This window comes from Lasiosphaeria miniovina (assembly GCF_030549165.1).
Source record: "Lasiosphaeria miniovina strain SMH2392-1A chromosome Unknown B0T26scaffold_5, whole genome shotgun sequence".
Classification (NCBI taxonomy): domain Eukaryota; kingdom Fungi; phylum Ascomycota; class Sordariomycetes; order Sordariales; family Lasiosphaeriaceae; genus Lasiosphaeria; species Lasiosphaeria miniovina.
In genome coordinates this window covers 437835-1456601 of record NW_026848224.1, presented here as the reverse complement: position 1 = coordinate 1456601, position 1018767 = coordinate 437835, and the positions used below count along the sequence as shown (strand labels likewise).

General features: G+C 55.3%; 329 protein-coding genes and 10 non-coding genes across 339 annotated transcripts; 171 read left to right on the top strand and 168 right to left on the bottom strand.

The window, feature by feature from the left end:
* Positions 1–256: 256 nt before the first annotated feature.
* Positions 257–994, bottom strand: B0T26DRAFT_752987 (uncharacterized protein; the record flags this gene model as incomplete). Its single annotated transcript, XM_060445604.1, has 2 exons — positions 257–497; positions 834–994. The coding sequence occupies 2 exons, from the start codon at positions 992–994 to the stop codon at positions 257–259; spliced, it is 402 nt and encodes a 133-aa protein (XP_060294118.1).
* Positions 995–4077: 3083 nt separating this feature from the next.
* Positions 4078–6166, bottom strand: B0T26DRAFT_677213 (cytochrome P450; the record flags this gene model as incomplete). The annotated part of the gene is made up of 6 exons (XM_060440078.1): positions 4078–4153; positions 4237–4874; positions 4923–5064; positions 5128–5396; positions 5465–5742; positions 6043–6166. 6 exons carry the CDS (start codon positions 6164–6166, stop codon positions 4078–4080), a joined length of 1527 nt encoding a protein of 508 aa, XP_060294117.1.
* Positions 5980–9068, top strand: B0T26DRAFT_803774 (uncharacterized protein; the record flags this gene model as incomplete). The annotated part of the gene is made up of 5 exons (XM_060447103.1): positions 5980–6765; positions 6886–7966; positions 8056–8140; positions 8212–8297; positions 8355–9068. The coding sequence occupies exons 1-5, from the start codon at positions 6380–6382 to the stop codon at positions 9066–9068; spliced, it is 2352 nt and encodes a 783-aa protein (XP_060294116.1). The 5' UTR covers positions 5980–6379.
* Positions 9069–13513: 4445 nt separating this feature from the next.
* B0T26DRAFT_t186 lies at positions 13514–13604 on the top strand. Its single transcript has one exon. It is a non-coding gene; the product is annotated as a tRNA-Ala (tRNA).
* Positions 13605–13703: 99 nt separating this feature from the next.
* Positions 13704–15047, bottom strand: B0T26DRAFT_677210 (Alpha/Beta hydrolase protein; the record flags this gene model as incomplete). The annotated part of the gene is made up of 2 exons (XM_060440077.1): positions 13704–14957; positions 15045–15047. The coding sequence occupies 2 exons, from the start codon at positions 15045–15047 to the stop codon at positions 13704–13706; spliced, it is 1257 nt and encodes a 418-aa protein (XP_060294115.1).
* A 3608-nt stretch (positions 15048–18655) lies between these two features.
* Positions 18656–19293, top strand: B0T26DRAFT_648805 (uncharacterized protein; the record flags this gene model as incomplete). Its single annotated transcript, XM_060438031.1, has 2 exons — positions 18656–18979; positions 19036–19293. Coding segments are annotated over 2 exons (582 nt in total), but the record flags the coding sequence as incomplete, so codon positions are not given.
* Positions 19294–19927: 634 nt separating this feature from the next.
* B0T26DRAFT_618521 (uncharacterized protein) lies at positions 19928–20977 on the top strand (the record flags this gene model as incomplete). Its single annotated transcript, XM_060436028.1, has 2 exons — positions 19928–20289; positions 20335–20977. Coding segments are annotated over 2 exons (1005 nt in total), but the record flags the coding sequence as incomplete, so codon positions are not given.
* Positions 20978–22387: 1410 nt separating this feature from the next.
* On the top strand, positions 22388–23257 carry B0T26DRAFT_677208 (uncharacterized protein; the record flags this gene model as incomplete). Its single annotated transcript, XM_060440076.1, has 4 exons — positions 22388–22674; positions 22788–22813; positions 22935–23005; positions 23159–23257. The coding sequence occupies 4 exons, from the start codon at positions 22388–22390 to the stop codon at positions 23255–23257; spliced, it is 483 nt and encodes a 160-aa protein (XP_060294112.1).
* A 1195-nt stretch (positions 23258–24452) lies between these two features.
* B0T26DRAFT_715272 (uncharacterized protein) lies at positions 24453–25096 on the top strand. The gene has a single exon (XM_060442234.1). The coding sequence runs from the start codon at positions 24533–24535 to the stop codon at positions 24890–24892; it is 360 nt and encodes a 119-aa protein (XP_060294111.1). The 5' UTR covers positions 24453–24532; the 3' UTR covers positions 24893–25096.
* Positions 25097–27093: 1997 nt separating this feature from the next.
* On the bottom strand, positions 27094–27190 carry B0T26DRAFT_t159. Its single transcript has one exon. It is a non-coding gene; the product is annotated as a tRNA-Leu (tRNA).
* Positions 27191–28140: 950 nt separating this feature from the next.
* B0T26DRAFT_677206 (uncharacterized protein) lies at positions 28141–29076 on the bottom strand (the record flags this gene model as incomplete). The annotated part of the gene is made up of 3 exons (XM_060440075.1): positions 28141–28546; positions 28641–28846; positions 28903–29076. The coding sequence occupies 3 exons, from the start codon at positions 29074–29076 to the stop codon at positions 28141–28143; spliced, it is 786 nt and encodes a 261-aa protein (XP_060294110.1).
* Positions 29077–32294: 3218 nt separating this feature from the next.
* On the bottom strand, positions 32295–34062 carry B0T26DRAFT_649441 (uncharacterized protein; the record flags this gene model as incomplete). Its single annotated transcript, XM_060438093.1, has 3 exons — positions 32295–32481; positions 32549–33864; positions 33928–34062. 3 exons carry the CDS (start codon positions 34060–34062, stop codon positions 32295–32297), a joined length of 1638 nt encoding a protein of 545 aa, XP_060294109.1.
* A 1096-nt stretch (positions 34063–35158) lies between these two features.
* On the top strand, positions 35159–36195 carry B0T26DRAFT_345204 (uncharacterized protein). Its single transcript, XM_060434515.1, has 2 exons — positions 35159–35290; positions 35347–36195. Exons 1-2 carry the CDS (start codon positions 35283–35285, stop codon positions 35975–35977), a joined length of 639 nt encoding a protein of 212 aa, XP_060294108.1. The 5' UTR covers positions 35159–35282; the 3' UTR covers positions 35978–36195.
* A 28-nt stretch (positions 36196–36223) lies between these two features.
* B0T26DRAFT_629707 (Prefoldin) lies at positions 36224–36806 on the bottom strand (the record flags this gene model as incomplete). The annotated part of the gene is made up of 4 exons (XM_060436259.1): positions 36224–36329; positions 36402–36526; positions 36619–36689; positions 36746–36806. Coding segments are annotated over 4 exons (363 nt in total), but the record flags the coding sequence as incomplete, so codon positions are not given.
* A 669-nt stretch (positions 36807–37475) lies between these two features.
* Positions 37476–38979, top strand: B0T26DRAFT_648989 (vacuolar protein sorting-associated protein VPS4; the record flags this gene model as incomplete). The annotated part of the gene is made up of 3 exons (XM_060438048.1): positions 37476–38128; positions 38209–38659; positions 38758–38979. 3 exons carry the CDS (start codon positions 37476–37478, stop codon positions 38977–38979), a joined length of 1326 nt encoding a protein of 441 aa, XP_060294106.1.
* Positions 38980–39850: 871 nt separating this feature from the next.
* Positions 39851–41737, bottom strand: B0T26DRAFT_813087 (protein SIK1; the record flags this gene model as incomplete). Its single annotated transcript, XM_060447322.1, has 3 exons — positions 41362–41737; positions 40023–41296; positions 39851–39963 (listed from the first exon to the last, which is right to left on the bottom strand). The coding sequence occupies exons 1-3, from the start codon at positions 41529–41531 to the stop codon at positions 39851–39853; spliced, it is 1557 nt and encodes a 518-aa protein (XP_060294105.1). The 5' UTR covers positions 41532–41737.
* A 2226-nt stretch (positions 41738–43963) lies between these two features.
* B0T26DRAFT_715255 (uncharacterized protein) lies at positions 43964–47270 on the top strand. The gene is made up of 3 exons (XM_060442233.1): positions 43964–45870; positions 45923–46185; positions 46251–47270. The coding sequence occupies exons 1-3, from the start codon at positions 44021–44023 to the stop codon at positions 46838–46840; spliced, it is 2703 nt and encodes a 900-aa protein (XP_060294104.1). The 5' UTR covers positions 43964–44020; the 3' UTR covers positions 46841–47270.
* A 792-nt stretch (positions 47271–48062) lies between these two features.
* Positions 48063–48374, bottom strand: B0T26DRAFT_622194 (uncharacterized protein; the record flags this gene model as incomplete). Its single annotated transcript, XM_060436094.1, has 1 exon — positions 48063–48374. A coding segment is annotated over one exon (312 nt), but the record flags the coding sequence as incomplete, so codon positions are not given.
* Positions 48375–50943: 2569 nt separating this feature from the next.
* Positions 50944–51810, top strand: B0T26DRAFT_677197 (uncharacterized protein; the record flags this gene model as incomplete). Its single annotated transcript, XM_060440074.1, has 1 exon — positions 50944–51810. One exon carries the CDS (start codon positions 50944–50946, stop codon positions 51808–51810), a length of 867 nt encoding a protein of 288 aa, XP_060294102.1.
* Positions 51811–52710: 900 nt separating this feature from the next.
* B0T26DRAFT_677196 (uncharacterized protein) lies at positions 52711–54349 on the bottom strand (the record flags this gene model as incomplete). The annotated part of the gene is made up of 3 exons (XM_060440073.1): positions 52711–53506; positions 53588–53836; positions 53919–54349. 3 exons carry the CDS (start codon positions 54347–54349, stop codon positions 52711–52713), a joined length of 1476 nt encoding a protein of 491 aa, XP_060294101.1.
* A 2620-nt stretch (positions 54350–56969) lies between these two features.
* B0T26DRAFT_780485 (uncharacterized protein) lies at positions 56970–58782 on the top strand. Its single transcript, XM_060446692.1, has 2 exons — positions 56970–58267; positions 58344–58782. The coding sequence occupies exons 1-2, from the start codon at positions 57004–57006 to the stop codon at positions 58442–58444; spliced, it is 1365 nt and encodes a 454-aa protein (XP_060294100.1). The 5' UTR covers positions 56970–57003; the 3' UTR covers positions 58445–58782.
* A 222-nt stretch (positions 58783–59004) lies between these two features.
* B0T26DRAFT_780481 (cytochrome P450) lies at positions 59005–60206 on the top strand (the record flags this gene model as incomplete). Its single annotated transcript, XM_060446691.1, is given in 3 exon segments — positions 59005–59303; positions 59320–59930; positions 59990–60206. Coding segments are annotated over 3 exon segments (1023 nt in total), but the record flags the coding sequence as incomplete, so codon positions are not given.
* A 1722-nt stretch (positions 60207–61928) lies between these two features.
* On the bottom strand, positions 61929–62460 carry B0T26DRAFT_345046 (uncharacterized protein). Its single transcript, XM_060434514.1, has 3 exons — positions 62154–62460; positions 62055–62090; positions 61929–61997 (listed from the first exon to the last, which is right to left on the bottom strand). The coding sequence occupies exon 1, from the start codon at positions 62370–62372 to the stop codon at positions 62154–62156; it is 219 nt and encodes a 72-aa protein (XP_060294098.1). The 5' UTR covers positions 62373–62460; the 3' UTR covers positions 61929–61997; positions 62055–62090.
* A 964-nt stretch (positions 62461–63424) lies between these two features.
* B0T26DRAFT_677193 (uncharacterized protein) lies at positions 63425–64052 on the top strand (the record flags this gene model as incomplete). The annotated part of the gene is made up of 5 exons (XM_060440072.1): positions 63425–63427; positions 63469–63660; positions 63700–63836; positions 63953–63962; positions 64017–64052. The coding sequence occupies 5 exons, from the start codon at positions 63425–63427 to the stop codon at positions 64050–64052; spliced, it is 378 nt and encodes a 125-aa protein (XP_060294097.1).
* Positions 64023–64632, top strand: B0T26DRAFT_715239 (uncharacterized protein). Its single transcript, XM_060442232.1, has one exon. The coding sequence runs from the start codon at positions 64235–64237 to the stop codon at positions 64583–64585; it is 351 nt and encodes a 116-aa protein (XP_060294096.1). The 5' UTR covers positions 64023–64234; the 3' UTR covers positions 64586–64632.
* A 243-nt stretch (positions 64633–64875) lies between these two features.
* B0T26DRAFT_741738 (putative glutathione S-transferase 1) lies at positions 64876–65568 on the bottom strand (the record flags this gene model as incomplete). Its single annotated transcript, XM_060444009.1, has 1 exon — positions 64876–65568. The coding sequence occupies one exon, from the start codon at positions 65566–65568 to the stop codon at positions 64876–64878; it is 693 nt and encodes a 230-aa protein (XP_060294095.1).
* Positions 65569–69859: 4291 nt separating this feature from the next.
* B0T26DRAFT_831904 (NADP-dependent dehydrogenase-like protein) lies at positions 69860–71656 on the top strand. Its single transcript, XM_060447475.1, has 4 exons — positions 69860–70564; positions 70647–70856; positions 70928–71100; positions 71182–71656. The coding sequence occupies exons 1-4, from the start codon at positions 70347–70349 to the stop codon at positions 71409–71411; spliced, it is 831 nt and encodes a 276-aa protein (XP_060294094.1). The 5' UTR covers positions 69860–70346; the 3' UTR covers positions 71412–71656.
* A 1012-nt stretch (positions 71657–72668) lies between these two features.
* Positions 72669–74041, bottom strand: B0T26DRAFT_715233 (uncharacterized protein). The gene is made up of 2 exons (XM_060442231.1): positions 73662–74041; positions 72669–73582 (listed from the first exon to the last, which is right to left on the bottom strand). The coding sequence occupies exons 1-2, from the start codon at positions 73752–73754 to the stop codon at positions 72725–72727; spliced, it is 951 nt and encodes a 316-aa protein (XP_060294093.1). The 5' UTR covers positions 73755–74041; the 3' UTR covers positions 72669–72724.
* Positions 74042–75115: 1074 nt separating this feature from the next.
* Positions 75116–76927, bottom strand: B0T26DRAFT_677189 (uncharacterized protein; the record flags this gene model as incomplete). Its single annotated transcript, XM_060440071.1, has 6 exons — positions 75116–75293; positions 75871–75937; positions 75968–76076; positions 76124–76272; positions 76454–76622; positions 76703–76927. 6 exons carry the CDS (start codon positions 76925–76927, stop codon positions 75116–75118), a joined length of 897 nt encoding a protein of 298 aa, XP_060294092.1.
* A 1810-nt stretch (positions 76928–78737) lies between these two features.
* Positions 78738–79521, bottom strand: B0T26DRAFT_715215 (uncharacterized protein). The gene has a single exon (XM_060442230.1). It carries the CDS (start codon positions 79437–79439, stop codon positions 78993–78995), a length of 447 nt encoding a protein of 148 aa, XP_060294091.1. The 5' UTR covers positions 79440–79521; the 3' UTR covers positions 78738–78992.
* Positions 79522–80300: 779 nt separating this feature from the next.
* B0T26DRAFT_677188 (uncharacterized protein) lies at positions 80301–81557 on the bottom strand (the record flags this gene model as incomplete). The annotated part of the gene is made up of 4 exons (XM_060440070.1): positions 80301–80654; positions 80999–81091; positions 81147–81374; positions 81471–81557. The coding sequence occupies 4 exons, from the start codon at positions 81555–81557 to the stop codon at positions 80301–80303; spliced, it is 762 nt and encodes a 253-aa protein (XP_060294090.1).
* An 870-nt stretch (positions 81558–82427) lies between these two features.
* B0T26DRAFT_677187 (uncharacterized protein) lies at positions 82428–83675 on the bottom strand (the record flags this gene model as incomplete). Its single annotated transcript, XM_060440069.1, has 4 exons — positions 82428–82657; positions 82729–82946; positions 83101–83310; positions 83593–83675. The coding sequence occupies 4 exons, from the start codon at positions 83673–83675 to the stop codon at positions 82428–82430; spliced, it is 741 nt and encodes a 246-aa protein (XP_060294089.1).
* A 1638-nt stretch (positions 83676–85313) lies between these two features.
* On the top strand, positions 85314–86300 carry B0T26DRAFT_651284 (uncharacterized protein; the record flags this gene model as incomplete). Its single annotated transcript, XM_060438263.1, has 1 exon — positions 85314–86300. A coding segment is annotated over one exon (987 nt), but the record flags the coding sequence as incomplete, so codon positions are not given.
* Positions 86301–86896: 596 nt separating this feature from the next.
* Positions 86897–88545, top strand: B0T26DRAFT_715199 (pyridoxal phosphate-dependent transferase). Its single transcript, XM_060442229.1, has one exon. The coding sequence runs from the start codon at positions 86949–86951 to the stop codon at positions 88347–88349; it is 1401 nt and encodes a 466-aa protein (XP_060294087.1). The 5' UTR covers positions 86897–86948; the 3' UTR covers positions 88350–88545.
* Positions 88546–89850: 1305 nt separating this feature from the next.
* B0T26DRAFT_780447 (uncharacterized protein) lies at positions 89851–90751 on the bottom strand (the record flags this gene model as incomplete). The annotated part of the gene is made up of 1 exon (XM_060446690.1): positions 89851–90751. One exon carries the CDS (start codon positions 90749–90751, stop codon positions 89927–89929), a length of 825 nt encoding a protein of 274 aa, XP_060294086.1. The 3' UTR covers positions 89851–89926.
* A 2229-nt stretch (positions 90752–92980) lies between these two features.
* Positions 92981–94436, bottom strand: B0T26DRAFT_344718 (ankyrin repeat-containing domain protein). Its single transcript, XM_060434513.1, has 2 exons — positions 94022–94436; positions 92981–93941 (listed from the first exon to the last, which is right to left on the bottom strand). Coding segments are annotated over exons 1-2 (753 nt in total). The 5' UTR covers positions 94024–94436; the 3' UTR covers positions 92981–93190.
* An 856-nt stretch (positions 94437–95292) lies between these two features.
* Positions 95293–96277, bottom strand: B0T26DRAFT_752955 (uncharacterized protein; the record flags this gene model as incomplete). Its single annotated transcript, XM_060445603.1, has 2 exons — positions 95293–95667; positions 95798–96277. The coding sequence occupies 2 exons, from the start codon at positions 96275–96277 to the stop codon at positions 95293–95295; spliced, it is 855 nt and encodes a 284-aa protein (XP_060294084.1).
* A 1066-nt stretch (positions 96278–97343) lies between these two features.
* Positions 97344–98842, top strand: B0T26DRAFT_344714 (uncharacterized protein). Its single transcript, XM_060434512.1, has one exon. It carries the CDS (start codon positions 97755–97757, stop codon positions 98835–98837), a length of 1083 nt encoding a protein of 360 aa, XP_060294083.1. The 5' UTR covers positions 97344–97754; the 3' UTR covers positions 98838–98842.
* Positions 98843–102283: 3441 nt separating this feature from the next.
* B0T26DRAFT_t187 lies at positions 102284–102364 on the top strand. Its single transcript has one exon. It is a non-coding gene; the product is annotated as a tRNA-Arg (tRNA).
* B0T26DRAFT_677180 (uncharacterized protein) lies at positions 102298–104159 on the top strand (the record flags this gene model as incomplete). Its single annotated transcript, XM_060440068.1, has 7 exons — positions 102298–102343; positions 102471–102736; positions 102840–102843; positions 103255–103533; positions 103637–103683; positions 103731–103934; positions 103971–104159. The coding sequence occupies 7 exons, from the start codon at positions 102298–102300 to the stop codon at positions 104157–104159; spliced, it is 1035 nt and encodes a 344-aa protein (XP_060294082.1).
* A 1385-nt stretch (positions 104160–105544) lies between these two features.
* Positions 105545–107414, top strand: B0T26DRAFT_741734 (major facilitator superfamily domain-containing protein; the record flags this gene model as incomplete). The annotated part of the gene is made up of 2 exons (XM_060444008.1): positions 105545–105801; positions 105866–107414. 2 exons carry the CDS (start codon positions 105545–105547, stop codon positions 107412–107414), a joined length of 1806 nt encoding a protein of 601 aa, XP_060294081.1.
* A 395-nt stretch (positions 107415–107809) lies between these two features.
* B0T26DRAFT_741733 (uncharacterized protein) lies at positions 107810–109310 on the bottom strand (the record flags this gene model as incomplete). The annotated part of the gene is made up of 2 exons (XM_060444007.1): positions 107810–109082; positions 109165–109310. 2 exons carry the CDS (start codon positions 109308–109310, stop codon positions 107810–107812), a joined length of 1419 nt encoding a protein of 472 aa, XP_060294080.1.
* Positions 109311–114107: 4797 nt separating this feature from the next.
* On the top strand, positions 114108–115856 carry B0T26DRAFT_873085 (uncharacterized protein; the record flags this gene model as incomplete). The annotated part of the gene is made up of 3 exons (XM_060447983.1): positions 114108–114929; positions 115007–115400; positions 115476–115856. The coding sequence occupies 3 exons, from the start codon at positions 114111–114113 to the stop codon at positions 115502–115504; spliced, it is 1242 nt and encodes a 413-aa protein (XP_060294079.1). The 3' UTR covers positions 115505–115856.
* Positions 115857–117428: 1572 nt separating this feature from the next.
* B0T26DRAFT_344573 (uncharacterized protein) lies at positions 117429–119463 on the top strand. The gene is made up of 4 exons (XM_060434511.1): positions 117429–117564; positions 117644–118489; positions 118550–118777; positions 118870–119463. Exons 2-4 carry the CDS (start codon positions 117710–117712, stop codon positions 119206–119208), a joined length of 1347 nt encoding a protein of 448 aa, XP_060294078.1. The 5' UTR covers positions 117429–117564; positions 117644–117709; the 3' UTR covers positions 119209–119463.
* A 474-nt stretch (positions 119464–119937) lies between these two features.
* Positions 119938–120498, top strand: B0T26DRAFT_629021 (uncharacterized protein; the record flags this gene model as incomplete). Its single annotated transcript, XM_060436237.1, has 2 exons — positions 119938–120338; positions 120402–120498. Coding segments are annotated over 2 exons (498 nt in total), but the record flags the coding sequence as incomplete, so codon positions are not given.
* Positions 120499–125306: 4808 nt separating this feature from the next.
* Positions 125307–125588, bottom strand: B0T26DRAFT_651449 (uncharacterized protein; the record flags this gene model as incomplete). The annotated part of the gene is made up of 1 exon (XM_060438275.1): positions 125307–125588. One exon carries the CDS (start codon positions 125586–125588, stop codon positions 125307–125309), a length of 282 nt encoding a protein of 93 aa, XP_060294076.1.
* A 722-nt stretch (positions 125589–126310) lies between these two features.
* Positions 126311–127085, bottom strand: B0T26DRAFT_780426 (uncharacterized protein; the record flags this gene model as incomplete). The annotated part of the gene is made up of 3 exons (XM_060446689.1): positions 126897–127085; positions 126560–126819; positions 126311–126383 (listed from the first exon to the last, which is right to left on the bottom strand). Exons 1-3 carry the CDS (start codon positions 126972–126974, stop codon positions 126311–126313), a joined length of 411 nt encoding a protein of 136 aa, XP_060294075.1. The 5' UTR covers positions 126975–127085.
* A 43-nt stretch (positions 127086–127128) lies between these two features.
* On the bottom strand, positions 127129–127680 carry B0T26DRAFT_650945 (uncharacterized protein; the record flags this gene model as incomplete). Its single annotated transcript, XM_060438234.1, has 1 exon — positions 127129–127680. A coding segment is annotated over one exon (552 nt), but the record flags the coding sequence as incomplete, so codon positions are not given.
* A 3315-nt stretch (positions 127681–130995) lies between these two features.
* On the bottom strand, positions 130996–133662 carry B0T26DRAFT_651754 (kinase-like domain-containing protein; the record flags this gene model as incomplete). The annotated part of the gene is made up of 4 exons (XM_060438302.1): positions 130996–131733; positions 131917–132630; positions 132707–133108; positions 133567–133662. The coding sequence occupies 4 exons, from the start codon at positions 133660–133662 to the stop codon at positions 130996–130998; spliced, it is 1950 nt and encodes a 649-aa protein (XP_060294073.1).
* A 401-nt stretch (positions 133663–134063) lies between these two features.
* On the top strand, positions 134064–136301 carry B0T26DRAFT_715152 (uncharacterized protein). Its single transcript, XM_060442228.1, has 8 exons — positions 134064–134435; positions 134485–134555; positions 134613–134647; positions 134707–134891; positions 134951–135249; positions 135307–135609; positions 135661–135876; positions 135925–136301. The coding sequence occupies exons 1-8, from the start codon at positions 134258–134260 to the stop codon at positions 136099–136101; spliced, it is 1464 nt and encodes a 487-aa protein (XP_060294072.1). The 5' UTR covers positions 134064–134257; the 3' UTR covers positions 136102–136301.
* Positions 136302–136642: 341 nt separating this feature from the next.
* Positions 136643–137917, top strand: B0T26DRAFT_873081 (uncharacterized protein; the record flags this gene model as incomplete). The annotated part of the gene is made up of 3 exons (XM_060447982.1): positions 136643–136651; positions 136731–137049; positions 137622–137917. 3 exons carry the CDS (start codon positions 136643–136645, stop codon positions 137825–137827), a joined length of 534 nt encoding a protein of 177 aa, XP_060294071.1. The 3' UTR covers positions 137828–137917.
* Positions 137918–143755: 5838 nt separating this feature from the next.
* B0T26DRAFT_752943 (uncharacterized protein) lies at positions 143756–144437 on the top strand (the record flags this gene model as incomplete). The annotated part of the gene is made up of 2 exons (XM_060445602.1): positions 143756–143935; positions 143976–144437. The coding sequence occupies 2 exons, from the start codon at positions 143756–143758 to the stop codon at positions 144435–144437; spliced, it is 642 nt and encodes a 213-aa protein (XP_060294070.1).
* A 716-nt stretch (positions 144438–145153) lies between these two features.
* B0T26DRAFT_741729 (heterokaryon incompatibility protein-domain-containing protein) lies at positions 145154–146454 on the bottom strand (the record flags this gene model as incomplete). The annotated part of the gene is made up of 2 exons (XM_060444006.1): positions 145154–145172; positions 145679–146454. The coding sequence occupies 2 exons, from the start codon at positions 146452–146454 to the stop codon at positions 145154–145156; spliced, it is 795 nt and encodes a 264-aa protein (XP_060294069.1).
* Positions 146455–147802: 1348 nt separating this feature from the next.
* B0T26DRAFT_648529 (uncharacterized protein) lies at positions 147803–149644 on the top strand (the record flags this gene model as incomplete). The annotated part of the gene is made up of 1 exon (XM_060438007.1): positions 147803–149644. One exon carries the CDS (start codon positions 147803–147805, stop codon positions 149642–149644), a length of 1842 nt encoding a protein of 613 aa, XP_060294068.1.
* A 574-nt stretch (positions 149645–150218) lies between these two features.
* B0T26DRAFT_t188 lies at positions 150219–150303 on the top strand. Its single transcript has one exon. It is a non-coding gene; the product is annotated as a tRNA-Gln (tRNA).
* Positions 150279–152150, bottom strand: B0T26DRAFT_780401 (uncharacterized protein; the record flags this gene model as incomplete). The annotated part of the gene is made up of 6 exons (XM_060446688.1): positions 150279–150794; positions 150852–151037; positions 151114–151520; positions 151573–151645; positions 151709–151871; positions 151957–152150. 6 exons carry the CDS (start codon positions 152148–152150, stop codon positions 150636–150638), a joined length of 1182 nt encoding a protein of 393 aa, XP_060294067.1. The 3' UTR covers positions 150279–150635.
* Positions 152151–156882: 4732 nt separating this feature from the next.
* Positions 156883–157908, bottom strand: B0T26DRAFT_596577 (uncharacterized protein; the record flags this gene model as incomplete). The annotated part of the gene is made up of 2 exons (XM_060435615.1): positions 156883–157123; positions 157202–157908. Coding segments are annotated over 2 exons (948 nt in total), but the record flags the coding sequence as incomplete, so codon positions are not given.
* An 845-nt stretch (positions 157909–158753) lies between these two features.
* On the top strand, positions 158754–160105 carry B0T26DRAFT_715119 (uncharacterized protein). The gene is made up of 2 exons (XM_060442227.1): positions 158754–159017; positions 159079–160105. Exons 1-2 carry the CDS (start codon positions 158896–158898, stop codon positions 159650–159652), a joined length of 696 nt encoding a protein of 231 aa, XP_060294065.1. The 5' UTR covers positions 158754–158895; the 3' UTR covers positions 159653–160105.
* Positions 160106–160437: 332 nt separating this feature from the next.
* On the top strand, positions 160438–161577 carry B0T26DRAFT_873075 (uncharacterized protein; the record flags this gene model as incomplete). Its single annotated transcript, XM_060447981.1, has 4 exons — positions 160438–160928; positions 160992–161120; positions 161175–161258; positions 161383–161577. The coding sequence occupies exons 1-4, from the start codon at positions 160719–160721 to the stop codon at positions 161575–161577; spliced, it is 618 nt and encodes a 205-aa protein (XP_060294064.1). The 5' UTR covers positions 160438–160718.
* A 132-nt stretch (positions 161578–161709) lies between these two features.
* On the bottom strand, positions 161710–163521 carry B0T26DRAFT_780384 (uncharacterized protein; the record flags this gene model as incomplete). Its single annotated transcript, XM_060446687.1, has 5 exons — positions 161710–162468; positions 162544–162943; positions 163139–163298; positions 163363–163405; positions 163475–163521. 5 exons carry the CDS (start codon positions 163519–163521, stop codon positions 161874–161876), a joined length of 1245 nt encoding a protein of 414 aa, XP_060294063.1. The 3' UTR covers positions 161710–161873.
* A 95-nt stretch (positions 163522–163616) lies between these two features.
* On the bottom strand, positions 163617–166050 carry B0T26DRAFT_344323 (CoA-transferase family III domain-containing protein). The gene is made up of 3 exons (XM_060434509.1): positions 165955–166050; positions 163812–165899; positions 163617–163712 (listed from the first exon to the last, which is right to left on the bottom strand). Exon 2 carries the CDS (start codon positions 165745–165747, stop codon positions 163939–163941), a length of 1809 nt encoding a protein of 602 aa, XP_060294062.1. The 5' UTR covers positions 165748–165899; positions 165955–166050; the 3' UTR covers positions 163617–163712; positions 163812–163938.
* Positions 166051–167711: 1661 nt separating this feature from the next.
* B0T26DRAFT_344332 (uncharacterized protein) lies at positions 167712–168562 on the bottom strand. The gene has a single exon (XM_060434510.1). The coding sequence runs from the start codon at positions 168439–168441 to the stop codon at positions 167824–167826; it is 618 nt and encodes a 205-aa protein (XP_060294061.1). The 5' UTR covers positions 168442–168562; the 3' UTR covers positions 167712–167823.
* Positions 168563–169713: 1151 nt separating this feature from the next.
* B0T26DRAFT_344293 (uncharacterized protein) lies at positions 169714–170394 on the top strand. Its single transcript, XM_060434508.1, has one exon. It carries the CDS (start codon positions 169838–169840, stop codon positions 170252–170254), a length of 417 nt encoding a protein of 138 aa, XP_060294060.1. The 5' UTR covers positions 169714–169837; the 3' UTR covers positions 170255–170394.
* Positions 170395–174122: 3728 nt separating this feature from the next.
* On the bottom strand, positions 174123–175480 carry B0T26DRAFT_780376 (uncharacterized protein; the record flags this gene model as incomplete). Its single annotated transcript, XM_060446686.1, has 3 exons — positions 175201–175480; positions 174681–175104; positions 174123–174577 (listed from the first exon to the last, which is right to left on the bottom strand). Exons 1-3 carry the CDS (start codon positions 175417–175419, stop codon positions 174123–174125), a joined length of 1098 nt encoding a protein of 365 aa, XP_060294059.1. The 5' UTR covers positions 175420–175480.
* A 1156-nt stretch (positions 175481–176636) lies between these two features.
* B0T26DRAFT_780375 (uncharacterized protein) lies at positions 176637–178395 on the top strand (the record flags this gene model as incomplete). The annotated part of the gene is made up of 5 exons (XM_060446685.1): positions 176637–176775; positions 177244–177768; positions 177827–177978; positions 178045–178093; positions 178187–178395. 5 exons carry the CDS (start codon positions 176637–176639, stop codon positions 178393–178395), a joined length of 1074 nt encoding a protein of 357 aa, XP_060294058.1.
* A 1183-nt stretch (positions 178396–179578) lies between these two features.
* On the bottom strand, positions 179579–181451 carry B0T26DRAFT_741720 (major facilitator superfamily-domain-containing protein; the record flags this gene model as incomplete). Its single annotated transcript, XM_060444005.1, has 3 exons — positions 179579–179892; positions 179953–181105; positions 181176–181451. The coding sequence occupies 3 exons, from the start codon at positions 181449–181451 to the stop codon at positions 179579–179581; spliced, it is 1743 nt and encodes a 580-aa protein (XP_060294057.1).
* A 3427-nt stretch (positions 181452–184878) lies between these two features.
* Positions 184879–186039, bottom strand: B0T26DRAFT_677158 (uncharacterized protein; the record flags this gene model as incomplete). Its single annotated transcript, XM_060440067.1, has 3 exons — positions 184879–185409; positions 185630–185929; positions 186010–186039. 3 exons carry the CDS (start codon positions 186037–186039, stop codon positions 184879–184881), a joined length of 861 nt encoding a protein of 286 aa, XP_060294056.1.
* A 3314-nt stretch (positions 186040–189353) lies between these two features.
* B0T26DRAFT_677156 (uncharacterized protein) lies at positions 189354–190429 on the top strand (the record flags this gene model as incomplete). Its single annotated transcript, XM_060440066.1, has 4 exons — positions 189354–189431; positions 189497–189603; positions 189700–190140; positions 190219–190429. 4 exons carry the CDS (start codon positions 189354–189356, stop codon positions 190427–190429), a joined length of 837 nt encoding a protein of 278 aa, XP_060294055.1.
* A 1065-nt stretch (positions 190430–191494) lies between these two features.
* On the top strand, positions 191495–193361 carry B0T26DRAFT_677155 (uncharacterized protein; the record flags this gene model as incomplete). The annotated part of the gene is made up of 8 exons (XM_060440065.1): positions 191495–191513; positions 191597–191689; positions 191784–191798; positions 191909–191949; positions 192030–192289; positions 192384–192499; positions 192565–192721; positions 193127–193361. The coding sequence occupies 8 exons, from the start codon at positions 191495–191497 to the stop codon at positions 193359–193361; spliced, it is 936 nt and encodes a 311-aa protein (XP_060294054.1).
* Positions 193362–194795: 1434 nt separating this feature from the next.
* On the top strand, positions 194796–195195 carry B0T26DRAFT_649489 (uncharacterized protein; the record flags this gene model as incomplete). The annotated part of the gene is made up of 2 exons (XM_060438095.1): positions 194796–194829; positions 194924–195195. The coding sequence occupies 2 exons, from the start codon at positions 194796–194798 to the stop codon at positions 195193–195195; spliced, it is 306 nt and encodes a 101-aa protein (XP_060294053.1).
* Positions 195196–199687: 4492 nt separating this feature from the next.
* B0T26DRAFT_650784 (uncharacterized protein) lies at positions 199688–200164 on the bottom strand (the record flags this gene model as incomplete). Its single annotated transcript, XM_060438212.1, has 2 exons — positions 199688–200017; positions 200051–200164. The coding sequence occupies 2 exons, from the start codon at positions 200162–200164 to the stop codon at positions 199688–199690; spliced, it is 444 nt and encodes a 147-aa protein (XP_060294052.1).
* Positions 200165–200515: 351 nt separating this feature from the next.
* Positions 200516–201184, bottom strand: B0T26DRAFT_648389 (uncharacterized protein; the record flags this gene model as incomplete). Its single annotated transcript, XM_060437996.1, has 2 exons — positions 200516–200953; positions 201014–201184. The coding sequence occupies 2 exons, from the start codon at positions 201182–201184 to the stop codon at positions 200516–200518; spliced, it is 609 nt and encodes a 202-aa protein (XP_060294051.1).
* A 7402-nt stretch (positions 201185–208586) lies between these two features.
* B0T26DRAFT_597122 (uncharacterized protein) lies at positions 208587–209084 on the bottom strand (the record flags this gene model as incomplete). The annotated part of the gene is made up of 1 exon (XM_060435636.1): positions 208587–209084. A coding segment is annotated over one exon (498 nt), but the record flags the coding sequence as incomplete, so codon positions are not given.
* B0T26DRAFT_715079 (uncharacterized protein) lies at positions 208845–210092 on the bottom strand. The gene has a single exon (XM_060442226.1). It carries the CDS (start codon positions 209831–209833, stop codon positions 209222–209224), a length of 612 nt encoding a protein of 203 aa, XP_060294049.1. The 5' UTR covers positions 209834–210092; the 3' UTR covers positions 208845–209221.
* Positions 210093–211226: 1134 nt separating this feature from the next.
* On the top strand, positions 211227–211694 carry B0T26DRAFT_752926 (uncharacterized protein; the record flags this gene model as incomplete). The annotated part of the gene is made up of 1 exon (XM_060445601.1): positions 211227–211694. One exon carries the CDS (start codon positions 211227–211229, stop codon positions 211692–211694), a length of 468 nt encoding a protein of 155 aa, XP_060294048.1.
* A 281-nt stretch (positions 211695–211975) lies between these two features.
* B0T26DRAFT_752925 (uncharacterized protein) lies at positions 211976–212819 on the bottom strand (the record flags this gene model as incomplete). The annotated part of the gene is made up of 3 exons (XM_060445600.1): positions 211976–212107; positions 212205–212625; positions 212689–212819. The coding sequence occupies 3 exons, from the start codon at positions 212817–212819 to the stop codon at positions 211976–211978; spliced, it is 684 nt and encodes a 227-aa protein (XP_060294047.1).
* Positions 212820–213764: 945 nt separating this feature from the next.
* B0T26DRAFT_677149 (uncharacterized protein) lies at positions 213765–214453 on the bottom strand (the record flags this gene model as incomplete). Its single annotated transcript, XM_060440064.1, has 2 exons — positions 213765–214184; positions 214241–214453. The coding sequence occupies 2 exons, from the start codon at positions 214451–214453 to the stop codon at positions 213765–213767; spliced, it is 633 nt and encodes a 210-aa protein (XP_060294046.1).
* A 2290-nt stretch (positions 214454–216743) lies between these two features.
* B0T26DRAFT_715076 (uncharacterized protein) lies at positions 216744–217835 on the top strand. The gene is made up of 2 exons (XM_060442225.1): positions 216744–217111; positions 217170–217835. Exons 1-2 carry the CDS (start codon positions 217108–217110, stop codon positions 217355–217357), a joined length of 192 nt encoding a protein of 63 aa, XP_060294045.1. The 5' UTR covers positions 216744–217107; the 3' UTR covers positions 217358–217835.
* Positions 217836–218250: 415 nt separating this feature from the next.
* B0T26DRAFT_752923 (uncharacterized protein) lies at positions 218251–218945 on the bottom strand (the record flags this gene model as incomplete). Its single annotated transcript, XM_060445599.1, has 2 exons — positions 218251–218581; positions 218932–218945. 2 exons carry the CDS (start codon positions 218943–218945, stop codon positions 218251–218253), a joined length of 345 nt encoding a protein of 114 aa, XP_060294044.1.
* Positions 218946–220599: 1654 nt separating this feature from the next.
* On the bottom strand, positions 220600–222849 carry B0T26DRAFT_597263 (uncharacterized protein; the record flags this gene model as incomplete). Its single annotated transcript, XM_060435641.1, has 2 exons — positions 220600–222134; positions 222198–222849. Coding segments are annotated over 2 exons (2187 nt in total), but the record flags the coding sequence as incomplete, so codon positions are not given.
* A 6743-nt stretch (positions 222850–229592) lies between these two features.
* On the bottom strand, positions 229593–230638 carry B0T26DRAFT_803721 (uncharacterized protein; the record flags this gene model as incomplete). Its single annotated transcript, XM_060447102.1, has 5 exons — positions 229593–229882; positions 229971–230036; positions 230067–230254; positions 230305–230405; positions 230563–230638. 5 exons carry the CDS (start codon positions 230636–230638, stop codon positions 229597–229599), a joined length of 717 nt encoding a protein of 238 aa, XP_060294042.1. The 3' UTR covers positions 229593–229596.
* A 1041-nt stretch (positions 230639–231679) lies between these two features.
* On the bottom strand, positions 231680–235550 carry B0T26DRAFT_831837 (uncharacterized protein; the record flags this gene model as incomplete). The annotated part of the gene is made up of 3 exons (XM_060447474.1): positions 233800–235550; positions 233264–233745; positions 231680–233119 (listed from the first exon to the last, which is right to left on the bottom strand). Coding segments are annotated over exons 1-3 (3198 nt in total), but the record flags the coding sequence as incomplete, so codon positions are not given.
* A 3584-nt stretch (positions 235551–239134) lies between these two features.
* Positions 239135–242503, top strand: B0T26DRAFT_780294 (uncharacterized protein). The gene is made up of 4 exons (XM_060446684.1): positions 239135–239746; positions 240188–240790; positions 240844–241558; positions 241784–242503. The coding sequence occupies exons 1-4, from the start codon at positions 239177–239179 to the stop codon at positions 242416–242418; spliced, it is 2523 nt and encodes an 840-aa protein (XP_060294040.1). The 5' UTR covers positions 239135–239176; the 3' UTR covers positions 242419–242503.
* B0T26DRAFT_873061 (uncharacterized protein) lies at positions 242182–242819 on the bottom strand (the record flags this gene model as incomplete). The annotated part of the gene is made up of 2 exons (XM_060447980.1): positions 242182–242632; positions 242688–242819. 2 exons carry the CDS (start codon positions 242817–242819, stop codon positions 242453–242455), a joined length of 312 nt encoding a protein of 103 aa, XP_060294039.1. The 3' UTR covers positions 242182–242452.
* A 3781-nt stretch (positions 242820–246600) lies between these two features.
* B0T26DRAFT_752916 (uncharacterized protein) lies at positions 246601–248082 on the bottom strand (the record flags this gene model as incomplete). The annotated part of the gene is made up of 2 exons (XM_060445598.1): positions 246601–246732; positions 247570–248082. The coding sequence occupies 2 exons, from the start codon at positions 248080–248082 to the stop codon at positions 246601–246603; spliced, it is 645 nt and encodes a 214-aa protein (XP_060294038.1).
* Positions 248083–251141: 3059 nt separating this feature from the next.
* On the bottom strand, positions 251142–252008 carry B0T26DRAFT_648738 (uncharacterized protein; the record flags this gene model as incomplete). The annotated part of the gene is made up of 2 exons (XM_060438023.1): positions 251142–251179; positions 251240–252008. 2 exons carry the CDS (start codon positions 252006–252008, stop codon positions 251142–251144), a joined length of 807 nt encoding a protein of 268 aa, XP_060294037.1.
* Positions 252009–253274: 1266 nt separating this feature from the next.
* B0T26DRAFT_344029 (uncharacterized protein) lies at positions 253275–255091 on the bottom strand. The gene is made up of 2 exons (XM_060434507.1): positions 254183–255091; positions 253275–254118 (listed from the first exon to the last, which is right to left on the bottom strand). The coding sequence occupies exons 1-2, from the start codon at positions 254863–254865 to the stop codon at positions 253683–253685; spliced, it is 1119 nt and encodes a 372-aa protein (XP_060294036.1). The 5' UTR covers positions 254866–255091; the 3' UTR covers positions 253275–253682.
* A 404-nt stretch (positions 255092–255495) lies between these two features.
* B0T26DRAFT_741712 (uncharacterized protein) lies at positions 255496–256645 on the top strand (the record flags this gene model as incomplete). Its single annotated transcript, XM_060444004.1, has 6 exons — positions 255496–255526; positions 255635–255744; positions 255813–255927; positions 256043–256125; positions 256215–256311; positions 256362–256645. The coding sequence occupies 6 exons, from the start codon at positions 255496–255498 to the stop codon at positions 256643–256645; spliced, it is 720 nt and encodes a 239-aa protein (XP_060294035.1).
* Positions 256646–257891: 1246 nt separating this feature from the next.
* B0T26DRAFT_343998 (uncharacterized protein) lies at positions 257892–261624 on the top strand. The gene is made up of 3 exons (XM_060434505.1): positions 257892–257988; positions 258118–259119; positions 259174–261624. The coding sequence occupies exons 2-3, from the start codon at positions 258228–258230 to the stop codon at positions 261351–261353; spliced, it is 3072 nt and encodes a 1023-aa protein (XP_060294034.1). The 5' UTR covers positions 257892–257988; positions 258118–258227; the 3' UTR covers positions 261354–261624.
* On the top strand, positions 261625–262296 carry B0T26DRAFT_343992 (uncharacterized protein). The gene has a single exon (XM_060434504.1). It carries the CDS (start codon positions 261895–261897, stop codon positions 262246–262248), a length of 354 nt encoding a protein of 117 aa, XP_060294033.1. The 5' UTR covers positions 261625–261894; the 3' UTR covers positions 262249–262296.
* A 2252-nt stretch (positions 262297–264548) lies between these two features.
* Positions 264549–268943, top strand: B0T26DRAFT_803712 (uncharacterized protein). The gene is made up of 3 exons (XM_060447101.1): positions 264549–264639; positions 264696–264974; positions 265034–268943. The coding sequence occupies exons 2-3, from the start codon at positions 264752–264754 to the stop codon at positions 268633–268635; spliced, it is 3825 nt and encodes a 1274-aa protein (XP_060294032.1). The 5' UTR covers positions 264549–264639; positions 264696–264751; the 3' UTR covers positions 268636–268943.
* A 5095-nt stretch (positions 268944–274038) lies between these two features.
* B0T26DRAFT_343966 (uncharacterized protein) lies at positions 274039–275670 on the bottom strand. The gene is made up of 3 exons (XM_060434503.1): positions 275453–275670; positions 274268–275355; positions 274039–274202 (listed from the first exon to the last, which is right to left on the bottom strand). Exons 1-3 carry the CDS (start codon positions 275497–275499, stop codon positions 274135–274137), a joined length of 1203 nt encoding a protein of 400 aa, XP_060294031.1. The 5' UTR covers positions 275500–275670; the 3' UTR covers positions 274039–274134.
* Positions 275671–278908: 3238 nt separating this feature from the next.
* Positions 278909–279864, top strand: B0T26DRAFT_650031 (uncharacterized protein; the record flags this gene model as incomplete). The annotated part of the gene is made up of 2 exons (XM_060438143.1): positions 278909–279275; positions 279326–279864. The coding sequence occupies 2 exons, from the start codon at positions 278909–278911 to the stop codon at positions 279862–279864; spliced, it is 906 nt and encodes a 301-aa protein (XP_060294030.1).
* An 8592-nt stretch (positions 279865–288456) lies between these two features.
* B0T26DRAFT_677132 (uncharacterized protein) lies at positions 288457–289063 on the top strand (the record flags this gene model as incomplete). The annotated part of the gene is made up of 2 exons (XM_060440063.1): positions 288457–288888; positions 288986–289063. 2 exons carry the CDS (start codon positions 288457–288459, stop codon positions 289061–289063), a joined length of 510 nt encoding a protein of 169 aa, XP_060294029.1.
* A 29-nt stretch (positions 289064–289092) lies between these two features.
* B0T26DRAFT_752905 (uncharacterized protein) lies at positions 289093–289593 on the bottom strand (the record flags this gene model as incomplete). Its single annotated transcript, XM_060445597.1, has 1 exon — positions 289093–289593. The coding sequence occupies one exon, from the start codon at positions 289591–289593 to the stop codon at positions 289093–289095; it is 501 nt and encodes a 166-aa protein (XP_060294028.1).
* A 74-nt stretch (positions 289594–289667) lies between these two features.
* On the top strand, positions 289668–292281 carry B0T26DRAFT_741709 (ClpP/crotonase-like domain-containing protein; the record flags this gene model as incomplete). Its single annotated transcript, XM_060444003.1, has 4 exons — positions 289668–289684; positions 290175–290243; positions 291203–291547; positions 291669–292281. The coding sequence occupies 4 exons, from the start codon at positions 289668–289670 to the stop codon at positions 292279–292281; spliced, it is 1044 nt and encodes a 347-aa protein (XP_060294027.1).
* A 424-nt stretch (positions 292282–292705) lies between these two features.
* On the bottom strand, positions 292706–293041 carry B0T26DRAFT_752903 (uncharacterized protein; the record flags this gene model as incomplete). Its single annotated transcript, XM_060445596.1, has 2 exons — positions 292706–292847; positions 292965–293041. The coding sequence occupies 2 exons, from the start codon at positions 293039–293041 to the stop codon at positions 292706–292708; spliced, it is 219 nt and encodes a 72-aa protein (XP_060294026.1).
* Positions 293042–293692: 651 nt separating this feature from the next.
* Positions 293693–295000, top strand: B0T26DRAFT_780223 (uncharacterized protein). Its single transcript, XM_060446683.1, has 2 exons — positions 293693–294203; positions 294328–295000. The coding sequence occupies exons 1-2, from the start codon at positions 294005–294007 to the stop codon at positions 294636–294638; spliced, it is 510 nt and encodes a 169-aa protein (XP_060294025.1). The 5' UTR covers positions 293693–294004; the 3' UTR covers positions 294639–295000.
* Positions 295001–296114: 1114 nt separating this feature from the next.
* B0T26DRAFT_677127 (uncharacterized protein) lies at positions 296115–298444 on the bottom strand (the record flags this gene model as incomplete). Its single annotated transcript, XM_060440062.1, has 2 exons — positions 296115–298326; positions 298395–298444. The coding sequence occupies 2 exons, from the start codon at positions 298442–298444 to the stop codon at positions 296115–296117; spliced, it is 2262 nt and encodes a 753-aa protein (XP_060294024.1).
* A 776-nt stretch (positions 298445–299220) lies between these two features.
* Positions 299221–299952, bottom strand: B0T26DRAFT_677126 (uncharacterized protein; the record flags this gene model as incomplete). Its single annotated transcript, XM_060440061.1, has 1 exon — positions 299221–299952. The coding sequence occupies one exon, from the start codon at positions 299950–299952 to the stop codon at positions 299221–299223; it is 732 nt and encodes a 243-aa protein (XP_060294023.1).
* Positions 299953–301203: 1251 nt separating this feature from the next.
* Positions 301204–301820, bottom strand: B0T26DRAFT_752899 (acyl-CoA N-acyltransferase; the record flags this gene model as incomplete). Its single annotated transcript, XM_060445594.1, has 2 exons — positions 301204–301721; positions 301781–301820. 2 exons carry the CDS (start codon positions 301818–301820, stop codon positions 301204–301206), a joined length of 558 nt encoding a protein of 185 aa, XP_060294022.1.
* A 1430-nt stretch (positions 301821–303250) lies between these two features.
* On the top strand, positions 303251–304005 carry B0T26DRAFT_752898 (uncharacterized protein; the record flags this gene model as incomplete). The annotated part of the gene is made up of 3 exons (XM_060445593.1): positions 303251–303317; positions 303393–303872; positions 303953–304005. 3 exons carry the CDS (start codon positions 303251–303253, stop codon positions 304003–304005), a joined length of 600 nt encoding a protein of 199 aa, XP_060294021.1.
* On the bottom strand, positions 303976–305401 carry B0T26DRAFT_856915 (uncharacterized protein). Its single transcript, XM_060447703.1, has one exon. The coding sequence runs from the start codon at positions 305100–305102 to the stop codon at positions 304167–304169; it is 936 nt and encodes a 311-aa protein (XP_060294020.1). The 5' UTR covers positions 305103–305401; the 3' UTR covers positions 303976–304166.
* Positions 305402–308271: 2870 nt separating this feature from the next.
* Positions 308272–311114, top strand: B0T26DRAFT_343808 (uncharacterized protein). The gene is made up of 3 exons (XM_060434502.1): positions 308272–309902; positions 309954–310315; positions 310378–311114. Exons 1-3 carry the CDS (start codon positions 308360–308362, stop codon positions 310945–310947), a joined length of 2475 nt encoding a protein of 824 aa, XP_060294019.1. The 5' UTR covers positions 308272–308359; the 3' UTR covers positions 310948–311114.
* Positions 311115–314280: 3166 nt separating this feature from the next.
* Positions 314281–314993, top strand: B0T26DRAFT_677121 (uncharacterized protein; the record flags this gene model as incomplete). Its single annotated transcript, XM_060440060.1, has 3 exons — positions 314281–314657; positions 314719–314788; positions 314883–314993. 3 exons carry the CDS (start codon positions 314281–314283, stop codon positions 314991–314993), a joined length of 558 nt encoding a protein of 185 aa, XP_060294018.1.
* A 341-nt stretch (positions 314994–315334) lies between these two features.
* B0T26DRAFT_873044 (uncharacterized protein) lies at positions 315335–316323 on the top strand. Its single transcript, XM_060447979.1, has one exon. It carries the CDS (start codon positions 315393–315395, stop codon positions 316251–316253), a length of 861 nt encoding a protein of 286 aa, XP_060294017.1. The 5' UTR covers positions 315335–315392; the 3' UTR covers positions 316254–316323.
* Positions 316324–317029: 706 nt separating this feature from the next.
* B0T26DRAFT_752893 (uncharacterized protein) lies at positions 317030–317534 on the bottom strand (the record flags this gene model as incomplete). The annotated part of the gene is made up of 2 exons (XM_060445592.1): positions 317030–317250; positions 317336–317534. 2 exons carry the CDS (start codon positions 317532–317534, stop codon positions 317030–317032), a joined length of 420 nt encoding a protein of 139 aa, XP_060294016.1.
* Positions 317535–319047: 1513 nt separating this feature from the next.
* B0T26DRAFT_650648 (major facilitator superfamily domain-containing protein) lies at positions 319048–320802 on the top strand (the record flags this gene model as incomplete). Its single annotated transcript, XM_060438199.1, has 1 exon — positions 319048–320802. The coding sequence occupies one exon, from the start codon at positions 319048–319050 to the stop codon at positions 320800–320802; it is 1755 nt and encodes a 584-aa protein (XP_060294015.1).
* A 1076-nt stretch (positions 320803–321878) lies between these two features.
* Positions 321879–322226, top strand: B0T26DRAFT_607828 (uncharacterized protein; the record flags this gene model as incomplete). Its single annotated transcript, XM_060435845.1, has 1 exon — positions 321879–322226. A coding segment is annotated over one exon (348 nt), but the record flags the coding sequence as incomplete, so codon positions are not given.
* A 1707-nt stretch (positions 322227–323933) lies between these two features.
* B0T26DRAFT_714978 (40S ribosomal protein S26E) lies at positions 323934–325081 on the bottom strand. The gene is made up of 4 exons (XM_060442224.1): positions 324869–325081; positions 324672–324782; positions 324465–324567; positions 323934–324304 (listed from the first exon to the last, which is right to left on the bottom strand). Exons 1-4 carry the CDS (start codon positions 324906–324908, stop codon positions 324193–324195), a joined length of 366 nt encoding a protein of 121 aa, XP_060294013.1. The 5' UTR covers positions 324909–325081; the 3' UTR covers positions 323934–324192.
* A 73-nt stretch (positions 325082–325154) lies between these two features.
* On the bottom strand, positions 325155–325726 carry B0T26DRAFT_714975 (uncharacterized protein). The gene has a single exon (XM_060442223.1). The coding sequence runs from the start codon at positions 325434–325436 to the stop codon at positions 325248–325250; it is 189 nt and encodes a 62-aa protein (XP_060294012.1). The 5' UTR covers positions 325437–325726; the 3' UTR covers positions 325155–325247.
* On the top strand, positions 325501–326028 carry B0T26DRAFT_651802 (ubiquitin-domain-containing protein; the record flags this gene model as incomplete). Its single annotated transcript, XM_060438310.1, has 2 exons — positions 325501–325875; positions 325939–326028. The coding sequence occupies 2 exons, from the start codon at positions 325501–325503 to the stop codon at positions 326026–326028; spliced, it is 465 nt and encodes a 154-aa protein (XP_060294011.1).
* Positions 326029–326266: 238 nt separating this feature from the next.
* B0T26DRAFT_677116 (glycoside hydrolase family 18 protein) lies at positions 326267–327543 on the bottom strand (the record flags this gene model as incomplete). The annotated part of the gene is made up of 2 exons (XM_060440059.1): positions 326267–327094; positions 327157–327543. The coding sequence occupies 2 exons, from the start codon at positions 327541–327543 to the stop codon at positions 326267–326269; spliced, it is 1215 nt and encodes a 404-aa protein (XP_060294010.1).
* A 3690-nt stretch (positions 327544–331233) lies between these two features.
* On the top strand, positions 331234–333148 carry B0T26DRAFT_649831 (T-complex protein 1 subunit eta; the record flags this gene model as incomplete). Its single annotated transcript, XM_060438127.1, has 4 exons — positions 331234–331279; positions 331389–331555; positions 331609–331930; positions 332004–333148. The coding sequence occupies 4 exons, from the start codon at positions 331234–331236 to the stop codon at positions 333146–333148; spliced, it is 1680 nt and encodes a 559-aa protein (XP_060294009.1).
* Positions 333149–334902: 1754 nt separating this feature from the next.
* On the bottom strand, positions 334903–335961 carry B0T26DRAFT_607818 (His(2)-Cys(2) zinc finger-domain-containing protein; the record flags this gene model as incomplete). The annotated part of the gene is made up of 1 exon (XM_060435844.1): positions 334903–335961. A coding segment is annotated over one exon (1059 nt), but the record flags the coding sequence as incomplete, so codon positions are not given.
* A 1013-nt stretch (positions 335962–336974) lies between these two features.
* On the top strand, positions 336975–339220 carry B0T26DRAFT_677113 (P-loop containing nucleoside triphosphate hydrolase protein; the record flags this gene model as incomplete). The annotated part of the gene is made up of 5 exons (XM_060440058.1): positions 336975–337022; positions 337109–337591; positions 337643–337955; positions 338039–338671; positions 338727–339220. The coding sequence occupies 5 exons, from the start codon at positions 336975–336977 to the stop codon at positions 339218–339220; spliced, it is 1971 nt and encodes a 656-aa protein (XP_060294007.1).
* A 120-nt stretch (positions 339221–339340) lies between these two features.
* Positions 339341–340640, top strand: B0T26DRAFT_343615 (uncharacterized protein). The gene has a single exon (XM_060434501.1). The coding sequence runs from the start codon at positions 339461–339463 to the stop codon at positions 340520–340522; it is 1062 nt and encodes a 353-aa protein (XP_060294006.1). The 5' UTR covers positions 339341–339460; the 3' UTR covers positions 340523–340640.
* A 238-nt stretch (positions 340641–340878) lies between these two features.
* Positions 340879–342609, bottom strand: B0T26DRAFT_714957 (ribosomal protein S2, flavodoxin-like domain-containing protein). Its single transcript, XM_060442222.1, has 3 exons — positions 342498–342609; positions 341559–342438; positions 340879–341483 (listed from the first exon to the last, which is right to left on the bottom strand). Exons 1-3 carry the CDS (start codon positions 342526–342528, stop codon positions 341153–341155), a joined length of 1242 nt encoding a protein of 413 aa, XP_060294005.1. The 5' UTR covers positions 342529–342609; the 3' UTR covers positions 340879–341152.
* A 220-nt stretch (positions 342610–342829) lies between these two features.
* B0T26DRAFT_856892 (uncharacterized protein) lies at positions 342830–345617 on the bottom strand. The gene is made up of 3 exons (XM_060447702.1): positions 345199–345617; positions 344165–345038; positions 342830–344107 (listed from the first exon to the last, which is right to left on the bottom strand). The coding sequence occupies exons 1-3, from the start codon at positions 345400–345402 to the stop codon at positions 343122–343124; spliced, it is 2064 nt and encodes a 687-aa protein (XP_060294004.1). The 5' UTR covers positions 345403–345617; the 3' UTR covers positions 342830–343121.
* A 1875-nt stretch (positions 345618–347492) lies between these two features.
* Positions 347493–348098, top strand: B0T26DRAFT_650174 (uncharacterized protein; the record flags this gene model as incomplete). The annotated part of the gene is made up of 2 exons (XM_060438161.1): positions 347493–347614; positions 347729–348098. 2 exons carry the CDS (start codon positions 347493–347495, stop codon positions 348096–348098), a joined length of 492 nt encoding a protein of 163 aa, XP_060294003.1.
* Positions 348099–350636: 2538 nt separating this feature from the next.
* Positions 350637–351336, bottom strand: B0T26DRAFT_677109 (uncharacterized protein; the record flags this gene model as incomplete). Its single annotated transcript, XM_060440057.1, has 2 exons — positions 350637–350969; positions 351172–351336. 2 exons carry the CDS (start codon positions 351334–351336, stop codon positions 350637–350639), a joined length of 498 nt encoding a protein of 165 aa, XP_060294002.1.
* Positions 351337–355236: 3900 nt separating this feature from the next.
* Positions 355237–356208, bottom strand: B0T26DRAFT_649653 (Chloroperoxidase; the record flags this gene model as incomplete). The annotated part of the gene is made up of 4 exons (XM_060438108.1): positions 355237–355418; positions 355472–355740; positions 355810–356050; positions 356109–356208. The coding sequence occupies 4 exons, from the start codon at positions 356206–356208 to the stop codon at positions 355237–355239; spliced, it is 792 nt and encodes a 263-aa protein (XP_060294001.1).
* A 2050-nt stretch (positions 356209–358258) lies between these two features.
* B0T26DRAFT_343490 (uncharacterized protein) lies at positions 358259–360023 on the bottom strand. Its single transcript, XM_060434500.1, has 2 exons — positions 359191–360023; positions 358259–359115 (listed from the first exon to the last, which is right to left on the bottom strand). The coding sequence occupies exons 1-2, from the start codon at positions 359866–359868 to the stop codon at positions 358453–358455; spliced, it is 1341 nt and encodes a 446-aa protein (XP_060294000.1). The 5' UTR covers positions 359869–360023; the 3' UTR covers positions 358259–358452.
* A 2734-nt stretch (positions 360024–362757) lies between these two features.
* On the bottom strand, positions 362758–367436 carry B0T26DRAFT_813045 (Pfs, NACHT and ankyrin domain protein). Its single transcript, XM_060447321.1, has 6 exons — positions 366991–367436; positions 365446–366454; positions 364549–365398; positions 364412–364467; positions 363487–364348; positions 362758–363453 (listed from the first exon to the last, which is right to left on the bottom strand). The coding sequence occupies exons 1-6, from the start codon at positions 367090–367092 to the stop codon at positions 363054–363056; spliced, it is 3279 nt and encodes a 1092-aa protein (XP_060293999.1). The 5' UTR covers positions 367093–367436; the 3' UTR covers positions 362758–363053.
* A 3626-nt stretch (positions 367437–371062) lies between these two features.
* On the top strand, positions 371063–372881 carry B0T26DRAFT_780152 (uncharacterized protein; the record flags this gene model as incomplete). Its single annotated transcript, XM_060446682.1, has 3 exons — positions 371063–371239; positions 371561–371934; positions 372058–372881. The coding sequence occupies 3 exons, from the start codon at positions 371063–371065 to the stop codon at positions 372605–372607; spliced, it is 1101 nt and encodes a 366-aa protein (XP_060293998.1). The 3' UTR covers positions 372608–372881.
* A 268-nt stretch (positions 372882–373149) lies between these two features.
* On the bottom strand, positions 373150–374179 carry B0T26DRAFT_343336 (uncharacterized protein). Its single transcript, XM_060434499.1, has one exon. It carries the CDS (start codon positions 374040–374042, stop codon positions 373239–373241), a length of 804 nt encoding a protein of 267 aa, XP_060293997.1. The 5' UTR covers positions 374043–374179; the 3' UTR covers positions 373150–373238.
* A 1483-nt stretch (positions 374180–375662) lies between these two features.
* On the bottom strand, positions 375663–377309 carry B0T26DRAFT_649562 (glycosyl hydrolase family 71-domain-containing protein; the record flags this gene model as incomplete). The annotated part of the gene is made up of 2 exons (XM_060438102.1): positions 375663–376575; positions 376708–377309. Coding segments are annotated over 2 exons (1515 nt in total), but the record flags the coding sequence as incomplete, so codon positions are not given.
* A 2246-nt stretch (positions 377310–379555) lies between these two features.
* B0T26DRAFT_343281 (hemolysin-III related-domain-containing protein) lies at positions 379556–381547 on the top strand. Its single transcript, XM_060434498.1, has 6 exons — positions 379556–379997; positions 380079–380091; positions 380152–380184; positions 380308–380369; positions 380453–380624; positions 380758–381547. Exons 1-6 carry the CDS (start codon positions 379826–379828, stop codon positions 381368–381370), a joined length of 1065 nt encoding a protein of 354 aa, XP_060293995.1. The 5' UTR covers positions 379556–379825; the 3' UTR covers positions 381371–381547.
* Positions 381548–383155: 1608 nt separating this feature from the next.
* Positions 383156–386179, bottom strand: B0T26DRAFT_343265 (major facilitator superfamily domain-containing protein). The gene is made up of 5 exons (XM_060434496.1): positions 385736–386179; positions 385244–385654; positions 384762–385103; positions 384150–384696; positions 383156–384093 (listed from the first exon to the last, which is right to left on the bottom strand). Exons 1-5 carry the CDS (start codon positions 385943–385945, stop codon positions 383324–383326), a joined length of 2280 nt encoding a protein of 759 aa, XP_060293994.1. The 5' UTR covers positions 385946–386179; the 3' UTR covers positions 383156–383323.
* On the bottom strand, positions 385491–387267 carry B0T26DRAFT_343268 (uncharacterized protein). Its single transcript, XM_060434497.1, has 2 exons — positions 385736–387267; positions 385491–385654 (listed from the first exon to the last, which is right to left on the bottom strand). The coding sequence occupies exon 1, from the start codon at positions 386986–386988 to the stop codon at positions 385942–385944; it is 1047 nt and encodes a 348-aa protein (XP_060293993.1). The 5' UTR covers positions 386989–387267; the 3' UTR covers positions 385491–385654; positions 385736–385941.
* Positions 387268–388550: 1283 nt separating this feature from the next.
* B0T26DRAFT_343235 (uncharacterized protein) lies at positions 388551–390356 on the top strand. Its single transcript, XM_060434495.1, has 2 exons — positions 388551–388583; positions 388777–390356. Exon 2 carries the CDS (start codon positions 389051–389053, stop codon positions 390215–390217), a length of 1167 nt encoding a protein of 388 aa, XP_060293992.1. The 5' UTR covers positions 388551–388583; positions 388777–389050; the 3' UTR covers positions 390218–390356.
* A 622-nt stretch (positions 390357–390978) lies between these two features.
* B0T26DRAFT_626103 (DnaJ domain-containing protein) lies at positions 390979–391275 on the bottom strand (the record flags this gene model as incomplete). Its single annotated transcript, XM_060436179.1, has 2 exons — positions 390979–391138; positions 391214–391275. Coding segments are annotated over 2 exons (222 nt in total), but the record flags the coding sequence as incomplete, so codon positions are not given.
* A 3681-nt stretch (positions 391276–394956) lies between these two features.
* On the bottom strand, positions 394957–396371 carry B0T26DRAFT_714911 (uncharacterized protein). Its single transcript, XM_060442221.1, has one exon. It carries the CDS (start codon positions 396050–396052, stop codon positions 395315–395317), a length of 738 nt encoding a protein of 245 aa, XP_060293990.1. The 5' UTR covers positions 396053–396371; the 3' UTR covers positions 394957–395314.
* Positions 396372–396963: 592 nt separating this feature from the next.
* Positions 396964–403887, bottom strand: B0T26DRAFT_648553 (uncharacterized protein; the record flags this gene model as incomplete). The annotated part of the gene is made up of 3 exons (XM_060438008.1): positions 396964–402989; positions 403052–403194; positions 403268–403887. The coding sequence occupies 3 exons, from the start codon at positions 403885–403887 to the stop codon at positions 396964–396966; spliced, it is 6789 nt and encodes a 2262-aa protein (XP_060293989.1).
* Positions 403888–404720: 833 nt separating this feature from the next.
* On the top strand, positions 404721–405305 carry B0T26DRAFT_651801 (uncharacterized protein; the record flags this gene model as incomplete). The annotated part of the gene is made up of 1 exon (XM_060438309.1): positions 404721–405305. The coding sequence occupies one exon, from the start codon at positions 404721–404723 to the stop codon at positions 405303–405305; it is 585 nt and encodes a 194-aa protein (XP_060293988.1).
* Positions 405306–405770: 465 nt separating this feature from the next.
* B0T26DRAFT_343172 (uncharacterized protein) lies at positions 405771–407218 on the bottom strand. The gene has a single exon (XM_060434494.1). It carries the CDS (start codon positions 407123–407125, stop codon positions 406064–406066), a length of 1062 nt encoding a protein of 353 aa, XP_060293987.1. The 5' UTR covers positions 407126–407218; the 3' UTR covers positions 405771–406063.
* A 1251-nt stretch (positions 407219–408469) lies between these two features.
* B0T26DRAFT_648968 (S-adenosyl-L-methionine-dependent methyltransferase) lies at positions 408470–409773 on the bottom strand (the record flags this gene model as incomplete). The annotated part of the gene is made up of 5 exons (XM_060438045.1): positions 408470–408766; positions 408842–409082; positions 409213–409414; positions 409493–409578; positions 409676–409773. Coding segments are annotated over 5 exons (924 nt in total), but the record flags the coding sequence as incomplete, so codon positions are not given.
* Positions 409774–410359: 586 nt separating this feature from the next.
* On the bottom strand, positions 410360–411823 carry B0T26DRAFT_649172 (glycoside hydrolase superfamily; the record flags this gene model as incomplete). The annotated part of the gene is made up of 1 exon (XM_060438061.1): positions 410360–411823. The coding sequence occupies one exon, from the start codon at positions 411821–411823 to the stop codon at positions 410360–410362; it is 1464 nt and encodes a 487-aa protein (XP_060293985.1).
* Positions 411824–412335: 512 nt separating this feature from the next.
* On the bottom strand, positions 412336–414676 carry B0T26DRAFT_714900 (uncharacterized protein). Its single transcript, XM_060442220.1, has 2 exons — positions 414322–414676; positions 412336–414260 (listed from the first exon to the last, which is right to left on the bottom strand). Exons 1-2 carry the CDS (start codon positions 414515–414517, stop codon positions 412810–412812), a joined length of 1647 nt encoding a protein of 548 aa, XP_060293984.1. The 5' UTR covers positions 414518–414676; the 3' UTR covers positions 412336–412809.
* A 541-nt stretch (positions 414677–415217) lies between these two features.
* On the top strand, positions 415218–415291 carry B0T26DRAFT_t189. The gene has a single exon. It is a non-coding gene; the product is annotated as a tRNA-Asn (tRNA).
* Positions 415292–415477: 186 nt separating this feature from the next.
* Positions 415478–416194, bottom strand: B0T26DRAFT_648596 (alpha-acetolactate decarboxylase; the record flags this gene model as incomplete). Its single annotated transcript, XM_060438011.1, has 1 exon — positions 415478–416194. One exon carries the CDS (start codon positions 416192–416194, stop codon positions 415478–415480), a length of 717 nt encoding a protein of 238 aa, XP_060293983.1.
* Positions 416195–416621: 427 nt separating this feature from the next.
* B0T26DRAFT_650129 (acetolactate synthase) lies at positions 416622–418334 on the top strand (the record flags this gene model as incomplete). Its single annotated transcript, XM_060438155.1, has 1 exon — positions 416622–418334. One exon carries the CDS (start codon positions 416622–416624, stop codon positions 418332–418334), a length of 1713 nt encoding a protein of 570 aa, XP_060293982.1.
* Positions 418335–419157: 823 nt separating this feature from the next.
* Positions 419158–422333, top strand: B0T26DRAFT_752863 (uncharacterized protein; the record flags this gene model as incomplete). Its single annotated transcript, XM_060445591.1, has 7 exons — positions 419158–419214; positions 419291–419679; positions 419769–420086; positions 420182–420626; positions 421292–421650; positions 421719–421965; positions 422034–422333. The coding sequence occupies 7 exons, from the start codon at positions 419158–419160 to the stop codon at positions 422331–422333; spliced, it is 2115 nt and encodes a 704-aa protein (XP_060293981.1).
* Positions 422334–422989: 656 nt separating this feature from the next.
* B0T26DRAFT_343099 (uncharacterized protein) lies at positions 422990–425039 on the bottom strand. Its single transcript, XM_060434491.1, has 3 exons — positions 424977–425039; positions 424157–424913; positions 422990–424104 (listed from the first exon to the last, which is right to left on the bottom strand). Exons 2-3 carry the CDS (start codon positions 424780–424782, stop codon positions 423075–423077), a joined length of 1656 nt encoding a protein of 551 aa, XP_060293980.1. The 5' UTR covers positions 424783–424913; positions 424977–425039; the 3' UTR covers positions 422990–423074.
* Positions 424992–425558, bottom strand: B0T26DRAFT_343158 (uncharacterized protein). Its single transcript, XM_060434492.1, has one exon. The coding sequence runs from the start codon at positions 425502–425504 to the stop codon at positions 425088–425090; it is 417 nt and encodes a 138-aa protein (XP_060293979.1). The 5' UTR covers positions 425505–425558; the 3' UTR covers positions 424992–425087.
* A 418-nt stretch (positions 425559–425976) lies between these two features.
* On the bottom strand, positions 425977–428279 carry B0T26DRAFT_714885 (uncharacterized protein). Its single transcript, XM_060442219.1, has 8 exons — positions 428135–428279; positions 427924–428050; positions 427675–427864; positions 427446–427616; positions 427160–427374; positions 426890–427075; positions 426581–426808; positions 425977–426476 (listed from the first exon to the last, which is right to left on the bottom strand). Exons 1-8 carry the CDS (start codon positions 428203–428205, stop codon positions 426351–426353), a joined length of 1314 nt encoding a protein of 437 aa, XP_060293978.1. The 5' UTR covers positions 428206–428279; the 3' UTR covers positions 425977–426350.
* Positions 428280–429084: 805 nt separating this feature from the next.
* B0T26DRAFT_714882 (uncharacterized protein) lies at positions 429085–431639 on the bottom strand. Its single transcript, XM_060442218.1, has 2 exons — positions 430675–431639; positions 429085–430611 (listed from the first exon to the last, which is right to left on the bottom strand). Exons 1-2 carry the CDS (start codon positions 431153–431155, stop codon positions 429515–429517), a joined length of 1578 nt encoding a protein of 525 aa, XP_060293977.1. The 5' UTR covers positions 431156–431639; the 3' UTR covers positions 429085–429514.
* On the bottom strand, positions 431640–431745 carry B0T26DRAFT_t158. Its single transcript has one exon. It is a non-coding gene; the product is annotated as a tRNA-Leu (tRNA).
* A 367-nt stretch (positions 431746–432112) lies between these two features.
* Positions 432113–434459, bottom strand: B0T26DRAFT_780117 (luciferase-like domain-containing protein). Its single transcript, XM_060446681.1, has 6 exons — positions 433924–434459; positions 433413–433758; positions 433345–433357; positions 433233–433292; positions 432429–433163; positions 432113–432367 (listed from the first exon to the last, which is right to left on the bottom strand). The coding sequence occupies exons 1-6, from the start codon at positions 433994–433996 to the stop codon at positions 432140–432142; spliced, it is 1455 nt and encodes a 484-aa protein (XP_060293976.1). The 5' UTR covers positions 433997–434459; the 3' UTR covers positions 432113–432139.
* On the bottom strand, positions 433717–434830 carry B0T26DRAFT_342943 (uncharacterized protein). Its single transcript, XM_060434490.1, has one exon. The coding sequence runs from the start codon at positions 434735–434737 to the stop codon at positions 434132–434134; it is 606 nt and encodes a 201-aa protein (XP_060293975.1). The 5' UTR covers positions 434738–434830; the 3' UTR covers positions 433717–434131.
* A 93-nt stretch (positions 434831–434923) lies between these two features.
* B0T26DRAFT_650748 (chaperonin 10-like protein) lies at positions 434924–436468 on the top strand (the record flags this gene model as incomplete). The annotated part of the gene is made up of 4 exons (XM_060438210.1): positions 434924–435201; positions 435259–435367; positions 435432–435762; positions 435816–436468. The coding sequence occupies 4 exons, from the start codon at positions 434924–434926 to the stop codon at positions 436466–436468; spliced, it is 1371 nt and encodes a 456-aa protein (XP_060293974.1).
* A 237-nt stretch (positions 436469–436705) lies between these two features.
* On the bottom strand, positions 436706–437248 carry B0T26DRAFT_677083 (uncharacterized protein; the record flags this gene model as incomplete). The annotated part of the gene is made up of 2 exons (XM_060440056.1): positions 436706–436929; positions 437146–437248. The coding sequence occupies 2 exons, from the start codon at positions 437246–437248 to the stop codon at positions 436706–436708; spliced, it is 327 nt and encodes a 108-aa protein (XP_060293973.1).
* An 898-nt stretch (positions 437249–438146) lies between these two features.
* B0T26DRAFT_752857 (Isochorismatase-like protein) lies at positions 438147–439067 on the top strand (the record flags this gene model as incomplete). The annotated part of the gene is made up of 3 exons (XM_060445590.1): positions 438147–438546; positions 438604–438620; positions 438849–439067. The coding sequence occupies 3 exons, from the start codon at positions 438147–438149 to the stop codon at positions 439065–439067; spliced, it is 636 nt and encodes a 211-aa protein (XP_060293972.1).
* Positions 439068–440361: 1294 nt separating this feature from the next.
* On the top strand, positions 440362–440749 carry B0T26DRAFT_856843 (uncharacterized protein; the record flags this gene model as incomplete). Its single annotated transcript, XM_060447701.1, has 2 exons — positions 440362–440415; positions 440504–440749. A coding segment is annotated over exon 2 (222 nt), but the record flags the coding sequence as incomplete, so codon positions are not given.
* On the top strand, positions 440746–441584 carry B0T26DRAFT_714871 (zinc finger protein-domain-containing protein; the record flags this gene model as incomplete). The annotated part of the gene is made up of 1 exon (XM_060442217.1): positions 440746–441584. A coding segment is annotated over one exon (839 nt), but the record flags the coding sequence as incomplete, so codon positions are not given.
* Positions 441585–441716: 132 nt separating this feature from the next.
* On the bottom strand, positions 441717–442210 carry B0T26DRAFT_342917 (uncharacterized protein). Its single transcript, XM_060434489.1, has 2 exons — positions 442163–442210; positions 441717–442096 (listed from the first exon to the last, which is right to left on the bottom strand). Exon 2 carries the CDS (start codon positions 442092–442094, stop codon positions 441843–441845), a length of 252 nt encoding a protein of 83 aa, XP_060293969.1. The 5' UTR covers positions 442095–442096; positions 442163–442210; the 3' UTR covers positions 441717–441842.
* A 5-nt stretch (positions 442211–442215) lies between these two features.
* B0T26DRAFT_714869 (uncharacterized protein) lies at positions 442216–442715 on the bottom strand. Its single transcript, XM_060442216.1, has one exon. The coding sequence runs from the start codon at positions 442625–442627 to the stop codon at positions 442427–442429; it is 201 nt and encodes a 66-aa protein (XP_060293968.1). The 5' UTR covers positions 442628–442715; the 3' UTR covers positions 442216–442426.
* A 659-nt stretch (positions 442716–443374) lies between these two features.
* Positions 443375–446855, bottom strand: B0T26DRAFT_677081 (Frag1/DRAM/Sfk1 family-domain-containing protein; the record flags this gene model as incomplete). The annotated part of the gene is made up of 8 exons (XM_060440055.1): positions 443375–445374; positions 445429–445474; positions 445530–445614; positions 445711–445752; positions 445881–446007; positions 446083–446415; positions 446488–446655; positions 446762–446855. The coding sequence occupies 8 exons, from the start codon at positions 446853–446855 to the stop codon at positions 443375–443377; spliced, it is 2895 nt and encodes a 964-aa protein (XP_060293967.1).
* Positions 446856–447436: 581 nt separating this feature from the next.
* B0T26DRAFT_714859 (U3 small nucleolar RNA-associated protein 6-domain-containing protein) lies at positions 447437–448961 on the top strand. The gene is made up of 2 exons (XM_060442215.1): positions 447437–447642; positions 447744–448961. The coding sequence occupies exons 1-2, from the start codon at positions 447553–447555 to the stop codon at positions 448911–448913; spliced, it is 1260 nt and encodes a 419-aa protein (XP_060293966.1). The 5' UTR covers positions 447437–447552; the 3' UTR covers positions 448914–448961.
* On the bottom strand, positions 448962–450751 carry B0T26DRAFT_714854 (PUA-like domain-containing protein). Its single transcript, XM_060442214.1, has 5 exons — positions 450313–450751; positions 450033–450180; positions 449799–449978; positions 449592–449726; positions 448962–449368 (listed from the first exon to the last, which is right to left on the bottom strand). Exons 1-5 carry the CDS (start codon positions 450550–450552, stop codon positions 449106–449108), a joined length of 966 nt encoding a protein of 321 aa, XP_060293965.1. The 5' UTR covers positions 450553–450751; the 3' UTR covers positions 448962–449105.
* Positions 450752–456741: 5990 nt separating this feature from the next.
* On the top strand, positions 456742–460137 carry B0T26DRAFT_752853 (uncharacterized protein; the record flags this gene model as incomplete). Its single annotated transcript, XM_060445589.1, has 1 exon — positions 456742–460137. The coding sequence occupies one exon, from the start codon at positions 456742–456744 to the stop codon at positions 460135–460137; it is 3396 nt and encodes a 1131-aa protein (XP_060293964.1).
* A 404-nt stretch (positions 460138–460541) lies between these two features.
* Positions 460542–461807, bottom strand: B0T26DRAFT_714841 (mitochondrial large subunit ribosomal protein-domain-containing protein). The gene is made up of 2 exons (XM_060442213.1): positions 461153–461807; positions 460542–461042 (listed from the first exon to the last, which is right to left on the bottom strand). The coding sequence occupies exons 1-2, from the start codon at positions 461639–461641 to the stop codon at positions 460992–460994; spliced, it is 540 nt and encodes a 179-aa protein (XP_060293963.1). The 5' UTR covers positions 461642–461807; the 3' UTR covers positions 460542–460991.
* Positions 461808–461906: 99 nt separating this feature from the next.
* Positions 461907–464040, top strand: B0T26DRAFT_714839 (eukaryotic translation initiation factor 3 subunit 6). The gene is made up of 2 exons (XM_060442212.1): positions 461907–462598; positions 462679–464040. Exons 1-2 carry the CDS (start codon positions 462164–462166, stop codon positions 463591–463593), a joined length of 1350 nt encoding a protein of 449 aa, XP_060293962.1. The 5' UTR covers positions 461907–462163; the 3' UTR covers positions 463594–464040.
* An 831-nt stretch (positions 464041–464871) lies between these two features.
* Positions 464872–465800, top strand: B0T26DRAFT_803666 (uncharacterized protein; the record flags this gene model as incomplete). Its single annotated transcript, XM_060447100.1, has 4 exons — positions 464872–464892; positions 464948–464974; positions 465013–465034; positions 465166–465800. The coding sequence occupies 4 exons, from the start codon at positions 464872–464874 to the stop codon at positions 465798–465800; spliced, it is 705 nt and encodes a 234-aa protein (XP_060293961.1).
* Positions 465801–467223: 1423 nt separating this feature from the next.
* B0T26DRAFT_342406 (nucleoside phosphorylase domain-containing protein) lies at positions 467224–469444 on the top strand. Its single transcript, XM_060434487.1, has 3 exons — positions 467224–468721; positions 468803–469249; positions 469301–469444. Exons 1-3 carry the CDS (start codon positions 467635–467637, stop codon positions 469402–469404), a joined length of 1638 nt encoding a protein of 545 aa, XP_060293960.1. The 5' UTR covers positions 467224–467634; the 3' UTR covers positions 469405–469444.
* Positions 469445–471314: 1870 nt separating this feature from the next.
* Positions 471315–471833, bottom strand: B0T26DRAFT_752848 (uncharacterized protein; the record flags this gene model as incomplete). The annotated part of the gene is made up of 1 exon (XM_060445588.1): positions 471315–471833. The coding sequence occupies one exon, from the start codon at positions 471831–471833 to the stop codon at positions 471315–471317; it is 519 nt and encodes a 172-aa protein (XP_060293959.1).
* A 5112-nt stretch (positions 471834–476945) lies between these two features.
* On the bottom strand, positions 476946–481511 carry B0T26DRAFT_714821 (uncharacterized protein). The gene is made up of 5 exons (XM_060442211.1): positions 480913–481511; positions 480833–480859; positions 479788–480779; positions 477993–479727; positions 476946–477930 (listed from the first exon to the last, which is right to left on the bottom strand). Exons 1-5 carry the CDS (start codon positions 481372–481374, stop codon positions 477070–477072), a joined length of 4077 nt encoding a protein of 1358 aa, XP_060293958.1. The 5' UTR covers positions 481375–481511; the 3' UTR covers positions 476946–477069.
* Positions 481512–481672: 161 nt separating this feature from the next.
* B0T26DRAFT_856822 (uncharacterized protein) lies at positions 481673–488336 on the top strand. Its single transcript, XM_060447700.1, has 3 exons — positions 481673–484744; positions 484798–485258; positions 485317–488336. Exons 1-3 carry the CDS (start codon positions 481882–481884, stop codon positions 488047–488049), a joined length of 6057 nt encoding a protein of 2018 aa, XP_060293957.1. The 5' UTR covers positions 481673–481881; the 3' UTR covers positions 488050–488336.
* Positions 488337–488696: 360 nt separating this feature from the next.
* Positions 488697–489270, bottom strand: B0T26DRAFT_677070 (putative necrosis-inducing factor-domain-containing protein; the record flags this gene model as incomplete). Its single annotated transcript, XM_060440054.1, has 2 exons — positions 488697–488752; positions 488808–489270. 2 exons carry the CDS (start codon positions 489268–489270, stop codon positions 488697–488699), a joined length of 519 nt encoding a protein of 172 aa, XP_060293956.1.
* Positions 489271–491507: 2237 nt separating this feature from the next.
* B0T26DRAFT_t190 lies at positions 491508–491593 on the top strand. Its single transcript has one exon. It is a non-coding gene; the product is annotated as a tRNA-His (tRNA).
* Positions 491594–493064: 1471 nt separating this feature from the next.
* On the bottom strand, positions 493065–496428 carry B0T26DRAFT_651186 (uncharacterized protein; the record flags this gene model as incomplete). The annotated part of the gene is made up of 3 exons (XM_060438252.1): positions 493065–493956; positions 494125–495733; positions 495798–496428. 3 exons carry the CDS (start codon positions 496426–496428, stop codon positions 493065–493067), a joined length of 3132 nt encoding a protein of 1043 aa, XP_060293955.1.
* A 772-nt stretch (positions 496429–497200) lies between these two features.
* On the bottom strand, positions 497201–498481 carry B0T26DRAFT_596310 (chaperonin 10-like protein; the record flags this gene model as incomplete). Its single annotated transcript, XM_060435610.1, has 3 exons — positions 497201–497301; positions 497366–497399; positions 497486–498481. Coding segments are annotated over 3 exons (1131 nt in total), but the record flags the coding sequence as incomplete, so codon positions are not given.
* A 1736-nt stretch (positions 498482–500217) lies between these two features.
* B0T26DRAFT_741665 (uncharacterized protein) lies at positions 500218–500733 on the top strand (the record flags this gene model as incomplete). Its single annotated transcript, XM_060444002.1, has 2 exons — positions 500218–500380; positions 500450–500733. 2 exons carry the CDS (start codon positions 500218–500220, stop codon positions 500731–500733), a joined length of 447 nt encoding a protein of 148 aa, XP_060293953.1.
* Positions 500734–503978: 3245 nt separating this feature from the next.
* On the top strand, positions 503979–505844 carry B0T26DRAFT_780082 (uncharacterized protein). Its single transcript, XM_060446680.1, has one exon. It carries the CDS (start codon positions 504038–504040, stop codon positions 505787–505789), a length of 1752 nt encoding a protein of 583 aa, XP_060293952.1. The 5' UTR covers positions 503979–504037; the 3' UTR covers positions 505790–505844.
* A 3875-nt stretch (positions 505845–509719) lies between these two features.
* On the top strand, positions 509720–511169 carry B0T26DRAFT_714791 (uncharacterized protein; the record flags this gene model as incomplete). The annotated part of the gene is made up of 4 exons (XM_060442210.1): positions 509720–509803; positions 509840–509946; positions 510034–510355; positions 510414–511169. Coding segments are annotated over 4 exons (924 nt in total), but the record flags the coding sequence as incomplete, so codon positions are not given.
* Positions 511170–511532: 363 nt separating this feature from the next.
* B0T26DRAFT_752838 (uncharacterized protein) lies at positions 511533–512473 on the top strand (the record flags this gene model as incomplete). Its single annotated transcript, XM_060445587.1, has 2 exons — positions 511533–511741; positions 512452–512473. The coding sequence occupies 2 exons, from the start codon at positions 511533–511535 to the stop codon at positions 512471–512473; spliced, it is 231 nt and encodes a 76-aa protein (XP_060293950.1).
* Positions 512474–512978: 505 nt separating this feature from the next.
* Positions 512979–515209, bottom strand: B0T26DRAFT_872998 (Alpha/Beta hydrolase protein). Its single transcript, XM_060447978.1, has 5 exons — positions 514651–515209; positions 514437–514572; positions 513800–514348; positions 513478–513732; positions 512979–513426 (listed from the first exon to the last, which is right to left on the bottom strand). The coding sequence occupies exons 1-5, from the start codon at positions 514896–514898 to the stop codon at positions 513106–513108; spliced, it is 1509 nt and encodes a 502-aa protein (XP_060293949.1). The 5' UTR covers positions 514899–515209; the 3' UTR covers positions 512979–513105.
* A 1739-nt stretch (positions 515210–516948) lies between these two features.
* Positions 516949–518049, top strand: B0T26DRAFT_752836 (uncharacterized protein; the record flags this gene model as incomplete). The annotated part of the gene is made up of 1 exon (XM_060445586.1): positions 516949–518049. One exon carries the CDS (start codon positions 516949–516951, stop codon positions 518047–518049), a length of 1101 nt encoding a protein of 366 aa, XP_060293948.1.
* A 795-nt stretch (positions 518050–518844) lies between these two features.
* B0T26DRAFT_677062 (uncharacterized protein) lies at positions 518845–519932 on the top strand (the record flags this gene model as incomplete). Its single annotated transcript, XM_060440053.1, has 3 exons — positions 518845–518956; positions 519422–519472; positions 519571–519932. 3 exons carry the CDS (start codon positions 518845–518847, stop codon positions 519930–519932), a joined length of 525 nt encoding a protein of 174 aa, XP_060293947.1.
* A 516-nt stretch (positions 519933–520448) lies between these two features.
* Positions 520449–520975, bottom strand: B0T26DRAFT_342194 (uncharacterized protein). The gene has a single exon (XM_060434485.1). The coding sequence runs from the start codon at positions 520832–520834 to the stop codon at positions 520592–520594; it is 243 nt and encodes an 80-aa protein (XP_060293946.1). The 5' UTR covers positions 520835–520975; the 3' UTR covers positions 520449–520591.
* Positions 520976–521915: 940 nt separating this feature from the next.
* B0T26DRAFT_752835 (uncharacterized protein) lies at positions 521916–523003 on the bottom strand (the record flags this gene model as incomplete). Its single annotated transcript, XM_060445585.1, has 3 exons — positions 521916–522552; positions 522758–522836; positions 522919–523003. The coding sequence occupies 3 exons, from the start codon at positions 523001–523003 to the stop codon at positions 521916–521918; spliced, it is 801 nt and encodes a 266-aa protein (XP_060293945.1).
* Positions 523004–523548: 545 nt separating this feature from the next.
* On the bottom strand, positions 523549–524486 carry B0T26DRAFT_752834 (uncharacterized protein; the record flags this gene model as incomplete). The annotated part of the gene is made up of 2 exons (XM_060445584.1): positions 523549–524350; positions 524482–524486. 2 exons carry the CDS (start codon positions 524484–524486, stop codon positions 523549–523551), a joined length of 807 nt encoding a protein of 268 aa, XP_060293944.1.
* Positions 524487–524939: 453 nt separating this feature from the next.
* Positions 524940–525727, top strand: B0T26DRAFT_714785 (kinase-like domain-containing protein). The gene has a single exon (XM_060442209.1). It carries the CDS (start codon positions 525028–525030, stop codon positions 525499–525501), a length of 474 nt encoding a protein of 157 aa, XP_060293943.1. The 5' UTR covers positions 524940–525027; the 3' UTR covers positions 525502–525727.
* Positions 525728–532036: 6309 nt separating this feature from the next.
* B0T26DRAFT_677060 (uncharacterized protein) lies at positions 532037–536354 on the top strand (the record flags this gene model as incomplete). Its single annotated transcript, XM_060440052.1, has 5 exons — positions 532037–532241; positions 532302–532717; positions 532772–534335; positions 534819–536257; positions 536310–536354. The coding sequence occupies 5 exons, from the start codon at positions 532037–532039 to the stop codon at positions 536352–536354; spliced, it is 3669 nt and encodes a 1222-aa protein (XP_060293942.1).
* A 2623-nt stretch (positions 536355–538977) lies between these two features.
* Positions 538978–541739, bottom strand: B0T26DRAFT_714770 (uncharacterized protein). Its single transcript, XM_060442208.1, has 4 exons — positions 541138–541739; positions 540864–541080; positions 540523–540774; positions 538978–540455 (listed from the first exon to the last, which is right to left on the bottom strand). The coding sequence occupies exons 1-4, from the start codon at positions 541558–541560 to the stop codon at positions 539389–539391; spliced, it is 1959 nt and encodes a 652-aa protein (XP_060293941.1). The 5' UTR covers positions 541561–541739; the 3' UTR covers positions 538978–539388.
* An 878-nt stretch (positions 541740–542617) lies between these two features.
* B0T26DRAFT_651864 (uncharacterized protein) lies at positions 542618–545092 on the top strand (the record flags this gene model as incomplete). Its single annotated transcript, XM_060438312.1, has 2 exons — positions 542618–544661; positions 544722–545092. Coding segments are annotated over 2 exons (2415 nt in total), but the record flags the coding sequence as incomplete, so codon positions are not given.
* A 2382-nt stretch (positions 545093–547474) lies between these two features.
* Positions 547475–549144, top strand: B0T26DRAFT_677056 (heterokaryon incompatibility protein-domain-containing protein; the record flags this gene model as incomplete). The annotated part of the gene is made up of 4 exons (XM_060440051.1): positions 547475–547537; positions 547643–547751; positions 547822–548879; positions 549034–549144. The coding sequence occupies 4 exons, from the start codon at positions 547475–547477 to the stop codon at positions 549142–549144; spliced, it is 1341 nt and encodes a 446-aa protein (XP_060293939.1).
* Positions 549145–551208: 2064 nt separating this feature from the next.
* On the top strand, positions 551209–553212 carry B0T26DRAFT_741664 (uncharacterized protein; the record flags this gene model as incomplete). The annotated part of the gene is made up of 7 exons (XM_060444001.1): positions 551209–551235; positions 551325–551621; positions 551798–551818; positions 551849–551933; positions 551988–552163; positions 552194–552717; positions 553086–553212. The coding sequence occupies 7 exons, from the start codon at positions 551209–551211 to the stop codon at positions 553210–553212; spliced, it is 1257 nt and encodes a 418-aa protein (XP_060293938.1).
* Positions 553213–553473: 261 nt separating this feature from the next.
* Positions 553474–554088, top strand: B0T26DRAFT_648917 (uncharacterized protein; the record flags this gene model as incomplete). Its single annotated transcript, XM_060438042.1, has 1 exon — positions 553474–554088. A coding segment is annotated over one exon (615 nt), but the record flags the coding sequence as incomplete, so codon positions are not given.
* A 3627-nt stretch (positions 554089–557715) lies between these two features.
* Positions 557716–558377, bottom strand: B0T26DRAFT_741663 (uncharacterized protein; the record flags this gene model as incomplete). The annotated part of the gene is made up of 2 exons (XM_060444000.1): positions 557716–558030; positions 558090–558377. 2 exons carry the CDS (start codon positions 558375–558377, stop codon positions 557716–557718), a joined length of 603 nt encoding a protein of 200 aa, XP_060293936.1.
* A 1624-nt stretch (positions 558378–560001) lies between these two features.
* B0T26DRAFT_752828 (uncharacterized protein) lies at positions 560002–560840 on the top strand (the record flags this gene model as incomplete). Its single annotated transcript, XM_060445583.1, has 3 exons — positions 560002–560087; positions 560162–560267; positions 560334–560840. The coding sequence occupies 3 exons, from the start codon at positions 560002–560004 to the stop codon at positions 560838–560840; spliced, it is 699 nt and encodes a 232-aa protein (XP_060293935.1).
* Positions 560841–561525: 685 nt separating this feature from the next.
* On the top strand, positions 561526–562778 carry B0T26DRAFT_648821 (uncharacterized protein; the record flags this gene model as incomplete). The annotated part of the gene is made up of 2 exons (XM_060438032.1): positions 561526–562543; positions 562594–562778. 2 exons carry the CDS (start codon positions 561526–561528, stop codon positions 562776–562778), a joined length of 1203 nt encoding a protein of 400 aa, XP_060293934.1.
* A 4802-nt stretch (positions 562779–567580) lies between these two features.
* On the top strand, positions 567581–569314 carry B0T26DRAFT_780002 (glycoside hydrolase family 7 protein). Its single transcript, XM_060446679.1, has 2 exons — positions 567581–568600; positions 568674–569314. Exons 1-2 carry the CDS (start codon positions 567974–567976, stop codon positions 569301–569303), a joined length of 1257 nt encoding a protein of 418 aa, XP_060293933.1. The 5' UTR covers positions 567581–567973; the 3' UTR covers positions 569304–569314.
* Positions 569315–569701: 387 nt separating this feature from the next.
* Positions 569702–572117, bottom strand: B0T26DRAFT_779998 (uncharacterized protein). The gene has a single exon (XM_060446678.1). It carries the CDS (start codon positions 571741–571743, stop codon positions 570028–570030), a length of 1716 nt encoding a protein of 571 aa, XP_060293932.1. The 5' UTR covers positions 571744–572117; the 3' UTR covers positions 569702–570027.
* On the top strand, positions 572085–573737 carry B0T26DRAFT_677049 (uncharacterized protein; the record flags this gene model as incomplete). The annotated part of the gene is made up of 4 exons (XM_060440050.1): positions 572085–572161; positions 572300–572312; positions 572562–572759; positions 573609–573737. 4 exons carry the CDS (start codon positions 572085–572087, stop codon positions 573735–573737), a joined length of 417 nt encoding a protein of 138 aa, XP_060293931.1.
* A 1215-nt stretch (positions 573738–574952) lies between these two features.
* B0T26DRAFT_714747 (PhoD-like phosphatase) lies at positions 574953–577808 on the top strand. The gene is made up of 5 exons (XM_060442207.1): positions 574953–576000; positions 576048–576204; positions 576258–576360; positions 576421–576675; positions 576722–577808. The coding sequence occupies exons 1-5, from the start codon at positions 575406–575408 to the stop codon at positions 577484–577486; spliced, it is 1875 nt and encodes a 624-aa protein (XP_060293930.1). The 5' UTR covers positions 574953–575405; the 3' UTR covers positions 577487–577808.
* A 324-nt stretch (positions 577809–578132) lies between these two features.
* B0T26DRAFT_677047 (uncharacterized protein) lies at positions 578133–579071 on the top strand (the record flags this gene model as incomplete). The annotated part of the gene is made up of 2 exons (XM_060440049.1): positions 578133–578239; positions 578291–579071. 2 exons carry the CDS (start codon positions 578133–578135, stop codon positions 579069–579071), a joined length of 888 nt encoding a protein of 295 aa, XP_060293929.1.
* A 543-nt stretch (positions 579072–579614) lies between these two features.
* Positions 579615–579893, top strand: B0T26DRAFT_649402 (uncharacterized protein; the record flags this gene model as incomplete). Its single annotated transcript, XM_060438089.1, has 1 exon — positions 579615–579893. One exon carries the CDS (start codon positions 579615–579617, stop codon positions 579891–579893), a length of 279 nt encoding a protein of 92 aa, XP_060293928.1.
* A 222-nt stretch (positions 579894–580115) lies between these two features.
* Positions 580116–581843, bottom strand: B0T26DRAFT_341678 (heterokaryon incompatibility protein-domain-containing protein). The gene is made up of 3 exons (XM_060434484.1): positions 580877–581843; positions 580686–580795; positions 580116–580562 (listed from the first exon to the last, which is right to left on the bottom strand). The coding sequence occupies exons 1-3, from the start codon at positions 581752–581754 to the stop codon at positions 580201–580203; spliced, it is 1350 nt and encodes a 449-aa protein (XP_060293927.1). The 5' UTR covers positions 581755–581843; the 3' UTR covers positions 580116–580200.
* A 3262-nt stretch (positions 581844–585105) lies between these two features.
* B0T26DRAFT_752821 (uncharacterized protein) lies at positions 585106–586995 on the bottom strand (the record flags this gene model as incomplete). Its single annotated transcript, XM_060445582.1, has 1 exon — positions 585106–586995. The coding sequence occupies one exon, from the start codon at positions 586993–586995 to the stop codon at positions 585106–585108; it is 1890 nt and encodes a 629-aa protein (XP_060293926.1).
* Positions 586996–587748: 753 nt separating this feature from the next.
* B0T26DRAFT_650534 (uncharacterized protein) lies at positions 587749–588033 on the top strand (the record flags this gene model as incomplete). Its single annotated transcript, XM_060438189.1, has 1 exon — positions 587749–588033. The coding sequence occupies one exon, from the start codon at positions 587749–587751 to the stop codon at positions 588031–588033; it is 285 nt and encodes a 94-aa protein (XP_060293925.1).
* A 665-nt stretch (positions 588034–588698) lies between these two features.
* On the bottom strand, positions 588699–592796 carry B0T26DRAFT_341576 (putative DNA mismatch repair protein Msh6). Its single transcript, XM_060434483.1, has 3 exons — positions 592356–592796; positions 589676–592294; positions 588699–589614 (listed from the first exon to the last, which is right to left on the bottom strand). The coding sequence occupies exons 1-3, from the start codon at positions 592593–592595 to the stop codon at positions 588937–588939; spliced, it is 3537 nt and encodes a 1178-aa protein (XP_060293924.1). The 5' UTR covers positions 592596–592796; the 3' UTR covers positions 588699–588936.
* A 1417-nt stretch (positions 592797–594213) lies between these two features.
* On the top strand, positions 594214–595468 carry B0T26DRAFT_752818 (uncharacterized protein; the record flags this gene model as incomplete). Its single annotated transcript, XM_060445581.1, has 5 exons — positions 594214–594265; positions 594382–594477; positions 594554–594660; positions 594741–595157; positions 595211–595468. 5 exons carry the CDS (start codon positions 594214–594216, stop codon positions 595466–595468), a joined length of 930 nt encoding a protein of 309 aa, XP_060293923.1.
* A 3345-nt stretch (positions 595469–598813) lies between these two features.
* On the top strand, positions 598814–599666 carry B0T26DRAFT_714730 (uncharacterized protein). The gene is made up of 2 exons (XM_060442206.1): positions 598814–599242; positions 599307–599666. The coding sequence occupies exons 1-2, from the start codon at positions 598870–598872 to the stop codon at positions 599630–599632; spliced, it is 699 nt and encodes a 232-aa protein (XP_060293922.1). The 5' UTR covers positions 598814–598869; the 3' UTR covers positions 599633–599666.
* Positions 599667–599688: 22 nt separating this feature from the next.
* On the bottom strand, positions 599689–600604 carry B0T26DRAFT_714729 (uncharacterized protein). The gene has a single exon (XM_060442205.1). The coding sequence runs from the start codon at positions 600535–600537 to the stop codon at positions 600151–600153; it is 387 nt and encodes a 128-aa protein (XP_060293921.1). The 5' UTR covers positions 600538–600604; the 3' UTR covers positions 599689–600150.
* A 518-nt stretch (positions 600605–601122) lies between these two features.
* On the bottom strand, positions 601123–604058 carry B0T26DRAFT_714727 (heterokaryon incompatibility protein-domain-containing protein). The gene has a single exon (XM_060442204.1). The coding sequence runs from the start codon at positions 603640–603642 to the stop codon at positions 601495–601497; it is 2148 nt and encodes a 715-aa protein (XP_060293920.1). The 5' UTR covers positions 603643–604058; the 3' UTR covers positions 601123–601494.
* Positions 604059–606861: 2803 nt separating this feature from the next.
* On the top strand, positions 606862–608472 carry B0T26DRAFT_714723 (uncharacterized protein). Its single transcript, XM_060442203.1, has one exon. It carries the CDS (start codon positions 606913–606915, stop codon positions 608266–608268), a length of 1356 nt encoding a protein of 451 aa, XP_060293919.1. The 5' UTR covers positions 606862–606912; the 3' UTR covers positions 608269–608472.
* A 1166-nt stretch (positions 608473–609638) lies between these two features.
* B0T26DRAFT_779971 (HK97 family phage prohead protease) lies at positions 609639–612258 on the bottom strand (the record flags this gene model as incomplete). Its single annotated transcript, XM_060446677.1, has 5 exons — positions 612004–612258; positions 611750–611938; positions 611420–611667; positions 610452–611354; positions 609639–609669 (listed from the first exon to the last, which is right to left on the bottom strand). The coding sequence occupies exons 1-5, from the start codon at positions 612112–612114 to the stop codon at positions 609639–609641; spliced, it is 1482 nt and encodes a 493-aa protein (XP_060293918.1). The 5' UTR covers positions 612115–612258.
* Positions 612259–613795: 1537 nt separating this feature from the next.
* B0T26DRAFT_649779 (uncharacterized protein) lies at positions 613796–615748 on the top strand (the record flags this gene model as incomplete). Its single annotated transcript, XM_060438121.1, has 1 exon — positions 613796–615748. The coding sequence occupies one exon, from the start codon at positions 613796–613798 to the stop codon at positions 615746–615748; it is 1953 nt and encodes a 650-aa protein (XP_060293917.1).
* A 703-nt stretch (positions 615749–616451) lies between these two features.
* B0T26DRAFT_752812 (uncharacterized protein) lies at positions 616452–617214 on the top strand (the record flags this gene model as incomplete). Its single annotated transcript, XM_060445580.1, has 4 exons — positions 616452–616475; positions 616583–616685; positions 616738–617127; positions 617201–617214. The coding sequence occupies 4 exons, from the start codon at positions 616452–616454 to the stop codon at positions 617212–617214; spliced, it is 531 nt and encodes a 176-aa protein (XP_060293916.1).
* Positions 617215–617516: 302 nt separating this feature from the next.
* B0T26DRAFT_677035 (glycoside hydrolase superfamily) lies at positions 617517–618895 on the bottom strand (the record flags this gene model as incomplete). Its single annotated transcript, XM_060440048.1, has 2 exons — positions 617517–618338; positions 618437–618895. The coding sequence occupies 2 exons, from the start codon at positions 618893–618895 to the stop codon at positions 617517–617519; spliced, it is 1281 nt and encodes a 426-aa protein (XP_060293915.1).
* An 8084-nt stretch (positions 618896–626979) lies between these two features.
* Positions 626980–628047, top strand: B0T26DRAFT_613327 (uncharacterized protein; the record flags this gene model as incomplete). The annotated part of the gene is made up of 1 exon (XM_060435934.1): positions 626980–628047. A coding segment is annotated over one exon (1068 nt), but the record flags the coding sequence as incomplete, so codon positions are not given.
* Positions 628048–628701: 654 nt separating this feature from the next.
* Positions 628702–629271, bottom strand: B0T26DRAFT_752807 (40S ribosomal protein S20-like protein; the record flags this gene model as incomplete). The annotated part of the gene is made up of 3 exons (XM_060445579.1): positions 628702–628863; positions 628989–629135; positions 629230–629271. 3 exons carry the CDS (start codon positions 629269–629271, stop codon positions 628702–628704), a joined length of 351 nt encoding a protein of 116 aa, XP_060293913.1.
* A 591-nt stretch (positions 629272–629862) lies between these two features.
* On the top strand, positions 629863–631899 carry B0T26DRAFT_611174 (uncharacterized protein; the record flags this gene model as incomplete). The annotated part of the gene is made up of 1 exon (XM_060435901.1): positions 629863–631899. A coding segment is annotated over one exon (2037 nt), but the record flags the coding sequence as incomplete, so codon positions are not given.
* A 482-nt stretch (positions 631900–632381) lies between these two features.
* Positions 632382–634281, bottom strand: B0T26DRAFT_752805 (uncharacterized protein; the record flags this gene model as incomplete). Its single annotated transcript, XM_060445578.1, has 3 exons — positions 632382–633932; positions 633995–634197; positions 634263–634281. The coding sequence occupies 3 exons, from the start codon at positions 634279–634281 to the stop codon at positions 632382–632384; spliced, it is 1773 nt and encodes a 590-aa protein (XP_060293911.1).
* Positions 634282–635785: 1504 nt separating this feature from the next.
* Positions 635786–637574, top strand: B0T26DRAFT_741650 (cytochrome P450-like protein; the record flags this gene model as incomplete). The annotated part of the gene is made up of 4 exons (XM_060443999.1): positions 635786–635851; positions 635940–636545; positions 636610–636842; positions 636926–637574. The coding sequence occupies 4 exons, from the start codon at positions 635786–635788 to the stop codon at positions 637572–637574; spliced, it is 1554 nt and encodes a 517-aa protein (XP_060293910.1).
* Positions 637575–640623: 3049 nt separating this feature from the next.
* On the top strand, positions 640624–642703 carry B0T26DRAFT_650622 (Endonuclease/exonuclease/phosphatase; the record flags this gene model as incomplete). Its single annotated transcript, XM_060438196.1, has 3 exons — positions 640624–640753; positions 640827–642257; positions 642318–642703. The coding sequence occupies 3 exons, from the start codon at positions 640624–640626 to the stop codon at positions 642701–642703; spliced, it is 1947 nt and encodes a 648-aa protein (XP_060293909.1).
* A 1955-nt stretch (positions 642704–644658) lies between these two features.
* On the top strand, positions 644659–647698 carry B0T26DRAFT_340273 (WSC domain-containing protein). The gene is made up of 6 exons (XM_060434479.1): positions 644659–645578; positions 645642–645895; positions 645964–646985; positions 647062–647162; positions 647230–647283; positions 647352–647698. Exons 1-6 carry the CDS (start codon positions 645076–645078, stop codon positions 647464–647466), a joined length of 2049 nt encoding a protein of 682 aa, XP_060293908.1. The 5' UTR covers positions 644659–645075; the 3' UTR covers positions 647467–647698.
* Positions 647699–648694: 996 nt separating this feature from the next.
* On the bottom strand, positions 648695–650698 carry B0T26DRAFT_341211 (major facilitator superfamily domain-containing protein). Its single transcript, XM_060434482.1, has 2 exons — positions 650496–650698; positions 648695–650435 (listed from the first exon to the last, which is right to left on the bottom strand). Exons 1-2 carry the CDS (start codon positions 650525–650527, stop codon positions 648830–648832), a joined length of 1638 nt encoding a protein of 545 aa, XP_060293907.1. The 5' UTR covers positions 650528–650698; the 3' UTR covers positions 648695–648829.
* Positions 650699–653804: 3106 nt separating this feature from the next.
* B0T26DRAFT_741647 (FAD binding domain-containing protein) lies at positions 653805–655571 on the top strand (the record flags this gene model as incomplete). Its single annotated transcript, XM_060443998.1, has 1 exon — positions 653805–655571. One exon carries the CDS (start codon positions 653805–653807, stop codon positions 655569–655571), a length of 1767 nt encoding a protein of 588 aa, XP_060293906.1.
* Positions 655572–656609: 1038 nt separating this feature from the next.
* On the bottom strand, positions 656610–658022 carry B0T26DRAFT_752799 (PUA-like domain-containing protein; the record flags this gene model as incomplete). The annotated part of the gene is made up of 2 exons (XM_060445577.1): positions 656610–657875; positions 657945–658022. The coding sequence occupies 2 exons, from the start codon at positions 658020–658022 to the stop codon at positions 656610–656612; spliced, it is 1344 nt and encodes a 447-aa protein (XP_060293905.1).
* Positions 658023–659600: 1578 nt separating this feature from the next.
* B0T26DRAFT_714644 (uncharacterized protein) lies at positions 659601–660372 on the top strand. The gene has a single exon (XM_060442202.1). The coding sequence runs from the start codon at positions 659846–659848 to the stop codon at positions 660365–660367; it is 522 nt and encodes a 173-aa protein (XP_060293904.1). The 5' UTR covers positions 659601–659845; the 3' UTR covers positions 660368–660372.
* A 130-nt stretch (positions 660373–660502) lies between these two features.
* Positions 660503–662559, bottom strand: B0T26DRAFT_340224 (major facilitator superfamily MFS1). The gene has a single exon (XM_060434478.1). It carries the CDS (start codon positions 662215–662217, stop codon positions 660637–660639), a length of 1581 nt encoding a protein of 526 aa, XP_060293903.1. The 5' UTR covers positions 662218–662559; the 3' UTR covers positions 660503–660636.
* Positions 662560–662924: 365 nt separating this feature from the next.
* Positions 662925–664769, top strand: B0T26DRAFT_648977 (Alpha/Beta hydrolase protein; the record flags this gene model as incomplete). The annotated part of the gene is made up of 1 exon (XM_060438046.1): positions 662925–664769. One exon carries the CDS (start codon positions 662925–662927, stop codon positions 664767–664769), a length of 1845 nt encoding a protein of 614 aa, XP_060293902.1.
* Positions 664770–665232: 463 nt separating this feature from the next.
* On the bottom strand, positions 665233–667838 carry B0T26DRAFT_340181 (adaptin N terminal region-domain-containing protein). The gene is made up of 5 exons (XM_060434477.1): positions 667517–667838; positions 666780–667417; positions 666154–666722; positions 665917–666093; positions 665233–665855 (listed from the first exon to the last, which is right to left on the bottom strand). The coding sequence occupies exons 1-5, from the start codon at positions 667750–667752 to the stop codon at positions 665265–665267; spliced, it is 2211 nt and encodes a 736-aa protein (XP_060293901.1). The 5' UTR covers positions 667753–667838; the 3' UTR covers positions 665233–665264.
* A 535-nt stretch (positions 667839–668373) lies between these two features.
* Positions 668374–668602, top strand: B0T26DRAFT_650854 (uncharacterized protein; the record flags this gene model as incomplete). Its single annotated transcript, XM_060438219.1, has 2 exons — positions 668374–668454; positions 668525–668602. Coding segments are annotated over 2 exons (159 nt in total), but the record flags the coding sequence as incomplete, so codon positions are not given.
* A 150-nt stretch (positions 668603–668752) lies between these two features.
* On the bottom strand, positions 668753–670362 carry B0T26DRAFT_741643 (uncharacterized protein; the record flags this gene model as incomplete). Its single annotated transcript, XM_060443997.1, has 6 exons — positions 668753–669310; positions 669350–669373; positions 669407–669501; positions 669535–669538; positions 669572–669874; positions 670162–670362. 6 exons carry the CDS (start codon positions 670360–670362, stop codon positions 668753–668755), a joined length of 1185 nt encoding a protein of 394 aa, XP_060293899.1.
* A 1533-nt stretch (positions 670363–671895) lies between these two features.
* Positions 671896–673417, top strand: B0T26DRAFT_803619 (uncharacterized protein; the record flags this gene model as incomplete). Its single annotated transcript, XM_060447099.1, has 3 exons — positions 671896–671997; positions 672075–672125; positions 672216–673417. 3 exons carry the CDS (start codon positions 671896–671898, stop codon positions 673011–673013), a joined length of 951 nt encoding a protein of 316 aa, XP_060293898.1. The 3' UTR covers positions 673014–673417.
* Positions 673418–673997: 580 nt separating this feature from the next.
* B0T26DRAFT_340122 (uncharacterized protein) lies at positions 673998–676170 on the top strand. Its single transcript, XM_060434476.1, has one exon. It carries the CDS (start codon positions 674159–674161, stop codon positions 675746–675748), a length of 1590 nt encoding a protein of 529 aa, XP_060293897.1. The 5' UTR covers positions 673998–674158; the 3' UTR covers positions 675749–676170.
* A 568-nt stretch (positions 676171–676738) lies between these two features.
* Positions 676739–678019, top strand: B0T26DRAFT_621157 (secretory lipase-domain-containing protein; the record flags this gene model as incomplete). The annotated part of the gene is made up of 1 exon (XM_060436076.1): positions 676739–678019. A coding segment is annotated over one exon (1281 nt), but the record flags the coding sequence as incomplete, so codon positions are not given.
* A 380-nt stretch (positions 678020–678399) lies between these two features.
* B0T26DRAFT_752793 (uncharacterized protein) lies at positions 678400–679553 on the top strand (the record flags this gene model as incomplete). Its single annotated transcript, XM_060445576.1, has 5 exons — positions 678400–678653; positions 678713–678795; positions 678856–678944; positions 679166–679293; positions 679370–679553. The coding sequence occupies 5 exons, from the start codon at positions 678400–678402 to the stop codon at positions 679551–679553; spliced, it is 738 nt and encodes a 245-aa protein (XP_060293895.1).
* An 871-nt stretch (positions 679554–680424) lies between these two features.
* B0T26DRAFT_752792 (ankyrin repeat-containing domain protein) lies at positions 680425–682296 on the bottom strand (the record flags this gene model as incomplete). The annotated part of the gene is made up of 1 exon (XM_060445575.1): positions 680425–682296. The coding sequence occupies one exon, from the start codon at positions 682294–682296 to the stop codon at positions 680425–680427; it is 1872 nt and encodes a 623-aa protein (XP_060293894.1).
* Positions 682297–683003: 707 nt separating this feature from the next.
* On the top strand, positions 683004–685519 carry B0T26DRAFT_340089 (uncharacterized protein). The gene is made up of 2 exons (XM_060434475.1): positions 683004–683569; positions 683638–685519. The coding sequence occupies exons 1-2, from the start codon at positions 683190–683192 to the stop codon at positions 685394–685396; spliced, it is 2139 nt and encodes a 712-aa protein (XP_060293893.1). The 5' UTR covers positions 683004–683189; the 3' UTR covers positions 685397–685519.
* An 887-nt stretch (positions 685520–686406) lies between these two features.
* B0T26DRAFT_856727 (uncharacterized protein) lies at positions 686407–687357 on the top strand (the record flags this gene model as incomplete). The annotated part of the gene is given in 3 exon segments (XM_060447699.1): positions 686407–686658; positions 686677–686838; positions 686904–687357. The coding sequence occupies 3 exon segments, from the start codon at positions 686407–686409 to the stop codon at positions 687264–687266; spliced, it is 777 nt and encodes a 258-aa protein (XP_060293892.1). The 3' UTR covers positions 687267–687357.
* A 2309-nt stretch (positions 687358–689666) lies between these two features.
* On the top strand, positions 689667–691837 carry B0T26DRAFT_741640 (major facilitator superfamily domain-containing protein; the record flags this gene model as incomplete). Its single annotated transcript, XM_060443996.1, has 5 exons — positions 689667–689718; positions 689930–690059; positions 690200–691068; positions 691133–691685; positions 691762–691837. 5 exons carry the CDS (start codon positions 689667–689669, stop codon positions 691835–691837), a joined length of 1680 nt encoding a protein of 559 aa, XP_060293891.1.
* A 1592-nt stretch (positions 691838–693429) lies between these two features.
* B0T26DRAFT_856723 (uncharacterized protein) lies at positions 693430–695061 on the top strand (the record flags this gene model as incomplete). The annotated part of the gene is made up of 2 exons (XM_060447698.1): positions 693430–694375; positions 694540–695061. The coding sequence occupies 2 exons, from the start codon at positions 693430–693432 to the stop codon at positions 694746–694748; spliced, it is 1155 nt and encodes a 384-aa protein (XP_060293890.1). The 3' UTR covers positions 694749–695061.
* A 524-nt stretch (positions 695062–695585) lies between these two features.
* B0T26DRAFT_752787 (ankyrin repeat-containing domain protein) lies at positions 695586–696308 on the top strand (the record flags this gene model as incomplete). Its single annotated transcript, XM_060445574.1, has 1 exon — positions 695586–696308. The coding sequence occupies one exon, from the start codon at positions 695586–695588 to the stop codon at positions 696306–696308; it is 723 nt and encodes a 240-aa protein (XP_060293889.1).
* A 513-nt stretch (positions 696309–696821) lies between these two features.
* Positions 696822–697421, top strand: B0T26DRAFT_752786 (uncharacterized protein; the record flags this gene model as incomplete). The annotated part of the gene is made up of 1 exon (XM_060445573.1): positions 696822–697421. The coding sequence occupies one exon, from the start codon at positions 696822–696824 to the stop codon at positions 697419–697421; it is 600 nt and encodes a 199-aa protein (XP_060293888.1).
* Positions 697422–698323: 902 nt separating this feature from the next.
* On the top strand, positions 698324–702112 carry B0T26DRAFT_714619 (uncharacterized protein). Its single transcript, XM_060442201.1, has one exon. It carries the CDS (start codon positions 698523–698525, stop codon positions 701928–701930), a length of 3408 nt encoding a protein of 1135 aa, XP_060293887.1. The 5' UTR covers positions 698324–698522; the 3' UTR covers positions 701931–702112.
* Positions 702113–703362: 1250 nt separating this feature from the next.
* On the top strand, positions 703363–703899 carry B0T26DRAFT_752784 (uncharacterized protein; the record flags this gene model as incomplete). Its single annotated transcript, XM_060445572.1, has 1 exon — positions 703363–703899. The coding sequence occupies one exon, from the start codon at positions 703363–703365 to the stop codon at positions 703897–703899; it is 537 nt and encodes a 178-aa protein (XP_060293886.1).
* Positions 703900–705364: 1465 nt separating this feature from the next.
* B0T26DRAFT_t157 lies at positions 705365–705438 on the bottom strand. The gene has a single exon. It is a non-coding gene; the product is annotated as a tRNA-Val (tRNA).
* A 324-nt stretch (positions 705439–705762) lies between these two features.
* On the bottom strand, positions 705763–706358 carry B0T26DRAFT_340058 (uncharacterized protein). Its single transcript, XM_060434474.1, has 2 exons — positions 705904–706358; positions 705763–705849 (listed from the first exon to the last, which is right to left on the bottom strand). Exon 1 carries the CDS (start codon positions 706261–706263, stop codon positions 705919–705921), a length of 345 nt encoding a protein of 114 aa, XP_060293885.1. The 5' UTR covers positions 706264–706358; the 3' UTR covers positions 705763–705849; positions 705904–705918.
* A 2305-nt stretch (positions 706359–708663) lies between these two features.
* B0T26DRAFT_651761 (non-ribosomal peptide synthetase) lies at positions 708664–717091 on the top strand (the record flags this gene model as incomplete). Its single annotated transcript, XM_060438304.1, has 3 exons — positions 708664–711609; positions 711656–712803; positions 712858–717091. 3 exons carry the CDS (start codon positions 708664–708666, stop codon positions 717089–717091), a joined length of 8328 nt encoding a protein of 2775 aa, XP_060293884.1.
* An 856-nt stretch (positions 717092–717947) lies between these two features.
* On the bottom strand, positions 717948–719739 carry B0T26DRAFT_779899 (uncharacterized protein). Its single transcript, XM_060446676.1, has one exon. It carries the CDS (start codon positions 719306–719308, stop codon positions 717968–717970), a length of 1341 nt encoding a protein of 446 aa, XP_060293883.1. The 5' UTR covers positions 719309–719739; the 3' UTR covers positions 717948–717967.
* A 285-nt stretch (positions 719740–720024) lies between these two features.
* Positions 720025–720652, bottom strand: B0T26DRAFT_872952 (phosphatidylethanolamine-binding protein; the record flags this gene model as incomplete). Its single annotated transcript, XM_060447977.1, has 2 exons — positions 720313–720652; positions 720025–720271 (listed from the first exon to the last, which is right to left on the bottom strand). The coding sequence occupies exons 1-2, from the start codon at positions 720597–720599 to the stop codon at positions 720025–720027; spliced, it is 534 nt and encodes a 177-aa protein (XP_060293882.1). The 5' UTR covers positions 720600–720652.
* Positions 720653–721249: 597 nt separating this feature from the next.
* Positions 721250–723262, top strand: B0T26DRAFT_649678 (putative MFS transporter; the record flags this gene model as incomplete). Its single annotated transcript, XM_060438110.1, has 4 exons — positions 721250–721619; positions 721683–722107; positions 722280–722576; positions 722630–723262. The coding sequence occupies 4 exons, from the start codon at positions 721250–721252 to the stop codon at positions 723260–723262; spliced, it is 1725 nt and encodes a 574-aa protein (XP_060293881.1).
* A 287-nt stretch (positions 723263–723549) lies between these two features.
* On the top strand, positions 723550–725662 carry B0T26DRAFT_752779 (uncharacterized protein; the record flags this gene model as incomplete). Its single annotated transcript, XM_060445571.1, has 3 exons — positions 723550–723738; positions 723791–724098; positions 724150–725662. The coding sequence occupies 3 exons, from the start codon at positions 723550–723552 to the stop codon at positions 725660–725662; spliced, it is 2010 nt and encodes a 669-aa protein (XP_060293880.1).
* Positions 725663–727055: 1393 nt separating this feature from the next.
* B0T26DRAFT_677004 (laccase-1) lies at positions 727056–729277 on the bottom strand (the record flags this gene model as incomplete). The annotated part of the gene is made up of 7 exons (XM_060440047.1): positions 727056–727451; positions 727506–727574; positions 727626–728598; positions 728664–728733; positions 728812–728823; positions 728888–728966; positions 729020–729277. 7 exons carry the CDS (start codon positions 729275–729277, stop codon positions 727056–727058), a joined length of 1857 nt encoding a protein of 618 aa, XP_060293879.1.
* A 5151-nt stretch (positions 729278–734428) lies between these two features.
* On the top strand, positions 734429–735163 carry B0T26DRAFT_339848 (uncharacterized protein). Its single transcript, XM_060434473.1, has 2 exons — positions 734429–734833; positions 734891–735163. Exons 1-2 carry the CDS (start codon positions 734564–734566, stop codon positions 734963–734965), a joined length of 345 nt encoding a protein of 114 aa, XP_060293878.1. The 5' UTR covers positions 734429–734563; the 3' UTR covers positions 734966–735163.
* Positions 735164–739163: 4000 nt separating this feature from the next.
* On the bottom strand, positions 739164–740338 carry B0T26DRAFT_649573 (C2H2 type zinc-finger-domain-containing protein; the record flags this gene model as incomplete). Its single annotated transcript, XM_060438103.1, has 3 exons — positions 739164–739463; positions 739515–740154; positions 740217–740338. 3 exons carry the CDS (start codon positions 740336–740338, stop codon positions 739164–739166), a joined length of 1062 nt encoding a protein of 353 aa, XP_060293877.1.
* A 330-nt stretch (positions 740339–740668) lies between these two features.
* B0T26DRAFT_803603 (uncharacterized protein) lies at positions 740669–743226 on the top strand. Its single transcript, XM_060447098.1, is given in 3 exon segments — positions 740669–741576; positions 741646–743044; positions 743064–743226. 2 exon segments carry the CDS (start codon positions 741111–741113, stop codon positions 742965–742967), a joined length of 1788 nt encoding a protein of 595 aa, XP_060293876.1. The 5' UTR covers positions 740669–741110; the 3' UTR covers positions 742968–743044; positions 743064–743226.
* Positions 743227–743863: 637 nt separating this feature from the next.
* B0T26DRAFT_650628 (glycosyltransferase family 31 protein) lies at positions 743864–745558 on the bottom strand (the record flags this gene model as incomplete). The annotated part of the gene is made up of 1 exon (XM_060438197.1): positions 743864–745558. The coding sequence occupies one exon, from the start codon at positions 745556–745558 to the stop codon at positions 743864–743866; it is 1695 nt and encodes a 564-aa protein (XP_060293875.1).
* A 2437-nt stretch (positions 745559–747995) lies between these two features.
* Positions 747996–751673, bottom strand: B0T26DRAFT_803602 (uncharacterized protein; the record flags this gene model as incomplete). The annotated part of the gene is made up of 1 exon (XM_060447097.1): positions 747996–751673. One exon carries the CDS (start codon positions 751671–751673, stop codon positions 747996–747998), a length of 3678 nt encoding a protein of 1225 aa, XP_060293874.1.
* A 2964-nt stretch (positions 751674–754637) lies between these two features.
* Positions 754638–755028, bottom strand: B0T26DRAFT_339690 (uncharacterized protein). The gene has a single exon (XM_060434472.1). The coding sequence runs from the start codon at positions 754940–754942 to the stop codon at positions 754715–754717; it is 228 nt and encodes a 75-aa protein (XP_060293873.1). The 5' UTR covers positions 754943–755028; the 3' UTR covers positions 754638–754714.
* A 49-nt stretch (positions 755029–755077) lies between these two features.
* On the bottom strand, positions 755078–756858 carry B0T26DRAFT_676998 (cytochrome P450; the record flags this gene model as incomplete). The annotated part of the gene is made up of 4 exons (XM_060440046.1): positions 755078–755486; positions 755554–755635; positions 755692–756417; positions 756477–756858. The coding sequence occupies 4 exons, from the start codon at positions 756856–756858 to the stop codon at positions 755078–755080; spliced, it is 1599 nt and encodes a 532-aa protein (XP_060293872.1).
* Positions 756859–760834: 3976 nt separating this feature from the next.
* B0T26DRAFT_714589 (BRO1-like domain-containing protein) lies at positions 760835–764032 on the top strand. Its single transcript, XM_060442200.1, has 5 exons — positions 760835–760931; positions 761052–761292; positions 761376–762084; positions 762156–763407; positions 763487–764032. Exons 1-5 carry the CDS (start codon positions 760924–760926, stop codon positions 763839–763841), a joined length of 2565 nt encoding a protein of 854 aa, XP_060293871.1. The 5' UTR covers positions 760835–760923; the 3' UTR covers positions 763842–764032.
* Positions 764033–764224: 192 nt separating this feature from the next.
* On the bottom strand, positions 764225–765280 carry B0T26DRAFT_752772 (uncharacterized protein; the record flags this gene model as incomplete). The annotated part of the gene is made up of 1 exon (XM_060445570.1): positions 764225–765280. One exon carries the CDS (start codon positions 765278–765280, stop codon positions 764225–764227), a length of 1056 nt encoding a protein of 351 aa, XP_060293870.1.
* A 17-nt stretch (positions 765281–765297) lies between these two features.
* Positions 765298–766324, bottom strand: B0T26DRAFT_714585 (uncharacterized protein). Its single transcript, XM_060442199.1, has 2 exons — positions 765372–766324; positions 765298–765317 (listed from the first exon to the last, which is right to left on the bottom strand). The coding sequence occupies exon 1, from the start codon at positions 766036–766038 to the stop codon at positions 765733–765735; it is 306 nt and encodes a 101-aa protein (XP_060293869.1). The 5' UTR covers positions 766039–766324; the 3' UTR covers positions 765298–765317; positions 765372–765732.
* Positions 766325–767404: 1080 nt separating this feature from the next.
* B0T26DRAFT_650076 (uncharacterized protein) lies at positions 767405–769141 on the top strand (the record flags this gene model as incomplete). The annotated part of the gene is made up of 3 exons (XM_060438150.1): positions 767405–767471; positions 767549–768069; positions 768125–769141. The coding sequence occupies 3 exons, from the start codon at positions 767405–767407 to the stop codon at positions 769139–769141; spliced, it is 1605 nt and encodes a 534-aa protein (XP_060293868.1).
* A 4789-nt stretch (positions 769142–773930) lies between these two features.
* B0T26DRAFT_752770 (uncharacterized protein) lies at positions 773931–774678 on the top strand (the record flags this gene model as incomplete). Its single annotated transcript, XM_060445569.1, has 3 exons — positions 773931–774128; positions 774240–774375; positions 774464–774678. 3 exons carry the CDS (start codon positions 773931–773933, stop codon positions 774676–774678), a joined length of 549 nt encoding a protein of 182 aa, XP_060293867.1.
* A 231-nt stretch (positions 774679–774909) lies between these two features.
* Positions 774910–776276, bottom strand: B0T26DRAFT_752769 (chaperonin 10-like protein; the record flags this gene model as incomplete). The annotated part of the gene is made up of 4 exons (XM_060445568.1): positions 774910–774939; positions 774995–775111; positions 775174–776028; positions 776139–776276. 4 exons carry the CDS (start codon positions 776274–776276, stop codon positions 774910–774912), a joined length of 1140 nt encoding a protein of 379 aa, XP_060293866.1.
* A 1329-nt stretch (positions 776277–777605) lies between these two features.
* On the top strand, positions 777606–778412 carry B0T26DRAFT_651738 (uncharacterized protein; the record flags this gene model as incomplete). The annotated part of the gene is made up of 2 exons (XM_060438301.1): positions 777606–778103; positions 778149–778412. 2 exons carry the CDS (start codon positions 777606–777608, stop codon positions 778410–778412), a joined length of 762 nt encoding a protein of 253 aa, XP_060293865.1.
* Positions 778413–778756: 344 nt separating this feature from the next.
* B0T26DRAFT_t191 lies at positions 778757–778827 on the top strand. The gene has a single exon. It is a non-coding gene; the product is annotated as a tRNA-Glu (tRNA).
* A 24-nt stretch (positions 778828–778851) lies between these two features.
* B0T26DRAFT_872938 (VIT family-domain-containing protein) lies at positions 778852–780410 on the bottom strand. Its single transcript, XM_060447976.1, has 2 exons — positions 779458–780410; positions 778852–779403 (listed from the first exon to the last, which is right to left on the bottom strand). Exons 1-2 carry the CDS (start codon positions 780195–780197, stop codon positions 779289–779291), a joined length of 855 nt encoding a protein of 284 aa, XP_060293864.1. The 5' UTR covers positions 780198–780410; the 3' UTR covers positions 778852–779288.
* A 704-nt stretch (positions 780411–781114) lies between these two features.
* Positions 781115–782144, top strand: B0T26DRAFT_752766 (uncharacterized protein; the record flags this gene model as incomplete). Its single annotated transcript, XM_060445567.1, has 4 exons — positions 781115–781248; positions 781494–781588; positions 781656–781771; positions 781869–782144. The coding sequence occupies 4 exons, from the start codon at positions 781115–781117 to the stop codon at positions 782142–782144; spliced, it is 621 nt and encodes a 206-aa protein (XP_060293863.1).
* A 966-nt stretch (positions 782145–783110) lies between these two features.
* B0T26DRAFT_752765 (uncharacterized protein) lies at positions 783111–784617 on the top strand (the record flags this gene model as incomplete). Its single annotated transcript, XM_060445566.1, has 3 exons — positions 783111–783516; positions 783569–783841; positions 783965–784617. 3 exons carry the CDS (start codon positions 783111–783113, stop codon positions 784615–784617), a joined length of 1332 nt encoding a protein of 443 aa, XP_060293862.1.
* Positions 784618–786366: 1749 nt separating this feature from the next.
* B0T26DRAFT_604412 (uncharacterized protein) lies at positions 786367–786528 on the bottom strand (the record flags this gene model as incomplete). The annotated part of the gene is made up of 1 exon (XM_060435798.1): positions 786367–786528. A coding segment is annotated over one exon (162 nt), but the record flags the coding sequence as incomplete, so codon positions are not given.
* An 839-nt stretch (positions 786529–787367) lies between these two features.
* On the bottom strand, positions 787368–788525 carry B0T26DRAFT_339546 (uncharacterized protein). The gene is made up of 2 exons (XM_060434471.1): positions 787581–788525; positions 787368–787519 (listed from the first exon to the last, which is right to left on the bottom strand). Exon 1 carries the CDS (start codon positions 788409–788411, stop codon positions 787596–787598), a length of 816 nt encoding a protein of 271 aa, XP_060293860.1. The 5' UTR covers positions 788412–788525; the 3' UTR covers positions 787368–787519; positions 787581–787595.
* Positions 788526–789923: 1398 nt separating this feature from the next.
* Positions 789924–792819, top strand: B0T26DRAFT_803592 (uncharacterized protein). Its single transcript, XM_060447096.1, has 3 exons — positions 789924–790550; positions 790583–791423; positions 792236–792819. The coding sequence occupies exons 1-3, from the start codon at positions 790252–790254 to the stop codon at positions 792476–792478; spliced, it is 1383 nt and encodes a 460-aa protein (XP_060293859.1). The 5' UTR covers positions 789924–790251; the 3' UTR covers positions 792479–792819.
* A 1126-nt stretch (positions 792820–793945) lies between these two features.
* B0T26DRAFT_596366 (uncharacterized protein) lies at positions 793946–794167 on the bottom strand (the record flags this gene model as incomplete). The annotated part of the gene is made up of 1 exon (XM_060435613.1): positions 793946–794167. A coding segment is annotated over one exon (222 nt), but the record flags the coding sequence as incomplete, so codon positions are not given.
* Positions 794168–795431: 1264 nt separating this feature from the next.
* Positions 795432–795923, top strand: B0T26DRAFT_752761 (uncharacterized protein; the record flags this gene model as incomplete). Its single annotated transcript, XM_060445565.1, has 1 exon — positions 795432–795923. One exon carries the CDS (start codon positions 795432–795434, stop codon positions 795921–795923), a length of 492 nt encoding a protein of 163 aa, XP_060293857.1.
* A 1390-nt stretch (positions 795924–797313) lies between these two features.
* Positions 797314–799941, top strand: B0T26DRAFT_831571 (alpha-amylase-like protein). The gene is made up of 6 exons (XM_060447473.1): positions 797314–798477; positions 798561–798942; positions 799021–799044; positions 799103–799123; positions 799177–799703; positions 799784–799941. Exons 1-6 carry the CDS (start codon positions 797660–797662, stop codon positions 799920–799922), a joined length of 1911 nt encoding a protein of 636 aa, XP_060293856.1. The 5' UTR covers positions 797314–797659; the 3' UTR covers positions 799923–799941.
* A 131-nt stretch (positions 799942–800072) lies between these two features.
* Positions 800073–801448, bottom strand: B0T26DRAFT_752759 (uncharacterized protein; the record flags this gene model as incomplete). The annotated part of the gene is made up of 3 exons (XM_060445564.1): positions 800073–800585; positions 800658–801215; positions 801314–801448. 3 exons carry the CDS (start codon positions 801446–801448, stop codon positions 800073–800075), a joined length of 1206 nt encoding a protein of 401 aa, XP_060293855.1.
* Positions 801449–803082: 1634 nt separating this feature from the next.
* B0T26DRAFT_752758 (uncharacterized protein) lies at positions 803083–804723 on the top strand (the record flags this gene model as incomplete). Its single annotated transcript, XM_060445563.1, has 1 exon — positions 803083–804723. The coding sequence occupies one exon, from the start codon at positions 803083–803085 to the stop codon at positions 804721–804723; it is 1641 nt and encodes a 546-aa protein (XP_060293854.1).
* A 1761-nt stretch (positions 804724–806484) lies between these two features.
* On the bottom strand, positions 806485–808602 carry B0T26DRAFT_339404 (uncharacterized protein). Its single transcript, XM_060434470.1, has 4 exons — positions 808039–808602; positions 807887–807964; positions 807218–807830; positions 806485–807138 (listed from the first exon to the last, which is right to left on the bottom strand). The coding sequence occupies exons 1-4, from the start codon at positions 808556–808558 to the stop codon at positions 806637–806639; spliced, it is 1713 nt and encodes a 570-aa protein (XP_060293853.1). The 5' UTR covers positions 808559–808602; the 3' UTR covers positions 806485–806636.
* A 1695-nt stretch (positions 808603–810297) lies between these two features.
* Positions 810298–811455, top strand: B0T26DRAFT_779823 (uncharacterized protein). The gene is made up of 2 exons (XM_060446675.1): positions 810298–810714; positions 810846–811455. Exons 1-2 carry the CDS (start codon positions 810311–810313, stop codon positions 811069–811071), a joined length of 630 nt encoding a protein of 209 aa, XP_060293852.1. The 5' UTR covers positions 810298–810310; the 3' UTR covers positions 811072–811455.
* Positions 811456–813010: 1555 nt separating this feature from the next.
* B0T26DRAFT_779815 (uncharacterized protein) lies at positions 813011–815085 on the top strand. Its single transcript, XM_060446674.1, has 5 exons — positions 813011–813472; positions 813537–813906; positions 813985–814102; positions 814241–814302; positions 814362–815085. Exons 1-5 carry the CDS (start codon positions 813296–813298, stop codon positions 814817–814819), a joined length of 1185 nt encoding a protein of 394 aa, XP_060293851.1. The 5' UTR covers positions 813011–813295; the 3' UTR covers positions 814820–815085.
* A 1016-nt stretch (positions 815086–816101) lies between these two features.
* Positions 816102–817151, top strand: B0T26DRAFT_752754 (uncharacterized protein; the record flags this gene model as incomplete). Its single annotated transcript, XM_060445562.1, has 3 exons — positions 816102–816262; positions 816715–817025; positions 817096–817151. The coding sequence occupies 3 exons, from the start codon at positions 816102–816104 to the stop codon at positions 817149–817151; spliced, it is 528 nt and encodes a 175-aa protein (XP_060293850.1).
* Positions 817152–817756: 605 nt separating this feature from the next.
* On the bottom strand, positions 817757–819436 carry B0T26DRAFT_752753 (uncharacterized protein; the record flags this gene model as incomplete). Its single annotated transcript, XM_060445561.1, has 4 exons — positions 817757–818397; positions 818481–818545; positions 818610–819097; positions 819161–819436. The coding sequence occupies 4 exons, from the start codon at positions 819434–819436 to the stop codon at positions 817757–817759; spliced, it is 1470 nt and encodes a 489-aa protein (XP_060293849.1).
* Positions 819437–824208: 4772 nt separating this feature from the next.
* On the bottom strand, positions 824209–824931 carry B0T26DRAFT_714543 (uncharacterized protein). Its single transcript, XM_060442198.1, has one exon. The coding sequence runs from the start codon at positions 824715–824717 to the stop codon at positions 824346–824348; it is 372 nt and encodes a 123-aa protein (XP_060293848.1). The 5' UTR covers positions 824718–824931; the 3' UTR covers positions 824209–824345.
* Positions 824932–825621: 690 nt separating this feature from the next.
* B0T26DRAFT_648479 (uncharacterized protein) lies at positions 825622–826341 on the top strand (the record flags this gene model as incomplete). The annotated part of the gene is made up of 1 exon (XM_060438004.1): positions 825622–826341. One exon carries the CDS (start codon positions 825622–825624, stop codon positions 826339–826341), a length of 720 nt encoding a protein of 239 aa, XP_060293847.1.
* A 1226-nt stretch (positions 826342–827567) lies between these two features.
* On the bottom strand, positions 827568–828648 carry B0T26DRAFT_649520 (uncharacterized protein; the record flags this gene model as incomplete). Its single annotated transcript, XM_060438097.1, has 3 exons — positions 827568–827984; positions 828199–828256; positions 828302–828648. Coding segments are annotated over 3 exons (822 nt in total), but the record flags the coding sequence as incomplete, so codon positions are not given.
* Positions 828649–828895: 247 nt separating this feature from the next.
* Positions 828896–830290, top strand: B0T26DRAFT_339315 (uncharacterized protein). Its single transcript, XM_060434469.1, has 2 exons — positions 828896–829597; positions 829662–830290. Exons 1-2 carry the CDS (start codon positions 829143–829145, stop codon positions 830032–830034), a joined length of 828 nt encoding a protein of 275 aa, XP_060293845.1. The 5' UTR covers positions 828896–829142; the 3' UTR covers positions 830035–830290.
* A 170-nt stretch (positions 830291–830460) lies between these two features.
* Positions 830461–832784, bottom strand: B0T26DRAFT_714534 (uncharacterized protein). Its single transcript, XM_060442197.1, has 4 exons — positions 832341–832784; positions 831938–832212; positions 831793–831864; positions 830461–831733 (listed from the first exon to the last, which is right to left on the bottom strand). Exons 1-4 carry the CDS (start codon positions 832390–832392, stop codon positions 830663–830665), a joined length of 1470 nt encoding a protein of 489 aa, XP_060293844.1. The 5' UTR covers positions 832393–832784; the 3' UTR covers positions 830461–830662.
* A 2592-nt stretch (positions 832785–835376) lies between these two features.
* Positions 835377–836645, bottom strand: B0T26DRAFT_676972 (uncharacterized protein; the record flags this gene model as incomplete). Its single annotated transcript, XM_060440045.1, has 5 exons — positions 835377–835421; positions 835506–835617; positions 836107–836120; positions 836175–836442; positions 836611–836645. 5 exons carry the CDS (start codon positions 836643–836645, stop codon positions 835377–835379), a joined length of 474 nt encoding a protein of 157 aa, XP_060293843.1.
* Positions 836646–849568: 12923 nt separating this feature from the next.
* B0T26DRAFT_741618 (uncharacterized protein) lies at positions 849569–850794 on the bottom strand (the record flags this gene model as incomplete). The annotated part of the gene is made up of 4 exons (XM_060443995.1): positions 849569–849612; positions 849693–850281; positions 850334–850379; positions 850436–850794. The coding sequence occupies 4 exons, from the start codon at positions 850792–850794 to the stop codon at positions 849569–849571; spliced, it is 1038 nt and encodes a 345-aa protein (XP_060293842.1).
* An 860-nt stretch (positions 850795–851654) lies between these two features.
* Positions 851655–852205, bottom strand: B0T26DRAFT_339275 (uncharacterized protein). The gene is made up of 2 exons (XM_060434468.1): positions 851807–852205; positions 851655–851747 (listed from the first exon to the last, which is right to left on the bottom strand). The coding sequence occupies exons 1-2, from the start codon at positions 852159–852161 to the stop codon at positions 851689–851691; spliced, it is 414 nt and encodes a 137-aa protein (XP_060293841.1). The 5' UTR covers positions 852162–852205; the 3' UTR covers positions 851655–851688.
* Positions 852206–854268: 2063 nt separating this feature from the next.
* Positions 854269–854683, bottom strand: B0T26DRAFT_752746 (uncharacterized protein; the record flags this gene model as incomplete). Its single annotated transcript, XM_060445560.1, has 2 exons — positions 854269–854585; positions 854665–854683. The coding sequence occupies 2 exons, from the start codon at positions 854681–854683 to the stop codon at positions 854269–854271; spliced, it is 336 nt and encodes a 111-aa protein (XP_060293840.1).
* Positions 854684–858907: 4224 nt separating this feature from the next.
* B0T26DRAFT_676968 (uncharacterized protein) lies at positions 858908–859966 on the bottom strand (the record flags this gene model as incomplete). The annotated part of the gene is made up of 1 exon (XM_060440044.1): positions 858908–859966. The coding sequence occupies one exon, from the start codon at positions 859964–859966 to the stop codon at positions 858908–858910; it is 1059 nt and encodes a 352-aa protein (XP_060293839.1).
* Positions 859967–861646: 1680 nt separating this feature from the next.
* Positions 861647–862888, top strand: B0T26DRAFT_676967 (Metallo-dependent phosphatase-like protein; the record flags this gene model as incomplete). Its single annotated transcript, XM_060440043.1, has 1 exon — positions 861647–862888. The coding sequence occupies one exon, from the start codon at positions 861647–861649 to the stop codon at positions 862886–862888; it is 1242 nt and encodes a 413-aa protein (XP_060293838.1).
* Positions 862889–867072: 4184 nt separating this feature from the next.
* Positions 867073–868844, top strand: B0T26DRAFT_803577 (uncharacterized protein; the record flags this gene model as incomplete). Its single annotated transcript, XM_060447095.1, has 6 exons — positions 867073–867160; positions 867397–867426; positions 867514–867592; positions 867964–868089; positions 868125–868133; positions 868351–868844. Coding segments are annotated over 6 exons (547 nt in total), but the record flags the coding sequence as incomplete, so codon positions are not given.
* Positions 868845–872097: 3253 nt separating this feature from the next.
* B0T26DRAFT_714516 (ankyrin repeat-containing domain protein) lies at positions 872098–873875 on the bottom strand. The gene has a single exon (XM_060442196.1). The coding sequence runs from the start codon at positions 873398–873400 to the stop codon at positions 872180–872182; it is 1221 nt and encodes a 406-aa protein (XP_060293836.1). The 5' UTR covers positions 873401–873875; the 3' UTR covers positions 872098–872179.
* A 744-nt stretch (positions 873876–874619) lies between these two features.
* On the bottom strand, positions 874620–875135 carry B0T26DRAFT_648518 (uncharacterized protein; the record flags this gene model as incomplete). Its single annotated transcript, XM_060438006.1, has 2 exons — positions 874620–874915; positions 875000–875135. 2 exons carry the CDS (start codon positions 875133–875135, stop codon positions 874620–874622), a joined length of 432 nt encoding a protein of 143 aa, XP_060293835.1.
* Positions 875136–880482: 5347 nt separating this feature from the next.
* On the top strand, positions 880483–880866 carry B0T26DRAFT_752739 (uncharacterized protein; the record flags this gene model as incomplete). Its single annotated transcript, XM_060445559.1, has 2 exons — positions 880483–880602; positions 880684–880866. 2 exons carry the CDS (start codon positions 880483–880485, stop codon positions 880864–880866), a joined length of 303 nt encoding a protein of 100 aa, XP_060293834.1.
* A 756-nt stretch (positions 880867–881622) lies between these two features.
* On the bottom strand, positions 881623–882138 carry B0T26DRAFT_602963 (uncharacterized protein; the record flags this gene model as incomplete). Its single annotated transcript, XM_060435773.1, has 1 exon — positions 881623–882138. A coding segment is annotated over one exon (516 nt), but the record flags the coding sequence as incomplete, so codon positions are not given.
* Positions 882139–887088: 4950 nt separating this feature from the next.
* B0T26DRAFT_676962 (uncharacterized protein) lies at positions 887089–887652 on the top strand (the record flags this gene model as incomplete). The annotated part of the gene is made up of 3 exons (XM_060440042.1): positions 887089–887330; positions 887563–887582; positions 887612–887652. The coding sequence occupies 3 exons, from the start codon at positions 887089–887091 to the stop codon at positions 887650–887652; spliced, it is 303 nt and encodes a 100-aa protein (XP_060293832.1).
* A 295-nt stretch (positions 887653–887947) lies between these two features.
* Positions 887948–888850, bottom strand: B0T26DRAFT_741616 (uncharacterized protein; the record flags this gene model as incomplete). The annotated part of the gene is made up of 2 exons (XM_060443994.1): positions 887948–888294; positions 888331–888850. The coding sequence occupies 2 exons, from the start codon at positions 888848–888850 to the stop codon at positions 887948–887950; spliced, it is 867 nt and encodes a 288-aa protein (XP_060293831.1).
* A 933-nt stretch (positions 888851–889783) lies between these two features.
* On the top strand, positions 889784–892314 carry B0T26DRAFT_779780 (heterokaryon incompatibility protein-domain-containing protein; the record flags this gene model as incomplete). The annotated part of the gene is made up of 2 exons (XM_060446673.1): positions 889784–890560; positions 890720–892314. 2 exons carry the CDS (start codon positions 889784–889786, stop codon positions 892178–892180), a joined length of 2238 nt encoding a protein of 745 aa, XP_060293830.1. The 3' UTR covers positions 892181–892314.
* Positions 892315–892685: 371 nt separating this feature from the next.
* B0T26DRAFT_779770 (soluble quino protein glucose/sorbosone dehydrogenase) lies at positions 892686–894629 on the bottom strand (the record flags this gene model as incomplete). The annotated part of the gene is made up of 4 exons (XM_060446672.1): positions 893878–894629; positions 893436–893819; positions 892982–893346; positions 892686–892917 (listed from the first exon to the last, which is right to left on the bottom strand). The coding sequence occupies exons 1-4, from the start codon at positions 894178–894180 to the stop codon at positions 892686–892688; spliced, it is 1284 nt and encodes a 427-aa protein (XP_060293829.1). The 5' UTR covers positions 894181–894629.
* Positions 894630–899563: 4934 nt separating this feature from the next.
* Positions 899564–900496, top strand: B0T26DRAFT_752733 (feruloyl esterase A2; the record flags this gene model as incomplete). Its single annotated transcript, XM_060445558.1, has 1 exon — positions 899564–900496. The coding sequence occupies one exon, from the start codon at positions 899564–899566 to the stop codon at positions 900494–900496; it is 933 nt and encodes a 310-aa protein (XP_060293828.1).
* An 837-nt stretch (positions 900497–901333) lies between these two features.
* B0T26DRAFT_651876 (tannase subunit) lies at positions 901334–903106 on the top strand (the record flags this gene model as incomplete). Its single annotated transcript, XM_060438313.1, has 1 exon — positions 901334–903106. The coding sequence occupies one exon, from the start codon at positions 901334–901336 to the stop codon at positions 903104–903106; it is 1773 nt and encodes a 590-aa protein (XP_060293827.1).
* A 5187-nt stretch (positions 903107–908293) lies between these two features.
* B0T26DRAFT_676955 (gluconolactonase) lies at positions 908294–910096 on the top strand (the record flags this gene model as incomplete). The annotated part of the gene is made up of 7 exons (XM_060440041.1): positions 908294–908449; positions 908622–908973; positions 909044–909151; positions 909219–909428; positions 909548–909638; positions 909695–909774; positions 909879–910096. The coding sequence occupies 7 exons, from the start codon at positions 908294–908296 to the stop codon at positions 910094–910096; spliced, it is 1215 nt and encodes a 404-aa protein (XP_060293826.1).
* Positions 910097–910247: 151 nt separating this feature from the next.
* Positions 910248–912845, bottom strand: B0T26DRAFT_649182 (ankyrin repeat-containing protein; the record flags this gene model as incomplete). The annotated part of the gene is made up of 2 exons (XM_060438062.1): positions 910248–910976; positions 911142–912845. The coding sequence occupies 2 exons, from the start codon at positions 912843–912845 to the stop codon at positions 910248–910250; spliced, it is 2433 nt and encodes an 810-aa protein (XP_060293825.1).
* A 3561-nt stretch (positions 912846–916406) lies between these two features.
* Positions 916407–916913, bottom strand: B0T26DRAFT_676952 (uncharacterized protein; the record flags this gene model as incomplete). Its single annotated transcript, XM_060440040.1, has 2 exons — positions 916407–916720; positions 916784–916913. The coding sequence occupies 2 exons, from the start codon at positions 916911–916913 to the stop codon at positions 916407–916409; spliced, it is 444 nt and encodes a 147-aa protein (XP_060293824.1).
* Positions 916914–919151: 2238 nt separating this feature from the next.
* B0T26DRAFT_676951 (uncharacterized protein) lies at positions 919152–921143 on the bottom strand (the record flags this gene model as incomplete). The annotated part of the gene is made up of 2 exons (XM_060440039.1): positions 919152–919985; positions 920025–921143. 2 exons carry the CDS (start codon positions 921141–921143, stop codon positions 919152–919154), a joined length of 1953 nt encoding a protein of 650 aa, XP_060293823.1.
* A 670-nt stretch (positions 921144–921813) lies between these two features.
* Positions 921814–922567, bottom strand: B0T26DRAFT_714493 (uncharacterized protein). Its single transcript, XM_060442195.1, has one exon. It carries the CDS (start codon positions 922221–922223, stop codon positions 921894–921896), a length of 330 nt encoding a protein of 109 aa, XP_060293822.1. The 5' UTR covers positions 922224–922567; the 3' UTR covers positions 921814–921893.
* Positions 922568–922626: 59 nt separating this feature from the next.
* B0T26DRAFT_714492 (uncharacterized protein) lies at positions 922627–923333 on the top strand. The gene has a single exon (XM_060442194.1). It carries the CDS (start codon positions 922680–922682, stop codon positions 923112–923114), a length of 435 nt encoding a protein of 144 aa, XP_060293821.1. The 5' UTR covers positions 922627–922679; the 3' UTR covers positions 923115–923333.
* Positions 923334–924698: 1365 nt separating this feature from the next.
* On the bottom strand, positions 924699–925674 carry B0T26DRAFT_741608 (Alpha/Beta hydrolase protein; the record flags this gene model as incomplete). The annotated part of the gene is made up of 3 exons (XM_060443993.1): positions 924699–924953; positions 924983–925537; positions 925582–925674. The coding sequence occupies 3 exons, from the start codon at positions 925672–925674 to the stop codon at positions 924699–924701; spliced, it is 903 nt and encodes a 300-aa protein (XP_060293820.1).
* Positions 925675–928661: 2987 nt separating this feature from the next.
* Positions 928662–929753, top strand: B0T26DRAFT_601457 (uncharacterized protein; the record flags this gene model as incomplete). The annotated part of the gene is made up of 1 exon (XM_060435744.1): positions 928662–929753. A coding segment is annotated over one exon (1092 nt), but the record flags the coding sequence as incomplete, so codon positions are not given.
* A 1125-nt stretch (positions 929754–930878) lies between these two features.
* On the bottom strand, positions 930879–932407 carry B0T26DRAFT_648823 (LIS-1 1; the record flags this gene model as incomplete). Its single annotated transcript, XM_060438033.1, has 3 exons — positions 930879–932063; positions 932128–932296; positions 932370–932407. The coding sequence occupies 3 exons, from the start codon at positions 932405–932407 to the stop codon at positions 930879–930881; spliced, it is 1392 nt and encodes a 463-aa protein (XP_060293818.1).
* A 1519-nt stretch (positions 932408–933926) lies between these two features.
* Positions 933927–937111, top strand: B0T26DRAFT_339063 (armadillo-type protein). Its single transcript, XM_060434467.1, has 3 exons — positions 933927–934090; positions 934159–936834; positions 936898–937111. Exons 1-3 carry the CDS (start codon positions 934034–934036, stop codon positions 936922–936924), a joined length of 2760 nt encoding a protein of 919 aa, XP_060293817.1. The 5' UTR covers positions 933927–934033; the 3' UTR covers positions 936925–937111.
* Positions 937112–937851: 740 nt separating this feature from the next.
* On the top strand, positions 937852–938301 carry B0T26DRAFT_676945 (uncharacterized protein; the record flags this gene model as incomplete). The annotated part of the gene is made up of 1 exon (XM_060440038.1): positions 937852–938301. One exon carries the CDS (start codon positions 937852–937854, stop codon positions 938299–938301), a length of 450 nt encoding a protein of 149 aa, XP_060293816.1.
* Positions 938302–938950: 649 nt separating this feature from the next.
* On the top strand, positions 938951–939036 carry B0T26DRAFT_t192. The gene has a single exon. It is a non-coding gene; the product is annotated as a tRNA-Gly (tRNA).
* A 309-nt stretch (positions 939037–939345) lies between these two features.
* On the bottom strand, positions 939346–940944 carry B0T26DRAFT_651121 (uncharacterized protein; the record flags this gene model as incomplete). Its single annotated transcript, XM_060438247.1, has 4 exons — positions 939346–939667; positions 939893–939973; positions 940034–940549; positions 940712–940944. 4 exons carry the CDS (start codon positions 940942–940944, stop codon positions 939346–939348), a joined length of 1152 nt encoding a protein of 383 aa, XP_060293815.1.
* A 268-nt stretch (positions 940945–941212) lies between these two features.
* B0T26DRAFT_803564 (uncharacterized protein) lies at positions 941213–943051 on the top strand. Its single transcript, XM_060447094.1, has 4 exons — positions 941213–941519; positions 941578–942126; positions 942201–942438; positions 942537–943051. Exons 2-4 carry the CDS (start codon positions 941617–941619, stop codon positions 942722–942724), a joined length of 936 nt encoding a protein of 311 aa, XP_060293814.1. The 5' UTR covers positions 941213–941519; positions 941578–941616; the 3' UTR covers positions 942725–943051.
* Positions 943004–944374, bottom strand: B0T26DRAFT_803563 (uncharacterized protein; the record flags this gene model as incomplete). Its single annotated transcript, XM_060447093.1, has 2 exons — positions 943857–944374; positions 943004–943660 (listed from the first exon to the last, which is right to left on the bottom strand). Exons 1-2 carry the CDS (start codon positions 944124–944126, stop codon positions 943004–943006), a joined length of 927 nt encoding a protein of 308 aa, XP_060293813.1. The 5' UTR covers positions 944127–944374.
* An 831-nt stretch (positions 944375–945205) lies between these two features.
* Positions 945206–947327, bottom strand: B0T26DRAFT_676941 (putative pantothenate transporter; the record flags this gene model as incomplete). Its single annotated transcript, XM_060440037.1, has 9 exons — positions 945206–945348; positions 945446–945530; positions 945600–945716; positions 945792–945878; positions 945949–946064; positions 946129–946257; positions 946320–946720; positions 946778–947067; positions 947136–947327. 9 exons carry the CDS (start codon positions 947325–947327, stop codon positions 945206–945208), a joined length of 1560 nt encoding a protein of 519 aa, XP_060293812.1.
* Positions 947328–951297: 3970 nt separating this feature from the next.
* On the top strand, positions 951298–953943 carry B0T26DRAFT_676940 (uncharacterized protein; the record flags this gene model as incomplete). Its single annotated transcript, XM_060440036.1, has 3 exons — positions 951298–951802; positions 951878–952031; positions 952200–953943. The coding sequence occupies 3 exons, from the start codon at positions 951298–951300 to the stop codon at positions 953941–953943; spliced, it is 2403 nt and encodes an 800-aa protein (XP_060293811.1).
* A 245-nt stretch (positions 953944–954188) lies between these two features.
* Positions 954189–954584, bottom strand: B0T26DRAFT_650256 (uncharacterized protein; the record flags this gene model as incomplete). Its single annotated transcript, XM_060438165.1, has 1 exon — positions 954189–954584. One exon carries the CDS (start codon positions 954582–954584, stop codon positions 954189–954191), a length of 396 nt encoding a protein of 131 aa, XP_060293810.1.
* Positions 954585–954686: 102 nt separating this feature from the next.
* On the top strand, positions 954687–955115 carry B0T26DRAFT_338923 (uncharacterized protein). The gene has a single exon (XM_060434466.1). It carries the CDS (start codon positions 954790–954792, stop codon positions 955042–955044), a length of 255 nt encoding a protein of 84 aa, XP_060293809.1. The 5' UTR covers positions 954687–954789; the 3' UTR covers positions 955045–955115.
* Positions 955116–959917: 4802 nt separating this feature from the next.
* On the top strand, positions 959918–960606 carry B0T26DRAFT_714457 (uncharacterized protein). Its single transcript, XM_060442193.1, has one exon. It carries the CDS (start codon positions 959953–959955, stop codon positions 960199–960201), a length of 249 nt encoding a protein of 82 aa, XP_060293808.1. The 5' UTR covers positions 959918–959952; the 3' UTR covers positions 960202–960606.
* A 196-nt stretch (positions 960607–960802) lies between these two features.
* On the top strand, positions 960803–963162 carry B0T26DRAFT_714456 (kinase-like domain-containing protein). Its single transcript, XM_060442192.1, has 3 exons — positions 960803–961746; positions 961818–962811; positions 962872–963162. Exons 1-3 carry the CDS (start codon positions 960838–960840, stop codon positions 962910–962912), a joined length of 1944 nt encoding a protein of 647 aa, XP_060293807.1. The 5' UTR covers positions 960803–960837; the 3' UTR covers positions 962913–963162.
* Positions 963163–964026, bottom strand: B0T26DRAFT_714455 (uncharacterized protein). The gene is made up of 3 exons (XM_060442191.1): positions 963597–964026; positions 963468–963518; positions 963163–963393 (listed from the first exon to the last, which is right to left on the bottom strand). The coding sequence occupies exons 1-3, from the start codon at positions 963696–963698 to the stop codon at positions 963268–963270; spliced, it is 279 nt and encodes a 92-aa protein (XP_060293806.1). The 5' UTR covers positions 963699–964026; the 3' UTR covers positions 963163–963267.
* Positions 964027–964351: 325 nt separating this feature from the next.
* On the top strand, positions 964352–966036 carry B0T26DRAFT_741601 (uncharacterized protein; the record flags this gene model as incomplete). The annotated part of the gene is made up of 6 exons (XM_060443992.1): positions 964352–964370; positions 965042–965140; positions 965203–965438; positions 965472–965555; positions 965623–965775; positions 965833–966036. 6 exons carry the CDS (start codon positions 964352–964354, stop codon positions 966034–966036), a joined length of 795 nt encoding a protein of 264 aa, XP_060293805.1.
* A 1055-nt stretch (positions 966037–967091) lies between these two features.
* Positions 967092–968198, bottom strand: B0T26DRAFT_676935 (uncharacterized protein; the record flags this gene model as incomplete). Its single annotated transcript, XM_060440035.1, has 1 exon — positions 967092–968198. One exon carries the CDS (start codon positions 968196–968198, stop codon positions 967092–967094), a length of 1107 nt encoding a protein of 368 aa, XP_060293804.1.
* A 5022-nt stretch (positions 968199–973220) lies between these two features.
* B0T26DRAFT_714435 (uncharacterized protein) lies at positions 973221–973982 on the top strand. Its single transcript, XM_060442190.1, has one exon. The coding sequence runs from the start codon at positions 973372–973374 to the stop codon at positions 973711–973713; it is 342 nt and encodes a 113-aa protein (XP_060293803.1). The 5' UTR covers positions 973221–973371; the 3' UTR covers positions 973714–973982.
* A 2662-nt stretch (positions 973983–976644) lies between these two features.
* On the top strand, positions 976645–978539 carry B0T26DRAFT_676934 (cytochrome P450; the record flags this gene model as incomplete). The annotated part of the gene is made up of 3 exons (XM_060440034.1): positions 976645–976785; positions 976893–977830; positions 977900–978539. The coding sequence occupies 3 exons, from the start codon at positions 976645–976647 to the stop codon at positions 978537–978539; spliced, it is 1719 nt and encodes a 572-aa protein (XP_060293802.1).
* A 234-nt stretch (positions 978540–978773) lies between these two features.
* B0T26DRAFT_741600 (uncharacterized protein) lies at positions 978774–979306 on the bottom strand (the record flags this gene model as incomplete). Its single annotated transcript, XM_060443991.1, has 2 exons — positions 978774–979083; positions 979167–979306. 2 exons carry the CDS (start codon positions 979304–979306, stop codon positions 978774–978776), a joined length of 450 nt encoding a protein of 149 aa, XP_060293801.1.
* A 2610-nt stretch (positions 979307–981916) lies between these two features.
* Positions 981917–983727, top strand: B0T26DRAFT_714426 (uncharacterized protein). The gene is made up of 2 exons (XM_060442189.1): positions 981917–983500; positions 983564–983727. Exons 1-2 carry the CDS (start codon positions 981947–981949, stop codon positions 983594–983596), a joined length of 1587 nt encoding a protein of 528 aa, XP_060293800.1. The 5' UTR covers positions 981917–981946; the 3' UTR covers positions 983597–983727.
* Positions 983728–985910: 2183 nt separating this feature from the next.
* Positions 985911–986816, bottom strand: B0T26DRAFT_650126 (heterokaryon incompatibility protein-domain-containing protein; the record flags this gene model as incomplete). Its single annotated transcript, XM_060438154.1, has 1 exon — positions 985911–986816. A coding segment is annotated over one exon (906 nt), but the record flags the coding sequence as incomplete, so codon positions are not given.
* A 694-nt stretch (positions 986817–987510) lies between these two features.
* Positions 987511–989354, bottom strand: B0T26DRAFT_676930 (cytochrome P450; the record flags this gene model as incomplete). Its single annotated transcript, XM_060440033.1, has 5 exons — positions 987511–987677; positions 987743–988021; positions 988098–988228; positions 988286–989151; positions 989208–989354. 5 exons carry the CDS (start codon positions 989352–989354, stop codon positions 987511–987513), a joined length of 1590 nt encoding a protein of 529 aa, XP_060293798.1.
* A 1514-nt stretch (positions 989355–990868) lies between these two features.
* On the top strand, positions 990869–992461 carry B0T26DRAFT_649198 (P-loop containing nucleoside triphosphate hydrolase protein; the record flags this gene model as incomplete). Its single annotated transcript, XM_060438063.1, has 1 exon — positions 990869–992461. A coding segment is annotated over one exon (1593 nt), but the record flags the coding sequence as incomplete, so codon positions are not given.
* Positions 992450–993706, top strand: B0T26DRAFT_650735 (uncharacterized protein; the record flags this gene model as incomplete). Its single annotated transcript, XM_060438209.1, has 1 exon — positions 992450–993706. One exon carries the CDS (start codon positions 992450–992452, stop codon positions 993704–993706), a length of 1257 nt encoding a protein of 418 aa, XP_060293796.1.
* A 551-nt stretch (positions 993707–994257) lies between these two features.
* On the top strand, positions 994258–996020 carry B0T26DRAFT_752706 (cytochrome P450; the record flags this gene model as incomplete). The annotated part of the gene is made up of 4 exons (XM_060445557.1): positions 994258–994332; positions 994397–994506; positions 994584–995580; positions 995670–996020. 4 exons carry the CDS (start codon positions 994258–994260, stop codon positions 996018–996020), a joined length of 1533 nt encoding a protein of 510 aa, XP_060293795.1.
* A 445-nt stretch (positions 996021–996465) lies between these two features.
* On the top strand, positions 996466–997508 carry B0T26DRAFT_752705 (uncharacterized protein; the record flags this gene model as incomplete). The annotated part of the gene is made up of 6 exons (XM_060445556.1): positions 996466–996496; positions 996557–996675; positions 996784–996849; positions 996931–997074; positions 997156–997236; positions 997326–997508. The coding sequence occupies 6 exons, from the start codon at positions 996466–996468 to the stop codon at positions 997506–997508; spliced, it is 624 nt and encodes a 207-aa protein (XP_060293794.1).
* A 1749-nt stretch (positions 997509–999257) lies between these two features.
* Positions 999258–1001245, top strand: B0T26DRAFT_714411 (uncharacterized protein). The gene is made up of 2 exons (XM_060442188.1): positions 999258–999761; positions 999856–1001245. The coding sequence occupies exons 1-2, from the start codon at positions 999717–999719 to the stop codon at positions 1000996–1000998; spliced, it is 1188 nt and encodes a 395-aa protein (XP_060293793.1). The 5' UTR covers positions 999258–999716; the 3' UTR covers positions 1000999–1001245.
* A 3558-nt stretch (positions 1001246–1004803) lies between these two features.
* On the top strand, positions 1004804–1007621 carry B0T26DRAFT_649029 (common central domain of tyrosinase-domain-containing protein; the record flags this gene model as incomplete). The annotated part of the gene is made up of 6 exons (XM_060438052.1): positions 1004804–1005452; positions 1005519–1005650; positions 1005711–1006036; positions 1006118–1006503; positions 1006588–1007094; positions 1007156–1007621. The coding sequence occupies 6 exons, from the start codon at positions 1004804–1004806 to the stop codon at positions 1007619–1007621; spliced, it is 2466 nt and encodes an 821-aa protein (XP_060293792.1).
* A 958-nt stretch (positions 1007622–1008579) lies between these two features.
* On the bottom strand, positions 1008580–1009570 carry B0T26DRAFT_676926 (uncharacterized protein; the record flags this gene model as incomplete). The annotated part of the gene is made up of 3 exons (XM_060440032.1): positions 1008580–1008734; positions 1008824–1009068; positions 1009458–1009570. 3 exons carry the CDS (start codon positions 1009568–1009570, stop codon positions 1008580–1008582), a joined length of 513 nt encoding a protein of 170 aa, XP_060293791.1.
* Positions 1009571–1013591: 4021 nt separating this feature from the next.
* On the bottom strand, positions 1013592–1014488 carry B0T26DRAFT_629172 (uncharacterized protein; the record flags this gene model as incomplete). The annotated part of the gene is made up of 2 exons (XM_060436245.1): positions 1013592–1013793; positions 1013857–1014488. Coding segments are annotated over 2 exons (834 nt in total), but the record flags the coding sequence as incomplete, so codon positions are not given.
* Positions 1014489–1018767: the final 4279 nt, after the last annotated feature.

Genomic DNA, 1018767 nt, shown 5'->3' with positions numbered 1-1018767 from the left:
CACGGTTAGCTTCCGCCTCCCTCTCCCTTGTAACGACTAGTTGCAAAGTCTTCTTAGTTCCCACAGCCATCAGCCTGAACGTGGTGTGGGCGTGGGTATCACCTAGTTCACGGTGGTTTGGTCGTAGCATAACGTCAACTCCTCACAGCAAGCGGCTACCAGACCACATGAACCTAGACCACACGAACCTAGGCGCCAGATTCTAGATCCCAGAAGAGCACGGTACATCGGCGGAACGCGCTCGCTAGCCCCGCGTCTACGCCGTCCGCCGCCGGTCCCAGGCTCTCGCGCCGTCGAGCTCGACGACCACGCTACTCTTGTCTTCCTCGTCGCGCCTCTCCACTGCCCCCCAGGGCCCCGGCGCGAGGCGCGGCGACGGCACTGACACGGTTAGCGCGGGCGGCGGCGCGCTATAGCCTGCGGATTTAGGAGGAAACCCGCTGACTGGTCCGCAGCCGGACCTGGCAAGAGTTTTGGCGGCGTGCGGAGGGAGCAGCCTGCAGCGCGCCGTGGTCTGGTTAGCGGGACTTTTATGCACTGAGAGGCCGTCTCGCGGCTTGTGGGGGTGTCTAGACGCATCTCGGAGTATTTTGGAGGGGGTTCACGTACGAAAGCCGGCAGGCTGTGGCTACGCTGAGCTCGTCGTCTCTGTTCGCTGCACGCGTTTCTCGTGGCTTCGGGCTCCTCCTACTTGTCTACTTCCTGTCCCGCCTCTCTTTTGTTATCCTGCGCCTTGCCTTGTTCTCCTTCCTGCTGCCTTCCCCTTGCATGTTTCTCTTTTCTGCGTCTCGCCGCGCGCCGGGTTCCAGAAGAGCCAGCGTTTTAACCCTGACCAGATGCGCGAGCGCAGGGGCGTGCTGCAGGGCGAGTCGTCATCGTGGAGCTGGGAGGTGGTCGAGGCGCGGTCAGACTCTTGCTGGCTGCGGTATTCTTGGGACGCTCTTCGGCTGGCCTGGGGGCGTGGCTCTCTGGGAGGAGGGGGGGATGTAGCCATCCTGTCGGATGAGTAGTTAGCGGCTTGTTGAATAATGATAAATTATTTGATACAGAAACTTTGTCCATGGCTGAAGTGCGTGAGAGTGGGATACTCGAGCTGTTAGGATGACGCAAATAGGTAAACAAAGCCCGAAGTACGATTTTATCTACTTCAAGGTGCTAGTCCTGCAAGGTGAGCGGGAAAGGCGACATTCATTACCCTCCGTTGTCGGATGGTTCTAGGCACGGTGCTATGGTCGAAGAATTATCTGAAGATGGGCTGAGATGGAACGCAGGGTAGTTTCTGTGCAGGAGCTGGGCTGGGCAGTGTGAAAAGTGGCTGTTTTTCACAGACTTGGGCGGAGGGTAACCAGTGAGGTCTGGGAATGAAAACCAAACGGCGAAAAGCAATAGATTTGGTAAGATTCGCACTTGGACTTTTCGCATGACAGTACAATGGTTGGCATCCATAGCTCAGCTGGTGAGTAACTCATTACTACTATTGTTTTCTGTTCATCTTTTGCGACCATTTGTCCGGCCCCGAAGAACTACAGTCATGCAGCCACGCTTTCAGCCTTCAAATGGTGACACGGCACACAAGTAGCATATATTCACAGAAATTTCAGTTCAGCGACTCGCGCTTCGAGGTTCGAGTTCCCTCGTAACTCGCGGTGCTGTTACTCGCGGTGCTGTTTCCTTCTATCTGTCGCAAGTTGTCGAATCCCGGAGTTGTTCTACTAGTAATTTGATTACCAAGGTACCTTACTCTCACTCAACGGAAGTACTAGCAGGTAGTCCCCAAGAATGACAATGATAATGATAATTGTCAGAACGACCTACCTAAATCGGGTATGGTGCAGGGCAGGGCCTGCACAGGCCACTGAAATCCGTAATTAAACCCCTTTTCCACGAGGTCAACACGGGACCCCGACCTGCAGGGCAGACATTTCTTCTAGACACATCAATTAACACACACACTGCGAATACCCTCCTTCTTGACTGTTTTGCATGCTATTTGGCTTCTGAGAACAATGGCAATGACAACGACACCTCGACGAGGCTGGGCCCTATTTCCTAGATAACCAAAAAATTTACGATAAACAAACCTACAGTAAGTCACGTTTCCCAAAACCGAAGCTGCCTGAGCCTCGCTGCTTCCATTGTTTGGGTGGGTCTGCCTGCGTTGGTCAGGGGGTTCTTCTGGGTAGAGCCTACAGGCTAAATTTTGTAGTCGTGCACGGACCATACTGAATGTTTATAAAAGAAACTTTCCCCTCGGGCCTTCCTTCTCTTTTTTCTTTTCTCTTCAGCCTTCGGGCATCTGGTCACATTAAAACAATACAGAGAAGATTAGCATGGCCCCTGCACTAAGGATGACACGCTATCAAAGAGAGAATTTGGATTTTTTTTTCACTGTAATTGTGGCTTCCGAGTCATGGTATGGAGAAGAAAGCAATAAGCATCATTCGTTTGGCCAGTCATGGAGTGAGAAATCATGTCGAAATGCCCTCGTGTGGTACTCGACGTTCCTGCTCGCTTGTTTGGAGGGCGTGTGGTCTCCTCTGCCGTCGCGTCTTCCCTTTCCTCTTGCGATTCCCTGGTAACCGTCCGTCCAGCGTGGCCGATGGCGAAAGAAGCCAGGCGCCTTCAGTCCGCCGACGCGCTTTTCCTGCCAGAGGAAGCGCCGGAAATGGAAAGGACAACAACAGCGTACATTCAGCTGCTCCTGGTGCCTATGCCTTGGCACTACGGCTTCGCCTACCTTTGGTTACTTGTTGTTCGGCAAGTTGTGATTCTCCCCGTCATTTAGCATAGGTAGCTGCATTCCTGAGATTTCTCTAGCACCCTGATTTCTGTGGCTGGCCATCCAAATCACGCGCCCTTGCCGTGGGGCGTGTTCGCTTTGCCATACGATATTTCTCTACCTACCACTCCGACCACGACGTTTCCAGATTCGCCCTTGACACAGCTATAATCAGGGCGCATGAGAGAGAAACACTCGGTCAGCGCCTTTTCAAACTTGCTCGGCAGCCTTGAGGCGGCTTTGTGCCCAGCGTCGGCGACGATGCTCCGCGATGTTGGTCCATCATTACAGGTTTCTTTCCGCCGATCTAACTCCCCGCTATCTGACCTGCGGCAAACAGCGTCCAGCGATGGCTCTATAGCTTGTCTTCACTCTCCGTTTCCTGTGACAGCGCTGTTTATTCACTCCAGTTTATCGAGCTAAAGCCGACCTGATCTTTAGAGATGAACGAGGCGATGCCATTGTGGCCAATTCCAACACCACAGCTACACGTCGGCTACCGTCCGAATCCAGCGAGTCGACGGTGACCTGACATATCCCCGCTTTTCGCAGTTCAATACGGCGATGCCTGAAAGCGCCCACGCCCAACTCTTCCCCCGCCCGATAGCGAGCCTCACCTTGTTTGTCTCTGACAGAGGAAAAACAACACAAATTGAAATTTAGACCAGAGTAACATCACGAAACATATCACACTAGGGTCCTTCACTTGACCTTGCGTGATGGGAAACATTGCTTGTGCTTGCCAAGAACAACAAAGCACCTCGGCGGTGAAACCGATTTCAAAATGTCCTTGGAATAACACGAGTAGGCTTTTGGACGCCTTAGATACCTTGGACACTTGGAATGCAAGCTTGGCTGTTGAACCTTCGCCATCTTGTTGCTTGGACGTTTAAAGAAATGCGATGGCCGAGACGGCCTCCATTTTAAGACATACAATATTATGGAGAGACAGGAGGTTGGAAATCCCTCTCATTGTATAGGCACGAGGGATTCGTAGTTGGAGGATGAATAACCAAGCTGCACCAACTGTCTTCAGGATCAAAGGGAAATAGAGACGCTCAAAAAGAAATTAGGTTTTATGGCAAGAATAAGCCACGCCTTCTACGTCTAACCGCCCTATTCTACTGTCTGTCTAGTCTCCGAAACCAGCCGCATTATGTATCGTCCAGTGCTCTATTCTATCGTCCAACTTGTCCTGCAAGAACCGCCGTAGTAAATCAAATCTCATCTCGAGAAATCTTGGCGTCTTCTAAGACCCTTAGGCGCTCGGCCTCGGCGCAGATAAGCTCGGCGTAAGCCTAGCCACGAACATAGACCTTGACCAGGAACGGCTCTTCGGTGGCCTCGAGATTCAGGATCCGCGAGTTGTACCGGCTGTTCTGCAACAGATTTTGCTGTCAGCACACGGCAGTCCACGAAATCAAAACGCAAGGGAAAGACAGAGGAAATAAACCTACAGGCTTGAAGTCAAGCACTGCACCAGGCGGGCAATGCTGATAAACATGCTCCTCTGCGCCAGGCGGTAGCCGACGCAGATGCGGCGCCCGCCGCCAAACTGCCACAGGCCGTGGGCGATGTCGGTCTCGTGGCCGTCCATCCAGCGGTCCGGGTCGAAGGTCTCGGGGCTGTCGCACTCGTCGCCGACCACAACCGCGTTAATAACGAAGCCGGTGCCGGCAGGGAAGTGGTAGCCCTCGAACTCGATGTCCTGCGACGCGACGTGGTCGGGCGTGATGACGAAGATGGGCCGCCAGCGCAGCAGCTCCTTGGCCGTGGCACAAACATAACGCAGGGCGTCCATGTCGGCGAGCGTGGGCAGGCGGGCGTCGGCGCCGACGCTGCACACGCCGTCGACGTCGGCCATGATGTGCAGCGCCTCGCGCGTCGTGTCGCTGCCGGCCTCGATCAGCTGCATGGCCACGTACATGGCGTCGTCGTCGCTGCCCGTGTACTTGGTGTCGCCGTGGAGTAGTGTGTCGCGCGCGAACGACGGCGGCGCCGTGCCGCGGCGGATCTGCTCGAGAACAGGCGCCCACCACGAGGGGTACACGTCGTAGTTCCAGCGGTCCAGCTTCTCCCAGTGCGCCCGCCACGGCTGCAGACAGCGCGGCAGGCACGCCAGCGCCGGGAACTAGTCGACGACGCTGCTGCCAGTGGTGGTGACGAAGATGGTGACGAAGATGGTGACGAGGTTCTGCAGGTCCTCGAGGTCCTTGGTGGACTTGGCGAGGCGCTCGCCGAGGGCGATGCGGTGCACAACCGAGTTGGCGTAGCGGTAGTGATGCCTGTACCAGAGGGCCGGCTTGAGCAGGCACTCGGCGAGCATTTACGCGCTCTCCGTCTCCTACCACTCGCCGTACTGCTTCAGGGCGGTGCCGCTTAGCAGCGTGTGCATGACGGGCAGCGGCTCGGCCCATTTCTCTTGCGTCATGAGCAGCGACCGGCGGTGGCCGTGGCTGACGACGCCGCTGGCCATGGGCATGGGCGACTGTGTGTTCGTGGCGCCCCCGCGCTTGGCGATGATCTCGGACACGACGCGCTTGCTGTTGAGGAACACGATCGTCTTGGAGCCGACGTGCGCCGTGGCCATCTCGCCATGTCGGACTAGACCTCGAAGCTGTGCCGGGGATCAGTGTCAGGTAGTTGTTGTATATACAAGATTGATAATTGATTAATTGGACCTACCCATTTCTGATCTGGGTCGCTCCGGGCACCCTTCAGCTTCAGCAGGTTCCCAAACAGCGGCACGCCCCACGGCCCTGGGGGCAGTTTCGGCTTCTGTCCATTCTTCAACCGTCGCTTGCCAACCGGCTTGAAGTATTCCAACAGGATGAGGACTATCGGGAAAATCAGAGCCGCGATGGAAGCAGCGTAGAAGGCAATTGGGTGTGTTCCGTGCAAGTCTGACGCGACTTGCTCCAGAGGGGCAAAAATGGCCGAGTGCGTAATAGTCTCGTTGGCAGCTCGCAGAAGCCAGCCAAATAGATGGATATGAGATCGAACAGGTCGTCATGTGTATTATGAAAATGTGTTAAAACTTGATAGCATCCGCCAAAACCGCCGCTTACCTTATCAAGTTATAAAAGGGCCGGCCCCTTTGGCATGCCACTGACAAAGGACGGGAAGATGGGAACTAGCGGGGTCCGGTACGGTACCTTCGTCTCCGGTTTGGAGTGGGAGTGTGGCCTGGGGGGGGTGGGGGGGTCGGACTCGCGGAGGCAGTGGCGACCTGGGAATGCCCTGCAAGTGATACCCCATCTTACCCCAACTCCCCGTCACATGGATGTTGCGATGACCTCGGAATGTCCACCTTGACCCCGCATCGAAACCGCTGCCACCATTCTCGGTCAAGTTAGCTCCTCTCCGTCCCGTCTTGGCCCCAGCCATTCAGCAAGTCTCCCAGTAGCCAGACTGGGGCAGGAATGCCGTTTTTGGACCTGGCTTGCGATGCATCCCAATTCGATTCCCGGGGAAGCTGCAGTGGCACGGTACCAATTCCCACACCACCTCTCTGTCCCACGTCATATACCCGCCGCCCCTTCGACGACGAAAGAAAACAAAATAAAGACCGCAAATCACGGAGAGTAAAACACGACAAAAATGGCAGCAGAGCTCGACGTGTCGCTGCTCACGGCGCCCAGGCCCGTGGGGCTGTCGCAGTCCCCGACGTCCGATGGTTTCAGCGAACGGCAGTGGAAGATCCTCATGGCCTTCATGAACACGGTTATCCCTGCTATTCAATTCCAGAATCTCCTAACAGAACCTGCAAGTCTCTCGGTTGTTGCTTTGTCGGAAGACGAGTATTCTAGAACAGTATCCCAGCTCGCCGTCACCGCTTTGCCACACGTGTCACCCGAAGTGCTCGAGGCATACCTGGCCGAGAGACCGGCAGACAGCGAAGCCTTCGCCGAGGTGTTGAGGGCCGTACTATCCCAGGTCCCACAGGCAAAGAGGAAACAGCTCCAGCTGCTTCTTTCTATCTTGTCGTGAGTCCTCCTCTCTATTTCAATCTGGAGCACAATCCTCCCTCGGCCTAGGATTTGGCTCCGGGTGAAAAACGCCTGGAAGAGTAGTTTTACTGATTCAAGAACAACTCTGGGCTATAGAACATGCGCAGGCAGCCTCATCCTCACCGGCTACAAGTCGCCCATCACCCAGCTTCCCGCCGCTGACAGGATCAAGATCCTCCATCGTTGGCGGACGAGTTCGCTCTGGGCCGTGAGAAGTTTGTTCAAAACAATGACGACGCTGGGCAAGCTGGTATTCATGCGCACAAGTGCCACCTTCGACCGAGTGACAGGGTTTCCCTCTGTCCCGCCGTCCTGGAAAGCCACCCCGTCCTACCCCTACGAGTTCTTGCAGTTCCAGCCACCCACGTCTCCCAGCCGCAAGGGGGGCGTCGTGGAGATCGACACAGACGTTGCCATTGTCGGCTCTGGGTGCGGCGCAGGCGTGTGCGCGTGGAGGTTAGCCAAGTCTGCGGGGCCTTCAGTGCGGGTGCTGGTCCTCGAGAAAGGGCACCACTTTGACGCCTCTTGCTTTCCCATGTCACAAAAGTATGCCCTATCGAATCTCTACGAGGCCGGCGGTGTCATCGAGAGCGACGACGGATCCATGACGGTAACGGCGGGCAGCTGCTTTGGCGGCGGCGGCACCGTCAACTGGAGCGCCGGTCTACAGACACAGGACTTTGTGCGCAGCGAGTGGGCCAAAGAGCGGAACCTGCCCTTCTTCGAGAGCCCCGAGTTCCAGGCCAGCCTGGACATGGTATGCGAGTCGATGGGCGTGTTGGCCGACAACCTGAAGCCGAACCACGGCAACCACACACTGCTCGACGGCGCGGCCAAGCTGGGATACCGGGCCAAGATCGTCCCCCAGAACTGCGGCAATACGGAGCACCACGACGGACACTGCACGCTCGGCTGCTGGCACGGCGAGAAGAAGGGCCCGGTCAACGGCTGGTTCCCCGAGGCGGCCAAGAACGGGGTCAAGTTTGCCGAGGGCATGACGGTGGACAGGGTTCTGTTTGAACAGGTCCGCGGCAAAAAGGTCGCAAAAGGAGTCACTGGCATGTGGACGGCAAAGGGCAGCAGCGAGAAGATTAGGGTTGTCGTCAAGGCGAAGAAGGTCATCGTCAGTGGCGGATCTCTCTGGAGCCCAATCGTGCTCATGAACAGTGGGCTAAAGGTAAGCCGCGAACCTCCAATCAAGGATGTTGACACTGGAACGGGCAGGCATCTACTACAGCTCGGAGCTGACATGATTGAAACAAACAGAACCCACACATCGGAAAGAACCTGTACCTCCACCCTACAAACTTCGTGGCGGCGGTCTTTGACGAGGAAGTCAAACCGTGGGAAGGTGTGTTCAGATTGTCTGCGAGAAATTGGAAAAAGGAACCACGAACTGCGCTTACCAGTCCGTCACGATAGGCGGCAGCCTCACCTCCGTGGTGGGCAGCTTTGAGAACCTGGACGGCAAAGGCCACGGCGTCAAGCTCGAAGCCATGTCGATGATGGTAACACCCCTTCTCCACACAACACTCCTCGACTAACCCCTTGTCTTCTCCAACCAGCCAAGCTTCTGCATGCCCTTCCTCCCGTGGGCCTCAGGGCCCGAATACAAGCTCCTTGCGTCCAAGTACCGGCACATGAACGTGTTCATCGCCATCTGCCGAGACCGCGACACAGGCCACGTATATCGGGACCCTGAGGCCGGCGTGCCGCGGATCGCGTACAGCCCGTCAGATTTTGACCGCGCCCACAACCTCGCGGGGATGGTGTCTCTCGCCAAGATCCTGCGCGCGCAGGGAGCGAGAGAGATCCACCCATGCGTCCCGGGCTTCCCGCCTTTCATTCGTAGCATAATAAACCGCACCCACAGTGACGACGCCGTCGACGCCGCCAACGCCGACGCCGACAAAGCCGCCGCGGCCACCTCTACAGCGCACGAGACCGCCGACGACGATACCGAGAGTGACGACGCAGCGTTCGCCGCGTGGCTCCGCGCGTTCGAAGAGTTCGGCAACAAGCCGCCCGTCACGCCGTTTGCGTCGGCGCACCAGATGGGCTCGTGCCGCATGAGCGCGCGCGAGCGCGACGGCGTCGTCGACCCGCGCGGCCGCGTCTGGGGCACCCAGGGGCTGTACGTGGCCGACGCCAGCGTCTTCCCCAGCGCCAGCGGCGTCAACCCCATGGTCACCGTCATGGCGGTCGCCGACTGGATCGCCCGGGGCGTGTGCGAGGACCTCGCGGCTGACGCGGCGGCGGGGCCGAGTTCGAGGCTGTGAGGCGCGGGTGTCGTGATTGGGGAGTGGGATTTGGTTTACCGCTGTTCAAAAAAAAATCAATGGATTCAAGGGTTTGAAGATGTGATGCCAGTTGCCAGTATATAGTATATAGCCCAAAATGTAATAGCAGCAAGATGATGATTCGTATTTGGCATAGCTGCTTCTTGTTTCGCTTTTTCTCCTCGTCCCGCCCCTTCTCCTGCTTCCCTCCTTCTCCTCCTGCTTTCTCTCCTTCTCCTGCTTTCTCTCCTTCTCCTGCTTTCTCTCCTTCTCCCTCTTCTTTAGATCCCTACCAAGCCCATCTAGAATAGCCAGTACCTTTCTCTTCTGCTGATCATATCCGCCAATATCCCCCACGTATCTCCGAAGCCTGTCAATCCTGACCATTGTTACGGATGCTGCATATTATGGTTCATTGGCCGGGCTGGCCCTTCGTCTATTGCGCACTTCGACCAATTACCTGTTTGGCTGCAAGGCCTCTTGCTGGTGATTGAATGGCCTTGGCAGAGAATCTGGAGTACCGCGGTGGAATAGGCCGGCGCCCGAGTTCAAGCGGTATTATGGTGCTGGGCGTGATCGTGGTTGACACTAGTTGTCGTCGGGAGCCAGGAGGAGGAGGCGTGAGGGAGAAATTCTCAGCAGGCTGGAAGTGGGAGAGTCGGTTCTAATAATACCTGCTTAAACGGCATTTTGAGGAGCAGCATGTCTCATGATGCTGTAGTTATGCGAAGACATCAGTTGAGCTCGATGCTAGATTAGCCCTGTGATGGTTCCTGTTGGAGTGGACAATGTGTGCATTGGCTAGCTAATTCTAGGAGGAGGAAATCTCCCTATAAAATGTGTGGGCGAAATCTCCAAGGCTAATGCCCATGTGATTCATCACGTCTGGTGCAACCCCGCCACAGTTCCAATTTTTGCAGATGATGTCGATAATATTTTTTTGCTTTGCCCCTGCACGAGCTAGCTTGAGATGTAACATCTACACGGAAGTATCCTGGCTGTAGGAGTTTGCCCGGCACCGCTCCCTTGGGAAACGTGGGGACGGAAAATCATGGTAGAGCGCTCGCCAGTGCTGTGCAGACGTAACTGCATGTAGCATCTTTGTTATTGGAAATTACGTAGATTTCAAAACATGCACGTCTTCGCTTCAGCGCTTCGGTAAGCCTGGGAAGGAAGTTCCATCCTCTGGCAGGTCCGGTTTTTTTGCCGCGGCGCTGGAGCAGTGCTGACCATCGCGCTGCTGGCCTCGCGCCCACGGCTAGCGTTTTCGTAATGGGGTTGGAACTTGTGCGCTTGCCTCATGATCGAGAATTATGTCGAGAGTTTTTCTAGCTACCTAACTGGCAGGCTACTGCGTGAATGTGCTAGGAGGGCTGTGTGCCGACACCACGGTGGGGCTCGCGATCGAGCACCATTCTTGCGGCCGCGCCTGCCTTCCTCGGGGACGCCCTGCAACATGGAGAGAGCAGGCCGCCTGCCTCAATCGGGGTCAAGCCGGAATTTCAAAATTCGGCGTCGAAGACTGCTGGCAAACAGGCAGCACCACGCCACAGCAGCACACACAATCACCACGACAGGTAGGTAGGCAGGCTCGGCAAGGCAAAGTGGATGATTTTCTTCTCCATGGCACCACTCGTGAGCGGCGACCACAGTGAAAAAAGACAAAGATGGGTGGGTTATCAAAAATTACGGTCCCGACAACCCCGAAAGGTAATCAATAGTAGAGTGCAACCGCGGTGTGCAATGCAGGCCATCCACTATAGAGCAAGGAATTCTTGATCTCCCTGCCCCGAACCAAGGTAAGTATGAAGAAGGAAAAAAAAGAGAAAGGAAGAGGAAGAGAGAGAAGGGGTGGCAGGCTCTTTTATAAAGATCCTAGTTGGTCCGTGCACGGCTGCAAAAATTGGTGTGGGTCCCTCAAACGCAGCATGTGGGTCCGTCCCTGCCCGGTGTTTGTCCTTTCCCTCTCCGGGTACGTACCTGTTGCAGGCCACGTCACTTGGTCAGGGCCTGCCGGCCTACCTTCTCTCAAGTTCAGGTGAGAGTCTGAAGGGAGGGTCCACACGCAGCCAAAAGCCACGTTGCACTTCGACGAAGCACAAGCTCAAGTTGGCAGCTGCACCTGGTCATGACCTCACTGCTTACACGTAGCAAGCCTCCTGACCAGTGAGAATGGCAGGGCGCGTGCGTGGCCACATTCAAGGTCGTTGGTGGCCTTCCTCCGCCGTCAAGAGTAGGCCATCAAGGAAAAGGCAAGTCAACCACGTTTTGGAGGAGCTGGTCTGTGAATTCATCTGCTTCGGTGCCTGCGTGCCCTTGACTACCAACCTTCATAACAAACTCAGAGTCCTAACTGCGTATGTTTCCTAGCTATAGGGCTCGGTTTGATTAAAGAAGCTGTACTCCAAATAGTCCATTAAGATAGCTACCTAGGTACGCCAAAGACAAAGAAACCTCGCGAATCCATCCTGACCACAGGGTATAGACTCGAACAGAAGGAAACCGAGAACAGCGCTAAGCTCACAGCTATATAATTAAAACTTGCTCCTCGTAGCCACATGTGTGATTTGCAGGGACGACGGCAGAGCAGACGCACATTCTAGCTCAGTGAGCGCAGGTTATTCTTGAGAACGTAACGCTCTACCGTGGAATTGTCTCCGTGCACTCGGGCACTAGAGTTGCATCAGCCACCAACCAATTGTTACAGCTCGCCGTCTAGGAAAATACTGCTTTTTACAGCCAAAATTACCACCTTCGCTGGTTGCATCGCTCCAAGCGCTGGCAGCACAATTGCATCGGCGACGGGACTGCTAATGGCTCCATTTACGCTGTTGAACGTACAGACTACAGAGGTTGCGTTGTGGTAAAAAGTGGTAAATTATCGAGCCGCAGAATCTTACAGTACATGGAGACGGCTTAATAGTGGAGGGTTACGCTCTCTTGAAATTTTTGCTTGTTTGTTTGACGTTCCGGGCATGTGCTGCTTTCTGTAGGTCCGGGCGGGTTGTTTCCATCAGAAATGGATTCTGCGGGCCGCCCAGGACACAGGTCAAGCAGGGAGGGTGTCTTATTACGGAATACTTGACACGTGATTGACAAGCTGAACATGACCTCCTCAAACGACCAATTGCACCCCCTTCTTGAACTTGCACTTGATACTGCCCAAAGAGGTACTTCGGTATCTGTTTGACAAAGTTCCTTCACCAGTCCACGTCCACCCAGCCCCAGAGCCGCAACCACAGCCACGCTGCCACAACCACCACCACACCTGCTCTCAAATCGCTTATCCAGTTCAAAATTTCTTGAGAAACCTTATCCGCGGAGCCTTATACTGCGCGACCACGATTGATTCGTTATTACCGGCAAAACATCGTTGCAACCAAGAAAGCAAAGAGCTTACCCTCTCCGTACTTTCACATTGCCCACGGTCATGAAGAAGACGCAGCTCAGCTGACTGTAATACATTCTCACCAACAGATAGTAAGTGCACAATGTCTTTTGACGCATACGAAAAAAAGGAAAGGCGCATTGAGAAGAAAATCCAAACACTATTGGGTTCGCCCATAAAGGACCCAAAGCACAAGTTGAAGAATCCGAAAAAGCTTGTGAGCACTTTCGACGGGACACTACAGTATGACAGCCTACAATACCTCCCCTGGTGCGTGGAGGAAGCCCTGTCTAGGCATGCGAAGATCAAGAAGCACATCGGGAGTATAGAGGGCAACCAAGAGAAGACGAAGGAGACGGAAGAGATAAAAGAGGAGGCGAGGGAGCTGAAGTTCAGGCTCCAACGTATTAAGGATATGTTGGATAAGCTTAAGAAAACGCCAGAAGATCCGTAGATGGGTGCATACGGAGCTGCTGAAATACTTACTGAAGGTTGAAAAAGGTGGACGCGAAGGCAACGGCGTCAAGACTCTGAGAAAAGTCGGGCTTATACAAGTCAGATAATGCGACTGCATTTCCCTTCTTGGTGTCTTACCATCCCACAGAACTAGCACGTATTATCTCTCATGTTCTTTTCGAGATATTAATCTTTGCCACTCGTTACTCCGTGATAGCTATAACGACAAGCGTTGCACCTCAACACAATCTCCTTTGGGTCAATAGCTGTCCTGGACAGTGGTTCAGATGATTAAGATATATGGAAGAGACAGGCTCCGAAGGCTTGGTAATTCTGCGTTCAGTTTTCAAGACGGTTCATCACCACTCCTCAATGTAGACGAAGCCATACTCCTATGTCATTTCTGCCGGAGGACATAATTAGAGAGCAGCATCCCCGTCAGAAACCTAGTGCGTCATCCAGGGAGCACCGCTTTGTCACTTGGCCAAAGACCCAGGAACCTTTGGAGTAGTGGAGTCGTCATCTCGGAAGAGTCGGCCTCCATAGAGCATCGCAACTGCCACATCTCCACAACAAAGTTAGAAACACAATCTGATCCACCGGGTGCATGGTCTAGTAGTATGATTTTCGCTTCGCATAGTTTCATACGAATGCCCTGTGAAAGGTCCCTGGTTTAATCCCGGTTGCATCCAGAAGAACGGAAGTGTGACTTCCAATCCCATCATTTTTAGGGGCTTCTTTTGGTCGTGAACTATATCAAAAGGGGGGTGTCTCAAAGCACGGGCATGGAACTACGGCCAGAGCGCCGACGACGCCCAAGCCCTCATCCGCTTGGTCGGATCGCCGTCCCGCTTCGCCTGGCCATCCAGCAGGATGAAGTCGTGCGCCTCGCTGTCCATGACCTCGAGGCGGACATCGACCGCGGCATTGCGCCGCCTGACCGCCTCGGTAAACACAACCCCCTGATCCCTCAGCACCTCGTGCTTGCCTACCGTGACGTACAGCGCGGGCGTGACGTCGCGCAGCCTGTCCCACCAGCTGGCGTCGACGTCGGCGGGCATGGCCCAACCCTCGCCACGGGAGACCTCTGCGTCGAAGACTGCCCTGGCCGCGCCGCCCACGATGTGGTTGTTGGCCGACCGCACGTAGCACGCCGACAGCATGTCGACGCCGTCGTTCTCGGCGAACGACGGCGTGTCAACGCGCGCGCTGACCCACGGCGATACGAGGAACACGCCGGCCAGCGGTGCTGCGAGCTTGATGCGTGGCGCAGTCGCGTGCGGGTGCAGCAGGTGGCTAACAAGCTGGGCCGTCAGGTTAGCGCCGGCCGAGTCGCCCCCGACGACGATATTGCCCGGCGCGATGCCCGACGCCAGCAGGTGCGCGAGCCCCGCCGCTGCCTGGCACAGCTGCGTCGGGTACTGCGCGCCGGGGCAGAGCGTGTACTGCAGCACGGCCACGGCGACTTGTTCCTCCCTTTGCTGTTGATCCTCCCTTTGCTGTTGATCTTCCCCTTCTGGGCTACCGTTCTTCTGACGCGCCCGACCAGCCGCAGCCAGGATGTATGCACGAAGACACCACTCCAGGTGGCCTGGCTGGATCGGCAGCGTGTAGCCGCCGCCGTGGAGGAAGTAGACGAACTTTGTGGCGCGGCGGCGGTTGCCGAGCCAGAGCAGCGACGAGGCGCCGTCGGGCAGCGGCTCGACGTCGTGCTGCAGGCGGCCGGCAGCAGCGAGGCACGCGGCATCGTCGGGCGTGACTTGGTCGCCCGTTTCGATTTTACCGTTGCGCCGGCCGTTGATCCACAGCTCGTACATGGCCGCCGTCGGCGGCGACAGGTACTGCACCTGCCGCGCCGACGCGTTGCACAGCACGAACCTGATGAAGCCGCAGTGCGCATAGTCGCCTAGCGGCAACCCCCGCCAGGCCGCCCGGGACACGACGAGGCCGAAGTTGTACAGCAGCTGCACTGGCGCGGCGAGGGTTAGCTGCAGCGCCAGGCCGGCTTTTTCCCATCCCGAAAAGGGCGGGTTCGTGGTGGATGCCTGTTGTTGTCTGTTAATACCTCCAAGGTGCGTATTCGCCAATGTGGCATTGGCAGGCGGGAAGGAAGACGATCTACGCCATCTTACCATTGGTCAACTGAGCTTCAAAGCCGTTGGATGCGGCGATGGTAGAGTGGACCGTTGTATCTGTAATGGTGGAGCACAAGAAGTAAGTGACTGGCAAGGTAAAATCACAGCACCAAAAGCCCGGCTGGTGCGAGATGTGGAACAGCGGAAACGATGAGATTATCTGGGAATGCGGGGAAAACGGCTTTTCTTTGATGCAGAGCAAATTCCGGGTAGATAAATAGCTCATATACAGCGTCCCTCTAGATATAATATACCTCGGCACCGGGTGAACAGCTATGCCAAAAAGCACATGGCGTGGCCTAAGAATGGAAGCTCTTCGCCTCAGGCCACCGTCCATCTTTGGAGCATTTTCGTACTAGGATAGAGCAGGGGATGCCGAGCAGGCAAGTAGGTATTACAAACCACTCGACTGTCAGGGTCGTCTGTCTGTAAGGGAGCACGGGCTCCACAGAATGCTGGGTTGGTAATTATGAAGATAGAACAAAGGGCAAGCTCCTATCGCACGGGTAATACAGTCAAATCGGAATGCCACTCAAAGTGTATGAGTGCAGTGAATGTGTATTGCTTGCTTGAAGAACCAAGCAAGAACTATCTAAGACCGTGGCTACGGTCGTCGTATATATCTATCTAAGGCGGACCAATCAGAGTCCTTGGTGTCTGCGCTCCGTGGGTCCAGGGCGCTCTGCTCGCAGAGCGCAGGGGCCCCACAGAGCGCCCGCTCCGTCCGCTCTGCTGGTCTTGGCAGCTAATCAGGCAGAGCGCTTCCTGGTTGGCCGCACCCACACGGGGTGGGGTCTGTCCGTCTCCACCACGTCACCCAATCACGGGGCGGAAGCAGGGCGCCTCATGCACCCTGAACCAGGATCGTAACAGTAGGGCGAAGGATGCCGATTTGGGACAGGGGTACTAAAAGAAATAAAGAAAAGGCGAGGCTAAGAATAAAAGAACAAAACCTTAACATTATTTATAAACCTTAATAAATCTAACGTTACACCCTTGTAATAATATAAATACCGGCTATATACGTACCGCTTAGCCGAGGCAACTCGGCTATAATAAAAAGCTCAAGTGAATGTCACGGCAAGTGCAGACAACTCTGGAATAGTGGGTCCGACCCGGACCCCACTAGACTAGATGGCCCGTGCACCCCACGTCCTATTTCCCTGCGCCCTGCCCAAGCTTTAGAAACTTCCTTTCTTCTTTCTTTCCTTAGCTTTAGATTCTACGAATACAGCGACCATATTGCAGCCTTGTCTCATGCAGTTGACTGTGCGGTGATAGTGAACTTGTTAAAGTATGGCTAGCTACTACAGCTATAGGGCCCTGAAGTGCAGGGCACTATAGTGGTTGTGTTGGTGTGGTTGGTGTTGTGGGCGCTATACCCAAATTGCTAGCCAGGCCCCACAGTACCTTCTCGAACCACAGGTAATGCGAAGTGTAAGGAGCAAACAATAGCGCACAGATTACGAGAATCTCGCTCTCAATCGGTCAAGCAATGAATGATAAACCTTATGCATTGATAGCTGAGGAACCAACTCCCAGAGAGTGTTCCTCCAGCTCCCTATATAGAACTATGAATAACCAATCAGAGTCCTTCCCTTAGGTGCTCAGTGCTCCACTTGGTGCTCAGTCGGGACTGAGCACTCAAAGCCACACTGAGCGCTCTGCTCAGTGCGCTCAGCTCGGTCTTGGCAGACTGAGCGCCCTGAGCGCTTCCTAATTGGCTGCACCAACCGAGGGAAGGTCCCGCCTTCCTGGGTGCATTCATCCAATCCGAGGGAGGCACTTCAGCGCCTCCTGCACTCTTAGACCGGGATCGTAACATTCTTGTTATCTTCATTGTGACCACCTTGATCCGGCGTACCTGCCTTCTCTCACAGACCTATCCTTTCCCTTAGATAGATTTCCTTTCAAGCAAGCATTGCACTCACCACTCTTGTACCATAATCCTTCTATAATTCAACTCCTCTCAGTCTTCTTCAGCACTTCTGTTGCCCCCCGAAGACCCTGACTACAGGGCAGAGTTCCCTGTAGCCTACGAGGTAGACTGCTGAGCAGAGTCCTTACAGTCTGAGTGGCTGGTTGTTACGATCCTGGCTCAAGTCTGCAGGAGGCGCTGGAAGCCGACTGCTGATTGGGCAGCACTGGCGGGCAGGACGGGCCCCACGTGAGCTCGGTGCGGCCAATCAGGCGGCGCTCAGTGCGTTCGGCCGCCAAGATTGGGAAGACCCACTGAGCAGGAAGAACAGCCAATTAAGGAAGTGCTCAGTTACCATTGAGAGCTCAGTCGTCCTTGAAGACTGAGCGCCCCGGAGGCACTGAGCACTGCGAGGGAGAACTCTGATTGGTTGTTCAATTAGATAAATACGATGACCGTACCCACGGCCTTAGATAGTTCTTGCTTGGTTCCTCAAGCAAGCAATACACATTCACTGCACTCATACACTTTGAGTGGCATTCCGATTTGACTGTATTACCCGTGCGATAGGAGCTTGCCCTTTGTTCTATCTTCATAATTACCAACCCCAGCATCCTGTGGAGCCCGTGCTCCCTTACAGACAGACGACCCTAACAGTCGAGTGGTTTGTAATACTGGTCTGTAGCAGAGTTCTACAAACCTGTAGCAGTCAATCTGCTTCCCTCAGTGCCCCTCAGTGCCCTACACAGGGTACTGTTGTACTGGACCGTAGGGCATAGTTCCCTACGATCTACACTGCACTTGGCTCCCGGCCTACGCTACCGCTTCCGCTCCGCCTGGCTACAACACGCAGATGAGCAGAACTATATGCTACTACCAGGCCGAGGTAACCTAGTAACTCGGCTATAGAAAAAGCTAATAATATGCTTTTTCCAATAACCGAAGGTAATCAGGCCACATAGCCTTCAGGGCTTGTTTTTAGAAGCGTATGGAAACCTTTAGATATGTGTGGACTTTATGTACATGTGACGGCCTGCCTAGGAGGTTTAGGAAGTCAGAGGTTAAATGCAGTAACGAATGTGGATTTAAAGCTAAGGAAGGAACAGATCTATCGCAGGGCCCGCGCAGGGCGCGGGGAAGTAGGTGGTGGTGCTGAGCACGTGGGTGGCGAGGCGCATAGGCCACACCCTATATACAATGTAGCCAACAGAATCAATCCTGTCACATGAGCCCTGTGGCGACCGTGACAGTACATATAGGAGCTTCCACCTTTTTCACACACTTCTCTTCTTCCTTGCACATAACTTCAAATACTACTTTCCACATACCATTCTGACCGTCTTGATCTCTTCTTTTCCCTAGTATCATTGGCTTAGGCCTACAACACCTGTGGGGCCCACAATCTCTCTTCGGAGTAGTATAACTTCAATAAAAATCCTTCGGGTACTTTACCTATATCTTCCAACATAGAGTCCTGGGCTCTGCCTCAACACTGCCGTACAGGTACTTTTCATCAAGTGCCAAATTGGCGTAGGGGCGCTACTTTGTCAGGGGAGAAAAGAGAGAACGCGTCCCCTCGCCCGCTCTTTCCGCGAACCGAACATTCAATCTGAACCACGGCACTGCTTGCTGCCAAATCTGGTCAACGCAGACTGAAGCACGGATCAAGGTAAGCAAAAAGCCGCTCCACTACTACCAAGTCGACCTCGGCAACTCGTCCGACACCCAGTTCGCCTACGACCGTGTGAAGAGAGAGGTTGGCCACCCGACCGTCCTGATTAGCAATGCCTGCCTTGCGCATAGCTTCGCCATCATGGAGAGCAGCTACGACGACATAATTCGCACTATCGCAACCAACCTGACCTCCACGTTTCTCCTGGCGAACGAGTTCGTCCCCGAGATGACCCGGAACAACCGCGGCCACATCATCACCGTCTCCATGGGCGACCACACTCGCGAGGTAGGCTTCGCTGGCTACTCTGCCGCTAGGGTCGGCATCTCAGAACTTCACGAGGTGAGTCCCGCCAACTAATTCTACTCTGATCTTGTTTGATTACTCACCGCCATTAGATTCTCCGTATGGAACTCACCTCTCACGACGCGCCAAAGGTGCGCCTCACCAACGCCACGTTCAATCTTTTGCGATCACCGCTTGTTAAGGACAAGTCGAGAATAGCGAACTTCTTCAGTCCTCAACTGCACCTTGAGACTGCAAGCCAGTCGATTGTCGACGTCATCTTTAGTGGCTACGGCAAGACTATCGTCCTCCCCGAGTCGATGCGCTACTCCTCCGCCCTGGTGAGAGACTTTTCATCAAGTGGCCTATAATCGCGGATCTAGCGGATCAATCATGGATCTAGTGGTCTCATGATGAGCGACGAACGAGGTAGTGTCGAGGAGACTTGGACACGAACACAGATCGAGACATGAAGCTGACAAACGCGTGTCTTATCATTACAGCGGAGGACCATGATTCGCTACTTTGGATGGCGGCCAAGAAGAGACCCAGGCTTCGACTCACGTGTTCAGCGGACTAGTAACGACAAGAATGGCGAGCCACTGCCGGCAGCGTAGAACTGGAATGGATTACTAGAGGCCTATAGAGCCTGGGGAGCATGGTGGGATTTAGGTACACGGAACTCAAAGTATGAACTCAAAGTATGATGCGTCTATTCGCCTTTAGCAGCAAGTTAAGCTTTCATATTGCATCAGAAAGGCTGTCTGTGAAGTTAAAATTTGGGCAATGTCGTGTAACCACACTCAGGGTTCTTTGACGGGCTGGGTCGCGGACCCCAGTTCTGCAAACGGGCTTTAGAGCTACGCCCAGCGGGCTGGGCATGGCGTGTTATGCGGGGTGAGTGTTGTTTGGGTCTTGGAGATGGCCTGCCACTCCGAGCCGCACTCATCCAACTGTCCCCCAACTGTCCCCCAACCAACTATTCCGCGAAAATCAGCCATCATGGTCAACAAAATCACCGAGGTCAGCCAAGCCAACGCCGCCTTCGCCGAGGATGGGCGCGAAGGCCTGGTGTTTGTGTTCGCCGGCGCGACGGGCGGCATCGGCGCGGCGACGCTCGAGAAGCTGGCGGCCATGGTGCGGTCCGCGACATTCCACGTCGCCGGCCGCTCTGCATCCCGCTTCGCCAGCCGGCGCGCGCGGCTCGAGGACCTCAACCCGAAGCTGGCCGTCAAGTTCTTCGAGTGCGACGTCTCGCTGCTCGCCGGCGTCGACGCCTTCGCCCGCGCCGTCGTCGCCGCCGAGTCAAAGGTCGACTACCTCTTCATGAGCCAGGGCAAGCTGCCGTTCGCTGGCGCCCACTGCAAGTGACACCTTCTGCTCCAGATAGGCGTAAAGACCACAGCTGACAGACCTGGAACAAAAGACACGTCCGAGGCCCTCGAAGCGGCCTTTGCGCTGTCGTACTTCTCGCGCATGCGCCTCACGTCGGCGCTGCTGCCGCTGCTGCAGCGCGCCCCGCAGCCGCGCGTACTCTGCGTGCTCAACGGCGGCCACGAGGAAGCGCTCGCCGAGGACGACCTGGCGCTGGCCAAGCCGGGCGCGTGGTCCGCGGGCGCGTCGATCGCACACACGACGACACTGTCGACGCTGGCCCTCGACCTGCTCTCGGCGAAACACACCAACATCACGTTCCTGCACGCGTACCCGGGGCTCGTGCGCACCGGCATCGCCGCCGCCATGGCCGCGCCGGAAAGCGCCGGCTGGCTGGGCCGCGCGCGGGCGGCCGTGCTGCGGGGCCTGTTTGGGTCGTTCCTGTGGCTGGTTGGGACTACGGCCGAGACTGCGGGCGAGCGCCAGGCGTACCACCTTACTGGCCTGCCGGTTGGTGGCGGCGAGCGGCAGCTGGGCCGCGTCGTGCTGGTCGATGACAAGAGCGAGATCGTCCACGGCACGCCTGTTCTGGCGCGGTACCGGGCTGAGGGCTGGCCCGAGAGGGTCTGGGAGTTTACCGTGGGCGTTTTTGAGAGCGTGGTTGCTTCTGCTTCGCCGTCTGCTACTACCCCTTCTGCTTTGCCGTCTGCTACTACTCCTTCTCCTGCTGCTTCGGCTCCCGCTACCGCTCCTGCTCCTGTGCGTGCTGGTTGATGGGGCGTGGACGCGTGTTGCCGTATCCACTCGTTCAATACTAAGGCATCTACTCTCAGCCTCATAAAAAATACCCCATATCGATTACCGAAAGGCATTCTACCACGTAGTAAGCCATAGTTGCGTTTTTCTAGGCCGATAGCTCATAACCCTAGTTTTCTTTCTGCACTCGATACCCCTAGTTTTCTTTCTGCACTTGATAACGTCAAGGATTATCTCATGGGATGCTTTCCGCGTCTCAGCCGTATAAGGCCGATCGTACCACGAGAGCGGTTCTCTCACCAACTTGATGAGGTTCTCTATATCGGTGAGTGTTCTGTCTCCATCAGTTCCGAAAGGTTCCTTAGCCCAGGTAAATTAGCCCAGGTAAACCCGTCTATCTGAACCTTGATTAGACGCTAGATTGATGTCTTCCTAGGCCATTGTGCAAGAGGCTGTGTCTTGATTAGCTTGGATGTGCACATTTTGCGCTAGCAATCGGGACAATCCTGACCGTGGAACAATTGGCAACTATGTCAGTACTTAAGCCTAGATTTTTTTTTGGCTGGACGTGGTGGCTGAAATGGGTACCTCAGTATGACTGTGGTCGGGGAGTGGTGTGAGGAGGAATTTCCGTTTGCTCGGGAGATGGGCGAGGGAAATGTGCTAGGTACAACCCAGTTTGGAAGTCCATCTGACGACTGGAATCTGCACGGAGTGGTGCGAAATAAATCTGTCCGAAAAGTCGTACGCACCAGTGTCGTGGGCTGAGAGCTGTTTGCTAATTAGCGACGACTTTCCAGTGCGACTTTCACGTAGTACAACAACTCGCCCAGCTAAATGACGGCACCATTTTGGGAGCCACGGGGCAGATCGCCTGAAACACGGCCAATCCGCCTTTTCCTTCCCGTCTTCCTCCATTCTGTTAGCCCTTCTTCAGCTCTGCCTGCATCATTCCTACCTCCCCCTCCCCACCTCTTCTGATTATGTGACAAGCCAAAATGATGTCAGACCTGATCATCTCAGATACCCCTTAATTTTGGGGGGATTTTCAACACCACATCCTACCGCTGAACACGTGTTCGTTTTACGACAAACATTCGGCGCAAACAGTGGCGCACAGGATTTGTTTGGGATAGGACTCAAATTACATTGCTTGATGCTCACTCGCACTCCAGAGTCATTATTATAATCAAGTCCAACTAGCGACTTGCGAAGGAGTATAAAACTGGTCTCCACGTCGATAACAACTCCTCCTGCTTCGTGCCTTGAACCACAACCACCACTATCCCACCCCACCCCTACAACCCATTTACGCGACCTTGCTCGCTGCCCACAATGGTTGACGACGAGACACTCGAGAGACTGGCCAAGGCTTCAGACAACGCGTACCAAGAAATGAAGTATATTGGGGACACAGACGCGGAAGCGAAGATGAAGGCCGCGCTTAAGGCCATAGAAACCATGATAGACCTGCTCGAGGTTTGTGAGATAGACGAAATCATAAAAAAGGCCGCCAGAGCGAGAACCGTCAACGTTCGGGACTTCTTGGAACATGTTGACGCGGACGGCCCCCTTGCCGAGTCCAGGAAGGAGCTCGTGGAGCTCATGGATAAAATGGAGAAGTGTGTCGAGTGAGCGTCTTGTAGCAAGGCTGGAGTAGTTGAGGGGTGCTGATTTAGTGTTGCACGTGATATGGATTGATCGAACCTGGTTAAAGAATATTTGTACTCTGCAGTCTTGTAATGCAGAGTTGTTACTTTCGTGAGTACCTCTATTTTACAGCCGTCAACTTCACTTTTTCTGCCGCTCATGTCATTTCTAAGCCCTCTATTTCCCCTATCAACCGCATGTGTTATCTCGTTTTCTACCACCACTTCTTCAGGGGACGCATTTCCGGATCATACCTACGTTGCCAAGGTCGCCAAGTTGCTGAGAATGGTTCAATCAACGACTGTGAGCCAACCATCATTCCCTCTGTCCCTTAGAATACGGTCTAATTTCCACTCAATAGACTCAAGAAAACGGGTCACCGTAAAATGACCCCATCTGAGACTCCTTCGGGCTCGTTCTTTATTAGAATGTGCATACACGAACACACCCACCAAGCTATTCTACAAGTGCGAAAGCGCTTATTTTCCACTCTACGCGGGGAGCCTCGCGGCCCGCATTCTCGCCAAGGCAGATTCCCTGAGCCTCATTGCCTAACTTCGGAGAGCCTTGTCGGTCCACATCAGTATCGGAAAAAGACTGATAGGTCAAGACAGGCCCGAGTGAAGCATCCTGGCCACTTATCGCGCCAATGAATACTGCCCAGAAAATGTCGCCTACAGGCGCGCAGGCGACGGCGCTTAATTCTGCGACCTGAAACCCGATCCCCCCTCAACTCCAGGCGCAGCGCCCGAATCCATCCTTAGGTAATTAAACCACAGCACAGCCACTTCGTGTGGGTAATCGTCTAACCTGAGCTACGTACTTGATCAGATAAAGTAACTGAGGTCCTGATTATCTTATAAAGGCAATGGAAACCCGCACTCGATACTCCCTTAGCTAAACAACATCAACCGCCCAAGCAAGTCAAACCCAACCAAACACCAGACTCAACAACCTCCCCAAAACCTCGCTCTCAAAATGCAAAGACACTGGAACCCCGACCGCGTCCTCGACGTGACCGGCCAAGCATGGTCAGGCGGCATCCAGTGCCGCGGCCAGAACAGCAGCGGCAACCGGTGCGGGTGGATCAAGCACGGACGTGCCGACGAAGCCCAGGACGCCCGCGACGCGTTGGCCCGCCTCGAGACGCTGGCGCGCAGGCCGCCGTCCGCCGTCACTGCCGCGGACCTGCGCGCGCTCGCCCCGCTGTGTCTCTGCAGGGGCTGGCACATGCGGCAGAGCGACACCATCGTAGCGGAGTGGGAGGCGGCGCTGGCGGCCTTGGAGAGCCCGACGCCGGCTAGGGAGGTCGGTCCGCCGGAGGAGGAGCATGAGACTGATTCCGGGTACGGGTCGCTACCGTCGTCTTTGTCACCGTCCCCGTCCAAGGAGGTCGTGAGGGCGCCTGTGCCGAGCGGAGTACTACGTGGCCGCGGAGACGAGGGCTTGGAGCTGCCTGTCTCGGACAACGCCGCTAGGTCGGAGACGCTGCAGCAGCGCCTTGCCGAGTCGGTGGCGGTGGGGGGCAAGGTCCTGGCTGAGAGGGATTCCCAGCTGCGGGCGCTGAAGGGCCGCGTGGCCGACGCAGAGGCTGGTCTGAAGGACAAGGACAAGGAGCTGGAGGCTATTAGGAAAGAGCTGTCGGTGTGCGTAATAAGGAACCAGAAAATGGCTGCTGTGGTGCAAGACAAGAAGGCCGAGCTACATGAAGCGGGATTGAGGGAGGAACGCAGGATTGGCATGAAAGACATGGAGATTGAGAGCCTCAGAGAGCAGCTGGCTGCTGAGCGCGCGCAACACGCCACGGACATCACAAACAAGGACACGAAGATGCAGGCTTTGGGGAGCAAGAGCAAGCGCCTTCTCGACGACGCTCGGCGCCAGACCCAACAGGCGGAGTCTGAAATCCGACAAAAGGAGGCCGAGCTTCAGCGGGAACAGGCCAAGCTCGCCAGCTCACAGTCGGACGCATCCATGCTCGAGACTGAAGTCACTCGCCTAAGGGGCCGAGTGCAGGACCTGGATAGTGCCTTGAAAGCGGCACAATCAGATGCACTTGCGGAACTGCCCGGTGCAAGCCTTGCTGGGCAGGCTGTTCTTTATCGACGCAAGGAAGGTTGGGTTTGGTCTTTGAAGAGGTGGGCAAAGGCCGTGGATCCGACACATTCGAGGAAGCAATCTCAAATCTGAGATGGGAGTGTTTGGCTGTTTCTTTTGCAGAGGACGAATCATTGGGTTGTGAATGTGCAGTGGTGAAGCAGGTCTACCACATGGTTTATCGAATGATCTCTCGAGTTTCTTGGGTTATGTTTCAGTAGTATAGAGCACTTCCCCTTAGTAGCCTCGCGTTAAGCAGGTCTATGACCTGAGTTATCGAATGGTCTTACTGGCTGGCTCGGTTGGTTGATGCGTTGGTAATGGAGAGCACTTTCGGCCCGGTGGCGTCATTCATCTTCCTAGACGGACAGAATTTATGTTTATTCGTCATTACTTCACATTTTTCTTATATCGTAATATGTCTATCTCATACATTTGGTGCGCTTTATGTGCCCGGGGCGAAAATTTTGATCATGAATGGCGGTGGCAAGGTTCGTAAGTCAGCCGGTATAACTCTATCGGTGCCGTTTAATTATTTTGACTTTTTACTATACCGCGGTAAATGCCCGTGTTAAAGTTTAATGTGCACGTGGTAATTGGTATGAGGAATTTCAGTCCTGTAATAACCCTAATTGTGGATGTCCCTCCTTCAGACAAGTCTTTTTGAAGCAGACGAAATATAACATGTCTATCTCATAATGGGCCTTCACATCCAGGTTTCCATCTTATACGAGAATTAGTTTACTGTCTAGGCTATCGTGAGACTATATGAGCCATCTCAAATTCACCAGTGCTGTCGACTGATGTCATGAACAGTTTCCGTTTACTTATGTGTCAAAAACCAACACTCCTTCAGCAGGCAGTGGTTATAGTTGCAACCAGGTAGTAGTATAAGAGCCTGGCTCTCGCGAGCTCAAGTATCTCTCAATCTCTCTTCACGAAGCTATTAAGCATTGCAGTAACCACACCATAACGGCAGTGTTCGTTACCAATCTCGCCTGCCTGATAGCCACCAACTCGGAGCTCGAGCGGCTCGCCGACACGCTCTCGGGCGACCCCGAGACGTGGACGGAGACGATGCGCGACACGGTGCAGGAGATCTGCTTCCAGGTGATGGTGCACCACAAGTCGCGGGAAGAGCTGGGGGACGTGGCCAGACGCATGGCGGGCGACGAGGACGCGTGGGAGGCAGCCGAGGCCGAGATCAAGAAGTGGATGGGCGCTACTGACCCCTCCGTCCCGCCCGACGACTACTACACCGCGCGCGACGTCCTCTGCCTAATGGGCCAGGAGCTCGTCCGGCTCACAGAGGTTGCCAAGGCCATCTCGGCCCAGATCTGGGGCATCATAGACGAGATGCGGGAGCAGATGCACGCCGAGCAGGTCCAGGAGCAGCTGCGTGGGAACCAGGAGGGGCCCGACAGCCCCAGGTTGGACTAGTGATTAGGAAAGAGATGGCTGATGGTAGTGCATGAGAGCTGTTACTCTTGAGGGCTTTCTTCTTTTTCTTTTTCTTTTTCTTTCTTTTCCTGTTTCAGAAAGTGAAAGTAATCGGCGAGTTTTGGGGTAGACAGTCGCATATTCAGGTCATCTTCTAAAAAGGAGTTGCTGAGTCGCGTTCTATTTTATTAAGGAATCTAGAAATAACTACACTACCCCGTACTCGAGCTACGATACACCCTTCGCGCATGTTGGCATAAATGATGAGACCTCCAGCTACGGTATTCGTTGAGGTGCTTGTTATATGTCCTGTACAGTACTTGTGTGTATCCGTACCTATGTTTAGTACCTATGTTTAGTACAGAAGGCGCTGTAGACTGTGGTCTACTTCGAGATAAGAAAAATCAGGTTATGCGACCATCTGCTCCGATTGACAGGTCCCTCAAAGTTTGCGGCCTAAAAGTCCGGATAATTAAACCGCGTCCCAAAAAGCCTCCAGATAGCCCACTCGTCGGGGCTACCAAAATGCCTCTGACCTAGTCGCAAGCTCTTGGGCTAGGTGTGGGCGAGTAACCCTCCCTCAGGTCAATGGCAAGCAAGACGCAGTGGAAGTAAGGCCAAAAGGGGTCTGCCGCGCCAAAATAGGGACCGCGATAAGATAAGGCGAGCGATTAGGTAATGTGTCTGTCGCGCCTTAAATGAGGGCGCTTGGCGTGCACCAGCAATTGCGGAAACGAGCCTTGCGACATGGGACCGGCTCCCCCGAACCCGTGAAATTACTGCCTCGTCGACCTGGATTCCCCATCATGCCGATAGCCGAGCAATGGAGCAAAAAGGAGGCAAAAAGAAAATCGTGACGAAAGTGGGGTTCGAACCCACGCTCTCTTTCGAGAAGTTGAAGTAAGCGTGCTTTTCTTAAGTCAACCGCCTTAACCTCTCGGCCATTCCGTCGTTGCGAAGCGCTGAAAATTTCGCCTCTTAACCGCTCTTAGGGAGCGCCACGCGCTACTGGTGCGCCGTTGCCAGGCAGCTGCGCCCCTGAACTTCTGAAGCTCCACTGACGTCTGGCATCCAACGCGCTAAATCTTTAGTAGGTCGGTCGCTGAGAGCCTCCACTCCATTCTAGGTCGCATGGTGAGCGAGAAACTGACTACACCCATCGTCTTACACACCGCCCTTACGAAGTATACCAAGATATCTCTTTATTTTACATTCATTTTCAAGTCCGCGGTGACAGCGGTGCTAGGATTCCTACTTGTATATTGAGCGAGAAATATTCCGTAATAGTAAGGTCCCTGTTCCGTTTCTGCTATAGCAATACATTGGAATCGGTCATTGCTAGAAATACTTGTGCACTCATTGGCGATGAAGTTGGTAGGGTTTTGGCTGGCTTTTGAAGATGATTCCTAACGAGAACTTGTGAGACGCTGGGCAAGTGTATTATTATATTTGTTGGACACCTAACACACATTCCCATTACGTATCTGCCTAGTAACAAAGCATTGAAGCCAACTTATATTAGCTTCCATGCTAAAACATTGATGGACGGTAGTAAGACTCGTCCTCAATTGCCACTCCGAGCAACGTTTCCCCCACATTAACGTCTATTCTGGGGTCGATGTTAGCAAAACATCGTGCTGTCAGCATCTAAGAGAACTCAGCCTCCATCTTAACGGCGTGCAAAAGCCCAAAAACTTCCTCGGCGATGGTCGAGTCCGAAAATATCAGCTCTAGACTACCTTTAGACACCTGCCTGAAGGTTGAGTTGGCTTTCTCTAAGGGATGGATGGAGATTCGCTCTGGGGCTGGCCTCACCAGGTCGTGGAATGCATAATAGACCCAGCCTCGTGATTATGATTCCGGAGTTCGAGGTAGTTTGGAATATTGATCCTCCGAGCCGTCTAACGTCTAGGTAAAGCCAAATCATCGTCGGAGGATAGCCTGAGTGCTAGCATGGCACTCCTGCCTGATATGATCTTGATCCTGAGCTCGACCTCGGAGAGCTGAGGCACACTAGTCCATTTTTCGTCGCATATGACCTTCGCCGCGGTCCATGCCTTCGCCTCGATGGTGTCAACGAGCTTCCGGTTAAGGGGCCGGAATGGGCTGGGAGCTTCGGCCGGCGCTGGCTGCTCATCTGGTCGCGTAGCTGGCTGCATGTGGATGGTGAACTCGGCCTCCTCAAACCGTGGGTGGTCTCTGTCTATGACGACGAGCGCCTCCTTGACGTGCTTCCGCGATTCTTGGAGGGCGGTGACTTTCTCGTCGACTTGTTTCAGCAGTTTGGCTAAGTCGTCTTGGCTTTGGCTGCGGACCCGACCCTTGTCAGCGAGGGAATCCAGGCAGGCAGGCCAGTGCGAGCACTGGATCCGCTAGTGGCAAGAAATAAAAGCGACCGTACCAAGTCGAGACCTGCAGCATGAAGGATATCGTCTCGCGCTCCTTCGCCAGCGCCTGCCTGAGGAGCACGACCTCCTTGTTCCACAGCCAGCTGATGCAGGTGAGTAGCTGGCCCTTGGCGGACTTGTTCGTCTTGATCTTGGACTTGTTGACGCAGTCCTCGATCTGCTTGAGGGTGCGGCGCATGTGGCGAACAGCTCCCGGCAGCTGTCAAGAGGGAGCGCGTGCGAGCCGGCGTCTGCCCCGCTGTCCTTCTGGGCGACGAGTAGCGCTTTCAGCGCCAAGAGCGCAGCGTTCAGCGAGCTCAGCTCGGCAGTCAGCTCCTCGACGTAGCGGGGTACGTCAGCCACGTCGTTGATGTACTCGTAAAAGCCGAGGAGGATCTTCCCGCTAGTTACGCAGAGGGTTGAGATCGCGGTGGCGGGGAACGGCTCCATATTCGCTGTTACTATCGGTGCTTGAGAAGAAGATGCCTCCGTTGATGAGTCGGTTCAGCTCTGGAACTGGAAGCTGCAACACGACAGAGTGTGGAGCAGAAGCTGAATATATGGCCAGCAACGTTCTGGTTGGTTCGTACGCGTCGGAGCCTGGTCTGAAATTTACACGATCATGTATGATAATGTGCAGCAGATTTCATCCCAGTCAGCCCATTGGCCCCCTGTCATTATGCCTTGGCGTCCAATGGCGTGTCTTTGTGTGGGAGCTCCTATCAGACACCTGAACAAACATTCCACGCCCCCCCGTGGTCTCCAGCACATGTTGGTGTAGTAACAGTAACAGTGCAGGTGCCTACCTAGCCAATTTATCTATGTAGTAATTCAATGTGAGTTTGGCCGTTTGTCGTTGCCGATTCATATTTCCATGTAATATTCTTAAGATCACCACGCCATCCTCGCCGAGCCTTGATCAGTTTAACAAGCGGAAGCGAGCGAAACATTGCCTTGACCACTGAATAACCCGTAAACGGAAACTCCCCAGGGGTTTTTTTTGCTTGAGTGTGACTCAATAATTCCACCCGCCAGGGTTGAAAGTTTGAAGCTCTAGTCACCAACCTTGGAGGAAAAGAAAAGTAAAATGAAGCAAATTGTAAGAGTCGCGATTAAGAGAAGGGTAATCCAATCGGGTTGAGAAAACCTAAACAAGTCTCTTAGAGCTCGGCTAATGGCGGGGATGATTGGTGTCAGGAACTTGATCTCTTACCAGGATCGGACACATGATATATTGATCCTAGCCACCCTGTTTCTTCACTTGCAGTCGTGGTCGCTTTTTTGCAAAAATCTCCGCAAAAACCATCGCATGGTCCAGTAAGATGACGCGGCACCAGCTTCAGGCAGAGAAAGAAGGGGCTATAGGGCCACAACCGATATAACAAAGTGCATTGCTCAATGATCTGTCGGGCTTGGTTGTCCAGCTGTAGCGCTTCTAAGGAACGTATAGATCTACTTGTTGGCATCTTTTGGCGGTAAGCTTCAAACAACACTCGGAGCCTTTCGATTTAGACCTTGTTCTCGGCTGCCCCTACGATTTCGTCGCATGAACGAATCATCTGATCCATGTGTTCAGTTACGTCTCAAAGCTGTTGCAAAGAGGCCGAACTCTCCTCATCTACCGGGACTTGTTCACTTCTCCGTTCAAGAGCTCGAACCATGGTGTGCAATTGCAAAGAGGACCGTTGAAACTGTGAGATGGGGCTTTTCAGGTATGTAATCCAGTCAAGTCTCTTAACTCCCGGATGCTGGAGCTGTCGCTCGAGGTAAGCCGCAAAGGTGGGATTGGTTTGGACCCGGGCATTGACGACCTGGTGGTCAAACGAGAACTCGGTCGTGTCCAATGCGGAGGCGTTGTCTACAAAGATGCTCTCGGCAGTTCGCCGAGGACGGACTTGGGCACCCGGTTCTCAGATCTTGGGTAGGCAGCGCGCAAGACGCGAATGTCTCTACGAATATGGTTGATGGCGTCGCCTTGGCCTTCCAAGAGCTGCCGGGTGGCAATGGCCGATTGACTGTAGATGTTAGCACATGTGAGGTAAGAAAACGATCCTCCCATTCTGCCGTAGCAAGTTGTCCATAGGCAAACTGAGTTGTCTCACGTTTGGAAACATTGCAGCAGCAAACTCAGGGCCGTCGTCTGACCACGAATTTGGAGGAGCAGCTCTTTCATCTCACTCTCCTTCCACAAAGCCAAGATTTTTTGTGTCGTGGATAAGTCGCCGCGGTCGGTGACGGCGCGGTGTAGGGTCTCGACTTCCTCGTGGAGACAGGAATACAAGAGCATGCAGCCGGTCAGAGAAGTTTCGCAGGCCGGAGCCAGCTCTGGCCGCCCCTGAAACCTGCCGAACACCTCATCCTGGCGGGTGAGGAAGAGGTCTTGGAGTTGACTCAAGCTGGCGTTGATGACAGACAACTCGGTGCAGATTGTGAGCGTAGCATGGGTGAATTTCTTCTGCAGTTCGCTGAGGTGCTTCGTGGCCGAGACGCAGCTGGTGGCAATCCTGTAGTGGTAATGGAAACGGGGTCCATGATGGCGCGTCGTCGACCGGCTTCGCGTGTTTGACGTAGCCGGACGTAGAATCTAGAGGCTATCTGGTCAAGTAGCCGGACGCGGAATCTGGAGGTGTTGTGTGGTCAGGCAGACACGCGTTCAGCCGCTCGACGGTTTCCGGGGCTCCTCCGAAATGCAGCCCTCGTTGGAAAACGTGACTGGCCTCCGAAATGGGGGCCTCATTGGCGGAGACAATGCTGGATGAGGCTGTGCACTCCTAATAGGAAACTTAGCAGCGCAGGGGACTAGCTTATGCATGCTATTTTCCATTTTCTTCGCCCATCACGAATAAGAAAAAGAGCGAAGAAGGAAAGGACCAAAATAAAGGCAAGGGAAAGTATGGAGAAGAACCCCTATTTTCTTGATCTCAATATATCTCAAGCCCCTCTGACAATTCCAAGTCCCCTAAGATACATCTAAACCCTCGCCAACCAGTTAGAGTCTTCTCAAAGTGTTATAAGACCTCGGTGACACGTCTACTCCCACCCCAAAACATCTCGAGCTACCCACGGCACGCCTATGCCCATCCTAAAACGTCGACAAGCATATCCGACGAAGTGACCAATAAATACTCCAAGAGTCTCAAACACAAATCACGATAAGGCCGTAGAATGCGAGCATGGGCATACAAGCAACATGGGCCTGGGCCCGCGACTGTATCAATTAAACGAGAAATTATTGTCTAATGCCTCACTGTCAACAACCTAATTGTTACGATATTCCTGGAAGGACAAAGAGTTACAGTCTGTGACCAGTGTGCAATTGACAGTGTGATCTTGTACAAGAGCAAGAGCACGGGAAAGAAAACTCCCAAAAACAGACCAGACGCCATCGCTATGCAGCCATTGTATGAGTTGCCATCACCTGCTCCCCAAAGTCGTGGCTTCTGTGGATTTCATGCAGTCCTCGCGTCGTTGACTTCATTTCCCATCGTCATACCCAGCTGAACTAAAACAAGACCAAGCAAAAGACCCAGCAAAAGGGAAACAATAGACATGCATCTCGTAGTAATCTGCGTCTCGGGCGCTCCGGAACTGGCCAACCCGAGGTGGCAAAGACCATGTGCCAGCGCCGGAACCAATGAGGTCGTGGTCACGACGATTGGGAAGCGACGCTAGTGCTTCGTCGGCCGTAGGTCATGCAACTCGAAATCCAGATTGGAGGACTCGTATACATGGCCACCGGGGTGACCTGCGTCCGTGTAGATGTTGTCAATCGAGTGCTGGTGAAAAGTGTCATTGTGCGTGCATTGCAGGATATGCGGGAGACCAGGGGGCTTCGTAAGTCGGAAAATTCCCCATCTACAACAGGTGTTAGTCTTCACGGTGTCCCAGGCTGGGAGGGGAGGAGGGGAGGAGGGGGACCGACGAAGGTGTGTGCCGCGGCGCGCAGACAATGGCAATGCTTTCCGCCATCATGACCTGGTATCCAGCTTGGGTGTGCAAGTCTCGCGAGCTCATGAAACAGGTCTGCGTGGGGTGAGTGTGGATCCAGCCGATGACAATAAGATCCCTGCTCATGCAATACTCGATAATTGCGTTCTCGTTCTCCGTTTCGCACGTGTCCGACGTGCACTTTTGTTCGGGGATGAGCAGACACGAAATGAAGAGCGCGTTGTTAACGGGCGTGCCGCATAGAATGCCGCACATCTCCAAGCCTTTGTGCGTGTTGTCGGCGGCAACTTTCATGAATGCGTCGCGGAGCGTGCTAGGGAGGAAGACTGGCCGGATGGGTTCGCCGTTTTCGAGGTACGCAGCAGGCCTGAAGGTGACTCGCTCCTGCTTCGTGGTCTGGGAAAGTTTGGGGGGCAAGGCGGGGCCGACCTCTGTTCTGGGACTGCTTGCCTCGAACGGCGAGCTATATGCTAAGGGGTCCTTGTCTGGACGGGGCGGCGGAGGCCGGGGCCGGAGAGGCTCGTTTTCGGGGAAATCGATAAACTCCTTTGGCGGCCGCGGTGGTTGTACGCTGTACTCCTCCGTGCGCGAAGGCGGAGATGGGGAAACGTATCTGAATGAGATGGATTTGTTGATAGAAGGGTAGGAGTATGAAGCGGAGGGCGTGCTTTCGAGAGCTCCATCTTGAGATTCAGAGGCCCGTAGATCATCGGAGTGGTCCAGATGACGCCTGGTTGCTTCCATTTGTCTTTGGAGGTCATCGTCATCAATGGGCCTAGTCTCAGGATCGGGTTTCAGGGCATTGCGATTCCAACCTTCCCAGAAGCCCGCGTCCCGGCGTTTGTATTCATCGCCCTCGGCCCCCTCTGCGTGGCGTCGACGTCGGTATAGTTCTTTCTTCGCCAGATCTACCGCGAGATCTTGGTGGTCCCTCACGTCCAGAATTCGAGCCTGTGATGCGTGGTTCCACGATAGTGCAGCGTCGTTGGCCGCGTGCCTGGAGGTAGGGGATGAAGATATCCGTTGGGACTCCCTTGCAACATCCCTGCGGGCCTGGCGGGCCGCGATGAGCTTCAGGTACTGGTCGTAAGATTCGTCTAACTGCGGCCGTAAAGTCTCGAGAATCTCGATGATGGCGGGGATTCGCCTTTGTAGGGGCTTGAGGGCCTTGCGTGAATCGGGAGCTTTCGCCTCGGGGTGGCTGCCTAGGTGTTCGAGAACGAGGATGGAGTATCGGAGAAGGACTAGGTATGCTTGGGCGAGATTGCCCTCGTGTAGATAGACTTGACCCTGAAATTAGTACCCGCGCGTTAGCCCGCAGTCTCGTTGATGGAAGTTGGCGAAGATGCGAACCTCGTGATGGATTGTCTCGGCAGCACGTGCCCAGAATTTGAAGCCGATCCTAGGATTCCATTCATATTCCTTCGCCTTTTCAGTTAGTTCCCTAACACTCATGGGCCGAACCTCGTCCGGGAATGCGTAGTCCATCTTGACTGTACACAAGGCGCCAATCGCGTAGGACGCTGCGGAGCGAAATCGACCGACACCAAAGACCGGAGCGCCGGGGAATGCTACCGGGAGACTGAGGCGATGTTCTTTGCAACCATAGCTGGCTTGGGCAGTCTCGGAGCCTGGCGCCTTCGAAGGGTCGGATGGAATCGCACAAGGTTTGGTTTGCTCTCTGAGCTCTGCGTCAAAGGCGGCGGCGGGACCAGAGAGTTGGAAGGCCGCGTCGACGATGCTGCAGCATTCCCCACACCCCCACCACTGATTGAGGTTGCCTATGGCGGGGCAACTCAGCTTGCGCCGCAGATCAGGTGGTGTAGAGCACAGACCAGGTCCACCGACGACGCCCAAGACGCCCTGAACGCTGCCAAGGTGAACCGAATACCCGCTGTGTGCGAGAGGCTTGGACCCCCAAAAAGGAAAGCCCGTGAAAAACGTTCGCAGCAACGTTATGGGGGCATGGACAGCTGATGGAACGCTGACAGCGTCATATTGAGGTTGCACCAGCAAGTTTGACCGCTTCTTGGTGGCTTCTATCGGCTGTCTTGAGGGACACGAAAACGGCGTCGATTTCCATTTTCGTTTGGGCAACTGTGGGCGCAAGTATAAAAATCGACCACTATTTTTTCTCCTCAGTGGCTCACCTCGGGCTTCTCTTCTCAATATCTTTAAGCTTTCGGATTGCGTCTTTTTCCGTACATACTTCTCGAGCAGCGGTTATTTAAATTCTCGCTTCTTTTCCCGTCGACCACTCGGAAGGCCGTTCCGAATTTTCTCTTGGGTCCCATTTTCGATTTCATCGGGAATTTCCGGAACATTTAGTTGGGGTGGAAAATGTCTCTTGAACCGTGCCCCTATTGGCCTAGCCGTGAAGCCTTCCCAGCCTCCAGCCCTGGCTTGCGTTCGGCCGTGTAATTGGGCAAAAAGGCAAGACAAGGCTGGAAAGCGAGCCATGGGGCGAACAATGGGCGAGCCAAAATTTCAGCTATTAAATGCGCCTGCTGGCGCACCAAGATATCTTGGGTCTTTTCTGTTCTGTGTCTTTTCTGTTCTGTGTCACTTTTTTTCCCAGCACCTCTGGAATTACCTGCTATCTTTGATGTACGCTGTTTTTAAAACCCGGATATCCATCCTAGCTCAAACGCCTCCACCGCAAATATGCCTTCTTCTGTTAGTTCACAGGACACCTCCATAAACCAGAAATGTCAAGGTAAAAAAAAAGCAGGCCCGAATAACATCCGTGGGGCACAGAATACTGATCCGAAGTTACGACATAGCAAGCATTGAGGCGTGTATGGACTACATGGTCTCTGAGTTAGGCCGGCTGTATGTTCCACAAGAGGCCAGCTTGTTTGGTCTTCTGAGCCAGTGCCTTGCCAAGTTCAACGACACGTTCGCTATCGACGACAGGCAGGGAGTTCTCTCAGGCCCGTCTGGTCTGGAGCGGATTTTAAACTCCATCTTCGATACCGATTCCCGTGCCTTTGTCACGGACAAGTCCCTACGCATCCTGGCCGGACTCGACGACCACGACAAGGCCTGCTTGCTTGTTCAGGCTGTAGCCGGCATGGCCTTGGTCTTCCGGCGACTTGCTTCGGCATCGGCAGACCTGACGCCCAGGTTATTCTCGAGAGAACTCCAGCTGTTTGCCGAGAGCGAGCAGCGACGAAGTATGCTGGAGCAGGTTGGGGGCACCTCCTTGTTTAGCTCATGCTATACCAGGAGTGTCATGGTGGACTTTCTGGCGGCCGTGGTCGAGGAGCGGGAGACTGCCCACAACGAGGTTCCGTCGGCGAACTTCGTCACCGAGGACTTCCTCAGCGACAATGTTGCCTCGGAACGGCCATGCAAAAATATGGGGCTGCCGTGGGGATTCACCATCATGGCCATCAACTGAGGAAGGGATGCCACGAATCGAGGGTCATAACTGTACAATATCATTATAATCTCCATTCTGGGCGTAGAGCGCGGCGTTTGGGGGTATATTTTCATTGTTAGCAATATAGGTTATCCGCATTTTAATGACACATCTCCACGACCAAATCTTTCTTGGAACATTTTCCAAGAGATTACTTCTTGTTTTGGGGGGCAAACGACATTACGTATCCTAGGAATTAACGCATCATGCTGCCACTGCCTGCTGCTGTTGCCCGCTAGCGGCTTGCGCACTCGTCTGGAGCTGGATAATCTCGCCCTTCTTCTTCTCGATCTTGACTTGGGTTTCCTTGATCTGTGTCTCCAGCCGCTGTCTTTGAAGGAGGGGAGCAGTTAGTTTGCCAACTGCTTGCCCGTGGATGCTTATGTGACGGGCGTGGACCTACATTTCCTTGCCGATGAACTCTAGCCGTCCATTGACCGTGCTCTCGGCATCCGCTTTGTCTTGTTTAAGCAGAATGGGGCCGATGAGCTTGTATATCGTCTCATCGTCTTTCAGCTTTACAAACTCCTGTCAGGGCGACGGTTTAGTAAAAATTGCACGGGTTCCTTTGGCAGAGGGCTCACGCAATGTTGCAGAAGGGGGGGGAGGGGGTAACAAACCCTTTGCACTCCAAGATTCTCCTGCTTCTGGGCTTCTAACTTTTGCCTGGACAGCACGGATTCCTGTAGGTCTACGGTACGTGTCAGTGGCCAAGCGCGAAGATGCATGGAATAAGACTCAAAATACCTTTTTGCAGCTTTGTGAAGTCTTCAGACAGGCTTTGCAGCCGTGCCTGAACTTCGGCCATGGAAAGTTAGGAGAGTGGTGGAAGCTCTCTTGGGATGATCAGAAATACTGGCGGAAGACGTCTGGGCAGGACGTTCGGATCTGTGTAAGAAAACTCGAAAACGGTGTAGCTATCTCGGCCTCCAGTCGGGCAAGCTAGGAGGCTAGCCGCTAGGCAGGCATTTGCGCAGTGACGCTCACGCCCGAATTGCGTGGAGCCCAAATGTTAGTAGAATAGCGGGTGATACATACAAAACACTAACAACTTACAGAACCCCACCCCACCAGGCCGGCCGCTGTGGCGTCAACAAGGACGGGAAGGACGACCCCGCGCCAGCGCTTCCAGGTCAACACGAACGAACAGACAGGCGGCGTATTCTTCAGTTGCCAAGTTTCTGTCTGTCTTCTGCCCTCACCAACTGTGCCGGTGATGACAATCTTGAGAAAATTGTCCGGATTTCAACCAAGCTCCGTGCCTGGTATTAAGACGAAAATATTGCGGCCCGGCCAAAGCTTTTATTAGAACTTGCCCTTCCGATCGCCGACGGCAAACCGATAAACAGCAGCCTCGACACGGCGGGCGGTTCCCGTCGCACGGCAGACCGAATCGACCAGACACAACGGCGTCGGCGGCTTGCGAACTGAAACCCCTGCACCTAGTGCCACTGCCACTGCCGCCGCCACCGCAACCATGTCGAACACCGACTTCCTCGGCCGCGCGATCGAGCAGGTGCGTAAGGCCATCGAGGCCGACAACGCGGCCCAGTACGAGAAGGCGTACCAGATGTACTACCAGTCGCTCGAGTTGTTCATGCTGGCGCTCAAGTGGGAGAAGAACCCCAAGTCCAAGGAGATGATCCGGGCCAAGACGGGCGAGTACATGGACCGGGCGGAGAAGCTCAAGTCGCACCTGGCGGACGCGGACGGCAAGCGCAAGAAGCCCGGCATGCTGGGCGCCAACGGCACGTCGACGGGCGGGACGGGCAAGGGCAAGGACGGCGACGAGGGCGCGGCGGCCGGCGGCGAGACGCTCGACGAGGACAGTAAGAAGCTTCGCAACGCGCTGGCCGGCGCCATCCTGCAGGACCGCCCCAACATCAAGTGGGATGACGTGGCCGGCCTCGAGGGCGCCAAGGAGGCGCTCAAGGAGGCCGTCCTGCTCCCCATCAAGTTCCCACATCTGTTCCACGGCAAGCGGCAGCCTTGGAAGGGCATCCTGCTGTACGGCCCGCCGGGAACCGGAAAGAGTTACCTCGCTAAGGCCGTCGCGACGGAGGCCAAGAGCACATTCTTTAGCGTGAGCAGTTCGGATCTGGTAAGCAAGTGGATGGGAGAGAGTGAACGGTATGTCTACGGCGTCTATGGTCTTTACTGTTTCTCCTACGCTCTCAAACGGTGCACTGACAACTGCTTCATGTCTACAGGTTAGTTAAGCAGCTCTTTGCCATGGCGCGAGAAAACAAGCCGTCCATCATCTTCATCGACGAGATCGACGCGCTGTGCGGCCCCCGAGGCGAGGGCGAGTCCGAGGCGTCGCGGAGGATAAAGACGGAAATGCTAGTGCAGATGGACGGCGTGGGCAAGGACAGCAAGGGCGTGCTGATCCTCGGCGCGACAAACATTCCCTGGCAGCTGGACGCCGCCATCAGGCGCCGGTTCCAGAGGAGAGTGCACATCAGCCTGCCCGATCTGGCAGCGCGGACAACCATGTTCAAGCTGGCCGTGGGCGACACAAAAACGGCCCTCCAGCCCGAAGACTTCCGCGAGCTGGCCGTACAAGCCGAAGGCTACTCTGGCTCGGATATTGCCATTGTGGTGCAGGATGCGCTGATGCAGCCCGTGCGCAAGATCCAGCAGGCGACGCATTTCAAGAAGGTAATGCTTTTCAACCCCCTCCTCTACCCGCCGGCTCCTTTCTCTATCCGGTTATTACCGACCGTTAGAGGCAGATCACTGACCCATTCTCGGCACAGGTGACCCACGAAGACAAGGAGATGTTAACACCGTGCTCACCGGGCGACCCGGACGCGATTGAGATGGGGTGGGAGAGCGTGCCATCGGAGGAGCTGCTCGAGCCGTACGTGGAGAGGAAGGACTTCATCAAGGCCATCAAGTCGAGCCGGCCGACCGTGTCGGATGTCGATCTCAAGCGCAACGAGGAATGGACCCACGAGTTTGGTAGCGAGGGCGCATAACCTGTCCCCCCATTTCCTACGGAGCAGGAGTATTTCCAAGGGCCAAGTTTTATAACTGGAAACCCCCAAATCAGCCGGGCATGTTTCCCTCAACAAATACGACCTGCGGCTAGGTATGCCCCGTGCCGTAAACACAGATTATATGGCAGACTTGATGTACTTTTCTCTATATCCACCCACATGGGCCGGCCGACTTGTAATCTGGACGAGGCGGGAGGACATTGGTTTCCGGGACGGGAAAGTGAATTCTCTTTTTCTCTCTCCGGAGCTGGCGCGTGGCGTTTTGTAATTAGAACTCTCTCAAAAACCGTCCCCAACAACCACGGTAGTAGTTATCCCACCTATGTAGCGTTCAAAGTGACGGATAATCTGGCCATGTCATACTATTACGGAATCTAGCGTTAAACAGTTATGTATCTAGTGCAATGCTTGGAAGTCGAGATACCCAGAGAGAAATGATAAGCAGAGGCCAATTGCCGCATGGTGTCCAGTTACATTATGTGAATCCTCACCGTTTTCACGTCTCTCCAGGCCCATTACCAGCACCAGAAGATGCCACATCGACGTGGCTCGTGGGAAATGGCAAGAACGCACCACCCCGAAAATGAAATTTCTTTGGGACTGGATTTTATATTCGAAGCTTCTTTTCCATCTCCACTGCCCTGGCTTTGCGGGCAATGGTATGATACAGTCCAAAGAAACTTGGACAAGCAGGCATCTCTCAGCCATATCCCCAAACTCCATTTTACCAGACCCTACCCAGAAATAAACGCCCAGAAGATGAAGACCGGCCAAAGGAACAAAGAAGAAGAACATGTAAAAATCCATGCTCGGTTACATAGACTTCCTCTTCTTTTTCTCCTTCTCCCCGTCAGCTTTGACGTCCACCATCTCGACATCCTCGCCGCCAAGGCTCTTCCGCTTCTTGTCCTTCTTGTCCTTCTTGTCCTTCTTGTCCTTCTTGTCCTTCTTGTCCTTCTTGTCCTTCTTCTCCTTGTCGCTCTTCTCCTCCGCCTCTTCTGTGACCTCCTCCGCGGCAAGACTCTTGCGCTTCTTGTCCTTCTTGTCCTTCTTGTCCTTGTCCTTCTTCTCTTTCTTGCCTAGTGTCGACGACACCGGGGCGTGGTGCTCAATCTGCTCCATGTCGATGTCGAGGTCGCCCTCGTCGCGCAGAACATTCTTGATGGCCTTCTCCATGGCATCCGAGTTCTTCATGGGCTTGGTGCCCTTGGCGTGCCACTCGAGTCGTTGCTCCAGCTGCTCGCGCATAACCTCGCCGAAATGCTTGGTCGGGTGTTCGGAAAAGTTGTCGATACGACTCGCGATCGAACACTTGTTGGCCAGATAGCGCGAAATGCGGCCCTTGACCTTGGGCCCGGCACGGCCAATGAACGTGCTCTGGTAGAGAAGGCCATACTTGGGGGTGGCACCTTTTGTCTTGAGAGCGCGGAAGAGCGCCTTCTCGGCGCCCAGGATCTGGACGGTCGAGGCCGGGTACTTGGCAAGGTTGGTCAGGGACCCCGCGTGTGAGATCAATCTGGCCGCGACGGATGTGCCGAGAATGACCTGGAGGTTGGGAGCGACATCGCTCATCTTCTTGTCGAGGGATCCCGAGAGGATGCGCCTGTAATCGGCCATCTTAGAGACGTTACGGGCCAAGTCCATCACCATGTGCAAATCGGCGTCGGCAATATCCTGCCCCATAGACACCTTGGCAGCCTGTACAACAGCCTCGGCTTTCTCCTGGTCCTGACCGAGAATGTTGGCGAGGTCATCGACGCTCGCATCCGTGAGCGTCTTCTTGTCGCCAACAGCGATGACCATCTTGGCGTAGGTCCCGTTGTCCGACACAATACGAATAAGTTCGGGGAAGTGCCAGCCGTACCACTCCCGGACACGCATGGCGCCCTGGTTGATGCCCTTGTCGAGCGCGTCGAGGGTCGCGATGCCCTGGATGATGTGGTTGTCGTTCTTGTGGACGCTGAACTTCACCTTCGCTCGGGAGTAGGCGTGACCGAGGCCAAGCTGAGCACGGTTAATATCGCCGTCTTGTAGGCCCTTGAGCAACTTGCTGGCGTGAGCGCGGATGCCGCGGAGGAGAGCGGCGACAACTTCGGACGTGTCGGCGGCCTCGCAGTGAACTCCGGGGAATGTCGAGCTGATCTCGCCTGCCAGTCTCTTGTCGACGACTCCGAGAACAATCTTGCTCTTCTTGCCGCTCGTCTTAGGGAGGTTGAGTTCCAGAGTCTGCTTCAGGTGCTCGGGCATGATGCCTTCGGAAATCATGTTGATAGATTCAAGGCCGTGCGCCGCAGAGCTAGGGCGGTCAGTACGCTTCAATTGAGCAGGGAGAGAGTCACATCCCAGCTGCCAAACACCTACCTCCACGGGTTGAAACTGCGCAATTGCACCATCTTGCCAAACTTGTCCAGGGTCTTCATGGCATCCTTGACCTCGGGCAATTCCAAGCCGACCGTGTCGGCCTGGTGGACGACCTCGAAGAGGGAGAAGCCCACCGCGCTTTCGTAGAGGAGGAAATTGATTGTCGTCATCTTGCTGGCGTGTAGTCGACAGCAATGTGGGGGAAATAAGTAATTCTCACAATGCGCTGGCGGGGTGTGTACCTTGCGCGTCGAATGCCTCGATCGTCAACGTCAAGTTCGAGCTTGGTAATTTTTTCTTCCTCTCTGGCCACCAAAGTTCGAAATTTTCGCCCAGAGCTTGGGCACGGACCATGCCAAGGTGGGGTTTGGTGCGGGTCTTGGGGTTTGTGGCTGGGGCATTGTATTGGGGCTTTGTGGCTGGGGCTCTCTGGCGGACAGGCAGGAGTGGCCTGTTAGAATTTGAAGCCTGGCGTGTCAGGCAACAAATACCCTGGCGCAGTCCCCGCACCTTCCAAGTCCTGATTCCCCCGCAAGTACGGAGTACGAAGGTTCTCCGTTCGCACTGCCACCTCGAACTGTGAAGAGACTTTCAAGCTCGTAGGTACCAAAGCAAAACGAAATTGTCAAGATTGCACTCAGGCTTTTCATCTACACATTTTTGCAGGCCGCTTCGGAACTTATTCTCCCTTATTGCTTCACAGCCTTGATGGAGTTCCGTGTTAATTACGTGCCATCCATTCCTGGCTGAACAGCAGATTTTTGCATGGCTTGAAAATGGGTTAGCTCGGTTCGTAAGGTATTACCTTCCTAGGAAGGTAATACTAGACCTGGACCTGGCCTGGCACTGAATATCCAGCCATGCCGCCATTCCCGGCCTCGACGCGAGAGCCTATCAGTCCATACGCGGAGATTCGTAACGTGCAGGCAGAAGCTGTACCACCTACGTAGGTAAGGTAAGCACGACCGGGAACTCCCTCAGCCCTACGGATCTCGCATTTGGGGGTCGTTTCCCACCGCCCTTTCTGCCCCAAGAGTGGCTCGCATACTATCCGAATCGAGGCATAATCTCCATGCCGGTGCCCAATCAGCAGCATCATGACCGAGATGTTCCGTTTTCCCGCGTAAATAGATTGCAGTCTAGCAACTCAAAGACGTTGAAGCCGGTCAGTCTTCCAGCCGACGGGAGACCTGGTGAAGCGACTCTCCCCCACTCCTACAGAGACCCCAACGGGCAGCAGGCACGCGGCGCAAGTGCGCGCTACCTGTGCGACTCGGCCCCTGAGGTCGCTCTTGCTCACGCCGTGCCGTTCAGCTGATGGCGCGCAATGGCAGCTTGGGATCGGGCGATGCCCAAATACGGGCAAGAGACCACGCCGTTCGGCACAAATGGACCAACTCGCCCATTTCCTTGGTTGGGGGCTAATTGCCCCCCATCTTCAGGTCCGTTCCAGGTGCGAGGGCGAGGACGGCCGTGGTCCGTCGCCGTCCCACCGGAAAGGCTGTGCGGACCCATCCTCTTGGAATTGTCAGGGCGCTTCCCAGCGGCTTGAAACCACACGACTGGCCAATCGGAAACGGGTATGGTGGCTCTTAGGTCACCCAATCTTCCAGTCCTGTGACGGCTTTCCGCATTCATCGGTGGGGTCGAGAAATAAATGTGCCGTGGACAGTAAGCCCATTAGCCCCTTTCGAGTTGTGCGCAGCTGCGACGGGGGTGGTGGACGCAGACGGGGCGGGGGCTGGTTCGCCGATTGACAGCCTTCTCAAGGACACCATCTTCCCCAACGCCATAAAATTCACTGCCTGCGATGGCGTAAAAAGACTGCATCTGCATTGGGGCTTATGACGCGGCGCCATTCTCCCTCTCGTCTGCAGCCCAGCGCTCCACGCCAGTTTCCCACAGCCACCCAGTGTCTCAAGTTGCCTTCAGCATTGCCTTGCCTGTCCCAACTAACTCACCGTCTTTTTTAAACGCTGCAAGGGCGCTGCTGGTGGGGTTTTGCATCCAACCGACGACGACGGGTCCAACCTCCGCACCTGTCCTCGTGCCGGGGCAGTTCTCTTGGCTGCCATCCAATATCCACCAGGCACGGACTACCTTGCCTTACGGCACAGGCACCAGCTATTAATTGCTATTAGTACCAAGGTAGAACAACCGCATTTCGTCCGCCCCGGTAACCTCGTCCGTCAAAGTTTCATGCCATCCATCCAGAGCCCGAAGACCATTCTACTGACCCGTTCCAGTTTCGGGTGCCGCCGCGATGGATCGCCAAGATGCCCGGCCGGGTCCTCATGGCGCCTCATCCGACTCCTCTGTCAGCAGTGTCGGCACTATCTCTGCTGAGCCTGAGAATGTTGGTAGTGAGAGCGTCTCGACCCTCGGCCATCCGCTAGACTCGGAAGGCCTCCAGCCTCTCAACTTCAAGGGGGTGGGTGCCATTGCTCGGGAGAGGTCAAACCCGACTGTGTCCCCCATCCGCGACTCACAGGCTTCGTTCGCGTCGTCTTGGAGCAGGGCGTCGGTGGCATCCAGCATCTTCTCCTCGACCGGGCAGCGGCCGACCTCGACTGCCTCGACCGCCTTGTCGCGTTTCTCGGTGGTCCGCCAGTCCTCGGCCGACTCGGATACCGTCTCGCCCATCACTCCTCTGAGCCCGATGACGAAGCGCAAAGACAGCTCAGGAAATGCACGTCGTTACTTTTGCACATTCTGCGATGCTTCTTTCGAGTCCAAGGCTGAGTGGAAGATCCACGAACTGGATTCCCACGACAAGCCGGAAAGATATGCCTGCAGCGACTGTACTCTGGTCTTCTCGCGGGTGGTTCTGCTGACATCCCACCGCCAAGACAAACATGGTCTTGAAACTCCTCCTGATCTGAGAGGCGTCGTCCACAACTCCGCCATGCGCCAGGCATGGGGCTGCGGATTCTGTGGTGAATATGTGCAGTCGCGGATGGATTACATTGACCACGTGGGCCGGCACTACGACGAAGGAGATGATATGAGCCAATGGCAGCATACCTATGTTATCCAAGGGTTACTAAGTCAGCCAAGGATCAGGGATGCGTGGATCCTCCTCGTTCAAAAGGCAGAAGCCGGGCAACAAGCAAGGTTATCTTTTACTTGGGATGCAGAGGGCACTGGACGATCACGGACTCTCCTGGACGATGACGGCCCTTCATGCTTGCAGGACTTGTTGGAGTTCTTCCCAAATTCCGGCAGGGATTCAAACGTAGTAGCAACCAAGGCCTACAATATGGCTCAAGTCAGTAGGAACGAACCTGCAACCGACATGACTGAAGCTCTGTCTTCGTGCCCATTTGACACCACACGTACATCAACCCCGCGTCCAACTCCCAGCCCAAGACCAGAGTCGGCTCAGGCCATGTCTGAAAATCAGACTACCTCGCCAATACCGGTTTTGCCGTCCGAAGTGGCCGAGCCAACACTGAGCGACCTCCAACAGTCGACCCCGCGTTTATCCTTCCCTCACCGATCCTCTTCGCCATCGTTTTCGTCTCTCGCCGCTGGTGGACACCCCCGGCCCGGCGGGTCTGTCTCCAAGGTCTTGGTGAGAGTCAAAGAATCAGAGCAGAAACCACAGGCGTCATCGCATGGTTCTACGGATCCTGGTCAGGGAGGTGGCGCTTTAGCCGATGGACCGTGGCGCTCGGCAAAGGGTAATTCACTTCGCCGGGTCGACAGCGACCGTCATCTTTCTATCTCGAGCTCGGAAACTGGCTGGGGGGCGAATGATAAGCCGGAGATTGCGAGACCCCGGACTTCGTTGGCGATTCGCTCCCACGAAACCCCGTTGATCACACGTAAAGAGGCCGCGGAGCGAGAATTCAATCTGCGGCCCCTCTCGTCGGCTCTTTCCCACTCGACTCTAGCCAGCACCAATGCGCGCGAAGATTGGCTCGTAGTCGCTAAGCCGAGCGAATCGTCCTCGGCCAGATCCCACTCAGGATCGAGCATAACGTCGACGGCCACAGCTGATGGCTCCCACGGTCTCGACGATAGTGCGAGCGAACTCATGTCGGACGATAGCCTGTCTGAGCCAGACTGCTGGCTAGGGTTTGATGGGAGGTCGGTGGCCCTAAAGTCTTGGACCCGGACGTTCCAGCAGAACATCGACAGAGAAATGAAGAGGATATGGGTTCAGTACAACCGCGACTGGGATGCGATGATCAAATCTTGTGCAGGCGGTTCGAACGGAAACTCGCCCGCGAGCGGGGAATCTGCAGGCCGAATTCGGAAGACGTCTTACTCGCGGCAAGCCACTGGAAGAGGCCTTCGGCCACCTGCCCGCCCCCCGATCGAGGACGACGAGGATGACGATGACGAGATGGATCGACATCGCCCGAATTCCTCCTTGTCCAAGTACAGTTTGGCCACGCCCAAAAGGTTTGCGTGCCCCTACCGCAAGCACAACCCGCGGGTGTACAACCTCTCAGACCACGAGGTCTGTGCGGTGAAGGCATGGCCAACGATTTCGAGGCTGAAGTAAGTTTTTGCGCACATTTGCCACGCTTGGCAGAGCTGACTGTGTTACCAGAGAACACCTCTACCGGAGACATCACAAAGTCCATTGCCCGAGGTGCAAAGAAACGTTCAATGACGCGAGGGGTTTGGCTGCGCACGAGATGCAGCTCGAGGGCTGCGAGGTTCTCGACGTGCAGCCGCCTGGAGACATCACGGCATTCCAGGAGAAACAGCTCAAGTCTAGAAAACACACAGCTCGGCGGCAGAGCGACGAGGAAAAGTGGGCAGAAATCTACCGGCTCCTCTTCCCGCACGTGGACACCGTGCCCTCGCCTTGTGAGTAAGCTCATAAGTATGATGAAATCGCCTAATGCGGGACTAGATCGCTGATATGAGGCCAGATCCTGAATTTACCGAGGATTTGGGGCCCATATCGTCCGAGTCCAAGAACAACCTCGGGCTGCAGCACTTTTTGCTGACCCAGCTGCCCCAACTCTTCCGCCGGACGGCCGAGGAGCACGCCGGACGATTCATCCAGTCGCACGAGACGCTGAGCATGGACAGCATCCCGAACATCATTGAAGAGTCCCTCCAAAGAGCGTTCAAGGCCTGGGAGGATACCGGAAGCGACGTGCCGCGTCGAGCCGGCTCAAGCATGTCTTTCAGCGAGACCTCGATTCTGTCCCCAGAAGTCAGGCGCGAGATGCCGCTCGGGCCAAACGCCTACATCCCCAGACAGCCCATATACGAGGCCATGCCAGCCGAGGCAACCGCGAACTATAACTGGATTCCCCAGGACATGAACGGCCTGTTTGATGCCCAGCAGCTTGAGGTTCCGCAGAACGAGGATTCTGGGTTTGTCGAAGAGTCGTTTCTCCCGACGACGTCGGCCGGGAACTACGCCCTTTTCGACTACACCTTGGGCGGCACCATGGGCGGCACCATGGGCGGCGCCATGGGGGGGACAATGGGCAGTCACGATTGGGTGTGACTCGGCTGAAAATTTTTGTGATGGGAAAATGTTAGATTTCTATCTCTTTCCGCTGCTTCCCTTGGAATATTGGTTGGATAGGTCCCGAGAGTCACGTTCTATACAAAGGCTGTTGCTTTACCCTGTTCTAAAGTTGCCCTCACCAGTCCCCAGTCACCTTCACCGAACCTTGCTCAGGCGCTGCTCAGGGCATGATCAGGGAAAGCACAAAGCGTGGAAGCATCAAATGGCAACTTTTCGCGAGGCAGCAGTTCTGGGCTACCTGCGTTCCAATACTAGGATCACCCAGCCATACCTAGCCCGGTAGGAACAAGGCCGCTCCAAGGAAGGTAGCTCCAAGGATACGGTGAGGCAATTCTCATTTTCAATCTAGATAACTAGCTACGGTGTAATAAAAGACAGAAAATTCACTTCTGGCCCCTTTCTTCAACAATGCTGCCACCCTTGGGGACCGCCGCTTCCGCACGCGGCGCTGATTATTCGCCACCTTCTCTCCCTTGGCCGCTCTCCTTGCCTCCTGTTCCGGGCCCTACTTCTCCTTGGCCGTGTCGTCGTCCAAGTACTCGCCCGTGGCCAGGAGCGTGCGCGAGCGGTCTAGAGCGACAGCGGCCGGGCGCACCCAGTCGACGACGGCACGGCCGGTACGGACAGCGTCGCCGCGCAGAAAATTCCAGCACGGCATCTCCTGTTTGTTGACGAGGTCTCGCACCTCTTCGGCGGTGGGCATGGGCATGTGGTCGGGAAAGTCAAAGGCCTGCGGGGCGGCGTCGGCGTGGCCGTGGTAGTGTCTCGGGTCGGCGCGGCGGCGGGCCAGCCACTCGACGAGCGCCACGCGGTAGTCTTCGGCCGGGTGGTCGAGGAGCGCGTCGGGATCCGCGATCCACGACCTCCGCTGCAGGAGCCCCTCGGTTCCCTGGCCGTTCAAGTGGTCGCAATGGAGGTCGGTGGTGACCCACTCCGTGCCGGTCGGGCTGCGTGTCACCAACTCCTCAACGAGCACGATGACGGAAGCGACATCATGGTTGCCCTGCATGGCCAGATCGTTTGGCTCTTCTTCTTCTTCTTCTTCCTCTTCTCTCTCTAGCGCTGCTGCGAGGGCCTGGCCTGGCCTCCACTCGGCAGGAGGTGATCCGTCTATCCTCGTGAACGCCGCCTCATCAAGGGCCAGGTCGTATTTATACTCAAAATTGGGCGGAATGTACATGCCTCGCTGAGAAATATTTCCACACCTGGCGGCTGTGCCAAAGTCGATGAGAACGAGGTTGTCGGTAGCGGGGTCGACCATTATGTTTCGGAGGCGTACGTCAGTGTGCGCTATGCCGTGCTGCAGATTGAGGTCGTTGACAACCTGCATGAGCTGCTTGGCCCACTTGAGCTTGAAGGGCCGTGTAGTCCTGCTCGCCTCGAGCGATCCACCGGGGAGGAAGGGCACGGTGAAGCCCACAACGCCGCGTCCTGGGCCCTCTTCGACGACCAGGTGCCGGATGGGCACAACGTGCGGGTGCCCCGACAGCCGGACCAGCCACTGCACCTCTAACCACACCCTCGGAATGCCGTCCGTGTCAGAGTAGTACTTGAAGACTAGCTTCTCCGAGCGAGTCGACGGCGGCGTCGTGACCATGTCGACCCAGGGAGCGAGGCGGCCCAGCTCAACTAGCTGGTCACGCGCCACCGTCTCCATGTCTAAGGACAGCCCATAGCTGTCGGCGCTTGCGAAGTGCACGTAGGGTCTGGCATCGCCGCCGGCGTCTCTCGAGATCGACAGGATAGTGCCGCCGATCTTTTTCCTTGAATCCAAAAAAGCGAAATTCGGCTTGCTCCATGCTGTGTTTCCGTCTCAAGACGTGAGGCAGTTGAGAAACTCGGGCGGCAGAGGGAAGACGGGAGACCCTCGTGGGTGCTTTCTTGCATGTCAAAGAGAATGAAAGAGCCGCGCCGCGCAGTGCGATTCAGCCGTTACCTCTTCCGGCGCAAGTCGCCCCCGGAGTCAAACAACAAAGAGAGCGGTGGACCCCACGCCGCCGCGCTCCCCAGCCGGCGATGTTTCGTCTCGTCTATCAAGTCAATCAACATAACAGGTAACAGATGACTTTGCATAAAACGAAGCGGCTGGCTGGTTCAGGTATCTTTGTCGCTTACCCACAAAATCGAAAGTGGTTGTTCCCCCATACGCGCACCTCAGGGGCCAGGTTAATCGCCATGGCGAGATCCGCCGACCCAGATTTGTGATCAATCGGTGCGCAGGGACTATTAGAGCCTGCAAAGCCAGGGAGGCGGTGAACATGGCGCCCCTCTCGGGCCCGAAGCCGCCTGCTGGACGTGTCATCGTTTTGATGACATGGCTTTGTGTGTTTCAGCCCGCGTGGAAGCTCGGGCAAGAGGCGCAGTTGCCGATTCATAGAGAGGGATACCGTGGCGGGCATAAAAGCTCGCCCATAGCGACCATTCTATCATCATCAAGTCCTCATCACCAACCTCACTGCTCACTGTCGTCATCCAACCATACTCCGACTTTCATTACCGGCTGCTCCTCAAAACGCTTCTCCCGGTTGCCATCCTATCTCCCAAAGCCAATTCTCTGCTGCAAAAATCGTCAGCGAAACCTCGCCTAAAACAAATCTCTTCTCCACAGCCTAATATGTCAGCCTAGACGCCTCGCGTTCTCCCTCGCCTCCTAGCCTATCAGGAACTGGATCGTAGGCTCGCGGCCAGCCGCTCACGCTGTAACTGTGGATTTTACTATATCTTCTCCCGATGTGGCCATGTCGCCCTCGAGGTGAAACACATATGCGGCCGCCGGACTATCCCAGGCTCCGGACTATCCCAGGCACACCGGAGCCTACATTTTGTGTCTTCCCACCCGCACGTACGACCATCAACTACATCATCATCGCGGATCCTTGTGATGCTTGCGCCAACGCCGCCGCCAGTGGCAGAGGGAGATGGTGAGGCAACAGTGGGCGAGGGCGGAGGCGGGGCGGAAACATCGGATGGTCCGTCCTGAGCCAAAACAGCGGCCCAACTGTGCCCTTGCCTGGCTGGCTTTCATTCAGCCGCAACGACTTACACGCGAGGGGGTTCTAAATCGCTATTCAGGGTTGAAGACGTGGGAGCCGGACTGTGCAGGCTTTCCGAGAGAATCATCTGCGACGTTCTGCCCAAGATTCGCAGCTAGAATGCTGTATTAATAGATGGAGCAACAAGCTGTTTTGTCTCCGTACTGTTTTGTCTGCGTGCTGTTTTGTCTCCGTGCTGTTTATCCCTGTACAGATGCCCGGGTATTGAACTGTCCAGGCACCAAGATACCAATAGTTATGCCAAGAAAGTTCAGCCTACCACAAGAGGGCCAGTGAATTGCTGCCAGTGCCGTGATACATTTCATAAGCATGAACAGAGCCACTCTCTTTTTCTTCATATCTTATGCTGTGCCACTTGGCCTCGTCTTCCTGGTTTTGTTTCCCCGAATTCTTGCCGTCACGTATCTTGATTTGCAGCCCTCGCCAGATCACTTGGCATTTTGTTGCTTGTTGGTTTGTTTCCGCCGGTAGCAAGTGTTTGGTAACCTTCCAACTGAAACATTTACGTAGAAGCTGTAGCTCAGCTTCGTTGCATCTGAACTGAGGATTCGAATAGTGGTGTTTACTTTGGCTGTCTTATATTAACCCTCACACGCCATTACCACCCCTCGCGGGCGGGCATCTCCCGGATGGAACACGCTTTCTCGTGTCGGGTGTTCTGAGATTGAGGCTGCACGTTGGAACAATCCTTCAGCGTGTTGGTAGGTAACGTTTCGTTGTTCTCGTACTCGAACTTAGCCGGGACTTCACCCAAAGCGAGAGGGCGGCTTGCCAGGAACCGGGTCAGCCTGTGGGGGTGCGCGGCGGACAAAAATAGGGCGGCCCGTCTGCAGCAGCAATATATATAGCCTGGACGTCACCTCCCGCGGTCCAAATGCAGAATGTGGCCAACTCTGGTGAGGAGTCCTGCCTTGTCATCCCAACTTCGTTCTTAATTAGGGAGTACAAAGTCTTCATTTCAGCACACTATCTCGCGATCACCTGGCACACAAGTTCTGCCCGCCGAGTTCGAACAGATCCGCAATCATGGCCACAATGTTTCGCAGAAACGTGCACCTCGCCGTGGGCTTGATGGCGCTGGGGGCGACCACAGCGGCGAAGGCGGACTCGACAACCGACGCGGTGCCCACGACGCTCGCGACGGCCGCGGTCAGCACGACGACGACCTGGACCAGCCTGGACATGGCGATCCCGTACCCGTACACGGGCCCGCAGTTCAGCCTGACGGTCGGCGGCGACGACCAGCAGACGACGGCCGTGCTCTCGCTGCTCTCCAGGAACCCCTGCGGCGGCGGCACCGACTTCGCTTCCACCACCACCGTCGACCTGCCCGTCGACTGCCGCGGCGCCGCAGCCCTCTCCGTGTCCGTCTACCACGCGCGCTGCCCGCTCGGCCGCGCGGGCCCGCCCGCCACCGTTGACACGGTCACCGCGACACCGCGGACGCGCTGGGGCTTCACCTGCGCACCCACACCCGCGCCCGCCTCGCAGTCTTCGTACCAGCTCGCCGACCTCACACGCACCCTCCCGGTCCCAACGGTTCGCGCAGACCAGCACCCGACGGAAACGCCCGTGGCGCTCGCCGCGCTGCACCGCGCCGACGGCACGTGCTACGTCAGCCTCGACCTGATGCCCGCCGACGGCGGCAGCCGCGAGGACCTGTTCGCGGCCGTGTCGGCGTCGTGCTCGGCAGCCCGCCTGCACCCCACGTCGTACGCCGCTACCGTCACGTCGACGGTCGCGTTCGCCTGCGACGGCTGCCAGTATGTGCGCGGCGGCGATATGCGCCACACGTGCGCGCGGTCGTTTTCGAGCCTTGAGCCGCTGGCGTCTGAAGTTGTGGTCGCGACGGCGACGACGAAGTGGGCGTATGATTGCCTGCCGAGGAGCTGAGGGTGGGGTTGTTGACAGCTTTGCATTTTGGGCTGCCGAGCAGGCGGTGACGAGGATAGACTGAAGTGGCAAGGAAAAGGGGGGCGAGGAGAATATTGGCTGGTAGCTAGTTGCAGACCACGGGCGGGTGGGCCTGGAATTGAATGACTTCGTAATGCAGTCTGCAGTCTAATTCTTGCCAGGGTTGGGGTATACACCAATTTTACTCATTGGTTTTCGAAAGAGTGACAGGGCAGTAGTGTCACGGTCGCTACAGGGCTCATGTGACAGGATTGATTCTATTGGCTGCATTGTGTTTAGAGTGTGGCCTGTGCGCACTGAGCACCACACCTATTTCCCCGCGCCCTGCGCGGACCCCGCGATAGATTCCTTTCTCTTCCTTAGCTTTAAATTCACATTCGTTACTGCCTTCAACCATTGACATCCCTACTGCGTAAGGCGGGCCGTCACATCATTTAAAGCTCATTTCTACGACCTGACAGAGGTGTAGATCTTATCTTCTTTTCTAGCGCTTGCGCGCGTCACTTAAACATTCCCTCCTCCTAGGAGCGGTTCGACATCGCGAAGTTGTTCTGTCGCCAGCCGACTGCCTTCGCCGAGCCCCGGAACCCTAGATGCAAGGTTTCGGAATGCCCTCATTTTTTCGCCCTCAATCGTCATCGATCTAGGACCTGATTGCCCTGGTATGCCAGAGACCTAGGCCCAGAACACCCTTCCAGTCGTGGCAGGCGTAGGGCGAGAGCTCCACCAAAGTAAAAGTTATACTTGTTGTGAAATCGTTCATTAATTACCAGGCAGCCTCCCTCACAAGTCCCACGTCCAGGCAAGTCAACCCCGCTTTTCTTGGATGCCATTTTCATATCCCGCTTGCCATATAACTATAAATTCTAGCCAGAGCAGCTACGTCCCGATTCCCGCCATCTTCTTTTTCTTCCAGACCATGTCCTTGAACTGTTTGATAATGTCTCTGCTTCTAAGCAATGCGTGGTTCTCCTCTCGTGGGGCTGCTGCCGTGTGGGTGCTGTGACTCTGTGGATCATTATACCCACCACCATTCGTGTTGTTACTGGAACGTCTGGAAGCAGGGGTGGTGGCAGCCACTTCAGCCACCGAGCGCCTGAACTGCTCCCGGATCTGGCCAGCCCTTGGGTCTCCGGTTGGTGTTGTTGCTGCCGGTGTTGTTGCTGCCGGTGTAGTCACGGGAGGCGGCTTCTGCTGCCTCTCTTTGGGCTTCGCGGGGGCGTTCAAGGCTGCGCGTTGTTCCACTTCGCGGCGGAACGCCTCTCGGACTCTATGCGCCTCCGATGTTGCGGGTCTAGTCGTGGCGGATGCTATCTCTGGCTCTGGGGCTCGGGAGAATTCGGCCCCTCTCTCCGTTCCGTAGCATGGAGGAAGACAGCTCGGGTTGAAGACTGAAATCGGCGCGATGGACTCGTCCGAGTGACGGGGCAGCGTTTCTTTTGCCAGTGGCATCCTGTAGCATGCTGTATGCTGATCGTAGCCGCCAGGCTGGCAATTGTCGACGGGAGATGACGCTTGTCCGGCAAAGCTGCCAGGTGAGCCGCCGGCGTGGTCCGCCTCGAAATGCTCGTCCAGGCCAATGGCCGAATCACTCCACTGGACGTCCTCAGTGGGCGTCAAGGGCGAATTCGGTTCTGCCGTGTTTGTAAAGGCATCGGAATCGAAGTTGGAGCTGCTGCGATGCCTGTGTTAGCTAATCGGGCCCATGCGCTCTATCACGGCTTGACTAGACTTGGGAAGGGAGGTATGGATGTACCTCGAGGGGCTCCATCCACTGCCAGTGTCGATCGGAGCACCTCGGAAGTGGCCTAGGGGCAGTGCCGACTCTCTGGTCGGATGGTAGTCGTACGAAGAAGCGGGGAGATCAGACGCATCAAACTGCTGCATGGACGATTTACTCGTACGCAGGCCCAAGTGCTCAGAGATTATGGACATGTGCACTTGGAGGACGCTTTGGGAGTCGAGGATGGCGGCCGTGTCCTTTTTGATGTCCAGCGTGACAGTACTGTGCAGAGCAAGCAAGCCAATTAGCATTTCTGAGAAAAAGGTTTATTCGACTACAAGAATGTCGGCGACAAAGAACCCACTTGGACTGGATGTCGAGGGCCAGCTTGAGATGGTCGATGCGGGTCTGTAGGGCCTTGTCCATCCTCTCGACAGCCGCTTTGCCGCTCGTAGACCACGCCAGCCTGCCGTATCGTGTGCTGGTCTGGAATCCCTGGATAAATCTATTGAGCTCCTCCACAACGTCGAAGCAGTTGTTGATCAGCGTCTGGATTATCTCCAACGACGCTTGCAGTCTGCTGCATGTGCTGCTGCTGCTGCTGCTGCTGCTGCTGCTGCTGTCGTGTTCCAGCAGCTGCAAAATGTTTTCCAGCTCCTGCACGTGTCTACTGACGGCGAGCATCTCGGGTCGTGCTTCGTGAAAGGCCTTGGTGAATGCTGACAAGTGTGCCGTTACTTCTTTCACGGCCCCGAGCAGCGCAAGACAGCCCACACCGATGGAGAAGGGATCCATTTGCGAGTGACGAACTGTGTGAGCGGGGGGGGGTGGATGACTGTCGTCCGAGCCCCTGTGTAGTCAGGCACAGAGAAAGCTCAGGGAGATTGTGGTTAGGTAGAGTTGTCAGGTGGGAACGTAGTCAAGTAAGGAGGTAGTGCGATGTTATTCGGTCAGATAAACATATCAGTCCACGACCACAGGGAAGTTCTCATAGTCTGCCGTGCTGTACGCCTCGCACCATGCACGTCTACCTTAGGCAGGCATCGAATCTTCTGGGTCCGCAGAAAGTGCGCTCTCGCTGCGTGCATACAGCCGAGGACGGCGAATGAAAGAGGTGCCAGGTTGTATGTTTGCTTGATGTAATGCGCTGCTCTGATGCTCGTCCATTGGCAGTTGGTGCCGCCCCTCCCCTCACAATGCTGCCTCTGCAGCGAGCGCTGCTCCTCTGCAGTCACCTGAAAACTAACCCAGCGCACGACTCACCCAATGGATTGTAAGTCTGTCACCGATTTTCTCTTTCTCCAAAATCTTCTCCAGTCGGCCAGTCCTCATTCCGCGCTGCTATCCGCCGCCTTTTTCGAACCCCCACCTTCTCGGGTTATCTGTTCTCGCTCTCTTCTCTCACCCTTTCATCCTGAGTCAGTTCCAGTGTCTGCCTTGCTTCCGACTACTTGCTTCCGACTGCTTGCTTCCGACTACCCATTGTGGGATGAGAGCCCGCCTTCTCGTCCATTGGTTCAAGTTGGACTGGGGTTTTCGGGAGAATTACCGAATGGAAGAAAGGGAGGCACCAGGCCCAACATAACAGTCTCTACTTGTGACGGCCCGCCTTACGCAGTAGGGATGTCAATGGTTGAAGGCAGTAACGAATGTGGATTTAAAGCTAAGGAAGAGAAAGGAATCTATCGCGGGGTCCGCGCAGGGCGCGGGGAAATAGGTTGTGGTGCTCAGTGCGCACAGGCCACACTCTAAGCACAATGCAGCCAATAGAATCAATCCTGTCACATGAGCCCTGTGGCGACCGTGACATCATCCCCCCCACGAAAAAGCCTCGCCCCGAGGCGTTCAAATCCATCCTTGGAAAACCGTCAGGTCAAGCCGTAGGCCTGAATCGTTCAAATCTGGGGTTTCCGCATTTGAAGTCGAAGTTGTTGTCAACGGACCGTCAGGAACTGTCAGTCGAGCTATTGACAGTCGTTCGCAGCTGCAGGGCAGGTGTAATGAGTAGTGTACAGGTGTTCAGGGAATTGTTGTTGTACAGAGAGTGGCAGACCAGTCAGTCAGACAGGTCATCTTAAAATTGTTGATCCATCCAGTCCTTCTCAGCCTGTAGGGCATGCAGGGCATGCTTCTTGATATACTCGCGGCCTTGGGGCTCTTCGTTCGAGTCCGTGATGTATTCCACGTCGTCAACAGTGTTGTGGCCAATGTCCATCTTATCTGAGCGGTCCTTTGTAAGTAGGCTGGGTGGACCGGTATGACCACCGCCAGGGTTTCCCAGCTTCTGGAGCATCTTGACGAAGCTGTTATAGTCTATAGGCATGATAACCTAGGCGTTGAGGCGGTCGCGCGTGCTTGAGTTGAGTCCCTTACGCAACATAGCGATCTTCGCTTGATCAGACCACTTGTTAGCCTTTGATTTATACATAAGGTGTTGCACGCGATCGAAGTTGACAGCGCATTGAATTGTCTGCTCAATAGGTCTAAAAGTACAGAAAAGAACGCTTCCTTATACTCATGAAGAGAGGACAAGGGAGGCGCAGCCCGAAAGAGGGCATTCCGAATGAAATGAGGACATTCCGAGTCAAGAATGAAGGAAGCTCAGAGGCATGTCAACCAGGGCCTGTCCAATTCCATGAAAAGTGGGTCAATTCCAGACGACATAAGGCGCTCAAACCGGGCCAGGTAGGAAGCCAAGAAGTCATTCTCCTGCTTCAGGCCTTGAAGCTTGTCTTCAGCTATCGTGACCTTATTTGGGTCGTTGCGGGGTCCATCTTGACGGTCGGAAGGATCCGAAAGATCAAAAAGATCGGCTGGCTTCGTAGTAGGAAGATCGATCGAGGAAAAAAAAGGAGGTCAGTCTGTACGAAGGTCGGAATAGTTGAAGTAAAAAGAAGGTAAAAAGGTCGATGTTCGGGTCGCCTGGCCAAGGCAGCACTACCAGCGCACCCAGTTTGACAACACACGGTAGATTCAACTGTGCAAGGCGCTCCGAGAGGAAACAAAAGAAAATAAATCCACAAGTTAGCTGAACAATCCAAAGTCACAGGGAAATGTTTTACCAGGATAATCAAGCAAACTGAATCATCGAGCAGACCTGCCTGCGCCCTGGATTGAGCAATCCTGGATTGAGCAGTCCTGGATTGAGCAATGATCATCAGCTGGTGGTGTCATTTGCAGCGCGGCCTGTGATAGGTGTGAGACAGAACAGCTCCAAATCCAATGGGGACAGCACTCGCAACACACCCTATTATCTTATGCACGAGCGGCAGTGGTGGCGATAACCGCGTCGGATTCGAGAATGGGCTAGTCCCGTCGCCGTAACGCGCTGTTGCGGAACCCGCCCATCGCCGGATCCTCTTTTGAGCCGCCGATTGCGGTGCCGTCCCCAACATCATTCATTCTCTCTCCATCAGCCGCGATCCCCTGTTTCCCTTGTTCCGCCACAGATGGCGACGTCGTTTCTCGGATGGATGGATGCGCCCGAGCTCTGCGGGCTCTCGGACGCGGTCGGCTATATCGAGCCGGACCCGGACATCGCGGGCATCGGCGTGCTGGCGTCGTTCCTCGTCACGGGCACGCTGGTCATGGTGCTCGCCACCGTCCAACTGCACCGCAACTGGCTCGACGGCGACTTTGCCTTTGCGCGCATGCTGGTGCCCTGCCCTGATCCGCTTATCCCTCCGCCACCAGCTGCTGCGACACCAGCTGCTGCCGCAGAACCACAGCGGAAGTGGCCCACGCTCGAGGACGCCAGGAAATACCTCGACGGCAGGGACGGCGAACCAACACCGCGGCCGCCGCAGGGCGGTGCAGATGAAGATGGCGACCCAGCCCCGTGGGGACCCAAAGGCAGCCACGCCGCTGCAGCCCCCCAGCTTCCGCCGCCATCCGCGCTCCAGGCGACGCTCTTCTCGCTCGCCGACACGCAGTTCGCGACGGGCATCGCCGTGTGCGTGGCAGCGATAGTCAAGAAGGACATCACGCAGGCGCACTACCTCGTGGCGGACGAGATGGCGTGGCTGGCGTGGCTGACGTCGACGGCCGGCATGCTGACGGCGCGTACCGCGCTGCTGGACGCCGGCAACGGGCCCGTCAAGCGCGCCGTGCGCCTGGCCGTCATGTGGGCGCTCGTGGCGCTCGTCTCGTTCATCGAGGTCCGCCGCGACGACCGTCTATATTTTGCCGAGCAGGTTTACGCCGGCCCGGGCCCGTTCTGGGACTTGACCGAGGCCGACTCGCGCGCGTCCGTCGTGCTATTTGCGCTGTCGCTCGTCGGCGCCGTCATCGACACCGCGTCGCTGTTCCCCCACTGTGCGGTTCTGATGTATTACTACGTTGAGCTGTTTGTCGGCTGGGCGGCGCCGCCCATCGGGAGGACGTGCGAGGGCACCGCGGAAGCGCTGCGCAAGCGGGCTTGGGTTGCTGCGGTTGGCGGCGTGGCGTCGCTGCTTCTCCAGCTGCTCGTGTGGACGCCCGTCTGGCTGTTCGTATCCATGCTGTACCTGTACCTGTTCTTCCCTGCCACGGCCCACTTGGCCAACATGTTCTGGTTCGTCTACCAGACGTGGTACGCGTTCCACTGGCGCGACATTGGCAGGAGCTGCCAGGCCCCCGAGGACGCTGGGAAAGAGGACGAGTTTGGCTTCGGCCAGGTTGTCGCCCTCACCCTCTTGATCTCGCCCCTGATCGCAAACGCCGACCTCTGGTGGGGTAAGTCGTTCGCTTCCTGCGCAAATGCTCGCCGTGGCTGACTGGAATGCTGTGGCTGATCGGAATGCTGTGACAGACGCGTGTAAGGGCTACATGAGACGTCGCGCGGCGCATGCTGGCTCGACCCCGACTTGGGAAGTCGATAGCCGTGACTCTGTCTCGACTGAGAAGGAGTAGCGTGAAGAAACTGTGTCTGGCGGCCAGTTGATTTGAGGGACCTGGTAGGTTGGATCTTAGAATCGGGGACTATGCTTCGGTAATAAAGTACAAATAAGCAGGCTTCTCTCATTTTCCCGAAGCCTATAGCTCTGGGCGGTGATCTAGAAGCTTGGTAGGGCCGTAAAAGTTATTGGACATGTGTATACGACCCGGCCCCAGAGCTGTATCTCATCAAAGAAACCTAGTTGACACGTCCTCGACGTTATTTCTCGACAGTAAGATGAGGACTCCAACTCAAATGCGTAGATCTAGCTGACGGCATGTTGACGACTGACGGCGTAACCCGGCTCCAATGCTACAACAAAATATTATTCCCCACCCCCCCCCCCCCCTCGGAAGAAAACTTCGTCTCGACATATTCCAGCACCGAATATTGAGTGTGGGGACACATCGGTCGACCGTTCCCAGAAGCCCAACTTACGGGGATCTTCTGAAAGGCACGCAGCGGCTGTGAATCAGAGTCACCCAGCTGCATCTAGTTCCAGCCACGAACCTCATTCTCAGAGTGCGTCGTCGTCCAAGTACCGCGACGTGTGCGCGGCGGCAACCGACGACCGGCTGTCCAAGGAGCGCACGCGCGGCCCGGCTTCCCCGAGCTCGGGGCTGGCGGCAAGCAAGCCGCGCGCAGCAACCGGCCCACGTTTGTCGACATGGACGGCGCCGCGCACGCGCGCCAGCGCAGTATGGTTGAAGGGTTCTTCTCGAGGGAGGCGTTGGAGGCGGTGGAGGCGCTGAAACCGTATATCCAGCGCACGGTGGATGGGTTGTTGGAGCAGATGGTGGCTGATGGGGAGCGGCCGGTCGATCTCGTCGAGGCGTCGTCGGCGAACCAGTGAGTTTTCTTTCTCTCTGAGCCAGCCCCATTGTTGTTGTGTTTCCACTGCGCGCTACAAGTGCTTATTTCTCGCCTGCCAGAACCCTCCTCGACTACTGGCACGCCTCGTTGACAAGCGATCGCAGCAGCCCAAGAACGACCTGATCACCAGCCTGGTCGAGAAGCAGGCCAAGTCGGGCCACCTCGACAAGGCCGAGGCCGTGCAGATAGCGTTTCTGTTGCTCGTCGCGGGCAACGCCACTATGGTCAACATGATTGCGCTGGTGAGGCTTTACTGCTTGTTGTCCCGCCAATTCAAACCCCTAGACAGTGTGAAACTGACCATCCACAAACCAGGGCGTGGTGACGCTGCTGCAGCACCCGGCGCAGCTGCGATCCGGCGGGCGGCCAAGGAGGACGTCGAAATCGGCGGCAGGACGGTGCGGGCGGGCGAGGGCATCATCGCGTCGAACCAGTCGGCGGACCGCGACGAGTTTGTGTTCGACGACCCCGACGTCTTCGACATGCACCGCACGTGGCGCGACGGCGAGGGCGCGCTTGGTTTTGGGTTTGGCGCCCACCGCTGCATCGCCGAGACGCTGGCTAAGGCGGAGCTAATCGCTGTGTTTTGTGAGTCTTTGAGGTGAAATATTGGGAAAGGGTGCCGCTGATTAATTGTCTCGGAACAGCCACGCTGTTCAAGCAGCTGCCAGACCTCGAGCTGCCGACGGACATCGACAGGCTGGAATACACACCGCTGACAAAGGACGTGGGCATCCAGAAGCTGCTAGTGGCGTGGTGAGAGAGAGCTAGGGGCACTTGAAGTTGTATCGATGTCCATTTCTTTTTTTGTTTTTGGGAGATTTTGGAGACGGGATGACAAGTTAAGATTCATCTTCGAAAAAGGATACGTACTAAGGTGTAATGGGTTTATTCAGCCGTTATCGGAGGTAACGACTCGGAGAGGCCTGAGCAAAGGCCACCAGGCTCCCTTAGATCGGCCCCCTACGGCACTGCCTTTTCCTCTTCTGTGCCAACTTGGCTCGCGTGGAGGGAAACTCCTTGTGCCACTTGTGGCATGCATGGGAAAATGAGAGAGGAAGACGGACGTTGTTTACACTCAATTTGCAGGTTTTACCAAACCTTCCAAATCGTCAACTAGCCTTCCGACCATGTATATATACGCGCAGCTGCAAATTGGTGATGTATTAAAATTCAAAGAGGTCATCTTCCTATGGGCTAAACGCGTCAAGTTATCTGATAAAATCCTTTTCTCTTCCGACTCAAATTTATGTCAACGCCAAGACCCTCTTCTTAGGCCAAAAATTCCTGTCCCGTTTCCCTTTTAACATTCCCTTAGCTCCGATACGAATACAGCTTGGTGAAAATAATACCGTCTTAAACCCTTACACATTTTATCGACAGTAAAATACACTCTACACATTTTATCGATAGTAAAATACACTCCTCGAATTCGCATAGGTCAAAATGGCTTCATTCAGACCACTAATTTGTAGCCGCTCCCATTAATGCGCTGTTGTGGAATGCTGCGTTGAGGATTTGGAAGGTTGGAAAAAGGTGTTGATTGGCGTAACGTATTTTATAAGCGAGCGGCGAATATAAGCGAACGGCGAATTTTCCCCGCGACGCGACGCATCTTTGATCCTCAATTCTACCACAACAAGCTATGGCTACCCCTTCAAAAGAAGCTAGGGTAATCTTAGCTCCCAAATCAATCCAAAATAGTAAGAACCCCAATATTCTTTCCACAGCCAATCTGTACAAGGTTCCAAAACAACACTTCGCTATCAACGCGCCGGTCGGCCTTCACGACGCGATATTCCAGCCAATTCGCGAAAACTCACAGATCTAGAGGAGCATACGAATTACCCCCTATACTACCCTAGGAAACTAGCCTAACCTAAGAAATGTACTGGGCACAGGCCAAACATGGCCCAGCCGGGTCCACCCTATCTATGCCATATAGATTTCCCGCCTGCGTGCCGATAAATTTTGGCTTTCTCAAACAATTCATCACCTTTCATACATCGCCGTGCCTCGTATAAGAAATATAAAGAAATCTCCCGCGATCGTACGAAAAGACTAGGCGCGAACCTAAACTAGGGAAGGAGATAGATTTATTCCGTAAGTATAAGAGGGTTCAAGCGCGAACCTGAACTAGAGTAAGGAAGGGCCCGTTATCTAGTAATAGCCCGCTATGTCACCGCACAGTCAACTGTAGAGAGGCAGGGCTGCAATGTGGTGCTGTATTCGTAGAATCTAAAGCTAAAGAAGGAAAAAGGAAAGAAAGCTTCCAAGGCCTAGGCGGGGCGCAGGGGAAGTGGGTTGTGATGTGGGTCACGTGGCTATGGTGTGCACGGACCACTACCCAAATCTGGTCAGCTGTCTGCACCTGCCGTGACACGCTAGTTAGGACTAGAGCGAGGAGAGCTGTCGTACGAGCTATCGCCGCCGCTCGAGGGCGAATCGGTACCGGATACTGAGCCCGTAGTAGTACGAGCATTAAGACCCGCGCGATTACTAGACATACTCAGTCTAGGCGCCGTCCTATTAACTAGGCCTACGTACGTAATACCGGAACTTAGGGAACGCCTCTAGGTTGCCGCACTTCTGCGGGTAACGGCGAGCGCGCTATCCGTGCGACTGGATAAGCAGGGCCCGGAAGTACGACTCCCGCTAGATAATCTTAGTAAAGATATCCAAGTTGGCGAAGTCGGCCTCGGATACGCGTACCTCGGTATTAACCGCGGATATCGAAATTAGGCGACGCTTATTATCCTAGCTACTATTAACTAATCGTATAACAAAAAGAGAGACTCTCGAGGGTAGAACTTATATTAATAGAGAAAGCGAGAAGGAGACGACGATTACTATTATAGGTAGTGGGAATGAGGATCCAGATGGACCCATCCGCCTCGGTACGATATGGGACAGAGCCGAAGAGGACAGTCGACACCGTACCTCCATTGAGGATAGGCACGGCACCGCCAGAGTCGCCAACAGGGACGAGAGCCATTCTGCTGAGAAGAGGGCAGGGAACCGCGCGCGCATAGAGAGAGAGAGAGCGGCTGGAAGAGGGCAGGAAACCGCGCGCGCGGAGAGAGCGAGCGAGCGGCGCGGCACGAAGAAGAAGAGGACAGGAAGGGAAAGGTACTTATTTATACCTAGGTGGATGGCCTGAAAGGACGTACCTTCCGGGACTCCTGCTCCTTTCGTACGCTCTACGAATACGAACTCTTGGTAGTACGGAGGCCTGGATCGGCACTAGCAGGCAACTAATTTATCGGACGGACCGGCACGGCAGGCACGGAGTGGCTACGATCAAGCGAGCACGCTATTAGAATTAGCAGTGTAGGGATCTACCGCACGATTCCATCAAATAACATATTCAGACGAGGTAGTATGACTAGACCACTTTACTACGTAGGAAACCACCGTGGGGATCCATTTTTCCTACCGATAGTACTACCACACCTTCGACCTGCAGGCACCTCTGCGTGGTTAGAATACCACGAACACCTAGTGTTGTGGTGGTTTAATTGAGGATAGTTGTGGTAGGCTGGTTAGAAATTCGCCGCTCGCTTATTGTTGGATTCACCAGGGTACCGGTACTGGACTCAACAGGGCGTGGCTGTACGCCGAAAACTGGTGGTTCAAGTGATGGATTGTAGATGTCTGTTCTTCTCTCTAGCTTTCTGGCAGTGCCAGAAAGCCCGTTCTTATACTACTATTGTGGTGGCGAAGTTGGTGGCGAAGTCTCTATCTAGAACCTTTGAGGCCCTTCTGCTTGACAAATTCCAACACTTATATTCGCCGCTCGCATATAAAATACGTTATGTGAGGCCGAAAATTACAGTCGACATTTTCCTCTCGTTTTCTGGTAACGTCCCAGCACAATCACGTCAGACACTTTAAAAATGATTGGGCAATTCAAATTATGGCCATTTGACGGTGCAATTCATGGCCAAACCTCTCTTCTATTTGCATTTGATAGCCCTCGTTGACGCGCAACACCTCTGGCACCGATCCGCAAACCATCCGCAAACCATCCGCAAACCACAATTCGGCCACAGTTCAAGCTGCTGCTCCTATTGCGACAAAAAATGGTAGCCCAAGCGCAGCTGACAAGCAGCTACTGGCAATACAGCATGGCTGGTCTGGGTCTCGCCCAGGCGCGGCTCCAGCTGACCCGACAGCCGCGCGAAACATACCACCGCGCTACGAGGTCCCAATCAAGGACTTTATCAAGAGCCGCCGGGCGCAAGGACTTTGGGACTACCACGCACTATCGCCAGCGAAGCTGATCGAGGCCCTAGCATTTGAGCTGGGCGACGAGACGGTAGAGATTCATTTTGACTACTTCATTTTACGTTTCCAGTGCTGGACGGTGCTCAACAGCTTCAGCGAGATTGCGCACCCGCTGTTCACGACAACCTTCAACACACCCGACTATATTGAGACCGAGGTTCAACTTCCGGAGCTGGGGGCCTCATATTCCAGGAGGCGGCGGATATGGTGCCGGGGATGCCACGGGAGCAAAGATTTGCCCTCATCACCTTATATATGTGCCTAGATATGAGTACGTACCGTAATTACTCTTACAATATAGAGTCTATTAACATAGGCCCTAGGTCTTTAATAGTAAGGTGTCTGCTCCCAGTTCTAGAAAACACGCTAGGTCTGATTTCGCCACAGGCACAGGAGCGGATGTCTGACGGGAGAGTCGCCTAACTGGTTGCCTTGCTGACATCGGATGTTCGTTTCTCCGCGCCAATAATCAATCAATCTCAACCCCTCCTCTCACGAAAGTGTTCCCGAGCTGGGCCACTGCTTGTGGCGCTGTTCAGTTGAGTGACGGCTCTGAAAGTGCATATGAATTTTGCTCTTGATTAGTTATAGAATATCGGCTCGAAATGCCACAAATAGAGTTAATGAGCCTGCCCCCAGAGCTTCTCCTGCAAGTATTTGGCCCCGTTGGCGCCAAGTCCTTCCGACAGGACCTGGGCCGTCTCACAGTGTCGAGGCACTGGTACAGCTATGCCTGGCCGGTTCTCGTCGGCGACATTCGGCTGACGGCGGCGTCGCTCCTCCAGTTCACTACCGACGAGACAGGTTTGCATTGTATGGGCGGAAGGAGCGAGAGGAGATGCTATTGGATGATATTCCACAACGCTTCTATGGGAGAAAATATTGGACACGGCCGTGAGGGGTCGACAAAATATATCCCTCTGCATTCATCATGTAACTTCTCATCATGGAATTAACACGTACCTGGCTCGGGATGATTTGGGGGCGGGAGAGAAAGTAGCACGCACACGCGAGGGAAGAACGGGGAAAGGCAGCGCTTTGTCGTTTAGGGTTTTTATTCCGAGAGCGCCAGGCTATCAAGGCTACAGATAATTCACAGCCTGACTATTCCAGACCGGCTATCCTGAAGAACGTGGAACAGACGCACTCGAGCAACGGCAGCGTTTACTAATTCCCTGGCGAACTGCCTTCCGAACGCTCCAAGTCCGAGTCCCCTACCCACGACGCCAGCTATCGACCCATCCAATCAGTGGCCCGGCACCTGCTTGGTCGACCAGCCGTAGGCGACGCCAGGACGCGCAGTGAGGCGCGCGAGCCAGTCCTTGACCACGGGGAACTCGTCGGCATCAAAGCCCTGGCCCTCGACAGTTCCGGGGCCGATGAGCTGCCACGAGACGAACGCGATGTCGGCGTACGAAGCCCTGTTGCCGACGAGCCACGGGCCGTCGCCGCCCTTGCCCTCATTCTCTGCCTTCTGCTTGGTCAGCCACGTCTCGAGCACGCCGGTCACGCGGCGCATCTCGGCGACGTAGCGCGCGACGGCGCTGGGCAGCCGCTCGGCGTGGAACTTATGGAACCACGTCGCCTGGCCGTAGTACGGCGCCTGGCCCGACGCCTGGAAGAGCAGCCACTGGTGCGCGTGGTGGTGCTCGGGCGTACCCGGCGCGAAGCTGATCCTTTGGGATTTGTCGTAGGTTTCGACGAGATACAGAACGATGGCGGCCGACTCCCAGAGCGTGACGCCCGTGTTGGGGTCGTGCATCGCCGGGATCCGCCCGTTGGGATTGATCGCTAGGTACGCCGGCTGCTTGACCTCGGAGAAGTCGACGAACTGCAGCTCGTGCGGCAGATCGAGCTCGCCTAGGATCATGGCTACCTTGGGCGGGTTCGGGCCCCCTTTGCCCCAGATGTGGATCGGCTCGAGGTCGGTGCGGGACATGGTGGCTGGAGGGTGGGTGTTTTGTGGGAGCGTGAGTGTTTTGTGGGAGCGTGGGTGTTTTGTGGGAGCGTGGTGGCCGGTTGGAAGATGAGTGTGAGATATGGTGTTGATGAGGACATAATAGGAAGAGGAGAATGTAGCCAAACCCACCAGCGTGGAGAGTTTCTTATAGCTGTGCGGCCAAGGTCGTGATTCTTCGGTGGGCTGTCAATTAGGGGGTGCCGTCCCTGTGTACACATCGTGTATCGTTAGTCCGCAAGGCGGCAAGCTTTGATCGCAAGTGGACGTGCCCTCGTCGGTGCATCGGGACTGGAACCGCCGAACAGCTCGGCGGAGGCATTGGACAGCCTGATAATGCGTATGGCGTATTGAGACTGACCGAGCGGGCCAGTCAGGCCAGGCGGGAAAAGGGGGTTGTGCGTCGTGGCGACCTCATCGACACAAGCGGCGGTACAGCCCGCGGGAGGAGGGCTGCTCGGTCCCGCCCCCGCTGCCGAGTGGCCTGCTCTCTGGGGCATTACAAATGCTGGCGGCTGGGCGGAGTTGGACGTGGAATCATAGAGGTCGGCACGGCAGCAGACGGCGCCGACGTGCCACCCCTCTTGCGCCAAGGCTGCTGCGTTCCAGGCGCTTGCTCCGCCGTGTCGGCGATCTTGGCCCTCACCGGCATGTGCACGTCACAAACACCGGCCGGACGTGAATAGATTGCGGAAAATATTCCGAAAAAAACACAATTAATCATCTTGCTGTTGCAATTAATCATCTTGTTGTCGCAATTAATCATCTTGTGCTCGCTGTGCAATTCTTTGATACTGTAATTAAGATGTTCACATGGTCGTATTCGTATAACCGAATCCGAACTGGCCGGAAAGTTGGTCAGTACTGAGTAGCAGCCAAGTTTTTGAAGTCCGACCGCGGCGTGCTTGGTCTACATGCCCGAAGGACCCTCTGGTTCATGGGCGCAGGGAGCACTGACAATGCCGCTAGACGAACGTTGGGCTTGCGCGTATTTTTCAGCAGCAGGCAGGAGGAACTTTGAAGCCATGGAATCGTGGACTTGACTCGAAAAATCCAGCTTCTGCCGTCCTTGGGGCCAATCAGGACCTCTGATTCTTGATCGTGTATTGGCTTGCTACGTGGGGGGGCTGGGCTCGATACATGATACAGAATCATCGTTCCAGTTGACGGTACAGAGCAGTACCTCTTCAAAATGAGGGCATTTCACGGACCTTTCCAGCTGGGGCTGTGGAAGATTTAGAAGGCCCATTTTCAGCTGCTGCAAGAGAACGAGTCCTGGCCGTTTGCCGCAGGACCAGTGGCGAGATTTTCAATGAACGTTCCAGGCAAGGTAGAGCACCAGCCTGCGTTGCCAAAGGCTGGGGTCCCAGCGTTGCGCTGCCTCTGGTAGGCCAGGTATGGTGGGCCTTCATCTGGAAATTTAAAGACTGTGGCCAAGAAATTTCCAGAGCCGTGAAATAACGTAAACGCTTACCGGCGAAAGTAGAATGCCTTCCTCGCAGCCCCTTCCACCCGACTTCCATTTTTCCAAAGCACACAATCTGCTACCACCCAGAAGAAAACTTTTCAACACACTTCTACTCTTTTCGTAGCCACATCTATTTTCCGCTCTTCTCCACAGTCAAAGCAGATCACCACTCATATCGCACCTCTTTCTTCGGCTTCGTAATCTGCCTCCCCAGGCCGCGCCGCACTATTGATCGCTGCACGCGTTAAGAATCAGTTCTTCGGCCTAGATCTAGAAAAATTATCCTCTCGCCACCAGCATGCCTATGCTTGCGGCGGCAAGAACATTCCCTATATCTGTGCTTCGCTTCTTCTACACTGCTAGCATCCCCATTTCCTCCTTCCGCAAAGGCACTTCCAGCTGACAGCAGCAAGCTTCCTTCCACTAGATCTCCTGCTCTCGTCGTGCGTAGCCTTGCCGACACGTTCCTGCCTCTCTGCTCTTCCGGCACCGTGGAACCGTTAAACCACCTATCACATTCTCGAGAAAGAGCTGCCATAGCGTTCCCCGGGGCTTGCCACAAGACGACATCACCACGGCTGCACCAGAGCCTGGAGCTTGCGAGCACGACCTTTCGAGAGAGTTTACCTCGCTCTAGGCGTCAGAATAACAGCAAGTATGCTCGCTTCGCCTGCTACTTTCCGCCGTTTCCATTTTGTTTGAAGTCTAGTGGTTTCGATAATTGTCTGCAGTTCTCGCTGCCAAGCAGAGACAGCACGATTTGACTTTGCTAAAGCTAAGATTGTCGACCTGGATCCTCTCACTTCTTGGCGAATGGACGGAGGCCAACAACAAAGGCTCGCGAAGTCACAAAAAGGTTCGCAAAGTCACAACACCACACCAGACTACCGTTGAAGAACGGTCCATGGAGCCGACAACGTCTAGCTGGCCAAGACTCACCGCAACACAAAAAAGGCCCTTCATTTCTCAATGTTCTCCAGCAGATAGAGTATCAAGCCCCTGCCGCTTTCCTTCAATGGCCATTCAGGCTTTTCACATATCCAGCCTCCGCCCTCAATCAAGAAGGGTCTTGAATGAAGAGTGCCCAAGACATCGAGGCAATTAGCGTCGGATTTCAGCAGAGCCGCTCTCAGCAGGCAATGCTCCTCGCAGCCGCCCGCAAGTTTGCCTTCTCATTTCTTCAGCTCGCAAAGTCACCACAAAGTCACCAATAGCGAAGCCTGCCCAAGTCAAGCATACCACAAGACATGCGACCGTGTCGTCTCGTCTCTCTTCTGTCAACACGGCCCTGACCAAGATGAGCAATGTTTGCGTGATTGTCTCGACGTCTCTGACAAGCTGCTACCAATATGAACCACAAGACCCTATCCAGGCCGATTTAAAAGCAAGTCTCGCCTAAGCCAATCCTTCACATATCACTCACGGAAAGCGGAAACAGTGGTTGCCTCATTTTCTACACCCTGTCGTTCGGCTTTCGGCGTTCAAAACAGCACACTGAGCATTGAGACTGCACACGATACTGTAAGTCGTCAGAACACCAAATCGCCAGAAATCTTGGTCGTTTCGACTACAAATTCAGTTCAAAAGTTTCCTTGTCCGGGAGAAGATGCATTACATGGGCTGGGCCCCGTTATCTACCAGACGGCTAGCCGCGCTCAACCATTGTTGTCAAAGTGTGCCGTTCGATTGTCAGCGGAGAACAACTTTCATTCTCTAGGTGGGGACAAAAGATCAACGGCCAAAAAAGAAAAAGAAAAAGAAAAAGAAAAAGAAAAAGAAAAAGAAAAAGAAAAAGAAAAAGAAAAAGAAAAAGAAAAAGAAAAAGAAAAAGAAAATGTTGGAATAACATACTGGAATGACGCGCTGATCCAAGGAATGCGGCTCCGCATTCCTGGCCACAGCAACATCTGTGGAGGAGCGGGCCTGACAGATGCATATATATTGGCCTACGCCCACCTGTTTAGATAGAGAAGAGGACAGACAGACACAAACGAATCCATCACTTGAACCACCACCTTACGGCGCGCAGCGCGCCATGCTGTTTCCAGTGCCGGTACCCTGGTGATTCCTACAGAAAAAAAGAAAAAAAGAAAAAAATCTGTCGGCTTGGTTACCTGCACCATGGACACGAGCTTGGCAATATGACTTGACGCAGTGCTGATGCAGCCCCAGTAGACTGACTGGCCCGGGCGACTGGTCCGGGCAACTGGCCTGCGTACAAGTCGAGCCCGTCGCCGGACGGCCTCTGTCTGGCCTTGGGCGGAATCCCCGACAGATAAAATGTCTGCCAAACTGGGCTTGGGGTATTCCGTTCAAGGTCAGACAGAGAGCCTCCGGCGGGTGGTAGGCCAGCTTGGGTCGGGACTCTCAACCAGCGTGTCACTCAGCCTATTTCCCAGCCCAAGTCGGCTTGCCACTGGCGGATTGGGGCCTAGAGGGTTCGAGTCTTTGCGGGGGATAGAAAAGAAGGAAGGAGTATTGTTTTAATCACATGATGGAAGGAGATTGAGGCGTAGCAAGCTATTGTATATTAATGTCAAACCAAGAAGAATGCAGCATATTCACCATCTCCAAACGTGAAGTGTTCGGGTGCCTGCGCATAGGTTATCTGCGGGACCCGGGTAACTGGCTTGCAGCTAACATTCGGCTGCAGGGCCCGGGTAACTCGCATTTAATTTGTAGGTTCAAAGTTGGCTGCAGGACCCGAGTAGCATAGCTAGCCTACCTACAAGCGGACTGCGGGACCTGGGTATTAAGCTTTGTATATGTAGTGAAAACAAATCAAGGACCGACCACCATTTGCCAGTCTGCCCGTTGGCCACTTGCCAGCGCATGAAGCAACGCCGAATTATTTATCCTACGTTGCGTGCTACGCAGCTCAATCGAGCAGATCTCGCAGGCGGAGTTCCGCACACTGGCTAACGCCTAAGGCCGGAGTTCGCGATTTGGAGCTGCTAAATTCCGAGCGCGGTTGCAGTTCGTGGCCAACGAACCAAGATCTGAGAGACGGCCAAATGCAGTAACTGAAGCCTTCCTTCCCTTATCATTAACTTCGTCTTGCTAAGGCAGTGCGTATTCGTGTCGCGACGCCACTTATCTCCGTGGGATTTGTCTTCCATTCACCTCGCCGCCAAATGCAGCGTTTGAAGAAGGATAGCCGCATATTAAACGCTACACTTCAACCTCGTACTATTGTGCTAAGCTGCAGCAATCTCACTCAGCTTTACGCTTCATCGCGTTAGTCAACACGCCACAACCAACAACAACCCCTTTAACCAGAGCCGACACGAAAATGACCTTCCCGTACAAGAAAGTCCTCATCATCGGCGCCACGAGTGGCATCGGGCTCGAGCTGGCCGAGCACCTCGTCAAAGACGGCGCGGTGGTGATCGCGGCGGGCCGGCGACGGGACCGCCTCGAAGCCTTTGTGTCTAAGCACGGCGCGGGCAAAGCCTTTGGGGAGGTCCTTGACCTCACCGACATCAACAGCCTCCCCTCGTTTGTGCAGAGGTAAATCCACCGTTCTCTGCAAAACCTCCCCCCCCTCCCCCTGTTCCCCTGAATAATCGACGCTGATTAACGCCTGATTCAGCATCATAGAGACGCACCCCGACCTCGACTGCGCCGTCTTCAACGCAGGCGTGCAGAACATCATGGACTTTAGCCGGCCGCACACGGTCGACCTAGCCAAGATCCAGCGCGAGGTCACGGTCAACTACGTCAGCATGGTGGCGCTGACGCACGGCTTCCTGCCATTCTTCCAGGCCAAAGCCGCGCAGGGGGAGACAGCGACCATAGTGTAGTATGTTGTTTCCTGCCTAGCTACTCCAAGCTCCTCTTTGGGGTTCGCAACTGACATGGCGACGAAAACAGCACAAGCACGTCGCTCATCGCCGTGCCATACCCGCCCGCCATCAACTACTGCGCGTCAAAGGCGGCGCTGCGCTCGTTTGTGCTCAGCGTGCGCGAGCAGCTCAAGCGGCGCGTCACCGAGGCCAGCCCGACCTCGGTTAAGCTGGTCGAGATCATCACACCGCTGGTGCAGAGTGCGTCCCCCCTTTCCCCTTCCCTCATCCACAGCAGAAAGCAAAGGGTCCTTTGTAGCCGGCTAACCGCTCCTGACGCAGCCGACCTGCACGCGGGCCAGCCCGGCTGGGCGCCCGACTTTAACCCGGGCATGCCCGTGGTGCCGTTCGTCGACGCCGTCGTGGCGGGCCTCGCGGCTGGCGACGAAATCATTGCCGTTGGGCCGGCGCAGGCCATCTACGACGAGTTCGAGGCTGAGAGGAGCCGGCGCGTCCGACCGCACTGGGACATGATACGGGGGCATTTGGGGGGGGCGCACCAGTTTGCCTGACAGGAAAGGTGATGGGCGTCGGTCCCTGGGCGAATCGATCCAGGACCGAGCACTGATAGTGAGGTCATAATGTCATTGGGTGTCGGCCACACACATAACCCTTCTACAGTTGGATTTTGGAGTGTTCTAATTAGCTGCTTTTGTAGCAAGGCGGAGGTGAGGCCAAAGATGTATCCCAAAATCCAACCAAACGAAGCAGAAGGGCCTAAGGAACTGAGATAATATCTACCATGTAATCGACTCCCAAAGCTCTGCTGGAACGTACACCCCTGTCGTGGCGTTCCTGAAGTCCACGTGCATAAGCTAGTCCGATTCTATGACCCTCCGGGGGGTGGCTGAGCATAAGGCGGCTATTAGACTCATAGCCCCATCGCGGACGACCGTAAAAGCCTCACCAACAGCTCCGCCACCCGGCAAAGCTACAAGGCCCAGCCTGATCCACCCGTGCTTGCCGATCATCTACGAGGGCTGCGTAATGAGACCGTTGCTTTTTGTTCGGCCGCCTAATTTGAGATGCGGCGGACGGGTTGAACTTTGGCGAACTGGTCGATCACACAGTCCCATAGGACGACCTTTTCGGTCCCCTCTTCGAGACTTTCCAACAGGAGCATTCGGGATATGAAATCAATCTACGAGGCCGTTCGTTTGACAAGCCCGAAGGACATCAGACTTGTCACAACCTCTCCCTCCGGGGCGACGGTGTCTTGACGGGCGGCCTGGTATTTGTGTCCCTCGATAGCAAAGTCAACCCGATTTATGGTGCACTGTCATACACGTGGGGAGACCCCGGGGCGTCGACGGAGGACAACACCTCCCGGCCGAGCCGAGACCGACGTTCATCCTGCTAAACGGCACCGAGACCCTGGTCGGCAGGAATCTTTGCGACTTCCTCCTCGGCCCAGCCGCCAAAAGGTCAGAGGGGGAGAAAGGCCATTCCGACGATTTGGCCATGGCGACTGCGGCTCTGCCAGTGGACTACCCCTGGTCGGCGGTGGACGCCTTCAGGACGGCACGGCACGTCGTTGAAGCTGACGGCGACCTTTTACTGCTGCTATTCTCTAGGAGGGCAAAACCTCGACACTTAAAGGCCTCCTATCGCCGAATAGTTCATGGCGCTCTGACGTCTTGTGTGTGCCAGTTTTGGAGATCCCCGTTGCGTTAAAGCGGTTCTCTTGATCGTCGTACATCCCGGGTTCCGTCAGCAGCAGGCGGCTACGGCCGTGTCGTTGAAGGCGCCGCTCTTAGCGTAGAAATATAGCTTGAATACTTTGTTATTATATTACTATTCGGGTCTTCCTAAACTTGGCTATAGCCTAAGGCAGCTCGTGCGCCTGCGCCCGCTGCGCCAGGGGCATCTCATGCGGCTCGAGCAGCGCGAGCCCGTTCAGGCCGCCCTGGTCGGCCTTCCACTCCTTCGCAGTGGCCTCGTGGCCCTGCTGGGCCTCGACGCCGTCCTTCTCGAACCACTCCTGCGGCTGCTGCCCGTCGGCTGCAAGCTCCGCCCTTCCGCCGCCTGCCGCCGCAGCACCGGCCCGCTTCCTCTTCTGCATGACGAGAAATGCTGCCACTGCCGCGAACACCGCCAGCCCGCCTACTGCGGCGCCCGCGCCGATCCCTGCCTTCGCGCCCGTGCTGAGCCCGCCACCGCTGTCATCACCGCTGCCGCTGCCGGCTTGTTCCACAGGCGTAGTCGGTGTCGACAAGATGGTCTGTAATATCGTCTTGGTCGTGGCTGGCGTGGTCTGCGAGCTGGGGAGGGTGGTCGAGCTCTGCAGTGTGACAGAGGAGGAGAGGGGGGGGGTGCCGGCCGCGCTCGCCGACGGTGACGGAGAGGAAGGAGGGGAGGGGGCGTCGGCCGTGCTCTGCGATGGCTGCTGCTGCTGCTGCGAGGAGCTGATAGGGGTGGAAGGGGATGGCGAAAGGGGCGGCGTGGCCGAGGGGGTCGTGACAGCGACGCCGTCGCAGACGAGGGTGGCGGGCAGGGCGATGCCCTCGCTAGCGCAGAACGAGCTGAAGAACTCGACGGTGGCGGCCAGGTCGGCGCTCGAGCAGGCGGCCTTGGCGCAGCACGCCACGCCCACCACGAAGGCGTTGCTCGTGCACAGGCACGCGTCGCCCGTGGCGACGGTGTCGCAGTTGGTCGACGTGATGGAGGACACGACGCAGGACTCCTAGGTTCGTTGCCTGCGTGTCAACAAACGCAGAGACGCGCTATTTTATTGAACTTTTCTGGGGGCAGGGAGCACGTACCGCGCATGTTGGCAGGCTCGGCCACTGCGATGCTGCGAGACGACATGATGACAATGCGAGCGCCGCAAAGGCGGCGCGTCTCGTCGGCCTCATGGCGGCGGCGGGCGGGCAGGCAAGCAAGCAAGCGAGCGCTAGGCACTTACGCGGCGATTTAGGTAATGGGTAGATATTAGCCAGACCTGCAAAAGAGGGGAGAGGGGGCGGCGTTTGCTATCTCTCGACTGGCCATGGATTCCTGGCGAGGCTATGGACATGGCGTTATTCGCAAATCGCCATTGGCCACGACCGACTAGGGGGGTCAGCCACATCTGTCTAGCGCGCCCTTTTCTGCCGTATCAAAGTGTTGCATCCGCAGTGCATTCCAGCTTGTCAACTATCGAATTACTGCAGGAAGATGCATTTGAGGCCCGCGGGGCTGAATGCCTGTGAGAGGGTTGCAAAGTCGTGGCCTATGGCGCAGATATTATTGTGTAGATGGGACCTGGAAGAGATGATGTCCCATTTCGATTTTCTAAAGTGACCGGATTGCTATCAGATTCAGAGCTGATTGACGATATTTGGCCTAATTACGTTCGACACCCTCTACACGGATCTTTTTTTTTTTTTTTTAAGAAAGAATACCGGAAAACCAACAAAGGAATGGAGCTCATAGGCTGATCGGTATCACGAGTAAGGAGGCGGCATCTTGGTCAAAGACGTTGATTCCCCAACAGAGTCTCTCTTCCCCGAGAGCTACCGCAACGCTGCAAATACCAGTGCACCACAAAATCGACGCTCCAACCGGGCTCGATCTTGGATACTTCCGGGCTCTATCTTCGATAATTCCGGGCCATCGCCACAAGTACCGAGACGGAAGCAAGCCGCTTGACCGAGACGGAGCAAGCCGCTGGACTGGCTGCGGCGGAACCTGTAGCGTTGATGCTCGGGGGCGCTTGATCCTGCTGCTAGCCTACTGGGTTATCAATATTGGGTCTTAGATGACGAATGTGTTAATTACCGTTAACTAGGTAAGGGCTTTGATCCACGCACCTACTACTTTTTCCTAGCACCTGCGTGGGGACCTTGGCAGCTGTTGGCAGTTGAGATACGCAGAGCCTATTTTAGGCCGGTAAAATCGTGAAATACCATCTTCCCGCCCATGCGCTTCCCATGCGCTTCCCATGTGCCAACCCAGCCGCCCGGCCGTCCGGGTCAACAACGTTGAAGCCATCAAAACCTTCAAAAGCCCTGAAAACGCGTTTACCGTGGTGTTTTCCATTTTGACGATTTCTTCGTTGCCAGTCGGCCTCGGAATAAAGGTAACTTGCAAATGGCAACTCTGAGGCCCGGATTTGTACGTAAATTTGCCAAATTTCATGGTAGGCGCCCAGTTGCCTAAATGATCTATCTGTTCAATCCTGATTTGTTGACACAGTGATGCAATTCCTTGGTGTCGACTCTATCAATCTAGTAACCTAGTCTATGTCAACCTGGTCACCCTCGCCGCCCTTCCTACGAGGATAAGGGTCATCTTCACGGGACAGCGACAGCCAGCGCGAGGGAGCCGGGGACAGCGAGGTCGAGGGAGCCGGAGACAGCGAGGTCGAGGGAGCTTGAATCGTCAGGAAATCTCGATAAAAGGCATTACGAAGACTGTGAGCGGAAAGGTAGGTTGACGATGTGTTCAAGGGTTGTTTGGCAAAGGAAAAGCCTGCAAAGGCCACCTGGCTGCTGCAGATCTTAAAGCACCAACTGCGCACACAAATGCCGGCATGTGGAAGTGTAAATAGTGTCATTTTGACTTTGCCGGGCTTCCTGAGTGCCCGGTATGCTTCCTTAATGCCTGGTAGGCCGTTGGGTGGCTGCCATGCAATACGGCATTTTACCATACAAAAAGCGGTCCCTGCGTTGCCAGCTGCCAACGGCCCCCAGGTAGGTGCGAGGGAAAAGCTGGTGGGTGCGTGCATCAAAGCTCCTAGGTAAGGTGGTTTCTGTGAAGGGGCGGGCCAGCCTATCTGAATATTGGCTGGCCGAGAAAGAAGAAGGGGATCAACTAGATTACAATATTAGGTAATGGTGTATACATGGATGTCCCTTCATGTCCCTGGAGCATCCTTCCCAGTCTCGCCAAGCTTTCCATTCATATCCCTAGACCACCCGTCCCAGTCTGGCCAAACCTTCCCTTCATATCCCTACCCTTCTACGGGGCACGAGTTAAGCTAGGTCTTACTCATTATCAGAGTCAGAGTCAAACTCGCCATCCTCAAACTTCTGAATGGGGTTTTGGTCCTCCTCTCCTGATGACAGTATATACCTGGCAGCCTCACTGTTGATCTCGACACTTCTATTGGAGATACCGTCGTACTCTTTCTGCCTCATCTCGTCACACCAGCGCCATACAGGCCCACGAGGCTTGCGTTGCGAGGTTGCTTGGCCCTGAACGCATCCAGCGATGCCTTCCACGAGCCAGAGAGTAAGCGTACGTAACGCAGGAAAATAGAGGGCATGGCCTTCGGTAGACGTCCCACGAATGCGGCTAGATCAGCGCCGTCTAGAGCGCACTCGGCGAGAGAGACGAAATCCATCTCCTTTTGATTCTGGCTGAAGATCTGCCCGAGCCGCAGGGGAATGCCTGGACGTTTGTCCAACCAAGGCAAGCATTCGCAAGCTGGACGTATCCGAACAGGCGGAGAGGAATCCGTGAAGTGTGGCACTCTCGTCTTCGTCATTGTTGATGCGAAAACACCCAAGTTCCAATGTGAATGACCTCAGTTGCTGCATCCCGAACGAGAAAAAAGGTTGCAGATCCGGACCAGGCCCGGACCAGGCACCAGGTTCAAGGGTTTTTCCCAAGTAGTCCAAAGTCAAGGTGAGATTGACCACGAACGCGCCTGCTTGGCGGACAGAGTCGATCAGAGGGATGACGCATCGGTAATCGGGCATCTCGAGATAGCCAACGATCGCGTCTCGGGCGCCCAGAGGCTGGAGCATGTATGTAGCAACCCTCTCCCACATGTCAACTCCCGACATCATCGGTAGGTTTGGTCTGCCCGTGGGGAAACAGGAATCGTCAAATATCGAGGTCCTGGCGCATAGCATCCTTGCAATTGCAGATCCAACGGCTCGGTAGAAGCTGCCGCTGCGCAGAAGCGAGTCTTGTTTTTCGAAGAGCTCTCGGTGCCGATCGTAGACTCCTTCGACATGCGCCAGGCATTGATGGTCCTCTTGGGCTTGCCCCCACCAAAGCGGCACAGCTTTGCCACCAATTCCCTCCCCGCCGCGACCATTTCCGGTTTGGCGCCCCTGCGCTTCTCGTAAGTCAGGTGGTCTGCTTATGGAACACCCCTGGATTTGGAACAAGGTTTGTCATCAAGGACTTGCCGCTCGCCACTCAACTCACCTATTTCAATCGCTTGCAACTCGACCAATTCTGCTTCAATACTTATCTTCTTTTCTCCATTCAATTGAGAAATGAAAGATGAAGCGATATACTCAGTTGGATTTGCAGAATGCGCTGGCAGAGTATGCAGAAACCGGCTTACTCCGTAGCTCTGCTGAAAATCACGGCATCCCCCCTACTACTCTCTTTAATCGGGTTCGTGGTTCCGAGCCAGCCTCCAAGGCCCAAATTCTTGATCAAAAGCTTTCTCCGGCTATGGAAGAACGCTTAACCGAATGGATTCTATTCCAAGGGTCGCTCGGTCACCCTCCAACCCACGCCCAAATTCGGAAACTAGCTAGAAGAATGCTCGAAGATAACGAGACCCTCGGAAAACGCTGGACTAGCCGGTTTTTGGCTAGAAATCCATCTATTTCTACAATTAGGCCTCGGAGAATCCATGCAAACCGTGCTGATCGAGCCTCTGAGGCCGTTATTCGGTCTTGGTTTGACTATTTGAAGCCTCCAGGCGTGGAGGCTATTCCAGCCAAGCATAGGTATAATATGGATGAAACTGGCATTGCTTCTGGCATTGGAGATAACGGCCTGGTTGTTGGATCTAAGGAAAGAAAGAAATTCCAGAAAAAGAAGAAAGGAGACCGAATTTGGACCTCGATTATCGAATGTATTTCCGCTGACGGCCGGTATTTGAACCCAGTCGTCATTTTCAAAGGTGGAAGCCTTCAACAACAATGGTATCCACGCGATTTACAGCCATTTAAGGGCTGGAAGTGGAAACCCACTGAAAACGGCTGGTCTGACGATGATACTGCCGTCGCATGGCTCCGCAATATCTTTCTTCCAGAGACTCGGCCAGCTACCCCCTCGGAGAAGCGCCTCCTTATTTTAGATGGCCACGGTAGTCATACCACCGAAGAATTCATGTGGCTAGCCTTTTCTAATAACGTACAATTGTTATTTCTACCAGCCCACACCTCCCACGTTCTCCAGCCCCTGGATTTATCGGTTTTCGGCCCTCTAAAAGCCCGGTACAGAGCCAAGCATACTGAGGTTGTTTCCGGCTTCGACGAAGGCACTGTTGCTGAAAAGAGGGCCTTCCTAGAATGCTACCGGCAAGCCAGGGTCTATGGAATGACTGAATCTAATATCAAAGCCGGCTGGAAAGCTACAGGCCTCTAGCCGGTCAGCCTCAGGAAGCCCCTAAGCAACGGCCTTGTTATTAAGAATTCTAACGGCGACGTTGGTCAACTGACCTCTACGGTTTCTATAGACCTTCAAGAGGTCCATAACCCCATTCTAAATAAGAATTCGGAGGGCCGGCCTATATGGTTTACCCCTAAAAAGCCGAAGGATTTCCGTATTCAGGGGCAGGTTTTTCTAGCCGGCCAGAAACGGACTGCCAACGACCGACTTTTCATACGCAAGGCCGCAAAAGCCTTCGATTACGTGGTTTTCCAACTAGCCAATACGGCGCATCAATTGGAGGCTACAGAAAAAAGCCTAGAACGCACAAGAGGCCGAAAGAGAAGGAAGGTCCAAGTCGACCCTAATACGCAGTTCGCTGGAATTGAGGAGGTTCGTGCCTCACAGAGAGAGGCTGGCAGAGAGGACCTTAGTCATTCTGAAAGAGAAGAATCAGGAGAATCCGATACTGAAGACTTCATCATTGTAGCTAATTAATTGACAAAGTTGTTGGCAATTGAAGTTTGTGGTGTTGTGCGGGGTCCGATTCAGGGGCTGTTCCATAGGCAGGGGTGTTCCAAAAGTCCCCCACCTGACTTACATGTTGATTTGCATATTGGCATCTTTGGCATAGTAGTAGATGAAATTTCCCTTGTTGATCGACGAAGATTTGTAAAAATGGAGGAGGACTTTGACAGCGCGCACCCCCTTCGAAATGGTGGCGTGGCGAGAGATTTCAATCAGGCGCGTCAGCGATTTCTGGCTGAAGTTTAGATGACCATGCGAACGAGGAGCTGAGAGCTAATGTCGCAAGTTTGTCTGCAAGCGAGGCGGAGGGCCTTGATACCCTGTGAAGGTTTCCAGGCGGCATGGGGGCGGCGGAAGCCTGAAGCTAGCTCGAAACAAGATCCGTCGTTTTGCTCAACGCGCTTGAAGATGTCGAAGAGGATCTCGTTCGGAAGGTCGAGAAGGGTACAGGTTCCGCAGCAGCGGGCGCGACAACTCGTCGACGAGGCGCCGGCGAAGGCTGCGAATACTCTTGAGCTTGGCCTTGGAGGATTTGCCTCTGCCTCTGACCAGGGCCTGATTGAGAGATTCGGGCGAGTCGACGACATTGTCGTTGAGTTCCATTCGCTGGTCCCGGTCCGGCCGTCCCTAGTCGAGCATGGTAGATGTGTTTTGGTCGTAATAGAGGTTGCGACGAGAACCGTGTCCATCAGAGCTCATATGGTGGTTTCATTCTCAGCAAGCGGCCAATCTCGAGGTTCGCGGCTCGCAGCTGCTCCTCTGCTGTGTGAGGAGCGCAAATGCAGGAAAACTTAACGTATTTGATAAGCGAGTTAGCCATGATAAGCAAGTTGGCCACCTTAACGAGACCGGGTAGCGTGCGCAGCCAAATGCGATAAGAAATTGATAAGATCACTAACAATTTACTAACATCTTTTTGCTTGTGCCCCACCAAATCTCGTTAAGGTGGCCAACTCGCTTATCATGGCTAACTCGCATATCATGAACGTTAGTGGATTGCTCGTAGAGTTTAAGCTATCTGCCCGCAGGCAGGAAATCTATGGTGGGGGGACACAGGCTAGGGGTGGTCAAAGCCCGAGCTCAAAACCCAAGCCCCGCAGTGGCAACATGCATGGATGCCAAGGCTGCAGCCGGCTGTAATCATCACACAGCACTTAGCGTCGACGCAGCTGGTAACCTAAATTTGCTTTTCTATGCGTGTTGCAAGACTCCATCTTCACATATATCATAGCAGGAGCCGCTGCAGGCCTGGCCACCGTTGAGCCAGCAACTACACTTCTCCAACCATGCCCAGGTCCGCATCACCCAGTCGACACTTCTCCCAATCAAATTTCAAACGTCAAAGGCTGCTTATAAAAGCCTCGGCTTCAATAAAATCCTCAGCTTCAATAAAATCCTCGGCTTCATCTGAGGCTGAACCACTCGTCTTGCTTTCCAAGATCATGCCCTCCCCCAATCATAAAACCTTGAATATATCATGGTCCCTCGTAATAAGGGTATTCACCCTTTGCCGGTGGAACCGGCCTAGGGGCATATAGGGACGAGCCCCCCTACATATCCTTCCACTTGAGAGCAGCAGCGGCGGCGGCAGCCTCGCCGCGCTTCCGGGCAGCCCCAGTGCCATCCAACTCGAACCGCTGCGGCCCATCGCCTGGGAGCTCCGCCCAGTCATCGTCTGCGAGCTCCGTCCTCCCGCCCTCTGCCGCTGCAGCAGCCCGCTTCCTCCTCGCAGCAGCCCGCTTCCTCCTCCTCTGCATCACCACGAATGCTGCCGCGAGCACCGCCAGCCCGCCCACTGCGGCGCCCGCGCCGATGCTCGCCTTTGCGCCCGTGCTGAGCCCGCCGCTTCCATTGCTTTTGTTGCTGGCCTGTTCCACGGGCAGGGTCGGTGTCTGCCGGATGGTCTGGAATATCGTTTTTGTCGTGGCCGACGTTGTTTCAGAGGTCGGGGGGCCGGTCGTGGTCGTGCTTGTCGAGGAACAGGGGGGAAGAGGGAAGAGATCGAGAGTGGAAATGGGAAGAGGGAAGAGATCGAGAGTGGAAACGGGAAGGCAGAAGAGATCGAGAGTGGAAGTGGGAAGGGGGAAGAGAGTGGAAGTGGAAATTGGAAGGGGGAAGGGAGTGGAAATAGAAATGGAAATGGAAATGGAAATGGAAACAGAAGGTAAGCGCGAGTTCTGCGAGGTTTTTTGGTGCCGGGAACTCTGATGGTGCCGGGCAGTGACGGTAGTGGTGGTAGACGGCGTACCTTTCGGTTCTCGCGGCGAGGGGGTTGGTGGGTCGCTAGGGCTGGGGGCGTCAGCCGGCGTGCCATCCGATGTCTGCTGCGTATCCCCGGGCTCTATAGCTGGATCAATGTTTCTGCGGCGGACATCCCGTCTGGCCAACGCCGGGACGGAGGGGGCGGTTGTGACGCCGTCGCAGACGACGGTGGCGGGAAGGGCTACGCCCACGGCGTGGCAAATTTCCTCGAGGTAGTTAAGGGTCGCTGCAAGGTCGGAACCCAAGCAGGCGCCGTTGACACAGCAGATGACGGCCACCAAAGAGTCGTTGTTCGTACACCGGCTGCTAGATTCACCCTGTACGAGTGAGTTGTAGGTAGGCGTGGCCTTCAAGCAGGAGACCTGTGTCAGTTGGTCGGGTTCGTGTCAGCAAACGCAGGGACAAACGAACTGCGAGGGACGCAGGATTCATTGGAGCTTCTTGAGGCAGAAACATACTGCGCAGGTTGGTATCCCCTCTGACAATGCGAGACGATGAAGTGACAATATGAGCGCTGTAAAGGCGGCATGTCTTTTCGGTTTCATGGCGATGGGGCCAAGCAACCGCTCAAAATTCGAGATGGCGATGGATCGATGGATGTTGAGCAGACTCGGGCAAAGGATATAGGGAACACCGTGCACTACCTTGAAGTAAATTGGCCGTTGCCTATTCGCACATGCGCGTTGGCAAAGGGGGACGGGGGCCATAATATTCCAGCCCGTCCTGCTGTGTACCTGCTTCCAGTGTTAACATTTGCAGTGCCGTACAGGTTGTTGTTTCTTTAATTGCTGCAGGGGCCCGCATTCGAGGTTGTCGGGGGCCGAAAGTGAAACCGAGAGGGTTGGAGGTGAATTAATTGCTTGCGGCGCAGCCAAATACGTCTGCGAAGTATATACAACCTGCCAAGAAGAACGTCATATCATTACGGAGGTGACATCTGCAGACTGATGCTGTAGTCCAGAGCTTGATCTGTTAAGGTCAGCCTCTGTAGTCTAGATTTTACTAGCAGAGTGATTTAATGTTCGGAGAATCTGAGCGGCGTTGCGGGCAAGGAGGTGGCAGGCTCTCTCAATGATATTTATGTGAGTATTCTGAGTATTCTGGGAGGACATAGCCAATGGGAGGGTTGACTATATCTAAGTAGTTATCCAAAGTACTTTGCTTTAACTAGCAAGCTGCCTTGTTGTCATATCCTCCCTCAACAAACCAACTTCCACAGTCAGAGCCACGAAACCCTCTCGTTCCTCCCGCCACACCAAGCAACAGGGCTCATGTGAACAATCCGGCACACTCAGCAAATCTGACTCGTCCTCAACAAGGTAGTCGCAAACCACCTGGGCACAATCAAAGTCCTGGTTCAGGCACGCGACGACATTGCTCTGATCGAATAGCCACCGGCGACCAGGTTGATGTCGTCACGCAGCCGGGTAGTCGTCACGCAGCCGGGTAGACGAGTTGATGTAAGCCGCGATTCTTTTGAGCATTTTGCGTGCGGGCACGTTGCGGATGTGCATGCATGTGTGTTGCCTGTTGGGGGCTTCCGGGGTTGTTGTCCGTCTGCATGTCGTGGTTGAGCAGCTACTGCGAAGCCATCTTGTTGACGCCGCTGTCTTGCCGGCGGCAACCCAGGCGAACGCTGAGGCCGCTGTTAGTGTGTAGTGTGATGCCTGAGTAGTGTGATGCCAGAGTAGTAGGCGTGTTGTCTTTCACGCTGACTCGCGGTGGTTGGGTCCGTGACAAATGACGCCTGGCAACCTCTCCAGTGCGCCGGACCTCTCCCGTGCGCCGGGTTGATGATGTATCCAAGGCCTCCATCGTAGGCCGAGAAGGCAGGGTCAACCTCCCTGACCTCGACCTCCATGTCAAGAACGCCAGCCTTGCGAAGGATGAAGCAGCACACGAGCGCCGCATCACGAGCGTGCTCCCAGCAAATGCTGCTTCCGGAGCAGTGTCAACCATGAACACTAGCTCTCGCAGCGGGGAGTGGGAGTCGGGCCGCCCCGAGGGATGCCAATCTGGATAGAGTACATGCATTGCCACTCTGGACTCTCTAACGCGTTCTTCAGATAATTAATGAGTTTGATAGACCACGCCGACAGAATCTTGCGGTCTTTGCCAATCGTAGCAAAGGCTTTGTAGTCGATTCCGTCCTCAATGCGGGATTGGGGATAGGCGTAGGTGCTGGTACGCGCAAGCAACCTCCCCTCGACGCCGCTGTAGAATGTTTTGCTCTCGTATGGGCTCGGGGGCGCCAAGGGGGGCGGATGGGTATCTTCTGCTGTCCCGAGGTCGACCGAGCTGGCTCAATCGTGTCAACAATCAACTCGACACCAAACAACAGCTACCAGTTGGCGATAGTATAGGTCTAATGGTTGGGGCGGAGGGGTATGCATCGGGTGCAAGCGGCCAGCGACTTGCTCGATGCTAATACAGTTAAAAGGATACGATCTGAGAAAGGATATGGGATAGGGTTGGATACCAAGATATAGATATACCATTATGGCTCTGGGGGAACTACCTAGAGACTGGAAAGAAAAAGACAATAGCGTTTGGTAGCAAAATAGATTCTTCGAGAGGTACATGGAGACCGGCGAGCATGGAGACTGGCGAGCATGGAGACCGGCGAGCATGAAACACGTGGCAAAACATAGAAGTCGCCACATGATTAACCCCAGCTCCTTTGTCTTCTGCTTCTACTTCGGGACGAGCCAGAGTCCCAAAGGTAGACAGGATGGAACAGGCGGGCTGTTTCGAACGTTAACCACCAGTATCTCGTAACCAAGAGGAACTTCTAGGGCTGTGAATTAACTGCGACAGAGTCAAGATAAAACTTAAACACCATCCTGGGGCGGCAACCCTGGCTGTAGCGCATTAGTCAACGGATACGTACCATGCAGCTGCCCAAGCAGAAGGAGTGCGGCAAGGTACAGGACGCATCTTCCTAGTTGGCGAATAGAGCGGACGCATGTGGGGGGATGTGTGGATGGATGGATGGATGCTGGCTATTGTCATGTTGTGCATGTCCATGGCACAGACAGTGATGGTGTCCAGAGGGGTTGGCCGGTGGGCGTCATTTTGTGGTTACTGGATTGACGGTGTGGGCATGAAATGGTGGAATTGCGTGACGCGGAGAGGCACGAGCAAAAGTACCGAGGATCAGCAGCGCCTCTTTCAAGGGTTAGTCGAGGATGGCCGGCAGACTATTTTGTCTTGTTTATTGTTTTCCTCACGTGGGAGCGAGTCTAGAGAGCAACAATTAACTGGATAATGTTCACAGCCACAACAAGAGTAGTGCTCTGAACAGCAAAGGGTCAGCCGCTGCTATACTATTGAACAGTCCTGCACAGGCGGTTGGAATAAGACAGCCACGCTATGGTGCCAACAAGCACCTGCACGTGCTTATCTAGATGCGAGAGTTGCATCACGCGGCATGATAAGCTTGTGTAACACCTGCTCGTCCTCCTCTAGACTCGTACATGATAACCGTGCCGGGTTGCGACATGGCCCTCTGCCGTGGCCTTGTGTAATGGCTGACCTGGGGCTATAATCGGCTTCCGCCGTCATGCTGTATCTTTGTCTCTGCAAGCCAGCTTCTCCGTCACGAGCCGAGTAAATATCGCCTTGCTGGTCTGACTCCGCTGTTGCGCCATCGAGCAAACTCTGCGGCGTCGCGCGGGCCGGAGTTGCCAGTTGATTATTATACCACGTCTCGTCTCATCTGCGCTATTTTCTGTTTCACGCAACTGGTGGGTGAAGGATTGTCAGCCAAGACATAGGACCCTGTAGTCTCTGTAGAGATCATGTGCCAGGATTCGGGTTGAGCGGAAGGGGGGTGGGGGATAAATATTGACTTCATAAAGCCTGCCGCGGTGAGCCAGCCTGGCGATTTGTTCAAGTTTCCCTCTCTTGGCAACTGTGTGGTGTCCTCGTGTACTCGGAACAAAATCCAAGCTCCTAATTAGAGCAATAGCAGAACTGATCCATCATGGCCAGCACCGCACCTAGCCAACTCCCGCGCAACGACCGCAACGACATTGGCGCTGATGTAGGGGAGAGTGCACCACCCCAGGCCCAGGGGTTCGAGAAGACGACGATCAACGGGATCCACAAAAACGGCATCGCCGCAGATGTGGGATTGGGATCTAAAACAAGGTATGAGCCGAAGAGAGGAGAGCTGGCTTGTTGTGTTGACAGCAGCATGCTAATCGTCGTGGATTAGGTTCGTGACGGTGATCTCCTGAATCAGGATTTCTTCCTAGACAGTAATCATTTGGAAACTTTGAACCTAGGTTACTAACACAATGCCGTTTCGTAGTAGTGCCGAGAAGCGACCAGGCCGCGTGGAGCAAGCCTTCCGGGACGCACGCCATCTGTGGCTCGACGAGCCCATAATCAACAAGTGGAAGCGTGACCCAGACAGCATCCGCGCCGTTTTCGAGCAGGTCGACGCGCTATATGAGCACTGCGCGGGGCGGCCGCCGGGGGCGTTCTCGCCGGGCTCTGACGCGCTGTGGCGGGCGACGGCGACGGTGGTGCGCGACACGGGGCTGGCGTGGGTGAGCAACAACCTCAACCTGCCGGCTGACATCGACCGCAGCTGGCCGTTCCACTTCAAGGAGTACGAGCGGCAGGCGATCCAGGCCAAGGGCGAACGCGCATCCCACGACACCGCCGCGGGCTACATCTGTCACTGGGTCGAGGCCAACCAGTACGGCATCCGCGCCGTCCAGCAGGAGCTGCTGCGCCACCACGAGCCTGCCAGCCAGCCGCTGCTCGCCGCGGGCTTTCTCGAGCACGACGTCGTGGAAACGGCCGCCATCATGTTTGGCGGGCTTGACGCGGTGCGGTTTGCAGGGGGGTTCGCCGACCCTGCCGCGCTCGACACGCTGCTCCAGAGGTCGAGCGGCGGTCGCCAGCCCGTCATCTTGTGCGTCACGCTGGGCAACTCGCGCGGCCAGTACGACGACCTTGCGGCCGTGCGCCGGCTGGTGCAGGCCCCGGGGTTGAGGGTGTTCCTGCACGTCGATGCCTCGCGCACGTTCGACTACGTGACCACGCTGGCGCCCGCGACGCGCAAGCAGCTCGGCATCCCGCGGCTGGTGCTGCGTGACCCTTTCCAGCCTGATGTTGTAACCCAAGACGGCGAGGAGGAGGAGGATGACGATGACGACGACGACGACGACGACGACGTCATTGCCGCGGCAACGATCGTGGCCGGCGGGACCAACTCGGACTCGCCGCACCTGGCCGCGGTGCTCAAGCCGGGCAGCTTCGGCGGGACACCTTCGGCCGAGGTCCAGGTCGAGTACATCCGCAGCACCGATAAGACGCTGTCGGGGTCGCGCGACGGCGTCGGCCCGCTGCTGGTCAGCCTGCAGGAGCTGCGGTTCGACGCTCCGGCCCTGCGCGCGATATTTGCGTGCTGCGCTCGCAACCGGCGGCTGCTGCACGACGTGCTAGCCGCGCGAGGCGTGCAGATCGAAGCGCCCCCGTACTCGCTGGACCTCATCGTCTTCTATGCGGCCTCTCGCACAAAAAAGCCGGGCTCGTACTGGCAGACGACGTGGGGCCTGCGGAGCATCCCCGAGAGAGATGGGTTTGCGCTTCTGACCGTGCAGCCCAGCGCCACGGCCACCGACGCCGAGGGCCTCGTGGCCGCGCTGGCGGGGCCTGCTGCCTGGGACTCGAGCGGCTGGGAGGCTTTGGTGGCACCAGCCAGCGACGGCGCGAGGCGGGCAGAGCTGACGCGGGCGCTCGCGGCCAAGAGCGAGCGCGGGATCCGCGACCGGGCGCAGTCGGCGGGCTACCCGGTCAACCAGGCGCCGTACTCGGCGCTGGGGGCCATGGTGGCCGAGTTCCTGCCCGTGGCGCTCGACGGCGCGTGGGCAGCCGCGCAGGCGGCCGAGATCCTGGCGGAGCGCAAGGCCAGCTTCGGCATGCCGGCGGACGCGCCCGACAGCGCGCTGTTCCCGGCCTACTTCACGTCGGGCGGCACCATGGGCAACCGCGTGGGCATACACACGGCGCTGGCGCAGTTCCCGACAGCGTTTGTGTACTACTCATCGGCGACGCACCACAGCGTCAAGACGGCGTGCCGCGACATGGCCGCGCACTTTCGCGAGATCCCCGCCGACGACGTCGGGCGCATGGTGGCTGGCGAGCTCGTGGCCCAGGCGCTGAAGGACCAGGCCGCGGACAAAGAGGCGCCCGTGATTTTGTTTCTCAACCTCGGCACCACGTTCGCCGGCGGCTGCGACGACGTGGCCGGGCTGCGGCAGGCGCTGTTTGACTGCGGTATCCGCGTGTCGTATACTCACGTCGACGGCGCGCTCGACCTCGGTTTCAAGCCCGACCCCGTCGCCCTGGGCGTCGCCTCGAAGCTGGTGCACGACATCGATGGCCGCCCCGTGGTTCAGGGTATCACGCTGAGCCACTTCGTGCACGGCGTCATGCAGTCAGGCGAAGTCGTTGTGCACACGGTGCCCTTTCCCGACCACGACCCCCAAGCCGCCATCGCCGCCGCCAGAGCGTCATCGGTGCGACCGCCAGCCGTCGGGCCGCGCATCGTGATGGAGACGTGGCTGTTCCAGCAGCTATACGGTGAAGCCAACCTGCGCGAGCTGCACACGTACTGCGTGGGCAACTCGGAGCGGCTGCGGGCCGGGCTCGCGGCGGCGGGCATACACGCGCGCTACTACCACGGTGGCGATAGCCTCATCACCATGATCGAGCGGGCGGGCGTGCCACCCTGGGTGGCCGCACGCGCGCACCTGGCTCCTGAGCGAGATATGGTGCATTACATCACCATGCCGCACATCACGGCTGGCGCCGTCGATGCGTTTGTGGCCGAGCTGGTGCGTGTCGATGCCGTTTTCACCGGCGAGGGCGGACTGGAGGATTTCTTGCTCGGGGACCGGTTCTGGGACAGCGTCAGCGGCGGTGTCAAGGATTTGCGTCTGCGTCGGCTAAGGCCGCATCACGAGCCCCTCTTCGACGCTGTCGTTGGGCTCCACGAGGTAGCCGAGCCGGGACTGGGTCTGCCCGAGTTCAAGCGCCGGTACGTGTTCAGCGCCATGTCCTTTGTCGTCGTGCAGGCCGACGAGCCGGACGTGCCACTAGCCGTGTTTCTAGTGCGTGCCTCAGCCGAGGAGGCTCCAAGTGCTGGGCCAGTGTTGGTAAGGCGTGGCGGCGACAAGGTGGGTGCTGAGCTAGCCGAGATGCAGCAGCGTGCACTGATGTTTTTGCGAGACCGGCTGGGTTTAATGGGGAGGAATGGCAGTAATGGCCCAGGTACCAATGGCAGTAATGGCCCAGGTACCGACGGGATCGTGGACTAGATAGGCCTCTGGAAGGAGGCGGATGTGGTACGCAATGCGGTGATTGTAGGTTGCAATGAAATCGGAGATTCAGACCTAGAGGTCGTAATTCAACGAAAAAAGGAAACCCGACCCATGCCAAAGCGCCAACCCAACTTGCTCAATCATCGGTAAAATAAAATAAGCACCTGACCAGTCAGGAAGGGGTCAGCTGAACGGATGCCTTGAAAGCCCCACCACAAGATTATCCTCAGGGTTAGGGTTTACATCACACCTGGAATCGCGCTTCATAGCTGGCGGCCTTCGGCCTGTGGTTTTTAGAGAGAACAACCCATTCCATACCGTTCTTTTCAGCCTCTGGCGGCGCCTGCCGCGGGCTGTCCTCGCTCCGCTCGAGGGAATGGGTGGCTGGGCCATTTTACTAAGAAATTAGTAAGGACAACCCCGCTTTGTGCCATAACTCGTAACCAAAAGTTGACTCAACTGTGTCAACTGTGTCAAAAGTAAAAAACACAGGAGAGTCATCACAACGTAAACAGCATGGTATTGAGGCAGAAAAAGTCGACTCCTATCTAGGCTACACCCGGAACCAACACCTCGCCGGCGTCAACATGGCCCTGGTAATCCGCCGCACGCAGGCACCTGTAACGTCATTCTTGACCTGCATTTGGTCCAGGGCAAAAGGAACGTCAAACATCAAGCCCTGCAGACTAGCAACGCGCGAGACAGCCACATAAGTAGGCCCTGAAGAGAAATCCCGCTCAGAGATATCAAGCACAGTCCTGTCAAGCGTAGCTCCCTGTGACTTGTGAGCCGTGATGGCGTACGCAATAGTAACGGAGAACTAGCGGCGAGAGCAGGCCGTATTACCGCTCTGGAAGTTCCACAAGGACTCTGCCCGGCTGAACTTCGGGATAACAGATTTACAGCTATTCTAGCTTCTCAATACCAGAACAAATTCTCATGATACTCAGTAATTCTATGTTTCGATGTTCATGGTCTAATTGTTGGATTTCTAGGGGGCAACCCCCTAGGGCTCCCAGTGCCTGCGGCGCTCTTGGCCTGCGGCGCTGTGCCTGCGGCGCCTTCCTTCATGCAGCTTACGCGTTATATCTACCAATTGGGAAATTGCTCCTTCCTGACACAACCACGACACAGCAAAGCGGCATTTCACGGCTCAACCTGTCCGAAGTTCATCCGATCGACCAGTCCCTCGGGTCTATTTCGACAAGTAAATCAAGAGAGAGAACCAACCGCGAAAACAAAGGAAAAAGGACCACCGGAAGAAAGGAAGTAGCAAGCCACCCCCCGACGCCAAGTCAACCAGGACACAAGCCTGGGAATAAACACCCTGCCAATCAACACACTTGCTTCAGAAACTCCTCTCCGATCCTCGCAAGATCCACCCCTTACAGGCTGCCTATGCTGGGCACAGGCCAAGCCTAACCCAGCCGAGTCCACCAAATGGCCCCTGCGAATCCACCCTATCCAGCGGTGGTGGTCCACTCCATGCCACATAGATTTCCCGCCTGCGGGCCGATAGATTTTAGCTTCCCCAAGCAATTCATCACCTTTCATACATCGCCGTGCCTCGCATACTACCCCTTGGTAATGTACAAGTAGACGGCGGGCTTCCCGCCGGGTAGGCCAGTGCGCGTCTTGTCCCAGCCCATCTCACGACAGGTCAGGCCGGTGCGGTAGGGGTCGTCGCCGCACACGGCGATGCCGCGGTGCCACCGGCCGTTGCCATTCTCGTGGACCTCGGTGAGCCTGTTCCTCGCCTTGTCGGGGTTGGTTGCGCCGAAGCCCTCGAGCAGCTCGGCCATGGTGGTATTGGTGGGGACGAAGGTGGCGCGGAAGGGTATCTCCATGCGGTCGGTGCCGGGCGTCAGCTCCCACGGCGCCTTGACGCCGGGCAGCTTGAGCACGATAATCTTGGTGTGCTTGCGGTGGAAGAAGTAGTCGTACCCCGGCTCCAGCCCTATGCCCCCCGTGTGGTTGACCAGGTTGCCCGCCGTGAAGCTTGGGTCTTGCACTGGTGCTGGCACAGGCACCCGCCCGCTGCCCTTTTGGTTTGCTACGTACTGCACTGGCCCTTGGTGTGCCGTTGTGAACCTGGCGCCGGGGACCTGGCCGACGCCCGGCGCCACCATCCCTGTTCCGATGTAGAACTGGCCGGGTGCCAGGGGCACCTGGCCGCCTGGTGCCGTGTACGGCGTCACCGGTGGCATGTGCGGCGCCGCGGGTGGCATGTGCGGCGCCGCGAACAGAGGCGGGATTGGAGGGGCCGACGCCGGAGGGAAGGGCGGTTGGATCGGGGCTGTGTAGAAGGTTGGCGGCACCGGCGGATTGCCGTGTCTTGTCGGTGCCGGGCCAGGGTCCCGCCCGAAATGGGGGTTCGATCCACACAGGAACGTCTCCATTTTCCCGAGTGGTTAAGGATGGTTGGCGTGGGCGTTTCTAAGGATATTGTTGGTAAAGATGTCGATAGTATGTTTAATCAATAATCTGGTTTCGAGGGATAGAGTCAGCCAACTTGCGTCAATCAGAGGAGGTCAAGGGCTCTTCAACCTGCAGTGCCAACAGCTCTAGAGTCAGAAGAAACAGAGGTGGTAATCACTGCAAAGTCTAGCGTTTAAATCAAACTATGTGGTGGAAACTCCAACGACACATCAGAAGAGGGGCTAAACAAAAGCAAGTTGCCCAGATTGTCTTGGGTAGAGAAAGCCCATGGTGACCTCGGGGGAGTGTTGCGGGAAAAAGAGAACCGGAAATGAATGGTTGGTGGTCTGAGGGAAAGTCGGGTCATTAGAAGGAGTGGGTCCAAGAAAGAAGCACAGAGTGGCGTGGGAGGAAGGTGTGACAGGAGGCAAACCGCGTCTGGAAAGAAGCCCAGCGAGTATGGGGTAAAGGTTGGTGCAACCCGAATCAGACGTGGGATAGAGAAGTACCTAGACCCAGAAATAGAGATCGAGAGGCTTGGAATAGGAAATGCGGGGCCCGGGGGGGAAGAAATGAAGGCACGGGTAAGGGAAAGCTGTGGGGAGTTGACAAAACGAAACGCGTGCCCCTGAGATAATCGAAATATTTTCAACGGCGCGCGAGTAAACAAGAACGACGTACCGTTTCTTTCCCGGCCCGATCACCTTTCCTTCCCCAAAACCCTAGCCATTGCCAATATCCAGATGGCCATCGAGAGTACTAGGCTAGGCTGTCCAGCGAATCGTCCTCCAGAATTCTCAAAGAAATGGATCCTATCGAAACGATATTGGCCGGTGACCGGCTGGCCGACTGGCGATTGCGAGTTGCTGGTGGGTTTTTGGGAAGGAATTTAGATCGCGGCCTATCCTACAAGATTGTCCTGTCACCCGTGACCCCGAGTGTTCTTGTTTTGCCTTAGTTAGGAGGTGTGGGCGTAGGAAGGATGTTTCTTGGGGCCCCCAGGTACCAAGTACCCACGTACCTTAGTTGAGGGGGGGCGAGTTGGGCAGGGACAGGTCTACGCGAGTGGGAACGGCAACTGCCCAAGATACACACCGCTCCCGTGCCAGGAGGAGGACAGATGCCCAAGGTATCAAGCAGTAATTTCAAGGGACGAAAGAACGAAAAGGAAGCTGGGAAGCTGTTCACGGCTCAGGACCCACTGACATAGGACTGAACCACCTCAAAGTGCTGAGGGGACCAATAGGGAGCAATAGATGGGCCACGTTTGCTGTTTGCTGTTTTGGTGTCTTCTCGTCTTCCCAAGAGGAGTCAGGCAGGCAGGCTATCATGATGCCACACGCTGCCGCCATGGCCAAGTTTGCCACTCACCGCCGCCCCATTCGGCCACCTGTACATTTTGCATACATCATGCCACAGCACCTGCCTGTGCTGCTCCTTTCCTTCATCTGCACCGTGGTGCCATGGGGGAGAAATGTTGCCAGACATTGCGAGCACCGTGCCGTGTTTGCTTGGAAATGGGATCAAGAAGGCAGGGCCACCACGATCGGCTGTGCTTATCGGCATAGCAATTTGTCAGGCAACTGCTTCCGAGTGACAGTTCTTCCCGGCGCACCAGATCATGTCCCATACGCAAGTGAATTCCTTGAGTTTTCGGGGCTGGAAGCATCCCGCCTCATCCAATACCCTGTTTGCAGGTCACTACGCTCTCCAACGACCGCAGCCATTCACACTGCTGCTCAGCGCGAGGGCAAGCTGGAAGGAGCTGTAGTCTTTGCCACTCCCGCCAGATCACAGCTTTTGGAAGTAACGCTGGGCAGAGAGAGTAATTGACAATGCAACCTGGAACTTATTAGCACTCCTTATTTTCCTACTTACTTGCATACTCGATTTTGAAATCTAATTACTTGTTGCGGATCAATCTTGCACTGCCGGCATGTGGGCTATTGTTCGCAAATCCAAGGTCTCGCACCGCATTATTGCATTATTGCACTAAGTGACAGCAGTGCAAAGCCAACGGCTGCCCAAATATGCTGTGTCATTGTTCGTGTGGCTGATTCGTCTCTTAACAGGAATCCAGGGGCCAATAGGAACATGGTAAGTATCAATACCAAAGCAACCACCCAACGATGTCTGTAATTGATCACGGTGCTGTCGACTCGCGGACCAAGTTGAAGAATAAAAGTGCAAACCAGCGGCTAAAAAATGGTAACCCGAGTCCCGCCCAACACAAGCGACTTTAAACGCTCCCCAGCAAAGCACGCTCTAGGACTCAACCCGCTCGGCCAGTGGAGAAGGACCACATCCAAAATGCAACGCCTCGCCTTGTCCCGAAACTAATACGAAGTAACCGTTTTGCCAACACAAAACGCCAAAACCTCAACGCCCACCCCATCCATTCATTCATCAACCAGCCATGCCTAGTCCCCCGCATCAGCGTCCGGCTCCACCAACCTGACAGCCCCGCCCTTCTTGGCCTCCTCGGCGCCCCTGCGGACCATCTTGCGGCGCTCGACCTCGGCGATCAAACCCTTGAGATAAACCTCAGCCTGCACCGTGGCACTATACGCCTCGGCGGTCCAGTTCCAGATGTTCTTGCGGGACGCGTCGGCGCCGGCAGCGAGCAGCGTGCGCAGCACGAGCAAATTCCCATTACTGCTGGCAAAGTGCAGCGCCGTGTTGCCCTCGAGGTCAGCCTGGGCCAGCGCGGCCTCGGTGCCGCCGGGGGCCCACGTCAGTAGGATCTGCACCGCCGTGTCGTGGCCGTGCAGCGCCGCCTCCATCAGCGCGTCGCGGCCGCGCACGTCGCGCCGTAAGATGCTCGCCGGCGACCGCTCGCACAGGCAGTGCACGACCTCCGTGTGGCCTGCCGCTGCGGCCAGCATGAGCGCCGTCCGGTGGTCGTCGTTGAGCGCCGGCGTGGTGCTGGTGCCGTCGTCGTCGTTGCCGCTGCTAATTTTATTGCCGCCCCCTTCGTGCCCCAGCTCGAGCAGCAGCTTGCAGATGGCTAGGTGGCCGAGCGACGCCGCCAGGTGCAGGTTCGAGTTGGCGTTGCCGGCGGGCGAGTGGTCCGGGTTGTGCAGCAGCTCAGGGTGCGACTTGAGGACACGTTTCGCCAGCAGCGCGTCGTTGGCGTGGATCGCCCGCCGCAGCCGGATCGAAGCGTCGATCCTAGGTTTTTGCGCCTGCTGCGTCAGTTGCTAGGTCTAGGTATGGGTGCAGGCATGGGGTAGGTGGGCGGCTGGCCGTACATCTTGTCTGGTAGTGGGTTGGCATCCCCGATGAGCGCTGGCAAGGCTAAGAGGAAGAGGTGACGTCGTGATGAGCTGCGACGGGACGAGTTGCGACCGGGACACCACCGTTCGCGCTTCCGTGGCGCTGCAGGAGGGCGGGGTAGGAAACAGCCTAGAGCAGAGCGCCCTGGCTGCGGGGCGTTTCAGCCCTACAACCCCTCCATTCAGGGTCGAGCTTGATCTGTTGAACCTTCGCGCCTGTACCTGCAGCGTCTCGTAGGTAAGGTAGATTAAGGTTTTTCGAGATTTGTGTGCGCTTCTGAGACGCCCTGGATACCTTGCCCGGTACTACCACGTAAAGTTTTGGCTCTTGATTTATTTCCCGTCCACGGCACCGTATTCTGCCAAGCAAGCTTTTGGCGGTTTGGACCAGCCCCGCACACAACGCCGGGTATCCACTTATCAGGAGATTAGGACTCTACCCCCCGATTGAACCACTAAAACTTGTGTGGAGTTGCAGTCGTGTCGAAAGCCACTCAACAGCTTGTCAATTGCCTGCTGCGTTTGCCTGCTGCGTTTGCCGTAGCGCAAGATCACTGCCGGGATTGTACACAGGCCTGTCACGGGCACGCAGCCCAATGTCCCAGCCAAATTCCTCTTTACGGCGGCCACACTTGATACTTTTGGACAACCACGGTTCGACAAAGCATGTTTAAAAGCAATATTACCAAACACTACTTCCAGACCAGTTATTTACAGTTTCCTTCGACGCCACCGTCAGCGATTGCCCGACAGTGGCGCTGCTCCCGCGCATCGCAGTTTGTCCAAGTCCGCGCCCAAAGAGTGTTTCCACGCAAGTAACTTGGACAATCCAATGCGGCTGATAGGCACATGCTAGATTTCTGTAAGTTAGCAGCTGCCAATGGACCCAACTCGAAACGAGGCTGCGTGAAGCTCCCACTTACCGGGGCCCGAAAAGTATCCAGCTGATGACCAAAACCCTAGTCCCGGCACACCCGTCGAAGTTCATGACAGACCCCTTGTGTCCACCAATGACGCCAGAGGGTTTTTTCAGGGGCATTTTACTGGGCTTTTGGGGCATGTTACTGGGCTTTTGATATAATGTGGTGAGGTCAGCCACCTTACCGCCACGGCGTTCGGTCCCCTTTGTTTCCCCGAACCGTGGAAAGGCTCTGGGCTGCGGCAGTCCGACTGTCGTCCCGTTTCCTCGTTCCATCTCATCTTTATCGACGACCAGGAACCAAGCCACAGCAGAGCAGAATACGCCTTCAACGACCGGCCCCAGCCTGGCTCTCGATGTCCCTCCGCCGCTCGTCGCGCACAGTCGAGCGCAGGCGGCCGACGCCGTCGGCAATCATGAACAGCAGCAGGATGATGACGAGCGCAACAAGAGCCAGGACGACGGCCTCGGCCGTGTAGTGGGTGTAGCCGGGGGCCTTGCTCGTCAAGCCGTAGGGGCCGAGTATCAGCAGCAGCGGGCACGCGGCCGCGTAGGCCAGCATAAAGCCGCGCAGCGCCAGCACCTGCTTGAGCTGCGGCTTATCCATGCGGTTGCGCCGTCCGGCCACCTTGTCTGCTATCGGGTCGCTCTCGCCCACGTTGACGAACTCTTGGAAGCCCATCGTCAGGAATGTCAGGACGCCCTGGTATACGTGGCGGTCGTGTCAGTATCACGGCAAGAGAGGTTCGTGTCTCGTTCCATCCGACTTTGGGAGGAAAGGGACGACGGCGGGCAGAACTTGACGTGCGGGAGACACACAAAGGAATACTCACGAGCGGCATGGCATAGAGAAGGAGCGCAATCGGGTCGCTGCCGGCGTCGTGGTCGAAGTACTGGGTGCGGCCGCTGGAGGGTATGAGGGCGGCGACAAAGAGCGCGCCGCCCGCGACAAGCAGCCCCATCTCGACCCAGTCGAGTACGCGGTCCCAGTTGCGCAGCAGGATGCCCTTGCGCGAGCGGTCGGGGACGGGCGGCGGCGGGAACGGGTCCGTCGAGATGCTGACGCGGCTCGCGAGCGTCGCCGACGTCGGCCGCCGCGAGAAGCGTCGCGCCGGGACGCTTCGCGAGCTGGGGTTGCGGCGCACCGTCGACGGTCGGCCCAGTCGTGACTGCTCTTGCTGTTGTTGCTGTTGCTGCTGTTGTTGCTGTTGTTGCTGTTGCTGCTCAGACGGGCACGGTTGGGATTGCGACTGGGCACGCGACTGCGACTGGGCTCGCGACTGAGGCCGCGACGACTGCGACCCCGACTCCATGACTGTTTTCTACAGGTTCTACCAGGGATTCGGGACGGAATATGGGTTTGAACGAAAGGATGCTCTTCACGAAAGCTGACTTAGTTGATACATTGAAGTCTGGTGGAATAGTGTGAACTCCAGCAGAGCCTGGCAGGTTTCTGCTTCTGATGGCGAGGAATCGGGGTTAGACGGGTTAGGAGGTGGTTGCGTGTCGGGGGTGCGGTGCGGTGCGGGTGCTCGGGAGGCTCGGACTTGTGGTTTGGGCGTCGTCGCGCAATGGAAGGGGGCAGGTCAGTGGCTCAGCAACTCGTCGGCCCACCGCGCGTGCTGCACGGAGAGAAGGAGCGAGCGGCTAGGCTTCCAACCGTGGAGCACGCACCTGCCTTCTGCAGATAAACCTGGAAACGGTTCCCGCTGCCCTGAAGGCAGGCTAGACTTGTTCGGGTTTCGCCAAGACTGCCCAGCCACTTCCGTACCACACAATTGCCAACAAAGTACCCAATCAATCACTACTCGGATTCCTTTGGACCCAGCAGCGTGGCATCAACACAGACGGCATTTAGCCATTCACCGGAGAGCATCAACGAATGATGTCGGTCTTGTTCTATGCTATGCGTATGGGAATTTTTTGTTGCCGCAACAGCGTGTAAGTTGAATCTCAATCGGAAGCACATAATTAGCGTTGTCGTTAACTGTTTCGGCCCATCCCATCGGTGCTGATTTATATCCAACCTACCTATTAGAGCCACCGCTGGCAAGTTCTTCGTCGTTTACCAGGAGAGATCATAGCGAAAAACGCCGTTGCACTGGCTACAAGGCTGTGTAATTAATTAACCCGAACAAACACTTGAGCTAGCCTTAGGCGTTGTGCACTGGCCTGGTGAGCAAGTCGAAGCCGTTCCATGTATTCGTTCACACTTGCGATTGAGGTCGTCAACGGGCTTTGCAAATCTTCTCGGGAGGCTTTCCAGCAATCCGAGCTAGACATGCTCCATTTAACGCCCGGAATCCCGGAGCGGAGCTAGTGTTTACGCAGTGGCGGGTGCGTGAGTATGTTAAAGTTTACTGCGGCCGATCTGCCTTCATCTCAACACTCTATGATGCCGTCGTTTTTCAAGTATAAATCCACGTCTTCCAGTTGCCCAAAACCGCACGTTGCTGATTTAGCTTCAGATATCCGAGGTGGCTTTCTCTTCTAGGACTGAAGCTCATGTCAGATGCCAGGCATCAGCAGCACTGTTATCCCCAGCATCTGACGGTAAACAGATTAGCCCCATCCAACTCTGTGATGTCAACAACTCGTCCATCTCGGGCACTTGCCAAGCCAAAACTCAACCAGCTGCTCACACCTCGGCGATCTTGCAACAGGGTCTCGATGTTGATATATACCCCATGCCTACTCGCCTCTTTGGCTCCTTGATTCTCCCACAAACCATACACTCGTTTAAGCTATCCCAGCACACCTCTTGCCGCCCGCGCTCTTTAACCCGTCAGCATGTCGCTCGACACGCGGCTCCCTGTGCCCCATTTCGAGTTCCCCGCCCCTGCGGTTCCCAAACATCTCTACGATGGCCCCCTTGCCAGGAACAATACTCCACTCTCCACCCTCGGAGAGCCTGGCAGCCCTACGTCTCTCTGGGACGAGCTCACGACCTACTACATGCTCCCGTTTGGCGTCATCGGCCTCGCCGCCGACCTACTCAGCTTCTACATCGCCTTCACGCTGAGCCACGGCCGCACGCCGCTGTATCCCAAGCGCCAGATCCGCTTCCGCGTCTGGTCGACCGTCGCTACCTGCCTCTGGGGCTTCGGCATCCTGGCTCTCACCATCGCCAACATGTATAGATGCCACTACAACCCGCCCCTGATCGCCGTCAGCGCCGGCCTCTTGGGCGTACGCCTCCTGTGGCTTCTCCCCGCCGACGTCATGCACCTGGTCTTTGGCCGCGTGGGCCAGCTCGGCCGCGGCAATTCCCCCAACGCACCCAAATCCCAATCTTCGTCCGCTGCTGCTGCTCCTGCCGTGGGTGCCAAGGAGATCGAGATCGAGCTCGAAGACCAGCGCCAGAGCCTCGACGCCCTGTCCACGGTCGCCCTGTCCACGGTCGCCCTGCGCCCCGACGAGCAAGCCGCCGCGGCCCGCACAGAGACCCCGACGCCCACCCCGAACTGGAAGTACGCGCTGATCATCGGGGCCGGCGCGCCGTGCGTGGGCATGCTACTCGCGGGGCTGTGGGCCATAGAGGGTTGGTGGCTGACCGCGAGCTCGCGCAACATGCTGATCCTCATGGTCACCGTCGGCGCCGTCCTGACCGCGCTGCGCGCCGTCCCGCCGCTTGTCGTCGAGCGCCGCAAGCAGACCACGCCAACGAGCTGGCTGAGCGCCGTGCTGTTTGTCACCTCCGTCTTCGTCACCATGACGGGCCTGTCCACCGTCGGCTTCTCCCACTTCTGGATCACGGATATGCTCGAGACGGACAGCACCGGCCTCCTCCGCTGGGAGATCCTCGAGTGGCCCGAGGTCGTCCGCTACTGGCTGTACGTCGCCTTGACTGCGTTGCCGCTGGCTGCGTTTTAGAGTGGCGGGGTCAGTGTCGTGCGGGTGAGCAGTCGTTGCACATGGGGGAGGGTGGGAAGATTAGTCTGAACATTTCGAGACGTATCGCAACAGCGCAGCAGTTAGTGGTTGGAGAGGCAGGTGTGCGGCCGGGTTCTGATCCGACCACGGGCAGATGGCCGGGGTGGGGGTAGGGCAGCGTGCTTTGGTTGTTAGCTGCGAATGTAATGGCTGGAGTCAAAGGAAGGGCTGGAGTCAAAGGAAGAAGGGAAAAAAATAATATGGGCGTCATATTCTGAGGGCCGAATTTACGTAAAGAATCAAGCGGGGTCTGTTTCCCAACATCACTTTCTTTTTCTGATTTTTTTTCCTCCTCTTTCCTGGCAGAGAAGAGCAGCGGTCGTGGCCGTGGCTGCTATTTGAACATTCAGTCCTAAACGCGAAATTCCACTCCGCCTACAGCAGCTCTTGTGAAGACCGCACACATGGCTTGCCTGTGAAACGCGAGGCGCTGCACATCTGCTTTCTTCGACGCGAATCATCGACATGTGGCGCCTGTCACGATGGTTCCCACCACGTGGGTCGGCCCAGGGGGGGACTCTAGGCTTATTTATATTTCTAGACCTGGGGTTTTACACGTTGACTCGCCTTTCTCAGACAAGTCCAACTGCCAACCATACTACCCTGGCCCTTCGAGTCAATCGCGATCCAGACACCAGCACTCTTTTCGGTGGCAGCCATTCGACACGAATTCGATCTGGTCCCTCTGCTCTTTGTGTTTTCACTTACGACAAAAAACTCATTCTCCTTTTGACACTTGTCGGTTCCATCGACCATGGATGCCCGCACAGCGAGCCACGCTCTCCTTTACTTTTTTGACCAGAAAGCACGACCCTGCTATCTCCAGAGTGCCTGCTTCTTCGTCTGCAGCACGGACTCCTACAACGGTAGGACAGCTTTTGATGCTGTCCTTTGTCGGTTTCCGTTTTTAAGCTGCGTCATAGGGCCCTCGCAAAATAACCCAAGCGTGCTTGACTTGCACAGCCCCGCCAACTTAACAGTAGCAAACATGTATCAAGAGCTATATTTGGCATCAGACTACGAACTCTCCATGGCCGACCGCTTTACAGCACCTGACAGCTTGTTCTGTACGCCACCTCCGGATATAAACAGCCGGCATTCCATATTTACAATGCAGGCAAACTACCATCGCCGCGGTATAATACTATGTATAGCCGTCCATGGCTCTGTTTCCGACGAAGCTTCTGTCTACTTGATTTGGAAGGCCATTGCCGAAGGAAGCAGGGGCATCCCACAAGGTACATGCCCCCTTTTCTCAGTTCCACTCATTAAACAAATTTGAAACACCTCTTAGTAATCCCCGCGACCCCCCTGTTCCTATGCTTGGGAGCCAATGCTAATGTGCCCATTAATTACTCTTGACGCTTCCAACAACTACTGGCTTGCGCGTGCTGATTTCCTGGCTGCAGAACTATACCATGACACGTATCGGATTTGGAGGCTTTTGCATGATTTGGTGCCACCGACACCGCAGGGAACATTTCGGGCCAACGCCATTACCAAGTCGCATTTTCCAACACACCAGCCCCACCCTTACCATATTATAGAGCTCACAAGTAGCTTTGTGTCCTACCTGTCTCACACGATTCGCTATATCCTATCGCGTTCGTCGAGGTCAGATCGGCGACGTTGGAAGGTGGACAAATCATCTGTTAACCAGATCCGTAACATCGACTGCATCACCGCCTTCATGTACGCAGCCGCCCTAGATGCCCGCACACAAGGTGGTGGGACGGGGTCATCGATGGCACCCTTCACAAGGCATTACGATATTTGAGACTTACTAACGACGTCCCCGGGCGAGTACTTTAGCAACTTTCGTTTTTCGCACCGCGTATCAAAACCACTAATCAACCTGACAACCGGCTCCATCTTGAACCGTGTCATGCAAGCCTTCAATGTGGTGTGCGAAGCCAACACTGCTAGTTCCAAGTATACCAAGAGGAATTTCAGAAAGCGCGACCAGGGCTCAGCAAACATGGAAGAGTCTCCCGACACCAGATTTCACGTTCGATCAGTCTAGGGTCACGAGCTGAGCCTTGACTTTGGGATGCACAAGGGTCCAATGCCTGAGAGACCAAGGTATTGCAGGTATCCGTACCATGGCGAGCGTGGGGATGTTGTTCTTCTGCCTATCCGATTTGGTAGAGGTGGTGCCGCAAACTATATTCACGAAGTTCAGCTGTGCCTTCCGCAACAGGAGGTTGACGGAATTAAGTGGTTCCTGGCTCTTGCGCAGGACGAGAAAAATATTGACAAATGGGGGGCCGTCAACCCAGACAACTTCCGCAGTTCCATGGTCTATGGAGCTGCTGAACTTCATCGACAACCTGTTCACACTCCTCATGTTGCTAACAAGTCGGCGAGATCATCAGCCCAGCCGATTACCCAATATCATCCTCCACCAACACCGGTTACTTTTGCTCGCAGCGACGGGACTCGTGGTTTCAATGGTCCAAGCATCGCCGCTCGTCCGGGCAGCAAGTCCCTCCCGCCAACGCCCGACAGCTCCGTTGGTAGGAACTTTACCCGAAGTCGCAGACAGTTAAGCACCATTTCCGGCCCGCCCAGCAAGTCGCTCCCGCCGACACCGCTTAGTAGCGCCGGCCGCAGCTCGGCTAGGCCTTTCCATCCCCCAAGTGCCACACCTCATCCGTCAGGTAGGCTGCCCCTTCCAACACCGACTAGTAGTGCCGGCCGTGGCTCGAACCAGCCTTTCCGTGCCCCAAATGCCGCGACTTGTCCGCCTCGCAAGAGGCTCCCCAAGCTACCCAGGCTCCCAGATTAGTTGTCTGCTCGGCCCTTGGCAAAACCACCCAATAGGGTGTTAACCGTGCCCCCTAAAGTCGACAAATTAGTTGAACGCAGGGAAGCCGGTACCAAAAATGAAAGTAGTCATAGCCAAACCCCGAGGGTCGGCAAAAACACGACAAGTTTTACACGGAGCTAGGCCTTAAAGTAGTGGAAGAACTAGCTATGTGAGTGAGATATATAAATCTAGGTACCGGGTCAAGATTTGAGGGTTTTGGTTGCATCTTGGACAATGCCAATGATTGCCGCGATGAGACTGCACTACGGCACGAAAAGGGGTTGGGATAGGCAAGGATTTGGAAAGGTTGGAGAATTGAGTCTACATGCTTTTTTAAACGGCCTTTTACGCTCACAATCTTTTACGGATTCTCACACCGCCGCCGCAGACAAAGCCTTCATTATCTATCTTACCTGTCTATTACGCGTTCCATGGAGCTGAAAGTTGGATGTATGTAAACAAACAACAAGATAGTTTAGTTCCAGCTCCACTCTGTTGCGTGCCACATAGGCAAAAACTCTGCTCGACCCCATCATCCAAGAGCGGAGCATCTCCGCTCATGCTCCGCTTCCTATCCGGCCCGCTGGCTCAATGGTAGAGCGTCTGACTACGATTCCAAAGCATCAGGAGGTTCCAGGTTCGAGACCTGGGTGGGTCGATTTCATTTTTTGCATCGATCGCTGTCATGTTCCTCCCCATTTACCAAAGAATTATGTCAGGAGCATGGCGATTCACATGTCCTCCATAACGCCCTGCCACGTCAGATCGGCTGCTACCCCTGCTGCCCGCGCGCCTCGGCGGCAGCAGCACCCTGCATTTCGTGTCCATCCTCTGGATCTGCTTCACCAGCGTCTTCCTCTGCTTCCCCCTGACCCAACCCGTCACTGGCGAGAGCATAAATTACGCCGCCCTCGTCACTGCTGCCATCGTGCTCTTCTTTGTGTCGGCCTATGTGTTTGACAGGAGGAAGAACTACCAGCCACCGCACGGCCTGGCGAGGCAGGATCAAAGTGTTTTGGAAGATGCGAAAGTAGGTACCTAGGCATGGGGGTTGGCTCAAGGTAGTAGGTATAACGTTATTGGTATCAAATATAGGCCTACCAATATGCGCATGCTTTGCCTACGAAACGCAGATGGGTTTGTTTGTGTAACTGTTAGTCAAGTCAGCAAGCGAACTGATTCCGTCCATCTCAATTTGGCTTGGCGGGTAACCTCCGATGTTTCGAGCGTTTTTGAGTAAGACGTGATGGTTCCGGGCTTTCCTGGCCAGCCGACCACATAGTGTTTCGATCTCCAACACCCCTCCAAATCCCCCCACATGTTCATTCCTTACACCGGCTGGCCCGCCGACACCCACCAACTCTCCGCCCTCGGTCAAAGCTCGCGCACTAGCTACGTCCGACGAGCCTGCTTCCTGCCATGCAAGTCTCCCTCTCTGTTGCGTCTGTCTGTGGGCTTGGAGGCTGTCCTAGAGCGCTTCCTGTTCCCGATGTGCCGCATTGGCCTATCTAGCTAGATTCAAGGCCATCTCGCTCTACACAACCCCAGACCTACCCCACGAGGATATCTACCAGGTGGCCGATCTGATGTCCAAGTACTTTTACAATCACTTCGTCGACCAAGATGTCCTCGCGATTCCAGACTTGGATTTATTTTTAACGCCAGAGCACGATGGGAAGGAGTTTCTTCCTGTTTTCACGTTGCAGGCGTCGCTGGTTTCTGGTGGCTTGATACTGGGATTGTCAGTCCAGGGCCCCGTCGCCGACGAGCGCTCGATTTACTTCATCTGGAAGGCGTTCTCTGAGGCAACGACACTTATTCGAGAAGGTATGCCCACCCTCTAATTAGGCGATCAGTCGTTTCCCTTGACGCCAACGCTGTTGCCCTAGTGTGTGACGCAAACGAACAGCCAAAACCTGCACAAATTCAGTCGCAGATTCACAACGGTCTCATACGCGCCACCATGAGCCAAGAAAAGTAAGTACTCGGCACCTTCTACGTGCACCGGGTTCCATGTCTGCAAGATCGACAAATTTGCCCAAGAACTGGAGTTTGCGATCGACGGTGAGAAACCAAAAGTCCCCGATTGTTACCGGGAATTTTCGCGCGGCATTCGTGGGCATGTCATCCTCTTACCGCCGCGTCCTATTCAGCGGGAAAGCAACAAGAGAATTATCTATGAAGTTCAACTGCACTTTGGTGTTAAGGTGGTTGAAGAAGTGCAGCTTGTGAGGGAAACGGAAGACTGTCTTGAACATGAACAGCCAGAGGATCACTCCGAACAACCACATCCAAGCAGATTTGGCAGATTTAGTCAGGTTCTGGGATTTCCACGAGAGCGGAACAAAGCGAGGGCCAAGGAGGCAAAGTCTGTGGGGCCCGGCTCGGGAGCGGAGCTGGACTTTTTTTCTGACGCGCTGCAAAAGGCAGAAAAATTTTTGGCATCATCCTGAAAAAAGAAGAAGAAAAAATAGAATATGGTCCAGTCACCTAATCCTAGCTCTGCGCAACTACCATGGTCCACAATGGCATGGTAGCTCCGGCCCAGACGCTCGGCGACCCCACTGGCAACGTGTATTCCGGTGGGGATGCAGCAGCAGCGCATGCCATGTACGCGCACGGGAATACTCGGACGTGCGCGCCGAGTGGGTAGGCTGCAGTTCAATCGAGCCACAATGTGAATACGGACTTGCCTTGAGGAGGTTTTTTTTCTGTTCCTTTTTTTGTGTTCCTTTTTTTTGTGTTTTTTTTTTTGCGTTTTTCATTTTGCTCGTATTTTGTGTCCATTTAGACCGTCCTCTTCGGGGAGTAATAGATCACCTGCTGTCTTACAACTTGCAACGAAACTCGTGAATGGCTGTTATAGGGATTCCACAATAACTAAGGGCCAAATCGGAACCCGACAGGACATCAACCGCGGCAGCGGGTTCTGTAGCGTTTGGCAGCGGGGGCCCTGTTGGCTTGCCGCTTGATGGCTCGGTCCCTGAAAAAGAAGAGTCCAAGACGGGAAAGCAGACGGGGTGCAGGTGGTTCTGCGTCTGGTGAATTCCGGGTATAGCAGAGGAAATGCTGAGGGACGGCCGCCGATATCGCAGTGTCGTGGCCGAACTGGGAGGAAAACAACGGCTTTTCCTTAATCCACACGGCAGGTGGGGGGATCGGCGGACTCTTTCATAATTATTATCAGATGGATTGATAAGATGATCTGATAAAAATTTTCACGGACTTGATCCTTGTAACGTTTCGTCAGTGGCGGGTCGCCAAGAACCTTGGTTGGTCGGATGAGCGAGGGAATGCCGGGGTGTCTGTCGGCTTGACCGCGAGCTTAGAAAAGCTTGGGGCTCTCGAGCCAAGCGCTCCGCTTGGGGGGCTACATCCCTGCCAGGAGCTCTCCGCTCTGATGTGGGACAGCATGCCGGAAGTACAGCTCGCTGCGATTCGCCGGGTTGCGCCTTCTCGTTTGGGGCAGGACGGCGGCCGAGGCGGTGGGATTCCGATTGTCACGCTCTCTTCCGAACAGCGTTCCTTCCCTCGCTGGCAGGCACATCCATTGCATGAGGTGATTAAAGCTAATCCCTTACGGGGACCCCACTCCGCGTCCTGTCGGTGACCAGAATTCGGCTACCGCAACTGCCGCAAGCTCCCTTATTTAAAGTTGAGCTCCTTCCGCCCCTCGAATGTCTTGTGACGTTGGATTTGCCCAGGCTGTCTTCTAATCTAATCTTTCCTTCTGCCGCGCACGCGTTCCAATCTCGCTCCCGCTGCAGGAGTGACCCGAGCTAGCGTCTTGTCTCCCCGGACCGGTTGAGAGTCTCGTCCCGCCTGACTCTTCTTCGTCATGAAGAACCCCTTCGTCCAGTACCGGACCCCCGCGGCGCCCGTCGTGGTCGCCGATGTCGACGAGAAGAAAGCCATCGACAAGGAGGCCGGAGCCCTCGAGGGCCATGTTCATTCCAGCCAGGACGGCGACGGCACCGACCGTCGCCATGAGAGCGATTCGGACGCCATCTCGGCCACGGCACAGGAGGGCGTGCAGCGGGTCGAAGCCATGACCATGGTCTGGACCAAGAAGCATGTCGCCATCGCATATCTAACGTAGGTCTATCTCTTCGCTCTGCTCTGCCATCGACCCCATTGCTAACGCTTGCCGCTCGCTCAGTATCTGGCTCATCTTCTTCGTCGATGCCATGCAGCAGGGTATGGCCACTGCTTTGACCCCCTATGTCACCAGCGAGTTCGCCCTCCACTCGCTCACGGCGACGACGGGCATCATAGCCTACTTGATTGGCGGCCTCATCAAGCTGCCCCTTGCTAAGGTGCTCGACATTTGGGGCCGCCCTCAGGGTTTCATCCTCATGGTGGCCTGCCTCACGCTCGGCCTCATCATGATGGCCGCTTGCCAGAACGTGCAGACGTACGCCGCCGCCCAGGTCTTCTACTGGGTCGGGTACAACGGCATCAGCTACTCCATCTCCGTCTTCATCGCCGACACGTCTGCGCTCAAGAACCGAGCACTGATGTTTGCCTTTGCCTCGTCGCCCTACATCATCACGGTCTGGGTCACCGGTCCGCTTGCCACGGCCTTCCTGGAAGGCCCCGGCTTCCGGTGGGGATTCGGCGCGTTCGCCATCATCACCCCCGTCATCTGCACCCCGCTCCTGTCGCTTTTCTACATCAACTACAAGAAGGCACACGAGGCGGGCCTCATTCCTGAGCGGGTGAGCAGAGGAAACTTCTGGCAGACGACGTGGTACTACATTATCCAGTTCGACCTGTTCGGCATGCTCCTCATCGCTGGCGGCCTGGCCCTGTTCCTCCTGTCGTTCAACATCTACACCTACCAGACCCTGCTGTGGAAGGCCCCGCTCATCATCTGCTTCTTGATCTTTGGTGGACTCCTGATGATCGCCTTTGTCTTCTATGAGAAATACGTCGCTCCCGTGACCTTCATCCCGTACGAGCTGTTGATGGACCGCACCGTCCTGAGCGCGTGCATCCTCTCAGCGGCCCTGTTCGTGTCCTTCTACATCTGGGACAGCTATTTCTACTCGCTCTTGCAGGTCGTCTACGGCCTCAGCGTGACACACTCGAGCTACATTGTCAACATCTACAGCATCGGCTCGTGCTTCTGGTCGCTGGTAGTCGGCGCGCTGATCCGCTACACGGGCCGCTTCAAGTGGATCGCCGTCTACTTTGGCGTGCCCGTGACGATCCTCGGCGTCGGCCTGATGATTAACTTCCGCCAGCCCGACGTCAACATAGGCTACGTCATCATGTGCCAGATCTTCATTGCTCTGTCGGGCGGCGCTCTCGTCATCTGCGAGCAGATGGCCGTCATGGCCGTCACTTCGCACCAGTACATCGCGGTGGTGCTAGCCATCGAGGCCATGTTCGCCAGCATCGGCGGTGCCATCGGCTCCACCATTGCCGGCGCCATCTGGCAGGGCGTCTTTCCCAAGCGCCTATACGAGTACCTGCCGGCCGAGTCCAAGGACGACTACGCCGCCATCTACGGCTCCATCACGGTGCAGATGTCGTACCCCTTCGGCTCCGACACGCGCCACGCTATCAACCAAGCGTACGGCGACTCGCAGAAGTACATGCTGATTGCCGCGACGGCCGTCCAGGCCGTCTCGGTCGTGTGCGTCCTGCTCTGGCGCGACGTCAAGGTCAAGGATTTCAAGCAGGTCAAGGGCGTGGTGGTTTGATCCCCGTGCCATGTGCACAAGGCACGCTGGGGATGGGGGTGCGCATGAAGAGGTTGCTGTAATAAGGAGTTGGCTTCTAGTAACCCGATCTTGTGTAATGGGAGGGTTTGGATGGGAAAAGTCGCAGATACCACTTTGTTAGTCGGTGACATTTCTTATAGGAGTTACTACTACATTTTGTATACATTTTGCTGCCCGTTGCCCATCTTCCGCCACTCATTTTACCATGATAATTAGTAGTCCTTGGGATCCCCGCCGATTTATTCGTTGGGGCCACATTCCCTATGCGATCTCTAACGTGCTAATTATCGCACAAAGACACCTACTAGAGTCCTTGCAAAGATAACATGAGAGCTGAAAAGGATACGAAAACAGAGAAGAATAGCAGCCGACTCTCACTCCCGCCGATCATTGTCCGCATACCCATACGCGAGCCGCAGGATCCAGCCGTCAGCCTCCTTCTCGCCCTTGGGATTCACGCCGCCCCAGAGCACGACGCCCTTGCCGCTGAGACACGAGTCGACGCCGAACAGGCCGCGCGGGCCGGGGTGCACCTTGCCCCCGGACGCGCCCATCTGCTCCGTGGCGACCAGCTCGACGGCCGACCACGCCAGCTCGCCCGACTGCATGCCCGGGACGCGGGATCGGATGGCGTCCTTGGCCGCCGCGGCGTTGAACCCGTGCGTCGGCAGCTGCAGCGCCCACATGTCCGCGTAGTACTTGTCGTGGCCCCTGGCGGCCGCGTCGTCCGAGTCCACGTCGTCGCACCCAAACATGTACACCAGGTAGTTGCGGCCCATGCCCGTCGAAAGCGGCACTAGCGCGCCGCCGCCGCGCGGCCGCGGTCCGGGTGTCAACGCGTTCGTTGGAAAATCCACCGTCTGCCAGACCAGCGCCCCGGGCCGCGCCCGCTCCGTCGCCGACCCCAGCAACCGCAGAAAGTGCACGCTGCCGCTGACGCCGCTGCCCCCCTCGCCCGCGCCTACCGTGTACAGCGTGGCGTCCTTGCCGCCAACATACGCCGCAGCCAGCGGCGCGCCCGGGGCCCCCGGCAGCGTTGTCCACGCCCCGGCCTCGAGATCATACAGCCACGTCTCGGTCTGTGTGTCGCGCAAGGCCGAGATCCCCTGGGCCTCCGGTGCCGCCACGCGGTCAAGCACGCTCGCCTCGCTCGCCGCAGCCGCCCGCCCCCCGTGCAGCACCAGCAACCCCTGCGCATCGTCTGCGAACAGCCAGTGCCCGAACCGCGGCGCCATGCGCGCGCCCAGCTGCGTCGTGCCGCGCAGCTTGCTCCACCCCGGCGTCGCGCTGTCCCAGCGCCACAGGCAGTTGTCCGCGTCGATGGCTGTGCTGTCGCTATTGCTGGCACCGCGGCCGCCGTGCACAATCACGAAATACCCGCCCTGCGCGCACGCCGCGTGCTGCCGCCGCGCCGCCGGCTGCAGCGGCTCTAGGGCGTCCGTGCTGGTGTCTTTCGTGGGGAGTGCTTGGATCAGCTGGTACTGTGTCTCCGGTGCCGCGAACTTGCTGTCTGGCAGCGAGACCGACACCATGTCGGCCGAGCAGAGCGTGCCGTCGCGGCTCTCGCCGCCGAAGATGTATGCCGTGTCGCCGAGCACGGTTACGCTGTGGTGCGAGCGGACGAGGTGCGAGCGGGCGAGGTCCGGCCTAGTGTCGTTGAGGAACGGGGGGTGTGTGAGTTGTGATTGTGGCCCTGTAATGGGGGAGGGAGGTCGGTTGTTTAACTTACGGCTCGCTGCCCTGCGGCTTGGACAGCTGCGTCAGGGTCACTTTAGGCGGTTGTGTCGGCGATGCTACGGCCGCGGCGACAGCCACTTCGACGCCCGTGGCTACGACCTGCTCGACGGCGATGGCGGCCGCTGCAACTTCGGCCATGTTTCTGTTGGTTTTCTTTGTTGTTTTAGAGGGCGAATCAGACGAGGATGGTCAATATTGAGAATGGTCAATATTGAGAATGGCCGTTTGTTAAACTCAGATTCCTGCGGTTGTTGTTAAGAACGTAATGTGGTAGGGATGTCAAGATGGTGGGGAGAGCAAAGGGATCTTCCAGAGTTGATGACGTAGGTGGTGGGGGATCGGCGGCGGCTTGGGCAAGTGCAAAGGGGCGCGTCGGGTGGGGACCGCGGGCTAGGGAAAAAGTCGGCCCGTCAGTTACAGATGCAATTTCTTTCACACAAAGAGGTCCAGCTATTCTGTTTCTCCAAGGCGCCTAAACAGATTGCTGTCACATACAACGCTGCATTAATTGAGGGCAAAAAGTGTTGTATTCGGAAGGTTCAGAAAGGTGGGCATTGTCACGGCCGGCTTGAAATGAGGGCGGAACTCCTCTATTGGGCGCTATAGACGAAGATTCTAAACTAAAGGGAAAAGGGAAAAGAAGCTCAAAAGCCTCCCCTCGCGAGATTCTTCCAGGGCTTCTCAAGGTGGGGCTCTGGCTGGTCGGGTGGATCCACCCAACTGGCGTCTGATTAGTCAGAGCGTCTGGGAGGCCTGGAGGACCAGGCCCTCACATTACCCGTGCGATAGGAGCTTGCCCTTTGTTCTATCTTCATAATTACCAACCCCAGCATCCTGTGGAGCCCGTGCTCCCTTACAGACAGACGACCCTAACAGTCGAGTGGTTTGTAATAAAGGCAGGTACGCCGGATCAAGGTGGTCACAATGCAGGTAAGAAGGTGGGCGAGCAACGAGTAGTATTGGTGTGAGACTTCAACCTGGCCCTCGCAAAGGAAGGTGGGCGAGGGCCACTGTTTATATACGTGCTCAGGGGCTCAGGCCCGGGGCGCCATGGCGTGGCGTAGTGGCTTGTGCCAACTGGCAGTGTTCCGGCCAGTTGGTAACAGGTGGTGAGCGCGCACCCTGTGCGCGCGGCTGGTGTTTGGGTTGTCCTTTCCTTACACTTCGACAACGAGCCAAAGTACGGCCCGCCCGACTAGCGAATTACAATTACCGGCAAAGATGGAGCGTTCGAACTCGGTGACCCAAGCAGACTAAGATTACCGATACGTAGTGAATAGCGAGCTGCCCTTGCCCGTAAAGACCCAGACTTTACCGACCCCTGCGGGCTCATTCATTAAGTTTGGCGGCCTCAAAAGTCTAGTTTGGTGGTGTAAGAGAAGGCAGGTACGCCTGATCAAGGTGGTCACGATGGAGGGAACAAGAGGGCGAGCAATGACTGGCATTGGTAAAAGACTTCAACCTGGCCCTCGCAAAGGAAGGTGGGCGAGGGCAACTATTTATATACATAGTTGGGTGGCTCAATCTGGCGGGTGCCTGAACCGGGTGTTTGGGGCCAGTTGGTGGCGCCTGGGCCGGGCCGGGCGTTTGGGGTGCTCTTTCCTTACAGGTGGTATCCGTTCGAACTCGGTAACCCAAATAGACTGAGATTACCGATGCGTAGTGAATAGCGAGCTGCCCTTGTGATGGGGGCCTCACTACCACAATTGTCACGAAGGAGAGGATTCGACTGGCATAACACGCAGTATAACCGTAACTTGTATTGTGGAATCTAAAGCTAAGGAAGGAAAAGGAAGGTGTTGCCGGGAGCGGGCAAGGCGCGGGGTTCTAGGTATGGTGCGGACCACGTGATAGGTACGCACAGACCACACTCCAGCACTACGTCATTGACACCACCACGGCACCCGCCGTGACACCAAGAAGAAGAGGAGGCCGTAGAGGAAGGAAGTTCAAGGGCTCTAATTCTGGACTATTTGCTGCATTTTGACAGACATTACAAGCCCATCTTCTCTAAAATGATCCTTTTTACAGAGTTGTGAATGTGTAAAACACCTACAAAAAAAAATGCTAGCCTGCCGGCATACGATTGGGCGAATATTGTTCGTTGGTGACTAGCGCTGAGGGCACGGTCGATATTTGGCGCTAATGCATCACTAAGCGGCTGACCAAGCCGCCAAGAGCCAAGTGTAGATATCCTATTGTTGATATCGCCACCACCAAAACCGTTGTAGCTCTAACACCGTGCGCACGAAGAGAACGTCCATCTGCCATCAGCACCTACACCATGAACACCGACATGGCAGCCCATTGTTTATCCATTCCTTCCGTACCTACAGGCATTAGAATGACCGAAATCCTATACAAATATTCGGCGAATATGATGCACTAAAACTTAGCGAGATGAGGACTGCTATTGCGGGCACCATAGGGGGCGAAGCTGGCAGCAAAACGTAAAGGGAAAATACCCGCTGTAGCTTAGCGCCAGCCTAATAGGTTACAGTATTCATCTCACTAATTTTTAGCGTTTACCACACTAGAACTTATGTCGATTTTAGCGTATCATATTCGCCAAATATTCGTACAGGGGTGTCGAATATATCGCCGCCCACCCTGCCTTACCTACAGGCATTGGAATGACTGAAATCCTGCATCCGGTTGTAACCGACACAATGGACCAGCTGTCCCAGACCGCAAATAACCCGGTCCTCAGGGCTTGGACTCGATTGTGAAGGCGACGGTGACGGAGCCGATGATGAGAGTCGACTTATCCGCCACGTAGATCTGGAGCTCGGCGTTGCCAGCCTTGAGGGGCTTGAATCTGAGCTTGCCGTTTACCAATGTATCGTTCATCTGCTTCAGCACATCTTGGCCGGTGATGTACTTGATGAAGACGACCTCATGCAGCGTGTCATTTGGCACGAGCTCGACCTCGGGGAACGGCTCGGTCAAAGCTTTGCACTTGATGGGCCCGGGCCTTTTCAGTGCCGGCTTGGGCGCGATGCTATGCGACGCTGCGTCGTACTTGACAAGGTGGTCCTCGAGTTTGTTGGCGAAATTCACGAGGTATTCTCTAGCCGTTGGATGGGTAGCAGAGACCGTGGGCACTCCCCGGTTGGTGTTGTTGCCCGCGGAGATCTCGGAAGTATCAGGCTTCGCGAGAACGTGGTTGGCATTTTGCGGCTTGGGTTTTGGCTGATCTCTACTCTCTTGGGCAACTAGGTATTGGGAAAGACCAAATGTGGACACCAAATGTTAGCTTAAAGCATCCATGGGTCAGATGGCACGGAGTACTGCTTACGCTTGGGCACCTGCGACGACGTAGGCTGGGCGTGGACCGTGACCATGATGGAGTTGTGATGCCACATGATGGTACCTGCCTTTTGGAGCGCGAGCTGGCCGAGATCCGTGGTTGGTTTGGTCCACTGAGACAGGTCGCCCTGGAAAGTTTCTAATGCTGTGCGAAAGGCGGCTTCGGCAACCTCTTTGGTCGTGGCGTGCAGAATGTCAACAGCGACGTCGCTCTCCCCACCACAGATCATGTACGACACAGACATGCCGGTAGGCGTCAGAAAACCACTGTGAGTTGTCTCCAGCGTCGGCTTTTTTGATGCCTCGGTAATGGTACCCTGGGCCAGAGATATCATGGTGTCGGCGTCTAGACTCGCCGTGCTCTTCTTTCCGTTCGAGGCATGACCCGTCTTAGCCTTGGCTAAGACCTCTTCCAGCGTGGCTGGTGTTGGCGCCTCCTCTACCGATTTTTGCCGCGTAGGCAGAGTCGTCTCCTTCGGCTGCGCATTTTGGTTGGAGGGCTCACTGTGCGGCATGATTGGCTGGTGCGCAGGCCTGGTCTGGGTCTACTTCTTGTCCTTGCGCGGTGAAGGCCAAAGGAGGGAAATCTTTCCTGTTTCGAGGCTGGTGGTAGTTTGTGGTAGTTTGAAGGCGAGGTTGCTGATGATGGCTGGCCGAGGTATGGTCGTGGCTCCGATCCGGGGATGTGTATTACAATATATATGCCGAGACATACGTTTTTAATGTACCAAAATGGTGGACTTGATATTGTCGCTGCTCTGACTCGTCAAAGGCTTCGGATCGCGTTGGTGGAGATGTGTCGCAGAGACCCAACAGAGTTGAAAGGCTGCCTAAAACGCCTCAGCTGGATGTTTCAGGCAGATATTCATGAGCGGCGCGTAGACTATTCGGCCGTAGAGTGGCGTGGTTGGTCGCGCGGGGCACGACGCTACACGAGGAAAATGCGAGGAGGATGGGAAGGAATGGCGTGTGGTAAGGCGCGATCACGTTAGATAAATGAAGACGAGAAAAATGCGAGGAGGATGGGAAGGAATGGCGTGCGGTAAGGCGCGATCACGTTAGATAAAGGAAGACGAGGACAATGCGAGCAGGATGGAGAGGAATGGCGCACGGTAAGGCGCGATGACGCTAAAACGGATGGCGATGAGAACCAATTTCGTATCCTACCCTACACGTCTAGACGCCTCCCTCAGAATGCAATCCTCTGTATCGGCAAGGTTTCTGAACCATTTTATTTCCCTTGGGGTCGAAGTTACGTCGAAGAGCAAGAAGCACTTCTGAACCCAAGGCTGAGTGAGGGCTAGCCCGGCCAACGGCGGGGCTAAGCGCTATGCCACATAATTATCCATTCCGAGCCGAATTCGTTCAATGAGATTGTTAGTGCCTGGCGCCCGCGAGCAAGCCGACCTAGCTAAGATACATATATATATATATGTAACTCAACCCCTACACCAACTCCCCAAGCTATCTGTTCAAACCCAAACGAAACCCCAGACCCAAGCCTCAGCCCTGAAGTCCCCCGGAACCTCCCCCCCCCACCTCCCTCCCTAATTTACGATTTCATTATTCTATCATTCTATTGCTGTCTTTGCCACCCTAATCTATCTCACTTTTTTACCAACCAAAGCCATGTCTTTCCCGGTTATTACTCGGATCAGACGGGTCAATTCCGAGCATGATTTGGACTTGCGTGAGCGCTTTGGTAGAGATCAGAGATGGACGCTCCCTGAGGACCAGACCATTTGGTCCGGCAGGCGGGAAAAAAATTATCCCGCCATCTTCCTCTGGAACAAGAACGATATACCGCTCACAGTCACGGGGGAGTTTGCCTTCCCGATCACTCAAGACAAGACGAACTATCGCCTCAGGGGTTCCCTAGGGTCCTTTAGCATCTACAGCTCCTCGATCTCCATCAAGGGAACTGGGTCCGCCCTCGAATTCACCGCCACCGGCTTTTCACACATGGGCGCGACCATTGACTCCCCGTTTAAAGTCCAGGGAGATTGGTTATGGACCGTGTTGGATGACGCTAGGACTACTAATATATCTCCCAACGCTGGCAAGATTCCCCTTGAGCTTTACTTTTCGCTTGGCGACGATGCCACCGCCTACGGACACCCCGGCGTTTTCTTCCTGGAGCTGGTCCGCATCTCATTTCCTCCGTACGAGTCTATAGCTGGCAAGACGTGGGCTGCCCTCGAGGAAGACATCATCTTCGGTGTCGTTAAAGGGCTATGGAATCTTGGCAGCGGCTACACCAGCGACCGGCCATTGTATTACGATTCCCGCTGGGCCAAAGGAGGCGTATCCAAGCACCTCCGCCACGGTTCGCTCAACCTCGAGTCCATCTTTCTGAAGAGACAGCGTTGCGTTAACTGCTTCGACCTTGCCGCCCTGGCTATGGTAACTCTCCAGTCCCTGGGCAAAAGACCCGGAAACCCTCATCCTGTGAGCTCCTCGACTGTTTCTTTTGGCCCCCCCTCTCAACGAGGACGTGCAGCTTCAACTAACTACACTTGTCGCAGGTTAACGTCGTCAGAGGGCTGAGGCTGACTACTGACGAGCCGTGGGGTTATATCCATATGGGGCCCCTATTTGGATGGGAGGGTACCATGGCCCATAGGTGCAACAACCCTTTCTGGCAGCACCGGGTCCAGCACATGAATATAAACATCGACGCGCAGCCCACGGTAGCCCCGCTTGATCCTCTCCGGACCTACTTTAATCGTCATTGTTACTGCCTCTTTCGTCCAGCTCGGGCCACCTCCGAGCACGTCGTGGACATTTGCCATGCCAATATCGATGCCACGACGGGCGGAGCCCTGCTCATTTCCGGCAGTGAAACCATTTCCGAATTCCGAGACAAGTGCATAGATCGGGGCTACACCAACCTTTTTGCCCGGCCTATGATAACTAAACGTATATTTCTCACTCTCTCCCCTAGGTCGCCGGAACCTCTTCCTAGCAGCTGCTAACCTTGCCAAAAATTTGCAGCGGCCGTTATAAACTCGGTTATTGCCTAAGCTGTCGGATTCGACATTACAAAGGAACTGACTTCCGACGTTGTCTCGAACATGCACAGAGATAAGTTACCTTGCTTAGCTTATTTTGTCTTGGGATCTATTTATAGAGTAGGAGACGAGGACCTCGTGAATCAGACATGCTAGTCGTACCCGAGCTTAGAGAGTAAAAGGTTAGTTTAATACCTTTGAAAATAGGAAAGTAGGTAGCTTTAACTCATGCGGCGCCCGATCTCTCTACAATCGCTCGTGGTCCTTCGAACTCTCTGCGCGCTGCGGGCTTCTTGATCGTTTCGGGGCAGTGCCTAAGCACATAAATACACGATATGACATATTCAGGGGAAAGACGACAACTGTCATGTGACTAGGCCCAATTGGGCTGCATGTTTTCCAAGCGAGGATCTACGCCTACAAAGGCCTAGTGCGTACAGGTTGACAAGGAGCATTTTTTCCACGGGAAGAAGGCCCTGCGCACTGCTTTCCTCCTACAATTTTGATCAATCGAATACATCTATTTTGACTGCTTTGTGCGCAACAACACAGTACCACCGCTATGACACTAAAGTAACTGCAACCAACTGCGTTCGAAAGCACTTGCAAAATCCTATCTATTAATATTAATTATCATCATGTGCAGCTAATTGCGCGTGCGTGGTGAGTGGTTGAAGTAGGAGGGTAATCGCGGCACCCGACGCGACCATCGACACGAAATTTTTTAAGCACGTGACTACCTCGAAGCCCCTCAACAAAATCAACGACCAATCACAACCACTATAACCACCACCACAATGGACCAACCACGGCGCCTTCAGAGCACCCTAGAAGACCAACGACCGCCCAGAGCACCGAAAGCTAGGCGCACCAGAAGCCTACAAGCTATAGAGGACCGCTAGGCTACCGAAGTAGCTACAGCCAGAAAGAAAGGTCTGGAAACCACTAGAACTGTGGATTTGTAATAAGTAGCCACAGCCGTGTATACTGACGCGCAATGGCTTGTCACCATCCACAACTATAATAGAGGCTCTCTGGCGAAGCTAGAGAGCCAGGAGAAGGAATACAATCGCACAGTTGCAATTCCATCAGTTCCAAGAGTGTAGTGCTTCTAACAGAGGATGCAGTGTATGTATCAAGACATGGTGACTTTAACAGTGAAGTGGCTGGTGCTTAGGCTTGTTGGTCGAGGTACAAGACGGTGGCCTGAGCGCGGAATCTGATTGGCCAGCTTCGGTGGATCCAGCAGGGAATGCTGAGCAGTTAGTGTAGAATTCGGCAGTCCCGACCACGGCAGTGTATTCCAGTTGCAGCAGTTTCGCGGAGGGCGATAACAGCGACGTATCCCCAACGCAATCTCCGTTCAGCCCTACGTCCGAGATTCCTGGAATGCCCACCCTATCGTCCAATGAGAGTCGCGCCGGAAGAAATTGTCCTGTCTCGCAGGCGAGGTCGTAGGGCTAGGCTGCCCGGCAATGCAATGTGTGCGGTGGAGCTCCAGACCCACAGCCAATCGAAGGCCAGCGTGCCCACACTTGGTCGCTGTCACCGATTTTAATGCGACCCATTCAACGCACGCGCGCGATTGCAAATGGAGGCTGAGCCAAGCAGAATACCCCGCTCTTGACACTCGAGGTCCGCAGCGCAGAAGTAGGCCGGTGAGCTCAACCGAGATGGCATGGCCAATCCGACGGCGGCGATATGTCGCGTGCCCAGCCTGTGGCGGGCAATAGATCGGCTCAGCCCTACGGACTATCTCGAAGGCGGGGCAGGGCCGGCCGTTCTGGGAACGCCAAACCCCAAAGCACACAAGGCTCTCCGCCAAGTCTTATCAGAGGCAGCTAGAGGCGAATGTGGCTGGCTGAAACTGCATGTGCGACGGATTGGGTTGGTGCAAGTCCAGCCAATCAGGTAATTAGGTGCATGTCGACCACCACCCTCTCCAGCACGCGGAGAATAAAGCAACTAGTCACAGATGCCCAGACAGCTAGCAGCTTGGCATATTGCACGAGTGGTAGAGCCCAGGGGCTAGGGCATAAATATGTGTGCGCGTTGCCGCTGCCAGATTTGAGGTTAGTATGGTCTAGACATCCCCGTTGCCCTCTTTCTGTTACAAATTCTGCCAAGCTCGACCGCTGATATCTTTGAAAGAAAAGCATTACGTGACACTTCTCATATCTGCGCTCCGGAAACGTCGCTCCCACTCACTCTCTCACCATGGCTTCCCACGGCTACATGTGCTCCATTATCCCGCCCTATCTCCTGGAGAGCCTGTGCAACTGTGAAGATGACGAGGTCCGCGAGAGTGCCCATTCAACCTTTGCTCTACAGGAGACTCTTCACAAGCATCGCCACGACCTGTTCGCCGCCAAATGTGCCTCGCTAGGCCACCAGCACGGCGGCCATGGCCACCACGGCCATGGCTCAGCTCCCCAGGGCATCGTCCCAGGTGCTCTGCTCGAGGCAGTGTCCACATCGGACCAAGTCGACGACGACACCAAGGAAGCCGCTCAGAAGAGCCTCCAGCTGTCCCAAGAGGTCCGCGACGACCGTGCTGCCGTGGCCGTGGCCGTGGCGACTTCAGACGCCGCCGTCACCGTATCTAGCCTCGCTGCCGAGGCCGGCCCTGAAGGCACCGAGACGGGCTTCTGGCGCGGCGTCTACGACATGAAGAACAAGGGCGACGCGAACAAGCCGTGGACGTTCAGCCTGCTCCCCGGCCATGCCGTCCGTCTCGAGGGGCAGGCCCCGAGCAAGGACAAGGCCGTCAACGAAGCCTACGACAACGCGCTCAACGTTCTCCAGTTCTACAAGAAGCACTTCAACTACGACTCGCTCGACAACAACCACATGCCCGTCAAGAGCTCGGTGCACTTTGGCCAGTCGCTGGGCAACGCCTTCTGGCTCAGCTCTAGCGAGCAGATGGTTTATGGCGACGGCAACACCTTCATCCACAACTTCACCGGCTGCATCGACGTCATCGGCCACGAGATGACGGTACGTGTCTAGTCTCTGTCAGGGGGGGTCACGTGACTAACCAACTCGCGCGGGAATCAGCACGCCGTCACGCAGTACAACAGCGCGCTCGAATACAAGGACGAGTCTGGCGCGCTGAACGAACACCTGTCGGACGTGTTCGGCATTATGGTGAAGCAGATGGTCGAGGACGAGACGGCCGAGAACGCCGACTGGCTGATCGGCGAAGGCTGCCTGCTGCCGGGCGTCAAGGGCGTGTCGCTGCGCAACATGAAGAACCCGGGCACCGCGTACAACGACCCTCGCTTTGTGAGTCTTTATTTGCCAAGCCTGCCTGCCTGCAACCCATCCCACTCCGAACATCGCCAAGAACTTGATTCTAACCGACGCAACGTCAACAGGGCGCCGACCTGCAGCCGGCCAGCGTGGCCGAGGTGCCGGCCGTCATGGCCAAGTACGGGGACTTTATCCGCAACCGCGACTACGGCGGCGTGCACATCTTCTCGGGCATCCCGAACCGCGCCTTCGTGCTGGCCGCCACCGCGTTCGGCGGCTACTCGTGGGAGCGCGCGGGCCAGGTCTGGTGGAAGGTGGTCACGGAGCGGCGCATCGGCAAGAACTGCACCTTTGTGCAGTTCGCCGACGCCACCGTCGACGCCGCCGCCGAGCTCTATGATGCTGATGCTGCCAAGGTGGTGCGCGACGCCTGGACCCAGGTCGGCGTTGTGCGCACTGTTTGAGCGTCTGGCGGTTGCCGTGGTTTGCTTGTTTGGCGTCTCCTTTCGATGCTTGTGTTGCCCTCGAATACCCTCGAATGGTGGATGGAAATATCCTTTACGGAAGTATTCAGCCCTAAAATGAATTCTGAACAGAAAAAACACCAATTTCATTGCTCCCTTATAGCAGTTCTCAATAGCAGTTCTCCAGATTTGTGCTTGACTGCTTGTGTTAAATACCGGTTTGCTCCACCCAAGCCCCCTTTGGCCAAACGACAAAGCTTGGCTGACGTTTCGGCCCGTAAAACCTCTTCTCGGGCTCCAAAGACGGCTGGCGCATCAAGTCTTGGCCACCGCGCCCCTGTAAAGGTGGGATCGAGCGGCCCAAAGTAGTAGGCGATACGCTGTCAGGCCCGCGTTTCTGTGGAGACGCTCAGGAGTCAATTGGCCACCAGCAGGCCTCCGCGACATCGTCTCGGCAGTCTAGATTAGCTCCAGAGATTTGAGATTTCCTGAATTTCGCCCCCCCTTTGCTTACCTAGGATAGCCCCCAGATTGAATGGGACAATTGCCTGCCGATAGGGTGCTTTTTCTTTTCCCCGGCGTTCCTCCAGTTCGACATTCCGCGACGCCATCTGCAACTATTCCGACCACAGCGAAAAGATAATAAGCAATAGCCACACTGCGCGCCCACCAAGCCAGGACCAGGCTCGAGAATCCTCGCCCAGCCCAGCCAGAATGGCGGCAGGAGGCTACAATGTGGGCGAGCCGTCGCCGTTCATGAAGCGGGTGCTGGTGCCGTTCTGGGTGGCACGCATCTTGCTGATGCTGTTCGAGATCGGCGTGTACGCGCTGAGCATCGGGGTGGTCGCGCACTACCGGGAGAACCTGAGCAGCTACGAGCGCGCGCACCCGGACGAGTACAACGTCAACGTGGCGCGGGTCATCGCCATCGCGTCCGTCATCCTCGTCATCATCCTCGCGTGTCTGGTGCTCGACATTGTGTGCATCGTCATGCGCGCGCGCCGCACCCTCAGCCCGCGCCTGTTCCTCATCATCAACGTCGCCCAGTCCACCGTCTGGGTCGTGCTGTTCATCCTGTCCATGGTCGGCTCGCCAGGGCCGTTGGCGCTGCTCCTGAATGTTGTCATCCTGTGGGTCTCCCTCCCAAATTCCTTCCGTCTAGCGACCCTGACTAACCACCAACGACACACCAGCCTCTCCTTCCTCGGCGTGCTCATCTACGCCTCGGTCGTCTTCCACCGCTTCCGCAAGGGCAAGATCGTCCCCGCCTACGCGGCCGCGCTTAACCCGGAGCTGCACAATATGCACAACATCCACGCCAACAACACCAATACGGGCTACGCCCCGGGCTACCCGACCGATCCGCTCGAGCAGCACCGCCAGCCACAGCCGCCGCAGCAGGCCGGCTTCTCGCACTACGAGCCCACGGCGTACCCCCAGCAGCAGCAGTATCAGAGCCAACAGTACGGTCAGCAGCAGCAGCAGCAGCAGCAGCAGCAGCAGCAGCAGCAGCACGCGGTCGTGCCGCACGAGTGCCCCAAGGCCAGCTACTACGATGCGCAGGCGCTGCAGGAGCTGCATAATCGGAGCTTGGCCTGATTGATCAGCTGATAATTAAGGTTTTTCTTTTGTCTTGTAATGCAGAACACGCTGTTGCACCCGCCGGGAAAGGCGCCCCTCCCGATCGAGTATAGCGCCGCCCCAGACCCGCGTGCTCGCACGGCCCAGCTGCGCCCGCAGCATAAATAGAGCCCCTCCTCCTCGACGTCCCTTTCTTGTACGGATCCGTACTCTCGACTTCTCAACTCCCTCTTTGCTTCACTCGGGCCCCTGCCTCTTCTCTTCCCCCCATTGCATTCATCGCCCGCACCTCTCTCATCCTCATCTCGTAAGCTGGACGTGTCCTACCTACCCCTTGTCATCCCCTCCTTCCAGCGCCCTGACAAAACCCGCACATCTCTCTCCGAGCCCTACTCCTTGATGCTTGCCGATTGAGGCCGTCTCGCCTTCCGGCTCATTCCGACCACGACTTTCACTCAACTCATACTGCAACTCCAGCTCGAATTTGCGCTTCGTCGACACTGAGCGATCAAGTTCCGCCTGGCATCTCACCTCGTCCATCCCCTTGCTCCACCTGCCAGGGTGCCTCCCTTCGTCCGTGGGATGACTCCGTGTCTGCCTAGTAAGTCCCCTGTGCAATCTGCAATGCACGCAGCTTCTAACCACTCACGAAAATGCCGCAGTTATCCACCTCGTCCAATATTGGACAACAGGAGGCCTCCTCGTCGCTTGGCGCATTGGGGACGTCTCCGTCTGCAGCTCAGATAATCCCGTTGGGCATATTCGGACCGAAGTTGGCGCAGCTTCGGCGGGGCCTGCGTGAGAGTGGTCATAAGAACGGCACATCCGCGTCCTGATTCGACTGCAATCTATTTCTGGATCACACGCCGTGATTCAGCCTGCAGCGGACGGGGATAGGAACACCGAGCTGACGACGGCCCCTTGGCGACTGGGCCCAATAGAGACCAGTTTCAGAGCAAGAGGAAGGCGGCCCTGGCGCATCAAGGACAGTTAGTGAAACAGACAAGGGGACGAGGCGGGCCCCAAGGTGACGTGGCCTCTGAGCCGCTGACAAGGACTCCCGGCACGTGACAGGCGGATCCTTGCCTTCTTGGGATTGACGGCGAGGTAAATACGGAGGTGGACGCACAAGCCCATACAGAGGGGTGAGGGAAAGGGAGATGATGCGCCTGCATCACAGCGGCCGACCTGGGCGACCTCCGGCAACGCCTTAGATCATGCGGCATTAGGTCAAGGTCGTGATTCGTGGCGATACGATATCCTTCCAGGGTTCCCTTCTCCGGCCGTCTCCCTTCTGCCTCGGCATTTACGTGATTGGCAGAGGTACGAGAGACCGGTGAATCGATGTCTCGTGCCCTCCAAAGCGCATGGGGACGAGGCGATTCCACGACTGAGCACGTTCCTCACGAGCCATGCCGTTTGGATTGGCAAAGCGGACAGGAAGTTGGAGGCTGGGTCCGGCTCCTTCCTAGTTCTGTGGTCAATCTCCAATTTTCGCGCACGCAGATATGTTTCTCTCGTTGTCCCGTCCCAGAAGTGCGAAGATGGCCCAGCTTACATACTAAATACTCCCGGGAATTGCTCTTCCCGCAGCCTTGTCACAGCAAGGTCCAGTGGGGTCCAGCAGGCCGCACCTGTCACCTGTTTTAGGCAGTGGTCCGTGCACAGCCTGGGCACGTGACCCACACTCAACCTACTTCTCGCACCTAGTGCGGGGCTCGGTTGCTTACTTCCTTCTTTTTCTTCCTTAGCTTTAGATTCTACGAATACAGCGACCATATTGCAGCCTTGCCTCAATTAGTTGACTGTGCGGTGATATCTGTACCTTATAGTATCCGTAACCTTGGTCGTAATTGTGATCTAGGCCAAGCGGCTCGGAACAGCAGTTATCGGGCCGTGTAGTCTGGTTTTGGCCTAACCTAACACTGACCTCTACCATCAGACAGCGAGTAATGCACGATCTTCTTCTAGCGTGATGTGCTATTTTCGCCGCCGAGGCGGAGCGTCTCCCCGGCTCCGCACAGCCACGCGGCATTTGGCTGACGAAGATATCGCCATAGCTACCCGACAGCAGCACCGCCTACGGTCTACCGCGTCGAAGTCGTCACCCATGCCCATCGAAGCACAACTAGAGTATGTCTCGGTCTGAAGCCAACAGCCATCCGGCCACCACTAAAGCGAGCACGCCGCAAATCCGACGCCACCACCGGCATCACTGGTGGCCACACGACAAGAGCGCCCCTTCGGTCCGAACTGATACTGCGTGCGGCGCCGCCTCTTGCGCCGCTCTAGTTCCCTTGAGCAACATCGCACTCCTGGCCAATTGCGAGACAGATACAAAGTAGCGCTATGGATTTCTGTCGCGGTTGCCGTCTCGCACGCTGCCGTCTAGTTTAAGCACAAGGCGGATCAGGTCCGCGCGAGACATACGACACGTCCTGTCAGTGGAGAAGGATGTGGGCTGTCGACGAGATCGTGCTCATCAGACGGGCACCGCCATCCTACCAACTAGAAAGGCGCGACGAGCCGGCAAGGGTGAAGCAGCCGTGATACGGGATAGACCTTCCCGACATTGCCCTTCGTGAATTCCGTCCGACTCCGCGGAGTAACCCCAGACCAGCTAATCAACGGCATCGGTCGTCCTCAACCAGCTGAGGGCCAACCAACAGATTTCCCTCATCGAGACCGTTTTTCCAGCGTAGTGCCGACAAAGTAACGCTCATGCCGTGCCCGTTCCGCGCAAGCACTTCATGAGCCCGGCGCTGCCTCGGCAGTAGCAAGCCCGACGACCACGCACCTCGCATGAAGCGCATGCGCAAATTAGACACAACTGGCATCACCTGTGGCTGGTTTTCACAAAGACCTACGCTGCCTTCTGTACCGCTAATCGGCGGTCATATTCCTACTATATGCTAGGTCGACGGGATACCTAGCGGTTGGCCCTGCTTTGCGGAACTGCAACGGCCCCCGATGTTGAGACAGCGCGGCAACTGAAGGGGCTCGATGTCAGCTTAATAAAACTCAAAAGCAAAGTATTCCACATCTTGTTGTTAGAACTAGCACCAAGGAACGCACCTCTCAATAATGCAGCGAAAGCAAAAACCGATGGGGAAGAGTTCGAAGTGGCAGACATTTTGGATTCAAGGGAATCACCAGAAGACAAAAGGAAAGGGGTTGCATAGGACTCGAACCTGTGACCTCTCTGGCACCTCTGGCAAGACGGTCACCTTTACCGCAGAAAAGCCGCAGAGCGCGCTGTCACGGCGGGTGCCGTGGTAGTGTCAATGACGTAGTGCTGGAGTGTGGTCTGTGCGTACATATCACGTGGTCCGCACCATACCTAGAACCCCGCGCCTTGCCCGCTCCCCGCAACATCTTCCTTTTCCTTCTTTAGCTTTAGATTCCACAATACAGGTCACGTTTATACTGCGTGTTATGCCAGTCGAATCCTCTCCTTCGTGACACGCGCTACCTCTGCGCCAGCAACCTGTGTATGGGCTGCTGAGGACGCAGGACGGAAAACACGTTCATTGAACCACCCTCAAGGAAGTAGCGTTAAGTGCCGCTCCGCAACAGAAGAGGTCAACTCGGGGAGCAGGGGGTGGGGTGAGGAAGAGGCCGGTCTACGTGAGTGGAGAAACCGGCAGCGGCCTCGGCGGGAACCTCCTCCTGCCTTTCCTGCATGCTGGGGAGGTTAATCTTGTAGTTAGACGTCGAAATTCTCCCTAGAATCTTGAATAGTCCCAGCTTCTTGTAGTCGAGCTTGTCGCTTAGTCAGTTTGTCCGAATTTTTTTACGCGACAAATAAACTTTATCCCTCTCAAAGATTGGTCCCTTCGATCTTCGCTGATTGGAGTACTTTGCTCATTCTTCCATAAACAATGACAAATTATTCATGAAGCATTATGTGAATTGCGTGTATTTTATAAACCTTAGATAATTACACTTATTCAGATAGAACTTAGCCTACCCAAGTAAGCAATACAGTTCATTGACTGGCCTACTGCCGGAGCAATCTCTTGTATTACCCGTGCTTGGGGCGCTTACCCTGTTATATTTATCTTCAGATTACCAAAATAATCGTGATAAAATATTTCATTTTTCTTCTGTCCTCTTTGCTAAATGTTTCCTCCTCGTTGCTTTCTTCTTCTTTCTATTGCTAGTGTATTATAAACTCGCTTATGGGACTCACGAACATGCGGCTCCTTCACCAGTACTTTCTTTACCAGTTTTTCAGACTCTTCTGTATCACTGCCGTCACGGCTCGTGGTATCGTAGCGCGGGCACTTAGCAAGTGCAGCCGTGCATATAACGTGCAATCTAGAGTTCTAAGGCCAGCCTTAGAAATCTGGCATTCCTTTTGGAAAGGTGGCGCGGTTGGTTTGCACGTCAATTGAGGTCGCCGTCACAATAGTGACAGACGAATTGCTTAGTGGTACTATAGGTCTTGGATTGGATCCTGCTGCTTACAGGCTCATATATTATGCATTTAAACAAGACTAAGAATTAGAAGCGCCTTAGCTACTCCATTGGTATATAGTAGCCAAAGACGATAGTGTATCTGGATGCCTCGGACCAAGGGCTCGCTGCCGAGCCCAGGCACAGCCTTCCATTAAGGCTAAGGCTTCTATGTGTAGACCTTGATATTTCCAAGTAAAAGCGAGATTGTTCATGCTCGTCAGTGTAGAAGGGTGGTCGGCCCCGAGCTTGGTCTTGCTCGTCTCCATCACCTGCACTTCCAGCTTCTCGGCCTCCTCCCACCTCCCTTGGTTCCAAAATGTCGATGCTAGGTTGGCCATGCTCGTCAGTGTAGAAGGGTGGTCGGCCCCGAGCTTGGTCTTGCTCGTCTCCATCACCTGCACAAACAGCTTCTCGGCCTTCTCCCACCTCCCTTGGTTGCTGTATGTCGATGCTAGGTTGGCCATGCTCGTCAGTGTAGAAGGGTGGTCGGCCCCGAGCTTGGTCTTGCTCGTCTCCATCACCTGCACTTCCAGCTTCTCGGCCTCCTCCCACCTCCCTTGGTTCCAAAATGTCGATGCTAAGTTGGCCATGCTCGTCAGTGTAGAAGGGTGGTCGGCCCCGAGCTTGGTCTTGCTCGTCTCCATCACCTGCACAAACAGCTTCTCGGCCTCCTCTGATCTGCCCTGGATGCTATAAATAGCTGCAAGCATCTCCCTGGATAGGTTTGTAAGGAAATGATCTTGACCAAATACGAAAATTAAATCATCGGTTTCTCGTATCAGTTGCACCTCTGCCTCATCTAGCCTATTCTGTTCAAGGTAGGAATAGGAAAAATCCGACCAACGGGTGTGTCCCATGACCGCCAATTCAGAAATGGTAGAAGCCCGGAAGCCACTACTCTTTATATGTAGGTTAGAAACTATGTCTTTGACGACTTGGATATTCAGATTGCCTCGGCTGAGAATACTCTCGGCTTTAGCTTGATCTCTTGCAACACCAAAGCCTAGGTAGTAGCAAGAGGCTGCTTGAATAGCAAGAAATGGCGACTGGGAATGATCTCTTAGGAGACAGCGAGCAAGGTAGGACCGAACTCGGTAATCGCTGCGATAGAAGTCTCGAATTGTAGTCTCGATCTAATTAATGTTAACGAAATATAAAAAGAATATTTCATAAATTTTTGAAGTAATATTACCTTGAAATCAACCTTTCGTATATCAGGCCTAATACTTGTCGCTGTTACTAGAGTCTCCCGAAGCGGTGTCCTTCTTGTCTGTTAGCTTCGCGATTTTCCCCAAAAGAATCCGCTCACCTTTGTGGATCTAGCCTTCTCAACAATGTTGAGAGACTCAGTTCCCGATCATCAGGATCTTGACTCAAGCTTGAATCGAAGAATTCTCTTAGAGCCATCTTCGTATCGCCCTCCAATGTTGTGTCCGATGCTAAGAGCTGCTGCGCATACGCCTGGAGTTTTTCCTTCTTCGTGCGTAGCCTGTCTTCTGCTTGTGTAGGAGACTCGACGTCTACCACATCAATCCCTTGTGGTGGAGGATTTATTCCCGATAAGGAGGGCTCAAACGAGAGCCAGAGACATAGCATACCGAAGGAGAATAGGTCGGTTTTCGTTGCATCTGAGGGAGCCCACTCACATCTGCGGCGGTCGTTCCATGGCGGTATTTCTGGCGCATGCCATGGTTCCGATCTAGGCAGTCGAAGTCGTTGATCATGGCGGATGTATCGTGAGGAGTACCCGAAGTCTATAACTTTTGCGCGATATTCCCCGGATATGTCTTGGAAGACTAGGACATTTTTTGGTTTGATATCCCCATGAACGATTTCCGTAGCTTTGTTAGTCATCGTTCTATCTGAAAGGGCGGTCTGCTTACGGTTGCTGTGCATGTCTATGACTGCTCTCCCAACATCCAGACAAAGCCTAAGTCGGTCGTTGGTCATCATGCCTCGTCCTCCATGCCTTGCGAAATGATCTAAGTCTCCGTGATGAGATTTCTCAAACACTAGGACTGGCCATGGCTTGTCGTCGCTAGGAGAGATTTCCCAGCAGATTCCTTGTAGCTGGGCGATATTCGTATGTTCGCGAACCGAGGGTTCGCTCAATACAGTGATTTCATTAATAAGAATTTGGAAGACCTGCTCTTCGGTCTTTTGTTGCTTGCGGTAAGTCTTGAAGGCAAAGCTCGTATCTAAGTTGACTAGAGCCTGGTAGATGACCGAAGTCCCACCGAAGCCTTTGTCATCATCGTGCGTTATATCCCAGACGAGAGGTAGAATTTCGATTTGCAGGGCTTGAACCGTAGCGAGGAAGGACAGGAAGTTGAATCTGTCAGGCTCAGGCTCCGTTCCCTGCACCTCTGCGCTTGAAGAGGATCGCAAAGGGGGCCAGGAGACGGAAGAATAACAGCCAGAGGTTGTCATAATGGTAATAGGTGATATGAATCGGCTTAGACGTGGCGACCCAACAAAGAAATCGCCCCACAACGAAATCTCTGCCCCTGTCATCTAATTTCCCGCCCTTCAACTTCAACACAACACAACTTCATCAATTCAGGCTCGAATAGCTTCAAAATACATCATGTCGAACCGTCGAGAGCAGCTAATTCAATCTGCAATACTTGCAGTTGAACAGGGCGCATCGCAGAAGCAGGCCGCGCATGACTTCGGGATCCCTCCTTCTACCCTCTGCAAACGCATCCACGGGGCAGAAAATCGAGCACAAAGTAAACAAGCCGAAAGAAACCTCTCCAATGCGCAGGAAAGCTTCCTAGCCGACTGGTGCCTCAATGAGGAGGCTGCAGGCAGGGCTCCTAGCCGTCGTCAGGTGCAGAGATTCGCTCAAGCTATACTCAATGAGGCCGGCACGAAAAAGACCATTGGGGAGCGATATGTGGACCGCTTCCTACGCCGCAACCCGGCGGTAAAGATGAAGAATTCAACCTTGTTGGAATCCTCTCGAGTCTGCGGATCTACTCGTGAAGCTTATGAAGCTTTCTTCAAGCGCCTGGCCTTCCAAATCAAGGATAAAAAGGTCATCCCGGCCAACATCGCTAACATGGATGAGCACGGCATGCAGGAGCTCGAGACCCGGGCCGGAAAGGTCATAGGAAGCTCCCTGACGAACCGAACCTACGTGAAAAGCTCTGATGCAACAACCTGGGTTTCAGTTATCGAATGCGGCACTGCTGAGGGCGTTCGTTTGAAGCCCGTGATCATATTTACCGGGGCCAGTCTTCAAGGACAACACTTTCCTGATAACTTCAACCTGACGAAGGAATTCCGGGAATGGAAGTACGATTACTCAATTACAGGCTGGAGCAACGCCAGTATTGCGCTGAAATGGCTCAAAGAGGTCTACCTGATCCAAACAAAGCCCCAAAGGCCGGGCGAATGGCGTATACTGATCCTTGACGAACATTCGAGCCATATGAACGAAAAATTCATGTTAGCGGCCTTCCAAAATAAGGTCCAGTTCGTCTATTTACCTTCTCATACATCGCACAAGTCTCAGCCTCTCGATCGCTCGGTCTTTTCACCTTTAAAGACCTATTTTAGGGAAAATACCAAGGCCCTCGCGAGCTTCACATCGTCAGCTCCTGTCAACAAGGTTCGGTTCCTTTACTGCTACAGAGATGCCTCGGGTAAAGGCATGAGTGCCCGTAACATCATGTCGGGCTTCAGTAAAACCGGGATTTGGCCCTTCAACCCGGCTTGTTTACTTGATGACCCTGAGGCGGTCAAGGACAATGAGGCACTCCCGGCCCGGCCTTCAACACCGCCGCCGACGGCCCCGAACGACGATGACAGGCTCTTCAAAACACCGCACGGCAGTCAGGACATCAAGAAGTACCAGGACAGTATTCGGAATGCCCTCAGTCCGGCTCAGCGGCGTGTGCGGGCCTTGTTTACTAAGGTCGGGAGGTCCCTGGATCTGAAGAATACAGAGATCGCGTCTTTGAAGGCACAAATTACGCATCTCACAACCGAATTAGAGGCTTCAAAGCCTCGCACGCGTAAGAGGGTATATGAAGATGGAAATGAGCGATTTGCACGTATAGAGGACATCGCCAAGGCACAAAAAGCTAGTCAAATACCCCCAAAGCGGAAAAAAACGGCTCGGGCAGAAAGCCAGCCACATGCAGTCGAAGAAGCCCGGGAAATAATCGCCCGTGGGCTCGAACAATATAGACAGGCCGAAGAAGAGGATTGAGTATTTTTTTGCTAGTTATTTTGTGTAGAAATGGATAATTTGCGCCCGTGGAGTGGGTGTGGGCATGGCGTGGGCCAATTTCGTTGTGGGGCGATTTCTTTGTTGGGTCGCCACGTCTAGTGACTTTATGGTATAGTACTGCGACGTAAGATTTTGAGGTGAATCAACATCTCGCTTCCACAGAAAAGTTGTTGGAATGGCGGTGAGTTCCGGTTGGGCAACGATGCACGTGATAAGACTGTGTGCCACAACCCTACGAGGATGACACTGTGGGGGTTGGGGGCCGGATATGGGAGAACGTGCGCTGAACCTGTGAAGATGTCAGATAACACACTGCACGTTGGACTCCTTGGATTTGGTGAAAGTTGAAAGTCTTGATTGTGTGTTCTGTCTTTCTCTCTGGCCCTGCTAGAGGGCCTCTATTATAGTGATAAGTAATGGCAATGGTGGTGGGAAAAGTGGCCATACTAGAGCTAGCGCAGCTAGCTCAACCCACCTGAGCCCCTTTTTCATCCCAGATGACCACGCAAGTGCTCAGCCTAGCTAAGCCCTTGCTTGGCCACACTGGAGCTCAGCCCCGCTGAGCTCCATTCAACTGCATGCATTCCTTGCCATCTGACAGCACCCCTTTCCATCTGACAGAAGACAGCTGGGGCGTCAACAAGTGAGAATGATTCCTAGTGGAATTGCCAGCAGCTAAGGCCAGCGCGCTCTTTGGATCGATATCTGGCTTGAAGATCCAAGGGATATTTAATAATCAATATATCTGGTCCCCATGTCTAAATGCATCCAGCGCCGTGAAGATCCATGGCTCAGCTTTGCGTCCACAACTCACCGCTAGCACAGCTCTTTAGACGTACTTCAACCTACCTACCTAGGATACAAAAGGCTCGCTACAAATTGCGCAAGTTGATCATAATTCATTAAACATGCGTTCCGTAACCCTATTCCATGAGTGGAATCCGATCCATGACCAAATTCTTGAATGCCATAGAACAATTGTCTCCCCCATCTGCATCAGCCGACGTTCCCACGAAGTCTCCCTCTAGACATATACGGGTTGCCTCCATATAACGTGTTCCCATGATGATACCAATTTGCGGAACCTTACTTCTCAGGATCTCTCTCCTGAACTCTTCGTCTGATATGCCTTTGAAGCGCTTCGCCTTTGTAATCCCGGACAAAGTTTTCCACAGCCCAATCTCCAAAAGGATTATGCCGACCGAGTAGTAGTCAAACTCCTCTCGGTAGCGTGAATTATGTGTCAAGTACTCTGGATGCTGATAGCTCTGGAGCTCGCTGTCAACATCTGGTCCATGGGTGTGCAAATCGAGCTGGTTTTCCCGACTGCCAGCGAAACCTAAAATTCGTGGTTCTTTGGCCCATTCGGCTTTCTTGGCCCCCTCCGGTGGGAAGAAAAGTACGTTCATCGAGTGGAAGTTACGGTGCAGCCATCCAACTTTGTGAAACGTGTAGATGCATCGGCAGATGTCGAAAGCCAGTCGAAATCGATATTCAAGCACAGATTAAGAGGCTTCTTCTGCATCGAGAAGCCCGTATAGAGTAACCGCATGCGTTCCGGGCGGGATATCGTAGACAAAGCCTAAGGCCGGTTGGCACTCATCATGGAATATACCTCTACAGCGTAAGCTGCCGGGAATCTGTGTGGTGCTGTCGTCATGGAGTAGGCTAGCCACACTCGTTAGCCGACGTCGAAGCTCCGCCCCGATGGCATTATCTGCCCACGGTTCCCTGTATCTCAGCCACTCCACAAGAACATGCTCAGATTCTGGTGCCAGAGAAGCGAGGTGATGGATGTCGACGGGATCCATTAGGGTAACATCTCTTTGGTTGAGAACCAGCTCCGTCTGCTCGATTAAACGGCCAGTCTCAGCAAGGGCTGTGAGATGCTTGACAGCCAGTAAAGTGCCGATGTCTTTGTCGTCTATATCAGTGATCGCCGTCGATAACTTGTTTAATTGCTCCTCATCATCCTCTTTCAGAACCTCATTTACCAAATGCTCCTTCGCGATAGAGCGATAGGATAGCGGAAGCGCCTCCACCAGCCTCGCGTGCTCATATCGGAGAAGGGAGTACTTCAGGTATTTGGTGTTATTGGCCCTCTCCCCACTGCCCTCTAAGATGCGTTGCATATCTTCCAGCGCCTGAACAGTCTTGGGGAAGTCAAAATCGAGGTCACTCGGTTCGGTTTGGTCCATTGCGTCGAGTAATCGACTGAAGGCAAAGAGCCAGCTTTGGAAGCGCTTGTTGCCTAGTAGAAGGTCGATGCACTTATCAACGTTGTATGCACCGTCCAGGCCCTGGCTTATAGGCTTTGCCGCAAATAAGATAGATATTCCACGAAGAAACTTCTTCACTTCCGCGGAGCGAGGTCGTTTCTTCGGATCCAATAAGAGCATCTTCTGAATCAGGCCAACCATCCGTACCCGATATGGTTCCCTGTCTGCCTTTAAGTTATTCAACCAGGTTGTGACTTCAGGACTCGGCGTCTCAGGTCCTCGATGGAAGCGAATCCACCAGGTGCCAGGAGCCCACTCAAAATCCCTCTTATCCCGAAATCTCTTGACTCCAGCCGAACCCTCCACCATGTAAGTCAACACCTCTGCAATGATACATCCGAAGGACCATATATCGCTCGCGCGGCGGACATGAACGTGACCGTCGCGGAAGGTTTGAAATTCGGGGGCGGCATAGGAGCCATCAACCCCTTTAAAGGTGGTCGAAGAGTCGTCTTCCGTGTTTTGGAAACTCGAGAGTCCCAAATCAGCCAGTAAGAAAGACTTTCCATGGATCAAAACATTTCGAGGCGCAAGGTCATGGTGGCAACCAGATAGGTTAGTATCAAGCGCTTTTGACGTGAAGTTATGCATGGCGTCCAATGCATCGGCCAGTCCCGCAAGGGCGAGTGGAAGTTGCAGCTCCTCTTGCCCATTCGTCACCCGCTCCCCGTTGAGAAGGTTGGCAAGTGAGCCACTATCGGCAAGGGCAAATATGAAGTTGTACACTTGTCGGTATTCGTAGGCGCAGTATAGTTGGACGATGTTCGGGTGCTTCAAATGTGTAAGGAGAGCTAAGCTTTTCAACTCTTTTTGAAAATCAAGGTTATGCTTCTCTCTGTATTTGATTTGCTTCCTGATAGCCTGAAGAGGTGTACGATATGGGGTCAGAAAGGATTGTAGCTCAATGTGGTCGGCGGGCCACAGAACGGACACTAACCTCATGTTTTTGCAACGGCAGTCGATGGCACTGGGGATGGAGCTTGACTTTTGAAACCACGCCCATTGCCCCTTCACCAACAGCCTCCTCTTGTAGAAAAGGCAGTATAGTGTTCGTGTCAAGTATCCGGTCAATGTTATGTTGGTGCATAATAGGGACAAAGAATTCCCATTGCTTCTCGAGGAAATTCCTGACCACAGAGCTTGCCGCATTTTTCTCGAATATTCGCTGTAGTACTTCTGAAGTGTAAGGCAAACGATCGTCGGGATGAGATCGCAGCGAGTCGTGTCTGAAGAAGCTAGAAATAGCCTCGCCATGACCTATGAAGACTAAGATTGCGAAACATCTCCGAGCGCCTCGCAGAATGCCGTATGTCAAGTCTATGATCTCGTGGAGTGGGACCTTAGAGCTTCTTAAAGCAAGCTTGATAGCAGATTCAGAAATAACGTTGAACAATTCGTCATCAGGAATGAAGTGGCGCGCTTCCCAGTTAGTATTCGCGAAGCGAACACTTTCCAGGTTCTCCCGTAGCTCGTTCATATTCCCAACTGTGCAGGTCTGACGATCCGACAGGAGGGAGGGTAATTCAGCAGGGAATGCGTGGCGATTAGATTGGCGGGACCGATTAGGTGCGACGTGAGGGCCTGCTTGTAGTTCCGCAAGTCTGCTTATATGCGTTGGATTGACTTAATCTCATCCTGACATAATGTTAGGCAAATAAGCGTTACCTCGGGTGCCAGAATTTTCGAGTACCAACCTCCGTAAGTAGCTTTGGGATGTTGATCTCGTAGCTTTCGTCTCTCTCCTTAGTCAAATAGCGCCAAAATCCGTCGCCAATAATGTAGCGGTTCCCGACCTACCTGTATTTTGAAGTTGCCGGCTCTGAATTTGGAAATAAGAAGATTGCGAAGGTCTTCTAGCTTGATGTAGCGGTTTGAGATCGATTGGCGCTCCATTTTGGGGTCCAAAGTGGTGAGATGAGGTGAGTTGAAATTGGAGAAGACTGGGAAGTCATTTCGCCTGGGTGCTTATTTGGGTGTATGGCTTGGCTGCGACACCACTTTAGCAGTGGGACGGTGCAAAGCCGGGCAAGCTCTTCGCCAATCGCTACTAGCGAACGTGATCCACGGCCAGGCAGCCAACCTTTTTTTCGCTCCGGTGAGGCATCTTTTGGGCTCGTCTTGCATGTGAAGAGCTGCAGGCAGCATCCTTGCTGCCTGGTCGGGCACCCCCCGGCGCCAATCAACGTACTCCACGTCAGCGCAACTGAACATGTTTCTGCTCGCGCCACTGGGCGAAGCCGTATGCTCCATGGAATTGATGTCGCTCGCCTCACTTTACATGGGCAGTGCCAGAAGCCAATCATTACAAGCAGCACAAGCTCGCTTCTGGCTCTTTGCATCACCACGATAGGGAAGGTGTTCTCATTCCATTTGAAAGCTTTGCCCACCACCTATTGTTAAGGCAGATTCAAATCTTTCACCCTCATTTACAATTACCATCTCGCAAGTTGTAATTGTAACTAAATCTGTACCTTATCCCACATTGGCAATGTATACTTTTATGTTTAACGAACAGACTGGTCCGGGAGACAGGTATCCGGTGGATATCAACTGCTATGCGCCAATTGGAGAGGATCTCAGTTTGTGCGACCGGAAGTTGAGCGAGGAATCATTAAAGCTCTTCCAGATATCTGGAGGCGGTATCGATGTCTTACGACAAAACGAAGGTAAGACTCAATTCAATTTCCAGAACGCAGGCTCTAATATACACAATAGCGCTACCACAGACGCAATGTCAGCGAAGCTATCTCACCAGCAAAGAGATTGAAGAACATGGAATCCTTGAGGTATGAGCTGGCTGGGTTGTGCTTCGGCGAACCGTAGCACTGATATGAAGAGTACAGCACCTACGAGGGGACTCATGGCAGCATTTGATCTTGTAAGATTTGACTGTCAAGAAGAGCGTGGTACAGCATCGGTAGTGCTTACTTCGAATAGCGTTGTCCGGCCGACCTTTTCGTGGAGTCAGTTGTGTATTACAGAGCTCGCATTTCGTACTTTGCTGTCTACTTTGCGAGTCTTCACCCCCTTCCTCCAGGTAGTCCATGCTTTTGGGACGAAAACGAACGACAAGCAACGAGCGAGAGATTTGGCTTTCTGTCGGGTGCTATCTTCGGCATACGGTTCGTTCCATATCCAGTGTTCTTGATTAGCATACTTATATTAATATGCCGACCGGCAGAGTTCTGCTACAATATTCGCTACTTCGAGTTAAACAAACGAGGACGGGGCAATCCATGGTCGCTCCGACAAACCGGCGTCTATCAAAAGTGCCTGGCTAATAGGCAATCCGCATGGCTTCTCCTTGACTCTTCGAACTATATTGCAGACCGCATATTAGCAGCATTTGGGCAACAAAACAGGTGGATCCATGAATCCTGCAAAGTTTCACAGCTGTTGCCTCACCTTTTCATCTTTTCGGCTGCGACTAGGAACTGGGATCTATACATCGAGAATCTGCGTCAAAAATCCATGATATTTGTAAGTAATACAATACCTTTCCACTATTTAGAGTTATATTTTAACCTACCAAGATAGGATGAGAAAGCATATTCATCCCGTTTTAACGAAACCTACTTAGATGATTACAAACTTTTATTCTCCGACGTCCAGGAAATAATCTCACTAAATGAGACGATTACGTTAGCACTCACTGTTATAAAAGGGCAAAGACGTGCGTTTTCGGAGTACAGCAACCTACACGCGAGGTCGAATAAGAGAAAGTCAGGGTGTCACAATTGTGACATCGTGAGTACACTGGAGATGCTGAAGGCTAAGCTCCAACATCACCACGAAGCTATGACGATTTTGGAACGGGCGACTTCGAGGACCACAATTTTGGTAGGCCTACACATACAGTATTGAGTGGAGCTTGTAGCTAATCTTGAGGAGCTTTCTGCTATACTGCAAACCCGGGCGAACGACCATCTGCGAGCTACCATGGCTACCATTCGGACGGACACCACAAAAATCCAAGGGCAGCTCGGTCAGACATGTCTAGATATGAGCCATTTGCTGCAAGTTAGTAAGCAGGGACATCAAGATGCTACCAAAATCAAAATACTCGGCCAGGTTGCAACTCTATTTCTTCCAGCATCTCTCATAGCTGTAAGGGGATCCCTGCCTGCGAAACAGATAAGCGGCTAACATATATAGTCTCTTTTCAGTTCTACTATGTTCAGTGATTCCAATAACAGCATTTCGTATATAGCCTTGTACTTTGAAATCACTCTCCCGCTCGTATTAGCCACTCTTTTTCTCCTCATTCTCCTCGAGAAGGGCTTGCCTAAGGGTACGCAAGTGCTACCCTTCTTCCGGGATCTCATCAAATAACTTCTACCAGGTACAGGCCATGAAAACTGGAGCTATCTGGCGGGGAATAACAGCAGCACTATTAGTACTATATTGTCCGAAAGAGGAAGGATTGTTCGAATCTCTGGTTTTATATTGTTGGATTCACCAGGGTACCGGTACTGGACTCAACAGGGCGTGGCTGCACGCCGAAAACTGGTGGTTCAAGTGATGGATTGTAGATGTCTGTTCCTCTCTCTAGCTTTCTGGCAGTGCCAGAAAGCCCGTTCTTATACTACTATTGTGGTGGCGAAGTTGGTGGCAAAGTCTCTATCTAGAACCTTCGAGGCCCTTCTGCTTGACAAATTCCAACATATATATTTCTCCTCCTGCTTGCTTTGCTAGTCACTGATAACCGCTTGAATCCACGGCACAGCCACTGATCGTCTTGATCGTCTTGTAATGAGTGCCTACCTATCAATTCAAGCTTAACGATTTGGCACTGTTATTAACGCCCATCCCTAGGAGCAAGCAGGCAGGTTTAAGCCTTACTCAAGGGAATCCTCCTGTTTATGTCGATAAAATGGACGAGGTCGAGTCAGAAAAGTCACGTCGTACCAAGCTCGAGGAAACATCTACGTCCAACGAATTGTTAACACTGTTATCTCAAGCACCATCGCAACGCTTCTGTCATATGCTTCGTCGCGCAGCTAGCCCTTGAGGATCCCCTTGCACGATACCCGCAGAAATTACTCTCTGACTTCCTTGATGATTTCAGTCGGCGGCAGCAGCAGCAGCAGCAAAACCAGGCCGCCAAGCCAGATGGCCATCGTCCCGGGTTGCTGATGGGTTTCGAGATCGAGTTTGTCTTGGTGGATTCATCGTTTGACATTGCGACGCTCTCTGCGCTCGAGCACACAAATGCCTACTCCATGGCAACCGGCCTGTCCATCCTCGAGGAAATCGTGTGGGAGCGTGTCGGGCGTCTAGGTACATCACTTCCACACCGAGATCAAGAACCAGTTCGAGATCGCCTTGTCCCCGCTGCCGCCCCTGCAGGCCATCGATGCCCTCATGATGGCCCACACACACATATCTCCTATTCCACCAGGAACAAAGGATCACGTAACAACTTTGATGAGAGGCATGCCTAGGCATCTTCAGTACATCGAGCGTCCCGTCTTCACCGTGACCGGCAGGCCTGCACCTTTCATGCGTTTTTCTACCAAATCAACGAGAATGAGGTCGGTCCCTGATGCCATAATTTATTAGCAGGGTGGCATTATTATGAAGCTTCTCATTTCGGGACTAGTTACCTGAAGCTCCGATGACCGAGACTACGATAGGAAGCGGCTCTTCTCTCTCGATAACGGTGGAGAGGTAAGGAATATCACCGACTGTAATTTGAAACCCATCAGTAAGCCTCTCGTCAATTTGCATTTTGACAAAAGAAAACAAAAATAGAACAAGTGAAAAAAAAGCAACCACGGACCTGGAGCGGTGACATGTTAAGAGCAGCGTAGCCGCTCAGTAAGGAATATGGCCTGTGAAAAATCCGTCAGCACTAGCAATCGTGCTGCAGGAGGGGCAAAAAAACCTACGGGAGTTTGGCATCACGGGAGTTTGGCTTGCCAACCTCGATAGGGAGGAGAACCATGATTCTGACGACATCCTTGTCTCCCGCAACAAAGACTTTGTCAACAACCCAGTGCCGGTAAACCTCGGAACGGCGCCAGCTGTCACGGCAAGTGCCATGGCAGCTGGCTGAAAGGTCCTGGTAAGAAATCCCAACTAGGGTGCAGGGTCGGGTACGAAACCAAGTAGCCTGTGCAGCGCCCCAACACGTGACCCACAGACCAACCCTACTTCTTCAAGCCCCGCACAGAATTTAGAACCTCTTTTCCTTTTTCTTTTCCTTAGCTTTAGATTCTACGAATACAGCGACCTTAATGCAGCCTTGCCTCATCTAGTTGACTGTGCAGTAACACCAGCATTCATCCCGTTCCTCCTGTGAGATCGCCTTGCCCACCTCCCTTCCCTCCTCGCGTATTAGTAATCAGTATTCAAGGCAGCACAGTACCTACTATCTGAGTGTAAGGACGGCTCAGCTCACCATTGCGAGAGCGCAAATCTCGGTGGATGAAGGGGGTTTCCCGTATTTCTCCTCTTATTCCTTACGGAAATTGCCGAAGCTAAAATTGCTGGCGTCGCTTCGTTCGTCAGTCGCGTGACCCTTCGCTGCGCTACGGGACGCTTCCTTCCTCTCACTCGCTCCTGGCAATTTAGAGCGCGACAGTTGACTTATTTAGATGACGTAGAGAGCAAGCGAAGCGACAATATCCTATCCGGAGGCCAACAACTCCGATGCTCTAGAGATCTTTTCTTACAACAATGGCTAAACCTACACAACTAAACCTTACATCTAAGTCAGGTGGTCTGCTTATGGAACACCCCTGGATTTGGAACAAGGTTTGTCATCAAGGACTTGCCGCTCGCCACCCAACTCACCTATTTCAATCGCTTGCAACTCGACCAATTCTGCTTCAATACTTATCTTCTTTTCTCCATTCAATTGAGAAATGAAAGATGAAGCGATATACTCAGTTGGATTTGCAGAATGCGCTGGCAGAGTATGCAGAAACTGGCTTACTCCGTAGCTCTGCTGAAAATCACGGCATCCCCCCTACTACTCTCTTTAATCGGGTTCGTGGTTCCAAGCCAGCCTCCAAGGCCCAAATTCTTAATCAAAAGCTTTCTCCGGCTATGGAAGAACGCTTAACCGAATGGATTCTATTCCAAGGGTCGCTCGGTCACCCTCCAACCCACGCCCAAATTTGGAAACTAGCTAGAAGAATGCTCGAAGATAACGAGACCCTCGGAAAACGCTGGACTAGCCGGTTTTTGGCTAGAAATCCATCTATTTCTACAATTAGGCCTCGGAGAATCCATGCAAACCGTGCTGATCGAGCCTGTGAGGCCGTTATCCGGCCTTGGTTTGACTATTTGAAGCCTCCAGGCGTGGAGGCTATTCCAGCCAAGCATAGGTATAATATGGATGAAACTGGCATTGCTTCTGGCATTGGAGATAACGGCCTGGTTGTTGGATCTAAGGAAAGAAAGAAATTCCAGAAAAAGAAGAAAGGAGACCGAATTTGGACCTCGATTATCGAATGTATTTCCGCTGGCGGCCGGTATTTGAACCCAGTCGTCATTTTCAAAGGTGGAAGCCTTCAACAACAATGGTATCCACGCGATTTACAGCCATTTAAGGGCTGGAAGTGGAAACCCATTGAAAACGGCTGGTCTGACGATGATACTGCCGTCGCATGGCTCCGCAATATCTTTCTTCCAGAGACTCGGCCAGCTACCCCCTCGGAGAAGCGCCTCCTTATTTTAGATGGCCACGGTAGTCATACCACCGAAGAATTCATGTGGCTAGCCTTTTCTAATAACGTACAATTGTTATTTCTACCAGCCCACACCTCCCACGTTCTCCAGCCCCTGGATTTATCGGTTTTCGGCCCTCTAAAAGCCCGGTATAGAGCCAAGCATAACGAGGTTGTTTCCGGCTTCGACGAAGGCACTGTTGCTGAAAAGAGAGCCTTCCTAGAATGCTACCGCCAAGCCAGGGTCTATGGAATGACTGAATCTAATACCAAAGCCGGCTGGAAAGCTACAGGCCTCTGGCCGGTCAGCCTCAGGAAGCCCCTAAGCAACGGCCTTGTTATTAAGAATTCTAACGGCGACGTTGGTCAACTGACCTCTACGGTTTCTATAGACCTTCAAGAGGTCCATAACCCCATTCTAAATAAGAATTCGGAGGGCCGGCCTATATGGTTTACCCCTAAAAAGCCGAAGGATTTCCGTATTCAGGGGCAGGTTTTTCTAGCCGGCCAGAAACGGACTTCCAACGACCGACTTTTCATACGCAAGGCCGCAAAAGCCTTCGATTACGTGGTTTTCCAACTAGCCAATACGGCGCATCAATTGGAGGCTGCAGAAAAAAGCCTAGAACGCACAAGAGGCCGAAAGAGAAGGAAGGTCCAAGTCGACCCTAATACGCAGTTCGCTGGAATTGAGGAGGTTCGTGCCTCACAGAGAGAGGCTGGCAGAGAGGACCTTAGTTATTCTGAAAGAGAAGAATCAGGAGAATCCGATACTGAAGACTTCATCATTGTAGCTAATTAATTGACAAAGTTGTTGGCAATTGAAGTTTGTGGTGTTGTGCGGGGTCCGATTCAAGGGCTGTTCCATAGGCAGGGGTGTTCCAAAAGTCCCCCACCTGACTTATACAACAGAGCTATCAGTTATATACCCGCTCATATCGCTCGAGTCAACCTCCTCTTCCTATGGATCTAATAGCTGTAACTTCCTTACCTCGTAATCCGCTATCTTCAGTTACATGCTCTATACCGGCACTTCGCGGTATATCCTGCTCCGATCAAACGGCGACTCAAACATTAGGCCATCTAAGGTCTTGACCCTGGAAACTACCACGTACGATAGGCCGAACGCGAACTCTAGCGCGGAGATATCATAAACCACCTTGTCGAGAGTGACGCCCTGTGACTTGTGTACTGTGATTGCGTAGCAAATAAGCAGTGGAAACTGCTCCCGGTAGCCAGTACCAGCCCCAAGAACAAACTCCTGCCGAACCCTAAGGATAGGAACCACCAGCCTAGCCCTATCACGAAGCTCTTCTGGGTGTTGCCCGCCCGCTGCAGATTGGCTGGAACGGCACTTAGGGTGGGGCTCTCGCCAAGAGAAGGTGCATCCAATTAGGGAGTGCTCAGTGGGGCCAGTGCCAAGGTGCACTGAGCATGGCTGAGCTCAGGGATCAGTGCCGAGACCCACTGAGCGCACTGAGCAGGGAGCTCAGTGGGGATCAGTGCGTCTAGGACTGAGCACGACTGAGCATGTAAGGCAGGAACTCTGATTGGTTGCTCATAGTTCTATATAGGAGCTGGCAGCACGCTCTCTCTGGGAGAACGGTTCTGCAGCTATCAATGCATCTGGTTAAGCATACATTGGTTGTGTGTTGAAAGCCTGGACCTGAGCCGGAGGCAGTTTGATCGTATATCTCGACGTAAGAAGCTCCCATAACGAAATAGATACTTTGGCCTGCCGTAATTCTTTCAGGGCTTGCTGGAATAGAGCCTGGTCTTTACCCTATTGCCGTTGGACTGTGGTTAAGAATACCGACTTATCAAACGAAAGGTGAGATTCTGGCGAGGCGCAAGGGCGAGACTTTGTCCGCGGGTTACGGCAGCAGCTGCAGAAACTCTTGCGTTCGACGCGGCTCTCTGGGAATGAAGTTAGCAAGGAAACCAAGGAAGATAGGTCTAATAGACTTACCTGCTACCTGCCGCGATTACGGCAATCCGCGTAATTAAGGACGATCCATCGAGGGCCCCAGAACGACCGGAATTGGTCGATGTGAGGACCCGTCCACCAAACTGGCCCTCAAGCAGCCAGAGCCGCCCAGAACCCCGGGCCTATCAGAAGCCGCCTCGAGGCCCCACCTACCCCACTGATAGATGAAAACTTATTCGCGAGCACGCGACGCGTCGTTGGACTTTTCCTTCTTTCCTTCCTCAGTTTAGAATCTTCGTCGATAGCACCCAATGGACTGAGTTCACCTCAATGCCTTGCCCTGGTCGTGACAGTCGATGTCCTTCTCAACGCCGTAGGTGTGGCAAACTTTGCGGGCAGCCGCCTCCGCCGCGTCCGCTATAGATACCGAATAACCTGGCCATAACAGGCAAAACGGTACTATAGAGAAAAGGAGGTTAGCTACGAAGAGCGGGTAGATTGTAAGGTTCGTCGAAGGTACTACGGTACGAATAATTATTGGAAAAAGAAAAGCAATTGTGGGGTGGGCGAGGAAATTCGACGCGGGGTTGAAGGGCAATTCGCGTAGTCACGTACGCAAGCCCACCTTTACGCACGCCCCACCACGCCAGAAAGCATTTAAACGCTTATATCTCAGCCAATTTCTATTATAATACGAATCGGGCTTCAGATTCAAAATTTCCGTAGAGTTATACACATAATGATACCGGTTATATCAATTTTGGAAAGTGTGCTGACCGAATGGCAGATAGGCACGTGATAGGGGCTGCCCATATTGATGTGACTGAGAAATCGGGTCCACTTTTCCACATAGGTTAGCCAATCCGGAAAGGCGATAAGGCATCTTATCAATTTCACATAGTAATTTTTTTAGAGTTTCGCAGGAATATTGTCCTCCGGACAGGATAATACTGGTCATGATAGAAGGGGTAGATGCCAGCCTGCGTGTGGCAAGTCAGCATACATGCATACAAACTGAATATCACTTAGACGACTAATGGGGTCTGCAACATACAGTTTCAAGATATGTTCCAATATTAGCATTCCCAGCGCCATCAGGGAGGTCTTGCTTCCACAATTGGCAAGAGAAACGCCGGTTTTCTTGACGTGCAGAGCTGACTCGAGGCCAGCAACAAATTTGTCGATCAGAGCAGTCTGAGCTGGACTTCCCGTGGGGAGGTAATCCGCTGGGTATAGGACTTCGACGGGCCGCGGCTATGAGAAACAATGAGCACATAGGGATGCTTGATCTGGGGGTGTCTGGGTGGATCGAACCTCAGAAGGAGCGCGAAGCATGGGCGCATCACCGTACCACACCAAGATGAACTCGGAGAACCTGGAGACGTCTCTACCGAAGAATACGGGCATGTCGAACTCGCTGACACAAACATGCACAAGGTTAGTAAAACTCTCTTTTCCAGTCTCCAAGGGACGGACGCATGGTGGTATGTACGGAAATAGCCAACGACTCCATTCCGGTTCAGAATGCCTGTTGATGGAAAAATCGAGAAGCATCCGTTGTAAGAAGCTGGCTTACGACCACTTCCATTGGCTAGCCATGGCGCATTGGCAGTTTCATTTACTCGGCAATAACTTGTTCAAGGGCATCGCCTACTGTCAGATCCCACAGAGAAATCAAGCCAGTCGTACGAACTGATCCCAGCGGCGCTGGCGTGGCTGCTTCCAGAGGGAACTTGGTATCCATCGGCCCGATGATTGGAGGGAGCTGTGAACTCGACACATTCCAGGGGCTCGAGACATGCCTCAGAGTTGGGGATCAGCACATATCGGGCATCCCCAACGGCAATTTCGACATCGGTAGACATGTCTAGCCCAGTAAACGGGTCGGTCCCGATCGAAGTATTGGTAGATAGAGTCCGACGCCTTGTGAGAACAGACCCAGACAAGGCGATCTTCATTGAACAGCGTCCTTGATATAGGTATGTTGTGGATGTCTTGTCTACCTTGCGGTCCTCCTGGCCTTGGGCACGGTGCTTGGCGTCTCGAAATCAAGGCAGGTAGGTGGGTGCTAGTGTGGTTGGGAATGTACGTTCTGGGACTCCCGTCTTCCGGCCTCGGATGTGTGCGGTGCTTCGGTGTGGTGTTGCTCAGGTGAAATGCACCACTTTGCGAGAATCTCTGTCTGCCTTCGGACCTAGAGACGAGAAATCTCTTGGAAGCGAGAACAAGTAACCTTCCCTGCTTCATGCTTTCCCAGTCTCGGAATCTGGACTTTGTGGGCCGAGACGACCTCCTGAAGCTAATGGACCAAAATCTCCTTCCGAGAGTGGCTGCGGTTGATGCAGGGAAGGTACAGAGCACACGGCTTTTCGCGCTGTGCGGCATGGGCGACATCTGGAAGGCAGACCTAGCGGTTGAATACGCTCATTCACGGAGAGGCAACTTTGACGCCATCTTCTGGCTCGAAGCCGGAGGCGTCTCACAACTCGCGTCAGACTTTGGCCGCATCGCGACCGTGCTAGGGCTGCAGTCCGCCGAGGAGGCCGATAGCCTCGATTCAAGCGTAGAGTTAGTTGGCCAAGGCTTGGCTGACGAAACCAAAGAACAGCCAAGATGATGGTGGCAAAAACGGCGGCAACTGGCTGCTCATCTTCGACAACGCCGACAATTTAGATGCCATCACCAACTACGTGCCGTACCACGGAAACGGCTCAGTGTCGGTGATGAACCGTGATTCATACGCAAAGGAGCACTTCCTCTCCAACGGATCGGGAGCCGACGTTGAACCATTGTCGGCAGCCAACTCAGCGAGTCTTCTTCGCAAACTCGTCACAACGCAGACGCACCATGCCAACCAGGGAAGCGGCACCACAAACGACGACGAGTACAGGGCGAACCACCTTGACGGCTTGCCGTTGGCTATGACGCAGATGGCTGGTTTCATTCGTCACCGCCATCTCTCGATCCGAGAGTTCATGAACCTCTTTGCCAACGACGCCCGATACGCCGAGATTCATGGCGTCAGAGCCGAGGCATATGTGGATCTATGGGGCCTAATATTCTAGTAGTCTAAGGCCTTCATCCTCACGTATATTCCGCCGCGGCCCAGATAGCTAGACTTCTTCCGTACAAGCAATCAAGCCGTCAGTGTCCTTCCCACAGGCAATGACATGCATCCATTGTCTTGCTAACTAATTCTCTTTAAACTCCGCTATGCAAGCTCAATAAATTTGGAACCAAAGATGATTAATGGACGAATATCTTCTGTGGAAGTCCCTCCCTGAGCAATCCCTATTGAAGCACACGAAATATAATATAAAATTGACTAATATCTTAATGCTTAGGATCCTTCGAAAACTCAGCAGAAATTGTAACCCAAAAGACACTTGAACCACACCAGAATCTCTGTTCCCACCTCATCGAAACCTGGAGACTTATCTCATATCTAACATTAATATCCCACGAATAGCCCAAATACGTCTTGACTGAAACAATCTGTAGCGGTCCCAGAGTTGTGGCCCAGTCAAGATTGATGCCCTCGCCTAGAATAGCATGCCGGGGGTAGGTAAGTAGCGACGCATCGGGTTTCCCGAACGCAAGACGCGGAATTATTTTCGTCTTACCCTGGCTCTGTCTCATTTCCACTCCAAAGGTCGCGTGAAATGCGTGACCTAGCATCTTTCCGCTCGATGATTTGTCGTCTACAGCCATTACCCGTAAACAACCCGTAAACTCGGGTTGGCCGTGCAGCAGAAAGCATGAGTTTGCTGGGCACCAAGCCTCAGATGGTTCGGCATGCGCTATTATCGATTGCTCCGTTTGTACGTGCACGCTGTAGAGGTGGCTGATGTTGAGACGTGCGAAATTGGTCCGATGAGGAGTCGGCATCACTTGAACTCTTTCCACAATTCGGAGATCTCCGGGTGAAGGGGTTTTGGCCACCCGGTATCTATTGATTGTACTATTATTGTCTGGTGTTGACAGTATTCGGTATTCAGAGGCTTCGACAGTTCGTACAGCGCCAAGCGGGGGTATTCGGACAAAGAGACCTGGTCCAATCTTTCGAAGGAAAAAGTTTGACTCGGCTTCGCCATCTCCACTTTGATAAGGCAGACGCACCGAGTAACAATGCACCCCGGTAGTAGTGCTCCAGACGTTCAGAGTCAGCTCGCCCAAATCGATCGTGGCCTTGTTGAAATTAATGGCTGCCGATGACAAAAAAGTGGATCCCAAGATGTTGCCCTTCCGGCGAATATTGTGGCATTCAAGGAATAAGTCGAGAGACGGCGAGAACATGCTAAGGTACTGGTCGGAGATGTTGCTCGCATCCCAGCACAAAATGGAAAGGTCGGGGTTCTGTGCGAAAATCTCGTGCTGCAGCCGGAGAAAAGCCCTGTCCCCCTCCCCGTACAGCATTGGCATGTTGACGTCGAAGATGCCGAGCAGCGAGTAAGCTCGGTCCTCGATCCGTTGAGTGCTCCTGGTAGCTGCCCAGGACAAGCGTCTGGCCGCGGGGACAGTGTGGAGCAAACCCGAATTATTGAGCACGCCCTCGTCAATCCGGGTGACTTTAGAGATCGAGTACCGCAGTAATCGTTTGGACCCGATCCGGTTCCAATTCACATCGTAGAAGTGGAGACTGGAGGGAGCAATGAGTTCCTGGAGGGTCCAACCGCGCTTGAACCACCTGCACATTGAGAACGCTTGTTCTTCGTTATCGTACTGCTGCCCCCCAGAACGCTGCCAGTCAATGTCGGACAGGTACGCATAGCATATAGCAGAGCCTTGGTACCACTTGAACATGGAGTTAATGCATTCCGAGAGGTCGGCAGGATTTGCCTTGTCGATGCAGCACGTGTCCACCCAAATGTAGGCAAAGCCCTGAAGGGCAGCGACCCTACAGGAAGCAGCGACCTTGACGTATCCGCGCTTGGATAGAATGTTTTGATTCCCAGGGGCTAGTGTAAACTCTTGGAGTGTGATTTCGTCGGCTTCCCACGTGTGAGATAGGATGGCATAGGGAGGAATAGTAGGCTCGAAGAACTCCTCGAGCTTGCATGTGCTTGAGTTGATAAGCCTCATCTTCAGAAGTTTAGATGAAGCTTGCCGGGGAGTACAGGACGTTCGGTGACAAGGAAGAAGGAAATGCCGAGATGGCCGAGAGGACAGGGAGCAGAGTGTTGATTGGTGGTGATCGGAACTCGACATAACGGCTGGGCTGAAAACCAAAACCCCGCACATGATAAGATGCCCAAGTCTGGACTTCATCACGTGGGAGGCTTGAATCCTCTGCAGCTGCACGCTGGCTCACACCCCAGAACGCCGACGCAAACAGCTCTCTAAGGCCCCGAAAGCGACGCGAATCGGGCACGCATGGTGCTGCCAGACTCCAGTTGCTCTGGCAGGGAAATACATCTTTTCCCTCGGTTCTCGTCTGCTTGATTGTATCTCGGCGAGAAGATCTGGGCGGCGAGACCATTACGGGAGACGACCGATCAAGCCAGTAAAAGGCGAGAACCGAAAATGAGGGGGGAAATTCCAGCCCCCACGGCCAAGTTCGATTGCCTTATTTCCGAGTCGAAACGTGAGAATATCGAGAGCTTCAACCGAAAGCTAACATCGTCTGGACCAAAGGAAATCAGCAACTGCATCTGACAACGATTTTGAATCACGATTAACCTGAGCACACCCGGGCCGTCCCGGCGCCAATAGCGGCAGGGCGGGACCTGGAGAGGCCTGGAGAACAAGACTCGACTCTCATTGGGCATCGCCAAAGCTCCCAACCCTGCAACAGCGGCACCCGCAGATGCAAATCACTGGCGATGAGGGTGACACGCTACGCGCGGGACTGTGCACTTTGCATTCCGCCCTGAAGACAAAAGCTTCGGGCAACAGAGAGGCCTTGCTGCCTGGGATGCGTGTGTGCGTGCTGGCAGAGCCAAAAACAGCTTGGCTCGGGTCCTGAATCATTTCGTGCCCAACCCAATCTTCGAGACTGCGAATTGGGCCACAAGCACGCACAGCGACGCACAGACAGGGTTGGTGAGCTGTGTGTGCAAAATGAGCCACCTGTCGTAAACACGACGGGAGTCATTCGGCCCAGTGATTGGAATGCTTCCCCGCCACGTGTGTAGTGTGGACGTCCGACTCAAAAGCGATAAAAAGTCGTAATTAATAGTGCAAATGGACGCTGCTATTTCACCGCCGTGCGATCCTGCTTCAAATCTTACGTCTCGATTCTGCTCTCCAGTGAATGTCGGCGCATAAATCCCAAACCGTCCCACCAGACCTTTAATCGTCGGCAAATGTCAATTTCATGTTCCAGGCCAAATCTCTGAACCGAAGCCGATCGCACAAGTCCATCTTCACGGAGCAGTTCCAATTCGACTCCTCGGCAGCCCAGCGGGGAAGCTCCGAGCTGCTGGACGACATGCGCTCTCCCGGTTCTCCTACTCCGCGAGAGGTGAGACGGCTTGCATCGGACCATGACTTTGTCCTCGACGCCCAGCCTGCGCCCCGGCGCCTGGGGTGGTGGGCGTTCGTGGCGACCCATCTCTCGCTCCCAGCCGCTCTCTGCGCGGGGGCCATCTTCGTCGTCGTCGCCATAGTCTATACGAGTGCGACAAGCAGGCAGCTCCTCGAGTGTCCGGCATGGGCCGTCAACTGCAACAAGGCCGATGACTGGACGATCGACCATCTCGGCACCATCCAGGGCATCATTACTTTGGTGTTCTCCATAGGCATGGCCGCCTTGGCCTATGTCGCACTGACATTTTGCGAGGCGGCCGCCTGGCCCCTGCTGTCCGAGCATCTCTTTACTATTAGGGGGCTCGAGGCATACCTGTCAACAACGCGCGGATCAATAATAGCGGCCCCCGTGGCCCTCGTGTCGGCCAAGGACCCCGCGACCGGCTGTGTGCTCGCGGCTGCCGTAGCAGTCACACTAATCCCACTCGTCGCTGCTCCTCTGATCGGCTACGCATACACGCCAACCTTGCAGTCTGTGGAGCTCGAGAGCAGCTACACCCCCGGAGGCGGTATCCGCGAGCTGTACGCGCAGACAGACCCGCCCACGTCCGTCATAGTCGGTGTGCTGGCCGAATACAATTCCTGGGCGGCGGACCCGCCGTCGGAGCCACTGCCGGCGTACCGGGAGTGGTATGTCGACAGAGAGACGCTGGGCGAGCGAGGCAGCTTCTCGGCTCGGGCGCTTCGGCTGCAGACGTCCGTCTCGTGCAGCTCGCGGCAGGTGCAGCAGGTCAACCGCGACGGAGTGTGGTGGAACGCCTTCGAGACGAACATGACGCGCACGAGCAACAAGAACAACAGCGCCGAGGTCTGGGTTCGGCCAGTGCCGCAGCTTGCACTGTGGGCAGACGGCTTCGAGTTCGTCTCGGCTCGGCGCACCAAGACGACGCTGGTGTTTGCCGCACTGAACGGCTCCATTGACGGAGGCAGCTGGACACCCGTGGTACTGGGAAGCGGGATAGGAGGCGCATCGGCCGTAGCATGCGAGGTGGACATTGAGGCGATCGATGGCGCCTTTCTCACGACGAATGCGGCCTCGGACAACTCGAACGCCGACGATCTCGCAGTCCTGTCATCCGCCGACAACCTCGAGCTCAGCGACGCGGCCGCCGAAACACGCATCAACGAGATGCTCCTGTGGTTCACCGCCGCACCGCTGCTCGCCGGTAGCAGCGTTGACGGCACGCAGCCCATGTTCTTCAACTCGACGGCCACAAACCTACCCGTGGCCTACACAACCTCTGGCGCGGAGCGCAACACATGGACAGCTGAGGGGATCGACACGTTTATACGCATGGCGGTGGGCGCGCTGGCGCAGGCGACATCGCGCACTCGTGCGTCCTCGTCCTCGTCCTCACCCCCAGCCACAACAACACTCAAGTCAGCGATACCCACAAAGAAGCTGGACCCGTCGCGCGCAATGCTACTGATCCTGCTGCCGGGGCTCGTGGTAGCGCTCGGGGCGGCGGTGGCGTGGTGGACGGCGGCGACGCACGCGCGGAACCAGATCCCCGTGATGCGGCTGGCGGGACCGGGCGAGCTGCTCAAGAGCGCGCAGACGGGCTGGTTGCGCGGGCAGGCGGGTACCGACGCGGCCAAGACGTATCTGCCGCACGAGCTCGGCGCGCTCGAGGTGCGGTACGGCGTCGACAAAGACGGCATCGCGGGGCTAGCGCGCAGCACGCGGCCCTTCAACGGTCACCGCCGCGTTGAGTTCGAGATGGTTCAGAGCATTGCTGTTTGAGAATTGCCCGGATGACAAGGGGATAAGTTTGTACATTTAGGAAATTGGTATGGAATTATATGGGATATTTAATCAGGAACGGGGAGGAAAGAACATATAGAGAAACAAAGACTTTTGGCGGCGATGCCGACACAATCGGACGACACTTTTTGCTGCTGTTCGCTGGAGTTCGGACTGCATTGCTGCGGCGAGGAACGTCCACGGGGGTGCTAGGAGACAAGCCAACCGAGAGATCCAGGAAGAAAAATAGAGATGACATTAATTGAATATCTAGTGCATCTGGCAATTGGTATTGTAGGAGCGGCGAGGAGAACAACCGCTTCAGAACTGAAGTTGTCAAAGTTGTCAAAGTTGCCAAAATGTGATGAACCACTCCATCCCAACCGCTGGAAAGAATTCCGAGAGAGGTCTGGTGGGGCGTAGTGGGGCAAACCTGAAATACAGTTCAAGAAAAGAATTGTTAGCGCGGATTCCACCACCGTCCGGATTTGCAGATTACCCCACCATAGGGCCTAGACCTCATATGCAGCCGAAACGCGCTTCCGTTTATCAAAGCCGATCAAAGTCTCCAGTCGGTTTTGTAGTGTAGCGGTTATCACTCCGGATTCTGATTTACTCAGCTCTTTCCGGCAACCCCGGTTCGATTCCGGGCAAGACCTTAACCTTTTGCATTTTTCACCAGCGTTCTAGAACTTTTACCCCTCGTAATTTCATCCGAACTTTCATTTTTTTTATTTAATCCCATTGTGCATCGCTAGAGCTAGGCAGGTGATGGGTCGGAAGAACAGCATTTTCATTTCCTCCGCTCTTCACCAAACCACCATTCACGGCCTTGTTTAATTTTCACAAGCCCCAGCATAGACGTGATCTATCATTCTGTTATATATGGAGTCAATGTATTCAAATTGCTATACTAAACCACTAAACCCAAAAACCACCAGTTCAGCCACAGCTATATACACTCGGCACGGTCTGCATCTCAATCTCGGGATTAGATATATACATAGCAAAACGGCGTCCCGCCGACCGTGTTCATTAAGCTCTTGATCTGCGGCTTGTCTGTTGACAGCGGCGCAATATCAATCAAATCGTTCACGGTGGTGTTGGCGCTGGGCGGGAAGTTGAGGAACGTGTTTGTCCCGGAGACGCCCTGCGAGCTGTGTTAGTCGTTTTCTCTACGATGCAGTGGGAGGGAACTTATCATTACCTGGCGGTTGGCAAAGTCGAGCATCTGCCAGATCCAAAAGACGCGATCGATCTGGCCATGGTGCAGGAAGAAGGCGGGATCGTTGGGTGAGATGAAGGGGTCTGCGCCCGGGTCGCCGCCCATGGTGAAGTGGCCGCCGCCGTGCACGCCGAGGCTCGGGTAGGTGAGATAGCGCCCATCGCCTTGCTGCACAAGAGGCAAGAAAGAAACTCTGTCAGTTTCCACGGTCTTGCAGCAGGGAAATTCGCCGCGGGACACATACCATGATAGCCTGGAACAGCTCGACCGTGTTATAGCCGGTGATTAGGTCCGTCGTGTTGCGGAACGAGCTGTACCGCTTGAGCACGTAGGGGTTCAGGTCGCGCTTCAGGCAGCGCGGGTTGTTCAGGCTGGGGTTGGCGGCGGAGGTGAAGTTGAGCGAGCCGTAGATGGGCAGCGCAACCGGGCCTAGATGCAGTGTGATGTCCTTGAACGGCCCCTTGTACACGCACCCGCCGCCCGTGCCGGGCGGAAGTGGCAGGACGCTGGTTGCCGCCGGTAGCTGCAGCTGCAGGCCCGGGTGTGAGACGGCTGCGCCGTCGCTGCCCAGAGACGTGTCAGACCCGTCAAAGATGGGCGAGTCACGCGGCGAGTTGACATCCAATCCCCACTCCCAGTAAGGAAGGTTGCCTGGCCGTCTGTCAGTTTGGCCATGAAAGATCGAGGATCATTTCGGACAAACCTGTGTAGCCGCAGGCCTTGAGCTTCTGCTCATAGACATGGATATAGTAGCGGTGCCATGTGAGGAAGGTTCCCTGCGAGGTTGTCAGTATTTATTGCCTACTCACTCGATGGATTTTCGGGACCTGGATACGCACCGTCAGGTGGATGTTAAGTGTCTGGTTCAGGTGTACCCAGACAAAATCATCAAACAAGGAGAATGAGCCCGGCACTTGGCCAGCCGTGAACAGACTCCCGGACGCGATTATGCACTTGGCTGCCGAGATATAGTTCTTGCGTTGCGTCGGAGCCAGAGTCCGCCTGTTGTCCAGTTAGAACGTGGTTGCTCTCGGGCAGCGGTCCTTGGGGACAAGAGGACAAGAGGACAAGAGGACAAAGAGCGTACCATTCTTGTCTAATCTTGACATTCGCCGGCGTGCATCCTCCTCCGAAATTCCCGAGAGCACTTAGTAGAGCAATGCCATTAAGGCCGGCCAGAGCCAGTCCCGAGTCGACGGCAAGTTGATCCCAGGACGGGAGGATGGTGGCCGAGGCGGAGAGGGCTGCCGTAAGACAGAGGATGGGTTTGAGAAGCATCATGATGGATGATCAACCTTTCTCCCGAGCCCGTGGGTCGAGGTTACTGGCACCGGGGAGCGGCCTCCATGCGGACCGTCGGAGTTATTATAGACATTGGAATGCTTGACGAGCAGGCTGGTCCAGTGCGACCTAAAGTCTTGGCCTAGCACCGAGGGGCTGGACTAGGGAGGCATTTCCGTGTTGTGGGCGGTTATGGGTCAAGCATGTTGTCCCAGGGCAGAGGGAGGGATCAGGGCGGAAACATTGGCTGGCCTGATGGAGTCCTGGGCAGGCATTTGGAAACGCTGCATTGGCTGCAACTCTGCCATGCACGTCCTCAATAGGCAAGAGCGCGGGCCAGCGAGGTTGAAATAAGAGTGTTGAAGATAGTCCAGCTCTTTGTTCGGTCGACCTTGGTGATGGTCGCCCCCCCTTTAGATCCGCCTATGCTCCCTAAATCCGCGCACGGTCAAGATTCAGGGGGACAGTACGAGCATGGGAACAGGGCGCGTTGCAGGACTGAAATTCGTGCGGAGTGGCAGGGATCACCGGCTCGCATGCGGGCACGACCAGGCGGGAAGTCAAGCCGTGCCGTCTCGTGGAGGGACGGAGCGCAGGGCTCACCAACTATAGCAGGCCCTCGCCAGCCGCTGTTGGCCAGTGGTAGGCCGCTCAAGACAGGATGGCCGACGCCACGGTTCCATTTTGGTCGTGGACTGAGGTGTGGTAAAACTAGCCTTTTCTTGGTTGGCGAATGATGTTGTCCCGAACAGCGCCGACGGCGAACGGGACGGAAGTGGGAGGTGGTGGTCTTGCGTCGTCCGCGTCGTCGCCTCCCAGCGGCATCGGCACTTGGGCAGGCAACTCAACTGGGAGAGCAGCTATTCTCCGAGCTGCTTTCCTCCTATTTGCTGCGATTTCCTGCCACCGGCAACTCTGCTTGATTTTGGCCTTTGGGCGGGCCACTCAGCGAGATGCTTGGGTGCGTCGCGACGCATGCGCTGTGCCATGCTGCCAGCCTCTGAACTTTTTCTGGGCCGCCCACCCAGCCAAGACACGCTCAGCTCGCCTAGCCCGTGGCATCAACATCCATGGAGTGTTGCATGCAGAGTTACCTGGCAGCTGGATGCTCCCTCCATAATAATCCCAAACATTCTCTCCTCCTAGGCGCCCACTAACCTCCCACATCTCCGTGAGTGGCCTCCAGTGCAGCGCAGGGCAGGGTTATCGAAGCGTGCGGGTTGATTCGATTACGGGGAAGTTGGAGCAGGCTTTCCTCTCCCCTCGCGCTAGGCATGTTTTGACGAGGTGACCAAGATTCGCATAGGAAACGACATGCGGGAGGGCGGCGCCATTGCATTTTGTGCGTCGGTTTGCGGGGGAGCAGCAGGGATGCGGCGAGGAAATTGCCAAGTACCTGCCCTCTACCGTAACCCTTTGCTGACTCTGCTGAGCGTGGACACGACAACCGCGTTGAACGGGAAAGTGCAACTCAGTTTCGTCAAAGCGTGCATGCTGCAGATACTTGGCCAGGGAAGGTGCTCCCTGGATGGAATTTCCTCGATATTATTAGCTGTCGTTGGGGCGCTTTGCAAGCCCTGGGTGGGGAGCCGAATGCGGCCGCAAACGATCCTTCGCTCGTCTTGCCCACAAGCACCAAGAAGATGGTGCTCCGACCCAAATGAGGTCAGTGAGGCTCACGAGCTCCAAATTGCTGTGCTCATAACATCAAACATCATATATTGGCAGCTCCACTGTGCCCGCTGCGCCATTTACTCTCTAGTCTATTAGCTGTGGGTTCTAGAAGGCAAACCCGGCTCTGGGATCCGAAACGCCGGCCGTCTTTGCTGCTTCCGCCCGCCCACCCGTCCACCCGCTGCAGCGGACTGTGGGCGTGCCAGTAGAGTGCTTATTTCTCCCGAGAGAACAAGCCCCGAGCCGTGTTTCTCGACGCTGAGCCCAAAGCCCACGTGGAAAGCATCCGTGAGTTCCGTGTTATCCGCACGACTTGCCATTATGAACGCGCATTGTTTCTCTGCTTTCCCTGCTTGGGAAAAAAATCGCAATGCAACGCAGCCCATGAGCGTGCATGGCTGGGTTGCGAGTCTCAGGCATATGTGCGCGTTTCTGCAGCGAAGATAGGTCCTTTCCCAGCGCTCCACCTCAGCACCCAGCGCTCCAACCCAGCACCCAGTGCCAAGCCAATTGTGGTCCCAGGTGTGTGGGACAGGCGCTGCTCACCCAGATAAAATTATCTAAAATGTAACCCTTTAGGGAGAACAAGGCCCTGCAAGGCGCAAGGATAGAGACGAAATTTTGGAGGTCCTCAAAAGATATGTCTTGTCTGCTCGTATGCGCACCCACCCACCGCCGGATGTACCGCACCGAGACAGCACCACCACCTCAGACTCCCAGCACGTTGCTCAACGGGCAGGTAGCAGCCCAAACTGCAACACCGTGACCACCTCAGGCGCCTTTGCCACGTGTGCGCCGGCCGAGCACAGCGCTACGACTGACCGACAGACGCAACGACCGACCGACAGACGCAAGGCAAGGTAAGCGCCCCCGATTTGATGGTCCGTGGCGTCGAGTATTGGATCGACTATCGGATTTGGACATGGCCGAGGCTGCTGTTGGCTCGGAATAGTCGCCCTTACGGTTTACCCCCCCTCGCCTGCAGTTCTATTGGTGTTGCTGGGCGAGGAGGTGCGCGCATCGGGCCGCACAGACATCACTTTTGCTGTCCAGCATTCGGTCTTTTTCCGCACACGGCCATGCACGAGAAGCTTTCCAGCTTTCTTCTAGCGTGCTGTAATCCCTGACGTGGCATACTTACCCAGCACGTCCCCCTGTTCGGCGTCTTGTCGGTGAGCCGTCCAATAGTGTAATTTATTGCGTCCAAACGTAACTGCATGTCTCTCACAGGCTCACGTCTACCGTACCTACTGTGTATGCGAGTTTCCTCGGTGCTAACGTTACCCTCTCGGGAACATCAACACATGCGGTTAGACCAGCCTGTTTTGGGGAGGATAGAGTCCGAGTCGGCATGCGAAGCCGTGTTCACCACGTGGACTAAGTATGATCTTGGAATATCCGGGAATGTTGCCTTGGCCGGCGCATCTTGTCCCAAAACACGTCAACTGACAACTTGCACCGGAAACCCGGAAACTCGGGAACTGGCAGAAGACAATGGAGGCTGAAAGTCAAATATCTCGCAAGCGGAACTAAGCCAAGTCAGCTTATCCTCTTGCCTCCGTCTAGACGCACTACACATGTACGCATCTGCGGCCTGACTAAAATCAGACTTTGAACTACTCATGTATGTCTTACGCCAAGTGATGCCATGATGCCGTAGTATACGAGGAATTTGGTTGCCACCTATGCAAGTTCGAGTGTAACCACAGAATGGAAACAGAGGAACCAATAAGGATAGTCAATTCCGACATCCTATTCAAGTCAGCTCGCAGAGATAAACTCGAGAGGCCATAAGCTGATATGCATACAACACGGCACAAGCTGTCTGCACCTGACATTTACCCAAGTCTAGCCGGCGGCAGCGGTCAAGTCAAGCCGGCAGGCAGCAGACTTGGGGAAGGGCACTGAGAACCAATGGTCCGAGGCAGGCAATGAATGGTTACCAATGTTCTAGCCTCTTCTATGGCATACAGAACAGGTGTACTCGGTAAGTATTCGAAAGTATCCACATACCTACGACAAAAGCACCCAAATTTCGATTGGGTGACCAGTATATTCGATAGACTATTTGCCAGCGAGCACGAGAAACAGACTTTGTATATCCGTGTGCAACACACACATGCACACACACACGATCTCTCTCTCTCTCTCTCTCTCTCTCTCTCTCTCTCTCTCTCTCTCTCTCCGTCCCTCTCTCTCTCTCTCTCCCTCTCTCTCTCTCTCTCCTTCTCTCTCTCTCTCACACACACACACATAATCTCTTTCTCCCTCTCTCTCTCACCACTCGAAACTATTAGACAGTAGTCGACACTTGTAGCTTGCTTATAACAAACCCCCAGTGTATAGTACGGGTGTTGTGTGCAACACATCCTCCCCAAAACATCATAGTGCCTCGACTAGTTGGTGCTTCAAGTCTTGGCCTCAGCACAAACCGGTCTCTTTTAGCTGAAAGCAACTATTAGCCCACCCTTAGTACACGTTATCGAACTCGGTCACTATTCATACGCCATCCTACCTTATCTAACAATCCCGTGCGACCTCACAAGGTTTCGACGGTCAGAAGCTAGAAACAACCATAAATCAATGCCCGGTCTGGCACTGCAGCGAGCCACTTCAGCGGAAGGGATTAGGGAAGCCAGGCAATCATGGCACCTGCGGGGACACAAGTGGTAACGTGAAAAATGTCCATTGATAGCAGTCAGCAGGTAGCATGGGGTAGGTACAGATACATATCTACAGGAGCGGGAATGGGAGGTTGTCGGGGAACAAACAAAAATTGACCTAGAAAACGCCCTCGCTCCTTTTATGTCCGACAGCATGACGTTAATTATGCAAAAAAAGCAAACGTGTGAGGAAGAAGCGCTCTTCTTGGCGCCTGGAAGTCCTCGTTTTCGGTGCCAAAGCTGATGTTTTTCAGAGGAAAAGGAAAAAGAAAATAGATGACAGATAAAAAAAACAGGAGGGACGGGGCAATAAACACAAGAAAAGGTAAATAGATAATACACATTATAAATCCGAGACCAAAAAACACGTGGCACTACCGCGCCTCCTTCGCGGGGATGACGCCGTGCTCGACGGCATGCCAGATGGCCGGGTACACGGCGCGGGCGTAGTTGCTGCGACGGCGGAGGACGTACTTGAGGTCGACGACGTGGTCCCAGTTGGGGATGTGGGGCACCTCGTCGTCGAAGGCGTGCAGGATGTAGGTGCTGGAGAAGTCCGTCTCCCAGGGCTCGTGGGCGCCGGGCGCGTCGCGCTCGCGCACGTAGGCGATGGCGTCGAGGCACGTGGTGGCGGCGCTTGCGCGTAGCTGGCCGTCGTGCGCGGCTGCGGCGGTGCCGTTTGGTAGCAGTGCGGGGTCTCCTACGGCAGCGGACCGCAGCTGCCTGCGCGGGTGCGGCTGGAACAGCTCCCGCACGCCCTCGTACTCCCAGCTCACAGGCGAGAAGGCGCGCGGGTTCAGCACGAGCACCTCGGCCGGCACCGCGTTGAGCCGGAACGCCAGGTCCGACAGCAGGTGGATGCTCGCCGTCTCCCACTGGCCCGTGAACACCTGGTGGGCCGCCTCGAGCCAGATGCCCATCAGGATGCTGTGGGGCCGGGCTAGCATGACGCCGTTATTGACAAAGCCCGTGTGCTCAACGGTCAGCACCACGCCGCCGCCGACGACGTTGGCGAACCCGGTGCGCCGCAGCGGCGCCACGTCGCGCAGCGGGATCGCGTCCGTGTCCATGTAGATGCCGCCGAACTCGCGCAGAGCCTCGATGCGCACAAAGTCGGCCTTGTGCTCCATATTTATGATGTTGACGCCCTTGGAGGTGACGACCGGGGCCACGGCGTGGCGGTACGTGACGCCCGGGAGCGACAAGACGCGCCGGGTCCAGACATCGTCGGACGTCCTGGCGCGCTCGAATACGTCGGGGCTGGCGTCGGTGTGGATGTAGATGCGCTCGGGGCCGAAGTAGTAGTGGGACGAGTAGGCCGAGACAAAAACCTTGAAGCTGAGGCGGAAGACGTGGGGGTCTCGCAGGAGCCAGACGTAGTGGACGATATTTGGGATCTCGCCCTCGACTGGATTGCTGCTGCTGCTGCTGCTGCTGCTGAGCGTCGTCGCATTTGGGCTGTCAATCGCGGCTGCGTTCTGGATGCCGTCGCAGGCTTTCTCCCGCGAGATGCCGACGAGCGAAAAGACGGGGACGCGCGACAGCGGGGAGAGGGGCGTCGCGACTCGGAGGTGGAGGTAGAGGTAAAGGAAGGTCAGGATGGAGGGGATGGCGAAGGCGAAGAGAATGCCAGCTCGCGGCCAGGCCTTGACGTAAGGCAGCGCTCGACGCGGGTCGAGAGCCGCTATACGACCTAGCATGCGAAGTCGCGACGGCCTTCGCCCCAGATCGCTGCAGCTGCGCGGGCGCGGGCGCGGTTGCGTTGGGTCGAGTCCGACGGAATTGCAAGGTCAGCCCCAGCAGAGTTGGGGAGACGAAAATCTTCCCAGCTTGCAGGCAGGCAGATTGTGCCACGAGGAAATTACCCCACACTCGACGCGGGAATCGAGAAATATTTTTGGCGGCCCAGACCCTCGCGACAGGCCGTCAACAGGGGGGGGGTGCCGCTACACGAGCTGAGAGCTAGCCCGTTTCCATTGTCGGGAACGGGCGAAACATGAACCCTAACCCTGGGCTCGAAAGCTCGAAAATGAAACTGCCGTACAGAATGCCGGACTGCGTGAATAGCACCAGTAATCAACAATAGCTTCCAAGTCCCAACAGCATGTTATCAGTAGTCAGAACTGATTTCCTCAACAACGCGAAGGGCCGTCCCGAAACTCGCCGTTTCAAATGTCTCCTGAAGGGCGCGCCCCACAGCTCGTGGTGACATTGGCGAATCCAAGCTCGCCACGGAATCGTAGGATTAACCTGTGTATATAAGGTGGGGTCCATACGAGACCCGTGGGCGCCCAAATGAAGTCAAAGTTGCGCTCTTGAACCCTCACTCCGAACCCAGTTACAACCACGCTAGCTAAATCCTCTCGGCAATAAAGAATACCGTTAATTCGAGCTAACACCAAAACCAGATGGAACCAGTTGTCTACACACCGCGCCTGAAATTGACACTGGTCACAAAGGCTGAGAGGGGAAGCCCAGAGTACGAATGGCTTCATATTTTGTGGAGCGACGAGAAGGCCTCGTTCTGGAGGTAAGATGCGCCCGCCAACCCCTATTCTGATTGTTCTATTACTCACCATTCCCACGCAAAGCTTCAATGGCCGGTCCAAGTCCACCGAGGAGACGGAAAAGCTCATCGCCAGCACGTTCCCGACGCCGCAGGCGGGCGAAGAAAAGTCGTACCGGGTAGTCTACGCCGTGCACGCGCTGCTCGAGCCATGGACCCCCGGCGACGGCACTAGCCAACCTCGGGACCAGCTGTCAGAGTTAATCGGCATGGTGTCGCTGCGGTCGCTCAACGTGGGCTTCGTGCTGCCGATGCCGGAAGAGTTGATGATCCCCGCGGCCGAGGCGGCCACGACGCTGCTGGCCGAGATCTCGTACATGTACCTGCCGGGCGCGTGGGGCAAGGGTTACGCGACCGAGTCGGTGCGCGCGGCGCTGGCTGCGTACGGCCGGGCAAAGTCGTTCTGGGCGCCGTGGGAAAGAGTTTACGTTAGGGCCATTGTCAATGGGAGAAACCGGCCCAGCGCACGTGTCCTGGACAAGATCATGACGCACAAGGGCACGTGGGAGTGGACGGCTCCGGGCAAGCCGCTGTTCATTGGCGGCGAGTGGCGCGAGCAGGACTTTCTCGAGATCTACGGCATGCATGTGCTCGAGTGAGTGGCCGAAGGCGTTGGCAGTCGCGGGCGAGGACGACAATTAACGAACACAGTGGATGGGGGTGTAGACGGCGTTTGTCTTGCAGTCTGTCAGTAGAGCGATAGAGCGAGGGAATTCTAGAACCGTACGTCTTCAGGGCGCCTTTGGTTCGACCTGTAAGCTAGGTCAAGGAGCCTTCCTGACCGCCTTATCGGTATCCCTTTGGCAACCTCGAGGCAACCTCCGTTGGAATTAAGTCCTATTTTCACCCCCGTTAACCTACATTAAGAAAATAGACCCACATAACTAACTTTCGCTAACAAAATCCCATGCTTCCGCTTATCGGCCTAATGCGAAATGAACTCCATTAGCCACGGCAAGGACGTACTAGTCTTCATTTTTAGGGCTATACAAGCTACGGCGACTGCACTACCACAAAGGCCACACCGCTGTAAGAACCGCACCAAAAGGGCCATGCCACTGTAAGGCAAAAAGGACCACATGGACCACAGGGGCCACAGGGGCTGTAGGGACTCTGGTAACGACCGACGACGGCGACGGCGACGATGAATACGACGGCGACGACGAAAGGATCGTAAGAAGAACCATATTGAAGAAGGAAAGAAGGAGGGAGAGAAGTCCAAGGACTCGAAGAAAGGAAAGGCATTAGTTCGGGCGGGCCGGGGCTAGTCCCGGGTCTCAACGCCATGGACTTTTATCACATGCTTTTCACCTACCTACCTGCCTACCTACCTACCTTACCGGCTTGAACCAAAGAAAATCCCCAGTTAGAAGCTCTTGACGGTCACACTCTCTGCTTGGCCAGTGCGCCTACTGGTGATAAATCCACGCCCAAGCTAAGAGGGACGGCAAACGGTTAACGTAACCAAGCTTACATGCCCAACCAAAGGCGCCCTCAGACTTTAATACCTCCTGAAAGACTCGCCAGCTAGCGACAAGCGCCCCGCAACGGAATCACATTCTTGGCGGCTAGCCGGCCAACAGTTGGATTATCTACCGCTGGATTATCTACCGCTGAAGTATTCTGAGCGCATCAAAGCGACGAAAGCTGTTCTTTCACTCGACGATGGCAGCAGCGCCAAACAACGACCAGGTCCTGAGCCAGGCCTCGTTCTGGGACGAGCGGTACTCCGAATCCGACGGGTCGGCGCCGACGCACGAATGGTACCTGACCTTTCCGGCGCTCGAGGCCTTTTTCGGCGCCCACCTGTTCGGCGTGCCGGGGCTCGGGCCGCCCGACGACCTGCTGATTCTGCACCTGGGGTCCGGCGACAGTGTCTGTCCTCGCTTCCCTCCTTTTCCTGAGGGAACGAATCGCTAACCTCCGCACCCAAGGCAGACCGTCCCGGCCGAGCTGGCGGCGCGCGGGTACCGGCGACAGCTGTGTGTCGACTTCTCGTCGGCCGTCGTCGAGCTCATAACGCGCACGCACGCCGCCACGCCCGGCATCGAGTGGCGCCTGATGGACGTGCGCGACATGTAGGGCGTCGATGACGCCTCCGTCGACGTCGCCTTCGACAAGGGCACCCTCGACGCCATGATTCACGGCAGCCTGTGGAGTCCCCTGCAAGACGTGCGTGACAATACGGCGGCTTACCTGCGTGAGGTGTGTACTTACTTGCTATGGCCCCTCTGCAGCTCAGTCGGTCTTTTCATGTGTTCTCCTTTTTTGAGTGTCGGATGGTTAGGGCTCCGAGTTGGCGCAAATGTCCTGACAGCCATCGTCACAGGTCTACAGGGTGCTAAAGGACAGCGGCCGGTTTCTGTATGTGACGTGCTGGCAGCCACGCTTCATGGAGTCGCTGCTGAGCCCCGAGGGGTTGCAGTGGTACGTCGAGCCCCAGGTTCTCAGCGTCGCGGGGTCGCTTGATAACTACGGCTACGTCATCCGCAAGACGCCAGGCCGAGCGGCCAGGAAGGCATGACGCCGTTGTCCCGATGGGCCGAGCGGATCTTTTGGTTGGACATACTGGTTGGATACCTACATCCTGGTTGGATATACCCCGATGTTCAAATCAGAGTAGAGTAAATGCAGTGACTTATTACAGTACAAGCATGTAGCAAGGGGTAGAAGACAGGAAAAGCGGGTAACATGTTGACACAAAGCCCTAAACACCGCGCCGTCAAGCAGAACAAGGCGCGCGTCGAGAGATGTCAGGTATATGAGCTAACCAGGCTGCAAGTATTCTACACAAACATGCGCCCCCCGACCCAGAACCCTCTATCCGCACGCAGCGACCATCTCGCACGGATACGCCAGCCAGTACTCCCAGTCCGGGCCGAGGAACTCGGCGACCATGGCCACGATGGCAGCGCCGGCGCCGCCGACCTGCCACATAGCGCGGCCGTAGTGCAGCAGCAGGGCGTAGTATGCTAGGACGACGAGGGCCTCGGGCTGCTTAGCGAGTAGCAGGCCCGTAAATTCGTGCGGCACGAGCATGGTCCAGAGGAAGAGCATCTGGTAGCGCGCGCGCTGCCGCTCCTCTGCGCCCTGCTCATCGTCACCATCGCTACCATTAGCGTCCTCTCCGGCAAGCATGGCGTCGAAGCCGACCTGCAGGTACTGGATAGCCGCGCGGCAGGCGGCCTTCTCCGCGTCTGAGAGGTCGGCGGCCGCGTCGACGAGCTCAGTTGCGCGCGCTGTGTGCCGGCCGCGTGGTGGCCGCGACGTGAACCCCGACGACCACGCCAGCGCGGCGCCCAGCCCCGACCGCAGAAGCAGCGGCCAGGCGGCCAGCGCCACGGCGTAGATACCGCGGTGCACGTCGACGCAGCGTGCGTAGTGCGCTACGAACCCGTCGAGCCGGCTGCTAACGCTGTCTTGTGCGGTGGTGGTGGTGGTGGTGGTGGTGGTGGTGGTGGTGACGGTGCTGGTCTGTGCCTGCGCCAACGTGTCGGCCAGCACGTGGTGGCCCAGCACGGTCGCGAAGAGCAGCACGGGGACGCAGTTGGACTCGTCCACGGCCGCGCTGCCGCTGCCGGCCCAGCTGGCGTTGCAGAGCGACACGGCGCGCGTCTGCAGCGCCACCGCGCGGTGCAGGTACGTGGGCGCGCGCTCGGGGTGCAGAAAGGCCAGGTGTCGCGCTGAGAATGCGAGCATGGCGTGCAGCAGGTAGGGCGCGTCGAGGCCGGCGTGCAGGCTGAGATGCAGGTTTGCGAGGTCCGCGTTGGTGTGGCCGCCGCTGCCGTCGCCGAGGTTGAACATGTCCTTGTTGTTGCAGACGGCGTGGATGAGCAGCTCCATGTGGTCGAGGTTGAGCGCCTCGCCGAGCGTGGCCTGGGCTGCATCCGCTGCTTGTAGGATGCCCGTGGTGCCCGTGAGGTCTGGGGACTGCGCAGCCGGCGGCGATGCGGTGCTGGCCATGTCGGCCGCGGCAGGAAAGGCGTCAGACAGGACGGGGCCGCTGCTCTGACCGAGGCCACTGCTCTGACCGAGGCCACTACTCTGACCGAGGCCACTACTCTGACCGAGGCCACTGCTCTGACCGAGGCCATCGGGGCTGCTGCCGCCGCCGGGGCTGATGGACGGCTCGTGCGACGAGGCACCGGACACGGACAGGTACTCGGGCCCGGCGGCCTCGGTCTCAAAGCTGCACTCGCGCTGCGACAGAGTGCATAAACGGCACAGAGGGCGGCCCTCGTCGCACTGGTGTGACGGTGCAGGTCGAGGTCAGTCGAAGCTCATGAACATGAGTAGGACACCCTAGAACCTTCAAAGGGGCATTGATGATTACCTTGACATGGCGTTGCTTGCTGCGGCGAGTCAGTAATCGCCAAACCTCGATCAGGTAAGCCGGAGAGCTTCCAGCGGCAGCTGCTTACCATTGCGCGCAGCCTTTTCGTGACTTTGTGTGGCTACGACGAAGCATTTTGCGGATTGGAGCGGGAAAGAAGACGATCCCGCCGCCCGGCCAGCTACCGATGACCCAGGCTGTTGGCGCCAACCAATGATTACGCGTAGGATTTCGCATGACGTTGCCTCTTGGCGTGTACCACAACCGTTGTTGGCCCTTGGCCCTGAGAGGTTCTCATAATCGGCAATGCGAAAACAAGTATTCACCTAGGGACTTGGACTTGAATGAGACTCTTAATTCAGTTGCTTGTGGACGGCGAGGGAAAATTCAGTTGCTTGTGGATGGCGAGGGAATATTGGACCAACACTGCAAATTGTTGCCCTAACAATCTTGAAAGTGCCGGGACACTCGGACTGAAACTCTTTCAGTTCTGAGAAGCGACACGAAGCATGGATGCACGCATCTTCCCATGTCGTCTCGGGCAATGAAATCCTACTTGAACCCGACTAGGTCTTTGCTCTGGTGCGCATGCAGCACGCTCGGCGACAACCAGCGGGGCTCGACGCCGGCCTCCTCCTCGCCGTCCACAACAAACCTGACGACAGGCCGCAGGATGCTCAGGCGCAGCCTCTTCCCGTCCCCGGCCGTGAACGCGCTTTCATCAAAAGTCTGGAACCACCCGCTGTCCTCCCGAAGATAGCTCGTCAGGGGCTCCGTGGCCGTCCACCCGTGCCATACCATCTGTAGGAGGTCCAAGACATGGTGGTGCGCGCGCATCTCCGGCCACCGGAAGCGCTGCTGGCACACGCGGACAGTCTCCGGGGCGTACAGGCCGACCTCTCGGCTCAGGGCATACGTGTTCGCGGCAACGAGCGCCGAGTGCACAGCGTAGCTGCCGCCGTGGCGCGCGCGGTCCCGCAGTGCCAGCATGGCGCCGACCGCGCCGACAGCGCCGGCTGTCATGTCGCTGATGGGTAGCGGCGGCAGGACGCACTCGCTGCCGGACAAGCCGAGCGCACGGCCCGTGACGTGGGCGGCGCCGGCAGCGCAGTCTGCGACCTGCTGCCACCCGGGCCGCTCTGCGTAGTAGCCGTCAGGCCCGTAGCAGCTCTCGCTGACATAGACGATGCCGCGATCACGGCGTGCCGCCATGCCGAGTAGGTCCTCTATCCCGAGGTTGTACGGTGCCGCGGCGAGTCGGCCCGGCCGGAAGCCCTGCACGAACACGTCGGCCTGTTCGACAAGTGTCTGCAGACGTGCCCGGTCGCCGGCGTCTCGCAGATCCAGCCCTACAGTCTGCTTGCCGGCGTTGAGCGTGAGTTGCAGCGTGTTGAGGTCTGGTAGATGCGGGGCGCTAACGCGTATCACGTCGGCGCCAAACGCCGCGAGCATGGCACCAATCTGTGGACCTGCGATGACCCGCGTCAACTCTACCACTTTGATCCCAGCCAGTGGTCGGTTGTCCTCCGCTATGCCATCACCGCCTTCCGTCGGCCGCGGAAGAGGGGGAAATGGAACCGGGGCGGTGTGTTGCGAGTGCGTCTGCGGCCTGACATTGACGAGAGGATGCGCAGCCAGCGCCTTGCCCATGGGGCTATCAGCCCAACCCTGGGGCGTGAAGCATATGCTTCCACAAAAGCCGCCGAGCAAGTTGCGCATTTCGAGCTCCTCGGCACTGTGCTGCGCCGCGACGGCCGCAATGTGCGCAGCCGCCTTGTCGTTGGTGTCGATGCCCGGCTCGCCCGGGTCAATGCCGAGCGACCGCAGCATTGGCGGCACGTTCATAGACCCGTGCAGGCAATACCAGACATCCGGCGTGCGGGTTGGGTAGATGCCCGTTGCGCGCAGCTTGAGAGGAGTTGAGTGCCAACCTCGCTCCCAGTCCGGCAGCAACGACTTGAGCTTCTTCTGCTGGCCAAGAGATGCCAAGCTCTGTCCGTCCAGATATAAAACTGCCGCTGTGCCTAGCCAAAACGCTGCATGCGTTGTGCTGATCGTTACCTCGCGGGCCTTGTTCTCCAGACCTCGCATGGCAAGTATTTCATCCGCGATGACGCCAGCCATGGCATGCACCGCTGCAGCAACCGACACGGCTTTGATTGGGCCTGGGAGGACGGGATACTCCTCTCCCACAAACCGGACTTTGGACAAGAGCGCCTCGTCCTGCGTGAAGCCTGGTGTCTGAGACGCGAGAAGCCGAAAGATGCGTTCGGTGTCATCAGGCACCGTCGTGAATGTTTGATCTGCGTAGGTTCCCGGTCCGTAGACGCCGTATTCTCTTGGTTCCTGGGCGTCTGTCATCGTGCTAATTGGGAAGGGAAACACTGGGCCAAGCAGGATGCAGTGCGTTCTTGGCCCAAACTGCTGGCAGAGATGTGGGGGCAATCCTCCGCCATTTAAGAACTAGAGTCCGAAGGACAGCCAGATCTCTAAATCACCCAGTCCTAAACAGCCTGAAGTGCGATGGTTATTAGCAATCAATACCGAGGTAAGCGCCGGCATTCTTACCCCATAATTTGTCAATACAGAGCGAGAATCTGATCTTTAGAAGCGTTGATACAAATTGTGTCCCTGGCTGCAAAAGTAAAGTGGCAAAAGAGAAAAAACATACAACACCAGGGATTCGCTGGTGGTCACCCACCCAACTACTAGTCTGGCGGTCGCTGGGTTATCTAGGGGAGAGCGGACGGGATCCCGAGTTTTCCAGTGCCTATGGTCGTATGTGGAAAGGAGTGGCCACATCATGGATCATGAGTGCTGTTGCGTTCAATGCTTGGAAAGGCTGAGGAACCTGCATCCATCGCTGATCTAGTTTAAGGCTGCCTCTTGCTGGGTGCAATGGAGGGCAGTCGATGCGAATGAAATACCAGCGGATTGGTGGAATACGCCGAGCATCGTCCAAGTGTGCTAGAGGGCGTGAAAAAACCAAGGGAAATACTTCCCGATGGTATCGACCAACTCGGGGAAACTTTGACGATCAATTTGTTGAGACAGGTCGATTCAGACAGGAGCTTACGCTCTCCCCGGAAGGCCTAGCTCGTCTGGCAAGGCTTTCTTAGGAGCCGAAATCGGTCTTTCCTATTCTGGAGTCTGAACGGGCCGACGCCATTAGCGCTTATCCCATTCTTCGATCAAGAGTGGCTTGTTGTTCACTCCATCGTCATTGACGCGTCTCTGTGATCGTCGTTGGTCCGCCGTGGCAAAACAGACTCGACCAGCCAGTTCTCTTTGAGCCCGACTAGGATCACGTGAATACTGCTCGAGTGTATGACAAGCAAGACACTCGACCTAGGCATGTCCGACTCCACGTGCTGTACATCGCATATTCCCCTCAAGACCCTTTCTTCGGTGGCAAGGCGCCTCGATTCGGTTCCACAACGGGGCTGCCAATCGATTGGCCCAAACTCAACCACCTTTGCGCAAGGGACGACCGAGTACCTGTGCTAGATGGAGCGGTACGCTGTGTACAATCCAGCGGGAGACGTTGCTCTCCGCAAAAAAACCGCGGTTTGCATCTAGACTCTGAGTTGTGAGACGCAATCAGCGCTGCCCCCCCCCCCCCCCCCCTAAGAACGGCGTGCTTTTGCTCCCACTGGGGTAGTCAGCAGCGCCTATGACCGTCGCACAGAGATTGAATAAAACTCCCCACAGACGGTTGGGTATTGAGTATTGAACGACATCCACGGGACTCGCGGGCGGCGGCAAAGCTGCCACCATGGGGACTACAAGTGGCGGCAGTTATCCGGGCGGGATCTCTGCCTCCTCCCGCCTCCGCACTGCCAGGGGCGAGCAAGATGTTCCATTCCTCCGGTCAGCTCTCAACCCTTGCTGCTGATTGCTGTGGTCTCGTCGAGGTTCTGTGTTATGTCGAACACGACTCCCATGTCACAAAATCCGCGGGGTTAGGCCAAATTGTTAAGGGTCGTGGTAAATGCTCGCCTGACCATCCTCCAGCACCTTCCGTTGGAGGATGGCAGACTGCGGTCGACTGCTGCGGCACTGCGACAGGGCCTTATCTTTTGGTGGCAGAGGGAAAGTTGAGACATCCACGTCAGTCGTGGCGGTTGCTCCGGGATGCCAAGAGTTGATCAGCAAATGTAACGGCTTGGCGAAATGGACTGCCGCAACACTCGGTGAGTTCGATAGCAGGAAGGCTTGGCAACAGCCATCACGATCGTGCGCCCTGACAAATCTGCAGTCTGTTCCGGCTCAGCCCGGCGGAGAGGAGAGGAAATGGCCGTCATTACGAAACCACCAGGGCGCTGCGAGGGGCTCCTGATCCGAAACGTTTGACGGACCTATCGGGGAAACATGTTGTCGATAAATGGGCATCCGTGATGCGGTACCACAGCCATGTCTTGGAAACGGGCGTCGTTGTTAATACTGACGTCTGGCCGCTGCCCGTGCTGCCGCCTGTGGGCTCGTTCGGCGAGTCGGTAGAGAGAACGGGGCTATTGCTCTGCGGCGCCATCCAATTGACCCAGAAGAAGGCAAGGCAGCTCGCCCGAGGACAGACGGCAAGGATGGCTGACCTCGCCGACTTGTTGAGTACCCGTATCCGTATCCCGTATCCCGTATCCCGTGTCCCGTGTCCCGTGTCCCGTGTCCCGTGTCCCGTGTCCCATGTCCCGTACCCCCGTACGGCGGGCCCGTACCTTGGGCATGTGCACAGAGTCTTGGCGGCCGAGTGAGGCACTGATCCGAACCATAATTTGGTCGTGCGTGTTTTTGCGTCTTGGCAGGAAGAGTGGTGAGAGTTGAGCGTCGCAATTCTGTCATTGTGAATCTCGCCAAGAAACGAGTGCCACGCCAGCGTCGGTGTGTGCAGCGAGCGAAGAGGTGCACAGCCAAGCTTTGTGGCCGACCCCGTTTGGTGACTCCGGCGCGACGACGAGCGGAAAGTGCGACAGATTCTCCAACGAAGCACCGCGATCGTGCTGCACTCCGCCCCCCTGTCGCGTCTTGGCCACGGCGCTGTATTCGGTGCATTGGCATTGGACCAGCACTGCTGCTGCTGCTATGCTGAGCAGACACAAGGTGGTCGGGCGGGGTCTAGAGGATGCTGCGTTTCGCAAGCCCAGAGGCTGCACAGAGGCTGCAAGCCCAGAGGCTCAGAGGGCTTCTGACTTTTTCTGTCGCGCACCACGCCAGACAAGGCAAGGACGGGAGCGCTCAACGCTTGGCCCGTCCTTTCCTGTGCGCAAGGTTGGAAGATCAGGCAAGGGCTAGTCCCTGAATGTACTGTTCTGTACCTTATTCGTGGCGCACTTGCCGAATCGGGCCGTCGTCTTGGGGCCGAGAGGATCGACGCCTTGGCACATGGCCAAGCCTGGCTCTAGGCCAGCCGAAAGCAAATCGGGTCTCAGAATTTGGCAAATTTGGCCTCGTCTGATTCAGAAGATGAAGTTGGAGCAGCTGCGCTGGGGAGCAAGCAAACAGGTAGGCTGTGGGGGTCTGTCCCGTATTTCGGCGAGAAATATTCGTCCTGCACCTTAGGTAGCTTCCATTTCCAGGTTATTAGGTCCATGGAGATAGCTAAGGCAGGTGGGGAGGGGGCTAAGGTTCCAGTTTCCAGTGAGGTCATTGGTGGGAGGGATGCTCTTTCCCATCGACGGCACCTCAGTTTTTTTTTGTCCCATCATCCCGCCCCCAGTGTTCTGTCGTGGCGCCAAAATAGCAGTATTCAGGCGCTGTTGCCCGGGTGTGCCACGGAGCCTGGGAGATCCCTGAGCCCCAGACTCTGGCCTAGTGCGAGTATTTCCAGGTTGAGGCACGCGCGCAGGCATTCTCCATTCCCTTACAGCAACAGCGTCCACCTGTCCTTGACTCGCAAATTGGGGTAAACCAGTAAGCCAATATGATCTGCGGCCTACATCACCGCAGGCGGAGAGTCTAGTGCCCTCCCCATCCCCACCTGGTGCTTCGTCCCTGGGGTTGAGAGGAGGTACCGACCTTGTAACCTTGAGGGTTTCCCGCCAAGGCGACACTCGGGACAGGAGAGAGACCAGTTAGTGCGACGCTGTCTTACCTGAACTCTGCTGCGTATATATATCCGAACGCCTTTTTTCCCGATCCTGCACGAGATAGTCAGCCCTGAACAACTTCTCTCCCTCTTCATCTCAATCTTACTCGAATAAGCCATTACTATCTGCTTGATTGACAGGAAATACCAAACAGCATCATTTCTTTACACCCAACTCGGACATCTCTCGACCAAACCACAACAACATCACCACATCATTACACCACCGCATCACCACATCACCGCATCACCACATCACCACATCACCGCATCATTACATCACCGCATCACCACATCACCACATCTAACTACCTGAACGGCCACATTTGCTACCTCAACTTCACGTCGGACACTCGCACACAACACACAATGGGCATGACACTCTCCAGATGCTCGTCGAGGCATGCACGGCCAGGCTCCAGGTTCAGCGGGCTAGACGAGAAGATTCTCGAGAGACAGCCAAACTGGCTCGTTCCGCCATCAAGATGGAGGCAGTCGGACCCAGACCACCACCCAGTCCGCTACCGAACACCGACTCCATACCCCAAGGAAGACCGGCGACGGCTTGGTGACCACATCGACATCTCGGAGAAAGCCGCCGTCATCGAGGCAGCATCACACCGTCGTGACACAGACACAGACACACTCGGCGTCCAACATCCAGCCGCCATGCACGCCCGCTCCCCACACAATCACATCAGATTTCCCCAGCTTTCTCCTGCCGCCATCACAATAACCTGGAAACAGCACCGCCCGCGTCGGAATCGATTTGAGCGGCCTTCCTAAGCGACACCCACAGCGGAGCGGCACACAGCGGCGGCAATCAATAGCCCATCTGTCGAAAGCATCCATACGAGCAACTATACGCTGCGCACGCGCGACGTTTCATTCAAAACCAGGGCGTCGAGCCAAGACGGGCTACTCGGTCAATCGGAGATGGGATCTCTACGATCCAAGACTTCACGTCCTTGCCTGCCAGCACATCACTGCATTTCCCACCCGAGAGAGGGCACACACAGTACACTAGGGAGAGTTTGTTCTGAGTTTAGGCAGATTACAAGCAGCGCTACCTTTTTTGCTGTGCCCACACACCCCCGTTTCGCCCGCACGCGGCCTTTGTGTGTGTGCCGGCGCTTTTTTGGACTTGGCGTATGCATCTTCCAGCTTGGCTGCATGGAGAAAACAAGCCACGAGTGGGTTTCGAACCTTGACTCTGCAGCCAAGAAGCCTGGGGAAGGAAGGAAGGATCAGAAAAGAGCGGGAACGCGCGGGATAGTTCCCGTAAGCTCCCCCTCCCCTCCATGGCGGGGGAGGAGGGGGGGAGAGGGAGAGACTTAGAAACATGAGGGATGCATGGCGAATATGGATGGGCAAAAAGCGAACAGGCGCAATTATTTATGCTGCATTTTCTTTGTTTTCCTGATCTCGGAGTTATTCCTTCTGTTCCGCCCCTTTCCCTCGGCCCCGTCCACATTATTACACTTCCGCCTCCCCTTTCTTTTCCTTTGTTCAAGGTCCCGCCCCTCGCGACACATCACAAGAACACGCTAGTTTTGCCTACCCCAGCATTGTATCTAGATATAGACATAGGCGATCGATCGCGAGGGTAAAGACGGCCTTAGTGCTCTCGTAGCGGACAGGCAGCCGTGGGAGGAGCTGCATACCAAGACGGGAGAAGGTAGAAGAGCCAGGCAAAAGGGGGAACATGTAAATTAAACTTTTGCTGACAGCTAAGCAATCTTGCAGCGGATTACATCACTCCCATGTTCCGAGTCCCATGAGCCAAGTATTGTATGCATGTAAGCCCATCAGGCACGGAGTGCATAAAAGCCGCGGCACAAGGACGCTACAGTCCCATTAAAATGGGTTGGCCGGTTTTCGCTGGCCGTACAGTGAGTCTCGCTCTTGTCTCTCTCGTGAGCCATGGTTGTGGTCAGGGACATGGTGTGTCGGACTTGGTCTTCTCCAGGTTCAAAACGAAAGAGGCCCAGATTCCGTAGTGGCATTGGCGATGCGCGTTCAAGCCTGCACGTAATATCGAACAAACGTAAGAAAACGGAGGCTATCTAAAGCTGACATGCAATTTATGAACTGGCTGTTGCGGTTGACTTGTGCTGCTGGCGCCACGATCTATACAGATCCCCCGTCTCATAATTCACTTATCGCCCATTTAACGCGATTCCGCATAACGGCCATGAACCCGCATTATAATAAGACCCCGGCCGAGGAACGAATGCCACAGCGGGGACAGATGGAGTTCTCCTCGTAGGCTATGACAACGTGGCCGGCAGGCTTAGAATGTGATGTCGGTGATGGTCATCTCTCTTCTAGTTTTTCTGGCAACCCCGCTGGCAACCCCGCTGGCAACCCCGCTGGCAGCGATGGTTCATGGTTTCGTCCGTCCTCCGGATTGCCTCGTCCGACGAAGGATCCGCGGTTGAGCAGGGTGATGGTGATTCCCGGGGATCTCGTGCTCGGTAGTCCTGTACGCCGCTGCGGTCCTGTAAACCAGGATGGGTGACATTTGCGAAGTCGACGAGGGCTGTGTCGGCTTCCGCGCCCGCGCCTTGGGCACTGCCGCCCATTGGGGGTCTCACTGGCTGGGGCACTCGAAATTGCATACAAAACCGGTTATCGATATCAGGTAAAGAAAATACCTGCTAAAGCCACCCATCGGCATTCATTGGCAAAATCTGTCGCCAGTTTTGCTGGAAAAAGAGCCGAAGGCCAGCCCAAATGAGCACGGAGAGTACCTCGCTCTCATCAACGGAATCCGACTCTCGGGGAAGGGTGCTGGAGCCCGCACAAAGTTGCTCGAAGACGGCCTTTCTCCTTCTCTTCGTCATGCAGACCTATACCTTGTCGGGAGTCTTGACTGTAACCCGATCCCGGATGGTCTGAAAGCCTGCTCTGGGTTCTTCGTAAAGGAAGTCGGAGCGGTGGCGTTGTTCAAGTTTCTAGGTTCTCCGAGCCTTTCAACTGCAGGATTCGCGAGACTAGCTCTCTCGCGTTGGCTAACATATCGGTGGGCGGTTTGACGGTTGCTAGATTGACGGGTTGGTGTGTCGCTCGGTAGCGAACAGGCAGTTGATCGACGAAGGTAACGATGCGCGAAAGGAAAAGAATGATTGCGCGATTGAAGGTGACCAAAATGATGTACAAATGATGCGAATAGCTTCAGCTGTGGAAGCAAAAGGAGCTCATAGCCTGTAACGGTGAGCCGTTAATTACACCAGCAGGCGCAAAACAGATACTTATTGCCTAGTTATCTGGGCAACAGCAGCTACATGGTCGCAACCCCCACAGCATATACTGCTCTAGCCTTGCTTACTATAATTAATACCATCTTGTTCGAGGACTGACTGTTCTTGTCTCGTTCTCTACCTAGTTAATTTTTCTCCATGACCCCGTGGTGGTATCGGGCATAGTAACACTCAAGTTAAACCTAGAGCTCTAGAGCGGCGATTCATTAATAACGAACAATTACGTGTTAGATCTTGGATGCTTGACTTTAGAAGTAGGCTTGTTTATGAGTATTCTCTTTCGACTGGGGGTTAAGACGTACGTACCATTCTAGGAACCTCACTTATAGTGCCTCAGGTTATAAATCTTCCATTACATTTGTAGTGTATTATTCTATTAGGAGAATGCCTCCTTTCCAATACTGTAGAAACACATATGTCTTCGGCATCTGTAATACAAAGAACAAGTGAGCGTTGTAAAAAGAAAATATCGGATCAAGCGAGGTAGTACTGAAGATGTGATGTGTAACTCAGGGGAAGAGGGGTGTCATACTAAACCACTCCGCCTTGCAGGTGCCCATCGCAACCGATACAGGCTTAAACATCCTTCCTATCAGGGAAGGGCCGGATGTGGAAGATTCCGGCGTGATCTAGTCTCGGCTAAAGAAGTTCGACAGGTTGGAAACTTAGAAGTCGATAGTCACGAGGGAATAAGGGGCCCAGGGAAGGATGACATTGTCCTAACCTGGTATTCTAATGTAGTGTTCCATTTTTCCCCCTTTGCCAACCTCTTTATGTAAGGTGGCTGGCCTGCATTCCCTAATCTAGTGGGGGTCGTGGCTCTTCTTTCCAGATTTGTATCTCGCCTAGTGTTTGTTCTAGTTGTTTTGTGGAAGACTGAGCTTCCACTGATTTAATCAGAAAATTACGAAATACTTCCCAACTGCTGCAATGATGGCGAAGATAACTTCAGTATATACGGCACTAGCTAGAATAACCTCCAATCTTTAAATGTTTCTTGGCCTGGTACCTGGGGACAAGGAGAAGATTGTTGTAAACTACCCGGTTTAAACGGCCTTTGATAGGTACATTTGTAAAAGAGAGAGGCCTCGAGGATTCTAGAATAGGCGCTCTAATAGTTTTTACATTCAAGTGAAAAACATCAAGGTCGAGCCGAGAAGTGCTGGGCCCTTCAGATCTTCGAAAGTCACCTACTAACAAACAACATTCGGTGATTGGATTATACCGTAAATAGAACTTAGTTGGTGTTTTGTTAATTACTCTCTGGCACTAGTAAATTACTCTCTGACACTAGTCAATCACTCTCTGGCACTAGTCAATCACTCTCTGGCACTAGTCAATCACTCTCTGGTACTACCTAGGTGAACTAAAACAAAGACAAAAGCACAAGCTCAAAGCGCAAGAGGACGATCCTTCAGCGTCTGGATCTGCTTGGCGACATTGCGGACGCGCGTGGCAACGGCGTTGGGGTAGACTTCGGACGACCATGTGCAGTCGCAGAGGGTGTTGTAGTTGTAGTCATTCTCCGCAACGTACAGGCCGCCGCACAGAGCGCCGACCCAGCGATTCATGGCGGCCTCGTACGCGGCGACGGTCAGGGCGGGGCGCTGGTGCGGCGGTGCCGCCGGGGAGAGGGCGGTGCCGTCGCGCGGGTACACGCCGTGGGAGCGCGCCTGCCCCATGACGAACCGCACCAGCCGCTTCGAGCACCGCGTCGGCTGCATGTAGCTGCCGTACCAGCACGCCGGCTCCAGCTCGTGCGGCCGCTGGTGCGTCGCCTCCATCTTGGCGAACACTTGTCGGTAGTACGCGGCGAACATGCGCTGGCGGAGGGACTGGATTCGTGCTGTTGTTGATGTTGGGGTTAGCTTGTTGGTTGTCACGGAGGGAGGGTTTGGTTGAGGCGTGTTTGGAAAGATGAAAAGAAGAGGGAAAAGGGGTAAACATACCGACGGTGCTAGTGAGCGTATCGAAGCGCGGGTAAAAGTGCTCCGAGTCCAGCGGCTTGCCCGTAGTCGGGCTGATGGGGACGCCGCGCTCGTCGATCGTGCACGTGTGGGCGATGGTCCACTCGGCCTGGTGGCGCACTATGTCCCAGCCAAAGACCCAGGCGGCGAGAATCTGCTGCTCGATGGCGAGGCCGTCCCAGCCCGCGGGGGGGAAGTTGCCGCAGGCCTTCTTCTTCGGCTGCATGGCGAGCCAGGTGCGCACGGCCTCGACTTCTTTGAGCTTGTAGCGGTTGACAGCGTAGCAAAGGTGGAGGAGCGTGCCGGCCGAGAACTCGTGGTTGATGGCCATTGTGAGCTTGTCGTCATGCATGAGCGGAGCGAGAAACTCCCAGACGGCAGGGACATCGTCGGGCAGAGACACTTCCTGGATGAGCTGGTCAGTATTGGTTGGTAGATCTAGATATTGAGCTAGACTCTACTGAGTCGATGATCGTGGTTTGGTTGTATTCGTGATTCTTACCCATAGCCCCTCTTCATTCTTGTTGCAGTTTCTAGCCCAGTGGTTGAAAATCTTGTACTTCAAGAATTTCGAGTTCGAGGCCATGACCCGCGCATTTACAAGGAATGGCTTCTCTTGCTCGCCGATATTGAGTCGTAGATCGCCGCCTTCCGCGGCCCACACGAATTTGGGTTCCATGGCCTTGGGGGCTATCATTTGTCGTGTCTGTCTACATGTCATGTTAGCTTGGAGGCGCCAAGACTCAAAGTTAAAGTGCGAAGAGAGGGCGAGCACGAGGTAGAGGACATAGACTTGGGCAAATGTGAATCAAGTGCAGGGCACGTACAACATAATGAAGCGCGAAGACGAGCGTGAGGGTCTGCGGGATGGAAGGGCACCCGCGATGAGAGTGAGAGGATGTGATTGAAGAAAGAGTGAGAGAATGTGATTGAAGAAAGAGTGAGAGAATGTGATTGAAGAAAGAGTGAGAGGATGTGATTGAAGAAAGAAGGCGAGGGATGAACAAGGAATCGTGGGGAAGGATAAGTACCGGGAAAAGTGGGGAAGGGAGAGGGCGCCTACAGCAAAACCGAGAGGATAACGCCGATAAGTCCCAGGTAAGGATACGATAAGACATGGGGCGTTCCTGGGGCAGACGGATAGGCACGTATATCAAAGTTGAAGTGGAAGGCGGCAAAGGGCAGGAAAATTACAAGCTATATGTGAGATAACGAATGCTGGCTTCGGACCACGACGCGTCTTGAATAAGGTAGTTTAGACGACGCCCCCGTCAACTTCACGCGATCGAGCTGGGCTAAGCTCACCGCCTTCATACCTGGGTGACTATCGACCGTGCCCTTATCTAGATAACCGTGTACGGCAACCACGAGTCCTGGGAGTCTGAAAGCTGTCTTCGCAGGAGTTCATCGGTAAACCCAACTCCCCTACTAAATTTGTGTAATACTGTGCTAGGGATACTCGACTTCTGCACTGCTTGTTTTGTAATAATCTCCAAATCCAGCCCCACATCCGCTGGGAGTTATCTATATATCCAGTTCTGCCTGGACGTTGGGCAATGGCATTCAAAAGGAAGGAGATATCCCTGCCGTTCTGGACCCTGCTGCAGTGTTCTAGCCGCTAGCCCATAGCAAAATTGAAGTAGGTACTTCTAGGCAAGGTAAGCAAGTGCTTGAGGTACCTCCTTCAGAAATAAGGGTGCCACTGGAAAGAAACGGTCCCGTTGTTTGCCTGTGCGGCAGGGGGTTTGTACCCTGACACACACCTTGCTGAAAAATATTCGACTTTCCTACCCTTGCTGGGCCCACACTTTGAATATCAAACTCATTCTTCACCTCTGCGTATTTTTCTCCCGCTCGACTCTTTCCGCCTACCAACCCCGGGCACTTCGTCGTTCAAAAGAAAACCTCACTTCAAGAGTCCAGACCAAGCTCAACAACATGCCTTCATTTGCAGCAGGGAAGCATCGACAGCCATTTCCACCGCTTTTCACGACCATTCATTATGTCGATTCTACAAGCCTCGCCGCCGGCGGTGATTTTAGCCGGACCCCCACGGCACTGAAGGACATGGCACAAGGTATGAATTGACTTGGTCAACCACGCAATTTGGATACACTATGATGAGCAAAGCGAACTTATCTAATCACTTCGCAAGGGGAGCAACACGGCGCTCAACACCTTGCACTGCTTGTTCCCAGCATGTGGTCGCAATGAAGAGATCGATCCAACGGCCAGCCAACGGCCAGCCAACAAGCGCGACCTTGTCTTAGTCTGTGAATCCTCAAGAAAAAGAAGAAGCAGTCCCTGCCTTAGACAGCCATAGCATAATCACCGGCGACGTCGCCTCGACCTAAGATGTAAAGCGCCAGCCAGCCAAGGCCCTTCACCAAAGTCAGATCCCACGGGGCGAACAACCACCTGATGGTGGTAATGAGCTTCTTTTTAGCGGAGACAAGCTGCCTACGAAGGTAGAACGACGGCTGGCGCTGCTGGGTTTAAAAAAAAGAAAGAAAGAAAAAAGAGGGCATTTGGCGCCTCCTCTTAGGCACCCGTGACTGGCCATCCGGGGGCGCCGCAAAGATCTTGCGCAGCGACGAAGCACGCGCAACTATTAGCAAGGTCAAGAGAGCCTTCGACGTTCGGCCCAAGGGCCAGCCGGGAGAAGTCTGGGAAAACCGCCACTATTATTGTCTGGACCACCTGGTCCACCCGAACAACAAAGGTGACGACGGCAATGACGACGATGGTGGTGACGGCGACGACTCTACCGACGGCGCCGCAGGAAAGAAAGGCAAGTGCAAAGCCAAGGCTACGCCAAAGAAGGGATTCTTTAAGCACACGGCCGCCAACGAAGGGCAAGGGAAAGGCCAAGGCCGCCGCCAAGGCAACACCCGTCAAGAAAAGGGGAAAGGGCAAGGCCGTCGCACGTACCCCTATCACGCCCAGCCGGACCCATGCGGCTTTCTCGACCCGCTGGCTGCGACCAGGACCGGCAGCAGGAGCACGACCGCCCGCCTGGGGCCAGACACTGGTTCGTGCAAGCACCACAAGCTCATAAGGGACTATGAAGGTATACGCAGCGGTGACGGCGGTGCGCAATACCAGAGCATAAACCGATACGTCAATAGATAGACAACAACACGTCACCCGAGCGCCCGCCGCATGTTTCCTGCCTGGCTACAGGTTGAGTTTAGCCGCCTGGCCCCTCAATCTCACGATGGTCAAGTGGGAGGAGATCCATCTCCTCTCGGATCTCCTCCCACCGCAATACAAGTTCAAGGTCCGTTGACCAAAGAAAAACATCAGCAAATTGTGGAGATTGTCGGTGTTCGCTACCTGCCTGTAGGGAGAGTTCAACCGTCTGAGCCTAAAAACGGGCATATCGCCTGCTCATTGTATCTCAATCTCACGATGGCTAAGTGGGAGGAGGTCCGCGACGATCTCCTCCCACCGCAGTGCAGGTCCAAGGTCCTTTGACCAAAGAACAGCATCAACAAATCGTGGAGATCATGCAGTGTTCTCTACCTGCCTGCGGGGAGAGGTCAACTGCCTGAACTGTCTTTGGGCATATCGCCCGCGGGAGGAGATCCGCGAGGATCTGTTTGAGGCGGTGATGCAAGTTCAAGGTCCTCTGACCAAGGAACAGCATCAGCAAATTGTCGAGATCATGCAAGCAGGCAAGCAGGCAAGCAGGTAAGCAGGCAAGCAGGCCGGTGGCCGTGGCCAACATCAGCAAAGCGCAGAACATGAACCGATACGTCAACAGGCAGACGGGGCAACGGCGTTGAGTGGTCGGGAGTTCCCTCCTGTCGTCAGGCGGTTGAACTCAAACCTGCACCCCTTCCTGCCCGTAGGTAGCGCCCATGGGCTAGTGGTGTTTGAACAAATGGGGTTCGTCGAAGAGCAAGTTTAGTTTAGAGGGGCTATAATTGGCGGATGTATTGTATTCGTATTTGTATCTTATTTTGTGCCATTAGTTAATACAGATTGGTATAATTATTCATTTTGATCAAGTTTTTCAATGAATGGTGAATCTTGTCCCTTTGATCCGCATGTAATGGGGCACATGGCCCAACAGATAGAGCTCTAGAAAGAGAAGAAAAGTTTTGGCTAAAAGAAGATTGAGGGGCGAAGCAATGGATCCATAGATGGTAATTCCTCAGGCGCTCTCGGGTGCCCAGCACATCAATGGAGGCTTGAAATTAACTAGAGGTTGTCGATATCCCTCTGTACCTAGCTTTCTAAATTCTTGAATGCTACTGACTGGGGCGCAAAATCCGGCACAATAGAACAAACGACCAGTAGTAGAGCAGCCAGAAGGAAAAACGGGCCCAAAACGGGCCTATATGCAGTGTTCACTTCTCCCCGAGTGGAACAGCTCCGGATTGAGGCTACGGCTGACAGGATGGAGACTCCCGGCCGGTCCTCCAGCCGGTGAGAGACTGTGTGGTGTTGTTCAAAGATATGTAGGTAACTACAAAGACCGAGGACCTGGGACAAGTCTCCTACAGAACAAGCTGGAGTGGAACAAAGACCGGCTTCACTTTGAAAGGACCGCTCGAGAAGTTGAGCCTGCAATCCGGTGTTGCAATAGAGAGTTGCAGCCGAAATAAGCTAGCAACAAATGAGAAGAGATATATTCGCCGACATTCCTGTCTAATTATGTATATGTTCATATCCAAGGCCCAGACCGAGTGTACACCGACCGAGCAAGCCCTCTAAGCCGCCCTCCCCCCCCCCTCACCTCTCACGTATTATTATTGTATGGTATAGTATCCTGTTTTTTCTTCTTCAAAGGTATATCCCCCCACAAAACATACAACCCGCGGGGATTCCGCTATGCATAAACACACGACCCAAACCAGCAGGGAAAAAATAAATCACGCCATCACGACGGCGTCGCCGGGGCTGCCCTTGGGCAGGCGCTTGAAGGGCAGGAGGAAGGCGAGGAGAAAGGCGAAGCCGGCCATGCCGATGGCGACGGCGAAGGCGGCGCGGATGCCGTGCATGTAGGCGAGCACGACGCCGGTCAGGTTGTCGCCCGTGAACACGCCGCGCAGCTGCGACGCGCCCGTCGCCACGACCAGCAGCGGGGGCACGTTGGGCGCCGTCTCGGCCAGCGTCGCGATCAGCCGGTTGACGAACGCTGACTGCGCCGCCGACACGCTGAAGGCGCCGCCGAGGATTTGGAAGACTAGAGTCGAGGAGTTAGTCGGGGTCATAAATGAGAAGTAGGAAGAGGGGGGACACGTACAGTACAGGATGGAGGTGGCGACGGACATGTCGTCGGGGTTGGTGTGGGCCTGCATGATGTTGAGGGCGTTCTGGAAGGGGAACGCCACCGAGACACCCAGCAGGATCTGGAAGCCGATCCACTTGCCGGCGCTCGTGTCGACGTCGAGCGTGTACAGCAGGCCGCAGCCGACGGCCGTGACGGCGGCGCCGACGATCATGAACGGCGTGGCGTGGCGGCTGGTAGTGACAGCGATGCCGCCGGCGACAATGGCCAGGCAGCCGGCGATGACGAGCGCCAGGTTGTCGACGCCCGACTGCACGGCGTCGACGCCCTTGATGCTCTGGAAGTAGATGGGCAGGTAGTACAGCAGCAAGAAGTAGCAGCCGGCGAAGAAGGCCTGGAAGGCGGACGGGGCCCAGATGGCGCGCCGCCCGAGCACTTGCCACGGCAGCATGGCGTAGTCGCCGGCCAGCGTCAGCTCCCAGGCGAAGAGGACGGCCAGGATGACGATGGACCCGACGAGCAGGCCGACGACGGTGCTGCTGCCCCAGGCGTGCTCGACGCCGCCGTACTGCAGCGCGAGGATGAAGCTGATAATGCCGCCCATGGCCAGCGCGATGCCGAGCGGGTCCATGTGCAGGAACTTCTGCCTCCAGCCGTGGATGCCGTGGTCGACCTTCGCGATCTCGGGTGTCTGGAAGAAGACGATGATGAGCGCGAGCGCGACGCCGCCGATGGGCAGGTTGATGTAGAAGCACCAGCGCCAGGTGACGCGGTCGGCGAAGGCGCCGCCGAGCAGCGGCCCGAAGATGGCCGCGATGGTGTAGGCGAAGCCGATGAAGCCCATCAGGGTGGGGCGCTTTTCCGGAGGCGCGCAAAAGGCCGAGATGACGGTGCCGCCGATGGCGGTGCCGGCGCCGCCGACGCCGGCGATGGCCCGCCCGACGATGAAGGCCTCGGACGTCGGGGCCACGCCGCAGATCAGGCTGCCCAGCTCGAAGATGCAGATGGATATGATGAAGGTGGTCTTGAGCGGGAACATCTTGAAGGCCTTGCCCCAAGCGGGCTGGAAGCCGCCCAGGCACATGAAGTAGGCCGAGCCGTACCACGACACCTGGCTGAGGCCGTGGAACTCGTCCGTGATCTTAGGGATTGCGGTGCCGACGATGGTCTGGGGGTGTGTCAGTGTCTACCTCGTCTCCCACCCTACCAGTTAACATGGCTTAGCAGTCGGTGCTTACCTGGTCGAGAGAGGTCAAAAAGACGGTGATCATGACGGCGGCAACAAGCACCACCAGCCTGAAACCATGGGGGTATTCGTCCGAGGCTGCGGCTGCAGCTGCATCGGCGGCGGCGGCGGCCTTCTCGTCGGCGACGGGGTCGGTCTCTGCGCCGGCCGCTCCCGTGAGCTTCTCATCTTGGATGGGCTTGGAGTCTCCGGTTTCGAAATCCGAGTTGTTGGCTGTGGTTTCGGCGCCCAGGTCCTTCTTGCTTGCCGTCTCGCTGTCGGCCGCCATTGTGACTCTCTTGCTGGGATCCTGGCTGGCTGTCGAGGCTGTCGAGACTGTCGAGACTCGGGAGTGGGCCTGTGAGGTGAGGTGAGGCGAGGGCGGTGGTCGTCAAAACGGAAACATGGTCGGGAGGAGCGCGTGCTGCGCGTCTTATTTAAAGACGGCCGGGGGTGGCAGCCAGCCCGAAGTGAGCCACGGCAGCAGGGTGCCATTGCAAAGGCGGCCAGGGGGCGTGGGAAGGATTGCGGTGCTCGGGCCAACCCCGTCCCGGTTGGGTCGACGGGCGAACAAAACGGCAGTCGACCCCAATCAACACCAATCAACAGCGAACAAAAAGTGCTGCAGAAAGCGGAACCCGCGGCCCGCGGTTTTCGCTCTATCCCAAGCAACCAAGGAAGGGGCCCAGTCAGGGCCCAGTGATCCATTTTTAATTGGCAAAACGCGGCGAATCCTTTCACTTTATTTCCACTTTCACCAGCCTGTGGGTGGTTCGTGACGTGTAATGAATGCATGTAGTCGTCGTACCCTGTGACACAGTGACATACTGTGCTGCTGCAGCGGGAGCTCACAAGTCAAATGGGATAAGAGCCTGGAGCCGCTGACGCGGGAGGGAAGTCCGCCAATTCTCGCTGGCCAAAATGGGGAGAAAATCGCGAGGACCCCGCCAAAGGTGAGCAATTGAGACCTCCTGCCAGCCATTTTTGCAGCATTAGCTGAGGAAAAGCCATCTCACGCGAGATGCAAGCACTGCAGACTCAAAACCCGACGAAAGCCGGCAAAATACCAAAAAAAAAAATAAAAAAAAATAATAAAAAATCTTTCGATAAGCAGCCCTGGCGCCTGCCTCGTTCTAGACTACGCGTGGTCTGCAGTGTGCACGCGCAGCTAGCACCAGCCAAGTCGGGGTCGGGCAAATTCTAGGCAATGGTCGTGCAACGCCAGCCGAGCCGGCCAATCAGGACGGGCCATAAAGTTCCCTCCCCGCATCGGCGGGTGCAATTAGCTCCCGGCGCGGAGTGACGTTTTGTATTGTTGTGCCTCCACTGTGAGATTTGAACGGCGCGGGAAGACTAAAAACTTTAAAACACTGGGATAGGGAGCCAACCGACACGGACGCGGGACAATTTGAGGGATCTATCGAGAAAAATCGAGGAGATGCAGAGCAAAGGAAACGTCTATTTTCTTTTCCAGAGTGACTGAAAACGGCACGTCGTTCGTCGGTGGGTTCCTCAACTGATCCGCGTGTGGTCCTAATCTGCCCTCCAACTTCGCGCCGTCCCTCTATCTGTTCAGCCCTCCACGCAGCGACTGCGACGCTGGCCAGGGCTTTGGGGGTGTTTTTGGGGTTATTGCCCAGGGTTATTTTGGAGGGGGGTGCCTCCGCCGTCTCGGCGTGATGCGCCAGGGCGGGTCAAATCAGGCGGCTGCCCCAAATGCCCAAATCCCCCCGACGCCGCGCCCGGCAACCTAAGAAACGATCCCACCTTCCCAAAGAAAGGATTTTAGCACGCTGTCCCAAAACAGACCCAATTGCATTGCCCACGCCCCACCCAGGCTCTGTCGGACCAATGAGCCCGTCCAAACCCCGATCCTGGTAACTTTGGCACCACTTTGGGGCCCTTCTTCTACCCAATCAGCTGGTCCAGACCCCGAGTTGGGAACTTTTTTCCGGATTTTTTAGCATTGGGCTTGCGGCGAGAAGTCAGGCCGTTTTCTTTCCACGAGAAAGCCGTGATCCATTTGTTGAATGTTCGCGTGGCCTCGGATTATCCTATTCTTGCTGACAAAGTCGTGAATTAGTGATGAAAAGACAAGTAAATAGAGGTATCGAAGTCCTTTATTATGACAAATGCACTAAAGAACACCCACACCAAGCTGCTCGTGTATTCTATTTGGTCATTTTTGTTCCTAATTAAGCGACTACCTCGGCACGTAAACCTGGACGACATCCTTATAGAACTCAGGATGCCGATCTTCAACAGAAGAGCTGTTGGGGCCAAAGACACTTTCTAGTTTGTTCCCGGTTTCTAGCGGGGATGATCCCCAGCTTCTCTGGACCTGCTTGACGTGATTCGGCTTTAAAACGTGAAAAGCAGACACGAATGCTAAACCAGCCAACCCTATTCGAATCTAGAGCTTCGATTTCGGCCTATCGAAGTTGACTTACAGGACCGGAACTTACACAATAGCTGAGTGGGAGACCGGGTGAGTGTTGCGGGCTCTAAACTGTGGTCGACCTGCGGTGCAGCCGGCGTTTCAAACACCAACGTAAACACCAACGCAACGACCAATACGCCGTGAGAAATCCTCTGAGCATCCCAATCAACACCGAACCCCTACCGGCACTTATTAGCCGCACGTGATTGGTCGAGACTGAGTATCCATGTCTATTCCCATCCCGGTCGGTCACTTGGCTCCAGCGCCGGAGCCTCGGCCTCGGATCTCCAGCGGCATGCTTATGTCCCTCGGCCTCCGCGGATGGCCACGCGGCTCCTTGAAGATCCGTCCTTCCTTGCCTTGCCGTCTTCTCCGTCCCCTGGTTGTGCGGCGGCGGCCGCCCCGTTGCCGATGTCACTCTGGATTCTGGAAGTTCCGAGCCAGCTGCCCGCGCTGCTGGTTTGTTGGTTGGTTGCTTGCTTGCTCGTATCTCGCCGGGTGTGGTGAAGTGGTTCCACTGTCTTCCTCGTCTTTTTCAGCTCAAACATTGTACGGCCCTCTGGTCCTTGTCGCTGTGCCGATGTCAGGAGAGAGAGAGCAGATCTGTCTTGAAACGGGATCTTGGTATCGCAGTTCGTCTTCTCAGCGCACCTTTCTCCGTGTTTTATATTCGATATGTGCTCCTTCTCGGGCTGGAAGCTTTCTTCTTCGAACGTATCACCGTTGGCGGTATGGTCTAGCTTTACTGCGGTCGTCCTTTTGATCGGTCGTGGATTTTGGATATTCTCAGCTGCGGCTCTCTTGGTCTCTCTCCCCCCTTGTTGTTGGTCTTGGTCTCTCTTCCCCCTTGTTGTTGGTTACCAGCTGTCGCCTAGGGCGATCTGCGTTCTCGGTTAGATTTTACGGACGCTTTAAACCACGCAAATAGTGCAGATAGTACAGATGGGCAGAGGAGCGGCCTACTTAGTTCTCGGAGATGACATCCTACTTCTCCCGTCAGGGGCTAACACTGTCGAATTCCGCCGAGGTGTGTTGACTTGACCTATTGTCTCCAATGATTAGGTAAAGGTGACGTCTTGCGACATCTGTGGACCGTGGGCGTGTCTCTGCTACCATCTCGCCAGGGCTGTTTGGATAGCGCTCGAGTCTCTTATCCTCTTCCGATGAACAGAACAGGAACCTAGCTCTGTTCCAGCCGTCATTCTATCCTTTGCGTGGTAGCTGGATTTTATACTTGGTCTTGTGCATGAGGCGCTTCTTTATCCTTAAAATATCATCATCTCAACTGAACAATCTTTCCCCACCCCATATTATCATAGATCAGCAGCGGTGGATCTGCTATCAACCTAGGCCTTAGCTCTGGCTTGGTGTTTGCTTGCGGTTCCTTGAGGCCGGGCAGCGCGTTAGAGACGGAGGCTGCCGGTTCTTTCCGGCGGGTAAAGAGGGCGAGAGGAGGCGGGTCCCCTAGGCAATAGTTGCTTCCTGGAATCTGTTGCATCTCGCTGTCGTCTGTAACAGACCTGCTCGTGAGTCCGGCTGGCGGCAAGTCTCCCGGGCTACTGTGGGCTGCCGGCTTGGCCCTCGAGACTCGTCTTTGAGAAATAAACCTGCGGTAGACTGCGGTGTTGATGATCTGGTGGTCAAACTGGAATGACATGTCGGTGTTTCCGGAGCCTGAAGATCTGCCGGTGGACAGCGGTAGAGTCTCAAATAAGGATGGTGGCGCCCGCATGTTTGGATATTTCGCGCGCAGTGATTCGGTTCTCAACGCCCTGTTGTCGTTATTTGCACGTTCCTTGTTAAGAAGCTGTTTGAGCTCAAGCAATGTGTTTCTGGTCAATCCGATGACTGGTGTCAGTTGCAGGCCAACCTGGACGAGCTGAAGCTGTCATGGAAAAGAACGCGACCAACATTTGCTACATGCCGAGTACCCCATTGATAATTGATTGAAGGTCGCGGAGGTTATCGAGCAGTTCCTTGAACCTTTCTTTGTCACACGCCAGGCCGAGCCTGTCTGTCCACGATACATTCCCGGACTCGGCCTTTAGAGCCAGCTTTTGAATGAGGTCGACTTCCAAGCAGCTGAAAACAACGACGCAGCCCTGCAGGGCGGTGTCGAGGACAGATACGAGGTCGAGAGGTGCATTGCCCGAGGCATCGGAAAGATCGTCGCGACGGAGCAGAAAAGACTGCAGTTTCTCTAGAGAGGCGGCAATCAGCTGGGACTTGGTGGCGATGGTGACTATAGCCAAGGGTGCGTTCTTGTATCGTCTGTGGGCGTCGTAGAGAGCTTTCGAGATGGAGATGGCTTGGCTTGTTGCCCCGGCCTGCCGTTTCCGCGGGGAAATGTTAGTTATGACGGGCCAAATAGGTGACGAGAGATATAGAAGGCGCGAAGGAGTCGCACAGCAACAGTAGCAATGCTAAATGGGTCCATTGCATATATGGCGCTTTAGCCCCTGCAGAGCGAGGCCGGGGTTCTCTGAATGAAGACAGTTGGAAGTTGAAAGGTCGAGTCTGCGAGACCAAGACGGGACAGAAGCGTATGGAACAGAAGCGATGGGGCTGCCCCGCTCAAGTCCAAAACCTAAACACTAGGAGCAAGGTGGGCTGGCTGTGCAGCTAGGTTTGGCTTAGGATTTTCAGATTGAGAGTGGCAGTATCAGCCACATAGGCTAAATTCTCCTGCATGTAACGTATTTATCGTAGGCATTTACGCAGGCTTTCTTGGTGATACCTCAGATATATATTTCAATGGTCCTCTGCCGGGGAAATCTGTCGTCGAGTGGCTGGATGGCTCAGCTACAGAACACAGTAGCCCTGAGAACAATGATTACGGCAGTTTTGATGTTAGGCCAGAAGAATTGTTAGGTCAGAAGAATTGTTAGGCCACAAGAATTGTTAGGCCACAAGAATTGAGCCCATTGAATGAAACCGTCCGTACGCGTAGATCTGGACACTCGCTTGCCCCATCCTCGATCTAATTATCTTCCGTTGTCACGGGAGAGATGCAGACACAGCTTCCTCGCGTCAACTTCCATGCTCGTGTACCTTCCCGCCTAGGGCCACCGGACCGCAGCCGACCCTACCATGCAGACGCAAGCGGACCTGCACCTTATGCCGCGAACCCTCACACCCATACTTTGGTAAAAATGTGTTCCTTGGAGTAAAACTAATCTCAGGTTCCTGCACTTATCTATGGGACACCCTCGCAGCCTGGGCCCGGTCTGGGTGATTCGGTGTCTCGGCCTCCCCTTCAACCATCAAAGAGTTTTGCAATTCGAAACCAGCTCGACAAAGACAGCCCCGGGCAGCCGCAATCGCGTCCTCGCGAGGGCATCTGCTAGAGGCTGGAGAACCCTTGCGCAGCGGGGAGAGCTCATTGTTGTGGAGCTTTGATCTACGCACCCTACCAAAAAATCACCGCACCCTAGGTGGGGTCCCTGGCAATTGCCAATGCAGGGACCGCTTTTTGTATGGTAAAATGCCGTATTTCCTGGCAGCTATCTAACGGCTTACCGGGCACTAAGGAAGCTTACTGAAGCCCGGTAAAGTTAAAATGCCACTATTCACACATCACATGCATACCGTTGTGCCGCGCGGCTGGTGTTTCAAGTCTTGGAAAGGCCAACTGGCCTTTCCAGTCCTTTGTGAGCATTTTTACTGCAAACCTGCACGCTACACATGGTCAAAATGAACAACGCCGACCTGACAGACAGTCTTAACAATGTCAACAACATACATCGAGGAGCCAGGCCAAGACCCCGGGCCCTGATCCTCACATTATGGATGTAGCGGAGTGGCGGGCCCGCAGGGTTCAACGCCGTCAAGCTTGGGAGAAAGCTTGGGAGAATACAGCTCATACTAAAGAAGAGAATGAGGACTTCGATTCCGGGGATGAAGATGACCCTTTTCCTCGTAAGAAAAGGGACGAAGAAGAGGGCGATGACGACGATGACCCGGACTATGTTTACTAGGTTGCTAGATTGATAGACTCAACACCAAGGAATTGCATCACCATATCAACAAATCCACTATGTCAACAGATATCCAGATAGTTGGGTGACTACCATAATTTTTGGCTATTTTACGTACAAATCCGGGCCTCAGAGTTGCCATTTGCAAGTTGCCTTTATTCTGGGGCTGACTCAGTAACGAAGAAATCGTCAAAATGGAAAACACCACTGCAAACGCGTTTTGGGGGCTTTTGAAGGTTTTGACGGCCTCAACGCCGTTGACCCGGGCCGTCGGGCTGCATGGCAGGCGCATGGGCGGTTGGATCGTATTTCAGGATTTTACCGGCCTAAATTAGGCTCTGAGTATCTCAGTTGCCAGCAGCTGCCAACTACCCCCCCTAGGGTGCGGTGATTTTTTAGTAGGGTGCGTAGATCAAAGCTCTTGTTGTGAGCCCCACGACACATTTGCCCAATACCCCCCCTTGACCTCTCTAGTGGCCATCTATGGCAGTCAGTAATGCTTCATGACCGGTTTACGTGATGCACTACAGTGGACATGAAAAAATCCGAGCATCTGAGCATCTTATTATCTCTGCATCTCATTATCTATGCATCCCATTATCTCTGCATCTCATTATCTCTGCATCGCATTATCTCTGCATTGCATTATCTCTGCATCTCAATTAAACTACCTCCGCCATCCCCTCGCCGACGCGCGCAACCACACTCCGGCCCAGATTCTGCGCCGGCCCCTTGCTGAGCACGTCCAGGATCTTGTCCAGCGACGTCTCGTCGAGGCGGGCGACCTCGTCCGAGATGCCGCTCCATAGGTAGTACCGGCCGTCGCCGCCCTCGAGCAGGTACAGCGCCTTGCCGTCGGTCAGGACCGGCCTGGCCACGGGCAGGCCGAAATCTGCCTGCAGCGCCGCCTTGACCTCGCCGTTGTCGATGTGGAAGTGTGTGTTGGCCCCGAGGCGGTCCGGGTGGTTGGACCAGCCGTGCGGCACCTGGTGAGTCCGCAGCTCGACATACGAGTTCGCGTCGAACTCGTCGGATTTCTGGCCGTGCTGAGGGTTGGGCTGGTCGGCTAGCTAGCCGTGCTATTTATTAGTCAGGGTTGGTGGCGTTGGGACGTGAGATAGGACAAGGGAGGACTCACATCATGCGTGGAAGCCATGGTGGTAATGATGATGCGCGGTTGTGGCTATGGAAACTTTGGGGTGAATACAAAAAAGTGCTGCTGGAGTTTTAAGCTAGGAGCATTGGTGCATCTATTGACGGCTGATGGGCCCCTATCATATCGTTGTGGATTTGTAATTCAGGAGTGGAAGAGAGGTGGAAGAGGACGAGAGTGGGCGAGGTTACATTGCAGCTCTAATATATTAGATCGCGTTTGCGAGAGGTGAGGCATAATCGACGAGGACTAAAAATCGAATCATTTCGATGGCATGTCGATGGCATGTGGATGGCATGTCGATAATAATATGCAGCGTTGCTCCTCGATGGGGCTCACTGGGCCTCACTTGGCCTTAGAGATACCCGTTTGTAAGCACCGCACACTGCACACTCCTCCTGTCACAACCGCACGAGGCCAAGGTACCCCAAAAGCCCACCCCACGTTACAGAATAACACACGGCCCCGACAACATCAGAACAGGGCATAAGAGACAGACCTGCTCCCACTATTGATTCTTATTTTCTTTTGCTTACGTAGGGGCCACAATCCAAATCCTTACCACGTCAAGCCTCCCACGTTAGCCCAAGCCTACGAGACATCAAGACCAAAGCTTTGACCATGAGCTGGGACAACTTCAAAACCTTCAACTCCAAGCTGAAGGGCAAGGACGTCTTCACATCCTATACCAAGGACTCTGTATGTGTTTCAAGCGCCTTCAGTCTTTTGATTGACATAGGATGAATGAGCTTACCACAACCCAGGCCACGGCCTTTCTGAAGGAGCTTGCAGCAAAGCCAGGAGACTACGGCATCACAGGTGAAAAGCACCAGAAAGGCGTCACGTCTGTGTGGAACAGCTTCTTCAAAGAGTAAGTAGGCGACCCTCTACGCTCATAAGTAGATACCTACCTACTTGGCTCTGCTTTTCCACCGGCACTCAACGCTGCTAACAGAATTCGTTACAGTGGCCTAAAGGCGTCCGTCGACACCGCCGTGTCGGTCAGCTACTGCGGCGCAACACTAAACATGCGCGACGTTGACGCCGCGCTCGGGTACGTCTTCTCAGCCTGCCCGCTCCCGTCTAGCGCGACGCCCGAAGACACGTATCTGCCGCTTCTAGCCATCTACTGCAAGTTCATGTCGCTCCTCGTCGACAAGGACATCAGCGGCATGCAGAAGCCTCCGTACATGGCGTGCGTGGTCGCCGGTGTGCCCCCGTCCAACGGCGGGACCGTGGCGCTCATGTTCGGCGCCACCATCCGCGTCACCAACAAGACCACTCTCCAGACGTTCCGCTTCGATCAGCTCAAGACGGCGTACGCCAATACCGACATCACGAAGCGAGCTAAGATTCAGAGCTACGGCCATTGTGCCGAGACGTACCCGTATATTTGCAACCAGAAGTTGTAAGTTCCTTGTCTCTCTGATTCCTGCTGCTCCTGTCAACTGTGAATCAGAGTTGAATAACCTTCAAATTGCTGCAGGTCCGGCACACCCCGCGTGTTTCAAGGTAAAGTTCGGGGCATGGCATTGGTGGTTGGGGATGTGGCGGCGAAGACAAAGTTTGAGCGCAGCTCGTTTGGCGATACCCTGTGGAGGGCTCCCTGCGAGAACTGTGTCGAGCTGCCGACCTTGGGCGGCTACGTTCCATATGACTGCTTTCCGCACAGTGGGTATGGAGAAAAGAGCAGCTGAGATGAAGCCGAGAATCGAGATAATATTTTTGGGTGTGCCAAGGAAAACGCAACCGGACAGCCATGTATTGTGCCTCTCTGAACTGTCCATGTGGCTCAGGTAATACCGCATACTCTCATTCGTTTGGAAACCGAACTAGCAGGGCCAAGGATTAAAAGACCGCCAAATTTCGCGATCGTGGTCGTGGGGAAGCAAAGAAAAATGAGACGAGAAGAAAAGTGAGGCGAGAAGAAAAATGAGGCGAAAAGAAAAATGAGGCGAAAATCGTATTGAGCGAATAGACAACAAGATACCCCATGCTGGTTGGTTTTCCAAAGGCATAAGTGTATGCTGTATCACGCATTGACAGCTAGGCGGGATATTGTGCCCTTGGGGGCAAATAATTATCTATAATGATGTGGAGGCGCCTTGTATTCCGTCTCCTTTCAAGAACCAAAGATATTTTCCCCGTCAAGTCATTCCAAATGGTGACAACGGACAGGTTGATGAAAACCCGATGGATGGTAAATGGTTCACCTCATTTCGTGAACATTGGGCAGACACCATCTCCCGAGGTTCCGAAGCCTTGCTCCTCATGTATTTGCTCCTCAAACGTGACGTTGTACCTGGCAAGGTAAATGGGCTTGCTCCTCGATGAAATCCCAGTTTGGCTCCTTTCTCCTCAGCATTGATGCGCCTGTTCATGCTCCGAGGTAAACTGCAGCATTGAATCATCGACTCTTACCAAAACATGTAGCTGTGTTAAACCTGCCTGGTAGTCGGCCCCCCTCATGTAACAGCTTTTCAAGTAGCAGCTCCTCAATATTGCTACGTCGGCATATAGAAGATTTTTTATTGACTTGACTGCTCAGTGTTCAGTAGTCTTGGATTAGACGACTTACGACGGCATTTTTGGCGACTTGGTTGCTGCAGGACCCGGACCCTGTCACAGACCAAGCGGGCCAAGGGCATAAATTACCGTAGGTTCTTCGCGCATCTGCCTCACCAACAAGACCAAACTGTGGCATGTCTCACGCTCAAGTTGTTTTGGAAACAGTTGTATACTACGGTGTACCCACAGCAGCCATGGCTTCAAACGACTCAGGTCGGTTTTTTTCGTACTTACTTGACCTACCCCCGCTTAATTAGACACCATGGCTAATATAAGCTTGACATTGAAACGTACAGGCAATAAAAAGACGGACTCCAAGGAGGCAAAATCTTTGAGGCAGATCATTGACACCACTCCGTTCCACGTCCTCTTTGACGGGAGGAGCCCCGGTGTTTAGAAAACGTCATTGTCTTCGGCTGACATCGCCTCAAACGCCACGAGCAAAACAAAGCTGGTCTATGATGAGCCTCTGTCTTCGAGTAGGCAGCAGGCAAAGCTGTATGTAAAATCAACAAGTTCCCAGTCCGTTGTCATGATACCGAGTCTCGTGCTGTGTTCAAGGCCCAAGAAGCTCCTGTTTTGCGTCGACAACTAGAACACGGTCGCAGACACGACCACGCTTGGATACTACATCTCTCTGACCAAAGAGGTGGGTAATTGACTGGACGCCATGAGGGCTCTCCCGAACCCCATTTACATCTTGAGACGAAACTGACAATGGCTACTTAGAATGCCGCGGCCATGCGTGCTAGTGACGGCCAGGTTCCCGCCATGGTCAAGATCAGCTTCGTGTCCAAGCATAGGCCCCCAGAGTCTGGCTCAGTCTTAGCGCCGCCCTCGCCGCCTAGTGCCGGCGGCGACGGCTCGGACGACACCACGGGTGGTGGTGCATCCGGCGGGGACGGAACGGTGGCTGACGGTACCCGGCCCACTATTCAGCACGTTGATACGACGGGCATGGTTGCCGCCGGCTCTGAGACTGTCTCGACGTATGTGCCCATGTGTAAATGTCGGGCGGGGCAGGCTGCCTGCCTCCAATATCGTGTAAACGTAGTTGATCACGAAGCTGACGCGCCCGCACAGCCACGTGGCAACCATGACCGAGTCGCAGTGGCACATCGTCATGGTCACCAACTCGCTTCTGCAAGGCTTCCACATCCTCGGGGCAACGGGCCTGCTGACGACGGCGCGGGAGGCTGGTAAGGCATTGCTTTCGCTTTCCACTCTTCCATTTAACTAGGAAACTGACATGTTATTCTGCAAGCCTTCAAACTGAAGCGCTCGTATCCGGACCCGTACGGGAAGCCTATCGGGGGGAGCGAGGGTACCGCCGCCGACGGCAAGACGGAGCCGCCGCTGCTCTTCTGCATCCCGCAGTTTCAGGTGACGGACGACTCGTCGGTCACCATCAGCGAGATCAAGTAGGAGCTGCAAATGTCTATGGCCACCAACGCCTTTTCGTCGCGAAGCGTCGAGGCTGCTGCGTGAATTCCTGATCGGTCGGCTATCTGCAGGCCTGGCCCGACATGGCAGTCTGGTGCTGACGTCCTACTGCATTCTGGCGGGATCGGCGGGATCACGGGCGGACTGTCGGCGGCGGCGTCGTCGTCGTCGTCGCAGAACTCGTTGAGTTAGGTGCAGGGAAAGGCCAAGGACGCACTCTACGCGTCGTACAATGTGAGTGTGAAGACGAATTTCTCGACTTGTTGCAGATTTCTTGCCCGTCCCCTTGTGGCCGAGTTAAGTTTTCTTTTTTTCTTCCTTTTTTTTTCCTTTTTTTTTTTTTCCTTTTTTCCTTTTTTTTTCCCTCTCCTTTTTATTTTCAGACGACAGACATGTGCTGATCAAGACACCCTCAGCCCGACCAGCTGGATCGCGTCGGTTGGGTCCTTCTATAACTGGCGAGTCATGCGGCGCGACGGGCTGACCGACATCCTGCGGCTGATCAAGGACGTGACGGCGGTGGACTGGCCGGCCGTGTTTGACGGCATCTTGAACCCCAAGGCCGAGAGTGGTAGCGGTGGCGGTTATGCCGGAGGAGGCCATCGGCATGGACCATAATTACTAGCTGCCTGCGGTCTAATTACGCTAGATGGCCTGAATACCACATACGACAGATGGCAGCAATTGTCTATGCAGCGACTGGTATACGGCGTGCTGGATGTGCTGTCGGCTTTGGGTCAATTGCTGCAAGTATAATGCCAATTAATCAAGGCCTAAGAAGTTCGACGCGTTGCGCTATTTTCGCTCCTGATGACAGACTACAGGTCGTGGCTTCCTGTGGCGCTACATGAATGTTCATTAGTACGTTGCGGATGATGCCATTCGTTTCGGTCATGTCGTCGTCGGCTCATATCCCGGAAATTCCCCAGGTTGCAAGCCATGATCTACGGCAGCAAACCGACGGAGCGCGGCGCGGCTCCCATGCCCCCAATGCTACCTACCTTACCTACAATATCACAACCCAAGCTTTCGGTTTGGTTAACAATGGAATCCGCACCTCTGACTATGGTTGTTCTTGGGTGGGGAGTCGAGCGATCTACGATGGGCTCTGTACGAAGTGATGGTGCGGTCATCCCTTTTACGAACTACATCTCACAGTAGATCTTATTCGTCTCACTAGACAACTTTGACATTTTTCGCTTTGCAAGGGCCATATCTAACAAGAGTTGGTACTTCCCCAAGTTGGGACGGCATGAACTCGCACTGCGGGGGAGGGGGGTTGTGTTGGATTTTCGAGGCCCTGACTAAGCCCGGAAATCGCCGGCAGTCTGACCTGGGGGCCGGCGGTCTGACCTGGAGGCGCATGCAGGGCAACCTTCTGGGCCTAGCCCAGGAAAACCCCTCTTTTTCAGGGTAAAATGTGGCGGGCCCCCAGCTGGCAGGCCCCCAAACTTGCCCCAAGACTTTACACACAATAAGACTGTTACATTAGACCGATTTTGGCCTACTTTGGGGCCAGCTTTCCAACAGGTTGTCAACTTGAGACGGTGTCGATCACACCGGGCCGCCGCCAAAAAAATGGGTCAAACCGTCAAACTCGCTATTGCTTGCCGTTTGCCAAGCCCCCAAGCCGCCCTCCTGTTTCTCGGTAATCTGGCCGCGCCAGATACACGGCACGTGCCCTCGCGACCACGCAAATCCCGATAATTGATCCATGAATGCGACTTGTTACGTCTGATGTTGCCCGCTAGGGAATGCAGGCAGGTTTCTGAACCTCGCGGATCAGATCAGCCGGCGATCGGTTGATGGCCCGGATATTGGCTGTGCTTGGCTTCGGTGGCCCAGGCGTGGATGAGATGCATAAAATAACAGTCCCTCTCCGTCCGAGTTGGAATTTTATCTTTCTTTTTCTCTAGCCTTCGCTCGTTTTACGAATTTCCGTCTCTTCAATTCTTACCCAAACACGATCTGCGATCGTCACTGTCTCTACTACTCCAATCATATAATTTAATAATCAAACCGGCCCGGCGTCGTTCACTTTCATCATCAAAAATGGTCCGCATCACATTCGCTGCCCTCTTGGCTTGTACGTCGCTCCACTCTGCCATTTGTCCCATAATCTGCCATTTCTCCCATAATCATCACAATAGGAGTGCTAACTAACTTGCCATCACAAACAGTCGCCGTCTCCATCTCCGCCATCGCCACCCCTAACGCCTCTGGTGCTCGCGACGTCGGAAACGGCCAGGGCAAGCAGTTCACCACGGGCGGATGTGTCAACAACGCCGATTGCCAGGAGGGATGCTGTGCCAACAACAGCTTGGACGTGGGCATCTGCTCGGGCATCGGCGCTGAGTTCCAGAACGATAAGCAAGGGTGTGGCTTTGTTGATCCGAACGCGGCGAAGACGATTGCGGCTGCCAAGGCGCAGGTTGCGAAGCAGGGATTTTAAAGAGAGGACTTTGTCGGATCGTGATGGGATAGGTTCGGCCACACCTATGAACAAGGCTATTCCAAAGTTCGTGCTAGCAGTAAACAATGGGAAGTGCTATATAATCAAGTCCCCCATTTCCTGCGCCCCCTTGCGTTGCCAACTTCATCACCTTGAATGTTTATTGAACACCAGGCTGCATTTGCCAAGAACAGCTCTGGACATGCACGGCGTCATCTCGGCTGCGCCTGTTTCGTGGGCACAAGTTCTCAACATGCTGGAGCGGTGCAATGTGCCGCTCGAGACTGCCCCCCCACACGAGTCCCTTCCCGCCTTGGACCAATTACGGTGCAACATCTGCTTCTTGAGCCGGCTGCACGAACACATTGGAAGATGCTGCAATGTCGTGCAGAACCGCGCAGCAGTAGCGGCAGGAAGACTCCAACGTCCGTGGAAGATTGGGAGGGTGTGAGGGGCCTTCTTCGCATTATGACGCCGAAGCGAGTTGGGGCACGGTTAGGTCGCGGTCGGGTCTTCTCAAGGCAGCTCAAGTGATGGAGAAGCGGGCACCGCTCGACTGCAGATGTAAATGGACCAATGCACTTTTAGCGGATGTGTGTCGCCTCGACGTCATTCCTTCTGCCCCCCGCATACTCCAAGGTAATAAAACCCTGCACGCCTGGCCACAGCGTGTGTAGCTAAACCGGTCTGCGAGGTGCCTGCCCCGGACCGACACACATTGTCCAGTCGCGTACTAGCCCGGTCATGTTCTGAACCGAGCCGCCGGGAAACTGCCTACCCGCGCTTTCCCACATGCCATCACACCAGGTCTCCGCGTTACAGGGCCCCAGGCCTGCTCGTGCGTTGAGGTGCAGTGTATGGCGTCTACGTACTGGGTATTGGTGTCATGGATATTTTCCGTTCTTTTTTCCCGGCTAGGCCCTGGGTAAGGCCTAATCAGTAAGTTAGGTGGGGGGTAAGCGAACACTACTGATTTAGAACATTCTGTATAAGCAGGAGTCCCAACTAACCCTCCAACAAAAGAAAGGGTGATCTTTTTATTTACAAAACTTCAATACAATCTTTGATATCCTCTGAATCATCCGCTTCTTCCGCATCTTCTAAAACCTCTGCTGCACGCCCTACAGCTCTCTGGGCCTCACGAATAGTCTGAATATTCGCAAAGGTGGTATTTGGATCTTCTTCAACCTTCTTCTTCTTTCTGGCTCTTATTGATTCGAGAGTGTGTTCTAGACCTTCAATCTTTCGCTTCCTAATAGCCAGTTCAAAGGCCTGTTCATCCAAAGCCTTACCAATCTTTCTGAGGAAGAGCTTATCCGCTGGCATTGCTTTGATGATGCGTGCGAACTTCTTTGCCTGCTCAACGTAATCACGTGCCTTTCTAGGAGTCCTCCACTGCACCCGATCGTCTCCATAATCCTCCAGGATTGGCATACGGAGTGTGCGAACCTCTGGGGTAATTATAGTAGTTCTTAAGGGGCGTGAAGTATTAGAATTCTTGAGGAGGAGTGGGCTTCTTAGCGGTTTGTTGACATTCAAGGGCCAAAGGCCTGATGCCTTCCATCCTGACTTAGCATTACTCTTAGTAATTGCCTCTGTGCGTGAAATCTGGTAGCATTCCAGAAACACACGTTCTCCGGCTACAGAAGAGTCGTCAAAGGCGTTAGCAAGAAGGTCCTCAAGCCGTCTGCGATAAAGTCGTTTTAGGGGGCCAAATATGGCCAAATCTAGGGGTTGGAGGACATGGGAAGTATCGGGAGGCAGATAAATAATGTGAATATTGTTTGTGAATGCCTCCCACATATAATCGGCAGTTGTGTGGCTGCCATGGCCATCAATAATAAGGAGTCGTTTCTCAGAGGAGTTTGCTGGCTTGGTGAGAGGAATGAACACATTTTTTAACCATTTGAGGCTTGTCTCATCGGTAGTCCATCCTTTCTCAGTTGCTGTAAAAAACAAATCCTGAAATGGCTTCATATCCAAAGGAAACCATTGTTGTTGAACGCTTTTCCCCTTAAAAATGACCAAAGGAGGAAGGCAACGGCCAGCTGCTGAGATGCATTCGACAAAAGTGGTCCAAGTGCGGGTTCCAGGCTGTTTTTTTTGAAGCGCCTTAAAGGCACGGCTTCCAATGACAAGGCCGTTGGTTCCTCTGCCTTCCATAATACCAGATTCGTCCTTGTTCCAGCGATTCTCTGGCTTAATCGCCTTGATAGCTGGTGTTTGGAAATGGTTGAACCAAGGTCGAATTGTTGACTCTGTAGCGCAGTTGACGCGGACCGAATCGACTCTCTTGGCCCTCTGAGTCTTCAAAATTCGATTGCGGTTAAGAAAGGCACGGCGCCACCCCTTTCCAAGTGGTAAGGAGTCCCCCCTTTCAGCTAGAATACGGCGTGCAAGCTCCCTGATCTGTGCATGTGTAGGGGGCAATCCTAAATCTTGTTGAAGAAGAATCCATTCGACTAAACGATCCTCTTGGGTCTGTGTAAGCCTTTGCTCATCTTGATGAGCAACATTTCGAGGTAGGGAGCCATGTAGACGGCCATAAAGGGTGGAGGGTGGAACGTTCCATTTTCGCGCGACTTTGCGTAATCGATGTATTCTGACGGCTTCCTCGTAAGCCTTGCGGAGGTCTTCTTCTGTATATGAAACCACTGTCAAGAGAAGAATAAAACGAATTGAAGATGAAGAGAATTGGAAAAGAATTGGTTGAGTTATGGGCTTTTTATATAAGAGGGTTGGTTGTGTTCCTCGCTTATCTAGAATGTTCTGGATCAGTGGCGTTCGCTTACTCCCCCACCTAACTTAATGCGTTGAGGCCTGCACAGAACGCATACCCGTCAATCACCGTGGGGCCACACATGATAAGAACATGTCGAGCTGCAGCAACCTCTTGAAGAACCTAGCCCGATTGTATTAGCAAATAGTCTTGAGATCCTTGGGATTATTACTTTCAACCTGTTATACATACCCAGATACGCTGGAACTATGGGCGCTCGAGGAGGTTGATGACTGCTTGCTCGCTTGCTTGTGTGCCTTGTTTAGTTGCTTGCGTGCTTGCTTCTGTTGCTTCACGTTGCCGGCATGCTCTACGTATGTGATCGAGAGCTTGCTTGCTGGTGGCTGTCGCCGCTCCGAGCCAGACAAGTACGCGGCTCGCTTTGGCATAGATCTTGGCCATGGACTGGACTTGGGACCCCTTCTCGGTTATATCTTCCTGGTTGATAAAAATGGCATCTACCCAGATAACCCGTTCGAAGAAGCGATCTCGGAGGTGAAATCTTAGCGCGTGAAGATTTCTCCGACTTCACATTCAAAGTCATTGACTTGGATACAATGAAGGTTATCCCTAGATCCCCATGCATAGGATATGGCGTCAAAGGGATGGGTGATGTCCTCGGCTCAAGGTGATGCTCAGTGCGCCTCGGCTTTTGCTCAGGTTCCAAGCCTAATACGGATTTGGCCCAAAACCCTTATCGGGGGTGACTATTGAGGTACTTAGGTAACTACAGCACCAGCACCTGTACTTTTGGGACGGAAGGGAGGGCACTGCAGATTTCGCTTTAGTTTCATATCCGACAAGTAGAATTTTACAGAAGGTAATACGACCCATGCAGGTGCCGAATATGCCGTAAGTTATAGAAGGGAGAGGCAATGGACGTGTTGAATATATCGTCGATTAATATGGATGTAAGATTCTGTGACTAAACATCTAAACTTGGTGTTGGAGTGACAAGGTCATCCGTACTAGTCACTATAGTAACCCCTGCGAAAGGATGGGGGTTGTGGTGGTTGTATTCTGCCATCTCTGTCTTGCTAAATGGATCACGAACTACGGTGATAAGAAGAGGGCGGTTTTGGTGATGCCCCGCGGTCACGTGCAGGGCATGTGTGGCCCGTGCGCTAACCTGGTTCCCCATTGTTTTGCAGGTTTGGCCAATCACAGCTCTGTAGTCGCACGGCCTTGGTTGAGCCGCATAACCCGGTAATTCCCACACTTGGTGCTTCGAAAAGTGTTCAGAGGAGGCTATTTTCTATCTATATAAAATGAGCTAGAAAAGGATCCTGATAATCCGGGCGGGGGAGAGAAGACAAAGACGGTCTATAATCCATGAAGAATAGAACAACTTAGGGGCATATTTGGCGAGTTTTCCATGATCTCTCCCTCCCTGCCTCTCCGCAGAAATATGAAAATCGTTTCCACGCTTCCACAAACACATGTACAGTTAGACTCAAAGGGCTCAAGCAACGGCTAACAAGAAAGGTACCATTTTTCATTTATGTTTATTACTCATTACCAGAACAAGTTCCCAGTCAGATCATCTATCGGCAGCCCCTAACTGCCATGCCCAAAAAAGAAACTTGTCAAGCAAGCCAATCTATCCGAGATATTTCCCAAAATTACCGGCTCGTGCGTGTGCAAGCCAAACGATGTCCAAAGTACCAGCATCTAGTTCTCTACGCCCCTGTATTTTGCCTCTTCAATTTAACTTCACTTCCGTCTCTTGACTGTATTCATTCTCTCAAGCAGCCCCAGGTCCCACCATCCGTCAATGATTCCCCAGGCGGTCCTGCGCTTGGGCTTTGCCTGCGCCAGAGCAGCGGCTGGGCTTTGGATGCCCACGCTCACCATGCCGGGTGTCACGGCCGCCTTGCCACCTTGGCTGGCCAGATATGGCTGGGTCACGATGGGATGCGGGGCGGGCTTCCTGCCGCGCCTCGACATGAATCCTCGAAGAGGAGACAGGGGCGAACGCGGGATCAGGCCAGGCACTCGCTTGTGCTCTTCTGGGATCACGTCGTCGCTGGGTGACGAGGGAGACTCAGCAGCGGCCACGATAGCCCGCGGCGGGACAGCCAAGTTGTTGTCAGCACTGGTTGTGGGTGGCGGACCGCGTGACAAGATAGGCGAGATGTTGTCAGTAATGCCGTCAGGGCCGTCAATGGGCGAGCCAGGAATGGGAGGCATAGCCGCCTTCATGCGCAGAGGAGGCGGGCGAAGGCCACCGCCCCGCGACTGGGGCGGAGTGCCAAACTCGCTGATCGAAGAAGTGTCCGAGCCGTCACTGCTAAATCTCGACGATGGTGTGATGCTCCTGTTGCGCGGGCGGCCGGATCGAGGGCGTATATCAGGAATGGGGATGTCTTCAAGGGGATCTTGGACCCCTCGGGTACGGATGGGCGCCAGAAGGGGAGGTGGTGGAAAGCGCGGGGGAGAATTGCCAGCATTCATGATGCTCTTGGTGCCCAGAGACACGTCTGACTCCCACGGCAGTTTCTTTTCGATGCCACCCCCAACCCCAAAGGCGCCCGCGCGCCCCTAGCCCTCAATATCCTTGCTCTTGATGCTGTTTGTGGCGCTGCCGCCCTCACGACGGACGCGGTTCCACAGGCCGACACAGACGAGGCAGGTGAAGGCAAACAGCACGCACAAAGCGATGGAGAGACCCCAGACAGCCTTGATCTCGTAGCAGGTTGCTTGGTCAGCACCAACGAATATAGGATACGACACTGTCTTCGTAATGGATATAGCGGGGACGGAGTAGACGACAGACGACCAAAAGGCTGTGGACTGATCATCGAGATTTGCGGGGATCGCCGCGCAGTTGAGCGACGAGAGAGGCTTGCCAATCAGCGAGGCAACAACGATGGAGGCGATCAGGAGGAGCCCATCAAAGACTGCGGCAATGAGCAGCGGAAGCATATTGTCGTAGTAAAGGATGTAGCTGATGATCACGTAGATGACCGCCGTGACTGCCTAGAACTTGGTTAGCTTCGTTGGACTGACAAAGGAGCCGGCGGCGGCAAGACGACGTACCACTGTGAGAGTGCCGATGAGCTCTGAAGGGGGGTTGCGCTCGGCCGTGGCAATATGGCTGATGAAGTTGGCAGACATTCCAATGACGGCGATGAGCGACACGAACTGGCAAGCTCTCATCGCCGTGTACGTGACGCCCAAGGCGCCGAGCTGCGGCGACTGGAAGCGCATGGTTGCGTCCTGCGTGGCGAATTCAGTCTTGAGCTGGAGAAAGGGCCGCTCCTTGGTTGCCGTCTGGAGCGGGAAGTGCGGCTTCGGGAACGGGAAGATGGCAGCAATGATGGGCAACAGGTAGAGGGAACCGAAGGAAAATGGAGTCGAAGCCTTCGGAACAGAAGCCTTCGGAACAGATCAACTGCCGAGAGAGGATGGAGACAAGTTTGGTGGTGGCAAAAGAAAAACGAGGAAGTCGTGGTCCGAGTAGTTGGCAAGGAAATTCGTCGAGAAAATGACCCAGCCCGGAGAATCCGTTTTGATGACAGACAGACCCAAGTTATCGAAACCCGAGAAGACCCAAGAGACAAGGAAACAAGGGAAAAAGAGAAAAGAGACGACCAAGGAAAAACCCCAAGGAAACCGTGATCTGGAGGAAGTTGCGTTGCTTAGCAGGACCCCAAAACAAAAGCTGCAGTCGAGGATGCCTTCCAGTCTTAAGTACCCAAGAAAGAGGTCGAGATCAAAGACCCTGCCCATCTCCAAGTTAACTGGGGACGTTTCACTGCAGCGCTATGCCCTGTCGTGGGCCCAAAACAAGCGCACCCGGGAAGCTTGGCTTGCTTGGCGCCCTCACTGCACCCTGGGAACGACGACGTGATTGCACTGTTGCAGGGCCCTGCAATCGGAGCCGCGCTGGTATTTTTCGACGAGACACAGGGCGGGAGTCAGTAGGCGCTGGGCCTGCCAATCGGGACGCGCAGCCCTCACCGCGGCTGGAAATGGCGTCCAACGGCGCCCTGGCATGCCAGGCCACGTCCCCACTTGGCCCGCTAGTGTTGCATTGCACCGCGCCCAACCAAAATTCCCCGAGCGCCTTGCCTGTCGCACTAGCCGTGTTTCGAGCAAACGACCACAGCTCGATTGGCCCAGAGCCGCATACGCTCTTTCTCGCCTGGGCCCAGCTGTCGCCGGTCGACGGACACAAGCCCTCTCCCAGACAGTGACCAGCCACGGATTGATTGTACGACGGGTGGCTTGCAGCCGTGCATTGGATGAGCTCCTTCACTTCGATTACGGGAGGCAGTGCTGCCCGGTGGCTGTGATTCGGTGGCTGGGATTCTGTAGCTGAGGCGGTTGGCTAGCTAGCTGAGATCAAATGCCATCGAGCCTCAACCTCGCAGCGTTGCGTTGCGCGTGGAGCAGCTCTGGTAAGCGTGCGTTTCATAGCCAAGCATCGCACTTCTTGATCTGCATTCGGCGGCCCATCTCGAGACCTCTACAGACAGACCGGATGTTCTCCTGGCCACTCATTTGCGGTCGCTGGCTGCATTTCAGAATCTCGTAATCTCACCGGCAGGAAGAGGCGGCCACGGCCTGGGCGAGCACACAAGCACTAATCATCTCTTGAGCGCCATCTAGTGTACCTGATTACGACTGGAAGCAATATGAACCGAGCACCTCTTTACAACACTGGCATCTACTCGACTATGTGAACCCGAGTTGTCCTTCTTCACCACGGCTCCAGAGGAGGCGTTGGCAACGAAAAAGGAAGAAAGAATGGTGTGCCAAAAATTCCCTGGCCGGCCGAAGCCAGCCAGGAGCGGTCATGGTTATAGTTTTCAACTAGCAAAAACGTGATCTCAGACGAATCCTCATCAATACACGTAAAACCCATGCACTAGGATGGGGAAAAAAAGGAAAAGGAAGAGGAAAGGAAGGAGAGAAAGATTGGTTTTATATGCAATGTAGTTGGTCCGTGCACGACTGCAAATTTATGAGTGGGGTCATTTGTGGGCCGCGCTCAGAAAGGGGAGCGGCGAGAGAGAGGTCAGCCACGCTTTACAGGGACGCTACAGCTGCTGCAGTACACCACGGCTGCTGCAGTACGGTCGGTGGCCCATGTCTTTTCGCTGTGGCGGTGATGCCTGCAGCCCTCCTCTCTGGGTTGGTTGGGGAGAAGGCCGATCTTAATGACACCCCCATCAAGCCCACTTCACTACGTGTTGGTACATCAAGCCTACTTCACTACATGTTGGAGAAGAGCAGCACCCTTGGAAGTAAGAGAGGCAGATCATAGATGTCCATCGCTTGTATTGAAGATTGTTCGTATTATCGCATTCTATACTGCCTTCGTGATACTCGTAGGCACATAACTCCAAATCAGTAAATAATCCGCTTGACATCGGCTGCAGTCGACACGCCGTTCAATATCAGCACGATTCCTGCAACCGTGTTCCTTCCATTTCACCGGCAGGAAAGAAAATCTCGGCCTTGTGTAATCCTCGGTGCGTCATCTAATGACTAGGTTTATGGTAGGCTGAATCTCCTTGCGAACTTGAAGAGTCTGGTGGACCAACAGCTCAGCAAACAGGCACTCATGCACCAGATGACGGATGACGAAAGACTAGAACGTGTACAAGCCAGTCCCGCTCCCTCGAACGACTTCGCTGACGAGGGTGGTGTCTTCTTTCGCACGCGTAATACCCCAGCTGTTCCCGCTCCCTCAAACGACTGCACTGGGGAGGATGAGGTCTTCTTTCCCCCGCGAAATGATATAGCGGTGGCCACCAAGAAGGAAGAACAAAGCGCCTAGTAGACCCCACTCCGCGAGGTTCCTACTAGAGGATATGAAATCCATGCCAAACTAGTAACACTTGTGATGACACAGGAAATCTTGTTATAAAAACGCAACTGCAGAGGACTGTCATTGGCCTGCGCTCAAGGGCTGGTTTGGTTTGTCCGCCGTGACACCGGAAGGGTGTCGCTTGGCGACTGTGCGATCTCGAATTGCGTGGAAAAAATATCGGGGGCCTCGTTGTTATTTTTTTCCGGTACGGGGAACCCGTCTGAAATTCCAATATGTTGATTCGCCTTCCTAGGAGCGGCGGTGCCAATCCCTGGATGTCGAGGCGAGCAAGCAGGGAAAATGAAGTGTGGAAAACAATTGGAACACGAGGATTCTGTTGCATTAATCATTGATCATAACCAGCACAGTTATAATAAATTTGCTGTGAATTAAAAAGAAGCGCCAACCCAAACGCCACAACAGCAAAACTCCAGATACCCGGAGAGCCCGTCACAGGCCATATGCCCCAAGACCCGACCTCCCAAAATTCCGTCAAGATCCGTCCCAGCCGGAACAAAACCCCAGCCGTTCAATTCCTCCAGCTCTATTTCCTTTCTCACATCATTATATGTGTGTATATGTATGTATGTATGTATGTATGTATGTGTGTATGTATGTGCATGTGTGTGTGTGTGTGTATATGTATGTATGTATTTATGTGTGTGTGTGTGTGTGTGTGTATATCTGTGTATGTATTTGTGTTTGTCCCGACCTGTTGTATAGCTTGTAATCGAGGCTGCTGACTCGCCAAAAATTCTTCTCTCGGTGCGGGGACCACTTGGGCGTGTTCCCACTGGTGCTGGGCGTCGGGTTTCTTCAGATGGTCTGGGCACGTGTCGGGGGAGCGAACTCTGACTCGCGATCTCGCACCCTGGCCGGAAGCCGTTGGCAGCGGCGGGGGCCGATTTAGGGCAGGCCCTTACGTCTCGCATACAGTCCAGCAGACTATGGACACAGTCTGCGAGGCTAGGAACTTGAAGATATACTCGATGAGGCCTTTCACGACACCTCGCCGCGTTGCGTCGTTTTACCGTTGCCAGTCTTCGTATGTGACATTCTTGCTGCTATTTAGATCTAGTAATCGTAGCAATGCCACTTGTAGCAATGCCACTCGAGCAGAATTTTCGTAGAAACACCACAGGCTACGTCGCGATCGACCCAGCCTTGAAACATCACAATTCGTGTCACGAACTCTCTGCCACCGCCGCACAATCTAGACTACGTGACCGTAAAAGACTTTTTCTCTTCGAACCCTAAGTTCTGTTGCATATCACCACAGCCATCTTTGTTTTCGTCTGCCATCCTCCTCCATATCGTCCAGGCCTTATCAGCCCCGCGGTTCTCACCAGGATCGGAGTTCTCGGTCGCAGTAGCCGAGCAAGAAAGCACGCGTGCTCGCCCGCATTAACAGGCTCGTCGAGTTTCGTACGCCTAGATTTGTCCGTGTGTTTTTGGTGGTAGTGCTGCGTAGAAGCATTAGGCATTCGTCTGCTCCTCGGCTGCGATGAGGCAATAGATTGAGGCACTGGCTGCGAACTGCTGCGAATCGCTAATCCAGACGGAAGAACGGCGAGACGCGATTCCTCGAGATCGCCTTCATTTTTAAAGATAGGCTCATACGCAATCCTAATATTCGTTGATATCCTGCTCTTTCTTGTAGCTATTGAGCTCGAATCAAATCGAGCTCGAATCAAACGCAATCGAGTGATTCCAGTTTCCTGCCTCCGCCGTCAAAGCTAGCTATTTGAAATTCACGCTTCATTTAGAGCACACTCCATTTGGGCCTAAAATAGAATGGTCACCCTCACAGACACGCAAAGCGCGTGCCTAGTTGTAATTCTATTGATTCAATCTTGCAATTTCAGTACATGCTCTAGAAGTAGTCAATGGCACGCTCAAGATGATGCCAGCTGCGCAAAAGCCTATCTCCCACCTTTGCCAAAGCCATCTCCACGGAAACCACTCCAGTCCTCCGAGAAATCGCCAAAAACCACCACTCCACAAACCAGAGAGGCCGTGGCGGTCCCAGAATCGTCCGAAAACGCGATACTGGACGCGCCGCAACTCAAAACAACAAGGCCTTCTCTTTTCTTCAAATCTTTCACCAGATAGGTCAGACATAACAGGAGCACAAGGACAAGCAGAAGCAGAGGCACACACACACAAATGCACGCACACCAAGACTAGAATGTGCAAGAAAAGCTTCTTCTCCATGACACTACAAAAGCGGCGTTCACAGCGAAAAAGAAAGAAGAGATGGGTGGGTTATCAAAAATTATAGCCAAACATGCCCCGAAGGTCATGATCTGGCAGCCAGCAACCGCGGAGTGCAATGCAGGCTGACTGCCATGGGGTAGGGGAATCTTGAGCTCCCTGCCCCCAGCTTGGGTAAGTATGAGGGGAAAAAAAAACAAGAAGGAAGAGGCGGGAGGAGGACGACCTATTTATGTAAAAACAGGTGGCCCTTGCACGGCTACAAATTTGGCAGGCTCCGCATCTCCCTCCCCGAGTTGCTCTGGAGGGCCCACAGTGGCTGCCTGGTGTGTTTGTCTTTGGACCTGGGCTGACGTTCTGGCGGGGTGGCTTGGAGACGAGGACACCGGCGCCTAGTCTGCATTCATTCTGCCCCTCCAGCCTTTTCGAGCCTTTCAAGATCTGGCATTCTAGCTATGTTCTTGTTTTTATGTTACTGACAAGCAGATAAACACCTTCTTCACATTCGGCTATTCCCTCACCTCGCCTTCTGGCTTCAGCATTTCTCCTCCAGGGACGAACAGTGGTCTGAGAATGCAAAATCGTGACAAGAACTCACATCCGCTTGAAATATAGACGACTAAAGCGAGCCCCGATCATACTACAAGTTAACTAGCAGAGCCTGCTAATAGGATACCAGCTCACATCTAGCTTTCTGCGGTTGCGATACTGTTTCTGTTGGAATTTGTCAAGCAGAAGGGCCTCGAAGGTTCTAGATAGAGACTTTGCCACCAACTTCGCCACCACAATAGTAGTATAAGAACGGGCTTTCTGGCACTGCCAGAAAGCTAGAGAGAAGAACAGACATCTACAATCCATCACTTGAACCACCAGTTTTCGGCGTGCAGCCACGCCCTGTTGAGTCCAGTACCGGTACCCTGGTGAATCCAACAGTTTCGCTCAATCTCGACCTCTTTCCAGAAAAATTTCTTGCCTCTACGGTTTGCACTGCTTCATCTCTCAATAGAACTTCCATCTTGTCGGTATCACTGAAAAAAGCTAATGCGCCGGATTTGATAGGAGCCCTGTCCAACCATGACATATTCCACATTGCGATGACATTCTTTGAGAAATCAAGGCCCGCCGCAAAAGGATTTGATCTTCTGTACCATAACACTTAGCCCGTCGAGAACGAGCGGCTCGCCAAATCTACTTCATACACATGCCAATCTTCCTGTCAGCGTGGATCTCGAGGACAGCAGAGGCAACAGCGAGAAGGAGAAAACATTACCAGCATCTTTGGCAACCTCAACCTTTTGAGAAACACGACGCGCCTCAAGGGCAGTAGATTTGACAAAGATTAGTAGATTTGGCAAAAGATCAGGCGCAAGTTACGACATGAAATGGAAATATCGACCTCGTATAATTATAGTGAGAGCAGAAGCTGCTTAGAAATCTTGACGAAAGGCGGTGTACACAGATCTGGGCTTGAGGCTCGCTGGGAATGGACATGTTTATTGGCTAAGATGTTGTTGATCTGCTCTTGGGGGAGCACTGGGAAGTTAGGGTAGATCTTGTCGAAAATTCTGGGCGTAATAAGTATAATAACCAAAAGTCTAAGCAGGACCACACATACTAGGACTTGAAAGCAGGGAAGTTCCCGAGTTTCCAAAGAAACACACGAGGCTATTTTGCTCTAAATCTGGATTCATTAGATCAGAAACCCTTGTTTCCGTGCCAGCGCTCTCACTACGCTGCCGCATGAGAGGAACACGTTTCCAGATTAAGACTCGGCCCCTTGCAAGATTAATTCCTTGTTATTCAGCATGCATTATGGCTGACTAAACGAGGCCCGCTCAAGGGCAGTAGCTTAGTGGCCTTTGGAGCAGGTAGGTAACTCCATCGAGGCAAGCCGGAATACAAGCTTGAGGAACAACGCGTTTTATGAACAGACTTTCTTAGACAGGAGGCTGTAGAAAGTGGGGATTTATTTCTCTAGAATTGCTACTTGGTTCCTGAGTAGCTCTATCTCCTTATAGACCGGACTGCTAGGAGCCTCTCTGATCCATTCCCGCTATGCATCTACCTGCTCCTGCCCAGAGATCACGGTAGGTAATGCGTATGCATCCACTTCTGTCGCTTGATCGACAATTTGTATCCGGGAAGAGGCGACGAGACATAGCTGAACCACTAAATACACGAAGACTGGCGTTAGCTAATCTGCCAAAGTACAATGGTAATAGCTAGAAGAAAGTTTGAAACTTGCCAGATTCTGAGGACGCGGGACTAGGTCAGGCTTAATGTCGTAGCGGAGCACAATTTACGCCATGAGCAGCTTGAGGTGGTTGGCGAAGAACCGGCCGGCACTAGATCAAAGAACAGGTTTGAGCACACCAGAACAACGGCCTTGTCACTTTGTTGAGGTGGGACAAAGAGGGCTGTATTCGTAAGTTTCACGTACCAAGCGTTTCTCCCGTGGCTGAAAGCCAGGTACGTCTCGCTCGTGGCGGCGAATTTGTCGCCCGCGGGGATCCCCACCGTCGCCGGAATATCAGTTCTCTTCGCTCCTCCATCTCCCTCAACTTTCAGGTTCTTCTCGGGGCTGACGCAGCGGTCCATCTTGCTGAACTGCTTCCAGTCGTAGCGGGCCAGCAGCGGCGCGAGGAGGCGGCGCAGCGGCTTGGGCGTGAGCTGGGCCAGCAGCGCTTCGACCAGGATGATCTTGGCGAAGCGCGCCAAGCTGCCGAGGTAGGCGGGGCAGCGGCACAGCGGCAGCCCGACGTAGACGCGGCTGACGACGCGGCTTATCAGCGCCAGGCACACGTCGAGCAGCTCGACCTCCTTCCAGTTCCGCGTGTCCTTCCTAAAGAGGTCGCCTAGGGTTGCCTGGATCTCGTCGACCACGCCGTTGGACTTTTTTTTGAGCACTCTGGTGATATCCCTGATGGCGACATGGATCCACTCGCTGTCTTCAGCGGCGAAACAGTTGAGAAAGGTATGCTTAGCGGCTAGGAACTCGTTGTTGCTCTCGCGCTGGCTCAGCACGCTGGGTGGCTGTCTCAGCAGCCAGGGGAGACTGGTGTGCGGGTGGATGACTTGGTGGCCAGTGAAGATGTTCGGGAGGATGTAGGGGCGCCCCTTTCTCGAAAACTGGAGCTGAGTTGTTAAAGAGCGCGGTTACACGAAAAATGGGTGTGCATCTTACGTCTTGATGACCGGCCTAGAGGAGAGTGTCAAGGCTCAGGACAGACCACAGGGTGGCACGGCCGCGTGAAAAGAACGAGCCATCCGAGCCGGCGAAGGCAAGACTCTTCGGGAGACCTTGGTACGAGAAGAGGCGGTACTCCACGTAGTAGACACCACCGAGCCCAAAAGCCAGGGCAAGCAGCCAGGGCGGAAGAAACAGTGACAGCCATGCTGTGTGCGAGGGTGACGTCTTTTGCGCGATGCAGGTAGCACGAAGGTGTAACTAGCTTGTCTGTGAACGGAGTAATGACTTGAGTTTGTGCTAGGAGACGGTGGTGGATGGAACGGGAGATTTTTATCAGCGAAGGGAGTACAGCCCTAATGATTAAATTATGTGTGGGACAGCAACCCTTGGGTGCCCGGAATTTCAGATGGCTGTGTCTGATGCAAACTGATAAAAAGGGATTTTGGGTGGAAAGACCAGGCAACGAGTGAAAGAAAATCAAAGCACTGACGGAATCGGCGCTAAGCCTCTCTATCTGCCCAGTTCTATCAGTGTTCGGGGCTATCGTAGGTATCTTACCGTCTGAGTCGTCAGGGAAGACTTGCTTTGCGGAACAGGTTTTTCTAGCGTGACTCTGATAAGGAAAATTGGGCATACCTATGCGCCGGCTTTTGGATGGTACGGCGGGGTGTCGGGATCTGGCGCCGTACAAGAAGGCGATACACGATCCTGGGTTTGCACACTGTTACAGGTTTCACACGGCGGTCACTGAGAGCCTGTTAATTTTGAGCAGCAAAGCTGTCAGTGCCGAGCCTCTGTCTAACGTGGGTATTGTAACCGGTGGAACAAAACCATACCGCGTCCCCTCCATCCTGGATCCTCCTCGCTGGATTTTCGTTCATCGCACATCCTGGCTTTGAATTCCTTAGCCACAATATGCAGCAACCATCGAAAGATGGATGATTACCTAGTTAAACATTTAGTATTGGTGTGTGGTCGGGACCTAAATGGACGCTGTGCATGCAGATGCCGACACGCGGCTGGAAACTGAAAGATACAGTGATTAGGTAGGTACCTTATGTAGATGAATGCAGTTCCGTCTCTCGCAGCAAGAATGCCGTCGGGTTGCACCAAACGCCCCACCACACAGTGGCCGTGCATTGCTTTGGCTCAAATGGAAGCCAGGACGGTCGCTGTTGCCTTCAACTGCAGATTTTGCAGGCCACACATGCCGTCCAGCTCAACGCGGACCAACCGACCATCTGATCCCTAGTGTGCTACTTCCTTTTTCTAAAGGTACCTCAGGACCTTGCCTTGTTTTCCAGGCTGGGCTGGTCTTTGCTCCTACGCAAGTGCTAGTCCTTCGCCGACAACAGATCGTTCTTCCCCCAGAAACCTGGACGACGCACCCGGAGTCTCCGCTGAACTAGTCACCCACCAAATCTGGGAGGTAGGTAATCACGTCGCTGCCCTTTATCAATTAGGTCCCACTCCAAAGACCACGCGAGGAAGTCACGCTCTGACACTGAACGGAGACGCAGACTGTTCAAGCTGCCCGAGCTGCAAGATTCGACCTGCGAGTTACGACTATGGCCGCGCAGGTATCCATAACACCGCTTCCCCCACCGGAACGCCATCTTGTTCACCGTGTCTTCGCTGAACAAGTCATTGATTGGCCCAATGCACCGGCAATCGTGTCGCACCATGACTATTTCACGCACGAACAGCTCGACAAGCTCTGTTACATCATTTCACGTGGCTACCTAGGCCGAAACAGCTTCGACGCCTACGTTCCGTCCCGCGTGTTGCCCGCCGGACCTCGAGCATTCTACACGCCATCGCCATCTGCTGGGAACAGGTCGAGACAACGTTGGAGAAAATGCCAGCGATACGAGCAAGCCTTGAAAAGGTCCTACCCGCGCCCATAGTTCCGCCCCTCTATGTCCCCGTCACCTTTATTCCCTTGATGGCATCGCACAAGACGGACCGCCAGGCATTGCGAAGCCTTATCGAGGGCTTGGACACTAGCCAGATGCACAAATTTAGAGATGCGACACACCAGGAATGGGACGGGACCGCCGTCGGGCCATGAGACCGCCTTGCGCAAGGCGACCTGGCCCTGGGGTGCGCTGCTGCGCGTCCTCGGCGTCCTGGCAACCGTGGCCATTGTCCGATTCCTGCACCGCGGATACCAAGTCAGGACAAAGATGCGGCGTCTGCAGGCGCAGGGCATCCCCACGCTGCCACACTCGCTGCTGTCCGGCCACATCCCACTGCTGCTGCGGTTCCGCAGTCTGCACCCAGCCGACGCACACTTCAACACCCTGACGACCTGGCTCGCCACCAACTGCACTCACTGGCTGCCAAAGTGCCCTAACGGACCCCGGCCCGCGCTGTACCTCGACTTCTGGCCCATCTTTCCCGATCCCATGCTTCTCGTCTTCGACCACGCTCTCGCCTCCCAGTTCACCCAGGCTCATGCTGTTCCCGCAGGGAGGGGAGAGTGGCTATGGTAGCGGATACCCGACTGAGGGCACGGCTGTGCATGATGTTGCGGCTGTTATACAGAGAGATCCCAGGGTGTGGTAGGTGCTGGTGTTTACTTGGCCCCTTTTTCTTCCGCCTGCGTGTGGAGGGTTTCTTTGGAAGCAGTCCTATATACAACCCCTACCTTCTCCTCTGTGCGTGGAGGGTTTCTCAGGGGAGATTCCTACGCACACGCACCCCTATTTAACTCACCCGACGCAAACTAACACCCCAATAAGCCCCGCACAACTGCGTCGGCATAGAGCTGGCACTAGTCGAGATCAGGCTGGTGGCCGCGCTCTTGTGCCGCGAATTCGACGTGGCCGAGGCGTAGGACAAGTAGGATGCGCGACAGGAGATCTCCGAGGCGCCGGTGGAGAAGCAGACAGTGCACGGCCAGCGTCTGTACGGCTGCGGCCATACTGTCATGCGTCTCTCACAGAGGACGGGCAATCCTCGGTCTCTGGTGGAAAGGTTTTTCTTTCAATGATGGTGCCTACAAGCTTCATGAATTCGGGCGCTAGGGCAACTCTAATCGAATCCGCGACAGGCGTGATAGTGTATGTCGCGCGAGGGACGAACGGGACTCCGCAGACAGCAACGGGGATGTTATTGATGGTCTGCGCAAGCCCAACCCACACACCTTCAGCGGTAGCAGGGGGCTTAATTTCCGTGCACCGTATTTCAAAGCTTCCCTCTTGGGCCTCCATTGTGCGATGCTTTAGCTTGCGGCCGTTCAGCTCGGAGATTTCTGCGTCGAGGCAAGAGCCATTCCTCATATCGCTGCCGAGCTTGACCGGCACATCCATCTCAGATCGAACATAAGAGACGTAGAGTTTCTTCCCCGGCAGCACATAGAAGTGTCCCGGGCCAACTGCAACCCATTCCGATTGAACCCGGCCGATAAAGGCGTGGAATGTTCTGGCGCAGTTGAACTCTTAACGTGCGTTGAACGGGACCCCGTCGGTAACGTAGCAGACGAACCGACGGACGGTGCTTGCTTGGCCCCCAGCACCAGTAATCTTCGCAGCTTCCGGAAAGACGCAGTACCGCCTGTCTTCTGCGCCGTCGCGCCAGTTATTAGAAATCTCGACCGCGTAAGTCGAGCTGGACATGATGCGAGTCAAAATGGCAGCGGGGAAATCCAGCGCCGACAAGAAAGTTCGAGTAGCATGAAGGGGGTTGGAGACGGAGCAAGGATTGTGGGAACGGAACAAGGATCGTGGGAACGGAAGCACCTTCCTAGGTTATTAGGAGTGCAAGGAATGTTGGGCCGGTGAAGTTGGTGACCTTGACTCGGCCAGCTGGCGACGAAGTAGCACTCTTTCCCTCCCCGACCATCGGTCTCCGCGCGAAGCGCTGCTTGCCTCGTCAGTGCCCAGCGAAGGCTCTGAACGCCTCAGCAACTGATTTGACACCCAACCGTGAACACTTGGGGGTTTCATGCCAATCATGTCCCCATACATCCTTCAAGACACATCCAACCAGGAGGAAATCCCTACCTCCAACTGCCACTTGGGCCTTCTGTCGGGTCTTAGGGCGCAACGGGGGGGTTGCTTGGCACGCAGAACATCAACACATCGACAAATTTCACCATAGTGTGAGCCCTTTGCTGTACGGGATTGGCCCAAAAAATGATATCACTGGATAGTGCGCACCCACATCTTCTGCAATCTAAACGTTGCAACTCCGCGGCGATTGAAGCCCAAAGACCTCCCCACGGTCGGGCGGAACGAAACAGGACGACCAAGAAGCTTCAGTTGGAGACAGGACAAGACCCGAGGATCTCAAGGATATAACCCACAGAGCCAAATGTAAATTCATCGCACTGGCTTCCCGTCCTTTCAGACCTTCAACCTCCTCCCCACAGCGCACTCAACAGTCTCAACCCTATAGGGTATCCTCCCTGTCACCACCACCGCTCACCACCCACCACCGCTCACCACCCACCACCGCTCTCGCGCCCGTTTCATCAAGCACACAATGCCCCCTCGGGCCGCCTTGGGTCCTTGAGCAGACAGGACTCGTGATTGCTTCCACGCATGATATGCTAACAGCCCTCAAAAGCATTCCACCTTGAATGAACCATTGTTCGCCTCGACCACATCAGCCCTGCTTTGCATCCCAGCAAAGTCGACGCTAGCATATGTGTTCCTCGCAAACGGGCCCCGGTGCACCCAGCCAGGCCTCTCCCGCGGCTCCGACAGCGCGCTGACAATGATCTTGTGGCTGGGCGTGATCAGGGCCGCCAGGCCCGACACCAGCTCCACGGCAGCCACGGGCGAGACCCTGCCGTCCGGCGACAGCATGTCCTTGCGCGCGACGCCCACGACGAACCTGTTCGGGGATGGAAACCCCGTGACGGTCGCCATCGTGAACGTATCCCGCGGCGTCGACGCCATGTTGCTGCCCGACATGTCGCGCCTGTCTTCGACGAGGAACCGCGTGCCCTGGTTCAGCTCGTCGCCGAGCACTACGGGCTGTGCCCGCCTGATGGACACCGAGGCGCCGCGCGCTTCTCGATGTCCGAGCTCACCGTGTTGCTGGTGCCGACGAAGCCATGGATTTCGGGCGAGTACTCAAACGTGGTTTCGTCTCCGGGCTGTAGCTCGTCGGTCTTGTGCCAGAGGATGGAGCTCGCGCGTTGGAAGCCCCCGCTGGTGACTTTGGTAGGGCCCGTGTAGATGCCGTACGTCTTGGGGCTGTTGGAGTCGTTGACGATGCGGATCTCGTGGGTGGTGTTGTTCATTTTCGAGGGGGGTGGTGAGCGGTGGTGGGTGGTGATTGCCTTGAGTTCTCTTCATGTTCATAATTCAGAGTACCGCCAATTTGTCAGAGTCTAGCACTTTGAGCCAAATTGTTGCAACGGTTGTTAATTGCGTTATCTGTCTTTAAAACTACTGTATCCACTCGTTCAACGGATACTCAACTAATGCACGTTTGCAACCTTTCATTCGCCAGATTCTGTGAGGATCAAACCAGGTGAAGTTCGCGTATCGGCAGCACAAGCGGCGGATCAGGCAATTAATGTCACGGTTAATAGGACTTAAAGGTCAATGCCAATAAGATACCGTATTGATTTGGTGTTAAACTAAGCTAGAGAAGAAAAAGAAAGAAGGACCGCAGGAGCTGCGATCAGTGGAAAAAGGTTTATGGGCGAAGTTTGCACGTGACCCACACGCTAACCTAATTAGGCTTTTTCCACGAAAGAAGATTTGCGGGCGAAGTTTAAACGTCACCCACAAACTTAGCCTAATTGGGCTTTTGGAAGATGACGGCCAGCGACAATGAATTCACAATGCGCTGTGCCGTGACAATTAACTGCAGCATCTCCCTGATGTCGTGCATTGGTTGAATATCCATTGAACGAGTGGATACGGTATGGAATCTCTGGCTCCTGGCAGGCCCTGGGGAGACGATGCCAAGAAAATACTGTGCCTTGCAAACGCCAGTACACACTCCAATCTCCTTTTTCGCGCTAGAGAGGCCACATCCGCACACAACGATGTGAAAACCGACGATGTGAAAACCGATTAAGCATTTCGTTATTTTTGGCCGCTCTCTACCTCAAAAATCGTCGTACGTTGTCGTAAAGTAATATAAAAGAATGCCCTTAATCCGGCGTGTCCTGTTATAGCCGGATAGTGGCGATGTAACTTCCTATGCCGGGTAGTTATAGCTTACGTGCTGGGCACCGGATTCAAGGTATTCTTTTGTATTACTTTATGATTACGTACGATAGCCTTTGAGGTAGAGAGCGGCCAAAAACCATAATATGTTAGATTATTTAGATGCTATTTTGTGTCTTGAATGCGAATCTGGCCCCCTTAGCGCGAAAACAAGAATGTGTTGCTATCCACAGACGAAACTCAAGCGACATTTTGGTTAGCACGTTTGGCCACCTTTTGGGACCCTTCCCTCCCGGCTCAACCTCGGCTCAGCCTAGCATCAGTCTTCATCAGCCTGGCTCAGCTTTATGCTCACCCTTTGGCTGAGCAGCCCTCGATTCCCTCCTGGTCCCAATTCTGGGACGCTCCGCACTCCGGTTACTCCTTGACGACTTCTCTCTGTACCTCATCAATCATGGAACCTTTAACCGAGAGGCCGCCTTGGGACCTCCTTCTAGGACAAGGTCCCAAATCTTGTCCCCTTAGGCATAGATCCCAGGTTCGGCCCTCAGGAAACGGGTTCCGAACCCAAGCCCTAATAGAAGCCATATATGGAGTAATGTGTCTTGTCCTAGGTTCTAACAGTCCCCGGCTCTGACGCGCGTCCTTTTCCTTTGCCTTGGGGAGCCTTTGTATATATAATCTCTTCGCTCTCCATTCTCCAGAACCCCCTACCTGGTATTCAGACTCAGAATCAAGCTCATCGCCTTTCAAACTTCCCCATCCTCAGATCCTCTGCCTGGTATTCAGACTCAGAATCAAACTCGGTGCTTCCCAAACTTTCCCATCCTTCAGATTCTCTACCTAGTATTCAGACTCACAATCAAATTCATTGTCTCTGAAACTTCTCATCTCCTTTCCTCCTTATTTTCATCGACTCGCCCAAAATGGGAAGGGGCGAGAGCGCCGCCGAGTCTATGCGTATCGGCTTTGCAAGAAGCTCTAAGAAAGATAGCAATATTGTAAACGATGAGGTCATTTTTAAGAAGCTCCAGCCTACGGTAGAACGAAACTATGCGAAGATGATGGACCAATGGTTTGAGTACATCTACGCCCTTCGTCTCCCAGAGCCGTTTGCTAATAGTAGTGGGCAGGTACCAAAAACAGAAGCAAGGGGCCTCACCATATGAAATAAAGGCCCTGAAAGACTTTATAAGGGACGTGGCCTATGGAATGGATGGTATGGATAGTATCGATATTGTGAGGGCCTGGTCCTCCAGGCCTCCCAGACGCTCTGACTAATCAGACGCCAGTTGGGTGGATCCACCCGACCAGCCAGAGCCCCACCTTGAGACGTCCTGGAAGAATCTCGCGAGGGGAGGCTTTTGAGCTTCTTTTCCCTTTTCCCTTTAGTTTAGAATCTTCGTCTATAGCGCCCAATAGAGGAGTTCCGCCCTCATTCCAAGCCGGCCGTGACAGATATCCCTTATTCGGAGACTTTACGAAAGACCTGGAATAACTTCACAGCTGCTTTTCAGCGTGCTAACTCAGATCATCCAATAGATATTATACGATCGACGACCTCTTAGGCATCGTGCCAAAGGAAGATGAAATGATAGTGATAGAATAGAAGGACGAAGTTCTCGAGGCTCCACTTTTTAAGAGCCAATCGAAGGATAGCATTAGCATCGAGACCGCTAATGCCTTCGGTAACCGCCAACAACTGCTGGGTCTACGAGCAGGATATGCGGTCCCTCCAAGATAATATAATATCCGAGCTGAGGGCCTCTATCTAATGAGTACGTATATATTACTTTCTGAAATGCCTCTTCCTCGCTGACTTGCTTTGTATTAAAGACCTCTTTGAGTCCGAAGCTACGCGGATGGTGTATGCTGGTTATACGGATCCGAACATACTTTCCAGGCATTATATGTCTCGAAACGGCGCAGACGGCCAGGCGGCCTACCACGACCAGAAACGGCGGGCCCTTATTCTCGATCTATTCCGTGGATTGATAATACATCGAAATCCGAATCTGTTGTAGTGCCCACCTACAAAGACGCGATTCGAATTCGATAACAAGCCGGAGTTGATCGAGATTAATAAGAAACTCGCTATACGACGGGGCATAACTGGCACGGAATGGTTACTCGAGCGAAAGAATCTCTATAACGAAAGGAGAAAACTACTCAATAGCGAGCTCCGAGAGTGGCAAAAGAGTTAACTAATTAAGTATAATGACCTTCCGGGATACTATCGGGCTATATTCGACCGAGTCAGTTTTATGATATCAGAAAGACGCCGTCTTGCCGAAAACCTTTTCGATATCGATACGATGCGGAGCTCTGTGGGTCTCGAGGTACTACGCGACATAATTTCACTTTATTAATAGAGCTCCGTCGTGAGATATCGACTTGGGTTGGAGCTAGATAAGTGCTATTGTAAGAAAGACGACAATAGCTCGGTTTCCGGCTTTGGCGAGGGTGGCGACGGCTCTTCCTATAATTGGCGACATATATACGCATACTATAAGGAGGCCCTTGAAAGCTTTTATAGTCTTGCGGAGCTATGCTTTCTGTATAACGAGTGGGTCTATGGGACTGACGCCTGGGAAGGCTAATGCCAATAACATTTGAATTATCTAGATAACCTTCCGATCTGGTGCGACCCGATAATCTATGGTGGGGTTCTTGCTACGGCGGGATATTGCCCATTCTGTCTCGAGGACAAATGCCAGTCGGCAGCGATGCGAATATATTAGTTCAAAAATCGTTGGACCTGGCTAGACCATATTCAAGGATATATCGGAAAGCTGAAGGACGGAGGCACGCCTGTACGCTATCCGCGTTAATATACCCACTGTCCTGGCAACTTTGACTTAGTCCTGGAGTTATAGTTTCACCTGCAGGACGCCTTCGGTAGAGCGTATGGACGAGTCTACAAGGTCGGCGGGCTGATCGGCGGGATCGGCGGGCTCGACGGCAGGAATATCAGCAGGCAGTGTGCGCGGGGCAGCCACTGGTCAACTGATGCCAGAGGCGCAGCCACATCAGGAACCAGAGGGGCTGGCGAGTCGTGAAGCGGCGCGGCTGGTTCGTCCCCGGCGGCATCGACAGCTGGAACTTCGACCCCAACAGTATCGGCGTCGTTAACGACTGGAACTGCGGCCTCCGGTAGTTCAACGTTCGGGACTTCAATTCTAGCAACGTTGACATCCGGAGCATTGGCGTCTGGGACGTCAACTCCAGCAGCGTTGGAGTTTGTGACACTGCGCAACGGTAGTCGAAGTGGTGGTCAGCAGCCTCTGAAAAGTGCTTGGCCTGATTTCCTCGGCCCTGGTCTGTGAAACTGCGGGCTACGGTGCGCGACAAGCGGTTTTGGCCTCATCGCTTCGTGGGGTCGTTACGGAGCCGACGCGACGCACGCATCTACACGTCAGGACCGATACCCGGAACCCCGCCACAGCCTGAAAGTCGGTGTGGCTGCCTGGTGGTACTGATCAACCCGCGAGAATCCACTCGCCACCGAAAACAATCACAGTAACCTTCCCTATCAACTACCATATCTTTTCGCATTCGAGCCCCCATTCGTCACCGCGTGCAGCGCTCTATCCCCTACCTCAGTTGGGACATGATGGCCTCATTAGGTAAAGCCCTCGCCGAGCCTCTACGGTCTGCTGATGTCGCGTGATGACGCAGCGAGCTTCCGTTTTGCAACGCCGCCAGGTGACAGCACCCCGACCTTCCCATCGTTCGCCACAAGTAAGCTTGCCTTCTCTCACTTCCTTCAGAACTCAATACCGACTACGGTCACAGACAGGATGCCCCCGTCACCCGCAGATGTGGAATACGCCGTCGACAGCATCGCGGCCGCGGTCGGTACGTTCCCTACCGGCCTCCGCATCAAGTCTCCGATGTTCATACTGATCGAGCTTCCCAGCTTGGGATGCCAACAATCGTACCTACACCGCCGATCGATTCGTAGAAGCCTGTTCGAGTTCTATCGATCCCCTTAACAACCAGTTCACCGAGCTCTTCACTAAGAGGCTCTAGAGCTTTCTCGCGTCGTCTTCTAACTACAAGCTCTTCACGCAACTCGGTCCATTGGACCTGGATAGGCTCGTCGCAGTGATACAGTCTGACGCAATTGAAGTAACGGACGAATACGACCGTCCACTTGGCGGCGAGGACGGTCTTGTCAGACTCGGCCGCGAGCAGATCTAGTGGGCGCTCGAGGGACGTTTGTACGCGGGACTCCTTTTCATCGGGATGGACGGGGTGTGCGCAGGCGCGTGGGACATGGGCTGGCTCCATGCAACTCTCCGGGAGCAGTTCCGCTCGCGGGTTCAGATACCGACCGTCTCACGGTGCGTCGACATCGTGGCAACCGCCATCCGACGGCACTTTGGCCAGGGTCCGTAGAGGCCACCCGGAGACGGAGAGTCGGGGCTGGTGGTCCGGTAGTTGGCGTTGTAGATACCTAGGTAGCAGGACAGGTCTACGTTGACTCCGGACGGCCAAGGGCTGTAGTTACTCGGCGCAAGCCACCGGTCGCATGAGGATGACTCCCTCTAGACCACACCTAGCCGCCAGTGCGAGGCCCGACCCTCTGTGTGACGCCGGTTCGCAGAGTGACTTCGCATAACGCGGCTATAGGCCTTCTTTGCAGAAATTCACGGTCAGGAGACGGTACCACCAACGGCCGCACGCTCATTCCCAGACAAACCGCACCGTCGACTCGCCGTCGGTGGTGCTCTCATTCTCGCCATCGCCGAGCACCACCACACCACGTTCTCGTAATGCCCGACAGTGCGATGCGCCGATATTTTGGGGCACGCATGGTCGAGATGCCCACCCTTTTTGCAGGCAGGCTTGCGTGCCGCATTGCCGGGTCGACATCTGGGACACGGGATGAGGTAAGGACGTGGAACGAAACTGGGACACGGCGAGATTGGGATGGATAAGGTTGGGCATAGGATGAGATTGGGATTCGACAAATTGTGATGCAGCATGTACAGCACAACCACATTGCTAAGGCTAGTGGCAAGGCTAGTGGCTATGCGCAGCTAGAGATACCGTTCCGTCAGATCATCATCATCCACGTGAACTTGCCCTCGGACTCTTGCCAATCCGCACGAAGACGTGTCTCGTTCGGCAGCCCGGAACAGTACTTCCGTCAAATGCAAACTGGGTGCCTGGAGGGGCCCGAATCTAGGGCCCTAGGCTTCCGAGCGTCTGCCACGGAACGGTCACGCCGCTTCCTCTTTAGCACGGAACGGTCACGCCGCTTCTTTAGCGTGGAAATCGCTTGAGGCTCGGGGAGCGGGAGGAGGTGGGCTCGGTCGAAGTCGATGATCATGATGCGACGGCGCTCGGCGTTCCAAAGATAATTGGCACTGCAGTCATCGCCATGATCAACGCCGTGCCTCCGGATGGCCGTCAACGACTCCATCTTCAACGTCTCGGCGTCGCCCACGCTGACGCCTGGCTTCTCGCCGGCCCACGACATGAGCATCATGTGAACGACGAACCTTGCCCCCGGTATTATGTAGCCAGGATCGAGGCGCACCAGGCCGAGGTGCACCGGTACCACCTCGCCCTGGAGATGGTCGAGTCGTGCGTAAACCTGGCCTTCGTGCTCCAGGCGATCGAGGCGGCCCTCCAGCGTTCCTTTGCCGACAAAGGTGTAGCCGTGCGGACTTAGCTCCAGCTTGAAAAGCCAGCCTATCGCTCCTCTTTTGCTCCAGACGTCTACCGTCCGGCATTTCTGGTAGGGATCCCGGAGAAGCTGCCGATTCACCAGGTCGGTAAACTGGTCGGCATCTATGGGATGACGAGAAAAGCCATCGGAGCGATGCAACGAAACGTTAGGGCAGTTCTCGTCCAGGTCCCCCCCTCTCTTGAGACCTAGCAGGCATGCTTGTGTGCAGTATTGCCTGGTGGGCACCGAGTCGGCCATGGCGACATCCTCGCCCTCGCTGCCACTCGACGGACCGCGCTTCCGCTTGTTCGACGATCGAGATGCGTCGCGTGCCGAATGGCCCTCTTTGTCCTCTTCGGCATCCTCGTCGCCTTGGAGGAGCACCCCCGCTGACTTACAGGACGACTGAGACCGCAAGCCCGTTCTTGGACCGGTCGGTTCCGCGTTGGACACAAACTCTGAGCCGTCGGTAGCCTGCGACGAGGACGCAGACGATGACTCCGCAGGCTCAAACCCGAAAGAGGCCGCATCCCCATATGGCTCCGGCCATTTCTGCAGTGTCGTCTTAGCCCTAGACAATGCCGCTTCGAGGGACAATCCCTCAAGAGCATCGAACTGCAAACTCAACAGGCAAAAGCTGACCAGTTGAGCGACCGCGGTGCGGGACAGCCGGTCGGCCCAGTCGCCGGTCGGCTCCTCTACGTCATCGCCCGGTATGCACGGATGGCAGTACAGCGTTTGCAGGTCGTTTCTGTCGACGAAGAGGAGTAATAACGACCGGCCCGCAGCAACATAACCATATGATACCCCATAGGTGATCATGTAGTCGAAGACTTGCGTCAGTGCCATGGCGACGGATGTCTCGGCATTCTCCCGGTGTTTCACTTCGGTGTTGCTGCTGAACGTAGCTCCGTTGACCCGTGCGACGACCTCGAGGAACAGCTGCTCCTTTGCCACGGCTGACCGAAGATGCTCGACGGCGATTTTGTGGGCCGCCTTGTAGTCGTACACCAAGGCCAGGCTCTCGCCTCCGCCGGGTCGCGTTCGTAAGCCGATTCCGTCAGGCTTTGTTTTTGGGTGTTTGTGCCTCCACTCGGACGCGAGGCGCCTGTTCGGCCCGGCTCGCCGTCGTCGCTCCGGACTCTCCTCGCTGGTCTCGTCGTCTGCGACCCCATTACTATCACTCGCTTGTGTGAGCTCGAGGAGGTTGCTGCTGAATCGAAGCTCCGCACATCGATACTCTCTGCCCGCCTCCTCGTGCGTTGCAAGAACCTTGAGGATCCTCCGCACTGGTCGCTCGACTGCATCTACCTCGAAACGGTCGATCGCTTTCTCGTTGCCCGCTAGATCGTCCGAGATTGTCGCCCCAAGGTTCTTGGTTGTGTTGGCTGGTTCGAAGAGTTGGCTCTCGCCACAGATCTTCCGCACAAGATCGAAATAGCGCGGGCGGAGGACGTCGACGAACTGGGTCCAAAGAAGAAGTCGCTTGGGATAAAACTTGCCCAAGACCTTCGTGGAGCCCGTTGATGACATGGATGCGTCGGCAAGTTGTAGGCTGTTGTAGAGGTGACTGTGGCAATTGCGCAAGTATTCGAGAAAGGTGGTCTCTCGGGTCTCCAGGCGAAGCCACTCCTTCTCTCGTCGCTCTTGCTCCTCTCGTGCCTTGGCTGCCTCCTCTCGTGCCTTGGCTGCCTCCTCTCGTGCCTTAGCTGCCTCCTCTCGTGCCTTGGCTGCCTCCTCTCGTGCCTTGGCCAGCTCTTTCTCGTGTCGCTCTTGCGCCTCTCGTGCCTTGGCTGCCTCCAGCTGGCACCGGAGCTGAGCAATCTCTTCTCTGGCGGACATTGTGTTCGCCGGACTCGGTTGCTTGGGGCTCGAGACGAGGTCGTGATCGGTCGTGTCGGGTATCATCTGGCAAAAGCGTCGGTCGGGCCGACTTCTCGCGCACACTTCTGTCGGCCGTCAGCCGTCAGCGAAGCCTTCATGCGTCAGTCCCGTCAGGTCAGGAAATACCTTGTCGCGTAGAGCGCAGTCGAGCCTGTGCGCGCGTGTTAGGTATGGTGATCGCGCCGAGGGAAGGAGATGGTGTCTGGTTTATGTAGACGATGCGGGAGTTGAGCGCTAGGCTAGTGGCAAGTTGAGGCAGCAATCCCCGCCAAGCCGAGGAACTTGTGGGGCATCTGTTAGGCACACCGCCCATCCGGTAGGGTGGGGGTTGGCGGATCTAGCACCCCATCCCACCCGATCATCCCGCCCACCTCCCTATGGCCTCTAAAACACACCACAAGCATATGGTTCTCGACGAAGGGTAGGACACTTGAGGTGTCCGCTGGATAGCATTCCGCTGGATAGCATGCCGTCTAACCTCCCGAGCGACATTTTGACCGGCTAAGGCGTCTTCGTTGGCGGTTCAACCGCTAGCCGCCTGGGCGAGGAGATTCTTTGTCCTCGCGTCGCACATGTTCAACTCTGCCTCGCCCCTATCGTGCCTACGAGCTGTGTGCCTACGAGCTGTGTGCCGGCATAGGACCAACGGACACAAAGACCCGGTCCGACACGTTGGCGCGGGGGTCAACGAATGTCTGGTCCTGCTGGTTCTGCTAACTCACAAGACGCAGCCGAGGTCTGTAGTCCTGCCATGTCATTCATCGCCTCGGAAAACCGGGGACTTGGATCGGAGCCTCGGCATAACCGAGCGTTAAAAGCCTCTATTCCTGCCTGGCAAGCTTGGAAGCGTACGGAAGGACGGGACGGGAAGTGCCAGCGGTAACGCACGTTGCTGTCAGGCAGCAGGCAGCAGGCAGCTCACGAGTGGCATAGACGACAGGAGAGCAAAACTGTTGGGATGACCATGGGCCAAGAGTTCGACAGCCCAAGTTTACGAAGCCCCGGCCACGACTCTTTTGCCATGTCAATGGTCCTGCTGGTAGGGCTGAAAATCGTGAGAGCCTTCTGAGGGAAGGCAAGCCGGTTCTGCAGCGAGAACATTCACCTATGAAATGTGACTTGGAACGTGACAATATCGACCATCAACCAATTGTCCTCTCTTGAAGAGATTTCTCTGGTACGAGACGAAAGTTACGAGAAACTGCAAATATTGGTAAACGACAAATGCCACTGCAAGCCCTTTAGATGTCTCTATGCTTCAGCCTGGGGCCAGAGGACGTCGTCACGCACTCTAAAGGTCCACCCTAGAAGTTCACCGTCTCTAAGTAGAAATTCTGAAATACTATGGTTGGATTATACAAACTGCAATTACTACCTCGAGGCTTTATCATCTGTCAGACGCTAAACTCAGCATTCAGTATCTGGTACTGAGCATTTACGCTTTATGGGAACTCACTCCTTGAAGAATCTGAGGTAGGCAATGCAGTTGACCCCGTATATCAGCAAAGTCGAAGTTGCTGCCGTATTGATGATTTGACCCAGAGCCTGTCCCCGCGTCAGCAAACCGATGCCTTTCATTCTTTCACGGCAGTGCAGCGTCAAGGTTGCGGAAGCATACCGACGATAGCGTACCTTAGGCGCCGACAGCAACTTGGTATCGCCGATCCCGTGCATTATGAAAGCCAAGAACCCAAACATCCAGGCTTCGAACAGGAGTGATATGATGTTCTCCCCCTCCCACTCGAACCAAAAATGTTTTTCTCCTCCGCGTTTCCTCGCATTCGTGCATACCTGCCTGTCAATACTACTGAAGGGATCGCTTAATTACAATACTGCCTCCCGAACAAATGCGCGTGACCGACACGTATTCCTGCCAAACGAGACAACGCGATACAGACAGAGCGATTTCTTCCCCGCCTTATGTCCTTTACCCATCGCCAGTCAGCCGAAACCCAGCTCCTCTCGATTATCATATCTGTGATCATCGAAAAGGATGACCTCCGACAGACGCCCGACACTGTAAGGAAATGGCTTCTAACATGTAATCGCCAGAATCAACGCTTATAACGGAAGGCACGATCTCCCCAGCCCCTCACCAAGACCGATAACGCAAAGAACGACCTCGAGATGCTTGACTGGGAGGACGGTATCGGTGACGACCCTAAACAAAATTCCCTTGATACATATCAAACGTTTCTAAGATCTGCCGAAACATTCCTTGCCCAGGTCCAAAAATTCGGCATGTATCGATCGACCGGACATGTGCTTTTCTCGATAGGGTTTGACTTTAATACGACCGTCATCGAAACGTATTTTAACGAAGTCAATAGTTTGATAGTTCAGTTACAGAATATGGTTACATTTCTATAGGTTATGTTTACCGGTATCTTGGCTATACATAGACCCCTTTCCCAAAAGTAGCTGTCGGTAACGCTAGCAGACGGACTGTAACTAAGATCTGGAAACGAAACAGTTTATTCGAATATGCCTATTAAGGAAGGAAAGCCAATAATAAGGAGTAAAACAGTAAAGGATATCCCCAATCCTCTTCATTTTATACATCAACACGCTTTACGAAGCCCTCCGGGCAAGCCAGCCAAGCCTGCTGCTAGTAGGTGTCACGGCCGGCTTGGAATGAGGGCGGAACTCCTCTATTGGGCGCTATAGACGAAGATTCTAAACTAAAGGGAAAAGGGAAAAGAAGCTCAAAAGCCTCCCCTCGCGAGATTCTTCCAGGGCGTCTCAAGGTGGGGCTCTGGCTGGTCGGGTGGATCCACCCAACTGGCGTCTGATTAGTCAGAGCGTCTGGGAGGCCTGGAGGACCAGGCCCTCACAGTAGGCTTCGCAGATGACACAAACTTCATGGCGTTCAGCTGTTCGGTCTAAGGAAACTGCCAGCAATTAGAACGGGCCTGGGTCACGTGCGAGGCTTAGGCACTTACACGAGGTATACAGTTCGCTGCAAGCAAAAGCGAGCTTATACATTTCACACGGGCCCACCGAAGCCCTCAAGCCGGCATCAGGCTTGGAACGGCTACAGTTCAGCCGGTCGAATCAGCCCGATTCCTCGGCGTCTGGCTCGACCGGAAGCTACGTTGGGAGGCCCACGTGAAGAAAGTCAGGACCAGATGTTCGACTCAACGCTTCGCCCTTACGAAGATCGCTGCCTCAGTTTGGGGCTGTAGCCTACATAACGCACGGCTGATTTACACACAAGTCATCCGAAGCTCTATAGCATACAAGGCATCGGCGTACCACCAAGGCACGGGCCCGGAACAGGGTCAAGGTCAGGGCCCGGCCAGGGCCCTGAAGAAGATCCAGAACCAATGTCTTCGTACGGTCACGGGAGCGTATAAAGCCACCCCCACACGCAGCCTGGAAACTGAGGCATCGATCCCTCCCCTCGACCTATATCTCAGCAAGAGGCTTGCCGACTTCGAACAAAGGCTCGAGGCCTCAGGCATGAAAGACGTCACCAACAGCGCATGCACAGCCGTGGCTCAACGGCTCCGCAACAGAGCCCGAGGCCGGGGCCGGCCCCGGGCCCGGGCCCGGGCCTCTGACACCCCCGGAACAGCTGCAAGCCGGTGGGCCGGCAGCTGGACCGGACCCGACTCAACAGCAGCAGCCGTCACCCGGGACTGGAGAGCCCGGTTCGAATCAACAGCCGGCCGGGCCGGGCCAGGCCGAAGGGTCCCGGCTGATCGGGCCCGGTTTTCGGCAGCGGCCGTCCTGAGGAAACACAAGGACCTTCGCAAGCACGAGAGCTCGCTGCTCACCCAGGTCCGTAAGGGAAGGATCGGGCTCCGAGCCTTCCTGTTCGAAAGAGGTCCTGTCACGGTCGCCACAGGCTCATGTGACAGGATTGATTCTATTGGCTGCATTGTGCTTAGGGTGTGGCCTGTGCGCACTGAGCACCACTACCTATTTCTCCGCGCCCTGCGCGGACCCCGCGATAGATTCCTTTCTCTTCCTTAGCTTTAAATCCACATTCGTTGCTGCCTTCAACCATTAACATCCCTACTGCGTAAGGCAGGCCGTCACAGGTCCCGACCGTGCCAAAGCCAGTCTGTTGCTGCGGCAGCGGCCGGGAGACAGCCGCTCACGTGATCTTCTGGTGCCCGGACTTCGACGGGGCCCGGGCCCGGCTCTGAGCCCGGCTGCAACGGCCGAGTCAGCCGGGACGAACAGGGCGATCAGAACAGTGGGCGGACAAGACAGGAGAGTCAGTGTTACAATCTGGACAACAGGTCCACGGAGCTAGGCCCGGCCTAGGATTGTGGGGGTCTGGACGGCAGGTAGGAGATGACAGGAGACAAGGAGTATCGTGCACAGATTGCGAAAGACAGGCTTTCAACACACAACCAATGTATGCTTAACCAGATGCATTGATAGCTGCAGAACCGTTCTCCCAGAGAGCGTACTGCCAGCCTCTATATAGAACTATGCGTGACCAATCACATTCCCTCCTCCGAGTGCTCAGTGCTCCTCCCGCGCTCAGTCCCACTGAGCGCCCGGTGGAACCTGAGCACCTGCTCAGTGTGCTCAGTCTGTCTTGGCGGCTGAGCGCACTGAGCGCTGCCTGATTAGCCGCATCCCTGCTCAGTGGCCCTAGCTGTTAGACGAGCTGAGCGGCGACTAGATTAGCTGCCCGGCTACAGGGTGGATCGCCCCTCCCTGTCACGCCCGACCAATCCAGTCCCAGCTCCGAGGCGCCTTCTGCACAGCGAGCCAGGATCGTAACATTCAGGGCGGTCAGGAAGACTGCCGTGGTGCAGCAGGCACCAATAGAGATTACTAGCCCGGCTGGTGAGAGCCGGACGTTAGCATTCGCTGAGCCTTTCCTTTGTTACGTCATCATTGCGTAAGGGTTTGTCACCTTCGAGGGTTTTACCTTACGGAAGTAAAACGCAGAGGGTCTACAGGCTCTTGTAGGGCAATAGTAGTGTAGGATTAAATAAATAAATAAATAATAATCCTATTGGTTAACCCGAAAATCGTGAGAGTCTTTTAAGAAAAGACAAACCAGTTCTGTAACGAGACTTGTCAGGTGCCCGGACTTGACATCCTGAAGGCAGGGTAGTAGTGTGGTGGAACCCACACCGGGACGGGTGCACACGGTGGAGGGGGATACCTAGGGCCGGCAGCGGGGCTGGGGGCCAAGGTTTTGGGTGCAGGAACGATGACGACGCCGGCGCCGGGCACAACTCATTTTCGGCGGTGGCGCACCTCGCGGGCGCAGGATGCAGCCCACAAACTCACAGCGAGGTCATGAGGACAGATGGACGGATCAAAGGCCAAAGACGACAAGGGGCCAATTCTCAGCGTGGTATATCTAGAGCGATGGCCGACCTCTTTGGAAGAGGGAGGCAGAGATCAGTTTCAATCACGCCCGAGTTCCTGCGCGACGACCTCAGTCCGAATCTCCTATGAACCACCACCTTCAGTACACCCTCGTCCTCACTTCCTCACGTAATATAGGCACCTGATAAGACTATTCACTTATAAAATATAGCTTGGAACATAATGATATCGATCATTAACCAATTATCCTTCCTTGAAAGAGATTTTCCTGATACGAGAGGAAAATCATAAGAAATTGTAAATATTAGTAAACGGTAAATACTATTATAAACCCTTTGAATATCTCTATATGTCACGGGTAATAGGAAATGAAGGACTATGCCAACAAAATACCGTATTGATTAAGTGTAAAACTAAGCTAAAGAAGAAGAAGGGAAAGGAAAAAGGTGTTGGATTCAGCCCTTCAACTTTTTTCATTCTCTCTCCTCCTTGTTCTTTTTGGTCCTGCCAGAGGGCCTCTATTATAGTTGTAAATGGTGGCAATGGTGGTGGCAAAAGTAGCCACACCAGCTGAACTGGCCACTTCATTTCAGCTCCCCTGAGCCTCTTTTCACCTCGGATGACCACACCAGAGCTCAGCTGGGATGAGCTCTATTCCACATGCAACCCTTGTCCATCTGACAATAGCCAATCCAACAAAAGGGAAAGAATCGCGAAGGCTGCGATTGAGGGTTTGTGGGCGCGAGGTTCGGTGCACGTGGCGCGGGGAACTAAGCTTATTCGGGCTTAGTCTAGAATTGATGTCACACAGCTAGCGATAAGGGACCCGATAAAGAACCCGCAATGCGCCATGCCATGACACCCAACCTCAATCTAGGGCCAAAAGACGTCGGATATAAGGAAACTCTAGACAAGGACCAGAAACGGGACCAAGACCCAAGAACAGAAACCCTTTGTAAGTATATATGGTCCCGAAAGTGGACCTCTCTAGGCAGCTCAGCTCGAGCTCAGCCGCCGAGCGGCGAGAGCTCAGCCCAATGTCCGAAAACGGATTTTGGTGAGCTTGAGTTTCGTCTGTGTATCTAATGTGTTGCACGCGATCAAAGTTGACAGCGCATTGAATTGTCTGCTCAATAAGTCTAAAAGTACAGAAAAGAACGCTTCCTTATACTCAGGGAGAGAGGGCAAGGGAGGCGTTGTAATCAGCCCGAAAGAGGGCATTCCGAATGAAATGAGGACATGCCGAGTCAAGAATGAAGGAAATAACAAAGAATGAAGGAAGCTCAGCCCAATGTCCGAAAACAAATTTTGGTGAGCTTGAATTTCGTCTGTGTATCTAATGGCATTTGCAACCCACAGCACCCCTTTTTGACACCCCTGCTAATGGACCACTTTTCACCACTTTACCAACACGCCCACCGCCCCAGTCCAGCGACCCAAGCCACCCAACAAGACCGTCGTCACAGCCACGATAACCGCCCACACCATGGCCGTCTTCCTGAAGATGTCGCGCGCAGTGGCCTCAACGGCCGCGGCGTCGTTCGCCCTGGGAAACGACACATCTGGGACCGGCTTATTGAGCACCGCGCGCAGCGGCGCCCATCCGCTGGCCAGCTCGACCCAGTGCAGCCGTTCGGGGGGACGACTCGCTTGACGTAGTCGTAGTGGCACTTGAGGATGTCTGGAAATTGTATCATGGTCAGCTCGGTTTCAAATGTGGTATAGATGGACAGAGGAAGCACGCACCCGGCCCGGGCCCTTTTTCGTACCCACTCTCGACGAGCATCTCGCGGCCGCTGCTCACACCCACCCACACGACGACACCGTCAGCTTCACTCCACCTGATATATACACACAAACCTCACCAACTCAAGACAGATGAAAGAGCGAACCGCCTGCTCATCTGCGCCATAACACCAGGGAACCACTGCCACCCCGGCACGGGCGCAAGGAACCAGTTTAGCCAGGGGGGCATGGTCTTGCCAATCACGGCCCACACGCGAGCCCACCAGCGGTCCGGGTCGCGGCGCCAGCACACGGCCGCCGCGGAGGGCTACAGCTCGCACAGTTCGTCTATAAACTGCGTGCACGGCGTGTCGGCACGGCCACGAACCCGGCCGTCGCCTCGCGAAGGGCGGGGAGAAGGGTGGTGCGGTTGTTCTGGGGTTGCGCGGTGTAGACGGTGAACCAGTTGCGGGGGTAGGCTGTTTACGGGGGTGTTTAGCAATGGGGATGGAGGCTGGCTTGGGATATGTATATATGTGTATTTTGTGTGTGTGTGTGTGTATGTGTGTATGTGTGTGTGTGTGTGTGTGTGTGTGTGTGTGTGTGTGTGTGTTAGGGGGAGGAGTGTGTAGTTACTGTCCTCGCGGCCGAGGAGTTGGGTGCTGCTGTGGCAGACGGGCCCGCCCAGCAGCTTCTCGAGGGCCAGCCCCATGGACACGGTCCCGGTGCGCGCGTAGCCTGCGGCGATGACCTCGACCGTCCGGTTAAGATCTGTCGGAACTGACGGCACGCCGCCAATTGTGGCTTGATTTGGTGGGGAGGTAGGTGTTGTCGGCAGTGTTCTTCCGAAGGCGTGAAAACTTCGGGATCAGGTATAGAGGCAGAATGGCAGAGCAGTAGGTACGCCATGTGCCCAAGCAAGATCCAGGAGGTCTGCGTCAAAAAGTCGATAATTCTGCGGTCTTTGCTTAGGAACGGGAAGCAAACGTGCGTGCATTTTTGTGTGTTTGCTCAGCCCGCCGAGCACAGGCAGGATTCGAGCAGGAACCAAGCCACTGTCCGTCGTAACGGAAGACGGTACGTGTATTTCCAGTCACGATACATCACACGTATGCGTAACGAACGCAACGCCCCGTATAGATGCCACGGCGATTGAGACTTCATGCGAGCGTAGGGTGGTATCAGAACTGTTCTCGTACTCGCCGGGTCGGCGGGTACTCTGGCTGGCCTGGGTCTGGGGAGCATGTCTCACTTCGTAGGTGTCATGTTCAATGCGTGCGGGACGAGCAATACGGGGATGGACAGTCAGAAGACGGCGGAATACGTCAAATATATTGCAGGTTACTGCTCTGTTCCGGACGATGTGAACCACTGCTCCTGGCAAGACCTTGGAGCAGCGGTGCAGCATCTGGTTCGCCGGAGCGCCGGAGCGCCTCTGTTCGCCTTCTACAGTGGGCAACGATGTTTTCAGAGGATACCCGGGAATCTAAAACACTGACATCTGTCTCCAGGTGTGCCATCCACTTCATAATCAATACCGGAACAGTATCTACAGTTCCATGCCACCGCAAATCAAAGCCGAAACCCCCTAATTCCATCTATCGAGCCTGTTCACACACCATATAGCCCCGCCTTCGCATCAAAGAACAACCAAAGCCACCCAAAACAGTCCTGTTCATTACCACAATCCGCCATCAACCGTCCCACTCGCCGCCGTCCCCGTTCCCGTCCCCGCCCCCGATCCCGTCCCCGCCCCCGTCCTCGTCAAAGCCATACCACCCGCCGTGCTCCTCTCCCATGTGCCTGTAGATATCCTCCACAGCAAACTGCAGTCCACACTCGAAACACCAGTCCGCACCACACCCCGGGATAGTGCACGCAATATGGTGACAGCCGCCCATCCGCTCCGTCGGCGTCAGGCACTTGGGACACGCCCTAACCGTCCCAGCCCCGACCCCGTCATCCTCCTCCCGCCACGCCACACAATCATCGCACTGCCACCCACTCACCTCCTCCTCCTCATCACCAGCAGGCCAACACACGCGCTCTGCAAAACGCTTCGCAAACCCGCAGCGCGCACACCACGCATAGCGCCAGCGGCCCGCAGTGACGCTCTCGGCGACAGCCGCGCGCAGGCCGCCGAGGTGCCGCAGCTCGCGGAACAGCGGCGCCGGCATGCGAGCAGCGACGGGCGCGCGCCGGCAGAACGGACACAGCAGCGCGGGGATGTGAAGCAGGCGCCCGCGCGCGTTCTTGCCGCTGCCGTACCACGCGCTCATGCATGCAGCGCAGATGCGGCTGCGGCAGCCGGCGCGGCCGCCGCATGCTAGCCGGAGGATCTGCCAGCTTGGTAGTGATGCGGGGGTCGTGCGGAAGCACAGCGAGCACGTCTCGGCGTGCTGGACGGTGCGCGCGTCGACGCGCGCGCGCAGCGTGTCGATCAGTGCGGGCGCGTTGAGCAGCGGCCGGTAGTTCAGCGTGAGCGTGAGCCCTGGACACTCCGACAGCGGCGGCAGCGGCGCGACGCTCTCCGCAAGCCCCTGCACGCCGCCTCTTGCACTCTGTAACAGCTGGAACAGGGTCGTGTTGTGTTCGAACGGGCGCGGGATCTTGCCGCCGTCGTTGCGCAGCAGCCAGCCGGCCGCGCCGTTCTCGGCCAGCAGCGCGCGCGCCGTCGTCTCGATGTCGACGGTCGTAGTGTGCTGGCTGCTGGCGCACCCGACGCACCGGAACTGCTGCTCGTCGAAGCCGGGCGGCCGGTACGCGGGCGGCCAGATGATGCGGCTGCGGCAGGCCGCGCACGTCACGCAGGGCGCCGGGGTGCGGGCGGCGGGCGTGAGCCGGCCGTTGGCCCGGCAGTAGTGGCACTTGGGGCGCACGCGCAGGCGCGCCGGCAGGTAGAGGGTGTATTGTGCGCGGCAGTGCGCGGCGCTGCACTCGACCCAGGCCACGACGTCGCTGGATTCCGCGGCGAAACCGAACGCGCACAGCCCGCAAACGCCGCCGTCGGCCATGACGGTCACGGAGCGCGGGAGGTGGCAGCGCGCGCACTGCACCGTCGGCCCGGGCGGCAGTCTGGTTCGGTCCGGCGTCCAGCCGACGGTCGCCGTGAGCGCCGTGTCGAGGTTGAGCTCGAGCAGCTTGTAGTTGACGAGGGCCTGAAACAGCGCGCGCTCGCCGGCCTGCAGGATGCCTTGCTGGTCACTGGTGGCGGTGCCGTCGCGGTGCTGCTGGTCGGCCTGCAGGATGCCTTGCTGGTCACTGGTGGCGGTGCCGTCGCGGTGCTGCTGGTCGGCCTGCAGGATGCCTTGCTGGTCACTGGTGCCTTGCTGGTCACTGGTGGTGTTGCCGTCGCGGTGCTGCTGGTCGGCGTCGAGGAGCAGGGTGAGGCAGTGCATGTTGAACGTCTCGGGCGACGCCGGGTCGTTCCACCGGCCGCTCCACGCGCGCAGCTCGGCGTACGCGGCGTCCTCGAGCCGCCGGATGCCCATGCGCAGGCTGAGTGCCGCCAGCAGCGCCGCCGGCCGCGCCGTCAGCATGGTCCCCGGGATCACGGCGTGCAGCAGGACGCGCCAGAACTGCCGCCCGTGCTGCAGCTGCGCCAGTGCGAGAGGGATCCGCGCCACCTGGTGTTCAGGGACGTCCCGTATGTGCTGCGGCAGGGTGGCTTCGGACTCGACGTGCGTCATGCGCGTCAGGAGCCTGCCGAGCAGGCGCAGCACGCGCGGACGGCACGACCGCCCGATTTCCAGCAGGTCGCGGCGCTGGAGACGACGGCTTGGCCGTGCCGCGGCGCCGTCTTCCTCTTCGGCGCCGGAGCTGGCTTCGTCCTTGTCTTGGTCGTCGTCGTCGTCGTCGACCACATCCCCATACACCAGCGTCGGGTCGACAAAGACGCAGGGGAAGCGCGAGGCGGCCGGCACGGAGCTGATGATGTCGCCGATCTCTCCGCTGCGGTCGTACGACTCGTCGAGCCAGGCGCGCATGTGCTGTCGGGGGCCGAGGTGACCGCCGGGGAGGCGGTCGACGCGCTGGCTGAAGCTCGTCATCAGCGTGTCGCGCGCCGGGCTGTGCCTGTCGCTGCACACGGCGCGCCACAGCGTGCCGAACACGGGGTTGTGCGCCATGGCCGTCACGTCGGACCAGATGATCCCGTCCAGCTGCGCGACCACCACCTCGCGGTAGGCGGCGTCGGCGCTGTAGCGGGCGGAAAAGCTCGTCACGGGGTGCGCGCGGCGCGGGATCAGCTCGGCCATACTCGCCAGGCTCAGCGGCGTATACGTCAGATTCCGCTGCACAGACACGACTTCGCCGGGGTTCCTAGACACGAGAAGATATTGGGAGGCAACCTCGGCCTTCTCCGAAGTGACGTGGTCGATTTTGGTGCCGTCTTTGTACCCGATGACTCTGGCCAGCTGGCGGGAGCTCAGTGCCGCGCCGGGCTTCTCGGCGCCCATCCACGCCAGCAGCAGTCCAATGGTCAGCGTGGTGATCTCAGCCGACGACGGCCGCGAGAGAAAGTCGACGCAGACGCCACCCGTCTTGGCTGACAGAAAGCTGTAAGACGCCATGTTCTGCAGGTAGCTGCCCGACTCGATGATGCTGAACACCTGGGCCCGTTTCTCGCCGTGGCGCAGCGCGTGGGCGGCCGAAGCCCAGTCCAGGAACAGAGCGGCCGTGTGGGACGCGCCGCTGCTCAGCATCTCCTGCTCGCTCACGTGCTGCTCGCCGCCCGTCATGTCGGTGTGGGGAGGGGCGTCGGCGAAGAGGACAATGACGGTCGAGGCGGCAGGGCCCGACCTCATGACGTCGTAGCAGTGGGCGAGGCCCGACTTGGCGGCCTCGGGCCAGTCGCCGCCGTTCTCGCAGCTGAGCTGCGAGGCAAAGGCCAGCAGGGCGTCTTGGGTGATGTCCGAGCCGCTGTCCTCGCGGCTGTACCACCCCGACCACTCGGTGACCTTGACGTGCGGACCGCCGTAGTAGTCGCGGTAGGCCAGCACGCCGATGCGCAAAAAGCACGACGTCAGCGTCGAGATGCGGATCAGGTCCTGCAGCGACTTGTTCAGCGCCTTGAGGTACTCGCCCATGGATGCCGTGGCGTCGACCAGCAAGAGCAGGTCATAGACCTCGGCGTCCGAACTCGACGCCATGGTGAAAGCTGCGACAAGCAGGGGGAAGACGCTGAAGGGGTGGGTGGGAGAAACCAGCTTGTTCAGCTACTGGAAAGCAGCCTGAAAGTCCAGTCGGCGGGGATATATATCGAAGTTGGAGCCAACAGTTCAGCCTCACGCTGCGTTTCAGGCACGTGATTTGAAATGAGGGGAGTCACTCGGCCAATGACGCCGCCAATAGCATGCTGCAAGCCAACGGTCAGTCGTTCGCAGGGCGCGAGGTAGCCAAGATCAGGCAACAGCGACTAACAACAAAGGCCAGACCCCGGCCATCTATTGATCCGCCTGCCAGGAGGCTAGAAGTCACATAGTTGTCACGGAATTCGAGATTTGATGGCGACGGCGCCGTGAAAGATTTATTTATTTGGCAACTCTTTTGAGGAGCGACTTCCACCAGTCGAATTTAGTACCGTGAGGCGACCTGGCCATTGACGCCCTATCCCACTGACGCCCTATCCCACTGACTCCCTATCCCACTGACGCCCTATCCCACTGACGCCCTACCCCACTCTTCCGTTCAGTGATTCAATATGTGTGTGTTGTGGGGTTGGTTGGAGTTGCTGTTGCCCAGAGTACCAGGTAACAGGTATCTGTTGTCTGCTGGCGTAACGGCTCACCGTAACAATATGCATAACGTGAAAAAAAGGACGAGAGCGAGGGTGACGCGATATGAGAGATGGGCTGAGGGAGACAGGGCTTGTCAGGTTTTGACCGAGTTTTTGTAGCCCTGAAAACAGATAGGGAAGGAAGACGTGGAGATAAGTCAGGTGGTCTGCTTATGGAACACCCCTGGATTTGGAACAAGGTTTGTCATCAAGGACTTGCCGCTCGCCACCCAACTCACCTATTTCAATCGCTTGCAACTCGACCAATTCTGCTTCAATACTTATCTTCTTTTCTCCATTCAATTGAGAAATGAAAGATGAAGCGATATACTCAGTTGAATTTGCAGAATGCGCTGGCAGAGTATGCAGAAACTGGCTTACTCCGTAGCTCTGCTGAAAATCACGGCATCCCCCCTACTACTCTCTTTAATCGGGTTCGTGGTTCCGAGCCAGCCTCCAAGGCCCAAATTCTTAATCAAAAGCTTTCTCCGGCTATGGAAGAACGCTTAACCGAATGGATTCTATTCCAAGGGTCGCTCGGTCACCCTCCAACCCACGCCCAAATTCTTAATCAAAAGCTTTCTCCGGCTATGGAAGAACGCTTAACCGAATGGATTCTATTCCAAGGGTCGCTCAGTCACCCTCCAACCCACGCCCAAATTCGGAAACTAGCTAGAAAAATGCTCGAAGATAACGAGACCCTCGGAAAACGCTGGACTAGCCGGTTTTTGGCTAGAAATCCATCTATTTCTACAATTAGGCCTCGGAGAATCCATGCAAACCGTGCTGATCGAGCCTGTGAGGCCGTTATCCGGCCTTGGTTTGACTATTTGAAGCCTCCAGGCGTGGAGGCTATTCCAGCCAAGCATAGGTATAATATGGATGAAACTGGCATTGCTTCTGGCATTGGAGATAACGGCCTGGTTGTTGGATCTAAGGAAAGAAAGAAATTCCAGAAAAAGAAGAAAGGAGACCGAATTTGGACCTCGATTATCGAATGTATTTCCGCTGACGGCCGGTATTTGAACCTAGTCGTCATTTTCAAAGGTGGAAGCCTTCAACAACAATGGTATCCACGCGATTTACAGCCATTTAAGGGCTGGAAGTGGAAACCCACTGAAAACGGCTGGTCTGACGATGATACTGCCGTCGCATGGCTCCGCAATATCTTTCTTCCAGAGACTCGGCCAGCTACCCCCTCGGAGAAGCGCCTCCTTATTTTAGATGGCCACGGTAGTCATAACACCGAAGAATTCATGTGGCTAGCCTTTTCTAATAACGTACAATTGTTATTTCTACCAGCCCACACCTCCCACGTTCTCCAGCCCCTGGATTTATCGGTTTTCGGCCCTCTAAAAGCCCGGTACAGAGCCAAGCATAACGAGGTTGTTTCCGGCTTCGACGAAGGCACTGTTGCTGAAAAGAGGGCCTTCCTAGAATGCTACCGGCAAGCCAGGGTCTATGGAATGACTGAATCTAATATCAAAGCCGGCTGGAAAGCTACAGGCCTCTGGCCGGTCAGCCTCAGGAAGCCCCTAAGCAACGGCCTTGTTATTAAGAATTCTAACGGCGACGTTGGTCAACTGACCTCTACGGTTTCTATAGACCTTCAAGAGGTCCATAACCCCATTCTAAATAAGAATTCGGAGGTCCGGCCTATATGGTTTACCCCTAAAAAGCCGAAGGATTTCCGTATTCAGGAGCAGGTTTTTCTAGCCGGCCAGAAACGGACTGCCAACGACCGACTTTTCATACGCAAGGCCGCAAAAGCCTTCGATTACGTGGTTTTCCAACTAGCCAATACGGCGCATCAATTGGAGGCTGCAGAAAAAAGCCTAGAACGCACAAGAGGCCAAAAGAGAAGGAAGGTCCAAGTCGACCCTAATACGCAGTTCGCTGGAATTGAGGAGGTTCGTGCCTCACAGAGAGAGGCTGGCAGAGAGGACCTTGATTATTCTGAAAGAGAAGAATCAGGAGAATCCGATACTGAAGACTTCATCATTGTAGCTAATTAATTGACAAAGTTGTTGGCAATTGAAGTTTGTGGTGTTGTGCGGGGTCCGATTCAGGGGCTGTTCCATAGGCAGGGGTGTTCCAAAAGTCCCCCACCTGACTTAAGGGAAAACGCAACGCCCTACCTACCTAGACGACTGAATATATAGGCACAAGATCCGGCGCTTTCATGCTTGGGTAGTAATTGGATGGGATTTTAAATCTGAACTTCATTTTTACGAGGTCCCGACGAATACGAAGGGCAAAATGAGCTTGCAAGTGTATCGCGATGGGATTCTAGAGAAGGTTATTGCTATTTGGCTTTCGAGAGGGATACTTTTATATGAGAAGAGGACGGCGATTCGGGACCTGGAGGAAACACACGCAAATCCAATATTGTGAAGAATGGAAGGAGCAGCACAGATTGAAGCATTACTTCAACACACCTGGTTCACCAGATTTATCGCCAATCGAAAACTACTGGCGTGCTGTGAAGCAGCATATTCGTGCCAATTGTCGCCTTGGCTCAGATTTGCAACAGCTAGCCCTGGAGGGTTGGAAGAAAACTGGTCAGGAGACGATAAACAAATGGGTTGATTCTATGGTAGTGCGAATGCAGGATTTGTTAGTAGGTGAGGGTCTACAGGATGTGTTAGTAGGTGAGGGCCTACAGGATGTGTTAGGTGAGGGTCTACAGGATGTGTTAGTAGGTGAGGGTCGGATGACTGGGTGGTAGTAGGTACTCGCAGGTAGTGTGTGCCTTTTATTTTGGCAACCGCTTGCCTAGGTAGGTAAGGTAATTACAGGCCTGGGGCCGGTTTCGGTGTTTCAGTGTATTGTACCGCTTTCTCGACCACGAAATTGCGCAATCGATTTAAAGACCCAGGTGCGTAATTACCGGGCCCCTCATGAAGGGCCGGATAAACCTACCACGCGAGTTTCTTTCGGTACATCGAGCTGGTCAATACCAACGTCTCCAAATCACCGGCCGCCCCAATTCCCAAATCTGCCTTACCGGCTGACCAGCATCTCAACTCTCAAACCAGCACAATGGCGAAAGCGGCAAAAGGGTGTCCACCTAACCAAATACCACATCCACCAGCGCATAGTATAGATTACGTCGCGAAAGACGTGCATGGCGAACTGTATTTCCGTACAGGGGAGGTAAGCATGCACCTAAAGAGATCAATTATCCAGGGGCCCCCAACCCGGGTGATTTGGCGTCCTTCAGTAAAGGCGTCATATATAGATACCATCATCAACGAGAAAGGCGATTGCAATCACTAGGTAGACGGTTGTACGGAAAACCGCTGCTGACCTCGCAGGCCGGTGGGGATTAAGCCCAAAGGTCCAATTAAGGATAGATTATAATTACCAAGCTAGCCCGCTCGCTCTCTAGTATCTCTGTTTGCTCTCTCGAGTAACCAACCTCAAGGGGTCCACCACTTGGTCCATTCTCACAGCCAATCGCCACACGTCAGAATGCCCGGCATTCCAGCGAGCGACATGGTAGCGGAGGAGGATGTCACCTCTCTAGGCCTCCCTCAAGTTACGTCGACACAGAGCACCGACCACCTCTTGGCCCCATACGATACTCTGACAGGTTCCGAATCCGTTGCGTCCTTGGCCACAATCACCACAGGCAACTTGTCAAATTTCAATCTTCGAACGGACTCTCCCGATCTTGAGCCAGTCGTAGTTCAACTTGTGTTGGCACAAGGCAAGGACAACAGAGCTGGCCCTCCCAGGTCGTCTGCCAAGACTCAGGTCGGTTCTGGTTCTGACAGTTGGACCTTTTGGGGAGCGCTCAAGAGTGGCGTTGGGCTGCAGGATTTGACGTCCCCGTATCTGGGAGACACTCGCGACGCCGTCACCGGGATTTCACCAGAAATCCAAGACCCACAACGCAAACCAGAATACAAGTCGCTCCCTCTTCGATGGCCATACCAGGCCTTTATGTTCGTCTTTATTGCAGGCATCTTTGCATTTCTCGAATACGAAATACATAACCTCCCCCCGCAGCACTTCGCCGTCCTTCAAATCAACCTGCCGGTGGGTTTGGAGGCTGAGATGTCCATCACTGGCCACCAGTTTCCGTCGGCATCCACTACAACCGAGGCATTGAAGGCATTCAACACCCCTCCCAGCCCGTTAACGGTCCCAAGCCTTCCTGTTGCCGCCAAGACAACAATCTCCAGCTCGCCTGCCAACCTGTTGCTAGACCGGGACACGCAAATACCAACACCATCACCCATGCCACTGCCTCCCTTGACGACTAATCCTTATCCGCTACCTCCCGGAACCTCCACTGCTGATTCGGCAGCGGACCATACGTCTATTTTCGACAGTCTAGAAATTTTAGTACCCAGTGACACTGATACTCTACCGTGGACTAATTCTAACCCCACCGAGTTGATTATCGTTGACACACGCGGCTATGCGACGGTGGATTTTGTGTCTGACTCACAGCTAACTGCTGTAACTGTTGTAAAGAAACCCAGTTCGTCGCCTTCTCTATCTACAGTCAAAGACTTAATCCAAATAACCTCCGCCGAAGAAGCCATGACAAACCGAGATTTCCAGAGTTCTCCTGCCACTGTCATAACCAAATATCAGGTCTCAGACGTGTCACCGCTCGACAACACGAGTCATAAGTCATCTACTCTGCTTCCAACAGCAGTGGCCCGGCCATTATCCCAGCCAACTCCAGCCGAAACTAACGGATCCACGGGACCCAGCATCGTCCTCCCGGGCCCAGTCCCACCAGAGCCAGAAGCACGCTCCCTCAACCTACGCACCGAGAGCGACTACCTGCTGGCCGTGCTCGGGCCCGTGCTGCTGAAAACCCTGCTCTCCATCGCCGTGCAAGTCTTTGTCAGCCGTCTCAACGCCATGCTGCCGTTCCGCGCACTCAGCCACGGGCGCGGCGCCACCGCCGAAATCTCCCTCTTCCTCAGCCGCAGCAGCTGCCTCTTGACACTACCGCTCACCAGCGCCCGCTTCCTCCACCAGCGCCCGCTTCCTCCACCAGCTCCGCGACCCGCTGCCGCTGTTCGCCTTCCTCCTCACCGCCGTGTCGACGGCCCTGGTGCCGCTGTCTAGCGAAGTCATCCGCCTGGAACCCACCACCGACTGCGACGACACTGTAGCCACGCCGGTCCCGCGCGCCCCTGCCGGAATCCGGCGCCGCGATGCGCGCCGCCGAGGGCCTGCTGGGTCTGCTGGCCGCGCTGGTCGTCACCGTCGGCGTGCTACTCGCGCGCTGGCGGACGAGCGTCGAGGCCGAGCCCTGGAGCATCGCGAACATTGCCGCCCTGGTCGCCCATGATCGTAACGGCGGCGGGCACTTGAGCAGAATTGTGCGATCGATAGCGCCGCGGGATCACGACGGAGGGGCTGATGACGGTGACCAATACCATGTGCGAGATGTGGCGGAGGTGGAGAGGGACGTCGTCCGGGAGGGGCGCAGGTTCCGGCTGGGGTTCTTTTCCTTGCCTGCAGATGAAATAGCGGCGAATGCCGATGACGAACGGCTGCACCAAGGGCACGGCATCATTGTGGTTGATGGAGATGCCGTGGCGACGGCAGCGGACGACACGGAGTCGATCCGGTCCACAGCTCGAGATTCGCCTCGACTGACCGAGATGTTGGGGCGTGTTGTACTAGGGGCAGAGATGGAGCACGTGCCTCAGGTGCTCGCGCTCATGCTGCTGGCCGGCCTACCCGTATTGGTGCTGTACTACGAGAACGCGACACTCGAAACGGCATTCCAGGCGTTCATGAACGGCCAGTCGTTTGGCGTACGCATCCTGTTCACTGCGTTTGGAACGGCCGTGAGCGCGTTCTGGGACTACTATTTCGGCCGTGGGTTTTGTTCTCGTGTTCCTCCTTTTCCTCCTCCTTTTCCTCCTCCCCCTCTTCCTCCTCCCCCTCATCCTCCTCCCCCTCATCCTCCTCCCCCTCATCCTCCTCCCCTCATCCTCCTCCCACTCATCCTCCCTCGTCGCAACAGATGGTGAAGATGGTGATATGTTCTATCAAGGCTGGCGAGAGAAAAAGAGAGACAAAGCTTGGACACCAAAACGCAAGGGGCTGACACCCGCACAAACAAAGTCGTCTCGGAGCTCCAAATACACCGCCGCCTGGCAGCCAGTAACAACAACAACACCGCACAGCCCGCGCGAACCTCGATCCTGCTGTCTCCCCCCTCAGACGTGTTCGTCGGGCTGTGGCATCAGGGCGTCAGCGGGATCCGCACCCGACAGGACGCGCTGTACCTCGCCACGGCCGTGGCAGCGCTGCTCGCCAAATTCATGCCGACGCTGCTCTCCAACATCCCGTTCCGCAACACGGTGACCTGGAAGATGCACGAGACGTGCACGTGGCTGGCCGTCGGCGTGCTGGGCTACATGGTGGCCGTGTTGCTGGCGGCGCTGTGGGTCAAGCGGTGCGCCAGGACGGCTGGCGGCGTGCACATGCCGGTGCGGGCGGACACTCTCCTCGGGTGCATGTACTACCTCTGCGAGTCGGACATGGTGGGCGACTTTGAGGGCCTGGCGGCGGTGCCGCTGTGGGAGAGGGATGCGCTGGTGAGCAAGATGGGAAAGCGCTATGTCTGTGGCTATGTCGGCGTCGGCCACGCTAGGTTTAGGAGGGTAAAGGTCGATTATTATTGTGCCACGAGGGAAAAGAGCGAAGGGAATTTGGCTGAGAAAGCGTTATAGGTGGACGGCACTCTTCGGCATGTTGAAACTGCTGTCAGCCGCAGCGTTCGGCGACGTAGGCCAGCAGGTTGATAAAGGTGGTGACCGAAACTAGGGTGATGGCGCGGTCGCTGCCGGGGGTGCACACAAAGGCCACGACGGAACCGCGGATGGTGAAGCAGGCCTGGCCGACGGGCACCTTGATGATTACGCCGTGGTTGCGGATCTGCTGCTGCTAGGGCCACGCGAGTATTGGCGCTGATGGCGGCGGGTCCCAAGAGCTCGTGGACTTCGTTGCCCAAGTCGTCAATGTAGGCACGGTAAATGGCGTCCTCGGTCTCGTTGTCTGAGATGCGGAGGCCCGAGACCGAGACCAAGGGGGCGAGGAGGCAGAAAAAGCCGAGGGCGGTAGTAGCGCGCATTTTGAAGTTTGTATGTTTGTTCACGATAAGAGGGTGAATATGCGTTTGGGTGTTGGATCTATCTTGAGAAGAGCCGTCGAGACGAGAGTCGAATGCGATGGAGATAGAAGGAAGACAGATATCAGACCGGAGGAAGCGGTGTTTATATAGGTAATTCTAGACACTGTTGTGATGCCCGTGAGCCCTCTCTTCCTTGGAGAGTGGCTAACACTTGACGCGGAACGTGAGACTCGGAAATAGAAAGCGATGTGCCCATTTCCGTGCCTCTTAGTTGAGTTGTAGTCAAAGCCGTTGCCAAGTTCACAGGACCCTACCCCTACGACTTCAACCTCCATTGTAAGACTCTCACTTGTTTCCCCCGTCTTGGCTACGGCGCAAGTCCATCCTTGAGCAGCTTACTTGTTTTCATCATTCGAGCAACGAAGTCGTACCGCGTCAAGCCACATAAGAGATGTTATTCATATGGATTTCTACACATGGGTCATTAAGTCACGCCATAACTTGGCAGTCGTGTCCACGAACATTATTATTTTAACAAGGATTATTCCACGGTATAAGAAAAAGTCTAGTCTCGCAAGAGCAAACATCTGTGTTACACAGACTACCAACCAAGATTAACATACAACCAAGGTAAAACACACAACTATGCTTTGCAAATGCCGCGTCTGGAAGTCCCGAAAGTCCCGAACCGCCATGGGCATGAAGCTACAGCTAACAGCCTTACCCGACCTATCAAACTTGCGTAGATTCTCACCTACGTTGTATCTTGGCATAAGCATGCATCGCACTCGAACACACGCACCAACCGACGCGACAAAATGCAACCAACATCGACCCGACAACCACCCGCGCTGACCTCAGCTCGCACTCGTTCTAATTTGTAACGTATTTTATAAGCGAGCGGCGAATTTTCCCCGCGACGCGACCCTTCATCTTTGATCCTAATTCTACCACAACAAGCTATGGCTACCCCTTCAAAAGAAGCTAGGGTAATCTTAGCTCTCAAATCAATCCAAAATAGTAAAAAACCCAATATTCTTTCCACAGCCAATCTATACAATCTTCCAGAAACAACACTCCGCTATCGACGCGCCGGTCGGCCTTCACCACGCGATATTCCAGCCGATTCGCGAAAACGCACAGATCTAGAGGATCACACGATTATTCAGTATATATCTGAGCTATGTGCACGCGCATTTCCTCCTCGGCTTTATTTTGTGGAAGATATGAAGCCCCACCCTCCTTCTCCTGGCTTTATCTCTATGTTATTCTACGACTTCTCTACTAATAAAAATAAAAAGGAGGGAAAAAAAGACGGCAGGTGTATTCGGCTACGTATATATCGCTGTTACAATCTGGAACACCGAGAGTTCCACGGAGCTAGACGCGGTCTAGGACTGTGAGGGTGGGGGTGAGTGAGCTGTTGGGCGGCGAACCACACAGGTAATGCGAACTGTAAGGAGCAAACAATAGTGCACAGATTGCGAGAGTCTCACTCTCAATCAGTCAAGCAATAAATGATAAACCATATGCATTGATAGCTGAGGAACCAACTCCCAGAGAGTATTCCTCCAGCTTCCTATATAGAACTATGAATAACCAATCAGAGTCCTTCCCTTAGATGCTCAGTGCTCCACTTAGTGCTCAGTCCCACTGAGCACTCAAAGCCGCACTAAGCGCCCTGCTCAGTGCGCTCAGCTCTCTTAGCAGACTAAGCGCACTAAGCGCTTTCGGATTGGCTGCACCGACCGAAGGAAGGCCCCGCCTTCCTAGGTGCATTTACCCAATCCAAGGGAGGCATTACAGCGCCTCCTGTACCCTAGACTGGGATCGTAATGTGACGAACCTGGTTCGTACTGGACCAGCTGCAGAAGGCAGGCGCCTCAGGCAAGACCGGGGCCCCGCTCGTCGAGAGCCAATCAGACGGTGCCCGGTGCCAAGAGGGCTCTTGGCACCAGGCAAACGGAAGGACGGCCAATCAGAGGTGGCCCGGTGCCAAGAAGGGTCTTGGCACCAGGCAAATGGCCCGGCACGCTAGCAGTGCCCGGCGCCAGGCAGCTCCTTCCTGCCGGGCAAGTAAGAGCTGCGCTCTTACTGGCCCGCCATAATTAAATAAATACGATGACCGTGTCCACGGTCTTAGATAATTCTTGCTTGGTTCTTCAAGCAAGCAATACACATTCGCTGCACTCATACATTTTGAGTGGCATTCCGATTTGACTCTATTACCCGTGCGATAGGAGCTTGCCCTTTGTTCTATCTTCATAATTACCAACCCCAGCATTCTGTGGAGCCCGTGCTCCCTTACAGACAGACGACCCTAACAGTCGAGTGGTTTGTAATAGTTAAGCGACGTCCGGTACTATAGCCGCGTACCGTTGAGCATAGCGTATAGCTTCCTAGGCCGTAGCTAGATATTATATCTAGCTATCGTTATCGCTATTAATATCGCCGTCTCTATCTCCCTCTCCAGGCCATCGGACTAGATAGTGTTACGAATCCTTGTCGAAATGCGCAATAGTGGGGGACGCTCAGTTTGGTGTGGACCAATCAGGAGCGTCTCATGGAAAGAACTAATTAGGAGTGTCCCTGGGTCTCGAGGTTCGGGACCACTTAAGGTCGGGGACGCGGGACAGTGTCCCGCGCGCCCGGCGTCCCGAGACCGCAAGTCTCGGGACCACGGGCCAGTTGTTATTGGTTACACAGTTAGATATATACGATGACTGTCGTCTGGAATTGACCCACTTTTCATGGAATTGGACAGGCCCTGGTTGACATGCCTTTGAGCTTCCTTCATTCTTTGTTATTTCCTTCATTCTTAACTCGGAATGTCCTCATTTCATTCGGAATGCCCTCTTTCGGCCTGATTACAACGCCTCCCTTGCCTTCTCTCCACGAGTATAAGGAAGCGTTCTTTTCTGTACTTTTAGACCTATTGAGCAGACAATTCAATGCGCTGTCAACTTCGATCGCGTGCAACAATGACCGTACCCACGGTCTTAGATAGTTCTTGCTTGGTTCTTTAAGCAAACAATACACATTCACTGCACTCATATACTTTGAGTGGCATTCCGATTTGACTGTATTACCCGTGCGATAGGAGCTTGCCCTTTGTTCTATCTTCATAATTACCAACCCAGCACCCTGTGGAGCCCGTACTCCCTTACAGACAGACGACCCTAACAGTCGAGTGGTTTGTAATAGATAGTCAGGAGGTCGATCTTGCGATACTAATCGGCGACCATCTACTACTGGGCGATGAGGAGGCGCTGCTGGGCGATGATAGTCTCCTGCTGGGCGACCAGCAGCTTCTGTAGTGGGCCACTATCTTGTAGCGGTGGCTGATTGGGTGTTAGGAAGGTCGCTACTCGAATGAAGAGAAATGGAGAATGGAGATTGACCTAGGGTATTTGGAACGGAAAATGGAGATTTGCTTGAGGTGTCTTGCCCGATCTGGTTGATATGACTAGGTGGCAAGACTGGGTGTCAGGGTCGCTGCTCGATTGAAGAGAGCTGGAGATAGAGATTGACTTACGGTATTTGGAATTGGAGACGGAGGTTGAGTTGAGGGGTCTTGGCTCGATCTGGTTGACGGGATTGGATGGAAATGGAAGATGGGAAATAGGAAAAGGAAAGGAAAGGAAAGGAAAGGGGAAAGCATATGAGGCCCGGCCCTGGCTCCCCAAATCCCGAAAGCTTATCTTAGCAACCACCTTATGTCTCGGGTCCCAGCGGTAAGCCGCCAGCTTCTCCTGGACCGGCTGAGAAGTGCTCTGGTAGATTACGGCCTTGACGAGAGCACGAGGGCACAATCGCCGCGCCATTGTTTCTTCTCGGCATCATCGTCAGGAGGCTCGTCGGCAGGCTCGTCAGCAGGCTCGCCGACCATGTCCTCGATATACTCCTCTAGTCCCTGTCACGGCACAGCGCATAGTGAGTTCACTGTAGCTAGCCGTGTTACGTCATCTTCCAAGAAACCCAATTAGGCTTAGCTTGCGGGTCACGTGTAACCTTCGCCCGCAAACCTTCTTTCATGGAAAGAGCCCAATTAGGTTAGCATGTGGGTCACGTGCAAACTTCGCCCACAACCTTTTTTCACCGATCGCAGCTCCTGCGATCTTTCTTTCTTTTTTTTCTTTAGCTTAGTTTTCCACTAAATGAATACGGCACACTATTGGCAATTGTCCTTTCAAAGTCCTATCAACCGTGACAGTCCCATTGCTTCTAGGGCGCAGCAGAGAGAGTTCTCCCAGCATCGTAGGTTCGAAAGGCCAAGCAGGGTGAGAACCTTGATCTCGAGGCTGCAGCGGCTGGCGTTCAGTGGACTCGGCGCTCGCTGAAAATCCGGGATTTCGATGGTCGGAATGCCGTCAAAATTTGGGGTGCGCGCGAGGTAATCGCTTGATCGCGGCTTTAGGGTGCGGGTGGAACGCTGTCAATGAGCTGAGTGGTTAAATTTGACGATGCGCTCTTGAATGGCTTGCTGGCTTGTGAATAGGTAGGTAGGTAGCTTTGTACAATGTGGAGGTGGATAATATCACAATGTGTGCACTGATTAAGTGCTGAGCTGGTGGGGGAGTAAGGCTCACGACTATATAAATGTGTGGGCGAAATCTTCTCGTCGGGAAAAAGCGCACAGCACGTGCCAGCTGAAACTAGATAAACTGGGTTCGTCTTCCATCCGAACGTGCCTAGAGATGAAAGGAAGACGTCGACCTCAAGAGTCTCAAAATCCAGGGGCCAAGCCAACCATAAAAGGCCCCAAAAAGTCCATCTTGCCGGCATCCACGCCCTGGCTGCGCAGGGCCGAGAACGCCATGCACAAGTGGAACATGAAGTTTGGGATGCCGTACCCAAGAACATACTCCCTGCCGCCCCACGCAGCCGTCTGTCCGTTGCCGTACGTGACCTGAAGCTCCCTGTCTTCGACGCCGTCTAGGAGGTCAGCGGGCTTGGTGGCGCCGCCCTCGAGCTGGGCGATGGTCTTGTCGACGAGTGAGATGAGCTGCTCCAGGGTTACCCCTTCTGTAGTCCATTCTGGGGGCTCCTGCGGGGTGCCGGTCAGGAGTCCCAGCCCACTGACGGCGAGGTTGGTGCAAGATTGCACGTGGAAGGCCAGCGACGCCGAGTCGTTGGGGGATTTGGCTGACGGGAGGGTTGCGGCGGCGGCGTGGGAGCATGCTTTGGTGAGAAGGGCTTTGAGCGTGCGGAGGCCGCGGAGATCGAGGTCGATGCTGACGTCGAAGGCGGTGACGGGCGGCATGCTGGTGATGTTTTGGTCCTTGTGTGTGTGTGTGTGTGTGTGTGTGTGTGTGTGTGTGTTGGAATCACCAGGTTCCGGTACTGGAAGCAACAGTGCGTAACTGCGCGCCGAAAACTGGTAGTTCAAGTAATAATTGTAGACGTATATGTGTATCTAGAAGAAAGAGGTGGCCGTAGGCCACTTATATAGAATCCGTGGCCCTGCGCCTCCACCGCCACCTCTGTGTGGCTGACTAGCGCGTTGTTCCAACAGTTTGTGTTTGTGTGTGTGTGTGTGTGTGTGTGTGTGTGTGTGTGTGTGTGTGTGTGTGTGTGTGTGTGTGTGTGTGTGTGGTGTGTGTGTGTGTGTGTGTGTGTGTGTGTGTGTGTGTGTGTGTGTGTGTGTGTGTGTGTGTGTGTGTGTGGACAGCGTCGGGTGTCGATGGGTAGATGGGTGAGATTGAGTTGCGGGGGCGGGGTCACTTGAAAGGGAGGTATTGTGTTGGAATGCTGGAATAACGCGCTAGTCAGCCACAGAGAGGTGGCGGTGAAGGCGCATACATTAGCCACATGGGTGGCGGTAAAGGCGCAGGGCCAACTCTTTCTTCTATCTACAGATACATCAACAATCATCACTTAAACCACCAGTTTTCGGCGTGCCGTTATGCCCTATTGCTTCCAGTACCGATACCTAGTGATTTGAGTCGGAGGATAGGAGGATCACCCCCTTGCTCGCTATTCGAATTCTACATGTGTCCAAGGCGGGCAATAATTACACGCCAAAAATTGCAGGATTGCGCTGAGAACATGGTAAAAGGGGCTCCGTAATTTCTGTACATCGCTGCACGATTTACATCCATCTGGCTTGACCATAGTGATAGGCCCGATCGTCCCATGATCGACCCGCATTCTTCAACAAACTCTATCGCCGGGCTTACGGAATCCCGAAGGCGCGAGTGCACTAAAACCCTAAGATCATCGCTAAAGACCCATGGATTTCTCAGGGGTTTACATACATCCCAGCCCCTAAACGTTTGTTGGTTTGGTTCTCTAGAACTTCTATGGCAGTATCTAAGACTTTTTTCATCTTGGTAATGTGTACCAAAACCGCGATACCCCGAGGTTTCTTTTGCTCGACTTTACTCACAAATCAATTCGTTATTATCCTTGTTGTGAGTGCCTGGTAGTACCACGCGAACGAACGCTCAGGGGCTAGGGTGTATCTTGTTGCAGCATGTCGACGACACGTATCCCAATCTGGGGCTCTCCTTCGTATTCTTCCCTCAGTCCCTCCGCTATCCGCGCATAAATCGGCAGCAGCCCACGGTCATCGAGACGTGAAGGATAAGAATCGACAAACTTGGACCGGAGTTGGACTGGGGGAGTGACGTCCACCGGCACGACTCGGACCATGGACGACGAGAAGATAGTCATGACGGTGAGGAAGTGGGATAAAATCGCCGTAGTAGTGACTGAAACATCCCTGTTTTTGATTGTCTGGAAGGGAACCAGAAATGGGAATGGGATGTAATCCAAGAGCAAGGCGCTCTCCCGCCGGCATTACTTTTGGCATTTCGGAGGCGGATCCAGGGAGCAGAGACCTTGACCGAATAATCGACACATGACCAGAGAGCAGCAGCCAGGCTCACGACAGCCGTCGGTCCGTAAGTCCAAGTGTAATCCAAGTTGGCACCGGGAAAGACGGTTGCGAGACCCTGGCATTTTTCAGAGGCGATGAAGAGACCCTCGACCGAAATGACTAGAGCCGCAAAGGTCGCCATGAATGCGTAAATGGTGCGTCTTTGAAGAGAGAGAGACTTCCATCTGCAAACAGAGTTGTCCAAGTTGTCAGCGGAGCGCTCATTATCGTGACCAGATTTGATGCTAAACGTGAATAGGGGTACCTCGAAGACGGGGTCGGCAAGTGTGCCCAGCCACTCATTCCCGGGCTTGGGCGAGGAAGCTGCCTCGGACGTCTGCGAAGGGGTGGTGTGATTAGTTTCCAACACAGCTTCGGCTTGACAGATAAAACAAAGGATCGCCGAAACAATTCCTACCGTAGTTTAAGCGCGCAGCGCAAATCAAAACAGCGTGACTACCTTCGTTGCATTGCAGCAGGGTGAGGGGCACTCAAATAGTACCGACCTAGTTGTCGGGGAAGAGGCAGACATCCTGGAGATCAACACTGAAAGGCGGTTTAGGGGCTCTGAATATAAATAAATACCTAGGTAGACATAGAGAATGCCGCACTTTCGGAAGAGGCGCATGCAGTTGGGGCACCCACCCTATCACCACAGCCACCCACGCAATTAAGGTACCTATAGAAAGTCCACCATGGCGGCTGTCGTCGACTGTCGGCCTTTTGGTGGTTAAATCAGTGCTTTGTAATGAAGCCTTCTATATGTGCACGTACTTACCTCAGCTCTCTAGGTATCTGTAAATCTGTAATTAACTGAATGGGGGGATTCCTAGGCAAGTCAACGGAGCGAGCCAACAAAGCAGTCACTGGACCTAAACTCAACATCACGACACCATCAATAACATCACCACTCCACTTGATCAGCCTTGCTTGCAAATACGCACACGATCACGCATAGGATTCTGTTGTTATGGTTGGAAATCTACGCTTGGGAAGCTGCATTTCAAAGCACCGGCTTTACCGCTCAAAACATGGCCCCCAACCAGGACAGCCACCATTGTAGATTGGACGATGTACGTAACGATGGAGTGTGTGCCCTGAAGAATTCCTAATTCCTAATTCACCTTAATCTACCTATGCAACAGCGGCCCAATGCGAGACGGGAGAGACGCCATAATCATATTTCAAAATTTCCCGGCATCTACCTAACGGCATATTAAAACGCACCCGCACACATGGCCATCGTGTTCTGGCCGTTGAGACTTCTTTCGTTTATATCCATGTCTCCTACGGCTGCCATTCGCCCCGACCATCCCCAAAATAACTGCCCTGGTATTTTCATCCCTTCTCCCCATCCTCCGCAGACGCACTATTTGCACTACACGTTTGTATGCTCTGTCCCCCTTCTCTCGACGCCCCGCCCGTGCGATATCAACAACACATTACTGCGATGAGCCGCCGGAAATGGTAATGATTTGGCCTAGACCGCCACAAACTGTCAGCAATGTTCATTGACCAAGTTCACAGGAAGAAGGCTCACCATTGACCCAGCCGCCGTCCCCGCTGGCCAGGAAGGCAACGACGCGGGCGACATCCTCAGGCACGGCGCAGCGGCCGAGCGGGCAGTGGTCGGCCATGAGCTTCTCGATCTTGTCGCCGGGGAAGTCGGGGCCGGCACCGGGGATGTAGTGCCAGGCGTTCTGGGTGAACATGTCGGACTTGATACCGCCGGGGGCGACGCCGTTGACGGTGATGCCCTTGACGCCAAAGTCGGTCGCAAAAGCCTTGACCATGCCGATGACGGCCATTTTAGAGGCGTTGTACAGGGCGTGGTCCTTGACGCCCATGAGGCCGGCGGCGATGCTCGTCATGAGGACCAGGCGGCCATCACGCTCGAGATGCTTAAAGGCGGCCTGGCCGACGAAGAACTGTGCACGGGCGTTGAGGTTGAAGACGTGGTCATACTTCTCCTCAGTCACCTCTTCCGTCTTGTCCCACGACTCGGTGCCGCTGTTGGACATGACGATGTCGAGGCGGCCAAACTCCTTCTTGGCCGCCTCGAACAGGCGCGCAATCTCGGGCACCTTGCTGACGTCGGCCTGGATCGCCACGCCGCGCGCCCCGTTCTTATACGACGCGATCTCGTCCACCACCTCCTGCGCCGGCCCCGCCGACGACACGTAGTTGACCACGACCGACGCCCCGCGCCGCGCCAGCTCCAGCGCCACTCCCCGCCCGATGCCACGGCCCGCCCCCGTTATGAGCGCGACCTTGCCTTCGAGGCTGGCGGTGGGCACGGCGATCACCATTGTGTCAGGTGCGGGTGTGGTTGCAAGAAGGCGGTGGTCGAGGCTGGCGATGCGATGCGATGCGATGCGATTCGATTCGATGCGATGCGGCGACGATACGATTCGATGCGATGCGGTGCGATGCTGGGTATCAGAGAACAAGAAAAGCGCGGGAAAAAAGCGCGGGAAAGGGAAGAGCCAGACCACAGGAGGCGGAGAGCGCGGAGGGATTCTTTTTATTTGAGCAATAATAGCCGCGTAACCTGCCAGTTCCAGGGGGGGATGTGGGTAAATCTCCCGCCCGTTTGGGTCCCTCGCTTTCCTCAAACCCGGGCTTCGAATTAGAGCAGGACGGAGTTACACCATGACGGTACTCCGGACGTCCTTCAGCTTTCGAGCTTGCCGTACCTTACTCGAGCGCTGGGGGGTGTACTGTCCTGTCTACCATTTCGGAGTGGGGCGGGGAAGGGCCGGACACAAAGGCCAGGCCGGCATGTCCCCGAACCCAAGTCCGGCGGAGGCACATTCTGTGCAGCGTGCGTCCCTGGCCTGCGTGGGCAGTTTTTGGGATGCCAAGTCGCGAAGAGCGAGAGACGCGAGAAAAAAGAAAAGGGAGGAAATGGCGAGCCGACCAACACCGAGCTCAGCTCCTCCATTTTATTTCGTTGCGCTGCGTCGCGTCGGAGTCGTGTCTGGGGTTGTTGGTTAGATTGAGTGCCGGGGGTTGTTGGTTGGATGGAGTTCCGGGGGTTATTGGTTAGATGGATGGACCGACGGATGCAAGGACCACGAGCAGGCAGAGGAGGCAAAAACAGATTCATGCACGACCAAAACCGGGCACTAATCAATGCAGAGTCCAGCGATTGCGCCAACGAGAACGCAGCAAGCAAGCTACATTGACTCGCAGCCGTCTCTAACCCTGTCCATGCCAGGCAAACACAACCCTCATCCCCTCAAGACGCGCGAGCTCCAAGCAAAGCCCAGAAAAGGCAGTAACCAAATCCGCCGGCCTCTCTACTCGAGCCGCTCCCGTGCCTGGCTTACCATGCACACCAACACCCACACTCGCACTCCCCCATCTCGGCCTCTCTGCCGGTGCCACGCGCTCGGGACACAACACGCAGAGACCGTCGGCGAATGCACCCGAGCCGCGTTTCTGCCCTGCCCTGACTGCTGCAGCAACAGTCCAGCCAACTGGTTCTGACGTCTGCCGGCCCGGTTCGGGCTCTAGTGCGCGACACCAAAACACTAACAAACACCAAGAGGTAGTTCGCGAAAAGGTGGCAATATTTCAATAAAATAACATTCAAAAAATCATGACAATATCATACCTCCCTGCCTGCCTACTTGTCTGACAAGACGGAATCCAGACCAGCCTCTGCCTTTGGTGAAGACGTCAAGCGGTGCCCGCTGCCATGGTATCTCCGCTCCCACACCCCGTTGACTAATTACCTACTTACTCGGCCGACGGCGACACGGGGATGGGCTTCTCGGCCATGGCGCACAAGCGGAACATGTGGCGCGGGCGGGCGTTGCCGTCGTCGTCGAGATAGTCGACCGAGGCGGTGTCTGGTAATACCTGTCAGCTTCTTGTCTCTGGTGGTTGATTCACGAGGGGTGTGAATTCTTTCCAAATCTAATGAAAGGACAACGTAAGAAACAGAGAGACCGTGAAAAAAACAAGCCAGACCACCGCTAAACACCACACAACACACACACACACAACACCCACACAACACACACACACACAACACACACACACAACACACACACACACACAAATGAGAGAGACGTACGAATCAAGCTGCGATTATCAAACATGACAACAGTCCCCGGCTGCCACTTGACGCGGGCCTGGAAGTCGTGGCCGGTCACAAGATGGTTCACCAGAAAGTCATTGATGAGGCGCGACTCGGGGGCCTTGAGCCCTTCGATGCGGGTGAGGAACTCGTTGTTCACGAACAGGCAGCGGCGGCCCGTGACGGGGTGCACGCGCACGATCGGGTGGCGCGTCTCGACGGGGTCCTTGCGGAACGGCCGGCCGGCGGCCTTGGCGTGGCCGATCATCTTGGCCGACGTGTGCACGGCGGTTAGCGTGTCGATAAAGGTCTGCATGGCGGGCGAGAGGCGGCTGGTGGGGCGGGTGTCAGTCGCATGTCGGACTGAGAGGGTGTTCGGGGGTGGGAGAGACTCACTTGTACCCCTCGTCGGCGGCGGCAAAGACCGTGTCGCCGCCGACGGCCGGGCCCTCGAGCATGCCCAGCAGCACGTAGCCGGGGGGCTGGATCTCATAGCTAACATCCTGGTGCCAGAGGGTAGTAGTCGGCTGGTGCTCGAGAAAGCTCGCAATCTCCTCCTTATTTCCATGACGATGGATGACGTGGAACGCGGGCTCGCCCTTGACGCAGCCCGAGACGGGCTGGTAGTTGAGCTTGCCAAAGTGGCGCATGAACTCGCGTTGCGCCGCGGGCCCGGCGTCGATGAGGTCCTGGGCCGGGAACGCGAGCACCTTGCGCTGGGATATGAGGTACGCAAGCTCGTCGCGCCCCGCCGCGTCCAGCGCGCTGAGCTGCAGCCCCTCGACGACAGACGCGAAGCCCGGCTGGATGTCGGTCACGGTCACGCCGGGCCACCCGAGCAGGTTCGGCAGCGTCCTGTCTGTCACACGCAGCCCGGGGTCGGAGAACGCGAACGGCGCCAGCGGCTCAAACCACATCTCGTCCCACGTCGGCAGGTAGTCTAGGTATCTAGTGCCCTGGACCGCGGCGTCCGATAGCTTGTACGGGATATTGACATCGTACGTGATCTTCTCGGCCTTCTTAGGCTCGTCTGCTTGACTAGCTACAGGCGCGCTGGCGACATCGGTCTTGCCGGGCATTTTGGGTATATTTCTCTGTGTTCACCTTTGATGCGTTCGTCAGGTCTCACCTTTGATGCGTTCGTCAAGTCTCTCTCTGGGCGAAACACCTGGGAATCGAGGGAGCTGGCTGTCTGGAGTTTTTAACGTCACAGTGGCCCCCAGGGCCGCAACGGCCTCGAGCCCGTGGCGGCCATCTTGGGACGCCATGTTGATCCAAAAATACACCCTATTTCCGTATAGGTGTCGTCTCAACAGAGGCCCGTTGACAGGCTCGCTCGCGTCAAGCCCGCGGACCAATGGGGCACAGCTAGCGAGCGGCCAAGTCCGAGACCCTCGGACCATGGGATGAAACCAACCAGTGGGGATCACGAACTTGGCCCTATCAGAAGGGCAATACGGTTCTGTGCCGCATTCTGCTCCGGACATGCACTCAAAACCTGGAATTTGGCGATGTCACACATGCTCCCAAGTCTATCTGCACGTCGACTTGCTTAGCATTATGTATATGTAGTCCGTCTGCTGAATAGGGCAACCCGGACCAGTGTGTGGTCTATAAGAAGCAGGGCTTTGTCTCGGACCTCGAGCCACATCCAGCAACGAGCGGATCGCAGTCACACAGCGGGGTAACCAAACTGCGATTGCTTCATCATGTCTGGCCCAGAGAATGTCCTTATCGTCGGTGAGTCCTTTCCTGATCTGGAGCCGATTCTCAAGCAGACGCGATAAGCTCAGCGAGGCAGGCCATCGTGACCGCATCGTAGCTGCAGCAGACACTGACGGTAGGCAGGCGCAAATCGGGGAATCGGCTTCGAACTGGCGACCCGATTCGTCAAGAAGGGGTACAATGTCTGGGGCACATACCGGCCCCAGACGCGGGGCGATAGCTCAGTGTCGGACGTGAGCGGCGCTCCCATCTCTCGCGCACGGCGAGGTCGGAGGCACACGGCGTGCTGACGCAAGGCCAGCTCAAAGGAAGCGGGGTGCATACGATAGAGCTCGACTTTACCGACGAGGCTTCCATCAATGCCGCAGCGCAAGAGTACGGCAACAGGCCGCTCGGCATCCTGGTCAACTGTGCAGGTAAGCAACCACCTTCCGCATGGGCGGACCGCGCGCCTCCTCCCTCTTGTGCATCGATGCGACCCTTCTTGCGTTGCTTCCCGAGACTTGGATGCCAGCTAACTCGCGGGAAAAGGCGTCTACCACCAGTGGGATGACAAGGCGTTCACGGAACTGTCCGCGGAGGATTTGATGGTCCACTTCAAGGTCAACGTCGTGGTGCGTGACCAACCCTTTCCCCCCGCCCCATCCCCATTGGGCGAGGAATCGAGACCTGACGGGCAGCACGGTGCGGTGCAAGCATCCAGGGCCCGTTTCTTGCATCCAAGGCCTTCCTCCCAGCGCTCGAGAGGGCGGGCCAGGGCAAGATCGTCAACGTGTCGTCGGACATGGCGAGCATCGCCGGTAAATAAACAGTCCCCGCTCCAATGCAGAGTTGAAGACTGATGGCGCAGACAACACGGGCGGCAACGCCTGCTACCGCGTGTCCAAGGCGGGCGTCAACCAGCTGACCAAGACCATGGCCGTCGACCTGGCCAAGCTGGGGTCCAAGGTGCTGGCGCTGGCCGTGCACCCGGGCTTCGTGGCGACCAAGATGACGGGGTACTTTGGGAAGGACGACATGGACGAGTGCATGGCGGCGCTGGCCGATGTCATTGTGCGATTCGGCACTGCCGACGGCGCGGCGATTCCCCACGGGGGCTACGTGAGGTGGAATGGCGATATCATGGCCTATTAAGGCTTGACCAAAGGGGTGGGGGCTGCTGAAGGAGGGAGGGGCCTGGGGGGAGGGGGGCAACCGCGCAGCAACCAGAGAATAAACACCCGCCGTCCATGAGATGGCGCCATCAAAGGGAAAAGCGAAAAAAATTAAAAAAAAAATAGCAAGAGGTGCAGAACTGCAAAGTGCCTAGACAATTGAGAATTAAGTACACGCCATTAATGCAGACAAGAGCCCTCCTTCAGGCCGGTTGCCATGGATGTGTGTTGGTGTTGATGGCGATCGGCTGGGTCAAACTCAATTGAGAGACAACAATCCGTCCAGAACGGGTCCGAACTGAAGGACGGGAGCGCAGGATGGATGGAAGCCTGTGGGAGGTAGGTGCGCTGTGGGAGGTAGGTGCGCTGGGAGAGTTAGGTGTGCTATGGGATATGGGTGCGCTGCAATGGCTCGCGCGCCCGCGCTGGGCAGCCGCCGCCGTCGCACGGCAAATCTTGTCGAATCGCTTGCCCGCCGACAACAGCGACAAAACAACAAAGCTGCCTTGGGCGAGACCATGGGAGGCGGCTAATATAACCGTCCGTCTTAACACCTCGAATAAGCCCCAACCAAGGGCCCAAAACAATAGAATGGTGAATGCAGTTGCACGACGACTGCGGGTTTTGGCCCAGAAACTGGCCAGAAAGTCGAGCCATGGCCGCAAACCGCTGGCAGCAAGGACCTCCCAGCAAGCTTTTGGGGCAATGCACGGCGCTCAGGCTAATCTACCAGGGCCCTAGGAGTCGAGTCGGCGGGCGGCTTCTGCTGGCTGACGTTTAGCGAGTCCCAGCACTCGGGTTTCAGTGGGCGTGGGCCCGGTGGGCGGCAGCTAACGACTGGTGGGCACTGCCCCCACTTGTTGGGCGGCAAGCGCCAATGGCGAGCGGGCGCTGACCGAGCGTGGGCTGAAGAACCAAGAAAACTGCCTTGGTTGTCCTGACAACCGCGGTCGCCGGCGCAAGAAAACAAAAATCAGCGCAACCATCATGGGGGCGCATTCCCCATACTTCTCGTGCATCTCCTGCTGCTACCCATTTCCCAACAAGTCTCGCGAACTGCCTGGCCTGCAAAACCTCTCTGCCAATTAATTGAGCATCAGAACCGTCAAACACATCAAAATACCTACCTGAGCAAGACAGACCAGACCTACTCGTCTGTTTGAGAACAGAACTTCAGCTTGCCAGCCCGGGGCTGCTGCACTCGCCCTGCCAGCCTGCCTGCATAGGCAGTAAACTCCAGATCAAGACAACCGCAAGGTCGGCACCGACTGAGCACAACCACGCGACTCCAATCGCCCGGCCGCCAGGCTTGCGCTGCGTGAGGTTAGTTGCCTCCATTTACCTTGTGTCCTCCGATGGGCTCACAGCTGGGGCTGCAGAGGATGGGATGGAACTGACAAAGAAGGGATGGAAACCTTGCCGATGGACAACGGCTAACTGGCGCGCCCGCAGTCTCGGAACCACATCGACCAGCACTCTGTACGGCACACTGTAGCAGAGCGCGGCAATCTCGACCATCGACGACAACGACACCCTCTTCCGAACTCGACTTGCATCTCCTAATGCTGTCCAATCCGCCGCCCCAGGCGAGTGCGCTGCACTCGCGCCAACGGCAACATCGACGACAAAACTCGACGCCGTCGGCCTTCGAAGCCGTCAAGATCGCCCCCCTGCCCCCCTTCCAGCAACGACCACACATGGGGCACCGCCGCCGCCTCAGCCTCGACACGCGGCGGCACCCGCAGCTCTCCCCGACATTCCGGCAGGACTACGCAACGGTAAGTACTTCGACAACTAACCCAGGATTAGCAACGACACCACAGCATGGACTGCGAGAATCGCAGCAGCAACGCATCGCCCGCCCGGGCTCTGGCCAGCCCGCCTTTGGCGGCCTTGCAGCCGCACAACACCAACTCCAGCAGCTGCAGCAGCAACATCAGCAGCAGCAGCAACAGCAACAGCAACAGCAACAACAGCAGCAGCAACAACAACAACAACAACAACAGAACCCAAACGATGGCTATCTCCTGTCTCCTCATGGCACACCGCAACACCAGCACTTTGTCGACGCTCTCGCGGCCCAGGGCCAGATGACCGACATGTCCAGCGTGCCGTTCGACGCTTACATGGGGCCCATGAACGCCATCATGAAGAAGAACCAGGCGAGTTTCGTGGCCAACGACGGCATGAGCTCGGCCAACGACTTTGACTTCTTCGGGCCCGACAGCGCGCTGTCGACGCCCACGTTCATGACGTTTCCCGAGGCCAGCCCGACCGGGTCGGCAGGACACGGCTGGATCTCGGAGGGCGAGACGGCGAGCACGCACACGCGCCGCACGTCGAGGAGGATAAGCAACGGCATCCTCGACAAGGTGGCCAAGTTCGAGGCCATGGGGACTGGTCTGGACATGTCTGCGCAGAGACCAGCCACACCGCCAACACAGAATGACACAGGTCGGTCATGCACATTACCTGAACGAGACAACGCAATGCTAACATCGACCACAGGTTGCTTTCCCCCAACACCCACAGAAACACCCCACGACAGGATGGCCAAGCACAGCAACGCCACGCCGCAGCAGCAGCAGCAGCAGCAGCGCCCGAGCCGGTTCTCGGACGACTACGACGAGTCGATGGAGGAGACGATCAAGCCGATGCGCGGGAGCCGGTCGAGCAACCGCAACTCGGGCATCTTCCAGGACCTGCGCCAGCAGGCCGAGGCGCTGGCGCACACGCACACGCCGCAGCGCGCCAACACGATGCCCATGGCGTTTGCCGGGCATGGTCTGCGCACGCCCGACTTCATGAACATGTCGAACCTCAACGACGAGTTCGTCAAGATCGAGAACGCCTTTGACGGGTTCCCGGGGGTGCGGCTGGACCTGTCGCAGGAGCTGCAGCCGGGGAACCACGACGCGTTCGGCAACAAGCCCGACCTGCAGCCGTTCCCAGACCTCGACTCGCAGGACACAGTGATGCCGCACCCGCACGGGGCATATTCGCCCTCGCACCACGGGCTGCCGTCGTCGCCGTCGCGGCGGGGGTCGCCGCACCGGCGGACGGACTCGCTGGCGTCCATCGCCAGCGCGGCCAGCATCGCGAGCATCAACATCGACGAGACCAAGACGGACACTGGGGTGACGAGCGACGACATCGCGCTATACATCGAGGGCCCGGACGCGGGCGACGGCAAGTGGGTGTGCGTATACGAGGGGTGCCTCAAGCGGTTCGGGCGCAAGGAGAACATCAAGAGCCACGTGCAGACGCACCTCAACGACCGCCAGTACCAGTGCCCGACGTGCAACAAGTGCTTCGTGCGCCAGCACGACCTCAAGCGCCACGCCAAGATCCACACGGGCGTCAAGCCGTACCCGTGCGAGTGCGGCAACAGCTTCGCCCGCCACGACGCCCTGACCCGCCACCGCCAGCGCGGCATGTGCATCGGCGCCTTCGACGGCATCGTGCGGAAAGTCGTCAAGCGCGGGCGGCCGCGCAAGCTGCGCCCGGCCCTCGACGAGCGCCGCGAGAAGAGCGAGCGCACGCGCCGCAAGAACAATGCCGCCCCCGCGAGCAGCAACAGCAAGCACCACGCGTCGACGAGCTCCGTCAGCAGCCAGTCGGGCTACTCGGACAGCTCGGCGGCCAACTCGCCGGCGGCGCACCACGCAGACCTCGACCACAACTTTGACGGGCTCATGGACGACGACGCCTTCCCCGACATGGACATGATGGACGTGGCCATGGCCGACCTGCCGACGGCGGCGACGAGCATCACCACGGCGTCGCCGACGCTGGATCCGAGCAGCCTGGGGCTGGCCGGCAACGTGTCGACGGCGCCGATGCCGAGCGCCGCTGCCACCAGCACATCCGACGACGTCGACGACGATATCCTCGCCAGCGTGCTGCGCTCTGCCTCGTCGGCCGAGGTGTACGCCGCCTCGCCGTCCGCCATGAGCAGCTACAGCCACACGTCCCACGCCTCCGCTGCACCCCGCGCCCGAAACAGCACCTCGGATGCGGACTACTACGACCTTCCGAGCATGTACACCCACCCCACAACCATCGCGCCCACTGCCACCGCAACCAACCCAGCCTCCCCCGCCAAGAGCGTCGCCAGCCACTACACGCACCTGCCGGGCACGCCGCCGGGGCTGTCGGCCAGCAGCAGTTCGCCGCCACCACCAACGCGAGACCCTCCCTCCTCTGCCACCACAACAACCACTGGAGACACGTTCTTCGACGACGCCGACGCCGACGCCGACGCCAGCGGCATCTCGGACACGAGCATCGGGCTGGGCACGACGGCGGCGGCGCACGCCGCGGACGATGACGAGGACGGGGACAGTAGTTTGCTCCTGCAGTTCGCGAGCGATATCGACCACCCCCAGCCGCACTCACAGCTGTCGCACTCCCATCTGCAGATGCAGATGCAAATGTCGCTGCAGATGCAGATGCAGATGCAGATGCAGCACCACAGCTTGGGTGTGGGCGTCGGCGTCGGCGGGATGTTGCTCGGCAACGGTGCCGCTAACACAGGTGCAGGTGCTGGTGTGGGTGTGGGTGTGGGTGTGGGCGTGGGCGTGGGCGTGGGAAGTGGTAGCGGTGCCAAGTTCGTCAATGACGAGGACTACGACGCCGCCGTCAGCATGTTTACGAATGTCGACGATGTGTTTTTCGGCAGCTCGTGAGGTTCTTTCGTTTCGTTTCGTTTGTTTCGGTTCGGCTATTTCCGCTCCCCCATCTACGCTCTCTGCTGCTCTGTTCTTTTCGCGAACCTTTGAGAGAGAACCTACCTCCTTTATGACGATTATGATGCGAGCGGGAAAGAAAACTGGTGCCTGCCTGCCACGGTGCCGGGTCTGTGCGTGTGTGTGGGTGCGTGTGTGTGTGGGTGCGTGTGTGTGTGTGTGTGGGTGTGTGTGAGTGTGTGTATTCTAGATATCTGGTGCTTGGTTTCTTGGTTGGTTGCTGCTGCAGACCACTGTTTCTGTTTCTTATTTTAATTCTGTCTGGGGTGGCGTTCACGAACCGAATCGTCGTGGGCTCTGTACAACTAGGGAAGGGGACGGGAAGGAAGGGGAAAGGCAGGCAGGAACGAGGTGCAGCGGGGGTTTATTTAATTCTTTCTCGTTGCGGGCAGTTGCGGACGAGGCCGGCGGGCGGGTGTTTTTTTTTCGTCAATCAGCTTTCCGATCACGCCACGTTCGGCTCCGAGACGACGGATCTCGGATGTTTGGATATTTCTCTTTTGCTTTTTTACTGGCATGGGCTGGGCACGGGAAGAAAGATTTTGGGTCGATGACGTTTCCTGATTTTGTGTCTTGTTGTCTCTTTTCCTCTTTTGCGCGGCCCGTGCTTGTTTGGCGGGTATATTTTAGAGTGGACCGACGTTACGGGACAGTGCAGGATTTCGCGTCTCATGTCACCATGTTTTCGGCTCACTGCTTAGCCGCTCTACTTGCCTACCTACTACCTACCGTATTGATGCTGGGGTTTTTCCTGCCTGCGCGAAGCACCGCGCGCGACATGTCATGTTTCGAGCCTCCATCCCACACAGTGTCCCCGTCTGGCGGCGATCAGTAGTGCGCGCACGTCAACGATACAACTAGAAGACAAAGTGCTGGTGAAATAGCCATCTACTACCGCTGTGTGCAACTAAAACTCGAATCAACTTGTAATTACCGCAGAAGACGCAGCAGCGGCCTCCCCGTAATCCACCTCAAATAGACTTTGGCCACCGAAAAAAGCACTACAACGAGCATCATAAAAATGAGCAAGACGTTGAAGACCATAAAGAGGCCCGTCACGAAGCAAACAGATCGCACGTCGGTATAGACCTCGATGTCGGTGACCACGCGAACGTCGTGTCCCTCTGCCCCTACCCCGTTCAACAAATGTGCTCCGTTCCCGTTGACCATTGGACGCACCGCCCCGTCCTCATCTTCTTGCACGTGTTTGGTCGGGACTGCGGCCCGGACGGGCACAATCTCCTGCGTAGCGGGAAGCAAGACACGGGTCAGTCTTCAATGCATCGAGTGACTGGGCACGTTGGGGACATCAAACATGCCTGTGTCATGACAACATCGATCCAGGCTTCTCTAGGGTCGTTGAAGTTGTCCTGGGGTCTCATGACGTGTGCCGTCCAAGGCGAAACAAATGTGAGCCGGAAAAAGCAGCCACGGCGGCTCCAGCTGCATTTTCTCGCGTCTCCGATCTCGTCGGCGACGGGGCCGAGGGCGGGGTTGGCAGAGATGGTGGTTGTGGGTTCGTCTGTATTAGCAGGGTGGGTGATCTCCTGTCCTGGTGGGTGCGTGTCCGCGACGGTATAAAGGCGCGGCCCAACGAGCCCGCGGCCCAGGGTCCGGTCGTGGAATTTGAACCATTTCTTCGTGCGCGACAGGCCGCCGGCCATCTTTGGCCGTGTGAATGAGCTGTGGGCGGCCGACGGTAGAGTGACAATGAGCTGTACTGGATGACTGGGAGACAAAATTGGCAGGGCCAGCTTGTCTTGCTGCTATTGATGTGATGCTTGAGGGAAAGCTTGGAGGTTTGCGAGCGCTCTCCGGCTTCGGGCCAAACAAACACTCCCATTTCCATGCCTCTTTCCGCTTACTGGCTGTTTTTTTTTTTTTTCGGAAGGAACGCATCACGGACCGGGTGGGGGCAAGCCACGGCTTGATGGGAAGGAAGGGCCCAGACTGTGACCTGGTATCTCTGGAAGGAAATAGGGATTGATCCACACTTTCCTCGTGAGATACGGGTCGATCTTTCCATGTCTCTTGGATCCGCCTTCCTGGGTTTCCAAGTCCATTTCTTGATGATAACCTTGATCTTATGGCGGGCATGGCCATCGCTGAGACGGTGAATCCTCATCAGACACGTTAGTCATCGCTTTGATTCGGGGAAGACCGGTTGATCCGCCAAAACAACCGTTGGCCCCAAAACAACCGTTGGCCTAGAAGCAAGCGGTATTTCTCTCAGCACCGGTAGGATTATTCCAAGACGTCCGGAGTTCATTCTTGGTACTAGTGGTACACGGAATATCTCGGAACATCTTCTCTAGACGGCGTGTCTACCACTCTATCCGAAGTTGGAGGCGTCTGAACCATTTGTGAGCAAGGCTCGAATCGATCCAATCGTTGCCGCGATTGTGAAATTCAGACGGTAACATCCCATGTCTATTTCAACAACTAAAGCCAGCCGCATCCTACATATGGGTACCGTAGCCCGGTCCCATGTCCAGTAGTCAAGACTCCTGCCGAGGTGTTTTCTCTCGTCTCTCTAGGGGCGACTTCCACGGCTAGATATATCACCAAAGTGAACTGGGACTGGGTTACATTTACCATGTACACACTATATCAGGCAGCCTTGACAGTTCACGAGCAGACCCTCGCCTTCATCATGAGTCCTGCATACTTTTGCAATCCAGTAATTACCTAAAGCATGTCAATTGCCAAACCTTCCCAGGCATGATTCGAGCAGACACTATGGCCACCGAAAATGAGCCAAGACTAGATGCATTCATTCGAATCAACCCAGTCTCCGAACCATCGTCTGTTTCGGCTAAGCATTCAGAAAAATGACACACAAATATTTTCTATTAACTAAAGAAGAAAAAAAGAATATTAGCCCAATAACCAAACAATAAGACTCGAGCCCCCCGTGTTTCATCCTCTAAATCGATCCATCTCAGCTGTTGTCCTCTCCTCTCAGCCCTAGTAGCGAACCAAAGCGTCCCTATTGTTCAGTCCGCTCACAACGCCCCCGTTGCCGCGCAGAACAATAGGTAGCCGGCTCTCCTCCGTGCAGGCACTGTAGGCGCACAGTCTCCGCAGCTGCAGTGGTTCGGTGCGATTTCTCACCCTGACTATAAAATCCCGTGAGGTCATGCTCAGCAGCACAACCTGAGCCGGCTCCTCACAATTTCACACAAAACAGCAGACAGGACACAGGAAGAGGCACGCAACTTCTCAGGTGAGCATGCCCGACTTCCCTGGCCGGACTCGACTCGGTCACTGACGCGTCCCCAGAGAAGCCGAGATACCCCGGCGCATTTTACCCTCTTTCAGGGGGCACACTCGGCGCGATGCTGTCGCCCGAACTACAGGCCTCGACGCGGCCGCTCTACGCCGTGGGCAACACGCCGGCAATGAGCCTGACGCGGTGCCTGCCGCAGGGCCTGGATGCCGACGTGCTGCTGGTCGGGTGCGGAGACGTGCGCCACCTCCTCTACACGGCGTATGCCAACCTCGGCTTCCCCGCGCGCCGCCTCGACATCACGGCCTGCGACCTCAACCCCCACATCATTGGTAATTAATATCAACTGTCTGACCGACTCACCAGAGGACCCCGAGACTGATGCTAGCAGCGCGGAATGTCGTGTTCTTGACCCTGGTTCTGGACGGGGGCGCGGCCGCGTCGCCCGCCCAGATCTGGAACATCTACTACCACTTATACGTGGACGCCGACGACATGCACGCCCTGGAAGCGCAAGCCGAGAAGCTCGTGGGGCTCTCCGGCAGCCTCGACGACTGGCACGCCGGCACTTATGGCACCACCATCCGCTTCTGCGACGCCGACTCGCTCGCCGACGTGCGCGGCATCTGGGCCGAGTACGTTCGGGGGGCGCAGGCCAAAGAGTCGCCCGCGTACCAGTCGCAGTTCGACGACAAGCTGGGCGCCTCGCGGCGCTTCAAGGAAAAGTGGTGCGGTCCGGGCTTCAACGTGCACTCGACGTCGCGCTCCGCCGCCCCCCTTTCGCGCGACATGGTCAAGGACCTGATCAAAGCCCTGGCACGTTACTGGCAGACCGGGCTGGCCAGGGCCGCGCCGCCTGCCACGAAGCTGTATGCCAACCCCACGTTTTCCGAGGCGCTGTCGAAGCGCTCCGTTCTGGCCTGGCCCTCCGATCCGCTCCTCTCCTTCCACCTCGCTACGGCCGAGGCCAACCTGACCGAGCTGTCTCCTCTGCGGCTCGACGACGACAAGGCGGCCGAAACCTCGCGGCTGTTCGAGGCAGCCCAGATGCAGTTCCGGGCTTGGGTGGACGCTTTCCGGGCTGCCGCGTCCGCTTCAAGCACGACCATCCGCTTCATCACGGCGGACGGCTTGGCCCTGTGCCACACCCTCCAGCACAACATTGAAACTGGCGCCATGTGTGCTCATTGGTACCGTCGCAGGCTTGGATTCCAGGCCCTGGAGTTGGCAAAGAGCGAGTACGGCAAAGAGGGCACGGCCCCCACCAAGTTCGACGTCATCGACACGTCCAACATCGCCGACTACTGCGGCGTCATCAACCTGCTCGTCTCGGCCGGCCCGCTGCTCAAGGACGCGCCGTCGTCGACCCTCTACACGGAGATCATGACGCGGGGCGGCGCGAGCGACAGCGCCAAGTTCGGCGCGCTCCTCTGCGGCCACACCAAGACCGTCTCGATCCTCCTCGGCCTAGCCCCTGTCGAGTGTTGGACCAACGCCACGACCGAGTCCGTCGTCGACGAGTGTCTGGCCGCTATTGCCAGCAGCGACGAAGCGACGCTAAGCGAGGGTGGGCTCAAGATCCACTCGCGGCTGGCGTGGAAGCACAGTCGGTTCTTCTCCGGCCGGACCCCGTCGGCGCCGTCGCAGAAGCTGGCCGTGAAGTCCGAGGACCTCGAGATCGTGGCGTACCAGATCTACCGCAACATGCTGGCCGACACTCGAGCTCCCATTGGCGCGCCCAAGTACAACCGCGTGAGCTTCCTGGCCTTCCTCAAGGCTATGTGCAAGACGGTCGCGGTGCAGCCGGCAGGGTCCGAGTCGCCATTCGTCGCGCAGCTGCTTACCCAGAGCCTCGGTAGGCCCGATGCCTCGGAGGCAGACAGCCTGCACCGCCACGACCTGCTTCTCGAGATGGCGCAGCTGGGGCTCTACTCGAGTCCTGAGCTCGACCCCGGTAGCAACGATCCCCCATCGGCTCCGTTCAGCAAGTGGGCGGCCATGCCCGCCACCGTCACTATCACGCTCGTTGTGCCGCCAGAGCGGTGGCAGGCTGAGCTGCGGCGCACGGGCGGGTTCGTACTGCTGGGCCTCGTGCGGTGCCGGGCCGCCAACAAGATGGGCTGGCAGGACGTAACGCGCCAGTCGCTGTACAGCAACATGCAGGTGGCCTTTGGCGCCATCGAGGCACACGGGACGCACGATCACGACGACTTTTTGGTGACGCTCCCCCGCGGGGACCCAGCCGGCTTCTCGGGGTCGTCTGCCCTCGTCGCCACCTTCAACGTCGCGGCGGCCACGCTGACGGCGCACGACACGCACGTGTCCATCATCTCGTACAAGAGCGTCGCCGCGTATATCGAATCAGGTTACCCCCTGGAGCCCTTCTTTGAGGCCCACGTCCTCGACGAGGACCACGTCTTTATCACAAAGAACCCCCCCGGCCAGAAGGGTCCTCATCACATCGTCGGCGGGTTGCCGCCTGCGTTGTCTGCTGAAGCCGCTCCGCAGCAGACACCTCAAGCTGGCACCGGCACAGCCTCAAACAAGCCCGAGCCCGAGTCCGAGCCCGAGCCCGAGCCCGAGCTGTCGGCCAACATCGACGGCAGCACAGGCGAGATCGTGTCGGTGACGCTGCGGCAGAACATCACGTCAGACCAGGGCAAGCGGCTGCTGGCAGACATCAAGTCGCCCATCACTCTGCGGCCCACGTCATCGTCGCCATTCACCGTCGAGCTGGTCCTGGGCGAACCGGGCGGCGTCATCTTCGGGCTGCAGCCGCTCGTGCTCCCCCTCACAGCCCCCGTGCCGATCCAGCTGCACCACACCAAGACGCGCGTGGCGCGCCGCTCGGGCTACGTCGAGGTCATTGTCGCCACGCCCGCCACCGATGCAGTCGCCGTCCCGTCGCCAGAGATGGACGCGTACCTGCTGCCGACGGCGCTGATGGAGTGGCCGGGGAAACAGGACGACGCGAACAAGGCAACAGTCCCCGCGACGCTCAACGTGCCGCACGTCAGCCTCGACACGCTGCCGATCCTTGCCGTCGACTCCAAATCGGGACTGAAGTTCCTGTCGACGCTCTCGTCGCTGATCTTCTCGGCGCGCGAGCGCCGGCTGCGCGAGGCCGCGCTAGCCTCAGACACAGCACCAGACTCTGCACGCCTCAACTTCAAAGAGTCCCTCTTCACCATGTTCAACGTGGCGGCGGGTCTACAAGGCGGCGCCACCGGGCTCTTCGCGCTGCACAACCCGTCGGCCGGCGGTATTCACATGCTGGTGTTTGTCAACGCGGTGCGGCTGGACGGTGCGGCGGCAAGCGTGGTTCTAGACGCAGCTGTGATTCCCTTCACGCACGCGATCCTGTCATCAGGCCGCCTCGAGGCGTTCCTGCTCGTGCTCCGCACGCTCGAGTGCTGCACGCTGATGGTCGATGAGGGCGAGCTGAGGTTGTGGAAGCGTGCTTTGCCTGCCTTGGCCGAGCGCTGCCGCACGTGGGAGCACGGCGAGCGGTGCCAGTATTCCGCACGCTGGGGCGGCAAGCCCGCAGCTCCCGTCAGTCTGGAGGCGGGCGAGTCTGTGCTGTGCTCGTGCGGCGCGGGCAAGCTGCCGGAGCGATTCATCGCGCTGCCGGGCTGGGAGGTGGCTGCGCAGTTCGCGACGCGCGTGGCGATCAGCCCCGTGTTCGCGACGCCATTTGTCGAGGAGCTGATCGATGGCGAAACGGCCAGGACGTTCAAGGCGGCGGCGAAGGCGGCTATAGCTGCTGAGAAGGCAGGCGGCGCGGAAAAGGAGGAGGAGGAGGATGAGGAGGAAGGTGGCGACGTCGAGGTGCCGGCGCTGGCCATGCCCGAGGCGTGCCGCGCGTGTGGGCGCATCGACGCCACGCTCAAGGCGTGCGGCCGCTGCCGTACAGTCAAATACTGCACGGCCGCGTGCCAGAAGAAAGATTGGAAGAAGCACCGCATGGAGTGCGAGGATGCCGCCGCCGCATGAGGCAGGAGGTTGTGTCACCTTTGTGTTGTGCAGTGTTTTATTTTTCTTTAAATTTTTATTTTAAAGTTACGAGTCCGTGTAGACCGTGGCGTTGGCCACGGAAGCTGCGTGGTAACGCCTTCCCCAACCCAAAACTTCATGATAGACGGGGAAGGGACGAGTGTGATAGTTTCTTTTCCTTTTTTTACTCCTCCACTTGATGGGGCCATTACTAGTTGTAACTAGTAATTAGCACGGCCGTCAAATATTGCACAAAACACACAATTCTTCAACTTTCCAGCTCACGCTGTGTGGCGTGGCGCAGTTTGCGTCCAAATCAAGCTGCCGTGTTTACCAGGTAAATCCACTGTGTCGTGTAAATATTCGGGATGCTGGACGCTGCGGTGCTGCGTGGCACAGGGAGCTAATATTCTCCCGAAGAAATGTCGCCGACTGTCTGGGCTGATCTACTGTGCTGCCGAAGATCCCAGCGTGTACACGAGCCCAAAACTCTCGGTGGTTTGACTTGATGAACCAGTCGTCTTCTTGCGTATTCTCTCTTCTCTCTACTAATTACCACTACAAAACTTAGGGCCAGCAACTTGCCCGCTTTAACCACAGCCTGGGTCAATCATTGGCAATTGCTTGCTTACTATTAACCATAATAGGGATCAGCGTAATCGTCTCAGCAGGCCCGTCAGTCTTATGGCTCAACAGGTGCAACGCCTTGTCATTTATCACCTCATCTCGATATCCAGCGCCATGCGTGATCTCAAGCGCCACCCAGACTCTAAGGCATTCGATAGCGGGGACTTCGAGTGCTTATCCTACGACATACTCCATATTGGTTTTCCACTTAGCTTGATGATTTTTGAAGGAGTATAGGTGCAGATTAGGGATTTTCAGGGAATCAAGTTCAGCTCAGTGGCGTTTAATTAACGGCGCCATCCCCGCTGATCAAATTTCTCAGAAATTCAGATATTAATTGTGTTGAATTTCTCTAGTAATTATGCCCTCATAACCTAGACTAGATAGGTACTTGGAGTAAGCGGGACTGGTCTCTTTATGTGAGTCCCCTTACAACCGTCCAGTAATTATCGGGTCATCTCCTCAACCACGCATAAAAGCTACGTAATTCCCTCCTCTCTACCCATGTTCACGGTCAATTGACTCACCGGCCACTTCTATCCCCCGAATCTTGACAAAACTGCTGGGCAGTCCCGTATAGCGAACCCGGCATGTTTGCCCTCACATCAAGCCCGGATTTGACAATCAGTCCGACCGTGAAGGGCAGTCTGTTTTGGCTGAAATCTTCGTCGCCGTCATAGCGATGGCCATTTCCGCCAACTTCCTGTCAGGTTTCATTGCTTCCAAGGGTAGTCATTGAGTTTGCCGGTTTCATACCACACTAAGTATACGGACCTGAAATTCTCAAACACCATGTGTCAGAAAGACGCACCTAAATCGGGTATGGTGCAGGATAGGGCCTGCACAGGCCACTGTAATTAAACCACCTTTTCCACGAGGTCAACACGGGCCCCGACCTCAGAATACAACAGACGAAATCCGCCCTTCGGGGCACGGCAGTTGGAGACGAGAATCAGGGCGGCTTTGAGGCACAGACAGTTCCTCGCATCACGCGTAGCCACAACGGCAACCAGCATAGTAAGCCCGCCGCTGCCAACCTCCCCGATAGTTGGTGCGAGCGTCGCCTATTGGCCATTCTTGAGGCTTGCTGTGAAAGGCACTAGTGGAGGCAATGGAGCGGTGGGACAATGTCCTCACAACTCGCGATGAAGTCTTTGATGTCTTCAAGCATGGGCGAGTTTGTTGGTCGGAGATAAGAGAGAAGCGTGGGACCTGGTGCGTTGCGGATCCTGATCCTGGGATCGAAATCTGGAAGCTCTTCGTCCGGAACTAGAATCTGTTAGCTAATCGTAAGGCGTTGTGGTCGTTTTGTCGAAAAAGGACAAGAGCACTTACCACATCCCCTGTGCCATCACCAAGGATGATATTGATGATGTTGGAGCAGGTTGCCGTGAAGGTCGAGACCAGTACCGAGTCCAAAACGAAGACGCTTCATAGTTTTGTCATGATCCGTGGGAATCGAAGATTTTCACGACACCCTCGTTGTGGCAGAAAGGGAGAGGTGGGGAGCACACAGTCCCCGATACCTAGCATCCACTATTTCATGGGTCCGCCTATTATTCCTAACCATCAGGGGAAGGTGGAGTGTCGGGTCGGCTTAGCAGGTACCATTTTGGCAATTAAATACGACAATACTAGCTTGCAACAGAGAGCGTTAACTTGGACTATAAGCGACTCGTTTTAGGTATGCCTAATTACAGTCCGGGTAGGTAGGCTCTCCGTTATAAGTTAGGTGGGGGAGTAAGCGAACGCCACTGATCCAGAACATTCTAGATAAGCGAGGAACACAACCAACCCTCTTATATAAAAAGCCCATAACTCAACCAATTCTTTTCCAATTCTCTTCATCTTCAATTCGTTTTATTCTTCTCTTGACAATGGTTTCATATACAGAAGAAGACCTCCGCAAGGCTTGCGAGGAAGCCGTCAGAACACATCGATTACGCAAAGTCGCGCGAAAATGGAACGTTCCACCCTCCACCCTTTATGGCCGTCTACATGGCTCCCTACCTCGAAATGTTGCTCATCAAGATGAGCAAAGGCTTACACAGACCCAAGAGGATCGTTTAGTCGAATGGATTCTTCTTCAACAAGATTTAGGATTGCCCCCTACACATGCACAGATCAGGGAGCTTGCACGCCGTATTCTAGCTTAAAGGGGGGACTCCTTACCACTTGGAAAGGGGTGGTGCCGTGCCTTTCTTAACTGCAATCGAATTTTGAAGACTCAGAGGGCCAAGAGAGTCGATTCGGTCCGCGTCAACTGCGCTACAGAGTCAACAATTCGACCTTGGTTCAACCATTTCCAAACACCAGCTATCAAGGCGATTAAGCCAGAGAATCGCTGGAACAAGGACGAATCTGGTATTATGGAAGGCAGAGGAACCAACGGCCTTGTCATTGGAAGCCGTGCCTTTAAGGCGCTTCAAAAAAAACAGCCTGGAACCCGCACTTGGACCACTTTTGTCGAATGCATCTCAGCAGCTGGCCGTTGCCTTCCTCCTTTGGTCATTTTTAAGGGGAAAAGCGTTCAACAACAATGGTTTCCTTTGGATATGAAGCCATTTCAGGATTGGTTCTTTACAGCAACTGAGAAAGGATGGACTACCGATGAGACAAGCCTCAAATGGTTAAAAAATGTGTTCATTCCTCTCACCAAGCCAGCAAACTCCTCTGAGAAACGACTCCTTATTATTGATGGCCATGGCAGCCACACAACTGCCGATTATATGTGGGAGGCATTCACAAACAATATTCACATTATTTATCTGCCTCCCCATACTTCCCATGTCCTCCAACCCCTAGATTTGGCCATATTTGGCCCCCTAAAACGACTTTATCGCAGACGGCTTGAGGACCTTCTTGCTAACGCCTTTGACGACTCTTCTGTAGCCGGAAAACGTGCGTTTCTGGAATGCTACCAGATTTCACGCACAGAGGCAATTACTAAGAGTAATGCTAAGTCAGGATGGAAGGCATCAGGCCTTTGGCCCTTGAATGTCAACAAACCGCTAAGAAGCCCACTCCTCCTCAAGAATTCTAATACTTCACGCCCCTTAAGAACTACTATAGTTACCCCAGAGGTTCGCACACTCCGTATGCCAATCCTGGAGGATTATGGAGACGATCGGGTGCAGTGGAGGACTCCTAGAAAGGCACGTGATTACGTTGAACAGGCAAAGAAGTTCGCACGCATCATCAAAGCAATGCCAGCGGATAAGCTCTTCCTCAGAAAGATTGGTAAGGCTTTGGATAAACAGGCCTTTGAACTGGCTATTAGGAAGCGAAAGATTGAAGGTCTAGAACACACTCTCGAATCAATAAGAGCCAGAAAGAAGAAGAAGGTTGAAGAAGATCCAAATACCACCTTTGCGAATATTCAGACTATTCGTGAGGCCCAGAGAGCTGTAGGGCGTGCAGCAGAGGTTTTAGAAGATGCGGAAGAAGCGGATGATTCAGAGGATATCAAAGATTGTATTGAAGTTTTGTAAATAAAAAGATCACCCTTTCTTTTGTTGGAGGGTTAGTTGGGACTCCTGCTTATACAGAATGTTCTAAATCAGTAGTGTTCGCCTACCCCCCCACCTAACTTAGTCCTGTTGCTCTGCTCGGGGCTGGGGCCACCTACCAAGCAGGATAAAGGCTACGAATAACTGGCACGTCCGTCTTGTATGCGCCAGCAAGCCGGAGAACCAGAGGAAGAGGGACGAGCTAATAGGGACAGAGTTGCAAATTAATCACCTCCGTAGCTCGTTGGTAGTAGAACAGCCACAAATCTCAGAGACACAGACAAATGGCGAGTTTAATCCCGGCAGCTAAAGAAAATAATATAAATACCAAGCTTTTTTTTTTTGATACGATACAGATTTTGAGTCTCTAGCAATGAAATCAAGGGAAGCAAGCACTAGCAAATCTCCTCCTCTCCGTCCGGGACTAACTAGAGCAGACCAGTCGAACCACCAAACGCGATGTAACTAAGGGGATGATCAGAAACTCGCTCCGTGCAAGATAATATCCACGTTTTGCTGTGCATCATCGGGAGGTGTTGAGTCGTGGTCGTTACCGGCTTTTGATCCCGCTGCTGCCGCTTCCGCTGATTTCGCTTCCGCTTCCGCTTCCGCCGATGCCATTGCCATTGCCATTACCCCCTCGCCGCGCCCCTGTATCTGCTCCTCCAGCTCCATGCTCTCAGTACTGTGCCCTGAGTCATGGCTGTTTTCATCCTTGGCGTGCGACACCGTCGCGCCAGGCTCAGCCGTAACTTCCCCGAAGCTAGCTAGCTCTAGTAACTCCGCTTGCTTCTTCCATAGCTGTTTCAACTGCTTCTGAGGCGGCTGCTCCTGCTCCATGCTCCAAGCGCTCGAGTCCGGGGTACGGTTGTTTCCATCCTCGCCAGTCGGCAACGTTACAGAAGGTTCCCCGGCAACTTGCTGAAGATTAGGTACGAACCGTAACTGTCGTAGTAATTCTGCCCTCGACCGACGTAACGTCTCCGTCAGCCCCTGCTGTTGCCCCTCGATTATTCTCCTAAATCTTGGATCTCGGAGGTAGTAGTTTCTATCCTCGCCGGTCGGCACTGTTATAGCAGCTTCCCCGACAAGTCCCCTTTTGACCAACGCTTTCAGAAAGGCATTTACCCGCAGCCCCAGCTCCATCTGGAACTGCTGTTCCAGCTCCATGCTCCAAGAGGATGGATCTGGAAAAAGGATGTTTCCATCCTCGACACTCGGCAGCGTCACAGCAGGGCCCCCGATAACTTCCTGGTGGTTAGCTAGAGACTGCTGCAGTACCCATGCTTCCCGGTTGTTCTGCCTCCGCCTGCTCTCTCTCCTCCGCAAGAGCTCTTTCTGCACCTCCAGCGAAATCTCCCGCCTAGACGGCTTCATCGGCTCCGCCTTCGTCTTCGTCAGCTCCGCCTTTGTCTTCACGCTCGAACCGCCCTGCTTTGGCTCTCGGTTATATTCATCCTCGCCTCGGGAATCCATCCACGCAGACTCTCCCGTACCTTCCTGGGAGCGGGATTGCTGTCGCAACTCCATCTGCCACTCCCGCTCCTTAGTCCTTTCTTCCCTGCGATTGCGTATGCCCCGCTTTATCTCGTCTTCGGATAGCCATAAGGCTACGGCCTCAAATGTCGAGATCCAATACGGAAGTACAGAATCGGCATCCAACTGGCACTGGTATTCCGCATCACGGACTGCAAGCAGCAGTAGAGCCCGGAGCGTGAAATTGGCATCATTCCCGGCGACATGGAGGTCTTTAATTGCATGCAACATACCAACCGTGTCGAGCAAATTCCCCAGAGTGGTTGATGTTCCATCCTGCATCTTGTAGAGTTCAGCAGTATCCAAAGTATACTTCGGAAAAAGATCGATTTCGAGGTCCCGCAAGATTTTAGACTCCGTTTTGGAACTATGACAAAGGACAACGACATCTCGATGTGAAATCATTTCTCCCAATTTCACCCGGAGTTCGTGTATGGAGACTGTTTCGGGCAGTCCAAATAAGAATTTGTCCTTGGCGGGCTGATAAGAGGGTTCCCAGCATCTAACAACGAAATGATGAGACTCAATTATCCGACTTTCTGGTTTTGCGGTACCGGAGCCACGTGCCAAGGCATGTAAAGTTTGAGTATCGAGAATGGAGACTCCGAGAGAAAAATGCCCAGGAATTCTTCCATGCCCATCAAGACCGTCGACGTCGATACTGAGGAATCTCACGTCTCTCATTTTGGACTCGGGGATCCCTTTGCCAATATCATGGCCGAGGAATTTAGCTATCGAAGGTTTTGGTGATGCCGCCGTATTTTTGATGTTGTCATATCCGAGCAAGTGTCGGAGAACCACAGTCATTTTAAGGCCCTTGTCAGGATGATCTATCCAGAACTTCATGTTGCTCTCTTCATAATCATCGAGGGGCTGGAAGTGGTGTATGAGGTGTCGGATGTAGTGCGGCTTGTGTCGAGCTGTTTTTATTTGAGAACCGGGCAGCCTGCACAGCGAAAATCTCCGGATGGCTCCTCGACTTCTAGAAGAGCAGTCGAGAGAATGGTCAATTGAGGGCCAAGGATTGATCCGACCATGCCGAGCGAAGCTTCAAATAAGGGCGGATGTTAGATGTTGTGCATCATGCTGAAACAATCGAATTGGCCGACACCTCAGGTGTGGGCGATTGCATTGACTCAACTTACCGCGATGAGAGCTTGACCGCGATGCGGTCGAAGTCTAAGACCGGCATCGTGAGCGAATGGCAAGGTCGCGTGCAGAGCAGGACCGAGGAACGCGAGTTTCGCGACGTGAGGAGTCGTGGCACGTTCCCAGAACCAAAACCAGGAACGAGTCACGTGGTGGGCAGGCCCCTGTGGCCAATTATTGGTCCAAAAAGGGCTTTTTGGGAGTGCCTACTTCCAAAGGCGGAAAGAACCCGTTCCCCAAACAAACTGTGCATTTCTGAAGGCACTCGTGACTCGAGTCCTGGCGCTGAATTCACATTTCTTCGCGAGCTAGAATCAGAGAAAAATATCACACTCTGACTACTGGGTAACGTCTAGGTGCCATCGAGCAGCGCAAGGTTTCTAGGGATGTCAAATCCAGGCCTCATGTTTTGGAAAGGCATCACAAAAAGCTACAATTAGGATGTCGAAGGCGGCTTCAAGTTCTTTGTAGGCTGTCATGCCATTTTGGCAATGGGGACCGTCGCCCCCATCCGGGATCAATCGTCACGGCACGAACAGCCGAGCTTCTGCGATGGCGACGATATACTTTGAGATATTCACGTGAATGCTGCAATCCGTGCAAAGCACCATGTCGTATGTCATAGCATATGAGATATGCCGGCTTGGTTAAGCGGCGGCAAAAATGTTTGCTACCCCGGACCAGCAGACGCAGAGCCTATCGTCAGGTTCAAAGTCTTTGACTCACATCGCTTGTGGTGGATGGTAATTGGCGTAGCTTGGCGCTTGGGCGGTTGCCCCTAGCGCTTGCTCACCTGACCCCGCGGCTCGACGGCGTCGACGCAGACCTAGAATTTAGAAAGGAAAACAAGACTCCACTTGTTGAGCGGAGGCGAGCGGCTTCGCTGGCACACAGATGCTTTTTATATATAATCATGATCCATCTTGTTGGCAATTCATCCGGAGCGTCCAGGTATTGGCCTTGGAGAGGGACGGGCGCCATCGCTCAGGGGTTTGCACTTGCACGGGATTGCACGGGATTCCGCGCACTTTCGGCAGCGCAGGGTTAGGGGGCCGAGCCTGCGGAAAACAGCGTGTGAATTTCGGGCGCCCGAGCAGGCCTCGATCGGGGTCGTCCACCACCTAGACTCCAGAAAATTCTACACCTCCACCAGGGAAATACATGTTAGCTTGGTACGTTGGTCTCTATTAGTATCTTCCAGGGAAATCTCGCTAATCACTAACTTTGCCACCTTCCCACGCTAACATGTATTACCCTGGAGGAGGTGTATAATACGATCAGACCCGGCATCTACCCACAGTTTTCGAGCCGGGAGTGATAACCGGAATGGGCGGTTGGAAAAAAACTCAAAGGTAGAGTTGGGTTCGGCAGCAGACTATGCACTTGCGGGCGGATTGCGATTTGGTAACGGATTGAACTTCGGATGTGGCGGAATTTCGTGTCATCAGGTCAGGTTGAATTGGCCCGCTGCTTAGCAAGACTTACGAATGCACGCGTTCTTGCACCACCTCGTAAAAAGTAAACATTTTCGCGCTTTTCGTTGCGTCTTGTCAACATCTTGCATCTCGGTCTCGAGGGTAAAAACCACTCCGGTCCAGGGCAAGGTGGCTGTGTAGCTGGCCGCCGTTTGTAACGCAACGCAAGCCGTTTTCCAGCTGATCTTCCGTCCTTCGTGACCTTGTCCTGCAGCTACCCGCGTGCGTCCTTCGGGCTGGGCGTAACTGTGGGGCGGTTTCGTATTTTTTCGCTTTCGGCCCCTCTGCCATTTTCCCATCAAAGCTCGAGTGCGACACCGTGCTAGGTTGGATGGGGGCAGCAACGGCGATATTTTCTAGACATTCACGGACCTGAGAGGCGACGCAAGAGACACGCCAGACAGGAGCAACAAAGGTTTCAAGCCAATATTTGAGTCGCCTTTTGGCTCGAGGGAGAGGGGAGAGGGGAGACGGGAGAGGGGAGACGGGATGCGATGCGCACCGTTCCCTTTCACCGAGGCTTGCGGGCCCCGTGTTTCCTGTTTCAAGCGATCCCAGTCTCCGCCCTGAGTGCATTGCGCGCGGTTCAGCTGCTCTTGATTCACACAGTAGGCACATCGGAATTACTGCCGGCAACTAGAGGGAAAACAGTGAAGGCTTCGCAACGGGAGTCCTAGCCCAAAGACCACTACTAGCCCGTTAAAAAAACCGTTATTGCCAAGAACGCAAATATTGAACCGCGCCGCTCGCCAAATCTTGGGCTCGTGGCTGGGACGCGTTCGAGATGCGTACCTCTGCACCGCAGGCCCCCATCACACAGACTCGAACTGACAACCAGATCTGACGGGATTGACAACACCGAGGTCACCTCAATTGACGGTGCAACACAGACCCGGGTTGGCACAAGGATTATGAAAGGATAAATTGTGTTATGATAAGCGGTACCTGGTCAACCGCGTGTTGCAAACTTGATGGGCAACGGTAGTGTCTGCACCGTTAATGTTTGATGGGGTTAACGCAGGCAGCTTCTGGCTAACGCTGGCCGACGCAGGAACCATCCAATTTCAGGGGATCGCCGGAAAATCTGGCAACCCCTGAACTCTGTGCCTGGCCGTTCTCCCAGGGTCCATCAAGCCCCACCGTCTCGGCGCCATGGTCCTGGCCAATCGCCGGTCGTCAGCCCAATATTTTGGGCGGGAACTGGCTTCGATTGGTCCAGTTGCTGCGGTTTGGACCCGTCCGGCTAAGCCTAAAGTGGGGCCGCCTTGGGGGTGGGGGATCGAAGCGAGACTTTCTCTGGCCAGGAACAGCCGACGGTGCAGGGGTGGAAGCAGGTACGTCCAGGTGTCATCCCGATGCTCAGCGCAATTTCCTTTTGGTGGGAGCGTGATTCCATTGTGGACAGACAGCCCGGCCTCCGCCCTCTCCTCTGCCTGCATCTGTCTTTTGCTTCTGCAACAAAACTACTGTCGCTCCTTTGACCAGTCGCTCTTTTCCGCTGTCGCGAGCTCTTGCCGCTGCATCGTCACTCCACTCGCCATCAAGGACGCTCTCTCGTTGCGTTCCAGTGCCCGCCACATCCATCCCTGGATCCCCGTTTACTGCGAAAGGAAATGTCATCTCGACTGTGACCCGTCCACCGAAGGGAGACGAGGTCTGACTCTGACTCTGACCAAGGGCATCTGCCTCGCCCGCCACTCGTTACTACGCTTCTTTTCGACATTCGGGAGGCTCGATCTTTATTTACTCTTGGGGCTGTCAGGAACCATCTGGGAGGTCCGCTGGTCTCGGGTCCGTCGAACAACTAACCCTCGTCCACTGCTGCCGTGCAGACCGTCGAACTCTTCACTCATCATCAACATCCGAACGAACGTACCCGAATTTGCTAGACCGACACACCAGGGAGCCTGAACTTTTCTCGATTGGCACGAACGGTGCAAGCGAACATCTGCCTTACGACAACTCACCAACATCGCAATGAAGTCTATCGCCCTCGTGACCGCCGGCCTAGTGGCCTCGACAGCCGCTTTCGGGACAAGGACGTTGGAGGATATCGGACTCAAGGTCGCCCGGGCAAACTTACAGAAGCCATCGACGGCGCCAGTACCCAACCAATACACCATCGCGGGATGCTACAAGTCAGCTGGCGAGCTCGTCTTCAACTCTACTCTTCAGTGGAACTCTCAAGGATCATGTGCCAGTGCCATCTGTCAGAAAGGCGGGTTTCCCGTCTCGGGGCTCTCCGGATCCCAGTGCTTCTGTGGACAGAAATATCCGCCAAAGAGCTCGTTGGTGGACGACTCGAAGTGCAGCACCCCTTGCCCCGGATTCCCCAGCGAACCATGTAAGTTATCGTGAACAATATTTGCAGATATGTGCTGACTCTACTCGCAGGCGGCGCCGCCAGTGTGTGGACTGTTTATAACAACGGCCTGTCGATATCCGTCCAGAACACCCCAAATGCTGCTGGAGATAGTGACAGCACCGCCAACGCCGACACCGATCCCACTGCGACCGGGTCAGGAAAGGTGACGGCGATTATAACCCAGCCCGGTAGCACAGTCGTTGTCACCCAAGTCAGCTCGGCCAAGACCGAAGCACCCAGCAGCAGCAGCAGCACCAACACGGCCGGAATTATAGCCGGTGTCGTCGTGGCGGTTGTGGTGTTAGTAGCAGCTGCTGTCGGCATGTTCTTTTTCCTCCGTCGCCGGAGAAATAAGGAGATTGAGGAAGAATACCGTCGCAACGCCGCCGTGAGCTCCTTCAATCCCGGCAGCACCAGCGGGGGCACGTCCATCACGGATGCTCGGTTGGATCCTGTCATGGCCCAGAGAAGAATGAGCGATGGCAGCATTGCCGACAACCATGACTACACAAGGAAGATCCTTCGCGTACGACTCCCCGGATTCCCAATCTTGATTCTGTGTCACTGACTCGGAGCTTCAGGTCACCAATGCATGATCAACCACCCACACTACTGACGACGACAAACGACTCGCCTGTATTTCGCTTATTATATCAGCATACCTGGCGTTGGGGGATATTCACAACCTTGTCACTGACAGACGTATCTCGCGACGAACCTGTTTGGCGTGCTTGGGTGTGTAGGGTGGTAACATGTGTGGGAACGTGGGTACAACTTGGTGTTCCCTGAAGGACTCCGCCAGCTCCTTGCGCTATTCTTTCCTTACTCTTTTCTACGTACTACCTTTGGGCTCGCAAACGACGCGCTGCCGGGTCTCTGAAGTTGCCGCCCGCTTTCTGCGGGCAGGACATGTGGGTTTTTTTAACGGTTTTGCTTGAATGCACAGGTATCAGGAGACCCGAATCTTGTTCTTGCTTTGGCTGCCCAGCTTCCAAGATGTCGAAGGCTGGGGGAATAGCTGTGACTGTACATTAGCTTGGTTGGCTGAACCACGCCCAGATATTAGAGTGCCCTGACGCCTGGGCTGACCGGGGCTAGACTTTTTCGGACGAGTTTCGGCCTTCAGTCCCAAGACGGGAGCACTCTTTAGATGGACACGCTATACTTATTTTCGGGGAATATTTTGGATAATACAATGAACATAGACATTTTGACCGTGCCGGTGGGCCATTTAAAGGTTGATTCAAATTTAGCTTCTTGATCTGTGACTTGCAACCGACGAAACAATAAAGCCTCTCGAGGCCTCTCAGGACAAGCCGCAATCCGGGCCGTGGATGCATTGCTGATCTTTAGCATTCTCCCGTTCCTAGATGCGGATCTATTCTACGGCAATCCTATTCTGTACCGACTCGATCTATCAAGATACACTACCGCCACTGACGCCAGTGCTAGCCATCGAATTTCGATACGTAGGTAGTATCGTCGTGTTCACATACTTGACATTTTGTTCTCGACCGTATCATCGGTCACTGGCACCCCGACCTGTTCTTGTCTTGAGCCTGCGCGTCGCCTCCGGTATGCGTGCCCTTTTGCTTGCTCTGGAATTGGCTCTCTACTGCCTTGCGAATAGTGAGAAGGTACGTGCCGCTGAGAGCAAGGCGCGAGAAGGTAGCATGTATGTCATGGGTGGAATTCTTGTTGAATTTGATGTCAAAGGCGTAAGAAGCATTAACATGCTCTAATAAAAGGTCGATGGCTTTATAGCCACTCCCAGCAGTGATATAGTGAATAAGGCCGCCCTTGATAATAGCTGCAGCCTGAAAAACTGTCGATAGAACAGGTTGTTTTTTCTAAGTTCCTAGGCCGAAGGCCAGAAGCTACGAATGCCGGATCAACCTCCCCGGATCACGTGATACGCACACCATTTCAACCTTCGAACTTCAACCGAACTTCAACCTTTCACCTTTTCGAAAAAAAACCTTTCACCTTTTCCAAAAAAAAAACCCCCCCACATCATCTTCCGCCCGCTCCACGTTGACAAAACAAAATGGCTCGCGCTGTATCGCCAGATCCCGATATAAAATTACCATCACTTCGGCCACCCTCCCTCGCTATGGTGAAAGACGAGCACCAAAGCGTACGGCGTACTTCGCATGAACTGCAGAAGGTATATGACAATCTTTCTCGGGAACTGTTGGAATTTGTCAAGCAGAAGGGCCTCGAAGGTTCTAGATAGAGACTTCGCCACCCACTTCGCCACCACAATAGTAGTATAAGAACGGGCTTTCTGGCATTGCCAGAAAGCTAGAGAGAAGAAGAGACATCTACAATCCATCACTTGAACCACCAGTTTTCGGCGTGCAGCCACGCCCTGTTGAGTCCAGTACCGGTACCCTGGTGAACCCAACACTGATCAGTGGTTAACTCACCACTGTTGGGACAACAGTCCTCCGCCACAGATCAGCAAGGAGCAACAGAAGAGACAGCGCCGTAGAGAACGGTCGGACCCGAAGGCCGGCCCTCTCTACGAACCTGTGCTAAGGAAGGCATCCCCAACTACGGAAGAGATGGTATAACGGAGCATTCGTGCCTCGAATCTCAACCGCAGCCCAAGGACCTTCGAATCTACGGAAGAAGTGGCCGTGACCGTCTCCCTGGCGTCACCTAGCCGTAGAGCGTCTACCACGCAACAAACCCTGAAAGACGACCTTCCAGGCCAACAACGACCTACGTGTTGAATCCTCATTCTTTTACCTTCATTCATTCTTTTCGACCTTCAACCATTCCATTCTACCATAATCCATCCGGCTTCAATTCTTCGGTCCTTTCAACATTCCTTCATTTTTCGGCCCTTCTCAACATTCTTTCGCATTCTCTCGCTTTCCAGCACTTTCCTTCGACTCCCAGCTTTCCAGACCAGTCAACAGCCCATCCCTACGTTCCAGGCCAGCCAACGGCTCGTTCGTACACGCCTAAGATGGCCACGGGCACAGAGAACGACGTTATTACGTCCCCGACCCCTACGCCTAGCCAACCAGCGCGCTCAGAACCCCTCAGCAGCCCTACCCCCGGACCCTCGGTCCCTCCCGACCTTCAAGGGGAGGTAGACCCTCTAACCTGGGGCCGGCTAAGCGCGTTCGATCGACTCCCGTCGCCAACAAATGAGCAGATCAATGGGCACATCCACTTCCTGCTACGCTCCTGGCAGAAAAACCCCCTAAAAGGAAGATACGCATGGGTACAGTTTACTGAGGAATTCGAGCACTGGGATAAAGCCGCCTGGGCGAAGATCCCGGGTCGAACACAGACTACCCTACGTAACTGGCTCCGGGGTAACGGAGTCTTCGTTACTATGGATGGTGACAGGATCCACAATAACCTCCAACGAGCAGCAACAGCGAAGGAGTTCCACAGATGGTCTGACGCGGACGTCAAGTACGAGAAAGGACGGAACAAGGCCTTCAAACTAAATACCCTAGACCCTGACTTCCTTCGGGAGATCCAAGAGCCCGACGACGATATAGAGGAGCCCGAAAAACCTCCTACGGCATTTTCACCTCGGGAACCACCTCAAGGACCCCAGTACCCCCAGCAACGCAGTCCTACAAACGGCCCTCACCAAGGACCCCAGTACCCCCAGCAACGCAGTCCTACAGATGGCCCTCACCAGGACTTCCAGTACCCTCGATCTAGACTCCAGTTCGAGTACCCACCCGTACCACAAGGGCCCCCGAACGCGAAGCAGCTTACAGACCTGGCTAAGCTCTACAACGACGAGATGAAATACGGCGGCGATACATACGATGTATTCGCTTCTAAGCTAGTGATCTTCCAGGACTGCTGCCAACGACTGGGTATTACCCAGGGCCAGTACGACGTAGCCTTCCCCGCTATGCTCAAGAGCCGCGCCCTGACCTACTACTACGACCGGCTCTGTGGGCGTAAATACGACTTCGCTACGTTGATCGCCCAGACTAAGGCCCAATTCGAAAGCGAAGAAAGCAACCAGCTACGCCTACTAGAGTGGGGCAACACAACGCTACGTAAGGTCATCGACGAGAACCCAGGGAAACTAAGGACCGAGTGCCTCGAACTCTTACTCAATAAGCTTACCAAGCTTCAACGTACCCTCCCGACCATCAATCAGTCAGAAGAACTACTCCGCATACAAGTCCTCAACGCCTGCCGTGGGATCCCTGAATGTACACTCTGTCTGTACAACCCGGCTGCAACCTACGAAGGCGTACGCAGCCAGCTCCGGTCGGCAGTTAGTATTGCAGCTGAAGCCCATAACCAACAGTTCAACACCTACGCCCCTGAGGAAGCCCGGCAGCACTGGACTGACCGGACATTCAAAGGCAACGGCCGAGAGGCTCGCTTCGGGCGTAAGGACCAGGGAAAACCACGACGTACCTTCCCGGCCCGAGGACCCTCGCCCGGTAAAAAGTGCTACGTATGCGGCAAGCCCGGCTGCTGGTCGACAACCCACACGACGGAAGAAAGGCGCCAGGCCTACGACCGCTTCAAGGGCAACAAGCATATACAGAGTAGCCAACCGTCGGCTACATATGCCCAATTCCTAGCCTGGTACGAAGGAACCCAAAGCTTTGACGATAACGACGAAGACGACAACGTCTCGCAGTTCCTACAGGCCCACGAAGACGACCAGTCCGAAGGTAGTGAGGAAGAGGGATTCCAAAGTACCTTCTTTAACGATTCCATGCCAACCGACGGCAACGCCATCGTTACCTTACTTGCCGATAGGTCAGTCCGCCACGGCCTAACCAAAGAAGACCCATTCCTACAGGCCGAGGATCAGGACCACCAACCCGCTTCAATCTTCACCCTCGAAGGCCGTTACTCAGCTACGGAGTTCCACGGCATCATGCCCGACACAGGGGCGTCCGGTTTTTCAACGGCCGGGCACCCACAGTTCCGTGCCCTACAAAGGGAGCTACCGTCACTACGGCTCGGACCGCCAACTACGGAGGCCGCGATCAAATTCGGCCAGGGCGGCACCCTCACCCCCTTGGGCACTATCACCGTACCTACCCCCTTCGGCTCGGTTGACTTCCACGTAGTCCCCGCAAACACACCGTTCCTGCTATGCCTTCAGGATATGGATCGCTTGGGCTTGAAATTCGACAACCTGCATAACCAACTACGGCAGGGCAACCTAACCATCCCCGTCGTACGGAAGTGGGGGCACCCCTGGCTCCAACTAACCAAAGAGAAGACCCTCGCATATAACTACCTTACCGACACAGAGCTACGCCGGCTCCACCGCCGATTCGGCCACCCGTCGGTCGCCCGCCTACATAAAGTCTTGAAGACGGCCGGGCACCCTGTGGAAATCGGAGCCCTTGAGTTCCTTAGCCGGGTATGCCACCAGTGCCAAATGAACGCTGGCCGCCCAGCCCGGTTCAAATTCACCCTCCACGACGACTGCGAGTTCAACTACGAGGTTATCGTCGATATACTATATATCGATAGCCGTCCTGTCCTCCACATCGTCGATACGGCTACGGCCTTCTCAGCGGCCTGCTTCCTCAAGGATATATCGTCAAAGACCGTATGGGAAGCCCTCTGCCTCTGCTGGATCAATGTATACCAAGGACCCCCCGACTGGCTAGTTACCGATGCCGGCACTTCGTTCCGATCTACCGAGTTCCGGCAGTCGGCTAAGGAGATGGGGATCTCGATCAAAGAAATACCCGTTGAAGCCCACAACAGTATCGGCAAGGTTGAACGATACCACACACCACTACGCCGGGCATATAATATCTTCAGGGCCGAGGACCCCGAAGCAAGCCCGGAAGCTTCGTTACAAATGGCCGTCAAAGCAGTCAACGATACGGCCGGCCCGGACGGCCTTATACCTACGCTCCTAGTCTTCGGCGCCTACCCCCGGCTGACCGAAGATTCGGCACCCTCGCCTACGATAAAACAACGTGCCCTAGCAGTCAAGAAAGCCACTGACGCAGTCAAACGGCTACAGGCCGTACGACAAGTCAACGGCGCCCTCGCAACGCGCAACGGCCCAAACACCGTACGAACCACTCAACTACCGGTTAACTCCCTAGTCCGTGTATGGCGCGAAAAAGCCGGTTGGCAAGGACCCTTCAAACTGATTGCAGTTGACGGAGAAACCTGTACCCTGGAAATGAATAACGGCCCGCGCATCTTCCGATCAACCGTAGTTAAGCCCTACTACGAAGACCCGACGGCCGTACCAACTTCACCAGCTACACCGACCGCAACAGCTTCGCAGGCTATACCGGTTATACCAACCACAACGGCATCGGAAGCTAACCTAGCCCCGGAAAGCGAAGCAGAGGACATGATCATCGTCAGACCACGACGCCGCGGTCGACCCCGTAAAGCCTCCCCCCAAGACACCTTCCTTCAGGAAACCGGAACCCTTGAGAGCTTTATAACAAACAAGGAACAGGCCGACGCCGTACTAGCGGTACGACTACGTACCGAGGGCAAGATCACCACGCCAGGCGCACCCTTCGAAGAGTCTACCCAATACGAGATCGACAGTCTAATCGCTCGGGGAGTATTCGAATTCGTCAAGCAAGGCCACAACCGAGGCCTACGCATCTTCAAGTCCCGCATCGTTAACGAAGTCAAGGGCAAGAATACCACAACGCCCTACGAAAAATCCCGCCTCGTTATCCAAGGCTACGCAGACGACGGGAAGGAGTCTATTCTAACCCAGTCGCCAACGATCCAACGGGCTAGCCAACGCCTTATACTGGCACTAGCTCCTTCGCTCATGCAACGCAGTATGGTTATCTGGCTACGGGACATTACGCAGGCCTACGTTCAATCAGGAACCAACCTCAACCGCGAAATCCTAGCCTACCTACCTAAGCAGATTCAGGACCAGTACCCCGAAGGCACCGTAATGCGAGTAATCAAGCCGTTATACGGCCTGGCTGAGGCAGGGACCCACTGGTGGGCTACCTACCATAAGCATCACTTAGAAAGGCTCCAGATGATGACATCTACGTACGACCCCTGCTTGTTAATTTCCAATACGGAGAACCCGGAATTTGCCTGCATCGGGATGCAAACCGACGATACGATCGGCCTGTCAACTAAGGCTTTTTCCCGTGTTGAGGAAGAACAGCTGAAAGAGGCCGCATTCAGTGCAAAGCCTAAGCAGATCCTGACTTCAAAGGAACCACTAGCATTCAACGGAGGGATCGCTACGCTTACCAACGATACGATCACCCTACGGCAGAAAGGCCAGGCCGGTAGGCTACGACCTATTAACTACAATGCAGTTGACGCCAAGCAACAATACGTCGAGCAGCGAGCCCGCGGCGCGTATATTGCTTCCATCTGTCAACCTGAAGCCTGCTTCGACATATCAACCGCAGCGCAACACCAAGAGCCTACGCTAGATGACTTGAAAGCCCTCAACCAACGTATTAAGTGGCAGGTTGATAACCAGGACCGAGGTCTAGCATTTATCCCCCTAGACCTACCTAACGCAAAGCTCTTCGTCTTCGTCGACGGATCCTTCGCTAATAACCGTGACCTCACATCACAACTCGGCTTCGTAATCATTCTAGCAAACGAGACCACAATCGATACTCAATTCACCATTCGTGGTAATATCATCCACTTCTCCAGTACTAAGAGCAAGCGAGTCACACGTAGTATACTCGCTTCCGAAGTCTACGGCATGGTGGCAGGCGTGGATATGGCCTACGCACTAGCTTCTACGATTCAAGTCGTCACTACGCACCTCAATCTACCAACAGTCCCTACGGTCGTCTGTACAGACTCATACTCGCTATACGAATGCCTTGTCAAGCTAGGGACAACGAAAGAGAAGAGGCTAATGATCGACATTATGGCCCTACGGCAGTCGTACGAGCGCCGTGAGCTACACGAGGTCAGGTGGATCCACGGCGACGATAACCCCGCCGACGCCCTGACCAAGGCCGTACCGAACCGGGCCCTAGAACGGTTCATCGACGGTAATAGCCTTACGGTCCGTATGGAAGGGTGGGTCTCCCGGTAAGGAAGACCCGGGTGGAAGCAGTGATCCCGGGGGTGTAGATAGTGGCAGTTATATAAGGGCGGCTTTCCAGCCTCAAAAGAGAAAACTGCCAGTGTTGGAATTTGTCAAGCAGAAGGGCCTCGAAGGTTCTAGATAGAGACTTCGCCACCCACTTCGCCACCACAATAGTAGTATAAGAACGGGCTTTCTGGCATTGCCAGAAAGCTAGAGAGAAGAAGAGACATCTACAATCCATCACTTGAACCACCAGTTTTCGGCGTGCAGCCACGCCCTGTTGAGTCCAGTACCGGTACCCTGGTGAACCCAACAGGAACTCTTCCCCAAAACTGAACCAGATGAGGAGCGCATCGAGCCAGACCGGCAATCGAGTTTGAAACACGCGTCTCTGGGAATTGAGCTTGCGCTTAAGCAACAGGAAGAGCTGCGGTCCGAGCGCGAGACAATTTTCCAAGAGCGGGACGGTAATATTATCCAGCCCTCTAACGCCAATATCCGAATCCGGGACGTAGGTAAACGTTACCTATCGGCTGGTGATATATTGTGGCAACACTATAAAAAGAAAGCAAGACTGGATGATCCTGGTATTGTCCGGCTACTGAAGCCAGGCGGTGATGGGGTTTCGGAATGCTTCCTTACCCTTTATAAAAAATGCGACGGTCTTGAGAAGATAAAAAAACGGCCAAGCGATTTTCGTCAAGGGTCGATTAATACTACGGAGCAGACGATGGCTATAAGAACATTTGGTGTCATGTAGTAGGGAGTTGGACCAATAGTTCCAGCGTAATCGCTACATATATTGTGCCCTTCTTTTTCGATAGCGATGAGATAGGCGAGATCCTCTTCGGTAGCCGAGCACCAGATCTCCGACGGGCCGGAAACTCGCTCCTACTCCATTATAAGATTGAGAAATGGTTCGATTCATACCATATTCTTATCGTTCCCGTCAACCCGAAAGAGACACCTATCATGCGCTGGCGGGTTGACGTTATCTCATCTGCGATCAAGAATGATCGGTGGTCGTTCGGCCCGGGAGGGTTGGGAGGGGATCTCGACGGGAAAGGACTGACGTCTTGTAACGAGAAGCGTCCAGTTTCACGCTTCATGTATTTCCATTTCGTCATGGCTCTGGTCCGCATCAAGGACGTCAAGCGACATGGATGGCAAGATATTTGGGCCCGATACTACCAGCAACGCCCATTTCCCACACCGGGTAACTATATGCGCCAGAGCATGTTACTCGCGTTGGCCACCTATTTTGGGACGGCCGATATGTACGTCGTCGAATCCTGGATCAAGGATCAAGGTTTCGACTCTCCATTGAAGTTAACCGAGGAGGAGACACAAGAGGCAGCACGCCGAGTGCACGTGGCCGTGGAGCAGGCGATCGATCGCGCTGAGAGAGACGAGAGCATAGAAGATTGCGATAGTAGCAGCGGCGATGAGGACGAGGAGAAGATGAGGGTGAGGGCGAAGATGAGGGTGAGGGCGAAGATGAGGGTGAGGGCGAAGATGAGGGTGAGGGCGAAGATGAGGGTGAGGGCGAAGATGAGGGTGAGGGCGAAAATGAGGATCATTAGACAGGGAAGGGCAGCGGGCAGGAGAGAAGCAATATTTGAGTATATTTATATAACTCGACTACGTAAAATAGATAGCAATTCTACGACGTATCCAACTACTTGTGCTCCGCAGTAGGCATATTGGACATATTAGAACGAGATGGAGATAGTGGATAAATGGATACTAGACTATAATCGTCTAAGTCTGGTAAGGGCGTTGGGGATAAGCCTGGATTGCGAGTGGACGCTCGAGGAGCTCTCGAGCCAAACGTATTTCCTCCCTCTCTTGCCTCTTGCGTTTCGCCTTCATCTCTATAGATACCTTCTTAGTTAGCTTCATATCCAGAGCCTTAGGCTTCTTGATCTTTATAACCTTCTCAGGGATCGGCTTATCCGGATTGGCGGGCGCAGCGGGCTTCTTGTGCGCCTCCTGCTCGGCTGCGCGCTCAGGGAACAACAACTCGTCCAACTTGGCAGCATAGCCAATGCTCGAACAGCCAATGCTCTCCATAGACTCCCGAGCTCTCTCGTATTTCTGGTTCCAGTACGCGGCCGGTTCACCAATCGCCGCTCGACCCAGGATCTCGGTGTATTTCGACGTGTTCTTATCCATATATGGAAATAGGTCCAGAACGGTCTCCCAGGTTGTCTTCGCTGCTGAAGTCTCGAACCTACTGCGGCGGCTCCACCACCCAGGCATGGCGATTGAATGGTTATGCCAGCATGATCCGAGCCGCCTCGTATATGCAGAGTTGTTTAAGGAGCGGGGAGTCGATGCCGGGCAAATTAAGGCGAGGGACTAGCTCGACCACCCACTGGAACCCAAGTTAGTAAATCAGTCTTGAATTGTGCCACTTGTGCGGCATTCCTGAACACTTACTTCTATAGAAGGCCTCAAAAACGCATCACGGCTGAGGTTAGACAAGGAAGCGACATGGTTGTGTTGCGATCAACATCCTCGCGAAAAGAGTTAGGGGTTCGATGACTTGTGTATAGATCGAGAGGGCGTTAAGACTCGGGTTAAATTGGTATATATAAGGAGACTCGCCTTGTCGCCAGGGTGATGAGGTTTATTGTGTCACGAGGATGACTTGCTCTTCGTGTCTTCTGTCTAGAACATATAAAACATACTCAGACAATTTTTGAACGCCACTCTGGTGGCACCAGAGATGTGGTGTAACTTCCGCTTGAGCTTCTTTAGACATTTTGCAATGATTCATGAAGCTTCCGTATCACGATGTGAGGTTGTCTCGGATGATAGTACTGGTTACTTAGCCTAAGGCCTAGAAGACGGACTGTTTACTTACCACCCACAGGGTACTCAGTACATGAGTCAGGACAGCATCTCGGGTTTTATGGAAGCTCTCGATATTGAAAAAAAAGGGTCCCTTGACGGAATTACAGGTTCGTATCTTTCTTTCCAAACCATGACATGTCCTTCGACGGCAAAAACAATGCAACAAATTATTGGAATGACAAGGTCATTCGTGCTAGTCTCTATAGTAACCACTGCGAAAGGGTAGGGTGGTTGTGTTGCTCGTATTCTTCTATGTCTACCAAAAGGATCACGAACTATGGGGACACGAAGGCGCTCAGTCAGGGTGCTGCCGCCACGGCGAGCTCGTCGTCGAGCACCCCGCGGTCACGTGCTGCACCACGTGCTGGGCGGGTGTAGCCTGTGCGCTGACCTGATTGATCGGTTATTCCTACACAAATACGCAAAGGGTATTTTACTAGTTCCGCTTCAACAAGTCTCTGTTTAAAGCAGATTATCGAGTTCTTGAGTTTTATGTTACGACGATACCGTAATCGTAAAGTGCTAGACAAACAAGGGCTTAATTGCGAGTTTGGTACAAACAGGATAACAGCAGAACGATTACTAGGAGAAATATAGCTACACCCAATATACTCTACTTCTTGCAAACATTGAAGAAGGTGTTGGAAAAATTAGCCGAAGAATTTGACGCCACGCCCCTGAGAGCCCCTAGCCCCTGAGCGTTGCGCTGTGTGGCTGGCCGACGCTAGCCGAGCCACTGTTCCACGGACGTCATCCTGCTGTGCTGTGGCCTGGAGCTCGAGCTCTGCTTCACCTCTGAATAGCTCCTGTGGGGAACTCAATCCGCAACCACCATCGCACCCGGAACTACGTGGCGAGAGCTAGCTAGCAGCCGCCCAAAAAACATGACTCCCAGAACCGTGCTGTCGGCCTTCGCGACGAGCGCGCTGCAGCGGGCTGCGAGAGCCGCGCCGCGGCAGAGCGTCTCGGCAGCAGCAGCCATCGCCCAGCGCGCGCGATACTCCTCGAGCAGCACAGGCAGCGACAACACAGCCGAGCCGCTGATCCGCGTAACAGACGTGGCGGCGCCCGGGTCGGGGCACATCCGCGTGCTGGAGCTCAACCGGCCGGCGGCGCGCAACGCCATCTCGCGGGCGCTGCTGGCGTCGCTGCGCAGCGAGGTCGACGCCGTGCACGCCCAGTACGACGCGGCCACGGGCGACGAGGTCCCGACGGCCTCGTGGAACAAGCGCTTCGGCGGCGCCGCGGGAATTGACGACAAGGGCCCCACGCGCGCCCTCGTCATCGCCTCGGCCGTCGACACGTCCTTCTGCGCCGGCGCCGACCTCAAGGAGCGCAGGGGCTTTTCGCAAGACGAGTAGGTCTGCCCATTTTACTCCATTCTATTTGGCAGTTATCTGCGTGTGCGTTTCTGGCGAGAGAAGGCCTAGTTGGTGCGTGCTTCGGGCTGACGAACTATTTCTCCACCACCCCGACAGAACCGACGCGTTCCTCCTCAGTCTGCGCACGGCCTTCACGGCGCTATCGACGCTGCCGATCCCGACCATCTCAGCCATCTCGTCGATCGCGCTCGGCGGGGGGCTCGAGCTCGCACTGGCGACACACTTCCGCGTGCTGACGTCCAACGCGGTCGTCGGGCTGCCCGAGACGCGGCTGGGCATCATCCCGGGGGCGGGCGGCACGTTCCGGCTGCCGGCGCTGGTGGGCGTGCCGCGGGCGCGCGACCTGGTGCTGACGGGCCGCCGCGTGTCGGCCGCCGAGGCCTACTTCATCGGGCTGGCCGACCGGCTGGTCGAGGTGGCGCCCGACACGGACGCGCAGGCCGCCGAGTGGGACGCACTGGACGAGCCCGCGCGGAACAGGGAGATGCTGGCCGCGGCCCGCCGCACCGCCCTGAGCGAGGCCGTGCGCCTCGCTGGCGAGATCGCCGAGGGCGGGCCCCTCGCCGTGCGCGCTGCCCTGCGCGCTGTCCAAGAGCCCTGCGAGCGCGTCGAGAATAGCATGTACGACAGGGTCGTCAGGACGGAAGACCGCGACGAGGCCCTCAGGGCGTTTGCCGAGAAGCGCAAGCCCGTGTTCAAGGGCAGGTAGAGAGAGGCTGCGGCCACGATAATAAATAATAATTACAACCGCGCCTTGCTCTGCGTGCAGCGGGTGGACATGCAAAAACCGCAGTGATATGCCTGCGTGGTCGCTATCTTGGCCGCCGCTGCTGGATGCAGCCCTGCACGGGTGAGGCTTGTGTAGGTCTTCGCAAGTGTTCAATAAGCCATCTAGCAGTGGAACAATCGTGTACCAACCTGGGAAACGAACACACAAAGTTGCGCCCGGGTAGCGTTAAAACGGACAGCAACGTCATCCAGCCCACTTGTGCTCCGTACTCTAACATGCACCAAGATCAGCGCCGCGAAAGATTTAAATCCCAGCCGCCGCTCTGCGCTAGGTCCAGGTCCTCAGCAACCATCTCGAAGCACATCCAGTACTCGCCCGCCGAGAACGGCTCGCTCATGCGGACTTACTGTCCCGTGACGGTCTCGGCGTGCCGCACGAGCGCAGCCTTGTGGATCTGCGCGTGCAGTCCCCGCAGCCGCTCCTTCATGCCGTTGTAGTTCCAGTTCGTGAAGGAACCCCATCTCGCGCTCGGCGGCGTCCTCGGGCTTTGCGGCGCGGCTATTTATTGAACGTGTAGGTCTGGCTGGGGGTGTTTGGTCGGACTCGGAGAGGTTGTGTATAGAGGCTGGGTTAGCTGGCTACATTAGTCGTGCCCCGGCCACGATGAGCAGGACCGCGGAGCCTCGTCTGCTGGCGATGTGTTGGGACTTAGGACCAGAAAATGGCCCATGACATCCATGCCGGACTGAGCTGAGCTGCACGTCTTGTTGGCGGGTTCTACTTTGAGCATATAGCGGTTAGGCAACTAAGCACTACTCTACAGATATCTAGGCTGTGCAGTGAACTGCTACGAAATAACGGTTTATGCACGTGTCTGTTTTTCTTTCTTTCTTCCTTATTAAAAAAGGAAAAGGCCCAGAACCCCAAGACAGATGTACCAAACACTCCACGTACGGTGTAATGATGCTTTTCGTAACCCCAATCCCCTCTGAACAGGAACCAGCCGCAGGCTCGAAGAAGCAAATCCCAGTGGTCCGCCAGTGGTCTGCGATCAACGGACAGGTCCGGCCCGGACATCGGGCGTTCGGTAGCTGATAGACAGACTATAGCGGCGGTAGAAGCTGAGTGGGAGTCCGGTTCACACAGGCAAGGAGCGTTGAAACCCGAGAGTTGTCGCGCTCATAGGGGAGACGCTGTAAATGCTTGCATTCACACAGCCACAGACACTCAGCCCTGAACTGCTGCTATTTCCCTTTTTATTCTCGACGCGGCTCTCGCCCACATTATCTATTCGGTTCTCGACTCGTTCTGCACGTATCGGGCCACCTGTGTAAGAAAAGTACATTCGTAGGGTAGATCGCGATCGCGCCCTTCCGTCTCTAGTGGGAAGCTACCCCACCTGCTGCTGCTAGACGTCATTTGACGGGCCCCTGGGCAGTGGGGGGGGCAGCAAACATAACAACGCCACCACCCGGGGCAGCTGCAGCTGAAGAGCTATGACATCATCACGACGGAAACACCAGCTCGCCGCCTTTAAAGAAACAGCAACACCCCAAGCCCCCTTTTCGCCTCGAGACCAAAAAAGAAGCAACTCACCAAACCAAACAGAACCAAAAAAAATAAACCAACTTCCCAATTGAGACCTTCGCAAACAAGAACCACACACACCACACTTACACCACCACACAAATCACAAAAAAACATGTCGTTCCTCACAGAAGCCGCCGCGCGCCGCGTCGCCACGCTCGGCGTGCCGCGAGCCATGGCCGCGTCAGCGCCGCGGGCGTCCTTCTCGTCGAGCGTGACGATGCAAAAGTCGGTCATGGACACGGCCAAGGACACGCTCAAGACGGTCGACCGGGCCGTCAGCGACAAGCTGGTCGACGGGATCGACATTGCTAGTACGCCGCTCCCCCATCCATCCTTCCCGTCCCCGACGCCCATTTCTCACCCATCCCATCCCAACCCTTCCTCATATGCACATATACATATAAAAACACAACCAGCTAACACCCCCCGCCACAGCCAACGTATCCGCCAAAGTCAAAGAAGCCACCGAGCAAGTCCGGCAGGGCAGCGCAGCCGACACGGCGTCGGAGCTGCAGCGCAAGGCGCAGGGCGCCGCGTCGGAGCTAGCGGGCAAGGCTCAGAGTGCGACGGGGCAGACGGAGGGGTCTGCGGCTTCGGCGGCGGGGCAGGCCAAGGGGGCGGTGCACGAGTGGGCGGGCAAGGCGCAGGGCAAGGCGGACGAGGTGGCGGGCAAGACGTCGGGGGCGGCGTCCAAGGCGGCCGGCAAGGCCAAGGGCGCGGCCGAGGAGGCGAAGCGGAGCCTCTGAATGCCTTCTACTCTCTTACCTCGCGTATGTGAATAGATGGATGGAGCTTACGGACGGGGAGGTGCCGTATAACGAGCCATGACTCGCGGGAGGGACGAGATGAAGGAGAGAAGCATGACTAGATGCTACTGGTATCTTCTACCGCTCCTCTTCATGTACCACCTACCTTTTGTACCATATTCACTTATCGGCTCGCGTGTTGCTGCCTTGAGCTACATCACACTGCGAGTTGCTTGTATTAAGGGATCACGCCGGGCGGTGGAGAGTAGTTAGAACAGACTGGAAACGTTATTCCGTGATTCTTGTGCTGCCGTGAAAAGTATACCACTACCCATGCGTGACGAGAACGAAATATAATGCCACGTCACATTGTGATTTTCCAGTACTGCACAGCTGCCAACAGGTCCTGGCCAACCACTCGGATTGCAAGATAATACCAACCCCCAAGACACATGCAAGACAACACAGCCAAGAACGTTGTTCACAATATAGAAAGGGGAATGGATGTGCCGGCGCACATCACCGCCCAGTCTGAAGGGTCTCTACATACCGGGACGAGCAAGATGGTCAATCTGCAAGCGAACCCTAGGCTCGCCTGCTGCTCGCACCGAAGCCACGCCGTTGACTCCGGGTGGCGCCGGTTGGTAATTTGCTCTTCCCGCCAATATATAAGCGTCAGGGATAGTCCTCGCCCTGCGCGCTCCCTGGCAGCGGGATTTCGCAATTCCGTCTCTCAAATGTGCCGAACGTCATACAGAGCATCAAGGTCGTGTGGTTATCCTTTGTGCTCTACCTGAAAGTGCGGTTTGCAAACTGCGGCCAAGGGTTCCAGAGTAGTACAGCCGGCCCCATCAACCACACGCGCATGAAGCCCCGAGACTCCCCACGGCGCAGCCCTGGTCCCCCCGACAGTCTCTCCTTCCCCCAAAGCCAGAAACTCTGGGGCTGAGCCGTCTGCAATGTTTGATATCCCGCCGTTATACTGGTACATCAAGGATTGGACTCGCCTTGTGAACCTCCTTATAAGCGGGCTTGCATAAATGCAAATTTGTTTTGTTTGTGCTCAGGGTAAGTGATTCGAGAGGAAGGGAGAGGGAGCGTGAAAGAATACTTCCTTTCCGAGCCTCGCCCCCATAGTCTCATGACAAAGGAACGGGAGCACAGTCAATAAATGCCAATCATGCTTCGTTTCATGCTTCGTTTCATGTTCTGCTGGACCGAGACCGCTAAAGGCTCGTCGGGTATCGTACAGTAGTATTTCATTCCTGCGCACAAGTGTTGCGAATCGTCGTATAATAAAGGCGTGAAGACCTCGGCGCCGCTTTCTCGTCCAAGGCAGCAACCTATCTAGTCGGTAAGCACACCCGTGACACAGTCCGGGGATCATTGCCACTGCTCAAAGAAGACAAGTGGCGAGCCGTAGACGCGACACTGCCGCTTAGATGCGAAAGAGTGGCCATCATCTGTTTCAGGACACTATCCCTCTTCAAAGAAAACACGCTTCGTTCCGCGCTCGCGGTCGCTCTCCATCTGCTCCAGCTCGCGGTCGATTTCCATAATGTCCCTCATCTCTTGCTCAATATCGCGTTCTGCTGCCTCGGACTCGTCGTCTGGTACGTCGGCTGCAAAGTTTAGGTCGTTTATGAACATTAGTCCGGCATCACGCGGCCGGTTGGGTGCTTGCCCCTCTGCATCGGGAGCCTCGGTTGAAGGACGGATGTCCACTGGCTCGTCGACATCACCAAACAGGCCTTTGGCGGATCCTCGTGGCCGTTGCCGCAGCAGCCCGGCGCCGGCTCGGGACACGCTGAGGTTGAATGCAACACTGTTGGGCTTTTCGGGTCTTGGGAATGCAAGAATTGCCTTGGCCGTGCCATTGTCGGGCCGTGTCTTTTTGCGGGCGCCGACGAGGCGACTGGTGAGTGAGGATGTGGCTTCTTCGCTCTCGTGCACGACGACAATGCGGCTCTCGCCCTGGACGAGTACTTCGACTGGCAGCCCTTCTGGGCTTGGTGTCCCGTTTTCTCCGGGCGAACTCGGCCGCTTAGTTCCGAACACACTGCGGCTTTGCTTGGGGATAGCAATAGCACCCGTGCACCGCTCGCCTAGTAGTCCTACACTAAGGTCCGCAAGACGAATCATGCGGGTGGGCTGAGCGCCGCTCCAGAGATTTACTCCGCCGCCACCAGCGCGACGCAGTTGTGCATCCCAAAAGCGAGAAATCACCGGAATGACGGAGACGATGGGGTCTGCGCCGCCTAACCAGAGGATGGCGCTTTCGTCGCCGGGTTCAGCACCTCGTCTCGGAGCAAGTTTGGCGACATGGATGCCGCCTCGAACGGCCGCGAGCTTCTCCGAGCCGCCAATCATGGAGGCGGCGATGGCATCTCGTCTTGTGTGGGGCGTCATAGGAACGAACTCGCCAGAGCTTGGCGCCGCATTCTGGGCTGCGGGGTTCCGCAATGGGCTGGTTCCCTCCATGTGGCCAGAGACGCTGAAGGACGTGATTGCCGAGCCGCGAAGGCCCGCGCCTGCTTTGCTGAAAAGACTGCCGCCAGAGCCGGAGCTACTGGTCGGACCCCCACCATTGATATCCCAGATTCCCCATTGCCCATCCGCAAGCAGCGTGAGGATCGCGCGGCCATGGGCGATCCAGTCAGCCGCGATGATTGGCTTCCGGGCAGTCGACATGGCTGAGCCGCGGGTGAAGGGGGGATAGAGGGAGACCAGCCAGGAGCCCTGGGTCGGGAATGGGCCTTCGGAGGTGTCGTCAGAAGGAAGTGAGGGGATAGAGTAGTCGTAGATGCGCACGGCGTGGGGTGAGGCAATTGTGAGAAGCTGAGTAACATTCAACGGGTTGAAGGAGATGCTGGCCAGAGGCGAAGGGAGATACTCTGTCTGGAATGGGTCGACGTGGGCGACGTGGCCAGGCGTTGAGTCCAACGTCACGTCCCAAAACCGCAGTGTGCCACTCGCCTCGCGAGAGTATGCCGATACGATGGCACGGGTGACTGGGCCCTTTGATGCTGCTGCACGTTCCAGGGACCTACTGCGCGATCCAGGCTTTTGTTTCACCAAGGTCATGGCGATACCTTCTGAAGGCCGAGCTTGTCCTCCCAGCAGGGTCAATGTCTCTCCCCACAGGCCCTTTCCTGCGCTACCGGCCAGTAGACCCTGCCTGAGCTCTGGCCTGAGCTTGCTCTCGTGTGAAGGGGGAGTGAGGGGCAGCGTGACGACGTAGGTGTCATTAGTGGCACACGTCACGGCGAAGACAAGCTTGGTTTTGAGGATCTCTGCACCGTTCCAGGCGGCATCTTCGGCGCCGCAGGGGGACATGGGAAGGACGGCGATTTGTAGGATAGCGGTTCCAAATGCCAGGTCGAGTGTTTGTGTGATTTCGGGGAGGGGGGATGAAGGTGCAGCGGGGTTCTCGAACTCGGGCTTGTCAACAAACACGGTGGGTGCGGAGGGGCTGGGGTCATCATCATCAGAGTCTAGTATCATGACGGCATCCTGGGAGCTCGAGCCGTTGTGGCCCTCTGTGCTTGGCTTTGGGGCCTTGAGCCGCTGGCCGCCGCGCCAAAGCAACGTGATTCCATTGTCGTGGCCGTAGATGAGCACCGAGGCTCCCTGGGGCGATTGGACAGGATAGGTCTTTACGTCGTGTACTCGGTAGTCGAGAGTATAACTGCAGAGGACAAAAGTCAGTAAAGGTCACGGAACTGGCGAAAGTGCATTTAGGGCGGATTGACATACGTGTACTGCGTGTTTTGCGCCGTGCGGCGCGTTCTTGGAATGGGCTGCATCGCAGTCGGCAATTTTGAAGCGCAGAAGGGAGAGGTTTCGGAGTAGACGAGCAGTTACGATGCAAAATCTAAGCAGAATCCATGTGGCGAGGGTGCTCGGCGTGGAAATGCTCGAGGGGAAGTGTTACGGATTTTTTGGTGTGCAGAAGAAATGGAAAGGCGAAGCTGAGCCGACGTGAAGCTACGAAATTCGCGGCACCGTTTCTAGGAGCGCGTTGAGGAGCTTGGACCACCTCCTTCCCCCCACAGTGCTGCCATACAGTGTGGATTCTACATTGAGGGAATCAGACACAGTGGGGCTAAAACAAGGCAGCGACGCTACGACGACGGAAACAATCTGCAAGAAAAAAGAAAAGAAAAAAGGACACCTACGTAGACAAGAAATACTACTACGGCAGCTGCTTCCAGACTTTCCCTTATTTTTTACCTCCTATTTTGTTCTATTTTTTTTCTTCTATTTCTTTTTGTTTTGTTTGTTTTGTTTTGTTTTATTTTGTTTTATTTTCTTTCCTTTTTGGCAGTTATTACCTTCCAAGTTATTAGAGCCTGGACCTCTTTCATCTTCTCTGGCTTTCGCTGCAGCCCCCATAGTTATAGTCATATCCAAATGATTGACGCTGCGGGACTTCCCACGACGCGTGAAACATGGTTGGGTTACGGCTCGAGCTCTCATCAGGCATTGGACTGTGTTATCAGGCCATTATATCGAAAGAGAAACATGAAGAACACCCAAGGTCAACGTGCTGTGCAGTGCTGATACGTAACGAAAACAGACGCTACCCACAGCCGCCGCATCCTCCTCCGCCGCAGCCGCCTCCGCTGTCTCTCCCGCCGTCGTAACCGACAGAACTGTGCCCCCCTCTGTCGTGACTACTACTGCCGCCGCCGTCGTGGCTAAAGTGGTGGTGGTGGTGGTGGTGGTGGTGGCTTGTCTTGGTTGACTTGACCGTTTGCAGCCTGAAAGAGAGCGCGATTAGCCTCATCTCCGCGCCATAGAACGTGTCGGAGGCCTTCCGAAACTGCTGTTTGTAGGTCTCAAGTTCTGTCCCGAAACTTCCGACAGTCTCTTGGGCGGCTTCCAGGGACGCTACTTCGGTGTGTTGGAGCTTCCAAATAGCTCTGCGCCGTTGAATCTCGGCCGTCTCGGCTGCATTGGCTGGGTCGTAGTAAGATTCGCCATACTTCAACGCCCACAGCTGCGCTGTGTTGTCCTGCCATACAGAGCGGCCCACCCCGCGAATCGTGTCGTCGTGGTTGATGGCGGACCCGATGTACCTGATGCAGTACCGATCATAGGCGACAGGAGCAAGCTGGTGCGTGTGCCAAACAGGGTCGATGTCAAGGGTTGGCACGTAGACGGACCCGACACCCTCCTTCATGAGATAGAGGAACCGGAGATAGCGCGAAACGGTATTGGGCGGCGCGTCGGAAGGCGAGCTGTCGTGAACAAGGCGATGAACCCAGCCACGAAGCCGCCGCGGCAGACTCGGCGTATAGAACTGGTCCATAGGTTGAATATGGGGAATGTGAGTGCGTTTATAGGGTATGGTCTAAGTGACCTTGATTTGCACCTTGGGCAAACGAGGGCTTTGTATCCAGGGCGATACCTGGCCCACTCCTTCATTAGGGTGGAATACGATGTGTCAAAATCTGCCAAGCACTTATATACCCAAATGTCCATTTTGTCTGCAGACGCAGAAGACAGTGTGACGGTGGGTACCAACGGCTCGTTAAACCGTATGGCAACAATTCGGTAAGTCGAACTAGGATACGCTTGCTCCCATTCACGCTCAGAAAGTGTGTCGTTGGTCCTGATACGCATCCTGGCCAGCGGAAACTCAATCCCTTCATCCCAAAGGGTTGCGAAATGGGGAGTGATGTCTCTCTTGAAACCCAACGGCGAAAGGAGGTGGGAGTAGAATATGATGACAACGTCCCTGCCCAGGCACTGTCAGGCCATAACCAATTACTCACTTATGAAGCCAGGTATTAAGCAAGGGGACTCCAACTATACGACCCATGGTGGCAGCGGCCACTCTTTCTTTGGCACATTCGGGCCACGAGAGGCCATCCAAGTTGCCAATAGTTTCAGGTACATCGAGTAGCGGACCTCGGCGCTTATGAGGATGCACCGAAGCCTCCACTGGGCTGCCCCGTTTGCCTCGGAGATGCCGAAATAAGGCTCTGGGAATTCCGAAACGTGTGATTCAGAGTTCGCATAGGCGATAATTTCCTTGAATATCCGCATGAGCATCAGGTGGCCCTAATTATTTCCGCTTATTACCGCTTATTAGTGAGCTTCCTTTATTGACCGAGGGCCCAAGACTTTGGCGGTATGATAACGCACCTTGATTCTCTTGTTCGAACCAAACTTCTCACTGATAGGAGACAGGTCTGTCACTGAAACCTCCTTATCCGGAGCAGGGTCTTTCGACGAAATAGCTTCATTTTACAAGATCTATGGCGCTCGGGGAGAAGACTGAGAGAACTGAACGGATTAGGCTCTGGCACAAGCCGCGGTATTTTATGGGATTCCTTATCGCAACGGCTTGCGTAGAACAGGTCAGCCCTAACAACCTACATCGCTCGATGCCAAGGCTTCCAATCACATAAAAGGAAACAAGAGAAGCTATAGAATCTGTATTGGGCTAAGGGGTGCAGGTAGTACAGCGAGCGAGAGGAGATACATGTTCCCTGTACCACTCTCTCAGTGCGTCAAGCCATCTATCTCCATCCACAGCACCCAGCCACACACGCCATCAATTCAAGCCCCCAACTCTCCCCGCAAGGCCACGAATCCCCTCGGGCCCAACCTTGAGCACGACCCAGTCGTCCATGCGCGCCGCGCCGAGGCCCTCGTAGAACCTCAAGGCCCTAACATTGTCCCGCAGACACACCCACTCCATCTTGGCGCAGCCGGCGGCATGGGCCTCGCGCGCCATGGCCTCGACCAGCAGCCTGCCGTAGCCCAGCCGCCGGTACTCGGGCAGCACGTACAGCTCCTCGAGGCAGACGCCCGGGCGCGCCCGCCACGTCGAGAAGTTGTACAGGTAGACGGCCAGGCCTGCGGTTGTGCCGTCGGGCGAGATTATCAGGAGCGGCCAGGCGAAGCGCGGTTGGGGAGTCGGGTTTGGGTTGGTGGTTGTTGTAGCTGAGGGTTGGGAGGAGGTGTCGAGGTGGAGCGTCGAGCTGAGACTCGCTTCGGTTGCTTCGACGACGGTGTCGGGAGCCTGTTCGGCTGCTGCTTTTATGATGAAGGATAGGATCGTGGGGACGTCTGCGTCTGAGTTAGTGATGTGGCGTCTAGTCTGTTTGGCTGTTGGAAGTCGGATTCACCTGCTGACCGTGCGAACCGGACTGTGTGGGGAGGTGGCATCTTGCTGGAGTGTCAATGAACGAACACGGAAGTGTCTTTCGTCTCAAGATTGCTTTGATGGATGGTGGTGTTATTTTGGACGTAAGATGTAGCCCTGGAGCGCTAGGCCTTATATGCGTAACTGGGGCGGTTGATAGTTACATGTGAGATCCGCCCCGCGCCCTTATGTATACATCGATACCGAATGCAGTTTAGGGGGTTGGTCTGTACTAGACTAATCCGTGACAATATGTTACAAGGCCCGTAAAGTCGGCTTAGCGGGATCTGCTGCGTGTAGTAGCTGATGCATGTTTCCCAACACTGACTTTTGGAACTAGAGGACCGGGACTACTAGGTCTAAGCTACTTGGACGATAAATTCTTGGCTACGAGCATTTCTCGTGTAGCGAGACTGCACATACTGTTCACCAAACCCCCAATTTCCGTATTCCGTATATCTATTCGGGTTACTTTTCACACAGACAATATATGCCGGGGTCTGGACTGCTGTTTTTAGCGGGCACGTAGCCTCAAGTTTCAGCAGTCTAGGCCGCATCAACAAGTACATATCGGGCGGGGCACATATCCTCTCGGTATTGATAGTACCCGCATAGTACTAAACCCCTCGCATATAGGCAAGCGCTATACACCTCCAACCCTTAGGTTGGCGGGAAACCGAGCTTATAGCGGTTTATACTTGCGGCGATAAAGGCCATCTTTCCTGCTAATGCCGAGGCGCTGTTGCAGACTTCGTGTCACTAATCCGGCAGTCGCTCGAATAGTACAGGCCCTGTGATTTTGGGTGGAGGCTATGGGTGGAACAACGGAAGCGTGTCCAAACAGGACGGCACCTGATCAACAAAGGAGATTAATCTATGATAACAGATGAATAATTGATCACTCAGGTACCTAATGGCCTACAAAGGAATAGGCACCACTCGTACTCCGTTCTCGGAGTCATACTATCCGCCTTTGTTCCTCTTGGAACAACAGCCCAGACGGTATGGAGCAGCCGGTCTGGTGTCTGAATATATTTATTAGTTTAATATCCAGGACATGTATCTGTCTTTAGCCCGGAACGAGATTGTGTAAGATAGTTCCAGAACTCGATACAAATAGACCTATTTCTTTGCCTGTGTTAAATTAGTGTAAGTAATATTTAGTTCATGTTCACAACGCAGCCTCTCTGGTTTAATACAACATCAGAGCCCATCTCCAAATGGCTTCATATCCAAGTCTTAAGGAGGGCCTTAGATTGGAGCCATAAAAGACTTCAAGCTTTCTCCTAGCCTGGGCCAATTGTCCCATCATCATCACTCTGACCCATCATCATCACCCTGACAAACTTCACAGCGGGCAATCGCACACAATCAAGAGTATACACCAGGCGACGACGCCAAGTGCATTACTCGACCCCTTCGCCAGCCGGCACACCTTCGCCAGCCCACCCCAATGGTCTTCGACAACGAGCCAGAGTGGACGCCGGGCGACGACGCCAAGTTCACGACGCGGTCTCTCGGTAACCGTGCTCTCGCGAGCCACTCATGCCATGACTCTAACAAATCTGCTGCGTCTTCTCAACGTGTGCAGACAGACGAGCACTTCGCCTCCACCGATGATGCTAACGAGGAGTACCCAACCCGCGGGGACACTTTCGACGACATTCTCAAGCGGTTGGCCGAGATGGGCCCCAACCCGGAAACCGACTCGCCCAGGCCCAGCCCCGCTCGGCGGCTGCTGAACAAGGTCAAGAAGGAGGTCAAGAAGGAGGTCAAGAAGGTCGTGTCGCGTGCTTCCTCTCCCGACAGCCATGCACGCTCGATGCCGGCGATCCCAGAGGAGAAGCCCGAGGAGCCCGAGGAGCCCGACGAGGAGGAGGAGGAGGACAACCCTCAGCCCCGCATGCGCAGACGCATCTTCATTGACAACAGTTCCCGTGGGCGTAGGGACTGGCCCAACGGCCTGCGCCAGATCGGCTACGATGCCGACGACGACACGGCCACGTACGAGGACATGTACGGAGACCGCTGGATTTCTAGGAGGGAACTCGGTACGGATGGCTCTGGCCTTGCCGGTAAGCGAAATCCCCTTTTGTCTCCTCGCGTGATCGCACGATGCTGGCTGGCCTGCTGACAAAGTAGAATGTGCTGGTAGACATCGCCGGCATGTGCGACTTTGTTGTTTGTTCGGTATTTGAAATGAAATAACTATAACAGTTGAGAAAATTTGTTTTGATTCTTAATCGTGCTTCAACTTCCGCTATGAAGATGTGAGATGTCTCTTTTGTAATAACCGGCACAATACTACCAAGTGATTTCCCACCCCCGCGAACCAACAGCCCATTCGAACAGCCAATGCCCAAGCCACATCACACGCGGGCTTTGAGTGGCGCCAGTCCAAACGTGGCCCAGAACTCGCGAGAGTCGTAGCAGCGACCCAGGCGCTCCATGGACCTCGGCAGCGCGCGCACGCCCTCTTCAACCATCAACTCATACACCCAGCGGGCCTGCTCCGTCGGCTGCTTGTCGTCCTCTCCCTCGCCCTCCCCAGCCGGCACAGCCACAGCAACATCCGCCCAACCCGCCAGCAGCGCCCACCAGTCATAGACAAAGCCATCGGTGAGCATCCAGCGCTGGCCGGCAGCAGCGCTAGCCCACGCATCATCACCACCAGCCATGACAGCAGCAATGGCGCGCGCCACATCGACACCGTGAATCAGATGCAGGCTCGTCTTGCCGCGCACGGCGTCCTTGGTGGCGACGACGCGCCCGACCCAGTGCCGCGGGTCGCGCGCGCCGCCCCACAGGCCCGCCAGCTCCAGCACACACCCGCCCAGAGCCAGCAGCTCGTCCTCGGCCACGGCGCGCTTGTCGCCGGCGTCGTACGGCGAGCGCCGCGTCAGCCAGGGGCCGTCTGGGGCGCTGGCTGTCGCTGCCTGCCCGCTGCCGCCCGCTTGCTGCCACACGCCCGTGCTTCCGAGCTGGATGAAGCGGAACTTGCTTGTGCCAGAGTGAGGGTGGTGGTGCCGCCGGTGCGTGGCCTCGTACGAGTCGACGAGCAGCCGGCTGGGCCCGGCGCCGACGAGCGGGAACGTCACGAGCACGTAGCGCGCGCGCGGCAGGGCCGCGATGGCGCTCTGGTCGGGCGCCGCCGCGTCGAAGCGGAACGCAATCGTCGGGCTGCCTGCTACGGCGCGGCCGTCGCTGGTCGTTGCCGCGAATTGGATGTTGCGTGCCCGCAGCAGTGGGATCAGGAACGTCGCTGTCCAGCCCGCGCCCAGGATCAGGAGGTCTAGCTCTTCCATTTGAGATTGGAAGGGCGGGGCTTTGTGTGGGTGTGAGAGTGAGTGGTGTTTGAGACGGGTTGGTGGTTTGAGGCGGGATCTGGGCTGCAAACCGCGGGTGACCGGACGAGGTTGAAATTGCCGTTTTTGGGTTCGAGTCTGGAATGGAGCGCGGTTGGGCGATGACTAAGCGGATTGGCTTGGATGAGGTCATGACGCGACTGCAATGGACGAAAAGGAGCGAAGCGGGAACTAGCAAAGCGGAATTAGAGTTGCCTTTGGTCTGGGAGCTGCACAATCCCGTTTCGAGCTCAGCATTGTTTTGGTGTTTGTGACTGTTCTCGAATTAGTGTGGTCTTGGCCGCCCTCCCTATCGTTTTTCGCGAACAACAAAGCGCTAAAAACAAATTAGATCAAAAATTAAACTCTCTGCCGCAACCTATCTTTTTAACACTGCCCGTGACCCGATTTGTTGGCCTATGTCGCAGCTTCCAATTAGGTACAATTTTAAACCTCACCGCCTACTTAATTCTTTTTTCTTTTTTGCATCTGGATAAAACACTTACAAGTTGCAACCAATGTTTCGGCTCTGCCGAAGTTGGCCTGTCACTTGTCAGATATCAGTCGAGTTTCAGAACACAATAAGGCGAGTAATCGCCTGTCTTTGCTCTACTTTCAGGCCCAGACCCAAACGTCCTTTCAAAAGGATGAGTGTATCTTTCTGAGTTCCATGGATATCAGCGTCACAAGCCTCGTTTGGAATTGACTTTATGGTCTGCCTCAATAAATGACCGGTCCGATTTTTATCCACTCAATGCGGTCCGATTTTATCCACTCAATATGGCCGATATCAACATCTCATCCCAATAAGGCCTTGGAAGCGGCCTGGTTTCTCAATAGTATTGGGCCGTCATATGTATCCTATCGTCTCAGCTTAACTTCACCTGGGCCACCAGTTATCCAATTCTCTATGGAGTGACACTGATGACTGGAGATCGTTTGTTGCTGAGACATGGGCGGCCTTACCGATTGACACCAGCTTGTTAGCTGGTGCCTTGAACGGCCCCCTTCTCCCGTATCGCTGTCCATCGTTGAGTCTTTCCTTTCTATCAGAAATGCTAAACTATATGTACATACACAGGTAGCTAGCATGCTGGCTCAAGGTCACTGTGCAGGGGATAGCCAGTTCATCGTGTTTACTACCCCTTAATGCTCGTCCTGGATCCTTGAAAAACAACAAAACCAACAGCCGTGACCAATCCCGTACCAATCACCGAACAGTCTGCTACCCTTATATTTCTTCCAATTCGAGATGACCAGGCGGTCAACGTTCTACACACGGAGGCCTCTCTACCTCTAAAGTCTCTGTGGAACATTGTTGCTAGAGAGACTACTGACCTAGAAGTCAAGTGGGGCGATGACTGTATTGTCTCGCGACCCGTGTTCCGCCCCCTTCGCCGTGTATCAAGCGCCGAATCTCACGTTCGTGATGCCCACCGGCCTACCCTCCTCCCTATTCTTGTTACCTACCTCACATAGCTAACCGAGATTGAGGCGAGTTTCAGTATCTTAGCCATAACCTGGTTGATTCTCAGAAAGAACTCGCATCGGTCGGCGCTGCACACGTGAGAAAACAAGTTCAACTTGCACGAAAAATACAACCGCCAAAGCCGAAGTATCCAAAACTCTTCAAAAACTACGAGAAATTGCGCTTGCAAGCCTGGCGTTCAATTCAAGCCTTTCCCCTCCTCCCAGGCCGCTTTTGGGTCACTAGGTCAGGCAACCCTGGTCCGGTCCGCGTCTTGTACGATGCCGAGGATGGCACCCTGTTTGACGTTGCATACCAAGACCCTTATACGCCGCCACATTGCGTGAACGGGTGTAATGGGTTTTCCAAGTCATACTACTACCCTCAAGCAAAGGCCTATACTCCTGGAAACCAAGGCTTAGTGCCTAAGCACCCCGAGTAGGCATGGGCTTCGGTTTTCGAGCCTGTTTGTGGCGGTGCATTGGTGTGGGTTCTAACGGCCCAGTTCTCAACTAGAGAGACTGGACAGATTGAGAGGAAGAGGTAAGTGTTCAAATTTGTGTCTTCAATAGTCGAGGCGTGGTTTGCGGTTGACATGAGATGCGATTTCTTTTGGAATGCATGTGCCGTGGCCCTTCCCACTAATGATGGAGACCTAGCACCCCAAATCTTGTCTAAGCAGCGCTCTCAACAATGCAAACAAATCAAATACAGGGTCTATATTTGCTTTATTTGGTCCATACAAGGCTATGCTTGAAGCCAAAAAATGCCAATTTGAGTTAATATGTGTAATTGATTTGATTTGACCCGGTACTGAAGAATATTAATCCGGCCCGGGTAAAGATCGGAAGACCAAAAATCTTCGTGCCGGGACGCCGGAAGCCAGTGATGCCCAAGGCCATGCTCCAAAAGACCGAATTCCGCAGCCAATCCAACAGGCAGAGCAGCTTGTTGATGGTATCGCTTTGAAGTTGTCTTTGAAGCCCAATTACCAATTTGGCCACACTGAATAGCCTCGCGCAGCCGGCTGACATCGCCGGGATCGAGAGGATGTCCAAAGCCATGCGCGCAAGGCGTGGAAAGTCGTCTTTCCTGTTAACCCACCGAGCCAGTATGGCATCAACAGGTTTGACGACTTCCTGAAGGTATTCTTGAAGCTCTGAGCGGTCGGCAGCGGGCTCAACGTAGTAGTCATAGGGAAAATGCAATCTTTTGGCCCTGAAAATCCAGATTTTCATGGCGGCGGAACTTGCCGGCGATGCCCTCAATCTGGGAAAAATTGGCCCCAAAAATGCTCCACTTTTGGCAAATAGAAACAAAGCAAATCAAATATGAAGCTTTTTTATTTGCTCTATTTGAGCGGGATTTTGGTCCTATTTTATTTGGCTATATTTGCTTGTATTTGGGTTGCACCGTTTTATTGCATTGTTGAGATTGCCGTCTTGCCTTTCAGACTGCCGTTTCTGATTGCTCCCATGTTCCCCGCTGGACGCTGGATCTATCGAGGCTAGCCAATCAAATTCTGCGCCCAGACCACTATTTTAAGGTGTCGGATATAGTGGGCTAGATTTGATGCCTTCAATTCAAGGCATGAAGACGTTGGCGCTGATACCCCGCTTTTATTGTGATATTGGACGATTCCCACCTTAGTCGAGCGCAGATCCTCACAACAGCATTTCCATATTCCCCTTCCACACATCTCTTGGCTCTTCCTTGGACAGCCGGCCAGTAAAGCTTGACATCCCCCGATATGGCCCAGACCATGGATTACAAGAAGACATGGATTCTATTGCCCAACTACACGACCACCCCAGGCGGGCGTTTCCGCCTCGGTACCGTGGTCATCTATCCTGGATTACAAACCTTGTCGAACGGTTTGGACCTACCGGCTACGAGGTTGCACGAATCCCAGGCGACAAACTTCACGTGGGATCTCAATTCCGCGAAAAGGGCTTCGAGCATATTTTCGAAATTCGTTAGTTATCTATCACCATCAGTTAACACTGAAGATTCTGCGATCCTTCGGTGCGACAGCCTAGTCACCCAAGAATTTTATCCTTCAAATGCCGACTTGAAGGCGACGCTCAAATCCGCCGAGGTAAGGCAATATGTACTAAAATGGCCCTCTTCTACGATATACATGGTTGTTGGGGTCAAGATTGCGCGAGGCGCTTCTCTCTCGTCGAAGAAGACTTGGCCCGACTTTCGTGGCGTCACTCATCAAGCGTTCAGCTCCAGCTCTGAATTCGTTTTCGCTATTCGACTTCTCAAATTCAAGCCCACAAACCTGAAAAGTGGAGATTTCCTAGCGCCACCCATATCCACAACCGAGCCCAGTACTGCCCCGCATGGAGTCATTGAAGTCCCCGGGGCGCAAGCTGACGAGCAGCACGCTGCTGTTGCCATCTGGGAAAGTGGTTACCCATCGGCAAAGTCTCTGCACGTCGACAGTGTTTCAGCCTTCGAAGAAACCAACGTACAAGAAGAAACAGAGTTGATCCCGTGGAACCACGTCCATCGATTCAGCACCTCGACCACGTCAACAGACTGGTCAGGTGAAGGAGAGAGCATATTCGATAATGAGCCTGAAGAACCACTTGCTACAGCTACGCGAATAATGGCGTCCAACGATGCAGCGCCATTCAACGCAGAGACTTATTACTACGGTCTCAAAGCGGCTCTGAAGCTGATCTCGAGCACTGCAGCAAACGGAGTCCCCCAGAGCCAGCCGCCCCGAGACCCCACAGATTCCGGCTTTGTCTTGAAAAAACGGTTGCTCACCATCGAAGGCAGCCACTCTATTGTGCCCATCTGGGAGTCGGATATTCTTCCAGCCATCAGAAACTTGAACGTGGGGGACCACTTCTTGTCTGTGGATTGCCTTCGAATTGGACTTGGAATGGCTGCGGCGGACAATCCCGTCACGATACTAGTCCTTGCCGAGCCAAACACGGTCTCAGTTGGCGAGGGAAAATCCATCGCAACACAGATTCAGGACATGTGCCGATCGCGTGGACTGCCCGACGTCGAAGTCGAGATTGCCGAGATGATGGAACCTCACAACGCTGGTGAGAGGGCTGGAGGCCATGGCGATCCGCATGTGCTCGACGGCCCGTTTGACAGGAATCTCTACCTTGGTGCGTCCATCGGACCGCCGTGGAGCAATGCCTGGGGTTCCAGCGGATCATTCGGAGGACACGTCGTGGCGCGACAAAAGCCGCCATTCCATGACGAAGTTATCATGGCCCTCACGTGCGACCACGTCTGTTTCACATCAGAGAGAAATTACCTTGGTAGGCATCGACCATGTCTCCTGGCGTTTTCGCCCTACTCACATGAAGTAGAAACAAATCTCTTCGCCGATCGGGCGTACAAGATGACGAAAGCCTCGGCTCATCGATATGCAATGCTTGCACCGTCGGACGCTGACGCCGACGCCACGGAACAGTATATGCGAGAGCGATTGGCTCTTGCTGACGCGGACGTTATCGCGTTGCAAGGCAGCGGCGACGAAAGCTCTATCCGCGAGCTAGAAGAAGCGAGAGACAAGGCCGACAGAACCCTGCAGGATTTTCTCTCGGCAAAGCGCAAGGTTGGCGATGTCTTCGGCACCGGTGGTTCCCGGCTAGACACACCGACCGAAATGCCTATGGATTGGGCCGTCGTATTGGAGGACTTGAAGCTGCAACCGAGCGATCTGAACAAGGTCCGTCCCTCCCCCAAAGTGCCCGTCTTTGTAGTTATCGTGGCTGACGAAACTTTCATTAGCTCCCACCTATCCAGTTCTCAGGAAACAATAACGGCACTGTCATAAACGCAATAGAGAAGGCGATGGGCTTTCCGCCAATACGACTCCGGCTCGGCCGTCCTGGGCCGTCCGCGAGCCTGCTTCCCGGCACCATTCCAGGGCAGATCTCGCAGCTGCGTAGCGATCCGCCAAAACACAACGAGGTCTTTTTCAAGGTCGGCCGCACCACGGGCTGGACGGCCGGCCAGTACAACCCGTGCCGGTCCATGGTGTTCAACAAGGGCTCGCTGCGACATCCCGGCCGACAGGCGCCCGGCACCGCCACGGATCCATCCGGCCCGTGGCAACACTCTTACTCGGACTACCCGTGGTGTCTGTACTGGTGTTTTCTGGGCGTTCCATCTGACGTTCCCTTTGGCGCTAAGGGAGACTCTGGGTCATTGGTGTTCGACAGGGAGGGCCAGGCAACAGGATTGTATTTCTCAGGGTGGAACACCATTCCAGATGTGTCTTGCGTCATTTCCTTGGCCGCTGTCTTTCGAGATATTGAAACGCAGTTGGATCTGACCGGTGTTAGACTCGCAAGCTGAGCACAGATGCCGCACAAGTTCAACTATTGTCGTGGCGTGATCTCTCCGAGGGGCAGGGATCATTCGCTGGGTTACATGTTGACGAGTGGCTACTCACGTGGGGGCTGACGGTCATCGCCGCAAGTGTGAACCGCCGTAAGTTCGGCTTCCCGCCAACCTGCTGAGGATTGGTGGGCAGCGCTTACGTGTGTGCCAGGGGTTTAGTACTGTGCGGGTACTATTAACACCGAGAGGACATGTGCCCCGCCCGACATGTAGATACTTATTGAGGCGGCCCTGGCTGCTGAAATTTGAGGCCACGCGCCTGCCAAACAGCAGCCCAGACTGCGGCATATGCTATCTATGTGGAATAAGTCACGCTATTTATATGCGGAAGCAGTGAGTCTTCTTGGTGTACGTGTTATCGGCAAATCCATGTTTGTGCCGAACCTTGACGGCTCCGGGCCATTCAAGTTTCGGGTGTGTGGAGCGGAGCGGCCGGCATGTGATGCGCTAGTTTTAGCCGGATCCGAGAACCTTTCGTGTTGGACTTGTGCTTCGTGCTTCCGCCGGGTACTGGCTACTTTTCCGTGAACAGCTTTAATCTATATATCGCATAAATAGACTAGGCTAACTACTATTACCGAGAATCTAACTTCGGCGTTAAAGACCGCGTCTTTATTATCAAGAAGAGCCAATCTATAGATCGGATTGGCAACGACGAGATTGCCGTTGACGCGCATCAGCGGCTCGCTGGGGTGGACCATACACACGTGAGGCCCGCCGGCCGTGGCGTTGAGGACCGTGACGAAGGGCGCCAGCGCCGCGTTCCTGAGATACAGCCCCTCGTTGGGACGAGCCCGAGGTAGGAATCGGAGACGACGTGAACTAATCAGGAAGGCAGAAACTGTCAGCGCCATTCAGTAGGAAACGGCCGAGGGAGAAATGTTGCGAACCATGGGTATCTACTCGCGACGCGTGCGAAAAGTCGAGGTTTGAATAGTTGTACTTGGGGATGGTATCAATAAAGACGAAAGCTGCGGATGCGAACGGGAGAGACGCCAAGTGATGCCGTCTGGAGGGTGTCAACATTTTCAATGTCAGCTTCTGTCAGCCTCGTCGCTCGTGCAGTGGAGATAGGAGTAGAACATTGAAATTTTTACCTCTCTTTGCCTGCTTGATTATGCTGGAAATTCTTGGCGAGTAAGATGCAACGAGATTGGCAGCAAGGGCAGCCAGGCAGGCAAGCCGCAACAAGACCATTTTGACAGAGGTGCGAGCGGAATGTCGTCAAAGATTAGGTACGCAGGCGCTTTGAAATAGGAAGCTGGACAGAAAACAACCCTCAAAATACAACGAGCAGGCGCGAGATTTAGGTCGTCTATTTTTTCCAATAATGGAGTAACCAGGGCGCGGCTGCACATGGGATGTAACCCTCGCATCCCGAGACCCGTTGCGAGTGGAGAGATGGAGCCTAGTAAAGGCTGCACCGCGGAGAGGTGGTGACCCGATACTACCTCGTCCGGCATTTAGTAGCTGCCGCCATGACTCGGTTCCAGACATCGAGACCACACAACGGCGAGTACCTGGAATAGCCGATCCTCCCTGCAGCACACGTGTCGTCGTGGCCGGTTCCTCTATTGGCAACCCATTACGCCCGTAATCTGAGACCGCGCAGAAGAGGCTCGCAGGCGAGGAAGGCTACGTGACGAGTATCAGGTACCAATTTGCTATCACGATCCACTGCCTTGGCAACGAACTGCACGTGGTGGGCCGTATCCAGCGGCGGAGTCGGATCCGCGTCTGCCGTAAGGTCTTGGGATAAAAGGCAAGGGATGTTGGAGAAGATGGGGTATGCTAGGGGTTGGGAATTAAAGAAAGAAAATCCCGTAGAAAGTAAACAATCAATCGAGACAAGCAAAAAAGAAACAAGGCAACAAAGCCAAGACTCGAACCATGGACCTGGCAAAAGGCGAGGGGCGCCAAGCGGGTCGTTACCCCTGGGGATGAGGCTCGCCGCTTGACTACGAGTAGGGGACCAGGTAAGTAGGGTCTCTACCCCTCGCGGCCCCGAAGGTTGAAAGGTGTTGCGGAATAGAAGCCTATATGCCCTAAGCCCAGTGACGGCACCCCTTCAGATGATATAGGTACCCGACCTTGGACAGATAGGGCAGGCAGCAGGCCAACCTAGCGGACGGAAGAGCCGCCCTGGTCGCCTGTTTATTCTGTAATCCCGAGGCCAGTGCCTGCAGCTTTCGAGGGAAAGCTTTAAGCATCTATGGATGAGTACGTGCAGTGCACGAACATATCGTACGCAACCTACGAAGCCAGAGAATAACAAACTACCAGAGCCGCATCAGCCTTTCAAACCGGCACCTCCTGCCATTGACGCTCGAAGCGCCACGGGCTTTTCTATCAAGCCCAAGAGCTAAGTGGTCCAACGCTTCTCCCAAAGCAAGTCGATATGTACCTTTGATTTCTTCCCAAGGTCCATCACCTGGAAATTGAGGCGCTATCATCGGCAACCAAGGGTGGATTTCTCCTCGCCCCCTGCTACGCTCCTAACTAGGCCAACATTTCTGTCGGGCTTAGCAAGGTAAGCTCTCAACCTCCTATGAAGCTCGAGGTAATCCCGTAGTAGGAGAAACCATGCACTTTTGTCGTATTTACTCACGAGAAGTCCAGCAGGACCGACTCCCGGCACACAAGAAAAACAATAAATATGTATTCGATCTCGATCTCGAGCTCCTCCCCTCACGACCCAAGTCCCACTTTAGAGCTAGCCTGCAGCAGCGTCCTGCACGGCGCCCGTCTTTTCAGCCAGCCCTCGCCGCATCTAGTTCGAGCCGGGCAATCCCCACTGGCGCTTATGCCGCGCTAGTCGACAATATATGTCGCCCGCTGCAGGGCCGATGTTCTCGACCAGCCAGAGCACCTCCGTGTTACCCGACCGCCCCGCCTCAGCTCATATTGCGATAGCCTCCTTTCCCCCCCGAGAGACGAAATCAATACACGGCGGCGGGCTATTGGATATAGTCTAGTTATTTTATGTACGCGACATCGTAGGCGCAAGGTTCTAGAAGCTGCTATTGCGGTTTCAGCTCAATATGGGGACGGAGGCATGGCCGAAAGGGAATATGGCTGGAGGGAGATGTCATGGTATTGTTATGCTGTCTACAGGGATCAAACCCGACTAGATGGTTGATTATCTATAAAGGCTGGCGCCCGCCGAGAGCTTTTGCTCATCTGGATCACCCTCTATTGCCTCACTCCTTTAATCTCGAGATCAAACACACATACACACACACACACACACACACACACACACACACACACACACACACACCTCTTACCATGGCCGTTGCAGACGTCGCCGTCTCCGCGGAGCAGTCAGAGCAGTTCTCGTCCTTCGTGGAGCACTTGCAAGCCGAACACGGCAGCATCGACGGCAAGACGACCAACCTAAACCAGCTCAAGTCCTTCTATGACTTCATCGTGGGGCAGCCCAACGGGTCCGTGATCCTCGACAGCATCGTTAGCCCGGCCAAGACGGCAGCCCTCACGACGGCTTCCGTCAAAGACGCCGGATTCTCCAACGAGACAGGCGCCGCCGGCTCGCTCTTCAACGTCTGGGTCTACAACCAGCTGCAGGTCAAGGCCGACGGCCTAGGCCGCAGCTTCGACGGCAAGTCGTTTGGCCTCGTCGCCGGTCTCCCTGGCGGCGCGCTGTTGTATGTAGTTTTCGCTCGTCTCTGGCTGAAGCCTTTGCGGGCCGCCGCTAATCATTCTCAGTGGCACGTTGTACTACAACAGCAGCGAGGACGTCAAGGGCGATTGCGACATGTACATTGGGGCTACGCCGGTACGCAGCGAGTATTCTGTTCCTTTTCTACGCAGCTGTGACTGCTCACGCGTGACGAGACTGACATTTGCGGCGCTCTACCTACCAAATTCAGGGGTACCTATATGCCAACTTCTCCAGGGGCGGCAGCCAGTTTGCGGCCTTCCACGCCTTCAATGTCGGCGCCAACGCTGGCGGAGCTTGGGGCAGCGGCACCTGGAAATGAACGGCCTCCTCGAATATAGGCCATGTGCTCGCAAGGGATCTTGAAGACGGTGTGGACTCCAGGTGCTGTAAATGTTGCGGTCAGAATACTTGGGATTGTTCTCCATCTGTGCATTTGCTCGCGACCTAGAACTTCCTAGACTCAGCATATCAGGGACCTTAGCAAGCTCAGTTTCACCCAACGATCAACCATGTGCACAGGCTCCATGATGTGCCGTCGAATTAGAGCAAGCCTAGGTATATTGCGTCCCCAAAAGCGGGGTGCAACACCCCTTCATTGCCTCTCAGCTCCGGCTAAGTAGTTCCCGAGTCCTCCACTCCACTCTCACCAGACAGCCGACAGACAGCCTCAACTCACTTCACAAGTCGCAGTGCACATCCTCAACACAAGAACAAGCAAATGGCCAGCGAACTATCGCCACCGCGCTGGCCCGACGGCGCCAAGGCGGCCATCAGCTTCACCATGGACAACCTAGGCGAGGCGCAGGACGTGAACAAGGGGACGTGGCGGGGGCCGGTAGGGACGCACCCGTCGGTGCGCGAGCAGCTGCCGCGGATGCTAGAGCTTCTTGGCCAGCACGGCGTGCGCGCGACGTACTTCGCCGAGGCGTGGAGCCTGGCGGTATACCCAGACGCGGTCGCGGAGCTGCGGCGGCGCGGGCACGAGGTGGCGTGGCACGGGTACCAGCACGAGACGTGGAGCAGCCTGTCGGCTGCGGACGAGGCGGGCAGCTTCGAGCGCAGCTTCGCGGCCGCCGCGGCAGCGGGCATAGACGCGTACGAGGGGTTCCGCCCGCCGGGCGGCACCGTCCCCGACGCGGGGCGCACGTACGCGCTGCTGGCGCGGCACGGCGTGCGGTACGCGTCGCCGCTGGCTGACGACGATAAGGGCCGGTTTGGCGTGCTGGAAGGCCTCGACGGTGTCGTTGTGCTGCCGTTCGAGTGGCGTGCCGTAGACGCCTTTTACTACATGGACAAGTTCGCGGGGATCCGCAGGGCGCACGGCGCGCCTGAGACAGTGTTGCCGCCGGCTGAGTTCCGCGCCTTCTTGCTGGCCAAGATCGATGGTGTGGTGCGGGACAACAGCTTCATGTCCATCTTGTTCCACCCTTTTCTGCAGACGAGCGAGGAGAAGCTGGCGCTCATGGACGAGGTGCTGGCGCGCATTCGCGCCGATCCGGATATCTGGTGCGCGCCGTGCAACAAGGTTGCTCGCTGGGTGGCGGAGCATCCGGAACTCTTTTCCCCTGAGAAGTTATGATGAGACGAAATTATGAGTCGACGGAATGCGCCTTGGTTGAGCTCGATATCATGATGATCTAAAACCACAGCTTGTAATTAATTGATAGGTATCTCTGTGCGTTTTCGCTTCTTTGGCCGTGGCTCGAACCCCATTGTGCCCGTTCTACTTATAATATAGGTCTAAACTCCTAGTCAGTTCAGCCGCCGCCGAATAGTATAGCAGTATGCCACCACACCGGCAGCTGCTCCTGGGAGACCGATACCGATCCCGAGGCCCGGAGCAATCTTATCGGACTAGCTCAACCCGCCGTCGTTTGTAGAGCTACCGCACTAGGAGGACTGCCTGTGGCACCCGCTGTGAGACTTGCGTGAGTAGATGTTCTGAAGTGGTCTCTGACAACATCTAGAACAAAAAACCTACTTGCGATTGGAGGCCTTGTGCTATCTTTCGAGGTTGAGCCTGCGGAAGATTCGCCACTTGATGTCAGAGTCGGGCTGCCGTGGAGTGTTGTGGTAGTTATGCGAGACTCACCACTCGCGGTCGGAGTTGAGTCCCGTGAGTTAGGTGTGGAGGACGGAATGGCGGCTTCAGCCGCAGTTAAGCAGTAGCCATTGTACAAATCAAGCCCGCTCCGTATGTCGATCAAGTTAGACGAGCAGGAAGATGCAAGAAAGTAAGAAAGAAATAAAGAAATAAAGAAATAAAGACCTTCCCAGTGCGAGGAGGTCAGGCCGGCAGACGCAATCGTTTAGATAAGCCCCGTCTAATTTCTTGTTGCACGATAGGGGACCGTTCTAAAGGCCTCCTCTACCCCAGTTGACAAAGGCGCCGGTAACGCATGAACGAGCATCGCTGAAGTGGTTGTCTGCGGACCAGATGGACAAAGTCGCAGGGGCCGTCGTGGGAAGCGTCACTGCGACCTGTACAGGAGTATAGCCCGCACACGGAGCCGTCACGGCAGTAGCACAATAGGCATTGTAGAGCAGCTGCGCGCTCTGGATATCGACGGTGTGCTCTGGCATGCCGATTTGTGTAGCTAGACACGAAAGCCTCAACTACCGGCCTGAGGTCGCACCGGCAGACACACAAGTCAAGATAACTGCCAGACTCGTCTTTGCTGCATTTCAACGCGCCGTTCCAGAGACCGCCACGGTCCCAGATGATGAAGGCGTCGCTCACGCAATGCCGGGACTCGATGAAGCCGGCCTGGTCCCTAATTGACAGCGCACCTGGTGCCGCGGCCGAAGCAGGCTGCGCCAGGAGTTGCCAGGTGACAAAGGCTGCAAACAAAGCCGACATTGGTGAGATTACAATTCAACAAGAAAGAATACCGATTCTGAAACAGAATTTGATTCACTGGGTCAGCGGAAAACAAAGAAGCTCGACGGTAAGCAGAAAGAAAACACTCCGCAAGCCTCAGTGGCCCAGTTCGACAAATAATGCCTCAGTCCTTGTCATCTTCCAGCTAAGGACATCTACAACCCATCGGACTTCAAGCAGCCCCATCATTAGCTTCGGTTCAGCCAACGCGCCCAAAAGGGGAATTGTAAATGGCGTTCAAATGCACGAGGCTTGCCGTTTGTGGCACCGCACCTTCTTAGATCAGTAACGAGAATATCTGGGCTGCTAGGCTGCCAGGCTAGACGAGCCGAGGAGTTGTAGGGCTATTTCAAGCATAGGCTGAATTTAGTGTATTCGGCACGAGAAAGAAGGGCACAGGTCACAGATTATTAAATTAGAACTTGGAGGAAAAGTCGGGATAAAAAACGGAACGGACCCACCCTTTGAAGACCGCACCTTCCAGGTTTCACAAGGATCTAGTTCTAGCCATTGCAAGAAAGAAGGAGCGTTCTTGTGACCAGCGCGTCATCAGCTCAACAATTCAACTTGCCGCTGTCAGACTTGGCAAGAGCCTCAGTGAAAACCTGGCTGCCTTGAACCAAATATTTCCCGCACAATTGTCCACAATTATGCCAAAGCGGTCCAAGGTGTGTGTCTCTCTCCCATCACCTTTTCCCGCTTACAATATACACCTACAATTATTCATTCTGATTATAGTAGCTAGTTATGAGAATTTCGACAGCCCTTCTCGTCACGACCCAGGTGAACACCAAGGCTGACAACGCTGAAAACCGACTGGTGCAAGGCTGACCAAGGACCAGCCGGGAGTTTGGAGCCCCAAGGCCCCATTTGCCTGTTATTACCCAAGATTTTGTTGATAGCTGGTTTCAATCTGTAATCCCGACAAATTGGGCGGGCAGCGGCTCGAGTTTAGCCATAGTCGACACCCCTGGGCCCATCGAATCGGCTTGCGGGTGAACCCTCCCAATGGAGCAGCCGATTCCAACATTACTCTCTAGATGACTTTTTCCCGTTTGGGACGCGTTCGCGCCTGGGGCTATACCGGCGTCGCCAATCCAGATTAAAATGGCCAAACACTTCCTGGGCAACCCGCGGCCGACACGCGCTCCACGGCTGGGTCGTCCGACTTTTCGCCCTCTCCGTCTGCCCGCCACTGCCAGCACATAATTAACCCAAGGAATCAAGAATAATCTCACCGGGTTTGCTTCTCAGCAAGAGGCCACACAAATATCTCGTCTCTTGTAAGTGTCAAGGCACACAAATCCGAGCGGCGATGGCTCAGTCGGCGCGCGGCCAAGAACGGTCGAGAACGCCCCAGCTCCCACTGGCGTCCCACCCTCCGGATATGACGACCCTGAACAACTCCAAGGCCGACGGCGATTTCGCCACGTCAGACCACCCGCAAGAGCCAGATCCAGAAGAAGTACAGGCGACGTTGATGGGCTCGATGATGAGCTTTCCACAGGCCCGCCCAGCATCATCAAAAGGCAGCACGCTGGCGCCCCCACCAGCAGACGACAGCATCGACGACGAGAAACGAGCCGCCATCTTCACGAGCAAGGGCAGCGTCGACGGCGGCGACGAGAAAGCCGACACGCTCCGCACGGCGACCCACGCCACCTCCCACGGGGATCCCATCTACGGCTCCCGCAGCGGTAACGGCAGCGGCAGAGGCTCAGGAGACCGCACCGCTGCCACCGCCGCTGCCGCGACAACCCACAACCTCTGGTCGCCGAGCCACATCGCCGCGCTCGACGCGCACGAGCTGGCCTACTGGCGCACGCGCGTATCCCCAGGCCACCCGTCATTCCTGGTCGGCTGGAGCGAGCCGGCAGACGCCGAGCGGCCGAGCGACTGGCGGCGCGATACGAAGCTGCTCGTCGCGGGCGCGGCGCAGGGCATGGCGTTCGCGGCGGCGTTTGCGAGCAGCGTGTTTTCGCCCGCGCAGCCGGCGCTGGCTGCGGAGTTCGGCACCAGCGCGACCGCCGCCGGCTGCGCGGTCGCGCTGTGGATCGCCGGAGCCGCCGGCGGCGCCGTGCTGTTCCGCGATCTGCTGCGGCGCTATGGCTCGCGCGGCCCGCTCGCGTTTGCTTTCTTCGGGCTGGCCGTCTGGTCGATCCCCGCCGCGCTCGCCCGCGACATCCAGAGCCTGCTGGTGTTTCGGTTCTTTGCCGGCGCGTCCGCTGCGGGCGTCTGGGTTGTCACGCCCTTTGTGTGCAGCCAGCTATTTGAGAAATCGGCTGCTGCACGGCGCGTGGCGATGAGCGCCGTGGCGGCCTGTGCTGCCCTTGGGGTTGTCGTGGCGCCTGTTGCTGGTGCCTATATTGTCCACCAGGGCACCGCTACGGCTTCGTATTCCAACACTCACGCCCCATTTTCTTCTTTGTCTTCGTGGCGATGGGTGGGCTGGACGACGGTCATAATGGGGGCGTGCTGCTTCGGTGCTGCTGCCTTTGCCGTGCCAGAGGTTTCGTCGAACGTCCTTCTCGAGCGAAAGGCCAGGCGCTTACGCCTGGTGTTGGAAATCTACAGTCTGCACGCCGAGAGCGAGACGCCAGCTGGAAGACTGGAGAAGCAACTCGACTATGCCTGGTTGGGCAAACAGCCCGTCGTCTCCGTGGTCATGGTCAGCTCGGCTCTTGTTTACGGGATGTTGTACCTGGTGGTCCAGGGGCTCCCGCTGGCGTTCCAGCGCCGCGACTGGCCGGCCAAAACAGCCTGTTTGCCTCTCCTTGCAGTAGCCCTGGGACTCGCGACGAGTTACGGTGTATTCGCCGTCTTCACCGTGGCCAGATCCAAGCGGAGGCTCTGGCGCGAGAAGCCCGAGGACCATCTCGCACTGTGGATAGTCGGCGCGCTGATCCTCCCACCGGCATTTCTGTGGTTTGGCTGGTCAGCCAACACGCACTGGGCTTCCCAGGTGGCGGCAAGCGTCTTTGTTGGGCTTGGGCTTGGGCTGGTCTTTGTCTCCGAGACGGCATATCTCGCCGACGCCTATGGCAGCTGCAAAGCTTACGTGGCGCTGTTGGAGGTTGCGGTCTGCGGTCTAGTCGCTACTTCGTTTCCGCTCTGGACTGGAATAGTCTTTGAAAAGCTCGGCGTCCAGTGGGCAAACACGGTGGTTGCTCTGATCTGCGCTGTTGTGATCGTTCCGGTACCGGTTGTCTTGTCATTCTACAGTTTTGGGGCGAGAAGCTGGAAATAATTCTAACAGAGAAGCAGGGGCAAATCCTGTGGGCTGATTATCACTAATACGCTACCGAGTTTCGATATGATCTTGCTTGGGCCAAACTTGAACTCTGAACTGGTTCCATCCTTACAGATGACCCAAGACTTGGTGTTATCCTAGTTGGTGTGCTTTGACAGCTGCTAATTTTGGAACAGTCCCTTCTTTGTTTCGGTTCGAGAAAGATATGGGACAACCCCATTGTCGTGGTTCAATGATAGACTTGAGTCCCAACAAGGCGTTGTCGGGCCTCGTCTCATTGTCTCCCGCCCACGTTCCTTGTTTCCAAAAGGTAGGCAGAGAACCTGCTCTCTTGTTCCAGGATTGGTTTATAGACAGCCAGCCCCTTCCACAACAAGCCCAATGTCTTATTTATCTATGATGATCATGTTTACTCAACAAATAGAAACATTACAAGACCAGGCGTACTGTAAAGTGTGCCCTCTGCGACTACAAATTGTAACGCCCGCGCCAACAGAACGAAACTAACTTTCATTGGCAAAGGCGGAAGGAAACTGGACCGGAAGATATTGGGAAAACGTATTTGTGATAATATACAGGCGATCACGATTGAGAGCTAGTATAGTTACGCAACCAACCCAAGCAAAAAAAAAGCGCCTTCAGCCATCATCATGTCTTGGCCACCAAGCAACGCCCGCTTCTTTCGCGGAGCTGGTGGACCAGGAAAGGGCTGGGACGTCCAGATTATGGACGACAGCCGCGAAGTTGACACTCTAGTCTTCGACCCTGCCCTTTGGGGCCAACAGCGAGCGACTCGAAGCCGAAGCCAACAGATCGCCAGCAATAGAGCAGCCGGAGTGCCTGACTGGGCCCTCAGTGCGCTCAAACCACCCACCAAGGTGCCTGCTCCCGAGTTCGACTGCCTTGCCTGCAGCCACCGGCCCTCGGCCGACAAGTACGAGTGTAATGCTCACAAGTGCTACCCAAAGTTCAAGAAACTGCTTGATCACGTGCGCCAGTCGCTCGAGATCCGGCAGGTTTCACTTGAGCAGCCTGAGGTGGGCCATGGCGTCTTCGTCAAGGACAAAAAGACCATCTTTGCGGGAACTTGGATTGCTGTGTACCTTGGCGAGGTCATCCCCGAGGGTGAGACTGAAAAGAGCCGCCAGAAATCCATGTACAGCTTCACCGTGCCGGCCATCGGAAACGGCGACACGCAGCGCGGCGGCGCTCCTGGATTCGAGATTGACGGACGGTACTACGGCGGCATGGCGCGCTTCTTCAACCACGACTGCATGCCCAACATGCGCGCCTCGCCCGAGCAGGTCGGCAAGATGCGTTTTATCGCATTCCAAGCTGCGCGCGACATCCACGCCGGCGAGGAGCTCACCTTACACTACGGCATAGAGTTCTTTCACGACCACGGGCTGAAGTGCTACTGCGCTCATGGACCCGCTGGGTCTGAGAACGAGGTAAGTCATGATCCCATCCCAGAGGCGGATGATGATGATGAGGAGGAGGAGGAAACACCCTCACCGCCCCCTTCTAGAAAGAGACCCTCTCCACCCTCTTCAAAAAAGAGACCCCCTCCACCCTCATCCAAAAAGTGACCCTCCCCGTCCTCTTCAAAAAAGAGACCCTCTCCACCCCCATCCAAAAAGAGACGGTCGTGCTAACTTGGTACTTCTCTTACAGAACCAAATACAACATAGTTCTCGCCCACTACACCACCTTTCTCGGTCCGCAGAAGCCCATATCATTGGGACAGGGCCAGCAGAAACGACAACCGCGAGAAACATCCCCCCAAAGCATCAACCACGGTATACAGTATACGAACTACCAAATAACAATAGTAAGAACATCAATAACAATAATGTCCCACAACAAGAACATCAACAAGGTAATAATAACAACAAGACCCTGGTACGCATAGTCGACACTGACTTTAGCACGACCTGGAACTATCTGGAACAAAAAAATCACCTGCAGCACGACGAGAACGATGACGAAGCCGGTGACCTTACACAGTATACAGTATGGGAGCCATCAAATAACACCAGTAACATCAATAATAGTAACAACAGCAAGACTCTGGTACGCATAGTCAACACTGACTTTAGCACGATATGGAACGACCTGGAACGGAAACGCCGCCACTTTAACGAGAATAAAGACGAAACCGATGGCTATACGACCTATTACACCCAGCAGGGACCTGATGGCACGACTAGTATCGTGCGCATCGTAGACACCAACTTCAGCCTGGTGTGGAGTTACCTGGAGCAGGGCCCCGACGAGAATATCCTGCAATTCTGCGAGACGTGGTAATGACTCAGGGCATGGTAATGGGAAGTATGGAAGGTAAGGCCAAGGTAGTCAGGTCGACGCTCCAAGTCCCTCTTAGTCTTTGGGTGAGTAAAGAAAACATGTCCCTAGTAAATAACACAGTTATACCCCGCTGCCGAAATAAACTCGGTGTTATTGTCTGTGCCTGGTCGGCACAAGTCAGCCTCCTGTGAACTTGCGCATGCATATCCCGTGAGACTTTTACGTTTGAGACCAAAGATGAACACGAATCCCAGTTTTTCGGCCAAGGGGGTTTGGGCTTGGAGTATATTGCCTGTAAATATTATCAATTCTTGTAACTCGACGAAAACTTCTTGCTGCCTTGAACCCACGTTATAGACTTTCCATGACGCTCTCCTTGCCCCCCTTTGTATCGTTCGGCGTCTTGCCGGACGACTTGTACAGTTAACTCATCAACCGCGGGAAAGGACCAGCAACCCCGGGCCTTGATGCACAGAACAAGCCTCAAAGGTAACTATAGTCGGGCGTGTTGTCCTCCTCAGCTCAGTATCTAGAACAGAATAACGGTTCAACTAACTTCTATGGTTCGGGGGAAGCGGTGTCATGCTCTGGGCGCGCTGTGAAGTCGACCTTCGTTGTTCAAGTACAACCGACATGTTGGCAGCAAGAGTCGACTTGTACACCATCAAAAAACTGTGGCTTCAAAGACGCAGGCACTTGTGAAAGGCCAAAGCATCATATCAGTATGCTCGTGTCAGACCGAGAGGGTGACACAGTGGGTTCCACTCCAAGACAAGTCACGCATCAAAGGCTAGATGCATATGGCACTAACGCCGTGAAAGTATGGCACCCCATCAAGCACGATTGGGCATGGCATGTTTGTTCATCTACACAACAAGTGCGCTGAATTGGTGACTACGGCTCTATGATCCCTTTGACTTTTGAGAACCCCAATGCCAATCCGTTTCCGTGTTGCCAGATCTGCCAGGCGAAGCCAGTCGTCATATCATGTCGCTTTGTCAAGACCATCAATCATCCGAATAACCGAATGCCACCAACGCGAACGCCCTAGAACCCCGAAGATCGTTACTCAGCCGCCGACTAAGCGGTGGTGGTCTTCGCACCCTGGGTAGGGGTGACCTTCTTGCCGTCCTTGTTGTACCGGACACGAGGGGGGGGAGCACGGTTGCGGCGGCCCACGCGGGATCGGACACTGCACACTTTGTCAGCAAGGCCGCTCTCGGGCATCGGGGCGCGTATGGGACCCCGGGGGGCGGTATGTAGTATTGGCGAGGTTCGACCAAGGTTCTTCTCAGCCGCCCGCGTCGCCTGAAAGGCAGACGCGGTTGTCCTCGCCAGGAGGACAAACGTACCGGACAATCTTGCCGTGAATGGCGCAAGAGACGCAGTACTGCAGCTTGAGGTACATCTTGGGAACCGTGTACTCAGCGAACACCGAAGCGTCCGAGATATCGCCTGGAACGCAACCCCACGTCAGCAAATGTCGCCACCATGTTTTGTTCGAAGCCCAATGGCGGGACAAGAGTCATCGGGTGGTTGGAATTGGCATCGAAACATACGAATGGCAGCGGATTCGACCATGTTGCGGATGGTGAAGCGCTTGATCGCCTTATCCTTGGGGGTGCATCGCGAGCAGTTGGAGCACCGAATAGGCTTGACGTGGCCGCGGCCTGCAAAGGATGAAGTTAGCGGTGAGCTCAGTCTTCAAGACAGCGAAATGCGATGCCGTAGGCGCATAATAATTGATCGGACTCACCCTTCTTGTTGCGGCCGTTATTCTTTCTCTTCTTGACCATCTTGGCGATTTCTTGAGTGTTCTGGGAAATCTCAAGAAAAGTGTGTGATGGAGAGACGAGTATTTCAGAATTTCGGCGGCTGCTCCAAAAGACTGGCGTGCAGCAAAGCCCCACTAATTCTGCCCAGCTGCTGATTGCGGTCCGGCCAAAGCTCGGTCCAGGGCAAGCCCCTAGAGAAGCCCTAAGGAGAGCACAAGTCAGCTGACCCACTCACGCTTTGAGAGTGGGGCTTGGTCAAAAGTTCAACTTCAAGCCCGCGCCTCGAAATTCCTACCATTCCGCTCTCCTTCAAGCACCACCTTCACACCATCTACAGATTGCTGAGGAAGACACTTGTGTCTAGGTACGTCTGCACGATGTTGCGATTTCGCTGTGCTCTGCAGTTCCTTGCACTTGTTCCCTGACGATGCCCAATCTTGTTCTCCCGAGCTTGCAGCGCCCCCGAGCACGAGTTTTCCGGCGTTGTGGCCGGGAAAGCTTGGAGCGCGGGCGCTTGCCAAACTTTCCACACTTCACCCCACGCAACATTTTCGTTTCGGGAGAGAATTTCCTTTGGCGTCTGACACACTTCCTCACACTTCAGCAGGCAATCATGCAGATCTTCGTGAAGACCCTCACGGGCAAGACTATCACCCTTGAGGTGGAGTCCAGCGATACTATCGACAATGTGAAGTCAAAGATCCAGGACAAGGAGGGCATCCCCCCTGACCAGCAGCGCCTCATCTTCGCCGGCAAGCAGCTCGAGGACGGCCGCACCCTCTCCGACTACAATATCCAGAAGGAGAGCACCCTTCACTTGGTGTTGCGTCTCCGTGGTGGCGCCAAGAAGAGGAAGAAGAAGGTGTACACCACACCCAAGAAGATCAAGCACAAGCGCAAGAAGACCAAGTTGGCGGTATTGAAGTACTACAAGGTCGACAGCGACGGCAAGATTGAGCGTCTCCGCCGCGAGTGCCCCAACGAGACCGTGAGTTGCCCTGCCTGGCCAGTGGCGAATATTGGAATTGGATTGCTGACATGGACCTCTTAGTGCGGTGCCGGTGTCTTCATGGCCGCCATGCAGGATCGCCAGTACTGCGGACGGTGCCACCTCACCTACGTCTTCGAGAAGGCCGCCTAAATCTCGCGCGGAACGGAGTTGTATTTGGAGTCGGGAAAATAGCATTGAGCTAGGACAGCCTAATCTACGGATAGCGATGATGTAATTTAGACATCGGTATACGTTGGGTCTGTTACCTGCGAGGAAATGCAATTTGAGATGGCCGCGACATACTTTGTTTCTGCTTCATTGACGTGCTATATTTTATGTGGATGTTGAGGGTAGTCTGGTATTATCAAGACCTTTTGCTATGCTGCGGCTAATTGCTGGGAAACCCGTTCTTCAGGTTGTCGTACTTTGTGTTTGGGTACGATATGCAATTGTCCAAGTGTTGAAACGACTGCGGCCCGCCCAACACGTCCACAACATTGCCAATCAGGCTCTCGGGTCCTGCTTTGTCGGCGCTGCTCTCCCACCACATGCCGCCGCCCAGCCCCCGGCTCTTGATATACTCAGCCTTCTGCCGCGCCATGCGGACCGTGTCATAGCTCACCAGAGTCCTGGTCCCGGTATGGTACGAGTAGCTCGCGCCCGACTCTTCGTCGTAGTGCTCCGCGGCGCCCTCGTGCGGCAGCTTCTTGTAGTCGTACACGCCCGCTTCCCAGGTGCCCTGGCCGACGCCCTGGTAGGGCTTGCCGAGGCCGTCCGTGTTCTCGAACGCGCGCCCGTACAGCGGCATGCCCAGGACGATCTTGTCAGGCGCCACGCCGTGCGCGGCGTAGTAGTCGACAGCAGCGACAGTGCTAAAGGGCGTCGACGCCGGGTTCGACGCGCACGGGAACAGGTTCGCCTGGTGGCCCGCCACGCTGTCCCACGACCCCGCGTAGTCGTACGCCATCAGGTTCCAAAAATCAAGTACCCGGTCCATCGCCGCCAGGTCCAGCCTCTCGTAGTTCTTGGGCCCCGCCGGGCACGCCACCGTCAGCTCGAAGTGGTACGGTGCCGTGCCAGCTGGTGCAACGGACGCCGCGTACCGGTCCAGCGCCCCCCGGCACTCCTCCAGCAGCGCCACCAGGTTCGCCGCCTCGTCCGCCGACTGCGGATACTCCCAGTCAATGTCCAGCCCGTCGAATCCGAGCTGCGCGACCTGCGAGAGAAGGCAGATGGGTTAGCAAAAAGGACACGACGACGAGAAGGAGAGATATTTACCAACTGCACGGCGCTCGCGGCAAAAGCGGCGCGCCCGGCCGGGGTGGAGGCGGGCGCGGCGAAGGCGCTGCTGTAGGTCCAGCCGCCGATGGACAGCAGAACCTTAAGGTTGCGGTTGCGGCGCTTGAGCAGGTTGAGCTGCTTGAGGCAGCCGTACAAGTTGGTGCCGCTGTCGTTCCAGCTGTCGCCGTCCCAGTGGATGTCCGTGTCGGCCCACGAGTCAGTCAGGAACACCTCGGCCCCAGCCCCCTCCCCGCGCACGTTGGCGAACGCGTACAGCACGTGCGTCAACTTCTCCACTGGCAGCTCCTGCGGCCGGTGGCCCCGCGCGTAGATGGCCCAGTTGACAAAGTACGCCACGGAGCGGTAGCCCCCTGCGCCGCCCATCTCGTTGGTTGGGCTGGTGGTGGTGGTGCTGGTGGTGGTGCTGGTGGTGGTGGGGAGTGTTGGTTGTTGGCCTTGGAGGGGCGGACGCGGGGTTGATGTCAGTGACGAAAGCGCCGAAAGCAGCGATGAAGGGAGAGCTGTGGGTGAGAACAGGAGAGCACCGAGAAGCAGGGCAGCTAGAGGGACCGTGAAAAGGGCAAAAACGGGTACTTTTCTAGCGAGTGGCATATAGAGTCTTTTATGTATGTTCGGATAGGTACAGCTTGGCGGCTTGGGCAAAGTTGGGTGTTGTTCGAGACAGGGGTTGGAGTGACGGACATCCGTAAGGAGGGGCTTCTACGGGGCGCGGGGCTCAATAGCTCCACTCACTGACAGCTGCTTCGTCTTTGTCCGCTGAACTTTTTAGGGCTAAGGGAGAGAACAAGGACCTAGCTGACACCTGTGTACGTCCAGAACGAAATCGCCAAGAAAATTCCGCGGATAGAGATTAAAGAATCGGCGGCTGAGGCGTCTTGGAGCTGAAAATCTATCCAAGGTAGGTGCTAGCTTCACGCAGCTGGAGCGGTTAGGTTCAGCCGTGTTGGCCTCCAATCATTGCCCCGCAGTGTGGCTGAGGAGCTGCCGCAGCGGAGGCCGTTCGCAGCTGCTGGTGACACCAGCGTTGAACCTGGCGCCGTTCTCCGCGTCACGACGTACACGACGAAGCCAGATCTTTAATGATGAAATGTCGTAGTTCACGAAATATACTAGATTGTGTTTTTAAGTCGCGACATTGCCTGCACATACATGGGAGTGCCACCTGATAGCAGTTTAGTGCCAGCTGCCAAGGGCTTAAAAGGTGAAAGGCCACACTGACTCTCCCGTCTCTTTTTCCTCGCGCAGCTTGCCATTCATGAGGACAACTACGCCACATTTCGCTTTCTATTTACTTCTCAGATCGGTTTCCCTAATATACCATTTTTGTGAAAAATGAAATTACACAAGATGTTGATCTTCTTTGCAAGTCAATGAAAATCGTCAGACAGGACCTTCTCGCTTGTCTCACTCGCTTGTCTCGACCACAACTCGAAATACCAAAAAGCATAAACAGCACAAAGGGTGCGACAATAGGCTGTCTGAATTCGCCGGAGGTGGTTAAAGGCTTCTGGCTTATAGATACGCTGTTTCGATTGACTGCTATTTGGAACAGGTGGTTTAGACTTTCCGTGCTAAGGTGTTGAAAAGCTCTAAGCTCTGCAAGCCAATTGTATTCTGCCGAACTGTGAGTTTCTCGGAGTGCGGCAGACAATTCTCCGCCCGTCAACCCCCCCCGAAACCGTCTCAAGGTGTTGATGAACGCGTTTTGCAATGCTGAGATATTGTGGCCGTGTTCATCCGAATCCGAATCCAAATCATGAATGTGAGAGTCTGAGTTCTCACCATAATCAAGCTCAATAAGGAGACCCTGATGGCAAGTGTCATGGAAGCGGTGAGCTGTGCCAAGTGCGCTGAGTATTATATCCAACTGAGGGAGAGGGGCTCCTTCCACAGAAGCAACGCGGTCCACCAGATAACTGACAGTTTCAAGGCCATCGTTGCAAGTGGCGCCAAAGGCTGCGGATAAGATATATGACCGAAGAATATCAGGAGTTCGAACAGAGTCTGGCGAGGCTTCCAGCAGCGTTTTCAGGATCCTAGGTTTCCCTCCCACCGATGCTATCTTAAGAATTCTTCTTGAAATGTAAGAGCTGTCGTTTTCGCGAGCGGCAATGAGTAGCTTCACTATGGCAACAGCTTTGTTGTCCTCAACTAAGTGAAGTGCATTTTCTGTAGGAAAATGTATCGCTATATCTTCGTCGTGTGCGGTTGGGTAGGGGGGAAGATCTCTCCACAGTTGGTTGCATTGGGGGCAATGAGGCAAGCCTGGAGGGGCGAGAGCCCACGGAAACTGTCAAACAAGGCAAGTTTTGGCAGCGGCTTAAGAGAAAAAAGGCATCGTCGAACATATGGTTTCGCAAAAGGTGTGTCAATATGGTGTTTGTGAAATATTTGATATCCATGCCTTGTTTCAAAAAATAGTCGCCAAGTTTCTGTATATATCCGGCGCGGCTGGCCGCCCGAAATGCAGTGCTCCAGATAACTCTCAAGTCGGTTTTCTTTAGCTCGCGCCAGAGTTTCAATTTCTCCGTCAAGAACTTGCAGAGGTCGAGAAAACCAAAGCCGGCAGCATCGACGACGCAGAGACTCAAGTCGAAGGCATCAAGGGGTTCCTTGTTTGCACTCTCATACCGCGATAATAAGAGCTTTGCCACTTCCACGCCGCTGGAACCACACAATGCCTCGTGGACAATGGATGTGTGGTAGACAGTGTCATTTGGGAGGCAAAGGGGCTTTAATTTCTCTTCACACAGTTGCAACATCCGAAACCCCGGCCAACAGTTGCGCCGTGGCGTAAGAGCAGAACCACCATTTCCGTGTCGCCTCGTTGGGACGCAACATTTATTGGGAGCCACCAGAACGTGGAGCTGGATGTGCGCTGGTGTATGTGGGAGGGTTCCAAGGGGGACAAATTCATAAGCTGCCGCAGAGAGTCTTTAGATATCCTCACCGGTGTCGGATGGCGATGCCGCATGACTTCACGCCAACCAAACAGAACCGGGTTAAAGTCGGAAGAGTTCCTAATTAAAAGCTCTCTTGCGCACTCTTCGCGGAAGCACTGGTTGAGGAGTGAGAGCTTCCCTGGTCGGCGGCCCTGAGCCTCGAGCACCTTGAGCACGCGACATCGCGGAATTGGTGACATGTGTCGACTGTTTGGATCGGCCCCTAGTCCCAAGACCTTGTTGGCAATTAAAGTGGAACCGGTTTCGGCTGCGTAGAACAAAGCCCGCTGCGCTACTCCCTTATCCCGGATGACGACCTTGTAGAGGAGCGCATTTGCGAATTCGTTGAACCGTCTGCTCGTTCGCGCAAGAGCGCTTGGTCCAGTTTACGCACGATACGGTTGATACGGTTAGACTGATGAGGTGGGGATTTATATGCACCGATTTTCGGGTTCCACAAATATGGTTAATTTCAGAGAATGACTAATCACTAAAGCCCAAGGTATTGATTCAACTATGCGTCTCTGGACCGCGCATCGCCACTTCTGGAAGACTGACGACGAGAAGTAACGAAAAAGCTAGTTTTTCTTGGGTTCAAACGGAATTGTAAGATACAGAATCACTGTTGACTCAAAACGCAAAAATAATTTCGTGCAAAAAGCAGAATGGGGAGATTCCTTAATCAGACAATCGAGTTTTGGATTCGATTGAAACAAATACAGAACACTAATTCATAATCGATATGTTCAATGAATTATTTTGCTGCGGTATTTCCGTTTTTTTGAAACCTTATAACCAATTGCGGCTGGGTTTGCAAGAGAGTTAGTGGGCAAGTGAAGTTGGGGTGACGACAAGGGGTGTCAGGTGCGCAATCACGGGAAATGGCCCGTGCACGAGTGGGCGATCGGCCTCCAGGCAGCTGGGCTACGCTAGGCTAGCTAGGGGCGGGCAACGGCGTCCAATATTTTTTTTAGAAGCTCGAAGACCGACGACGACATTTTCGCAGCACACCTACCCACCACGCCGCAAACAGCACCTCCCCACCCAGACAACTCACCGAAGCTTCGTCGTAATCCGGGGAGCTTTCCGCCAGTCCGAACCTTTCTTCGAAATGTCTTTCGGAGGCCAAACACCGACGATTATCGTCCTAAAAGAGGGTCAGCAGGCTGCAACAGCCCTTCCCCGCCTTCGCCCCTACCATGCCCACCTGTGCTGTGTGAGCACTTGTGCACCGCCAGCCCCGTACTGACTCGGCTTCTGTCGCAGGGACCGATGCCTCGCAGGGCAAGGGCCAGATCATCTCCAACATAAACGCCTGTCTAGCAGTGCAGGCCACGATAAAGTCCACCTTGGGCCCCTATGGCGGCGATCTATTAATGGTGGATGCGAACGGCCGACAGACCATCACAAACGATGGAGCAACCGTCATGAAGGTGCGCGCTGCCGTGCCACCGCGGTCTTCTGCACTCGTGCTGACTTTGCACAGCTCTTGGACATTGTCCACCCCGCCGCCCGAATCCTCGTCGACATTGCGCGGTCACAAGATGCCGAAGTGGGCGACGGCACCACGTCGGTGGTTGTCTTGGCTGGCGAGATCCTGAAGGAGACCAAAGAGCACGTCGAGCAGGGTGTCAGCTCACAAATCATCATCAAGGGCCTGAGGAGAGCTGCGACCATGGCCGTCAACAAGATTAAGGAGATCCAGGTCAACACCAGCGAATCGAACCGGAGGGACACACTACTGAAGCTGGCTGGTACCGCCATGACAAGCAAGCTGATCAAGCGGAACACGACCTTCTTCACGAAGAGTAAGACCCCCACGCGCCATTCAGAAGGCAAGCTGGTGGAAAAATGACCATGGCGCTAACATCTCGACCGCAGTGGTTGTCGACGCTGTCCTCTCCCTCGACCAAGACGACCTGGACGAGAAGTTAATAGGCATCAAGAAGATCCCCGGCGGCTCGCTGACGGACTCGCTGTTCGTAAACGGCGTGGCCTTCAAGAAAACGTTTTCGTACGCCGGGTTCGAGCAGCAGCCCAAGACGTTCAAGAAGCCCAAGATTGTGTGCCTCAACGTCGAGCTCGAGCTCAAGGCCGAGAAGGACAACGCCGAGGTGCGCGTCGAGCAGGTGTCCGAGTACCAGGCCATCGTCGACGCCGAGTGGCAGATCATCTTCCAGAAGCTCGAGGCCATCCACGCGACGGGCGCCAAGGTGGTGCTGTCCAAGCTGCCCATCGGCGATCTCGCCACGCAGTACTTTGCCGACCGCGACGTTTTCTGCGCCGGCCGCGTGGCTGCCGACGACATGGAGCGCGTGGTGCAGGCGACGGGCGCCACCATCCAGAGCACATGCTCTGACATCCGCCACGAGCACCTGGGCACGTGCGGGTCGTTTGACGAGCGACAGATTGGCGGCGAGCGCTTCAACTTCTTCGAGGACTGCCCCGAGGCCAAGACGTGCACGCTGGTGCTGCGCGGCGGTGCCGAGCAGTTCATCGCCGAGGTGGAGCGGTCGCTGCACGACGCCATCATGATCGTTAAGCGGGCCATCCGCAACAAGACCATCGTGGGCGGCGGCGGCGCCGTCGAGATGGAGCTGTCGGCCTACCTGCACCGCTTCGCCGACGACAAGGTCCCGCACAAGCAACAGGCCATCATCAAGAGCTACGCGAAGGCCCTCGAGGTCATCCCGCGGCAGCTGTGCGACAATGCCGGCTTCGACGCGACCGACATCCTCAACAAGCTGCGCGTCGAGCACAAAAAGGGCAAGACCTGGGCCGGTGTCGACTTCGTCAACGAGGGCGTCGCCGACATGATGGAGCGCTTCGTCTGGGAGCCCGCGCTCGTCAAGATCAACGCCATCCAGGCCGCGACCGAGGCCAGCTGCCTGATCCTGGGCGTCGACGAGACGATCCGCAACGAGGAGAGCCAGGCGCCTCAGGCGCCGGGCCAGGCTCTGCCGCCCGGAGCTGCCCAGCGGGCGCTGCGCGGACGCGGCCGAGGCCGGGGCATGCCCAGACGGTGAAACGGGGGCCATGTTTAGGGGGGGTAACCTTTAAGAACCGAAGAGGATAGATAGACGGCACACGGTAATGTCATTTCGTGGTGTGTGCGTTTGGACCCGTTTATACCAAGACCAAGTTATCCCAGGGATCTCTCTCTTCTTTCTATACCATAAAAAGGTGGAACCCGGATCATTACGGGGGGTAAATAAATAAAAGTTTATGTCCGTCATACCTCGTTCCCCGCCTCCATTTGCTCTCTTTCTATTTTTCTATGTGTGTGATATGCAGATGAATAACTTCACCCGTTCGGGAGTGTGAAGAGATCTAAAACCCCTTCCGGCTTCCCTTCCTCATTTTCTATGCAAAAAGAATATATATTAAAGGATCCGATGCCTCTGTGAAGACTTCTGCGCCCTGTGCCAGCCATCCAGCCAGCCTATATTAGTTCAGTAAAAATAGTACTAGTTTAGCTCTGGCCGTCAGCAACGAACGGCTCGACGCCGTAGATCGTCCTCGCCTTTTCGTGACCGCTGCCAGACACCTCGCTGTCGTTTTTCCCACTGGAGGCTTCCCCCTTTTCCACGTCCGTAGACAGCAGCCTGCTCACGTCCATCTTTCCTCCGCTACCGTTGTTGCTGATGCTAACGATATTGCCATTAGCATCCGGATTCGAACCGCTACTCAAGGTATTGGTGTTGGTCTGGGCGTTGATATTGGTGGGAGAAAAGGCGGCGGGCTTCTCGTTTCCGTCTCCTGGTGGTGGTGGTGGCGGTAGCGGTGGGGGACCGGGTATGTCGTCGACGTCCATGGCACCAGAGGAGGCGTCGCCGGCATCACCGCGGCTGGGTGGGTGGCCTTGATGGATGTCATCGTCTTCGTCGTCGTCGTCTTGTGGCTCTATCAGCATCTCTAGGTCACGGTCGACAGCCGCTTGCTCGTCCTCGTCTTCGCGGTGGTGTGTTGTTTCGTCTTCCCGTGGCTCGTGCGCGCTCCGGTGATGCCCATGTCCGTGATCGTTGTGGCTGTGGTCTTCGTCGACGTCGTCGTCGTCGTCGTCGTCGTCGTCGGCTGCGTTGAGCAGCGCCTGGAAGGTGTCTGCATCTGGGTCGTGGGGGTGGTGGTGGTGATGTTGGTGCTGTGGTGAGACGTGGTCGTCGAAGGGGTGGTAGCTGTGATGCAGAGCGTCGCCGGTCGGCGACTGGCTGATGATTTGCGGGTCGATGGGCTGGTAGGTTGCGGTAGTCAGTGAAGGCAGGGTCATCGACCGAGAGTGTGCGGTAACCGCCGCGAGTTGTTGTGGTTGGTGGTGATGGTGGAGAGATGAGCCAGTGCCGTGCGCAGTGCCGTGAGAGGACTGTGCCAATAGAGGATCGTGAGCCTCGTCCCCAACTATCCCGGTCAAAGCCGTGTCGACGGCTGCCTGGAGAGTATTGTGACGGTGAGATGGAGGAGGAACCAGGGAAATGGCGCTGGGGTCAGTGTATTGTGGGTGATGTGATGAAACGTTAAACGGGGCCAGGTGCGAGGAATCCGGCAGGGAAGACACGGGCGGCGGCAGCAGCGGCCTAGGCAGCTGGCCCCCAGCAACCGGACTCAGATCCATGGCAGCAGCGCTGGAGGCGGAGGCGGACGGGCTAGGAGACGAGCGCTTGGAGCTGGAGCTGGCACCATAAAATGTATTCATGCTGGGACGTTTTACACCGGCGACATTCGCCACCGCGGCGGCACTGCTGCCGACAGGCGAAGGGGAGGGCTGCTGGGCCTGGGTCTGGGAGGACGAAGAGGCCTTGCCCAGTTCTTTGCATTCAAGGCAGTTCCTAATTACATCCGAGACCGTCTCCTTGATGCGGCTCCAGTGATAGCGCTCGGCAATTGTTGCCGTGGTCTTGTTGATGCCCGCGTGCGCCTGGTTGTGCACAGTCCTGGCAATGTCATACTGACGCTGCGGGTCTGAGATGACCTCCTTGTCCTTGAGCATCAGGATGTCGCCGTCCAGCAACTTGTAATGGGTCGCGGCGCTACGCAGCCTGCTTTTCTCGGCGCGGTCAGCCCCGTTCGGATAGCGGCCGTACTTGAGGTAGAACTTGATCTTGTCGAAACGCTCTTCACTCACAAGTTCCTCGCTGCCGGCGCCACCCGCCGCTTCGCCCAGGTCTCGCCCGTAGATGATGGCATCGACGAGCCGGTCCGGGTAACTCTTGAGATTGCCGGCGCCCTTGACGCGCCCGATGCGCTTGAAGCCTAGGGCGTCCCAGATCTTGCACGAGGCCACGTTGGTCTCGTAGACCAGGTTGAAGACCGAGTACGTGTACCCCAGCTTGGGTGCCCACTCTAGGTAGGTCTCGCCCATCAGCCGGCCCACACCGCGGTTGCGGGAGGCGTCGGTGACGATGAAGCCGGCGTTGCACACGTGGCTGCTGCGGCCGGGGTAGTTGGGTTTGATATAAAAGGTGCCTAGACACTCCTTGGACCAGTCCTTGCCGTCCTCAACGTCGTCGGCCGTCTCGATGCTGCCAAGCAGCATGATGCCGGCAAAGTTCTGGAACCAGTAAGAAGCGAACTTGTCAAAGGGCATGGGGTCCATCATGGGATACGTGTCCCCGCCCTCAATCTCCTTGTTGAACTGGTCATTGAGATAGCGCAACAAGGACTCGGGCACCTGGTGGCGGGACGCAAAGGGGACGACCGTGGCCACCGTCTGCCGGTCCCGCAACGTTACACGGCGGGGGAGGATGGTGGGCGGCAGAGACGGGTGGGCAGGGTCCGGATAGGGTGCGTCTCCCGAGACACGGTAGATGGTGGCGGCTGCCGGATCATCCAGCATGGCCGGCATCCTGTCTTGGCGGCCGAGCGCCACGCAGATCGGTCGCACAGGCCGGCCAAACAAGAAAAAGGGGTCAACCAGCCCCTGGGAGACCCAAAACCGCCTCCTGCACGATGTACGATGTGCATTAGCTTCCGGAATCCGATCGTCATGATTCAGCAAGAGCCCGGAGGCGCTCTTCAACTGGACAGGGGTAGCAGGTGGTTTGCAGGGGCGACGCAGCAGCAGCTACACTTAACCAAACAGCACTGTACGGACGGAATATTGCATTTACATACCAACAACAATGCGCTGCGGCTGCTGGAACGGCCGCTGCACGCAAACCGAGGTGTCCGTCAAAGTGTCCCTGGCCCGGCCTTGCCCGGGTCGCTCGCGCGTGCGGGCAGCTCCGAACCGTCCCTGCTCGCTCGCACACTGACACCCGATAGGCGAGCGACGGCGCCGACACCCAATCACAAGAATGCTTGGTGTGGCGTGACGGGCACGTCTGGGCAGGCAGGCAGGTATGTGCAAGGTGGCGTGACGCTGTGCTGAAATGTTCGTGGTGATGATTTGTTCCGGTGAGGGGAAATTCGCAGGCGAAGTTTTGGGGCCGCTGGCAGCCCGGTACCGGCCCCGACTGGATAAAGTGGGGCAAGGTATTCCGTAGGGTCTGCACTTGCCACTCCGTATGATTACCTACCGTTTTGCACGGTGCGCTGCCTCAACCTCAACCTCTAACGACGTTGAGAGAACTCGAGAGGAGGCAAATAAACTTGAACTTTTCAAGAATGTACCTCTTAACTAGTGCCTTCCTTACCTTTCTACCTTTCCTACCTACGTTCTCGGTACGGATAGACACGTTTACACAACCTGGTACTAAAATCTCTATAGCTGGGGAAAGAAATGGCGACGTACACGAGTGAACCAATCAGAACATCAGCCTGGGCTCTAACGAGGCTGGCGAGTTGTCTGAAGCTTTATGTAGAGATGTCGGACGCTATAGTTAGCTATCTCCTTTGCCATTGTAACGCAAACTCGCAATGGCGGGCGACCACCAGCTCCGGCTGCTCGCCCTCGATGGCGGCGGCGTGCGTGGTCTGTCATCGCTCATGATATTGCAGCAGCTCATGGCCAGAGTCGGCCCCGAGTCCAAGCCGTGCGACTATTTCGATAGGTCGGCGGCACCAGCACCGGCGGCCTCATCGCAATTATGCTGGGCCGTCTTCGGATGACCGTCGACGAGTGTATTAACGCCTACACGACGCTGTCGGATCGCGTTTTCGAAAAGAAACACCACCGGTTCAACATCAAAGGCAATCTGCAGGGCAGGTTTGACGCGGCCGAACTTGAACGAGCTGTCAAAAGAATCCTGGTTGAGCGCGGCTTGGACGAAGAGACCTTACTCCTCGAAGACTCGCCCGAAGCTCCCTGCAAAGTGTTTGTCTGCGCGACAAGCAAGGAGACCAAAGACACTGTCTGCCTGACGAGCTATCTGTCCCCGCGTGGGCGCAGACATCTCTTGGAGTCGACGACCATATGGCAGGCCTGCCGCGCGACCTCGGCCGCCACGTCCTTCTTCGACCCCATCGCCATCGGACCTTTTGGCGAAGAGTTTGTCGACGGCGCTCGGGGCAAACAATCCGGTCTTCGCTCTCTGGTCTGAGGCCCAAGATTTGTGGGGCGATCAGCTGCTGCTGCGGGGTGGCAGCAGTGGGCCTGGGCTGAGGTGCCTAGTGTCAATTGGCATCCCGTGCGCGACGACGTGCTGGGCATCACGTCCACCCTCAAAGAGCTCGCAACCGAGACGGAAAAGACAGCCCAGAAGTTCCAGCGCGATAAACGGAGCCTGGACCGCGAGGGCCACTACTACCGCTTCAATGTCGACTGCGGGCTCGAGGATGTCCGGCTGCAAGAGTCAGCCAAGAAGAAGGAGATTGCGGCAGCAACCACTAGCTATGTCGCTTCCCAGGCCGTGTTCCAGCAGATGACAGCATGCGCAAACAGCTTGGCAGCGAGAGAATGTCAGCGTTCCCGTTTCCATCTGATTCGTTGGGGAGCTTCAATCTCTTTGGTCTTTGGTCTTTGGGCTCTTGCTAACGCGCAGTGGATCTAGACTACGGCGAATACAAAACCCCGTTCAGTTTGCAGGGCGTCCCCGTATCGAAGCAGTTCGTTCCCAGACCCCTCGACACGGCCGAGATTGAGCAGAGCCTCCTTCCACGACCCGGCACGCGACATACGGGGCGACGGATATTTGTTTTGCACGGTCTCGGTGGCATCGGCAAGACGCAGCTGGCTGTCGACTTTGCTCGACGCCACCAAGCCGTGTTCAGCTCCGTGTTCTGGCTGGACGGGAGGTCTGAGGACCGGCTCCGACAAAGTATTGCTGGTTGTGCGGGCAGGATCCCCAGCCACCAGCTCTCAACCGGAAACAAATATCCAGTTGCCAGGGGTGGGACCGATCTCGATGATGCGGTGACGTACGTCTTGGAATGGCTTGCCCGGCCAGACAATACCGACTGGTTATTGTGTTTCGACAACGTCGACCTCGACTTTGAACGAGGCGGCGTAGCCGGCGCTTATGACATTCAACGCTATCTTCCCGGCGATCATGGGTCGGTGCTTGTCACCACCCGACTGTTGAAGCTGGCACAGCTCGGCGACTCGAAGCGTTTGACAAAGGTCGACCAGGACCAAGCCAAGGCTATTTTTACATCTTGGTACGGCCAGCAGCTAGGTAAGACATCCGCCTAGTAGATAACCAAAACCGGGAGCTGACGTCCCATGTCCAGTCATCACTAAAAGCAGCACCGAGCTCCTCGAGTTGCTGGATGGCCTGCCGCTTGCTCTAGCACAGGCTGCTTCGTATCTCCGCGAAACCGGGCTCGGGACTTCGTCATACCTCCGGCTCTACAAGCAACAGTGGGACCACCTGATGAGCGCCGATGCCGAGCCTGTCCTACCCCAGACAGTTGACGGGCAGCACAATGTAGGGACAACCTGGACCATCTCGTTCAAGGCAATCGAAGCCAGGAACCAGAAGGCCACCAACCTGCTCCGCCTCTGGGCCTTCATTGGCAACAAAGACCTCCGGCACGATCTTTTGCAACTCGGGGTCAATGGAAATGAGGATGCGCCAGCTACGTGGCCCGCGTGGCTCAACGATCTGGCTTGTAACGAGGTCATGTTATTGGAAGCAGTTCGACTTCTTCTCCGTTATTCAATGATTGAGACCCAGGAATCCATGCCAGGCAGCTACGCTATGCACCCGGTAGCACACAGATGAGCATCGCACACTCAACATCCAGCAGAGAAAAGAGAGTTTCTTTGGCTAGCGGTCGGAGTAGTTGGGTTCTCTTTACCTCGACCCCATCATTTTAACGATACACGTAATTTGCCACTCGAGCGACGCCTTCTACCGCATGCGGAAAGATGTTCATGGTGGATCCAAGAGGGTCTTAGAGCTAGGTGGAACTACGAAGATACTCTATCCACACTGAGCTTGCGCCCAATAGCTTCACTGGCGATGCTTCTTCAAAGACAAGACAAGCTGAAAGAGGCTGCGGCTATATATCAGCTGACGCACAAGGGCTTTGAGAAGACATTTAGACCGAATGATCTTCAGACCTTACAGACCGTTATTGAGCTGGGGGACATCTATCAAAGACTGGCCCTGCTAAGGGACTCCGAAACGGTCCTGCGGCGAGCCACAGAAGATCCTGGAAATGAACTCGGACCAAATCAAAAGGATACCACTCATGGAGAACACGCCCTAACCCTCGTACATCAAAGCCGCGGCCTGTTTCGAGAAGTGGAAACGCGAACCAAGCGGATGATAGAATCCAACCTGAAGTCTCTTACAGCAGACCATGCGACGACTTTACACACAATTCGTTTCCTAGGCATGTTTTATAGTCGACGTGGGTGGTTATTTAAGGCTGAAATTATGCTCAAGAGTTCTTTGGGAGATTACGAAAGGGTCTTCGGGCCTGACCATCCGCAGACCATCCTTACGGTTTTCTGGCTCGGGTGTGCCAAACTAGACCTAATGCAACCCAAGGAAGAGGAGATGTTGTTTCTACGAGCGTTAAAGAGTAAGGAGAATGATCCTGGAACGCCAGGCTTTCTCGAATTTGGTGAGATCTACTACCAACTCGGCAGGACCTATTTTAGCCAGTGCCTTTGGAAGGACGCTGCATCGAATTTTGAGAGAGCCCTCCGAGCTTTCGAGAAAGAACTTGGAGCCGATTCCATATCGGTTTGCCACACGGCTTACCAGCTCGGTAGGGCCTTCAACTGCCAGCATCTCTGGAAGGAAGCCGAGTCGGCCTTGGAAAGGGCGCTGAGGGGCTATGAGAAAGAGATGGGGCCGGGTCACACTTGGACTCTGTATTCGCTTGTAATGTTGGGTACCATCTACAGGGAGCAGAACTGGATTGAACAGGCCGAGGCCATGTACGAGCGTGCGGTATCTAGCTTTCAGACTCATTTTGGACCGTCTCACCCCGGGACGCGAGGCCATAGACGGTCTGGCCATGGTGACACCCCTTCCTGCTGCCAGCGAGGACGGATTATGACGTTTAGATAGGTTTTAAATATATCTCCATGTATACACCATTCCGTAAACAGTTCCCTTGCACTACTTACAGAAAGCAATGCAAGGTCCCTCCCTACCTGTGACTTCTGCGATCGACTTTAAGGGTACGAGACGAGGTTTACAACGTATTTATAATTCTCAAATAAATATTTCAAGGACTGAAGCGAAGAGAACCTTGAAAGTCGCGAGCTGGGTCCCTTGTCAAGTGGCTGCGGTAAAACTATTTACTGTGGAATGGTGTAGTAAAATCGGTGGACATCGCGGCAGTCCCCAAGTGATGCGTTCCTGGTCGGTTCATAACCCCCACATCTCCGACGTCGACTCTAGGTGCGAATTCCACAGATAGATTTTTTCACCAAAGTGAAATGGCTTATACCTGTAACCACGCACACACTAAAATTAACTTGTCCCTATGCCTAGTAGAATGGGTGGACATTACTGCAGTCCTCAAGTGATACGTTCCTAGTCGGCTCACAGCCTCCCGTAGCTCCGAAGCTGTGCAACATTCACTTACCAAGGTAAGGTAGGTTGTCACGACCAGCCGTCTGGCCCCAATCAAACATCCACGCGAGCACAGGTGAATTTATCTTACAAATAACTAACATACGAATACACTGTGTCTTAGCGCCGCCTGGAAGCCCTGGGTGGGCCTCGCCGCCCTTGGGGGCCGCCTGTGTTGCCGTTCTTGAACGCCTCGGCGAACTTCTGCTCGGTGTTGAAGTCCTCCCTCGTCGCCTGTTCGGCGGCCGGGCCCGATTGCATCTGCGGCCGCGCGGCCTCGATCTCGGCCTTCTCCTTCTCATCCAGGTAGATCTTGCGGTCGATGAACCGCTGGTCCTCGTCGGGCGTCTCCCACGTCACGATGCCCTCAACCGCCGCCTCGCGCCGCCGCTTCTGCCCGCGCTGGCCTGCTCGCCCAAGAACGGCTGCGATGAGGCTCACGGCCCGCAAGCTGTTGGGGGAATGTCAGTGAATGTTGCTGCAAAAAGAAGTGAAAAGGAAATAGGATTGTATAGCATTTGCTCACCTGTCGTCGTTGGCCGGGATCTGGTACGTGACGCACGTGGGGTCGGCATCGGTGTCGATGATGCCGATGGTGGGCACGCTGGCGAGGCCGCACTCGTAGAGCAGGGTGTAGTTCTCGAGGGGGTTGAGGCAGACGACGAGGTCAGGAACAAGAGGGCGGCGGTCCTGCAGGTGCTCGACGAAGCCGTTGAGAGGCTCGTCCTGGTGGTTGACCATGAGCAGCGGGGCCGAGGCGAGGATCTGGTCGCGGTTGGTGATGGTGCCCGGCGTCCACTTCTCGAACAGGTGGCAGGCGCCGGCCAGCTCGGCCGCACGCACCACGGCGGGCATGTGGCCGCGGCGCGTGCCGACGAACAGGATCAGGCCGCCGCGGTACGCCACCTCCTCGACGACGCGCGCGGCGCGCCGTAGGTGCGACGCGATGCTCTCGAGGCTGATGATGTGGATGCCGGCGCGCACGCCGTAGATGTAGCGCGAGTTGGCCGGATTCCACGACGACGTGTTGTGGCCCATGTGCGCCTGCGACGCCATGAGCATCTCGAGCGACGCGTCGTCGGGCGGGTTCTTGAGCGACTCGTCGGGCACGTAGGCGTCCAGCACGATCTCGGAGCCGAGCGACTTGGTGCGCTTCTCGAGGTGTCTCAGTTCCCTAAACTCGCCGGGCATGTTCTTGAACTGCAGCTCGCGGATCCGCTTAGCCTCCTTCAGCGCCTCGGCCTCGTCCAAGGACTGCTGAGTCACCGCCGTCGAGCTCGTAGAAGTGGTCACCGGGGCCGGGGTCGGGGCCGGGGCCGGGGCAAACGCCGTTGCCATGTCTGTCGGCTGGGTCGAGAAGAGTCGTAGCCATGGTCGAGACACGGGCGAGGCTAACGCCCGCCGGCCTGGATTGGGTTCCAATTAGCAGGATGTAGGCAGCAGCAGTCAATTGTTGGCTACTTGCCGTGCCGGATGGCCAGATTCCGTATTATCATAGCAGGTATTATTTCGCTGCGAAGCTCGCTGGTCGCTAGGAAGAGGACGTTGTCACCAGCAGCAACTTTTCTCAAGGTTCACGTCCCTGACATGGTCCGTGCGGCTAGCCCAAATTGCATGGGCGGCATTATTTTGTAGCCGCTAACTTACAGGGGCCCCGGCTTATTACAGGCGACCTGTATCGTTCGGCACCTCACTCGGTACCAGCTTTACTAAAACATTAACGATACCAAATACAATACATCACAAGTATAAATCACCATATAAATCACCATACTACATGAGAGATCGAAGCAAAATGCCAAACAAGCCGCTTACAGAACAAGGCCACTGCGTATTAATATCTATGGGTAGAGAGATGATGCCAAAGGTCGTAAAGTTCTGATACAAGAAAAATCTACTACAACAGAGCAGACAGACAGACTCCTGCCGCTTGGCCTCTCAAAAGCGCGCATTTCTATGCCATGATGGCCCCCCCCCCAAGCGGCAATTCCAAACCGAGCGCTCCTTCGTACGTGATATTAAGATCCATCTCCTTGGCTATATGTATCGCCATCCAGCACCCCTCCTCCTCCCAAAACTTGCTCGCCATCTACCTGCTCGACAGCCTCGAGATGGAAAACACGCCAGCAATCACTATTGCTAGCGTGACAATTGCACCTGGAAGCAGCAGCTCGTTGGGCACGCCGGCAATGACCTGGTCTGGCTGGTGCGGCGCCGTGCGCGTGCGTGTCTGCCGGCCACGGGGCGCAGGAGACTCGTCGTCCTCTTCCTCGGCATCGCCGTCTTCGTCCTCGTCGTCACCAATAACCTTGCGGCGCTCGCGGATGACCGACGATGCAGGCGGCGTGGGCAGCACGATCGGCTCGGGCGGCGCAACGTAGATCGGCGGGACCACAGCGGGAACAGGAGGCTCTTTGGGGTCGTGGACGAAGAGATCGACCTTATCGCGGTGGCCGTGGCGAGCGAGCAGGATCGCTTCCAGCAGGTCCTGGTCCGTCGTGATGGACACGGAGTCGCCTTCGTCGTCGAGGTAGCTGAGCGCATAGCCGCCAGACAGCTTGCCGTCCTCAACGACGGGCGTGCCGCCGATCGCATCCACCTCGGAGCCGAGCTTAGCGGTCACGCTGCCGACGAACTCGGCCATGCCGTGCGTAGCGGTAACCTGCATCCGATGGACGCGGCCGCTAGGGGCCTTGAACTTGAATGTGAAGGGCAGCTCGCCGGGCGGCAGCTCCGGCGTGATGCCGAGGGCGCTGTGCGGGGGCGAGTCAACGCCGGCGTGGCTGGCAGAGTCGCCGGGCGCGACGCTGTCGGTAATGCGCTCGCGCGACATGTCGGGCGACATGAGTGACCGCGGGCCGGGGTTCGTATGTTGGTGCGAGCCATCGCCAGAGACCATGGACTCGGTCTCGTGGTCCAGAGAGAGCCAGAACTTATTCCAGGCCGGCCCTTCGCTGTCGCTGCCGCCCATGGTGTTGATCTGCTCAAGAGTGGCATATGTAAGCTTCAGCACGTCGACCATGCCGACAATCTCGCCTCCCTCGTTCATGACGGGCAGGTTGAGGTAGTGACCATCTGCCGACATCTGTCAGTCATGTGCTTTCCTAAAACCGGGGAAAGGGCTGTGCTTACCGTGCATCTTCCGAAGCGCAGCCTGGATGCTCATGTCTATGGGCGCAAAGTCGGGATGGGGAGTCATGACCCGAACAACGCTGCAGGTGGCCGGGTCGAGCCCAGGCGCAATGACACGGAGAACGACGTCCTTGCTGGTGAAGATACCCGTAATAGATCCCTGATCCTGAACCAAGACTGCCGTGGTGTGATTCTCCTTCATCATGTGGGCCGCCTCCTTCACCGACGTCCGCACGCTGACAGTCGTCGGGGGCATGCCGTTCAACACCGACTCGAGCGTCGGTCCCGACATCTTGGAGCGCAGAGCCTCGACGTACTGGATAATCTGCTGGGGCTGGCTGGTACCGAGCTCCGACTGCACGCCCTCGAGTGCATCGTACAGCCTTCTAGACGACGCGTAGGCGCGCTCCAGCTTCTCCATGGCGTCGTAGAAGCACTTTGTGATGTCCAGAATACCCGAGATGTCCTGGTTCTCGTCCATGACGGGCAGATGGCGGAAGCCCTTGCGCACCATCAGATCCAGGGCGTCGGTGGCGCTCGTGTCGGTTCTAGCACATAGCGGGTTCTTCGTCATGATTTCGGCGATGGTGACGCTGTTCGCCTTGAGCCCCGCCCCGACAACGCGGAAGGCCAGATCCTTGGCGGTGAAAATTCCCGCAATCCTGTCATCGTCGTCGGTGACCAGCACGCAGTCTTCGCGTTTTGCGGCCATGAGCTGGGCGGCCTCGGCGACCGTGGTCGCGGGCTTTATCTGGAGGGCAGGGCTCGGCTTCAGGGCCAAGACGGTGCCAGGAGGGGCTTTGCGAGAGTGTCGGGCACGGCTCGTCAAGTGCTTCTTCTTGGAGAGATCGTTCTCCATTTTCCGACGGATTGCCTAGCAGTGCACAGTTAGTCCATGCTGTCTTCAATTCGGGACATCTCGCCGATAACGTAGAATCCCATGTTGGACCGACGGCTCCCCGATGCACAAAACAGAGGCCGCGATAAGGGGCCGGGTTCGGGGCAGAACGAGTGTCCATCCACAAGCAACGCACCTCATCTCTCTTGGTCTGTTTTTGCCTGCTGGCGCTGAGCGACGACGCGGCGGCGGCGCCCGCATCGCTGGCGGCTGACGTATGGGTAGTCTCGAGAACCGGTCTGGGGATTGCCGAGGCAGACGGGCTGTTGGTGAAGGGGATGGCGCCGCGGCCCTGGCCACGACCAGGCGTGCCTCGCACGGTTCCTGGATTAGCCGACATTCTTGGGTGCTGCGTTCGGAATCAGATGCAGATTGCGAGAATCGTGAGTTGGGTTGAACGAGACTTTATTGCAACGACGTCCGTCCCTGTGCAGTCGGCAGGTTTTGTTGGATAAGGTCGTGCTGAATTGGAGGCAGATGCAAAGTCTCTGTCCAATGAACAGATCAGATGATCGCTTCGGCCGCACGAGGGAAAAACATGCGTGGAAATTTGACAATCGTTGGCTCGGCGATGCACGGACCTTTGATGGTTTGGCAGCTGTCTGCCGGTCACGACCCCGCCAAGCTGCGAAAAGCTGGGGCGCTTTTGGGGGGGGAGAAAAGTCGGAGCTGCCCCGCGTCTTTCGCCCGCCTTTCACACCTCTGCAGCCGTGAGCAAGGCTCTGGGTTACAAGTGTCGTCTTGGCTCGACTTTGAGGAGCCTCTCGTCTACGTGCTTCTCCTGATTTATCGCGCCCCATTGACGCGGGCCCTAATCTCTGTTCGGTGCCATTTTAGCAGTGGACCAACGCTCACGCCAAATTCGCGATGCAATGCTGCGTGTTTTGAGATTCATGACATGCCCATATCAAAGTGCAGGCACGATATCTGCAAGCAGCCAGCGGCGCTGCAGACCACAAGAATCCTGACGAGCATCATTACAAGGAAGGCGTGGTCACCCTCCAGACGAAGCCCGTACAGCTATAAAATTGCCGCATGCTACTAGCCATCGACCCCTCGTGCAACCAGACGAATAGCTACCAGTGATTTGTTGTGCGCGGCTTCTGGTAGCATGCAAACCCGATAAGACGGAAACTATTTCGCCTATGCACCAATTCGGTCGACGAAGTATCTGCGCTGAAATATCCAAGGTAACACAGCGTGCGTGAGCCATCAGTGGATTTGGGGCGATTTTAAATGTCTGCTGGACTTGTATGTACAACTGTTCCAACACGCCCCATAGCTCTCGCCCCTTTTTCTCATCCTCGTTCTAACGGTTCTTCGTGAATCTTCCCCCTCCGATGTGAAAACATCAGAAACAACGTGAAGCTTCGAATGTGGAAGACAATTACACAACGTAGGAGATACATGGCAATGGCGAATGCGGGGTTCAAACATGCTAGCAATCTTGGATACCTAGACACTTAGACAATGCTATTTCCAAGAGTCAGATGGTCCCTTTTTGCTCCGACGAAGTTCGAGACCTTCCATGCCAGCCACGTGCTAGCCTGTCCTCGGGCACAAAAACAGCCACCTTTGTGCCCTTGCATAAACCCCACTTGGCCTCCACCCCACACATGCCAGACATCGGATCGAGCCGATCCCGGCCAATGAGAGCATGAACGTTGACGGATGGCGTCTGGATTGGGCCTCAGTTGGCCGCTTTAGTCACCAATCACGTTTCACGCTCCATATTGCAATTATCCCTTGACACTGAGGGAACGAACCCCCCGGCGCGACGTCACCTGCCGATCGACTTCCAAGAATTCCAAGGCATCGACTTCCTTCTTCTACATCGTACTTGCGTCGCAAAGCCCGAGAACGACCGGCGGAAGAAACCCAACCTGAAGGAAGAACGGACAGCTTTGCAGCATACCTTCCGGCAAGAAACCGACCATCATTTGACCACCCGACGAGCCTAGGCCGCGGCGAAGGGGCGCACCTGAAGCCGCTATTGCACGCGAATACGCAATACCAACGCATCTGCGCATCGAACTCCAGCGCAAGCTTTTTTGGGTCTTCCCTTTATTACGCAGCATCCGCACTCGATCTTTTTCTTTTTGGATTTCGAGCTTTGGGACTAAGGGGAAGAGCCAAATTTATTAGCGCCTCTGGCACTCTTTCTGCAGCGATCCGGAAACTGCCTAGCAGCCCAGGCAAGTCCGTAGCGCGGGAGTGAGAGATACAACTTGGCGAGGACAACCACAAAGCCCCGGGCAGCGGGTTTTTTCCCATTCTCCTTCAATTCGACGGTCCCCGAAGAGCAAATCTTCTCCCAGTCTCGCTGCAATGGCGCCACTCCTGCAGTCACAACGAGACTTGGCATTCGCGCCGTCGTCCCAGTCGCCGCCGCCAAGCTCTCGGCGCGCAGTAGTGGCGCGGGCAGCAAGCATGCTTCGGACTCTCCTCGCTGCGCGCGACGACGAATGCCACCCGGTAGATGGCGGGAACCCCTGCGAGAAATCCGCCTCGGCGTCGCAAGGAACTACTTGGGCGATTGTCGGCACTGTGGTGTAAGTTTAATGTGCCCGCCACACTCTGTCCAACAAGCACGAGACTCCCCAGTCCGATGCATGCATGGGCCGAGTCCAGCTTATGCGCCTTGCTAACCGATCGGGGCATGGCAGCGGCGTTTTTGTCGTATCCACCCTCTCCGTGTTGCTGTTTCTCCATCTAAGGCGGAAGAAGCGCGACGCGAAGGAGGACAGCCAAGACCGCTTCCGCATGGAAGATTACGGCGTGGAGGTTGCGCCATCCTCGCGATCCAAGGCTCGCGCCGATCCACCGAAGCGGTCGCTCGACGAGTCGACTAGAACCGATGGAAGAACACCGACGAAGCCCACAGCAGCTGCGCCAAGGGGGTATCTGAACCCCTTCGTAGCCGATACCGACGACACGGCCTCGTATCAGTCGTCAGAGGGGCCGAATCACTCGGGTGGCCTTGCTCCCCAGCGGCCGATGACTGGCGAGTCCTCGCCGACCAGGCCGAATACTTGACACAAACCGCCAAGAGCCCGTACTAGACCGGGAGAAGTTGTGCTCACGGGGACGGAACAAAAAAGACTATGAATACTTGGATGTACGATGACCAGGATAGATGGGTGGCCGGGCTGTTTTTAAGGGCGGAGTTAATGGGTGCTATGCTAATCATGGCTGCCCACGGGGATAGGGAACATTGACTATGTCGGGCACTAATTAGGTCCATTGATGAATGCATACGAGGTGCGTCAAACGCACGGCATTAGGGGCACCTATCGCAGCCGGCAGTTAAATATTGTATATGATTTGATTCCAGTTATTATTCATTTGTCGTGCCGGTAATTCTTGCGGTAACGGTTTATGCCAGAACTCTGAACGGAGCGAAAATATAGTCGAAAACATGTAATCGGATTTCCGGACAGCTACTGCATACAGCGGCCGAGAAAGGAAAGACTCTCACAACCACTTCGCTTCTTACATAAGACCATGAATATTCACAAGACACCTGAGCCGAGCTCATGACCAGAAGTGACGCCGGCTTAGGTTTCGACTACCTCAGGTATAGGCGAGTCCTATACTCTGAACAACGGCTGAGCAACATAGCCTCCCCGGTATTTGCTCATGGGTAGAACTCTGTCTAATTAAAGAACCGAGGATCACGAGACTCCAATTTTTTTTTTTTCGCGGAACAGGAAGAAAGGACAACAGTCTGCCACATACATGGGCCTGGGCAAGTTTACTCGAAGTTAGAGCTCGACCATTCGTCGCTAAGCGGGCTCAACAACAAATACAATAAAATGCCGGGGCGATGGCGGCGAGACGTATAGGTTTAGCAATGACATGTATCCAATGGTGCCGGTGAGCAAGGGGCTTGGGAATACCAGACCGAGAAGTAATCAGGGCGGCAACATAACCGACGCAGAGTTACAGCTAACCATCGTAGCCTATTACGTGGCGGTAGATTTGCCGGGGAGAGCTGAAAGCTCTGCGCAGCCCCCTAATTAATATACCGCCCCTGCGGTAGACCACGAAACCCCGGTTGCACAGCCCTGCTGGGGGAGACGAGGCCAAGGATTCGGGGCGTAAGCAATCTGGCAAAATGGAACAGTAATTTTCCAACTGGGACCAAGACTACACTGTTGGAGTGCCGGTCGTTGATACAGGTTTACCTGTGATGGGATTGAAATTAGGATGCATCGGTTCTAGGCGTAAGCAATATATCCCCGCCATTTATATGCGTACTGTGCGAGGGCACGTAGGGAATGTATGTGTGTATATTGCTTTCTATGGAAGCTAAGCTATCTACGCGTGGGCGGAGAATCTATGTGCGGGGGATAGGCTGGATCTGCAGGGGCCAACCAGTGCCCCGGGCTAGGCCTGGGCCTAGCACACGTACAACGTTCCACGGCGGGGGATCTTTACCCTGTTGCTGCGTCGAAGTATTCATCTTTGAATAGACGAGACTAATGAATTATTAGAGTCAACGTTGTCGAGTATTGAAATGCAATTTATCGGTAATTAATCGCGAAAGGAGAAGCTTCGACTTAGCCCTAACAGCAAGGCTCAAGGCCATAAGGATATTTGCCATCGGGGTGTCTTTTGGCCGCGTAGCAGAAGAAATCTTGATCATGTCCTAGACCGCTGAGCGAGTCTGAAGTCTGGTTAGATTTTAGTATAAATATGTGACATACTTCCCTGTGTTCTCGTGGTCCCCTTGTCATGCAAAGAGCAAGCAACAGCCTCTCCTCTCTTACCATCCACACCAGCCCCAAACAGCAAAAACACCACCAAACAAACTCAAAGTTTAACTCAAACTCCTCGCGGTGCCAATCAGCATGAAACTCGCTACCTTCACCCTCGGCCTTGCCGCCGCCGCCACTGCGGCCCGCGCGGCCCCAGCACCTAACGACATCGGCGTGGTCCGGGCCCTCTCAGGCAGGGCCGCTGCCGCCGACAACTGCTTCGACAAAAGCGACTGCGGCATGGGCTGGAGCGGCAAGTGTGAGTCCTGGTGCGACGATCGCGGCTTCTCGCACATGACGCGCGACGGGTGTGGATGGAACCCGCTCAAGAAGGCGTGCTGCTGCATCGTTCCGTGATGGGGCGGATGAGTTAAACTAATGTTACGGGGTGGGGAGGGGGGAACTGCCGCGACGTAAGTGGCCGGATATCTGGGTACTTGGCTTGTGTGTTGATTGGCTAGGTTGGAGAAGGTTTTCATAATGACTGGAGATTGTATTCGTAATATCAATGATACAGGGAACGAGATATATTTTACGTGTTCTCATATGGATCATGGTAACTGTAGGTTGCTGTTTATCATGGCTTCTGCCCTCTAGACAGCGTTGATGTGGACGAACAGCTCAGGCAGGCATCAGGGCAGCTGAAATAAGCAGCCAGATTTCTCAGAAAAGCCGTTATTCGGAGTAGACTCGCAAGAAAATAGCCCTATTCTCAAATATCCCAGATCTAACTTCATCCAAATAATAACCTCCTTCGTCTCACCCTCCCTCTCCCCCTCTCACCCCTGCAAACCCACGTCCTCCGCCCGCACGCTCAAATCCGCATCTCGCCACAGCAATCCCGGCTAGCCACAACGGCGTCAACCTCTTCAGCAAGCTTCCTCAAGTCATCCAACACATCCCTGCAGCCCCGCAGCGTCCACAGCACGCCGTGGTCCTCGCGCAGCGCCTGCTCGAGCACAATCCCATCACCCCCCACAACCATGCTAGAACCACCACCCGCCCCGTAACCAAGCTTAGGGGGGCGGGAGTGGGCCGTCCAGCGGAGCAGGCGGCCGCGAGCCCAGTAGACGACCCAGCCGAGGTTGTGGCTCTGGACGCGGGCGCGCTCGGCCTCATCGAAGCGCGTCACGGCCTCGGCCTTGGTCTGCGCAACATTAGTGTGGGAATTATCGTTATCATAAGCGTTGTAGCTACCGACGATAGGGGGGTTCCTCGTCGAGGGTCATGGTCGCAGAGGTGGCCGCGGAGGCACGTCGGCTGTTGTGAAGAGTGCCGGGCTCGGGGTTGCTGCGGCTGGTGTCCCAACTACACCCGAAGCAGAACTTGTCCCAGAATCGCCTGCGGACGTCTGCGTCGACGATTTGGTGGGTCTTGTTGACGCGGCCGAGAAGGTCGATGAGGTCGTCCGCTAGAGATTTGGCGTCGTCGTCCATGCTGTCAAACGACGACCAGACGGGGCCTAATGGGTTCGAGCTCTGGGAGAGAGGTGTGCCATTGTGTGCCATGGCCATGTTGGCTGTGATCTTTGTCGGCGGTGTGGTTGGATTCGTTTCTAATGCGTTTGCTGTCGAGTCCAGGTCCAGGTCCGTTGTCGAACGGGAATGTGAAAGAAGTTGTGTGAGGTTGAGGTGGTGACTGGTGAAGAGGACACCTGGCTACTCAAGGGAGCAGACGTGATGAAATCCTCCTTCCGAACAGGTCTGTTGTATAGTCTAGGCCCTGCATCGTTATTAAATGAGGCTGTGGAAGTCATTCCAAGCGTGTAGACGAATCATTTTTCTTCCCAACGCCTCCATGGCTGCAATTATGCCACGTGTGGTTAAAAAGCAAGAACGCCATTATATTCCATCTCTTGTGGTGGTGTAGAAGACTCCTGGCTATTTAAGCAACCAGACCTAGATCTTTCTTCTGAAAGCATCCGTGGTTATATATGCTACACGTGGTTAATTAGCAAATACGCCTTATTGTTCTATCTCCTATTGTTGTCCCTCCTATTGTTGTCCCTCCTATTGTTGTTCTAGCGCTGAGCCCTTCGTTGGTAGACGTAAATCTTTCTTCCGAACGCCCTACGGCCACACATCACACGCGGTCAATAAATGAAAGAGCCCATTTTCCTGTCTCCTATTGTTCTTCTCCGCCAAGGTCATCGTCGGCAGAGGTCTCGGGTTCTAGCCTTGGGCTTGTGTATGTGTCCATTTGATTTTTCTCGTCCCATTTAAAAGGATCAAAATATTTGGCGGCGGTTAGAAGAATAACCGCCTTGATAGCCGGTACGTCGCCTTTGAGTGATTGTGGTGCCGCGGCTAGGCCGCGGAGGTCTTTCTCTAGCTCATTCTCTATCTCCCTGCCCGTGCATTGCTCCGCATAGTCCTCAAACGGGCTATGGAAGCCTCCTTCCTTCTTACGTATGCCCCAATCACAGCATAGATTTCAATTGCGTTCTGGTCAGTTAGCGCTCCAACTATATGTAGTAGTCGGATGAGGGGTACTAGGCGCACGTTGGGGTCTGCTGGGGCATCCAGTACCCCCCACGCGCTTTCTTCTCGACCGAGCCTGTCGCATATATCGGTCCAGCGCTGTGACATACAGAACTGCTACGCTTCTGGGTCGAATCGAACAGGTGGAGGGACGAGCTGTACCGTATCGGCAGGGAAGTTGGTCACAGAGAGCAACGAGCTCTTTGGCTTGCCTTTCGGTCGCGGGGCTATAACCCTTTGGCCATTTCTATTCTCTTTCAGAAGACCTAGCAGCCATTGGCGGGTCTTGAAGGTGTCTCTGATCTTTTCCGGGATCGCCATGTTCGACATCTTCGTCGGGGTACGACTGAAACTTTCAGGCGTTTAGGAGAATTTGCCATGCTGGGGCGCCGTGGACGCGTAGCCACGGTATGGATATTCGACAGCCTCTCGGGTGCTACGCGATTAGGTGTTTTGGTAAAGGTGTTTTGATAAAAGGAAGCAGACGGTTAGTTGCCGACGCCCACACTGCCGGGGGTGTGGATTGTACTGCTTAGCGGCCGGACTAAGACTGGTAGTCCGGTGAAGATTAACAATGATGGGTTCCAACTATTAGATTTACTTATAAGAATGCACTTTCCAAACCTCTTGAATGCGATTTGACGCCCGAGCTCTTATTCCTTGCATGTAAAGTGCAGATGTTGAATCGGTCACCTCATACCAGCGCATTTCCGTGGGAAGGTGACGATGCAAATGCAGCAGCATTGCATGGCAGGCACTTATGCTCACCGAGTCATGCTGCAATACTAGCGGCTCAAGGCGAGCAACTGCACTCGAGAGCAATCGGCCGCCCCTTCTGGCCGTCCGGTCCTGATAGGATAGCGGGTTGGGGCTGTGCAGCGAGTCTAGTAAAGGGAATTGGAGATTCTTGGAGGGTAGAAGCTAGCTCGGCTCTTTCTAGCTTAGGCATTTTGCAGTGACCCAACAGAATTGTGAGCCTTGTCTTTTATATCGTGCTATTAATCATGAAATCACAGCCGAGAACGAACTTTTTAAACCCGGCATTCACCTCCACCACACCTGATTCATGTATAATCTCCTCCGTAAAGCACGCCCTTGAACCTGAGAACGACCAGAGTTTGCACTGAGTTCTAAGTGCATGGACTCGGTCCGCACTATGGATCCCGGCCTGGTTCGAAGCCATTGGCAGAATGGGGAAATGCGGCGGAATGAGGAAGTGTTTACCCTGGCCATCACTTTGGACAAGGGCCATACAGCAATAGGTAGAGTTGCTTCAACTCTACCTGATGGAACCAGAATCGGTCCAGCCCAAAAGAAGTCCCCGTACGGACTCGATAAGACACACGGCACCGCCTCGTCTGCAGACACGTCGTCTTCGCTTCCTAGTTCCCTCTGGTCGCTGCAGGCTTGGGCATACCATCTCCCTTCCTCGCTCTCCTCCTCGTTCCCTCCGGCTGCTGCAAACTTAAGCATGCTATCTACGGGGATCCACTTGCTGTATTGGCATCATGTCGAATGAAAACACGTTGGGCACTTATTTTGGTGCTAGGATTTTCCCGCGCGACTGGGAAAAAGAAAGTTGATTTTACTGCCTAGGTAGGGAAAAGACACTGCCTGCACGGAGTAGAGGGGAACTCTGTCCCAATGCACTTGTGCCTCAGGCAGAAGAATGCACCCGTGCCTCAGACAGAATCTGCCTCGACCTTCCCCCCACGACGTAAGGCTCTCGCGCATGCCCCGCTGTTCGAGATTTTCGACGGAGAAAAGATTGAGATTATGACACGAGTGATTGTAAGAATTCATAGCATACTGGCCGAGAAACTTGGCAGGAGGCAATTCCCAGAGTTGGATAGGGTTCTATTCGATATCACGTATCCTACTCCTCCCTCGGGGTGGTTTCGAATGCGCTAGTCTAGGATTCCAGTTATACGTTATGAATTTCTTGGAGAAAATGTATCCGAAGCTAGGATAGAAGGTAACTAGGCGCTAGAACTCGGATAAGAAGGAAAAGGCAGCGGCGTGGCTACCTAAATTGTTAACTAGGCTACAGCGCCTTCTGTTGCCTCCTAAAGCCCTGACTGCAGGGCAGAGTCCCCTGCAGTCTATGATGTAGACTGCTGAGCAGAGTCCTCACAGTATAAGTGGCAGGCCTGTAGCAGAGCTCTACAAACATGTGGCAGTCAGCCTGCTTCCCTCAGTGCCCTACACAGAGCACAGAGCACTGTTGTACTAGACCGTAGTGCACACGTTCCTACAGTCTACTCTGCAGAGCCGGTTGACCTACCCCGCATTTGGATACGCTGCAGAGCACCACCAGGTCGCGGGTGTCAAGATGCGTTTCTGGATCCTCAAGCTGGCGCACAAACCAGCTTGGCTGACCAACTGCACACAACTTGGCACACATTTCGTCCACAATCTCAGTCGGGAGCTCCTCAAGATGCGGTATCGTGGCAGATACGATTCTAACGGAACAGAGAAGGAGTAGTCTATGGGGACTCGTCAGCCCAAGAAGCGGGGAAGCGCGCCATCGTGAACACAAGATTACGTGCCCGTCGGTGCGGTCAGATGATTTGTGATGGCTCTCTAATTGCGGTCATCTGGATATTGTACACAGGATCCTCTGAAAAAGCACCTCGGAGGGGGCTAGCTCAGTCGATTGAAGCGAAAAGGAAAGAAGTTTACTTGCAGCGAAAGCTGCGTTGTTAGTGCGTGGTGATCGACTGTTGGATTGACGTAGTTGTTGTGGCGCTGTAGTTGGCGATAGCTTCAATTGTGGCTGCATTTGCCTTCGTTGTGTGCACTTGGCTTGGTGCACTTGGCTACATACAGCTGGCTGGGTGCACTTGGCTACAAGTGGCGGGGCTGCTATTCAAATGAGGAACTTGGCTGAACAACTAGGCCTGTCTTGGGCGTAAAAAGTAGGTGGTGACTAGCTTAGCGCCAATGATGGACCATACCATTTAAGTGAAAGCCCCCGCTTCGCTTTCTCTGCAATGTTGATTTCAGTTGCTTGTTGTATTCCAAACGGACTTTATCCAGGTTTCCCAACAGGAGGTCGGTAGTGAACGGCGTGCTAGATCTCTTCCAGCCTAGCTTGGTAGGTAAACGTTCGTTTTCTAACAAGGGGTTAGCCGAGAAGCACTAGTGTAGGAATACCCAAACGACGTACGAAACAGGTATTCCACAAGCTTCTTGTCCACGGTAATAGATTGTGCGTCTCCAAGAATAGAGATAAAGGCAGCTGTCTCTCCTAGAATGAACCCCTCACCAAGTTCGGACAGCGAGTATTTTGGATTAGCCGCCTTGCACGTCCTCATGCGGGAGATGATGGAAGCAGTGCCGCTTTCGACATTGACCACGTCGCCCCAGTACGACCGCGTCTCATCAAAGGCTTGCTGGTTGAAGACATCGGCGTGTCCCACGTAGGCATCGACGCGGCTGTCAATATGCATGTGAGAGAGGCTCCCTTGGCTAAATGGCGGGGTGGGAGGGGGAGATTAGACATACGAGAGACTGGCATCGTGCTCTAGCACATTATGACGGCTCAGGTGGTCAAGCGAGAACCAGGTGGAATTGGGCTCTGGATTCGTCCCGACAGCAAAACCGAACAGAAAATGTGAGATGTTCGCATCGAAATGGACGGCGTTGAAGAGACCGTCAGCCAGGTCTTTTTGGGTAATGTATTTGCCGGAACGAGGTAAGAAGCCGTGGTTCGCAAAGGTGTTGAGGAATGGGCATGGCCCACGGACTTTCGTGGTGTGAGTTAAGTGCTGGAGATTGGCGCTGGGAAAGACCGTTTGACATACCATGGCCTGCCTCGGGCCCACGCCATTGCTCAAAAGGGTCCTGGGTTGTGTTGATGGCCGCAACGGCTACCGCCACAGAAAAGAACGCTGCAAGCCTCATGGTCAAGGCGAACGATGCAAAGGTTTGACCTGCCCTGGATTGGGGCAATTCACGAAACCAGCTCTAACTTATATGGCTACTCGGGAAGCCAAACTCGTTTCGACATTGGGGCGGCAGATTGACGTCGAAGTGTGCATATAGCCGCGCAAGCGTCTTCGTTTTTATGCTGGCTAATGTTGTATCCGAAGTGATTCTTGCTAATTGCTTGCGGTTGATTGGGTACCTACCTCCTGGAAGTAGCTAGGGGCGGGGACTTCGCATTTCCTAGTCCCCGGATCCGATGTAGAAGATGTAATCCGGCCGGGGCCGGGGTTGAGTTAAGCCCTGAACAAACCACAGAGCAAAGGGCCAAGCAGACCTAGGTCGGTCAGTTGCATCCTGCCTGGACATCTCACGCCGCATCTACTCTCCGCTCCGTGCACAATTACGCGCATGACTACTCCTCCACCAATCACATTTCAAGTTCCCGCAGGATCTCTAAGCTGTCCGTATCCTACTCTCGCCCTTCAGCACCGGCCACAACTTGTAGGTTGAGAGGAGTTCAGACAAATTTCAATCATAGAACGATGCCATAGGCGTGCTGTGGGTCGCAATATCGCTTAGACGGATATAAAAGGTCTCGGCGGCAGCGAGATGCTTATTCATTGATGGTGTTTGGGCTTCCTCAGGACGCAATTTTAGCCGAGCGGACAGAAAACGGGCCTCTGGGGCGGCTGTGCAGCTGCCGCGTATGGGTTCACCCCAGCTTAGGGAAGAATCAGGGAAAACTCAGGGCAAATCAGTCAATGAGAATTCAACTTTTCCCGAAGGCCACATTTCTCGCACTTTCCTCGCCAGCTCGGCTTCCCCTATCTTCTCCGAAGGATTGCCCGAACCCCACCCGTCACACCAGAATCCTTGATTATCTGGCACAAGATCATCCCATATGAACCGTACGCGGCACCGCTATGGCGCCTCCTCAGCAACCTTGGTGATGCTGCCATTGCCCTGGACCAATGTTTCCACCGCTGGGCCAACGCCGGGTCGGTTGCCTCCAGGTCTCTTAACCACAGCGGGCTGTTCTCGTGAAAACACACTGCAGATGGCGCTTCTGGCTCTTGCTTTAGGAGCTGAACACAGGGTTCGTCGCCCTCAGACACCACAAATCGTTCGGCTAAAGCGCCACGCGGGGTGAAGCCCGAAGCCCTATGCATATAAATATACCCATCCTATTGCCAGGGTAATTACTTACCCCCGCGCGCGGCATCCAAGGGTGTGTGACTATCGGCCGTGGACCCGAGACCCGTAAGTCTGGCTGGGATGGATGATATGGTTTAGACATTCTGAGAAGCACGTCAACCTCACCGTGATACGGAGAAGTATCAAGGAAGGGCTCAAGGGTGGCGGTCTGATTCCTTTTAATCTCGACATGGTGATATCCAAGCTGCATGTGAGGTTAAGAAATTTTCGCACGCCGAACTCACGACATCGTGGCCAATGCAGGCTTGGCCATAGCCGACATATTCCACACGAAATACTGCCTGTGAGTGTGCTCGTCAAGGTCGAGCGACAAGGTGCGCGTTACCACAAGGCAGTTTCCCTCCCCGACCGCACTGTCACCTCCGGTCTCTAGGCCGCAAATGAATCGATATAAGAACTCGAGGTCTTGAAGTCGAAGAACCGGAGATGCTGCTGGGTGGCAAAGACCACAAGGATGCTAGAATAGGTGTTCTGTATCTGCCACAACTACACAACCATGGAGGAAAGCAAGACGCGGGACAGAATACACACTTCTGGCACTCCTGCAACTCCTGCGTCTCCTCGGCGGCCCGGACGCTTGTACTGCTGATGTAAATTGCCAGTGCCTGGGCTGTCATCTGGGCAAGGGCAGAGTTGGAAGGGATGGGCCTGCTGTCCAAGATGACCGTGGTTGAGCACGTGGCTCAGAGCTAGCCGGAAGAAATGGCGAGTAGTCTCTTCGGACGGGGCGTTGGCACCGTTCACCTTGCTGCCGACGAAGACGATTTTAGGGTGAGATGAAGAGAACGAGCCTAGGGGACTTGATGAACCCGCCTGTATGGTGCCCGAGTTGACGAAGCCCGGTGCAGCTTGGGGCCGCAGACGGGTCTACGATGTTGAGCTTGCTGGGAAGCCTGTCGGGAGGCAGGCCTTGCTTAATATCATAATGCCGCCGGCGGATCTTGTGATGAAGATTTGGCGCTAGTCTTGAGGGGCCGACCGGGATATTCAATCCATTCCCTCCTTCTACTCCTCTACTTCCACGCCCCTTTCTAGGAAGTCTCTTCGGGAAATGGTTGGTTCACCGTGCGATAAGGTCACGCCCAAATCTCGCATCTCCTTGCCGACAACACGATCCATGCAGTCCCACGGCCACTCCTTCGGCCGGGCCTCGCCAGGCTTGCCATAGTCGCTAGGCACGAAGGTAATTTGGAGCTTGCGAAGCGGCACCCGCTCTTCAACAGCAGCGTGGACGAGTGTACGGAGCCACTTTTCCTGCGGCTCTTGGAAGTCGAAATAGCTCTCGCTATGTTGGTCCTCCACGTGGAATGACCAGGAAAATGCTCGAAGGCTCGGTGCGAGAAGTTGAGCCTCGGTTCCAGCTTCAGAGCCTGTCGCCCAGTATGAGAGGCCGAGCTCCTCCAGCCTGGTGAACTCGCTCAAGTCAAACCCTGTTAGGCTGCCACTTTTTTGGCCAAGTGAGCCGACAAGAAGACTTCGGAGAGTTGACTTGTGCGGGGAGAGCGCGCCAGCCACGACTGACAGGTTCCACGGCCCGGTTCTGCCTAGTCGGAAGGAGGCGAAGCTGAACTCCTCGAGCTTGGCGGGGAAGAGCAGAAGACGTCGGAGGTTTTCCGGGCTGTCTTGGAAGTTACTCAATCTCAGCGAGGTTATTAATGCAGACCGTATCTGACGTAGCGGGCCTAGAATTAGCCGCTATCCCGAATAGAGAAGGGATTTATAAGTCTTGATGTAAATAAATACCTGGAATGCGTTATCAGGCAGAGTGCTCCCGGTACATGAGACGCCGGTAAGGCTCACAACCCGCAGGCGAACTGCATGGCGAAGATTATGGATGATGGTCCACAGGGAGAGCAGGCCGTTTCCCGTCCGTATTGATACTTCCTCCAAGGATGCCATGTTACGAAATGCAGCATGGATGAAATCCCAAGTTCTCTTGAGATTGTGTCCAGACCGCACTGTGCGCCGGATGCTGAAGGGTCTATCGTCCCAGTCCCCAGGAGCGAAGGCTCCGTCGATGAGTAAATGCCGGGTCCCTACGAGCCAGGCGGCAAGGTCGTCCACAATCCGCCATGGGGCCTCGCTATCAGAGGCTGCAAAATGAACATGTAGAGTCCGACAGTAACGCCGGAGCGACGGATCCTGACTAAATGTTCGATGCAAGTGCCTAGTGGCTCTCGGCGACGCAGCGGGAAAGTTGGGGCCCACCGATCCAGCGGCAACTTCGACATGACTATAGAGGTACGGGGTGGCCAGGCGCCGAAAGCGACGGCAGACAAGCATGACCGAAACCGAGGTCCTAAAAAACTTGTCGAAATCTGGGGCCCACCAGAACCGGGTGGGGTAGGCGAGTACCAGCTCGAGGATCTGCGCCAGGAGCTCGTCTGGGACACAGAGGATCGTTGAAATGGGGGGACGCATTGTAAGGAATAGGCGGGACGCAATTGCCTAATGCAGGCAAACGGCAAAAGCGAGCTTGCGAAGCGGTATGAAGTCCAGAAGTAGGTGAGGAGATGCGCCCAGCACTGCTTCTCCACACAGACCACATGTGCCGCAGTCTGGGCTGCTGTTTGGCGGGCGCGTGGCCTCAAGCTTCAGCAGTCTAGGCTGCCTCAATAAGTGCACGTCGGGCGGGGCACATGTCCTCTCGGAGTTAACAGTACCCACACAGCACTAAACCCCTCGCGCACACGCAAGCACTGCACACTCTAATCTTCAGGTTAGCGGGAAGCCGAGCTTATGGCGGTTCACACCTGCGGCGATGAAGGGCACGAGCCTGGCTTAAAAGTTGGCATGCCTGCACCCTCTGGCATTTTCATCACGGATAGCCTTTCGGCACCATTCGCGTATAATCAGCGGCAGCTTTTCGGTAAGCGACTTCGATCGAACTTAGTATGGCTGTTAACAGATTATACAGTGTTGTTGTATATAGTGTGGCTAGCCAAACCAAAATGGACACTGCAGCGGAACGAGCGCGGGCCTAGCTCGTCACGTAGCCAACCCCGGCTACGGTGCTATTGACATCCGTTGAGCTTCACAATATTGATAATCGTGGCAATGAGCGACGCCCGCTGACACCTGATCGTGCCGATAACACGATAGTCAACCTCGTTCATACGGAAGAACGATGGCACAGCTTTTGCGAGTTCTTCCAGGACCCCCAAGGTCGTGGGTAGAAATACCTTCTCCGAGCACTTTGTTGGAATGAGAAGGGCATTACTGATATATTTGCTCGCTAGTTTATGCGCAGAAAAGGAGCAGGAATCAAAAGCCTGGCGATACCCCGCAGATGTCTTCAAGATCTGTCGGTACAATACTTCAGGTTCCAAGGCTCCGAGGTCGACGAACGCGTCCGAGGTTCAATATTAAAGACTGCTAAACAAGAGCTCGGCCCTAAATTTGGACTACGAATAGAACTGAGATGTGAAGGCAGGCAAGTATGAGAGGCAAGGCTGCAAGTAAGGATACTAAGCTAAAGAAAGGAAAAGGGAAAGAAAGAAGCCTGCGAGTCCTGGAGGCGACGGTTTTGTGGTGGTGAGGGGATAATACGCTAGTCCCGATTTGGAAGGGTGCGGCTGCAGGCTAGGGGCCTGGACCAAAGGGTCTGGTGCCGACCGTGACACGCACAGTTAGCTACACCACCACGCCTACCTCCGCCTCGAGCTTGCCGATCTGTGTATTGCCACGCTCCTCAATGTTAGTTTCTCCGTCATAGATAGAAGTGTGGCCTGCCAAGTGGGGGACAAAAAAAGCCGGACCGCAAAGGCCACCCATTGTCACATACAACGCTGCATTAATTGAGGGCAAAAAAGTGCTTGTATTCGGAAGGTTCAGAAAGGTGGGCATAGCCTAGATACCGTAGTTATGCGGCATTCGGCTGACACAGCCTAGGTTGTAAGTGGTCTAGCATGTGCGCCACCTGCGCCCATATGTGGCTTAGATGCGGCTCCTTCCGGCACCCATCACCATAAAAATCACCACATTAGGGCCAAATGCAGCTCAATTGCTATAGTACTTGCACTAAAATGAAGCTCTTCAACCCCGCTCATATTGCCTTCCGAGTCTATGGTGCTTTGCACGATTTCAGGGATGCAATCAATCCAGCCATTGATAGTTGACTGCTCCAGGGTTTGCCATCCCTCTCCACAAGCCTCCAACAAATCTCATTCGGTCAAACACAACATATCTTTTACACAGCTCTTTAGAGCCTGCCACGCCTTCACCATAGGCAATCAATCAGGGCTTCTAGGGCAGATGAAACTCTGGCGAAGACCATGCTTTTCCTTCCAGTCTCTGATGATGTTCTTTTTCGAAGGGCCATGCCCTGAACCGCCATCTTCTTCAAGGATAAAGTTCCTTCCTTCTTCGAGCCATGGTTTGACGACAGGGTCGACTATACCGTCACGATAGAATTGGTTTGTCATCTTTCCATTGCTGTTTGAAGGGATCTCGTAGTTTTAGAGCTTAGATTCGAAGTCATAGCCAACTACAGCCCAGGAGTGGGCTGTGTGTTTCTCAGGCTCTTTACCTGGCTATTCGACGATGCAGTCACGGCAGTACCGTTCCCCTAGCTTACGGAGTATCCAGACTTTCCCTAAAATACCTGAACTGACGCGGAATTCGTCACTGAAGTACATATCTCGTCAGTCTTCCTTATAGGGTCTGAATTCGAGGGGCTTCCTGGCTTCTTCGACTCGCCATTCAGCGAGTTCCTTGCTTAGAAATGACCTCTGGCATGCAATACATCGTCGCTAGTCCCGGTGGTGTAACGCCCGCCGAATCGTACGGCCACAGACCTCGGCATCAACCCCTGATTCCAAAAGGAGCCCTTGATAGGATAGCATTCTTCCCTTAAGGACATTCTCCCACAGCGTTTTTTCTATCTTGTCGAGGTTATCATCGGTAAGCTTCTTCTTCCGGCCACGGATCTCATGAACGAAAGGGTTGCTGTGAAAAGTGCGTTCATAATCGCCAAGCATTTTGTATCCCTGGCTTTTCGAGACCCTAGCCGCCCGGAAAATGTCATTTTTGTACTATGGCGCACCATAATGGAGCTCTTAGTATCGGGCAAAATCGTATGCGCCCTGAACTAAGGATTTCTTCAGCATATTATGGTATTGGAAGTTCATCTCAACGGCTTCAAAATGATATATTAACCAATTGATTTGGCCTTGAAATGAAGAAGCTATGGTGGTTGGTAGATTGAGGTGCTGGGCGGTGCCCATGACGTGGACTTTGCAGTCCGGCTTTTTTTTGTCCCCCACTTACCTGCTAGCCGCTCATGATCCATTTGTCAAACTCGATCTCGCCAATGCTAAAGGGAAGACGGGTGCTGCTACGAGTGGCGATTGTTTGTCCTCGGGGAAAGATGAGTCACAGAGGACACGTGTCCTCATTCAGCAAATATTATGTATAATTTGTTTTACCTAATTCGAAGAATCCCTGATATAAGGGCCTTGCCTTCACGAAGTAAATGATCACCTCTACGTCCATAAAATGTGCTAGAACGATATGAAATTCCCATAAATTCACCCATCCTCCCAGTCCCTTCTGGTGTCACGCTAGAAGAAGAAACATAGAGAAGGTGAAGAGAGATTTGAAATGGATTAAACGTCGGAGGCGGCATGCAGCGCGTTGCCGTACCAGCTGTCCTGTATATTCATATCGGCGCCCGTCTCGAGCATTATCTGGACGACCATGTCGTGGCCTCCAGTAGAGGCGGCCTGTAGCGCGTTGCCGTACCAGCCGCCCTGTGTATTCACATCGGCGCCCTTCTCGAGTAGTATCTGGACGATCTTATCGTAGCCTCTAGTAGAGGCGGCCTGTAGGGCGTTGCCGTACTTGCCGCCCTGTGTATTCATATTGGCGCCTTTCTCGAGCAGTATCTGGACGACCTTATCGTAGCCTCTAGTAGAGGCGGCCTGTAGCGCGTTACCGTACCCGCCGCCCTGTGCATTCATATCGGCGCCCTTCTCAAACAGTATCTGGACGATCTTATCGTAGCCTCTAGAAGAGGCGGTCTGTAGCGCATTACCGTACCCGCCGCCCTGTGCATTCACATCGGCACCCTTCTCGAGTAGCATCTGGACGACCTTATCGTAGCCTCCAATAGAGGTGGCCTGTAGCGCGTTGCCGTACCCGCCGCCCTGTGCATTCACATCGGCGCCCTTCTCGAGCAGTATCCAAGCGATCTTATCGTAGCCTCCAGCAGAGGCGGCGTGCAGCGCGTTGCCGTACTTGCCGCCCTGTGCATTCACATCGGCGCCCTTCTTGAGCAGCATCTGCACAGCGGTATTAAGACCCTTTAAGGATGCCAAATAAAGCGGGCGTATCGTATTTGGTATCGGGTGCTTATCCCAATCCTTGTCAGGGTTAAATAAATAACCCCAGGTCGTATACGCCGTGTCATTTTTGAAGAAATCCATAATGCTCTTTCGAACGTCATTCCAAGTCTTCGCTTGTTTAGCGTGGTCCATCCAATACTTTGCCGAGTACCTCGCTTGCGGAAATAGGGTAGTAATTTCAGCAACGGACTGTCTATTATTTAGACAAGAAAGGTGGGCTAAGCAGATTTTTGTTATCCGCCGTCTAGCAATCCCTTCGGACATCTCGTATTGGAAAGGCTCTGGGAGGGCCTTAGTTGTCAGATATTCCTTGACGGAAAAATGGGCTAGCTCCAGCTCTATATTAGATTCTCTCTCGAAAAGAGACACTAAGCTTGAGCCGAACCTAGTAATCTCCATCGGACATGGGAGTCTGTCTTTGGCGTCAAATTGATGGTCGTTTTCAAGATCCACCGCCATGGCATCCACAGCCTCTTCAATCGTTAAGGGCCGTTCCGAGTATGCAAGGAACTGGAGAAGTTGGATTGTCTCTTCCCTATGTTCGTCCGGGATATTGGCTAATATTCAAGCATAAGTGTCGTTTAAGGTCTTAGGTAGTGAGTTGAGAGCAATTTTTAGACCTCTATAACTCGAACATTTCTCCAAATCGTCGAGTTGGCACGCCGCCCACCGGAACCTATTCAAAGGGTTAACGTCCGCACACACGCGACACGTCGCGCTTGTAACACAGAAGAAAAGAGATGTAACTGAGACTTACATTCCACTGGATTTCTTCCCAATCACGGATTCGATCTCTTCCAGCACGTTGGGTCTAGAGTCCCATCGCTTCTGAAACTCTTTACTAACTTGGAGTCTTACTTTGGTGTAGGAGCGAATATCCTCATTAACGAGGTCCCTGTCCATAGAGATCACGTTTTCCTTGTCAATCCATCCGCTAAGACCAGACTCCAGCTCGTCCTCTCGCCTGCTCGTAGCGATGAGGTGAACGCTCGTTAGCTCGGAACTGGACTCCATCCACTTGAGCAATTCGGATCTAGTAGTGCACTCATCCAAAGCATCCAATATAATTTGAAGTTTTTCAGGACGCTGCATCATGAGATGGATAGTTTTAGATAGTGACTCCGTTGTTGGTTGCTCTTGGCCGTCCTCGTGCGACGTAAATAGGCTATCGAGCTCCTTTTGTGAATCTATACATCGCGAGTATAGTTGGAAAGTAGGCGAACGTAATAGGTTATCTAGGCGCTGTTTGTCTTTGTCGCGAAAATCGAAGAAAAAATTCAGGCACACACATGAGTCTGTTTGAGTGTCCTGCAGGTGGAGATGGTCAAGAATGGTCGAGGTGATGACCGTCTTACCACAGCCTGCCAACCCGTGCAGCCATAGATGTCGACGGGGTCCCGATTTCCACTCAAGGAAAGCGTTGCTATTAATAAACCAATCTCCAGTGCCTTTGTGGCGCTTTTCCTTCGCCGTATTGAGATTGGTCGAGGGATCGGGGGGAGAGAGCCACTTCTTAAGCTTATCGAGATGGCTATCCAGTTTCAGACTATCAACCCCTGCTTTTGTGTGGTTCATCATGGAGTGGATATCCTGCACTTTAGTCTTGACTACGTCGCTATTAGCGAAGGTCCATTAGAGGTAAACGAAGACTTACTAGACTGGAGGAGTTTAGCAGCCCTCTGCGTCTCCTGTAGCTTCTTGACCGGAACGTAACTAAGGAGCTCTTTCCCAAATGCGGCTGCCGTGGCGTAAGCATAGCATTGCCAGCGATCGTTCTTATGCGAATCTGCATAGTCACAAATGCCCTGGACGACAAGGCACGGGAAATGGTTCATCAACCTGGCAGCTTCCATCTCAACACAAAGGCAATCCCCTCCGATATACTCCACGATCTGGTCCCGAGTAGCCGCATCCTTTACTAGCGTATTTCCGGACGCGATGATACCAAAGTGTACCTCGGGATCCGCCGAGTCCCGCGCGTCGCGATGGACTTCACCGTTTGGATCGCAGCTGCCACAGTTGCGGCCACCGGCATGGTGGCAGGAAGTATCAAAGAGCCGGTCGTTATCGAATCCTTGGTGAACAAATCCCGGGGCTGACCTGGTCGGTTTCGCCATTCGAGGGTTCGCCTTCCACATTTCTTCGAGCAGACCCGAGACTTTGGATCCAACAATATAGTAGTCTGCCCGTAGGGCTGTTGCCGCATCTAGGAGCACCTGTAGTGGCATGTTCAGAGAATCTTTGCGTTCGTGCGTGCTATTGGGCTTCGCCTTTGCAAGGTCATACTGGACCACCCCGCCCGTGACTCCGTGCGGCTGGCTTACGACGACGTCGCCAAGCCGGATGTCCGTACCTTCATTTGGTCGAGCGATGCCGCCCCCGATCCCCACCAAGAGTCCGATTCTGATTTGCGGGAGGGAGGAAAGCAGGCTCGATACCGTGATGGCAGTGGACGTGGCCCCGTATACTCCTGCCGCAAGGGAGGCGATTACGACACTGTGTTTTCCCATCCGGCCCCAGGTGTATGAGTTCGTATCGCTCGGGTGCTGCGAAAAGTCATGCGGCTCATCATGGCGCTCATCGAGCAAAGCAGTCGCTGCGGCGCGTTCGACAGGGAGGGCCGCGATCCACCCCGATGGTGTAGAGATCCGGGCTCTCCAGAGCTGTACGCGTCGTCATCGTGGGAAGTCGGTGGTTTCGACGGAAGGTTTTCGCGCTGAGGTGTTTTGGAATGCGTTCGCTCTATTCGTCGTCTTGATTGGTTTCTGTGACGCGAGTGTGACGTACTAAATAACGCCTTGGTAGGATTCCTAGTGGTTAGAGTCGTTGGTAATTAGTGGAGAACTTGTAAGATACGGCAGAGGTTTAACACACGATGGCTGGCGGCTCGCTATCCCACCTGATGGAGAAATCGACAAATTTCTTTTTTGCGCGGTTATCGCGTGGCTGTTGCGAAGTCGAAGAAACCGATCGCTGTGTGACGAGGAGATTCTGCCTTTAGGACGGAATGGCCTGGAGTGAAGTGTTGGTACGCAATAATCTTCTTTGGCCTCAAGGTCCTTAATTACTTCCTCACAATCTTGTTGCAGGGAACAAAGCCTTCCGACGCCCAAAGGAAGACTGGCCTCAGTACTTGCACACTTACTCTATTGGCCTGGTAGGGCGGCTACCTATCTTCTATGATTGGTTACGTCCTCACACTCTGCTTCATACGGAGTGTCGGGTTCAGCTCACAAGCCACGTAGGCTTCCTCAATGACTCTTAGCCACTCATTTTCCTCCCGCCTAATTACCGTGGTCATGCGGCATCCTTATAGGTTGACTGCCCTGTAGGGGTTGTCCCGTGTGCAGCTGCGATTGATTCGCTTGGCCGCCAAAGGAACCTCACGAGGCATTGTAGCGGCGCCATTGTGGGTGACGACATTATGTAAATTGATATTTTCTACAGCCCCATATTATAACAGTGCTTCGAAGTACGCGCCGTACCGAAGGACGCGATGTGATCGAGGGTTGTCTTCGTTCTGCTGGTGAGGATGGGGCCGAGCGTCTGGAAATTTTCGATCAATACTATGAGACTATGCAATTTTTGTGAAGTTGGGAGAATCAACAGCTTGACTCTTGAGTGATGGATGGGTAGAGCGCAAAGGGTATCAAATCCCGACATAATAGTAGATGGGCCCAGGTGAGATATTTAGATAGGTAAGGATATCCTATTATTGGAATTTGTCAAGCAGAAGGGCCTCGAAGGTTCTAGATAGAGACTTCGCCACCCACTTCGCCACCACAATAGTAGTATAAGAACGGGCTTTCTGGCACTGCCAGAAAGCTAGAGAGAAGAACAGACATCTACAATCCATCACTTGAACCACCAGTTTTCGGCGTGCAGCCACGCCCTGTTGAGTCCAGTACCGGTACCCTGGTGAATCCAACACCTATCTCAATGGCAATGTTCGTATCTATTGTCTCAACAGGGCGGCATGATAAGGCAGTTTATTGGTAGATCGCTATACACCTACTGCAGCCCCCATATGCACGCCGTGCATATCTTGCCGCATTAGCCAAAGAGATTGGCCTATCTTATCGTCCCTTTAAGATGCTGATGCAGAAGAGCTAAGAAATGCTACCAAAAACCCATTGTTTAGCACGTATTTCAACTCTAATGTTACAGAAAGGTCAGCAAGTCCACACTCCTTTGACGCCCCTCGCACAGAACAGCTTCGTGTATTACAAACCGCTTGACTGGCTGGGTCAATCTGCCTGTGTGGGGCAGGCCCCCTGGGAACCTTTCCGTGATGGAGGGTGAGAGAGAGAGAGAGGGAGGGAATGAACAGAAGGCAAGCTCCTACTGCGGGTAATACAGTCAAACTGAATGCTCCTCAAAGTGTATCAGTACAAAGAATGTGTATTGCTTACTTGAAGAACCAAGCAAACTCTATCTAAGGCCATGGACACGATCACGGTATATATCTGCATATGGCAAAACCAGTAAGAGACGTCCCATGGTTGCGAGGTCCCGAGCCCGGGACTGCGGGACCTTCTTGTCACATACAACGCTGCATCAATTGAGGGCAAAAAGTGCTTGTATTCGGAAGGTTCAGAAAGGTGGCATAACCTGAATACCATAGCTATGCGGCATTCGGCTGACACAGTCTAGGCTGTAAACGGTCTAGCATTTGCGCCACCTGCACCCATATGTGGCTTAGATGCGGCTCCTTCCGACACTTCTAGGTGTCCCGGCGCCCCGACCGAGCCTCCACAGGACTCTAGGGCCATTCTGATTGATCAAGCCTAAGCCGGGTGTGCCCCACTCGCGTGCATCCTCCAGGGATTCGTAACACCTGTCCGTAATTGTATTAGCTTCCTGGCGTTAGTTCGACCCCCTTGCACGACCTCAACAGCCGCCTCGCCCTTAGTAGTCTAGCGATGCCTACTCTTATGCCCCGAGGTCTCGGCGAACATACCCGACCTCGCCTACAAGCAGTGGATTGGCCAACCTAGGTAAAGCATGCATTATTGTAGTATGACAGCCGCTTTGCTCGCTACCCTCGCTTTCTTTACGTTGTCTTCAATATAATTATGCGAGCACAAGTCAATAAGCGGGGCAGTTGGCTGGTTAATCGCGGCGGGCATCGCGATCGGTTTGAGTCCCTCGATCACTTCGTGAAGCCCTGGATTCCAACACGCTTGAGGGCTAGATCCTCTTGAACTCTATCGTGAGTCCTCTAATGTCCTCCGTGGTACCCGGCCTTTTTTGGAACTAATAACGTCGTAACATTGAGGCTATGTGGTATGCTCTCGACTGTCCTCACATATTCCTAACGTCCTCGGCTGCTGGTCTGCACTGGGAATCCCTCGCCAAGGTCATGCCAGATTACCCTCTTTGGCTGGCTGCGGACGATGTTAACAAATCCCGAATCCCCCGCAAGAACCTCAAGGAGAACCCCAATATCGCGGCGTACCACTTTTACCGCCGCTTGAAGGTATTCCTTGAGTACTTCTTCAAGAAGTATCTGATAAAAGCCCACTAGTACAGATTTGAGTAGCAAGGTCGTGGCAGTACTCGCTATCATGGCCTTCACTAAATTGAGGGTATACCTAGACCAGGAATAGAAGGATTCGTCGATCAGGTCTAAAAGGATGACTCCTTACGCCTCTAGGGTCTTCATGTTACCGCCTTCAACCCCGAGCCGGGCCGACAACCTTCCCTACAAGAGTCTAATCCTCTCCTGTTATTCCTGTTACTAATACAATATTCGCCGCCCTGTCTAGTGTACTCAACCGTGTTCAGCGACACAACTTGTACCGAAGCATACTGCCTTCGGCGTCGTAGGTTAGCTGGTGGCCAGCTTTTGCGCGATAAATTGTGCCTATTCTATTTCGAACGTACTCTCCACGAACTCGCTATCCTTAAACCCTAAGTAGAACCAAGTCAATCACGTACGAATGGGTAGGTATGCTCCTGCCAAATTGGTTCCACTCAGCACATCAACCGTTGGTCCGTGACTTATTAAGGTTCAACGTCAAGCAAGCGACTCAAGCACTCAAACTTGACCAAAACGCGGAAATTTTCCACATGGCAGCGAATCTTATCGGCAGCGACAAGAACACAAGATCAAAATGCACCCACCCACCCCCATTAGCGAGAACCTCTAGGGACACACACCTCCGGAGGACAATACCGCAACCCCTGTTACACCTGCGCGCCACTAACGTCTATTAGTTAAAGTTAGAGCCAACACCGATCCCAGCGCGAATGTTTCCAGCAGGTAACAACTTTCCCGGCTGTCAAATGTTCAGTATGTAGGTACATACGTGCCGCCGCGGTACATGGTGCGCTTTGACAGCGTTCCTTGCGGGCGTTTTCTTGGCGCCATGGATGTCGAACGTTTCAGTTTCAGCCGACGCTCCTGTCGTGGACCGTCACCGTTGCTGGCGATCCCCCGCCAAACCAAACGCGGAAAAATGCCCTCCCCCGGGAACCACACTCTGAATCTGCAGCTGCAGGATGCCCGTTTGTTGCGAGGTGGTAGAATGGAACCGTCGCACGTGGGGAGGATGGCAGTACCGCCCGCGCTCTCGTGCGGTCCCGAGTCTTTGCGATCTGATGCTATTTTTGGAGTTCATGCTCATTCCACGGGCCCGATGCAAGATCACACCCTTTGGGGTGCCCAACGGGCGCCAGCACGTCCGAAGTCTCACCGGGTTATGCCCAGCCCAATTGGCTTGACATTGATGGGTTAGCAGGCACGGCAAAGCCCCAGTTGCTCGGGCCTCGGACGCTGCGGACAAGCTGCTACAGCTACTGTTCGGTGTGGGGAAGTGATGAGCAGGGAGTCGGGCGCACGGACGGGATCTTACGACTGGGGCCAATTGCGTCGGCCACCGACCTGGATGCCGGAGCTCGCTCGGCAGCCCCCCCAGGCGGGTGGCGTCAGCCCAGACCGGCCGTGCGCCTGGAGTGCCAGGTGGTTGAAGCGGGCGCCCTCCGAAGCGGGCTAGACGCTAGGGTTCTCTCGAGCAGCGGTTGTTTCATTGCTGTTTAAAACAAATACCTATTTCTGCAGACTGCTAATTATGAAGAGTCTCTTTGTGTGCTGCTTGATAAATTGCTCGGGGATGCACCCGGCAGCGCTTGGGCAGTTGTCGGTGTCTCACGCTTGGAACGGACGTATGTACATATAGACCGCAGGCTGACGGGAACCCAACTCTGGGTTGTTACGACAATGTAGGCTTTATTCTTTTTGATTTTGTTGTTTGTGAACCACAGTCACCATGTCTGGCCAGGGCCGAGATCCCGCCTTGGACCGGGAGTCGAGGTTCGGGGAGATCGTTGCCATCCTCATCATTGGATCCGTACTGTCAACCGTCACTCTGTCACTACGGTGCTATGCGCGCGTGTTCTTGCTGAGATTTTTCGGTCGTGACGACGGAGTCATGGTCGCAGCCCAGGTATGAGAAAGCGTTGAATTGGATATTCAGTTGAGAACTATCAATCTGACCGCATCTCTGAACTCCAGGTCCTCACGATAGGATCTGCTATTGCCATCGGCTTTGGTACGCACCTTCCAAGAGCAGGAACATGCAGGAAACATGGGAGCACAGAGCGAGATACTGACCCTGTCGTGGCTGGCAAACAGAGGCGCAACTAGGCCTCGGCCACCATACGTGGACGATGCGTCCAGAGAACCTCATCCCGTACATGAAGGAAAGCCCCCCAATCAACAGCCCACGGCATCCCAGTCTCGAGACTAACACTGCACCCAAATCCAGTCCTTCTACAGCTCCATCGTCGTCTACAACATCGCCGTGTGCCTGACCAAGATCTCGATCCTGCTGCAATACCGGCGCATCTTCTCCAACGCGCTGATGCAGCGCGCGACGCAGGCGGGGCTGTGCTTCCTGTGCGCGTGGGCGGTCACGCTCGCGTTCCTGCTCACGCTCGTCTGCATCCCCGTGGCGGCCTTCTGGGACCCGCGCGCCGGCGGCCGCTGCCTCGACGGCCCGACCATCTGGTACACCATGGCCGGCGTCAACTTGGTGACTGACTTTGCCATCCTCACCATGCCGCTGCCCGTGCTACGCTCGCTACACCTCCCGCGCCGCCAGAAGAACATGCTGATCGGCGTCTTTTGCTTGGGTGTTTTGTGAGTGCCTGGCCACCCCTTTCCACCTCCTCGCCCCTCGTCTCCCCATCACCCATGCGATATCTGCCTTATGACTAGGGAGTTATACTACACAAACAGCAACTGACAAAAGTAACTCCCTAGCCCCTGCGCCGTGTCCATCTACCGGATCCGCACGCTGCGCATCGCCACGCAGACGGCCGACCCGCTGTGGGACAACGTCGACGCGGCGACGTGGTCGTTCCTCGAGCTCAGCGTCGCCGTCGTGGCCGCGTGCCTGCCCACGCTGCGGCCCATCCTCGTCGCCGCCCTGCCGCGCGTCTTTGGCGCCTCGTCGTTGTCGTCGGTTCATGGCAGCGGTGGCGGGGGCTTACGGTACTGCTCGGCCAACGGCGGCGATGGCAGGGCGTGGCGGAGTGGTGCGACGGATTCGGATGGCAGTGGCGATGAGCTGCGTGGAGATGGTCGTAGTGTTGGGGTCGAGCACAAGGATGATCTTGAATTTGGCGCGCTGGATAGGAGCGATGATGACGAGCGAGATGACGATGCTGCTGCTGGGCGCAGATCGGCCTACAGTGTCCATGTCACTGCGGCTGGGGCGGGCTGGGGCGGGCCTGGGCAGGGCGGCCTGCGGGGAGGCGGAATCAAGACTACCACGGTAGTCACGCAGAAGGTCACGCCTGGGAAAAAATAACAAAGCAATGACGCGGCGGGCTTCCTTTTTGGCGTTTATTTTCATTTTTATTTTCATTTAAGCTAGTGTTTTTGTGATATTGATAACCTGGTTCAACATATTGACACGCAAGGAAGGGTTATTGACAAGCAAGGAAGGGTTGCTGCGTGGAATTACCCGAACAAAGGGTGTTCGAAGTGTAAAGTTGTCAGCCAGCTTGTCACAATTATTAGGGGTCACTAGTTGTTGCCGACGTAGTAATCGCAAGACACCTTCAGCCAAGTCACTCAAGCAGGTGCGTAGAGAAACGTTTATTCAGAGTATACTAAAATCGTACAGTCGCACAACACCGCCCCTCAGCCAGCGAACCCAGATCCGAACCCAGATGATAGACTACTTTGGCAAACGCACGAGGATCGGCGTACCGGCGCCTCCTGCTGGCCCACCGACTCCATGCAAAAACAAAGGAAATGAAACAAAAAACTCTCGTGTGCATCTATTGTTTTCGGGACTGTCGCGTCTTGAGGCAAAGAACGGGGGAACTGAGAGTGATGCAAAACGAAAGGCAGGGGCAGTCAAAGGAAAAAGAAAAGATAAGAAAAAGAATGAGGCGCCCCTTCCCACTTTTCCGTCTTTTTTACATCTTGGAGCTTCACATGAAAGCCAGAGCATAGCCTACGAAGACGACCAGCGTCCCCGTCAGGACGTAGTCGCGCTTTGAAAGTGGAACGGAGCGGAACGACGCCGTGGATCCTGACGGGTCGTTGGTATTCGTGATTCCCAGCGAATTGGTAATCTTCCGAGTAATTGACGTGACATTCCCAGTTCCGTCAATCTTCAGATTGGCCGTTTGGAGGTTAAGCTGGAAGTTAGATACCCCCTTGAGAATGTTTCCAGCTTCAGTGATTTGCTGCGTGTTAGCATCGCTGGCAGCGCTGCATATTCTGATGCCGGCGATACCGGTCTTGACGAGCCCGCAGCTCAAGTCTGTCGCGTCTGTGTCGGTGTTCTTGACGTCGTCTGTGAGGCAGTCGGACATGCCGACCACGGTGAAAAGACTGGGAAGACCTATCATTGACGCGAGTCCGTTGCCGCACACGCATCTTACGTTGATAAACGTTTGACCACCGCCAGGGGCGACTGCGTTGGCGTTTCCGGCTTGGCGCCTGTTCAATGATTCCTCTGCTATATCCCTTGTTTCTGTTCCTGTTCCTGTTCCTACCGCGATTGATCCAGGTGCCGTACACTGGTTCTTCCTTGCTATTTTCACGAGGCATGGCATTATGCAACGCGGCAGCTCATTGATCAGTTTCACCAGGTCTGAGCCGGAGGCTTTACCGCTTTCGCCGTCGTCATCGTCTGAACCGAAGCCAAAGAGGGGATTGGGATTGGGATTGGCTTGCACGGCCGATGACAGGAGCACGACGGTGAGGGGGATGGCGCTGCTGAGACGCATGTTGTTGTTGTTGTTGTTGTTGTTGTTGCTGTTGTTGTTTGTGTTGTGGGCTGTGAGTGTTTTGCGCAAATGGGTGCGGGTTCTTGTTTCGGCGGGGACGGGAGCTGGCTCTGTTTTGGTCTTTAGTCTTCGTTTTGACGCTGTGCTTGGTTGATCTGTTTGATGGATCTGCAAGGCTGCAGAACGTCTCGGCCAGAAGAAGACAGGGTAACGAGGGGTCTTTTAAGAAGGTGCACAGTCATGAAGCACTGCTATGCTAAGACACATGAGATGAGATGGAAGGGAGCAAGAATACGCTGTGCGCCGGCTGGGAAACGCCAAGCAACGGTGCTGTGTCGGGAGTCAAAACAGCCCCGGGCCGCGAAACGGCGGGGGCCCGCGACGGGCTTGGGACGAACCCGAGTGCCAATGTCGCCATTCACCAAGCGGAAACATGGGAAAGCCAGCACATTGGGCACGAACAAGAGCTGGGGCAGCACGGAAACAAGAACACCAGGCCGGCAATGAACCAGAAAGGGTCCGTCGTGTGCCGGCACAGCGGCTTGCACTAGGCGACCTGATGGCCCCGCGGGTGTGCATGTGAGGATGTGCGAGCGCTGAAACGAGGGCGGCCAGCCCCACGCTTCAGGCGGCCCGCCAACGCGCCATCCATCACCACACCCATCGGTAATTTTCACCCTTTGCTGATGGCAAGGCTGAGGGGGTAAAAGCGGTCGGGCAAGACGCGGCCCTCGATTGTTAAAGAAAATGGGCAGTCCGTTGCATGTTTAGTGTTTAGAGAAGCCGCGTCGAGTCTTGTTCACATTGCTACAGCGGGTTCCAGGGTCTCCCCGCTGGGGTCATTTGACGATGCGATCCATGCCCATGCCCATCCCACCGGATCCCCTGCAGCCTGGAGGCTGTTAACCTTAACGCTCCAGGGCTGTTTACGAGGCGAGATTGCCCACTAGCCCCTAGAAAAACGGCAAGTCCATCTCAAATCGCCTCTCCACGAACGGCCAGACCTTCACAATCAAGAAACGAAAAGAAAAAGAGACCCGATAGAGAAATGCAAACGGCCACCCAAACCTGCACCGCAACAAGAAACAAAACGAATCAATCGGTTACCTGAACCGCGGTCTGCACCCGCTTGGCCAAGCACTGACACAAAACGATCCACGGCCACCTCAGGCCGTCATCCCCATGGCCATAGCCCGCCGACCGTCGACCCTGCAGTTGATGCGGCCGCTAGTCACCAGCGGCTCGGCGCCCGCGCCAAAAGTTTCTGTAATCATGGAACTGATTATGATCTGATGATTTACCCCAGTCTACCATTGGATGTGTTGCACAGAGTGCGACCCGCTGATGCGCGCAGCGGCCAGCGATCTACCGAAATCCCCATGGAACCAAACCCGCCCGCTCAGCCCTACCCCGCCCTACGCATCCCCGGCCCCAAACCTCAACCTCAGGTCCTTCCAAGAATATTTACACGAAAATGAGAATGCCCCAGAACAGGCCGGCTCCCCGGGCCAAAGCCCAACGTGAATCCCGCTCCCAAACCTCAGGTCCCAAATCTATATCTAATCCAAGGAAAACAAAACGCCGTAGGAAACAGCTGATTCTTGGCACTCGCTCAGAGCCTCAGAAGCGCCTACACACGTCGCCCGGGCAGTTGCTGTGGTGGCAGGCAAAGTCGCACAGCCCAAAGTCGCTGACCCCGTCGACGCCAGTCGCCGGCACGTTGACCCAGCCGGGGGCGCCCGGCTGGCTGGTGCCCTGGCGCGTGCAGGTGCAGGCGTGGATGGGGCAGAACCCGAGCGCGCAGCTCCAGCGGCACAGGCCGTCGAGCCGGCCGTCGCCGCTGCTGTGGCCCTCGACGCAGTACTGCGGCATGTCACCGTCGCTCCAGCGGAACGGATGCTTGGCCGGGGCTCCGGGGGCGCTCGCGGCCGGGATGCTGGCGCCTGACATGGCGCTGCCGACCCACGCGTTCCAGTTGTTCAGCCCGTTGCGGCAGTTGTCGGGCGACACGGAGCGCCCGTTGATCTGCGCGATGGTGCTGCCGCCGCGGGACACGCGAATCACCACGTCGCCCGTGCGCCCGCCGAACTCGACGCTGCCGTGGTACACGCCGACGCCGCCGTCGGGCCGGTGCTTCCAGCTGCCGGCCTGCGTGCGCCCGCCGACGGTCACCTCCACCTGCGCGTCCGACGCCAGTAGCGCCGAGTAGAAGACGCGGTCCTGCGACACCTGCGCCGCCGAAAACTCGAGCTGCATCTGCGACGCCGTGTTGCCGGGCGTGCCGCCGTCGCTGCACGCCGCCGCCGGCGACGTGCGGTACCACGACGTGAGTCCTTCCTTGGTGATGGCCGGCCGCGCGCCCTTGTACGTGTCGATCAGGAACGGCAGGAACTGCCGCCACCCGTCGTGCGGCATGTCCTGCGCGTAGTTGAAGGGCGCCTTGCCGTAGTTGAAGAGGCCCATGGCGTTGTCGTACAGCGGGCTGATGTGCGAGCTCTCGCCGTAGTCGTTCCACGTGACGATCTCGACGAATCTGGGCCGTGGTTAGCTGTGTCCAACAGAGAGAGAGAGAGAGAGAGAGAGAGAGAGAGTGTGTGTGTGTGTGTGTGTGTGTGTGTGTGTGAGAGAGAGAGAGAGGGAGAGAGAGAGTGTGAGAGAGACTCACTCGGGCTGGTGCTCAATGATTTGGTTCCACCGGTCCGCCCACAGGTCGTCGCCGCGCCACAGCCAGTTCTTGCTCCAGCCGGGGAGGTTGGTGTAGAACCACGGCGACACGGCCATCATGTACGGCTTGTTCTGGTCGCGCAGCGCCTCGTCGTACGACGCGTCCGTGTTGCTGTCCATGTCGCGGTTGCCCCACGGCCACGCCGTCCACGCGAACAGCCCGTCGGCCACGCCGCCCTGCAGGTCCAGCGCCCCGCGCGCCCCCCGCGACGACCAGTCCGGCAGGAAAAAGCACCCCGTCTGCCGCTTGACGTCGACCCAGTCGCCCGCCTGGTCCGAGCCCTCAAATGTCGACGCCAGCGGCTTGCCGTTGTACCTGAGGTACTCGCCGCGCGCAAAGTAGGTTGACGCCAGGTCCAGCACCTGCCCTTTGCCCCAGGGTCCCGCGCTGCCCCCTAGGTAGTCGAACGACAGGAACAGCTTGAAGTTCTGCAGCCGCGCCGCGTCGAAGGCTAGCGCCAGCGAGTTGTAGATGCTGGCGTCGCCCGTGGCCACGTTCATGGCGAAGGCGTCAATGTGCGCGTCCTGCGCCAGCTGCATGTCGCGCCGCCACGTGTCGAGGTTGTAGTTGGGCGCGTTGCCGACCTGTTTTGGGGACTGTTAGCTGCGGATCATGGTGCGAGGCTGTTCACTGTTCAATAGCAAGGCGGTGGGACCGAAAGTGCGAGGGAGGATTGTCCGAGGCGGGCGGGCGATGCCGCGGCCGCCGGAATCCGAGCCAGGCGGTGAGCTTACAATGAAGTGCGCGAACACGGCGGCTGCCTGGACCTGGCACGCCCCGTACAGGACTGCAAGTCCGACGGCGAGGAGAGAGCCCGTCAGCTTCATCTCGAAGAGTTGGGCACGGGCGATTGTTGGCGGTGCTGAGTGTGTTCACTCGGGTGAATTGGATATTGGTCGATTGCCGAAGTGAGTGACTGATGCGACTGTGAGTGATGATGGAAATGCAAGTCGAGAGGCAGCGCCATCCGGCCACCTTTATACATCACGACGGCGAGGCGAGTGCGAGGAGGACGACAATAGGACGTGGCGCGTCGAGACATAGCCGCGTGAGGGCGGCCGACTGTCCCAGGCTCGGCCAGCCGTACGCACGAGGCTTGTCGACAATAGTAGCATGGCTTAGTCGCCACCATTGACATCCTTCGTCCGTTGTTCATGGCCTCTACTCGCCGGTATCCGCACCCCGCCCACTGTCGGGAACCTTGCAGGCTCGTGGCTGGCAAGTGAGTACTGCGCATGCCGGAGCCGCGTGCCAGGGGCTGGACGTCTATTCTCAGAAGCATTTTGGTCTGCCCACTATGTCTGGTTCCAGTTCTAATTACAGCCGCTCACCTTGGTCTGTGTGAGTGAGCCTAATAGATACATCACATAGACATGCGGCTATGCTATCCTATCATTCAATGGCGCATGTTTTATTATTTATGCGGGGGAGCGAGAGGCTGAATGAACTAGGCACCGGGAGGTAGGACACACAGCTCTTGCGCGTATTGCGCGACGGGCCAATCAGGGCCTCGATTTGATTTTCATGTCTGTTCTTCTCTCCTCCTCAATGCGCCCCTAGTTCCTGAGGCACACGCACGAGCGACAGTCTACCTCAGAGGCCCGGTGTTGTTATGCGGCTGCTGCCGGGGACGGTTCCCGGGTTTGTGGTGCCTGGGGAGCCTGGGATTGGACGCTTATTCCGCGGACTGTTCCTGGAAAATGCATTTCCAGGAATCTAGATAAGGTTGGCGACCTCGATTTACACCTGGGATGCGCTTGGCCCGTTCCAAACCTTGTGGGCGACCCGGCTCGGAGTAATCCGAACTGTACCGGGCATTGAAAACATTCTATGGCTTCTGTCTGTGCTCAAGGCACTGCCCAGTTTTGAGAGCAGCAGCATTACAAAAGTCTGTAATACGCGTTACCTAATTAGCCACAAGTGATCTCTGATCAACAATGAAACAAACTACAGCTAGATATCGGCATATCTCTTTCTGCACATCGCCATAGGGGCAAAGTGAGATCAAAGTAGGAAAAGTCACGTGTGCAAGAACGTCGTCGGCCACACTCTTGCTGTCCTACGTCATGCTAGAGAGGTACTTGGGCAATTGGTCGTATTATTGCGCGTGCGACATGATTGGTCTCGCACTAGGCAGCCACCTAATTGATCAACCCGTTTATCTTCCAGACTTACGTCGTGTGTGAACATTTGTATCGCCGGCCGAAAAAGCGGTGGCAGAAATCCCACACATCCACGCCCAGAGTTCCAGAGCGGCCCAGCCAGAGATAGAACGGGAACCACCTTCCTCTTACAATCTTCAGGATGACATGCATCGGCATCCTCTCCAGACGGCTGCAGATGGCACCACGAAGGATGGCGTCCTGCTTCCAGAAACGAGGCAGTCGAGAGGCACAGCCGTCCTCTGCGGCGGCAGCAGCAGCAGCAAGCAATCCGTGGATCGCTAACCTGTCTTGTTTTTTCACCCCCGTCAAACGCGCTTGAACCGAAACAGTTGGTCGCTGCTGATTCGCTGTCATTTCCCGGCCATTTTGGCTGGAATTTTGGGAACAAAAGGTGCATCGTTGACTTGACTCTGGGGAACCGGGCAACACCGGCTGATGTGAGGACGCTGGTGTGTTTTTTTTCTCGCATGACAGAGAGCGGGTCGCAGACTCCTGTTTCATGACTCGGCCCCCAAGCGGCTAACCGCTTACGTTGGTTCCTACCTGGGCTGGCCTTTCCTGGGGTGCGGCCGAAACCGGCCACGGAGTGCAGTCGGGCAGCATTGAAGCAACCGCAATTAGACTCTGTAGCAATTTCTGGCCTGACTTGCAATTGTGAATATGAGCTGCTCGCGGTCGGATCAAAATACTCCGGAGCGGTTGAAATGAAGATTCGGAGTTGCAAGTGACTGAAATGGGACACCTGGTGCTTGGGCGCCATTTCTTGCTTGCCCAAAACGGGCCGATGAAACGTGGGCCAAACTCCAGGAAGTTAGAACCAGGCGAATTCGACCACAAATCTCGACTCTCAATTTACTTCCAACGTCAGGTATGTGAAGTAACGAGAAATTAAGATGGCAGATACGACACGAACTGCGACTCACTCGGCTGAGACTGCCACGCGACGGCAGACTGCCACGCGACGGCGGGCTGTAACTTCAAAAGGGGCAGAGACTAGATCACTGGATCTACGGCTAGCGGAGGCTCGGCCTCGCGCCGTTCAACTCGTTCTCTGGCGCGACTTGCGTAAGGCTTGTCCATTCCAAACCGTGCATATCATATCAAGCCTCGTGTGAGAGCTAACCACGGGCTACGAATCGACGACAGCAACCTGGCAGCAGTGAGTCTGGTTATGAAGCGTGTGACCATGCAACTTTCCTAACAACGAACCGCGACACAGAGAGGGTAGTGGCCATATCGAGACCGGATACAGGTACGTTACACGTACGGATTTACCATCCTTTGTACATCAGATCTTCTACCCAAAAAGAGGTAGGTACCCAAGAGCCTCGCCGAGTATGTAACATGACTGACTTGAGAGACATGACAACCGCAGGCCCGCATCGGAATCGCTGCTGGATTGCCTCAACAGCTGGCGGTATCTGCACAACGAGACAGGTAACCAATACAGCCTCCTTACCCCTGACTTGCCCCGTCTTCACCCACTAACTGATCAATCACTCTGTCAAACCCCCACACAGTCAACATCTTCTCCCACGCCGTCGGCGCCCTCGTCTTCCTGGCCCTGCCCATATACATCTTCAGCGCCTCGTCAACAACCCCGCCGCGCGATGCCGTGGCCACGCCTGCCGACAAGATTGTGTGCAGCATCTACTTTGTCGGCGTGGCCGTGTGCTTTGCTTTTTCAGCTGCGTGCGTATTTCCCGTTCTTCTCCAGAGGGCCACAGGCCAACCCAACCCCTATACCCCAACTACCGACACCCCGTAACTAATTGCCCAATTACCCAACTAACAAACAACCCCTCTGTCACAACAACACAAACAGGTTCCACACATTCATGCACCACAGCCCGTCGGCCCTCCACGCCGGCCAGCGCCTCGACTTCTACGGCATAATCCTGCTGATGTGGGGCGCCAACATTCCCCTAGTCTACTACAGCTTCGCGTGCGCGCCGGCGCTGCAGGCGCGCTACTGGGCGCTGACGACGGTGATGGCGGGCCTGTGCGGCGCGGCGACGGGGCGGGCGGCCTTCCACTCCCCAACACCACCAATATCATCACCTCAGCTAGACAAAGGAGTGGTTCTAGAACAGCACGGCACGGCGGTGCTGCGGGCAGCCACGTTCGGGCTGCTAGGCGTCGCGTCGACGTTTCTGCCCGTCGCGCACGGGGTACTGACACACGGGGCGGCAAACCACAGCGAGCGCGTCGGCCTACCGTGGGTGCTCGCAACGCTGGTGTTCAATGTGGCGGGCGCGGGCGCGTACGCCGCGCGGGTGCCCGAGCGCTGGTGGCCGCGGCGGTTCGATGTGCTCGGGGCGAGCCACCAGGTCATGCATATCGCAATTTTGGTGGCCGGGCTGTGCTATGGCGCCGGCGTGGTCGCGTCGTTTGATTACTTTCATGCGCATCCTGAGCAGTGCGGTGCGTGGGCGTGACGGTGGTTATGTTGTTGTGATGGGGAGGCGGGCTGGATTTGTGTGGATCACAGGAGGTGGAGAGATGCTATCTGGTAGCGGTGATGAGGCTTGATATGGAAGTTTTAGTCTAAACCCTGAATGTTTGTCGGCGAGGGACTTTCTAAGATCTAATGCGCCTCAATATCCTACGACTCGGCCTAAACGTTTCTCACTGAGGTAGGCAATAGCCACTAGAGCCCCTATTTTGGAATCCTGGAGGCCCATCTCTTTTCTCGAAACGCCTATTAATTAAAGGCATCCCCTAGCCGAATTACTAAACTCTTGCGGATGACCTGATCGACCTGCCCGGTGGTTGCGTGAACAAGACTGGCTTAGTTGTAGATACGGAAGTCAGAAAGAGATTTTAGAAGTTTTATTTCGTTGGAGGCTGGGATTCGAGCTGTACCAACAGCCTCCCGGTAAATATGGCCAAGCGTCGAGCGGCGGAGATCACGACACTGGTCAGCACTATCAAGGCCGGAATTCCAATCACGAAGAACGCGCTGGCGAAAGGCGGCCCTCGGGCGAACAGAGTTCCAGGCGCCGCCGTCTATTTGAAGTCCAACAAACAACATCAATTGGGAGGACGAGAACGTCACGTTCTTTTGGTGCGATAGTGTAGGAGGTGCCATAAATTCGAAGTTTGTCCTACGCCCAGGGCCGACTCCGTGATTCACTGGGACGAAGCGGAGTGCCAACGCATCAACAACCATAACATTTGATAGGATGTTTACTGGGCTCGAGCCCGCCTGGTTCGATGAAAGTTCGACCATATGCCCGTTGGCGCCACAGACACGGATGGCAACCGTCCGACAATGAGGAAGACTGGAGTGCCGAGGATCACACGAAGCTCGAGACGCTGCGAGCTTACAAGATGATGCTCGATAAGATGAAGCAAATAACCCGGCCAGGAAAGGTCTTTCTTTGGAAGGCGTTACGAGAAAAGAAATAGGGGCTCTAATAGCTATCGCCGCCCTTAGCGATATCCTTTAGGCCGAGCCGCTAGATACCGAAGCGTTCAGATCCTAGAAAGTCTCCCTATTGTCGTGTCCTAGCTCCAGCGAATCACTGGATCTGCCTTTTCTTGGGGATCATTAATTATTGACCCCGAGGTTAGTTGTTAGTGCAGTTCGAGTCCCAGCCTCCGGCAAAACAAAGCTTCTCCCAGAATCGCTTTCTGACCTCCGCATCTGCAGTCTTGTTCATGCGACCGAGTAGGTCAATGAGGTCATCTGCGAGAGTCCTGGCGTCGTCGTCCATACTATGGAATGATGACCAGATGGCTCAGACTTTTGAGAAACTGGTGCATCAATCTGGGCCATCTTTGCTGTGGTGGTTGTTCGTGGTCTGGAAATGGAGTTTCGTGATTGTTAAAGACTGAGGTGCCGGCCGCAAATGGAGGGTGTGTGAAGAAGTTGTGGCACGAAATATGGAGCGACGGAATTTGCTTGGAGGAAGATTCGAAAATCCGTAAATTTATAGACGGTCTCTGGAACACCCAGTCTAATTACTCGTCAGCGCTACAAAAAGGCCCTGACGAGTAATTGATCGAAAAAAAAACCGTAGTTCTCCCACTATTATGCTAATCAGCCTTCTCTTATTGGAATCCAGGCTGGTTGGAATTAAAATGGCAGGGCCCCGGAACAATCGCCATGATGCAACTTCCCTATTCCAAAAGTGTAACAGGAACAGGCCTATTTGCACTCAAGGGAACAGCGCATACCCACCTTTTTAAGCAAGTACTATCTGCCATGAGCAATGAAACCCTGTCATAGTATTGATGCATCTAATTATATGTGAAACTCCAATTCCATCTATTAAATGGCAGCGGTAATCTAAGTAGGTAGGTAGGTACAGTCGACATGCCAAAGAAAACATGACGTGATGGGGTATATATGTACAAATTTGCATACACGTTGCAGCAAGTTCCGATTATGTGTCTTTGCTCTTGGTCGAGGCTGTGTCTTCTTCGTCGTCACCGTCGTCATTTTCGTTTTCGTTGTCATCTTCCTCTTTCTCCTCGAACAGCCACACCGGCATGAGGTTCTCTATCAGCTCCTGCTGCTCGGCCGTCTCCATGACCGACTCTGAGCTCTCCCGCACCGACGATGCCAGTGTCGCCTCGTCGGATGTCTCTTGCTGCTGCTCTTTCGCGTCCTGTGGCGAGAGCTCTCGCATCTCTGGCTGTGGAGCGTCTTGCTCCGGTGCGCCGGCCTCTGGAATGTCTGGCTCCGGGCTTTCCGCCCTGGGCGGTGACTCTGTCCTGCTCTTTTTCGACAAAAGTTCAACTGGAGTCATCTTTCCGCCGGGCTCGACGTAGAATGCGACTGCTTGTACTAGCACTGCAGCCTGATCGTCCGAGTCGGGAGACTCGGGATCCTTCTCCCGGACGGCATTCGCCGGCGTGTCTGGCTGTTTAGACATGGAGCAGGTGCTGTCTGTGTCGGAGCCCGACTGCGTGGTGGGCGTGACAGGCGTGGGCTTGAATAATCTTGGCAGGCGAGCCGCGATCAGGGTACTCTCCGAAACCTTGTCGCCGTGTGTGGTTGTGACCTTCACATTCAGCTCTCTGCCTCCGCTCAGCACGAACTTGGACTCCAGTATCTTGTCCATGCTGTGGCGCTTGATGAGCAGACTGAGCAGGAAGGCGGCGCATGCGGCCCCGGTGATGGTCCAGTAAACGCCATGGAAACCCTTCACATCTGTATTCCACCGTTAGCACCATGCACCGAGATTGTTCAGGCCGCCGTCAACTTACAAGCTTGCAACGCCCCAATTCGGGTGGGGTCCGTGGGAGACATGGCAGCCATGGTGGGGACATAAGCCTCCGACTCATGAGCAATGCTCTCAGGTAGCCCCAACTCGTCAAGTTTGAGGACCATGACATTTTGAAACACGGTGCCTCCGACAGCCACGCCAATCGACATGCCCAGCGTCCGCATGAAAGCATACATGGCAGCGGCGCGGCCAGCGTCCTCGACACGGCTTATGGCCTGTATGCCAACGTTGACGCTGGTGAGAAGCATGCCGTGGCCGATGCCGAAGATTGCGAGGATCACAGCCCACACAGGGGTTTTTGTGTCCTCGTCGAAGAAAACAAACAGGCCGCACGATATGGCGGTAAGCACCCAGCCGCTCCAGATAGCCCATCGGAAGCGGCCGATGCGCGACGCCACCAACGAGATGACGATGCTGCCCGGAAGGAGGAAGCATGTAACAGGAAAGATATCGAGGCCGGCCTGGGTTGGAGAGACAAAGCGAACGGCAGTGAAGTAGAACGGCACGTAGTACAGCGCACAGAAGAGCTGGAAATTCAAAAAATTAGTCATAACATTCAGAGGCGAGTGAGACGGGAGAGGATTATGCGTACAATGAAGCCCTGGAATAGGGCACAGCCGTACGTGGCGACGGCCGAAGTCGAGTAGAACAGCGAGGGCCGCAGAAAGGGCTCCCGCGCGCCGTGGCGCTCCCAGAAAATGGCAGCCACGACGCCCACTGCGCCAACAACCATGGGCGCAATGACTTGTTTGCTCTTCCACTCAAACTGGATGCCCGCCCACGAGATGCCCACGAGGAAGCTCGTGAGTCCCGCAATGAACAGGAAGCCGCCGATCCAGTCGACGCGGGCGAGCTTGGACATGAGCGACGTCTTTTCCGTCGAGAGCTTCACGTACATTGGAACGAGTATGAGACCCAAGAGGCAAAACGGGAACTGAGAGGCACCAAACATGTAAGCGCGTGTCCTGTAAAATGAGGCTTCCGCTTGCCCTGCTTCGACATCTGATCCCCTCCCCGCTGTCTCGACTTCTCATGGCAGGTGTAGTTCGGGGAATGGACGGCGGCGCAACTCACGTTGATGTAGAAGCACCAAGACCAGATGACGTGCTCGACGAACAGGCCGCCGATCAGCGGGCCCAGGACGCTTCCCATGGCCCAGGCGGCCAGCACGAGGGAGAAGTACTTGGGGCGCTGGCGCAGCGGCACAATATCGGCAAAGATGACCTGGCCCATGGTGATGATGCCGCCGCCGCCGATGCCCTGCACGGAGCGGCCGGCGAAGAAGACAGTGAAGTCCTTGGCGATGGGCGCGCACAGCACCGTACCGAGGGTGAAGAAGAGCACCGACACGAAGAGCATCTCCTTGCGGCCAAAGATGTCGGACAGGGCCGCGATGAAGGGCTGACACACGGCGCATGTCAGTAGGTATGATGTGCCGGCCCAGAAGGCGTCTGTAGATGTGCCGCCTAGGTCGAGGGCGAGTGTCTGCGCGCGTGTCAGTTCATGAAAGTCTGTTGCATCTTCGCTTTTGTCCGTCCAGAGGAGGACCGTTGGTTCCCAACTCACCGGCAGCACCGACACCAAGATTGTGGCGTCGAGCGCCACCATCAAGGAGATGACGGCCAGTGTGCCCATGACGGCCCACTCTTGCTTCCCGGGCCTCCATTCTGCGTCTTTGGCGTCTCCGACATCACCCTGCTCGAGCTGGCCGACATCGACAGCGGCCGGGTCGGGATGGGGGGCGTCAGTGACCTCGACCTCGATGCGGCGAGTCATGGCGGATGTGTGGTTGTCGTCGGCGTCGTCGTGGTCGTCTTCTCGGTGCGGCAGCACGTCGAGTTGCCGGTGCGAGAGGACAACAGGCGACTAGGTGCCCGTCCCCGGGGGCGCGGCTTCAAGTAGGCGAGCGAGTGGTGGACCGGCGGCACAGTGTCTTGATGTTGCGACGTCAGGGGCTTATTCATCGACTTGGGTCTGTGTGGCGTGGTCCAGAGAGAGGACGGGCCATCGCTGAGCGGGAATCTCATGGGGGCCTCTTTTTCCTTTGTATTGATGGGGGAGACGCGAGCGGCGAGGGAGGCAAGCCAGACTGTGGGGGTGGATATGGTGGCGTTGGGCGAGCCGGCTGCCGTTGCTGTTGCTTTTGCTGCTGCTTCTGCTGGTACTGGTCCGGGACAGCTAAGCAAGCATGTTTCCTTCCCTTCGCCCTCTCCACTCCCAATCGATACGCGGGAACGAAGGTTCATCAGATGGATGACGGCATGCCATGTCGAGGGCCGAGACGCACAGGCACAGCACAACACAGTATCCACAGCACCGCACCCACAGCGTAGTGAAGCGTGGGCACGCACAGGCAGCGTAGGCAACTGTGAGCTGGGCTGCTTGCTGCTGGGGGGTTGGCGGGCGTGGCCGGATATCCGGAGTCGCACTTTGTCACCAACGCCCGCCGCCCAGTTCCAAGCTCCAGGGTGAAAGAGACCGGCCGATAGAGTGCTACTTCTGCAGGCTCGCGGCCAAAGTCGATCCAACGGGCTGACAGGACCGTCAGAAGTGGCCAGCGCCGCAGCGCGGATGCGGCGCCGAGAGCCACCATCCTTACCCATACCCCGGGCGAGCTTAGGGTGGGTAGAGTTTCGCGGCACTGAATGCGACTGTAGAGGCCGGCCCCCAACAGCCACAGATGGTTCCCAGCAGCGCGCAAAAACGGTGGAAAAAAGAACAACGGCGCAGCAGCCAGCGACGTCCTTGGCGCCTGCAACACACCCGATTGACTGCCCTGCACAGCCCCAACGCCCCCGTAACGGCCAAGTCTCCGGCATTTGCCCGGGATTCGATGCGGCTCTGCGGCGGGTGGCGCTCCTCCCAGAGGGTTCTGCATCCTTTCCACTGGATTGCCAAGTCCTGTCGCCTGGCGCGCGCCGCCGTTGTTGTTCGTGGTCTGCTTGGCGCGCAGGTCTGTTGTTTCAGGAATTTAGGTTCGGCTCCAGCTGAAGCTGTCCGCCCTGCTAAGCGCGGGCCTTGAACGGATTAAACTTGTCGGGTTTACCAAGGTTCATAGGGTGCGCCTTCCTTACCGCCGCCGTTGAGACCGATGAGAGAGTTACTTTCTGTTCCATGCCCCTCCTCTTCCCCCTCCCCCTCCCCCTCTTGCTTTCCAGTCTCCACCTTGGCCTCTAGCCTTGCCGGGAAAGTGCCGCCGCGAACCTAAAATCCAATTGCTGTCGGGAGAGGAAGGTGTGCAAAGCCCTCTCCCCCTCTCCCCCCCCCCCCCACAAATGATTCTGCATGATAAAATACGGATTTGATTACTTCAACATGTCAGCCGCCCACCGCCTCACCCGTACATTCGGGAACGGGATTTGGCCAATCCCGTCTTCGTCTTCGCTGTTTTCGCCGCTGGTGCTTACCTCTGTAAGCCTTCAGCACTTCTATACAAACACAGTGGCTGGGTTCTGTCGCCGCGTAGTGGAGAGCATGGAACGAGAATTACACTACTTGGTGGCAATTGGCGTTGACGAGCTAGGTGCTGGGTCGCCCAAACTGGTAGCTGCTAGAGAGAAGCCGTCGATGCTAGCCTGCCCGTCCAAGCGGAGAAGACAGCCTTGTGAGCCGGCACTTCTTGGGCTATTTCCTGCCCTATCTCCCCCTCGTCGCGCAGCCCGTATTTTACACTTCTCGTGTCGGGAACTTTATCATAGCTCTTCCTGCGCCCAACGAAAGTGTCGGCAACGTCGGTCGTCAATTCCATTGCAACTCTGCGTCCACGCGGCCGTTGGGCCAAGAGCCAAGATCAATCCGACCCGGCACCGCGTCCCCTGCCATCGGCTCGTTATCAGCTTAGCAGTCACCAACAATGGAGTCGTTGGTGGCCGGGTTGCACTGGATATTCCATCTCCAATAGTTTGCTGCAGCTGCAAGCCCCCACCTCCCTCCCCAGCTGCGAGTCTGCAACCATGCAAGCTGCAATCTGCTCAGTGCCGGCCGATCGAGCCAGGCACATGGCAGCCTCTAAAAACGGAATACGCATTACACACACAGCTTCCTGCTGCTTGGCTTGCCTGCATCGTCCCCTAGACGTCTACGGCCGAATCGGGCATAAGCCCGGCCGATCTCGACACATGCAATTGCTTGCCAGATCCAGATGCATCAGGTCAGGTCATCTTCCAACCCGTGCAGGGTGGGGTGCTCGCGATATTATCAGGATGATGCCAAGTGAGCCCGCCCGCAGTTTCGCAGACCGCCTTCCACGCCTAGGCCTCACTCATAATGCGGTCACATTGCTCCGCACTCGCTTGACCAATGGTAATTCCTCGTTCTAGTTAGGATTCTCTTGGGTGTCATCTCAGGCGGTTGGCATCGAGGGTGATGATTAGTACACTTTCTGTGTCTGTACTTGGCAGCCCTCGCGCACTAGGCACGTATGATTCCCTCCTTCTCCTCAGTTGGCTTGCATACTTGCTGCTGCCCGTTGACTTATCATGGCCTGATGGACGCGCAAGACAGTTGGATGAAGCTCGGCGTCTAGATGGCTCATGAAACACTGCTGTTATGCTACTTACAGGACGCAGCCAAGTAAAACTTACTCTGCTAATTAATAGTCATCCCAGAACCCAGAACCCAGTCGCGCCCTTGTCGAGCAAGTTTCTTGAATTGTACCACTGAGTGTGCGGCCTGCCTTGCGCGGACCGAACGCCAACCTTGTCAACAAGAGCAACACCAACAAGCGAGCAGACAGTCCGCCAGGCATATTCCTCTGCCGTCTTGTCTCTCCAGCCCGAGCTCGCTTGAGTCAACCATTTCTTGCTTCACCTTTTGATTCGTGATTGAATTTTCCTTTAATTACTCCGCTGCCGATACAGATTCACGCGAAAAGCAGAGATCATGGGCAAGAAAAAACCAGCCACGGGCCCCTTCCTCCCCGGGTTCCTGCGTCTCGCCCCATCTATCCACGTCCGAGACACCAAACATCTGAGGCCGGGGTATCCACTGCAGAGGCCGCAGCACACGCACCTGGAACAGCAGGAACATGACCCAGAGAAGGGCCTGGCGCAGCCGCAGCCGCAGCAGCAGCAACAATATTGCACATGCAACCACCAGGGCAATGAAGCCAGCGCGTCTTTTGCATCTTCCTCGTCAACGCCGCCATCGCCGCCCAGCAGCACGCGAAGACCGCCCGACTTGGTCATCATCTTCTCGTGGACCGGCGCAATCTCGAAACACATTGTCAAGTACACCGAGGCGTACAAGGCCATGTACCCGGGGACGTCCATCCTGCTCATCACCACGGCCATCGCCGACCTCGCCTTCCACTCCACCAAGAAGAAGATCAAGGCACTCGCCCCGGCCATAGACTATCTGTGCTCGTTTCTCGACTCGGCGCGCTACTCCATGTCGTCTCAGACAGCAGGAGCAGAAGACACGTCCCCTGCGCCCAACGACGACCCGAGCATCCTGCTGCACGCCTTCTCCGAGGGCGGCGCTAACAAGGCCGTGTGCCTGGCGCAGGGGTACCAGGCGCGGCGCGGCGGGACGGCGCGGCTGCCGGTGGGAGCCTTCATCTTCGACAGCACGCCGGGCACGCCGCGGTACGCGAGCAACGTGGCGGCGTTCCGGCGGGCGCTGCCGCAGCACCCGGTGGCGCAGGCCGTGGGGCTGCCCGTCGGCGCCGGCGTGCTGGGCGTCACGTGGGTGCTGTTCTGCGTGTTCGTCGGCTACGAGAACAACCTCATCAGCAAGACGCGCCGCGCGCTCAACGACGCCGCGCTGTGGGACGTCAAGGACGTGCCGCGCACGTACCTCTTCAGCGAGGCCGACGACCTCATCTGCTGGCGCGACGTCGAGGCCCACGGCCTCGCCAGCGCAGCGCCTGGTATTGGGGTCAGGAGCCTGCTCGTTCGCTTCAAGGCCACACCGCACTGCTGCCACACCCGCGGCGAGAACGCAGAGGTCTACTGGGAGGCTGTCCGCCGCACGTGGGAGGCAAAAGTCGTTGCCGAGATTCACGGTCCTGAGCCGAGTGAGATGAGCGGGGGCGAGAGCAGTGACTGACGTGTTTTTGGTGCTTGTCGGCGATGTATAGCATACGGTGTAATTCGTCTAATTATTCCTTGGCTTGTTTGACCGGAATAGACTGGTTCTGAAGACAAAAAATGGGGGCGACGGGGGCGGGCGATGAATTCTGTCGAGTCTGGCGTTTGGGTTGCTGACGATTGGTGCATTATCCAGGTGTTCGGAGGTCGGTAGAATAGATTTTCCTGTGTTTTTAATTATCAATTTATATGCATACAAACAAACCTACTTTGTAAGAAATGCAGAAAAAACCTCCTTAAAATAAATAAATCAAACGCGTCAATGCAAGCATCGTCCATCTTCGCAGTCACGGATAGCCTAGTCCTCTCACGAAGTAATCAATCATGTCTCATCTATCCCATCCTGACTGGGTACGTATCTCAAACATTGCCCCCAAAGACGCTCGTCTGGGACGTGCGGCCGCCGTTGTTAGTCGACACGAACCGCGACCACGAGTAACCAACGCCCTCGCCCGCGCTGAACGAGAACGACGCCTGGAAACTAAACGACGACGATGACGTTAACGCGTTGGCGGGAGTGGCTTGGGCGGTGGGGTAAAACGTCGGAGCGTTGGCAGTGGCTCTGTAGTCGGCTGTGGCGGCGGGGGGCGCTTGAGGGGCGGTGGAGTAGTACGGCGCGGCGCGGGCTCTGTAGTTGTAATTCGCGCTCCTCCGGACGGGGATCGTGGTCGCCCCGGTCCCGGTCGCGGGCCAGGCGGCCGGAGTGCTGCTCGCCGCGGGATTGGGATTTGACGAGGTGGCAGCGCTGAGCCCGTGCCGGTCATATGCCTGGCGCCGTGATGGATCGGCGAGGACCTCGTAGGCTTCTGAGCACTCCTTGAACCTGTCTTCGGCCTGCGAATCGGTGTTTTTGTCGGGGTGCCATTTCAGGGCGGCTTTCCTGGGGGTTTGTCAGTCGCGTCGCTGACAGGGAATGATTGTACGTGTGTGGCATTATCTTGGCGGCGGTTGTTACCTGTATGATTGCTTGACGTCTTCGTGTGTGGCGGTGTGGTGGATGCCCAGCCGGTCGTAGAGAACCTTGTCGACGGGCATTGTGGTCACTTGTGTTGTTGGCGGGTGATTAGCTAGCTACGAGTCGAATGCAGATGGTTTGGACCGTTTGGGTGGGGTAGAGTGCGAAATGCGAGATGCGAGGTGCGAAAAGAAACTCGGAAATAATCAGCCTAGTCTAGCGGAAACATTGGAGTTGCCACCATCGAGCCACAGGCTTGTTCTCCCCACCGCCGGCTGGCGGTGGTGGCGACGCGTCGTTTGCACTGACGTCATTTTCGTTTCTCGAGGCTCGAGCGCGAAGCAACCGTTAGTCAGTGAACGATACAGCCGAGTCTGGTGGTTGTCAAATTTGGGCTCCCTGTTCGTAGAAAAGAGTTGAACAGGCCCAAAATAAGAAAACTCGAGGGCCAGGAAATTAGGCCTCAGAAATCCACTAAATTAAAAAGAACGAAATAGCAAATTTTAGCTAAACCGCAAACCTTTCAAGGAGCGGCAGCGAAACAATGTCGCCCGTACCTAGCACTTCTATCTGAATAGCTCAGGGCGGGCAAATACTCAAGACAAATAGCAACAGACCGCTCAATAAGGACGATACGCAGGGTAAGCGTGCACTCAATCGTGCAAGGGTCGCAGGGGCAGCGGCCCATCCCTGATCCCCGTGGCTTCTTCATCCGTTCTTAAATTGTTTCTACTCCTTGGCGGAACCACCGTTTGTTGATCTTCATGAAACAAGACCGCCCATAAGCTGTGACCAACTGAAGAAGACTAGAGGTCTGCTAGTTAACCCTGAAACAGCGTCCATCAAACCCGTCGCATACCATGGTCTATGTAACTCCGAACTGCCCGCCTCGATGGCCTTTGCTACCGACAGCTAAGTGAAGCTCGTGCCGCCCAAGATGCTTCATGTGTCATAAGGGCCACCCATGCGACGTCATCGGCACTCCAGGCCTCGTTTCACGTGCCGACCTCACGAGGATTTCAGGTTAAAAGGCCAACAAGCTTGGCATACATATATTACATTTGCCTCTCCTTTCTGGCCTTGCTCCAACAAGCTCATGCAAGAACTCAGCGTCGTGACCACCACCGCACTGAGCTGACCATACATAGTAACTTCCCACCGCTTTACATTTTCAGCAGTGAGTAATAAACAGCCATACAAGCCAACGGTTAATCGTCCTCGCCTTCTTAACTTGCCCACATGCCGTTGCCAGCATTCGATTGTCTCATATTCGTGTGGATGTCGAATTCTTACAGAGGTGGCGCCTTGCAGTTTCACTGGATGCATGCAATTGAGCTCCGACATACAAGGGGGTTTATGAGGGCACTATGCCCCGTTTGCCTTGACATCACACAAGACCAAATACCATTCGTCATCTATCCTAGATGGGCACCATCGGGTCTGGGCAATCCCTATAGTCACGATCCCCGCCAGCAACTAAACGCGATGCAGCAACAACCTGCTCCAACCCTCTAAATCTCGCTTCCAGCGCCCACACAACTGCAAACAAACGTCGAGTGGAATAGGCGCTCTCCAGCGGCCATCACGCAGCCCAGACTCGATCAAGGTCCAACCTGTCCGGCTCGTTGGTCTGGTCAAGTTGGCCTTTGGGATTCCGAAGCAAGAAAAATTTGGATACCCTCACCGTGGTTTTCGTGGGACTTGACAAATGAGGCTAGAAGCCACATACCGGGCCCAACGCGGTATTGGTGAGGCCATGAACCCGATATTTAATCCCACACCGGCGGAGGGGAGCCTTGATGAAGAAGAGAGCGGAAATCAAAGAGTTCTGGAGGGCAGAAAGAATGAAGCAAACTGCTGGTCGTAGCACGGAAGGCAGGCTTGGTGGAAGAAGAATATGAACGAACATAAGATATCTTACGCCAACGGCCTTCCGGTTATTAGTTTATCCCACGGCCTTTGGATAGACCTACGATAGAGGGTTGGGATGGTTATGATACGTGCTATTTTTCTTTAATTTAAGAATTCTGTTACATTTCTTTTAGCTTTTATTTACAGGTGAGAGAAGAGGGAGGAAGCTTGAAGGTCAAAACTTATGATCCTTCACACGCGAGGCGCACCGTGTTTCGGAAGATAAGATCAAATGGCTGAATGCTTTACGTGTTCAACAAGCGGAGGTTGTCGAGGCGGAAGTAGAACGATACCGCCTGTGGCTGTACCGATGAGAACAGCAGGCCCGGACAACAAGAGCGACAATGACGGTAAGACTTGACCTGATGGTGCAGCCGTGGACCCATTGTCGGTAGCAGTCCATCACCTCGGGTTCTGCACCCTTTTTAACTTTTCCTGTTCCCCAGTGGAACCACTGTTTCCAGACCGTGGTGAAACACCTCTTCCCACCACGCCGTAACGACACAACGTCACGAAACCGGCCACAGGTCTGCTGGTTGGCCCTGGAACATCATAGATTGACCTCATCACCAAACATGATGCCATCGCCAATGCATTATGCCATCGCCAATGCATTATGCCATCATAAACTGTCCACTAGATGGCATTTGATACTGACGGCGGCCTAGGCACGCTTCTCGTGCGCAGGGGAGGCTGCCTCCTCGTCCGTCCACTCATCACAAAGGCCATCCGTGTGAAGTCTATTCGCACCTGACGCCTCGTCTCATGGCTCGGCATCACGAGGACCGGGAGCTATGAGGCCGTCAAGCCAAGTATAAACATCCCACATCTCCTTCTTCTTTGGTGATCCTCTAATTCACTCGGCGCCATCTTTCTCTCCATCTCGGCAACACTCTAATTAATTCGACGTCTCGACAAAAAACACATCTCGATAAGCATCGCACCGGGCAACCCAGCACAATAAATTACGACTCCGTTTTACCATTTTCAACAATGAACCCTCAGCAATGGGAGGAGGAGTTCACACAAATGCAACGGGATCAGCGCAAACAGAGGGAAAATCTCGAGAAGAAAAATAAAAACAAGGCCGAAGGGAAAGGAGCCTCGTCCACCAGGGCCCAGTCCCAAGCCAGACGCCACAAGTTTCTACCTGTCAATAATCCGCGGAATCCCAGCGGAATCTCATCAAACCCGTCGCAGATCGCACACCAAGGGGCTCGAGGCGGCAGTACCGGAGGCGGCAGATCGATGCCCCCACCACCTAGGACCACTCACGGCTGAGGGGTGACTTAGGAAACGCGAGCGGAAGTCCGGATACTTCTAGGCGTCAGGGGAACAGCAGTGGAAAGCGGGGTGGAGAAAAAAAATGAGCGGAAAATCGCTTACACTGACGATCGTTCAGCCACCGATCTAATTATTCCACGGCCTTCGAGCACCATCCCATTGCTCCCCTGACGCCAGCGAGTGGTGGCAAGGCGGAGGCAGATGATGGTAATAATAACGGAAACAGATTTGAGGGCGGGACGAAAGGGAGAACGGGCTAGATTACTTATACATACCGGCTAGCGGAAAATTAAACGACGAGGTGCAGGCCGTTTTCCGAGTTCGCTGTGCTGTCTGGCTGGGTGGGTGGCATTTGGTTGCCTTAAGGGTGTTTCTGTTTCTACTAGTCGTCATGGTCGGATTGATAGGTCGCCGCTGGATATCTATCGATGCCTTGTCTATTGAAGAGGAGGTACGTGGGCATATGGAAAAAGGGGTGTCACGCTAGAAATAGCCCAAGGAAACTAAGAAACTGCATTCACTTAGGCTTTATTTACTTTTTGGATTTCTTTCGCTTAGCGGGGTGTGCTTCATTCGTTCTTTTTCCTAGCGGACCTGTAGAAGTTGTTCGTTGCTTTTCACCTTGGCTTGTTGACCCCCCTGGAATCTGTGTAGCCTAATTACGTAGGTGACCTTGACCATCCATCCTAGAATTCAAACTGATGAGTACTCTTTCCACTTCAGGCGGAGTTTCCACCACTTCACGATATCCACACCTTTGCACCTGGCTATATAGACCTTTTACTCAACCAAGCTCATCCCACAGTCTCACCCCAGTCCCAATGCAGCAGATTCCTCGTGATCATCGCCCTAGTCATAATCCAAGCAACAAGGAAAACCCAAGTCAAGAAACCAAGTCCCATCTACTCACACTTCCATCCCAAGCCCCGCCACCAACTCCTCTACCAACTCCCCCTCCTCCTGCTGATACACCCCAAACCTGCCCTCCCCCATGCCCTCCACAATCTCCCTAATCTCCCGCACCATCCCTTCAGCCTCCGCATGCCTACACCCCAACCCCCAAAGCGCACGCACAAGGACCCGGCGCGCGCTGAGCGCCTGCGGCGAGTCCTTCCCCAACCGGGGATGCGCGTCCATCCACTGCACGACAGGCCGCTCCGTGGCCTCGGCCTCGGCGAACTTGCGAATCTTGACGAGGTGGTCGGCGAGCATGTGCAGCGGCGACAGGTTTGTTTTATCACGGCGCGCGGCGGCCATGGCGCGGATGGTCGTCTCGGCGGCGTCCAGCCGGCCGAGCTCGGACTGGATCGATGCCATAGCTAGACATGTATCGTTCCAGCAGTCGAATTTATTATCGTCATCATCATCAGTGATGTTGACGTCGTTGTGTGAGAGCTTTGTTTCGAGGAGGCGGAGGAGCAGCTCGAGCTTTTCCGTGTCGGGCGCGCTGCTGGCGGCGTCGATGGGCAGCGCGGCGAGTTCGGCCGCGGAGAAGTTGCGCAGGAAGTTGCGGCTGGTGCAGAAGCTGAGGCTGTCCCAGAACTTGTTTACGGGGATGCCTTCTTCCCAGGCGAAGGACTGGGCTGCCGAGTCGTTGGCTACGTTGGCTGTTGAGTAGCGGACGGTGCTGGGTGCGGTCGCCATTCTCTTTTTGTGATTGCAGTGTGAATTCTTGGCTAGAGTTTGTGGGTTGGAGAATTTTGTTTCTTTAGTTTCTGTTGCGGCTTAGGCGTGGTGGTGAAAAGAGAATGTGAATGTCGTTGCCTAATTCGGTGTTGAGATGGACGGTGGCGTGCCAAGAAGAAAACAGCCCCTCTTTTTGTTCCCGTTGCTGTAGTATTCGAGTTATTACTCAGAAAGGAAGGTGGTGGTTAAACAGGATCAGATGAAAAGAGAGGCCAGCCAGAGTTTACCCGGTTGCTGTGCATGCGTCTTCCCGCTTTCCGCCCCTGAAGTAAACCACGGGACACACCCTATTCACAACAAGATCTGACACAATATTACAAATTGGTCTTACCATTCGCACCCTATGGAGTATACATCCGTGAATTGAAGAGAATACACTGGGTACCATTCAGTGCTTACATTGAAGAGGTGTTCAATTTGAGAAAGAAAAGGAGAAATATTTCATGAAAATTCATTTGATGATTCGCGGGATTGCCTGTCATTTGTATGTCGACCTTAACCTGAATAGCTTAATGTTAGTGATAGACACTCAGAAAAGTACCAACTCAGGCGTCGATTACGTCCATGACAACATATATTCTGGCACCATGGGAGTCGCCCGTGACCATTGGAGTCGCCCGTGGCCGAATCGAGAATGGCAGAGGAATGATTTTAGCATCGAAGAAAAAACTACTTCACAAGCAGCGGAACTAGGCGCGAGAATAACAACCGTCCTCATAAAACTCTACAATGTATTCGGTGCGATATATAGCCACATGCAAAAGAGCAACCAAGACCCCACCCCACAAAAACGCCGCGCATGCTGGTAATTACCCCTAAAATAAATAACCCCAAGACACCTCAATACCTCGGTCCATGTAACACACATATTAGAGCCCCTCAAACACGCTCTCGACCACGTCTCCGAGCATCCTAAGCCCGTAGAACTTTGCCACGTTCCTGTAGACGCGCAGCTTCCTGAGGGCGTCGTCGCGCTTGACGCTCTCGACCCAGGGCCCGCTGCAGGTGCAGTGCTCCATGAACTCGTTGACGCGCAGGGCGCTGCACTTTGCGCACTTGAGGTCCTGCGTGGCCCACTCGACGACGAACGCCTCGACGCCCGCGACGAGGCGCTCCTCGATCTCGTTGCGGTCGTACTCGGCCTCGCAGTACAGGCAGCGCCAGCGGCCGCCGGGGTTGGCCGCCCCGTCGCCCGCCGCGTCCGGCAGCAGGTCTTCGTCGCGGCAGAGGTCAATGTCGCGCGCCATGGTGCAGTTGTCGCAGCTCAGCTGCGTGATCTTGAGGCTCTCGGACGGGTTCTGGAACGCCCCGTCCTTGCTGAACTCGCGCACGTCGAACATGGCGAGGAGCTCCTTGCGGAGGAGGCGCGCCTCGAGCGAAATGTTCTTGTCGAGGCTGAGGACCTGCATCAAGGCCTTGACAAGCTCGAGCACAGGGTCACCCGACGTCCTGCCACCAGACTTTTTGGTTTCCGCAGTGATAAACTTGGAGTTTGATGACAGATGAGCGAGGTGCGAGCCCGGAAGTTCCGGGAACGTGTAGTCGCCGGCCAGCTCGGGATGCAGCAGCTCGCGCTTCTGAGTGTTGACGAGGGCGCCTATCTCCTTCTTCAGCGGTTTCTCAAAGACTTTGCCCAGGATAATCTGGCCCGTCTCGCCCTCTCCAAGTGCAGCGTTGCCAGTTCGTACTGGAAGCTGCGTGAGCCGCGGGGTGGCGGTAGGATCACTCCCTGTTGCCGGTCGCTTGATGCTGTGCATGAGTTGGATGAACTCCACCACCCAGTCTGTAAATATCGGCTGCAGCCGCACGGGCAAAAACGTGCCAATCTGCCAGTGCATGATCATTTGCAGGTCCTGCTCGTCCTCCTCGGTGACCTCTTGGCACGCCTTGCCGCCGTAGTTGAACTCGTCATACCAAACGAGGTAATCCCAATACTCCTTAATCTCGAGGTCGATGAAGTGGAACAGCGGCTTGCCTTTGATGCTCTTGAGAATGTACTGCGAATATGCAAAGGCATTGCCGACTTCGGATTTTGTGGTCTGCAGCAGGAGGCGGTTGGCGCTGGCAAAGATGACCTGCGATCCGACGCGACGGAAATCCGCCATGAGCTGCTGGAGGGCCTTTCGGCTCATCATCTGCACATAGTAGTGCAGGGCTCGGTCGTACAAGCACGAGGCCGGCGATTCAACCCAGCGGACAAGGTGCTGGACCATGACGTCGGCCATGGTCGAGCCCTTGCAAGCCTCGGTCCACCACGACTTGACCATCTCTCTGAGCACCTGAACTGCAGCGTTGGCAAATGCATTGTCGGCGAACAGAGTGTCCTCGCCGTCTGCCGTGCCCTGAGCATCGGCTGCGGGGTTGAACGAGATACTGTCTGAACCTTCAAGCTCGTTGATGAGCGACGAGGTGAGAATCGTGTTGATGGCGAGGTTTCGAATTTCAATGTCGACGCAAACAGATGCGTATGTCCCGGGATTATTGACAGATGGCATCTGAACCTGGTCAAGAGGCCCAACCACGTCGTCATTCTCGTAACCCGCATGGTCTGGGCGTGGGCTGGGCGACCACCAGAGGACGACATTGTTCGCCTGCAATCGGCGTGCATAGGCAACATCGATCAAAAACCGGGGATCATCCCGCTCCAAGTTGCACAACGGAACATCGCCGTACTTTGCCAGGGCGATCAAGTGCGTAATCCACGTGCCGAGACTGAGGTAGTGGTTCACCAAACGCCGCGCGACAACGCTCTGCCACCCCAAAGGAGGCAGAGAGCTGTCGGCTTGGTCGTATCGGAGGGGCATGACGGGGAACTCTCCCAAAACGGGAATGTCGTGGACAAGGAGGTTGCGTTGCGAAGACTGAATTACCATCAACGTGGGGCCAGACTCTTCCTTCTTCATCTTCTTCACAATGTCTCCAACCTCGAGGAATGCCTTCCGCCGTGTGGTGACCTGTGTGGTCTTGAAGTTGAGCTTTTCTTGGTATGGGAAGCAGTCTTTCCAGGTGGGGTCAGCCGATTCATCGCTGCTCCTCCGCGCGAAAAGGTCAGAGTATAGTTTAGTGATGTTTGGCAAGTCTTGGCCCCCGTCCTTGTTCTTCTGCTGGATGATGACATGCGCTTGATCACCCGACGTCGAAAACAGGCCAAAGATTTGGCGATCACCTGCACTGATGTGTGAAAGGTAGATGTAAGACATGCGGGTGCCTTCAAGGTAGCCTATGTGCTTGGCTGGCCTCTTCAGACCGGACAAGTCGAAGCCTTGGTCGAGACCTTTGCCAAGCACGCCCGCTTGGGTCTCGTCGATGGTGCAAAGATTGCCAAGCTGGAGAACGGCCCGAAGGTTGAGTGGGAGTTCCCTCTCGTAAACGCCCTCCACGCTTGGGTGATTGAAGAGCAAGGAAAACTTCTCAGCCTCGGCAAAGTAGATTTCCTCGGGAACACTAAGCTTGAAGAGGTGCACAGACGAGTGGCCGTTGGGGAGCGTGTGGTTAACCTGCTCTACATGGCAGCCATCGACCTCGATATCAGGAAGCTCCTTGCTCTTGAGGTTGAGAAAGACTTGCCGGGGAACGTTGATCTTCACGGTGTGGATCTTCGCGTCGATGAGAACATGGGCAACGACAATTCCAGGGCTCTCCGAAGGCCTAAGCTGGAGTAGTTGCCAGGTGTTTCTGAAGGTGACCTCGGCCTGGTTCCGGAAGGTCTGTTGGATATTGCTCTGGACGTTCCCACGTCTCTCGCCAAAGAGATGGCGCCGGCGTGCGCGAGCTTGCTTTTGGAGTTTCCACTTCAACTTCTGATACTCCAGAAAGGCGGCGTAGTCATCGCTGGGAGATGGCATTATTTTGGGAAGTGCAGCGAACGGGTCTTGGTTCTCGGATGGAGCTGCCTCGGGGGACTTCCGCTTCTGTGCAGCTGGCGTCTTCTGTGAGGCGGAGATGGCCGAACTGATGGTCCTTGGCTTGAGAAGGTCACCAAAATCCTCCATGTCGCCAACACGGGCGCCGGTGCTTATGTTGGTAATGTCCCCCAACGGCCCCTTGATTGTCGGCCCAAAGAGATCAGTGAGCTTCTTCTGCTTCATCTTGTCGTCCTTGATATTGATCCGGCGCTGCAACCAGTCCGGATGAGGTACCCGCGGGACCGGATTGCGGACTTTCTGCAGGGCTGCAGGAATGGTGATGAGCTTCTGGATCACAGACCCCAAACGCTCTCGATAGTAGTCCCAGTCCAGTAGCGCTCGTGGATCCGTGTCGGCTGGCTCCTCCTTCAGCCATTTTTTGAGGTACATGCGTTTGGTGACTTCGTCGGCGGAAAAGATGGCGACAGGGATGGCACGCTCCGTGACGGGCGCGTTCTTTGGCCTTGCACAGATAATGAACTTGCAGTTCAAACCCTTGTCCTTGACCATCTGCTCGCCGAGGAAATCCGCGAGACGCTTAGCTGTCGTGATAGACGTTGACTTTTGCGTGCCGTATTCCTCCAGGGCCTTGGACATGCTGCGGTTTTCGGAGATGAGCTCCATGAGCTCCTCGTCAGCAAGCGTCAGCCCCTTGTTATCGAGAACGTCCAGCCACCTATTGGCAACGGTTGCCACGGCAGTGTAGCACTCTGCCAAAGTTGTGCCCTCCAAAAAGAACTTGAAGATTTGCTGCTGAAATATCTTGATCAACTTGAGCTCGCCTCGTCGTTTTACTTCGAAACCTTTTAGTTCCGCCAGACTGCCGTCGTCGTTGAACACAGCATATCTCTTCTTCAAGTTCTTGTCCTCTTCTTTCGAGGTCGGCAAGACCATGGCCTTGTAGGGTCCGTCAACCTCAAAGAAAATGGAGTTGTCGCTGTGTGTTTCGTATTTGAACGTCTTGGGGTCCACAAGGGTCTGGTATTGGTCGTTGGTGAACTTGGCATGGACAAGATGGTTCAACATCACGCAAGGATACGAGATGGTCATCTTCTTGCCGTTCTTCAGCTTGAACGCAAAATTCTCGGGGAAAGTGGCAGGCAACATGCACCAGATACCATCCGTATCCAGCTCGAGTGGGCGCCCCAAGCGTTCTACCAACTGTCTGGCCAGTTGGATAATGGTCGCACCTGTCAGACAGGTAACACCGGCCATCTCCATCGAGTACCATCTTGACCCCTTGCGCATGACGTAGCCGTAAAAGGAGTTCAAGATAACCTTGTGGGCCAACTGTAGGGAGTCAAAGAGCACAATCATCTTCTTTGCGGCCTCGACTTCGGTGGCAGAGGCGCCAGATCCTTTTAGCGCCTCGGTCTTCCCCTTCCAGACTTTGGCCTTGCCCTTGTAATCGTAGCGACGATCACGGAAGTCGCGAACAGTGTCGATATAAAATGGATTTTCACGCTGGCATATGATAGCCTCTCGGACAATCGTGGTCGAGTCGTGAATCTTGTGGTAGACCTTCTGCGAATAGAGCTGCAGTCTCTTTCGAATGAGAGCTGCCTGCTCGTCCGCGCCCAGCTCCTGGAATGAGCGTATGGGGCTGTTGGCGTATTTTCCAGGAAACCGCTCGTTTTCCAGCGCGTGCCTGATCATATTGTACTCGTCTCGCTTGGCAGGTAGGTACTCGCCTCTCCAGGCCCATGGCATTCTCCTGTCACAAGTTTTCCCTGGACGGTTGAAGTCGCAAGCTGCGCAGTCTGACTCCGAGATCATAGAGTCTGGTTGCAGCCGGTTCGTCGTCATGATGTTGGGATACATGGAAGCAACATCAAGATGGTAGATCAGAGGGCGCTCGCTCCTGTTCGGCGTCTCCTTGAGATTTAGAAGCTTCGCCGCAATCTGCTCCTTGATCTCCTCGTAGTTGACGACATCATCCATGGACTTTTTCTCCTCGACTGTGATGCTAAAGATCAAAGCCGCGTCCAGGTCGCGGAGTAGCTCGTCAATGGCTCCGGGGTCGACAGCAAAATTTACTGGAATGTCAGCACGGAAGACACCAGCCTCGATACTCTCCACGTGGCCACCGACGTACGTCTCCGAATCCAGCAAATGGCCATCCCAGAACGACTCCTTCGGGGAAACATGCTTGTTTGGTAACACAATTCCTTTCTGATATGCTTGGACCATCAAAAGCATTTCGCAAAGGGTTCCCGTGCCCTTCCTCAATGTGTCATCCGGGCCCAAAGGCAAGATAGTGCACAAGGAGAAGATGAAGGGATGCACGTATTTCATATACAGGTAGTAAGTTGCCACGGCATCGGAGACCGAGTATTCTGCCAGAGTCTGTGGTCGTTCGGCGGCATATGGCGTCATGAGCTCGGGATCGAGTTCGTCGGGGTCATATCCAAGCTTTGCGACAGTGACGGCCTTCAGGCCTCGACTACCCTGAGGCAGATAACTGTCACGGTTGACCCAGTGAAAGCAGTCCATATGGACGCTGTAGTTGCACTTGAACTGATCTTCGGTGTCCCTCTTCCAGCCAATTTCGTGGTACATGTCGATTCCGTTCACACTAGCACGGGTTTCGACAAATGGCCAATCGAAAAAGTCGCCGTTGTAGGTAGCGATGACAGTCGGCCGCGCCTCTTTGATGTGCAGGAAAAAGCGCTCCAGAACGGCCTTTTCGTCTGGCTCGTTGAAGATCATGAAGGGCCCCGGGTACTCTGGTCGGGGGGTATAATCGAAGTCGGAAATGTCTTCCGAGACAATCTCGCGATTGGTGATGAGAAACCCCTGGCCGTCGATCATATAGGATATCATCATGACCCGATCGATGGCCGCGTCTGGGAACTTCAGGGGAAGCTTTGTTGTCTCAATATCGTAGGCCATAACGACAGGGTCTGCCGGCGCCAGGCGCTCCTCGTTGCAAATGACAGTCGTGACCCCGTTCTTGGCCTCGACGAAGTACCATTTTCCAACACGAATGTCTGTAGGATGTCAGCCCGCTGATCCTTATATCTCCCAGTTTTGGGCATACAATCCCACTTACCTAAATCTATCATTACTCTAACGTGGTACGGGACGTCGTACTCCCGGATATCAACAATGAAATCGCTTGCCTCGGCGAAAGTGGCATTTTGTCGCTCGTCAATTCGTGAATCGTTATCAAAAAGATCAAAATCAGTGTTCGCACTGCACTGATCGTTAGAACTTCGGTCCAGTCCCCACACCAACATGCACCATATCGTGGAGGGGGTGGGCTTACGTCGCGACCTCGGCATAAGTGTCCATGGCATCCATGCCCTTCTTGTTCTTCTCTGCTATCGGCATAATATCCCTCCTGGCAGCCAGCAGGTCGTTAACGTTGTAGAACCTCAGCTCGAGGAACGTGCGCCGGTAGCCCAGCAAGTGGTTGGGCATCTTGAGGTCCTCCCTCTCGACGCGCTTGATGCCCTTGACGACGCCGCCGCCCGGCACGCGCTTGCACCACTCCTCGACCTCACCCTCGCGGCCTTTGCGGCAGGCAATGACAAAGTACGGCTCGTACTCGATCGTGGCCTTGAATGTCGACCCGTCCTCCTCGATGAAGTAGCAGTCGAGCGCCGACCTGCCGGCGCCCCCGGGCACCCGCGGGTCGTCCATCGACGTCGGCTGCACGTTGACAAGCCAGCCCTCGCGCTTTCGGCCGGCGTCGTAGCGCGCAAAGCCCATGTTCTCGTCGATCTGGTGCGCAAGCGCTGTCCGCTCCCATCTCTCGTCCATGGACGTCGCCTCTCCCCGGGCGCTGGTGGTCGCGGCAAACGTCCGTTGGCTGGGCCCATGGTAGGCAGATTTGCCGCCGCGGCGAAAGCCCTGCTTGGGCTGCCGGAGGGAAGTATTGGGCATCGTGGTGTGTCGTGGGGGATACGGTCAATGGGAAGGTGTCGAAGGAGGGCTCTCGATTTTTTTTCCCTTCGCGGGCCCCTTTTACGCGCCGGATTGTTGCGCCAAGCTGTCGTAAAAGGAACGGGTGTCGCAAACGAGGCTCGAATATCGCATGCCTCGTCGAAATCCAGACATTGAAAAGCAATGCGAATGTACAGGGAGTCTGCCCTGGGGGCGATTGTAGGGAATTGGTGTGCCGGAATGGAGTGGATGTCGAGTTGCTTATGTCTTCTGGGGTCCGCCAGAAATCCATTAAACTGGGTGCGGCAACGAGACGCGCCGACCGCGACTTCCCCTGCGAGACGCGACAGGCGAATCAACAGCAGCGGGGTCCAACAGGGCAAATTTGTTGACGATGGTTTAACCCTAACCCTTCACGCTAACCCTTCCGCCCCGCCACGGTGTGCAAGCAAGGGTTGAGCTCTAAACTGCCCGAAAGAGAAGCTTTGGAGGTTCTCAGCAACGACAACATTGCTATCAGCCACCACTCTGAGCCAAGGGTAAGCACTGCATCCGCATCCATCGCTCTCACACTTCACCAAGAATAGTGCGCATCTATCAAGATAATAGCCAATAACTAATGCCACAGCTGTCACAGCCAGGAAGCCGCCGCCCGTTATCGCCATCGAAAATCTTGGCAACGAGAAGATCTTATGGGACCATAATTGGCGTGGACATACAACCGGATCTGTTCGCGCAGACTGTCTCTACCTACCTCCAACCACCTTCCTATCTCCTTTTGACAGCTGCTACTACCCTCTCAACACCTTCCTGCCACTCGACCGCAAGCGACTATGGCGAGCCCGAGCCCCTCGAGGGACCAGAATCCCACAGACCCGAGCCGGTCCTGGCTGGTAGGCCAAGACGCGCCACCCGCACAACCACCACCGACACCATCGGCACCTGAAAGCAACAGCAGCGGGGCAGGCACATTACCACGGCCAACAACTCCACCAACAAAGTCACACAGCAACGGATCGGGGGCGTCGATCGCGGACGCAGTGAAAACAATCAAGCCGGCAGACCTGCTAACAGTGCACCACCGGCCGTGCGCGCGGGACGGGTTCCTGACGGGGATCGGCGGGGGCGCGGCGGTGGGGATGGTGCGGTGGGTGATGGGGATGCCGGTGCCGCGGGCGGCGAACTGGGCAGTGGGCGCGGGCGTCGCGGCCGCGACGCTGCAGTTCGAGTACTGCCAGTACCGGCGGCGGCAGGAGCGCGAGAAGATGAAGCGCGTCGTCGAGGTGTACGACCGCCGGCAGACGGAGGTGCGGGCTGCCGAGGAGGCCGCTGCAAAACAGCGGCAGTTGCAGGAGGATAAGACGGTCGCGGACGCGGCGCCGAAGAGCGGTGCAAAGAGCTGGTATAGGTTCTGGTAATTAGATGGCCGACAATGTGAGCCTCGTCTGGGGAAAGGGTTCGGCCTTCGGGGGATGTACAAAATCGAGACACAGGGAATGTACAAACATCGTGTACAACGTTCGAGCCACATTTCTGGTGGGTGAAGCAGTGCGACTCGCCACACACGGTCCGATGGAAGTTCACAAGTCATCTTGAAGCCGTTCCATAACGTTCTTGGTATCAGATGTTGAAGAAAGACATCCTAGCCACCTCATAAACTCGACCGCCCAGAAGGGACCTGTTTTAGCCCCGAAAAGTCAAGAAGAATAAAGAGAGTGGCAAGTGCGGGCTTGTTTGTCAAGCAGCCCATCGGTAAAGCCGACCCATGTGCCCCAAGCCCCCCCTACCCTTCCTGTCCGTCCTCCATCCAGACTCCGTTATGCTAACGAGAAGGAGAAAAAAGAATTAAAAAAAGAGTATTCCTAGCGCCAGCTGCCCTTGCTTCACTTTCCTTTTTTCCTGCCAGAGTGAAAATCCGCTTACGCAAAACGCCGCCAGCCTACATACCCATTCGGTTGCTCTCGACCAAGGAAAGTCCATCGGAACCAGTATAAGCCCCTCGAGAAATGCCAAGAGATTGACGTCTAAGAATTTACCCAGTTCCGTTCCGTAAACTCAAGGCCAGGTCCGAGGAGGTAAAAATACCGCAAGAAAGGAAAATACCCCGGAAATACCACGAAAAAGAAATGTATACAGAAAGAATAATAATGTCCAAGGATGGGAAAATACCTGGCTTTTATACACCGATCAGCTCGGTCGCGCTCTCCATGAAGCGCACGCGCCGGCGCTCGACCTTGCCCCTGAGCTCGACGAGGCCCGTCGTCGCCGTGACGGAAGGGCTGCCGCGGCGGCGCTGGCTACGCTTGGCGCGGGCCTCGCGCTCCTCGCGCTTGCGGTATTCGGCGAGCTGCTGCCGGCGCTTGAGGATGCGCGCGTGCGCGATGGCCGGCGTCGGCTTGAAGCCAATGCCGTTGATCCCCGTGCCGTCGTCGTCGCTGTCGTCGGGGTCGTAGATGGTGATCTCGTCGTCGTGCCACGTCAGGCTCGCTCGCAGCGGGTCTGTTATCACCGGCGCGTCGCCCTCCGAGCTGGGCGGGCTGGGAGATGATGAGCTTTGAGGGCTAAACATTGGCGCAGGCGGCGTGCCGGCTCGCTTGTTGCGCGGGGGCGTCTGCGACTTGCCGCCGCCGTGCGGGAAGCTCAGAGCTGACGCTGACGAACTGCTGTTGGCGGCGGAATTGGCGGCGGTGCCGGAGGGGGGAGAAGTGTTGGCTATCGTTTCGGACTGCTCGACGACTGCGGTGTCTAGTGCGAACTTGACCGACTTTGGGGAGCGTTCCCGCTGGCCAGGTTTTTTCCCGGCTGCGTTAGGGTTTTGTCCTTGCTGCTGCTGCTGCTGCGGCTCGCCCTTTGGCGGCGTTCGAGAGCCATTCGCCGGGCCGTCGGCGGCGGGCGCCTGCGTCTGCAGGCCCTCACCCTCCGGAACTTCGAATTCGGGTAGTTTCATGCGCTTCCGCGCCCCGTCTGTCAAGTCGCCTCGCATGAAAAGAAAAGAATTGCGGATCGGATCTGGGGATCGCGATGCTCTGCCGCCACCCTCGGAGGGGGGGCTGACCCCGCCCCCGCCATCCAAGGCCAAGCCGCGAAACCGGTGTGCAACTCGAGTGCGCGGGCTCGCGCTGCCGTCGTCCAGAGGCGAGTGAAGGTCAAATGTGAACTGCGTCGTGGTGTCTAGCTCGGCCACATCGTCAGGCGGAGTGCGCTTCCTCTTGGGCGTCGAAAGAGGCGAGTCAGCCATTGCGGTTTCCGTAAGGCGCCGCTGTTTGGCCGGGATGTAGTGCCGAGATCAATCGTCAAGGTTGTCGAAGTGCTGTTGGATCCGCTGAGCAGGGGAGATTTTAGGTGGTCTTCACAGGGCTGCGGAGAGGTGGCCCGCGGCGATCTGATTACGGTAGGTTTGGAGCTCCACCGGCCTAATAGCGGGAATGGAGCCTGTAATAAGAAGCGAAGGAGAGAGCGGAATGTGGCTTAAATGGATGTCTAGAAAGAGCTTGGAAGCTGCCCAAAGGTCGCGTGTGTTTTACCCAAGTGCTCGTTTGCAGCCTGTTGGAGTGTGCCGTGGCCTGCTTGGTGGCCGATCGTTGACGACAATTGCATGCCACGGCAGGAGGCCGATTGTTGGCTGTCGGTTGAATCGTAAACGAGGCGGCCACAGTAGCCCTGGAAATTCAACTTTGTAGGTCGCTGGGAAGGGACCGGCCGCCTCTCGAACCCCACTCACCACAGACTGGCCACCACGGTTATCTCGACCTGCCCCACTCTCGTCACTTCACCCAGATCAATCACCCCTCTTCTTCATGTTCGCATGCCTCCCTGTCTCGACCGCCCGCATACGCACGTGTGATTCGCCAGCCGGGCGGCCACCCAGACGCAGTGGACACGTGTGTAACGTTCAGAGCAGAGCATCGAAGCGTGCATCTTGTCGACAGCCGTGTCATTGTCGTTGTCGCCGACACGACCCGACGATAGTGCCCAAGCTTACGTTGCCCGCCCACGCCTCAGCCACGTCTCGTAGCCCAAAACCGGCATCCACATTTCTCTTGGCCAGTTGTTGTCGGGTAGCAACAGCAGGCCGTGATTGTCCGAGGATGCCCGTCATTCAATCTCAGGCAAGCGCCTTGAAATCCTTCTCCCGAGCTGAGCAACCAACACTCTACTCATAGGATCAGCTGCTACAGCCGATTGGGCCGCCCAGGATTGGTTTGGCGGTTAGAATGTTTAAAAACAGCGCTCAATAATCACAGTATGTGAGGCGGGCAGCAAAGTTTGTCTAAAATCAAAAGCCTAGCTTGCTGGCGCGTTTATAAAATTATAATGAGAAGAGTGTGTGTGGAGAGAGGTACGTAAATATTACGAAGTAATGAGGTGAGATTTCAACTGTGTTGTAAAGACTATTTGCAATCTTTTTCTTGCAAATTTTAACTGGGGTCTTGAACCCTGTCCGTCAATAGATAAATGTATTTGCCATTGCTGAAGAAATTGGATTTCATATCAAATATATACATTAGTATGTAGTCTAGATCGTTACATCATATAAAAACGCCCCAAGAACTTGTTCTACGCCAAAACAATAAATACAGCTCTATAACGAAACACCAACCGAGGAAAGATGCATCGAGTCCGGTAACCGGCAAGTTTTAGTTACGGCTTGTCGCGTCGTCGTTGCGTGGGGCTGGCCCGGCGTCTGCCCCGTCCAGAATATGTACTCCAGGTAGCTGTGGTAATCGTCGTTTCTCAGATCCTGGCGCACGCCCACGAAGAAGACTTCGATTTCGGCCTGAGACATGCCCAACTCGGCGAACAGCCTCGCCCCGAAGGCGCCCAGCATCTGCTCGAGGGCGTCACGGAGGCACTGCCCAACCGACCGCAACCGTTCGTCCTGCACGCAAGCTATCAGCCCCGTTGTCTTGTTCTGTGCCGGTCGTTTAACACGTTCCCTGGAGGAGTTCCTTACCTGTTGCCACGTGCCCACGGGCACCTTGAACTTCTTGCACGTTACGTTCACAAACCCGGCGGCTTTGATCGGCTCCTCGAGCTTGGTGGCGATCTGCATGTCGTAGCCGAATATTCTCAGGGCATGCGCGGCCAGATCCAGAAATTTGCCCAAGCGATAGTCGGCAGGGACCGTCCCGTCGTCGCATAACGCGATAGCATCGAGTTCTTGGCACTCGAACCAGCCCCCGGGCTTGAGGTGTCTGCTCGTCCAACAGCCACGGCGTCAGCATCTATCAACTCCATACCTCGGCAGGCGGGCAGGCAAGGCCGAGGGAAGGCGCTCCAAGAGCAGCGGGTGGCAAGACCAGCAGGCAAAGGGGTGGGCCTTACGCGAAAGACTCGGCGAGGACTTTGTTGGGCCTCTCGAGCAGCGGGAACATGTGGCGCGCGTGCACGAAGTCGAAGTCTTCGCCGTTGTGCCAGTCCCTTTGGATGTTGTCGACAAGGAAGCCCAGATTTGGCGGTACCCAGATCGGCTGTATTGACGTGATATCGATACCCAACACGTTGGCTAAGGGGAATTTCTCGGCGACTGGACGGGGGCCGTTAGTATGTGGGCCATGTGCGGCATTTCAGGGCTGGCGGGAGTGGAAAAGGAAACTATACACACCCTCAATCGCCCATATGCCTGTACCGGTACCTAGGTCGATGATCTTCTGCGGACTGTCGCCTATCGGCGCAAAGAAGTGTTTCCCCCTGCATGTAGAGCACGAACGAGTTAAAGGAACGGGGTTTCCTCCAAACATGAAGCAAGAGGCTCCCACCAAGCGGTGGCGGAACAGTAATTACTGACTCGGTCAACTCCAGCATCATGGCGTGCCTCATGTTTTCGCGTTCCTGCTCCCTCTCGTCGTTGGGGATCGGGTACCACAAGTCCTCGTACGAGTGGTACTAAAAAGACGAGAAAAGGACGGAAGCAAAAGGTCAGGTTGTTAATCATCATCCCCGACGAAATGATGAAGACGGTTTCCATCTTCGGATTGCTTCGGACTACTTCGGATTACCTCAGATTTAAGACGCAAAGTTATCCAAGATCAGCCCATGATATAGGGATAGCCCATTCTATTATTAACAACCAAGTATCGAAAGAGAAATCGAGATAACCTCTAATGTAAAAACAATGTTGACACGTGTATTGGAGTGGTGTGTTTCTTACCTTTTGTTATTGTGATTAGTCATTTTCATGTCCGTTCCTCTTCATAATTACCGCGACGTTAATATCCCGAAGAATTTAAATCACAACACGACATATCCACTATCCTTGACATAATACACCAAAGATAGAAAACAGCTGAGATTCAAGACGCATGTACATACATCCCACTATTTCCCTCCGCTATATACAATGTTTATTGCATCTGTCGGCCGTCGGACAGCTACTCGTCAGGTTACAAAAACACCTTGATTGCGGAGCACCTTTACCCCTTGGTCAGGGCGTTTTGGCGGCCCTGACGAGTTCTAGAACAGACAAGACGGCTCACAACACCACGCCGGCAATCTCAAACGTCTGGACCGAGTTCTTCTCAAACTTGGACCAGAACTTCTTCCCGCTGATATACGTGTCGCTGGCCGCAGCATACAGGCTGCCGCCGGAGCCGATCTTGGTCGTCCAGCGCTTGACGAGGGCGCCATCCACACCGGGGGTACCAAAGCGCGAGAGGTCAAAGTTGAGGTACTGTGCGTCGCCCCAGTTGACAGCAGCAACTACAAGCGTGCGGGCAGCCGCGTCGTAGGCGGCGACGGCGTAGTCGCTGCCGGCGTCGAGCACGCGCATGCCGGGGCGGATGTGGCGCGTGAACTGCGCCAGCACAAAGTACTTCTGGTTGACGGCAGCAACCGTCTTGGCATCGTTGTCGGCGTCGACCAGCCCCCAACCGCCGCCGTCCAGCACCTGCCAGTACACCCACGCCGTCGGCCGGAGCCACCGGAAGTCGAGCAGCAGGTTGCTGGCCAGCCGCTGGCCCGTCGCGTCGCCCTCGCCGTACTCGCTGTTCCACAGCTTCTTGCCCGCCGCCGTCGCCAGGCTGCGCACCTTGTCGCGCGCGCCCTTATCGTACTGGTAGCCGTGCACGTTGATGCGGGATACCCTGGACAGTGCGGCCGGGCCGAGCTCCTGGAGTGTGGTTACCGCCTGGTCGTAGTAGCTCTCGTCCGACGCCGAGATGATGGTCGCCGCGAGGCCGCGGCTGTCGAGCTCGGCGCGCATGTTGCCGATGACGGTGGCCTGCGTGGCGACGTCGAAGTGGCAGCCCTCCTGCGTGCCCGTCTTGCCGCTCCACCACGTCGCCGACGGCTCGTTGAACGGGTCGACGGCCTGGAACTTGAAGCCCCAGTTGTCGGCGGCGTACTTGGCAACGGTGGCCAGGTAGAGGGCGTGGTCCTTGTAGTTCCACGACTGCAGGTTGTCGCTGCCGCCGTCGTCGGAGCCCGCCGGGTTCTTGTTCTTCAGCATCCACCACATGGGCGAGTTGGAGAAGAGCTCGAACACGTCGGCGCCCCGGTCGCGCGCCTTCCACAGCATGTTGCGCTGCGCCGAGTCGACGTTCCAGTTCCAGCTGCTTGACGACGGGTTGGTGCTAGCCCAGTCATGCCAGAAGCCCTCCATCTCCCGCGACCGCATCATCTTGGGCGACACGGCCATCTTGGAGCCGTTGTAGCTGTTGGTGCTGCACGCCCCCGCGTTGTAGCGCACAATGTTCAGTCCCAGCCCCGGCACGGTCTTGCCTCTGAAAGTCTGCGTCTTGGTGGTGAAGAAGATGTCGGCCAGGTCGTCTCGCGTGCCAAAGGCTTGAGCCCACCATGCGAGCGAGGTGCCCCATCCCTCCCACGTTCCGAGGTTCGACTTGGCGTCGATGGTCGTGGTGAGATCTGCAGCTGCCGTTGGGATGTTTGAGATGGCAAAACACAGGCCGATGGCCAACCCCAGCAGAGAATAATTCATCCTCGCGGTTGCCTCTAATTACTCGGTTGTCGAAGATGGATAACCCGAAAGAGTAACACCTGGCTGTCGGTGTCGTGATTCCAATGCAGCCACAACATCTATCGGGGGGTATAAGCTGCTCTTATACTCCCTGTGCAACCCGGATTTGAGGTAGCATTTGCCCGTACTGCGGCTGCAAAGATAATTGTCCCAGCTTGGCTACCGGGGTACTCGGTAGATGTGGAGAGCCTAGTTTGTTTGAAATCGGCTGTTTTTGGCATTTCCACCAATGCAGCATCGTCGTCCAGAGTCGAATGAGCCTGCGGAGTTTAGTCCCCCGCAAAAAGAGTCATGTCAACGTAGATAGACGAGAGACTTCGGTCGGGGTGGATGCCAGTAGCGAAACAACCCTGGCACTAACCGTCCCGACTATCTGGGGCTGAGTGCAACCCGGGGAAGCAGGAGCCGAGCCTGAGGCTCCGTGGACGTACTAGGCTTGAATCACACCCTCAACACCAAGCCTCCCCCCGGAAGGGTAAAAATGAAGAAATGTCCATTTCTGATCAGAAGCTGGGTGCTTCGTACAGGAAAAAAGCGGGCGCTCTAATTAGATATCTTACGTAGAAGGCCACTTTTCGACGTAACAACTATTCTACTATAAACTAATCTCTAAGGAAAAAAAATGCAGGCCCCATGGATATTAAGGTAACCAGTATAACCTAATTAGGCGGCGAATATGGAATATTTGTAATTAGATCATCAAATACCTTCTTTGTGAGCCCGCGTTCCGTTGACATGTGCTGCAGGAGAGGCTCCTGCGCAGGGCAGTCAGACTGACTAGGGCAATCAACAGGCTTGTTGACACACCCCCAAAAAGAAATTCAAGAAAAAATGGATTCGTCAGCGCCACACAGCAAGAGACGAGTCTATATAGCGTGGGGTATCGTGAGAATTCTAACCGTCACCGCGCCTCTTCCTTGAGCAAGTAAATACCGACCTTGCACCGATCATAAATCTCGCCGACCCGAGCCATCGCCATCTGTTGTTCCATAACTACGATTGTTGTTTCCAGATCCAGGCCTTTGGGACCAGTGCGGCCAGTAGCTGCCTAAGCTATGGTCCCCAATTGTGGAGCTATTTCTGCACGAAGGCTGTTCGTGGGATTCTGTGTCTCCAAAGGGCCACATGGCCACGAAGCAGACCTCGTCGTATTCGCAGAGAGGACACTGTTTCCACCTTGTCCATTGCAGGCGATCTACCAAATCTTGAAAAATCTTCACGGCCGCTGAAAGCGAAACCTCGTCTGCGTTGGGATCCGCCACGACGAGTTTCCGGACGGAGAACAGCGCCGAACATATGCTCGACGTGACGTGTTCAATCACGGCAAGGATCAAGTGATCCTCCTGTGTCCGTGGGACAAGAAGGGCAGTGTCGTGTTTCGTGCACCGTTCGAGCTCAACCTTTCCTATCTCTTTCTTACCCTCCGGAGGATAGTCGATATGGAGATTCAGGAGCTGGTTGATGGCGCCCCGCATGGCGCCCAGAGACTTGGTTTTGTCCGCCATGCTCTTGAGCCTGTCTGCGTATCGGGCGACAATCATGTCCACGACTCCCTGCCAATCAATGGAGCTTGCGGGCGTGTCCCCGCCACGCGCCTTGACGACCTCTGCAAGCCGCAGCCTGATTGCATGCAGCTGCTTTTCGGTGGCGCCTGCCAAGCGCAGTAGCTCCGGGCGCTCGGGATCCGGGTTGGTGAGATTGACGGGGTAGAATAGCGCCGAGACCATGGAGGAAAAGTCCAGCACGGCGCGACCAGATCCGATGCCGTGATAGCGCTGCGAGACGGCTCTCATGTACTCGAGGTGGGAGATTTCAAAGTAGTCCTCTGACCCCGGGTCGGCGAGGGCGGGCCGCTGGCGCACAGAAACCAGTTCGATGCTGTCGGAAAAGTTGCATTTGATTATCTCAAAGCCTGCCTCCATCCGAAGCACGCCCTGCAGCCCCCAGGCAACAGCGATGTCACACAGGTCCTGGCCGCGCTCGTAGTCTCTGATCGGATGCTCTGACCGGCTGTTGCGGAGGAGGAAGTCCTGCGTGTCTAGCGTGCCGAGGTCTGTCTTACCGGCACCCATTCCGTCGACGTAGAGAACACGGAAGGGCTTTGTGACTCGGTAGATTTGGAGATAGCCGGGGTACTCGTGAGGCTCTTCGTCACCGTCGTCGTATGCGGATTTGGCCTGCCCATCCTGTGCATGCTGGTTGAGGAGGCCGAGTGGAGGATCGGGCATGCGCCGAGATCTCCTCGGGCGTGCAAACTGCTCAGCATGCTCAATCTCGAAGGCTAGCCACTCAAAGCTCGGCGGCTGGTCTGGCACGTCATCGCCGTGATAGAGGAGGACACCGTTGGGCACCGTAGCCAAGAACAGCGAGAGGCCGTTGTGGTTCAGTGAAGACCCCCCTTGAGCTTGTCAATAATTCTTTTAAAGATCTAGAAACCATAAGAATTAACAATGGCTTACATTGACGCAGCGCCGAGTGCACGGCGTTGAAAATGTGGAAGCCATTTTGGCGGGCCGCTTCCTCGCTGGGTCCGAAGTCAAAGTCTGGGGCAGGGTTCACGGCGACGTTAACGGCTGACGCGGCGCCCCAGAGGATCAGGAAGGTGACCGCCGCCAAGCCCGCTACAAAATGCTGCAAGACCGGGCGGTTTTTCATGGCAAAAGAGTAGGAGCTGGCTAAGTTTCGGGTGAGAATTTTGCAAATAAGGCGAACTTGGTATCAAGTGTCGAGCGAAGAGAAGGAAAGAGCGATCGCACTGTTCCGATATTACGGCGGGATTTCGTGGCCAAGTGGTATACGTTCCGTACTGTGGGAAGTGGGGGGTTTCGCTAGGTTAAATCACGACACCCACTATTGTCTTCACCGCACTTGCCAACTTCGGACGGCCATCAGGAATGGGCAACTTAGGCAGCCAACAGGAAGCGAATGCGCTTATCTGCCATCCTCTATTTCACAGAGATTTTTCCGTGCCCTTTCGAGCACCTGGACATCGCATTGACAGTCGGAGACGACTGGCCCTCTATGCCGACCCTAAATCCTAACTGACATCGAGCGACGCGCAGCTGAAGCAGCCCACAGCGTGCCTGCCGCTAACTCTTCCATTCACAACGCACGAGCTATTTTCGTCTCAGCAGCGTTTTCGTCTCACCTCTTGCAGCCCACTGCTCCACTGGGGATTTCCTGGCAGCGTTCAATGCGGCCCCGTCTTGCTGGCGGCGCGATGTCGGGAATATCCACCGCTCTCCACTGTTTGAAGTCAACCCCCTGAATGCTCATAACCTTCTCTCTTGATAAGCAACGGAATCGGGCATCTGAAACAAGAACCTTCGGGTGCTCAACTAGCACCTCGGTAATATCCCTCGTGGCGCAATTGGCTAGCGCGTCAGACTGTTAATCTGGAGGCTGTTGGTTCGACCCCAACCGAGGGAGACACGTTTTTTTTTTGGTGTTGGCCTGTCAACATCACGGAACCTGCGAGCCCCAGTGTGCGGACGAATTCTTTTTTATTTTTATTTTTATCTTATTTTGTCTTCTCTTGTCCTTCAATTGGTTGGTTGCCCTAGACATCGCTCTCTAAGTCCGAACACGCACAAACGCCAGAAATGCATTTGGAATCTAGCCCTCAACGGCCGCAATGCCCTTTGCGTCTGGCGCTAACTCCGCCTCGTTGAAGTCGTCGTCGCCAGTCGGCAGCTCTAGGTGGAATTTGGAGAGCTGCGCGGCCGCAACATCCACCTCGCCTTCCGACTCCAACGCTAGGATGTGGCCGCCCTCCTTCCGGTCGTCGCTGATGAAGTGGATGTGTATTCCAGCCACGTTGATGCCCATGAAGTAGTCTGGCGCGCGGAAGCCGAATACGGTTCCGCGCACAGAGCGGAACGTGTTCACCTTTTGCCGGTTGGCTACGCCCGTCGCAGACTCGCGGGGCGACTGCTGCCCGCCTGCCGTGCGCACGTTGACGCTCTTGAAGACGCCGTCGATGCGGATCGCCACGAAGTGGTTGCGCGCCGAAGGAAAGAGGCGCGATAGGAGGTCTAACAGGTCTTCCTTGCTCCCGACAGCGGTCTTCGCATTGGCCGTGGCCTTGAAGCGCGTCACAGTCGCGAACGGCGTGATGACGTCCGCCGGCGACTCGATAGCCACGACGGACCCGTCCGACTTCATCTGGTAGACCGCCCCGTCGAGCACGATCATCTCTCCGTCCAAGTTACGAAACGTCCCGAGGCCGTGGTCGCCGTGCTCGAGCACACTGGAGATGGCTGCGCCGTGCGACGCAATGCCGGCCATCAGGGCTGACATAGTGGAGTACTGGAAGACTTCATTCTGTGTCATTTTGCCTGGATGTTTTGGTGGTATTTTTTGATGCAGTCTTTTGCTGTGTTTTTCTTGGCAGGATTGCTGCACTCGAGGACAATTGATGGCCCTGTTGGTTACCTTAGGCACTCTGCAGCCTGTATGTACCCAGTGTCCCCGCCTATCTGCCCCGACAAAGCCGGCCTTGACCTGCATCCGCTCCCGCTTACTCACTCCCGCATGTGCGCTGTGGATTGCGGATTTCTAGTGTCCACCACCGCTGCACGATGTGTTCATGGTTTCGCCCTTGCACGGCAAATTTCGGATGCAACCGGCAGGAACACCTCCCGCTCTGCAGTGACTGGCACCGGCTGCCATGTGTGCTCTGTATTAAATTGAACTTCACCATCCCACCACTCAAACCCTGTCTCGTCCGGTCACTACATCCAATAACCCTTCTTTGACAATGGCGGCCGAAACAGAAACCGTGCAGATTGTGATCGACTCGCTTCTCGCTGCCGGCGTAAAATACGTCTTCGGCGTGCCGGGCGCCAAGATCGACTCCGTCTTCAATGCGCTTATCGACCACCCCGAGATCAAGCTCGTGGTCTGCCGCCACGAACAGAATGCCGCCTTCATTGCCGCCGCTATCGGGAGGCTCACCGACCGGCCTGGCGTGTGCATCGCTACGTCGGGTCCGGGCACAAGCAATCTCGTCACTGGTCTCATCACAGCTACGGACGAGGGCGCGCCAATGGTCGCCATCGTGGGAACCGTCAAGCGCTCCCAGGCATCAAAGCGGACCCACCAGAGCTTGCGTGCCACAGAACTGCTGGCGCCCGTCACCAAGAAGGTGCTCGACGTCGTGATGCCCGACCAGATTGCCGAGATCATGGTAGCGGCCTTCCGGGTGGCCAATTCCCACCACCGGGGTGCAACCGCCGTAACCCTGCCCATCGATGTCATGACGGCCGGCATCAAGTCGTCCATTCCCGCCTTCCCACCCAGTGCATTTGTCCCACCGGAATACGGTTGTGCACCAAAACAGGCTCTCAGCAAAGCAGGTGACCTCATCGCGCAGTCCAAGTTTCCCGTGCTTTTCCTCGGCGCACGCGCTGCAGACGCGCCCGTGGTCCAAGCAGTGCACGCCTTCCTGCGCAAGCACCCTATCCGCGTCGTCGAGACATTTCAGGCGGCCGGAGCAATCTCGAAGGAGCTGATTCACCTGTTCTTTGGGCGCATTGGAATTTTTCGCAACCAGACTGGCGACAAGCTGCTGCAACAAGCCGACCTTGTGATCACCGTCGGTTATGACCAGGCAGAGTATGATGCCAACCAGTGGAACCCCACCAACCGTTTTGATATCATCCACCTTGACACCGGCCCGGCCGATCTTGGGTTCAACTACGCCCCAAAGCTCGAGCTGGTGGGATCGCTAACCGGAAACATTGATGCTCTGGCCACCATCCTCGGCACTCGGGTTCCGTCCTCTGTCTTGGCTCGTCCGCACGAGACCGACGTCGCGAAGAAGCTCTTCGCCGAGTTTCACGCATGGGAGACGGACGTTGACGCAGCGCCCAAGCCCAACGGCGGGCCCGTCCACCCCCTGTACTTCATCTGCCTGCTGCAGTCCCTGATCAACCCCGGCACGACCGTCATCTCGGACGTCGGCAGCGTGTACATCTGGCTGAGTCGGTTCTTCTACTCGTACGAGCCCAAAACGTTCCTCGTGTCCAACGCGCAGCAGACACTGGGCGTGGCGCTTCCGTGGGCGATCGGCGCGTCGTTTGCCCAGACTCCCGTCCCCTGCGCGCGCAAAGTCGTCAGCATCAGCGGCGACGGCGGCTTCCTGTTCAGCGGCCAGGAGCTCGCCACAGCTGTGAAGCATGGCTGCAACATCACACACTTTATTTGGAACGATGGTGCCTATAACATGGTCGAGTTCCAGGAGGTCGACAAGTACGGCCGCAGCTCGGGCGTCGAGCTCGGCGGCGTCGACTTCAAGACGTATGCCGAGGCCTTTGGCGCAAAGGGCATCAAAGTCACCAGCTCTACCGAGATGGAGGCGGCCATGAAGGAAGCCCTCGCACACAAGGGCGTCTGCGTCGTCGACATCACCATTGACTATTCGCGTAACTATGAGCTTATGGCCAATGTTATTGCTGACAGCGTTTCCTGATTGGTTATATACCATTGGTAGGCAAAGCGTGGTTTGGAGATCGTGTCGACGTATCCATCAGAGTTGACTGTATGTGGTTGGATATCTCTTCTCCGTTTTCGCATACACGCATCGGCCTCAGATCTGGTTTCTGTCAAGTTTGTCAATTTTAGCAATTTCCCGTCAACACTTGAGGATAATTATTAGAAATAGGAGTTGCCGAAGATAAACAACCGACCTTTTGCTCTTGCTACCAGACAACTGACAACATGGTCAAGGCTCTTTCTGCCCAAGACACTGCCGGTTTCGAGGTGCTGGCACACACTACCCAGCCACTTACGCTGAGTCTTCAGCTCTGCTCTACAACCAAATCCTTGGGTGCTTGTTATATGGCTCGACCTCAAGAATTTTACAGGGGAGGTAATAACTACTGGAATCTCTGCTTTAGAATCCTCGTCGCATATTACTTCTCTAAAACCACCTATTGAAGGCCTTTCTAGCCGGTTTATTTACGATAATCTTCTCTTTCATCCCAAGTACGAAGTACCACGGCAACAACCATTCAGGGATTGGAGTGTACATTTGATCTTCTGCTTGGCTTGCAGGAGGCGCCCGGGCTATGCACCTGCAGAGCAGCCTAGCTAGCCGGTCACTTGACAGACAACCCGAAATGCCCCTCCTTCGTCCTAGCCTATACAGATGAGGCTCTCTCTAGGGCCAAGATACTCTTCGGAAGCTGACCGCACTTCGAGTCTCTCTTCCACTGTGCCCAGAGACAATTTGCGGTGTTCACTGTACTTGTCTTTCACCTCTTCAATGATTGTATTGTGGACAGGTGTCAGTCATGGACCCGCTATCGATTGTTGTCTCGTCAGCGAGCCTCGCCGAATTCTGCGGCAAGGTGAGTTTGTGATCCCTCTCTTCCACAGCTCTCACTCGTTGCCAGCTACTAAATACGCCGACACAACTATGCGCAGGTCTCTATCCTGATTTATGATTTCATAGACGGGTCCGCAAATGTCGACTATAACCTTGCCGGCATGAAGCGCGAGGTGGAGGGCCTTGGCCGCGTCCTCGACGCCATCGGCCATAGCAAAGTTGGCTCTTCAGATATTGAAGCTGCCTCACGAGACTCTGGCAGAGAGCTGGTGAGCAGTCTGCACGAGTCACTCTGGGACTGTCGAGGGAGCCTTGAGAAGCTCGCCGAAGCCCTTGCAAGCTTCAACAAACCGCGCAGTCTCCTGTGGTCGAGTCGGCCAGGCCGACAGATCCGCCTGTCGCTCAAGGCCAAAGATATAGCTCAGTACCGACAGCAGATCAAATCTCATACACAGGATATGCAACTCAGTCTGGGTGTAATATCCATGTAAGTTCCTTTCACGATACACAGGAACTGACGGGTTAAAGGTTGGCTAACTCAACCCACACACTTAGTTGCCTTCAACTCAAAGATAGAGCGAATTCGGATGAAATCCTTCAGAGCCTTCACAACTTGGAAGCGCAGATTGGCGGGACAAGCAGGGCCCGTCCTGGGACTCACCGCAAGCAACTCGTGGACGCTGCCGAGTCGATCTGTTCCAATGCCAGCGTCATCGTGGGCAGGTCAACGACGTCATCCCACTACAACCCGAGTATTCACGGCGAGCGCCTGAGCGAGACCAAAAAAGAAGGCATTCTGGGTTGGATACCACCGCCCATTTCTGAGGATACCGAAAGCTTTGACAGGTCTCGGACAGCCGTTGACGACAGCGACGAGACCGATATCGACAATGAGTTCTTCCAAAGCTAAAGCAATTGGCGCTGAACAGCTTCTCGGCAGGCAAGTACGATGCTGCTGCAAGCTATCTGGCTAAGCTCATTTCGTCCAGAGGCACCGAGGACACGGCGGCGAGACTCATGCTGGCGATTAGCCAGGCATCCATAGGTAAATGGCAAGAGGTGGACCAGTCAGTCTTGCTGCCGGAGGCCTGTCCGTCATACGATCCCGTGGCAGTTCACCACTACTTTCACCTCCTCCACGCTGCAGCTCTTCATCACCTGGCCCAGGAAGAGGCCACAACGGCCTTTGAGCTTTGCCGCCGTGCAGTCAAAGGAAAGAAGACCTTCTTTGGCAAGTCGACCGACTCCTACAACTATTCGCTCGCCCTGCTGTCCGCCATCAGCATCTCTCTAGGGGATAGGGTAAGTGCGGAGGTCTACCGAGAGATGCTTCCCACGGGCAAGGTCTACGAGCTCTTCTTCGAAGCCCCTGGAATGGCTATCCCAAAATACATTGACTGGGCCCTCGGTTCCGGCCCCTTGCCAGAAGGGGAGGTAATAACCCGACAAGTTACAAACACAGACTTGCCTGGGGCATTGCCCAAAGTCAAGGGTCTGATGTCCTCGGATCATGACGAAATTTTCAACCCAGTGGTCCCGGCTGGGCTTGCTATTCCAGTGGTCGAGCACGTGGAGGACAACACTGAGCCTGATGCGTCGGTTCAGCCTCTAGTCCCAGTACTACGGAGTGCGGAGCACCAAACCGGGCTAGATATCCAGCTTCACCCCCCATTATCAGTCCTTCACAACGTGGACCACCAAACTAGACCAAAGGTTATTTTAGGGTTTGCTTTGAGTGCCACTCAGACCTTTGCTGCATTCACCGTGGTCGATGGTTCTGGGAAATTCACAAAAGCCCGACCATTTAAACACTGGCCTCAGTTCGGAAAGCCTGGGAGTCTAGCGGAGTCTAGCGCCGTAAGTTTCCCGTCTTGGTGTTCTCGAGCGCTTGAAGCTAAGTTGGTACCCATGACTAGGTCACAAACCAATATTCAATCACCAGTGGACGAAGAAAAACCTCCATAATGTGGGGCAATTTGTCCCCGGGTCAAGTCACCGAGTCACCCATACAACCACTTTCCCTCTCTTGTTTCAGGGAGCTATATTTTCGAAGAGGCCTCTCGTCGGAGTATACGGAGCACTATGACATGCTTCGACAGTTCTTCGCCAGGGTTAAGGATTTCGTGCACAAGAAAGTGTGCGCTATTGAGGGACTCAAGGGCCATGTTCCCTACGAAAGCTATCTTGCTTGGCCATTTGAGCTACGGGAAATGGGTCAGGGGGTTCAGGACGCCTATACGCGGCTTTTGAAAGACATCCCTCACACGGTCACTATTTCTCTATATGGGGCGGTACTTGCCTATAACAACTACTCTCGGTGCCTTGGCTTGAGGAAGGGGTCTTACATTTTGTCATTGTCGTTTGAAGCCGGCGGTGCTACCGCGACGGTCTTTCGAGTAGTAGGGACTAGGCCATTCTTGGTCGAACAGATTGATCACACCAGGGTTTTAGTCTACGGGTAAGTTATAGACTATCTTGCGTGTGTCTGAGATTATCCTCCGCAACTAATCAAGACTACTGCTCCAGGGAACTGATTCTTCGAGACGCAAAGAAGCGAGATCGACTATCTGCTGAAGGCTCTGCTGGCTCGGAGCCAGAACATTACGACATTAAATTCCCCCTTCACTCGCCAGACCTTATCGACAATAGTACCCAGATAGAGTGTGATATCAGCGGAGTCAAGTCGACCCAACCTGCCAACGAACTTGGGCAGATTTTCCAGTTTCTGAACAACATCGTTAGGCCCCTGCCAGGAACAACAGAGGCATCGAATGTAAGTATTGGCTTTTATAACAGTTGCGTTGCCGCCCACTCCTCGTACCAGCTGACCAGCTTCATTAGGTGATACATTTCGGTTGGTCCAACAGCCTCCATTATCCGATTCAGAAACATGTACACCGCTACATCCACGAAATGCAGGCCGCAGGTCTCAACGCCAGACTCGTGAGCCACCTGCCGAGGGCGTCGGAGAAGTTCTACAATGTCCCCGGCGTAGCCTCACACGCGTTTGCAGCTGTCTACTCTAACATCCCGCCGCCTCCGGAGCCGACTGCGCCTGATGAGTTGACGGCGCGTTGGGATGTCTGCAGCGACTGCTGGCATGGGAAAATCGAGGCTCCCACAGCCACGCAGACGCATTAGATGGGCCCTGAACTTGTAATTATGTAGGTAGCTAATCCAGCAATTAAGACGCCTTCGAGACCTTAGGAGTACGAGCCAGGATCGGGCAAGCTGAAAAGCACCCTGTGCTGTACCCAACGCCACCAAACCGGGGTCCCTTTTCTGGGAGTAGTTACGGCGCTAATTCATGGTTCTTACCCCACCTGGACTACCTACCTATGCACAAGAACAGAACAGAACGAAGGGCATTCAAGTCGTATTTAACATTGCACTTGAAGATGAATTTTTTAAAGGTTGAAATAAAGGGCTGCCGCTTAGGTGTTAAAGTCCGCTCCAGTGGAGAGCGATGCGTATATCATTGTGGGTAAAATACACGGTTTGGGCTATTCTCGTACTTGTTGTGGTTTGTGGTTTGCTGGTGGTTGACCTTATGAGTCGGAAAAAAGGTGTAGTAGGTAGGATCAACCGACCATTCGGTTCCCATCATTGCCATCATGGGCAAGACTGGCGCCGGCAAGAGCACCTTCATCAACACGCTTGGTGGGACAAGTATTGGCGGCGGCGTAACACCGGTGATTGGGCACGGGCTTGAGTCGATTAAGTCGTTATTTTCCTGGTGGACCAAGGCGGAAGCTGATTTTGGATCCATGCACATCCAAGCTGGAGTGAGTGGTACGAGGTGATCTTTATGGACAAAAAGGCCTATCTCATTACCACCCCTGGGTTCGACGACTCGCGGTCGCAGCGTTTGTACTAGTCTAATTATGCTGGACGACTTCCTCGACGAGGAGCTTTGATATCCCAAACTTTTCCATCAAATCTAAATTCTTGCTCAGGCGCCTTTTCATCCGGGCCCAAGAAGATACCTGCTACCCGCTGGTTTCCAAGCTCTTCGACCTCGTGCTGCGGCAGTCGACCGACCGGTGGTAGATGAGTCGTGTACGCCGCATGCTCCCCGGGCATCCAATCGTTGAGCAGGCGAGCGTTGAGCAAAACCTCAGCCATGTGGTTTCGCTCTTCAGCACCCTCTGGTGCCCGGAACTCGGTGGGAATCTTCAAAATTGAGAATCGGTATGCCCGGTCCGAAGGGCTGTGAAGAGCTCGGGACTGGACGGCTCGAAACCGGCGGTAATGTGGGTTGCAGGGGTCCAAGAAGCGAAAGTACAGCTCTAGGTCTTCGGGGGTTTGGAGGTACCTGTCCGATTTCAGTGCACATCCGAGCACCAGGCAATATGCGTCCCGGTCGCGCCGCCAGTCCGTTCCTTCGCCTTCGGGATCCGCCGAAAGAGCCTGACGGAGCACGCTTGTGGCGAAATCTCGGTAGACGGCCTGTGTCGATACTGCAAACTGGGAAACGCGAGTCGAAAGTATATACGAGGAAGTCAGGAACTCCCAGACGGTATAGTGGGCAAGTGTGATGGAGCAAGCGGCGGCATCGGTGAGGCGGCCTTGGCTTTTGACGGTGACGAGGCAGCCGCAGAGGTCTTGGAGGTAATCCCAGTCGAAGACGCCGTTTCCGCCGGCTGGGACACTGCCGTACAAGTCAAAGGTGACTGCCTCGAGTAGCAGTTTTGCGTTGATAGCTCGACGGGCTGGCCAAGGTGCTCTGGAGTCACCGTAGATCCATAGGAGGACACGAGAAACGAATTGCCGATCGGCGTCTGGGATAGCGTCGAATATTCTGACATAGGTCTCGCTCAGGTCTGGGGGCAAGTCTTGCAGCACGGAGAGGAGTTTCGTCTTATCACCAAGCCTCTCGATGCTATGGAGTTGACAATCGACCCAGCGGAACCTGTTCATTTAGTCGGAGAAAGCTCATTCAAGTTCCCCAAGGCTCAACTTACATGCCATTAGCCTTTACTACCAGCGCATCTTCAATTTCTTGGAAAGAGTCCCGCCACCGCTGGAGACGGAAGCTGGAGTTGAGCCTCGAACGAATGTGGCGCTTAATGTCGGCATCGACATATCGGTTCTTCATCGATATGGATATCGAGATGCCGGAAAAGAAGCGCTCAATATCCCAGTATTTCCGACTCGTAGCGAGAAAACGGACCTTTTGGAACCGGCTATCCAGGGTCATGGTAGCAAGCAAACGCACCAGCTCGTCCCGAGGTGTGCTCTCATCGACCGCATCTACAACGATGAAAAGGCTCTCAAGCCGCACTAGAGCAAGCTCCAGGACGTACTGCAGCTCAGAGAGGGTGGGCTCACAGCCTCGATCGTGGAGCTGCTTGAGTTGGGAGGGCGCCCAGCTCAACTGCCGACATACCTGGGAAACAACCCAACTCAGGAGCGGCAGGGATTCGTCTTGGCCGTTCGAGTAATGGCAGTAGTAGTAGGCGTACTTCTGGTTCGTAGTGCCTTCACAGTAGAGCTTCATTTGCTCGATGGCAAAAGATGCCAGAACTGTCTTGCCGGCGCCAGGGATTCCATGGATCCAAAGCATTCGGTCGGGGCATGTTAATGACATCCACGATTCCAACTCGGCGGACCGTGCTAGCCAGGCGCATGTGTACGGTTCATGTTTGCTGATTGCGGCATTGTGTAGCCGTGACGGATTTGTCCTCTCCAGCCAAGTGTGAATATCCCGGCGCTCGGATTCTTTGCCGGTCAGGTTAGCCAGGTGAGCAGCGGGTGTGGGTGGGGTGAAGAAGCCATAGTTACCAGAGACATCGATTTGCAACTTTTGGATGCTTGTTTTGATACCTTGCAGCTCGTGACTAATAGAACAAAATGAGCAATCCGTACTAACGATTGATCGTCAACATGAGCGGCTCACATGATGTCACCGGACATCATCAGGAGTAGAGTAGCTTTGTGCTGCGAGAGTTCAGCTAGCAATTTCCTAGCTTTGTTCTGTTTCAGCGGCCAAGCAAGCTCGGCGATAGTGAGGCGGCGGCGATGACCCTGACCCTGACCCTGGCTCGCGTCGGTAGGAAGAAGGCCCTCTAGGTTAGAGAGACAGCGGTAACAAGCTTCAAGGGGGCCGCCCTTGGCGAAGAGAGACAGCTGGTCGATTCCTGTTAGGTCGTCAACAATTGTTCGGAGGGACGACACTTCGCCATGAATCATGCGAAAGTCGCTCGGCGCGTCTTTGAGCCCATCGATACAGTATTTGCTTAGCCGAATAATGCGGTCCGCAAGCCCGATAAAGGCCAAGAGACTCGCCCCGACAGATAGAGGGTCCGCCATCACCAAACTTTTGCCGTTCAAGGTTGGGGGAAGAGGTGCGGGGACGGACAGTGTCGGGCGCTGCTGCCTGACAGCCCCATGTCCCAGGTCTCTTGAAGTGTGGAAGATGACAGCGCTAGTGGTTAACGAATTAAAAGTCGAGTACACTAACAAAAGTGGTTCGCCCAACCATATACTAAATTATACGGATATCTTAAGTAATTAGTTACAGTAGAAGGCGAAACGGGTGTCGCTGGATTTTTAGTTAACTTTTTTAGTGACTGCGGGGGAAGTCTTGGCTTTGCGGGATGCGCCTGTAGCGGGAAAGTACTAAGGGAGCAATGCCTAACAGGAGCAGAAACTGGTGGCTGCCCTCCCGCTTTCCTTCTTCCTCTTCTTTTCATCCCCGCCGGCCAACGCTTTAGTGCTGCCGCGCGAGAGGTAACATCCTCATACTCTCCACGCCATGCATAGTCACTTGAAAAAGCTGAGACCGGCACGACGAGACAATTATTCTTGCAACTAAGACTCAGTATCCTGGTGCGGAACCACCCATCCAGACTAGCCTCCTAATCAGTGGAAGGCCAAGTAAGCGACAGTGGCGTATGGGATCAGGCATAATGGCGAGAGCCTGCTGTGGATACCGTCTATTCTTAGCGGCAGAGTACAGGGAAGAGAGAAGAAGATGGGGGGTGCAGGAGTTGGCGGAGCATGAATCCACCAATTGATCAATGAGCTGCTTTGGTTGGCAACATAAGGTGTTCCTTGGTCAACAGCGTAGAGTAATGTAATAACAAAACCCGGAGTCAAACTGGGATGATGGCAACATTGATCGAGTTGAATTGCCTGATGGAATGACTCCGAAAATCATGATGTGCCCACAATCGCTCGCGAACTCTCAGCATCCGACCAAAGTTCCGGGTCGGCTTCTTTAAACGACTTCGCCGTCTCACGGATCAAGGTCTCCATGCAGTTGTCCAAGTCCGCATTCATCTATTTAAAGTTCCGAGTTAGAAATTGAACGCTCCGCTCAAAGCAAGCATGATAGGCAGCAGAACAGAAAGCGATAGATAGGGCTCTTGCAGAGAATGACTAGCCTTCTCAGCGAGTTCTTCGGCTCCAGAGCATATCTTCTCTCTCCGCCTCGTTATATCGTCCAACGTAGCCTCGAGACCACCCGCTGCTGGACCCTCGAGGAGGCGAAGCCCACTAAACCAATTGATGCCGGGAATGATGTACTGGGACGAGACATCGTTGTACAGTTTGGCTGCCTTGGCCGCGAAGAGGAAACTAGCCTTCAGTTGGAATGACTTTTCGAAGATGCTCTGCCGAGAAGATAGTGCCAAATTGTTAGCCAAGGAAGTACACAATATATTTACTAGTCACAGAGGCGGCGCGACACTAACCTTCTTTATATCTTTGTCCTGACGTTCCTCTAGCCCAATTGTCGGGTCGAAAACAAATTTTCCGGCTTCAGTGCCAATATCCAATAGGTTCTGAATGTTGATGAGATACTCCATGAACATGTCAATCTTGTCCTGTAGGTCAGACAAATAGTTGATTGATCTTCGTACGATGTCGGTTAGGTGGGACTGTTAGTTCTATGCAGTCAGCCGAGATACACATGTATTCTCTCTCAATGACTGCATGAGGATATTTCATTCGTATCCACTTACGAGGGATTGGGCGTGAGCAGCGAGTTCCGCTAATGTCCCTTTCAGACTGGCGGTTTCCCTCTCTAGTCGGTTGATCCTCTCCGTCTTCTCTTGCCGACGAGAATCAATGACTGAGTATTGCACTCCTAGAGCAAGTAATCCAGCGAGTGCAGCTGGAACAGACACACCCACCGCCGCGAGGCCCCCGACAATAGCTCCGGCCCCGGCTAAAGTGGCTTTATGTAACCCAATTCTGTTAGCATCCTGTATCACATCACGCTGGAGCGACGGAATGAAGACAACGTACGAGGGATGTTGTTGACAGCAGCCTCGTAGGCGCCGAGAGCCCCTTCGAACCTCGACGTGAGTTCGGCCAGGAGTCTCCGTTCTTGCTCGAGCAGCTTCTCGGACTGCAATTTCTCCATTTCCTTCTTCTCAAGTTCGCTCTTGGTACGTTGTTCTTGCTGCAGGTTCTGTGCTACTACGCGTTAGCCGTGCGCTCCCTCGTGGTTTGAAGTCTGTTTCTCCGCACGCACTGGCTGCCTCCTCCAGTGCTCGCAAGAGGCAGGCTGTAAGCTCTCGCCACTTCCCGAACTCAATTCTGATATTGCAAATCTCTTGCACCGAGTCGCTCGCCATGGCTTGGCCGCAGTCGAAGTATCGCTTGAAGTGTCGGTCCCTGGCAGCAGACTGATTTGGGTCGAGATACTTCGTCATTTGGTCAACCTACGCAGAATTTTGATCAGTTTCTGTCCAAAGAGTGTAGTGAAGCTTCCAACACTGACCGTGCCTCTGGGCCGACCCATCTCATTCGCCCAGCGATGAACCTTTCTCATGCGCTCCCCCGTGTGTCTGAGAGCATCTACGCCTACTGCCAGGCAGTTTTTGGCATTGGCGTAGAGACTTTCATATCTTCAGGCAGTTCTGTGAGTCAAAGATCTCTAGATGACCACCCCAGTGGGGCCAGGAGGTGCAAGCTAATTCGAGACCACCCACATTAGTCCCTCGCCGGAGAGGGGGATACCCATCACTTCCTTTGTAGAGACTATCAATAGTACCTGCGCCATAGCAACGACGCATTCGGGGCCAGCTTGGATGTTTAGGCTCCATTCTCGCGAAGGTTGAATTTGATCCTGCAGCTCTTTGCCGATTCGGGTCAGCTCTTTCTCTGGCTCCATCGAAAGCACGTTGCCAAAGTGGAATCGAGGAGGCGCTGGAAGTGGACTTAATTCGAGATTCACGACTCTGGGTGGTGTCGGGCGAGATGAAAGTGATAAACGTGAGCGCGGATCGTACCTGATTGGGGGCTGGGCAACGATTCCCTTTTGCTTGAGCTTAAAGGCGGTTCTGCTCCTCCCCTCAACCACGAGGATCCCACGTATATCTAGCAATGCTACATGAGATTGATGCCCAATGTCCGACTACCAATGCCGCGGCACCTAACGGCCAGCACATGACGCCCTGCTACAGTGCTTGTGCGACACACCTTCTCAGGGATGCCTGCGGTTGGTCAGAATTTCTGACAGGTTGTAGAGAAGGGCTAGGCTGAGCATATCTCACTGATTGACGTGAAATGCTAGTCGCCGCTAATGGAGGCATTTCACCAGGGGTCCGCCTGCACGTACTGCTGGCTGAAGTACTAATACTTAGCGGAGAAAAAAAAAAGGACAGCTCAAACAACGACACAGACACTCTCGGTGGAATTCTGACTCATTGTAGCTAATGAATATTCAGTGGGATGTACGGAGTACATACTTGTGGAGCCGGTTCTGGCTTTGTTAGGCACTGCTCTTTAGTACCTCTCTACTACAAATGCGCCCCTGCAAAGCCACATAAACCATAGGCTTACCCCGCGGTCCTTAAAAAAGTTGAATGAAAAAAACAGCGACACCCATTTCGCCTTCTACTGTAACGTTACTTCATTAGGGAAGAATAAAAATAATCCACTCAAAATAAATGTTAATGTTTAATTATCGCGTTTTCTTCATACAATAACATCTTTCAAGTGGTTCTCGACATATATATATAGTAAATCGACCCTAAAAACAACCTTAACTACCCTAACTGTGTCGCTCTACGCTTGCGATTGTGGTACTGTCTCTAGCTCAACAAGGTTCATAAGTCGGCTGGTATGACTCTGTCTGTGCCACTCGATTGTTTGACATTTCGCTGCACCTAGGAAATATTTAACTGTGTTCATCTTAGTGTGTGCGTAAGAATGGGTATAAGCTATTTCGGTTTTGCATGATATAACTATGGAAGCCCCTCGTTCAGTAGAGCCTCAAGCAGACGAAACCAAATATTTATAGTAAATATCTGGGCAAGAGTTTCAAGCTAAGCCAGTAAAAGACGAGGATATCACTATTAGATGCGAAATTAGCCCCAGTGCGGAAACGACCCAGAACATGTATCGGCAAAGGCTCCGGGCGGCAGAAACGCCAGCGACCTGATGATTTCGACCATGATGAACAGCCGCGCCAGCACATAGGGCAGAAAGATGCCGAAGACGAGAACAAGGCTGACTGCAGTCCGAATAATTCCCTTCTTGGGGTCTACGCCAAATGGATTGAGGCGTATCCACATGACCATAGGGAACGCAGCAACGATAGGCAATACCGTGGTCAGAACTGAGCAGACTCGCCAAGCAAGTCTCTCGCCACGCGTGGGGAATTCGAAGTTCCACGCCAGGCAATGCAGAGCGCCGAACAGGGCGCCGCCAAAGATTGCACCGAAGACAATCGGGAGCGTATCTTCATTATCAGCGAAGAAGCCGTGTATGGAGTTGCGTATCAGGCGCATGTAGTCTGTCCCACCCGGATTACTAGCATCGTTGGGGATTGGGATTGGGCCGACGTCTGGCTCGTGGAAGTAGCTTCGCGGCCCGTGCCAGAGGTAGCTGGGGCCAAACTTTGCAAGGCAGGCGCGGCACTTCTCGAAGGACCAATCTGGCCGATGCCAGACATTTAGAAGATCGGATGGCACAACTCCTACGGAGGGATCATTGTGCCTCCTAGGGTTCGCCTGAACAATGTGGATTGTATCGACGCCTTGGGGCCGGTCCCAGTAAAGCACATAAGTGATGGCGCTCGAGACGGAGAACGCTAGCGTGGCGATTTCCAATTGCGTCGACGGCAATCCGAAGGCCCAGCGGGCAACGAGCTGTACTATCAAATAGGCAACCTGGACGATGGCGAGACCCTTGACCAGTGCGCCGCCTCTGTCGAGCTTCTCCAGTTGCTGCGATGGGATAAACGGCACTCGGCCCATGCCCATCTTCGAGGCACAATGCCACTGATTCAGGTTCAGCGCCAAGTATCGCCCGTTGAGACGGCCGAGATTAATTTCGTCCGATTTTGACACGACATTCTCCTTGTATTGCTCACCTGGCGGCGATTTCTCTGGCTCGCCTGGAGTCGTCTGAGGCGGTAGAGCGGAGCTAGTTATCGTATCTTTATTGGGTTCTTGTTCCTGGACTAGAGCATGGGTAAGGAGACGTCTGATATAATTACCTGGGCATTCAGGGGTTGGGGTCATGCCTTGGTTGGTTGCTGGAAACATAGAGTCGTCAACGTCGAGTATGAAATACCCCATATTACACAAGTAGCCATGTATCGACTCGAATGGAGCATTGTCCAGGGCATTGCCGTTGAGAAACCAGTCCGTCCCTCTTACTGCCAATCTCTCACCCAAAGCCTTCCCTACCAGGTACTCGGGGGCCAACACGGTGAAGATCATCCACTTGAGCTTGGTCCTTGAGTCGAGAATTCGCCACCACATCTTCTGGAGGAAGCCATTAGGGCGACGTCGGAGGGCAGGGACATTCAAGTGCTGGATGTTCCAAGTGCAGAGAAAAATGACTGAGAGGCAGTTCCAGACAATGCTTAGGGTGCTCCGAACATTGGGCCCCGAGACGAATTCTGTGCCGGGAGAGGGCAGCGGACACTCGGGTCTGAACGACGTGAGGGCCTGGCTGACATGTACGAACAGCCAAAGGCTCATGACTCGCTTCGGCGCCATTTCTAGGAACGGTAGATTGTAGCCGGACTCGACGGTTGATGATGTGCATTTGCGAAGTGGAGGGAGGGTGGAAGGACGCGAGTCTCAGCCGCATTTGATCGGTGTTGACACTTTTGTCAGGTGACCGGGCATGCATGATTGGGCCGTAATTCAACGGCATAATGCGTGAAGTGGAAATTAGGGGCTGCAATCCCAGCTTGGACTTGGGTCAGCACGCTCCAGTACGGAGAAGGGAAGAAGATACCTGAAGAATAAAATGGAAAATGGGGCTCTTTTGACGCTCGGAGGCTCCAGCGAGTTGATTCCGGTTTGTTATCACTTTTTTAGATAGCTTATCTATCGAAGTATTTATAATTAGTTATCATAAGTTAAGGCAATAGACGATTACCACGATAAAGTCCTGGGCTAGAAGGCAACCTGCGAAGCAAAAATGGAGACCCCAATCCCGCCAATGCGGAAGGCGGTACCAAAATGTAAAACATTATGACAAGAGTGGGATTCGAACCCACGCCCTTTCGGACCACGGATACCTGAGATTAAGGGTTTGGGATTCCTTAACGTGGCGCCTTAGACCGCTCGGCCATCTTGCCTGGATGTTGATTAGGACTTAATGCGGGAATTAGAGATAAGACGGGAGACCCAGTGGGTTTTTCTATTTCGCTTGTGCTTCTCACCCACTCCAACTTTTATTTTTGGAGTTGTGCGGTGGGGTGGCGCGGATCTCATTCCGATCTCGGTTGCTCGCGCGTTGCACCTTCCTTTTCATTGGACGAAGGATATGGAGAAATGGGGGGAATCGTCACCCGTATCGCCTTCTTCATCTGAGCTTATCAGGTTTGATGTCACTCGACTCGCAGTCGCACAAAACAGCCACGCAAGCGGCACGGCCGAGCGAGCAACAAATAGCATCGCGAAACGCGAGATCAATTGAGATTCGACTACTTCGACGGCCTGCTATTTTAATTTCTTCTTTCCTCGGCCTATCTACTCGGACGGGATCGTGTGCTCGCTTGCCGGGACACCGGCGCGCCACTGGTAATTCGACGCGACATGCTCGCTGGGCGGGTGCTTCTGGCCGGGCTGGCCGTAAAAGTTCTCGCGGTAGGTGCCGCCGGGGACGGCGTAGTCGTCCCAGAAGAGCCCGCGCTTGCGCAGCTCGGGCAGCAGCAGCTCGATGATGTCCTTGAACGACTGCGGGAAGAGCGCGTACGCCTGTGAAAATCGGTACTTAGCTACAATTCGCTTGTGAAGAGAAGAGGGAAAAAAAACTCACGAAGTTGAACCCATCAACATCCGCCTCGGCAACCCACGTCTCGAGCCCGTCGGCGACCTGCCCCGCGGTGCCGACCAGGATCGGCCCGTTGCCGCCAATGCTAACATGTTCGGCGACGGTGTGCTTGGTCCACTTGGAGCCGGCGGGGATGAAGCGGGCGTAGGCCTGGACGGTCGACTTGACGGCGTTGCTCTCGACCTCGCGCAGCTCCTCGTCGTCGCCGTAGGCGGCGAGGTCGATGCCGGTCCAGCCGCCGAACAGCGCGAGCGCGCCCTCGGTTGACGCGTGTCCCCGGTACTCGGCCAGCTTGGCGCGCGCCTCGGCCTCGGTGCGCCCTAGGATGGGCGTCACCAGCGCGAGCACCTTGATGCTGCGCGGGTCGCGGCCGTGCGCGTTGGCCGCCAGCGCCCGGATCTCGGCGATGCTGCCCGCGCACACCTGCGGCGCGTGCGCCGACACGAAGATGGCCTCGGCGTGCTGCGCCGCGAACACCTTGCCCGCCTTCGACGTGCCCGCCTGCAGGAGCAGGGGCGTCCGCTGCGGGCTCGGCTGCGTGATGGCCGGCCCCGGCACCGTGAAGAAGCGTCCCGTGTGGTTGATGGGCCGCACCAGCTCCGGCGCCGTGTAGATGCCCGCCTTGCGGTCCAGCTGTACTGCGTCGTCGCGCCACGACGACTGGAAGAGTTTGTACATGACCTTGATGTACTCTTCCGCCAGGGCATATCTGTCGTCATGCTGGCGGTAGTCAACAGTTAATTAGCAGGCGAGTCGTTGCCAGGTGCGAGGTAAGTTGGTCCTGCTTACAGGCAGTTGCTCGGACCGTCCGAGGTTCTTCGCAGCGGAGTCTAGATAACTTGTCACAATCTTGGCCGTGTCAGTTAAAAGGACCTAACTCGGAATAGTTGCGGCAACTCACATTCCATCCAAGCCTAGCGGAGAAAGTCAGCGACACTCGTTTCAACGATCGGAGAGCGAACTGCTTACCTTCCCTTGGTGAGGTGATCAACCGTCGACAGCCTCCGGGCCAAGTGGTACGGCTGCTCGTAGGTGGTCGACACGGTGACGCCAAAGCCGATCGACTTTGTGGCGGCGGCCATAGCGGGCACGACAGACAGCGGCTCGTTGACGGGCCATTGCGCGCCAGATCTGACGGCGGGATCCAGAGACTGTGAGTACACGTCGTATCCTCCCAGCACGTCGGCGATGAAGATGCCGTGGAATTTCGCGTCCTCTAGGAGCTTCGCGAGCTCGATCCAGTGGTCGACGTCGTTGAATCTCCACGACTGGTCCTCCGGGTGCCGCCACAGTCCCGGCGACTGGTGGCCGCTGCCTGCAGGGTCGGAAGGATGATTAGTCGCTCTCTTTCATTGGGTCGCTCGTAGGTCGCCCGTGATTAGTCTGCCGCCTTTCGGCGTTAAGATGCACCCCGGGCCCTCGCCCGACCAGACCCTTGCCCGACCGAGGTAAGCCACGAAACTCGGAGAGCGACGCTTACACATTTCAACAAACGCATTGATTATGAGCCGCTTCTTTGGCCGTGTCTCGTCATTGACATTTTGAGACGCCATGGTCACCGGATAGCGGCTGCACTGCAGTTGTCTTGTTTGTTCGGAGTGGGGGTAGTAATGGCCGTCAGGGGTGAAGTTGGTGTGTAGACGGTTTGAATGGTGTTCGGTTCGGGCCACGACCCAAAGGCCGCCGCCTCAAGTAGGCAAGGGGATTAACGGCGGCGGGGTCCTCTCGTCTTCGGCACAGTCTTTCCGTCTAGTCGGCAGCTCGCAGCGCTGGTCTGCCGAGTCCGAGCCTCGGGGGGGGGGGGGATTGTTTGGCGATGGCGTGATTAACGTGGGGATGTGCTCATCAACGCCGGACCCTCGCCAAGCATTTCCCACCCTCGAGGCCCCGATGCGGAACAAGCACCCGCTACTCGGGTCCAGAGACGAGGCAGCGTCGCACTGAAATAAAAGCCAACACCATCCCCGATGATCGGGCGGTGGATCTACGGTATCTCCGATACGAAGTAGGCCCAGACACACCCCTGGGTGGGGGGCCCAGCAGCCATGTCGATGCGTCTGAGCAGCAGTGAGTAGTCTGCACTTAGTGTTCCTGCGGGCCTGGGGTCGTGTGCTGGCCAGTAGATTCCAATGAGCCGGAATGGCTCGAGATGGCGCAATGCGTGCCTGATTTGTAATTGGAACCCCGTGGGGACGGGTATGTGGCAACGAGCTGACCTGCTTTGCAACGCACCGCACCGCACTGCAGCACATCCAACGTAGGTATGTAGCAGTTGGTGCCGCCGCCCCGTCCATCCCGGAGCGTCAAGAGCGAACGTACGGCCGGCCAAATCTGTCGTTGGAGTGAGTGCAAACTACCCACCCTCTTCGCACTCAGGACCGCTCGGCCCCTGTTTCGCTGCCAGGCTTATAACCTCAAGGCCGCCTCAATATCGGGCCCAGTGTTACGCACATATACGCAGTACGCACGCCCACACCACCATGAGCGGCCTTTCTTTTTTTCGGCGCATGTCGTTGCACAGGCTCCGCAAGTCATCCACGAGCTCTCACACAGACCAGCCGTCCCCCGTCGACATCCTCGCCCCAGTCGACGATGAGCCGCTCTTCACCCCAGAGACACAGACGGTGCTGCTGCTGCACGCCGCCAAGCAGCCCTACCAGCTGACCGACAGCTACCCGGTGCCCCAGCTGCAGGGAGACCGCGAAGTCCTCGTGAGGGTGCAGGCCATTGGACTGAACCCAATTGACTGGAAGGCACCGTGAGTGCACGCCCCGAAGCTCCATCATGGCCGTGTCCATCTAACCGGGCGGCCCAGGGACTTCAACTTCGCATTACCAGAGCTTCCCTACATATCCGGGAGGGAGCTGGCGGGAGAGGTGGTCCAGACGTCGACGCGTCCGTCGCGGCTTAGATCCAGAGACAAGGTACGTACTACGTTGTTGTCCGAGCCTTCCGTCTCGCATGTCCTGCATCTAAAACCCCGCCCAGGTCCTAGTAATATCCACAGACTACCGGGACCTCCGCAAGGCCGCGTACCAGGAATACGTGGTAGCGTTCGACTACAACATCGTGCGGCTGCCGCCGAGCCTCTCGGTAGAGGAGGGCTCGACGCTCGGCGTCGCGTTTGTGGCCGCCGCGCTGGCGCTGGGCGTGTGCATGGGCGTCGATTTCTCGGGCGTGCTGGACGGCCCGGATCTCTTCAGCCTGATTCGCCAAGTCGATCCCGAGGCTGTCGCCAGCGACATTCGCAGCGAGTGCCTCGACGGGATCCAGAGCCACGAGCGAGCTAAGGCCGGCGACTGGCTCGCCATCTGGGGTGGTACGAAAAGCTCAGATCCACTCAACTGAGGGCACAGCTAACAAGCACCACAGGCTCGTCGACGTCGGCAAACCTGACCATCCAGCTGGCGCGGCTCGTGGGCATCAAGACAGTCGTCGTGGTCGACAAGGCGAAGCACGGCCTGCGGCTTGCCAATCATACGGTCCTCCGGCCCGACCTGCTCGTCGACAGCCACAGCCCGGAGCGGGCCGTCGCCATCATCCGCGGCAACCTGCCAGGCCAAGTGCGGTTCGGCATCGACACGCGCGGCCGCGACACGGCGACGAGCCTACTACAAGCGCTGTCACCAAGCAACCTAGCCAGCACGCTGCCGATATCCTCGGCCACAACAAAACCCCCCGCCGCCACCGCCGCCAGCGACGGCTCACCGCCCGTAACCCCGCCGGCAACGCCGCACGCGTCGACGCTGCTGTCAGCGCACCTGATCGGGCTCACCGGCCTTCCCAAGCCGCCGCCGCCTGAGGGCACCCTCTTCCACACGGTGCCCATCAAGCTGTTCCACGAGCTGTCGGCCGTCGGCGACGCCCTCGCCACCTGGCTCGAGCGCCTGCTCGCCAGCGGCCTTGTCGCGCCGCCCGAGATCATCGACGTCGAGCACGGCCTCGCCAGCGTCAACGGCGCGCTCGACAGGATGCGCAAGGGTGAGATTAGTGGCGGGAAACTTGTTGTTAAGGTTGCCGCGTGAGATACGGGGGTCCAGTCAGCGACGAGGGGGTGGGCTGTTGGCTTGGTTGCATAAGGCCGAGATTAGCGAGCTCGTCACCAACTTGATGGCATGCCAGATGGAAGAACAGTTGGCGGTGAGGGAGGCGGATGGCGGGTTGAGGGCCTGGTTGCGCAAACGAATTAGCGACGGGTGCTATTTTCCCGTCGCTGAATAGAAATTTAAATAGCAGCATATTATAAAGCCAAAGAAAGCTTCTTAATGAGTTAGCCCATTGTACCTATTATTCGAAGGTCCAGGCCCTCCGTCAATCTGGTTTGCCTCGTCGCCGCCGTGCCAGAGCGTAACAGTGCCTCCTTCGGCCAGCGCGGCCTGGTAGATCTCGTCGAGAGTGCGATTCTCAGCTGCCAAAGTGGAATTTAAACCTAGCGTTGTCTCGTACGCCAGGATCTGGCTGACGGTCAATGAGGCAACGGCTACGGCTTTAATGCAGTACATTGTAAAGTGACTCGGAGTGTTTGAGGTAGTTGATTGATATGTCGTGTTATTTCGTAGAACAAAGTGTGATATATTACAGCCTTTTTTAACTTGGCAGTTTATTAAAGAGAATATAAGTGACTCAATTACAACATGAAAACTCCACTAATAGTTAATAGAAATTAGTTGTAAGCAAATCTAAGCAACACATAATCGCGTACCTTGGTCATCTTTGACCTGGGTTTTGTGAGGGCAGTAAAGACGTAATACAACAGTATCAGGTGGCTCACCCAATGCTCGCGCCAGCGCCAGGGTCAGGGTCATGTTCAGCCGCCGTGGTATTGCACCTAAGGCTTGGTACAGAAGGAATCGTGAATTCCAAATTCCAAACCCGCCCCTAGGTCTTGATTAAGATACTTCATCGGGGCTCCCACCCTGTCGTTACTTACACCCATCAATCCACAATAGCAGCTGTTATTGTGGATGCCTTTTTTCTGGCGGTAAAGTTGGTATCTTGCATTGCAAGTCTTGGTTTTACTGCCAAAAAGCCGTCAGTTGATGATGACATGATAAGGTAGGGCCCCGATGAATTTCCTTACTTGAGTACCTCTTAATTACATCTTTCGTATTTCATAGAGTAGGAGGAGTAGTCAGTGAAGAGCCACACTAGCTGTGTTAGAAATACTCACATTACTGTCAACCTTGTTACCTGGGTATGGTTGGTACCGCCCCTGGCTTGGTCCATGTGAAACTGAGTGGGAGCGCATCAAATGTTTGCTCCAAAAGGCGCGCGTTCAATTCCATCTCATCAATCCAACAAAAAGTCCCCCCGCCCGTGCGTTCCAGGCTGCAGTCAGAAAGTCTAGGAAAAGGCCACTTTGCCAATGGCGGTTGCACTCCAATTATCCTCTCTCGCTCCTCTTGCACCAACTCGTCAGCAACTCCTTCGCTAGCACAACACTTCGAGGAAACCAGAAACATCAAGAGAACTTTCACCTGCGCGTACCACGCCATCCTCCATTTAAGTCTTTCCCCTTCTTTCATTAGCACTCCCTTTCATTCTGGGAACTCAAGCCCGGGCCGCCAACTCGCCCGAGCTCGCTCGATTCTCAACCCTCCCTTCTCTCTCTTCATGCGCACACAATTGTTTACAGTTTCTCCAGACCATCGTCCCTCCCGCACTGCTAACCGCATTCCCAAGTCTCTTTCCACCAAAAGAATAATGGTAAGCACCAACTCCGACAGCGCTCCTCCCGCGACCGCATCCACAGGCACGGCTGCTGGCGTAGACGGCGCCACCGCGAACCGGATAAGCGCCTTCCGACTCAGGTCCAGCGACCAGTCCGCGGCCGTTCTAGGCTCGGAATCGAAGGGCAACTTCTGGCTCTGGGATGCGCAGTCGGTTTTCGACCTGACGCACCCGCCGACACGGACCTCGGAGCCAGTCCAGCCGCGGCTCACGCTGCAGTGCGCGCTGACCCCCGTGGCCATCGACCCAGCCAAGACTGCTTTGGTCATCATTGACATGCAGAATTACAATATGTCCAGCGCGCTAGGCAACCATGTCCAGGCCTACCGCGACGACGAGGCCAACATCCTCGCGCACGCCCTCCCCGCTGCCCGTCACGCCGGAATCTAGGTCATCTGGTCGACCTGGGGCCTAGCCGACACAAAGCTAGAGCAGATAGACCCCAGCGTCCTGCAGACGTTTAGCTAGCACTCAGTGCAGCTCGACACCCCTCCCCGGCACCGCGGCCAGGCGAGGGCGTGCACAACGACGGCGAGAAGATGAGCAAGAAGGGGCTCGGTAACGCTGGCGAATGGCGCAAAGGTTGGTGGCGGTGGCGTTCTGGTGCAGGGTACATGGAACGCGGAGCTGCACGGCCCGCTGGCTCAGCAGTTCGCGGCCGGCCAGCTCGTGTAGCACCGCCCCGACGTGCGCTTCCACAAGAACCGCAATTCGGGCCTCTGCGATAAGTCGTCGCCGGTACTGGCGCAGTTCCTCGCCCGCCAGGGCATCCGCACGCTGCTGTTCGCGGGCCTCTGCGTCATGGGCACGCTGCAGGATGCAAGTCTCAAGGGCTTCGATTGCATCCTGCTCAAGGACGGCTGCGGTACCAACAGACCCAGTTCGCCTAGCTGAGCGGTGAGTACAACTGTCTCCGGAGCTGGAGGTTCCTCTCCAGCTGCAAGAATTTGGCGGCTGCGGCGGGCATCCTGCGAGAGTGAGGTTGGAAATGGATGGGCGGGTGTACCTTGTACAGTACATGGCCTAGATACGTACCTCGTAAAAGCAAACTTGAATCTAATTGAGCGACCTAATTTAATAGGTGGAGGTTAGGCGGCCAGGAGTGTACGACAAGTGGCGGGTCGGCCGTATCACGAAGAACGATCCACACGCCGCTCTCATTCCAGCAATCAAGAGAGGATCGGCAAAGGGGGAGGGGGGAAATCGGCAACGCCAAACACAACCTTTAATTCTTGAGATGAAGCTATTCGTAGGCCAATTGCCGAGTTGACTGCAAGACCCGGGCGACTGGCCTAGGTACGTAGTCCGTCTGAAAAAGCGAGCGAGCCATTGAACTTGGCCTTTTTAACTGTAGAATTCTGATTTTCGTTAGGCTACTGGCTTGGCGCAGTGGCCAAATGTACCTTTTTAGCGTGCCTACAGTCTGGAAAACTTTTCCTATAGCCCGAGTAGATAGTCCTATTCTGAAAGAAGTTGCTCGTCAGATCGTAGCTGTTGTATACAGAAGAGTTGGAATTGGTAAATCTTCTTTTTACACCGCCTGAACGGGAATTAAGCTATTTCGTTTGGAAATTTAGATTCCTTCCCCGTGACATCAGTGGTTACTTTGAAGGTTAAAAAGTAGACCTTCGAATGGGGTTTACGGCTTCGGAGACAACTCGTCTTCGCTCAAATCACAGACTCTTTTCCGGGGAAAAGATTCGAGCCCACTTTGACCCATATACAAAGCCAAAGCGCGCTAGCGCCACGGAAAAGAGGCCGTGCTTGCAGAGATAAAATTAATACACGAGAAAGCCGTACTCGTCAGGGCTACAACGCCCTAACCAAGTCGCAAGCCCTTGGTCAGGCCCAGTGATTCGCAAAGTCCATTGATTCGCAAACAACATGTTGGTACTTTGCGCACCACCAAATTAACCAAGAAGTCAAAGTTTCCCCTCTAGACCCCTCTTTTTCCTTGGCATAACCAACCAATCAGGACCGACGCCATATGTAATAACCCTAAAGCGTATAGTTAACCCTAAGAAAAGGATTTGCTAATCACTGGGCCTGACCAACTCGCAAGCTCCTTGGTCAGGGCGTTTTTTTAGCCCTGACAGAGTAGGCTTTCGTTGGTAGTGACGCACCCGCCCTCGGAACAGAGGTTGTGCATGTAGAGATAAGACCCTTTTAGCTTTTTACTAAGCCACCAAATAAATTTTCCAACAACCTAACTGACTGGAACCAACTGGGCATATAAAGGAAGGTGGGCGATTCCCGTCTCTTCTTTTCTCTATCCCACTTGGCACTTAATTAGCATCCTAATTTTCGTGTGTACTTTATCGAATTCGCAGTACCACAATAACTTACATTCAATATGGACAATCATATTGAGCATATCACGACTGCGAGACCTATATCTCAGCTTGAGAGAATTGGCTACGGCTCCTGTGGGACCGTCTGGGCCGATGCGTTCGAGGATGTCGATATAGACGCGCAACACTCAGCCATCGCGTTGAAGCGAGGAGACGGCCTTCCAGATCGATCGATCTCCAACAAAAATCATATTCATCAACAGATTCTATCAGCGATCCAGATGCACGGTAACAACCTATCATTCTTCTGCGTCAATATTCCGTCAGCCATCGAATTTCTGCCTCCTCAATCCGACAAATGGAAGACGATTCTTCCGCGGCTTCCCACAGGGTTTATGGCGTGTGAAGCACTTGTCAGCGAACGCATCTTGCCAATGCCCCGTCAAACTCGTCGTCTCCTAGTACAAAGATATTGGAATGGAGATGTTGACTCGGTAGTCAATGATAAACGAAACGAGCACTGCCTCATCCGCCCGTACCTTGGCCGTCGCCGGCAAGGAGCGCGACAAAGTCGCCTGCAATCGATTAGCCTTCGCAATTATCCCCTTTACGCCGACCAGATCGAAGAACTGGGCCTTCCGATTGACGAGTACACGTCGGCAATGGCAGATACATTGGCATTTCTCCTCTGGACCGTGAGGGTTGATGCTAACGATGTCGAGTTCATTCTCGCCCGCCCCCGAACCTCAGCAATTGCAACCATTGAGTCGCATTCACGGAACACAAGACCAGCGCCGGGCCCGAGCGTTGGAACGGCGGAGCTCGCTACGGGAATTCTCGGTTCTCATGCTATGTGGCTCCTCGATTTCGACTGTTGTAAGGAGCTCGACATGAACGAGACCGGTGTCAACGTCGCTGCCCAGCGGTTTTGGCGAAATGATCCATTCTACCCCAACCCAAACTGCAAATGTCCCGAGGACGAAAGGCTCTGGGCATTGTTTAAGGACAGGTTTCTTAGATCTAGTAGATCAATTCTGGAAGGAGAGTGTGAAGCAATTCAGGAGCTGCCAGAGCTATTAATAGCAAGGATTGTGGAGACAATAGGTGTTTATTCTAAAGGCACCTAGATGGCAAACATGTTGCACGCGATCGAAGTTGACAGCGCATTGAATTTTCTGCTCAATAGGTCTAAAAGTACAGAAAAGAACGCTTCCTTATACTCATGGAGAGAGGGCAAGGGAGGCGTTGTAATCAGCCCGAAAGAGGGCATTCCGAATGAAATGAGGACATTCCGAGTCAAGAATGAAGGAAATAACAAAGAATGAAGGAAGCTCAGAGGCATGTCAACCAGGGCCTGTCCAATTCCATGAAAAGTGGGTCAATTCCAGACGATAGAACACGAAATACTCGTAATTAAAGAGCTTTGGTCAGGGCACCCTAAGATGGTCTTGCCAGCCCCGGGTATTCCGCGGATCCAAATTGAACGCGAACCACCCTCCAGCCAAGCCTTCCACTGGTCCAAGCGAAGTACCCAATCCCCTGTTCCGATCTCGTAGCGATCGCAGGCCTGGTGATGCAATGTAGACGGGTCTGTTGCGTGGAGCCATTCGTAGATTTCCTGTCTTTGCATTTCTTTCTTCAAGGATTAACCAATTAAGAAACCATTGAGTGGCGGACTTGCACTTTTATCACTCTCACCTGTCAAAGCGGCAAAGATTGCCTTGGTATCCCGAACGGACTCCGTGGTCAAAGCTGAACTGATCGTGTCCTTGTACTGCTTCAGCTCGCCCAGCAGTTTCTTTGCCTTTCTCTCCTTAAAAGGCCAGGCCGAGGCCGCCAACCTGACATTTATTCTTCTCCCTTTCGCCTGGGTGTCGGGGGACGGGACATCCGTGTTTTCAATGTCGGGGAGGAGCGCATCGAGTTCGGAGATGGTTTTGCTGCATCCTTTGATGGTGTCGGTCAAGTTGTGCAGCGTCCTCTCTTGTCACTGCATTCTAAGAGAAAGCTGAGGTTGCCTAGCACGGCTTCGGTAGCAGAGGTTTCGATGAGAATGCGTTGAAGTTCGTGCGGAGCATCGCGGACAGACGGGATGTACTTCTTCAAGACTTTGATAACCTTCCCCGTGGCGTCAATGATTGAAAGGACGCTGATTGGGCCCATCTTTGGGCATCCGTACCAACATGGATGTTTTGGAATGGATAGCCCGGCTGTGTTCAAAGAGGACCAAAACTCGGAAGATGGTTCGTACTCTCAGCGAAGCACACTAGCTACTCTAGGACTACTCGAGGACGGAAAGACGACTGGAAGTGGGAGCCACAAGAAGATCCAAAGGCTAGAAAGGGGCAAAAAATCGAATGAAACAGGTGACAAGAACGCGAGGACTTCAGGGACCAAGGACTACGGGCGCGACCCAAAATAACATATGAGACCTCGGCGGATCCCAATATCGAACGTTGTGTCGAAAAAGGCGAAGCACCAGTGCGGTATCACATCATAACTTGACTCTGTATTGCTTTGCACAGCACAAGCCTCTCACTACCAGCCAGGTTCCGGGGATACACCGAAACCAGACCCGAGATCGCCAAGGGGCTTGATGTAGTACACGAATATATACACGGGACGCTGCAGAAGACGAGGGGACACGAAAACCAAAACCAAAACAAGAGAGAAAAAAGCTAAGAAAGACACCGCTCGCCCCTCCCACCCCCACCCACCCACCACCGTTCCGCTACCTCCGTGTCATGTCAATGTCGTAGTTAGAATGCGTACCTTGTCTACCTATTATTCCTCCCTAGGCCCCCAGATACACCGATTAGTTACCCCATTCCAGACACAACTTTATAATCCCCTTTCCTCCCCCACGAAAGAAAAACAGAAGGAAAAGCCGCGCGGCAGACAGCTAATTAGTTAGTATTTGTAATACCGCGACTCGTTAAAGACGTGGTAAAAGTGGCCTCGGACGCCCTTGCCGTTGAACAAAGCGGGGAAGCGCCAACCCGGAGGGACGTCCGACTCCGAAGCTTTCTTGTCTCGCTGCTTAGGCGAGGCTACCCAGACGCGGGCGCTGTCATCGCCTGGGTGGGGAACGACGAACTTGGCGGCCTGCAGCTCGGTGTCGGTGATGGTGCTACGACTCACGCGGGCGTAGCCTGTGCGGCGCAGGCCCTTGTACAGGATGTATTCGCACCAGCGGTCCCAGTCAGAAGGGTCCACGTCGTGCATGCCGCTGGTCTCGGAGACGTATGTGTTGTAGTTGCCCTTGAGCGGGTTTGTGACAAGGTAGGACAGCAGGACGCTCGGGCGCGGCGAGCTACCCATCAGGTTGGCGAGGTACTCGGACTGCAGACGGCGGTCCTCTTCATCCTCTTCCTGCCCCGAGTGGAATACGAAGATGTCTACGAGTGTGCCATAAACATCCAGCGTCGCGTGGATGACGGGCGCCAACTCGCCGACGGGGCTTGGGAGCAGGTGATGCGTCGAGTTGAGGATGGGGAACTTGGACAGAAGCGCCGCGCCCCATGTGTGCTTGTTGGGCCCCGGGCCGTAGTCGACGTACATTCCAAGATCCTCGGCAAGGAACTGCGTCGTGTCGCGGTTGCCCATAATGACGCGCTGCAGGTCCGATTCGAGCAAACCGACAACATCAATTTCCAACTCCTTGATGAGGTCACGCATCCGATACTCTGAAGACCACATGTCGTTGTCCAGAGAGAAATGAATGGTCCAGATACCAGCTGTGAAAAGCCGGTCCTCGGCGTGATACGGTTTATAGTCGTTGGTAGGGAAGCGGAGGTAGTTTGCGCCGAGGAACAAAATATTGAGAAGACCGAGGATGCCAACGTGGTACTTCCTATGGCCGGAAGCGCCAAGGCGGCGACGGATATTTGCCTTGCCAGCACTCGCCTGTTCCGAGATCAGATCAAAGACACCGGCTCCGATGAAGAACATCGTGGTGATCATAATCCAATCGGTATGTTCGCGGACTAGAGGCCCGCCAGGGACAAAAGCATATGCAACGACCCAGACATGGAAGAGAACTAGAAAGTTGTAGATAAAGAAGCCGAGACCAAAAACGGTGGCAGGGTTCTTCTTGGAGGCGTTCGCGATCAAAGGCACCGAAATAGCCGTTAGATAAGTCGCCAAGGCCAAGGCTCCATAATAGCCAAACCACTGTTGGTAAAGGGTGAGCACGGCGGCGCCAATGGAGCCAACCCCGAACGCCGTCCAGGTAGCGACGAGCCCAGGCCTGAAGGTCCCAATCACCAAGCCACTTGTCATGGCAGCAATGGTGAACCAGGCATGGACGTTCGACACCGGGCCGCGGATCGGGTACCCGTCCCAAACCCAAAGGATCATGGTGCTAGTGTCGGACAACAAGGAATGCAGGGCGAAGAACAAACCACCAATACCGAAAGCAGAAAGCACTGCCGAGCCGCTCTTCTTCTCAACAGCATTTTCAGCCTGCAGAGACGCCCATCGGGTGAACCGCAGAGCCGCAAAGAAGGCCAGAGCAAGGCCAGTGGCATTCCAGCCACCGTTATCGCCGTGCATAATGGGCCATATGGGATTGTTGGTGTACCAAGCAAATTTGGCAACGGACGACATGACCAGACCGACCATCCACGCGAGAATGCGAGCTTCTAGTCTGGCGGGATGGACCGAGTCGGAAAACCAGGTCGCAGCCCACGCAAGGCAGCCTATTGAGACGCCGAAGCTGACAATGAAAAGCCGAATGGCTGGGTTGACTACCAGGTACGCCAGCAGACCGGTTAGGGAAAGGAGATGGAACACGCGCTGGTTGCTGATAACAAAGGAGCGTATGGACTTTACCCCCAGCAGAGCAGGACTGATGGTCGACATGACGAATGCTTCGTAGCCCGAGATGCCCATGTGCCATAGTGGAAAGTCTGTACATGTTTGGTTAGTTCAGTCGAGAGAAGACAAAAAAATGGCCGACTTACACCAGACAACGACGCCCAAACTGGTCAAGACGGACCAAAAAACGAACTAAACCTCATTAGACCAATTATCCGCTGGTGGATGCGGGTCGGACAATACATACGCCATGATACGCATCAGCCGCAATATCGAGGGCGTTGCCAAGCCTGAAGCCTGCCGAAAATACGCCTAGTGCGGCGCTCTCTTTCCTATTATAACGTCAACCTCTCTCTCATTCGTCGGCGGCGTGGGGGAACAGAGAGAAACCGGGGAAGCAAAAGATAGGGTAGGGCGGAACAGCTTACTCTTTCTCAGGCACGGCAGCAGAGACGGAGGACTTGTTGGAGCTATTGACAAACAGTTTTAGAACCTGACTTCGTGGTCTCATTGTAACACCGTCTAGATACGTACAAGCCCACGGCCTCTGTGCACTGTGCACGGAGGCTAGGGCTATCTTGGAAGCCATGTCACGTACCCCTTGTTCGCTCCATTGACATCCCGGATAACCAGTTCGAAGGTGCTGAAGTCCAGCGCCGTCACGGCATCGAAGGCAACGTCAAACAGGATCAGCGACCACTCAAAAAAGGCGTATGTGGTATATGCTGAAATAGGGGCATGTTAGCGCGCCCAAACGTCGCAAGCAACTACCGACGGCGGGACGGAATGGTCAATCCTACCTCCCGGGACCCGGTGGACCTTGTGTTGGATAAAAAAGTAGACCAACGGCAACAAAGTGCTAAAGAATGCACCGGCAAGGTATTTCCTGTACTTGATCGCTTTCGCGTTGGGAGGGCTAAGCGCGAGACAGCCGGCGGTCCAAGGAATGGTAAACACGAGGTACGAGATCATCAGGATGTCGTGCCAGTCATGGTCGTCGGTCGACGTGATGTATGTCCACCCCCCGCACGTTAGCGTCCGAATGAGGCCGGCAATGGCAACGGCCTTTGGGAGTGTCCGCCCAGGCCTCGCTGTCAGGAGATACCACAGTCCGACGAGCGCAAATCTCGGGCCTGGCAGACATCATACAGTCAGTGCCGCATATTGTTGGGCGCGGATAGAGAGGAACAGAGCAGATATCGCACCTGACGTGATGGCAATAAAGAGCATGAAGATGGACCGCTCGGGGTACCGATCGCCAATAGTCGCGGAGACAGAAGGGAACCACTCCTCGGGGTAGCCATACCACTCGTTTTGCACGATCTTGTGAAAGTGGAGCGAGACGCCGACGATGAGGGCGCTCAGGAAAGCGGCTTTCGCACTGGAAGTTAGCACTCTGGCTCTACAGTAGACTCGTCTGACAATGCTATAATCCGGTCGATCCCAGCATGGGTGTTGCGCGGCAGACGAGAAACTCACCATATGCAACGGCGGTATGCGTCCAGCTAACCCATTGGCCTCCAAAAGATAGCAGGACGGTGCCCGTTTCCTTGTCCTTGTACCGTGATGCCATGGCGCTCTCGCACGCTGGCTGTGTTGGCGCTCTCTGCGATGATGCGCCTTAAGTTTGAGCGTGCCGGAAATTAGCACCGGAGAGTATCTGCCGAGGTCACCAATGTCTGGATATAAGAGAAAGACATAGCAGCCTGGAATCGTTGGTTGCGAGCAGCGGCGACTAACCGGTCTTTTAAGGCGAAACGAGATGGAAGGGGCACGGGAAAGCAAGTGTGGGATGAAAATGAATGTGAAGACGCAGTGGAACAAACAATACCAATGTCCTCGGCATTCACGCCGCAGCGACTTCCCACACTAAAAACCCACCATGCCTTGGGAATCCCGCCCACATCTCGTCATCCGAGCCGGCCGCCGCTCCCCCCCAAAAGTCCGTGGTTTCCAGGCACCAAGCCACCCGCAAATGGCTTGATTCGCGAATCACGGTGGGGTAGCTCAGGGTCATGAGCGCTAGTTTAGAAAGGCTAAGTTGCCCAAGCCCGGCAACGCACGGATGCCGGGCCGACAAAAAGTGGGGCCATCTTCTCAACGGGCGCCTTTGCCCCACTAAAAAGTCTCTGTCCCACCTCTCAAACCCCCAAATCCCGAATGGAGCTGGAATTTGGGGGCCCTCAAACTCGAAGCTGGTGGTGCTCTGCGTCCGACAACAATAACCCTCTCACGACTCACGACGGCAACTCGTACCGTGATCTGCTGCAATGGCTGGCGTGTCCGACAAAGCCCGCTTCTATCTGGAGCGCGCAGCGCCAGAGCTGCGCGAGTTTGAGGACAAGGAAATCTTCTCCAAGGCATGTCTCGCCAGGCCCTTGTCCAATTCTCCAGAGAAAGACAGAAAAAAATGCCTTAGAGCCAGGAGGTTCAACCAACTAACTTGCCGGCGGCAAAATAGGATGAGATCCGATCCCTCGTCAACAAGCGGTCCGAATACGAACACCTGGTCCTCGGGCCACGCACCAAGCCGACAGACTTCCTGACCTACGTCGAATGGGAGCAGTCACTGGACCGGCTGCGGGCGAAGCGGTGCCGGCGGCTCAAGGTGCGGTCGTCGAGCTCCAACGCCAGCCAGGCGCGCACGTTTGGCATCTTTGAGCGCGGCGTCACCAAGCACCCGGGCTGCGTGCCGCTGTGGAGGGCCTACCTCGACTTCGCGGCCCAGATCAAGGCCACCAAGCGGTGGCGGCGCATCGTCACGCGCGCCATCCGGCTGCACCCCACCGACGTCGGGCTGTGGACGTTGGCAGGCCGGCGCGCGGCGCGGAACGGCGACATGGAGCGCGCGCGCGGCCACTTCCTGCGCGGCTGCCGCTTCTGCACGGCCGGGCCGGCGCTGTGGGTCGAGTACGCGCGGTGCGAGATGGAGTGGCTGGCGCGAATCGAGGCCAAGAAGAACGGCGGCGGCCGGAAGGGCGGTGGCGGCCCTGCGGTCAACGTGATGGAGGCGATCAAGGCCACCGAGGCGGGCGAGCAGGACGGCGACCACATCGCCTTTGATGACGACAGCGACGAAGAGGGTGACGGTGACGACGTGCTGATGCTGCCAGACCCGGACGCGGAGGAGGAGGGCGCCATGGTGAAGGCGAAGCCCAAGGTCTTTGACGAGGAGGCCACCAGGAAGCTCGAGCAGAGCCCGGCGCTGAGCGGCGCCATCCCAATGGCCATCTTCGACATTGCGAAGAAGCAGCGCTTCTTCGGCGCGGCGGCAGCTGAGGAGTTCTTTGACATGTTTGCGACCTTTGACCGCGTCTCGTCGCAGGGCAAGATCGTCCAGCACGTCCTCAGCACCATGGAGGAGCTGTTCCCGGCGAGCCCGTGCACGTGCAGCTGCGAGATCCGGCAGCCGCTCATCGGCGTCGACGTGCACACCCCGGCCTTCCCACAGGCCGTGCGTGAGTCTCTGTCGAGGCTCAAGGCCGGCCTCCGCAAGACGACGGACAAGAAGGCCCTGGCGCGCAAGCTGGTGGCGTGGCTCGAGACGACCTTCGCGGTCGCGGATCTCGACCCCGCCATCCAGACCGTGCTGGAGCACACTAAGAAGTCGCTGGAGGAGTTGCTCAGTTGATACCCTCGTTATTTGCAGATCTATGCTAGCTATAATACAATATAAAATATGGACATTGCTCAACACGCTATTACTTGCCCTACTTTGCCCGCGCCCTCAAAAGGGACCACTCCAAGAAGTCTACGTGATATTACAATTACAGAGCTGTACAGACGCGGCGCAACCGTGAATTTATTTACCCGTTATAGGTATTTATTTTCCTGCCACTTTGTCCTTGGCGACACCAATGATGTATTGCCACTCTTCAGCCGTGACCTTGCTCACGCTAAGCCGCGTCTGCTTGAGCATCTGCATGTTCGCGAGCGGCTTGCCGGCCTCGCCCATTTCTCGCAATTCCTTGAGCCCGATGGGCACGACGAACTTGCTGCGGAACTCGACGTGCACAACGCTCCATTTCGGGTCCGCCGGGTCCGACTTGGCGTCGTAATATGGCTGCTTGGGATCGTGGGCGGTTACTTTGAGAGGCGGACGGTCAGTAGGGGGTCTTCATATGTAGGGTGCTAGTCTGCCCATTTTATGAAGTGTATGCCTTGTGGCCAAGAGATAGACCGAAGCATTGCGAGTTACTGCAATGGAATATAAAATCCAAAGCGTAGGGCATTGCCGCCGCGTGAACACTCCAACAAGCTATGCAGCCGACTGTCGTGGTGAGATCAGAAAGAAAAACAAAGAACTTACAGTCAGGCGTGTGTTCTTTCACAATCTCCATGACGCCTACAATGCCCGGCTCCTTGCAGTTGGAGTGGTAGAAGAAAGCTAGGTCGCCCTTCTTCATAGCGCGCAGGTTGTTGCGAGCCGGATACGATCGGATGCCTAGACAAGGCGGGCGAGAGTTGAGTATTAATTAGATTCGCTTGTCAAGTCGGAATTCGTGAAGCAACCTACCATCCCAGGGCTCAGGCTTCTTCTTAGCCGCGAGGTCGTCTATGGAGAACCGCACGTCGATGCCCTTCTCGATCCGCGACTCGGGCTCGGCTTTCATCAGCCAGAAGTTCTTACCATCTGATGACTTGGGCGCCGCAGCTAGGGCAGCCGTCTTAGCCTTGGCTACAGGAGCTTTAACTGCTGCGGTAGCTTTAGCTACAGTAAGTTTCGCCTTAGTCGAGGGCGCCTGCCTACCCAAGCGCGTCCTCTTTGCCTGTGGTTCAGACTTGGCTTCGGATTCGGCCTCGGGTTCAGACTCGCACTCAGACTCAAATTCGGCCTCAGGCTCAGATTCGGCCTGAGGTTCAGATTCAGTCTCGTCAGGGTCTGCTTTCTTGTTTTTCTATAGAAAATTCTTAGGTATTGGCTTTTTTTTTTGTCACGGAAGGTTGAAGTGCGGACAAAGGCAGAATGTGGGTAATGGGCAGAACCAGCAGAACTGTTTCGAAGTGCTGTTTGACGAGGGATAAGGTACCTCTAAAGTATCTTTCTGAGCAGACTTCCGAATTGTTATTTTATTTGCTTCGGCGACGACCGGCTTTTTGGGTTTTGCTGCTGCGGGTGATGGGCCAGCAGCCCTTTTCACTGGCTTGGACGCTGTTTTCACCGGCGTCGCGTCTTCTTGCGCGGCGGGTGCTGACGCCAAACTGTTCCGCAGCGAGCGCCGTGGTGCTGACTTTGGCTCGGCCCCTGCTGTCGACTTCCTTTTCGGCATGATAAATGCCACAAGACTAGCGGTATATACTTAATGGTTGGAAAATTGGGAACGCTATTGGGTAAGTAGCCAAGTCTGCTCAATTCAGGGAGAGATTTCGTATGATGGCTGCTTTTTCGCTTCGCAAGGGAAGAGCGTGCTTGCTATGGCCGTATTTTGTATTCGCTGATTGAAATTTCGGGCTAGGTGACCGACCCCCCGTCGAAACTAGCACAGTGTTGAGCGTGAGACAACTGGAATCGTTTGCCCGCGAAATCCAGGTATAACAGGCACTGTAAAGCTAATACACACTGTGTACGTGTGTTGCCCTTTCCTGTTCTTCTAGTCTCTGAGAGAATTCCATCCAAACAGTAATACGGAGCAAGTATATCAAGATGTATAGATCGTCACTGCCATTACTTAGAGCCAAGCCGATCAATATCTTTGTCTGTCGGTTTGTCAAGGCGCAAAAGTTGCTCGACTCCCCTGACAAGCAAACCACCCTACTAGACTTTGCGAGGTGAGAGAGCTGGGCCGGAATTGCGGCGACTTACTACGGGCCGTACTAATGCGCCGGGGTATCGGCAAGTGCCACCAGGTGAGGGGAAACCCGCCCGGACAAGCAGGGAAGCGAAAACGGGATGAATGTCGCGCGGATGCCGTTAGGCTAGCAAAGGAACCATTGTTTGCAGCACATGGAACAGGAATAATCTAGTAGAGGGGGGACTGGCGCAGCAATTACGTCTCGTCCAATGGCGGTTCTGTTCTTCCAGACTGCAGGACGGATTGAGTCGAAAATGATCTCGAAAACGTCCAAAAGCACCGGAGGGGTTGCATTTGGGGGCAGGAGCCCAATCTCGGGTGCGAAGGTTGTGGCTTCTCAGTGTGCGAACTTGATGACTAGTCATCGTGGTACCAAGAAAAGGCAAACAACTCAAAATGTAAGTCAGGCGACCATCTCTTTAGCACGATATCTGGGTATCCTCGGGGCCTATCCAGGCTCTTTATGGCGCTCTCCATGAGGCACTTTACGTATTTATCTATATGAGGAAGGCGTGTGGGTTTATTAAGACAGGAACTTGTTTAGGTTGGTTCAAATCCATCAATCTCGTCATAACAGACGAACCATAATGCCAACTTGAGAGACGAGATTGCGAAAAAGGTCTGCTGTTTGTGCATTTTCGCAGGGGTACGGTCGACGTGTGTCCTGCACGGCAGGTCTCATGCATCATGTAGGTATGGGCGCTGTGGATGACGCTTTGTACTGTACTTGGTCAGATGGATTGGCAGCATAGAGACTCCCACGCCGTAAAGCTTCTTGTTTTATCTACAATAAATGGGTATCGACGGACAATCTAAAAAGAAAATTGAGCTGTTAGCATGTTTGTGGCGGTTTTAATGGCCCAATAATCGCTCTTCTGGGTGCAGAAATAAAAGGCTCCTAAATCATATTGGGGTAGTACTACCTACTGTACAGGTGAACCGACACAGAGCAGAGAGCCTGATTTATTGGCCGTGATAGATAGCAGAAGTGAATCCGGATAATTCTTACCTGGTGCTCCACTAATAAAGCAGCGGCAGAGCTCGGCGTGACGACCGACGTGGGAGTATCTGACGTGTCTGGAGACGGATGTGACAATGGGCATGTCGGTGATCCCATGGGGTCGGGCCGCCTGGGTAGTTCGAGGCAGCGATACGGAAAGAATGGCTTTTGCCCTCTCGGAAAAGACGGCAAAAGAAACGAAGTATATGCAAAGGGGATGCGAATTCCACCGGCCTTGGGTTTCTGTTTCGGGCGATTCCATGAATGAGGCGTTGAAAGGCGCAAAGGTTTGGCGGCGGCCTGGTTTTCCCCAGTTCCCCAGGACGCTTTGATTGCAAGGCGGATCTGCAACCGCGTGAACATTATGTTTCAGCCAATTCATTTCTTCATCGCTGCCGCTGGTGACTTCTGTGGTGTGCTAGGAAATGCTAGCGCACAGGAATTCGGTGTCGGCCATGTAGATAGCACTTCACTTGCATTGTAGCTGTAGAGTCAGAAACTGAGATGGCTCGGGGGGTGCGGCGGAGTCAATGAGTCCTAACCGGCCCCTCCTCAAGCCTCCGCATCCCATCGCCATCCCCACTCTGGTCCCCATGCTGCACTCCCAGCTATCCTGGGGGATGTGGCTGTCCTTTCGAGGGTGCTTGCCGGACAGGAACGCAAAGAAGGCAATAAGACACACACATGCACGGCACATCAGAAGAGGAGACGAGCCATTACGAAATAGAGCCGAGTTTACGGGGGAGGGGATGGGAGGGGCGGAGGAGAAATCCACCCCCAATTTTTCACAGGCGTCGAGCGAGCGGCCGTGAGCGGCGCTCGTCGAATGGAAACACCAACGGCAACACAGATGTGGCAACGAGCAGGGGTCCAAAAAGATTGGCAAAGCCGGCTCCGGGGATCAGTCAACGCGCAGGACGGCTTCAGGACGAGGGGGCCTATCAGCAGCTGGCGCCACAGATCACCCATTAAAGGCTGGACGTCTAGTCTACAGCAGGTTGTGGTATCGGGTCGCGAGACACGACAGATCTGCCAGGCAGGGAGCGACACTGCAGCTATTTCGGTCAGTCAAAGCTCGACTAGAGTTAAACAAGCTCGAAGACGAGGGAATTTGGAACTCCAAATTTCCACAGCAATCAGCAGTCTCGTCGCAAGTCGAGCTGGGAAAACAACCCAGCAAGAAGAAAGGAGACTGCCCTGGTTACTTGTTCCATGGCTGGGATAGGAAAGGGCAAAGTTTGTAATGGTGTACAGAAGTGAAGCCGTCAGGCGAGGCACGGAACCCCGGCCGGTGGACAAGGCATCTTTGTGACGCTGGACATGCGGAAGCTTATCCGTTTTTATGGATGTGGACATGTACAGGAGGGATGGGGACATGTAGAGGTATGTATGTACATACATACAGGAGGCAATGAGGACAAGGCTTGAATAGCCCTCATCAGAGGGGCTGGGCCGAGCGACGCTTTCTTGACCCGTCATTTCCTGAGCCCGCGAGATCCTGCTTCCGCGAAATCGTCGTCGTTTTCTCCTACGTCTCAGGTCCTCGCTGTGCCTCGAGCTTTCCAATAAGCGATTCTAGCGCCTCGGAGCCGGGAGTTTAAGAATGAGGCACTTCAGGGTTGCAGCCCATCTGCTGAGGTGCGTTTGACTTTGGTAGGTTGCTAGCTTTTGGAATGGGTGGGCGGGCAGATGCAAAATGCCTGGCGGGCGGAGAATTTTAGTGCCGCCTGTAAAAGTGACTTCGCTGCTGGAGGCCGTTCACATTAAATGGCCCAACTGCCCACCTCCCCCGTCGATTCTTTCCCCTTTACATCCTTCTATCCTTCACTCTCGGTCGCTTTCTTTCCCTTCCCCCTTTCTCAGCCTTCAGATTCCATTGTTGTTGTTCCTGTCGGGCTCTCAAACTGCCGGCACTAGCACCCTCTAAGTCGCTCCTGTCCCAGAAGCGGCCCAGGGGGTGTTAGTGCAAACAGTCCTCAGGGTCTTCCAGCACTCAAGATGGAAGCGACTGCTAAAGAACACGGCCGTCTCGAACAGCGACCGAGAGGAGAATCTCAATTTCGGACTGCGCACTGAAAATGTCGCAGAGGTCACTGACTTGAGTTTTCTTCCGGCATTTGGCATGAGGGCGGCGGCGGTGCCTGGGCTGCTGAGCTCATGTCGCGGCTCGTTCCCGGCGAATGTGGGCGACAAGGGTGTCCTCCAGATGGGCGCACCCAGGTTTATCACCCAGCAGCCAGTCCATGATGACATAACGCGCCACCAATGATACGTATTCCATACGATTACGTCCTTCCAAAGTACCCAGGACGAAAGCCGAAAAGCCACGCAAGTCCCCAAATCGCCGTCAAGTCAATCCATGCGATTTCAACATTCCGTTTGCACCCGGTTCAAACCTCGCACCGCCAAGACCGCAGCTAGAATGGGTGGCAGACTCAATCCATTTCCGGCTGGCAGTTCAGATCCCGTGGTGATTTGACGATTTCGGGGTGGGGCAATCCAGCGGGAACGACGGGGGGCAGTTGCAGCGGTCAAGCGACCGACTCGCGCAAATCTGCAGGCGCACCTAGAGCCCTGGAACGACCCGTGCTAGGTCCCCGAGGTCTGCTTGAGTCTTTGGCCCGGCCACCACCATTATCTTCGACTTTGTGGGTTTGTCGCCCTAGTGCGTCAACATAACCTCGGATTGAAATGGCAACTTCGGCGACCTTCTAGGAGTAGCGGTATTCGGTTGTCGACTTACCTCCTCAGAAGCCACTTCTCGAGGCCAATGACAGAGTCCCGCACACCAATGCACTACCAACGCCAATCACATAGGATCGCCCGCTCCTCGATCCCACGAAGAAAGGCCTGGATGATTCGATATTCAAGTCACTCAGCTCTATCCGTCAGGTCTATCTGACTACGCCGTGGAGAAATCCCAACAAACGCAATGCAGAGGTATTCCGTACCCAGGCATTGTCGGACCTCGGGCGACCAAAACACTCTCGGATGGCTTGACTTTGATCATAATGAGAGCTCGGGACCATGTTGGCTTCATGGAGTCCCTTCTTTCCCTGTCACAAAGGACAACCAGACGGGATGACCGATAGAGGGCAGCCAGATAGGCGCAACCCCGGAAACCTACCAGATACCGCGAGCCGTCATCCGCTCAGGACTCACGGCTGGTCTGAGCGGCTCGATTTTGAACAGACATCGTCGATAGATCCGATATCCGAACAACGACGCTGCATCCCAGCAGTGCAGAACCAAAGGAAACCATCACAACTTCGCGATCATCGGCTACTGGTTTTCCATCTTGGAAAGAGGTTGTGAATTCGCCAACCCAAGATGGCTCCGCAGCCACCCTGCAGACGACAAGATGGGCTTGCCAAGCACACCCTTTCACCATTCTGGCGCTAAGCTACTAAACCCAACAGAGTTCTGTGCAACCGGCTTAACTATGTTTCGGCCAACATGATAAATGAACTGCCTGCTACTGCCAATTTAGGGATTCCGCATCATCCCTTAAACACTGGAAAGCAGGCTCTCTCAATAATAGCATCTGAGAATGGTTGCCTGGCTCATTGGCTGTAGATTCCCCAACCGCATCGACGGGTGGGTCACAGCTTGGCCGAGACTCGAGGCCCGTGCTCTTGTCCTCGTCTCCTTGGTAGCGGTGGACTTTCAGGAAGCGGAATCTTGAGCCTCGTACGAGGTACCTGTCTAGTAGTGCTTTGATTGGTTTGATTTGCGCCGTGTGACCCACTGGGCTAAACCTAATTCGGGCGGATGATTTGGCCCGGCTGAAAAGCAACCAGCTCACATGAGTGCTCTGCTCGCTCGAAGCACACTGGACAGGACACACCATCCGACAAGCAACGCGCTCGGTACGGAGGTAAGACCTGCCCTTTCATTCCTCCATTTTCCCACCTTATCCACCCCGGCCCTCCGATTAGGTTCCCATATATACTCAGTCTCGTGATTTCCGACGCTCGAGCTGCACGGTTCGATGCTGTCGGTGTTGCGCGAGCACTGATTGTTGGCTGGACCTTGGACGTGCTGGGCTGGACATTGCCCGCGAAAATTTCTCGCGGCTCACTCCACGCTGCCTAGGCTGCCTGCTCGCATCCCCCCGTCGGCCAGCCCCGACCTTAGCCCTCGGAGTACGTCAACCTTAGCCTGTCGCATCCACTCACTCGCTCTCGCTGTCGCTGCTAGGCATTTGTTGGCTTGCTTGCGCGCATGCTGAGCTGCTATTCTGTATTGCACCTGTATCCCACGCGGCGCAAGTGTGCTGTTGCGTGCAGTCGCAATCGCCCAGGGCGCATTCCACTTTGTTTCCGCCCCAATTTCCCACCTCCGCAGCGCCTAGTCCTGGTTCGGTTCTACTGTTGCTCGCTTCGGGAGTGGACCCAACCCCCCCCGATCGCACAGCGCGCACCAGCCAGAAACACTCTGCCCCGTTGACCCATTGCACTGCACATTTGCCTCTGCCTACCTAACACACCGCGACGCGACTGCTCCATCGCGACAAGCCTCTGCCGTGTTACTGCCCATCTCCATCTTGTCGGATCCCGTGTCTACAGACCATGCTCGGCATTTTTTTTGTTGTCGCTGACGGTATCGCAAGGAATTAACCTGATGGGTTCGACCATTGCCACTGCCGCCCTCGCTTCCCGACCGACATGAGCTCCTGGATCAACGAGGCCGCTGTCCAGAATCACAATGGCAACGGCTTCCCTCACATCAACGACCACTCTGCTGTCCCCGGAGCCATGATGGACCCTTCCGCGTACATGGGCAATCCCGCCCAGTTCAATCCGCAATTCGCGAACCCGCAGCAGATAGTAATGAACAATGGCTCCATGCGCAATGCCTCGCCTTCGTTCCCGAACCCAATGTATCAGACGAACCCCGTCATCCCATCGAAGCGGCCTCGCCCGCGCGAGGACAGCTTGGGGCAGTCGCCGCGACAGGCGCCTGGTATGTTGCCGACCTCGCGCGCCGACACTCCTCAGCAGTCACCCTTCTCGGGTTTCCCGCAGCCGGGGATGCAGCCACAGTCCTCCGGCCAGCCTTCCCCCTATCCTCATCTCCAAACGAATGGCTCCGCGAATGCGACGCCTTCGCCCATCATGAGCAACCAAATGCGACCTGGGAGCGTTCCTCAAAGAGTCTCGACAACCTCTCCTCACCCGTTTTCGCCCGCGACACAACAATTCCCCCAGGCATCCCCAATTCCATCCGATCATGGCGGCACGCCGCAACCCTTCATGCAACAGAATAGCTTCCAGCCCAACTTCAACCCCCAGTTCGCGCAAGCGCAATCGCCCGCGCGGCCGTCACCGACTCCAAACGCAATGGGCGGACAGATGATGGCGCAGCAAATGGGTCAGATGCCTCAGCAGATGCAGTTACAAGGTCAAATCCCGCAAATGCCGGGCCAGATGCCAAATCAAATGGGCCAGCTACACAACCAAATGGCAGGTCAGATGCAGAATCCCATCTTCCCCCAACAAATGCCACAGGCTCGGAACACGATAGACCAGCAAAGAGCGATGTACCAGATGCAGCTCCAGCAGCAGCAAGCTCAGCGGAGTGGGATGCAAATACAGCATATGGGTCCACAAAACATGATGCATCCGCAAGCTAGTCCAAACCAAGCGCAATCTCAAGCACAGGCACAAGCGCAAGCCCAGGCGCAAGCACACGCTCAGGCGCAAGCTCAGGTGCACAGGAACATGATGGCTCCAAGGCAAGGCATGCCTAATGGCCAGATGCCACCGGGAGCGATGAGGCAGCAGCCAGGTCTTCCTCAGCAACAGCAGCAACATCAGCAACAGCAGCAACAGCAACATCCGAAGCAACCGCACCAGCCGCAACAACAGCCGCAGCAGCAGCCGATGGGTAGGATGCCAGCACCGGACCAATTCATGAAGAATCTTACAATGTTCATGAATTCGAAAAATATGCCTCTAGACTTGAATCCGATTGTCGAAGGGCGTCCAGTTCACCTGATGAACCTCTTCCAGGTCGTGTATCACAAGTTTGGCGGTTATCGCAACATCTCGCAGTCTAATAACTGGCCTCAAGCTTCACATGCGCTAGGATTTCCACCACAGCAGTTCCACTCGGCTCCCCAGCAGCTGAAAAATATATACGAGCACAATATCCTGAGGTTTGAGGAGGTGTGGTCGTCACAACAGAAGGTTCGATTGCAGCAGCAAGGGGGAATTCCAAACGCGCCAAATGTACAACCTGGAACTCCCAAGGCTATGCCACCCGGACCAATGCAGACCTCGCACATGATGCAGCCGGGGCAGCCGCCGCAACAGCTCCAGCAAGGTCCGATGCAATCTCCTGTCAAGCCACCCGGCCCACCGCAAGGCATGAACGGGTTCCCCGGTCCGCAACATCATCCTGGCCAGCATCCGATGAACTCAGTGCATAGTCATCGGAACAGCGTCTCGAGGAGCGTGCAGCCGACGCCCACGGCCGAGGAATTCCCATTGGCCTCTCCGGCGCAGAGCAAAGCAGGGTCCATGTCCCTACCCGGTTCTGCTCATCCTGAAAGCCACGGAATGCAGGATGAAGGGATGGCCTCCATGCAGTTCCCGGCACCATTCGCAACCGACGCGGAAGAATATATGCCTTGCTCGAGGGAGCTCACAACATTTGGCGGCGTGGATTTGGTCGCAACTGTGAAAACCGCCGATGATCTGTTGAAGTATAAGCCGGACGTTCCTGCTCCCATAGATTTGGGCAACGTCGACGTACACGCCCTGAACAAGAGTATTCAGAGCGGCATACACGGTGAGGTTCGACTTGCCTTGGATACTTTGGCATCCTTGACCTGCATCGAGTCTTACCATGGCATCTCGATTCCGCAAATCGATCTCCGGCTATGCGACGACCTAGTTGACTCTCTGGTCGAGTGTGCTGAGGAGCAAGCAGATCAGCTTGCTGAAAACTCGGAGGAGGCATCGAATGAGGTCACTATTCCTCTTTACGAGGACGTCATTCGTGCATGCCGGTCCGAGAGGTTCGCATTGCGAAACGTGCCGCTATTTGGTTCTCAAGCGTACGAGCTCGACCGGGCTGTCGACCGACTAATATGTATCACCACCATTCTCCGAAATCTTTCTTGCCGCGAAGACAACCAGCAGTGCCTCGCGGAGGACACCGTCATCAAATTCATCTGCGTGGTGATAAGATATCTTGGCACCCGGGAGATGCTTCTTAGGACCCAGGTGAACACGTTGGATTTGATGAAAGATCTGGTCATTCTGCTCTCGAATATCACCAGCAGAGTGGAGATTCCGGGTCGAGAACAGGCTTTCTGTCTTCTCCAGTTTTTGCTAGCCTTTGCGCCGTCCCCGATTCCAACACTCTCCAGCGACAAACTGTACTTTGCATCATACGATCCGGCTCTTCATCCTTACCTCCCTCACGCCGTCGACTCGCTGGCGAAGCTGTTAGCAAGGGATGAGCCGAATCGGACATTCTACAAGGCGATATTTGCTTCCGATATTGCAATCACGGCAATCCCGCCCGGCGAACTCCTTACTCGAGCCTTTGCACTTGCCATCTCACCGATCCCCGACCATTCTCGCGACGCTCGGCCTTCGAACCTACCTTCATTGGTTGAGGCGCGGAAGCCTTTCCTGATGCAAGGTCTCCTTGCTGCCGACATAATAGCTGCTCTAGCACCTGGATTCGAAAGTGGTGTAACGCGCGCGTGGCTTGCGTCAGGCAACGGCTTTGCCCAAAACCTCTTTCTCCTCGTTCGCCAACTCAGCGCTCAGTTTGAGGGTCAGCCTACCAGGTCCGGAGGTGGACAGCATAGGAACCATGCCAAGAAGGATTTGGAGCTTGTGTACATTGTGGGACTTGCCGTGAGCACTTTGAAACGGCTGAGCGAGAAAGCGCGGGATCCGAACAATCCTACAGGGGAGAGTAGCATACCACCCAATGTCCTCCCTGGCAGAGACAGTCTTCTGGGCGCGCTACAGATGCAGGCGCAGGAATGGAGCAAAGGAATGTTGGCCGACTTGGTGGCGTATGCTGGCCTTGAAGATTGAGCAGATGGTTCTTTCCTAAAATCTAGCTTGCAATCTTTGTCTTGACAGGCCGTGGGGGGGTCAACGTGGCCCGAGGTCGACGAGGTTGAAACAAGGCAGATCACCAAGTTGCATTGTCCCGTGATGAATTTCTGGAGTCGAGAATTGAAAGAAGGACACGCAAATGTTCACGGTCTGCTCGTTGCGGGCTTTTCATTTTTACGGTTATGGGGCGACGGGAAATTTAAGGATAAGCGCGTTTGTCATAAAGTAGCGGTTCTACTTGCAGGGGCGCATTGGCAGGCGGGTTAGCTTAGTATAGTTCTTTTTCTTCATTTTTTTGCATCTAGTGTTCGAATAGCATGGGGTTTGAAACTGTTGCGTTACATTTGCATCTTGAAGACTGTTGGTAGTCAACCGTGATGACCGCAGTGATGACCGCCATGATGGTTTAGTTACGACCACAGTGGAAGGTCAATTCTGTTTCGTGCTTGCGTATAGGACAGCATATGCGTGCATTAGAGAGTTTGCAACTTGCAAAGTTGCTAGTGGGCATATAATACATTTTGGCTCTGAACTTGGCTCTGAAGTTCACGCCATCTCTTTCTCTACTTTACATATAAGACCTAAGATGTGGCGTCGTTGCCCGGGCTTAGTTTAATGGAGGCAAAACTGCTACAGTAAGGCGTAATATTGCATCGTACACGAACAGACACGAACCGCCTCATGTTCAGGGAAGCCAATGCCCCATTCCCCTCACGTTGGAATACAGATAATGGTGGCGCTGTCGTTTGTCGTCGTCCTCACTCTTATATTGCCATTTCTCATCTCTAGGTGATTCGTTGGATATGTGAAATGCTTATAGGTTTTGCAATTCAACACCCTTTGGACTCGAGGAACTTGCATATCACCTCTTTGTGGGCCCCCTGTTGTTGGACAAGCTGGTCAGCAACATATCCTAGCAGGCAATGTGAATCGCCATGGGGCCTCATGGGGCCTCGTAACTGAGATCGAAAGGGGCGGGAGAGAGAATTACCCAGACGACAACTTTCCCCGACACGTTCTTGTATGTGACGCGCTTGGGTTCGAGCTTCAAGAGCTCTATCAGGTCCGTCTTCAAGGCCATCGGGTCCCCGCCAACTTTCCTAATCTCCGTCACGAAGGTGTTGAGACGGTTCTTTCTCTCCTGGTATACCTGCAGGTTGCCCGACGCCGTCCTGAACACCCTGTACGGCGGCTTCTCGATTTCGGCGACGGGGGCAACAGAGTTTGCTAGCGCCTCCTCTTTCAGCCTCTTTGCGAGGGCGTGCTGTGCTGCCAGGACCGCCGGGTCCGCGGGCTCGGCCATTGCCCACATCGACTGTGCCTTTGTCTTCATCGCTGGAGAAAGCCTCGGGGGGGTCTTTATTGTGGGAGCGCGGAATGTTGTGAGACATCTAGTGGTAGAGGCTGTCGTCAATAGCGGCAGGGCGACGAGACGCCGAGCGGGGGTAGCCGCCCGCTGGAGGGTAGTCGGACGCAGCATGGCTCCTGCAGGTGGGCGACAGGCCGCGGGTCGGGAATTATCTTTGACGCGCAAGGCAATTCGCGGCGCAACAGTTGGACATCGAACGTGGACCGGCAAGCTCACTGTCCTACAGCACCTATCAAGCCCAAACGTCGATTAGAAAAAATTCGGCTGTCGGCAGAACTATCTGCCGCACCCCACGCTGCCTCCCCCGGCCAGGGTACATTGGTACGTGTACCTAGGTCACCGCCCGCTTTGTTGGTGGTGGATCCACACTGTGCGCAGCGTGCCAAATCGCATTTTCCATTTTTTGACCCCACCAAAGATTGAAAAGGATACCCTCACGCAAATTCGGGCCGTTGAAGTGTGTGCAAGTTGGGCTTCTCTTTCTTCCCTCCCCTCCGCATCCAAGCTCCGACTTCCACGCTCGATCGGTCCGGCCGCATTCTTGCTCTCCGTCGTCGAATCTCGTCCACTTCGCACTCCAAAAGCAATTTATCCTTTCCGTCGACGAGCTCGTATCACCACCACACCGCAATCATGGCCTCCGACGCGCAACCTGCCTCCAATGGCGAGGTTTCGATTGACAGCTACGACCTGATGCCCAAGCTGGCCGCGAACCTCGACCGCCACATGGTCTTTCCCCTCCTCGAGTTTACCGCCAGCCAGCTTGTCGACGAGGAGTCAAATGTCGTGAAGGATGAGAAGAAGATGCGCGAGATCACGCAGGCCAAGTTCGAGCTGCTGAAGAAGACGGACATGACCGACTACGTGGCCAACTTATACTGCGAGCTCGAGGGCCTTAAGGAGCCGCCGGTCGAGTTTGCCGACAAGAAGCAGAAGGTCTTCAGCCAGCTGGAGAAGTACGAGCAGGAGACGGCCAAGATCACAGAGCTTTTGCAGCGGGACGACGTGATTAATAACCTGCGGAGCGACAAAGTTGCCAACTTGGAGTTCCTCAAGCGTGAGCACGAGGTGAGTTGTTTGTCTGGGAAGCTGACGTATTTCGGCCGCCGAGTTGGTCGTTAACCAAGTCATTTTCCCCTCTGCGCTAGGTCACAATCGAGATGGTCGACGCACTCTACGATTTTGGCAACCTGCAATACAGCTGCGGCAACTACGCCGACGCGTCCGAGGTGCTGCACCGGTTCCGCGTGCTTTCCACAGACAACGACAAGGTTGCGTATGCGACATGGGGCAGACTGGCGTGCGAGACTCTCACCATGAACTGGGAGTCGGCCATGGAGGAAGTGCAGAAGGTGCGCGAGAGCATCGACTCGAGGCTGGCCAACAACCCGCTCGCCCAGCTGGAGCACCGTACTGCGCTCATTCACTGGGCGCTCTTCCCGCTCTTCAACTTCGAGAAGGCGCGCGAGCCCATCCTCGAACTCTTCTTCAACGCCGGCTTCATCAACACGATTCAGGCGAACTGCCCCTGGATCCTGCGCTACCTCGCCGTCGCCGTCATAACAGGCCGCGGCCGGTCTAAGAACCAGGGCATCCAGCAGAAGCAGATGAAGGATATCGTTCGCATCGTCAAGCAGGAGTCGTACGAGTACCAGGACCCAGTGACCCGGTTCGTGCACGCCCTGTGCGTCGACTTCGACTTTGAGGAGGCGCAGCACCAGCTGGTACTGGCTGAGGAGGTCCTCCGCCGCGATTTCTTCCTGCTTGGCACTGCCGACGACTTTGTCGACGCCGCCCGGCATCTGATCTTCGAGAGCTACTGCAAGATCCACTCGCGTATCACGCTTAAGGACCTGAGCGCCCGGCTGGGCCTGAACAAGGATGACGCAGAGAAGTGGATCGTCAACCTTATACGCGACACCAGGCTCGACGCCAAGATTGACTACCAGGAGGGCACAGTCGTTATGAACCACCCCCCGAGCTCCGTGTACCAGCAGGTGATAGAACGGACCAAGGGCGGCTTCTTCCGCACCCAGGTTCTGAGTGCAGCGGTTGCCAGATAGTCGTGAGAACAATCCAACTAAAAAGACACAAATAGACACTGCATCATTGCGGGTCAACTGCACGAGGCTAGTGCGGGTAACTGTGGTGCAGGGTACAAGCCCAGACGAAGACGCAGGCCGGGGTCACTGACGGATCCGCGAAGCCTGACTTCGTGAGACTTTTGGTTGTATCGCGACATGCGGAGAGAAGGAGCGTGAAAGCATAGGCAGTGGTGGTGGGCGTTTTCGTCATGACTCAACCAAACTGCCAAAGCAGCGTTGAATGCGATGTAATATACCTCCTCAAGAGCGCATGAAAATGGTTAACGGCTCATTTTTCCTCGATGAAGGCAAACTAGGGCCCTCTTATCAGTTGAGCATCGGCGAGGGTTGGTTATCGTTGGCTTTGAGTCTTGCTGCATGGTAGCTCAGTTAATTGAGAATTCCGAGACGATTGTTATGTCAGAACATTGCCGGCTTGTGATGTTCTTCGTCCCTTGGTCTCGGTGATACGTCATTGTTGGATTCACCAGGGTACCGGCACTAGAATCGACAGGGGTGACTGCACGCCGAAAACTGATGGTTCAAGTGATAGATTGTGTATGTATATATATTCTTCCTCTAGCTTTCTAGCAGTGCCAGAAAGCCCCCCCTTTTTATACTACTACTATTGTGGTGGCGAAATAGGTCGCGAAGTAGGTCGCGAAGTAGGCTGCAAATCCTTTGCCTAGCTCCTTCCAGGCCCACGTTCCAACAGTCATACTCCGTCCAGGAACTGTGATCTTGTCCTTGACAATGTAGGTGGTTACTTCTACCTATTGAAAGTTTCTCCTTCCTGTTTTATGCCAATAAGATTAAATGTGTTAAATCCAATGTCAGATGATGAAAGTCGCGAATTTGCCGATGCCGATGCCAAGATAAACTCATCAGTCATGGGCTTCATTTATATTCATCAAAGTAATTAGGGGACCAAGTTGGTAATATGACTGGCCAAAACCAGGATGCCCTCAAATAATAGGACGAACATGTAACTGAGATTTGCCAAACATATTTCAACAAGTAAAATCAACGAGTCATGCTCAGTATATTTCACCGGATCCTGAATCATAACCCCTGTAGTCCAGTAAGCTTGAAACTTGGGGAGAAGAATTTTCTTTTCAGATTCAAGATTAAAGCACACAAAACTAGTCGGGAGTCCAACGGATGAATCACTTCAGTTGTTCACAACAAAGAAACCCCACCATGACCAAAAGGCTGTCACAACTCACCTGTTGTTCACATAAATGAGAATAAACAACAATGGCTATCCTGTCAAGGTTGGTATATAGCCTAGATAAAATCGCTTTTTGCGCGCCACGTTATATTCGGATGTCAGGTCCTGACTCTTCGGGCCCACCTCCCCGTAAGTAATGAACAGAGTTGCTCTTGTATGAACACAAGCACGGGTTTGAACAGTCTGCCGGTGTGCTCGTGACCACCATTACTAACCTGCCCGAGAGTCTTCAAGCTCCAACTCCGTCATCCTGCCGCCTCACAGAACTTGAAGGAAGTAGCTGCAGGTGCGGTAATTTCATTTGATATTACCCTGGGCAGGAATCAAGGCAAATAGCAAACTGCGTCGCGGGATGCTTACAATGGCTGGCGAGCAGCAGCAGCAGCCAGGCCTCCTTGTAGGCTTCGAGCTCGAGTTTATGATCGCCACCGGAAGCGAGGACCACTACCCGGACGACCTCCGATGGTGGTTTAACAATGCCCACACAGAAGAACCCACCCTCCTCAGCAAGGAGTTCGATTCGTCTCCCTGGGCCGGTGATGTCCCCGCCGCGGTGCAGGCCAAGGTGGCGGACATCGTCACGGGGCAGGGGCTCTTCTTCCAGAACGACACGAGCGCGTCGCTGCGCGAGCGCGACGTGGCCGAGCAGATGCAGGCTGCGGGCATCGCGCCGACGGCCCACGTCGACTGGAAGCACCAGGGCTACTCGCTGACGACGGACAACACCATCAAGCCGAGCCGCGCGCAGGAGGGTGAGGAGTGGCTGGGCGTAGAGCTTCGCAGCCGCGCCATGCCAGCCAACAACACGACCGAGCTCGACGGCGTGTGCCGCGGCCTACGCGCCGCCCTACGCACCCAGCTCAGCCCGTCGTGCGCCCTACACGTCACCGTGTCGCGCGCCCAGCCAGTCGGCCTCGACCTTCTAGCCGCCAAGAAGGCCCTCGCCCTCGTCTAGCTGCTCGAGCAGCCGCTGCTGTTCGCCCTGTGCGCACCCCACCGCCGCCGGGCAGATGCTATTTACTGCCGCCCAGCCACGGTCGCGAGCAAGCTGGCTCGGCCTACGGGCTATGAGCCGGCAGCGACCGTGACGGCGGAACTTTCCGGGTGCCGGCTGCTACCCAAAATAATGAAGAACAAGACGATACTGCCGCCAACACCGCCGCCGGAACCGGCTGCGCCTACTATATCTACTGCTACCCCTTTAAACATGACAACATCTACCGACGCGGCTACTACAGCAACCGCCACCGCAACGGATCACTACAAAGATAACAAAGACGACAACGCCAACAAAGTGAAGAACAACCCCGTCCCCGAGGACAGCACAGTCGACCTCTCCTTCTCCGCCCACATCCCGCTGGACATCCCCCTCACGCCCCTCCAGCGACAACAACTCCACACGCTGTGGCGCGCTCCCTCGCCAAAAGCCCTAGCTCGGCTACTCGCCGGCGACTTTGGGTTCCGCACGGCGGTGGCGGCCAAGACGGGCTTGGGCGCGGGGTGCGCGTGCGCGCTCGAGTTCCGCATGCTGGAGGCGACGCTGGACCCGGGGGTCGCGCGGCGGTGGGTGCGGCTGTGTGTTGCGGTCGTCGCCGCGGGGTGTGGTGATCTGGAGGGGTTTGTGGGAGTGTTGCGCGCTGTCGCGGTTAGGGTCAATGGCGATGGTGATTGTGATGGGGGTGGTGGTTGTGGGAAAAGGGGAAGGGAAAGAGTTTGTTGGGGCTTGTTGAGGGTGTTGGGTGTTGGGGAGGAGGACGCGAGGTTTTGGGCTAGGAGGGTGTTGGTTTTGCAGGGGATGGATGAGGATGGGGATGGGGATGATGTGGATGAATTGCGGTTTATTCCGACCTTGGAGGATGAGGAGGAGGTTGGTGTTTGGTTGTGAGGTGACGGCGTTGTATACCTCGGGTAAGGAGTTAGGTGTTTAGTTGTCTGGGTAGGTAATTAGGTGGCTTGGCTGAGGTATAAGTGAGTGATGGTTATTTGACAGCAATCACGAGAATTGTTGTGGCACATATATCTACTTTAGTTATTGGCTCACGATGAAGACGAATTCACGACGCCTTTCTTTGTTCCCTGACATTGACAGGATTCTTTTATTCTATGCGAACTGTAATTATTGATTCTCTAAACTAGAATGACACCCTGGTCATGAATCCTTACTATTCCCCCAGCAATAATCTATGAGAAAAGCGAAATGTAGAAAAGCGAAATGTCTCATCATTCTCAGGAACACCGATATCACGCGACACAAACACTCTTGAAAAGTGTGAAGTAATCTGAGAGCCTTGAATAGCCGTATGAGAGCCTTGACTAGCCGGGTGAGAATAAGGTGTTTTTTAATTAGTATCGTGATGGCGAATTGGAACTCAGGGGCGCCTCACAATTCCATCAGCCCCTCTTGGCGGGCAAACAGGGACGCCTTGGCCGGGCGTCCTGCTCATGTTGCCGTTCGGAGATAGCCGTCTCTTATCTTTCCCTGCAGTGTGCCCAGAGCGCCGCATCTGCAGCCCTTGACACCGCCGCCCCCTTCTCGTCCCACGCGCATCTGCCTGGGAGCGGCGGGTTCTAGGCCGCCCGCCCACCAAACCAGAGCCTTTCTTCGCTCTTCAACCATATTTTCCCCTGAAACAAGTCTCAATTGCTCAGCTTGACTGTTTGAGAGAATCACCCGAGACGCCTTTCTTTTATTTGGTTTGAGCAGCCGATAAAGCGGACGTGTTCCGTCGCTTTGGGCCCATTTGCTCCGAGACCACGCGCAGCCTCGCCCGATTTTGGGGCTGTGCACCATGGGCGACATTCGGCCACGGTCCCGAGACGAGTTCAGGGATGCCATCCTCTGCGCGCTGCCGCCTGAGGCCGAGGCCGTGCTCGACCTGTTCGACTGCTTCTGGGACGACGACGGCGATGTGTACGGAAAAGCCACTAACGACCCCAACGACTACCGCACCGGCCGTATCGGCCAGGACAACGTCGTGCTGTGCATCACGGGCGTGGGCAAGGCGAAAGCTGCCACTGCAATCTCGTCCCTCAAGTGGAGCTACACCCAAGTGCAGCGCGCCTTTGTCGTGGGCATCTGCGGCGGTGTTCCCAGGCCCAAGCCGCACGACACCGGCGCCGAGATACTGCTCGGTGATGTCATCATCAGTAGCGCCGTGGTCCAATCCGACTTCGGGAGCCGCTGGGGCGGCGACTGTTTCGAGATCAAGACGTCGAACCAAGACCGGCTCGGCAAGGCGGACGCGAGTGTCAGCGCCCAGCTGCGATCGCTGGGCATCCCTCAGAACAAAGACAGGCTGGAGGAGCGCGCAGCTCGGTTCCTGAGTGAGCTGCAGGAGAGGCGTCCGAGGCGGTACGACTACCCGGGCACGGCTTTGGACAGGCTGTATCCTTCAACCTATCGCCACCGCCATCGCAGGATGGGCCCTTGTAAGTGTACCGATCGGCAGCCATGCGCGACTGCCGCGGCGGCAACCTGCCACACGGTCGGCTGCGAGGAGAGCGAGATCACCACATCGAGGCCACGACTCGCGCAGAAGCGCCGACTCGAGGGAGAAGGTGAAACTCTCGAGGCCCAGGCCCCGGTAGTGCACATCGGCAGCATCGCTTCCGGCGACACGGTCATGAAGTCGGCCGAGGTTCGCGACCAGATCGCCCGGGACCTCGATGTCATTGGCTTCGAGATGGAAGCCGTCGGTGTCTGGGACCAGCAAAACGTGGCGTGCGTTGTGGTGAAAGGGGTTTGCGACTACGCCGATTGCCACAAGAACGATATATGGCAGCGCTTTGCATCGGCCGCCGCGGCATCTGTCATGAAGGGCATGCTGAAGTATCGCGTGCGGGCGGACGAGACGCCGCCTCTATCGATCATCGATGGTGAGACAGAGCTCTTCATGTGATTTCAGAGGGAAGACATGAAAAGTAATTACCGAATCTTGCTTACCATTACACCAACAGAACATCGGGCATCACGCCAACTGCAAAACATGGTCTACCAAAACGAAATTGCGGTAGCCATGGCGAGGCTAGAAGGGGAAAACCGAATGCTCCATCATACAGTGGCGATGCTGCAGGACAATATCTCTGCCATGATCCACGCCCAGCCGGGCCTGCAGTCGAGGCTAGTGCCGCAGCTCTCGGACCAATCTGTGCGGGTTGTCGATGCTCGTGCAGAATGCATGATTGTGCACTTGGGGACCATCACGTCGAAAGAGGTTGGCTTGTTGATCAAATTCAGGCCCGAGAGAGAAGAGCTAACCATGGACACAGGCATTCATGTTTATTCTGAAAGACCGATTTCAGGACATAGGCTGCGGCAAGATAGAGAGGCAAGAGTGGTTTCTCGAAGACCAGGATACCGGACGTGCCGTCGACTTTTCGAGGCCATGGAGCTCGATCATGAAGGTGAGTCTGCAAGATGGAACTGAGATGACAGGAATCTGACAAAGATTGCAGCCCGGGAGAGTGTTGAACATGAGCATGGTGTTCAGACGACGCAGCTCACTGCCCGCTCAGCAATGCCCTTCGTGCCAGTTCACAAACCCAGGACGCACGACTGACGAAATCACATGGTTAGTCTTCTCACAATAACTCTTGCTAGTTGCCCGTTGCACTTTAGTAACATCGCATGCATCACAGCTCCAGATGCAGACTCACCTATCGCCGGGCCGAGGAAGTCCAAGACATCGAGGTTCAGAAGGATGACGTGACAACGTCGCTCATTCCCACGTCGGGGCGGAGAAGGAACGCATCTATACGTAATAAAGGCACCCCAGAACCTCGATACCCAGCAGTCCCACGGCCCAGACCACCCAGCACTCCCAAGCCCGCCGATGAAGAGATTGGCAGCTACAAGCGTGTCCAGCTCATCGACACCATCTTCCGAATTCACCCTTCGGGAGCCATCATCCGGAAAGGGGTACAGCTGACGATGCAGGACTTCCAAGACGCCGAGATTCTGGCCGCACACCTGTCCAACATCTACGGCTTGCCGGAACAGGACTGCCTGGACGCCCTGGACGAGCTCGAAGCCGAGCTCTCGGCCCTAAGAGAGCAGCCTGAGGCGGACAACAGGCCGGACCGACACGCAAGCAAATTTGCGACGAGGCCTACACCGAGGCAAAAGCGGCGGTCATCAACATCAGGTGCCCGACCGATGAACAAGATCAGACGGGGCTCGTCTCGGCCCACCGGCTCGGGCTCGTCTCCCACGCAAAACCCCCCCTCCTCGGCGGGGCTGGACGAGTACGAGTACAAACCCAGGGGCGACCTTGACGAACTCAAATTGTACGACGACGCCCTGATCACCGAGGCAAACGCTGCCGCTCTCGCCCATGACTCCGAGGATGCTCACCTGCCGCCGAACCCTCCACAGCCTAGCGAAACGCCAGCGAGTACCAGTGCTTTCCGCCAGCGGATGGCAGAAAAGGGGCTGCAGCTCGTGACGCAGGCGGCAGCTTCCACGGAGACAGGAACCGCAAGAGCAGACACCAACCACCACAACATCACCACCGCAGCCACGAGCCCAGACGGCAACAGAGCAACACAGCCGCGCCGGTCGCCGCGCCGCCTCTTCTCGGCGCAGATGATGAGCTCGCGGGAGCCGCACCGGCTGTTTCTGTGGTACTGCGTAAGTTCTTCCACTCCCCCTCCAACACCCCTTGTCCCTCTTCACAATTCCAAAACAGAAACTTACAGATGAAAACAGCCCATATGCCACGACGGGCCCTACAACGCCACCGTGACGCCGCAGTGCCTCAACCGCGCGTGCGTCGCGCGCTCGCCGTCCGAGATGGACCTGCGCCTGGCGCGGCTCGACCAGGCGCTGGCTGTTGCGCTGCGCGTCAAGGCGCTGCGTGAGGGTGCGGCGGCGAGGGTTGTTGGTGGTGCTGGAGCTGGTGGTGGTGCTGGGAGGTGGGCTGTTTCTGCCGGTGAGTATTAATTAGCGCTGCGAGGGGAGGGGAGGGGAGGGAGTGGGAGTGTGTATTGTCTGGTGAGTGTGGGGAAGAATTGCGGAATTGCGGCTGGCTGTGGTGATTGATGGCTATTGAGCTGGGGGACGGTTGAGGTCTGCTACGTGGCTAGCTGAGGACTGTCAGCTTTGAGACCGCGAATGGGGAAACAGTTCTTTTGTCGGCCAGCCAGCCACGGGTTGGGCTTTTGCAGATGAGTCAGACGAGATACACGATAAGGGCTAATGTTGATACACAAACGACATTTTCAGCTGGCGGTTTGCATGTTGATCAGGGCGGGCGACATCCTGCGGCTGGCTGATGTCAGTCACTTCCAAGAGAGTATGGCGTCTTGTCAGCTTCAAGGGGCCAATCTTTCCACGTTGGTGCATAACGATATCCAAGAGATGGTGATATGTCGAGTAATATTTATTTACTGAGCGCTAGCAGAACAAGACAAAGGCAGCCATCCATTGCGTGCGACATCCACAAGTAACAAACGTCTACGGGAAACTAAACTACGCCGTGTGTGCAACCACTTGAGCAATCGCCCCGACGATGGCGTCGACATTGGCCCGCTGAGCGTACGCGTCCCAGGGCGTCGTGTTGTAGGCGGACGCCAAGTTGGCGCCGGTGACCTTGAGCACCTGGTTCTGCCCCCCGCCGGGGGTGTACTCGAGAATGATGAAGCCGTCGCCCGACGCCAGCATGCCGTAGCGCCGGCCGTTGTGCAGCGGCGTCATCTGCGAGATGTAGCCGGCGGCCTGTCCCACGTCGGCCGTCCACTGGGTCTGGTTCATCGGACCCTGCTTGCCCTCGAAGGCGAAGACGGGCCGCGGCCCGCCCGGCACCCTCTCCAGCACGCAGAGGTCGACCCGCGTGCCGAGCGGCGTGTAGTACTCGGGCGCGATGATGAAGGCCGGCGAGGGGAATTGGATCCGGAGGGCTTCGTACCAGATGCCGTTGATGACTGACTCTCGGACCTGTCCGCCCATGTCCTGGTAGAGGGCGGCGATGACAGCCGCAGACGTCGTCATGTTGGGCGTGCGAAGGGGTGTGTATTGGCGTGTGGTATGAGAAGTTGCTCGGTGGCTTGTAAGGTGACGTGGGAAAGATTGAAGGTAGCCCGTAAAGCTACGAGAGGAGAGAGCGAGTCTTCTAGAATTTGTAGGCGCATCATGGCTAGGCCTTCTGTTGAAGCAATAAACGGCAAAGACGGGCTAGAATTCATTATCTCAGTCAAGCCCAATGCAAATCTTCAGCTTGTGTCAAGCAGCACTATCGATGCAGGTGCCTGTATTTATCGGCTTCAGCTGAGCCATGCTCCACTTCCCGATAGATGACATGCGTGCCAAGTATGACTACTCCAACACCAGTGGCTTTCTGCCCGGAGAGATCATTGCACCCCTGTTCACAAACGAAATATCGAGGAAATATTGATATGAATTCTATCCCTAACACAAAGACTGCTGGGCCATTAGGAAACATGTGGCGACGGCTAATTCCGATGCCCTACTCGTGCCGTGACTCGAGGTGTTGTAACAAGTCTGACGACATACACCAGGCCGATTGTCAAGGCGACAGTGGGCAAGGCGACGGCGGGATAGAAGCGTGCCTCGAGTTCGAAAGATGTCATGCCGAATATCGACTGTATATGGTTCGCTGTTAATTCGGAAACGAGTGCATCATAGGGGACGGGGGAACGAACCGCCACAAAGCTCAATGGAAGGAACACAAAGGCGAGGGCGTTAATCCGGGCCACTGCCTGCGTCTGGTGGACGGTCTCGAGATTGAACCTCTAAGTCAGGTGGTCTGCTTATGGAACACCCCTGGATTTGGAACAAGGTTTGTCATCAAGGACTTGCCGCTCGCCACCCAACTCACCTATTTCAATCGCTTGCAACTCGACCAATTCTGCTTCAATACTTATCTTCTTTTCTCTATTCAATTGAGAAATGAAAGATGAAGCGATATACTCAGTTGGATTTGCAGAATGCGCTGGAGAGTATGCAGAAACCGGCTTACTCCGTAGCTCTGCTGAAAATCACGGCATCCCCCCTACTACTCTCTTTAATCGGGTTCGTGGTTCCGAGCCAGCCTCCAAGGCCCAAATTCTTAATCAAAAGCTTTCTCCGGCTATGCAAGAACGCTTAACCGAATGGATTCTATTCCAAGGGTCGCTCGGTCACCCTCCAACCCACGCCCAAATTCGGAAACTAGCTAGAAGAATGCTCGAAGATAACGAGACCCTCGGAAAACGCTGGACTAGCCGGTTTTTGGCTAGAAATCCATCTATTTCTACAATTAGGCCTCGGAGAATCCATGCAAACCGTGCTGATCGAGCCTCTGAGGCCGTTATCCGGTCTTGGTTTGACTATTTGAAGCCTCCAGGCGTGGAGGCTATTCCAGCCAAGCATAGGTATAATATGGATGAAACTGGCATTGCTTCTGGCATTGGAGATAACGGCCTGGTTGTTGGATCTAAGGAAAGAAAGAAATTCCAGAAAAAGAAGAAAGGAGACCGAATTTGGACCTCGATTATCGAATGTATTTCCGCTGACGGCCGGTATTTGAACCCAGTCGTCATTTTCAAAGGTGGAAGCCTTCAACAACAATGGTATCCACGCGATTTACAGCCATTTAAGGGCTGGAAGTGGAAATCCACTGAAAACGGCTGGTCTGACGATGATACTGCCGTCGCATGGCTCCGCAATATCTTTCTTCCAGAGACTCGGCCAGCTACCCCCTCGGAGAAGCGCCTCCTTATTTTAGATGGCCACGGTAGTCATACCACCGAAAAATTCATGTGGCTAGCCTTTTCTAATAACGTACAATTGTTATTTCTACCAGCCCACACCTCCCACGTTCTCCAGCCCCTGGATTTATCGGTTTTCGGCCCTCTAAAAGCCCGGTACAGAGCCAAGCATAATGAGGTTGTTTCCGGCTTCGACGAAGGCACTGTTGCTGAAAAGAGGGCCTTCCTAGCATGCTACCGGCAAGCCAGGGTCTATGGAATGACTGAATCTAATATCAAAGCCGGCTGGAAAGCTACAGGCCTCTGGCCGGTCAGCCTCAGGAAGCCCCTAAGCAACGGCCTTGTTATTAAGAATTCTAACGGCGACGTTGGTCAACTGACCTCTACGGTTTCTATAGACCTTCAAGAGGTCCATAACCCCATTCTAAATAAGAATTCGGAGGGCCGGCCTATATGGTTTACCCCTAAAAAGCCGAAGGATTTCCGTATTCAGGGGCAGGTTTTTCTAGCCGGCCAGAAACGGACTGCCAACGACCGACTTTTCATACGCAAGGCCGCAAAAGCCTTCGATTACGTGGTTTTCCAACTAGCCAATACGGCGCATCAATTGGAGGCTGCAGAAAAAAGCCTAGAACGCACAAGAGGCCGAAAGAGAAGGAAGGTCCAAGTCGACCCTAATACGCAGTTCGCTGGAATTGAGGAGGTTCGTGCCTCACAGAGAGAGGCTGGCAGAGAGGACCTTAGTTATTCTGAAAGAGAAGAATCAGGAGAATCCGATACTGAAGACTTCATCATTGTAGCTAATTAATTGACGAAGTTGTTGGCAATTGAAGTTTGTGGTGTTGTGCGGGGTCCGATTCAGGGGCTGTTCCATAGGCAGGGGTGTTCCAAAAGTCCCCCACCTGACTTATTGGTTGACTGGCGTTAGCGGGGGGGGAATGCTTCGTCTGCAGATTTCGGTGGCACCCACCAAACTCAACAGATTATTCCAGCGACTGAGAAGAGCATTGAATTCTTCCCTATAACTCTCAATCTTGGAGAGCAAGTCACCGATCCCAGAATTGAAACGCTTGAATGGCTGGCTGTGAGCATCGCGACTAGCTCTCACCAGATCTTGCATGCACTTGAAAAATCTCGCATCCATACGAATTAACTGCTGATATCTCATAACCTTGGACGCCTTGTGATATAAATCTTTTGTCTGTATGACAATTCATCCTTTATGCCCTCTGTTACCAAACAATTTCTGTGCACGGTATCGTTGTTAGCCGCTTTGGATGACCCAACCGCATCTCAACTCATGGAAAAAGGCTTAAAAAGAGACCCAATAAAATCAGCAGACTCGCCTTTTCTGCATCTTCCCGCTCTTGCTCAAATGCGTTTAGAACGGTTCTCCAATTCGCTAGAACTACCCAAATGTTGATAAAGATGTTGTAAGGGCATTGTTGTAGTTCCTTCCAGTATCGAGAGTTGTGGAAAATGGCTACCAGTGTTTTGGTAAGGGGAAAAATTTGCTCGCTGACATTTGTGTAGAAAACGGCGATAACTTCCCGATCTGGGGATTCGGGAAATGCATTGGCTCGACAGATCCATGTAAAAATCTAATATTCCATGCTTGTTACTAACAGAAACCAAAAAAAAACCCAATAAATTTGGGGTGAAGCACGATTAACCCACGTATGGTAGCATCGTTTGATAGTCCTGGTCCTTATATTTTTCAAATCTGAGATAGCTGTCCGAATAGGTCATTGTCTCTGAGGTTCAAACCTTTTGTCAGTGACGAGTGCGGATTATGCTTCGGAGTCTAGGTATCGAAAGAATGGCAGTAGCTACCTGGGACTTCGTCGGACTCAATATATCGGGGTTGTTTTCCGGTAATACTTTTCCATTCACTTTCGTGTTTGCGTAGATCAAAAGTGGGCAAGGTTTCTTGCATAGGACCAAAGGCCCAAGGATGCCAGCCCTCGACAATGCTTAAATTCACAGGTCAGAGTATTTCCAAGCTTCACGATAGTCATTATTAATGAAACAAATCGCAGGGCTGGGCTGTAATTACATAACAAAGACCCAGTCGAGGTGGCAAGCTCCCGCTTCACAAAAGTCGGCAGGCTTTGAACGTTGGCTTCATTGAAGAACTCTTGCGTGGTTCGTGGGCAACTATAGATGCCAGCACCCGACGGGGAGACGGGAGCGACCGGGGGATCGTCTTTGGCGATTGTCAAGATGGTGATCTGGACCTGGAGGCCGTCCACCATGACCCCCTCAAGGCGGTGCGTCTTGGCTTTATTATTCCCCATGTTGGGGAGCGAGTCGAGCGACTGAAGCGTGAGAGAGAAGCCAGATTGCCAAAGAAACTACGGTGACTTAGCCATCACTGATACGAACCGATTTTAGGTAAGGGAGCGATAACAAGAATCGGCCATGGCTTGGTTGATAAATGCGAGTCCGCCCCCGCAGAGAGCTCGACCTAGAGCCTTGTCCAGATGCTCCGCCTCCACCAGAACGCGCCAAGGAATGCGAGGCCAACCCATTCTAAATAGTGTGGACGCCTGTTATTGGTGAAAAGTCAGGCACGTCGTATTGAACCATGAGACTGGCTACAGGTGGGACAGGGCCGGAAATTTAAATCGTGGTATTACGCGAGTTCCGAGAGCTTTACTACAGATTAGTCGGTTGTGAGTGTCGGGAGAAGGTGGGTATAGTATCAGAAGTTGTCGATGGAGATACGTGTAAAAATTAAAAGAGAAGAAGAAAAAGATAAGAGAAGAAAAAAAAGATACGAGAAAAAAAAAAGATAAGAGAAGAAAAAAATGATAAGAGAAGAAAAAAATGATAAGAGAAGAAGAAAGAAGAGATAAGAGAAAAAGAAAGACAGACACAAAAGACAGAGGGAAAGGAAAGAAAGGAAGGAGGAAAGGAAGAAAGGAGGAAAAAAGGAAAAGAGGACAAAAAAGGGAGACCCAAAGATCGTGTCATTGCGCGCTGGTACTCGATGGTACAGAATTACATTTCCACGTCACGGTGATACCACACCACCACACGACTGCAGACACGACTACACCACACCACCTCACCGAAACGCCGAACCTGCTCAGCCAATGACCTCGCGGGGCAACAGCAAGAGCGGCACCATGAACTCCATGCGTTTACTGTGCAGTACAACAAGGCAACCGCAGAATATGGCGGCAGTACTGCTTACTGAATTCCGCGACGCTTTCAACTGCAGGTGCCATGACAATTACCCACAGTGTTACGAGAAAACACGAGGAAAATAAAGGCAAAACGGTAATTTACAGCTCGACCCTCAATTACGCAGGCCGAGGCCAATTACGCAGGCCGAGGCCAATTACGCAGGCCGAGACCAATTACGCAGGCCGAGGCTAATTACGCACTACTAAGTATCGGTGTCGTATTAGTACCAACTAGTATTTACAGCCAAGACCGCGCCCCCAAACAACTTCCAACTCCCACCCACCATCCCCTCCTCTCCATGGAATTACTTAGGAGTCAGCGCCCGCTCACGCAGGAGGCTCCTTGACCTTGCACACCGGACAGCCGCCCATGATGCGGTCCCTCAGCAGCCGGGCGTGCGTGACCTTCGCGCCGATGCGGTGGGAGCGGTACTCTGCGACGCCGTCGAGGAGGACGCGGTCGACGGGCTGGCCGGGGCGGAGCGCCTCGAGCAGGTGGGCGAGGTGGAAGACGTGGCCGCAGGCGAAGCCGACCAGCGTCTCCGTCTCCCACGCGGCGAACGGCTCGAAGCACTGCGCGCAGTGGCCCGGCGACCACTTCTTGGCCGCGCCGGGGGGCTTGGCAGCGGCAGCGCTGCCCTCTGCGGAGGCCGGCACCTCATCCCCGGCAGCTGGTTTGCCGTCCGCCTGGTGCGGATCTAGTGCCGGCGCGTCCTTGGGCTGGACGTCAACGTGGTCGGCGGCGTGCACCTCAACCTCGAACTTGACGCCCCGGCGCTGGCCGTTGCGCAGGAGGTTCTGGGCGGCGGCGACCTCGCTGCGCAGCACGCGCGCCACGCCAGAGCTGATGCTGAACTGGATCTCGTGCTCCTTCATGATGTGCTTCAGGCCCTCGCGCAGGCCCTCGATGGCCAAGCCCTGGGGGATCCGCCGCACCAGGGTGATTGGGTTGATGGCTGTGCCGACCTCCTCGAGGAGGCCGCGGATGAAGCGCGGCTTGTCCATGCTGTAGTTGAGCAGATCCTCCCACAGATCCGGGTCGTCCTGCTCCTTGGCAAACGCGATGGCGCGGCTGACATCGCCGAGCCGGTCGATGATGAGATACAGCGCCCGCTTCATCTCGCCAGTCTTGGAGTACAGATAGACAAGTTCCGGGATGTAGTTTTTGTGTTCGCATTCTTCGACAGCCTATTTCGAATGTTAATATGGGTCTGGATGCCCCATGGCGATTTACAGAAAGGAAAGCTCACCTTCTCGAACGTGTATGCCGTCGACGTCTTTAAAAAGTCCATAAGCAGCGACTGGTCGAAAAGGGCGAAGAGCTGGACTGTGAGGTCGGCAAAATTGTCGACTAGCGATTTGCTGTCCGAGACGAGACGATCGTGGGACTCGCCATGGTGTTGGTGGATGCCCTGGCCACGCCACAAACCTCGGATGTAGAAAAAGGTATACGCAGCCAAGTTCTTCTCCTGCAGCTGGTTAACAACAACGTCGGGCTTGACCAGTCCGTGCTGGGCTTCATCGACAAGCAGCGTGATGGCTTCCGAGGTTGCCTCTTCGAGCTCGGCGCGGGTCATCTTGTTGACGCGGTCTTGTGGTACGCGCAACCCAATGAAACTCGGAATGTCATCCGTAATTGCCTCCGCGAGGTGGCCATCTTTGACCAACCGCATCGCCGAGTCGGCATCTTGGAGTTTGATGTAACATCTCAGAGCTTCCCTGGTTCGGCCGTTGGCCTCATGCAGCTTAGCAAGACTCTCCATCACGATACGCCAATCGCGGCCGACCTCACCGTCCTCGATACTGTCCTCTTGGACATCGCGGTATTTGAGCTGCCGCTCGAGAGCAGCCGTCACCGACGTGACGCCGAATAGATATGTTGGCCACCTCTCTAGCAAGTCGCGAAACCTGGGCTTGTTGAACTCGAGGTAGTGCCCGAGCACAACCTCGTATATGGTCCCTGGGATCGGAGGCCGGGTGGGTTCGGTCGGGATGTAGTCCACAATCTCGTCGAACTTCTCCGCGCCAGCAAACGTCCACACCCACTTCTCCCATCGGTCTGGTGAGCCTACAACCTTGCCGCAGACCCGACCTGCACGAGCCCAGTCGCCAGCTTCGATGAGTTCCTGCACCCACATTTCTCCGATTCGGCGTTTTTCCTTCTCCGCCGACGAGTAGAAAGACCGCATGCCGTCCATGACCGACGAAGTGTCGTCGAAGAAGTCGTCTGAGGTCTGTGTCCGGTCTGGAGTCGCGGGGGACACGTCAGAATGTTTCTCGACGCTTGACATGACCTCCGGGTACTCGTCAACCAACTCCCAGGCCTGCTGATAATGCTGGCGCTCTAAAAGCCACGCCAGATGATCTCCTAGGTCACGTTTTGTTGCTAAGATGCAGTCGTACGGGCTGTGGAGGAAGATCTTGACCCCGGGCTTGGCCAGATTCGGGTGGACAGAGCCGCGCCCATTGCGCAGTGAGGACGCTACGTTGCTCGACGTAGGGGTAATCTTGGACCCAGAACCCCCATCATTGCTACCGTTGCTCTTGACGCTGGCTCCCGAGTTGAATAGCGACCTGGGGTTGAAGGCAACGTTGAGCATCTCGCTACCAAGCCCCGCTAGAGTCTCTAGAGCTCCGCGAGTCGATGCCACCGCGGCCACAGTCTGCGCTGGCAAAACGCCGAGGTGGTAGTCGTTCGAGGACAGCCGCTCGAAGCGGCTCACGCTGAGCCCGTCCTTGTCGACCTCAGCTTGTGATGTGAGGTCAATCAGCCGCAACTCCGGTGGCGGGTTGTTTTGCTTGCGGCGTATGCCCCCCGACGGCTCGCTCCCGGTAGATGCTGTGGATAATGTGTGTTTGTGACCGCGAGAGCTGCTCTCTCCGCTCTCCTCCTCTTCCTCCTTATCAGGAAAACAGAAAGCAAGTACTAATAACAGGTTCTGGGTATATAACGAGATGCCGGAAATAATGCAATCCATGCGAAGTCTGCAACAGGTCAGCAACGTGTCGTACATATTCAAGGCCTGTTCAGGGGCCACTACTCACATCTTTACGATCTCTGCCCGTCCAGCAGACCTTTCCCCGGCGTTTTTGCCGAACCCAATGCTGCCGGGATGGACGTGGATGATCCAGATGGTGCCACCCCAACCTACGAGCAAGCGCTCAATCTTTTTAGTGCTCTTCAACTGCTGTTGCTTGAGCCTTTCCGCTGCGGGTGACAATGGCGCTGCTTGGCGATCTTTGTCAGTCTCGTCGGGCTCGATGGCCTGCTCATCGATCCACTCGACTCTGCCTTTCCACACACTGGCCATGGTCTCCCATTCGTCCGTCTGCGGCCTGTCAATATGGCCAATGCGCTTCCAGGCATCCTCTGCATCGGCACTCTCGAGGTGCAGTTTTGTGCGCATAATCTTGATGCCGTGCTCATTCAGCCATGCCACATACTTGCCCGACAATGACCACCTGATAGTATTGATGGTGCCCTCGCCCGAATGCAAGACAGTATCCTTGCCGCTAGTGGCTCCCACCATGTTGCCCAACCAGCCAGCAGCCTGCGCAGTAGCGCCTGTGGTCGTTGCAGTGCTCCGGCCCGCAGGCGCACCGACGGTCAGAATGAGCTGTCCAGACAGCCCGCCAGAGAGATAAGTCCTGTCGTGTTTGTACTCTGGTGAGAGGGCAACTGCCTGTACCGGGCGAGCAAAGTTTCGAAGCTGCACATCCTTGACATCAATCAGTGACTGCACGCAGACATTCCCGTCCATCGATGACGTTGCTATGTATATGTTATTCGCCGGGGTGTTTGGAACAGCGGGACGCTCCTTCGGCCTCCTTGCAGCGGCAGGCGAGGTTGGAGCTTGGCTCGTTCCTGTGCCCGGTCGGAGGGTGTTGGCCCCAGACTGGGTGATGCCCCGCGCGGCTGCCTCTGACTTGACAGTTGGGAGCGGGGCGGGAAAGGGAGATATCGATAAAGATGTCACGGATGCAGAATGGGCGTGGTAGACGTGGAGCGGCTGGAAGACGGGCAGTTGGATAATATGCTATGGAACTAGTTAGCAAATGGGGCATCTTGCGCGTGTCGAGGGCCACTGACGATATTGCCGTTGTGCGTTCCCATGATCTGCCAAGCCATGTTAGCGAGTGAGCCGGCGATACGGAGGCGATGCGCCAGACCATCTTGTCTCCAGAAACCAGAAAGGAGCTCGTGGCGTCGCCATTCCGGTAGACGGGTCCCAAATGCTGTGTCAGCCTAGCGTATTTGAGCTTCGGTTCGTCATCCTCGTCTTCGTCGTCATCTTCGTCTTCGTCTTCCTCATCCTCTTCGTCGTCGTCGTCGTTGGCGCCATCGTTGGCGCCGTCGTTTCCTCCCTCCTTTCTACCCTCGTCTTTATCGGCTGCTTTGGGAGCTGCTTGTTCTGCCTCGTCGCCGGTATTTATGCTAGTGCTACCGCCAGCGCCATCGCTCGTGAGGGCCGAGGTACTGTCGTCGGCGTGCCGTGTCACGTCGGTGGGTTGGTCGGCGGGATGGTCGGCGGCAAGCTGGTCTGTCGCTGTTGGGCCGGCGTCGTTGGGCGTTGGGCTGGAGACTGCATGCTGCGTCTCTCTGTCGCCGGCGTCCGGCGAGGCTTCGGTCATGTTGATTCCAGAGAAGCCAGCAGCGTCATGGCGTTTGTGCGATGCGCGGGAGGGGCTTCAGGTCGGTCGGCGTGCGCTGTCGAAGCTCCAGGTAGCAGTTGCACGAGCGAGACCGAAAGCTACGTCAGAGCTATGGCGCCAAATGAAAGGACAGGCCGAGGTGGCCCTGCTGCCCTGCATGATGTGTCAAGCTTCGGCCAATCAACAGCTGTTTCTCTCACATTTGTGGGGCGCTGCAGCCTTGCCGGGTCGGTTGCCGGTCGCGTCGAGCAATTGAACGCGCCTACCACATTTTGAACAGCACTGACGAGAGGAGAGGGGTCGAAAGTTGCCAAACCTTCCATCCCGCCAGGTAACAAACGCCAGTTCAAGTTGTCTGCAAAACCCAATCTTTGACATGTCTCGCTTTGCTCTCTTATTATCGAGACCCTCAACTCCAATTTTGGCGTAACTTGCCAAATCCACTACTCTAGAACCTGACCGCCGCCCGCCGACCCCGCCGGCACTATGGCGTCGGTCACGTCGCTGGGAGTGCACCAGCCGACTAGCTTGCGACATGCGATCGAGGAGGGCATTCTCCCCCCAAACCCCCCGGTCTCCTCCTACACGTGGGAGGTTAGTACCGACAGCGAGGCCAATTTCGACTGCGAAGACGAGCTTCTCACCACCGAGACCTGCGTGCTCTGGTCCCGGGGGGGCATTTTCCGCAAGAGCTTCAAGTTTGACCTCGAGAACGAGCCCATCACGCAGGCCATCTTGACCTACTTCCTCGCCTCGTCCGACAGTCAACACATGCCCCCAGAAATCGGACAGCCTAGCAAGAAACCCGACGACCAATCGCTCCTCTCCAGGGCCCTTGTCGTCTTCCTCAAGACCCAAGCCCACATCTTCTTCCTCTCCGGAACAAGCCATGTCGTCCACATGCCTTTCGAGGTCGAGTCGGCCTGCGCAGCGCCAGTCGGCGTCATTATACAACGAAAAGCAAAGGCAAATAACACGGTGTTGGTGCCGCTTCGGTTACCCAAGGTTCCCCCCAACTCGTTTATTTCGTCAAATTCGCCCGTGTCAGCGCGGAACCAGAAGGTCACGGAATTCTCGACCGAAGGACTGGGGAACCCAAAAGTGTTGCCGCTTCGTCTCAGCTCGACGCTGGAAAATATGTGGCAACAGCCAATTGAGTCGAGTGAGAGCCACTGGCCCCGTCTGGTGTGTCTGACGGACCCCCTGCTCGAGATTGGCCTAGTGGTCACACAGACGGACAAGCCCAGACCTGCTGGAGGGCGGAGGAGCTCCGTCGGCGCCATTTTCCTCAATGCAAGCGAGGAAATTGTGCACATCGAGGCGATCAAGATTCCCTTTGACTCCAGTGCCGGGGAAGGCAGGTTGAACATCGCCGTGACGGTCAATCGTGAAACGAGTATGTACAGCGTGTGGCGACTCAGCTATCTCCGGAAAGAAGACCCCTTCATTGGACGGCAAAAGGACAAAGCACCAAAAGTATCTCGCCGGCGGAGCTCTATGGCACCTGGGTTGGCAAGCGGTGCTGTAACCCCGCTGCACCCCGCGATGAGAGAAAGCTTTGGCGCGCCCCTTCCTGGCAAGAAGACAAGGAAGAGCGTGAGAATTGACGAGAAGGACAAGATTCTCGAAAAGACTCTGGACAACGCTTTGAGCGCCTTGGACCCCGAGAGGGGCAGCGATGTGACCCGTAGGCAGTCGCGGAGAGTGAGCTCGCTGCTGGCCCGAGCAGACCTCTCCGCGTCCCAGGACAGGTCTAACTTCGCCGAACCGCCGCTACATAGCGGGCCTAGCGGAAGGAGGGTCGAGTCGCAGACCAGTCAGCGACCACGCATGAGCAGCGGATATGGTGGCCCGAGTTTCGGCGGCGCTCTGAATCAGAACCTTAACGTGGTCAGCGAGGCAGACAGCTTGCTCGAGGAGCTGCGCGTAGACGGCGATTTTGGAGGATTCCACACAATGGGCCTCGAAGATCACGACTTCGACGGTCTTACCCACGAGATGCTTTTCACCAAGGTCCATAGTATCACCATGGACAATGCAAACGTTCGATACTCGACCTCCAGCAAGCCCGCAAGGAGCCAGTCTAGGGTGTTTGTTCTAGTCGGTCCACCCACCGCCACGGATGAGCAGGGTCGCACGCTGCTTTTGGTTGGCATCCAGGACCCGGTTGATAAAAGACTGCAGCTTCTTACTCTTCTTGTCGAGAGGCGGAAAGACGAAACCCCAGGAAAGAGCAACAGATCCCCACCAACAGATTCGCCCGACGTGAACGTTACATTCGCCGAAGTCCGGAGAGTCCAGAGTGTAGTTGACTCGTGCAAGGTTTCTGATGGTGAAGAGACTATCATAATCCTGTCCGAAGACAGGTCTGGGAGGCGGGAGTTAAGCTTGCAATCGCCATGGCGTCCATTGACTACAGTGGCATTGCCGCTACTTTTCGTCGACAACATCAACAGTCTCGGCTTTGTTGGTAGCCACCGGGTGAATCGAGAAGTACGTGCCCGGGTCACCGGCACCCAGATTGACTCCATCTGCCATCCCAAATACCGTGGCGTCATTGATCTTCGGGACAAAGATGGCAAGTTTCATCGCATCAGAGTCAGGCTTCAGCCGTTGTCCCCTTCTGTTCGGAGAACACTGGCGACCTGCCGGAGCGTCCTGCCCTCTTCGCATGCCGAAAAAATGCTTGTCGGGTGGTGGCACATTATGCAGTGGCTTCAGGAGCTGAAAGATGAGGGGCTCGACCCTCCCCCAACAGACTTGGAGTGGTCGTCTCTAGTAATTCTACTCTTGAGCAGCTTCCTGGTTTTGGAGTGCTCCGACGAGAAATCCATAAGGGCTAACAGCAGTGCTCCCCCGCGGTTGGCCCCAAAGAGCAACTTTGAACTTATGATGATGCACGAAACCCCAAACTCGGCTGCCTGTCCGCCCTGGATGCGTAAGAAGGGGTGGTCCTGGCTGCTCGACGAGGGCGTCCTGGACACACCACAGAGCCCCGCGGAACAGGACTCGGGGTCGGGTAGCTTCATGGCCGTTCATATAGGACTCGCCAAAAGGTATATGTCGTCAGTCGGTGGTCTCTCGGCGTTTGGGTCCGAGGGTTATCTTCCGACGGCGGTGAGCAGGGACCGAGAATCTCGGAATATGGCAGCATGGAGTACGATGCTTGCCATGCATCTTCTTGTTGAGGAACAAAAACTCAGCATTCTGTCCCCGGAGGAAGTTTCGCCTGGCCCGAGCGACCTGAAAGCGGTGCTTTGCCAGCTTTCTCGGTGGCTGGGATGGAAGGGATACGAGGCTCTTTACGCTCTAGGAATGCAGGTCGAACTGGAAGAAACCCGCGACTCAGGTATGCCAAACGACCCTCGAGTAGATGTAATCGTATTACTGACGTATCCGCAGCCCCGTTTGTCCACACAAGCATCGCCCAGCCCCCGGCCATTTATTGCATCTTGACTTGGATTCAGTCGCATCTCACAACTGATAACGGCTCTGAATTCCCTACTTTGCTACAAGTTTACACTAATGCCACTCGGGATTTTTGGACCGACAGCCCCCGGCGGGACTTGTGGGGGAGCCTTACGTCCCGTACCCTCATGTTCGAGAAGCTCTTTGTCCTACTCAAGTCAACAAGCAACCCCTTCCAGATGGTTGTGGCTATGCATGATTGCGGCTTCACTCCGCAGATTCTCGAAACTCTACCCGAAGCAGTCTTGACGCCTTTGCAAGATGTTATTTACATGTGCCAGCCACATCCGCCGACAACTTGGTCGAAGAGCCTGCTTGCCCTTGTGAACCGTACTGACATCAGTGCGGTATTGCAGCCAGCAAAGCTTGGCCAGGCCCTGGGCTCCGACATCAATGTGAGTATCCGATTCGTTCATATGTTCATTTGAGGGCTGGGGACTCATTCTTTGTTAGGCTCCTTCCCATGTTGCAAAATGGGACTTCAAAATGATTTGCCAGCACCTCGACGACCTCCACGACCAGGTCGAGGAGACCAACGAAACAGACCGGCAGGCCGTCGTCCGCTCGCTTTTCAGGGATGACAGGAGACTGAACGAAGCACAACATCTGTTGTCGTCTACCAAGCCTCGGGTTCTCCGTCTAGACGCTAAGAAAGACTGGACGGAGCCTGAATACTTGGAGCGGCAAAAGGATCTGGCGGCGACCGTCGCAACTAGCACCCTTGCCATTCCGGCAGGCCGAGGTCTTTTATACTATGCTCTCCGGCACCCGCTTCTCACGCAAAAGTACCACATTGCCGGGTTCAACCTGACGTGCATCATCAAACCGGCAAATAACACGGTCGGAGTTGACAAATCACTGTTCACCGAGGAGAAGATGAACTGGGCCTTTTTTCACCAAGGTGTCGCTGGTGGTCTTGCTATATCTCCGAACGCCAAAGGGATCGACACGTCGTGGATCCTCTACAACAAACCAGGCCAGGACCTTAGCAATCGCCACGCCGGCTTCTTGCTCGCGCTGGGGCTGAACGGCCATCTCAAGTCGGTTGCCAAATGGGTCGCGTTTAAGTATCTGACTCCGAAGCATACTATGACTTCAATCGGGCTGCTTCTGGGCTTGGCAGCATCGTACATCGGGACGATGGATTCGCTGATTACCCGCCTTCTGTCTGTCCATGTCACTCGCATGCTGCCCCCCGGAGCTGCGGAACTCAACCTGTCCAAACACACCCAAACCACGGGTATCATGGGCATCGGGCTTTTGTACTGCAACAGCCAACACCGACGCATGAGCGAAATCATGATGTCTGAGATTGAGTTTATTGAGGACGGAGAGGAAGAGGACCCTCTTCGTGATGAAGGGTACCGTCTGGCAGCCGGCTTCTCGTTGGGCCTCATCAACCTCGGCAGGGGTAATGACTTGAAGGGCCTGCGGGATATGCGTCTGACCGAGAAACTGCTCACAATTGCGACGTCTACGAAGAGAGTCGAGTTAGCTCATGTGCTCGACAGGTCTGCTGCCGGGGCCGTCGTCGCCATCGCGCTCATCTTCATGAAATCCGGGGATCATATTGTTGCACGTAAGATTGATGTTCCCAACACCATTTTGCAGTTCGACTACGTACGCCCCGACATATTGTTGCTGCGAACTGTTGCAAAGAACATCATTATGTGGGACGAGATAAACCCAACATTTGAGTGGATACAAGACGCGCTGCCCGCTGCATACAGGCCCAGGTCGCGTCTTACAAACGTATCAAAGCTCGGCAGTCAGGATATGCCTTTCTTCTCCATTCTAGCTGGTCTCTGCTTCGCACTAGGTTTGCGCTTTGCTGGTTCGGCCAATACCAAAGTGCGCGATTTGCTCGTGCACTACCTGGAGGAGTTCATGCGTATTGTCCGAACCCCGGCCGGCAACTTCGACAGTGAAGTGGCTCGGGGGAATGCACGCATGTGCATGGACACGGTGGCATTATCATGTGCGACTGTGATGGCAGGCACGGGGGATCTTGTTGTGCTTCGGCGACTGCGCGCACTGCACGGCCGGGACGATCCCAATACAACGTATGGGAGCCACCTCGCTGCTCACCTCGCCATCGGCGCCCTGTTTCTCGGCTGTGGTACAGCCACATTCAGCACCAGCAACCTCGCCATTGCGGCTCTCATCATTTCGTTCTACCCCCTATTCCCGGCAAGCGTGCAAGATAACCGGTCGCATCTCCAGGCATTCCGGCACTTTTGGGTTCTAGCAACAGACCCTCGCTGTCTCGTGGCCAGAGATCTTGTCACTGGCCAGCCCCTTAACGTCCCCGTGCTCATAGAGCTGAAGCCGAACTCTCCCACCGCCGTTGCTACTGTCGGCAACACGACTTCATCTTCAACATCCCGCGAGGCCGTCAGCTTCCGTAAACAGACTCCGTGCTTACTTCCTCCGCTCGAAGACGTGCGGCACGTGAGCACAGACGCAAGCTCTATGGGATTCTGGAACATTACCATTGACTTTGAAAGCTCCCCACATATTATTGAAGACTTTCGCAAAAACCAGTCCGTGTACCTCCGTCGCCGACCGGCCCATGAAAGCCCGTTCCCAGCCACACTCCGCGCGTTGGGTGGCAGCGATCTCGCCGGCATGAACCTTGGTGCCCGCGATCCGCTAGAGTGGCTCTTCACTTTGGACGCACTGAAAGATCTGACGCATGCCGAGCGCTCTCTGGTGCTTGACCGTGTTGGCTCTGGCGGGGGCGTTGGCGAGGGAGAAGGAGCAAGCACGGCAGTTGACGCCAGGCTGGTGCTTAGAAGCGGGCTAGAGGGCTGGTCTCGCGATAGGTTGCTGGGACTACGATTTTTATTTGAGTGGGCAGACCGGCGGTCAGTGCTCGTTGACAGGCCCGCAGAAAAGGCGGCTGCTACTGGGTTGTTCGGCCTTGCAGATGATGCCGGCCAAGATGACAGCTCGGTCGCTGCTAGCAACAACAAACGAGCCAGGAAAGGGAAGGCGAAGGCCGTGGCCAAGACTCCGGAGGCCAAGAAGGGAAAGAAAAAGGTCACCGTGCAGACCAATGCCGAGGACACGGCCGCGAGAGATGCCAAACCTGAAGTAGCAGAAACTGATGTCGGCTGGTGGCTGAAAGACAGCACCATCGAGGAGCTGAAGGGACAGGCCTGGCTGACGGGGAGAGCGGAGTGACGAAGATGTTGCCGAGGGAGTATCTGTCAGGAAAATGAGCTGGTGGGCGTCGGCCCATTGGACTTTTACGTGTATGTACCTAGGGAGGGTGGCTGTCTCTGTGCATCAAGACCGCGATGCGTTATGATGATGTTTTAGCGATATCGTTTGGGAGCTGCTGAGCATTCGGAGTTGAAGGGCAAAATGACGGACTTGACGTTTACAGACCGCAGGCGAGGCAAATGAAGTGGTAAGGTTAGTTCTAAGCATTCAACGCTTCTTCGCTGCAATTACTGTGTTCTTTCACTGCACTGTGGTCTTCACTGCACTGTGGTCTTCACTGCACTGTAGTCTTCACTGTACTGTAGTCTTCACTGCACTGTAGTCTTCACTTTACCGGGTGGGAGCACAGTGACCTGTTGTGAAAGCCTTGGTGTCTGTATCTACAGCGGCCTAGTTCTAATCGTCTTGTCCCCCCTTATTGTACCCCTTTCCTCCATTACCCCCCATTGCCTTTTCCTTCCCTCCTCCAGCACTCAACTGCCACGTGAGGCTCTTCATTCAGCTGATATATATGGTATCGATTATAAACACATTAGCAGTAGCAATTAGGTTGGTTGGGTGCTTCGCTACTTCAGCGCCCGGTCTGCAACCGGCTGGTTCGTTCATCACTTGGTGTGGTAAATTCCCCAGGTCACAATCAGGTCGTCTGAGATCCTCGCATCTGTTCGCGTCTTTTCAGCACCGCACAGTGAGATTGCAAAAAGGGAAAGGCTTACTGCATCCCATCTTCCCCTCGCAGCCGATAATCGGGTTGCCGTCGCGGCCGAGGTGCTGGAACTGCTGGACCGAGTCGGTAATCGAGTCGATGACGTCCTGGTTGCCGACGTAGAACGTTTCGAGCCGGCCCGTGATGGAGATGCCCGTGACGCCGAACGCGCAGGTGCCGAACTGCGCGATCTCCTTCTGCCACGGGCCGAAGATGGACCAGCCGCCGCCGCTGCGGATGTTGGCCGCCAGCTGCATGCAGTCGCGGGCCAGCGGCGACGCGAACGACGTCTGGTCTGTGATGTTGGACTTGCCGCAGTCTTTCTCTGGTTTGTTGTCGTCGGCCCGCCGGAATACTGGCACGCTGTCGGCTGAGTCGCCGCCGCCGCCGCCGCCGACGACGGGCGCCGGAGTGGCCTGCGCTAGGGCTAGCAGGGCAGAAGCTGCGATGGCGAGCCCTAGGAGGCGATGCATTGGAGGCTTGTTTTTATAATAGCGCGGCACGATATCAGAGCTGCAAAAGGCCGAGGCACTGGGATGTGAATCCTAGTCTCCACACAGGTCTTGCCCCCATGGGCTACGGAGCTATTTCCAGGCTTCGGTCAGTTTTTCGGGAAGGGTTGATTAGGGGGGCAGGGGTGGATGCGGACGGACGTGGGTGTTCAATTATTATACGTCTTCGGCAGCTCGCAACACGCAGATCTCGATCTGCGGACGGCCATGCTGACGAGGGGCCTAAATCTGGACCTGTGGCCCATGTATCACGTCGTGCGCCAGAGGGTGGCCCCGGCGCTGGTCGCTGTGCCGTCGCTTGTCGGAAGCTCTGGCCAGCCGGCCCATCCCGCGGCCCCTTTATCTGCGGGGCTCCGCGCCGTTCAAGGACATATATCGCGAGAAGCCTGCCGGGAGTTGGAGCGACAATCTTCCAAGACGTGTTTCCGTCTTCGTCCCCCGATGCATCGGTCTGACCACTTTGGTCGCTTGACTCCGGGTTGCCGAGCCAATCGGGGTCGCTTGTTTAGTCCTGCTGTCAACATCAACAACCAGCAACACAGGCATATGACAACACTGCACCAAACGCTCATTTGCACTATTTCGGCAGTCGTGTTTCGCTGTCAAGCCACCACCCACAACTACCACCACCGGATCGTTGCAATGTGGTTTACTCACAGCTTTGTGACAATCAGCTGATGTTGAGGCTTCATCATTCGTTTTGGCGTTTCAAGCGAGGCTTATGTAAGGCTGGACGACCGCCTTGGCTGGCCACAACTGAGTGGCAGGCCAAGGTTGAGACAGCCTGGCCCGCAGGAACGAGACGGGGAAGCTTAAACGAGTAGCTTGTCGTTTTTCAAGTCACGTGTTGTCAGCCAAGTAAAGTCGGCGAGTTTCGGGGATATTTTTGCAAGCTGGTCTAACAGAGTTGATGACAGAGTTTATGATTCACAACTCGTTCTGGCGAATTTTTGCCTGTCGGTCTCTTTTCAGACAATGCCTCAGTACCTAAGTTCCACGCAAAAAAGAAGCAAAGGTATTTTTACATTAAAATGCGCTAGACAAAAGTGACTTTGCCATGCAAAGTACCTAGTTCCGTCACCATAATCGTGTTGCAAAAAGCATACGAACGCAACAAGCTGCAAACGATCGCCATTACCGACAAGCAATAGACAAAACGACGGGGACCACTCGGGAATTGAACCTAGGACCTCTCGTAGAATTTCTCTGGGGTTTGTACCCTAAGCCTGGTGGAGACAGTTTGCACAGGGAAATGCCGCAGGTGAAGCTTGTTTGGATTTTTGGCTTACGAGGATCATACACTAGGCCAGCGGCCCTTGGATTTTGTTGAAGACTATCTCCAGTATGCTGCGTCTTCAGTGTGCAGGTCAACTGTCCTAGTCCCCTGCATCTCACCTGTCCCACCCCACTTTTTTAGGACAGGTGAGGTGCAGGGGACTAGGACAGTTGACTTATGCTCTCGCTACGTCTTGAAGAGGCTTGGCAGCTGCGGTTATGGACCTTCCCGGCACTCGGCAAGGCCTATGCACAAAGTATCGCGAGTTTGTGGACGCCATTGGTTCCACTCTGTGTCCATCAGGGTTTGGTGTTTGCCCCCACCCTTTTCTTTTGTTTTGGTGGACAGCAGGATTGCGGTGGCCCAGCTGCAGATCTCAGGTGATATCATGAAGAATGAGTACGGTGATGAAATGAAAGGCCCCTTAATTTTTGGTAGAACGCGGAGATCATCTCGTACGCTGAGTGTCCGAGCTTACCCAGGATTCCAACCACAACAGTACCTGAGAAGAGATGAAAGAGTGATTGATGTTGATTCAAGCGGAACAATAGGCAGTCACTGCTGCACCTGGTCAAGCCAAAATGTACACATACCCACTGTTGACAACATCTTTTTGCGACCCCTGAATATCACTCCTAGGAGACAGAACTAGGCCATATCTCCATGTCACATGGCACCACCAGTTTCGCAAATCAGCCCACTGCTGCTTTTCAAGGTTCCGAGGATTTAATCACCTGTGACAGTGTCAAACCTTTAGCTTTTGCCCTGCAGTGCACCCCATTGACTGACAACAGACCTCGGCAGTGCGGGTCCCGGGTCGCGGGTTCCCGATCCACCGGGCCCATCAACACTCAACAGAATCACTGACGGGTCCTCCCTGTATGACCTTGAACTCTATCCACATATATCAACAATCAGACTAGGGATAATAGTATAATGGTCAGTATTTCTCGTTGTGGCTGCCGAACAACACCCGAGAGGACCCAGGTTCGATTCCTGGTTATCCCAATACACACTAGGATGATTCACCCGATCAGCTCGGTTCCTCGAACCATGGAATCCACCCTTGCAAGCATTGCTGCTACTCTCTGTCGATTCGAAGGAAATCCAGAAACTCGTATATTGGTAACAGACGACACGATGAAGTTAGCGCATGAGCGGAGCGGCTACTTGGGCATTCCCACCAAGTTGGATGTATTTTGTCTCCGAGCTATGCGAATTAGCTAATAGAGGCAGGACCGTTCTCTCAGACCTTTGTCAGCCTGGAATAACTCGCCCGGCGGCCTAATCCACCGGCAAAATGTGGACGGCCGACCGACGGACGGAACTTGAGTGCGGTGGAGTTCCGAACTCCGAACTCCGAAGGTTGAGGTAATGCAGTGAGCCGTGCTGCAAAACACTCGTTACAAATGCCACATTGTTAATTAGACTACGCTTTGGTTATGTGGCTGCACTCATTGCATAACTAGGTACTTTCGGCGAGCGTGATTAGAAGATTGTGGTCCGAGCCGGTTGAACGAAGAGAAAGTCAGCACGGAAAACCAGCACGGGAAACAAGCCTGGGCCGAGCCATTGTTGGCTTTGAACCTACGACTCTCACAAATCCGTCCGAATGTTTTTTTGCACGGCCTGGACTCTTGGCACAGAACCTCACTCATGCACGGACAGTATCCACGTTGTCAACGTATAAAGATGTCTCGATGGACTGGCACTCACTGCATCTCGCAAGATTTGCTATTCCGCATCGAATCATCTCAGCCAAATTCCAATAGCTTGAGTACAGAAAAAATAACAATATTGTCACTGCACAGTCAACTGTAAAGAGGCAGGGCTGCAATTTGGTTGCTGTATTCGTAGAATCTAAAGCTAAAGAAGGAAAAAGGAAAGAAAGCTTCCAAGGCTCGGGCAGGGCGCGGGGGAAGTAGGCTGTAGTGTGGGTCACGTGGTTGTGGGGTGCATAGACCACCGCTTAAATCCGGTGTGACCACGACGGAGCGCACCAATCTGGTCAGCTGTCTGCACCTGCCGTGACAAATATCTCAACACAATGGCCATCAAGACTGTCGCAGTCGTTAGTGTAAGCGCAAATCTCACACCTATCATCAGCCGCACCAGTTCGCGCACTGACACAACCCTCAGGCCAAGACGCACCCCGCGTTTACCTGGACGACGCTCGGCGTGAGCATCTTCGACACGGTGCGTGTGCCCCGAGACCCCTCAGTCTGTTCATTAGCCATCAACCAACAACCAATAGTAGTGCTTTATGTTGAACTTGGATGGAAGTTTGCACTGTCTGAGCACCGCTGATCACCACCTCGCGATCGTCAAAAGGTAAGCTGCCCTTTCGTCCAACTGTCTTTGTATTTACACCGTTTTACCACAATATTACTCTGCAAAAACCTAAACCCAGTCCTTCCGCCTATCCAACAATGCATTTTGAACCCCTAGGTATTACATGCTACCCACAAATGCAATACAGCTACATGCGAATCCTCTTGCCCGCAAACAAACCAGCAAATGCCAACACCCTATACAGCGTGCCAATGGCCGCCAGCACACCCAAGTTGCGCCACAGGTGGTCGAGCGCGAAGCCGGCAGCATCGGCCGCCTGCTCAACGTCGTACAGATATGCAAACGGGCCGACGAGCTGGCCGAAGTAGAGCTCGGCGAGCCAGACGCCCGGGCTGGCGCGCCACAGCCACTCGACATGCCACCCCCTAACCGTGCGGAGCGGCGGCGCCGCACCAGACAAGACCCCGACAATCAGACTCAGCATCGTCGCAAACAGCGGCGCGTCCTCACGGCGCACGACCATGCTCACCACACTCGCAAGCCCATACACACAGTAGAAGTACAGCAGGTTCGCCAGGAACGCCACACCCCACGGCACGACGGCCGCCGAGAGCAGCAGCAGCGGCGTCGAGAAGTGCAGGCACGCGCAAGCCATGCGCGGTGCAGCCGCCGCCGACTTAGCGGCGAAGTACGCCAGGCGGCTGTGCCCGGCCTCGGCCTCGCGGCGGTGCAGCAGCAGTTCCTCGGAGAAGACGCGCACGCCCGGCGCGGCGCCCACGAGCCCCACCGCGATAGCTACCAGCAGCGCTAGCTCGGGCGCGGAGCGCAGGTCCGATGACACGCTCAGGATCGAGTACGCCCCGCGGTAGCTACCCGTGAACAGCACGCCCTGCTTCGCGTGCTCGGCGAGGCCTAGGAGGAACCCCGCGAGCGTGGCGAGGCACATCTCGTACCAGAAGGTCGCGAGGGCGCGGTACTGCTGGAGCATTGCTCGTGCGAAGCAGAGTTGGGTCTGCCGCCAGAGAGGAGCGCCGCGCCGACGTAGCAGCCGCTGCATGTTGGCGTGGCTTTGGCTGGTGCTAGTGCGGGCGGCGGCAGAGGATGGGAAGGGGAAAGGGAGCGAGAACCGTGGGTTGGCGGTCGTGGTATTGGTGCTGTCGTTAGGGTGGGCGGGTTGTGGTTCGGCGCCCGTGGCTGGGACCGCGGTGTGTGACGAGGATAAAGACGCGGGACTTTGCGGCCAAGACGGTACAGCCGACTCCATGGTTCTCTCGTCGCCATGGCTGCCCTGTCGTGACGCAGACCAGTGGCCGATCAGCGCGTCCTTGGAGATGTCGCCCGTCTTCTTGTACGGGCGTCCGTTCCCGGTGATGATGTCGGTGACGACGTCGCCGTAGTTGGCGTGGGGCGGGAAGTGGAAGCCGAGCTGCTCGAAGAAGGGCTGCACGTCGGCCTCTCGGCCCGCGTAGATGAGCTGTCCGTTGGCCAGCAGGATCAAGTCGTCGAGCATGTCGAAGATCTCCATGCGGGGCTGGTGGATGACGACGATGACCGAGATGCCCAGGCGCGCGAGCGCCTTGAGCGTGCGCATAATGGACGTGGCCGCCGTCGCGTCGAGGCCCGACGTCGGCTCGTCGAGGAAGATGGCCATGGGCGCCGCCGCCAGCTCCATGCCGATGCTAACGCGCTTGCGCTGCCCACCGCTGAGTATCGGCTTGCTCACGCTGCCCACTAGGCTGTCGCTGACGTGGCTCAGCTCGAGACAGTCGACGACGGCCGTGACGTGCGCGCAGATGTCCGCGTCTTTCCAGGTCCGCGGCAGCCGCACCCGCGCCGAGTGAAGCAGGTTTTCGCGCACCGTTAGTTCAGGCAGCACCACGTCGTTTTGCGGCACGTAGCCCACCACTTTTTTATACTGCCGCAGCTTGCCCGGCGCGCCATTGATGGTGACGCTGCCTGCCGTGTACTCGCTCTTGCCCATCAACACGTTGACAAACGTCGACTTGCCAGCCCCTGAACCGCCCATGACGGCCGTCAGCGTCCCGCGCCTGATCTCCCCCATGACGCCCTGCAAAATCGGCCGCTGGCTCCCTTTAGGTTGGAAGGTGAGCTCTGAGAACCCAAACGACAGCCCAAAATCAGTCGCATCGGTAGCCTTGCTCATCGAGCTCACAAACGCGCGGATCTCGGGCGTGAGACCAGCCTCCGGACTGTTCAAGACATCTATAGGACTCCCGGCTAGCTGCTCGGGGATATCGAGGGCCGCCTCGAAGCCGTTCCAGGTATCCTGGCGGCCCGGCACGTAGGTGGCATCCATGACGGGTGCCATCTCGCAGTCTTCGTCCACACGGTCCGTTTCGTCCTGCACGCGCTTGTACCTGTGTCTAGCGATGACGGCCGCGATGCTGCTGCCGGCACTCACCCGCTGCTTCTCGAGAAAGCCCAGCGACGGCACGCCGTGCCCGCGCGCGTTAGCCTTGAGGCGGCGGCGGTGGTGGCGGCGGCGGCGCAGCAGTAGGGTCCCGACGACGAGCAGCACGTCGAGCGCGACGAGGAGGCCGACGGGCACGAGGAACAGCTGGTACGTCGACCCCGGCGGGCACCTGCTGCCGCGCATGCACGGTGTAGGCGTCGACGCGCCTGCCTGGCAGTACGTGCCCGCCGGGCACTCGCGCGTCACGGTTCCGTTGTCCGACGGCGGACAGTACCGCCCCGCCTGGCACACCACGGGCTCGAACGGCCCCATGCCCACGTTGCTGCCGTTGAGCTGGCACACGGTGCTGGCGAGCCGCGCCAGCTGGCATTCTTGGATCGGGGGGCAGTATTGCGGGAGGGAGTTGGCCGTGTTGTTCACGCCTGCGTGGTCTCGGTCAGCAATTCGGAGGCCGAGGAAGCGGACAGGTTCGTTCTGGGTACGCACACATGAACCCCTCCAGACACCCCGTCGTCTGCCAGTCGGACACATTTTGGATTTGGACGGGAACGGCACCCGGCCTCCAACATGGTGCAGCAGCTATTGGGTCCTGGTTGTTCTTCAGCTGCTCGTTTGCCCCGTAAAAGGACGTCGAGAACTGGGTGCGGTTCTCGCCCGTGCACGCCGCGTCCCACGCGCCGAGTCTGTTGTCCTTGCTGTTCCCGTCAGAAAGTTTGACGAACGACTTTGACTGGAGATCCCATGTCATGGGCGTGGCCGCATCGAGAGGGTGGGCGGCTGAGTTGACGGGCAGTCTGAGCAGGTCGGCTTCGGTCCCCTCGGCGCCGTCGCGGGTCTTGTACCACTTCCCGCTCGGCTCCATGGTGACCGCTCCGGTCTGGTTGCCGACGCATTGCCAGAGAAACGGCTTCGTGTCCGTGCCTGAGCCGCTATCGTCTGCACTGCTCGGGTCTGTCTGCATCTGGCACAAGCATCCCTGCGTGTCGAGAAAGGTCGGCACCAGGGGCTCTTGCTGCGACAGGAAGGGGTCCTGCGGCAGACTGGCCGTGCTGGTGTTGAAGAGGCGGTTGCCGGATCCATTGTCGTCGAAGCTGCCGTCGTCGGGGGAATTTCTCATGCTGGGTGACAGGGTGTTGTCTTTGAGATGACTCCTGCAGCAGAGTTTGTCGAGGCACTGAGATGGTGTAGCTTGGAGGTGGGAAACTAGTGCCATTTGAGACAATCCCAAGCACTAGCGCGACATATAATCGCGGAGAGGACACCTGCAGCTGTGCTCCCTCCCTTCGGATTCTCGAGCCTGCGCTTAGTCTGACATAGGTGGCTTGTGAGACTCTCAAACTAGGGCGCCATCCTTCCGATCAATGCACTGCAACAATCCTGCCCGCAGACGCACGGCAGGCAGCAACTAAGTGGTAGGGGTCGACCCTGATAGGCTGCTATTTGCGGTCGTGGCAATGCGGATTCGAAATTGTTTGGCGGGACGTGTATAAGAGAGGCCGGCTCGGACTTTGAGCGTAGATCTGTGCTTGCTTATTCTGTCCGGTACGCCGTAATCAATGATGCGAGGGTCGGACCGCGGCGCAGGCGTGCCGGGATATGGTGGATTTCGTATACGCATAGGGCTATATTAATTGCCAGTACGACATTACGCTCGCCGCTTGGAGAACCTTACGTCCCGGCGTGGCATTGGGGCGTGACAGCTCGACGGCTGGGCCCAATCAGACACATACGCGCGGAGCATAGCGTAGCACTGGGCATGGCATCCTGTCGTGGCTGGGTTCGGGATTTCTGACAGTTGCTAATTTCACCGCCTCGTCTTCATGGGCTTTTTACCATCTCACTGCCTGGTTTGCATTCTCGTCTGTTTAGGTCTCTCTGTTATTGTTGACGAGCACCGGCTTGATAACCTTTCCGTCTTTCATGTCCTGCACGGCCTGGTAGAATTGGTCAAATTCGTAAAACGTCAACAGTTCGTCGAAGGGGAATTTTCCTACGGTCGTCAGCTCTTAGTCAGGACGGAGTTCTTGAAAGGGAGGGCGAAGGCGAAAACAAACCTTGACGCCAGAGATCGATCATGAACGGGATCGACTGGAAGACGGGTGAGGGTTAGCACCTTCCTTTTCAACAAACTTTGCAAACATCTGGCTCTCCGGGTCGCGATGAAATGAACCTACGACGGCTGGCACCGAGTCGCCTTGATGGGTGCCCCTGAACGATATGCCCTTCGTGAGGTGGTCCCTCATGGGCACCTGCAGTGCCATATCTTGCGACCCGCCGACGGCAATGATAGTCCCCCTCGACTTGAGCGCCAAGTGCCCTACCCTCACCAGATCACCGCTCCCCACGCAGTCGAGCACAAAGTCAAACCCGCGCCCGCCGGGCGTCAGCCCCTTCAGCTTCTCCACGAACTCCCCATCCCCGCCGCCAGCCAGGGCAGACGAGTCCACCAGGTGCGTGGCCGCGTCTCTGACGCATGCCGGCAGCATCGCCAGCTTGGCCGCCGAATTGTCTACGACGGCCAGCCGCGCCGGCGACGTCAGCCGCGCCGCCAGACACGCCGCCAGCCCGACCGACCCCGCGCCGAAGATGCACACGCTGCTGCCCGGCGCCGGCCGCGCCACGTTGAACACGGCGCCGGCGCCCGTCTGGATCCCGCACCCCAGCGCCGCCAGCACCCGCAGCTCCCCCTCGTCCCCCCCGGACGGCAGCCGCACCGCACAGCTCGCCCGCGCCACAATCCGCCGCCCGAGACTGCTCTGCCCGAAGAAGTGCCCACGCACCGGCATCCCACTCTCAGTAACGCTTGCCGCCAGCGTCCCATCACTCCGGCAGCCGCGCATGTTGAGCGCGAGCAGCTCGCGGCAGTACGCCGACGCGCCCCCCGCGCACTCGCCGCACGCCCCGCAGCTACTAAACGACAGCACGACGCGGTCGCCGGGCGCGAGGTTATGGACTGCTGCGCCGACCGTCAGCACGACGCCCGCGCTCTCGTGGCCCAGGATCAGCGGCGGCCCGCACAGGAACTTGCCCGCGGCGGCTTTCAGGTCCGTCGCACAGATGGCTGTCGCAGCCGTCTCGACGACGATCTCGTTGGCTGCAATCGCGCTGTAGGTTACGCGTGAGAGTGTGATGGGTCCACCGGCGGCGTGGGCGATGTAGGCCTCGCTTGTGAAGCCTGAGGTGAGGTCCTGGTCTGGGGACATTTTGGGATGGTGGGGTCGTGTTTCTTTGTGGGTGAGGTGAGGTTGGATTGTAGTGAGGTCGATATTCTGTCCTTCCCTCGTTCCTTTGACCGCGGAATAGTGAGAGGCAGTGAGGTAAATTCCTGGTCTGGTGAGGTTTGGATATCGGGTAAACTGTAGCATGCGGGGTGCGGATGCGGCTCGGCAGATGTCAACTCGGCGTATTTCGAGAGCGAGTATTAGACATGGCCGAGGATTCGGGACTGACATTGACATCACTAATTAGTCAGGAACTCAAAAATTAGGAGGGGGGAGAATCTAAGACCAGCTAGACCTTGCAACTTGGATGTGTCTCAGAACTTGTCGAAGTACGAAGATAAGCCCGCTTCCGATGGCATCTCCCCAATTCCGGATTTCACAATCCCTCGTCATGCCATCGTATTCTCATCGCTCATAGCGTGCCACTATCCTTTGCGACGAGGCGGTTGTCATTCCCAGTCCGGAACTAGAACTACGCTAACATCGGCCGAGATATATGCTCTGAGATATATGCTCTGAGACACAGTGCTCCCCTCTTACAAGTAATTAATTATCAGAATTTGTGTTGACTGGGCTGGAGGCAAGTTGCCTCAGTGATCAACAGCCAATCATATGCAACCGAGCTGTCAGTGGGCGTTATACTCGCTCGCCAGAAGAGAATAATATCCCGTCTTACGAACGGGTAGTTGCGGGATACCCGTCCTGGTCTAGCCGTCTTTAGGTGGCGTTGGGAAGCAGTGCACATGGCCTGATGCGGCGCGGACGGAAAATAAGCTCCGAGCCGTCATGTTCTGGGCGCCACGTCTGCGGGACTCTAGTGCTAGCGCCCGCCATTGGTGTCAACAGGCCACTTCTGCAGCAAGGCAAACGACGCGCTATCCAATTCTCCGCATATTTTAGTCCAATTGCAGAGTGTTTATTAGCGAGGGACCTTCCAAGATATGCTCTTCAGGACTACAAAAACGCCCTAACCAAGTCGCAACTCAGCCCTGACGAGTAGAGGGCCCGGTAGGACTATAAATCGATCTCATCTAATTAACAGCAGGATTTGGGCGAGATTCCTCCTTTGTGGGGCCTTTGGAACGGCAAAGGGGTCCCTTCAACTTGAGTCCTTATTTTAGAATGCTAGCCACCGTCTCACTCACACGATTATAGGCAGGCGGCTTTCTCTGCAAGAACCGTAGGCAGAGGTAGAGTACTTTTCATCTGAGGTGGTTGCCGCCTTGTTCAGAAAGTCGCCTATAATTATCCTGAAAAATATCATTGTCGCTTTTCTTATTGGCGACTTGCTTAGCGCGGTTGGAGCTGTCTCTCTAGTGAAGTCGTAAGCCGCCCGGCGTCGCCCCGTCTCGACTGGGCCGTGGTCAGCTGCGCATCCAAGCTCTGCGCCATTTCCACTGGCGCCAAGACCAAACTTCGTATTCCAGCCGACAGGCGAGCAATGGCACCCCAACGACCATACAAAAGAGTGCATCGTATCCGGCTTGTCTTGGCACAGGTTGACTACTGGCGAATGCGTGACCGTCACCTGTCTAATTCAGGCCCGAGGTTATCCTACTGTGAAACGTGAGAGGAGGTTATGAATTGCCCGCCAGCAGTATAAAGCTGAAGCGTTGCCCGCATCATGAACATGGACAAGTTGACTAAACTTTACCTCACCCTATCTCAGTCTCGCCTCACTCACCATGAAGTGCCTCGCCTCCATTCTGGCCCTGGGCCTTGCAGCCCTCGCGTCTGCGGCTCCCCTTGAAGACCGCGATGCTCCGCAGACGGTCCATCTCACCTTCCACGGCGGGCCGGCCGAGTACTCGATGGCCTTCCCGGCCGACGGCAACCTATACCCAACCAGTAAGCGACCCCCCCCCCCCCCCCCTTTTCTCAATCCGACTTTGCTCTTCCTGACAATGCATCCGCCAGACAACAACATCGCCGTCAACATCATCGACGCGCCCGACTACAACGCCTTCTACCAGTGCACCTTCTACACGCCGGGCGACAAGACGCTGGCCAGCAGCATCTCGCCCACGGGCGTCGGCGAGATCTTCGTCGGCCCGCCGCAGCCCGTCACGGGCGTGCGCTGCCTCGGCTTCTGCGTCGCCACCTACAGCGACTGCTACAACTCGCAAGGCCAGTACGTCGGCCCGTGCTGCAACGGCTTCTGCGCCGCCAACAAGTGTCGCCCCTGGGTCAGCCCGTTCTAGCGTGGGTAATTAAGCAAGAGTTCTCTGGCACCCGGGGGTGTTTAGCTTGTTTTTGTTGTGTTTTTCGATCGGTTTAAGAAGGGATGACATGCATGGTTCTGGGAAAACGAGGCGTAAATGCAAATATTTTGACAGGTGGAAGCACAACGCTGGACTCGTAGCGTGGTAATTCGTTATACCCGTTCTTTCTTCAGCTCGTCGATTTCATTGCCCAAGTCTCCTTAGCGCGTCGATTAGATCGATAAGATCAATCTTATCATCGGCAGTTGAAAAGCAGGCCAATACAGAAGAGGAAAAGTGGGCACAACGACCGGGGCCCCGGTTTTGACTTCAACTGTATTTTTTGTTGAGCGGAAAGCGATAGAGCACAGGTAACCCGTGACTTGGATCAACCTACATGAATCGTTACTGCAAGGGCTGTGTGGCAGTGGTGAAAAATGGAATGGTTACACCCAATTAAAACTTCACGACCAGGCTTTTTGTAACCCGCAACAGCTCCCTCGGCAGATTGTTAGTCGGTTGCGCTTGCCGGTCAACAGACAAGTGGAATCGTAGGATGAAATCGAGACCTGCCCAATCGCCGATTCCAGTTCGGTACGACTCGGCCAATACTGTGCGGACCACGGTCAGCGTGCGATGCGGGCCACGGTCAGCGTGCGATGCGGGCCACGGTCAGCGTGAGGAGTTGTTTCCAACGGCCCACGGCCCACGGCCCACGGCCCACAATGGCGCCTTGGCACTGATCTTGAGCCGACACGGACACCTCGCTGAGATGTTTCGTGCTCGACTCGACTTGACTTCAGCGACACATTGAGGGTCTGGAAATGCGGCACTGCCAGTACGCCGGCCTAGAGAGAGATATAAAGAAACTGTAGGAATCACCAGGGTACCGGTACTGGAAACAGCATGGCGCGCTGCGCGCCGTAAGGTGGTGGTTCAAGTGATGGATTCGTTTGTGTCTGTCTTTTTATCTATCTGAACAGGTGGGCGTAGGCCAATATATATGCATCTGTCAGGCCCGCTCCTCCACAGACGTTGCTGTGGCCAGGAATGCGGAGCCGCATTCCTTGGATCAGCGCGTCATTCCAGTATGTTATTCCAACAGAAACTTGATGCATTGCTGCGAGGGGTTTGCTCGGCCTTAGAGGCTCGGTGCCCAGCACAGCGTGTCTTGAAACGGTCCGGGCCGAGCCCGGAACAGAAATGCGGGGAGCAGTCTGGACTTCCATTATTATTCCCGCATTAATTAGATGCAGTGTGCTGAAACTCTGTTCGGTCCTGAGGGCCTGGGCTCGGTTAGCAAGCTCTTGGGACCTGCAGGTTGACGATCGTGAAGACGGTTTAGCTCGATGCCAGTCGAGCGTAATTACGAGATGGTGCAGAGTGCGGAGGATTTGTGGTTGATAATCACGATGTGTCATGCCTATGCCCGGACTTTGTGATCCTGACGCCGAGAGTTGATCAAGACTCAATTCGGCCACTCATGCTGCGCTGCGCTCGACGAGAAGGCGCTAGAAGAGGAGTTCTGGGGCGGGGAGGCCAATTCACGATACAGGCTCGCAGGCGCCCAGACGCCCAGACTCTAGAAATGCCAGGCAGTTGATGGGTTTTGAAGGAAATTTGACTGCAAAAGGATCCGGAACGACAGTAGGTGAGCTCAGCCTGACAGCATGCATCCAGGCATGGTCTGTCAGGGATCAAAATTTTGAATGAGAGTAGGTAAGGCAATTATGAAGAGTTGACTCAGTCGAGACGCTCATGGCAGCTGACGAAAGATGGCGCAGAACTACCGATAATTAATTACCATTTATCGTTGTGGAAGCGCGACCAGGGAATCCCCCCCACCCTAGCTAGACCGCAACGAGGGTTTAGTCATCGATCGCCGATGGGACTCGGCCTTGTTGCCAGGCTGCAGCCTCGCGCCCCCGGCCCCCACCTTTGACTCGAAGTGTGCCGCACCCGCTACGAGGTACAGGGGTTAAAGGTTCCAAAAGTTGGAATTCGGGAGCCAAAAGTTGGCAAATTGGACAACTCCCATTGCCGAGCCAAAGTTTCGGAGTTGCTCCGTCTGTCAGGTCAGCAGTCGTTGCCCATTGGTCCGGGCCAAAGTCTCCGTCAGTCAGGTCAGTCAGCAGTCCAAGGCACCTCCCTCGCACCTCACACTCGACTCAAAACGGACTGATTGCCGTGATTAGCAAGTGTCGTAGCTGAATGCATCCAACAATCTAGGGAAACCCTCAACCCACCCCACAGCTCAACAACACAACGAACGGGCCGAATCTGATGGCGGATCCGAGATCCGACCTGGCTGTCCTACAATTACTGGAAGACCCCTGGACCTCTGGACCTCTGGACCCCTGGACCCTTGCATCCGTTCACTTGACAGCAGTCAGCACACAATTCTACAAATACATGCGGCGGAGAGCCACGCTCCCCGCGCCCCCCCCCCCCGGTACGTCGCGGCTGACAGCCAAGATGCACCTGATGTGCTGTGTTTGGGACTGTGATCTCGAGGAGAATGAGATACAGTGGCCCACAAACATTAACGCTCCTAGATTTAACACTTGGCCAAGCTGCCTCTTAGACTAGGCTGCCCATCTGACACATGCCTTCTTTTTCCCTTCCTCCATCCGGCCCACCCCTACCCCCTGGCTCCCTCTGCCTCTCTCTAGCTGTGCCTGTCAGCTTATACATGTGTCTCTCCATGTCGTGTTTGCCAAGGGTGGCGCTTCGAATTCGGAGACTGTACTTGTCGGCTCGTATGTCTTTCAGTCAAACAGCGCCGTCTGCTAGCCTGCCGAAACTCGACTTTAGTCTAACAGCCCCAAACAAAGCTCATCATGAATAGCAATACGTCTGTGCCCCATGCTCAGGGGCCCAGGAGAGTGGAGAGTTGCAACAACTCGGCCGTGAATGTGCCCCATTGTCAGACCATGCAGGCAGAACAGACATGTAATTAACACGTTGGCGGCGCGAGAATGGAGAGGTTTGGCCACCAGAGCGCCAAAGGCGCCCTCAAGTTTGGTCGTTGAACTGACTATAAAGGTCTCTGAGTTTCTTACTCCAAGATAGATTTGATTCTCTATCTCTCGCATCACAGACTCTCTCAACTTCACCTTCTCATCTCTGATATCACACTTGATTTTGCCCACTGCTGGTCTGGTTTGGCACTTCATCTTGTGTTCAGCTGGTCTTTTTTTTCTTTTGAAATCTATTTTTCGCTTCTGCTTGACCCTCGCGTGCCCTGATCCACCGGGCTGCCTAAATATCTTAGATTGGCGAAGCACTTCCATCTACCTTCACAATGACGGAGGCACACCCCCATTTTATTGGAACCTATCTCGTTGCCTCGAACAACGAACATGCACTCGCCGACGATTGCCATACCCTCACGGACAAGGACCACCCTCGCAAGACGGATGTGCACCGCAGGCTCATCTTCATTTGTGATGGAACGAGCAACAACCCAATCAAGGACGCCGGCGTTGACACGACGAACCCCGGCAGGATGGCCTCCATGTTCCTAAGTCGGTCAGACGGCCCCCAACCAGCCGTACCCAACAACGTGGTCCAAAACAAGCATGATAATAGCAAAGTCTGGGAACAGATCATCGTCATTCAACCTGGGCTGGGGAACGACGGACGAGGACACAAACACTTGGATCTGGCGAGCGCCAGGCACATCGTCCCGATCGTGGTGTCCTTGGTTCGGGCCGCGTCTCTTTTCAACCTCAAAGTAGGGGATGCAATCTCCCTCATCGGCTTCTCCCGCGGCTCGACGACCGCATTGATATTGATGGCGATATTTGCCCGCTGGGGTCCCCTGGACATGGATAAGTTCCGGGCGATCCACCAAGAACCATACAAGAGAGATGGCGTGAAGGGCGACGTGCTCGACACCGCTATCACGGAAATGGTACAGAAGTTCATCATCTGCAAGGGCTCGGGGGCAATCCCTGCCCCGTTTGACGGCTTCATTGTTAAAAACATCAAGATTGACTTCGTTGGCGTTTACGACCCTGTTGCATCACTCGGATTCCCGGATGTCGGCGGATTGGACAGCCAAAAACACACTCTTGATTTCGTCTTGGATCTTGACGGCCTCTCCACAATCGGGCAGGTGGCCGTGGCCGTCTCGGACTCGGAGCACCGGGAAAGCTTTAAGCCGTTTCTTCCGCACAAGAGTGCCGCCGCAACGAACGCGAACACGACAAAGCTTTCTATTACCGTCTTCCCGGGGTACCATACATCGATTGGTGGAGGCGCCGGCATCCACGACCCAGTGCAGTCGCTCACCTTGGTTTGGATGACCGGGCACGCCATCGATGCCGGGCTTCAAATAAACGAAAACGCCCTGATCGACATGGCCCTCCCGGCTTATGGTTTCACGCCCAAGCATATGCTCAACGATTCAAAGAAAGGCTTTTTCAAGGCTGGCGGCGACTTCCACAGATTGGAATTTGGGCCGGTGGCCAAGTGGCATCCCAGCATGAAGCAGCCGAGATTTACAGAACTCACACATGTCAACGAGCTGCCCAAGGAGACCACCGACAAGAAGGACAATAAAGGTCACGAGACGTGGTTGAGTAACCCTGCCAATGAGGACCATCTGTCTACGCTAGAGGTCAAGTTCAACGCCGAAAGAGAAGGCTTCCTCAACACCAGACTGGCGCACTTGAAGAGTCACCTGGCCGAGATAGGGCTGTACGACTATCTCAGGCACGACGAGAACGGCATAAAAGTGCGGACGGTGAAACAAGACGGCGCTGCGCTGCACGCATGGTGGAAGGAGCTTGGAGATCACCCGATTGCCAAGATACTCAAGTGGGGTGTGACATTCAACGAGGAGGAATACAATGCGACCAAGGCGAATGTCATGGAAGATATCAAAGCGAGTGAGGTGAGGGAGCAGGCTTACCTTGACGCGGATATATCAAAGGAGCACTACGACTCTATTTGGCAGCACGCCGTCGGCGCGTCCTTGCAGGAGCTCCTTAAACTAGCACATCGTGGTATTCCTATCAACAGGGTCCCGAGGAGGCTGCCTATGGCGTAATTTAACCCGTCGCCCGAGTCTTGCGGCTATATTTCGACACGCCGCGGCGCTCCCTCCCTCCGGGATGATGAACTTGGTGGGGAAGGGAGAGTACCTGTCGGGGGTTCTCAAAACAGAGCGCAATGTTTTTTTCATGTGCGTGCGTGCGTGCGTGTGTGCGAGAGAAAGATCAGATTGGAAACTGAGAGGCAGGACCTCGGAACAAAAAAACATCAGGCTGGAACCTGAGAGGCAGGATCTCACAACAGCAGGAACAACAACAACTGGGGGAAAAGGGTGTAAGAAACTCTTTTTGAAGAAAAAGAAAAAGAAAGGCCATGCAGGAAACTGGTCAATAATTAACTACACGGGCCGCGGGCCCGCCCATCCCTTGTCGGAAGAAGAAACTAGTCTGGGAAAACTGGCCGGCCCAAGCCAGGCAGGTCCTGAAGTCAAACGCGGCGGCGATTTTTTTATTTAGTTGTTCCATGTTGCAACGTTTTGTCTCTCTGTAACATTGATTAGCTGGACAGTTCGGATGGTGTTGGATTCACCAGGGTACCGGTACTTGAATCAACAGGGCGTAACTGTATGCCGAAAGCTGGTGGTTCAAGTGATGGATTGTAGATGTGTGTTCTTCTCTCTAGCTTTCTGGCAGTGCCAGAAAGCCCCTTCTGATACTACTATTGTGGTGGTGAAGTGGATGGCGAAGTCTCTATCTAGAACCTTCGAGGCCCTTCTGCTTGACACACTCCAACAGATGGTGTGCGGTAATTTTTGTCCCAAGCAGCAGCGATCGATTGAAATCAACGGAGCAATTAACTATCAAATAAGAAAAACAAATCGGCTCTTTTCCGCCATTTGGGCCATGATCACCTACCTTACGTGATCAGGACATGGGGAAGGTAGGCAATTCTGTGAAACCCCAAGCACTTGGGACTTATACGCCCCGTGCTTGAAACACCGTTCCGTGCTCATCCTGGCCGGAGGACAATATATTACAAACCACTCAACTGTTAGGGTCGTCTATCTGTAAGGGAGCACGGGCTCCACAGGATGCTGGGGTTGGTAATTATGAAGATAGAACAAAGGGCAAGCTCCTATCGCACGGGTAGCACAGTCAAATTGGAATGCCACTCAAAGTGTATGAGTGCAGTGAATGTGTATTGCTTGCTTGCGAGATCAAGCAAGAGCTATCTAGAACCGTAGGCACGGTTGTTGTATATATCTATCTACTAGACCAATAACAATGGTCCCACTGTCCCGTGGTCCCGCGTCCGGGACGCCGGTCCTCCGGGGCTGTCCCGTGTCCCCGGGTCCAAGTGCTCGGGACCCTGGGACACCTCTGATTGGTCCACATCAAATAGAGAGTGCCCCACCTTCACGCATTTACGCAGTGATTCGTAACACAATATTACTGCGAAACTCTGAAAAAATTACTATGTGAAATTGATAAGACGCCTTATCGCCTTTCTGGATTGGCTAACCTATATGGAAAAGTGGACCCGATTTGTCAGTCACATCCAATATGGGCAGCCCCTATCACGTGCCTATCTGCCACTCGGTCAGAATACTTTCCAAAATTGATGCAACTGGTATTATTGTGTGTATAACTCTACGGAAATTTTGAATCTGAAGCCCGATTCGTATTATAATGGAAATTGGCTGAGATATAAGAGTTTAAATGTTTTCTAGCGTGGTGGGGCATGCGCAAGTAGTGCTAATGCTAGGGTGGGCTTTGCGTACGTGACTACGTGCAAGTGTTACGATCCTGGCTCAAGTCTGCAGGAGGCGCTGGAAGCCGACTGCTGATTGGGCAGCACTGGTGGGCAGGACGGGCCCCACATGAGCTCGGTGCGGCCAAACAGGCGGCGCTCAGTGCGTTCGGCCGCCAAGATTGGGAAGACCCACTGAGCAGGAAGAACAGCCAATTAGGAAAGTGCTCAGTTACCATTGAGAGCTCAGTCGTCTTGGAAGACTGAGCGCCCCGGAGGCACTGAGCACTGTAAGGGAGAACGCTGATTGGTTGCGCAACTAGATAAATACGATGACCGTACCCACGGTCTTAGATAGTTCTTGCTTGGTTCTTTAAGCAAGCAATACACATTCACTGCACTCGTACACTTTGAGTGGCATTCCGATTTGACTGTATTACCCGTGCGATAGGAGCTTGCCCTTTGTTCTATCTTCATAATTACCAACCCCAGCATTCTGTGGAGCCCGTGCTCCCTTACAGACAGACGACCCTAACAGTCGAGTGGTTCGTAATAGCAAGGAAAGGACAACCCAAACACCAGCCGCGCGCACAGGGTGCGCGCTCACCACCTGTTACCAACTGGCCGGAACACTGCCAGTTGGCACAAGCCACTACGCCACGCCATGGCGCCCCGGGCCTGAGCCCCTGAGCACGTATATAAACAGTGGCCCTCGCCCACCTTCCTTTGCGAGGGCCAGGTTAAAGTCTCACACCAATACTACTCATTGCTCGCCCACCTTCTTACCTGCATTGTGACCACCTTGATCCGGCGTACCTGCCTTCTCTTACACTACGCGAATTGCCCTTCAACCCGCCTCGAAATTCCTCGCCCACCCCATAATTTCCTTTTTCCAATAATTAGTCGTACCGTAGTACCTTCGACGAACCTTACAATCTACCCGCTCTTCGTAGCTAACCTCCCTTCCTCTGTAGTACCGTTTTGCCTGTTGTAAGAGAAGGCAGGTACGCCTAATCAAGGTGGTCACAATAGGAGCAACAAGCAGGGCGAGTGTTACAATCTGGACAACAGGTCCACGGAGCTAGGCCCGGCCTAGGATTGTGGGGGTCTGGACGGCAGGTAGGAGATGACAGGAGACAAGGAGTACCGTGCACAGATTGCGAAAGACAGGCTTTCAACACATAACCAATGTATGCTTAACCAGATGCATTGATAGCTGCAGAACCGTTCTCCAGAGAGAGCGTGCTGCCAGCTCCTATATAGAACTATGAGCAACCAATCAGAGTTCCTGCCTTACATGCTCAGTCGTGCTCAGTCCTAGACGCACTGATCCCCACTGAGCTCCCTGCTCAGTGCGCTCAGTGGGTCTCGGCACTGATCCTACTGAGCTCAGCCATGCTCAGTGCACCTTGGCAATGGCCCCACTGAGCACTCCCTAATTGGATGCACCTTCTCTTAGCGAGAGCCCCACCCTAAGTGCCGTCCCAGCCAATCCGCAGCGGGCGGGCAACGCCCTCTGCACCTTTGAACCAGGATCGTAACACAAATCGGAATGCCACTCAAAGTGTATGAGTGCAGTGAATGTGTATTGCTTGCTTGAAGAACCAAGCAAGAACTATCTAAGACCGTGGTCACGGTCGTCGTATATATCTATCTACGTAACCAATAACAGTGGTTCCGTTGTCCCGTGGTCCCGCGTCCGGGTCACCGCCCGACCAGAACTGTCCCGCGTCCCCGAGCTCCAGAGCTCGGAACCCTGGAACGCTCCTGATTGGCCCGCGCCAAAAAGAGCATGCCCCACCTTTGTGCATATCCACAGGGAATCCATAGGGATTCGTGACAACAGATTTACACCCAAATTAGGTGAATTTTTGTCTAGCGGCCTATGCGGCCCACGAAGTGGGCCATTCAATCCATACCTGCCCGGAATGGTGGCGAAGCCACCCCCCTGCCTAGAAAAAGACGTCTGAGTTTACTAAGATAAGTTAGGATGTAGTTTTGGCTCAAAGACTTTACTTACGGGGCAAGGAGCACCCATGCTTCTCGTTCTTACTCCTCACGTGACCCGCACCACACCTACTTAACCTCGGCCGCCTCGCCTCCCCTCGCCTCGCCTCCCCTCGCCTCACCTCTTTACACCTCGCTCTTTTTACTAAAAAATACAACACTCGAGCAGCATTTACCGGCCATGGCATCGCAATCAGCTACCCCAAACGGCCCGCCGCAAGTCCCCCAGAGAACATCAAGCAAGCGAGCAAGAACGGATCCCGAGAAGGACTATTACTATCTCAGCGCTAAGCTCATCAAATCTAAGAAGCAAGTTCGGCCGACGACTAGTTTTGACGCTCGATATTAGATATCGGCTGCGGCCGCATGCGACGCATCGGTCGCGTATCTCCATGCCGAGACCAAACTCGCCGTCCGAGATTGGGTCGATGGCGGGGAAGGACCTGCTACATCATGGTGGGCAACTACCCAAGCACGCCGCATCATCGAGGAGATAAAAGCTAGCACATTGGAAAAGACGCTCTACACGAAATAAGTCGAGAGGGTCAAGCGAAGTTGTCCTATTAGACGAGCATTCCAAGCCATGTTCTCAACAAGCCAACTTGGCATTTGCGCTGACAAAGTTGGTATGGGCGCACGCAAGAGATCAGAGCAGTCAAAGTTCAAAGATGATCTTATTCAATTTTACGGTGCCGCTACAACAAAACCGAACAAACCAAAAATCATTGTAACCGTCCACGATTCCGCTACTGGCTACGAATTTATCAAGTCAGGTGTTACCGCCGCACATTTATTTCCCTATAAGCTTGGTCCTGACGTTTTGGTTGCGCTTTTTGGCGAGGATGTCGAAAGTGAGCTGATGACGGTATGTATCTTATTGGAGAGCCTCGAGATGATATAGAGTATTGACTTATTTACTCTAGTCACGAAATGGTCTGCCACTTCAACCTCATGTAGAGTCGGCTCTTGACGACGGTGCTATCTCCATTGTCCCCGACCTACCCGACAACCCCACGACCGAACAAGTAGCAGACTGGGAGAGAAACGAGCCAAAGATTTACCGATGGCGTATTATCGACGAGGACGCAGAATCGCTCAATACGGTTATTATCCCCAAGGGCCACAATGCACCCGAAGATGGCCACGGTGCACCTAAAGATATAACCATTCGGAACCTGGACGGTCAGAGGCTGTCATTCAAGAATGATGATCGTCCAAGAGCAAGATATCTATACTTCCTCTTCGTCTTTGCGCAGCTCAAGATGGCATGGAGACACGAATACCGCACTGATCCCGCCAAGAAGCTGAAACTCCAGCTAGGAAAGGGGTTCTAGGCAACGCGAGAAAGATATCTCAACCGGGCGCTTCTCCTCGCTCTCGCCGACGAAATCGGCCATGATACAGCATTCCCAGAGAACATCCCGCCTCTGCCCGGAACCGATCACGATACCCAACCTCAAGGAGACGAAGATGACGGCGAGGCTGGACTTGTTGCCATTGCAAAGATCATTGCAGCTCAGAGACGAGGGGACGAAGAGGAAGAAGAAGAAGAAGACTGTCACTGTCACTGTCACTGTGGTGGCTCAGGCTCCACTAGCGCTCCGGCAGTGCCAGACATTTAGATACCCACCCCTGCAGGCCTGCACCAGTCGTGAGACTAGGGTGCCGCAGGTATGCCGCGAGATCACGTAGAAGAAAGCCACTAGACTTATTGCTATTGCCCTTCCACGGGCGTCTCAATAATGATAAATGGTATAAAGTCGCCATCCGGCCCCTAATTCTCTTTTCCTACCCCGCCGTGCTCTGGTCTGCCGTCGTCTACGCCTGCTCCGTCGGGCGGCTGATCGTCATCTCGGAGTCGGTAGCCGTGATTTACCACGAAGAAATCTATGACTTCAATGCCTGCAGACGGGACTGGTGTACCTGAGCCCGTTCATCGGCGGCATCCTCGGTACCGCCGTGGCGGGCAAGGTCTCGGACGTGATCGTCAAGGCGATGGCGCGCCGCAACGGCGGGCTATACGAGCCCGAGTTCGGCTAGTCATGGCAGCGCCCGTGGCGCTCACGACGGTCATCGGCCTGATGAGCTTCGGCTGGTCGGCCCAGGTGCGCGACAATTACATGGTCCCGGCCGTCTTCTTTGGGGTCGTCTCGTTCGGCTGCTCGCTCGGCTCGACGACGGCCATCACGTTCTGCGTCGACAGCTACAAGCAGTACGCAGGCGAGGCGCTCGTGACGCTCAAGTTTTGCGGGTTGCTTTCTTTCGTTCTTGGTTTTCTGTGCCTGTGTGTTTGCATTGCAAGGCTGCACATAGGCGCATACTACTGTTATTTGTTTTATTTACCTGTCTGAGAGGCACTATTTTTTTGTCCCATTGGGTTACCCGGGTTACACGACCCCGGCGTTCCGGGTCTATTCTATGGCGTCGGCATTGCGAGCTTGACCTTGGTTGTACCTATAGAACTCTATTGGAATATTATACTCCTTTCTAAATACTGTTCCCCAGCTTAAGTTCATTCCTGTTCGTGGTGTTCCGGAAATTGTTTGTAGTAGTACTACTGTGGGGGGGAATGGGTGTTCATTGATTGTCTACAGAAGTAGAAGTAACTAAGGTCTCTGGGTGGGCTTGGTTTTGGTGGATCGGCACGCAAGCCCCCGTGGGCTCACGTGCCACGTGAGCCGGTACGTGCCTTGCGCTCCCTCCCTCCTGCACCAAAGGTACGGTCATGAATGCCGCTATTCCAACATTTCCATCTCCTAAACTCGTACGTAGAATTAGTCAACGCACCGAGTGGGATTATTGCATGCATTATATTCCATACAGACCATAGAGCGATCCACGAATCATGTTGCAAGTTGATCCTGCCAGCCTTTTCGCTGCACTTCGCGCCGTGTTAATGACGTAATGAGCCAGCACGCGTATTTTGCCGCATATGTATGTATGTACCTAGGTGCCGCTCAGCTACCCGGAACCCTGGGAGTGACCAGCAGGCAGCACCTCGACTTTCGCCCTTATAACCCGATCTCCTGGCTGGCCCGGAAGAGCTCCACCCCTCCTCGCCTCCCATCAACCACCATAATTAGACTCGTGAGTACCAATGCCAATTGTGATTTTACCGACCCCCCTAATTTTCATTCTCTTCTCCCTCGGGTGCGGGACCGTTCGCAATCCCGAGAAAATTCCAAGCGCCTCATAGCTCCACCGACACTCAATGGCAATGGTGGCCCACGTCACACTTAAATTCACGGATGGGGCCTTTCATATCTACATTACAAACTTCCTTGGTTTTCAGATTTGTTTTTTAGTTGTTTGGCGATGTGGAGATGTTGGACGTAATCGGTTCCGAGACTGATTGTTAATAATTCCCAACGCGTGACGAGTTACCAGCGTGGCGTGGCTAATCAAGTCACTTGACTATAGTCCCAGTAAGAAGTCGACCTTACAGTCTCACCACCATAGAAACTACCACTTTACCACAATTTAGTTGACAATTATTCATTCAGTAACTGCTGCTGTCATCTCCCATAAAAACCGCGCCTCTCTTCTCCCGCTCAGATTCAACCCCTTAACCTCGAACTTCGACCTACAACACCATTCCCCGCCATCCCACCCTAGTTACAGATCCCAGTCGTTTTCGAGCTTGTCGCTGTCGAGCTTCCCAATGGGCAGAGCGCCGATGAACTTGTAGACCATCTCCTTGATCTCGGCAGCCCTCTTCTCGTTGCCCATGTGACCGGCCCCGTAGATGCGCGCATACCTGAGCGGTCCGACCTCGATGAAGTTTCCAAACGTTTTCTTGAGGTTCGTCGTCTCTAGCGGGAGGTAGCTGGTCTCGGGCCGGTCGAGCTGCGCCTGCACCTCCTGCTGCCGCGGCCAGTGCAACCCGCGGATGATCTTCTTGAGCGACAGGAACGGCGTCATCAGGTCGAAGTCGCCCTAGTTCCCGAGTCAGAAGCTGTCACATGCGTGTCAAGGGAAGAAACTCACCGCATACGCCAGCACCTTGATGGTGTTTCCCTCGAGTGAGAGCAGCCTGGCCAGCTTGACGCTCGAGTCCTGGTACGCTGCTCCACTGGCACGGAAGGCGTCGCGCACTTTAGGTTGGAAGATAGCCCAAGTGCCTTCGGCGCCAATCTGACTGACAAACTTGTTAAACCACGCGTCGACCCACTTGATGTTCTCCTTGCGGTCGGTTTGCCACGGGCGCTTTTCGGACAGGTCATACGGGTCCAGTCCCCGTTGCTGTTGGCGAGGTAGGTATTATCAGTCTCTAGCTTGTGCACCCCAAGGAGAGACGGAGGCTGCTCACCTGCCAGTAGTTGAACGGCGAGCTGGCGCTGCAGCCGTCGACAGTGATCTTCTGGCTGCTGCACTCGGAAACCTTGGCGCGGCAGGCCAAGATCGCGGCGCGGCACTTTGGGATCGACTCCTCGTGCCACGTCTTGCACTCGGCGTCGGAGAGCAGCCAGTCGGGCGACAAGGTCAGCGACTTCTCGCAGATCATCTGGTACACGCCGTCCTCGGCCTGCAGGTCGTCGAGCGCCGGGTTGCCGAGGATGATGGACGTTAGCTTGAGCTTGTCGCGCGTGGGCTTGTCGGCGCTCCCGACCGCCAGCGCCAGCGCAGACACGTAGTGCCCCGCGAACGACGTGCCGAACACGTGCAGCGCCTGGTCGGCGAACGTCTCGCCCTTGAAGTCGGTCCCCCGCAGCGCCAGCAGGAACTCGATCAGGTCCGCCGTGCTCTGCTCCACGGTCCCGACCTCGCCCGCACGTGGGGGCTGTGAGAAGCCCACGCCCAGAGGGTTGTCGATGTAGATGACGTTGGCCCGCTCGTTCAGGTTGTTCGCGTTGGGTATCTGGTTGGCGCGGTTACCATGTCAGCACGGGACGATCTTGTGCAATGAATGGGGGGCCAGGATGGGCCAGGATGGGATGGAAACACACTAGGCCGTCGACACCGTACGGGACGATCCGAGACCCCCACTGTATCATCATGCCATACATGGAGGAGGCGCCAGGACCTCCGTTGAGATACACCAGGATGGGGTCCGTTTTGGGGTTCTTCTGGCTCTTCTGCAGCCTGCGAAGTCGTGTCTGTCAGAGAAGAGAGAGAGAGCGAGTCAGGAGAAGGAAGGGCGCTGCAGCACGCTTTACCTACCAGAAGAAAATGCCCTTGTGGCTTGTGGTTGTGAGGTAGCCGCTCCAGTGCTTTTTGTTCGGGTTGTCGGTGTCTTCGTAGAGGATGCTCGGGTCGACAAAGTTGAGAATGCCCACCGTGTCGTTCAGCGACAAGCTGTCCCGATCGAGACAGCCGTGTTGAGCCGCCCGTGCATTGTCGAGGACGGTTTGCGGGATGAAGGCGCCTAGCGCCAGGCCGGCGAAGAGCGCCAAGGCCGTGAGCTTCATGGCGGGATTTTACCAAAGGGCAAGCGGTGATGGGTTGGTGGTCAGTTACGGCTCATGGGCCGTTGGGCAAGTTGGAGTGGATGTGCCTTCGATTGTCGAAGACAGAGAATGGCTCGGACCGACCCACACGATGTCAGGTCGTGCAAGAGGGGATTTAAGTATTTGGGGATATCAACACCAGCTGCCAATATTCGGCCACTTGGGGAGTAGTTTGGCACTAGCCCTCTTGACCTCAATCATTGAGGGAGCCTGGCCATGGCTGGCTGAGTCGCAGCAGTCTACCGCTGGATTCGGCAAGGAATTGACAGCTGCACATCCGTCAGCGTGCTGAATCGCACTTGCAGTTGGAACCCTGTGCTGACGGGCGGTTGAGTTGTGCGTTACCCAGCCAATCAGAGCAGCCCCTGGGCTGGTTTCAGCCCGCCTCAGGCAACCTTGGCACTTAGCCAGCCCTACAGACGAGCTAACCGGCGACCCCGCATTCGAAGGCCTCTGACGGCGGCCGAGATTGCTACTGTAGTAACTGGATTTATGTTTCCCAATCAGGTCAAAATGTCGTGTTTAAACCGCATTTACTCCTTTTCTTGGCATAGCCCTTGATCTTGGACCCGTCTTATCTTTTTTAGTTGACGGAATTACTCCGTAGCGCCTTCTCTAGACGTATATCAAGCACGATTAGCAACGAAATGCGCAACCGGCGCAACCGGCAACAAGATGGGCAAAAGAATATTGATTCCTGGTTGCCTCAGCCGCAAACTAGCTCAAAGTCTAGCTCAAAGTTCTCGACCAGTTATCTGCGACAAGTGCTACGAACACATGCGCCACCCAAGCCAATTTTGACGAACGCGGATAGCGCCAACTCAGGTTCTGTCGGTTAGCTGTTGTGCTATCTTTTGCGTGTAATTATTGCTGACCGGGGAAGATGCGGAAACCCGAGTTCACACGAAAGGCTAGCAGACTTAGGGGCCTCCGGCTACTAGAGTGAAGCTAGGATCCCCGATCACCTCCACCGTTTCCACGTGCACAAAAGAAATCAATTAGCTTTTCGTGGTAATCTGATCTCGGTGCGATGAGTCAAAAATGATTTCTTCTATCTGTTCTGCTTTATTCTAGTTGAACGGTGAACCTTGTGAAAGTTGGAAACTTCCAGAACTTGGTGATACGAACACGTTTCGCGGAACCAAACCTTAATAAACAGTTGAGCCGCACACTTTGCGAGGTGGATCAAGCATCGGCCCGTGAATCGCTCCTACTCTCCTGTCATGTGACTTGAAAATGAAAAGCAAACCTTCACGATTAAGGTTATAACGCCGTTGAGCGTGGTCCCCTCTTTCCTGACTTCCATCTTCTCGCCCAAAGAGACTACGACACCAAATCCTCTCCGGGAAATCTTCAGAGAGCATTTTCAAAATCGCTGCTGGTGGAGCGCTAAAGTTTGCCAAAAGATTGTCATTTGGGTTATCCCCGTCGAGACCTTCACCCCTAGCGCCCCGTCATCGTCCAGTCATGTACCTAGGTACCCGACCCTTCGTGCAGCGCAACGGTTGACGGTTAAGCGACGACACACTATCTACCATGGGGATATAATATCATGTTTCCTCTTGAGTCTTCGTTGCACAGCCAACAGCCAGTCTCAATATCCCGCCCAGAGTTGATGGTCGTTACAGTTTAGCTGTTAGAGTTAAACATGCTGTCAAGACTATTGCGGAAAACGTTGAAAAGTTTGCCACGACGTTTTTTTAGCTTTCGAAGTATCCTCTTCGATGCCGTCAGATAACCTTCGTTTGACTGGATCTGCTCTGCTTCTCTCACGTATATAATGTAGCCTATCCTCCCCTCTTGCCTCTGCAGATTTCTGCTCTCTGTATCACTCTCAAGCCTCTTGCACTCTCAATTACTAGTGCAGCCTACCAGCAAACTTTACGTGTCTCCTGCACCATCAAGCCTCTTCCACCATCAAGTCTCTTCACCATCAAGTCACTTGAATTATCAACTACCACTGCGCACTACCAGCAAGCCTCTCAAGACTCAATACTCACACATATCCACAATGAGGCCCTTCGAGCTTGAAGACATCACCTACTACTGGTCCGAGAACAACCCGATGGTCCTCATGCTGAACACGCAAATGGCCACAGCCTCCTTCATGCAGCGCCTGGTCTCGAAGGGCGGACACGCTCACATCACGAGCAAGGGCCAAGGACAGGGCACCACACTCCCAGCAAAAGTCTGGAGCCACATCATCGACATCTTGGCCGCCGACGCCGACGCCAACCCAGTCTTCATCCTGACCCAAGCCACACTGGCCAACCCGGAAGTCGACCCCGCCGTCTCCCCCGCCGTCCTAGCCTGCATCCCAATACATCCCAAACTAGCCGACCACAGCTTCGGGGCCATGCGCTGCGCCAAGACCATCCAGTCGTTCGAGGACGCCATGGCCTTCCGCCAGGTGCCCCCGTTGGGCGACCCGGCGGGCGTCAACCCCAAAGTCATCTTCTTCATCGGCATCGACGAGCCGCCACAGAACCTCTCCTGCTGCGCCGACAGCGGCCTGCACCTGCGCGCGGCCGTCGCGCGCCTCAATGGCGGCAGGTGCCTTATGGGCCACGCCAACCGCGCGCAACCCAGCACCGCGCCACAGCTCACCTGCCTGTACAGCGACATCGACCTCCCGGACATCATCGCGCGCGTCGAGGGCGGCATCTGCGGGGCGTGCGACGGCGCGCGCTTCGTCGGCGCCAGCCTGATCAACCGCGACGCTGGCCGCAAGCGCAAGCGCACCTGTCACGACAGCAACGGCGACGACCACCCTGACAGGAAGCGCGCCAGGAGCCTGACGCTGCTCGAAGCCGCCGGCGTGCTGCTGGCGTGCCCCGTGTGCCTCGGCACCAAGACGTGCGAGGACCACCGCGCGTACTTTGACAGCCGCGCTGCTTCGTCCGCCGCCGCCGGCAGCGACAACACCTTGCGCTCCCGCCTGGTATTCATCCCCGAAGACAGCGCCGACGTGTACGACGACCTGCGCGAGCGGCTGGACGAGCTGGGGTACGCCGACGTGCCTGTCTCCACCGCCGCGCTGGTGTCTTATTGGGGCGGCGCCGGGTGGGATTTGGAGCAGGTTAATGCGCGCCGGGGATACTTTATGCCGTGAGGGCGGGGATGGGATCTGGGTCCTTGGGAGGAGGATTTGGTGATCGGATGATCAGAGGTTTGGTTTACCTTTTGGACAGAACAGGATTTTGGACAGGACAGCGCTCTTTGTTGAAGGATATTCGCCCTGTTATCTTAGGGGTTTTATTTCCCCTGCCAGCGAGTACGCAATTACAGATTTTCATGGCTGGAATCTGTTCCCTCTCTGCTGTCGTTGGACATACATGATTGCCGTCGACACGCAATTAATTACCTATCTTGTTCACTTGTCATGTGGTTTCACTTTGCTCCCGCTAATGAAGGCAAATACTTTGTCAACCCTAGAACTCGTCCTTGAATGCCACAGTTTAGTGCACCGACACACGTGTCTTGGGTGAGTAAATCACAGAAGCTGTCGAAACCGGCCGCCGAAACAATGAATCTATGATCAAACCAATGCTCTTTCCCAGCTGAGTGGTTAAAAAGCAGTCTCGCCCGTTGCAACCGATTTCTGGGGCCCATTTTCCATTAGGAAGTCTCTTACCAACCGCAGAAGACCCATATCAGTACCTATTCGGAATCTTGTTTCGCATTAGTGTATGTGAGCGAGAATGCCAAGTGTGGTGTTTATTGTCTTCTTTGTTTCTGGGATAGTTAACACGAAAAAGAACCTTTTGGCGCTGTGATCCCAAGGGAAACTGGAAAGAATTCCTGGCGATTCGACGCGCTCGAGTCGAAAGGGCACTACCCGACTTTAGCAAAATTGCAATTAGTTTGGTTTCTTTGATATAGGGGACTCTGGTTTGTGAGTGGGAAGATGGTGCACAAACTTGGCACCATGATGTTGGGCAATTCTGCAACGGTGGCATGCGGATTAGAGTCGAATCCGAAGTATTCTCGGTCTTTCGGCGAACTACCCAAGGACAAAGGTCAGTGAATTGATCAAACTTATTTCTCCTACTAGATACACGCACGGGAGATACTCGTCACGGCAGTTCGAGTCATGGCGTGGCAGAACCAGAATGGTGTCGCTGTCTTCTAAAACGTGTTTAGTAACCCAGGCATTATGCTTGTCGACCTTTTCAAGAGCGCGATCTTTCCGGTCTGGTGTTACAGAAGCCCTAAATCCCCCGCAAGAAAAGGGTTAGGGCCCGTCTAGCAAACTTAGAGCATCTTACAGTAGTCTCTCTGTCTTACCATAACTATTGGGTGACCTTGCATACAAATGGTGTAGCTCCGAATCGGTTCTGGTAGTCGCTTCTGAACTGCGCAGAGCCGGCCCAGTAGTCACTCGCCAGCACTTGCATAAATGTCTGCAGGCTTTGTTAATTGACAGACTCACACGTGGTGGGACAGTTCCTGAAGATGCGGAGGCTACTACCTCTCTGAAATAGTCTCTAACGGCTATTTGTCCGTTTTCTCTGCCGGACCGCTTGCCTTCCAGAGTGAGTCGAGGGAAATTCGGACGAGACTCACGCCGAGCCAGCTGCATAGGCGCGAGATTGAGTCTTGAAACACTTTTTGATCATCTTCTCTGTCAGAGGCATATTCCTCAATGAGGACAACACGCTTGGGTCGATGGAACTGAACAATGGCTTCTTAGTGTCTTTTGATGTGACGAATTTCATGGAGCCCTGCTTAATTGGCGAAGTGGTTCACCTCGAGCCAATGTCGCCCAAAGTTGACCATTGTGTATATGTCTCTTCCGAGCCGTCGTGGGAGGGGCGAAGGCCAAAGACACCGTGGAACGACGGCCAGGTCTCTGCTACTACCTCCCGCTGGTTGACAATGTTCATATTAGTTGAATATAGAAAGTCAGAGATGGGGCTCAGTTCCGGACCCACCGTCACTGCCGATGCTGATGTCGAGCCAAGGATGGGCGGCAATGCAGAGGGCCATAACTAGGTGATGCAATACAACAAGGAAAAGCACTACCGCGTGCATTGATCGGGGGGGGGGGGTCTCAATTCAAAGTAAAAAGCGTGGTCCTCCTTGGAAAAACTAGGAAAAGTCCAAGAGCAATGCCTCCTCCTCCAATCAGGGGGAGAGCGGGCCGGCCACCGTTTTGTAAAGTGGGCGCGGGCCAAGAGAAAAGGAAAAATTTGCACTAGATTACTTTTAGTATGGGGGTAAATAAACCCCTAGTTGTCCGGTCCCCTGTTCCCTAATTACTAGAAGCGTAGATGAAATAAATGAATTGAATATTCAGCAGAAATGAAGAAAAGAAGGAATGCTACCTGAGTAACAGCAAGGTCTCATTGCAAGGCTCCGGTTCTTGTTTTGAATACTGTCTGAAGTCGAACCATTGCTCTATTGACTACCATCTATCAAGTACAAAAAGAATGAACAACCGTGTCTGAGTTGGGCTACCAGCAGCTCAACCAAACTTAGATCCTCCTTCCCTAGCCGTCATTACTCTCCCTCCCCCTCCGCCTGCTCTTCTAAACATCGGGTCAACCGTTACATGCCAGCACGTGTCATGTTGACCCTCAACAGCGGCTAGCTGCCACAGCTATGACTATAGCTGCCCTAAAGTCTGGGGGGTTGCTGCCACGAAAAGACGCTTAGGAGTTTGAGCAGCGGACCATGTTTCCATTGGTAATAGCGTGGTGGTATGTGAACGTGATCGATTTCCAACATGCTTCGGCAAGCGAGTTCTTGGGGAAATCCGTGGCATTCGCAATGTTGATGGTATACACTCTCTTGCCGTCGCGGAGTTTCTGCTCGGTATAAGGGACGCTCAGATTGTCCAGTTGACTCTTCATGTTGTCTCTGCAGACCGAGCAGCACTTGATTTGGATCGGCATTTTGCTTGGAGTTTGAAGTGAGTTATATGGGTGAGGTGCTCGAGGTCAAAAAATGTGATTTATGATGAAGGAGAGCAGAAGAGTAATTGTAAGTGATGAGTAGTTGATTTGAGTAGTGTAAACAGTCACACAGGTCTGTCCCTTTATACTTGACGAATCTCCATTATTCGAGTCTATCTCAAGCCATGCGCCCAACGTCAAAGGCTGCCAACTGTTGGCCCAGAAAGTTTTTTGGTACAAGGCAAAGCACGCAGAGGAGGGAAGTTTTCGTTTGTGCTGTTGCGTGAGATGATACGACGGACTCAGATAGAGTAGATGGCGAGCTTACGGAGGCGGTGTGTTGCTTCAAGTTTCAGTTTACGAAGCTGCAGCCACGGCCTGGCCGCCAGCTCTCAGAACATCCTAGGCTTTAGTGTTTGGGAAATGAGTGTTGGGAAATGATGAAGACCCGAGTTTTGTGCCACACTGAGGGTGAGAACTAGGAGTGGAACGAAAGTCTTCTTGTGTCGAAGTTGTCTTCGTGTTTCGTTTGTGAGGCACTAGTTCTAGGAGGGTGGTAATATTGCTAGGGGTAGACTAATTGATCACAACCAGTCAAGCGACCACACCTGACGCGAACGGCACAAATAATCAGACAGGCGTCCCTTCACTGGGAAGTTCATGATTGCATGCATGTAATTACGCCTCGCAGCCCGTCTCATAAGCCTGCACGCCCGTGGCGGTGGCACATCTTTCCCATTGCCACGTTGCGCTAACTATCTGACGTGTTTAAAATAGCACCCGGCCCTTCTACAACCACATCCTGTCCGGGCCCGTCCCCTGAACGGACACCGAGATAGTCAGCACTAAATTTTTCTATACCACCCTGGCACTATGCGCAAGCTATACCTCGTCGCCTTCCTCGACCACCTAGGCCGCCCGCCCCACATGGCCGCTATCTTTGACACTGCTACAACGGGATGTCGCAGGGAAAACGGCCCTATCGCCGCAATTCTCGCTCGTAATCGTTTACGATCACTACTGTTTCCTTCGAGAAGCGCCATCAGCCCGGCCGCCGGGTTAACTACCCTCAGCCTCTTGGTTATTCTCCCGCTCTCAGTCTGCGGTCCATCCTCGCCATCCAGGACTCCCGCAGCGCGCTTCCTGGTGCCACGCCAGCTCCGCGCCTGCGCGGGACATCGTCTCCAGTGCCCGTCCCAACGGAATTGTCAGTCGACGACGGGCACGAGTCTGAAAGAGCCTGAGACGGCGCTGGCGACGTAGTCTGTGTGTTATCGCTGTCCGATATGGCCCAGTCAGCGCTGGTCGGGACGCTGCCGGTGTTGGAACAGTCGCTGCTGCCGCTGCTGCCTACCTTGGCTATCTGCATCGGCGAATGCCAGTTTTCTGCACCTTCGTTGGACACAGCAGGCAGCAGCAGCAGCAGCAACGTCGACGACGACCGGGTCTCCTGCGTCAGGCCAGCTGAGCCTGGACGACTTGCTGCGCCCGAAGATGACCGCCCTGTGCTGGCACGAGTCGAGATCGACTCTCCTAGCCCGCTGAGCCGCATGAGCAGGTTCCTGAAGCTCGCACTCGCTGGCAGCAGCTTCTGCATCGCATTCCACGCTTCTGAGGCCCCACCACCGTCCCCGCCGCCAAAGATATTATGCCGGGGTGGATTGTGCCACAGTATCCCCGACGAGATGGTGAGCGTGTTCGTCGTGAAATTGCCCTTGCTGCGGATAATTTCTCCAAAGTTAGGCAGGCAGGCGCTAAGGAATTCTCTCCCCGTTGGTATCGCCGGCCATAGCGAGGGTATAACGGCCTGACTGCCCGAGGGCGCCCGAGGGGTTAGGCAACGTCGCAGCGGAACGAATCAGCTCGCCGAAACCGCGGCCGAACAGCGTCACGGCGCGGGTCGATTTGACAAAGTCGACTCACGCACGGTCGGAGCTCGGCGGCGCCGTCACGCGCAGGTACAGTGGGCCGCGGCCCGTCGCCACGTCCTGTGTTGATGCCCCTAGGAACAGGTTGCTTAATTATAGCCTATACTAGCCCAGCCCTAAACCGTAGCCCACTTGGCATAGTCTTTCTGACAATACCTTCTGTGTCAGGAACAACTACCCGCCCATCATCGAGTCTGCCAAAGTCCGGCGGTGCCGGCGGGCACTGTACCCCGAAGAACATGGCAGAGGGGAGTTTCGCGGACCTGAACAGCACATACGCTGCCGGCGGGTGTTATTATTATGTCTTCATGAACAACGGTGACTATGTATGGGGGAGCATGAGCTCCGGCACGGACGACGACGACGAGGGGTAATGTAGCACATCGCATGGCTTCCCCGACTGGAACCTTGTTGTCTAGATATCAGTCGACGATAAATCTATACCGTAATGGAGGCTGGTTCCTCGATGACTTTGACAAAGAACCCCCGTGTGATCTTCTCATCCGCGCTCGGGAGCTCACACCTGAGCAATGTAGCCACTACGTCCCGATACCGAGCGCCAGCTCTCCAGGCCAGATCCTCCACTGCAGTGTCCGCCAGGAAACGGCTGAACAACTTGGTGGATACGAGGTGCTCCTCGGGAAAACCCTTGACGGCTGTCGCCCAACGTCCGATCTCGTATAGGACCACGCCGAAGCTGTAAAGATCCCGCACTTTGGCATATCCGTCCTCCGCGACCAGTGGGTGGTAGTAGTAGTCCCTATCGACGCCGGACGCCGGCTGCTTCTACAGCGAGCTCGTGGCCTGCGGGCGCGAGAGGTCGAAGCCGGTGATAAACGGGCGCGAGATGTCGGGCAGTTCGCGAGGCGGAGCATTCTTGCGACGGAAGAACCAGATCCTGTCGCTCGTCAAGCCTTTGTGCAGCCACCCGGCGGCGTGTAGCTGCGCGAAGGTGCCGGTGAGGGCTATGGCTAGCTTGACGCGGTCGCCGGGCTCCGGGGGCGGCGTCTTGCTCGAGCGCTTCAGCCTCGTGTCGCGGTTCATCATGTCCCGGAGGGAAATCGGGTTGGGCACGAAGTCGGGATCGTGCTGTCGGAAGTCCATGTCGAGCACCGGGTCCAAGTCGTAGTCGGCAATCTCGGGGACAGTGTACAGGAAGCCCCAGCGCGAATCTTGGCCACTCAACCTCTTGGCGTGTTGAAGGTCCTCGTACAGACCTACAAACTTGGGGATCCAGAACACGGCCTCGTGGCCGTCGCTCGTCGTCTTGAGGATATTACCCAGAAACTGGACTCGCTCTGTCAGGTTTTCCACAGCGGTTTCGCTAAGCGACGACGGGATATACCGCCACTCGATCCACACGGGGCAGCCGAGAGGGTAGCCCGGAATCGCTCGCGCCTCGCCGGTGAAGTTATCGGGACCCACGACAACCTCGCCCTTGCCATGCTCTTCAAGAGTATCGGCGAACTCGCCGCGAGAGCCTGTAGCTCGCTGATCCGGGCCACCAGCTTGCTGAGCGGCGTCAACTTGGTCGAATTCGCCTGGTTGAGCTTGAGCAGCGCCGAGGTGTCCAAGTCCGACAACCCGGCTACGAGTCTGGCTGTAACGCTCTGCTCAACTCAGCCCCGCCAACCGAGCCTAGAACGAACAATCAACTATAATATTCACTCTGCAAGTCCCCGCGAGGCCTGGCCCTGGCTACTAAGACTTTATAAATACGACATTATTAACGGACAGTAAACTCTCACTAAGACAATGTTACGATCATCATGGAACAACACCCCGGCCCCGAGCGCCGTTAGCGACTTGGCGGGAGAGCCTCAGGCTCAAGCAAGTGAACCACTACATGCATCTCAACCCAAGTCCAGCGCTGGGTTCCTAGACATTGTCAATCTGACGGTCAAGTTGGACATCCCGGCAGCTCACCTTGACTCGGTGGGCGTGAGAACAGGGCTGGACGACGGCGAAACAACTCCTTACTAGATCGGAGACGGCCTCACTTGTGTTGCCGTGCACCACAAGCTCGAAAGCGCAGTCAGCTACGGTTCGAAGGCGATCGCTCAGAACACAGTTGTTGCCCTCAAGCTTTACTATCTGCGCCCATCCAGCCCTGATGGCAATGATGCTGGAGGCCTACATGGAGAGGCCCAATCTGCCGCCTACGAGGTCCTCTCGCAGGAGATACACATTCTCTGCCACAGTACCCTCCGGCAGCACGAGAACATCACGGCCATTTTATTTCTAGGCTACTTGACCGACACAAAGATGCCGATTCTCGGCCTAGAGCTCGCCGAGCATGGCTCGCTGGACTTTGTCTTGCGCTGTCTTGGACCTGGGCCGTCCGTTGCAGACAGGGAGCACCTTACGGTGGACATGGCACTAGGCCTGCGTGCTCTGCATTCGTGCGGTATTGCGCACGGCGACCTGAAATGCGAGAGCATGCTGGTATTTCTTCACCCTACCCGACGTATCGTCGCCAAGCTGGCCGACTTTGGTGGGTCGGTGTTGGTTGCGGATGCAACAGCCAGACCTCGACACCATACGGAGCTTTGGGACAGTCCCGAGAGCCTTCTCGGGGATGAAAACATTGACTGGACACTGGCTGATGTGTATGCATTTGGTCTTGTACCCGCAAGCTTGTGGATGAGGACCTCCACGAACCAGGGCCTGGCTCTGGATCCCGCTGTATCTATATGGTGCCTTGAACGACTTGCGCCAAATTCGAGCCGGAAAGACTAGTCGCTTTAAAACTGTGGAAGCTCAGGCGCGATAACGAGGAGAATAGCCTCAGCAACGAGTTGTGCAAGTTGCTCGAGTGGACGCTCGAGAGAGAACGGGAAGCTTTGCCTTTCGTCCTTCGTCTCGTGCAATCGACGCTCAAGACACTACCCATAGAGCGACCTAGGGTGGCCCAGGTCTTGGCCCAACTATTCGATAACTGCACCACTTATGATGTAGGAAGCAGGTCAAGGTCAGTTCAATGTTGGAAAAAAAAGCATTTCGGGCTACGGGTTCGCTAACATTCTTGTTGGAATTTGTCAAGCAGAAGGGCCTCGAAGGTTCTAGATAGAGACTTCGCCACCCACTTTGCCACCACAATAGTAGTATAAGAACGGGCTTTCTGGCACTGCCAGAAAGCTAGAGAGAAGAACAGACATCTACAATCCATCACTTGAACCACCAGTTTTCGGCGTGCAGCCACGCCCTGTTGAGTCCAGTACCAGTACCCTGGTGAATCCAACACTGATCAGTGGTTAACTCACCACTGTTGGGACAACAGTCCTCCGCCACAGATCAGTAAGGAGCAACAGAAGAGACAGCGCCGTAGAGAACGGTCGGACCCGAAGGCCGGCCCTCTCTACGAACCTGTGCTAAGGAAGGTCTCCCTAACTACGGAAGAGACGGTATAACGGAGCATTCGTGCCTCGAATCTCAACCGCAGCCCAAGGACCTTCGAATCTACGGAAGAAGTGGCCGTGACCGTCTCCCTGGCGTCACCTAGCCGTAGAGCGTCTACCACGCAACAAACCCTGAAAGACGACCTTCCAGGCCAACAACGACCTACGTGTTGAATCCTTATTCTTTTACCTTCATTCATTCTTTTCGACCTTCAACCATTCCATTCTACCATAATCCATCCGGCTTCAAGTCTTCGGTCTTTCTTTTCAACATTCCTTCATTTTTCGGCCCTTCTCAACATTCTTTCGCATTCTCTCGCTTTCCAGCACTTTCCTTCGACTCCCAGCTTTCCAAGCCAGTCAACAGCCCATCCCTACGTTCCAGGCCAGCCAGCAGCCCTTTCCGACCTTCCAGGCCAGCCAACGGCTCGTTCGTACACGCCTAAGATGGCCACGGGCACAGAGAACGACGTTATTATGTCCCCGACCTCTACGCCTAGCCAACCAGCGCGCTCAGAACCCCTCAGCAGCCCTACCCTCGGACCCTCGGTCCCTCCCGACCTTCAAGGGGAGGTAGACCCTCTAACTTGAGGCCGGCTAAGCGCGTTCGATCGACTCCCGTCGCCAACAAATGAGCAGATCAATGGGCACATCCACTTCCTGCTACGCTCCAGGCAGGAAAACCCCCTAAAAGGAAGATACGCATGGGTACAGTTTACTGAGGAATTCGAGCACTGGGATGAAGCCGCCTGGGCGAAGATCCCGGGTCGAACACAGACTACCCTACGTAACTGGCTCCGGGGTAACGGAGTCTTCGTTACTATGGATGGTGACAGGATCCACAATAACCTCCAACGAGCAGCAACAGCGAAGGAGTTCCACAGATGGTCTGAAGCGGACGTCAAGTACGAGAAAGGACGGAACAAGGCCTTCAAATTAAATACCCTAGACCCTGACTTCCTCCGGGAGATCCAAGAGCCCGACGACGATATAGAGGAGCCCGAAAAACCCCCTACGACATTTTCACCTCAGGAACCACCTCAAGGACCCCAGTACCCCCAGCAACGCAGTCCTACAAACGGCCCTCACCAAGGACCCCAGTACCCCCAGCAACGCAGTCCTACAGATGGCCCTCACCAGGACTTCCAGTACCCTCGATCTAGACTCCAGTTCGAGTACCCACCCGTACCACAAGGGCCCCCGAACGCGAAGCAGCTTACAGACCTGGCTAAGCTCTACAACGACGAGATGAAATACGGCGGCGATACATACGATGTATTCGCTTCTAAGCTAGTGATCTTCCAGGACTGCTGCCAACGACTGGGTATTACCCAGGGCCAGTACGACGTAGCCTTCCCCGCTATGCTCAAGAGCCGCGCCCTGACCTACTACTACGACCGGCTCTGTGGGCGTAAATACGACTTCGCTACGTTGATCGCCCAGACTAAGGCCCAATTCGAAAGCGAAGAAAGCAACCAGCTACGCCTACTAGAGTGGGGCAACACAACGCTACGTAAGGTCATCGACGAGAACCCAGGGAAACTAAGGACCGAGTGCCTCGAACTCTTACTCAATAAGCTTACCAAGCTTCAACGTACCCTCCCGACCATCAATCAGTCAGAAGAACTACTCCGCATACAAGTCCTCAACGCCTGCCGTGGGATCCCTGAATGTACACTCTGTCTGTACAACCCGGCTGCAACCTACGAAGGCGTACGCAGCCAGCTCCGGTCGGCAGTTAGCAACGGCCGAGAGGCTCGCTTCGGGCGTAAGGACCAGGGAAAACCACGACGTACCTTCCCGGCCCGAGGACCCTCGCCCGGTAAAAAGTGCTACGTATGCGGCAAGCCCGGCTGCTGGTCGACAACCCACACGACGGAAGAAAGACGCCAGGCCTACGACCGCTTCAAGGGTAACAAGCATATACAGAGTAGCCAACCGTCGGCTACATACGCCCAATTCCTAGCCTGGTACGAAGGAACCCAAAGCTTTGACGATAACGACGAAGACGACAACATCTCGCAGTTCCTACAGGCCCACGAAGACGACCAGTCCGAAGGTAGTGAGGAAGAGGGATTCCAAAGTACCTTCTTTAACGATTACATGCCAACCGACGGCAACGCCATCGTTACCTTACTTGCCGATAGGTCAGTTCGCCACGGCCTAACCAAAGAAGACCCATTCCTACAGGCCGAGGATCAGGACCACCAACCCGCTTCGATCTTCACCCTCGAAGGCCGTTACTCAGCTACGGAGTTCCACGGCATCATGCCCGACACAGGGGCGTCCGGTTTTTCAACGGCCGGGCACCCACAGTTCCGTGCCCTACAAAGGGAGCTACCGTCACTACAGCTCGGACCGCCAACTACGGAGGCCGCGATCAAATTCGGCCAGGGCGGCACCCTCACCCCCTTGGGCACTATCACCGTACCTACCCCCTTCGGCTCGGTTGACTTCCACGTAGTCCCCGCAAACACACCGTTCCTGCTATGCCTTCAGGATATGGATCGCTTGGGCTTGAAATTCGACAACCTACATAACCAACTACGGCAGGGTAACCTAACCGTCCCCGTCGTACGGAAGTGGGGGCACCCCTGGCTCCAACTAACCAAAGAGAAGACCCTCGCATATAACTACCTTACCGACACAGAGCTACGCCGGCTCCACCGCCGATTCGGCCACCCGTCGGTCGCCCGCCTACATAAAGTCTTGAAGACGGCTGGGCACCCTGTGGAAATCGGAGCCCTTGAGTTCCTTAGCCGGGTATGCCACCAGTGCCAAATGAACGCTGGCCGCCCAGCCCGGTTCAAATTCACCCTCCACGACGACTGCGAGTTCAACTACGAGGTTATCGTCGATATACTATATATCGATAGCCGTCCTGTCCTCCACATCGTCGATACGGCTACGGCCTTCTCAGCGGCCTGCTTCCTCAAGGATATATCGTCAAAGACCGTATGGGAAGCCCTCTGCCTCTGCTGGATCAATGTATACCAAGGACCCCTCGACTGGCTAGTTACCGATGCCGGCACTTCGTTCCGATCTACCGAGTTCCGGCAGTCGGCTAAGGAGATGGGGATCTCGATCAAAGAAATACCCGTTGAAGCCCACAACAGTATTGGCAAGGTTGAACGATACCACACACCACTACGCCGGGCATATAACATCTTCAGGGCCGAGGACCCCGAAGCAAGCCCGGAAGCTTCGTTACAAATGGCCGTCAAAGCAGTCAACGATACGGCCGGCCCGGACGGCGTTATACCCACGCTCCTAGTCTTCGGCGCCTACCCCCGGCTGACCGAAGATTCGGCACCATCCCCTACGATCAAACAACGTGCCCTAGCAGTCAAGAAAGCCACCGACGCAGTCAAACGGCTACAGGCCGTACGACAAGTCAACGGCGCCCTCGCAACGCGCAACGGCCCAAACACCGTACGAACCACTCAACTACCGGTTAACTCTCTAGTCCGTGTATGGCGCAAAAAAGCCGGTTGGCAAGGACCCCTCAAACTGATTGCAGTTGACGGAGAAACCTGTACCCTGGAAATTAATAACGGCCCGCGCATCTTCCGATCAACCGTAGTTAAGCCCTACTACGAAGACCCGACGGCCGTACCAACTTCACCAGCTACACCGACCGCACCAGCTTCGCAGGCTATACCGGTTATACCAACCACAACGGCATCGGAAGCTGGCCTAGCCCCGGAAAGCGAAGCAGAGGACATGATCATTGTCAGACCACGACGCCGCGGTCGACCCCGTAAAGCCTCGCCCCAAGACACCTTCCTTCAGGAAACCGGAACCCCTGAGAGCTTTATAACAAACAAGGAACAGGCCGACGCCGTACTAGCGGTACGACTACGTACCGAGGGCAAGATCACCACGCCAGGCGCACCATTCGAAGAGTCTACCCAATACGAGATCGACAGTCTAATCGCTCGGGGAGTATTCGAATTCGTCAAGCAAGGCCACAACCGAGGCCTACGCATCTTCAAGTCCCGCATCGTTAACGAAGTCAAGGGCAAGAATACCACAACGCCCTACGAAGAATCCCGCCTCGTTATCCAAGCTACGCAGACGACGGGAAGGAGTCTATTCTAACCCAGTTGCCAACGATCCAACGGGCTAGCCAACGCCTTATACTGGCACTAGCTCCTTCGCTCATGCAACGCAGTATGGTTATCTGGCTACGGGACATTACGCAGGCCTACGTTCAATCAGGAACCAACCTCAACCGCGAAATCCTAGCCTACCTACCTAAGCAGATTCAGGACCAGTACCCCGAAGGCACCGTAATGCGAGTAATCAAGCCGTTATACGGCCTGGCTGAGGCAGGGACCCACTGGTGGGCTACCTATCATAAGCATCACTTAGAAAGGCTCCAGATGATGACATCTACGTACGACCCCTGCTTGTTAATTTCCAATACGGAGAACCCGGAATTTGCCTGCATCGGGATGCAAACCGACGATACGATCGGCCTGTCAACTAAGGCTTTTTCCCGTGTTGAGGAAGAACAACTGAAAGAGGCCGCATTCAGTGCAAAGCCTAAGTAGATCCTGACTTCCAAGGAACCACTAGCATTCAACGGCGGGATCGCTACGCTTACCAACGATACGATCACCCTACGGCAGAAAGGCCAGGCCGGTAGGCTACGACCTATTAGCTACAATGCAGTTGACGCCAAGCAACAATACGTCGAGCAGCGAGCCCGCGGCGCGTATATTGCTTCCATCTGTCAACCTGAAGCCTGCTTCGACCTATCAACCGCAGCGCAACACCAAGAGCCTACGCTAGATGACTTTAAGGCCCTCAACCAACGTATTAAGTGGCAGGTTGATAACCAGGACCGAGGTCTAGCATTTATCCCCCTAGACCTACCTAACGCAAAGCTCTTCGTCTTCGTCGACGGATCCTTCGCTAATAACCGTGACCTCACATCACAACTCGGCTTCGTAATCATTCTAGCCAACGAGACCACAATCGATACTCAATTCACCATTCGTGGTAATATCATCCACTTCTCCAGTACTAAGAGCAAGCGAGTCACACGTAGTATACTCGCTTCCGAAGTCTACGGCATGGTGGCAGGAGTGGATATGGCCTACGCACTAGCTTCTACGATTCAAGTCGTCACTACGCACCTCAATCTACCAACAGTCCCTACGGTCGTCTGTACAGACTCATACTCGCTATACGAATGCCTTGTCAAGCTAGGGACAATGAAAGAGAAGAGGCTAATGATCGACATTATGGCCCTACGGCAGTCGTACGAGCGCCGTGAGCTACACGAGGTCATGTGGATCCACAGCGACGATAACCCCGCCGACGCCCTGACCAAGGTAGTACCGAACCGGGCCCTAGAACGGTTCATCGACGGTAATAGCCTTACGGTCCGTATGGAAGGGTGGGTCTCCCGGTAAGGAAGACCCGGGTGGAAGCAGTGATCCCGGGGGTGTAGATAGTAGCAGTTATATAAGGGCAGCTTTCCAGCCTCAAAAGAGAAAACTGCCAGTGTTGGAATTTGTCAAGCAGAAGGGCCTCGAAGGTTCTAGATAGAGACTTCGCCACCCACTTCGCCACCACAATAGTAGTATAAGAACGGGCTTTCTGGCACTGCCAGAAAGCTAGAGAGAAGAACAAACATCTACAATCCATCACTTGAACCACCAGTTTTCGGCGTGCAGCCACGCCCTGTTGAGTCCAGTACCGGTACCCTGGTGAAGCCAACAGAAACCAAGGAAACTGCCACAATCGAAGTATGCTTGTTCTATCTTGGTTATCGCCTTTGGGCCATTTCCAAAACGCTGACGTGACGGTTCTGATTCAAGTATTCGGGGAAGACGGGGTCATTCGAGAAAACAAACAAGTTTCGCATGCTGGTCGAACATACGTCTGCCACGCACGCAGGGCCCAATGAGAAAAACTACGATCAGCTGTCGATTGACGCAGATCACTCTGAAATTGTCAAATTTGATAATCCTTCGAACCCATACTATGTAGTGGTTGCAGAGAGGGTTCGCAAGCTGGTAGCTCTCGGTCCGGAAATCATTGCAAACCGCCTGGCAGAGCACCGAAGGCGTAAGACACCATGAGGGGCTAAGCTGTAGTATACAAACACATCTCTGATTCGGGTCACAGGTTTATCGGAGAAGGAGAGAGAATACATCCGATTACTTCAAGCTCTAGACTACGCCGCCTTTCGCAAGTACAAGATCGCTGATCCCGCGCCAAACACGCTCGGCTGGTTCTTGGAAAAGCCCGAGTTTGCGTCCTGGAAGCAGAGCGAGGCATCGTCGCTTCTCTGGATTCAGGGCTCTGCCGGCCAGGGCAAGACCATCCTCGCCAAGTTTCTTCTCGACCACCTCGAGACCGCGTTCGCCAAAGCCAACGGCACCACCGTCATCTACTTCTTCTTCTACGAGCAGGACGGTTCTCTGCGGACCATCGGATCAGCACTGCGAGCTCTCATACGCCAACTGCTATCCGCGAGAGATGTAGAGACCTTTCGTACCACCTCGGAAAAGGTCGATCTTGACGGCTCACAAATCAACGAGGTAGGTTTCTGGGGTGTTCTAGAGCTGCTTCTAACGACCCCCATGCTTGAGAAGGTATTCTGCGTCATCGACGGCCTCGACGAATTTCCGGACATCAGCCAGCGGGAAGATCTCATTAAGTTCCTCCGGAGGCTGACAGCATCATCGGGGGCCAAGTCGCCGCCGTCGCCTATCCTAAAGACTCTAATGGTTAGCAGACCCACCGTAGACCTTGACCGCCAGCTCCAGAAGTGTACGACCATCGGCCTCGCCGCCAATCCCCACGATCTGCAGGCTTTCGTCCACCACGAGCTTGCTTTTCTCCGCGATCAGCGAGATGACGAGCAACATACTACGGCGGTCGACATGCTGATCGGCCGCTCCGGACAGACCTTCTTATGGATCTCGTTGGTGGTCAGGCGACTCAAAGCGGCAGCCATGCTGACCACGGCCGAGATCGGGGTCATCATATCCGAGAGCCCCTCCCAACTCGGCAAGTTCTATGACAGCATCGTCACGGATATAATGCAGCAAGACGGGAACATTCCCAAGAAGCTCTTGCTCTGGGCCGTCTACTGGCAGCGACCGCTCACCCTCGTCGAGCTGGAAGAGGCCATCTCGGTCCAGCACGAATCGGCATCCATAGAGTCCACCCTCGAGCACCGCCTCCCCCTCCGCAAGAATAGGAACAGCCTCTCGGGTGCCATCGGCGTCATCGTTAATATCAGCGACGACAATCAAGTCCACCTGGCTCACCAGTCGGTGAAGGAGTTTCTGGTGAGCAGTAGCCATCTGGCCAGCGCCGAGTTCTGCCGCGGCCTGCAGCCTAATCTCTACCTGGCTAAGGTCTGCATGCTCTTTCTCTGTTTTCCTGACTCGGAGGCGGACCCGGCTAACGACGGACGCCTGGGGTTCCTCCGGTACGCCGCGTGGAACTGGCACCGCCACATCGAGAGCGACCCGGATAGCGGCATCGGCAGCCTCGGCGAGCTCATCGCCCGCGTCACGGCGCCCAGATCGCAGGTCCTACGCCGCTGGGCGAGGGTGGCCGGCCTCCTGGCCGGTCTCGAAAATGCTAAGGGGCCCTGGGACATCGCGATGGCGGCCAATATCGATTGGCTGTGCAAATCCAAGATTGACGTCCCCGACAAGGGCGTTGACGTTGCCCAGGTGGTTGATGCCGCGGGGAGGGGGCCGCAGGGCTATGCGCTCTTGCTCACCCTCGTACGGCGCGCCAGCGTTATCTTCACGGACGACGCCGTCTGCGAGATGGTCCGGCGTTTCGACCAGCCTATGGTGCGCTATTATTACGACTCCCATTGGGACCTGCCAAAGACGCAAGCGCTATACCTCGCCGCGTTGGATAATAAAGAGCCCGTTCCCATACTTCGTTACCTCTTAGAGATGTCGAAGGGAAATGAAGACCGCAAACTGACTAGGCTAGTGGTTGACGCGAGCTTTTCAAGTTCCCTAATACGCTACTACAACGACCCGCGCTTATACCGCAACAACCCTGATTTCGAATATATACTACCTGATTTCGAATATATGGTTGAAGTGCAGCAGAGCGCCTCTGATAAACTATCTGAAGTGCTACGAGTTCTTGTGCGGAGCGAGGCTGTCGAGTTCGATCCCGAAGGTTAGGCCATGCTGCTTACCTGTCAGGTGTCTTTCGACCCCGCTGTTTTGCTATACGCGTTAGAGTCGCGGCAAGACTGCAGCTGGACCGACACCTTCCTGAGCGTCGTGAAGATTACTGTCGGTTGGAGTTATTACACCGAAGATTACAGTCAGCTTTTGCCACGTTCCAACGGTCGAAAATGGAAATAACGGCTCCCAAACATTGGAGAGACGGCAATATCGCAGCTGCTCCGCGAATGCCACGATCTGAGTGGTGTTGTGGACGACGAGGTCACCCGTTGGGCAGGTCAATGGTTGGGAGTAGATTCCTTCAATACCCTCGTGGTTAAGGCCTCTCCACGGCGGATCAAGACGGAAGATGTGTTCGTGGCAGCAGTCCTAGCTAGTAATGCCGCACTGGCTATTTTCCTTGTTGAAACCCGCAGTGACGTAATTCTCGGTAGTGAGAAGTGCGTCTTTCATCTTGTATGCGGGCCACCAGCAGAAGAACACGGAGGAATGGTGATGCTGTATTATGGCGAGAAGAGCCCGGAAATGGAGCGGTGGAAGAAAACGCTCAACAACCGTTGCGTTTTGTGGCTCCTGCTTGTTACTGGAATTGGGAACAAGATTTCCGTTTCGGACCGAGTGTTTCAGGAGGCCAATTCGAGACAATCCGCGGGAGTGGCGAATGTACTGCGTCAAATTCAGGTGGAAGACACGGAAACTGAGTACCGGCATCTTTCTAACCTGTTGGAGCCGCCGCTTTCGAGTTGGAAACGCGAGGTCCTGCAAGATGCCAACACCATATCTTCTCGAACGGGTGACCGCGACATTCGCTTGACCGACGAGTTCGGCATCCGGGCTGCGCTATACAAGGAAGTCGAAGTGCTGGCTATAGTCTTCGAGCACTGGCCAGACGCCTTGCGTATCACAAAGGATTTCCTCAGGGCGGCGGTCGCCACTTACTGTCTCAACCAGTTTCCCCCGAATCCCTGGAGGACGCCGCCCACAGCAGACGACAAGGATAATGATTATACCGAGAACGACCGCGCCGCCTCCGAGGAGTGGGCGCTCCAGCTCATGAACCTTTTATTAAGAAGCAGGCGCTGTGACGTCGAGTCGGCCATCTGCGATGAAGTTTGTCTTACGGACGCCTCGTCCGGCAATCGGAGAATCTTGAGACCACTGTACGAGGAAGAGCGCCTTGTCTCCTTGAAGACCGAGTGGAGCTTAACCGCGGACCTTCGCCGCACTGTCGTTTCTGGATACAATGCTGAGAGTCTAGAGCCTTTACTGCAACACCAGACCCTGCTGGATACAGCAGATTACTGGGGATCATCGCCTCTGATGATGGCCGTTCGTCACAGGAAAACAGAAATGGTCCGTATGTTATTGGAGTCTGGCGCCGTGGACGTCAATAAGGCGAACAAGCAGGGACGAACACCACTATTCTGTGCGTGCAACAATCATTTCGACTATGAAGTAGCTTCTGCAAAGCTGTCTATCGTCATCATGCTGCTACGAGCTGGGGCGCAGCCCGATATTGTCGACAATCATGGGAATACTCTGCTAGGCTGGGCACGCAAGCAAAAGGTTTTTCAGATGGAAGGGATCATTAAAGAGGTTAAAGAGGCGCAGAAGCAGGGTCTGGAGCTTGAAGCGCTTTTTGACAAGATGCTAGACAGAGCGAAGGGATATAACGGGGATGATTCATCATTGTGGGACTCAATGATTGAGAGACCCCAGCCTACTACACCGTCACTCGACGAAAGCAACGACAATCATAAGATTGAGAACGGGGCTACACTGTCAGATGTCCAGACAGAGGATGAGCACCTTAGGAAGGTTTCGGACAGCTATGAAAGAGAGATGAGGGCCCTGCTGGATTTTAGAGGAGTCGAACATTTGTCCGACCAAGGGGAGTCAAAGCAGTCAATTGTCTGTGTCTCTGTCTGGGAGGTTAGGCTGCAAGAATTGCAACCTAATTTAGGTGGTCGGCTTTACATCGGGACATCTCATTCGGAGCACGCTCTAACTAATACAAATCTGAACACTCCCTCGGCTTGAAGCTAGTCCTATTACTGCAAGCTGAATCTCGTGATAGTTCCTTGATGTTTCTGGGCAACCGTTCAAATAGCCGTGATTGCGTCTCCTACATCTGCTAGCTGCCACTGTCTGAATCTGGCTAATAAGGGACCCCCAAACACCCTACCCAGCCAATTCAACCAGCTGACAACAAGCTTGCCATTCTCTCTATGCCTTAATCCCTCGTGGGACGACGATAGCCATGTGGACAACTATCAATGGCCTCACTAGGAGAAAGGTAGAATGGCAAGATGCGGGCAGCGGGTGCGCGGTGTAGACGCTGCGCGGAAGATGCGCGAATAGTGAATGGGATTGAAAAACTACTGAATTCTACGCTGCTCCTCCGAATACTCCCGCCTGCTACCCTATATATCTGATCCTACACTAGAAAGAGGGGTGACTAGCAACACACTAGCGTCGTAACTGCGCCTGAGGCCTGGCCCGAACGGCGTACGCCCTGCGCGGTTAGTACTCCCCTCCCTAGATACATCTCCCTTGGTGGTGATCTTGACATGGCGTCCCCTCTTCTAGACTCCCGTCCTCAGGAGCCATATTGCTCAGTACACGAACTATTTCTCCTCGTCTCGTTCCCTGCTTATTATTGAATTTTACAGGGAATTCCGAAGCTCCTGAGGGCCCTGGGACTGCGCACGATACGCTATTTGGAACTCTGAAGTATTCTGGGACTCGACGGGTTGGTGGGAAGTTGCTTCTTCCCACCAAATACCCCGCACATTAGGGCTGTGTGAGATTAAGTCACAGGAGGCTCAGCGCGACTCAACCCGTGCAGCCGCACACATTCCACTTCAAGGTGTGGTGCACAACCAATTGCAGTATAGGTGAGAAACTAACTGCAGTATAAACGCATATCTGCAATCTAAATTTGCATCTATAAGCTACTCTGTACGACAACGGCAAGTCAAATGAGGCTCGGAGGAAAAGTTCTGCAGAAATCACCCATCTCGTCCCCAATAAAGGTCTAGAGCATGCGGACCACCCGTAATACCCGATCAAGCCAATAAGCTGCCGAGTCCCTCAGCAGAGCTTAATATGATGAAATGTGGCCGGCTTATGCGGCCCGGCGGGCTCGCTGCTTCTTGGCCGAGTTGAAGTAGCCAGCTGCCGTTGCTTGTTTTCTCGCTCAATTCGTACGGTATAACCCCCTATTTTATGCTTCGAGCTAACGATGAGATGGCGCCCTTTGCCACCATGGCTTCACATAAACGCAATGGCACACAAAAGATCCGATGGCAATAAGATGTCTAGGGACCGGATTCGGGAGGCAAGGTATCTTAGGAGTCTTGATATCAACTCGAAGGTGAAGCAAGACAGTCCATTCGCAGCCGCCGCAGCATCTCCAGATCGCCGACACTACAGCGTCTACTCTTCCTAGGGGCAAGCCCCCAGACCCCCTAGCCTCGCTGCGCTCGTAGCAACACTGTGGCAAGCCGAAGAGCTGCCTCGACAGTGCCACGGGAGAGGCTAAAGAGAAAGGGCTGCGGCCTTGACCGCCTTCCTGAGCTTATGCACCACCGCGCTCGCCTTGCTGAGCCACGCGTTCGCGACGTCGAGCTAGGCCTGCATCGGTTCCAATGCGCGGTCGACGGCCTTGTTGATCTTGTCGTCGGAGGCGTCGGCACTCAGCCTCATGCCGATAGTCCATATGTAGAGCCGGATGAGCTCTTCCAGTTGGAATATCGTCATGTCCCCAACCAAGCCACCTGTCAGCTCTGTGACAAGACAAAACGGGTCCAGCGTCCGCTGCGTGAACCGATCCCCAAGATTCATTATGGGCTTATTGCGTCTGGAGACCAGGTCATGCGGAGCGCCCCGAACGCGGCCGAAATGGATGGGAGGGTGGTTGGCGATGTCCTGTGTTTCGAGATGGAGGCGGCGGGCATGGCGACCCAGTACTCGTGCATCGCCGTCCGGGGCGTCTCGGATTACGCAGACTCACACAAGAACGACGCCTGGCAGCATTATACTGCGGCTGCGGCTGCCGGGTGCGCTAAGGAGCTCCTTTCGTATGTGGACCTGCCGCAGCCTTCCACGACGACAGCAGCCGCCGGTCAGCATGGACTCGACTCGTCTATGGGCAACCGTCCAGCTGCGCAACACATCTTCCGCGGTCAGGGCGTTCAAAATATGTCCGGCTCGCTTATATGTCCGGCTCGCTTATAACGCACGTTATCGCACGATTATCGGCGATAAGCGATATTTATCGTTGCCCAGCGATAATATTTCGCCCACCCTACGGGCGCCGTAGACCCCATCACCAAGGAGTTGTGCCTCAACGGCCGGGGCCGCAAGGATAGTCTCTCTTGCAACTCGGGGCTGTGGTTGTCGAGCACCAACTGCACAGACACCACCTTGACGTGTGCCCAGATGCACCCCAAGATTATCTCAGAATCGAGTGAGTTACCGGGCTATCATAGCTGCAGGGTTTTAGAGGGGGCTGATGAGAAAAAAGCCCTTATGTGCATAGGGTGGTATGTTTGTGTTCTGAGAAGAGGCTGAGATAGCTAGTGCGACGAACCAGTGTTTTCTTTTTTTTTTTTTTTTTTTTTGGGAGTGGGGGCGCGACCTTTGATACGTCTGCTTCGTTGAGGCGAGTTCGAAGGAGACTCAAGGAGAGTCAATATACCACTATGTATAATTGATATCTAATTGATTTCCTGCAGGGATAATTTATGTTTAGTTCGCAGGTAAATGACCTTCTATGGCTATTCCCTAGGACATGTTTCTTCCGTTTGATGTGCATGTTGCTTGTCGTAGATCGCATGGATGGAAGGCCCCAGACCATCTCCTTCAGTTGCGACAAGTCACTATCAACACAGTAGTCCTAGCGCCCTAGAAAACATTGTGTCTCTCTTTCTCTATCCTAGAATGAAATTGAATAAGGGATAGGTTTGATGTTGAATCCCTCCTCGCTGTGCGAACAGAGTTTCTCTCCCTTCATGTGTAAACTGACTAAAAGAAAATATCTACGTCGACGTTCTCCGGCTATGGCTCTCCCCCGTCGAGAACTGTCCATATCCATCTGACTGGAATCCGCCGCCCACGAACCCAGTATTGGACATGGTCGCTGCTCTAGCCACGCCCATCAAACCGCCCCTCATGCCGCGCCAGTTCCTACCGCCCCCGTCGCGATGGCGGAGCGACACCTTTTGCCCCGGGGGCACGAAGTTGCCCAGCCAACGGCTCATTGTCGGGCTAGTCAAGATAATTCTCAACCTTGGGCGGCCGTCGTGACTTTTTGAGATAGAGGCAGCTTTAATAAGAGTCCCTAGCACGTCGTTGTAGTCGGCCTGCCACAGCTCCTGGCGCTCATAGGTGGATATCCCGTCAATGATGCAGTATATGGGCACCCCTTGCGGAACGAGGCGCACGAGTGCTATGAAGAGCCGGTACACGGCGCTAAGGTCCCGCTGCTCCAGAAGCTCCTCCTCCCCGTGGTCTCGTAGGTGCGGCAGAGAAACTGCCTCGTCAGGACCCATCCAGCCGTTAGCGAGAAGTGACAGAATAAGTTGTGCCGTGAGACAGCGTATCAGGCCCTGGGGACCCTGCAAGTTGTCGTCCTCGCCAATGTGGAGAGAGCAGTAGTATTCTAGCACGACGGTTCGTGCCGGTGGTGGTGGTGGTGGCTGTCTCTTGTCGAATTGCGGCGACACAGGCGAGCTCATGGCAGCAACGCTCGTGTTTTCGGACTGTTGCTTCAATAGCTGCGCGAGTGTGGCACATACGTACGATAGAGGGCTGATCTGTCCCATCTGCGTGTGGTCAAAGTGGCCATCGACGGCGACTATGCTGTGGCTGCTGGCTCCGCCGAGCAACGCCTTGACTTGTGGTGCCCGGATTATGTACGCTGCCCGCTCGTTGTCCGTCACTTCGAACGCAGGGCCTCTGTGCAAGACATGACCCGCGTCGGCGCCAGCGCGGAGGTGGCTGACATCGATAATAACAAGCAAGTCGTTGGGCGTGTGGCCTGGAAGTGCAGTCGAGCCCACTTCGGAGAGGTCACCCCGGTCGCCATCCATGAGGAAGTTTGCATCTGGAAATAAGCGAGGGTTCCTGGTTAACTGGAAAGCACATTCTTGGTTCAAAAGATTTAAACATACTCATCCCTTCTATCAGAAAGTGGAGTAGGTGCGTCTTGCCAGCAGCCGCATCAATCTGCAACTGCATCATTCTGTTCTGTTCCATTAGCTGGATCATCATCGACTTAATGTCTTGTGTCCCCTCATAGGTGCCGATGATGATGCCCTCGACGAGGGCCTCAGAACATTGCCTCACTGACTCAGTGCATGCGGCCACTTCGTCAAGGAGGCGATCAATCTTCCATCCAGCAAAGGGTTTCTTGCACGCATTGCCTGTTGTGTGAACTTAGTCAGTCCTTGAGTTCTCGGAGTGTATGACAACGAACAGCCCGAGAGGGCCGGTGCGGTTGCTCGTCACATACGGAAAGAGCCGGGAACCAGCTTATCAATCAACAAAGGTAGAGTAGCCAAGAGTGTTGTCTGCAGCTTGTGAATCTTTTGGTGAAGTTCAATACTCTTTGAGTTGCCGATGTCCAACGGAAATGCCTTCATCTTATTTCGAGCAATCTCAACGATGTTGGGCAGCCTCTCAAAAGCCGCAAGGATCTTGAGTCTGTTTAGCTCACTGTGCCGGGCTAGCTGCGTTACCGCCGTGTCAGTGCTTCTGCTTCTTTTGTCGAGACGTGGCAAACTTACACTAAATATCAAAGCCAGCCCGCCCTTCAACACGTTCAAGCCATACTCGTCAGGAAAAGCCGCCAAGCCTGGTTCAAGAACGCTCGCTGTAGCTCCTATTCCTCGCCAGATCCACCTCACGGGGTTTTTGAAAAACCTCTCGCCGCGGCTTTCGCTCTCAGCAGCTGCGACTCGGGCCTTTTGTAACTCTTCATGCACATGATCCCAAGAGCAACTGATCAAGTCGTTCGTAAAAGTTCCAAATTTAGAGATCAGCTTTTCGCACTGCAGCGTTTCTCGCAAGTCTTGAACGCTTGAGACTTCATATTGTACGGTTGACATGTTGAGCTCGGAAGGGGATGCAAATAGTGGATGAAACTTGGGTGCAGTGGTGTCGATGAAGCTTGCCACCAGCGCCGCCTTCTGCTGTTGTTGTGTGGCCATTTTGCATTCAGGCTGCGAGCCTTATCGCTCAGCGGGGATAAATCGGCGATGTTGAGTCTGCCTCGGAAGTGGCAAAGGAGGGAAAGTAGGTACTAGTAGGCATCCTGTTTTTTTTTTTCTTGGAGGGGTCAGTAGGAGCCGAGACAAATCGTTGTTGCAAAAAGGCTCTGAAAATTCCATCTCCAACGTGCGTGGGAGTGAAAATGCAGCAGTGCCACGTCACCCCCACCCACTTCGACCAACCTATGCAGAGAATGGCTTGGGGAACCAATTGCGGAGAGCATTTCAGGAAGGTATGGACAGAACTCACCAAGGCAGGAGCTCGCCTAGCCAATTATGTCAAGTGAGGCTGTCGGGGCGTCTCGTAAGGCAGTCACGACATCATCGTCAAGCGCTTTCCGCGACGGGAGGGGGGCACACCGGGTAGCAGCGTCTAACCATTCGGTATCTCTTAGTGGTCGTGGATTTGCTCGCATTATCATCCCACTTATCCGTCTTATCAACCATTATCTGATGGCGCACTTTTGAACCTATTTCGGTGAAGCTCAAAACACATCCCGTGCGAGCCTTGCATATGCTGAGTACGAACTACTCTGGCCTGCGCATCTCAACCACCCACCCTCATCAACTGCGTGTTCTTTGTCTCCCCCAGTCTAGGGGTGATTCAATTTTATCATTTAACCCCGCTTCATACGCGTATCGCTCCCTGACTCTCGTCGGACTTATCTATCTTTTGTCATTTCAACACCAAATACAATCACTTCTCCTCCTTATACCTTTCTCACTATCCCACCCAGTTCAACGCCATTCTCTCGTCATGGCGAGCGCCAAGTCAGACGACGGCTACGAGGATACGCACATCACCAACCTCTACGCCAAGCTCAAAATTCTCGAGGAAGAGGTCAAGTACAATAGAGCCAAGATCAACGACTGGGACGCCAAGAACCAGAAGCCTCTTGGCGCCCTTCAACGGACCTCTTTCTCGGCCGCGGATCAGACGGTGCAGCCAGCCTTTACCGATGCGCAGACCGATGACACCGACATCTCTCAGGATTACATGGTCTTGTCCCATAAGCGAACCATCCCCAAGGTCCGCGAGTGCACTTTTGCCAAGTTCAAAAACCGCTTCCATCCTCGGGGTAAGGACGGCCGCTATGCCCTTGACGTCTTCTGCTCTGGCAAGTTCATGAACCAAGAGATCACCGAAGAGGTGAAGCTCCGCGACAAGTTGTTCGCCGACGGGGGGGCAAAGCTCGCGACAGCCATCATCAAAGAAAAGACGCAGGCGAAAGCGGTTGAGAATGCGAACTTGCTCAACGACCTCATCGAGGAAGCCCAAGCCGAGGAGAAGTGGCCGCGGCGCATCCGTATTCAGTCGCCAGCCCTGCTCCGGATTCTTGGCAGAGTAAGCAAGGAGAACCTGACAGACCGTCCGCGAACATACTACCGACCCTTCAATGCGCTGATCTACCAGCACGAGCGGATGCGGCAAGAGTTGAAGGAGCTGGAGGGCAGGTATGGATCCGACCTCCCCGACGACGATTTATTCGAGACCGAATCATCAGATAAAGACTCGGACGGCGAGACCGAGGAGTCTAGCGATGAGGAGGAGGAGGAGGATGAGGAGCATGGAGGAGAGGAAGACGGTGACGATTTTGAAGACTCGCCCCTGGCTTTGCGGTGTCTACGTGCATACATGACATACATGGACAATAAGATCATACCAGACTACAGGCGCTTCGAAAAACTGGACGTCAGGTCCGCCGCCCGGGTCCGCTTCTCCGACCTGTGGTATCTGTTCCGGACGGGCGAGTTCGTGTACCAACAGGTCGATGGTGAGCTCCCCGATCGGCGAGACTTTCGCACCGGCAAGCGCATATGGAAGACCTACTATATCGACCCGGTTCCTGAGCGGCCCTCGGCCGCCGTCACCGACAACTTGGACAAGCGAGACGCAGCTTTAGTGAACGACGACCATGCATTCACCATTGGCATGTATTACGTGGACCACTCTGGGGAGGATTTCTGCGTCGTCAAGAAGCGCATCCGGATCGATCAATTTACGGGGGAAAGGCCCGTCAGTGCCCTCCCTGTCTACCCCATGCGCTTCTGTCTGGATTGGGAGGCACGTCTGAAGCATGCCCTTGGCATGGGAAATCAGTTGCTCGAGTTTATACGAGCCAAACATTGCTCCTACAACGGCTGGACCTTGATCCAAAGTCCCAGCGGCGACCCAACCATTGACGTTGATGGCAAGGAAATGCAACAGCCGGACCACGTGAACAGTGAGGTCATTGTGGACTTCAAGGAAGCGTTTCAGGCGTGTCCAGCATGGCGGCCCCAGCGAGCAGCCATGCGTCAGAAGTCTGTAGAAGTTCTGGACGTCCAAGAGGAATTCCGCGTCCGTTGGTGGTCCGGACGCAACCGCGCCAAGCTCCTGGGAGAGACGATGGAGCAGATACCGGTGAGGAGTGGTATTGCCGCAAAGGAGCGGAATCAATTTGTGGCTCACGACCCCTTCCTCGTAGCCATGGCCAAAAACAATAGGCACATAAACCCAACGACGGAGAAGGACCTGGACGACGACGCGAAGGTGCTGCTCACCGGACGTGTTTTTGCCTACGTCTTCCAGGAGCGCAAGTTCGCCCAGCTTGCCGTGGCCAAATTGCGTTTGGCACCCAAGACGGCACTTGCACTGGATTCGTTGAGGATCTTCCAGAATGTCAAGGACACTTTGCAGGGAGCGATCCATGGGCACTTCTTGCAAAAGGAGACTGCCGAGAACAACCCCGACCAAGACTGGTCCTCAATGGACATGATCCAAGGCAAGGGCACTGGCCTTTTCATCCTGCTCCATGGCGTCCCCGGCGTCGGCAAGACAGCTACAGCTGAAGCGATTGCCCAGGCCAACGGCAAACCCCTTTTTAAGATCACAGCAGGCGACTTGGGCATGACGCCCGAGAAACTTGAGACGTCTCTGCGCGACATATTCCGCTTGGCCTCCTGTTTCAATTGCATTCTGCTGCTGGACGAGGTCGATACCTTTTTCGCAGCGCGGACAAAGAGCGGGGACAGCACAAACAGGAACGCATTGGTGTCAGGTGAGTTCTTCATCAGTTCTCTATTATTTTTCTTTATCTGAAGTTACTAACCTTTGCCAGTATTTCTGAGAGTTCTCGATTATTATGACGGGGTTCTTTTTCTCACCACGAACCGACCCGGAGTTCTTGACGAAGCATTCATCTCGAGGCTGAACTACACCGCCTATTTTCCCGCTCTCACTCTGGAGCAAACAATTGACATCTGGAAGCATAACATCCGACGTGTCAAGGAAATCGACAAGCCATTGGCTAAGGTTCAGAAGCGCGGTGCTTTGCGGGTTAACGAAAATGAGCTCGTCGACTTTGCCCGATATATTTATCACGAGGGCGGCGGGCAAGGGGGACCCGGGCGCTGGAATGGTCGACAGATCCGCAATGCCTTCCAGGTTGCCCGTAATCTGGCTTACTACGACCACAGCAAAGAGCAAGAGCGCCTTGCACGAGCAAGACTTGCGAACGCGCCAGCTGACCTGGACGCTGGCAGTAGGGTGGACCCAGGCGATGGGATCAGCGCTTCTGTCCCGACCCTCATCGTTCACCACTTTCACACCATGCACCGCATTACCGAAGCGTTCCAGACCTACCTCAATGCTATTCAGGGTGGTACCAACGCCGACATTGCTCGCGAAGCCCTTTATCGTGACGATGACCACAAGGACCCCTTGACGAGGGAAAATCAGGCCCTATACCGCGAAGCCCATTACACAGCCGCACCTTCGACGGTTGCTGATGATGATAATGGGGGCAACGATGAGGCTTACCCTAGCGCCACTGGAAAGGTCACGGCAGTTACTGTCAATGTGACCGAAACTCAAAGGGGCCTCCCAGTGTCGCGGCTTCAACAGCAGCAGAGGCCACATCTTCAACACCAACATCCAAACCATCACCAACACCAGCAGCACAATTTCGCCGAAGCAGATGACATGCCCTCTCCCGGAGGCAACATGCCTCAGGGCCATCACCAACACCGCGGGTCACTGGGCTCAAGTAACCGCCACCGCAGCAACAGCTCCCTATCCAACCTTGGTGCCCAGGCCGGGTCACCCCCAACTCGCGGCAACATGCTGGGATATGACCCTAGTCAGATGTACCCGCCCCAGCCTAAGTTTGCTCCAGCCAACTCGCCGCGGCAAATTCCTACCAAAGATATGGGAGATATAAATACGGGCGACGGTAGCGGGCCAGACCCTACAAACTACTCGTCCTTGCGAGGATACCAGTCTCAGACCAACAACGCGTATCCCCAGAATATCTATAGCAGCTCACAATTCTTAGGTCGAACTCCCAACTCCATGACTCCGAGAGGTGCCTCCCCGGCTATGCTGGATATTGTAGGTGCCGGCAGCCTGCCGCAGGGGGGCAAAGGGGACAGGTATGAGCGACCTGATTACTACATTGCCGGTGGTGGTGGCGGCAGCGGAGGCGGAAACTTGTCCCATTCCCCCCGGGATACCGGGCTGGGGTTGTCTGGACAAGTGGCTCGCCACGGATCGGGAGGTTGGGGTGCGAGCGTTGGCGGGCAGGAGTTCCAAGGTGGGAATCAGTTCGGACGGGACACGGGGTTCAGGCAGAGACAGGGACACGTGGAAACGGACCTCAATTTGGACAGTGACGATTAAATACTTGTCGTCTATTCCGTTTAATTCTCTTTTAAGCTTTTTGTTAGACCGTCAATAGGGCTCGGGTTAGGACGAGGCAACGGTGGGCACAACCGCCGAATACGAGTCTTTCTTTTGGATGGTGACGACTGATGCTAGGGCCACATTCTGTTATATTTCTGTCAATCAAGTTTTGCTCAATCATTAAAATTGCAGATGTCTCCTGGCCCCATATAAAGTTGCATACCGCGTAATGAAATCCGGAACTTCAATACGCATACATCAAGTACCTCCTCTCCCGCACCGAATGCAGCCGCGCAGCGCCCTGCGCGCAGTTGCAGTGGGTGCAGTTAGGCAGAGCTCTTCGAGCGCTTCCAAACGGCTGTGTTTTCGGCTGTTTTGATAGCTCTTCCGGCGAGGTCTCGATCAATATCGATTATGTGGTTCTATATCCTGCCAATGCATTTCTCTGTTGGCGGAGGACGATGTCGACAATCTGTCAGATGGAATGGCCTAGAAGGTGCTGGAACCTACGATGCTTAATCTTCGCCACTGGGATTCGTCATGTAATTGCCACATAAAGAAGTATAAGAGAGAGTCTTTTATGGAAGGACTGGAACGAGGCAATACAAGCAATTCACCCTTGAAAACACAATCCTAAAAGTGCTGTTGCAGTCTGACAGTAGGCAACCAAATGGGCCAGCCAAGGCCTGTCGGAAGCCCACTACCCGTGCCCCGCCCCGCTATTTTTACGGGTTCATGGCGGTTTATCGGGGGGTCTGGCTGTTCCGTGCATGTTTGCCTAGTTCTATCCGCTCTTGCCATTAGCACCACGGGGACTAAGGCTCCCTCCTGAACGAAAAAAGGCGGGGCGAGGCACGGGTAGTGCGCGCTACCCCGCCCTTTGCCCATTTTTCTTCTGGTCAGTTCTTTCTTGTTTCCCACTGCCCCCGTTTGGGTGAAGCAAAGTCGGCCCCCAACTCTCCCAGAGGGAGACAGCTGAGAGCATTGAAGCCCCAAAAAGTTCATCACATAATATTCGAAGCTATCCGCAACCACGAGATCATTTTTCCCGAGTTTTCGCAGCGTGGATGTATTAGTCCCAGACTGCGCAACAGCACGCCTCTCACGACAGGACACTGTTCTTTCAGCTGAAATCAATCGGGATCGAGAATTACCTGCTATATCTAGTGGCACCGCATATCATCCGTGATCATGGCCCTCGATGCTGAAGCATGTCCCGCTTGCCAAGACCTCGCGTTCAAGAGAAGCCGCGACGTAACTCTCTCCGTATCCGACATGTTGGAACGGAGCGAAAAAGGTTGTCTTGGATGCGGTATGCTCCTTGACGCTATTGACTGTGGTTGCCCTACTTTCTTGAAGGAGCACGGCGCGGAAAACCCCAAAGTGACGCTCGCGCTTTGCGATGCTGGGCTGAGGTTGTTTGTGCCCAGCGTAAATGGAGGGTGGCCTGACATCTTCTGGGAAGCAGGTATTTGTCTTACCCCTGCTTTTTTTTTTTTTTGCTGTTTCTTCTTCTGTTTGCTTATTCACCCCTCTAGACGATCCTAATGCCTCATTCTCGGAGGACGTAATTCCGTCATGCCTCAGCATCCTGCCACACTCCGGCACCACCGCTGCCTTTGAGCGAGTCGCAGCCTGGCTTGCCTATTGCTCCGCCCACCATGCAATGTGTCGAACACCGGGTGACGGAAACTTCATACCTAAGCGACTGCTAGATGTTGGCTCAGCTGGGGAAGTGGGCAAAGGAGCACCAGACTTCGTTCGCCTCGTCGAACTCGGAACGGCACAACCACGCAAGAGCACGGTACCGTATGCGGCATTGAGTTATTGCTGGGGCGGGGACCTGACAGGCATCGTCACGACAACAAAGCTGACCGTGGGGGCACATTATCGCGGCATCCCGCTGGACGCCTTGCCCAAGTCCATCGCGGATGCCGTCTTAGTCTGCCGAGGCGTCGGTATCCCTTACCTCTGGGTAGATGCCCTCTGCATCGTGCAAGACGACGAGGACGACTGGCGACGCGAGTCGTCCCAGATGGACGCCGTCTACATCAATTCGCATGTAACCATCGCGGCGCACCGGGCCACCTCGTGCGGGGATGGCTTCCTGGGTGAACAGGTCTACGGGCAGCCCGATTGGCAGCGGACATTCACCACCACGCTCTGGCCTAGGGGCACCAGAAATAGCCAAAAGCCGGGCCAAACGAAGATGCTTTTGCGGCAGAACAACTCTCCGAGGAGCTGGGCGGCCAGGGCGGCTGACGACCAGCGCTCCTCGGCACTAATGCGCCGCGGCTGGGTGCTCCAGGAGAGTCTGCTCCCGCAACGTATCATCCACTACACGGAAAAGGAGATGGCCTGGGAGTGTGTCGGTAGCTGCACTTGTGAGTGCGGGCACGTCGAACGCGACCAAGAGAATACCACGCTTCTCAAGACGCATATCCTGCAGGGCGGCTCAGTTTGGCAGGAAGAGTTCCCAGAAGCCGTCTGGTTACGACTTGTCGAGGAGTATACAAGGCGCAGCCTCTCCCGGACATCTGACAAGCTAGTCGCCGTTTCCGGACTCGCAAAATGCCTCTTTGCGGGCGGTGCAGAGGTAAGCGTCTTCTCCCGTCCGGGTAAAATGCCATGCTGATAAGGAAACGGCATAAAGAAAACGACGCCCGGTCAAGGCGCCATGGTAAATTCTAGGTATCTCGCTGGCCTATTTTCTTCTGCGCTTCCCTGGCACCTTCTGTGGTGTGCCGCAGACTTCACGGAGGCCCGCGGAAAGCCCGAACCCGGGCGAGGTCGCCCTCCGTACCGCGCCCCCACCTGGAGCTGGGCTTCGATCGATAGCCCTGTCACATATGATCTACTGAAAGACCGACAATCGCATATTGTTTGGCACGGCACAGAGACATTCTGCGAGCCACGGATTGAGGGCGACCAGACTGGGGCCGTTGTCTCGGGGCAGCTGATGATAGAGGGAGCCTTAGTCCCCGTGGTGCTGATGACAAGAGCGGAGCTGCCAATAAATACGCAAGGCCAATCCACCCTGGACGCGCGGAGCAGGAGGCGGAGCTTCGTCCGTGGGCCGAACGGCCATATGGAGGATGTGTTCTGCGATTTCGCACGACCCATACAGCTGAAGGTCGGCGACGCCGCGCATGGATGCTGGACATTGCAAGATCACTGGTGCCGCAAATGCCGTCCACACAAGAAATATTGGAACGATGTGGAGCATGGCTGCTTGAAGATTGCTTCTTTCTTTTCGTCAATCATGACAGCGACCTATTTCCTTGTGCTAGAACGTTCCAAGCAAAAAGCGGCCTGGGAGCGTGTGGGTGTAGGAATTGTGGAAACAAACCCCGACGCCCGTCTGAGACGAGAGTGGAGACGGGAAAAGAGACGAAGACGAGAAGAAAGGCGAGGAACGGATAGTCGTCACTCTGGATCTGACGATGGACAGCCAACATACGAGGAGCAAGTGGCCAGGTGGCGCCGGTCAAAATTAGACCTAGCCTTGTTCAAGGATGCCCGAGTTCAGAAGGTTAAGATTATATAGCCATTGAAGACCAATATCCTGGCTACTTGTCACACGGCAACCCCGGTAGGTTTCGCGCTCTGGCAACCCAGAGAATTAGCGGTTTATCGAGGGGTCTGGCTGTTCCGTGCATATTTGCCTAAACCCAAGACTAGATAAAGACAGGGAAAAACTCACAAACAGTATGAGGATGGCCAAGATGAGCAGAATCGCCACGAAATTGCACATGTGCGAGAGCCAGCGGACCCTGCGCGCGCGCCCAGAACTGGAGCAAACATGTCGCGCTGCTGACGAAACCGTAGGAAAAAAGGCCAACGACCAGCAGCCTAGCCCGACCGTCGGCGTGATAAAGTCGGCCTAGAAGGCTATCATCACGTCTATCCATACTAGGAAGAAGCATAGCACCCCCAGGATCCACCATGCGAGTGGGCGCTTCAGGTGGTTGATCCCGCTCACTGAGGAAGGAGGAAGGCCTCGTGGTTGATGAACATGTTGGCTATTTACTGAACTTGCGTACATGTACGGCTCAACTGAGCGGCATACTTGGCATTCGGAATTTGTTGGTTGAACTTGACATGCGGAAACCAGTAGGCTGCCAAGCCCAGGTTTTATATGCAACGGCACGGAGAAGTTTCGCATGGACTTTGCTGCCTTTTCCGTCCGTAGCTTCAGCCCTCCTGGCTCAGCCGTGATATTCGCTGAGCGCTTATTACAAGGACGGTAAATAGCTGGGGGCAGCACACAAGGCTGGGCGGCCTGAGTCTGAGATGGGATATCTTGCTGCGCGCGTGTCGGGAAGCAGAAAAATTCCCCAAATAAAAAATCTCAACGACTAACAAGACAGTGTAGGTGAAAAAATATCAAGAGCCAAGATACGGACTCTTATCGATTCGGAGAGCTTGCTAAATGTAGCACAGAGACAGAGAAGGATGTGAATTGCATATCAGGCAGTTATGAAGACTTAATCGTCAGGTAAAGTAGGTTTAAGTATCTGTTTGCCGGGCGCACTGATAGGGTGGCAGGGTGGCAGGAGTGCATTCGAAGATGCCGAGACCGGATGACTTTGCGTCACGCATGGGCGGGCCACTTAATCCCGAAATCCTTGCCTCCTGGTGGGCTACGGCCAGAGGCATCGAGGTCGCTGTTTCATTGGCGGCCATATTAGTAATGGCTGGTTCCGCGGAGCCTGGATGTTTACAAATGCTCGGCGATCTGAAGGGGGAGCCCGCCTAAAACACTTCCGTCGCCAAAATTCCTTGGAATACAGTCCCACCTACTGCAACCACCTTACGCGCAGTGCCCGCGTTCGCTCTATTCAAGACTATCGCTCCAGCTTAGCGTATGCATAGCCATGGCCTCGGAGACTGTACCAGCAAGCACGTCACCGCACCGAGGAATAATGGAGGTGCCGGTGGCTCCGAGAAAGGTGAGGCGTTCGAACTCGCGCTCCCTTGTACTGCAGCGGTATAGTCGTTGCATCGTAATCCATACTAATGGGCAGCCCCTGGGTAAAAGACGTGCGACAAGTGTTACTTGCGTAGGATCAAATGCGACCGCCAGCGGCTGCGCTGCTCTAACTGCATTACTTACGCCACAAATTGCACATACGCTGCTCCGAGTCGCCCATCTCGGCCTCGGCTGAAGAAGCAATCGCCCTTCACTAGCGCCTCGACGACCGCTCCCGATATGGCCAATTTGCATGCCTTTGTCATGCAACTACAGGGCCAGGTAGCCGAGCTGACCCAGCGACTTGGCCAGAACGTCCAGCAGCAACAACCCCCGGTGACGACGACGCCCATTATAGCACCCTCCGTAATAGCTTTGCCAACGCCGTCTTTCACAACCGTAGCTGGATACCAAGTTGATGGGGAGGACAACCCCGTGTTTAGCACGGGCTCGGCCAGCATGACTCTCCCCCGTTCCACCAGGTCATACCCATGATCCACATATTTCTGGATTCCTTCAACACGGTGATGCCCCTCTTCTAGCTCAAGACCTTACTCAAACTGGTTCATGATTTCTAAGCCTTTCCGCATCAGCGAGACCCAGTATCGTGGGCCGCCATCAATGCTGTCTTGGCTTTGGCTTATAAGCAGAACTTAACGGTGAACTCTGGTCTCCGGGGTGACGACGATCAGGCAGCTGAGCATATCAACAATGCCTAGTCGGTCATCTCAGCCGTCATGCTTGGCGACACGGCGCTGCTCAATGTCCAAGTCCTCATGGCGATAACTGTGCTTCTCCAGGCATCCAAAGACCTGAAGCCGTCTCTGATCCTTATCGCCACGGTGCTGCGTCTAGCTCACGAGCTTGGACTGCATACTCGTGCTGCCGCAGCCCACCTTAAACCCGACGTCGCCAGGCAGCACTCGCACGTCTTCTAGATCGCGTATACCCTCGACAAAGATCTGAGCATGCGCACTCGCAAGCCATCCATCCAGAACGACGATGATATTGACGTTGACATGCCCGCGCCCGTCCCCGATCATCACCATTCCCTGAACCCTGGTGATCATCCAGGTGACGACGCAGATAACGAAAGCGTGGGTGTGGTCACTACGCTGTCTGGGAACGCCAGGGTGAACTACTTCCTGGCCCGTATCCGGTTCGCCAACATACAGGGAGGAATCTACGACTACCTCTACTCGGCGCGGGCTCAGACACGGAGCGCATACAAGCGCGCCTTTGCACTCGAGAGCCTTGTCAACGCGCTCGACGAATGGAGGCTGTCCATCCCGCCCGAGTTCGGTGCTATCTTGGCACCCAAAACATTGTCTCCCGAGTCGCTCTCCTTCTTCTGCGTCTTGCACGCTACCAGTTTCGCCTGCACGACCACGATCAACCAGGCACACGCCTGGAACGAGAAGTGGTTGGAGAATCTGCGCAACTACTACAAGCAGTCTAGCCAGTTGCGGCTGCCTTCTCGCCGGGAGCCTCTAGTACACGATGCCCGCGATTTCGTAGCTCTGTTTGAGATGGTCCCGCTTAGAGGCTATAGTTTGATATGGTAAGTCAATGTAGGTGTTCCGTACCAACAGGGCCGGCTCGCTACTCGTTGCTCTGGCGCTCTTATCTTGTCCTTTTTTTTTCTTGCTTCTTTAGAAATAAGAAAAGCTAATCAAGCACCATGGATAATAGGGAGACGACTTGCTCGTATTTAACAGCAGCGACACTGCTGGCTGCAAACAATGCGTCTCGGCCTTTTGACGACCGGGTGCCCACGGATGTCAAGCTTATCAATAACGCTGTAAAATTTATTGATGATCTGACAAACAGGGGGCCTATGCGGGAAAACGAACACTTGCAGGTGGTTCGCAGCGCATGTTTCGAGCTAAATCACTATGCGTTGAGGAAACGGGATGAGACTTTTACCATGGAGCTTAGCAACTATAGCGTCTTCTAAGTACATAGATCTACATGATTCCTCTTGAAGTTTGAGTCGCGATTGTAATTTGCTACGAATATTGAACTCGTCGTCAAGTATCATGCGCCACGTGCCGTATATGAGGTGCAGCAGATGAAACTGCGCGCCGCAGCCAAACTATCCTCAACCGCGAAACCCCGAGTTCCCTTGAGAGAGTTATGCCAAGAAAATCCTGGGGTGTGCTTATATGAGCTGGCAAACACAGGTCTAGTTGCAAATAACAACGTACACGTGTATTAACACACCAAGGAATACGCCCAGATCTCTCCCTCTCGCCCTGAACTCAGTGCCGCCGGAAAATTCGTCGTGGTTACGGGTGGCGGCATAGGCATCGGCCTTGCCATCTCCACTGCCTACGCTCAAGCCGGGGCGAAAATCATCGCCATCCTCGGTCGCCGCCGTGAAGTGCTGGAGGCCGCCGCTAAGCAGATTAGCGCCGCCAACCCCGAAGGCACCACCGATGCCCTCTTCGATACTGCCGACATCAGCAAAGGCGACAGTGTGACCGCTGCTATCGGCGGCTTCGCTAGGAAGACGGGAGCCAAGATCGATGTTCTGATCAGCAACGCCGGCGTTCTGCCCCAACCCAGCTTCGTCCTTGGCTCTTCGGCGCCTGAAGTCCATAAAGGTCTCGAAACCAACATTCTCGGTCCTCTCAATCTCATTGAAGCCGCCGTGCCATATGCTGCACCCAACGTTTCCATCTTCAACATTTCATCAGGTATCCCCCATCTGCGGGCTATTCCTGGCGGTACTTGGGCCTATGCTGCTACCAAGCTCGCCGTCGTTAAGACGTTGGACTACCTTCAGTTCGACAACCCGGATATGCATATTGTCACGGCCGGCTTGGAATGAGGGCGGAACTCCTCTATTGGGCGCTATAGACGAAGATTCTAAACTAAAGGGAAAAGGGAAAAGAAGCTCAAAAGCCTCCCCTCGCGAGATTCTTCCAGGGCGTCTCAAGGTGGGGCTCTGGCTGGTCGGGTGGATCCACCCAACTGGCGTCTGATTAGTCAGAGCGTCTGGGAGGCCTGGAGGGCCAGGCCCTCACACAAGTAAGTGATAGTCGTACAAGGAGCGGATATTTGGGTACTATAGGCCGGTGGTTATATATGACTATTTCATAGGGAGTATATAAAGAAACTATGTAGTACGAGGTAACTCTCTTATAACTATCCCAAGTGTAGTAAAGAGACGCTGGAGTTCAAGCACTTGAATCGTTTCAAGAACTATATAGAGAGTGTGAGTGTAAGGGCAGGTACGCCGGATCAAGGTAGTCACTGTGACGGCCCGCCTTACGCAGTAGGGATGTCAATGGTTGAAGGCAGTAGCGAATGTGGATTTAAAGCTAAAGAAGAGAAAGGAATCTATCGCCAGGTCCGCGCAGGGCGCGGAGAAATACGTAGTGGTGCTCAGTGCGCACAGGCCACACCCTAAGCACAATGCAGCCAATAGAATCAATTCTGTCACATGAGCCCTGTGGCGACCGTGACAGTCACAATGCAGGTAAGAAGGTGGGCGAGCAACGAGTAGTATTGGTGTGAGACTTCAACCTAGTCCTCGCAAAGGAAGGTGGGCGAGGGCCACTGTTTATATACGTGCTCAGGGGCTCAGGCCCGGGGCGCCATGGCGTAGCGTAGTGGCTTGTGCCAACTGGCAGTGTTCCAGCCAGTTGGTAACAGGTGGTGAGCGCGGCTGGTGTTCGGGTTGTCCTTTCCTTACAGTGAGGGCCTGGCCTTCCAGACCTCCCAGACGCTCTAACTAATCAGACGCCAGTCGGGTGGATCCACCCGACTGACCAATGGAAGCCCGACCAGAGCCCCACCTTGAGACACCCTGGAAGAATCTCGCGAGGGGAGACTTTTGAGCTTCTTTTCCCTTTTCCCTTTAGTTTAGAATCTTCGTCGATAGCGCCCAAATAGAGGAGTTCCGCCCTCATTCCAAGCCGGCCGTGACAGAGAGCGTGCATAGAGCAAAGCTGAGGGTATAGCAATTCAATACTATTAGGATAATCCCGAACTGTTATGTCCGCTTCCCGTATTAGAGTTTATTCTACTTAGCTTACAGCTTTCATTATCCCTTTGACCGCGAGAAGACCCCACGTTGTATCAACCCCACACTACCCCTGTCATCGCAGGGGTACGTGAAGGTACAATAAAAACATCGAGAAGCATCGCGTCTATTGTTTTGGCGGTAATTGACACTCCCCTACATTTCAAATGGACTCAACCGACCCAATCCTAGACTCTATTACTGTTGCTGTTCTACCTGATGACCTTACTAATGCATGCACTGCAGCATGCGAGCGCGAGGCTGTTGGAGGCTGCACCTACCTGCCTGACGAGCCGGCTACCACCGAGGCCGGCACGACCTTCGAGCCCTTTGTTGTGCCCAATCGCGATCCCGAAGTTCGGGAGTTGCCAGACACGCCGCTACAGCTTTTCCAGCTATTCGTGCCCAAAATACTGGTAGAATCATGGGTCAAATGGACCAACGAGTCGAATATATCCGGGCCTGCGGGGCCGCCGCAAGAGCACTCAAGGAAAATTACTTGGACATCTACATCTGTGGCAGAGGTCTACTTGTACCTCGGTATTCTGATTTATATGGGGGTTCATAAGGAAGCCACAATCGAGAGCTACTGGGAGGCTTCCGGCGAAGATAGGAGCGCGAAGCATTCATTCTGCCGCTTCATAACCCGCGACGGCTTCGAGATATTATCCCGGCGGCTTCGTAACACGAGCGGGTATCTCGAGGCACGAATTCACCCTGCGTTGTATGCAGTCAGAACAAAAAAGTACCTCGCACGGTTCTGGGGGAAATATCTGGAAATCGACGGCTTCGTCGGAAGACCCGGTCGGGCTGCCGACAGTGCAATGTATCACTTTGTAACAAGTACGATTGTTGGTACTTATTCCACCAGCAAAATAGATAGGGAATTGATGTACCTTTGAATGGTGACTTTTAGTTGGTTCAAATCCCTGTCTGGTACGGGAATAATCCTGGAGTGGGGTCTTCTTGCGGTCAAAGGGATATCCGGGCGTGCTATTATGAGATTAACTAGTATTCTAGTCCAGCTCGCTATATACCCCCTGTCTCGTTACCTCTATTACCTGATATAACTTGAAGGTCTGATGCGGGCACGCTGCATGTGGCACGAAAAGTAGTGTTGTAAGGCTTGTTTATTCTCAAAGTGTGGGCAGGATGCAGGGCTTGGCTATGTAGTCCTAGTGACCCCACCTGGGCACGCTTATCTAATCTCGCAAGGTGGGGAAGGCGTGCACCTTCTAAAGGCTGCACGCATTCCGTATCAGAGACCGGCTCCTCGAACGGAGTGGCAGCGGGAGTGCTCTCTCAGAAGGGGGAGGATAACGAGTGGCACCCAGTCGCATATTACTCAGAAACCCTCCAGGGAGCAGAGCATAATTATCCAATACAGGATAAAGAACTGCTCGCGATCGTGAAGGGTCTAGATAACTGGAGGACAATGTTGCAAGGACTCCAGGAACCATTCCTCGCCATCACTGACCACGAGGCCCTCAAGTTTTATTCCGAAAAGAGGCTCCAGGTTACTGGGCTGGTTTGAATACACCAGCGAGTTAGGTCAACACTGAGTTTTGGGTTTGTGGGGGGGGGGGGTGGTATCAGACTATCCAAGGCATTATTTGCGAGATTTTGAGAAGCAACGGTAGCTATCTAGGCAGAAATTCCTATAAAATGGGAAGAGACGACATCGCACAAAGATGCTTCTTTTCCTCGTCTACTATGTATGCTTCTTTAAAATATCCCGAGGGCTCGGGGTAGCGTCCCCCGTACCAATCACATACCCCCTGCAAGCCACCAGAGGTAGTCGACTTCACGGCCGCGGACTTCTATTACTCAGCGTTTCACTGTGCCTCCATGCTAAACCCTCATATACACGGGATGAACAGCATACCGCCTGATAGATGCACGTTATTAGCTAGAGTACTAACAATTTAGATCATGTTGTTCTGCTGAAAATAAACACTGTCTCGTCCATGCAGTGAATAGTCCCATAAGTTGCTTATCATGAAGTGGCTATTACGGTAGGTTATCCGTGTGAAAGGGGCAGTCCTCTTCGTGAACACTATTGTCTGTCCTGACAATCTCTTTGTAATCAGCCAGACACTCCCAGCAGAACTGATACTGACACTTTATACCTGCTCCATTTTCCATAAAAGTTGTCAGTGGGTGTATTGACCATCAGAAAAGAATCAAGACATCCTTGGTTAGGCCGATTAGGCGTAGTTAAAGCCACCCTCGCAGCGGGTATGCCCGTTCCACGGCCTACCACACTGCCAGCAGAACTGGTGAGTACAACCAGAGCCTGGTGGAGTGGTCAACTGTAGCCTTTACCTTCTATTAAAACGTCAAGGCAGTAAAGAAATCTGTGCTCACATGTCATGTGGGAACTGCAAGTATTGAATCAGCAGAGGCTCAAGTCTTGGAAACGGAAGAGACTCACCATCCCCCATTCTTCTCAATACTCCTCGCACAGCCTGGGCATCGCTTGGAAATCTTCCCGATGACCTCCTCGCTGGCCTGGATCTCTCGTGCACGCCGGATCCGATCGAGGATCTTGCCGTTGCTCAGGCCATCACTTACAGTTGACGGCATCGGGAAAGATCGAATCAGATCCCACTCTTCACATGACACACCGGTGTGCCAAAGCGATCTGTGCTGGAAACACGTCTGGCCACCGCATGAGGTGCATTTCACAATGGGCTGGTCTACGCCACCGTCGTGGATCTGTCCGCTACCGCAGCCCGACGCGCACTAATCACATCAACATCATGGTTGCTAATTCAGTATCACTGAGAGACATAGTGACATACCCAAATAAACCCCTCAAAACCTTCCAGCGCCTGGCGAATCACCATATCATTATACTTTCGTCTCGCTACGTCGTCCGCATACCGCTGTATTGCTTCATGGCTCAAGATTTCTTCGCACTCTGGACAAGCAATGCGTGACGACAGATTGCCGCCAATATTGACAGCTATGGCAATCCGGATACAATCCAGACATGTACACGGGGAATGGTCGCATGTGCTTGTCAGCGGCTCTGTGGGAAAGTCGGATGCCGCCTTTGGTTCGAGGCAGACGATGCACTCTTCGGACATTTTTTCTCTTACTTATGCTAGGCTGAATCAAAAGCAGAGGAGGGCTGAACAGGAAAAGAAGGAAGTGAGTTAAAAAAATGTGATGGGGGATGTTGTCAGTTCCTAGTTATATCTTGTCGCATGCACCCCAACCACGCTGACGTCAATCCGCAATATACCTTCAAATCGACGGTAGGCCTCATCACATCACCATGAGGCCTCCCTCCCCCCTCTCAATTCTCACGCCCAATGGAGGCCGAGACCAAATGCCAAGGGCCTCAGTGCAGTAGGGCTCATGCGCGCGATTCGTATACCCCGCACAGCGAGCAAATAGGACCATCGGGTCAGCCATTACGGTTGAGCTCCACCAATAACCTTTCTCGTTAGAAAACAAGTCCGGAAACATCCACTGAATTCGATCCTTAAGAGCCGCAGATGCTAATGTATTTACCGACGTAAGCGGTGTGGATTAGTGGCGTGATCTTACGAGTATAAGTTAAGCAAAGACTTATGGAGGTCTCACTCCTAGGTCGATTCATCAAGCACATCTTTATATACAGTCTTTCATCTGCACTAACTATCCCATCAACTGTGAGACTCTTGTCCTTCTACTCCCCCATGGTCAACAATAAAGAGGTGTTATTCTGCCTGGCAATCTGGTTTTGTGAACCCAATAAATTAACATTACGTTATGGCACTCGTAACATTATTAGCGAAGCAACTCAACAGCCCCCTATATTGCTTATATCCTCCGTCAAATAGAATCTCCCTTTAACCGTTTATTAACAATGTCTTGTCTGTCCACCCAAAAACCAACACTGTATAGAGATTAGACCTTGTGGCAAGTCCAAGTCTCGTACTGAGTGGCAGGCGTCGAGATGGAGGTTGACGTGGTGGTACTGGTGCTCGGGTAGATGGTGGTCGAGTACTCAGTTGTGTCGTAGATGGATGTGCTCGTCGTCGTGGTGACATACACCGACGTGCTCTGGTTACAGTGAGATGTCAGTTACATCAAGGCTTTCATATGGATAGTATGGGGACACAGTTTGGGGGTGGGTACGTACGGTTGTTGTGTCTCGGTGACGGTCGTGATTTCAACCTCACTTCCACGCCACACCCATGGCCATGGCCACGTAACGCCGGTGATGGGCTACATGCTGGTCGTTGACGTCAGTTCAACCTCGGTGACGGTCGTGAGTTCAACCTCACTTCCTCGCCACACCCATAGCCATGGCCATGGCCATATAACTCATGATCAGTAGTTGACGGTGAACTCGAATTATCCCCTCCTGGCACAATCAGCATTGGCTGGCTTGCAACACTACCGATGACTCACGGTCATGATGATCAACCCGAGGCCATTTAAGAGGGCCACCATGAAGTATTACACCGACCTTGAGTCTGCCTCGCCGTCGATATTGATAAGTATAAATTCAAAGGACTCCCCTTCCTTAACTCCATCATCACACCTCAAGCACCTCATTCATCACACATCAACAGCACGCCTTCATCTTCCATCACGAAACAAGTTCACCGCAGACAGCAAAAGACCATTCAATCAACTCTCTTCTCCTCCTCGTCCTGAGCTGGAAAAGTCTCCCAAAAGCCCCAAGAAAGTCGATTCTTGTGAATCTCCTCAAGCACAATGGCAGCTCTAGTAGCCACCTTTCCCAGGCTTCCAGCCTTCGACCAGGCTCTGAACACTCACGACTTCCAAGAAAGTCGGGCGCTGTAAGTCCACCCCCAAGTCATCCATAATTAGTAAACTTAACGGCCTGCCTAGCTAACATGTTTTCCCCACCCAGGTACAACAGCCTCAAGGATGATGCAGACCAGCCTTATGTTGACGACACGCACATCCAGAACCTTGCAGCCCTGTTCGTCCGCCACAACGCCGAGAACGTTTTCGGCGTCCACCTCATCCATGGCCATTTCTAAATCGCCGAAGGCACCGTCATGGTCGGAACCAATTTCCAGAACCCCGACATGCGCTGGGCCAAGCCCACAGACTCCAACAAGCTCGAAGGCTCCTCCATCCACGGGCACATCTTCGTCCTCACCGACAGCGGCTTCCGCGCTTACGAGTTCCAGGACGGGCCCCTACCCGACCTCACCGCCGTCGACGAGAACTTTCTTGCGGAATTCTCCGGCTACATCGTAGCCAAAAATCTTACTGGGCTCATTGGCCTCCAAGTCCTAGGGCACGAAGGCTGCAGCAACCGCAGCATGTCCGAGCTCATCCTCGACGAACGAAGTGGCACCGTCATGCTGGACACGTCTCTTGTCAAGAACTGTCGCCTGGCCCGTGTCACCGGCTGGACGTTTGAGACGGTCAACGGACAGCCCCGCGTCTACCAAGCAAACGAGACGCATACGGCCATGGTGAAGGGAAACCACAAGGTCTTCAATGCAGGCAAGCCTCATCCCAAGCTAGAGAACGTGGACGACCTCAAGGCTGCTCTTTTCAGGGCTGGTGTCATATAACTACTGCCTATTTGCAACCCCAGTGCGAACGTTTCGTATGCGAGACCTTCAGTCTCTATTTCTCTTCTATCTTGGGAGATATTTGGTCTCTATTTCTTTTCTATCTTGAGAGACCTTCAGTCTCTATTTCTCTTCTATCTTGGGAGACATTTGGTCTTTATTTATTTTCCATCTTGGGAGACCTTCAGTCTCTATTTCTCTCCTATCTTAGTCTAGTCTAGCTAGTCAGTCAGTCATTCACAGCCCCTCAAATCGGGTAGCTGGGTTCAATAGCAGCCCGTCAAGAATCATCACGTTGTACCTCCCGCTGTCATCGTCCTTGATCGGTACCGGCTTCGGCATGTTTGCGAGCCTGCTGGTGAAGCCCCGAGATCGTGTCAGATGGAATGGCCTAGAAGGTGCTGGAATCTATGATGCGTAATCTTCGCCACTGGGTTTCGTCATGTAATTGCCACATAAGGAAGTATAAGAGAGAGAGTCTTTTGTGGAAAGACTGAGGGAGGAAAACAGAGCAATTCACTCTGATGCACGCAATCCTAAAAGTGCTGTTGTAGTCTGATAATTAAGAGTCTTATTCATCCGCTCAATCAGCCGATTAGTCAGCCACCTACTATCAGGACTGCGAAGTCAACAGCGCTTCCGACACGCAATTCTTCAACATTCTTTTCCAAGACCAACAGTCAAGATGACCACCACCAACAACGACAAGACTGTCGCACTGAACAGCTCGGACAACTGGGAAACCTGGAATTTGCAGTTCCAAGCCCAGGCGGTGGCCGGAGACATCTGGCCCCAGATTCAGGGGCTTACTCCTTTTCTCAGCAAACCTACCGCCCCTGATCCGGCTAGACACAAACACAAGACCCCTAGTCAATTGTCGGTTACGGTCCGCGGCACCAGCGTATCGGTTGCTGACGACGAAGAAGCTAGCCCAGCTAGTATTCCAATCACGATAGCTGACCTAACCACTGATGGGTTCAAGACCTACCAGATGGAATGGACTATCTACCAAGCCAACCTCAAGGATTATACTCAGCAATTCGACAGGATTGAACGACTGAAGCAGTGGGTATTGAAAACAGTGAGCACGCACTATCAACGTACCTCATGCAAACCAACCAAGTCAATCCTAGATTGGTACAATGCCTTGCAGACTCAAGCAGGTATTAGCGACGACGAGGCGATAGAAGACGCTCGAGAAGCCTATCAGCTAGTAATCAAGCCACTTACACGACTCCCTAAAGACCTAATCAAATGGTCAGAACAATGGGAGAATGCTCTATCTATAGCACAAGACAAAGGCGTACCAGAAGCGACACGGCTAAGATCCTGGTTCAACGACTTTATAAAAGCTGTACAGCCTATTTTAGGCAACTGGGTTACAGCTTACGAGCTGGTGCAACAAACAAAGATCAAGCAGTTAACTCTTACCTATCGGGAAGTTGCCCACGATTTTCGAAAGGAAGCACGGCGACTGGCGAATGCCCGCGTACCGGTTGGCAACCGTGTAGGTAAAGGCTCGTTCGGCCCTTCCTTTGCCGCCATAACTCGTGGTAAAGAGGCCTATCAGGAGGACGCTTCTGATAGCGAAATCGTATCCGATGGGGATGTGGGGGAGCAAAAGGGTCAGAAACGCAAAAGGGTTGGTTCTGGTGAAGGCAAAAGACCTAAAAAGAGACCAAATACAGCCTCGGGCACAGCCGGTATCCCAGATGGCAAAGACCTAAAAAAAAGCAAGAAGCTTCGGGCACAGCCTCTAATATATGCCCTGCGTGCGACCAGTTCCACCGTCTCGCAAGATGCTTTTATGCATTTCCAAATTTGGCACCTGAGAGTTTTGTGGAGAGAGAGCATATCCGTAACAGGGTAAACAACGCTCTCAAAGACCCACAACTACAAGAGAAGATCAAAGAAATCCAGCTTCAAAAACAGAGCTGACTAGGCCGTAAGATCGGCAGTTGCTCTAGAAGCTTTGTGGTTAAAAATACAGCTGAGTACCCTTTGAAGAATTCGGCTATCCTAGACTCCGGAACTACTATTCACATATTTAACCAGATTACACGATTTCTCAACTTCCAAACGGCCCCCGAAGGCGATTGTGTGTGGGCTGGGGAGCAACTTGTCGAAATCTATGGGTACGGAACGGTCTACGTCGAGATCCAAGGGCCAAGAGGAAAGCAACTCCTACGGCTTACAGATGTAGCCTACTGCCTTGGATTTGCATGCAACCTAGTATCTTTCCGCAACCACGAAAGCAAGGATTCTGGTGGGACAATAGTCCTGGCAATAACTGCGTACGCAAGTCCAACAATTCGGTTCTGTGCTACCTACTTGATCGGTACGACCAGTACGTCCTCGAAGACCTTCCAGTACAATATTCCAAAGCTGCCTTCTTTGCACACCGAAATCTGTACAATTCCTACACCCAACGACGACCCAATAAAGCATTTGCAAGGCTCTGGCACCTACGACTTGGCCACCCTGGCCCACAAGCACTGGAGCACCTCGTGCAATGCTCGTACGGTGTGAAGATCAAAGGGCCCACCACTATTGAATGCGATGCATGTGGCATATCAAAGGCACAGCGGCAAGTCAGACGACGGGCAAGAAAACACGATGAAGGCCCTGGACTACGGCTAGCACTGGATCTCCACGAATTCGAAGAAGGCTACAATGGCTATAAGCACCTCTTCTTAATCACAGATAGGTGGTCTGGCTTAGCCTGGGATTACTACCTTAAGGACAGAGCAGCAGACTCCATCATCACATGCCTAACCCACCTATTTGGCACTCTGGATCACAGATACCAGATACGACCACAAGTTGTGGAATGCGATAACGAATTCAAGGCAGCCGAGATCCAGACCTTCCTTGGCCAACGATTTGTCAAAACGGAGCCCTCGGCACCATACACACAAGCCCAGAATGGAGGCGCCGAGCGCTCGGGGGGTGTGATCAAGGATAAGATTCGTGCAATGCGCACAGGGGCACGCCTACCAGCTACACTTTGACCAGAAATAGCCAGAGCTGCAGTTTACCTACACAACCAAATTCCACGGTATATCTATAACTGGGAAACCCCATACGATCGATTCCATACACATCTAGCCCACAAAGACGGCATTGTAGTTGAAGACAAGAAGCCAGATCAAACCCACCTTCGAGCCTACGGTTGCAAGGCCTTTGCCATGACAGCAAACGCCATGAAGAAGTCTAACCGGCTTCAACGAACTAACCCAAAGGCTTGGATTGGATACCTAGTGGGATACAGTTCATCCAATATCTATAGGATCTGGAATCCTATAGCCAACAAGGTATTCAATACAAGAGACGTGGTTTTTAACGAGGACGAGATCTTCAATGGCAACGTAGAGGGTCTGAAAGACGATCTTCTTCACGTTCGACTAGACGAGCTTAGCCACCTTCTTACAGCAACAGAGACTGTAGTGCCAGAAGATGACATACAACCCTCTGTATTACAAGAGGATGAGGGGGTCATTTTTATTCCCGATGACGAAGACCAGCCTATGGAAGACCAAGTGAAAGATCAAGAGTCACATCAAGAGTTTGGTTATACGTGTGCACGCTTTGCACCGCATCCTACACCCTCTCTTTCACCGGCAGCACTATTGGCAGCATCAATCCGACAAATCGATAATATCCCACCTTCAAAAACAAGCCAATCAGACGCCAAACCTTGGATGGCAGCCTTTGCCGCAGGGCGGCTAGTACAGGCAGTTAACCACAATGGCAAAACAATTACGAAGGCTACGATACAACGATTGTCAAAACAACCAGGTGGTTTACAAAGAATATATCGTCGAGATCTACCACCAGTGCCAAAGTCACATAATCAGTTATACACACACGTGCTTAGAGAACAGTTCTTGCAAGCTGAAAAAGATCACTTGCAAAGTATGCAGAAATGCAGTCGTGGATAGAAGTGGCCAAACAAGGCCAAGAAATTCTAGACTGTATGTGGGTGTATGTATATAAGTACGGCAAGCACGGCCGTTTTCAGAAATGCAAGGCAAGACTAGTCGTTAGAGGAGATCAACAAAGACGATCACTCGAAGAAGAAACCTACGCAGCCACCCTCGCCGGTCGATCCTTTCGAACACTTATGGCGATTGCGGCTAGGTTCGATCTCGATCTCATCCAGCACGACGCAATCAACGCATTTGTCAATGCTCGGCTAGAAAACGACATCTTCATGAAGATGCCACCTGGATACCGGAAGCCAGGTACCATCCTGAAGCTGAACAAGGCATTATACGGCCTACGGCAGTCACCACTCCTCTGGCAAAGAGAACTTACAAAAGCCTTGAAGACCTTGGGCTTCCAGAGCATCCCACACGAACCGTGTATCTTGATGAAAGACGGTGTTGTAGTGTTTTTCTACGTGGATGACATTGTCTTTGCCTACCGGAAAGAAAAGGAGGTATTGGCTAAAGACCTAATTTTTGGTCTAAAGCAAAGATTCAGACTGACAGGAGGTGGTGCCTTGCAGTGGTTCTTGGGCATCGAGGTGCATAGAGATCGCAAAAGACAATTACTCTGGCTATCTCAAGCAGCCTACCATGACAAAATTGTCAACTTGGCCGATACCACACCTACGAAGAAGACTACGGTGCCAATGGCAACTACAGAACTTCTGCCATATAAATACAAGGCTGAGGCATCATCAATTCAGAAATACCAACGCAAAACTGGGTCTATTCTATACGCTGCAGTAATTAGCAGGCCAGATGTGGCTTTTGCAGCATCACGGTTAACAAGATTCAACGCCAATCCTGGCCCAGCACATCACAAAGCCGCAGACCAAGTACTGCACTACCTACACCATACCAGAACACTGGCATTGCAGTTAGGTGGGCAAGACGACTTCGTTGTAGCAAGCGATGCTTCCTTTGCCGATAATTCCATCGATCGAAAGAGCTCACAAACCTACACCATGGAACTGTTTGGTGGCTTAATTGGCTGGAGGGCCAACAAACAAGACACCGTTACCACGTCTACCATAGAAGCTGAGCTCCTCGCTCTAGCCCAGGCAGCAAAAGAAGCCCTCTTTGTGAGTCGCTTACTTACAGAACTAGCGGTCCAACTAGACGATAGCAGCATCAAGATTCTGTGCGACAACAAACAAACTATCCGCCTAGTGATGGCTGAGGTGGCTACTTTGCAGACCCGGCTACGGCATGTGGATATTCACAACCACTGGCTGCGCCAGGAAGCAAGGAAAAAGAAGATTAAGGTAGATTATGTTCCGTCAGGGGACATGATAGCCGACGGCTTAACAAAGGCCCTTACGCCCCAGAAACACCAGAATTTCGTGCACCAACTACACCTTGTGGATATCACAGAAAGGCTGGCAGTCAGATCCAACATACAGGCTTGAATCTGGGGGGGTGTCAGGTGGAATGGCCTAGAAGGTGCTGGAATCTATGATGCGTAATCTTCGCCACTGGGTTTCGTCATGTAATTGCCACATAAGGAAGTATAAGAGAGAGAGTCTTTTGTGGAAAGACTGAAGGACGAGAAGAGAGCAATTCACTCTGATGCACGCAATCCTAAAAGTGCTGTTGCAGTCTGACAGTTCCACCCCGTCGCCCCACTCTTCCCAATTAGGACTAGCCTAACCGCCCCTGCCAACCACAAAGCCACGGCCTGCAGGAACCGCAGGCTTTTTCCTTTTTCCTTTTCCTTTCTTTAGTTTAGTTATTTACGAATCCAGTCATTTCTTACTTGCAGCCTCGACTCTCGTTTATGCCTGCCTTCACACAAGCCCCCTAGGACCCCCAATGCCTGCGGCGCTTGGAGCCTACGGCGCACTCATAGCTTACAAAGCGGTCCGTCCTCCTCCCAGATACCAATTAGGAATCCCCCCAAGGCGTTCCTTCCTTAGACTGCCTTACAACACAGCAAGCGGCATTTGACGGCTTAATACGTCCGAGGATTATCCGATCGACCAGTCCCCGTTGTCCATTTCGACACTGACGTAAACTGGCCAATCCCGATGCGAGAAACTTCGGCACCCTCACGGTAATATAGAATACAGCCTCTCTACGCCACCTCCGGCTCGCAAGCTCGCCTACGGTGGCTCCACTCAGCTGAATTACGTTTTGAAACTGACACTTGGCTATACCGACGATTTGAAGCCGAATAGAAGATGCTTTTCCAGTGGAAGATGCAATAAATGCCGACTGAAGATAGCGTTTGCAGAGGGAGGAATGCAGAAGGGCAGCTGCACAATGAAGTAGGCAGAAAATGTAGCTTGTGCAGATGGTCTTCCCTGTCACCGCCCTTGGCTTCCGGAAGTCACTGCTTCTTGTAACACAGAGAGTCATTTTTCAGTGTGCAAAAAGAACACCGCGACCCCCTCCAGGAACTACTCTGTGGCGGTATCGCCCCTGAAGGAATCACCGCTTGATCTGAAACTACCATATATTTACGAAGTCCCTTCCCATGGTATAACAGAAGATAAATTCCCTTCACATTCACATTGGAGGCTGAGCTACGGTCAGAAAAAAGAGTCTGTGTTTTCACAGCCAAAGCATACACTCGAAAAAAGACTCAAAAATAATAAGCAATTAATAGTAACTATAACTCCTATAATTAGAACAACGAGCGCCTTCGAATTGACCTTGTCCGGCCCTTGGTTTCTCTTCGCTTTTGCTTCTAAATTGAATATTCAGAGGGCGGGATACAAAGTTCCCGGCTCATCTACCGGGTTGTGTCACTTCGGTATCCGGCACGAACCCGGCCAGATCTCAATACCCGTCCCGCCAAATCTCGGGAGAATGACGATATCCACAGGAGATTAGTGCGCAGCAAGGAACCTTCCTCAATCTATTTGGGGATATTAAGCTTCATACCGTCCTTAATAGCTATCATTTCAGTCTTTTCTTTGGTGTAAAATTGATATATCCGGCGCAATGCAATGAGAGAAATGTAGCTCTGGACGGATACTATTATCCAGACAATCGCCTAAAACATGAGCACAGATATTAGCCGCCTACAGAAACCCAACGAGCTTTCGTTTCTAAGAAAGCTGCTGAGTTTTTTCTCGCCCACAGCATTTAGATTTTGGACCCTCTGTGACATGCTATATCAACTTGCCACACGCTATCAACATGTCTCTAGCAACCATATTGATAGTCTTCGGGCTGCTCAGCCTTGCGCTATCCCAGCAAATTGGCAGCAAAATCCCAGAAGTGCACCCCAAACTGACAACCTACAAGTGCACCAAGGCCGGCGGCTGCACAGCGCACAACACCTCAGTCGTCATCGACCCGGACTGGCGCTTGGTGACGGCCGTGGGCGCCGATGGCGGCATCTGCAAGGAACCCGCCTTCGTCGGAGGCCTAAACAAGACTCTTTGTCCCGATGCAGCTACCTGCGCTCGGAACTGTGCACTGGAAGGCGTCAACTACACGGCAATGGGCGTTCGCACCACGAACAACAATGGCCAAGCCGGCTCGCTGACGCTTAACATGTACGTCGACGACGTCCCGGTTAGTCCTCGGGTGTACTTGCTCGGCGCCGATGGAGCCGACTACGCAGACCTTCAGCTGGTGAGCCAGGAGATTGCGTTCGACGCCGACGTGTCGAAGCTGCCCTGCGGCATGAACGGCGCCCTGTATCTGTCCGAAATGGAAATGACCGGCGGACGAGGCGACCTGAATCCGGCCGGCGCGGCCATGGGCACTGGCTACTGCGACGCGCAGTGCCCGACGGGCTATACTTGGATTAACGGCATTGTGAGTTGAAAGCGGCCATTTCTCGTCTATAGGTGACTGCGCTGGCAGTCAAGAAGCTAACCAGCCCGAACAGGCAAACCTCAACTCGACCGGCGCGTGCTGCAGCGAGATGGACCTCTGGGAAGCGAACAGCGCGGCGACGAAATACACGCCGCACACGTGCACCAAGTCGGGGCTGTACCGGTGCGCGGGCGACGACTGCGGCGTCGAGGGCGTGTGCGCACACACGGGGTGCGGCTTCAACACGTACGTGCAAGGGCACAAGGAGTTCTACGCGCCGGGCGGCACCGTGGACACGCGGCGGCCGTTCACGGTCGTGACGCAGTTCGTCTCGGCCGACAACTCACCACGCGGCGAGCTCGTCGAAATCTGGCGGCTGTACGTGCAGGACGGGAAAGTGATCCCAAACCCGCCGGCCGTGTCGGGCAAGGGCGACTCGCTGACGGCGGCCTTCTGCGGCACCGGCACCGCGTTCGCCAGCCACGGCGGTATGAAGGCCATGGGCGAGGCGCTGGCCCGCGGCATGGTGCTCGTGTTCAGCATCTGGAACGACGCCAACGGGTTTATGGGCTGGCTTGATGGTGGCAGCAACGGCCCGTGCAGCGCCACGGATGGAAACCCCGACAATATAAAGGCCACGACCCCGGATACGTCGGTTGTTTTTTCCAATATCAAGTGGGGGGATATCGGGTCGACGTACTAGGGTTTAGGGAGTTCTAGGTTTACACCGAGCTTCCAGTTGAGGTGTTGGCTCCCCTAGAAATCGTACATCTGTGTCCGTATCCCTATCTGTATCTCTATCACACAACCAGAGGCGGGAGACCCGCGACCAAAATTTCCAGGCTTTGATGGCTTTGATGGTAATTGGCAATGCTCTAACATGTACATGCTGCCAATGTGTGATGGTCTTTGAGTCGCGTTCTGTTCTAATTTGCCAATGCGTAATGGCCTTTCGGCCGCGTTCTGTTCTAATCAACATGCCGTCCCGTAATATTCGTCAACGAACAACTTGGCAGTCACGTCAGAGAACACGGAGAGGGTAATCTTTCCACATCTGGCTTTTTATCTCACACTGTAAATTTCCACGCACTTAGGCGCGTGCTGAGCCAAAAAAGGAATGGCCGAGCCATCCGCAGCGGTTCGTACCCAGCCCAGATAGCGTCGATCAACGGTTCACGGGCCCCCGCCTACCAAAGAGCGACCCTGAACCCTTAGTTACACTGTTACCTAGGTACTTGATGTATGCAGTGCAATCTTTTTTCTCTCTAGTTCTCCTGCGCAACCCGCTTCATCAAATCAATGGCTCGTACAAGTACCTTAAAAACTAACCGAATCCCTCCCCGTGTTATCACTTTCCGCCAACAATCAAACAGCAATGAAACCCCCAACACCAACCAAACCGAAAGAACGTCAACGACTCGTCTCCCCTACTCCCTGAGCCCCAGCCGCTTGGTAAACGCATTGTCAAACATGCCCGTCGTGTTCAGCGCCCGGTACACGGCCTGCCACCGGCCGAGGTCGGGATACCACCTGCGCACGTCGTCGCGGGTGGTATAGCCCCAGTCGAGGCCCCAGTGGACGCGCACGCTGTGGTTCTCGTCGCCGCCGACGGTCGAGCAGATAATCTCCTTGACCTTGCCGAGCAGCTCGCGGTCGTGGTGGATGCCGTACAGCATGTCGAGCTCGACGGCGCACGTGAACCTGCCCGCCTGCGGCGCCAGGAACGCGTCCGATGCCCTGATGAACCGGATCCCCAGCGGCCCGGCAATGTACCACTTCTGCTCCCTGCCGAGCGTCTCAAACGCCGCGAGCACCGCGTCGATGGCCGTGACGCAGTCCTCGGCCGCGTCGGCGTGCAGCTCGACCGCCCACGCCTTGACCGTGTTCTCGACGCCGAGCGTGAACACGGCGTGGCTGACGTCGACGTACGGCGGGGCCATGTCGACGAGGAAGCCGAGCGCCGTGTTGATGGCGCTGCGGTTGAGCAGGCCAGGGACCTTGTTCAGTGCGGTCACGAGCGCCCACGAGTTCTTCACGCTGAGCTTCTCCATCCAGCTCCAGAAGCCGGAGAGCCGTTCGCCGCTGGGCTTCTGCAGCTTCTTGCGCATGCGCTCGACCTTGATGCATTTGTGCGAGGCGTTGTCTTCGGCGTACGGGTTGATCAGCAGCTCGAAGTGGTCAATGTCCTGGAGGATCGGGGGCGGCCACGACGAGGAGGACAGGAGCGGCTTCATTGCTTCCCACGTCGTCATGCTGCGCACCTCGGACACGCTGAAGGCCTCCTGCACGCGGATCGTGTAGCTGTAGATGATGCCCAGGCAGCCCATGGCCACCTTTGCGGCGCGGAACCACTCGTCGTCTTGCTTCAGCTCGACGGGGACGTCGGGCGCCTCGGGGAGGTGGCCGGGGAACTTGGCAGGATCCGTGATGGGAGTCTCGGTCGACGAAGGCGAGGGCTCGATCTGGTACACCTTGCCGCTCTCCGTGACAAGCACGATGGAGAGCAGGAAATCCGCCATGGGCCCGTACTTCGCCCCGGAACCGTGCGTGCCCGTCGAAAGGGCTCCGGAGATGGTCTGTCCGTCGTAGGCGCCCATGTTGATGAGTCCCAGCTTCTTGGCATCGAGCGCCTTGTTGAGGTCCGCGACGGTGATGCCGCACTGCGCTCTGATCATGTTGGCCGGATCCGAACCATCGCGCAGGATGGATGCGTCGACGGGAAAGACTTGCTTGAGCCCGTCGTGCGGGTCGACGAGGAGCGCGCCCTGCGTGTTAGTGATATCCGAGAAGGAGTGGCCCGACCCGATGGCCCGCACTGCGACTTTCTCGTCCCGGGCTTCGGCAATGACGCCAACTAGCTCCTTCAACGACGTAGGGCAGCGGCGATCGAAAGGGATGCACGATTGTTCGCCGATGCAGTTCTTCCAAGGTTCGACTGCGCCCGCCGGAGCCAGGAAGTCGAAGTGGGGAGGGTAGAGGTTGAGCCTGTTTGCGACTGCGTCGACTGCATCGAGGACTGTCTGCGGGTCCTTCTCAAAGGCAGCCACCAGTTGCTGCTTCTTGTCCTCGTCGTCGGGTCTTGTTAGGGCCCAGATAAAGAGCTCAGCTGCTTCGTTTGGGTCGACCTTGTCCGCTTGGTCCATTGTCGATGATTGGCTACCTCAGATAAGTAAAGAGTATTCTGGGTGGTCCTCAAATTGGCCGTGGAATTCTAGTGGCGGCACGCGTGGATGTAAACGATCTAGATGCACATGAAGAACAGGAGACGAGCAAAGAATGCCCCATCACGAGCTTTATACACCTACTCTCTCCCTCTTCTATTTCATAGACCAGGCTGAGTCGAAAGCTTCAAGCGCGCATGCCGCGATAAAGTCGGATTCTAGACCCAATATTGCGCTGCAGTCGACTCTCTCGACCACCTTGTTGCCAGACAGTGTATGCACACTTTATTCTGATAGTGGTGTCGGGCATGACTTGGCCACCAATGAGCGCTTGTGGTGGTCGAGTTCAGCTGGCCAACCCGAAGGCGCTAGTCCAATTTCAATGGGGAATGCGCCTGGTGTGAGCTGAACATATGCATGCATGAGCTTGTCCCGTTTTAGTTGGCGAGGGGCAAGCCTGTTCTCTCCTTTCTGCTTCACCCTGCTTTGTATGGATAACAGAATGATAGTTAGATGAAAGACGGGGATGCTTGAGTAGGCGTAGGAGCTTGGTGAGTAGAAGGTCCGAAATGAAGGAGCAACACAAATTACCCATCTTGTTTCGATAATTATTCGTATGTTTATACCAACGGGAGGGATAAGGGCCAATCGGAAAGGTGAAGCATTATGCCCTTCATTCACAAGTTCAATAAATAAGCGTAATGCAAGAACGGTAGCGGCCGAAATTGTGGTTAAAGTGAATCTCTATATTTCACTATTACGCTGGTGGGAAAGGATACCTTATTCTTGACTCTGTGTAGTGGGACAAGGTCAAGAACAACATAAACGACCAGACCCATGGGCTGTGGAGGACATATGTCTGGTATTTGACCCATTTCGCCTACAAGAAGGCGGCCACCCTCGACGATCTCGCCCGAGGCTTCGGTGTTGTTCCGGGAGCCATGCAGGAGACCATCAAGGCGTACAACGACGCACTCGCAAACAAGCAGCCCGGCCCGGTAAGAAAACTTGAGTTTCGGTTTCCAATCGTGGCTGCACCCTTCTACGGCATCGATATATCTCTGAGAGACGATGAGATGCTTCTCGTTCCAGCAATAACCTCGGGGGCCTTCGTGTTGATGGCACATCAGGTTGGTGTTCAATGAGGCCGTCAAGACAATACCGGGATCGTATGCCGCGGGAAGGAATGCTGTTGGCATCTGCTCGAGCAACTACGTCTCGGGACTCTCGCTGGCCGACTGTGTATTTTCGAGGGAAAGGGCTGGCGAGAACGCAGCCTTGTCACTTACTTAGTCACTCTACATACATAGTTAGCACAGATGTCCTGACCTGGTCCCTCTCAACCTAGACCGACAGGCTAGGTGTGCGTGATGTGAAGCTTCGCCGCCCGGCCCCCAACTCCGTCCATCAGGATATTATTTTTCGTCTGCTCAATGAGGCTCCGCTTGAGGAGGGGCTTCCATAATTAGATTTATCATAAAAGTAAGATTTATCATAAAAGTAAAATAGCTTATAATTACCCACCGCCAGGTATATGTTAAAATTTATATATGTATTTGCCGCGGTGTAGACTAGTAAAAAGTTAATAATTAAACGGTAATGATACAGTTATACCAGGTCGAGTTACGAGCATTGTCCCCACCATGTGAGATGGAAGTTTCATCTAGGATTGCTCTTCTGCGCCCTCTTCCTGATCTGCAGAGACACCAAAACCTATAATAGTTAGCTCTGATCCTACAAGTGTCACGACCAACTTCCCCGCGCCCTCGCTCCCAACGAGAGCTTGACCGTCCTCTTCCTTCCCTTTCTTTCCTTGACTTTGTATTCCACTCAACGCCGCGAATTAGTCCACCATGTCCGCCGTCCAGGATCGCAGGAACGAATGCTCCCACGTCTCCACAGTTACCGCCTCTGGCGAGATTGAAGTGCGCAAGCAAGTCATCGAGGACCTGACAGCTGCGAGGCCTCAGGAATGACGGGAAGCAACAAACGCGGCGCGATTCGACCAAGTCATCGACAACTAGAGGGCCGGCAAACAACTCCCTCGTGGGGAAATAGGCCTCTGGACACTTGGGGATGAGGTCGTACTGGGTACTTACGACCAATATGAAGAGGCCGTTGTCACGCACAACGGGGATAAGCCGTACCGAGAATGGGACTGGGGGTTTCGTCATGTAAGTTCTCACCCTATTCACCGTTCAATATTCTCCCTCCATTCTTCTTTAGTCTTCCCTTCCTTATCTCCATTAGCTTTCCCATTCTTGGCTCCATGTAGTCCATTGCCCATTCGCTGTGGTAGGCTCCCGTCAATCAGTCGGCAATCGATTCGGATCCTGCTACTTTCCCCTGAGGCTTATAAAGAGCGGGGCCAAACCAAACAAGCTGTTGTTACGGCAGGCCAGGGGGTCTTCAGTTATTATTTGTCTTCTTTTGTTCGGTGTATCTCATCAAGGAGCTTTTGGAGGATATCATGTTAAGCACTAACTACGTCTGGGGATCAAAGAATAGCTGGCGCAAAAAAAAAATTTCCAACCGAATCTAGATAATTCTTTTCTATACCTTTACCTCCCTTAAGTCTTGGCTAAGCTACGCGCCGAGCTGTTGTGTCTCCGGGACTAACTATTACTAGCATGCTAAAAGTCTCAGCTCTTTAGATCGTTCGCGTATTCAATTTGTCTGGGATAAATCTGGCGAGCCCGTTCGAGACGTGTAATGGAGGCATACGGCTTCACTGGGACATGCGGATGGGAGTGTCGAGGAATACCGGTACTTTTGGCTTACTGGACTCGGACTTGAGCTCCAAATCTAGTGTCTGGAATTGTATACGTTGAAAGTGGATCAGTGTTAATATCCCGTTCGGTTGAGCTGGCCGTGGTTTATCGGCCTTAGCCTATCAAGCGCTAGATTCGGTAATTACCTCCTCGTAGAAGAAATATGAACGAGTTTTCCGCACTTGGAAGTTTGGAGCCAGTTTCTTGCTAACGTAACTCTAGTGCCGGAGACACGTGCCAAATCGGGGGCCCAGATCATGGCCTGACACTTGGTGCCTAGGCAGGCGGTTATGTGGATCCGGGAAACCGCGCCTGCCCGGACCTCCCTAATCCGGGGTTGCGCACTTTTCACACATTGGAAATAACGTAGGGATAGAATTTCTGCGGGGTTGCTTCTCCAACTCCATTTCTCCAAGACCAGGGGCCAATAACAGGTCTGTCATTCCACACGTTCTCAACGCCTGGTGAAATTTAATCGGAGCGGGGTTTCGAAGCCAGCATTGTGCGGTGGAATTCCGTCGCCGGGAAGCGTCGATCAAGGAGGGCCACCCAGCACCCAACCGCTTACAATCACCAACACCATGCCTAAAGGCCACGGCCGACCAATCGCGACGCTCGCTAACTGCACGACCTGCTGTAGCGAGCCTAGGCTACAAGACCTTGTCGGAACGCGATCACGCGAAAGTCCAGACCAACAGCTGAACCCATGGGCTAGCCAAAGTTCCAGCCATGCATCGGGGCGGAGCGACGGATGTGGAAGAAGGTTATGGATGGTGACCGCCGTGCTGTGCCCAATGTCGGTAATATAACGACTTTGTCTGCTTTTCGGCCGAGTTGTAGAATCCCTTCGGTTTTCTTTGCCGCCATGCTACGATGAAGCTCATTGGTCTTGTTTCGCTGGCCGCCGGGGCTTCGGCCACGTTCGGGGGCAACCTCAACTATCAGTCGCCGTCGCTGCATCACCCCTCGCTCGGCGTGTCCATCAGAAAGGTAGTTGCCCGCACATATGCAACCTCGCCATGGACACCGGCGCAGCTCAACTTTACACACGGTGTGGCATCCGGCGACCCATACTCCGACAGCATCATCTTGTGGACGCGAGCGGCACCAGGCAGCGACAATGACAAGTCCAACGTTACTGTGAGCGGCTACGCCGAGCTCTTCACCCACGACAACGACGGCTTTGTCAAGGCGAGCAAGGCCACTGTGTGCGTCGACTGGAAAATCTCGGCTACCAAAGATTTCGTTAAGGTTGCCAACAACGGGCGGACGTACACCAGCTCCGACGTCGACTTCACGGTCAAGGTCGAGGCCAAGAAACTAAAGGCCTTCACCACCTACTACTACCAGTTTTCCATCTGCAACTCCAACAACACTTCGCCACTGGGCCGCACCAAGACGCTCCCGGAAAGAAAGAAAAAGGTGTCGGCGCCCATCAAGCTGGCCGTGTATTCGTGCAGCAACTACCGTGAGTTCGGCCGGAATTTCCCGCACAGCGTAATCTGACCTTCCCAGCATTCGGCTTCTTCAACGCGTACGGGAACCCGGTCAGAAAAGATAGTGTCGACTACGTGCTGCATCTCGGCGATTACATCTACGAGTACCAGAACGGGGCGTACGGCTGGGGAGACTCGCTGGGGCGAATCCCTCTCCCGAACCGAGAGATTGTCACGTAATACGGTACCCATCGCTCCATAGACCTGACCAACAAGCTTACATTGACAGCCTCTATGACTACCGGAAGAGAATCGCCACCTACCGAACCGATCTCGATCTCTACGCCAGCCACCAAAACTTCCCCTGGATTACCGTGTGGGACGACCATGAGGTGATCACCAGGCCCTAAATAAACCAACAGAAAATGAACCGTCATGCTAACTCATCGCAGGTCGCTGACAACACGTACAAGGACGGCATGGCGCACCTGAATAACTCAGAGGAGTCATTTGTGCACGATGGCGGCATCTCGGTTGACCAGCGCAAGGCGAACGCCGTGCGCGCCTACTTTGAGTGGATGCCAATCCGCCAGGTCGAGATGGACGACAATCTGCGCATCTGGCGCAACTTTGAGTTTGGCGACCTGTTCGACCTGATCATGCTCGACACGAGGCAGTATGACCGGAGCATCACGGATCTTTACTGGGTACGTTCTCACCCTTTGGTCCGATATTTTCCACTGACACACCCAGAACACGGAATACATCCAGGAAATCTCCAACGACAACGGGCGCTCTCTCATGGGACCGCGGCAAGAGTCGTGGTTCTACCGCACGATGCGCGAGAGCAAGGCGCGCAAGACGCTGTGGCGTGTCGTCGGCAACCAGATCATCTTCAGCCGCATCTCGCAGTCGGCCAGCGGGCTGTTCAACTACGACCAGTGGGACGGGTACCTGGCGAACCGCAACCGCACGTTTGCCAACATGTACGAGCACAAGATCGACAACAACATCATGCTGGCGGGCGACTCGCACGCGTCGTGGGTGTCGGACCTCGTGTGGCTCGGCGAGCACGGCTACAACGCCACGTCGGGCAACGGGTCCGTCGGCGTCGAGTTCGCCGGGTCGGCCGTCAGCTCGCCGTGCCCCATCGGGCAGAACGCCACGCTCAACACCACGGCCCTCGCCTCGGGCTTCCTGACGGCGCTCAACCCGGAGCTGCAGTGGCAGGACCTGTTCTACCGCGGCTACTTCGAGCTGACCATTGGCTACGACGCCGTGCAGGCCGCCTTCTTTGGTCTGCCCGACCTCGCCACCCGTAATGGTTTCGAGATCTCGCTCGCGAACTTCACCGTCAGGCCTGGCGAAAACCGCCTGCACCGCTACGGCGACGGCACGACGGTCTCGTCGACGGGCGCTGTCGAGAGGGGGAGTCTGCAGCGCGGCAAGACGCTCGCTTCCAATTTGACCCACGATACGGCGACGGGCAAGTATTTTGTGTTTGGGGGGGCAAAGTGAGATGTGGTATTGGAGTTTAGACTAAGCGAGGAAAGGGGAGTGGGAAACCCTTCACGGCTTGTTCGTCTCGTCGCTTCCTTATTTGTCTTTCAATTCCGTTGCCCAAAGGCACGGTTCAATCTTTAATTCAGGTTTTCTCGCCTCGTATGTACTGTTGGTAAACGGGAAGGAGCGAGCAGGCGATGGGCGCAGTTACCTTGGTACCTACTTAGATGGGCAACTTGCTAAAAAATCACACTGATCCCTCGTCTCGTTCGGGAAGTAGGATTTCCTCGCTCGTTTCTTGTCATTAGCCCTAACCGAACAATAACATCATCATCACGTTTCATCTGAATCTACAAGATGGACGAGAAACAGGGCGACCCAGTACCAATGAAACACAGAATTACAAAGTTAGACATTGGCGAGGTAGGCACCTGTCCAGTCCTGCAATCGAACACACAATTCCACCGCGGCTTGGTCGATTACGCCCGCTAACATCCACCCAAACACAAAGACATACATTCACGGTTGGCGGCGTGGCAGCGTCTACCGGCACCGGCCGAACAAACACCGCAAGCCCGCATGTACCCCAGCCGTCCCTCAAATCCCACCAAACAGCTCCACCACCGAGACTTTCCCAAGTAGCCGAGCTAATCCCTCGAAGATGGTCCGCGTCCGCGGGTGGCACTTTGGCGGCGCACGGCGCATGGGCTACCGAAAGCTTCGGGGACGCATTCATCAGTTTCGTTGCGTCACTCTCCTCGCCTCCTGGTAGATCCGAAGGCAGGCGAAAGACTTCTCCGCCCTCTCTCGGGTATATAGGTACAAGCTCAAGGCAGCCGCCGAGACGGGGCGCCAGATCGTATTTGCGGCTGAGGAAGACCACTTCCGAATGCTTCAAAAGCTTGCGAAGAAATTCAAGGCGCGCAACGAGGAGAAGGCCCGAGAGGAGGCCAAGGCAGAAGCGGAGGCCAAGGCGGGATGGGAGGACGAGAGAGAATCGGGGGACGAGACAGACGCGGAGAACCAGGCCCAGGCGGATAACAAAACAGAACCAAACAACGAGGCTGGATCGGAGGCCAACACAAAACCGAAGACAGCGGTGGGACCAGAGACCGAAACAAGACAAGAACCCAGGGCGGGAGCGCAGGCCGGGGTGGGATTGGAGGAGAGACTATCGAACAAGTCAGAAGCGGAGGACGAGACAGAATCTGAGGCTAAAACAGAATCAGACACCGAGGCAGGACCGGAGAGCAAAAGGAAATTCAGAGTTGACGAAGCTATCGAGAAGGACTGGCTGACGACGGTGGAGAACTCCATGGTTATGGAAAGTCTAATGACGGTCACCTCCCAGTGGGAGCCGCGGGACAAGCGGGTCCTGGAGGTGCGACAAGGCAAATGGGATCCGGATTCCAAGGACCCGCGGGTGAGACGGCTTGCCGAGCTGAGAAAGAAGATACTACTTGCTGAGAAGGGCTGGTGGGAGCTAAGGGGCTATGATCCGCTCAAATGTCGCATGGAAGAGCTCGCCCTCATCGCGCCTTGGGCGTTCGAGCCAGGCGGCGTGGGCGAAAGTCTCCAAGGAATATCTCGCTCGACATAGCGCAAGGGTCGGACGCCCTAGCCGTTAAGTGGTTGAGGGACGGATGTTGGTTGGCTTTTTAATTACTATTGAACTTAGCGTCCGTGTTTACCTTCGAAGGAGGGCCGTTAGCGTTCCGTAGTAACCAGATGGTTGAGCGTGCTGGGACCATTCAGAGTTCAAGATATGGCGGCGTTTCAGAGCTCGCACCTGGCTGCCCCTACTCCGGGGCAATGCCCGGCACGCCTTTTTGGTCGAGGGTCCGGCAGCGATAGGCCCGTTGGTTGTAACCATGATACATCCGGGCGTGTGTGTGTGCCGGATAGATGAGCAGGATTGCGTACGCGTACAGCGTACCCATGACATCCCACTTTGACTACAACAGCCAGAGCCAACAGAGAGCCCCGACCCCCGCCGAGAGGCAACATTAAAAGGCGTCCCTACCTTGGACGTTGGACTTGGGCGCCGGTCGACTTCTTTAAAAGGCCTATTTTCTTTTACCCACGCCGAAGGACTCAACTTGCACCCCTCCCGTCACCTTTCCGGCTGTGCCCATCCATCCATATGCATGGGTTACTGACGCGTGGCTTGCCTTCCAGGTGCGGCCCGTCCGAGTTCCAGATCACGGGCAACATCCGCGACATTGAGCTGTGGCAGGACGCGCACGAGATCGACGTGCCGGTGCTGCTTCTGGACGGGCGCCACGACGAGACTACCGAGCTCTACTTTACGCCATGGTTCACGGAGATCCCAAAGGTCAAGTGGGCCCAGCTAGAGAATACGAGCCACATGGGCTTCTCCGAGGAGCGCGAGCGCTACAGACAACTACCGCTGCTCCCGTAATTGCGTCCTTGGAAGATCCAGCAGCCGGTTTGAAGATAGGGAGAGGAAGCCAATACTCTGCATGTTGTACGGGATACGCCGAGATGTAACTGACTGCACGTACGTAAGAAAATCTCCCGGATCTCCGTAGAAGAACATAGAAAGCCTTCATCACGTTTAGGCATGCCTTTGCGTGACCGGCTTGGTAGATAAGCTGTTACCACGAGCCTTGTTGTGCCGTCATCATAAATTCCAGTATCAGACGTAAACGGATGAGAGCCCCGAACCACAGCAGAACTAAAATGAACCTCGACAGTCCACTCAACCCTTAGCCGAGCACGACAAGCTTCATCTTCGGCTGCGCCTTGCTCCAGGCATCCTCAAGGATATCCCCGATGCTGATGCGATATGCAATGCCGGCCCTCCACATGACCTGCAGCACAATCTTCTCGGCCGGGTGATCCCCAAACATGGGCCTATTCGTGGCCAGAAGAACGAACTCGTAGTCGCCCTCCCCGGCGGAGCAAGTGCCGTCATCGGCATCGCTCGGGACGCAGACGTCCGTATGGCCTACCGGCTGTTGCTGCTGACCGTCGCTTCCCTTATGAACATTCCAAATCTCGAAGTGGAAGGGGGGTGCCTGGTAGGTTGTGTTTTTCTGCACCGGGCCAGAGACGGTAAAAACGGCAACTTCGGTCCAAAAGAACAGAAGTTAGTTGTCAGCGATTCTTGACAGCCTTTTCGCTGTGAGATGTGGGAGCTCATTTGCAATCGAGTCCAAGGTGACCGCCAGCGGGCTTGGGGAAATGCTACCTGGATGTGGTGGTAGCGAGATCTCGGTGTCATTGCTGATGATCATGGCCACCCGGACAACTCTTAGAGGGCAGTTCCGGAGAACATGGTACATAGGTTCTGGTGTGAGACTGGTTCCAGATGCGTTAGAAGGTCGCCCCATGTTCGAGCCAAGGACGGTCTTGGCCGTTGTTCCTAAAGCTCACACTTACCCTAACTCTGTGTGTTGGTTCGCGATCCTCAATCCCACTTTCCCAATCCATCTGAGGGGCGACCAGCTCGGAAACGGAACCTTGCAGTCCAAGCTTGTCATGGGCAAGGTTGTCAAACTCTCCCTTCGTTTGAGTCTGGCTTGTCCGTTATGCAAACTCCTCAACCAGCAGAGGCCAAGGTCAAACCTCGCGACTGGAAGGGCCCAGAGGAACGCAGATCCCATTTTTCTCTCAAAAGCGTAGATTATGGAACTGAAGGCATCGTAAGCATCTCCAGGGTCCGTCAGGTTCCTGGTCGAGTACTCTCCTATCAAATAACTGAACTGCGCCCACGACGCATCGATCTCATCATCTCCCGAGCCAGATCGCCGCTGGCTGTCAGGGTTTATGAAGCCTTCGCCATTGCGGAAAGACCACAAGTCCGGGACCAGAAGGTTGGGGTCCGTCTCTGCGGCGATTCCCTCTGTCCAAGTGCAGCATTGGCAGCTCCAGAAAGTTTCGTCATCCGTAAAAGCCAGGGTTCGTCGCGAGAGTGCCCTCTCCTGCAGCGTCCAGCCTCGAGTGGTCCAAATCGTTTCAGCGACACACGATCGGCCGACAGGCCTCTGACTTTGGCTGGTGACGACGAATAACGCCGGCGCGCAGTCCGAAGGCTCTAGAACCTTCATGGAACGCTGGTGGAAAGCTCGCGGCAAGTTAACTCCTAGCAACCCAGCGGACGCATCTCTGCCGCTTGCGGCAATGACCGTTACCAGGGCGGACTCCCAAATATCGCCCATGAACGCAAGGTGGGTGGCCTTGTCCGAGGTGTCATCCTGCAAGATGCAAAGCGCGTCGACCCAAAGATATTGAACACCCAGCCTCTGAGTGAGGAGCATGGCATCTCCAATAGTCCGCGATACCTTTCCGCTCAAAGAGCCGGGAACACCCAACTCTGCGCTGTTCTGGCGCTTTGTGGAGAGCTTTTCAGCTTAGCCCCATACGTAGCTCAGGGCCAAATACCAAAGCGAGGTGATATTGATATCCTCGAATCGTTGAATCGCTTTGTTCGCCACGTCTATGAGGCGAAACACTTTTGCCCTATCGAGGAAAGAAAATACAGTCAGTATAAGATTATAACGGGATCTTGTTTCGGCAGTTTTAGGACTAACATCTTTGGCTTCCGACTCTGAATGGCGCATTCGCCGTGGCTTGACGAGCATCTACTGATCCAAGAGCCGAGTAGTTTCGTGGAGACCATAGAAGAAGACTTCCGACCGCATAGAATCAGCATCTCGTCTCGGGTAGTAGCCTGGCCTTCAAAATGGGCTTCAATGCTCGTTGGTGTGTCCGGGTCGAAGGCCAAGAGGTACTCACGAAGCGGATAGTAGGTCTTTCTCAGCGGAGGTCCCAGCGGCCCAGTCAAATGTCAAGGCACACAGTACAAAGACCACTTCCTCGGCCTTTGCCTGTCTCATAGCCTCTACTACCCTCTCGTGCAGTCTAGAAGTGTCTGTAAGTCGGAAACTCATGAAAATGCGGTCTAGCGTAGCCGAGCAGCTCATCCCTTCGACAAGCCGGCCTGGCTGCGCTTGCTTGAAATCGTGAAACATCTGCGAAACAACATCGCAGAGTGAACAGGTAGTGGCTGAGCGCAGAATTCTCTCTGCCAAGCCCAATTCCCATGTCTGATCACTGAGGCGCTTTTCTGGCTCACGCTTGAATGGCCGATGCCCGGAGATATCGTGGCCGGCTAACAGCAGCCGTAGCGGCCCAATAGTTGGAACTCGAAGATAGTCCCACTCGATGCGCGAACAAAGATCGCATAACCGCACGCGGTCCATCCCGGGCCTGGCGGGCAGGGCTTGCCGATATTAGTGCCTTGTCACGATTTGTTCTACTGGGGAGCAAATGGGGTACAAAAGAGCGAAAGAGACGTCTTGTCAGAAATTCCACAGAAAAGCTGTTAGTGCGCTGGTACTGATGTAGGCAAATAAGATGATTTGACGGTGTTGTTGATGATTGTGCTGATGTGCTGATGTGCTCGATTGTTGTTGCTCGAGGGAAAAAGTAGGGCGCTGCGTGACCGGGCATCTCGATGGCCACGGGCGCTGTCAAGTGCTGTCCTGCTGACCTAATTTTACAGGGTTAAAATCCGACATTCTGACCAACAGAAAACCGTTCCTTCTGACACGTCTACATACATGTACGAGTAGATTGAGGCTTGAATCTCATGCCAAGATACTTATCCGACCCCGTCTCCGACACACCACTAAAAATAGCACACCGTGCAAGAGCTGAGTTAAAAGTCTACCCACACGAGCGTCGATAAACATGCGGCAAATCTAAGGCCCTTTGGATGTGCTGGCTAAAATTGGGGTCAAGTTAAGGTCGGGCGCGGGAAACTCTAGCCGGGGCCAAAAACAGGGCCCAGGTACAAGATTGGGCCCTGGATAGAACATGTGGTCCCGAAAGTGGTCTCTTCCAGGCAGCTCAGCTCCAGCTCAGCCTTAACGCAGCGGGAGCTCAGCTCTAAGTCCAAAAAGGGATTTTGGTGAGCCCAAGTTTCGTCTGTGAGTATCTGTGATACCGTGTACTGTGATACCGTGTACTGTGATACATGGTATGATGCCATACACTGGTCACATCAATATGACTTGGCGAACGTGGGCTCCCTTCTCGTCAAACACGCCCATCCACCAGCGAACCAGGACCATGCCCCAGCCGGCGCGCCGATAGTGTCCCGGCAGGCTGTCGTCGCAAGGCTGAAGGAGCAGGATCCAAACGAACAACTGCTCGCGCGAGTCGGCGAAGCCCTCCTACACGCGCTAGTGCGCCAGCGCAAGACAGCACATTCGACCCGACGACCGCTCGTGATCGTCAAACACGCCCTAGCCCACCTTGTCCGGTTGCTCCTCTCAAACATCGCCAGCCAGCAGAAGAAACATCGGCCCGGCCCTGGTACCAGCTCTCGCATAGTCGTCGTGCATGCGGCCTGAAAAGTCCATGTCCATCAGTCCCTCGTAGCAAAACGCCTGGCACTTGAGCGGGCCCCGCAGCGCCGCCGCCTCGCAAACGCAGCCCTCGACTGTGGTGCGCCCATACGTCTCCTGGAGCAGGACGGCGCTGCAGACATGGACTCGTCGAACAGTGCCGCCTCGAAGCCGATGATTCCCGTCGTGGAAGCCTACGACTATGATTCCACGTCGCGCACGTCGCGCACGAGCTTCTCCCGCCCGAACCACTGTCCGCTTGCTCCTCGTCAAGCCGCCGACGGCATGACTCGAAATCACCCGAAGAGGACGCGCCGCCGCTACCGACCCAAAGACTCGGATGCGGGGGCGCGAGTGCTATTGCTGGCGGGCGCGCTGCCGGCATACCACCCAGAAAATGTCGACAAAACGTGGGTGAGGGAGATGCGGAACTTACTTGGACTGACTGTTCGTAGAACTCGAAGTGGGCTAATTTGGCCTCGCTAATTGTTTTTGGTTCTACCTACTGCTAGTCCCGCCTGAAACCGTTGCCTTTATTAGCTTCGAACAAAATCTTAATTACCCGCAACCCCCTCCCCCCACGGTAGCCGGCGTCCTTCCTTGAGTTCGACGGTCAAAGCGTCTTCATCCGCCGTGAAGGCAACTTTCGGTAGCCGTATTTCCGCCGTCCCGTTGCGTTTTCTCGTCGTGTTAACAAGTCCACGGCTGTCGGCGGCCCTTGAGCCACTGCCGTGTTTGGCGCATGAGGGCCAGGTGAATTCTAGCGGGAAAGTAGCCCGCCCGTTTTCTGTCACGCACTTGAGACATGCATCCTGAAGTGACCATTCATCGTATCCTGCTTTCTATGAGAAGACGCCGGCGGGTGTAAATCGATGGGTGCCGTGGTGGGTAAGGCTGACGGCGGCGAATGCGGCGGCGTTGAGCACGTGGGATTATGAGGTTGTTGATCTTGAGCTTGTCAAAGCGAAGGGGCCGGTTAATTTGGGTGCGCCTGGGGGTGTGAAGGAGAGTAGGTGCCTAGGGAGGGATTTGGGTTTGTGGTTTCCTGTCGAGGTGGTGATCTGGAGGACGGAACGCATACAATGCTGGAATCAGGCAAAGGTAGGTAATTGGATGTTAGTAACAAGGATGATGAATATTTTGAGCTGAATTGAGTAACATGATGAAATTGCATCGGGCTAGTAAATTCATGATATATCATGAAAGATGTAAGAGAAATTTGTTTTGCTTCTCCTGCCCTCGGCCCGACGACCACCATCACCGAATGGGCATCTCATGCACCGGCGGCGAGCTCTCCGTATGCCTGGCAAGCGCTTTTTCAAACGACTCGAGCTCGTAGACGCCCGGCGACGCTGGCGCCTCGTTGAGCGTCTTGTCAGGCGAGTCCAGCTCCAGGACGGCCGTGTCAGCAGCCTCTTGCAATCCAGCCTCGGCCGCTTCGTGCACGCCCGTGTGCGTGTCCACTTCCGCCAGACCCTTGATATCTTTGTGCCCGCCGCTGTTGACTTGCAACTCGGACATTTCTGCCGTGCCTCGTCTGGGTCCACTTCTCCTTCTCCGGCAGAGAAACACTAATATTGCAACGGCGCTCAGCCCTGCTACTGCACCAACCACAATGCCAGCAATGGCTCCCCCCGAGAGTGGTTTCTTGCTATTATTCTGGTCAGCTACAACCGCCTCGGCCGACGGCCAGCTTGCGCGCCAGCTGTCGAGAAATGCGGAATCGGGTTGCGACTTCAGCGTGCGATTCTCGGCCTGGATCGTGTGCACGAGTGACTGGCCCATCGCAGGCCCGGGAGCCTGGGCGAGGAAGGTCAAGTTCTGCTCGTAGTTGATGCCAAAAAATGACCCCTGCAGGAAAGCCCTCCCCAGCTCCCAGTATCCATTGTTCTTATCGACATCGTGGCACGGAAAGTACGGAGTCGGCATCTGGACGATGGGCTGGTCGAGCGTCAGGTTCAGCAGCGTCATGGGGATCTTGATGGTCACATTGCGGGCGTCCATGTCGGAGAAGACAAAGGACATATAGGCGCCGGAGTTAATCAGCGGCGCGTAGCCCGGATCTGTCGTGTCCCACAGCCAGTATCCCGTGGCATTATCGAAGTGGACGGGTAGGTACCTGGCGGCGTTGGCGCACGTGGGGTCCGGGAGGTGCAGGCCCGGCACGGCCGGGTTGGGCAGGATAAGGACAGACCCTTTCTTACCGCCAAAGTGTTCACCAGCGTCGTCGACGGCGTCGCCCTGCCAGATACTGCTGCCGGCGTCGACGAGCGGTGCCGTGAAGTGTTTGGCCCCTGTCTCGACGCCTAGGAACACGTCGAGCAGGAAGATGAAGGGAACGCCGAGCTGCATCTCGAAGGCGGCCACCGTGCCAACGACCCGAGACTCATCGTAGCCGCCCAGAAGCAGAGACCCTTTTTGGTTCAGCGGAGCGCTGCCGAGGTGTAGGCCAAACGAGTTGGTCTTGACGACGCCCTGGCTCTTCATTTGCTCGATGATGCTCGTGCCCACAAACGTGGTGTTCTGCAGATCGACATCGGCCGGCCGGCCCAGTGCGAGGTTCCCGACTTCTGGTGTGTATGTCGTGTTGAGGGGGTCGCGCATCAGGATGCGTGAGGTGTTCATGGCGTAGATGGTGGCGTTGATGTTGGCGTACCCGGGCTGCTCAGCCCGCGCGTTGATCATGGTGACCATATCTAGAATCCCCTGACCCGTCGACAGCTCGCGGGCGTTGTAATCAGACAGCACCATCTCGTTGTTGTCGCCAAACTCGATCCACGGCCGCGTCGCGTTGGCGCTCTTGTTGTAGTATCCCCCGCCCTCGGTGGTCAGCAGCTGCGTGATCACAGACCCTGTCGGCCACATGGGCACCAGCAGCCCGCCAACCCACTGCTCCAGCAGCGACACGCGCTGGTAGCTGCCCAGCATGATAACGGCGGCTTGCCATGGCCCGTCGGGGCCGATCTGTCCTGTGCCGTTGATGGAGAATTTGAGGTAGTCGAACTGGCTCCCATCAAAGGTGTAACTAATATCCGTAGTAAAGGGGACTTGAAACACGTCTGCCGCGTCCACCAGCCGCAAGTAAGACAATGCTAGCGTCGCTGCGGCCAGCCAGGGCCTTTGCCCGTGCACATTGAGAGCGAACATCCAATGTCACTCGGTTTGGGCACAGTGGAGGATTCTGTGAGCGGACGCTGCGAGGATGAAGTGAAGAGAGGGCCATCCCGCTCGAGAATCTCTGGGGTACCAATTCACGTAAGATAAGAAGGTAAGCTTTGGGTGTTCGTGGGCTTGGCCCTGTCTTATCAGCCCAGCTGTGTGCATTGTCGTGTTCGATGGTTCTGGCGCGTCTGTTGATGCAATCCGCACAAAGGACAGGGTCACCACAGGCCACCGATCCTAGTTAAGCTGCATCCAAAGGCTTGGCCTGCTGCTTCGCTTTGTGTTGTCAGCACTAGTTCTGCTGACAGACTGCAGGCTGAAAAAACTCGGTCCAATCGCTGGCCTCTGTATGGGGTACTCCAAGGGAACTGTGACTATGAAGAGATTACATTAATATGACCAGGGAGCTTATCCGTGACGCTGACTGTCGAAGGTGTTGTGGTGACAAAATGTGTAGAAAGTGCATTGGCAGGCTGACTCTAGGAGGAGGGAAGTCACCTCGGGCGAGCCAAAGAGACGGGCGCTCCCGCCATGGGCACGGGCTAATCCCCGTACTAAATGTGTGGGCGAGAACCCATGTGCGGGCTGGTGGCCCAAGCGTTCAACCAGGGCTAAGCCCCGCAACAGAAGGGCAGTTCAACGCCACGACCAATGCACAGCACATTGCCTCCGTCTTCAGTGACGATTTTGAGTCCTCGTGCCCAGAGGTGTAATATGTCGTGGGATATGTCGTGGAATATGTCGTCCGCCAGGGCCCGGATCCTTACGGGCCGTACAGTCAAGGGCCCTGAGGGCAATGACACACCGCGTTCACTACTTGTGCCACAGCTGCAGCACCAGGCTTGGCGAGACGCACCGTCAGCACTAAAGCTCGATGTCAGTGCGCCAGGCACGCTTGACTCGCTGCAGTTCGTTGAAGACAGCGAGCATGAGAACGAGCTCGGGCCGCAAGAGGTAGAGATAGAGGCCAAGCCATGGGGGCTGAATTTCCGCGACGTGCTGATTGCACTCGGTCGGTCGTGAGGAAGGCAACGGCCTAGGTGCCGACTGCGCCGGTATCGTCACGCGTGTCGGGCGGACTGCCGGTCTTTCCATCCGACCCGGAGATCGCGTCTGCATGGCAGCTGAGGGCTGTATGCGCCAGTTCCCGCGTGCACACCAGGGGCGCTTTCCGAGAATCCCGGACTCGCTTTCGTTTGAGAGCGCTGCGTCTGTGCTCGTCCCGGGACTGACGGCATACTACAGCCTCGTGGGAGAGTGCATGGCGCCTTTTGGGCGATTTGTCGGCATTGGCTCTGCCGACATCGACGCCAATTCTGGACTGCCTACATCTATGTGTCTCCAAGAATGTTTCCTTCCGGGCAGTGCACCTAATGTGGCTGACCGCCGATGTCACGGCTGGCTTGCTCGAGAACACGATGCGGCTGCTGGCCGATGGCACCTCCAGCCGCTACAGCCACTGCACCTGTTTCGGCTGCCTGATCTCGAGAATGCCTTTCGGTTCCTCCAGGGTGTGAAAAATATTGGCCGCATAGCGATCATACCACATGGTGATGACGCAGTACCGGTATGTGTCCATATTCGTTCTTATTAGGATTTTGTCTGTCGATGCCCCCAACTGCTCGAGAGGGTCCAAGGGTGGCTAAAAAATTCATCTGTACATGAAGCAATTTGTCGTGGAGCGGCGGTCGTACGCCTTTGACGCGGACGCTTCTTACCTGATCGCTGCCGGTTGTGCGTGCCAATGTCTAAATTAACTAAGTACGTGGGCGATGAGGCCGTGATCAGTCGACTATAGGGCTAGTCGGTACAGCAGCGTTCCCTCGAGGGGAGCCCTGAACCTGTACGGCTCGCTCCCAGGACTATCTCACAATGAGGATTCGACAGCAGACGCCAAATTCAAAATACAACAAATGGCGTATGCCCTCAGAGAGCTTCAATAGTTCGCAGCAACACGTCAACGTCGTGCTCCGTCATACCATCCCCGTCGTCTCGCAGCATATTGGAGACATCGCTCAGTATGCCTAGAGGGATGTAACACCCAGCCTTGGCGCGTTCCAAGCTCCTCTTAAAACGGCCCGTGTGCTCCCACTCCCGGGCTGCAACCTCGGCTCCCTCGATCACTTTGTTCGGGATGCCGCACATAGCTGCGCAGTGCATGCCGAAAGAGCTCTCTGCAACCCCGTCCTCCAGCTTGTACAAGAACGTGATACGGCGACCTACATCGTCAACGTAAACCCGCATCCGTCGGGGCCGGATTTCCGGGTGCTTGTCGAACTCCTCGGCCAGAGAGCGGTAGTGAGTTGCAAAAAAGCCTACACAGCCGATATGGCTGGCGATATGGTGCAAGACTGCCTGCGCAACAGCGAGTCCGTCATACGACGAAGTACCTCGACCAAGTTCGTCGAGGATAACAAGCGAGCGAGGAGTTGCTTCGGCCAGGATTTTTTTCGTCTCGGACAGCTCGATGAAAAATGTGGACTGGGCAGCAAGGATATTGTCATTGGCCCCAAGACGAGACATGATTCTATCAATAGGCGTCAGGCGAGCGGAGACGGCCGGAACGTAACAGCCGATCTGGGCCATGATGACGGCAGCGCAAGTCTATCGATGGTCAGAACGGGGTAAACAGCGGCCACATACAAAGCACGACATCATCACTTGCCATCCTTAGAATCGTCGACTTGCCGGCTGCGTTGGCACCAGTGAGCAGATTAATCTTGGCCTCGCTGCCGCCAAGCTTGATGTCGTTGGGAATGAAATCGTCGACCAATATGCACGGGTGCTGTAGCTCCTCAAATTCGACCACGCTCCGCTTCTCGTCGACAAATATTGGGCGGCAGCGTGGCTCGCTCAGGGAAGACGATAGGTTTGCCAGGCTCATGAGGCAGTCCAGCTGCGCAACAATGTTGATGCTCCGGAGCCAGGTCTCCGAGTCCACGTCGAAAGTCTGGTAAAAGCTAGAGGTAATGTCACGGACAGTCTGCGAGTGGAGTTCCTCGGCCTCCTGCAGCTCCCGGATAAGGCTGTCTAGCTCTCTGAAGTAATATCTTTTGACAGTTGTTGTGGCAGATATCTGCCGCCAGTCCTTGGGGACCTTGACGGCTTTCGGGACTTCGAGTTGGTAGACCTCCTTACTTACATCAGCGAACTTGATGCTCCGATTCTTCAGGGCGCTCTTCTGCTTGGTTAAAAGAGCCTGAAGCTCGCTCTTGATGCGGCCAATGTTATCGGAACTGCCGTCGAAGTCGTCCCGGATTCCTCTGTTGGGGGTAAACAACCCTTCCTGGCGGGATTTTTCGCGGTCAAATGCACCCTTCCAGTAATCGAGAGGTTCGCTCAGATTGGGCATAGACGCCAGAAGCCGTCCTAGGATGCCGTTGCTGCTGCTGCTGCTGCTGCTGCTGCCGCTGCCGCTAGACGCACGCAGTAGGCTTATGGTGTACTCAATCTGCTCGAAGCTTTCCAAAACGCGGATAAAGTCGTTGGGTTTGCAGCTACCCGCGCGGATCCGGGAGACGAGCCTCTCAAGGTCAGGAATCTTGGTCATCCCGGACGATAACTGGTCTCGGATGTTGCAATCGGCATTCAAGGTGTCTACCGCGTCTAGACGCTCGTTGATTTGTTGGGCATTGTATAGCGGATGGCAGACCCACTGGCGGAAAAGGCGCTTACCAAACGGCGTAATGCAACGGTTGAGCAGCTTGAATAGCGTCCCCTCGCCACCTCCGTTTACGCTATTAGCGAAGATCTCTAGGTTGATGAGGGTCTGCCCGTCGAGGATGAGAGTACCGTGGCGGTGGATGGGGTTATAGAGCTGGAATTTGCCCCGGGAGATGAGGCTGCGCTCAAGCTTGAGCGTACGAAGGTAGTGGACAAGAGCGCCGAAAGCAGACAGGAGCAAGTCGCTATCTCGGGCTTGGGCCAATGTTTCCGGCCAGGTTGCCCCTCCCTCCGATCCGAAATAGTCGCCAGAATCAAGCTCCCGCCGCGTCGTGTCGGCATCCCAGAAGGCAGTACCGGGCTTGAGGTGATTCCAGATGGTCATTGGCGTCGTGTTGTTCTTGAGGATACGTTTGGCCTTGGCCGAAAGATGCGACTTTTCCAGAACCAGCTCTCGCGGCGACGTCTGCACCACCAAAGTTTCAAACTGGGTCAGGTCCGCGTCGTCCTTGAACTGGGAGACGTAGAACTGACCCGTGGCAGCATCTACAAAAGCAATGCCGAAGGCTGGCTTATCATCGATGATGGACTCTTTGATAGCTGCGCAGAAGGTTGCCATGTCATCGTGAAGCATGGCCTCCTCCACCAAAGTCCCACCAGTCAGGACGCAGCCAAGCTCGCGTCGGATGATCTTGTCCTTCTTAGCGGCAGCGCTGTCTCGCACCCGCATCTCCATGCCCAGAGCGGATTCCATCTCATCCACCCTTGCCACCTTGAAGCCCTTGGAGAGGAACTGGTTCGCCCACGTGTCGAAGGAGGTCACAGGAAAACCAACCATTGGCATGTTGATACGTTCCGTGACCCTGAGGTCAAAGAGTTGGTGGCCGAGGATTGCATCGTTCTCGAGCAGCTCGTAGAACTTGCCCTTCCTGAAGAAAACTACCGTGTCCCAGTACCTCTGCTTGACTGTCCAGTACTGCTTCTCAAAGGGAGTGAAATTGTTCCAGACGTGAGGAGGAATGAAGAGGGTCGACTTGTCGTACTCGGGATGGTCCGGCGTCCTCTTTTCCATGTCCATGACGTTCGCCAGCCACGCGCTTCTCCCTCGCGGTTGCTTGATGTTGTGGGCCTTTTCCTTGCCCTTGCTAGGAAATGCTGTAGGAGTTGGTTGCAGCGTTACCGGGCCGGGCTGGGCGGGCCGGGCGGGCCCAGCGCTGTTCGGGTCGTATCGCCATTGGCACATGGCTTGGCCCTCTTGATGATCATCCTGGCCTCCTGAAGGGGAAGGCACCGTCGACCGTTTGCGTGGGTTGTTATTTTCAGGCTGCCGCTTCCTCTTCTTTTCCTTCTGCTGCATTTCGCCATCGTCGGAGACCGCGATGTCCTCCATGCCATGAACGACTGGGGATAGGTATCCGCTTGGCGTACGGTTGTCATCGCTGTTGACGTTCTTGTTCCTGATTCCGCTTTCTTCTTCTTCTTTGTCGTCGTCGTCGTCGTCTTCGTCGTCGTCGTCTTCGTCGTCGTCTTCGGCCTCGGGAAGAGCGGTCCTATCCCATCTGTGTCTCTCATCCTGGTGCTCGTCCTTGCGCAATGGTTGGGTGCAGTTAGCAGCCTGTTCCTAAAAGAGACAGCCGTTAGTGAGCTGAAATGGCGTTTGTGACTACTAAACGGAACCATACCCTCCGGGCGGGACTGCTTGCAAGCGTCAAGACTGAGAGAGGTCTGGCCTTGAGTGCCTCCGTCTGGTCTGTGTTTGGGGCGTGCGTAACAGTCGAACGGGAGGATGACGGGGAAGCATTAGCTTGAGCAGAAGCGACCTTGGAGAAAAATCCTAGGATGCTCTGCTGCTTACCCACCAAGCCTGGAGCAGGCTTCTTCGGGACGGTTGTGCGAGCTGCTCCTCGAGAATTAGCCCCCATCTTTGTCGCTCAACAGCATCTAGCACAGGTATCTTGGTGGTAATGTAGAGAAACGTGAACATCGCAGCAGAATCCGGGCGTTGCTACTACCCCGCAACGTTTCCAAGAGATTTTTCAGGCAAGAGGCGCCACGCCGCGCTGGGGGGTTCCAGGGGTGGCGGTTTTCGCGTCCGTGTTAGCCTATCCCAAGCCCTACAATAGACCAGGGGATCAGCGGTATGGCTCAGGTTCGTTGGCAACCGAGTGGCTTTTCCCGAAGATTTTTGTTTCGTCGTCCCTAGTATACTAGCCCCCGGGGCGCCCTCGTGATCTTGGCTAATTTTCGCGATTGACTGCTAAGGCTTCCTGGGGCTTCTCGGTCACGTCGGGCGATGTAGATCACAGATGGTTGACCTGGTTCAATCAGCTGGGGTGTAGGCGGACATGCGAAACGACGATAAGTTCATAAGACGACCGCACGCCGGAAGGGTTTTCTTTTTCTTTTTCTTCTTCTCCATTTTGTTGGGAGGCGGAGAAACCTATTTTATTTATCACATTAGGTATAAAGTAACATGTGTGTTGGTATATTCGAGTGAAGATATTGCGCGCTTTGATGCCAGGTGCAAGCGCAAGAACACCAAAAGAAAAGGGGTCAAGAATCTGGTGATGTAAACAAAGGAAAGGAAAAAAGCAGTAACCAGTATAACCTCCCTTGGCCCGGATGCAGGGCTCCAGGCGCCTGGGCATCGAATGGACCAATTTTAGCAGGAATTCCGGTGGAACAGGCCCCCAAGCAGCGTGAATAGCGGCCTTCAACGCCAGCCCGGTAGGCCGCTAAGGGTAGTGGCGCTCAATCCACCGCTTCATAAAAATCCAAACATCTCGATCGGGTTGAGGTCAGGAGAGTGGGGAGGCCAGGCAACGTGATTAGCGCCCGGGAAATGCTCTGGCATGAAGACCTTTGCCGCCTTGGAGCTGTGGGCAGGCGCATTAGGCAGGCACATTAGGCAGGCGCATTATCCTGTTAGACCTTGAACCCAAGATTTTGCACCCAGAATTGCCTGAACAAAGGGAGAATGTGCTCCTGGTAGGTAGCCGGGTTGATCTTCCCCCGGGGTTTTCCCAGACCAACAAAGAACCCTTCGTGTTGCCGCAAAGCATACCCAAAACATCCAGCCGTTAGCCCTCATACGGACCTTGGCGAATTCCTGGGGGTCTTCACCGGGGAAACCCATCGCAAACTTGCGACCAGAGCCCAGTCCGTTGGCCCAGGTTTTGTCCGACCAGGCCCAAGACTCCCCGCACTGCGTAGACATGAACCTGATTCTGACCGCGAGAGCCCGCTTGCGCTCGGAGCATTGTTCAGGGCACTCCCGCTCAATGACAGCTGAAGAGACGCTGAAAGGCAGCCGGACCACTCCAGCGAATGGACGAAAGCTCACCCCTGCAGGTGGCTGGCCCGCCAATAACCGGGAAGGGTTCGGCCGTCTGACCCCAGCAATTTTACAAGCGCGTTTTGCGAGATGCAGACCGACTTGACTTAACAGACCGACTTGACTTCGAGAGCTTCAGCTTCGAGCCGCATTTCCAGTTCCCTTCTGTGCGTCCTCTCAGGGCGCTGTCACTCGCCTCGATGGGCATGTCTTTGCCGATCCGGTCCCTGTCGCTTACTCTGCTCTCTGTCACTACTAGTCTGCGCCGACGATGCGCCCTCGACCTCTGACTTCCTCAGGCGCTCCTTCCCCTCAGGTCGATAACCCCACCAGCCACGAGCCCAAAGTCGCAGCGAGCTAATCCAACCGTGCAGTCATTGTCCTCGGCGACTATCTCTACGTCGATGGAGGCGAAGTAGCCCAGCTCTACAGCGGGCAGAATGCGTCAGCAACCCATCCTTCATACCCGAGTACGTCTTTCCGCCCTTCTCCACCCGCTACCACTCCATTACCTATTCTATAGGTAGCTCAACATCATACCACCAGTGAACGGCACCATCTCCATCCCCCTCAAGACCTCGTGGACGAACGCTCCGCCACCTTCAAGTAATCCCCAAAATCCGCCCCGCTCTTCAAACAGCAAGGCACCTGGCGTGACCCGTCCTAATCGGCATTCTACATCTGGGGTGGCGTCACATCATACTTTGTCGAGCCCACGCCCATCACCATATAGAAGTTCTCTACCGATGGATCGGGCAGCGGGTCGTGGGGCGAGGAGACTCCCCGGGGGGATGCCGTTGTCGAGCTGACCAAGGCCGTGCGGGCCAGCCAAGGGTCGTGGGCGCAGAGCAGAGACGTGGGATACTTCCTCGGCGGCTATGCCAGTGAGTACACGGATACGAGCGTCACGGGCGATACGTGTCTCGCGTTGCCAAGGCTCTTGTCGTATAATATGGTGACGGGTGAGCTTGCGAACTCGTCCTCTGAGGGCCTCGGCCCATATGGTACTTTGGTTGGTGGTGCTGCCGAGTATCTTCCCTTTGGGCCGAGCGGGGTGCTGCTCTTCCTCGGAGGACAGTCGCCCGTGGCAACGCAGAACTGCGCTTGGACGGGGACGGACTTTAACAACCCGACGATTTACATATCGGTGGTAGGAATTATCTCATCCCTGTCCCCAGCGAGACCTGTCTGACAAGTCCGCAGCCAAGAAGTGGTACTCGCAGCAGACAACAGGAGCGCGGCCCACCCGGCGCGAGCGTATCGTCCAAATCTAGACCACCTCTCTTTAAGCAGGGCACCCAGAAATTTTATCCACACTCGACGATGGAGAGGACGGTGCTGACGCCGCCGGCCAGAGTACCGTCGAAGATGGTGGTAGTGCCCCACGGCTACTGCCCGCCGCCCAAGGCGCATGTCGTCGTGTTCCGCGGCGCGCCGACGGGGAAACACGTCGACGCATAATCGCAGTGGCCGAGCCCGATGACGGTCAGGTAGGAGCTCGTGTCGCAGTGAGCGGCGGCGGGTCTTTGTGGCAGTATCAGATGGGGAAGCCGTAGGTGCATTCTTTGGTGTACAAGACCGTTGAGCCGTCGGTGCAGATTAACCCTGGTGCCGTAGTGATGGCGCTCGGTAGCGGCGATGCTGCTGTGACGGATGCAGCTTTGGAGGTGGCCTGTACAGATCGCGTGACTTGGGGTTAGGCCGTGGCGACGGCGCCGAAGAGGGCCGCGCCAGTAAGGATAAGTCTGGAGAGCATGTAATGTGGTGGTCTGAATAGTGGCTTGGTGGTTGAAGGAGGCCCAAAAGAAGGGTGCCTCGGGACTTCTATAAACAAACAGCCAAAGTGGCATCGCTTGGACCACCATCTTGTACCTCAACCGACGGGCCTGGGTACCAGCCCCTTCCTTCACTGATCAAGTCGCCAGATCTTTATAAATACACCGCACCCTCACCTACTTGCTCATTTTCCACTTCTCCCTTTTCCTTTCCGCATCACTGTTCCGAGTCTTGCTTCGGCCAATAGGAAACGCAGCGTATACACACAACTGACGCGCCCATGCGCCGCCACCTTGCCCTGTTAATAACACCTCTCTCATCGCCGGCCGAGGTCTGCCTGATCTTTCCTCACCGAGGTCCGCCGCGACCTTCCCCTCCCAGGGAGGCTATTTCCACCCGCCTCCCCCTTGTCTTCTGCCTCTCCGCATTTGCCCTCGTACAGTGGGTTGCCCGACATTCAGACGACAAATTGGCTACTTCGTAGCTACAATAGGAGGGTCCTGACTCACGACGAGGACGCCCTTCCAGCTATTGCGGCATTCTCGCAATCCTCAGCCGATAATTCGCTGGCGGGTTTCTCTACGGTCTGCCAGAAATGTGCTTTGATGTGGCGGTTGCCTAGTTTTCTAGTTTCCTGAACATGATTGGATGGGTAGCAGCATGAGAAGGAGGACGGCATTATCTGGCAGACCAAGCATCCTAGCGTATCCCTCGGGCCCTTCCTGGTCCTGGCTTGGGTGGGAGGGTCCGTTTGCCATGAAATAAGAGGAAGGCCTGGGACTGTTCGACCGGACGGAGCCAGAGAACGTACAGCATTTTGGAGAAGAGAACATCTCCATTACTAAATGGTTTACAAGCAGCGCTCCAACAGGTTTGCCAAGGCGCCGCATTGATTCTTGGTGGCTGGCGGAGCGAACTCGAAGGATGGACTACGACCGGAGCGAGCCTCCATCGGACGGATGGGAACAGTGCAAATCGGGATGGACGCCCCCGACAGAGGGTAAAGTGGGTGCTAAGTGGCCCAGGAAGCCCGACGGATATTGGGAGTATGTTTATCGGCACAAGAACCAACCCAGGGCTTGTATTGGTATCCTGTTATATCCTGTTCCCACAACAGCAAACGCAAACGCCGAGTTGATACCGGCCTTACCTCCACAAACACGGTACATCATGTGCGAAACAAAACGCCCTAGCTTTTTGGGCATGCCGTTTCCCGCCATCTCCGGAGGATGATAGATACACAAAACTAGCATGCCTTTTTGATGGCGCTGGCGCCAGAGTTGGGTGCTTATCAAAAACTTTCTCGCTACCGAGGGTCTCTCAAAAAGAAGAGGATTTTTTCTAGCCCAAACACAACAGCAGTGAATTAACGAGATTCAACAATTTATGACCTTACTACTTCTGACGGCATTCCACCATTGAGTGCCTAGCACTATTAGTTCATGAGCTTACCCCTCCTACGCGATTCAACCCTAGGAGCCCCTGTCGTACGACCTTGCAATTGAAACATCTCACCAGTGTGCGTATTGTGATTCCATGCAGGGATTCGCTTTATTTGTGGCATTTTCCAGGCAATTGTTACATCTGACAGCCTCCGTGCTACCTGAAATTATTGCTCACAGTTCCTCCCGTCGTACATGATCCTGCAATCTGTCAGATGTAATGCTGGTAGCTAGGTGTTACAGATAGGATGAAATCATGTGGAGAAGGTTAATAACGTAATCTTGAAAGAAATCGGAAGATTGAGAAAACAATGAAGCCATCGATGGAAGATCAAAGGACAAATTGGCGAGCATGGAAAGGTGTAAAAGGTACCCGCTCCGTCAGAAAACTGGCCACAAAATAGATCAATCAATCATCTCTTTTCCATACATCATTTGCACCAGTGCTTCCAACACAATCACAGTGTGCCCAGTAATAGGGCCGCTAAAGACTGGCCCTGAAGAACACACTCCGGGCCGGGCTTGTGGGACTGCAGCGAAAGCAATCAGGGTTCGCGCTTTTGAAGTCGTACCAGAGACATAATTAGGAAATACGGCTTTTACATAATATAGACTCCTGGCTCCTGGGTTACGATGCTCTCCTCCTGCTCGAACCATCGCTTCTTATTACGCCGTTCCCTAGCCACGAGGCATTCTGCGTCATGTCAGAGGTCGGTATATAACAAGCCGAGAGCCTTATCGTAGAGGGAATCTCATGTGACTCTAACAACAGCACTACTCACAAAACATTGGACGCCACAATCGTACTATGAGCAGTGAATCTTAATCTATTATAGTTATCCAACAGCTACTTGGTGGTACAAATGGTGACTCCGACCTATTGGATGGCAACAGGCGTCCTCATTCTTGACCATATCGAACGACCAGAGACGTCTTCCCGTCTTTCCTCCTTGAATCACGCAATGTAGCCCGTGTGATGGTCCGCTTCGAATTCGACTTCCTAGCCTTCAGATTGTCCATCACCTTGCGCAGATCGTTGGATAATAGTCACAGCTACTTATGCGCTCAGCTGCGAGCTTTTTCAACGTCATCTCGTCTTTGCTCCATCTGGCAGGCATGCACTATGACCTCGAGCGGCTTCAAAGTCTCGTTGGGTCGCAGTTGTGGAAGCAAGGCTTCGTGATTCAATGTTCCTGCAGTTGACCGTGGCCGCGGGATGATAGGGTGGCTGTTGCCATGATCTCTAATAATGTGCTTGCAGAATCCAATCCAACCTTGGGCTGAAAACAGCCGACTTCTAATCGCTGACGAGATATCCTTGGCAAACGCAATACAAAAGCAAAATCTCGACGGCGCAGGCAATGGTATGGTCGTCGCTGTATACTTTAGGCCAGACCCTTCATCCTTGAGCCCACCACCACAGCCCGAGACTTGGCAGCTGAAAACCCACAAGAGATTACTGGGTGGCTAACTTTCAATATTTTCCCGACCTATCCAGAGTAGGTTAGCATGTAATTTCCACCATTGAGGACTTGGCCAAGTCTTCTGTCGCGGCGGGGCGGAGTGAATAAAATGAGTGCGGAGGCAACACACCTCCAGAGCTTTGAGGGGTTGACACATAATTGACAAAAAAAGGATTTCACAATGCATTTCTGCACGGATTCTCTTATTCTTGTGGCCGCCACGGGATTCATCCAAGCCGTGTCTGCCAACAGCGCGGCAACCTGCACAACGCCCATCTCGGCACTCTACGCACTCCATCCAGAATGCGCGCGATCCTGTCTCGGATGCGTCGACTCGAACGAGAGCTTTTCGCACAACTGCGAGATCAACGGCAATTGCTGTCGGGGCTCCACGGCCACCACCGTGATCCCGCTCGTGTACGGGTGCGTCGAGACGTCGTGCTCTGCCGCCGACCGCCAGGCCAGCTGGGCTGAATTCCTGAGGAACTGTGCGAACCACGGAAACCCCGTCTCGAGGGCTGATACGCCTGCTGGGTACTCTTATATCAACTTTGGTGAGTGTGCGGCCGCAGCCGCAGATTTCGGCTCAGGCGTGTCACTAACTCCCGTTGATGAAAGATGTCACCACAGGAGCGGATACTCCCTTGTCAAGTGGTAGTACAACAGGCCCGCAAGTACCAAGCACGGCAAGCTCCTCAACAGTTGGCAACGGGGCGGCGTCACCGACTCAGACCACCATCCAGACCACTAACTCGGACCAGCGGGGGAGTAGCTCTGGGTTACAGAAGGGGGAGATTATCGGAATCGCGTTGGGATCTGTCTCTGCCCTCTGCGCGGTTGTCGGCTTGGGCTTGCGATGGAGGCACCTGCGGATGGAGAAGAAGAGGGGTTCCGCGGCGCCAAAGGCAAGTGAGCCGCAGAACTCCGAGAAGGCGGCACAGTGAGCGTGAACTTGATTGAATTTGGCAGGGAGCGAGGTTATGCTATTTAATCTTTTTTTTTTTTTACAATAACTTCAGTCTACGCGCTTTTCAACCTCGTCATACATGTAATTAACCCCTAGATCGTCGTTACAAAACCTATCAACATCAGCCCTGTGAAGACCTTCGACCCAAGACCGAGAAGAAAAATCTCGGAACTTCTCTGAGCGTCCCTCCCAACTCCCCCGGCGGGCGACCTACGGGCTCTCAAAATATTACTTTCCCTCTACTTACTGTTATTGCATAGTTAATTATCGTGATCACATTAATACGAACACTTGTCCCAAGTGAGAGCGCTCCTTGAACTCCAGGCTCGCGCCTCAAGAGGTAGTGTTGACAAGGGCGGCCTGAAACAGCGTACAACTTGACAATATCGTATGCCGGCTCAGTACATGATTCCGCCTAATAGTTCCAGACCCCCCCATGCGGCTCTGAACCGCAATTCAACATTCCATCCGAACTAACAATTCCAACATAAACACTCACAGCAGCCGCACGTCACGCAGAAATTCACCTTGTCCTTGATCCACTCCCATTTCCGTCGCCCAGGGCTGAGCTGCGCCCTCGGCTTGCGGAGCGTAGTACGCCGGGGAGTGCGGTTGATAGCTCGCTGCATTCGGTGGATATGTCGGCTGGGGGTGATAGCCTGTTGTTGTATTATCGGGCAGGTACGTTGGCTGCGAAGGATAGCCCGTCAGATTCGCCGCATATGGGGGATACGCAGATGCGTTCGCCGGCTGCGAATAATATGAGGATGTCTTTGTTAGATGCTGGTAGCCATAGGACCCTCCTGCTGTTGATGGTCGGGCTGGAAGAAGATTTCTCTTTTGACCATTGCAAATTGTGGCTGAGGGGTGGAAAACGATCATGGTATCTGTCAGACTGCAACAGCACCTTTAGGATTGCGTGCATCAGAGTGAATTGCTCTTATTCTCGTCCTCCAGTCTTTCCACAAAAGACTCTCTCTCATACTTCCTTATGTGGCAATTACATGACGAAACCCAGTGGCGAAGATTACGCATCATAGATTCCAGAACCTTCTAGGCCATTCCATCTGACAGTATCGATGCCTTGGTAGAAAGGAGAACTGGAGCGTGAACTTGACCGCTGACACGACGTTGGGGTTGGCTTGTGGCAACATCTCTCCAAAGGGAATGTGTGTGACTGCTCGAGTCCACTTTCCAGCTTCCGTCTCGCCCTTTGCATGAAATATCACCCCAAGATTACGGAGGTCGGCGTTGCCGTTGACGTCGACTCGGGCGTCGACGGTCCCGTAGAAGGCATCAATTAGTTTCTTGCCCGGGAGGCGGCGCAAGAACTCCAATGAGTCACCCCCAAAGGCTTGTTTCCAAAGGCTTGTTTGTCAACGACATTTCCACCGGCCTTGATCGTTCGACATACGTCATCCGTAACTGTTGCTTCTAGTGTTGTGGTACGTTTCGCGAACGCCGCCATGCTATCGGTTCGTTGTTAGCCCCGCCCTAGACGGATCGCTTACAGTATTTTGTCAGAAAGGAAGAGGTTCTGGCCTTCGGGCAGAACTGTAAGATGGAACAAGTTGGAATTGGAGTGCGTCAGCCTCGCCACCGCAGGCTTCAGACTCCAGTACAACCCCCAGTTCTCCCAACACAACTAGGAAATAATTGCGCCGTCCATCTGACTAGGCGGCGATTCTAGAGCCCTGCACCCCACCACAACCTGATAAATTACCTACGTATGGGATATAATGCCGAAACAGACCAAGAGCGGCCATTTAAATCAACAACTTGAACAGAGCCCCTATCGGTGTCAACGAGCCTCGTCGTCGCCGCTCAAAGAGCATAGCCTCACGCAAGGACAACAAACTCTCTTCCCGTCTCGGTGACGTCCCAATAACTGCCACAAACCTCGCCAAACGCCACCCGCTCCGCATAAAGACACCCCGACTCTTTCAACTCCTCGCCTTCCCTCGTTTCAATAACCATGACGTTACAGCTCCGGCAACTCTTACTATCATCATAGACATGAAATACACAGCGGCGGGAGCTATACGAGAGATAGACCAGCCGAAACCTAGCAAAGACCTCGGCCGTCGGCCTCTGCGGCAGCGCCCAGTCAAATTCCTCGTACAAGTGTCCACAGACGCCCACGTAGTTGGGGGACGCGTAGATCCGGATCTTGGTCTGGCGGATGGGATGGGGGCAGACGTGCAGCGATCCCGGTCTCGACACTGTCGCCCAGAAAGCGAGAAGAGGGGCTCTGTGGCTCAGATCGAGTAAAGCCGGCTGGGATTCGCGTGGGAAGACGTCTGGAGCGGGTTCCTCGTCGTCAGTCGAGACAGCTGAGAGGGCACTGCCGAGGGGCGGTATTGTCCGTAATGCTCCCTGCCACAAAAAATGGATGGCGCGGATCTTTAATTGCAGTGCTTGGATGTTGTCGCGGCCGAGCCAATGGACTTGGGACTCCCATCCAACCCACGACCAGGATGGCCAGCCAAGACGCCGAAGAGGCGTCTTTGCGGTCCAGTGGAGGTTGTAGTGTACGTACTTCCCGAGCAGTCCGTAGATGGACGACCGCGGCGCAAGACCATACGAGCGCTCAATCGACGCCATGACGCCAGCAAAGGCGTTCAAGATGTCGGACGCAAACGAGAGCCGCCTGCTGGAGTAGTGCGTCACAGTGGAGGTGAAAGTGTAGATCAGCTCGTTGACTTCTTGCTGAGTGCCAAGCTGGGCATCTGCACTGCCGAGCTTGAGAATGGCGTTGCGCGATCTCTGGAGGTCGGTGGCGCCCACGGCATCCGGGTCGAGATTCCACAGCATGGAAATGCATTCTCCCTCCTGGTTCAACAGGCGGATGCTGGACGGCTCGGCTGCGGTCCCAGTACAGGTAAGAGGGTCCTCGCTCAGCTCTCCGCCGCGTTGCGAGCAACAGCTGAAGAAGGCTTGGTCGGCACCCATGATCAGACGCCGTCGCGAGACAAGTTGTTCCTGGTATGTCCAGCCGCGGGTGTCGTACACCAAAGGACAGGCAGGGTAGTGGGATGGAGAGGCAATGAGTCGAACGCCGTCGCCAGGACCCAGTTCGGAGGTCGCCACCTGGATGGGCCGCCGTGTACCAGCTCGAACTCCGGGGATCGGCGAAGACGCGTCGACGCTACCGTGGGAAATTATGGTACAGACGGCGTTGGCGTATATGAGGTCCATCTTCCCGATCAGATCCTGCTTCGATTCCGTGGCGTCTTGGATGATGCAGAGAGAATCGACCCAAAGGTACCGCTCTCCGAGTCTCTGAACGAGCAAGATAGCATCCTGCAGCAGGAGAGGAAGCTTGTTTCCCAGTTGCGCAAGCGCCCCTGGCTCGCAGAGCGAGGGAAATTCCGACCGCATCGTCATGAACACCTTGGCGGGCCCCCAAACATAGCTGAGAGCAAAGTAGCGAGGCGTCGAAACTTCGGCCAAGCGCATTTCCTTCACGTCGATAACGAGAAGGCGGGGTAATAAGGTTGCCACCGCAGACAGCTGGGCTTTGCAGTGGTCATGCTCGGCCTCGCAATGTTGCAGCCATGACGTAAGGGTCGATACACTTACTGCGGCATCGTCGCTCGATTTTCCATCATCATCGGGGGCTTGCGATGAAGTTCGAATGGTAGCAACCGATCTCGGTGACTTGGCGGGGCCGGCGCCTAGACGAAAGATGCGGCCGCAGATACAGCCATGGCCGTGCCGCCGCGCGGTCGACAGCTCACCGTGAACCGCCATGGTGAGCAATTCATGCGAATCGTCTCCTCCAGATTGGTGTGCGCGGTTAAGTCGGTAGTTCTGCATGACCGTGTAGACGAGACGACAGACATGGCATGGATCACGGCTGAGGACGTCTTGGACATCTCCGAGTCGGAGCACCTCGTTCGCCCCAAGGTTTCCAAGAAGCTGGCAACCTTGGCAGAAGCCTTGGATGCAAACAGGTACAAAAGGTTTTTCCATGGCGCTGTTCATCTCGTCTGGCGCTGTTCATCTCGTCTGGCGCTGTTCATCTCGTCTGGCGCTGTTCATCTCGTCTGGCACTTTGCCGCTCTGCAGATGGCGATTTTGCAGATGGCGATTTGCTAGTTGAGGGGAGAGTAGGTCGGGATTCAGTAACAATCATGAAGAATCTTGAATCAAACCCCGCTGCTGCCCAACACAACATTGAACTGGGAGGAGGCAGCGGGCTAGGGTTAGGGTCTGCGACAGTCAGGGGACGGAAAGGGAATAGAGGCCTTCCGTTGTTCAGCCTCTCTACACCACCTCCGGCTCGCAAGCTCGCCTACCGTGGTTCCGTTCAGCTATCTCTTCTACTTTACCGTGAGGGTGCCGGGTGTTTTTCGAATGGGGATTGGTCAGTTTACGTACGTGTCAAAATGGGAGGTGGGAATTGGTCGATCGGATGACCCTTGGACAGGTTTAGGCGTGAAATGCCGCTTTGCTGTGTCGTGGTCGTGTCAGGAAGGAGCAATTTCCCAATTGGTAGATATAACGCGTAAGCTGCATGAAGGAAGGCGCCACAGGCACAGCGCCGCAGCCAAGAGCGCCGCAGGCACTGGGGGTCCTAGGGGGCTTGCCCCGTAGAAATCCAACAATTAGACCATGAACATCGAAACATGGAATTATCACGAGAATTTATTCTAGTGTTGAGGGCCTAGAATAGCTATAAATCCGTTGCCCCAAAGTTCAGCCGGGCAGAGTCCTTACTTCCGAAGTTTATGACATCGCTTGGGCTGCCGACGTGGAAGACCCTCGCCGCGAGGCTCCCTTTGTCCTGCTTGTCAAGATGGACAATTATGACGGCCCGGCTTGCTTTCCTGACGATGAGGCTATTCCGAGAAATGTAGTGCCCATCTTCCAGTCCTTGCGGGACTTCCAGAGCGGTAATGCGGCCTGCTCTCGCCGTCAGTTCCCCGTTACTATTGCGTACGCCATCACGGTTCACATGTCACAGGGAGCTACGCTTGACAGGGCTGTGCTTGATATCTCTGAGCGGGATTTCTCTTCAGGGCTTACTTATATGGCTGTCTCACGTGTTGCTAGTCTACAGGGCTTGATGTTTGACGTTCCTTTTGCCCTGGACCAAATCCAGGTCAAGAATGACGTCACAGGTGCCTTACGTGCGGCGGATTACCAGCGCCGTGTTGACGCCGTCGAGGTGTTGGTTCCGGGTGTAGCCTAGATAGCAGAATCGACTTTTTCTGCCTCAACACCATGCTGTTTACGTTGTGATGAATCTCCTATGTTTTTTACTTTTAACGCAGTTGACACAATTGACACAGTTGAGTCAACCTTTGTCTCACGCGCATTCACAGGGTAACGAAAATTGGAGCATTTGATGCAGGGAGGTAAGGCTTAAATTGTCTGAAAAGGTCTATCTTTTTGTTTCCTTTGGGAGGGCCAAGAGTCTCTCTCTTTTATAGTTATGAATAGTGGCAAAATCTGGTGGCGAAGATCAAGTGGCAGCTTCTAGGTCCTCCTTTTGCTCGCTAATCCTATTATTGTGACACTTTGGCTACGAGTTATGGCACAAAGCGGGGTTGTCCTTACTAATTTCTTAGTAAAATGGCTCAGCCGCTGATTCCTTCGAGCGAAGCGAGGACAGGCCGCCGCAGGCGCCGCCGGAGGCATCCGTTCAGCTGACCCCTTCCTGACTAGTCAGGTAACCTATTTTAGTTCAGCAGACCGCGATTCTTCCAAGTACAGCTGCGACGGGTGCACGAATTAATCCCCTAGATTATTAGATTCGAGCCAGCTGCCAGCGCTTGAACGGTAGCGAAGGAGTAAGCAGCTGCCCTGGGACTGTTCGTCGCGTTTGGAAGGGCCCCTTGTTCCAGAATGTCAGGCCCGCATCCAGCCATGACAGCACTTTCTTCCACTTTGCCCCAAGTTTCTCGAAAGAAGGGTATTCCTCGCTCGCGAGGACCTCCCTGAGTTCCTCCGGACCCATGATAGGCCGGCCCTCCTCAGCCTCAGGCCTGCGCTCAAAGCCGTCTGCCTCCTCATGTAAATAGAGGACCAAGCGCTTTACTATGTACCGAGATACTACCACTTCGCTTTGTTCCTAGCGGTTACCAACGCCAGGCCTAGGTCTTTCCGTAACAAGGTAATACGTTGTTGTCCATCGAGCTTGAGGACTACTTTCCCTTTAGGGGGTTCCCTGGGGAGATCGATATATTGGCCCTTCTCTCTTTTGGTAGGAGCGGCCCAATTATGGGGTACAACCGGTTACGTGAGCCTAGCTATTACACTAGTCTAGGAGTAGATGTTAGCAATACGACGACTCTTGCAGAGCCCGAGGGTTGCTAGCATGCCTGAAAGACGCTTGATTAGCGCGTTAGTTGATGTGTTAGGTCGCCCGAGCTAACTAAAGCGTGGATTGATGGGTGTGTGCTGGACTAGGGAGACGGCGCGAAAGGCTCGTTCGTGAGGAATGGTCCTGAGTGACCCTGTGTAGCTAGACATTTGGTGCGCTTTATGTGCCCTGGGCGAAAACTTCGATCTTGTATGGCGGTGGTAACGTTCGTGAGTCGGCCGGTATGACTCTGCCGTTCAATTGTTTGACTTTTTGCTGTACCGCGGTAAATACCTATGTTAACCTTTTTCAGCTGAATGGAACCACCGTAGGCGAGCTTGCGAGCCGGAGTTGGCGTAGAGAGGCCGTCTCTCCTACTTTACCGTGTGAAGGTGGCGAAAGTTTCTCGCACAGGGATTGCTAGTTTTCGTCCGTGTCGAAATGGATTCCTTATTAAGCCGTGGAATACAGCGCAGCGAGCAGCCCGCCGCAGGCGCCTGTAGAGGGCAGCCGGAGGCACCGTTCAGCGACCCCTTCCTGACTTGCCAGGTAGCTTATTTTAATGTGTACGTGGTGATGGGTATGAGCCATTTCACTTTTGTGATAAATCTAACTATGGAAGTCCCCCCTTGAGCAGAGCCTCATTGAAGCAGACAAAATAAAACATGTTTGAGGTATCGTTTCCCTCTGTGTGCTGCGAAAGCAGAACTATCGAAAGAGTGGCGCTTCCATTCTTTCCTTTCCGGCATTTTCCAGTGCTAATTTGAATCTTGATTGTCCGTTGTGGGGTTCTGGTGGGGCATGTGGATCGCCCGCTCCTGCTGCCCCAGGCAGCTTTTGACAGTTTGCCCCTTTCCCATACGGCTCGAGCCGCCTTTCGCTTCTTCTCGCTAAGCGAATGTTATCTAGGAGCACCAAGACGCCATCACGACCAATCGAGAACAGCCATGGATAAGCTTCCCTACGTACCGTCCAGCATTCTCTGGGAGATGCTCTCGGCGTGCGATCTCGAGGCCCTTGCCCGTACGAACCGCCTGCTTCGTTGCAATGTCGAGCCATTCCTCTACCGTCGGCACGCTATCGTGGATTGGGGTTCTGCCATCATGTGGGCTGTCGATATGGCTGACTTGGACGAGCCAGAGACATGCACAACGGCTCTCGCCATTCTCGACAAGGTGAAGCAGTTCTGCGACCTCACTCCTAGTGCCCTCGATCTTCTCTGCAGTCCGGAACAGAACTATATCAACATCCAACCTCCGCACCCATTCGTACTCGTCGACGACCTATGTACGCTAACGGCTCTTCACTTTGCCGCATGGAAAGGGCTTGATGCTATCGTCGAGTGGTTGCTGCGGGCTGGCGCCAGCGTGAATTGCGAATCCAGCGCCATCAACCCGCTCTACTTGGCTGTCTTGAACGACAAAGCGTCCACGGCGCTCTCTCTTCTCTCCCATGGCGCCAGCCCGGTTGTGCGACGAGGTTCCCAGAACTCTCTCAACGTCTTCTACCTCGCCTGCGTGATGGGTTACGCCAGCCTGGCTGAGCAGCTCCTGGCGACGGGGAGCGTTCCAGCAGACCTTCCCGATGTATTGCAATGCTATAGCACTGATGTTTCCTCCCGGCCAGACGCCCCGGCCGTCGTCGAGCTGCTCACCAGAGACGCGGGTTTCCCGAATTCGTTGATTGAAGACTTTCTGTGCGCCTCTAAATGGCAGTCTGCATTAGCACTACTCAAAGCCAAGAAGCGCCGAAATCGGATATCTCGCACCACAGCCACCGCCTTGCTGGACTGCGCCTGTTCCTCTCTCCGATATAACCCGCAGAAAGCGCAGGGCGCCAACCTGGTAATCCGCCGACTGCTCCACGTAGGCGCCGACCCCGACGTGGGCCACGAGTTTTTCGATTCATCCACTTCCGACTTTCCTGCTCTGCTGACGCTGCTTCCCCCTTTCCTGGAAGCCGGGATGGACTTAACCGCTAAAGATGCCCTTGGCATAGCGAGCGCCTACGATAGGAACCAGGACGAAGAGGGCGCCTCGGCCCAACTCGAAGTAGTCCGCTTGTTGCTTCGACACGGCGCACCAATCAGTCCGGCTACGAGGGGAGATGCGCTCGACTCCCTCACAAAGTGGGGAAACCAAGAGAGAAAGAAATGGGCTCACGAGCTATGCGGTGCGTTGGTGGAACATTGCCGCCAGGTCCCCAAACGCCAGCGTCGTGAGGATATAACCGCCTTCTTAGGCCGCCTTTCCGATACGAATAAGCAGCTTGGGCACAGGGCCTTTGATATTGACTTCTTTTAGGGCTTGCGGTTCCTCCACGGGAACGGCGTCGTCCACGGCGACCTGCAGCCTCAACCAAGGTCACCGCAATGATGAACAACATGTCAAAGTGGGGCCAGTCAGGGCAAACAAGTATGGTTGCGGGCTCCTATAAAAGTATCGTAAATGAGGCGGAAAATCCTATAATAATCTTGCTAGTCACCAGATATACGAATGAGACCCAGGAATCATAGTTGAGGCCGTAGAATACAAGGTTTCCGCAGTGGTGATGTTTTCTATTGGTGTTGCGTGTGTTGTAGAGCCGTATTTTAGTCCCCGTAGAGCCTTAACGTGGTCCCTCAGTCAATAACGAAAGGAATCCCCGGCGAACTAGCCGCTAAGCCTCCTCAAGAGCCTCAAGCCTCCGAGCCTCAAGACGCCATAGATCAGGGTCATCTTCGTCTAGCGGAAACATCCACAAATCCTCATCTTCACCGTACTCGAGGGCGAGTAGGCATACGCGTTCGGCCTTGCGTGCCTCCACTGCATCACAGCCTGGTGAAGAACACGTGGGTTCGGCACCGCAGTCTTCAAGGCTCGGTTTATTCAGTTCGAACTATAAGTACTACCGCCGTACGCTTGAAATCATCTTTACTATAGAGGTCGTCGTCGTACGTGGTGCTCGTAGACAAGGGAGTATCGGCTCGCTTCCGAATAGCTTCATAATTAACAAGGTTGACCTTGTCATACGGTAGGCTAGTTGCATAGCTAGTTGCCTTGAAAGTACGCATTTTTATGTATAAAGAGGTGGATCTATGATGACAGGTGCCAGGCCTAAGGTTTTAGAGATGGTGGGTGCACAGCAAAAAGGGTGGGTGCGCGCAGCAATCCTCTTAATTAGCTGCCAACTTGCACACGCTTGCTTCTGGCTGACACTGCCCTGCAGCTTTCGTCGTTGGCACAAAGCCCGAACGGGTGGTAACTCCCCCAGCCTCAGAGCAACCGAAACCATTTTGCACCAAGATCTAAGTCCCGCCATCGACGTCTGGAGTTTTGGCTGTCTGCTCTTCGAGTTCCTCGTCGGAGTTCCTCTATTTTCCATTCTGCCAAGTCCCAAAGGCCCCGGCTCGGATGAGGCCACTGAAGACGACCACATGATCCAGCTCCCCAAAGTCCTGGGCCATCTCCTACCCGCCATTTACCAAGCTCAGCCTCACGCAGGTCGATACCTTGAATCTAATGGACAGCGAAACCCGGAAGCAAATCCGATCGAAAAATACACAGTCGAGCGATACACTAGTCGCTTGAAAAGAAGATAACAGCCTCCAAGGAAACACAAAAGCCAGTAGATTCACTGGAAAAGCTCTTCCACGGCAGAAAGCCTTCTGACATCGGGGACGAGGAAGAAACCGTCATCGTGACGCTACTCCACCAGATTCTCCGCTATGATCCCGGGGAAAGGCCCTCGGCATCAGACATACTCGAGCACCCTTGGTCAAGTTACTCACTAATGAACGTTAACTTTCTAAGAACTTACTTAAAAAGCTCAAAGGTGTATTGTCAACATTTAGAACAAATACGTTGAACTTTATAAGAAATACTCAACTCTTCCAAAAGCACGCAAAAATTGAGCGCAGAAAGAGTGAGCGGTACCTCGGGCTCCAAGAGCCTAGCGAATGAAGCTGCCCCTGTCGACAGTCGCGCCTAGTTCCCTAACTTTGAGCCGCGTGCACAGGACGTCGACACTAACATTAAGGGTGGTGGTGGTGGCGAGAAGAAGGACAAGGTCGGGACTCTAGCTAAGTCTCTTCGGAATTTGATTAGTCGTGGTGGTCGCGGTGGTCGCGATAATTACGCTCAATAGACCCGGAATCGGTTGGATCGATGAGCATACGACCAAGTCGATTGCATACGAACTGTATCTCGTCCGTGATACCGACAAGAGGCGTCGAAGTCTTGACGTGTGAAATCCCCTTTCGCAGGAATTTAAGAGCCGGATTGGCATCTTCACCTGCAGTAATTCCCTTCTTTACAGGGGGGACTGTCTTAAGGTCCGTTAAAGGCGTTTGGAGTATATATGTTATTTTTATAAATAAACCCTTAGCCCTTCCAAAGGCTTATGTAGATAGTCCAAGAGGGTTCCAGAAGCGCTTAGTATAATCGGTAACGGTTCAACAGAATGTCCCTAGTTCACCTCCTCCACGCCACCTGGCTCTGGCTTGTACGGCGGATCCTCCTTGTAGACGTCATACTTGTAAGTGCTCCCCAGATGATCATCCCTGAGCGCGTGCGCGCCGCGGCCGTAGATCTGCTCCCTCACAGTAACCTCGTCGTCGTCGTCGTCGGCCGGCAGGTCGGGGTACAGGCCGCGGCGGCGCAGCTCTGGGACGAGCAGATCCACCACATCCTCGAAGCTGCCGGGCGTGGTGACGTAGGCGATATTAAAACCATCAACGTCGGCCTCGCGCTGCCAGCGCTCCAGCTCGTCGGCGACCGTCTGCGGGCTGCCGACGGCGACAGGGCCCAGCCCGCCGATGGCCGCGTGCTCGGCCACGGCGCGCGGCGTCCACTTGGGCATGCTCTCGCTGGTCGTCGTGAACGAGTCCAGGATGCTGCGCACCTTGTGCGCCTCGGTCGAGTCGGCCGCCGTGATCTCCTGGTCGAGCGGGATGCGCGAGATGTCGATGCCCGTCCACCCGCTGAACAGCACGAGCCCGCCGATGGTCGACGCGTACCGTTTCAGGTCGACAAACTTGGCGCGCGCCGCCTCGTCCGTCACCGCCAGCACCGGCGTGAACGTGGCGAACACTTTGACGGACCGCGGGTCGCGGCCCTTGGCGGCCGCCAGGGAGCGGATGCGCGCGATCTTGGGCGCTAGTACGGCTGGCGAGTGTGCGGATACGAAGACGGCTTCGGCGTGCGTCGCGGCGAACTCGGATCCGGCTGCTGACGTGCCCGCCTGGAACAGGAACGGCGTGCGCTGCGGAGACGGGTCGACGATGTGTTTCGTGTCGAGCGAGAAATATTTGCCTGCGTGCCGGATCGTGCGGATCTTGTCCGGGGCCGCGTAGCTGTCGTTGGCTGGGTCCGGCGCGATCGCGTCGTCGGCCCAGGACCCTTCCCACAGTCTGCGTGCGCAGCGCGGTCAGTGCTGCGTATCTTGGTGTTGGGTTGGTGGAAGAGAGAGACGCACTTATAGAGGACCCTGAGGTATTCATCGGCCTGGCGATACCGTTCGTCGTGCTCGATGGGTGTGTCCAGCCCGATGGCCTTGAAGGCCGATTTCTTCCACGACGTGACAATGTTCCAGCCGATGCGCCCCCTAGTGAAGTGGTCGAGAGTGGAGAAGCGCTTGGCGAGCAAGTACGGCGGCTCGAACGAGGTCGATGCTGTGATGGCGAAGCCGAGGTGTTTTGTCACTGCCGCCATGGCTGAGATGGGCTGCGTAGGGTTGGGTCTGGTCAGCACCGTGGGAGGAAAAGCGAGGTTATTCGCGAGACGGAAGCTCTCACCCGCGACTCACAATTGACGGGTCAGTGATGGGCCACTGCGCCGCGCGCCTGATGCAGTCGTCCAGGCTCTGCGCATAGGTGTCGTATCCGCCGTACGTGTCGGCGAGGAAGAGGGCCGTTATCCCGCCGCGCTCGAGCAGCTTGGCCAGCTCGATCCAGTACTCGAGCCGGCGTTTGGTGGCGGACTTGTCGGTGGGGTTCTGAATTTGGGGTTAGCCAGTTCGACGGTTCTGTGTCGAGTGCAACTAGTGGAGTGGCTCGTTACCTTCCACTGGCCGGGCGACAGGTGACCGATTGTGCACATGTCAAAGGCGTTGAGAAAGATGCGTCTCTTCTCGTTGCCTTTGCCGGCACGCGGGGCTTCGATGTCTGCCATTTAGTAGCCTGGGAATTTCAGAAATTCGCTATCCTCAGACAACTAATGTGTGTCTGTGAAATCAGGTTTTGGTGGCCAGAGCTACGTTCGCGAAGAAATGCCAAAAGTGTCCACAACGTGTTAACAGAACCGCCTGCCTGATCTTGCCTGTTTGGCGGCGACGCCTTATATCAATCTGTCCAAAATACCGAGCTAGTTGTAACCGCGTAATGCAACAATATCGCAGTGTTCTAGTAGGAATGCTGGCAATTGGCGGGGGATTGTCGCGTCATGAACATGGCGATGGTGTCATCTGTAGTGCGAGCCGAGTTAGCCGGCCAATAGCGAATCTCCCACGAATGACGCGCAATGAGGTGCATTTTTGCCAAGATAGTATGCGATGGACCTTTTCCAATGTACGTATTTCAATGTTGAACTGAGAGAGTCGCGGGCGAGCGTGGTTGACCTCCTCTTGTAAGTTCAATGACGACGGCTGGCTTCATAATTGTGAAACCAAAAGATTAGACCAAGACCTCTTCAAAACTCACAACTTCACATTAAAATTCTTGGAGTCTTTCGTCAGAAGGGTAACGAGCGACTTGGACGGGTGTATGGCGTTTCTTCCGTCTTGTTGGGGCCCAAGTTGGATGATATAAGACAAAAGACAAGTCATGGATCCTCCCTGGGTTCTGTCGGAAGGAGCCGCATCTAAGCCACATATGGGCGCAGGTGGCGCACATGCTAGACCATTTACAGCCTAGGCTGTGTCAGCCGAATGCCACATAACTACGGTATCTAGGCTATGCCCACCTTTCTGAACCTTCCGGATACAAGCACTCTTTCGCCCTCAATTAATGCAGCGTTGTATGTGACAGGTTCTGTGTAAACCATCGTCCGGCACCTCTCAGGATCAACGAGTTCTGGTGTTTGGGCCCCATTTTCATATTTACATGCATGACAAGTAGACCTTCTCCCAAGACGCCGATAAACGTGCAAGCCATATTGCATGATGGACCTGGATGTTAAACGCAGCTCAAGATAGGAAAGCAAGTCCGGCGGCGGCGCCATCAGTCGACGAAACACACCCAGCTCTCGCATTGGTCGGATTAGAACGAAACTCCCAAATATGTGAAGCACGAAACATGGCGTCATCGGGAGCCACACTCGTGTCACTCGCCCTAAGCCCAGCGGCACTAAAAATACCTACCACCGCCTTCGCCTCCAGCTGTAGCGGATATCGGAGATTGTGAACCATCTCCACATTGGCCCCGGACCCGACTACGCCAAGGAGCTGGTTGGAGGGCCGTTGGAGAAGAAGCCAAGTCTCGTTTGTGGGGGAGGCGTTGATGTGTTCGGCATGCACCCCGCCGATGATGCCATTATTGGGCGAGTTGACGCTCCGGCGCGCACCGCACCGCACCGTGCTCGGCACGACCGTGCCAGCTGCTTGACATTCGACAAGTAATGCACATTCGACAAGTAATGCGACAAGGCCGGTATTTAACTGCAGAACGTGGCTTTTTGGCCTGACGAGTGTCTACTCACCTACGCTTTACACAAAGAGAGGAGAGGCGGAATGCGTTATAGTGTGTTGGCCGTATTGCCTTTGCCCGATTTCTTTGTCCGAGACGGTCACAGCGGCATCATATATCTACGGCTCAGCTCGCTTTAAACAGCCGGCTCACAGCGTCAAGTGCCGGAAATGGCGACACACATCGCCGATGGCCAGCTTGCCGTGAGCGAGAAACTGGAGGAACTTTCAATCTCCGAACACGAAGTGTTGCCCAGTCCTGCCAGCAGCAGCTCTTCCGAGAGTGATTCGGCCTCGCAGCACGCCGCCACAACACCAGACACGGACAGCCCAACGGCGCCGGCCTCCCCCAAAACGACAGGCGCATTCGAACGGGTGCCAAGCTACCCAAAATCCCGCATCTCGCTAGTCGACAGGTTCATCGACCAGCCGCGAGCGCTGCGCGTAGCCGTCATCGGCGGCGGGCTGTCGGGCATCTTGGCCGGCATCCTCCTCCCTGAAAAGGTGCCCAACATCCAGCTCACCATCTTCGAGAAGAACCGCGACTTTGGCGGCACGTGGCTGGAGAACGTCTACCCGGGCGTGCGCTGCGACATTCCCTCGCACGTCTACCAGGCCACGTTCGAGAGCAAGCTGGACTGGTCCGACCAGTTCGCGCCGGGCGCCGAGATCCGCGACTACTGGCAGGGCGTGGCCAAGAAGTACGACGTGTACAGGTACGCGCGCTTCCAGCACCGCGTCGACGGGCTGGCCTGGGACGCCGCCGCGGCTGTGTGGCGTGTGACCGTGGCCAACCTCGCGACGGGCGAGACGACGACCGAAGAGTCGGACGTCGTGCTGACCGCCATCGGCCGCTTCAACGCGTGGAAGCTGCCCGAGTACCCCGGCATCGCCTCGTACCAGGGCGTGCTGCGGCACGCGTCCGACTGGGACCCGGCCGTCGACGTGGCCGGCAAGCGCGTGGCCGTCATCGGCAACGGCGCGTCGGGCATCCAGCTCGTGGCCAACGTGCAAAAACTCGTCGGCGAAAGCGGACAGCTCGACCACTACGCACGCAACAGAACATGGATCGCCGCCAGCTGGGCGGGCGACGAGCGCACGCTGGAGCCGCAGCCCATCCCGGACGCGCAGAAGCATCTGTTCGCGCGCGACCCGGCCGCGTACCTGGCGTTCCGCAAGGACCTCGAGGACAAGTACTGGCGGCGGTTCTCGTCCTTCTTCCGCGGGTCGGCCGAGAACGTCGAGCTGCGCGCCAAGTTCACGGCCATCATGCGCGAGCGGCTCGCGCGCAAGCCCGAGCTGCTCGAGCACATGGTGCCCGACTTCTCGCCCAACTGCCGCCGCCTGACGCCCGGGCCTGGCTACCTCGAGGCCATCAGCGCGCCCAACGTCGCGTACATCCGCACGCCCATCGCGCGGTTCACGGCCGCGGGCATCGTGACGGCCGACGGCGTCGAGCGGCCCGTCGACGCCGTCTTCTGCGCCACCGGCGCCAACACCAACATGGTCACGCCGTTCCCCGTCGTCGGCGCCGAAGGCCACGACCTGCGCGACGTGTGGGCGCCAGAGTCCGAGAAGCGTGCGCCGGGCGGCCGCGGGTTCCCTTACACGTACTTGGGCCTGGCGACGCCGGGGTTCCCGAACCTGTTCTTCATCCACGGGCCGCACAGTACGGGCCCGTCGGGCACCGTGCCGCACAGCGTCGAGAGTCAGCTGACGCTGTTCGGGAAGGTGCTGCGCAAGATGGCGCGCGAGGGGATCCGCACCATGAGCGCGTCGGCGCGCGCGGCCGACGACTTTGTCGAGTACTCGGACGCCTTCTTCGCGTCGACGGTGCTGTCGGACGCGTGCTCCTCGTGGTATAACGGCGGGATTCCCGGCGGCAGGATCCACGGCGTCTGGCCCGGCAGCGCCGGCCACATCACCGCCGTCCGCCGCGAGCCCCGCTGGGAGGACTGGGAGTACACGTATCTGAGTGATAGCGGGAACAGGTTTGCTTGGTACTTTGGTAGTGGCTGGACTAGTAAAGAGGCGGACCCGGAATCGGACATGACGAGCTACCTGCGCGTGCCGGGCGAGGTGCCGCTGCGCGACTTGCACGAGAGCTGGTGGGATCTGCCATGAGGCTGGTCGGCATGTCGGCTGCGTGGTGGCTCGTGATGGTAGATTCAGGGGTCCAGCCGGGTCTGGCCAGGGGTTCTAGCATGTTGGTGGTGGAGTTCGTAATTATATTACTTTGCCATTAGGCCAATGGAATGCCAAGTTGCGTTGGTAACATCGTCGTTGAGTTCGTTGCCACCACTTCCTCGCCATCATATTACTATTGATTTACTTTTATTATTCTAGGGGATGTTTTGATATCTTCTTGTACAACTTTGTCGTCTTCGCCAAACGAACCGTCCACTTCTTAATTTGTGCAGTCAAGTGTAAAACCACCGTCCAAAGTCGTCTGTAAAGCGGAGTAGGTGGATCGGTTCGTTGCCCATGACGTTGCTCTAGACCGCAATTCGTCCCCCATTACACAACCCACTCTCCGTCGGCACTGCTTGCAATGGCCAGCAATGGCCAGCAACATAGACACCATCGCTTTCGTTGCCGGTAGCTGCCGTTCCACTCGCGGCGGAGGCCGAGACCAACAACACCGTTTCGGTACACAAATTTGTACGCAACAGGTGTACCGGGGACTGCCATATGCCACTCTAAATACAAAACGGTAGCTCCTGCTCGCCGTCTGCATCACAGTCCTCGTCCACCGCCAACCATTCACGCCATCTTCCAACAGTGACAACCCGGTGCCGCCAAAGTCTCGTCACCGACTCTCGCCACGATGGGCAACCACAACGCCGAGGAGGTCGAGCCTCCCAAGAGCGAGCAGCACAAAGGTCTGTCACTAACCCGGTTCCCACCACCTCAACCACGCCACTGACAAGCCACCCTAAACCACACACAGTGCGATAGAACCGGTCGACCTTCTACAACATAACCATCCTGGGGCTGTGCAACCTTGCAGCGCCGGGCATCTGGGGCGCCATAAACTCGAGAGGCATGAAAGGCAAAAGGAGTAAGCTGACCCCGGTTCCCGACCGGCGTCGGCTTCGCACCCTACGCGGCAGGGTTGTACGTCAACAACCGGTTCGGCAACGAGTGGCTGGTGCTGCTGGGGGCGGCGCTGTGCGGCGTGTCGGCGGGCGTGTTCTGGATGGCGGAAGCGGCCGTCGTCATCGCGTACCCGGAGTCGTGGAACTGCGGCAAGGCGCTAGGCTACTGGCTGACGTTCCGGCTGGCGGGCCAGATCGTCGGCGGTGCCATCAATCTGGGCCTCAACGCCGGCCGCGACGAGGCCGGCAAGGTCTCGTACACCGTGCTCCTCGTCTTCATCGCCCTACAGGCCACGGGCCCGTTTGTGGGTCTGCTGCTCAATAAGCCCGACCAGGTCGAGCGCAAGCACAAGCACAAGCAGCGGCCCGAGCTCCATAAATGGCGCGCCTGCTTCGGAAGAGCAGGTCGGCTGTGGTCTGAATTAGTTGTGAATACCCATTCATTGGTGTGTCCTGGACAGATGTGACAGGAAAATAGAGACAAGAAAGTAAAAAACCGAGGGGATGGACATGTGGTGTTTGGTTTAGAAGCCAGCTGATACCCGTTAGCTTATCGAGTGTGATAGACATAAGAGCTTGTAATTATTCTCTTTCCGTAAACCGTAGTTGGGCGTTTACGCAATGATATCCCACCTTTAACATGGTTGCAACTTGCAAGTAAGATGCTATCATCATGGCGGGACGTCACGCGTACCCACAACACTAAGGCTTGTTCCTGAATACCCACAATAATGTATTTGCATCTGAATAATTACACTCGAATGCCTACACCCACCCAAACTCTGCGTGCGCCCTCAGCTCAGCGTATTCTTGACCATGGCGGTCAGGGCGCCGTCGATGTAGCTGGGACTGCGCCAGGCGCTCCAGTCGTGGTTGAGCAGGCCCCAGTTCTCGTCGTAGTCCTGGCGGCCGGAGCGCATGTAGTAGCTCCCGGCGAGGACCCAGATGGTCCAGCCGGCCTTCTGGGCGGGCAAATACGCGGCGAGGCAGCTGGCGTAGACGCCCTTCCATGTGGTGGCGTCCATCTGGAAGCCGAACTCGGTCATCATGACGGGGAACACGTTGACGGCGCTGGCCGTCAGCGCCTGGAAGCCGTTGCGGTACAAATTGTTCTGCAGGCTGCTGCAGCTCGTCGCGCTGTTGTCGTAGTTGTGGATCTCGAGCACCAGCTTGTTAGCGTAGCCCGCGAAGTCGCCGAAGCTGAACTTGCCTGACCCGGGGCTCAGCGCCGTGCCCTGCACCACGGGCGTCAGGAACGTGTCGAACGACAGCCCCGACAGGAAGATCAGCGGGTCCGGGTTCGCTGCGTGGACGGCCGCCGCGCCCTGCTTCATGTACTCGTACCACGTCTGCCAGTTGTACGCGGCGCTCTGGCCCTTGCTCGACGGCTCGCGCGGCTCGTTGCGCAGCCCGATGGACACGAACCCCGGCCACGCCTTGGCGTGGTCCGCCATGTACGCCAGCCCGCGCGTCCAGTTGGCCGCCGAGAAGTACTTGTCGCCCCACCACGAGTTGCCGTCGTCGGTCGAGCAGCACCACATGCCCTTGCTGATGTGGTTGTCGAGGTGCACGTAGATCTGCTGCTTGGCGAGCTCGGCGGCCACGGCGTCGTAGACCTGTGCGTCAAGGTCAGCATCATTACCTGCGCGCTCTGATTCTGCCTCGGGACGACAGCCGACGTGAGCAAAGAAGTCAGCTTTATCGAGCAACTCACCTGCAACCGCGTCGTCGCCGCCGTGAAGTTCGGGTTCTTAGCCAGGACCTGGGCGAGCACCTTGGCGCCGTTGGCCTGGCCGAGGGCCTGCGCGAAGGCCTTCTCCAGCGTGACGTCCTTGCCGCCGTTGGCGTAGATCTCGTCGACCATCTGGATGGCAAACGTCAGGCGGATGGCGTTCATGCCGATGCTCTTGACCTTGGACACGATGGTCGCGATCGACTGGTATTGCAGCCCCTCGGGGATCATGACGTCGGCCGCGCCGGGCCAGTTGGCGCCGGCATATGTCACGTTCTTGCCCGACGCGTCGTGCACCCAGCGGCCTGACGTGACGAGCGGGCCGTTCGGCCAGTCGGCGCGCCCCGCGAGGAGTGGCGTGCGCCTGTGCCGGTCGAGCTCCGCGCTTGGAGCCGCGGCGGCGAGCCCGGCGAGGGCGGCGATGGCGGCATTGAGCTTCATGTTCGCTCGAATATTTGATTCTGAAAGCCGACCGTGGAACCGGGGATGGGTGCATGGAGATATCATGGCGGACTATATAAGCCGCGACCCGCGTGACTAAGACGCTGATAAATTATTGTCTATATTGGGGGTTCCGGAAGATTTCTCGATTGGGGGGAAAGTCTTATATCCGCGAACGCGCCGGGAAATCTTCGAAGGGGAGGAATGGGATGGGGCGCCATCGACACTGAGGGCGCGCACCCGTGTGATTTCTTGAAAATGGGCACTTGATTTGAAAATACTAATTATTACCGCCATTTAGGTATCTCCTGGGAATAGCGACGACTTCTTGCGTTTGGGGCTGACGACAAATAAAGACCACCGCCAGGGCAGAATCGCGGCTCCGCATGCCCCAGCAGGTAAAATGTCTAGGGTAAATTCGATGCAGGTCAGCGGTAATTTGATCACCTCCAGACCCCAAGAGGATCGGAGCATCCATGCCTGGTCTTAGCTGCGGTGCCCCACTTTCCAACATCAGAAGGGCAATTCCAGCGTTTGGTATCTGCCACGGGCCCTGTACCGAAGGTAGGCAGGTAAGTAGGCATGTAATTACCTGCTGTAATACGGGAGGGAAAGAAGCTAATTATTATTCTCCTCTCATTAGCAGTCCCTCGTGGATAGTTACCTGTTGGATTCATCAGGTACCGGTACTGGAGGCAACAGGGCATAGCTGCACGCTGAAAACTGGTGGTTCAAGTGATGATTGTTGTTGTGGCTGGAAGAAAGAGGTGGCCGTAGGCCACTTATATAGCTTATATAGGCTCCGTGACCCTGCGCCTCCGCCGGCACCTCTGTGTGGCTGACTAGCGCGTTGTTCCAACACTGGCCATCTTTTATTTTGAGGCCGGAAAAGCCTAAGGCTAGAAAAACGCGTAAAAGGCTGCTAAATTACACCTTTTTTCCTTGAATCTACCCGGGTCCTTGATATACTGCATCTACCCGGGCCTACCTTACCGAGAGACCCATCCTTCCATACGGACCGTGACGCTATTGTCGTTGCCCTGGATACACCTGACTTCGTGTAGCTCTCTACGCTCGTACGACTACCGTAGGGCCATAATATCGATCATCAGCCTCTTCTCTTTCGTTGTCCCTAGCTTGACAAGGCACTTGTAAACCGAGTACGAGTCTGTATAGACGACCGTAGGGATCGAAGGAAGGTTGAGGTGTGTTGTCATGACGTGAATCGTGGAGGTTAGTGCGTAGGCCATGCCTACTCCTGCCACCATGCCGTAGACTTGGGAAGCGAGTACACTACGTGTAACTCGCTTGCTCTTGGTACTAGAGAAGTGGATGAGGTTGCCACGAATGGTAAATTGACCATCTATCGTAGTCTCGTTGGCTAGAATGATCACGAAGCCGAGTTGCGAGGTAAGGTCACGGTTATTAGCGAAGGAGCCGTCGACGAAGATGAAGAGCTTCGCGTTGGTTAGGTCTAGAGGGACGAATGCCAGGCCGCGGTCTCGGTTGTTGATCTGCCACTCAATTCGTCGGCTGAGGGCCCTAAAGTCATCCGGCGTAGGTTCTTGGTGCTGCGCTGCGGTTGATAGGTCGAAGCAGGCTTCAGGTTGACAGATGGAAGCGATGTAGGCGCCGCGGGCTCGCTGCTCGACGTATTGTTGCTTGGCGTCAACGGCGGTATATTCCATCGTTCGCAGATGTCATCGAAGCTCTAGGTTCCTTAGTACCAGGCTAGGAACTGAGCGTACGTGGCCGACCGTTGACTACTTCGTATATGCTTGTTGTCTCTGAATCGATCGTAGGCCTAGCGCCTTTCTTCTGTCGTGTGAGTTGTCGACCAGCAGCCGGGCTTGCCGCATACCTAGCACTTTGTCGCCTGGAATTGATCCACTTTTCATGGAATTGACCCACCTTTCATGGAATTGAACCACATTTTCCAGGCCCTGGTTATCATGCCTCTGTACTTGCTTCATTCTTTATTTTTCCTTCATTCTTGGCCTCGGAATGCCCTCATTTCGGGCTGATCACAACACTTCCCTTGCCTTCTCTCAAGGAGTATAAGGAAGCCTTCTTTTCTGTACTTTTAGATCTGGCTAGACAATTCAATGCACTGTCAACTTCGATCACGTACAAGACACTTCTTACTAGGCGAAGGTCCTCGGGCCGGAAAGGTACGTGGTTTTCCTTGGTCCTTACGCCCGAAGCGGGCCTCTCGGCCGTTGCCCTTGAACATTCAGTCAGTCCTGTACTGCCGGGCTTCCTCAGGAGCGGGGGTGTTGGCGGCGTTGAACTGGGTATTGAACTGTTGGCTCTGAGCCTCAGTTGCAATACTGACTGCCGACCGGAGTTGGTTGCGTACACCTTGTAGGTTGCGGCTGGGTTGTACAGGCAGAGGGTGCATTCAGGCATCCCTCAGCAGGCGTTGATGACTTGCACACGAAGCAGCTCTTCTGACTGGTGGGTAGCCGGCAGGGCGTGTTGAACCCTGCTGAGCCTTTCGAATAGAAGCTCTAGGCATTCGATCCTTGACTTTCCTGGGCTTTCGTCGATGACCCTACGTAGCGTAGTGCTACCCCAACCTACACACACGACCAGCGGGCCGAGACCTCACTCCTTAGTCATAACCTCTCACCCGCTGGCCCAAGCACTCCGTTATTTATATAAGCAGTGGCCCTCGTCCCCTTCCTTTGCGAGGGCCAGGTTGAAGTCTCACACCAATTGTCACGGCATGGCCTGGACAGGCTCCTGTTTGGAGTGTGGTCCGTGCCTGACGTATCACGTGGCCCACAACTACCCATTTCTCCGCGCCCTGCGCGGTCCCCGTCATAGCTTCCTTCTTCATCTTTAGATTCTACGAATTCAGCGATGATTACTGCAGCCCTGTCTCCTTACGTTGACTGAGCCGTGATACCAATAATAGTCATTACTCACTCTACTTGTGAGGACCCGTCCACCAAACTGGCCCTCAAGCAGCCAGAGCCGCCCAGAACCCCGGGCCTATCAGAAGCCGCCTCGAGGCCCCACCTACCCCACTGATAGATGAAAACTTATTCGCGAGCACGCGACGCGTTGTTGGACTTTTCCTTCTTTCCTTCCTCAGTTTAGAATCTTCGTCGATAGCACCCAATGGACTGAGTTCACCTCAATGCCTTGCCCTGGTCGTGACACTACTCATTACCTTCATCGTGACCACCTTATTAGGCGTACCTGCCTTCACTTACATTTCTTCGCTCTCGAACTAGGCCTTGGTCCGGGCCATAGTGCGGCGAAGTCGTAGCCGCGCCCGTAGAGCCGGTCGTAGTAGTAGGTCAGGGCCCGGCTCTTGAACATGGTCGGGAAGGTTGCGGCGTACTGGCCCTGGTTAATGCCGAGCCGTTGGCAGCAGTCCTGGGACATGACTAGCTTGGAGGCGAATATATCGTATATATCGCCGCCGTACTTCATGTCGTCGTAGATCTTGGCTAGGTCGGTAAGCTGCCTTGGGTTTGGAGGTTCTTGCAGTATGAATGGGTACTCAAACTGGCTAGCTCTGGATCGAGGGTGCTGGAGGCCTTGGTGAGGGTCGTCTGCAGGCCTGCGTTGCTGAGGGTACTGGGAGCCCTGGTGAGGGCCGTCTGCAGGACCGCATTGGTCCCTTTCGGTGAGGGGCTCCCGGGGTAGCGTGGTTGCTTTTTCTGATTCCTCCGGGCCGTTATTAGGCTCCTGGATATCCCTGAGGAAGTCAGGGTCAAGGCTGTCGATTTTGAGGGCCTTGTTCCGGCCTTTTTCGTACTTGACGTCCGTGGCGGACCAGACGTGGAATTCCTTGGCCGTAGCGGTCCGGTGTAGGTTGTTGTGAATCCTATCACCGTCCATAGCCACGAAGACTCCGTTGCCCCGGAGCCAGTTGCGTAGGGTAGTCTGCGTTCGGTCGGGGACCTTCGCCCAGGCGGCGTTGTCCCAGTGTTCGAATTCCTCGTTGAACTGCACCCAGGCGTATCTTCCTGTCAGGGGTTTACCCTGCCAGCAACGTAGGATGAAGTGCACGTGGCCGTTGATTTGCTTAATCGTTGGCGAAGCGAGCTAATCGAATGAGGTCAGTTCGCCCCAAGTCATAGGGTCTACTTCTCTCTGTAGGTCCGGCGGGACCCCGGGTCCGGGGGCAGGGTTGAGGGGCTCTAAGCGGGCTGGTTGGCTAGGCGCAGGGACTGGGAACGTGATGACGTCGTCCTCAGTGCCTGTGGCCATCTCAGGCGTATAGGAATACATGGATGAGCCGGAAGTGGGGTTTGTAGATCTAGATATCTTCCCGGTGTGTTGGCGTGCGGGTGCAATTACCATTAACACTCGACACCGACATATCAAATGAATGAGAGACTGATGGAAGGGAAACTTGAATCTCTATGTTCATGGCAGCCAGACTGGAAAGGCAAATGAAACTAGATATCTAACAATAACCCTTCTAGGAGTGAATGTAGACCAGAATGGAGAAATAGAGCGAGTAACATGACCGCTCGCGGGCAGTGATTTGATCAAGGGGATTTCAACAAAGAGGGGGGAGCGGAGAATAAGAGAACAGAGAAAACAGCAGGAATGTGTTATGGGAAACAAGAGTGAGGTGTGGTTGAAGCCAATGATTGTGAAAGAAAAAGTGAATCCGCCCTTGAAAGAAACTACCAGAAAAAGCCAAGCCAGTTTACTAGAACAAGCAAAAAACCTCGAAAACAAACTGAGAGAGTAAAGTGTACCGCCTATTTAAGCTTCGTGCCAAAAATCATCACGGTGGGAGAGGCCTGGGTGTCGGTGAGGTTCACCAGGGTGAACTGGAAGACTGGCGAAAGAGCAGATCTTCCGCAATGGCGGGCGCGGTTGGCGAAACGACAGTGGAAACTGCTTTAGCGCCTCTTGTTCCAGCCCGCCTTCTTGATCCTATCATCGAGCACGTGTTGGCCGCTAACCGCCTCAGTGTCTTGGAGCTTGGAGTTCACCAGGATACTGTCGATCATCGTTTCGCGCTTTCCTGAGCAGGAACTGCCACCGGCAAGCCATTTTCCTGTCTCGAAGACATTTCCGGCCTCTTTAGGAACCCCGTATTTCTCAAGTAACATGATGCCGCCCAGTATAGACCCTGTATCTTTTTTTTGAGGTGTTTGGACTTCAAGGGGATCGCGACTCCATCGCACTTGGTGCACTACCAGCTGGAAAAGAGGAGGATAGCTCTCTACTTCGTTGGACTGCCTGGATGGCTTTGGTTTCTGCCCTTGTTGGAACCCAAGGTCCTTTCTTTTGCACTACACGCTGGACGAGAGTCTGAGTGATAAATGGGTCGCGATGGGTGCCGCTTTGGCCAACCACGGCGCTCTGGTCCCTGAATTGGCGCCGAGGTGAGGGTTGGCGGGAAAATTGCTTGGCAGATGTGCCGCTTTGGCCAAAGAAGTAGCTCTGGACTTCAAATTGGATCAGGAGTGAAGGCTGGTTGCTTCAAGCCTCTCAGTGAATTGGTTAACGACGAAGCACTAGTTGCAGGGGGTTGGAAGATAGTGCAAATGGTGGTCTCGGCATTTCCCTTTGAAGGTTGACTTCGCTTTGTTGTGAGGAACAATGGAGGAGAACTACGAGAATGGCCTTAGTCAATTGGGGTGCAGATTCAATCTCCCAACAAACTAGATCGCCCGAAACATCTTGCTTTCAAAGAGGAATGAACCCCGGGACTTCCGTATCAAATTAAAATCGTATAGACACTTTCCAGGTTGGTTTGTAGTCGGAGCTCCAGACATCGGAGCTCAAGACACGGGTACCAATGAGCAGGCATCCGGCGCACTCCTACTACAATATAATATAAATTGATATAAACCATACGGAACAGACATAAAAAAGAAGAGCGTAGGCCTAGACTTAGGCGACTATCCTTTGTTACAATCTGGACAACAGGTCCACGGAGCTAGGCCCAGCCTAGGATTGTGGGGGTCTGGACGGCAGGTAGGAGATGACAGGAGACAAGGAGTATCGTGCATAGATTGCGAAAGACAGGCTTTCAACACACAACCAATGTATGCTTAACCAGATGCATTGATAGCTGCAGAACCGTTCTCCCAGGGGGAGCGTTCTGCCAGCTCCTATATAGAACTATGACAACCAATTAGAATCCTTATCCTATGTGCTCAGTGCGCTCCGTATGCTCAGTGCGCTCCCAGGCCAACTGAGCCGATCGAGCGTACTGACCATACTGAGCGCTCCCTGATTGGCTGCAGCCGTCTTGCTCAGTGCGCTCTGTATGCTCAGTGCGCTCCCAGGCCAACTGAGCCGATCGAGCGTACTGACCATACTGAGCGCTCCCTGATTGGCTGCAGCCGTCTTGCTCAGTGCACTCCGTATGCTCAGTGCGCTCCAAGGCCAACTGAGCCGCCTGGACGTACTGATCATACTGAGCGTTCCCTGATTGGCTGCATCCACTTCGCCGAGAGCCCCGCCCTAAATGCCACTCCAGCCAATCTGTCGCGAGCGGGCAACGCCTACTGCACCTTTGAACCAGGATCGTAACATCCTTGTCGCGGTGGAAAAAGCAAATATGGCTTCATCATGCGGTTAATCGCCTTTCGGCAATCGGATATAACGTGTTTTAACAGGCTAAGAGCAAACGTCTTAGTGCCGTTTCCATATCCCATATAGGTACCGGATACGTAAGGTAGTTTCAGTGTCTAGTGGGCTAGGATGAGGAAAGTGCGATTGGAACTATGAGTATGACGTTCTAAATTATTCATCGGTTCGGAAAGGTTAGGCTTCGCAGAGTTCCTTGGAGCTGGTTTATAGTCAGGCCTCGAGAAACGCGTCCCATTAGCCAAACACTCCGCGTGCTTGGGGTCATTCGGCCAGTGGTTTTAACTAGTACATAAAAAAAAGACTTCGGAAGTTATTTGATGGTGTAGGTAATAATCTTGGTTACGACGAGGAACCTCACTAGAAGGTCACCTTTCGATCTGGAAGTAACGTGCTGTCTATGAGACCCTCCAGTTAATATTTTACAAAGATTGTGTATTTCCTACTCATTATCTTTGGTTCCCAATTCATCGACGATAGAGAATACCGTGATAAGAGTATAATTTACCCTTGTAAGCACTACTACCACGCCCGACTCGTTCTCGCAGTACGTCCCTCTACGCATTCAATATTGACAGCCGGCGTTACTCGAGCTGCGGACGAGACATTGCAAGATCTGATGAAGGACTTCCTCGATCAGGAGCTGGTTCTAACACGCTCTGCTTCAGGTGTCACGGTAATTACGCGCTAACAACCACCACAGAACGGAGTGGCAGTCGGTAGCAGCAAACATCAACCCAGTGGTATGTGGTAGATTGTACCATTTCGGTTGACTTCAGAGGTGCGTTTTCAGGGGTAAGTGATGGTTCGTCGTCCATGCCAAGACACGCTACGCCTCCTGCGAAAGCCGCGATCACAGGCGTGGTGCGCTGTCTCGCTCGCTCCGTACAGCCGAAGCTACCCCGCATTTGCGCTCCCTGCCGCAGCTCCATCGCGAGAAATTTGTTTGCGGAAACCAGCCCACCAGCACCAGCCCACATGTCCACATGTCCGTCCCACCTCCACATGGCCTGCTGCTGGCCTCAGCTGTCGATGGGCTGGGTTGCTGCCGTCGGCAACTCATCATCTGTCTGCCTCCTCTCCCCTTCTCCGTGACCCTCAGAATGTCGGATTAAGCACGGCTGCCAACGCCTTTCCAGCCTTCCTCCTCTATCCCTACACCACCCAATCCCACCATGCCTCGGCCGCCGCAAGCACCCCTGGCCGCTGCGGGGCTTCTCGGAGCCTGTCTCGGGCGCGGCACGCCCTCGACCCTCGGACGACGCTTCGTCTCCGTCTCCGTCTCCGTCTCTGCCCTCCGTGATGCGCGACTTTCCACCCAGCCGCATGCTGTCCGACAGCTGTTCGTCAGCAGCAACCGCCTCCCACACGCGCCCAGACGGAACCTGCACGGCTCGAGCCATGCCCGCCAGTTACACGGCAGCGCCAGCACGACCGCCCCGTCGGCCACGGTGCGGGACGGCGTGCTGTCGCTCGAGTTTGGCGGCGCCGACCAGACGCCGCTGGACGTGTCGCTGCTGTGGCTGCGCGACGTGTGCGCGTGCGCCAAGTGCGTCGACGCCGACTCGGGCCAGAAGAGCTTCTCGACGTCGGAGCTGCCCGACGCGCCGGCGGTGCAGAGCGCCGAGCTCGCCGCGGACGGGTCGCTGCGGGTGGTCTGGGCGGGCGACACGCACGCGTCGGCGTGGACGCGCCAGGACGTGCAGGGGTGGCGGCGGGACCACGGCGGCGTGCGCACGCCGCACGCGCTTCCGGTGGCGCGCACGTTCTGGGACCGCTCCGCGTACGAGGGCCTGCTGGCGCGCGGCGAGTGCCGGGTGTCGTACCGGGAGTGGACGCAGGACGCGGGGGCGTTCTGGCGGGCGTTCGCGGCGCTGTGCGAGACGGGACTGATCTTTGTCACTGACGTGCCCGACGGCGAGCAGGAGGTCGAGCACGTGGCGAACCAGATCGGAATCCTGCAGCACACCTTCTACGGGTTCACGTGGGACGTCAAGTCCAAGGCGCACGCGGAGAACGTGGCGTACACGAGCCAGTTCCTGTGCCTGCACCAGGACCTCATGTACAACGTGCCGGTGCCGCGGCTGCAGCTGCTGCACTGCCTGGCCAACAGCTGCGACGGCGGCGAGTCGCTCTTCAGCGACGGCGTGCGCGCCGCCTACGAGCTGCGCCTGGCGCGCCCCGACCTCTACGACGTGCTGACGCAGCCCATGGTCCACTTCCACTACGACAAGGAGCCCCACCGCTACGAGATGGTCCGGAGCACCGTGGCCGAGACGGCTGGCGGGCTGACCGAGCTGACGCACTGGTCGCCGCCCTTCCAGGCGCCGTTCAGACGCGAGCCGGCGGGCGGCGCCGCGGATGAGAAATACACGCTGGCCAAGTGGAAGCAGGCGGCGGCGGCGTTCCAAGCCAGCCTCGAGGCGCCCGAGAACATGGTCGAGGCCAAGCTGAAGCCGGGCGAGTGCATCGTGTTTGACAACTGGCGCGTGCACCACGGCAGGCGAGAGTTTGCCACGGGCCAGGGGTCGCGGTGGCTCAAGGGGACCTATGTTTCCGACCAGGTTCACAGGGCCATGGAAGACCGGCTCCAGAAACGCAACGGCAACGTCCTACCCGACATTGCCAAGTTTAGGAGTCGATTGGCCAGCAAGGAGATGGATCGAGTTGCGTCGCTGCTCAAGACCCCCGGAAGAGGGTGACTGACGACTTTCTGACGACCTTGAGCCGGGTCAGAGGCAGATGGGAGGAGGATAGATACGCGGCGGTTACATTTTTTCTTGTTCTGCAGTTCCGTCATATTAGCATGCGTTGTTGGACCTGGCGTACTCAAAGCTCATGGGAGACCACTGGGTTCAATTAAGCCCTCGATTGTCCTCGATTGTAGAAATATCAGCCATCCCCACCAACCGACGGGAGAGCTGCTGGCCGTAATGCTGTGCCTTTCAATCCAGACGCCGTAGTCACCGCAAACGAATCACACCATGACTTCCAGGACGAACAAATGGGAGAATCTGCCACGGCCATTTTCGCTACCAAATGACGACAAAGACCATGGTCCTTCAATTTTTTTGGTTTATTTTCTCCCTCGTGGGCCAACGGAGGCAGCATCGTCTGCCACAGCCACCTCTTTTGTGCGGCGTAGCCAGAGCCGCCCGCCTCCTCGCGGTATCATCGCAATCGCCTTCCTCTCGCCGTCCGTCACCACCACCCGATATCGCAACCTCTGCTTATGCGGCAATCGTGACCTCAACCTCGACACCGGCCTCGATGTTGACAATGATCTGCTTGACAATCTCTGTCGGCGCGGTCAGATCGATCAGGCGCTTGTGGATGCGCATCTCGTAGGCGTCCCATGTCTTGGAACCCTCACCGCAGGGCGTCTTGCGGGTCTGTAGAGAGAAGAAAGTTCAAGTTAGCCGTCTGATGTTGGTCTTTCTTTTTAAAAATCCCCCATCCTCCTCATTGGCGGCGATGGATGGACGACTGTGCAAAATTGCAGGTGAGGGCGTCATACGGTGATCTTGAGGGTCTTGGTCGGGAGGCGGACGGGGCCCTTGGAGCGCAGGTCCTTGGTCTTGGCGCGCTCGGTCAACTCCTGGCAGACCTTCTCGAGCGACTTGACATTGCGCGAGGTGAGGGTGATGCGGATCTTGTGCGTCTTCTGTAGTCCGGGGAAACGATTAGAGATGTCAGCGGGCGGGCTTCACGGAGCCAGAAATGGATTCTGGCGGGAAAATACAAGAGGGCAGACGTACCGGCGCCTCGCCAAAGTCCTTCTCAGCCTTGTTATACGACATCTTGACGGTTTTTCGGGGGTGTGGTGATTGGGGGAAGTGTCGTTAGGCGGTGATGCTCGGTGGAAAGACCTCAACGACTCGAACGCGATTCACTCGGCGCTGCAGCAAAAAGTGAGGCACACTGGTATTTTTTTCCGTTGTCCAAGCGGTGCGCTCTGTGGGGCCCGGCCAGGGCTCGGTCCAGCAGCCCCACCGTTTGAGGTCTGGCTGGAGCGTGTGGCTGTGTGTGGGGAAACTGTGGCTTTGTTCATTCAACTTTCGGCATGACACATTCGGCGACAAGGTTTCCCACAGCGGACCGCCATGGAGGGGCAAACGCAGAGCGACAACCTGTCGCTCGCTGCAGATGAATGAATTGGATATAAGGTGGGTTGGTGCTTGGAGGGCGACTCTGAACTGAACGAACCAACAGATATTGCAAACCGCGCTCCTTTGTCGCACTCTTCTGCACTTCTCACGATTTAACGCAGGGCATAGTGTGATCCGCAATTCATTTTATTTCATTTTTTGCCTGAACCTTTTGCAGACTTCTTGGCGGTTTCTGGACTCGCAAACTCTCAGCAACTTGCAATCATGGCTGCTGCTGCGGGTGCTGCATCCCAGCTCCCCGCGTTTGCGCTCTTTCCTATAGCAGCCTGGAGGGAACAGCTCGCCGCCGATGAATGGGTGGCCTGTCTCCAGGCGTGGCTAGCCCTCGTCGACAGCCATCTCTCCCTTTCGGATGCAGATCTCTTGGCTATTTCGGCCAAGAACGAGAGCCTCTCGACCTTTCTCTCCTCGTTTACGCGGGAAGTCGTTTTTGGGGGCGTGGCTGTTCTTGGTCCCTCTCAGCTGGCGAAACGGCTCCTCAAAGACTGCTTCCTGCTCACCTCCAAACTTCTCCAGTCATCCTCGCCACCCAGTGGACTGGCACAATGGGAGTTCCTCGCCGACCTCAGCCGCGTCTACGGCAAGAAGAAGGCGCTCGGGCTTCTGTCAAGCCTGTCAGAGCCCTCTCAGACAGAACTTGATACCTCGCTCTCCGGCCTCAAGAAGTTTCTCATCAAGAACCTGGACGCCGGGCTACGGGGCGGCGACCTCAGGGCGATCGAGGAGCGGCTGGAGAGGGCAAACGACCTGATAGACGCCTCTCCGGCTGTTGCTGCCTTCTTCCTGGCCGGCAGCGACTTCCTCGACGGCCTCATCAGCTGCTACACAATCATGAACCCGCCCCTCCGGAAGGTCCTCATCGCCACGACATATCTATGCCTCGTCGGGCTCTCGGAGGGGCAAAAGATATCCACACTAACCGACCAGCTCTACTCTCTCAAAGCCGCCGCCGACACACACAAGGCGGGGCCAACCAACGTCAACGACTCGCTTGTCGCCGAGCTGGTGACATCCACCCCGCTGCTGCAACAGCTCGAGAGGAAGCTCGACGAATCCGGCAGCACGTCGAGCCGGACCAAGTCCGTCCTGGCCGAGCTGGCCGCCTTCAAGAAGCCCGGCGGCGGCATGGCGCGACCGAAACGGGCGGCCAACCGGCGCAAAGCCGACAAGGGCAAGGGGCTGGCCGAGTTCGACGAGGCGCAGGCGCAACAGGAGATGCACGTGCACCGGATGAGCCAGATCTCGCAGATCCAGGACCTGTTCCCCGAGCTGGGGTCCGGGTTCGTCGCGAAACTGCTCGGCGAGTACGGCGACGACGGCACAGAGCAGGTCATCGCGCACCTGCTCGAAGACTCCCTACCAGCGCTCCTGCAGTCTGCAGACCGCAGCGAGCAGCTGTCCGCCCCTACATCATTAAAACCACACCCCGGCGATGCCTTAGCGCCGCGCGCAACCCCACCACTGCTGCCGACGCGGCACAACGTATTCGACGACGACGAGCTGGACCGGCTGTCGGCGGACGCGTTCCCGCGGCTGCAGCTGGGCAAGCGGCGCGGGGTGGACGCGGACACGCTGCTGGCGGACGGGACGGCCGCCGCGCCGGTCCACAAGGCGGCGATCCTGTCTGCACTGGCGGCGTTCGACTCGGACGACGACGAGCGCGACGACACGTACGACGCGGCCGACGTCGGCGGCACGGTCGACGTGGGCGTGGGCGGCGGCGGAGATTCGCTGGACGAGACCACGGAAGGCGCGCTCTACCGCGCGTACCTGGCGATGCCGCGGCTATTCGACCGCGACAGCGCGACGCGGCGCGGCGTGGACCGGGCGCGGCTGCGCGACGAGACGGGCATGACGGACGAGGCGGTCGAGGGCTGGGCCGTGATGCTGGGGCGCAGCCCGCAGGTGCGCCGGCGGCTGCACGTGCGGTACGGCGAGTGGATGGGTGAGCAGAAGGCGATCGAGTCGACGGCGTGGCGGGCGGGAGAGTCGGGCGTCGACGACGAGGGGAGCGACAGCGTGGGGCCGGGGCAGGGGCCGGGCGGGGCTAAGCGTGGGCGGGGAGGTGGTGGCAGGGGCGGAGGTGGAGGACGCGGGCGTGGAAGGGGACGAGGAGGAGCCGATGGGGGCGGAGGAGGTCCTTTGGCGCCGTTAGACTCGGAGCACGCGAGACGTAGGAAGGAGGCCAATAAGGGCAGCCGGGCAAATCATAACCGCCGCGACCAGCGTGCGAGGAAGATGGCTAGAGGCGGTCTATAAGCTAGACATTAGAGCGATGCTGGTCTTGTTTTTTGCATACATTGCGATAGATTGGCAGATTGCTGCGCTGTCTTGATCATACATAGGCTTTTGTTTGCTCAGCGCTTGGAGCTCTCGAGTAAAATCATCGATGGTAGAAGAGCGGCCGATCTTGTCAGCGACGCTCATTATTCACTATTTTGTTTCTGAAATATATCTCCTAGATGTCTATCTCAACGACTAAATAAACCTTCAATTTTGCATATACAAGATCCTATTTCGTATGTTCGCAGAATATGCCGTAGACGCGACAGTATCCCCCTCTAGTTTTTTCTTATTCAGATAATACAGTAAACATTTACTCCGTGAACGCTACACTATGCCAAATGCACCTTTTCGCTCTTGCCTGGTTTCGCCTTTCCTAGATCTAGTACAATACAAGACAATCTCGATTTTAGATAATAGTTTGACATCCTGCAAGCCCTCCTACGTTACCGAGCCCCCTAAAAGTCCCAAGTGCAATACTCCCTGCTAGGCGGGACCTCGGGCATAAGACCCGCCTCGAACTTGCCGGTCTCCAGGAACCCCTTCCACTGCTGCTGCACTACCGGATCCCGGTAGGTGGCCTCGGGGTTCACGGCCTCTGTCTCGGTTGTGTAGTTCGGGGCGCCGTCAGGAAACCAGACCTTGGTGACGGTGCCGTTGAAGTTGCGTAGCACAGGCACAGGCTTGTCACCGCCTCGCAGCGCCTGGTATGTCACCGACTTGCCCTTGAACATGCGCAGCCGCCCGTCTGGGCCCTTGGAGCTGTACGAGTTGACGTCCGGATGCTGGCGTGTCGCGCCCGCGGCGTAGGGACCCTGACCCTGCGCCGCTTTGGGGGCGGACGTCGCCGGAGCTGCTCCAGACGAGAACCCGCCGCCGCCGAATGCTGATGCGTCAGGCGCTGGCGCCGCTGGCTGCCCAAAGGCATTGGCAGCCGGTTGTGCCGCAGAGGCTTGGGCCCCCTGGGCGCCAAACACCGATGTGATAGCAGCCGGCTGGCCGAACGCGCCTGCGTTGGGCGTACCATTTGCTACCGCTCCAAAGGGGCTCGCCGACGGGAGGGTTGGTTGTCCGAACGGATTATTCGTGGGTGCTGCTGCTGGTTGCCCGAAGGGGTTGCTTGCAGGTGTGTTGTTCGGTGCGGCAGGCTGTCCGAAAGGGTTTGAAGCCGGCGTCGGCTGCGCTGGCTGTCCGAAGGGAGTTGCTGCTTGCTGGGCCGGCTGCCCAAATACATTGCTTGCCGCCGCTGGGGGTGTATTGCCGAAGGCACCTGCTGCGGGAGCTCCGAATGGGTTCGCCTTCACGCCGATCTGTGCAGGTTGCCGGAAGGCGCTGCTGGGTTGTGCCGCTTGTCCGAACGCAGGCTGCCCAAAAGCCGAACCACCACTGGCTTGTCCCGGGAGGCTCGCCTGCCCAAATGCCGTCCCTGATGGTTGACCAAACGTCGACCCGGCTGCCGGTTGCGCTGGCTGCCCAAACGCTGGCGCTCCAAACGGATTGGGTTTAACCCCTAATGCAGGAGTCTGTCCAAAGGCTGATGTCACCTGAGCAGGTTGCCCAAATGCCGATGTTCCACCAAGTGGAACTGGTTGCCCAAATGCTGATTGTGCTGGTTGAGCTGGCTGCCCAAATGCTGACTGTGCTGGCGGTTGAGCGGGCTGGCCAAAAGCCGGGGCGCCAAACGGGTTGGGCTTCGAACCCATCACCGCAGGCTGTCCGAACCCGCCGCCACCAGCCGCAGGGCCCGTGGGGGCACCAAACACATTCGAAGTCGGGGCCGCATTCTGAAAAGAATTTGCGGGCGCGCCAAACGCGCCGGCGGCTCTCGGCTTGTCCTTCCCAAACTCTCCGGTTGCCGCTCCGACCTGTGTCCCCTGCCGACATATGTCAATTCTGTTGGGATGTTTGTTGGCGCCGTCCATCACAAATTGTATTGCTGCGCCAACATTGCTAGTCGTGTGCTGTATCTGCTGCCGGGCATTTTGGTAGAGACCTTCGATCTCGTTCAACTGGCGAGCGAGTCAGCGAAATTTTTTTCTTGGCTAGTCTGGACGCGCAAAGCTCAACTTACGGCAGTCTGGGGGTTTCCCGACATTGCAGCCTGTGTATAGTGTAACCTGATCTCTTCAAAACTCTGTTCGAGCGGATAGCCTCCGAAAAGCTGCTCGGGCGCGTCTCTGCCGGGACCGTAGCACGAGAGAATCCATGGCGGAAGCTCGGTCGTCAGGTCGGTCACAATGGTCTCTGCCCTGAGATTGTACGGCGGCGCAGGATCTAAAGCCACACTGTCAACGCAGGTGTTTATGGAGGAGAGAGCAATCGCGGTGGGGTCTTCGAACCTGGGTGGCGCGCGCCCATTGTCTGGGTTTGTTGCTGTCCGCCGAAAGCGCCGAATCGGTTGGCGGGTTGCGGAGCGGACTTGGCGGGGTGCTCGAATCGGCAGTTTGCTGTGGTCGACGGAAGTCACAGTGGTCAGCGCAAAACGTCTCCCGAAGCGGGAGAATTGGGAGAATTGATCGGCGTCGCGGGATAGGCGGAGGAGTGGAGGGGGATAGGGAAGAGGTCTTTGTATCCATACGTACATCCATTTCGGCAGTTTCCCTGCATCCAAAACTTGCAGACCGTCATCTTGTCGCCCGTCTTCGCCCGGAATTGGTTCGAATGCAGCGGCGCACTATTTTCATGGCGAGCCGGTCGTGGTCAGTCGGGGTGCGACTCTTTGCAGCGCTTGGCCGAGGGCCAAAAGTTGAGGCGGATTTGCGACTTGGCGAAGGGGCCCCGTTTGGGGTCGGTGTCCATCAGCCTCTCAGCCTTGCAGAGGTGAAAACAGATCTTGGGTCCAAAGTGGGGCGGCCTTTTGCTGCACAGTTGCAGCGAACTGCGACGGACGGGCCCACCAATCATCGCCGATGAATCCTTGGCCCCGTTGAACCGAGAAAAGAAAACAACAAAGCTAACTCTCTCTTTGGTGTATCGCAGCCCGGATTTTCGTCTAAGCGAGGGCTAGATTGCGAACCCCGAAGTCAACTATATTTCCATTAGTCTCTTGTCTCGGGCCTCCAGACCTGGCTAGTTCCTTTGCAGGGGCCCGAGAGCGATTCTCCAGCGATTCTCCAGTCAAACATGCCGTACTGGGCAATCCACCCCAATGCTTTTGTGGCACTTGCGCTGGAGATCATCCTGCAAAATCCGTTGCGTTGTCAATGATTTGGACATTTCCTGGAATATTCTTGCCTTGGAATCCTGGTGACTTTCGGGGTTACGAAAATGTGTCTCGCCAACAAATCCGAGGAAACCCGCTCAGCGCTCTTCCCCAAAATCAAGACCCGCTGTTTCCATTCTACATTCCGCGCCAGAGCCGGATAGAGTTCGATCGGCCTCGCAACCGTCCAAACCATGATGCTAGTCTCGTCCGTAAGAGGAATGTCGACATCATTGTTGTGCGGGCAGAGCAGCATGTCAGCATGTCAGCAGCGCAAATAAGACAATCCGCTTATGCCGCCGGAAGCCGAGCTTCCCGCCCTCAAGGAGTCTAGCACTCGCATTTGCCAATGCGGTGGGCATCCTCATTGCAGGGGACTTACACACTTGTGCTAACTGCTCGAGCAGCGACTGGCTCGATTTGTCCACAACATGAAGGGAGGGGACCCAATGGAGTCACCAGACGTGACACACCCTCCATGTTCTCCGGACGAAGGATAAGCCCGAATGCTGTGTAAAACAGCGCCAGTGCCCCAATGCCACTACGTAGGCTGCAGAACCTCCTCGTTTCTGCTCGAACCAGGCACATATCCAGCGCCGTCCATATCTGGACAGACATAGCCCGTTGAAACCCCGTTTTAGTACCTAAAGCTCCAGCATCATGGGGTTCAGTGTGGCTCATCTCCAATTCTGGCTTGGGGCATCGGCCGCGGGAGTGCTTATCTACGTGAGTTGTGTGATACCTACGCTTGCAAAAGAATTGAGCACTAGCCAGCAGTCAACACAGCCCACGAGGCTAACAAACCCGTTGCCAGATAATATGTGTCGCCGTCTACCGTCTCTATTTCCACCCGCTGGCGAAATACCCAGGGCCAGTCCTCGCCAGGGTCACCAACCTCTACATGCTCTACCATGCCTGGAAAGGCGATAGGCACTTGGAGTTCTGGCGCATGCACGAGAAGTACGGCAGGTTTGTACGCTTCGGCCCCAGCTCGCTGTCGGTCAACTCCAACACGGGCCTCAAAGACATCTACGGCTTCAAGGCCAACGTGAGCAAGTCCGAGTTCTACGACGCCTTTGTGAACCCCGCCCCCAATACCCACAACACCCGGGACAAGGCAGTGCACGCACGGAAGCGGCGCGTGCTCTCGCGTGCCTTTTCCGACAGCAACATCAAAGAGGTGGAGCGCTACGTCGTGGCCAACGTCAGGAAGTTTTGCGAGGCCCTGGGAGACCTCGGCCGGGCGGTAGACGAGAAGAGGGGCTGGTCGGCGCCTAAGAACATGGCCAACTGGTGCAACTGGCTCGCCATGGACATCCTGGGGGACCTCTGCTTCGGCAAGGCGTTCCACATGCTCGACCGCCCGGACAACCGCTACGCCGTCGACCTTGTCGGCGTGGCGGCGCAGAGACATCTAATTGTGAGTTCTTGCGCGGGGAAAGGCTAGACGCATACATTCCAAACAGCTGTTGACCTGGTACCAGTGCGGAACCATGCCCGTCATCGACAGGCTCGGCCTCGACAAAGTGCTGTTCCACAAGATCGCGGCCGGAAGGGCCCGCTACATCAAGTACAGCCGGGCGCAGCTCGTGGAGCGGACCGCGCTTGGCGAAGACTCGGACCGGCGCGACTTCTTCTACCACTTGCTCACAGCGCGCGACCCCGAGACCGGCCAGGGGTTCAGCACGCCGGAGCTCTGGGGCGAATCCAACCTGCTGTGCGTTCCCTACTTCGCGCATCCCGTCCTGTTCTGCTCCCACCGTGTCGTCCAATGCTAACCTTGTCGTAACCCCAAACCAGCATCATTGCCGGCTCCGACACCACCTCGACGGCCATGGCCGCGACGCTGTTCTACCTCGTGCGACACCCCGCGGCGCTGGCCAAGGCGACGGCCGAAGTGCGCTCCAGGTTCCCAACGGTCGACGCCATCCACGGGCCAGACCTCAGCACGTGCACGTACCTGCGCGCGTGCATCGACGAGGCAATGCGGCTGTCGCCGTCGGTCGGCGGGCTCCTGCCGCGCGAGGTGCTGGCGGGCGGCACCACCATCGACGGCGAGCAGGTGCCCGCGGGCACTGTCGTGGGTACGCCGACGTACACGATCCACCACAACCCCGAGTACTACCCCCGGCCGTTCGACTTTGTGCCGGAGCGGTGGACGGCAGCCGAGAACGAGGTGGCGCTCGCGCAGAGCGCCTTCTGCCCGTTCTCGGTCGGCCCGCGCGGCTGCATCGGCAAGGGCCTCGCCTACGTCGAGATGACCATGACGCTAGCGCGCGTGCTGTTTGTGTACGACCTGCGCCGCGCGCGCGGCGACGGGGCGGGCGTCGGCGAGGGCGGGAAGCTGGGCGCGGAATGGGGAAGGCATCGCGAGGGCGAGTTTCAGCTCGTCGACACTTTTACGAGCTTGAAGGACGGCCCCATGGTCGAGTTTCGCAGGCGGGTGTAGACTGTAGGTTGGGGAGGCGATGCCATGGTGGAGGTGCGTGCTGAAAGGCCGGTGGGGGGTTCTGAGGTGGAGAGGCACTGGACCGCGAGACTGAGAGGGCGGCCGCGATGTGCCACACGCATTAGCCTTGATCGACGCATCATTTTTCTAGATTGCATGTCGAACCTTCTCAAGGACCTGTGTCACTGAGGAGAAAATCGGTAAACACTATTTGCCATGATTACGGATCAACTGCAGTAACTGTGTGATTCTGCGAACAGAGCCCCATAATAACATCACAGACAACCACTAAGCTACGATACCTACACGTGTACAATGGGGCACCAAAAGTCTTGAGCCACCCACTTACACATCCCCTTTTCTTCCAAAAATCGCAACTTCATCAATTTTAGGCCAAAATAAGTGTAAAATATACCAAAATGATCCTCATTCAATACTTGGTCGGCCCGCCCTTTGACTGCCAAGTAAATCCATCCTTTCAGGCATAGAATTCACCAATTTGTTCATGACTTCAGGAGTAATTTCCGCCCAAACCTCCTCAATGGCCTGCGCCACCTGCGTGACGTTTTTAATCCTGTGCCTTCGTGCCCCTATTTTGAGCTTCATCCAGTGCCATAGATTCTCAATGGGCAAGAGATCCGGGTTTTTTGGCGGCCAGTTAAAGGTCCTGACGTCGAAAGCCTTCTTCAAATGACCTAGGATGTAAGAGAGGGCAGGTACGCCTGATCAAGGTAGTCACAATGAAGGCAACGGAAGGGTGAGCAATGACTGGTATTGGCGTAAGACTTGAACCTAGCCCTCGCAAAGGAGAGGTCGAGGGCCATTGTTCATATACATGCTCAGGGGCTCGGTCCCGAATGTGCTTGTGGGCACAAGGCGCCCGGTATTGGCTTAGCGGCTCATGCCAGCCGGCAGTGGTCTGGCCCGTTGGTGCCAGATGGTCAACGCGTGCAAGGGAGTGCGCGTTGACAGGTGCTTGGTGAGGTGCGTGTACTTTTCCTTACATAGGAACCCGTTGTGTGATAGAAAGCTCCATCCTCTTATATCTGAACGCCGTGACCGTCCTTTTCCTTCATTCGGTTATAGAAAGGAAGGAAATGAGGAACAAAGATTTGATCGGTATACTCCTGACGGTTAAGACGGTTGATCTTGCACCCAGACTTTGAGGGCGTCCCGAGGGCTACAAGGATGTCTATTCGAGACAGCGTTGTACGAATCAGCCTTCGATTCGCTCGGTCATCGAGGTTCTTTAGGCGCCCGCTTCTAAGCTTTGAGCCGAATAGGTTTTCGAGGCCATTGGCCAGGTTTTGCGTTACTTTTTGTATAGTCCTGTTGATAGTAAGCCTGCCGATCCCCACTTGCGCCGAAATGATGGTTGCGGTCGCTCCGAAGACGTGGAGAGCCCAAATCTGGGCCCTTTTTTCTTCTGAAAGCTCTGTTCTGAAGCTCTTTGAAATGCCGAGCATTTTTCAGTTGAAAAGGAAGAAAAAGGGTGAAAAAATGGTGAAGACTTTCCACCTTGAAGGTAGAGGGTCATTTTGGCCAACCATGGATTTGATGGCTTTTTTAGTGTGTAAGTAGCGCAAGACTTTTGGTCCCAATTGTACTACAAATCACTGCACTGCAATGTTAGCACAGGCAGAGAGCATCCCAACGTCGCGCCGCGCCCAATCAGGCCCTGCCAAACCCCGCTGAGAAGCTGGGGTAGTGGAGCACTTTGGCAGCGAGGCAGTGTCTTGGCATGGACGAACCCTCCTTTCTTGCCCTCGAAGCCGGACGAAGCCGCTTGGGTAGTATTTACCCTCGACCCTTGTAAATCCCGTCGAGAACTTAGACTTGTGGGCGAACGTAAGTTTTGTGTAGAGGTGGAAGTGGCAGTTGTGTAGGTGTTCCTCAAGCGTAGTCATCTAGTTCTCGCGCATGAACTGCTCTTCTCGCGTCGCTCCTGCTCTTCTCGCGCCTTTGCTGCCTCTGGCTCACGCCGAAGCCGCTCCATCTCGTGGCGTTCGGACATCGCGTGCGGCTGTCGGTACCGACGGTGCTGGGGAAGGTACCGTTACGATAGAGCGTTGAGTCAACTATCGATTGGTGGTTGTTAATTGAAGACGCGATATCCGCTGGGTTTTAACACAATGTTGTGATGATCAAAACTCAACAAGTCAACCGTGGCCAAATACCTGCCCTAATACTCCAGGCCTAAGGAGGTATGTTGTATGCCTGTGGCAAAGAAAATTGAGGAGTGAGGGGTAGGAGTGGAGGGGTCGGCGGGTCATGTGACTTCGCGGATCAAGGGTGGCAGTGGCAGGAATGGCCCACGGCGGGTGGCGGGCCGCGCAAGGGTGAGTACGCTCTGATGTGAGGCGGTGAGACAAGAAGGAGACGGGGAGTGATTCCATGCTGCTGCGGGCTTTCCTGCTGAATTGGCAGCAAATACAGATACCCCCAGAGCGAAGCAGTGCGTGTGTGCAGTGAGCACCCGAGACTGCGTACCTGGGAACTTGGGTACGTGGTTTAGCCGTGCGCTGCGCAATTGCCGTCTCGATTCTCGTCAAGTCGCTTCTGTCTAGTCGCTCGACGCCCGATACTCGACGCCCGACGCTCGACACTATACACGGCGGCCGGCACTCAGATCTCCAAGATACGATAGGTAGCTTGCCGTACATGCGCGGGCCACGCAACCCCCCAAAGCGAAGAAGCCGCCCGTGCTTGGCGCTGTAGGCCCCAGGGCTGAGGGAAGATGGGGCTCCGCATTACGACGTGGAATGGTACGAGGCCCATTCCGCTCCTTCTGCTCGCGTTCCCGTGTCCCAGTGCATCGTGTCTCTGACTTGCTCGCAGTAAATGGCATAAGGTTTGTGCCAGCCCGTGCCTCGTTTCTGTCATGTCTTGTTGTTTCCTCGCCCGGGGCTAAATCGGCACCTTTTGCGCCTTGTCCAGGAACCCCTTCAGCTACCAGCCATGGCGAGAGAACCGCACGTTCCAGGTCGGTGCCCCAAGACGCGAGATCCTAAGACCCAATGACCGCCGCTGACACTATCCGCTTCAGTCCATGTTCGACACGCTCGAGGCCGATATCGTGATCATGCAGGAGACCAAGATCCAGCGCAAAGACCTCCAGGACGACATGGTGCTTGTCCCCGGCTGGGATGTCCACTTCAGTTTGCCCAAGTACAAGAAAGGTTCGTGCCTCTATCCGCGCCCGCGCCGAGTCACCGCGTTCTTCGTGAGGCCCACCTGTTAATGCTGGCTCAGGGTACTCTGGCGTGGCCATCTACACTCGCTCCTCCAAATGCTCGCCCATCCGCGCCGAAGAAGGCATTACCGGCATCCTTTGCCCTCCCAACTCAACCACCAGGTTTCGCGACCTCCCCGTCGACCAGCAGATTGGCGGATACCCAAGGCCCGGTCAGCTCTCGAGCTTCGTGGATGAGCCTACGCTCGACTCCGAAGGCCGCTGTATGATCCTCGAGTTCCCCGCCTTTGTTCTCATCGGCGTATACAGCCCGGCCACACGAGACGAGACCAGGTCCGAGTTTCGCCAGGGTTTCATCGACGCCCTAGATATCAGGGTCCGTAACCTGGCTGCGCTCGGGAAGCAGGTCGTTCTTTGCGGCGATCTCAACATCATCCGCTCCGAGATGGACACCGCAGGTCTTCTAGAACGGCTGCGGAAGGAGGTCATGTCTCTCGACGACTTCTTCTCGATGCCTTCGCGTCGTTTCTTCAACCAGATCGTCTTTGGAGGCCGCGTCGATGGCGAACGGGATGAAGGCCGGGAGGAGCCTGTGCTGTGGGATCTCTGCAGAGAGTTCCATCCTGCCCGCAAGGGCATGTACACTTGCTGGGAGACTAAGAAGAACGCGAGGCCAGGCAACTATGGAAGCCGTATCGACTACGTCTTGTGTACGTCCGGCATCAGAGACTGGTTCGTCGACTCCAACATCCAGGAAGGTCTTTTGGGATCCGATCACTGCCCTGTTTACGCCAGAATCGATAACACTGTCGGCTTTGACGGCAATAGCAAGACACACATAGAAGACTTGATGAACCCCGAGGGCATGTTCAAAGATGGCAAGCGGTTGCGGGAGTGGTCGCCCAAGGACCTTCTTCCCACGTCAGCAAAGCTCATCCCTGAGTTTGACCGGCGGCAAAGCATCCGCGATATGTTCTTCAAGAAAGCAAACCCGAATGGCAAGGCAGCGAACCCAGCATCATCGTCAAGCATCGACGGCCCAGACAAGCTGAAGCTTGACGATGCCACTCTTCTCACGCAACACCTAACCCAACTACACCCAAGCTCAATCTCTACGTCGCAGTCCTCCGACCCAGCCTCTTCAAACACGGCCTCCAGTGCCCCAGCTCTGTCGACAAAGCCTTCTATTTCCAAACGCCAAGCCGAGCCTCCCCCGTTCTCTTCGAGCAGGCCACCGAAGAAGACAAAGGCATCTCTTGATAAGGAAAATGCAGCGAAATCGAAAGCCAGTTTATCGCAGCGGAGTCTAGCGAGCTTCTTCAAGCCAGCGACAACGCCCATCTCCGACACCAGTCCGGACAAAGAGGCCGAAGACGTCAGTGGCGGCCTTTCTCCCCCGACTTGGCAAGCGAGCAATCTACACTCCGCAAAGTCAGCGGCTACGCGGACCTCCGCCCAAGACAAAGAATGGGGCTCCATGCCTGGCATTGGTGAAGAGGGCAGGAAGGACACCGGTCCCAGCAGCACTGCTGGACCTATCCCGTCCACAGACAGGGTATTCGACCCCATCGAGTCCAAGGAGTCGTGGTCCAAGCTGCTTGGCAAGAGAGTCGTGCCCAAGTGTGAGCATGGCGACGATTGCGAGAGCCTGGTCACCAAGAAGCCCGGCGTTAATTGTGGTGAGTACCACCTTTTGGTTTTTCTCCCTGAATGCCCGCTCCTTTTCACAGCCAGATCCCAAAATCGAGGCTCCCTGAAAACCACCACCCCAACCTTGTCAACTCTGCCTCGACTAACAAACGCTTCCCTTCTTTATCTAGGCCGATTCTTCTACGTGTGTGCCCGCCCGCTGGGCCCGAGCGGAGACAAGGAGCAGGGCACCGAGTTTCGATGCAAAACTTTTATATGGAGCAGCGATTGGAGTGGTCGGCAGTGACGCTTCACGGGGGGGGTGGGGGGGGTTCTGATTAGCGAGGCGGCAACACAACAGCATCGGCGGGCGGGGCGGGGCGACCCTTCTGTCGCGCCCAAAGAAAGAAAACGAAGGCGTCTTTGTCTTTTGTAATTAGTATATATCAGCAGCCTGGGAGAAAATGGAGGAGGGAAGCAAAAAGGAACGGGGAGTTCTTCCGCTGAGGGTGGATGGACAACTGTCAGAAAGAAAGGAGGTTCTGGAAGTTGCTGGAACTGTGGATTTGTTAGAAGTGGCTACAGCCACGCACACCATTTGCCACCAACTTTGCCACTATTCACAACTATAATAACGTTCATGATATGCGAGTTAGCCATGATAAGCGAGTTGGCCACCTTAACGAGATTTGGTGGGGCACAAGCAAAAGATGTTAGTAAATTGTTAGTGATCTTATCAATTTCTTATCGCATTTGGCTGCGCACGCTACCCGGTCTCGTTAAGGTGGCCAACTTGCTTATCATGGCTAACTCGCTTATCAAATACGTTAGTAGGCTCCGCTCGACTATGTTGGTCGTTTGTCTATACGGCGTAGTAGCACCTGTGGTCAGAGGGTGTGGGCGTCTGATGAATGAACAAAGGGCAAGCTCCTAATGCACGGGTAATATAGTCGTTCTGGATTGCTACTCAATGTATATTGCCTGCTTAAGGAACCAAGTAAGCTCTATCTAACACCGTGGTCACGGTTATAGTATACATCTATATAAGGATATATTTAGTCGACGGTGGATCACTTTTGCTCTTGAATATCCAATGAGTAACTTAGCCAGACCCACATTGCTCTAGGTAGATTCTTACCTATGCAATCTTTGCTGTTGTTGATTGCATGATGGAAGTGACCCACCGACATTTCTATTATTCGAGAGATTAGGTATACGGTGCTCCTTCGCCCTGATTACCTGCTTGGGGCGCTGCTTCGAAAAGAGAAGAACAAAATCACGGGGACTGTTTGGGGTGCAGCTCACTCACGACCACCCCAGCAAGTAAACCTCACTTTCGCGTGGCACACAAATCATTGGTGCCTGAGCAATGGGGGTCGATGGGCTTTGCTATGCCCTTAGTAACGCGCGAATTGTCTTGGCATGTAATTATAGAGCAGAGAGCCGGTCATTTCCGGACCAGGCAAACCATTTTGTTCTGTGGCTCACCGTCTCCCCGCAATTTCCCCTGCGCTGGTTGAAACGAGTCGGGAGTGTGCAATCGGGGGTTAAAAAAAGACTTGTGGCTTGAAGGGGGAGGGGCGGGAAATGCCACAGTGGTCAGCAGAAGAATTACCCGGGCAATCGGCGCTCGGCGCTACGAGGCGGAAATGCAGGCGCGGCGGGTTCCTGCGGCGCCCCGGGTGCTTAGCTGCGGTAGAAAGCCCTTCAAGCATTAGCATGGCACTGAATAAGCACTTGTCATGCGGTCCCCTGCTGGGTACGACTGGAAATTTCAGTTTTCCAGAAGCATTCACCTTTAGGGGGCGCGTCTCAGCTCTCAAGCGGTCGTCAGCGTCGTCTTGAAATGCTCGGCGAGAATTATTCAGGCACTGTTGATTAGGGGCTGACGGTCGTAATGACTGGATGGAGCCGATAATTGTTGTTTTGTGGGGCAGAGGCAGGCAGTGATGATGAGCATCGACTCATGTCATCTTGTCACACCTCACCAACTGCTGTGGCATCTGGACTCTGTTGACAGATTATTGCTGATTTTTTTTTTTTTTTTTACAGATCATTACAGATCTTGCTGCACAAGTCCCCAGCGCCTGCGAGTGGAATAACATGGGAATAAAATAGTCGTTGCAATTTGACAAACACTTGCGCCAAGCCTTCAGAACAACCCCACCGATCAGGCCGCTCGAGTGTGTCGAAAACACGAGGGGAAAACGGCACAGCAGGGGAAGCCGCTGCGCTGCCTTGGGAAGTTCTCCCCAAACGAGGCCAGTCTGCTCTCGACGCCCCACGTTATCGCAGTAGCGCTTACTGACGTCAAGCGAGAAAAGACAGCAAAGGCGAGCCCCCGGGGTTGTGCTGCCTGCAATCACTCAACTCAATTGACAATTAGCCTCGAATGAGATGCATGATTGATTACTAGCCGCCGAGCGTGGAAGCTAGAGCGAGGCGTCGACGCCGAATAAAGGTCACGATGGCGCCCACCTCGCAGTTGATGGTGCCCTTCTCGAAGGCATCGATCGACGTTTTCTTTCTTGGCCCGGGCATTCGCTTTGCCACGACATTCATTCAGCCGCGCTCACTTTACAGTGTTTTGGACCATTCGCTCCCTTGTTTACTCGTCCATTTGCGTGTGACGCAACTCATTCATTTATTTTCATTCTGTATTTTCGTTCTTTGCCCAGCATGCTTGTCGAGGCCGCCGTTGTGGCCGCCCTGGCCTGGGGGGCGTCGGCACACACGGCCTCGTTTGTCAAGGGCATGTACTGCGAAGGTGGCCCTGATCCTACCGTCTACAACCAAAACTCCAACACACCTGTGTGGCCCATCTACCAGCAGACCTTCAGCAACTTCTGGATGCAGCATGCTCGCGGGTGTGATGCCGCGGCGCCACCGGGCAACGCCTCCCTCGCCCTCCCGGCCGGAGGAAAGTTCATGGTCGAGCACGCCCACAACCAGGGCCAGACAACCTTGTCATTCGGCGGGAAATTCACCTCTCCGTGGCCAGATGGTCAGCAGCACCCCGAGGACTGGTCTGGGCCGTCTCCCGGCGAGTGCATCCAAAACGACGGCGCCATGCACACCCAGGGCCAGCAGACTGCCGCCGGCACTGCATTCGCCATCTCGTACAACTCGGACATCTCCAAGGTCAACCTCCAGAACCTGGTCGTGTTCAGCGTGTTGGCCAAGTGAGTCGGACATTCCAGGAAGCCAAGTGAGGGTTGACGCTGACGGGCACCGCCCACCCATAGCACTCCTTGGAAACGCGAAGCTTGGTACGATGTCCCCGCTGACCTCCCGCCTTGCCCGCCTGGTGGTTGCTACTGCGCGTTCCTGTGGGTGCCCCAGGGCTGTGGCGAACCCAACGTGTACATGCAGAACCTCAGATGCCATGTCACTGGGAGCACGTCCACCAAGACCATCGGACCTGCCAAGGCGCCCGTCTGGTGCGGCGACGACCTGACCAAGTGCGTCAAGGGGCCGAAGCAGATGATCATCTGGAACCGTAAGCCTGACTTTCGTCCCCGACTCGATTCATCCAAGTGAACTGACACGCCATGCTCTTGTTTGTAGAGGCACAGGGCGTCGACAACGTCACACCGCCTGGAGGCAGAACGCCCACGTATAGCGGGAAATTTGGCTTCAACCCCGGCGCCCAGGTCGACATCTTTGTGGGATCAGAGTCTAACACGCCGGCCCGCCAAGTCGTCGCCCAACTCAGCGGCTACGTGGGTTGCTATTCCGACGCCGGCTTCCAATCCCAGGCCCTCAGCCCCCAGATCCCCGAGAGCATGGTGCCCGACTTTTGCGTGGCAAAGTGCAAGCAGGGCAACTACAAGTACGCCGGCCTCGAGAACGGCAACCAGTGCTGGTGCAGCATGGCGGCGCCCACCACCAAGGTGGCCGACTCGCAGTGCTCGACGCTCTGCACCGGCTCCATGGCCACGTGCGGAGGATCGGGCTTCGTCGAGCTGTACTCGACCGGCGCGACGGGTTCTCCGCCTCCCCCGACGCCGCCGCCGACCGGCTACGCCATGGCCGGATGCTTCGCCGACAACTCCAACGCCCGCGTGCTCCCCGTCGACAAGTCGGGCAGCCTCTCCGGCCCCAACACGCCGGCCGCCTGCGTTGCCGCCTGCGCCGGCTACGCGTATGCCGGCGTCGAGTGGACGACGCAGTGCTTCTGCGGCAACACCCTCCCGCCCCAGAAGATGCCCGACACGGACTGCAGCATGCCCTGCGCCGGCGACATGACCGTCATGTGCGGCAACGGCGGGCGCATGAACGTCTACAGCAAGATCGCCGGCGCGAGCAGCCCGTCGCCCCCCGCCAATGTGGCCGCCCCGGCTGTCCCCGCGACGACTACCTCCTCCTCGTCGTCTTCGTCTGCCTCCAAGACCAGCTCTTCGACTTCATCCTCGTCGTCGACAAGCAAAGCCGCCTCGTCGTCAACGTCGTCGACTGCCAAGGCTGCCGCAACCTCCCCCTCGGGCGGAGTGGCTTGCCCAGCCGGCGCCAGCCTGGGGAAGAGAGACATGCAAATCATGAACGACGACATGGAGGCCCTGCAGCCCGTGCCCACGAGCCTCACCAAGGTATGTACCCCCCTCCCCCCCCCCCCCCCAATTTCTCCCTTCGAAAACAGTTTCATATACTCACGCGTGTAAACAGCTGTTCGTCTGCCAGTCGGCGAACTGGTACGCCCCCTGCAACGTGCTGCCCATCTACCACTCGGCGTCATGCGTGAGCCTGGGACCGGCGTTTCCGGACTTGTAAGTTCTCCCACCAACCAACCCCCTTGAGATTGAGATGGATAAAACTCTAATTGAACCGTTGCAGCTACCACAACATCGCGTCGGCGGGCCCTGACACGGGCACATGCGTGTTGTACAGGTGAGCAGACAATGAATTCCCTCTCCTTTCATATCTGTCTGGGAATCAATGGCTGACTTGTTTCACAGCACCGACGATTGCACTCCGTCGGGCGAGACCCTGACGCTCGCGAAGCCGGGCTACGCCGTGTTCCCGCACACGCTGAGGGCCGAGTGGGGCTCGGTCAAGTGCTCGCCAAACTGAGCGGTCGTGTTTGGGACGTTGGAAGGTGTTGTCAAGACGTGCTGGGGTGTGCAGGAGGTGGTTGTTTTGAATTTTCTTCAGTAATTAAATTTGATTAATTATATCTACCTAGAGATGGCATCAGATTAAATCTAATTCGAATTAATCGGCTGTTCTCTGAAAGTCAGCGGTGTTTGAGCCTTCATTCACGTCAACCAGGAGGAACTGAGCTGTTTGTTTGTTTGTGAATCCCCTCCCGTTTCCATTTCGCCTTGAATCGCGCCACCATACCATACCACACCACACCACACCACACCACACCCCAACATCAGTCCCTCTCCTAAATTCATTCCAATTCAAAGCATGCCACAGGGGGAAATTCGCCACCTTGGCAAAGGCCCCCAATATCATCTGGGGAAACACACGAACTGCACGCCACGCAGCCGCGCCCCCTGCGCGCTGTTACCGGCCGCTCTTAGTAATTTCACCGCCTGCAGATTTTGCAGAAAGACCCGGCTTCCATCGCACACCCTCTCTCACCCCAGGAGCCAAGACTCCCCTGTTCCCTGTTCCGTTCTAGAACGAAATTGGTGATAAGCCCTCGTACCAGTTGACATGCCTTGCCCTGTGCAAATAAACGCGCCGCCCTGACTCTCCGTCGCACAAACAAAACACCCCGGTGGCGAGGCTGACTGCAGGGTGTAATTATTTGTGCGATGTTGCACCGTGTCTTTGTCATGTGAGGGCGTGGTCATTACCTAGGGCGCGCTGGGTGTTGGGAATGGTGATTATGTCGCTGGGATGCCACGTGAGGTGCTGCTCTTGTAGTGCGCACGGTTGTGTGGCGTCTTGGGCACTTATTGTATAACAGGTTACTCGTGAGAGAATCCATTTTTTGATTTGTTTTGTTTGTTTTTTCAGTATGATTGTTTTAGCCGTGTGACTTTCAGGCGAGAATGAAGTGATATTTTTGTTGGAATTTGTCAAGCAGAAGGGCCTCGAAGGTTCTAGATAGAGACTTTGCCACCAACTTCGCCACCACAATAGTAGTATAAGAACGGGCTTTCTGGCACTGCCAGAAAGCTAGAGAGAAGAACAGACATCTACAATCCATCACTTGAACCACCAGTTTTCGGCGTGCAGCCACGCCCTGTTGAGTCCAGTACCGGTACCCTGGTGAATCCAACAATTTTCCTCATTCAACCGGCCATCCAAGGCCTTTCCCGAGCAGGGCCAAACAGTGAAAAGAGAATATCCTTTGGCAATTTATCCATTAGCCACTACCCAATTACGTCTCAGAAATCCAATTCAACTCGACACTGTATTATCCAACCACACAAGGACTAGCTCGTCTAGAAAACTCTCCTCCCCCTAGCCAGACACCTCAATGCATCTCGCCGCGGACGGCGGTGCGCGCATGGAGTCGGGCCAGCCACGTCTTGGAGACAGCAACGCGGATGCGCTTGCCCCAGACCATGAAGATGATGACGACAAGGTTGTTGACCAGCATCACGGTCATGAACGCGCCGATGATGACCTTGACGTAGCCGTTCTCAAGGATCCAGTCGAGCACCTCGACGCTCAGCCCAAAACTGATCAGCTGCTTGCCGAGGTTCATCATGATGAGCATCTCGGACAGATTGGCCGTGTACGAGTCGACCGCATACGCAAGCGTGACAGTAAAATAGAAGTAGCCGGCCCACTGCGTCATGGCGATAGCCACAAAGTACGTCATCCAGTGCAGGTCCTGGGCGGCGGCGACGCCAAACAGCGTCTGACCCGCCGGCGCCACCAGCGCGGGGATCAGCAGGATGCCGAGCCGCATCTCGGACTCGCGGATGCCGTTGTTGCGCTTGGTCAGGTACGCCGCAAGCTGGTCGCTGGCGGGCAGCAGCGGGAGCGCCAGGGCGAAGCCGATGATGCTCGCGATCGAGTTGAGCCCTGAGTTGGTCTGCGGCCAGTTGTACGGCGGCGCGACGATCTTGAGCGGGAACACGAAGTTGAAGGCGAACCCGCACAGCCCGATGTAGATGCCGTACGTCGTGATGACCCAGAAAGTCGACGGCACCAGCAGGTACGTGAACGCGCGCGCCATCATCATGAAGAACTCCGAGTCGTGATCCACGGTGCTCCACGGCTTGAGCTGCTGCGCGAACGTCTTGCGCGGCGGCAGGCTGGCCGCCGACACGTCGCGCGGCGACTCAGACGACGCGTGCTCCTCGGTCGTCGCCTCGGCCTTTTCTTGGTCTAGGTGGGTGTCGGTGGTGTTGGCGACGGGCGAGGGCACGATGGCCACGACGCGGTTGTACTTAGTCTCCTCGACGAAGAAGAAGGCTAGGATCAGCAGCGCGCCGGCAAAGGCGAACTCGACGTAGAAGAAGAGGCGCCACGAGTAGCCGCCGGCCAGCATGAAGCCCGAGAACAGGGGGCCGGTGGCGCCCAGGCACAGGCCGATGGTGTACCAGCCCAGCTTCTTGCCGCGCTCGTGCAGGAAGAAGATGTCGTTGACCAGCTGCACGGGCAGGGCCTCGCATACGCCGGACCCAAAGGCGTGCACGACGCGGGCGGCCATGAGGCCCGAGAAGGTGGTGGCCTGCGACGCCGCGATGACCCCGACCGTGTAGAAGATCATGGAGCCGAGCATGACGGGGCGGCGGCCGATCTTGCGGTACAGCGGCACCAGGAACAGGCTGCCGAGCCCAAACACCAGGTTGGGGTAGTTGACCAGCCCGGCCGCCGTGTTGGGGTCGACGCCGAACTCGCCCGACCACAGCCCGATGTAGACCGACGGCCCGATCAGCGTCGAGTTGCCCAGGAACGAGTACAGGCAGCAGCATAGTAGGATCATGCCCTTCTTGAAGCCGCTCCACTGCAGCGGGTCGTTGGGGTCCGCCGACGGCACCGGGTACAGTGCCTGGCCGTAGTGAGTCTCCTCCCCCTCTTGGGCCTTGAGGTTGACCGTCCCGGCGACTCCCTCTTCGTGTGCATGGCTAAGATAATCTCGGTGTCAGTAACATGTCATTCAACCATCCCGGCCGTCTCTCACTGACCTGTGGAAATCATGAGTGACTTTGGTCGCCATGTTGGCTAGCAAGTCCAGAGACACGACAGTTGGGCTGTGTCAGAAGAATCGTTGGCGAGCCAGGACGAGAGACAAGACCAAGAGGGGCGCAATATGACTCCGATGCAGCGTCCCATGGGGTTCAAGTAAGTAAAGGATACCTCACCCTCGCGCAGCAACTCGAGCCTGACACCAGGTCGGGGGAGGCACGGTGCCAAGTGTCGAATCTATGGCAAATGACATCCGCTGCGGGGTGCTCCAGTCTGCGCGCCTGGTACTGTATAATTCATATAGTAGCCGCGCCGGGGTAGGCTAATCGAGTGCCACCACCACCTGTGCTGCCAATCACCACTTCGCCCGGCAAATGGTCGTCTGTATTAACCCCCCTGTTTCCTTGGCAACATTTTATACCACGTATCATGCAGACGCCACGCGCGCCTGCCAGGGTCACCTCCCTGCCCGAATCGGGCCAGATATACATACATACATGCCTAGCGAGACGGCACTCGATGGCAGATGGCAGGGGACTGGTATCACGGCTTGGCAAAGGCTAACAGCAACCGGTGCGCCTGTGTGTGCCCTTCTCGCGCGACGACTTCCCCTCACGTACGTCCGGCCGGCACTGGCTGAGTTGAGGCCGGAGATTTCCAAGGCCAATCAACAACAAACCTCACCCGTCGGACTGTATGGGCTTGCAGCTTTTGACAATCATCTCGTAAGCCGGTAGATGGGACAGCAGGTAATTGTGTTGGTGCTCGAGGGGTGCGGAGGGTAAATGTGGCTTTGGGTCTGTTGGTCGAGAACACATTGGAACTCGACTCACGAAACGGCCGGTGTACAGCAAGCAGGCTATATTAGCACAAGTGCTAGTGCTGCTGCACCCCAATATATACCGTTCGGACCAACACGGCAGCCAGGCCTGCGGGTCTCTGCCAAGATTTCAATGCCGCAAATGTGCCGATCTGCCCCGCGAGACGCACCCGGGGAAGTGTTTGGCCAAGCTCTGGGGTTGCGGGTGGCGTTCCACTGAGCGGCGACGAACTGCTCGGATTGAAGGCAGGACAGCGTCGAAATATTCAGATTTGACTTTGATACAGGCAAACTTCTCGATTCCGGAATGAAGATACCGTAATCTACTCGAACTTAACAGCCAAGACGTTTTCCAGGGATGCAGCCTCGAAGCTAGCGCCAACAGCCACGCGGGCTCATATATACAAGGAGAGTATTGGCGCCGAGGCGGAAGCAGATTGTCAGGGTCCATTCTGGGGGCCAACAACCATTGTGTAACAGAAGGAGTCCTAGACGTTCAAACATGGGAGGCTTGGTGTCTCGACCAGTTCCCACTCCCTCCCTGGTTGGACGGCGGGCGGCTCGCACCGGCGGAATGTCAATGGCAGCTTACAGGATACAAACACTCCAAACCCCTACCCAGACCCGCAGAGTCGAGGGGATCTGCCCCGGACATTGCGAAGGGGAAGTCCCAGCCGCGCAGGGACGTTGCACTGGTGATAATTGGCGATTTAATACGGCAGCAGTACCCAGGAATATTCCAAATCAATCCCGCTGCCAGTCTGGCTGGCTGCTCGCTCGCATCTCGCTCGCCTCTGTGTTGATGTGGCATTTCGAATTGGGAACGGAGGCCGGGACAGTGGAGACAAGTGGCCCCCCTCTCCTGTGTTACCCCAAACCGTAAACGGGGGGGGGGTGGGTTGCCATCAAAGGGCCAAAGGCTGGGGCGCGATCGGCAGTCAGTACTACCTCCGAGACGGAATGATTAGATCGCCAGCAAGAGAAAAACAGAAGCAGAAAAAAAACAGAAGCTCGCAATTGGGAGAAACCCAGAATACCCACGGGTCCCACCTCGTCTCGTCGGCTGTATTGGCTCGAATCCTTCTCGTTTGCAGCAGAGAGCCTAGCCGCGGAGCCTTCCCCTGCCTACTGGAGGTCTTTGTGGGGGATTTCTTTCCTTCGGAGTATCGGTGCGGAAGGCCGTACGGTCAAATATTGTTTACCTATTGCGTTCTCGTCGGAGTGCAGGGCGGCTCATTATCGTCGGGTCGTCGAGTTGAGAAATGGCGACAAATCCAGGCGTTGACCAAAACGCACAGTTTTCGTATCTGCACGCCCGCAAAAACATGGGAGTAAAACCATGCCGCCTTTGAAGTATTCCGTCACTGCCCGTTGATGCGTGTGCGATTGAGTGGTCGGCTGCGGGCATGACGCTGCTGCTGCCTCGGACTCGAGTGCCGAACGAGCTCTACTGTGCACGACGCGATCTGCTTCTGTCTGCTGCAGCAGTGCACGGCCCGAAGTTTATGCTTATTTTCGGTACTGCCGAGAGCTGACAACATGTCGGTCCGAGACTGGCGATTCAGGGCCCGTTGTGATTGTTGCCCATTATGAGCATCGGCGTGTGTATTATGTTGCGCTTCCGGGCGGGGCTGATCAATCTTCCGGGACATGATCGCTAATCTTTGTCGCAATTTACACGTTGCAATGTGATGGGATATTTACTTGCATAATTCTGACTCGAGACGTGCTTTTCATAGCACGTTTTACGGTATGATCTTTTCCCAAGAATCCCGGCTCAGGAACTTCCTAGGGATTGAATTCTGCCGAGCGATCGTTTCGCCCCAGAACGTTCCTAGCCCAGGATCGCGCCAAGATCTGTTATCTAATGGCAAACCAATGAAAATGGCCAGAACACCCTCCATCACGAACGAAAGGTGCCACCTGAAAATTGAGCCACATCCGAGCCATAACCGAGTTGAACCTTAAAAGGCCCTCTATGACGCTCACTTCCTAACATCACAAGATTTCCTTTGTTTTATTTTTTGGGTATAAATAGTGGCTTCTTTTCTACATCTCTAGACCTTGGGGAGGCAGACAATTCAAGACCTTTTAAGCTACTGTCAACTTTGATCACGGGCTAGAAAAGGCAACCCTACACTGCAATTTTTAGCTCGGCGAAGGGCACGTTGGAGGTGTGGGGCTGCGCCACAAGGGCTCGTTAGCGGACCGAGGCATGGCGTTGCGACGAGCAGCGCCAGCGCGTGATGGAACAATAGATTGCCCCGCTCCCGGGCCTAAAAGGGACGACACGCGATGGTGGTGCGACGATCGTGAGATTCTAACGGCTAGCAGCAACGCGCCCTCATTTTTCGCCCTGAACGCCTCCGTCTTGCTGGTGATCAATTCGCGTTTATTTGTTGCTCTTCCATCCCGTGGAATTGACCCCGCAGCACCGTGCTGTCCCGCTTGGAGCTCCGTATCTTGGACTTGACACCTGCACTGCACCATGGCTTCGGGAGCGGCGCAGACGCCGCAAGAGGCAAGCAGTGGTGGACCCAAGGGCCCCGTCATCATCGTCGGCGCCGGGCTGGCCGGGCTGGTGGCGGCGTTCGAGCTGTCGCAGCAGAACATCCCCACGCTGCTGCTGGACCAGGAGAACGCGGAGAACCTCGGCGGGCAGGCGTTCTGGTCGCTGGGCGGCCTGTTCTGCGTCGACTCGACCGAGCAGCGGCGCATGGGCATCAAGGACTCGCGCGAGCTGGCCATGCGCGACTGGCTCGGCTCGGCGCGCTTCGACCGTGAGAAGGAGGACTACTGGCCGCGCAAGTGGGCCGAGGCCTTTGTCAATTTTGCTACTGACGAGATGGAGAGCTACGTCAAGGCGCGCGGCCTTGGCTTCATGATCAACGTGGGCTGGGCTGAGCGCGGCGACGGCCGGGCTGACGGCCACGGCAACTCTGTCCCGCGCTTCCATCTCACCTGGGGCACCGGTCCCGAGGTCGTGCGTGTGTTTGCGGAGCCGGTGAAAGAGGCCGAGAAGAAGGGAATCGTCGAGTTCAAATTCCGGCACGTGGTCGACGAGATAATCGTCGACGAGACGACGGGCCGCGCAGTCGGTGTGAAAGGGCGCGTTCTCGAGCCCGAGGAGACGGCGCGGGGTGTGAAGTCGTCGAGGACCGTCGTTGGCGAGTTCGAGATTTCCGGATCTGCCGTGCTTGTGTCGTCTGGGGGCATCGGCGGCGATGTGGAGAAGGTCAAGAAGTTCTGGCCCGTGGATCGACTCGGCCCCGCCATCCCCAAGAGCTTCGTGGTTGGCGTGCCTGCCCATGTCGACGGCCGCATGATCGACATTGCCGAGAAGACGGGGGCCAACGTCATCAACAGGGACAGGATGTGGCATTACACCGAGGGGCTCAAAAACTGGAACCCCATCTGGCCGGCCCACGGTATTCGCGTGCTGCCAGCGCCGTCGTCACTCTGGCTCGACGCCACGGGCAAGAGACTACCACCGTTTTTGTTTCCCGGGTCCGACACGCTTGCCACGCTCAAATACATCTGCAGCACGGGATACGACTACACGTGGTTCATAGCCGACCAGAGCATCGTGGCCCGCGAGTTCGCGCTGTCGGGCTCGGAGCAGAACCCCGACTTCACGGGCAAGAGCGTGTGGCAGCTTTTCATGCAGCGCGTCTTCAGCTCCAAGGGCACGACTCCCGTGCAGAACTTCACCAAATACGGCGAGGATTTCGTAGTCAGGGACAATCTCGAGGACCTCGTCGCGGGGATGAACGAGCTGGCGGCCAATTCGGGCGGGCTGCAGCTGGACCCGGCCAAGGTCAGGGAGGTGGTCGAGACGCGCGACGGGCAGTTCGACAACACGTACTCCAAGGACGCGCAGGTGATGCTGATCCACAGCGCGCGCACCTACTGGCCCGACCGCCGGATCCGCATCGCCGCGCCCCACAAGCTGCTCGACACCAAGAAGCACGGCCCGCTGATCGCCGTGCGCATGAACCTGCTCACGCGCAAGACGCTCGGCGGCATCGAGACCAACCTGAGCAGCAACGTGATGCGCGCCGACGGCACGGCGTTCCCGGGGCTGTACGCGGCGGGCGAGGTTGCGGGCTTTGGCGGCGGCGGCGTCCACGGGTACAGCTCGCTCGAGGGCACCTTCTTGGGCGGGTGCATATTTTCTGGGAGAGCCGCGGGCCGCGCGATCGCGGATGAGGTGCGGGGGGCTGCTGCTGTAAGCGCTGTAGCGAGCAAACTGTGAGGCGGCTTTGGAAGGAATTTGTTAGTAAGGGAGGGGACACCTGCTGGTAATTGTTAGGCACTGCGGTAGCCATTTGCTCGCAGGAGAGAAGCGAGGTGATTACGTTGTACAGTATAAGGCCAGTCAGGCCACCTGGGCCAGTCCCTATGTCTTCCGATTACAGGCACCGGGCACTGGGCAGCTCGTCTTTAAATTTGAGAAAAGTTTCATCAGTTCAAATCTACGGACATGGGCTTGTCCATTTTCAAGGCCGTTACGTATATCGCTCTATTTGAAACCCCAGGGTCTAGGTAATGATCGTGGATGTTATCTTCTCTTCGTACGAAAGATTTACGCCGTACGTCACGTTTCCTGTCGCCTGGAATTGACCCACTTCTCATGGAATTGAACCACATTTCCCAGGCCTTGGTTGGCATGCCTCTGTACTTCCTTCATTCTTTATTTCTCCTCCATTCTTAGCCTCGGAATGCCCTCATTTCGGGCTAATTACAACACTTCCCCTACCTTCTCTCAACGAGTATAAGGAAGCCTTCTTTTCTGTACTTTTAGATCCATTTGGCCAGACAATTCAATGCGCTGTGAGCTTCGATCACGTACAAGATTTCCAAATAAACCACGAGGAGGGAAGTCACGATATCACATCTCTGATCTACGATAAGCGGCGTTTTGGTCATTCTTGTTTATTCGGTTTATAACACGAAGTTGATTAAATTGAAGTCAAACGGAGGCAAAAATCATCTTCAATTTCTCTCTCTCGTCCAATACCTCGGTGGTATAAGGATCTATGGAAAGAAGAGAAAAGGAAGAGACAGGCCGAGCGAGTTGCTAGCCCATCTATGAAGATGTGGAGGGTATTGAGGCAGAGAAAAGCAAAAGAAGTTGGGGCAAACTGAAAGAGAATCGCAGCTGTAATCAGGTGTTTCCCAGTTTCCTAGAAAACCAGCCATCCTCCTCCTCTCCAAGTCCCCCACTGATATCCACTCCCTGAAGAGTCAACCCGGGCCCAAACACGCACACCTACGCTCGCCCAAACCAAAACTAGTATCCATCCCGGATCTTCGCTTCGTCGAGCAGCTGCTGCCTGCCGGGAGAGTTCTTGCAAATGTCCTTGAGCGGCGTCTGTCCTGGGTCGCGGATCAGCTTGAACTGGTAGTACATGCCACCCTTCTTGTTGAACTTTTGCAGGCGCTCCGTGACGCGGTAGAGGCCGTCGTAGCGGATGCCGACAGGGGGGTGGAAGACACCGCTTCCGCCCGAGCTGCGGAGCACGCGCACCGGGCGGCGCGTCTGCATGGATTTCTCTAGGCTCTGCGTGCGGCTGCTGGTCATGATGACACGGGTGGGGTTGACATTGTCGGTGCTCTGGTCACCGCTGTAGTAGAGGACGTCGCCGTGGTCCTCGTCCATGTCGCCGTACGTAGTGGACCGGCCAGAAGTGACAATTGAATACGCGCCCAGCTCTGGCGTTCCCGAGATGCCGCTGATAGGGGCGCCGTGGGCGCCGTGGAAGAGCGCAGCTTTTTGCATGGGCCACCAGTCTCCGGGCGTGAGGTTGTTATGGCCAAAGACCTTGGCGTCGGCTTTCTTGTCCTTTAAGTTTGGGTTTAGAGAGTATGAGGTAGTCTTCCCGCGCTTCATGCAGAGGCCATGCATAATACCTCGCTCACCCCAGATGGGGTGGTTGACAGGAGGAATTGGGAGGTTGGCGGTGCCAGAGTCTGATGCGACGCACGCCATCGGCGCGCTTGATGGACCGGCTGGCGCTCGCTGAGGAGGCTCAGGAGCTTGCTCATGCTCTTGCTCTCCCATGACTGTTTCCGAGTCGGACGCCTGACCGGCGTCGTCGGCTCCCCAATTATCCTCCTCAAATCTTGCCAGGATATCTCCCGCCCATATCGTGATATGCGCCGGGATAAAATTCGTTTTCTTCAGCAACCCGAGAATCTGGTCCACTGGACCGCGGGGTGATTTTAGACCTGGATTGACCTCAACCTCATTATCCAGCCACCACAGAAATGCTTCCACGTCTTGGACGCGGCGTTTAATCTTGCCGTCCTTGTCCGGATTGGGCGTGTTTTTGTAGGTCGTGACGAGCATCGTGGCCTGGTTCTTTGCTTCCAATAGCGTTCCTACCCACATGCGTAGCTGGCCAGTACCTAGATTGTCACCACCGACTGTGGTGTCCATGGTGTCCATGGTCTCCTGTCGCGGGATGGAAGCGAGCGATAGCTCTTCTTTTTCGACTTTGATGGCGGGCGGCATGACCACATTTTCGATATCGCCCAGTCTTTTGGGTGTGGAGTTCTGGGAAAGGTTAGTGAAGGTCTCTTAGAATAATGCGAGATACGCGATCAGTAGGGTCATAGGGCTTACCGCTGGGGCGGGCGACTTTGATACTTTGTCTTCGACCCGTGCTTTATGGCGAGGATACTTTTTGGGAAGACTTGACATTGTGGTAGCCGATTGCGGGGCAATCGCGGCTGGGATAGTCGTGAACGGTTAATTAACTCTTGGAGTATGGGTAACGGGAAGCATCGAACCAAACGGCTTTAGTTTTCTTAAGTGAAAAGGAAATGGGCGGGAAGAGGATGTTTGGCTGCACACAAACGAGCTGCGCTTCGACTTGATTGCTCTTTTTGAAGGTGGGTGTTAGTGCGGTAGGAACGAAAGAGTGTGCATGTAGTATGTAGTGCGGATTGATTTCGATCGGACGGGTAGTGACTAAGGGGTGGTGGGACGAAAGATGGCAGGTGCCTAGGCCAGCTAGTGTTGCGAGAATTGGGGGAGAACGACCACTGCCAACTTGAGGCGAGCACTGTAGCCACAGCGACTTGAACTCCTTCGCGTACCTTCTATTTTCGGGGTGGAAATACTTGCTACCTTAATTAAATAGACGGCATGCACTAGTAGACGTTTAGATAACGACACGCTACGGTGGTGATGTATTATTGAGAGTTTACGCAAAAGTTGCCGCGATCAAGTAGGTTTAATATGGTTTGCACCAGATGTCATTGCGTAGCGATGAGTTTACTAGGATTGATGGGGATCGCACAAACGGTCGTCGCCACCATGACGTATTAATGGACCGGTATTTGTATACACTTGCCTCTGTAAATAAATGGGGTGATGAGATGGTGAAAGGTATGTGGTGAGGAGTAAAGTTGAGGTGGGGGTGGGCGGTGGGAACGGGTAAAGCGATATGAATGGTTAATTGTTATGTTTGTAAAAAAAAATAAACGTGAGGAAAAAGGAAAAAGGGATAAGAGAACGAGAGGGAGAGCAAAGTATTTATATTTAGCGCAGCGGTCCGTGCACGGGCTTTGTCTTTTGCACTAGTGAGCGTTAGAGCATTGCCGAATTAAGCGGGGCGAGCAGGACAGAGTTGCATTCACTAATTGTAAATGCATGTACGGAATAACGGGTAGCCAAGGTTCCTGCCCCTGGAAAATGGGCGTCTCATTCTAGCGTAGTGAAGACGTTCGGACATACCTCGATGCTGAGCTCGGAATTAACGAGGAGCTGGTGCGGAGTGGGCCATATCTGGCTCAATACCGATCCTTGCTGAAAGAGAAGGCGACGGCGAGCAACCGCACCAGCCGTAGCGCAGGGGTCCAGCCCCTGACAACCAAAAGAACAACGCCAGTCATTCAACTGGTAGCGATATTTCCCCAAGAGCTGTCAGCAGCCAGATCCCTGCCATTCCCACGACAGTCGTCTCAACAAGGAGCGAGGCGAAATCACAAACCGTAGAAGCTTCTACCGATGCGCCAGCCAAGCCAAAAACCTCCTTCCTGTCGTCAGTGGCATCGAGGGTTATTTCGTTATCTGTGGGGCTCTATCTAAAGAGAAGGTTCGGATCTCTGACGAAGTAACCCGGCTCACTCGACAACTCTGCCTAGCCTGCGAAGATGATGGTATTAACTACGCAGCTGATTGCAGATGATTGGCGCTGACTGCGCATGTGGCCCTCTATATCTGTGTATTACCCAATCTGGCCACGCCGGTCAGCATCCAAAGTATCCTAGGAGCCCAGTCTGGCTCCACCCAGTCTTAGTCCCTCCTTGGTGCTGGAGCAAATCGCAATCAAAAATCTGTCTCGGGGCGCAAATGTTTCAATCCCTAGCGAATGGTGCAATAATCATACAGGCTTGAAACTAACAGATGTCACTCCGCTGCATACGGCCACAGGCGCCATCGCACATGACCTCGTCGTGAAAGGGGCTTCAGTGCGTGCGCAAGACTCAAATGGCTGGACACCGCTATTCTGGGTAATCATGGGCCACAAGAATTTTAGAGCGAGATCAGCAACACAGAATGAACGGGATGCAGGCGCATACACCAACACGCCGGGCCTCAAGGCAGTGAAAGCGAATTTAGTCTATGGATCTCCAGTGAACACTAGAGACAAGACGGAGAAGACACCCTTGCACACGGGGAAGACACCCTTGCACTGCTGGGCTCTGACTTTCGCCAATTTCGCACAGGGCGCGGCTGATGATGCCAATATCACCTGGAAAATCATCAACTACGCCGTGGAAAAACACCACCGCTCGGTACTGAAGCGGCTAGTCGATGCCGGCGGCCGCCTCGACCTTCGAGACGAAGACGGAAGGTCTGTGAAGGACATTATCCGCCGGTATTTGAACGTGGCTAGCTGGGAGAGGCCTGGACGTCCTGACGAGAACAACAGCATGGCCTTGGCGGATACGCTCCGGTGGATACGGGAAGTCCTGGGTAGAGTGACTAGAACAGCCATTCGGTGCAATTTTCACATGATGGGACCATGTCAGAAATAGCCTACTGTCAGGAAAGGTATAATTAACTTTTGGATAATGAGCATGTTTCTTGAACGTGGCTGGACGGCTAATTACAGAATGGCAAAAACGAGAAGCCCCAGCCAACTAATGAGCAATGGCCAAAAAAAGACCAAAACTCTGAAATCTTCCATTAACTGGAAGCCATATGCTATATCCGAGCAGCGACCTTTAGCGCCGCACTGTGTCACTCACACATTGCCAAGAAACAGCATCTTCCTAAAAGGGGAGCCATCCCCCACAAACCCCGTTCAAGCCTCTTCAGGGTCTCCCGGATCCACGCGAGACTCCGCCGCCGCCGCCGTCGCCTCCGCCTCGCGTTCCTTGAGGCCCAGAAACATCCACAGCATGAGCAGGTCGTACGCAGCCTTCATCAACCCGGCGCCGCCCAAGCCCAACACCCACAGCTTCCTAGCAGCAAAGACGCCCGAGGAGCCGATGCCGCCGGCCTGCGCGAGGGTCTTGGTGATGTTGACGACGCCGAGGACCGCGGTGCGCTCGGCGGGCAGCACGGCCGCCGCGAGGAACGCCTGCCGCGGCGCCTGGTCCATGCTCTGCGTACAGGCGCGCAGGGCCAGCAAAGTCATGGCGAGCGGGGTGCCGCGCGGCGAGGCCGGCGGCAGCGCGATCAGCGCCAGGAACACGGCCGACGGCAGGTGCGTGAACACCATGGTGCGCAGCGGGCCGAGGCGCCGCGCCATGGGCAGCGCGGCCAGGTTCGAGAGTGTTGCGAGCAGGTTCGTGGCGAGGAACAGCGTGCCTAGTGCTGCTGGAGACAAAGAGTGCACCGTCGTGAAGAAGTACGTCAGCCACGACGGCGACGCGATGCCCGACGCGAAAGAGTCCAGCGAGAAGAGCACCAGCAGCCGGTACAGGATCGACCGCGACAGCGGCGAGATGTACGGCACCAGGTCGCGGAAGCTCTGCAGGACTAGTGCCACGCTGCTGATTGGGCGAGGTGGAGGCGGTGCAGCCGGAGCTGGTCGGGTGTTGGCTTCGTCTTCGTCGTCGTCGTCGTCCGACATCAGGGGGTTGTCTTCCAGCTCCAGCGCGACTTCCTGGTACTGCGTCTCCGGGGCGTCCACCTCGACGGCCGGGCCGAGGCACCACACGAGGCCGAGCTTGACGATGCCCAGAACGGCGTAAATGACAAAGACGGCCCTGTGCGCGCTGCTCGTGGACCAGTGGGCCTTGTCCTCGAGCAGCTGGACGGCCCAGCCACAGGTCAGGGTGCCGAGGGCGGCGCCGGCGGTACCAAACAGGGTGTACCAGGCGAAGATGTCGCTGCGCTGGTCCTTGGCGGTGAGCTGGGCGAGGACGGACTCCTCGATGGCGCGGAACGGCCCGATCTCGTTGCCGCTGGGGCTGATGACGCCGACGACGCTCGCGAACAGCAGCAGCCAGTAGTTTGTGCTGGCGGCGAAGACGAGCCCGCTCATAGCCAGCGACGCGGCGCCGGCGCCCAGCACGCGCCGGCGCCCGACCCTGTCCGTGACGGCCGTCAGCGCCAGACTGATGACGACGTCGCCCAGCAGCGTCAGCGTCATGAACAGCCCGATGCGCTCGTCCGCGAAGCCCAGCCCCGATAGGAAGTGCGCTAGGATTAGGAACGACGCGCCGTACGCGTACAGCCGCACGAAGCGCTGTAGGCACAGCAGCTTGGTGTCGCGGCCCGACTGCACTATGGCGCGGAAGCCGCTCTCCTTGGCGAGTCGCGACCCCCAGGGCGCTTTGGACGACATCGCGGGGTAGGTTTTGTGTGTGTGTGTAAGTGGTGAGGGGTAGCTACCTCCAGACTGCTCCACGGCTCGGGATGAGGGGAACTCTTGCATTCATACTCGTGCCGCCCCTTCGGATATACGCTAGGAGCTCCGATGACTCGCCCGAGTCTGGTTATCGCCGTGGTCGCTACTGACGCAGCTCATCCTAATCTGTAGACAAGCTGAGGACGGCTAACTGACCTTGGGAATATGACGGTTTGAACTTGTCCTCAAAACTTGGCAAGAGATCAAGGCGGAATCCGTACTACTAAACCCATCTCGGTCAAAAGTCCAAGACAAACCTAGCTACAAGCAAAGAACATGTATTACAAGTCTTTGTCCTTTATGATATTTTCGACGTCATCCGTAACACTGTAAGAAAGCCAGGCAATTATCTGCGAACTGCAGTGTTTTGGTCAGATGAGGCTGGCGGCTTTCAAAATAACAGAGAACCAAACTTAACAACATATTCTTCTAAATAGCATCTTATAATGAGAATGCTTGTCAGTTTGGCCACCGCGGACCACTTCAATTGCCATACCCACCGCCCACGCAAGGCGCGTACGTCATAGCGGTCGAAGAGGAAGGTGGTCCGGGAGAGGGGCATCCAGCGGCACCTCGCGACGTAAGCTATTTATCCCAAATACGCACGAATACGCTCCACCGTTCACGGGATGGGTCCTTAAAAGTTAACAACATGGTCACGGCGCCGGAAAACATTGGCACCAGCAACCACCACAGGTTGCCTCGCTATCATGGACAACGAGAAGCAGACGCTGATGCGCCCGAGGCAAGGACAGGGGGGGAACGGCCGCCGAGCGTGTTGGAGAAAGGTCTTGGCAGGCTCGCTGCTCGTCCTGGGGTGCGTCCTCGTTGCGTTCCAGCGCATATCACGCCATCGCCACTATCATACCTGCACACCACCGCCTCACCAGAGGACCTACGATGGCGAGAGCGTCAGCTGGACAGCGTGCGGGAGCGTGGCGGGCCGCGCGCTCGAGTGCGGCAGCATCGACGTGCCGATGGACCAGTTCAACGCGAGTAACAACGGGCCGCCCGACAGCCTCAGAAAGTTCACCATCCCGCTCGCGCGGCTGCGCGGCGGCGCGCACGCGACGCGCAACATCCTGCTGAACCCTGGCGGGCCTGGCGCCAGCGGCACGCAGTTCGTGCACCGGCTGGGGGCGCAGATCGGCGCGATCGTCGGCGACGGGTTCCACCTGGTAGGCTTCGACCCGCGGGGCGTCAACGCGTCGCGGCCGGCGGCGAGCTGCTACGCGTCAGACGCCGACCGGCAGCGGCTGGCGGGGGCAGTGCGCGCCAAGCGGCTCGTCGCCGACAGCGGCGACCTGTTCGCGTGGGCGGCCGGGTACGTGCGCGCGTGCGCCGACGAGCTGGGCGAACACGGCGCGTTCCTCAACACGCCGCAGACGGCCGCCGACATGAACAGCATCCTCGACGCGCTGGGCCAGCCCGACATGTACTACTTGGGGTTCAGCTACGGCACGCTGCTGGGGCAGACGTACGCGGCGCTGTTCCCCGGGCGCGCGCGCCGCGTCGCCATAGACGGCGTCGCGAACCAGTTCCACTGGTACGGCGAGCAGCTGGACCGCGATGTCATGACCGACTCGGAGCGCGCGCTCGCTGGGTTCGCCGACGAGTGCGTCAAGGCGGGCCCCGGCGGCTGCGCGCTCGCTGGTTTGGCTGACACGCCGGCGCGGCTCGCGGACAGGCTGGTTGCCGCGATCGACAGGCTCCGCGACGACCCCCTCGGCGTCTACGTCAACAGCACTCTGTTCGGCACGCTCGACTACTGGGACGTGTGGTACGGCGGCGTGTTTCCCGCGCTGTGCAAGCCGGCCACCTGGCGCGCGCTCGCCGACAGCCTGGCAGCCCTTCTCGGCATCGGCAACCACAACAACTCCAGCACCAGCGGCGTCAGCACCAGCAGCGTCAGCCTCAGCGTCAGCGACATGCTCGACAGCGGCAACGCGACAGCGGCGTTCCTGTCGTACGGCAAGCCGGGCACGGACCGGCCGAGCGCGAAGCGCGACGCAGAGGTGGTGATCACGCTCAACGACGGGGCGTCGGGCGCAGCAGGGAACTGGCCGCGCACCCGAAAAGGGCTGCTCGACATTCTGGAGCCGTACGCGGACGCGTCGGCCTTCGGCGCCGACGGCTTCGCCTTCGCGCTGTACTTTGCGAAGCAGGCGTGGGGGGTCGCGCGGACGCACACGTACACTCCCAAACGCGGCGTCACGACGGCGCACCCGCTGCTGGTCCTCTCGACGACGTTCGACCCCGTGTGCCCGCTGGTGTCGGCGCGGTCGGCGCGCGACGCGTTTGTGGGCGCGCGGCTGCTCGAGGTCAAGGGCTACGGCCACTGCACGCTCAGCGTGCCGTCGCTGTGCATGGCGCGGCACGTGCGGCGGTATTTCGAGGAGGGGGTCTTGCCCGACGACGGCGCGCAGTGCGAGGCGGATGGGAATCCGTATTTTGGTAATCTTGAGATGGAAGAGGAGGCTGCTGCTGCTGCCGGGCTGCTCAGTGATGACGACAGGCGGATCCGGCTGGCTCAGCTCGAGCTGGCGAGGGACGTGTCGTTCAAAACGTGGTGGACTTGATGCATTGAACGTGAAACTGAAGGTAACTCACCTCCAGTAGGGCTGGCTGCAATTCGCTCCCATCTTTTACACATCTTGTGAGTTCTGTACAGCCACCCCTTGACCAAACTTCATATCACCGCCAATACCTCTTTTCTACTGTGCCCCTTGTGGCGGGGAGGGGGAACACGAGGGGGCTTGGTCCAGTCGAGGAGAGAAGCCAGACTACTTCGACAAATAGCAGAACATGAGACGCGCCGGTTGCATCTTGTAATCATCTAACCATGTATTTTCCCTCCCTGCAAAATAGTAGTACCTCAAAACATACCCAGGCAAAAAAAAGCAGGGCTTTTCTCCCGCCTTACACCATGCCTTATTTATCATACTTGAAGTTGTCAGGCTGCTCGCTAGCCGTCGTCGAACGTACTCGCCGTACTCCGCGCCGCTCGTGAATCTAACAGCAAGGGGCCGCTTGCCGAGCGCCGCAGTCTAGCTCTACCCGGTACTAGTGAAGTGTTAAAATAGCCCTAGCAGGTCCTCGCTCCCGCCCTTTGGCTCGAGTGGTTTGTGGCCGAGCTGCTGCCCGGGTGGCGGCGGAGCACTGGTGCCACTTATGTCCATTCCAGCAAAGCCACTCATCATATCGCCCATTCCCCCGCCGCCGAGGGTATTCTGCGATGCCGCCGGTGCGGGGCCGTCAAACAGCCCCATCATGTCGGCCAGACCTCCACCAGGGGCGTTCGACGAGCCGCCGGCCGTGCTAGGACTAGCTACACGGTCCGGAGTGCCCTGCTGCGCGCTCGCTGGCGCAGCACCGTCAAAGTCAAAGTCCAGCAGGTTCTCGATGTTGTTCGCACCGCCACTGGCTGCCGCAGCCGCCGCGACCGACGCGGCAATCGGGTCTTCGGCCGCGTTCTCCCGCTGTTCCTGGATGGCGGCGCGTTGGATCTCGTCGGTTCCGTAGCGGCCCTTGCCGACGAAAGACTCGGGCGGCTTGTGGTAAACCGATGCGAGGGTGGAGAGTTCTGAGAGCAGTTGCTCGAGAAGCACCGCTGGCAAACTCGTTACTGTTGTTGTGATTGGCGGCTTTTGCGAGAGGATAATGTTCTATAGCGATGGTTAGCATGACATGGCCTTCGCCAAGTACGCAGAGTGGGCGGATGCAAACCTTCGCAACTTCGAGATCCCCAGAAAGGAGGCGCCAGTATATGTATGCACGATCTCGGATGTCGGGGTTGTCACTGTCCGCCGTGGCATGTTGTAGCACCTTTTGCACGAGCCCCTGGTTGTTGCTCGGCTTCTTTAAGAATAGTTTTACGACGGCAGTGAGGATTTGCAGTTGGGTCTGGCCGCGAGTTAGTTCCGGTCTCGCGCTGGAGAAAGCGCCGGAGGGGATGCGACTTACTTGTGTAAACTCCTCTGCAAAGACATCTACGAATCCCGATAATATTTCGTCGGCGTTGTTAATCTTCTCGGCATACTCGCCCACGATCCAGATCAGGGCACCTCGTGCGTCAGGCTCGTCCAGCTCGTCAATGTATTTGCAGAGAGTGGGGATGACAGCTTCGTATCCAGGGTACTTTCGGAGGATGTCCTTGATGACGATGACGACCTCTTGCACAACGTAGTTTGTCTTGGCACTGAGGAGGTCGAGAAGCGTGTTGACGCACTTTTCGCTTGCTGCTTCAATCTTGATGCCCACTTGCCCGATGGCCTTGATAGCCCTCCTGACAAAGTCCATGTCGACCTCGAGAGCATACTCCTTCAACTCGGCGAGCAACTGGTCAAAGTTCTTATCGTTTCCTATCCTTACCATAATGTCGAGTTTCTGGAGCTTGACGTATGGCGGGTCGTTATACTTGCAAAAGAATACCCTTAGCTCTTTGCTTAGGATGTCGGGCTTTGCTTGCAGGAGGAGATCAATATTCCGCAGCGCGACGTACTGAACCTCGGGGGCAGATGCTATGAGAGTGACTGTGGTTTGCTGTCAGTGCGCATCCCCGCAACTATTACGGGCGCCAGCTTGCTTACCCAGGGGAGGGGCCATCTTTTTGAGGTACTGCCTGACAAGCTCGGGGCTCAGGAACTTCATGTGGATGAAGACAACCTTGACCGCCGCCAAGACTACGCTAGGATTGACATGTTGGAATTGGGGCGCAACTCTCTCGCAGATGTGCTCCGACTCTTTGATGTCGCCCGACAAGTAGTCGGCCAGCGTGCTAAGAATTGTAACTCTGCCCCACTCGGTGCATTCGTTCAAGGCCATGAGGAGCTTCTTGAGGATCGCTGGCGTGATGACCAGGGCCTTGGTCTCGGGCGCCGTCTCGGCAATTTCCGACAGGGCCTGGACCGAGTTGGCGACGACCATGGGGTTCGGATCGCCAATCATCTCCTGCAGGATCTCGAGGAATCCGTTGTCGAGGCACATGGACGGATTCAGGTCGAACAGCTTGGCGACGCATATCGCCGCCGTCTTGCGCACGTAGGGCGATTCGTCCCGCAGCGTCTTCCGCAACGGCTCCTCCATGTAGTCCACCATCTTGTCGACCCGAATGCAGCCCATGGTCCGGATCGCCAGCGCTCGTATCAGGGGGTTCGGGTCTTCCGAGTCTTGCACAAAGGTGTTGACGGCCAAGATGCACAGGTCTGGGTGCGATTTCGCATAATTCCTAGCCGGGCAGTTAGCATGGAGCGTCTGCGCCAAGCCGAGTGTCGGTGGGGAGTGAACGGCCGAGACTCGAGCCGCGATGGAGAACCACAAGCCTCACATTAGGTACAGATAAACCAGCTTCTTCTGATCGAGATCTGAGGTGGCAATATTCTTGAGGACGTCTGGGAACAGGGCCGACACGTCCTTTCCCAGCGTCATTGCCATGATGGTCTTCTGGATGGACTCCTTCCGCTCGGAGGCGTATTGAGACACCAGGCCAGCGCGAAGCTCGAACGTCTCGCCCTTGCGCGGGGGCGCAAAGGCGCCGCGGATGCGGTTCATTGCTGAAGACATGGTTTTAAGCTGTGAATTTAGGGCTGGCGTCGTGCCTCGGAGGCAAGAGTAGGATTATGGCCGAGGTCGGGGGTAGGGGTTGGGTAGGGGGTCGAGGTCGAGGTCGGGTCGGGGCCAGCGAGGGGCGGTGAAATATTGGAAAGCTTGAATCAGGCAAGGGACAGCGCGTCCGCTAGATTAAGGTGCACCAATGCATGCACAGATCCCCGGCTGCTGAGCTGGGCGGCGGGTGGCAGAGGAAGCAGAGGGGCGCCGTGGTCGCAAGATGATGTCGAGCCAGATTGTGACACCTCCAGGGCACCAGCGCCAGCGAGTCCCCCAACGTCCTAGGCCCAGGGATTTTGCTGTGGCTCAGGCACGGGTGCTTCGTGGCCCAAGCTTCAGCCACAGATTTGGGTGCCCGTTCAGGTGGCTTGGCCGCGTTGTGGGTCCACAGCACACTCCATTTCCCGCTAGTGTCGCAAAACGAACGGCATGAGCCTCGAACTGACAAAAAGAACGCCGAACTTTGAGAAAAAAGCTGTCTCTACCGGGTGCACTCTCTGTACAGATTACATTACCATGGTACGACATAGCAGCAATGGCGACGGTATTACGGGCAGATGCTGATGAGACGAGTGACAGGCAAACTTTCCCAATCTCCGTCGTCTCTTCATCGATGCCAGGACCGACCACGAAGAAAGAGATGTCTCCCGGAAAGCTGTATGCCTTTTTCCCAGCTCAACGCACGTATGCCCTATCAGCATAGCTAATATAGTTCATCATTCTGTAGTTTTACAATGCCGTGCTCTTCATGGGCTCCGTCGCCGTGTTTAGCTTGATCGCTCAAAGAATGAACGCTGCCAAATAAAGTGTGGTGTCCTCATAACCCTATCCGTACTCATTGTTCACATATTCGTACAACTCGCAAAGAACCCGAGGTGCTCGCTTTTTGTGCAGTAAAATACCAGACCCCTCGACGCTATCGACAGATATCTGCACTCGCCTTCGCAAACTGAACTTAATCCGAGTCGCTCTCGTCGCCCAAAAATGCCAGGTCTGCTCTGTGCCTAGCCGAAGCTCTCGCGCGGGCTTTTGGCTGGGCTTCATCATCATCATCGCTGTCGTCGTCATTGTCATCACCGCCGCTAGCGGCCCCTCCGCCTTCCTTGTCTCTCCCGCTCTCCTTGGCGTCTGCGTCCTCGTCGTTAGTACTCTCCTTAAACGACTTTTTCGCTGCCGCCCTGCGTCTCGAGGGCCGACTGCCAACGCCCCAGCTCTTATCCCCCTCCTTGACCTCCGCGATTTCAGCCAGCAGCTCGCGCTGCTCCTTGATCTCTCTTGCTCTGGACTCGGAAAAGCGGCCGGTCATGCCAACATCTGTCAGCATATTTTTAAGATGCTTAATCTTGGCCCTGCTGTCGTCGCCGTACTGTTTGAGCTCAAAGCCCCAGACCTTGCGAAGCCCGCATTTAACCAACTGAGATTGGAGTTGCTTGATCTGAGCCTCGTCCGGAGAAAGTTCTGCTGGGGCTTTGGCCGAGGACTTGGCCTTTCGCTCGCCCCTAGCCGCAGGCTCCTTTGACTTCCGCTTTCGCTTGGGGGACTTGTCAATTACTATGGACGAGTCGCTAACATCGTCCTCGCTGCCATCTAGCTTCGCAAATGATTTGACCGATGCTCGCTTCGACTCCGCCTTGGACTTGTATTGCCGTTTGGGAGGCTCATCATTGATCTCGGACAACTCGCTTTCGTCGTCGTATTCCATGCCTTTGCCCTTCGGTTTGCCGTCTTTCTTGCCACTAGCCTTTTTCGCCTTGGGAGTCTCGGAAGGTTCGACACTCTCATCAGCTCTGGCTGGACCTGACTTGGCTTTGGACTTGCGCTCTTGAGGCTCGTCGGACAACTTGGACGATTCTTCCAAGTCTAGTATAGATCGTGTTGGCTTATATTTCCGCTCCTGGGGCTCCTCCGGTATCTCGGACAGTTCGCTGGTATCTTCGTCTGGCGACGGGTTTGGGGGCTTTTTTACCTTTTTAATAGATGCCTTGCGCGCTTGCTTCTTTTTCGGGGTGGCGGGTTTGGACTTCTTCGTTGGTGGTTCTTCCGAGTCACTTGCACCGGTAACATTTGACACTTCAGACTCGTCATCAGATCGAACAGCCTTCTTTTTCGGGACCTTTTTGTTGAGCTTTCGCTTCTTGGCAGGCTTCTCAGACAGTTCGTCGAGCTCATTAGATGTCGCGGCAGGCGCCGGCTCGTCTGCATCCTTCTCTATGCGCTTCGTCTTAATCTTGGCACCTGTCTCAGGCTCGGAATCGTGGGTCGCGGCGCTTTGGGAGGGGTCAGGAGCTTCGTTCTCGATCTCGGTCTAACAAACGAATGGTCAGCAGTGGGGTTTGGGAACTCGGAACTTGTAACTCCACTTACCAGAGCTGCCGTGATCATCTCTTTGCTCTTTGCCTTCCAATCGCCTTCCTTCAGAAAGCCATCTTTCAGGTTTAGCTTCTTTTCCACGAATTGACGCGTATAGTTGACGGTCAAGTTGTCTCTGTCGGTGCTGTAGATGTGGCGCACGCTCCTCTCAAGCTCGGCCGCGAGCGCCTTGTCGGTTACCTTTTTGGGCGGCATGGCCTCTGCAGCGACGAGCTAATGTGTAGAAACGCCGTCGGAGACCAATGCAGGGCGACAGCAAAAGCCGACGAGCTTCGAAATAAAACCGAGACGCGACTTTGCACGAAAGAAGCGCGTTAAAAGCGGCGCGAACTCAATTCAGATGTGGGGCGTGGGCCTGGGGAAGGAAGTGTAGGGACAAGGCCGGGATCACAGCAGCTAATTAGCCGGTAGCCCGTGCACTTCGAGTTACCCTGTAACCCTAACCCACAGCTGTCAGTCTCAACTCTCCAGTATTGTCACGAGACACCATGAAACGCCGCCTCGTCTGCATTTCCAAGAATATATGGCCGCGTGGCTTCCTTACAAGATAAAGACGAGAAATTAGCTGATATATACAATGAAGGATTGGTTGAATCCATGACTTAAGTCCTCTCCTAAGTTAGATTCGTTATACTGAGATTTGAAATTAAGGGTTCAACCTCAACCAGCAAGAAGGCAACCTTGAGCAAGTGGCGTCGAAATTCCAGTTCTTCGAAATAAAACCAATACCTCGAGCTTCTTATAATATTTCGGGCTACAGGGCTGTCATTTATATCATTAGATCATGAACGAAGACCTGAGAGTGAATAGAACACGGCGAGGAGTGAGCGAGGAGTGAAGGAGCACAAAGGTGACTAATTATATACCTTATTATTTCTCCTTACAAACCGATAGATTAATTATTCTTTTAAAAGAAGCTTTAAAACATATCGTATTGAGATTTCCCACTGTTCCCTCGTGTACTTCTCCTGCCTCGAAGCTCAATGTCAGTTCTCCTTCAGCTTCTTCGCACTTTGGCTTCACCTTGACTTCACCTTTCAACTGTGTACCAAGGGGTTTATTTGTTTTTCGCGCGCCCTTTTACTGTCTTGACTTTCATCCAACTCCACAAGCTATTTACATTTCCTCGATCTTTCATCATCTGCTTTTGTGAACTTCCAAGCTTTGACCTTGAGAGCCTTTGGTAAATCGTCAATAAACATTCCGTTGTTCGGCTCACTTCACTTGATCTGTGCGAGCACACCGATATTGAACGCGCCCCGCGACCCCCAGTTACCCGGTGTGCCGATGACCGTGTTTTGTATTTTTCTGCTTCTGAACGCCGAGACCGCTCTGTAGCCATTTACCGACCGATAACTCTTCATCACAGATTTACTACGAGCGACACCAACTCGCCAAATCACCAAACATACCACATTGGTAAAGCGCAATTTGAGTTGCCAAGATGGTCAGCTCTTTTCTTCTATTGCGTCAAATTTCAACCCCCCGCTCTGCTTTTGTTCTCTTCTCACCCCCCTTCCCGAATTCCACTTACCAGATATTCCATGTCTTCTCTCCGAACCGAAAACTCGGAATAGCTACAAATTCGCCCACGGACAGTCAAAACACCTGCCATCTCTAGATACTAAAAGTGAAAAGAACTAGACCCAGCTTCTTCTCCCGTCCCCGCCACCCAGGGTTGAGAAGGACGACGATGAAGGCGAGCCGTGCCGTTGTGCCTTGTGCACCATGTATGCGAATGCAGAAGACGGAGATGACGAGCCGGCGCAGCAAGAGCACCAGCAAGATGAGGAGCAGGACGAGCAGGAGGATGAAGACGAAGAGCACGAGGTAAGCGATGCAATGTTTCCTTTGAGATCCACCATAACCAGCAAAGCAGTTCCCAGCTAACAAGACCTACTGCTTAGTTTGGCGATCTTCCAGGCGATCACGACGGCATGGTCGAGCGCATGCTAGCCGTAAGTCTCGTCTCCTGCAATGATGACCGCCTGCCAGAGGGTGTATGCGCAGAGGGGGCCTTTTCTTACTTTCTTCCCACGTTCCACCAGTACTACAAGGCCTTCGGATACGGGAAATGGCTCTGGTACCGCGAAGACAGGGACAAGCGGCTCCGGCTGCGGGGCCGGGGCGTGACGCTCGATCTCGACGAGATCCGCGCGTTGGCCCGAGCCGCGGACGACATCGAGCTTTGGGAGCTCGGCCAGATCTCCCTGTTCGAGCAGAAGAAGCCCGCCCTCTCGACCTGGATCCTACACAATGTGTCGCAGATCCCCGCCGGCATCGCGCTCGTCGCCATCGAGCTCGCCCTGTTTACCGAGCACATGCGACGTTTCGGCCAGCTCGACGACGCCGAGGACGGCATACTTTCCCTGGCTAGCGAGAACGGATACGGCGGGAACGGATCGGATATTGCCACCATTGCGTTCTGGACCCAGGGCCAGGACGATTTCTCCGCCCATGATCTGGACGATACCTCGGCCCATGATTTGGACAACTCCTCGGCCCATAACCAGGACCACAATTCCTCAGCCCATGGCGGGGACAATTTCCCGGCCGGGAGCCAGCACAATTCGTCGGAACTCTTTGGTTCCGACTACATCAACCGCCACGGAGGTCGTCGCTGCCAGGTGTGTGCTCTGACCGTCCACCGCCGCGATCCGAACACGGGCAGAACCACAGCCAGGCCCAGCCATGTCTCTCTTGCTTGTGGCACCTGCGAAGAGCCTCCCGCCTCGCCGTCAGAGCCGCCTCGCTCGGCATTCACCGTCAGTCTCCCGGCCGTGGTGGCATTGAATACAGTCGCAGTCGCCAGGTTCCTGTATTTCTTGTGTCGACCTAGATCTTGAGTGTGTGGCCAGACAGGATTTACGAGTATGTGGTCGCCATTGGTTCGGGCGGGGATGACGCGGTACCATCTTGTCATGGAAACTGAGAAGAGGCAATGAGAAATTTTGAAAGGAAGAACATGAGGGGGTATGGAAGGAAAAGGGACTGTCACGCGGCACGTTGCGATCGCGGATCGACATTGTCGGGTGCAGTGAAAGTCTCTTGTTTTTGTATTGTATTGTATAGTACGATCTGTCTGTACGAGTAGATGACTGGGTGGGATTTTGGCGCTAAGATGCCATCTGGTATCAAGATGTTTGGGCCGGTTTGCGAAATGTTTATGCATTCAAGAATTGATTGAGATGCTCGAGCCTTGATCAGTCGCTGTCGTGTTAGTAATTGGTCACGGCGTGAGTGGCGGAAGAAAAGCTGCCAGGTCAGGCCAGGGTTAAGGTTGTTTGTGGGCTGACTGTGCGCCAAGGCCAAGTTTGTCTGATCCCGGCCTGCTGCCTAGCGTGTGCCTTCCTGATGGGGCCTGGTCAGGCCCTTTTTGGCGGACGCGATCGCTGCGGACCAACAGGCGACATTCTGCGTCTTTCAGGCATGCGCCGCTGGGTCGGCCGCGGCGCAGCGTGCCTTCTCCATGCACATTGGATTCGAATGGATGGATTTATGGTCCCCGAAAGAGGCCTTATCCCGCGCTCCAACATCCCCCCACATCCCCTAGCCTTTGGGTCGCGAATTGCGGTGCGGGGGCCTCTGCGCCGCTGCGCCTTGACCTTGTCGATGAGGCACTGTTCTGCATTCTTGCCACCAGAACGCTTCTGTGTCACGCGTCTTAAAGGCGTTCGTCATTAGAACTTCAAGGCGCCAGGGCATTGCTTTCTGTTCCTTCTCTTGCCCTCTACGACGAAGAGTTCTGCCATTTCCGCGCCTTGCCGTTTTGCCGTCTTACCGCCCTCCCGTTGACGCCGCCTCTGGCCATCGCTCGCCCTCTCCAACTCGGCTCGGCTCACATCAGCGAAAAACAGCTGCGGGGGAGACGAGCTGGCTGTGGCGCGATAGTCGGCAACCCGCACCTCGGGGTGCACATCCCGAGCCCGATAGCACCATCGTCCAACGCAGGACTACTGTGCACAGCATCCTCGAGCCTTCTTGCCGGAAAATGCGACTCAGATCCCCGATCGACTTCGCATCGCGGTACCTCCGCGACCTGGAGCTGCAGCTTGTGCCCTACCAGGCGCTTTGGTGGTGGGCTTGGACGCCCAAGATCCAGCGCCACGAACGATACCAAGACGGCTATTTCGATGGTTATGGCGAATCCGAGGACGGTCATGTCCCCCCCCTCGACATCCGGCGCGCCGTGAAACACCCCTTTTGGCGCAAGGTCTACAAGGCGCTGCCCTATGTCGACGTGGTACCCGTAAAGCGCCCATGGGAGGAAATGTCGGAGGAGCAACAACAACAGAGAAAGGACTTCGTCATAAACTCGACGCGCTTCATGTACGACGAGGGCAAGGCCCTATACCCGCGGGACACGATCCGTCAGATCGAGGACCAACTCCAGGCGTACAAGATCAAGAGTGACCAGCAAATGGCGAGGGGCAAGGGCAAGAACAAGAGCAAGAACAGTCCAGTGACTAGGCTGCTGTCGCACTGCGAAGCTCCGCAGACGGCGTGGGTCAAGTTTACAGATTTCGACGGCGTCGTGCAGCACCTGGGCACGTGGATACCCGGCGCCACCATGCACACGTCTTCCGGCCGCGTTGTCAGATACGGCCGCTCGCAGGTCGAGTTCCGCACTATCCAGGAGCTCACCATGCCCGACCCAGACAACGACCGTGAAGAGTTCGTCGCGTGCCAGTGGCGCCCTTCCGTCGCTTACAACGCCATCAATGTCTGCAAGCGAAATGCCCGCAGCGAAATGTTTACTATTTATGGCGAGGAAGACGAACAGCTCGATCCCGACCAACTCACCGAACGTCTCGAGGCGTACCGGGCCAATGTTGCCGCCTCGGCCGAGTGGCGTGCCATTGCAGAGTCTCTAACCGAGAGCAGCGAGGCACTGAAGAGCGTCGATAAGGTCGTCTTCTTCTACAGTGCCGGCCTCAGCGACGACTGCGATTTTTGCAAGCGATCCATGTTCATTTTGGCCATGGCCACGCGCCTGCGGGAGCTCATCCTCGCCTCCCGCGGCGCCCAAAGCGACCACGACCACCGCCCGGCGTCTGACAGCCACGTCGACGGAACCACCATCACGACGCAGGGAAACGAGAGCATACCCATCTACATGCCGGAAATCGACATCGAGCGAACCTGGAATCCCCACGAGACAGCGGTCCTCGCGAAGGCGGGCGTGGTACTAGTCGAGTCCAACGGCGAGCTGTTCCTCAAAATCGACGAGCGCACGGCCGTCATCTCGTACCGGCACTGGAACCCGGTAAAGCAGGTTGTGGCAGATCTCGCTGTTCCAGCCGTCATGATCTGCAAGGCCACGCGCCACAACCCGTCTCTCGACTTTGCGTACAGAGAAGAGGATCGGGAGGGGGAAATCTTCCAGGTCCCCCGGGTCCGGGCAAGAGACCTTGGCAACTCAATCGTGGCAACGGACCCAGACTCGCCGCGCACCAGGAAGCTGCTGGATCAGTACGACAAGTTTGAGCTTCCCGAGCTGCCGGGGACTGAGGCGACGAAAGAAGCCATCTCGTTCCACGTGCGGAGAAACAACGTTTCAACTGAGGTGGAGTACTGGTGAGGTTGTCACGTTGTGGCGTTTATCTGACTGCATTTAATCTGCAATACCCAATTTATTTACTCGTCTTTTTGGAAAAAGCCACCTATGAGAAACGGCCGTTTTGGTCTGAGATGCCCAGGCTGCAAATATTTTTGCATTTCTTTTGGATATATCATTTATTTTATTATTCCCTCTCATCCTCATGCTGGATGTGGGTACTGCACACGGCAGCGAGGGGCCAGTATTTGTACGCACGATAGGATAAAGGCCACATTGGGAGCTTAGCGAGGCATCTCCTCTCCACACTCGCCTACTCGTAGCTACGTGGTGCAATGCTGATATGGGATGGGAAGGGTTCTAGATCAATCGATCCCGCTATGCCGTATGGTATATAGTGCAAACGTCACCAGGGCCCTGGCTGCTTGGATTGCCGAGGCGTGAGCCGAGCTATCATAAGGGCCGGGTCCTATTATATCACCTCGGAGGCAGACAGCCGGGAGATACGACCCCTGGCGACCCCTGGATAAAGGCTTGGCACCCACGCAGCCAAGAGATATATGCCGCGCCAATGGTGAAATAGCAAGGGCAGAAGTACAAAAATAACCGAGCGACGAGTCAACTGGATGGCCAGGAAGCAGAGCCGGGAAGCAGAGCCGGGAAGCAGAGCCGGGATATCGACCGGTGGTATATATCGATGCTCGACGCATTTTGCGGGCCAAGATGAGCGGTCTTGGGGGCCTGGGGACGAGCAGCCAGAACGCCAGGTGGACATATCTCTCAGAGCCTGGTAACATGACACGAACAAAAAGTGGCCAGGGAAGATAGCAACTCGACTTGGTTGTGTCTTGCTAGTGGTAGTCAGCTATGAGGGCTCATATTCCTGTCCTTGTGGGAGGCGTTGCCTGTTTAGTGCCTGGAAAATGTCTCGCCTTTTCTCTTCCCAGCTCTCTCGCCCGGCTTACGACCTCGACCCCATCAAACTCGTCAAACCCGTACTACCCCTACAATCCTCCGCCGTCTCGAGATGAGTGGTACAAGGCGCCAGCTGGCTGGGAGTCTGCGGCCCCTGGGACGCCGCTCAGGGTGCGCTCGCACGCTTACAACCCGGCCGTTCTCAACATCAAGAACTGTCGCGACGTGTTCCAGGTCCTGTACCGGTCCAGCGACACGCACGGCAACGCCAGCTGGGCCGTGACGACCGTGTTTGTGCCGCAAAAATACGCCAACTGCACCGCCGCGCCCGCCAGCGCCAACTGCACCGCCTCGACGCCGGCGACCCAGCAGCGCGACGACTTCCACGCCCTAGTCTCGTACCAGGTGCCCATGGACAGCGTGTCGGTCGACGCCTCGCCCAGCTGGCTGCTCCAGTCGCGCGAGCCGTACGGCGAGCTGCGCGACCTGCTCGCGCGCGGCTGGCTCGTCGCCGCGCCCGACTACGAGGGCCCCCAGGCGAGCTATTGCGCCGGCGGCCAGGCCGCCTATGCCACGCTGGACGGCATCCGCGCCGTGCTGGCCGTCACCATCACCAGCGGCAGCACCGCCAACATCACAACCACCACCACCAGCAACCACTCAACCGCCGCCGCGCCCGCCATTCCATACCGCCTCCACGGCGGCGGCGGCTACGGCGCCAACAGCACGCTGCCGCGCGTCGCCATCTGGGGGTACAGCGGCGGCGCATTCGCTGCCGCGTTCGCGCTGGAGCGCGCGGCGGCATACGCGGCCGACCTGGTCCCGTTCCTCGCGGGCGTCGTAGTGGGCGGGCCGGCGCCGAACCTGACGACAGTCGCGCAGAACATGAACGCGCGCGACACGGCGGGGCTGCTCGTGGCGTCGCTGGTGGGCGTCACGGCGCAGCAGGCGCCCGCGCGCGCCGCCCTCGAGGCCCGCCTCAACGCCGCCGGCCCGCGCAACGCCACGGCCTTCCTCGCCGTGCGCCGCATGTCGGGCGTCGACGCGCTGGTCGCCTACGCTATGCAGAATGTGTATGACTACTTCCAGGGCGGCGAGCGCGACGTCTGGTCGCCCCTCGTCCAGCAGGTCATCGACGCCGACGCCGTCATGGGCGCCCGCCCGCAGCAGCTGTCGATGCCGCGAAGCGTGCCGGTGTTCGTGTACAAGGCTGTGCAGGACGAGATGAGCGGCGTCGGCGAGACGGATGAGCTTGTGAGCCGGTACTGTGAGGCCGGCGCGACCGTGCTGTACCACCGCAATGTGCTGGGCGGCCACAATGATGAGCTCTGGAGCGGCCGCCTGCGCACGCTGGCGTTTCTGGAGAATGTGTTGGATGGCGTGCCGAGTGCGAATTTGACGCTGCCGGAGCTGGGCAGCTGTCTGACGCTGAATGTGAGCGTCCCGCTGGATGTGCTGGGCTTGTTGCCAGACTGGTGGTGGGATCAGTGAGGACCTACCTAAGGTGGCCATGTGTTATTTCATCTGCTCAAGGAGTGTCAGTGGGTACCTACCTAGAGGTATCTGGAAACGTACGAGTGACAGCTTGTCAATCCGTTTACTAGCAAAGGTGCTAGCTCATTGTGGCAGGCTTTGACAATTGACTAGTAGGCGACCTCCCCGGTTGCAGGCTTCTGAATGGCTATTGGCATTCCTATCGACTCGGGGCGTGCATCTGCAGCATTATTCCGACATCTTATTGAAACAGGGGTAGTAAAGGAATGTTCGGAATTTCAGTGGCGCTGGCGTTTTTGGGCGTCGCTGCCTCCCTAGCTTCCGCGGCGCCCGTCAGCAACAACCCAACAACCACGGTGGTCCTCCCGCCGGGCGCTTCCAACCATGGCGACGAGAACCTCCTCTGCCGGCCTACGAGGTGGACCGACATGGCCTTGTTTTTTATTGGAAATTATGCCGCCTACGCGGCAACGGTGGTGACATTGTCCGGGGAGAGCACCTCAGCGGCCTTCTCGCTGCTGTGCTTGCGTTCTTCTTTCCTGCCACAGGTGTCATCCGTGGTGTCAAGGCTATATGTAGCATGGCCGTCTTCGGACAGAACAGCTTGGAGGTGGCGGCCCGTTCGGAAGCGCTCTACATGGTGGACAAGAAGGGAACCGAGTGTAAGTCTACAGACACCTTGAAGTGATATCCAGCATCTAACAATGAGCTACACGACACAGTCAAGCCTGAGGGAACCTTCCACGGGAAGCACTCCAGCACACTCCCACCCGGTTACGCCTTTCGGGTCGTTGCTAGAAACTCGCGCTTTGTCGGCGAGGAACAAATGGCGCTCCACTCTCGGCTCTGGCAGACTCTCATGGAAGCTCTATTTCTAAACAAGACCTGAGAAGGGCAAGTCCCAGAAGCAAATGCGGACAATTCCACGGCCATATCGTCGAGCTACAATGTGGTCAAGATTCTTAATCCCTGGGTCAGACAGTATACGCCGCCATCACGCTCTACCGAACGAGGGGCGACCAGCTGAGCTAGTTCGGCTACGCTGCGTTTGGTCTCACCGTCACCCCGTACGTCCTCGTGTCGGCCATCAATCTGCTGGGCAACCTGGCGCGGCCGTCTTACCAAACCATGTTCATCGTCGAGTCGTCGGATATGAAAGAGTTGCTGCTCGGCCCTGGGGGGACGGGTCTTGGTCTGGCTTATTTCGGGCTGCTTCCTAACGGAGCTCGTCGACAGTGGTGGCGGTGACATATCCCGACGCCTGCACCTGCGGGGCGAGGCGAAGAAGTACCGGATCGCCAGGAAGGAGCTGGCCAGAGACCTACTGCCGGGATTGGAGTCCAGGTTGTACGCCCTGGAGTTTGCAGTGCCGCTCCTCGGCAAGTTCGCGCACGTCATGCGATTGATCACGTTGCGTTAGCAGTAGCCGAAGCCTTTCAGTCCATTGAGACGGCAAAGAACGAGACCGAGGCGGCACGAGTAAGATGGTCAGGGATTCGGGATCGAATGTTTGAGCTCAGGCAGGGGCTATATGAGGAGCCGACAAGGGCAAGCAAGGAGCAGTACCTGAGACTAGCCATATATGAGCTGTTCAGCGTGCCTGCTATTAGGGGCTTTGTAGTAGTAGCACAGATGATTCAGGAGAATGGCGTTTGTGATCGGATAGCGTAAGCCTATTATTTGGTAGTTAGCAAGGCCTAGTCATACTTACTATATTAGGTTTTGGAGATTCAACGTGTAATGCCGAATACCAAGTCTCCCCAAGAAGCCACGGACGCAGAACCCAAGAACTGCTGACGAACACAACAACAAACCAGCAGCAGCCTTTCCGAGAGCTGGGCGACGGCCAGAAGAAAAAGGCTCGGGAGTTGACAGAGCAAGGCTCGCTGAAACGGAAAGTAGAATCTTGGGAGAGGGAGGATGATGCGCTGAAGCCAGGACCAAGAGGATATGTTTGGGTGTGTTTGGAGAGCTCATGCTAATTAGAGCGACCAAATCTCCAGCAAGCCGACTCGGCGCTTTCGGAACCTGGGAACCTAGAGCTATTATCTGGTACTCGGATCACAAAGTGTCAAGTAAGTATGCGCAGTTCGGCGATTCCCCTTGTCACAGTCACATTGGCAGGCAGTTCAAATATCAAGTAAAACAGAGCAAGTTTGACACGATTATCCGTGTCGTAAATTTCCTAAGATATCTTACCATTAACATTATAGTAATTTCATCATCACGCACTCCAAGCAGAAGCGAATATTTCGTATGTCTCGAATGGACACTCACGCAGCAACTCCTCCTTAGTCGCCGTCGGACTCATCCGACGAGCCACTGGCGACCCCGCTGTCGCCGTCACCGTCCGCTCCACGGGTTCCGTTGAACATCAGGGCCTTGAGCTCGTTGTGGATTCTCCGGGCCTCGTGGCCGGGGAGAACCTCGGTGCACTGGCTGTCGTTGGAGACATTGGACCGGAAGGTGTAAGGCGTGGGGTTTGGGCGGTCGCCCAGGAAGATGCGGTCGTTGTCGCCCCACCGGTTGGCTGCCTCGCGCAGGAGCCGAGGAACCAGTCTCTGGGCTGCAGGGCTGAGCTGGCCGGTGTCTGCCAAGTACTTCAACATCAGCGGGAGCGCAAAGTCGCGTCTGAAAATCAGCCCTGACGGCTCGTCCGCTGGAGGCGCGATCTCGTCGAACGGCAAGATGTAGTTGGGGTTGATGTAGGCGGGGTTCATGACTTCCTCGAGGATCGCTTCCACGATTGTCTCGGGAGTGTCCTGCGGGTCCCCGTCTGGTGTTTCAACTCTAAAGGGCTGCTCTGTGTCGACACCCACAAAGGACATCAGCTCGTCCATGGCAACCGCGTCCGATCTCCTGAATGCCTCGCCGAGAGGAGTGAAGCCGCGGTAGTAGTTCGAGTGGTCAGCGCCCCTCCTGTCTGCCTCGCGGATGAACTCCCGCTGGGCGTATTGGTTGTCTCGGGAGACAGAGGCGCGGGCGCAGAAGTGCAGGATGCTGGGCGTGCCGGGGCCGGGCTCGCCACGGGTCCAGGTTGGGCAGTCGATGGAGGCGCCGTGGCGCAGCAGCGCTACGGCCGCCTCGAAGTTGCCGAGCTCGCACGCCGTCAGCAGAGGGCTGGGCTCGCAGTCTATTCGGACCCCGAGACCGATCAGCACGGGGATGCAGAGCCTCGCTCCGAATTCCCGCCCTCCCTCGGCAACGGCGCCGAACGCCGAGCCGTGGTGCGCTTGCTGGATGTTGACGTTGACGGTGGTCTTGTCGGCAATGTACTGGAGCATGTCGGCCCGGCCGAATCTCGCCGCCACGTGGAATGCCGTGTCGAAGGCGCACCCGAACTCGCCCCCGCGGTTTTCATCTCCGTCTTTCTCATCTATTCCGTCCTCGAAAACGTCGTCGTTCGCTACCCAGCCAGCTACCCGCTTGATTTGGGGGCTGGTGTCTATCAGGAACTTGGCGATGTCGTCGTAGCCGAGGGCGAGGGCCGTGTGCAGCGGCCGGTACGACGCAATGAGCATGTCGTGAAAGTGGTCCATTGGCTCGCGTGCCCACAGCTTCGCCGCGCGCTTTCCGACCCGGCGGGTCCAGTACGAGCGCAGGCTGGCCCCTTTCTCGACGAGCAGCTGGACCATTTCCAGGTTGCCCGTCTCGACGGCCATGTGGATCGGATACCATTCCTCCCAGATCGTGGCTCGGCTCAGGTTTTTTCTCATTCTAGACCACGTTCTCCCGCTCAGGGTCGTTCCCTCGTTCTTACCGAATTTCATCTTCGCCGGCCTGCACAGGTAGGCCTTGTTCACGTCGGCGCCCATTCTCAGTGCGTAGCGCACAATGTCTAGCCGGCCGTGCCGAACGCCCCACGCGAGGGCGTACTGCCTGTGGAACTTGTAGAGAGGCTCGCGCAGTAGCTTGTATATGTCGCGGTTGGCGGCCGCAAAGGCTCCGAGGTCATCTTTTTCGTCCAGATGGTGTGCTATGTTATAGACGGCTTCGGCTGGCAGATCCAAAAATCGTTTCGATTCCGTTCCCGGCCCCGAGGCAGCCGTTGTTCCCGACGGCCCTGCTTGTGTGAGAGCCGGTGGTGTTGATCTTGAGCTTGACCTACGGGTGGCAATGCCAGTCCGAAAAGGGGTTGGAAAGTGCCGGCTCCTGTCTGTCATTTTGCTTGATGTACGCGCACCTACCTAAGGTACCTTTATTTTTCACTCTGGCAATACCTGTTTAGTGTATATCAGAGCCTTCGAGTTTCTGCCTTCGAGTTTCGAATCTTGATAGCTGAATTGCCTGAATTGCAACTTTCTAGCCTAGATATTTGGGGAATTGTATTTATTTTATACTCGTATATTAGTGTAATTAACAAGATCGCGGCTTTACAGATAGTCTCAGTTCAAAGAATTGTTTATTACAGAACTCCTTTATTTCTACGTTCAACGCCGTCCATTGTCCAATAACAATTCATCACCCTATTGAGGGGGGCTCGTTGCGTTCGGGTTACAAAGACAACCGCAGGCCCGCTTTGAGAGCTCTCGGGCTGTTGTTGGAGCCTCGCCACTGGCACACCACCCTCCCAAGGATAGGCTTGGGGGTCAGGCGTCGAGTGATCAACAACAAGTTTACCACCCCCCGCGCCCGCCAAGACGCGGTAGTACCGAAGCTGGCAGTCCGGACATGGCGCTATTGAAAAATATTCAGCCTCATCCAGCGCCCGCCGAGCTTCCCATTGGCTGGACTTTGCGATCTGGCGACGGTCTGGCCACAGAAGGAAAGTCGGTGGGCCGAGACGGGCCAGGCGCAAGCCCGGCGTGTCTGTTGCCAGCAGTCTTTCTGAAGGCTGGCTGGGTCCATTTCAAGCCACCTGCGGGTGTGCAACCTGTTCCAAGCAGCGAGATGGGTGGGGAAAATGCAAATGCGCTGTGGTTGCGACTGATGGGTTCCCCGTTCGCCATAAAGAGGGCGGCATGTGTCATGCGTGCGCGCGCCCTCGGCTGTCTGCTCTCTTGCTGTCCAAACTCGGTCGCATATCGAGTCGACACCAGAGTCCTCTTAAGCCAACATGATCACGAGGATGCGTTTCCCGCTGCGTTTCGTTCTCGGCGCGGCCGCAGCGGCAAGCTGGCTGGTGTTGTTGGCCGACGCGTCGCCGCTCTCCACACAGCACGCTAACGCAACCGCGCAGCTGCCCGATACAAGCCCAGCTAGCGGCGTCGGCCTGCTCCGGTACGCTTCCCCGGACCTGCGTCGCCGCTTGCTTGGGAGCCCCGATGAACACGACGCTACCCTCGTCAAGCGAGCTTGTCCAGGTCAGCTAATGTGCTCTGGCGCTGGCATGCCAACCGTCTGCTGCCCACTGATCGACACTTGCTGCACGGCCGATATCTGCTGCAAGCCCGGAGCAGCCTGCTACCCCGACGGCTATTGCTACACCGACATCGTGTAGGTGCCCTTGCTTCCGAAGCCCCTTTCTCCTCCATCTGGGCTCTAATGCGGACACTGCTTTGCAGCATCACCCAGATCGTCACGAGCACGTGGTGGAGCACCAAATACGTGCCATATACGTTTTACACGACGCAGACGTCAATATATGTTACAGTGTCGCTCGACTACGTGACAGTCACCCAGTACAGCAAGAACGGGGTTGCCACATCGACGGAATGGGCCACAGTCACCAAAGCGGCCGCGCGCCGCGCGCTGCTGGCGCCCCCTGCCGCGATGACGACTTCACCTCCGGCCGTCGACCCCGAAGACCTCGCGGCCATGACCATGAGCATCTCGCCGAACCACCCGGGGCTGGTGCGGCGCGCACTCGAGCGGGCCGGCCTGGTCGAGAAGCGGACGTCGATTGCGTGGAAGACGATCGTGGCAACAGTAACGACGACGTGGTACAACTACTACACGTCGACGTACTGGAGATACGTGACGAGCATCTCGGTCTCGGCGGCCACCAGCACGTCCATCGTGTTCAACGGCGCAAGCACCACCACAACCGTCACGTCGACGACGACCGTCTTCACGCAGCCGCCGCCGCCCTCGCAGCCTGACCCGCCCGCCACTTCGCCCACGCTGCCGTCGCCTCCGCAGTCGCCCGCCACCTCGCCCACGCCGCCGTCGCCCGTCTCCAACAGCCCTGGCAGCACCCCGCCGTCCCCGACGCCCCCGAGCAGCAGCGCGCCCCCGCCCGTCCCCGTGACCGTGACCTTCACGCCCAGCTACTCGAGCACGCCGACAGACAGCAACGTCGTCCTCACAACAACAACATCCGGCGGCGCAGCCATCGTGATCTTCGCGACGAACCGCCCCGACCCGACAGGGGACAGCAACTCGGGGGGCCTCCCTACAGGCGCAGTCATCGGCATCGGCGTGGGCGCGGCCGCGGGCGGTCTGGCGCTGATCCTGCTGCTCGCGTACATTCTCTGGCGCAAACACCGCAGCGGCAGCGCTAGAAGCGACGACGCGACCGCCAACACTACCGTCGGCTTCAACTCGGCGCTGCACGCCGGCGGCATGTCCAACGGCGGCGGCGGCGCGCACGGCAGCGTGGTGTACGGCGCGTACGCGGCCAACGCGGCCAAGCTGGACGGCGGCGCCGCGAGCAGCACCATCGTCAGCAGCAGCACGCCCGGGTCGCCCGAGCCGCAGCCGCTGTCTCCGCACTCTAACTCGCAGCGGCAGAGCTGGGCGGCAGCGGCGGGCGCGGGGCGCGGCGGCACGACGAGCCCCGTGTCGGAGCTCGAGGAGCGCGCGGGCCGCATGAGCCCCGGGCTGCAGGAGCTCGAGGAGCGCAGCACGGTGCGCGGGTCCGAGCTGGACGGGCCGAGTCTGGCCGCGTCGCTGTACGAGGGCTGGCCCGGGCCGGGGCCGGGGCAGGGGCCGGGGCAGGGGTATTACCAGCATTACGAGGGTCAGACGCAAGGGCAGGGACAACAGGGTTGGACGCGGTCGCAGGAGCTGCCCGTGCACTACGAGGAGCCGACCGCGCCGCCGCATATGCAGCAGCAGTATCCGGTGCAGCAGCAGCCGCAGCAGCCGCAGCCATCGCCGCAGTCGCCGGAGATGCAGCACGCGTATACGGTGCAGCAACCGCAATATCCGGTGCAGCCACAGCCGCCGGCGGAGGTGTCGCAGGCGTATCTAGTGCAGCAACAACAACCGCAGTATCCGGCGGTGCAGCCGCAGCAGCAGCAGCAGCAGGGTTACGGGGGTATACCGTACCCAGCGCACCCCCCGCGGGCGTATCAGGGCCTAGACGGGTCTTGGCAGTGATTCTGCTTGCTTGTTTTCTTCTCTTAAAAGTTAGTAAATAGTACGTAACGTAATTGATGAAGTTAATCGCAGTTCTGTCGTGGTATCACCACTGCCGGTGGGCATGTATGCGATTGTTGGTGGCTTTTGTTGGGCATGGACAAAGATCGGTCGTCGTTGCAGGAGAGCTGTGGGAATACGCGGACAAAGAAACTGTTCCGGGTAGCGGTGGAAGGTGGAAGGGCTGGAAAGGGTGGGGCACCTGCCCTACCTTACGCTACCCAAGACTCCAGGCGCTAAAACACAGCACGCTGTATCGGTACAGTACATACATGGAGTACATACATACCCGAAGCCACCGCGACAATTATTTACGTAGAGGGTTGAGGTATGCGCGCATACATAGGTACAGCCTGAATGTGATCCTGGGAATCAGCAACATTTACACTGTGAGTTGTGCCGAACTTAGCGATTTTCTTGGGCAGGAGCAATGCGTGATCGTGGGTTGGAGGCTGTATTGGGTCGTGCCTGACTTTGAGCGCTAAAATGGGATCCGTTTACGGTTGATGGCAGTTGCGATTGCTGGAAGCGCCTAGGGTAAACGATGGAGGGAAGGCGCACCTATGATTTGCCTTTTTAAGCACCAAGTGACACAGAGTTCTCTTGTCGTTTAAAAGACAAGTGCAAGCATAACACTTGACCCAATGCTCATGGTTATGGATGTGTGAGCGTCGATTCAGCCACTTACCTGAACAATGACGGTATATGTCTGTCTATACTTCTATGGACACGCGCAATTTGTGGAAAGCTCACATTGTTCTGGGGCTTCTTTTCTGCACTTCTCACCCGCAATTAGGGAAGGCTTTGATCCGGTAGAATGTTGTTCCTCATGATCCCATTGGACACGGCCAAAGAGCAACACGGCCAAAGAGCAGATCGTGGAGGGCGCCCAACATTTTCAGCCGCAGTGACACAATCCTGAACAAACTCCCAACCTCCCAAATGCAACGAATCCTGCTGCCAGAAGCACGATGCATTTCATTGATCTCCTCGCCATTGCGGCTGCGCTTGTACTCGCCGTACCGGCGCTAGCGCAAGATAACAGCACCGCGACAGTCCAGGGCATCGTTGACCAAAACCGGGATAATCGCACAGCTCTGCGCGACATCGCGGCGCCCGCATGGGTGGCGTCACCCGAAACTCGCGGCACCCTGGCCATTCTTTGGTCCTGTCTTGTCACCCTGGTCGCCTGTATCTACACGGCTCTACACCTCAATATCCCTGTAGTAAGCGGCACCTAGAACAGGTTCCTACACAAGGCCAAATGGACCGTCATCGCCCTATTTGCGCCCGAATTAGTCCTCTATATTGCCTTAGACCAATTCTTTCAGGCCCGGCGCTTCCTGAGGGACATGAAAGAGCTTCTACAGGAAAGGGGCTACCGTGAGGGGGATCTAGATGAGGTAAGTTGGTTGCTTTCGATATTTAACAGAGACACGTAGCTTATCGTTTGCTGACCTCTTCTCAGAGCACTTACTCGTTGAAGTTCTGCTTCTTTGCTGTCATGGGTGGCTTTCAGGTTTCCATCGAAGACATCTACCGTAGCCGGGGTACAGTGGGCAAATGGGTGAAACCCCCGGATATGCTGCTCTCTCTATCCACCCTTGGTATCTTGCAACTCGCACGGACCAGCCATTTCGTTACCATTTCCGAGGCCGAGATTGACGACAAGAGTAAGGCCAACATCATCCAGAAATTTCTTGTTGTAATCCAGGTCACCTGGATGGCCGTGCAGTGCGCCTTTCGCGCGGCATGGGGCCTGCCCATCTCCCTACTCGAAATCCATACCCTGGTGCATGTTGTGTGTACCCTAGCTATGTATATCTTCTAGTTTAAGGTATACTACCTGTTTTATTTCCCTCCCTCCACGTCTCTTCCTGCCCCTACGCAAGTCCCAGTTCTAGCGCAGATACAAAAGAAACCAGCCAATATCGGGGAGCCTGAGGTGGTTGATACTGAACCCTTTCAGGACGCATTGGCTCTCACGGTTCAGGAACAGCTCTGCCTCAAATAGAACCACGCAACAGTATTATACCCCTCTGATTCAGGCGGCAATCACACCGATATTTCTGCAAATATCCATAAAGAGAACACAGAACGCCTACCTTGTGGATGGGGCTTATATAACCCTGAAATTTCCCTTCAAACCTATCTCGGGTTTCTTGACTGGAGAGCCCAGTTGTCTTCTTTGTTGGACAGTATCCGGTCAGAGGACTGCTCGCAAACGATATCCGCCGAGGAAAGGTATTTACTCTGGATGTTTTGGCGCGCCTGATGTCAGCTGGTAAAGCTGTACAGAATTTAGGCCTGGATATTCCGAAAATCCAACGCATCTCTAATTTTATAAATTCTATGCCGAACAGTGATCAGTTCTTCGTCCTTCAGGGCTTATTTGAAGTGGCCAAAAATTCAGCCCTCGAGAAGCTATCCCCTCAAGACATGATCAGCGCTGAGAGGGTGAATAATATGATCCAGGAGATTGACGGAGGTCCGATTCAGCAGCCGCAGCTCTACCTTCAAGGTTCCCAACTATTATATAGGTATCCCGAGCTCGATTATTCTGGGCCGCTGCATTATAACTCTCACATCTTGACTAATGGGCTTGGGCTCGTTCTATTTAAGGTACGGAAGGACGGGGTATTTCAAAGGCTGAAAGGGTTTCTTGGCGATATGCCAAAGACATTGGGCTGAAATGCTAGTTCGTGGGCCTTGTATTCTTTGCATTCGCTTTTTCCCACGTCTTCATCATTGTCGAGTCGTTTCTGAGCATTCGTTCCCTGCCTGTCGGCGTGTACTGGATGCCCTCGTGGCTCCAGACGGTGTCTCACTTGTAAGGACGTGGACATGTCCGTGCTTTTTATCAGATCTGGGGAGGTCGCGAGAGTTGGTAGATGTTGGGCTTCGGCTGTCAATAAAAAGCTTGGAATAATGCATTTTAGCAGAGCTTTGAGATATCCACAGCTGTTTACCGGTCATCATTACTCGATAACTACAAGTCACGGAAATCGACGACCCCAAATCCAAAACCCTTGCCCCTTTGTTGACCCCCTCTCTCCCGGAGACCAGTACAGGCTACTGCTGTTGCTGTCCTATCCATCGCCCCGGTGGACACCTACAACCCCACATCCCGAAGGTACCTTAGCGTCCGGCTTGACCACGAACTCGGTGCGGAGTAATTCCATGCAACCTCGGCATCTGTTACCCGACAGGGCCAAGTCAGGCACCTACAAACAAACCTGGTTCACTAATTCCCCTGATTACCACGATAATCCTGCATGCCAAACCACAGGCCGCCGTCGCACCTCAAATTAGAATAGACTCTTGTTATGGCTTTGACGCTGGACACGCAGCGACAAGACAGCACAAGGGCCCGCACCCAGACTTGGGACCTCTTTTTGCCTCGTGGCCTGCTCCATATTATCCGCCATATGAGGTGGAAATAGTAATAATGACACACGTTCTGTGCGCCATCCCAACAACTATATGAACCAGTCCTCGTTAGAAACATCAACCCAGACCCGGCCCGTCGAACCAATGAATCCACGAGCGATGGACCCGCCGACAGGGACCTGGTCGTTGCAGCCGCCAAGCCGTGCCACCAAAGGCAGACATACCAATCTCGACTCTTGTTAGCCTCGGGCGGGTATAATAGTGGTTATTGGCACCTCCGCAACTACCGACAGAGATACATCCCGGGGGGGCGATCTGGCTAAGGTACCCCGCATGAGCGTGACATGGCTTTCGGGGTCGTTGCTAGTATCTGGTGGTTGCTTGGAGAAGGGGGCACACCGCCGGTTGAGCATAGGATATCCACCTGTGGAGTCGGTGGTGAGTCTAGTGTTGATTAGCATACGGATAACCATTGCCACTGTGGAAGGGCTTCATGGTATCCGTCGTCGGCGGAACCCAATTCGCAAAATGGGAACTAGCTTCCTTCACTTGATAGCCGCGCAGCGTGGTCGCACATCTACAAGCCGGAGGCATTGATGTTATTGGCAGTGTTACACACTCCTCGGTGGTAGATATCCGCGCGGGCCCCTAACTGCTCGCTACTAATGAATGTTGCACCAACGGGCCCTGCACGCCCCGGTCTGTGTGTCTGTGTATCTGTGTATGTGGGTATATATGCCATCCATCTGCTGTGCACGCGTCTAGACAGTAGACGCCTCGTTATCAAGCCGTCGGGTGTCTCTCTATCTCCTGTCGTCATCCTCCAACCAACCCGCCCAACATGCCGTTCGGAATTCTGGACGACAAGAAGATGGAAGTCGTGCCTGGCACGGGTATGTCCCCTCGAATCCCTCCCTCCTTCCCCCGGTGAAAGCCATCCTACATATCCTACATAAAATGGCAAATGAATCGCGTCGCATCGCGTCGCGTCGCGTCGCGTCACCGAATTCCCAACTTCGAATGTGAAATTTCAACCACGAGACAAATGAGCTGACAAGACACAACACTCGCCCCACGGGGCGAGTGTGCGCGAGAGGGATCAAGCTTTCCTGAGCGACCAAGACGACCTGCCGCCCGAGCTGTCGGGCCTCCCGCGCGAGCTGCTCAAGCACGGTACGGGCCGGTTCAAGGACGTGATCCTCGTGCCGCAGCCGTCCGACAGCCCCAACGACCCGTTGAATGCGAGTAATTCCCTTCCTCCGCAGCGAGAAGAATCGGCGTGCTGACATGGCGTGAATCCAGTGGCCCCAATGGTGCGTGAGCCCCTTGACTGACACCAACACCTGGATCTCGGCCGACTGACGGGGCGCACAGGAAAAAGGAACTGATCCTGTTCATCGTGGGGCTGTCGGCAGCAGTAGTGGGGGCTTACGGGCCGATGCTGTCGCCAGGGTTCGTGCAGGTGGCGGCGGACCTGAACATCACGGTCGAGGTGCTGGCGCAGTCGACGGCGTGGGTGATCCTGATGATCGGGCTGGCGCTGTTCCTGACGAACCCGCTGGCCAAGATCATCGGGCGCCGCCCCGTGTACATCCTGGCCATCGTCATCATGTTCGTCACGAGCGTGTGGGGCGCCGCCGTGTCCGAGTACAATTCCTTTCTGGCCAGCCGCGTCATCGCCGGCATCGGCATGGCCCCCTACGAGGTCCTCGTGCAGTGCACCATCGGCGACCTGTACTTTGTGCACGAGCGCGCCACGCGCATCGCCGTGTGGAATCTGTTTCTGCTGACGGGCATCAGCGGCGGCGCGCTCATCGCCGGGCAGATTATTGACCGCGACGGCTATCGCTGGACGTTTGGCGTGTGCGCCATCATGTTCGGCCTGCTCATGCTGGGCGTCGTGTTCCTGGTGCCCGAGACGGCGTACCGCCGCGACTCGGTCGTGATCGTGCCTGCAGCGGCCGGTGACGACGAGAAGCATGACGTCGAGGGTGGCACTGGCAGCAGCAGCACCCACGAGATGAAGCTCGGCCACGACCACGACGCGCAGCACGTCAGCGAGGCCGACATGCACACGTCGTACCCGGCCGGCGCGCCGGCCGGCGCCGACAAGAAGCACACGTACTGGCAGTCGCTGCGCGTCTTCTCGGGGCGCTACTCGTATGCACCGGGGTGGAAGGTCTTTGTACGCCCCGTCGTCATGCTGTTCTACCCGGCCGTGATGTGGGGCTTTCTCATCTACGGTGCGTGATTATTTGACAGGCGACTACGAAATCACTGAGACTGACAACAGGAGATGATAAACAGGCACAACTCTCACGTGGATCGTCGTCTTTTCGGTGGTCAACGGCGTCATCTTCGTGGGGCCGCCGTACAACTTCTCCATCAGCCAGACGGGGCTGATCAGCCTGTCGCCGTTCCTGCTGACGGTGATCGGCGAGCTGGTGTCGGGCCCGCTCAACGACTGGATCTGCATCTACCTGACCAAGAAGAACCGGGGCGTCTACGAGCCCGAGTTCCGGCTGCCGCTGATGGTGGTGGCGACGGTGGTGGGCGTGGTGGGCTTCTTCGGGTTTGGCGCGACGGTACAGTACCAGACGCACTGGCTCGGCCCCGTGCTCTGCTTCGGGCTCGCCAACATGAGCCTTGTGTTCGCGTCGACGTGCGTTTTTGGGTACGTCGTCGACAGCTACCGCAGCCACAACGAGGAGGCCTTTGTGGCCATCAACGCGCGGAACCTGCTCACCTTTGGCCTGACCTACTTTGTCAACGACTGGCTGGCCGAGCAGGGCGCGCTCGTCGTCTTCTGCATCCTCGGGTCGCTGTTCCTGTTTGTGTGCCTGCTGACCATCCCGCTGTGGTGAGTCTTGTTCTCAGCACCCACCCTCCTCCCAGTTCCACATACTGATACGCAGCCGGTTGGCGCTTGGGTGTAGGGTCTTTGGCAAAAAGTGCCGCAGCTTCACGGGGCGCAATGAATGGCTGCAGCGGTTCATGAACGACAACCACTAGCGGCGGCGTGGCTGTGGCTTGGGATGGTCGGGCCACCCGGGGTCGGGGTGGGTCGGGGTCGGGGTGGGTGCGGGAAAGGGAAAGGGTCGGGGGGATGTTGGTGCACTTGACTCGACATCCCGTCGCAGTCGGCGGCTGCAGATGGGATTGGGGGCAGGAGCTTCTTGGCTAGCTCGGTATCCGTGGATTTGATGGTGGATTCATTGAACCGCAGTCTGCAGCGGCAATAGAAAGCGTATCTTATGCACGTTGGGCAGTGGGAGGAGCTTGCCAAGTTGCCAAAATGGAACGTCCTGATGTTGTGAAAGTAGATTAACCTTAATAACTCAGCGAGGGGGAAGGGGCCGAAACCTTAGAACTAATTTAGTGAAGGCATGACGATTGGTAAACGCGTTCGTGGCCAAACTGTCAGACTCAGCGCGCCGCGTATGCGTACAGTAGGCTGATTAGTTGCTCGCAATCTCTATTGGGACATGAAAGAGAGAGAGGCCGGGGGGGAGCGAGTAAGAGGGCCGCTCCGGCACTGGTTGCGAGCGGGACTCGGGGCGCTAATAAACCTTAATGAACAAACTTGTTCACGCCGCCCAAAAAGTCTGGGCAGTGTTTGACTAGAATAGCTCCTTTCGCAAGCAAATTACCGTACGGAGGGAATACGCCCCAAACGCATTTCCAGACCCACATTTACCACCTCGATCCCCAGGTGTCACCAACCGCCCCCCATATCCCACGCAGTATTGCAGTTCTGGTGTAACATATTCCCCGCGATTCAGCGTGATAGGCCGGGCAATAGCCTTATAACCAACAAGTAACCATTTTCCAAGACCTAGGAAACTGCTGTGTGCACTGAGCTAGAACCTGGAATTTGGCTCTCAGGGTTAGGGCGGACTTGGATGTTCAAATGGGTTGACCCTGATTACTTTATTCCGTATTACAGCCAATACACAAAGTATGGTTGGTGTAAGCGTGCAAACTTGGGACGAATGCAACTTTGGGAGTGGATCCCACGTTTCGGATCGCCAACTCCCGCAGACTGACTACCGAACCACCCCCAGGCCCCAACCCCTGTCGCTGAGGCTCGTTGGATCCCAAACCCAAACACGGCCCCTGTCCAACGTTGGAATGCCTTCGGCACAGCAGACCAACGGCGCGACACAGACCCGCCATGGGTTCGACAAGTGAGACTCCACTCTTCTTCCCCTCTGCCCTCCTCGTCCTATCCCCTCTCTTGTTCTGTTTTTCTGGCATATTCATATTTTATTTCTGGTTTCTTCCTGGTCGTTTTTTCTTCTGGGGCCCAATTCGAGTGTTTTTTTTTGGGTTTCTTTCTTTTTTCTTTTCTTTTGCAGCCCTACGCACCATCCCTGCCCTCCACAGCCCTGTTAGCGACCTAGCAGGCATTCAGGGAGCTAGCATCCCGCCATAGTCCTCCCTGCGCTGAGTGAGCTGTGTGAGCTGCGGCCTCCTGGCTATCACTTCGGGTGTGGACACATACAGCGAGCTGGTCTCGCCATGATTGTGTCAAGCGTCTGAGCTAAACATTGGATTATGCACCGTATTTGAAACGCCGTGCACAAATCCCACCCTCCTTTATCATGTTTAGCAGCGCTTTGTTTCTCGCCGCTCTCTTTGCGCACTCCAACGGCACGCCCCTTGCTTCCTCCTCAGCTCCCAGGCCCCGCGCGGTAGCAGTGCCTCCCCCCAGCGTCGAGTTTCTCGGCAGGACGACATCCAACTTTCCCAACGTGTTCCGCGATGGCGGCGGCGGCGGCAGGATCAACGGCCTCAACATGATGATCTTCTCGGACGGAATCTACACCAAGGACGGCCGGCCGCCGGCCGAAGACTTCTCCAACTGGGCCAACTTCTCGTCCAACTCCATCGCCGTGTCCGACTGGCACGGCGAGGGCGTCACCAAGCTGTCCGACTTCGGCACGCCCGACAAGGGCCCCAACCAGATGGTGCCCTTCTTCTACGCCGGCGGCGAGGACGACTACAAGACGGGCATCTGGCCCAACCAGGGCATCGCCACGCTGTGCGGTGGCATCTGCGGCGTGTCGTTCCCCGAGGTCGTCGACCGCCAGCACCCTGGTAACGGGCTAGCCAGCCTGCTGTACAACACGGCCATCAAGATCTCGCTGACGGGGTACGAGCCCGTGGTCGAGCGGCCGACGCAGGCCCTGTTCAACAACGGCGAGCCGCTGTTTGGCTCCTTCGGCACCCTCGTCGGCGTCGACGGCTTCCTGTACACCTTCGCCGCCATCTCCAAGACGGCCGACGACGCCAACCACGGCCTCAAGATGGCCCGCGTGCCCCAAGCCGCCTTCGCCGACCGCTCCCAGTACCAGTACTGGGACGGCGCCGCCTGGTCCCCCGCCATCCCTCCCTTCGCCGACGGCGGCCACTCAAACATCCTCAGCTGGAGCTGGGAGGGCTTCGGCGTCAAGTACGGCCCCGGCAGCGGCGACCTCTTCTACAGCCAGCTCTACGGCCAGTACGTCCTGCTGTTCATGTCGGGTGCGCCGGCCCTGGATGCCCATGGTGAGTTTGTCTTTTGTTTATGTGATCAATATGACGCGATGCGATGATGGCTGGCGGTGGTTGTCATGTGATCGATCGTCAGCCGTGAGGCCGTGGCGGAGACGGCAAAAATGAACAAAAAAGTGGGAACGTGGTGCTAACTGGTTTTTGTTTTCGTGGCGCAGCCTACATGTCGTTCAGCACTAAGCTCGAGTCGGGCTGGTCGAAGCCCGTCCCCATCTACGAGCTCCCTCCCGTCGCTGACGGGTACAATTATGCTTTCCACGCGTATAGCAACTACGACCCGACCGGAAAGACCATTCCCATCTCGTGGTCGCAGTGGGGACAGTCGGAGTCGTACCACGTTGGTATGGCTAATCTTCATTTCTCGTGATCTGGCCGGCCTCTGGTGAGTAACTCGTCACTGTTTCAGTATTTGCCTTGATGCAAGCTGTCCGAGATTATCTCTCCTTTGTTTCAAACTTTGTTCATTTTCTTCCATCTTCGTTTCATATTTCTTTTTTCGTCTTTCATCCGGGCATAGCGGTGGTCATCGGTTGGTTAGACTTTGATTGGTTAGATACTCCTTAGACAGAGAACAGGTCCCGCTTGGGAGAGGCGTTGAGGTTTTGGTCAATGGCGCATATTGGAAAACGTGGCTTGTCATTATCCCTGCTATAGAATTAAATTTTAGTGTTTCAATGGACAATGTCAATTTCGCGCCCTGGCCTGAGGCAATGTGGTGCAAATGATCTAAAGTCGATAAGACTCCAATGCTGTTTGTTCACCGCTCTTGAACGTACGTGAAGACTTGTTAATTTATTACCCGAATGGTGTTACTTTGTTGGACAATTGTTTGGTAATTGCAACGAAGTGCCAATCAAAGTGTAATAAAAGACAATGGAAACGAGTGATACGCGATCACAAAGGATCATATTACTTGCCGGGAGCGGGAGGCTCAGCGGCTTTGTATGCGAGGTTGCTGTAGCTTCGGAAAATAGAATCCTTGACAATTAGACTAGTGGGTTTTTTAAGAAACCAGCGGTTAGGCTAATCTTTGCTATAAGAAAATCTTGGGTTTCCACGTTCTAGGTTCGAAAACTCGGACAACTCGCTACCTCCACGTTCCAGGTTCGAAAACTCGGACAACTCGCTACTCGCCAACATTCAAACAATCAGAGACTACATTCACTTCAGAGACGCAAGGCCAAACGCCATCATACTTACAACAATGGCTCCTTCACCACCGAGGATAAGTGGATTCGCGGATCTTCCTGTCGAGTTTGTCTTGGCTATCGCCGGGGAGTTCGACAGGGTAGAGGGTCTCGCATCTCTGGGGCATACTTGTCGAAACGTCCACGACATCGTGGAGAAAGGACTCTTTACATTTTTCGGACGGCATGCTCTCTATCGGGGTGCCCGAGACGGAGACCTTGAACTTGGGAAGCGTGCACTGGAGTCCGGAGCCGACGTAAACACTCGATTCGTAAGCAGCCTACGAAAGGGTCGCTTCTATGATGACTGGCTGCCCATACACGCCGCCATCGATGGAGGCCACAAAGAAATAGTCACGCTTCTCCTCGAGAAAGGAGCTGACGTAAACGGTGTATGGTACCGCCGACAGGCTTCAAGGATTGTAGAGTTCGACGACGACGACGACGACACGTTGGAGTTTGTGCGAGGCTACAGGCACATTTTGGAAGTTCGGTGGCCCCTGTTCGTGGCCATCTACCACGGCTTTAAAGACATCGTAAAGGCTCTGATCGATAGGGGAGCCAGTATAGACCAGGTTACCGGTGTCAAGAATATTCAGAATGATCAAGATTACAATGTCAACATAAGACAAAGTGCGCTACAAACGGCAGCGATATTCGGCCACGCTGACATTGTCGAGTATCTTGTCACGGATCGCCAAGTTAATCCAGATCATGTACCTGCTGGGGATCCGCAGTGAAATTCGGATTTGACGCCGCTCTGTACGGCGGCCTACGAAGGGTCCGCTAAAAGCCTCTCAGCCGTCCACATGCTCCTTAGTCACGGCGCCGACATCGATTGGCAGAACGAATATGGGCGTAGAGTACTTGCTATGGCATGCTCGGTAGGGAACTTTGAAGTCGCGCTGGCACTCATTCGCGCAGGCGCTAGCCTGGGAAACGAGACGAGCCAACCGCCCGATGACGGAACTCTCACTCCGTCGATCGAGTCTCTTCAGATCAGCACACCCACGAGCCCTACCATGGTCTCCCATGAGATGGTGCATTTAAGTGAGGTTGGTCTGGAAGACCTGATGTCGTAGCAGTATGATGAACGACTGGATGATCTCGGAGAACGTTGCACTGGGACTGAATGGCGGACATTCTCGAAGACAACACGGGCGGACTTGCTATTGTTCGACTGCGTCGGTCCCGTAATTTCTGACGTCCCCAAACCATTCCGGAAATACCAAAAACAAGTCATCCACGAGCTCATGGCCAATGGGGCCAAGGCCTCAGCCCGCGACTTTGGGGGCGTCACCGCTCTTGGCCGGGCATGCTGGGGGGGAGACTTGGTGGCTGCCGAAGCCATGCTCAGTGCAGGAGCCGATCCAAACGTGCCCTACTTTGTCCAACAGAGTGATACTGCGCCTTGGCCAAAGGCCTGGTTCTTGCTGAGCGATGTTCTTTTCACCTTGACCCCTCAGACATATCCGGGGTCTGAAAACGCATTCGACCTGTACAGAAAAAAGGACAGGGGCCGGAACCGGAAACTCGTCACGCTGCTTGTCAAATACGGCGCCGACCAAAGCCGGCTCGGTCCAAGAGCCAAGAGGATTTTGGCGCGTATTCTGAACAGGGCTGATAAGATATCGAGAGTTGTTCAAGACAGCGACGCCAATAACCTCAACGAGTGGGACTACAGCAGCGGTAAAGAACATGTCGAGGCTCTAGAGTACAATTACCGCAGAGTCATTTGGATGGATATGGATATTGAACCCGACAGCGAAGCTGAAGACGGAATCACCGAGGTTGGAGAGGACTATGAGACGGATTACGACTTCGGAGAAGATGAACGGTATTCGCTTTGGTAGCCGGTCGCTTCCCAAATCACCCCCTCGCCCGCAAAGTTCCGATACCATCTAGCGATTGTGGATCCCAATGATGGTTCAGGATTCGCGAGCCTCCGCAATATAGATATATTAATAGCGACGTATCCATGAGATTTAAAGACAATTCGATTGATCTCAAAATATTAGCACTGATTAGGTTTTGAAGCTACGTGAACCGAAGGTTGGGACGAAGAATTTGACGTAACAGATAACTTTCCCGTTCGGAATAAAAGCCACAGAAGTAATGATCGAATTGTGATAACCGCCTATAATGAAAAAAAAGCCCCCGAAAGAAAAAAAACCTTGTCGAGATATTGATCAGACCTGAGCACTTGTTGATTAGGCGATGTCTTGATTTTGCATTGCAAGACTTGCTTTAATGCGGCTGTTTTTTTAGTCCAAACGCGACTGCCCGAACAGATGGAAGCAGGTGCGAAACGGGTGCGCCACTGCGTAAGTGGCTTGTGTGCGTTGTGTTCAATGGAAGTAAAACGAAGTCTTGCGTGAAGTGACTTCAGAGACTAAATCCATTCCAAAACGGGCCAGGGTTTAGTGCCCCCGGCACCGCTGACGCATATGACATGCCGCTCAGCTTTGTGGAATCAAGGAACTCGGCAGCGGCGAGTGTGCACGACTCCCCAGGGCCTAACCGGGCCGCTAATTGGCCCACGCCAAGCCCAAACGTTAAATAGTGGCCCCGCTTCTGGCGCTTCAGCGGAGCATTTCGGCGCTTGATTGGCCTGTTGACTCGCTAGCAAAGCTCGCTACGCATCGATGATGTCAATGTGGGCGGTCATCGCACAGAGCCATCAAGAAGCTGAAGTCATAGGAAGCTGCGGCCGATGGACGAGAGCTGCTGCACGCCAGGAGCGCATCGCATACCTATTAATGAAGGTTCCCGTCTTGCTGCTCTGTTCAAAAGCTCTTTCTTCTTCCCTTGTCACTCAATTAGCATCCTACCATCCCATTTGCACTAATTCCATCTCTTAAGCTTATTTACACGGTGCGACAACCCTAGTCTATACTTGCACTTACACGTCGACGTCACCAACGAGGCCAGGTGCATGCAAGTCACTCCGCGCTATGGACGACCTCCCTGGCCAATATCCAATTACCCCAGGCGTTGCAACCCCCGACGAAGTCAACATGCACAAAGACCAGCGTAACAAGCTGCACAAGCCGCAAGACCCGCCGCAAGACCAGCGCGGCCACGGGTACTCCGACTCTGGCGTAGGCCTGACTGAGCGCGACCGCGTTGGCCCCTTCATTGGGGACGAGTCCCAACGGCGCGGCGACTACTCGGAAGCCGTCGGCGGCGGTCTCTACGCTCGGGAGAAAAACCCTCTCGACAGCCATGACTCGACGGCTGCGCAGCCAGCACTTTCCCACGACGCGACTCGCGAGTCTCTCAATGGTGCCGCCTACGCTCCCGAGACCGTCGGCGCCCTCTTTTCACGAGAGAAAGCTCCTGCCCCTTTCGAGACAGAGGCCCAAAAGCTCACACCGCGCGCATTTTCCCAGGACACTCCGCGCGAAAACGGTAGCGCGTTCACTGCCGATAACACCGCCATTGGCCAGCAGCGCACTAGTACCGCTGCAGACGACAACGTCGAGCCGAGAGCTCAGCCCCGTGCTTCTGGCAGTAACACCCCCCCTTACTGGGGCAGCTTGCCCAAGGCCGCGAGCGGAGGAATCTACAACACGGTCACGGGCCATGGTAGCCCGGGAGACGACCATGACCAGCACCACGGCTTGCCAGCACGTCCAACAGAACCCGAGACGTCCCACGTTGCTGGCAATGCGGCTGACTACCCGCAGACCGGTGTGCATAACGGTGTCATCGGTCACGGAAGCCAAGATGAGGAGAGCATGCGGCACGCCCAACACTCTTCTGGCCGCGCGTTTGCTGCCCCATTGCCAGGCGTCCCTGAGCATCAGTCGACGTCTCCTAAAAATGATGTTCTGGTGAATGACTTCGGCTCGGACATCGCTAGTCCCAAGGCATCTTCCCCTCCACAAATTGGCACCCTCATTTCTGGTGCTGCACTATCAGGTGTCCCTGCCAACAATGACTCGACTGCCCCTCGAGCATTCCCTCTAACCGACAAAGAGCACACCGACAAGACCTTGACGTCTGAGAGATCTGACTCGCACACCAAGGAGGCTCTTCTCGCGGGTGTTGCTGGTGCTGGAACTGGAATTGCTGCATCCGAACTGGCAGACAAGCATAAGCACAGGCACAGAAATGATGAAGACAGCACCATCGCGAACCGCGGTGTCAGCCAGGACGCTGCTGCTTCAAAGGACAAGCACAGCCCGCTAGGTGCTATCGCTGGTGTGCTCCCTCATCGCCAGAAGCAGGAGAAGGAACCCAAGGAGGCGTCTCCTGTGAAGAAGAAGAAGAGCCGCGAGGACAACCCACCCCAGGTCCAGGGAGAGAAGAGGCACCACAGAATCCTCGGGATTTTCCATCGCCACAAGGATGACAAGGATAGCGACGAAACTTTGGCATCCGAGCCCCAGAATGACGCTGCTGGGCCCCAGTCTAGGCACGAGAAGGAAAAGATCGCGGCCGGAGCAGCTGCAGGTGCCACTGGCGCAAGCGTACTGCGCAAACACAGCAAAGACGACAAGGAGTCTAACAAAAGCCCGCAGTCCGGGTCGTCACCAAGGGGTAACGACGTGTACGAGAATTACCGCCTCCAGCAGGCTGCTATAGGCGATGAGGACAACTCGATCACAATGCCCTATGACGCCAAGATGAAAAGCAGCACTGGCGCCGTAGACCCAGTGGCTGTTCCTTCCAGGGACAAGCATGATGGCATGGAAGAAAACTCCAGACGCCAACAAGTCGCTCTTGGCGAGGAAGACAGGTCCATCACGAAGCCCTATGACGCCAAGATGAAAAGCAGCACTGGCGCTGTAGACCCAGTGGCCGTTCCTTTCAGGAACATTCATGATGGCATGGAAGAGAACTACAGAGGCCAACCAGCCGCTCTTGGCGAGGAAGACAGGTCCATCACGAAGCCCTATGACGCCAAGATGAAAAGCAGCACTGGCGCTGTAGACCCAGTGGCCGTTCCTTTCAGGAACAAGCATGATGGCATGGAAGAGAACTACAGAGGCCAAGCAACCGCTCTTGGCGAGGAAGACAGATCCATCACGAAGCCCTATGACGCCAAGATGAGAAGCAGTGTCGGTGCAGCAGACCCGATCGCTGCTCCCATCGCTGAGAGGCACGTTCAGCACACAGGATCTCTCCCATCGCCAGACACATACTCAACCGGGAGCCCGGCCCATGCTCCGGCTACAACCCGTCAAGCAGAGACCTCTCGGGAGTCCCAAGACAACGAAAGTTCTCGGGCCAAACCTCTCCTGGCGGCTGGAGCGGGCGCAGCAGCGGCTGGCGCCTACATGCACTCGCGCAGAGAGGGGTCGCCCAAGGCCAAGGGAGAACACGAGCAGCAACCTTCAGCCCCATTCCGCTCCACCGGCCAGTCACAGTCCGGAAACGCTAGCAACGAATCCGGCTCGTACAACACGCTTGCCACAGGCACACCATCCGGCTTGAAGACCGATTCGAGCAACACGGCTGTATTGGAGACCCGGGACGGCGCGACAAACGAACCTGGCAACTACAAGGCCTTGGCCTCTGGGACATCGTCTGGCGTGAAGACTGGCTCGTCGGCTCTTGGATCTGCAGCCGACAAGGATAGGGCTGCTTCAGATTCCGGACCAGTCCAGGACAAGACCGGACGCTCTACCGGTCCCTACAACGTGCTTCCCTCTGGAACCCCTTCTGGCGTCAAGGTCCAGCCAAGCCAACGCCGCCGCAGCGAGGACACATACGCGCAAAGACAGGACGAGTCCAACACTCAGGCAACCGGCACAAAGTCCGGCACCGATCACGGATTCGGAAGCAACAGAGTCGCCCAAAATGCTCCACACATTGCTGCCATTCCGTACACATCGCCCCGCACTGAGAGCACTCCAGAGGAGCCTTTGCTCGACACGTCCCACATGGGAGCGCGAAATGATGTCGCGATTCGTTCTCGTGAGCACTCTTCCAGTCAGATGAGCCCTGAGGTGATGCCGGTCGCATACACTGCTACTACCCCTCGCTCGACGCCCGCGCCTGGAACATCCCAGGATACGGCAGTCCCGGTAACGCGCTCATCACCCTCACCTACCACGAGCGAAAAGGACAGTGCGACCCCTGTTCCTCCGAAGCATGGGGCTCAAGGTTTCTCTGAAAGATATCAGACGGCGCGATCCAGTGGACAGGGCATGGCCCCGGCACTGGCTGCGGCGACGGGGGCATGGGCAACATCGGCCGGCGCCAGCTCCGGCGCTGCCCCTCATGATACTGCCAGCAGCGACGGTGCACCAAAGGTGGTGCACAAGTGCCACAACTGCGGCGTGGACAATGACATCAGCTCGTACTTCAACAAGGACGCTCAGCCGAAGCCGAGCGGCACTGGCTTCTGGTAAAGGGTGGAGTCGCACATGACTTTATGATGTTTGGCTTCGAGGATGGAGCAGGAAAATTAGTCTGTATGATCCGTAACGAGTAGTTTCTTTTCTCCAAAGCATGGCAACAATTGTCGACGGTACACTGTTGTTAGGGGGTCTCGTTAGTTAGGTTTGTGAATACAGAGTAGCACTAATCGACATGTATTATCGCTGTCGGGCTTCCATTGGAACATGACAATACCTATGGCCTGAACAAGCAGGAAAGTTACATGTTGTGTTGTCAGTTGCAGTTTCTATCTGACTGCTCAAGTGGTATTTAGTACTGGTCCGGCCTGCGATATCCCTAACTTGAATATCGGCAAAACCATGAGCAATTTTGGGCTAAAGCAGCTCAAACAGCCCAAAGCTCTTTTTATTGACCGGTACATCCTAAATAGTAATTACGCCTTGCATCAGTCGCCGTATTTCCAAAGAAAACCACTAAGGTAATTTTGAGCGTCATTACTGATACACAATACCAAGGGGCGCTCCCAACAACGAACCGCGTCGGATCCACGCTCACTCTCCTCAAGAGATGAGTCGCCACTTTGTTGATTACCCCCTCATCAACTAAGAAATAATGAAATCAAGTACGTTGACCTTTCCCCAAACTCTGGCAGTTTTCACTCTTTGAGGCTTCCATTATTTCCAACTTAAATACCGATCGATCATTCCTCCCGCTATGGTATCAACCCAACCTAGCTCGACTAATAATCACTAGCACAAAATTAACCTTCCACCCGAATCGACCAGCCGCCTCAAATGCCAACGGAATCATTCATTCATTCACACAGCCGCAAGCCGCCGCCGGATCCCCTCCTCCTCCTGCTCCAGCTCCAGGAGCCGGTCGAGAGGTTGAGGGGCGAGTGGCGGCGGTGCCATACACGTGACTGTGCAGCTGAGGACTGAGATTGACGATGTCTAGCTCCTTAGGATAGGTTCCTATGTGTAATTATGGCCTACGACCACCGAAATCTTATGAAACTTGACAATATCTAGGAAACATCAGGACCTACTGACAACGCGCGCCGCTGTTTACGGAACATTTTATCTGCTAAGAGGCTCTGGTCTGTCTCTTGTCATTGTGACCAAGTGGTGACCTTAAGCAATCAGCAAAATAGTAGGGTAGGTAGTTGTCCACTCCAGAGTTTCACCAATCTGCTGTTAAAAATTTCTAGAATTGATGCGATGTGATTCGGCCGTTGTCTTCGCCAATCAGGCCTTCCCATTCTGGGTGGTGTGTTGAGAAAGCCTTGGATGAGCCATACTGGGGCTGAGCAACCGCCACATGAGGGGAGGATGGGCTGCAAAGCTTTCTCGGGATTTCACCTCGTCCGCCTGTCTCCATCCCGTTAGTTAGAAATCTCACACCTGTGCGACAAGTCTCGTTCATTCGCCAAAGCAGTCCAACATGGCAGACCCCATCTCCATCGCCAGCGGCGTAGCAGGCTTTGTGAGTCTCGGTATCGATATATGCAAAGGCCTCAAGCAGTACGTCTCTGCCTATCGCGACTTTGATAAGGACGCCAAGGAGGTCTTCGCACAACTGGAAGGCCTCCAATCTTCTCTTGCTCTTCTCGGAAGTGCCCTCGAGGGCATTGAGCCATTCTTTTCCAATAACAGGGCCGAGATATTGCGGCGGCTCAAGGACACTGTCGCACAATGCTCTACTGGCTTATCGAAGCTGCTGGACAATCTAGAGAGATGTGGAGGGGAAGCCCCAACACGATCTGATGACGTGGTACCAACCTCGACCGCAACCGGCGCTGAGACAAGTGGTGAGGCAAATGCGCGCGGTATATCTGCCCTCTCCATTCGGAAGCGCCTGAACCGGGCGGTGAAGAGGTCTATCTACCCACTTCGAAAGGACACGCTCGCCGAAATCAGCCAGAACTTGGACGCCGTCCAGTCCAGGATCCAGTTTCTACTCGATATTCTCAATCTGTGAGACTGACCACTCCCCAACCGTTAATAAACCCCCACATTATTGAAGCTCACATTGCCCTGCATCTCCGTTTAGAATGCTACAGAATATCTCCCTGCAGAGACAATCAGCGTCAGATATGGTTGTTAACGCCCAAAGCTCAAGTCTCCGAGAACTTAAAGTCGACATACAGGAGGTCGAGCGTGTCATGCTTAGCATTGCTCCTAGGTCGGCAATGCAGCCGAATTTTGCTTTGCAGGAGCATCTTGCAACCGGGACCTTGGTGCGATCTCAAGGCACGGAGCTTCAACAAATGCGAGCGGACATTCAAAGGTTGGACCACCATATCATGCGCACCGCCTGGCCCCTACAAACATCACCTGGAACCGATTCCCCCGAGCCACAGCTCTCTATGGTTCTTATGGGTTTTTCTAGAATCTGCGGCTATTTCTTGTGGGTGGTGTTTAACCTCGTCGTGTCCCGATTATTCGATGTGCCAACTTGCCAGTGACTTTAAAGGGGGTGCATTGTCTACATCTTGCTCAAGGCAGCGCAGGCCTTCCAGCGCGTCCCGAGGAGTATTATGCTGCTTCCAACGGATTGTGTGCACTTTGAGGATATGTTGGGCAACACCTACAGGCTTCAGTACAGCATGGCTCGCCATTGGAACGTAAGTTGCAGCATCTCAACTTGGGCTGTCTAATTCCATGACACTGGTCAATAAAGTTTAGTACTTGGCTAACCCTGTTACCAATCTGGCGCAGGTCTTCGAGGCATATCTTCGTACGGAGTTTGGACAACGTCCTGGAGAGCGATTCGTCAATAAGGGTACACATATCAAAAAAAGCCCCAGAAGCCAGGGTGGAAGAGCCGCCAGACCCGACTATCCACGGCGAAGTTGAGCCGGTGCCGCAACAAAGCAAAAGTGAGAAGAAAATGAGATCAAAGAAAAACTCTCGTGCCCTCATATGTATCTGGACTTGCGTTAACTGCGGTGAGGTCAATTATTATGCTACCAATGTGTCTTGTTCTGACTGCGGCCACTACCTCTGTGATCAGTGCGTGATTGAGTATCACAGGCTGCCAGCTGATAATTAGATATTAAGTTTGTGACTCAAAGACTCCCCGGGGGGGGGGGGGGGGGTTGAAATAGGGAGAAGATCTAATCATCTCTTTTCTATGTGATTTGTATTATATATAGTATGAGATACAAGCGAACAAGGGGAATATCCAACCTCAAGGAGCACGAACAACTGGTCTTTTACCGCCGTGTGAAGTTGAAGGTTTCCCTTTTAATCCTAGGTTGAGATTTGTTCTGAACAAAATTACTTATTAAAAAGAAACTAGAATGAGTCATTTCTCAGGAAGATATTTGCAGGCTGCCAAACCAGGCAAATAACGATGGCGAGAAAAAAAGCGACATAGTGGAGAACAAAGTGGCGGGACGGCAAAAAGAGATGTGGGAGTCGCCCAAAAACAGAAGCTCATTTGATCAGACCCGGGCTTGAACCGGAGACCTTCAGTGTGTTAGACTGACGTGATAACCAACTACACCATCCGACCAGTCAATGATAACCAGAACTGCTGCGGACGGTTATCAGGTGGAGAATTGAGGAATCGGTTACGGGGGTCGTGAAGGTCTGTGTGTGGGGTTTTGTCAGGGTCAGGCAAGGCCTGAAGCGCTTTGCTCGGCGCGCAGAATGTATTGGAGCCCGTGGAACGAGGTGGGGTTGAGGTGGCCGCGTCTCGGTTCCGGGGCAGTCCGCCGCTCGGCTCACCCCGCATTAGGCTAGGTACCGGAATCCACGTGCTGGAGCGCGCCGGCTGGCTGTCGGTCCCATGGCCTTGGGGGAGCGATGCAACATCGTACCTACCGCTGGCGGTTGAACAAACGCCGAGGCTGCTCGTTTGAGCGTGGCGAGGTGCTGTAGCCGTTCGACTCGAACATTTTGAGCTGAGAGGTGACGAAAACCTCTAGGCAGAAATCATCAACTCTCTCTCTACGAAAGAATGAATACAGAGTCTTACGCAAAAGGGTGCCGTTTAGAGAAGTGTTCCAGCTCGTGCATGAATTCGAACTTTCATCACACTCGGTGGTTTATGTAGGTAGTCGCCTTCCAAGTTGCAGGCATCGGGGGAATTGGACCACAAGGTTTCTAGGCGGCTTTCGGGCGGGCCTGGAGCGTCCCGGCGGCTCCATTTTTGGCCGGGCAGGTGACGACGCTCTGGTGGGGAGCCTGACAGTGGGGGCGCCGTTTTATCCGAATCGCAGTCCGCACCGCACTCGGTATACCGGGCGCTGACGCACCACAACAGACGACAAAACGACACGGATAATCGAGATCGACGAGTGATGCGGATTATTACCGGAGCAGGAAGTGGGAACATGCAAACCGGAAAGCCCGTCGGGCGGATGATGATGTGGCGGTACCGACGTCTTGGTGTAACGGTGGAATCTAGATGTCGTGGTGCCTGAAGGCCCGAGACCTGGGAACAATCCCGACATAACTGCCCTGAAATTGCGACCACGTTCCAGCAATCCACGGCACCTCACTCATCCCGCAGGACTGGAACGTAGGATGGGCGGGAGTTTTGGGACGAGAGATAAAAGGTCGAACAACGTCCTTCCTTTCTGGGCTACCAAAGCATTTGAAGCCTGGTCGCGCGCGAGATTTGCCATCATGGAAGTGCGGGGGCCACGGGGGGTTTTCCACAGAAGTCTGAAAATCCGCCGATCAACGAACGAGACAGTTGCGTAGAATGCCGCATTCACAGCGCGTAATCCACTAAAACACGAGCAAAAACATTGAGAGCAAGAGAGAAACGTCCGGAATCCATGCTTCGAAGTCGGAGCCGCTCATTTTCTTTGTCTGGCCCTCACCTCTCTAGTCCTCACCTCAATTGGAAGGGGAATCCAGATCGGCCGCTCACCCCTCGGGTCCGATCCTGGCGGGGATGACGGGGCGTGCAAGTGCCAAGCGGGGATTGCTCCTTTCCCCAGGCACGGCCCTCGGGAATTCCCTGGGAACCTGTAAACATTTTGTGGGATCCATTGGGTCGAAAATCGAAACTGCCGCCAGCCGCTGGACGCTAACGCCTGGCCGGGAATGGTCGAATTCTTTTTAAAGCTTATGGAGCTTGTACAAAAAGGGCTTTGTCAAAAAATGCGCAGCCCGGGCCCTCAGCCACCAAAGTGGAAATCTTCCTGCAGCAGCGTTCCCCACTCAGGTCCTCGCCCGCCCACACTATACAACCTCCTAGGGGCAGGAACGAGCCAGGCAGGCTTGGCACCGTGAAGTTGGCAGCTGCCTACAACGCAGCTTCCGTCCCCAACTCCAACTGAGTGGCTGCCCACACTCCACCAAGCAAAGCTTTCCATGTTGCGTTGCGCCTGCAGTCGCTCAAGTGGTCGGAAATTTAGCAGCTGCTCCTCGCTCGTCAGACCTCGAAGCTTGGCTTGCACTCAGCTCGCTGCCAGGGCGTGCTGCCGCAGCCATCTAGACTCAGTTCCTGCATCGCGCCGCCGCAGCATTGCCGCACCATCGCAGAGCGGACGGCCCCGGAACTGTAAGAATGGGTGTGCTCCGTACCGTGCAGTCCCTTCTTCGCCGTTGCCCCTGGGGTGGAGCAGCGGCAGTCCATGCCTCAGTTCCCTGCTAGGTAAGTTTCCCACTGCCAGTCTATCTCACACACGACGATACGATGGCGGTTGTTTATCTGCTGCGGCTGCGTTGCACTGGCAGTTACGTACGCAGTAGAGCCCGCGAGTCGAGGCTCGAGAGTGGCATCGGTTGGGGCGACCTGGTTGCTGCTAGCACGCTGGGCGCAAAGCAAGCCTGGTTCCATCCCGCGACGGTCCAACTGCCCTCCTTACCTTAGCTTATTAGCCCCCAGGCCGGGCTGCAAACTGCAAGCAAATCTCGACGCAACGAAAACCCGCTTGATCCTTTGCGGCCTGTCGTGCATGTCGCGCACCACACACTGGCATCCTTCGCAGCAAGCCTGGACAGCCTGTGATGAATGGCTGGCGGGCGGGCGGTGGTAGGCAGTGGTGGGTACCAACCTAGGTGCGCAGACTCTACGAGTACAACTGTGCAACAGAAAAGTCTAGCCTAGATCTGGCGATCAGCCAGAAAAGTCTCCTGCGGCTGCGCGGCAGAGCTCGGCCATGTGTGTGCCCTGATTGGCCGCGAGGCTTTGATGACGGGAGCTACGCAAGGCTCCCCGTCTTCCTGGCCTACTCGCCGTCACTGCGTGCACGCTCTCGTGTCGCTGTCCTGCCCTTTCGGCCCCTTGGGCAAGCTCACTCGTCGCCGGCTGCCAAGGCTCTCGGTGCGGCGCGGACGTCGAGTCCATCTGGTTCGCGCATCCGTCGGCCTGCAACCCTGCGGCCAGCACTTTCTGATACACACCACACTGGTGTTGGCTTGGTCGAGCTCTTCCACACGCGCTGCTCTCTCTTTTGTCCCTCTGGCCGCTGTTGTCCCTTCTGCTTTTCCTCTCCCACACCTCCCCCCTCTCTCGTTTTGCCCCCCCCTTATTCCCCTACGGACCCGTCCTGTACCCCCCCCTCCCCTCGAAACCCTGCACTCGCTCCCCATGGTCTTGCCACAGTGTTTTCGACCCGTGAACCTCGTGCCAACTGCCTGCTGTGCCATGCGGCCCAGCGCCTGAGAAGCTTCTCAGGCTGCCTTTCTTTTTCCATACCCATCAATCGTTTGCGTTTCATCCTTTCGTGCGTGTTTTGTGTGTTTGCGTGTGGTCCGCCTCCGACGCTGCCTAGTCAGCATGGACGCCGCCCCGAGGTTCGCCGCCCCGCGCATCGACGCTTCGACATCGTGGCTGCTTCTGGAGGATGAATCGATCGATAGCAGGTTCCTAGTCGCCATGGCCCAGGTACTCGACGTCGACCAGGGAAAAATACGCGTGCAAGAGTCGTTCAGGGAGTTGGGAGGCGACGAGAAGAGCGCTGCCGTGCTCCGGAAGGCCTGCATGGACATTGGTATTGACGTCAAGATACGCGACATTCTCCGCTGCTCGACCATCGCCGAGCTCCAGACCTGCATCTCGCCCTGTGCCCGTCAGTCACAGTACGCAGAGACGCTCGAGCCGGTCATGATTGCGCCCCTCGAGATTCACAAAGCCAGCCGCCTCTCCGCCCGATCCGAAGCCAAGGGGAGCCATTCGCGCAACTCGAGCCAGTCCAGCTCCGGCTCGCAGATCGTGCAGAGAACAGGTATCGAGCAGGCGCTCGGCACGCAGACGGCCGTCGACCGGATAGCCACCGTGCGCCCAAAGGCCGGCCTGCTCGAGGGCAAGCTGGTCGCCCTCCTCACCCTCTCGGGGGCCCTGCCGTCCGCCGAAGACAGCCCTCCCGCCATTAACCTCATCCCCCAGTCTCAGTCTCTCTTCGCCGGGACCCAGGTCGCCGTCCTCAAGCAGACCGCCGAGGCCGCCCTTCCGTCCGAAGCCGTGCCGGATATCTGGATCGTGCTGGACGTGATGCCCCTCACCGAGTCGGGCGAGGTCGACATCCGCCGTCTTCGCACGTGGGCCCAGAACATCAACGAGGACATCTACCAACAAGCCACTGGCCTGGGCAGCCACGAGACGCTTGAGCTGCCCCAGACGGCGATGGAGAAGTCGCTGCAGATACTGGTAAGCAAGGTCTTGGATGCCCCCCCGGGTCAGATCGGCGTCAACTTCACCTTCTGCCAACTCGGCGGGGACGAGATGACGGCCATCGAATTGGTAGCGCGCTGCAAGCACGAATCCATCTACCTGAGTGCTGCCGAGGTGCTCGGGTCGACTACATTATCCGAGCTCGCCGTGCTTGCGGCATCGCGAGGTGCCATGTCCCAAAAGTGGGACGAGGAGACGTTGGACTCCTTCGACCTGTCCCCGATGCAGCATCTCTACTTCAAGACGGCCATGGGGGGTGACCTCGACCTCAGGACGGGTGGTGAGGGGAGCTATCGCTTTAACCAGAGCCTGCTCCTTCGCTTTAAGAAGTCCTTCACCTTTGAGAGCATTACCGCCGCGATAGAAGCCGTCGTCGGTCACCACCCCATGCTACGGTCACGTTTCAGTCGCGGCATGGCTGGGTGGTCCCAGAGGATACTGCCAGAGGTGGCGGGCTCCTATTCCCTCTGCCACAGCGCGATAAGGTCTGACCGGGAACTGGAAGATATTCTCGAGAAGACGCAATACTCGATCGACATTGAGAGCGGCCCCGTGTTTGCTGTCGACTACCTCACCACCCACGACGGCCAGCAGATGGTCTATCTTGCGGCACACCACCTCGCAGTCGACCTTCCCTCGTGGCGCATCGTCATCCACGACCTCGACGAAATGTTGGAGAACGGGAACTTGCTGTCGCAGAGGTCCATGCCTTTCCACAACTGGGTAGATGTCCAGAAAGCCGACGCGCAAGGGCGGGAGCCGCAAGATCTCCTGCCATTTCCCGTCCAGCCGGGCGACTATGCCTACTGGGGCCTGCAAGGGGCCCCAAACACCTATGGCGATGCTCTCGAGGTCAGCTTCTCGCTGAGCCACGAGCTTACCTCGATATTACAGACGTCATGCAACCTGGTCTTCAGGACCGACTGCGTGGATATCTATCTTGCCGCCCTCATGCTGTCTTTCGCCCAAACATTTCACGACCGATCAGTCCCAGTCGTGTGGAACCAGGAGCACGGGAGAGAGCCTTGGAATACCGACATTGATATCTCAGAGACTGTCGGGTGGTTTACGTCGTTATGTCCGATAAACCAAAAGGTCGACACGTCGGATGACCTCATCGCCGTCCTCCGGCGGCTCAAGGATATACGGCGGTCGATTCCGACGAGGGGCGCCCAATATTTTGCTTCTAGATTCTACGACTACGAAAAAGCAGACCTTTCACATGACTGGCCCTTCGAGATCATCTTCAGCTACGCGGGCTCTTTACAACACCTGGAGCGCGACAATGGGGTCATGGAGCAGTTTCCAATTCCGGGCCGGACGCTCGCCTCGCCGACGTCGGATATCGGACCGAATGTCGGCCGCATTGCCCTGTTCGAAGTCAGCGCGATGATCGACCAGGGAGCCGCCAAGGTCAAGTTTTTGTACAGCCGCTTCTCGAAAGACCAGAGTCGCATCTCGCAGTGGATACAGAACTACGAGCACTTGCTGCTCGAGGCTATCGGGCGGTTAAGATACCACCAACATGAGATCACGCTCTCCGATGTTCCGCACCTCGACGTCACCTACGAAAGCCTGGCAAAGTTCCACAGGAAGGAGCGGCTCGCGGCTCTGAATCTGACTTGCGTCCGAGAGCTCGAAACCATATACCCAGTGACCGCAGTGCAGCAAAGCATACTGATCAGCCAGGCGCAGCGGCCCGACGCGTGCTATCTGCACGCCATCTACGAGTTTGCTGCTCCCAATGGCGGATCCATTGACCACTCCAAGATCTGCACCGCATGGGAGCAGGTCACGATGCGACATGCGGCGCTGAGAACCGTCTTCACCGAGAGCATCAGCGAGACCGGCCTTTGGGACAAGATCATCCTCCATCGCACCTCTCCCGAGATGCTTTTTATCGACACAGCGCCTTCAGAGGACCCCGTGTACGAACTCAGCAACCTCGTCAAATTGAGGCCGACAGACAAAAAGCCGCTTCACAGGCTCACCGTCTGCAAGGCTCCGTCCAGGACCTTTGTGAAGTTGGATATTAGCACTGCGCTCTGCGATGTAAGCTTGCCTACTCTTGTCCATGTCTGATGCTAACAAGTTACAGTCTATAAGCATACACATACTCCTCCACGACCTGAGACGAGCCTACGCCACTGAGCGCGCGCTTTCGGATCCCGCCCAGTTTTCCTATCCTTCATATCTCGATTTCCTGAAGGGAGTTCGTCAAGAGTCGAGTCTTGGCTACTGGCGCGAGAGACTTGCCAAAGTTTCGCCCTGTTTGTTTCCCCGGCTTAGCATGGCGCCAGAGGAGCACAAGTTTACCAACGCCAACCTCGATCTCGAGATTGCTGCCACGGAACTGGCCGCGTTCACCCGGTCTCACAAGATCACGGTCGGAGCAGTCCTCCGCCTTGCGTGGGGCCTTGTGTTGCGCTGCTTTGCCGGATCAAATACAGTGTGCTTTGGCTACCAGACACTGGGACGCGATGACTCGGTCGAGGGGATGCGCCACGCCGTCGGCTCGTTTGCAAACACGGTTCCGTGCAACTACGAGCTTTCGTCGTATACCCCGTTGAACCTCGCACTCCAGCTGGTCGAGGACCAGATGGCGACTAGCCTGCCCCACCAGCATTTCACCATGGCCGAGCTCCAGCACGCAATGGGCATGAGGGGTGGCGACCGTCTGTTCAACTCGTGCTTGACGTTCACGGAAGAGCCAGCGGGGCTGAACAGCAAGTTCACCACGAGATCGAGCTTCGAGCTGAAGCCTGTGTCGCTGCAGCAGACATTTGACGCGGATGTCGTTGTCAACACGCGCTTCTCTGGCGGCAATTTGGTCGTGGATATGGGACAGCGAGTAATGGCCCCAGAGCAGTCGCTCAACGTGGCAAATACGTTTGGACGAGCCATCCGTGCGGTTCTCACCATGCACAACACGTCTATCGGGTTGGTTGATCTCTGCAGCGACCGGGACTATGCTCAGATTTTGGCCTGGGACTCCCAGACGCCGGCAGCCGCCGAGAGCCAGGCCCAGAACCTGATTCACGAGCTCATCTCAAATCAGGCTTCCCTGCAGCCGACCGCACAGGCTATTTGCTCCTGGGACGGTAATCTGAGCTACGAGCAGCTCGAGGAAGAGGCGACGAAGCTGGCGCACCATCTCGTGGACGCTGGCGTTGGGCCGCATTCCGTGGTTCCAGTGGTGATGGAGAAGTCCCGGCTTTCCCCGGTGGCTATGCTGGCCGTTCTAAAGTAAGCCGCTCTTTCGTTCTTGCTATGATTCCCCTAATGCTCATACGTTGTTAGATCCGGCGCGGCCTTTGTCCCCATCGACGCTCTGGAGCTCAGCATGATCCAACCCATCTTCGAGCGCCTCAATTCGAGAGTCGCCATTGCCTCGGAACACGCGGCCCCGGTCCTCGGAAATCTCTTTGAGAAGGTCGTAACGCTGACCGACGAGTTGATGAACGGGCTTCCGCGCAGTCAGGGGTCTTTGACCTCGATGGCGGCGCCAGCGGACCCCGCCTGCATCCTTTTTGTTCCGACGTCGTCTAGCGAGGCTCGGGGCATGTCCTTTAGCCACGCGGCACTATCGACGGCACTGTCGGGGCAAGGACCCGCAGCCCGCATAACTTCCCTCAGTCGTGTCATGCAACTGTCCTCGTTTAACGTCGACATATGTATTACCGAGATATTTACTACTCTTGTTTGTGGCGGGTGTGTCTGCATCCCGTTGCCTACGGAGAAGCTGCATGACTTTGCTGCCGCCGTGAACCGCATGCAGGTTAACTGGACGTACATGACTCCCCTCCTGTCGAGGAAGCTGGAGCCGTCCAATTTGCCGTCTCTCAAAGTTGTTTGCTTCCGGACTCGAAGTCTTGACGATGACACATATGCTCCCTGGCACGGCAAAGTCAATGTCATTCTGGCCTACGGGCCGCAGGATGTCTGTCCCCTAGGCATATCCTTCCTCGAGGCTCTGGGCACGTATCACTTGCGAAGTATTGGTCGGCCCTTCTCTGGAAATCTGCTGATTGTCAACCCGGAGGACCACAAGAAACGTGTACCCACCGGCGCGGTTGGTGAGCTCGTGGTGGAAGGCCCGACTCTGGGATGTGCTTACCCCAACAGAGAGTCGACGATGCTGCCGATGACACCACTGGCGGCCACGCCCGGCCGCAAGGCTCGATACTTCAAGACGGGCCACCGTGCGAGGTATACCGAGGGCGGGCTGATGGAGTTCATTTCCAGCAAACGAGAAGATACCGAGATCGACGGCAAGCTGGTGAACACGACCGAGATCGAGCAGTATCTCCGGCGCTGCCTCGGCCAGGGAGTCGACGTGATTGTCGACGCGATGACGTTTCGGGGGACCAAGGCTGATGCCGTGCTTGCTGCCTTTATCGAACTCGGTGATAGTCTTTTCGACGGCGAAGAAAACCTCGCATCGTTGAGTCCTGCGACAAAAGAGCAGGCTGCTATGGCGAAGCAGCTTGTCGAAGTGGGGCTGAAGAACGCCGTCGCGCCGTCAATGATTCCGTCAATCTTCATCCCCGTCAAGCATCTCCCCATCACGCCGTCTCTCAAGGTCAACCGGCGGCGCCTGCAGAAGATGATAAACGGCATGTCGAAAGAGCAGCTACTGTCCCTGTCCGCGGTGCCAAACACAAACGAGGCCAAGTTCAACGCCCTCAAGCCCTTGCCTCTGACGCACAACGAAGAGCGCATGAGGGCCGTCTGGGCCAGAGTTCTGGGCGTCGAAGAAGCCAAGATCGGAGCGCTCGACCCCTTTTTTGGTGCTGGCGGCGACGAGATCCTCGCGGCCCAGCTGATTGCCGCCTGCCGCCAAGACGGAATCACCGTGTCTATCGCCGACGTGCTGCGCAACGCGAGCCTAACCGAGCTCTGCAGGGCGATGATGACTATCGAGTCCCCACAGGTGGTGCAGGACTCGTCCCCGATTCCTGTCACACCACCGCCGGTCCCCCCGAATAATAATGCCGTCACGTTCATCGAGAAGGTCATCGCTCCCAAGATCGGGGTCGACGGGAGCGTGATCAAGGACGTTGCCGAGGCGTCTTCCGTGCAGATCAGATACATCGAGACTGGCATGCTTCGGGGGCGTGCCAACATTAACTACCTCGTCTTCAACTTTTCTGGAGCTGTCGATGCGAAGAAGCTCGAGGACGCGTGCGTCAACCTCGTTGCAATCCACCCGATCCTGCGCACTGTGTTTGTCCCGTACAACCGCCGAGTCTACCAGGCCGTCCTCGCGTCCCCCGACATCGAGTTCCGCCGCGATACCTGCCCGTCGTGGCGCCTCACGGGCGTGATGGATAAGACGATCCGGAAAGACCAGCTGTCCCCAGTCGCATTCTGCTCGCCCATGACCAAGTTCATGTTCCTCGACGGCACCAAGCAGTCGATCCTGGTCATGCGGCTGACCAAGGCCCAATACGACGACCTCTCGATCGCGCTCTTGGTCAAGGACCTCAAGCGGTTGTACGACGGGTCTCAGAACCCGCCCCGAAGGCCAACCTACTGCGACTTTATACGGTCGTCGCAAATGGTAAACGCGCAAGGGGCAGAGGAGCACTGGCGGGCGCTGCTTGACGGCGCCGCCATGACGCAGGTTGTCGCACATACTCACCCGTACCAGCTGTCGACAAACATCAAGACGATCCGACACTCGATGAACATTGGCTCGCTGTCTAGCCTCGGCATCTCGTTCGAGACGGTCCTGAAGGGCGCCTGGGCAATGGTTCTCGCGGCTCTGTCTGCCTCTCCCGATGTCGTCTTTGGCGAGCTCATCGACGGCCGTCACGTCAGGTTGTTGGGCGGCCACCCGGTTGCCGGGGTCATGGGGCCGACTGTCAACGCGATCCCCGTCCGCGTGCAGTTCCCCCAAGAGCACGCACTCACCCCGTTGGCCCTGCTCCAGCATGTACACGCCCAGCGCATATCGGGCATCCCGTACGAGAATCTCGGGACGCTCAGCATCGTAGAGAAGTGCACGCCGTGGCCGTACTGGACTCGGTTCAGCACGCTCGTGCAGCACCAATACGAAGACACGGCTGTCAACCCCAACGAGCCCAAGCCGTTTCATCTCGGCGCCGCTTCGTGCAAGTTTACCGTCGTCGAGTCCAAGGCCCAGGACGTCCCCGACTTGTTCGTCAGGTCGATTGTGCGCGGCGCGGGCCGAGTAGAGCTCTCGATCACGTTCTGCGCGGACCGTATCCCCGAGCCGTTTGCCGAGCACGCGCTTCGCAACCTGCACACGACCGTCAGCCTGCTCACTAGCGTCAGCATCATGCAGCAAATCATCCCAAACGGCTTCCAGTATCGGACCATGCAGAAGAGAATTCCCATCGCTCTAAATGCGGCGCTAGCATCGCCCGGCATGATCTCGGGAGAGGAAGCCGTCAACTTCCTCTCGGCGGACCAAGCCAAGGCCATCCAGTCCCTCATCTCGCAGACGTGGACGCCGATCCTCAACCCTCGAACCTTGGGCGTGCCGGAAGCCCAGGTCCACAACGCGGCCTTCTTCGACCTCTGGGGGAGTCTCATTCCCGCCGCCCAGCTGACGGCCCAGCTCAACCGCGAGCTGCCCAGGATCAACCTCGCGGGCATCGACGGAGGGAGCCTGAAGCTCACAATGGAGGAGATTGTGGACAACCCGACCATGCTCAAGCAGTTCGAGCTGATTGCCTCCAAGATCAAGGCCCAGACGACCCAGGCTGCAAAGGGTAAGGAAAGGGAGAAGGAGGGGGAGAGGGAGAAGGCAGATGCGAGAGCCCAGGCGCAGATGCACCGTAGAAAGCCGAGCATAAACGTGTCGGTGTCCCCGGCCGCCATCGGAAGCCGCATCCGCCGGTTCGCCAGCACCGTCGGCCGATCTGACGGGCCCGGATCGCGGCGGACCGGGTTGGCGCCCATGTCGTCAATCCCCTCGACGACGCCTGTCGCCATCGGTATCGCATCGGCCATGGTGGCCGAGATGGTGAACCCCCTGTCTCCCAAGATCATCACCGCCAACATCAGCGCCGGTATGAGCGCCAGCCTCAACACCATTGCGGCCAACAGCAACCGGGCCGGCGTGCCCAACAGCTCCAACAACGGTATCGACTTTGGCGTCCGGAGCAATGCGAGTCCGATCCCTCGCGAGCCGCCGCAGCTGCCGCACCTGCCAGCCTTCAAGGGCATCGCCGAGGAGGAGTCGGACATGCTGAGCGTGGTGGCACTGATGGTGCGCGAAACGAGCTCGCGCGGCGCTACGAGCTCGGCCGACAGCCTGACCGACGGCAGCAGCGCCTGCAGCAACCACAGCGGCGACGACGAGACGGACCCTGTCGCGCCCCTCCCGGGCAGCCCCGTCATCCGGGAGGAGGAGGACCTCGTCAGCCCTATGACGGCCGTCAGCCCCAAGAACAACGGCACCCGCTTCTTCGACAAGAACGGGTCCGACTCGCCAAAGAAGTCGCTCAAAAAAGAACGGAATAGTGTTTTTAGTAAGACGGGCATGTCCCCGATTGTTGGATAAAATCTTCTCTTCGTGTTTCTCTATTTTACGGCATTTTTGTTTTTGTTTTTGGAAAGCGAGGAAAGGCAACCATGATATCCCCCTCACGCATACACGCAGGCATGATGTACTGGCGGAAGCGGGCACTTTTTTTTTTTTTGCTTCTGCGACGTTTTGCTACTACTTTTCCGTCTCATATATCCTCTTCTGTCCTATATTGACTATTTTTTTTCTCTTTGGTTGGCTTTTTCGTACTTTCATTGTGTCTGGGGATACCCAGGAACCTGAAATCATCTGCGTTGGCGTTTCGAAGCAAAGAGAAGCCGGGAAGCGGGCCGGCGCACTGGCGTTGAAGTCTTTTTTGTGTTTTCTTTTTGCGACTGCAGGCTGTCTCCGTGACTTGTGGTCAGCGAGCAGGCAGGTAGGCAGCCAGCCAGCCTGAAAGATGACGGCTACTTATTCTTGTTTATTGCTGTCTTGGCACGATTATATCTAAGTTTAACTTGAAGTAGTTGTTGGGATGGCGCTGTGCGGGTGGCCTGTGGGCTGAAGGAGGGGGATATTCCCGTTGGCAGGGTTAATCGAATACAATCAATATCACGTCTACCGTTGTCCATGTCTCTTTCCTTTATTGTGTCATTATTAAAATGTGTCCTTTTTCCGTCTTTGTTGTATGCTGGTTATGTCTTTGTATATGGAGTATTACCTTGGATTCCTTTGGTTTACCGTGGAGCCTTCAAAGTAGACGTAAATTACTAGTGTACAAATTTCTCAAGACTTTACAAAGTGGAAATGGTTTAGAGTATCAAGAGACAATAGTGCTAGATATCACGGGGAATAGGACGTTATCTCAGTAAATGAAGCAAATATTTATATTCCATATCAATTAATAACGTATTACAGGTAGCTATCCGCAAATTGCATCGCCTTTTTGGTTCCAGACGATGCATACCAGCGTTGATAATTTGCTCGCACCATATTGTCAGTCTCGCGCAGAGTCCCTAGGTAGTCATAAATGAGCTCTGCCACATCCAACAGCTCCTGAGTATCCTGCTTGACCTGGGGCAGCATGTCGGGCCCGACGGCTAGCATGGACCGGGATAGGATAGGGAAACAACCAGGGTTCTGCTCTTCCTGGAGCAGCTCCGACGACTGTGCCAGGCTCAGCGCGAAGTCGATCCCATCGGTGCACACGTACCCGAGCAACTCCATCAGATGCAGCACGCCCGCCGGGCAAATTACGGCCCGCAGCGCCCACCGCGCCGCCTGCCCCGGGCCCTCTAGGAACTCCCGCATGCGGTGCATCTCGAACATGGCCCCGTCCGCCACCGCCTTCACGTCGGCCGCCATCGCCAGCAACCCCAGCGCCACCTCGGCGCTCGCGCTGCGCAGCGCCGCCTGGTGCCGCGCCAGCTCCAGCCGCACCTCCTCGATGCGCCACACGGGCCCGCCGGGCGACACCAAGCCCGCCGCGTAGTCGTTGGCGTGCACCGCCGGCGTGCCCAGCCGCAGCGCCCTGGCGCGCAGCTCGGCCAGCCTGGCCACGAAGCCGCGCGCCCCGCGGTCCATGCCGGCCAGCTCGAAGCCTACCTGCACCAGCTGCAAGTACGCGGCGTCAGCGGCCTCGCGGTCGCGCGCGCTCAGCCCGTCGCCGTCCTGCTTGGCCCGCTGCGGCGGGTACCGCGCCAGCCACGTGCGCATGGTGTTGGCGACGTTGCAGACGATGGCGATGAACTGCATCTGTGACCCGTCGGCCGGCAGCACCGCCGCGTGCGGCAGGCACGGGCACACGGCGATGCCATTGCCGTGCTGCGGCCCGCACGCGTCGCACCCCGCGCTCGTGTTCTGCTTGGGTACGGCGCGCTTCGGCACCTGCACGTACGCGTGGCTGGTCGAGATGGCGCGGCCGGCGGTCGACCTGTAGTCCAGCTCGTCGCTGGCGACGAGGTGGACTCGCGTCATGGGCTTGGCGAAGCCGACCTTTTTGATTCTGCCGCCGTGGGCAGCGCGCGGCGACGGCTTAGGTTTTGCTGTTGAGAGGATGTTCGCCTGGCCGGGGTACTTGCTGATGACGGTGTTCCAGTATGTCTTGACGTCAAGGGCGATCAGCTCGCCCTTTTCCGAGTCGAGGCTGTCTTGGCCCGGACCGTCGCCGACGCCGAGCTTGCCGAGAACTGATTTTATCACGGCGTCAGTGAGCTGCTGGTTCGAGACGGCGGCTTGTTGTGCTGCTGCCATGGTTGCCTTGGCTAATTAGGCTGTCCTGCTGCGTGTGAGTGAGTGAGTGAGCGAGTGAGTGAGCGAGTGAGTGTTTGAATGGATTGTATCTGGTGCCCCGTTTGGAATGGGCGAGAATATGTGGAAAAATTTCAATCGATAGGGGGGACTGGAACATGACTGTCTTGAGTCAGAGGCTCCTGTGAATTTATTGTAATGTCTGCAGCCGTAGAGAGACTGCACAGGGTCATTGTTTTCGGGAACAAAAGGACTCGACTTCCGATTTTAGTCGAGGGTTCTTTGACAGGAACAAAGACACCTTGTTGGAGTAGAATAGTCTGAAAATAGCAATGGAAGTGGAGCCGATGTTGAACGGAACAGAGCCACTTGCCGAATGAGCGTCTAGTTATCTTGGACAGCCTATTTCGATCTCGAAGTCAGTCTCTCAGTTGAGCCCCTCATTTTTGCGCAAGACCTGTCGCTGGCCTGGATTACTTCATGCCATGAGCGGAATTATGTTGCAAATTTGGAAACTGTGAATACCAAGTGAGAGACTGCCCAAGAGGGCTGAACGATGTTGAAGAGAAACCAGGTATACTGCCGCTTCCATCCCACAATCTCGTCTTTGGTCAATTAGCTGAAAGAAATAATTATCTAGGTATCCACACAAGCTGTCGTCTGAACCCAACCAAAACTTCGAAATCCCAAACACCAACACTCCCATCCCCTAACCTCCCCTAACCCTTGGTAGTGAAGAAGGTGCCAGCCAAAAGCTCGCCGACACCAAGCTTCTTCTCAGCAGCCTCCTCGTCCCACCGCACGCGCGGCCACAGGCCCGTGCCGTTGATGCCGAGCAGGCTCTTGACCTTTGCCGCGTCCAAGCCGTCGGGCTGCGCAAATAGCAGAAACACATATCTGTGCGGACCACTGATGCTGGGCGGGCCGGGGCCGACCCATGGCATGGCGTTCCACGCGCCGTCGGGGCTGGCCGCGTCGAGCGCGACAAAGCCGTCGGCATCGGGCACGACGCCGCGACCAGGTCGGCGTCGATGCCGTGCAGCACCGGCGCCAGCACCGCGAACGACACGAACGGCGCGTCGAGGTCCAGCGAGATGGCAAGGTACTTTGTCGCCGGTGGTTTGCTGCCCAGTGCCGATGCGGCGACGGCGAGCGTCGGCGCCGGCGCGCCCGCCTCCTTGCTGATGCTGCTGCCGGCCCGCGTCACTGCTGTGTCCGGGAATAGGATGCGCAGCGTCGGAGATGTGCCCGCCTCGGCTAGGACCTGCGCTACGCTGGGTCCTTCCTTGCCCATCTTGGTTGTCTTTGTGGCTTTCTAGTGATGGTGACGGTGACGGTGACGGTGACGGTGAGCTCGGCCGGCCCGGTAATAAGACGGGGATAAGTTTGGCGATGGCCAAGATACGGACGGACAAAGCAACACTGACCAGGTAGGCAGTTGACAAAGATGCAGACCCAGGCGGCTTGAGAGGACTTGGCAGGCGTTGGATTTCTCGGCGAAGTTGACCGTGTTTCTGAGGGTTCGAACACTTTTTCTTCAACCCGGTCCCAGAGCAGTACGGATATTAAAGACCATCTCTCCGGGGAATGTGGCGGGAGAACTGCGGATATAGCGCCCTGCTATTTGTTGATCGGCGCCGAGCTCGGCAGTGACGTGACTGGCCGCTGGCGGGCGGCGATTAAGCTTCCTTAACTCCAGCGGGCCCCTTGTCGCCTCAGCCTTGATTGTTTGGCAACTGCTGCCATTGATCGAGAAGCAAATTATATAATTGCCAAGTATTTCGTTTCTTCCTTTTTCGAATTCACTGCGAATATCTCGAGATTAACTGCTGTGCGCAGAGAAATATCTGCAAGCCGCTCGTTACGTCATTGACACTCCTTTCCCCCCTTCTTGTATCTTGCATTCGAGACAGCCCCCGCGCCATGAGTGAACCCCCCGAGAAAATGCCGGATGCGGCTTCGATAAGATCTGTCTCGCCTAGCGGCACCCAAGTGGACCAGAAGAGCGATGCCGAGACAGCCCACCCCGACGCTGCCGACGAGATATCATCGGCCGGTCCAGGCAACGGCAACGGCAATGGCAACGGCAACGGCAATGGCAACGGCAACGGCAATGGCAACGGCAACGGCGCCGGCCAGACACCGGCCACCCCGCAGCAGCCCGACGGCCCGGTCTACACCGTCTTTTCGAGCCGCATGAAGATCTTCCTTGTCGTCATGACGGCCTTCGGCACCCTGTTTTCGCCCTTCTCTTCCTTCATCTACCTGCCCGGCATCACTCCCATCGCGCAGGAGTACGGGCGGTCGGTAGCCGGTACGTAATTAACTGCCACCCCATGTTGGCCAGGCAACGCTGACACAACGCGGGTGGAAACAGACATCAATCTTTCCGTGACGCTGTACCAGGTCATGCAGGCCATTGCGCCGCTGTTTTTCGGCGACCTCTCAGACAGCATCGGACGGCGCCCGGTGTACCTGCTGACCTTCACCATCTATCTCGGGGCCAACATCGGGCTCGCGCTGCAGGACAACTACGCCGCGCTGCTGGTGCTGCGCGCCATGCAGAGCACGGGAAGCTCGGCGACGGTGGCTATTGGTAGCGCCGTGATGGCGGATTTTGCAACGTCGGCGGAGCGGGGTGGGTTCGTCACGGCTGTGCAAGCGTCCGTCATGTTCGCCCCAGCGCTGGCTCCCGTGCTCGGCGGCATCTTGACGCAGTTCCTGGGCTGGCGTTCTACGTTCTGGTTTCTTACCATTGGAGCTGGCCTCTTCCTGTCCATCTACATTCCCTTTGTGCCAGAGGTGCGTGCAGACGCATCCTTGTCTTCTTGCCCCGACCTTCAAATTAAGATCACATGTTGAACAATCACATGCTGAACAATCACGTTGAACAATCACACGCTGAACAATCACACGTTGAACAATCACACGTTGAACAATCACACATTGAACATGTACTAATTATTACTCCTAGACCGCAAGGAAAATCGTCGGCAACGGCTCCATCCCCCCTCCTAGACTGAACGCGTCTTTCACATCTGGCTGCGGAGGCCGGAACAAGCGTCGCAACGACATCGAATCCCAGCAGCTCCCGCCCCGCGGGTCACAGAAAATCCCGATACCAAACATCTTCGCGGCGATCCGCATCATCTTCGAAAAGGACGTCGGGCTGCTGATGCTCTTCATGTCGCTGTTCGTCATGACCAACTACGCCATGCTGGTGCCGCTGCAGGACGTGATCCGGAAGCGATATAACTTCAACGACGTGCAGGTATGAACCCCCTTACCGCCTTGAGAGGAAAAATGAAACTCACACATTTCCAGGTCGGCCTCTGCTTCATCCCGTTCGCGGCCGGGTCCGTGGCGGGCGCGACCGTGGTCGGCCGGCTGCTGAACTGGAACTACGCGCGCGTGGCCAAAAGCGTGGGCGTGTCGCCGGACCGCAAGCGCGGCGACGACCTGCGGCGGTTCCCCATCGAGCGCGCGCGCCTCGGGCTCGTCTGGCCCTGGGCCCTCGTGGCCTTCGCCGCCATCCTGTCGTGGGGCTGGGTCGTCAGCTCCGGCACCAGCCTCGCCGCGCCGCTCGTGGTGCTGTTCTTCGCCGGCGCCGGCCTCGCCGGGCCCGTCAGCATCTTTACCACGCTGCTCGTCGACCTGTATCCGTACAACCCCGGCCGCGTGTCGTCGAGCTGGAATCTCGCTCGCGCGGCGTTCAGCGCCGTCGGCAGCGCCATTGTGCAGTACCTGATCGATGCGATTGGCTATGGGCTTACCTATTTGTTTTTCGGGCTTCTTGTCGTGGCCGCAAGCCCGTCCGTCTGGATCGTCATGAAGCACGGGCCCAAGTGGCGCGAGGAGCGGTACCAGCGCTTCGAGAAAGAGCAGGAGAGGCAGGGTGAGGAGAGGAAGCTGAGAGAAGACAGGGAAAAGGAGAGGAGTCCAAGGCGTGTGATTTGATGTCCCTAGGTCGATAGTACAGGAGCGTCTCTGAAATGTCTCAGCGGAAGCGCGAGGCTCTGGCCGCCACCACTTGGGCCCGGTGACCAATGCGGCACCGAGAAGCAGCGTGGGGGGTGGCGCAGCTCCCGTACTCAGCTGAACTGAATTCTGCTTCCCCGCAGATCAGATCTTCCTCCTTGTCACCTTCTTTGTCCAGACCAATCTCCGCTAAGTCGGATGAAAGCAAGTGGCTTATTGCCGTCGATATCTGTCGCAAAAACCGTCTTGGATCTTTCACATGCGCCATGAGCGGCCGGCCCTCCCTCAAGCGGCTTCGCTCGTCGTCGACGTCGAGCGGCTCGGATGAGACTGACGAAAGTCGTGGTTTTGCGGCGTCCATTACCCCACCCTCCTCGGCGTCGTCGACGCATGACATTAGCGCTGCGGCATGCCACCATCGGGCCTTTGACAAAATCGTCGACGCTCTGAACAGCGTGGGTTTGCCCTCGATTTCTCTCTTTGATCCGATTTTGACTATATTCTCAGGCTGCCAGCCGGTCATCTCTTTCCAACTCCACAGTCTGCCGCTATCGAACCGTGAACGTGCTGCTGCTCCAGTGGGAATACGAAGACCTTGGCGTGGGCGGCGAAGTCGAAGCCTTGGCCCAGGTTCTGGACCGCGATTACGGGTTCCAGGTCCAGCAGTGCCGCATCCCCGTCGAGCGGCCCATTCGCAAGCTGACCCAGACCATCTCTAATTGGGTTGACGACCATGACAGCGAGCACAACCTCTTCATCCTGTACTACGCTGGCCACGGCGTGATTGACGAGGGGAGGCAGGTCGTGTGGCGCAAGTGAGTGTGGCCTTCATTAGCCTCTATAGGGCGTATGCTAACAAATCGAAGCCTCCGGGACGTCAAAAACGAGCGTTTTGCCGAGCTCAAGTGGAACGGCTGTGAGGACATCCTGCACGAGGCGGTATCTGATACCCTTTTCCTGCTCGACTGCTGCTGTGCGGCCGGCTCGGCCTCGAGGCCCCTCAAGGGATTTTCCGAGACTATAGCAGCCTCGGGCTTCGAGTCTGTTGCGCCCCCTCCCGGGCCGCACTCGTTCACAAACGCTCTGACCCGGGTCCTGCGAAAATGGTGCCGCACCCAGTTCTCCGTCGTTCGCTTGCACAACGAGCTGCTCGTTGCCCTGAAAGAAATGCCGCCCGAGCAAATTTCGTCCGACGGCTCGTCCTTTGAGTGGAGGAGGACGCCCGTTCACTACATCCGATCAAACGACCGATGCCCGCCGAGTGTCGTCGTGTCTTCCCTGGCAACCGAGGACAGCGACGTGGTTGTAATCCACGAACAGCAGCCCACGGTCGATTCGCAACCAGTTGTGTCGCCGCGCGTAATCCTGAGCCTCATCTTGACCGAAGATCTCCGACTTGACGACGCCGTTGCTTGCAGGAGATGGCTATCCGCGTTCCCCTTACACACGAAAGAGATTCGTGTCGAGGGCGTCTACCGTGGCCTGTCGACTGTGGTTATAATATCTCTCCCCGTCCTCATCTGGGATCACCTAGAAAATATCCCGGGCTGCAATTTCGTCTGCTTTACCACATCCGGCAATCTGCTGCTCAAGGAGCCGGCACTCGACACGCTCGAAGGAGAGTGCAAGGTGACAGGCCTGGACTGGGGACGAGACAGCGCATATTCATCAGGAATGACATTGCCGGCGATCAGTGATTTTGAGGCGTATACCCTAGCTAGCCGCTTCAATGCTTTGGAGTCCAGGACTGACGAACAGGCGCATCTGCCAACATCAATTGCAGATATGACGAGGAAGATTGATGACCTAGAGGCAGCCAACAAAAACCAGGAAACAATACTGTCTAGGATACAACAGAAAATTATTGAAAATTCTGCAGAGGTCGAAAGGAACTCACAGAGAGCCAAAACCGAAATGCCTCGGGAGCTCGATGATGCGAAAAGGAGCATGATTGAAGAGCTTTACGAGATGTTCAGTACCCTGGCGAGTGAGAAACAGCAGCCAGCCGGGAACGACATGGTCAAGAGGATCAACGAGATCGAGGAAGCCGCCATTGCCGACAAAGGGACCGTGGCTCGGAAACTCGAGCGCACGTCAGCTAGCATCGATGAGCACCAAAGGTCGATCAAGCTTCTGGCAGAAAGGTCGGAACGACTTGAAGACGTGGTCCAGAACGAGCTCAAGACGATGGTCAACGAGATGGACAAACGCATTGCCGCGGTTCGCGAAACCGTCCTTGGGGAGCTTCAGGGCACGGCTGCCAGAGTCAAGAGGGTTTTCGACCTTGTTGAAAGCCTGCAGAGAGATGTGGCAACGTCCAAGGAAGGGGCAGAGCAGATACGGCAGGCAAAGCCATTACGGAAGCAGCAGGAAGAGTAGATCCGACAGGAAGAGCAGAGGCGGCAATGGCTCTTTACACCTCCAGAGCATAGGGATACACGTGTAGAGCAAGGGTATCCACTTTTAGAGTATGGGGGTGAAGACGCTTAGAATATTACGATGAATATTTAGGGAATAATGGGGAAACACAAGATACTGACTAAGGTTGGTGGGTACGGAAAAGAGGGATGATAACCTGCACGATCTGAGTTGTGGTCGTGTCGTTGAAAAATAATCATCTATCTCTTTCTCATTTTGATGTTATTGAACAGTACTAACGAGTCCGTATTAGCCCACGCCTTCAATCTAGCTGTTTTCCCATCACTTTGCGCTTCTCTCGCGGCCACTTAAGAGCCACTTACGAAAACGACCACCCCACAATCTCATAATTGGAGATGAAGTACCCGCTTTGCCACTTTTATTCTCGGCCGCCCCCCCTAATAAGCGGGGATTTGAGACAGTAGATAATAGAAGGTGGGTTTGTTACCGAAAAGGGAATTATAGACATCCCACACTCTGTTCCCTCTTAAGTTCGCGTGGCCTGGCTTGTGGTGAGCTTCGTCTAGACTAGCCGTTGCGATGGATTGGAGGAATTACCAGCCTTTCCCTTTTTAGAGGCACGAGTGAGCTTCACGATATAACTTGCGGTGGTCTTCGTTTGAATCGTTGGCGATGGATGAATGACTTTGTCAGTTGGCCGCGTCGTGTATATGTGGCTGATATCGTGAATAACTGTGGTTGAGTGGTGGAGGAAGTTTTGGGTTAATTGCAGCGTTCTTGCTCTTATTATTTGTACTCAGGGGGACGAATTTAGCTCTTGGCAAAGTCATCCCTAAATCACGCCTGAGTACTTCAAAGTTCGGATGTGTGGAGCGAAAAGTAGGTTTCTCTGTGAGAACTTTACTTCTCGAGCTGGCTGTTAGAATGCGATTCTCAAACTCCACTGAGGCTCGCTTGTGCCGACTTCATAAGAGGTACTACGTGTAATACGTGACAAATTATCTAGGTACTAACCTAGATGGAATAAATATCCTGACACGAAACCTGTTGCGGGTACTCGATGGCAGCGGAATGAACGTGAACTGGAGAGCTTGTGTGTATCAATTTTGACTGCCAAACTGGGCCTTTTGTGTATTTCCCACTCCAAGTGTTCCGTTTCACTAGTTACAGTTCAACAGACAGACAGGCACCTAATGTTTATACTTGTACAAACGAAACCGTTTCCTCCGATAAATTTTGAGCAGAGATCTGACGCACAGCCGTCTCCATATTTCGTCCCACAGACAGCAGCCATCAAAGCATGATAAGGTAACATGGGCAGACCGGAAAAGACTGACAAGAAAATTTAAATTTAAATAACAAACATTAAAAATCATTATGTCCAAAAAGAAGATCACTCCCGCATGTACTTGGCCTTGCGCAGCCCCGAATCGATCTTGGGGAATGGGTCCTGCGCAGGGAAGTAGTTGCGCCAGTTGTTGCAGTTGGTGTTGAAGGCCGCGGCATCGGCGGCCGACGTTTGCGACCTGAAGTCAGCGCGACGCTCCAAAAAGTCGACCGACAGGCCGCCCGACACGTGCCAGGCGATGTGGCAGTGCATGAGCCAGGCGCCGGGGTTGTTGGTGTGGAAGGCGATCAGCAGCCAGCCGCCAGCGGGGAGCATAGCTACGTCGCGGCGCACGGGGTTGCTGCCGTTGAGGCTGGCCACGTCGGATTGGCTGAAATGGAAGCGCGTCTGCGAGGCCGGGGTCACGTCGGGCGAGCGGCCGAGAACAAGAAAGTCGTGGCCCTGTATTTGTCAGTAGGGGGAAGGAAGAAGCCGAGAGACTGGGCATCGGCTTACGTGGAGATGGAAGGGATGCGGCAGACTGAAGGCGCCATCTGGGTCGTTCTCGATCAACCAGTAGGTCCACTGCGATGTGTTAGCGGGGGACATTATGCATTCATTCGCGAGCACACATACCACATTAGCCTGATCAAGAATAACCAAGTTCTCGCTCGTGGGATAGCTCGTGTTGCCGGTTAGGACATATTCGGCGACAGGCTTGTTCCAATCGACGTTGATGGAGCTGCCGTTGACCTTCCAGACGAACAGGGGCTGGCCGGGGGGACCCTCGAGGGTGACGGGCAGCGTATTGGCAGGGCGTTTGGTGAAGTTGCTAACGACAACATTGCGCTGGACGACGGGCCTGAAGTTGAGGTTGTCAAGGCAATTATGGTCGGTCGCGGTGCCCTGAGCCGTAGGCAGGCCGCCGGGTGCGCCAGCATAGTGGAAGATGGCGGCGGGAAACGGGTTAGCCGAGGTGCCACAGAAGCCGGAGCCGCCAAAAGTCACGTTGAACCAGTAGTTGCCAGGCGTCTGCGAGGCGTCAATGGTGACGTCGTAGCGCTGGCCCACGCCCAGGAGCAGGCTGTTGGTGGTGAAAGCGTTGACGGGCACGAGGTCCGTTGCGATAACAGTCATGCTGTGGCCAACAAGCGAGACCTGGAAGTGGTTTTCGGCTGACGTGTTGATGAGGCGAAGGCGGTGGCGCTTGCCCGGGGTCAGCGTCACGTTGGCGTAGCTGCCGGCGCCGGTGACGGGGTGCTTGGCGGTGCCGTTGAAGAGGACGTTGCTGCTGGGAGGCGCACCCTGCGTCTTTGTCTGGATGACAAGGTCGTCGGCCGACTGGTAGTAATAGTCGCTCAGCGGGAACACGCCGAGGTCGATGTCGTAGGGCAGCGACGCCGGCCCGTTGATCAAGATCGTTCCCACGACACCGTTGGCGTACTGCGCTGAGAAATGGCTGTGGTACCACGACGAGCCGTACTGCGTTGCCCGGAACTTGTACACCTTCGACCCTCCCTTGGGCGGGAGGGGGCACTCAGTGACGCCGTTGGCGCCGTCATGAAGTACTGAGGTCCGCTGATGGAGACCGTGCCAGTGGACCGACGTGCTGTTGCTGTTAGTATGGCACACTATCCAGGACGTATGTATAACTCGCACACAAAGGCTGCTTACCCGTTGGTCACCAGATTGTTAATTACAGTGACCTGTATGTTGTCACCCCAATCGGCGACGATGGTAGGTCCTAATTGGCCGGGTTAGTCTCCGAGAGCAGACCGTGGTGGCAGGGCTGACGGGGTAATAGGCCGGTGCAGGGACGTACCGAGAATTTTTCCTAAAGGGGAAACAGTTAGTATGCTCCAATCACATCACGACAGGCAGGTGGAAATCAAACTAACCATTTACAAGCATACGAATAGGCTCGACGACGCCATCTGGGCCCACCCAGTTGGTCACCTCAGTGAAGGTGAGCGTGTACTAGCCGGGGTCAGCGCTTGTTTGATTTTGATTCTTGGCAAGCAAGCACGTACCTGACGAGTGACGCCGGTGGTCGGCGTGGACACCTCATAGTCGGTGTTGATGTCGAAACCCGGAGACCAGCACGCGCGGTTGCTGGGCGTGTTGCACGTCGACGCGCGATGGCGGAGCGTGTCTACACCCGACTCATCTCTCTCCTCGATGGGCGTGAGTAGATCCCTCTGGATTGGTGTCACGGGAGGGGCGCCGAGGACAGCGCTCGGGGCAAGGAGGCCCAGGAGGAGGGCGGCCGCGCCGATGATGGACTTCATAACGAATGGCAGCGGGATTGAACGAAGAGAAGAAGAATAAAAACTAACTATGCCGGTGGTGGGGGACGACCTTGCCAGATGTCCTGCTGTGGGATGAAGATATGAAGACGATGAAGACCGGATGGTCGATCTCTTTATAGAGAATCTCGTCTGACACTCGTCGACATGGTTGAGTGAACTAGGGAGAGTCCCGATGAAGGTTAATGATCCCTGCAGCCATGAGCCCCAAGGGAAGGCTGTCTGGGAAATTGGAAGTGCTACCCTGGTCTAGACCAAGTGGGTGAAGAATGGCAGCGGTGAGTAGGGTACGGTACGCACTTGCGTGATGGATTCGGTACGGCCGGTCATGTAGACCGAGAGGGGCTTGAGTGCTCGAGGAATCGATAGTCTCGACTGATGGAACCACTCTCCGTGGGCAGACAGCTGCCGGGCGTGACCGGTGATGCTCTTGCATCCATGGCTTCCGGCACCACCAAGGGGGGTCGAAACGGGAATGAGGGTGTAGAGGGGGGACGCTAGTCCACTTCGTGATTTCAGAATTCAAGAGGCAAGGAGCGGAGGCTCCGCGGGTGTGTAGACGCCCTCGGGGATCGAGCTTCCCGTCGAGACGCCGTCAGCATGAACAGGTGTGTTGCTTGGCTGAGAGCATGGTCCGCCTTGCACACTCGATGAACTGATATCCCGATCGGGCATAGCACTCGGGTGCCGCCGGAGAGCCGAAGAAGTGGGCGTCGTGCTCGAGGTCTGAGAGACACGAGGGCGGCGAGAGGTAGGCGATGTTGGGGCGTGCCGGCGCGGATAGCTGTAGCCGAAATCGATAGTGTGGTGATGTTGCTGCATATGAGCTGCATGGCGTTCGAGAAGGGGGAAAAGCGAGACTGAGATGCGATAGTAGCACGGACATGGAGATGACGGGTCCCTGAGCTTTGCATCGTCACTGGTAGCTCGCTCCCACCACGGACGGCCATTACCTTACGCAGCAGCGCAGCGCAGCGCAGCACAGCTACGGAGTAAGGTACCTAGAGGACAACCAGGAGACGACCATCACCTAACATCCATCGACTGAAGACAGGACTCAGGTAGCTCTAATAAGCGATGCTGCAGTGTGCAGCAGAGTATTGGCTTGGCTGGCAGAGGTATGGATACGCGGTAACAGCACTGGCTGCGCTGCGCTGCGCTGCGTGCCTGGTGCAGCGAGGTCGTGCGCGGTTCCAGCTCCCAGGGGGTTTCCTGTCTCTGTCCGTCTTTCGTGTGCAACCTGGCACTGCAGAGGGATGGATATAGGAAGGCCACAGGCGCGTCTGGGGGGGGGGGACCGCCTCAACGCGGAGCACTGCACAGGTACCTACCTGCCTTAAGGTAATGTAAGGTAGGTGTCGTTGCAGAAGTGGGGTGAGGTGAGGCGCGGTGCGATGCGGTGCGGTGCGGGATGAGGTCGGGTGCATGGAGGGCAGCAGATGGGACCTGATGGGCCACGATCTCGTGACTGGACGGCACGTCCTTGGCAGGGGAGCGCCGTGAGGTGCCTAGCACCGGCAGCCAGCAGCAGCAGCACCACCAAAACTAGACCAGGAAAGCACAAGCGGCAGCACTGACCATACCGTAGGTTCCTTCGCTGGCGGTGCCGTCCAACAGGGCATGGCAGGGCAATGGAAGGCAGGCAGGGCAAGACGGGAAAGAAATGCAGTCCTTGCTGCCTGGTGCTACAGTGCCCGTTTTTCGGGCTACAGCACGGTGCAGTGAATGTTTGGTTCGCTGCTGAGCTGTTCTGTCCTGGACACGGCCGCATCGGGCAATCGCTGGTGCGAAGGAAGAAGGGCCGTCGCATCTGACCTGGGCAGGGGCTGACATAAGCTCGGGACTTGTCTTCCAAGGGAGAAGGTGTTTGCGATACGAGAATTGGTAAGGCTTGACACTCGAGTTTCTTGGTGCAGCCAGTATGATGGCAGCCGGCAGGAGCGCCCGAGAGATTCGAGTGTGGCATTGGTGACATTCATGGCAGGTGTTGGTCGAGGAAGGCACGGTTCGGGCTGAGGTCACTCCTCAGGGCAGGCAGGTCCTTCCTTGGTCGGAACAGCGCCCAGTGGAGGTAGGTCAGGCTTGGCGGCACCAGGCCCCTCACTCGTACTTGCCCAACTTGCGACATATCTTACCGGGAACACGAGCTAAGAGATGGAGGAGACCAAAGTATTCCGGGCAGCTGGCGGCAGCGAGGAAGGAACAAAAGCAAAGTGGAGGAACTCGGGAAAGTTGGGATCGCTAAACAGGATCGCGGATCGCCAGAGCCATCAAGACCCTGCCCCAAGCGCACCAGCCGCGCCTCAGTGTCGTAGCGTGTGTGGGGAAGTGTCATCCCGTCCATCTGCCAAGCGCCCCCGAAGTCCGACCTCATCGAAGGGGCCAGCGTAATCCGTCCCTATCGTGAAGGCAATAGGGAAAGAAAAGGGGGAAGGGGATTAAATTGGAAACGGGAAAGAAAACCCGGCCCACGGGCTGAGGGAAGAGGCGCTGTAGCTGAGCTGAGCAAGAGGAGCGCTGATAAGATGTCGCGTTTCAGGTGCCAAATCTCGGGATTTGACTTTCACTTGGAGAGTGCATTCTGCCCTACCGATATCGTTTTGCAAATTGGCTTGCCGCTCGACTGCGAAGTCGTTTGGGACAGGCACTCATTGGCTGCGCTGGTGCTTGGCGACAGCTCAAAACTAGGGGGCACAATGGAACAGAGTGCTTCCGCGGGAAGACAACGTATGACCCATCCATGACCATGACTTGACTTTCCACCGCAACCCTCCCGAGGCACAGGGCGACCGCGCCGCGGTGAGGCACCCACCATAAACCGGCCAAGTGGTGTCGTGGTCGGCGGCGCTCTCGGGGGGAGCAGGGAAGCGGGTCCACCTCGGCTGCGACTCGTGCGACAGGTATCGTGGGCGGGAGACGGGACGCGGGAGTCAGGTGGACGAGAAGCCGTCATTTCCAGGCTACTGGTCTTGGTTGTCTTTGCCTTGCTGCTTCAAAGCGCGGAATGAGAAGGGCAGGATGCAGCCAAAAAAAAATGGGCACCAAAAAATAGCAACAAAATCCCGAGAGGAAAGGAGGCAATGTACTCCGTCCCGCGGGGATTGCTTGCCCTGTGGTCGGGAAACCAAAAATTTAATAATAACCGGCCGGCCAGTGCAACACCCTAACTCGCTGAGGCCTAGTGCGTCGGGAGGCTGATGGGCGACAGGTCCTCGCTCCGGCCCGGGAGTGGGAGGGGGAAAACGCGTGTATGGCCGTAGAGGCAGCGGAAGAGCAGGCGCGCTGAAAAAGAAACGCCTGCAGCCACCCGCGTTCCCACGGGTCTCGTGCCACCCCACCGCCGTATGGTGGCTTGATGCTTATTCCATTCGCAAGCGATTGCAAGCTAGGTTCGGCGCAAATCTCAGCTCAGGATTGTTCCTCTCTTAATCTTGCCTAGCATCATCCGAACCGGTGAGGCTTGGTCATACTGCGAACCAGATCGGGATGCACCTTTGGCCATGTCGGCGAAATAAACCCAAAAAACATGGAGCAAAAACGGCGTTTTGTTGGTGGCGTCTTGTTTCTACCTTTGTTTGCAAATTTCCTCGTCCCGTTTAAGGTAGGGCCTGTCTCCTCCCTGTCGACCGTGCCTCCAGGGCACTCGATGTCGTTGGTGATGGGGGCGCTGTGGGTGCTGTAGGTTGTTGGCGCTTCGGTGTGGAGGGCGCTGCAGGCGGTCTTTCACCCCGCCATTTGGCACCCATCGGGCTTACTCTTCTGACATCCGTGGATGGGAAGGCCCTGGAAAACCCGTTAGACCGCCCTGTCAAGTCTGGCCGTGTCGGGTCTTTTTCGCACCTCGTCCCCCATGCATAGGTAGGTGATTGGGCTGGGGGGCGCGCACACCCCGCCGACCCTGAAGAACCATATTGCCCCGACTATGGCCTCAACTCCCCGGGGAACTGATTCCAACGAAAAACCAGGATCATTTTTTTGGACCACAGCCTGGCGGCGAACAAACGGGAGCCTGGCGAATGCGACAAGAGCTTGAGGGAAATAACAGGAGGTTTTGCGGACTCGCTTCCAGAAGAAAGTCGGTCCCGAGCCGCTTCTAAATTTATAATTATCGACAGTCTATTGGACCGTCCGCTTGCCTGCCCAATGAGGGGCCAGGAACCAAGCTTTTCTGGGCCGGGCAAGACACGGCAGATGGGGCATTAGCTAAGGAGATGCCGTCTTGGAGAGAGCGAAATTAAACGCTACTGTGGGTGGCTAGCCCAATCGTCCGGCATGGGATTGGGTTGGAGAAAGACGGGACGACACGAGATAAAAAAGCGGGGAGTTTTACCTTCCCTACGGATGGATACCCTGCCATGAATGTTTATTCCCCCACGAAACATAGATTAGGCTTTCTTTCATGCCCGTTGTTTCACGAATAATTGCATGCAGGCGTAGAAATATAATAACCAGTACATAAATCTGCTGGCTCGTTTTCATGATGCTTTGGGAGATAGCGCTCTCAATGCAAGCCCCTTATTGCCCCTTGACTTCTTTCTTCGTCTTCACAGTCGAGGCAGCAGACAGATGCACTGGCCGGCACCAGCAACCCGGCATCTTTGGTTGGCAACTTGGCGCGCAGTAGCCACATACACCGCGGCCGGGCGTGCAGCACGGAACATGCACACAAGACGCAACCGATGCGCTTACCTTCTAGACGGCTATTCTCAGCAAGGGCTCTGAGAGTATGTCTCTGTAGTTACTGTGCGGTGACCGCCAGGCACGGCTCGGCATCTTCCTCTGCCTTGCTGCCCGGATTGTGGGGAGCCACGGGCCACAGTGGCAGGCAGGCTGCAAGCAGCAGGTGGTGGCACACGTGTGACCGTTCCTTCTCTACGACCTCTATACTAAGACTATCAGGTCTTCCTCCTGGTACAATGGGGCCGCGAGCGGGACATTGTGAACCCGCGGTCCCGTCGTGCCTATCCCCCATTAACTACAACACCGCAGTGTTGTAATTACGACTGAAACATGAAGTTCTGAAATATCCTCGTTCTTCCAGAAGAGGCATTGTCACCTGTCCATTATTTCTTTTCTCGGCCACTGTTAGTCCTCGTAGCTGCAACACTGTTCCAGATCACTATCTCAGCGCGATGCCACCCAATGCGGCCAACTCGCTTGCTGTGTGTCTCTTCCCGAGCCATCCGGGCCAGGTGAGCATCGTACTATCCCGTAGCCGGCCGGCCTTTCCAAGACTCTTGGATACATAATATGTTAACTCAGTGACCGATGCGTCCCATGATGCCGCACTACCCAATAGAGTTGGCAGTCGGACTTACGATGATCTTTCTCAGCGTCCTTCCTGGGATCCGAGATCCGACAGGTGCCAGATTTTCAAGTCTCAACCCGTCCCTGCATGCATCTTCCGCACTGAACCTGGTGGCCCAAGACAGGTGTGCTGCTCGTGCGGTTCTTGTAAGGTTGCAAATTGCGTATTTATGGACGATATTCACGGCCACCCGATTCAGGGTTCCTGCTGCGTTCGGCCTTTGGTCCGGTGTATGTGTACTGTTTCAGAGGAGAAGAGGAGAAGAGATAGACTGATAAAGAATGTAGCTGGTGTCAACGCCCCCCACATCTTGTTTTCTCGTCACCTACATCTTTCTATTTCCTGGCGGCAAAGGGTTGTAGCGTGCCCCTCGGCAGAGCATGCTAAAAACGAAGTTACCGTCTTCAGGTTTGCCTCGTTGTACGCGACCCACGTGTTTATTGACTTTTGGATACACCTCTGACTCCAAATGTGGGAAAGATCGGCAGACAGCTGCATCGACTTTGTGTGAAGTGGAGAGAGCGGGGGACGGGAAGAGCGGCTGAGCTTGGAGACGGGCCGCTCGTAAGAGCTGGGACGGGCTATGTTCAGGGGAACGTGCTGTACAACGTAACAGCGTACAAAGGGGCTCGCATGCGCACGCCCATTGCTCAGGGGTATGTCCTTCTCGCCCGTATCGGGATCAGGGAGTCGTTGATGGCGTCATGGGGAGAGATAAAGAAACAAGCTGTGGCTTGCAGGCGGCTGCAAACCGGGGTCTAGGTCCGACGATACTCGTATTTCGTACACCAAATTTTCCATGCTCTTCTTATCTCAGCTCGTGAGGGGAAGCAAGCAAGCAATCCAGCCAAGGGTCTGGAAGGGGTAATGTAAGTATAGCCACGGGAGGAGCCTTATCCATCTGGCGCCAAGCAAAAGTATTGGCCGGTACAGATCACGCTATTCGCCTCGCGCGTGGCAGCAAGGATGCACTAAAAACCGCCTTTGGCAGCAGGAGCGTAAAGCGGAGAGTGGGCGGGTCGAGTCGCTTACCTACGGGGTGCGGCTTTTACTATCTTACCTATCACGACAGATCGAGCCGAATCATGGAGTAAGTAAGCTAGTGAGACGCGCCCGGTAGCCCCTATTTCGGGGACCATACGTGGGGTCATGTCCTTGGGACTAATCATGCAGGACCCTGAACTAGGCAATCGACTCGACAGGATCTTGATATAATTAGTTAAGCGACAAGCGGGACATATCAGACAAAAAATAGCAGCGCAGACGAGAGCAATAGACTCTAGGCCTAGTGGCTGCGGCAGAGTAATCCCCGACTCGATAGACAGGCTTCGGGGATGCGGAGCCAAATTGGCTTCTGGTTTACGTTGGGCTGAAAGAGCACAGATTGCGGGTGACGGGAAGACGGGAAGTGATGCCGAAGAGGGTGCAGATTCAGACTGCTAGACTTGACTAGTTCTAGAGTCTACCTAACTACCTAGGTAGTCAGCTCGGTGAGTAGAGTGTGGCGTTAGTCGGTGAGCATGGATGTAGCGAACCCCCACCACCTGCAACTATCCAAACAATGTTGAATAGCTTCACTCAAAATGCACGACTTCAAAATCAAAGGTGTGCCCCACCTTACTCGAATGAGGGGGTGGGACAGGCTGGGCCCCCCAGTTGCAACTTGCAAGAAAGGGTGTGCTGCATACCTACTCAAATTCAATAGTTCGATTCGGCCCCATGTGCCGATTATCCAACGGTCAGACCTGGCAAGGCGTTCGTGACTTCTCTTCCGCGGCCTCCGAGACCCCAGCAATGGGTCAAGCCATCAGAATCAAGTCCATCCCGGCCGAAGATTTGACCGCCCGGCTCGTAGCGAGTGCGAATCCCGTCAGTTGCTGGTTACCTAATTACCTACCTGCCATCAGCGCGGAGCCCTCCCTGGCCACAGTGGCCAGTAATCTTCGCTTGCGACGCTGTCAGCCGGCGAGTAAAAGCTCAAGGTAGGAGTGCAACGCTGGCACGGTGACACCGACTGCGCCGCTGCCACTTCACCGGCTTAACTTCTCACCATCCCCTCTGCTTCGGTATTCCAGAACACGCACCCGCAAAACACCTGCCTGCCACGTGCGGCGGGATGCCGGGGCGAACAATCCGTCCGTCGATGCGCGGACGGATTGATGACTCTCTCCTGGGCCCTGGGGGCCGCCCTCTTGCCATCATTTCGGTGTCAATTAATTTTCGCCCTTCCTTCCAAACCCCCATGACTCCACGCCGCGCCGCACACAATCTCGCGACGCGCCGCTAGGTGGCATGACATTCCCTTCTCGAACGGTTTAGCTTCTGCGCGGAGCCCGGTAACCGGTCAATAGCTGCGTGTGATATGGGTTCTGGGCCCCAGCCACGGCATACTCGGGTCTGAATGCGAGAATCAAAGAGGAAGGCCGCCAAGGTGTGCGTCTCAACACCTCGTGTTCACCGCTTGAGCCCAATTTCTCTTCCATCGGCTGCGCCCTGTCATTGTCGCTTGGAACAAGTGTTGCCGACTTCTGCCTCGTATAGTCATGGATCTGGCCGCCAATGGCCGTTGATTGCTCGCCCGTTCAGGAACGAACCCAGGATGTCGAACGTCTGGACTGGAGAAGGCCACGCAACTTGGCCACGCGGATTCAATCTGAAAACTCCAACGTCGGTTAGCGGAAAGAAGACGGGTGCCTGAATGTCCAGTCTCGTGCCAATTTGGCGCAGCTCCAGGTTCTGTCTCGTCTCTCGGGCATTTGCAGGCCCCGACTCGTGGTCGGCAAAAGTCCGCACATCGCCGCCAAATCTGCGAGCTCCCAAATCTGCTGCAAGAAAATACGAGACAGGGTAACAAGAAACTTACTTACTAGACATGATCATGTCATGGGTGGCTGCTGCGCTGGTCTTGCTGGGAGCTTGAGACTCAAAAAAGTGGCTTCAACCCTTCGATGTCTTGGACCCTCGCGAGTGAAAGTGATAGATTGGCTGGCCTCAAAGTGCAAATGACGTCGGGCTCTAATTTAGCGAATGCGGCTACAAACAACTTTGACAGCTGTCACTTTGTTTCACTACTTGTATTTAGGCACCTTCCGTCCCGAACAAGCGACAAGCGAGCGATAGGCGAGTCGCGCGACGTTTGGCACTAGCCAGGGGGAGCCAAACCCTCCGGATGCGACAGTAATATACTGACATCTGTCTCTATTTCAGAGTCACTTCGCTCATCCCGGTGCGCCGGGTCGGTACGCACTCTGACAGTTTGATAGTTTTCTCCTATGTGGGTGTTGCAAAAATGCCCGTCGAGCAAAAAACAGCAACCTACAGCGCCGATCGCGCCCATCAATGCCGTGGCCAGAAGGTAATACTGCAAAAATCCCGAACCACCATATATGGCGATCTTGGTATCGGTTACACCTTCGTCCCTTTTAGCCGAGCGAGCAAAACCGGGTATTTTTTTCCCGTCTGACATCCCCTTTGACGTTCGCCAGCCGGTCGTGCATGAAACGGGAAACGCAGGACGCAGGACGCATAACCTATGCCGCGACACCATCACAGCGTTGTGGGTAAGGCAATTACCAATCACCTGGGTTTTCTAGAGCTTTGTTCTAGAACCACTGTGCAGGCCAAGAAAAGGAGACTCCCGTGGTGCTGCCAGCGCTTACCCATATGATCTCCGCGATTGGTGGGAAAACTTGCTCATCGAAGAGAGCGGCCCATGGATGAATGTAGGTTGTGCCTAATTGAGCCGTTTGCGGGTTAGACATGATGATGGCTGTGCCTGCTGGGAAAACCAGGCTGCAGTTGGAACGAGAATATCTGGCGGAATTGCCAGAATAAGAAACAATGCGTGTAATTATTCGTCCGATATGATAGATCGGATGTTAAGCCTGCGATTTCTGGCAAGATGGGCCAAATAACACGACAACTAGGCCGGGTTCGCGCCCAATAAGACATACAATTCCGGTTCTGAGAAGTTGGATCTAGGGCCAAAAGATGCCGAGTACCAACTTTCATAGCTCACATCGTAACTTTGGCACATACGGGTAACAACACGGCATGGTCTGGTTTTTCCTGACTGTCCATAATCCCAGAGAGAATTTGATCAAAGCGCTTTACATTTCGAAACCCTAAACGATGCGCAGCCCTGGGCCTCAGAGCAACTGCGAAGAGACAGGTAAGGAAAGTGATCAGGAGCACGAGAATGGAAACAGAATAGAATAACGAAACGGCCAGATGGTATAGACAATGCTGAAGACGAGGGCCTCGGAATAGTTTATTATCTGGCTCATGTGTAGTGGCTGATAGAGAAGCGCTCTCTGTTCAGAGGATTCGGGGTTATTTGATCGTTTCAGTCCTCGCTTCGAGTCCTACTAGTTGCGGTTGTGGTTAGGTTCTATTGAACTCCTAGTTACCGTTGTGTCGATTAATCACTTTCCAACAGCGATTCGCGAAAGCAGGCATCACAGTTTCGGTTTCACGTACTCCTCCAATGAAAGATATACATACTTCCAGGGTATTGCACGGGGATTGTTTCTATACCGGCGGTCCCCGAGTAACCACAGACTAACCATTCCTGGGCCCGGGAACATCATTCTTGAAGTGCTTCATGAGCGTCTGGTTCCCAAGCATCTCAACCCGCCTCAGGTACCGTGTCTGGGCACGCCGCGCCGTGGCCGTCTCTCGCTTCTTCGCGGCAATTATGGATCGCTGCTCTGGTGCCGAGAACCGACTCATCATGGTCTGGTCAGACAGACTGAGCGCCCCCAAGCCCTTGACCAGGGCGAGGTCGCGCTTTTGATTCTTTGTAAGCTGACCCGAAGGGGCAGCTGCGTCGGAATCCGACTTGGACTCTTGCTTTTGCGCCTCCGGCAGGGGAGCCGAAGTTAATTGAGCAGAATTCTGTTGCGCATTCACTCGAGACGACTTCTGGCGGTGTTGTGAAGCGCTTGCAGTGGATCGGTTGGTGATGATTCTGCCCGAAGGCAAACGGGTCGAACCGTCGTCAGACTGAAGAATTTGAACATTAGAGGTTCGCGATGCAGACTCTCCCTCTCCCTCCTCCCCCGAGCCGTCGCCATTTCCATCGCTAAAGTCGTAAAAGTCCAAATATTCAGAGTCGTCCGACGTAATGTCGATTATGCAATGCCGTTTGCCCAGCATATGGTGCTGTGCGGCTTCTGCCGTGCTTCGCTGCGAGTGACAAAAAAGACACTCGTGATAAGAAAAGATTATGAGGTGAAGGTATTGCATCAGGGTCTCCAGGTCAACAGCAAGATGGCCGATATCTGGGACAAATAGTCCATGCGCCTTCCGCATGTGGGCCATGTTGTCGTCGAATGCCGCCGCTTCCTCGTTGCAGAATAGACACTGTTCGGCGACAAATTCGGGGCTAGCCTCTTCAGCGACATCATCTTCGGCAGATTCGTCTGAAGAGAGATCGGCTTCGTCTGAACAAGAGTCCAATTTTATTGAAGCGCTCTTCTGGATTACTTCTTGAGCAGCAGTGGGGTCAAGGGGGCTTAGCCCAACGACGCGTCTCCTAACGTTCTCAACGCTGTGAAGGGACATTAGTGGGCGTCCAACCGCAACCTGCCAATGCACCCGCGTTAAACTCACTGCACAGGGCTTTTGGCATGACTCCGGCGCAGTTCGGCAGTATCAAATGAGACATTACAGGTGTTGCAAAAGTTTGACGATATTTTGAGAGTAGACGAAATCGTCGGCGGAGGGGTATTCATGATGCGTGGGTGTGGCAAGTGGGGGTGATGCGGGCTTATCAGAGTACCTAAAAAGGAAGTTCTGTTTAATAACCTGGACGGAAGTAAAAAATGGTCGCTGGTTTTTGTGTATCTGGTTTATTGGGAGCACACTTGACCTGAGCTATATACACGATATAGAAGGCCCCCTCGGTAATTGTGACTGCACCTCCAGCTACACAGCGAATTGAAGGTGCAGAAAGCCTGACGCTCCTCAAGCGATGGACGGTTAAATCCAGTGAGTCACGGCTTTTGGGGCCGTCGGCGGCCTGACTGTCGGCGATCCGCTCCAAAACCGACTGAATGCGGGGTGTGGAGCTGGAGATGGCGTGTTAATATGGGGCAGCCACTGTCGCCACAGGCTATCGAGCTCAGCCACGAAATGACATCAGCGATGATGCAGAAGGTCCCCCCCCAGACACACTCGCAACAGATGGCGGCTGCGACGGAGAGATGCCAAGTTGGCTAAGCCACTCAAACCGTCCACAGCAGCCACGGACGCGTGTGCAGGAAACGGAATCTTGCGTTGGCATCAATGTCAAACCCGTAGGACGACCTGAAATCCGAAACAAGAAAAGAAGAAAAAAGGCCAACCGCCGGCCCAATTCTCGCCATTTGTTCTCCTCTCCCTTACCCCGACCTTAGCAGCAATCTTTCCCAGAACCTCAGCTACCTTATTTCCCGCCCCACACCATTTCCCCCCGTATCATCATTTCTCTCGACAGTCTTCCACATCAAGCAGGTCAATCACATAATGAGCGACATTAACAGCAAGCAGCCGGTCAATCCGGCTGTCGCCCAGCAAGAACAATTCTTTCCACCCCCGCCGGGTCCGCCGCCTCCAGCAGCAGCGCACCCGCCTCTCGCAGCAGCGCACCACTCTCCGCAGGCCCCTCCTCATCCTCCTCGACCTCAAGTCCCTCACCACCCAGACGAGACCCCGATCCCCGAATATGACATCCCTCTGTATGACCCCGCGCAGGCCAACGATATCTACGGTGCCACGCCGATCGGCGAGCATCCGCCGCCATTCCCCTCGCCAGGCAACGGCGGTACTGGCACCCCCAAGGCAAGCTGGGGCAGCAAGCTTTCCGGCTGGGGCTCCAAAGCAGCCGCCCCGCTCAACGCCCTGGCCAACAAAATCGGAGCAGAGGCGTTTCTGCCCACGACGCTGGACAAGGAGGCCGAAAAGGCAGCGCGGATATTGAAGAGCTTTTGCAGTACGTCGACCAGTGTTTGTCGCTGATGCACGGAATTTCCCATGCTAACCATTTCCCCCCCACAAACAGAAGATGGCATCTACAGCGATGCTGCGCCGCCAACACCCCCCGCCCAGACGACGGGCCCGACCGAACCCCCCACCACCTCGTACCCCTCGCCGCCCACCACTGCGACCGAGAAGGCCAGCAGCGACGTGGCCAAGGGCAAGAAGCCGCGCGTGCTCCTGACGATTCCCTCCAAGGTGATCGCGCGCGCGCAGGGCCTGGCCATTTTCACGACGGTGCGCGCGGGGTTCCACGTGGCGGGCGCTAGCGGCTCTGGCATCCTCGTGGCGCGGCTGCCGGACGGGAGCTGGTCGCCGCCGAGCGGCATCCAGGTGCACAGCATCGGGGCGGGCCTCGTCATTGGGCTAGATATCTACGACTGCGTCGTCGTGATCAACTCGCGGGAGGCGCTCGAGGCCTTCACGTCGACGCGCATGAGCCTGGGCTCGGACTTGGCTGTCACAGCTGGACCGTGGGGCGCTGGCGGGGCTTTGGACTGGGGCGTCCCGCAGAAGAGCAAGACAGCCGCAGCGGGCGGCGGCGTGGCCACCGCTGACGGCAGCAGCAGCAAGGAAAACCCAACCGTCTTCGCTCAGCCGCCTACCCAGCCCGAGGTCACGACAGGCCTAAACACAGCTCCCGCACCGATCGTGTCAAGTTCTGATCCCACACGCCCCGCCGGGTCGACCGAGGGGAGCAAGCTCCGCAAGCCGAGCCCGTTCCGCGAGGCGCTCAAGAAGCCCGTGTACAGCTACGTCAAGTCGCGCGGCTTCTACGCAGGCGTCCAGATCGACGGTACGGTGGTGACGGAGCGCAAGGAGGCCAACGCGGCCTTCTACGGCGCGCCCGTCTCGGTCGCTAACATCCTCAAGGGCGAGATCCCCGCCAGCAGCCCGGCTGGCGCGTGGCCCGCCGCCACGAGAGGCCTATACGATGTGCTGAAGGGCGCCGAGGGTTGGCACGGCCAGTCCGGCTACGCAGGCCAGCACGCACCGGGCGTGAATGTTGGTCCTGGCGTGGCCACGGGGCCCGGCGTGGTGGGAGCTTCCGGGGTTTCCGGAGCCACCGCTGGCATGCGAGACCTGCACGTCGGCGGCGGCGGCGGCAGCAGCAGCAGCAGCAGCAGCAATGCCGGGCCTTCGGCTACGCATGACACCGCACCGCCGTCCGCGGCAGCCAACGCCAAGGCCGCCGAAGCCGCCACCGAGGCAGCCCATGCGGAACCGTTCAATACCGCGCCTCCGGCATACTCTGAGCCGATGCACGGAGGGGACCTGCCGCCCGCCTATGTCGATGATGGGGTGCCCCGCCCGGGCAACCCAGACTCTAAGACTGGGCAGCACTGAGGAAGCGCGTTGGCCGGATCACGAACGAGATGTTGGGTAGTAGAAGCAGGGCAGATTGGTAGAAGCAGGGCAGATTGGTAGAAGCAGGGCAGATTGGCATTAGCAGGCGTTTTCGACAGTTTCGGGAGCAACGGCAGTGACGAGGGAGATGAGACCCCTATGACAGGATAGCATTAATACTCTCGATCGAGTGGTAGGAAATTGATTAGAGACACGATGACATTGCGATAGCTCTGAACAAAACACATTGTTAAGCTTGCCCCGTTTGCAGACTTGCCCTTTGCCAACGATATTGTGACTACGTACGGAGTAGCGGCTACCTTGGTAGTGGTCGACTTGCCACACCTAGTCATTGTACACGCATTTTCTCCGTTGTTGGAAAGGTCTTCTACTGGCAGTCGTCTTGCTCTGCAGAGCACTTCTAGAGAACAATGTCCTAAACTAACCCATCCCGATCGTTCCTAACCTACCATATGACGGTGCCAAATTCCGGGAGTAATACAACCAATGACAATACAAACAGACAGCCTTGTATATGCCTCCAATTTGCGCCCAATCCTGTGGTTCTTTCTTGCCTTCGCCCAAGTTTCTTTCCGCCACACAGTTGTCGACATTGTTAGCAACTGTCGAGAAAAGGGGTTAGACAGTGGCCGTGTAGCGACCAAACGAGATGGGTAGTCATGTGAATACAAGGGGATTGAAACGATAATACGCCTAAGTAACCCATGCCTCTAAGAGCGAAGCAAACCAGCGCCAACTGGCAGTGATTAGTTAGACACAATGGATTGTACCAATTGGCAACATTACGGGCGATCGGGAAATAAGATCAATAGTGCCGCTTCAGACGAAATAGCAGAAAACCTCGAACGGAAAGCGTGCTGAACATAGCTGTCCCGTCACTCCGGTTTCCCTTCTGGTAACCAAATGAGCTCAACAAGACCGTCTAGGGTGCTCATGGCGGAGCCGTCGGGCATCTTCCAGCGCCAGTCGTCGTGCTTCCGCACGTAGATCTGGCTGACGGTGCCGTCGTCGTTGAGCGTCGCTTCCTGCAGGTCCCACGAGATCTTGCGGCCCGTCCGATGCAGGGAATCCCGCTGGGGGCCGAGCATATAATCTAGATTCCAGCCCTTATCCTGTGGCGCAGGGCTAAACGTGCGCTCGAACTGGTTGAGATCAAAGTCGATGCCCCGCGGGTAGTAGGCCACGCTGAAGCTGTTGGAGATGATGAAGTTGTCGGCCGTCTGGAACCTCTGCAGAGTGCAGTCCTCGCCGCACACGTGTGCGACCTTGGTGTAGTGCCAGGGGTGTGCGATGTGCCAGCCGCCGCCGCGGTAGTGGTGCAGCGAGAGCGGCTTGATGCCCGACTCGTAAAAGCCTGACGGGTCACCGTACAGATCGATCTGCCACAGGTCCCACAGCGTCGTGAGCTTCGTGTTCGAGTTCTCGTAGATGCACTTGCGCAGCAGGATGTCTCCCTGCGGTCCCCAGCCCGAGTTGGACTGGCGGATCTTTTCCTGCGTGCGGCACGAGTCGTACTTTTCCGCCACCACCTTGGCCATGGGAACGCTGAGAAATACCCCGGCGCCGCCGAAGGCCTGGGTTCCGTGACGGGCGACGTTGTTGATATCTTCGGAAAGCGTGCCGATATACATGGGCGCCTCGTGGTTGTACTGCTCGAATCTCTCGGCCAGCGCATGGAAAGAGGGGAAGAAGGTGTCGTCGTCGCAGGTGACGAGCCATTTCTTGTTCTTTCGCTCGGGGTGATTATACAACGTGGGCACCAGTGTCAGGTAGCGCACCGCCATCTCCAAGGTTGCATCCGACTTGTACACATCCACGTCGATGCCCTCCTTGCGCAGCTGGGCGTCGGCATCTTCCAAGTCGGCGTCAGATGCGTCAAGCAGCATCAAGATCAGCTTCCCCCCGTTCGAGGTGCCATTGCCATCTGTCAGCCAGTACGTCCACTCGTTGACCGGACTTGTTTTTGGGTCCGTGAATCGCTTGTAGGTGGTGGACACGCCGAACATGAAGTCGGATGCCTTGGCCGTAGCCGGGAAGGGGGACCGCGGGACGGGCGCTACCAACGGCTCCGGACATGTCTCAGCCTGGTATTGCTTGTTGATGTCCACCACCTTGGCCTGCTCGGGCAAGAACTTTTGCTCTAGCCTCGTTATGGACTTCCTGGGAATGTCTTTACGCTCCACCTGCACATATCTCTTCGTGTATTCGAACACCTCTTGCATCTTGTACTTCTCCTGCCACTTTCTGAGCCGTCCCATGTCGTAGTCGCAAGTCATGTCGTGCGATGAATTGGAAGTTGTCGAAGGGGGAGAAAGGGCCGGTTGACTGCTGTCCTGCTCGACCGGTGCGCTCCAGTCGGCCCCCAATCCCCCGTCGTAGTAATTCCCCAACGGCCGCTGGGAAGATATTGCTTCTTTGGCCGAGGCCGCCGACTTCGCGATGGCTTTCCGGACATCGATTGTATCGGAACGCAGGAGTAGCGCACACATGATGAAGATGCAAGCTGTAAGCGCAAGGGCCTTCGCCAACGGGTTCCGCGCGCTAAAGCATCGATGGTTTAGCGCCGGCATTGCGGACGCCATCCCCATCTCTCCGGTCCCCTTTTCCCCTATTTTGATGGTTTGACCAAGACAATGGGATGCTGTCACGTCTGGATGGCCTCCACGACCAAACTTCAACAACGGCTGGGTTGAGTGCGAGGAGGGCGTAGTCGGTAGTTGAGGAACCAGCCTCGACAAAAGCTCGAGAGCGAAATTTCGATAGCTAGGAAGGGAAATGCAGAGAGTTTGCAAAGCCAGCCAAGATCGATCTCTGCAAGGGCTCGGCAAGGGCTAGAGGAGTGGCGACGAGAGTTGAGGATAGAGCGAGCGGGATGGCCAAAAGACAGAGCAAGAGAGGGTGCGAGAGTACAAAGGCAAGGCGAGGAACTACGATTCAAGGTCGCAGGCTTAAGAAGGAGGGGAGCACGAGGGTTGACGGCAGCAGCCACCGAGCCTAATTCACAGGCCCAGAAGCAGGTACCCGCGAGGCGTGGATGGGAGAACCGCGCTGCAGGACCATGCCATGGAAGCCATTACATCACGGGGAAACAGTCTTGCAGAATAAGAAACCCACTGGGATGTTGAATGGAGATTGTGCGGAGAGAGAAGAAGCCAGTGCATATCAGAAACTCATGTCCAGTTGCTTGCAGCACCCTTCGTGCAGGACTTTAGGACTGATCTTGGGCGAGGAGGAGGACGCGAGTTCGGGAAGGAACAGCCTGACAGAACCGAACATAAACCATGTGTCACCGTGTTGGGAAGGACAGCCCGGCAAAACTCAATATGGTTGACATGGCTCGCACATTGCCGGACCCAGGTCTCAGTCGCGCCTCCACCATCATCAGCCAGGTCCACCTCTTCAAGCACATCGTCTCTGAGAATCGATATGACAACCACGTCTTGATCTCCCCATTATCGAAGTTCGCGGAGTTGATGGAACACCTTGCGTGGTCGGAAAAGGAGGCCGTAAACATAGACTCCGATGAAGCGTTGAACCTTCCACGTCTCTTCAACCCTGTGTTTTGTGTTTGGATATCGGACAGTTCCCGAGTTCAAGTCGTATCAGAAGGCAGGAGGCTATTGGACGACCCCAAGTATGTAGGTATTAGGCAGGTGTTGGAAGGTTCCGGAGATTCTGTCTGTAGCCGTGGCAAACTGGGAAGGCGCATTCGACTTGCCGACTCGGACGCTTCCAGACTGCCCCCCGGGAAGACAGCACCTTCCCTAGGGTGGATCTTGTACCTGCATCAAAGGCCCACCTAGGGTCCAGACCTTTTGTGACGTGACACTCGTGCTCTTTGGAGCTCCAATTTGCAGTCTCCACCTAGCATTACGAGATATCTCGCGCTTCGCGAGACGAACTTTGTCCAACCCGCCTCTTCTGCATGGCTTTTAAACTTGGGGGCTTTACGCCGAAGAAGCAGTGGCATCCCGACTCCTAGAATCCCGAAACCCTGGAAGAATAAAGTTATCGCGGGATATATATCTATATATCCAGCGAAATTTTTGACTGTGGTCCCATGAAGTATCAAGCGCCTTTGGCGTTTGGGGCCAGTCACTTCTGGCTAACCATGAGCGCCTGCCACCTGTGGCTATCCGCTGCTCTCGATTGGAAATATGGCCCTTGAGAAATCGGCCCCGACTTGCAAGGACACGCACTCGAATCTCGAAGCTAAACCCACTTTTTGCATCGACCAAGAGACAATCCCATTTGCAGATCAACTCAAGATAATCGCAACAAAAAACTCTGCACATCTCCGACTTTCCGAGTCACGATTGATTTGGTGCCGTCCAGTTTCCGCTGCTAGTTGTATGTATTTTTTCTCTTTCTGTCTGAACTCTTGCCCCTTTCTGCCCCTACCAATCGAAATGCGGATGCCAAATTGCCAGACCAATTGAGCACCGTGTGAACGAGTCTCAAGGCTAGTCACCCAGTGTCTGAGACAGGTGTACGGAGAGTCCTTGTGCGTCCTGCCAATACCTTTGACATTGCACCCGTAGTCTTGGTCTTAATTACCTGCCCTCTGTGCCTTCCATTTTCCGTTTGCAGTTAGGTTTCTCACCAGCCTAATTTCTGCACATTGGTATTCGCCGAAGGCCCGAAATGGAAACCTCCGACCGAGATGACAATGCTTCAACCCGAAGCTTCTGTTGTGTTCTAAATGCGGTACGCGACTGATGTCGTTGTTTCTTACAGCTCAGCACGCACGTACTAAACTCGCCCGTTACTCAAAAGGCAATGAAAAGGGGCTGATGACAGACAACCCGAGGAAATTGTGACGCCAGTAAAAGAGGCACCAAAAGGAACCCCAAAAAATCTAAAAGGAGAATTCGAGGCCGTGGGGGTATTATCTCAACACCACCAACCATCATCCAGTTTGCATGTCGTGAGGTATCCGGTGCTTCAAACGGTCCATTCCATGGCAAACCCAACACGAGTCCAGAAACCACTGCCACCTTGCCAAACTTACAACATGCTATACCCCGTCAACTCTCCATCTTGCCACTTCTCCCACAAGCCCATCGGCAACGGGGGGGTCGCAACTTTGCTGTTGTCGTCCTCGCCGTGATGGCTCTCTTGCTTTGGCACGGCTTTGTCGGCTCTCTCCTTCCAGATATCGTCAAAGATGCTGCGCATCTCGACCAGCACGACACGGGTCTCGCCGCCCGTCACATCGATCAGGAAAAGGAGACCCGCAATCTGAACGGTCCGTGTCCCGGGCCGTTGCGCAATCTGACGGAACAAATCCTCCGGCGCCATTCGCGCTGCAGTCCCTTCGTCAAGGCCGTATGCCCACATCAGGGGCTTCATCCACGGCATGCGCTCGTCGCTGGCCACCTGCGTTTGCCGTGCTGCTCGCCGGTGCACCGCCCTAGACTCGGAGCAGTTCACGCACGCTAGCACCGGGGCGTCGCCGCCACGGTCTGCGTCGCCGTTTGCAGCGAATCGTGTCGTGGCAGCAGTAGATCGCTCTGATCGCCGCCGCTTCCGTGCTGGTGGAGAGGGAGGGGCGCCTTCACGGCCGGCCTCGGCATCAACATCTCCGCTCCAATATTCTTCATAAATTGCTGGGACAGACACGGTGTCGCTGCCCAAGAACTCTGCCTCGCCCCGCGGCTCGTGCCTCCTCGCGCGGACATGCGCAATGGCCTCGCCGATACGCAGTAACAGGACTGCGCTCCCGGACTTGTCGGCCATCGCCGTGCGCCGCAGGCCGTCCAGCTCGTCGTGGGTGCGGTCGTAATTGAACATGCTTCGCGAGTTCACGCCCGCTGACCGTGGACCGGCGCCATTTTTGTCCACGCCCCAAATGTTTCTTCCCAGGCGCTCAGCCGCTTCACGCGCAACAGCTGCCGACTTGTTCAACGCACCAATCATGACCGAGCGCGCTTTACTCGCCAGTGTGTTATCAAATGCTGACGCCAACGAAGCCGGTGGGAAGGGGCTGCCGCTGCGCGCGCTCATTGACGAACGCGCCTCGACGCGCGTCGAGCATGGAGTCGACGACGAGCGTGCTGGTGACGAGCGTGCCGGCGAGGATAGTCCCGGAAGCCCCGACATTGCTGCTTCTAGTTGCCGGTGTGCTACCACCAGCGTGTCGTCAAAGGACCACCAGCTGTGTCCTCGCAACTGCCGGTCATGTGCGGAGTAGCTGCGAGCCCTCGCTTCTCCAAGCAAGCTTCCGAAATGCACCTCGAGCCGCTTCAGCTCTGGCGTCGACACGCCGATATGGCGCTGCAGCGCGTCGATGCTCTTTTTTACGGTGGCCGCGGCAGCCCGGCGGGCGGCGTTTCTGCCCCAGATGTTCTCTTCTCGCCGTGCCGCCGCCAGATAGCGCAGAAGCAAGAACCCTTTAACATCGGCAGGTAGGTTGCGGAACACATCAGCCGGGGATCGCTGCACGGGCACTGGGTTCATGCGAGCCCTCTCTCCAGCGGCCTCGGCAGCAGTCGCCGCTGCCAACGACGGGGCCGGCCGCTGCTGCTGCCTTGCCTCTTCCCCCTTCTTTCTTTTCACGCCTCTCTCGGCAGCAGCAGAAGCAGCAACAGGAACGGACTTCACCGCGGTCTCGTACTCGAAGTCCTTGAGCGCCCTGCGCAGCTCCTCCTCGATGTCCACCACGTCATGACTCCTGCTGGCCGCGAATGTCACCGTGTCCCGCCACATCTGCTCGAGCTGCCGTCCCATGGCCCGCAGGTCCCGCAGCACGCCATCGCCGCCCAGCGTCTCCACGGCATCCAGCGCGCTGTGCTGGATGCGCAGCCACCGCGCGCAGTCGTCGCGGAAGCACCTCTCGCAGTAGATGTGTCCCGGGTGTGGCGGCCAGCGCGGCCGCTCCGGAGATGTTTCCAGCCGCCGCCCGCGAGGTCGCGGGGCGGGCGGCTCGGGATTTGTGGCAGTAGTGTCCTCGTCGATGGCCTTGCTCCACAACGCCGCGGCTACTATTGACGCCGAGTGCTGCCGCGGCTCCGGCCGGGGGCGCGGGGCGATGCTTTCCCATTGCATCTGCGGGGGCTGAGGTGGTTCTGATACTCGCAATGGAGTCTTTTCAGTCTCTGCCGACACTGCCGACACCCTGTTGTCGGTCTCTTCCTTTCCGGGTGTTTGTGATGCCCTGTTTCCTTTTTGTGCACGCTTGCCGCGTACTTCTGGGCCACCAGCAGGTACCTTCGTCTTTCCCTTCCCAGCCTTGCTACCCCGGGCCGACCGGCGGAGACTCACTGGCGACTCGAGGGGGATGTAGTCATTCGCGCCCAAGACAGATTCGTTCAATGCTAGCGGGGGATCCGGCTCTGGCGGGGATGCCAGCGTCATTCTGCTAAGGGACGATTTACGTAGGGCCCAGTCCCTGTGGCCTGTTCGTTCCGCACTGCGCAGCGGCCCCGCCACGACGTCTGTCGATCGCAGGAGCCTCGACGTCTTGGGGGCGCCCGCGTCTCCGTTCGAAGCCGGCTCGTTCCCGACCGGGATGTCGTACAGCAGCGTCCAGGGGATTGGGTCGATCGGCTTGCGGCTGCTGCGGCCTGGAGGAGAGTCGCTATCTGAGAAGGTAGCCGGCGGAATCGTGTTGATGTCCACTGGGGCAACGGTTGCGCCGGCAGTGGCGCGAGCCGATCCAGGATTGCGGCCGTGCCCGGGCGAGATGTAGTGGAACCCCAGGTCGAGAGGATACGGGTAGGAGGACGAGCCGCTGAAGTCTAGCGACTGTGGAATGGACGACATGTTCTTAAAGTCGACTAGCCCGATAAACTCTTCGGGAACCTCGGGCACGGTGGGGCTGTTGAGCTCTTCAGATGCGGGTCGCAGCGGGCTGAAGTTGGCGTAGTGGGCTCCTGGCGGGCTGAGATGGTAGGGAGGCTCCAGGTCGTCGGGTGACGAGTGTTCGGGCGTCGGGGGCATGACGTCGATTACGATGTTTTCGACATTTTCAGCATTAGGAGCCGCGGATTCCAACGGGATGGGGCCAAGTCTTGTGCCTCTGCGGCGGCCGAGTGTCATCTTAGGCTCGGTTTCCATCACTGGCATGCCGGTATCCTCTTGAATGGGAGCTGGCAGTGCCCTCGCTCGACTGGGCCGAGTGGTCGGCGGCGGTGTAGCCAGGATATCTGCTGGGGCTTCAACCTGTAGCTTGGCCTTCTTCCTCTTCCTGGGCTGGCGTGATGTCGCGCCGAGCCGATTGGTGGGCTGAGTCACGGCACCAGGCGGGCGTTCTGTGGGTGATGTGCCAGCTTGTTCCGATGGCGATGGTTCTTGGTCCGCCACAATAGCAGCTGAGTCCTCCTTTTTTCTCTTTAAACGACTGCGAGACGTAGATGGAAGAGCTTCAGCAGGGAGTGGATGTGACCTCTTTTTCCGTGTTTGTGTCGGCGCCGCCGCGTTTCGTTTCCTCTTGCGCGTTGCGTCGGCTGCCTGCTCAAGAGAAGCATTGTCGCTCCAATTAGATTCGTCTTCTTCGTTTAGGTTGAGCTTTTTCTTTGTCACGCCCTTGCGTTTCTTCCGCCTGAGGATGTCTTGTCGAGACAGCGGTTCTTCCTCGTCCCAATCGTCATCGTCCGGGTGGTACTGCTCCAAAACATCCTCACTAGAGTCGCTCTTGTCGTCCCAGTAGACCCCGTGTTGGTCAAACCAACGGTTGGGCGCCATCTTTGTCTAGTTGCAGCTGGTGTAGGTCAAGGACTAGATCTCCTAGAACGTCTCACCTGGATTAGCTGCACTCATCCTGGCCAGAGTCAAGACGCGGAACAACAGAAGTGTCGGCCGGGGCTGAAGTCTGAGATGGCAAAGAAAAAGAACTAGAAGGAGCGACGTGAGAGAAACTGCTGCCTTGAAGAGATCAAAAGAAGTTGAAGAAAATTGCTCAAGCTGAGAAAAACAAAGGAGGACCTAGAAACTTAAAGTTTTTTCTTGCTGCAAGTCATTCTAATTTGTTTCTTTGTCTACCTACCTGCTTAGCTATCATCCAACTTGATGCCTGTGGGCGGCATGCAGTTACAAGAGGGCTAAGTCATTTCCGGCAACGCACGACACTTCCGCGGTATCCGCTGTCTCTGAACAAAGAATGAAATCTAATGGCCAAACCAAAACAGCAAACAATCGCCACGCGGTGCACTCATGAAGTAGGGTTAACTTTGGAGTCACTCAGCAATACTAATCATTGCTTTGGTATGTCTTTGGAGCTTGGAGGTATCCATTGAATCAAAGGTGCGCTGACTGCCCCCTAGGCCTCTAATTAATAGCAAAGTAATTAGGCAGCTATTGCCAACACGCAACAGTGAGTGTATTAAACCTTTTAACAAACCTTTTATTTAATTTACACTGATTTTCACTCCTTCGATTGTTACTATTGCTCTGTCTGGTAAACGCGCGGCTTGATTTTGGTCAAATATCGCAGGAACAAGAGTCTTTCACCTTCTATTACTTTATTTTATGCTCGTCCACAGTGGATTTCAATTTGATCGTCAAGGAAAACTCACATTTCAACTAGAACAAAACCAAGAAAGTTCAAGCATCACAACAAGCTACCAGTTCTCCCGATAACAAGTCTTGGCTTTTCCCACGCCATCAGTATCTCGCCTGGCTGAATCAGTGCTTGTCGGTCCGGCCAGCACTCACCAGCCCACACACACACCCACACCCACACATATCCTATCCGGCAAAATGCAGCAAGCAACCACCTTCCCCTTCTTCCCACTGGGGGTGGGGGGAATTTCAGGGACAGATGAATTGGCCCAGGCTCAAGACCATGGTATCGGGTACGGACGCACGCGAGAGCGAGCGAGCGAGCGGGCCCCCTTGCTCGCTCGGACTTGGGTTGGGATCCTATTTATTATTCCATCTTCTGCAGAGTGAAGAGAGTGCAGATGACAATCTCTTACCGGAAACCCCATCCCGCCCGCCACCGACCCGACCGTGCCGGACCCAGGTGCTGCGTGCGTGCGTGCGTGCGTGCGTGCGTGCGTGTCCGCTGTTTCGTCTCGCCTGCATTTTCTTTTCTGGTCTTTTCATCGTAATCTGCGTAGCATAGCCTTGGCCGCCTATCCTGTCCGCTTCGGTCTTCGCCAAACGCTGGCACCAGGTCATCGCGTATCCGATTCATCTGAGTGGTGTTGCCGGGATCTATCTGGGTACTTGATTACCTTTCCTACCACAAGTCTCGGAACACATTTCCGCCTGAGAAGGTCGATTCGGTCTGTGATGACGGATAGAGCGAGCAATGTGCAAAATAAGAGGGATGAGTGCAAAGTGCGCACACACCACCACAAGCCAACATAGGCAAAACTCTCCGAACGCTTGCTCGACGATTGATCGGCAAGGGGGTACACACATCTACGTCCACATTCATATCCTGTTCACAACAACAAAATTTCTGGCGACGGCGGAGGGCAATTGGCAGGGGATGAATTCTGGGAGAATTCGCCTCCTCAAACAACACCCAGTCGCCCTGCCGCCATTCACAAAGCCCGCTTCCTGCCCACGGCGGGCAGCGGGTCCTCGGCACAGGGGCGGCAAGGAAAGCTGGCGCTGGCGCTGGTAATGCTGCACGATCCGGCGCGACGGGACGAACAGCTCACTATGGGAATAGATTGGGTCGATGCTTGGCTCTCGGCTAGGGCGCGACGTGACTCGTCGGTTCAGATGCCTGCCTATTGCTGAGCGAAGCGGTGGGTAGGGCCAGCTGTCGGTTTATCTTGGCCTGGATGCTGAACCAGTCATACTAATTAAAACAGATGGGCGGCGGCGCGCGCGCCAAAGGGATGCAGCCAACTACAGTTCCGGGTAGAGAGAGAGAGTATAATGATTGGAGAAGTAACGGTAATTGCCATCCGGTGGAGCACGTCAAGTCCGGCTGCGTGCTGGGCATACGTGTACAAAGCCACTGCCTCATCGACAGCACCGCAGCCGAGCAGTAATACTATTTGGTGAGACGGTCCGCCAGTATTGATGGCTGTTCGCGCCCGGACAGTCGATGGGGGGGTATTGCACGACATCTTCCTTGCTCGTTTGAAGTCGTCTGACGAGCAAGCAAGGAAGCAAGCCAGGCAGCCGACGGCCCGTCAATCGAGTTTACGAGCGTGGGGGGTGGGACTGGACTGATGCTCCGTACTGTACCGGGCGAGGTAGATGGTACAGATGACAGCAGCACAGAGGTACACACACATACATACATAAATACGCTAAGCTTGGGGATTGATTATGCCGCGAGCTAATAGTTGATTCTGAGGGAGGGGTGGCCGTGTCTCCGGGAAAACCAGAGGTGCGGTAACACAAAGCACGGTGTAGATCCGGCAGAGCGAGCGAGCGAGCGAGCGAGCAGCAGGCCCAGGCAAGGCAGACCCCAACAGGAGCAAATTTTCCGAGCCAACCGCGCGAGCAAGGAATCCCAGTAAAGTTTCGGGAATTTTTCTTTTCTGTCGGGTCTCCAATCTGCAGCCAGACAGACCTCTGGGAATTGGGATATGTGCCCGGTCGAAGGGAAAACTCGGATCCCACGTCAGGCTCTCCCGCACGTCTGGTTAGGATGCCGCATTAGGCGCTGCCTACTCTGCCTAGTTGTATTCGTGAAAACGGCTTTCAACAGGCCAGGATGCTGATACTCGCTTGAAAGTTTCTCTTCGGGCCTGTAGCTGGAGCACGTTTTCGACTGTGCTTGCAACATGAAACCAGGGTAAAAAACGAGAAGTGCCTCACATACGAACGGTAAAAATCTCAGTGAAAATACCGCAGCAAGTACGCCTGGAATGGGGGTAATATAAGTGACTAGACTTCAAAAAGTAAAATGCGACTAATAACAGGTGCTGCAAGATTTGGATGACAACCACTCTGCCCAACTCCCCGGCTACGATGTCCCCCAAGGCTAGAAAAACAAGAAGAGCAGTTAAGGGGCAAAAACTGGCCCAGAGCGCGCTGACCATCAGATAATTAGAAACTGTAAAGAAAGAAATGGGATAATCTGTCTGCGCGCAATTTCCTGCGGGCGCTGTTCATTTTCTCCGGTGGTGTTATGGTTTACACTCTAATTAGCAGTCTCCCTCTACCACGCAGCTGTCTCAGAGCTTCAGCTCTGCGAGCACTGAGTGATATCCGTCTAAGATGTGCTTCGCACGCTCTGGGCTCCGGGGCTTGAAGGAGAGCTGGAACGGGCTGGGCTCGAGGATGACGTGGCTGTTGGTCGCCTGCGTGTCGATTGGGACGGGGTTGCCAGTGAGCGGGCACATTTTGGGGCCCGAGTTGAAAGCCCACAGCGTGCCGGCGGCAAACACAAACGTCTCGTCGTCGACAATGTTCTGGCCCAGACACGTCCGCCGGCCCCACCCAAAGGTGTGCATGGCCTGGCCCTCGCGGAAGTTGGGATACCGGGTGAGAGGCTCCTGATAGGTCGGCCAGCCAGCTTCGAGCCAGCGCTCGGGGCGGAAGTTGTCGCCATCGGGATACTTGGTGGGTACGCGGTTGAGAGTCCTGAGAGCATACGTGTTAGAAGCTGTGGAAGATGAGACGGTTTGCTGGAGTGGTCTAGGTTACTCACCATTCGCAGGCAAGAATGATTGTGCCTTTCTTGATCTTGACCCCCCTGTACTCGTCATCTCTCTCTGCTTGATGTGGGACACCTGCGCGCAACCAGTCAGCTACAAGAATAATCAACATCGGAAGCCTTCAAACGTACCGAGCGGAACCCCAGACCTCCACCGGACGGTCTCCTTAAGGCAAGCGCGGACCGTTGGTAGGTCGGCAAAGTCCTGCATTGTTGGCATCCGGTCGCCGCAAACTCTGTCGATTTCGTCCTGCGCCTTCTTCTGCCACTCCGGGTGCAGCGCCATGGCCATGAGGAAGAACTTGAGCGGGCCGCTGATGGTGACGACGCCCACCAGATTCAGAAAGCCGATCATGCAGCTCGCAAAGTCCTCTTGTTCATGTTCCTGCTCCAGACTCTCGTTCCCTTCGCGGCGGAGCTGCTCAAAGTACCGGTAAGCCCACGTGTCGCTGGGCAGTTCGCCCTGCTGCATTCGATACTTGGCGAGCGTGTAGTTGTTGACCCACCATGCGCGCTGCTCCTTCTCCCGCTGGATCTCGTAGTTGTACCACGGGTTAATGAATGAAGGGATGTACCAAAGCGGCGTCACGGTGTTGGTGATGGGCCCCGACACGCTCATGCAGTGTAGTGTCTTGTCGGCGCTGTCGCCATTGGCCTTGCCTTGTGTCGCATCGTCCCAGGCCAGCCTGGACATGACGCGTCCGCAATACTCTCGGGTGTACTCCAGGAAGCGAGCCGGATCTAGCAAAATTAGGCCTAGAAACCGCTTCATCTCCTTCTCGGCGTGGCCGTAGAAGTGGTGCTTATATGCCTCGGCCATGGCGGCATGCGACCACTTGCGCTGCGTCTTCCATATGTCTATCACGTAGGGCATGAGTAAAAGGTGAGAGTCTAGTAGCGCTCCACACGATACATACCGTGGCGGTCCATGAGAGCAGAGTATGCCGGTCCATCCTTGTGCTTGATGAGCGACCTGATCTGTGGACGGCCCGAGTAGATATGGCCCCTCTTGATCAGAAGCTCTTCGGCAATCTTCTCGTCCGACACGACGATAAAGGTCTGATTCAGGGCGTGGGTTTGGTAGATGGGGCCGTGCTCGTCCGCCCACTCCTTGAACTTCAGCCACATGGAGAATCTAGGGAGGTCATGGATGCGGCCAACGATGGGGTACTGCTTCGGTCCGGGGAACTTGGGCTCCGACCCGAGCGTCTTCTTCCTCCATGACAGTATTTGTTGGATGGCAGAGAATAGGAGACTGGGGATGGCAACGTAGAGCAGGACCAGAGTGATGCCCTCCATCTTGGGAGGCGAAGACGACGCTGGGCGATGGTCGTAGGGCGTTCAGGTGAGGGACGGGGTCTGGACGGGGGGTGAGATCTCCAGTGTGCAATAACAACAAAGTCGCGAGTCCTGGCTAGGCTTGCCCCCTAAATAGCGAAGAGGGAGAGACCCAGGAGAGCGGGATATGTCTTTGACATAGCTTATGTCTGTCTCATATGTCTTCGTCTCGTCCGGCACCCGAGGCAGGCCCCTAGCTGCGGTGCACGAGTCCTTGCCGTAATAAGTAAAGCCGGCATCCCGGGACACGTCGTACAGGGGGCTGGCTAACATGTCGAATGTCTTGGTCGGGCCAGCCGTCACCTGTCTCCTCCGCTACGCTTGGAGCCAGGCGTGGAGAGAGTCCGTAATGGCGGCTCGAGCATCAGCCTGTTGAGATAGTGGGGAGATGTATCCTGGTCTGTGGGAATGCCCCGCAAAAGGCAAGCGGTGCTGGGGTCGACGAGCATCCGAAGTCTCTCGGCGAGCTCTAATTTGTTAATTAGCCCCTGGTCGTCGAGGAGGTTATTTGCCAAAGTGGGCGTGCACCAGACGCTGATTCAGCCTATAATGAGGGCTGCAGCCAGAGCCGTCTATGTACAGTGCACTTGCACGACAAGCAGGACAAGCAGGGAACCCACATGCCATCCAAGAATAGATAGATAGATGCACGGGCATGGACGGGCAGTGATTGTGCAATAAATTTATTGTCCCGACTCACCCAGCCCGATTATTATGCCATTCTCTCCGAGCTCTGGCAAGGAGCTCATCCCGTCCCCCACAAAGCAGCTCTCAGCACAACCGGGGATTTTTTTCTGATTGCCCCATTTTAAGAGCTTCGCAGTCAGGGGGGATGGGGGGGGGGGCCAAGAGCACCTGCAGAGGGAACGTCGCGGCGCCGTTTACGCCCTGGATCTAGCCATCCATCCCAACGGGATGTAAACGTACCGTCGCAGGCCGCTCCCAACGGCTAGCCACAAACGTGCTGCTTGTGGGATGGCCATGGAAACTGCCGCGGGAGGATTGAAGCGGCGGCGTTGCAAGATTCCTTTGACTGCAATGGGATGACTGGTGTGCTCCATGTCAAGAGCGCTAGAGCGGCAGAATGCGGGGACAATATCCGCGTCCGTGAGAGCCCTGTGTCTCACCGCAGGCGAGCAAATGACAAAAGGCTTTTGTGGGGCAGGGACTGTCTGGACATTGGTTTGGGGATGTCCGTCCGGAGAAGCAAGGTCGGCTGACAAGCCAAAGGCGGCCACCCCTTTGCATAGACGCCGCTGATTTGTCCCATGCTTTGGCATCCCTAGGCCACGGGCACGCGAATACCCACGAGTTAGACAGGACGTCATGCCCAAGCAGCTGGGACGCGAATGCTTCTTTATCACGTTCGGCTAGCGATGCCTTTTTGGCAATTGGCAGACACTTGATGTAGCAACAGCTCATCGATTCCATCCTCTGAGGGGGGGCGGGGGGGGGGGGCGGACGGAGATTCCGGGTCCGAATCCGATACGAAGCATGTACCGGGCGAGCATGCTGGCATCTGCATCTGCGATCAACCTGGAAAGAACGGCTTTGGTCGATGCTGCGCCGGCGCTTTTACTTCGGAAGTAAGAGAAACAAAACTGCAGGGCGGCAAGCCACGCCGAGCAAGATCGTCCGGATGGCAAATGTCCCTTGAACCTATGCGCCATTCCACGTACTAGTGAGGATAGGGCAGCCTGAAGCAAGACGCCACGGCGAGCCCACCGACACAAGACGAAGAGGCCAGGAGAAGGGCGAAGTGTTGTGATCATTAGCAGGGTAGCAGATTCCGCCAGTCACTTTCTGACGTCCTGCCTGTTCCTGCGGGTAAATGATGCGATAATGCCAGAGCTGGCTGCCACCGACACTGGTACTATTGTGACAGTGGCAGCCTGCCGTCACATCCGTGAGCCCATCATGCGCTTTTCCGAGCACGTGACCTCCCCAAGGATGCGTAATAAGACGTACAATACAGCGCGTTTGGGTCGGTTAGGCGAGCACTTCGAGATAGAGATGGTGTGTGCCACTGGTTGCGTGGTGGGTAGGCTCAGGCAAATGCGGGTTTTGGAGTGCTCAGCATGGCAATCCGGATGTCAACCGAAAGCCCACCTTAGGTTCCACTACATGTGCTTAATCCCGAGCTAAGGCAGATCAGTCCAAGTGCTAGCTGCTCGCTTGACGGGCAAAACAGCGACATCAAATGTTTTCCTTGGAATCCGGATCGAAGCAGAGCGCAAACAGGATTTTTAATTCTCTGGTTTCATCTGGAGTTCGAGTGCGTGCTGAGTGAGTACTTGAGTGTCGGGATTATGCAACGGCCGACCGTAAATCTGTTCCAGGTTGTAGGGATCGGGCAGCAAACAGGCGCGGTTAGCGGTGTCTTGATGTGATTGTGGCCTGTGTCTCCGGCGCTTCTAGGTTCGGCCGATTTCGATGCTGAGCATTGGGAAGAACATATTCAACAAACTCCCCCTGACCGCCGGTGCCGCAACAAATTTTTGACGCGCACAAGCTGCAAACACTGTGTGTTTCCGCGTGTTGGATATTGGAGAGATTTTTGTTGTTGAATCCCGTTGCACCACGTCCCTTCAATAGATCGACAGAGGAGGAGGCGACGCTGGGAAGCCTGAGCCAGGTTGAGCGGGGGCCGGTTCGGGCGGGTTCGGACCAATGCAACGGCAGCATTCATGCACCCCACCGCCGCCGATCGCCAACGAGCCTCAAGCATTTGACCGGTTTGTCACGTCGTCACCAACCACAACGGTGCAAGGAGGGCAGAAGGCCAGTGTCACTGTGGGCTCGTTGCTGATCGGGACCGAGAGTCGCATCAAGTGGCCGAGGCGGCTTCGCACCGAGCGAGTCAGATGGCAGTATTAAAGCCCAAGCCTTTGCTCTCCTCGTGTCAGTCGGCTAGACGATAACTAGATGGAAGATATTCTGCCGACCGACATCGTCGTGGCGTCCAACTGTGGGCGCCCGGCGCGGGGCTTGGGGGTCTCCGACGGCGGCGTCTTGGGATTGTCGAGTGGCTTGCAGCGACGTTTCCATCAATGAATGACGAGGTACAATATGTACGACGCCATGGGGGGTGTCCCACCTCGGGCATGTCTCACTGCTCAGCTCGACGGCCGCCCAATGACCGCAGCGTTCAACGGCGATTTTATCCTTCAGTCGCCTTGCAGCGCCCTTCGTCCCCCGTCGCCTGCACGTTTGCGTGCCACAAATCACGAAGCGCACCAGGGGCTGTGGGATGGCGAGTTCAGGAGGAGGACGCAGGCACTTGTCCGCACGCAAGGAGTCCGTTGTCGAGGGATGTTGGCCGCTGCCAGGCACAGGGCAGGCACAGGCACCGCGAATTCGTGTTCCATCCTAAAATTAGGGCCAGTCTAATAAGGAGAGGAGAAGCTGAGGTCGGCGCAAGGGAGCTGGCATTCGGTGCGCTGACACAAAAAAGGGGAAATCTCCTCCAGAGCAACTCGAGATGCAATTGCAGGCAGCCGGTTTTGTTAGGTTGTTTGACGTTGAAATACGATTTTGCCAGCTACTTTTTGGTGGTTCTTGGCACCTGACTGATCAATTACCGTCGGTCTCGCTCGCGACTTCCTAGTTCCATTGATGGAAGATGGAAGATGGAAGACTGATGATGGAAGACGGATGATGGAAGACGGATGATGGAAGCTCGAAAAGTCGGCGCCAATAGGCCATGGATGGCTTGGGGACTCGGTTACAGCGTCGGGTTCTACCCGGAGTTTAACTTGAACATTCCATGGATTGACAGTGTAGAAGTTGATGCAGTGTTCGGGTAGCGTTCGGGTAGCTTGGTACGTAAGGCAGTTAGACGGCTAAGCGACAATGTTGAGCCTGAGGCAGCAACTCCAAGCTTCAACCCCGCCAAAATCCAGAACTGGCGCCAACCTTGAGCTCGACTGCCTGCCTGATGTCATCTGCCGTGACACAAGTCTGGGCGGGCGCGTTCACGACCTTTCCGTCGCTAGACACGACCAGCACCGCGCTGCACCTGAAAAAATGACGACGTAAGTAATACCCTCTGATGCGACAGCGCGCGACGCGCGAGCTGGGTCTGCGTGTACCGTACCGTACCGTACCGTACGAATGAACGGCCGTGAGCTAACCAGATGGGACGCGCCGCACAGCTCAAACATCCTGTCGCTTCCATTCCGGAAGTCGACGCAGATCTCCCTCTCGAACTCTATCCAGCAGTACATCTCTAAGAAGTATGACCAGCACTCCGACATGTTCCGTCATGACCTCGACGCCATCGACACCCTGCGCCGCGACGCCGTCAATGTTCACGAGGCCCACCCGAGCGGCATCAAGAAGTTGCAGACCTACGCGGGGCAGTTGGTGTGGATAGGCGGCAAGTTTCCAATTGACGTACGCAAACACTGGCCCCTTATGGACTACTACCAGTGCTGCGCATCGCTGACCTGGCGCGCTTGGCTTGGGTGTGGGCTCAGATTGGCGCAGACTTCACCTGGTACCCCTCCCTGGGCTATCATACCGAGCACCCGCTAGTGCAGAATAACCTCAAGTACGAGCTCATGAACGTCCTCTACAACCTCGCCGCCCTGTACTCGCAACTCGCCATCGCCTCCAACCGGGGAAACACTGACGGGCTAAAGACGGCCGCGACTTGCTTCTCCCAGGCGGCAGGGGTTCTGACACACATGAAGACGGAAATATTGCCCGAGCTGCGCATGGACAACCCGCCCGACGATATGGACGACACGACGCTCGAGTCCCTGATCCAGCTGTTTCTGGCGCAGAGTCAGGAGTGCTTCTGGCAAAAGGCCGTTATGGACGGCTACAAAGACGCCTCCATCGCCAAGCTCGCCGCGCGCGTGTCTGACCTGTATAACCTAGCCGGGGAAGCTGCCATGAGGAGTGAGGCCATCAGCTCGGCCTGGATACACCACACGAGCGCGAAACACCACCACTTTGCGGCCGCCGCCCAGTATCGCGCCGCTTGTGACTGTCTCGAGAAGAGGAAATATGGCGAGGAGGTGGCCCGCCTGCGTGACGCTGGGGCGTGCGTGAATGAAGGGTTGCGCGAATGCAAGGGCGGCTACCTCAACAAGGCAGTTATTGACGATCTCAACGGCCTGAAGAAGCGCGTCGAGGAGGATTTAAAGAGAGCCGAAAAGGACAACGACTTGATTTATCTCCGTAAGCCTGCCTCCCTGCGCATTCCCCCCCAAGAGACCCGCTTGCTTTGCCCGCGCACTAACACATGGCAGAGGCTGTTCCGCCAAAATCAGAGCTGAAGATCCTCGACAGAGCCAACATGGCTGTCGCCCGGATCCCGCCCGAGGTTGCCAAGCCGTACGACCACTTTGGAGACCATGCAGCGTTTGGGCCGGCCCTCTTCACGAGGCTGGTTCCCTTTGCCGTGCAGGTTGCAGTCTCCATATACGACGAACGGCGGGACCGTCTTGTCAATAATAACATCATTTCAGAGCTTGAAAGCATGACGGACAAACTGCACCAGATCCTGTCGAGCTTGAACCTACCTGGGTCGCTGCAGGCCCTCGAAAAACCCCTCGGGTTACCAGGCACACTTGTCCAACATGCCGACGAGATTCGACAGGCGGACGCGCTCAACAGGCTTCAGCGGGGCTTCGGCGACATAGAAAAGCTCTGCGCCAGCGACCGGGCCGTGTTTGAGGAAGCAAAGGCGCTTCTCGCGGCCGAAGAAGAAGAGGACATGAACCTGCGACTGGAATTTGGCAAACAACGCTGGACGCGGCCGGAGTCGCGCGCTGATCCCAGCCACGATGGCGGCGCCAAGCTTTGGAACCAGGTTGCCGAAACTGAGGGCTACTTTGCGTCCAGCACGTCTAGTGATGCCGTGGTACGGGAAAAATATGCGTCTGTCCAGGACACGCTGGCTCTGTTAGCCGGCCCCGACCGAAACATGTTGGACTTCATCCCTAACAGCAGGCGAGTCGAGATCCCCGAGTCTTTGAAGCCCACGATAGGGAGACTGAGAGGGGCCTACAACGAAGTCCTTCGGATGGAATCGAGGCGGAGAAAACGCGTAGAAGGGCTGATGGCCCGAAGTCGCGCTGATGACATCAAGCCTGACATCCTAGCCGAGACGGCGCGGCTCCAGCGGACTTACCCAAGCACGCCCATTGTCACGGCGCACTTTGAAGACTTTTTCGAGAAGCGGCTGGACAGCCTCTACGAGGCGGACATCGACGGGCTCGAAAAGGAAGGTGCGGATCAGGAAAAGCTGTTGGCCGATCTCCAGCGCGCGAATCAGGAGTTCGAGGCGCAGAAGAGGAGTGTTGGTGACAAGGGCAACCATGACCGTGAAAAGGCCTTGCAGAAGCTGGACAATGCCTATTACAAGTACAAGGAGATTGTCAGCAACGTCGAAGTCGGGAGGAAATTCTACAACGATCTTAGCAGGATTGTTGAGCAGTTTCGAAACCAGGCACGCCAGTGGGTCAACCAAAGGCGACAGGAGGCACGAGGCTTGGAGAAGTGGGTCCCCCCTTCCCCCTTTTCGTGGCTGGTACCCAGTGTTGGTACTCTTGTTTACACTTGACGCTAACCTTAACAGCGAACTCTCCATGCCACCTCTGTCCTCGCTCTCAATCTCGCAACCGCGGGCATCTCCACAGCCGTACCAATCACCAGGCTCGGCCTCTTATTACACGAGCCCGCCACAGCCTCAGCATCTCCGGCAGGTCGTGCACAGCCCCCCTGCCGAGGCGCACATCCAGAGCTGGGCCGACAACGTCCCGCAGCAGCAACCCAAGCCAATGGCCCCCATGCAAGGGGCGTGGATACCTGACATGGGAATCAAGTTTGCGCCGTCGCCTGTCGCGGGCGGAAACCCCCAGGGAGGTCAACAAGGAGGCAACGTCCCGATGAAGAAGACATGGGACCCAAATAGCGGGATTCGGTTTGGCTGAGGAGGTCTAGCGTGGGGAGAGCCGGCGCAGAGGTTCGTTTGAGCTTGCACATTTTGCTTCCGTCCAAACGCCGTATTATCGCAATGTCGTTGGGCGCGAGATGGGGGTTGTAAACTTGGAAGAGCAGAAGGCAGAGCCTTCACGTCGTGTATACGCGGTTCCCGACAATTATTTGCAATGAAGTAAAAAATGTAGAAATGTTGACTAAGGGCTTGATAACATCCAATTTGTCACCCAAGATCCCCCTGAGCTCTTGTATTGGTACCGTATCACGGAAACCATGTCAAGTCGTCATCTCCCTGGAGCATCGTTTCTAATCTCGCACTAAGCCAAGCACATAGCAACCAGCATAACGCATTTCATTCTGCCTTCAGTGCCCGCCATCACGGCGCCCTAGTCTTCACCGTCACCGCAATGGCATAGCCGCTCAGGCTCTCCCACACGCCAAAGTCGTTCTCCCTGCGAAACCGCATTTCCTCGGCGCGGACCGTCATGCCAATGCCGTCATCCTGCGGTGTCCTCACATCCGCCAGTCCCGGGGTACCCGACAGCGGCGGCGACGTCAACGCCGCGTCCTTCTTGTTCTTCTGCCGCAGCAGGCCGCTCCAGCGCCATCCCCCGCCAGACGACGGCGACGGCAACTTGTCCGCCTTCGCCGCCACCACGGCGGCCTGCACGTGCCGCCGCTCCACGTTGACCTCGGGCCGCGGCTGCAGGTACGCCGCCAGCCGCCGCGCCAGCCGCGCGTCGCGGAACCACCACCAGCTCGCCGTCGGCGTGTCCACCAGCGACGAACTGCCCTCCCCGTCGTCGAACCGGCCCCAGTCGTCGAACCCGGCCTTGTCAGCAGGCTGCCGCCCGTCCCCGTCCCCGTCGTCGTCGTCGTACCCCTCACCGCCGAACCGGCCGCTCCGGACAGGCTCGGGCACTACACCGCTATCACCACCGCTGACGGATTTCTCCGACTTGCCCACCCGCGGCTCGCCGACGCGCGCCACGCGCAGGAACTCGCCCCCGCGCCGCCGCTCCGCCGCCCCCGTCAGCGCCCACCCCCGCGCCACTGCGCCCGCCGGCACCAGCACCAGCTCGCCTACCCCTCCTCTCGCGGTGTCGTCCCATGCCAGCTCGGACAGGAACGCTTCCACGTGCGGCACTACCAGGTTGATCATGGCCAGGTCGCGCGCCGCCTGCTCGGTTGCGCGCGCTGCTTGGGCTGAGGCGAGACGCGCGCCGAGCGTGGACAGGTGGTGCGTCAGTGATGATGCTGCGAGCGCTGTGTGCGGGCCTGGTGCCGGTGCGGGCGGTGGGAAGGCATGGATGTTGGGGTTGGTGTTCCTAGGGGTGGGGTTGGTGTTTGTGTTGGCGTTGGTGGCCGGGTTGGGTGTGTAGGGCGGGGGCAGGTCGACAAAGTCGTCGTCGTCCGCTAGTGGTTTGGACATTGCAGTTGGTGTTGCTTGTTTTGCTTATGTGTCTCCCCTTTTTTGTTCGTTATTAGATGCTATCGGTGATGTGATATGTGTGCTTGGTTACCTAAGGACTCACCTATTGCCAGCTAGTTGTCCGGGGAGGTATCCGAACTGGGAAGACGATGGACGATGGGTGCGTTGGTTGTAATGGGGTTGATATGGCTTGGTTTTGGTCGGTGTTTTACTTTCTTTATCCGCGGTCAAAGACACGCAAAATCACGTCTGCAGGTCAAGGTTTCTGCTCGGGATGGCCGGTGCCAGAAAAATAGTGAAGCTAAATGGGAAGCGTGATTGCAAAAGACCCCGCTTCGGTCAACTCGAACTCAAGCCGAGAGACGGGAAGCTTCTACTTGGTGCACTCGGGCGAGGATTGTCAAAGGCAAACTGAAATGTGGCTCTGATGGTTTCTGGCTCCGGGAGGCAGCTCAGCAAGTGTGCAGTGTAGTCCTGGAAATGCCCTGGGATGCTCCGCGGATATGCGACGACGTCCGAGGAAGTCCTGCTGTCTCGAGGCTTGCTGCGGTCTGCGGCGGAGGGAGAACGTGATCGGCTTGGCTTGACAGGCGGGAGTGTGTGCCTTCGGCTGTGTTGTGCCGTAGCGCCACAAAAGGTGCCCCCCCGACCACTGCACGACCTCCCGCGCGACACGGGCAACCTAGCGCCGAAGGGCAAATTAGGGGCCCCCAAAACTTGAACCCCAGGGCCGATAAAGAGACCACAGCCGCCCACATGTTCAAATGCGGCCTCACACTACCAAGTACACGTCCCAACAACCTAACCTCGCCTCTCAACCCCCGTCAGCCTTGCCCTGAGCCACAGAACTCAGGCGCTACATCTCTCGTCTGAGAAAGGGGCCTTGCATGTACAGGTAGCCAGGGCACAGTCTGCTACGCCGGTTTCGCCAGTTTGGCTCACCGGAAGGCAACATTGGATGTTTAGGTTGGATGGATGTAGTGGGGGTTGCGAGCCAGAGAAGCGCAGCCTTGCAGGCAGCCTAAGGTTTTAGTTACAGTGGTGTCGGTCCCGAATGAGTCCTCGGTGACCCATCCAAATGTGGAACCCCGCGAATAAACGTCTCGTGGCATTAATTCCTCCGTCTTATGAATGGGTCGACAATGCCTTATTAGGTATGCTCGACTCCCTGAACCATAATGTTGTTTTAGAGAGCAGCAAAGTGACTTCTTGCCGGCAAGCAAAAAAATAAGACATGTTGGTGATTCCTAGGGCAGAACTTTGATGCAACCTAGAATGGATTCGTGTTGACATGGAATCGGCGACAGCGCAGCGCATCACGAGGTGTAAGCTGCGGGGTGAAGTGGGTGCAGTGGAGCTGCCCCGCAAATTCCGATTGAGGGAACCATTCCAGAAGGTCTTAGCGCCAGTTGTTGAGAAGGCGTGGGCAGTTCATTGGCTGGACCAGCCCATCCGTAGACCCCAAAATGACCCGGCGCTGCACGGCTGCACTGCCACTCACAAGGGACCTCAACCAGCCCTTTCATTCAGTCCAGTTTATTGACTATCAAACTTGGCAGCGAGGCAAGGCAGACATGATAGGCTCGCTTCTTTTTCCGTCCTAGCCGTGCAAGTGACGTTAGAGCCGTGGTGGCCATACCTAGAGGAGTCTCTTGTTGGCCGGGGGGCGAAGCTGCCAACTGTCAAATGTCAGGATATACTCCGCACTTACATATATCTATCTAGAACGGCAGCCAGCCGCCATTTGCCCTTTTCGATGTCTGAAAGTCACGACGTTTGTCAAACGAGCAAACGCCCAAACGCTATATCTGACGGCCGCGCTCCTAATCAGAGTTCAGGTCTCTAGCCTACTGACCTTGGGACCTCTTCTCTAAATCTAATCCACACAACCGTATCACGCGGACTTCGGCGTCGCCAGAACTCGGCCCCAACGTTTCAAAAATTTGGCGTTTGCCCCGACGTTTGCGAATACAAATACACTTGCCGGCTCTCGTCTGCACACTATTCTCCTGCTAAACTATTATCCTACTACACTATTCTCCTACCACACACATCACACACATCACGTATTCTGTGTAACGAGCCCCGAAACCCACCAGAGCTTGCAAACAAACCACGGTCAAAATGGCCACCTACAAGATCGCCGCCCCAGATGAGTACCTCGCCATCACTGGCATGGGCGTCAAGTCCGGTGCGTTGGCCCTTTCCAACGGTGTCGATCTAGTGAGGACACTTGCAGCCAGGGCACCAACTGACCAGAACACACAGTCAAAATCACAAAGGCGGCTTGGGTATGGCCGTTTCAGCGCTGCATGCGCTTCAGTGTGCAGCCCCACGATTACAGCATGAATCTCCAAGCCATGACGAAGGAGAAACTGCAGTTCCTGCTGCCTGTAGTCTTCACCGTCGGCCCCGATGTCAACCAGCGAGGCGCAAATACCAAGAAAGGTACCGGGAATGCCGGCCCCGCCGAGGGCGTCCTCGTGGGCGATGCCACGACAGCCGGCGGCGGCGAGCACGCCCAAGACCACCGGCGCGAGGACCAGGGCGACGCGCTGATCAAGTACGCCATGCTCCTTGCCGACTCGGGAAACCACGTCAAGGGGGCCAACAACCACCAGTTCCTCGAGAACATCGTCAAGGGCATCATCGAGGGCGAGACCCGTGTGCTGGTGTCGAGCATGACCATGGAGGAGATCTTCACGGAGCGCGAGGAGTTCAAGCACCGCATCTTCCGCAACATCCAGACCGAGCTGAACTCGTTTGGTCTCATCATCTACAACTCCAACGTACGTGCTCGGCCAGCTGTCCACGGTTGAAACCTTTTCCACTGACGCTTCCCAGGTCAAAGAACTCAAGGACGCGCCCAACTCCATCTACTTCGAGTCGCTCAGCCGCAAGGCGCACGAGGGCGCGACCAACCAGGCCCGTATCGACGTGGCCGAGGCGCAGCTGCGCGGCAATGTCGGCGAGGCGAAGCGCAAGGGCGAGCAGGACCGGGAGCTGGCCAAGATCAACGCCGAGACGGCCGTGCAGAAGACGGAGCGCGACATTGAGCGGGCGCAGGCCGAGGCCGTGCTGGCGACGCGCAAGACGGAGCTCAACCGCGACGTCGAGATTGCGCGCATCACGGCGGGGCGCAACACGGAGGCGCAGGACGAGGACCTCAAGCGCGACGTCGAGATCAAGCGCGCGGCGGCCGAGATGGAGCGGCTGCGCGCCAAGGACGTGGTCAAGGCCACCATCGCGCGCGAGTCGCAGCAGCAGGCGGCCGACGCGCGCGCCTACGAGATCGAGGCCGAGGCCAAGGCCAACTTCGAGAAGAACAAGCAGACCACCGACGCCGGCGCCTACAAGATCAAGGTCGACACCGACGCCGCCGTGTACAAGACCAAGCAGGACGCCGAGGCCGACAGTTACGCCGCCCTGCGCATGGCCGAGGCCGACCTGCAGCGCAAGCTCAAGGAGGCCGAGGGCCTGGCGGCCATGGCCGAGGCTTATGGCAAGCTGAGCCACGCCTTTGGCGGCCCCGCGGGGCTGCTGCAGTTCATGATGATCGAGAAGGGCACGTACGTGCAGCTGGCCAAGGCCAACGCGCAGGCCGTCCAGGGCCTGCAGCCCAAGATCAGCGTGTGGAACACGGGGCCCGAAGCCGGTTCCGGGTCGGGGTCGGACGGCGGCCCCAGCAGCACCGCCGCCATGCGCAACATCTACCAGATGCTGCCGCCGCTCATGACCACCATCAACGAGCAGACGGGCATCACCCTCCCCGAGTGGCAGTTTGGCCGCCTCGCTGGCCAAATGTCGCAGCTCGAGCGCGGCGGCGGTGCCGACCTGAAGTCTAACGGCAAGGTCGTGTAGGGGGGGGGGGCGTGGGGGGGGGGGCGTGGGTAATGATCCTCTCTCTGTGCCACGCTTGGGGAACAAGACGGTTTCGTCTTGTCTTGTCCCCGATGCGCTTCAACATGGCAGATCATGGTGACTGATCATTCCTTATTTTCCTTGCGTTCGTAAGTACTAGTACCTCGTCAAGAGATAACGAGAGGGAGACTGTTACCGAGCTGGGAATCAGGGCTGGCGAGACGCCGCCCACGGCTTTCTTTCTTTTCTTTGCGCTCTTGTTGCGCTTCTCCTTTGTCATGGCATCCAAATACCCGGATGTTGGTTCGTTGGTTGGTTGGGAGTGAATGAGTTTCTCACCTCGGGTCCTATCTTCCCATCATCGGAACACCTCATTAGACCCGTGGATGCTCTGGCCGCTCTTCTCTTTTGTTTCTCTCCTTTTCCCGCTTCTTGCCTGTATTATGAATCATCTAAAGTATCTCGGGTATCGGCAATCAAAAGATCAAGGTTGGTAGAAAGAAACTTGTCTAGGGCGCGTGACATGCCGAGGGGATGTTTCCGCGCAAGTGGCGGTATCTGGTGGCGTTGAGTCTTACCAACTACGGCACAAGGCCTACGAGCTGAACGTGAAGAGGGCGCTTTCATTCCACAGATAACTAACAATCGCTTTCTTCTTCCTTCTTCCTTCCTATACTCGTGATGGGTTGTTGAAAAGGCACAATCTCAAGCCACCAGCTGAGCTGATCGATCTAATAATAGCAAAGGCATGTAAGGGGCCCAGCTGCCGCCCAGGTCGCTGCACCCTTGGAGGGCAAAGGATCCGTCGCTAGCACACTACAGTCGATTCCGGGACCCGTCGGGCCCGGAAGGACTTCAAAAACGCCACCCTCAGTGGGTTGCGATGTTTTCGACCCGGGGCATGTTCAGCTCTACCGCGCCAGGGCGATCGAAGTGCATCGTCGATCGTCGATCGTCGATCGCCCCTCGACAGCTGCACGCCCGCATCCGCCGCACGTGTCGCATAAGTATGGCGCAAATGGTTGGCACGCAGGGCACGCAGGACACGCAGGGCACGCAGGACACGCAGGGCACGCAGGGCACAGTAGTTAGACGCCGCGAGTCTGTCTATAAAGCTACCTAAGTAGGCCACACACTCGGCCGAGTCGGAGCTGTGCTGCTCAGTTCACGAGCGGCGCTCACTCAGGCCCGTTGGCAACACCGCAGAGCACGGCTGAGTGGCTGCTCATGTCGTGAAATCGTCCGTGCCGCGTCGGAGACTCCTCCGCGTCGTGAAGCCCGGCACGCATGTCAGTCCAGCCCAGTCCCGGCCCCGAGTTAGACGCCGCGGCGCCAAAGGGGCCGCCACGACAAATCCCTGCGGCGATTTCGCGATCCTTCAAAGTTTCGAGGCTTGAAACAATACTCGGCCTTCGCGAAATGGGCGCTGCGTATTCGATCTTGGTGGTCGGCTCAGCGGGCACCAGCCACCTCGAGAGCGCAGCACGGTGCGCTGGAGCCTGGATGTCGTCGGCGTCTAAGCCAGCAAGTCATGTCGCGTCCCTCTACGCCACCGCACCGGCTTGAGACAGGTTGCTGGAACAGAACGGGCCGAGAGCGGTGGGCAAAACCTGGGTGTGGGAGACGGTGCTTCCCCTGTATCCTGTGATTATTATGGTTGCTGATCACATGGCACCGCGGCACCCAGGTCGCTCTTGGATGTAGCCAGTCTTTGGCGTGCGTACGCTGCTGTGATCATTCTCTATAAGTAAACCCTTCATTCCCGTAAAGTCAGAACAGAACATTTCGGTGTCCTGATCTATCGCCAGCCATCCATTGCCGTGTCCTGGTCTATCGCCAGCCATCCATTGCCGTGTCCTGATCTTTCACCACTCATCTACCCATCCACTGCCCACGCCATGGCGAAAACCAAAGACGCCGCCATCAAACGGCGCAATACCATAGAGAGTCAAGGAATAAGATTTCTCAATAACTTTGAGCCGTCGAGATGGCCCGAGGAACACCGAGAAACCTTTAGCATCTTCCAAGACCTGGGATCGACCGTCCATTCTGACCCTGAATTGGAGGGGCGAGCCAGATACCTGCTACGGCGAGCATGAGAATGTCAAAACGACGAAATGAACGAGACGGAGTGGAGGATGCAGCTGGAGCCGTTCATATTCTAGAGGCTGGACGATAAAATTCTCTGGTGAGCTGCGATTCACATCCTCGCGAGATTATTTTTTTCGGCAAAGCTTCTGGGGACGCTGTTCTGACTTGGCTGCTCGCCACTAAGTTCTAGCTCTCACTGTCGAGGGACGTTCTGGGAATCGCAAATCAAGGCTAGCCTCGACCCGAGGAAAGACTCTGCTGTTGCCGCATCAACAGGACCGAAAACCAGAGCCACGTGCCAGTGTCACCACGGGAGCGGCCAGTAAGCTCCCCGGCCCAACTGACGGCTGCATGTCTTTAATTTGTTCTGTTAATTGCTCACCGTGTCTACCTACCTAGGTCGTCTTCTGTGTCCAAGCTCTTCAGCTCTGTACAAGGAAAGTGGGCTCCGCTTGATGAGGATATAGTGACTGCATTGGACGGCAACAAGTCGTACGAAATACCAGACCGGGTGTATTCTCTGCGGAGAGCTGCAACCCTCGACCAAGTGCTTGGCCAGAAGGATGGACGAGAAGGTCACGAAAACCAAACTCTCCATACGAGCTTGTCGTATTCGCTAGACCCAAAGAAAGAGAGGCCCGTGTCTTTCCCATTCCTCCTCCTAGAGTCAAAGTCGGGCAGCAACACGGTCTCGTTCAACAAGATCAACAACCAGATTGCGTTTGTTGCTGAAAAAATGCTTGCGACTCAGGAAGAACTTCGCTCGGCCAACGGCAACAAGAGAAGCCGGGCTCCCGGTTCTCTGATTTGGTGTTTCACGCACAGAGGATCTAGATGGAGGGTTGCTGCAGCTACAAGCCAAAGGAGGAAGTGAGAAAAGACGTTCGAATTGCATGCCGCCCGCTCCCGTGAGCATCAGCTCAACACGAACCAACCACGCGGGCTAACAAAGACTTGCAGGAGATAGCAAAACTGTAGGAAGGCGACATTACAAACCACAGCGACATGATGCAACTGCTACGTATCGTTGACCACGTCGCCAATTAGGCCTACACTGTTCATCAGACAGCAACTATCTACGAGCTGCAACAGCTGACGCTACCTCGGACGCCTACTATTACTGAAGAGGAAACAGGCTGGAAACTCCAACTTTCGGTTTTTCTAGTTTTTGTTTTCGTTGGCCTCCTAGTAATAGGCTTTGGGAAGTTCTTTTGGTTGGCCTTGTTCGGTTTGGTTCTTCGAGTGTCCCATTCCCACCTGAATAGGTAGGCCGCCCAGTTCGCCCGCTCCTTGCAGCTGCCTGGGCCTGGAGCGTTGAAGCGGCCCTGACGAATAATTCCATTGCCGGGGTCTGGACTGGTCGAGTTCATCAAAAGGACAATATCAGTGACAATATTAGTGCAGACTAATGCCTGGCTAGGGCTAGATTGAAAAGCGGGGAGTTCTTCGAGCCTGGAAGCGGGGAATTTCTTCTCATTCAGATAATGACAATCAGTTACCGGACAACATCTGATCTTTTGTTCTGACCCGACTTTTTCGACAGGAGTCTACCGCTGATCTACTAAAGGGAACTTGTTACTTAAACTTCATGCCTATCTCCCTAGACGTCCTGACCCTGGGCACGAGCGGGGCGGCGTGTCGGGACTCGGTCCGCGTCGAGTATGTTGCGAACCAGTTCTACATACCAGACCGGGACGGTTGAGAGCCCTTCTGATCAAACGACTTTTATTTAGTTTTGTTACTCTCCAAGGTGGGTTCAATTCCAGCCCAGGCGGAGGAGCCACACACTCCTTAAACCACATGCCTGGGAGTGATTGGCTCGAAACATTGCTCGCCAACGACACGTCTGACACCAGGATCATGTCGCCCAACTGGTACTATAGTGGACGGAAAATATTTACGAAGCCTCCGTGGCCGTGATCTTCCTGGGAAGAGTAACAGCTCAATCGTTCTCAAGTCGTATTCCGAGCCGTCCAAAAGCACAAGGAATTCACGGGCATCACCCAAAACACCGCTGCTCTCGTCTTCCTCGGGACCCCACACTGGGAAAGCGTGCATGCGAGCTACGCACGAGTGCTGGTCAACGTCGTCGGTTGCCTGGAGGTTAATGTGCCACCCCTGGTAGCCCCGGTGCTTGCCGAGCCAAGTTTATATCGCTGCCTAGAGCTAAACGCCCATGACTTCTCGCGACTGTCGAGTCGCTGGCAGTTGCTGCCAAACTACTCGTTTTACAGCTTTCACGAGGCAATTCTCATGCAGGGTACCGGTCTGTGGTGAGAAACCATAAATCTCCTGCATCTTGTCCAGACAAACGCCAGTGGACTAATTTCAGACACCTTGATGACAAAAATAGGTGGTCGAAAAGATATCTGCCCGACTAGGAGCGACAATCGAGCACACCATATCGCCTGATACTCACCACGAAGGGCTGCGCAAGTTTTACTAGCGCAACGACCACCCCTCCCAAGTAATCTTGAACACACTGCACGAGATTCGAGCATTCCAAACTGGTCACTCCATTTCCGAAGGTTCGCTGGAATCGACTTCGATGTCTCAACTCGCAGAAGGCGGCTTGGAGCTCTTGCTAGCAAAATGTCCCGTTTGCTGGTCGTTGCCCCTTGATGATGCACAGGTCGGCCCAAATGCACCCGCCGTCGAATACTCGTTATTGCATGTTGGTCCGCGCTAGCACGCCGAGATGAAAATATGGGCTGATACGTGCGCTCTGGCGTTGTTTGCGTACAAAGTAACGTCATTGCCGGATGTATCCCAGTTGCCGGGTTTCTCTGGTCTGTCGCTGTGCAGCGACAGAAACAAGGGCGTGCTGGAGAGGTGGACTGTGAATGCAGAACATGGTGAGAATTTTGACTGGTGGTCGCTCGATACGCCGAAAGATGTCTGATAAGTAAACCGAAATTGCGGCCCCATTGCAGATATCCCCTTTGCCGAATCTCTCGAGCATGTCGTCGTCCATCAAAATCCACTTTCTGCGCTCACTGTAAAACAGCTCAAGCACTGGATACAGACCTGCGACGAGGGCCACACCGGATGCCTGCCGGCCTCAACCCTCCTCCCCACCCACATCCTCGACTTTTCTGACCTGAGCGCAGTGAAGCTGCTGACTCAGCCGGCCTGTACAGGCGGTACGCGGCGCTGAGCCACTGCTGGGGGCGTCGCGTGATCAAATCAACCCAACTCTAACCCAATTACCGCGTACATGGCCCCCGACAGGGCACACGCTGCCCAGTGCCGACGAGGTCCTCGACCGCCGCGCGTGGACGTACCAGGAGCGGTACCTGTCGCCGCGGGTTATCCGCTACGGCGCGAGCCAGATTACGTGCAGCTGCCGCGCCGGCGACGTCCCGGAGAGCAAGTGCTCTGGCTTCCACGGTAGTGTGGTGCGCTTCGACCGCCGGTTGGACGAGTGGCTGGACCTGCTTTACTGATTGAACGAGGTGCGTGCTTTGGCTGCCGAGGCCTGCAAACGTTGAGTTGAAGCTTGACACTCTGATGACAAAATAAACTTGGACTATTAATCACGCGACTGAAGATCCTGAAAGCATACGAAAGTGAATAATTAGGAACACTGGACTGAAGTATGGTACATGCAAAACACCATGCTCAACACTGAGTAAATTATTCGCGGTCCACATCGTATGGTCAGCCTCTTATTTTTTTTAACTGAACTGGAGGACTGGTTTGATCACCTGCGAGTTGCGCATGTCAGTAAAGGACAATCTTATCGACACTCATCGGACTCACCTCTCCCGACTTCATATCCGCTATGGCCCTGTCGAGATCCTCAATGGGATACACCTTGCAGATTTTGTCGATCGGAAACCTGCCCTGCCGGTGAAGTTCCATCAGCTCCGGTATGAACTGCACGTTGTTCACTGTCAGCAATATTCCTCCCTTATCCTTTGACTCTTGACTAGGATCACCTTTGGGGGAAACGAGTCGCCTTCAATGATGGACACCCAGTTCTTGTTCTGATAGAGGAACGCCGCGACATCGACCTGTATCCTGGCACCGCCCGGCGGCGCCCCGATGGACGCGGCCGTGCCGCCGTGGGCGAGACAGTCGAGCATCTGCTCGATCACGGCCGGAACCCCTGTGGTGTCGACACAAAAGCTGGCCCCGCCGCCCGTCAGCGCTCTAATCTGCTCCGCAAGACCCGCCGTGTTCCCAGCAGGGTTGACAGTGTCCGTGGCGCCGAGCTCCATGGCGAGGGCCAACTTGCGCTCGACCACGTCCACGGCAACGATCTGCCTGACCTGCAGGTGCGCAGCCGCCATCAGCGCCGCCGACCCCACGCAGCCCATGCCGAAAATGACAATGCTGTCGTACGTCCGCGGCTTCAGCACGTTGAGCACGGTGCCGGCGCCCGTCTGGTAGCCGCAGCCCAGCGGCGCGTAGACCGCCAGGTCGTCCGGGTACGGGCACTTGACGACGCAGACCTCGTGCACGGCCGACAGGCGCGCGAACGAACTCTGCCCGAAGAACTGGCTGCGCACCGGCCGGCCGTCGCGCGCGAGCCGCGCCGACGTCGTGTTGTCCGTACCCAGCCGCGTCGCGCGGAAGTTGACTACCGGGTGCACGACGCACTTGGTCAGCCGCTGCTCGCCGCACGGCGCGCACTGCCCGCAGACCGTGAAGGACAGCAGCACCGCGTCGCCGACGCGCAGCGTCTTGTCCTTGACCTGCGAGCCGATGGCGCGCACGATGCCCGCGCCCTCGTGGCCTGGAATCGCGGGCAGCTCGAGGCCCGGTAGCACGCCCTGTTGCACGAGTATGTCCTGCGGCTGTCATTAGCTGGTCTCTCTTTTCCTTCTTTTCCTGCCGCAGATTTTCCTTCTCTTCCTGGCGCCGAAGAATGATGGATGATGCCAAGGAATTATCAACTTACAGTATGGCAAAAGCCCGAATACTTCATCTCGACTAGAACCTCGTCGGGGCGCAGCTCGTCAATTACGATAGGGGTCATCTCGAAGGCTGCCCCGGCCGACTCCACGACCAGCGCTTCGGTTCTGACTGGGAACTCCATGGTTCACGATTGGATGGTCAATAGAGTCTTGGAATCTGGCATTTAGTTGCAAAAAACACGTCTTGTTTGCCCCAACACAGAGAGCGAGACAAGCAGACCAGCAAACGAGATTGTGGACCCGCCTCGCCGCCAAGGTAGCGCGCCTCACCATCGTAGGTGAGGGGTGGCAAGTCGGACCGGAAATGTTTAGCCGGCGATTATCCAGGGTCAGAGCGGCCGACGGGCATCTTCGCGGTCCCTTGGCTTGGCTTCGCAATGAAGGGCTCGAGTGGCATTCTGCCGAGACATTTCGACGTACTCGGACGGTTCCTGGATCTCGGGTGCCACCCGAGGTAGGCTCTGCCAAGCAATCGTCTTGCCAGTCTTTGCTCGCAGTCAGTGTTTGCTGTCACGACAAATATCGCACCGAGAAACGTGTTTGGGACTGATAGCAAAGCAGAATTGTGTGATTGCCGAGATGCGTGGAAACCTGGGGGCGCGCCATCGAGAACAGACATGCACACAGGGTCGAGGCTGCGTTCTCGAACCGATGAATTCTGCAGAGCAGGACCGGGTCGAGACACGGTGATGTAATTAATACGGCATCACAGGTACGACTCAATCACGTCTTTGTTCTCACGTCAACTCTGTTGCGCGACCAGCCTGTGTGTCGACGCTCCAACGCCTTGGTTACACAATCTCGCACGGGGTGGTAAGAACTGCAGGGCCAACCCAATGATCAACCCCTGAAAAGGCAACGGGGATAGGGGCTCGGCTACGACATGACGTACACCAGACCATTGAAATGAACTTGAGAACTTGAGAATAATTTCCGGCCTGGCTTTTGGCTCCAGGTTTCTCCTTGTCCAAAAGACTCGCTAAGAATTACTCCATTGAACCGCGTTGATGAGACTCTGGAGTGTCATCTACCCCCTATATGTCTTGCCGGTCTCGGGGCGAGTTCAGGACCGCGCGCTGGCTCGGTCCGACACTGGTGTCAAGATTGGCTCGAGTGACGGTGGCCTCCCCAGGCGCGGCCTCGGGCCCGGGGAGGGTGACACTTGTGGTTCTCGCCTTTGCCGTCCGTGTAGTCACCGCTAGACTGGCGGGTCAGCAGGTTTAGCCCGTGCCTGGTGAGTCGAACACGGGCAGACTCGAGTTGTACACCCATAGAGTGCCCACCATGTCGAGCAAACATATGGCATGTTTGCAGACCCAGGCGTGCATATAAACAGGAGTTTGACGGCAAATATTGGTGAAGTCTATATTCGTCAGCCAAGACGTTCAAAACCTACCTCGTTGTTTTCACATGAAGTCACCAAGAGGTTCCACTCGACTCAACTCAACACAATGCGGCCCTCGACCTTCCTCCCTCTCGGCCTCGCAGCCCTTACATCCGGCACCCCGCTGTCCCTGGCGCGGCGCAGCCTGTTCCCGCCGACGTCGACGGCCAAGGGCTTCGTGCTGGTGGCCAACGTGACGGACCTGTCGCGGGACCTGACGCCGTCGATCCAGCACTTCAAGCTGGTGGGGGTGCACGTCGGCGCGGGGCTGGAGACGGCCGTGCTGACTCCGGACGCCGGCCGGGTGCTGTACGAGAACGGCACCGACGTCGAGGGCTACGGCATCGCGGCCGACTCCAGCCTGAGCACAGCTGCCGCCCCCGCTGGGTTCATCTACCCGTACGGCATGCAGATCATCCCAATCCCGCTAGGGGTGGAAGAAGACGAGGATCCAGGCGACGCCGACGACGCCGACTACGTCGACCACGTGGGCATCGACGTGGGCACGGCGCAGCGCGGCGTCGGGATCCGCGACCCGCCCCCGGCATCCACGCCATCGACCCAGGTAGCGCAGGACCCCGCGAGCGGAGGGACCGAGACGTGGGCCGAGGCGTACGGGCCTGACGCTGGCACCTTCTGCGTGTGCTTCGAGGCCAAGCCCGCCTACGGCCGCCCGCAGTATCCCGTACGCTTCGCGCGCGTGCAGACCGTCGACGGCGTCGCCTACCAGCAGATCCCCGACGGCTGCGCGCCGATCCGCCTGCTCGCCCAGTGCGCCGCCCTCGAGCAGGTCCCGGCGGGCGCCATCTACGGCCACGACTTTGCGCGCACCGTCCGCTGCTACGATAATGTTGCGGCCGTTAGCTGGTCTTGAGGGGAACTGAGATGTGTGGAAGGAATTGGTGTTGGAAATATGCTTGCAAGGTGTTGGTATGGTGGGAGACTGTTTCGCGGGAGGCTTCTCGATGATAGGGGTCAAGTTGCAGGCACCCTAGTCTAGTTTTGTTTGACAGATATTTAGATCGAACATTTCAGTGACTCATTCCAGTGGCAGCAGTTTTCAATGTGAGCAGGAGATTGCACGATGATTAAAGGCGTTGAAAGGGGGTCAGAGTTCTGGCATGGCGTAGGTAAGTGCGTGATGGCACTTGGCGGTCGCCTTTATAGGGCTCCACTGCGCACAGCTCTCCAACAAATCAGCAACCGCAAGCGATTTCATCGGGTATGGTGTAACGGTAACATCAGTGACTCTCACTCACTAGCCCCGGGTTCGATTCCCGGTATCCGAAATTTCTTTTGTGTTTTTGCTTTTACACGCCCTTTTTATTTTTATTGTCCGCACCTCTATTTTTGCACGGCACTTTATAGTTTGTTAACACTCTCCATAATAGTCTGTAATTGGAATTCACGAGTCTTTCCACTCCCCACGCCTCTTAATGTTATTTAAGTCGAGCTGGAACATCGCACCACAACTAAACTCAAATAGTCTGCTCCCCAGAACTCATCGATAAATATAGGTATCCGTGGTGGGCAGGAGAATGGGGTCATGAGAGTGGCGCGTGCCAACAGAAATAATTCTAAATGCCACACACCGATTGGAAGGATGGGAAGGATGACAAAACAGCTCGCTGGCTGAAGACTGTGAATGATGGCGATTGTTATAATACAAGAGCGCTCGGCAGCCGCCTCCCAGACAACGACACTTCGGTGCCGATTTTACTATGCCAAGTGGTGACCAGATTACGTCATCTCAGTTTGTGTCGAGTAAACGCACGATGGCGTAGCTGGTCCCTGCAGCGAGAGCACCAATGACGAGCGTCTGCAGCGCGCCCCAGACGCCGGCCTTTTTGGTTCGGATGGTGAGCCTAGTCGTGTGTTAGCATCATCGCATCCCGCTTGACACCAAGCTTTCGACATACCAATTCTTCGCGTAGCCAAAGAGCAGCAGAATGACAACTGTGATGGCTACCGAGACGAGCAATGCCTGGGACGCCTGGTCCATGAAGAAGTAAGGCAGCATCGGAATCAGACCGCCGACAAAATAGCTGAGGCCCATGGTGGCGGCCGAGACCCAGGCGCGGCTGACGTCGGGCTCGGGCAGGGACAGCTCAAAGTCCATCATGAAGTTGACCCAGGTGGTCTTGTCGGCGCACAGCTGGGAGACCATGGGCTCGGCGGCGGCGCGGGTGACGCCGTAGCGGGCCAGGATGTCGTAGATCTCGCTGCGCTCCTCGTCGGGCACGTGGTCGACCTCCCAGCACTCGCGGGCGTGCTCGGCCTCCCAGTGCTGGCGCTCGCTGACGCCGGCCAGGTACGCGCCCAGGCCCATGCTGATCATGCCGCTGAACAGCTCGGCCAGGCCGCCCATGATGACGATGCGCGTGCTGCCCAGGCTCGATAGCCCCGCCGTCAGCGCGAACGGCACCGTCAGCCCGTCCGAGAAGCCCAGGATCACGTCGCGCAGCACCGCGTCGTAGCCCCCGCTGTGCCGCTCGACGTGTGCGGCCGCCGCGGGCAGGTGCGTCGATGATGAGACGCGATTGATCATGGCGGGCCGCAGCCGAGGCGACGACACCCATTGCCCCCGTTCGACGCCCGGCTCGGCTGGCGGCGTGCGGGGTCTCCCCAGGAGAGGCGACGACTCGGCGTGTGCAGGCATGGTCGCGTTGATGGACTGAGGGACTGATCGGAGCTGGATTGACGGGTTCCGTCGAATGGTGCGTTTGGCGTGAGATTATTTGCGATGACCCTACTTTTTGGCTAATGTAACTGTTGAGTTGCTGTTCGCCACGCCAGAAATGGAAGGTGGAGACGGTTCGCTGCGTGGTCAGCTCCAGTAATCACGAAGTCTGGGGGGTTTTTTTTTTCTGACTCATCGCCAGATGGAGGAATTTCTCCAGAGGACGCAATCCAAGTGGAGCTTCCGAGCCTCAGCTTTATGATATTCCCTGGAGTTTGGATTGCTTTCATTTCTCTAGTGTGGCATGCGCTATGGATGCTTTGTCAAGTTTTGATATCCAGGGTTAGGGTTCTATGGGTTTCTCGCCGCTGCCTTGGAAAGCTAAAGGCCTTGGACGTTGCTTTTTAGTTTAGGGCTTGCTTCTCTGCCGCTCCGTCATCAAGTCGGGATCGTTAATCCATGGCTGTGGCGTGATTGGCTCTGGCGCGTCCAACGCAACGGAACGCGATGCTAGGGAACAGCGAACGCGTGTTCTTTGCCTTGTCAGATCACGCAAAGGGGCGCATGCTAGTGGCTGCTGGTCGAAAAAAACAAGGCGAGACGCGTTTTGCACGATAGCCGGTCATCGGGTGCGTCAATGCGGGAAATTCGGGAAATTCGTCCGCAACCGGCGTCGTTCCCGCGCCCGTCCGTCGTCGGCAAGGTCCTTGGGACGCTAACCTAAGCCAATAGGTAGCAGAGAAAAAAATGACACTAATTAGAATGAAAGAGTATTACATTACACGCTCTGCGTGTCTGACTGCGCTTCGTCCAACTTGGACTTGTTCCCTCCTTTTTTCTTTAGTACAGCTCTCGCGAGACTAATCTCCTGAGGAGGGAGATTCTCCTCGCCGACCATGGGCGACCCAGATGGCCAGAGTCAACTCCGTGGCCGGCCTAAAGCCAGCGCCCTTGGCGCCCTTGAAAAGACCTCCCAAAAAGGGGCCTCCAAAAAAGCACAGACGATAGCCGAACCCCGTGGACTTTCACCGTCAGCTCTCGAAGATCTTATGCAGCAGATGAAGATAGTGAGGAGCCAAATGGAAACCCTAGAACGAATGCTGGACGGAAAAATCAAACCCTTCCCCCCCCTCCCCCGGCGACGGCGAGGACGACGACGGTGATTATACCGTGCGACTAGATCATCGACTCAAATCTTTCCAGATCACAGAATAGTAAGAGCAGGATCCCTCAGAAGCCCAAAAGGCGAGCATGTAGAGGCTAACTTCTTTGCAGATTCGACGCTGGGAGTCGTCGCTTCGTGATCGTCAAGCCCACCGACGACAGAGCGCCCTCCAAGAAGGAGCCGTTTTTTATTCGTACTAGAATCTGTGGGTCGCTGAATGATGCGTTGGCTACACTGAAAGCTTGATTGCATCTAACAATGACATCCAACAGTGGCGAATGGTTCAGAGACTTTATTCCTGGATCTGAAAGACCGAAGCCCGCAGGCCGAGCTGAAGGGGGTGCTTGGCAATATCATTAACATCAATCTGGATGTGCTCAATGCTACAGTACGTTCTGGCCAGCCTTTCCAAACACCCTACCACCTACTCACTACTACTACTGAGTTGGGGTCATGTCGGCGCTGACGCAACACCCGTAACGCAGGTGGAAGTAAAGGTCCTTTTCCACTACATCTACCTGCTACTACGCCATCGGGACGGTAGAGGAGACGAAGACGAAGACGAAGACGAGGAAGATGAGGACGAAGACGAGGGCGAGGAAGGTGATCAAGACCAACAAACCAGCCAAGTCGAAGGAGATGAGAGTCGCCAAGTCGAAGGAGACGAGAACGGCCGAGACGAACAAGACGAAGAGGAGCCACGAGACAAAGAGGAGCTACAAGACCGCAGGAGGTGCTCTCGGCAGACCTCCAATTCCTGATTCACTGGGCTGCCAATCATCACAAGTCAGTTAATCAGGATCTGGACGCCGTTGTGGGAAAAGGAAAGATCCGCTTCGACCTCTTGTGGGCTTTCTTCGCCCCCGGTGATAGGCTCTACCTCGAGTGCCCCTACACTAGGACTCCCATGTGCGTCGTGTACAAAAGTGGGCGAGAAGATGTCAACACAGACTCGAGATGTGAACACATACGTATCAATGATGGTGTAATTGTAATTGTGGTGCTGGTCTGAAGTTGGAATGCGTTTGGCTTCGTCCTGCTGCAAGAAGTGGTGGATTTGGCCTGCAGCCTGCGCGACCTGCCCTGCATGTGAAGAGTGTGTAATTGGGTGCGCCTGCGCGGCCCGCCCTGCTTGTCAAGAGTGGTCGGGGAAAGGAGAAGTCTTTAGTCAAGTAACTCCTGGACGAGCTCCTACAATTGTGGCCCGGGTCGCGAATGCGGCCGAGACATAGGTAGATCCATGGGATCCGCTACTCCGGGCCATTACCCAGCTAGCTTCCTACAAGCAATACAGTCACCGGCTACCGCCCCAAAACAATGAGTTGGCCTTGGCGCATCACATGCTGGCTGCTCTGCTCTAGGGTTATAGTGGAGCTCACGACGAAAGGATGAATGGACAGCGTATCGATTCACCAAGAACGCCACGCCCAATCTAATTTGTTTTCCGTGGCCTCTATAGATGCTTCCTAGAAGTTCCTAAGGCGCGCTGTCATGGCCAAAAGTTAGCCGATATCACAGCATAGTAGACCCAAAAGAGGTAGGGGCCTGAGAGAAGGAAGTGAGGGCCACTCACGGACCATAGTCAGAATAGGATGCGGCCAATCAGGTCGCATCAATCCATTCTGGCCACATCATGTACCTGTCAGGTCCCCTCTGCACAAAACTTAACTCCTACCACAACCAACTTCAACCAACTTCCTCCACTCACCAGAAAAACCTCAGAAACCATGGCGACCCAACACGCAGGTCCCGAAAATGAGGACGAAGAATTCCATACCCTCTTCACTACCTTCCTCGACAAGACTGTCAGCCGACCTTTTGCGCGCGATCACCTCCGGCGCGTTCTTGAAGGCCTCCCCGGCAACATTCGGAGCACGTCGCTCCTGCCGATAGATGATATGGAACTTCGCATCGAATATATCAATCGGCTCGAGGAATTTTGGCGCCTCAGTTTCGAAAAGTTGACCAAGCAGAGTAGCGCCAAAGTTAAGCGCTTCTGCGATGTCCAGTTCGCTGCCCTTTACCTCATGGATTTCCAACAGCTCAAGAGGTACGCCACAGGGGAGGCCCATGAGCGCGACGTCTGCTACCTCCTAGAATGCCTAGAGCCTGTACCCGCCTTGGTCAAACTAAGTAAGTCTTCCTACCATTTTAGTAGGAACGTTATTTACTAACCAATCTACAGTGACCGGAAAGAAGACGAGCGACGAAGAGGCTGAGATGGCTGAGAGGGCGACATACGTCCCTGATCTAATCCTTTTGCCTCCCTCTCAAGCTCTTGCGCCTTTGCGTCGACTTTCGCAACAAAGCAACCCGCCGAGATTCGAGTCCCAAACCGGAAGGGCCAAGCGGAACGAGGCAGAAGCTGATGCACGGAAGATGCTCGACGACCACCGATGCATCCTTACTAAGCAGAGCTTCCCGCACGCCTGTCATATTATTGGCTACGCAGTTAACAGTACGGAAGATAACAGAGCAAATATCGACTAATGGCTCCGTAGGGCCGTCCCTTTTTTCTTTACCGGAAAATTGGGTCAGATTTCCTCCAATATATGCCATGTCTTCTCGTCCAGCGTTGGAGTGAGCGATCGGAAGTGGAATATGCTCTCGCTCAACCCAACGCTACATGGCTGGTGGTCGCGGGGTTGCTTCGGCCTCAAGTGGATTGGGCTGGCTGCTCCTCGTTCCGCCGACCCAGAGGAAATCCAGACCGTCCTTCTTCAGTTCGAGTGGTTGATGTGGAGAGCAAGACCCGTCGGTGAAAGAAAGCCAGCAGGGCAGCTAGGGCGAACAGCCGAGGAGATTAAAGCGGCGTTTCCCGATTATTCGGCCCCCGAGATGATGCGCATTTGCGGCAACCCAGCCCTACCCGACCCATATCCCTTACTTGCCATGTGCCGGCCCGCCACCGGGTGGAATATTGAACATGGCGAGGTCTTTGAAGCGAGAATCCAGCAGAAGTACGTCATGAATATGAAGCTTTGCGTGGATATACAGCAGTCGATCAATCGCCTCATTGCCATGGCTGGAGGGGCCGAAGCGCTCGACGACCTGCCGGACAAACCCGAATTCCTTAACGAAGACGGACGCTTCCCGGGGTTGGTACAAGACTTTCTACATACTCATAAGCAGACCACTTTGGCAATGCGCGATGAAGATAAAGACGCTGGGAAAGCTGACTCTGAAGACGATAATATTGGTAACGATGGTATCATTCGTACGGTGCTGGAATAGGATTCAGGACCCGGTAATCACCTCGGCGGCAAGGGTAAGGGTCTAGCTCAATCTGCTATCTCCGACAAGCTTGGCGAGAGTACTGCGGGCGATCCCAAGGAAGAAGAGTCTAGAGATTTGTATGCTACCCTCAAGAGGCAGTTGCCTAGTGGTACCATAACTGGCAAGGACGAAGGGAGCGGGGAGATTCTACAACTTGGGAAGAAGGCGTCAAAGCTGAGCCTTATATCGACAAAGGTTGAGAATTGGGGAAAGAAGTCAATCAGGGGAACAGCCTCGATTGCCAAGAAGGGTGGTGAGAAGGTGGGCCGTATTACCCGGAAGGCGTCTGTAGCCGTCCTCTTCAGACCCTCACAAAGGCAATCAGAGGTATAACCCATTGGTTTGAGTTTGAGGGCAGGCGACGTCCCTGGACTTGGTATCGGACTGGGTTGAGTTATCAGATTCCTTTATAAAGGATATAGATATAGTATAACTCAACAATGGCCATTGCCGATAAAGGACTAATCCGTCGTACGAGTATGCAGTCGCCGTAACCCGCTTTATTACCCGATCAGGAAATGGTGATGTTTTCTGTGGTGTTGTAGGTCTACAGGCCCTATGTAGTCCTTCTAATTAAGTACTGTACGTCTTATAAGTTCAATATCGCCGCTTGATCTCCGATTTTCGACCAAGCCCATTACGCTGTGAGGCCGCCCTCCCCACCGTCCGCTCCGCCTCCGTCTCCGCCTCCGCCTCCGCACTCTCCGATATAGACAAGACGTTAATTCGCGGCCTCGAAAAGATTGCGTGCGACAGGTCACCGAGAGCGCTCCCTTGATCCATCTAGAGGATGAGGGTGGAGGAGGCGGTGGGGCCAAGTCCCAGATCCTAGATACGAAGCGACGACGATGACGACGACGACGATGACGACGACGACGACACCGTCCTGCCATGCCATGCCGAGATGCTACCGTGCTGCGGCGTCGGTTGGAAGACGGCAAGGACCTGCTTTGCGCGTTCTATCGAGTACGATGTGACGGACGTGTCTGAGACGGCCTGGAATGCCGACGTCCATATAGCCCTATAGTTCGTATTACTTCATAGTACCTTACTCACGGGCTCGACCGAGGCTGGACGTGTACTACAAATCGCTTAGCTGGATGCGTGTCGGCTGCGGAGCAACCCGTGGTCGTCATCGCGTTCTGCTCACTGGAGAGCATCCGCCGCGGCTGGTAGGAGCGGAAAGGGGGCAAGACGGCCATTACTTACGATCAGCTTCCCTTACAGATTCAGTCCGTCAAGCTTCCCTTACAGATTCAGTCGGTCAGGCCAGCGTGAGTAAATAGTTGTGAAGGAAAGAGCACCAACTGGCCAGGCCACTGCCCGTTGGCACAAGTCACTAAGCCGCACTACGGCGCCACAACCCCACAAGCTTTCACAAGCACACGCAAGACTGAACCCCTGAGCATGTATATAAACAGTGGCCCTCGCCCCCTTCCTTTGCGAGGGCCAGGTTGAAGTCTTACCCCAATACCAGTCATTACTCGCACTTCTTGTTAACTTCATTGTGACCACCTTGATCCGGCGTACCTGCCTTCTCTTACAGAAAACTAGGCATATGCCAGTGCCAGCGGCGTAGTTGGATTGAGCGTTGTAGCGCAGAGCAGCCGGAAACTCCTCTAGTGGGAGGAAAGTAGTATCGGACCGGCCGTCGTCGGAATCGCCATAATCGGACTCGCCATCGCTGATTAGGACTGTATCGTCTACTGAATTCCCGGTACTACCACGTCGAGCATCGTGTACATCCTGCGGCAGCGGCGGATGTAAGGGAGCCTCAAGAATAGCTATAGAGGGATCCCTCTTCCGAACCAGAAGGCGGCGACTCGCTGGCTCGGAGCCCGCCGCCACAGAGGGGGTATAAAAGATCTGGCCGTTGAGGCAGACTATTGCCATCGCGCTGCCAGTAAAACTGCGCCGCTGATTTGCGAAGATGTCAAAGGCTACGGGAAGAACAATTCCCGGGAGTACTTGGTATATAAGCTGGTCATCTTCGTACTTCTAGGACGGGGCAACGAGAGAAATATATCTGCGTGCGCGAAAATTGGAGATTGACCACAGAACTAGGAAGGAGCCGGACCCAACCTCCAACTTCCTATCCGCTTTGCCAATCCCAACGGTATGGCTCGTGAGGAACGTGCCTAGTCGTGAAACGCCTCGTCCCTATACGCTTTGGAGGGTACGAGACATCGATTCACCGGTCTCTCGTACCTCTGCTAATCACGTAAATGCCGAGATAGAAAGAAGACGGCCGGAGAATGGAACCCTGGAAGGATATTGTATCGCTACGAATTACGAACTTGACTTGATGCCGCATGATCTAGGGCGTTGCCGGAGGTCGCCCAGGTCGGCCGCTGTGATAGAGGCGTGTCATCCCTTTTACCCACCCCTCTATATGGGCTTGCGCCTCCACCGTGTTTGCCTCGCCGTCAATCCCAAGAAGGCAAGGATCCGCCTACCATGCGCTAGGAGTCCTAATCAGCAGCTCAGATGCCACGTCATCTTGGGGCCTCATCCCCTTGTCTGTTTAACTAGCTGTCCTTGATACGCCAGGACCGCCTTCCTCTTGCTCTGAAACTGGTCTCTATTAGGCCGAGTCGCTAAGGGGCCGTCGTTGGCTCGGTGTTCCTATCCCCGTCCTCTATAGGCTGAATTACGGCGTGACCTAGAAATAGATCGTAGTCGAATCAGGACGCGGATGTGCCATTCTTATAACTACCCTTATGCAGGCCCCGCAGAAGCTACGCCAACATTCGGTTCGAATATGCCTAACGGGATTATCTAAGCCATAGTCGGAGACGTCCCCAATACGCTAAGCGACGAGGAGGCCTCCTATTATTTTAGTACTGGACGAGATGGATAACTGCGGCATTTTTGTGAGTGGTTAGAAGCTGCGTGTATTGCAGATTACATAAGGGACTTACTAGGTAGATACGCAGTCATCCCACGGACGAAGGGGGGATACCCTGGTAGGTGGAGTAAGGGGATGAACGAGGTGAGATGTCAGGCGGAACTTGATCGCTTAGTATTGACGAACGCAAATTCGAGCTGGAGTTACGGTATGAGTTGAGTGAAAGTCGTAGTCGGAATGAGCCGGAAGGCGAGACGGCCTCAATCAGCAAGTGACCGATACCCCCAGAGAGCTCGAGCCCTCCAGAACCACTGCGGCTCGCCAATAGCGATCCGCCATGTGCTTGTAGCCTCTCTCTCAACAAGAGATATGCCATCCTAGCCAGACCCATTCCGCCAATGATGAGCGGTACGGGTTGGCCTACGCTGTCCATGTCGTTGGCACCCTCAATGGGATTCCAAGCGAGTGTCACCTCTACCGTGACGACGATATAGCCAACTGCTGCGACACTCGCCATCATCTTTGCCCAGATTCGCCATGGCGGCGTGTCCATCGTATCTTGCGCATTGCCGATGCCCAGGGCCGCCGCCATCAGGTGCCAGACAGCAATCCTCCGCCCCGACGGGATGCAGCTCAGAGCGGGCCCGATTAGGGACAGGGAGTCGGCGACGACAAAACATATGCCGCCGAGACCACTCATGAGGATCCCAAAGACGCGGAGACGGGAGACCTCAGCCCTAGACAGCACGAAGGCGTAATACGTGCACGGGGCAACATCAGCACCCGCCTCGGCATCGGCGACGGGCAAGATGCTGTCGAGACCCTTGCACCAGAACCAGAGACTGTAGCCGGCGAGAGCGCTAAGGATCTGCAACATGACTAGTGTCCGCAGCCCTGGCGGCATCTTTTGCCGTGCCCCAAACAGGCGGGTGGTCCCTGGTTCAAAGGCCTGGGCGGCCACAAACCCGCCAAACACGAGCGGTACAATGATGAGGACCTCAGGCCCGGCAATGTTTCCGCCGAGGGTGACGAGGATAAGCGCCCCCAGGACGGCGCACTAGAAGCAAATGGTGGTGGTGATGGTGGCCGTGGGGGCTCGATGCTGTCTGCCGTGGTTGTGGTGGTGTCCCCGGTCACTTCGGGGCTAGGATCGATCTGCTGTCTTTGGTTTGGGCTTTCGCCTTGGGCTTCGCTTTCGTGGCATTCATCTTGGTGCTCTGGGTGGACGTGGGCTTCTTGGATTCCTTCTCGTAGCAGAGCTGCGCCAGCGCGGTAATGAGACCCACGCAAATGTCCATCAGCTGTACGGAATCGGTCTCCGGAATGCTCTCGAAAATGATGGCTTGGAAGTCAGCTACGACATTATTCGGCGTGTAAAAACCAGACCAAGTCTTCTCGAATCTGGGCCCTATCGAGTGCCGGAGCATGTTTTCCTTGTGGAAACCATACGACGGGTCGTTCCTAGCCTCCCCCCTCGGATCTCTTCGTCTTCCGCAAGGTAACGACCCGCCGAAGCGTAGAAGGGCGCCCGAGCAGTTGAAATGCCGAGGGCAGAGCCGGAATTCGACATGCTTGTACCGCAAGTGCTCAATGATGGCTCGTGGCCGCGATGATGTCGCTCCAGCAAGAACCAGAGCTGCAGCTAGCTAGCAGCTGCACTCGGAGACTTTGGTGCGCGTCCACGTTTTTGCAATGTACCAGGTGATGGCCCAAGATCAAGTAGGCGAGGTGCACAGTCACTGGAAAACGTGGTGGATTGCTTGCAGAACCTAAGCTATCTGCCCGCAGGCGAAAAGCCTATGGTGGGGGCCTAGGCTGGTGGTGCATGGACCATTAGGTGGTCCAAGCTAGGCCAGGCTTGGCCTGTGCCTAGCACATCAAGTCCAGATCTCCAACAAAAAGACGGCTCTCGTCCTTGGTAGACGGATCGAGCCCGAGGGTGTGAGCCCACTATAGGAGGAGCCTAGTACTGCAGTGTCCCATCTCTCTCTTCTAGGGTCTGCGGAGCAAGAAGGTGTAGCACCTTGTATTCGAAAGGGCAAGGAGTACCATCTCGTCCATCCATTGCCCGATCTCGTCGTAGAAGAACATGCCGGAATTCTTCATGAAGGTAATGAGGGACGGTTCCTTCTTGATCCTCGAGTCTTTCAAGACCCATTTGAAGTGGGTCTGGGCAATCACGGGCAACCTAGGAGCACCTGCACCGGGGAACAGACTTGGGCCCCCCATTTCTGCCGTTGCGAGCGCTCGATTAGCGCCTTGATTGGTATGGTGCTTAGGTTCGCGCGAGCCGACTGAGGCGTGGATTGATCGGACCAGGGAGATGGCGAAAGACATTTGGTGTGCTCTATGTGCCCAGGGCGAAGCTTTGATCTTGCATGGTGGTGGTGGCAAGGTTCGTGAGCCGGCTGGTGGTGCGACAACAATCGTATAGCCGTGGTGTGCCGAAGCCTGACCCGATAGCCTAGGTACATTTACGCTGGCGCGTCTTTTTAAATTTTCAACACCATGGTACCATACCGGCCTCTGCCGGTGCGGACGTTCCCAGGTCGACCGTCACCATTTCAGCCCATTCCTATCCGCAAAAAATGGCTACTCTCATGGCGTGGATCAACGAATCAAAAAGGCCTGTCTACGTGGACGCCGAGAAGCTGAAACAGAGGACGAAGCCGGCAGCGGCGATGAGATTAATGAAGCGGATGCGGCCAACGCAGAGGACGACGCAGCCGACGTAGCCAACACAAATGGCGCAGTCGACGAGACACTCAACCCCTACCCGGATGGCATCCAGCGAGCGACAGACGTGTTGCTGGCAGTCGAAAATCGCGAGGCAGCCGACGTGTTGCTGGCAGCCGACAATCGCGAGGCAGCCGGCAGAGTCAAGCTACCGCCGAAGCTTTCTTCCATCAGCACCACCAGGGGACGAGCCGACGCCGGTCAACAAGTCGAAAAAGAACACGAACACCACCACCACCGTTACACTCAGCAAACGCCCATCCGCCTGCGAGAGCCGGAGAGTGCCGCAGTGGTTGTGGACCCCTTAGTAGCGGCCCATTTGCATAACATGAACCATAGTCCCATCAACCGATTGCCCGACGAGCTCGTGCTTCATATTCTTCACTGCCTCGACCATGATCCGCTTACTATGCTCTGCCTCCGGCGCGTATCAAGGAGGTTTCGGCGGATAATCTACGACCGGGAAATCTGGAGCTTTAGGCGTGTCGGCAACCGTTACTCGGAGCTTGATTCTTCTTCCAAGGAGGAGTCCCGCATGCCGAAAGACTTGAAGGAAGAACTTTGGCGGCGAATCCAAAGAGATGGAATGTGCGACGAATGCCGTATGCTCCGGCTCGGTGCTCTCGACATTGACAACCCGGGCGCCACCTGGCGTCGAAGCCCTTATAGGTGCCCAGCCAAATCAAGGTCTCCTCTCGGACTTCATTGCGGCAGCTGTATTAGTAGCGGCATCGGCCATGATTATGTGCATCCGTGCCTAGGCCGCCATGGCTCCGTTCGTCTGTGCGAGCACGTCAACATTTCGTGGGCCGACATGGAACCCTACCTGTCCGAGTGGCACCAGCGGCAAGATCCCCACAATGACGGCGGCCAAGCCTGCCTCGACGGCTTCAGCGTCCAGTGCCGCGACCCCAGCCACGACTTCCGCTGCAGAGCCGAGGACGCTCCAACTTGGCCTCGAGCCAGCCTCAAGGTCAAAAAGCCGATCGCGAGGGTGGTCTTGACTTTTGAGTGGAGTCCCCATAGCGGTTCCGACGTCTTTTCTATCACCCGGGAGAGGCAGGCGCCCGTATCGGAAATGAAGAGCATGCTCCAGAGGTATCGGCAAGGCGCAGCCGATATTCTATTCCCCTCATACCCCCAACTTCCTCTCCCCGAGATGGCATCAGCCATACCGAATGTCAGTGTCTGTACTACGAGGCAGGGGGGACCAGAGGTCCAGTACTACGGACTTATACAAGCAAATAGGAAGAAATTTGTTTTCGGCGGGTTTGTGGACTCCCCCAATGAACCACACATTTACATTAGATCTCACGGATGTCTTGGGAATAGAGAGTCGGTGTATATCTACAGACATCCGCCCAACACCAGAGATGACTCCATTTGTCTGATCACCAGGTACCGTCGGGGGATTGTAGTCTGTAGGTGGGTAAACGGCGGTAGCGTCGTGGCGGTCACTCCCTGGCGCGACTGGTATCATGCCGTGGACCCCGACTTATCCCAACCACAAAGGCCGCCGAACAAGCTGTGCAGAGACAAGAGCTGTATCAACTATTACCGAAGCCCGGGATCTTTTTCTTGTCGATTGCGGTTTTACGAGGGCTAAAGTGGTGGCTGGCGTGGCACTCACGAAAACCGAATACCAGGCATGTCTTTATCATTGTGAAACGGACCCCAAAAATACCACACTCCCCAAACGCTCCTTATTCTTAAATCGAGTGCCAATCCGACTCTCAACGCTCATCCATCGTTATCACCAGATGCTAGGGTGGCCTGCTCCTCTGCCACGATTGCGGCACCATCCTCCAACCCCCTCATACGATTTCCCGAGGTCATCGAGACGCATTAGCATCTCTTGTCGACCAGCCTGGTCACGCTCGAAACGGCCAATCTTTTCCTCTGCCTTGGCAAGCTCTTTCTCAACCCGTTCGAGTTTCTGTCTGGTGCCTTCGAGAGAGGCCGACACGTCCTTAAGCTGGTTGCCGAGTTTAGCTTGGCGTCCGAGTCCGAAGCAGCCCTCGTGTTGGCGGCGTCCCGTTCGGCGTTGGCGGCGTCTCGTTCGGCTTTGGTGGCGTCCCGTTCAGCCTTTGCATTCTTGAGCTCGATGGTGATATTCGACTTGTCCGCTTCAACCTTTTGACGGCCTTGGATGGCGTCGTCTCGTTCCCGCCTAGTTTGGGCAAGTGCTTCTTCTCTGAAGACGTTTGCGAGACTAATAATGGCGTCAACAAATGACATGCACAAAAGGAAAAACCAACGTCGGAATTTGAAGCATCGCAGCTAACCGTGTCGCTAGATGCCGTGGTCGCCAAACGACACTACACACATGCACTTGATGCTCCAACAGAAAATGTGGTGCTGATGCGGCTCGGGAACACAACGCACGCGAATAGAAAGTATGCCTGGGATTGGTAAGGACGGCCAGCGAAACCAAATGGCGCTTGCTACATACATGCACTTGACCTTGGACAGGCGAACAAGTCTCCACAGGCGAACAAGTATGAAAGATATAGATGTGCCGGGAGAAAACGGTGCCTCATAGAGAGATTTCGAGTAAGGCTACTAGTCATACGCTGGCGGGTTGACGTTATCTTATCTAGGATTAAGAATGATCGGTGGTCGTTCGGCTCGGGAGGGTCGGGAAGGGATCTCGACGGGAAAGAACTAACGTTTTATGACGAGAAGCGTCCAATTTCACGCTTTATATATTTCTATTTCGTTATAGCGCTAGTCCGTAATAAGGACGTTAAGCGATATAGATAGCATGATATTTAGGCCCGATACTACTAGTAGCGCCCATTTCCCATACTGGGTAACTATATGCGACAGAGAATGTTACTCGCGTTAGCCACCTATTTTGGGACGGCCGATATATACGTCGTCGAATCCCGGATCAAGGATCAAGGTTTCGACTCTCTATTAAAGTTAACCGAGGAGGAGACACAAGAGGCAGCACGCCGAGTACACGTGGCCGTGGAGCAGGCGATCGATCGCGCTGAGAGAGACGAGAGCATGGAAGTTGGCGATAGCAGCAGCGGCGATGAGGACGAGGACGAAGATGAGGGTGAGGGCGAAGATGAGGACGATTAGACAGGGAAGGGTAGCGGGCAACGGGTAGGAGAGAAAGGAAAATTGAGTGTATTTATATAACTTGACTACTGTCATGGCGCCAACGGCCGTAGCATAGTATAACCCACTATAGGTTGCAAGTCGTCGACTTGCAATTCTGGCATCCTTTTGGGGGTTCTAGCGCAGCGGTAGTGGGTGCTGTGAGCTGGCGCCGTCACAACTACGTAGATAGCAGTTCTACGACGTATCCAACCACTTGTGCTCCGCACTAGGCATATTGGACATGTTGGGACGAGATGGAGATGGTGGATAAATGGACACTAGGTTGTAATCGTGGGCAGGTCTGGTAATGGCGTTGGGGACAAACCTGGAATGCGAGTGGCCGCGAGTGTTGGCTCAAGATGCTCGGAATGGAGGCACGGAAAGTGCCCTAGTCGGCCAACAACTGACCAGCAGGGCACTGGAGGGCCGGAAAACGCTCAATAGCCTACCAAGTGTCTGAGCAGGTGTATGGGTTCCACTCATCCAGACCATCACCTTCCTATACATGTTCCGCCGTGGCTCAGATAACGAGTCTTCCTCCCGGCAAGCGGTACAGTCATCGGTTTCATGTTCCAATTTCCGAGTTGTAGAGAGCATACCGAGATGGAGCCAACCTTTGGTATGGAATTCCTGGATTGCCTCGCCCACATACTGCAGGACCTTCTTTAGCTCCGCAGGCGGAAAGTCGGCACCAGTCCGCATCAAGTCGAGTAGGGTGTCTTCGATGTAGGGATGGACGACAATGCGGTCCTCGGGGTTGAAACTAATGGGCATTCGAAGCCGACGGGAGGCTGCAAACTCGCCTACGAGGCGTCAGGACAAATCTGGGATGGGCTTGGATTCTTGCTTAAAAAGAGCAGGGAATCCGTCCCCTAGCTGTGCGGGCCTGACAGTTTGGCTGCAATTACAGGGTTTTTGATTGAAGTGTCGAGCGCGTGCTCACCCTCGGACGACATGACGCACAGGGCCTGGTTGTACAACATTGGCGGGCTCGTCGGCGCGCCCTCCCTCACCGCTCGCGACTGCATGTCGTGCAACATCTGCGTCCGCTCCTGGAAGGAGCCCGCCTGCACCATGGCCATCTAGATCTTGTTAGCTTGGAGACCTCCATCCTAACGAATAGTTGGCGAGGCATCACGGCCTCCCGCGGATGCATGCACGCACGACTGTATTGCGGGGGACTCACGTGTCAGCCAGCTTCACGAGCGCTGGGCCGCTGAAAGGTTTCGACGACATGGCCGAGTAGAAGCGTGTCATTCCGCACAGCTAAACCGCACAGTCAGTCTCGCGCTCGACAAGTTCTTTCACGGGTGCAAAGGTGCAAAGGTGCAAAATCTTCCCGTCGAATTTCTTTTCGAGTTTCTCCAAACGCGCTGCGAACCGAGAGAGAGTGTCGATTAAAGGCTTGCCTGCGTAGCTGTGGCTGTGGAAGAGACGCCTGGCTCCCTCTCTCTAGCCGACGGTCTCAGCGTCGCACACCAAGTCGTTCCCGGAGGGTTCGATTTTTCTTCTTGACCTCGGTCATCAAGTCAGGTGTTGCGTTGCCGAAGAAACCTTCCTCTCAACGGACGTCCTTTAATAGGGTTCAAGGTTAGAGTTTTTCCCACGCAACCGCGGCAGCACTTTCTAACAAAAGTTAAATTTTAGCTCCCACGAGCAATTTAAATTACGAAGCATCACCATGTCACACAGACGAATAAGTTCTACAACCACTGTCCTTCAGGCACCCCTCAAGCTACCGATACGTACCCACGGAAAAAGCTCGAGCGACACCGCATCACTTCTCGGCAGCATGTCGCCTCTCAGTACAAGCGACGAACCTTACGTCGGCGGACACTATGACGCCCTCGCCAGCATAGGCATATCCTTTCTTGTACCAGACGGTTCCGTTCGCAGAGGGAATGCATCGCATGAAGAGAACAAGGCCGCGAGACACCACCTAGTACAAGCTTTTGGGGCAACTTCTCAGTACTATTGCGAACCTTGGATTGTTCTAGGTTGTACACCTTCGGTCCCTACTGGGCGGCTGCCCGAACTTGTTGGAGGTCTGATCGCAATTTGGCGCCATGCTGACGATATGGATTTCAACCCCCTGATCGGCGAGTTTGGAGAAGGAGATGAGGAGATGAAAGTCGACGCGTCTATCTTAGAAGGGTTCCAGGAAAACCAGATACCAGGGAAGGAGGCCATTGCTCGCCTTATCGGCTCCGTTTTCCCCACATGTATCGCAATGACCTATATTACCGGCACCGTCATTGTGGAACTCCCCAGAAGCGAGGAAGCCGTGTTCCAGGAGACATTACAGGACATGCCACTTATAATTGCAGGCGCGCCGTTCAATTTACAGTACCACAATGTCCCTTTGGCAAACGTGGGCCGACTCAGGCGGGCCAAGAAGCCAAAGCCACAGCTTGCTGAAGAGGACTGCGCTGCAGATGAGACAGACTACGTTACCAGAGATGGCCGATTCTACCCCGGGGCAATACTATCATCGGTAGGCGAAAAGGGGATACCTTCTCCTCCGTATCAGCAGGCGTGCTCGTCCATAAAGGGGATGAAAAGCGGTTAATTTGTTCCTGGCAATGTTGGGAGGAGTGTGACAAGAAGTACCCTAGGCTCATTAAAGAGGATAACGATGAAGCACGCCAAGTTTTCCGGATTATCCAAGGCGAGGGCGGTACTGAAGTGGGCCGAGTTTCAGAGAGAATAAGAGAAACGGACATCGCCTTGGCCAAACTCGATCCCGGTATAAAGTTCGTGAATAGCTTTATGGATATCAAGGCTAATACGAAGACCTTCATTTATAGCGAGCAAGTCGATATAAATGACCATTTACTTATCGACAGCTTCAGCACGGGGAGGCAAACAATGGTATCTCTTGGTACACGACTTCAGGCAGAGAGAGCGGAGGGCCAGCCACACAGTCGCCTCATGGAAAAGAGATTCAATAAGTTTGGTAAAGCGGTTGATGTGGCTCTACCAAGAGATGGAGTTTTCTATATTTCAGGAAAGCAAGGAGTATGCGGCACTAGTGACAACATTCAGACCAAGACTCCGTATATACGTGATAGGGCCTGTGATTCGGTATTGGTAAGGAGTTTTGTGTCGGAAAGGAAGCATCTACATGTAAAGGATATGCTTGCCCTAGGAGAGATTTGCGGATTGTTCCACTTCGCGGATTTGACATTCAGGTTTGCAGCATCAGCAAAGGATTGCCTCATCTATGCAGACGCCTTTGATCCACTAATCCATCACGGCTGGACGATTGTGCCACCGCAGGGGCAATCAGATGAAGCCATCAATACAAGGCCACAGGCACCTCGTCACGAGAGACCCGAGGGGGAGGAGTCACCGAAGAAGAGAAGAAAGGTATGGATAGACTCAGGAGAAATAATAAAACTCTGTTCCCCCCTTGTATTGTTTCTCCTTTTAGTATTTTCCCTGCTTTTGCAGTAGACAGCGGACTTTTTTCCCACAACTCATTGATTATGACGATGCTACACATTCTGTGGTAGTGTTTCTGTTGGAATTACTAGGTACCGGTACTGGAAGCAACAGGGCGTAGCTGCACGCCAAAAACTGGTGGTTCAAGTGTTGATTGTTGATGTCTGTATCTAGAAGAAATCCGGGGGCCTGCGCCACCACCGCCACCTCTGTGGCTGACCGGCGCGTTGTTCCAACAGTTTCCCCTCTTTTACAGTTCAAAAAAATCCAGAAGACGGTCGTTTATCGCGACCAGTATGTCAGCACAACAATTACTTTCTGAGTTGCCGCTGAAGTAAGCCTTGTAGCTTCGCTATCTTGTCTTTGGATGGGGTCAAGAACCGATCTTTCGAGGTTTGAACGAAAGTTCCCTCGTCACTGTCACCAAACCCCACTCGGAATAACCCTACTTGGAATAACCCCACTACGGCTGGGGTTGGCTACGACATACGACAGACAGCCTTTGGAGCAAAACCATCTATTTCACGGGGAATTTAATATGCATTTGATTAGTTACCTCAAAACACAAAATCCCGCTAGCCCGGAAATGCCGCAGGAGGAGTTTGTCGGGTCAGTTGGTACGGAGTGTCTCAACCCACACCGCCGCTCGACGGCACCCGTGCACTGATGCAAGCACAGCCCAACTGGACCCCTGAAACGAACGGCCCGCAATTTTCCCCTCCGCCAACGACGACAGCCCGCACGCTCGTTTGATGGCATCCATTTCTCAACACTGCTTGCAATATGGCTTCAGTTCGCATCTCATTTAACGCATAGCAATTTTAATCTGTCAATCGACCCTCGTTTCTTGCGCGATCCACCATGAGCGTCTTTCTCGGCCTGCATCAGCGGCAGTCGTCGACGTCATCGATCGCGGGAAAGCCTGAGACCCGACATGAAGCCTCGTCAGATTCGGCAGCAGCACCGCCCCCTGTGGTCAAAAACTCCAGCCAGCTGCGCCCGCACCGCCAGCGACGGCTCGGGTCGACGATGCCCAGCCCACTCATCGTGCGCGAGGACGGCGGCGCCGTGTGCCCCGAGAACCGCACCATGATGCAGGGGTTCGAGTGGTACCTGCCGGCCGACTTTGCGCACTGGCGGCGGCTGGCCGGGGCGGTGCCGTCGCTGGCGGCGCTGGGCGTGACCACACTGTGGATCCCGCCGGCGTGCAAGGCGGCGTGGCCGCGCGGCAACGGCTACGACGTCTACGACCTATTCGACCTAGGAGAGTTCGACCAGAAGGGCGCCCGCCACACCAAATGGGGCCACAAGGCCGAGCTGCAGCACCTCGTCGAGGCGGCAGCCGCCCACGACGTGGCTATCATCTTCGACGCAGTCCTGAACCACAAGGCCGCCGCCGACTTCAGCGAGTCCGCGCTTGCCACCCGCATCGACCCCGAGAACCGCACCCGCCCCCTGCCGCCTCCAGATGGTGGCGCCAACGAGCCTTATGAGATTGAGGCCTGGACCGGCTACACCTTCCCCGGCCGCGGCGGCACATACAGTCCGCTCAAGTGGCGCAAGGAGCACTTTACCGGCATCGACTACGACAGCAAGCGGGGCGAGAAGGGCGTCTGGAGGTTTGCCGGCAAGCAGTGGGCGCTCGACGTCGACGAGGAGCTGGGCAACTACGACTATCTGTCCGTGTCTCCTTCCGTCCTTCACCCCCTTTCCCTCCACAAATTGGCACAACTGTGACTTACTGCCCCTGCAACGCATACAGCATGTTCGCCGACATCGACCACCGACACCCGGCGGTGCGGCGCGACCTGTTCCATTGGGCGGCGTGGCTGGCGGGCCAGATGGGCGGGCGGCTGGGCGGGCTGCGGCTCGACGCCATCAAGCACTACAGCTTCGAATTCGTGCGCGACTTCCTGGCGCACATCGACGCGCGCGTCGACCGCCGCTGGTTCGTTGTTGGCGAGTACTGGCGCGAGGACTCCGAGTTCCTGGCCCGCTATGTCGAGTTCATGGGCCACCGCCTCTCGCTGTTCGACGTGCAGCTCGTTACCAACTTCAGCAGGGTCTCGCTGCTGGGCGAGAAGGGCGATCTGAGGACTGTCTTTGACGATGCGCTTGTTGTGTGGAAGCCGGATAATGCCGTGGTGCGTTGAAATTCTTTTCGCCGAGGCCTGATTCGCGAGAAGTATTGTCGGCTGACGTTGCGGCTACATTACCTACAGACCTTTGTCGTCAACCATGATACGGTGAGTGAGCCCAAAGGCTAACAAGTCCAAAATTAATAACTGATTTATGTGCGACCAGCAACTCGGGCAATCTCTAGAGGTACAGTCCCTCTCCCTCACCCCTGATGCCTAGCCCCGCTGACGATTCCCTAGACGCCTGTGGCACCCTTTTTCATCCCCCTCGCATACGCGCTGATCCTGCTGCGCGCTAACGCGGGACTGCCGTGCGTGTTCTGGTCGGACCTGTACGGATCCTTCGGGCAGCACCCGGCGCCGGACCGCAGCAACTTCGTACCACCGACGACGGGCGGCGCGCTGCTGCCGCGGCTGATGCTTGCTCGCCGGCTCTGGGCGTATGGGACGCAGATGGACTACTTCTTCGACGGCGAGAACGGCGGCGACCCGCAGTGTGTCGGCTTCACGCGCTTCGGCCACCCGTCGCGCTCCGCTGGCCACGGTCTCGCCGTCGTCATGACCAACAGCTGGGAGCACGCCGCCAAGCGCATGTGCGTCGGCCCCCGCCACGCCGGCGAGGTCTGGACCGACGTGTTGCGCCGCTGCCCCGGCCATGTTGTTATTGATCCTCGCGGCTGGGGCGTGTTCCCCACGGCGTCGAGGAGCGTGTCCGTCTGGGTGAACCGCGCGGCCGAGGGCAGGGAGTTTGTCGACTCCTTTGTTTTGTGAGTACTAATTAGTCTGATTCCCCTTTGATATGGGAGTAACTAGGAGAAGGGCTAACGTTTTCCTTTCTCTTTGTCAGTGACTACGACATTTTTGGATTCCACAAACAAAAGGCGGAACAGGACTCCAAGGTCAAGATCGCCAGCGAATCTGGGCTTGAACCGGGGTTCAAGGTCTTGGGAATTGCGGTCGAACACGTGGAGAAAAACATTGGATAAGAGGAACATCTGGACATTTTAATATTTTCATATGTTCATGAATCCAAGACTTTCAACTTTGCCATTTCACTGCTCGCCTTATGTATCCGAGCGCTGTAAAAGCAATCTCAAGCGCTCGTCCCTTTCATAACTCTTTAAAGCCCCCTCACGCTACTCCTCCCAGACCAACCTGGCCCTAAACACTTCCAGTATGGCGTTCGCAAGCGGCAAAGCGTGCGACCATTTCGGCTCTAACGCGAGTCCCCAGAAGAAGCGCCTTGCCTTTTCATCCACCATGCAACTCGCCAGCTCCGGAGAGCCCCGTTCTTCCAGCGCGGCCGCAAGTGCCACGTCGTCTTTGCTGAGAGACACCTTGCCGCGACACAGCGAGCTCATGCTTGCAGTCACAGGCGACGCCCCGAACGCTTCCTGCCGGGGCACGACGCGCGCCATCTGCCAGTCGATAATGCCCGTGACGTTGAAGTTCTCGTCGACGACGAGCAGGTGTTCGCCCTTGTCGTCGGCGTGCTTGAGGAAGAACTCCTGCGGGCCTGCATCGTGCTCGGCCAGCTGCCACGCGTTGTCCTTCAGGAACCGGTACACGAGGTACGCGTCGACGGGGTAGGCGGCGTACAGCTGCCCGTCGGCGACCAGCGCCAAATGCTGCTCGGCAAACGCCGTGTACTAGGCGACCGCGCTGTCGAACGGGCCCTCGGGGCTGAGCACGAGGAACCTGTCGCTAGCCGTGGCAGATACCTCGACGTGAGATTCTTGCGCGAGTAACAGGGGCCTAGCCGCGGGGAAGGGATGTCTCGCAAGCTCGGCGAGAATGTCTGCGACAGACTTCCGCACTTTGGCCCTCTCTTCCTTTGTCGCGTCGTCGCTAGACACGCCGAACCTGGTCCACGGCCTGCCCGGCAGCTCTTCCATGAGAATGAAGCCGACGCCGACGCCGTGCTCCGCCCCGCCGCCACGGACGCCGTATGCAAATGCGCGCGGAGCAGGCACGGCAGTGGTCTCGAGGAACTTCAAAGTCGCGTACTCGCTGCGTATCAGGTGCGCCACAAACTCGTCGGGCAGGCTCGTGGCTACGCTCGTGACGCGCGGAACCCGCAGCAGCCAGGAGTGCAAGCCGTCCTCGAAGCGGATGCGGGTGTGGTAGTTTGCGCATCCCATGAGACTGCCGGTGCCAATCTGTGGCGGGTGCTCGACGCTGCAGGTTCTTCCGCCATTGAGGCTAGAGGCCAGCTTGCAGACTGCCCCATCGGTGATAAGAGCCCGGAGGCGGTCGACTTCGGCGATGGTCTGTGCCTTCTAGATCGCGTCGTCTAGCTCCTGTCATGAGCGTCGGGATGTCAGTCTGGATTTATGCCATAGTCCATCATTGGAAGGGACTTTGAGCCATGTCATACCTGGTTGCATTTGTGGAAGGATGGTGACAGGTGAGTGGCGCAGAGTTGGCGGTTGTAGCTGTCGCATCCGCCAATCGCCCTGACACCGGGTTTTCCGCACTCGGGCACCGAACAGGTGGAGAACCTGAGCGTCATGGTGCGTCGAGGTTTTGAGACAATAAGCGCGAAAATTCAGATCACCTAGAAAAAGAGACTGAAGACGACTTCTAGATCTACACAAACTTTTTGCTGGTATTTGCTCACCGACATTCTCGTCGAAGGGAAAGGTAGTGCCAGAGAGAGTGGAGTGCGCCCGCAGGTTACCGTGCTGCCGGGACGCTGGAGCCAATGGTGTTCAGGGCATCGCGTCTTGTCTTTTGAACTGTGGTTCCCCAGCATTTGAGATGGGAACCTGTTATTATGGCTTCTGAGAAGGGAGGCATAGCCTTGCACTCAGCGTTTGGGCTTTCGGGGATTCAAGCGTGTTTATTTTGGTATCAACCTCATTTGCCACGTTCTTGGGCCAGAGATATATTCTGTGGCGGGGTTGCACCACACGTGATGAATCACATGGGCATTAGCCCCGCCTTGGAGATTTCGCCCACACATTTTGCAGGGAGATTTCCTCCTAGAATTAGCTAGCCAATGCACACATTTCCACTCCAACATATTCCTCTTGTTCCTACCGGATCCGTGTCCCCCGGCCATCATGACGCCCGTCTTTACCTCTCGTTTTGGAGTTACTTGATTGGATCTTCGTTGTTCTCTGTCGGGGCCTCAGCAGCTGGGGCTGAAATTGGCAGAGGCGATTATTCCCAGCCGATCTTGCCGCTATTTTGCTATTCGAGGCCTCTCCGATTAGGCTCACAAGCAGGCCATGCAAGCCACCCTTGGTGTGACTGGGTGCAGTGCCACCACGTCGGTGGGTCATGCAGGCAGCTGAGGCTGAGGTTTACGAGTGGAGGGAGATATGAGATTTGGGGGCTGGCAAAGCTGCCCCCCTTCACAATTTTCCCTGGTTGTTGGCGCTCCTGCAGTTTTCTCTCTGTGAGACTGTGAGTAGCATGAGCTCTGAGTGGCATGAGCTCTGAGTGGCATGAGCTCTGAGTGGCATGAGCTCTGAGTGGCATGAGCTCTGAGTGGCATGAGCTCTGAGTGGCATGAGCTCTGAGTGGCATGAGCTCTAAGTAGCATGAGCTCTCCTACTCGCGGCATTGTCCTACATCAAGATCATCAGGAATCGTCGCACGCAAACTTCCTCGGCCTTTTCCGACCTTTTTCGGCCGACAAGCCGTATTTGCGCAATGGGGGCCTGCTTGTCGTGTCTCACCAAAAGCCCTCGCGCCACGGCTCAGTCCCCAGAAACCCCGCCTCTAGCCGCAATTCTTCTCGAGTCCTTGCCCACTGTCCATGCGCCCGCACCTGTCCCTGAGCCTTCACCCAATCCTCCAGAGTCTACCACCATCGCTTCGGTTTCACCTAGAGTTGCGAAATCGCCTGTCTCCGACGACCCCAACAAGTCCCCAACCAGCTCTTCCCAAGGACAAGGTGCCCAGTCTGTCCTTCCGAAAACCCCCTCGAAGTCGCTTTGGGACGCAGCGTACAAAAAGCTCCGAGAGACGGACTGTGAGCTAGTGGAGGCCTTTGAGCTTTTACTGCTTCGCCTCGACCTCAGCGATGATTCTGCGACGCTGAAACCCGAAATGCCAAGTGGGGGCAATGACAGAGTCCGTCTATTGAAAACTGCGGTCCAACATGGACTCGAAAGAACCGACAAATGGGCAAAGGCAATGGAAAAAGCTGGCACTGTGTCCGACGTTCTGAAGGCTGTCGGCGACATCATCCAGAGCACCCTCTCCGCGTCGGTTCCACAGGCTGGAGCAGCGTGGATGGGTGTCTCCATCTTGCTAAAGGGCCTTTCCAATGCTGCTGGGGAGTCCGCTGCGAACCGTGAGGGCATTCTTTACGTCGGCTCGCGATTTGGGTGGTACCGACAACTGTTTTCCATCCTGGACAGCTTAGCAGGCGGCCAATTGGGTGAACTCCGACAGCAACTGGAAGCCATGGCGATTGACCTTTTCGCCAAGATCTTCACATACCAGATGAGCAGCGTCGGCGACTACTTCCGCAGTCAACTTTCTGTGACTATTTGCAACGCATTCCGTGCCAGAGACTGGGCTCGAGACCTCGGCGCTATCAAAGACTGTGAAGAGGGTCTACGCGAGTGCCTGAAGCAGTATGACAATAGGACAGAGATCAAGCACCTCTCCGACTTGGCGAGGACGGCGTTCAGTCTCGAGGCTGGAATGACGAGGCAGCTCGCTGAACTCGGCGAGATAAGGCGGGTCCAGGCCGAATTACTGGCGGTGCAAAGAGCAGGAGCCGAAAAGAAGGAATTGGATGAGGCCTACAAGCTGATTGGCAAGTTCAAGGTCTCGGGTTTGTCGTACGAGGAGTTCATGGATCGAAACCCGGATCCGGCCGAAGGAACATGTGGGTGGTTCCTGAAAGACGACCGAGTCCTCGACTGGGAGAAAGGCGGAAAGAAACTCCTCTTGGTCAAAGCCATGCCCGGGCAGGGGAAGTCTGTGCTGGCACGAGCGCTGGTGAAGAAGTGGCGCAATGGTGGACAGGCGACTGTGTGCCACTTCTTCAAAGATACCAACCTCATTCAGAAGAGGGCCGACATGGCCTTGTGCGCTATCCTTCATCAGATACTCACCAAGGATCCGTCACTCGCGCTAAAAGTGAAGAACGAAATTAACCAGGGAGGTGAAGGCCTGCCGGGCTCCATGACCGACCTATGGAACCTGCTTGAAGTTGTCACTTTGCTTGTCAAGGAACCTATCATATGCATCTTCGATGCCCTCGACGAGTGCGACGATGAACATCCACAGATGCTTCTTGACAGACTTTCGACCTTCTGCAATGCCGAAGAGACAAGAAACCCGAAGTTGAAGATCCTAGCCACGACGCGGCCAATCGACCGGATTATCAACAAGTTTCGCAATGTGCCAAACATCGGGCTGAACCCGAATGACTCTACCATTCTAGCCTCTGAGATCGAGAGTGTCATCAAAATGAGGGTAGGCACCATGGCCAAGGAAAAGGGATGGAGCAACGAGCTCCGTATTCGCATTGAGGAGTCGCTGAGGGGGACGGGCACACCGCAAAACACATACCTATGGCTGCGACTCATCTTTGAGCTGCTCGACAAGGAGCCCGCGCTCCCTGACGAGGATTGGCTCACTCTAATCACAGAACTTCCGCCAACAGTAAACGGCGCGTACGAGAAGCTCCTCAGAAGTGTAGACGCGAAGAGGAAGTTCTACGTCAGAGAACTATTGTCTATCATGATTTGCGCCGCCACACCCTTGACTGCCGAGGAGGTGAATATTGCGCTGAGGGTAGCTTCAGGTACTATGAACTAAAGCATGATGTACATCGACAGCGACGCCGCGTTTCGCACGTGGATCAACACCAACTGCGGATTTTTCGTCCAGATCTACGAGGACAAAGTGCAGTTCATCCACCAGACCGGCAAGGGGTTTTTAATTGGATCGAACCCAGACCTAGGCTCAGAAAGACCAAAATGGCAAGGCTCGCTTGAGGTGGATGCGGCGCACAACAGAATGAGAGACGTGTGCGGGTAGTACCTCGCTGAAAAGGCGCGACGGTGGAGAGACAAGAGAGTTATCGGCAATTTGGATGTCCGGGACACGGAGCCCTCCAATTTATTTCTCTCTTATGCGATAAAATATCGAAATTTCCACAATGATTTATCCGGAACTGGGAAGCTGGAACAATTCCGACACGAAATTATCTTCAATGTCAGTCCTGATTCGCCATCACCAAAAGGTTCTCCTCTGGCGACTTGCATCGTGACGGACAAGGGTTCCACCGAGGCTTTCCAAATTTACGCACATGAATTTGTATGTGAGTATCTCGAAAGCTTACAACAAGCCTACACAATCCAAGGCGCCGATAGAATTCGCAACCACGTCTTAGAACACCTGGAGAAGCGTGCCGACCTTAACAATAAGACTGAGGCTTTAGGAAACCTGCAAAATAGAAGTCAGGGATACCCTATACAACCGGAGGAAATTGATTCTCGACTACGGGGCCTGCTTTTCCACACTAGCAACCCCGGAAATGTGGTTAAAATCCGAACCCCGAAGATATACTACAGTAGGGCCGATTTTGATGATCTGTGGGCTGTTATTGAACATTTGGAGGGAAAGAAATTGGCCGATATGGAACCGATGCTCGGCCGAGACAAAGAGAAGCGTGACGGGCTAATCAAGCAAATATCAGAGGCGTTTGCGCTCCTTTTGGCTTTGCCGCCTCCCAAGCTGATGAGACAATCGCGCTTGCTTGATGAGACCCCAACACGAAGTATGTCAGAAAGCCAAGACCGGGATTGGGCAAGATGGCGCCAGGCTGAATACCTATTCTGGACTGTTATCGATCAGTTCGAGGGACTAGGTTTCGAGCATAATGTATACGATGTAGGTGATTCCACACATGTAGGACGCCTACACTGCAGACGCCGCACCTACCTGCCAATGAATGCAGCGTGTTAAGTACCCAGACGGCAGTTAACGATTTAGTAGTTCTCCGGTCGTCCAATTGGGCTCCGGATAAAACCCGCTTCTTCCACGAAGACGAAGCAAAAAAGGTCAAGACACTCTGGAAACGACGAGTTTGGTAAAATATCAACATGGACAAGCTGTATTTCTACGTGCCTGACCCCGACTTCGTCGTCTTGGGTGACGAAACGCTCTGGGTTATTGACTTCCGGGCTGCTGGTTTTTTACCAGCTTCTCTTGTGCTCTTGGATCTAAAAAAAAAAACAGCATGAGACTTCTAGGGCGCCCCGGCCTGGATTACGAGGTCAGGAGTCTGTATCCCATCGAAGCGGATGACCGAAGAGTGGAAGCCCTTCAACTTGAACTTGGTGGAGAGTTTCCGCGGTTCGATATTATCCGCCGCCCGAGGAGATTGGCGGAGAAAGTTCGGAGGTGGAGAGCGTTAGCATAAGGTAGTTGACCGAGTATAAGAGGGTTGCCACGTTTGGCTGTAGTGACTAGCATAGTCGAGTAAGACAGGATTATATTGTTAACTAACAAGACAGGAGCTCGCTCATCGAAGTGGAGAAATACAGAGGAGATCAGGAATAAATATAGGATGAAATATATGTAAATGTCTGATCAGTACCTTAATTACCTTACGTACTGATGTTCTAACCAGGTAAGACCCGGCCAGACGAATTATAGAGAACCCGCAAAATGTAACTTCAAATGCGACCACTCAAATAGTCTCAGGTTCCCGGACTTTCAAGCCCTCACAACCCGGAGCCGCCTTCCTCGTCGTCACTCGTCGGGTCAGACTCGTCTTCTTCATGGCTACCCGTGCCCTGGGTCACCTCGTCCCACCCCTCGTCCTCATCCTCATCCTCATCCTCATCCCGATCAATCGAGTCTCCTTCTTCCTCTGACTCGCTGCTAAGATCCCTCACAGACTGCACATCGAGCTGCCCCATTTTGGACGCGAGGTCATCAAAGACATCGTCATCTTCATGCTCATCAATTCTACCGCGGCCTGGCACTGGTGTAGCCGCCTGCGACATCCGGGTGGCGGTGCGCACCACAGAGCCCGCCGTCGATAGCGTGCTGACGAAGGGGTTGGTGGCCGTGTCGCCCGAGTCGCTGTGGCGCCACGGCGCCGCCATGGTCTGGATAGAGTCGAACGTCACCTGCCGGATGCCGAGGATCATCTGCTCGACGATCTTGTCGCGCCGCGCCGCGGCCGCGGGGCCGTCGGAGACGTACACGTCGGGGGTGCGCCTAGGCGAGGTGGAGTTGGTACTTCCCCGTTAGCAAGGGGCGATGTGATATGTATTAAGGTAATAGGGGGGGTGCTTACCAGCCGGGATACAGGTTGTGGTGTGTGGTCCGCACGGTGACGCGGGCCGGATGCGCCCCGAAATACAGATGGCAGAGCTGGCACGTCGGCTTGCTGCAGCCAATGTAGCGGCCGAACCTGCCTTCGTTGTAGAACGGCACGGGCTCTTCGCGGCTGTCGCGGAGGATGGAGTCGAGGAGATTGACTTCGGCATGCACTTTGAGCTTTGTGACCTTCTCGTTGGCCTCCTTGATGTTCCTGTCCAGTCCCATGGCCTGCAGCTTCTCGGCGTTGAGGCGATGGCTCTCGATCTTGGCTTTGTCGTTTGTCATTTTCCCGATGATGGTGTTTGCCTGGACGTTGATGTTCGGAGCCTCGGTCTCGGCGGCCGGGGGGACGGCGACGACGCTGAATTGGGAAAACAGCCGGGGCAGTTGGTGGCGGACCGAGATCAGGACCTTGACTGCCACGTTGTATGATTGGAGGCGGCCAATCGGGTGGCGAAGCTTGACCCATGGACTGTCGCTGATGGCTGTGTCGTCTTCACTTACACTCAGCTTTGAACGCATATACCGATCGAGCGGACGATAGCGCTCGCGCAGAGCTTCGAGGAGCTTCTGGCCGTGGTCAACAACTAGGCAGATTTTAGCTTGCATCCAAGATTGCATCTAGCATGCACATCTTGCTCACAATCGAGGTTCTCTTCAGTCTGTTGCACAAATGCGGACAGCTGCTGAAGGACTCTGAGGTGCCGCGAGACAGACGCGCCTGTTCATGAATCCACGGTAAGCAAATGTTTGACTGCGGCTAGTACAAAACGAGGCGCAAAACATGCTACGCACCATCGCTGGTTCCGTCTGCATCGGAGCTGTTGATGCAAAGCCCAACGTACTTGCTGATCTGCTTAATGTACCACCTGATCCGGGGACGATTGAAGCGGATGACCCTTCGCCGAATGTCTATGAAGATTGGCGAGTTCTGGTCGGCCGTCATCACAACTTCATCTGAGGTACTATTCAGAGTCTCGAGTATGCCTTCAACGTAAGTGGTGACAGTCTGAAGAATCCCGGCTGATGCTTTGTTCATGGTGAAATGGTACTCGATGGAGCCCGGCTGGAGCACGGCAAAGGCTGTGACCGTGTCGCCGCCGCGTTTGAAGTCGCAGATTTGCCCCAGCTTGTTGACGAAGCAGAAATAGATGCCCTGGAAAGATTTACCCTCTGTCGTGTCAAGATCCGATGCCGTCGTGCTGCCTTGGGAAACAAGCATATTGGTGAGGCCTGCTTGGAAGCGAACGGGCCCATACAGTCGCTTGATCCGCCCAGCGTTCAGAGGAACAATATCAGAGGAAATCGGAGCCATCTCGAGGTTTGGAATGGTGGGGCAAAGATGAATGAAGAGGCAAGACGGAACCGGTGGTGATTTTTCGAGACAAGATTAATGCAGAGATGTTGCCGAGATGTTGCCGAGATGTTGCCGAGATGTTGCCGAGATGTTGCCGAGATGTTTAGGTGATGAATGAGATTTTCCTTTGGGATGAGGAGTAAACAATATGACGAGAAGGTGGAGGTCATTTAGGCATATAAATAATAATGTTGCTGGCCATTTCGCGTCAGGGCTGCCCGAGCGAGAGGGCCTAACCCAAAGCTGCCGGTGCGATTCTTTATTGTTCCATGCCGGCGTGCTGTTTTGCTGCCGGAGGCTCACAAAATTCCTGCCTCAAATGCAACCTGGGGTTAGGCAACTAAAGGCCGTAGGGAGGCGTACGAGGCGTCTAGCACAGAAGCGCGATAAGGCTCTTGCGCCTCTCCAATCGACCCCCTGAGGGTATCTAGTTTGCGAACCAGTTTGCGAACCGGTTTGCAGGAAGAAAAAGAAGAAGACACCGCCAGATTAAATCATGTTGCTTATTTTTCGGTCAAGTCCAAGCCCAACAGGCTGCCCAGCTCCAGTCGCCAATGACAGCCCCTCAAACACCGGACCGTCGTGACCATCAGCTCATCGATTGGCCGGAACGGGCCAATAGGGTGGCCGCCTTCAAATCCTGCCTCAGCTTTCCGGTCCCGTCATGCACAGTCGGCAGGCCTCACCACGGAAGGCCTCGCCGTGGTAGGCCTCACACGTGGACGTAGGCCTCTGTGCAGCCACTTCCCAGGCTCACAGGCTGAGCCCCCTCGACGGTGTTGGCCTGCTACGAGCGCTAGAGGCTCATGGCCTGCCCCTGGTCTCTACAGCGCAAACACGACAGCTTCGGCGAGACAAAATGGGCTAGTATTTGAACCAAGGACTTTGCCCCCAGATTGAGTGCTCGTCTTCTTCACCTGCTAAGGGCTCGTGCTTAGGAACCGTCTTCCAGCCCCCTCTGACCTCTTGTTCGTTGCACGACGCCGGCTGTAGGACCAACCTGCTCGGCAGCTCTGGGTCCAACACACGGCACACCCTGTGGACACCTGACGGCTCCCTTGCCGTCGCCATCCATCGCCAGATCCTGCCACCTTGGGCCTCCATACAGCGACTTGTTCTTGCCAGGGGGGTCTCGCCAGAACGATTCGCCGTACGATGTGCAGCAGCTTGTAAGTGCTCCCCACCCCACCGCCGGCTGCCATTCATCCGACCAAAGAGAGCAATTTGTGACCTTGACACCCCAGTCTTCCAAGAGAGCAGCTAGTGTTCGATCTCGGATTTCGACAGGAGTTAGACCTTGGTCTCGGGTGCTTCTGGGGGGTTGCCGACCCAACGGTGTACATCGATACCATGCCTCGGCATTCGTCCTCGAGGCGGGAGGCTCGTAGCCAGTCGCTCCGTGCTGCTTCGTCTTCACACCCCGCGGCTGATGGGGGTAACGACGGCACTATTGACCCCCGGCAGCTGCACATAATGAGCAACCCGCACCCAGCCGGATCCATGGTGGAACCCCCCCCTGTCTCCGACACTGCAGCCGCCTCATACGCCTACGGCTCGAATTTGGAATATCAGTCGTCTTTCCAGGACTCTGCATTCCACAACTACCAGTTTGACAGCACCGCCAACGCGCTCGGTTACGAATACGACTATTCCGAGAGTTTCTCATCGACTCTGCAGGCAAACAGCTCTTAGAGCACCAGTCCTCCAGAAATGAGCGGAAACGATCTGCCTAGCTCGGCCAACATTCCCATTGACCCGAATCTCGAGAGTCTCGAAAGTTTCTCCGACCTCTCCTTGGATGCGCATCCTCCCGGCATCCTGACCGACAACAGCTATGGGTACACTCCTTCCCCCAGCAACCCCGACACTCATTACGCGGGCCCTTCGACAGCAGTATCGCCATGGGCAGACCCGAATTCGACAGCGGCTTATCTAGCCACCACCACCAACGTCAACGCTTACACGCCCGCCGGCAGCACTCCTTCCGCGCTTGACGCCCAGTACGAAACGCAACAGCAAGAAAACAGCGACTTCTCTGACGGCGCTCTCGGGCCGCCCTTTCTTTGCCGCGATTCCGGCTGCGAGAGGTCGTTTGATAGGAAATGCGATCGCGAGTAAGCTGTCCTGATTCCGCCCCTTTCTAATTAACTACTCGCAATATTCCACTCGCAATATTCCACTCGCAATATTCCACTCGCAATATTCCCCTTGCTGACCAACCCTTTTCCTCTTCCCCTTCAAACAGCAAGCACAACAAGAAACACACCAAGCCCATCGGCTGCGAGTACTGCCCCGAGGGGTACTACCAGGGCACGGCGCAAAAGCGTGACTGGCACCGCCACATGTGGACCAACCACCCCGAAACGGCCAGAGAGCAAGACGTCCCGAAGGAGGAAGACCGGTGCCCCACGTGCGGCCAGAAGGGGCGCAAGGACAATATCCGCCGTCACAGGAAGAAGCTGAAGCACTGAGCGTCTTGGCATTGCGTAGGGGAAAGGTTACGGCCTTGTTGTCGTCTTCCCTCTTTGTGGGCTTTCCTCAAATTTTGGCTTGGTTGTTTCAGGATATTCTTCATTTCCTTGTCGTGGGTTTCTGTCTTGACGTTGCTATTGTTGCTGCCGGGGCTGCTCGACATCTTAGTCTCCTTAGTCTCCTTTTGTCAATCGTTTCCTTCCATGTTGCTGCTGCCTCCCTTATTTCTTTCCTCATCACGGCCGTTTACGATTTTCCTTGTCTCTGCTTTCTGGTCATCCACGCCAAGTCTGTTATTCTCCCACCTTTGCCTTCCCTCCCAGCACCATCTCATTAATTTCCTCCGATGCTGCTGTCGTTCTGCTTTTAGCGTTGCCAATGGCGGTCCTTTTGCCTACGCCTGGAAACAAATCGAATTAGAATATCCCCCCCTTAAAGTCAAATATCCCCCTTGTCAGAAGCGGAGCATCGACATGTGACCTTGATTTGAAAGTGGTGTAAGTCGCTCGTAATTAACGCGTAACAACTGGCTTTGTTGAACCGCGGCGCAAAATGCTGCCGCGTTGTATTATCATAGATCATCATACCTTGATATTATGCGTGCATCTAGCAGACTGGAAAGTTGAGTTGCGTGCAGCGGATGGAGTCATGGAGCATAGTTTAGGTTGAGCTATCGGAGCTCAGAGGTCAAGCGCTCCCTTCCGCAGGGTTAGGGTCATATACGGTATTCGAAGCAGACATCATTGTCGAGTGTCCGAACCCCAAAAGCGGTTTAACTACCTGGAACCAAAAACCTTCAGATCGTTACTCGCCAAATATAGAGCCACAGGCACCGGATAGGGATAATTGCATCATTGGCTACTTGCAATTATTTGTGTGGTTGAGTGATGTGAGTGTGTGGTTGAGTGGTGTGAGTGACGTTAGCAGGACGGCAGCAAAGAGGCTCCATTACTTCATTGATGGGGGCCAAGAGGGTGTGCTAAATGAACTGCCGAAAAGCCTTGCCGTGTTTGCGCAGGGGCAGGGCTCAGCATCTCGGTTCTAGGTGGCGTAGCATGGGGCTGAACCATCGCCGAGCAGACTCTGGTCAAGTAGTTCCCTATTTGGCGACAGGCTGCAGCCGGCTCTTGTTTTGGCAACCGATCTTGAGAGTTGCTCGTCGTGGGTGAACACGAGCTGAATCTAACGTTACGGCTTCTTCATGCCGTTGGCTAGGCCTGTGAGCTGCTCCAGCCCCCATGTTTGTTCGTAGCTCCGTGAACTCCGCGCGGGGGCGTGGCTGGAAGTTGTCATGTTGTGGGAGCGATTGCTGTAGGTGCACAGCAACTCTCAGCCAGCCTACATGACTGACATTTTCGCCAGATAGTCCTCATAGAACGAGCCAATCGCCTTTCTCCATATTGAGCCTTTATGACGCAAGACATTAGTGATAAGAAGTGCGGGTGCAGATTAACAGAGGTGGAAACGTCAAACGATCTCGGCCCGGTAAACATTAAACTTTCCACAGCCTAATCTTGCGCAAATAATCGTTTTAAGACGAAGCGTTTCCATTCCACCGTCCAGAGGTTTCCAACATCGCGAAGACAACCTGCTTCTGGCCGCCCAAACCCCTTCATGTTTTGGATCGGGGAGGAGACAAAGACCTGTGCGTCGAGCTCTGCCGTCCTTGCAGCGTGGCTTCAATATTCCTTTTTGCAACCGCGTGTCCCATTGGTTTCGATTCTCGATTCCATGCATGGAAATCCTGCTTGTGTTTCGCCGGGGAGTTGGATGCGCCAACCCTATTGTCTTTGCTGGAACGCGACAGGACTGCGCCGCATGCGCCGCTCGTGGAGCCACGGTTCCAGCAGCTCGGTCCTCTCCCCCTCAACCAACGGCATGGTCAATGGCGGCCGCCTCCACCAGCAACAAGAGCGTCTGTGATGCAGTGCATCGGGGACTAAGAATTACGGGATGGCTCGGAAATCGCTCGCATAATCTGCACCCGCTCCCGCCGTCTGCACCGCGGCCCGCACACATAGTCAAACATGGTCCATATATGGACCTACAGGCTTTCCCCAGTCTCCCAGAAATTCATCATGACCCACTTCACTTGTCTATGCAACCCCTGAGGGTTGCTAGTTCACACGCTAGACTCTCTCGAATTCCCGGGCTCCCTTGCTAGTAGCTCTCTCGACCTTATCCTCACGTCCTTTGTCAGAGAGACACGCCAGAGCCGCCAAGATGGCATTCGATTCGGCCCTAGGCTACGACCCAAACGATAATCGCGCCCCGGTGCTCGAGATATCCATGTATGTCATGGTGTCGGTCTCGCTGCTCTTCCTCGGCCTGCGCTGCGCGTGCAAGGCGCGATACGGCAAGCCGTTCGCCGTCGACGACTACATCCTGGTAGTAGCCTGGGTATGGAGTCTTTCTGCCTCCAAATCCATATCGCCACGCTAGGTAGCTGACTCGAAGACAACAGATCTTTCTCGTCGCCTACACCGGCCTCGTCGTGTCGGCAACTAAGCACGGCCTCGGGCGGCATCTCAAGACGATCAGTCATGCAGACCAGGTTGAGGCCCACCGCCTGCTCGGCACGGCCGACTTCTTTGTCATCATCTCCATCGCTATTAGCAAGTCCTCGTTCGCGGTGACGCTGCTGCGCCTTACCTTCCACACGTGGCACAAGGTCCTGATCTGGACCATCATTATCACCGTCAACCTGCTCATGTGGACGACGGCCATATTCATCTATACGTCGTGCACGCCCCTCGGACGCGTCTGGGATCCCACTGTGCCGGGAACGTGCTGGAACTCCAGGAGGCTGCTGGATTACAACGTTTTCTCCGGGGGTGAGTATTGCTTTCGTTCCCGCTTCAGCTTACCATACTCGGAGCGAGTCGACTGACTTGGGACTTGGTAACACGCAGCTTGGTCGGCCTCGATGGACTTTGTCCTTGCCTTGTTTCCATGGCTGCTCATCATGCGTCTGAACATGCGGTGGGTCGAGAAGATTGGCGTCTGTGTCGCCATGAGCCTAGGAGTGCTGTAAGCAATGAACTCTGCCTCGTTTCCCTGTAACAACCCGTTCCCGCCAATCAACTCGCCATTTGCTCAACTCACTATTTGCTCAACCTACCATTTGCTCAACTCACCATTTGCTCAACTCACCATTTGCTTCTCCAGGTCCGGCATCACAGGCGTCATCAAAACCGCATACATCAACCACAGTGTCGGGGAGTGGACCTGTACGTAACCATCCAACAGTTTCTCTACTTCTCACTGACTCGTACCCTTTCACCACTAGACCAAGCAATCGACCTGTCCATCTGGGCCGGCGCTGAAACGGCCGTCGTCATCACCGCAGCATCGATCCCGTTCCTACGTCTCGCGCTGCGGGAAGTGCGTGGCCGGGGATCGTCGGGCAACGCGGGCGGGAGCGGGAGCGGACATCTGCGGCTCGACTCGCTCACGCGCATCGGCGGTAACAAAGGCAATAACCAAGCGTCGGTCGTGTCCGGGGGCGGCCGGTCTGCCACGGCGAAGAATACTAGAAAGCAGGGAGTTGTAGGGGGCTTGAGCGACGACCGCAGCGATGTCAGCATCCTCGACGCCGAGGCCAAGGTCGGCGACGGGGTCATTACCAAGACCAGCACGGTCAAGGTTGATTATTACCACGGCGCGCTGTCCGGGGACGGCGATCTCGAGCGTCAGGAGTGGGACGAGGACAAGGACCGGAGTGTTTCGCGGTCGAGGTCTCGCTAATTACCCCCGTATTGTGCGACATGTTGAATAGTTTCCCGTTCGAGCTCAATATTTCTGCCTCGTACTACCCGCCTGTGTATTCTGTAACTGGCTCATGGCTGTCAATCATCCGAGGCGTGTTTTCTTTCAACCCTAGTTGGGCCACGGCGCATTCATACCAGCTGCTTGGATTTGATGCCCGTAGATATGCCGGTTCTTTTACCTAACCATCGTGCAGCTTGGTTGACATTTGCACCCTGTCTTTATTTCCTTTTCATTTCTTTTCAATCTGTTGACTCCGCGAACTGCCTCGAAGGCGATGGTGACGTCATTTTTGACACCCTTACACTTCCCCTCGTCATCACGCCACATGACACGTCCTGCCTCGAACCCTTGAATTGGCGAACGAACACTTGTTCACATTCACTGTCCTTTTTCCCAACCAAAAATTTTAACAAAACATATTTGTGCTCCCGGCAACTGCCTAGGTAAACAGTGAATGCCAAACACCGGCGTGGAATAATGATGCAACCAAATCCTCTCTCGGATCGCGAGAAGGCGTTGGAAAACCAGTACATTCGAGAGAAAGAGTCGGGTCCCCCGATCCCCACCACCGGCTTGCACACTTGCAATTTTTGCGCGGCTAACTTTTGCTCTCGGTTACAGGATGCAAATGGCGAAAGATCGACGGCGGCCAAAAAGGCACTGGCAGCCAAGGCGGATACCGGTGGAGGAAGCCAAAACGCGCCTCAACAGGAAAGCGCAGAGCAGAAATGATGTGGACGACACCAAATCCCAGGCGAGACCTTGTTCCAGAATCGGCATCAAGGAATGTACCAGCTCGCATATAATTGACTTGACGAGATTGGAACTTTTGACGGGTTCCTATAATCGCCATAATTCCTGTGATGATGCTTTGAGAAGAGCTGTAAAATTCACGATGGATGTCATGGTGGATAAGACTGGGGAAGGAATGGCTAGTCAGTCCACCTTCAACTCCCGCGTCTGGGCATTTGAAAACCTTGACGGAACGCACGCTGGAGTCGGGCCGCATTTCTTAGGTCCCGTCTTTTTGGGTTCACTTTTTTCTTCTTCGGTCCCGTCTTTGCTTCTTGGGTCTGTTCTTTTCTTCTTTGCTAGCATTTCTATCCCTCACCAAGGCACATCCGCATTTTCTTGAAAAGCAGCATCACACCCGTTCCCATCTGTATCGCAGTTATTCCCGCCGTCGGCCAATCCATCCCCCAGCAAAATTCCGATCCGCCACCGTATCGTTTGTCGTCGCGTCTGCCAATTAATCACAATGGCAGCGGCATCGGGCAATCTGCACAACTCATTTGTCGACCCCAACGAACTCTGGGGGGTAGAATCTGATGACCCAGATCTTCCGGGCCCAGCCAACATTAGCTTTCGGTTCAGCCCCACGGGCGACCGCGCTAAGGGGACTGGAAAGCGTGGATGCTGGTGATTGCCAACGACATCCTGCAACTGATAAGGCAGGGCTTCGATTGGACCCAGGACAATATTGTTCATGAGGGAGGGTTTATAAGGACTTATAAGATTGATCTGGAGCTAGACGAAGAATGGTACACCGTCAGGCGCCATTATTTTCTCAGAGACATGTCGGGCCAGTGTCCGAAGTGGAGGGCATAGCTCAATGTCATAGCGCCGCGGACCGAAATCTTGAGCAAGTTCCCAGTCTCCTAGCTCAAGGCTACGCAGATCTACTACGCCAAAGCGCGCAACCACCGCCGCGAAACCTGCTGCATGTTCGACAGCAGTGAATCCAAGTCCTGCTTTAATACCATACGCGAGAACTAAGACATGCCAGGGTTTTGGCCAAAGATGCCAGTGGAACTCTTTATGGATCCAACCCTCCTTAGGCTCGCAGTTGAGAAATCGCCAACTGCAAACAGGCTTCCCGCCGCCGATGATACCGAATCCACCCCAAGCCCGTCTGCGCCTGGTCAGTCACCACCAGCCGGCAAGCCTTCCACCGTCGATGGTTACGAATTCGTGTCTAGCCCGCCTGGGTCTGGTCAATCACCAACGGCGAATGTGGCCCCCACCGCCCCAATGTACATGTACACCCCCACCGACCCAATGTACATGTACGCCCCCACCGCCCCAATATACATCCCCTCCTCCGACCCGTCTCTAGGTGGGAACCTAGCGTCGGCCAAGAAGTCACAGGCCTGCGCAGACTCTAGCTCCGACGGGTCCGCGGGTAGGAGCCCACTAACGGCCAAGAACAGCGCAAGATGGAGCCTTGAGCGAGTCTTTAACGACTCTTTCAGAGCAAAATCACCAGCGCCAGAGCCGTAGAGCTCGCAAGCGGCGGAGGAAGAGCTAGATATGTTGGGTGTCTCTGTTCTCGTGCTAGGGGTACTCATTGTTAGGATCCGCGCGATAGTTCTCACTTTGTGCGCGCGGAGGGATTAGCGAGTTTGTTTTACAATAGGCTTCGACATGAATAATAACACAGCATCTTACTATCGAGAACGTCCACAGAGCGCTTCCACGTGCAGTCCAACATTTAAATGTTTAATAGCGCAGGAAACATAAAGGGCTGACTGCCTTTCGGTTTGCCCTCAAGGTTTCCAAACCGGAGACGGAAGCACTTGGAACCATGTATATTCAAGCTCAACTAGCCGTTTGCTGGCAGATCGTATCTTGGAACCCTGGTGTTCGTATCTTGGCTCCTTAGACAGAAGCGCGTTACTCCATTAATTAATACGTGTATCATTACCCATCTATCATGTCTTGTCTTCAGATCATACAAACGCTCATAAGAAAACACGGCAACCCAAATCCCAACTCCTTTTTTAATCCGTTCGGTATTGATTAGCACGCCCCAGAGACACAAAGAAAAGAAAGCAACAGGCCGGCGGTCGCTAATACAATTACAACAACGCAAAAGAAATCAGATGATATCAAAGCCAATGGGTATCACAACGCTCACACCTCGCCGCGCCTCTCCATCGCCGACATCTCGTACATGGATGACGGCCCGCTGCTCTGCTGGTCTGAAGGGCAGTGGCCCGCGTCCGCGTCCGCGTCCGCGGCGTGGTCCACGTGGTGGTGGTGGTGATACTCGATCGTGAACTCCTGCGTGTGCATGATGCCGCCGGCGCCGCGGCTCGCAGCCCTCGGCTCGAACGGGTTGTTGTTTATGCTCGCCCCGGCTCTCTCGCGGTGTGACACGGCGACGGCGGGGAAGAGACGGATCTTGTCCTTGTTTGGGGAGGCGGCGGACTTCACGTCGGAAGTTGATGGTGGCGGCGACGTGCTGTTGCTGTTGTTGTTCTGCGCAGCCGCTGCCAGCTTCTCGTCGCGGCTATTGGCCCACATCCCCCACAACGCTTTGCCGAGGCTCGGGCTCGTCGTCGACGAAGCGACTGCGGTGCTCTGGTCGCCGCTGGCCGCCGCCATCCTCCGCTGCTTCGAGGTGGGCGAGTAGCTCCGCGTGCTGTGCTGGTGCCGTCTGTTGCGCTTCTCGTTGATCTCGCGGAACAGCACCCGCATGACGGGGATGCAGCACGCCATGATGGTCGTGCCAATCTCAGCCGCCGACCACGTGAGCAGCCCAGTGCCATCGTCTGGGAGTGGCTGGGTTAGTATTTGTTATTGTTTGGGGGAGGGGGGGGGGGGGGGTGCTCGGGGATAGAACGGCTGAACTCACAGGTGAAGCTCTCCTTGCCAAGTGTCAAGATGGTTGCCGACTTGACGAATGCCGTTGCGCCAGCGCTGTCACAGGGTTCCGGCATTAGCCCCGCTGCGTCTCTCTTTAGCAGACGGCCAGGGAACTTACAATACGCCTATGCTCATAGCGATAGCCACACCCAGCTTCTCCCTGGTGTGCATCTGCAGGTTCCACACGAGGCGCCAGGGGACAAAGGCCAGGACGATGTCGCAGACGCCCGAGTAGACGCCCCAGAATACGCCAAACCCGTTGGTCGCGTCTGAGCTGATGCACGTGCCCTCCATGAAGGGGCTCCACGACTTGGCGATTGGTGCGCACTTGAACCAGAGGATGAATATGTTGGCCGCGGTGATGAGGTTCATGGACACGAGCAGGAACCATATGAACCTGTTCAAGCCCCCTTCGGTCAGCCGCAGCAGCGTGATGGCGAAGGCCGTCTTTGACAGGGTGATAGCTATCAGGTTTACGGTACCCCCGAACTGGGGCCCGATGAGCCCGATGCTTGGTAGATTGGCGATATCGATGTCGCAGGGGTATTTGCCGAACCCCAGGTTGACAACTGTCTGGACAATAGACGCGTTGCCGATTTCACAGACCTACGACGTATCAGCGAATGCCCTGGTGGTACTAGGTGGTTGGACCGGCAGGTGTGAACGTACCCAGCTCAGAATGAGAACCCAATCGTCCCACCACAGCCCCTTCAGCCTCCAGACCTTGCAGTAGACGCGGACGGCGAGGAAGACTGTCGACAGGACAACCAGTGTCCAGACGGCGGCGACGGTCTGGGGCCCCAGATCTGGGACGGGACTAGTGGGCAGCCCGGCATACCGACGAGCACAGTAGTCCAGGGGAGGAGATCCAGTTCCCGGGGGAGGGTATGTTTGGGGTTGGGGTTGGGGTTGGGGGGCAGCCGTGCGGCTGTCAAAGCGCCACATTCTCTGGGACTTTTGAGGGCAGCCCAGATCCTTTGTTGAGAAATAAAAGTTAAGGTATTTTGAGAAGCTCGGGGTTGATCCGAGGGCGACAGAGATGGGCCTTGCGGCGGGACACTTGTCCAAGATGGCGTGTTTGGGGTGTGGAGGCATAACATGAAAACGTGCCGACAAACACGGGGCAGACGAGACAAATAATATACGCGCATAACTGCGTAGCTGTTGCTCGGCCATGAGATGAGAGATAGTGATACCGAGGCCCAGCAAGGCCACGAGAGAAGGTGTGGTGTGCGGCACGCCGGCGGCACTGCGAGTGTGAGAAGGTGCGCTGCGTAAAGGAGGAGGAGCCTCGACGCTGGTTCGGCCGTCGAGATGCCCATACGAAATTCGTTGACACGCAAGTTCGATACAAATTGGCACACTAGCGTCGATCAAGAGACGTGACGTGACGTGACAAGGCCTCAATTGTTAATAATTAGGGCCCACACTTTGCAGTTGGGGGTTAGCAGCGTGCGGCGCGGCCCGCTACGCCTACTACGCTGGGGACAAGGGGAAGGGGACAGGCAGCCTCAACCAGCTATTTCCTGCACATGGACTGCTGGAAGGATGGCGGCGTGGATCAAAATCGGACCTAGCGTCCATGACTGGACATGGGTTCGGGCGTCGATAGGCCTGCTTCTGGCCTGTCTGTGTACGAATATCGAGTTAGGGGTCGAGTGTCGGGTGGCATTGCCTGGCCCGGGCGGCGGCGGGCACTCAGCACAGCGCCGGTGTGTCAAAATTAGCCAGCAAAGAGGCTGGCGTGTGCGGTCCATTCCGGCTCTGCGGGGCGGGATGGGGCCGAGGACCATGTGTTTCTCTGCGGCGACCAGGGTCGGGTCCGAGCGGGGCCTCGGGGCAGAGCTGCAGGCCTATCGGGTACGAGTACCTACAGCACCCAGCCGAACCAGACTCGGAGGGCCTATGGTGGGGTGTCTAGCGAGCGCGGAGAAGCGACTGCGCAAACGACATTCAGTGGCATACCATAGTGTAGTCGAGAACAAGAAAGTCGAGAACAAGATAGTCGAGAACAAGATATATGAGTAAAAGGTTCGTCGATCAATTGCTCGTGAGGCAATAGTTTGACCTGTCAACCTTTCTTCATTTGAGTCCCAACGTTGGGAACTATTACACTGACCTGCGTTTCGATCCCAGCGCTTGATCAGTAACAGTTGATCCTGCCCGCACAGGCCCGGGGAGCCAAGGGCCAGGCCGTCCGAATACAGTGGGGTGGCGCTCAAATTGACTCGTTGTCCCGTAGGAGCCGCCCATCCCAGACTGGGGAGTCTCTGCACGTCATTAAGTTGTCCGTCTGCACTAGTGCGCGTAATGTGAGAGGGGTCGAATTCCTTAGCGAGGGTGGGTGCTAATAGCGCCTTCCTAGCTACAAGTATTGCGAAAAAGACAAGAAAAAACCGTGGAGCGTTTTCCAGAGGCGGTAGCTGAGCCCTGGAGGCTTTCAGGTTGGAGGGGTGTGAAGGGTGCGGGGCAATTCTGGGTCTTGCCTGCCGCGAACTCAGCACCCCCTTCTCGTTGTACCACAGCATATGCAGAGAGGAGAAGAATTTTTCTTATTTTCACGGTCGCCCCTTCTGGCACCCCAGAATCGAGCCGGGAACGCTGAGGCGAGGTCAACTAGTTTCCAGAAGGCGGCATCTTGCCTTGTTCGTACAGCGCTCGGCACGTAGCATTTGGGGGCCGTAGCCTGGAAGGAGTGACTGGGCAGTGGAGCACTGTCGCTGGAGCAATATGCCACCACTGTCGTGTAGCGCTTAACGCCCGCTACGCATCTCGTAGGAAGGTCGATAAGGACAAGCCACTGCGCGGGAGCAGCAGCGTGGCACATATAACTTCGCTCTAGGTCCTCGGAGATTGCCAACAGGCATCAAGAAGCTGTCTGGCAGCTGGCAGCTGGCAGCTGGCAGCAAACCTTGGGGATTACCAAACGCTTTCCGAATACCTACGCGAACGTTGGGCGTATGCGGTGGTGGTGCCATAGCGCTTGCTTTTAGCTCTGTAAAGGATGCAGTTGGCGCGCTTGATGGCCCCATGTCAACTGCCGTGAACCAACAAGCAATTCTACCCAACAAGCAATTTCTAGAGCGAACGACATGTCGTGTAACAAATTACCAGCTGGGCAGCAAAACGCCACAGACAAGAGTAATACAGACTACGTATAATCATGAATAATCACTATTTATCTTACCTCACCGCCACAATATACAGAGTCAGCTGTGACTCTGGGAGAGGGTCGCATGGAAATATCTAGGCCCCGAGCACGCGGCTGCGCAGGCTTGGTAAGGGGCATCCCGGGCTCAACTCGGCACGCAGCTTTGAGGTTGTCCTTTTGGCACCCGAGCCTGCCCGTCGGACCTCGACAGCTACGCTCCGTGTTTCCGCCCACGCCGTGGACCTGCGCCTCACAAATCACGCACACCCCCCGCACACCCACTCCAAGGCCGCAATGTGTCCCAGGAGACGCGCCGTAATTAAGGAGAGCACTGGACCTGTTGCCGCCGGCAACTCTTCGTCCCACAAACAGAAACTTGGGCATGTGGGAGCAGCGTAGCTGCAGAAACATTAACTGCCGGTTTTGTACTATTACCTAAGGATTATTTGCCGAGTTGAGACTGACTGCCACCTAGTCGCGTAGAGTCAGCGGGGACGAATTGCTTCCCAGCTTCTGAACGAGACGCGCCTTTCATGCACATTATCACACAACAAACACCATGGCGACTGACTTGTTAACCAGGTCCACACCATGTGTACTACATTGCATGCTGCTTTAGGGAATCTCTGCGATTTCCTTTGGTCTGTCCCAAGTCATGCAAGCTAACCAATATGTGCTGATCCCTAGCCACAAGGAGTGTGTGTGGTGGTGTTTGGTTGGTAGATGTTGCTGTCGAGGTCTGATGGTCAGGCAACCACCAAAGACCAGAAGACCATCTCAGATATCGAGCCCAGACCACCGACCTCCAGGTTTGCCTGCCCCCTCCCTCTTATCATTTTCTGTGACTGTAGATTTCTTTGGGGACTAAGGAGGCATTAGACGCGACATGATACGAGTGTGGCAGCTCCGTGTGACGGTCCAGGACTATGACGGTCCAGGACTGTGACTGTCGTGTAGGCGTGTCATGGTTCGTGGTATAGTCATAGCCACTGGCTGATATTTTTGCTTGATAGCTTCGTAGTCTTGGATGAAATCGGACCTGTTGCTAGTATTGGGGAAGGGGGGTGCATACAACCCTTTCCAGCTCGGAAACGATTTGCAGGTTTCGTGTATCATGTGAAGCGTCAAGTTTTCATGTGCAACGAAGCCCTCTAGAACGGCGTATACAAGCTACACGGTTCCCTGCCGCCGGGAACTTGTCGACCGCACGGGAATATGCGAGCCCATGCTGCACCATCAGGCACTTACTTCAGCATCAGAGAGGTACGAAATTCCCACGACCCGACCCTCCGGTCGATCAGTGGAGCCTTGGCCCTCATCCGCAACCTTGCGATAGCGGTGGCGCGTGCAAGCGTCCGTGTCCCCACGGCCTTGCGTAACCATGACAGAAAATAGACATGGCAGAGAGCATCAGCAAGTGACGGGCATGTACGCATGCAGCAAGTGGAAATGAATGGAAAAGGACGGCAATCATAGATCATGAATATTTTGAGCGGCGCCAAGTTTCGTCATCATCTGGTCAGATCCAAACTTTTGTCAAATCCCTTACCTCAAGGGACTCCATAACTTCACAAAAGACATAAGAGGGCTTTCACAAACAAAGAAATGCTCGTAACTCGTACAGGCCGAGCCGCCGAAGTGGGTATCCGGTTTTACATAAATAGTTTCCCCACCGGGTTAGTGGCGACGACTACTTCCCTCGCAACCTGCGTCACGGTCGCCGTAGATTCGCATTTTTCCTTCCACAGGGTGCTATAGATTATAGATCCACGATTTCGCCCCAAAAAGCACCGAGGGACATGTGGTGAAGTCACCGTCTTCTCCCCACAGGTCCTCAATCAAGTTTTCTACGGACCCTCAGCGAGGCCTCGAGGCTGGACGCGGCCGTGAAATACGGGTCCGTGTCAAAATGGGAGGTGGGGATTGGTCGATCCGATGAACCTAGGACAGGTTAAGCTGTGAAATGCCGCTTTGCTGTGTCGTGGTTGTGTTAGGAAGGAGCGCCGCAGGCTCAGCGCCGCAGGCCAAGAGCGCCGCAGGCGCGGGGGCCCTAGGGGCCTTGCCCCCTAGAAATCCAACAATTGGACCACGAACATCGAAATATAGAATTATCACGAGAATTTGTTTTGGTGGTAGAATGGCTGTCAATCCGTTGTAGGGTCCGTACGGTACCTTCACTTTCTAGCCAGCTCCCCCGCTAAAATAAACCACTTTCCTCTTTAACCTCGTAATACACCAACTTCAGTCAATCGTACGTACGATTTACCGCTTTCTAGCCATGAACAGGCACGCCGAATACTTTACGATTATTACCCTATTAATCTCTACTAATATATTACCAGTGACGCGTGTTTTTCGAGCCCCCGCGATGGCTACGGTGTGGTCTCTCAACCGAGCCCCCACGGCCCGATGCGCTAAATCCAGGCGGCCGTGGCCAGCCTCCCGACGGCCCGATTCTACCTAAAGAGGCCCGAACGACCAGATTCTTCCTGATAACGAGCACTTTATGAGGGCTCCTAAAATGCCTCAGCCACCCATTCCTTCGAGCGAAACGAGGGCAGCCCGCCAGAGGCAAAAAAACAAGAAAAAAAGAGGCTCCGTTCAGCTGACCCCTTCCTGACCAGTCAGGTAACCTATTTTATTCAAGATTTGATCGACGGGTGACTGGTCGATTTGGTCTTTCTCGTGGGGGTTAGCCCCGGCTTAGATTAGGAACTGACACGTCCGAGGTTCCTGCTCCATCGTGGCGAGGTTGAGAGCGGAGCGGCCATTCACAGCGCTGACGTCAAACGGCGGCGCCTCGGCTCTCGAAAATACCATTCGCAGGTCCTCCCCGTTGCCTTTTGATGCAAAAGCGAATACGTCAGCGTCAGGCGCCACGAGGCGCGGCGTATGAATGCTGACACGATGTCTGTCAATGGGTCCCCAGTTGCATATGACCTCGACCATGCGGTCCAGGAACCAGCGTGAGAGGTGACAGGCAATGCGGATACCTCTCTGGCCATTCTGCTGACAAGTCAAGTCATTGCAGGCTCGAAACCCAACGAGAGGAGACACCGAGCACCCAAGAAACATGTCCTGCTTCCTGTTGCAGCCGTCTCAAAGACGGCATGGGAGGAGAAAGCATAGCATACACGAATAGAAATTTCTCATGCTTATACCACTGTCGAGTCAATAGTTGAGTTATATAGGAGGAACACTTGTCATCAATGCCTTGAGGATTAATAGGGCCCAAGTCAGAGGGTAATACAGGACAATTTATCCAAGACCTTCCTTGGATGTTTCGAAACCAACTTCAACTTAAGTTTATTTATGCTCACTTTCCGCAAAATGGAAAGTGAGTGAGATGACCAGAGAGAACGGGCGAGACACTTTTGACAACAGCCAAGACAAAGTTTTCGCCTCCAAAAACGGCCTACGGCCCCTGTTCAGTGGACTAATTCCCTTTTGCGGGATTAACGTCACGGAAAGACATTTCTCGCCCATCAACTCTGTGCTGGGCACAGGCCAAACAGGCCCAGCCGGGTCCATCGAATGGCCCCTGCGGATCCACCCTATCCATGCCACATAGATTTTCCAACTGCGGGCTGATAGATTTTAGCTTCCCCAAGCAATTCATCACCTTTCATCATCGCCGTGCCCCGCATAAACTCTAGTCGAGGACGACAATCAAGGAGACGCGGATTAATTGCAGTGCGAATCAATGCAACGCCCCAAATTGTCACATCTTGGCTAGATACGTGTCGGCCAAGGAGTGGCTGCCGGCTCCAGTCCGTCTCTAGCCCGTATTTGTTGTGCACACAATGCACGTGATTTAGGCGCCCACTGCAGCTGAAATGCAGGTTGCAGCACTGTCACCGTCAACGTTCCCGCTCACATCAACCTTCAATGCAACCCGCAATTGAACGCTATCGCGATATTACCTAAACCACACACTCACGACATTGCCTGCGCCACACCATTTGACAGCACCACCGCAATGTTTACCTTTATCGCGCTGGCCTTCGCGCTCCTGGCGCCGCTGTACCTTGTGTACAAGCCGCCGACGGTGCTGATGCGCTACTTCCAGCGGCGGTGGCCCGACGTGTTGTGGCGCGTCGACACGGACAAGAAGATCGTGGCGCTAACGATTGACGACGCGCCGTCGGAGCACACGCTGGAGATCCTCGAGATCCTGAAAGCCAACGGGGCGGCGGCGACCTTCTTCGTCATCGGGGCGCACGTGGCGGGCCACGAGCAGACGCTGCAGGACGTGATCCGCGCGGGCTGCGAGCTGGGCAACCACGCCATGCACGACGAGCCGTCGCGGTCGCTGGGCGCCGCCACCCTCGTCGAGCAGGTCCACCAGGTCGAGGAGATGCTCGACGCCGCCTACGCCCGCGCCGGCCACCCCCTGCCCCCGCGCTACTTCCGCCCCGGCTCCGGCTTCTTCAGCACCGCCATGCGCGACCTCATGCGCCGCCTCGGCTACCGCCTCGTCCTCGGCAACATCTACCCCCACGACCCCCAGATCCCCTACTGGTCCCTCAACGCCCGCCACATCCTCAGCATGCTGCAGCCCGGCGGCATCATCATCTGCCACGACGGCCGCGCCTGGACCGCCCCCATGCTGCGCAAGGTCCTGCCCGAGGTGGTGCGCCGCGGCTACCGCGTCGTCACCGTGTCGACCCTGCTGAAGGAGACGGGGCAGGACTCGTGAGGGGGTGTTTCTGCGATCTGGCATTTGTGGTGATTCAAGGCATGAAAACAAGGGACCACGGTGTGGGGAGGGCTGTGAGGAGGACTGCTGCGCTTTTTTATGTTCAAACTATTTACATGCGCCATTCACATCATACCACCATGCTCGTATCGTTCCACGTCATGTACGCTTAATCAGCCACGCTATGTGCCATAAACAACTCCTACGCCCCCGCCCCTCCCTGCCTAGCCAAAATGCGGCCAGTACCGCGAAAAGTCGGGCGTCTGAAACACGCCGGGATCCATGTACGGAATGACAATGACAATCTCGACAACCAAATACACGCGCGATACCAGGTACGCGGCAAACATGAGCGCCCCAAACAAGCCAAAGCCAATGCTCATGGCCTGGTTCAGCCGTAAGTGCGCGTCGGCGCCTCGCCACGCCTTGAGCCCGGCCCACACGGCCAGGCTGACCGGCCCAACAGTCATCAGCAGCAGGCACGACAGCTTCCAGAAGACCTGGGCCGCGCCCGACGCCGGCAGCGCGGCCGCCTGCCAGCCGAGCATGTGCAGGCCGCCGTACGCCAAACTCGTCACCAGGAACATGAACAGCGACTTGATCAGCTCCTCGCCGATCTCGGTGCCCTCGGTGCTGTCGAGGCCGCGCGGCCACGCGAAATTCGGCTGCCGGTCGCGCAGCCACACGGTGTAGTTGCGGCAGTACGTCGCGTCGTCGTGCGCAAACGTCCGCGCCCACCGCCGCAGCGTTATCGCGTCTACGTCCAGCGACGCGAACTGCGCCGCCAAGTGCATCCCCGAGTCGAGCACCGCCTCGCCGGCGGCGAACCGCCGCGCGCTGGCCGGGTATGTCGGGTTGGTGCTGCTCTTGTCGTCGCCAGCCAGCCCGGCGACGCGCACGCGCAGCAGCGGGCCGCCGTCGGCCGGCGTCGCCAGGTGCGGGTAGTAGAACCAGCGATCGAGGCGGTCGAACAGGTACCAGTCCTCGCCAGCGCCGGGGCACAGCGTCAGGTTGCGGCGGCCGCGCGCCAGCGTCATGCCCAGGTCGGACCCGCCGTGCACGAACATGGGCTGCCACGCGAACGCGCGCAGCGGGCGGTGGCGGTAGCTGCCGTGGCGCTGCCCGAAGTTGTGGCCGTGGTGCCCGCTGCTGTCCGGGTACTTGAGGACCTGGCCCTCGTACAGGCTGTCGGTGCTCGCGCCCGACGTCCACTGCGCGGCGCAGATGTCGCGCAGCGCCTCCGACGTTTCGGTACGCAGCACGAACTGCTCCTCGATGACGCCCGGCTTGTGCCACCACAGGACGTAGATGAAAACCGCGCACAGCGCGTGGGCGAACGTGTTGAGCTCGAGCAGGCTGACGGGCAGCGCCTGCCACAGGCGCGCGGCGAACTGCAGGCAGAACCACAGCGCCTGCACCAGCACGAGCGTCTTGGCCAGGTGGTCCGTCTTCTGCCGCGTGCTGATCTGGTCCTTGGTCAGGAAAGACAGGTCGATGGGCGCGAACTCGGGCCGGCTGAAGCACTCCTCGAAGCACGCCGGCGTGATGGTCAGCCGGTTGCAGATCGCGGGCCACACGCGCTCTGGGTCTGTCGACATGTCGACCGCCAGGCACCCCATCACGATGGCGAAGCCGTGGATGAGCTCGAACTGCTCGCCGTTTTCCGAGGCGGTCGTGTCGGGGGATGGAACTTCCTGCGGGTTCGGCGCCTGGTTAGTCGGCCACGTTCAATACTGATCTAAACTACGATTTGCGCAGGACACGCGTTTAATTACCTACCTCTGGAGTCACAGCCGGCACGCCTGCCTTCTTGCTCTCGCCCGCCTGCGTGGCGCCATTGGCATTCACCCCCAAGACGCCCGTGGACGGCTGCGCGGCGGTCATCCCGCTCTCTCCGAGGTCGGCGACGACATTGCTCGCAGCAGCGGGCTTGTTCCTCGTGGTCAGCGCGTGCCACCACCTCGAGAGTGGTCCGCGCTTGCCGTCCTCGGGCTGGCTGGCGCGGCGGCGGAGCTGGCGGGTGATGCGGGCGGCGTGGCGGCGCTGGGACCAGGCGTTGAAGACGATGAACTCGGGCGCGATCAGCGCGGCCACGAGCCACTTGAAGCGCACCAGCCACCGCGTCCACAAGCGCGACCCGCGGTGGAAGACGTTGGGGTGGATGGCCGAAAACACGCACAGGCCCAGCGTGAGCAGGCAGCTCTGGATCAGCGACCACGTGCCCCGGCTGTTGGGCTCGGGCACCCACCGTGGAGTCGTGTAGTTGCTCGTTCCGAAGATGGGCAGGCCCCGCGAGCTGGTCGCCATTGGGAGGAGCGTTTGGCAATGTTCATCTCCCGGGGAATTATATTATAAGGAATTATATTATGATTATTCCGACGTGTACCTTACCCAGGGGCGACAGCGGCATCGTACGTGATTCTGTGTGCCGTGGGCGGTGCGGTGGTGGCTGCCGGCACGGGCACCCCGCATGGTCGACTGCGTTCTGCGCTTTGTTATGTGGTCAACTGCTTGGGTCGAAATGGTGTGTGGTGTGTGTGTGGATGGGAAAAGTGTGTGAGTGGGAAAAGTGTGTGAGTGGGAAAAGTGTGTGAGTGGGAAAAGTGTGTGAGTGGGAAAATCGTGTGAAACTGGTGGCTGCTCCTTCGGGCGCCAAAAGGGGCTAGATCGTACATGTTGCACCAGTTACCCGCCGTCCTCAACAGTAGCTGCAGGAAAAAAGCTGCAAGCGAAGATTGGGGACTACTGTGCAGGCCGCCAAGTTCTCATCCATTGGTCATTTCTGCTTGTCGATAGGATCAATGGCTGCCTGCTACGAACCCCCCCTGCCCCGGAGCCGCACCCCTCAGGGTCCCCCAAGGCCCCAGCCCCAGGTCCCGTCCTGTGCCGCTCATTCCTCGCAACCGCTGCTCAGCTGTCCGCTGTTCGGAGCGCCCGGTATCCCAAATCAGGGCCCAAGTCCACCCCCTGTACCCGTAGGTGGTATTCGATACTACCTCTCATGGTTACAGATATTATGCGATCGAAGTTTTTCCAGGTCATCGTGGGCGATGGCATCAAGGTGGTGGTCAGGCAGCCTTCTGGCATTTCTATTGTTAGCCCTCTTCTTCTTTGTTTTCGCCGTCCAATGGGAGAGCCCCCCGACCGGGACCATCACCCGGGTACCGGGCGGGCAGCAAAAGCCCCAGTTCGAGAGCACGCTAGCCCTGCCTGTGTCATGGCGACGACCCTTTGCAGTACGAGCGCATCAGATGCGGTAAATTTATCGATTGTTTCCTCGTGCATACGGGCGAGCTGCTGAAAGTCGACATGGCCATCAGCTTCAGCGTTGTCGGCCTCCTCCCAACCTTCCTCCTGCTCATCACCATGCAGCCGCCCTTAGATCTCGTTCAGCTGGGGCTGGTTGCGCCGCATCGTGCCTTTGCAATCGCTTGCTTCTCGATTGGCCTGCCCGAGCGTCTGTTTAGCCGACTACGCCCGTCCGGCCAAAGTTCTGGAACTTCAAGGGCGGCGAGGCAAAAGAAAGACTGGTCGAGTTTGTTGTGTCCGTTCCTGTCGCCAGCGTCGAGGGTCCCTGTCGTCAGCGTCGGGTGCCCTATCGTCTTCGCGTGTTCGCTTCCAGGGTGGCCGCCGACATTTGCCGTGCTGGCATGCGCCGGCATCATGCATGCTGTGGAAGACCTGGGTAGTTAGTCTGTGGGCTATGGCCCCCTGGAAGTGCGAGACGCCCGTCATTCAGTTCGCCTGGTAAGGTCTTTCCTCCTCCTGCTGAGCGGCAAACACCCCGGCACAGCGCCAGTAGCGTTCCAGCCCGTATCTCAACCACAAGCACGGGTTTTTTGGAAGAAGATTATGACTCGCATTGCATCCGGATAGCCATCGTCATGCCGCAGAAGTCTGGTCTCTGGAGCTGCTTCATATACCAGTCCGTGATCGAGGTGCTTGGCGCTGCGCTGTACTTTTATGGTACGTTTGCATGGCTCAGCTGCGTGTTCCTGACTGCGGTTCCGGCTCTCTACTTTGCGGGTGTTATGATTGCCTGCTATGTGACCATTAGGATCACTAGTAGTCTGTTTTGACAAGAGAGACAAAGAGGGGGCAAGTCAGGTGTAAATGGGGTATTTGTTCCTGTTATTAGTTTCTAGGAAACGCGGACATAATCGCTTGATGTTGAATGGAGCCCATGCGTATGTATTTGCCTCGCTATGAAAGCTAACTCCAAGAATTCTCACACTTTCGTGAGTGTTAGGTTAGGTGGTTGCCCTTGTGTCCTCATGCCAGTCCAATTTGTACCTACCACGCAAACTAAGGGACAAGACAGCTATTCATCCAGCTGCGTGCCCCTCAGCCAGATCCCAGCGCGAACCGTAGCCCCGTCGCCGACATCGAACGAGTCCTTCAGCACGAGGTCCGGCGCAGCCAGCACGTCCTCCAGAGACACCTCGACGGCGCCGCGCTCCTCTTCCCCGTCGAACAAAGCGATGCGCACGGGCGGCGCGCCGGCAATGCCGTCTCCAGCGATGGGGACGCGGAACGCCTGGTCGAACGACGAGTTGGCGACGTCGGCGCCGGGCGCGTCCGTCTTAACGGCGGTGCGGAACAAGTGCGCCTCGCCCCACGACACGCGCACGCTCGGCTTGAGCGTCTGGCGCGCGCCCGGTATGCCGAACGCCGACGCGATCACGACCGTCAGTAGGCCGCGGATGCTCTCGCCATCGCCGTCGCCGATGCCGTCGCCCAGCAGGCTCGCGGCGTCGGGCACGAAGCGGAAGAAGCGGCCGCTGAGGGTCAGCGTGGCGCCGATGGGCTGCTCTTCGTGCAGCAGGGCGAGCTCCTGGCGGCGGCCGGGCGCGGCCAGCAGCTGCTTGACGGTGGTGACGGCGAGGCCGACGTCGTCGTCGCCCGCCAGGTCGTCGTCCTTGACGTCGGCCATCACGTCCTGCTCGTCGTCGCCGACCACAAAGTCGTGCGTCTGGTTCCACGCCGGGTGGTGGTTGTTCTTGACCGTCGCTGTCCGCCACTTGCCCGCCGCCTCGGCCGACACCTTGACCGTCACGAAGCAGTCGGGCACGTCGCGCAGCATGCGCTTGAAAAGCCGGCGCGTCTTGGATTCTTCTTCCTCGCCGCCGACGCCGCCGCCGCCGAGGTTCGCGCCCGACTCGACCGTCAGCCGCAGCACGCCGAGCGGGTGCTGGTACGTCTTGAAGTAGTCGTTGTTGGCGTCGAGCTTGACGAGGAAGCGGTTCGGCAGCACGGCCAGCGACGAGATGATGCCGAGCGCGATCTTGCGCACGGCACGGTCGACCAGCGCCAGGTCGCCGAACCCGCCCGCGTCGGTGAAGTCGAGGTGCAAGGACGGCGCGTTGATGAAGGACACTTGGGCGGCCCCGATCTGGACGTGTCAGGGACATAACACGTTGTGTGAGCCCAGGGGTGGGTGTCAATACTTACCAGGGGGATGACATTGGTCAGCGGACACAGTAATACCGAGAGTCTACCTCTCAGCTTGACGTGCTCGACTCCCTACGAGTTGTTTCGGATAATCAGCACACATGTTTCAACGCTTGGCGATGGCGGATTTGTGCTCGATACATACTAGCTTCGGAATCATGTTGGCCTTGAGCTCGATATCGCACTCGCCGTCCCAGTCGAGATCCAAGTCGAGCTTTATCCCATCGTTCTCCGTCCTGTGCACGTCGACGTTGGCGAAGCGGATGGGCACGCGGCCCAGATCGATTTTCTCGAAGCGGAGCGTGTTGAGGGGCGCAGGGAGCATGGCTGCGAACATGGGCTCGGCGATCTCCTTGATCATGCGGCCGCCAGCGACGCAGATGTTTGGCCATAGCTGGGTGACAAGGTCGTTGAGGAAGCCTGCATCGTGATGCATGCATCTGGGGTTAGCGGGGTTCCGGGCAGGAAGAGGTTACATCGGCTTGTCCGCCGCTGAACTTCAGCCAAGCAAGACTCCTCGCAGACCTAGAACAGGGAGGTGAACTTGCCAGGGCTTTCGGTGCCGCCCGAGGCGGCGAGATTCTCGATGATGGACGCCATGCTGCTTTGTTGTGCCAAGTTGATGTTTTCGAGAGGATTTGACTTGCATCGAGCGCGGTCAAAAGCGGGAACGGCGAGTTGGTGTGATCGGGCACCTGCGTTTCCTCTGCGGGGTTATTAAGTAGCCCAATGCCAAGATTCCCAAGTTTCCACCACGATGGAGCTGACGTCAGGTGGTGCCAAAAGTCGCTCACTACAGGTTGCGATGAAACCGGTTGTTTACCTAGCAAACGGAGAGCAAACGGGGGTTGGCTATGGCCGACTCGGTGAAACCATGCAACGTTTCGAATTGGGGAAATCAGGCGAATCATTAAAAAGAAGACAAATACCGACGTTTACGTTGCACGTTTGGCCCAATTACCGCCTTGCGCGGAGTATATAGGTACGTAGCTAACTGTATCAAAGATACATAGCTACCTAATAGAACTTGGTGATTGAGCTACGTCTTGAGTCAGGAATTGCTCTTACTGCAGTGAAATATAACTAGTCGGGCACCAGGAGTCTTGTTCTAGATTGACTGGTAGGATGATAACTAAACACGACGTGAGCGATTTGCATCGAGCTAACTCAAATCAACGTAATTCCAAGTGGTGTTCTCCTGCTGTATAGACTACGTGCTTTGACCAATACAAGCTCGGATGTTTAAAAACAAAGCCAACAGGTTCCAGCGTCTCCGGCTTGCATGGAAAGCAGCAATTTCCTTGCGGACTTCATTCGATACATCGCTTTTGACACCCTTTTGTGACCGCATTGTAGATGAAATCTTCAACACATCAATGCATGAATTCCCTGTCGTTTGCGGGTCTAAATGGGGACCCCTGCATTTTCGTCCGCGTGGGAACGAAGTGTGGGCCCCTATTGGCCATTTTACTTGCACACAACGCAAGGCAAGCGGGTTGAAGGCAAGCGGGTTGAAGGCAAGCGGGTTGAAGAGTCAATTTCTAGTTGACTTTACTCGAGATCGATAAGCTCCTCCTGGTGGTTATTGATAGCTTGCACTTTCCGGTGAAAGTGCCATCGACCAGACCTTCAGTTCCTGACTGAGACAGGCGTATATACTATACGCCTGCCCCTGACGGACTTGAGACGCGTTCGTTGGGAATGCCAACGGGCCACCTGGTACGTTCCGATGAGCTGTTTGAACACATGGCACAGTGTCGGATCAAAGACGTCTCACCTGTGGGCCATAAGGCCGGGCGGTAAGCTTTTTGGGCGGCAAAGGTGTAAAAATCCGCAACACGGACGTCCGGCTTTGAATGGATGCGTTACAATGTGAGTGTGTTGGTGATCATTTACGAAGTGTCTGCGGAGCGGCTAGATGGTGGTGGAGGTGGTGGTGGAGATGGTGGAGGAGATGGTGGTGGAGATGGTGGTGTGGAGAATTAACTTACGATTTAAAGCCATGAAACGGTCCCCAAGAAGGAAAGACGGGGGCTTCAGCGGGGGGTGCATTTGCGACATAGTCATGTGCCCTGGTCTTGTTCGTAAGGGGAGTGAACTGCCTTCAAACAGCACGGCGTCCGCTTTGGGGCATCTCAATACGCACGCCAAGCTCTTCCGGCAAGACACCCTGCTGCCTTTTAATCGACACTCTAGCCCCAATGGAGAAGGAGAGGAAAGAGGTAAGAGTGCTGGACGCTGCATTTTGTATCGGGATAGGAGTGCTGACTGCAAAACCACTACGACTGCCTACATAGTTGAGGATATCCTTTAAAGACTTTGCGTATGTATCTAGCATGGTAAATTCAAGACGGGTTATAAGGTAATAGACAGCTATACTTCCACCTTGTCATTATTTATATCTTGTTTCTAATTGTGAAGGCAGGCATATACGAGAGTCAATGCTGCAAGTAATGAATGGCTGTATTCGTAAATAACTAAGCTAAGGAAAGAAAAAGGAAAGGAAGAAGCCTGCGGTTCCTGCAGGCTGTGGTTTTGTGGTTGAGTGGTGGGGCAATCGGGCTAGTCCTAATTGGGAAGAGGGGCTGCGAGGTGAAGCCTCCAGCCAGTGCATGGTTGTGGCACCACGGGCCATAGTTCGGCCGTGCCGTAGCACTAATGTAGAGATTACATGATAATTTGAATACATTGCCAGTGGTTAACAGCTGGGAAGAAGTAGAATGGGCTAGATTATTTCATAAAATCTGGGACCCCTCCCACCAAAGTCCCCGAGTAAGCATAGTTCTCATAAAGTTGAATTCCTCCAACTGCGTACGAATAGCCCCAGCCCACTCCTCCCTCGAGTTCCATTGTCTGCGCCACGATGATTTCCAAGAATAATAAAAAGTACCCTATACCTCTAGGGACGCCAGAAAATTCTACTTGAGCCTTACATTGAAGGTTGGTAGCGATCCACCCTTCCAATCCCATAGAGGCAAGACATTGGGATAGGCTTGAGATCACACAATCTTGCGTATATTCAATATCTGACATACACCAAATATCGACGTTGGAAGGTGTCTAAGAGCTGGGAGTGTCATGGATTGGCATGTCTTGAGCTTAACTAGAGTTCCTTATTTATCCTTACGGCGTGATGAAGGCGAGACAGCCATACTATCCACGATGTTTGTCGTCAATACCGGCATAGCAAACATATCGTGGAACTCGTTGTTCCCCGAGGCCGGATTACTTTTTCCTAGCTGGCTTGAATGTAAATTCGTAGCGGTATTTGCGTTTTGGCGACCGGTGTGAACCGGCGTGACCTGGGTTGCAGTGCCCGGTAGAGACGGAGGCGTGGGTCCTCGTGATCCGGGGGCCGGGGGTACATACTTTCGGATTTGAATATAAATAGCCCTTTCCTTATTCATGCAGCCCTCGAGAAAGGGCCTGAACTTCTCTTCAGGTATAGGTCGTTCTGGGGCGTTAGGTTGCGGTGGATCATACAATACGTGGAGGTCCTTTTCGGTGGGAGTATATCCGATATCATATTGGAACCTTTCCAAGATGTATTTTTTGAGCACCTATGGAGCAATGAAATATTAGTATTAGATAGCCATAGCAAGGGCATTCCTATTGACACTCTTTTCGCCCTAGAACGAACGGTAGTTACATACCTCTAAAGAATGCATCTCGCAATAGAAACCATGCGATATTTCCATTACACTTAAACACACTGGTTGGTAGACGCCAGCCTCTGAGTAGATGCCCACCGATAACTTAGCCTTTGGTTTGTCCAGTGTTGGGATACGTTCATGGCCACTCGTAGACAACGGGATTATAAAGTCGCTGGGTAACACTAGGTTAGCAAAGTCACTGGCTGGCGCTTTTTGAGGTTGCCATGTCGACTGTACTGGCTCCTGGAGTTGAAATCCTGGGGCCCGCTTTGTTATCGGTACATGCCCCTCAGTTTGCATTCCTAGGGGTTGTTTTGTTGACAGCGTAGGGTCTCTGATTTGCACTCTTTGGGGCTGCTTTCGCTTTCCAACTTGAATCTCAATTTTACCAGATACTCCCGAGTAACTAGCAATCAGTGCCTTGTAATCGGACGGTTTTATCTCATTGCTAGGTTCGCCGTGAATTCCATTATCATTAAAACTACTGTTGGTCGGGACGTTGAGGGTTTTGACGACACGAGTGACTAGAAGCCCGGGAATTTCGTAATTATCATCGGCTCTGTTTCTTTCAATATTGTGGAAAATCGTGTCTGGGATCCTAAGACCAATCATTTCCGGGAATACACTGCAGCGTAGAAACTCCATTAAGTTCTAAACTCACATTCCGTTTGTTAGCTAATGGTAGGGCATGGCGTGGGCGAAGGGCTAGGATGATGTGCATGATCTTACATTCCAAGTATCGTGATGTTCTATCCGGATCGTCATGTTGACTCTTGGTTTCCGCTGATCTCTGATGTCGTAGGCATATACGGCTATGTGTTCTGGATTTTTCGTCGAATGGGAGCTCCCAGGACCTGGTTCGTAGCCGGAGTCTATTCTCTTGGCCCCAGAGAAAGGCGTAAAGGTTAAATCATTGACACCGGTGTTCCCGACCGACTGGACACTGCTGGTAGGGGCCTTGGGAACTTCATCTCTCTTCACTAGCCGAATCCAAGAGCTCATGACGTATATAGCGCAAAGCAACTTAGTTTAGATAGATAAGGCATTTAAAAGACGACTGGATATTATGACGGCGTTGATATGGCTGAAAGGCTAGCGCTTAACCCAGATATATACGCATGATTTGATTGACAATACGTGAGGTTTTAATAGTGATCCCACAAACCACGGCCGTGGGGACGAGCCGGGGATGTGCGACATGGCTGCATTTGATTGAAGCCTCGATCAATATTTGGAGTTGATTGTGTGAGAAGATTGACTCAGACACGCCGGATTGGCCGCCTGTTGCAGTTCCTACGCCATCTAAAACCAGCCTGGAGATGTCTTGCAGACCAGGAGGCCGGATCAGACGATGTTGACGGCCTGCGTAATGTTGGGACGAGCTCGCGCACGCAAGGACCAGCTCAGCGTCAACTCACAATAATTTGATCGGAAAAGGATTTCCAAGTGCAACCGCTCGGACTTGGTTGTTTCCCCTAATAATTGTGAAACACTCGGAAGCCTAAGTCCCCACTCAGACGCCTTACAATCCGGCCGTGTCGGGTGTCACGCGTGTTCTGAAACGGCCAGCCACGGCCTAACCCGGTCACCCCGGCGCTATGTTTGCTGTCGTGCCGAAAGACCAATCCCTTTCGAATGGACAACGCAGGTTTCGCATTCCTGATTCTTGACCTAGAGTACAAAAAGAAACAGGCCGCTATTAATCACCAATACCCTGCACTGCCGGGCCTCCTGCACTGCCGCACAGCGGCGACTCCAGCGGCCTCTCCCTTTGCGGCGCTTCATGCGTCGCAGCAAAAAGTCCATGCTTCTCGCCACCGCATATCCCTGAGCACCGTGAGCGATCCTGGGCATCCAGCACCATCAAGCCCGGCCGCCCGCCCTTGGCTCATCTCCCCGCCCCTGCTCTCGGCTTTGCCCTCTTTGTACTATTCTCTTTGTACTATTACGCAGCCGAGTAAGTCTCAAATCAGGTTCGAGGCTCTAGGTCCTCTCAATTAAGAAAAAACTGGGGTTGGACCAATCATCCCAGCGGGATGGAATAGCGACTGCTGCTGGTGTACGAAAGTGAGATGTCTGCGGAACTTCAATTGCTTGTCGCGGATTTTTGAGCTTAACTACCTCGATGGAGATTTCTTTGATGGCCTTGTGTTTCGGATCCGGCGTCACCAGCCAATCGATAAAGTCTTCCCAGGATTCGGCCTCTAATTTTCGATTGGGCCCGTACCCAACCATGAGGTTGTTATAATATTTCTCATCTCTTACCGCCTGTTCGATATAATTCCGCGTCCCGCCTCCCCCCGGGTTGCCGCCAGGACGGCTAATCTGTCGCCAAACATGAAGCATGAACTCCTGGAGCACTTGGTATTAGCTAGAGTATGGGCGACCCGCGGGCATGTCCGCGTGTCTTGGTTTAATAAATGACTCCAAGAGGAAGGACGTAGAAATTTCCCTTACCGAGAAAATCAATTTTTTAAAGTATTGCGTTGATATCGGTATTACTTCCGGGTCGTCCTGGTCCTTGAGCCTGACCAATAATTCCCCCGGCAGTAGGTTCAGCATAATCTGGATATTCCGCGTGCCACTGGCTTTGTGGCTTTGAACAAACCCAGCATATTCTTCTGGCTGTATAATTACCTTTTGGTGCTCCAGCGGCTTTCCATCGTCATCAGTCTTGCCTAGGGTCCGAATGACAAGTCTGTCAATTGAGTGATCGTCAGTACTATATTTATTATTAGTCCTTGCAATTCCCAACCGAGCTTTTTCCATATAGCTTAGAGCCGACGGAAATTCATCAGTTGATTTATCGCCCCAGAGCTTGTTTAAAAGTCCCTAAAATAAAGCCATCACAAGTTAGAGGTAGTAATAAAAATATTGGGGGCTCAAGTTCGCGGCTCAAGGTGGGGTCGTACATTCCACGTAGAGCACTCCGAAATTTCGTATTCGAAGACACGGAATTTATCCCCATCAACCGTTTTCACATTCACGACCACGTGAGTTGAGGTAGATAGCTTTACCGCACCGGAGGCACGACTTGATGACGAGCCAGACTGAGCTATGATTTGAGCTGCTTTCGCCCCTGTCCCAGCTGCTGTTCGCCTTCCGACAAGCAAACTCCTCGTAATACCAGATCCCAAGCTAGCAGTGGGATTGCTTTTGGGCACCGTAAGAGTCGGTCGGTTGCGTAGCGGCGTCACGAAAAAATCAGAATCGCCCCGATATACGGGACGCTGCTCGGGTTGAGGTATGGAGATTTCGGGGGTTGCGGATTTTCTAGTGTCTGTTTTTATTATGGAAGGGCAAGCAGCGGTCTTGGTTGGATTCGGGGTAGTTATGATTCCGCCGGAGCTAGAGTGGGAGCGACTGGGCGGCGGGGGAACCTGGTGTCCAAGTTCAGATAAATTCATTCTGGACTAGCTAATAGCATCGATAGTTCGAAAATACGAACTATAATTAAAGGTTGAACGCACAGCGATAAGACAGGACGGGAGTGTATTTTATATAGGCCTGGGTCAAGTGTTGACCACCAGGTGACAAGTACCTGGGTGGAGGCTAATTAGATGTTGGCGAGGTCTAGGTATTATTTAGAAAGCGTGAAATTAATATTTGACGCGTGGAAGTCCTACGGCCAAGACAAAAGACCTCATGACTCTAACAGGTTCATCCATCGTCTGATCCACTGTCTGATGCAGCCCAAACTTCATCCTATACCAAGCACACCATAGCGGCCCAACCTGTTAGCCGTAAGTTGCCAGGCCATGAGGCTGGTCTGCCGGGCTTTTGGGTCTGCGGGTGTCAGAAATCAGACCAATTCATAGGCCTGCCGGGCGGCGGGCCGAAACCGATCGGCCTATCTTGCCGACCTCCTAGGCAGCCCACTCGACCAGACGAGTTGTGCAGCATGCACCAGTACATAAGGGCGAGTGTTCAAAATATAAGTTCATGTTTATGGAACCTAACAAGTCTGCAAACTTGAATTGCAGAAGATCACCCCCTGAGTGAGTGCGGGGGGTCATGCTGCCAGGCTGACAAATCCTTAGCTTGGCTTCCCCGTATCGATCCGGTTCTAGTTTAAAGTCTGGATGAACATCGAGGATCGAGGATATGAGATACTAACTCCTACAGATTAGACGAGTTTTAAACAAAGAGTTAATACTGATAACATATTCGTGCAATTTGAGGGTGGAGAATGGAAGAGACCTTACTTTAAATTTCAAACCGCTATATTTATCCTTCTGAATTAACAGCGGCGAACCCTCCGATTTCGACCCAATCCTCACTTTCATAGTGATTAGCAATGCTTCCATCAGTGCTTCCAGCTGCACAATTAGCAGAAGATGAGTTAAGTCGTCAGTGCAAGTCGAGATCATAATCTCCATGCTCGGTTTGTTCTCGTAGGTACGAATGAATTCTTCCCAGTTCACGTCATTTATTATCTTACAGTCCCTATTGTCTCTGCTCTCTGCCTTGTGTAAGCCGAGCCTGGCCTAGCTTGGACCACCTAATGGCCCATGCATCACCAGCCTCTCCCCCCATCATAGACTTTCGCCTGCGGCAGATAGTTTAGATTGCTCAAGCAATCCACCACGTTCTCCAGTAAACTGTTCACCTCGCATGCCTTGTTTCAATATCTTGTGACAACGCAAATCTCATTACAGTCTTTTTCCGCTTTCGCCATCTCCGACGTAATGCGAAGTGGTTGCCTCAGGGATCGAATTTCGGCAATACCAGTCTCCATGACCTTGGTAATAAACGACTGTATTGGATTAGTGGAGTACATAGTTTGTACGAAGCACAGCCGAAATGAATTTAGATACACGTTGAAAGAAAGTGAATAACATGTTAACTTCCATATTATAACCTTTCCGGTTTCGGGGTCTTTCATTGAGAATATGCATTTAATACTAAGACCAATATATAGGCCTACACCGAGCACCTATATCGACACTGGTAGGTTAAAGCTATTTAAGTCCTTGCCGACGGAGGCAGAGGGGGCCGGGAGTCTTTGAATCCAAGGGCGCTCATAGCGGCTGTCATTCCCGCCTCTGCTTAGACTTGCTGGACCGCCTCCAAGAGGGGCGGTGGACGTTTGGTGGCCACCCCCAGCGACATTTCCTGGATCAGTGCCGAAGGGAGAAGAATTCCACTATTCTTGATACCGAAATTCTCGTGGTTACTTCTAACGAGGGAGAAGTATAGGGGCTTGTAGAAGGGTAAGGCGTCTGTTCACTGCTGCCGCCGATTATGAGGCTAGGGCGGCGTGAGGCGGGAAGGTTCACTCTGCCTGGGGCGTTCGATGAACTCAATTCGAAATGATTTGGGTTATCAGTGGTGTTCATATGTGGACCTTTCGACTGGGCGTTGGCGCTAGATGTTGCCCGACCGGAAGATTCCGGACTCGAAGGCGGCGTGGGAGTAAAGCGCATATTGAATTGTAGTGCATGAGAGCGTTGGTAATTGAGAACACAATCTAAAGTATGGCTTCTGTTTGGAAGGTATTGGATAGGAATGAAATGCTAATTATTGTTTCTCGATCGCTTTACCCCCTGTTATTTAACGTGGAAGATTCAGAGCGCATGACAGCATTCGAGGATGTTATAGGCAGGTAGCCAGCGGCATAAGTATTATAATTTGAACCCGTCTGGTGGTCTCTTGGGGGAAATAAAGACGGCTAGTTCCAAATACTGGCTTTGACACGTTGGGCTGAGGAGCCGTTGCAATCATCATTATATCTTGAAACACCTTTTGGCGGCCTTGAGGGGCTTCCGGCTTCGAAAATGTTGGCCAACTCAGGGACTAGGCTGCTTGTCACATGATGGGGGAATCCCGGAGCTGACATCACCCCACAGGCGTGTTAATTTATCGTTGGGATCAAATGTCCCGTAGGTTTAGTAGGCCGTCCACTGAAGCCACAGCCTGCATCACATTGCTTGCTAAATTAGAGCTTTATGTATACGAGCGAAGCGATCGGTTGCGAGCTCGGTAGGGGGTTTCCAGGGCCCGCAGGGCCCTGGCAGGCTCGCCATAACAACAGGGGTGATTCCTGCGATAAGCAGGATTGCATATACAATATTGCAATTAATTATTGGGATAGTCTCCCAACTCTCTTGGTTTCCAGGCCACCGAGCGAAATATGGAAAGCTGAAACGATGCGCAGCAGGCCACAAATTATTCGAGGGATTGACAGCCGATTGTGTTCTACGAAGGCTTTGCTTCTTGCTCACATCAACCAACCGGCGGCTGTGCGGGGCCGGCTTTGTTCGGCCCTTGTGGGCGGCCCGAAACAGTGTGAAACGACGTTAGGGCGTAGCCACTGGTTGTCCCACACTTGGCGCCTTGCACGCCCGCTCGGCCCTGGGCCATTGACCTAACGGCCTAACATCTAAACATTAGGTAAAGCAAAGGTTGGCAATCGTAGGCTGGGCCCCCAGTCCGTAAATCCGCGAATTCCCACGTGTCTGTTGAGTTCGTTCTTCGACAAATTGACCCCTCTATCTCTCTCTGAAACCAATCTCTAACAGGAACTGGTCGAGGATATCCCAAGTACATAGACAATCCTAGACCGGGGGGCGTTGGCTAACTAACTCTCAGCAACGGTGAATTGAGATGCGAACTGCCCTGTAGTAGTCCTTAATGCGACAGCTGCTTGTGTTAGTTTGTCCCTGACTCCGCTGCGTGGGGTAGTTGATTACCTTAGCTAGGCAGGTGATTTCCCGCTGTAGACGCCCTAATCATATGGCCATACTGGGCTAAATGGATGGGATATCGTTACGCGGGCCTACGCGGACTCATAATTAATTAATACTCACGGTCAGCCTTAAAGATGGAGAAGACCGAACCGGGCATCGCCTAGGCCCACCGTTCACGTCGTGCAGTACCCTCTCTATTTCTTGATGAATAGTCTTATCCAGTCAATCACCTAGTCTTCTTGTCTCGAATACAGAAAGAAAGCCCCTATTCCGGACCCCAACCGACGCGCCGGCAGGCACCCGCTTTCGCTGCGACATCAGCCTCCCGCTGCCCTAATCAACTGTAAAGATCGCGCCTAGAATACAAGCATGATCTAGCTTGTCTCTTAGACTTGACGCGGGCAATACTCAAAAAGCTTCGGAACTAGTTTTTCTCGGTCACGGGAGATTTTATACCCATGAATGTGACTTCAATTGGAACGTCCAGGACTCCCAAAAAGCCGTCTAAGAAGCTGTACCAGGTCTCAGGACAGAGCCCAATCTCACCACCTTGACTTGTTCTACCATGAAAATTCCAATTGCGGTTCTTCGGTTTTGTCGGTTCCAAGAAGAACATCTTCAAACCGTTGATACGATTAAAGGCGATCGCGATAAATGACTCGAGTGCCTATATATTAATAGCCAGGTGATTAAATATTAGTAAATGAAGTACCGCGGCAAAAATCGAAGTACGAGGAGAGTTTAAGGGGTAGGGCAAATACGTACATCGAAATCTTTAGACGTATATTCATACGTCGCCATTTTCAGTTGCACCTCGGGGTAGCCTTTTGCCTTCACCACCAACTGTCTTGGCATGGTGACGATTCCAAGACAGACTGTATCCAGCCGGTTGTACGTTGCTAGAAATTGGAGAAGGTTTTGAGACGAAACTGTCTGGAAACCATCTTCTTCTTCTGAATGTTTACCATTGATACCGAGAAAACAAAAGCCGGAGCCATTAAGGTCAACCGTATTTGTCAGATTTTTAACAAATCCGTGAATATTAGTTCCGCCCTTGTTGAGAAATCCGACGATCTGGTTGACAAGTTCCTGAGCATTGAACAACTTATTAGACTTTTATCGACTAGAAATAAGAGACTCCTAGAATAAACAACGTACCTCCCATGTATTGCAGCTTGCCCTTTCACATCTTAGTATTTCAAATGTAGCAGCGTTCCAACCAGTGGCAGAAACCACTATTTCCGGCTTGTGGATCTCGGGATTGGGCAGCGCCGATATTTTAACAGTACCATTACGCTGAGCGGGAAGGGCAACACCAGGACTCCGCTTACGGACTGTGCGAGTGGTAACGCTCCTCTTGATTTCTTTCAATATATCAGCCGTCTCAGAGACTGGCCCTTGACGATGCCCTTGACGAAACCTCTCCTCGCTACGCAGGGGAGCGGCGACATCGTTGTGGCCGACGTCGAAAACCCCCTCTGCGGGGATCATAATGAAGTCTTCGGGTGCAGAGATTTTGAATCCCAGCTGCAATGGGAGTTCTTCTGGAGCTGGGGGAGCAAGCTGTTTGACCTTAGCCACGGACGCAGTTGCCCGGAACCCTCGCGCTCTAAAGTCAGTCTCTTCTATAGCCGTGCCATCAGTGCGGGGGACTACTCTTTTAGGCGGACCCAGAAGATTAGATCTATTTCTCGTGATCGTAGTACTGGCTCGGTCTAGGTCGCTGGTGTCGGCTCCCGCGACAGTTTCGCCGTCCACCCTAACACTGGATGCGCCTTGAACCTGTTTTAAAGGTCTTTGGAAGCTAGTGACGTTTCTTCGAAGAACCGATGAAGCGGAGTCCACGAAAGGGTTACCAGGGCGACCAGAGGACTCGGGACCTGACTGCTGGATGGCAATAGAATTCATGATGAAATGGCGTTGCAAGGCTGGACAACTTTGGTGAGGTAAAACTAGTGCCTAGGTGAAAAAGGTAGATTGATGGGGGTAAGCAAGATATTACTCCTTCATTGTCGGGTCGCGGTATTTATATAGGTTACCTATAGTCCAACTCGGAGCATGTGTTCGTATTAGAACGCTGTATCGCTATATGTGCAGCATGTGTCGTATTAGAACGCTGTGTCGCTATATGTGCGCGTATAATTGCCGATCAGCGCTTGAAAACGGGCCTGATACGCGGCCAGTTCGAAGTCGTTAGGGCTTCCACTATATGGCCAACCAGCTGTTGCAATTTTATGGAGCTTGTGGAGCATCACAGATAAACCTCGATTACATGATCGCCTCAAATAAATCCGAACCTCTTACACCTTCGCGCTGTTGCGCCGGCTTCGTCCCAAACTGAGGGGCGGCCCGACCCCGTCGGTGGCAACACTGGGGCCACAAGTCAGACAGGTCTTTCTAGACTAGCGTGTACATCATAAATTAGGCCTGTATCTGGCTGCATCGGACAAAACCGCCCACCTCGGGCCCGCACCACCTCTGCAAAGGCCGTCCGGCCACCTTTGCACGTCTTGGAACCCACTAGACTACTACTTAAGGTCTTGCAGCAGCGCCAGCGCCAGCAGCCCGTCGAGTTGTGCTAAGGTCCCAAGGAATTTTCGACCTAGTGCGGGGTAGACCCTAACCCTAGCAAGTTAAGAGTCGGATCACACGGTGGGGTTACGCCAAGCGCTGAACCTTCCCAGCTCGACAGCCTTCGTCACATGAAATATTACCTTCCAACCGTTTCTCCGCTCGACGGGCTTTACAAGGCCACCTCAGCCCCCTCTACACGCTATTGAAAACCCTGCAGCTCAGCTTGGTAGAATCTACAGTGCTACGTCCCGGCACTTATACGAGAGCAGTGCACCATGCAGTGGCAGTGGCAACTAACGTAATTACCTTACTCATTGTCACACTTGTTTTTGGCGCTATAAGGGCTCTAGAACGTCTGCTAATTAATTTCCTAGCATTAGTCCACCTCCCAGCTGCAAATATCATCCCCGAGTAACTACAGTCCTATCCAGCCAAGAAGCGCACATGCCTCCTACCTCCCATCGCTCCACTACACGGTACGTATCCTTGACCTTAACGTGACTTGTTCCACGTCAAAGATCCTGTCGCGCGCCGGGCTTCGACTCTATAACAGTGCGACAGTGGGCGACCTAATAGTATCCATTGGAATGGTAAAAACGGGAAAAAAAAGATCGATAGCTCCTGCAATGAAAGAAATATCTCCTAGACTGGACGAGTACACATTTTAACGACAATTTATACTGTCAACGCGGATGCGAGCTTTCGTCTATGGAGAACAGGGTACTTGCAGTGCTTAGCGTTCGAGCTGGAACACGTTCTGGGGCTCGGGTAAACCGGGCGGGGCCTGTGAGGACCCGTCCACCAAACTGGCCCTCAAGCAGCCAGAGCCGCCCAGAACCCCGGGCCTATCAGAAGCCGCCTCGAGGCCCCACCTACCCCACTGATAGATGAAAACTTATTCGCGAGCACGCGACGCGTCGTTGGACTTTTCCTTCTTTCCTTCCTCAGTTTAGAATCTTCGTCGATAGCACCCAATGGACTGAGTTCACCTCAATGCCTTGCCCTGGTCGTGACAGGGCCCGCATCTTCTGCCACTGTTGAGCTACCACCATTTTTTTCTCCTGCTCTGCCAAGAATGGTCATATGACTACGCGGCATAACATATTGTATCAGTCCTGTGTCTACCGGTATTTCCGACATGATAGGAATAACATCGTCTTTTGTTGGCATGTAACTTGCCGAACATCTTGCCGAGATTATTTGTTCTCTTGTTTTTAGAAACTGGATTTGAACGTTAATGAGACTCTGGCTTGATCCCCTCAGCCCGTAGATGAACTTCCGCCAATCTTTTAGATCTATCAGGGTGTGTGGGTTACCCAACCGATAGACCTGGATATCCGTGGCTTGTCCAACTTCCTCATTTGCTAGGTCCATCATCCGTTGCTTAAAGGTCGAAATGTCTCTATTGTATTCACCATTCATGAGGTTCGAGGCTGTTGATAAAAGACCCTAGTGTTCGGAGATGAAAATGTTAGCTGCGTTGCGGTGCTTTTCCTTATACAGTTAGGTATAATCACTGGTAGTGATTTACACTCACTCTCCAGTCCATTTGAGCATACGTATCCTTCGACATCACCCATAATTTATCATCAACTAATTTGATCACTCCCTGAGCGACCGTTACTTGCATTTTTTCCGGCAACAGTTTCTTACACGCGCCACTCTGCTTTTGTTCCGGGGCATCTCTTGGCTTCTCGGCTTCAAACGAAAGGAAAATTTCTATGGCTTTTACTTTATTGTCAAGGTAGCTTTCGAGGAACCCTTGATACTTATCCATCGTGATTATTGAGTATTCCGTTTCCGTACTGCCGCTCCTAGGTTTGCCCATTTGGGAAATTATACGTAGATCTGGATCGCGGAATATTTGCCCTGTTTTTTTGGCCGGAAGGCGGGCTTGAGGTTCTTTCAGCCCTTGGATCTCGTCGTGAGTGAAATTGTCATGGACTTGAGTCATGAGTGACTAAAAAGAGAGCAAGAGATGTTAGTAAGCGCTGGAATTGAAAGACTCAGTACGTCTGCGCGGGTACGGGGACTTGCCTCCCAGGCCAAGGCCTGTTCCGAGTTAATCGTTAGTTCCTTGCCAATTCCCATCCTAGCCACCTTCAGATAGGGCGGTATTCGAAATCTGAGCGGGCGCTGGCGCTCGTTGCGGCCCACGGTAGTCGTGGTTCTTGCCAAAAAACCACTAACGCTTAAACTACCACTAGCGTTTGGGTTACCTTCAGCAGTTTGCATCAGGCTTCTGGTGCTATTATCCCTCTTCAAAGGTGTTTCGGGGTTCATCCAAAATTCCGCAGTTGAGGCGATACCAGAAGCTGGGCCTGAGCTACTACCGAGCTCCATGCCTATGGCAGAATCCCCGGTATTAGCTCTCTTTTGCGTACTGCTTGTACTAATAACAACTACAGGTGTCCCGGTATTCCTGGAAGATTCCACGCCTGAGTCGCGCCTGAAACCTGGTGTAACTGGGTCATGGACGCCATAGGACTTCACGTCAACGGCGGAGTCATCGCTATTAGTTCTCGAAAGAGGGTGAGGATCGCTGATATTTCCAGCACCGGTGTTCGGCTTCTGGATAATAGCAGTGGCAGGACTAGGGTGACTGGTGACGGAGCTGGGGACAGAACCGGCCAGCGGCACATTTCGCACCCCGGGTACAGACCCTGAGCGATTGAGGGTGGGCTGGATACGTGTAGAGGCTGCGGTAGAGACAGAGCGACTAATCGGCGGCTGAGCAGGATTAGCGTTGAAGGCATCATGTGGTAAATCCATGTTGGACTGCGGTGGTCAAATTGGGCTAGGTCCAAGCACGTGAAATAATTGAAGAAATGAAGTAATTATGCAGATTGTAAGTATAGAGAAAGATATGGACGTGATTGCGAGGGAATGCGAGTCAATTAATAGCTTGCAGAAGTGAGCTGTCGCTGGGAAGCAAGGTTTCCGGCTCTGACACGGTTTGGCAGATCTTGCTAAACTCTGCAATCAGCACGCCAATTAAGATTGGTGGACGACTCCATTGATGCCTCCAGTGTGGGCTTGGATGTGGATGTCGATGTGTGAGGACGAAACCACCAAGTGGCCGGGCCACCCATGTCCGGCGCTTTCGCGTGTCTGGAAACATTGCCCGACTCTCAATACGCGGACAAGGGCAACGCTAGCGGTCAACGAATGCTCGCCAATGAAAGAGGTTCGCAGGACATGTCAAGTGGTTCGCAGGACATGTCAGGTACCTTCCACTGCTTGAGAATAATGAAAAATAATTTACCAAATGATAAGACTTGTCCCATTTTCTCGCGCTATTTCCTAAGTTATATCGCCTAGACATCGCGCAAGGTGGCTTGTTTTTTCGACTTGGCAGCGTTGTTGTCGTATCACGTGCACTGAAGGTCCGGGACTAGACCTATTTGGGCGCTCTCATCATCCGAGAGGGCGGTCGAGGCTTCTGGTTCGTGCACACTGGGCGGCCCACAATCTCTCAAACGCCTTCGCCACGACCCTGGCCACCACGACCCCCCCCCCGGCCACCACGACCCCGGCCACCACGACCCTAGCCACAACGGGGCTGACTGTGCCTCGTCCCAACACACCAGACGAAGCAAGAGCTGCCCCGACCGGCTAGGTCCCGAGTCTGACGAGTTTCACCCGTATTGGCGGATTCCCGCAAGTCAATACGCAGCATCTCATTTTTCAAGGCTGGGCCTGCTTTCTTGCCATCACTTGTGCACAGCCCATTTTTCATCAATTATTACTTCTGGCCAGCACTTTGCCTGCCCGAGATGGTGCTGTCAGCCCGTTTACTCGACGGCGTTGCTACACGCCACGCTCCTGCCCGCCACCATACTGCGACGTCATTGGCAGCCTGCGCAGTCTCAACACAAAGGAGAAAAACAGGATGCAATTTAAACTTCCAGCATTTGCACATCCCAATAATTCTCCGAAAGCCGAACATAATTGTGTGGATGACCCGAAACTTCTCACGTATTGAGCCAAGCTGTTGTCCGACCCGTTGGCTTATGTGGTTTATACTTGGGGATGTGGGTGGGTGAGGCTGAAACCACCACGGCCGGCCTTGAGATGGGATGGAAAAAAGAAGACAGAATCGACCCACATTGTTCAATGCAGGTCGAGGGAGGTGAGATAGAGGCTTCAAACGTCCCGGGCGGCGCAGCAAGTGGCCGGCGGCCGACATGGCCAAAGGCCAGGCCAAAGGCCACCATTTCCCCCGCGATGTCTCGTTTCAATCCGAATCTCACCATAGACTGCGCTTCCTCGCACAACCCCGCTTCGGGCCACCGTCCAAACTCCGTGTCACGTCACACCACCCATGTCGACGTCGGGGTCGGCTCAGAACCCCTCTCGGCTAGCTTGCCCGCCCTGTCGCTCGGTGGCTTACCGGCGGCTCGTCTCAGCCACACCCGTGGCCTGACCCGCTGGGGTTGACGGCCTCAGCTCTGTCTGATCAAGTGGAACTGGCCAGTTGATTCCAGCCTTGCTCGGCGAGGTGGAAAAAGGCAAGACCTCTCTTCCTTGCCTTCTTCTGAGGTCGGCACGTGAAAATGACGGAGGCCCGAAATTCAGACGACCCGGTGGGGGGCAGCACATCATGCAGAGCCAAGACCCCACGCTCACAACGCAGAGCTCAGATGGGGAATAATGACTCAAGTTCTATGGTCTCTGATGCAAGCTCGGCGCGTGCAGACACAACCACAACCACGGATCTATGCCTGACCCGCCGAGACTCGCACAATGAAAATACGGAAGAAGTGTTCTGCTATCTGACAAATGGGGTGGTAGGTGGGCAAAGGAAAAGAATACACCAGTCTCGCGCTCCCCTGTTTAGTCCTTAACAAGTGTCTGGTTTTACATGGGGGCCATGCCGGCCTGGCCGGGGAGAGACGTGAGCCCTGTGGGGGTTTGTCAGTGAGGTGCCTTTTTCGAACGGGCAGGGTGCTTTTTGGAACGGGCAGCGGGAGAGAAAACTCACACTTGGAGGTGCCAATGTCCTCGCGGGCCGACTGGCTCTTGGTGCAGGCGATGGCCTTGGCGTCAGCCTGTCTCTGCAGGGCCTTGCAGTTGTCGCCGGCGCACTTGGTGTCCATGGCCTTCTGCAGGGCATCACCCTTCCAGCCGAAGAGATAGTCGCCGTGGATTCCGTAGCCGGTGTTGTCGCCCTGGCTCCAGTAGAAGGGCTGGGAGCCATCCGCGGGCCAGTCGGCCTTGTTGTTGAACTCGCGCGTGTCGAACATGATCTCGTACATGATCTGGGGGATCTTGACAGGGTGCGTCGACGGGCACGCGCCGCCGCTCTCGAAGGTGCCACTGCTCGGGTACGAGATGTGGCTCTTGTGGTCGGGCGTGTCGAGGTTCTTGCCGTCCCAGCACGACGGGAATGTGACTGTCACGCGCCACCCGCCACCGCACGTCGACTTGGGGAAGTTCTTGGTGTCGGCCCCCGTGCACGGCGCTCCGCCGAACGGGCTCTGCTGCATATTGGACTCGCACCGGAAGCACAGCCCCGAGGGGACCTTGGCCGCCACCCGGTTGCTCGGGTCGCCGACCAGCATGCGGAAGCCCTGCGGTTGTCAGACGGTGAAGATGGAATTGGATCTTTAGGGGGTGACTCACCGGCTTGAAGGCGTTGACCTTGGCACTGGCCTGGTACCCACGGATGCTACGACAGGTCAGACACGGCTGGCACACCAAGCAAGTCGGGGACTAAACACGTACTAGTACACCGTCATGCCGGCTTGCACGCCGAGCCCCAGGTTGGCCACCTGGGGCACGCGCTTGAACGAGCCGTTGCGGGCCTTGAAGTAGATGTTGGCGGTCCAGTAGTTGGAGAAGTCTTCGGAGTAGGTGCACGACGTGCAGGTGGCGGCCGTCGAGGGGTCGAGCGAGCCGGGCGTCATGGACGCGTTGAACGAGTTGCCTCCGATGACTTGATGCATGTGCGCCGACGGTAGACTGCCGGGGTTGACCAGAGGGTCGATGCGGTCGATGGTCAACTGCGAGCAGCCGAAGCGCATAAGCTCCTGCGCCGTGGCCAGCTGGGCAGCTGCCACCGCCACAAAGGCCTTGAGATGCATCTTTGCGCGTTGCTGGACTTGATGTCTTTATTTCTTTCTCTTGCTGGACTGTTTCAACCTGGACCTAGTGCCAGAGCAGAGCAGTAAAAGAAACCGGGAAGAAGCGAGAGCCACCGAACCAGACCAGAACGTGGTGGACCGACTTGGCAGCCCCCTGTTGACCTTTATATGCTCTCCACGGTGCCACGGTCCCCCCTCGCATACTCTAGAAGCCTTCTCCCGAATTCCTCATCTGGGCAGTCGCGGAGGGCGACGGTTGTCGAGGCCATATCCCGTGGCAAAATTTGCCGAGAGACAACTGCCGTCGATTGCTCGGCCATCTCCGGATAATATGCCAAATCTGGGGGCTACCTATATTTGGGGCCAAGTCTGGGGAAGTTTTCATTTGGTGGGGCCGACTTCCAATATCAAGGCAGCCGAACCGATAGGCGCGTCGAGCCTTGCCCGTCTTTGGATAAAGCGGGATCCAAAGCAATCACTCGGGAGGTCCTGGGGGGGCAAACTCGCAATGCCGGCGTGCCCCCCTTCATTTTACGTAGACAACATCTAAACACGCCGCACAGAGCCTGCCGCCGCGGATTGGCCACAGCAACTATATGACGCGCATTCTACACCCCCTTACACCACGCAGCCTGTGTGCACACGTGCGCGGTCACTGTGCCGAAGCGATAGGAAAACCACAACGGCAATAACATCGGGCAAGTCTGCCTGCCTGCCTCCATGCCTCCCTGCCCCTGCCCCTGCCCCTGCTCGCTGCTCTTTGTTCGGCTATTCAGGGCAGCGGCCCTTTTCTAGCCGCGCGCCATTCCGATCGCGAGCACATACATGCCCCTGGCATCTGCTGGCCCGTGTCTTGTCACCCCAGCTGCCGGCCTTCCGAGTGCATGACGTTGTTTAACCACCGACTGGCGCATGCGTGCCTATTGGCAACGAGAACCGGTTGTCACTCGGGACTGCACGCACCATGCAGTCAGCAATCTTCAGCTTGGGTAAACATGGCGGCTTGCCTTGCATGTTTCTGCGTGCTCATTCTCGCTCGGGGTGCGTGGGCGGTAATCGTGATCCAGGTTTTCGTGGGGATCCGAAGCGCCTGGAATTCTATTCCCTCCCGCAAGCGACCACTCCTTCATCTTCTGTATCAGCTCTTCGGCTATCTCGGTCTTGCTCTTGTTCTTCTCAAATCCAGCCAAAACCCGCTCGGCAAGCGAGATAGCGTCTGCGAACCGCCCCTGAGCCGCAGGCACTTTTGCCAAGAAGCCTGTCCGCGTGAGGATTGTGGGGTGGTCGTTCCGCAGGAGGGATTTGCTCGTGGCAATGACATCGACCAGTGTGGCCTCGGCCTCGGCCAGATTCCCCTTGCCGAGCATGACTTTGGTGTATTAGATGGTTCTGGCATTCAGCGTGTCTGGGTGGGCTGCGCCATGGAGGCCGTGTCTGAGCGTCACGGCTTCGAGGGCGTACGGCTCTGCCTCGTCGAAATGGCCCCACAGTTGCCACAGTTGGAGAATCCTGGCGATACCTTGCATGCTGGTCGCGACAGAGACGTGGCCCTCAGGAAGAACCTGGCGGCGGCGCTCCAACAGCTCCGTTGCCAGCCGCAACGCGTCATACTGGCCGTTTCGACGCAGGATAGATGCCAGAATGTCAAGGCACTGGAGTGTACGTCAAGGCACTGGAGTGTGAGAATGTGCAACTCGCCGAGTAGTTCCGAACTTTGCTGGTGAGCAGTTCCGAACTTTGCTGGTGAGCAGCTCGGGCCATCTCCTCGGACTCGCCGTACTTGCCCAGAGCGAGAAGAGATCGCGCAACGTGTATCTGGGCCTCGGCGACATCCTTGGCGGTGCTGGTGTCGGTTTTGTTGTTGTCGGTGCTCTTTGATGAGCGCGGAAAAACGACAGCCTCTTGTCAAGGATGCCGCGAAAGATTTCCAAAGCCTCGCCGTATTTTCCAAGCGCGTGACATACACTCCCGAGCTCCTGTAGTGAGGCGAGCGGACTGGAGTTTTCTATCCCAAAAAGTGCCTCCCGTACGTTTTCGTAGTTGGCTGTCTTTAGCACAAGCCCAGGAAGTTGTGATGTGTCGGCCGCGGCACTCGCGGGCCCCTGCGCCATCTGAAGTGAGTCAATGTGTGGAAGCAGCAGTTTGCATGTTATCCACCTATCTGGGTCGATTTCGGGAAATGCCCAACAGAGTAGAGTGCCTGAGTCGCCCCCCTTTCCGTCTCCTCAACCACGCCCGAGCACCAAGCCACCAACGCATTACACGTTGCACCAGCCGATGAACCGAGTGCAGTTGGACGACTTTTGGAATGATATCAGGTCATAGGCCAGAAGTGTGCCAAGGGCAGCTGTGAAGACTGCGCGTCTCTCGTTGGGTTCGTGCAGAATAGCCTCGGGGGTTGCGCTGCGGTCCAACAGCGCCATCCGCGCCATGATGCATGCGGCTCGGGGGTCTTTATCTCGAATGCGATCAAACGCCAGCCGCCAGGTGCGGGTGACGGACTAAAATAATTCGAACTCTCGACGGAGGTCCTGAAGCTCGATATTCAAGAGGTCGACGAAGTCATTCTCGCTAGAATTCAACTGCTCGAGATACTAGTCTAGGCCACCGTAATCCCGTTCATCCTGATGTAAGCTGCCGCCTGTGTCAGGGCTAGGGGAAGATGGCCTAATGCCTGTGCGATCTGTTTGGCGCGATCTTCTTACCAATTCTCGACATTCGCAATCCTGGACCGGAACAACAGAAGTGCATCATCTTCAGGCATGAGGGGAACAGCCAGAGGCTCGGCATTTTCCATGAAGAGCTTCCCATGGCGAGCTTCCCAATTCGGAATCTCTTGTCGTGACTAAGACCTTGCCGCTGTCACCCTGGGGAACGAAACTGACCAAAGGCTTCATCGTCGACGAGTTCCTCCACGTTGCCTTGGATGGTGCGAAGGCTCAAACAGGACGTCGGAATCACCGGCATTATCGAGGACGAGGATCCATCCGCTAGAAGGGCTCAAATGAAATGCGGAGGTTCCGGCAAAGCTACACTCTCTTTTCGCAACACTCGGATGCAAAATCAAAATAAATACTAAAAACAAGTTACTAGCGACGACTTAACGATTACTGTCATCTTCTTTGGGGATGGGCAAGGTGGCAAGGTGACCACGTCGGCAAGTTAAATACGCCAAAATGGACTGTAATGCCGTTGTTACTCTGTCCATACCCCTTAGGATATGCGGAGACAAGTTGGGAGTTATGTCTGGCTGTTTGGAGCGGGCTGTCCCAAAAGAAAAAGGAAAAAAAAAACTTCAATAATCTAATGTGCTAGCGATAGCCCCTTGCCACTAATACCTATCGACTTCGGCGCCATCTCCCTCAGCCTCGCCCTAACCGCCATCAGCGCTTTGCCGAGCAGGTTCTCGCCTCAGTGCGCCCGGTGCGACATGGCGTGCTTGGCCGTGTACCCGATTCCCCAGACCCTGTCTCGCTACGCCGCCTCGGCGAGCATCCGGTCGCCCGTCGCCAGCAGCTTGCGCCTCAACTCAACGTTCTGCCCGAACTTGGCCATATTGCCGGCCTCAACCACCCCGCTCTTGGCCTGATCCCAGCTCACGGGGTCGAAGCCTTTTGTCAGGCGGCCGAGGCGCTTCTGCTCTTTGGGGCTGGCGGTCGCGAGGATGCGGGCCTGCGTGTCGGTGTCGTTGAAGCGCACGGCTTTGCAGTACATCATGAATTGCTCGGCGCAGGTGAATGTGATGCTCTCGTCGCTGGGTCCGGTGTCTGGCTCGCTGTTGGCGGGCCAGGCTGATTGCTGCTGTCGTTTTTATCGTACCCGACGAGCGAGAATATCTCTGCCTTGCTTATGGTGAAGGTGGATGGATACCATTAGCAGAGCTCGCCATGAGTGGCATCTGGCATGTAAAAAAAGAGTGGCTCGTCGTCTTGGGCTGGGTTTGCCGGCCCGGCGTTTGGTTGTCGCTTCATTGTTGCGATCTCTGAGACTGGTCACTTGAAAATTGCACACGTGATGTTCGTGTGAGCTGTCTGTGTTCTGTTGTGAAAGGTGCTCCGCTGTTCAGCGACAAAGGTTACCTCTTTTGTGCTCAAGTTGAAGAATGCTGCTTGAATAGAGTTCTCTACTATAATGACTCATGCGCCGAGAAACTCTAACCTCCAAAGCCGTTTAAATTGAGTTTCTCAAACTAACACCACATTACAGTCTAATTATCTCAGCCCTATCTGTTCTTTACAGATCAAGGCAGCATTGCTCGGCCCGCCTAGAGTTGACAGTGCCAATGATCTCAGCAACCCCTCTCTTTTTTCTTTTTCTTTTCTTTTTTACCGTGATGCCGTAACAGCAGCGAGGAGCTAACGAAATAAGAATTAGTCGAAGAGATTCCCCAGAACGAAAACAGGCAACCTCGCATGATCTATCACTTACGGCACCCTACTGTTCCCTCTTCTCAATTGGCCCCTCGACACTTGCGGCTTTCGTTGGCGCCTCCAAGAACCACCACGACTTCTTGTTCGGCTGCAGGTGGTCATAGAAGCAATTGATGCCGAGCTTGTCGTCGAAATACGAGTATCCAAAAACATTCTGGCCGCGCGCGTTATATGCGTTGACGGAGGCGAGGGTGCGGAAGACGAGGTCGTCGAGTATTGGAAGGCGTGATGACGGGAGACTTGAACATATACAAATAGAGGCAGTGTAAGACTGGAGACTGTTATTGGTGCGGTGAGAAGTTCGGTGTGGGGGCTAGCGGGGCGCTCTGCAATTCAGCTCCAAAGAACGAGGCTAGTGGATGCCACTTATCTGGCTATTGGATTTGGCAAAGTGATATCGAAGTGCTTGTCTTGATTCTTTTGCTAATGGCGTTGCGAAAAGAGCCGCCGAATCCCACACTCGCCCAACCGCAACAACGTCACAGTCTTGATCGAATTCCGTTGCGGCAAGTGCGGCGATTCGGGCTATGAGCCGGGTTCAGAGAGTAGCCACCAGGCCACCATTGAGACTGTCTCTGCCGAGGTCGACAAGGCGACGGGTTCAGAGAGTGGCCACCAGGCCACTATTAAGACTGTCTCTGCCGATGTCGATAAGGCGACGGAGTAAAGGGTAACGGGAACGGGTGAAGGGTGACGGGAACGGGTGAAGGGGATAGGGAAGGGTGAAGGGAACGGGGTATGGTAAAGGAAACGAGGCATGGTAAAGAGAACGGGGTATAAGAGCGGAAGAAGCCCATCCTATACTCTCCCATTATTTAATATTAAAGTCACCAATACCAGTCGCTCCCCCGTTATTCTCCTTTATTTATCTTCAGTCTTACCATTTATAAGGAGCCAGTCTACTCTACTTTCTGTCTTTACTTTCTCGACCAAATCCACCGTTACTGTCACGGCGGGTGCCGTGGTGGTGTCAATGACGTAGTGCTGGAGTGTGGTCTGTGCGTGCCTATCACGTGGTCCGCACCATACCTAGAACCCCGCGCCTTGCCCGCTCCCCGCAACACCTTCCTTTTCCTTCCTTAGCTTTAGATTCCACAATACAGGTTACGGTTATACTGCGTGTTATGCCAGTCGAATCCTCTCCTTCGTGACAAGTACTAGTGGCCCGATTTTTATAATTAGTCGAGACTAATATAAATAATGGCCCGATCTTATGATTAAATAATAGACTGGTAGCTCTTGTACATAACAAGACTGAAGATGGTATACAAAGGAAAGGGTGTACGATAGCCAGACAAGCCGCAACAACCGCTCGCGTATAGCCACCACGATACCACGCCCACAGCAGCCCCGTACCGGTCGTGCCTGCCCGCCCCATATCGGAAGGAGCCGCATCTAAGCCACATATGGGCGTAGGTAGCGCACATACTAGACCGTTTATAGCCAAAGACAACAAGCAGCGAGCCCCGAATTACAGCAGTTAGCAGTTGCTACCCCTAGACAAGTAGAGATGGCTCCTGACAAAATCCCAGGTCTCGACCACGCTTCTCAGGTCTAAGATGTGTTCTCTCCTGACAGAGTCAGGTTTCGACCACGCTCTCCCAGGCAAGGTCAACAAGCAGCGGCTACCCCGAGTTACAATAGTTACCACCCCCTAAGCAAGTGTCGAATAGAGCGGCTCTCCTGATAAAGTCCCAACCACGCTCCCCCGGTCCAAGACAAGACCAATAAGCAGGCTACCCCGAGTTGCAGCAGTTGCCACCCCCTGGGCAGGGCCGAACAGAGACGGCCTCTTGACAAGTCTCAGGTCTCGCCACGCTCCCAGGTCTAGGATAACACGTCCAAGGCAACTATTCGGCCTAAATAACCGCGGAACGGTAAAACAAGGGATATTATTCCGTAGCGGCTGGATATCCCACTTGTTTCGATTCGAAGCCCATCTGTGACCTTGACTCAAGAAAGCCTGAACACGTTTTGGGGATCGCCTGGCTCAACGGTATGCCTGCAAGCTATTGAGGAGAGGGAAGAAGATGTAATTAGTTTCGTCACAGTTCCAGGATGTAAATGGCCAAAGACTGCTACGGCCGTTTTCTCAGAGGAGCCCAAAGCGCCGCGTTTCCATCTGGATACCTCAGCGGAACCAGGAAGTAGAAAATAAATAATAAACCTCCCACCACACCCAAAGTTAACCTCATAAAACCAAATCAGCATCACAGCTCCCCTCCCCCTTCCCCGAACCCCTGATATCCGGATCGACGCCCCTCTCAACCAGCAGCCGGACCTCCTCGTGACCCGCCGCAACAGCAACATGCAGCGGACGCATGCTGACATATTGATGACACTGCGCTGACAGGCGAGTAATTGCTAGATAATGACATCGCAGCGTGACGTGTCAGCACCCAACGGTCAGCATTGCAACTTATTTGCTCCTGCGCGTGTCATCGCTGGTTGGGGCCTGACAGGCAGGTTATGACGTGCTGTAAGGGAGGAGAGGGCTGTAAGGGAGGAGAGGGCTGTAAGGGAGGAGAGGGCTGTAAGGGAGGAGAGGGCTGTAAGGGAGGAGAGGGCTGTAAGGGAGGAGAGGGCTGTAAGGGAGGAGAGGGCTGTAAGGGAGGAGAGGGCTGTAAGGGAGGAGAGGGCTGTAAGGGAGGAGAGGGCTGTAAGGGAGGAGAGGGCTGTAAGGGAGGAGAGGGCTGTAAGGGAGGAGAGGACTGAGCATGATGACAGACAAGATTGGTTTGTCTCAGAGCTTTGGCGTCGGAGACTACGAGAATATCTTCAACCCAAATGAAGAGCACGAGGGAAAAGAAACCATATAACAAGGGCTGCTTTAGTATCTGGACGGTCTCTCATTCACTCATCAACGCAACGCAAGCCTTCAATTGAATCTCACACCAACATCAACTAGCCGACAGCAAACAACAGTCGACACAGTTGCCCAGCAAAAACTAACAAAATGAAGTTCTTTTATCATCGCATCAATCATGGCCGGCCTCGCCATTGCCGCTCCCGCCCGTGAGTTTTTATATGATTAACAGACCTTACAACCCGTCCGCATTTCTGACTTTTTCCATCCGATAGCTGCGGTTGAAGCTGCTGTCGAGGCCCCAGCTAAGCGCGATGCTACGGCCAATGCCGTCTGGGCCAAGGCGCTGGCTAACGGCGCTACTGTTGACTAGACCTGGGCTGTTGACTAGACCTGGGCTGCCACCAGCAAGGACTAGGCAGGTAGAAATTTCCTGACATGTTGTCCCAGGCTTTCTTGAGCAAGTTTGGTGTGTCAAATGGAGGCCGCGGTAATGGCACTGAACATCGTTGGCGCCAGCGGTGCAATGAAGTACGCGCCAATGAGGCCGAATCGAGGAAAGGGGGAAGTGTAAACATTGGATCTTGGCTTCTTGAGAGGGTCCAGGCTTTGGATGACTCGAGTAGAGAGGTCAGCCTGGAGCTATAGCATCTCGGATAAACAACGCAATAACAGATATATGCGCTTCTTGAACACTGCCGCCCGAAATTCGCGAAACGGTGGGCCTAGTTCTAACATCATGGGGACACCCATGGACACCCATGGACACCCATGGACACCCATGGACACCCATTGGGGACATTTCAAGCGTTGGCATTAGGAGTTTCTGACGATGGTTCTGTTGATTGCGCCTCGTCCGCCTCCCATTTGTCACGGATTATGCTGGTTGCTCAGTTTCCAACGGGTGCTTCCGCAGCGGTATCCTCCAGATTGCATTCTCCCTTCTCATGTCGGGATCTAAAGGAGACTGGACCTCTGGCTCCTGGCCAAGTCGACACCACCGAGTTGCGGTTATGGCCCAGTACCTTTTCTTCCCACTCGGACGGACACCGTTCGTCGACTTGTCCCTGTAGCCGCCGAGTGGTAGATTTTCTAGCGCGACCTTGGCCTGGAAGTCTGTACAGCACTTCCTACAGGACCTCATACTGCCAAAAATGTCCCAAAAGAGATAAGGCGACAAGGTCCAAGAAAATTCTCGTTCTAGATTTGAGAGGACAGGGGGCAAAATCTGGTCGACTTTCTCTTCGGTGGCGTCGATGTGTTCGCAGACGAGGTAGTTCCAGTGGCCGTCTACATATTCACGTAACGCATTCTCGTCGCCGTCGGGATGGCGGACGGTGATGGTGCTGTGGAGATAAATGTCGTCGTCGATCAGCTTGGTGCGATATGAATGTGTTTCGACCACGCCTCCAAAATCAAGCACAGCCCTGTCCCAGATCTGATCCGCCTTCGGGAAGGACGGGGAAGACAGAGTTCCGGAGGAGAGGCTGTTCAGAATGTGGCGGGCAGTGTAGTAATTCGTGAAGAGAATCGATGCGGGTAGGCGGGGACTTCGGGCCCGCCACTGGTAGTACCTGGCCAGGCAAAAATTGTGGGCGAAGATGGGTCCGGACAGTGAGGGGCGTTGTCGCTGATGGAGTCGTGCGCAGTCGAGGCACGCAGATAGTTCTGGGTGTTCCGGCTCGATCAACGCCAGGAACCTAAGTCGGGCCTCCCGGTCCCGGCTGAGGATTTGGGCCGGCCCCGATATGAAAGCGTGTAGTGTTTTGCAACTCAAGGCGAATGAAGCGGCTGACTCTGTTGGGACGTCGTCCAAAATCTTGTTTACAAGCTTGCTCGGAAGCCCGAGCAGTCCTCGTGGGAGATTGGCGTCCCGTCTCGGAGGTGAGGGTCGCCCGAGATGTAATCTGGCCAATTCTCTTGCTGTTGAGTCCATGATTCCGGCTTCAAGCAAACTAAACGATGGTGTCGTCTTGTGGTCTTGTGTAACTGTATTGTCGAGTGCCGGAAATGTTTGCGACGACGTGTGAACTGATGCAAATCTTTATGAAAGTGCATTCACAAATTTTGACCACAAAAAGGTTATCTTTGTAGCTGTTAGACTTTCACCCACACTGCTCTTAAGCTCTTAAAGCACTTGAAGCAAATAGAATTTTCTTTCTCCGTTGCGAACTAGGTTGCTAAGAAGTTATTTTGCAACTCTAGTAAATAGTGTTTCCACGTAACTCACGTTCTTATGACTTTTAGGGATTTCTAGATCTTATTATCTACCTCGCACCTTGGTTACTTCCTAGTAACCTAGGGTAGGAAGGTGGTAGGTTCTATGTCCCCAGTTGTCCAACTTTCAAATGAACCTAGAGAGGTTAAGGTTTGAGAAATAGTTGACCCGTAGAAAGGATCGAAGGCCCGCAGAAGGCATCAAAGGTACACATTTGCAGTTGCTTCTGTCAAAGTCAAACTTTGGTTAATCGAAGGTAACCCTACCTAAGTACGAAGGCGGCTCAGGCCAAAAAAAAGGTCACCTTGGCCAGTGCGCAACAAAATCAAGCCACAGACCAAAAGAGGCATAGCAACACCACCCCCCTGGTCAAGCCAACCGAGGAAAAAGAAACAAAGAACACAGCTTCTTCAAAATAGAAGATTTTTTAATTCTGACAACTGCGTTGAGCTCGCTGCATTACCAGCTTCATTCTCGTTTGCATCACGATAAATGCGCGTAAGAAAACATAGCCGCAGGGCGTTTCGGAGAAGAGTAAGGCCAATGACAAGGCCAAAGTGGGTGGTATTTTTGAGGGGAGGCAACAATTACAAGGAGGGCCAGCCCCTGAAAACTGGGACGCGAAGGTGAACTGGGACCTCGATGTGCTCGAGGATGTAGACGTCCCAGAGCCTCTGATAGAGGAAGAATTAGGCGATGAGGATGAAGCGGGAGACGACGAGTAGATTGGTCATTTTTGTAGCTAGATTGGGCTTATTTTGAGGTAGTTGTGGTGTTTGGGATATTACCTCTTTTTTCCTTTGGTCATTATTGTGGCTATATTGAGTGGCAGTGCACGTTGGCGGTTGGCTTGGCGCGCACTGGCCAAAGTGGCCCCTTTTTTTAGCCTGAACCTTCGTACCTAGGCTCGCTAGGTTGACAAGAAGAATATTGGAGTGATCAAAAAACGTAGAACACTCAGGCTGGGTTAGGGTTATACGCGACTAGGCAAAAAGTGGAGAATGCACCCCGCACGCCGCCGACGCTGCGCGTCGATATTGATGAGCCCCGCTTCAGAGAGGATGTTTCACCAAGGACCGCTGAATCTAATCTCGAACCTTGATGGCCTTCGGCCCAAGCTGGCCGCCCGCGCACGTTTTTGCCTGCGCCCATTCCAGTGGGCCATGCCAAATTAGCGAAAAAAAAGTATCGCCGCAGGCATTGTCAGAGTTTTAGCCAGGCAGCGTCGCGTCGCGGTGGCGCCAGCGCGGGCGGGATCCGCGCGCCCATTCGATGGAGGGATACGTTAAAATCCAAATGCGAAGCCGCAGGCCAGGCGACGATGCGTCCGTCCCCGAGCCTGCCATGGCGAGCCAGAGGCCCAGCCGCAGCCGCATCTCGACATACCAGATACCCGCCATGGTAATGATGTTTGTTGTCTTTTCTGGGCTCCTTTTGCTCGCTGCGCTGCCGACGCGCCAGCTCGAGCAGACCAGCAGCGACAGCGGCCAGGCCAAACCCGCTCCGCTCGCCTTCGACGCCGACGGCACTTTCCACATCTCCATCTTCGAGGACCTCCATTTTGGCGAAAATGCATGGGACGCGTGGGGCCCCCAGCAGGACGTCAACTCTGTCAAGGTGATCGGACAGGTGCTGGACGCAGAGCCGCAGACCGGCCTCGTCGTGCTCAACGGCGACCTCATCACGGGCGAGAATACTTTTCGCCAGAATAGCACCCACTATATCGACCAGATCGTCCAGCCCATGCTGCATCGGGGCCTAACCTGGGCGTCAGCCTACGGCAATCACGACAGCGACTACAACCTCTCGCGCTCCCATCTGCTGGAGCGCGAGCGTCGATGGCCCAGCTCGCGCACCGAACGGATGGTGCACAACGACACGGCCGGCGTGTCCAATTACTACCTGCCCGTGTACGCCGCCGACTGCCAGTCCGACTGCACCCCAGAGCTGCTGCTGTGGTTTTTCGACAGCCGCGGCGGCTTCCTGTACCAGCAGCGAGACCCGGCGACGGGCGACCGCGTCGGGCAGCCCGACTGGGTCGACGCGAGCGTCGTCGGCTGGTTCCGCCAGACGAACCAGCAGCTGGTCGACGGCGCAGGGAAAGCCATCCCGGCGCTGGCTTTCGTACACATCCCCACCAGCGCGTCGCTGGCCCTGCAGAAAAAGGGCCTAGATGCGCACCGCCAGCCGGGAATCAACGACGACGTGCCCGTCGCGCAGCAGGGCGACGGGCCGTGCCCCGACGGAACCGCGGCCGGCGGCGCAACCTGCGAGCAGGACGTGCCGTTCCTCGAGGCGCTCACGTCCACGCCGGGCCTGATGGCGCTGTTCTCGGGCCATGACCACGGCGACACGTGGTGCTACAGGTGGGACAAAGCCACGCTGCCCGACTTCCCCGTCGCGGGGAACGGGCTGAACCTGTGCTTCGGCCAGCACTCCGGCTACGGCGGGTACGGCAGCTGGATCCGCGGCGCCCGCCAGGTCGTCGTGTCGCTGGACAGGCTCGCGGATCTCGCTGTCGACACTTACATCCGGCTCGAGTCGGGTGATGTTGTCGGCGCTGTCACGCTGAACGCCACGTACGGCCAGGACGTCTACCCCGCGACACCCAATGACAAGACGAAGTGTCCGACGTGCTGATACAATCGCTGATTGGGTTTGTCTTTTGGAAAGCGTGGCGCTTGCATTTTGGATGTAATCCAAGTACTTGTTTGTTCACTCTGAGACATCTGACTCCATTTCAAACCTGGAAGGTAGTACGAACATGGTATTTGATGTAAGAAACACATAAAGCATTTTTTACCTATTCTCAGCTGTCCTGATAGCGCCATAAGAGCCGAGGCAGAATATAGCTCGAAGCCTTCATCATCTTTGTATATAGAGGCTAGGCCTCTTGGGGCAGATGGGGGTAGCCTGGGTTTGCTGGGTTGTCGGTTATGCGAGTCCAAAAGGAGCAGGACGACGTGTATCCAGACCCAAAAGTGCTTGCACACGTCTCGTTCGTGAAAGCATCCGGGCCGGGGTTGTACTCACTCTACAAGACCCCCGCGGCTAAACACTGCACAATTACACAATGTCAGTGAGCATTGGGTGTTGATATATCTAGGGCGTTAGGGTTTCGTTCCTTGCCATGGTTTGGGGGTCTCGTCGAGTTTTTTAACACCTTCCAAACCCGCGATACTTTTGACTCCCTCGATTTTCTCGCGCAACCCGGCCACCTGGAGGTCTCCGGTGGCCAGTTCATCGCACCTGCAGATGTATTGAACCCAGCTGGTTTGCACGCGTTAGTCAACTCACCGCATGTGATTAAACGAGGCTGGGGTGAGAAATGGGAGAAACTTGCTACGGTGCTCCAAACTGTGTCAACGCATAGCCGGCAGAGAATGGGGCAGCAGCCGTGTAGTATGAAGGCTTCATATTGACGGCAGGTAGAACAGTGCCTCGTTCGTGTGCGTGAACTGGCAATCAAGAGTCGAGTGCAAAACGGAGAACACTAACTTACAGGGTGGGCGACGATAAGCTTATCGCCGATATATTGAATCAATAATTGTTATCGCCGATATTGACGATATCGACCGATATCGTCGATATCGGTTGCTTAGTAAGCAGATAATTTTTTACCCCTCCTCTCCCCTCAATATCATCATCTTCATCGGCTACGCCTTGTAATATAGCTACGAAAGTGGCTCAACTACAAAATGTCCACTCCCTCGACACAAGATACCGAGGAATCTCTGGTATCTCAAGAAACTATTCAGTCAAGTCTACATGATCATCTTCGACAGCCACTATCGACTGAGCCTTCACACAAAGGCAAAAATCGTCTCTACTATTGCCAATACTGCCCTTGGTTTGGGCAAAGCACCACGAATGTACGACTTCACCTTCGCAAGCATGCTATCACCCTCGAAGCCCCATCTCGTACGGCATCTCAATCTCTTCATTTCTTATACAACAAGGCATCGGAAATCGATCAGACTTCTGAATTGGATACCCGAGTTATGAGGAAGATTCTCAACCAGAAAACCCTCAATGAAGCCCTTGTTGCTATGATTGTCACCCAAAATCTTCCCTTCCGGATTATCGAGAGCCCATTCTTTCGTGCCTTTTGTCAGGAGCTAAATCCTGAGGCTCAGAGTCTTATCTCATCACATTCGACGCTTAAACTACGGATTAGCAGCTCGTTCAATCTTCATAAAGATATTCTACGGAAGAAGCTCCAATCAGCGCTCTCAACAATCCACCTTGCTCTGGATATTTGGACTTCTCCAAATCACAAGCTATTCCTAGGGATTTGTGCTCAATTTGTGGATTTCGAAACCGAGGAATTAGTCAAGGCCCTAATCGCTCTACATTCTATTCCTTCACACCACTCTGAGGTCCAGCACGATATTCTCTTCCAAACTCTTCAGGATTTCGGAATCTATCACAAGATTGGGGCATTTATCGGCGATAATGCTACCTCTAATGACAAACTTTGTTTACTTCTCGATTCGAAGTTTGAAGAAGAAGGCCTCTACTGGAAGGCGTCAGAGAATCGAATCAGATGTACGGGGCATATTATCAACCTAGCAGTCCAAGCGTTTCTTTTCCAAAAGGATGAAGAAGAAGAAGATTTCGAATCGGGCTTCTTTCGCAATATCGGCCCCCTTGGAAAGCTTCATAATATCGTCATCCACATCCGTGGTTCAGTCTCTCGTACGAATCAGTTTAAAACTCTTGCCGGCCGGAATATTCCTCTCGATAATAGCACAAGGTGGAATAGCTGGTACGAGATGTTAAGAGTTGCACTGGAAAAGGAATCAGCCCTTGATACCTATTCGAAAGCTTGGTACGAAGAGCTGAAGTCTGACTTTCTTTCTCCGCAAGATTGGGAGATTCTTCGATTTATCCAATCCTTCCTTAAGCCGTTTTATTCAGCAACAAAAACTACTGAGGGAGATCATGCAACAATCGACCGAGTTCTTCTTGTTATGGATGCGTTGGTTCAGCATTATAGGAGGAGCCAGGAAACCTTCAAATCTAATCCCTTTATCTCTCAACGAATCCAAAAGAGCTGGCAGACTTTCGACAAATACTATGCCAAAACGGAAGATACTCCGTATTATGCTGCTGCGATTCTTTTCCATCCTTCGAGGAAGACTGAATATCTCAAGTATAATTGGGAGAAAAAATGGGTCAAGCCAGCAATCCAAGCGGTCAAAACGCTCTGGATCAACTTCAAAGGAGCAGAAAATAAACCACAGTCAGCTCTTCTGATTGAGAAGGAGAGGAGCCAAGATCAGAATCCGAATCCGAATGATGATTTGGATACCTTAATGCGAGGTCTTGAGAACTTTCCAAGGCCACCAAGCAAAGATGAACTTGAAGAGTACTTGTCAGAGCCACCTCGTCAAATCGAAGGATCATCTCTCTATTGGTGGCTCCGTATAGAGCAACGAAGACGCTGGCCGAAGCTATCTCAATTGGCAATCAACATCCTATCAATCCCGGCAATGAGTGCTGAGCCGGAAAGGGTCTTTTCTGGGGCTGGTCGTACGATAACGTGGGAAAGAATGCGACTAGGAGAAAGTACAGTGGAAATGCTTGAATGCTTGAAGCATTGGATTAGGTCAGGGCTTACGGGGGAGCCAGGATGTATTCGAGAACGAGTTGTGGAGGTTGAGGCGGAGATAGATTGATAGCTGACTAAGCATTATCAATGTTATCGATATTTATCGACGATATCGCACGATTATCGGCGATAAGCGATATTTATCGTTGCCCCAGCGATAATATTTCGCCCACCCTGATTTGGTCATCATACTCAAAGTGCTCAAGGGGCATGCGCTTGAGAAAGACGTCTTTCTCGGCGACGGGCTCGCCGACCACCGTCACGGGCCCGGAAAGGGCAGCTCCGGGTACAGCTTGCTGTCCGGCACGTCCTCCACGGCCGCGTGGACCTGCTCGGCGCTAACGGCTCCTCTGGCCTCGAGCATCTCAAACGTGAAATCAACACCGCGCAATCAATAATCCCAGATGTCGGCGGGGAAGCCGTCGGGAAAGGGGATGGATCCATACTTCAACAACAGTTGTTCAGCATCGCGGGAGTAGAAGATGATCTTACCCTTTTTTTTCCTTGATCTTGGTGCCTGCGTGGGTATTTGTCTTGATGTGCACGTGTCGAACTATGTCAAAAGCGAGTGCAGCGAGCTTGGCTGTGTCTTGTGCTGCCATACTGCGCGTGTCTTGTGCTCCCATACTGCGCGTGTGTCTTGAAAAACAAAAGAAACGAGAGAAGGAGTGCTGGTAGGTTGGGTGGAGGCGACGACAGGTAACGAGAGATAATAAGAGGTTGAGAAGGTGCCTTAGGTATAAAAACAGGACAAGGAGAGTCAAGGGCTCTGATGGTTTGTCTCCGAGACAACCCTACTCGAATGACCAAACCAAAGTCGACCCTGGGAACGCGGTTCCACTATACGGACTCTTATTTCTTTGTCCTTTACCATACGTCTAGGCGCTGCCTATTCTGAGACACTCCTACTCGAATAAGCAGACTAAAGTCGATAACTAGGAACGCGGTTCCACTATATTGGACTCCCCACTATGTTGGACCCCAACCTCTTTGTCCGTTGCTATACGTATAGGCGCTGCCATTCCTAGACGACTGCGCACATTACGTCTTACCGCCACGATGCGCCGACGGAGTAACCACCTTAGGCAAGACAGCAACAGACTAATTAGAGAACGATAAACAAAGGCGAGCCACAGGCTAGCTTCACGGTGAATACCCTCCTAGGCACCTAGGTAGGCATTCCAGTGACAATCAAGTAGAACAAGGGAATATGTGGCACTACAAGTCAAGGCGTGAGACAATTCAAAACGTGGCAAACCCCACATCCCAAATTCTACGAGACTTTAGAGAAAAGGAAAGTAAGGGAAACGGGGACTCGCTTGAAGAGGTGCCCACCACGGGGTACTTGCCGACAAACCTGGATGGGACCATGTTTTAGGTCAAAACACAAGCTGAACCGATGCAGCCTGCAATCACTTTCCAATCTGTAACTAAACTGATGAATCATGACGCGCAGAGTCGGGTTCTTTATGCCCTAGTTTCAGACAAAGAGGTCACTAATATTAACTCTAGGTCTAGTTAACCCTGGATCTAGCCAAGGCAATTGAGACGCCTCGTCGTAGAGGTTTGCGCAACCTTGTTGGATCCCCGCCCCTAGAACATTACACGTTTCTGTCCTTAATTATTTGCTTGCCTACCTAATTATATATAGGCGGGCAGTCTTCAATCCATTCCGTGTTTATCGACGGGCAGTCTTCAATCCATTCCGTGTTTATCGACGAGGACGCCGGGTTCGCTAGCCCCATAGCAGCAAGCTGAGTCCCGTGGAAGGCGAATGGATGTCGCTGCCTTTTTGACGTTTCAAGGACCGCAGGGCGGAGTCCGGGAGCACTTGTAGCATGGAGGTACTTGGGCAGCAATACCTAACACTGCCACAACTAGTTCTTTACCCCACTGTTAACTCGGTCCTGCCAGAGCACGGGACGCAGCCCAACTGAATTCTCCGAGGATGCCACCGGGCAACATTTGATGAACCACACCTGAAGTCGCTCTGATCAACCTGCTGGTGCCGCAAAGAAATCAGGTTGCTTCCCGCGCTGATATCACCACTCTCTCCGAAGATGCTGAAACAGAAACTTAAGAAAGTGCTTTGTGATTGTAGTAAACGCTTCATCGACTCTCACTCTCGGTCGCGGCACATTCGTGACTCTCCGCTCCACCAGCAACCGTATCAGCTGCAGCGGGCGAATCGAGAGACACAGCAACTCTCCGCAGACGAGGAAATTGAGTCTGTCGGCAGGCTCTATACTATCAAGGTAATAGCTCGAAATGGTAAGGGGCTCGTTGCTACCACCAACATTCTCAAGGGCATGCGCATATAATCAGAGGTTCTGCTTTTCAGAGTTCCGCGGGATAATTTCGATATTAAGGCTGTGGAGCGCATCGTTGCAAAAGAGGTGGAGCGCCTCGACGAGGACTAACAACGTACTTTCTTCGACCTGGCTATCATCTACGAGAATTCTAACAGCCAACCTCTCGGAATTGCCAGGACCGACGTGCTCCCTCTTGGCTCCCAGGCCAGCTCCCAGGCCAGCTCCGGCGGTTTGTTTCTCGAGGCCTCTCGCCTCAATCACTCCTGCAGGCACAACTCGCAGAAGACATGTGCCGTGGTCGGGACTGCCGAATTCTGATTGCTCAGCGTTCCCTGCTGGATCCACCAAGGCTAGCCAATCAGATTCCGCGCTACCCTTGGCCTGTTTCTAACAGCTTCCCCCTCATTGCGATATCTGCCTGGCTGTAAGGAAAGAGCACCCCAGAGCCCGTGGCCCACCTGTGCGCACGCACCACCCTACAAGCCAGAAGGATCCACACTGTGGTGCAGCCACAGTCACAAGGAGCCTGTCACGGCAGGGTCCAGAAACCCCTCATTGGATGTATCGGATTTAGGCGGGGGTCAGTGTGAGTGAAGGCAGGTACGCCTGATCAAGGTGGTCACAATGAAGGTACTGGAGCGAGCGAGCAATGATCCGCGCGAGGTTATCTCGTAAGGGCCTGATCGGCTCGCCGTTGCGGTGTCGTTGCGGTTGGGAAAAGATACGAGCCATGTGCATAATTAAAGTGGAGACACAGCCAATGTACCCCGAAACCCCCTGTAACTAGGCTTTTCCTAATTAATCATAGTCCCGTGTGACTTCCGCCCTGTCTTCCCGCAATTTTTTGACCAAAATACAGCCACGACAGCAACCCACCTATCGTCAAGATGCCCAGAAGACCCCGCATCAGGGCAACCGCAGTAGAGTCTCCTGCTCCTGAGGCCTCTATTGTTGTTCAAGCCGATGACCTACCCTCTGACGACGGCCTGCAAGCCTCCGATGACGGCCCTACTTCCGAGCCGACACCTAACGCGTCTTCGTCGACCCCGCGTACGAGGCGGAGGAAAATCATCTACACAACCGAAATGCAGGCGAAGATTATCGAGTTATTCCGAGACGAGGCTATCGCTGGAGCGTTCCGTATCAACAAGTTGACCGAGACGCGGCCGGCATTCCAGAGGATCTCTGTTACAATGGAGGAATCCTTTCCAGACTTCCACTGGTCAGCAGAGAAGATCAGGGACAAGTACGATAACGAGAAGAAGCGATTCCGAACGATCAAGACCTTCCTTAACAAGTCAGGTGCGAAATATAACAAAGAAGAGAGGATGGTGGAAGGCTCTGTGGAAGTCTGGAATAACTTCCTTTTGCAATATAAGGATGCTGGATGGCTTCGGACTGCTCGGTTTACTCTGTCAGACTATGAGACGATATACGCCAACCAGTCTGGTCATGGCCGTAACATTATCCGCGCGAGTAATGCCTTTGGCCCCTCTACTACGACGCCTGACGACGAGGGCGAGGGCGATACCGAGGATGCCATGGTCCTGAGTACGAGCTCAGCTACTGATGCTAACTCTCGCCAACCCTCTGTGGCGCCGTCGTACCGGAGGGTTCGGAAAGCCAATACAAATCCAGAGGTATTAGCACTGGCCCAGAGCCTCGATAAGCAAGCTGAGGCCTCTATGAAGCAAGCAGAAGCTATGGTTAAGCAGGCTGAGGCCATGCTTCGCCTGAAAGGGCAGGATGAGATCCAGCTTGCGATCAAGGACTTTATGCACAACTTCTCTATCCAGTTAAGCCCCGCAGAGCGTGTAACGTGTATCATGCAGCTAAAAGAGCACTCAAATGCTGTTGTATGGAACACTGTAGACCGGGATATTAAAGAGGCTCTGATCGAGTCATGGAAGACTAGCTAGAAATCCCGCTCCCTCCATAGAACCTCTGCAATAGCATCCCGGATATCCTTACTATACCGACTCCTAATTATCTGCTCAGCATACCGACAAGCCTCTTGTGTAGCCTCAATTACTAGCTCCTCATCGCTGGTGTCAAGAAGGAAGTTATGGATACCAGTGACTGCGTACACGATCTGGACCTGGTTTCGTATCGAGTACTCTGGCGCAGTAGCTCGGATAATCTTCCACTTCCTCTTTAGAATACCGAATACCTTCTCAACGATAACCCGAAGGCGTGCGTGCCGGATGTTATATAGTTCTTTTGCTGTGGTCGGCGGGTTTTTGGCATTCCTCCAATCCTCGAGGTGATATCTGACACCATTATAAGGTGTAAGAATCCCTACATGCCCACCAAATGCAGCGTCTGCAAGGTAGAACCGGCCCGAGGGGACCGCAAAGTCATTCGCAGTAGCGATGCTAAGGAGCGTAGAATCGTGTGTTGAGCCCTCAGCACCAGCGAGTACGTACGAGAACGCACCATCAAATCGGACTGCGGCGAAGACGTTCTGTGCGATAAAGCCTTTCCGGGTTCGCCACTGGTGTTGCTGAGGCTCTGGAATGAAGGCGTGGATATATGTACCATCAATGGCCCCGATACAACCGTAGAATGCATCGTCGATAGACGGGTCGAGCCAGTCATCGTCTTTTGGCTTGACGAAGGCGCAGTGTAGCTGTACGAGCTTGTCCAGTAGATCCGTCATAACAGAGCTCACAGTAGACTGGCTGACTCGGAACCGGTGGGCAGCATTACGCTGGCTCTCGTCGTGGGCGAATATCCATAGCACGATCATAAGCTTTAGCTCGGCTGTCAGGTATCTGGACCCCTTGAGCCCGGTATGCTCTTGTAGCCATGTAACCAATCGATGGAAAGCGGCCTTTGGCATACGAAAAAGATCAACGAATTGGGTATCCGAGCCACTGAGAATCGACTCAGCAAGATGGCAGGCCCCCGAGGGCCCCTCTGGGTGGATAATATCGCAGTCGCGTGGCCCTAGTAGTCGACGGCGATCAACATACTGTAGGGCTACATCCACTACAGCTTTCGTGATGACGGCGTTGAGCAGAGGGTTATTAATGGAAGCCATTGGCAGCAGTACGTAGGATCTCGACGGTACGGCAACCCTTCTCGAAGAAGGGTTGCCGTACTGTTGGGAAAAAGCCAACCATACTAGATTTGGCTGTGCACTATACCATATGAAGGGCGTTGACCAGGGTGTCACGAAGAGCCCCGCGAAGATACATTGCATAAATCGAGACGGATCGTTCCGGGCGCTCGGCCTCAAATTTGGTCGATAAATGTGGGAAATTACCACTCGATTGGGGTTAGTGGCCTTGCAAGGCCCCATGCGATTTTTTTTGTGCAGGTTTTCCCAACCGCAACGACACCGCAACGGCGAGCCGATCAGGCCCTAACTTTGGTTGTAATAGTACGCGTCGTAGCTGGCCGGCTCGGCGAGCGTTGCTGGTCCCGGCAACAAGAAAAGACTCAAGGGTATGGTAGTCTTCGCCTTCCTGACGTCGGTTTGAACGCATTTGCATGTAAATTACCGATTTTGGTACGACTAGACCTTCAAAAGTTACCGAGTTACGCTTTTCGTCCGACTCTATAACCCCTATCTACAAAAGCACCTAAAATAGTTGTAGGTGTAAAAATTTGATACCGAGGATCCTCTCCTTCCTAACAACAGAAAAGGCCTCAGCAATAAAAAATGCCAGCGAGGGTAGGCACGGCGGGTTTTAAGCCAGGCTTGTGGCCTTCATCGCCGCAAGACCGCTATAGTTACGGGTTCCCGCCAACCAGCTGAGAAGTGCGCAGCGCTTGCGTGCGTGCCGGGGGGATAGACAGTACTGTGTGGGTACTGTTAACGCCGAGGGGACATGTGTCCCGCCTGAGATGTACTTATCAAGGCGGCCGAGACTGCTGAAATTTGAGGCCCCACGCCTGCCAAAAACAGCAGTCCAAATCGCGGCACATGTAGTCTGCGTGGAATTGGAACATTAGGCAGCTCCCATCCATGCACAGCGGCTTGCTACCGAGGACGCCTAATTATCCTCTGTCACACTCGACTGCCAACGAAAGCAAATCTTCGCCTTTGCGCCACAGTTCCATGACTTCATCCAGAGACTCTATCGCCGCATCGAACACTCTCTCCTTAATCTGTATCACGATAGCGTCGAGAGTTTCAACGTCGCCATCCTTCTTCCACGCCCTCTTTTGCTCCATCAAGGGCGTCAGCAAACGCAAGGCCCCGCGGCCATCGTGATGCTGCAATGCCTCCTTGACAGACACGCACACGCGCACATCTGCCGCCTCGTTGCGTTTGCGAATTTCTCGGAACAGCGTCCGGATGGCGTCTTCCTCCTCTTGCGACTGGATCCGCACTTGAGCCCAATGGTCCGATCTCCTACCGCCCTCCTTCCGCAGGCGCAGGCAGTCTTCTGGCGTATCTCCGTGCTTGTCGCGGTGGCCGACATTGAGATTTACGAGGTCTGCCTCATTGAGCAGCACCGCGATGGTCCTCTGTTTGCCGTGCATGGCGGCGTGGTGCAGGATGCTCCGCCCGTCGAGAGAGAGCCCGTCCAGCATTGCTCCTGCCCGGATGAGCACCTTCAAGACGCTAGCCTTTTCTTCGCGCATTGCCCAATCTACCGGCCTCCGGCCGCTCCCGTCCACCTCGTCGAGACTTGCAGCGCCAAACCGGAGCAATGCTTCAAAGCGCTGGCTTGCCTCTGCTTCAACGGATTCAGCATCCAATGGTCCTCCTACGCCTCTCTGGTCAGGGGGGCCAAGAAAGCGGATAGGCATTGCACCGAGATTTGTCCGTCCGTAACGGGCTTTCTTGGACAAGAGATATTCAATGATCTCATGCGCGCCGAGGTGCGGCGCGCCAGCGGCGTAGTGAAGAGCCGTCCGCCCGGGGCAGTCGCGCACGTCAACGTCGGCGCCACCAAGCTCCACGAGAAGCCTTACACACGCGACATAGCCGTTCTCAGACGCCATCATCAATGGCGTTGCGTCAAAGTCGTCCCGGACATCCACATGAGCGCCGGCATAGAGCAGTAGTCTCAGGCCATCAACGTCGCCTCGTTGGCACACGTGGTGCGCCGGTGCGCGGCCACCGTCGTCTTGGTCGTCTCGCCCTTTGGTACTTCCTTCGAGAGCGGTAGCCATGTCGCCGAGGCCTAGAGCGGCACGCTGGATGTGGTTCAGGTGCTGGAAGGGGTCGTCACTGTTGTCGCCATCGTCGCCATGTAGAGCGGCAATCATTTTGAGCAATCACTTGTCCGCGTCGCTCAAGTCTTGGTTTCGCTGAAGCAGACGCTTTGCCTCGAATATTTCCCTAAAAAGTTGGGCAACTTGTTAGCTCGTTCGACTTTACCGCATTCGGGTACGAAGGATGATCTAATTAGTGGTATGCAATTGGAAACGATGTACTTTTGCATATCCTGAGACCTATATATCTCCAAGAAATGTCCCATTAGAAACGCGACCGTGCCGAATTCGCGGCGTGTGAGACTCCACTGGTTGGGATATTGATTAGCTGAGGTGGATTTCTATGGGATTAGGTGCCTCGGGTAGGCTCGTGCTTACATGGACAATGGAGTTTCCCGACTGACCAACATCTGTTGGGAAATATAGCCGCCGAGAGAAGGCCATTTTTATCTTGGGCAATTCGTTTTTCTTGATGAGCATCCAGAGACTATCGTCTGGATACACCACGCGCGGGATTCTCAGATGTAAAGAGGCACCGGTTCCGCCGAGGCTGGCAAGAGCTGTAGTCAAGACCAGGACACGGTTCCATAGCCAGGTTGGAAAGCGATAGTTTAGGCTCAGGGAGCTTGCGTTCAGACATTCCAGCTCATCGCACGGCCGGAAGCCCAGAAGGGGTAGATTGTTGTAGACCAACAGCACAGACCCTAGGACTGGCCTCAGCCAGAGGGGGCTCGAGACTCTCCTTCGAGCGACATGGCACTGGCAGCGGCAGCCGGTGGCGCACTTCAGGCGCATTGTAGCATGGACACAGACAACTGAGTCCCTATCCGGCTGTAGGCCCGATCCAGAAAATTCCAAGATATTGTTTGTGGTAGGCTGCTCGTCTTGGGTTCTGGATTATGCTTGAGTCGTCATCGGGCCCGCGGTTGGAGTTTCTCCAATGTTGTGGGGTGGCTCTGCCTGGCCCAGAAAGCTACCACTTTCGATTTGCACCGCTGGCGTAGCAGGACCACCAGGGTCCGTCACTGCCTGGGCGGGCTTTACAGTCCTGGCCTCCAATAAAGTCAAGGCTCGCTCCGCAGCAAGTTGGGAGGATTCCGATGCTTGCTGCGAGTGTTGGTGTATCGACCTGAGTGACTGCGCCGTCTCTGTGGCGATGGCGTGAACGTCAAGAATAGTGAGTCTTTGGGCACTGCACAACAACTGTCGGCATGGTTTACAAAGGGGGTTTGGAAAAGACCCTAAGCCAAGAGTTCTGCTGAGAGACTGAGACTCACTGCTGACTTTCAAGCATCATAGTATTGACGGCGAAGTGCAAGTCCAGGCGAGCTTCTCGTGTCTCGCTGAGAAGTGTAGCGATTCTTTTCTTTTTCAGTGCCCATTTCAACCCAACGGCTCGCACCTGGCCGTTGCGAGTGTTGGCGCTCAAGTAAGGGTCGATAAGACGAGTTAGCTGTGATATGACTCGTTCTAGCCGGGACCTTGTTGCGCGAAGTGAGGGAGGCTCTTGAATGTCTGAGCCTGGCGCTGTGGAAATGGACATGGTCTTGAGAACCTGGTCGACATGAGCTTCGCAGGCGCGAATGGTCTCGAGCTTCAGTCGTGTTTAGTCGGCCGAAAAATGAAACTGGAAGATGCAAGAGCGGAAGGTACATACTTCATTCACCAGATCTGTAAGCTCATCGCTTACGGCGGCTACGGACGCGAGGGTGTCGACGATTGTGGGTATAGCGGCTAGAGCCTGGCCGATGGCGACAAGGCTGGCCACTATGCCCAGCACTTCGGCCATATCAGAGCCCTGCAATCACTCACTGGGGATTCTGGGTGCTGTGGGAGTGAAATGACCTCTTCCTGCTTCTGTCTGGAGAGCGGATTCCCGAAGCCGTGGGGGGAAGTGTGCATCTTGCAGGCCTGACGCCTAGGTCGCTGCTCTACTTAAATACTTCTAATCAACCCACACAATGGCAACATATTGATGACGTGAGATTCAACCGACCACGGGCATGGTGGTTACACAGCAGATGCAGCTCGGAGATCGATTCCTTAAAGAATTGGAATGTGTATATTGACCTCTGATCTGAGCAGCGCGTATTTGCTAAAATACGGTGGTGTTTCATTGGGGGGAAGAGAGCGATGCAGTGTTATATTGGGGGGCAAGGGGGCGATGCAGTGTTCTATTGGGGGACAGCGGGGTGACGCAGTGTTCCATTGGGGGGCAACGAGGCGACACAGTGTCCGTTGGGGGGCGGGGGGAGGGGGGGGGGGGAGCGGGGGGGGCAATGAGATGAGGCAGGAGGCAAGGGGTTGAGGCAGTGGTTCAATGGGGGAGCGGCGGAATTAAGTTGTCGGAAGCATGGTACCTTAGATCTCAATTGTGGATAAAGTAGAATGGTGATTATACTGCTTGTTCCCTGGCTCCCTGGCTCAGCCAGAGAGTGGTTAAGCCAGAGAGTCGTTATTATAGTTACATCTAATGCTAACGATGTGTGTAGTAGCAAATGGTGACCCTAGCCAGCAGCTCGGTTAACCTGTGCCTAGCACACATAGGCTCTCATAAAGTTGTTTTATTAATGCTATTTGCTTACGGAAATACGCTTAAAATACCCCTGAAAGCCTAAATAAAGAGATAGAGAAACAGTCGGTTAACAGACAGCCTTTTAGTTCATATTTGTTGTAGTTATAGAGTCGTAGGGAATAAATATTAGGCCTATTACGAGTGATTAGGGATTTAAGGGCCGGGTATAAAGAGATACTGCAATTTCCCAACCTGCCGGCGGTCGGAATCTTACGGCAAAACCCCCATCACCAACCATGGCCACAGCCAGGGCCATGGGACGCAGGGGGCAGCAGGCGGTGTATGACAAGGGGATCTGGCTGTAGGGTTAGATGGCCTGGAGCGAAGTGCTAGTGCGCAATAATCTTCTTTGGCCTCAAGGTCCTTGCTTTTTGCAATCTTGTTGCTTGGAGCAAGGCCTATTTATGCCCAGGGGGCCTATTTATGCCCAGGGGAAGACTGGCCTCGGTACTTGAAGGCCTACTTTGTTGGCCTGGTAAGGGCGGCTACCTGTATTCCATGATTGGATACATTCAGCACCCTGTCTCAGCTGAGTGAGCCACTCATTTCTTCGCCGCCCAACTCTTGGGGCTGCACAGTCTTCCGATAGGTCGACCGGTTCTGTAGAGGGTGGTTCGTGTGACACGGTGCGATTGGCGGCGGCGGCGGCGGCGGCTCGGGCCATAGAAGTGGCTGCTGCTGCTAGTGGCAGCTCAGCAAGCGGTGGCGTCGCCAAGTGATTAGTTCTAGAGGACTTTTCGGTGTCAGATGAAGGGGAACGCTGCTAGTTCCCGGTGGACGGCCAGAATTTTCCGGCGAGGATTGTGTACGGAGGGATTGCCTAGATAGGGTTTAACTACCTAGATAGATGAGAGAGGCTCAATGGACATTACAATCAATTGATACGGACAACTTTGCCGGAGGCTTAATTGGCACTTGGGAGTGGGTGGCTATGGTGCTTGGTACAAAGCTTTCCTGTCAAGTCCAGCCCGCTGCAGAGATGGTCGGCCGACTTCGCTGAGGTTCCAGCCCCCAGCTGCTGGAACAGCCCCAAACCACAACATCAGAACCACAACATCAGATGCAGTAACTGGTATGAAGCCGGGTGCGACTCTTTTATACCTGGTGGTAGCCACCACCTAACGAGCACTCTCCAAGGCGATTTTTCGTCTCTATAATCCTTGTCCCGCCCGCTTGGTTAGCAAGGCGTCCATGACAGGAGTCTTAAAGAAGTCGGCCACGGTTCGGTGGAGGAGTTGGGCCGTGTGACTCCAGGGCGTGTTCTCGTGGTCTTTGTTCTCTGTGATATGGACCAGGTCTTTGCACTAGGCGACAATCCGGGTTACCAAGAGATTTTTCATAGTGGCCACTTGGGTAGTGAGGGTGCCTAGTTGAGGTTGGGCCATGGGCCGAAGATGAATTCCCAGGCTGCCTAGCTGGCCAAGGAAATGCTCCATCTCGGTGCGGTGATGGCTGCAAGTAGTGCGCTATCAGCATCAGATGTGCCTCTGGGAGTGAGAATCAAGACCCAAAGGGATCAGAAACGTGCGAGGTAAGGAAGTTCAAGTGTGCGCAGATGGAGTCCCTCATGCGTTCCAAGCGGCGGGCAAGATTCTCGAGCTCATTCCTATTGAGTGCTCCTTGTGTTCTTGGATACTGCCCGACGTGCTGTTGTAGATCTCGATCGAGTTGCTCACAAGCTTTGTGCCAAACTCGACAAACTGGATGATGCTGCCTGCCAGGCTGATTGCTGAGAGGGGGCCTGCCATGGTCTAAATTAGCCCTCACTCACCCAGTCCTCGCGGACGAGCCTGACAGTTCAATCAATGGGTCAATTTGTAATTATTGGCATGCACAGCAGCCTAATTTGATAGATAAGGTAAGAATGAGACCAGGAAACGAGATGGGGAGGTGACAAGTTTGAAGCAGTTAAGAAGCGCTTTCTTGGCTCACCTATTCTCTGAAAAAAAAACATAGCGAGGAAGGGTAGCCGAGTGCGGGAGGTTGAAGCCCGAATTGTAAAGTAAGCCCATCTGCAGCGCATGTGGCTGAGATGCTCTAGCTTCCACCAGAAGGGGTTGCCTTCAGCTTCCATTGGCCTGGTGCAGGAAAGAACGGAAACTAGCCCGCGCGTAGGAAGAAATGCCGGGTAGGTACAGAGCGACTACCAAGAACCCCAGGATCCGCGCATCCAAGTATACCGACGACGCCTATTAGTTCTACAAGCTCTATCTTTGCCACCTACCCCAAAATAGAATCCTCTTAACTCTTTTCTCGGCTACCTTAAACCGCTCCTCGTCTAATTCTGTGAGTTACTATGATAGTGACCGAAGTATTGTCGGAAGAAGCCGCGTCACGTAATCCGGCTGACCATTTCCAGCCACTCAACGAACAAAGACTTCTTTTTCCTTATATAGCAGGGCACCTGCTCTTTCTTCCTTCTTTTACTTCTTGGGAACGAGAGCACTCTTTTGCCTTCGATCAATGCAGTGTTGACAACTATTGGCCGCTTCAAATATTTCCCATCTAGTTCCTTCCTATGCGAACCTATACGCGCCGCTAGACCCTCAGCCCGCTATACTATTCTATAAAGTTAAGAAAACGGAATAGTAAACTCCCCGGGGATATCGTCGATTCTGAGGTAATCGGGCTAGTACCCAAAATCTTTGAGCCCTATACGAAGGATCCGTTCCCTATCGACCAAATGTCACGAATGTGAGGGCCTGGTCCTCCAGGCCTCCCAGACGCTCTGACTAATCAGACGCCAGCCGGGTGGATCCACCCGACCAGCCAGAGGGATCCACCCAACTGACTAATGGAAGCTCGGCCAGAGCCCCACCTTGAGACGCCCTGGAAGAATCTCGCGAGGGGAGGCTTTTGAGCTTCTTTTCCCTTTTCCCTTTAGTTTAGAATCTTCGTCAATAGCGCCCAATAGAGGAGTTCCGTCCTCATTCCAAGCCGGCCGTGACAACGAATCCCTATTCGTACTGGCTTGAAGGCGGGGCAGGGGCGGCGGGACCCGCCCCGGCCAGTCCCATCGATGAAGAGCAGATGGACCCACAGTTGCTCTGTCGTGTGGAGAACAGAGCAATGTGCTCTGTGTCCCCACAATGAGAGCAACAGAGCAACGCCCTAATTGGCCCACCTTAGATAGATATATACGACGGCCATAGCCACGGCCTTAGATAGTTCTTGCTTGGTTCTTCAAGCAAGCAATACACATTCACTGCGCTCATATACTTTGAGTGGCATTCCGATTTGACTGTATTACCCGTGCGATAGGAGCTTGCCCTTTGTTCTATCTTCATAATTACCAACCCAGCATCCCGTGGAGCCCGTGCTCCCTTACAGACAGACGACCCTAATAGTCGAGTGGTTTTTAATAATGGGCTACCTACTTTGGCCAGCGGTAATCCCCTTCGGCTTTGAAGCGCGCCTCAAAAGCCTTGAACTCGCCGCGGTCGAGGACGCCGCACCATTAGTCCTCTTCGACCTTAACTCGGCTAGAGATGCGATTACGAATTTCGGCGATAATCTAATCGACGCGCGAGACCGGCAAGCCCACGGACGGTATAGGGTAGAGAGTCAGCTGATCGGGCTGGGTGATTGTTCGCTTATCGGCCATATTGGTGGATAGGTTCGATTATGATGATGATGATAGAATGTGTGTGCGCTCAGGGCGATTGTGAGGAGTGAGGCTCGCTTTGCTTGTTAATGACGGAAGGAACAGATGTTACGGGGCGATTGGGAGGAAGGATTAGGGGGTTGATTCCTTATAGTATGTGAACGTCCTACGTGCAGGCTATTATAAAATACGTAGCCAAAACATTTTAGAGTTAGGTAGTGAAGAAATACACCCGCTATCTATACCTAATACCTCAACCAAATCTTACTCGCTCCCAGCTAGCGGCCATTCAGGGGACTAAGGGGAGGCGTAAAACTAGGAATCTACGACCAAGCCTCTTTCCCTCATCTCAGCAAGCTTAGACCCTTTCTCGGCATGCGCTTATTAATATTCTAGCAAGCGGGTGCCATTAAAATCGAGACTCCAGCTGCCATAAGCAGGTAGCCTGTTGCGCAGCACTAATAAATCTTCGACAATTCTAACATTTCCCACAACACTATACCGGACCATGCAGGCCTTGATCTGGTCGAGGTACGGGAACAGCCTTATTTGTGCATTGATGTGGTTGGCCTGGAGGGCCACGGTGAGCGTCTTAAGATCCAAGTAGACGCCCGGGTCGGCAGCCCCGAGACAGGACACGCCGTTTAACGGCATCCACAGCTCCTACTGCTGCGTGATCTGCGAGTTCGAACCACGACAACACCGGGAAGAAGCCACTTCACGTGATGCGGCTGACCATTTTCGGCCACTCAAGGACGAAGACCTCTTTTTCCTCATATAGCAGGGCACCCGACCTCTCTTCCTTCTTCCGAACAGAAGCACTCTTTTGCCCGAAAATAATGTAGTGTTGTATGTGACAATGAACAGTCTGATACGCGCAACGCAATCGAATCACGCCTTCAATCGCTACAACGCTTGCAACGCTACGAAAGTGAAGCTATACGCAACAATATCACAATGTCAACAGACACATCGTTCGCCGGCCCCAAAGACTGGCCAGACTGGTCCGCTTCATACCGGTCCAAGGCCAAGACCCTCATGATCTGGGAATACGTCGATCCTGCTCAAGAGCCGCCGGTGCCGCCACCCTCGAAGCCCGCGGCCCCGATCGTCACGGACTAATCTGATGCGGTACCGCCTATCCAACATGCACGCCAGCTCACGGTAGCAATGCGTGCCGTGTACAACGACGATTACCGCCGCTACGAATTTTACCTCGAGGCCTGGAAAGAATACATGTACGGCATAGGAACGCTAGAGACGTGGGTCAGGAACCACGTCATACGACAACACAGGGAGGTGAACTGTCAGGAAGAGTGCAGCAGTGGTATAACAACCTGAAGAGCATCAGTGCCCCGGCCGTGCAGCTACTTGGCCGAGGCTATGAAGTATCGCCCAGAAACCACGTCCCACGTCGCAGCTGAGGCGAGCGGTAGACTATTGATTCAGCAAGCCTCAAGACGCCAGACTCTCTCTCTTGGCCCCAAACGTTCGCCAAGGTATATAGTTTGCGTGAGCTGCTTGGTAGACAATCCTGAAGCAGGTTCCAGGCGTCAATGCCCCGGGAAGGTCTGCAGGAAATCATGGTCTAGTCGTGGCCAGCTGGCCGAAACATGTTCTCTTTCCTGGGCTCATAAATTAGTTCGATTAGTCGGAGCTGTCACAGAACCGTGCCGAGACAACGTAACGGCTGTTTTAGTGATCTAGAATGGAGCCGCGTGGTAGCGTTGGAATAAACGGCCCCTTTCGGGATTGACTGGGCCCAAAGAAGTCTGCATTCTCTCTGGGAAGCGAAACGGGATGAATAAAACTCTAAATCCTGCAAGTAATTACGGGTTAGGGCGTGCCAGATCGAGCAAGCTGAGACGGGAGAATGGAGACGCTAGGTAGGTATCTACTATCGCGAACTCTGAGGAAAGAAAGGACAACGAGAACCGCTGAAAAGAACAGTATAGAATAGGTTGTCCTCTCTAAAACTACAGGCCGAAGGCCGCCAGCTATGAAGCGCGATTCTAGGTGTGGTGTAAACCCTAACCCTGAGGATAATCCTGTGGTGGGGCTTTTACCGCCGAAATCGTTATCGCGGCTGCAAGTTTCAAGATAAAACTCCGCCACCTGCGGCTCATCGTGCTTGCTCAGCCTTTTCAGACCCTGCAGCCACCCACTTTTCGTTACCCAATCCTGGCATCCTGCTTCATTTTTACCAGACCAGCGAGCAGATCGCGACCGCTTCTTTAGAGAAAAATCCCGGCTTCTTGAGAACGTACGCGGGCCATTTTTTCGCAACTTGGGGCCATTCTCATGTGCTACTGCCTCCACAACCTCGGCAAACCGGCTCCTGAGTTGCTCTCGTCTCATCACGGCGGGGTGTGTGTCGACAACTCCAGGAACAGCGCAGCTGATGCCCATCGCAAATGGCAAGCGGTAGAGGGCCGCATCGGGCACCGAGACGACCGAGTCCCAGTCAATAACGGCGAGTACGTTGAAATCCCAATCAACAAGGAAGTTGTTTAGGTTGAGATCGTAGTTGGCAAGGCCAAAACCTTCGGCCGAGCCCTCTCCTTCTCGCGCTGCAGGAGGTGCAAAGAAGGCGGCGAGAGACTGGAATGCCTTCGTGCTTGCCGGGATAACACTAAGCTACCTCTTCTACGGTGTTGCTGTGGACGTACGATAATTGAAAATGGACATCCGACGGAATTTTGGTCATTCAGCTCATCGCTGTGGACTCTTGGGATTGGGATGCCTGGTTCTGGCTGTTTGTGGGGAAGCTTGACTTGGCGCCGTGGTGGGACGGGGATCTGACGACGTTGAGAAACGGAAAACTAGGTAGAAATTCCTCCCCTAGGTAGAAATTCCTCCCCACCCCTCCAGGTTGCACTTCCTAACAGGAGAGAATCTGCCATTGCCGGACGCCAATTCGTCTCCGGCAACCGCTTCCGCTGCGAGTTTCGTTGGGAAGGGGCGCACCAGTCTATATGTGTGGTCATACATGCCCACCGACAGTCCGACACCGACCCCGCTCTTGGGCCGTAAGAGGGCTTGCCTGACGGGCGTTGGGGACAAATGATCCTTACGTAGAAACAGTCGGTGTCTAGAAAACATCTAAGTTGCCCTAGTCGTTACTGAAATTTCAGGTTAGAAATACAGGGGATTGCATATTCTGAACATAGGGGGTTCAAGGTAAGGAACTGGACAACATTTGTGCTGATCAGCGATCACTCAGGTATGGGAGGCAGCATGCGACCAAGCATTGATCTTTGCACTGTTGACTGTTTACTGTTGACTGTTTACTGACTTAAGACCTGGCACCTAGTATCATCACTCGCTACCTAGGTAATTACCACTTCCTCAAGAAAACCATGTAACGTGCTCCCTTCGCCCCAGGCTCGTTCAACAAGCGAGGCTACAGAGCGCCTTTAATGAAACGGCTCTTATTTATGTGAGGAACCAGGCCCTTTCATATATCGGGAAACCCGACCCAGCTAGCCATGCAGAGGTTGCGACTTTTACTACTGACGGCACCAACATTAACTTCTTCACACATCATATCGCTGACGATGACGGCACGGGATATCACCAACATCGTGTGACCTCAACCAACCTAACAAGAAATACTATTGACCTCTCCTCAAATATACCGGTATTGCTTGTTGATCAAGGCCTTCCTGCCGAATTTCGTCTGCCGGATACTATCGGGCGGCTTGGCGCCCGCGGCACGCAGCTACTCGTCGAACCTGGCCGCTCCCAATACACAACGCTCAGTCGTGTCACCGAGCTTACGCCGTATAGCCAGCCCTCGAACGCCACGTCCACCTTACGGTAGATAAGTAGGAGAAGAAACTTCATCAAGTGGGCCATGTTTACCTCGCTCACTTAACATCGGACAGCTACCAACCGGCCCAACTCTCTCTGTCAGAGAGAATACACCAATTCACATCCACTGTGCATAATTAGGTAGATGAACGCAATTATCGAATACATGAAGGCTTGACCACAACGTCCCGACAACTCCTCTCAGCTCGCGCACACCTTTTCTAGCAGCATACCCTTGTTTTTCAGCTTGACCTGCAGGATACATGCGACCACGGTAAATTCGATTTGAAGTAGCGGTCCATGGTCGTTTCGTTCCCCTCCTGCTGCTGGATGCTGTCGCTGTTTTGTTGGATTGTGTTCAGGGTTCCGATGTTGGCGGGTTCAGCCTCTCTGGAACCTACGCCCCCGCGCCGAACAGCGTCCTGGTCTCTGCGGTGCGAATGTAAGTGTTAGCGGTGGGTGGATTGAGGTGATTAGATGGAAACTTGATTATGGGGAGTTTCTCGTACCCGTGCTTAGATGCATATTGCACGGCGACGTAATCGATATTTGAATGGGACATCGTAGGCGAAAAATGGCTCGAATTGACAGCCGAGAGCGATGATTTTGAGATGCAGATGAATTGGCGATCAGGCACTGACGATGGCTTCCTATGCCATCAACAAACAGGAAGACTGCTATAAATCTTCGTGGATTTATCTCGTTGCTAACATTCTTTCGCCGCAGCCTCATGAACAGTCAGTCTTGTTCTCGGTCCCCGTGTTTGCGAGTCCCGAAGGAGTCCCAGGGACTCAAGGGACTCAAGGGACTCAAGCGGCTCATGCACACTCATCTTCATTGGACTGCGGGAGACCTGACTTGTGTCAAGCCGCCATTCGCTCAAATGTTAGACCCATAGGCCACCCTAAGGCTCTGCGGCACGTGTCTAGTGCTTGCAGCCATTTGCGCCTGTTATGGTCTTGATTACTGTGACTACGCAATGCAAGGGGAAAGAAAGGGTGCCGAGTCCTAAATTCGCCACCGGCAGGAGGGAATAGTTTTACGCCGAGCAGGGACTCACGATAAAAAGACGTGCGCCGAGTCCCAAACTCACCAACACAGGGCGGCGAAAGCCCAATTGTCGCCGTGGGACTCCGAGTCCCCCTTGGTCGGCCCAATTGATCTCCGGCGCGCATCGTGGCAAGCGGCTGAGTCCCGCGGAAACAGTGGGGCGTAATTGGGCGTGTTCTGGTCGGAGGGACTCGTATGCACGGTTGGCTGAAAAGGAGGGGGACTCATGGCAGTGTGGAGGAGGTACCTACGGCCACTCCTTAGGGCCAGGCAAGTCTCGGTCGCTAATAAAGAACAAGGCTCCCAGCCCCCGTCCCATCCCTCTTCTTTCCTCTCTTTCTCCAACCCCGCCCGTCAGTCCACCGCGACTTTTGCAGTCTGCCCGTGGTCGGGCCAAGTTTGGCGAGAGCCTAGTTCGCTGCGCCAGTACTTTGTTGTCTGTTCATTGAGCTCAGCAGGCCGCCGCCCCCAAAAGGCGGCGGCCTTTTGAGAGCTCATCAGTTCCAGACGAGTTTGGTTCGGCATACTTGCCCCAGATTTCGAAGTTTCGTATGACCCAGATCCCATCCCATCAGCACTCCAAGACGTCGCCAGAGTTCCTCCTATTTATATAGCTTCCTACGACCAAGCGTTACTGGGCCATTCAGGAGGGTTTGCTCCCCCCTCTCGAGGGTTTGCCCCCCCCCTCTCCAAGCGTCCTACTGCCTCGTACATTCGCTTGGGGAGCTATCAATTCGTTCCTCTCACCACCACATCCCACTCCCGACTCTCTCCCCGATTTTGGCTACTCTTGGCTCGACCTCGACTCTTCCCCCCTTCCCACCCAGTCGAGCCTGTGCGGCTGGCCGTCGACCCCCCTCCGGCACGGCCAGCCCGTCTCTGTTGTCACCCCGGGCCCATCAACGTCAGCGGACTCGCTAGGCGACGTGTCGTCTCCATCAAATCCCTCGTTTCCGCCGGGCCCCAGTCGGAGGAAGAAGCACTTGTGCTCAAGCTGCGAATACTCCACCCACTCGCGCAAGGACCTGCGGAAGCATGGGTTTCGCCACCAAAAGCCCCGCGAGGAGGACTGTTTCAAGTGTCCACACGAGGGATGTGCACGGCTCTTCGCTTGAAAAGACAATGCCGACCGCCATGTCCGACAGTACTGCTCGCTTCAACTACGACTACATCATGAGATCACCGGAAATATGAATCCCTAGTTCGAGCGACTGGCTTCTTCGCGAGGTGAATGTACGTGATCGAATACGTGATCAAATTCCATTCCCTGTTGTTTGATTATCTGCTCATTTCTTGCCAGCATTCTCTACAAGGCGGATGCTTCAGCCTCTACGAGGCGGATGCTTCAGCCCCCACACAGGCACCAAGGTCGAGAAGGGACATGAAGGAGAGCCCCAAGAGAAGCCGGGTCGGACTGCCGATCACCTCGAATCGGCGCGCTGCCCACTCCGGCAGGCCATGCCCCTCAACCAGACCCACGTCTGGGATCTCGCGCCCAATTTGTGACCCCCCTAGCCCTAGGCTTAATTCGCGGGTTCCCGGCAGATAAACTTCCGTAAGGTATAGGCGCTGAGGGTTTCTTAGTTCTCTACTTGCGGCTGGGCTCTGGCTGGTCGGCCGTCTTCATTGATTGGGGGTTAGAGCTTTTGTGCCGGAGGAAGCCGCGTCACGTGATTCGGCTGACCATTTCCGGCCAGGGCACCTGCCCTTTCTTTTTTCTTTTACTTCTTCCAAATACAAGCACTCTTTTGCCGTCAGTCAATGCAGTGTTGTATGTGACGTTTGGTGGCTGCGGAGGAAATGGATTCACTACTTGCAATGTTCCCCCAATCGTTCTTTCACTGTTCCCCCAATCGTTCTTTCAATGTTCTCCCTATCTATTGTATATTTCTTTGATTCCAAACCGTTCTGCTTAATTTCCTTGCTCTTGGGACTCTTGTGGTCATTGGGTAGAAAACTTCCTAGTCGCAGAATACCTAGGCTGTATTCAATATGTTGCACGTGATCGCAGTTGACAGCGCATTGAATTGTCTGTCTGAAAAAGGCTAGGGATATAGGAAAGGAAGGCCCTATTTATACCCAACAAGTAAATAAAGGAAACCTAGTAGTAGTACTAGGAAGTGAGCGTTATAGAGGGTCTTTTCAAGGTTGAACTCGGTTGTGGCTCGGATGTGGCTCGGATGCGGCTTAGAGTGACTTAAATCTAGGCGATATAATACTTTCTCCCATACGTCTATCCTCTACACTGGAAGCGGGTATAGGTTAGATCTACCAAGTCGAGGGCATATTTTTGGGCCGGAATTAATCGTTTGTTCCGGCTTCCAATCGATCTCTGAGGCGCCCAGAGTCAAAAGACCGTTCTGAATGTCTTCGTCACATGAGACCAAGATAGGATGTCACGATGATGACGATGTTAGTCGCGATGCCTGAAAATCCTTGCCGCAGATCACAACACCGCGAATAATGCCCGCTAGCTCAACCGAGGTCCCCGCTATTAGTATTTGAGTACTAACCTGAACTACCTTTTCTTTATTTAATTAGCGAATCCTGGCATGTTTATCAAATTTGCTAGTTGCACGTCCTACCGCGTCGAAACCGTGCCCAACAGCTGACTTGACTTGACTTGACCATTATCACCAAACAGACCAAGATTTGCAGCTCTGTCTATAGTCACGGGTATAGAGCACTCAAAATCCAGCCATGGATATGGACGCCCTCAGGTTCGCGTCGGACGGCACGGTCCGCGCCATTCTCATCGCGCTCTGCAACAACCCGGCCAACTGGGCAACTGCACAGAGATACTTGGGGCACCTCGAGCCCAATGCCCTACGCGTGGCGGAGTTGCCTGGCACCAAGCGTAAGGCAAAATGGGGGGCGAGCATCTACGGCGAGTGTGACAACGTCTTCGACGAGGCCGATAATAGAAAGGTCAACGGCTGCTGGTACCATCCATAATTACCCGGCCAGACCCAGCGTTGTCCCCGCCGGCAGGCATCCCCCGCGCGTGTGCGAGTGCAATCGACTGACAATCGTATCTAATCGGGGGGGGGGAATAGGCGAGATGGAGTATAACGAAGATTCTTACATATGGGAAGATAACGAGGAAAATGACTTCAATACATTTGAGAATCGACAGGAATACCTGGAGGGATTCCTGTGGACCTGTTGCTCTAGGGCTAGTGACGAGAAGGAGGGTACGTCGAGACCTCCTCGGCTAACCAAGATGACAAGGACGAAGACGAGGACGAGGACGAGGACGAGTAGGAAAGCAGCGGGAAAGAGGAAGACGCATCGGAGGGGGAGGAAGACGAGTCTAATGAAGAGTGAGACTCGATAAGCTATAAAAAATCCATTCGAGCTTTGGTGAGAAAGGTATCATTCTTCTACCAGATCGGTACTCAGTTACGAAGAGGCAGGCTTGACAGCGTCTTATAACGTTGTCCGAAATGCCTCAAATAAGGATCTTGTATTCTAGCCTACGGAATCTCGTTCGCGAACTGCCGATATTAATTATAAATATCGCGTTAATACTACGCCCGCTCGCTCGAACCAAACCTAGCTAGCCCGCCCTTCTGCCCACGATGCAGATCTGGTCCAGCGTGTGATAGACGCCGGCGTCGATCTCGCGCATGGCCTCGGCGTTCAGCCGCTCGATGCGCTCCCTGGTCCACCCGCTGCCCTCGACGCCAACCAGGCTCTGCAGGCAGCCGACGAAGCACTCGATGACGTTGCGCGTGCCGCGGTCGCGCAGCCGCAGCGCCGGGTCCTGCAGGCGGTCGGTCGAGAAGACGTCCTCGTGCACGTCGACGAGGCCTAGCGCGCGCCACACGTCTGGCCGCCGCAGGTTGCCGGGCTCACGCATCATCAAGCCGATGACGGCGGCGTCGTCGTCGTCGTCGTCGCCATCTCCACCGCCGCCATCTCCTCTCCGCGCGCGCGCACTTCTCGGTGCAGGCCGGAACGGCCGCAGCCCGTCGTAGATCTGCTGGCAGGCGGCGCGCGAGGCGCCGGGGGCCGAGCTGTACAGGGCGAAGTTGGCCGAGTCGATCCACTGCAGCCAGCCGGCGGCGGGGCGTAGGAGAGTGGCGAGGTTGGCGACGGCGCGGGCCCAGGCGGCGCGCGGGGTGGCGCTGCTGACGAAGCGCACGGCCACGACGTCGTACGTGCCCAGCTCGGCAGCCGAGAACGGCGCGTGCATGTCGTGTGTCGCAAACGTCACGTTGGCCGGCCACGTCTCGCGCGCCGGGAACGACGACGCCAAGACGTCGAACCCCCGCAGCTCGCACGTCGCCGGCAGCGTCTTAGCCACGTCCAGCAGCCAGATGCCCGTGCCCGTGCCGACGTCGGCTATCTTGGCGTTGGGCGGCAGCGCCGGGATGTTGGGGTGGATGAGGAAGCCGAAGGTTTGGGTGGTGAAGGTGTGTTGCTCGTCCAGTCTGTTTTTGGGGCAATTGATGACCATGTGTGAGTTTGGGGGTGTTCCAGGTAAGTACCTAGGTCTAGGCCTAATTGACGGGAATGAGAGACTTGCCTTTCTGCTATTTCTTCTATAACGGGAGCTATGCCTGCGCTTGAGCCGGCATCTTGGACTTGCGGCTCTGCCATGGTTGCTGTTTGGGTTTCGTGGCAGTGCCAGCTAATTAGAACTAGTATTCAATGCCGCGTCTTTGTTAATTATTTGATCAGAGATGCAGGAGGATAGTGGGATGCAAGATGCAGGAGGATAGTGGAATGCAAGATGCATGCGGGCGCCCCTTGGCGAGAGTGAGTTATATAGCTGCTCGGGCCCACATGCGGGGCTGGTCTATTGGCGAACATGGCATTGGGCGCAAGTGCATGCAGCTAGCCAGCCTGTGGAGTGTAGATTTGTCGCTGTAGGCGTAACCTCTGGAAGCAAGCCTCTGTCGAAGGTGGCCCGTCTTATGGCCCTCTCTGGGTTCATCTTTGTGCTGTGGGCAACGTTTCTTCGGTAGAATTTTGGGATAATTAATTATTGTTTGCGCAGAGTAATAAAAGAAGCCGGCTTGCGTCTGAGCCCGTTAGATGAATCTTCCCGGGTCAGCCACCACCCACGCCAGTTGGAACCAGGTGGCACCGGCACCAGCACCACCTGAGGTTCTGGGGTGTGAAAAGAACGGTATGGAATGGGTTGTCCTCTAAAAACTACAGGCCGAAGGCCACCAGCTATGAAGCGCGATTCTAGGTGTGGGGTAAACCCTAACCCTGAGAATAATCCTGCGGTGGGGCTTTCAGGTGATTACCAAATCAATGTAACATGTACAGTAATCCAGCCCTGGCCCCCTGTCCATTCAGCACAGATGCGACTGGAACGCCCCATTTCTTGGCAATTGCTTCCCGAGGTCTAGTTAGTCTAGACAAAGAGTCGGGTGCCGCCATGGACGATCACGACCCCGAGCATCCCCACTACCCTAAATGCTACCGCCGTCTCGGCCCAGATGTCATCCGCGTCTTCGAGCTCGAAGCCGGCAGGCCGTCGGATCCCATCACCGGGCGGCTGGTGCCCCAGACAATCGACGGGCAGCCCTACGAAGCCGTGTCGTATGTGTGGGGCAACGGCCGCGACCGCCGCGACATCGCAATTAGCGGCGCCACCCTGTCCGTCACGGCGAGTCTTCACGGAGCCCTCGCCGCCTTCCGATATGGGCCCGAGTCTGGGAAGAGCAGCAGCAACACCACGAGATGGGCGCAACGGCACCGAGGCCAAGTGCGCCGGCTGTGGGCCGACGCCCTGTGCATCAACCAGGAGGACCTGCCCGAGCGCACGTCGCAGCTGGAGCTGATGGGCCGCATCTTCGCCGGCGCCCAGCGCGTGCTCGCCTGGCTCGGCTGGGAACAGGGCCAGGACGGCCGCCGCCACACTCGCGCCGCCATCCGCTTCATCCATTCCTTCATGGAGGACCCCGAAGCCGGCCTGCGCGACGCCCGCATCCTCCTCCACGACGACGTGGCCGCCCTGATGGCCGACCCCGCTTCTCGCCCCGCCGCCCTCGCGTCCGAGCACGACCGGCGCCGGTTCCAAGAGCAGTCGCGCATGTGGGAGAACGTCAAGGCCTTCTTCGAGATCAAGTACTTCCACCGCACCTGGATCGTCCAGGAGCTAGGCCTCGCCCGCAAGGCCATCATGTACACGGCGGTCAAGCCCGCCATGGGTGTTGGGGGTGAAGCAGCAGCAGCAGCATCAGCACCAGCACCAGCATCAGCACCAGCACCAGCACCAGCATCAGCACCAGCACCAGCATCAGCATCAGCATCAGCATCAGCATCAGCATCAGCTGGGGTTGGGAGCAGCGCTGACCAGAACCCCGACCAGGACTGGGACCAGGACCAGAGCCACGCCCTGGAGCTAGACTACATCGACTGGGCGCTGGTGGGGCGATTCGCCAGGTTCGTCGACTACAGCGGCGCGTCGCTCGTGACGCACCTCAACCTGCTCTCGTGGGTGACGCACCACATCCTGATGGTGTGGGAGATGCGGGCCGACGACGGCACGCCGGCATGCGACTTCCTGACGGGCATGCACTGGACGCGCATCCTTGGGGTGACGGACGCGCGCGATCGCGTCTACGGGCTGCTGGGCCACCCGCTGGCCGTCACCGCCGACGGCCACCTCGTGGCGCGGCCCGACTACACGGTCACGCGCGGCGTCGTGTACACGCGGCTGGCCGCCGGCTTCGTGCGCCGCACCGGCAACCTGGCCGCTGTCAACCTCGTCGACCACGAACACGGCCCGCCGCTGGCGGCTGCAGGACGGTCCTGGGACCCCGCCGACGACGGCCGCATGCCCAGCTGGGTGCCCGACTGGCACAGCATCAACCGCACCACGCCGCCCGACTACTGCGTGCCCGCGGCCGCCGCTGACGACCGCGCCGGCATCCGCATCACCGGCGGAGACGGCGAGATCCAGGGCGCCGCGGGCACGCCGCTGCCGCAGCTGCTGGCGCGCGGCTGGCTGGTCGACGAAATCGCGGCCGTGTCGCCGCGCATGGAGACGACCGACTTCCCCGTGACGAACCTCGCGCGCGAGCGCGCCAAGACCAACCCCTTCTGGCTCGACCGCGTCTGGGAGCTGGTCTTTGTTCCCGCCGATGCGCCAGCTGACGGCGACGGCGACGGCGACGCGCTCGCCGTGCTGGACACGCTGTCGCTGGCCCTGCAGCAGGGCACTAGGGAGAGCGACCAGCCGACGAGCGCGGTGGCGGGGCCCCAGCCGAATCTGGCCGAGCACCGCCGCTCGTTCGCCGCCTACGTGCTCGAGTACCACGAACTGTGGCGCAGCGCCAACGACGGCGACGCGGCGGCGGCGGCAGCCAGCAGCCAGCAGCAGCACCATCGCCATCACCACGACCTGCCCGCGCGCTCGCTCTACGCCAGCCTGCCGTCGGCGGCGCAGGCCGAGCTGCGGCGGCGCGCGGCCGGCGGCGCCACGAGCGGCGCCTTCCTCGAGTGCATGACCTGGCCGGCCATGTGCCGCGTCGTATACCGCACGGCCGCCCACGGCCTCGTCGGCATGGGCTCGCGCGTCGCCCGCCCCGGCGACCTCGTGTGCCGCGTGCGCGGCTCGGCCGTGCTCATGACGCTGCGCCCGCTGCTCTTGGACGAGGACTCGTCTGATGATGATGACGATGACGATGACGATGACGATGATGGCAGCGGCGGCGCGCCCATTTCTTGCGCTTTTGTCGGGCCCACTGTCGTGCCGGCGCGCATGAAGAGTGGCGTCATCGACGGCGGCGAGTTTGGCGAGCGAGCCGCTCGCTTTCGCATTGTCTAGATAAGGAAGTGAGGTAATGTCGGCTTTTGATTGTTTGTCGTCACATGCGGATGACTTTTATGTGTGAGTGGATTTGTTTGCTCTGAGTTGATTTGCTTGCGCTGTGGGTGGATTTGTTTGCTCAGTCACAAGTGGTTTGGTTGACTGTAATCTATTGCTAGTTTTTACTCCAAGGCACATCTTGAGCTAACACGGCAGGTAACGAAATAAGGGTCTCTGGCGAAGATAGCTCTTGGTAATTAATATCTGTAATTTACCGTCTCAGTTTTAGCGGGCTAGCTCCGATTACGAGTAATAACAACGAAGTTATGATCGGCACGGCTGGGTGGCATGTCGTCCCTGCGCCAACACGTATGGATATGCAACGGCTTAACTATAGTCGAGGATGAGTGAGCAGGGCAAGAGGTCGTGGTAAGATATCCCTCCGTCGTACAACGCAACAACCATTTTATTTAGAACTAACTAGCCAAAATGCTCGCATAGCCGAAGCCCCCTTCACTTCGCTTTAGGCGCCGTACACAACGTAGACCTCCCCGGTCGAATCGCTCGACACATACAGGCGGCCTTTGCCGTCGAACGCCAGCCCGACGGGCCGGAAGCAGCCGCCCGGGCAGTTGCCGAGGTTGCTGTTCTCCATGACGGGGATGGCCGCCGTCTTGCTGGTCGGCGGGGCGACGGGCTTGCCGTTCGCAAAGTCGATGCGCATGACGCGGTATCCGTCGGCCGGCTGCCGATCCCTGGCGTGGTTTGCATGTCAGCACTGTCGTTGTTTCTCTTGCTTTCTCTGCCGGGAAGACCTGCCAGCTCCCGTGAAAGGCAATATACGCGCTCGAGCCGTTGGCGGTGAACTTGAAGTCGAGCGGCGCCGTGTGCGGGTCAAAGTGCAGCGCGCCGGGCGGGTGCGCGGCGCAGCCCTCGCCGGCCTCCAGCTTGGGCACGTCGTCGGGCGCGAACAGCGTGCCGACCGTCAGTCCGGCCTGTCCGGCCACCCCCAGCATCTCCGTGTCCCATGCCGGCACGCACCACGGGTACCCGAAGTTGGCGCCCTTGGCCGTGTTGTTGCTGATGCCGAGAGCGCCGTGGTAGTTGAGCTTCTCGGCCGGGTTCTCGTTGTGCACGTCGTTGCCGTTGACTCTGAGGTCGTCGATTGAGTTTTCTACCGACCACTGTGTGTTGCTGTCGTGTTAGCTGTTTGGCGGGTGTGTGGTAGTTTTAAAGATGGCGAGGGACGTGATCAAGCAGCATGGCGTCATACCACGGCCCCCAGCGGATCTTCGTCCATGCCCACAATGTTGCGCAGGCCCCATCCCAACACCTCGCCACCCGAGATGTAGTCGATTGCCGCCAGCCGCGACTGGGCGATGCTGAACGTCTTGATCATGCTGCGTCCCGACGACTGGTCCACCGTGGGCGTGTCGATGTTGAGGCGAGACCCGCGCGCAATGGCCATGACGTCGGGGCTCGACCTGGAGACCAGCAGAGTCCGGGTTGGGTGGCCGTCGTGGTACATGCCCCTGATCAAGACCTTGCCCGGCCCGACCTTGCCCGCGTCGGCGTCGTACTCGTACGCCGTGACACTGGACAGGTTGGACGTGAAGAGCGTCCGTCCGTCGGCGCCGAGGGCGATGCCGTGGTTGGTCTGAGATGGGGTGTCAGCGACGCACATGCCATGGAGTCGGTGTAGGGTGGCAACCTACGCTTTGGTCGCTCGTCAGGGCCGACTTGGACTGCACGCAAACAATGTCGCCCTGCTCTCTCAGCACCAGTCGCTGCACGGACCCGCTGCCGCCCTCGGCGACGAGAAGGTTGCCGGCAGAGTCGACGGCGATGTGGCGAGGGTTCTGTAGACCCGACGCGAGCACGTTGACCCTGTAGCCGGAGCCCATCTTGGGCGAGAGGCGGCTGGTCACGCCTGGGCACGCCGACTGGGCGGCCGCGTCGGAAGGGAGCAGCCATGCGAGGGCGGCAAGGCCTCGAACCGCGAAAGAGAAGCGGGTCATAATCGCGAATTGATGCTGAAGATGCCGATTTGAATAGGTATATGCTGCGAAGCTTACTTCGAGCTCGTCCCGTTCCGAGGGGGTGGGAGGACCGCCCCTTTATTTCAACCCCTGTGTCTCGTTACACGAGCACCACGCAGCACCGGAATTTGCCAAGCCGGTGCACACCTCGGCCGCTGCTTGTCACCATCACCATAGCCGCTGATCCGTCTCGGCCATGCAGCTCTGGAATGATATGGTGAACGATATGACGACTTGAAAGCGGGGATGGCCTGGTGCCTGCCCGCGACGACGCACGCTCATTCACCCGGGACATGGCTTGGCGTGCTATCGGCGGTTGGTTATCACTTTGGTCTAAGATTACAGTCGAGACCAACCGTGGCAGGCAGCGGAAAAGACGTTGCTGACCGGCTGTCGCTGCTAATTAATTAACCCGTATATTGTGGATTGCATTGTGTGCTTCGTGCCCACTTTGCCTTTTATCCACCTTCTGTCACCTATTAAACCTTCCACTGTACCACCCTGTGCCCTGTGGCAATTTGATTAGCCTCTGTATTCCAACTCCTCGGGTCGTATATCAATATCTTAATTGCATTGGATTTTCCACTGGTCGAATGGTAGAACCATTCTTCTCACTACTTTATACGGGACTAACATGATCTTGTATCTCTTAAGCAATGGATTAGTTGAAAGAACCCTGACGGCCTTAGGAGTTGAGATAGCTTTGTATCATTACCTATTCCATAGAATTATAATTTTTTCTCCACGGGTCTTATACTCGTGCTAATTGGGAAAGACAACTTGCGGGCCAGACCTTGGCTGCAGGATTGTCATCCGGCGTGGTTACATCGTGACCGTTGGGCCCATCTTGTTAAATACAACGGTGCCTAATTGAGGGCAAAAGAGTGGTTGTGTTAGGAAAAAAAAGGGAGGTGGGCAAAGGCCGTGTAGATTCCTGGTATGGCATGCGACAGAGACAAGTGTCCTAAACCCCTTTTTTGGTCCGCGTCTTACTGCTTCAACCCCTAGATATCCACATTAAGAGCTCCCAGACCTAGGTAATTCGTATCGTACTCTATGGTGATATCGTAGTACCAAAATACTGCCCACCCCTTACAATCATAACAGCCCAGTCCTCGCCTTGTAGTTACCCGGGCCAGTCGGTCTACCTATTAGTTCCAGGGCAGTTTCGAGGGTCTTCGACCTGCGCACAGGGCAGTTGCTCGGGCCTTGCAGTCAGTCAGTCGCCCGGGTCCTACAGTGACTTAGATTAGAATATTCTTTAAGAAAGAGAAAGTTATACGTTACATAGTGTTCGTACGTTATATATATACGTTATAGTACAATCAGCTTGTCAACTACAAGCCAGTTGCTAAGAGCTAGCCAAGCAACTGCTCTGCGTGCAGGTTCAAGACCTTCGCAACTGCCTTGCAATTGACGGGTTGGCTGGCTAGCCCGGGCTGTTGCCTTGTATATTTCTACGGGAACGTTTTTATACACTGTAAAATCGTTGTCGTGCACTGTAGTCCACCACATATAACCCTAATCCAGCGACCTACTCCGCTCTCCAGTGCATCCAAGATTCTGCCGCGTAGTAATTTACCACTTTTTACCATGACGCAACCGAACCTTACCTTTCCTCTACAACCGTCCTTCCACAAGCCTAAAAAACATCGTCGGCACCGCATTCAGTCGATGCATCGGTATGGCTTCATTTATTCGTCGCGCAGTACTAACTAGTGATAAAAAAGTCCGCTTTTGAAGATCTTCTAAGCGATCTGAGCGACTTTGGCCATCTCAGCGATGCGCCTGATGAAAATGCGCCGCCGCCACCACTACTCTCGAACCCACCGGCCGGCCATAAGCTCTTCAACACCAAATATGATAGCCTCGATGATCTTATCGAGGATTTGAACGATTGGGCCGCTTCTGCCCTCTTCAACACGGCCGGGCAACAACCACACGGGGCACAACCACACGGGGCACAACCACACGGGGCACAACCACTCAGGGCACAACCACTCGGGGCACAACCATCAGGGCACAACCACTCGGGGCGCAGGGAGCCGGGCTGGCAGGGCAACAAGCAGTGCTCAACACCAAGGCACGTAGCGTGTTAGCCGGGGCGGCACAACATCACGAGCTTCACGTGGCCCTGCGGCCTCTGCAGTGGCTGAAGGTCGTGTTGTAAGGCCTACACGAAGTGGAAGGGTCCCGCGACCGAGTGCCCGGGCGGAAGGCATGGATCAGTAAGGCTGTCAGTTGCATGCAGTTGTGAGTAGTTGTGACAGGCCGCAGTTTTTTATTGCATTTTTGGCTATGTTACGTAAGCGAATTAAACGAAGCCAGCTTCGATTTTTATTGTAGATTTGAACAATTTGAGCGATTCTACGGCCCTGGGCTGGAAGTACCGCATTTAGAAGTGTGTTGACGTTGGCGACGGCGGCGAGGCGGCGAGCTGCAATTGGGGTACAATTGCGCTGCCAGTGCTTGGAGCGGTGCAGCCAGCGAAAGTGGTAATTTCTTGGGCGGTGAGCTGTAAGGCCTTGGCGCCGATGTACCTACAGTGCACGACAACGATTTAACAGTGTATAAAAACGTTCTCATTTCTACTTATTAAAGTTTTCAGTTGTACAGCTGCGTACAGAAGGCGGCGTGCAATTTACAGGGAAACCTGACATGCAGAGCCTAGACCACCACGTGGCTAGGAAATAGCTCTACGGGAGTAGAACCCTTCTTTTGAACTTCTCATCCATCACCATCACCAACGATGGCACCAGATGAGCCTTCCATTGACATTCTCTGCCTCCCGCCCGACGTCTGGCAGCTCACGTACGTCACTCTCAGCCACTGCTGGGGCGACGCCGACGCGCTCGCGGGCGAAGACACGGAATTAGAACAGTCCAAGGGAGGGTCGTGCCTCGTGGCCACGTCTTGGCGAACGCCACAGTCGAACGCCCGAAACATGCTCGGGGATCGTGGTGTCCCGGACCGTGCCCGGTTGGTCGGCGAGCCGCTCCGGAAAGGGTGCATCAGCATCCTGACCGCTACATGGCGCTCTAGGCAGAAAAGTCCCGTGTTGAGCAGCCGCGTCGTGTGCCGGCGCGCTGCACCAACAGTTGTGGCTGAAACTGGCAATACTGCACGGCGTCGGACGGGCTGGGTTTGTGGCTGATTGCCATGTGCTTCCCCTGTTAGAACTATTCTCGACTAATTAGTACTGGGAGGAGGTACATACATTACATTGCGGGTGCTGAGGCTAGCCCGGGATTGATCCCGCGGCAGTTGCAAAACAACCAACTTGACTCATGTGGCGCTGTCCCCTCGTCTAATTGACATCCGCGATGCCCAAGACCATCTCGACCACTTGGAGATCGAGATCAATCATCCATGTTGGCCTCTGTCATGCCGACTCTGACCCGTGCCCGTCTAGGGACGGCGCCGGGAGCAAGGCCACCACCACAGGCCTGGTGCCTGGATTTCAGGGCCGCCCGTATTCGGTCAACCCCCTGGGGTGATGCTTTTTTTGCTCTGTTCGCGTTGTTGTGGAGGTAGCAGGGAATTACTACTGAGCTGGAGAGCCTGACCGGCATTTTTGTCATGGTCCCTCCAGCCCCCTGTGTAATCTGACAGAATTCCTCTGTGATACTGGTTGATTCCACTCAGCTCGACGTGTATTTAAATGCTCCCTCTGCTCCTGTCGGAAGAATCCGAGGGTCTGCATACGTGGCGCACTCACTGAGCCAAATGTGGCATAGATCAACCAAGCGAAGGATGCATACAAAGTAGGGTATCTAGGCTATGCCCCTCTCTCTTTCCTTCTGGAAGAAAATAAGCACTCTTTTCCCCTCAATTGATGCAGTGTTGTATGCGACAGCTCCCTCTCTCATTCCGAAGACAACAAACACTATTTCAGCCACTCCCACTACCTCCTTCACAGATCCATATTTTCTGATCTGACTTCTTCATCCACGAGACTCCTCACCCAAGCGGGTGAGAAATCTCTGTCAGTCCCCCTTTTCTCGTCTCCCTTTTCTCGTCTCCCTTTTCTCGTCTCCCTTTTCTCGTCTCGCACCCCAAACCTTCGAAAGCTCCGCCATGGCAAGCAGCAGTGGCCTCGAGAGCGCTAGCGTCGCTTTTATTGATCTTGCCGACATAGTAGGGGTCTCAGCTGTACCACCACGTTAATTCCTAATTCACATTCTATATTGGTACACCGCCACATGAAGCGCGGGTCAATTCGGGCGATGGCCTTGGAGGTTCACAAACGTGTTTTAAAGACTCGAAGAATGGTTTAATCAGGCACGAAACTGGTGACTGCAATGCTTGTCAGAGGAGGAAGCCCATTTAGATCACGATGAAATGGTGTGGGAAGGCTACGGGCTAATTTATATATTGGCCTAGCTATAGATGATATTTAGTCTTACGCGGGTACTATTTTCTTTGCTGTGCATGTAGGTTCAGGAAAGCTCTTACGCACGACGCGGTTCTAGCCCTGGCGTAACTAGTGAAGCTTGGCGGAGATGCGTTTCCTAGCCTAGCGTTGAACGCCCTACTCCATTTTCCATCGTCTGGCATTTTCCATCGTCTGGCATTTTCCATCGTCTGGCCGCGAATGCGGCGGCTCTGACCCCGGTGATCAATGTGTCTCCAGTCAAATTCCAGCTTAGCATTATCCAGTCAAATTCCAGCTCAGCATTATCCGCCAGCTCAACACCATCACACCCCTCTCAGCTTAGGCACACTCTTGAGCTCCAGCGCTCGCCAGCCAGTCTCGGCCTCAAGTTGAAGGAAGATATAAGCCCGACACGGACGAGGCCGGAAACTGTGCTGGCGATGCAACCTTTCGGCGCGGTGCGGGGTGGCTAGGGTGACTCGCACAAAATTCCACCGCATGCATAACGTCTAAAGGTATAAGACAGGTTGCGGTGAAAGTAGGCGGAGGAAGAGTGCTGATTGCTTTGATTTATTCTGTTTCATGCCAATGCGACGAAAGGTTGGCCAACGCCTCGGAAGCCAAGGAAAGCGTGCTTCCGGCTTCAATGGTCACCTATATAATAGGTCGTGGCTAATATTACCCACTGTCGGCGAATCTGCATCGGCAATCGTCGCGGCATTCGTGCAGTGAGAGAGCGGCCAACTCCCAGCGGCTAAAACCACGTACTAGGAGTCTGGTATGCCATATAAAGCGGGCCTTAGCATTAGGTCCACGACAAAGATATTGTGCAATGGTCTTGGCCGTGGCACTGAGACCCTCTAGAGGACAGCTCAAGAATCACCATCTCAAGAATCGCCATCTCAAGAATCGCCATCTCAAGAATCACCATCTCAAGAATCGCCATCTCAAGAATCACCATCGGTAAAAAAAAAAGAGATCCCAAAAATGGCAGCCAGCAAATCCCACCCTCGCGTCTCCCTAACCCTCCTCATCACAACCCTGGTTAGCCTCGGCCTCGCCGCCAAACCGTCCTCGGGCTGCGGCAGCGCCCCCAAGCTCATCACGTCGGCCAGCACGCAGACGCCTCTTACGCTGACCGTCAACAACCAGAAGCGCGAGTTCTTCGTCAAGCTGCCCGACAACTACAACAACACGCACCCGCACCGGCTGGTGCTCACGCTCCACGCGCTGGGCGGCCAGGCATCGCAGGTCGTCGCCGGCACGGGCGGCTACCTGCCCTACTACGGCCTCGCGGCGCTGGCCACCAGCACCAACGCCACCCTGGCCACCAACACGCGGACCATCTTCGTCGCGCCCAACGGCCTCAGCAACGGCTGGGGCAACACCAACGGCACCGACGTCAAGTTCATCGCGCAGGTGCTCGCGGCCGTCGAGGCCGACGCGTGCGTGGACCAGTCCCTGCGCTTCTCGACGGGCTTCAGCTTCGGCAGCGCCATGTCGTACATCCTGGCGTGCTCCATCGGCGGCGGCATCGACGGGCTGCGCGCGGTCGCCGCGCTGTCGGGCAACCCGCAGATCAGCGGCACGTGCCCGGGCAGCACGGCGTCGGCCGATGATGCGGTCGCCTACTACGGCCAGCACGGCACCAGCGACACGGTGCTGCCCATCGCCGGCAGCCGGTCCATGCGCGACCGCTTCCTGCAGCTCAACGGCTGCGACGCCGCCCAGAAGGAGGCCACAGACCCCGCCACCGGCAGCGGGACTCATGTCAAGACTGTCTACCGCGGCTGCAAGCCCGACAAGCCCGTCGTGTGGGTCACGTTTGACGGTCCGCATACGCCGACGCCCAAGGACAAGGGGCAGAGCGATACGTGGGTCCCGGCAGAGACGTGGGCGTTTTTCTCGCAGTTTACGTGAAGGGGTTTGGGCGCGTGTTTGGGCGCGTGTTTGGGCGTGTGTTTGGATGAGGATGGCTGCGGGTGGGCTTGTAACGACAGACGATGTTTGTCCTCGTACGAGGCGGCTTGTAACGACAGACGGTGTTTGTTCTCCGTACGAGGCGACCATCTGCTAGTCTAGATAGCTTGCATGTTCAAGTCACGGTTCACATCTTTCGGCCTGCCGCAGTTTTAAGCGTTTCAATGAGATACCAAGTTGAGTGTTCAGAAGGCGACTTGGTACGTGTCGTTCGTATAGTAGCTTCTTTCTGGCTCCTTTGTAGCTCCTTTGTAGCTCCTTTCTAGCTCCTTTCTGGCTCCTTTCCGGCTCCTTTCCAGCTCCTTTCTAGCTCGCTCCTGTTAGGGATACCCAGTTTCCAGTCGCCAGCATTCTAACCACAGAAAAATGAAAACACTGCAATCACAACGCACTAACCTTTATCAGCCCGGACCAGCCAGGCCTTTCCCGGACCAGCCAGGCCTTTCCCGGATCAGCCAGGCCTTTCCCGCCGCAGGTACTATTTCTGCCTCTCGACCTCCCGATTAGCGCGAGCGGCGCGCCGGCTAAATATCCCGTCTCTCGCTCCCGCCCACTTTATAATTAGTGATTTTCTATGCCGGTGGATCTGCCCGATCTGCGCGATCGACGACGCGTCAGCAGCGTGCGCGACATCTACACAAATGAGGGCGGGCTATCGTGTCAGATATTGCTACTGTTGTTATCTTCTCCTCTATCTGTTGCAGGAGCTTTGCACGCCGTCTTCTCACACCACTTCACTCTCGATAGAGGCCAAGCAATAGAAACGGATAGCTAGCCATGCCTTTCTCTCTGCGGGTTGTTTCAGCGGCCATCGCCTTCTCTATCGGCGCCAGTGCCGTCGAGAAGAGAGGCGCCGCCACCCTCGGCGATGTCTGCACCACGGCGTACGCCAAGGCATCGCTCCCCGCCCACGGCTTCTTCCCCGGCATCACCATCGACCCGGTCTCGGTCCAGACATCGATCGTCACCAAGGCCGCGGTCACCTCCGAGTGGTTCCCCGCCAGCGTCGTCGACTACTGCAACGTGACTTTCGCCTACAAGCACGATGGCCTCACCGGCGACAGGGTGCAGGTGACGTACTGGGTGCCCGCGCCGGACAGGTTCCAGAACCGCTACGTCTCGACCGGGGGCGGAGGCCTCGCCATCAACTCGGGGAAGGGGTTTATTCCTACTGGCATCATTGTCGGCGCCGTGTCGGGCTTGACCGACGGCGGCTTCGGGTCCTTCAGCAACCAGGCCGACTCGGTGTTTCTGCTCTCCAACGGCACCGTGAACTGGCAGGCAACCCACATGTTCGGGTACCAAGCCCACCACGAGCTCGCCACTCTGGGCGCCGAGTTCGCCAGGAACCTGTTCAACGTGTCCAAGGTCTTCTCGTACTACCAGGGCTGCTCCGAGGGCGGCCGCGAGGGCTGGAGCCAGCTGCAGCGGTTCGCCGACCAGTTCGACGGCGCCGCCATCGGCGCGCCCGCCTTCCGCTTCAGCCAGCTGCAGGTCAGCCACCTGACCCCCAGCGTGGTCGAGCAGACGCTGGGCTACTTCCCGCCGCCGTGCGAGCTGGAGAAGATTGTTAACCTCACCATTGCCGCCTGCGACGGGCTGGACGGCCGCCTCGACGGCGTCGTGGCCCGGTCCGACCTGTGCAAGCTGCACTTCAACATCAGCAGCACCATCGGCGCCCCCTACTCCTGCGCAGCCACCGGCACCGGCGGCGGCTTCGGTCGGCCGGGCGCACGCAAGCCGCGACAGTTCCCATTCCCGGCCCCGAGCCCCGCGCAGAACGGCACCGTCACCGCCCAGGCCGTCGCCGTGGCCCAGACCATCCTCAACGGGCTGCACGACTCGCAGGGCCGCCTCGCGTACCTCGCGCCGCAGCCGGCCGCGGGCTTCTCGGACGCGCGCACAACCTTCGACGCCGCCGCCAACAAGTGGCGCCCGAGCATCAACGGGCTAGGCGGCGAGTGGGTGGCGCGGTACCTGCAGCTGCGCGACACGAGCGTGCTGGGCAGCCTCGACGGGGTCACGTACGACACGCTCAAGGCCTGGATGGTGCAGGGCCAGAACGCGTACGCCGACACGCTGCAGACGACGTACCCGGACCTGGCCCCCCTGAGAGCCGCCGGCGCCAAGGTCGTGCAAGTCCACGGCGAGGCGGACGACGGCATCCCCGCCGGATCTTCCGTGCACTACTACGAGGCCGTGCGCGCCGTCATGTTCCCCGACCTGCCGTTCAACGCCAGCACGGCCGTGCTGGACGACTTTTATCGGCTGTATATCGTACCTGGCGGCGCGCACTGCGGGCCGAACAGGGCCCAGCCCGCCGGCGGCTGGCCGCAGACGACGCTGCAGACCGTCATCGAGTGGGTTGAGGAGGGCGTTGCGCCGGACACGCTGAATAGCACCTCTGCGGGCGGGATCGATGCCATTTGCCGCTGGCCGCTGCGGCCGCTTTGGTCTGCCAACGGGACGAAGTTGGACTGTGTCTACGACCAAAAGTCGATCGACACGTGGAAGTACAAGTTTGACGCGTATAATTTGCCGCTGTACTAGAACTAGTGCCTAGGTGTTGATGGGTGCCTAGGTGTTGGTAGGTGATGTTGAAGCTAAAAAGGGGGTCAACGGCGGATTATCTAGGTCTTAAATAACCTGCTCAAAGACCCACGCGCTGCCATTTGACTTTGTGGCGGTATGCATGAGACTGCCGTGGACTGGAAGAGACTTGCCTGCTTCTCCTGACAACGCTCTGAGCCAAGCCTGGAACACCCCATATTATCGCCATGATCTGTGGCACTGGGCGCTTATTGCCCCTGGATTCACCGCCTAGATCGCATCGGAGAGCTTGGCAAGCGAGAATTGGGCGATAAAATGGCAAGTGGCGTACTGCTAGTGTCGCCAAGCCAGCTCGCCGCGTTTCTGTTTTGGTGCTCTTTGCGGCCAGAACGCCAGCTGAATGAGGCGTGTAACCTTATTGGTTTCAATATCGGGTTCTTGCATACTGGGGTGTGTCACCGCAGCTAGGGCATTGAATTGCAAGCCAGCTACTTAGGTTGGTATAAAGGTGCCAATTGATCCCAGCAACCCAGAATGAAATTATTTGCTCGTCTTCATTCTTGTCTCGCCCCCGGGTCGTCAACAAGCCAACTACCACACCGCTAACTGCTAACTGCGCCAATTCTGCTCGAACACCCTGCGTTCCAGTCTACTACACCCGTCATACACAAGAACAAGAACAGAGCTGAAATATCTTCTGAAACTTATCAATGTTCGTCTCTAACATCTTACGTCTGCCTTCTGTGTTCTGGGACTACATATCTAAGAATCTCAGCCACGGCCAGCTTCTCATGTAAGGTCTAATCCAAATACAGAGCGACGCAATGACGGACTGCTCAGACTGGCTGCTCGAAATCTTCTGCGACTACCTCTGCTGCTCTCGCAACAAGAACGCCCAACAGTCCACCGCATACGCGCCAGCGCCATACGGAAACGTGCAGGGCTATGAGATGCAGCCGCAAGCAATGAGCCAGCCGGCCCCGGCCCCGTATTATGCACAAACACAAATCTACAACCCTCCGCCGAATATGAACCTCCAGCCGCAGTATTACCCACCGCAAACGAACGCACTGGGCTGACAAGGCGGAAGCTAAGAAGTTTTATTTCTGAATACATTGGCAGTTGTCAGCTCTCTTTGGGTGGGCGGAGGGCCTGTAACATCAATAATAGGAGTCTCCGGGCTCCTTTTCTTACGCATTCAAGGCATAAAAATAAGCTACCTGACTAGGTAGGAAGGGGTCAGCTGAACGGATGCCTCCGGCGGCGCCTGCCGCGGGCTGTCCTCGCTTCGCTCGAGGGAAGGCTGGCTGGGCCATTTTACTAAGAAATTAGTAAGGACAACCCCGCTTTGTGCCATAGCTCGTAGCCAAAGGTTGACTCAACTGTATCAACCGTGTCAACTGTGTCAACTGTGTCAACTGTGTCAACTGTGTCAACTGTGTCAACTGTGTCAACTGTGTCAACTGTGTCAACTGTGTTAAAAGTAAAAAACACAGGAGAGTCATCACAACGTAAACAGCATGGTGTTGAGGCAGAAAAAGTCGATTCTGCTATCTAGGCTGCACCCGGACCAACATCTCGCCGACGTCAACACGACGCTGGTAATCCGCCGCACGCGAGGCACTTGTAACGTCATTCTTGGCCAGCGTTGGCAATGGCTCAAACAACTCAATCTTGAGGCCGTATTTGGTTGAATTGAGCCACCAAAAATGGATATTTGGCTGGGTTGAGGCTAGAATTGATTGATATGGTAATAATTGATGATATTTGACGGCATCTTCAGCTCCACCAAAAAAAGATGTAAAACGTTATCGAAGAGGTCTAAAATAGTAAATAAAATGCCCTGAAGCCCGGAAAAGCTCGTCAACGTACCCAATCCTTCAAATACATGATGTTATTGAAGGTATCGTCGCCCATTCTATCTATGCGCCGAAGACCAGCTTACCGTTACTGAATGCCCCCTCCGGGTCCGCTGACACAAGTCAACTAGGCCAAAAGCGGAACACCCTGGCTGCGGAATTTGCGTGTAAGACACAAACGCCATCACATCCTTCGCGCAGGTCACACCGCCGAATACGCACAACTGTTTCATTGAACGGTAGTAATTTGTAACTGCTTCATTAAACGGTAGTAATTTATGTTGAGTGCTCTAGCTTACACGGGCGAAAAAGCGCCACCGGCATGTTCCGCAGCTAGGGTGTTCTGCTTTTAGCCCAGTTGACTTAGACCTCAACGCCGTCTTCCTCGACGTGAAACTTTCGGCATGCTCCTTTTGCAAATGGCCTGCCGCCGAGCTTGTGCTTACGGCCGTAAAGACCTTCTCGTAATAGTAATATGCTTAGAATCGCTGTAGGAATGGAAGGTTCGGTAGAAAGGTCGGATTCGGCTGCTTATTTACGTCGTGATGGTTACATTACAGCTTCAACGGTGCATTACAGCAACCTGCGGCCTGCCTGGCAGTCAGAGATTTTCCCGGGCCCAGGAAAATACGGGACTAGTCTTAGTCAAGGAGCACCCTGGACCCAGGAAAATCCGAAAAATCGCCCTAAAATAGCCTAGCCAATGGGAAATAATTGACAATTCGCCAATTATTTTGGCCCTACGAGTCGGTTGAATTTGACCTCAAAATCGTGTAATTAATTGCTCTAAATGGCTATATTTGATCGATTGAATTGGATAAATTTGAGTTGGTGCCGGCGCTGCTGTCAAGCGTAGCTCCCTGTGACTTGTGAAACTTGATGGCGTACGTAATAGCAACGGGGACTTGACGGCGAGAGCAGGCCGCATTACCGCTCTGGAAGTCCCGCAAGGACTGGAAGATCGGCACAACATTTCTCGGAATAGCCTCATCGTCAGGGAAGCAAGCCGGGCCGTTATACTTGTCCATTTTGACAAGTAGGACAAAGGGAGCCTAAGCGATATCATAAAACTTCGGAAGTAAGGACTCTACCCAGCTAAACTTCGGGACAACGGATCTACAGCTATTCTAGCCCCTCAATACCAGAATAAATTCTCATGATAATTAGATATTTCGATGTTCATGGTCTAATTGTTGGATTTCTAGGGGGCAAGCCCCCTAAGACCCCCAGTACCTGCGGCGCTTTTAGCTACGGCGCTCTTGGCTGCGGCGCTGTGCCTGTGGTGCCTTCCTTCATGCAGCTTACGCGCGTTATATCTACCAATTGGGAAATTGCTCCTTCCTGACACAACCACGACACAGCAAAGCGGCATTTCACGGCCTAAACCTGTCTAAGGTTCATCCGATCGACCAGTCCCTCGAGTCCATTTCGACACGGACGAAAACTGGGCAATCGCTATGCGAGAAACTTTCGGCACCCTCACGGTAATATAGAATACAGCGGAACGGAGCCACCTCCGGCTCGCAAGCTCGCCTACGGTGGCGTAGAGAGGCTGAATTAGCAAAATGTAAACTGCGAACGTTGAACTATCTTCTTTCTCAAGGGTGTGAGCTTTATGTGAGTCTTGGCTGATCTGCTGCACGGGTGGTAGCATCTGCTGCAGCTTGTGGGGAGCTAGAACACTCAAGTTTGCTGTCCCGCATTGATATGAATGTGGAGGTGCATCGACTGTTGGAATGTGGGCCTCGAAGGAGCTAGGCAAAGGATTTGCAGCCTACTTCGTAACCTACTTCGTAGCCTAATTCGCGACCTACTTCGCCACCTATTTCGCCACCACAATAGTAGTGTAAAGGGGAGTTTTCTGGTACTGCCAGAAGAAGAGGCATATACAGAACAATCCATCACTTGAACCAACAGTTTTCGGCGTGCAGTTACGCCCTGTTGCTTCCAGTACCGGTACCTGATGAATCAAACATCGACATCGTGGACCGGCCATTCGTCGGAGAACCCATCCTAGCGCTACGGCTCCGGCTGCAGCTCTGGGTCGGGCTATTGTTATTTGTTGCACCTTTGTCCTTTGCCGCGTGCGTGAAAGTTGCCAATGCTAGGCGCCATCTTAGGGGTTGGAGCCTACCGACCCCACATTTTTATTTTAACTGCTTGGCCAAGACCAGCAGTCTCAGGACAACTGCACTGCTGCCAACAGACTATAGTCAAACAAAGGTACTGCGTGTTTCTTTCTTAACTTCTTCAGCGGCCTAGCATGTGGGGGTTCGCGACATCCAAGTGCTCTCCACACGTACGGTGCATTAAAAGACCCAACTCGAGTGGTTGCTTTTGCTTGGAGATGCTGTTACATCCACCCAAGCCAAGATCAAAGAGGGTCTCAACTGCACAAAACTTTCAGTGAAAATGAAGCAAAGATGCAGATTGGGATAAATGATCAATTGAGTCGCCGAATTTTGACAATGCGCCCAAGCATCATGTCATTTTGTGCGTAGCCTGAACGTGAGCCTGACTGTAATGTAGCTTTGAAACCGAATGTGACAATACCAGTGGACTCTAAACATGAGGAAGAGCTGGGGTTTGCTCGCAGAGGGGCACAAAACACCGAAAGAAGCGACTTTCTAGAATCTACCATGCTACAGACAAAAGGCAGGTGTCCGGATTCGTGTTTCAACGGTGCAGTGGCTGGGAATACTACCACGGGGCTGCAGTGATACTACCATAGAATTGGCAATTCCGGGGAAACGGCCGACTCCCAACCACTCAGCGCGTTGACGGGCCCGGTTCCGTGGGAGGAGCCCTGAGCGGACACGCTAGCAGTTCGGCTGGATAAAGTGCACGGCGGCAATATTGCTTGCAAAAGCGACCCTGGCCCGCCTGGCTAGTTTCTCCGCAGTGGTAGTCAATTGTAGTACGCCCACGCTTGGTTTTTGATGGGGCAGTCCGCCGGGAGTGCAGCCCCTAACCCCTAATTCGACAATAAAATCAGGTATGCAAGGTACGGCCCAGGGAGGTGGTAAAAACCCGAGCTGGCTGGCTGGGGCCCCGGGATCGGCAGCCCGGTGATCAGCCATATTAAGTCTAGCGGCGGGCTGGCGGCACAATGATATCACGGCCTCTTATACGGGGTCAGATTATATTGCCTTTACCCGTACCTGGGCCTTGGCGGCTGATCCCACCCACCGAACCCCTCTCGCACCGGCGGGTCAAAAAGCGGAGTTTGGTACCACCATGGCCGCTTCTCGGATTCTACAACAACGAGGATCGCAGCTTCGATCGCGCCGGAAAGTCGCCGAGAAGTCAAGGAAACGTCAGTCTCGCCATGGCATCCCTCCGTTCGTTCGCGGCCGCGGCCCTCCTCGTCAACGGCGTCCACGCTGGCAAGCGCACACTGCCCGCTCTGGCCCAGGCCATCAACCAGAAGAGCTTCAACGTGCTCGCCACTGTGCCGACCGCCGAGGAGTACAACGCCAGCAGCGTGAGTAAACACCACGGCTTGACATGCCACAGCTTGACATGCCACAGCTTGACATGCCGCAGCTTGACACGCCGCAGCTTGACACGCCGCAGCTTGACACGCCGCAGCTTGACACGCCGCAGCTTGACACGCCGCAGCTTGACATACCACAGCTGTGCTAACACGGCCACAGGCACCCTGGATCCCGCAGAACTTCACCAGCCAAGGGCTGCTGGAGAAGCCGTTTCACGTCTACGACGACGCGTTCCTCGACATCCTGGGGCCCAACCCGACCTTCACCATCCTGGCGCAGACGCCCAAGGACCCCATCTTCCACGAGGCCGTAGTGTGGTACAAGCCCAACGACGAGGCCTTCTTCGTGCAGAACGCCGGCAACGCCGACGCTGGCACCGGCCTCAACAAGTCGGCCGCCATCTTCAAGATCTCGCTCAAGCAGGCCGACGCCGTCAAGGGCTCGTGGAACGCCACCGGCAAGGTCACCGTGACCCAGGTCCCGTCCAACCCCGAGATCCCCAACCCCAACGGTGAGTGGATGTCGCTCGCGCGCCCAAGTGCGAGCCCGAGAGCGCATTGCTGACGACGACGTTAAAACAGGCGCAACCCAGTACAAGGGCCAGCTGCTCTTCGCGGCCGAGGGACAGGGCCCCAACAAGGCCCCGGCGCTCTACGTCATGAACCCGGTCGTGCCATACAACACCACAGGTAGGCCAGCGCGTGCAAGCACCCAGACATCCTTCAATTTTTTACTGACCGTGCTCGACCGCGACAGTGCTGCTAAACAACTACTTCGGGCGGCAGTTCAACTCGCTCAACGACATCACGGTGCACCCCAAGAACCTAGACATCTACTTCACGGACCCGACGTACGGCGAGTCGAACAACTTCCGCCCCGCGCCCGGCCTGCAGAACCAGGTGTACCGCTACAACGACAAGACGGGCGCCGTGACGGTGGCTGCTGACGGCTTCGCGATGCCCAACGGTGAGTGCTCGCCCCTTGTCCTGCGTGAAAGAGACCAAAACAGCTGCGCTCGCCCTTTGTCCTGCGTGAAAGAGACCAAAACAGCTGCGAGTCGAGTGCTGACACGACATCCGCAACAGGCATCGCGTTCTCGCCCGGCGGCAAGTACGTCTACATCACCGACACGGGCATCTGGCGGCACGGGCTGGAGCTGACGCTGCCTTCGTCCATGTGAGTCAAATCCCTGCAGCGAGAAAAGTGACGCCAAACTGACGCGCCACGCAAAGCTACCGGTACACCGTGCAGGACGACGGCACGTTTGAGAACCGCAAGACATTCGCCTTTATCGACACCAACATCCCCGATGGTGAGCACCCTAACCCTTCCCCCCCCTTACTCCCTCTCCTTACTCCCCCCTACCCCCCATCTCTTCACATGAAACCGAGCTCAACTGACAATGTATGACTGCAGGCGTGCACTGCGACAGCAAGGGCAACGTGTACGCGGGTGTGGGCGACGGCGTGCACGTGTGGAACCCGTCGGGCACGCTGCTCGGCAAGATCTACACGGGGCGCACGTCGGCCAACTTCCAGTTTGTCGGCGGCGGCCGCGTCGTCATTGGCGGCGAGACGCAGCTGTTCTACGCCACGCTGGCCGCCGAGGGCAACCTGGTTGACAGCCAGCTATAATTAGGCCTGGCGTGGAGGTTGTGGTAACAAAAGTGTCTTATTCCGCCCGTAATGTATGTGGATGAGGAGATGGATGAGGAGATGGATGAGGAGATGGATGGGGAGATGGATGAGGAGATGGATGGCGAGATGGATGGCGAGATATGAAAATTCAAAATGGGAAGGGGGCGTTTTCTGCCGCCCGACTGCTTTTCTTTCTCTTTCCCTTTTTCGATTTGCTGGACCAGTATTTCAGACCGTACCCGATTCCCTCCAGCAGCGCCTCGACTTTCTCATATCTTGCCCTGACTTTATCGTCATCCATATCAAAGCCCTGGCCAGCGGGGTTCCTCAAAATCGTGCCCGTAGACGCCAATAGCTTGCCTGCATCGGCCCCGTTGTCTAGCAGCAATTGGACGACTTCAGGGTGTAGGCCGTCAATAGCTCCGGCGAGTGCCGTGTAATCGGTCTTGTGTCCCGCGTCGATCTCAGCCCCCTTTGCTAAAAGCAAGCGGACCGTCGGCTCCAGACCGCGATTGCTTGCTACAGCCAAGGGTGCCCGCCCTTGCGCGTTTGCTGCCTCCATGTTGGCTCCTCTATCCAAGAGCAGCTCAACAATTTCGGGGCGTCGGCACATGACGGCTGTATTGAGCGGCGTGAAACCCTCGTTATCCTTCGCGTCAATGTCAGCTCCTTTATCTAAAAGCAGACGCATCATGGCCCCATTGCCGTATATGGCGGCTAGAGCTAGAGATCTCTGCCCTGCCTTGTTTTCTGCCTCGATGTTGGCGCCCTTCTCGAGTAAGGCCGTGGCGATGGGAATACTTCCGTTCTGTACTGCTATGAGTAGCGGCGTTATTCCGAATCGGTTAGACGCTTCAATGTGTCGGTGGGGACCAGGCTGGTGCTGCAAGTCGCCATCGAGTAGCAGCGTGCTGTCGTGCTTCTTGGTCTTCCTCTCGAGGTCGACATCCCTCTCCAGCAGCCGAGCAATGATATCAGAGTGCTCCCCACCAACAGCCCAGCCGAGAAGATCCTGGCCGTCGACCCTCTCGTAGAAGTCGACGCGATCCGTCTCGATCAGCAGTTTCATCACTCCAGCGTGTCCACCTCTAAAAGCGTACTGAATGACGCGTCGTCCGTCGAGATCTTGTGCATCCGGTTCAAACGTGCCTGTGAGGAGCAGATATTCGACCAGCAACTCCTGGCCCGCCTGGGCGGCGTGCGAGAGCAGCGTGCGTCCAAAGCCGTCGACCAGGTGCTGTTGCATGTCACTCCGGGCCATGAGAGCCTTGACCACGTCCCGACGATCCTTCCTCGCCGCCAACGAGAGGGCCGTCATCCCGGCATTGTCCTTGGCACTAGGCGAGACATCGCTCCGGGCCAAAAGCAGCCACACAACACCCATGTGCCCACTTTCGGCAGCACGCATAAGCGCTGTCCGCCCCTTGTCGTCCCGCAGATCCGCAGACAGGATCCCGGAGGCCAGGTAACGACAGACTCCATCTCCATCTCCAAGTGAGGCGAGCTGAAGGAGAGACGCCCTGGTTTTATCGTCGTTCCGCATGCCGGAATACCCTGACAGCACTAAGAAGAGGTCGGGGATTTGCGAGTCGTCAAAATCGCCCTCCTCCAATGAGGCCGCGGCCTTCGCGGGCTTCACAGAACGCCGCGACCAAGTATGCTCCAGCCGTCCCAGTTTGGCGCATATCCGTCTCACAGGACGCTGTGAGGGACCAATCTTGGACACATCTATGACGGCAAATTCCCATGTCCGAGTTCGCTCGAGACGGTTCATGTCGAGATGCCGGTCGAGAAGGAAGACGCCGACTACGCCGTTTCCGCTGCCAACCTTGGTGCAGTTGAGGAGCCCAAGGCCAACCCCACTCTGAAGTAAGCCCATGAAGGGGATATTGAGATGCGCCCCTCTGCTGTTGATAGTCAGCGACCTGTCGTCGGACACAGGGGGGTGCCGGACCACAATGTCGCCTGATTCGGCAAATGCTGCAGGCCCCGTTGCCAGGAGCCCCCCACGGTTGTCACGGGACTGCCAGGCCAGGATGCTGTGGTCATCGGAGATCTTGATGATTTCTTCTTGGAGCCGAAGAAAGCCCCTTTCTCCTTCGCCATAGAGCAGCGGCATGTTAACACCAAAAAGCCCCATCAGACAATAAGCCGTATCTTCGGCCCGCGTGGTCTGCCGTCCCGCGGCCCACGACATTTTCTGCGCGACGCTGGCGTCGCTCACGTTCCCGGCAAGAACGCCAGGAGATATGTTGGTGCGGCGTGAGATGTCCTGCTGGAGTGTCACCTTGGTGCCCAGGTCGTTCCAATTTCCATCGACAAAGACGACGGTTGGAGGGGCGATGAGTTCTTGCAGAGTCCATCCTCGGGTGAACCACCGGCTTTCGGAGAAGGACGACTTAGAGGGCACGTCGGCTAGAAAGGCATAGCACTGCCCGGCTCGCTCGTACCAGCGGTACATGGAATTGATGGTCTCGGACAGCTCGGCACTGCTTGTCTTGTCGATGCAGCACGTGTCAATCCAGACATAGTCGTGACCGTCGGCTTTGGCGCGAGCGCAGCAGTTCAGGATTTTCTCGTAGCCACTTAAATGGCCGAGCTGGCGCGCTTCCGCCCGGATGTCTTGGAGGGTGACTTCGTCCTCGCCCCACGTGTGCGACAGGATGGCGTACTCGGGGATCGCATCGTCCGAAAATTCACACAGCTGAAGACGTCCTGCCGATACCTCCGTGCGAAGAAGGCGCATCTCAACGGATTGCGGAGAGGGTTAGCTAACTGATGGGCAAGGGGAAGATGAAAATGAGAATAGCAAGTGGCGGATCAATCAAGGAGAGCGAGACACCTTAAAGTTGAGATTCTCTCCCTCTTCCAGCTTATTTTTCCCCGGGTAAAAAGGGTTCGTCTTTCAAGATCTGTTCGTAATCGTCCTCGGGCTCTGTGATGTTGATGCACATGTTTGTGCGATGGCCAATTCGACCCCAAAACATGAGGTCGTGACCATCTCGGGAGCTGGGAATCGTTCCATCCATGAGCCCGTTTCGTAATTCCCTCGACAAGCGGGGCCTGCTGTAGGCTAGGCTTGTTTGGTCTCACCCATGCAACCTGCTCAGTGTCGAAAGAAGCCGAGCCACACGTGACCCGGCTGACCATTTCCGGCTCTACACTCAAGGAGAAAGGCCTCCTTTTTCCCTATAAAGCAGGGCACTTAGGACTTGCCGGCCTTTCTTCCTTCTTCCGAATGCAAGCACTCTTTTGCCCTAAAAATTGTGCAGTGTTGCATGTGATACCAAGCCAGCTCTAGGGGGGCTATCTATCCTCAAAAGGATTCTGAGAAGATGTGCCAGCCGCTTGGTGAGAACCTGGTGTCGGAGGGTCGGTGGACCACGGGCCGCGAAGAATGGGACTGTAGATGTTGAGCCTACGTCCATACTAGTACTGTATGTATTTCTTCAATTTGGGCTGGGTGTAGAAGGAGCTGATGGAAAAAAGACTCAGAATCGTTGGTTATAATTGTGCAGTTGACCCCTTCCACACTATCCGTTTGGGGCACGGCGATCTGTCAGCTGCCGCAAGACCACGTAGTTTTGTGGTCAGGAAGGGAATGACTGGATTGCTTGCAGGAAGTCTAGCTATCTGGGCCACGGCGGAATATATATGTGGAAATGACGGCCTGGACTGGTGGATCCCAGATCCACTTCTGCCTAGGCTCGAGCGCATGGCCGGGTTCCGGCCTGATCCCTGCGATCACAGCAAAGTTTCGTTTCTGATTCGGGTAGTAATGAACTTGGTTGGGTATCAGCTAATTCGGGATGCAAAACCCACATACACTTACGACGATGTTTGTGACAATACGTCTTGCCCGGGGCCGGAGAATCAATTGTTGGTGTGTCGAAGGAAAATAGTGTCATGTCACGGGGTGTTACATCCCAGGCTCGTTGTAATTGATAGCCAAGTTGACCCCAATTTCCAGCTCAGCTAAGTTGGTAACTAACTTGAAGAGGGTTCCGCATCTCTTCGACAGCCTCAACCGATACCAACCAGTTGCTTGGGCCGTCCCACATATCATCGCCTAGACCAGAACTTATAACACCTAGCCAGCTTCCTTTTCCAGCCCCAAAGTTTGTGGATCGATCGAGAGTAAGATCCCATCCTCCGAGGTGGCAGATATCAAAATAATGTTTTGAGATGCAGTAGTTGGGCCAACGGTGGCAGCTCTGGACGACCTCGTAATTATGGGCCAAGAATCGTGGGAGTGCAATCGCAACTTGGAGAGGGACGGGGTATGTAGATCCGAAAGGGGGTACGGGAACGGAGGGTTCGTTAAAGTGAAGACTGTGGTGAGATGTATATGACGAGGTCAAGCCCGGGCCAACCTTCTACCGTATAATTATATAGCACCTAGGTATCGACGAATACCAACGGCCTCAACCGCAAGGCTCTAGGGAATTCATTCAAAGCGCACGGGCGCATCATCAGTCGAAGATATAGTGAGGGCGATGAATTGCTGCGCCCACTCTGGCTGACGGTGTGCTCCCCCAATAGCAGGATGCACACTGGTCTTCCGAAAGTCTGACAGTTCAGCTCAGCCACGTATGTTTCGCAACTTCCACGACTCGAGAAGAGATGATGCGTCTCGGGGAAAATGACGCGATTGATTGGCAGCTCAATGCGTAAGCCGCGCTTTGTCAATCCTGACAACAGTCAGGGTGGGCGGCGATATATTCGATACCCCTGTACAAATATTCGGCGAATATGATGCACTAAAACTTGGCGAGATGAGGACTCCTGTTGCGGGCACCATAGGGAGCGAAGCTGGCAGCAAAACGTAAAGGGAAATACCCGCTATAGCTTAGCGCCAGCCCGCTAAGTTGCAGTATTCATCTCACTAATTTTTAGCGTTTACCCCACTAGAACTTCTGTCGATTTCAGCGTATCATATTCGCCAATATTCGTACAGGGGTGTCGAATATATCGCCGCCCACCCTGCTGACAACTCGCCATTCTCGTCTTCTCCCCTCACCACGTCGCCCGAATTTAGAAAGTCGGATGGGAAGGTGGCCACGGCGGGGATTGGTCTCAAGTTAGCGTCTCTCTCCCCAAGCGAGCAAGGACTGGTCGTCGGTTAGCCTCAGGGTTTCCTCCTGCAGTTGAGCAAAGGCGCGCGGCTCTTCGCGGCATAGTAGAGGCATGTTAATATCAAAGAGACCCATGAGGCAGTAAGCCGTATCCTCGGATCGGGTGCACTGCCGCATCGCACCCCAGGACATGCGTTGGGCCACGCCGAATGTGGTAAAATGGCTGTATCCACCTACAACAGATGCAGGAATTCCCGCACTCTAAGCCAAATGGTCCGCCCATGTCTCTCGTTCGAGTATTCCTTGAGCCCCTTATTGATGGGAGGTCCAAGCTTGGCCCATCTGCTGTTATAGAATTGGAGTAGTTGCGGCGCAATCAACTCCTGTAGTGTCCAGCCCCTGGTAAACCACGAGCTGCGACCAAAGTCTGGAGGCCAATATGGGGATAATTTTCGATACTCGCCATCGACATCGGCGAGATAGGCGTAGCAGATTTTAGATCGTTCGTACCAGTTGAACATGGAGTTGATAGCTGCTGAGCTCGGCACTACTCCTTTTATCGATACAGCAAGTATCGGCCCAGGCCCAGTCCAGCCCATCTCTCTTGGCTTGGCTCGCCGTGTTTATGATCTTCAAAAAGCCTTTCTTCGCTCGTTATGATCTTCTTCAAAAAGCCCTTCTTTGCTCGAACCGCGGCCGTCTGGTTACTCATTTCGTCGAACGTGACCTCCTCTTCCAGCCATCGATGGGAGAGGATGGCGTATTTCGGAATCGTGTTTCCTACAAATTCCCGCAGCTCCAAGGCAGTAACGTTGATGAAACGCATCCACTCTCCCTGTCTGCGTCTCTGGGCCACGATGGGAATGTCAAAAAACAGGCGATTGATCCGGAGTCTACAGAAAATGGTTCTAAATTGCAATCCAAAAGAGTGCGCAATGAGGATGATTCGAATAGCGGAGTCGTAGCTCTCTTATTCTTTAGACTTGTATGGCTTGTCGCTACCTAAGCTCTAGCGCTAGTCTAGAACTATTAAAGGGCAGGCACACAGCCTCCGCTTGGCGCAAGATTATGCCTCGTCTCTCCTAAAAGGGGAAACAAAACATGGGCTGGAAAAGGTTCACAAAAAAAGAGGCTCTAGTGTGGATTGTCAATGGCAAGCAGCATTAATTAGAGACCGTAATTAACTATCATACACCATCCTCATTCTCGTCAAAATCCACGAAAGCCGCCCCCTAGGCAACCCATCTCCTGCTCGCCGGTGTCGAGACCGGGCGGGCCGACGACACCGGCAACGGGTCGTCGGGAATCGGGTCGTCGGGCGGGAAGACAGGCGGGGCCCGGCCCGTGTCGACGGGCTCGCCCTTGCACAGGGCCTGGCTGTTGGGGCTGGCCGCCTTGTCGCAGCTGCCGCCGCCGCCGCACCACACGCTCCACACAATCTCGCCGTCGGGGTAGCAGTTGTAGATGCTGTCGTAGATGACGGTCCCGGAGCCGACGTTCTGGTTGGCCGCTCCGGTTGCATCTGCGAGGATCTCGTTGTCGTAGCCTGGCAGCTCGGTTAGTATGGCGGTTTTGGGTGTTAGAATGGGGGAGGGAGTCAGTGGCTCACCGTAGTTGGACTGCAGGGCCCATCCGCAAATGTCCTTGTCTACTGGACACGGCGACTTGAAGCCGTAGGCAGCTGTGCTCTTGACCAGGGCGGCGGCCGTGGCCAGCACGATGATGGCGAGCTTAGTCATGTCGGGCTGTGGCTTTGGGTTGAGGAAGTGTGAATGCAGCTGCTATAAACGGATCAGAATCTGATAGGATATTTGGCAGTCTTTATACTAGCCCGGTCCGCCACTCTGGGCATTTTGGTTACTGGATCTGATAGCCAACTGCCTGGTCGCGGCCTTGCAGGGGTCTTGTACGATAAGGCACAATATCATACCGATATCTAGCTGCAAATAATGAATCCTGCATATCTCTCTCTAGATTCAAATAATGTATCTCTCCGGCCCGTGGTGGTCCGGCATCCCGGGCAGCCAAGGGGGCATTGGCAGGCTTGTTTTGACGTCGAGCCGTTGCTTTGTGCAACACTTGCCGGCCTTAAGACCCGACATATCACTGCTAGCGCGCGTCCGCGATGGCTAAACGCATGGATGAGATGCCCACAGCGGGCTTCACACGTGGGTGGCGGGTTCAGTGTCCGAGAACATGACCCAATGGCCTCACCCAACGCCAACAGGGAATGATCTGGCGGCCCGGGTCTGACTAAATCGCGGGGGGGCCAGTCTAGACCCCGCGGTGAAGGAGATATCACCGAGCAACCCGGTGCATACAAGCCAGATCAGGCCTCTTCGACCGACCAGCCAATATCGAGCCTGTTCCCAACGACTGGAGGACAGAAATAGAAGCCCTCGTGGGATGTTTCTTGCAGAACCGGGCACCGGGACTGAGGTCGCGGGTATATGGCGCAGCGGATAAATCGTTGTGACTAAACAACATCACGGCATCAGCTGTCGTCGATTGGCCACAGCCTCGGCCGTGGTGTAGGCTAGCGAGTCGACGGCGGAAGAAATGTGACCCGGATATTGTCGAAAAGGAGATTCTGACAAGTCGGAAAATACCTTGAGCAGCGGCTCGGAAATTATCGCAAGGGCGGGATGAGCCTTATTCGGCCACTTATAGGGGCCGAGTCCAGACTCTTGTCAGGGGCAGAGAGCGTTTTCGTCCTCAGCCGGGGCCTATTGCCTGCCAGACCGCTCCACCCCTTGATCCTATCTCGACCGACTTCCCGTGTCCGGCGCACACAATATCCGGCCAGCGCTGTGACGTAGGATATCCACGGAGCTCGCCACCTCTGTTCACCGGTTTGCCATTCTGTCGAGGGTGGACAGGAAGCTCGACCGCCGGACTTTGATCTCGGGAGTGCCTCGATCCAGGAGTTCAAAAAAACCGATCCCAACTGCCGACGCTTTCCCTACAATTCGCCCCGGACAACGGACTACCTGGCAGTCAAGATACCTGCACAAGACGGGCCTCGAGACAAACTTTGAGTTCCGATGGAAATCCCCACCAAGAGAGGCGATGCAGACCTACAGCACCGCAGATAGTAGCTCTCAGCAAAATATTTATAGCAATGCGCGATTGACAGATCAAGCAGTCTAGCCCAGTCACCTCCTAAAGCTGCAGACTCGGCAGGAGAATTCCCCGGCAGGAGAAACGGGATAAGCCACGGGATTAGTGGAGACAGGAGATATCAGCGCCCCAAGACCATAAGTATTCCGCATCTCAATCTACACGGTATAACCCATATCCACTCAATCTACACGGTATAGCCCATATCCAGCCTAACAGAAAGGTTGAGGTCTAGACCCCCAGAAGAGGAACGCTCGTTGCCGCATTATCTGACGCGGGACGATTTGGTGGGTACCCTAGTGATCAAAACAACAGTAATACACAGAACCAGATATTACACTGCCGGGTTGATAAGAATATCCGGGAAGGCGGCCGTCGGGATTCCGTTGGCGTTCCGCGGAGAGAAACCTTGATTGTAGGGCCAGTCCAATGACCGGTCCGCTGGGGCGTCCATTGTTTACAAATGATCGGCGTCTCCGGGACAACCACGACATGTTTTGATCCCACTTCATTCCACTTCATTCATGCCGTCCATCTCAAGTTTTTAATCACATAGCCGCCATCTGGCAACATTAGAATAACTAGTACGTAATTTATTTGGATTGGAAAACTTGAGTCTTACAAACCGGGAAGAGTAACCTTAATCGTGCAACATCGTCCGCTTGAAAGACGATCCACGCTACTAATTATTTGCTACTTGAAAGACAGACTAATTCAACTTACCTGGCCTGGCAATAAAGGCAGGTTGAAGGGCACCTTGCTAACCTGCACTTGCGAGTCACACTGCACTTGGCGACCTCCCCTGCACTTGAGGTACCTAACCACCTACCTGTTTAACCAAAACCTTTCTCAGACTCTCAAACCGCCGCGAAATCCACAACCCCCAGCAGACCGCAACGTTTGAGTTCAGGCCAGTGGCGCCGTAGACACTCATGGTGGAGCCACCAGCCAACCTGGATGATGGGGTAGAGGCTGGGCAGCGTGTGTGGAGCGTCTTCGGTGGCCGGCTGCGCGAGCGCCTCCAGTCCAGACTTGCCAAGCCACCAAACTTGCCGCTGGTTGCTGTGCGGGTCCAGATACACTGCTATGCCACCCCAGAAGAAGCGTTGCCGCGTCGCGGTTTCGTTCTCGCCGTCCGACTCGTGCCTCCACGCCAGTCTGCACGAAGTCTGAAGCATTCGCAGGGCCGACCCGCTCGGAACACGGGTAAGGTCCGTATTATCCTCGATCCCGCCCGTGATCCCCTCGAGGATTACGTCCACGCTCTTGATGCCGCCGCCGCCGCCGCCGCCGCTTGTCTCGCCACCACCGCCGCCAGCATCCCCGCCGCTTGTCTCGCCACCACCGCCGCCTGTCTCGCTACTACCGCCGCCAGCATCCTCGCGCAGGCACTCGAGAATCATGGAAGCGTGCCGCATGTGCCGCCGCGTGTCCTCCAAGCTGGGATACGCCTCGCCCCCCTGCTGCGCGGCTCCGAGAAGAGCGGACTGCCGCCTATATAACAGGCTGTCGGGCACGAAGATGCCGACGTGGCGCGCCGGGCCGCGGTCAAGGCTCACGGCGTTCGCCGCCGGTATCCACGCGGCCTGCTCCTTCTTCAGCGGCAGACACAGCACGATGAGGTCGGGGTCGGGGATCCAGTCGAACGACCGGAACGTGCGGAACGTCGCGGCCTCGGCCTCGGCCGCCGTCTAGCCGCCCTGGTGTATGCCGTTGTAGTACTCAGTCACAACATGGCGCGCATCCCAGCAAGACGCGAGTAGGTTGTACACGACGCGGTAGGCGGAGGCGTGCGCGGCCGTGGCGCGCACGCGGATCCCGTCCGGGAACACGCGGTCGGCAACCAAGCGGCGGAGCGTCGTGGCGCTGACCACGTCGAAGAAGTGCGCCGACCGCGGCGCCGGCACGCACTGCTGCCAGACCATGATCCGCAGCTCGGCGGGCAGCCGCATGAACCGGTCGAAGGTCTTCGCCGACACGCACGCCGCGTCGATCAAGGCGACCACTTGCTCGCGCACCCAGCGCACGAGTTTCTCTTCGTTGTCGACAGAATCCCGCAGCGCGAGGTGGTCGCGGGCGGCGTCGAAGAAGCGGGTCAGGCACTCTTCGCGCCGGGTCATGCGTTTCAGGTCTTGCTCGGCCGCGGCCGTTAGTTTGTTCCACGTTTGCATCGCCTCGGCCCAGCCTGTGCCTTGCGGCTGGTGGGCGACGTGGAAGTCGTCGGGTTTGGAGTACAAGAAGCCGACGAGCCGTACCCGCTTGGCCTCGCATTGCAGGTTCCGCGATATGTAGCGCTCCCGTGTCGCCCTGGCGTTGTCCTTGACCGTCTCGCTCGGCTTCAGCAGCCCTGTCGACAGCAGCCTGTCCCAGGCCTCGTCGAAGCCCTGCCGCCCGGACTCTAGACGCTCCTTGTGCAGGCTGATTTCGTCGTGGGCGAAGGATAGGCACTCGAGCCACGTTACCACGTCAGTCTGTTGGCTAATGTCGCGGCGTAGCTGGTAGGAGATGGGCGGCCACGGTTGCGGGGGCTCGACGCCGTCTTTCGCGAGACAGGATATAACCCTTTCTGCGTAAAGATCAAAGTCTTGATTGGGGCGTCGCTGCTTTTGTTGGAACTCGCGGAATCTCTGCCACCAGCGCAGCTGCTTGGTGAAAACCTGACATTTTCCGGGAGTGTTCTGCCAGTACGATAGGATGTCGCGGTATTCGCGAGAGTTGCGCACGGCCGATAGAGGCAACTTGATAGGATGCGAGGGCCGACCGCCGTCATCAATAAGACGGTTGTGAGCTTTGATTTCGGCTCGTTCCGGGCCTTCCATCCCGTCGGGCATTTTACCCTTGGTCTCCATTATGTTCGTTCTTGTGACTAGTTGTGGATGTTCTGCCTTGAAGTGTAGACTAGTTGTAGATGTTCTGCCTTGGAGTGTAGAGTTAAATAGTTCCGAAGTTTTATCTCATCTCCTGAGTTTCTTATTTTGGCCGTGTCCAATGATGCCTCACAGTCTGGTTTACCATTTACACTTCAACACAAGTACAGACACAAACTTATAGACACAACAGAACACAGTGTAATCATGCCTTGTTCTCCATATAGACTCTATACATGACCTTTCTCAAAAGTTTGAAAAGGCGTTCGATGTATGCAGGGCAATGTTGGATCGGGATGGCTTACTTTGACTGGTTAAGAGGCGAATTTTCACCAAGTACGGATAACGTTAATTAGAACCGATTAGCGTTTGCTTGGCATATTTGTATCTGGTTCTGAGACAGCGGAACCTGGCCCTTCAAACATTTTCATAGACTTAGTAGCTTTTGAAGAATTTGTATTAATATCGGCTACAGGTTGAACGGATGTTGGTGCTAGCTGGCTCTGGTGCCGATTTCATTGGGTTGGCTCTTTCGAGCCTCCCGCAGCCAGGTAGAAAGTTTGCGACCAGTGCCAGCTTACAGATACACGTGCACTTTTGTGCCCAGGTTTTAAAGTATGTCATCTTTGTGTCTTGTTATTCTAGATGAGGGGTGCAATTCTCTGTGTCCGTGTTGCAGTCAAACGGCCAAGTTCGCGCCTGTCCACACAATGCAGAGTGACCCCAGCTTCCTCAGCTAAGCTTTTCCTTCTGGAACAAGACAATTCCTTCGACCACCTGGAAAACAATCAAACAATCAGGTGATGCACCCCGCTTCCAGGAACAGGCGTTGATCTTGCTTGGCCGGTTTAATGAAGCTAGCAGTTTTGCCGCGACTTCAGCCGGAAAGGACCCTCTCAAGTTCACTAGTGGTTGGTTCACAGTTGGGGAAGGTAAACCGGTCGCTAGGCCCCGATGCAACACAACCTGCCCTTGATAGGCCCAGTGACAAGACAGCACAGGACCGTATGCTACGTGTTGCATAATTCCAATTAGAATTCCACCAAGGAAACCAAACACCATGGTGCCCGGTGGAAGGGTCAATCTAAGTCATCTGCCGTAGCCCTCCAACTTACTATATCGCTCCGCAAAACTGTCAAAGCCCCGGGCTGCAGCACCTCTAGGGTGGACGGTTAATCAATGGCAGACCAGTTGGCTGGATGCGCTTAAATACCCCATATTCGGTTCCGGGCCAACACATGCGTTGGCGATGACCTCAGGTCGAAACTTTCGCCGAGAACCAACGCCCTTGACATTCGGGCAGGTAGTATCGTGGGCTGAGACCATTCAATCGATCCTGAATCGAATAAATGGGCTCCAAGCCCGCTCCCAACTGGATGCATTGTCACCCAAAGTTCCTCAAAGTCAAACATTGAGCTCTTTTGTCACCCAAGGTTCCTCAAAGTCAAACATTGAGCTCTTCTGTCACCCAAAGTTCCTCAAAGTCAAATATTGAGCTCTTTCACCACCACGGCAGTCATGTCTAGACTACTGCTGCTCTCAGCAGCAGCCGTGCTTCTTTCCACCGTAACCGCATTCCCGACGCCACCAAACGAGTTTTCCGGGCGGGGAAAGATTTGGGTGCTGAACAGCACCGACCTGTTGGACGCGTTGCCGAGCGACAGGATCGGGTGCCTCGACGCGCACGGAGCCCTCACGTTCAACCGCTGCGCCGTCTTCACGCAGCTCGACCAGGCACCGCACACGCTGTCATCGCGCATCGGCAGCTGCGGCTTCCGCGACGAGAACATGCCCACCAACAAGGACAGCTACTACGGCAGGGACTCGCACGCCTGGGCCTGCCAGCCCGGTGATGCCGCCGTCAGATCGCCGCCAGACGAGAATTACTACACCCTTGTAAGCAGCCCCCGACTCCAAGCTTGTCTTGCCGTATGCTCCCAGGACAGATGCTGACTTGTGACTGCTCGTGCCGCCAGAACGGGCTCCCATACCCCTTCATCTGCAACGGCAACATCAACTGCATCTACGAGATCAAGACGGTGCCGTCGCGCGAAGACGATAGCGCGCCGGTGTGGCAGTATTACTGGGGCAGCAAAGATATGCAGGTTGCGCCAGGGCACTTGCGGACCATTTGGCTCTGGGTGCCCGTGGCCTCGCCGAATACCGCCGAAGACGAGTCGGATTGAGTCTTATTTTGGACGATGTTTAGTTGCATTTTGGGCACGTGTGGTTTCTGGCCGATGTGTGAATGGGGTGTAAATTGCGTAGGGAAGGGGGCGTAAATTGCGTAGGGAAGGGGGCGTAAACTGCGTAGGGAATGGGGCAGTCTTGGACTTGGACTTGATGAGTGAATTGCCCTGGCGCCGCAGGTCGTACCGCGCACCTACTGGGCCGCTAGGTTTCCCGTGGAGCCCGTTTCCGAGACAAGCTTATAGTTCCGGCGTGGTGTTCCAGAATTCTCCTAGGAGATATTGCCAAAGATATATCCTTGGCGGCCGTGGTTTCCTGTGTCACGTTTTGCGCAAATCCTTTCGTTGGCCCTGTCGATTGTCGGGACGCAGACAGTCGCTATTACCGTCCGAGGTCTCGTAAATATCGGGTCCGTGTAGCTAGCTGGTCATAGTATCAAGGCATGTCAGCGCCCCTTTGTTGAGCTGGCACCAAATGACATATCAAGATTGAGGGCCGCTCAGGGCTCAGGATTGCTGTGAAAAGTACCTAGGCCTCCTCAAAGTTCCCGCCAGAAACAGGAATGAAGTGCCCTCCTTGTACGATGCCCACAATACCTGTGGCGGGGTTACCCTGCACATGACTGGGCACGTGGGCATTAGCCCCGCCCTGGGGATTTCGCCCACACACATTTAGTAGGGAGATTTCCTCCACGAATTAGCTAGCCAATGCACACATTTTGTCCACCCACAACAATACCTACGACGACTACCGGCAAACCCTCACCAAATACGTAGCCCCGAGAATCGGAAATTTCCCATACCATGATGGGGCATGCAAGAATTCGGCCGGACACTGGAGCTACGATTACATTGCGTTGGGACTAGTCATAGCTGGAGCGGCATACGGCTGTCTTCACTTACTAGCCTAGAACTTACCCTCGCAGACCCGGAGCAGGCGAAATTCTGGAAAGTCTCGGCAGTATTAGTCGCGGTCCATCCTTTTTGTACCGTGGACGCAGGTTTCGGGGAATATTATATAACAGCCAAGTGGCTGTGCGTCGTCACGCCTCGGTTAGACAACGTCACGCCAAAATGGCTATTGCGTTTTGCAATTATACCGGGGAAAACCATCATTGGTCATGGTCTAGCGTTTTGTGTGGGAATATTATCTGGTGGGGTTCCCAATGTATGTCGTCGGAAGGGTTTACCTCTTGGTGAAGACCGTTGTCGACGTAGCTTACTTCCAGACTTGGTGCTCCAAGCTGGAGACTGGTCTGGCTGCTTTCCATACATTGGCTAGCTAGATACGGGGTGCGACGTAGTTAGAGGATAATTCCAGTTAGTTATGATTCTTGAACCCCAGACTCTACCAGTCAACAAAGTAATCGATCCCGTCTGTGACGGCACTCGCAGCGACGCCGGCGTGGTCTTGGCCCGCGTACTCTTTCAACACCACATCCCTTGTCCTCCCGCTCGCTTTGACGCGGTCGTACAGGTGACAGTGCTCCGTCATGGCCAGAGGCCGAAAACAGTCCTTTCTCGTCTGGAAAGCGGCCTGCGTCTCGGTGAGGCGACGCACGGGAAACTCCTCGATACTCCCGTAGCTGATGAACAGAGACGGCTGGCTTGGCGTGGAGGGTTAGAGCACACCGAGCTAATATCCGGAATAGCACTCGTCCCAAAATGCGCGCTCACCCAGTCCAGTATCGACGAGTTCTGCACCTCTAGAGCGGGACTGGCGGCCAGGTACGTGTCAAACATGACAGGGTGGGAGATGAGAGCATACACGACGAAGAGGCCACCAAACGAGTGGCCGAAAATAGCATGGCGGGTGAACGCCACATTTGGAAAGATAGTGTTGCGCACAAAAGGGCGCAGCGCGCCGTCAACGAACTCGATAAGAGCGTCGGCGCCCGGCGGCGTGCCCTGGGGGTTTTCAGGGCTGGGCAGCGGCGGCTTGTAGTCGATGCAGCGGTAATCGATGCAGCGGTGGGCGAAGCTGTAGACGGAGTCGGTGAGCGGGTAACCGATGCTGACTATGACGCTGTCGGGCTGGCCAAACGCGTCGGGCTGGCCAAACGCGACGGGCTGGCGCCGCTTGAAGCCCTCGGCCGCCGTCATGCCCATGGCGTTGCCCTCGAGGACGTACATGGTCAGCGCCGACTTGTTTGACACTTCACGCGACTCCCACTCAAACAGCCAAGACTCAAACGGCCAAGACACGCAATCTGATATGTCATGTTGAGGACCACGCTGCTGGCGTTCCAGAATGCTGTGTTTGCGAACAGGGTGGCGGGAAAGGCCGGGAACGGCGTAAACGTCCAGCTGCCCAGCGTAGTCATCTTGTTCGCTACGAGTAGTTCTGCTTGTTTGCATGAAAGGGGCTGCGGAGGAGGCTGTGTCGCTGTGATGAAACCTAAAGGCGAGAGACCGTTAATGTTGTATCATCGGCACCTGGAGCGGAGGAGGTCACAGCATTAGCATTGGAGCAAGACATGGGGTAAAAGCCGGTTTGCCGTGACTTGGCATAGAGCCATGTTACACTGCATATTTCCAGCTTTCTTTTGGGAACATTTATCCCCTAAGCAACAAAGCAACTTAGATTTTTGGGGTCGAATTACTAGAGCCTTACACGAAGAAACATCTGTATAGCGACTGAACCACTTCAACCATTCAACGGCTTCTGTGAGATCATGAAACACTCCGTCTCAGTGGTCAGGTTAGAAAAAGAATCACGCCTGGTAGCCCTGGACGTTAGACCGCGACTCATGGCCTGATTGATGCGCTGAACATTGTCAGTCCACAACAGACACAGCGGCTGGAACAATGTAACAAACACAGGTCAGAGACAATACCACAAATTTCTTTGTTGAAGCGCCGGTGCAATACACGTTTGTCCCGCGACAGTTTCCTTTCTTCTGTATTCGTCACCTAGAATGAATCACTAGTGTTTTCCAGCGACCTAGAATGAATCACTGGTGTTTCCCAGCGCACATATTTATATCTTTATTTTCTCCTAATCTTTTGCCTTGGCCACTGCAAACTTGTCTTTACCTAGTCTTGCATCGCCACCCGATCTCACCGCCAGGAACCCGTCGATATCGTCAAGAAATCAAGGTCGCACTTCTACCGGCTCACAGGACGAGCGAGACGGCCAACATGTGCGGCTGGGTGACGACGTGCTTCCACTGCCGGGTGTGCTTCTCGGCCATGATCCAGAAGGTGACTCTGCCGGTGCGGTGCAAGGAGCACCGCGACGCCAACCGCGAATGGGGCACGCTGGGACATGTGCAGAACGCCTGCCACAAGGTCATCTCGGATTTCTCGCGAGCCTGCGCGGGGTGCGACCCCGTCGGCCTCAAATATCCCGACCCCTGGTACTTCGACCCCCCTCCCGCGTCGACCTTCGAGTCGCTGTGATGGCTGCAGCCGGGGTAGATGGGAGGGACTCTGGAGGAGGCGCGAGAGTAGAGTCGGGGGCAGACATTTGAGGCATGATAATTTTATAACTACCTATGCCACCCGTGATTTCATGTTCCCGTGTGATAGGCCAGAAGCCGAGACTTAATTATCAACGAGACCAATTCGACGTTGTAGGGCCTCGCGTTTCGACTCTCTGCCCACCCCCGATGCAACCTGCCGTGCCGCAGAAGAATAAATAACGTATTCCATACATAGTATCAATTATCGCCACTGTTCACCCCCTACAGGCACTGCAAATGCAAGCCTCGAGCGTCCCAAAGCGAACCCAAGATTGGTCCAAAGGACAGGCGGAACAGTTTTCCCGGCCCAGCACAGATAATTGCACTCGCACTGAAAAGGGCTGCAGCGGCAGCTTCAGGGGCTCTGTGGTGCCCTCCACAAGCGCAAATCTGAAAATGCCGCACGCCCGGCTTATTATTTCTTGCGCGGCTGCTGCGGTCGAGGGCTGCCTGCCTGCCTGCCTGCCATCCCCGCCTGTCATGCCTGCATGGGCGGTGCTGCTGGGTGTGGTGCCATTGCAGGTGTGGTGGCGTTCTCGGTAGCCAGATAGATAATGAGGGGAGCCACCCCCAAAAACAAACTGGCAACGCAGTCAGGTTGCGAACAAGCCGCGCCCCTTTGGGAGGGGAAGGAAAAGACGGAATTTAAGGAGGGTAGGATAGACCGCTGTCTGGATTTCCCGCCGACATGGTTCCGGAGCGGTTGGTGGATGGTTGGTTCATGTTTGTTTGGAGTTTGGTTGGGTGTGAAGATGGATTTTGGGCGACCCCCGGGGATATGCTCCGGCACGTAGATCCCGCACGAGGCTCTGGAGAATTGGGGAAAAGGGGCCAGAAGAGCCTCAATAATGTGCAGGGGGTTGGTTGCACGAGGGTTGGAGCAATCTTCTCTCGACAGCTGCTTTAATTAAAAAAAACATCGGCCACGTCAGACCATGCACGGATCTGATTTCTTCAAGGTCTTTATGTACCTCTTGGGCGACAGGCCTGACTAATAGAGCTCAACGGCGAGCGGAGCCAGATATTGGCGTCATGCGGTCCAGCACGTATTGTTCATAATTAGCAAATGCAATTTCTGAAGCCTCGATTAATTTGTCTACCACTGATGGTTCGTGCGGTCGTATCCAGTAGGCTGCAGATCGTGATCCCTGGAGACTGAGACTGGGGCACGCGATGCAGGGGAGCCGGGGTCCATAGAGTACGCGTACGATTCACACAGCCTTGTCTACCTCTTAGGCGTCCCGCCCCATCTTTTGCTCACTTGCCTCGTAGACACGAGGTGTAGACTGACCGGGAGGCGCAGTGGCGCACCCTCAAAGCCATCTAGCGCACCCAGTAGGGGCGTAGGAATGATTCCACATCCAGGGCCGCTGAACTCGGGTCAGGGAATCATTGAAGCCGTGTGAATAAGCGAAGGGGGCGAGAGAAAGCAATAAAACGCAGTCGGGGCCCTCGGGTGATCCACGCAAATCCTGCCCCACAGCATTCACACAATGAAACCGTCATTGGCAGGCGATCGGCTGAAACTCCCAGATATCCGCCGTTACACAGACAGGTGTTAGTGCCTCTTGGATTTCTTGGCCAGCACCATGACAGGTCGCCCCCCTCGGCCGTGGTCCGGCACGACCTGCGTCCCCACCTTCTCGGCCCTCCTCCTTTTCCTCACCGTCGCGAACTTGACGCCCGGGGCGCATTCAGCTTGTCAGCCAGCAGCCCCGATATGGATTCCCGTCGGAAACTGCTCCATCACATCCGCGTCTCAGGCGACTATTAACTCGTGGGGAATCCTGTTCTCGCTCCACAACTCCACCACGGCCTCCTCCGCCCCCGGGAGTCAATCCGTCTGCGTGACGCCATCAACGGTCACAAACGCGACGCTACTCACGGTCCCGGGGCCGCTATGCAACGACACGGCGCTGAGCACGCAGAACATGACGCGGGGACAGTGCTACTCGCGCCGGGGAAGCGCGCTGGCTGTCGACGGCGCGGGCAACCCTGTGGGGCTGCCGACCGTGTCGACGGCCGGGCTGGGCAGCAGCAACCCGGGATGGATCGTCATCATGGGCGGCACCGAGGCCGTAGCGTTCCCGGCAGCGGTCAACGCGTCGCTAGCCCTGCACGACGGGCGGTCCGTGGCCATGGTGGACGGGCTGATCGAGTCGGGCATCAACCATACGGCGTCACACCTGGGGCTGGCCGACAGCTCGACGCTGAGCGCGGCGCTCATCGCGGCGGGCGTGACGGGGCCGACGCGGTCGTGGGGTTTCGACGCCGGATCGCTCTCGTACGCGCGGCCGCGCAGTGGCGCGCTGACGCTGGGCGGGCGGGACGTCGGGGCCGTGGCCGGGTCGCCCGTGACATACTCCATGTCCGCGTACAATAAGGTAGTGAATAACCAGCGCGTGTGCCCGCTGCAGGTGACCATCAGCAGCATGTGGCTAGTGCCAAGCAACTCCACGGCTGGCGCGAACGACAGCTTCCAGTTGGTCGACTCGGCGCTGCCGCTGGAGGCGTGCCTCGAGGTGTACGACATCTACACCCGGCTTCCCGTGACTGTGCTGAACAACCTGAAGAATTACGTCGACACCATGACGGGGCGGACTGGTGGACCGGTGTCGTACAAGCCGGTGCAGCACCCGGAGGCGGAGAAAGACCCGCTGCTGCGCCAGCTTCTGTCGCTGTACATCAACGAGCCCGGGCTCATCTACCCAGCCAACAGCACCGCGCGGTTCGACGCGAGCCTGGTGGTGACGCTGGAGGGCGGGCAGACAGTGAATATCCCATCGAACGAGCTGTTCAACCCCGTCCGCGGGCTTGCCGCCGACGGCAGCCGCGCAGTTGAACTCGGCTTCAACGAGCTGGCCGTGTATCAGTCCGAGGCCCCCGCCAATGCCGCAGTATTAGGCCGATCTTTCCTCAGCCAGGTATACCTGTTTGTGGACTATGACCGGGGCGAGTTCAGTCTGGCTCCGTCGGCACGTGCGGTCTCAGACGCGGCGCCCGTCTCTCTCGTGGCCACAGATCCGGTTGCGGAGACGGGAAGTGGTGCAGGAGGAGATGGCTGTGTCTCAGGGGGGCCAGCGGCGGACACATCTCCATTGAGTACGCCAATTGTCAGGGCCCTTCTCGGCGTTTGCGTTGCCATCCTGGTCGTTTTGCTGTTCATTTCGGGCTGGTGGTCATACAAAGTGGCGAAAAGAATATGGGGTGAACACGTTTACCCACCTGGGAGTGAAGTGGAACGTTGGCATCATGGTGCACGCCCGCAACATTGACGAGACTTGAAGTTTGGCAACCGATCGCGTCTCGCTGTCAGAGTTTCGACCAAAGACGACGTTGAAATACGGATGCTTTATACATGTAATTGTACTAATGCCAAGGTGAAGGGGTTGTGAAGTTGTGAAGCGAGCGTCTTGATAAAATGGGCCTGCACCCCGAAAGCCGGTCTCTCTTGGGAACAGGCAAGTGCATGGAATAGTGGGGAGGTCGGAAAGAAAGAGATGCCAAGGACGAGATTCTCTGGCATGGGCGGCCGAAAGGCTTTTGGGGATTAATGTTAGGGATTGGACTGTTGTCATAGAATGGGCGGCGGAAAGTGCCAGCCGACAGATCTGGCTCCGGGGTCTAGCCGCGTGCTCGTCGTATCGGGGCTGGATCAAAGGCAAGCTGGCTCGATGACGGTCATAAATCGTTCAATATCTGGGTATCTATCTAATTCTGTCGTATGTACAACCCTGCAAGACCTCTCGTCAGCCGTGAAGCAAGACATGGCATTGTCAAAAGGCACAGGGCGAACTCTTCGAGGCTGCCGGCAAAGGCAGCACTGCAACACAGCTTGGGAGTATTGGAGATAGCCTCATAGCCCTAGAAGGCGGGCATTTCCCATGACGGCTCCTTTCTCCCAGGAGCGGTTGTGCCATCTCGATTAAGCCAATTCTCGGCGAGGGGTTGCATCTTTGGCAGCTTGTATGTATGCAGTCTCGAGCATTCCCGGGTGAGGCGTGTGGTTGGTCGTCCTGTTTCTCACTTGCCATATTTTGGCCAGGTCCCACGCGTCGCCATCTTTAGTTGGCAAAAATGCGTACGCTGAGATCCACGCTGCCCGTGGCGATAACGCAGCGGATCTGCGCCTCGCCGCCAGTCTCGGAGCTAGTCGTCTTTGCCGGCGTCCCATTGGCGCCTCCGTTCATTCCGTCGGTACCGTTGGCTGTGGGCACATCCTTGACAATCGAGGGAGCCCATCTGATACATTGCACAAAATGCCCATGTGTGTCGCCCAAAGTCTTGACGCATCTTCCTTCTTGGGTTAGATCCCAGCATCGGAGTGAGTAGTCGTCTGCCACAGAGATGAGATACTTCCCGCCGGGGTGGAATACCAAGCCCCGTACCCAGTTGTCGTGCCCGATTAGTGTTTTTATGCATGTCCCTCGCGAATCCCACAACCGGATTGTTTTATCCCTAGAGCCCGTCGCCATGAACTCCGCCATGCTCGTAGCGGGCGGTTTCTTGACGCCAGCCATGGCGGCAAGATGTGAGTACGCTGCCGGCGGGGCAATTGCACAACAGAGAACGTGGTGTTCGTGACCGATGAGGGTAATCTTAGCCTCCGGATTCGGTATCGACACATCCCACAACCGCCCGGTATAGTCGTCGCTGGTCGACAGTATAAACCTCCCGTCTGGGGATGGGCAGACATCGCGCACCCATTCCGCATGCCCGCGCAGCGTTTTTACACAATAGCCTGTGCTCACGTCCCATATTCTCAGCGTCTTGTCCCGGCTCGCGCTGACCAGGAGATTGCCGGTGCCCCCGGCGACGCCAGACGGAATGAATCGCACAGCGCTGACACTGTGGTCGTGCCCGGGGAGAGTCCGAATGTTTTTGTACCCGTCCAGGGGATCCCAGAGCTTGATGGTCAAGTCTGAGCTGCAGGACGCCAGCAGCGTGTTTCCACGTGGGCCTCCGTAATCCAGATCCAGCACGGCCCTCGTGTGACCTTTGACTGTCCGTTCAAGCTCCCCCAGCTCCCAGTCCCATATCTTGATAGTCTGGTCGTCGGACCCGGACGCGAGTGAGGAAAACACGGGGTGGAATGCGACGGATGTTATAGCTTCTCGGTGTGACTGGAGCGTGTGTCGGGCGGGCGCCTTGGGAAGCCAGGAGACGGGATCCTTGTTCTGCCGCGAGGTTGGCGTCGCGTTGTTAAGCTCCGACTGGAGGGTACTGTTTCGGGATTCGAGATCCATAATCTGTGCCGATGAGCGGGTTAGAGGACGACAACGTAGAAGAGGGCAGGGAGGGGAGAAGACGGACCTTCTTCTGCAGACGGACGACACTTGTCCATTTCTTCTCCAATAGCCCCTCGTACTTCTTGGCCGTGGCTGCATCGAATGCATCTTCTCCCAAATCTAGCTCGCTTCGCAGCGCCGCGGCGGTTTGCGGTAGGTTGTTGGCGGTCAAGTAGGCAATAAGGGCTCGGTGTCTGCATGGCAGTCAGCAAACTCCTCGGGCGAGGAGTAGATCTCTCCGCTGGGAAGCACTATCGAGGAGCTTACAGTTCCTCAGCTTGCCGAGGCGTCAGGATTTGGGCCATGATGGCGGGCGCAGAGGGGCGGCGTCGAGTCCAAGCCTAGCTTGGTCGGCAGAAATCGCAGAAATCGCAGAAATCGCTGCAGGATTGTGGAACAGCGCAAGCGCAAAATGTCGGTCGTTTCGTCGACGGCAGTAGAAGGCAGCTATGGATATATCGCTTGGAGGATCGAAATCCAAAAATCCATGACCGGGCCGTGCGTATTCGTGGCGGTCAAGATATGAGCCGTAGCCTGTCACCTCAGTCGTGCAGGAGGAGCTCTTTGTCAGGAGGCAATTCCGTCTCAGGGTCCAAGCATTCGCCAAAATCCACAGGCTCTACGGCGGAGGAGCAAGGGCGGCAGCCAAAAGTGGATCTTGCTGGGGCTCACTCTTTGATCTTCAATGCACAAAAGGGCGACTCTGTCGGCTGGCCGTTGGGTGAGAAGGTCGCTACGGGCAAATGCATTCAAGATTTTTTGATGGCGGGGCGGGAATGCTTTCAAGACCGGGACTTGCAGCTTTGTTGAAAATACTATTGCGGCATTGGCTATGCAGAAAGCAGAAAGCGGCTGCTGCGCTGCTGGTAGGCAGCAACCAAATCGGGTGGCGGTTTGTGGCAGCTGTCAGGCTGGATCTGCCGGCTGCATGCCTCAGGGTTGGGTTCGTGACATCACATGGATTGGGTTTCTCCAGCAATGGGCGGCGGGCAGTAGCGAGTGGGGCACGAGACGAGCCCTGCTGAGCCACGTCAACATGCAAGTCCCAAATTGGGACACCCCCAACCTCAGCGCGTTTGTGGCTCGAACAAGTCGCACGGGAACAAAACAGACTAGCCGCCGCATCAGAGCGAGGAACACAACCAAAAAAACAGAAAAAAAGGATTCAAGATTGAGACAACCCAATTCTCACTTACGCCATCGTTCGATTTTTTTTTTAAAAAAAAAAAAAAAAAAAAGTCTCGATATATACCTGTGAGAGAGAACTGAGGCGTCCAGATTAAGGTCAACCCCGCGACCCACTCGTTATCCCTATCAATACGGAGCAACTGTGCCACAGCAATTGGCAGTTGCCAGGGCTGCCCCGGACACGCCTCCCCTGTCCCGCGCGCTCCAGCGAGGTAAAATCGCGGGCGGCAAGGGCTCGAACAACAAGCGGCGCAACTCGAGCTTTTTTTCCACGACCGACCCTCCCAATCCGAGATACCGTAACCCCGGACGAACTGCAGCGACCAACAACCGACAACAACGTCATTTTTGGATTGATTCCTGCGCGTCACCATTTTGCACCACCGCTGTACCGAACGGACGACAGGTTTTTGCCATTAGTTCCATTTAGCTCAATCGCTTTACCGCAGTAGACGTGGGTACCCCCTCTCTCTGGCCCTGTGGATTCGGTGCCCTCTATTTTGCTGTCACTCCTGGTCTGTCCGGTACACACTGCTTTGGCCGTACCCGTTCATGTCTGGGCTTCCTATGCTTGGAAGGCTGACTGACACTCAAATTTGTGGCCATAGGCACACGCTAGACAGCCATTCGAAGCCCCTCCCGGTCTCGCCAATCTTTCCAGTCGATATTCGCTGAGCCTAGCTTCTCGTCCTCCCGCCCGCAACGGCCCGTCTCCGCGCGACACGCGTACAGCAGTGAACAGAATGGCCGAAGAAGAGGATTTCAGCGCCCTCCCCTTAACCGATCGCTGGGTGCACAAGGTACGTGTTGCGGGGATGCATTGCACCGGCTACCATGGCGACAGAGCTGATGTTCATGTCGTGGATAGAACTGGAAAGTGCGAAAGCAAGCATACGAAGAGGCCGCCGCCCTGTTCGAGAAGTCACCGGACGAGTATGACCCCGTATTCAGGCCGTTCATACAAGATTCGGGCCTGTGGAAATCGGCGGCGGCGGACTCCAATGTCGCTGCACAGCAAGATGGCCTCAGCGCACTCTGTGCTTTCTTGAAATTCGGCGGGCGCGAAGGAGCAGTGCGAGCGAGACAGCACGCCGTCACGCCCATCACCGAAAAAGGCCTGTCCTCGACACGAGCTGCGACAAAAGCCTCGTCCATCGAAGCCCTACTTCTCTTCATCGAGCTCGACGTCGCCGCCCCTGTCATCGAGGACATCCTCCCCACCCTGTCTAATAAACAGCCCAAACTCGTGGCCGCGTCGCTCGCAGCTCTGACACAAATATTCCACAACTATGGCTGCAAGGTCGCCGATCCCAAACCCGTGCTCAAGGTTTTGCCGAAGGTCTTTGGCCATGCAGACAAAAACGTGCGAGCAGAGGCTACGAATTTGGCCGTCGAGTTCTACAGGTGGTTGCGCGAGGCCATGAAACCGATGTTTTGGGGCGATCTCAAGCCAACCCAGCAGGCGGACCTCGAGGCGCAGTTCGAGAAGGTCAAGGCAGAAGGTGTCCCAAAGCAAGAGCGCCTTCTGAGGTCGCAGCAAGCCGCAAAGGAGCGGGCTCCAGCTGCGGGCGCCGCCGAAGAAGAGTACGATGAGGGCGGGGACGCCGAAGAACCCGCCGAGATAGATGCCTTCGATCTAGCAGAACCACAGGATGTCGCCAGCAAGATCCCAAAGGACTTTTTCGACAACATTGCCTCGACCAAGTGGAAAGAAAGGAAGGAAGCTCTCGAGGCCCTATACGCCGTCGTCAACGTACCCCGGATCAAGGACGGGGACTTCAACGATGTCAACCGCGTCTTGGCCAAGTGCATGAAAGATGCGAACGTAGCAGTGGTCACGCAGGCAGCGCAGTGTATCGAGCTGCTTGCCAAGGGTCTGCGGAAATCTTACGCCAAGCACCGGCCCACCGTCATGCAGCCGATCATGGAGAGACTCAAGGAGAAGAAACAAACAGTAGCTGATGCTCTTGGCGCTGCTCTGGATGCTGTGTTCACGACCACCAGTCTTACAGAATGCCTCGAGGATATCACCACCTTTCTTGTCAACAAGAATCCGGCGGTCAAGGAAGGCACCATGAAGTTTCTCCTCAGGTGCTTGAGAACTACGCGAGACGTTCCTAGCAAGCCCGAAATCGCCACGATCGTCGAGTCGGCCAAGAAGTTGCTTTCGGAGTCGAGTGAAGTGCTCCGATCTGGCGGTGCCGAGATTCTGGGAACCATCATGAAGATGATTGGCGAGCGGGGAATGGGTCCACACCTCGAAGGGTTGGACGACCTCCGAAAGGTCAAAATCAAGGAATTCTGCGAGACGGCTGAAGTACGGGCGAAGGAAAAGCCAAAACCGCCACCCGCGCCAGTCGCTCGAGCGCCGCCGCCCTCTCAACCGAAGAAAGTGGGCACGAAGAAAGCGCCAGCGGCCAAGAAGCCACCACCGCCTCCATCGCAGTACGCGCAGCAGCCTCTTGCACCACAGCCCACGTCACGTGCTGCCCCGGAAGGCAAGATCGGAATGCCAAAGCCAACCGGCCTTGGGGGACTCAAAGCACCCCAAAAGCGGACGCTCCCAGGACTGGGTGCTGCCTCGCCGCGGCGCCCAGCAGCAGCCCCGTCTCCTCCCCTCGAGGAGGAGGAGGAGGAGGAAGAGCTGCCGCCCACCCCGGCGAAGGTGGCTCCGCGCCTTGGTCTCGGCAGGGGCGGGCTTGCTGGTCGTTCCTTGGCCAAGCCGGCTGCGCCCTCGCAGCCAGTCGCACCGCCATCACCAACCCCATATTCCAACTTCTCGCACACTGACCGAGCCGAGCTCGAAGAACTCCGTTCGGCAAATGAGCGTCTGCTGAAGCAGCTCGACGATGCACGGCACGATCGGTCCAAACTTCACTCTGAGATCCAGGAACTTAAGAATCAGAATGCCGGTCTGATTGAAGACCACACCAGGGACGTGCTCTCCATCAAAGCTAAAGAAACGCAGTTAGTTAGGGCTCGCAGTGATGCAGAAGCTGCAGAGCAGACAAATGAGCGCCTCCAGCGCGAGCTCGACCGGCTCAAGCGTGCCTTGAGCAAAGCTGAGGCGTCTAGCGCCAGTGTTAGGTCGCCTAGTCCCAGCTCGCCTCTCCTCGGACACCGAACGATGAGTCCGCACCAGCAGGATATTTATCGTGACGGCGATCACTACTCCGGTTCAAACTTCAACCGCCGGAGCTTTGCCAGCACACGAAGCGAGGAGAAAGAGAACGGCGACAACGTGCCATACCCTCACACTAAGCTGTCTCCCGCGCTTAGGTACACGGGCAGTGCAGCTAGCGGGCGGGGAAGCCCCGCGCGTGGATTCCGGTATATGGGAGACGATACAGCATCCGACAATGCTGTCGGCGGCATAGGGCATAATGCTCCCAGTGATGGCGTAAGCAGTAGGGCTGACAGTCGAGCTGGGGCCAGGCAAGGCGACGCACCCCCGAGTGGAATATCGACTGGCAATGGGGTGGAGAGCTGGAAGAGGGCCGCCGAAGTCACAAGCCAGTTGAAGGCTCGGATCGAGATGATGAAGGTTTGTCTTCCCTCAGCAACGCGAACTCCAGTCCCACAAGCACGTCACTAACCAAACTTTTAGGCCAAACAAGGCATGAGCCGGAACTAGCAGAGCCAAGCGTCGTGCCAAGCTTCGTCCTAGGACTCAGCTTACTCACATAACCCAACACTTTCTGCACTTATACACCTTCGCTTCGTTTATAGGTTTTGAACAATGGACTGGCGGAAGTATCAGCTCGTTTATTTGTATGCATTTACAAGGCGCCGGGACACGAACATACCCCTCTCTTTTTCGTCCTTTACATTAATTATATCCACCTTTTAGTCTCAAGTAAGACTTTTACTTAGCGACGGATCGATTTTGGGATCTTGGAGCTGTTGTAGAGGCCACAAGCGGTGTGCCTTTGGCGGCGGTGGGTATCAAAACTGGGATTATACAAGGGTTGTGGCTCGGTGTCTTAGTAGTCGGAGTATCCATCCATATGTTCGCTTCTGGTCGTTCAGACATTGATGAAGCACAGTGTTTCTCGCATAGTCCATTATATTGGGTGCTAAATATTATTGACTCGGGTACTCTAACAATTGCACGTTATTACCAGGCCATATTAATTTGTCTACGAGGTTATGTTTTCTTCCGTATACTCCAGGAGCGATCTCCCCAGGTAGATCTATGATAGACTATTACCATACACGCAATAGAATAAAAATGGTGTTAATGAGGCTGTAAGAAATTAAACGACTCCACCCTTTTTGCAAAACTAACACGAAAAAACAAGCCACTGAACAGGAACAATAGCGATCGAAGCCGGGACACAGGTACTTACTGTTCGGGAACAATGAGGAGTGGTCCCCGATGAAGGGCAGCATACAAATCCATTGTTCATGCTAAATTCGGCTATATAATCTGGAAGTGGCCACAACGTCAAGCCCCTACCCACTTTAACAAAACACCACAAAACAATAACTAGCAAACTGAACGAAATTTTAACTTTGTATACTGAAGAAAAGAATTCGGATAACGCAACCACCAGCCGACATGGCCTCCTCTGGACCTCCCACAGAGCAGCGCCGGACTATCAAGCCGCCGCCAAGCCTTCGCTCGCCGGAAGAGCAGCAGAAGTTGCGCGACCAGCAACAGAGCCGGCTGCAAGAGCGACGCGAACAGCAGCAGCACCAGCACCAGCAAGGCCAAGCGCCGACCTCGTCGTCTCAGTCCGGCCCAGCCCAGCCCCAGAAGTTCGGGCGATTCCTGGAAGTCCCGAAAGACAAACAAGCAGATAAGAACATTGAGCCTCGCTGCTCTCTGTCCCCGGGCAATCAGCAACCCCAGCCACAGCATCGTCCTCGCAAATTCGGACAGTTCCTGGAAGTGCCGAAGGAGAAACACATGGAGCGGTCCGACGAGCCCCGCAGCCCTTCATTCGTCGTCAAAGAGACGCCCCTTTTCGAGCGTCTCGACGCCGAGTTCGATTCCAGAGCCGACTAGAAGGAGGTCTCGGAGGAGGAGCTAGGCAAAACTGACGACCAGGGCTATTTTTCGCACGACGAAAACTGGACGGTTCCGAGCCGTGAGTATGTGAGAGAGGCAGTCCCTCCCCGGCCGATGAGTAACTAGGTGGTTGACTAACCGCCAAATTAGCAGCATTGAGGTACCTGTCTGCCTTTTGTGCTGGTAGCGACAACAGACAATAGGGTAAACATTGAGATTAGTTGGTAAGAAAACAATGTAACCATTCGACAAAAATTGTTCGCAAAAAGAGTGTTTGTGATGATGAATACCAAATCTCATGACATGTGGATTACAGAACCTAATGTGAAGGGGGCCGTGAGAAAAGTTGTTGTGTTGTTTGGTGACGTAATTGTAGTGGCACTCAGCCGTTGAGCATTGACAACAAACAGGCTGTTCAATTAGGCGGAAGTTGCACAGCGGTGCAACCCTCGCGGAACCTCACACAAAGCTCTTATTTGACCAGCAGTAATACTCCTCCGTACACGTTAGAGATTTACCCTTATTTACTTTTCACAGAGCTCTTTGTCAGTCAATCGCGGCACAGTGTGCCAACGCACACCCCGGTCTCAGACACTCTAGCCCATGTGGGCCGAATTAGCGCTGCAAACAGCCATCAAATGATAAGGCGCGGTTAGTTTAGTGGTTAGAATTCTCGCTTCCCATCTTATCTTGGATCAGCGAGGGACCCGAGTTCGAACCTCGGATCGCGCAACATCAGCCTTACAACCCTAATTTTTTGCATCTTTTATCTCCGAGTCTGAGATAGCTGGAATTCGAGCTTTTGACTTTCTTCCGTCCAGGGGGACGCGTGATTAACGAACGTCATATTTTCCATTGCCTGCCAAGTTCAATTGGCTGGCTGGTTGTTGTTTGGAGCTCAAAGGAAATTCCATTCCGCCACGTCGCGTGCATCTCCGTCGCTCCTTCCGATTCTAAAGCAAACACTCTTTGAAGCGGCAGACACGCGGGCCCCCCCACCAGACGCCGCAGCTGCGCACGCCTGACTTTAGTCTTTCGTCGCTAGTCCGCGCCCCAATTCTGTACCTTTGAGACGCCGTACATGAGCTCCAGCACCATCTTGCCAAAGAAGTCCACGTCGTCTGGAGTCTTCTCGCCGAGGAGGCGGCGGACGTGCATGCGCGACATGAAGCTAATGTCTCGCTCGCTGCATATTTTAGCCCAGGCCCAACAGGTCGGCGCGTCAAAGACGCCCGTGAGCAGCGTGAACATAATGTCGCCGTGGCACTGGAGCGCGTAGCGGTGCGTCACGGTGTGGATCGCCTGCAAGGTGCACGACATGAACCACGTTCGGCGGACAGACTCGGCGATTATCCAGGCATGCCTGTTCCTTGTTGTCAGTAATCACACTTCGACCGTTCCGGGACGTTCCTTTTTTTTTCTCTTTCTTTCTTTGCTTTATTTCTCTCCTTTCCTTTTTTTCTTTCTTTTTTCTCTCTTTCTTTTCCTTATTTCTCTCCTTTGCTCCCCCTACCCCTCCCTGCAAACACACACACGCACACACACAAAGTCCGCGGAGCTGGAGATCAGATAATGAAGGAATACATACCACATCATCTCCACGTCATGCTCGTTGCTCCCGTTCGAGGTTTGAGAGTTTGGGGGAGATACACCGAGAAGACCAACCCCGCTGCCGTCGTTGTTTCCGTTGCCGTCGATTAGGTTGCCCATCCGCAGCTGGCCGTTGAACGCTGCCAGCCGCGTAGCCTCGAGCATCTGCAAGCTCCACCTCTCCAGCACCTGCAGCTGCGTCGTGGCAATGTGGCGCAGGCCGTCGTCTTCGTCGAAGAAGCCGAGGGCGGTGAAAATCAGCAGCGCCTGGACCCGGGCCAGGTGCTCGAACGCATCAAGATCGCTGGGGGACGTACGGGCATACTGGCGCATGAGCTGGGCGCTGCGGTCGGAAATGATGCGCCGAACCATCTTCTCCGTCTGCGGCACTTGTGTCGTGTACGCCGACAGCGTCATGTAGGCATCTTGCATGCACCGCGGAAAACGGACCTGGTATAGCCGCGCGTGTATCAGCGGGCTGCTGCCCTTGCTCACCCAGTCCAGCATCAGGCTGTGGATCTGGCGCCTGAGCCGGTGCAACGTCGGGTACACAAACTCGACGACGCCAAGGCCCCCTTTTGGAATGGGCTGTAACACCCACGTCTCGGGGGTGAGAAACCAGCCGGTCGAGAGGCCAGTCTGCAGCCTGGGCTGGCTGATGTGGATGGTGGAGCCGACGAGAGCATCGCCAAGTCCGAGAGCACCAACGAGGGCGTCGGAATGTTCCAATTCTAGCTGGAACTCGGCTTGGGCGCCTTCGGCCGAGTTCTGTGAGCGTGGTGGCTCGATGGCTGCTGGTGCTGTCACAGCGGGTAACGCAGATACCGACTCAAGCACGTTTGCAAACAAGGGCATGGACGGGACGTCCGTTTCAGGCCTGCCCGCGTCCGATGCGCTATTGACCAACACCCAGCAGCTCGGGCGGGGGGCCGGATACGTGCAAGTGAGCTCGCGGGTCGCACAACGAACGCAGGCGGGCTGCCCCCTGTCGCACTTCCGCTTGGCCTTGGCACAGCGGTCGCAGGCCTTGGTCTCGGCGGCTGATGACATTCTCTGGGAGTCGGGCGGGCGCTTTAAGCTTCTGGGATTGCAAACACGATGGAGTTAGGCGGAGCAAGTAAAGAGACTAATTACTGAGCGATTGTCGAAGATTGTGTCGAGGAGTGGTTAACCCCGGCTCCGCCTGCTGTTGGCACTCCATCGGTCACTGCGGGTTTCCTGGAAATATCCGCCATGCCTCTGGCACTGATTGGCCCCCGGCACTGATTGGCCCCCTTGTTGCGGGCGCTATCCTAATCTAGAAGGGCGGGCGTTCCGCCGCGGCCCCAATGGCCACGGCCCGGAATTCACGGATTTCGCCGCCCGCACCCCGTATGTCCGGCGCACTGTCCGGCGCACATATACGGGCCTGAACTCCACGGCTTATCACGGCCCGGGTTGTATTCGCCCGTGGCTGTATGCTCTATACGCTGTTGAATGATTTGGATATTTCGCTGAATCCAAGTGTGACTGTCGGATTTGTCAGTCGGCGGAACACGGTGCAATTCTCACTCGCTCAGATTCTCTAGGTACTTGGCCGAAGTGCCTGACGTATATAATTTGCGATCGCCGCTGATATTAACAATGTATTTACTAGGAGACACGCAATCATCCCTAGGGACAAGCCAAATAACTTTTAATCAGTCCTCAGACTCGTCGAAACAGGCAGCAACCCAACCAACCATGGCGAGCGCTGTAGCAACCAACGTGACCTCAACCACGCACCGGACCTCGTACCCCGCCATCGACGCAGCTCGCCCCGAGCTCAGCCAGGCTGGCAAAACTGTTCTCATTACCGGCTCTACCGCTGGCATTGGTCTAGCCATCGCCAAGGGCTTCACCGCAGCCTCGGCCTCGACTGTCATCATCACCGGCCGGAACCAGGACAAACTCGACAATGCGCGGGCCTTGCTCGAGGAACAGGCAGCCAAAGTAAACACAGGCACGCAGATCGTCGCCGAGAAAGCCGATATGTCAAATCCAGCAGTCATCGATGCCTTGTGGACCAGCCTTGCCGAGAAGGGCATTGTGGTCGATGTGCTAGTCACCAACATTGCCAAGTTCGCTGTCGTCAAGCCGCTCCTCGAGCTCGGCACCGAGTACATCTGGGACACGTTCGGGGTCAACGTCAGGAACTTGCTGCTGCTGACTGAGCGGTTCCACGGCCAGGCGAATGCTGCGGACAGGCCCAAGGTAGACAGCCCCGTTCCGGGATATTTCTCATGGGCCTCTCAGAATGGCCCAGCTTAACTTAATTGATCAATCAGGTCCTACTCAATGTCTCGACAAGCAGCATCCACATCAGCAACAACGCCTACCAGCCCCTCGCTGCCGCCCGCCCAGAGTACGCGCTGACCAAGGGCACCGCCGTGCTGGCCCTGAAGTACATCGCCCAGGACGTGGAGCCGGAGAAGCTGCAGATCATCAGCTTCAACCCCGGCATGATCTTCACCGAGCCGTGGCGCAAGGCGGGCGCCACTGAGGATTTCCTGCCCTTTGACGACGGTGAGTTTCGTACCCAGCCACGGCCCTCTTCCAACAACGACAGGCAGGTCAGGCTGATTGGCACTGCCCGATTGGCACTGCTGACACTTGACAAATAGCATCGCTGCCGGGAAACTTTGCCGTGTGGGCGGCGTCCAGGGAGGCCCGCTTCCTCCACGGCCGCTATGTGTGGGCGTCTTGGGACGTGGACGAGCTCGCCCAGGGCGAGCTGAAGAAGCGTCTTGACTCGGACGTCGACTTTCTCAGGGTTTCGGTTGGCGGAATAAGAGGAAGCAACCTTGCTTGAGTAAGTAGGCAGGTTGAGATGAGGTGTGGGGCAGTTGGAGGATGGTAGAGGGTCAGAGATCACAAGTGAAATGGAGGTTCCCCCCCTGCTATTCTTGCGCTCCGAATAAGCAACGAGACTTGTTCATGCACGCCCATGCGTGGGTATCACACTGCGGTATGCTATGCTGCTGCACGTGTTATATACAAGCCATCGGCACATTGCTACTCGTATGCTACTTTAAGACAAGGCAGCTAAGCTACACGAGTTTACGGAATGCCGAGACCAATAACTATAGCCTCAGTCTCTGTCGCTGTCGTCGTCGCTCTCCTGCTGGCGAATTTCCACAACGGAGTTGTCCATCATGCCGTACGTGTCGTCGTGGTCATCGTCCGGGACCAAGTTCAGGCCCTCGTCCTCGTCCTCGTCCGCCTCCTCGTCCGCCTCCGTCTTCGACAACACGTAAGCCGGAGCCCCAGGAAAATCCGTGTCCTCGCCACTGGCCTCGTCCTTCATCACCACGTCGTCCTTGTCATCGTCACCACCGTCTACCGACTCGGGAATCATCTCGACCTCCTCGACGACGCGGGGGCACAGCTGCAGCACCTTCTCGAGGTCCACGTCCATCTCCGCCATCAGCGCCTCGCGGATCACCACCGCTTGCCGTTGCTGCCCCTGCAGCTGCTGCTCGCCGGTCACCGTCCACAGCGGCTGGAACCCCGACAGCCGCACCGCCAGCGTCTGGTTGTTCTCGACCGTCCGCTCCAGGCCCTGAATCGACGCGTGCAGCGCCAACGGCTGCAGGTGCTCGCCCCCGCTCGTCGTGCAGAAGTAGAAGACGAAGTTGTACACGAACTGCCGGACCAGGTCCGTCGTGCCCTGCACCGTGCCGTACACGCTCTCGAGGTAGGCCTGATTCGTTTCCGCGAAGTCATTAATTGAGTTTGCCTTCTTTGTCTGGTAGGTAACGTGCGTGTGCCATGCCACGTCGCGCGTTTCATCTCATCCATGCAAGTCATGTTGGGGTGTGTCTGTGGGCTTGGTTTAGGGTGACACAACTGTCAGGATGAGTGAGGGAGAAAGCAGGTGCTGCGACGCGACCGATGATCGGGGAACGTTGGACTGAAAGAAAGAAATTAAATTGAATACGCACCTTGACGTCGCGGAAGAAAGTCACCGGCACGCGCCCGCGGTACTGGAACAGCGTCTGGGCCAGCGCGCGGCGGAACGACGTGGTGTGCGAGTCGGTGGTGAAATCGTAGCCGTCGTACGGGACCAAGACTGAGGGCTCCAGCTCCATGCTGTCGTCGGCTCTGGCTCTGTGGCGGGCCAGGCCGGGCGGCGCCGAGATTGTCAGCTTCCTGAGGCTGCTGAGCAGCGCCCGGAAACGGCTCGTCTCGTGTTCTTGGTCTTGGTCGGCCATTTGCGGTTTGCGAGGGTTTGTCGTGTTGCGCGGTCGCGGGGTGCGGTTTTGTGGTTTTGTGGTTTTGTGGTTATGGTTTTGTGGTTTGAAATTTGCACTTTGCACTTTGTAGGTGCAGGTTCCTTGCGCGGAAAGTGTGCGGCTGCTGTGGCTAGTCGTCGGTCGGGCTACCTGGTGGCGGTTCGAATTAGCAGGTGCGTTGCTTGGGCAAAGGTTTTGTTGACTGGAGGCTACGGAAGCTCGCTCATCTGTTCTCTAAGTGCAGGTGAGGTGAGTTGAGTAGAAAGTGAGCGCGAAGTGACGGTAGCCTGAGTGGCGCGTTTCGTCTGATTTGTCGGGCCGTATCTGTGCGTCTAGAACTAGACCTGACACAAAGTGTACCTGATTTTGATGAGAAAATGGATGCGTGGGTCAGAGCAAGTCCTGCTCCTCGTGGCAGTTGTGCGCAGCGGCCCGTACTGCGTTTCGCCCTTTTCGGAAATTTCATCATGTACCTCGCATCCATGAAACTGGAAGACCGTTCCACGGCCTCCCATCTCATTGCACACGTCCAGATCCATGCTAACATGGCCCGTTCCGTGCGGAGGGAAGTGGCCAGGGCCTAAAGTTCATTTGTTTTTCTCGGTGTGGTCCGAACCTTGGCTTTATTTGACCTCTTCCCTAATTACTTTCCCGTCTCCTTTGTGAATGGCATGAGTCATGGAGGTGGGAAATATGCTGTATTTCTTTGGTGACCTCTCACCCGGCTAGCATCAGCTGATTCATAATTCTCTTTACTCTGACACCAAAGGAGGAGAGGGGCCAATTCCTGAAAGAGGGTGAAAGCATATGTTTATGCAAAAGAATAAACGTGATTAAACTGCGGTGAAGGTTCGCACGCTAATTAAAGGTGACACGACGCCGCAGGACTGTGGCATGGCAGCTTTCGTATGGTACCTAGACATGGCAGCCCGTCTGCCTAATATTCAGGGCATATCTCACACACATGAGCCGCCCAATGCAGCCAACTAGTGAGACTAGACTACCATGTGCGGATAGCAAACCCCACAGCCCAGCACGCCCTCCTCACCTTGCCAACATCACTTGACAACATCGTCGATCGGCGACGGTGAGCCATCGCTATCCGCCGACGGCGCGCGTAATGAACTGTCAGAGTCGTCTAGCCGGGCCGCTCGTCTTTTATCCCGCCAGAGCAGGAGCTGGATGAGGGCAGTTTCGAGAACTGTGCAAAAAGGGGCTTTGTTAGCACGTCTTGGAACTATGTCTTGCACCCAGTCTTGAACAAAATCCGGGATGCCTTAATTGGGCGAAAGACTTACTGAGCAGGACCTGCAGCACGATCGACCAGGTATACCCCTTTGTCGCGGCCGGGAAGTCGGTCGTCTTCCACACAAAGTTGGGAGCCTGCGTCACGATCAGTGTCAGGTTCTGGGGCAGGCAACTAATTATACCACAAAGCCGACGAGAACGCACCACTGCCTGCACAACGTAGGCAAGATCGTTGCCCATGGCGATGAGCAGTGCTCTTTTCTCCGTGTCGCCGGAGCATATTTCGTTAACCCAGCTGAAGATCAGCGGACCGGCGCCGCCCTGTTGAAGAGTTTGGTCAGAAGAGTTTGGTCAGAAGGTGTGTTGGCGAATGGTGACGTGGCGTTTTCGACTTACGCCAATATTCGCGAGCCAGTAGACTGCTATGCGGCCGTTGATGTTGTCATAAAGCGGCATTTGGCGCAGGGTAATGCTGAAAACGAGCTGCACGGTAGGGTCACTGTGGTTAGCAAGACAAGCTTGAGGTTGAAAAGAGTTTACGTCGATTCCTTACAGTGATAACGGCGCCGGCATAGATGAAGGGCCACCGTGCCCCGCGGAACGGTCCGTCCGAGAGCCAGCCCCAGCTGAGGGCTACCAGTACGAAGAAACCGGTCGTGGGAAGTGGCACTGGAGACACGGCGTGGTTAGCTTGACTCTTTGGAGCCTTGAGAGAGGCAGGATTCAGGCCTACAGTTGTTGATCTGAGGAACTGTGAAAGTGGTGCCTGGCACGGGAGGGTTCTTCTTGTCGTTGAAACTCTTTAGCCAATACCCCATTGCGGGCTGTGGCAAGCCGTTGTTCCAGATGATGTAACACAGGGCTGATGGGGAGTCAGGTGTCAGCAGACCCATTACGTCCACAAAGCCTGGATGCTGTACTCACGCAGCAGGTAGGTGTGCCAGCTGGTCAAGATCCTAAAGACCTTGGCCTTCGTCCAGGGCACCTTGCCGGCACGGCCAATGGCCTTCATGCGGCTGACGGCGAGGTCGTGCTCGGACTGCGTCGTCCACCACGTCCTCACGCCGCTCTGCGGTAGGTTAGGAAAGAAGAGAAAGCCGAGCAGGGCGAGCGGTATTGTGATGATACCGTCGATGATGAACAGCCATCTCCAGCCAGCCATGCCGCCGTGCCCGTGGAGGCCCGTGTAAGCGGCCGCTTGCAGGAAACCGCTGAACATCATGCCGATAGCGCCGGCCAGCCAGAAGATCATGGCTCGCTTGCCTATTTCCGACGGCGTGTACCAGGAGCCGAGCATGTAGTGGATGCCGGGGTAGAATCCGGACCTGGCTGGTCAGCCGAAGGCACGCGAAACAAACAGGGGGGCTAGGCGTAAAACTCACTCAAACAAACCGACGAGAAAACGCATTGCGTAGAGAGCTCCGTATGATTTTACGGATGCCGTGCAGATGGTGGCTATCCCCCAGCCCAGCTCAAGTGCAGGGATGACCCACCGCGGAGACACGCGGGTCAGGAGCAAGTTGGACGGTATCTGGCCGACGACGTAGCCAACGGTCCAGATAGACACGCTGGTGACGAGCTCGTTGCCCCACATGCCCAGCTCCTCCTGCATGCCGCTGAGGAATGCATTGTTGACATTTGTCTGGTCCAAGTTTTTGAGAAAGTAGCCGACCTGACCGAGGGATAGAGCTTTCGCATTAGATCGATGTCGCAAGAGAGGAGTTGAATCGGGGCACTCACCGACGCAAAGGTCAGAACAAAGGCGTCCACCTTGAACAACAGCCGGCGCTGGTCCTTGGGCAGGTCCCAGGTGTCCCAAACATAGCCCTTCCACGACTTGATGGGCTTCACCACCTGGTCTTCGCGCGTGTCGTGGGGATCGCCCTCGGCGTCCCGCTCGTAGGTGCGGACTTCGGTATCTGTGCGACCCATGGTGAGCAGATTAGACTGCCTGCGTGTTACCGGCGGCCACGACACGTTTCGGGTCTGAGGCGCGGCGCTACTAATAGCACGGCACAACGCAGCACATGTGCTCATTGATACCGGCCGTCACGCCACCAACGCTGCGGATTAACCATCCGCGAGCTCCCCGTCTTCCTGCGCCTATCGAGCATGCACACTGCAGGTGTGGCTAGGTTGGGCGTGGAAACAGCTGCAAATGGGTCGCCACGGCCATCGCGCAATACCCCCACATATTACACCTTCTCGGCAATACAACCACGTGCGTGCCACCCCCGGATTTTCACATTTTAGCACGGATCGTCTCATACAAGACCACGTATAATCCACCGTGGATCAGCATGGATCGACCCACCCGTCACATTATCAATGCCGCCAACGGCCCGCTATCTTTTGACGTGCAGCCCTCGACCTGGGTGGGCTTGTCAAGTGTGTCTTGGCCGTGGGCTAGGGATCTCGGCGCCGCCCGATCCGGCCTCGTCCCGGCCCCCACGATAACAACGCCTGGGAGAGAGGCTGAGACAAGCATGCGGCTCCGAGACTGCTGCAGCTGCCGAGCCGGCTGCTTGGCTATGTTCTAGACCACGCGCCTGTCCCGACCGGCATAACTGTTTCGCCGGGTTATCTCTCAGGCCATATCTGGGCCAAAGCGGGGTGGCGCCTTGGCTCGGGTTGTCGCTATCCGCTATCTTCTTAAATCCGTGCTGACAACCAACGGCAGGATTCACCAACTCTGGGCAGTTTTTGTTGCCAAGTGAGGAGGTGGTTGGGCTGTCAAGTGCAACTGCTTAGCAATAACCAAGAGGCTATCCTAGTGCGAATAGCGCCATGCGCTAGATCAACTCCAGCTAGAGAGGGCCGAATAGCCAGGTGCAAAGCATCTCCAAGTCCGGGAATCCCTCGGTGTTTCGCTCGCTCGCTGTGTTGGGGAAATTACACGGCAACAAACAAGACGACTGCTCCCTGGACTCTACGTTCTCGGCTGAGCGGACAGCTCGTGGAATGTCGGAGGGCCCCGCAGCTCCGGCGGCATGTAGGGGCGTGCAGTTCGGTGCGCTGGGTTTCCTCACACAGACAACATGTGCCGCGGTTTGGACTGCTGTCTTTGGCGAGCGCGTGGCCCCGGTTTTCGACAGTCCAGGCTTCCCCCAGCCTTGGTCCGGTCGCCGCCTGCTGGGATATTGCGAGGCATGGCTGGCCGGCGTGGTCGCGGCCATGGGAACCAGGCGATCTATCCGTCGACGGCATGCAAATCCGCCGCTGCGTCGCCGCATGGGCAATTTTGATGCTAGTGGCGTCTGCTAAAACGGATACCCGCTGGCAGACTGCAGACGGCCTACTCCTTATTCAGCTGAACGGAGCCGCCGTAGGCGAGCTTGCGAGCCGAAGATGGCGTAGAGAGGCTGTCTCTTCTACTTTACCGTCAAGGTGCCGAAAGTTTCTCGCCTGGGGATTGGCCAGTTTTCGTCTGTGTCGAAATGGACTCGGGGGACTGGCCGATCGATAATCCTCGGACGTGTTAAGCTGTCAAATGCCGCTTTGCTGTGTCGTGAGGTAGAATGGCTGTTGTGACGGCCCGCCTTACGCAGTAGGGATGCCAATGGTTGAAGGCAGTAACGAATGTGGATTTAAAGCTAAGGAAGAGAAAGGAATCTATCGCGGGGTCCGCGCAGGGCGCGGGGAAATAGGTGGTGGTGCTCAGTGCGCAAAGGCCACACTCTAAACACAATGCAGCCAATAGAATCAATCCTGTCACATGAGCCCTGTGGCGACCGTGACAGCTGTCAATCCGTCCGTGCGGTACCTTCAACTTTCTAGCCAGCTCCCCCCCCTCAAAATAAACGACTTTCTTCCTCAACTCGCAATTCAACCTCAGTCAATCGCACGTACGATTTATCGCTTTCCAGCTATGGACAGGCACGCCGAATACTTTACGATTATGACCCTATTAATCCCTACTAATATATCACTAGGAACGCGTGTTTTTCAAGCCGCCGCGATGGCTACGGTCGGGGTCCCTCAACCGCAGCCCCCACGGCCCGATGCGCCAAATCCAGGCGCGGTGGCCAGCCTCCCGACCGCCCGATCCTCCCTACAACTAAAGAGACCCCAAACGACCAGATCCCTCCCGAATACAAGAGATGCCGTGGTTATAACTTGGTCAAACATAACTAGCACCCCTCGGCTAGCCACCCATTCCCTCGAGCGAAGCGAGGACAGCTCGCCGCAGGCGCCGCCGGAGGCAAAAAACAAGAAAAAAAGAGGCTCCGTTCAGCTGACCCCTTCCTGATCCGTCAGGTAACCTATTTCATTGTGCAACAGTGCTCATATTGTGCAACAGTGATGTACCTCAAGTTTGACAGGCATCTCACTCGCTGGAATGAACTGAAGGAGAACAGAAGGTGGGGAGGCGTAAGGCGTGAGCAGTAAGGATGGCCAGCCGAAATAGATGGCATTTTGAGAACATTGACCAGTTGCAAGCTACATGCGGGATGCATCCTCGTAGAAATCGCCGAGAAATAACCCACCCAGCTCAGGGTTCCCCCCCTTGCTAGTTGCCAAACAAAGCTTGCCAATGCGGTTTGCGAGTATCTCAAGGTTGTGGGTCTGACCACCACGTCGGGCTCAATCCCTGGCGGCAAGTTCGTTTCTCGTTTGCTCGGGTTCGAACAAACTCCTGTCTTTGGGGCTCGCGGCATCATTTTCTGCGCCCGAGTGGTAGCCCTATTTTCGTCACGGAACAGCCGCTAACTGCTCCTTCGATTGCCTGTTCAGGTACGATATCGCTGCGTACCGAGACAGCCTCACTAGCTCCCATCTGCGGGATCTCATATTCTTTCCATATCTGTCACGGATTTCCACTCGCATGTCCATGATCTCAGCCACGGTCTCGGCCACGGCTATATCCGAACAAGGGTCCTGCTGTTCAGTTTAGTGACGATTGCGACAACTTCTGGCGCATCCCAGCAGGCGAGTCAGCCACAGTTCTTGGCCCTGACAGCGGTGGCGGCGGAGACAGTTAGCGCGAGGCGGCACTCACTCTCAATGGATGCACCTTCGGTAAAGCAAGTTACTAACTGGTAACCCAGTGGGCTGAGTCGAGGATCTCCAGAAGGGCACCAATCTACATCTTCTCTCAGCGGTAGGTTCCTTGGCAGCGGTGTCGTGGCCAAATCATGGGAGGCAACGCAAGCCACCCTCGAGCCGACGTGGAGGCTGAGACTCGTTCCAAGCAGTGCGGTCAGAAAGTCTGTCAAAATGGGCCTGTTTAGCCCCTGGACGCGCTTGTCATCGGCATTCAGCCCCCTTCTTGGTATCGCGCGCCCTTTGTTGTCGGATGTTTGTCTTGCTAACACAGTGTCAAGAGATATGGAGCGATCGCCAAGGGCTCTTTTCCTATTTCTGTAATTGAAGAACCCCGAATCCGTGAGAAACAGACACTCGCATATTTAGCTACGTCCACTTCTTTGAAGATCCTTGTTTGCCTTTCCATTCCTACGAGCGTATGGTGCCTCGCTGAGCATCATCGGTTTGCGTGGACAGGCAAGATAAATGGAGGAAAGCCCGCGTGACAGCATGTACGGCGCCCCGTTTCGGATCAGCTGCTCTCTCAATGAAGAGGCTCCGCACTCAGCCGCAAGTAGGACGTTTACCTTGCGTATTTGATGAAGGAGGCCGAGCAATCGGAGTTTGTCAAGGCTGAACACCTACCGACCTGCTAGCAAGTTGAACGAAGCATTGTTGGTTTTATTTCACACGGGGATATCACACGGGGCTGCCGCGCGACAGAAGAAAGAAACATGTTTCCAAGGCCCTTAATACATCGCAATCCGCTTCGTATTTGTTTCACACTCGTTCAGTACAGTCGCTCATTGAAGCTCATTCAGCACATTCACTCAAGGCCCACTCAACACACCCGTTCAACCAATAAGGGTCACACGCAATGCGTCGCCGATTGCGGCCCAGTTCCTACGCCATCCTTGCGGTGCTATGGCTCATCTTGTTGCATGCTACTCAAGCAGCACGGTTTCCACAATCCGTAGACCAAGCGGTGCAAGACTATCGCCAGCGGCGTGACGACCTCATCCAAGTTTTTGTTGATCTCACCGACACGCAGCCACTTGAATACACAGTCGTCGAGCCACCACCGCCATGCACCAACCCGCGCGGCTGCCGCGGCGGCACGGGCAGTCCCAAAACGGTCCACAAGTCCCACGCGTTTGGTTCCTTCAAGGACCACGGAAGCAGACATAGCTTCCGTCGCATGGCAGCCTGGCTGTTGGCTTATAAGAGACGGTACCAAAAGAGCGGCGATTATCGAGACCTCATGACGAATCCAAAGCCACTCATCGATGCACCGACCATGGTGGCAAATTGGACCAAGACGATATACAAGTATGCGAGGACCGGCACGGACACGAACGGAGGACCGGCAGACTATGACATGGGTGAGTTGGCGGTAGCCCCTTTGAGGTGGGCGGCCCCGTTTGCCCGTCGATTTCTAACCCTGGAAATTCCTGCAGTTCTGAAGGAGATGGTGATGTTCTTGTATCTCTTCCAAAATGAACCCACCCTCTTAAGCAACGATGCGGCCTTCAACATATTAGACAAAGGTCTTGTTTACCGCGGCAACGATTGGGGCTCGCATATGCGCTTCAAAATCGACTTTGTGGGCACGTCAGTCTCCCTCGTTCTCGTACTTTTTTCTATTTTCTTCTAGTCTTCCTTTTTCTTTTTCTTTTTCTTTTTTTTTCTTTCTTTTTTTCATTTTTTTCTTTTTTCATTTTTTTTTTCAATTCCTTCGCTGGGAGCACACCGCTCACACATCACTTACCACCTAATTAGCTACCCTGAGACTGAAAATCATGTCCTCATGACACTCTCGAGCATGTATCTGACCAACCAGTGGATTTACAACAACCCCCGAAAGGACCCGAGACTCACCAAAGGCGCGTACGTGAAGAGGAACGACTTCAAAAACTCGGCGTCATTCGAGGAAATGCTGCTGCAGGCCATGGCGCGCATCGTATACTCGGACTACTTTGAGACCAACGCGCGACCGTACCAGTCCTTCTCGCTGCACTCGCTATTCAACCTGTTTCTGTTTGCCGACAGCGCCGCGATCCGCGAGGGCGCGCGCAACGCTATCGACTTCACGCTGACCAAGTTCGCGTTCCAGTCGTACGAAGGCAAGCGGCTGGCGCCGCAGCGGCGCCAGTCGCTGTACCGCAACAGCATGTCCATGTACGCCAACGACGCCACCACGTTCGTGGCCGGCGTACTGTCGGGCTACTACGCGTGGAACGACACAGTCACCCTCGTGCCGTCGTCGTCACCCGCCCGCATCAACCTCGACGCCTACTTTCCAGCCGCGTACAACGGCAACGGCATGGGCCACATGCTCTGGGCGGCCCTGTCACAAGACAGCAACCTGCTAGGCAACAAGACGTACGCGGTGCCGCGGGCGGTGCACGACTTCATGCTGCGCAAGCGGCGCGCGTACTGGGCGCGCATGCAGGCGCGTTTCTACGAGCGCAACTATGCCAAGCACCACTGGCCGCGGTACTTTGTCGACGGGCCGTCGTCCAAGATCTGGGCCGACGGGCCGGTTGAGTGGGCGGCCGAGCTGTACTACGGCGCGAGCCACGTGCTCAACGTGGCCGGGGGCCGCCACAACGACTACCCGCTGACGGGCTGGGGCGACGCCTACATGTACGACTTCACGCCCAAGCCGTCGTACGTTATGCCCGGCGGCCACGTGCGAGATTGGGGCGAGGGGACGGCGAAGATGGCCGAGGACACGCTGCTGGCGACGACGGCAGCAACCGACGGCGCCAGCAACCTCGGCACGTACAAAGGCGTCACCTGGGCGTACGCGACCACGACCACCGAGAGGCCCGGCACCGGGAAGCTGCTCGAGCCGTTCCGCGTTCCGGCCGCCTGGAAGCGCGCCGGCGAGGGCCAGGACACCTTCATCCCGCTGCCGGCGGGCAGCAACCCGAAGACGGCGCGCGAGGTCGTCTTCCGCTTCTACGACCGCACCACCACAACAGGCGACACAAAGACGGGTTACTACCTCGTGACGGCCGGGCTTAAGGTTGTCGCCGCGGGCCGGCAGAACATCATCCGCGGCTTCTGGGAAGTGGTGCCGCCCTCGCCACGCTTCGCGTCGCTCGCGGACGTGCAAGCGCACGTGCTGCGCAGCAACCCGTCCAACGGCGCGTTCGCGGCGTCGGCGTCGGCGTCGGCCTCGTCGCCGTCCTCGATATTAAAATACAACTCGACAACCAACGAGGTCATCGAGCTGTTCGCCGACGGCGGTCTCACAAATCTTGGTGGCATCGCCGGTGTCGTGCACCCCAACGGCACGCGCCTGCCGCTGCGCGACGTGCATGCCGACGGCGCGGGCCGCGGTGCAGGCTTGCCGCTGATCGACGTCGCCGAGCTGGACGAGGCTGGGCTGGCGACGGGGGTCAAGTATGCCTATTCGAAGGGCGACGGGTACCTCGTGGTGCGCAATCCGTTTGTGGGAGACGTGCTGTGCATTGACTCGCGGGATTATCGGCAGCCGAGGAGGGGGTGCTCGTAGGGGGTGCTCGTGGGGATGTGAAAAGTCACCGATTTTCAGGGGCCATACCTCCCCATGGTGAAAGTGATAACTTTCTAGTAGACTAAAAGTAATCTACACCCCGACCTCATTACCATGGTGCGGCTGACGACTGCTTGCTCTTAGTAATTAGAACTAATTGGTGCGGGAATTAATTTCCGACTTTTGCAACAAATCTTCAATCCTAACCTGCCTCACAGGCCCAGTATCTGCTCCTCCCCGCAACTTCACCCAGACGACGCAGTCAAGCCCGCCAACCCAATAGCGGCAAACGACCACAGCGTGACCAGCCGAAAGAAAGCCTTGTCCGGCCTGCCGTGCCTCCAAACAACGAAGGCGTCGACCGCGCCGCCCCAGAACCCCATGATGGCCATGAGCGTGTCGATCTCGGCGTAGCGGCGGCGGAAGTAGAGGGTGAAGATGAGGGCGCCGAGGATGGTGCTGCGCGACTGGCCCTGGAGCATGACAGGCTGCGCGGCGGGCGCCTCGGCCAGGTGCGGCGGGAAACCAAACGCCAGCATGGCCGAGTGCGCGTTGAGCATGGGCCAGAACCCGCCCAGCGTGGTCGTGGATGCGAGGATCAGTGCGGGGATGTGCCGCGGCGAGAAGTGGCTGGATGCCATCGCGTCGCGAGGTTAAGGTTTGCGCGCGAAATGGGGTGTGCGTGCGTTGCGCGTTTTGTGATGCTTGGTAGTGGTTGACGTTGAAGGCGGTGCCGAGAAAAAAAACGTTGGCGAGCACGCGCCCGACATTCGGCTTGCAATCTGCGGGAAGCGGCGCGGCGCAGCAAAGACGGGCGGTTGGCTTTAAAGCTGCGCGTCGCGTAGCATGATTGGCTGCATTTCATCGCTCGCTTTTTGCATCTCGCACTCCGCCTGCGCCAGCGGGCAGCTCGTGTTTAGAGGGGTAGTCGAGAGGACGATTTTCGCCCCAACAAAAATGAGCTCGACTAACAGCGGGGTTCCATTGGAGTCAAAACACCAAAACGGAAGCACCGCTGTCGTTGGGCCGTGTCTGGGAAGCCCCAGGTTGGCGATGGCATCACAAATTTTGAGAAAAGCCTTGCAAGACTGTCCGGGTTGAGAGTTGAGATCTAGACATTTGTCATCGTCCCATCGCCCTGAAGATTTAACATACAGGATTGATAAATCTCCAGGCCCCTGAAAATTTTATTAAGAAAACTTAACGTCCTAGCCAACGATTAATAGTAGTGCCATTTTGTGCTCTATTCAAGCGACAGATTGGAAGGAAGCGGGCTATAACCTACGACAGGCAACATCCAACTTGTGTCTTCGGGCTTGGTTGGTATCATTTGGTGTAAGTGCATGGTGGCTTGCGCAGGGACCAAAGGTGGGCGTGGCCAAAATAGGTAAGAGTATCGGAGTCGGCGAATGGGTTCAAGGGAAAATTGTTGGAGTGGGGAACGTGGAAGGAAGGAACGACAGGGGCAACAAATCCCGCACGAGGCAGCGCGGAGGACTTGCCTGACACAAGGAAGCCCCGTTCCTCGTGCTACAAGGGCACCCAACTAATTGCCTGAAGCCATAGAGTCGTTGCCTCTTAAAATCGGGAGTGGAATCCCTACTTGAGGTTATCGCAGTTGTCAGGGCACCCCCTACTAACAATTTGACCGCGAAAACCACCAAAGTAAACAACGCGAATGAAGCTCTCACGGCCTAGGTAAATGCCTTCATTCTTTCTGGTCCTTTGCACGCGTTAAAATGGCTGACCCACGACCAAAAGAGGAAGCGCGGCCGGAAGCCGGCGATGTAAGCACTGTCAGGCCGGTCGCACCGCCCGAACCGCGCCGCGGCGACCAATTTCGACCTCTCCACGTACCACACCGACCGCACCGAATCCACGAACAGTTATTACTTGCAACTACACTACCCTGGACCTCTTTGGTGACATAGGTTCCAGACCCTCTCGGCCTGGAAGACCGAGATTTACACACTTCTGTTGGATCAATATGGCGTTTCGGCTCTGGCAAAGAAAAGGAGGTTCTCTAGCGTTGAAGATGCTCTTACAGTACAAATCCCGGCGCAGGAGCATCAACTAACCCATCGGGGCAAGAAGTCTGACTGTCAGGCCTGCCTAGGGCACGATTAGAAAGGCCAGACCGCCTTACTTCGTCGAAATCCACTGCAGGAAGTGAGTACGAATGCCCTCAATCACTGGCCGCGGCGCAGGACATCAGGTTTGGCTGTCAACAATGCGGGGTGGCCCTCTGTAACTCTGATGAGTGCTGGTACAAGTGGCACACCTAATTTTTGGTGTAAAATTTAGCCTTTTCCGTACCTTGACTCCACCCCGATTGGTAGACAATTATGGCCCATATTTTCCTTGGCACTGACGGACCTTTTACCTAATTTGCGGGGTGCCGAGCTAGCAGTCTAGGGGATACGACACCATCGAATTTGACACAGCTGCAACAGTTGCAACCGACGATTCCAACAAGTGGCCACCTTTTCCTACTTTTCCCGCCCAAAACGCATTGCGTAGGGCCAGAAAGTAGCTCAATCGAATCCTCTTGATCCAGCGCGTATTACGCGCGTGTCCTTTCCAATGGTTCGGCAACTCAGCAAGCAATAAATGGCGTGTGCCTATTATCTGCTTGTTTCTGGCGCAAAGCCCAAAGTTGTTGCCGAAGAAGCCGAAATCACAGTGGCATACGCCTACGTACTACAGAAGCGATATCTTCATACCGGCGACCCTTTTACGAAGCCTAGGAGCCGGTTCAATGCGCTTCTCCTCGCCCCATGGGCCCTAACCTAAGTCTGGCATCCTCCATACATTCCATGCGGTAACTGACCATATTAGAAGCTGCTAGACTTGCTTACCGACAAACCGAACCTTTACCTCGATGAAATGCAGTGGTTTTTGGTCCTCGAATGCATCATATACGTGACGACGGCATATATAAGTCAACAACTGAAGGCCGCCAACTGGACCAAAAAACGCCTGCTTTTCAAGGACGCACAACAAAGCGAGCCGCTTCGCCTCGACTGGGTCAGGAAGGTGACGCTATTCACAGCCGAAATGTTCGTCTTCGTCGATGAACCCGGCACTGATCGGAGAGACGGCGCGCGGCGTACGGGGTGGGCGCCGAGGGGGGTAGAGCCGTGGATGAAGAGCACCCTGACTCGCGGGAATCGCTTCCATCTGTTACCTGCGTTGTGTTTGAGCGGTCTTCTCGACTTGCTTGTCTTCGAAGGTCATACAACAAACCAGGGCTTCGCCATGTAGTTACAACGGTGCCTATTGCCGAAAATGAATGCATTCCCGAGCCCGAACAGTATACTAGTAATGGACAACGCTTCCTGGCATTACCACGAGTCTGTCAAGGGAATCTGGCGCCAACGCGGTGTTTTGTTGTGGTATTTACCGCCCTATTCGCCAGAGTTCAATCCTATCGAGGCCTTCTTCGGCGACTTGAAGGCCTCTATGCGGCGGCATTATATGTGGATCGGTGGTGATGATATTTCGGCCGAGGACTTCAAGAGCTTTTTAACCAAGTCTGCTTTCGAGGTTGCAGGAAGACATAAAGTCATTCAGGGACATTTTCGTCACGCAGGTATACTTTTTCGAGAGGAAGAAGGCGATGTTGACTACGCTTTTATTTATACGGAGCAGGCGACCTAGTTGGCTGTTACTGGTACTGTATGTTGAAGAACAGGATGAACAATAGTGTTGAAGCTGTATTTCTAAGCCAAATAAATATAACCTCCCGCTTTAATATATCACCCTCTTACTGGCTCGGTGTATTACTTAGTATTGTGCTTCCATCGTCACTCATATCTAAAAGATCTTCTATTTATGTGCTCGGAGGGCGCCGGGGCTGTACTTCGTGGAGGAGAGAGTCGTCAAGTTCGGCCGGGGCGTTACCGAGGGGGGCGGCGGTGCACAGCAATAAGGCTTTCTGTCACGACAATAGGGGTTAGTGGGCAAAAGAAGGACCTAGAAGCTACCACTTGATTCTTCGCCACCAGATTTTGCCACTATTCATAACTATAAAAGAGAGACTTTTTGCCCTCCCAAAAGAAACAAAAAGACAGACAATTCAAGCCTTACCTCCCTGCATCAAATGCTTCATTTCCGTTGCCCTGTAAATGCGCGTGACACTTTCCATATTGTCCCAAGCCACCCGCTAGCAACCTTTCGAGAATCTGACTTCCTGTAAAAGCACCACTCTAGGTGCCGAACGCAACAACCCGGCCGTACCACTTCCTTCCCATCACTTAGTCATAGATTAGATTATGTGTAACAAGAGTGGGACAACACCTCCGCAGTATCTGCAGGTATCTGTCCAGGAATCCAAAATCCAATCTTGAGGGCTTGGGAGCCTCCAAGGAGCAACTGTTTCCGAGCGGGAAGCTCTCAAGCCCCAGGTCTGGTCCGCTAATATTGATTGTGGTGCTGGTAGTGATGAATATGGAATGGGATACAGTCTCTGGAGAAGAGGATACAGGTAGCGAGCCTAGCCGCCCCCGGACTCGCTGTTGATTGAGATTTTGAAGACATCGCGTCTGAGCTAAAATAGTGTGCTTAAAGTCAGCTCTCGGCCCTTCAGGGACAGTTCATCGTGTAGACATACCTCAACTGAGTGGCGGCCGGGGCAGTGAGTGTCGAGTAGTTGCTTGAGAGAGGCTGAGCTGACCCATGAAGGAGTAGTGAATGCTGTCCAAGTCCCGTCTTTCTCGGATTTCCAATGTACTCCGCGAAGGGCGGAGAGTGGCTGCACTGGTGGTGGGTTCATGGCCACGACAATGGGTTCTTGAGCCATCCTTGATGTTGACATGGCTCGCTTATGGGCTGAAGGAGGCCGACGCTGATGGACTATCGGAATGGCAACGTGGAGCATTTTATAGTTTAGAATCGTAATGTAACGAGCTGGCTAGTAAAGGGAAGATGAGGTCAGGGTGGGGGCCTCTGTACGAATATTTGGCGAATATGATACGCTGAAATCGACCAAAGTTCTAGTGGGGTAAACGCTAAAAATTAGTGAGATAAATACTGTAACTTAGCGGGCTGGCGCTAAGCTACAGCGGGTATTTTCCCTTTACGTTTTGCTGCTAGCTTCGCCCCCTATGGTGCCCGCAACAGCAGTCCTCATCTCGCTAAGTTTTAGTGCATCATATTCGCCGAATATTTGTACAGGGGTATCGAATATATCGCCGCCCACCCTGGATAAGGTCACCCCCACGTGCCTTCTGTAACGCTACGCTACTAGATGCAACAGATACCTGTTGTTTGGCACTTTGAGTAACCATCAGCTGTATGCTGGCAACCCTCATAAAAATCTCCCAGATAGTGCAAGGCTCACAACGCCACATCCTTTAATTGGTCAACCTGTTGCACAGTGTAAGAAGATAAAAGTCTTCGGGGTTGTCAGAAAGATTTATCCATTTTAAAGGCCTTGGCCGACACCTACAAAGGTGGTGTCTATACTGAGGTGTGGGAGTGCGAAACCTAGCTTTCATGAAGGGTGACCCTATATTTTTGCCTAAAACTTTGCACCAGTGTGATGTGGAACATCTCTTGCATGGCACCACCAAGCCACCACGTGACCTTTTAGTGATGCACGAAAGTGACTTCGAACACCCTGTATTCCAAATGCACTACAAAAGCCAACGAGCTAACCATTTAAACCACCCGGGGGGGGGGGGGGGTGTAGAAGCTCGCGAGTTTAAGTGGAAAGGCGGATTCTATTCTCTGTGAAACCTATCTAGGCAGACTGTAAGGCACTTGCGTAATTCGGCCACCAAAACTAGCCTGGCACTGCGCCTTCCGAGAAGCCTTGTGATTGCCCCTGCCACCACGCCATCGAACCTGACCAGTCAGAGTCTGTGGAAGCCGGTAAACTCCGCCTGAATGCATCGCATCTCAAGACATGGAGAAGAATGTGAAATTTGCTGGGCCCGAGGCATATTCCTCCTCCTCCTCCTCCTCCCTACCTGGTAAATAGGGTGTAGGACGCCCTATTTGAGTCAAATGTTTTTTCCTTTTCTTTCCTCAATCATGCCGCAATTGGTCGTCGCCCAATCATTGGCATTATTTCCGAGGAGGCAGCCTGGCGGGTTCACCGAACAATTCCAAGCAAATTTCAATTCAGACCCCCCAAACCGGGCCACCACAAAATTCACCTTCTTTCCCACAACTAATTCCAGGGAATCATTCCCCCCTCTTGCACTAGGCTCTGCCGCACCCTCATATGCACTCTACGCACTGCCACACAATTGATGCAATAATTCAGAAAGCCTCTTGGTACTGTGAAATCGATCCAACGCACTGTAGGTACAACAGCCATCTATAAGTTACATCTCACCGCCTTGTGAATTACCACTTAATACAACGAAAATTTACCACCTTTACTGGCTGCACCCCAAGCGCTGGCGAAGTACAATTACGTCGCCAATGTCAACATGCTTCTAAATCCGTAATTTAAACCCGTAGCCGTAGATTGGCCGCGTTACTAGAATCGCTCAGGTCGCTCAAATCTTTATTATATTCATGGCAACGATATCAGCGATAGAAAATGGAGCCTGACCGATGCATCGATTATTGATGGCACGACGATATTGTTTAGTAGCGATGGAAGGTAGGTACTTCGTATTCAGTGCTGAGCGGCAGAATCGTAGATGTACCGAGTTAGTAGGGCTAGGGTCTTGTACAGTAGATTACAGTGCGAGCTAATAGTAATGAGACTCTCTTACAATTTACGCCTCGTGGTCAACTTACCGTGATAGGTGGCTAAACGGCAATGACTCAGATACATGAATAAGAAAGCGAGCTTTATAATAGATGACACTTCTATGTTACGTTGATGTTCTATTGGTATGTTTCCTCGCAAAAAATCTCTTCACCGCCCCCTTTTTTATGAATTATCCCGACCAACAAGAAGAAGTACCCCGGCATAACTCCCTCATGATCACCATGGCTGCCGAGACGAGCTCAGCACAGTTGCTACAGGGCGGGGTTTCCGAATTCGGCCTTGAGGGTAACATCGTGACCATCGTCAAAGACAGAGGGGAGCAAGACTACCGCAAAGACTTTGGCGCCTCGTCTGATAATCCCCCGCATCCACGCGAGCCGGTACCCTTGAAAGAGTTGGCCGACATCTTGAATAAGGCCAGGGAGGAGTCGTTCTACGAGTCTCTTGCCTACATCCCGCGAAAGATTTTGGAAGAGATCATGAGCCTTTCCCAGATCACCAAAATTATGCCCGAGCTGGAGTGCTTCAAGGACCAAGACGAGGCAGAGCATGATGGGTTAGCCCGTATGATATGCTTTGGTACTCATGGAAAACCACCTTGCCGCAAGCTCTTGGCTGCCCTGGTTAGAATCAACTGTGCCGGTTTGATCAAATGTGCCATGGATGACGGTATGAGCGACGACTGCCTCCCACTCTGGTTCGCACCCCGAGATCGAGAATTCTTCCTTAAATGTCAGAACCAAAACCATGAGCATAGCAAACTCAACCAGGCACTCTCAAACACGGTCGACCGGGAAAATCTCAAACGCTACACCCACTCGCTCACGGCTCCCTACCTCAAGCAACTGCCGGATAAACACTTTCACTATGTGTTGGAGCGTGACGACCATCTGCCAATGGAGACTCTTGGCCAAGTTTTGGGAAATCCAGAGACGAATCATATTATGGTGTCGAATAAGGAAAACACCGACTATCATGCCCTTGGCGGCTTTGGAAAGGTCTTCAAGGTCCAGATCAACCCCAGCCACTGGAACTTTGTCAGTCGAGTAGACTTCTACAATGGTAATACCGTGGTAAGTTCATCTTTCGCAACTAAAACAAGAAGCCTACTACGAACGTGCTCTCACAAGCAGTGCCTATCTAGTCAGAGAGCCCACAAAAGCGGTTCGCTCTCAAGCAGCTCAACGACAATAGGCCTGACGTATTTGAGGAAGAGCTCAAGTCGCTCTTGTTCTGCCTCCACCATAAGTTTGTCGATGAGAAGCTCCTCGAGGAGGGGCAAAAGCATATGGCTCATATTCGCGCATCATTTGAGATACGCAACAAGACGAACAATTCAACAGACTACTTCCTCCTCTTTGACTGGCAGGACGGCAACCTAACGCAACTTTGGGAAAATGGGGACAGGCTCAGGAATGATGAGAACCACCCACGGTGCATGGCGCAGCAGATTTTCGGACTGGCTGCGGCTCTTCAGTGTGTCCACAACGACCGCACCGCTCATCAGCGCTCTAATCCTGCCCAAAACCACTACAGCGTCTACGGCAGGCACGGTGATCTCGGGCCCTCGAACATTCTGTACTCAGTAACAGAAAGCGGACTCGAACTGAAGCTGGCCGACTTTGGACTGGCCCAGCTGCATAGCCGCATGTCTCGGACATTTGGGAATACCAAATTCACTCATCGGACCGAGACTTACAGAGGCCCCGAGTTCGACGTCGAAACGGGGGAGATCTCACGGGCTACCGACATCTTCAGCTTTGGCTGCGTTATCCTGGAGTACATCACTTGGTACCTTCTCGGGAACGACGGAGTAAAGGAATTCTCAGAAACCAGATTTGAGGCTGAGTCGCACAGGCCTGGCTTCAAGTCGGATGCCTTCTTCAGCATTCATTCGTCGTTGTCCAAGGTGGATAAAGTGGTTCTAAAACCACAGGTCCTTGGCCACATCAAAAATCTCAATAAGAACCGGAGATGCAGCTGGTATCTCCACCAAATGCTGGAGCTAGTAGAGGAACGAATGCTCAACCTTGACCCCAAAAAGCGGATACAGTCATCTCAACTCACCAAGGACTTGCACGCATTCCGTGAAACCTGCAACGTTGACCAGTCCTACTACACGGGTTACTGGAATTCAGGTAGCTTGAACGTTTCATTCACCTTCTGCTACCTATGTCACTCGGACGCTAACTGTCCAGTTCCCCGGAAGCCGAGTTGGGACCTCCGTTCTACTGCCTAAAGCCCCGCAGAGGGTATTCGGACCCCGTGGAGTCAACCTGCCCCCGGTCCATCAAGCGCCAGCGCACAGCTCCGCCGGTATAGCCAGCCCTCAGGGACTGACAACGTCGTTTTCTCTTCTGTTAGGTAGGCAGGTTTCAGGTACATGAATATAACTACATCAACGGTGCCCAGGTGTCATTTATTGAGAAGTCAATGGGCAAAGTACTATTGTAGGAAGAATTCACGGCATGGCGGTGGCACCTTTCCTTGTATGATCACATTTATATATCATTTCTCATGCCTGCCGTAACTATCTTTAGCCTCGCTTGTATTTCAACGGCGATACCCCAATGCCCCGATACAGATAGAGTCATTCATCCAGGACGAGGCTTGGTGTCTCTAATTGTCGGACTGTTTGTTCCCTCACTGGTCTGGTGAAAATAGCTATCGTTTATGTCATAATGCACCCGGATGTTGCTCTCGATGTTTTCCATCTCGGACTTCAACCAAGCCTTAATTAGCCTTGTATCTCTACGTTTCGCTCATGTATGTACGAGATGCTGATCCCACTCACCTCCTGCCACGGTCTTGTGAGGGATATCATCCAGCGATTGTTGGACCTGACCTAACAAAGCCGCATCTGATCAGCGGGTTATACATCTAGAAGGTGATTAGAGCGACCAGACACTCAGGTCCAGCTCACCTCGACCATCCAGTTTCCCGATCCGTAGACCGTGTCTAAGTAAACCTTCAATTGGTCCGGGTCGTTGTACTTTTGCTTCATGATTTTCTTGTGCCATACCATACCGAGTGTTGACGAGGCTCTCACGTTCGTTGTTTATGTACCCGTCTTGAAAGTGAGTGAACATCTGGGAGGTAGGTGAACAAGGTAGGTGAGTAGGCGATTCGGAAGTCAACAAACCAGAGGATTTAAAAAACAAAACGACGAACGAGGGGAAAAAAAAGAAAACTCAACTTAGTCGCCACTGCGTCTGATGACGATGCCTGACGATGATGCCTGACGACGATGCCTGACGATGATTGCCTGACGGCGCACGGCAGGAATCGGGCAACAATTTTTTCCCTCACCGCCTCCAAGACTTCTCCAAGCAGCCAATGGGAAGATTATGAGCAGATATCTGTGGCGCAGGCAGTCTGCGGGGCTCTCCCACCTTCCCCCCCACTTTTTCCCTTTCCCTTTCTCTTTCAGCTTTATAAAAAAGCCCAGGTGGCGGCAAACTTTTCCCCAAAACTTCTAGTTGCGCGCTATCGTCACACCGTTTGCCTTCACTTTTGTCTCGCTCTCGATCTCACTTCTGAATCTCATCTGCATATGCACAGCCACCCAGCAACGTTACCTTGCCTCCAAATACTGGGCAATTTTTGCAACTGTCATCAACTTCGAATCATTGAAAACCTAGAAAGGGAGACATGGATTGGTCCGGACACAATCGGGATATGTCGGCCCACGATTTTAGTACTTTCAAGTATGCAGGACGCATAGCGGTGGCGATACGTAGGTACAATCACAAGGTCTGTAGCGTCCATCCCTACCGACATACTTTTCTGGATATAAAGTATTGATGGTATAGGAGGGCGTGGTGATTGATAGGTTGAATGGAAAGGAAGACTGGGAATCCTGGTTTAGTTCGGTATACTTACCCACCCACTTTCAACCCTCCCTGGGCGCAGCTATTCAACAACTAACACGGCCGGGTCTGATAGGTACAAGACGAGACGGACATAGGAGAGGGAGCTACTAGCTACGTTGTGTAGGTCATCTGGAAGGACCCAATATGTTTTACGACGGACCCGGGCTGATAGTCGTTGAGCAGAATATGTAGCCGGGCCCCTGAGGTATTTCCAGGGCAACCTTCACCCGTGTCGTATCTTCCATTTTCAACAGGGACTTGGCGAAAACTGGTAAAACTATTGCACGTCCACCGGAGTATAACACGGACCATTGCGAGACGAGTCCCCTACTTCTCGCCCATCCGTCGTCACTCACAAGATGACTTGTCTACTTTCAGCCCGGAGATAGGTACTGACGTGTTGCTTCCTACGCACATGACCTACTGGTCCTTGGCCAGGGAAATAAGCTAATTCGTGGTACAGCCTACAGCGCCCGCACGTCGGCCGTCTTTCCAGGCGATGTAGCTCTCTCTAGTACATACCTGATAGCCGATAACACAAGCTACTCGGTCTTCTACGGATGCAGCACCGAACAGATGCGCGATATTGAGATGAGTTTGCGATCAGCCGCAAGCAACATAGACCACCCACTGCTATGTGTCGGGATATTCGTAGAGCTCGAGCGCAAACGACTCGTGAACGTCGCCGAGGATCTCGTCGAAACTTCACCATCAATTCGGACATGCTCGAGAACAAGCACTGGGACCTCAACACACACAGAATACGCGAGTCTCTCGCTACCTGCGTGCACAGTCGCACGCTGATGGACCAGATTCGCTCCTTTAAGCGGCAGCTCAATAAGGTGCTGGAAGAGAACGAATCGCTTGCGCGGGAGGAATGGGCACCGGCTGCTGTGCTCGAGACCGGGGTGCTGATCTAGTAGTAGATCCGCGACGTGTTGGATGAGTATGAGGACAAGATTGACGAGTGCAGCATGATGGCGGCGAACCTGTCATTAACTATGCAGACTGTGAGTGCATCCGGGTCTCCAATAATTACTTGACTAGTACCATGGCTCACCATGCTCGTCGGTCAAGGGATGGAGCCAAATCTCTCGCGAGGATTCCATCGTCAACACCCAGATTGCCAAGGCCAACACGACCATTGCCCTCGAGTCACAGATCGAGAATGCCCAGATGAGATCGATTGCCGTCCTGGGCATGATATACCTCCCGCTGTCCTGCGTTGGCGTGCGCCTCCCAAGTCCCCGACATTCCGTAGTATTGCTAACCCAACTGCTTACGTAGTCTATCTTCTCGACAACCATCTTCAATTGGCGCCCGAGCGAGGGCGAGCCAGTCATCTCCAATTACATATGGATACTAATCGTCATCTCGGCAGGCCTGACCGCGCTCACTATACTGGCCTGGCACTTGACCACGAATCGAGTGAAGATCAAACAGGAAAAGCGGAGCAAGAGCTTTGAAATTGAGCTGGATCGCATGCCGTGAAGTCGACGTGTGTTTGTGCATGAGGGGGATTTGTCGTGGGTAGGTGTTGGTATCATCCCATAAAGGCGCTCTCTACCTAATATCTGGGTAGAGGGAGCGCCTTTAACCCAAGGTAGGTGTTCTAAGTGTTAATTAAGTGAGAATTAAGTGAGAATGAAGATGGGGTAATGATAATTAAATGACTTTGAAGCCAATCTCTTCCATTATGAAGGCAATCGGACTACGGATGTTGTACCCTTCGCAGCGAGAGCGGGTCCTGTCCCCTGACCCCAATGTAGGTAATTGTTCAGCGCTGTCAACTGCCGCAGCAGATTGGCGCCAATTAGGGCGATGCGGTTCCAGAACCGAAAACGTAACAAGGCAGGCTCACAGACAGTCTTCATCGTCCAAGTCATGAGTTCGGCGCAGTTTAGTCCCACTTCCAAAGCCAATTAGAGACTTTGACCCGCGTAGTATCGACTGTCAAATTGGTGTTTAAACCTGGATTCTGCCAGACTGCAAGATCCACGTTGTCGGCGGCGATGGGCTCTCAACGATAATACAAGATCGGATGGTTGGTGCACATGACTGGCTACTGCTTTACTCTTTATACTCCAAATCTGGCGCCTGAGCTTAGTAGCTCAGAAATAGGCTCAGTGACCCAAGTTAGGATATATGGCTCAGAAGTGAGATTACTAGGTAGACATGGGTTAACAGCGGTACGACTGTATTTCTTAACCGATTGTACATACAATGCCACAGTTGTTTTTAAAGCCCCAACGAGCGCCTTATTTAGCTAAACAGCTTCGAGTAAATTAACCCAAGTCGCAAAACCCTCCATATTTGCCACTAACACTCACGTACATATTCGTTTGCTCTCCAGCTCCCCCCACCCCTAGCAACATACCTCCACCAACCTGCAGGAAGCCGTTTCTGTGTGCAACATCCGACCGCTATTCCTAGACCTGAAAGATTTTGGGAGGGGTTTGGCTGGGCAGGCAAGGTATGTCAAGGGCCCCTGTTAAGAGGGATGGAAAACCGAGTCCACCATTACATATCGAGTCAACGATTACTACTCACGCCGCCAGCGCCACCCAGTCCTCATCAGCTGCGTCGGGCTCGCTCTGCTCGCTGTCGAAATCTTCACTCTCCACATCGTCATCAGCATCGTCCGAAACCGGCTTGTCTCTGCCGGTGATGATTTCGAACGTCATGTGTGCGGCGGCCATGGCTGTCTGGAGCACGGTGCCCGTCCTCGCGCTTGGCTGAGTGACGGCGGTGGTGTAATTAGTGCTGCTATCGGCCTTGGGGGCTTCTCGTATGTTTAGGCCAGTTATGTTCAGGCCAGTAGTGATGATAACTCCGCTCTCTGAAAAGGTGCTGGGACGGCGGATCATGAAGAAGTCGCCAACATCGCCGTCGTCGCTTGGTTGTAGAAATGCGGGCTCGGCTTCTGTGCCCTCGTGGTTGTCTTCGTCTTCTGACTCTTGCGCTGGCTTCGGCGTTGGCTTTGCCCCCGGCCCTCCCTTCAGCGCTTGCCTGAGTATTTCCTCATATTGTTCCCGGTGCCATTGCTCCGACTCGGTCTCTATGTCGTCTTTAATAGCCTCCTCTAACTCTAGCCTCACCCTCTCCCCAAACTCTGAGTCCGTCTCTGGCTTCTGTTCCACCTCTGCTTTGTCTGTCTCCACTGTCGGCAGCGTCTGCCTCTCAGGTTGAACTCTGGGAGCCTCTCGCTGCCAACCACTATGGTCCGCCTCCCTATGTTTGCGCATCCAGTACTCAACAAACTGGAACCGCGAGGCTTGGGGCATGCTGGGCACTTCAGTCGGCGGGTGCTTGGATTCACACGCAGGACAGATTCCCGGGACTTTCACGGTTGCAGGACGCGTGTAGACTTCCGAGTCCGTCTCACCGCACAGCATGTCGCTGCCTCCGCGCGTATTCAGAGCCCTCCCAGTGAGGCAGTGGTCCCAGTAGACATTTGTCCCTTTTAACGGCTCCCAGTCGATGCAGCGTTGATAGTCGCTCTGGTCACGGAGGTAATAGTTGTTAATTGTTGGAGGGTTTCTAGGGTAGCCCGAGATGTCTTCGGGTTCTCGAATGTAGGCTTGATGAGGGCATCTTGAGGTGTTGCGGAGCGGGCAGGCGCACACGAAGAATTCGATCACGAGTTTGCACATGGTGCTTGGTTGGATACGAGATTTTAGACAGTTAGTGCGGGCGTATTGTCGGATTCTGGGACTACTGGATTCGATGCTGGGATTCGATGCTGAGTGTGTATATGGCTTGAGTCGGCGTGTGAGAAAAGTGAACTAGTTTGGTTATGGTGATGGGGATCTAATTAGGTCGAAGTATTTAAATGCATTCGAGCCGGTTTCATATCGTCAGTCTGGAAACCTGGATGCACAAACGGACTATGGCAACGCGCCATTGTGGCATTATGCGTATTGCCACGGGCAAACAATTTCGAGTCTCGACAAACACCGAGGAGCCAACCCTGAATTCGCCTGCTCAATTGCCCAAGTGGTTATAAATCGACCCAGGTTTCGGCCAATTACGATGTGTGGCGTACAATGACTTCTATTCCTGACACATGTATTGGTAGAATGGGTCAATTGCTACTTGTTACTATCAAGTACATAGTAAACATAGTTATCCATAGCTATCTACTTTTATCAATCTGCTCGAGTCTTCGTTTCCAGGTATGTCATAAACACCTAAACGAGTCATAAAATTAGGGCCATTAAGTAAAAATCCGCAGTCATTCGCCGCACTTGCCTCGGTGGAAATAAGTAGAATATGTCCAACTTCTGACTCGAGGTAACCCAGCTACAAACAGTCCGGCTTTGGTGAGCTTGTCACAGCCAGGCAGGGTGGGGTGGCACTCTGTTGCCCGTGTCGTGGGCTTGATTTTCTAGTGTCTTTGATGTGTGAGGCTCCCCCGGTAACTATCGACGGGTTGGCAAAGCATAAGTTAGGTGGGGGAGTAAGCGAACGCCACTGATCCAGAACATTCTAGATAAGCGAGGAACACAACCAACCCTCTTATATAAAAAGCCCATAACTCAACCAATTCTTTTCCAATTCTCTTCATCTTCAATTCGTTTTATTCTTCTCTTGACAATGGTTTCATATACAGAAGAAGACCTCCGCAAGGCTTGCGAGGAAGCCGTCAGAACACATCGATTACGCAAAGTCGCGCGAAAATGGAACGTTCCACCCTCCACCCTTTATGGCCGTCTACATGGCTTCCTACCTCGAAATGTTGCTCATCAAGATGAGCAAAGGCTTACACAGACCCAAGAGGATCGTTTAGTCGAATGGATTCTTCTTCAACAAGATTTAGGATTGCCCCCTACACATGCACAGATCAGGGAGCTTGCACGCCGTATTCTAGCTGAAAGGGGGGACTCCTTACCACTTGGAAAGGGGTGGTGCCGTGCCTTTCTTAACCGCAATCGAATTTTGAAGACTCAGAGGGCCAAGAGAGTCGATTCGGTCCGCGTCAACTGCGCTACAGAGTCAACAATTCGACCTTGGTTCAACCATTTCCAAACACCAGCTATCAAGGCGATTAAGCCAGAGAATCGCTGGAACAAGGACGAATCTGGTATTATGGAAGGCAGAGGAACCAACGGCCTTGTCATTGGAAGCCGTGCCTTTAAGGCGCTTCAAAAAAAACAGCCTGGAACCCGCACTTGGGCCACTTTTGTCGAATGCATCTCAGCAGCTGGCCGTTGCCTTCCTCCTTTGGTCATTTTTAAGGGGAAAAGCGTTCAACAACAATGGTTTCCTTTGGATATGAAGCCATTTCAGGATTAGTTCTTTACAGCAACTGAGAAAGGATGGACTGCCGATGAGACAAGCCTCAAATGGTTAAAAAATGTGTTCATTCCTCTCACCAAGCCAGCAAACTCCTCTGAGAAACGACTCCTTATTATTGATGGCCATGGCAGCCACACAACTGCCGATTATATGTGGGAGGCATTCACAAACAATATTCACATTATTTATCTGCCTCCCCATACTTCCCATGTCCTCCAACCCCTAGATTTGGCCATATTTGTCCCCCTAAAACGACTTTATCGCAGACGGCTTGAGGACCTTCTTGCTAACGCCTTTGACGACTCTTCTGTAGCCGGAAAACGTGCGTTTCTGGAATGCTACCAGATTTCACGCACAGAGGCAATTACTAAGAGTAATGCTAAGTCAGGATGGAAGGCATCAGGCCTTTGGCCCTTGAATGTCAACAAACCGCTAAGAAGCCCACTCCTCCTCAAGAATTCTAATACTTCACGCCCCTTAAGAACTACTATAGTTACCCCAGAGGTTCGCACACTCCGTATGCCAATCCTGGAGGATTATGGAGACGATCGGGTGCAGTGGAGGACTCCTAGAAAGGCACGTGATTACGTTGAGCAGGCAAAGAAGTTCGCACGCATCATCAAAGCAATGCCAGCGGATAAGCTCTTCCTCAGAAAGATTGGTAAGGCTTTGGATGAACAGGCCTTTGAACTGGCTATTAGGAAGCGAAAGATTGAAGGTCTAGAACACACTCTCGAATCAATAAGAGCCAGAAAGAAGAAGAAGGTTGAAGAAGATCCAAATACCACCTTTGCGAATATTCAGACTATTCGTGAGGCCCAGAGAGCTGTAGGGCGTGCAGCAGAGGTTTTAGAAGATGCGGAAGAAGCGGATGATTCAGAGGATATCAAAGATTGTATTGAAGTTTTGTAAATAAAAAGATCACCCTTTCTTTTGTTGGAGGGTTAGTTGGGACTCCTGCTTATACAGAATGTTCTAAATCAGTAGTGTTCGCTTACCCCCCCACCTAACTTATAAGTTAGCAGGGTGGGCGAAATATTATCGCTGGGGCAACGATAAATATCGCTTATCGCCGATAATCGTGCGATATCGTCGATAAATATCGATAACATTGATAATGCTTAGTCAGCTATCAATCTATCTCCGCCTCAACCTCCACAACTCGTTCTCGAATACATCCTGGCTCCCCCGTAAGCCCTGACCTAATCCAATGCTTCAAGCATTCAAGCATTTCCACTGTACTTTCTCCTAGTCGCATTCTTTCCCACGTTATCGTACGACCAGCCCCAGAAAAGACCCTTTCCGGCTCAGCACTCATTGCCGGGATTGATAGGATGTTGATTGCCAATTGAGATAGCTTCGGCCAGCGTCTTCGTTGCTCTATACGGAGCCACCAATAGAGAGATGATCCTTCGATTTGACGAGGTGGCTCTGACAAGTACTCTTCAAGTTCATCTTTGCTTGGTGGCCTTGGAAAGTTCTCAAGACCTCGCATTAAGGTATCCAAATCATCATTCGGATTCGGATTCTGATCTTGGCTCCTCTCCTTCTCAATCAGAAGAGCTGACTGTGGTTTATTTTCTGCTCCTTTGAAGTTGATCCAGAGCGTTTTGACCGCTTGGATTGCTGGCTTGACCCATTTTTTCTCCCAATTATACTTGAGATATTCAGTCTTCCTCGAAGGATGGAAAAGAATCGCAGCAGCATAATACGGAGTATCTTCCGTTTTGGCATAGTATTTGTCGAAAGTCTGCCAGCTCTTTTGGATTCGTTGAGAGATAAAGGGATTAGATTTGAAGGTTTCCTGGCTCCTCCTATAATGCTGAACCAACGCATCCATAACAAGAAGAACTCGGTCGATTGTTGCATGATCTCCCTCAGTAGTTTTTGTTGCTGAATAAAACGGCTTAAGGAAGGATTGGATAAATCGAAGAATCTCCCAATCTTGCGGAGAAAGAAAGTCAGACTTCAGCTCTTCGTACCAAGCTTTCGAATAGGTATCAAGGGCTGATTCCTTTTCCAGTGCAACTCTTAACATCTCGTACCAGCTATTCCACCTTGTGCTATTATCGAGAGGAATATTCCGGCCGGCAAGAGTTTTAAACTGATTCGTACGAGAGACTGAACCACGGATGTGGATGACGATATTATGAAGCTTTCCAAGGGGGCCGATATTGCGAAAGAAGCCCGATTCGAAATCTTCTTCTTCTTCATCCTTTTGGAAAAGAAACGCTTGGACTGCTAGGTTGATAATATGCCCCGTACATCTGATTCGATTCTCTGACGCCTTCCAGTAGAGGCCTTCTTCTTCAAACTTCGAATCGAGAAGTAAACAAAGTTTGTCATTAGAGGTAGCATTATCGCCGATAAATGCCCCAATCTTGTGATAGATTCCGAAATCCTGAAGAGTTTGGAAGAGAATATCGTGCTGGACCTCAGAGTGGTGTGAAGGAATAGAATGTAGAGCGATTAGGGCCTTGACTAATTCCTCGGTTTCGAAATCCACAAATTGAGCACAAATCCCTAGGAATAGCTTGTGATTTGGAGAAGTCCAAATATCCAGAGCAAGGTGGATTGTTGAGAGCGCTGATTGGAGCTTCTTCCGTAGAATATCTTTATGAAGATTGAACGAGCTGCTAATCCGTAGTTTAAGCGTCGAATGTGATGAGATAAGACTCTGAGCCTCAGGATTTAGCTCCTGACAAAAGGCACGAAAGAATGGGCTCTCGATAATCCGGAAGGGAAGATTTTGGGTGACAATCATAGCAACAAGGGCTTCATTGAGGGTTTTCTGGTTGAGAATCTTCCTCATAACTCGAGTATCCAATTCAGAAGTCTGATCGATTTCCGATGCCTTGTTGTATAAGAAATGAAGAGATTGAGATGCCGTACGAGATGGGGCTTCGAGGGTGATAGCATGCTTGCGAAGGTGAAGTCGTACATTCGTGGTGCTTTGCCCAAACCAAGGGCAGTATTGGCAATAGTAGAGACGATTTTTGCCTTTGTGTGAAGGCTCAGTCGATAGTGGCTGTCGAAGATGATCATGTAGACTTGACTGAATAGTTTCTTGAGATACCAGAGATTCCTCGGTATCTTGTGTCGAGGGAGTGGACATTTTGTAGTTGAGCCACTTTCGTAGCTATATTACAAGGCGTAGCCGATGAAGATGATGATATTGAGGGGAGAGGAGGGGTAAAAAATTATCTGCTTACTAAGCAACCGATATCGACGATATCGGTCGATATCGTCAATATCGGCGATAACAATTATTGATTCAATATATCGGCGATAAGCTTATCGTCGCCCACCCTGGACCAAATAGGGAAATTCACGATTGATTGCCTGCGCTAGGAGATCGAGGCGCTGCAGCTTATCACGGCGCTCGCCCCGCACCCTAACATCGCCGGGTACCGCGGTGTCCGGGTGCGGCGGGGGTTCGCGACAACCATTGTGTTGGACCGGGCGCCGGGCCCGACGCTGTTCGGGTATGTGGACAAGAGCAACGGCACCTTCGACAAGGAAGCGATAATGTCGGGGCTGCGGTCCGCCGTCGCGTTCCTGCACGGCGTCGTCGGCGTGGCGCACAACGACATCAACCCGCAAAACGTTATGCTCGGGCCGACGGCAAGCCGCTGCTCGTCGACTTTAACTCGTGTATGCCTCTCGACACCCCCATGGGCTTTACAGGCGGCACCGTGGGCTGGATGGGCGACGGCGACTACTCCATATCCAAGGGTGAGTTCTCTCGTTTTCTTGCATATCTACCTACCTTGCTCATCTCAGTTGCTGCCAAATATTGGATGGGGCGGCTTACCATGGTGTCGACACACCGGCTTACCATGTCGACGCACCGGCTCTATCAAAGCATGATCACGATGCCCTCGGGATCATCGACAAGTGGCTGGATAGTAAGATGGAGGAGTCTACGGAGCAATTTCGCAAAAGAAAGGCTGATGATCAAGGATTGCACGTTGGTTGAGACTTGAGAGGTATCAGCCACCAGCTAGTCTACGGCGGGAATTTTCGTTTAAATGCATCAAGCAGGTGCCTCGGTTCTAGACGTGGCGACCCAACAAAGAAATCGCCCCACAACGAAATCTCTGCCCCTGTCATCTAATTTCCCGCCCTTCAACTTCAACACAACACAACTTCATCAATTCAGGCTCGAATAGCTTCAAAATACATCATGTCGAACCGCCGAGAGCAGCTAATTCAATCTGCAATACTTGCAGTTGAACAGGGCGCATCGCAGAAGCAGGCCGCGCATGACTTCGGGATCCCTCCTTCTACCCTCTGCAAACGCATCCACGGGGCAGAAAATCGAGCACAAAGTAAACAAGCCGAAAGAAACCTCTCCAATGCGCAGGAAAGCTTCCTAGCCGACTGGTGCCTCAATGAGGAGGCTGCAGGCAGGGCTCCTAGCCGTCGTCAGGTGCTGAGATTCGCTCAAGCTATACTCAATGAGGCCGGCACGAAAAAGACCATTGGGGAGCGATATGTGGACCGCTTCCTACGCCGCAACCCGGCGGTAAAGATGAAGAATTCAACCTTGTTGGAATCCTCTCGAGTCTGCGGATCTACTCGTGAAGCTTATGAAGCTTTCTTCAAGCGCCTGGCCTTCCAAATCAAGGATAAAAAGGTCATCCCGGCCAACATCGCTAACATGGATGAACACGGCATGCAGGAGCTCGAGACCCGGGCCGGAAAGGTCATAGGAAGCTCCCTGACGAACCGAACCTACGTGAAAAGCTCTGATGCAACAACCTGGGTTTCAGTTATCGAATGCGGCACTGCTGAGGGCGTTCGTTTGAAGCCCGTGATCATATTTACCGGGGCCAGTCTTCAAGGACAACACTTTCCTGATAACTTCAACCTGACGAAGGAATTCCGGGAATGGAAGTACGATTACTCAATTACAGGCTGGAGCAACGCCAGTATTGCGCTGAAATGGCTCAAAGAGGTCTACCTGATCCAAACAAAGCCCCAAAGGCCGGGCGAATGGCGTATACTGATCCTTGACGAACATTCGAGCCATATGAACGAAAAATTCATGTTAGCGGCCTTCCAAAATAAGGTCCAGTTCGTCTATTTACCTTCTCATACATTGCACAAGTCTCAGCCTCTCGATCGCTCGGTCTTTTCACCTTTAAAGACCTATTTTAGGGAAAATACCAAGGCCCTCGCGAGCTTCACATCGTCAGCTCCTGTCAACAAGGTTCGGTTCCTTTACTGCTACAGAGATGCCTCGGGTAAAGGCATGAGTGCCCGTAACATCATGTCGGGCTTCAGTAAAACCGGGATTTGGCCCTTCAACCCGGCTTGTTTACTTGATGACCCTGAGGCGGTCAAGGACAATGAGGCACTCCCGGCCCGGCCTTCAACACCGCCGCCGACGGCCCCGAACGACGATGACAGGCTCTTCAAAACACCGCACGGCAGTCAGGACATCAAGAAGTACCAGGACAGTATTCGGAATGCCCTCAGTCCGGCTCAGCGGCGTGTGCGGGCCTTGTTTACTAAGGTCGGGAGGTCCCTGGATCTGAAGAATACAGAGATCGCGTCTTTGAAGGCACAAATTACGCATCTCACAACCGAATTAGAGGCTTCAAAGCCTCGCACGCGTAAGAGGGTATATGAAGATGGAAATGAGCGATTTGCACGTATAGAGGACATCGCCAAGGCACAAAAAGCTAGTCAAATACCCCCAAAGCGGAAAAAAACGGCTCGGGCAGAAAGCCAGCCACATGCAGTCGAAGAAGCCCGGGAAATAATCGCCCGTGGGCTCGAACAATATAGACAGGCCGAAGAAGAGGATTGAGTATTTTTTTTGCTAGTTATTTTGTGTAGAAATGGATAATTTGCGCCCGTGGAGTGGGTGTGGGCATGGCGTGGGCCAATTTCGTTGTGGGGCGATTTCTTTGTTGGGTCGCCACGTCTAGAGTAAAGACTGCAAACACTCATTCAGGGACGGAACAAGAAGAGATGCTGGACAACTCAGCTTCATGCTTAATTTTATTTTGCATTTTTCTTTTGAGGCTGGGCGATAGAACAGCAAGGGGAAGGGGCTGGTTGCAGGCAAGGGAATCCCCTGTTAGAATAGATAAGATACGCTCACGCCTTTATTCAAACTGTCGCTCTTCTGACTAGGGATCAATAAAGTTTGGTCTCGCACGGGCCTCAGACTCGGCACAGACAGCTGTGGCACCTGAAACAGTTTTTCTTCGTTAAGCCGTTGCCTGGAGAGGGAAACCGACATGATCCGACTCGTCCGGCCCCCAACGGCCCCAACTTGGAAGCCGTTCCCGGAACGACGCCCGCCTAAAGGTAACGTGCAACCACCAAATACGTGGCGCTCACCGCACCGCAGGCAAACAAGGCATTGGCCGATATTCCCCTCCCCCGTTAGGGTGTCACGACACGAAGAGAGAAACCGCAGAGACAGGCGAATGCCAAGGCGGGTCCATCCGTGGATCTGTGCCGCCATCGTACTCGGTTCGGCACTGGGATTTGCACACAATCCTTCACGAGACCCTGGACGCTCCCAGGCAGCCTTTCCAGCACACACTGGGTCCCAACTGCGCGTTCAAGCGGCACGGAGTCTGGGACAGGCAGCCGGACTTGCCGGCTTCCCTATTATTTAGTCCCTGGTCACTAGCGCACCCGCACCTCCAAGCCAGCTAATTAGAGTCTTCACATGATTATATCCAGTTCGGAGTTGTACTTGATTTCCCTGACCGAAGGTGGTTAGTGTCTGTTGTCCTTCGATAAGTAGCCCATAAACATATCTTCAGGGTAGATAACATGGCGTCGTCTGTCCCGGTCCCGGTCGCCTCGGACATCCACGAGCATCCCAGCGGAGCCTCAAAGTGGACCACGCTCGCCGTTCTTGCACTCGCAATATGGCTTGCTTTCTACTCCATCAGGAGCTATCTCGAGTACCGGGTGCGCCTGCCTCCCTCCCACTCCACTCCGCTCCGCTCGGAACCGCACCCTTAGCCCGTTCTTCAATGCCAGAGCGCAACTAACCTGTGCACCCCGAGCCACTGCAGTGTGACATGGCATTCAGCAAACAGCACGGGTGCGAGCGGCCGCCCGAGTTGCCCAACCGGTGGCCGCTGGGGATCAACTGGATCATGCAGCTGTGGAAGGAGGACGCGCGGGGCGAGGTGCTCGAGTTCATGAGCCGCGTTGCCGACGAGTACCCGACCAACATGCTGTCGCAGTTCTTCCTGTTCGGGCCGCGGTACTTCCACGTGGTGGCGCCGCAGAACGTCGAGGCTATCCTCTCGTCCAGCTTCGCCGACTACGGCTTCGGCGTGCGCGCCGACGTCTTCCGCCCGCTGTGCGGCGCCGGCATCTTCACCGAGGAGGGCCCCGCCTGGAAGGCCTCGCGCACCCTGCTGCGCCGCCACCTGGTGCGCGTGCAGCCGCGCGCTCTCGACGGCCTGCGCGAGCACGTCGACAACCTGCTCGCGCGGCTGCCGGCGGATGGCGAAGGCGCGGCTGTCGTCGACCTGCAACCGCTCTTCTACGACCTCACCCTCGACACGGCCTCGGCGCTGCTGCTGGGCAAGTCCATCTATGCGCTGCGGCAGGGCGCCGCCGCGGCGACCCCCGAGGCGCGCCGCAACGCGCGCTTCGCCGCCAGCTTCGAGACGGTCCTGGCCGGGCTCTCGCGCCGCTTCCGCATGGTGCCCTTCCACAACCTGTACCGGCCCAAGGCGTTCCACGACGCGTGCAGCTTCATCCATGGCTTCGTCGACGGGTACGTGGCAGATATCCGGAGCCGGAAGATGGCCGCTGCGCCCGCGTCTCTTTCTGAAAAGAGCGGCGGCGGCGGCGGCGACGACGGCGACAGGTCTGGCGGCCTGGTCGGCCAGATCATCGACATGAATCCCGACGCAGACGACACGGCCATCCGCAGCCATGTGCTCCACGTGCTGCTGGGCGGCCGCGACACGACGGCGTCCTGTCTGTCGTGGACTTTGTGAGTTCAGCCCCCCCCCCCCCAAAAAAATAAAAAAAATAAAAAAGATCTAACCCTAATTCACCACAGCCGGCTACTCGTCCGCCACCCGCCCGTCTTCCGCAAGCTGCGCGGCGAAATCACACAGACGATCGGCGCCGCGCCGCGGCCGACGCGCGACGACATGCGCTGCATGCCGTACCTGGCGCAGGTGGTGAAGGAGAGCCTGCGGCTGTACCCGCCCGTGGCCATGAACGTGCGGCAGGCGGTGCGCACGACGGTGCTGCCGACGGGCGGCGGGCGCGACGGCCGCAGCCCGGTCCTGGTGCGCCGCGGCGAGTGCGCCGGCATGTCGGCGTACATCACGGCGCGGCGCACGAGCGTCTTTGGGCCCGACGCGCGCGAGTTTCGGCCTGAGCGGTGGGATTCTCGGGACGAGGGTGGGGACGGGGAGGAGCTGCAGCGGTGTCTGGACGCGTTTTTCGCCTTTAGTGCTGGCCCGCGCCGCTGCATCGGCGAGGACTTTGCACTCGCCGAAGTCTCGTATGTTGTCGTGGCGCTGTGTCAGGCGTTTCAGATTATTGAGATTCTGGACGAGGACCGTGGTAAGCCGCTTGGTTCGGAACGGCAGAATACTGGGCTGGTCATCTCGTGCATGGAAGGGTGTAAGGTGCGTATGAGCAGGTGTGCTGGGGAGAGGGGGGATGAGGGCAGTGCCACAAAGACCTGAAGGCCTCTGGGCTGTGCCCGCCATTCTTGTTCGGTGATTGCGTATTTAATTGGCTTCGTCAAAGGCAGATAATAGACCACAACAAACGCAGATCAAGGTAACACGATATTGCATTCCTCCCTTAACCAAGGTACCTCATTCCACATGTTTCTTTATCGCTCGTAACCCATCCCGTCTCGACATACCGTCAGCCCCATAACCCAGCTGCCAGCCTCAAATGGCTTCAACATGGAATTAAGCAACAACAAAGCTGCCAGCGCCCGTGTAAGTCTGGTGGAACGACGAGCCGTCGTTGACAATCGGGAAGTCGGACGCGGGGAAGAACTTGGCAGCCGCAAGGCTCTGCTCGGCCGTGGCGAGGGCGAGCTCGTAAAAGGGGGCGGCGCCGGACCCGACGGGCACGGCGCGGAACGACCAGGCAACGGACGGGTCCGCGCACGCCGTGAAGCCGACGTCGGGCAGCGAGCCGACGCCCAGCGGCGCGCCCGTGAAGGTGCACGTCGTCGGGAACGGCGTCTCGTTGCTGGCGACCTGGAAGCCGATTCTGCAGGGGGCTAGTCGGTTAGTGTTCTGGATGGGGAGTGGAAGGTGTTGTTGGGTGAGAGAACTGGGCTGGGTCAGACGTGCGAGCATTGGGTGCCGTGCGGGACGCAGCCGGCGCTGAACCCGGTCACGTCAAACTCCTGCGCGACGACACGCGGCTCGACCGGGGCGGCAGACACGGCAGAACCCAGGAGGGCCGCGGCGAGGATGGCGAAGGACTTCATTTTGAGGGTGTTTGAAGAGACAGGGGCAGCTGAGCGGGTGTAAATGCAATGGCGAAAGGCTTTGTTGAGCTGCGATGATGATCGAATGATGCTGTGGTGGCGGTGAAGCAGTTTCGATACTCTCGATAACCAGAGACAATTGCCGGTTTATATATCCAAGTCTCGAGATGCTGCGCCACGTTTTCGATCCATTAAAGTTGCAGTCAATACGACGTGTTCTGTGCCTTTCGTATCCAGCCGTCGCGCTTCGCGACTACCTAGAGCTCGTAAGATCCCGGCTATGCCCATGATCACGCAGCACGTTGACAAGACAACTGAGATTCTTGGTAACTTGACGTCAGATGGCTTTCTAATATGGAGAATTTTCAAGGTATTGTCGGCTTCCGGAACCCGGAGTCGCGAGGGTGTGAATACGACGTTGCACTTGGAGAGGGTCTCGCCACGACGTGTCTGCTTGTAGTAATCCTGCCGCATGCGTATGGGCCGCGGTCGACAATCCCGTTGGGTAATCAAAAAACTAATTATATAGGTTTGGCGCAGTCAGCAAAAAACGTGAGGTGACGAGGGATGGCTATACGAGGTAGCTTTCGGGCAACGTTAATTATCCGGAGCTGACTCAGGTCAGGGCTGGTTCAAGTGAGCCTGGGTAAGCACAGTGGCGATGGTAATGTGATTGCGAGAAGGGACGGCAACTCTGTCGGCTTTGTGGTTGTGTACCATGTGCACGACTGATATGAAATATTATATTTACCTAGCATCTCCCTCGATCAGTATGTAAGGCAATTATGAACGTGGGTTGGATGGTAGGGAGGAGTCCGAGCTCAGTCTCTTGTGCCACGGGGCTACGACAGTTGCACCCCAGTAGACGTGAGCGCTACCTTGTAGGCTCTAAATGGTTTCTTTTTTTTGTTTCCGTTGCCTCAATCCGGATCCGGTAGTTGTCGCTTTATCCAGAAGCAAATATTTACATGTGAACGTGGAAAATATTGTGACTAGACTGACGCAACACTTTGTGGTAATTAGTTGGTCCTACGGCGGTTGTATTCCGATAAATTAAGTCTTCTAACTCTGATTAATATTATGACTAGGTACCTAGATTCTCTTCAGTGAATCCGATTTGAGGTCATTCATGGCCAGGTCATCGTACATGATCAAGTCGTGCGTTTTGTAACCGGCGCGGTTGACTGCTGAAGCTCTCAACGTTGGAAGGTGAGGACGCGACGTTGTTAAAAAGCTTCATAGAGCGGGCGGACAATACCCTCTTGTACGAATAGAAGTGGCAGCGGGGCGTTCTGTCAGACCATGTCACTCTGTTACTAGAACTATACCTACCTGCAGGGCACGCGGACCAAACCAGCTACCAAGAAACAGGTGCGATTTCCTCTCGCAGAAGCCATTCGCTGAACGGGTAAAATAACTTCGATATCAGGACTTTGCCTCCATAATCATATTCTTTGTAAATCTAAATAAATGTCTTTATAGGTAATACGTGACTACTGGAAATAATGCCACCGCCCAACTACATTTAACCCCAATGCGACCTCTCTACGCACAGAGCCTTCAGGGTCATTACTGCCTTTGGTGAGTTTTCGAAATGATGAGGTACTCAGCCCTGGCCTCTTCGCTGGGATGGTAGGGACTTGGCCCGTCCAACTCAATGTGTAAGGGGTTTGGAGGCAATATATATTTAGAGTTCATCTTCCAAACGACCCAGCCGTCGGTGCCCTAACTCTGCAAAGACATGGGTGTGGCGCATAAACCCATGCTGTGCGATATTCCTGCATGTACGACGGCGGATCAGGTTAGTGTGGGCGGTTAACCAAACTTGACTGCCACACACTTCCTAAAGAGAAAAACCCCGCACAATCCTTGACGTAACTCGTCCAGCCAGCCCGGGTAGTAGGCATTCGGATTTTCAGATGAAAAGAGGCTAGGGCGTCTGATAGTAGGACAACGGCAGCGACAACCATGGACGCCATAACAGCTATCAGTCTCGCGAGCAACATCCTCTCATTTATCGCATTTTCTCGCGAGCTCGTCTCATCGGCACACGGCCTGTACAAATCATCCAGCGGGACAAGTGGCGAGAATTTCGAGTCTGAGCTGTTGGCCCAAGATGTCAAGCGCCGAGCTGCCAAGTTCGCGCTCCCGCCAGCCCCAGACGAGTCCACCCTCCCCCAAGATGACCAAATCCTCCGGGCACTGGGCCGGCAATGTCAGGAGGTAGCTGATGAGCTAGTTGTGGAGCTGCAGAGCATCAAGACCCAGGGTCGGCACAAAGCATGGCAGAGCTTCCGTCAGGCCCTCAAGGGCATCAAAAGGAAGGATGCTATCGACAGACTGCAGCAGCGGCTCGACAGACTCGGAAGCCAGATGAACTTTCAGACCATCCTCGAGAAGCAGTCCAACGTCATCATAGAGTTGGGGACGCTCCAGACTACCAGCGTGAGGCTGGATGCCAAAAGATCCGACGAAATTCGGGACCTTAGGATCCACCTCGGCGACATTTTCAGGCAGCTATCGCAGCAAAGCGCCAAGCTTGACATTGACGCCATCGTGGCGCAGCTGGCAATTGGCTCTGAAAAGGGTGCCAAATTCTCAGCCGAGCAGGCCATCTTGAGCTGTCTGCGGTTTGATACAATGGACTACAGATATATCACAGTCACAAAAGCCCACGAGGGGACATTTACCTGGATTCACGAGCCAGCTTCATTTAGTGCCTCGCCTGGATCTGGCTCGTTTTTTGAATGGCTCGAGTCTCCCACCGCTGTGTACTGGGTTTCTGGGAAGCTTGGTTCCGGGAAGTCAACCCTGATGAAATACCTCTGTGAGCTTCCTGCCATCCGGGAACGGCTTTTGCACTGGGTGCCGGCGACTTGTCAGAAAGGCGAACGGCTCCAGTTGGTCTTTGCGAGTTTTTTCTTCTGGAATGCAGGGCGAAGCTCTCTGCAAAAGTCCCAGGCTGGCCTGCTACGCCAGCTCCTGTACGAGATCCTTCGACAGTGTCCGAATCTCATCTCGGTCGCATATCCCGAGCAGTGGCAAGAGTACACCGCTAGCGGAGCTGTACTGACGGACGAGTCGAGAAAGGTTGGCTTGGAAGTTGCGGAACTCGTTCAGGCCATTCAGAACATCTTCGAGCACACCAAGACACAGCCGACGTTCAAACTCTGCTTCTTCATTGACGGTCTCGACGAGTATGAAGGAACGCCAGACGATATCATTCAACTCGTAAGCCTGCTCGGTTCCTCGCAACAGGTCAAGATCTGCGTCTCCAGCCGGCCGTGGAACGAGTTCGAAAAGGCCTTCGGCGGGAATGCCCTCCGGCAGCTGCGGGTGCAGGATTTAACCCGGGACGACATAAAGCTGTTTGTCCGAGACACTCTCGAAAAGGACGCCAACTTCCAGGAGATGAAGGAAGACGACGAGTCATGTGTTGACTTAATCCAAGAGATTACCAACCGCGCCAACGGCGTTTTCTTATGGGTTCGACTGGTCGTAAACTCTCTGCTTCAGGGCGTCACCAACGCCGACAGTGTAGCAGACCTGCGCAGGAGGCTTGACACGTTTCCGACGGACCTGTATGAGTTTTTCGAGAGGGAGCTGTTTTCGGTTGACCCCTTCTACCGGCAGAGGACAGCACGGTTCTTCCAAGTCACCTTGACCTCGGTCGAATTGTTGCCGCTGGTTTGCTACTGGTTCGTTGACCAAGACGACCCGGACGCCGTCGTCGCATCCCCGGCCGAAACGTGGTCGGTACAGAGGACTAACATTCGAATGAGACAAATGAAGAAGAGGCTGAACGCGTGCTGCAAGGGACTCCTCGAAGCCCAAATGTACGACACCAACAAGCCGAGCAGCTCGCTCTCGTCGAGTATCATGTTCGACTTGCGAGTTGACTTCGCCCACCGGACCATCAGAGATTTTCTCCGCTCGCTAGATATCCAGAAGCTATTTGACGAGTGGAGTGGCTCGACTTTCAACGCCGACGTGGCCATTTGCGAGGCCATCCTGGGGCAGATCAAGGCCTCACCCCTCGACAAAGACTACTGCGCCAAGGGTGGCCCGGTAGCGAGGCTCGTCTACGCCTTCAATAGCCAGACCGCGACTGGCAATATCCCGGTGGCACTCCGCCCGCACACCGATGTCCTCATCGACCAGATCGGCAAGTTGGTCAAGCCGTTTGGCCTGAAGGTGAGTGGTCGCGGTTTCTGCACGTGAGACAAGGAGGTCAAATTGACAAAGATGAATATCTAGCACATAGCTGAAGAGCTGTTATCGGGTGTCTAGTAAAGACAGCGCCATACTTGGTCGAAGACGAAGCCCACGGGACGTCGTTGAGCACCAAAAAGCCGCAGCACATTTGGTGGCGTTACGCTTTCGCATGGCAGCTGGGTGCTGAAGAAAGGGCGCTGAAGAAAGGGCGCTGAAGAAAGGGCGCTGAAGAAAGGGCGGTGATGCAATGCTACACCAGTGCAACCCTTTCAGGACAAATAACCCTCTAAACTCCAAACCGCAAACAAGACGAGATCAACGCGTCCCGCCGAAGACGCCAGCAGAGGCAAAGACATCCCTGTGCTATTCCGATTCTACGGAGCCGCGAAGCTGACAGTCGGGTTGAAGCTGGCCGAGCTCTGGGCTCTCGAGTGGCGTGCATCGTGCATCCGCATATCGGGCCCGATCTGTGCCTGCAGCAGACGTTGGCGCTCGATTTGGGGTAAATCGCGAGGGAAGTGGGAGAAACTGTCAGAAAGGCCTTACTACTTTCGGCATGGTCTAGGGTGCCCGGGCAGGGCCCGCACAGGGCACCTAATTAGACCGCGGTTTTACCGGGTCAAATTGGTCCCCGGGCCTGTAGGGGCAGGCCGGTTTTTCCTTCCTAGAACACAACACAATACACAATTGGAACACCCTGATTTTTGACTGCTTTTGCATGCTTTTGGCTTCTAAGAGAAACCATAATTAAAGCTCAACGCAAGGCAAGACACTCCGTGGACACTAAACAGCGGCCAACATCAAGGCCCCACGATAAAGTTCCCACATCTCGCAAATAAGGCGAGGGATGTTTATGGGACGTTGTCATATTTTCCATGCGGTTGGGATGTTCTTGAACAGGTAGACAGGTTGCACCAATACTGTATCAATACTGTACATGTCTAATTAACAATTAGATCACAAATCAATACATCACAAATCGATACATCACAAATCAATACATCACAAATCAATACATCACAAATCAAATTAGAAACACACATTCATAGTATGCAGTGCTGATAATAACCAAGGCCAGAACCAACATCTACGTGTTGATATGCGCCGTGATCTTCTGCAGAGTAAGCAGATCCAAATCAACGCAGACGGCGCCCAGATCCGCCGTCCCGTCGTCCGGCGTGCCGCCCCGCAGCATCTGCTCTGCATGCGGATCGAACCCCGGCGTGGCCGTGCGGTCGACCACCTCGGCCACGTCCGCCCTTCCCAGCAGCATGAACGCCGTCGGCGGGGCTGGGGACAGGTCTTGTGCTTTGGCAGTGGCCGGCGCGCTCGCATCCGCGTCGTCCTTCGGCGCGGCAACCGGGCGCATCAAGATCGCAGCGTCGCAGTTCCAGAACCGCACTATGCAGTCCCCGACCTGGGCCAGCGCCGGCACCAGCCCTATGGCGCACCCCGTGCCGAGGAACAGGCGGGGCTCGTCGTCGTCTTGGGAGGGGGGAAGCTTCGACATCCCCTTTCCAAGTATGTTACCAACCCTGGCCTTCATATCGGGTGCCTCCGACCCCCACGTCCTGTCAAACACCGCACGGTACCCATCACCATTCTCCCCACCATCATCCGCATCAAATCTCGGCTTCCCGTCCGGATCGACCTGGTGCGTCCTATCAAGCTTCCACGCAACAACACCGCTACGGCGCATGACAGCAACGCGTGCCAGGTCCGCAGCGCCGTAAGCCATGAGCCGGGCAGCGTAGCGGTCGTGGATGCGGTGCAGCCGCTCGAGCTGCGGCGGCGTGTCGTAGCCGGCGTGGTCCTCCCACGCACCCACCCAGTCCTGGTGCGCCCGGAACGAGCCCACCCACGCGCCGTACGCTGGCCCCATCTGCACGATTCGCCCTGCCAGGTAGCCGTACGCGCGGATGACGCCGCCTGTGCTGCCTGCGGACTGGGACTCGGAATCCGAGTCTGAGTCTGACGGGGACGACGACGACGACGACGGCGGTGTTGGTTCCTCGTCTGCGACCCGCTGGTCCAGCGCAGCCTGCACCACGCCCGCGGTGCGCACGACGCTGACACGTCGCTCGTCGATCCACTGCTGCTTGTACGATCGGGTTTTGTCCACGTCTAGGGACGTAGTAGGCAGCTTGAGCAGAAACGCGGGCGTGCACCACTCGGCGGCGTCGATGGCGCGCGCGCCGAAGTAGGCGAAGCGCACCACGTCGACCCACAGTTCGTACAGCGCGCACGCGTAGCGCACGGGGAAGTAGCCACTGCCGCGCCGGGCCGGCAGCTGGCCACGGCTATCGCTTTCCCTCTCGTCACGCTCGCGCGGGAACGTGTACACGTCAGTCGCCAAGCCGAGCAGGCTGTAGACGCGGTCACGCAGCTCGGAGCAGCGGCTGCGCGCGAAGCGCTCGACGAGGCGCTCGAGGCGCAGGCGGTCCGAGTGGCGCGCGTCGCGCGTGGCGATGAGCTGGACGATGGCGGCGAGGCCGGCACCGACACTGCTGTGCTGTGTCTTCGCGCATGTGCCCGAGGGGTCAGCATTGCGGGCCTCGCGCACCACGTCCCAGCGCGCCAGGTCCTCGTACCGCCACAGCACGGCCCCGTACACGAATACCAGCCGCTGCGGCAAGCACAGCTCCTGCACGATCCATAGGCGCGTCCAGTAGGCGCTGGCGGCGATGCGGTCGGCGGTCGCGGCGTCGGGCTCGGCCGAGTAGTGCAGCAGCTGCTTGTCGGTGTCGTGGATGGACGCGGCCAGCAGGCGCGCCTCGCCCATCTTCCAGTCGGTGTGCATGCGGCGCAGCTGGTCCGTCTGCGCGCCGTGGACCTTGGGGCCGAGCCACACGGCGACGAGCAGCGCGCGCGTGTAGATGAAGGACATGATGGCCACCTGGCAGTCGCGCTCCTCGGGGTCGGCCTGGTTGATGCACACGGCGTCAACCCACAGCGCCAGCGCGTGCTTCGGCGACCGCAGGTGTACCAGCGCTAGGAACAGGTTGGGCTGTACCGCGAACGGCCGCCCGTTGAGCACGATGGCCGCCGGGCTGGGAGGGAGCGTCTTTTCGCTCTCGTTCTCCCAGTGCGGATAGGGATCCTGCCACGTGTACGATAGCGCCGTGTACCGCGGCTTGGCCGAGAAGGCGACCGGCACGAGCCCGCAGACCACGTGGTCGGCGAAGCCGCCCGGCTCGACCGTGAGCACGCGGATCGCGTCCACGCCCTCCGGCAGCGGCGGGTACTCGAAGACGCTGGGGTCGGGGTTGGGGGTTTGGGGCGCCGCGGCCGCCATGGCTGCTGGTGCCGCTGTGTGTGACTCGCTCGGCGACAACCGTCTCCTTTGGTGGTGGGACTGTGGGCTCTAGGAGCTGAAATGGTTGATCAGCGGCAGATGCTGGGCAATAAACCTAATCTCTCACTGATTACGGATATTTCTAGCGCATATCTATTGGTAACAAAACGATAAGAGACCCAAGTTTCCCCACCGAATCACATGCTGGTTCGAGGGCAGTGCAGAAGACGGATGGCTGCCTAAACCCAACTCGTATTTGCACTACCCAATCGAGACAGGCACAAGAGTGACGAAGGCCCTGCTGTGGTGGTGCGGGGCGGGCTATATGGTGCGGGGCGGGCTGTATGATGCAGGGCGGGCTGTAAGTGGTGCGTTTACCTTCTGCGCGGCGTCTGGTACTGTACTGTACATGCACAGCGTGAACATGTAGGGGGTTGTCAACCATGATCAGAGCCTCGTCTGTTTCGGATGCCGATCTGTTGCTTGCGGCACCCGCGAGACCCGCGGGACACGCTCCCAGCATTCCCGAGATTTCTTGGCTCTGTTGATCCCAGCGGTTGCGTGACTTGCGTCCAGCCAAGCCTTAAAACAGTTACGGATAGGATTCGTTTCAAAGCCACTCCTGATTGCCCTGTCTAGGTTACAAGTCTAAACAGCATTTTATCCAGTTCCAATGAACGATAAGGACAAGAAGCTACTTCAACTGGACCTTCACGCCCTCGCCTGGAAACAGAATAATAGACAGGTCCTGCAGCTCCTCTCCGACCGGCAAATTCTGCTCGCCGGGCGGGAGTCGTATGTTGGGGAAAGCCTGCAGGATGCGGATGATGGCGTAGCTGATCTCCATGAGCGCAAAGTTCTCTGCAAGCAGACAGAAAGAATTAGCACAGCCAGAACGACAGGGGAACGGCAGCGAAACAGCTTACTCCCCAGGCAGATCCGCGGACCGGCGTTGAAGTCGACGTAGCCGCCCAGGCCCGCCTTCTTGATCAGCTCCCCGTCCTCCCATCTCTCGGGCCGGTACACCCGGGCGTCTCTCCCGTAGATGGACTCGAGCCGGTGCAGGTGGTACGTAGACCAGCCCACGCCAGTGCCTCTAGGAATCAGGACTGGGGACCGGCCATCGGGCCCGCCTCCCTGGGGCAGGATGGTCGTCTTGACGGCAAAGCGGACGTTGACTGCTAGCTGGGGGTACAGTCTCAGTGCTGTTGCCGCCGGCACGTCGTTAGTTTCTGCTGACGACTGAAGATGGCATCGGGCTGTGCGAGAAGAAAGACCCACTTTCGTTGAGACAGCAGCGGAGATAGGGCAGCCTCGCAATCATTTCGCGAGTGACGTGCTCGTCTCGAGGAACATCGGCTACTTCCTTCTGGAGCCGGGCGAGAATGTCGGGATTGCGAACCAGATGGAAGCTAAGACGGGATGGTTAGTGAAAATCGGATAAGCCAGGCCTTGTCATGTTGGCTTACAAGGTCCAGCCAATTGTGGCAGCCGTCGTGTCACGTCCGGCAATCAAGATGTGGAGCAGCTGGTCTCTGACCAGCTCCTCGTCGCGCATCTCGCGCCAGAGGTCGATGAGGAACGAGTACTTGTCAGAGGCTTTTTCCTCGCCAAAGGTGTCCTTGTACCGCATGGCCTTGTCGGAGAAGAAGGTGGCCCAGTCCCGGACGGTCTTGCAGGCCTTCTTGAATCTGGGCGGGTTGTAGAGCGGTGCAAGATCTGCCAGGCGCAGGCGGATCCCGAAAATTTGGCTGGCATAGTCGAAGCTCTCGCGCAGGGCGTCGCGGTCGGCCTTGGGCAGGACGCTGTGCGGCTCGCCAAAGAGGAGCTGGGTGGTGGTGCCGAGGGTGAACTCGGTGAAGTAGGGCTGCATATTGACGACGGTGGCGCTGTCGACGGCGGAGTCGGCCAGGGCCGAGACTAGCTCGTCGACGTGGGTGGTGAAGTCGCGCAGGTTCTGCTTCTGCACGCGCACAAACTGGCGGCGGATCAGCTCGCGCGAATGCTGCCACGCGGTGCCGTCCTGGGTGAAGATGCCTTCGCCGAGCAGGGGCAGGGCGCCGATGCGGCGCGAGCCCAGGCCGTAGTCCTCAAAGTGGGTCGACAGGATGGCCTCGATGTTCTTGGGGTCGTTGATGATGAGCCCGGACCCGCCGAACACCTCGAACTTGATGGTGCCCTCGATGTTGATGTACTTGCTAAACGCCTCGAGCGTGTGGCCGGACCGCAGCGCGTCGTACTGGATCTTGAACAGATCGATTGCCAGCGGCCACTTGTAGGGCACCCGTGGGACCACGGGCTTGCAGCCGTGCTGTGCGCCGTAGGCCTCGTCGAGCTGGCCGCAGTTAGCCACTATTGCCGCATTGTGTGCTGGGGCTGGGCCTTAAAAACCCTTGTTTGTCGTCGCCTTCCGAGGTAGAAGTTGATGAAAACCCCCAGGGCAACAGTCACAAGGACGAGCCTCAGGCTGATGAAGGCGCCAGGACTAGAATATCGCCAATTGGAAGCGGCAGAAGCCGGCGGCGACGGGGCTGTCATATTTGCTGCAGTCGCGCCTTTCTTCGTTCGCTTCCGTCTTTGTGTCCCTTTCTTGCCGATATGGGTCTTATTAGTGCGAGATTGGTGAGCGGCCCGCGGGGCAGGTGGAGGGCAATTACGGTTTCCCAAAGAGCCAAGCTACCCGAGATTGAGGGCGGAAAGGGGTGAGAGAGGGTGCGTGCATTCATGTGGGGTGTCGAGTTTAGGCAACCAACAAAGCGCAAGCTAGCCTGGGGTCGTGTACCCGAACCACTGGAAGGTTCTGACCGGGGTTCGAGGGCGAGAGCCTTCAGCGGCCGCCTTGGGAATTGCCTACGAGCCAATGGGAACGCCCATGCTGCCGCTGTTGACGGAACACTAACGGCGTCTAAAGCACTGTAATCCAACCGCATCTCGCAATCTCTTTCGTTCGCCAGAGCAGCGTATGAAACAGCTGGGCGTGCTGGAGACGCGAATACACTGTGCAGCGAGACTCCCGCGGCACCAGAGCTGCAGAGTTGCAAACACGTGGCGTCTTCTATAGGCTGTTCGTCTGCTGCGATGTGTAATCCAGCTGCAAGCCTGCGACAATCGAGGCTGGGGCAGCGGCAAGTGCTACCCTGGAGGGCTGGGGCAGTGGCAAGTGCTACCCTGGAGCCAGGGTGACGCACCTCATCGGGCAGGCATTCCCCCGCCCCGACTACGCCGGACCCCGCATGTGCCTTACTGCCTTGCCTGCCCCCAAAAATAACCGTCGTCGTCCACCCTTCCCATCTTGAAACCACTCCCATACCTGCCAATGACCAAGGCCCATACCACTTGGTGTCTGGCCGTCCCAGGCAAGCACCTGCCCAGCCGTCCCACGCGCCTGTCTGCACTGCGCACTGCACACTGCATACGTGGATCTTGCTTGACCCGAGATCGCATCGCATCGCATTTTTTTCTTCTTTCTTCTCTCGTTTTTCCATGAACCTGTCCTGCTCCTGGTCGCGCTTTGCCGCGGAGACTTCGGTGGGGGCCTGGTGGATCTGTAATTGCCGACAACAAATATCCTTCCGTCCCGACCGCCGGCCAACATGGACGACCCCTTCTCGCCGAGCTTTGGGACGACCAATCTGTTGAGGCTCACCGAAGGCGCCCTCCTCTCTCTCGACTGGCTCAACCACTCGCCTGAACCCAAGGGGACCGAACTCGTCAACCAGCTCAAAGACGTTCAAAATGCCGCCTCAGAACTCGACGACATGGCCATGCGCGGCCGCAGGAGACGAGGGGCCGTCGCCACGGCCCCGCAAGCCGACCTTCTGTATCTTCACAAACTCTGGCGCAGCGTCGCTGCTGTCACGCAGGAGTGCTCGTACGCCATCGAGAGCCTTCAGTCCCATCTAAAGGACCTTACCCACGACAGAGACGCGAAAAACGGCTACCGCCAGGTCCACAGAGAGGTCCTCGGCCACAGGGCCTGGTACGAAGACACCTTTCTCGTCCTGAAGCTCCACGCAGAGACTCTCCACACCCTCATCTCCGCCATCGAGCTGATGCAGCACAAGGACGAGGTCGATGACAACGGCAACCTCTCCAACAACTCGGAGGCGCAGACCCTGTCGTCGGAGCTCACCTATCAAATTGCCGCGCTCGGCCCCAAGCTGCAGGCCTACAACGGCCAGGGCGTGACCGACTTGCGCAACGCTGTCGCCGACGCCACGGGCGTGTCATTCCACGTGCCTGTCTCGCTAAACAAGCATTTTGTCGTGCGCAGATCCGTCCAGTCCTTCTACACCGGCCGCGAGCAGCAGATGTCCAAGATCACGGCTGCCTTTGAGCAGCCACTCTCCCAAACCCAGAGACGGTTCGTCGTCTACGGCCTGGGAGGCTCGGGCAAGACGGAGCTGGCGCTCAAGTACGCCCAAGACAACGCGCAAAAGTTCTGGGGCGTCTTCTTCGTTGACGCCAGCACCCGCAAGAGCGCGGCAGGGAGCTACGCGGAAATTGCAAAGATCGGAGGGGTCGACCACAACGAAAAGGCGGCCCAACACTGGCTTGCAACCAGGAGCGTTCCCTGGCTTTTAGTCGTCGATAACGCTGACAGCGAGACGGCCCTGGACGACTTGCTGCCCTCTGGCACCAAAGGCTGCATCCTTGTCACGTCTCGGAACCCGGCTCATAAGTCGTACGGCACTTCTGGAGAGAGGTTTCTCGAACTCAAGGACATGAACGTCGAGGAAGCAAATGAGCTCATCCTCAAGGTTGCCGAGGAGCCCAGGCCGTGGGACACGTCAGTCCAGGATACCGCAAGCGCCATCTGCACCGCTCTCGGATACTTGCCCCTGGCTATAGTCCACGCGGGCAAAGCTGTTCTCCACAATCTTTGTTCGTGGAACGGCTACCTTGAGTACTACGAGAGAAGCATCAAGCTCATTCGCCGACAGTGGCACAGTCGCCGCGACCGGAGCTCGTCGAGAAATCGCCGCCGCAGACAAGAGGACGACGCCAGCATGAACGTCTTCTCCACGTATGAAATCCTCTACAGAAATCTTGAGCTGCGTCAAGACGAGGAGGACCACAAGGATGCCGTACAATTGCTGCAAGTGTTTTCCTTCTTTCACTGTCATGATATCCGGCTTGACACTTTAATTTCTGCCGCGGTCGGCCCCACCAAGGAAGCCAAGGCGCGTCAAAAGTCGCCTCAAAGCCAGGAGGACGAGGAAGCGTCACGGAGGCTGGCAGCGAGAAAGGGGTCCCTGTCCAGCTGGCTTACTACACAAGCGTACCGGGTGTACAAGTTTCTCGAAACCCCCCCGCCACTGCCCGATGTCTTGAAGAACACGGACAATCTTGACGACGAGGATTTTGAGGCCAACGTCGGGGACCGCCTGCGTGCCGCCATGAGAGTGTTGATCAGTATGTCGCTCGTCGCTCGGCAGGACCGGCTGGAGGAGCGGTACTCGATTCACCCGCTGGTGCACAGATGGATCAGGGAGCGGCCGCAGATTTCCACGTCGGAACAGGCGCTCTGGTGTCAGATGGCGACGACCGTTCTGGCTCGCAGCATCCCCCTGCCCCCTCTCGGCGGCTCAGACGATGAACTGAGCAAGCGCCTCAAGCTTCTCCCTCACATCATGCACGTCCGGCGCTGGCAAAGCATCATTCAAGACACCCTCAAGGAAAACCAGCGTCTCAGAAAGTCTTGGTGGCCCGTGGCTGAGATGCAATTTGGGCCGTTGCAAGCCCAAGAAGCCGGACGCTTCAGCCGCGTATACTCCGAGTGCGGTTTGTTCAAGGAAGCCTCGCAGCTTCAATGGCAGATCCGCAATTTTCTCGTCAGCCGCTTGGGTGAAGAAAACATGCTCACCCTCCAAGTAACCATGTTTCTCTCCGGCACGCTGTGGCAGCTGACTCAGTCTAACCAAGCCACGGAGCTGCTGCGTCGCGTCTACAACACCTATCACGACGGGCTCGGCCCGGACCATCCCAAGACGTTGGAGGTCACGGACAAGCTTGGGTTGAGCATCTGGCTTCAAGGCCGCTTCAGCGAGGCGCTCGCTCTGCACGTCAAGGCCATTGACGGTATGAAGAGGGTGCATGGTGACCTGCACGTCGGGACGCTGACGGCCATCAACAACGCCGGCCGCGTCCACCGCCGGCTTCTCGACTTTGATAAGTCGGCGGAACTACACGTGCACGCACTAGAGGGACTACGGAAGCTGCATGGCAACGACACGAGCCAATTGGCCCTTGAATTCATCGAAGACCTCTGTCTCAGCCGCATGATGGGCTATGGTCACACCGACAAGCTTATCCTGCAGGACTGCCACGACAAGATGGAATACGTGCTGGACCATCGCAAGCGACTGCTCGGCAAGGAGCAGCCGTACACGCTACTAGCCATGTGCCACCTCGGCAGGATCAAGTCTGCAATGGGCCGCCACGACGAAGCCATGCGGATGATGAAGCTCGCGCTCGACATCGCTGAGCGCAACCTCGACGAGGCACACATTGGGCTGCTGGCGGGCAAGACGTACTACGCGCAATCGCTCGCCCATGCAGGGCGACTCACCGAGGCCGAGACGATTCTTCGGTCCGTCGCGGAGAAGAAGAAGTACCAGGAGACGACGGGCGAAGACGGCGAGCATCCCGACCGTATCTTGACCCTGTGGTATCTGGTGCGATGTCTGGAGAAGCAGGACAAATATGAAGAGGCGCTGGAGATATGCCACGCCCTCGAGCAGATCCTGTTGGTGATTGGCGGCCATAATCTAGGGTCCAAGCACAAGTTTGCTGGTATCCTGAGGGACGGTAAAGCTCGACTCACGGAGAAGATGCATGGGAGCACAAAGGTCTGGGACGTAGATAACATGCTGTTGTGGGAGATATAAAGCGGGACGGTAGGAGTAGTGGGTTGTATTGCCTTTTGGGTTTGGAGGTTAAGGTGCATGGCATGGATTGATACCAGGTTTGATGGAGTTATGATTGCGTAATGGGAGTAATGGGAGTAATGGGCGTGATGGGATATTAGCTTCAGGGCTAGAGCACATGATGGAAGGGTAGCAGGACAGGGTAGTCGTTGAGACAAGATGTTGAAGCTCAGGGTTGTGGGTCGTTTTTTGGATTTGGATTTACTCCTCCGCGCAGAGAAATGCCCACCCACAGCCTCACGATGCCAAGCTCGACAAGCAAAGATAGTGGCATCCGTAGAGGATCTTTGCTCCCTTCGCGGACTCCGCGGATACGATTAGGATGAGCAGTTGGCGCTACGCGCAGCGCTTACCTCAATGAGCCGCCCAATCCCAATGTCGATCTGGACTAGCCTCTTTGGAGCGTGCTGACTGCTGACCGCCCAGCGTCCAACCTCTCTCGAGCACTCACGTTGGCTGTCAGACGACCTTCCACAGCATTCAACCCGCCCATACCAACAACGAGACCAAAGATGGATTTCCACCTGCAAACCCTCTGGTCAGAGGTGGCCAAGCCGCAGTCGCTGGCCACGCTGTTTCTTGGAGCCGTAAGTCCGGCTGGTGGCCGAATTCCAAAAAACGCCCCTAGCCCCAATCTAACCCGGCCTGCAGACCTTACTCTGCGCAGCCAGAGCTGCCTACCTCGTGTACTTCCACCCGCTCTCCAAGTTCCCCGGCCCGCGGCTCGCCGCTGTGTCCGACCTTTGGTACGGCTACCACTGGTGAGTCAACCCGGAGCCCCCGCAGCCCCCATCCTGCGCAAGCTGCAACACGGTCCTGACCCGTAACACCAACCCAGGCTCAGCGGGAGGTACCCGTGGGCCGTCGAGGATGCGCTGCGCCAGTACGGCGACGTGGTGCGCATTGCGCCCAACGAGCTCGTCTTCGTGACCCCGCAGGCCATCGCCGACATCTACGGGCCGCACGACAAGGGCCTCGAGGCGTGGGTCAAGACTGACTTCAATAACATGGGCAAGGGCCTGGGCGGCATCTTGTGGGAAGAGGACCCGGTGCGCCACCGCGCCGTCGCCCGCCAGCTGCACCCGGCCTTCAGCAGCCGCAACGTGCGGGCCCTAGAGCCGCTCGTCCACCGGCACATGGACTACTTTGTGGCGCGCATGGCGGAGCTGGGGGGTGTCGCCGCCGGCGTCGACGTCGCGCGGTGGATCAACTGGCTGGCCATGGACCTAGCGGGCGCCATGTCGTTGAGCGAAGACCTAGGCCAGCAGCGCGCGATGCGCAACGACGCGCGCCTCGACATGCTGCTAGCCTTCAACGCCTTCGCCACGGCCATGCAAGTCTTTAAGCGCTTCGGCCCCGTGCTGCGCCAGCTGCAGTACCTGCTAGCACCGGCGTCCAAGCTGCTGCTGTTTGCGCGCACCGAAGCCACGACGCGGCGCCAGGTGCGCCAGCGCATCGCCGACCGCGGCGCCAAGACAGACCACGCCGACTTCTTCGAGTTCCTGCTCCCCGCCGCGGCCCCGGCGCCCACCGACACCACGCACCTCGCCGCCGTCGCCGTGCAGCTGACCTTTGCCGAGTTCGGGCCCATGTCCGACTGGTTCTACAGCGCGCTGGTCCACCTGCTGGCCGAGCCGGCGTGCCACGCGGCCCTGGTGCGCGAGGTGCGCGCCGCGTTCGCGCGCAGCGCCGACATCGTGGCCACGGCCGTCGCCCCGCTGCCGTACCTGCACGCCTGCCTCAAGGAATCGCTGCGCTTGTTCAACAGCAACAGCACCGGGCTGCCGCGCATCAGCCCCGGCGCCGTCGTCGACGGCCATTTCGTTCCCAAGGGGGTATGTTCACACACGTCCACGCGCTCAGTCTGCCGTCGTTCCTAATCGCCACGCAATTTTGCTGACCTTGCGACCAACACCGCGACTAGGCCCACGTGCAGACGAGCGTGTTCGCCAGCTTCCGCAGCGCGCGCTACTTCCACGAGCCTCTGGCATTCCGGCCGCAGCGGTGGCTGGCGCCGGGCCACGCGTTGCACGAGGCGCGGTTCGCCGCCGACGACGCCAGTGGCTTCGTGCCCTTCAGCCTCGGCCCGCGCATGTGCATGGGCCGCGAGCTGGCCTGGATGCAGGGCAAGCTGTTCCTCGCCAAGGTGCTCTGGGCGTTCGACGTTGCCCTGGGGTCTGGACAGCGCGTCGACGGCTTGGATGCCGCGCTGCGGCATTACGGGTTCCTCGTCAAGCCGGAGGTGAAGGTCAGGTTCACGCCAGTTGAGAGGTGAGGTTGGCGGATGATGGTCTGGGGGCTTTCGGAGCCGAGAGGGGGCCTGGTTGGATGTCATCATGTAGGTAGGTCCCTAGGTAACTGGTAATTGGGGACGGGTGGATGCAAGGATGAGCACTTGGCTGGACCAAAAACCGGGAATATCATCTTGCAAGTTTCAAGTATTAGATGCTCGTCGTCCCTATTAGGTGTCCACTTGCAGATCTTGCGGCTTTGCCAGGCTGGTACTAACATCTCTACGGATAATTGCAATAGCAACAAGCCCACCTGACCTTGGTGGCCGGGGAAGAGGGGTGCGCCTGAGAGGAGCATGTGTGGCCGTTTCTTTCGTCCTGCCCTAACCCGCGAGGTGTCCCAAGTCGTCTGCTAGAACCAGCAGACGGCCCTGTACGGACGGAAAGAGAGTCAAATTACCCACCATCTACAATATCCACCTCGTGGCCATGATTGCCACGCTCGGCAGAGCGCTGTTTGGTGAGCCTCACATGACTTGGACTAGACCTTACCGTGAAGTGGGCTGATAGAATTTGGCAGGCTTGGACATTAGCTCCATGTCGGCCATCGTGGTGACCAAGCAGTGCCTCGAATTCTTCGACAACCTGTCGGGGGTGTTCCAGGGGGCCATTGGGTCTGCGCTGGCGGCGGGGTCCGTGGTGGGCTCGGCGTTTGCGGGCCCGCTATCGGACAGGATCAGGCGGCGGGACGCCATCTTTTCGCGTGCCTGTTCTGGCTGGTCGGCACGGCCGTGCAGTGTCTGCTAGAACTACGGGCAGCTGATCGCGGGGCGCGTGCTCAACAGCTTCACCGTCGGCGTCCCGTCGTCGCAGGTGCCCGTGTACCTGGCCGAGATCGCAAAGGCCGAGAAGCGCGGCTAGCTCGTCATCACCCAGCAGCTGGCCAACATCTAGGCCGGTGGCAACATCGACGACCCGCTAGTCGCGGCCGAGTGGGAGGAGATCGTCACGGTGCTGCGCGCCGAGCGCGAGGCTGGCCGCGGGTGGCGCAAGTTTTTCAAAAACGGTATGTGGCGGCGCACCATGGCCGGCATGCCGGTGTAGGCATGGCAGGCATGTTGCTCTCCCATGAACCTACCGGCTACTGCGTGCACTCTGCTAACTCGATGCGACGGACAGCAACTCTCCGGCGCAAACGTCATCGTATACTACCTCACGTACATTGCGCAGATGGCGGGCCTGACGGGCGATGTGGCCCTGGTGACGTCGGGCATCTAGTACGCCGTCTTCATCATCTTCGGCGTGCTGTGCGTTGCCGCGGCGGCCTGGTTCTGGATCTTTATCTCGAGACGTGCGGCAAGACGCTCGAGGAGACCGAGGTGCTCTTCTCCAACGAAGGCCCCAAGCCGTGGACCACCAAGGACGAGCCGCGCCTTGCGGCCAGGATCAAGGAGGTCGTCGCGAGGAAGATGGGCCACGAGGAGCACGAATTAAGCGAGATACAGATCGTGCCGGAGACAGAAAAGGTCTGATTTGTTCTGGCCGATAACCAGAATTGTAGTGAGGTGTCCATAATACAGGGGGGAGGCTCGATACCTGGAATTTCTGTCAGTTTAGCCGAGGGACAGCAGAGTGACTGGGCTTTATGAGCAAATGATGCGTCGGAAATAGACTGTAGTTTTTGACTTTGTTAATTGCGGAGCACTCGAACAAAGATACCAACGAGCAAACCCAAAGAGCGACATAAATTGGGGTGTTTATGCGAAGCTCCCTGCCGTCCCGTAATAGAATCAGGGATCCTGCGGCCTGCGCAACGTACAGAGTTATGAATCGACCCAGCGTAAACACCAAACTATTAGAGCGGGGAATTTTGCTCGAGTCTGAGTCTAAGCAAGTCGTATCTAACGCATAGGTTCGTAGTTTAGATCCTTCTAGCATAGGTGAACTTGAGGGCCGTAGTTCGAATAGGGATGGGAAAAGTCATAAGCAAACCAGCATGACGCATCATCAGATGATATCACGTGACTCAAACGTCTTCCAAATGTTTACACTTGCAAACATGGGCCATGGTCTGTCTGTCATACCATACGATGTCGGACTGCACGTGCGACTTCTCGCTGTCGCGAACTTGTGCGACGCAAGTCAGCGCGCCCAGGGACCGATGACCGCAGGCTCGCAAGCTCGCTCGCAGCTTGCAACGGCCCGGCCCGCCGCCAAGAGCACATCTTGGGCGATCCTGCGATGATCAAATCTCCAGAAACAGCTACCCGGGGCGGGCGCCATTTAAGTCGGTGCGCGAGTATTGCAATGCAGGCAGCAAGACGGGGTTTCGATCGTCGCCTGTGTTTCACGTGGAACCAACTGCTCGGATTTCTCACTTCAGCGCCAAGCGCTCCAAAAAAGGATTCCAGGCACCCTCCGAGATTGCCCAGAGTCCGTGCATTTTCTCAAGTTGAGAGACGAGAAGATGCCAACGTCAGCCACAGGCTTGACGTCAGACGGCACGGCAGTTGACTGAGTGCATTGGTGGCGGCTGGCGTGCGACTGGTGTGCGGCGCTTGAGCAACGGCGATCAGGCCTTGTCGTGCCCCAGGGCGCACCGTCGCACGATTTGGCGACTTGCTGACCTAGAATTTTGCTGGCGCCGAACAAAACGTGCTCTGGGGAACTTCCTAGGCTCCCTCGCGACGCGCAATCAGGTAGTTTGTTCCTGTTGGCAAGCGCGCTGGTTCGGCAGTGCAAAGTTCCTTCCAGCCCATTTAAAGTTCCAAATAAAGTGTGCACGCGGGCCGCAAGAAGGCTCTTGATGCGGAAGTGTGTCGGTGCCAGGTGGAGTCGATTCGGAGCCCGTGGTTGCCGCCGCGTCGCCCTGTGGGGAAGGGGTGCTGTGGCGCAGGAAATGGCGCACGTTGCCCCTTCCGGCACTGGACGGTGAGTGAATCGGTTTGAATGGTGGGTGGGATCGGCGCTGGGCCCCGCTCACCACGGCCTGAAACTCAACGTGGATGCGACCTGGCGCGGACGACTGAGTCGCCGAGAACTTGCTGCAGGCTGCAGAGACTCACCCGCCCAATTGACTGAGAGTTTTGGGGGCGTAAGATTGCCGTCTGTCGCGCAGCCGTGCAACTAGCTCAAGTGCTTAGCGGGGGGAACTTTGGGGCCTTTGGCCACTTGGGGGCCTCTTTCACCCCGCTTTTCGCTGCCCTGCAAGCGCTGCACCGCCTTTCATCAGTGTCGTTAGTGGCGCGGAGTCTTGTAGTCCCGACTCTCTGGAAAGGGCAGCGTATCACAGGTCTTGGCCGCCACGCCGTGTGCAGCCAGACAACCGCTATCGGCTTGTGATTGCGGCCAGTGAATGGAACAAATAGCACAGGGTGCGCCTTTGTCCAACAACAAGGGCATTGAAGAGTACCCAGGATTTGCTTCGTGCAGATTCGCCCACAAATACTTTTTCGTCCGATTTCCCGCCAAGCCCTGATCGTCATCCTGGCATTGAGACAAAGGTGAAACAAAGCTCTCGCCTCAGCAAAAAGCAAGCGCCACCTAATCACAAAGCGATCTAGATCGCCTTTTTGACCTTTTCACTCCTAAATAACCTTTAAGAGCTTCGCCGCGCCATTCTCCGCGCGGGCGCCGATTGTGAATTCGCACCACCCCCACCTCGAGCTCCAAATACAACCGCAAACGCCGTATCATTCACATTTCACCGGCATTAACAGTGAACATCGTCATCCACAAAAATGGACGGCAAATCTGTCTCCTCCCGTTTGCGTGAGCTCGTCAAAGTAAGTTTAGTGTGCCGACCTCCCCATTTCACGCAGTCCATCTCACCCCGTCTCAAACTGTTCGAGATGGCTGACTTGCATTTCACCTCATCAGTTCCTCGCCACAGTGCAAGGTGACCTCTCCAATGTCACAGGGCCACCGTCACTGCTGGCCCCGTCGTCGGTCGTCGAGGCTGGGCAGTGCTGGGCGGAGCGGCCGGCCGTGTTCGCCGCGCCGGCGCTCGAGCCCGACGTCGAGAAGCGCTCCCTGCTCGTGCTCAAGTGGTTCCTGACGTCGCTGCGGAGCCAGCTCTACGTGGCCGGCGCGCCGGGCATCAGCATCCGCAAGCCGCTCAACGCCTTCCTCGGCGAGCTGTTCCTAGCCTCGTGGACCGACGCCGAGGCCAAGGCGTCGACCAGCATCGTGGCCGAGCAGGTCAGCCACCACCCGCCCATCACGGCCATGCACGTGGCCGACAAGGGCAACGGCATCCGCGCCGACGGCTACGCCCGCGTCGAGATGACCTTCAACGGCAGCGTCAACATCCGCCAGGTCGGCCACGCTGTGCTGCACATCGACCGCTACGACGAGGACTACCTGGTCCCCCTGCCCGACGTCAAGGTTCGTGGCTTCCTCTCGGGTTGCATGTACCCCGAGATCACGGGCACCTACACCATCGCGGCGAGCTCGGGCTTCGTCGCCGAGGTGCGCTTCTCGGGCGAGGGCCTGATCCGCGGCAAGCGCAACGCCTTCGAGGCGCGCGTGTTCCGCAAGGACGACGCTGCTAAGCGCAGCATCTACGAGGTGTCGGGCATATGGAGCGACGGGTGGACGGCCAAGGACGCGCGCACGGGCGAAGTGATGGAGAAGTACGTCGTCGACGCGCCCGAGAACGCCACCGCGCCCATGTCCGTCGACCCCGTCGACGCGCAGGACCCCTGGGAGTCGCGCCGCGCCTGGGGCGGCGTGCTCAGCGGCATGGCCGCCGGCGACATGCGCACCGTGCTGGCCGAGAAGACGCGCATCGAGCAGGCCCAGCGGCAGATGCGGGCCTGCGAGGCCGCCACGGGACATGTCTGGCGCCCGCTGCTGTTCCGCAGCCTCGCCCCCGAAGACCACGCCGTGTTCCATACTCTAAGCGAGGGCATTCCGGTGCAGCTCAACTCGGACAAGACGAATGGCGTGTGGCGCATTGAAGACGGGTGTGTCGACAGCGTGCAGCGGCCGTTTAGGGGCGAGCTGACGCCGCTCGGTTGAGTGTGAAGGGGGGCTTTTTTTTCTGTCTATCATTTAGGTTTGCCCATTTGATCATTTAGCAAGGCGTTGGAGGTCTGGACATTTACCACCGCTAGATTAGACCACGGTTGCATGACTCGGCGTCATCACTAGCATTGCATATTGCATATTTGCATTTTATATTGCATTAATTAGCAAAAAATAGTGCAAATTAATGAACCTGGAGCTATCTTGTCATCGCCTCGGGGAACTCGACCTCGCTAGCTACCTATATAGTCTCACCGGACAACACTTTTTTCCAGGTCCGTATTAGTTGGAAGACCTGAGCAGGGGTGGGGCATATTGACTATCCCCCTGGGCCGGGGTGGGTCAAAGGATGTTGTGATGGTCGCGTACACTTCAAGGAGGGAGTCACGTGAATCACACGTGATACCTGTCGAAGCCCGCCGAGCAGGAGTGAGGAGCAGTGAGGAGCAGTGAGGAGCAATGGGGAGCAATGGGACCGGCTGAGGACCAGAAAGACGCAATCAGTGGATGGGAAGGTCTATCTCCTGCTTAGGGACGGACAGGCTCTCAAGCTGGGCGTATCCCTTCGACCGCGAACGTGCAACAGTGACAAATCGACAGGGGTTTTCGGCCAATCAGACCACCTTTTGGAAAGGTACATGAGTTTACTGGTAAATTTAGCTGTGAAATAAGTACCAGCATAACCCTGCTGTACATAATGCTACATCACACTGGCGGCAGCCCTTCCTCGTCATTTTGCGCTGCGCATTTCCCGATACTTCCCCAAAAGCCTGGCTCTTGTGACGGGCTCCTTTCGAGCAAATGACGCAGCGTAAGAGCTTGCCGCGATGTACGAATTCATGCTGCTCAACGGGAATAGTTTTATCCCGGTTGTCCAACGGTGTGCCAGCCCGAGCCTGCTTCCGCGTCTTGACTTGTAGCCCAAAGGTCCCAATTAGCTGTTCAGAAAGCAGCTGCCGCCATTCTAGATGACTGGTGGCACGATCCCAGTCGGGCTCCCCTTGGTCTTGTAAAATGAAGGTATTCACCGTAACGACGTTTAGTAGGTAATCCCACGCGAGGGCCTGCCATCCGCTCCGCCGAATCGACCGCCCCGAGGCGTAATACGCCCTCATCTGATCCCCAACGTCAACGCCGTTCATTTAATGATTATACTCGTCGATGAAACTCGGGATCGGCAATTCTTTCCGGGCGTCGGCCCCGAATACCTTGCGGGCAGCCCGTCCAGCAGTAGATGAAGCATTCGGGCGGCGTCGGTTGCGATGACGTAACTGGTGCCGTCGTGTACGGTCGAGAGCGCAAGAACGGCAGCATTATCTTTCCACGCAAACTGGTTAACCTAAAACACGGGGACCTTATTAGGCAAATTATAAAGAAGCCGGAGAGAAGCCGGAAAGAAGCTAGAGAGAAGCTAGAAAGAAGAGATACCCGTCCATCGGCTGTAGGGATGATTCTGAGTTCCCCCCACGGAAGATCTTCCATTTCGGACGCCTTAAGTGCTACGAGGGCTGCGTGAATACCGCTATTTGTACGGCAGGTGCCCGTAGCACCAAATCTTTGACGAAGGACTCGTAGCAAGTTTGGAGTTGGAAAGAGGTTATCTGGGAATACGTGATATCTAGCTTTTTGTAGCAGTCAATAAGGTAATAACCACGGCTTGGGTCGGATTGAGGCCTTTATCTTCTAAAGGAACAACCTGTGTGACGGGGATAACGGCTGCTGTAGCTAAAAATGTATGTAGGAGGCTTCTCCTTTTTTTCTCGGTCAATTTGACGTACCGCGCTAGCTACAGGGGTGGTGTGGGGCCCAAGATGTCACTGTTGCACGTTCGCGGTCGAAGGGATAAAACGAATCACTAGTTCACCGAGACTTAGGTGCGAGCCAGAGATTAGTGCTGCCCGGCTATACTTACCATAGCTAAAACTAAAACTAGATATCGGACACTAACAAATAACAGAGATTTCTCCAACACGGGGCTCTACTTATGTTGCCGACGATGTGCCAGGAAACGGACTTGTAATAAGTTCAATCCTTAAACTAAGATAGGTAGTGTAGACAACTAATTAAATCTTGGGAACGTCACGGAAGGATAATTTGTTGCGGGGCTTAGCCCTGGTTGAACGCTTGGGCCACCAGCCCGCACCTGGGTTCTCGCCCACACATTTAGTACGGGGATTAGCCCCCCCTAGAGTAGCCTGCCAATGCACTTTCTACACATTTTGTCACCACAACATTATTGATACCATTATCTGCCCCGCAGGCATTATGAATCCATACTGGTGTGTGACACAGGGCAATATTGCTGCAACGGGGAACTCCCGACACATTGCAGACCCCTGGGGCAAAGATACGCCATGGAAATAGCCCACTCGCCAAATAATCTTTTCCTTGGCCTCAAGGTCCTTGGCCCCTCTCAATCTGGTTCCGTGAACCACAACCCCGTGATTCCCAAATACTTCCAATAGCTGGCGCCGTATGTCTCCGATCATATGTCTCCGAATTTGTCATGCTTCCGGGCCAAGGCAGCCTTGGCCAAGCCTTGGTTCTCGTGGCGAATTCAAAGAAATCGAGCGGGCACGAATAGGGCTGGCATCCGGGTCTGTGTCAGCTTGCTTGACACGCAGCCATTGAAATGGCGGCTGCGAGCGGGCACGAATAGGGGCTCGCATCCGGGTCTGCGTCAGCTTGCTTGACACGCGGCCATTGGACACACCGCCTTTGTCGAGAAGAGCTGCTGCTGCGCGGAGTGTGGCATAGTCGTACGATCACTGCCGAAGCCATAGTTCTAGATTGTGGTTTCCATGCATTTCCGGCGGGGAAGGCTCTATCGCCATGAGGAGAATAGGTCGACGGAGATATGTACAGGCTCTGAGGTACGTACCTAGGTAGGCAGTTAGAGCTACTTCAAGGGGTTACTTCAAGGGGCAGTCTGATCACCCACCTACTCTGTTCCCTTGCATCCCAAACAGCCTGACAGAACAATAACCTCGAAACTCCACTCCCCAGGAGCCAAGTGTGTGCTAGCATCTATCCTCCATCCTTCATTTTCCATCCCAAATCCTCCAAACTCTTTGGGAAATGTCGTTCACCTTTCTCCCCAACACGGCTGTTGCGGCCAGCGTGGCCAGCAAGGACAAGATCTACACCTATGCTCAGACTTACCATCGTGAACTCGTGGAGATCGAGGGCGGACTCGCCGGTAGCGCCGAGACCTACGATGTGGCGGGCAACTGGACTGTGATTTCCATCACTAGCGCTACTGGGCACGCCCCTGCCAAGCGATTCACGCCTTTGGCGGCCGTCAACTTTGACCAGCAGGTGATTCCTCACCGTTAAGGATGCCAGATATGCCCGGCCCAGTTCATGCTAACAGAGTATCAGAAGCGTTATGTGTTCTACGTCGACGACGAAAACTACCTCTGCGATATCTATGCCTCCGCCAACGGTACCTGGAGCCAGGGAAAGCTACGCCAGAAGGCCTGGAAGTGCGCTGCCTACTCAAAGCTCGCTGCCATCAAGGTGACCAACAGAGAGGGTGAACACTTCGTGTGCGTATACTTCCAAGATACGGCCGAGACGGGGGACATTAAGGTGGTCCACCACGGTCGTTCCTTTGGCTGGGAGAAGGGACCTGCGCCCATCGACGATCCACCTCTCTACGGCACCTCTCTTTCCGTCGTCCCTGCTCAGCCTGGAATCGAAGTCAAACCGCAAGACGATGATACTGCCCGCATTCGACCCCCCGTCTTCTTCCAGTACGACAATCTCAACCTTGGCTCGTCTCAGGACGAAGGAGCTGATGGTATTGCCACTCCGCTCCACCCTTCCTCTTTCCCCGTCATCCCCCGTGACTGACAAGCATGGGAATCCAGATTACGCCACCTATGTGATTACCGACAATCACGCCGCTCTATCAGCGCATGCTTCCATCGCCGCCGTCGATGACGGGAACAGCTTCTGGTGCTTCTCCACAACAGACTCTAACCAGGTCTATCGTCTCCGCGTCGATAAACAGGGCGTTGTGGCCCAACCACAGCTGGTACCCCTAGATGTCACTCCGGTTCCTAGTTCGCCTCTTGCTGCCGTGCTAGTCAAGGACGCAGCGGCCAAGGAAAGAATCGTGATCTTTTATCTCTTGCACTACGATAACGTCAAGCGAACAACGCACGAGACCAACGTGTTCGCTACCACGCTAACGGCGACAACGTCCCCTGCAGCGGACACGTGGTCCCTCTCGGGCCAAGTCTGCCTGGCGCCGAGCTACTACGCCATCACTGGCATCAAGACAGGCGTCACCACCACTACAGTGCCCCTGCGCCTCGAGGCCGACGCCTGGTACCTCAGCAGCACGACTGAGCACAGACTCCAGAGAAGCCTGTTCCTGCATGCGCTCAGACGCCTACAGAAGAGAGACCCCAGCAAGAAGCTCTCCTTCTTCCAGATCGGGGGTACGTGTTCCCGAACTCAATTCACCCGCGTCTTTGTTGCTGACTGGGTGGTGCGCCTGAATGTAGGAATCCATGGAATGCCCTACAAACCATGGGACGAAGATACCAAACCTGCCACACCCAATGAGGGTTACTGCACCCACGACAGCCTACTCTTCCCGTGCTGGCACCGCCCCTATATGATGCTCTTCGAGGCGAGTCTAACCGAGAAGTCCAACTTTGATCTACCTTGGCTGACGAGAAGGAATAATTAGCAAGTGCTGCATGAGATCATGATCAAAGAACTCATTCCCCAGTTGCCCAAGGACGAGCGAAAGGACTGGACCGACGCTGCCAATACCTGGCGCTTGCCCTACTGGGACTGGGCGGAGAAGAAGACCCGCGCCGGCAACGACGACCCTATCTACGACGTTCCATTGATCACACAGGATCCGAGGATCGCAGTCATCAACCTCAAAGACCCCAAAGGCGCAGATTCGGAATATTACGTCGACAACCCGATGTACAAGTTCACCATGCCACACAAGAAGGCCATGGGGGAGTATGGGGTCCATGACATCAAAGAAGGCAAGGTGGACATTCCGGTACGTGGCTAAAATAGCGGTGCCGTCTTTCGAAAACAACATACTAGGCTAACCAAAGACCAAACACCCCAGTTCTCCAAGTCCAAGGGCACATCACGAAGCGACACCTTCCCGACTAGCCCGATCTCGCAGGAGTGGCTGGAAACCTGGATCATCGGCAAAGTAAACAACACGGTGGTGGCTACATCGCTCAAGGACCATTCGTGGTATGGTAAGAATATGAAGGACACGGACAAAGTGCCCATCGCTGAGATGGTGTACCGTCTTTATGATCCGAACTACATCTCCACCTTCACCCAGTTCGCCACGACCAAGTTCCACAGCAAGGACGCACCGGCTACGTGGCTGAACCTAGAGTACATCCATAACAACATCCACAACTGGACGGGCGGGTTCGACAAGTACATCGGCCACATGACCGAGGTGCCTGTGGCCGGGTTCGATCCCATCTTCTACATGCACCATGCGTACGTATCATGTCCCATCTCGCACCCCCTTATTGACAAGCCCGGAGAAAGATACACTGACTCTGCAATCGGGAGCTTCTACAGGAATGTCGATCGCCAGTTTGCCATCTGGCAGGCAATCAACCAGAAGAACACCGACAGCAACTGGTTCCAGAAGCCGTCGGAGCAGCTCCCGGACGACGGGACCTGGAGCATCAAGGCGGGCGCGACCGACACGCCCGTGACCCCGTTGGCTCCGTTCCACAAGGACACGGAAGGAAACTACTTCACCTCCAATGACATCCGCAACTGGTTGGACTGGGGCTACTCGTACCCCGAGTTGCAGCCTTGGCTGGACAAGTACAAGAAGGACGGCAAGTTCGACGTCGACCTGTACATTGACGACATCAAGAAGCAGCTCAAGACGCTCTATAGTCCGCACGAGGATGATGATGATGATGATGAAAACACGGAGACGGACGAGACAGACACGGAGACCTCGCAAGCGTTGGCCGCAAGGATGCTTGTCCGCAGCCCGGGAGGTGGAGCACCTGCCCGGCGGCAGCGGAAGAAATGGTCAAAGGATATCATTGTCAACATCACCTACGACCGGTACGTCCAGGGCTTCAAAGTGGAAGAGAAGGAGTAAGACTGCTAACAGAGAGATCCGCAGGTTCGCGTTCGGCGGCGCCCCGTACATTCTCCACCTATTCATCGGCGACAAATCCGTCCTGGACGGCTACACGGACCGTCTCGAAGAGCACCAGCAGCACGTCGGCCTCGTGTGCACGTTCACCAGCGCCGCGCCCGCCGGCGGCGAGGCCGACTCAGAGGGTGACGGCTGCGGAGCTTGCAAGAAGAAGTCGGCCGAGGGCACAAAGTCGCGCGCCCAGGTGCCCATCACGGGCGCAATGATGGCGCGTATTCCCCCCCGCGGCAGCAACCATGGCGAGCTCGAGATCTCCCATGGCATCTACCCCTTCCCCGCACAGGAGCTAGAGAAGCCTCGCGTCGAGGACTATCTCGAGGAGTATCTACATTGGAGAGTGCGATCGGTGTGTATATCTGGATTCCTGTTCATGTCTTTTGCTTCTTTGTCTCTCCTTTTTTTCTTTTCTTCTGTTTCTTTTTGGTATTAACTGCGGAGCTAACCATTCCTGGGGACTAAACAGCTTGACGGAACGGACATCCCTGCCTCTGACTTCATCAAGGTGGCGGTCTACCACCGTGATGCGCGATTCGACGTCGACTATGCTGCTAACCCGGCGCAATACTCCCTACTTCAGCGGGCTACCAATACGAAGGCGGGTGGCGACGGGTTCCCCTCGCATATCTGACGCAGAATGTAGGTAGGTAGGCAGGCAGGCAAAGCATTTCTTGCAAATTTCTTATGTTAGAGTTTGCGGTCCTTGAGGTTAAGTAGCTATGTAGGTAAGGTTCGGGAGGGTTGGAGAGGCGATGGGCCTTCAAAGGAGAAAGACAAGGTGGACTTGGACAATGGATTGCAAATTGCCCCAACAGAAATATGGATTCAAAATGCTCTGTCCGCAAGCGGCGAGCAGGCCCGAGTAGCCTCGACAATAGCTATAGATATATGCCGCCAATGGAAAGCCCCAGAGTGCTTAATTATCATGTGCGTTGTGCAGATGGCTGGTGATGGGATGGCCGTGTGTAGCGTGTTCTATAGCACGGCAGGGCAGTTGGTTGTAACCCACAACACAACGCCCCTGACAGGGGTATTTGTAGTGTCACATCCTTCCCTGAAAGAACTGCGGGCTCTCTAAACATATCGAAAGAAGACGAAAGGAAAAACGGTTTGACTTCAAGCATTGTAATTGGAGGACATTCCTTAAGCAGTGCCTCCTTACGTACACAAAATAGTACATGTAGAAGCCTTTTTAATTTATCTTCTTAGACATAATTTATTATATAGGGCTGGCCTCACTTGCCTAACCCTCTCTGAACATAGCGTAGGCGTACTTTCCACTCCTCCAGACTTCCTTCAATCAGCCAATGGGCCGAGACGGCTCGTAAAGGCATCACGGCCCCAACCGGCCGCGTTTCTTGCTTGCGGAGATATCTCAGTCCGCCGCGGGATTATCTCTGGAGAGCAGGACCACCCATCGGAGGGCTCGGTGAGAGTCCACCTTCCGTCGGCTCCGCACTGATACGTGCCCCGGAAACCGTGGCCGTATTCATCTGCACAGGCTTCATCTGTGAATCCCGTGGGGCCTTTCCGGTCGTCATTCGCCCTGTAAACACACTACAAGGGGATAGATACACCCTTGTAAGAATCCTTCCTATGCTTCTCTGTCGTCTGGAAGTGAGGGCGAGGACGTACATGGTTCGACATGACCTCCTCCGGATCTCGTGACAATAATCTCGGAGCTCGTGGTCCTGCTTTGTAGCGCCGTTGCTGCAACTGCACGTCCAGGGAAAGAATCCACTGACGCCAGTAGGTTAACAGCGTCCCACTCGGGGCGGGCCAGGCCAGCGGGCTTGCAAGTGTGCTTACTCGTAATCCGTGCCCGTGCCACGCGAATTTGGGGGATCGGCCGGAGCGCCGGCGATGCATCCCGCAAGCGTCTGTCGCGTTAGCGTGACGACGAGCAGAAGAGATCGCAACATGATTACCTTGGGCACCCAGTATCGGACGGCGATTCATTGTCAACTCCCTGGTCTTTCGTAGTGAAGCGTAATCAGGGCAGTCTTAAGTACCCGGTTTTCTCTACCGGTCCTTAACGTCGAGAAAGGCCTACTTGGACAATAACAGGCTAATGGGCGGAAAGGTTTCATTAACGGGGGAAGACCGGGGGACTGTAGATAAAGCGGGCTTGCTTGGACGCCCCATCGAGAACAGTGATCTGATTGGGGCGCAAGTGGCAACCCGAGATGGTGTCCCTCGAGACCCTCGAGACCCTCGCGGCAAATGTGAGCGGCTCTCAACGATTCTTTGGGTGGGGGGCTAATCTCACCGACACCCTCTGGCGCGGCTTGCCACCTCAGAGAGCCCGTGTATGATCCCTCCAAGTGCCAGGCCGCTGTCGAGCCCGCTGCAAGCAACCAGCAGCTTAGTACGCCTTTTCATTATTGGTGCCGACTAGTACAAGGACCTCTTGTTGGATTTTACATTCAGACCGAAAAAATATGAAGTGTTGTGTTCTATTTCTCCCCTCCTCTGGCTATGCCAGAGGTGCAGGTTTTATACATATGAGTGGTGGCGAGCGATGTGGCAATTTTGGCTCACATCAGCTGAATAATCTAGTATTTATCATCCACTAGAAGATTCCATATGGTGAATTCAACACACCCCCTCAGTCGACGGCCATCTTAGCTGTTGACTGAATAGCTTCGTGAATATCGATTTCTCCACCTTGGAACTCGTCTTCTAGAGCTTCCAAATCCTCGTCCGTTAAGCCCTTAAGTTTATCGTATCTGATTTTCAGTGCTTCTGATATATCCTCGACACCAATCTGTTCTCTGAATCGTAAGAAGTCGACTTCTGGAAGAGCTTTAGTGAGTCCGTCAGCCACCATTTGCTTAGTTGGTGCGTAGTTGATCCTAATCTGGCCTCTATCGACAGCTTCTCGAAGCCAGTGGTTGTGGATATCAACGTGTCGTAGTTTGGTTTGCAGTGTAGCGATTTCCTTGGTGACTAGACCGATTGTTTGGGTGTTATCACACCAGAGCTGAATTGCTTCGTCGTCAAGCTCTACTCCGATTTCCTTCACTAGCCGGTCCGCAAATAGCGCTTCCTTCGTAGCTTGGGCGAGTGCGAGAAGCTCTGCTTCCGTGGTTGACGTCGTGACTGTGTCTTGTTTGTTGGCTCGCCAGCCAATTGTACCGCCAAATAACTTCATAGCGTATCCTTGTGAACTTCGTCGATCGATGGTGTTGTCTGCAAATGAAGCATCACTCCATGTTGCCATGCCATCTTCACCCCCGAGCTTAAGCGCAAAATTGGCTGTGTCGAGTAGGTATTCGACTACCCGATTAGCTGCTTCATGATGTTGAGGACCGGGATTTAGATTAAATCTGGTAAGACGCGAGCAGGCGAAAGCAATGTCTGGCCGTGTGATTACGGCGGAATATAAGATGGTACCCGTTTTGCGTTGGTATTCGGTGATCTGGCTTCTCGTTGCCGTGCCTTCGAACGGTAATAGCTCAGCTGAGGTCATTGGAGTTCTTTTTCTTCTTCTGCTGGGTAGGTTGACGAAGCGGCTCATTTTGTTGATGTAGTCGGCTTGGGATAGCCAGATAATCCGCTTGGTTCGGTCTCGAATTATCGCAACTCCCAGAAACCATTGTAACTCGTCTCCTCCTTGTAGTGAATACTGTAATCGTAGGACGGCTGTTTCTGATTTGGCGACGTCCTCGTCTTCTTTCCGGTAGGCGACTACAATATCATCTACATAGAAGAAGATAATCACTCCTTCCTTTGTCCAGCAGCAGGGTTCGTGGGGAACTGGATCGAAGCCTTGGCGCCGCAATGTTGCTGTGAATTCCTTCTGCCACAGTAAGGGCGATTCCCTGAGCCCATAAAGCGCTTTCGTGAGCTTCAAAATCATGTTTTCTTCTGTATACCCTGGTGGTAGCCGCATGAATACGTCATATGGGAGCTTGGCGTGTACAAAGGCGTTCACAACGTCCCACTGGATTAATTCAAGGTCGAATCGTGCTGCTATTGCCATGAGCGTGCGGAATGACTTGCCGGCGAGGGTTGAGGCGTAGGTATTTTCTATTGTGGTCTTGGCTTGTTGATCTCCTCTAACGACGAGCCGTGCCTTGGCTTTAATCAAGTAACCGTGTTTGTCGAACTTGTAGGTAAATACCCACATACAGTCGAGGATATGTGTATTCTTTGCCAAGCTTTTGTGACACTTCTCGAATGACTTCATCTCGTGGTGGCTCTGCATATGGACTTCCATAGCCTTTGTAAACCAATCGCATAGAGCATGCTTTTTGAGCTCTTTGTAGCTACTTGGTGGCGGTGGAAGATCCTTTCTATGATGCTTTCCATTAGCAGAGGCTTGTATGATCGGGGTAGGTTTATTGGTTATCCTCTCGGCTTCGTAGCGAGCTAATTGCCGATGCCTTCTTGGCAATATACGGCGATAGTCAAGCTCTTTGCGTAAGGTGTGTTTGTCCACAGCCTGGCCGTCAATGGTTGCAACTTTGGCTGCATGGTGCCCTGCGGTAAACGCAGCTTGCCATACGGTGATAGAGCGAGTATTTGCTTCTATCGTATCATTATTGGCGCGTAAATGCTGCCGAATAATCCTGCTTTAGGATTCTTCCCTTGCTGAGGCATCCCACTAGCTTGGAGCTCTTCAAGCGTGAGTGAGGAAAAGGCTGCTTCAAGAAGCGCCGTTGGCGGTGGAGGAGTAATTACAGGTGTGAGTAGCAGATCTAGATTTGAAGAGTGGTATTGATCAGCTTCTTTCTGATCACCTACCCCCAAATCTGACGCCTCCTGCATTTCATCGTCCATATTGCCAGGTTCTTCACGATCTGACATCTTATCAAGATCGTGGAATTCTTCACGCTCTGATATTTTATCAAAGATTTGTTCATCACGATTCGACGTCATGTCATAATCGTGGAATTCTTCACGCTCTGATATTCTATCAAAGACTTGTTCATCACGATTTGACGTCATTCAAGGCTTTAGAGCGCATCAGCTCGTCATCGCACTCAATGGCTTTTATCTTCAAGCCGTACTGCCGTTCCATTGTATTCAGGAATAGGTTGATAGCGATTATGAGAGTAGGTGCTTTTCTTTCCGTGAGGTAGAGATCGTATACGTATCCACTCTTCCGCTCTGTAAATAGTATAACGGAATTGAAACCTCTATGACTGCGGTTGAGATCGAGGAAGTCGATAGCGAATCGTTCTCCCACGCCATGGGGTTCTGCTCGTAGTTCTCTGCGGATTTTGCGCTTTGCCTTCGCCTCTCCGCATGCAGGGCATTCATAGCTAGCTGGGCCACGTAATCTGGCTCCATTTGTTGATACTTGTAGGTGAGCGAGTGCTGTAGCGCCTGGATGTCCAAGACGGCCATGCCATAGCTTCCCGGTGCCATCACTCGGTGGTCGGCCGGTCCAGCTTGTTTTCCGATCCGTTTGGAAGGCTCCGTGTGAGTGGAATGCCGAGTGTGCTTCGAAAGGAACGTCTTCGATAACGAATTGTCCATATTGGTCAGATAGGTTGCATAGGACTGAGCCATCCTTCCTCCGAAGACAATTATTTGGTGGATTATTGTCCCAAAAGAAACCTTTCTTATGGAGCTGGCGTAGTGAGATCAAGTTACAAGCAAAACCTTCACAATAGGCTACATCTTTAAGTAGTAGCCTACTCGATCTATGCTTAGTCTTGATCTTAATCCTGACTTCTCCGTAGCCAAGAATCGGTACTTCTGTATCACCAGCGTAGACAAAATCTCCTGATGGAGCTGGTCTTAAGTTCCGAAACCTATTGGAATTGTTGAAGATGTGGATGGTGGTTCCGGAGTCCAGAATTCCAGAATTTCGAAGTGCATATGTGGTTGCACTGAGTGCCCCTTTTGATTGTAGGAAACGTTTCCTGGTTCGCTTATTGCGGATGGGTTTGGTAAGTGCTGTAAGGAGGGCTAATTCGGATTTGAAGATAGCGGCTAGTCATAACTTCTTGCGCCTTTCTTGAGCCTTTCTAACCTTTTCGGCTAGTTGCTTGTCGTGGTTGAGGATCTTTGCTACCCTGTCCTCGATCACGATGCTCTTGGTATCTTCGAACCAGTCTGGGATTTCTTCTTCAATTGTGTAGGTATAGTAGCATTTGTTGAGCTTGTGGCCGAATTGTAAGCATACTTCGCAACGGTCTCCCTCAGTTCTGGTCTTTTTGGGTGGTCGTGATGACAAGATATCTTCCGAATTGCTTTGTTGGTTTTGACGACCTTCCTTATCCTGGCGGCCACGCTTTTTGCCAGGTTTATCATCCTTTGAATTATCGGTATCTTTGCCGTGTAATGCCGGAAAGCCAGCTTCAACTCTTCCACGCTTTTGTTCCTTAATCTTTCCGCCGATCGCTGACTGCATACGAGCAGCTACTTGGTTGTGGGAGAATTTTCCATTGAGGATGTTTTCTTCCAGGGTTGCAAGCTCGCCTAGGGCCCAAGTCTTTCCATCTCTTATTTGCTTCAAGGCGACAGTAAGGTCATCATACCATGAGCTTGGCGTAGCAATCTGTGGTACCTTTTGTTCGATGCCTTCGCTAACTAGGTTTTGCCAGCGGGTAGTCCATTCTCCGAGCTTTCGTTCGAAAGTCTTGATTTGGCTGAGGTGGTCCGAATATTCAGATCTCAGGTCTTGGTTAATCTTCCTCTTGAATGGAAACCACTGTTCTTTAAGCGCTTGATATATATCGGGTATATCCTTTCCTTTGGTTATATGGCAATAGTTTGGACCGATACTCTTAAGGATCCAGTCATAGAGTTTCGACCTATGAGTGGTTTTGGCGTTGTAAGTACTTTTCTTTTCCTTGTACATCTCGAAATCGGATTTCCAATCTGTTTGGCCAATAGCGGTGAGGTCTGATAACTTTGTGATCTTTGGTGCATCGGGTTCGGGTTCCTCCTCTTCCTCCGAGTCACTTGCTTGTGGTGTATCGTCGTTTTCGTCGTCTGGGTTGTGATCACTAACTTCGATGTATGATCTTCTGGTAGTTCGCGATCTTGCGGACCTGGCTGCGGTTGCAGCGCGCGTTCGAGCAGCGCTTCTGTTGACGTTTTCGTCGTCGTTATCATTGTTGTTGTTGGAGCTTCGTACAGCTTGACGGAGCTGCTTCTTCTGATAGTCGTCGTATTGCGGTACTGCCGGTTCAGTTGGCCATGGCTTCCGCAGCTTGGGGTTTGGATGAACGTAGTTAAGAATTCCAGCATTTTCAGCCTTCTTTTCGTAGGCTTGTCTCCATTCATCCCAGTCGCTAGGCTTGTTGAATTTGGCGCCTTCATAGTCGGTATTTTTTGCCATGATGTTGAATTGGGATAGAATGGTGGAATTTGATTGGTAAAAAGGTGGAAATAAGTGGGTCTGGATGTTGTATCCGTAATCGTTGTGGTGTAGCGCGACGGTTTGTGTTCGTTATGCGATGTCAGACTGTTAATTGTTGGATTTTACATTCAGACCAAAAAAATATGAAGTGTTGTGTTCTATTTCTCCCCTCCTCTGGCTATGCCAGAGGTGCAGGTTTTATACATATGAGTGGTGGCGAGCGATGTGGCAATTTTGGCTCACATCAGCTGAATAATCTAGTATTTATCATCCACTAGAAGATTCCATATGGTGAATTCAACACCTCCAAGCCCGCGTCTTTCATACTATCACGAGCGCGTTGGAGAAATTGATGGGGACGTAACTAATTGGTTGTATCTATCTAGCTCTCTGGTAAGTGCTGGAGAGCTTGTATTGTAGTCGTGAATGGTGGCATGGTAGGTTGCAAATAGTAGCCAACACCCAGTCTTCATAGTAGCTCGGCTTAGCTGACCAGATGCCTGGAGAGCGCCTCGGGGTGCTTAGTCATTATAGACTCGAATGCGCTAAAAGTGGTCAAACTGCTAGTGTTCGGCATCGTAGTCTTGCCAACTGAGGTCAATAGGTAGAAGGGAAAGGCTGGTCCTTCCGTTCGAGTGAAATACGCTATAAGCGTTTCAACTTTCTTATGTAAATTAACGATAATCTCGTCGTAACTATGCCCGGTTGCTGCATTATTGATATCGTCGTTAACTATCTGTCGGAACTCGTAGGTGGTCATGCTGGACCTGGTAGGACCTATGTTGGCGACTTCGCTAATCATTACCTCCAGGGTATCGGAGATAGCCTGGTAGTTCTATGGCAGCGTAAATGCCGAGATTTGTTGGATTTTACATTCAGACCGAAAAAAATATGAAGTGTTGTGTTCTGTTCAATTTTTCCTCTCCTCCCCTCTGGCTATGCCAGAGGTGCAGGCTTTATACATATGAGTGGTGGCGAGCTGTGTGGCAATTTTGGCTCACATCAGCTGAATAATCTAGTATTTATCATCCACTAGAATATTCCATATGGTGAATTCAACAAGATTGACGATCGCCGACGAAGATTAGTGTCCGGTATCACGGCTCAGTCAACGTAAAGAGACAGGGCTGCAGTAATCATCGCTGAATTCGTAGAATCTAAAGATGAAGAAGGAAGCTATGACGGGGACCGCGCAGGGCGCGGGGAAATGGGTAGTTGTGGGCCACGTGATACGTCAGGCACAGACCACACTCTAAACAGGAGCCTGTCCAGGCCATGCCGTGACACTACCCCCCCGGCGGGAAAGCTTCGCCCCGAAGCTTACGTAATTTTCATGATCCATCAATCTATTCCGTAGTTGAAGACAGTCAGTTGGCCAGGGCTGTCAAGGGAGGCTGACAGTCCTGCATAGACTGCATGTGTTGTTATTGTACAGAGCTGTCAGAGCGCGTAGTGGCCTGACAGGGTGTTGTGACAGGACCGATATCTGATTACTCAGATAGGTCGTTGATGAATTCGCGATCCATACGGTCCTTCAGCTCGCGTAATTCAGCTAAAGTAAGGTATTCGCGACCAGGAACTGGCTTGGCAATGCCGTCAATAGGCTTGACTGCAAGGTCGAGAGAAGCAAGTTCGCCGATATCCATCGTGGTTGCATGGTTGTTCGATTGACCACCGTTGGAATGGCTGTTGTACGAGCCTGAGCCAGGGTTTCCAAGCTTCTGAAGTAACTTGACGAAGTCATCGTAGTTCTTGGGGACAATGACCTGGGTATCAAGCCGGGTACGTGTGACCTTGTTGAGTCCCTTGCGTAGTAGGGAGATCTTTGTGTTGTCAGGCCACGTGTTGGCTTTGGCCTTGTACATCAAGCGTTCGAAGCGCATAAGGAATGCCGCGACGCCTTCATTGTCTTGCTATCGGCAGCTATGGAACTTGTCCTCTGCGTTCTGGACTTTGTTGGGATCGTCATGGAGTCGCTTGAGCTGATCGATCAAGGTCTGGGGATCGTAATCATCGTTGTCTTCAGCTTCGGTAAGCTGAGGCATTACGAGAGCCTGGACCTTGGTGTCAAGACGACCGTAGACGTAAAAGAATTGAGCCTCATGGTTGCCAATTGCTGCTCCATCGATACGAAGCTTTGCTTTGATTGACGGGAACCAAGTGTCCCAGTTGGTATCGGAGCCAGAGAACTTTTCGGTATCAGGAATGCTAGGCTTCGGGCGACTGTTCCGGCCCGATAGAATCTCTGTAAGCATCGTGATGTTGGTCTCCAGAGTCGTCAGTCTGGTCGTGAGGTTCTCGAGGGTCGCGTTGTGACCGTTGACGATGTGTTGCAATTGAGCGATCTGATCAGCCGGGGTCACGGCCATCGTGAGGATCAGGGTAATCGGCTGGCTTTGAAGAAAGGTCCGATTGCTAGGAAGGAAAAGGATGTCGAATAGAGGGTCCGGCGGTCCGCTGCCTGGCCTTGGATTCTACTCTCTTGCCGCTGCCTTGAACACACGTAGCTAGAAGCTCCCCAAAGGTGTAGCAGGGAAGATTTCGGTCATTACCAGTAACCTTGGCACTCAGGGCGTTAGGTCGAAGGTGGAGGTGGAAAAAAGCGGCGGATTCCGCTACGCGCGACCGTGGTCGTGCGAGCCACAAAGAAAACGCGGGTTCTTTCGGTCGATTGAAGAAGAAGGAGAATAGGATCCAGGCTTCGGTAAGGAAGGCCGTAGAAACGATCTTTAGATTATCACGGCTCAGTCAACGTAAAGAGACAGGGCTGCAGTAATCATCGCTGAATTCGTAGAATCTAAAGATGAAGAAGGAAGCTATGACGGGGACCGCGCAGGGCGCGGGGAAATGGGTAGTTGTGGGCCACGTGATACGTCAGGCACAGACCACACTCTAAACAGGAGCCTGTCCAGGCCATGCCGTGACATCCGGCGTCTATTTCCTTTCATGCCTGTTGATAGAGCGAGGTCCTCGTACTAAAACTAGGCTTCCTTGATGGCCAACGCCGTAGCGGCGCCTTCGCGAGCTATCTTTTCTTATTGCTCGGTCGCTGCCGGGCGGGGTTCTAGCTTCCAATGTAACGATCGCGGTCGCTGCGTTCCTTCTCTTGGTGGAATAATAATCAAGCCTTCCCAGGCAGGTGAATGAGCTTAGTTTTGTCACGGTTTATAGAATTTGAAGGGTTCTGCCAACATAATACCAAATAGATTTTGTAAAAAACTAAGCTAAAGGAGAGGAAAAAAAGGAAAAAGGAAAAGAATCGGGAAAGTTGCGATTAGTAAAAGGGGCTGTGGTTGTGACAGGCTGAGCCCCGCAGAGACCTCGGCGACCCTCGGCGACCCTCGGCCAACCCCAGCCCATGGAGGGGCACCCCACGGTGGCCCCTGAGCGCTCACCAGCCAACGGCCCCCACTGGGCCTACCCTTTTTGTCAACAGTCTCCACTTAGCTAACAGGAACCGTAAAGAAAGAGCTGTTGATTGTAGCGAAGTCAGTCAAAGTGATGGGGAAAATGGCTGGTTTTGACCAAAGTCTGGTATTATTATGAGTGTGTAGAAGGTTGAAGATGGAAAAGGTAGTGGGTGTGGCTCCCCGCGGGGATATGCCCCGCGATTGTAGCAGTATTGTCCTGCCGGTCCACACCGCCTACCTCGTTGCCTCCGTGCGGTGCTGTTTACGTAATTTATAGGCGCGCACGTGCTACGGGCACGTGCCGGGCATGTCTATTGTTGACATGTGCGAATGAGGCTATTCCCGCATCACCTATATTCTTGCAGGCGCGTAATGCGCATGCCATTGAGTGGCTTTCTTGCAACAAGGCGGTCAGGCCGGCATCATGGCTAAGCCTCGGCACATTCACTTGTGTGGTCGGTTTGGAGCACCCTTTCTACTTGACACCTAACGCCCCGTTATCAATAAGCTACGCGACCGCCTAGTAGCTATTCGTTAAGGCCTAAATTAGTGCCGTCGATCCATAATTACCTTGAACGTTGACGTCCACCCCTTTATTAATAAGAAGCCGCGCGACCGCCTCGTAGCCATTCTTTAAGCCCAAATCAGTGCCGTCGATCCATCATTGCCCCGAACGTTGACGTCTGCCCCTTTATCGATGAGAAGCCGTGCTACCGCCTCGTAGCCATTCCTTGAGGCCCAAATTAGTGCTGTCCATCCATTACTATCCTGAATGTTGACGTCTACCCCTTTATCGATAAGAAGCCATGCTACTACCTCGTAGCCATTCCTTGGGGCCCAAATTAGTG

What these genes read in the sequence shown, in the direction of transcription:
- B0T26DRAFT_715272 (XM_060442234.1), top strand. Translation starts at nt 24,533, where the DNA reads ATGCAGGCTTTGGGGAGCAAGAGCAAGCGCCTTCTCGACGACGCTCGG.
- B0T26DRAFT_715255 (XM_060442233.1), top strand. Translation starts at nt 44,021, where the DNA reads ATGACGAAGCGCAAAGACAGCTCAGGAAATGCACGTCGTTACTTTTGC. An exon ending in CCAACGATTTCGAGGCTGAA is followed by an intron (nt 45,871 to 45,922) that starts GTAAGTTTTTGC and finishes CTGTGTTACCAG; the next exon opens with AGAACACCTCTACCGGAGAC. An exon ending in GGACACCGTGCCCTCGCCTT is followed by an intron (nt 46,186 to 46,250) that starts GTGAGTAAGCTC and finishes ATATGAGGCCAG; the next exon opens with ATCCTGAATTTACCGAGGAT.
- B0T26DRAFT_780485 (XM_060446692.1), top strand. Translation starts at nt 57,004, where the DNA reads ATGGCGACGTCGTTTCTCGGATGGATGGATGCGCCCGAGCTCTGCGGG. An exon ending in AAACGCCGACCTCTGGTGGG is followed by an intron (nt 58,268 to 58,343) that starts GTAAGTCGTTCG and finishes ATGCTGTGACAG; the next exon opens with ACGCGTGTAAGGGCTACATG.
- B0T26DRAFT_345046 (XM_060434514.1), bottom strand. Translation starts at nt 62,372, where the DNA reads ATGCGCGCGCGGTTCCCTGCCCTCTTCTCAGCAGAATGGCTCTCGTCC.
- B0T26DRAFT_715239 (XM_060442232.1), top strand. Translation starts at nt 64,235, where the DNA reads ATGCCACAAATAGAGTTAATGAGCCTGCCCCCAGAGCTTCTCCTGCAA.
- B0T26DRAFT_831904 (XM_060447475.1), top strand. Translation starts at nt 70,347, where the DNA reads ATGACCTTCCCGTACAAGAAAGTCCTCATCATCGGCGCCACGAGTGGC. An exon ending in CTCCCCTCGTTTGTGCAGAG is followed by an intron (nt 70,565 to 70,646) that starts GTAAATCCACCG and finishes CGCCTGATTCAG; the next exon opens with CATCATAGAGACGCACCCCG. An exon ending in CATCACACCGCTGGTGCAGA is followed by an intron (nt 71,101 to 71,181) that starts GTGCGTCCCCCC and finishes CTCCTGACGCAG; the next exon opens with CCGACCTGCACGCGGGCCAG.
- B0T26DRAFT_715233 (XM_060442231.1), bottom strand. Translation starts at nt 73,754, where the DNA reads ATGAGGCCGACGAGACGCGCCGCCTTTGCGGCGCTCGCATTGTCATCA. An exon ending in CGAGCCTGCCAACATGCGCG is followed by an intron (nt 73,583 to 73,661) that starts GTACGTGCTCCC and finishes CAACGAACCTAG; the next exon opens with GAGTCCTGCGTCGTGTCCTC.
- B0T26DRAFT_715215 (XM_060442230.1), bottom strand. Translation starts at nt 79,439, where the DNA reads ATGGACACGGTTCTCGTCGCAACCTCTATTACGACCAAAACACATCTA.
- B0T26DRAFT_715199 (XM_060442229.1), top strand. Translation starts at nt 86,949, where the DNA reads ATGCCGGCGGACGCGCCCGACAGCGCGCTGTTCCCGGCCTACTTCACG.
- B0T26DRAFT_344714 (XM_060434512.1), top strand. Translation starts at nt 97,755, where the DNA reads ATGTCGCTCGACACGCGGCTCCCTGTGCCCCATTTCGAGTTCCCCGCC.
- B0T26DRAFT_344573 (XM_060434511.1), top strand. Translation starts at nt 117,710, where the DNA reads ATGGCTTCCCACGGCTACATGTGCTCCATTATCCCGCCCTATCTCCTG. An exon ending in TCATCGGCCACGAGATGACG is followed by an intron (nt 118,490 to 118,549) that starts GTACGTGTCTAG and finishes CGCGGGAATCAG; the next exon opens with CACGCCGTCACGCAGTACAA. An exon ending in CGTACAACGACCCTCGCTTT is followed by an intron (nt 118,778 to 118,869) that starts GTGAGTCTTTAT and finishes CAACGTCAACAG; the next exon opens with GGCGCCGACCTGCAGCCGGC.
- B0T26DRAFT_715152 (XM_060442228.1), top strand. Translation starts at nt 134,258, where the DNA reads ATGTATACTTTTATGTTTAACGAACAGACTGGTCCGGGAGACAGGTAT. An exon ending in AAGAACATGGAATCCTTGAG is followed by an intron (nt 134,556 to 134,612) that starts GTATGAGCTGGC and finishes TGAAGAGTACAG; the next exon opens with CACCTACGAGGGGACTCATG. An exon ending in TCATGGCAGCATTTGATCTT is followed by an intron (nt 134,648 to 134,706) that starts GTAAGATTTGAC and finishes TACTTCGAATAG; the next exon opens with CGTTGTCCGGCCGACCTTTT.
- B0T26DRAFT_715119 (XM_060442227.1), top strand. Translation starts at nt 158,896, where the DNA reads ATGGAACCAGTTGTCTACACACCGCGCCTGAAATTGACACTGGTCACA. An exon ending in GAGAAGGCCTCGTTCTGGAG is followed by an intron (nt 159,018 to 159,078) that starts GTAAGATGCGCC and finishes TCCCACGCAAAG; the next exon opens with CTTCAATGGCCGGTCCAAGT.
- B0T26DRAFT_344323 (XM_060434509.1), bottom strand. Translation starts at nt 165,747, where the DNA reads ATGACAGACGCCCAGGAACCAAGAGAATACGGCGTCTACGGACCGGGA.
- B0T26DRAFT_344332 (XM_060434510.1), bottom strand. Translation starts at nt 168,441, where the DNA reads ATGCCAATGCACCGAATACAGCGCCGTGGCCAAGACGCGACAGGGGGG.
- B0T26DRAFT_344293 (XM_060434508.1), top strand. Translation starts at nt 169,838, where the DNA reads ATGGGCATGACACTCTCCAGATGCTCGTCGAGGCATGCACGGCCAGGC.
- B0T26DRAFT_715079 (XM_060442226.1), bottom strand. Translation starts at nt 209,833, where the DNA reads ATGCCCAATTTTCCTTATCAGAGTCACGCTAGAAAAACCTGTTCCGCA.
- B0T26DRAFT_780294 (XM_060446684.1), top strand. Translation starts at nt 239,177, where the DNA reads ATGCCCGGCATTCCAGCGAGCGACATGGTAGCGGAGGAGGATGTCACC. An exon ending in TCGACGGCCCTGGTGCCGCT is followed by an intron (nt 240,791 to 240,843) that starts GTCTAGCGAAGT and finishes ACGACACTGTAG; the next exon opens with CCACGCCGGTCCCGCGCGCC. An exon ending in CTGGGACTACTATTTCGGCC is followed by an intron (nt 241,559 to 241,783) that starts GTGGGTTTTGTT and finishes CCAAAACGCAAG; the next exon opens with GGGCTGACACCCGCACAAAC.
- B0T26DRAFT_344029 (XM_060434507.1), bottom strand. Translation starts at nt 254,865, where the DNA reads ATGCCCGGCAAGACCGATGTCGCCAGCGCGCCTGTAGCTAGTCAAGCA. An exon ending in GCCGCCGACGAGGGGTACAA is followed by an intron (nt 254,119 to 254,182) that starts GTGAGTCTCTCC and finishes CCGCCCCACCAG; the next exon opens with CCGCCTCTCGCCCGCCATGC.
- B0T26DRAFT_343998 (XM_060434505.1), top strand. Translation starts at nt 258,228, where the DNA reads ATGCTGTCCAATCCGCCGCCCCAGGCGAGTGCGCTGCACTCGCGCCAA. An exon ending in GCCAACACAGAATGACACAG is followed by an intron (nt 259,120 to 259,173) that starts GTCGGTCATGCA and finishes CATCGACCACAG; the next exon opens with GTTGCTTTCCCCCAACACCC.
- B0T26DRAFT_343992 (XM_060434504.1), top strand. Translation starts at nt 261,895, where the DNA reads ATGTTTGGATATTTCTCTTTTGCTTTTTTACTGGCATGGGCTGGGCAC.
- B0T26DRAFT_803712 (XM_060447101.1), top strand. Translation starts at nt 264,752, where the DNA reads ATGCTGTCGCCCGAACTACAGGCCTCGACGCGGCCGCTCTACGCCGTG. An exon ending in CCTCAACCCCCACATCATTG is followed by an intron (nt 264,975 to 265,033) that starts GTAATTAATATC and finishes TGATGCTAGCAG; the next exon opens with CGCGGAATGTCGTGTTCTTG.
- B0T26DRAFT_343966 (XM_060434503.1), bottom strand. Translation starts at nt 275,499, where the DNA reads ATGCCGGTCTTAGACTTCGACCGCATCGCGGTCAAGCTCTCATCGCG. An exon ending in GCGGTCAAGCTCTCATCGCG is followed by an intron (nt 275,356 to 275,452) that starts GTAAGTTGAGTC and finishes CCTTATTTGAAG; the next exon opens with CTTCGCTCGGCATGGTCGGA. An exon ending in GCAATCCCGCTCCCAGGAAG is followed by an intron (nt 274,203 to 274,267) that starts GTACGGGAGAGT and finishes GAGCCAAAGCAG; the next exon opens with GGCGGTTCGAGCGTGAAGAC.
- B0T26DRAFT_780223 (XM_060446683.1), top strand. Translation starts at nt 294,005, where the DNA reads ATGTCGTTCCTCACAGAAGCCGCCGCGCGCCGCGTCGCCACGCTCGGC. An exon ending in CGACGGGATCGACATTGCTA is followed by an intron (nt 294,204 to 294,327) that starts GTACGCCGCTCC and finishes CCCCCGCCACAG; the next exon opens with CCAACGTATCCGCCAAAGTC.
- B0T26DRAFT_856915 (XM_060447703.1), bottom strand. Translation starts at nt 305,102, where the DNA reads ATGGAAGAGCTAGACCTCCTGATCCTGGGCGCGGGCTGGACAGCGACG.
- B0T26DRAFT_343808 (XM_060434502.1), top strand. Translation starts at nt 308,360, where the DNA reads ATGGCCCAGACCATGGATTACAAGAAGACATGGATTCTATTGCCCAAC. An exon ending in ATCAGAGAGAAATTACCTTG is followed by an intron (nt 309,903 to 309,953) that starts GTAGGCATCGAC and finishes CACATGAAGTAG; the next exon opens with AAACAAATCTCTTCGCCGAT. An exon ending in AACCGAGCGATCTGAACAAG is followed by an intron (nt 310,316 to 310,377) that starts GTCCGTCCCTCC and finishes AACTTTCATTAG; the next exon opens with CTCCCACCTATCCAGTTCTC.
- B0T26DRAFT_873044 (XM_060447979.1), top strand. Translation starts at nt 315,393, where the DNA reads ATGGCCAGCGAACTATCGCCACCGCGCTGGCCCGACGGCGCCAAGGCG.
- B0T26DRAFT_714978 (XM_060442224.1), bottom strand. Translation starts at nt 324,908, where the DNA reads ATGGTCAAGAAGAGAAAGAATAACGGCCGCAACAAGAAGG. An exon ending in TAACGGCCGCAACAAGAAGG is followed by an intron (nt 324,783 to 324,868) that starts GTGAGTCCGATC and finishes CATCCTTTGCAG; the next exon opens with GCCGCGGCCACGTCAAGCCT. An exon ending in GGTCGAATCCGCTGCCATTC is followed by an intron (nt 324,568 to 324,671) that starts GTATGTTTCGAT and finishes GTTGCGTTCCAG; the next exon opens with GCGATATCTCGGACGCTTCG.
- B0T26DRAFT_714975 (XM_060442223.1), bottom strand. Translation starts at nt 325,436, where the DNA reads ATGTTGCGTGGGGTGAAGTGTGGAAAGTTTGGCAAGCGCCCGCGCTCC.
- B0T26DRAFT_343615 (XM_060434501.1), top strand. Translation starts at nt 339,461, where the DNA reads ATGCTTCTTCAAAGACAAGACAAGCTGAAAGAGGCTGCGGCTATATAT.
- B0T26DRAFT_714957 (XM_060442222.1), bottom strand. Translation starts at nt 342,528, where the DNA reads ATGATAATACGGAATCTGGCCATCCGGCACG. An exon ending in GAATCTGGCCATCCGGCACG is followed by an intron (nt 342,439 to 342,497) that starts GCAAGTAGCCAA and finishes AACCCAATCCAG; the next exon opens with GCCGGCGGGCGTTAGCCTCG. An exon ending in ATCCCGGCCAACGACGACAG is followed by an intron (nt 341,484 to 341,558) that starts GTGAGCAAATGC and finishes TTCCCCCAACAG; the next exon opens with CTTGCGGGCCGTGAGCCTCA.
- B0T26DRAFT_856892 (XM_060447702.1), bottom strand. Translation starts at nt 345,402, where the DNA reads ATGTCGGCTAATCCAGGAACCGTGCGAGGCACGCCTGGTCGTGGCCAG. An exon ending in AACAGACCAAGAGAGATGAG is followed by an intron (nt 345,039 to 345,198) that starts GTGCGTTGCTTG and finishes GTGCACTGCTAG; the next exon opens with GCAATCCGTCGGAAAATGGA. An exon ending in TGCGCTTCGGAAGATGCACG is followed by an intron (nt 344,108 to 344,164) that starts GTAAGCACAGCC and finishes AGATGTCGGCAG; the next exon opens with ATGGTCACTACCTCAACCTG.
- B0T26DRAFT_343490 (XM_060434500.1), bottom strand. Translation starts at nt 359,868, where the DNA reads ATGCGTCCCCCCATTTCAACGATCCTCTGTGTCCCAGACGAGCTCCTG. An exon ending in TGCCTGATAACGCATTCCAG is followed by an intron (nt 359,116 to 359,190) that starts GTATTTATTTAC and finishes CCGCTACGTCAG; the next exon opens with ATACGGTCTGCATTAATAAC.
- B0T26DRAFT_813045 (XM_060447321.1), bottom strand. Translation starts at nt 367,092, where the DNA reads ATGACCACGGTAATTAGGCGGGAGGAAAATGAGTGGCTAAGAGTCATT. An exon ending in GAAATGTTCGAGTTATAGAG is followed by an intron (nt 364,349 to 364,411) that starts GTCTAAAAATTG and finishes CTTGAATATTAG; the next exon opens with CCAATATCCCGGACGAACAT. An exon ending in GTGAATGCACAGGGCGGCGG is followed by an intron (nt 363,454 to 363,486) that starts GTACGGTAATGC and finishes CGCCTCTTCTAG; the next exon opens with AGGCTACGATAAGATCGTCC.
- B0T26DRAFT_343336 (XM_060434499.1), bottom strand. Translation starts at nt 374,042, where the DNA reads ATGCGTCTCAGCAGCGCCATCCCCCTCACCGTCGTGCTCCTGTCATCG.
- B0T26DRAFT_343281 (XM_060434498.1), top strand. Translation starts at nt 379,826, where the DNA reads ATGGCAGATACGACACGAACTGCGACTCACTCGGCTGAGACTGCCACG. An exon ending in CATATCGAGACCGGATACAG is followed by an intron (nt 380,185 to 380,307) that starts GTACGTTACACG and finishes TGACAACCGCAG; the next exon opens with GCCCGCATCGGAATCGCTGC. An exon ending in TGCTTTGCTTTTTCAGCTGC is followed by an intron (nt 380,625 to 380,757) that starts GTGCGTATTTCC and finishes CAACACAAACAG; the next exon opens with GTTCCACACATTCATGCACC.
- B0T26DRAFT_343265 (XM_060434496.1), bottom strand. Translation starts at nt 385,945, where the DNA reads ATGACTCGCCGCATCGAGGTCGAGGTCACTGACGCCCCCCATCCCGAC. An exon ending in TCTTGGTGTCGGTGCTGCCG is followed by an intron (nt 385,655 to 385,735) that starts GTGAGTTGGGAA and finishes ACACGCGCGCAG; the next exon opens with ACACTCGCCCTCGACCTAGG. An exon ending in CTTGGTGCTTCTACATCAAC is followed by an intron (nt 385,104 to 385,243) that starts GTGAGTTGCGCC and finishes GGTGCCTCTCAG; the next exon opens with TTCCCGTTTTGCCTCTTGGG.
- B0T26DRAFT_343268 (XM_060434497.1), bottom strand. Translation starts at nt 386,988, where the DNA reads ATGCCGGAGACTTGGCCGTTACGGGGGCGTTGGGGCTGTGCAGGGCAG.
- B0T26DRAFT_343235 (XM_060434495.1), top strand. Translation starts at nt 389,051, where the DNA reads ATGGGCAAGAAAAAACCAGCCACGGGCCCCTTCCTCCCCGGGTTCCTG.
- B0T26DRAFT_714911 (XM_060442221.1), bottom strand. Translation starts at nt 396,052, where the DNA reads ATGGCGACCGCACCCAGCACCGTCCGCTACTCAACAGCCAACGTAGCC.
- B0T26DRAFT_343172 (XM_060434494.1), bottom strand. Translation starts at nt 407,125, where the DNA reads ATGGCTGACTCGCCTCTTTCGACGCCCAAGAGGAAGCGCACTCCGCCT.
- B0T26DRAFT_714900 (XM_060442220.1), bottom strand. Translation starts at nt 414,517, where the DNA reads ATGAAAAACCGCCCGGTCTTGCAGCATTTTGTAGCGGGCTTGGCGGCG. An exon ending in GCACTCGGCGCTGCGTCAAT is followed by an intron (nt 414,261 to 414,321) that starts GTAAGCCATTGT and finishes GACAAGCTCAAG; the next exon opens with GGGGGTCTTCACTGAACCAC.
- B0T26DRAFT_343099 (XM_060434491.1), bottom strand. Translation starts at nt 424,782, where the DNA reads ATGTCATTAACATGCCCCGACCGAATGCTTTGGATCCATGGAATCCCT. An exon ending in GTAGTAAAGGCTAATGGCAT is followed by an intron (nt 424,105 to 424,156) that starts GTAAGTTGAGCC and finishes CTAAATGAACAG; the next exon opens with GTTCCGCTGGGTCGATTGTC.
- B0T26DRAFT_343158 (XM_060434492.1), bottom strand. Translation starts at nt 425,504, where the DNA reads ATGGCGGACCCTCTATCTGTCGGGGCGAGTCTCTTGGCCTTTATCGGG.
- B0T26DRAFT_714885 (XM_060442219.1), bottom strand. Translation starts at nt 428,205, where the DNA reads ATGGCGCAGGTACTATTGATAGTCTCTACAAAGGAAGTGATGGGTATC. An exon ending in CTCTCCGGCGAGGGACTAAT is followed by an intron (nt 428,051 to 428,134) that starts GTGGGTGGTCTC and finishes AACTGCCTGAAG; the next exon opens with ATATGAAAGTCTCTACGCCA. An exon ending in TGCTGTCAACAACATCCCTC is followed by an intron (nt 427,375 to 427,445) that starts GTACGTTGTCTT and finishes GGTTACATAAAG; the next exon opens with CCACTTTAGCCGGGGCCGGA.
- B0T26DRAFT_714882 (XM_060442218.1), bottom strand. Translation starts at nt 431,155, where the DNA reads ATGGCGCCGAAGCGAGTCATGAGCCTTTGGCTGTTCGTACATGTCAGC. An exon ending in GTTTCCAGCAACCAACCAAG is followed by an intron (nt 430,612 to 430,674) that starts GCATGACCCCAA and finishes CCCATGCTCTAG; the next exon opens with TCCAGGAACAAGAACCCAAT.
- B0T26DRAFT_780117 (XM_060446681.1), bottom strand. Translation starts at nt 433,996, where the DNA reads ATGGCGTCTCAAAATGTCAATGACGAGACACGGCCAAAGAAGCGGCTC. An exon ending in CAATGCGTTTGTTGAAATGT is followed by an intron (nt 433,759 to 433,923) that starts GTAAGCGTCGCT and finishes CCGACCCTGCAG; the next exon opens with GCAGCGGCCACCAGTCGCCG. An exon ending in GACGGTCCGAGCAACTGCCT is followed by an intron (nt 433,164 to 433,232) that starts GTAAGCAGGACC and finishes GACTACCGCCAG; the next exon opens with CATGACGACAGATATGCCCT.
- B0T26DRAFT_342943 (XM_060434490.1), bottom strand. Translation starts at nt 434,737, where the DNA reads ATGGACGGGGCGGCGGCACCAACTGCTACATACCTACGTTGGATGTGC.
- B0T26DRAFT_342917 (XM_060434489.1), bottom strand. Translation starts at nt 442,094, where the DNA reads ATGCAAAGACAGGAAATCTACGAATGGCTCCACGCAACAGACCCGTCT.
- B0T26DRAFT_714869 (XM_060442216.1), bottom strand. Translation starts at nt 442,627, where the DNA reads ATGGGCCCAATCAGCGTCCTTTCAATCATTGACGCCACGGGGAAGGTT.
- B0T26DRAFT_714859 (XM_060442215.1), top strand. Translation starts at nt 447,553, where the DNA reads ATGGCTGGCGTGTCCGACAAAGCCCGCTTCTATCTGGAGCGCGCAGCG. An exon ending in ACAAGGAAATCTTCTCCAAG is followed by an intron (nt 447,643 to 447,743) that starts GCATGTCTCGCC and finishes GCGGCAAAATAG; the next exon opens with GATGAGATCCGATCCCTCGT.
- B0T26DRAFT_714854 (XM_060442214.1), bottom strand. Translation starts at nt 450,552, where the DNA reads ATGCCGAAAAGGAAGTCGACAGCAGGGGCCGAGCCAAAGTCAGCACCA. An exon ending in CTCAGAAAGATACTTTAGAG is followed by an intron (nt 450,181 to 450,312) that starts GTACCTTATCCC and finishes AATTTTCTATAG; the next exon opens with AAAAACAAGAAAGCAGACCC. An exon ending in GAAAGAACACACGCCTGACT is followed by an intron (nt 449,369 to 449,591) that starts GTAAGTTCTTTG and finishes CGCCTCTCAAAG; the next exon opens with TAACCGCCCACGATCCCAAG.
- B0T26DRAFT_714841 (XM_060442213.1), bottom strand. Translation starts at nt 461,641, where the DNA reads ATGCTGCGTCCGACTACCCTCCAGCGGGCGGCTACCCCCGCTCGGCGT. An exon ending in CGGGGAAAGTTGTCGTCTGG is followed by an intron (nt 461,043 to 461,152) that starts GTAATTCTCTCT and finishes GTCCAACAACAG; the next exon opens with GGGGCCCACAAAGAGGTGAT.
- B0T26DRAFT_714839 (XM_060442212.1), top strand. Translation starts at nt 462,164, where the DNA reads ATGGCCTCCGACGCGCAACCTGCCTCCAATGGCGAGGTTTCGATTGAC. An exon ending in TCCTCAAGCGTGAGCACGAG is followed by an intron (nt 462,599 to 462,678) that starts GTGAGTTGTTTG and finishes CCTCTGCGCTAG; the next exon opens with GTCACAATCGAGATGGTCGA.
- B0T26DRAFT_342406 (XM_060434487.1), top strand. Translation starts at nt 467,635, where the DNA reads ATGGGCGACATTCGGCCACGGTCCCGAGACGAGTTCAGGGATGCCATC. An exon ending in GCCTCTATCGATCATCGATG is followed by an intron (nt 468,722 to 468,802) that starts GTGAGACAGAGC and finishes TTACACCAACAG; the next exon opens with AACATCGGGCATCACGCCAA. An exon ending in CATGGAGCTCGATCATGAAG is followed by an intron (nt 469,250 to 469,300) that starts GTGAGTCTGCAA and finishes CAAAGATTGCAG; the next exon opens with CCCGGGAGAGTGTTGAACAT.
- B0T26DRAFT_714821 (XM_060442211.1), bottom strand. Translation starts at nt 481,374, where the DNA reads ATGACCGAAGCCTCGCCGGACGCCGGCGACAGAGAGACGCAGCATGCA. An exon ending in TGGTTTCTGGAGACAAGATG is followed by an intron (nt 480,860 to 480,912) that starts GTCTGGCGCATC and finishes ATGGCTTGGCAG; the next exon opens with ATCATGGGAACGCACAACGG. An exon ending in CGGCATACACGTTCGAGAAG is followed by an intron (nt 477,931 to 477,992) that starts GTGAGCTTTCCT and finishes CATTCGAAATAG; the next exon opens with GCTGTCGAAGAATGCGAACA.
- B0T26DRAFT_856822 (XM_060447700.1), top strand. Translation starts at nt 481,882, where the DNA reads ATGGCGTCGGTCACGTCGCTGGGAGTGCACCAGCCGACTAGCTTGCGA. An exon ending in GGAAGAAACCCGCGACTCAG is followed by an intron (nt 484,745 to 484,797) that starts GTATGCCAAACG and finishes ACGTATCCGCAG; the next exon opens with CCCCGTTTGTCCACACAAGC. An exon ending in CCCTGGGCTCCGACATCAAT is followed by an intron (nt 485,259 to 485,316) that starts GTGAGTATCCGA and finishes ATTCTTTGTTAG; the next exon opens with GCTCCTTCCCATGTTGCAAA.
- B0T26DRAFT_780082 (XM_060446680.1), top strand. Translation starts at nt 504,038, where the DNA reads ATGACGGAGGCACACCCCCATTTTATTGGAACCTATCTCGTTGCCTCG.
- B0T26DRAFT_872998 (XM_060447978.1), bottom strand. Translation starts at nt 514,898, where the DNA reads ATGAAGCTCACGGCCTTGGCGCTCTTCGCCGGCCTGGCGCTAGGCGCC. An exon ending in CACAAGGGCATTTTCTTCTG is followed by an intron (nt 514,573 to 514,650) that starts GTAGGTAAAGCG and finishes ACGACTTCGCAG; the next exon opens with GCTGCAGAAGAGCCAGAAGA. An exon ending in CGCCGTTCAACTACTGGCAG is followed by an intron (nt 513,733 to 513,799) that starts GTGAGCAGCCTC and finishes CCTCGCCAACAG; the next exon opens with CAACGGGGACTGGACCCGTA.
- B0T26DRAFT_342194 (XM_060434485.1), bottom strand. Translation starts at nt 520,834, where the DNA reads ATGCCGATCCAAATCAAGTGCTGCTCGGTCTGCAGAGACAACATGAAG.
- B0T26DRAFT_714785 (XM_060442209.1), top strand. Translation starts at nt 525,028, where the DNA reads ATGCCGATTCTCGGCCTAGAGCTCGCCGAGCATGGCTCGCTGGACTTT.
- B0T26DRAFT_714770 (XM_060442208.1), bottom strand. Translation starts at nt 541,560, where the DNA reads ATGGCCACACAACAACAGCAGAAGGCGGCGCTGGTGGCAAGCTTCATC. An exon ending in GGCTGGCTTTGATATTTAGT is followed by an intron (nt 541,081 to 541,137) that starts GTAAGTTTGCCA and finishes GCGGTAACGCAG; the next exon opens with CTAGCCCGGCACAGTGAGCT. An exon ending in CTTTCTGATAGAAGGGATGA is followed by an intron (nt 540,456 to 540,522) that starts GTATGTTTAAAT and finishes GCTTATTTCCAG; the next exon opens with ATGCAAACTTCCTCATGGAT.
- B0T26DRAFT_780002 (XM_060446679.1), top strand. Translation starts at nt 567,974, where the DNA reads ATGTCTCTAGCAACCATATTGATAGTCTTCGGGCTGCTCAGCCTTGCG. An exon ending in ATACTTGGATTAACGGCATT is followed by an intron (nt 568,601 to 568,673) that starts GTGAGTTGAAAG and finishes CAGCCCGAACAG; the next exon opens with GCAAACCTCAACTCGACCGG.
- B0T26DRAFT_779998 (XM_060446678.1), bottom strand. Translation starts at nt 571,743, where the DNA reads ATGGACCAAGCGGACAAGGTCGACCCAAACGAAGCAGCTGAGCTCTTT.
- B0T26DRAFT_714747 (XM_060442207.1), top strand. Translation starts at nt 575,406, where the DNA reads ATGAAGCTCATTGGTCTTGTTTCGCTGGCCGCCGGGGCTTCGGCCACG. An exon ending in GTATTCGTGCAGCAACTACC is followed by an intron (nt 576,001 to 576,047) that starts GTGAGTTCGGCC and finishes TGACCTTCCCAG; the next exon opens with CATTCGGCTTCTTCAACGCG. An exon ending in GCATCACGGATCTTTACTGG is followed by an intron (nt 576,676 to 576,721) that starts GTACGTTCTCAC and finishes TGACACACCCAG; the next exon opens with AACACGGAATACATCCAGGA.
- B0T26DRAFT_341678 (XM_060434484.1), bottom strand. Translation starts at nt 581,754, where the DNA reads ATGCTCCTCACTCAGAGGCTGGGTGTTCAATATCTTTGGGTCGACGCG. An exon ending in AACCAACACACAGAGTTAGG is followed by an intron (nt 580,796 to 580,876) that starts GTAAGTGTGAGC and finishes ATCTGGAACCAG; the next exon opens with TCTCACACCAGAACCTATGT. An exon ending in CTCGCTACCACCACATCCAG is followed by an intron (nt 580,563 to 580,685) that starts GTAGCATTTCCC and finishes TTTGGACCGAAG; the next exon opens with TTGCCGTTTTTACCGTCTCT.
- B0T26DRAFT_341576 (XM_060434483.1), bottom strand. Translation starts at nt 592,595, where the DNA reads ATGGGGGCTAATTCTCGAGGAGCAGCTCGCACAACCGTCCCGAAGAAG. An exon ending in CAAGCAGTCCCGCCCGGAGG is followed by an intron (nt 592,295 to 592,355) that starts GTATGGTTCCGT and finishes TGTCTCTTTTAG; the next exon opens with GAACAGGCTGCTAACTGCAC. An exon ending in AGTCGACGATTCTAAGGATG is followed by an intron (nt 589,615 to 589,675) that starts GCAAGTGATGAT and finishes GACCATCGATAG; the next exon opens with ACTTGCGCTGCCGTCATCAT.
- B0T26DRAFT_714730 (XM_060442206.1), top strand. Translation starts at nt 598,870, where the DNA reads ATGCATTTCTGCACGGATTCTCTTATTCTTGTGGCCGCCACGGGATTC. An exon ending in GTACTCTTATATCAACTTTG is followed by an intron (nt 599,243 to 599,306) that starts GTGAGTGTGCGG and finishes CGTTGATGAAAG; the next exon opens with ATGTCACCACAGGAGCGGAT.
- B0T26DRAFT_714729 (XM_060442205.1), bottom strand. Translation starts at nt 600,537, where the DNA reads ATGATCGTTTTCCACCCCTCAGCCACAATTTGCAATGGTCAAAAGAGA.
- B0T26DRAFT_714727 (XM_060442204.1), bottom strand. Translation starts at nt 603,642, where the DNA reads ATGAACAGCGCCATGGAAAAACCTTTTGTACCTGTTTGCATCCAAGGC.
- B0T26DRAFT_714723 (XM_060442203.1), top strand. Translation starts at nt 606,913, where the DNA reads ATGGATAAGCTTCCCTACGTACCGTCCAGCATTCTCTGGGAGATGCTC.
- B0T26DRAFT_340273 (XM_060434479.1), top strand. Translation starts at nt 645,076, where the DNA reads ATGCTTGTCGAGGCCGCCGTTGTGGCCGCCCTGGCCTGGGGGGCGTCG. An exon ending in GGACCGGCGTTTCCGGACTT is followed by an intron (nt 647,163 to 647,229) that starts GTAAGTTCTCCC and finishes GAACCGTTGCAG; the next exon opens with CTACCACAACATCGCGTCGG. An exon ending in GGCACATGCGTGTTGTACAG is followed by an intron (nt 647,284 to 647,351) that starts GTGAGCAGACAA and finishes CTTGTTTCACAG; the next exon opens with CACCGACGATTGCACTCCGT.
- B0T26DRAFT_341211 (XM_060434482.1), bottom strand. Translation starts at nt 650,527, where the DNA reads ATGGCGACCAAAGTCACTCATGATTTCCACAG. An exon ending in GTCACTCATGATTTCCACAG is followed by an intron (nt 650,436 to 650,495) that starts GTCAGTGAGAGA and finishes AGATTATCTTAG; the next exon opens with CCATGCACACGAAGAGGGAG.
- B0T26DRAFT_714644 (XM_060442202.1), top strand. Translation starts at nt 659,846, where the DNA reads ATGGGCCACAAGAATTTTAGAGCGAGATCAGCAACACAGAATGAACGG.
- B0T26DRAFT_340224 (XM_060434478.1), bottom strand. Translation starts at nt 662,217, where the DNA reads ATGCAAGAGTTCCCCTCATCCCGAGCCGTGGAGCAGTCTGGAGGTAGC.
- B0T26DRAFT_340181 (XM_060434477.1), bottom strand. Translation starts at nt 667,752, where the DNA reads ATGTCTTCAGCAATGAACCGCATCCGCGGCGCCTTTGCGCCCCCGCGC. An exon ending in AAAGATGGCCCCTCCCCTGG is followed by an intron (nt 666,723 to 666,779) that starts GTAAGCAAGCTG and finishes AGCAAACCACAG; the next exon opens with TCACTCTCATAGCATCTGCC. An exon ending in GGGATCTCGAAGTTGCGAAG is followed by an intron (nt 665,856 to 665,916) that starts GTTTGCATCCGC and finishes CCATCGCTATAG; the next exon opens with AACATTATCCTCTCGCAAAA.
- B0T26DRAFT_340122 (XM_060434476.1), top strand. Translation starts at nt 674,159, where the DNA reads ATGCGACTCAGATCCCCGATCGACTTCGCATCGCGGTACCTCCGCGAC.
- B0T26DRAFT_340089 (XM_060434475.1), top strand. Translation starts at nt 683,190, where the DNA reads ATGATCACGAGGATGCGTTTCCCGCTGCGTTTCGTTCTCGGCGCGGCC. An exon ending in TATTGCTACACCGACATCGT is followed by an intron (nt 683,570 to 683,637) that starts GTAGGTGCCCTT and finishes ACTGCTTTGCAG; the next exon opens with CATCACCCAGATCGTCACGA.
- B0T26DRAFT_714619 (XM_060442201.1), top strand. Translation starts at nt 698,523, where the DNA reads ATGGACGACCTCCCTGGCCAATATCCAATTACCCCAGGCGTTGCAACC.
- B0T26DRAFT_340058 (XM_060434474.1), bottom strand. Translation starts at nt 706,263, where the DNA reads ATGTTCCCACTTCCTGCTCCGGTAATAATCCGCATCACTCGTCGATCT.
- B0T26DRAFT_779899 (XM_060446676.1), bottom strand. Translation starts at nt 719,308, where the DNA reads ATGGCAGCAGCACAACAAGCCGCCGTCTCGAACCAGCAGCTCACTGAC.
- B0T26DRAFT_339848 (XM_060434473.1), top strand. Translation starts at nt 734,564, where the DNA reads ATGCGTCCCATGATGCCGCACTACCCAATAGAGTTGGCAGTCGGACTT. An exon ending in CGTTCGGCCTTTGGTCCGGT is followed by an intron (nt 734,834 to 734,890) that starts GTATGTGTACTG and finishes TAAAGAATGTAG; the next exon opens with CTGGTGTCAACGCCCCCCAC.
- B0T26DRAFT_803603 (XM_060447098.1), top strand. Translation starts at nt 741,111, where the DNA reads ATGAGCGACATTAACAGCAAGCAGCCGGTCAATCCGGCTGTCGCCCAG. An exon ending in GATATTGAAGAGCTTTTGCA is followed by an intron (nt 741,577 to 741,645) that starts GTACGTCGACCA and finishes CCCCACAAACAG; the next exon opens with AAGATGGCATCTACAGCGAT.
- B0T26DRAFT_339690 (XM_060434472.1), bottom strand. Translation starts at nt 754,942, where the DNA reads ATGGTCAGCGCGCTCTGGGCCAGTTTTTGCCCCTTAACTGCTCTTCTT.
- B0T26DRAFT_714589 (XM_060442200.1), top strand. An exon ending in GCGGCAAGTTTCCAATTGAC is followed by an intron (nt 761,293 to 761,375) that starts GTACGCAAACAC and finishes GTGTGGGCTCAG; the next exon opens with ATTGGCGCAGACTTCACCTG. An exon ending in GAGGCACGAGGCTTGGAGAA is followed by an intron (nt 763,408 to 763,486) that starts GTGGGTCCCCCC and finishes TAACCTTAACAG; the next exon opens with CGAACTCTCCATGCCACCTC.
- B0T26DRAFT_714585 (XM_060442199.1), bottom strand. Translation starts at nt 766,038, where the DNA reads ATGTGGGCGGCTGTGGTCTCTTTATCGGCCCTGGGGTTCAAGTTTTGG.
- B0T26DRAFT_872938 (XM_060447976.1), bottom strand. Translation starts at nt 780,197, where the DNA reads ATGCCTGCACACGCCGAGTCGTCGCCTCTCCTGGGGAGACCCCGCACG. An exon ending in TTTGGCTACGCGAAGAATTG is followed by an intron (nt 779,404 to 779,457) that starts GTATGTCGAAAG and finishes ACACACGACTAG; the next exon opens with GCTCACCATCCGAACCAAAA.
- B0T26DRAFT_339546 (XM_060434471.1), bottom strand. Translation starts at nt 788,411, where the DNA reads ATGCCGCCAGGGCTGCGGACACTAGTCATGTTGCAGATCCTTAGCGCT.
- B0T26DRAFT_803592 (XM_060447096.1), top strand. Translation starts at nt 790,252, where the DNA reads ATGGCGCAGTCGACGAGACACTCAACCCCTACCCGGATGGCATCCAGC. An exon ending in CAGTGGTTGTGGACCCCTTA is followed by an intron (nt 790,551 to 790,582) that starts GTAGCGGCCCAT and finishes CATGAACCATAG; the next exon opens with TCCCATCAACCGATTGCCCG. An exon ending in TGGCATCAGCCATACCGAAT is followed by an intron (nt 791,424 to 792,235) that starts GTCAGTGTCTGT and finishes TGCCGAGTTTAG; the next exon opens with CTTGGCGTCCGAGTCCGAAG.
- B0T26DRAFT_831571 (XM_060447473.1), top strand. Translation starts at nt 797,660, where the DNA reads ATGAGCGTCTTTCTCGGCCTGCATCAGCGGCAGTCGTCGACGTCATCG. An exon ending in CTGGGCAACTACGACTATCT is followed by an intron (nt 798,478 to 798,560) that starts GTCCGTGTCTCC and finishes CAACGCATACAG; the next exon opens with CATGTTCGCCGACATCGACC. An exon ending in TTGTCGTCAACCATGATACG is followed by an intron (nt 799,045 to 799,102) that starts GTGAGTGAGCCC and finishes ATGTGCGACCAG; the next exon opens with CAACTCGGGCAATCTCTAGA.
- B0T26DRAFT_339404 (XM_060434470.1), bottom strand. Translation starts at nt 808,558, where the DNA reads ATGGCTCCGATTTCCTCTGATATTGTTCCTCTGAACGCTGGGCGGATC. An exon ending in GACTGAAGAGAACCTCGATT is followed by an intron (nt 807,831 to 807,886) that starts GTGAGCAAGATG and finishes AAATCTGCCTAG; the next exon opens with TTGTTGACCACGGCCAGAAG. An exon ending in CACAACCTGTATCCCGGCTG is followed by an intron (nt 807,139 to 807,217) that starts GTAAGCACCCCC and finishes CACCTCGCCTAG; the next exon opens with GCGCACCCCCGACGTGTACG.
- B0T26DRAFT_779823 (XM_060446675.1), top strand. Translation starts at nt 810,311, where the DNA reads ATGAGCGGAAACGATCTGCCTAGCTCGGCCAACATTCCCATTGACCCG. An exon ending in GATAGGAAATGCGATCGCGA is followed by an intron (nt 810,715 to 810,845) that starts GTAAGCTGTCCT and finishes CCCTTCAAACAG; the next exon opens with CAAGCACAACAAGAAACACA.
- B0T26DRAFT_779815 (XM_060446674.1), top strand. Translation starts at nt 813,296, where the DNA reads ATGGCATTCGATTCGGCCCTAGGCTACGACCCAAACGATAATCGCGCC. An exon ending in ACATCCTGGTAGTAGCCTGG is followed by an intron (nt 813,473 to 813,536) that starts GTATGGAGTCTT and finishes CGAAGACAACAG; the next exon opens with ATCTTTCTCGTCGCCTACAC. An exon ending in TTACAACGTTTTCTCCGGGG is followed by an intron (nt 813,907 to 813,984) that starts GTGAGTATTGCT and finishes GGTAACACGCAG; the next exon opens with CTTGGTCGGCCTCGATGGAC.
- B0T26DRAFT_714543 (XM_060442198.1), bottom strand. Translation starts at nt 824,717, where the DNA reads ATGTTTCTTGGGTGCTCGGTGTCTCCTCTCGTTGGGTTTCGAGCCTGC.
- B0T26DRAFT_339315 (XM_060434469.1), top strand. Translation starts at nt 829,143, where the DNA reads ATGGCTGCCTGCTACGAACCCCCCCTGCCCCGGAGCCGCACCCCTCAG. An exon ending in GTACGAGCGCATCAGATGCG is followed by an intron (nt 829,598 to 829,661) that starts GTAAATTTATCG and finishes CATGGCCATCAG; the next exon opens with CTTCAGCGTTGTCGGCCTCC.
- B0T26DRAFT_714534 (XM_060442197.1), bottom strand. Translation starts at nt 832,392, where the DNA reads ATGGCGTCCATCATCGAGAATCTCGCCGCCTCGGGCGGCACCGAAAGC. An exon ending in GGGCGGCACCGAAAGCCCTG is followed by an intron (nt 832,213 to 832,340) that starts GCAAGTTCACCT and finishes ATCACGATGCAG; the next exon opens with GCTTCCTCAACGACCTTGTC. An exon ending in CCAACATGATTCCGAAGCTA is followed by an intron (nt 831,865 to 831,937) that starts GTATGTATCGAG and finishes AACAACTCGTAG; the next exon opens with GGAGTCGAGCACGTCAAGCT.
- B0T26DRAFT_339275 (XM_060434468.1), bottom strand. Translation starts at nt 852,161, where the DNA reads ATGCTCGGCAAGGGGAATCTGGCCGAGGCCGAGGCCACACTGGTCGAT. An exon ending in GAATGAGCACGCAGAAACAT is followed by an intron (nt 851,748 to 851,806) that starts GCAAGGCAAGCC and finishes TGGTGCGTGCAG; the next exon opens with TCCCGAGTGACAACCGGTTC.
- B0T26DRAFT_714516 (XM_060442196.1), bottom strand. Translation starts at nt 873,400, where the DNA reads ATGATTGCCGCTCTACATGGCGACGATGGCGACAACAGTGACGACCCC.
- B0T26DRAFT_714493 (XM_060442195.1), bottom strand. Translation starts at nt 922,223, where the DNA reads ATGGTGTTTGGTTTCCTTGGTGGAATTCTAATTGGAATTATGCAACAC.
- B0T26DRAFT_714492 (XM_060442194.1), top strand. Translation starts at nt 922,680, where the DNA reads ATGTCTAGACTACTGCTGCTCTCAGCAGCAGCCGTGCTTCTTTCCACC.
- B0T26DRAFT_339063 (XM_060434467.1), top strand. Translation starts at nt 934,034, where the DNA reads ATGGCCGAAGAAGAGGATTTCAGCGCCCTCCCCTTAACCGATCGCTGG. An exon ending in CCGATCGCTGGGTGCACAAG is followed by an intron (nt 934,091 to 934,158) that starts GTACGTGTTGCG and finishes TGTCGTGGATAG; the next exon opens with AACTGGAAAGTGCGAAAGCA. An exon ending in CTCGGATCGAGATGATGAAG is followed by an intron (nt 936,835 to 936,897) that starts GTTTGTCTTCCC and finishes CCAAACTTTTAG; the next exon opens with GCCAAACAAGGCATGAGCCG.
- B0T26DRAFT_803564 (XM_060447094.1), top strand. Translation starts at nt 941,617, where the DNA reads ATGGCGAGCGCTGTAGCAACCAACGTGACCTCAACCACGCACCGGACC. An exon ending in ATGCTGCGGACAGGCCCAAG is followed by an intron (nt 942,127 to 942,200) that starts GTAGACAGCCCC and finishes TTGATCAATCAG; the next exon opens with GTCCTACTCAATGTCTCGAC. An exon ending in TTTCCTGCCCTTTGACGACG is followed by an intron (nt 942,439 to 942,536) that starts GTGAGTTTCGTA and finishes CTTGACAAATAG; the next exon opens with CATCGCTGCCGGGAAACTTT.
- B0T26DRAFT_338923 (XM_060434466.1), top strand. Translation starts at nt 954,790, where the DNA reads ATGATTGGCTGCATTTCATCGCTCGCTTTTTGCATCTCGCACTCCGCC.
- B0T26DRAFT_714457 (XM_060442193.1), top strand. Translation starts at nt 959,953, where the DNA reads ATGTTTTTTCCTTTTCTTTCCTCAATCATGCCGCAATTGGTCGTCGCC.
- B0T26DRAFT_714456 (XM_060442192.1), top strand. Translation starts at nt 960,838, where the DNA reads ATGAATTATCCCGACCAACAAGAAGAAGTACCCCGGCATAACTCCCTC. An exon ending in TCTACAATGGTAATACCGTG is followed by an intron (nt 961,747 to 961,817) that starts GTAAGTTCATCT and finishes GTGCCTATCTAG; the next exon opens with TCAGAGAGCCCACAAAAGCG. An exon ending in CACGGGTTACTGGAATTCAG is followed by an intron (nt 962,812 to 962,871) that starts GTAGCTTGAACG and finishes CTAACTGTCCAG; the next exon opens with TTCCCCGGAAGCCGAGTTGG.
- B0T26DRAFT_714455 (XM_060442191.1), bottom strand. Translation starts at nt 963,698, where the DNA reads ATGGTATGGCACAAGAAAATCATGAAGCAAAAGTACAACGACCCGGAC. An exon ending in CGGGAAACTGGATGGTCGAG is followed by an intron (nt 963,519 to 963,596) that starts GTGAGCTGGACC and finishes CGGCTTTGTTAG; the next exon opens with GTCAGGTCCAACAATCGCTG. An exon ending in TCACAAGACCGTGGCAGGAG is followed by an intron (nt 963,394 to 963,467) that starts GTGAGTGGGATC and finishes GCTTGGTTGAAG; the next exon opens with TCCGAGATGGAAAACATCGA.
- B0T26DRAFT_714435 (XM_060442190.1), top strand. Translation starts at nt 973,372, where the DNA reads ATGTCGGGGCTGCGGTCCGCCGTCGCGTTCCTGCACGGCGTCGTCGGC.
- B0T26DRAFT_714426 (XM_060442189.1), top strand. Translation starts at nt 981,947, where the DNA reads ATGGACTACAGATATATCACAGTCACAAAAGCCCACGAGGGGACATTT. An exon ending in TCAAGCCGTTTGGCCTGAAG is followed by an intron (nt 983,501 to 983,563) that starts GTGAGTGGTCGC and finishes ATGAATATCTAG; the next exon opens with CACATAGCTGAAGAGCTGTT.
- B0T26DRAFT_714411 (XM_060442188.1), top strand. Translation starts at nt 999,717, where the DNA reads ATGGACGGCAAATCTGTCTCCTCCCGTTTGCGTGAGCTCGTCAAA. An exon ending in GTTTGCGTGAGCTCGTCAAA is followed by an intron (nt 999,762 to 999,855) that starts GTAAGTTTAGTG and finishes TCACCTCATCAG; the next exon opens with TTCCTCGCCACAGTGCAAGG.